At 44.5% G+C, this 1,153,433-nt stretch overlaps 3 protein-coding genes, 1 long non-coding RNA gene and 1 pseudogene across 12 annotated transcripts; 1 reads left to right on the top strand and 4 right to left on the bottom strand.

Annotated features, from left to right (window-relative positions):
• Positions 1 to 85,933: 85,933 nt before the first annotated feature.
• On the bottom strand, positions 85,934 to 141,875 carry LOC115081951. Its single transcript, XR_003854043.1, has 3 exons — positions 141,643 to 141,875; positions 88,764 to 88,826; positions 85,934 to 86,224 (listed from the first exon to the last, which is right to left on the bottom strand). It is a non-coding gene; the product is annotated as an uncharacterized LOC115081951 (long non-coding RNA).
• Positions 141,876 to 314,609: 172,734 nt separating this feature from the next.
• On the bottom strand, positions 314,610 to 359,080 carry TMEM174 (transmembrane protein 174). The gene is made up of 2 exons (XM_029574808.1): positions 358,383 to 359,080; positions 314,610 to 314,748 (listed from the first exon to the last, which is right to left on the bottom strand). The coding sequence occupies exons 1-2, from the start codon at positions 359,006 to 359,008 to the stop codon at positions 314,646 to 314,648; spliced, it is 729 nt and encodes a 242-aa protein (XP_029430668.1). The 5' UTR covers positions 359,009 to 359,080; the 3' UTR covers positions 314,610 to 314,645.
• Positions 359,081 to 398,947: 39,867 nt separating this feature from the next.
• Positions 398,948 to 485,608, bottom strand: TMEM171 (transmembrane protein 171). 5 transcript variants are annotated; one of them, XM_029574768.1, is made up of 4 exons: positions 469,668 to 469,825; positions 423,807 to 424,522; positions 413,686 to 413,812; positions 398,948 to 399,230 (listed from the first exon to the last, which is right to left on the bottom strand). In XM_029574768.1, exons 2-4 carry the CDS (start codon positions 424,456 to 424,458, stop codon positions 399,062 to 399,064), a joined length of 948 nt encoding a protein of 315 aa, XP_029430628.1. In that variant the 5' UTR covers positions 424,459 to 424,522; positions 469,668 to 469,825; the 3' UTR covers positions 398,948 to 399,061. The 5 variants fall into 5 exon arrangements, with proteins under 5 accessions (XP_029430628.1, XP_029430619.1, XP_029430637.1 ...); XM_029574759.1 differs by lacking the exon at positions 469,668 to 469,825 and adding an exon at positions 426,884 to 427,214; XM_029574777.1 differs by lacking the exon at positions 469,668 to 469,825 and adding an exon at positions 426,782 to 426,864.
• Positions 485,609 to 597,719: 112,111 nt separating this feature from the next.
• Positions 597,720 to 1,130,263, bottom strand: FCHO2 (FCH domain only 2). Of its 5 annotated transcripts, none has more exons than XM_029574710.1 (27): positions 1,130,022 to 1,130,263; positions 1,081,191 to 1,081,282; positions 1,068,139 to 1,068,213; positions 1,066,805 to 1,066,946; positions 1,066,557 to 1,066,709; positions 1,055,856 to 1,055,960; positions 1,036,896 to 1,036,994; positions 1,036,276 to 1,036,372; positions 976,562 to 976,606; positions 953,218 to 953,290; positions 938,817 to 938,841; positions 937,876 to 937,932; positions 909,507 to 909,564; positions 899,109 to 899,287; positions 894,504 to 894,515; positions 894,159 to 894,183; positions 867,880 to 867,913; positions 848,641 to 848,711; positions 814,168 to 814,283; positions 812,423 to 812,552; positions 793,294 to 793,405; positions 792,677 to 792,832; positions 763,280 to 763,412; positions 718,102 to 718,301; positions 674,827 to 674,891; positions 652,220 to 652,384; positions 597,720 to 600,235 (listed from the first exon to the last, which is right to left on the bottom strand). In XM_029574710.1, the coding sequence occupies exons 1-27, from the start codon at positions 1,130,052 to 1,130,054 to the stop codon at positions 600,213 to 600,215; spliced, it is 2,475 nt and encodes an 824-aa protein (XP_029430570.1). In that variant the 5' UTR covers positions 1,130,055 to 1,130,263; the 3' UTR covers positions 597,720 to 600,212. The 5 variants fall into 5 exon arrangements, with proteins under 5 accessions (XP_029430570.1, XP_029430580.1, XP_029430589.1 ...); XM_029574720.1 differs by having other exon boundaries at positions 937,876 to 937,929; XM_029574729.1 differs by lacking the exon at positions 937,876 to 937,932.
• Positions 961,865 to 961,961, top strand: LOC115082777 (annotated as a pseudogene).
• Positions 1,130,264 to 1,153,433: the final 23,170 nt, after the last annotated feature.

The raw sequence follows: 1,153,433 nt of genomic DNA, 5'->3' as shown, positions 1-1,153,433 counted from the left end.
TGTTAGCATTTGGGAACATTTAAAAATGTTTATGTGAGTTTTAAATTATTGGATATAGATTATCATCAGCTGTTTTGAAATATTTATTCTTTTGGTTTTACTATTATGATTGATGTTTTATATTTCTTGATTTTATTGTTTGATGTTGTTGTGTCTGTGGACCCTGGGGCCGGGGTGAGATTAACTCACCACCAGCAGACAAACCCAGGCATGGCAGAGACTGAAGTGGAGCTTCACCGATACCAGCCTTTGTTCTTCTCGGGTTGAGGCTTTGGGTACCAGGGCCTGCAGGACTTAGGCGAGGATATCTTGGAGTAGGTAGAGGAGCAGAATCCAGGGCCAGGCTAGGGTCACAGGCGAGCAGCTAGCAGTTGAGATGAGGGTCCAGGCAGTGGTTGGAGGCAGGCAGCGAGATGAAAATCCAAGCAATGGTCAGGGGCAGGCAGCTAGTGGCAAAATTAAGGTCCAAGCAGGCGTCAAGTCAAGTATCCATCTGAGGGGCAGGGAAGGCAGGTACAGGCTGAGCAGGTGAGATAGGAGCAGGCTGAGCAGGCAAGGCAGGAACAGACAAGGTAAGAACAGACTGGCAATACACACTACCTCATAGCTGGACCTGTTACTGAGGCAAGGAAGAGTTTCTGAGGAGCCCTTATATAGGTCCAGGGCTGAGATGTCATCAGCAGATGCTGCGGCTTTTTCCTGCCATGGGCTTTTTAAATGAATGGCCTTCAGGCAAGTGCACACCTAGGGAGGAGTGCCTGGAGGCAGTGATAATGGTAGCGTCCTGCTGTGTCATAGGTCAGCTGAGGCTCGGCATTGGAAGTAAGCAGTGCGGCTCATGGGGTTCTCCTGCGGGATGCAAAATGCAACATCCTGTTTCTAACAAGGGCCAATCCAGGTCACAAATACTTGGCAGAATCCCAAAGAGCAGACATTGCATGCCGGTAACACTCAGGGATAAATAGTGGCTTTTCCCAAGTCTATCTGGTTAATAACAATTTATGGACGTCTCCTCCAAGAATTTGTCCAAACCTTTTATAAATCCAGTTATGCACATATCTCTGGCAATAAATTCCAGAGCTTAATTATGATTTGAGTGAAATAATTTTCTTCGAGTGAGGTGATCAAATTTGCAGATAACAATTATTCAGAGAAATTAAATCACAAGCGGACTGTAATAAATTGAAGGAGGACCTTGCAAAACTAGAAGATTGTGCATATGAATGGCAGATAAAATTGAATGTGGACAAGTGCAAGGTGATGCATCTACAATAGGGAAAAATAGCCTATGCTGTAGTTACACGATGTTAAGTTCCATATTAAGAGTTACCACCCAGGAAAAAGACAATACATTGAAATCATCAGCTCAGTGTGCTGCCGTGGTAAAAAAAAATGCAAATAGAATGTTAGGAATTATTAGGAAGGGAATGGTGAATACAACGGAAAATGTCATAAAGCCTCTATATCGCTCCATGGTGAGACCGTACCTTGAATACTGTGTACAATTCTGGTTGTGAACAAAGCGAAGGATAGACCAATTCTCCTTAGATATAGGGATACTTTGTTTGCATTAAAACTTAACAGCATAAAACACCATGTGCCCAACTCAGGCCGAGATTTGCCCAATCCAAATGGCCTGCATCAGGGGCTAAGCTGATGTACATCAAAACAAGCGGCGGTTTATCTAAACCAGTGTTTATTGCGATTGATGGTTCTTCACACTTTATCTCACTCGTTTATGCAATGGCTTTTCATTTGCAATCAACGGTGCGGACACACTGGAGGAACTTTTTAAACCGAAAAGGCGCCAAAACCGATTCAAATGAAAACCGATCGAAAATGGTATATTCACACGATATCTCACTCAACTATGCAAGATTGTTTCAATTACAACCTGTAATTGCACCCAAAGAGTTTTTAGATCCTTAAAGCATGGATTTAATGTGTTAAAGCTGGCAAACTTGAGAACTTGTCTCTCCTTGACAAAGAACCTCTGTTTCACCAATCACAGGTTTCATCAGGAGGAGGAGATGCACAGATATGAATGGACCATTCCAACTATAAACAAACAAAGCAAAAAAAAAAAGGGTATATGTACAATCACAGTGCAACTCTTTAAATATAGTGAGATACTGTAGTCATCTTACAACTACTGCAGTTACTTCAGATTTCAAATATACTTGGACACCTTCATACAGCAGCTAGTAAACCACAAGTTTCAAAGCATGGCTTCACAATTATTTAAAAATAAATCTGAAACAAGATTTCAACATGAATTTAGAAAGGACCCAAAAGCTACTGAAATCGTAAGATTCTAAGGAAAAACCGATTCATCCACCCAGATATTACCTGAGCCTTCCTTTCCCTTGTTTCTCCAATAGAAAAATGAATACGAGGCTAGATGTCATGAGATCTAAGGGGTACTTAAATGAAGATGAAAAACAGCTGATGGAAGGTTTTGTGTGCCTTTCCAAAAAGAAGCTGGGTTCCTGGTGATGTCATAAACTGAGAGAACTATTTTATATAATTACAGAGATAGGTTGTGATAATACTAAACACAATTCTTATAGATATGCCGCCCATTCAATGATGGAATTTAAGCCATCCAGAGCAGTGATACGCTATGAATAAATAAAATATTGTTAGCAGGGGCTGTAACTACAAAGCGATTATGTCCCCCTCTGGGTTGTTTAAGACTCTGAATAACAAAGAATTTTAGTTCTTCCAATGTGTGATCCAACTCTAGCCAATGTTTAACTAGAGGTGATTCCAACTTGTGCATGCAAATTCAGTTCTTGTTTTGAATAATCTATGTTTTAATGGCGAGCTTAGTTTGTCCTATGTAAAACTTACAACATGAGCATTGAATAGCATAGATGGCCTGTAGGGTATTGCAGTCATTATATCCTCTCAGGCTATAGCTTATAGGTTAAAAAGGATGTTTAAAAATGCTAATCTCGAGGACATTGGTGCATACCACACAATGAGTGCAGCAAATTGGTCATGCTCTCCCTAACTGTGATATTGAACGGGGTATAGTCTGTCATGTAAGTTCTGACCCCGAGTACAGGCATACAATGGTTTATTTTTAAAAATGTTATGAAGCATAAGAACATGCCAATGTTTGAGAACAATCCACTGAACCACATCAGATTTGTTAGAGTAAGGTACAACACACACACCGGTCTATTCATAGGTGACCGAGATGTCGTTTTAAGCAAGAGTTTTCTATTGGTATAGAGTCCCCTTTTGTATGCTCATTTTATAACCTTGGAAGAATATCCTCTGGCCACAAATCTGGTGTGCATTGCTTGTGCTTGTATCTTATTTTCTTTTGAGGATACACACAATCGTTTCAATCTAAGGAACTGTCCCATGAGAATGTTGGTGTGCAGAGGGTAGTCCTATCAGTTGGTTTTGAAAAATGGTGGTGGCTAGACTTCCCTCATGCTTGTTCATTAGTTCATCCAAAAAAGAGATCTTCAGGGAATGATACTGTATGGTGAACTGTAAATTTGTTTTCCTGGTGTTAATCCATATTGAAAAATGTTAAATCTTTCTGTTCCAGACCAGGCAAAAAATATGTGGTCAATGAATCTTAGCCACATACGATTATATGACCAGTACTGAGAAAGGTAAATGTGTGACTCTTCAAATTGTGTGACAAATAAATTAGCTACAAAGGGAGCCATGGTGGCTCTCATTGCTGTACCTTTTACTTTGTTTAAAAAAATGATTATTGAATATGATAAAGCTATCTGTCAATGTAACAAATGCTTGCTTATTGCACCCCGAATCATTGTAGGTATAATGACTTGAAGGGCTGCATCCTGTGGAATATAGAGGGAAGATATATCAGCAGTGCCTATGAACCAAGGTTCCTTCCACGTGGGATTAGATTGAAGAATTTGAATAAAATGAGATGAATCCCTGATATATGATTGACATTTAGGGACTGTAGTATGCAAAAAGGAGCAGATTCAGCTGCAGAAATGTTTAAAAATTATATTTTAAATATTCCTGGTAATTCCCTTTCTCTGGTCCCCAGGGTCTATTATCTACTGCCATTCAAAAAGAAGGGAGCTGAAGAATCTCAGGTATCTGGTTTACAGTCTTCCTTCAAATATGATCAATTTATCTGGCTTTCTGGAGAAACCAGAGGAAGAGTCTATGGCTCCATTGACTCTTTATGTTAGATTCTAATAGAGATTTTGCTCTTAAGCTCTTTTGTTCCATCATAAAGATTCATTATTTCTTGATTTGAAATTATAATTATTTCCTGATGTGGCTAAAACTACACAGAAGAGAAGCAATTTATTTTATTAAGACCTAGAGTGTTACAACTGGGGTGGGGATGGAAGTATTTGCTCTGGTTGAATTCCCTGACTAAATGTGTAATCAAATATCAGAACATACACCCCCTTTTCTATAAACTGTCCCAACTCATTAACTTTCTGAGCCATAAGACAATTCAAACTGCTGTTCTTACCTGCTTCCCTTGTAGCGTTTCTGCTGCCTACTTGAGTAGGATGGAGTTATGTTATTCTGATTCACCTAATTTTAAGGTCACATGGGCTACCTGTTTTGTCTTTTTTCTTACCAAAGATTGCGACTTGGATCTCCTTCATACCTGGTGGATGTAAGCAGTGAGATGGAGACTGCTTTTAGGCCTGTTACTTCCTGTTAATTAATTGAGTTGTTGTGATTTTTTAACAAGCTGCATCCTTGGAACTATAGTTAAAATTTAATAAATATAAAAAATGTTTCTAAAAAGTCTAAATTACTCCCCTAGAAATTATCTTGGGCTGGATTTATACCAGCCGGAAGCAGAAATAAAATATACACTTGGGTCTGAAACCAAGAATAAAAGGTAAATATGTATTTGGGTATGGGCAGCATGCAAGGCATTACTTGAGCATCTATGGAGGCTCCTCCTCCTATATGCATAGAAAATCTTTTTATTGAATATCCTTGAATATCTGTTTTTACTACAGTTGCTATTCTGATTTTTTTTTCTGATGCCCATACTCCATCGGCCAAAAGTGAATCAAGCCATTAATCTGCCAGAATGCATTTCTCTTCTGTTCAAGCAAACAGAGGCAATTTGGTTCAGATTCATATTCTGAACATGTCAGGAGTTTTCTTTAACTAAGAAATCTAATTTTAATGTTAGCTTATGGCAGAAAAATAAACAGTTCATCCTTGACATGTACTTACCATAGCTTATTATATGACACATTCTTTCTACACTGCTACCCTTGGATATCCTGGAATTAATATTTATAATGAGAAGTGTGTTGTAAAAGCAATGGGGTTTAAATGGAGCTGGAAGACAGTGTAAACATTCTGCCTTTCCTTTCTGGTGGGCACAGTGACCTGGTCTATCATTGTCTATTTTCTTTCTCTATAATAATTACAGTATACTTGTGCTTTCCCTTGTTAGTGGGTGAAGCCTCTGGTTTGTCTAGAACTGTAAGTTTTCTAATTTATCCAGGTCTTTCCACGGAGCTTTACGTGCGCTGGCTTTATTTGTCTTTGTCTTAAACATGAGGGAGCCCAAGTTTATAATATAGCACTTAGGGCAAAAGTCTGTACACATGAACTTCAGCCATAGTTTCCAAAACAGTCTTACGTGCATAAGTCTGCCTTAAAAATTAGCAGATACCGGAAAACTCTTTGGGTGGCATACATGCGCACATTTCCGTCTGCATCGGAGCGGATATAAATGCTCACGCATGCATCTATGTGCATCATTTCGATTTTAGAAAGTATGCATTAAAAATGGTTTCCCCACCGGAGCTCTGCCCCGGAAACGCCTCTTTCAAGAAAACATGAAATTGCTTCTTCGCATACTTTTATGTACACAAGCACCAGGATAATTTTCAAAAGGCCCCTCTATGTAGGTAAAATGGCTTTTGAAAATCCACTCCATAAAATTCTGTTTACTTATGAAGGGGTCATTTTCAAACAGGCCACTTTAAATTTGGTGGCAAAAACGTGTGTAGGTTACACCAGTTTTCAAAGCAGACTCACATGCATAAGCCCATTTTAGAAATTATCCCACCAAATTTACCCGCACACAGTTATAGCTGATATTATGCATGTGGGGAAAATCCAAAAATATGAGTGTAAGTTCAAAACCCTTCCCAACTCTGCCTCTGCTCATTCTGGGTAAACTTATGCACAAACAGGACATATGCGCATAAATCTGCCCGCGTATCAGGTGGACAATTTTATAACAGGCCATGTCTGGTACATGGTCCTTCTAAGTGCCCCTGCATGGAAATCCGGTGCAAGTCAAGATATTAAGGGGGGGTCACGGGATGAGCTGCTAGCGAGTGGACGTGCCCTGATTGAGCTCCTAGGCCCCTGGATTTAATCCCTTAACATCCTTGGAACAGACAGTCATTTTGTGGGTCTCTGTGATGCCAAGGGAAGTAAACATGAAATCTTTGCCTGCCATATGGGAAGATCAGCCTGCTAAGTCACTTAGATCTGGGAAAAAAACACAGGCAGGCAAGGGGGATGAGGCTGCGGAAACGGGCCGAGGAAGAAGAATGGCCTGCTCTTGCTACACTGCTGGATGCAAACTCGCAACTGAAGCAGCTATTCAAATCTTTCTCAGTCAAGCTCACCTTTACAATCTATAGGGAACTTGCTGTGGTTGTTGAAAAGATAGCAGATCCGGTTGCCTCCGTGCAGGAAAACTCCTCAAAGCTCGAGGCAACGGAGACGAGAATGGAGGACTTAGAAATGCCTGCGACAAATACTAGCAGGGAAGTGGAAAAGCTGGAGCAGCAGCTCTCTGCTGCGATTGAGAAAATCGAGGACTTGCAAAACCCTGGATGCTACCCAAATATCCAGTTGTTCGGTTTCCTGGAAGGTGAGGAAAGTGCCGATCTGACTGCCTTTGTCAAGCACTGGATACCTGACTCCTTAGGCCTAACTGCGAAGGGGGGGGGGGGGAGGGGGGCAAATCTTCATACCCTGTACTATGTATTTAGCATTAGCATTAACATTCTCTCATGCTTGTTTTCACAGTTCCATGCAACTAGCATTACATGTAATTAGCATTTAGCATTTAGCATTCTATGTTATCAGCATTTTATGTTCTATGTAATTAGCATGCTCTCATGCTTGTTTTCAGTTTCAATGTAAACCGAGACGATATGCAATATCTTGTATGAATCCCGGTATATAAAAATGTTAAATAAATAAATAAATAAATAAATAAATAAATAAATCAATCAATCCGAATTGAGAGAGTGCATTGTGCACTTGTTCCTCCTCTGGGGCCGGGCAGGCACCCTCACACCATCATTATGCAGATCCATCGTTCCCAAGACAAGGTACGTGTTTTGGACAAGGCACGGGCGATCAGTGATGTAACTTACAAAGTCAAAAAGAATAAAAGATAATGTTCTTTCAGGACTTTGCGGCAGTGATGCAAAAGCAGCAGGCAGATAGAACGTCCCGAAAACTGATCCAATCTGCAAAACAGAACCCACATATCCCTGCAAATGAGCTGCTGATAAAGTTCAGCTGCCACTGGAGTAGTTGTTCACAGGTCCACAGTATAGTGATCTACATGGGAGAATTGGGGTTTGTGTGGCAGCCAGGGGCACAGGAAATATTGTACAGGTAGAAAAAAGAATGGGTTCAATTAAATATCAACATCTCCTAGAAGCTAAAGTACCAAAGCCAGTGAAGAAATTCAAGCTTGAAAAGAGGTTGGATATTTCAGCAAGACAATGATCCGAACCATACCTCAAAATCTACCAGGTAGTACTTACATGGAAAAAAAGGATGAAGGCTTTGGCATGGCCTTCACTGTCCCACACACTTGAATTCTATTGAAAATTTGAGGGGAGATTTCAAACATGCAGTGCATGCAAGGAGACCTAAGACTATTTATGAGCTAGAAAAGTTCTCTGTAAGGAAGAGTGGAAAAAATTCCAAAATCAAGAATAGAAAGCTACTTAGTTGGCTAAAGGAAACTGTTGTTTCTGCCAAAGGAGGTGTTACAAAGTACTGATTTAAAGGGTGCACAAAACGTTTGCACATGTCATAGTCACTGTTTTCTTATTTTCAATCTGTAAAAACTGCAAATAAATAGTAATCATGCATTCAAATAAGATGTCATGTTTAACTTGGTAAAAAACCTAACTAGGTGGACAGAAATAAATTCAATTGCTAAATAATCCTCCTCCATACGAAAATGTGCACAACACTGTTTACACAGAGAGACCATCATAAAGCTCAGTGGCATGCACTGAACATGAACAGCTTGCCAGCTGTAATATAATCCTTGGTCTCAAAGGAACACCTTAAACTACTTTTTTTTCCAAGAGTTTTTCAAAATACTGCAATAAAACAATTGACACAAGAGTAGTTATCTTAAAGCAAACTGAAAATTGCTTGATGCTGAGTGCCCTCTGCACATGCCAAAGTAAAATAATTTTCAAAAAGATGGTCTTGTTGTATGTCCCAATATGGTCTCTTCATACCACACAAAACTAGATATATCCTATATATCTTGACACCACTGTAGTGTTTTGAAATGTTCTTCATCAGGGGTATTAACTCCAGTGGTCGGTATCCTGCTCCTGAAAAGTTTAACTAAAAATCCACACCCTCACTAGATGTTTCTCTCTCTCTCTACACACACACACACACAGACACACACAGACACACGCACACACACAGACACACGCACACACACACACAGACACACACCCCAACAATGTTTAAAATTATGAGACCCATCTATGTGTTTTTACAGGATAATTCTGGATGGAGTTGGGTCAAGGTGATCATGACCACTGACTTTAATTACAAAATCATAGGGGGGGGGGGGGGGTGCCTAGAAGCCTGAAAGTTAATTGACTGGGGTACAGAGGTGAAAAGCTGAAGGTTCACCTAATGTGCCCACTAATGTTGCACCGGTTCTGAGGGCCATGGTATTTGCCATTGATATTGTGCCAAATACAGAGTGTGGGGAAGAAACAGAGGTAGACATAAGTGCTGTTGATAAGGGAATCCAGGCATGCTTAAAAGGAAAGTTGTGCAAAACGATGGAAAGACCAATACTAGTCTGCAGAACAGAGCATTAGAGCCCGAGAAAGAAGACCAAGAGATGGATGTGATAGATTTGTGTTTGCTATGCTGGATGGCTGAAGTAACAGGAAGTGACAAGACTGGGAACAAAACGTTGTGGCTGAGATCACAGAGAAGACAAAGGAAGAAGGACTAGTGGGCTTTTAGAATGTGGAAAGAAGAGACAAAAGTTAATTGGGCAGGGAGGTACTGGAAATGCGGGTGGAGGGGAAAAGGCACAGAGGAAGACCAAAAAAGACATGAATCAATGCTATTCACCAGGATAGCAAGACCTGTGGTACAAGGAAGAGAACAGTGCATGAGCAGGTAGCATGGCGAGGGTGGTTAGGATCCCAGATCCCAAATGATTGAGAAACACAGAAGAAGATGTATAGGGCCAGATTTAAGAATAAAGCAAAATGAAGGCAAAATTAAAATGTGCAAAACGGTTGCATGACTGTTTTGGACAAAAAGTCTGATAGCATATTCTGTACAGATTTTGATTGCATGGCATCATATATCAATTTGTATCCTTTTCTGAAGGATCTTTGGACGAAAGATATGATATTTCAGAACTTTGCATGCCAACTGACTTGCAGGCTTTCGCACTTTTTTTGAAATAATTTTTGCCCAATCCATGAATTTGGCTCATAAATTATCCTTTTTAAAAATTAACATTTCTCTAGTGCTACAGGCCCCTAGTGTGTCCCCTGTTATCACTGGTAGGTGTTATTTTCAATATTACATCATGCAATTATAAACCATCATGGATTGCTTAGCTTATTAGGTTGCTTGAGTAGCTGTTGCTCTTCCTCTTATGCATATTCTACTCTCAGGCAAAGTAAGAGAATTTCCCAATAAGAAAATAGTAATAAAAGAATGGTGTAATTTTATGTTTTGTGTGATATTCTGCACATTAATTAAAAACAATGTTAGTTTTGCATGTTTCACAAGAGCATTCTGCATGTTAATAAATGAGTAACATGGTTTAATGTTCCCTGAGATATTAATAAGCAATGTTGTTAATACAGGAATGACTTGGTTTTCTGTGGTTTGCCAGATATTGTTCTATGCATTAATGAATGGTGCACTTTCGAGGGTGCTTTGTTTTTCTGAGCTCTTATTGTCAGGGTCATTTTTCCTATACGACTGTGGAATGTAAACTAATATGAGGCTCATTTATCACTGAAATGTCCCATCGAAGGCTCCTTTGGCCTACATTTACCCTACTGCAATTGGGTGGTAAAAATAATATTGTTCCTTCTTCTCTCATATTCTTGGAAGATTTATGCAAAATGGGTAGTCTAGCAGGATATCCACCTCAGAGGTGGCTGCAATAAATGTGTCTGAAATACTACACTGGAACGCTCTTGTTGTACTTTACATTCTCAATTATTTTTTTTATTTTTTTTTTTACTGTGGATGTTATCTGCCTCCTATTTCACTCTATAAATGACAGAGCACAAACTCCGCTTTTTTGGTTTATCCCTTTTGTTTCAGACAATTTCACAAAAAATGAGTGAAAGAAGAGATGACTACATAATTGATGCATCTCTGCTATGCTCTCTGCATGGCTGCTGTTTTGCATTGTGACAGGATTAGCAAAATACTCTAAGGCAACTGTGCCACTGTAACCCAGTGCCCACTCTGGACACATTGGTGAAATACTCTTCACAATATTACCCATGTATCTCTGTATAGAAACAGTTTGCTGAACACAATCAGAAGAAACCTAGAACCCGATTAAAGGGTAGCAGCCCTGCCATACAACCTCTACATTATGGCTTTTCTTTGACTGAAGCCACCAGTACTCTGAGGTTAGTGGTCCCTGCAGAATCATATGACTTAGAATGAAAGTGAAATGTCCTTTGCTGTCTCTTTCCAATAAACCCCAAGGAAATGACTCTTCCTCTTCCTGAACTTTGCCACAAAATGTGTCTTATTAGTTCTTCTTGTTATGGTAGCAATTTACTGCCAGAACAATCTACCAGGCTTGTCTATCCTTTGCTACCTCTTGCTCTCCATGTAGGTGTATTCCAAATGTTCTAGGAATGGATATCATTTACCCAGGTCATACTATGAGAGAAAGAAAATAGGGAATGCCAAGCTGTCAGAGAGAGAGAGTATGTACCATGCTGAGAGAGGTAGAGAGCACATAATCAAGAAGGGTTCTGTGTGGTCTCAAAGGTTCATGAGTAGCCACCTTTTTGGATAATTCTTGTTGGTCCATTAAAAGGTATCTCAACCTTAACTGCACTTAATCAAAGTAGCAGAATTAAAGTTGTTGTTGAATTTGACCCAAAGGACTCCGTGTTTCATAGGAATTTCTTCACAGATGCTAATGAGAAAAAAAAAGCACCTTCTTAAAAAAAAAAAAAAAAAAAAAAAGTTTAAGGCCTCAGTCTTGGAGAGTGTTTCCTGAAATGAAACAAAAAACCATCTTGGAAAAACTGAGTGCAAAACACTAAGGAATTAACAATGTCTGCTTGCTCAGAAAGACTGCATACTGTTAATAATAATTAGGAGAGAAGATGATCTAGTTGCCTAGCAAAGTCGCTGTGTAAATCCGAATATTTGTCTCATATTAAATTATCGTTAATACAATATTGACAGGAGACCACTTGGATGTTCTTGTCCTGCACTCAAACTGATTTGTTCTTTTCAGCCCAGGTTGTACGTTCAGCATCTTTTGGAATCAGTGTCCTTTCCTAGTTTGGATTTTCTCCCGTTCCGTATTGGTCTGAAACGTCCAAAATGACCTTTTATTCAGTTTTCCCCCTGCCTCCCCGCCCCGAAATCACCATGTGTGGAATAATTGTGCCCGGAGGAATTCCTTCTAGAGCTCCTAAACACAAAAGAAAAACACACGGCGAACTGTTTCTCTCGACCAGAGCAAACATTTCCTTAAACCTAAGTGCCTCAGGAGGGGCATAGAAGAGGGAAACCTTTCACCCACCCAGCCTCCTTCATAAGGCTTTGCCTTCCTCCTCCTCCTCCTGGGATTCCCCTAGTATCGAGTTAGCGTCAGTGCACCTCAGAAAAGCAATCAGCAACTTTCATTCCAGCTTCGGGACAACGCCGAGAGGGCCAGAGCACGCCCTAGGCTGTTAGGAGAGGAAAACAGAGGTGGGTTCCAGGAAGGGCCTCCATTGATTTTGCCCTCTGCTCAGCTGCTCATCTCTTGCCAGCAGTGGCACTACAAGTTCCTTCCTGCACCAGAAAACAGAGAACCAGAACCAATACTGCCAAAGAAGGGAGTGTAGTGCTGGAGCCACCACCACCAGTAGGAGGGAGTGCTGTGCTGGGGATGCCACCACCAGTAGGAGGGAGTGCTGTGCTGGGGATGCCACCACCAGTAGGAGGGAGTGCTGTGCGGAGGATGCCACCACCAGTAGGAGGGAGTGCTGTGCGGGGGATGCCACCACCAGTAGGAGGGAGTGCTGTGCGGAGGATGCCACCACCAGTAGGAGGGAGTGCTGTGCTGGGGATGCCACCACCAGTAGGAGGGAGTGCTGTGCGGAGGATGCCACCACCAGTAGGAGGGAGTGCTGTGCGGGGGCTGCCACCACCAGTAGGAGGGAGTGCTGTGCGGGGGGATGCCACCACCAGTAGGAGGGAGTGCTGTGCTGGGGATGCCACCACCAGTAGGAGGGAGTGCTGTGCGGGGGATGCCACCACCAGTAGGAGGGAGTGCCGTGCGGGGGGGATGCCACCACCAGTAGGAGGGAGTGCTGTGCGGGGGATGTCACCACCAGTAGGAGGGAGTGCTGTGCGGGGGATGCCACCACCAGTAGGAGGGAGTGCTGTGCGGAGGATGCCACCACCAGTAGGAGGGAGTGCTGTGCGGGGGATGCCACCACCAGTAGGAGGGAGTGCTGTGCGGGGGGATGCCACCACCAGTAGGAGGGAGTGCTGTGCTGGGGATGCCACCACCAGTAGGAGGGAGTGCTGTGCGGGGGATGCCACCACCAGTAGGAGGGAGTGCTGTGCGGGGGATGTCACCACCAGTAGGAGGGAGTGCTGTGCTGGGGATGCCACCTGTAGGTGAGGGGAGGGGGGAGGGGGGCATGACCGAAGATTTGGCCTAGGGCACCAAATACTCTTGCACTGGCTCTCTCTCAAAGACACAAGAGTTCTCCGATTGCCTGTTATTAAGGCAAAGAATCTGATTTATTGCAGCGGTTTTCCTGCGCATTGTGATGGCTGTCATTAACAGACCAGCTTCATTCTCTTCTGTATTTGCAGTCAATAGAACATGGTATCTTATCTCCTGTCTCTCCAGTGCAGACTCTGATTAAAGCATCAGTAACTGACTGGCAATTCACCTCCAGTCAAGATCCTGCTTGTGACCATTTTTGAAAGCAGAATGATAAGAAAAAAGCACTGAAATGAGAGTTGTAGTCTCCAGGGAGGCCGATATTTAACACTACTTAGCCAGATAAATAGGGACTTATTTGACTAAGGGGCAACTGCTGAATATCCAACTCTGTTCAGTGGCCACTGCTTAGCTGGATAAGTATTTATCTGGCTAAGTAGATAGTTGGATATCTTTGTGGCCAGCAATGGGCAGATTGGGGTAGGGCTAATTATCCAGTTACCTTGATAAATGCTGATGTTCAGACTTATCGGTTAAGGTAACTGAATAAGCTAGCCTTGCTCGATAACTTATATCCGGCTAACTTTAGATCTGCTATCTGGCTAACTAGAACTTACCTGCATATATTCAGTGGCATAGCTGTGCCACTGAATATGCTTTCCAAGTTAGCCAGATAAGTTATATTCAGCTAACATAGGGGGTCATTTTCTATCGATATTACACGCGAAAAAGGACTTTTTGCACATGAAAAGTCCCTTTTTGCGTGCGATAGCTAGATAGGGGCGGAGTCAGGACCGGAAGATGAGGAGTCGGGGCAGACGCGGTGGAAACTTCGCTGGCGGCGATAAGGTAAGACTCCATATCTCGCTGCCAGTAGCGAGCCCAATAGCGCCACCTTTCACGGTGGCGCTATTGGGTGCGAAAGGCAGCAGCAATAACACCGTGGTGGTGCGATTGCTGCCGGCTTTCGCAGGCCCGCCCCCCACTTTGCCCCCCGTTACTGCGTGATTCAGAAAGCCCTGCGATGTTAGAAAATCCAGGCCATAGATAGTTGGATATTGTTGACTATTGGGCCCCTGCATGTCTAAGTTCCACTAGAGACATCCCTACTTGGTGTTGGAGGGGGAGGGGAGGGAATGGCAACAGGGAGACAAGCTAGGTATGGAATGGGACAAACCATTTTCACATATCATGCGCATCCCCACAGCCCTTTCCATCCCTTTCCCTGCCTTTAAAGTAGTTATAAAAAACACTACAAGAAAATCACAAGGGTCTTCTATGCATAAACATTCCCTGAACTGTTTCAACCACCAAGTAAAACAATCATTACAATTATTCGATAGCATCTTTCATCTAAATCTTTTATATAGGAGTGAAGTCTGGAGTCTTATAGAACAGAATCTCAATATAAACACTAATCCTCCAGTCCTGTAATACTTACTCCATATCCACAGACATTCCTCCAATAGCTGAGCCAGGATGTTTCCTTTTACAACGCCCAAGAAAAAAAAAAAAAATTCAAATTGTGGTATTACCTCAGGAACTGCAACACACACTCCTTCCATTGAAAGACACTTTGTGAACTAACACAAAACCCTGCAAAAAAAGACACTCAGAGCCTACATAGCAGGCCTGCCATGGAGGGCGGAGAGGGAGGGGGGGTATGAGAAATTGGATTCAGAGGACAACCATCACAGGCCCTGACTTTTACAGTCTGGGGTACTGATAGGCAGAAATAAGGGAAAAGGCACAGGATTGCTTCTACGGTCAAATCCATAAGCCAAGCACGTCAAGCAGCACTGTCTGAATTTTCAGGAAGGCTCATCACCCAGTAACAATGCTGCTAGCAGTAAGGTTTTTATGGGTTACCATAAAGCTTGGGGATAACTGCATGGAGCAGAGGTGTGAGTGAGTCATCCCTCCCACTCCTGATCCTGGGTCCCTTCCCCCCCGCCGATCAAGAATCTCCTCCTCTTTCCCTCCCCTCCTCCTTGATCCCCCTTACCTCCACTCATTCCATTTTCTCTCTGATCCCGGATTTCCCTTCTTCTCTCCTCCTCCTGCACCTGTATCCCCCTCCATCCTCCATCCTCCATCCTCCATCCTCTAACCTTCTACCTTTCCTATATGAGATTCCATCTTCACTGTCCATCTATGAGATTCCCTCTCTCTCCCCATCCCTTTCCTCCCCTGTTCATTATCCCCTCTTCCCTTGCCAGTACCATCACCCTCCCAAAAAAAATAATTAAAAACAAATATATTAACTAGCCACAGAAATGTCAGAACAGGACTTTAGTTTTATAAAGTAAAATAAAAAATGTAATAAATGAATTGAAACGTAATTCATTAAAATATATTTAACATACAAATAAATGCAAAATTATGCAAATAGAACACATAATTGCCACACAATTTTCTAGCTTGCACCACAGAATGTTGAAAGATTTTTCACTGAAAACTGGGGAGAGGGGGTGGGCATTGACTATTTGTATTACAACAATTGAGAGCATGCAGTGATTTTTTAATGCAGACCCCTGATCAAGACTGAAGAGCCTGGCATTTCAGATTCATTGCTCTTTGATGCTTCCAAAGTATCATCTGCTTTTCTCCTAACTTTCTTTTCTTTTTTTCTGAAAAGCAACAGCAAACCAAACAGGTACCAAGGAGCCTGAATACAATACAAACATCAGAAACTATTATTCAAGCTCCATGGCACTTTTGTATATACCGGTTTTGGAAAGTTTTGGTGATGCAGAAATTGGAAACCATTCTGTTGAAGGTTATTTATTTATTTATTTATTATTTTTATATACCCACATTCGATCTGAGATATCACATCGGTTTACATTCAGGTACTGTAGGTATTTCTCCCTGGTTATGCTCCCTGGGGTCCGACACCCACGGACTTCCCCCGTTCCCTTCCCCCAAAACTAACCTTCCCACCAGCCCTACTCTAACCACCCCCCCCCCCCCCCCCCGCCAAATTTTTATTCTACCTTTTACGCCTGCCTGGAGGCGGGCGCAGGTTGCGCGATCCTCCAACGCAGCGGCAAATGGCCACTGTGCCAGAGGCCTCTATCACCACCCCCAGACCGCCCCTTTTGTAAAGCCCCGGGACTTAGACGTGTCCCAGGGCTTTACGAGCATTGCCAGGCCTTTATAAAATAGGCCCGGCATGCGTAACCCCCCCTACGGGTGTAAATCCTCTGGATTTACGTGCGTAGGGCTTTGAAAATCAGCCCCCCTATCATTTGAAAAATTGTCACTGTCAGGTTTCATTCCCCCCCCCTCAAACAGGCTGTGGAATATTCATTTGTAGAGACGTGCACTGATTTTTTTTTTTCATGTCGCTTTCGTTTTGGGTCATTTACTGTCAAATTTTGTTTTTATAATGGTTCGGGAGATAGTTATTTCGTGTTTCCCCTCATTTCGGAGTTAGTGTGCACTAACAGGGCTTAGTGTGCACTACCTAGTTTTCTAATTTCGGAGTTAGTGCACACTAACGGGACTTAATGCACGCTAACATGAAGTGCCCCATTAGTGCATACTAAGGGGCAGATTTTCAAAGGGGTACGCGTATAAGATACATGCATAACCCCCAAAATCCTGCCCCAAGCTGCCCCTGTGCGCGCCGAGCCTAACTTGCATAGGCTCGGCGGCACGCGCAAGCCCTGGGAGATGAGTAAGTCCCAGGGCTTGCAAAAGAGGGCGTTCTGGGGGCGGGGCTGTGGGCGGGGCTGTGGGCGGGGTGCCAGCCCAGGGTATGCCTGGGGTGGAACCGAGGCTTCCGGCACAGCCGGGGGATGGAGAGCTGGTGCGCGCAAGTTATGCCTGCCCAGAGGCAGGCGTAACTTCTTCGATAAAGGTTAGGAGGGGGATTTAGGTAAGGCTGGGGGATGGGTTAGATAGGGGAAGGGAGGGGAAGGTGGGGGGAGGCGGAAGGAAATTGGAGCAGCCTCGGAGGGAATGGAGGCAGGCTGCTCGGCTCAGCGCGCTCAGGTTGCACAATGTACCGATGGCAGCGCGCTCATGTTATAAAATCAGGTGTAGATTTGTTCACGCCGGGTTGCGCAAACAAATCTGCACCTGCGCATACCTTTAAAGATTTGCCTCTAAGCCTGTAAAAAAGAAAACTATAGTTAGTGCACACTAAGTCCCGTTACTGCGCTCTAACATGAAATATGAAATTCCACGAAATTTCGTCAATTTTCTTTTCGTTTCGGAGCGCTCCCAAAACACAATGAAATAGACAATGTTGTTGCCATTGTCTATTTTGTTACAAATGAATAGGGATGTGCATTCATTTTTCTCTCTTAAGTACAGAAATGGCATATTCTTCTAAGACCTATACATTGGTTTCCTTTTCACGTCAGCTAATTCAATATTTTGTTTCCCAAAACTAGCTATAACTGTTCCATGCTCCCCCACCCCCTTTTTTGTGGCTGCTGGAGGGAGGTAAGTCTGACAGTCAGCAAGGTGACTACTACCCGTATGACATAGTGAGGGCAAAAGTAGCGCCGGCGCCATTTTGAATATTGGCAATACGGCCCGAGTGCAGGAGGTCTCTCCCGGACCCCCGCTGGACTTTTGGCAAGTCTTGTGGGGGTCAGGAGGCCCCCCCCAAGCTGGCCAAAAGTCCCTGGGGGTCCAGCGGGGGTCCGGGAGCGATCTCCTGCACTCGTGACGTCGGGTGACAGGAACCAAAATGGCGCCGGCGCTACCTTTGCCCTGTCATATGGTAAGGGCAAAGGGCCACCGGCGCCATTTCTATTAACGCAGCCGTGGCCTGAGAGCGGGAGATCGCGCCGGGACACCCCCCCCCCCCACTGGACCCCAGGTAATTTAAAACATTTTGGGGGGGGGGGGGGGTTTGGGAGGGTGGGGGATTTGTTTTAAAGGGTCGGGGTGGGTTTTAGAGTTGTTTTGGTGTGCCGGTTTCCCCGCCGATTTACGATTTGACGATGTTTTAACAAAAAAACCCATGACGATCAGATTTCCCTCCCCCCCCCCCCAGCCAAAATCGATCGTTAAGACGATCGATCACACGATTCACATCCCTAATAGGAACCGCCTGGCTGACCTCCTAAACCAGGGCTTCCCATCCCTGTCCTGGGGACCCCACAGCCAGTCAGGCTTTCAGGATACCCACAATGAATATGCATGAGATACATTTGCACAGCCATGGAGGCTCAGCATATGCAAATTTATGTCATGCATATTCATTGTGGGTATCCTGAAAACCCGACTGGCTGTGAGGTCCCCAGGACAGGTTTGGGAAGCCAAGCTGTTGTGGACAAGCTGGCTGGTAGAATTGAGGAAGACGCTTGAAGAGAGTGGGAGGAGTTCCCTCCTGTGACAAAGTGTGTGGAGAGGGAGAGTACATGCCCCTCCCCCCCCGCCCCCTTTTCAGGGCTCTTCCCCAATCTGAACCCAGCCGTCCTCTAATATTTTAATTACAAGAATTATGATGAGAGCAGTGCTTCTTGTACCCAAAGCAGGGGAGAGGAAAAAAAAATCAGGTCTCCTCAGTCTGGTAGATAGTGTAGCTAGGGCCGTAAAAAGCTTGCATTAGAGGCAGTGGGGGTAGATGCTCGCCCTTCAAAGGGGACAGTGCTTGCAGCAGCCTTCAGGGTTCACTAGGCAGCATCTTGTTGAATTCTTTTGGTTTACTTACAGAGCCAGAATGGGGGCACTTCATGCTCATCTGTGCCGAAAATGCATGTTTAATCTGCCTGCCCAATCTGCTTTCAGTGCCAGTGGTAGTGAAGAGTGAGGCCTCTCTAGCAGGATATTTTGACTTGGAGGTTTAGAGCATTTGGGAATGTCCCACTTGCAGCAGTGGGTGACAGGGTGGAAAGCTGGTACCAGATTTCCAAGACAGGTTGAGCCAGTCCTGGTTTTACTCCCCTGCATGCAGATACTTATAGTCTTGCTTTTCTTAGGGAATGCAAGAGGGAAATCAGAACAAGACCTCAGCATTCAATGGGATAAAACCAGGGCTAGATCTACCTGTCCTTAAGATATGGAGCCTAGGTACCTGTGCGGCTGAGCAATGAGCATGAGTCTGCTGCCTCCTGCAATGACTGGCACTCCACCAACCACCAAAAAATGCTGCCAAGGACCATTGCTGGTCCACAGCCCAGTAATTGAGAAACACTGAAACAGAGCGTCCAAGAGAGCAATTAAGCAATAGAAGCAACAACAATGGAGAAGATCGCAGTAATGGAATCTGGGATTTTCTGACGCAAGTTTCTTTTCAATCAGTTATTTACGTGATTGAATAATACAATATTTACTTGATTGAGCAATAAATAAATACATAATTAAATAAAAAATCCCTCGACAACTAACTGGAGTGTAGCACATTCCCGGTGAGCACCGCTTCAGCTGGTCGTGAGGGCTTCAAGACAGTTTTCCTACTTCTGTAGGCTTGCCAAGCGGGCTCTCTGCTATTACAGGTTTTCAGGACCGCAGGCTCAGCCATCCATAACTTTCCGGGTAGAAAAAGGAGCGCCTAAATCACTGGAGGTCGCAGGGCTTGGAATAATTCTGGGTTTGCCTTGCACTGAACCCTTCACTAATCCCCGCTCTGTCACCGAGTGCTGCTGTTTTATCAGAGACTAAAATTCGATTATTGAGCTAAATGATTTCGAGCCTAGGGGACCAAATGAATGGCTTGGTTATGCCTCCTCCAACTCTGTGGTTGGTTATTATTTTTTTTTCACAGGTTCATTGAAGGATGGAATTGATCTCAGGATCAGTGACAATCGTGTTAGGAAAGTTGGCACCGAAATTGGCCGACCGTGATTTCGACTCCACACATCTCTAACGACCAAACATCTGGAGTTTGTAGAGCCCCCTCCCTGGTTTATCGTCTGTCAAAATACGCACCGCGTGCGCTGCTCCACAGCGCGTTATCGCTCGGGAGGATTTCACCTTGTTCTTTTCAAAATGAATACTTCCAGTGTTAATGCAGCTGCTAAAGAAAACCGAACACAACGGTTTGTGAAGGAGCAGAAAGTAGTCTTTTTTTCCACAGTTGTATTTGTCTTTAACCTCGCTGGCAGTGTTTCATTATTATCTTTATTATTTTTCATACCTTTCGGGATAACTGGGGGGTAGGGGGGGATACTTGTCAGTTTACACGGCTGAACGCTTTACAGCTCGGCTTTCAATCACTAAAGACCTGTTCCCATCTTGTCGTGGTACTCACAATATTTTCACTCCGGCGGCCGCTTTACGAATGAACCGATCTCAAAGACCCACGTTCATATTCATACAACCCTTACTTTTATCCTGAAAAAAAAAAAAAAGAACTCTGTCCCTATTCGACTACTCCTTTGTTACTGAAGTGTCCTCTGTAGTAAATCCAGACCCAGTGGTACCCCAGTTCTTTTTCACAGCCTCTCTTTCGCGTAATTTATAACGCACACCATGGGACGAAACCAAAGGGATCATTCTGCTGCAGAGGTACTAACGGGGAGTGCGTTAAGAAACTAAGGACCCAGCCCGGCGATATCATCTATCCTACCCTACCCCCTTCCCCATTCTGCATCCCCCATACATTACCTCCCCAGAGAAATAAATAAAAGCACAACCCTAGAAGGAAAAACAGCAATTGGGGAAATAACAAGGCATGGTGTGCTAAAACACCACCCAGATCTCAACCCACTGGACACTTCATTTTTGGGAAAACAAAAAATTGGTCAGGGGCGTTTATGGAAAATTTGGAAATGGCCGTTCAGATGGATTCAGACAAAGACAACTGGCCTGCAAATATGAGTAGAGGAGTAAAACATTCCTTTAGGTCGGCCTCTGAAATGTATTCCTAGCGGCACCAAAATCTAATGCCCTTAAATATTTGGTAACAGCGAATTTAGATTTGTTAATGGAGGATATGCCCAAGCTCGAAGCTGTAGAATTTATTACATACAGGTTTTTCCCCTCCGTATTTTACTATCACAGAGACATTTTCTCTCCTGTATTTTTACTAATATGATTTTTGTGTAAATTTCGCTTCTCATTTATTTATTTATTTATAGTTTTTTTATACCGATTTTCCTGCATAAAATGACTTTCTCATGACTTTCAAGTGCATTTTGCATTCTAGGCAGTGCTTATTTCGCATGTTTCGTTCATTTGAAGCACGTGCCTCTGACAGTTTTAATTCTCCATATAGTGTCACCTTTTCTCCTTATACGATTTTTAATGTGGCGTGAAGGAGCACTATCATGTCAAGGTTCCCACGTCCTGCTCGGAAGAGGCGATGGGAAGATGAATGGTTGAGGCTCACGCGTGAGAAGTCGGCGGCAGGTGGAATCAAACCGGACGTCTTCAGGTGCTCCAAGCACCTTCATGTTTCTTCAGAGAAAGGGCGGTGGGAGGATTTAAAGGGCTTTCTGCGGAAGTGGCGGAGGCACAGCATAAGATAATAATTAAAAGCAGCCACTACATTCAAGAAAGCCTGGGAATAAGTGCCGAAGTTGTGAAGAGCTGAATAGAAGAAAGCCAGAGATCAAATGGAGTCTATGGCTGCAGCGGGAATGGCATTGCCTATAGAAGAGTAAATAGGCCTTAGGGTCCTCATCGGCTTCATTGTTGCAGCCCAATCTCTTGGTTAAAAAAAACGAGAAATGGCTTTAAAACAGGCGTTGTTACCACAAAAAAAAAAAAAAAAGATTTTCTCCTAAAGCGAGAAGTCCGGGTATGCATTCTCCAAGTGTGGGGAGCCGAAAACTGGAAATCCAGAACGGAGCTAAACGGCGCAGGGGCTGCCTAGCACCAGCTTCATCGCGCGCTAACTTGCGCTCGAGGCTGCTGGCTGCTCCCCAGGCAGCCGATTCCGGGCTCTCCACGCCGTGCGAGCGCGCTACCCCTGCCATTTCGGTTTATTTCAGGTTTGTTTTTTTTCTTTACAGGGAGTTGTAGTCCCGCCGATGCGGACAGATTGTTTATTTGTTTAGTCCTGTAATGGTATTATCCGCAAGGCTAAAGCCACACAGGGGGGGATTAGGCACTCCTGTCGGAGAAACTGTTTATTGCTATGACAGCCTCTCGCTGGCAGGGCACCGAGATATTTTCTTGTTGCTTCCAACCCATAAAAACCCCCCTCCCCCCCCCCCTCTGTAACTTTCCAAACCTCAATTTAACTTTGGCTACATTATCCTACTCTCTCTGCTCCTTCGGAAGGACCACCATGGTTAGCATCCCCCTTCCAGTATTTGTTTTCTTCGTTAAAATGTATTCAAATGGCAAAGCAAAGGCCAGAAACAGAATACAAACGAAATCTCTCCATATTAATAATCTCTCCGGCAGAATTTTTGTTTTTCTCGGGAAGCTCTGGTAGTGACAATTTAAACCTTTACTCCCCGCCCCATCGGAGTTTAAGGTTCGGTCTGTGTACATTTTTATTATTATTATTATTCCTTCATAGCATCTACCCCAAAAAGAAAGTCATCAAACCAGAAACATGTTCCCCAAACTCTCCCTTGCCAAGGTGTCTGAAAGCCCTCAATTCAAGTTCTCAGCCTTGAACGCCGTTTGACAAGAGCACAAGAAAAGAAAAAAAAAAAGAATGTACAACAAACGCCTGTAATGTTTTCTTGAAGTACGGGCCCAAGAAGGGAAACGGTTCTTCTTAATAAATATTGAGCTCTGGATCTAAGGGCGCGGAAGGCCAAGACTAACAGCAGAGCCGGGATCGGCTTGTTTGCATTGCTGGAGCTCCCTGCCCGCAGCTGAGCGCGGCTTACACGCAGGTTCATTTCCCACATGGAGCAGGAGGAAACCCGATCCCCACACTCGGTGAAGTGGTGGGGCCGGCCGAGCCTGTTAATCGGTTTAGCATGTGTGCGCTGGGCCGAGGAGCCAGACCACCGGCAGTTACCGTCCCGCAGGGGGGAGCCCCGCCACCTCCCGCAAAAAAAAAAAAAAAAATCAGGTTGATTTTCCACTGGGACACCGGAATGAAAGCCGGGATTCCTTTTAATTCCAGGACACATTTTTTTTTCTTCCACAAGAACGATTGCAAAAGGTTATTGCAACAATCTTCTTGTGCAAGCAGCTACATGATAGAGACAGGGACAAGTGGAAAGATGGGGGCAGGGAAGACTTTTCTTTGTGGGGTTTTTTCTAGCACGGCAATCACCGTCCTCAGCAGACTGATAATCGTTTAACTAAACAATTAGATTACAAACCCCGGATTAAAAGGAACAAAGGCGCGAGGCGCTTTATTGCACGCTGTCTGCTCCCCCAAGCAAAGGCTCAGCCCACAACGTGTCTCCTTTTATCCTTTTGAGAAGCGGATGATTCACCGCTTCCTTCTAATCATGTGTTAGCATTTTAAAGAGGGGAAGATAATTGAAAACGTTTTCAGTTAATCAAAATATTTTCTGATTGTTATTTGTTTTTCTAAGGACTCTTTTTTGGCTTCAGTTCCCTGGATAATCTACGAAATGCACGACTACCTCGTTCTACTGTTGGAAAACCAAATGTAGGTTTTTAAAGACGAATCCTTTGATTTAGGAAAGATTAACCGGGAGCTAAAAATGGCCGAATCCATTTTTGTGCTCTCTTGGAGTCCCCGCTCCCAGAGCAGAACTTGTAAATAAATGTCCCCGGAAAACGCATACAAATTTTTTTTATATATCTTTCTCCATGCCAGGATTAAAGGAAGACCTTCTCGAAAGAATCAGCCAAACACACTTGGCAATAGTGAGAAAGAAATTAGAGTAAAAACTAAAACCATGACCTGTTGAGGGGGAAAAAAAAAAGAAAAAGAAGGACATGGCTGGAATTTACAGCCACAAAGGGGGTATTCCCGTAATTACAAATATCCCTTCTCGTCGCGCATTCCCTGACATTGCTTTCTCCAAGTGGTAAAAAGATTATTAGACGTCTAAGGATTTGCTTTTTAAAGGAAACAAAGTGAAAACTTAGCATGAGGAAAAAAAAAAGACATTCTTCATTAATGCGTGATGGTACGTTGAAACTGGATTCGTTTCGAGTTCAAGGACTACTGTTTACAGGCACCTTGTCCCATTTAATCTGGTTTTCAATAGCGCGCCGTTAAAGCTAGCCTGGCAGGGCGTTCTGGTCTAGCGCACATTGCCTTCCCCCCACCTCCGGGCCTGCCTGTTCACCAGAGCTGCTTGAATTACAGCAAGCACCTGACCCGGCCTCCCCTGTACGCTGCAGCCAGGGATTTCGGGGCACAACCCAGCAGGACTGCGTTTAAAGTTATGAACATTTTATCTATCTATCTATCTATCGATCGATCGATCGATCGATCGATCATAACGAATTTACCCGTATGGAGGAATCCCAGAAAGGTTCATTTTGATTAAGACATACAATTTAAATCAAGAAATATGACCACAGTATCCCTCCACTTTGCCTCTTAGTTCGTTTGGTTCAGCCATTGTGAGTAAGCACGCCTTTAAAGATGTCGACTTGGCCTCAGGGTGTATGGAACTAGCCGTGTAATGTTTCATAAATCCAACTGTATTCCGCATTCACACTTTTCAGAGCATAATTTGCTGCTGCTTCTGGTCTTGCAAGTTATTTTACGGCTGAGGGAAAACAGCACATTTTCACGGTTTCTACTTCCTGGTGAATATTTGCTGCCCGGTGAAAATGTCATTTTTGACCCGTATCGACCCATTCTAAAGGCAGAAGCAAACTATAAAAGGACACAGGAGTGAAGGAGATGTGGTGCCAGCGAGAAGCAAGAGCACCCCTGCACCAATCCAGACAATACCTCAGAGCAGGAGGCACAAAATACAAATAAAATGGCCTTTTATTTAGACAAGGCTAGCAAATAAAGGAGCAAACTACCCTTCAGAGTTTTATGTCAGCAAGAACTATTTCATAGAGCAAGCTACAAGCCCCATAACTATCAAGTATTTCAACAGCCTTTCACAGAAATAGCATTTAAAGATCAGAAACAGCATTCAAATCAATACACAAATATATAATGGAGAATGTAGACCAAAAATACATAGAAATTCAAAAGCAAGTGAGAAACTAGCATGAATAAACCCATAACTCAGTAATTCATATAAACCAAAATTATGTGCCTGCAATAAACTAAATGGATCATATTAAAGCACCTTAATTAAAATAAAAAGCAACTAATTATGCAATCCTATATTAAATATTCAAACATGAGAAATTAGTGATGAGCTACCATAAATTATAAAATCCTTAATACAATAGAAAAAAAAGACCACCCATCCTTTATTGGGGAGAGGCATAACCAGTAGAAAAAAAGGAGGTAATAATGCTTCTGTGAAGGCCACTGGTGAGACCTGACCTGGGGTTCTGGAGCCCATATCTCCAAAAGGATATAGAGAGAGGCAGCTCAGGGAAGAGTTAGGAAGATGGTGAGTGTTCACTACAGGTCCTACAGCATGAGGCTTAAGGAACTAAATATGTACTCCCCGGGAGAGGGGAAACAGTGGGGTGTATAAGACAGAGACATTCAAATGCCTGACAGGTATACATAATGCACAAAAGGTAAGGGAAGGGAGGTTGTAGTCTATTCTGTTCTATTTCTGACTGGGCCACTCCTTTTTACAGTCTGCAGACTATACTCAGTGCATGTTACAGTAGAGGTAAAACACATCATAGTAAATACATAGTCAATTACATCATATTAAAACTGTGCATATGTCAAGCACAAGGTCATTATTAGGATGCTCAAATAGGGTAGACAGGAGTACCATTAGATAACATTTCCTTATAGGAATGGATGTATGGAAAGTGTTTCCAGGGGTGCTGGTGGAAGCCAGAACAGAAACAGAATTCAAGAAAGCATTGGATAAGCACAGAAGATCCTTAATTGTGAAGAAGTGAAAGGAAAAACCAAGATCAATTGAGGAGACTAGGCAGGCTTTGCGGTCCTCTGTCATCATATTCTCTGTTTCTGTATAAAAATTTAAAAAAATGGAGAGTTAAAAGTGATAAGCAATCAATTATTAAATCCGTCTCAATATGTAGAACATTTGAGGTAAGGGTACTTAACTTATGAATCCAATCTGTTTATTGGACAACACACAATTTTTTTTCTGTTCCTTTTCCTTCTTTTAAATGGCTTCATCTTGCCATTATGTGCATCACAGAAGCTACTGGATATTGTACAGCTCTCTGTCAAATATGCATATTTAAATGAGTGTGTGCATGCTAATCTTTGGTTTCCTTGTGGGTGTTATATTAAATATATTACACAATTAGCTGCAAGTAATACAGTCCTTAATGCTAATTTGTTTATCATATCCTTCTCACTCACTGTGATATAATGCAGAGAATTAGTTGAATTTTTTTTTATGTTTTAGGAAGTGCATGGCTTTCTGATCTAACACTAAGAAAAATACTGGGTGTGACATTAAAGGAGAGGGGAGAATCTTAAAGGTCTTCAAACTCAAGGGCTGTACCCGTTCATAGGGACACTGGAATGTTCACTTTTTCACTTCATTCCTATATAACTGAGTGAGGAAGAAATGATAGAGAGATTGTCATTATGGATTATTTGAACTGCAGCCCTCTAACTGTGTAATATATTTGATACAATGCTTCTGCGGTATCTGGTTGAATGATTAGGGGTCCCAAGATTAGAATACAAGAACATTAAGGGGTGAATTTTCAGGACATTATGCACATAAAAATGAGCATACATGCATTTAAGTAGCATCTACTCACGTGTTCAGTATTTTATAAAAGTAAAACATATGTGTGTATTTTCACATTTGCATGCAAATATACACATTTTACAAAAAGGCAGTTTAGGGGCATTCATGAGGAGGGACCTCACTTACCCGCGATAGTTGCTATTTTAAAAGACACTTATGTGGTATATTTGCCAACTTATTCGCTTACTTTTACACCTAATTATATGGCGTAAGTGATGTTAAATGTGTTTATTGTGTAGTACTTACTGTGTGGGAGGTCTGGGTGAACTGGGGCAATTCAGGCTGAAGAACCAGGAAAGTCTGGATGACCTGGAGAAGGACTGGGCGGACTGGTGGACTAATTGGTAAACTGGTTAATTTAATTTATGAGTGCATGATTTAAAATTAGCCGACTTACATGAGTGAGTCCTACTTTATTTGTGCACGTATATTTTTCAAATAGGTAGGAAAAGTACACATGGACACTGCATTGCTATACGTGGCTTCAATGCATTGCATGTATTCACGCATAAGCCTACATACATATGTTTGTTGCGGGCTAGTGATAATGCATATTTTATAAAACACGCATATATCATACACACATTTTATAAAAAAAAACGTGCATAGATCTGCTCACAGACATGTATGTGTGTATATGCTAGAGATGAACTTCGTTTTTTTATACCAGGTCGTTTTTTGAATCGGACGCTTCGGGGTAAAGTTTGTTTTTCCTCGGTTAGTTTTTTGGAAAAACAAACAAAAAACGAAACGGGGAAAAATGAAACGGGCCCAAAAAACAACGCGGGAAAACGAAGCTAAAAAAAATCCACCCCAAGCATTAAAATGTACTATAATACATTAAATACAACCCCCCCCCCCTACACCATCCTGATCCCTCCCCAAGACTTACTAACATCCCTGGTGGTCCAGTGGGGTCCTGCGAGCGATTTTTCCCTCCGTGCCGTTGGGCTATCTGGCCTGCTTTGCATCAAAATGGCGCCGATAGCCTTTGACCTACTATGTCACAGGGGCTACCGGTACCATTGGTCAGCCCCTATCACATGGTAGGAGCAATGGATGGCCGGTACCATCTTGTGCTCCTACCACCGATGGCCATGTGACAGGGGCTGACCAATGGCACCGGTAGCCCCTGTGACATAGTAGGTCAAAGGCTATCGGCGCCATTTTGATGCGAGGGAGGTCTGAAAGACCGACGGCATGGAGGGAGAAATTCCTCGCGGGACCCCGCTGGACCACCAGGGATGTTAGTAAGTCTTGGGGAGGGATCGGGATGGTGGTGGTGGTGGTGGTGGGGGGGGGTTGTATTACAGTAAATTTTAATGCTTGGGGTGGTTTTTTATTTAAAAAAATAAAATGTGCCCCTCCCCCCCGTGCAAACCCGAAAAACTAATTTTCCTCGTAGTTTGGGGAAAATCAGTTTTGGGATTCGGGGCCCCCGACCCACGATGAATTAGGCAATTTTGTTGAAATTGCCTAATTCGTGATAAACGAATGCACATCTCTAGTATATGCCACTGCATGCTTTTTTTTTAAAGTTATCCTCTTAGTCATTATTTAATAGAGGGATATCCAATATCCAGTAGCTGCTTGTTAGTGCAAAATATCAATGGGATAGTTTGCTTCTTTGTTTTCTGGCCACTGGCTAAATAAAAAACTACTTTGTTATAGTTTTTTTGTTTATTGTTCCATGATATTTTTTTGGCAAGTCCAAGACATTCTCTTTCTACATGCCACATCAGCTATAACTGTTCACACAACTTTAGATTTGTCCTGAGTTGTTAGCAAATATACAAAATATTGGTTCTGGGTAGGCTTCCAAGCACAAAGCCCATCAGCAAGAGGAAAGGCTTCACGCAGCATTAATATACAGCTCTGTGGCTATCAGAAGGTGCTGAACGAGGCCTGGTTTTCCAACCAGTGTATGCATAGAGTTGTAGGGTTTTTTAAAAAAAGAAATTGGAACTAAAAGTCCATGCATGCAATGAAACTGAAAGCAGAACTGGGCTGGCTTAGCCTCTTCCTACAGACATGGATCTATGTGGTAACCCTGGCTTCAAAACTCTTTTGGTGTGGGTATAAACAGAAGACAGAAGGAGTGGATACACAATTATCTGGAATGCCATTTTAGGAGGTAATTTTCAAAGGAGTTATGTCTGTAAATGTAACACTCTATTGAAGCAATATTCAAAAGCCCATTTATGTGCTTAAAAGTCACTTATGTATTTAAAACCTATTGACAATATTCCACCTATTGCACCTATTGTAGCAATTTTCAAAAGCGTGTAAATTGTTAGAAAATTACCCTCTTAAAGGTGAATTTTAAAAGCCTGATGTGTATCAAAACCAGGAGATATGCGAAAATGTTGGGCTGGTGTGCGCTGAGTGGATTTTAAAATCTTTCCAAGTACATGCATATCTCCCGCTGTGCGCACAAATGAAAAGTTCAAAAAAGGGCTGGGGTGTGGGTGAGGCATTGGTGTTCCTGGATTTCAATTTCAAATTAGTATGTAATTTAAAAAGGGCTCCAGGGACGATCCGGGTAACTATAGACCAGTGAGCCTGACTTCAGTGCCGGGAAAAATAGTGGAAACTATTCTAAAGATCAAAATCACAGAGCATATAGAAAGACATGGTTTAATGGAACACAGTCAACATGGATTTACCCAAGGCAAGTCTTGCCTAACAAATCTGCTTCATTTTTTTGAAGGGGTTAATAAACATGTGGATAAAGGTGAACCGGTAGATGTAGTTATTTGGATTTTCAGAAGGCGTTTGACAAAGTCCCTCATGAGAGGCTTCTAAGAAAACTAAAAAGTCATGGGATAGGAGGCAATGTCCTTTCGTGGATTACAAACTGGTTAAAAGACAGGAAACAGAGAGTAAGATTAAATGATCAATTTTCTCAGCGGAAAAGAGTAAATAGTGGAGTGCCTCAGGGATTTGTACTTGGACTGGTGCTTTTCAATATATATATAAATGATCTGGAAAGGAATATGATGAATGAGGTTATCAAATTTGCAGTCGATACAAAATTATTCAGAGTAGTTAAATCACAAGCAGATTGTGATACATTACAGGAGGACCTTGCAAGACTGGAATATTGGGCATTCAAATGGCAGATGAAATTTAATGTGGACAAGTGCAAGGTGTTGCATATAGGGAAAAATAACCCTTTCTGTAGTTACATGATGTTAGGCTCCATATTAGGAGCTACCACCTAGGAAAAAGATCTAGGCATCATAGTGGATAATTTAAAATAATCGGCTCAGTGTGCTGCAGCAGTCAAAAAAGCAAACAGATGTTAGGAATTATAAGGAAGGGAATGGTTAATAAAACAGAAAATGTCATAATGCCTCTGTATTGCTCCATGGTGAGACTGCACCTTGAATACTGTGTATAATTCTGGTCGCCGCATCTCAAAAAAGATATAGTTGCGATGGAGAAGGTACAGAGAAGGCAACCAAAATGATAAAGGGGATAGAACAGCTCCCCTATGAGGAAAGGCTGAAGAGGTTAGGGCTGTTCAGCTTGGAGAAGAGACAGCTTAGGGGGGATATGATAGAGGTCTTTAAAATCATGAGAGGTCTTGAAGGAGTAGATGTGACTCGGTTATTTACACTTTCGGATAATAGAAGGACTAGGAGGCATTCCATGTAGTTAGCAAGTAGCACATTTAAGACTAATCAGAGAAAATTCTTTTTCACTCAATGCACAATTAAGCTCTGGAATTTGTTGCCAGAGGATGTGGTTAGTGCAGTTAGTGTAGATGGGTTCAAAAAAGGTTTGGATACGTTCTTGGAGGAGAAGTCCTTTAACTGCTATTAATCAAGTTTACTTAGGGAATAGCCACCGCTATTAATTGCATAAGTAGCATGGGATCTTCTTGGTGTTTGGGTAATTGCCAGGTTCTTGTGGCCTGGTTTGGCCTCTGTTGGAAACAGAATGCTGGGCTTGATGGACCCTTGGTCTGACCCAGCATGGCAATTTCTTGTTCTTATGTTCTTATGTTCACAGGTGCGCACTGGGGTCCCCTGCCATGTAACTTTATTTTTGCTATGGAGGACGTGTAAGTCATGAAATAAAGAAAAGTAGATAGATGAGTGGGATTTTAACAGGGGAGAAGGGAGGCTATTAAACTAAGGGGTTTTGGAAATCTTATTCCATCCTATTCCTTACTTGGGTGAACTGGGAATGAACTGGTAAAACTGGTAATGGTGTCGACACGCGTCTCTTTTAAAATCCCCCCCCCCCCCCCACTTATATGGTAGATGTGGCATTTGTGTGCACCAGTGCATGTCCACTTAAAATTGTGCAAACATGCACGTGTTTAGGCTATTTTATAACATGTGTGCATATTCACACGTATATTATAAAATGGCACATGTGTGCCCACGTGCCTGTTTAAAGGACATCATCTTCGTATCAGAAAGGCTGGTCAGGGAGAAAAATAAATGTCTGTCAGTCCCAGGGTGGCCATTTTTATTTTTGTTTTTCAGCTTGTTTGCTCACGTGTTATTTCATACAGGAAGAAAGAAGTGGAATTGGTTACACATCTCTTCGCTAGATGTGATGTGCTGATGGCTGAAGGCCTAGATACGGAAAGGTGCAACAAGGTGGCATAGCTTATTCATTGGAAACTGTGTAACAGTATAATATCAATGTCCCAAGCGAACACTGGGAACACAACCCTAATAGAATAGAAAAGAACAAAGCAGTTGTGATCCCATCGACAAGAAGATGAATGCTAGAAAACCAGATATTGTGGTGAGGGAGAAAAACTCAAGAATAGCACTTCTAATAGAGGTGTCAGTACCCAGCAACTATTCGGTGGTTCGTATGAAGAAAGCGAAGATCCTTAAGCACTAAGAGATGCTATCAGCGACCAAGAAAATGAGGCAGAATGATATAGAAAAAAATCCCAATTATATTGAGTACCACTGGCCTGATTAAAAAGAATTTCCAAGCGCACCTTGATACACTACCTATAAAGATTATACCCCATGAACTCCAGAAGGAGGCTTTCTTTGGCACAATGCAAGTACTAAGAAGGACATTAGCAGTTCATTTGAGAGATTGAGATCACCCCCAGCATACCCTGGTTTACGAATGAGGTCCATTCCTGTCAAGGTATGCGTAAAACAAATCCATCTGGAGAAACTGCGCCAGAAGAAAGAACATCTAAGCATCTAGAAGCATTTTACTGTACACTAGCATAAGAAATTCCAAAGAAGAAAATAAAATCTGAAGTCATGGTGATAACAGAAGCTTAAATATTTTCTGATGTTTCTTGGTCTGATAATATAATTCACGACGTCCTGTAACACATGGTTTGCTTCAAGCATGTTTCATTTTGTCATCGCTTTTGGTATATTTCTGTTTGGGTGCAAGAGTGATTGATACGGTTGGAGAATTGTTTGTAAGAACATGGAATCTGCCAAAGCAAACACGTTGGAGGGAAGTGTGGAGTAGGGGAGCAGCAGTATTCTGGAACAGATCTGGGTTTGGGGAGTTCACGGAGAGGTGAGACAGCTACATGCAGAACAAATAAAAACATTCTGCACACTTCATCTAAATAAATTATAGAGAGAAATTGGCCTTTTGGAGAAGTTAGATCGCAGTTACTACCTTTCTGTCCCCTCCCTGTAGCATCTGGGAACTAAGCCAGTTTCCCTTAGCCAATGATTTGCGACTTTTCCTCTGCATGTGCGAATCCATTAATATTTTGATCTTCCAAATTTTAATCCACAAAGGCTGTCATCACTGTAAAACAAAATAATGCCTTTACCTTATGTTGCACAGGTTTCACAAGCTGCCAGGATTGAAGAATTAACTTCTAACATATAAATTATTTTTATGCTCTGCAATGAGATGGGTATGTGTCTTTAAGGAAAACTACATGCGCCTTGTTTGATCTTTTGTACTCGTTTCAGAAATTCCTGGTTTCTGACACCAAATTTTCAATTGGAACCTCCTGGCCACTATACTGCCAAATTCAGGAGCTGCATAAATGGCCAAATATCTTCTGATATTTTTTCACCTTCTGTCAAACATATTTGAATAGTTTTTTGGGACCCATCAGGTTGAATGCACTGAGATTTACACTCTGCCATGTAGTGGAAGGGACCTACCAAGGAGTGGAAACTCTCTCGTTATCACATCTGTGCACAAAGACAAAAATTATCTTGCCAAGTATCCTGGAGCTTCAAGTTGAACAGGGAAGTGCCTTCCAAACAAATAGATTTCGACTACCTGTTTTCCAGATGTGCATGATGTCATCAGGGACAGACACATATGACATTAGGAAAATGAGGGAAATAATGTTCTGGCTGAGAACAGCACAAGGCTTTGCAAACTATGCAACTAGGGTTACCACTTGGTTCCATGTCAAAAGGAAAAGAATAATCTAGTTCTAGAATTAGCCTATTGCATGCATGGACTTGTAGATCTGCTTTCATGGACTACAAGTCCATGCATACAAGAAGGTAAAACTAGTACTAGATTGGTTTATTTCTTATGACATGGAGCAAGGTGGCAACCATAAATGAAACCCCTATTTATGCAAAACTGCTGAGATGCACAGAAGCTTCACAGCCCTATTTTTAAACATGGAATGCAAACATTTATTTTGACATTGGCACCCAAGGAATATCTCAAGGAATGTCTTTGCGGGCCTGTGCGAACTTGCAAGACCAATGCTCCCATTAAGCAAACTAGGCGGTCGCCTAGAACACCAGAATATATGTGGTAGCAAAATCCTGCCAGCATGAGGCCCAGAGAAGGAGAGTCAATACTGCCCAAGAAGAGAGCACTGTGCTGGAGCTGCCACCAGTAAGTAAGTTGGGCATAGGGGGTGCATGTCTGAAGGTTCACCTAGGGCAACAAATACTCTTGCACAGCCCTGGGAATGTGGAGTGTGTTAGAACAGCAGATCAGCCACACTAGCAAATAGTCCTAACAGGGTTTATTTGGCAGCTTTAGGCAACAATAGAAATGGCTTTGTCAACAGCAGTAAAACAGAAACAGAAAATCCTAGCTTACCTTCAGCTTTCTCAAAGTACATAATAAAGAAGGACAATTACCAGTATAGTGAAGGTTTCATGCTCTACAGCAGAGCATCTTCTGTTGATCAGGATGTCTACAGCCATTCTAAACTCTAAGGCATCAGTTCAAGTTTCTTAAGTTGCTCTCTGATTAGGGGAGTGCCTTCACCTAGAGATAGCCAGCGAAACCCTATAGGCTGCATTCCTACTCTAGCATGCAGCAGAAGAGTTAGAATTTCTGGCCTGTATTCAGACATAGATTGTCACCCTGTAATACTAGGTGTCAGGTATCCCAACTATGTCTCTCCCCTTTGTAAGTCATGCAAGGCACTGACAGAAGCCTAACTCTCCATGTTTCCATGGGAATAATTTTGCTTTGGTATTGTCCTTTTTGAATGATAAAAAATCTCAGATTAGTAGAATTGGAGATCCAAATACCCCTGAGTTAATCTGGAGTTTTACATCTTTCCCGGTGTGTAGATATTTTAGAGATGCATAGACCATGATTAGTTTAAAGGTAACCACTTCCAAGTAAAGGTTTTCTATGCCCTAGGGCCAAATAGTCAGTCTCCAGTGAGGCATACCTGTTTTTTTCTGGGGGAGAACTTTCAAATAAGGTAGAAGATTAGGTGCTCTCCTCCTTTTAACTCTTGGGATACCAAAATTATAAACTGGTGAGAACTTGGTTGACCAATGGAACTTGGATAGCATTAGTCAATGAGTTCTCCTCTGATGATGGGAATATGACCAGAGGGGTGCCACAAAGACCAGTGCTAAGTCCACTCGTATTCTATATCTGTATAAGTGAAATTGGGGATGAGTTAGAAAGGAAAGTGTGCCTATTTGCAAATGATATGAAAATTTGCAAAAGAGTAGACATACCAGTCCAGAGCAGGTAAATAAGCTGCAGAAATCCAAGGGCCAAATACATTTTTGAAGGAGAAGATCTAATAGTCATAAAATAAGAAAGAGGCCTGAGGGTCATCATCTCTGAAGACCTCAAAGTAGCCAATGAGGGTGACAAGTAGTTGGGAAAGCTAATATATACTTGGGTACATAAAGAGAGAAATCACTAGTAAGAACATGCCACACTGGATCAGACCAAGGGTCCATCAAGCCCAGCATCCTGTCTCCAACAATGGCCAATACAGGCCATAAGAACTTGGCAAGTACCCAACAACTAAGTCTATTCCATGTTACCATTGCTAGTAAATAGCAGTGGCTATTCTCTAAGTCAATTTAATTAATAGCAGGTAATGGACTTCTCCTCCAGTGAAGAAGTTGAAGAAAGTCAGCTTTTTCTTTGGACTTGCACATGTGTAGCTGAAGGCCCTGATAAGAATTGAATTCCTGACACCTGGTTTATAAGACCAGTGCTCTAAGCACTGAGCTACAGAGCCTGGAGAGGAAGGAAAGCAATGATACCACTTTAAAGGTCTCTAATGAGTTCTCACCTTGAGAATTGTGCTCTGTTCTGGAGATCACATCTACAAAAGGACATTGACATGGTAGAAGTAATTCAAAGGAAGGCCTCCAAAGTGTTGCATGGTTTGCAGTATAAGCCATACCGTGAGAAACTGAGAGAGCTAAAGGAAAAAGGGTTATAATTCTATATATTCAAATATCTAGTAGGCTTCAATAAAGTACCAAAAAAATAATTTTCCATAGAATGAAAAGGGGTCATCATATGAACCTGAAAGGCGAGAAGCTCAAAAGGAATGGTAAATTTGTGAGGCTAGTAATTGTAACTGCACAATTTTAGCTGCTTAGAAGAGCCATATTTTTAACCAGGTAGATTTTTCTGCTAAATCTCAATTTTTTTCTGGGTAAATCTTTTGAATATCATCCCCTCAATGTTAGAAAAACTTCAACAGCAGATGTATGTTATGTTCTGACAGAAAACAGAGATGAAGTGATAATGTGATAATATCACGGCATGATGAAAGTCCTAAACACACAAATCAGAGGAAGGACATTAGAAAAGAATGCAGGGCAAAAATTCACATGGGGCGGATTTTAAAAGGGTTACGCGTGTATATTACGCGCGTAACCCTGAAAACCCGCTCCTGCGCGCGCCAAGCCTATTTTGCATAGGCCCGGCCACGCGCGCAAGCCCCGGGACGCGTGTAAGTCCCGGGGCTTGAAAAATGGGCGGGGAATGGATGGGGCGGGGAAGCCGGGGCGGGATGGGCGTGGCCAGAGGCCTCTCCACTGCTGCTGGGCCCGGGGATCGTGCGTTGGCACTTGGCTGGTGCGCGCAACCTACGCCTGCCCAGAGGCAGGCATCAATAAAAAAATAAAGGTGGGGGAGGGGATTTAGGTAGGGTTGGGGGGCGGGTTAGATAGGGGAAGGGAGGGGAAGTTGGGGGGGTGGGAGGGGACGGGGAAAGTCATCGGGGCTCCCCTAGGGCTCGGCGCGCACAAGGGGCACAAGTGTGCACTCCCTTGCGCGTGCCGACCCCGGATTTTATAACATGCGCACGGGGGAAGGGTGGGGGAAGGGGAGCAGGCTAGAAGGAAGGAGGAAGGAAGGGCAGAGAGAAAGTAAAGACTAAGGGAGAAAAAGGAACAAGTTAAGAAGAATGACGGAGAAACCATATTAAGTAACTAAAATCACATCACCAGATGTGTCCATACTATAACTCGAGGAACCATTTACAAATATTCAGTGATACAATGCAGAATTCAAAAGGAATCGAGGGAGAGGGAGAGGCAGGGCTGCATTAAGGGGGATAGGGAAGGCATGGAGGCTAGGGGCAGGAGTAGAGGTTCAAAGGTGGGACATCTGGTTAAATTTGGTTTGAGTCAGGGTAGGCCTGCAAGAAAAGCCATGTCTTGATTCCTTTTTTGAAATTGCGTAGGGATGGCTCTAGACCAGGGATGGGCAATTCCAGTCCTCGAGGGCCGCAAACCGGTCGGGTTTTCAGGATATCCCTAATGAATATGCACGAGAGAGATTTGCATGCACTCTGCCTCAGTCATATGTAAATCTTTTTCATGCATATTCTTTAGGGATATCCTGAAAACCCGACCGGTTTGCAGCCCTCAAGGACCGGAATTGTCCACCCCTGCTCTAGACGGAGATCGGTAGGTAGGGAATTCCAGAGTGAGGGGCCAGCAATAGTGAAGGCTTTTTCTCTAGTGAGGGCATGGTGTGCGGTTTTGAGGGACGGGGTGTGAAGGGTGCCCGCATTTTACTTTCAGAAATTAACACCTGCCAAAGGCTGGTGTTAATTTTGGCTGGCACTGGGAAAGTGTACAGAAAAGCAGAAAAAACTGCTTTTCTGTAAACCCTCTGACTTAATATCATAGTGATATTAAGTCGGAGGCCCCAAAATAATAAAAAAATTAAAAATTAAACAAAAAAATTAAAAATCTGCCCGCAGCCCGTGGGTTGGAAGACGGACACTCAATTTAGCCCGTGTCCATTTTCCAAACCCGTGGTTGTCAGCGGGTTCAAGATCCAACACCGGTAAAATTGAGCGTTGGCTGTCAAACCTGCTGACAGCTGCCGCTTCTGTCAAAAAGGAGGCGCTAGGGACGCACTAGTGTCCCTAGTGCCTCCTTTTACTGCGGGCCCTAATTTACATACCTGGGCTTTCTGAAACACGTGCCCAGAAGAGTCGCCTGTGTGCGCGTCGGGAGAGCGGGCGCTCGCCGGCTCTCCCGTGCGTTTTTCTGTATCGGCATGAGAAAGCTTTAGAGATTGAAAGAACACAAAGAGCATTCTGATTTAAAACTGACTGGTGCAAAATATCAAAGGCCTAGCTTGTAGGCATGTGCCAGAAATGCAAGGCTAACAGTTTAAAACAAGAACACACCAGAGACTGGTCACTGGACGGATTCCTTGCCGAGAGCTGAACCCGAGCACAAGTCAAAAAGGTCAGCAGGTGACACTCACCAGATGACAAAAGGATTCCCGGTACCGTTCCAGTCCTCCCGTTAAACTGCCTGTACATCACGGCCTGGAGAACAAGGAGGATTTTCTCTCAGGAAAGTGACACATTTTTGCTAGTCCATTTGTATATATTTCATCCCTTTTTAGCTGGGGTTTTCTTTGCTCTGCTACATTGCTTGTATGCTTTGTGTTGCCTCCAGCCATTCTTAAAAGTAGCTGGTTTGTTATTTACAATATAGCTGCTTACTTAAATATCACTAAGTAGTCAGGTGCCATTATTTTCTTAAAGGTGAATTTTAAAAGCCCAACATGTGCATTAATTAGGAGATGTATGAATATGTCAGGTTCGCACATGCTGAGTGGATTTTAAAAGCTGCCGAGATATGTGCCTATCTCCCGGAGCTTGCACATCTCGGAAAAAGGGGTGGGCATGGGAATGGTCTGAGCAGGGCATGGGCATTTTGGGGCATGAACTTGAGATGTGCACATAAATACTTACATGATCTAGTGTGCACTGAGGCCCCCTGCCATGTAACTTAACTTCTGCTATGGATGATAGTTAAGTTAAAAAATAAAGAAAAATAGGCAGATCTGTGGGGTTTTAAGGGTTGGGGCTAATTAGTGGGAGTGAAGGCATTTAAACTAGGGGGGTTTGGATGACTTATCTCTTAACTGGGCAAACTGGGGATGAATTGGTAAAACTGGGAATAGCATTGGCACACGCCCTTTTTTACGCATGTGCCAATGCTATTCCCTTGATTTACGCGGTAGAAGCGGCATTTGTGTGCACATGATTGTGCCCACTTAAAATTTGTCTCACATGTACACGTGGCCAGTTTATTTTATAACATGCAAGCATATGCATGTGTATGTTATAAAATGGCCAGGTTCCTGGGCGTAGGCCGACATATGCTTACAAATGTGCGCATGCATGCTAGTTTGAAAGTTACCGTCCCTGTGTGTTTGTGTGATTCAGACTATAAAAGGCAACACCTCAATTTTTCCATCCACTACAGAAGACAGAATATTATAGATAGCAGCACTTGAGGGGTGAAAGACCTGGAATAGAAGGTGATGAATTATGGTCACTAGGCTGAAATCTGTATTTTCCTTGGATATGCAGGGCTGAATTAGCCATGACTTGTGGGTGACGTCATCTGGTGGCACTGACTGGATCTCTCTTTCAGCTAATACAGCTTTTGCTCTATTGAGCATGTGTGAGAATTCTTGTGCAGGCATTGCTTCATGATCCCCCTCAGTCTGTTTTCGTCTGAGCACCAGCACAGACATGTACTTTTATCTTTCTCTGTTTTTTTTCCTGTAAAAAATCAATACTTTTATCTCTAAAATTTACCATGCTGCCTCAGCAACCTCTGAACAACACATTTCAGTGCTACAAAAAATTAAGAGGAAGAAAAATTACCAATTTATTTTCTCCTCACAATGTCCGGGAAAAAGAGGAAATCCACACTTGGTGAATTCAAAGACTCTTTGTGGCGGGAGAATGTCCATAACTGATGGAGATGAACTCTGCTACTGCAGACTTGGACTGAACCATGACCTGGAAAATTGTTACAACTGTGGACAGATGTCCTCACTTTCTCAAAAATCAAGTGCCTGGAAAATAGAGGAACTGCATAAGTCTCTGTTATGGTTTAGCGGTGTTTGGGTGGATTCTTGGGTACTGTGGCAGATGACCACGCCCACGGGGAGGAGCCCCGTGGGGAGCCACAGTACTGGGCTAGACTCAGGATGCACAAACACAGAGTTTAGCTCTTTTATTATACTGCTTGATGTGTACCACCAGAGGTGGCAGTAGTGAGGTGATCCAGATGTAGCAGTCTCGGGACCCTCGGCAGAGGGAACCCGTCTCACCCCGTTGGTATAGGGGGATTCCAGTGTAGGTTTCCCAGGCAAGGCAATGCTGTAGATGAGACAGACTGAGAGTTAGATTACTCACTAGATGGTAGCTGAAGGTTGGCGATTCCACCAGGCTAAAGTCGATGGTACTGGCACCGAGGCTGGGAGAGCAGGCCCTCGAGGAGTGAGTACCTGATCCCAGTAAGGCACCTGAAATAAAGCAGAGGGCCCCCGAGGAGTGGGTACCCAGGTTAGTCAATACCCTGAAGGGCAGAGAGAGAGAGCTTCCAGCAGCAGCACGGAAGCGGCAGAGTAGCTTAGACCGGCCGAGACCAATCAGAGTCCAGTCCTTGCTAACTCGATTAGCTAGCAAGTAAGGGCAGGCTAAATACCTGGACGGCATGACGTCACTTGAGGGGGATGCCCCCGAGGTTCACGCCATTGCGCGCACCCTAGTAGGCCCTTGGGAGGAACATGGTGGGAGGCAACGCAATAGCCGTTCCGAGGATGCTGGAGAGGGCGGCTTGCAGATGCGGTGGTAGCCATTTTCCCAAGATAAGCAGGAGGAGCCGAGAACAAGGTGAGGCATAAGGGGCGAAGCCATCTAAGACTGACGGACGCAATAGTCTCTTAGAAACCACAGTTGGTCCTCATCCCTCAGTGCAGCCTCATCTACCTCATCAGGAATTAAGTTGAGCAGAAGTTTCTCAAAAGTATCTCTCCTGTCAGTAAGAAAGCCAAATCCTCAGGGTCAAGTAAGTATCATGCATTAAAAAAGAAGAGGTGCCACTTTGTGGAGCTGTTGGAGCAGCCAGCACACAAAAAGCACTGAGTCTCTGATACATTGGCACTGTCAACACATGGTGCATCGGCACCATCAATGCACAAAGCTCCGATGTCATTGAAGCAAAAGTCCACACATAAGTCCGCAGCACTGTCAAAACACAAGTCTAAGGCACTGTCAATGCATTTAACACTATCAGCACAAAAATCTAAGATGCACTCGATGCTTCAAGCCCCGGATCGCAAATCACAGTGATTCTCAATACCTATACCATCAGAATGGATTGCTCCAGCATCAAGCTATGCCTCAATGCATCCAACACGGTTCTATGGCAGCTTACATAAGATTTTAACAGGAGCAGAGGGGGATATGATACCTCTACCCCCATCAATTATTAGAGCCATCAAAATTAATGGAACAAAGGCTATGCCTGAAGACTCCAGATCCCATTTGCTCTCTGGTACCTCTCACATTTAATTGGCCTCCAATTCAAATTTTGCAGAGCCCAGAAGATGTGCATAATTCTATACTTGTTTCAGAATAGGATGTTCCACCATTCATACTAAGCCATTGACCAAATAGCGCAGTTGGTGAAGAATGTCTTTACCTCTATAGTGGCAAAAGAAAATTGCTTTCCAACCTGTCCTTTTCAGAATATCAGATCTACTCCCATGAAAAGGAATCCCAATATCTTCAGTTTGGATAGATACTTCATAAGAACTCTGCCAGATAGTTCTAGCCCACGGCAGTCACTTGCAGTAGAGTCCAGCCAATCAGTGGACCAATGATTAAACTGCACCCCGTTTAGTTATCAATGGAGCATAATTTAATGCTCTAAAAGAAGTCAATAATTGGGGTTTATATGACGGTCCCATAAAACAAAAATATTATTTATTGTTGGTTGGTGTTTCCTGGGCTTCTGTCTGAAACACAGGAAAGCTTTATACACAGTGAGTGGTGTATTAACAGGTGCTATATGAGGGATCATGGAGAAGTTCTCTCACAAATACAAGAGAGTCCTGAGTGGGAATAAATATAACACCAGTGCATATATGTTCAAGTCAACAAATATTTTCTGTATTGCAGGGGAGCAGTATAGTGAGGAGACAGAAAAAGCTGGACCAAGTTACTCCCAAAGGAAAAGACGGTACTTAAGAGTGCTGCCTGCCACCTCTGAGGAGGAGAGTGAGAGGGAAGAGAGAGTTACAGAGGAGTAGCGAGAGTACGAGGAAGAGGAGGAGGAGACCAAGCATGATGGTGGTAGTGTCTCAGCAACACCAGATGTCGGGCAGCTGGATGCTGAACTACAGCAGGCCATCTATTCTGTGGTAGTACCACCCCAAGTGGATATGGAGCTAACACCAGCAGACAGGACCATGCTGGACATCAGTGTCTGCTTGGGAGAGGAGATCTGTGGTCTACGGATGGATGTCCAGGGCCTGCAACAGGTAATGCAGGAGGAACTCCAGAGCCAAAAAAAACCTTGTGAGGGAGAAGATCCAGGGCTTGCAACAGGTAGTGAGAGAGGAATTCCGGGGCCTCCAGGAAGTGGTACTTGAGGAGATGAGAGGTATTCAAGATTCCATAGATACCCAGACTGAAGTATGGAGGGAACTGCTGCAGAGAATGCCAACCTGGCAGCCACCTTTCCATTATATGGGACATTACATGTATCCACCAGCAGTATTTGCTGCAACACCAGGCTGGATATGCCTTCCCCAGGCTGTAGCTCCTCAAGCGCCATTGATTGCACCTCCATTTCCAGGCATCCATCCACCACCTCCTTTGATGGGACCACCGCCACCATCTCCAGCCATGCAGTGCGAGGCCTCACTACCACTGCCACCAGCTCAGGGAGAAGCAGCCACCTCTCCCAGGGTAATGGATGCAGAAAAGAAACTGTCCTCCAGTGCTGCCCATGCATGCCCCTCTACTACTTCACAGGTCACACTACAACCCTGTCTGGAGTTATCTGAGGGCAGCCATACCAGTGACAGCACACCACTGCGGAGGAGTGCAAGAACCTGTGTGCGACAGGCTCCACAGCTTCCCACCGTCCCAAAAAGAGTGCGAACAAGGAAGCAATAATTTTTGGTTTAATGTTCTTCACATCTTGCACATGTAAATAAACGCACAATCAGCATCTAAAAAGTCTGAATATAAGATTGTTCCTTTCCTGTATAGCCTGTTGTTGACTCGTGTGCTCTATCTCCTGCAATTGCTCCTGAGACAGCTCCTATTCCTTCTCCTCCTACTCTTCATCCACATTCTCCTCCAGTCCAACTGGAGGAGGTAAGCATCTTCTTTTGGCCATGTTATGTATAGGGTTGCCAAGTGTCTCCAAATTTTCAGGACAGGTTGATCCAGTCCTGGTATTATTCACCTGCATGCAGATACTTATAGTCTTGCTTCTTTTAGGGAATGCAATAGGGAAATCAAAATAAGTCCCAGCATGCAATGGAGTAAAACCAGGACTGGCTCACACAGTCCTGAAAATCTGGAGCCAATTGGCAACCCTCGTTATGTAGTTTACAGTAGGTGGATTGTAGAGAAGGCATCTCCCTGATCTGTCTAGACAACAGAAATGTATTTTGAGTAAGCCAAAGGTTTTCTCTATGACTGCCCTTGTCTTCCTGTGGGCTCTGTTGCATCGAGTTTCTGCAGCACTCAATGGCATTGCCACAGGGATCATGAGCCAGATTTTAAGTGGATACCCTCTGTTACCTTTGGGAAGAAAACACAGAAGACCAGAGTTGTATATAATGATGTGTTCTCCTGAGCAAGTCATCCAGAACCTGGCTGATGCCAGTCATTATGTGTAGAGGCGTTTGAAAGGTGCCAATGGCAAAATATGCAAGGGCAGTTGTCACTCCCATTTTCTCTCCCACCTGTCATACAGTCAACCTAGTCACTTTACCTCTCACCAGTCATAACCCCCCCCCCACACACACACACACACACACACAATCACAACAGGATGCCTCTCTCTTACCAGTCACCACCCCAACCAGTCTCTCTATTACCTGTCACCCCATACTGTCACCCCAATCACTTCTTTCTCACTAGTCACCCCCCAAAAAAACATGCAGACGCACACCAGGGGAATTAAAAGTATGCAAATACCAAAATGCCAGGGCCCCTTTCTTAAAATGCAAAGGGAGTGGTATATAAAAATGTTTATTACATGCTCTTGCTTTTTCTGACTAGAATTTGATTCTATTATTACATCACTTCTTTGTTTAAAACTCATTACTTACACATGCTCCATAGCAGAAGTAAAGTTACACAGCAGGGTACCCTGGCGTGTAAGTATTTACATGCTAATTTGAAGTTGAAATCTAGGAATACCCATGCCCTGCCCAGACCATGCTCACACCTTGCCTCTTTTTTGGAAATATTAATTTGTGCGGGAAGCGGGACATACGCATGTACTCGGTTGGCTTTTAAAATCTGCTTGGCATGTGCTAGCATAAGAACATAAGAACATGCCATACAGGGTCAGACCAAGGGTCCATCAAGCCCAGCATCCTGTTTCCAACAGTGGCCAATCCAGGCCATAAGAACCTGGCAAGTACCCAAAAACTAAGTCTATTCCATGTTACCGTTGCTAGTAATAGCGGTGGTTATTATCTAAGTCATCTTAATTAATAGCAGGTAATGGACTTCTCGTCCAAGAACTTATCCAATCCTTTTTTAAACACAGCTATACTAACTGCACTAACCACATCCTCTGGCAACAAATTCCAGAGTTTAATTGTGCGTTGAGTGAAAAAGAACTATCTCCGATTAGTTTTAAATGTGCCACATGCTAACTTCATGGAATGCCCCCTAGTCTTTCTATTATCCGAAAGGGAAAAAACGATTCACATCTACCCTTTCTAGACCTCTCATGATTTTAAACACCTCTATCATATCCCCCCTCAGCCATCTCTTCTCCAAGCTGAAAAGTCCTAACCTCTTTAGTCTTTCCTCATAGGGGAGCTGTTCCATTCCCTTTATCATTTTGGTAGCCCTTCTCTGTACCTTCTCCATCGCAATTATATCTTTTTTGAGATTCGGCGACCAGATTGTACACAATATTCAAGGTGCGGTCTCACCATGGAGCGATACAGAGGCATTATGACATTTTCCGTTTTATTCATCATTCCCTTTCTAATAATTCCCAACATTCTGTTTGCTTTTTTGACTGCCGCAGCACACTGAACTGATGATTTCAATGTGTTATCCACTATGACGCCTAGATCTCTATCTTGGGTAGTAGCACCTAACATGGAACCTAACATTGTGTAATTATAGCATGGGTTATTTTTCCCTTTATGCATCACCTTGCACTTGTCCACATTAAATTTCATCTGCCATTTAGATGCCCAATTTTCCAGCCTCACAAGGTCTTCCTGCAATTTATCACAATCTGCTTGTGATTTAACTACTCTGAACAATTTTGTATCATCTGCAAATTTGATTACCTCACTCGTCATATTTCTTTCCAGATCATTTATAAATATATTGAAAAGTAAGGGTCCCAGTACAGATCCCTGAGGCACTCCACTGCCCACGCCCTTCCACTGAGAAAATTGTCCATTTAATCCTACTCTCTGTTTCCTGTCTTTTAGTCAGTTTGTAATCCACGAAAGGACATTGCCACCTATCCCATGACTTTTTACTTTTCCTACAAGCCTCTCATGAGGAACTTTGTCAAATGCCTTCTGAAAATCCAAGTACACTACATCTACCGGTTCACCTTTATCCACATGTATATTAACTCCTTCAAAAAAGTGCAGATTTGTGAGGCAAGACTTGCCTTGGGTAAAGCCATGCTGACTTTGTTCCATTAAACCATGTCTTTCTATATGTTCTGTGATTTTGATGTTTAGAACAATTTCCACTATTTTTCCTGGCACTGAAGTCAGGCTAACTGGTCTGTAGTTTCCCGGATCTCCCCTGGAGCCCTTTTTAAATATGGGGGTCACATTAGCTATCCTCCAGTCTTCAGGTCCAATAGATGATTTTAATGATAGGTTACAAATTTTTACTAATAGGTCTGAAATTTCATTTTTTAGTTCCTTCAGAACTCTGGGGTGTATACCATCCGGTCCAGGTGATTTACAACTCTTCAGTTTATCAATCAGGTCTACCGCATCTTCTAGGTTAACCGTGATTTGGTTCAGCCCATCTGAATCATTACCCATAAAAACCTTCTCCAGTACGGGTCCCTCCCCAACATCCTCTTCAGTAAACACCGAAGAAAAGAAATAATTTAATATTTCCACGATGGCCTTATCTTCTCTAAGTGCCCCTTTAACCCCTCGATCATCTAACGGTCCAACTGACTCCCTCACAGGCTTTCTGCTTCGGATATATTTTAAAAAGTTTTTACTGTGAGTTTTTGCCTCTACGGCCAGCTTCTTTTCAAATTCTCTCTTAGCTTGTCTTATCAATGTCTTACATTTAACTTGCCAATGTTTATGCATTTTCCTATTTTCCTCTGTTGGATCCTAGTTCCAATTTTCAAATGAAGATCTTTTGGCTAAAATAGCTTCTTTCATCTCCCCTTTTAACCATGCCGGTAATCGTTTTGCCTGCTTTCCACCTTTCTTAATGTGTGGAATACATCTGGATTGTGCTTCTAGAATGGTATTTTTTTAACAATGACCACGCCTCTTGCACACTTTTTACTTTTGTAGCTGCTCTTTTCAGTTTTTTTCTAACTATTTTTCTCATTTTATCAAAGTTTCCCTTTTGAAAGTTTAGCACGAGAGCCATGGATTTGCTTACTGTCCCCCTTCCAGTCGTTAATTCAAATTTGATCATATTATGATCACTATTTTGCCAAGTGGCCCCACCACCATTACCTCTCTCACCAAATCTTGTGCTCCACTGAGAATTAGATCTAAAATTTCTTGTTTTTCGCATCGGTTCCTGAACCAATTGTTCCATAAAGCTATCATTTATTCCATCCAGGAACTTTATCTCAGTAGCGTGTCCCGATGATACATTTACCCAGTCAATATTGGGGTAATTGAAGTCTGAAAATACAATGAAGCAAACCTTGCACATCCGCAAGTACTCAGACAAAATCGTGCAGGACACAACTCTCTTCCACTCAAAATTTCAAACAATTCAATTTATTTTGATGGAACTTGTTCAATTGTGGCAACTCCAAAAATAGCAACAATGTCTTAAAGTCCCCCGACACGGTCCCGTGTTTCGCGGTTGCTGCATCGGGAGGGACCAGGTAACATTTTCAATCTATAATGTAATAACAGTGTATAAGAAGTGGAAACACAAAGACTACGGTGAAAACATTACAATGTAACCACATACCTGTACAAATGATCAATGGAGAGCAAGCGCCCTCAATACTGACAGCCATTTAAACCCGAAAAAAGGCGCGAAAGGTGACTTCTCGCGAGACCCTAGCAACTCGGAATCCCGATCAGACGTCCTCCCTCAGTAAAACAGGTGCCATTCAATTTCCTTATTGAGTCCTTTAGGGGAATCAGTATCCAAAATGAAGATCCATCTTTGCTCCCTCCGCCCTAGAATCCCGTTAAAGTCACCTCCCCGAGGGGGGGCACGGGACTACCTCTAGCACCAGGAAGGAGAGAGCCGAGATGGAGTGGCTGCGCTGAGTCCAGTGTGTAACCAAAGGTTCGTCCATTCTCAAAGACCTAATGTTTGAGCAATGTTCTATGACTCTTGTCTTTATCATTCTGGATGTTTTCCCGACATATAATAGGGCACAGGGACATTTGACTACATAGACCACCCCTCTTGTGGTACAATCAGATTGTGAATACAGTTTATACACGCGCCCTGTACGGGGGTGTATAAACTCAGAAACAGTGTCTGTATGGCTACACATTGCACAATGTCCACAAGGTCTATGGAGACCCCTCTGAATAGGCGAATGGCCCAAGAGGGGGGGTACTCTGTGCACAAGCCGGTCCCATAAGTTTCTCCCTCGTCTAAAAGTAAAACGGAGAGGACCTTGTAGCAAATCTGATAGTGCTAAGGCTGACCAGTGGCGCTTAATCATATTAGCTATCGTTCTACCTATAATCGAGAAGGGCAGGATACAGTTATTGGCCGTATCTTCTGAACTCGATGATGGCAAAAAAAGCCATTCCCGGTGTGTATATAAGGCTCGTTTAAAAGCCTTCTTTATCACTCTCACGGGATAGCCTCGGTCCGAAAACCGAGACGTCATAATCTGAGCTTGGGTAATAAACTCTGCTCGGGTCGTGCATAAGCGGCGTAATCTTAAGAACTGGCCAGCGGGTATATTATCTCGGAGGGCCCTGGGGTGACAGCTCTGATAAGATAGCAGTGTATTACGGTCAGTGTCTTTCCGGAAGATCGTAGTCTCAAAATGATCTCCAGCCCAAGATATCAGGATATCTAGAAACGAGATCTGAGTAGGGTGAATGCAAAAATTAAACTGAATATTTGAGTTTAGGGAATTAACCCAATCCAAAAACAAATAAAACTGCATGTCTGAACCTGTCCAGACAATAAATACATCATCGATATATCGCAACCAAAGATGTATAAATTGAGACCAGTCTGAAGGGTATATATGCGTAGTTTCAAAGTTGTCCATGTATAAACATGCTAAACTGGGGGCCATAGTGGCCCCCATAGCAGTCCCCTTAATTTGTTGATACACAGTCTCCTGGAATTGAAAAAAGTTTTTAGTCAGGGCAAGTTCTGACAACTGCAAGAGAAATGAAGTAGGGATACGTCGGGGAAATGGCCGTGTGTCTAAAATCTTTTCAATCACCAAGAGAGCCTCACTTTGCGGAATATTTGAATATAGTGAGACTACATCTAGGGTGATTAGGAACATTTCAGACACGGGAATTTCTAGTTGGGACAATATGGAAATTAAATGAGATGAGTCCCTGACATATGAACGAATATTTGATACAAAAGGTTTCAAGAAAATGTCCACGAATTGGGACAAAGGCTCAAGCAATGAGCCTATCCCCGAGACTATTGGTCGACCAGGGGGGTGGTCTAAAGTTTTGTGAATCTTGGGAAGTGTGTAGAAAAAGGGCATAATGGGATGGGCTGTGACCAAAAATCTAGCTTCCTTATTGGTAAGAATATGTCCATCAAGGGCTTCCTGAACAAGTTGTTTAATGTCCTGCAATAAGGATGCCGTAGGATCTTGGGGGAGGGGAGTGTAACAGGAGGTGTCTCCTAATTGCCTCAGTGCCTCAGCCACATAGTCATTTATGTCCTGTATTACGATGCCTCCCCCTTTATCTGCTGGCTTTATAACTATAGACCCATCACTCATCAAAGCCTCAAGAGCCGCAGCCTCGTCCTTAGTCAAATTATGGTGTATATATTGTTGCTGTAAAAAAATATTCCAAGCATCTTTACACACTAACCGCTCAAAAGCCCCCAAGGTCACATCCACAGATCCCGGAGGAGTCCATTTTGATTTCACGTGGACCACAGACATATCAGGGGATGACGGAAAGTCTGCAAAAAACATTTTTAATTTTAAACGTCGAAAAAATCGATGCAAATGTACATGTAAGTCAAAGTTATCTCCCCTACTCGTCGGGACAAATGAAAGCCCCTTCCGTAGAACAGACTGCTCAAACAAAGACAGTGAACGCTTAGAGAGATTAAAGACTGTTTCCGATGCTATTGCCAAAGGTCCACTTGAGACCGGGGTGTGCGGGCCGGTCGTGACTGCTCCTGCGATGGCGTGATCCCTCGGGATCGTAAACTGTGGGTGTCCCGCTGCATCTGGCCCGAGTCTAAAAAAGTGGCAGCTATGGAGGAGTACCGAGATGATGCAGGTAATACTGAAGACGAGCTACTTTGCTGCTTCCGTGTTTGAAATTTTGAGTGGAAGAGAGTTGTGTCCTGCACGATTTTGTCTGGGTAATTGAAGTCTCCCATATAAATAATAAAAAATTAAAAACATGGAACTATTAAAAAAGACAACTTAGCATAATACTAAAAAATAGTAATACGGTGCCATTGCAATTGAGCCAGAAATGATAATTAAGATTTTTTTTTCTGAAAATTATAATATTTAGTGGATGTAATTTTAAATGCAAGTTGAAAGAGATGTGTTTTTAATGATTTTTTGAAGTGATTCAGATTGGATATGGTTCTTAGTGAGTCTGGTAAAGTGTTCCAAAGGATCGGGCCAGCAACCGAAAACACTCTTTTCCTGGTAATTTCTAGACGAGCCTAGTCACTTTACCTCTCACCAGTCACCCCCCCCCCCCCCCCCCCCACACACACACACACAATTACAACAGGCTGCCTCTCTCTTACCAGTATGGGGGAAAGGGTGGGGGAGATAGGGGAAGACAAGGAAAGGTGGGGTGGGGTGTAGGGAAGTTCCCTCCGAGGCCGCTCCGATTTCGGAGCAGCCTGGAAGGGAATGGGGAAGGCAGAGCGGCTCGGAGCGGGCTCACCTTGCGTGTGCCGACCCCCAATTTTATAACACACGCGCACTTGAGCGTGCCTGTTATAAAATCGGGCGTACATGTGTGCGCGCCGGGTAGCGCGCTCACATGTACGCCCGCACACACCTTTTAGAATCTATCCCATGATATTCTCTGTTTTTATTCTCCATTCCTTTCCTAATAATTCCTAGCATTCTGTTTGCTTTCTTGGCTGCTGCCACACAGTGGGCCTGATCTTAAAAAATACGCACGAGAATAGATTTGTTTGCGCAACCCGGTGCGAACAAATCTATGCCCGATTTTATAACATGCATGCACAGCCATACGCATGTTGTAAAATCCGGAGTCGGCGCGCGCAAGGGGGTGCACACTTGTGCACCTTGCGTGTGCCAAGCCCAAGGGGAGCCCCGATGGCTTTCCCTGTTTCCTCCAAGGCCGCTCCGAAATCGGAGCGGCCTTTGGGAACTTTTTTTGCAATCCCCCCCACCTTCACCTCCCTTACCCTATCTAGCTCACCCCCCAACCCTACCTAAATCCCCCCCCCCACCTTATTTCGGCGAGTTACGCCTGCCCGAGGCAGGCGTAACTTGCGCACGCCGGCCAGCTGCCGGCGTGTGAACCTCCAGCATGGCCACTGTGCCGGAGGACTCAGGAACGACCCCGGCCATGCCCCCGGACCACCGCCACACCCCAGGACCACCGCCATACCCCCGGACCCACCCCTGGACCACCCATTTTGGAAAGCTCAGGGACATAGGTGCGTCCCGGGGCTTGCGTGCACCGCCGAGCCTATGCAAGATAGGCTCGGTGCGTGCAGGGGCAGCTTGGGGCAGCTTTTCGGGGGTTACGCGCGTATATTACGCATGTAACACTTTGAAAATCTGCCCCAGTGAGCATAAGATTTCAATATTATGGGAGTCATTTTCTAAAGGATTTACACGTGTAAATGTAACTGCTATTATAGTAATTTTCAAAAGCCATTTAATTGCGTAATATGCATTTACTTTGGACAATTCAATGACATATATTAGAGCAATTTTCAAAAGCCCACTCACTCGAGTAAAGTGCATTTACTCAAGTAAAACCCAGTTTTACGCTTGTAAATACTTTTTCAAATCAGGCCCATTATCTATGATGATGCATTGATCCTTTTCTTGAGTGGTAACTTCCAATTTGGAACCTTCCATTGTGTAGCTATAATTTGGGTTGCTCCTCCCTACATACATAACTTTGCACTTGTCCACATTAAATGTCATGTGCCTTTTGGATGCCCAGTCTCCCAGTCTCACAAGATCCTCTTCCAATTTCTCACAATCCTCTTGCGATTTAACAACTTTGAATAATTTTGTATCATCAGCAAATTTTTTTCCATGTCTAGGTCATTTATAAACATGTTAAAAAGCAGCCGTCCCAGTACCGATCCCTGGGGCACTCCATTATTGATGTTTCTCCATTGAAAAAATTGACCATTTAGCCCAACTCTCTGTTTTCTATCTTTTAACCAGTTCTCATTCTACAATAGAACATTGCCTCCTATCCTCAAGAGTCTCTCATGGGGTACCTTGTCAAACACTTTCTGAAAATCCAGATACATTATATCAACTTGTTGCGTCCGTCGGTCTCAGATGGCTTCGACCTCCGTGCCTCACCTTTCTCTCTGCTCTCCCTGCTAGCCTTGGGAAGGTGGCTACTGCCGCGTCTGCATGCCGCTCTCTCCGGCGTCCCCAGAATGGCAATGGCAAGGCTATCTGCCATGTTTCTCCTGAGGGCCTCCTAGGATGCGCGCGCGCACGCCACCCATGTCTTTATCCATGTCATGGCGGGAACCTCGGGGGCGTCCCCCTCGAGTGATGTCACGCCATCCGGGTATTTAGCCTGCCCTTCGTTTGCTAACAAATCGAGTTAGCAAGGATTGGATACGCCTCCAGTCTGAGCTACTTTGCTGCTTCCGTGCTGCCGCGGGAAGCTCTCTCTGCCCTTTGGGATATTCTCTAACCTGGGTACCCGCTCCTAGGGTGCCCTTTGCTTTCTTTCAGGTGCCTATCTGGGATACCAGGTACTCGCTCCTTGAGGGCCTGCTCTCCCAGCCTCAGTGCCTATAATCCAACTACTTCTGCCTGCTGGGATCTCCATCTATACAGCTACCAACTTAGTGAGTAATCTAACTTTGTCAGTCTGTCTCATTTATTTATTTATTTATTTATTTAAATTTCTTATATACCGGCATTCGCGATGGGAGTCGCATCATGCCGGTTTACAAATAACAAGGTGTGACAACAGAATAAATACTTAATAACTTAAAAACATTAACATGTGATAGAAGAATAAGGTAGCAGTTACAATAAAACAGGGATAAAATGCAACTTGGAATGAAGAGAAGGCAAAAGAGAGATTAACACTGAGATAACAAAAGAATGACCAAGGTAAATAAAACCAAGGTAAATAAACCTGCCTCATTAAAAAAAAAAAAAAAAAAGAGAGAACATTATTGAGTTGTCAAAGGTTGTTGATTACCCTGACGGGAGTTCTTAGTTGCTTGAGTTGAGAGTGGGTTCAGTTGGTGTCTGGAAAGGCTTTCAAGAATAGCCAGGTTTTAAGTCTTTTTCTGAAAGTGGGGAGGCAAGGTTCCTGTCTCAGTTCTGGTGGGATAGAATTCCACAAGGTAGGTCCTGCTGTAGAGAAAGCCCTGTCTCTGAGAGTCCTATGGTTAAAGGTTTTTGCAGGAGGCACCTGTAATGAGTCTCTGTAGGACTCTCTGATAGGTCTGATGGAGGTATGTTTTTTAAATGGGATTTGGAGGTTAAGCGGAGAGAGTTGATGGAATGCTTTGTAGATGGTAGTAATGGATTTATATAAGATTCTATAGTGCACTGGCAGCCAATGTAAGTCTTTGAGAATCGGAGATATGTGGTCTCTTCTTCTTGTGTTTGTCAAAATTCTGGCCGCCGTGTTCTGAACCATCTGAAGAGGTTTAGTATGAGAAGACGGGAGACCTAATAGAATAGAATTGCAATAATCTAACTTAGAGAAGATTATTGATTGCAAAACTGTTCTGTAATCGTGGAAATGGAAAAGTGGTTTGATTCTTTTTAAGACGTGTAATTTATAAAAGCAGTCCTTCGTGGTTTGATTAATAAAAGATTTTAGATTTAGCCGATTGTCGATAATGGCTCCTAGGTCTCTTACATGTGAAGTTTGAAAGCCGGTTGGAGGATTTGAGGTGAGGTTACTGTTTTCAGGGGAAATTATGAGGACTTCGGTTTTAGCGGAATTTAAGATTAGATTTAGGCTGGAGAGGAGGTTGTCAATATTTTGAAGACAGTTTTCCCAGATTTTGATAGTTTTTGTAAGGGATTCTTTGATAGGGATGACAATCTGGATGTCATCTGCGTATAGAAAGTATTTGAGGTTAAGATTGGTTAATAGTTGACATAGGGGTAGGAGGTAAATGTTAAAGAGCGTGGGGGAGAGAGAGGAGCCCTGTGGAACACCTAGCGAAGAAGGGTAAAACTGTGATTCTTTGTTATGTATTTTGACTTTATATCCTCTGTTTCCCAAGAATGATTTGAACCAGGCAAGAGCAGAGCCTGTAATTCCGATGTTCGCTAGTTGATTTAGGAGAAGGGAGTGATTCACGGTGTCAAAGGCCGCCGATAGGTCGAGGAGTATCAGCAAGTAGGCGTGACCTTTATCGAGGCCCATGATGAGGTAATTTGTCAGAGATATGAGAAGTGATTCTGTACTTAAAGATTTTCGGAAGCCGTATTGAGTGGGGAATAATATGTTGTTGTCTTCGAGGTATTCTGATAATCTGGTGTTGACTAATTTTTCTGTAACCTTGGCTATAAAAGGAAGGTTGGATATTGGGCGGAAGTTGGATGGATCTTTAGGATTAAGGTTCGGTTTTTTTAATAGGGGTTTGATAGAAGCAACTTTCAGGTCGTCTGGATAAATTCCTTGGGCTAAGGAACAATTGATAATGTCAGTTAGGGTTTTGGAGATGGTATCTGGTATTAGCAGCAGTAGTTTGGGAGGGATCTGGTCAAATGGGTGGGATGATGGTTTCATTCTCTTCAATACTAACTTGGTCTCTGATATTGCAATGGGTTCGAAGGCTTGTATAGCAATGTCATTGCAGTGATGGCGGAATGTGCTGGGTGGGGCTAGGGTATTCGTTTTTAGTTGAGATTGCAGGTTGGAAATTTTGTTACTGAAGAAGATGGCCAGCTCCTCAGCTTTTTCGTGCGCTTGGTTGAGTGGGATGTCCGGAGAATTGGGTTGAGTTAAGTTCGAGACATAAGTAAAGAGGGCTTTTGAATCGAAGATGAGGTGATGTATCTTGTGAGCGTAGTAGTCCCTTTTTGTTTTTAGTGTGGCGCTCTTGTAAATGTGAAGAGCGAGTTTGTAAGCTGAGAGGGAGGTCGGTGATGGTGCTTTACGCCATTTATTTTCTTTTTGTCTCAGTGAAAGCTTGAGTTTTTGTAGTTGGTCATTAAACCAGGGTTGTCTTCTGGCGGCATTATGTTTAGGTTTTTTTGTTGCCAGTGGGCAGAGTTTATTAGCTGCCAATTCTGTGATGTTGGACCATGAGTGGAGAGCCGTGTTGGGAGTGGAGATGTCTATGTGGGGGAGTTCTAGGACAAGGTGTTCGTGAAGTTCATCGGATGAACATAGGTTTCTGTAAGTAAATTGAGGTTGAAGATCTTGTTTGATGTTAGATTGTGCCAGCGAAAAAGTGGTAGAAATTAAAGCATGGTCTGACCAGGGGACTATTTTGCATATGGGGGGTGCTGAGTACGCGATGCCTGAGTTTACAAAAATGAGATCCAAAGTGTGTCCTGCTCTGTGAGTAGGGTTGTTGATTATCTGCTTGAATCCCATGGCGGTCATTGCATTTAGGAAAGTTTCACAGTTTGTAGATGGAGAGGGGTTATCAACATGTAAGTTGAAGTCTCCCAAAATGATGGCTGGAACCGCAAGATTTAGGTTAGTAGCTATTATTTCTAGAATGGGGGAGGCATCTGATTCCAGCAGTCCCGGAGGGGCATAGACTAGAATGATTTGTAGCTGGTCAGATTTGAAAAATCCGGCTTCAATTTTTGTGGGAGAATGAATTGGGAATTGAGTAAGTCTCAGCTCTTTTTTGGCTGCAAGGAGAATACCCCCACCCTTTCTTTTCTGTCTGGGAATAGAGAAGAAGTCATGGGATTCCGTAGGAAGTTGGTTTATTAGTGCGGTGTCCGTCTGTTTAAGCCATGTTTCAGTAATTGCACAGAGGTCGGGTTTGGTGTCCAGTAGAAGGTCATTAAGTATTAGTGTTTTTTTGGTAAGGGATTGAGCGTTGAATAAAATCAGAGAGAAAAGAGCCAGGCCTAGTGTCTGTGTAAGGGGGGAAATCATGATAGGAATGAGTGATTTATAGGTAGTTGGCCGTGAAAACACTGATGGGTTTCTAATGAGAAATGACCTTTGTTGGAGAATTGGAATAGGGAGACCAGTATGCATTGAGGCTTGGAGGGGTGAGCGCTGGATGCTTGCTGGAGTGGAAGGAGGAGCGCTGGATGCTTGCTGGAGTGGAAGGAAGAGCGCTGGATGCTTGCTGGAGTGGAAGGAGGAGCGCTGGATGCTTGCTAGAGTGGAAGGAAGAGCGCTAGATGATTGCTGGAGTGGAAGGAAGAGCGCTAGATGATTGCTGGAGTGGAAGGATGAGCGCTGGATGATAGCTGGAGTGGAAGGAAGAGCGCTGGATGATTGCTGGAGTGGAAGGAAGAGCGCTGGATGATTGCTGGAGTGGAAGGATGAGCACTGGGTGGAAGGGTGAGCGCTAGATGATTGCTGGAGTGGAAGGAAGAGCGCTGGATGATTGCTGGAGTGGAAGGAAGAGCGCTAGATGATTGCTGGAGTGGAAGGAAGAGCGCTGGATGATTGCTGGAGTGGAAGGATGAGCACTGGGTGGAAGGGTGAGCGCTGGATGATTGCTGGAGTGGAAGGAAGAGCACTGGATGATTGCTGGAGTGGAAGGATGAGCACTGGGTGGAAGGGTGAGCGCTAGATGATTGCTGGAGTGGAAGGAAGAGCGCTGGATGATTGCTGGAGTGGAAGGATGAGCACTGGGTGGAAGGGTGAGCGCTGGATGATTGCTGGAGTGGAAGGAAGAGCGCTGGATGGTTGCGTTGGTCTCAGGGCTATTTGAACAGAATGTAAAAGGTCCTCATTGAGCCTAGGCTTCAAGATGTGGTTGTAGATTGGTGGAGTTTCACGTAGCTGTAGTTGTTCGCAGGTGGGTGGTGTCGTCTGCAAGAGGCCTTTGTTTGTTTGTTGGGCTTCCCTGGGTGGAGAACGGGGCTCCTCGGGGCTGCAACGAAGGGGCGAGACAAAGGGGCTGGCCCCTTTGTCGTGCTCCTTAGGCGTGCGACGCATGGCGTGCGACGCCTAGGCGCTGTGGTCGATTTAAAGGGCTCCTGGCCCTGCTGCTATTGGCGGCTTGTGCGGGTACGGATTGGCCGCTTCACGGCCCGGAGGAGGGCTGTGGGTGGCGCCTCGGTTCGCGGCTCTGCGCCTCGTGGCCGGCGCTGGGGGCTGCCGGGGGCAAGGGTGCAAATCAGGGCCTTACCCCGGTGGGTCTCGGCGCCGGCTGCGCAGGCCTCGCACGATGGGAGACGCTGGATCGGAGACGCTGGAGCAGGTAAGAGGGAGTTTCGCGGCGCCGCGGTCGATTTAAAGGGCTCCTGGCCCTGCTGCTATTGGCGGCTTGTGCGGGTACGGATTGGCCGCTTCACGGCCCGGAGGAGGGCTGTGGGTGGCGCCTCGGTTCGCGGCTCTGCGCCTCGTGGCCGGCGCTGGGGGCTGCCGGGGGCAAGGGTGCGAATCAGGGCCTTACCCCGGTGGGTCTCGGCGCCGGCTGCGCAGGCCTCGCACGATGGGAGACGCTGATCGGAGATGCTGGAGCAGGTAAGAGGGAGTTTCGCGGCGCCGCGGTCGATTTAAAGGGCTCCTGGCCCTGCTGCTATTGGCGGCTTGTGCGGGTACGGATTGGCCGCTTCACGGCCCGGAGGAGGGCTGTGGGTGGCGCCTCGGTTCGCGGCTCTGCGCCTCGTGGCCGGCGCTGGGGGCTGCCGGGGGCAAGGGTGCGAATCAGGGCCTTACCCCGGTGGGTCTCGGCGCCGGCTGCGCAGGCCTCGCACGATGGGAGACGCTGGATCGGAGACGCTGGAGCAGGTAAGAGGGAGTTTCGCGGCGCCGCGGTCGATTTAAAGGGCTCCTGGCCCTGCTGCTATTGGCGGCTTGTGCGGGTACGGATTGGCCGCTTCACGGCCCGGAGGAGGGCTGTGGGTGGCGCCTCGGTTCGCGGCTCTGCGCCTCGTGGCCGGCGCTGGGGGCTGCCGGGGGCAAGGGTGCGAATCAGGGCCTCATCTACAGCTCAGCACTGGAAATCTGCATCCTGAACTCCCTATACTATCATTGTGAGACGGGTCTCCTCTGCCGAGGGCCCCTGGACTGCTACCTCTGGATCACCTCACTACTGCCACCTCTGGTGGTATCATTCAGCTGTATAATAAAAGACAAATCTTTGTGTTTGTGTGTCTCAAGTCTAGCTTAGTACTGTGGTTCCTCACGGGGCTCCTCCCCATGGGAGTGGTCATCACCACAGTACCCAAGAATCCACTCCAAACACCTCAAAACCATTACAGATTGCTATCTTCATGGATTCGGCTCAGCTCACCGCATTGCAGGCCATTCCAGGCCTGGCCCAGCCAATCTCTGAACAACAGAACTCTCTGGATAACTTGACTACTGCCTTTAACCAGTTGCATGCACAGATGAACACACCAACCACCACAGGTAAAGAAGTTTCACCACCAGAAGTGACGGCCAAGACAATTGTACCTCTATCTGCTCCAACACGCTTCTCAGGGGAAGTTTGGAAATGTAGAGGATTTATCAATCAAGGTTGCATGCACTTTTCTCTGCAACCTAATCATTTCCCTACAGCTTATGCCAAGACCTCCTATATCTTATCTTATCTGGACGGAAGAGCTTTGGCTTGGGCCTCTCTGCTGTGGGAGCGCAATGACCCTATCCTGAATGATATTACCGGGTTCCTTGAACTGTTCAGATCAGTATTCAATGACCCTGCCCAGTACACGACAGCAGGATCTACGTTGGTTCATCTGAAACAAGGTAATAAACCTTTGCCAGACTTCACCATAGAATTCAAGACGTTGGCGTCAGAATTACATTGGGACCCTAAATGCCTGAAGACCCTCTTCTTTGAAGGACTGAACTCCCAGTTGAATGATGAGCTGGCGGCTCGAGAGATGCTTGAGACCTTAGCAGAACTAATAAAGTTGGCAACAAGGATTGATCACCAACTTCGTGACAAGGTTCAAGAGGCCAAGAGTCCCAGAAGTCCACTTCAGGGAGAGACTCAAGTTAAGTCTACACCCAGGTCTATTCCCTCAGGTCCAGTTGCTGGTGAAGAAGAACCAATGCAATTAGGCTGCAGTCACTTGACTTCAAAAGAGAGAAGAACGCGAAAGAGGTTGGGACTATGCATGTATTGTGGACAAGCTGGTCATGCTGTACAAACATGTCCTATATGTCTGGGAAACTGGCAGACCTAAATCCTGTGGGAGGATTCTTCTTAGGTCTAACTGCACCCTCTCCTCCACTCTCTTTTCCTGTATCCTTAATCTGCGAACCTCTAGAATACCAGACCCTTGCCATAGTGGACTCTGGGGCAGGGGGAAATTTCATTTTGAAATGTCTAGTGGAACATTTGCGGATCCCCACCACTACCATGATGCCTCCACTATTCGTATCTTCTATTCACGGGGAGCCCTTACCGGGTGAAGTAACCCTGCTCACCGAACCAGTGAACTTATGTACCTGTGCTCTTCATACAGACTATTTCCTTCTTTGAGCTAGAGAAGGCCATGCACCCTTTAGTACTTGGGCTACTGTGGCTGCAGAAACATATGCTTCAATTCAACTGGGTCACTTTGGAGCTTTTACGTTGGGACCCAGATTGCCATGGTAAATGTCTGATGGAGGTCTCTCCAATACCCTGCATGCCAACTATCCCGTGGTTGCCTGGGTTGCCGCCTCAATATGCATCTTTTCAAGATGTATTTTCCAAAGAAGCCACAGACGTACTGCCTCCACACAGATCATACGACTGCACCATCAATTTGAAGCCTAACACAGAACCACCTAAAGGAAGGGTTTACCCTCTCTCCGTAGTAGAAAATAAAGCTATGTCAGAGTAGATACAGGAGAATCTTCAGAAAGGCTTCATAAGACCCCCATGTCTCCTGCCGGCGCAGGCTTCTTCTTCATGGGGAAGAAGGACGGAACATTACGTCCATGCATTGACTATAGAGGTCTAAACGAGATCACCGTAAAGGACCGCTATCTCTTACCACTCATCTCGGAGCTATTCGATAGACTACAGGGAGCCAAGATATTCTCCAAGCTTGACCTTAAAGGAGCCTATAACCTAGTTTGCATCCGCTCTGGGAATGAATGGAAGACGGCTTTTATTTTTTATTTTTTTTCAATTTATATTTTATTAAATTTTTAAACAATTTAACATTGCATAAAAAACAAGAAAATACCTTTTACTTCAATCCTTCTTAACAAACACATCACCCCTCACTAACAAACAGTAACAATAGTATCAAGTCCACATTACGGGAGGCTTATTACATAGGATTAATACACCAAAGATTATGTGTAATCACACTTTTCAAATTGGAGAGTAAACATTTATAGCAGTTTAATCTTTCTCAACCAGTTTCTTTATCCACTAGAAAGGACTCCAAGTGGGAAGGGTCCTGAAAAATGAATTTATTCCTCAGATAAGACACTGAGCACTTGCAGGGAAACTTTAAATAGAAAGTAGCCCCTAAAGCTACCACTCGAGGTTTTAGAGACAAAAATTGTTTCCGTCTCTCCTGCGTGGCTCTGGCCACATCTGGGAAAATTTGAATTTGTTGTCCACAAAAATTATAGTCTTTATGCTCAAAATATTTTTGTAACACTAGATTTTTATCCTCCCTACAAAAAGTTACAAGTAAAGTAGATCTCTGTGAAATATCATCTGTAGAGGCTTCTAAAAAGGAAGTTAAATTTGGGGAATTTTGGACAACATCCATTTCTACTTGTCCCTCTAGTGTCCTTACTCTGGATTTAGGTATATAATAGAGTTTGGATATACCTGTATCATCTATTGTTGTAATAGATAATACTTCAATAAGATATTTTTTTAGCAATTCAATGGCAGACAATAGTCTAGTTTCAGGGAAATTTAATAACCTTAAATTTCTATTTCTATTTTGATTTTCTAGAATTTCCATCTGCCGATGGATTGCCAAACCATCTTTAATAAAATAATTATTTACTTCTTTAAGATTATCTATCTGATTAGACATAACTTTAGTATGTTCTTCTAACTGTACCAAACAATTATTATGTCTTTCCAGCACATTTTTAATTTCTACTGTAGTATTTCTATTTTGCTCAATTGAATTAGTTACAATTTTCTGCAGGTTATCCAAAGACATCCATACATCCCTCAAAGTAATGTTCTGAGGAACCATGGATACAGGGACTGTTGAGAACTGTCCCTGTTTCACATGCTCCTCAGTTTTCCCCAAATTTAAAGAAACATTTGTCACATCAATATTTGTTTTAACCATTTCTCTAAGCCCTGAAGAATTAGACTGGGATGCTAAAACAGACTCCATACTTGATTGAGATAACTGCAATGGTCCTTGGGCTTCAGGGGATCCAGAAGAAAAAGAAATATCTGGAATTGTTCTTAATTTAGTTGACTTACCCCCCTTGTAATGTGCGAGTCCATTGGTCCCCTCACAGGCAACCCTGGAGAGGAAGTCCAGACCTTTACTTTTCTCTTCCTGCCCATAAAAGCAAGAAACGTAGCAAGAAAATGTTTTCAAGAAGGGGCGCGCCCCTTTGGCGCGCGGCTTAGGCTGCGCGCCGTAGGCAGTTCAATTTAAGGGAAAACTCAAGCCGTCCCCCGTAGATGACTCATGTGGGGGGCGGACCGTGTCGATCTGTTCGATGTTCCGGGCTGCACTCTCAAGGGGCTGGAGCCCCGACCTCCGTGCCGACCAAACCCTCTCAACAGAGGGCTCTCTCCTCCACTGCGCCTCCAAAGGAAGCGCCGTAGGCAGTTCAATTTAAGGGAAAACTCAAGCCGTCCCCCGTCGATGACCTCACGTGGGGGGCGGAGCGTGTCGATCTGTTCGATGTTCCGGGCTGCACTCTCAAGGGGCTGGAGCCCCGACCTCCGTGCCGACCAAACCCTCTCAACAGAGGGCTCTCTCCTCCACTGCACCTCCAAAGGAAGCGCCGTAGGCAGTTCAATTTAAGGGAAAACTCAAGCCGTCCCCCGTCGATGACCTCACGTGGGGGGCGGAGCGTGTCGATCTGTTCGATGTTCCAGGCTGCACTCTCAAGGGGCTGGAGCCCCGACCTCCGTGCCGACCAAACCCTCTCAACAGAGGGCTCTCTCCTCCACTGCGCCTCCAAAGGAAGCGCCGTAGGCAGTTCAATTTAAGGGAAAATTCAAGCCGTCCCCCGTCGATGACCTCACGTGGGGGGCGGAGCGTGTCGATCTGTTCGATGTTCCGGGCTGCACTCTCAAGGGGCTGGAGCCCCGACCTCCGTGCTGACCAAACCCTCTCAACAGAGGGCTCTCTCCTCCACTGTGCCTCCCTGAAGACGGCTTTTAATACCCGGGATGGGCACTTTGAATATCTGGTGATGTCCTTCGGCCTGTGCAATGCCCCGGCTGTCTTCCAAAACACGATGAATGACATTCTGCATGATCTACTCTACCAATGTGTCGTTGTGTACTTAGATGACATCTTAATATTTTCCCAGGACCTGAATACCCATCAGGAAGATGTCAAAAGAGTGCTGCAAAGACTTTGCGAGCACGCTTATACACCAAGTTATCTAAATGCGAATTCCACAAGGAATCTGTGCCCTTCTTAGGGTACATTGTTTCAAACAAAGGCTTCCAGATGGACCCTCAGAAGCTTGAGAGCATTAAAAAATGGACATAACCCACCAGTCTAAAAGCTCTTAGACGATTTCTGGGATTTACCAACTATTACAGAACATTCATCAAGAACTACTCTTCACTAACTGTTCCACTGACAGCAATGACTAAGAAAGGTGCCAACATCGCTAATTGGTCTACGGAAGCTGTGACAGCATTTCAGAAGCTGAAAGATGCCTTTTCGAGTAAGCCATGCCTTCACCATCCGGATCCTACAGGGCCCTTCATTGTGGAAACTGATGCCTTGGATGAGGGCGTAGGGGCCGTGCTAAGCCAGACCAGTGACTCTAAAATCTTGCATCCATATTCTTTCTTCTCCCGACGCTTCTCGCAAGCAGAGAAGAACTACAGTATTGGAGATAAAGAAGCAATGGCAATAAAGATGGCATTCGAAGAGTGGCACCTCTGGCTTGAAGGTGCACAACATCAGATCACTGTTTTCACTGATCACAAAAATCTAGAGTACCTCCTTCACGCTCAGCGCCTAAACCATAGACAGGCGAGGTGGTCCCTATTCTTCAACAGATTTGACTTTGTGCTGAAATACCGCCCTGGAGATAAGAACATCAGAGCAGATGCCCTATCTCGCTCGTATCTCTCTGAAGACGTACCTGATGAACCCCAACATATCATCGACCCGAAGAGAGTTATTCTGTCAGCTACACATCCAGTACCTCCGAGCAAGACCATTGTACCCTGCAATCTAAGAAAGAAATTGTTAGCATGGGCTCACGATTCGAAACTGGCTGGACAGCCTGGTCAATGAAGAACTCTGGCTAAACTTCAGAAGTACTATTGGTGGCCCACCATGAGGGAAGACACATTTGCCTATGTTGCTTCTTGTTCCAATTGTGACAGACAGAAACCTCCACCCGAACGTCCTTGGGGCCTGCTTCATCCCTTGCCAGTACCAGATAAGCCCTGGACTCACATTGCTACAGACTTTGTGGTAGACTTACAATACCATCTGGGTTACAGTGGATCGATTCTCGAAGATGGCTCACTTCGTGGCTCTCAGCCATGGAGTTTGCTAAACTTTTCATCACCCACATCTTTCGCTTACATGGCATGCCAAAACACATAGTCTCTGACAGAGGAGCTCAATTTACAGCAAAGTTCTGGAAAGCTTTGTGTAAGAAGTTTGACATCATTCTCGACTTCACATCTGCATACCATCCTCAGTCGAATGGCCAAACTGAGAGCATGAATAGAATACTCAAGCAGTTTCTTCGAGCCTATGTTGGTTCACATCAAAATGACTGGGCTGAACTGTTGCCCTGGGCTGAATTCGCCATCAACTCTCATCTAGCATCATCTACTGGAGCTACACCATTTGAAGTGGTCTACGGACGACTACCCTTACCACCTTTACCACTTCCACTTTCAGTGTCGTCACCGGCAGCTCAATCTACTGCCAAAGATATTCAACTATTCTGGAGTAAGACTAAAGAGATGCTCCATAAAGCAGGACTAAGAGCAAATAAAGGCTATGACGCTCACCACAGCAAGGCTCCTGAATTCTAGCCTGGTGACAAAGTCTGGCTGTCTACCAAACATCTGAAACTCAAGCTACCATCTGCTCGATTTGCTCCACGATTTGTCGAACCCTTTCCCATCCTCCGACGATTGGGGACATTCATGCATAGTCTGAAACTTCCTCCAGCAATGGAGATTCATAATGTGTTCCATGTCTCGCTACTGAAATCGCTTGTCCTTACATAGAAACACAGAAACATAGAAATGATGGCAGAAGAAGACCAAATGGCCCATCCAGTCTGCCCAGCAAGTTTCGCACTTTTTATTTTCTCTCATACTTATCTGTTATTCATGGCTCTTAGCAACCTTTTGGTTCTATTTCCCTTCCACCCCCACCATTAATGTAGAAAGCAGTGATGGCGCTGCATCTAAGTGAAATATCTAGCTTAATTAGTTAGGGGTAGTAACTGTCGCAATAAGCAAGCTACACCCATGCTTATTTGTTTACCCAGACTATGTAATTCAGTCTTTGTTGGTTGTTGTCTGTATATAGATCCACTTTTCTTCATTCCCCCTGCCATTGAAGCAAAGAGTTATGCTGGATATGCGTGGAGTATCAGACTTCTCCCCTGCTGTTGAAGCAGAGAGCTATGCTGGATATGTGTGAAGTATCAGACTTTCTCCCCTGCCGTTGAAGCAGAGAGCTATGCTGAATATGCATTGAAAGTGGAGTATCTGACTCTCTCCCCTGCTGTTGAAACAGAGAGCTATGCTGGATATGCGTGAAGTATCAGTCTTTCTCCCCTGCCGTTGAAGCAGAGAGCTATGCTGGATATGCATTGAAAGTGAAGTATCAGGCTTATTTGGTTTGGGGTAGTAACCGCCATAACAAGCAAGCTACTCCCCGCTTTTTTGTGAATGCAAATCCTTTTTCCACATTTCCTCTTGCCGTTGAAGCTTAGAGCAATGTTGGAGTCTTAGAGCAATGTTGGAATCGCATTAACCGTGTGTATGTTTATTGAATAAGGGTATTATCTCCAGGTAGTAGCCATCATTCCCGCGAGCCACCCACTCTTCATTCACCTCCTCTAGACTTTATGGATCCACAGTGTTTATCCCACGCCCCTTTGAAGTCCTTCACAGTTCTGGTCTTCACCACTTCCTTCGAAAGGGCATTCCAGGCATTCACCACCGTGAAGAAATTTATTTATTTATTTATTTATTTATTTATTTTGTGCTTTTCTATACCGGCATTCACGGTTGGTCGTATCATGCCGGTTTACATTGAACAAGGGGTGAACAATGATAGTATAACATATAAAACTATACCATGAGCATATACAGTACAAAAACTATAACAAGTGCAAAGAAAGATGAAGTTACAATAAAACAGGGATTATTCGAACTGGGAGTAGAAGAAGAAGAAGATAGCAGTTTAACATAAGAGGTAGAAAGTTGCAGTAACTAGTGATGACTGGATCAGTTTGAAGGAGGACAAATCAGTAAGGGTCCGGAAAGGCTTGCTTGAACAGCCATGTTTTAAGTCTTTTTCTGAAGGTTAGAAGGCAAGGTTCCTGTCGTAATTCTAGGGGGATAGAGTTCCATAGAGAGGGTCCTGCTGTGGAGAAGGCCCGATCTCTCAATGTTATATGTTGGGTGGTTTTGGCATGTGGTACTTGTAGATATTCTCTGTAAACTTCTCTAATGGGTCTGGAGGAGGAGTGTTTTTTGAGAGTTATTTGTAGATGGAGTGGAGCAAGTCCATGGATAGATTTGTAGATTGTGGTGAGGGACTTATGGATTATTCTGTAGTGGATTGGCAACCAATGCAGGTCTTTGAGGACGGGAGTAATGTGGTCTCTTCTCCTCTTGTTTGTTAATATTCTGGCTGCAGTGTTCTGGATCATTTGGAGAGGTTCAGTATGAGATGATGGGAGACCTAGTAAGATAGCGTTACAGTAGTCTATCTTAGCGAAGATTATTGCTTGCAGAACTGTTCTATAATAAAAAAAATGAAAGAGGGGCTTTATTCTTTTTAGTACATGTAGTTTGTGGAAACAGTCTTTAGTTGTTTGGTTAATAAATGATTTTAGGTTTAGCTGGTTATCTATAATAACTCCTAGGTCTCTTACTTTTGAGATTTGCAAGTTGGCTGGCAGGTTCATAGTGATGTTGCTGTTTTCTGGAGAGATGAGCAGGAATTCGCTTTTTGATGAGTTTAGAATTAAGTTTAAGCTGGAGAGTAGGCCGTTGATTTCTTGAAAACAGTTTTCCCAGAATTCTAGAGTTTTAGTGATGGATTCTTTGAGGGGGATTACGATCTGGACATCGTCGGCATATAGGAAGTGTTTTAGGTTCAAGTTGTTTAACAACTGGCAAAGCGGGAGAAGGTAGATGTTAAAGAGGGTGGGTGAGAGTGAGGAGCCCTGCGGAACTCCTAGTGAGGAAGGGTACCGGTGGGATTCTTTGTTATGGATTCTAACCTTGAACCCTCTATTCTCTAGGAATGTCTTGAACCAGGTTAGTGCTGTTCCTGTAATGCCGATGTTCACCAGCTGGTTTAGTAGTGTGGCGTGGTTTACGGTGTCGAATGCTGCCGAGAGGTCCAGTAAGATCAATAGGAAGGCCTGTCCTTTGTCGAGGCCCATGGTGAGGTAGTCTGTCAAGGAGATGAGTAGGGATTCAGTACTTGAAGCTTTTCTGAATCCGTATTGAGTGGGGAATAGTATTTTGTGTTCTTCAATGTAGTCCGATAGTTGTGTGTTAACTAATTTCTCTATAACCTTGGCAATGAATGGAAGGTTGGAGATTGGACGGTAGCTGTTGGGATCTTTGGGGTCCAAGTTAGGTTTCTTGAGGAGTGGTTTGATGGATGCTAGTTTAAGGTCGTCTGGATAGAAACCCTGGGTGAATGAGCAGTTAATGATGTCCGCCAGGGTTTTGGCGATGGTGTCCGGGATAAGAAGTAGCAGTTTGGATGGGATTTGGTCGAAGGGATGTGATGAAGGTTTCATTTTCTTCAGAACTGTTTGGATTTCTGCGGATGTGGTGAGTTCGAGGGAGTAGAGGGATATGTCATTGTTGTGGTGTATATGGGTGCTGGCTGGTGAGCCAGCATTAGGCGTTAATTGTGATAGGAGGTTCGTGACTTTATTACTGAAGAAGAGGGCCAGCTCATCTGCTTTTGCTTGGGCTTGGTTGAGTGGTATCTCAGGCGCATTGGTTTGAGTTAGATTGGAGACGTATGCGAAAAGGGCTTTGGAGTCGAATATAAGATCATGAATCTTATGTGCGTAGAAGTCCCTTTTTGTTTTTAATGTGGAGCTCTTGTATAAGTGGAGGGCGAGTTTGTATGCAGAAAGAGTGGAGGGGGAAGGGGCTTTACGCCATTTACTTTCTGACGTAGATTGAGTTTGAGGTTTCTAAGTTCGTTAGTAAACCATGGTTGGCTTTTGGGCGCACATTGTTTGAGTTTTTTTGTAACCAGTGGACATAGTTTGTTTGCCACCGTTTCTGTTATGGTGGACCAGGAGTTAATGGCTGAATTGGGTGATGCGACGTCTATGAGTGGGAGTTCCGTGGTTAGATGTTTGCTGAGTTCGTCTGAGGAGCACGCTTTCCTGTAGATAAATGATTGTTGAGGGGAGTGTTTGTTGCTCGTTTGGGCCAGCAAGAAGGTGGTGGAAATTAATGAGTGGTCTGACCAGGGGACCAGTTTGCATGCTGGGTTTGCTGAGTGCGATATACCTGAGTTCAGAAAGATGAGGTCCAGAGTGTGACCCGCCTTGTGAGTAGGTTCGTTGATTATTTGTTTGAATCCCATTGCCGACATGGCGGTAAGGAAGGCTTCGCAGCTGGTCGAGAGTGTTGGGTTGTCAACGTGTAAGTTAAAATCTCCTAGGATTATTGCTGGGGAGTCCAGATTTAGATATGATGCAATAATTTCAAGGATGGGTGAGGCATCTGCTTCTAGGAGGCCTGGAGGGGCATATACTAGTAGGATTTGGAGAAGGTCTGACTTGAAAAGGCGTGTTTCCAGTTTTGAGTCTGATTTAATTGGGTAGTGTGAGAATCTCAGATCTTTTTTAGCTGCTAGGAGAATACCCCCACCCCTTTTCTTCTGTCGGGGAATAGAGAAAAAGTCGTAGGTCTGAATTGGTAGTTGATTAATTAATGCTATGTCTGTAGGTTTAAGCCATGTTTCAGTTATGGCGCAGAGGTCTGGGTTTGCTTCTAGGAGAAGGTCATTTAAGATCAGTGATTTCTTGGAGAGGGATTGAGCGTTAAATAATATCAATGAGAATAGGGCAAATCCTAGGAGTTGGGTGATTGGTGAAATCATGATAGGGATAAGTGATTTGTAGGTGCGTTGACTGGAGAGTATGGTAGATTTTCCTGCGAGTAGAGTTCGATGATGGAGAATCGGTATTGGGAGACCGTGAAACATTGTGGCCTGCAGTATTAGGAGCACTAGTCGTTAGAGAGATAAGTAAGGATGCCGTAGGGATGGATGAATGCTGGGGGCTAGTTGTTTTATTGCTGGAGTTTAGTGGTAAGAATGTTGAAGTCTGGTTGTCTGTATTGCTGGATTGAATGACTGATAGAGTCTGATTGTCTGAACTGTAGAGTCTGGTTGTTTGAATTGGGTCTGTAGAGTCTGAAGAGTCTGTACTGAAGAGTCTGTAGAGTCAGTAGAGTCGAGTCTGGTTGTTTGAGTTGCAGGGGGCTGGATTGAATGATTGATAGAGTCTGGTTGTCTGAACTGTAGAGTCTGGTTGTTTGAATTGGGTCTGTAGAGTCTGTAGAGTCTGTAGAGTCGAGTCTGGTTGTTTGAGTTGCAGGGGGCTGGTTGTTTGAGTTGCAGAGGGCTGGATTGGATGACTGATAGAGTCTGGTTGACTGAAGTTTGGTGAGGCTGTGTTGTATGGATGCTAGAGGTTGGATGGGTGGACGCTGGTGGCTAGTTGGCTGAGGGCTGTTAAGGTGAGTGTTGCTTGGGAGTAAGTGTTGAAGAACGTTCGAAGTAGCGCTAGTGTGTTTTCGCTTGCCGTTAGGGTGGTCCCTGGCCCTGGGTCTCACCAAGGGGCGCACTAAGGGGCAGGCCCCTTAGGTCGCGCTCCTTCGGGCGCGCGATGCCGTCGAGCGGTGCACCGATTTAAAGGTCTGGAAGCTGGCCTCTGATTGGCCTAATGCCTTTCAGGGGCGCGGTTTACTCACGGCGAGGTCGGAAGCTTTTTTTCTGTTGTTTTCTTCGCTTCCGCTTTCGCTGGATTTCTTGGCCTCCTTGTTCTGCATGGCTCACCGGAGGTGAGTGGGTTCTTACCCCGTCTGGGCCTAGTGAACCCCGGCAGAGAATTAGGTTGGTGCTGGGAGCGGGAGGGCGCCGAGAAGAGGGAAGCCGTCGAGCGGTGCGCCAATTTAAAGGTCTGGAAGCTGGCCTCTGATTGGCCTAATGCCTTTCAGGGGCACGGTTTACTCACGGCGAGGTAGGAAGCTTTTTTTCTGTTGTTTTCTTCGCTTCAGCTTTCGCTGGATTTCTTGGCCTCCTTGTTCTGCACGGCTCACCGGAGGTGAGCGGGTTCTTACCCCGTCTGGGCCTAGTGAACCCTGGCAGAGAATTAGGTTGGTGCTGGGAGCGGGAGGGCACCGAGAAGAGGGAAGCCGTCGAGCGGTGCGCCGATTTAAAGGTCTGGAAGCTGGCCTCTGATTGGCCTAATGCCTTTCAGGGGCGCGGTTTACTCACGGCGAGGTAGGAAGCTTTTTTCCTGTTGTTTTCTTCGCTTTCGCTGGATTTCTTGGCCTCCTTGTTCTGCACGGCTCACCGGAGGTGAGCGGGTTCTTACCCCGTCTGAGCGTAGTGAACCCCGGCAGAGAATTAGGTTGGTGCTGGGAGCGGGAGGGCACCGAGAAAAGGGAAGCCGTCGAGCGGTGCGCCGATTTAAAGTTCTGGAAGCTGGCCTCTGATTGGCCTAATGCCTTTCAGGGGCGCGGTTTACTCACGGCGAGGTAGGAAGCTTTTTTTCTGAGTTTTCTTTGCTTCCGCTTTCGCTGGATTTCATACTTCCTGACATTGGTTCTGAGTCTTCCTCCCTGGAGCTTCAAATCGTGACCCCTGGTTCTGCTGATTTTTTTCCGATGGAAAAGGTTTGTTATTGTCTTTGGATCCTTAGCAGGTTTTCCACCAAGACTCCTGAACCTACATCGAAGAAGACATCGAGTATAAGGTTGATGCCATCCTTGATGTATGAAAGAGAGGCAGAGTTTGGGAATACCTCCTGTCATGGGAGGGTTACGGACCTGAAGAAAACTCTTGGGAACCTTTGGCTAATATCATGGATAGGGATGTGAATCGTTTTTCAACGATTAAAATTATCGTCCGATAATGTTTATATCGTCTTAAATCGTTATAGAACACGATACAATAGAAATTCTAACGATTTATCGTTAAAAATCGTTAAATCGTGTTAGTACGCACTAACTCGAGTTAGTGCGCACTAACTCCCCGTTGGTGCGCACTAATTCGATTTAGTGCGCACTAACTGAAAATGATACAAATAAACACTTTCCAGGTCACTGAAGGTCAGTTAGGAATGAATATGTGTTCCTATTGGCTGGCTGCCCTCTTATCTATTGATATTACCAAGGTTACCACTGAGGTGATGGTTGGGGGGATGGGAAATGGAACTGGAAACTAACGAACACCAACAGAAAATGAAACAAAGTGTTCACACTTCCCAGGTCAGTAAAGGTCACTTAGGAATGAATATGTATGTATGTATTCCTATTGGCTGGCTGTGCTCTTATCTATTGATGTTACCAATATGGTTGGGGGGATGTGAAATGGAAACAGTTGGAAGCTTGACAAAAAAAGTAATGTAATGATCAGCACTCACGTGACTAGAACTTGTTTGTTTATTATTTTTGTTAGCAGGCACCTGAAATGCTAGTGCATGTTGAATTTGCCAATCACTGTGCATTTTAGAAAGGTGGTCCTGGCTGGAACTGTACACAGTTCAAATATATGTAATTGATTGTTGGTAAGTGTATTTTTTAAGTAGCCACACTGGCACCAGTATGTTTACTTTTCCTCCTACTTAACTCACTAGCTCAGCTTTGTAAGAAGGGCTTCTCTGCTTGTGTGTTGTTTTTGTTTGGTGTGAGGAGAGCAGAAACATCAGATCTTTATTCAATCTACTACAGTCATCTCTTACAGTGCCCTATCCCTATTAATACCAGGAGTGTTGTGATCTTCCTGCACACAGTGCCCTAACCCTGATACCAGTCTGAGACAGCTCCCTCCCTGCATTACTAGTGAGAGGCTGGCTTCACAGACAGGGGGGAGCTGCCTGACCCTCACTCCTGACTTCCCCCATGTCCCAGCTAGTGAATGGTGTGTGGGTGAGGGGGGGGGGGGGGAGGATGGTGAAGTCTGAGACAGCTCCCTCCCTGCATTACTAGTGAGAGGCTGGCTTCACAGACAGGGGGGAGCTGCCTGACCCTCACTCCTGACTTCCCCCATGTCCCAGCTAGTGAATGGTGTGTGGGTGAGGGGGGGGGGAGGATGGTGAAGTCTGAGACAGCTCCCTCCCTGCATTACTAGTGAGAGGCTGGCTTCGCAGACAGGGGGGAGCGGCCTGACCCTCACTCCTGACTTCCCCCATGTCCCAGCTAGTGAATGGTGTGTGGGTGAGGGGGGGGGAGGATTGTGAAGTCTGAGACAGCTCCCTCCCTGCATTACTAGTGAGAGGCTGGCTTCACAGACAGGGGGGAGCTGCCTGACCCTCACTCCTGACTTCCCCCATGTCCCAGCTAGTGAATGGTGTGTGGGTGAGGGGGGGGGGGGAGGATGGTGAAGTCTGAGACAGCTCCCTCCCTGCATTACTAGTGAGAGGCTGGCTTCACAGACAGGGGGGAGCTGCCTGACCCTCACTCCTGACTTCCCCCATGTCCCAGCTAGTGAATGGTGTGTGGGTGAGGGGGGGGGGAGGATGGTGAAGTCTGAGACAGCTCCCTCCCTGCATTACTAGTGAGAGGCTGGCTTCACAGACAGGGGGGAGCTGCCTGACCCTCACTCCTGACTTCCCCCATGTCCCAGCTAGTGAATGGTGTGTGGGTGAGGGGGGGGGGGAGGATGGTGAAGTCTGAGACAGCTCCCTCCCTGCATTACTAGTGAGAGGCTGGCTTCACAGACAGGGGGGAGCTGCCTGACCCTCACTCCTGACTTCCCCCATGTCCCAGCTAGTGAATGGTGTGTGGGTGAGGGGGGGGGAGGATTGTGAAGTCTGAGACAGCTCCCTCCCTGCATTACTAGTGAGAGGCTGGCTTCACAGACAGGGGGGAGCTGCCTGTCCCTCACTCCTGACTTCCCCCATGTCCCAGCTAGTGAATGGTGTGTGGGTGAGGGGGGGGGGGGGGGAGGATGGTGAAGTCTGAGACAGCTCCCTCCCTGCATTACTAGTGAGAGGCTGGCTTCACAGACAGGGGGGAGCTGCCTGTCCCTCACTCCTGACTTCCCCCATGTCCCAGCTAGTGAATGGTGTGTGGGTGAGGGGGGGGGGAGGATGGTGAAGTCTGAGACAGCTCCCTCCCTGCATTACTAGTGAGAGGCTGGCTTCACAGACAGGGGGGAGCTGCCTGACCCTCACTCCTGACTTCCCCCATGTCCCAGCTAGTGAATGGTGTGTGGGTGAGGGGGGGGGGGGAGGATGGTGAAGTCTGAGACAGCTCCCTCCCTGCATTACTAGTGAGAGGCTGGCTTCACAGACAGGGGGGAGCTGCCTGTCCCTCACTCCTGACTTCCCCCATGTCCCAGCTAGTGAATGGTGTGTGGGTGAGGGGGGGGGGGTGGATGGTGAAGTCTGAGACAGCTCCCTCCCTGCATTACTAGTGAGAGGCTGGCTTCACAGACAGGGGGGAGCTGCCTGACCCTCACTCCTGACTTCCCCCATGTCCCAGCTAGTGAATGGTGTGTGGGTGAGGGGGGGGGGGGGAGGATGGTGAAGTCTGAGACAGCTCCCTCCCTGCATTACTAGTGAGAGGCTGGCTTCACAGACAGGGGGGAGCTGCCTGACCCTCACTCCTCCGGGGTATTGTGATCTTCCTGCACACAGTGCCCTATCCCTGATACCAGGGGTGTTGTGATCTTCCTGCATGCAGTGCCCTATCCCTATTAATACCAGGAGTGTTGTGATCTTCCTGCATGCAGTGCCCTATCCCTATTAATACCAGGAGTGTTGTGATCTTCCTGCATGCAGTGCCCTATCCCTGATATCGGGATGTGTGCAAGAAGATCACAACACCCCCGGTATCAGGAATAGGGCACTGTGTGCAGGAAGATCACAACACCCCCAGTATCAGGAATAGGGCACTGTGTGCAGGAAGATCACAACACCCCTGGTATTAGGGATAGGGCACTGTGTGCAGGAAGATCACAACACTCCTGGTATTAATAGGGATAGGGCACTGTGTGCAGGAAGATCACAATACCCCTGGTATCAGGGTTAGGGCACAAGTTCTAGTCACATTGACTGATCACATTACTTGTTTTGTCAAGCTACCAACTGTTTCCATTTCCCATCCCCCATATACTGTCAGTAGGAAACTTGGTAACATGAATAAATAAGAGGGCAGCCAATAGGAATACATATTCATTCCTAAACTGACCTTAACTGACCTGAAAAGTGCGCACTAATCGGAAAAAACGATTTTTAACGATTTTTTAACTAAAAAATCGTGCCTAAGACGATTTTCTTGCCCTGCCACACGATTTCTATCGTTAAGACGATATGGAAAACGATTCACATCCCTAATCATGGACAAAGAGATGCTTCATCAATACCACCGATGGCATCCTCAAAAACCAAGACCAGGTAGGGGGTCTGGAGGGGGCCCTTTGAAGGGGGTACTGTTGCATCCGTCAGTCTCAGACAGCTTCGACTTCTGTGCCTCACCTTTCTATCTGCTCTTCCCACTAGCCTTGGGAAGATGGCTACCGCCGCGTCTGCATGCCGCTCTCTCTGGTGTCCCCAGAACGGCAATGGCAAGGCTATCCGCCATGTTTCTCCTAAGGGCCTCCTAGGGTGCGCGCACACACGCCACCCATGTTTCTATACACGTCATGGTGGGAACCTTGGGGGCGTCCCCCTCGAGTGATGTCACGCCATCCGGGTATTTAGCCTGCCCTTCATTTGCTAACAAATCGAGTTAGCAAGGATTGGATACGCCTCCAGTCTGAGCTACTCTGCCGCTTTCATGCTACCACTGGAAGCTCTTTCTGCCCTTCAGGGTATTCTCTAACCTGGGTACCCGCTCCTTGGGGGCCCTTTGCTTTCTTTCAGGTGCCTAACTGGGATACCAGGTACTCGCTCCTCAAGGGCCTGCTCTCACTGCCTCGGTGCCTGTAATCCAACTACTTCTGCTTGCTGGGATCTCCATCTATACAGCTACCAATTTAGTGAGTGATCTAACTTTGTAAGTCTGTCTCATCAACAGCTCAGCACTGGGAACCTGCATCCTGAACTCCCTATACTATCATTTTGAGACGGGTCTCCTCTGCCGAGGGCCCCTGGACTGCTACCTCTGGATCACCTCACTACTGCCATCTCTGGTGGTATCATTCAGCTGTTTATTAAAAGACAAATCTTTGTGTTTGCTTGTCTCGAGTCTAGCCTAGTACTGTGGTTCCTCACGGGGCTCCTCCCCGTGGGAGTGGTCATCACCACAGTACCCACGAATCCACTCCAAACACCTCAAAACCATAACACAACTGTCGCACCTTTATCCACATATTCATTTATGCCTTCAAAAAAATGTAGCAGATTGATGAGGCAAGAGGTCCCTTGGCTAAATCCATATTGGCTCATATTATGGCTGTCAATATACTCAGTAATTGTGTTCTTTATAATAATTTCAACCATTTTTCCCAACACTAAGTTAGGCTCACCAGTTTGTAGTTTCTTGGATCACTCCTGGCAAATGTTTTAAAAAATGGGGTTATGTTGGCCACCCTCCAATCTTCAGGTATCATAGCTGATTTTAATGATAGTTTGTAGATTAAATAATAGTAGGTCTGTAATTTCATTTTTCAATTCTTTCAGCACTCTGGGATCTATACCTCCAGCCTAGATGATTTTCTAGCTTTAGTTTGTCAATTTGCTATATTACATCTTCCAGGTTCACTGAGATTTGATTCAGTTCCTCTGAATCATCACTTTTAAATATCACTTCTAGCATGGATATCTACCTTATATCTTCCTCAATAAAAACCAAAGCAAAGAAGTAATTTAATCTCTCTGCTAAGGCATGATATTGTTACAAACATTTTTGTTCAATTGGTTCTGTAGTCTGATCATTTTAATATTTCTTTTAACTTTTTAATTCCAAATACTGAATTTGGTGACACCAAGGTTCTTTCTACTAAAATTTGTTGTGACCCCATTTAACCAGATATTGACAAAAACCAACTAGATTTTAGCACTGCTGATCGCTGAGCTAATTCTTTTGTTCAAGCCCTAGCCTCAGTTAAACAAAAGTCCTTGTCATATAAGAGTAAAGGGATAAAATATAAACACTCCAGAGTTCCTTGGTTTGAGTCTGCCCTCTGGTCTAGAAAAAGAGTGATGTGGCAAGTGAAAAGACAGTGACAGAAAATACCATTTCCTCAGCTTTACTCTCATTTTCAAATAGCCAGAGGTAATTACAAATGTTTATTTGAAGCTAGTAGAAAGAAATGTTTTACCACACATTTACAATTCTCTTTAAATCATCCCCTGGAACATGTCTAAACTGCAAAGGCCTTGATTGATGGCCCTCATAACCAGGGGAAGGAGTTTTGTTTAGACCACAGGACTTCGCAAATTATAATACTGAAAGAGCACTTTCCTTGACAATCAAGGTGTAATCCCAGCTTGATGTGCTGGGGAATTGCTCATGGGCTCCTACTCTTATTGAATCGTCATTTTTGCCCTCATCATGTACTGTATTATGGGATACCTTTGCTCTAGTGGGTGATGAATTGGTTGAAGATTTTATGTGTCAGCTGAAAAATTCCTTCTGCCCTTTTAGATCCTTGTTACTTTTCTATGATGTATTTATTTAGTGAGGAAGTTTTGAAAGTTGTAATTCCCCTGATAAATCTTTTCCTGGCAGAGGGATGTATTCCTGTTCTTTTGAAAAAGAGGTTTAGTCCATCCAGTTCTTAAGCAGGGAAACCTCCCTATCGAACAACCTGCCAGTTTCTGCCCCATTTCTAATTTATCCACACTGGGCAAGTTACTAGAAAAGAATGTCTGCGACCAATTTGCTGATATTTTAAGTGACAATAACATCTTGCATGCACCCTTTCCAATGTGGGTTTTGAAAAAATCATAGCTCAGAGGCTTGGCTTCTTTCAGTCTCAGATTTTTTATTTCATGAACTCGATGGAGGTGGCGCTATAACTGCTGTTTTTTGTCATGTTTCCTCAGCATTTGACACCATTTCCCATCATATTCTTTTAAATAGGTATTCACAGGCAGAGGTATTCACAGGCAGAGGCTGGCCTGGTTTGCCTCTTATCTACAAACTCATCAGTAGCAAATTTGTATTAATGGCTGTCTTTCTGACTGGTTTGTAACCTCTGCAGGAATTCTCCAGGGATCAGTATTATCCGCTACACTTTTCAATATTTATTTAAAACCATTATGTTATCTGTTGGTGCATCAGACCATTACTTTTAGAATGCATGCAGATGACATTCAACTTCTTATTCCTGTGACAGACAGTTTGATTGTCATCTGCATTGTAGGAATCACCAAAGAACTTGAGCTTATCAACTTTTGAATGCGTAAAAGTCACCTAACGTTAAAACTTACAAAAGCAGAGGCAATGTTGTTTTCTAGTAATGGAAATTTTCTATCAAATCACAGTATTTTTTCTATCTCTGTTTTGGGCACTTAGGGCCTCATTTTCTAAAGTATCACAGGCCTGTGGTACTTTAGAAAAATGCGGTAATGAGGGGCAGGGGGCCAAAATGGGGGAGGCGGTCCTGCGCTAGCCGGCAGCGATCGCACCTCCACGGTGCAATCGCTGCCGGCATCGCGCCCAATAACTACACCATAGAAGGTGTAGTTATTGGGCGCGAAATAGGCAGCGAAAAGGCCCTTACCTTTTCGCTGTCCGCGCCATCCTCGCAGAGTCGGCCCTGGTGACGCCCCGACTCCTTCTCTTCCGGGGCCGACTCCGCCCCGATGTAGGTAGCGCAGGCGCTACCTTCGCTAGCTATCGCAGGCTTGCGCTGTTAGCGCAAACCTGCGATAGCCTTAGAAAATAAGGCCCTTAGGTTCCGTTCAGCAATTAAGTGCAGAATTTGGGTATCTAATTTGATGCAAAGTTATCCTTTAAATCTCAACTTACGCAGGTCCTTCATTCAGGATATTATAAACTACGCTTGCTCCATCATCTAGAATATATTTTGAAACCGAGGGACTTTGGAAATACTGTCAAAGCTTTTGTGCTTACAACTGTGAATTAATGCAATTTTTTAGATGCTGGCTTACCTACCTCTTGCCGCAATGCAACACAGGTCCTGCAGAATTCTGCAGCTCGTCTAGTCTCTGGGCAACATAGATGGGAGCACTTAATCCCAGTGTTGAAGGAGCTACATTGGCTCTTTGTACAACAATGAATTCAATTTAAAATGCTTCTTTTGGTATTTAAGAGTTTAAAGCAGGAGGGCCCTTATTATCTTAAGAACATTTTAGAGTATTATGCTCCCTCCCTCAAATTACAATCTGTAGGATGATCCTTGTTAGAAACTCCTTCTAGTAAGATAGATTGCCCATCTATCTGCGACTAGATGTTGAGCATTTTTCTCTGCAGGTCCTGCATTGTGGAATGCTCTCCCTGATTCTTTGCGAGGGATAGAAGATATTGTTACTGTAAGTTACGGTCAGTGGTGGCCTCGCTTTCTCCTTTTTCTCAGATAATGCTAAAATTATGGGACAGATAGAAAGACATTTTAGTGGGACCTAGGAGTTATGTCTTTCAGACTCCAATCAGATACAATATGGATTTCCCACCTGGTTTTGAGTCTACTGTGTTCCAATGGTGAGAAGATGTAGAACTGGGTAGACTTGAACATGTTTGAGGACATCAAAGATTGCTTATTTTTGCTAATATTGTTGATAAGTTTCAATTAGCGCACTATATGAACTCAGATAAAGTTATACAGGACCTATTATAGGGGAAACCTCTTTTCAAAGGATATTGTAATAAAGTGGATGACCTTAAAGAGGTGATATGTAAACTTTATGCTATATTGATTGGAGCATTATGCAATAAGTCCCAGCATATGGTGTCATGGGAGACTGATCTGGGGGAAGTTTTCAATGAAAACACCTGGGGCCTGTATTTTATGTTTAAAGTACATAGTTCTATATCATCTACACTTGCTGAGAATGGATATAACATAAAGAAACATAGAAATGAGGGCAGAAAAAGACCAATCGGTCCATCCAGTCTGCCAAGCAAGTACCCACACTTATTTTCCCATACTTATCTGTTTCATCAACCAGCAAGTTCAGGGCCCTTGTTGGTAACTGATTCAAATTTCCTGTCCTCCCCTGTCATTGATGCAGAGAGTAATGTTGGAGTTGCATCATAGGTGAGCATAAGGCTTAATAGTTAAGGGTAGTAACTGCCACATCAAGCAAGTTACCCCGATGCTTATTTACCTGACTGCATAGATCAATGCCTTGTTGGATGTAGTCTGAATGTAAATCCTGTTTTCCACATTTCCCCCTGCCGATGAAGTAGAGAGCAACGCCATATATGCATTCAAAGTGATGTATCAGGCTTAATTGGTTTAGGGTAGTAATCGCCGTAATAAGCAAGCTACCCCCACGCTTATTTGTTTAACCAGATTGTGAAGTTCACTCCTTGTTGGTAGTTATCTGAATGCAAATCCTCTTTTCCACATTTCCCCTTGCCATTGAAACAGAGAGCAATGTTGGAGTTGCATTAACCGTGCGAAGGCTTATTGAGTAAGGGTAGTAATCACCAGGTACTAGCCTCCACTCCAGAATCCACCCCCATGGCTCTTCTTTTCATTCCCATCCTATAGCCTTTATGGATCCACAGTGTTTATCCCATGCCCCCTTGAAATCCTTCACAGTTTTAGTCTTCACCACTTCCTTCGGAAGAGCATTCCAGGTGTCCACCACCCTCTCCGTGAAGAAATACTTCCTGACATTGGTTCTGAGTCTTTCTCCCTTGTCCCTAGTTCTGATGATTTTTTTCCAACGTAAAAGGTTTGTTGTTGACCATGGATCATTAAAACCTTTCAAGTATCTGAAAGTCTGTATCATATCACCCCTGTTCCTCTTCTCCTCCAGGGTGTACATATTTAGGTTCTTCACTCTCTCCTCATAAGTCATTTTATGTAGACCATCCACCTTTTTGGTCACCCTTCTCTGGACCGCCTCCATCCTGTCTCTGTCCCTTTGGAGATGTGGTCTCCAGAACTGAACACAGTACTCCAGATGAGGTCTCACCAAGGCCTTGTACAAGGGGATTATCACTTCCTTTCTCTTACTAGATATTCCTCTCTCTAAAGAGCCCAGCATTCTTCTGGCTTTAGCTATCGCCTTGTCACATTGTTTTGCTGACTTTAGATCGTTAGACACTATCACCCCAAGGTCTCTCTCCTGCTCCATGCACATCAGCTCTTCACCCCCCCCATCAAATACAGTTCTTTTGGATTTCCACACCTGATATGCATGACTCTGCACTTCTTGGCATTGAATCTCAGCTGCCATATCTTCAACCACTCTTCCAGCTTCCTTAAATTCCGTCTCATTCTCTCCACTCCTTCCAGCATGTCCACTTTGTTGCAGATCTTAGTGTCATCCACAAAAAGACAAACCTTACCTTCTATCCCGTCTGCAATGTCACTCACAAAGATATTGAACAGGACCGGTACCAACAACGATCCTTGCGGCACTCTGCTTAACAGCGCTCTCTCTTCAGAGTAAGTTCCATTTACCATCACACATTGTCTTCTGTCCGTCAACTAGGGATGTGCATTCGTTTCATTCGTTTCCTATACAAGCATGTAATACGAAACTAATTAAACAAATGAAACAAATGCACATCCCTACCGACAACCAGTTTGCAATCCAGTCCACCACCTCGGCACTCACTCCTAAGCTTCTCATTTTATTCACAAGCCTCCTGTGCGGTACCGTATCAAAAGCTTTACTGAAATCCAAGTAGATGACATTGAGCGCTCTTCCTTGATCAAATTCCCTAGTCACCCAGTCAAAAAAGTCAATCAGATTTGTCTGACAGGACATTCCCATGGTGAATCCATGCTGCCTCTGGTCCAGCAATTCTTCTGACTGTAGATAGTTCACTATTCTTTCTTTCAGCAGTGACTCCATTACTTCTCCCATCACCGAGTGAGGCTAACCGGCCTGTAGTTTCCAGCCTCCTCTCTGCTCCCACTCTTGTGAAGTGGGACCACCACCGCTCTTCTCCAATCACTCGGCACCACTCCCGTTTCTAGGGATTTATTGAACAGGTCACACAGCGGACCCACCAGCACATCTCTGAGCTCCCTCAGTATCCTGGGATGAACCTCATCAGGCCCCATGGCTTTGTTCACTTTCAGTTTCCCCAGCTCTTCCCATACATTCTCTAGTGACGGTCCTTCTCCAGGGTCCTCTTTAGTAAACACTAAAGTATTTGATTAATATTTATGCCATTTCTTCGTCTCTTTCCACACATTGATCCTTTTCACCTTACAATTTCACTATACCACTTTGAACTTTTCTCCTTTCTCTGATGTATCTGAAAAATGTTTTGTCACCTCGCTTTACCTCTTTGGCAATCCTTTCTTCCGCTTGACCTTTTGCCATCTTGATTACTTTCTTCGTCTCCCTCAGTTCCACCAGATATTCTTCTTTGTGCTCTTCCCTTTGGGATCCTTTATATTTCTTGAACGCTGTTCTTTTAGCTTTTATTTTGTCAGCCACCTCCTTTGAGAACCAGATAGGTTTCATTTTTCTTTTGCTTTTCTTTACTTTTCTAACATATAGATTAGTTGTCTTGGTAATTGCTCATTTTACTTTGGTCCTTAGTTGTTCCACATCTCTCTTGTTCTCCCAGCCTTCAGGGTTCTTCCTCCAGGTACTTCCCCATTTCATCAAAGTCTGTGTTTTTGAACTGTAAAACTCAGGTCTTCGTGCTTCTTCTCTGAATCCTATTTGTGATATGAAACCATACCGTTTGATGATCACTGGTGCTGAGGTGGGCACCCACCTGGACATTAGAGACATTATCTCCATTAGTGAGCACTAAGTCGAATATAGCTCCTTCCCTCGTGGGTTCCATTACCATTTGTTTGAACAGAGCCCTTTGCAGGGCATCCACTATCTCTCTACTATTGTTAGATTCTGCAGAAGGGATTCTCCATTCTACATCCTACTCCTTTGTTAATATCTTACTCCTGAAGGTTTGGAGAATGCTGGTGTCAATGTGGTGAAAGTGGCATTCTGTATCATAATTGGTGGCAGTGTCTCTCTGTTCAGATATATTAGAACTAGATTCTTAATTTTATTGCTGATATCACCAATTTTACCATCCCTAAAGACCCTACAATATTTTTATTAGTATTCCTATGCTTAATGTTTCATCCTCCAGACAACGTTTAATTTTACAGATTGTTATTGCAGCTAGATGTACTCTTGTGGCCTGGTGGAAAAAACCCTATAATAAGTATAGCAGTTTGTCAGTAGCTAAAAACTGTGACGGCACTGAAGCACAATACTCTTTCCAGTTTTCAAGTCATATGGGAACCATTCCAATCATGATTAGAGAGGAATAAAGTTTGAGATGTAGTTTGCTATTGAATGTTCTATGCTCATTGCTAAGTTCAGGATGTGATTTTGAAATGTATGGAAAGTGTGGGGAGGGAGGGGAGGTGAGGGTGGTATGAGGGGATTTCTTAAGGGAATGTTTGTTAAATATGTTCAGTTGTTATTTAAGTGCAACTTGTTTGTTATCTCTTTCAATAAAGACTAAAAGATAAAAAAAAAGAAAACATTGCTATCTTTCAGAAACATCTTAAAACTCTCCTTTTTCAAGAGGCTTTTGGATGACTTTTGGATTCAGTGCTGTGGTAATCAGTGGCTAGGAGAAAAGTAATTTATTGTATTTGTTTTGTCTGTTTTTATTGTTGAAATTATATATCTCATGATTTGTAATTTGCCTAGCATGATTATATTGATATAGGCATCTACCTTATAAATGGCCTGTGACCGACGGCCCGCAAATGCGCAGTAGAGCGCAGCTCTACTGCGCATGTGCGGGCAAGGATGTCGATCAGAAAAAAAAAATGGCGGTGGGGCCGCAGGAGCGGGAGGAGAAGCAGCGGCGCCACGCGCGCGCGCGGTGCCGCTGCTTCTCCTCCCCAGATCTGCCGGCAGATCTCGGGGGGGAGATGTCACTCCCGCGCCCCCCCCACCGAGATCTGCCGGCAGATCTCGGGGGGGGGTGTCACTCCCGCGCCCCCCCCACCGAGATCTGCCGGCAGATCTCGGGGGGGGGTGGGTGTCACTCCCGCGCCCCTCCCACCGAGATCTGCCGGCAGATCTCGGGGGGGGGGTGTCACTCCCGCGCCCCCCCCACCGAGATCTGCCGGCAGATCTCGGGGGGGGGGTGTCACTCCCGCGCCCCCCCCACCGAGATCTGCCGGCAGATCTCGGGGGGGGGTGTCACTCCCGCGCCCCCCCCACCGAGATCTGCCGGCAGATCTCGGGGGGGTGTCACTCCCGCGCCCCCCCCACCGAGATCTGCCGGCAGATCTCGGGGGGGGGGTGTCACTCCCGCGCCCCCCCACCGAGATCTGCCGGCAGATCTCGGGGGGGGGGTGTCACTCCCGCGCCCCCCCCACCGAGATCTGCCGGCAGATCTCGGGGGGGGGGGTGTCACTCCCGCGCCCCCCCCCACCGAGATCTGCCGGCAGATCTCGGGGGGGGGGTGATGTCACTCCCGCGCCCCCCCCACCGAGATCTGCGGCAGATCTCGGGGGGGGGTGTCACTCCCGCGCCCCCCCCACCGAGATCTGCCAGCAGATCTCGGGGGGGTGTCACTCCCGCGCCCCCCCCCCGAGATCTGCCGGCAGGAGCGGGAAGAGAAGTAGCGGCACCGCGCGCGCGCGGTGCCGCTACTTCTCCTCCCCAGATCTGCCGGCAGATCTCGGGGGGGTCACTGCCGCGCGCGCGGGAGTGACCCCCCCCGAGATCTGCCGGCAGGAGCGGGGAGGAGTTAATGGAGCCGGGTGAGGGTTGCGGGAAGTCGCGCTTACGGCGCCGGGAGGAAATGGAGGTGGTGATGAAGGGAGGGAGAGGGGGACTGAGTGAGTGGGAGGGGAGAGGGGGACTGAGTGAGTGGGAGGGAGGGAGAGGGGGGACTGAGTGGGAGGGAGTGAGGGAGAGGGGGGACTGAGTGAGAGGAGAGGGAGGGTGGAGAGGAGTGGGTGGGGGAGGGGGGTGGTGAAGAGTGAGGGGAGAGAGAATGAGGGGGAGGTGAGAGACAGAGGGATGTAGCCCGTTTTAACGGGCTTTACGGCTTGTATGATAAATATTTTAATAAATAATTAAAATAAATGGCATTGATCTCCATGCATCTGCTTATGCATGCAAATGCTGTATCATGAATAGGTTTTAAAATTAGGCTCCCTAATGTATACTTTATATTTTTAAAGGAAAAAAAATATAAATGAATTAAGAGGGCAATTTTCAAAAGTCATTGATCCCTGTATCAGCATGTGTACTATAGGACAGATTTAGACTACAGATGATTAGCAGATTTAACTAATAAGCTTTGATAAAATTCAATAGTTTTTAAGGGAGCAGAAGCTTACACCTTTCATGAGGTAGTCAATTAGTGTTATTTTAGCAGCATAATTATACAAGATTTAATACGGTAAATCTAGTTTTAAGTTTCAAGCTTTACCGATCGAAGCTCTGTTATGGAAAATAAGCATAAACTCATGCATTATCTCCAAGTCAATCTGCACTTGACAGATATGCAGTGCCAAACTAATTAATCCAACTGAAAGGTTAATTAAGCCAGTTTTATCTTACCCTTAGCCACTGGCGAGTCACAATCTTGCAGAGATCTAGGATCTGTCTCATAGCACAGCACAGGGGAATCCAGTAACACCCCAGCAGAAAAATAATAGGTTATCACAGTTTCAAGAAAAATAGATCCCAAAAGTCTTACAGATGTCTCTGTGAGGTATGATGGCAGGAAAAAGGTAAAGAAGGGCTTGGCTTGCCAAAATTCTGGCAGGGGTAAATTTGGCAAGTATGATAAGGCAGCTACGCCAAGATTAACAGAGCAGGCTATGCTTGAGCAAGGAACTCAGTCTTAAGCTTGCTAGTTCACAGATGTAGTAAACTGCAATTGTTAAAGCTCCGGGGAGTAAAAATATCATTGGGAAAAGGTCCCCCAGGAAAAAGTTACACGAGAAAGTTTCCTTGGGAAAAAGTTCACACTCTGTGTAGTTCAGAGTCTTTTCTCTGCTCAGAATTTCATTGCATATTATTCAGATCCATAGGATCCAATGCTGATCTGGATTGGATGTCACCACCATCTATAGACACATGATTAGAGACTGCTGCTGATGTCTTCTGAGTCCAGATGGATGTGAATATTCTCACAGGTAGCAATGAGGTTCATCAGCGGACATTTGCTGAACAATACAAGCTTCATATCTAGTTTCATGGCTAGATACAAAGTATCCACCAAGGACATACTCAGCAGTTTGTGTATCTGAGGTGTTCTAGCAAATGGGAAGGTGTAGAGAGACGTCTAATATGGAAAAACAATCTCAGCATTTTCTCCTCTATGTGATTCACACATTCATATGAAGTTGCCAAAATATCACATGGCAGAAGACTCCATTTTTGTATTGCTTAGGCCCACTTTGGTTCAGTCTGAATACACAGCTGCAGGTTCGGGTTCAAATGCATCTCCTATTGAGAGTGACTGGCTTCTATCCTATAGTACTTTCATTTGCAGGAAAAGTAGGTGGACTTGGAGGGGAGAGGAGGGAAGACAACATGTGTAGGTTTGCATTTTCAAAGCTATGCACATTGTTTATCAGGGAAAAAGAAGCCACAGAAAAAGGAAGTGCAAATATCTGTCAGTAATTTTTCCTGGGCAATATTCAAAGGAAAAATATGTGTCTACACTCCCTTTGAAAACTGGTGCAAAATCCCAAGGGGAAAAGTAACTACAGATTTTGCAACCAGCCACATGGTTTCGAAAATTCCCCCTTCAAGATTTTCAGTAAAAATGGGATTTCTAAGCACATTTAGATATGTAGAGGGTAATTTTCAAACAGCTCATGAATGGTTTTAATGTGCATGTTTTATACAAATAGCCTATCTATGACAATCTCCATTGTTTCTCTTTGAATACTAGTGAGTGCAAAGTATACACGCTGAAAGCGACCACATACTTTGTACTTTGCTTTTGTTTGGGGAGGGGGGGGGGGGGAGCCAGGTAAAATAGCGTGTATGATTTTGGAAACTGAATGCACACATGCTGTTTTCCTTCCTTGACCCAAATACTGCCACTGGAATGGCGCTTTTTCCCTCGGCCCGGCCAAATTTAACATTGGTGCATCTATAGGCATGGGGGGGGGGGTTTTCTGTTTCCCCCCTCCCCCCAAGGTTATCAGAGCCAGAAGCCCAGAACATGCCCCATCCTGGCCAGATCCTTCCCTTGGCCCACTTTGACCTCAGAGTTGCATGCCAAAACTGCTGCCAACCTCTGTCTGAGCTCTTGCGCTCAGACAGGCCCTATGGTCACCCCATCCCTTTCCATGGTAATTGGAAGCCCATGTGGGGAGGGGGCATGGCCAACACAGGATCTTTCAGCAGGGGAGGGCTTGCAAGTCCGGCACTGAATTTTTCCAGTGTTGCCACTGCTGTGGGATCAGCACCAGGGCAACAATGGCACTCCAGTGCCTATGACAATTTGGCATTGTAGGCAGTTGCCTATGGTGCCTATGCCTAAATCCTGGCCTGCAATTGGTTAAATGAACACTTGCTATGGAACTCTCATGCACTTTTAGCTGCATTTGAGAAGGGTGGTTTTCAGTCAGATCATTTCACCCGAGACTGCCCTCCCCAAGTACGGTATATAAAAAATATGCAAATGTTCTGCAGCACCTTGAAAACTATGCCTTAGAAACGAGCCTGAGCTGCCACAGGAAAGCCTTAGTAATTAGTCATTCATCGTGTTCACAATCATAAAATTATACTTTTAGCTATAGGGATATGAAAGCAATATGCTATGAGAGGTTTGGTTGTGTATATAGCACCTGTTTAATTATGTTCTCAGTGAAAGGATAAAATCACAGAACCCTTACCCAATTTTCCACTTTATAAATTTCTTATTTTATAAAAAAAAAAGTTTAGCTCATCTTCTAAAGCAATTTCTGACACATATGTTGCCTGGTTATGTATTTAGAGAATGCATCATTCTAAAGGAAGCTGAGAAACCCTGGAGAAGGATATTCTGACTTTTAACACAGGAAACTTTGGTTAGTCACAATAATAATGCATCTGGAATATTTCCTTGAGCAGAGGCAATCTGATGGCTTGCACTTCAGACATCTGAGCTTGCATGTCAGCAGAGACTTACAGTAGCCTATGTGCTCTGCTATTGAATAACAGTATCTATTCTCCATGGCAACTCCTGTAATATAGATATAACAAAAAATGCCAGATTAAAGAGAACCCAAAAATAAATATACATATACATCTAGTTCTCAAGGTATCCCACAGGATTATTTTGATATAATTTTGAACTTTATAATAGGCACTACTGGTGCATTCATCTTCATTGCCTCTCTTTTAATCATCAGTCCATGTCTGTCAATCATGTGCAAAGTCCTTTAGTGCACTAAACATTTTTTGCAGATAAAATTATGAAAACCACTTATTATCAAACAAATTTTAGAGTTCAGTAGAAGTGGTGACCATCAGGCATATTTACATCATTGGGAACTATTTCGGATATATTCTTTGAATTCTTCCTCTCCGGGAGGACTTAATTTGTAGATAGAATGGTACTCCATCACTTAATGGATAGTCCCCTTGATTAATTAAAAATCAGGATTTGAGGAAGTGATCAGCTGTTCCCATGAGATTGACGTGAGCAGTGATGTAATTGCCATTGATTTTATATTCAAGTCCCTCACTATCATTTTCAGTGCCATTTCAAAACATAGATGCTGTCATAATGAAGGTTCCTTTGCTTGTTTTTTGCTGCTAAAAGGTTTTTCCCTACTACGTCTTGGTAAGTTTTTACAAAGTGCTATTGACAGGTAGTTTTTAAAAAACACTCATTGTATAATGCGCATGTCTGCTTGTAGCAAAAAGAGCAGAGACTGTGGTTTAAAAACTGGATATCTCCTGAGGCAGATCATTTTTGAAACACAGACCCGTATCAGGGTGTATGATATGAAAGTTACAAAGGATTGAGCAATAGTAACTAATCAAGGAGATAAGTTGTTTTCATAATTTTATTTGCAAAAAAAAAAAAAAAAGCTTAAAAAAAGGTTTAGTACACTAAAAGACTTTGCACATGATTGATGTTTGATGATTGCTGGCAGTCAAAGTGCCTCCCAATTAAACTCCATACCAGGTTTTCTTCCAAAACAAAGAACTTTTATTCCTGGGGTAGAAGCACTACACTGTTTACAAAGATTTCAAAGTGGGTATTAAAATTTAGTTGAATTATTCAAAGTTCACAGGCTTCACAGCCAAGATAAAAATTTCACCAAACACAATCAGCAATATGTTGTAATCAACCTTAAAAAGTAGTCTGGTTCCTTTCTACCATTTTATCTCATTCCTCGCTATTCTCACTTAGCAATATATTACTCAAATTTCTACTAGATCCCATGAATACACTAGGCACTATATCCCACCCCACTCTCAATAGTACACCTCACACACCTCTTCCCTAAGGAAACGCGCTCTATCCACAGCGGGCCCGTCTCTCTGGAATTCCCTACCACCGGACCTCCGCCTTGAGCCGTGCCATTCTACTTTTAAAGAGAAACTCAAGACTTGGCTCTTCCGTCAAGCCTTCCCTGAGAGCTAAAAACAAGAAGAACAACACCTATCCTGCCTGACGGCAATGATACAATGTTTATATTGCTTCAGTTATATGTTTCATGTTTGGGTTACTAAGCTGATCCTAGTTGTTTCATAATAGATTGTATTTTTATTATAGATTATCCGTTCATTATATTCGATATGTTCCTTGTAAATCGCCTCCCCGGCGATAGTTATTTCTGTTAAATGTGAACCAGAGTGATATGTATTGTATACAGGAACCTCCGGTATATAAAAACCATAAATAAATAAATAAATAAATAAATCTCTACTCCCAAAATAAGACCAACCCTCACACATGGGCCGGAGTACTACCTTTTTCCTAGGCAGCATCCATGGACCTCCCCGGCATCCTTGACATACTCCTTCTTATGAGCTTTTTCTTCTTATCCTTCCTCTACTTCCCTTTTGGAAAAAGCAAACCCTTTTCCTGTGGGCAAACCCAGATTGGGTTCCAGGGTAATCCTTTATGAAAAGGATCGCTCTTCAACCTTGGGCCTCTCCTCTTGAGTGGAAAGTCTCTGCAGGGTCCACTTCAAAACAAGAGGGGTCCACAGGCCTACCAGCTCCTCCCCATCCTTAATCCATGATGGGGTCTCTTTGAATCTCCTCCTGCCAAACCTCGCACCAAGATTATAGCTCTCTTGGATAATCTTCTAGAGGGTGCTCTTACCAACCCTTTTAAAGGAACCCAAACTCTTAACCACTTTATCTAGAACATTCCTAAGGACCTAATTACTACCAGTTCTGTTACCACTTATGTTTGTCATCTGGTGGAAATTTACTGGTAATCCATGTATAAAATTTTACCATTTCCAGTTTTTCCAGAGCGTCAACATTAGGGATCCCCCACTCAGTCCTTACTCAAAGATGTGGACCCAATCTGGGGGTCTCGTCAAAACTTCCCCCACCTAAAACTGTGATTTTGGTCCTCCATTATTATAAAAAAACATGTCAACAGATCAGATACCACAGAAAACCGTTAAATATATGCAATAGCAAAGTACAATTTAACCAACACTCTAGGCATTATCCAATAAGGTGCCATTTTAACAAGAGTAACCCCCTCCATTCATGGAAAGGCACTCTGGGCACACCTCTTTCATCTTTACCTATGCTCCATCAGCTCCTCCATCGGGTTCACCATCTTCCATTCAGGACCCAGGGCATAGGACCTGCAAAATACAAAACAAAGACACCACTTTTCTCTATGCAGTATGCTCATGAGACACATTACTGTAAAATTATTCATTTGGATTAAATTAATTCTCTTCTTACGGAGTGTCACATACTACATCATAGTTCCTCATGTCCCAGTTGTCATTTCTGCATCCCAGTTTGGGCTGCATCGACACACCACCAAGGTAGACAACTTAGCAAGACAAATTCTGAGGTCTGAATTTCCTGCCCCTCACAGTAGATATATTGAAGCTGGGTAAGTCATTCCACAGCTAAAACTTACCTGAATAAAACAAACAAAAAAAAAAAAAGGCGTTCTAGATGGGACTTAAGTTTAGCCAGGTGGTATCAGCACTACCCAGCAAAACTTAGCCAGGTTAGTCTGGTCAGATTAGAAGGGAGTCCCAAAGTTAGCCAGGTATATTCAACAGGAGGCTTTACCTGGTTAAGTCCCACTGAATATCCTGGCTAAACTTAGCTAGGTAACTTTACCCTGCTAATTTGCCACTGCCTGCCTTGCTGAAACTTAACCTCAACGTGTCTTTGAAAATAATCTCATGTCGATTAAAATGTTATGAGTGATGACGCTGGTCGTCAATGCTCTGGGCTCAGGCTCTGCAAGGCTGTGCTATTTCAGAGTTGGGGAACTAAGTCAGAGCACTAAACTCCAGCCACGCATAAAATGGCAAATCAAATGTGTCCTTAAAAAATGTAGGTTGTCAGAAAAAAATCTGGCAGACTGTCTGTAAAAAAAACAAAGCAAAACACATTTTTAGAAGGTGGCAATCCTGCACACCATGACAGGAGAAGAGGCACCAAGACTCACACTGCTCCATGACTAGAAGAGCCACTGCTAGAATTGCCCTGTCTCCACAGTCTGAAAGCAACAACAGCACAGATTAGACTGAATCAACTGAGAAACCACCATACATCAGCAAAACTGGCTCATTGTAAACACCATCAAACCCTATCTACTAGGAGGATTACAGTGAAGTATTATAAAATGCATTTATTTAATGAGCAGAGTGTTGCGTCGAAGGTGGTCCCTTGGGCCGAGGTGGGGTTGACACAAGCCATAGGTAGGGACGTACAGGTCCCCACCATTGGCAGGCAGAGTGGGCTGATAGATAGAGGCCGCTGGAGCTTCACCTATACCAATTCTCGTTCCCCGCGGGTTGAGCCTTTGGGTGCCGAGGCTGGCAGGGCCTCTTTATGTAGTCGAGGTGAAAGTCAGTTCAGCCCAGAGACATCAGGTGAGAGATGGTACAGTCTTACTCTGAACAGGGTAGTGTCCTTGAAACTCGGGCACCAATGGAACAGAGGCAGACAGGGGGTGCTCGAGCAAGAGCAGGCCGAAGCTCTTGTAAGCTGGAGAAGCATCGAAGAGCAGACTTAAGTCAGGGCTGGCGGCAATCCGAATGCAGTGGCAAGCAAAGCTGAGGTCTGATCATGTAGATAGTCAATAGCATAGTCAGGCGAAGCAGAGGTCTGGGTCTGGAGATAAGCATTAGCATAGTCAGGCGAAGCAGAGGTCTGGGTCTGGAGATAGGCAATAGCGTAATCAGACGAAGCAGAGGTCTGGGTCTGGAGAAAGGCAATAGCGTAATCAGGCAAAGCAGAGGTCTGGGTCTGGAGAAAGGCAATAGCGTAGTCAGGCGAAGCAGAGGTCTGGGTCTGGAGATAGGCAATAGCATAGTCAGGCGAAGCACAGGTCTGGATCTGGAGAAAGGCAATAGCATAGTCAGGCGAAGCAGAGGTCTAGGTCTGGAGATAGGCAATAGCGTAGTCAGGCGAAGCAGAGGTCTGGGTCTGGAAATAGGCAATAGCATAGTCAGGCGAAGCACAGGTCTGGGTCTGGAGAAAGGCAATAGCATAGTCAGGCGAAGCAGAGGTCTAGGTCTGGAGATAGGCAATAGCGTAGTCAGGCGAAGCAGAGGTCTGATCATAGAGATAGACAATAGCATAGTCAGGCGAAGCAGAGGTCTGGGTCTGGAGATAGGCAATAGCATAGTCAGGCGAAGCAGAGGTCTGGGTCTGGAGATAAGCATTAGCGTAGTCAGGCGAAGCAGAGGTCTGGGTCTGGAGATAGGCAATAGCATAGTCAGGCGAAGCACAGGTCTGGGTCTGGAGAAAGGCAATAGCATAGTCAGGCGAAGCAGAGGTCTGGGTCTGGAGATAGGCAATAGCATAGTCAGGCGAAGCAGAGGTCTGGGTCTGGAGATAAGCATTAGCGTAGTCAGGCGAAGCAGAGGTCTGGGTCTGGAGATAGGCAATAGCATAGTCAGGCGAAGCACAGGTCTGGGTCTGGAGAAAGGCAATAGCATAGTCAGGCGAAGCAGAGGTCTAGGTCTGGAGATAGGCAATAGCGTAGTCAGGCGAAGCAGAGGTCTGATCATGGAGATAGACAATAGCATAGTCAGACGAAGCAGAGGTCTAGGTCTGGAGATAGGCAATAGCGTAGTCAGGCGAAGCAGAGGTCTGATCATGGAGATAGACAATAGCATAGTCAGACGAAGCAGAGGTCTGGGTCTGGAGATAGGCAATAGCATAGTCAGGCGAAGCACAGGTCTGGGTCTGGAGAAAGGCAATAGCATAGTCAGGCGAAGCAGAGGTCTAGGTCTGGAGATAGGCAATAGCGTAGTCAGGCGAAGCAGAGGTCTGATCATGGAGATAGACAATAGCATAGTCAGGCGAAGCAGAGGTCTGGGTCTGGAGATAGGCAATAGCATAGTCAGGCGAAGCAGAGGTCTGGGTCTGGAGATAAGCATTAGCGTAGTCAGGCGAAGCAGAGGTCTGGGTCTGGAGATAGGCAATAGCATAGTCAGACGAAGCAGAGGTCTGGGTCTGGAGAAAGGCAATAGCGTAATCAGGCAAAGCAGAGGTCTGGGTCTGGAGAAAGGCAATAGCGTAGTCAGGCGAAGCACAGGTCTGGGTCTGGAGATAGGCAATAGCATAGTCAGGCGAAGCACAGGTCTGGGTCTGGAGAAAGGCAATAGCATAGGCAGGTGAAGCAGAGGTCTAGGTCTGGAGATAGGCAATAGCGTAGTCAGGCAAAGCAGGGGTCCAGGCTTGGAGTGGTGTGGTCAGGCGAAGCAGAGGTTCAGGCTTGGAGAGAGTCAATCCAAGGTATGAAACAAGGTAGGAACAAGGAGACAGGAACCAGGAACAACGAGGAACAGGAATGCAGAGATGAGATGAATCTCTAGGAAGCAACGAGTTCTCGACCAGCGAGGAGACCTGTTGCAAAGGCAATGCTAGGGAGTGTAGCCTGAGCTTAAATACTGTAGCTGGGTTGACGTCATCATCCGGAGCCACGGCTAGGTTCCCGCCGCAGCCCTACTTAAACATCAATGGTGGCATGCGTGCCTAGGGAGGGGTGCAGTGCGAGTAGCAGCGTCTCTCTCTGGGCCATAAGGAGAGGCCCAACGAAAAGTGGCAGCAGGACCAGGAACGCCAGGATTGCAGCAGAGCCGGAGGCACCGGGGAAGGCGTGAGCGATCCATCCTTCTTGGTCATAAAAAAGAATCCTGCCCTGGCAGGAGAGGTAGAGGGGCGGATGAATCCCTTCGCAAGGTTTTCTTGGATGTAGTCTGTCATAGCCTTTGTCTCCGGGAGATACAGATGATAGGGCTGATAGACAGAGGCCGCTGGAGCTTCACCTATTCCAACCCTCGCTCGCCGCGGGTTGAGCCTTTGGGTGCCGGGGCTGGCAGGACTTAGGTGGACCTCTGTATGTAGTCAAGGTGAAAATTGGTTGAGCCCAGAGACAGCAGGTGAGAGATGGTACAGTTTTACTCTGGACAGGGTAGTGTCCTTGAAACTCGAGTGGAACAGAGGCAGACAGGGGGCACTCGAACAAGAGCATGCCGAAGCCTGAGTAAACCACGTCCAGGGAGTAAGCTGGAGAAGCATCGAAGAGCAGGCTTAAGTTAGGGCTGGTGGAAATCCGAAGGCAGTGGCAAGCAAGTCTGAGGTCTGATCATGGAGATAGTCAATAGCAAAGTCAGGCAAAGCAGAGGTCTGGAGATAGGCAATAACGTAGTCAGGCGAAGCTGAGGTCTAGGTCTGGAGATAGGCAATAACATAGCCAGGTGAAGCAGAGGTCTGGGTCTGGAGATAGGCAATAGCATAGTCAGGCGAAGCAGAGGTCTAGATCTGGAGATAGGCAATAGCGTAGTCAAGCGAAGCAGTCGTCCGGGCTTGGAGAGAGTCAATGGCATGGTCAGGCAAAACAGAGGTCCGGGCTTGGAGAGAGTCAATGGCATGGTTAGGTGAAGCAGAGATCTGGGTTTGGAGAGAGTCAATGGCGTGGTCAGGCGAAGCAGAGGTCCGGGCTTGGAGAGAGTCAAGGCGAGGTATGAAGCAAGGTAGGAACAAGGAGACAGGAATAACGAGGAACAGGAATGCAGAGATGAGACGAATCTCTAAGAAGCAACGAGTACTCGACCAGCGAGGAGACCTGTTGCAAAGGCAACGCTAGGGAGCGGAGCCTGAGCTTAAATACTGTAGCTGGGTTGATGTCATCATCCGGGGTTGCGGTTAGTTTCCCGCCGTAATTTCTACGGCGTGCGCATGTGCCAAGGGAGGGGCGCGGTGCAAGTAGCAGCGTCTCTCCATGGGCCAAGTGGAGAGGCCCAATGAGAAATGGCAGCAGGACTGGGAATGCCAGGGACTGCGGCAGAGCTGGAGGCACCAGAGAAACCCAAGGACGGAGCTGATGGCCCATCGCCGCCAGCGAGGAGGAACCAGGAGCTGGAATCACTGTAGAAAGGTGAGGGGGCCGTGCCGCGGGTCTGCCACGGACGGCACGCGTAACACACAGTCCCCTTATATTTTATACAACGTGAGATGTACATATACACATTTTGTTAGAGGGAATCCTAAATCTTTTCTATAGAACTCTTTTGAAAAAAGCAAATATTTTGGGAATGCAGTTTATACTTCATAAGCTACATTCCCCTACAAATTAGAGTCAATTCTTCTTTTCCTCCTTTTGAATTTTAGGCCAAAACCATTGCTGCTCAATTTCATTTGTACTTTAGTAGTCTGTTGAAATGTACATTGTTAAATAGCACTCAGAGGATATTTGCACACAGACTGATATCCCCAGAGGTGTTTTAACTGGCCAGGGTCTCTTGAACTCCCATACTCATATTTATGAATAAAAAGAATACACTTAGAGTAGATCCATTAATGTGTGTTATTTTAGCAAGGTCACCACAGGTAACCTCTCAAATATAATAGGTAGTTTATTTCAGATGATTCATGAAACTAATGATATGCCGAGTGCAGTCACGCTCTGCATATCACTAGTTTTATAGTTTTCCCTGCACTAAGCAATCCAAAATAACAGAATTGGTTAGCACAGGAAAAACACTCCCCACATCCTGGCATTTCCAGAGCAACCCCTCCCTCCCAACTTCTAACACTAAGCTCTTCTCCCATCATTCCAATCCCCAGGGTAGCCTCAATACACCCTACCCCACCCATGATCCTTCCCTTTGGTAGTCTCACTGCACTCCTGATCGATCCCACCTCCCTGCCCACAGAAGCCTCCAAGTAACTCTCTCGATTACCCTACAGATTCCCCCAAAACTCCCCCACTCCCTACCAGCAAGATAGGCTCTTACCTTCTGTCAATTCACCCATTACTCCCATAATTGCATTGTTATACACAAATTCACACTTTGATGTATAAATGTGTGTGTGTAGGTGGGGGCGGCTGTAGGAGAGAAGGGGGAATGACTGAGGGTATTGTGGGGTGGGAGATTTCAATTACCCCAGTATTGACTGGGTAAGTGTAACATCAGGACATGCTAGAGAGATAAAGGTCCTGGGTGGAATAAATGACAGTTTTATGGAGCAATTGGTTCACGAACCAATGAGAGAGGGAGCATTGGTGAGAGAAGTAATGGTGGTGGGGCCGCTTGGCAATAGTGATCATAATAAAATCGTTTGAATTTAATGACTGGAAGGGGGACAGTAAGCAAATCCACGGCTCTAGCACTAAACTTTCAAAATGGAAACTTTGATAAAATGAGAAAAATAGTTTTAAAAACCCTGAAAAGTGCAGCTGCAAAGGTTAACAGTGTGTAACAGGTGTGGGCATTGTTAAAAAATACCATCTTAGAAGTGCTGTCCACTTGTATTCCATGCATTAAGACAGGTGGAAGGAAGGCCAAACGATTGCCAGCATAACTAAAACGTGAGGTGAAAGAGGCTATTTTAGCTAAAAGATCTTCATTCAAAAATTGGAAGAAGGATCCATCACAAGAAAATGGGATAAAGCATAATCATTAGCAAGTTAAATGTAAGACATTGATAAGAAAGGCTAAAAGATAATTTGAAAATAAGTTGGCCATAGAAGCAAAAACTCATAATACACACTTTTTAAAATATATCTGAAGCAGAAAGCCTCCAAAGGAGTTGGTTGAACCATTAGATGATCGAGGGGTTAAAGGGGCACTTAGGGAAGATAAGGCCATCGTGGAAATTTGTTGATCAAATTTGCAGATGACCACAAAATTATACAGAGTAGTTAAATCTCAAGCAGATTGTGATGAATTGCAGGAGGACCTTGCAAGACTAGAAGATTGGGCTTCGAAATGGCAGATGAAATTTAACATGGACAAGTGCAAAGTGATGAATATAGGGAAAAATAACCCTTGCTGTAGTTACACAAAGTTAGGTTCTATCTTAGGAGTTACCACCCAGGAAAAAGATCTAGACATCATAGGGGATAACACATTGAAATCGTCAGCTCAGTGTGCTGTGGTGATCAAAAACGCAAACAGAATGTTAGGAATTATTAGGAAGAGAATGGCAAATAAAACAGAGGATGTCATAATGCCTCTGTACTGTTCCATGGTGAGATCGCAGCTTGAATACTGTGTGCAATTCTGGTCACCGCATCTAAAAAAGGATATAGCTGCACTGGAGAAAGTGCAGAGAAGGGCAACCAAAATGTTAAGAGGCATGGACCGGCTGTCCTATGAGGAAAGGCTAAAGAAGTTTGGGCTGTTCAGTTTGGAGAAGAGACGACTGAGGGGGGATATGTTAAAAGTCTACAAAATCATGAAATGACTTGAACAAGTTAATGTAAATCCATTATTTACTCTCTCAGATAATAGAAGGACCATGAGACACTCCATGAAGTTAGCAAGTAGCTCATTTAAAACAAATCGAGAGAACATTCTTTTTTATTCAGCGCATAGTTAAGCTCTAGAAATCATTGCCAGAGTATGTAGTTACAGCAGTTTGTATAACTGGGTTTAAAAAAAGTATGGATAATTTCCTAGAGGAAAAATCCATAAAATGCTATTAGGGTAATTAATAAGCAATAGTAGCTTGTGATTTATCTAATGTTTAGGTACTTGCCAGGTACTTGTGACTTGGATTGGCCCTCTTGGAAACAGGATATTGGGCTTGATGGATCCTTGATCTGACCTAGTATGGCATATCTTATGTTCTTATGAAAGACTATACAAATTCTTTGCTTTGGTGTTTACTGAAGAAGATGTTGGGGAGATACCCATTCTGGAGACAGTTTTCAAAGGTGACAATTCAGATAAACTGAACCAAATCACGGTGAACCTGGAAGATGTAGCAGGCCAGACTGACAAACTGTAGGGTAGTAAATCACCTGGACTGGATGGTATACATCCCAGGGTTCTGAAAGAACTCAAAAATGAAATTTCAGACCTATTACAATTAATTTGTAACTCATCATTAAAATCATCCATTGTACCGGAAGACTCGAAAGTGCCTAATGTAACCCCGATATTTAAAAAGGGCTCCTGGGGTGACCTGGGAAACTGTAGACCAGTGAGCCTGACTAACCTCTTTAGCCTTTCCTCATAGGGGAGCTGTTCCATCCCGTTTATCATTTTGGTTGCCCTTCTCGGTACCTTCTCCATCGCAATTATATCTTTTTTGAGATGCGGCAACCAGAATTGTACACAGTATTCAAGGTGTGGTCTCACCATGGAGTGATACAGAGGCATTATGACATTTTCCATTCTATTAACCATTCCCTTCCTAATAATTCCTAACATTCTGTTTGCTTTTTTGACTGCAGCACACTGAGCTGACTATTTTAAAGTATTATCCACTATGATGCCTAGATCTTTTTCCTGGGTGGTAGCTCCTAATATGGAACATAACATCGTGTAACTACAGCAAGGGTTATTTTTCCCTATATGCAACACCTTGCACGGTTTGGTGATGTTGGCCACACAGTCTCTGAAGCAGTCCCAAAAAACTGACAGGACGCTCGAGTGGGGTCTTCCAGAACAAAAGCTCTGCTGCAACCAATTTTCAAAGTCAATCACAGGAATATTCTTTGTTAACCTTCAAAACCATATCTATGGATTATTGTAGTCTCAGCCCTATCCTTCCACGTAAGAGCCCTAGGCGCTAGGAGACCCTTCCTTCCAGGTAATGGAAGCCAGGCTCCCCGTGAGGGTACTGGGTCTCCTGTCTCTTCTCTGATGACTCTCAAGGACATCTCAGGTAGAGTCCACACACAGCAAAAAATCTGTACTCATCGGCTCCTTCTCCTGGGCAGGAAATAGGGGTAAAAAGTCTACCCCCCACCCCCCAAAAAAAAAAATCAATAACCTTCTCCAAAATTCAGCAACTTCTGTGATGGCAAGATACAGCTGTTCCTTCTTGAAATGCAGGCAGAGACACACAGGTCTTTTCCCTGACCTCCTCCAGGCAGGGACGAAATCTTCCCAGAGACAGGATCACAAAAAACAAATCTCTACAACAAAATCTCACTCCACTGAGACAACCCCTTTCAGACCAGGTGGGTACTGGACAGGAATATGTCTCTAACCCTCTCCCATGTGTAAGGAACCTTTAGTTTCCATACCAAATAGAATGTAGTACTTAGCTGGGGAGGTTCATAGACCTTTAGTGAGGAGAGGTTTGGTTTTGACTCCCTCATGTGGGAGCTGAAGATGGTATGCTCTAGTAGTATATAAACCGTTGCCACCATCTTAGGGTGTGGATTTTTTTTTTTAATTTTAGACTTCAGTTAATGTGCTTTGTGTATTTCTGTTGGAGTCTCCTGAGTTGCCATCTTGTGGGTTAGACTTTTTTATCTGACCTATTTTGGCATTGTGACCAGACCCCCCCTCCCAACTCCGTCACTGTATGCCCTAGTTCCACTTCTAGAAATGTAATATCTTGAGCCGTCCATCCCCTCTTGCCCTCTTGCCCTCTTCCCCCCTAGAAGAGCCAAGATTGTTGCTCATGCCCTTTATAACCAGCCATTTTGTGACTAAAGGTGTGGCTAGAATCAGACCAGACACAGAACAGGAAAGCCATACATATTTGTCCCTCCCTGGTGAGGCCTCCCTGCCTCACCAGGTTTTCCTTTTGGAGGGGGGGGGGGGTTCACTGTGCACAACCTGACAGTGGATTTGAGGTATTTAATTTCAGTAAGGAAAGCTTTTGGCCTGAATCCTTTTGGAACTTGCACTCCTCAACTGAAGACCAGTGAGCCCCATTAGTTTCCTGAATGTGGCAAGCACCTTTGACAGGCTTGGTTGTGTGAGGTGCGTTAAGGCTGGGAGAACTCTTTTGTAGAAGAAACTGTGTTTAACCCTGCTCCTTTGAAGAAAGTCATCCTCGCTGGCTGGACTCAGAGTACAGGAGCTGAAGACCAGTGAGCCCATTCACCCCATAAATGTGGCAAGCACCTGTGACAGCACAAACACCAGTCTAGGAAGATTTTGACTAGAAAGTATTTCTCTTTACTGTGAGGCAATTATTTAAGCCACTTCTCCTCACTGGGAACTTGGCTGGATCATCAGGTTCCTAACCTCAGACTTTTCTACTCCAGGAGTCACCTCTGCAACATAACTACAAGGAGTCAAGTAAGATCAAGGAGAACCCGTCTGGATCTCCACATGTAAGGGGACCAGGATACAGGGCTGGGTATTTGGGAAGATGCTGGAGTATCAGGTAGGGGACTCTTGACATAGAAATCACAGTTAAGCCACTGGAAGATCTTTAGTGCACACGTCACATCACAAATTGGGAAGCTCAATCAGTTTGCTGAGGAAAAGGGTACCTCCCCAGATTGAAACACCCTAACTGTACAAAGCATCAACTGTAACTACACACTCATTTATGTTTAAACAATTTTATTAAAGTTTTTCAAAATACAAAATAGAAAAATACATTTGTCTGGGCGCGGTTTGTTCTGCCGCCGCCCCCAGCAACACTGACACCAACCACAACAATAGCAAAACTGAAATCCCAATACCCGCCCTCCCCCCCCCCCCCCCAAGCACCATCGATCTTTGTCCAATGAACTTCTCCCAAGAAAGTCCAGTCCATCACTGAGCGCACCCGCGTCCAACATTGTGGGCAGAACACGAAGAAGAAACTCCTTCCGCGATTGCTCCTCGTAGTTTGATTCGTTATGTGCCAGTCATTTAGAATTCGGCTCCGAGCCCGGTGTGGGAGCGATTGAATATATGGTTCCCAAATGTCTAAGAATCTCTTCCGCAACTGTGGAGGTCCTTTGGAAGAGAGAGACTCCATATGCATCATGGTAAACAAAAACTGCACACTCATTTAATGATGGACTTTAATTTGACTTTAACTAAGCAGTAAATTATTATTTAATACCCAGTGCCTGGTCCAGCCTGTTCTTTTTTGTTACAGAAATTCCCTCCAAGAGTTGCCAGCACAGCTAACAACATACACAAGGGAAATCACACCACTGTCTGGGCTATAGACGAGCGTCTCTTCCCCCCCCCCATAAAATGAATCCCCCCCACAAGGGATCAAGAGTCGAGCTTGGGTTGGAGTCAACTAACCAGAGCAGTCCTGAAGGATATAAATTAGTTGTGTTCCATAAGGGAATCATCACTCCCAAAAAAGGGATTGCAGCATATTTACTCTTTTTGAACCATTTTTGGAAGCCTTCCCTGTGAGATCCTTGGTTCCCCTAATCAAAGGATTTGGGGAGTTCCTGTGTAAGGTTAGATCAAGGGGTAGGGAAGATTCTGCTTCTTTCTATCTCACCCAGTGGATAGATTAGTCAGTGACCCGATACAGAGGAGTTCCACTTTGAGTTGTTTTTCTCAATGGCTATCTTCTCCTTTGGGAGACAAGTTTTTCCACCCTTCCTGTCTCTTATTTTAGTTAGCTCCTTTTGAGTTAAGGTCTATTTTTGTTTCTTTTGGGACTGAGTGACCTTGGGACCAGGGATTCAGTTTCCAAACTATTGGGAGAAGAGGTGACTTTCACCCAAGAAAAGCCTGAGGAGTAGATGGTTCCATCAATGAGAAATGGATTCCTGTCCATTACCAGGGGGAAGGAGTTGAAGGGATTGTTCAAGAGTTGTTTTTTCTACTGACTCATGTGTTCTGCACTTGAAAGGAAAGTCCCCTTTGGTGCTTTCAGAAGGAGATCTAAGATATTTAAAAAGACTACAGAAGAGGTAGGAGAATTGGGACTTGTGTGCTCTGATTAGTAATTTGAGACTAAATTCTAACCATTCTACAGTAAAGAAAAGCTTCAAATAAATTTGGGAGTTGGAAGAAGGATTATGCCGTCTTCAGACTGAGTAATTGAAAGGAGAAGGAACTGGCTTCCATAAATTCAGAGACTTTACTAGAAGAGTGAGATCACAAATAAATTAATGTTTATTCTTTATTATTTTTCATCAATTTTATTTGAAACTTAAATGCTGTAAAGAATCTTCAGTCAACCACATTGTCTCTCAGTGTGCTGCTACAGACTGTGGAGATGTTAGGAACGTGCACCCTTGAGTCGGCTGAGAAGGATGGTGATGCATTGTGGGAACCCACAGTGGATGTCACAGCCGGGAGGCGGCCTGAAGAAATGGCCCTGGAAGGCTTCACCCTTAGAAGCCCGCGGTCCCCCCTGGGAGGAGCCCGTGAGGACCCGAGCCACTGGGACTTAGGCGGGATCCTCTGCGACCGAGGACCAGAAGAGATAGGCCAGGGAAGCAGCCAGCACCAGGAGGTCGATGAAGTCTTCACCCTTGGAAGCCCGCGGTCCCCCCGGGAGGAGCCCGAGAGGACCCGAGCCGCTGGGACTTAGGCGAGGCCCTCTGGTGAGCGAAGAACCGGATACCTGTGGATGAAGAGAAGCCAGGAGTCAGAAGCCGAAGCCAAAACCAGGGACAGAAGCTGAAGCCAGAATTCAGTGGACAAGCCAAGGTCGGAAGCCAAGAGTCAAAAGCCGAAGACAAGATCAGGGATCCAAAGCAGCAACTAGCAACTCTAAACAGAGTGAACCTCATTGCAAGGCAAGGGGTACTACAGAATGCAGGGTTTAAATCCCTGCCAGCGTCTGACATCCTTCGGGGGCGGAGCCATCTCTTCCCGCGCTGGCCTCTTTAAATCCAGTGCCCCGGCATGCGTGCACCCCTAGAGGGGTGGAGCCAGCTGTGAGCATCGGCGGTGTCTTCCAGCGAAGGGAGCGCCGTGTGGAGGAGCCAGGCAGGCCCGAGCAGGCTTAGAGGATATCACCGTCGCCTTGAGTCGTCCTGCGGTGAGTGGAGAGCTAGCCCACGAACCTTCGTGGGTTGGAGCCGTAACAGGAGATTATCAATGCTGTTTACAGAGATTAGAAAAGGGCTGAGTACTTTGGCTAATGCAAAAGGGCCTTGAAGCTATGCTCCCTTCCACAGTGAACCCTGGACCTTAGACGTGAAAAGCTATTCATTGAGAACTGGTTGCAGATAGGTTCTATTTTATTTCTGTGTGACTCTGGGTCTAGTATCTGGGTCCTATCCCAGCCAGAGATACACAAGTATCAGGATGCAGGGTCTAATTTTGGAGAATGGGGAACTCAAATAATACACTCCCCCTCCTTCTAAATCTATCTCGAAGTGTCCAACTGATTTCCCACTCTGCCTGCTTTTTATACAGGCTGGGCTGACCAACCCAGCAGCCTCAAAGGAGGTGCTAGTCAGGAATGGTCTGTCCCCTTCCTACTCAGAAGATCTAACCAAGGGCCTGAGCAAGGGGCAAGCATGTAGGGGAGACCTAGGGGATCTCTACAGGAAGAAGAAGAAGATTATTGATCTTCAATAAAGAATTATAGCAGAAACCCCTTTTAGTGAATCTCATGCCAGAGCAACCATTTTTGGAAGTCACATAGTTAAGCATTTTTCATCTCCAGTCTGAAGGCATTTCCAGAATTAAATAAAGTAAAAACAAAAGCAAGTACATGTCTTAAAAGAAAAGTATTATTGCTTCATAGAACAGCCATTAGCTCTAATTATGGGTCTTATTCAATAAAATCTTTTCAATAGGCAGAACATGTGAAAAATATCTTTTTTGAAAAAGACCTCATCTTTCAGAGTCCAACTCTCATTTCTCAGACTAGCTAAACTCCTACGTTATCCTGTCCTAAAATCAGTTAAAGCCCCGTCAAGTCCCCAATCTTCCAAAAAGATCCAGCCTCGGGTTTGCTTCTGCTCCCTCAAAAAACAAGATCCTACATTCACTAAGCTTTGACCTCCTATAGGCTCATTAGCCAGTTCAAGGGCTGTAAAACAACTCAGCAAAGAAACATTAGGGGTTCTTGTTTGTACCTAATATGTGTTCTTGTAATATAGGAAACTTACCAGCCCACCACTAATGTATTTTTGATCTATTGCCTCTGGGATATCATCAATGATGTCCAGATAATCATTTCCCTGAGGTGTTGCTCTGGTGGAGCAAATGGGACATTCATGATCACCTCCTATATTCTTACTATGGGCATGGATCTTGGAGCTTTTTCTAGGATGCCCTGTTAATGTCTTGATAGTGATATTTAATGATTTTTTATTGATCTGGGGTGACTCTAAGGCTGCTGATGTCTGAGGTACTTTGTTTCCAAATGCTCTCTTTTCTCTCTCCAAAAACGCACACTGTAGTTTTCCAGGACCAGCTCCAGTTTGTAGCTGCTTTTCTGGCATGTGGGAGCTCACCATCTATATGTGTGGTTGTACACCTGCTGCTGTAATGGCTGAGTCAGTCTCCAACTCCTTCTGCTCCTCCTCCTTGTCCTCTTCTACATCTTCTGCCTTCTGAACAGACATAAGAGGTACATGCTTTGTGAAATCTTTGCCTCCTTAGCATCTCCTCCCTTTCTCTTCACCCATCCCTTTCTCCCCCTGATCTGCTGTGCAGTATTTCTCCACATGGATTTTAATGGCCTTGACCTGGGAAGTATGAGATTCCCCCTTCATCCCTGTGGCTTGACTACTTTGCCTCCACTCCTGCCCCACTAATGCCTCCTCCTTCTCTAACTGCATTGTAATAGGCCTCCTTCCTATTGCCTCCCTGGGAGAGGACTCCAGAAGTCACAGCAAGCGATCCAAGCTTCAAACTCCACAGCCTCAGCTTCCAGAGGTCCTGCACCCTTTGCAGTAGATGAAGACTGGAAGGCTCATCTGCATACTGTTCCCAGTATTCCCCGGGAGAGGACTCCAGAGGCCACAGCGAATGATGCAGGCTTCAAACTCCACAGCCCCAGGTTCCAGAAGCCCCGCACCCTTTCCAATAGAAGAAGATTGGAAGGCTCGCCTACATACTGTTCCCAGCATCCCCTGGGAGAGGACTCCAAAGGTCACAGTGAGTGATCCAGGTTTCGAACTCCACAGCCCCAGCTTTCAGAGATCCTGCACCCTTTTCAGTAGAAGAGGACCAGAAGTATGCACTGAATCTCAAATCTCTCAATCCATTGAGAAAAGATCAACTTAATGGTGGTTGAAGATTGGTAAGTATACTTTGGGAAACTTTAGGTCTTAAAAAAGTTTGGAGAGAGAAAAATCACACATCGCCTTTTGTCAACAAGTCTTTATTGCCACACGATTAACCATAGCCAGCTTCTGGAAACAGGACACAACACCTTCTCTAGCAATAGTACAGCACAAAACACATTATTATTGTAAAATGGCAGCCATCACAGCGGAAATACATGACTCTTCGCATACATTCCGGGAAGCGTGGTCTCCATACCTGCAATGGGAAGCAAGACAAGCAGAGCAGTGCATTTTAAACCCGGAACTGTTTATCTTTGAAGTTAAATGGACTAATTGGACTCTTATCTCCTGATATCACTTAATCATCTCTTTTTTATTTATTTATTTATTTATCTCTTCTTTTATTTTTTCTCATTATCTCCATATTTTATAGTTTAACTTTGGACGGGCTCATGGAGGGGGAGGGGATGGGAGGGGAGGGGGGAAAAGAGGGGCCTTAGAGGCGTCATATGCTATAAATACACCGATATACATTGTATGTTTGATTGGTTTTGTAAAATGTTCATAATGTTCATACTGTTGTTGTTTATTTTGCTTGTTCCAACTGGGTGTTTTATACCTTTGAAACCTCAATAAACTATAAATTGAAAAAAAAAAAAAAAAGGTTTGGAGAGAGGTGAAATAGTGGGATATATTTCAGAAAGTTAATTAAACTCTATCTTTTTAATTATGCTTATTTTTAATCCTGATTTTATTTCTTATTGTTTATATTGTTTTTTGGAAGTCATGTTTTTAGTATTGTTTAATTTAGTTTTATACTGACCTTGTAATATTTAATGATTTTTTTTGTTTTTATTCATTTAAGTTTTATTCTATTTTTATATTTTATTATGTATGCTCCTTTGTACATCGCCTAGTCCTCTTTTGTGTTAGGCAATTCATAAATTAATCAAATCAAATTAAATCAAATCAATAATAAGCAAGCAAGAGGGAGTTAATTCTAGTGTCTGTCTTTCCCTCCCATCCACCCTAACTCATTCCTTGATTTAAAGGCAAGAGACACTTTCTCATTAAAAATCAATCAGGGTCTTATCTAAATCGTAATATTGCATCAGCCCTTATTGAGAGTTTAATCATTCGCTTGCAGGTCACTACCAGATTAATTAGTGAATACACCTATACATTTAAAGGACTCTAATTCCAACGCCAATAGCAACCTAAACTTAACTAGGAATTCAACAAAATTAAGATGAAGGCAGCAGTCCAGCAGCAAGAGGGGAGTTTTACATTTTTTTTGCATCGAGTGTCACATGAATAATTTTTTACCTGCTGGTGAGAGGTTCTATGTGTGTACCTGGTGCAAAGAGATTCTGGCTCTCAAAGAACAAGACTGATCTCTGGAGGCTAGAGTGGCAGACCTGGAGGAGCTGAGGCAGATAGAGAGGTACATTGATGAAACTTTCAGGGACATAGTAGCCAAGTCCCAAATCCACTATGGCAGTCCCGGTGCTGCCTTGGATCAGAAAGGTCTCCCGATGGGAGAGCATCACCCTGGTGTAGCAGGAAGTGATCCTGTAGCAAGGACCTGATCTCTAGGTGATGCATTGCCCTCTCACACTGATGACAAATTTTCCATGGCTACTGCCCTGGAGGGAAGATTTAGGTCAGCCATCATTGGTGATTCGATTACTAGAAATGTGGATACCTGGGTGGCTGGTAGATGTGAGGACTGCCTGATAACTTGCCTGCCTGTACGAAGGTGGTGGACCTCATGCGTCACCTAGATAGGATTATAGACAAGACAGTGCTAGGGAGGAGCCAGTGATCATGGTACATGTGGGTACCAACAACATAGGAAAATGTAGGAGGGAGGTTCCGGAAGCCATTGCCTCCTATCCCATGACTTTTTAGATTTCTTAGAAGCCTCTCATGAGAGCCTTTGTCAAACGCCTTCTGAAAATCCAAATATACTGCATCTATCATATCACCTTTATCCACATGTTTATTAACCCCTTCAAAAAAATGAAGCAGACCTTTTAAAATATATCCCTTAGTGACTATGCATGAATAACTCTTGAGCACTATATAGCATTTCAATGCTGTATAAAATAGTTCACATGTACTAAATAATGCATGCTCATGAATTGTCTCCTCATCGGCCTGCTTGTCACTACTGTGATGTGGGAAAGCAACTGGATCCCGGAAGAGGAGCTGTAAGGGCAGGTATGAGTTTGAAGAGAAGAGAAATCAGAAGTCTACATGGCTTGTGTCATCTCTTGTACTCTTTTGTGTTTTGCCTTTTATTATTCCATTGTCACAGGTCTGTGGTGAGTGTGAGGATGAAGGAGTGAATTAGTCTAATGGACCATGTTTCTATTAGACAAGCTAGGCAGTTGCCTAGAGTGCCAAAATTTGGAGGGGCTAAAAAATCCTGCCTGCATGATACCCAAAGGGGTGCAATGCCAGAAACAATGCCACCAAAGAAGGGAATGCTCTGCTAGAGCTACTGCTGCCGATAGGAGGAAGCGCTGTGCTGGAGGTAAGTTGGGGAGGTGGGTGCATGACCGTAGGTTTGCCTAGGGTACCAAATAAAAGGTCAGCTCTAATTAACAAGCGGACTGGGAGGGAACTTCCCTAACCCCCTACAAAAACTCCTTCCCTCTTCCCATCTCCTCCCTACCCCTAAACCTTACTAGCTATCCTTTTTTTTTGTTTTTTAACTTACTTCGGGGCCGGAGCTGAAGTAAGTTGCGCACGCCAGACGGCTTCTAGCGTGCAAGTCTTCAGGACAGCATACAACGGCGCTGTCCCGGCCAGCCCCATCGCGCCCCTCCCTGCCCAGACCACGCCCCCCAGCCCGCCTAGGCACCTTCAGCCTGGTGCCGCCCCTGTGTCGTGCTGCCCCCAGCCCCGCCCCCGGTCGCAGCCCCGACTCCTCCCCCCCAAAAGAAAACTTACAAAATACCTGGTGGTCCAGGTGGGGGCCCGGGAGCGATCTGCCGGGGGAGGCCTAAGGACGGAGCTGGCAGCCCACCACCGCCAGAGAGGAGGAACCAGGAGCTGGAGTTACTGCAGAGGGGTGAGGGGGCTGTGCCGTGGGTCTGCAGCGGACGGCATGCGTAACACAGAGAGGCCAAAGTATTTATTTATTTTATTTAACTTCTTTTACTATACCGATACTCAAGACCAGGTCTTATCGTACTGGTTTACAATAGAACAGGGGGAAACCAATTAACATCTAGGTAGAAGGTAAAGTTACATTAAACAGGGAGCGTAAAACATGGGAGATGGAAGACAGGGCAGAATTTAAACTATAACAACTGAAGAGTGATAAATATAATCAACAAAAACAATATATTAGTAATACATAAACAGAGATTTATCCTAGGCGGTTATTAACATGGTATGTCCATTGGGAGGAGGAGAGGAGGGGAGGTGAGTAGGGGGGAGGGATTAGGGAGAGGTTGAAGGGTGAGAGTCAGTGTTGGTTGAAAGAGGTTCCTTCAACGGTAGGCTTGTGCGAACAGCCAGGTTTTCAGTTTTTTTCTGAATGTTAGATGGCATTGTTCCTGGCGTAAGTCTTGTGGAAGCGAATTCCAATGTAGCGGACCTGCTGTCGAAAGTGCTCGCTTGTGAATAGAGTTGTGGACCGAGGATTTGTTGGGGGGGGGGGGCCTTGAGCGAACTTTTGTAGGCAGTTCTGATCGGCCTTGAGGAAGTATGTAGTTCGAGAGGGAAGGTGAGTTGGAGTGTGGATTGTTGGTAGACGGATTTGTGGATGATAGTGAGAGCTTTGAAAAGTATTCTATATTGAATGGGAAGCCAGTGTAAGATTTTTAGGATTGGAGTGATATGGTCCTTGCGCCGTGTGTTTGTAAGGATCCTGGCCGCTGCGTTTTGCAGCATCTGTAGAGGTTTGGTAGAAGAAGCAGGGAGACCGAGTAGTAGAGCGTTACAATAGTCGATCTTTGAAAACAGTATTGCTTGAAGCACTGAACGGAAATCCTGGAAGTGTAAAAGCGGTCTTAGTTGCTTCAGGACCTGTAGCTTGAAGAAGCATTCTTTGGTTGTAGCGTTAATTAATTTTTTGAAATTCATTCTAGAGTCAAGGGTCGCCCCAAGGTCTCTGACCTGGCTTGCTAGTGGGATAATTGCATTATTGGCGAAGGGGTAGTTATCGCTATGGGAGATAACCAGGAGTTCCGTTTTGGACGTATTTAGGACCAGGTTGAGACTCGAGAGAAGAAGGTTGATGGCGTGTAGGTAGTGGTTCCATAAATTTAGAGTAGAGGAGATGGGGTCCAAGATGGGGATTATGATTTGCACATCGTCCGCGTATATAAATTGGGTGAGGTTGAGGCTATTGAGTAGCTGGCATAAAGGGAGTAGATATATATTGAACAGGGTAGGGGAAAGTGAAGAACCTTGTGGTACTCCTTGTTTCGACGGAATGGGGTGGGATTCTTTGTTGTTTATTTTAACTTTGTAGTGCCTGTTGTTCAGAAAGGATTTAAACCAGAGCAGTGTGAAGCCAGAGATGCCTATTTCCATTAGACGGTTGATGAGGATGTCATGATTTACTGTGTCGAACGCCGCAGAAATATCGAGTAGGGCTAGAAGGTATGATTGTCCCTTGTCAAGGCCCATCAGGATGGTGTCCATTAACGAAAGAAGGAGGGATTCTGTGTTTAGGCGTTTCCTGAATCTGAATTGAGAAGGGTATAGAATATTGTGAGAGTCCAAGTAGTCAGTGAGTCAGATGTTGACAAGCTTTTCCATTAGTTTAGCTATAAAAGGTAGGTTAGCGATGGGGCGGAAATTTGCAGGGTTGGCTGGGTCCAGATTGGGTTTTTTTAGTAAGGGTTTCAGCGAAAGTACTAAAGAGCACCTAAATTAGCAAAGATGACTTCACATGCTAAAATTGCTGTTAGTACATGTTAAATGGGATAGTAGTTGCTAATGGCCCATTTAGCTCACAAAGTTTATTTTTGTTGCAAATAGCTATTTTTGCACGCAGGCTTTTTCTTTTTCATGGTTAATGCAATTTCAATGTTGATAAGTGATTGCAATGCAAAATTATGCAAAACCAAGGCGCAGGGCCGGAGGAAGCACTAGGCGAACTAGGCCTGTGCCTAGGGCGCCCTTTCAAAATTCTGCCAGCCCCCGCCTCACTGTGCCACCCTCCCGAAGCCCCCCTTGTCATCCAGCGGAGGGCCCGGAAGCGATCTGCTGCTCCCGGGGCCTCGGCTGCCACTAAGCAAAATGGCCCCGTCTGTTGCTCCCGGGGCCTCGGCTGCCACTAAGAAAAATGGCGCTGGTGTCCTTTAGCCCCTACCATGTGACAGGGGCCATTTTGCTTAGTGGCAGCTGAGGCCCCGGGAGCGGCAGATCACTCCCGGGGAAACTCACTGTCCCTTATCCCGGGAGGAGGTGTGGCGCTTTATGTCTGGGTTGGCATAGAGTCCAACAGGATAAACATCCTGCATGAGACTAAATACAAAATTGAATCTTTATGGGTAGAAATCCCTTCTATGTCGGGGAAGACTATAGTGATAGGAGTATACTATCGTCCACCTGGTCAAGATGGTGAGACGGACAGTGAAATGCTAAGAGAAATTAGGGAAGCTAACCAAACTGGTAGTGCAGTAATAATGGGAGACTTCAATTACCCCAATATTGACTGGGTAAATGTATCATCGGGACACGCTAGAGAGATAACGTTCCTGGATGGAATAAATGATAGCTTTATGGAGCAATTGGTTCAGGAACCAATAAGAGAGGGAGCAATTTTAGATCTAATTCTCAGTGGAGCACAGGATTTGGTGAGAGAGGTAACGGTCGTGGGGCTGCTTGGCAATAATGATCATAATATGATCAAATTTGATTTAATGACTGGAAGAGGAGCAGTGTGCAAATCCACGGCTCTCGTGCTAAACTTTCAAAAGGGAAACTTTGATAAAATGAGAAAAATTGTTAGAAAAAAACTGAAAGGAGCCGCTACAAAAGTAAAAAATGTCCAAGAGGTGTGGTCATTGTTAAAAAATATCATCCTAGAAGCACAGTCCAGATGTATTCCACACATTAAGAAAGGTGGAAAGAAGGCAAAACGATTACCAGCATGGTTAAAAGGGGAGGTGAAAGAAGCTATTTTAGTCAAAAGATCTTCATTCAAAAATTGGAAGAAGGATCCAACACAAAAAAATAGGATAAAGCATAAACATTGGCAAGTTAAATGTAAGACATTGATGATAAGACAGGCTAAGAGAGAATTTGAAATGAAGTTGGCTGTAGAGGCAAAAACTCACAGTAAAAACTTTTTAAAATATATCCGAAGCAGAAAGCCTGTGAGGAAGTCAGTTGGACCATTAGATGATCGAGGGGTTAAAGGGGCACTTAGAGAAGATAAGGCCATCGCAGAAAGATTAAATGATTTCTTTGCTTCGGTGTTTACTGAAGAGGATGTTGGGGAGGTACCCGTAATGGAGAAGGTTTTCATGGGTAATGATTCAGATGGACTGAATCATGGTGAACCTAGAAGATGTGGTAGACCTGATTGACAAATTGAAGAGTAGTAAATCACCTGGACTGGATGGTATACACCCCAGAGTTCTGAAGGAACTAAAAAATGAAATTTCAGACCTATTAGTAAAAATTTGTAACCTCTCATTAAAATCATCCATTGTACCTGAAGACTGGAGGATAGCAATTGTAACCCTAATATTTAAAAAGGGCTCCAGGGGCGATCTGGGAAACTACAGACCAGTTAGCCTGACTTCAGCGCCAGGAAAATAGTGGAAAGTGTTCTAAATATCAAAATCACAGAACATATAGAAAGGCATGGTTTAATGGAACAAAGTCAGCATAGCTTTACCGAAGGCAAGTCTTGCCTCACAAATCTGCTTCACTTTTTTGAAGGAGTTAATAAACATGTGGATAAAGGTGAACAGGTAGATGTAGTATACTTGGATTTTCAGAAGGCATTTGACAAAGTTCCTCATGAAAGTCTTCTAGGAAAAGTAAAAAGACATGGGATAGGTGGCGATGTCCTTTCGTGGATTGCAAACTGGCTAAAAGACAGGAAACAGAGAGTAGGATTTAGGGATGTGAATCGTTTTAGGACGATTAAAATTATCGTCCGATAATTTTAATATCGTCTTAAACCGTTATGGAACACAATACAATACAGATTCTAACGATTTATCGTTATAAATCGTTAGAATCGTGAGCCGGCACACTAAAACCCCCTAAAACCCACCCCCGACCCTTTAAATTAAATCCCCCACCCTCCCGAACCCCCCCCAAATAACTTAAATAACCTGCGGGTCCAGCGGCGGTCCGGAACGGCAGCGGTCCGGAACGGGCTCCTGCTCCTGCATCTTGTCGTCTTCGGCCGGCGCCATTTTCCAAAATGGCGCCGAAAAATGGCGGCGGCCATAGACGAAAAAGATTGGACGGCAGGAGGTCCTTCCGGACCCCCGCTGGACTTTTGGCAAGTCTCGTGGGGGTCAGGAGGCCCCCCACAAGCTGGCCAAAAGTTCCTGGAGGTCCAGCGGGGGTCAGGGAGCGATTTCCCGCCGCGAATCGTTTTCGTACGGAAAATGGCGCCGGCCATACGTGTATGGCCGGCGCCATTTTCCGTACGGAAAATGGCGCCGGCAGGAGATCGACTGCAGGAGGTCGTTCAGCGAGGGTTCCGGCGCCTCGCTGAACGACCTCCTGCAGTCGATCTCCTGCCGGCGCCATTTTCCGTACGAAAACGATTCGCGGCGGGAAATCGCTCCCTGACCCCCGCTGGACCTCCAGGAACTTTTGGCCAGCTTGTGGGGGGCCTCCTGACCCCCACGAGACTTGCCAAAAGTCCAGCGGGGGTCCAGAAGGACCTCCTGCCGTCCAATCTTTTTCGTCTATGGCCGCCGCCATTTTTCGGCGCCATTTTGGAAAATGGCGCCGGCCGAAGACGACAAGATGCAGGAGCAGGAGCCCGTTCCGGACCGCTGCCGTTCCGGACCGCCGCTGGACCCGCAGGTTATTTAAGTTATTTGGGGGTGGGGGATTTAATTTAAAGGGTCGGGGGTGGGTTTTAGGGGGTTTTAATGTGCCGGTTTTTCGATTTTTCGATTTTTTTCGATTTTTTAACGATTTTTCACGATTTTTCACGATATTTTACCCCCCCAAACGGCAACAATACGATTCCCTCCCCCTCCCAGCCGAAATCGATCGTTAAGACGATCGAGGACACGATTCACATCCCTAGTAGGATTAAATGTACAATTTTCTCAGTGGAAGGGAGTGGACAATGGAGTGCCTCAGGGATCTGTATTGGGACCCTTACTTTTCAATATATTTATAAATGATCTGGAAAGAAATACGATGAGTGAGATAATCAAATTTGCAGATGATACAAAATTGTTCAGAGTAGTTAAATCACAAGCAGATTGTGATAAATTGCAGGAAGACCTTGTGAGACTGGAAAATTGGGCATCCAAATGGCAGATGAAATTTAATGTGGATAAGTGCAAGGTGATGCATATAGGGAAAAATAACCCATGCTATAATTACACAATGTTGGGTTCCATATTAGGTGCTACAACCCAAGAAAGAGATCTAGGCGTCATAGTGGATAACACATTGAAATCGTCGGTTCAGTGTGCTGCAGCAGTCAAAAAAGCAAACAGAATGTTGGGAATTATTAGAAAGGGAATGGAGAATAAAACGGAAAATATCATAATGCCTCTGTATCGCTCCATGGTGAGACCGCACCTTGAATACTGTGTACAATTCTAGTCATCTCAAAAAAGATATAATTGCGATGGAGAAGGTACAGAGAAGGGCTACCAAAATGATAAGGGGAATGGAACAGCTCCCCTATGAGGAAAGACTAAAGAGGTTAGGACTTTTCAGCTTGGAGAAGAGACGGCTAAGAGGGGATATGATAGAGATGTTTAAAATCATGAGAGGTCTAGAACGGGTAGATGTGAATCGGTTATTTACTCTTTTGGATAATAAAGACTAGGGAGTACTCCATGAAGTTAGCTTGGGGCACATTTAAAACTAATCGGAGAAAGTTCTTTTTTACTCAACGCACAATTAAACTCTGGAATTTGTTGCCAGAGGATGTGGTGGTTAGTGCAGTTAGTATAGCTGTGTTTAAAAAAGGATTGGATAAGTTCTTGGAGGAGAAGTCTATTACCTGCTATTAAGTTCACTTAGAGAATAGCCACTTCCATTAGCAATGGTAACATGGAATAGACTTAGTTTTTGGGTACTTGCCAGGTTCTTATGGACTGGATTGGCCACTGTTGGAAACAGGATGCTGGGCTTGATGGACCCTTGGTCTGACCCAGTATGGCATTTTCTTATGACTCAAGCCTGTTCCTCGATACCTCTCCAGCTTACTTCCTGGACTTGGTCTATTCAGGCTTCAGCCTGCTCTTGCTCGGGTGCCCTCTGTCTGCCTCCATTCCTTTGGCACCGAAGTCTCCAGGACACCACCTTGTCCAGTGTAAGACTGTACCATCTCTCACCTGCTGTCTCTGGGCTGAACCCGACCTCCACATCGACTACATACAGAGGCCCACCTAAGTCCAACCAGGCCCGGCACCCAAAGGCTCAACCTACGGGGAATGAGGGCTAGTATTGGTGAAGCTCCAGTTGGCCTCTGTTCATCAGCCCACTCCGCCCGCTGACGGTGGGGACCCGTAGGTCCCTGCCTATGGGTTGCGTCAACCCCACCTCAGCCCAAGGGTCCATCTCTGGCGCAACACTCTGGGAGTTAGGCATCTTAATCAGCCCCTTTGAAAATTGACTAGGTCTGTGTGCCTCAATTCAGATGCCTATTTTCACTAGGCACTTAAAATTAGCTGCCTAGAAAATAGATGGCTATAGAGGTGGAGCTAGGGTGGGGAGAAATTAGGTACCTAGCATTGATTTTCAGTATTAGAAACCTAAATCTAGGCAATTAATTGGATGCTTAAATTTATTTCCCTAAGTTTTGGGCAATTACATTTAGCAAAAAAAATTCAGCCAAAAAAATTAAGATCCTAAATACAACTGAAAACTGATCTAAATTTTGGTTCCTAAAAGTTAGGGGGACGTTTTGAATATTGACCCATATTATTTTTTTATGTTAGCATAGCTTATATCATGTTTGCACTATTCTGGTTACTTTTGTGTGTGTGTGTGTGCAAAAATTTTTTTTAGTGAATAGTTCGTTAAGCATGCTAACATTTTAAATGGGTACACCTAAAAAAAAAAAGTGGTCTTAGTGCAGAGGATTTTATGCCACAGTATACAAGGCAGGTAGTAATACACTCGACTGTGTATAAACTAAGAATATTCTGCTTAGTTATATGAAAGCAGAACTAGTGCTCCCCTTTCTTTTCCAATCTGAATGAAGCAGTTTGTGTTTCTTTTGCTAAACACAGAAACTCCCAAGAATGCTGGTGACAATTTAAAAAGAATGTCTTAATTGTACTATTTTTATTTAATATGAGATACATACTGTGGTTTGCCTTATGGCAAATAATAAGCAGTATGTGGAGGGAACAGCTTTCCATTAAGTGCTTTAATAGAGTCCTCTGCGGAAGTTGTGAAGAGTGTGCAGGGTTTTATGTTTCTGAGTAAATTACTTAATACCCTGGCTTCTTTTCCATGGGTCCATTTCATTCCTGTGGTAATGCAAAAACCTTCAGAATTGCTCAAGAGACAACCGACCACAAATCTAGATTTCTTTTGAGTCTATCAGTGTACTCCATTTTTCCTCGCCCCTCCTTTGCATGTCTTTCTCTCTGGAACATCTCTGACATTTTCTGTAAATCCAAACCAACATCCTCACCTCTAGACCTGACTCCAAGCTCTCATCTTCTTCCTTTCATCTTGGCTCTCTTCAGTACCTCTCTCTTATCTAACATATTCCCTAACATTTTCAAGACTGCAGTAGTTTGTCCTACTTTCATTTCCATTTCATTTTATTTTATTAAAGTTTAAATATCGCCAATACATAGCCCGAGGCGGTAAACAAATAAACATACATAATAAACATGAAAACAAGGCGATTCAGAATAAATACACTAAACAAAATAGATGCGTTTTCAGCTTTCTTTAAATGTCTTCCTGCAGCTCATCATTCACACTTCATAGGGAAGAGAATTCCACAAAACTGGAGCAGCTATTGAAAATGTATGCTGCTCTCTCTCATCATCGACAAACAAGCCTGGTGGATGGATGGAATTTACAGCAATCTTCTTTGCGAGGTATGTAATGTGCGAAGTATGTAATGTGTTATGGTTAAGCGGTGTTTGAGTGGATCCTTGGGTACTGTGGCAGGTGACCACGCCCATGGGGAGGAGCCCCGTGATGAGCCATAGTACTGGGCTAGACTCAGAATGCTCAAACACAAAGTTAGTTCTTTATTATTCAGCTTGAAGAGTCCACCAGAGGTGGTAGTAGTGAGGTAGTCTGATAGTAGCAGTCTCAGGGACCTCGGCAAAGGGAGCCCTTCTCACCCCGTTGGTATTGGCAGGTTTCCCAGCAAGGTAGTACTGTGGATGAGATAGACAGAGTATTCACTCGATGTTTGCTGTAGGTATGCGGTTCCACCAGGTTGTAGAAGAAAGTGCAGGCACCAAGGCAGGGAGAGCAAGCCGTCGAGGAGCGAGTGCCTGTTCCCTGTAAGGCACCTGAAATAAAGCAGAGGGCCCCCGAGGAGTGGGTACCCAGGTTAGCAGTTGCCCCAAAGGGCAGAGAGAGAGCTTCCAGCAGCAGCACGGAAGCGGCAGAGTAGCGTAGACAGGAACGGATTCAAGTCCTTGCTAACTCAACGAGCTAGGAAAATAGAATAGGTTATATACCCAGATGGCATGAGGTCAGCAAGGGGGAACGCCCCCGAGGTTTGCGCCAAGGTTGGAATAAAGACGTGGGTGGCACGTGCACGCGCACCGTAGTAAGTACCTCAGAGAAGCATGGCGGGAGACAGCACCATAGCCGTTCCAGGGATGCCGGAGAGGTCGGCTTGTAGACGCTGCATTAGCCATCTTTCCTAGGTAAGCGGGAGGAGCCGTGAACAAGGTGAGACAAACAGGGCAAAGCCGTCTAGCACTGACGGACGAAACAAAAAGAACATTGAACCATGAACAGGAGTCCACTGCCAATAGTTTATTTACCATGGTTGCGATCTTATGTAGGATCCTTGATTGAACTGGGAGTCAATGTAACTGGCAGAGCACAGGGGAAATATGCTCCTTCATAGAGTATCCAGAAATAAGTCATGCTGCTGAGTTTTGCAGCAGCTACAATGCACGGAGCACATTGTTAGGAAGGCCAATATATAAAGCATTGCAAAAATCAACTGTGGACAATATCAGTACCTGCATAATGGCACAAAAGTCGTGGCACTGAGTAAAGGCTCTAATTCTCCCATCAGTCGGAGCTTATAGACCTCAGCTTGAGTAATGGCTGTAATTTGCTTAATAAAGGTCAAGGAGGAATCAATGAGCATGCTGAGACTGTGGAGAGGATTGAATCAATATATTACCAATTTGAAATGAGATAGGATGAATCATTGGTTCACCACAATGAACAGCGATAATTTACGTCTTCGCGAGGTTCAGAAACATTTTATTATGTATTATCTTACAGCAGAGATGCGGCAGGAAATTATAAAACACTTTTCCCATGGCATAATGTCATCTACATATAATAGATGCCCCAAACATAGGCCAGTCAAAAGATGACAGATAGATACCATATAGATTGTGGTGGGCAAACCTTTCTGTGCTGGGGCCACATTATAAGTTATTGACTGCAACAAGGGCCAGGAGTGTGTCCATCTTTGAGCTCCTCAGAATGTCAACCAAACCCCCAGCAGTTTCTGCAGATATTTCAGTACCCAGCAGGCTTTTGCATCATCATTTTTAGCACCCAAGTAGCTCCTTCAATTATTGATCCCAGAATACAGAATGTTCTGCATTTGTGACCAAGGTGAGGTAGTCTGCTAGCTGAGAAAACACGTTGTACCTCTTGGGTTTCAGGTCATGCTGTTATTGTTAGAGGCTGGGATCAATAATTGAAGGAGCTCCTTGGGTGCTAAAAGTGATGGAGCATAAGCCTGCTGGGTACTGAAATGCCTGCAGCAAGTGCTGGGGGTTTGGTTGTTGTGTCAAGGAGCTCCAAGGGGGACACCCCCCCCCCCCCCTCTTGTTGCAGTCAATAACTTGTAATGTGGCCCTAGCCTAAAAAAATGTGCCCATTCCTGTTCTAGCCCCCTCCCTATGGACTAAGCTCCTCTGATATCCTGGATTATGCCTTTTGCTCTACCTTGATATCTAAGCTTAATATCTGTCTCTTTCATCTGGCCTTCCCTGACTTGTAACAAAGTCAATTAGTTTCCACCTTACACATACCTCTATTACCATTTTTATAGTCGGCTATGAATTTTTAGTAAAGTGCCCTGATCAGAGCACCATAATCATGAAAGCCAAAATTATAATAACCATAATAATAAGAACAGGACACCAGTGTGTTGCCAACATTTTAAAGTTTATAGTGAGGAAGGGATCATATGTTTTTAATTTATTTTGAATGGCCCCAGCTAGTTTTTTTTAATGCAATGCTGTAAATTAGTCAGCTGTTGGTCTTGGTAGGAAAGTGTTTCTGAAGAACACTGCCATCTGTTTGTTATTTAACTATTCTATTCTACAATGAATAAATCTTCAGAAACAGAAGGAATGATGCTGGTGGTAACCAAAAAATAGAACACTAAAATATATTGAATCAAAGAATGTGTAACACACCCTAATCGATAGGCCTAGCGTTCAGAGCACTACTCTGTGAGCTCAACGCTGTCTTATGATTCCCTCTGGGTCCTTGGCCAAATTACTTTATTTCCCTGAGACAGTACATCTGAAATTCCTGGTTAAGTTACATTTATGATTTATACAACACGAACTGCCTACGTAAAGCTGATCTCTCCTCAAGTCACAACAGAACAAAGTACTGCATGACTGATGCCATCAGAGATTCTTTTTTTAAATAGTTTTCACAGAGTAGAACAAATAATTAGAGATGTGTAAAATAGTTTGGCTCCAACTCAAACCAGGTGAAGTTTAGGTGGGTTAAAAAGAAACTCCAAAACTTAGCAGCTTGGCCAATCTGAAGAGATCTGGATTTTTCCAGCAACTTTCCCATTTCTTTTAAAAAAAAAAAAAAAGTTTGAAACCAATTCATAGAACGTGTTGATCATGTGCAAGCTCATCAGATTTGTTTGCAAACCTCTTCAAAAAAAAAAAAAAGGTGGCATCTCTATGAGCTTCAGTGTGCCATAGTTTGGTTTTCAAATTAAATGGCATAACTTTATTTTATTTTACTTTATAAATTAAAATAGGATATGGAAATATAATTGAAAAGGGGTATAAGAGTAGATTGTAGTGTAAGAAAGAGTTGAATTAGTTAGCTTGGTGAGAGTGGAAGAACATAATGTACCTTTCTGTAATTCCCCGAATGATATAAACACCTAAATACCTGAAAATACAAAATACTGAAAAACACGATCTTTGAACTACGGCAAACATTAGATAAGCATTTCTCCTTTCCGAGTGTTATGCACTCCGTCCGCGCCCGGCCCGCGCACGGGCCTGCTCACCTCCCTGGTTCCACAGCAGGTCCTGGCTTGGCCTTCCTAGCGGCAGCTGTGAGCTCTTCCAGGGCTCGGCGTCCCACGGCGGCGTTCGCAGGGCCTTCCACTATGCATCGGACCTCATGCCGGAGCTTGGCGTCCTTGGTGGCGTTGGCCATGCCCCTATGCGCGTGCGCACGGACTGCCTGGCCTCTTGAAGGGCCAGGGGTGGATCCTAGCTCCGCGGCGCGCCCTGATTGATTCCCTGATATAAGGAAGTCCCTGCCTGTACTTCCCTGCCTTGGCAATCGGGTTAGTGTCTTGCTAGATTGTCACTGCATCTGATCCTTGTTCCAGTCTTGTTCCAAGTCTCGTTCCAGGATCCTTCTGTTCCAGCCTTGTTCCTGCCTTGTTCCTGCATCCTAGTTCTCCAGCGTCCTCCTGTTCCTGTTCATCTGTTCGTCTACCCAGGTAGTACCCTTGGACTGTCTCTCTGGTACTGACCTCGGTCTGCTCCTCGACCTGCCTGCCTGCCGCCTGCTTTCTGACCTCAGCCTGTTCCTCGACTCGTCTGCCTGCTGCCTGCCTTCTGACCTCGGCCTACCTGTGACCTTGTCTGACCTCCGGAACCTGACCCCTGCTTTGCTGACCACTCCTTGGACTGACCCCCGGATTCTGACCTCTGCCTGCTCGAGCACGTCTCAACATTCTGAATCTGTTCCTAGCCTTGTCATCACCTACGCTGTTCTGGTCCTCCTTGCTCCACCTGACCTCCAGTCTCGAACCTCCTGTCTGTGGGCACGCCTGACTTTCATCTCTCCAGGAGATCCTGCGAGGCCCACCTAAGTCCAAGCGGCCCGGGACCCTACAGGCTCCTCCCGGGGGGACCTCAGACTTCCAGTGGTTAAGCTCATCCTAGCCTCTGTCTCCTCCTGTGCTCTGCCCCCCTGGGAGCAGGCGCTTCCAGGTCCCTACCAGGGAGCCGTTCTCCACTGCTTCAGGACAAGGGTCCACCTCCGAGCGCAACACTGAGTCCTTATCAGTTTCAGAGTTACTCTCTTCCCTTTGAACTTCCCTTTTGTCATGATTACAGTCACTGAAGGTCACCACAATTTTAGGTTCTCCTTCAGTCCTTTTTAAGCCTGTGAGGAGTTTAGCAGAGTTTAAGCAACAACAAAAGTAATACGACTAAAAACTAGTTGGCATTCATTGAAAATTCAGTGGAGGATATGTCAGATTGTAGGTGCTCAGCTCTATCTCTCCATAGAGAGGCCCAGCCCAGCATCGTCTTCCACCCAATCTTGGATTCATCAGTAGGCACACAAGGCCTTTGTCTAGGACTGCCGAAACCTGGGGACAGCAGGCTGGCAGAAGATGTGCTGCCTTCCGGCAGTGAGTGCCTCTCAGTCAGCGGAGAACTGCCCTCTGCTTCTTGATCCAGGCAGCATGCAGGGAAAAGGATGAGAGGGGTGAGCCTGGAGCAGACAGAAGAAAAGGGAATCACTGTGGGGAGGTTAGGAGGGACTGAGTGGGGATCATGGGGGTGGGGGGTGACAGGGTTAGGAGAAAGGCCGGGGGACAAGAGAGGATCGGTCTGTGTGTGCGAGAGAGAACAGATTAGTGCCAGGGAGGTCAGAGAGGGGATGCAAGAGGGAGCAGGGCCAAAGTAAGGTAGGGACACCTGCCTCCCTACTCCCCACGGTGCAACTCAGAGCCTCTCCCCTTGATTTTGGATTCTGTCCCCCAGATCCTGGAACCCAGAGCCGTAGCCCGGCAATGTGGCACCTATGGCCATGTGAAAAACTGCGCCCTCACCCATTACACAACACATGACACCAGGAGTTGGGAGATTTTGTTCAATGTTTGTACGTCAATGCCCACTTCCAGTGCAAGGGTATTAGTTGTCCTCCACCCCATCACACCCTCCTCACACACAATTAAAATGTATGCCTTTATAACAACATTTTACATGAAAAAGGGCGTTCAAAGCACAGTCTTCTGTGGTAAAAATATCACAGTATAAACATAGGAACATAAGAAATTGCCATGCTGGGTCAGACCAAGGGTCTATCAAGCCCAGCTTCCTGTTTCCAACAGAGGCCAAACCAGGCCACAAGAACCTGGCAATTACCCAAACACTAAGAAGATCCTGTTGCATCCGTCGGTCCTAGATGGCTTCGCCCCGTTTGCCTCACCTTATTCAAGGCTCTTCCCGCTTACCTGGGAAAGATGGCTACTATCTCGTCTACAAGCCGACCTCTCTGGCGTCCCCAGAACGGCTGTGGTGCAGCCTCCCGCCATTGCTCCTCCCAGGTACCTACTAAAAAAGTTTGGATAAGTAGCACATTTAAAACTAATCGGAGACCCACATCTTTGTACCACCCTTGGCGCGAACCTCGAGGGCGTTCCCTCATGCTGACGTCACGCCATCCGGGTATATTACCTTCACTAATTTGCTAGCTCGTTGAGTTAGCAAGGACTCAAATCTGTTCTTGTTTACGCTACTCTGCCGCTTCCATGCTGCCGCAGGAAGCTCTCTCTCTCTGCCATTCGGGATAACTGCTAACCTGGGTACCCGCTCCTTGGGGACCCTCTGGTTTCTTTCAGGTGCCTTACAGGGAACAGGTACTCGCTCCTCGAGGGCCTAATCTCCCTGCCTTGGTTCCTGTACTATCTACAACATACCTGGTGGAATCGCACAGCTACAGCAAACACCTAGTGAGTACTCTAACTCTCAGTCTATATCATCCACAGTATCTCTTCACTGGGAGACCTGCTGCGGAACCTCCTGATATCATCTAGGAGAGAGGGGCTCCCTCTGCTGAGATCCTGAGACTGCAACTACAGACTGCCTCACCAGTGCCACCTGGTGGCTCTCTTCAAGCTGTCTAAAGAACTATTTTGTGTTTTGTGTAGTACGAGTCTAGCCCAGTGCTGTGGCTCCTCACAGGGCTCCTCCCCGTGGGCGTGGTCATCTCCACAGCACCCAAGGATCCACCAAAACACACGTAACCACAACTGATACCATGCTACTGATGCAATTAATAGCAGTGGCTATTCCCTAAGTAAACTTGATTAATAGCTGTTAATGGACTTCTCCAAGAACTTATCCAAACCTTTTTTGAACCCAGCTACAATAACTGCACTAACCACATCCTCTGGCAACAAATTCCAGAGCTTTATTGTGCATTGAGTGAAAAAGAATTTTCTCCGATTAGTCTTAAATGTGCTACTTGCTAACTTCATGGAATGCCCCCTAGTCCTTCTATTATTTGAAAGTATAAATAACTGATTCACATCTACCCATTCAAGACCTCTCATGATCTTAAAGACCTCTATCATATCCCCCCTCAGCCGTCTCTTCTCCAAGCTGAACAGCCCTAACCTCGTCAGCCTTTCCTCATATGGGAGCTGTTCCATCCCCTTTATCATTTTGGTTGCCCTTCTCTGTACCTTCTCCATCGCAACTATATCTTTTTTGAGATGTGGCGACCAGAATTGTACACAGTATTCAAGGTGCGGTCTCACCATGGAGTGATACAGAGGCATTATGATATTTTCCGTTTTATTAACCATTCCCTTCCTAATAATTCCTAACATTCTGTTTCCTTTTTTGACTGCTGCAGCACACTGAGCCGACGATTTTAAAGTATTATCCACTATGATGCCTAGATCTTTTTCCGGGGTGGTAGCTCCTAATATGGAACCTAACATTGTGTAATTAAAGCAAGGGTTATTTTTCCCTATATGCAACACCTTGCACTTGTCCACATTAAATTTCATCTGCCATTTGGATGCCCAGTCTTCCAGTCTTGCAAGGTCCTCCTGTAATGTATCACAATCTGCTTGTGATTTAACTACGCTGAATAATTTTGTATCAACCGCAAATTTGATAATCTCACTCGTCGTATTCCTTTCCAGATCATTTATATATATATTGAAAAGCACCGGTCCAAGTACAAATCCCTGAGGCACTCCACTGTTTACCCTTTTCCACTGAGAAAATTGACCATTTAATCCTACTCTCTGTTTCCTGTCTTTTAACCAGTTTCTAATCCACGAAAGGACATTGCCTCCTATCCCATGACTTTTTAGTTTTCTTAGAAGCCTCTCATGAGGGACTTTGTCAAACGCCTTCTGAAAATCCAAATACACTACATCTACCGGTTCACTTTTAGCAACATGTTTATTAAGCCCTTCAAAAAAATGAAGCAGATTTGTTAGGCAAGACTTCCCTTGGGTAAATCTATGTTGGCTGTGTTCCATTAAACCATGTCTTTCTATATGCTCTACGATTTTGATCTTGAGAATAGTTTCCACTATTTTTCTCAGCACTGAAGTCAGGCTCATTGGTCTATAGTTACCCGGATTGCCCCTGGAGCCTTTTTTAAATATTGGGATTACATTGGCCACTCTCCAGTCTTCAGGTACAATGGATGATTTTAATGATAGGTTTCAAATTTTAACTAATAGATCAGAAATTTCATTTTTGAGTTCCTTCAGTACCCTAGGATGCATACCATCCGGTCCAGGTGATTTGCTACTCTTTAGTTTGTCAATCTGGCCTACTACATCTTCCAGGTTCACAGTGATTTTGTTCAGTTCGTCTGACTCATCACCCCTGAAAACCATCTCCAGAACTGGTATCTCCCCAACATCCTCATTAGTAAACACGGAAGCAAAGAATTCATTTAGTCTTTCTGCAATGGCTTTATTGTTACGGCTATGGCTGCTGTGCAACCACCTCACCACCAGGGGTCCTTCAAGAGCAGGCTCTCCTGGCTGGCCCAATCCATCTGTTCTATGTCTTGGATGTGCCTTTATAGCCCTGCCTACCCTAGACTACAGTGCTTCGGCATCAAGCTCGTTGGGCTCCCTGCTCTAGCCTTGCCTTGCTGTGTGTGGCCTTCGGGCCTTCTGCCTTGCCTTGCTGTGTGTGTGGCCTTCTGGCCTTCTGCCTTGCCTTCTGTGTGTGGCCTTCGGGCCCTCTGCCTTGCCTTGCCTTGCTGTGTGTGTGTGTGTGTGTGTGTGGCCTTTGGGTCTTCTGCCTTGCCTTGCTGTGTGTGGCCTTCGGGCCTTCTGCCTTGCCTTGCTGTGTGTGTGGCCTTCGGGCCTTCTGCCTTGCCTTCTGTGTGTGGCCTTCGGGCCCTCTGCCTTGCCTTGCCTTGCTGTGTGTGTGTGTGTGTGGCCTTTGGGTCTTCTGCCTTGCCTTGCTGTGTGTGGCCTTCGGGCCTTCTGCCTTGCCTTGCTATGTGTGTGGCCTTCGGGCCTTCTGCCTTGCCTTGCTGTGTGTGGCCTTCGGACCCTCTGCCTTGCCTTGCCTTGCTGTGTGTGTGTGGCCTTCGGGCCTTCTGCCTTGCCTTGCTGTGTGTGGCCTTCGGACCCTCTGCCTTGCCTTGCCTTGCTGTGTGTGTGTGTGGCCTTCGGGCCTTCTGCCTTGCCTGCTGTGTGTGGCCTTCGGGCCTTCTGCCTTGCCTTGCTGTGTGTGTGGCCTTCGGGCCTTCTGCCTTGCCTTGCTGTGTGTGGCCTTCGGGCCCTCTGCCTTGCCTTGCCTTGCTGTGTGTGTGTGTGTGTGTGTGGCCTTTGGGTCTTCTGCCTTGCCTTGCTGTGTGTGTGGCCTTCGGGCCTTCTGCCTTGCCTTGCTGTGTGTGGCCTTCGGACCCTCTGCCTTGCCTTGCCTTGCTGTGTGTGTGTGGCCTTTGGGTCTTCTGCCTTGCCTTGCTGTGTTTGTGGCCTTCGGGCCTTCTGCCCTGCTTTGCTGTGTGTGGCCTTCGGGCCCTCTGCCTTGCCTTGCTGTGTGTGTGTGGCCTTCGGGTCTTCTGCCTTGCCTTTATGTGTGTGTGTGGCCTTCGGGCCTTCTGCCTTGCCTTGCTGTGTGTGGCCTTCGGGCCCTCTGCCCTGCCTTACCTTGCTCTGTGTGTGTGGCCTTCGGGCCTTCTGCCTTGCCTTGCTGTGTGTGTGTGGCCTTTGGGTCTTCTACCTTGCGTGTGTATGTATGGCCTTCGGGCTCTCTGCCCAAACGTAACATTTATCTTCCCATAAGAGCCCCTTTAACCCCTTGGTCATCTAATGGTCCAACCGACTCCCTCACAGGTTTCTTGCTTCGGATATATTTAAAAACGTTTTTATTATGAGTTTTTGCCTCTATGGCCAACTTCATTTCAAATTCTCTCTTCGCCAGTCTTATCAATGTTTTACATTTAACTTGACAATACTTGTATTTTATCCTATTTTCTTCAGATGGATCCTTCTTCCAATTTTTGAAGGATGTTTTTTTTTGGCTAAAATAGTCTCTTTCACCTCACCTTTTAACCATGATGGTAATCGTTTTGCCTTCCTTCCACCTTTCTTAATGTGTGGAATACGTACAGACTGCGCCTCTAGGATTATATTTTTAAACAATGTCCATGCCTGTTGAACACTTTTAACCTTTGCAGCTACACCTTTCAGTTTTTTTCTAACAATTTTCCTCATTTTATCAAAGTTTCCCTTTAGAAAGTTTAGTGTTAGAGCTGCAGATTTACTTATTGTCCCCCTTCCAGTTATTAGTTTAAATTTGATCATGTTTGATCAAATTTGATCAAGTTTGATCTCCATTACCGTTTTACTAATGTCATTTGATATACAATTGCACTCTATTGGAATCGATTGTGTTACCCTGTAAATATCATATAGGAATCGATTTTGCTACCTTGTAAATATGTTCCTTATTTTCCTGATCCCAGTTATCATTACCCTGTTTTAATGTAACTGCCGCACTTCCCAACCATACTCTTGTTACTGTGGTTCGAGTTCTCTATACTTTACACACATTGTTAAATATAAACCGGTTTGATGTGATTCTTGTCATGAAAGTCGGTATAGCAAAATAATAAATAAATAAATAAATAAATAAATAAATGTTATGATCACTGTTGCCAAGTGGCCCCACCACCGTTACCTCTCTCACCAAATCCTGTGTTCCACTAAGAATTAAGTCTAAAATAGCTCTCTCTCTTGTTGGTTCCTGAACCAATTGCTCCATGAAGCAATCATTTATTACATCCAGGAACTTTATGTCTCTAGCAAGTCCTGATGTTACATTTACCCAGTCAATATTGGGGTAATTGAAATCTCCCATTATTATTGCACTGCCAAATTGGTTAGCTTCCCTGATTTCTCTTAGCATTTCCTCATCTGTCTGACCATTTTGTCCAGGTGGACGGTAGTATACTCCTATCACTATACTCTTACCCAACACACATGGGATTTCTACCCATATAGATTCTACTGAGCATTGAGTCTCTTGTATGATCTTTATCCTGTTGGACTCTATGACCTCCTGGACATAAAGTGCCACACCCCCACCAAGTTGATCCTCCCCATCATTGTGATATAACTTGTACCCTGATATAGCACTGTCCCATTGGTTATTCTCCTTCCATCAAGTCTCTGCACTACTGTCTCTGCACTACTGTGGTGCCAACCAGAAAACCCTGAAAAAAAGCAAGAGGCACTTGGAACTCTCATATGGTATTAGGCCTACTGTTATGCGTCTTGGGCATAGGCATGACCCTCAGAGAGCCACAAGAAAACAGACTATTGTAATTCCCTTCTCCTCGGACTCCCCAACAATGCCATCCACCCCCTTCAAATACTACAAAATACAACAGCACGGATTTTGACCAACACACACAGACACGATCACATCACACCGGTACTAAAAGATCTACATTGGCTTCCCATAGCCTCCCGTATACAATATAAGGCTCTCTCACTCGTTCATAAGGCCTTGTACAACCCCGAAATGAATTGGTTCAATGACTCCCTCCGATTTCACCAAGCCAATAAACCCACTAGACACATTCATCTCGCCACCATGCCCACCACTTCACCTAAACTCTACAAATTAACCTCCACGAGAGCCCGTGCATTATCAATCGCAGGGCCCATTCTCTGGAATACAATGCCAGTTGAACTTCGCCAAGAAGAATGCCCAAAAACTTTCAAGCGCAAGCTTAAGACCTGGCTCTTCACCAAAGCATACACTTAAATTCTCATTTCTCTCATCTATGCCCTCCCATCTCTGTCCCCCTTGACCCAGATTTTCACTAAATGCGGATGAGTCCCCCTCGAACTAGTTTCTCCCTAAGCATACATCATTCCTCCTCTCACTCCCTTCTGTGTTACCCTACCCCCTCCCTACCCCTGCTTCTCCCCCCCTCTCCTCACCCCTTCCCTTCACATTTGTTATTTCATGTTATTCCCTATAATTGTACATTTTGTATATACCTGCAATCTTTGCCTACACTAATTTATTAATCTAATTTCATTCTTCTGTCACTTTTCCTCCTTTTTTCTCTTTTTACCCTCTTGTATTCATGTTATTTTAATTTTAGATTAATGCTTTATTTCCCCTACCTTTCCTTACTCTCTAATTATTATGTTTCAATATGTTCTAATTGTATTATGTTAAACTTGTTCGATGTAAAGCGCCGCCACAGGCACTAGTTTCTTGTTTCGCTGTGAACCGATGTGATATCATTGATGAATGTCGGTATATAAAACCGTTAAATAAATAAATAAATAAATTACAATGCAATAAACTTTCTATATCAAAACAACATTAACTGCTAGCACTCAAACAGCAATGACTCTACTTATGAAAGTTAACCATGCAAATATTTCACCCCCTATTAGGAAAACAGAGCAAGCCAAGCTGCTCTACATGCAAACTACACACTATTGGAATACCTCACTTCAGTCACACATGCAAAACACAGATAGATCCTTAAATACAGAATAAAGAGACCATAAAATATAAATTTAAATGTACAGACAAAAACTCAACAGGAAACCTCAACCAGCCAAATTCTATATGAACTGCAACAATGGAAAAACAGAAGCATTACCATTCCTAATAAAACAATAAAATTAGTAAAAAAAAAATAAAAATACCAATAAAAATAATAATTAGAAACTAATGAATAGAATAGCATTCAAAAATTAAAACTCACATTCAAGTTTTCCAAAATCAATAACATATTTCAAATACAACAAATAACATCCAATAATTAAAATTAATAAGGGTTTTAAAACATCCCCTGTTATCCATATCTAGAACTTCTGATTTCTAGAAGCCCTAAAATTGTCATGGATTATCAGGCTGAGAGAAGTGGGGTCAGTCTCACACACACATGCTCTCTCTCTCTCTCCCACACACATACACGCATGCATGCTCTCTCACTCTCACTCACACAGTCTTGCTCCCCTTCCCCCCACTTCTCAGCACTCTTCGTCCCAACTCCCTATCCCCTTTCAGACCCTCAATGCCCCAGAAGTTTTGCTCCCCTCTCCTCTCTCAGACAACCCACTCGCCAGGAGTCTTACTCCCCAGGCCCCTTGCTTTTTCCAGGTCTCCCACTCCCCAGCAGTCTTGCTCTCCAGACCCCTCTCTCATCCCAGAAATCCCACCCCCCAGAAGTCTTACTCCACAACCTCCTCTCCTCACCAGACCCCCCCTCCCCACTCCCCAGCAGTCTTGCTCAACAGGCCCTCTTCTCCCAGACCTCTACTTCTCAGCAGTCTTGCTATCCAGCCTTTTCCCCCTCCCAGTCCCCCTACTGCCCAGAAGTCTTGTTAACCCTCCCACACCTTCTCACCCTCAATCCCCTCACTCACCGCAGATGGCCAGTGCATGATTTCCTTAATGCTGCTCACCCCCATGGTGCTACCACAATCCCCTCATTCACCCTCCTTGCTCCTGAAGAATGGAAGGATTGGGCCTTGCAGCGCGGGCAGCTTTCTCCCTCCCAGATGCCAGTGCCTAAATGATGTTATCAGGTGCTGACTGCTGATCTTGCCATTGTTCAGGAGCAAGAAGGGTGAGTGAGGGGATAGCAGTAGCGTTCATGAAATCATGTGCCATCCCACTGTCACCAATGAGGCTTCTCCTGTTGTTGGCGACCCCCCCCCCCCCCCCCGTTCCAATGTCTATGAGTGGAAAAGCAGCATGCCTCCACCAGAATCATCAGCGTAGCCAGTGGGCCACGCTGCTTTTCCATTTACTGAGGTCCCATATGATGGCGCTATGGCACCTTTTGGTAGTGGCACCTATGGCCGTGGCCATATTGGCCATAGGCACGCTACAGCTCTGCTGGATCCTCCCTTCCTTCCTATCTCTCCCTTCTCCCTTCTCCCCACTCCCCAACCTCTCCTGCTCCCTGGTCTGTTTTTCTATGGTTGAAATGATGAAACAGAGAAAGTTGAATGTACTAAAAAAATGTTGAGGTGCCCACCAGTAGTTACTGATCAATTTAAGGCATGTTGGCTGACTAAGATTCTGAAAACTGGGTCACAGCTCCTTTAAATGATCTTAGGTAAATGGCATTCAAGTCTCTTACAAACTTATGATCAGTTATCTCCTGCCCATGAAGTTAGGATAAGGGAGAAGGAGAAATGCGACTCATGGTATTCCTCAATTATTGCAGACCACAAAAGGGTGCTGTGATAGAATGAGAGGCGCTGGAGAAAACTTAAAAGATACTGATTCTTTTTCAGCGTATAACAAGTCAATGTAGGACAATCGACCATGCAGTGTGAAAGCAAAAAGTGACTTGTTTTTAAATAGCTTAAAGCATTCTATTGTGGCAGACCCTCCCGTTCTGGCCACCAGATGCCAATATCCATGTCCTTATAATAAACTTAGAAAGGGAGCCATCCATACCCTTCAGTCCCTCCCAACTGGAGGCTCTGATTGGATGACTCAGTGCTACTTAGCCCAGCCATTTTAAGACTCGTGGGGTTCAGTTAGAGAGAGCAGCTGCAGAGTAAAATGTATTTTTTCCGCACTCTGGTACTGCCTCCCAGCCTTGCCCAAAGGTGTTTTCTTTTGTAAGAGATACCTCACCGTGCACTAGGGATGTGAATCGTTTTTCTGATGGATGAAAATATCATACGATATTTTCTCATCCGTCAGATATCGGGGGGTCCCCGAAAGCGATAGGAAAACCCCACAAAATTTTTGTGTGGTTTTCTTATTGTTTTGGGGGGGGGGGGAGAAAGGGCACACAGAAAAACAACCCCCAAACCCACCCCAACCCTTTAAATCGAATTATTTAGAATCCCCCACCCTCCCGACCCCCCCGAAACTTTTCTAAAGTACCTGGTGGTCCAGCGGGGGTCCCAGGAGCGATCTCCCACTCTCGGGCCGTCGACTGCCATTAATCAAAATGGCGCTGATGGCCCTTTGCCCTGACCATGTGACAGGGGCTATCGGTGCCATTGGCCATCCTCTGTCACATGGTAGGAGCAATGGATGCCCCCGTGCCATTTTTTAAGATGGCGCCAGCCGTCTTAAAAAATTACCACCGTCTCTAATTTGCCAGCTATGGCTAAAATACTTGAAAATGTGGTCTTATCACAGTTGTAGAAGATTTTTTGAGCAAATATGTGATTCTTGATGCAAACCAGTTAGGTTTTTTTGGAAACAGCATAACACAGAGCTCCTTCTCCTCTCATTAATAGATACTTTTTTTGTGTAGACTTGATCATGACCAGTTGGGTATTCTGGTCTAATTGGACCTGTCTGCAGTTTTTGATACTGTGCATCATGATATTTTATAATACTGTTTGCAGACATATGGAATTTATTTATTTATTTATTTATTTATTTATTTAACATTTTTATATACCGGGATTCATGTAAGACATTACATATCATCTCGGTTTACATTATAATGGAAAAAACAACGCATGTAAGAATGCGATTACATAGAACAGGGCGTAGAACTTGGATAAGATAAAATGGGGGGCAATGAAAAAAATAACAAATTGAAGAAAATGATTGAGCCAAGTCTAGTCTGGCTGAGGATCAAGATACGTATTGGAATTAATTTAAGGTCCGGGTACACTGAGTAAGCTTGGCAAGATTGACTGTAGAGTTGGGTTGCTAAATTATGGATAGTCTGAGTAGATAGTTTCGAAAGATTAGCTTGTTGACTGGTAACGGAGATGATGGAGGTACGTCATTAATATAAATGGAATGCTTGTTCAAATAGCCAAGTTTTTAGTCTTTTTTTAAAAGTGATCGGGCATTGTTCCAACCGTAGTTCTGGAGGAAGAGAGTTCCATTGTGCAGGACCTGCAGTGGACATAGCTCATTTACTTAGAGAGGTTTTGGAGTGTGGGACAAGAAGAGTGTCTCTATATGCTGCTCTTATCGGTCTGGTGGGTAAATGTGGTCGTAGTGGGATGTTTAGTTCCAGAGGAATGAGATTGTGGATGGTTTTGTGAATGATCGTTAGTGCTTTGTATATGATTATGAACTTGATTGGGAGCCAATGTAGGTTCCTCAAGATAGGGGTAATATGGTCTCTTTTGTTGGTCTTAGTTAGAATCCTGGAATATGAGGAACTCTTTTGGACTGGCTTCATTCTTTTTGCAGAATAGCAGGCAACGTGCTCTGCATGGCATACTTTGAATTAGGAAGTGCTGCAAGGTTCAACGCTGTCCTCTGTTTTATTCAATATGTATCTCTGCCCATTAGGGTGCTCCTATAGAAATTAGAAATTTTATATTTATTTATGCTGATGATATTCAACTTTTTTTTCTTTGTAAGGTAAATGGAAAGTTGTCTGACACATGCTTACAAAGGGCTGTCTTTCATTAATAAAGGCTTGGCTAACTCAAAATCATCTATTCTTGAATATCAATGAAACAAGGATCCTCTGGGTTGGCAAGTCACTGTTAGAGAAGCATCAGCCACACCAGATATGTCTGAATGGTACCCATATTCCTATTCTTTCTGAAATACGTAGTCTTGGGGTATGTTTAGATTTGCAGTTGGCAATGAAGCAACAAATCCGTCATGTAGCTTAAGTAGCTTTTTATAAGCTTAAGTTGGTAAGACCATTAAAAGGTTTATTGCTTCCTGATTGGTTCTGTACGGGGGAACAATCTCTGGTTTTAAGCCATTATGGACTGTATGTCAGATTGTTGGACAAGCTTATGCATGTTTTACAGCTTGTTCAGCATGCCACTGCTCAATTGCTAAATGGTTTTCCACAATGGGAGTATATTACACCTGTGTTGAGAGATTTGCATTGGCTTCTGGTGAAATGGAGGTGGACATTTGGGGTGTTAGTGATTATTTTTAAACTCCTTACTATTGATCAGCCATGTGTCTTACGGAACAACATTGGCTGCTGGTACACTCCATCTAAAGCACTGTGTTCAGAAAGAACATGTCTGCTACAGATTCCCTTAGTTCGTAATTTCAAGCCTGAGCAAACACAGACTAGAGCATTTTCGCATGTGGTCGTCACAGCGTGGAATAAGTTGCCTGTAAAGTTGAAGGAGAAGCAAGTTTTGAAACATTTTAGAAAACAGATTAAAGCTATATTTTTCAAAGAGGCTTATGGGTGAGGTGTTCTTATGCTGTTTTATCTGTTTTATTTAATGTTTTAAAACTGTGATATTTTGTTGCATGATTGTATGTTATAGTTTGTTTTATGTTGTTTGTAATACATAATTTTTGTAAATCTTGTTATCCACACTGGGCGAATCCCTCTGGAAGTTGCGGGATATAAGAATTTTTAAATAAATATAAAAATTAAGTCCCCTTCCTCTGTCCCAGTGCCTTCCTCCCTCTCCCACTTCTTCTCCCATCCCAGATTGCTGATATTGCCCCCTTCTTCAATCTTCCCCATTCCCTCCTCCCCAGTCCTCTCATCTTCTTCTTATGCCATTCCTAGTCCTCCACCTTCTCTACCCATCCCTGGTCTTCTCTGTTGGAAATCTGCTAGGGAGTTAGCAATCTGTTAGGGTTCTCCGTGAGGAGTTAGCAATCTGTTATATGGGCGTTAGATGGGAAGAGCAATCTGAATGAATGGCTCCTAAGAAGGAGGAGTCAGCTATCTTGTAGTGTCTCAGATTCTGTTATATTCCGCTATGCTGGGAGTTAGCAATCTGTTATGAATCTGAGATAGTAGTGGTGAATCCCTGGGCCGGTGGCAGATGACGATGCCCCCGGGAGGATATCCCGAGAGGGACCACCGGCTAGGCTTGAGTATGGAGACAGACACACATTAGATCTTTTATTAAACAGGTTTTGGAAACCACCAGAGGTGGCAGTAGGGAGCTGATATGCCCGGCAGGGCTGTAGTTCCGCAGGCACTGGAACCACGATCCAGGAAGGCTGAGCTGTTGAGAAACTGTAGAAAGTGAGTAGGTAGAGTAGACAAGGTTCATGAACAGAACTAGATGACAAAATTCACATAAGGTCTCAAGTAAGCTCAGGAGCTGGAAAGGTTTAGGCCCTCGAGGAGCGAGTACCTGGTTCCAGGGAAAGCTCTGAGAGAGCGATGGTAACTCACGATTGTTGTAGCAGCGATAGCTTCCAGGCAGTAGAGAACCTTCAGAGTGTCCAGGAACATGGGCCCTCGAGGAGCGAGTACCGGTTCCTATCTGTAATCTGAAAGTAAAGAAAAGAGTGAGGCCCCCGAGGAGCGGGTACCTCTGGTAAGTCCGAGGAGGCAGAGTAGCTTGGAAGAAACTTAGCCGAATCCGTAGCCGAATCCTCTCCTTGCTAACTCCGTTAGATAGTGAATTAGAGACCTTTAAATATTGGAAGCGGATGACGTCGTCTCAGGGGACGCCGCTGAGGTTTGTGCCCTTGCTGGTACTTCAATCAGCGCCATAGGTCATCAGGCAACATGGCGGATCTGCAACGTCGAGCCGGTCCCGGGACGCTGAAGGGAGACGCATGGAGACGCCGCGGCAGCCAGCCATCCATCAGACCCGGAGGGAATCGCCACAGAGGTAAAGAAGGCGGAGTGAGGGTGTCAAGCAGCGACAGACGCAACACTCTCCCCCTTTCCCCATCCCTCAGACTGCCTCCCTGTACTGATGCTTGACATCTTGCCCAGAAGAAGAATAAATACATTACACAGACATAATCAAGAGTTGAAAATTACTGCATTTTTATAACATAATATAAAATATGGAAATGTTTCCTAATGTGCTTCATAGTTTTCACATTTTTGCCACAGAATCTATTCCTGAGCTACCACAGAAACTGAGGAGCTGTGCCTTTGACCTTCTTCTCCCTGTTGTCTGACCTTATGGGGGAAGGGGGTAATAGCATCCACACTGCCTAGAGGCAGCAAAGCCCCAAATCCAACACCGCTATCACCACTCTCTAATCTGACCCCAGCACCCAATTCTGCCCCTCCCCATGCTTGAGCACAGCACTCTTCTCCTCCCCTCCCTGTCCTGACATCTAACTCCCAGCACTCTCTTCCCCTTTACCCAGTCTGACTCCATCAAACTTTGAACTCCCTCCTTCCTAGCTGACCCCGGCACTATCTTTACTGAGCATATCATTACCAAGAAAGAAATTAATATTCAGTGAGTATAGGGAAACAGCAATCAATAATCATCATAATAATTAAGGGTGTACATTGATAAACCTTTTGGTATATTTTGTTTCATTTAGTTTTTCCCTTTTTTTTTGTTTAGTTTCATTAGGTTTTGTTTTGGGTTTTATATTTTTCATTTAGTGCACACTATTTGAGTTGTAATGATGCGCAGTTTGCGCACTCAGAGGTTGATTTTAAAAGGGTTGCTCATGCTAAAAAGCTATGGGGGTAGATTATAAAACCCCTGCGTGCGTAAATCTTCCCGGATTTACTCACGCGCCGGCGCACCTATTTTGCATAGGCCGCCGGCGCGCGCAAAGCCCCGGGACGCATGTAAGTCCCGGGGCTTCGTAAAAGGGGCAGGAGGGTGCGTGTCCAGGGGGCGGGTCCGGGGGCGTGGCGACAGTTCGGGGGCGGGCTGGGAGGGCGGTGCCGAGTCCCCCGGCACTGAGGCCTGTGCCGGGGGATGCCGGGGCGGCGTGCGCAAGTTACGCCTGCTTCAAGCAGGCGTAACTTGCCCAACAAAGGTAGGGGGGGATTTAGGTAGGGCTGGGGGGTGGGTTAGGTAGGGAAGGGAGGGGAAGGTGGGGGGATGCGGAAGGAAAGTTCCTTCCAAGGCCGCTCCAATTTCGGAGCGGCCTTGGAGGGAACGGAGGCAGGCTGCGCGGCTCGGCACACGCAGGCTGCAGATTTTGCGCAGCCTAGCGCGCCAACCCCGGATTTTATAAGATACACGTGGCTATGCGCATATCTTATATAATCTGGTGTACTTTTGTTCGCGCCGGTGGTGTGAACAAAAGTACACGCACACATATGTTTTGAAGATCGACCTCAACATATGCTAGTATGTGGGCCGCAAATGAGCGATGCACATTTTAAACAGCCAGAAGTTACACGCATATATACACGTGCGCGAGTAAAAAAAAGGAAGCTGAAAACGGGCAGAGTTGGGGGTGCGGCATAGGCATTCTGGGATGGGGCCAACTCTTATACTCGTAACTCCATATTTTATTTTAAAACCGGATGCTACTGCGCATGGGATTTGTTAGCCACGTAACTTTACTGCTGCTCCTGATGAGGAGCAAGTCTGCTGATCTCGATTGTTTGGGCTTGCATGACAGGGCGAGGTGGCCAGGTCAATTAGGGGGCATGCAGGAAGAAGAACTAGAGGGGTCTGGCTGGCCTCGAGATTGTCTGGGGAAACTGAGAATGTCCCTCATGTGAGCATGTTTTAAATCCGCTTACCTGCATGCTTTAAAGCTGTCAATTTCTTAAAGAAGACACGTAGAAGTAGATTTGATTGAGTAACAACTTAAAATTAGAAGCATGCTAGGCATATTTAAAATTTTACGCATGTAAATATGTGCATGATTTAAAATTTCAGCATATCGCCACTTGCACCCATATGCGCGTGTATGGGTGCCCGCAAGCTCGTTTTAAAATTAGCCTGTTACTGAAATAGCGTGCACTAAATCGAAATAATGCACTGAACAAAAAATTTAAAAAACACATTTCATGATTTCTTTATCATTTCAGTTTAGAAATATGTAATTAAAAACAAAAACATAGCTCTAATAATAATACAGGTATATTAATACTTAATGCATTTATGTACACAATTACATATACTTGATACTGGATAACTATATTTTCTTAGATATTTACTTTTAGTGAAAGAACATGTTGCATTTATTGACTGACTAAATGACTTGTAAGGAGACAAATTATAGTAGGTGTCCTATAGAAATATAATCAATATTTTATATAGTATGCACCTCTGAATGATACCAATTTTTATTTGCATTGTATGAATAAATGACATGCAACTGAAAATATGCAATAAATAATAGAACTTGATATATATTAAATCAGAGAATTTATGTTCCAAATAATTTGTTATCAGGGTGGATGTTTCCTTAGGGTCAAAGAATGAGCACTGGAGCTAGAAATAGAGTATATGTCTCCTGATTTCACAGCTCTCTGTTGCAACCATAGGGCTCCATTTCTACTTTCCAGACTGCAACACTAAATGCCATAGGGCTTCAGTGTCAGAGTCCTCATGTAACCTTCCCCACAATGAGCAGTGGGTCTCAGATTCTACAAGTATTGGAGTGTAGAAGCTCACTTGGATCCTACAGGTGTTAGTCAGGAAGCTCACTTGGATTCTACAGGTACTGGAGTCTAGAAGCTCACTTGGATTCTATGGGTGTTGGAGTCTAGAAGCTCACTTGGATTCTACAGGTTTTGGAATCAGAAGTTGGTAATAGAGTCCTATGGGTGGAACAGGAGCTATGAAATTATAGATGTGTTCTTCTAAGCATCAGGTATACTTTTACTAGTATCATGTTATCTGCCCAGCATGTGTGACAAATGCCTTGGAGGGTATTTTCAAAGGCATTTGGGTGGGTAAAACAATATTTTATATGCGGAAGTGGGCTCCTTGAAAACTGCCTATACTCTCTGGTTTATAAAAGGATGCAGATAATGCCAGTTCATATGTACTTTTACACACAGAGAGAGAAGGCATTCCTGGGAGAAAAGTTAGGGAGGGGTGCACACATACACAGTTATACACATGTGTATACATGTAGGAGCATAATTTTTCTGGGAAACATATTCTCACAGGTTTGAGCACATATTTTCTGACCCAATTTTCAAAGGGAAAAAAATTTATGTAAAGTCTGCAGGTAAAACATACCTGCAGACTTTACACTTTTACATCCAGTTTGAAAGTAGATGTACTGTATATGGATTGTCAGAAGGCGTTTGACAAAGTCCCTCATGAGAGGCTTCTACGAAAACTAAAAAGTCATGGGATAGGAGGCGATGTCCTTTCGTGGATTACAAGCTGGTTAAAAGACAGGAAACAGAGAGTAGGATTAAATGGTCAATTTTCTCAATGGAAAAGGGTAAACAGTGGAGTGCCTCAGGGATCTGTACTTGGACTGGTGCTTTTCAATATATATATAAATGATCTGGAAAGGAATACGACGAGTGAGATAATCAAATTTGCAGATGACACAAAATTGTTCAGAGTAGTTAAATCACAAACAGATTGTGATAAATTGCAGGAAGACCTTGTGAGACTGGAAAATTGGGCATCCAAATGGCAGATGAAATTTAATGTGGATAAGTGCAAGGTGATGCATATAGGGAAAAATAACCCATGCTATTATTACACAATGTTGGGTTCCATATTAGGTGCTACAACCCAAGAAAGAGATCTAGGTGTCACAGTGGATAACACATTGAAATCGTCAGTTCAGTGTGCTGTGGCAGTCAAAAAAGCAAACAGAATGTTGGGAATTATTAGAAAGGGAATGGTGAATAAAACGGAAAATGTCATAATGCCTCTGTATCGCTCCATGGTGAGACTGCACCTTGAATATTGTGTACAATTCTGGTGGCCGCATCTCAAAAAAGATATAATTGCGATGGAGAAGGTACAGAGAAGGGCTACCAAAATGATAAGGAGAATGGAACAACTCCCCTATGAGGAAAGACTAAAGAGGTTAGGACTTTTCAGCTTGGAGAAGAGACGACTGAGGGGGGATATGATAGAGGTGTTTAAAATCATGAGAGGTCTAGAACGGGTAGATGTGAATCGGTTATTTACTCTTTCGGATAGTAGAAAGACTAGGGGGCACTCCATGAAGTTAGCATTGGGCACATTTAAAACTAATTGGAGAAAGTTCTTTTTTACTCAATGCACAATTAAACTCTGGAATTTGTTGCCAGAGGATGTGGTTAGTGCAGTTAGTATAGCTGTGTTTAAAAAAGGATTGGATAAGTTTTTGGAGAAGTCCATTACCTGCTATTAAGTTCACTTAGAGAATAGCCACTGCCATTAGCAATGGTAACATGGAATAGACTTAGTTTTTGGGTACTTGCCAGGTTCTGATGGCCTGGATTGGCCACTGTTGGAAACAGGATGCTGGGCTTGATGGACCCTTGGTCTGACCCAGTATGGCATTTTCTTATGTTCTTATGTTCTTAAAGCTGCCCTTTTGATGCTTAAGCCAAGACATTACATATTAAAATCTGCCATGCCCCTTATACTATAAGCTAGTTTGTGTTTGCTATCAAAAAAATGATTTTTACTAGAAATCGTATACCAAATGAATAAAAATTGGACAATATCTCCGGTATAAAAAAAACCACCTTCTAAATAAATAAATAAATAAATAAATAAATAAATAAAATACTAATTATTTTTATTAATGACTTGCTTCTTCTAATACCTAAACTATTGTATATAAAAGATCTTTGTGCCAAAAAATATCTATTTTACTGTCTACAGGTCAGCTTTAAGATCTTCCATTATAAAAATTCAAATGAATTTTATTACTTTTGCAAAGAGATAATGCATTTCTTTTGATTACAGTAACAGAGTAATACATTGTTTCCTGATAGATATTGTAACATTACAATGATGTCAAGGTGAATACTTGTAATGCATTGAAAATGTACATTTCCTACCTATTTTAAAAATATACGCAAAATCAAAATCAATACTTGCTCACATAAAACACTGTTTATGCATAGCAGTAGGTACATTTTAAAATATGAGTGCATAACTGTAATCACCAGGTTGACAAAACCTCCACCAGTTCACCCAGTCCTTCTTCAGGTCATCGAAATCCTCCTAGTTCTTGACTCTGAACTCCCCCAGTTCACCCAGACCTCCCACCCACCAACAGTAAACAATAGGCAAGTCTGAAATCAATTGCCCATGATAATTAGCAGGTGTACAATTACACGTGTAAGTCTCTTCTAAAATAGCAACCTGTGCATGTAGCTCTTGGCCGCCCCGCAGAATGTCCCTAAACTGCCCCTTTTTTCACCTGTAAGATTTTAATAAGTTCCAGAAACTTTTGAAATCATGGTTATTCACTAACGTTTACTATGAACTTTAGCTTTTTCTTCATAAATCTTGAAATATTTTTATTTTGTTTTTTGATGGTAGAGTTTGGATGATTTTTATTCTTTGTTATTTTATTCATGTTTTATATATATGTATTAGTTATTGTTATTAGTAAGCAATTTTTATATTAATGAGAAATTGTGGTATATAAAGATTTTTAATAAACTAAACTACCTTTATTGGGAAATTCAGCAGTGCAGGTGCCCTGCTGAATATCCCCAGCTGTCTTAGAGTGAGCTGGATAATTCTATATGGCTAACTTTCAGACAGCTCATCAGCAGTCCTAACATTAACCAGTTATATTAGCTCAGTGATGCTGAAAATCAGCGTTTATCTGGCTAAATTAGCCGGACAGCCAACTCAACTCCAGAACACCTCTGTCCTGCCCTCAAGCTAGCCAGATAACCTTTTAGCAAGATAAAAACTTGTAGCCACTCAGCATGGTGGGATTTTCAAATCCCGGCTGAGTCCAAACTTTTTCCAGCTGAGTCCAAATTTAACCGGACAACTGGCACTGAATACCGGTCTCATGTTTTTTTATGGTCCTTGAAAATTCTTGCATAACCCTAGACCTGATTATTTTGCTGTTTTACAAAATAAAAATGCCATTCGTAAATTACTTTGCCCTGCCTAGAATAAAGTTGAAATGTATGTGATTTCAGGCATTTGCCAATGCGTCCCCGTGATGTAACAATTCTGCTCCTTTGCATGTTCGGTTTGTTTTTTCAAGGCCTAAGCAACTTTTAATGCACTCTATGCTTCCCGCTTAATCTGCCATGTTTATTGTGTAATTATAGTTTCAAAGTGATTATGTAATTAAAATCATGTTTCACTGCTGCACACTTCAAAAGGGAGACAGCCTTCTCCAACATTATTTGCTGGTGATGCAATAATTTCCCTGTGATATTTAAAATAAACACATTAGCTGAAGAATTCTAAACATGTCTGGAAGTATATAGTAGGGCCTGATTGGCATGAGGCAAGCCTGTAAAGCAATGATGAAACTTTTCACTAGTTTAATATATTTCCATGCTCCCATGCAGTGTAAATTATAGGATAATGGGGTGCAGGCCATGGGAAGCTCTGTTTATATAATCCATTTCTTCACACAAGTTCCCATTGCTTTCCCTTCCCTTTGCTGTATGTGGTGGTTCTCTGATCCTGCTGACCTCGGCCATGTGTTTTCACTTTTTCTTCTGATCTCAATTCCATGACCAGCGGGGAATAAAATACAAATTGAATAGTAACCATTCACAAGCCACTCTTTTCAAGCTGCTGTTAAGCCCTTTTTGTCTTGTTTAGTAGTTGAGAGATAAATGTGTTGTAGTTGGGTGCCCAGCTCTTTCACACAGTATATTTCATGAACATCAGCAATAGGAAACAAAAGGAGGCTTACACGAAGCGATACCTGCCGCACGTGCAGGTACCGAAGGGAAGAGCAGAAACCTCTTCTATCATTTTCCTATTTGATTTGTTTCCTCATTCCACGCCAAATTGCTTCTTGCACGTTCTGGACAACTTTTTATTGTAAACAGGGTTAAAAAAAAAAAAAGATCCAAAACAAACAAACCCCCCCCTCTTAAAACGTTCTGTTCCTTTCCATTCAGGGCTTCCCTGCGTGTCACCAGAGACCAGGGCTGTTTGTTCCGCTTTTCTCGGAAATCAAAAGCAACCTAGAGAAGTTAAACATCTTTTTTTTTTTTTAATTATTATTATTATGGCGGGACCTCGTTTAGCCAGACCTCTCCTCATCCCAGTCGCTCCCGGGAATACTTTGTAGAGCAGCAACAACCACAACACATTTGGAAACCAAACATTAAAGAGGAATATCGCAGCAATCCCAGTTCAATTAGAAAGCTCTTCAAAGGGCCTTAGCAGGTCTCAAAACCATCTCTTACGCAAGCCTAATCCTATTGTTCCTGTTATCATTGCCATTGTGTTGCTGTGATTTCTGTCTTCAACATATTGAAACAAGTACGAGTTCTTTCCCAAGTGTTCAACCTCTTTCTCACTTTTGTGTTGAATAATGGTCATATTTCAATGGGCCTCAGTAAACTTATTTTCCATTACTAAAATACAGATAAAAATGGAATTTAGCTATGATGTACTTATAGGTGCAAAAGCGCACAAGTGATTTGAAGTAAATAATTGCTGCTAAAAGGGCAGTGCCAAAATAACAGTCAGCATGCATGCGTTCATAATTCAAATAGAATGCCAAATGCAGAGAATTTCTGTCAATAAGCCATTTCTAAAAGTGCACCCAGAGAGGCTCTGACAGGCCAGAGTTCAGACTGTATGGAGGTGAACAAATCTATGTCTTTTCTTTCATTAGAAATAGAAATGTGACTAAATGCTCCCCAATCTACGCAGCACTGTAAGAGCAGGTTTGTGGGTCCCCCTGGGAGTCATACAAGGACACATACCTGTAAACTGAGCTGCTGTCCATCACATGCTTCAAATTATGCCTTCCTGCAGTTTCCCGTCTTCTTCTGTTCCCTCCAAAAAGGATTCCTGTAAACTTTCTTCCGTTTATTTAGCCTGGTTTTCATTGCTTCAGTTTTGCATGGTTTGCCTTTGTTTAGTTTATTAACCCACAGGGTTACTTTAGCTAAACATTTGGGCCGAATACTTTGGGGTTGGGTTTCAACGTTTTCTAACAAAATTATTGAGTTTTTTGAAGACACACAGAGATCCCTGTGTCGAGTTTATTAGTCAATTTAACAGACTATAAGGAAAATAAGAATAAGGACCATGCTGGATTAGCCTCTAGCCATTTTGGTGAAAGCTCCTCCAATTTAACATTTTAGATAAAATCGAGTGAATTAAGTTTAATCAATATTATAATAGGACAGTTACATATCTAACACCTTTGCTTTAAATCATGTTATACAAGATTAATGTTCAGACATGCTATAAAGTAGCTGCTTGCAAAAGTCGTAGATAAACAAGCATTCTCAAACACAAAAGGCAATAAATTAGAATTAGCTGGCTTGGTTAATGGACTTCTTATAAAATTATCCAGAATGCATTTGACCAAGCAATGAAATGTTCATTTTACAAAATAATAACATACCACAGATATCTCATTTGCATTGTCTGCTATTGCTGTTGCGCGTGGTATAGTACAGTTTACCTTGTTCTTTCCTCTTGTCCTGGACAACGTAAGATGGGTCTTTACAATGAGGTCCTTGCTGTACAGCCCGGATGAATACATCGGGACTGTCTAGGCAAGCAGTGAAACTGGTAAACTTGGGTGGTCTGTTTCTCTGTCCTCTCCTGAGTTTCTGCAAACAGTCCCATCTGGGAACAAACCAAAGGTAGAAAGTAATCAGGCAAGTCCAGAAGTGGCACAGTTGATTCAGCTGAGCTAAAGCAGGTCACAGGGGCCAAGAAGGAATTTGGGCTTTTCCTAGATGTGGTCAGAGCTCTCAGTGCAGTCTAGTGCAAGGTTCAGAAGACGTAATTCAAGGCTCTTGCTTGTCCCCAGTTGGAAAGTGTCAACAAATTTTAATTCAGAGTCAATGAAAGGACATTTCCCTATACGTGCAGAAAAAGGGGTTGCCAGTAATGATCACGTGGCTACACCCACGAAGAAGGGCATTAGGAGAGACATGTACAATGAAATAGATGTATGGATTACACATACCTGAGACTTATGAGTCAAATATGTATTAAAGGGTTGGAAAAACTACAAAGAATTGTCAGTAAGGGGCTTATGCACTAAAACAAAACGTGCACTAAATATTTCTTAGCAAGCACTCATTAAAAATGTGCTCTTTCAGACAAGAAGGATCTCAAGGTTGCATTATCCCTGAAGTTTTCTTTTGGTTTTGTAAGTAAGTAGCAGGAATCAAGAACTCAGATCTTCATCAACACAGTAAAAACAGAGCTACTCGCTTTCTCCCCTAACACCATCTCCAACAACCCTCTACCCATCAGTAACACTACACGTACTCCACGTACTCCACCTACCCCATCTACACCACCTACTCCATTCTCCTCGCACGTCCGCAGTCTCGGTGTGATCCTTGACACTTACTTTAATCTAAAAAATTTCATTAACGCTACCATTAAAGAGGGCTTTTACAAGTTACACACACTAAAAAAACTCAAACCCCTTCTACACCTCAGTGACTTTCGCACCATACTACAGGCCATCATTCTAACAAAAATCGATTACTGCAATGCCATCTTACCAGGCCTCCCAAAAAGCACAATCCAGCCCTTACAGATCCTACAAAACGCGGCTGCACGTATCCTTTCTAATGCACACAAGAACGAACACATCACCCCGGTTCTCAAACATTTGCACTGGCTTCCCATATCCTCACGGATACAATATAAAACACTCACCCTCATTCATAAATCTCTCTACAACAATGACATGCAATGGTTCAAGGAACACTTCTACTTCCACGAATCCAGTAGACCACTCAGAAAACAACATGCAGCCACACTTCACACCCCTTCTTACAAAATAACTAGACTGAAGTCCACTGCAAACCGAGCCCTATCCATTGCTGGCCCTTTTCTATGGAACAACATGCCTCATACCCTACGTCAAGAATCATGCTACAAAAAATTTAAACAAAACCTCAAAACCTGGCTCTTCAGGCAAGCCTTCACCTAACTCCCTTCCCCCCCCATCCTCGAATTTGTAATTATACAGCAACTCACACTTTGCCATTTACCAGCTGTAAATATTTGTATATAGTTTGGAGTTAGTTAGTTATCTCCCTCTTTCTCCCGTCTCACCTCGCTCTTTTGGTTCTCCTCCTTCTTCCTACTGCCTACTTTGTTACTCACTAAATTACTTGTAAAGCTTGTTGCTGAATTTTGCTGTTTTACTGTAAACCGATCAGATGTTCCAAATGATGAGCGGTATATAAAAACCACTAATAAATAAATAAAATAATAGATCTGTTTTGCCTCCACAGCATCTGCTGTACCGTATCTATTGATCTCATTGCATAGACTCCGCTTTCTATGCGATCCCTGCCACTTTATCCTATTCTGCACTGTGTTTTAAGGTGGGGAACTTTCCAGCACCAGAGATGTGTGAGTTAAAGAGTGATGTGTAGGAGGGTCCTTCCCCCAAAAGGGGATGGATTGTGGAGGTAGTATATACGAAAATTCCAATGAGTCATAGAGTTGTCTGAGCCTCCTTTCAACAAACTCCGAGTTTGTGGATTCTAGACTTTGAGTTTGTTGAAAGGAGTTCTGTGGATAGATACTGATCCGCTGGAGCGAGCAAAGGTAGCTCAATCTAGTAAGGGCTAAGGGCCATCTGGGAGAATAAGGATCCCTTTTCCAACAAGGATACCTTCTTTCTGGGGAAGTCCACAGGCAGAGTTGTCTGTGAAAGTGATGAGGTTTCCCCGGTTTCCATTGAGACAAAGAGAAATGTAAAGAGAGATCTGATGAAAACTTTAAAGGGAAAATCCTCATGTGAGGAATCTTAAGCAACATAAGAGGAAGTGAGGAGCTTCCCTTGAAACTTCTGCGAATTGTCGGTGGTTTTAATTTGAAACCGTGCACTGTTTGCTGATTCCGGCTGCTTTGTCTCTGGACTCTGATTCTTTTTGGAATTTTAATACATTTTCTTGCTGGTTTGGAACACCAAGTTTAGTGTGGACTATTTTTTGGGATCCCTTAGACCCCACAGGTAATCTTGCTCCCCACAGCACAGATCCATGCTTGGTTTTCCAGGGGCTGTAGCGAGTGGACGTACTTTGCAGCCTCTGAAGTGTGACCCTCTTGCCAGGGGAAGAGAGGTTTGCACCTATTATATTTTTTGACCCATTATATTTTTTTTCTGTGAAAAATCTACTATTTTATAAACTTGAACAATATCGCTCAATGTACTTAACACATATGTCAGGATACTTTGAATTATTGATATCTCTACGTCACGACAAATAGAATCATTTTTAAAACACATCTGGGGGCTCGATTTACTCAAATTCTTTATGTCATCCACAGAACCATAGCCAAGGATTTTGGCACCTAAGAAGAACCTTAAATTTGGCATCATCCCTATCCACCATGGTTCTCATCTTCAGAGGGGGAAGGGGAGATGCGGAAGTGTAAAAAATGGAGGGTGTCCACCATACCGAACTAGTTTTACCATACCTGGGAACATTTGAATTCTGCTCTCTCTTCACCCTGAGATTAGTATACGTTTGGGGACATGGGGTGTGCACAGACTCTCTCTCTCCAACCCTCCCAACAAACTTCTCATCTTTTCTCTCCTCTGTTCCAGCCCCGATTTGTGAGGTGGTGAAATCATTTTTTTAAATGATTTTGCTGCTTTTAGTTCATATCAGAACTGCAAGCGGCAAAATATTTTAAAAAAAGATGTCCCCCTTCCCCATAGTACGCTGTTTCTTTTTCTCCCAGCCTATGAGTTCTGAAAACTTGTGATGCTTTTAGGGAGAACCTCCCACCGTGAAGTTCCCCCTCCCTCAGAAAAAAGTTGCACCTGAGGCAGTTGCCTGCCTCATTGCCTCAAGTACGGCAACTAGGGGTGTGCACAGGGACGGATTTAGGAATTTTACACCCCTTGGCACTGTTGCATCCGTTGGTCTCAGACGGCTTCGCCCGACATGCCTCACCTCTGTTTCAGCCTTCTCCACCAGCCTTGGGAGAATGGCGTCCGTAGCGTCTCCTTGCACACCCTCCGGCGTCCCTGGAGCGGCTTTGGCGTGGCGTCCCGCCATGTTGTCCTGAGGCCTCCTAGGGCACGCGCGCACGCCTCACGACTTGTAGCAGTGTTGGCGTGAACCTCGGGGGCGTCCCCCTCAAGTGACATCACTGCTTCCGACTTCAAAAGGTTGCCCATTTGCTTACTCTCGCCGAGTTAGCAATGGATTGGTTCGGATTGGATTTGTTCCGGTCGGAAGCTGCTCTGCCGCTTCTGTTGCTCCTGGAAGCTATCTTCACCCTCCGGGGTTCTACTAACTTGGGTACCCGCTCCTCGGGGGCTCTTTGCTTATTTCCAGGTGCCTATCCAGAATCCAGGTACTCGCTCCTTGAGGGCCTGTGTGTCTATCCTGGTGCCTGCTACCAATTCTTCAACCTGCTGGAAGACTACCTATCAGCTACAGAGAGTGAGTACTACTTCTCCCACCATCTCCCACCATCTACAGCTCCTCGTTGTCTATCTGCATCGGGTCCTACACGGGACTCTTCTGCCGAGGATCACAGACTGTTGTCACCTATCCTCTCTCTACTGCTTATTGGGAACTCTATCTATTCAGCTACAAAGGAGTGTGTAATAACATCTGCCAGTCTGTCTCTCCTACAGCACCTCACTGGATATCTGTATCAGGGCCTTATACCACCATTGTGGGATCGGTCTCCGCCGAGGATCACAGACTGTTGCTATCTAAATCCACTCTCTACTGCCACCTCTGGTGAACCATACAAGCTGCATAATAAAGATATATTCTCTGTGTTTGTGCATCTGAGTCTAGCCTGGTGCTACAGTTCCCTACGGGGCTCCTCCCCGTGGGAGACACTATCACTGTTGCCCCTGAGAATCCACCAAACACCTCGATATTATAACAGGCACTTTTGTTGCTTCTAAACCCCCACCTCCTGTAAGGGTCTGTTATAGAGTAACAGAAGGCTGTTCTGTGCTGAATGAGATTCAGCAGAGCTGGAAGGCAGCAAATCTTAGCCAGCCTGTGGCCCCTAAATGTTTGCCACTCTAGGCACAGGCATAATGTATGCCTATTGACAAATCCAGATCTGAGTGTGCACCTAAATTATTTTCATTATGTCTTGCTGTGGGGTTTTGTTGTTCTTCAGAGCTAGTTGGCACTATTTTGAAGAAGGGACCTGGTAGGGTAGAAGCACCCAGGATTGCTCTTATCATTTTGTTGCAAAATGTTGCTGCACACAGGGCTAGCTGGCACCATTTTTACATATTGGCAGGTAGGACAGGAAGCCTAGCACTAAAGGGTGAGCAAACAGTGCAATTGCATGGTGTAGCCCACCAAAGTGGACGGAGGAGATGAAAGAGAGGGAGAGGCCCAGTGGGGCCGATAGCAGAGCCCATCCTGTCAGCAGCCAAAGAAAGACAGGAAAGTGAGGTTTGGCGTGAGTAAGAGTGAGTTTGAATGAATGAATGAATGAATGAGACAGCATGTATATATGTGTGTGTGTGTGTGTGTACATGAATGGATGTGAGAGAGTGCACGTATGTCAATATATATGACAGAAAAGGCATATGTATGTGTGTGAGAATGAGTGGGAAGGACTTGAAGGGAAGATCCAATCTCCACAGGAGGCCAACACTTACAACTACCCCTTGTTCTATTTGCAATCTCACTCTCCCATGGAACTCACCAGACCAGACTACTGAGTGCCTCCCAATCTTGCACCTGCACAAGATTATGCTGTTAATGGATATTCATCTGTCTACAGCTGCACTATCATCTATCTAGTGCTCTCTGGAGCACCCAGGACACCGAGTCTACCAGGGCATAAAGAAGACTATGTAACTGTATAGGATGCAGCAAACTGGTTATGGGAAATCAGCTAACAAATCCATCAGTTTGAAGCCTCAAGAACCAAGATGGCCACTTAATTATGCAAGGGAATCTTTTGTGGAGCCATCTGTACACATGGCCCAAAAGTATAAGTGAAGTATCAAAGAAAGGGTGGACCACATCTACAAATGCTTAAGGGGAATTTCCATTTGCTACATTTATTCAATCCTGTACCATGTCAAGGAAGATTACACCCTACTGATACAACTGCTGCCCAGTGATTTGGTCAAAAGGAACTGCCCTCCATTCTATACACGAAAATGGGAGAGCCCTGACAGAACTAAGAGACCACAGCAGAATTTGCTGAGGAGGTGTCTCGCCTACTTACCAGAACCTAATCAGTGGTATTTGATTTATATTCCATCTTTCACACACTTCAAAGCTGCTTTTGAGGCCCTTGAAAAAGTTGATGCCTTCTTCAAGGACCTCAAAAATCAGTGGGCAGCTTATGAGCCTAGGAAGTCATGATTCATGTCTGCATGACTCTGAGAGGGTGCAAACAACTAGCTGAGGCACACGAACATAATTTCTGAGCTACTTGAGGGCAAGAAACAGAAGGGACGGGAAATGCTAGAAGAGTTTCCTTGCCCAGACAAGAAAGCCTAATCCAGTGGGCAGTATATTTTGACTGCCTGAAGGACACAGACCCCTGAAATGGAGGCTGTTGATCAAGAACAAATGCTGAAGACCATGACCTGGATCTGTGACAAATTGGAATAGTAGACTCTGAAGACTGAAGGATCCAAAGCTGGAGTCTTCAGGCAGCAAGTCTTAACTGTCAACATTACACTCATGTCAGGAGAGGGAGGAAAAGGAACTCCTGTAACATTCAGAAGTCCCGAGATGGACTTCTACTGGTGTACGTACTCCCAGCCCTACTTCAGGGCTTTTGAACTTTGATTGGGACTCAGTCTGTTTTGTCTGCACTATTGGATTGGATAGTATTTGTTGAAGTGCAGCTGCCTGCTCGTTGCTATTTTCTGGATTTGCCCTTTTACCAGAGCGTTTTAATGGCTACAGCCGACGATCAAATCTTTTAGCTACACAGAAGAAGAGTTCAACGCGGTCTTGACGGACAAGCCTTTCTTCTCTGATTCCTCCATAGTGGATTTGGATATACCTCCAGTCTCCTGGCTCGATGTGATTAACCTACAAAAATGCCAAACTCATGCGGAACTTCACGCATCTACCTTAATTGAATATGTAGGGTTAGACGCATTCCAAGGGGACTTTGGATCCAGAAGGAGCCCCGTCTACATACGGATAATTCTACTTTTCTCACTAGATGGAACCAAATCCTCAATAAATGTTCCTTCGATTTAATGGTCCTCATCATTGAAACGACCAAACAACTACAAACTTCTCTACAGGACGATCTCCCAAATCAGCTGGATCTTATCAAGAACACATCTCCCACTGAAGTTTTCGATCAACAGCTCTGTGAGTTTCATGACAATTTGACCAGGTTTAAAAACGATCTTAAATTGGTTAAATATAAAAAATGTTTAAGGGACGAAAACGATTATAAGACAGGTTTTGTTTATCAATGGATGTCCAAGACTCGCCAACAAAAACAGAGAAAGGTTACGTTCGCCCAAGCCTCTTCGGGCGATTCGTCAGGAGAGGAAGGTGGTCACACTCAGGCACGAGTCAATCGAGGAGATGTCCCTCCCGCACCAGAAACATCTTCAGTGGCACCGGCTTCTGTATGGTATGCCTCGGTTGCATCATCCTTTTTGGACTCAGGTCAGAGGCCTTCGGACTCGGGACAGGCACCCCGGGATGACCACAGTACACGGACCCGAGGTCGAGCGAATGCACAACCGCCTCAGAGAGTAATCAGAGCTACCTGGCAGCTGATGGAACCCTGGCAATGAAATCTGCAGCGGTGTTTAACCTGTCCTCTCGATCTTTGTCCAAAGATGAACTTTTGGTCTTGGAAAAGGGTTTATCCTTTGTGCCAACAGTTAAGTGTAATGCTTTTGACCTCCAGGTTCATCTGTACTGTTTCTTTAGAGCCCTTAAGCTTAAATTATTTTTTGCAGACATCCCTTGTACCCGTGATGAGTCTTTTGTATACAATAAGTCGAGGTGGACCCCTTCTGGGCCAGTTAACCCTCTTGTACTTGCCTTTGAGAAATTGGTTAATCAAGATGTGTATAACCTTTTGTCTAGTAATCACTATATACACTTCAATTTGTCTAGAAATGAAAATTTGTCAGTAAGAAGGCTTGAAAAGGATTCAGATATTGTGATCAAACCCACTGATAAAGGGGGAGGTATAGTCATCCAGGAAAAAAGGAAAGTATGAAGCTGAAGTTTTACGCCAGCTAAGTGACTCCATGTTCTATTTACCCCTACCAAGTGATCCAATGGATGACTTTAAAAGGCAGATTAAGATCGTGGTCCAACAGGCTTTGGATGATAAAATAATTACGAACCGGGAGGCTACATTTTTGATAGTTGAGTTCCCACTTGTTCCTATTTTCTATACCCTCCCCAAGGTTCATAAAACTCTTGTTAATCCACCTGGCTGTCCCATTGTGTCTGGGATTGGGTCTCTTTTGGAGCCCCTTTCTCAGTTTGTGGACCTGTTTCTAAAACCCTTTGTACCTAAAATAAAGTCATACGTTCGGGATTCCTCTCATCTCATTTCTACTTTAGAGGCTATGACCACACCATCCGGATCCTTTTTCTTTGCCACACTGGACGTGGTCTCCCTTTACTCAAACATCCCGCAGGAAGATGCCCTAAGAGTTGTTGAGGACGTTTTGAACTCACGTCCCGCTCCGTGTCGGGTGCCCACTTCCTTTTTGCTTCAACTAGCTGAATTGGCTTTAACAAAAAACTTTTTTCGGTTCAACAATATCTTTTATCAGCAGGTAAAGGGTACAGCCATGGGGGCTACCATGGCCCCCAGTCTGGCATGTCTCTTTGTGGCTAAATTCGAGGAATCCTCTATTTATCCGTCTGAATGGTTTAACTTCATTTTTTTGTGGCTGCGATTTATTGATGACATATTTATCATTTGGTTAGGGACAGATATACAGTTTTTTATGTTCATGGATTGGCTTAATTCACTCAACAAAAATGTACAGTTTAATTTTAACATACATCCCTCACAGATAGCCTTTTTAGACATCTTGATATCTGTTGATGGTGATAAGTTCTATACTACGCTTTTTAGGAAGGAGACTGATAGGAATATGCTGCTATCTTTTAGCAGTTGTCACCCTAGGACATTAAGGAATAATATACCTACAGGCCAATTTCTGAGGCTTCGGAGACTCTGTTCTTCTCGTGCAGACTTTCTAGTCCAAGCAAGAATGATGTCAGCCCGTTTCATTGAGAGAGGATATCCAATGAAGGTAATTAGAAAAGCTTTCAAGCGTGCACTTTATGTAAATCGTGATCTCCTATTTCTTCCTCAAACCCCTTCATCGGACATTACCAATAACTGCATTTTACCTTTCTCCTCTCTAAGTCGGGCAATTACTAATATTGTCCGGAAGCATTGGCAGGCTCTGTCATTACACCAGCTTTTTCAGGGCCCTTTACGGTTCACATATCGGAGGGGTAGGAATTTAAGGGATAGATTAATTCATACCGAGTTCGCTCAGGTTGGTTCGCATTCTGATACACCTGGCATACATAAACCGTGCGGAAATTGTTCAATGTGTTGCCACACGGATACCTTATCCTTGTTTGAATACCCCGTACAGCAGAGAGTTTTTCATCTGAGATCTGTCTCCGACTGTACTACACAAGGGGTTGTGTATGTCATTAAATGCCCATGCCCCCTGCTGTATGTTGGCAAAACATCTAGGATGGAAAAACTTGCATTATTGAACACTGTTTGAATATTAGAAACTCCCGGGAGAATGAACCCCTAGTTGAACACTGAGCTCATTGCTCACATTCTATTTCTGACCTTTTCTTTTTTGTTGTTGAAGTGGTTTCCCGCCCCTCTCGGGGTGGCGACTACGCTGAATATTTAGGTCGCAAGGAGCAAAGGTGGATTTTTGCCTTGGACACCGTAACACCTAAGGGTCTCAATAGAGAACTTGAATGGCATTTGTTCGCTTGACTGTGATTGGCGCTTCAGGGTCAGGAGAGCTTCTGATTGGCTCCCTGGAGACTCACGATCGGTTCACCTGTTTTCGCTCCAGAACTCTGTTATGTTTAAATACCTGCTTGTATTGAGGTTAGATGCACTCCCTGCCATGTTAGAAGCCCTTGCATTCAGGTATGTTAATCTGCTGAATACTATGGGGTAGATTTTAAAAGAAGCGCGATCAGCCTACTTTTGCTTGCGCATCAGACTCAAGCAAAAGTACGCTGGATTTTAGTAGATACGCGCGGAGCCGCGCGTATCCACTAAAATCCTGGATCGGCGCGCGCAAGGCTATCGATTTTGTATAGCCTGCGCGCGCCGAGCCACGCTGCCTCCCCCCGTTCCCTCCAAGGCCGCTCCGAAATCGGAGCGGCCTTGGAGGGAACTTTCCTTTGCCCTCCCCTCACCTTCCCCTCCCTTCCCCTACCTAACCCACCCGCCCGGCCCTGTCTACACCCCCCCCTTACCTTTGTCGGGGGATTTACGCCTCCCGGAGGGAGACGTAAATCCCCGCGCGCCAGCGGGCCTGCTGCGCGCCGGGCCGCGACCTGGGGGCGGGTACGGAGGGCGCGGCCACGCCCCTGGGCCGTAGCCACGCCCCGTACCCGCCCCCAAAACCCTGCCGACACGCCCCCGGAACGCCGCGACGACCGGGCCCGCCCCCCGACACGCCCCCAACACGCCCCCCTCCGAGAACCCCGGGACTTACGCGAGTCCCGGGGCTCTGCGCGCGCCGGGAGGCCTATGTAAAATAGGCTTCCCGGCGCGCAGGGCCCTGCTCGCCTAAATCCGCCCGGTTTTGGGCGGATTTAGGCGAGCAGGGCTCTGAAAATCTACCCCTATATGTTTTACCATTGTGGGTCAGCATGCTAAGTCCATTGTTCTGTCCTGACCGGTTTTATGTTTCATTATAGATTCTTTGTGAAAGTTCTTGGTCCCTCCAAAAGGGGGACTCTGTTGAAATGTTTGCTATTTAAGTCAGTGGAGTTGCTGCACAAAACGCATGAATACATCAATAAACTCAACTTTTGAACTTTGAGTGGGACTCAGACTGTTTTGTCTGCACTATTGGATTGGATAGTATTTGTTGAAGTGCAGCTGCCCACTCGTTGCTATTTTCGGTAATTGAAGTCTCCCATTATTACCGCACTCCCAATTTGGTTAGCTTCCCTAATTTCTCTTAGCATTTCACTGTCAGTCTCACCATCTTGACCAGGTGGACGGTAGTCTTCCCCAACACACAAGGGATTTCTACCCATAAAGATTCAATTGTGCATTTAGTCTCATGCAGGATGTTTATCCTGTTGGACTCTATGCCATCCCGGACATAAAGCACCACACCGCCTCCCGGGTGCTCCTCTCTGTCATTGCGATATAATACCCCGTTATAGCACTGTCCCATTGGTTGTCCTCCTTCCACCATGTCTCTTAGATGCCAATTAAGTCTATGTCATCATTCACTGCTATACATTCTAATTCTCCCATCTTACTTCTTAGACTTCTGGCATTAGCATACAAACATTTCAAAGTTTGTTTTTTATTTGTATTTTCATTCTGCTTTTTAATTGATAGGGATAAGTTGGAATTTTTTAGCTCAGGTGAGTTTTTAGTTACAGGCACTTGGACTACTTTTCTTATTATTGGAACCTCACTGTCGGGATCCCCTAATTCTAATGCATCATTAGTATCCTTTGAAGATATCTCTCTCCGAACCATGCACTGCTGAGTGACTGTTGGCTTTCCCCTTTGCTCTAGTTTAAAAGCTGCTATATCTCCTTTTTAAAGGTTAGTGCCAGCAGTCTGGTTCCACCCTGGTTAAGGTGGAGCCCATCCCTTCGGAAGAGACTCCCCCTTCCCCAAAAGGTTCCCCAGTTCCTAACAAAACTGAATCACTCTTCCTTGCACCATCGTCTCATCCACGCATTGAGACTCTGGAGCTCTGCCTGCCTCTGGTGACCTGCACGTGGAACAGGGAGCATTTCAGAGAATGCTACCCTGGAGGTTCTGGATTTAAGTTTTCTACCTAAGAGCCTAAATTTGGCTTCCAGAACCTCCCTCCCACATTTTCCTATGTCGCTGGTGCCCACATGTACCACGACAGCCGGCTCCTCCCCAGCACTGTCTAAAATCCTATCTAGGTGACGCGTGAGGTCCGCCACCTTCACACCAGGTAGGCATGTTACCAGGCGATTCTCATGCCCACCAGTCACCCAGCTGTCTACATTCCTAATAATCGAATCACCAACTATGACGGCTGACCTAACCCTTCCCTCCTGGGCAGTAGGCCTTGGGGAGATATCCTCGGTACGAAAGGACAGTGCATCACCTGGAGGGCAGGTCCTTGCTACAGGATCCTTTCCTGCTACACCAGGTTGATGTTCTCCAATCATGAGACCTTCTTCCTCCAAGGCAGCACCAGGGCTTCCAGTCTGAAGTTGGGACTTGGCTACTATGTCCCTGAAGGTCTCATCTATATTCCTCTCTGTCTGCCTCAGCTTCTCCAGGTCTGCCACTCTAACTTCCAGAGATCGGACTCATTCTCTGAGAGCCAGGAGCTCTTTGCATTGCATGCACATGTACAACCTCTCACCGGTGGGTAAAAAATCATACATGTGACACTCGATGCAAAAGACTGGGAAGCCCTCCTTTTGCTGCTGGACTGCTGCCTTCATCTCAATTTTGATCAGTTCCTAGTTAAGTTTTAGGTTGCTATGGGAGTAGGAATGTGTCTAATTAACGTCCTTTAAATGTATTAGTGAATTCGCTATATGTCTGGTAGTGGCCTACAGGGGTCTGATCAAACTCTCAATAACGTTTTTGTTGTTGGTTTTTTGTTTTTTTTTTGTGAAAGTGGCACCTGCCTATAAATTAAAGGATGAGCTAGGGGTGGGTGGGCGAGGGGTGGGAGGGTTGGGAAATACAAACAGTCTAACTTCAGTTAGTCAGCCAGAGTGACTCACTGCTCTTTTGATTAACAAATGTTGGTACCTATTCAAACAAATCACACTACCTCAACTCCTTTCAAAGGTGAGTAACTGGACTGAATTTTTCAACCTTTTTACTTAGGTATACACTGCTCCTTGCTTATTTCTAGCTTCTGGCTACTTTTTGGGTTTTTATTTTGTGTGTTTTTGTTTTTATTTTTTAAATACAAACACTCAGTTCTGCTTACTAGCTGCCTTACAGACTTTAAAAAAATAAACACACTACCTACTGCTTACTAGCTGCCTTATTGACTATTTAAAAATACAAACAGTCTAACTTGTTTATTCACTGCCTTACTGACTATTAAAAGCACAAACATACAAACACAATAAATAATATTCCCAAATAGTTAACATTGCCCCAATACTTTTATAAAGACAATGTCCCAAGCAAAAACTTTCTGATTCCTTTCAGCCACCAGCAAGGTGATCCTCTCCTCTCAGTGCACCCACTGGAATGTATGTATATGCATGGGTGTAACAGATTAGGAATGTATGTGTGTGTGTGTGTGTGTGTGTGTGTGTATGGGAGTGATGATGTGTGTCTCTGTTTGTGAGTAACAGATTGATGCTTGCATGTGTGTATGGGAATGTGTATGTGTATGGGTGTGTCTATGTTAGAAAGAGACTGGGAGCATGTGTGTGTATGGGAGTGAGGGTGCATATTTGTGTGTGAGAGTAACAAATTGGAGCCTGCATATGTGTATGGGACAGTGTGTGTGTTGTGTGTGTGTGTGTATGTGTTATGTTTTGTAGGGTTTGGGTGGGCCCTTTGACACTGTGGTAGCTGACCATGCCCACAGGGGGAAGTCCCATGAGGGGTCACAGATCAGGCTCAGCTCTGGCCACACAAACACAGATTATATCTTTTATTAGATAGTTTATGAAGCCACCAGAGGTGGCGGTAGTGAGTAGAAGATGGACCCCGGCTGGGCTAGTATTCCTCAGGGTGCTAGAACAGCGGCTTCTCCGGTAGCAGTGCTGTAGGAAGAAGAACTGAGAAAATGAGTACACTGAGATATTCACAGAGTCCCCAGTGTGGAGAAGCCCTGAGATAGGGAGAGCTGGCCCTCGAGGAGCGAGTACCAGATCCCTGGGCACCGAGACTCATTGGCAAGTACTCACGCAGCAGTTCTCCGTAGAAGATGACACTGGAACGGAGGCAGGCCCTCGAGGAGTGAGTACCTGGTTCCAGAGAAACAGCTCTGAGGGGTAGATGGTCGTAGTAGTCAAAGATGGTGTCTGTAGCGAATTCTTCCAAGTAGAAGAGGAGATGGACACAGGCAGCGAGTCAGGGAACATGGGCCCTCGTGGAGTGAGTACCAGGAGGAGTCGCAGAAAAAGAAAGATAGGTGGAGTGAAGCTGTCGGGCAGCGACGATTGCAACAATACCCCCCTTCAAAGGGCAGGCTCCTCTGTGGGTACCAGGTTTTGGTTTCCAAGGATATGAGAGATGGAACTGATGGAGCATCTCTTTGTCAAGGATATTTTCCAGAGGCTCCCAAGAATTATCTTCAGGGCTGAAACCTTCCCATGAAAGAAGGTATTCCCAAGTCTTGCCTTGTCTTCGGACATCAAGAATGGCTTCAACCTTGTATTCTAGGCCATCTTCTGCGTTGATGGGAGATGGTTCCTGAGACATGGAAGAGAACTCACTGAGAATGAGTGGTTTCAGAAGTGAAACATGAAATGCGTTGTGGATGTTTAATCCAGGTGGTAGCTTCAGACTGTAAGTGATGTTGTTAAGACGTCGGAGGATTGGAAATGGTCCAACGTAGCGAGGAGCAAATCGAGTGGAGGGTAACTTCAGTCTAAGATGCTTAGTGGAAAGCCAGACTTTGTCTCCAGGTTCAAAGATATGCGCTTTGGAATGGTGAGAGTCGAAACATCTTTTAGCTCAATCACTCGCTTTGAGTAGCATTTCTTTCGTCTGAATCCATAATTGATGGATATCATCAGCAGTGGATTGAGCTGCTGGGGATATCACTGAGAGCTTCAGTGGAAGTGGCAGTGGTGGTAAACATCCATATACCACTTTAAAAGGTGTTGATCCAGTGGATGTTGCTAGATAAGAATTAATGGCAAATTCACCCCATGGTAACAGTTCGGCCCAGTTATTCTGAAGGCAACTCACATAGGCCCGAATGAACTATTTCAGGGTCCTATTCATCCATTCTGTTTGGCCATTTGATTGATAGGCTGTTGTATAGTCTAGAGAGATGTCAAAGAGTTTGCACAAGGCCTTCCAGAATTTTGCCATGAATTGTGATCCTCGGTCCGATACCATGTGCTTCGGTAGGCTGTGAAGGTGAAAGATGTGGGTTATGAAGAGCTTCGCCAGCTCCAAGGCTGAAGGTAAGCCAGGCAGCACCACGAAGTGGGCCATCTTGCTGAAACGGTCAACTGTGACCCAGATGGTATTCATACCTCCAGAGGGGGGAAGCTCAACTATAAAGTCAGTAGCGATATGCGTCCAGGGCTGCTCCAGAGCTGGAAGCGTTTGCAGCAATCCCCACGGTTAGCCAGAAGTAGGTTTGTGCTTGGCACAGTTGGCACAAGATGCCACATAGGAGAATGTATCTTCCTTGATAGTTGGCGACCAATAATACTTCTGGAGCTTCAGCAGGGTACGGCATTGACCAGGATGGCCAGCCAACTTGGAATCATGAGCCCAATAGAGCACTTTCTTCCTGAGATGTTTAGGTACGATGGTTTTACCAGTGGGTACAGAGTGGGTTGCACCCAAGATGACTTTCTTCGGGTTGATTATGTGCTGAGGTTCTTCGGAAACATCCTCCGAGAGAAAGGAGAGTGACAGGGCATCAGCTCTGGTATTCTTGTCTCCGGGGTGATATTTGAGCACAAAGTCAAAATGGTTAAAAAATAAGGACCATCTGGCTTGTCTATGGTTAAGATGTTGCGCATGGCGGAGATACTCTAGATTCTTATGATCCGTAAACACGGTAATTTGATGTTGAGTGCCTTCGAGCCACGGCCGCCATTCCTCGAATGCCAGTTTAATAGCCAGGAGCTCTTTATCTCCGATCCCATAGTTCTTCTCTGCCGGAGAGAAACATCGCGAGAAGAAAGAGCAAGGACATAATGCTTTGGAGTCTCCGGTTTGGCTCAATACAGCCCCTACACCAACGTCAGAGGTGTCGACCTCTACGATGAATGGCTTGTTGAGGTCTGGATGACACAGGCAGGGTTCGGTGGAAAAGGCAATCTTTAAATTCTCGAACGCAGAAATGGCCTCCTCAAACCATTTAGAAGCGATTGCCTCCTTCTGGGTCATGGCAGTCAAGGGCACAGTTATTCTTTATAAAGCTTCTATAATAATTGGTGAACCCCAAAAATCATCTCAGGGCCTTCAGGCTGGTAGGCTAAGACCAATTTTTAATACTCTCGAGTTTTTGGGGATCTATCTGGAAGCCATCTTTAGACACAATGTAGCCAAGAAAAGACACGGAGTCTTTATGGAATTCACACTTGGATAGCTTGGCGTAAGGCCGATGTTCTCATAGTCTTCGTAGCACTTGTTTGATGTCCTCTAGATGGGTAGACAAGTCCTGTGAAAATATCAGGATATCATCTAGGTATACAACGACACTCTTGTACAACAGGTCCCGCAAGATATCGTTCATCATGTTCTGGAACACGGCGGGTGCGTTGCACAGGCCGAAAGGCATTACTAAGTACTCGAAATGACCATCTCGAGTGTTGAATGCTGTTTTCCATTCATCGCCACTGTGAATGCGAATTAAGTTGTAGGCCCCCTTCAGGTCAAGTTTCGAAAATATTTTGGCACCTTGAAGCCAATCGAACAGCTCTGAGATTAAAGGCAGGGGATATCTGTCTTTGATCATGATCTCATTCAGACCTCGATAGTTGATACAAGGACGCAAGGTACCGTCCTTCTTCCCCACGAAGAAGAAACCTGCGCTGACTGGAGACTTTGATGGTCGAATTAATCCCTTCTGTAAGTTCTCCTCGATGTATTCGTACATAGCCTTGTTCTCTAAGGTAGAGAGAGGATAGACATGTCCTTTAGGACAGGGGTCCCCAACCACTGGTCCGTGGACCAGGACCGGGCCGTTGAGGGTTTTTTGCTGGTCCGCAGCACCGCAGCAGACCAGGGGCAGATTGGCCTATCAGGCTTCGGGCATGCCCCGGTGGGCCGGTCAGCCTGATCACGTGGTTGGTGTTCACAGTGGACTCCCATGCCTGAGGAGTCGCTGTGCCTAACACAACCTGTAGGACAGTGCTTCTCAACCGGTGTGTCGCGTCTCCCGGTGTCCCACTACCCCTTTCTACTTTCCTTTTGCCTTTTTACAGCCCCCACGGGCCAATTGGAAGCCTCCTTTCTTCCTATCCCCATTGCCCAATGGGAAGCCTCCTTCATTCTGCCTGCCCCCACGCAGGCCAATCGGAAGCCTCCTCCCTACCAGTGGGAGTAGAAAGAAGGGAGGAAGCCTTTGATTGGCTGGTGAGGCAGGCATCTGAATACCCGGGGGTGGGGTGGGAGGAATAGAAGTTTTTGAACTCCGACGAAGCAAGGCCGCGCGATGAAGAGGAAACCCAACCCCCGACGAAGCAAAGCTGCCATGGGAGCCCATTCCCATGGCAGCGAAGAGGAAACCCACCCCGACCAAGCAAGGCTGCCACAGCCCGTGGTGGCAAAGAGGAAACCGGACCCCGACCGAGGCCACCATGGGAGCCCATTCCCATGGTGGCGAAATAAGAAAGGCCGCCGGAATAAAAACCGCGGCGGAACTGGATCCCATCCCTGCAGTGAAGGAAGAAGTTTTTGGTGAGAGCTGATGCGTCTGTGTGTGAATGAGTGCCTGACTGAGAGCTGGTGCGTCTGTGTGTGGATGAGTGCCTGGCTGAGTGCTGGTGCGTCTGTGAGTGAATGAGTGCCTGGCTGAGAGCTGGTGCGTCTTGTGTATGAATGACTGCCTGGCTGAGAGCTGGTGTGAATGGATGTCTGGGTGAGAGCTTGTGTGTGTGGGTGTGAATGGAAGCCTGGGTGAGAGCTTGTGTGTGTGGGTGTGAATGGGTGCTTGGGTGAGAGCTTATGTGTGTGGGTGTGAATGGATGCCAGGGTGAGAGCTTGTGTGTGTGGGTGTGAATGGATGCCTGGGTGAGAGCTTGTGGGTGTGAATGGAAGCCTGGGTAAGAGCTGGTGTGAATGGGTGTGAGAGCATTTGTGTGTGATTGAGAGCTTGTATATAAGAGACCATGAGTGTGATTGAGAGAGAGACTGGTCAGGGTGGTGATGTGTTTCTGTGTGAGAGAGGGACTGGTCAGGAAGATGACTGGTGTGAGAGAGAGACCGAGACTGGTCATGGAGTCTAACTGGGGGGGGGGGGGGGGGGGGGTGACTGGTTGTGGGCGCTAAGGAAGAGGACTGTGAGGACAGAGCTTCAGCAGCCCTTGCTGCTTCTGGTGAGTGCTATTGGCCTGGAAGGGAAAGGAGTAGGAAAGTTGCTGGAGAGGGTAAGTAAAGGTGGCTTTTTAAGGTTATTTTTCTTGATTGACTGCCATTTTAATTATTGGGTATTATGCGATGTCTGCTGTTTTGAAATAGTTTTGATATTTGGACATGTTTTAATAATTTTTATGAGTTTTTAATTGTTGGATATTATTCTGTTCAGCAGCTTTTTTGTAACATTTATTAGTATAGCTTTACAATTATTTCTGTGTGGGGCTCTATAGCAGCTTGGCTTATTCTGTTTTCCCAATAGGATATGTATTAGTGTTTAGGGCCTGGTTTAATAGTTGTATTTCTTAGATAGGGTTGTTACTGTTTGAGTGTGTTCCATAATACCGCTGTAACTTTGTGCGGGTTAGTTTGTGTGCATTATTGCAAATCCTGAGAGTCTATTAGGTGCTATATTTCTCTTTCCATTTCTCCAGGTTTGCACTGCATGGCTTTTTTGGTTTTCCATTCCAGTTTCTGTCTCCATATTTATAATTTGTGGTTTTTCTGTACTTGGTGAAGGGTGTGTGATCGAGGTGAGGTATTTAACTAGCACGTAGGCATTTGTTTCAATCTTATTTGTTGTGTTTTCTCAATAGGATATGCATTAGTGGTAAATTACTGTCTTTTCATAAGGAAGGCTATTTTGCCTGGTAGTAAAAGGAGTTGTTTTTGCTTTTACTGAGATGTCATCAGAACCAGAATATCTTTTTTGTATGGCGAGTTGTACAGGGTAATGCCCTTTCACACGTTCAGAGCCACAAAACCAGAATTAAAGGCAGAGAGCCGCCATGCCTTTCATGGATGGGCGAGAGCTCCCTCCACCTCACATATACGCATGAAAGAAAGGGCCAACTCTCGCTCAGACAGGAGATTACAGAGTAGACTGGACATAAGGAACACACTTCGAGTGTCACTGTCTCCCATCACGCCTAGATGGGACCGTCTTGTTGTAGGAAAACAAGTTCAGTGCTCCCACTGATCCAAGAAAACAAGCCCGGTGCTCCCACTCATTCTGAACCTATGGTGAGAGTTGAGTCACATTCACATTATAAATGTCATAATTAAATGATAAGTATGCACTAAAATCCCTCCCCTGCCCCACCCCCACCCCGCCCTGCCGGGCCATGGAAAAATGGTCTTGCTTGAAGCCGGTCCCTGGTGCAAAAAAGGTTGGGGACCACTGCTTTAGAAGGTTCAGTGTTAGGTTTCAGCCTTATGGCACAGTCGTACGATCTGTGTGGCGGAAGGATGTCAGCAGTTTCTTTGGAGAATACATCACTGAATGATGCGTATTGAGGCGGCAGTCCTGGCATCACTGGAGTCATAGGCATGCAGAGGACAGGAGACACCTCATTAACGCACTTGCCATGACAACCTGGGCCCCAGCGGGAGAGCTCCAAGGTGGCCCAGTCGAATTGAGGCTGGTGCGACTGCAACCAGGGTAACCCCAGAATGATAGGGTGCATAGCCTTCTCCAACACAAAGAAGGAAACAAGGGCAGGCTAAATACCCAGATGGCGTGACATCACTCGAGGGGGGCGCCCCCGAGGTTTCCACTATGACGTGGATAAAGACGTGGATGGCGTGCGTGCGCGCACCCTAGGAGGCTATTAGGAGAAACATGGTGTGAGGTTTTGCCATAGCCGTTCTGGGGACGCCGGAGAGAGCGGCTTGCAGATGCGGCGGTAGCCATCTTCCCAAAGCTAGCAGGTAGAGCAGAGAGAAAGGTGAGGCACAAAGTTCGAAGTTGTCTGAGACCGACAGACGCAACAGATAGTGTGCGTTTTTTTTTGTTTAATTTGATATGATATGGTGAGAATCTCAGAATGCATTCCCTAGTAGTTTACAATTACATCTTAGATACGAAGAATCACTGACTGGGTGTTACGATGCTGCTCACAGAGCCCATCCCATGAGCAGCCTCTCACCTTGCCCTGGCCCGACGCTGCAGGTCGCCTTCTCGTGGCCTCCTCTTCGCAGCATGGAGCTGCCGCCGCCATGACGCGCTGTCAGCTTTGTGGCAGGGGAAGCCGCTGTTCCCATTTCCTCGCAGCTGGGAAGCCACCGCCATTGGTCCTCTCTTCGTGGCCCTGATGCTGCTGCCGCTGAGCTTCACTTCACGGAAGGAACACCGCTGACTCTGCTGCCTCTCTGCCTGTTCTGGGTCTTGCATAGGCGCACGCGCATGCCTCTGGTCTTCTTTTAAAGGGCAGCAGCGGGAAAAGCCGCGGCCCCAACAGATGATGTTTTCAGCCTATGCCTAGTCCAGCCCTGTAAAAGGGCTCAGCTTTCACTCCTCAGGGCCTTTGTATCAGATCTCCATGGTTGTCCATGCTTCTCTTCTCCGGTCAAGGTCCTCCGTGGTCTCCTCGTGTCTAGATGGCTCTTCGTTTGATGTTAGATGTTCCTGATGTTCCTGGTCTCCTTTGTCTGATGTTCCTGGTCTTGTTCCTCATCGGAGCTCCTTCATCATCTGTTCCATGTCCTGATGTTCTTGATGTTCCATGTTCCTGATGTTCCTAACATTCCATGTTCCGATGTTCCATGTACCTGATGTTCCAGTCCTGGTCCTGATGTCCTCTTCTCTGGCTCTTCATCCTGCTTCCAGGTTTCCTGCTTGTCTACCTTTCCTGGCGTGCCACCATCGTGGTCTGTGACCAGCCCATGGGGGGCTTGTAGGGCACTTCATGGCACAAGGCCTGTCTTCACGTTTGCAGCGCAAGTCTCCGGAAGGCCCTTGCTTTTAATGCCGAGGTCTGTTCCTGAATCCGAGTTCAGAAGTCTTGAATCCTGAGTCTTGAATCCTGTTCCCAGTCTTCGGAGTACCTTGTTCCTTCTTCCGTTCATGCCCTAGACTCAAACCGGAACCTGCTTCGCTTCAGCGTGGTCCGCGACTAGTCACGGGCGGCTGTGTAGGGTGCGCTTCAGTGCAGGCCTCTCCTGAATCTTCGACATGTTTCCAGTTCCAAGTCTTCACTTTCTCGCCTGGAGTCTGCTTCGCTTTCAGCATGGTCCGTGACCAGCCATGGCGGCTGTGTAAAGTATGCTGCAGTGCAGTACTCACCCTGTACTAGTGCCTGAATCCTGAAACCTCATCTGAGTCTTCCACGTATCCTGAAACCTTGTCTGAGTCTTCCTAGTTCCTGAGTTCCATGTCTCAACTTGTTCCTGCCCTCAGCCTCCGTCTGGCCTCACACACTCGTCATTCCCAAGCAGCAGGTCCGGAAGGGCTACCAAGTGGCCGGAGGGCTATTCTTGAGACCAGCATTGCGTTGCTTGGTCTCACCTGTGCGTGTAGGTCCAGGGGAGGTCAGAGCCTGCCTTGCTCCAGTTCCTGATGTTCCATATCTTGACCCTGGTCCAGCCTTGTTCCTGTTCCAGCCTGTGCCTGAACACTCTCACCTCCCTTGGTGTGTGTCTTGGGGCTCCTCCCTGAGCCACGCCATGGCCCAAACGCTCTCGCAACACTGGGTTGTGATTTTTAACACAGAATGTGAAGTTGGCAAATGAAGTTTTGTCAAAAATGTTTCTAAGCCCTAAGTTTGGGTGAATTGAGTACTAAAAGGTAATCTAACATTGGGTAGTTAAAACAAAATGACTTAGAGTAGCAAAATCCAGAAATGATTTATATTAAAAATCATGAACAAAAAACAAACCAGATTGAAGTCTTCCTCACTTGCTTGACAGGAAAGAATATGTCCATTAGAGAAGATATTCAGCTACAATGCTTACAGAGTAGCCAGGTGACCTAGATACTGAAGGAAGAATTTAGGCTAGTCCTGTGTTTTTGACAGTAATCTTCATGCATTTTGATATCTGTAGCCCTGGTTTACAATGGAAAAACAGGACTATAAATACAGAAAAGGACATTTTATCTGAAGATCCACTAATTGGAAACTCCCAATATTTGTAAAAAAAAAAAAAAAAATTATGGCCCCTGGGCCATGATCTTTTATCTACAAAAATATCTTTTATCTAGAATTTGAGGATATTCCACAGCCTGATCTGACCATCCCCCTACAACCCCAAACATTCTATGGTTCAAACATACCAGGGGACTCTCCAAATTCAGCTCCGAGTCTCAAGAATTCTAAATGAATTGCCGAGTCTCTGGACCAACATTGGAAAACTCCGGTTGCTGCAGCAGGTGCAGGCCCTGTATGAAACAGTCGTCCGGACTGCATGGACAGGCAGGAAGGAGGAGAAGCATCAGGCCCCAGCAGCTAAAGAAGAAAGAGAGGCAGCATCAGACTCACGCTGGGGAAAGAAGGAGGAGTAGAAGGAATGAGGGTGGAAATCCATCTGGCCATCCAGCCAGAAGACGGAGGAGCCTGGGCTCCACATGGCAGAAAGAAGAAGGAGTTCAGTTGAGCCAGATAAAAGAGGAGCCTGGGGCCCATGCAGCCCGGGGGTCTGGAGGATGAGGTAGCTGTCGCTAGTGGGTCTGGAGAGAGAAGAGGGAATGAATGACCATTTGTGTGAATGAGAGAGAGAATGAGTACCTGACCCCCTTGTGGCTCAATCTAACTCTCTCCCCATGTCTCAGCTACACACCAATAGTCTAACCCAATCCCCCTCCCTTCCCCTCCGACACACACACACCATTGGCTCATCTTGATCCCTTCCACTGCAGTGTGCTCAGTCTGCTTGGCTGCTCCAATGCATTGCTAAGTCACTGCCCCTGTTGCTCTCCCTTCCATCATGGTTCACATTCTCAGCTCATTTGTTTGAACTGTGCAGTACTCCACAGGATATGAGGGTAAAGATGGGCCACAGGAGGTTTAGACTAAGAGTAAGTTGAGTTGGGTTATGGGGCAGTTAGATCAAACTGCTGTGGAGGAACCTCTGTTAACTGGAACTATTTATTATATGGCATGGTCTCAGTCCTGACCAGTCCCGATAAAAGGGGCTCTATTGTATCACAATGTATAAATTTAAAAACAAGGGCTGGCCGAAAGACTGCCCACAGAAATGGCACCTCACAGTACTTTTCAGCCTACTTTTCTTAGAGAAAAGAAATTGAACTATGTCCACTATAAGATGGCTTAAGACTCCTGCAGTTCACCTGGACTAAAGGTTGGCAAACTGTTGCCTGTGGGCTGAATCTAGACCACAGATCAAGTTTCACTTCTTTACCTTCCCCTTGCCCCCAAATGCACTGCCAAGGCAAATGCAGAAAGGCTCATGGCCCTTCTTAGATTACCTTACCTCCCACCTCCAAGGCTGAGGGTCACAAGTAATACTGATTCTTGCTGCAAGAGGGAGGGTGGGAGACTGAACTGGACTGGCACTGCAGAAGCAAGGCGCTTTCTTCAGGCAGTGATCACATAGGAGCACGTACCTGCTGCTATTCCCACTGATGCAGGGAGAATCGGCTGCAGCCTCAAACCAAACAAAAAAATGAAAGACCCACTGCCTTCTCCGCCCCAACTGCTGCTTCTACAGCCACCACCACGCCACCATAGGAAGAAGCAACTGCATCCTGGGACAGGCCATGAAGACTCAATGTCTTGATTACCACTGCCACCACCCCCAGCCTCACCCCCACAGGGAGAAGCAACTGCATCCTGGGACAGGCCAATAAGACTCAATGTCTTGATTACCACTGCCACCACCCCCAGCCTCACCCCCACAGGGAGAAGCAATTGCAGCCTAGAACAGGACCACAAAAAGAATAATAATCAGGGGAACAAGGTGAGCTGGTGGAGAAAGGCAGGGGGGCAGAGGGGAACACAGGCAGAGGAACAGGGTATACTGGTGGGGGAAGGGGAAGGCTGAGAGGAAATGTAGGTAGGGAAACAGGATATGTGGTCATCAAACTCTGAGGGGGAACCCTCCCTGCAGGTGATTTAAAGTCTGCTATGCAGGGCCAGATTTAAAATTATGGTACTCATAGTCTGAGTGCATAGAGTAAGGGAATTTGGCCCTGGAAATTAGAGAACAGTGTGGGGGGAGTCCCAGTGTTTTGGGTACCTTCAGACTTTGGCACTCTAGGTAATGCCAATGTTGCCTGTGTCTAAATCCAGTCCTGGCATTATGTGGCCCTCCTCACAAAGTTTGGGGGCCCCTGCCCTAGATTTCCAAGAAGCTGTGAGACTACCACAAGCAACCAAGACGATTTATTTCCTCCTTGATATATTTACTATCTATAGAGGCCATTCCTAAAATAAGGACAGAGCATTTTTGCATGGTAACACGCAAGTATCCAGAATTTACTGCTGAATATCAAATAGAGAAAAGTTCCAAGTGCCAACATTATCCTGATTTTGCTCAGTTACATGTCTCATGAATTTGGCAGAGTGAAACCTTGGAAAATGCCAAAATAAGCAAACTAATTTTTATATATTTATTCGTAGTATTTGTTGAGCCCTTGACCTTTTCCTGAGAATGAAGTCCTACTATACAGCCAATATATGCCATGTGCAAGATAAATTTGGGCCCAGAAAGTAAGATCGGAAAGTCATCCTTGCACAGAAATAATAAATATGATGGATACGATATGCTCAATTGAAACGAGAGAGAAAAAAAAACATAAGACACTACAGGGCTGGAGAAAGTCAACTCTTCTGAAAAGCATTGAATCTCTCCTGATGAAAAGGATTTCTCAGGCATCTGTGAAAGCCCATATATCATGCCTCTTGTTATTTTTAACATGTAACAGCCTTTTACCTGCCATATGAACACCAAATTTATAACAGCAAGTAGCAGTATGGCCATTTATTTTCATGCTCTCCTCTTTTATTTCTGCTTGCTTCCTGTATTTCTTTACCTTGGAACACTTCCATTTCATTATCAAAGCACTGTACTGAAATATAAAGCAGTTTATGGTTTCTATGTTTTATTTCCTTTCTACACTTGTTAAAATACACCAGTTAGATTTAAAAAAAAATAAAAATAAAAAAGGTTGCAAGATCAGGTCTGATTCCCCTCCAGTTCTCTAACTGGTTTAAGTTAAAGTCAGAGCTGAATAATGTTCTTAATATCCCATATGCTGGCTATAAATTGTGGCTTGGATAAAATGTGTCTTAGATTAGCTGTGAAGGCCACAGTGCAGCAAGGCTAGGATGTCCCTCAGATGTGGCTGCTTTCCGAGTACAGTTAGGGGAGACTTTCTCTGACGAGGAAAAGGACCACCAAGTGAAGGTGGCTCTTCAGGCCTGCTCTCCTGTGAATGGAGGCACTTCATTTGCTAACCAGGCGAGGTCGTGTGGTTCAGGGCCCTGCTTCTCTTATCCTTGTCTGAGCTCAGCCAGGAGGCCCTTTCAAATATTTGATAGGCAATTGATGGTGATTCTAACAACTTTCTAATTTTTGTTTTTTCTTCCCACCCTCATTTCATTTTGGCCCACTATGTAACCACTATGTAACCTGCCAATCAAATTATGCGGTTCTAAAGCGGGATCTGCTTGCTCGGGCACATCGTCTCCACGATGTACCCAGCCTCCAGTCTCACAACTTTACTTGGTAATGTGGAACAAAAAAGAATGCATTGTAAGGTGCCTTGGAGCCCTAAAAAATGAAATAATAAATAAACCTGTCAAATCCAAGTTCAGAGTCCACATACATACTAAAATGTAATATTCTCATGGGAAAATCTCTGACAATGAAATTAGAAATTTTTATAACACAATTTGAAAAGAGTAGAACTATAAGAATTTGTGATGAACATGTGGGCATGTGCGCTGGTATTCTGGTGTATTCACTTCATGACAGAGGTGTGTATAAACCCCAGGATTATTGCAGGATTATAAATGTATCAATTGAATGGAAAATAAGCCCACGCAAGGGCTAAGATCTTCTCAACTTGGCTTGCTCGAATTACCTTCTGTTCGTTTAGCTCATTTATCTTCTACAAGAGAGACATCATTCTTGCTAGCTGCGCCAGCTGTCTGCAATCTTCTCCCATTTGAACTTCGAACCCTTGATAATTTGAAAAAATTTCAGCGATCCTTGAAAGAATTTTTGCTTCATCATGCCTTTGATATGTCGTAAATATAATTTCATGCGTACTGAACTTAATGCTGTTTCATTAGGATGTCTACGATCGCTGTTTAAAAGATTAATTTTGAGTCTTTGTGACGGTGAACATGAGTAATATCTTTAGATATTGACAAATGTCTTTAAACCATTGTTTCTATGAAATTTATGGAATGTTTTTTTTATGTTGTATGTTTCAATAATTTTTTTGTGCATGCTTTATTGTGAATCGCCTAGACCTTTTGTGAAAGGCGATCAATAAATTTTAATAAAAATGAAATGTAAAAGCAAACGTTTTCTCTAAATCATGTCTAGCATGCGTAGGAGCCTGGCTCTTGTGTGCTCTGAAGAAAGTATGGGTTGTATGCATGTTGTAACTGACACAACATGAAAGCAACATCTTGATGAAAGAGACCATCTGAATCACCCTTTTTTTCCAATCTGAAAAATAGAGGAGAGATGTCGGTGATATATTTATGTCCTGTTGTGTTTAAACCAAAAACTGTGACAAATAAGCAGTCAGATATTTGATACCTCAGAAAGTATAAAAGGTCATGCTAACAAACAGTGCTGTATCTTACCTGAGCAACTTAGAGGGAGCTTAAAGACATCAAATAATACATTACTAAAACGATGTAGGTTTTCATCTCATCTCAATGGCCAGGATTTGTAAGTATGTGACATGCACACAAAGGAGCTGAATTAGCACATATTTGGAACTTATAAGCAGTAGAGCCAATCATCGCGGCTTCAGCCCTAGCTACTGTCCATTCATGTATCTTTCATATATATTTATAATTCAATCATCTTTTTAAAAAACATCTATCTGAAGTGGAGAGTATAAGAAAACACATTCACTTACCTCATGCCATGCCTGGATCAGAACTGGCTGGCAGGATGCAGGCTGAAACTCTTAAGGAGGTGCCTTGGGAAATTTAAATCTCAGTAGGTGAGCAGTTTGTAGCTAGATGTGATTGTCCAGGGAAAGAGGTGAAGGGGACTGGTAGATAAGCACATTTTTTTGAAAAGTAGTTGGGTAGCAGCCCTGGGGAATGGAGCTAAAATCACAAAAAGTATAGCAACTGATCCTGCCATAATCCTCAACCTTACTATATAAATTTCAAAACATGTTTAATTCTTTTTAGGCTTTTAGACTGTCCAATTTAATTAAAAGTATTCCTGGTACACCCACAGCAAAGTGATGATCTCATAAACGGAGTATCCTTGGTACATATGCAAATTCTTCCTAACTATACTTTTCTATGTAAGTAAAAATGAAAATATTGTTTCCTTTCCTTCTTTGAGGGAAAGTCTGAGGTTGTTCACTTCCCCTAGAAAAGGAAATACTGAGACTGTTTTTCGCATTCATAATAAGCAATGTACACAATATCCACGTATAACATATGGGAGGGAATTTTCAAAGAGTTACCTGCATAAAAATTGGCATATATTTAAGTAAGTAGCCCATACTATTTTATAAAAGTCCAAAGCATATGCATATTTTGTGTTTCACACACTCATATATTCATATTATAAAAGGGAGGTCTAGAGGCATTCTTGGGGGGGCAATAGTTACGTGTGTACGTTGCTATTTTAAAAGACATGCGCATACATTTGACAATTTACTCAAATAAATTTTAGACCTACTAATCATCTTGCGGAATTGATATCAGACTTGTTTATTGTGAATTACTGGCTAAGTGGGAGGTCTGGGTGAACTGGGGGGGAGTTCAGGCTGAAGAATCAGGTGCGGACTCGATGACCTGGAGAAGGACTGGGAGAACTGGTGGAGTAATTGGTAAACTGGTAATTTCAATTACGCGTGCGTGTTGTAAAATATACTTGCATGAATAAATCCTAAGTCCTACTTTATTTTCGAGTGTAAAATACAAGCTCATAGGTAGGAAAAGTCCACATGTTCATTGCATTGAAATACTCTCAATCCATTGCATGCATTTGTGCAAAAGCATACATACATGCATATGTTGAGGGATAGAGAGGTGTATTTTATAAAATGCATGGGTTATAAGATACTATCGTAGGTCTATGCACTACCATATATGCACGTATATGCCACATGTGGATTTGTTTGAAAGTTATCCTCAAAACCTATGATGCTATCTTATTTCCATTATTATTACATACTGCATTTTTCTCCTTAGTTTGACATAGTTGGAGTTGCTGGGAGGGAGAAGGTGTTTCGAGAAAAGTCTAATTATGTATCTATTCTATAACAGGATTAAAATTTAAAAGGAACTTGATGGGAGGGGTGGTCCCACTTTATAAAGGATCCTTAATTTTGGAATATTTTAGGTTTTAAATCTCTATCTTAAAAATTTTCTTCTTTTCAGCTGAAAATTTGGGGGGTCCATTTCAAATCTCCTCTCCTAATCCTCCTCCACAGACACATACAGGAACACCCGAAATACAAAAAATTTGTATTTGGACTTTTCCCGTTAGTTTAATACTTCACTATCAGCATGTAATGTTGATTAGAACATAAATAAAAAGATAAATAAATAAATAATACCAGAGACCTGTAAAAGATTACCAATCAAATTAGTACCTGCAGCCTGTCCCCAACATAATTTCTCTCCTGAAGGTAGCTTCTGTTTGAAAATCCATCTAAAGTTACCACACTCCTGAGGGAGTGCTGACAATAAAACATGCATCTGCTGCTGGTAAGTTGAATTTGCTGGGAACGAGCATTAAAATTGTGCATCAAGCTAGGTAGAGAGAACATGGTACAAATCTACTCTTCTTTCACCTTTCATCACTCCAAATCACATAAATTCTTCACTGATGGTAACTGTGCTGTTTGTACATATGATTGTGAATGTTAAACTGCCCCCTAAACCCCAACTCACCTCACAAAGCTCACCCTGAGTTCATAATGCTCCCTCTTACAGTGGTATAAATGGTTCAACTTTCAGTGGGCATCCACAGAGGCTTTTTCTCTTTCTCTCTCCTCCTCTCTCCTCCCCTCCCCTCTCCCCTCTCCCTTCTCCTCTTTCTCCTCCCAAACCAGGATTTGCGATCAATCCCATTTTGGCCGTAATGCACATCTATCACAGGCATAATGCCAAGAAAAAAGGTGAAGTTATTTCCAGCGTTAAATCCCATGATAGTGTGCGTTATGTTATCACACGCAATGTTAAACAGCCCTCATTTCCATTTACTCCTCCCAAACTCCTCCCAATTGAATAAAAATTTCAAATTTGCTTATGCATGGTGCAGAACATGCTGGGGGGAGGATGCAAGTAGTACGTCTCGGAAGCACCCACTAAAAAAAGTTTCTACTTTGCTTTGATTTTGCTGAACCATGCCCCCTAAGCAAAAGGGGAAGGTGAGGGTTTTTCCCTTTATGCCCTCCCTCCCCGCGGGACAATGGACCATCCCCAAATGCGCTCTCGTTTACCCAAAAAAGGAGGATCTGGTCCCCGCTAACGAGTTCGGTAAAGGAGCCTCCATCTCGTCTGGGGAACTTTCGCTGAGCCCTCCAACTCTAAGGACTCCACAAGCGATTTCTTCAAGCCTGCTGCTGGAATCTGCATTAGCGACGCCGAGAATGGAAAGCTCGGAGGAAGCTATTGAGGGAGCAGAAGCAAGCAGTGTGGCGCGAGGAGAAACACTCGGCAAGGACATGATCCAATGCTGGTCTCAGTAGACATTTTGAAACCAGATTGTTCTATGGGCGGTAAGACCGTTCTGATTCCTACAATAAATGTTGATTCGCTTATGGCTTCTATGTCTACACAGGAACATCGACCTGAGCTGGTTCTACCACCTAAACCTGCTGTGGTTACACTGGACTCTCTCTGGGAATTGATGGCCCATCAGAATTTGGCCCTACAAAGCTGTGCAACACAGATTACCCTGATTTCATCTAGGCTAGATATTGTGACTCAAGATCATGATACTAGACTTTTAGAGCAAATAAATAAGATACAAGTGCTTGAGAACCAAGTGAAAGAAATACAAAAAGTTCAGTCAGCTATGATTCAAGATTGTCTTACTCTCAACAAGAAAACAGAGTTGCTGGAAAACAGCTTAAGACGTCTTAACTTAAGATTATTAAATTTTCCCAGGATAGTAGGTGAACAACCAAGAATTACCTTGTGCAGATATTTGAATGAGATTCTACAAATTCCTCTGGATATTATACCACCTTTTAATAAGGTTTATTTTTTACCTTTCTCTCATTCAAGAGATAATATGATATATAACCAACTAGACCTGGGGAACTTAACAGACTTATTGGAATCATCTACTACAGAGATAGTTGAGAGAGCCACTTTGTTAATCTCATTCATTTATGAACAGGACATGGGTTTGGTTATGAAGAATTACTTTCAACATATGGAGGTCAACTTTATGGGCCAGTTTGTCCAGATCTTCCCTGATCTGGCAAACGTCACACAGGAGAGGAGAAAAGGTTTCCTAGCATTTCGCCAGGAAACCCGATCCCTGGGTGCAATTTACCAACTTAGGTACCCTTGCAAATGTATTATCAAGTTTAATAACAATACCCTAACATGATTTAATAAATGACCCTCATGGGCTGATGGATGTGAGGATGTGAGGATTGCTTGATAATTTTCCTGCCTGGTGCATCGGTAGTGACCTCATCCTAGATAGGATTTTAGAAAGTTTTGGGGAGGAGCCGGCTGATGTAGCACATGTGGGTATTAATCACATAGGTAGATGCAGGAAGGAGGTTCTGGAGGCTAAATTTAGGTTTATAGGCAGAAAACTGAAATTCAGAATCTCCAAAATTGCATTCTTAGAAATTCTCCCTTTTTCACATGCAGGACCCCAGAAGGAGGCTGAGCTCTAGAGTCTCAAATTGCGGATGAGATGATGATGCAGGAAAAAGGCCTTGTTATAAATTGGGGAACATTCTAGGGAAGAGGGAGTCTATTCTGATGGGATGGGCTCCAACTAAATGAGGATGGAGCTCGGCTGCTCACACTAACATTTAAAAAGGAAATAGAGCAGCAGCATTTTAAACTAGACCATGGGGGACAGCTGATAGTCACTCAGAGGTGCATGGTTCAGAGGGAGGTATCTTCCAAGGATTCTTGCAACCAGGGAAGTCAGAATATCTCAGTAGTAGTAGTAGATTGTGGTTAAGGCTGAAATATCCCAGATGGATGTAGATAAAGAGCACACAGATGTGAATGCTCTATATTACCTGTATCTTCTGCTAATAAACAAGTTGTGATTACAAAGAGAAATAAAAATACAAATTAAAAAAGCATACTTTAAAATGCATGCAAATGCCAGACATGTGAATAGTAAGATTGGAAAGTTATAATATATGACATTATACATGTATATAGACATACTAAGCATCTTAGAGATGATAGAAAGTGGTTAACCAATGGGATACTATGGTATCAGGATATAAATTATATTGATATGACATGGCAGATACATTGGTGGAAGGATGACACTATATATAAAAGACGGCATAGAGACAAGTAGGATAAATATCCTGCAGGAAACAAATGTACTGTGGAATCCTTATGGATAGAAAATCCATATGTGATGGGTAAGAGTACAGCAATGAGTGTATTCTGCTATCAACCTGGCCAAAATGAAAAAATAGACTACAGAATGCTGGCAGAAATTAGAAAGGCAAATACATTTGGTAACACAAAAATAATAGAAGATTTCAATTACCCCAGTATGTATTTATTTTATTTTATTTAGGCATTTTATATAACATTGTTCCATGTATATCACCATGTATAACACAACAGTTTACAAACTGACACTCAGACAAACAATGATTGGTTTGGTTTCATAAAGCAAAGATTACAGAAAATTAAGACGAAGTGGTAGTTTTTGCATCTTATTCTGTGGGTTGTTTTTAGAAACTTACATTCTCTTTTGGTTTATTCTTCATGATTCTATTCTTATCTTTTATCTTTCTTGTCTTTGCGGCTCAGTATCTTCAGATGTTTTTAAATTATATGATATGCATTTTTGAATAGCCATGTTTTTAGTTCACATTTAAATCTCTTTCTATTTGGTAAAATACATAGTGTCTCAGGCAGAAAGTTCCAGAGCGATGGACCTGCTATGGAAAACACATGATCTCTTATTTGCATTAGATGTGTGCTCTGTATCGTGGGAATAATCAATAATCCTTTATTTTGAGATCTTAGTGTTCATTTAGGATTGTAAGGATGTAGTGGTTGTTGCAGTCGGACACTGCTAGCGAGGTAGTGAACCCTTGGGCCGGCCCACCGAGGGTGACGGGGTAGGCCGGGAGGCGGAGCCTCAGACAGGAGGTGTTCACCCGGGAATCAGGAGCCCCCCAGGAGGAGCCCGTAGGGCCCTGGGACCTCGGGACTTGGGGAATAGTCAGAGAGTCCAGAGGCAGATGTGTGCTTAGACCGGGACCAGAGTAAACTGGAAGTATAGGAAGTCCAAGGTACCCGGGAAGCAGGAGCCAGCAGTACAGGGCCGAGGGCCAGCTAATGACAGGGCAGCGGGCGGCAGCGGAACTGTAGCAGACCAGAGTCTGAAGCAGGCTGTGAGCTGAAGCGAAGTTTGTAACAAACCGGAGCTGGAGCAGGCTGGAGCTGAAGCAGATTCTGTAGCAAACCGGAGCTGAAGCAGGCTGTAGCTGAAGCAGAGTCTGTAGCAAACCGGGGTCGGAGGCAGGCAGCAGGCTGAAGTGGAGTCGTAGGCAAACCGGGGTCAGAGGCAGGCGGCAGGCTGAAGCGGAGTCATAAGCAAGCCGAGGTCAGAGGCAGGCAGCAGGCTGAAGCGGAGTCGTAGGCAAACCGGGGTCAGAGGCAGGTGGCAGGCTGAAGCGGAGTCGTAGGCAAACCGGAGTCAGAGGCAGGCAACCGTAGAGAAACAACAGGAGCGCAACTCAGGACAACTAGGCAGTTGTGAACCTCGTTGCAAGGCGATGAGAGAGAGTTTGAACGCCGGTTATATCGGGACCTGGGTGTGACATCATCAGCACGGGCGGGGCCAGGCTTCCGGGAGTTGAGCGCTCAAGACGGGCGTCCTCGCGCGCGAGACTGAGGAGGAGCAGGCACGTAATGGCGGCCGCCATGTGGAGTGAGAGAAGCCCCCAGGGTCCAGCGTCGGCGGAACACAGCGGTTCCTGAAGCGGAGGTATGCAGGGTTGAGCCCAAGGCAAGGGGAAGCAGTGGCGACCGCAACAGTGGTAATCAAATTTGCAGATGATACAAAATTGTTCAGAGTAGTTACATCACAAGCAGTTTGTGATAAATTGAAGGACAACCTTCTGGGACTGGAAAATTGGGCATCCAAATGGCAGATGAAATTTAATGTGGATAAGTGCAAGGTGATGCATATAGGGAAAAATAACCCATGCTATAGTTACAAAATGTTAGGTTCCATATTAGGAGCTACCACCCAAGAAAAAGATCTAGGCATCATAGTGGATAACACATTGAAATCGCCGGTTCAGTGTGCTGCGGCAGTGAAAAAAGCAAACAGAATGTTGGGAATTATTAGGAAGGGAATGGTGAATAAAACGGAAAATGTCATAATGCCTCTGTATTGCTCCATGGTGAGACCGCACCTTGAATACTGTGTACAATTCTGGTCACTGCATCTCAAAAAAGATATAGTTGCGATGGAGAAGGTACAGAGAAGGGCAACCAAAATGATAAAGGGGATGGAACAGCTCCCCTATGAGGAAAGACTAAAGAGGTTAGGACTTTTCAGCTTGGAGAAGAGATGGCTGAGGGGGGATATGATGTGTTTAAAATCATGAGAGGTCTAGAACGGGTTAATGTGAATCAGTTATTTACTCTTTCGGATAATAGAAAGACTAGGGGGGGGGGGCACTCCATGAAGTTAGCAAGTGGCACATTTAAAACTAATCGGAGAAAGTTTTTTTCACTCAATACACAATTAAACTCTGGAATTTGTTACCAGAGGATGTGGTTAGTGCAGTTAGTGTAGCTGTGTTTAAAAAAGGCTTGGATAAGTTCTTGGAGGAGAAGTCCATTACCTGCTATTAAGTTGACTTAGAAAATAGCCACTGCTATTACTAGCAACAATAGCATGGAATAGACTTAGGGGCGGATTTTCAGAGCCCTGCTCGCCTAAATCCGCCCAAATCCGGGCGGATTTAGGCGAGCAGGGCCCTGCGCGCCGGTGAGCCTATTTTACATAGGCCTACTGGCGCGCGCAGAGCCCCGGGACTAGCGTAAGTCCCGGGGTTCTCCGAGGGGGGCGTGTTGGGGGCAGGCCCGGTCGTCGCGCGTTTAGGGGCGTGTCGGCAGCGTTTGGGGGCGGGTATGGGGGCGTGGCTACGGCCCGGGGCGGTCTGGGGGGCGTGGCCACACCCTCCGTACCTGCCCCCAGGTCGCGTCCCGGCGCGCAAGAGGCCCGCTGGCGCACGGGGATTTACGCCTCCCTCTGGGAGGCGTAAATCCCCCGACAAAGGTAAGGGGGGGGCTTAGACAGAGCCGGGTGGGTGGGTTAGGTAGGGGAAGGGAGGGGAAGGTGAGGGGAGGGCAAAAGGAAGTTCCCTCCGAGGCCACTCCGATTTCGAAGCGGCCTCGGAGGGAATGGGGGTAGGCCGCGCGGCTCGGCGCGCGCTGGCTATACAAAATCAATAGCCTTGTACGCGCCGATCCAGGTTTTTAGCAGATACGCGCGGCTCCGCACGTATCTACTAAAATCCAGCTTACTTTTGCTTGCGCCTGATGCGCCAGCAAAAGTAGGCCAATTCGCGCTATTTGAAAATCTACCCCTTAGTTGTTGGGTACTTGCCAGGTACTTATGGCCTGGATTGGCCACTGTTGGAAACAGGATGCTGGGCTTGATGGACCCTTGGTCTGACCCAGTATAGGCATGTTCTTATGTTCTAACAAGCCAGTGTTATTGGAATGAATGATGTTGAATATTATCGTTAATACTTTATAGTAGATTCTGAATTGTACTGGTAATCAATGTAGTGACATCAGTGAGGGTGTTATGTGATCCTATTTCCTAGATCCTAACAGGAGCCTTGCTGCGGCATTTTGTAATAGTTGTAGTGGTTTTGAGTGACATGCTGGAAGACTTAGTAGTAAGGAGTTACAGTAGTCTAAGCTTGAGAAGATTAGAGTTTGCAATACAGTTCGGAAATCCGCAAAAGTTAATAGTGGTTTCAACCAATGTAGTATTTGCAACTTGGCATAAGCTGTCTTGAGTAATTTACTTATGTGCATTTTTATTGTAAGCTCTCAGCATGTCTCATCATGACATACTAGAGAGATTAAGTTTTCTGATGCCATAAATGGCTGATTCATGGAGTAGCTGGTCCTAGAACTGATGAGAGGGGCAGCTACTTTAGATCTAATCTTCAGTAGAACACACAACCCGGGGCAAGGGGTTACTGTGGTGGGGCCGCTTAGCAATAGTGATAGTGCAGCAAACAAATTTGACATAACCACTGATGGGAGGACATTAAGTAAAACTACTGCAGTAGATTAGAACTTTAAAAAGGGAGACTCTGATACAATGAGGAAAGTAATTAGAAAAAAACTAAAAGGTGCAGTTGTGAAGGTTAAAAGCTCGCATGAGGCGTGGACATTATTTAAAAATACCATTCTTGGATGCTAAAATAAAATATATCCAATGCCTTAAAAAGGGTCAAAGGAAGACAAAATGACTGCCAGTGTGGTTTAATTGTGAGGTGAAAGAAGTAATTAAATCCATAAAGGCATTGTTCAAAAAATGGAAAGCAGTTCCAAATGAAGAAAGAGCATAAGTATTGACAAGTGGGATGTAACACAATAGTTAAAGAGACCAAGAGATAATTTGAGAAGAAGCTTGCCAGAGAGGCAAAACTAATAATAAAACCTTTTTCAAATACATTCAGAGCAAATACCCTGTGATGGAGTCAGTTGGGCTGCTAGATGACCAAGGGCTAAAAGGGTTGCACAGGGAAGAAGAATAACTGAATGAATTGTTTGCCTCAGACTTTAATGAGGAGGATGTTGAGAAAATACCCACACCAGAAACATTATTTGATGGTGCTGTTTCTGACCAATTAAAACTTCTGTGATAACAGAGGATGCAATAGAGCATATTAGTAAACTATTCTTACCTCAGGGACCTGTACAGTTCAACATATTCCTAAATGATCTGGAAAAGAGAATGAGTTAGGTTATCAAATTTACAGATTGAGGGAGGGAGAAAGAGAGCACCACTGGGGTGATGCACATCGTAGTCAACTATTTATACCACTGTAGGAGGGCCAGCTAGTAACTCAGGGTGAGGTTTTTTTTGTGGGGGGAGGGGTAGTCTAGGGTTTTGGGGCCAGTTTTACATGCACAGTCTATCGCCTTTGCCCTTACCTTGTCACAGGGAGCGACGGTCGCTTCCTGTAACAAGGTAAGGGCAAAGGCGATCGGCGCCATTCTGGCAGTCTATCGCCTTTGCCCTTACCTTGTCACAGGGAGTGACGGTCGCTCCCTGTGACAAGTTAAGGGCAAAGGCAATCGGCGCCATTTTGAAACCTCCAGCACCGGCACCGGCATGATTGAAGGGATGGCTCCTGTACCCCCCGCTAGACCACCAGGTACATCTAAAAGGTTTTTGGGGGGGTCGGGAGGGTGGGAGAAGCAAAGGGGTAATTTGAAAAGGGTCGGGGTGGGGTTTTTTTTCGGGCCATCGGCGCCTTTTTATCAGTGGTAGCCAAAATGGCGCCGATGGCCCAAGAGCGGGAGATCGCGCCGGGGACACCCCCCCACTGGACCACCAGGTAATTTAACATTTTGGGGGGGGTTCGGGAGGGTGGGGGAGTGTAAGGAATTTGTTTTAAAAGGTCGGGGTGGGTTTAGAGGTTGTGTTGGTGTGCCGGTTTTCCCACCCTCCCCCAAATAATTCCCGTGCCCTATTTAACGATACAATATAAATGCTCCTGACGATAAATCGTGGGCATTTGTATTGTATCGTGTACTCTAACGGTTTAGAACGATTTTAAAATTATCGGACGATAATTTTAATCGTTCAAAAACGATTCACATCCCTAGTATGTATATGTATGCTGCTTGGCACAAAGGACTAAGACAAATGATGAAAATTAAGTGATGCATACTTCAGATTATCTGTACATACTGAGCATAAAGGACACAGATACACAGTAGAAGTAGGTTGTGGTCGCAATGAAAAAACAAATATCTATTCTTAATAAGTTTCTTCAATTGTGAAAGATTCAGTAGGCAATCATCACAGTTTGTCAATCTAGACAGAGCAACTTGGTGTCAAAATCTATTAAAAAAGTAAAATCAAAGTATAACAACGGTCTTGAATTAAATTTGAAAGAAAAAAATGTTAAAAATAAATTATAAATCATAAAAACTAAAACTAAAAAATAAAGCATAAAAAATAAAGAATAAAAAATAGTGTCCTTGGACCACAGGAAAACATATAAATATTACTTGCAAGGTAATACAACTCATTATGTGCCACCTTAAAAAAGACCCAGGATGAATCATATAGGTGATTACCTCAGTGCTGTTGATATAGTCAACCCCGCGTTTATGGAGCCACAAGCTGGTACTCAGGCATAATTGTAAATCTGTCTGTAAAAAATGATTCAAACTAAAAATATATTTGCTATTGAAATGAATGACAATAAGGGGGTTAGATAAAGCAGGGTTTTTTTATATCTCCCGTGTGATTTAATGAAAATACGATTAAGGAAAGTGCTGGCAACATATTGTAAATGATCAAAACAACTCTACTAGATGTTATAAAGTGTAAATCACCACAAACGTGTCTTAACTCACTGTTATGGGATAACTCCTTTCCCGTATTTAAATCGACATTCTGAACAACAGCAGGAGACTGTAAATGTAAATCTTAAAATGAGTATCTTACATGAGTGTGACGAGCGATCAACTACGGAAACTCATATTTAAAACCGCCAGAATGTTCTTACCTTCAGCACATACCGAAAATGAAAACTGAGACCAATGCTATCAGCGGTATTTAAATTGCTCCAAGATGCGACCTCATCTTGAGTATTGTGTGCACTTCTGATCACAACATCTCAGCAGAATTAGAAAAGGGTCAGAGAAAGGGACCAAAATGATAAAGAGGATGGAACAATTCCCCTATGAGGAAAGGCTAAAGAGGTTAGGACTCTATAGCTTGGAAAAGAGACAGCTGAGGGGAAATATGAGAGAGGTTTATAAAATAATGAGTGGAATGGAAAAGTAAATGTTAATTGGTTGTTTACTCTTTCAAAAAATACAAAGACTAGGGGACACACAATGAAGTTACTGGGTAATACATTTAGAACTAAGAGAAAATATTTTTTTGCTCAACATATAATTGAGCTTTGGAATTCGTTAGCAGAGGATTTGGTGAAAGCTATTAGTATAGCTGTATTTAAAAAAGGTTTGTACAAGTTCCTGGAGGAAAAGTCCATAAACCATTATTAAGATGGAGTTGCAGAAATTCACAGCTTATCCATGGGATAAGCAGCTTAGAATCTATCTACCCCTCGGGATCCTACCAGGTACTTGGGACCTGGATTGGCCACTGTTGGAAATAGGATATTGGGCTTGATGGACCTTTAGTCTGACCCATTATGGCAAATCTTATGTTCTTATTTTCCTAAAGATTGCACAGGTTAAGGTTAACACTTTTCAGCATGGAAAAGAGAGGGCTGAGAGAGAGGACATGATAGAATTTTAGAAAAGCATGAGTTGGATGGAACAGGTAGATAAAGGACAGGTATTTACCCTTCCAAATAATACTTCAACAAGGAACACTTCATGAAATTAACAACTAACAGAGTTTTTAAAAAGTGCAAAAAGTAATTTTTCACTCAGTGTACAACCAATTTGTGAAATCTGTTGACAGAGGAAGTGGTTCAGGCGACTAGTGAGATTTAAAAGAGTTTTGGACAAGTTCCTAGAGGAAAATCCATAAAACATTAGCCGAGCAAATGAGAAAGCTATTGCTATCCATGGGAGTGAGCAGCAAGAAATAGATCTACTTTTTGGGTTCTGCCAGGAACTTGTGACCTGGAATGCCCACTGCTGGAGACAAGATGCTGGGCTCGATGAACCTTGGAATAACCGAGCATGGCATTTCTTATGTTCTCACTCATAATTAATTGGTTAATGTATGTACATCAACTTTACATGTGTTTGACTAATGACCCTTTTGGGAAATAACGCAAGTAGTAGTAGTAGATACAGTGTAGCACTTCAGGGCTAGATGCACTATCTATCACAAGAGGGGTTTAGCCAAGAATGCCCTATCTAATATCTAATTAGAAATAGGTTCACTGTTACATAATCTAGCTACACTATTTCTTACATACATATTCAGTTTCCTAAAGATTATAAAAATGCTGGATGTTCTCGTAAAGGCGCTCTCCAAATGGGGTTAGAGACATGGAGAGAATCTGTCCTCATCTTATATAACTTGATCTGTGCTTGTCTTTCAGGCTCTGGTTTGGTCCCTTATCAGACTGAGGTTCCAAGGCCAGCAGTTGCCTCCTTTCCTCACTCTGACTGTACAGGGTTTTCTCCTCCAGTCCCTTCCCGAAGGCTGCAGAGTCATTCTGTGCTCCTTTCTATTCACCATTATGTTAAAGAACTTCAGACACTCGGACTGGTTATTTTTGAAGTGGAACCTCTAGCTCTTTATAATCGTATGCTTATGAGAGGATGCATTTTTCTTATTTGGCTCCCCCAGGTGGTGCCAATTCAAGTTGCTGGACAGAAAAGCAAACCTTGTACGGCACTTTCTGTGGTATCTATCTTTCTCTTGCTACTTTCAGTCCCCTCTGACTCCCACCAAGCACCTGGATTCACTGCAAAGCAGGAGTAAAACCATCACAGTGTTACCATATCCCCGAATTCTAGTTTCTGAAGCAAGAGTTAAGGGATATGTCAGTCAAAATGCTTCTCCCTAAACTGTACATAGGATACCAACAAGCTCCACATCATAAGGGGCAGAGTAAGTCCTGGGTTTTTACCACATTGCATCTATGCACTTGTCCGGCTTTTATAGAAAAGCTGCAACTGCAGATCTATAGATGCAATTTCACATGCAGGCTGATTACTTATTATAAAGTTCCTTGGGATATTCAGCCAGTCTGATTATTGCATGAACGATCAAAAGGGCATGAGATAAACTCTGTGGATCCCTAAAGATTAGAGGTTGGAAATGAAGGAAAGGGTGCATGGGGGTAACCTGCACAGAGCGGCAGTTACTATATTTAACAGAAGGCACGGGGATTATTATCCTTAACCAATTAGCCTTGATGCTTCTGATGCAACTGCAACATCGTTCTCTGCTTTGACGGCGAGGGCAAAAGGGGAACTGGATTCAGAAGACAGCCAATGGCAGGCCCCGACTTTTAAGGTCCGGGGTACTGATAAATAGACATTGGGGATAAAACAAAAAACACAGGGCTGCTTCTGTGGTCAACTCCAAAAGCAAAGCATGTTCAATGAGCATTTCAAGAAGGCTGCTCACCCCATAAAAATGTTGCTAGCAATAATTTTGTTATGGGTTTGACAGTTATTTGGTTTTGATTTTTAATATTACTATCCTTAACATAAGGCTTGGAAGTAATCTGCATGGAGCGGAAGTTAAGTTACTAGCATAAGAATCTTTCTGGGCAGACTGGATGGACCATGTGGTCTTTTTCTGCCATCATTACTATGTTATGTTATGTTATAAGACTGCGCCTACATCCTACAGCATCACATTTTTCTTTTGTCCAATGGTATCACAAGAAGTGGAATATCAATGCATCACTGTACTGCACAGTAGCAGCAGCATAGATCTTTTTTGTTAATAAAGAAAACTATAAAACTGTCTCTGAAAATTAGTCAGAGACATGTACTGTATCATGACAATGCATGCCCTGAATCTTCTGAGCTGGATAAAACCTAAAGTCAATGAGTCATATTCAACTTTTCAAATGTGCTTTGTTAGAAAGGTTGAAATAAATTAAATCGGATTTGGACTTTTTTGGTGCATAAGCCCTAGAAGACAGGAAAAACATCTGAGTGCAGGCCTGCATCTATAAACTAACAACAGATCTTTTGGGGGTGATTTTCTAACTGCCCACATTGGTGCAAAAACCTTGCATATTTTTGAATCCGCAGACTTTGCAGCAGTGTTCAAAGGGAAAGCGCGTGAGGACTTTCACTGTGAAAATAGCTGTGTGTGCAAAGCAAACACAGATCTGGGCACCTGCGAGTAGAATTGTGTTGAAAAAGTCCATGAGAAGATTTGAAAATGTTTCCTCCCCAATCCTAAACACAGTCTCGGGAACACACAGACCTTTCAGCTGCATTGAGGGAGGGCAATTTCCACTCAGCCAATTATGGAGGACACATGGCTTTGAAAATTGCCTTCTTTATAATCCCAATTACACCCATGAAAGACTATTTTCAAACCCACTTACACATGTAACTAGCCATTTACATACCTAATCTGACTATTGTCCTCCCTCCATACAACTAAAAGGGTGAATGTTGTGACACAATGTGTGTGCTTGTAACTACATTTAGAAAGGGCATTTCTGGGGAGGAGCCGGGGTTAGCTTGAGGGAGGAAAATAATTGCATTTTCATCTCTGTGGAAAAAGTGCCCACACACAGAGCAGGTGCAAATATCTGGGGACATTTTCACTGTGCAGCTCACAACAGGTTGAAAGTAGGGTGCGGACTTTCTCTTTGAAAGTTGGTGGAAAGTCCATAGGTAAAGAATACCTGTGGATTTTGTCCCAGCTTGAACAAGTGAAAAATTGCCCCCTTCAGGATGTGATGGGTATGAAATGATGCAGACCCTGCTCGCTTAGGACACACAGGGATACTCTGTGCCTTTGACTGGCATGTCATAGACCCTTGGGTCTTCTTGCTTAATTACAGCACTTACTATGACTATGAAATGCTGAAAGGTTTTCTCCAATGCCGGAGGAGTTGCCGCTGAGCACTGATGTATCAGCTTGTGCAAGTCTGAGGCAGACAGCACCTGCACCTGCCTCACTTGCATTATGGTCCTCAACCCCAGAAAGTAATGCATAGCGGAAACATATTTAGCAGCAACTTAGCTTGTATTCCCTGAAAATATATTGTAGTTTAACTTGTGTTTGGCATGGTAACACTTTAAAAACAAACAATGCAATATTTTTATTCAATGGGGGGGGGGTGTCACTTTTTGGAAATTTGTTTCACTATAAAATATTTTTTTTCAGTATTTATAAAATAAAGGTCTCTGTTCTCATGGAACACCTCCCCCTCCCCAAGATATGGTTTCTAGTTGCATTTGTATACCTTTCTTGAGGTATCCTTTGACACACTGTTTTCCAACTCTTTTCTACACTGAGCACTGCAGCCATTGCGTGACAATGTTTGGTCTCGTAAGCACTATCGCCCTTGCTTTACACATAAGCCACTGCCATCTGGTTCCATTCTGCACTCCAGCCATTCCAAGAAATTTAAAAAAATGTTAAAAGAATTACCCACCACATGCTAACAAAATCATACTTTATAATAAGTTGAAGCTTTACAACCAGTCACAATTTATAATAAGTTGAAGCTTAATCCTGTCAAGACCACGGTACGGTGGGTGGCTAAATTATACATTAAAGGCTTTAAGTTACAGTTTGTTCTAGATGGGATTTCTTTAACCTTTAGTCATTAGGTACAGAGCCTTGGGGTTTTCTGGATTCAAGGTTGTTCATGAGGTAGCAAAGGTGGCATTTTAAAATTTTTATAAGATTAGACACTTCCATGCATTTTTTAGACAAGGACACATTTTCTACACTTTTTCTTGCATCTGTCCTATCATGTTTGGACTACTGCAATTCTTTCTATGTTAGTCTTCCAGATAAGACCACTCATAAATTGCAGTTAGTACAATGTGATTTTAGGGCCTTTGCTTTTTGAGTTCTATTTTCTTTGTTTTTATCCATTGCACAGGCCTATTATTATTTTTATGAGTTATGTTTTACTACTAATTGGGAATAATTGTAGGTATTATCAGGAATTTATTGTTGCTATGTATTTATTACATACAATCATGATGTATTACTATTATACATGATCATTGTATGTTGTTTTTGTGTGTTATCAATATGATGTGATATGTATTTGTAATTCTGCCTTGACTGATAATCAAAGTGGAAAGGCAAATCAAAAGTATAAAAGATAATGATGATGATAATGATAAATAAGACACTTAGGTTAGTGATGACCTTTCCATTACAATTAAGTTATGAAATTGCAAATTGAGTAGAAAGATCATATTGGAAACCAATGTTTGCTCAAATAGTTTCAAATGATCATACCTGGGTAAGTTTGCTTTCTCTGGGAAAACCAATAGTGACCAGAGCCATTGTGCATGAGCGTGATACCGATTTTATAGTCAAGTATTACTGTTCCTTATCAATGCAACTTAACCATCCATCAACCAAGATAAGCAAACTACAAATCAGGGAAAATGTTATCCCAATGAAGATTATGCAGCTATCAAATGCTTTGTATGATACACAACATACACTGAAATATGTATTTTTGCTGGATACCACTATTTTACTGTGACTGCTCAGTGTTGTCTATTTTTTGCTTAATTTGTAAGCATTTTAAGTTATTTAATATTTTAAACTTTGCTGGGACCGTGTTTGCTTCTGGCCACTTAGCAGCCACTGTTGTGCTACTCTGCTGCTCCATCCCACCCTTGCTCCCTGCTGAGCTGCTGGCTCCTATAGCTCACCCTCTAGCTCCTTGATTTTGTGTGTGCAGGTACAGAACAGAAGACAGCCAATGAGATGAGAGGAGGATTTGCTGGGGTATGTGTACTTAGAAAAATCCACAAGAACACCAAAGCAACCTGAGAAACTAGTAAAGGCAGACTTGAACTGTAAGTGTGCTGACTTTAAGTGTTACGTTATTAGCTTAATGTGTATTTACTATTTAGAGGCAGCTAGGCACTGCCATTGTTAGTTTGTGGGTCTGGCTATTAAAAGTGTACAGCACTTACAATTTTACAGAATATGGCGGCTAGGATGGTTTTTAGCTGCTTGCACAGACAGGCCGATTCAGTAAAGTCCGCGGGAGAGCGGGCGTGCGTGATACAGTATTCAAATAAGGCCCGGCAGTAGAAATGGGTAAAAGGAGGCGCTAGGGACACTAGTGCGTCCCTAGCGCCTCCTTTTTGACAGGAGCGGCAGCTGTCAGCGGGTTTGACAGCCGACACTCAATTTTGCCGGTGTCGGTTCTCGTGCCTGTTGACAGCCATGGGCTCGGAAACTGGACGCCGGCAAAATTGAGCGTCCGGTTTTCGACCCGACTGCTGCCGGCTGACTTCAAATTTTTTTTTAATTTTTTTTTTTTACTTTTTTTATTCTTTGGGACCTCCGACTTAATATCGCCATGATATTAAGTCGGAGGGTGCACAGAAAAGCAGTTTTTACTGCTTTTCTGTGCACTTTCCCGGTGCCGGAAGAAATTAGCACCCACCTTTGGGTAGGCGCTAATTTCTGAAAGTAAAATGTGCGGCTTGGCTGCACATTTTACTTTCTGAATCGCGCGCAAATACCCAATCTAAGAACATGGAAGTGAAGTATCTGATTCAGCAAATGAAGCACTGTTTCAAGTGCCTTCAAATCAAAAAATTCATAAAATTTCTAGTCGGTGGATATCCTTCTCAGTAGCAAGTCTGGAATTGAGGAATTCCACTCCATTAGAGGTACTGCTGGAATCACATTATCTACAGGGCAATATTCAGTCACAGTGCAGCTTGGTTAGTTAGCAAGATAAATTTATCCAGCTAACTTAGCCACACTGCTCAATATATCCGGCTATCCTAAACTTAACCAGATAACTTCATCCGGCTAACTTTAGGACAGTCCTATTGGCCAATCAGACTTAGCTAGATAACGTATCCAGCTAACCATGAATATCTGAGATAACTTATCTGGCTAAGGCTTAGGTTCATCAAATTGCTATATTTATCATGGGAATGTGGCATGTTAGTGGCCGTAATAAAAAAGGGGCGTGATTATGCAAATGTTTTATATTCCACATCGAGTAGTAATAAATTGTAACCCGCAATAATTTTTTGTGTCGTGGGAAGCAGTATCATGGTGTGTGACGCATTTGTGCATCTCACGTCCAAACCAGGACATACTTGCACAAGTCGGGCTGGTGCATGCAGAATGGGTTTTCAAAGCCGCCCGAGTACTTGCACACATGTAAAGAGCATAAAAAAAGGTGTGGGGCATAGCCTTGTGGGGGGGGGGGGGGGGGGGGGGAGGCCAATAGATGTGCACGGATATACTTACGCATACAAATGCACGCCAGGGTCTCCTGCCTCTCTCTTAACCTTACTACTGCTATAGGCGGCATGTAAGTCATAAAAAAAAAATTCTAGGCTAGTCAGTGGGCTATTCCAGGTTGGGGCTAATAGGGGGAAAGGAAGACAAATAAACTAGGGGGATTTAGAAGACCTATCTCTAGCCTGGGTGAACTGGGAACAAACTGGTGAAACTGGCAATGGGGTTGGCACGTGTCCCTTTTAGTGTAAAACATTTTATTAGCCAAAGTTATCAAATGCACAAACCTTCAGAGTGCGGTGTCTCTTATGTACTACAAAGGCACATCAGAAAAACAATAAAACATTTGCCATTTTCACCTTCTTCATTCCTCTCAAACACCACCCCCCCCCCCCTTGCAGCCCAGAACAAATCCACGTGCCTCCCTATCCCATTCTTAAAATCCCCCCACTTCCATGATGGAAGCAGGACTTGCAAGGACATGAGTGCGTACATTTCAAATAGGGTGCACATGTAGGCACTTTCAGCCTATTTGATATTATGCCCGGGTATACACGCGCATGTAATACAATAGCCGCAGCCTTTATAACATAGGTATGTATATAAGTGCAGGGCTGTGTAGGTGTGTGTGGGAGAAAAGCCCTCGTTTTAGTGCTCCTAATATTAGCCACCATTATAGCTATGATCCGCGATAATGGGGCCTCTCCCGCGATAAAAACTATTTTTCCACTGTAACACATGAAAAAAGGTGTTGCTATTTCTGACGTTAAATCCCATGTTAGTTTACAATAAATGTTCGCAACAGGTGGTAGAAAGTCCTCATTTGCATAAAAAAGCTAGTTAGTTTTTTTGCATACTTATTATCAAATTTGCATACAAACACGTGACGGGATAAAGATTGCGTGTTTATCACATATTAGACCCGTTTTATCATGTGTTAGGGCCCTAACACAATTTGATGAATGACCCTGTAGGTTGGCTCCTCCCCGGAACGTCCTCGTCCTGCCTACCACTTAACTGGTTACCTATTTAGCCGGTGAACTAGTTATCTGGCTAAGTAGTGACTGTTCAGCGGGGCTGGATATTCAGCCGTCACCACTTAGCCAGACAAGTCCTAATATCACCTTCCTAGTGTTTAGGAAGAAGGTGAAAACTTGGTTATTTCCATGAGAGTAGGTAGACGATCTATAGGTAGGGTTAACAGTTCACGTGTTGGGAAATATTAGGCTACTCTAGAGAGGTAGGTAAAGTGGTAGACATCTGGGGTAGGTTAATTATTGAAATTGATGAGGGCTTTTGAGTTTTATAGGAGAAGAGGGTTATAATTTTAGAAGAAATGTTTTTATTTTTATCATTGTTATGTACATGTTCACGTCCCTGGTGTCTGATTTGCCAGTGCGTAAGAAATAGAAGAAATGAAATTAAAATTGTTAGTTAGAGGCAGGAGAGGCTGAAGCTCTTCAGGTGGGTGGCTGGGACTGTGTAAAGAAGAGCTCCCTGCACTCACATAGGGAATCTTGTGCTGGGAGGGAACACACCAGTGAGAGGGCCAGCCAGTAATAAGACCAGGAAGATAAACTGTACCCAGAAAGGGCCGATGGGATGCGCCTGTGCCTGCCAGTACCCATGTCTGAGCATGGCCAGCAGTAAATTAGTGTTATGTGGAACAGCCATTACCAGCTGGAATGAGCCAGCATCCCCACGGCTGTAGGGAAATGCTGCACCAAGAAACCAAAGTGTCCTGCGTTTTTTGGGAGGTCATAGAACAGAGACTGTGAGTAGCATTCCTGCTTGTTGTGAATAGTGTAAATATTATAATATAATTGTTGGACCCTTCCTGAGTGCACTCTCCTTTGTAACACGCTGTCACTGAACCCACGGCCTCAGGGGCAGAGAGGAAAGAGGAATCCAAATGCATAATGTTAGGGGCATAACACAAAGGAGCAATGGATGGTTACTGCTCCCTTATCTTAGTTCCTTAAAAGTTTATGCAACCAACAGCCAGTCTGCTACCATTAAGGCCTGGATGTGCCATAGTAAGCTGAGTATAGTTAGTGAATGGGGGAGGATCCATTCAAATTCAGCCCCTCCCTTTGTGGGGTCTGGAATGGCCGTCCCCTTGAGAGTTTATTACAGCTCTCTCCCGAGAGTCTGTGGGCAGTCACTTATGGTTTTTGGAGAGTTAGAAGGTAGTTGAGGAGCTTCACCTGTTTTGTAATTTTTTCAGGCCCGATCAGAGGAAGCAGGCTAACCCAGCCTGGGGATCCTGACCATGATCGGGATGGTTTTTCTTTCCAGTCTACTCACTAGCTGGTTGGGCTATCCCTCTGGATTATTTTCGGGTTTTAAGATTTTTCGTGGTAGGAGCCTTGTGAGAGCCTGTATAACACCTGGACTTAAGGAATGGGGAATGCCTTTTTCTGGAGCTGTGTGAGTCAGGGAAGTCGTGCCCTCCAAATCCTCAATGAGGACAGAGCTGACAGTGACCTGCTGCAAGGAGGATCTCCCGTGTTAATCTTGTTTGAAAGGGGAAAAGGACATTAAGTTAAAAGATCTAGGAGCAAGATTGTTTTTGGCTGCCGCTTCCTTCCTGTATTGGAGCAGGGTAAGTCACCTGTATCCAGGGATCACTCCCATCAGGGATCCAGAGGAGAGGCTGAGTCTGTGATAAATATAAGGAATTTGAAGATCTGCTAACTGTCAGTAAAAGAATTGCATTGAGGACACCCATCCAGAGTCCTCACCCCCTGGGGAGAGAGAGTCTTGGCCTTTCTGTGTAGAGACAGAGGTTTTTTATAGTTGGCAGCTTGGAAGAGGTCTCCTGCCCAACCAAGGGATCCTCCGCCCACTTGGGAACTCTGATTATCCAAACTCTAGAGGCTAGAAGTTCTTGGACCCTGGTATAAGTTATTCCTGCACACACTGAGAAAAAAGGACTGTAAAGAGAGCAAAGAAGTCGGTACTGCTGGAGTCGTATTTATTGTGCCATTATTCATCAGCGTTTGACAGTAAAGATTTGATTTTGGACACTAACCCAGTGTGTCCGGCATGGTTTTTTGCCACATAGCACACAATGAAGATCCCTCTCCCAGGGAAATTTCAGTAAGCACTGGGCCCTGAAAGGAAAATCTTTCCCCCCAACCAAAAGGATCAGCACCCTGGGGACAGGGGCACAAAGAAGAGCTAGCTAGGGTTCCTGTCCCAAAGAGTTTACAAATTCTTTTCTGGCTCCACCCATGCAGGACAGGCATGCTGGGGTGGGCTTACATTTACAATTAGGTAGGTGCTGTCATAGGAAATGTAATAAGAAATTTCAACAAAATTTACAGGAAAATGGAGAACATCTGTCAGACATATTCAGATAATTGGATCTTGTCTTTTATCCTAGAGTAAGAGATTGCACTGGGTATACAGGGAGGTGGAAGAGCTCAAGTACAACTGGTTTGTTACTGTCTTTGGATAGATGTGATCTAGGCAAACTAGGGCACTAAGAGAAAACCTTGGGCCATGGGAAAGGAGATAGCCTGGTAAGACTAAATACAGTAAGTGGCATCTATAGGGCTAAAGAAGCATTGTTAGCAATTCTTGGGCACTAAATAGTAGAGATTAACTGGAACACTTCATTGTATAGTAACAAGTGACAGCAGGCCAAAAGAGAGCACTATCAGAAATCGATGGTCATGCAAGGTGGAGGTTGGCTAAAAGGCCTCAATAATATAGAATACAAGAGATGTCTCAGGTCCAGGGGGCATGGCCAGCAGTTTGGCACCTGGCAAAGAAGGTGTTGACTGGTTGACTTCAATAATAAATTCAGTAGGCCAGACCCACAAGGTAGGACAGAAGGAACATCTAGGCCAAACAGAATGGGTTGGCCACCTCAATAAAGTGATATGTCACTGCAAAATATGAGTCCAAAATAGAGCCCATCACAAGGGTACAAGTGCAATGGGCAGAAATAATATATGAAGGATCCTAAACAGAAATGATATGGGTCCCAGGGAGTAATGAAGCATCTTGCTATTGTTAATGATAAGTTAGTGCTCTAACTTGATGAAAACTGAGTATTTGCTCTTAAAAATAAAAGCTATTGGGGTAGATCTGGGATGACACGGAGAAGACATAAGAACAGAAGAACATGCCATACTGGGTCAGACCAAGGGTCCATCAAGCCCAGCATCCTGTTCCAACAGTGGCCAATCCAGGCTATAAGTACCTGGCAAGTACCCAAAAACTAAGTCTATTCCATGTTACTGTTGCTAGTAATAGCAGTGGCTATTTTCTAAGTCAACTTAATTAATAGCAGGTAATGGACTTCTCCAAGAACTTATCCAATCCTTTTTTAAACACAGCTACACTGGCACATCCTCTGGCAACATCCTCTGGCAACAAATTCCAGAGTTTAATTGTGTGTGGAGTGAAAAAGAACTTTCTCCAATTAGTTTTAAATGTGCCACATGCTAACTTCATGGAGTGCCCCTTAGTCTTTCTATTATCTGAAAGAGTAAATAACCGATTCACATCTACCCATTCAAGACCTCTTATGATTTTAAACATCTCTATCATATCCCCCCTCAGCCGTCTCTTCTCCAAGCTGAAAAGTCCTAACCTCTTTAGTCTTTCCTCATAGGGGAGCTGTTCCATTCCCTTTATCATTTTGGTTGCCCTTCTCTGTACCTTCTCCATCGCAACTATATCTTTTTTGAGATGCGGTGACCAGAATTGTACACAGTGCTCAAGGTGCGGTCTCACCATGGAGCGATACAGAGGCATTATGACATTTTCCGTTTTATTCACCATTCCCTTTCTAATAATTCCCAACATTCTGTTTGCTTTTTTGACTGCTGCAGCACACTGAACAGATGATTTCAATGTATTATCCACTAAGTCGCCTAGATCTTTTTCCTGGGTGGTACCTCCTAATATGGAACCTAACATTATGTAACTATAGCATGGGTTATTTTTCCCTATATGCATCACCTTGCACGTATCCACATTAAACCATCTGCCATTTCGATGCCCAATCTTCCAGTCTCGCAAGGTCCTCCTGCAATTTATCACAATCTGCTTGTGATTTAACTACCCTGAACAATTTTGTATCATCTGCCCACTACAGGAGCCGCTGAAACAACTATGAGCGGTCAACTGTTCCTTAGCAGTAGCAGCAAATTGAGTGCAGCAGCCCTCCCCTCACCTATGAGCAGTGGCAACATCATCAAACAGTGCCTCGATATAACCAAGGACCCTGCAGCACACAGCCGCCACTCACCAAAGAGGCGTACCCCTACTGTCCGATGGGGAGGAAGAGGAAGCCTAAGAGGCCCACTTCTCCTATCCCTGCTCAGGTGCCTCATTAAGTCCAGGTGAATGCCAGCTGCCTCCACAGCCAATAGGTCAGTCTGCCATTTTATCTGAGTTGGGGGCTGGTATGACCTCGACTGTGGTGACTGACCTTGAATCAGGGCCGGAGAAACCACTAGGCGAGCTAGGCCTGTGCCTAGGGCGCCGAGACTTAGGGGGCGCCGTGGCAGGCAGCAGAATTTTGAAAGGGCAAAAAGTGCCCTTTCAAAATTCTGCCAGCCTCCGACTCGCCTAGGTGGAGACCAAGCGCCGAGACTTAGGGGGCACCATGGCAAGCAGCCAGCTCCCGACTCGCCCTGCCTCCCCCCGAGTGCCACCCTCCCGACACCCCCCTAGTGGTCCAGCGGAGGTCCCGGGAGTGATCTGCCGCTCCCGGGACCTCGGCTGCCACTAAGCAAAATGGCGCCGGTTACCTTCAGCCCCTAACATGTGACAGGGGCCAACCAATGGCACAGGTAGCCCCTGGATACCAGATTTAAATTGGAAGAGCAGGCTAAGAGGGATCAGGGGCTGAAGAATATAGTCTCTATAATTACATTTCAGGTGACATTTCTGCAGTCATCCAGTATATCCTTTATTAAAGACACTGTGGTCATTTGGAATCAGTAGGAACATTTGGAGAATAAGCAGAGATCACAAAATGTGCGCTTTCTCAATTTTCCAGTGATAAGGTTATTGTCACCACTGGAACTTTTAAAATAATATCTTTGTGAGATACTCTCCTTTCCTCAGGATAAAATTCCACTTCTCTCCAAGATTTATTATTTGCCTAAGTTTATTTTATTTTATTTATTTATTGTTTTTGTTATACCGAGTTTCATGATAGGCATCACATCAACCCGGTTTACAAATAACAAGGAGTGTAAAGCATAACGTAACGTAAAAAAGTGAACTCTTATAGCTGAAAGGGGGGACAGACATTTTACAAACTCAGAGTCCTGGTTTATCTACATTTCTGGAAGCCTCTCTCAATGATATATCTGCTAGAGCTCCGCTATTAGTAACATTTTGCTTAGGCATGATAAAAACTTGATTTATAAAAAGATTTTGCTTCAAAAAATCTTCTTTTCTGTGGGCAGAGAATACAAATATTTCCTGATGTTTCCTGAGCCACTCAGACTTAGAGGAAGCAGTTTCTTTTACCTAAACAAAGTGTGCTGTATATTTTTAAATTTTCATGCAAATGCTTAATTTCATATCAAAGTAACAAACTTGTATTCTTAGACCCACTGCATTTGGATTCTTTTTTTTTTTTTTTTCATAAGTCTACTGGGAACTGAATTTAAGATTTTGGAGATCTAAGTTTAACTGTTAATCCTTAAGTATAATTGTTAATCCTCATTTCTCTCTCTTCAATCTGTTAAAGTTCATTTTCTTCCACCCTTTTTTTCTTTTGGAATAGATTGGGCTTCTTCAGACTAATTATGATTTTTCTTTTTCTGTGTATTTTTCTTCAATTATTTTCTTATTTGGTGTTCAATCTAGGAATATTTATTTTGTTTGTAAATAAGGAAATAATAAATAAATAAAAGCTATTGTTCCTATTCTCCAAGATCCAGTTTGGGTCATATAATAAGGGTAGGGTAAGTGATCGGGGTTGACAAAAATGTGTTGTAAAAGTGTGGACTGAAGTACTGTTTAGTTTTCAAGATTTCTTTCCTGCTTTTCTTTGTCTCTTCTTAATTATTATATTTATAAACTTTAAAGAAAGCAAAATCAGAAAATACATCTTCCAACGATAAAACCTCACAGGTGAATTTTCAAAGGAGTTATGCGCATAAATGTAACATACTATTGTAGCAATTTTCAAAAGCTATTTATGTGCATAAAGTGCACTTACACAAGTAAATCCTATGGACATTTCAATGGTATATTTTGTAGTAATTTTCAAAAGCCCACTTACACAAGTAAAGTACATTTGTGTTGCACTGGAGGTGGATTTTTGGGCTGAGGTGAGGTTGACGCAACCCGCAGGCAAGGGCCTATGGGTCCCCACCGTCAGCAGGTGGAGTGGGCTGAAGCTAGAGGTCACTGGAGCTTCACCTATACCAGCCCACGTTCCCCTCGGGTTGAGATTTTGGGTGCCGGGGCTAGCAGGAAATCAAAGGCAAGTAGTTCAGCCCAGAGACGGCAGCCAGCAGGTGGCGTAGTTCTATCCTAGACTGGTCCCAGTACAGGAACCCAAGCACCAAGGAACGAGGATTGACTGAAGGTGCTTGAGTAAAGACAGGCTGGAGCCTTAGGAGTCCAAGTCCAGAGGATAGGGACAGAGGCATCGCTTGAAAGAGAGCTGATGGCAACTGGAAGGTGTAGCAAGCAATGTAGAACTCTGGAAATCAAGGAGTCTATAGCATGGTCGTCTGTAGCAATGGTCAGGGCATGGAGAAGGCAGGCTTGGTCAGACATAGCTATGGTCAAGATACGGAGAAGGCAGGCGTGGTCAGATGTAGCTATGGCTTAAGGCACGGAGAGGGCAGGCGTGGTCAGACGTAGCAATGTTCAAAGCACAGAGAAGGCAGGCGTGATCAGGTGTAGCAATGGTTAAGGAAAGGAGAAGGCAGGTGTGGTCAGGCGTAACAATGGACAAGGCACAGAGAAGGCAGGCGTGGTGAGGCTTAGCAATGGCCAAGGCACAGAGAAGGCAGGCATGGTCAGGCATAGCAATGGTCCGCTTGGAGAAGGCAGGCAAGGTTGGACGTAGCAGAGGTCAGGCTTGGAGAAGGCAGGCAAGGTCAGACGTAGTAGAGATCGGCACCAGGAGGTCAGTCAAAGTACAGACGAGACGAACGAGGTCACAGGAACTTGGAGACAAACTGGAACACGGATCAAGAAAGCACGGAGGCAACAAGTACTCAGAACCAAACAGGGAACTGAGGAGACCTGTTGCAAAGACCACGCTTCAGTGCGAGACCTGAGAATTTAAACGCTGAAGGATCTGACATCAGCATCCGGGTCCGCGGCCAGGTTCCCGCCGCGAGCCCATTAAAAGGTTTACTGATGCGTGCGCACACCTAGGGAGGGGCATGGCGCTGCTGGCGGCGTCTCTCCACGAACTCTGTGGAGAGGCCCGACGGATGGAGGCATCCTGGCTGGAAGTCCCGGGAAGTGGAGCAGGGCCAGAGGCACTGGCGGGAGTCTGAGGTCGGAGCCGGCAGCCCACTGCCACAAGCGACGGGGAGCTGGAGTCTGGAACTTGATTAGAAAGATAAGAGGGCTGCACCGCAGGGCTGCCGTGGGCGGGGAGCAGGGGCAGATTGGCCTATTGGGGGATCAGGCATCCACCGGTGGGCCGGTCACTCTGGTCATGTGGTCTGCCGAGCGCGGCCGCGACAGAGCCACGCTCGGCAGACCACGGAGTATCTCCTGGGCCGGCGTGGGTGGAAAATCCCCGAGCCGATCTTTACCCGGAATCCGCCCCTGGCGGAGAGTGTAACAATTTGTTGGTAGTTTTACGAATGTAACCGCTTTTGAAAATCAGGCCCAGAGTTGCATCTAAAAAATAAATATCTAAACAATATAAACTATTACTCTGGCTTACAAATAAAACTCCAAAGAAGATCCAAGAAGGCCACAAATTTTAAGATCCAAGAGAAAAAAAAGAAAACTCAAAGCACTTAGGGCCGGATATTAAGAGTTACGCGCGGACGTAGATTTGTGCGCGCAACCCGGCGCGTAAAAATCTACACCCAATTTTATAACATGTGCGTGCAGCCGTGCGCATGTTATAAAATCCAGGGTCGGCGCGCGCAAGGGGATGCACAATTGTGCAACTTGCGCGCGATGAGCCGCACAGCCTTCCTCCATTCCCTCTGAGGCCGCTCCAAAATCAGAGTGGCCTCAGAGAGAACTTTCCTTCCGCCCCCCCACCTTCCCCTCCCTTACCTGCCCCCCCAGCCCTTACTAAACTCCCCCCTTACCTTTAACTTAGAAGTTGGGCCTGCCTCCAGGCAGGCGTAGGTTGCGCACACCGGCCAACGGCCGGCCCACCATCCCAAGCACAGAGGCAAATGGCCACTGTGCCTGGAGGCTCCAGCCCCACCCTGCCACCGCCATGTCCCGCCCATGCCCCGCCCCTTTTTAAAGTCCCGGGACATACGCGTGTCCCGAGGCTTGCGCGCATCACCGGGCCTATGCAAAATAGCCTCGGCACACGCAGGAGCGGATTCTCGGGGTTACACGCGTAACTTGCATGCGTAACCCTTTGAAAATCCGCCCCTTAATGTACGCTGAAAAGTATAGATACCCAAGTAATACAACCAAAATCAAAAGTGCATATAAAATTATGAAGACTTGTACTCTCATTATTATCATCACCTTCTATTTCTTTCAGAGCTGTGGGGTCTCAACACATGGATGAGACAGTGGTGCAGGGAAGAGGGATTCAATTTGTTAAGAAACTGGGCAACCTTTTGGGAGTGGAAGAGTCTTTTCTGAAAGGACAGGCTTCACCAAAACCAGAGTGAAACCAGGATGCTGGCACTAACCTTTGTAAAGGAGATAGAGCAGCTTTTAAACTAGAACAAGGGGAAAGCCGACAGTCACTCACTAGCATCTCGTTAGGCAGGAGGTATCTTCAAAAGATACTCATGAAGCAGAAGAGTTAGGGCATCCCAATAGAGATTTTCCAATAAAAGCAAAAGTAGTCCATGTGCTTATAATTAAAGAATTACTTAAATTAAAAGATTTCAAATTATCCTTGTCAACTAATTAGCACAGCAGGTTGTTAATACAAACAAAAAATACACTTTGAAATGTCTGTATGCCAATGCCAGAAGTCTAAGAGTAAGATGGGAGAGTTAAGAGTATATAGCAGTGATTGATGAGATTGACATAATTGGCATCTCAGAGCCCTGGTGGAAGGAGGATTACCAGCGGGTCAGTGCTATACCAGGGATGATAGGGTGGATTAACTTGGTGGTGGGATGGCAGTTTATGTTCAGGGTGGCAAAGATTGCAACAGGATAAAGATCCTGCAGGAGACAGAGGGGTAGATTTTAAAAAAGAAGGCGCGAGTCCATGTGCACGCGCTACCTGGTGCGCACACGTGGATGCAGGATTTTATAACATGCGCGCGCTGGCGCATGTATGTTATAAAATCTCAGTCAGCGCGTACAAAGGGGGTGTAAATTCACACATCGTCGGGCTTCCCTAGTTCCTTCCCAGTCCGCTCCAATTAAGGCGCGGACTGGGAGGGAACTTCCCTTACCCTAACCTCCCTTCCCCTTCCCCTCTCCTCCCCATCTTCTAAAAACAATTTTTTTTACCTTTCTTTTTTCAAGTTACTTCAGGGCCCGACCTAACTAATTTGGCAGTGCAGTAATAATGGTAGATTTCAATTACCCTAATATTGACTGAGTAAATGTAACATCAGGATATGCTAGGAAGGTAAAGTTCCTGGATGGAATAAATGTCTGCTTCATGGAAGAGTTGGTTCAGGAACCAACAAGAGAGAGATCCATTTTAGATCTAATTCTTAGTGGAATGCAGGATCTGGTACAAGAGATAACATGGTGGTGGTACTCAGCAATAGTGATCATAAAATGATTAAATTTGACTTAATGACTGGAAGGGGGACAATAAGTAAATCTACAACTCTAACACTAAACTTTCATAAATGAGGAAAATAGTTAGAAAAAACTGAATGGTTACAATGATTAAGAGTGTACAATAGGCGTGCACATTGTTTGAAAATAGCATCTTAGAAGCCCAGTCCAGATGTATTCCATGTATTAAAAAAGGAGGAAAAAAGTCAAAACAATTGTCAGCATGGTTAATAGGTGAGGTGAAAGAGGCTATTATAGCCAAAAGAACTCCCTTCAAAAACTGGAAGAAGGACCCATCTGAAGAGAATAGGATAAATCATAAGCATAAATGTAAGACATTGATAAGACAGGCTAAGAGAGAATTTGAAAAGAATCTGGCTGTAAAGGCAAAAACTCATAATAAAAACTTGTTAAAATATATCCGAAGCAGAGAAGCCTGTTAGGGAATCAGTTGGACCATTAGATGATCAAGGGGCTAAAGAGGCACGTTGGGAAGATAAGGCCATCATAGAAAGATTAAATGTATTCTGTGCTTTGGTGTTTACTGATGAGTATGTTGGGAAAATACCTGTTCCTGAAACAGTTTTCAGGGGTGAAGATTCAGATGAACTGAACCAAATCACTGTGAACCTGGAAGATGTAGTACGAAAAATTGAAAAACTGAACAGTAGCAAACCAGCCACACCAGATGGTATACATCACAGGGTTCTGAAACAACTAAAAAATTAAATTTCACACCTATTAGAAAAAAATTTGTAACCTAACATTAAACTTGTCCATTGTACTTGAAGACTGGAGAGTGGCCAGCGTAACCCTATTTAAAAAGGGCTTCAGGGATGATCCAGGAAATTATAGACTGGTAAGCCTGAATTCTGTGTTGGAACAATCATGGAAACTATTTTAAAGAGCAAAATCACAGAAATTATAGATAGAAATGGTTTAATGGGACACATCAGAATGCATTTACCCAAGGGAAGTCTTGCCTTACAAATCTGCTACACTTTTTTTGAAGGGATTAATAAGCATGTGGATAAAGGTGAACTGGTAGATTTAGTGTTTTTAGATTTTCAGAGGGCGTTTTACAAAGTCCCACATGAGAAACTCCTAAGAAAATTAAAAAGCCATGGGATAGGAGGCAATATCATTTTGTGGCTTGCAAACTGGTTAAAAGATGGGCAACATAGATAGGATTAAATGCTTTTTTCTCAGTGGAGAAAGATAAACAGCAGAGTGCCTCAGGGATCTGTACTGGGACTGGAAAGGGGAACAATGAGTGGGATGATTACATTTGCAAATGACACAAAATTATTCAGAATTGTTGAATCACAAGCGGATTATCACAAATTGCAGGAAGACTTTACGAGACTGAAAGACTGGGCATTCAAATGGCAGATGAAATGTGATGTGGGCAAGTGCAAAATCATGCACTTAGGGAAAAGTAACCCACGCTGTAGTTACACGATGTTAGGTTCCATATTAGGAGTTATCATCCAGGAAAAAGAGCTAGACGTCATAGTGAACAATACATTGAAATCATCAGCTCAGTATGCTACAGCTGTCAAAAAAGCAACTAGAATGCTAGGAATTATCAGGAAAGGAATAGTGAATAAAATGGAGAATGTCATAATACCTCTGTATTACTCCATAGTGAGACCACATCTTGAGTACTGTGTGCAATTCTGGTTGCCGCATCTCAAAAAAGATTTAGTTACACTGGTAAAGATTCAGAGAAGAGCGACCAAAATAATAAAGGGGACAGAACGGCTCCCCTATCAGGAAAGGCTAAAGAGGTTAGGGCTGTTCAGCTTGGAGAAAAGACAGCTGAGGGGGGGGATATAAAATCATGAGAGGACTAGAAGGGGGTAAATGTGACTTGGTTATTTAATTTTTCATATAATACAAAGAATAAGGGGCACTCCATGAAATTAGCAATTACCGGTAATATATTTAAAACAAATCAGAGAAAATTATTTTTCACTCAACACACAATTAAGCTATGGAATTCATTGCCAGAGGATGTGATTAGTGCAATTAGTGTAGCTGGGTTTAAAAAAAGGTTTAGACAAGCTCCTGGAGGAGAAGTCCATAAACTGCTATTAATAAAATTGACTTAGAAAATAGGCACTGCTTATTACTGGCATTAGTAGCATGGGATGTACTTACTATTTAGGTATTTGCCAGGTACTTGTATTCTGGATTGGCTACTGTTGGAAGCAGGATGCTGGGCTTGATGGACCCTCAGTTTGACCCAGTACGGCAACTGCGTATGTTCTTATTACTCTTCTGACCCCCCTCCCCACCACCACCACCACCAATGAATAAGCCTGGTCTGGGGCCTCCCAGATCCTCACTTACTCCTTCTCCATGGTCTGCAGCAAAGAAAGTGACAGACGTGATCTCCATTTATTCCTGCCTCACTGCCATCCCTTTAAAAATGATGCCAGCCAGCTCAGAGACCAATGCCATTTTGTTTGATGTCAACACTGGCACAGGTCTAAGGGCCAACTGGTGCCATTTTTAAAGGGATACCAGCTGGGCAAGTGTGACTGGAGATTGCTCCTGCAGACCCCACAGAATGGGTAAGAGGGGGTTGGTTTTGTCCCCAGTCCTGGGGGTGGGGTAGGTGTTGGAGGGTCTCAGGGAAGCCCTAGTTTGGCTTGGTTTCAACCATGCCAGTGCGCGCATGCTATAAAATTGTTGGGCTGCGCGCACATGTGCGCTGGATTTTATAATCCGTGCATGCATGTGCGCATGGCACTTGCAAGGGGGGGAAATTATGCACATTTCGCATGGTGACGCATCGCAGCGTTCCCCAGTTCCCTCCCAGTCTGCTTCAATTAAGGACTGGACTGGGAGGGAACTTTCCTACCCCCTACCCTAACCTCCCTTCCCCTTCCCCTCTCCTCTCCTCCTCACCCCTAAACCCTTTCCCTTACCTTTTTTTTTTCTTATTTTGCTGCTTACTGGTCCAATGAGCACCAGGATTCATTTCCTCAGTACAGCGCTTGAAAATTGGCCCAGCGAGCGTAAGGCCCAGCCATGTGTGTAAAGCCCGGGATTTATGCCCGGGGCAGATTTAAAATCTACCCATAAATGAACTGAAATCTGAATCACTTCCCCTGCCACCTCACCACCGAAATGAAACAACAAACCAAAATGAAAATATTGCGTTTGCATATCCTTAATGTGTTGTTTGTTGGGGCGAGACCAGCATGCAACAGTTTTGTCAGGTTTTTGGGATTAATGATGTGATATTGGAATTGTTATTGTTTCATTGACTTCATTGTTTCATTGCATTGTTTTGCTGCCTATTTCATATATTTTATTTTAGATTTAATTTGTTTATTGTATGTTATTTTTTGTGTTATTTTTATTGTGGCATTTTACTATTTTAAATTGTGATTGTATATATTTTGATTATGTATTGTAAATCACATCTGGTTTCTTGAAAAATGGATGTAATCCATAAATGTAATTAAATTAATACATTTGCTGTATTCAGTAATAATTTTCTAGAAAAAAAAAAAGATTATGGGTTAGGTCACTAGCAGCTTCCACCTTCCACTTTTTCCCAATGTGGAAAAGGAAGCAAGTTCTAAAAGACTCTGGGTTAGTGACCTGGCAGGACCTGGCAGAAAATCGCCACTGGCTGTGTTGCAATCTGATTTAAAATGACGTTGTTCTAGATTTTTTATCTGAGGATTCATAAACAATTGAAGCTCAGCTGTAAAGGGACAAATTGCCACACTGGTAATGTCCACATAATGCATTACCCAATTCTGTATCAAGTTTCTGAAGTCCCAGTAGGACTGTTAATAACAAATAAGGGTTAGGGCCGTAAATTTTGCCAGAAAAGTAAACAGGTGCCAATGAAGGTTGTTCAGGACCGGAGTTATACCCTCCCTGTATCTCAATCATAACAGCCCAGAGCTGGTGTACTGTTTTCAATAGAAGGCCTAGATGGAGGATGTAACAATAATCTAGACATGAAATTAGCAAGGAGTATACTAATCTTGCCGTCTGCCTAATTAAAGGTGGGCTTCTCCTGAAAAGCATACCAGATGCAACTGAAAAAAGGCCCTCTTAGCTACATGATCATTATGGTTCTCCATGTCCAGTTTACAATCGATAACCTCTTCAGACTTCCAACCTGGCTCTAAACCAGGAGTATAACTCCATCCAGTGAGCTTCCTGTGCTGGATAGTCTCAAAAGCAAAAGCATTGATGAAGGCCAAGTATGCCACATCCAGTAGGTCTCTGATTTAATTTTCTAGCTGCCCAATTAAAGAAATTATCAGATTTGTCTGAGATGATCTCATTTTGGTAGAACCATGCTGCCTTGGATCCTGCATCCTGCTGTGTTCAAGATACTTCACTATCCTTAGTTTTAGTAGAGCCTCCATTAATTTACCCACCACTGAGATGAGGCTAACTGCTTTGTAATTTACCATCTCTTCCCTACTGCCTCTCTTATAAAGAGGGATAACATCTACCTCCCTACAATCCCGCAGGTTTTAAGCACCAGAATGAGATTAAGGATCAAAAGACATGTAGTTTGTATGAATGGTAGTCAGTGCCTTTATTCTCCCATTGTCTCTTTGGCGAGATCAAGGACTGACTGAATAATTGCTCAGAGAATTGACTAGCAGTGAACACTGTTTAGTAAGATCTTGTCTGCTTTTTTTCTCAAAACGTTTAGATTTGTATTTGATTTTTTTGTATCAGGTGCCAATGAAGGCTGTTCAGGACAAGAGTTATGCTATCTTAGACAGTATTTTGAATCCATCTTGTGTCATACATGTATTTTCTTTCATTGCAAGAATTAAATCTCAGTAGTACATTCTGTAAATTGAAGAAAGCGTTACAATTCCAGTTATTCTACTAATTTTTGTGGGTAAGGCAGGATAACACATGTGCTTATCTTTACAAATTTATATCTCTATGATACATTAACAAAAATAAGAAAAGACCTACAGTTCAAAAGCAATTCATGCCGTGTCATGTCACAACAAGGTATAATTAAGGCCGCATTTTAAAAGGCCCACGTGTGTAAAAACCAGGGTTTATGTGCGTGGCCGGGTCTTGAGCACACCGCACGCATTTTAAAATGGGCCCGGCCATGTGTGTAAACCCCGGTACACGCTCAAGTGCCAGCCCTCTCCAAAGGGGCAGACCGGGGATGGGGGTCAGGGTGGGTAGGGGTAGCACCATTCTACGCTATCCCAGGGAAGCGCGTGCCAGCAGCCGGCTGGCACGTGCAGGTTACTTCTGCTCCAGAGGAGCGGTGAGTAATAAAATAAATGTAAGTTCATAAGAAGTGTTTAGGGGGTGAGGAGGAAGGGGAAGAGAGAGGGAGTTTAGCTAGGGGATAGGGAAGTTCCCTCCCAGTCCGCTCCTTAATTGGAGCGAAATGAGAGGGAACTGGAGGAGGCCCGATTGCGTCACCGCGCATATTAATGGAAAATTCGTCCCCCCTCGCCGCGCACACCGCCATAACTTGCATGCACGGATTTTAAAATCCGGTGTGTATGTGTGCGCGGCCTTCAGATTTTATAACATGTGCACGCCGGCACGCGCATGTTATAAAATCGGCATGTCCATGGGCGCACGCCGGGAACCGCATGCTCATGGACGCACGCACTTGTTTTAAAATCTACCCCTTAGGGTATAACTCTCTTATTTTTTGGTGGAAGAGCCAAGAGGCTGGGGGTGTCAGTAGACAAAGAACTGGACAAGATGCAGACTGATAGGTTTCCCTACTTCCCCTTGTGGTCATTAATGATTGACAGAGGCGACAATAAACGGCATTCCTTTGCCAATGACATTAAAACTTGAGGTATAGTAAACAAAGAGAAACATAGTACACAGACAAACTGGGGAAGTGCACTAGCAAATCTGAAATGCATTTTAAAGCATAAAGCAAAGGACACAGCACACAAAACTGGAAAGAAAGTGTGTTGTATTAAACTGGATATCAAACGAGGCACCTAATTTATTTTGGTAGTAAGGTCTACTGATCCAGTATCTGGAAATGGAGAATTCTGACATACTCTGAGGTTCAGGAGAAGAAAATAGCAAAGTGTCCAGACATGTTGTTTAAACACATTTCCTGAAGGCACTGGAAAAGCAATTTTTAAAGAAATTGATGACTAGTCTGATAGTTATTCATACTGTTAGATTTATAGCTTACACATGAAATGAATGTTTCATGAAAATGAATAACTCTACAAGGAAACCATGACCCTTCAAAATTCGAATTCGATACACATTGAGGTCAATATTCAAAGCTATTTAGACCAATAACTCACTAGTTATCCATCTAAATGGTAAGTTTTGGAATATTGAGCACCTGTCCGGCCAGATTTTACCCAGATAAGTTATTATCTAGCTAAAATCAAGCTGGATAAAAAAAAAAGAGGCATTCTGGAGGGAGTTTGGGGAAAAGTTAAGTTATCCAGCTAACTTAGCTGATTTTTAACTAAACCGGATAAGTTAACCAGATAACTTTAGACTTGCTTCAGAGCAGCTCTACAGTTACCCAGCCTTGGGTGGCCAGAAAACTTGCTACTTAAATGGATATCTTTGGATAAGTGGCACTCTCAAAATAATTAAAAAAAAAAAAAAAAGGACCTGCAGCCGATTCTCTCCTTCCTCCCTCTCCCGAACATGGCCCTGTCAGGCCATGCACTGCCCCCACACCTGAAACCCCATCTAAATGAAATGAAAGTTTTACGGGTTCACAAGTTGGGCACCCTCCCCCACCCATTCCCGGTTTCTATTTAATTTATTCAGGCTGCCCCATGAACCTTTCCACCAACCCACAGATTCAATATCCTGGACCACACCCCCTCATCCCCTGCCCTCCCCCCCACCCCGAAACTAAAAAGAAAATCTGTCAGGAGCAGCACTGGAAGTATAAACTTCCCACACTTCCAGCACTGGAAGTGTAAGCCACCTGCAGTTTACAATTCCAGCACTGGAAGTGTAAGCCACCTGCAGTTTACGATTCCAGGAAACAGAGGGGTGGACTAAATGGTCAGTTTTCCAGATGGAGAAAAGTCATGATTAGAGTACCACAGGGACTGATATTGGGAGTTGTGCTGTTTAGCATTCATAAATGAGCTGGAAAACGGAACAAGTCAGGTGATCACATTTGCAAATGACACAAAATTATTCAAATGTGTTAAAACAAAAGCAGATTGGGAGGACTTTATGAGACTAGGAGACCTGGCAACTGACTGGCAGATGAAATGTAATGTGGAAAGGTGCAAGGGGATCCAAGTAGCGAAAAATAATTTCAACTACAGGTGCACAATGCTGAGTTCTGTTTTGGGAGTCCCCATCCTTGAGAAGGACCTTGAAGTCCTTGTGGACAATATGTTGAACTCCTCCGCTCAGTGCAGGCAGCGGTCAAAAAAAGCACATAGAATGTTAGGGAGGATCCAAAAAAGACTGGAGAATAAAATGGAAAACACCACATTGCCTCTGTATTGAGCCATCGTGTGACTGCACCTTGTGGATTATTTGCAGTTCTGGTCTCCCCATCTCAAGAAAGACCCAGCAGAACTAGGAAAGGCGCAGAGGAAGGCGACAAACATGACAAAGGGGGTGGAACATTTCTCCTGTGATGAGAGGCTACGCAGGCTGGGGCTCTTCAGTTTGGAAAAGAGATGACTGAGAGGGGACACGACAGGAGTTTATAAAATGAAGACTGGGTGGAACGGGCAAATAAAGGAAGGTTATTTACCCATTTCAAATAATACTTAAACAAGGGGACACTCCATGAAAATAACAACCAGCAGATTAAAACCAAATTGTAGGAAGTACTTTTTCACTCCGTGCACTATCAAGCTGTGCATTCTGTTGCCAGAGGAAGTGATGAAGGTGACTAGCATAGCGAGGTTTAAAAGAAGTTTGGACAAGGAGGAAAGGTTTGGAGGAAAAGTCCAAAAGACTTTATTTGCCAGGTAGACTAAAGAAAGCTATTATCCCTGGGAGGGAGTAACAGGCATTAGACTTACTTTATGGGATCTGCCAGGTATTTAAGACCTGGATTGGCCACTGTTGGAAACAGGATGCTGGACTGGATGGACCTTGGTCTGACCTAGCATAGTATATTCTTATTTCTTGTGTTATAAATAACATTGACCAAAGAGAGTGCTATTACCTTAAATACCTGCACATTTCTTGAGACCTCTTTTAAGTCTATAATTTCCCAGCTATAAAAATTTTCATTTCAATATTTTAGGAGTTTCCATTTTCACCAAAACCATTACTAATACCAGCTTTTTTTTTTTCTTTTTTAACTATAATTTTCAACGTGAGAGGTATTTGTTTTCAAATTATATTTCTTTCCTCTTATTTCAACTATTGTCATTCTATTATTGAATTTCTTTCTGTGCCCGTTTCTAAATGAGATGCTTATTTCGTCCTTCTGTGGCCCCCAAGAACAATCTCAGGCCCGAATGTCTGGAAAGAAAAGCAGGAGCCCCTTTTCCATCAGAACGGGAGATAACTCAGCCTGGCCAGCCTCAGAAAGAAGGTGCAGAAGAACAGGCACAACATACACACACACAGACACACAGACACACACACATACACAGAGATACACACACACAGACACAAAGATACACACAGACAGAGATACACACACAGACACATATACACACACACATACAAACAGACACACACACAGAGATACACAGACACACACACACACACAGAGATACACACACACAGACACAAAGATACACACAGAGATACACACACAGACACATATACACACACACATACAAACAGACACACACACAGAGATACACAGACACACACACACATACACAGAGATACACACACACAGACACAAAGATACACACACACATACAAAACAGACACACACACACACACACAAACAGACACACACACACACACACACACACACACACAGACACACACACACACACACACACACTTAACAACCTGCTTCAGCAGGGAAACCATCCTGAAAGGCCAAGGGTAAATGCTTCTCCTCTGGGTCGAGATAACGTTAGAGGAGGCTTGTGTTTGCTCGTGGAGTTTGTTTGTTGCTCTGCTGGCTCAGCCCTTTACTCTCGGGCTCTCTCTTCCGTTTTGAAGCCAGCGACGCCCCTTTGTTCGCGTTAAGTACCCCTCCGTCTTTTCCCCTTTCACAATCCCTTCCCTCCAGGAGGAGGGGAGCAGTCATTATTGCACTAATTCACGGGCCCTTTGATTTAACAGCTTGAAACCATTTTGGCAAGAAAAGAGAAGCCATCAACACGGATAATCTATCAGGGGCCGGGCCGGCAGGTTAACTCCGCCGCCGCCGTCCCCAGCAGTTTGACTCGAGATGAAAGGGGGGGGTGGCGAAGAGTCCGGCTAGGGCCGAGCCTGCTCGGATTATAGGGCCTGCTCGGCCAGCAGGGTGGGCAGGCTGAAACGATAAAAAAAAAGCAATAATTAGGGATAATTGCTTGTGTGCAAACACAGACATTAAAGCCCCTCCCTCTGCCCCCGGCATGAAAGAGCATCGCCCCTGTTTTGACAGCTGGGCAGGAGGCCAGAGTTGGTGACAGATGAAGGGAGACGTCCCCGGACATGTGCAGAGCTCGGAGGGGGAGGGGAGGGCAGTGGGAACGAGGAGCGCGGGAGCGCGTTCATTCCGGAATCCGTAGCCCAGCTTTTGATGTAAGGGAAGGATCGACCCCCCCCCCCCCCCAGGGCGTCGGAAGGCCGCCCCACTGTAGTCCTCTTGCAGTTACTGTCACCGGGGACACCACGGTGAGCGTAAGTGGAAGAGAAAACCACCCAGGACGAACCGATTTCCCTGACAAATTTTTTGTCAGGAAACCGGGCAAAGGCCGGAGCCGGTGGCATTTGCCAGGGAAATAGCAATCGACGTCCGGTAATCCTCCTTCCCTTCCATTTAATTGCCTTCCGTCAGACATTTTACTGAATCATTAGGTTCAAAAAAAAGGAACCTGGGTTCAGACGTCATCGTGCGATCTGCTGGGGGCTGGCGTGGAAATACTGAATGCAGGCAATAAAGGACAACAAACAGAAAAGGGCGAGGTTACCTTTTGATTGGACCCACGTAATACATTTCTTGATTAGCTTTTGGGAAATATGTAGTAATAAACTGGAACACAATTTCGACTGTGAAGTTGGGAGGGAATTTATTTGCTAACAGGTGCGTTAAATATGCGCACAATGTTCAAAAGCGTCGTGAAAATTCATTGAGGGATTCAGTGATCCCCAAACAAATTAGAACAGTGGAGCAATCTGATATCTAAAAGTACATTCGCTTTATAAATAGTAAACCATGTTTGAAGAAAAAAAAAGATAAAAATAGAACGAGACAAAGAATGAGAGAAAAAATAAACAACTGTAATGGAAATCGTAGCGGATAGAACAAACTTCGAGAGAGAAAAGAGACTTTGGGAGTTATGTTGCAATAATATTGTTTATGAATGCAAACGGAAAGCACACTTGGCAGAAAGGGAAGAGGAGAAAACAGAAGTCCTGGGTCACAGTTTTCCGGAATCTGCTGATCTGAAGTCCGGGCTGCTGAGGTCCAGCGGTGCCCGAGGAATGCCCCTAAGTCATTACATATTAGTCGGGGGGCATAATACTGTGGTAATGTCAGAAAAGAAAGGAGCCTGAAAGGTACGAAAAGCAGGTGTGAAATGGTTTCACTCTTCTTGTAGCCAAAGTCAGGAAACCTTATTTTCAGACCCCCGTGCGAGGGGCACTGTGGAAAAACAAGCAGAAGCACAATTTTTGGCAGCCAGAGCTCATCTCTTTTTTTTTTTTTTCTTTTGGTTCCTGAGACCAGAAGTATTTTATTTGAAACTGTTAGATCCCTTTCCAGTCCCCACACTCTCACTCTCTGTTGTCTGAGGCTGCTGAAAACCAATTCAATTTGCCTAGAGAATAAAACAGAGCATGTTTCTTATATAATCAGCATTTTCACAATGTGGATCAGATGGTAACAGCAAAACAACAGACTAAAATTATACTAAAGAATTGTAATGTACACAGTGACATGAGTGATTAATTATATAAAACCACCTCTGACAAGGAAGCTTTAAAAATACAAAAAAAGAAGAAGAAGCAGCAGCAGCTTGGGGAGGCAGAGAAGCTGCAGCTGGGAACCAGATTAATACACTTACGAGATAAATCTTTCTGTGCCCCACGCTAACACGAACACTTCTATGAGGATTGCCAAAATAAGGCATTTCCTTACCTTGTTTGGATACGTTTCTAGGGGGATATAAATCATTAAAGGACTGGTTACATCGCAACTTGAACTCACAACCGCGTAGCAAGCAGGTGAATGCAAATATTTCATTCCATGGACTGTGGTCAAATAGTCCCTCAAAAAGTAAAAAAAAAACAAAAAACTAAGCAAACGATTTTTTTTCCTCAAGGATTTAATTTTATTCTAAAATTAGCGCATTTCTCATATGCTGAAAACCTCTTTAACCGTCTTTAATGTGAACGTTTTGTTTGATCAGAAGTGAGATGGCATAAGATGTTTAAGTATACATATACTTATAAATAGCGATTCAAACTTATCACAAGAATGAATAGACTGTTATGACATTTAGAAGACAAACGTGCAAAGAGCTCAGAAGTGGACCGTCCTAACCGCATTTAAAACGCATCGGGCTTCCTATATACGTGCATTTTACGCTTTGAGGCGCATTAGTTATTTTAGAGATGAAAAATCATGTAGGAACAGAATTATACAGAGCAAGAAGGGATATCGTACAGCCTTTTGAAATAATCGTGTTAAAAAAAAATATTTACGAGCATTCTTGTTTTTATGACACGTTTTTCTCTTATAAATTAAATTAATTCTAACATTATTGTATTACACTTAATTCTAACACGACATTTATTATGAGCAATAATATTGTTCTTTGATTTTGCTATGGTTAGGTATCTACCCTGCTTCTGTGCCCCTGCTAACATTTTATTCATTTTATGAACCAATGCTTCGGAAAGCGGCTTGTAAGGATAGAGGGGTTTAATACATTTTCTCTCTATACCTCGACTTCAGCCTTTGGAAAGGAGTGCTCACAAATCTGCTAAATAAATACAAAGAAATGAATGAACGTGATTCACGCCGCAACACGGGATAATAAGAACACGGGCCAGTTTACCAAAGTTGGAGATCGGAGAAGACTGCGTCCTGTATTTCAAATTATGAAAAGATTAAAGGAGGCGCCGCTGCACGTCAACAGATGGAGGGTTTAGTGACTATTGCTTCCAGCTTTACTGTGGTGTCGTGCAGGTGCAGGCAGAAATAAATCAGTTTAAAAAAAACGTATATATCTATATTGTATATAAATAATATATTATATACACAAATACTTGCAGATGAGCCTCAGGCGCTCAGAAATGTGCCCGCTTTCCATGCTCCCAGCTCAGCCCAGGCGGCACCAGGGAGGCGTCCGCTGGGAGCTTTCAGGCAGCTCCGGAGGTGGCGATGGACTCGCCTCGCGCTCCAGGTAGGCACCAGCCTTCTGCTGGGATCTCGTAAGGGTAAAGCGGCCGAGCAGGAGGCTGTGCTGGAAACGAGGGTCTGAATAAAATGTGACATAAAAGCATCGAGGGAGACGAAGAGTTACAGCCTTTCAAGTTGGGAAAAAAGAAGCAGAGAAAGTTTAACAAACAAATAATTAATCCTTTTTATTGGATTAACTTCTTGACACGCCCTGCTTCAGGTCCGAAGATGGAAAATGTGCATTAAATTAGTCCACTAATAAGACTTCATCTTCTATTCTTTTGTTGTATTTGTTAATTCTTATTTCCTTGCATTCTAACACGGCAACCAGGCGCCTTTATCTACAATAGAAAATATAAGGAAATAAAAATTAACAAATTAAAATTAACAAATTAAAAAAAAAAACATTTTTTAGTGGCCTAATTTAAAACTTTCCCGACTCTCACTGAGCTTTTGTCTCCTGCTAGAAATCAGTTTCTGGTTTTTGTCTGGCATTCAAGTTTCATTTATTTCGGCTTCATATTTTACTTTGCCCGTCTACGAAAACAAAACTTATTCTGTTGAAATCCCGAGATCTCAGCGATAAAGGATAACTGCATAGAAAAGTGCGACATTCTTTGAACTGAGTAAGATTTTTTTTTTCACACCCATTTACGATATGGGAAAGTTTTACTTCACTCGTCAACTTTTACGTTCCCCCCAGTGATTCCAGCGAATGCGTGGCTACCCCAGCAGACAAACAGCGAGCCTTCCTGACACTTTTCGTGGGAGGTTAGGACCGTCTTATTGCTGCAGGTGTTACTGAGTCACATCTGGCCTTCCAGTGATCTCAGAGGTATCAACAGCTCAGCCGCAGGACCGCTTCCAGATATGAAGAACTCTGACTCCCAAAAAAAACAACACAAAGAGGCAGAAGATTCGAGATCGCCTTGAGAAGAATCACAAAATAATCCAAGCCGCATTCTTCTCTGTTAAAAAAAAAAAACATAACCGTCTACAACGCAATCGGTGCAATTTAGTTAAAGAAACAATTCGGTTCTTTTCGATTAGTGTGGGAGGGAATTTAAGTTTCCTGTGTTGTTTTTTGTTTTGTTTTTTTAAAGAGAGGGTGATATTGGATTAAAGAAACAGATAATCAAAACAGGCACGGAGTCAAATAAAACACCCGCTCCCCCCCAAACCATAGTTCACGGCGCATTCAAGTTTCATGGACGCCTTAGTTATCCTATTTTTACTAAATTAAACAAACAATGTTAACTGGAAATCCACAAAAGAAGTATCGGATTTTTTTTCTTTTCACATGTTGGCAGTAAACACCGGGGGCTGGAAAATCCCAAAGGCGCAGCATTTCCCTGTGCTGATCGCTGACCACCGCTGTGCGAATTCGGTACTATCAGAAACAAATGGAGTGACCTGCACCCAAAGCGAAAGTGCACCGAGATCTTCAAAGAGGAGTCCAACCACGAATCGAATCCTTACCGGCATTTTACAGCATCGGGGGAGGGGGGTCTGTATTTTTCCTTTTCATCTCTTAATTTGGGGCCATCCGGTTCTGCTCAATTTATACGAAAAACATGATTCGGAAAGCCAATATGTAATATATTTTGTATTTCATAGTACATTATTTGATTGGTCATAAGTTTGTATGAAACAAACTATAGATTTCTATTGGCGCCAGACACTGTTGTTTTGTGACCCTTAGTAACATGGTCGTTTGACCTGCCAAAAAAAAAAAGGTAGTCTTCACCAAAACCATTTTTTGTACTACTAATGATATCGTTTCAAGAGTTGCTATGTTCTGATCTTCTCTTTTCCCTACGGCGTATCTTAATATTTACCGCATGTTAAGAACCTAAACCGTTATTTTGGTGAAAAAGTAAATTTTATTGGAATAGTAAATGACCCTTACCTGCCGGTAACAAGACAGTTTGCTTAGAACCCTGCATTCATGTTAATGACCCAAGATGTCACTACCAGTATTTTCAGTACAATTTACACGCGCAAATACGGAAAACCGCAACTATCACATCTCTATAAATACTGCCAGCTGACCCCTGACACTGGCAGCAGATCGCTAGGGATTATCTTGCAAACTATTTAATTATTTTTAAGAATGATAACACTAGAAAGCAGTCTAACAAATGGCATTGGCACCGGCTAAAGCAAATTGATTCGTAATGCTGAGCAAAACGCAAATTTCTGGGCAAACAACAAATATAATAAGGTTAATTAAAACCTCTCTCTCTCTCTTTCTCTTTGGTTTATGAACTGAATGATAGTTGTGTTCTATGTTCATCTGGGTTCCTTTAGCCTTGAAAGGGCAGTCTATCATTCTTTTACAGAGATGTGATTTATCTTAAACAGCATTTCTCAGGAAAATGTGTCGGTTTTTATTGACGCGAACACACTGGGAGAGTGCATTTTTTTTTCTCACCTAAATATCCAGACTTCTTTTCCAGTTCTTTTCCAGTTCATTAACTCAGAAAAGTAAGGTTAATAATTGTGTATTTTACTGCTATGAATTCCACATGAGGAGCAAGATATTAACAGACTTGGTTCAGGTTTAAAGTCTACACTATTTGTTAAAAGGATTGACTGGAATTTAAATCTTCTCAGTCATGGTCCTGCTGTCTTAACTCAAAGTCACTTATTTGTTTTCCTTCTGTGTCTTGTCTGTGTGGCTTGACTAGACTGCAGGTTCCAAGGAGTAGGAACTGTCTCTTGTGTGTCTGGGTGTAGCATTGCCTACATCTGTTATGCACTATACAAATCATGATAATAATAATTAATAACTGCCTCTGTACCCCTATAACACAAACAGCATCACCACACATCTATGTGTGTTTAAAGGCTGCTGGACCTTCAAAGGGCTCAATCCAGACACATCTTTGCATGGAAGTCTTGCTGCAGAGTAGGGCAAAACTGTTCTAGGTACTATTCTGAATAAACCTGTATGGATTGCTTTGTTAGTCCTCTTGGAGATGCTGAAATATGGGCAACAAAAAAAAAAAGCCATAGATGATACCAAAGAACATTAATTTGCCATACTGGGTCGGACCAAAAGTCCATCAGTGGCAATCCAGGTCATAAATACCTGGCAGGATCCCAAATTGATAGACTCCATACAGTTTATCCCAAGTCTGCCTTAATAATGTTTTTTCTTCTAGAAACTTGTCCAAATTTCTTATAAACCCAGCTATACTAACAACTTTTAATCACACCCTCTGGTAAGGAATTCCAGAGTTTAATTATGCATTGAGTAAACAATTAATTTCTCTTATTTGTCTTAAATGTATTATTTAAAAACTTCATTGCATGTCCCCTACTCTTTATACTTTTTGAAAGAGTAACCAACTGATTTATGTTTACCTGTTTCATTCCGTTCATTATTTTATAGACCTCTATTATATCTCCCATCAGCCATCTCTTCTCCAAGTTGAAGAGCCCTAAACCTTTTAGCCTTTCCTCATAAGGGAATCGCTCTATCCCTTTTATAATTTTGTTTACCTTTCTCTGTACCTTTTCTAATTCTGCTATATCTTTTCTGAAATGTGGTGACCAGAATTGCACAGAATACTCAAGATGTGGTCTCACCTTGGAGTGATACAAAAGTATTAGTCTCTATTTTATTCTCCACTTCTTTCCTAATAATTCCCAGTATTTTATTTGCTTTCTTGGCTACCACCACACACTAAGCAGAGATTTCAACATATTATCCACAATGATGCCTTGATCCTTTACCTAGGTGGTGACTCCCAATCTGTAGCTATAATTTGGGTTGCTCTTCCTTATATGCATCACTTTGCACTTGTCCACATTAAATGTCATCTGATAGTCTCGTAAGGTCCTCTTGCAATTTCTCACAATCCTCTTGTGATTTAACAACTTTGAATAATTTTGTATCATCAGCAAATCTGATTACTTCATTCACTGTTCCCATCTCTAGGTCATTGAGGAATATGTTAAAAAGCAATGGTCCTACTGCAGATCCCTGGGGCACTCTACTATTCACCTTTCTTCATTGAGAAAATTGACCATTTAGCCCTACTCTCTCTGTTTTCTATCTTTTATCCTGTTCTCAATCCACAACAGAACATTGCCTCCTATTCCATGATTTTTTAATTTCCTCATGTGGTAGTTTTTATTGGTTAGTAACTAATGAATAGTCATTTGTTTTTCAGTTTTCATTGTTGATAAACATCAAAAACTCCCCTAATGCAAAAGGAAATGAAATTGGTGTTTATCAGAGAAGCATCAGAAAAATATCACCACTGTCAGTATTTATTTATTTATACTTATTTATTTAAAGTCTTTTCTATTCCGTCGCTAAGTTATAAACCATCTCAACGGTTTACATGTAGGCACATGTGAAAGTTTGGAGTAAGCATACTATAGTACATTCTAACAGGTGCCATTAAGTTTCAGTTACATTAAATCATAAAATTACGTACAAGTGTTTAGTGATGAAGGTTCTGGCCAGGTATATCTAGAAGGTACTTTTACAGGTCAAAACAATCACATTTACTGTGTTGTATTATTACATTCATTGTGTACTCAATTTGTTAAAATATTGTGATGCACATTTATGAGAATAGTGCTGTGTGCCGGTGTTCTTCTGTTTATTCCAGTGTATTTTCTATTCTCTGGTCTCTTTATTAAAGGCTTGTTTAAAAAGCCATGTCTTTAGACTTCTCTTGAATGTTTTGGGGTCTCTCTGTAATCTGACCTCCAAAGGCACTGTGTTCCAGAGTGTGGGTCCTTCTAAAGACAATGCCCTCTCTCTTACCTGTGTTAGTCTCGCTGTCTTGACTGAAGGAATGGTTAAGAGAGCTTTGTTTGCTGATCGAAGGTTCCTGTGTGGGACGTGTACCCGTAGTGCAGTGTTTAGCCCGTCTGCTTTTTCATCATGTAATAGTTTATGTATGGTGCATAGTGCTTTGTATTTTATTCTTTGTTCTATGGGTAGCCAGTGAAGTTCAGCCAGAGTTTCAGTTATATGGTCTCTTCTTCTTTTTCCAGTTAGTATTCTTGCTGCTGTGTTTTGTAGAATTTGAAGTGGTCTTATTTATTTGGGAGTCCTAGAAAAAGTGCATTACAGTAATCGGTACTGGCGAAAACTAGTGCCTGAAGCACTGTTCTGAAATCTGCAGGAGTTAGTAACGGTTTAAGTTTTCTGAGGATCATGAGTTTAGCATAGCCTTCTTTTCCTTTTAGTGATATGTGTTGTTTTAGATTAATTTTGGGGTTCATTATTATTCCAAGGTTCCTTACTTTTTCTGCTAGTTCTATTTTCAACCACCCATCCTTCTCTGACCCACTGATGGGTCAGCTGCACATGTTCTTCTCAGCCACTCCCACTGGCTCAACAGCAGGGATGCCAACTGTCAGTAAATTTACCTACAGTCAGTAAAAAAAAAGAACCAAAAGGTACATGTCCATAAAAATGAATTCATGTCAGTAAAAATGAGATGTGTGATTGTCCTGAGCTTCTGGTGCTAAGCATACAGCACTTGTAGTTAGGGACTTTGTTTCTGTGCATAAAGTAGGATATGTTAGCACAATAAGTCTAGTTGTGTGCAAGTGGGGCTGGTGAGATGTGGATCAGTATAAAAAAAGTTAGGCTGACAGTAAAAACTTGGAGGACTGTCAGTAAAAATTATTTTCATGAGTTGGCAGCCCTGCTCTGCTCAGCTCTTTTGATGGAAAGTGTATGAGCTGGGAATAAGAGGACAGAATGAGGAAGGAGAGAGGGATTGAGAAAATGATGGGAAGGGGTAAGGAGGAAAGGGGATGCAGGTAAGAGGAAAGAGAGAGAATGGGAGAGTAGGGAGAAAGAGAGAGAGATGGTGGAAGAAATAAGCAAATGGTGGAGGGAACCCTGAAAAAAACTGATTTTATATGTCTACATAAAATTGTAAAATAAACTCAGATATTGATAAACACTTAAAAACACCACTGCCCTCAGGTTTTCCAACATGCAAGGCCCCCTTTCATTTTGAACTTTCACTTGTATTTCCCATTTAAACAAACCTTGAATGTTAGCAGCAATTTACCACATCTTCTCTGGATCTGTCTAGTTTTAACAAATTGTCTGAAATGCCACCACATTTTCATTTATCCCTGTTTTTGTTTTTGCCTTCCAAAAATGTAATGACACACATGTGGGTGGGAGAAGGTCCTAACTGACGGGCTGATGCCTTCCTTCGGACTAGATAAGGGGCTCATTTATCAATCTAGTGCTATTCATGCCGGCACTAGCACTAGAAACTCCCTTGCTGCACTGGCATGAGAGTTTGGAGGCAGAAAAATGTATCATCTAGCACTATATTAATGAGGCATGGGGAAATTGATATAGTGTATCTGGATTTCCAGAAAGCATTTGACAAAGTCCATCATGAGAGACTTCTTAGGAAACTAAAAAGTCATGGGATAGGGGGCAGTGGGAACTGGTTAAAAGATAGAAAAGAGAGTAGGGCGAAATGGTCAATTTTCCCAATGGAGAGAGGTGAATAGTGGAGTTTTCCAGGGATCTGTTCTGTGACCATTGATATTTAAATGACCTGGAAATGGGAACAACGAGTGATGTGACCAACTTTGCCGATTACACAAAATTATTCAAAGTTGTTAAATCATATGAGCATTGTGAGAAATTGCAAGAAGACCTTGCAGGACAGAGAGACTGTCATGCAAATGGAAAATAAAATGAAAAGGTGAATTTTAAAAGCCTGACGCATGCATTAATTAGGGGATGCTTGAATAAGCGGGGCTTGTACACACCGAGTTTATATTAATAGCTGTCCGGATTTGCGCTTATCTCACGCAGTACACACATCGCCAAAGTCTTCAAAAGGGATGGGCAATGGGCGTGGTCTGGGCAGGGCATGGGTATTTTGGGGCATAAACCAGAGGTGTGCGCATAAATCCTTATGCGCACAGGACACGCATTCAGATCCCCTGCTGCATATGTTTACTTTTGCTATGAAGGAGGTGTAAGTTATAAAAATAAAGAAAAATAGGCAGATCTGCAGCGTTTAAAGAGTCAGGGCTAACCTGGGGGGAGAGAAGGCTATTAAACTAGGGGGGATTGGAGGACCTACCCCTTAACTGGGCAGACTGGGACAAACTGGTTTAACTGGCAATGGCATCGGTGCGCTCCAGTTTTAAAATCTTCTGCGATAGAAGCAGGATTTCTGCACACATACACACGCCTACTTAAAATTTGGCACACATGTGCATGTGTCCAAACTATTTTACAGCATGCACACATATGTGCACATATGTTAAAAGATGGCCGCGTCCTTGAGTGCGGGCCAATGCATGTGCGCAAATGTGTGCCTGCATGCCAGTTTGAAAGTTTCCATCCCTGGGAAGAGTAACCCAGATTTTGGCTACACGGTGCAAGGTTCCACACTAGGAGTCACCATTGAGGAAAAGGATCTAGGTGTCATTGTTGATAACATGTTGGAATCTTCTGCTCAGTGTGCAGCAGCGCAGCCAAGAAAGCAAATAGAATGCTATGAATTATTAGGAAAGGAATGGAGAAGAAAACAGAGAATGTCATTTTGTCTCTGTATCCCTCCATGGTGCAACCTCATTTTGAGTTCTGGTCATCACATCTCAAAAAAGAAATAGCGAAATTAGAAAAGGTACAGAGAAGGGCAACCAAGATGATAAAGGGGATGGAACAATTCCCCTATGAGGAAAGGCTGAAGAGGTTAGGACTCTTCAGCCTGGAGAAGAGACATTGAGGGGAGATATGAGGGAGGTCTAGAAAATAAAGAGTGGAGTGGAATGGGTAAACGCAAATCAGTTGTTTACTCTTTCAAATAGTACAAAGAGCAGAGGATACACAATGAAGTTACTGGGTAATAATTTATAACTAATAAGAGAAATTGTTTTTTTACTCAATGCATAATTAAGCTCTAGAATTTGTTGTTAGAGGATGTGGTGAAATCTATTACTGTAGCTGTGTTTAAAAAAGGTTTGGACAAGTTCCTGGAGGAAAAGTCCATAAACCATTATTATGGTAGAGTTGCAGAAATCCACTGCTTATTCCTGGGATAAGCAGCTTGGAATCAGTCTACTCTTTGGGATCCTGTCATGTACTTATGACCTGGATTGGCCACTGTTGGAAAGAGGATGCTGGGCTTGATGGACCCTTGGTCTGACCCAGTATGGCAAGTCTTATGTACTTATGATCTTATGTCATTTACCTCACATTCATCGTTAGCACGATATAGATGGCACTGATAAGTGAACCTTCTTTGGGTGTCATTTACAAAGTTTTAGGGCTGACATTAAGGAATTAGCACCTATGCTAAAACTGGTGGTACATTTTCAAAGCAGCCCTGAAGGCTTTAAGCACTGCAAATACAAATAGAGCTGTATTTTTTAAGCCAAGGCTTGAATTCTACATATCCTTGGTTTCATATGATCATGGAAGCGTACAGAGATCTAATGGTATGAAACTCAACCACAAGATTCAATGAAATTTCCCAAAAGAATTGCTACCTGCTTGGGCGAGGGGGGAGGGAGGTGTCATGGAGGTGGGGGCAGGGTTTGTATTCCAACTTTACCACTGCTGAAAAGCAGGGGCAATTTTTGTGTGCATTATTTTAAAAAGAAATTACTCAGCCTTTGATTTTCCCCCGAGTTGGAGGGCTGACTTCTTGGGGAAAGTTTTCAGGGCTTCCTACTTCTTCCCCTAATTTCTAATCAGCAGGGCTGAAGCAGGTCCCAGTAACGTTTACAGCACCAGGCCTCTCTTGTTCAATAGCCCAGGAATTGTATTGTGATTCATTACCTCCCTATCAGTTTGTAAATATCTCTGGTAAGCTTCTCTCAGTGTAACTTAGCCCCTAGGTTGGTCTGAACAGTGCAGCACTTTGCAAATGAGCCTGCGCTTGTTCTAGTTTCATCATGTTTTTTTTCTCATTAGGGAAGAGACTGGATGAGAGGCTTTTGAAAATGAGACACACAAGGGGATTTGACACATAGGTCTAAAACCAAAAGTGCATATGGATCTTTCTGGCTAGAATGAAAGGTTTTTGTTGGGGTTTTTTTAGCATGTTTAAAAAATTGGTAAAACACTATTAATTTTGTGCTGTGAGACTGTTAGAGATCTATACTTGGATGGCACTTGTGAAAAACACTGAAGTTCAGGACAGTGAACTTATTAAGCATTTTGTTCATGTGTCACAAAAAATAAATATTTTTTTCTCAGGAACTGAATTACCGTAAGTGTTTTGGCAAATGCAGTTGGGCACTAATAGCAGCAGAAATGTTTGTTCTGTTCTCCGACATGAGTGGTACAGGGACAGACATTAAAAAAAAATAGGAGAAATGCTGAGAATATTCTACCTCCTGCCCTGAGTCTGTCTCTCTGCAGAGCTCAGGGTGGGGTTCAGATCCCAACCTTCCAGTGTGCGTGCGTTGAACGCTGCAACACTCTAAACGGTTTTCTTCCATCATCTTGGCCTGATATCTCAAAGCCATTTACCTGCAGAAAATAGGTTGATGTGCATAAATGGCTTTCATAAAAGCTCTAGTGTAATTTGACTTTGGGCTTCTTTCTACGCACATTTAGGGGAGGTGTTCTGTGGGGATGGAGTTGGGACTTAAGCACCTACAGGTGAATTTTCAAAGATGTTACATGTGTAAATGTAACATACTATCTAGCAATTTTCAAAAGTCCACTTACACGGGATAAAGTGCGCTTACACATGTAAAACCCAGTTTTAAGCATGTAAATGCTTTTTAAAAGCAGGCCCATACTTCTGTATTTTACAAAGCGTGCACAAGTTACGCCCTTGATGGAGTTTGGACAAATTCCAGGTCCCATAAATTTGCTTTCTAAATTCAAGGTAAAGTCTGTGTGTAAAAGATACACTCAGACTTTACCCCATGCACATAGTGATAAAATCACCCTCCCCAAGCACAAAGCAGAATAAATGTCAGATGTGCAAGTAGTAAAAGCAGTAAAGAGCTGTTTATTTTGCATACTGTAGACCTGCTGCAATGTCAACAATCCAGCCCCAATGCAGAAGAGCAAGTTCTTGAGTCAGCAGGATAAGCTTACAGCTCACAGGCTTGCAAATACAGCGTACCATTCTCCGACTATAAAAATGCCGAGGGAATCATGCCCTAAGTATGCAAGCTTAGGTAAACAAGAACGTATACCTTTGGGCCTTATTCAATAAAGATACTTCTCCCTAGATGCCCCGTCTTAAAGTGGCTGACCAGCCACAAAGAGTGGAAGAGACATTCTAAATTCAATTCAATTAAATCATGTTCAATTATTTTTATTAGTACTGTCATATACAATCAACAGAAATTGCTATGAGCAGATGATAAATATAACATACAGTATCAATATTTGCTCCAATAACTAGAGAAAAAATAGTAACAGTTATTTAATTAATCCTAACTACAATATTAATCCCTCCCTTCGTTTTTAAGTTTAATTTCAAAAAATAGTAAAAGTAAGTATTAATATAAGAACTATAAAATGTAATAAATTCCCTTCCCTTCCCCCCAATAAATTAAATAAAATGTGGAGAATTCTTTTTTGAATAAGGCTAGTTCTCTGTTATGCCATCCAAAAACATCAGTTAATTGTTGTGGCTCTGGTGCTGCAGGACCATGGTGGACATTACCTCCAGGGTGGCATAGGATGGTATTATGGGGCTAGGGCTAGGGTGGGGCTGTCCAGTGAGGCTGGAGCAAGGCAGGCAATGCTGGAACTCAGGAACAGATTGGAGCTGGGTGCAGGTAAGAATGGATTGGAACTCAGGAACAGACTGGATCTGGGTGCATGTAAGAATGGACTGGAACTCAGGAACAGACTGGAGCTGGGTGCAGGTAAGAATGGATTGGAACTCAGGAACAGACTGGATCTGGGTGCACGTAAGAATGGACTGGAACTCAGGACAGACTGGAGCTGGGTGCAGGTAAGAATGGACTGGAACTCAGGAACAGACTGGAGCTGGGTGCAGGTAAGAATGGACTGGAACTCAGGAACAGACTGGAGCTGGGTGCAGGTAAGAATGGACTGGAACTCAGGAACAGACTGGAGCTGGGTGCAGGTAAGAATGGACTGGAACTCAGGAACAGACGAGCTGGGTGCAGGTAAGAATGGACTGGAACTCAGGAACAGACTGGAGCTGGATGCAGGTAAGAATGGATTGGAACTCAGGAACAGACAGGAGCTGGGTGCAGGTAAGAATGGACTGGAACTCAGGAACAGACTGGAGCTGGGTGCAGGTAAGAATGGACTGGAATTCAGGAACAGACTGGAGCTGGGTGCAGGTAAGAATGGACTGAAACTCAGGACCAGACTGGAGCTGGGTGCAGGTAAGAATGGACTGGAACTCAGGAACAGACTGGAGCTGGGTGCAGGTAAGAATGGACTGGAACTCAGGAACAGACTGGAGCTGGGTGCAGGTAAGAATGGACTGGAATTCAGGAACAGACTGGAGCTGGGTGCAGGTAAGAATGGACTGAAACTCAGGACCAGACTGGAGCTGGGTGCAGGTAAGAATGGACTGGAACTCAGGAACAGACTGGAGCTGGGTGCAGGTAAGAGTGGATTGGAACTCAGGAACAGAATGGAGCTGGGTGCAGGTAAGAATGGACTGGAATTCAGGAACAGACTGGAGCTGGGTGCAGGTAAGAATGGACTGAAACTCAGGACCAGACTGGAGCTGGATGCAGGTAAGAATGGATTGGAACTCAGGAACAGACTGGAGCTGGGTGCAGCTAAGAATGGACTGGAACTCAGGAACAGACTGGAGCTGGGTGCAGGTAAGAATGGACTGAAACTCAGGACCAGACTGGAGCTGGATGCAGGTAAGAATGGATTGGAACTCAGGAACAGACTGGAGCTGGGTGCAGCTAAGAATGGACTGGAACTCAGGAACAGACTGGAGCTGGGTGCAGGTAAGAATGGACTGGAACTCAGGAACAGACTGGAGCTGGGTGCAGGTAAGAATGGACTGGAACTCAGGAACAGACTGGAGCTGGGTGCAGCTAAGAATGGACGAACTCAGGAACAGACTGGAGCTGGGTGCAGGTAAGAATGGATTGGAACTCAGGAACAGACTGGAGCTGGGTGCAGCTAAGAATGGACGAACTCAGGAACAGACTGGAGCTGGGTGCAGGTAAGAATGGATTGGAACTCAGGAACAGACTGGAGCTGGGTGCAGCTAAGAATGGACTGGAACTCAGGAACAGACTGGAGCTGGGTGCAGGTAAGACTGGACTGGAACTCAGGAACAGACTGGAGCTGGGTGCAGGTAAGAATGGACTGGAACTCAGGAACAGACTGGAGCTGGATGCAGGTAAGAATGGACTGGAACTCAGGAACAGACTGGATCTGGGTGCAGGTAAGAATGGACTGGAACTCAGGAACTGTGGAACTGGAACAACTGGAACAGAGGCTAAGGCATGGACACAACCAAGACAGGACAGTATAGAACAGGACAAGGATAACTTAGAACATGGAACATATAGCCAGAAGTCAGCAGTGCAGAAAGGCCCCGAGGGGCAAGGCAGGGACAGACCTAGAGGGGCCACAGAGTTAAATAAGGCCAGAAGGCCAGAGGTCAGGAATAGGCCGGAATAGGCCACAAGCAAGGAAGGAGCCAGAAGGCCCTAAGGCCACAGGGCAAACGTGGCAACAGAAAAAGACCATATACAGCTGCATTATTTTATTTACATAGGATTACCTATGTATGAACTGCTTTGCATAGATTTGCAAAATGCATGCATGCAAATGCTATACAAAGCAGCTTTTTTGCATTATGGGAGGGAATCTGGCCAAACTAATGCAAATTATTGCAAATATTGCTTGATATTGCCATGATAGGGCTATATCATTCACTCAATAAGAACATAGGAACATAAGAAATTGCCATAATGGGTCAGACCAAGGGTCCATCAAGCCCAACATCCTGTTTTCTACTGTGGCCAATCCAGGCTACAAGTACCTGGCAAATACCCAAAAACTAAGTATATCCCACGCTACTGATGCTAGTAATATCAGTGGCTATTTTCTAATTTAACTTGATTAATATCAGGTAATGGACTTCTTCTCCAAGAACTTATCCAAACCTTTTTTAAACCCAGCTACAGTAACTGCACTAACCATATCCCCTGGCAACAAATTCCAGAGTTTAATTGTGCGTTGAATGAAAACAGAATTTTCTCCGATTAGTTTTAAATGTGCTACATGCTAACTTCATTGAGAACCCTCTAGTCCTTCTATTGTCCAAAAGAGTAAATAACTGATTCACATTTACCTATTCCAGACCTCTGATGATTTTAAAGACCTCTATCATATCCCCCCTCAGCTGTCTCTTCTCCAAGGTGAACAGCCCTAACCTCTTTCGTCTTTCCTCATAGGGGAGCTGTTCCATTCCCCTTATTTTGGTATCCCTTCTCTGTACCTTCTCCATCGCAATTATATCTTTTTTGAGATGCGGCGACCAGAATTGTACACAGTACTCAAGGTGCGGTCTCACCATGGAGCAATACAGAGGCATTATGACATTTTCTGTTTTATTCACCAATTCCCTTCCTAATAATTCCTAACACTGAGCCGACAATTTCAAAGTATTATTATCCACTATGATGCCTAGATCTCTTTCCTGGGCAGTAGCTCCTAATATGGAACCTAACATCATGTAACATAGAACATGTTTATTGCTGTTTAAAGCATGTTATAGCCTTACTGCAGCTTGATGAACCTCCCTATTAGTTTGTTAGATTCACACTGAATCCAGAACTTCAAAATACAGAAATATGCGATTAAAATAGCCACATATACAAATTTTTTAAACCCCTTAGAAAGAGGTAGACAACATTTGGAGGAACTGAGTAATAAATGGCTGCCATCACAAGAAAGGTGAACCTTTGTATTCGTCTGAACAGTTGAGACTACCATTTCTCACAATGGAAAAAGCTTAGAACAAAGCAAAAATGTATGCATTAAAGTACCCCTTTCAATCTGACACTTAATACAAACATCTGTATCAACAATACCCATTCTTCATGCTTTTACAACATCCATATAACTACGATGCAACATTTGAAACTGCAATTCTTGATATTTTATATCCAATGAAAGTTTATTAATATTCTCAAAACATGACACCATCTCAGCTATAGAAACTCTAACCCACAAAAATTTAGACCAATAAAGTGTTAAATCATACAACATCTCCGGTTTATATTGAAACAAATGCAATTTATACAAAAAAAAAGTTTATTTACACGATTGAATAGTTTTTTTTCAAGTGAATCAGGATGAAACAAATTTAAAAAAAAACGTGTTGTATCTGATAAATATAATCTTACTTGTCAATAAGCAAAAAATTGCTTAGGTGTTAAATCACACTGGCTTGTAGCTGCTCAAATGAATAGACAGCATGACTTGCAGCACAGTATAAAGAGGCAACATCTTTGATACCTTTCACCTGTCACATCTGGAAGATCCCACCTTGAAGACCTGGGGGAAAGCCCAAATTCCCAACTGGGGTGAAAACCCAGATACTGGGTTTTCACCCCAGTTGGGAAGCACTGACAATGTTTCAGCAACTCAGGTACATCTGAATCCATCTCATGCACTACACTAAGAAGTGAGAACACTAACTTATTTACATGGTTGTCAACCTGCAGAGTTTCATTCCTGGAATTCAACAAGGCAACATCTGCAATTTGTATAAGAGTTTAGGTAATAAAACCATTTTAAATAGTGCGCACCTGCCTAAAATGGATAAAGGTAGATCCAATCAGGTGGTAAGTTATACATTCATATCCTCTATCTGTGACCCATTGTTGAATGTATATACTCTGCTTATATTGATAGGAATGTAAATCCCCAAGTGTTTAAGTTGGGGTGTTGCCGAGCTAAAAGGAAATTCTCCTAACCAACTATTTTTAATATTGTCACAAACTGGCATGGCCACAGGTTTAGAGTAATTAATCTCAAGCTTGCAAAACTACCAAACTGCAGCTTAATGGAAATGCTGAGGAAACATGTCCATTCACCTGCAAACGTGTCTGGGAAGAAGTATGTAATAATTGAATCCATTGAAAGAATAGCCCATATATGCCATATTGTTCTAGTACCCAAAACAAATAACTTTATAGAACTTTATCGAATGCTTTTTCAGTGTCCAAACTTATCACCATGCCTCTCTCATTTTCTATAAAAGAAGAATATAGCACATCGATAAGTTTTTGAATATTGCTCTCTCCATGTCTACTCTTTAGAAATCCAGTTTTATCTGAAGAAATCAAATTAGGGAGAATAAAAACCAAGCTGTATGGCCAAAATTAATGCCAAATGTTTAATATCAAAATTGGTAAAAGAAATACTTTTATATAACCTTGGATCCAGCACATTCTTCCCTTTCTTAGGAAAAATAGTAATCAAGGAGTGATTAGCAACTTGAAAAAATGTTCCTTGAAGAAGACAATAATTAAACATCTGCAAAAGATGTATAGAAACAGAGTCCTGCAATATTTCATAAAACTCCAAGCACAAACCATCTAATTCAGGTGCTTTCCCAAATTTTAGCTCTTTAATTACACGGTAATCTTCCAACTGAATTATAAGGTCATTCGGTCATTGCTTATTAACAGAAGAAATTTGTGGTATCTGAAGTCCCTCAAAAAAGATTTACACTCATTACATGTACAAATTTGTTGGCATATAAATCTGAATAATCATCATAAAATATTCATCATTTGAGAAATATCTGTCTATCTTATCCCTTGTTTATCATGCAAAGCATATCTATGTGTTACAATTTTACCTGCTATACAGCCTCAACATACCCTGACTATGACGCCTCCCTGCCAGCAAAGGTCTTCTCGGAGCGCCATTCCATATGGTCCCCATCAGTTCCTCATGGCTCATCAACCTCAGTCTGTGGTGCAGACACCTAGCCACCAGGAATCCTCAGCAAACTATCGGGTCTATCCTGTACCGAGCGGTAGGAAGAGCTGCGTTAGTGCCTGCGGCACCCGCGGTTGCCGCACGCACAGTGCAGCACACCTACCGCTCGATCCTGAACATTAATTTTATGTAAATGTAAACCGCGTTCGTGAAGCCTTAGGCCCGCGCAACCCATTTTACTGGATAGAGCGCCTATACAGTATCCTGGGTGCGCGGGCCTAACGCTTCACGCCATGCTGGTATCTGTCATTTCAAATGTCATTTGAAATGACAGATACCAGGAAGTCGGGACTGCCAGTCCCCCCTCCCCTCCTCCTGAAGCAGGGCGCGAAAAGCAGCCTTGCTCCGGGAGGAGCAAAGAATAGACACTGACAGCGGCGAAGCGAAAAAAAACCAAAAGCAATTTTGGTTTTTTTTCAAAATTTTGGTTTTTTTCCAAAAGCGACAATTTTGGTTTTTTTCCAAAAGCGACATACTTTTGGGATCTGTCAAGATCCCAAAAGTAAGTCGCTTTTGGACGCCTGCACAACTTATTTTTTTTGCAGCCATCAGCAGGAACACATGGTGATCGTGGCTCCCGTAGCTCCTCCCGACGAAGACGGCCACCTGCATGGGGGAAAGCGTGCAATTGGCCGCTCAAGACGTGGCGTCACAACCCGTGACGCCAAACGTCGTGACGTCACGTCTTCAGCGGCCAATTGCACGCTTTCCCCCGTGCAGGCGGCCATCTTCGTCGGGAGGAGCTACGGGAGCCACGATCGCCATGTGTTCCTGCTGATGGCTGCAAAAAAAAGTAAGTTGTGCAGGCGTCCAAAAGCGACTTACTTTTGGGATCTTGACAGATCCTAAAAGTAAGTCGCTTTTGGAAAAAACCCAAAATTGTCGCTTTTGGAAAAAAACCAAAATTTTGAAAAAAAACCAAAATTGCTTTTGGTTTTTTTTCGCTTCGCCGCTGTCAGTGTCTATTCTCCCCTCCTCCCGGAGCAAGGCTGAAAAAGCAGCTCCGGGAGGAGGGAAGAACTGACAGCGGCGAAGCAACTTACTTTTTGCAGCCCCCTCCGGACATCGGAGGGGGGCTGCAACGTTTTTTTCGCTTTTTTTTTTTTTTTTGCTTCGGGAGGAGGGGAGAGGACTGGGGCTGCCACGGAGACCGGCACCCACAATCGCGGCCGGGGCAGGTGAGCGGGGGCTGGGGGAAAGCTTGCCACCTACCCTTACCCCTGCCTCTACTGCAGGGTCAGGGTAGGCAGTAAGTTTGCAGGTTAAACGCGCGACAAAACGGCAGGGAAAGATAGCGATAGTCGGGGCGCGGGTTACGGGATGCTAGGGAATAGCTAATTCGCTCATTTGCATGCAATATCCATGCCGCGTGCGGAAGGGGTTGGCCGGGGATTTTAGGACGCGGTTGGAGTAGGTTATAGTGGATTCGGGATCGCAGGAAGGGATAACGCGGCCGGAAAGTGAGTAAAACGCGGCTTAGGAGCAGGGTAAACGCAGCCGCACTTTACAGGATAGACCTGTATGTCTCCAGCCTTGCCAAGTTCCTCCTCCTTGCCTGCACCAAACCCAAGCTTCAGCCCTACATAATCCAGCCTTGCCAAACACTCCTCACTTTCACATCAAGTCCCCCTTGATTCCTTGCCTTAGCCACTGTTGCCTTGTGGCCTACCCAGGCCTATCCTTGTTTTGCCTGGTGGCCTTTGGGTCTTCTCGCTCCTTGCCTTGCATTTTGGCCATCTGGCATTCTCGTTCCTAGCCTTGCCTTGTGGCCTAAGGGCCATTCTGCCCCTTGCCTTCCCTTGTGGTCTAGGGGCCTTCTTGCTCTTTTCCCCTGCCTTATGGCCTATCTGGGCCTTCTCCTGACCTTTGACCTATCTAGGCCTTTCCATTGTCATGCCCCTCAGGGCCTTCCCTGCCTAACAGTACCTTCGGGCCTTTATGTTCCATGTCCTGTATTGTCCTTGTCTCACCTTGTCCTGACCTGTCCTGTCTTATTCAAGCCACAGTTCCAATCCTTACCTGCACTCAAGCTGCAGCTCCAGTCCTTGCCTGCATTTAAGGTCCAGTTCCAATCATCACCAGCACTCACACTCTAGTTCTAGTACTTGCCTGAATTCAAGCCTTACTCCAGACTTACCAGCCTGTCCAAGCCTTGTTCCAGCCTGTACAAGCCTTGCTCCAGACTCACCATGATAGCCTGACACCACAGAGATCTGCTGGATCCCTGAACCCAAGGGCTCAATCTGCAGGGGAAGGGGCTGGTTAGCAGGCCTGGCATGACACATACCGTGCAGTTGATGGGGCGGCACCACCAGGGGGTGGCGGGCCGACAGCAGCAAGAGAGGCTGTGGGGCTGCTGGAGGAGCTTAACTCGCTGGTGGCCGAAGAAGGAGAGACGCTGCTGGCTGCCGGTGCTCAACCCACCGGTGGCCGAAGAAAGAGAAATGCTGCAGGCCACCAGCGTTCAACCGCCGACAGGTGAAAGTGAAAGGCCAGAGTCTTCTGTTGTGCGCTCCCCCCACCCCTCTCACAGGCAAGCGCGTGCATTCACACACACACATCCCTAAAGTATCTGTGAGGGAGAGAAAAGCTGTGCATGTTAGAGAGAGGGAGTGTGTGAGAGAATGAATGTGTTATTGTGCATGTGTGTGACAGAGAAGATAACGTTTGTGCAGCCCTACCTCCCCAGTCCACGACAATCTCAGGGTGACTGGAAATCAGATCACAGCTAGGGAGAGCAGAAGATTTCTTAATCCTTATTAGTTCTAATTATTGGGTATAATTTGATGATTCTGCTCTTTTGAAATATTAATTTTTTTGTGGGGAATAGAACTTTTTTTATATGTTGGATTTTTTATTCATCAGATATTTTGAAATATTTTCTTGGTGTTTGGGAAACTTTAGATATTCTATTCATTAACTGTTTTGAAATATTATTTTTATGAATATGATTTTATTATTATGATTGATGTTTTATATTTCTTAGTTTTATTATTTAATATTTATGAAAAATGGTAATGTTTCTGGTTTTCCATTGTTGCTGGGTTCCACTTCAGTTCTTCTCAGCACATTTTTGTTTATACTTTCTGATCTCTTTATTCTGTATTTGGTGAGGCTCTGTCTGTTTTCTGCATGTATGACCGAGGTGAGGTATTTTGCTGGCATGTAATTTCTGTGTAGGGATCTATAGCAGCCTGGTTTCCTAATAAGAATTTTATTGGTGTTCTAGGGCCTGGTGTAATATGTGAGGTATTGCCTTTTCATAGATAAGATTGTTAGGGTTGTTTTTGTGTGGGAGGTTTGCTGTATTGTAATGGTAATTCTGTTTATTCGGAAGGCCAAGCTCACACCCAATACGCATTACAAAAAGTCAAATTCCATAGGAGTTCCAAGTGTCTTCTTTGCAGTTTGCTGGTTTGCACCACAGGAGTGCATTAAATGTAATATGCATGTTGTAAGTGTTGTTATTGCCTCAGAAGACTTTACATTTGAATGTTCTTTGTCATGTAAAATTTGTTATAAATGCATAATTTAATTGTGTGTGTCTGTAAAGAGTGTGGGCGTGTGTGTGGGAAGGTGGCATGTGTGCAAGGCTGTAAAGTTTGCCTAGGGTTCCTCATACCCTTCCCTATCCATGGGTTCTGGAGGGAAAGGAGGGGGACGTGTCAGTTTTTAAAAACCCCTGTGCACGCAGAGCCTATTTTGCATAGGCTCGGCGGCGCACGCAAGCCCCGGGACGCGCGTAAATCCCGGGGTTTCACTAGGGGGCATGTCGGGGGCGTGTCGGGTGGGCGGCGCGTTGTTTGGGGCGTTCCGGGGGGGGGGGGGGCATGTTGGGGGCGTGGTGCCGGCCCGGGGGTGTTCCGGGAAGCGTGACTGAGGCCTCCGGACCAGCCCCCGGGTTGGGTGATGGCGCAGCAGCGGGCCATCGGCGCGCGCGAGTTACGCCTGCTTCGAGCAGGCGTAACTTGTGCGATAAAGGTAGGGGGGGTTTAGATAGGGCCGGGGGGGGGGGTGGGTTAGGTAGGGGAAGGGAGGGGAAGGTGCGGGGGTGGAAGGAAAGTTCCCTCCGAGGCCGCTCCGATTTCAGAGCGGCCTCGGAGAGAACGGGCAGCGTGCACAGGGCTCGGCACGCTCAAGTTGCACAAATGTGCACCCCCTTGCGCACGCCAACCCCAGATTTTATAAGATACGTGCGGCTATGCGCGTATCCTATAAAATCCGGCGTACTTTTGTTCGCACCTGGTGTGCGAACAAAAGTACGCGCGCACGCTATTTTTTAAAATGTATCCCATAGATTGCAGGATGGAGCTGGGCTTTATTTGATGGGCCCGGGACAGACAATGAATGAAGTGTGTGTGTGGGGGGGGCGCAGCACAGTAATTTTTCGCACAGGGCAGCAAAAAAGCTAGCACCAGTCCTGCTGGTCAGCTGGAAGACTGACCTTAGCCTTGCCCTGAAGACATGTGTAGCATTTGTGGGATTCAGAGAGGAAAGAAAAATCCAACTCATCTGGGTGCAAAGTCCTCCAAAAATCTACAAGTTGAATTCCTTTAGAAGAAATTTCACTCCAGAAAAAGAGGTAGACTTTTTTTTACTGGTCTGGGAGGCTTAGCATCAATAGCCGGATCAGCTGTAATATTAAAATCACCACCTAGAAAAATTTGATGATCAAGATATTGAGTGAGCATCGACATCAACTGAGAAAAGAAAGAATGACGATACGTATTAAGAGCATATACATTGCAAAACACTTAAAGGTGAATTTTAAAAGTCCGGTGTGCGCTAAAACCGGGAGATACTTGCACAAGTTGGGCCGGTGCGCGCCGAGCGGCTTTTAAAAGCTGCACGTTTCCTCGGGTATCTCCCGCTACACACACGAATGAAAAGTTCAGAGAAAGGGGCAGGGCATGGGCATTCCTGGATTTCACTTTGAAATTTGTACTTAAATACTTATGCGCACAGGCGCGCGCCGATGTCCCCTGCCGTGTACCTTTACTTCTGCTATGGACGGCATGTAACTCATAAAACAAAAAAATTAAAACACATTAGCTGAGTTTCAAGGGTCAGGGCTAACAGGGGAGTAGGACGGCTATTAATCTAGGGGAGTTTGAAAGTCCTATACCTTACCTGGGTGAACTGGGAACGAACTGGGAAAACTAGCAATGGCGTTGGTGCGCGTCCCTTTTCCAATCCCCCCTCCCCCACCCACTTACGCAGTAGAAGTGGCATTTGCAGTCGTAGCTGCAGTCCCACTTAAAATTGCCCAGAAATGTGTGAGCGTTCAGGCCACGTTCCTGGCCACGTCCAGGGCCACATCCCTGGGTGCAGGATGACGAATGCTCGCACATGTGCGCCTGTTTGCCATTGTATTTTTTTATGAAATAGTGAGCCACTGACGAAGACCTTTCAGCCCTCCGAGTTGGGGATCGTCCTCTCCAACACAAGTGCAAGATTGTTATGGAACAAAATTATAACTGCCCTCTGCCTCCTGGAGAAGGAAGAGAAAGCCACCTGACCCACCCAATCTGTTTTACATTTTTTGAGTTCAGTGTTGGAAAGATGTGTTTCTTGTGGATACACAATCTGATCTCCAGCTTTCTTAAAGAAAGTCAGAATCTTCCATCTTTTGAACTGGTGAGTGCATCCCATCAACATTTAGCGACTTAATATTAATATCACCCATAGCAGAATGACTGAAAAAGTAGAAACCATATCTCACAGAACATAAGAAGAAAGCTTTGATTTCCCCCAGCCCAGACATCCAAGTAGAAGCTGCGACAAAAGCAAAAGCAAGGCCACATCAGTAATCCATGCCAGCAGAATACTACATACCCAGTCATACTCCCATCCACACCATAAATTCAGACAAATACACCACAAATAAAACAACAGTCTCATAGTTCCAAGGGACTGCACCTTCCTTGTTCTTTTCTTGCTCTTCTTCTTCTTCTAAACAGGAAGATGCTGTGTTCCAAAAATGTCTGCACATCATTTGCTCAGCCCAAAAAAATAAAACAGGAGAACCCTCAGTAAGGTGTAGAATGCAACACTAAAAAAAGAATGCATTCATATCTAACGTTCTGAAGAACTGAAAAAAAACAAAAACAAAAACACAAATAATCCATGATATAAAAACTAAAATGAATCCTAACAACTCTTAATAGCAAAACAAAACATCTCAGTGGGAGCTCATAAAGTCTAAATAACTAGAGCAGTCTACTATCAAAGACATCAGGATATAAAACAAAGACAGCAGCAGAGGTTCCAAAAAAAGGAAGATGGATTGCAGTACGAGTACAGATAAATCAGGAACTGCACTGCTGTCCGTAAAGAGATGCACAATCAGAAGTAAAATCGCCAAAATCACATTCTTACCCCACCATTGCAAACTGAACAGCAGCCATCGTTCCCAACAAATGATCAAAAGGAGACATGCTGTCATCAAAATCCATTTGCAGAAAGCAGGGCGAGTGGAAGCTCCATAAGGACAGCGTCATTTACAAAAATACCCAGTTATGTGCCGCCTAAAGGGTCTACTGCAATGAATCATTAAAAGCAAAGCCTTCTAAACAAAGGAATACTGACAGAGCAAGATTGCCCAAATACACATCATGTCAACAGAATTGATCCAATAATGAGAAAGCAAAAATTATAATAATTGCCTAGACCAATCATAGCTCTGCTCAGTCACACAATGCCCTCATAAACTCATCCACTTGCATCTTCGTAGGCAATGTAGTGACTTTCCATTTTGATAGTTCTTCAATGTAGCCAGAAAGACAGCTGAAACTTTTATCCCTCTACAATGAAGCTCCCTGCAATTGGGAGATAAGACTCTTTGATTCTCGGAAGATGGAATAGTCATAAACAATAACTTGTTACCTGCATACGCTAGTTCTTCTTTTAGTTTCCTGTAGGTCATCATCAATTTCGCCTTAAAAGCAAAATTTAAGAAGCGCACTACTATCAGCCTTGGACAGGATACGTCTCTCACAGGGCCAACTCTATGTGCTCTTTCTACCATCACAGGTTCTGTCTCAAGTGAAAGGCCCACAGTCTCTGACAGCCTGAACAATCTACAGCAGCTCCTCTGAACTTTTAACCCTTTCTGGGAGCCCAGTGATCCATATCTTATTTTGTCTGCTCCAGTTCTTGTGGTCTTCAATTCGATCAAGAAGAGATTTGTTTTCTTTCTTCAGACCAGAAACTTGATTCATACATTTTTCTGAAGCTATTTCCTGGGCTCCAATACAATGTTCAATCTCTGTAATTTTATTGGTATGTCAGATTTCCTCTAGAGAAGATTGTAGTATACTCAAATGATATCCTATAATAGCTGAGACATTACAAGAGATTTTCTTAATCAAGTCTTCCTTGAAATCCATTAGAGAGGCTGAAGTTTCAGATGCCATTTTAGTATCTGTCTGTGTAACCAGATAAAGAGCGAGTAGCTTTTAAGGACATAGCAGCTACATGCACACAAAAAAAATTCAGTCCCACACAGAACACTGAAGCATAGTTTTTGAGCAAACAGCAAAAGCGAAACCAAAATAAAAATTGCATGTATGATAAACCTAGCACCACCTTCCTGTGACTTCTCAGCCGCAGCCATCACTGGAAGTCTCAGGGAGCTCAATTTTATAACAGCTCACTTAGGGCTGAACTCTGCTATTACTTTATGCACATGGACTTCAATCCTAATTTTTAAACTAGACTTACACACATGTGGGTACATTTTAAGAACCCGACATGCACAAACACCGGGAGATAAGCACGTGGTTGGGCCGTGCGCGCGCTGAGCGCATTTTGGAAACAACCCGACCACGTGCGTATCTCCCGGTATGCGTAGAAGGGCCGGGCCCTGTGAAAGGGGCAGGGCGGGGGGCGGCCGTGACAGCAGCCATTAAACCCTGTTCCCAGGGACCTGCGCGCCAGCAGCCAGCCGGCGCGTGAAACTTACTTCACCTCGGAAGATGAAGTAAGTTTTCAAACAAAAAAAATTCGAATAGTTAGGGGGGTAGGGTTCGAGGAGGAGAGGGGAAAAGAAAGGAAAAGTAGGTAGGGGGACAGGGAAGTTCCCTCCCAGTCCGCTCCTTAATTGGAGCGGACTGGAAGGGAACTGGGAATGGGCCGATCGTGTCACTGTGTTTTGGGTTTTTTTAAATCACCCCTGTTGCGTGCGCAAGTTATAAAATCAGCACGTCTATAAAAATCTACTGAACCTGGCAACATTTTGTTGTACAGCTGTAAAGCATACAGCCATAAAACAGAAAGATGCCTTAGGTATCGAGGTCTGTGCCATTTTGTTTTGTTTTGCTGTATGATCGTACAATATATGGCTGTAAAACAAAATGGTGCCAACCTCAGGGATGGCTGGTGCCATTTTCAAATTTGGGATTGCACCTGCCCCTTTTCATCAACTGCAACCCCATGGATTGAGTAAGCTATGTTGGTGAGGAATAGTGTGGATGGGGTGAAATTCAATTTTTTTGAGGGTGGGCGTATTTGGCACTGGAAGTATTTTAATTTCTGCATGGAGAGAGAGTTTAGCAGGGGAATGGGGGAACTTGTTCTGTTGCAGGACTGGGCCGTGCCCCAGTCCCTCCACCTACCTTGGGGCCGGCCCGGCCCGCGCGAGTCCGTCTCCGGCCTCCCAAGCCTGTTCCGCGGCCTGCCGCAGCGTCCCCACTGCGAGGGAGACGCCCCGTTGCTGGCCCTGCCCCCTAGGCACGCGCGTGCGCAGGGGCTCCGGTCGTAAAGGGGCCAGCGTGGGAAACCAAGGACAGCTCCTAGGATGATGTCAGACGCTGCAGGGTATATTACCCTGCAGCTGGGATGGGATCCTCGCCTTGCAACGAGGTTCCTCAGGTTTTCCTGACTGCTAGTTGCTGCGACTCTTGGATTGCTTCTGTCTTCGACCCGGCTTGCTTCCTGAACTTGTCTCCTGCTTCCTCCCCTTGGTTTTGGTATCGACGTCTGACTCTTGGCTTCTGACCTGGCTCCGTTCCACGACTTCGTCTTCGGCTTCTGTTCCTAGCTTGGTATTGCCTTCTGACCTTCTGGCTTCCGACCCGGCTCCGTCCACTACTCCGTCCTCTGCTTCGCCCCTGGCTTTGGTGTGGATCTCTGACTCCTGGCTCCCGACCCGGCTTAGCTCCTGGACTCTGACTTCGGCTTCTTCCTCTCCTCTCATATCCGGTACGTGCTGGTCCAGAGGATTCTCCTAAGTCCCAGCGGCTTGGGCTCTCACGGGCTCCTCCCGGGGGAGCCGCGGGCTTCCGAGGGTAAAGACTCTTCATCTACCTGGGTCCAGTCCTCGTCCATCTCTTCAATCGCTGCCTGGGTCCTTGGTCGCATAGGACTTCACCTAAGTCCAAGAGGTGCGGGTTCCTACGGGCTCCTCCTGGGGGGACCTCGGACTTCCAGTGGTGAAGCCTCCTCTGAGTCTCTTCCGAGCCGCCTCCCGGCTGGGACGCTTGCTGTGGTCTTCCATAGTATACCATCTACTGTCCCAACCGGCCCAAGGGTCCACGAACGTAACATGTTCCATTTGTCCTTTTATTTTTAAATTTTGTTTTCTATGTTTGTTTCTTTTTCTAAAATGTTTATTTAATTTGAAAAAATAAAACAATCCAAAACAAACATCAAATAAATCAAAAACTGAATTAAACAAAATACAAAATGAAAAAATGAAATTAAACAATTTTTCTGTACACATTTATTGTATTTTAGAAAAACAAAGCATAAATTGCACAACAGATTCATTGAGAATAGGAGTTGTTTGAAGCTCAAGCAACTTGAATCTCCAATTGTGGCACACTGTGTTAAGCATCTTGTCTTTAAGATTTATAATACTTGATACTGAATCAAGTAGAACCTACTAGTGCTCCAGATGGTGATGTAGATCAAACATCTTTTTTAGAGCAAAAGTGGATTTTCATGTTGGAAAGAGTTGAACCTCTTGGAAATTGAATGGCACATCTTGTTAATAAAAAAAAACAAAACTTTTTCCTGATGTTTCCATGATAAGGATATTGGTTTCTCACTTTTATTATCTATTCCTACTGTCAATCTAAATACTGGAAGTCCTCAATTTAAAATACATATGATTCTTGAAAGCCATGTCTTAAGTTGAAACATTGCTCCATAAGAACAAAGATATAAATGGGGGACTGATTCCATCATCAAGGCCTGATACACTATTTTCATCAAATATCCTGAAATTTAGTAATTTTTATATATAGTATTGTAAAAAGTATAGTCATATTTTAAAGCATTACCTTTTTAATGTCTGACTTTGTTCTGAGAAGTGGAAGTACCTGGTATTCTTCCTGTTGACATCACCACGCTGGGTCTCATAGTCATCAGCACACTAAAGTGACTTGCCGGAAGACACTTGTGCATTGTAAAGTTGGAATAAATATAATAAAGTTGAATAATGGGTGTCAATTAAAAAAAAACAAACCATTGCAACTTCAAACAGTAAACTCGAATGACTTAAGTTCAAGGACTGCCTATACATGTTAAATGTGCTGTCACATTTATCACTGATTAAACTTTATGGTGGGTTTTTATGAATGGAATTGTTTTGAACTGAGCAGCTGCTGAATCATGTTTCTATACCATTTGTATTGGCTTTTTAATATGATTGTCCACTACATACCATGTAAAGCCATGAATGGCTATAATAGGAGTCACTATTCCATTGTTTTATCATTATGTCAGCCTATTGATATATGGATGTATTTTATCTTTGTTCTTTAATTTGTTAGAGAGTCTACAATCCCAGAAGTAGGACTGATATAGCCAAAACCTGGCCAGATTGGGAATTACAACATTGGACCTTGTAGAAAAAACAAGAACATAAAATTGGTTTATGTGTTCTTGACATCCAATGATGAGAATCTTATGACATGCAACTTCTTTTTGAGGTATTACAGCTTATATATGGATATTTTTTGTTTTTATGCTTGATTCTTCATGTGGGATAAATTTTACTGCTTTTGTTTTCATACACTTCTTCAGCTATAGTTATATTCAATTTTTAAAAAGCCAAAACATTGAAAAATGAACTGTGGACTATGTTGTGCACGGGGAGTTATGATTATACAATTGGAGGCAGGTTGCCTGTTTGGCAAAGTGTATACCTGAACATAATATTTGCACAAGATGTATAGAAGTTTTGCTGCTCACCCCAAGTTGTTTCAGTGGTATAAAAATGTTTGAAGCATTTCTTACTTAAAAAATTCTTATGGTTATTGCATGTTACATATTGCATGTTACATTTTACTGGTTGATTGTCTCTGTTTTTTATCTCTAGTTTACTTGGTGATCTGTTTGTTTTTTAAATTTGATACTATAACTATAAAAAGTGTTGCCATTCTCTTATTCCTCTGATTTCATGTTTATATTTTTTATGACATATTTGTCCATCTTTGCTTATGTTTTATTTCCCTATGCTGTGATGTATTTTATGTTTTAGCTGTGTTTTTTTTGTATTTTACTATTTTTTATTTTTATTATATTATTTTTAAAGTATTTGTAGTCCTCCTTGAGCTTTATTGGAATGATGACTTATAAATCAAATAAATAAACAAGCAAATAGTGCTGAATTGTACCAAAGTACAAACATTAGCTGTCATTCAATATATAAGCTGGGTGAAAACAAATTATATTCAGCATTATTCCAGAATGGACACAAAAGATCAATGCAGTTAGTTGGCACTGCAGTATTTATAGAAATAGTTGATAGTAGGACAAAGGAATGTTTCCCAGAAGTGTACTGTGGGCTATAGAGACAGAATATAGGCCTGACCAAAGGACCGAGACACCCACATAAACGAAGTCTGTCCATAGAAAGTAGTTAAGAGCAAAAACTGACCTTTCTAAAAATATTCTGGGAGTAATTTTGAAAGCTATTTATATACCCCAGTTTTATGCACATAAATGGCTGTTCTAAAATTGACCTGGGCTCAGTGCACGTAAGATACCCATGTAACCCAATTTCACATATACATTTACATACACTGAGGAGAGGCATTCTTGGATGCAGAGTTGGGTAGAGTTGACCCTTACACATGTATGCCTGTTAGAGTACATGTGTAAGTCATGCTCTCTGAAGAGGAGGTGTTACTTTACATGAGTGCATATGTGCACATACTCAGTCAATTACCTGAGTATTTTCAAAGCAAACACACACATAAGTTCACTTTGAAAATACTTGGCAAAGTCTATGTGTACAATGTACACACTGGGCTTGATTTTCAAAAGCATTTATATGTGTAAAACTGGGTTTTACTCAAGTAAATGCACTTTACTCATGTAAGTGGGCTTTTGAAAATTGCTACAATATATGCCATTGAATTATGCATAGGGTTTACCCGTGTATGTGCACTTTACACATGTAAATGGCTTTTGAAAATTGCTACAATAGTATGTAACATTTTTTTGAGTGTAACTCCTTTAAAAATTCACCTAACAGTCTTTATGCAGGCTGTTGAAAATTACCCTATGTAGAGTACAAGTCTGTGATAGGATGAGGGCATGAGGTTATAAATTCTGAAACCAGAACTAGTAGAATAGGAAAAATAATAGTTTCTCGAGGAAATTTTCTAAACCTCAAATCATAAAGCAGTTACCAATTAACACATGCACCAATAGAAATATGTATAGATGCTTGTTAACAGAAAATGTCCAATCAGAGAAGAGGATGAGCAACTGACCTAAAATTGGGTATAAAGATTAGAGACTGTCTCTGCTAGTAAAAGATTTATCTAGGGGAGTTTTAGGATTGTGCATGGATAAAATGTTTGGTTCAGTTCATTCATTTGGTTTGTTTGGCTCAGTGATTCGTTTCACTTGATTTGGGGGCCAAAAATAATTATTCACTTTTTCATGTAATTCAGTCATTCATTTTCCATTAATGTCAATGGGGGAAGCAATGCATCCTATTTTGACTCTATAATTGGGGTTTTCTATCCACGTTTAGTGAAACTTTCAGGGCAACATCAATAGCAGAGGGAATGACAGACACCAAGAATGACGAAAAGTGGCACCAAGAGTGGTATGAAGACCCCAAGGCACCAAAAGAGGGGCAACGAACATCAATAAGTGATAGAATGATTAAATAATAAGAGTGAAGTAAAATAACAGGTTGCAGAAAGTCCTTTGAGCCAGAGGTATGGGAAACTCTCACTTCATCTCAAGTCCACAACCTTGGGACTATAGAGAAGAAGAAACATAGGACTGGAACGTTTCAGGCTTGGTTTCCTTTCCCCAGTTCTCCAAGAAGTGGGGAAAAGAATCTACAGATCCATGCTTTAGGTCTGCAGCTACTCCCCTGCACACAACAGCCCCTGTGCTGTCTGTTTACCTCCTACTACTTACTGTAGGAGAAAGAGAGAGAGAGTGAGAGACTCTGGACTCCCTCTTAACCACAACATCACAGGAATCCTTCTAGAAAATTCCTTAGGTCTCTGTGCTGCTTACAGCACAATGCATTCTGGCATCCTCCCAAAGGGCTGTTCTTCCAGATGAATCATATCAACTTCTTATTAGAAAAAAGGGGACACATTATTTAGTGGGGAATCTTGGGGTCCCTATATTGAGATGTCCAAACCCAAAATGGTTACAAACCTAGCATCAATGGTAAAGCTACATTAGGCTTCCAAGAAGGCTTGGGTAACATGCACAGAGCGATCATAGTTACAACCCTAACAGCAGAGATGTGGCTGCATCAGGCTTCCACGAAGGCCGGAGTAACCTGCATGGTGTGTCCTGTCCATGATTATAAGCCTAACATCATGGGGTGACCAGATGTTTCAGACAATAGCCTCACAAAATTTTGTAATAATTTATTTAGCCACCAAAATTAGTTGCCATGAAGCTACTATACAGATCATTTACTTAATCACAAAGGTTTATTTGGATTTAGCAGGAATCCTTTGTTTGCACTTGTTATACAAAATATTCTGTAATTACAGAGGTCCTTTGGCATTTCAAATTCTGATGACATGTTAACCTGATATAGTTGGAAGTGTGCAAAGTATGAAACAATCATGACATTACTGGCTAAAATCTTAGCCGGATAAATCCCATATTGGGCTAAGTGATGCCTGCTGATCCTAGTCAGATATTCAGCAGCGCCACTTACCCAGATAAGTAGTATTTATTTAGCTATGTGCCATTTTGAATATCGGCCTCAATGTGCATAGTACTGAAAATCCAAAACTACGTGCATTGTTGCTTCCCCCAAACTAACCTGACTCTTACCCCATCTAGTTTTCCCCCAGGGTAAAAGTAAGTGTGTGGTTGATCCTCACAGATACAGAGTGGCAGTTTCCAGACGGCCCTTTTAAATGGGTAAATGGCTTCTGAAGATTGCCCTCTATTTGTATTTGCAGATTTCATATTTTGTTTGAAGGTATACATCAAAAGGGGCAGATATGCTAGAAAGAATATTCTAATCAGTAGAAAGTCCAATAAAGGCGTGGTTTCTTTTCTATTGTATAAATCTGCCTGGCAACAAGCACCAAAGGTCAGGCAAGATGCTCTTGTATCCAAAGCCAAGGGGAGAGTTGCATCTCTGCAGAGACACAGACAGCACAGTAGCAGAATCTCCAAAAGAGGAACCAGTGCTTGCCAGCTTGACAACAGTTAGCAGAGATCATGAAGCAGTTTGCCCAGGTGCCGGGGTGAAATGCAGAACCATTATCAGAGCTGGGACATCTGTGGTCAGAAGGGGGGGCTATACTGGGCTTAGGGGTAGGAAGTGTATCTCAGTGCCCTGAGAGAGTAAATAACCAATTTACATTAACTTGTTCAAGTCCTTTCATGATTTTGTAGACTTCTATCAAATCCCCCCTCAGCCATCTCTATTCCAAGCTGAACAGCCCTAACTTCTTCAGCCTTTCCTCATAGGGCATCTGTTCCATGCCCATTATCATTTTGGTCGCCTTTCTCTGCACTTTCTCCAGTACAACCATATTTGTTTTGAGATGCAGTGACCAGAATTGTACACAGTATTCAAGATATGGTCTCACCATGGAGCGATACAGAGGCATTATGACATCCTCTGTTTTATTTGCCATTCCCTTCTAATAATTCCTAACATTCTGTTTGCTTTTTTTGATCACCACAGCACACTGAGCCAAAGATTTCAATGTATATTCCACTATAACACCTATATCTCTTTCCTGGGTGGTAACTCCTAAAACAGTACCTAACATTGTGTAACTACAGCAAGGGTTATTTTTCCCTATATGCATCACCTTGCACTTGTTGACATTAAATTTCATCTGCCATTTGGAAGCCCAATCTTCCAGTCTCGCAAGATCCTCCTGCAATTCATCACAATCCATTTGAGATTTAACTGCTCTGCATAATTGTGTGTCATCCGCAAATTCGATCACCTCACTCATCGTGCCCCTTTCCAGATCATTTATAAATATATTAAAAAGCACCGGTCCAAGTACAAATCCCTGAGGCACTCCACTGTTTACCTTTTTCCACTGTGAACACAGACCATTTAATCCTAATTTCTGTTTATTGTCTTTTAACCGGCTTGCAGTCCACAAAAGGACATCACCGCCAATCCCTTGACTTTTTAGTTTAAGCCTCTCATGTGGGACTTTGCCAAATTCCTTCTGAAAATCCAAATACACCACAACTACCTTTTTCCACATGTTTATTCACCCCTTCAAAAAAATGTAGGGGATTTGTGAAGCAAGACTTCCCTTGGGTAAATCCATATTGGCTGTTTCCCATTAAACCAAATGTTTTGTGATTTTTTTGTTTTGTTAATTTTATTTATTAAGTTTTTCAATTGACAACATCATAACTTAATTTATACTCAGAAACTGTATGTATATGATGTATCAATAAACAATGATAAAAAAAAACCAAACCATCATATTCCTAAGCTGAAAACCAGAAATGTTTTTCAGGTTAGGAATATGATGGGTTTTTTTTTATCATCATCAACATCATAACTTAGTCATGCAACAGAACAAAACAACAAATAAGTCAGCTCTTACAAGAAGTTGGTACAAGGAGTCATTTTCTTCAAATTATTACAACTTATGCAAAGTCATTTTTATCCATAGTCCTCGTGATTTTCTTCTGCAGCTCCCTTCTATCGATTCGTATAGAACTCCCGGTTCCACCCGTGGTGAGCTTATCAAGACTATTACAAATACCACTGTATATTTGTACAAAGATATTGTTGTGGTCCCCCCTATCCCCCCTGCCCTCTCTACTACCCCCCCCCCCCCCAAACTGCACTGCCATCTAAAATACCAGTAGTGCTGATATCGTGCCCAGAAGATGTACTAGGAAACTGGTGTTATTTGGATTTTATAGGCTCGTTCCGCTCGTTGTTGGTGTCAAAAAGGCGTTAAAGTGGTCCCAAATGTTTTGCATTGCCAAACTGCGCTTTCTGGAGGTACCCCTAGCGGATAGGAATTCAAAGGTATAAAGTTTCACCAAGAGTCGGAACCACTGATCTGACTGCAGTTCAGCATCATTAGTCCAGTTACAGAGAATCACTTTCATACCAATTAACCCAGCTCGTTGGATAAAGGGATCAATCTCGGACTTCACCTCCCCCAGCTGTGTGTGTGCTACTCCAAATAGCCACAACATTTTATTTATTTTATTTATTTATAACTTTTATATACCGGCATTCGTAAAAAACATCATGTCGGTTTACATTTAACTGAGAAAGGAAATTACAAAGATAGGTGGAGGAAAGATAGATAGTTAAAAGGTAAGTTAACTTTACTGTGGAGACAACGTGCGTCACAGTTAAAACAAGATTACATATAATAAACCATATTAGACAAAATTAGACAATATTAGACAAAATTAGACAAAAATAATTATGTACAAGGGGAGATAGTGCGAGGGATAGGGGGTGGGGGTGAAGCGCAAGGGGAGGTGGAGGAGGAGGGGATGAGGGAAGCGATAGGCGGCAGGGGAATGCAAGGGGGCAATAATAGGGAAGGGGGGATGAAGGGTAAGGTGGTGTAGGGTGGGAGGGGTGCTGTACATGGAATATGGCGATCATTATAAGTAATTGTACAAAAGGCAGGGAGAAAGGGTATAGTAAGAAGGGGAGGAGGAGGGAGGAGGGGGTGGAACTGTACAAGGGAGATGGGAGCTACCAGCAGAACATAGGTTCTGCTGGTAGCTCCCATCCTAGAATCATACTGCAGGTTTGAATTACCCTCTTCCACAACTTCTGCATTACAGGCAATCCCAAAACAGTGCTCATAAATTCCTGTTTGATGTGTACAATGGGCACACGTTGAGGTACTCACCAACCCAGCTTTATATAACCTCTCTGCTGTAAGATAGAACTGTATCAAGAATTTAAATTGTAGTTCCCTATACAGTACATTCTCTGACCAGCTTAAACTGTAGGTATAACTTAAATTCCTTGCAAGAGAGTGTGAATTCCTGCCACTTCTTCCATTTATCATATAACTTGGGCAAGCAACTAATGAGATCCTCAGGGCTTTAGAGAAGATCGCTACTGACAGTTTATGCTTGATGGTCCCTAGTATGATGTTTTGCAAGGTTTTGGATTGCGGGGACGGTTGGAAAGCTTGTTCATGCGCCAATATGAAATGTCTAAGCTGCAGATACGCAAAAAATTCAGAGGCAGGGAGAGAGTAACGTCTCTGCAGCTCTTCATTAAGAAAGGTGGAAGGAAGGCAAAACGATTACCGTCATGGTTAAAAGGTGAAGTGAAAAAGGCTATTTTAGCCAAAAAAAAACATCCTTCAAAAATTGGAAGAAGGATCCATCTGAAGAAAATAGGATAAAACGTAAGCATTGTCAAGTTAAGTGTAAAACATTGATAAGACAGGCGAAGAGAGAATTTGAAATGAAGTTGGCCATAGAGGCAAAAACTCATAATAAAAACTTTTTTAAATATATCTGAAGCAAGAACCCTGTGAGGGAGTCAGTTGGACCATTAGATGACCAAGGGGTTAAAGGGGCTCTTAGGGAAGATAAGGCCATTGCAGAAAGACTAAATGAATTCTTTGCTTCCGTGTTTACTAATGAGGATGTTGGGGAGATACCAGTTGCAGAGATGGTTTTCAGGGGTGATGAGTCAGATGAACTGAACGAAATCACTGTGAACCTGGAAGATGTAGTAGGCCAGATTGACAAACTAAAGAGTAGAAAATCACCTGGACCGGATGGTATGCATCCTAGGGTTCTGAAGGAACTCAAAAATGAAATTTCTGATCTATTAGTTAAAATTTGTAATCTATCATTAAAATCATCCATTGTACCTGAAGACTGGAGGGTGGCCAATGTAAACACAATATTTAAAAAAGGCTCCAGGGGCGATCCGGGTAACTATAGACCAGTGAGCCTGACTTCAATGCTGGGAAAAATAGTGGAAACTATTCTCAAGATCAAAATCGTAGCGCATATAGAAAGACATGGTTTAATGGAACACTGACAACATGGATTTACCCAAGGGAAGTCTTGCCTAACAAATCTGCTTATTTTTTTGAAGGGGTTAATAAACGTGGATAAAGGTAAACCGGTAGATGTAGTGTATTTGGATTTTCAGAAGGCGTTTGACAAAGTCCTTCATGAGAGGCTTGTAAGAAAACTAAAAAGTCATGGGATAGGAGGCGATGTCCTTTCGTGGATTACAAACTGGTTAAAAGACAGGAAACAGAGAGTAGGATTAAATGGTCAATTTTCTCAGTGGAAAAAGGTAAAGAGTGGAGTGCCTCAGGGATCTGTACTTGGACTGGAGCTTTTCAATATATATAAAAATGATATGGAAAGGAATACGACGAGTAAGGTTATCAAATTTGCGGATGATACAAAATTATTCAGAGTAGTTAAATCACAAGCGGATTGTCATACATTACAGGAGGATCTTACAAGACTGGAAGATTGTGCATCCAAATGGCAGATGAAATTTAATGTGGACAAGTGCAAGGTGTTGCATATAGGGAAAAATAACTCTTGCTCTAGTTATACGATGTTAGGTTCCATATTAGGAGCTACCACCCAGGAAAAAGATCTAGGCATCATAGTGGATAATACTTTAAAATCATCGGCTCAGTGTGCTGCAGCAGTCAAAAAAGCAAAGAGAATGTTAGGAATTATTAGGAAGGGAATGGTTAATAAAACGGAAAATGTCATAATGCCTCTATATCGCTCCATGGTGAGACTGCACCTTGAATACTGTGTACAATTCTGGTCACCGCATCTAAAAAAAGATATAGTTGCGATGGAGAAGGTACAATGATAAAGGGGATGGAACAGCTCCCCTATGAGGAAAAGCTGAAGAGGTTAGGGCTGTTCAGCTTGGAGAAGAGATGGCTGAGGGGGGATATGATAGAAGTTTTTAAGATCATGAGAGGTCTTGAATGAGTAGATGTGAATCGGTTATTTACACTTTCGACTAGGGGCATTCCATGAAGTTAGCAAGTAGCACATTTAAGACTAATCGGAGAAAATTCTTTTTCACTCAATGCACAATAAAGCTCTGGAATATGTTGCCAGAGAATGTGGTTAGTGCAGTTAGTGTAGCTGGGTTCAAAAACGGTTTGGATAAGTTCTTGGAGGATAAGTCCATTAACGGCTATTAATCAAGTTTACCTAGGGAATAGCCACTGCTATTAATTGCATCCGTAGCATGGGATCTTCTCAGTGTTTGGGTAATTGCCAGGTTCTTGTGGCCTGGTTCGGCCTCTGTTGGAAACAGGATGCTGGGCTTGATGAACCCTTGGTCTGACCCATCATGGCAATTTCTTATGTTCTAATGTTCTTATACATGGAACTGGAGCTATCCGAGAAACACTGAAATATGTATTCCAGACCTGCCTTTCCCCATTTATAAAAGATGGAACTACCCATCGCAGGGAGAAATAATCCATTATCACAGATAATCATTAATAGCGTGATTCTAGCAGAGATATACAGTGATTGGCACAGGTACCCCCATGCTGCTCTGCCAGCCTTGAACATAACATATGAAAGTATCTGTGCGGGTAGTGTGGACCTCTTTGCGTGTAGGAGCCCATTGAGCGAGGAAACTTGTGACCAAGTTGTTAGTAGTGAATTTGGGGACAAGTATGTTGTTCCCGCAATCCAATCTCCCAAAAACCGTAATAAGCATGCTAAATTGTATAATTTAATTGGGCAATTGTATAATTTAATTGGGCAATTGGTTGCATGAATACTGACAAGGCAATCCTTGCCCGTTTCCCATTCCATAAGAAGTTACTAATCAGTTTTCCCAACTCTCTGCAATCCTGTTTTGTAAGCCAGAGCGGCAGCATTTGGAGAATATAAAGCCACTTTGGTAATATAATCATCTTAAACAATTGAATTTTGCCTGAGATGGATAATGGTAAGTCCCGCCACTTGTTCAACAGTGTTGCTGACTGGCGGAGTAGCGGGTGAAGATTGACTGCATATAGCTTGGACAGGCGGGATGGTATCTTAACTTCCAGATATTTCATGTCTCCCTCTACCCATTTCAGGGGAAATGGCCCCACCCATAAGTGCCTTACACTCCCTCCTATATCTAAGGCCTCGGATTTCTCTTGTTTAATGCATAGCCCAGCAAATTTACCATTGTCTTTGTAGTAGGGGCGCCATCAAGGTCTCTGGATGGGTTATAAAAACTAAAATGTCATCTGTGAATGTGGCCACCTTGAACTCATGTGTGCCTTCCCAGAATCCCCAAATGTCTCCATCCTGATTGATTTTCCTTAAGAGCAGGTCAATAGCCAAAATATATAAAAGTGGTGACAGTGGGCATCCCTGTCGAACTCCCCTCCCGATATTCACTTCCCCTGATTTAAAGCCATTTGCTATTATATGCGAGGTTGGGGCATCATATAACAGAGAAATATAGGACAGAAAGCTGCTCTGGAGTCCAAAGCGCCTTAAGACAGAAAACATATAGGGCCATGATACCCTGTCAAAGGCTTTTTCTGAGTCAAAGCCAATTGCCAGTGCCGGGAAGTTGAGGGTGACACATTTTGAGTACACAGCTAGCAGTTTGATAATATGAGAGCATGCCTTACAACCCTTGATGAAACCCACCTGATGTTCTGAAATCAGTTGCAGAAGGATAACACTTTCCTAAGATTTTTAACTCGCAGTTTAGAAGGGAATTTGGGCGATATGAAGCCGGCTCTAAGGGATCCTTTCCTGGTTTCGCTAGGACCGTAATAAAGGCCTTGTTAAAATGTTTCAGAAAGGCTTGTCTCTGTAGGGCATCAGTATAGAAGGCAACTAAAGGTTCCGCCACCTGAGTTTTTAATATTTTATAATAGTCAAAAGATAGACCATCAGGTCCAGAAGCCTTCCCGGTGTTACTTGAGGCTATCACATTTAGCACTTCTATTGGTAAAATGGGCCTGTTTAAGTAGTATAATTGGGTCTCTGACACTTGCGGTAATGGGCGGTGTTCAAAAAATGACTCTTCCTCCTGTGGGCCCCCCTCCACATCATCCGTGTATAAATGCTCATAAAACTTGCGAAAGACCTCCCCTATATCTTGTAAGGCTTTGGCGGCCCTTTGTTGTAGCAGTGAGCTTAGATCTCTTAAGATTGCAAAGTAAGAGGCAAAATTTGACATAGAGGCCTGGGAAGCCATTAGATGCTTGGCGTGTCTTAGCTTAGTTTCCAAACCTATAATTGTCGCATTCAACCTCCTCTCATCACCACCTTCCCTGCTTCCCAAAATATTTGTGGGTTATCCTTGTGTTGTGCATTATTTTTTGCATAGTCCTCCCATTTTTCCCTCACATGTGTTTGAAACTCAGGATTTTGGCGAAGAAACGTTCTCCAGGTTCCCTATTTTGATATTGGATATCTATCCAAATTATTGCATGGTCAGATATTACTTGGGGTCCCACTGTTGCTTCCTGTACGATGGAAAATTCGGCCTTGGGTGTTGATATATGGTCGATCCGTGACATAGACCCATGTGCCCGAGATATGTGTGTGAAGTCTTTCTCACTTGGGTGGAGCACCCTCCAAGTGTCTACCAGTGCCAGCTCCTTGCATAAGAAAGCCACCCCTTTATCCCTATGGTTAAGAGAAACTGGCCCTGCTGGACATTTATCCAAGAGTGGGTCATGAGTAATGTTGAAGTCTCCTGCCACCACCAGAGATTCCCGTGCATGAGTCGTAATTTACGTTAATATATAACCAAAAAAACCATGAGTGTAGTTTTTGGGAGCATATATATTACAAATTGTTACCTCTCTCCCTTATAAAAGCCAGTCATCATCACAAATCTACCTTCGTCATCGTGTACGGTTCATGTTAACTGGAAGTTAGCAGATTTATGGATAAGGATAGCCACCCCAGCTTTCTTCCCTTGTGCCGGCATGTAATGGCATGCTCCCACCCATTCTTTAACCAGTTTAAAACTTTCAACCACTGACAAATGCGTTTCTTGCAAGCACGCAATAGTGGCCTTGCATTTTTTCAACTGTTGCAAGACTTTTTGTCTCTTAACTGGTGATCCAAGTCCATTCAAATTCCATGTTATAATTCTAACTTGATCATTCATAACTTTCACAGGTAAAGATCAGTGCGACAGGAGTAATGAGTCTTATCACAGATACCTCCCCTCTATATGGCAGACATAACACATTTGTCCAATGCCCCACCTTCCCTGATCTCTTTTCCTTCATTCTGCCCTGAATCAGGCCTCTCTGCATGTCCCTCCCCACCATCTTTACGCCAAACACGTTTGTAACCCTGCCTACATTATCTGCTCTGATTTGGGATAGACGAGGTGCAGCCCCCCTCTCCCCTTCTTTTCATTCCCCTCCCTTCCCTCCTCCCTTCTCCCCCCATCCCATGTGAAGTAACATCAACCTCCATTATAGGAGTTAGGATCACGTATAGCATGCGGGCAGGTGTAGTGCCCCAGAATTAGAACCACAAAAAATAAACAGATAACAGTTATGAAGTAAACTTTTTCACCAGGCTGATCTTCAGTAGGAACAAGGATTTTAGTTGCAACCAATCCTAGGATTCAATAAAGTACATCCCAAAATCTCCTTCGAAAGTTCTCAGTATGCGTTGTTCCTCTATCGGGGTGTCCATTCTGGACCAAGAAAATTTGCAGTCCACCCAATGTCCCCATGACATCTCTCCTTTCCCAGTGGATGCAAATTCCACCAGTTAACAGTTTCTCTGCAGCTATCTCGATGAGCCTTTCATGTACTCTCACTTCTTTAGTGAATACTAGGAGACTCTAGAGGCCATCCCTCCATCAGCCAATAATCTGGTCCAGAATTTTTTTCGCCTCATCTGCTGAGTCAAAATATTTGATAGTATCCTCATGCCACACCTTGAGCTTGGCTGGAAATTGTAGCGTGAACTTCATCTGCCTCTGAAACAACACCGAACAAATAGAAGAAAAAGCCCTCCTCTGTGTGGAGACCTGGGCAGAATAATCCTGAAAAATTCTCACTCTCCTGGATTCATAGCTTATAGGGATGTGAATCATTTTTGAACGATTAAAATTATTGTCAGATAATTTTAAAATCGTCCAAAATCGTTAGAGTGCACGATACAATACAAATGCCCCCGATTTATCGTCAGGGGCATTTGTATTGTATCGTTAAATAGGGCGCGAGAAAACCGGCACACCAAAAAAACCCTAAAACCCACCCCGAACCTTTAAAACAAATCCCCCACCCTCCCGAACCCCCCCAAAATGTTTTAAATTACCTGGGGTCCAGTGGGGGGTCCAGACGCGATCTCCCTCTCTCTCTGGCCACGGCTGCGTTGAAAAATAGCGCCGGTGGCCCTTTGCCCTTATCATGTGACAGGGCAAAGGTAGAGCCGGCGCCATTTTGGTTCCTGGCTCCCGACGTCACGCGTGCAGGAGATCGCCCCCGGACCCCCGCTGGACCCCCAGGGACTTTTGGCCAGCTTGGGGGGGGCCTCCTGACCCCCACAAGACTTGCCAAAAGTCCAGCGGGGGTCCGGGAGCGACCTCCTGCACGCGGGCCATATTGCCAATCTTCAAAATGGCGCCAGCGCTACCTTTGCCCTCACTATGTCATACGGGCGACGTATCACACCTCTAATAGCTTAGGTCTGATGTTTTCCGATATACCTGTAGGATGGCTTCTTTGTGTGCGTAGTTTAATATTTTAGCGATTACAATCCTGGGTCTCTGATCTTTATCCGTGCGCTGTCCTAGTCTTTCAATTTTTAAAGTATCTTTGAGCTCTGGGATATTTAAGGTGTCTGGTAGCCATGTTTCCAAAAATGACCCCAGATTCCTATCAGCAATAGATTCAGGAAACCCCAAAAATCTTAAATTCGAGCGACGAGACCTGTTTTCTAGGTCTTCTATTTTTTGGGCCTGCGCCTTTACAGTGTTTTCCATTTGGAGCAATTTAGCGTTTATAGCCAACAAATCATCTTCTAAAACTGACATTCTTCCCTCAAGCTGCTCAAACCTAGGATTCAAGTCCTCAAAAGCCAGTTTTACCTCAGTTATTTGTGCCGCAATGGGGGAGAGTTTGGCATCCAGCACCTCCAGCATTACTGTTTTCAGCTCCTCTGCCATGCTGGTCTGTGGGTGCGCCTGAGGACTATTGCTGGTATTGGCTACCGCCGCCATTTTGGGGTCTGGGAGCTTGTTCTTTTCCCTCTCTTTCTTGCCAATTTTCGGGGGCCTTCCCGCGGGCAATTGCTGCATGAATTTGCTGTTTTTAACAGCCTTACATGTATATAATCCCTTCCTCCTTTACCTTATTCTCTTCTTCCCCTATTTAAACTCATACCCCCTCTCTCCTTTTCCCCCCCTACAATTCTCCCTTGATTATATAATAAATTGTAATATTACAACTAATCCATATAATATTATCACTATATATCTATTTATATCTTTATAACCTGTTTTTTGTTAATGCATTTAACTGTTTTAATGTAAAGTTTCTCAGTTGTTTTCTTACTGTTTTATGTACAACGCAATTGCGGATTTTGTTCTATGTACACCGACGTGATATCGCTGATGAGCGGCGGTATATAAAAACCAATAAATAAATAAATAAATAAATGAACGTAGCGATCGACATCTACTACCTTAGAGGAGTATTTTCGCCACCCATCTGATTTTTTTCGCCGCTTTATTTAGTTGTTTCTGGCGTGCGACACCCGGAGCTCCGCGAGACGCATCCTCCGCTGCTCAGCGCATTACGTGATCCCCTGTTTTATGATTTTATTCTTTATAACAGCGGATGATTTTATTCTTTATAACAGTTTCCACGATTTTTCTCAGCACTGAAGTCAGGCTCACCTGTCTATAGTTTCCTGGTCAGCCCTGGAGCCCTTTTTAAATATCGAAGTTACATTGGTCATGACATCAAATATTTGTTTCTAACCTTTTTTTTCTTCATTTCTTAGAAGTGTGACTTAAACTTTACATCCACCTCTAACTTACTGAAGTTAAAATGGCAGTAAAGTTAAAAATAATTACCCTTTTATTGCACATTTTAACTGCCGTGCACTATGCATCTCATTATCTTATTACATCAGTAGTAAAGTAAAAAATTAGCACAGTATTTAAAAAATCTGCACAAATTTTTAGCATAGATCTTTATTGCTGTCTTATTGCATTGGCCCCATATAAACCTTAAACTAATAGCCATGTCAAAACCTGAATCATAATTCAATGCTGTAACCACTAGATAACTCCTCAGTATTATGGTCCTTATGATGAGTTAAGCTTTTTTCTCTATATTTAAGATTCCATCTTAGAAATAGGGTCCTCTTGTTTAATAATTACAAACTATAATTGCTGGATTACCATTATTCCAGTGCTTTAAAAATCTGAAATAGAATATATTGGCAGAACATGGAGAGCAATCGCTAGGGTTATTGGCAGTTGGGTGCACTAGATTCAGATCTTTTCCTTTGAGATGTCCTGTTATTTTACAAATGACTGACAAGTAGAGCTTGTAACAACATTATTTCAGGATGATAATAACCAGCTGCCATAAATTCCTTTTTAATAGTTTATTGCAGGTTGTGGTCTGTTGACAGTGTCTATTTTACAGCATGGAAGAAAACAGTACTGATCACTAAACTTCCTTTATATCTATGGCCCTTTTAGTACCCTTGGAGAAAGCATGGTCTTTCATGAGCTGACTCATAAATACTTGAATGAAACAAATCCATGCTAATTAAAGAATTCAGTGTTCTGTGTTCACTTGGAAATCTCCTCAATTCGAATAGTTTTCCACTAACACTGACTTACTAAAATACTATAGGTTTTAGACCGTTTTACAGCTGTTGTCGTTTGAGATTTATAGCAACAGACAACTGAGAGTGAGAAAAGCTTATTCATTATCATCATTGTTTATTATGTCATGCATTTCCAGCAGATGAGTTCAAAGAGTTTTACAGCAGAGTTTAACTTTACAATATATATATATAGGGTACGCAGTACATAGATTCAACAAGTACAAATTACAATTCACAATCTGGAGTATTATCAATGCAGCTATTATATCTCTTTAAATGGTATTATAAAATAAACAAGTGCTCATACTTTACAGTCAGCCGCTTTCAAAGCTCTTGAGTTTTGTAAAGTATAAATCTGAAAGCTGATGGTTTTGCAAAACCAATGATCATTCTTATTACCTTATTTGTATAACATAGTGTACACTTGAATTTTATAGTGGGGGACAATGGATATAGAGTACAAATCCATGGATTGTGGAATTATGTACGTAGAGTGACTGCAAAGAGGAAATCAACCCCAATATAAACAAAAGTGAACGTCGACAGTGGTTGAAATATAATTTGATGTCCCTCTCCTTTACACATTATATTGTTACTCTCTACTTTCACATATAAAACTATGCACCATATGCAGAATAGGTTAGGGTAACTTCTGATGTGCCAAATTTGGGGTTGGGGGGTGGGGGCACACAAGATAACAAGTGCACAGCAAATAGGAATGAGAGGGCATGAGATTTTTAGCATCAAGAAGTTTATACTAAGAGGGCAATTTTCAATATCGTGTGTAAGTTAGCACATACATGTAGAATTCAGTGTCTAAGGTTATAGCAGAATTTTATAAATATGTGGTGGAACCTGCACAGTTTATAAAATACCATGTAGTTTTGCACTGAAAGTACACACGCGTTTAGGTACGCATGCATAATTGTAATGTAGGAAAACACATACTTTCTAAAATTACGCACATATATGTTACTCATATAATAATTATAACACGTGCACATAATAACCCTGAGTTATATGCAAGGGCATGTATTTAATAAAGAATGCGCATTCGCTGCATATAAAAATACTTACTTTTGTGTATTCTTACAATCATCAGTTTATCAGCACCTCCATCACTTCACCTAGACCACCACCAGTTAACCCAGATCTCGCACCCAAAAACAGCAGACAAAAGACAATTTCACTTCCTTGACTTAATTAGCCGGTATAAGAGCATATGGACAAGTTTGGTGAAGAATGCACCAACAAAACAGTGAAAGAGGACATTTTTTGTTTGTTGTGAATGGAATAAAGTGAGAATAGTGTGTAATGAAAATACCCCAAAATTTATGGATCTTTATGTATTTGTTGCATATTTAATAATAAAAAAGGGCCTTCGACGGCAGGGCGCTAAGGTCTAGTCCTGAGTCAGGTCTAGCATTGAGGCCTACCCTGCAAGACCTAGCCCTGGACTGGGCCTAGTAGTAAGGCCTATCTGTGGCACCAAGACCTAGCCCTGACATCAAGGAATAGCCCCAGGCTGAGCCCAGCACTGGGGCCTAGACCTAGCCCCAAGCCAGGCTCAGTGCCAAGGCCTAGGCACAATCAGGTCCTGGCACTAAGGTTAAGTCCTGGGCCAGACCCAATGCCAATGCTAAAACCCATACTTGAGCTATGGCCTGGTGCCGAGATCTAGTCCTAGCACCAAGGCCCAGGCCTAGACCTAGGCCTGGAGCCAGGCCCAGCCCTGAGGCATGGTCCTGGAACCAAGGTCTAGGCTTCATCTGGAATGGCCCTGAGGACTAGGTGCAGGCCAGGCCTAACACCAGGGCCAGGCACTGAGGCAGAGGTCAAGGCCTGGTCCATTCCTGTTACCAAGGCCTAGGCCTGAAATTAACCTCCAAAAAAATACTCTAAAATTTTTGGGTATTTTCATATTCCTTGCATTTTAAATAAAAAATAAAACAGGCCTCCAATAGCCAGGTGCCTTGACCTAGCCTCAGGCAAAGGCCTAGGTCTGATGCTGAGACTCAGAAATATGGCCTGGTCCTGGTGCTGTCCTTCAATCAGTAGCCAGCATAATTATCTAGGCCCAACTCTGAGGCCCAAAAATGAGGCCTGGTCCCAGCACCAAGGACTAGATCTGATGCGGGGGCCAAGAACTGAGTCCTGATCCCAGTAACAGTGCTAGGCCTGATGCTTGGCCCCAAATTGAGAACTGGTCCCAGTGACAATACCTAGGCCTGATGCTGGGGCCCAGAACTGAGGGCTGGTGTCAGTTCTGAGGCCTAGGCTCAGTCCATGGCCAGCCCTAAAGCTTAGACTTCAGCTTGGCCTAGTTCCAAGGTCTAGGATCCAGCCTAGCACTGAGACCTAGGCCCCAGCCTGCGGTGGAGCCTGGTGCTGAGGCCCCAGGCCTGACCCGAGCCTAGTGCCAAAGCCTAGGCACACCCTAACAGTAGCACTGAGATTTTGTCCCAGAGCCAAGGCTGGTGCCTGTCCTGATGCCGGGGCCCAGCACTGAAGCTTGATTCCATTGCTGAGGCCTAGGCTTAGGCTGAGCCAGGCTAGGGCCCCCAGTGCTCCTGCCCATGATCCTACACTTGAAAAATGATGCTGTGTACCTGGAAGATGGCGCCATAGTAACATCACTTCTATGTCTTCCTCTGATGCAGACAGTTCCAAATTGATGTAAATCTATAGAAATGTATAGCTGTATAACAAAATGATATTGGTAACACTGTAAGAAGGGTCCAAAGTGATGTCACTTTGCTGCTGTCCCTAGGCAGATGGTGCCACTTGTCAAGCACCAGGAAGCAGGTGGGAGCAACTGCTCCTGCCCCCAATACTGAAGCTGAGATGAGGTAAGAGGGGGCTAGTGTGGGAGCTCCCCATCCCCTGCACTTTTCAAAAACCTGGCCCCAACCCACTCTGGGCAGACTCTGTGGCAAGGCTAGGTCTGTTACTAGAAGGGTCATTCAAAAGTAAATCACCCTTCTTAAGAGTAGATAATTTTAAGAGAGACAGGAATATTGCCCTCCTCAAGTCACAAATTAACAAATTTAGTAATAATATCCAAAAATAGCCTCTTCAGTCCTTGAAGGATCCAGGATGGACAAACGTGTAATGGACAAGATTTATTTCTCAAGCTACTTGAGAAAAGTTGTACCTAAAAACTCCATTATCAGAACAAGCAACCTCTCTGAGCACAGTAACTGTATTGTCAGATCCCAAATTGCTTTGAAAATATACCACTTTACAATCTAATGTTGCTGAAGCGACCACTGTTGTAGGGTTTGCACCAAACTGCTAACAATGGTAAATAATTTAAAAGCAATGTTAAGTCACAAAAATGTACTGTGAAAACAATTAAACACCTAGAAATTATAATGTGATTGTAAAGTAAATTATAATAGGACCATCAAACTAAGCACTACTGGTACTATTGACCTTCATTGCTTTATATTTAATCATCGGTCCCCAAGTTCCATCATTTTTGGATTTTTTTTTAAGCAAATAAAATATCACTTATCTTAAAAGTATTGTTTGTGTAGATCTTTTGTTTTCATAGGAAAGCTGGTATAACAAATTTCATCAGTCCCGACACGCGCCGTGTTTCGCGTGAAGACTCTGCTTCAGGGGATGGTCTTACTCAATACCAGAAAACCATTAGCAGAGTCTTCACGCGAAACACGGCGCGTGTCAGGACTGATGAAATTTGTTATACTAGCTTTCCTATGAAAACAAAAGATCTGCACAAGCAATGGGGTGGATTTTAAAAGGGTTACACGTGTATATTACGCGCGTAACCGCGAAAACCCACTCCTGTGCGCGCCAAGCCTATTTTGCAAAGGCCCGGCAACGCGCGCAAGCCCCGGGACGCGCGTATGTCCCGGGGCGTGAAAAAAGGGGTGGGACATGGGTGGGGCAGAGCGGTCTGGGGAGGGGCGGGCCGGAGGCTCCAGGCACAGCGGCCATTTGCCGCTGTGCCCGGGATCGCGGGCCGGTCGTCGGCCGGCACATGCAACCTATGCCTGCCTCCAGGCACAACTTATAAGATAAAGGTAAAGGGGAGGGTTTTTAGGTAGGGCTGGGGGGGCGTTTTAGGTAGGGGAAGGGAGGGGAAGGTGGGGGGATGGAAGGAAAGTTCCCTCCGAGGCCGCTCCGATTTCGGAGCGGCCTCGGAGAGAATGGAGGGAAGAGGTATGCGCGCACAAATGTATGCCCGCGCATACCTCTTAAAATCCGGCCCAATACTTTTAAGATAAGTGATATTTTATTTGCATTAAAAAAAATTCCAAAAATGATGGAACTTCGAGACAGATGATTAAATATAAAGCAATGAAGGTCAATAGTACCAGTAGTGCTTAGTTTGATAGTCTTATTATAATTTAATTTACAATCACATTATAATTTCTAGGTGTTTAATTATTTTCACAAATAATTTAAAAGGCCAGTTCAAGGAAGACTGAAGTCATGACACATAGTAACATCTACAAGCAGCTTCAAATTTTTCTTATTTTTTTTGTTTCAGTTTTGAAACAGAATGAAAGAAAAATGAACAGAATATGATTAGTGTTTCATTCATTTCATTTGATTCTGCTGCCATTAAAAAAAAAAAGGCCACAGTTTTTAATAAGGCCCTAGGAGTTTCTCTTGCCCCCTCACAGGCCTCTAAGAGTACAATACCCAACTAGTCCTGTCCTGCTGTGCCATTTCAAATAATGGTGCCAGCCATTTTTCATACAACAAATTGGCACAGGAAGAAGGGCAATCAAAATGTTAAAGAGGTTTGAACGGCTCCCCTATAAGGAAAGGCTAAACAGGTTAGGGGTCTTCAGCCTAGAGAAGAGGCAGCTGAGTGAAGATATAAATCATGTGTGGCAGACCCGTCCCCCGTCCCCCGGTCTGGCCACCAGATGTCACTGTCCCTGTCATTAGAACACACTTTATAAGGAGCCATCCATACCCCTCAGTCCCTCCCACCTGGAGAGTCTGGATTGGATTCCTAAAGATTATTTAGCCCAACCATGTTAATACACCGGGGGTTCAGTTTGAGGAAACAGTCGAGGAGTAAAGATGTATTTTTTTTCACATTCTGGTGGGGCCTCCCAGCTTCACCCAAAGGAGTTTATTTTCGAAGTGACGTCTCCCTGCCTGAAGGTCCTTCTTATAATTTATAGAGCGATAGATTTTAAGCCTGATAGCCTTTAGCCGCAAAAGGGCTCTCACCAGGGGACCAAAGACCTGTGAGCCCACTCTAAACCCTAGGTGGGCAAGCACCAGTGATGGAGCCTGCTGTGAGAGGCAGTGAGGGCAGAAGAAATATCCAGTTTAAGCTTTAAAGTATTTTTTGGACTTAAGAAGAGTGGGGAGGTTTTTGGATCCTCCTTCCCCACTGGGATTTCAGAGCGGAAAACTTGCCTGATCCCACTAACTTTTCCCCAAGAGGAGTTTCCCTGAAAGATCAAAGAATAAGGATGAAAGAATCATTAAGGAAGGAAGCACAACAGAGCTGGAGACCCCAATCGGATCTCTACCAATAAAGGACCAGGACAGGCTGGGTGTCTAAGAAGAAGATGTTGAAAGGTAACGTTGGAGACACCTCCACTAGGATTCCCGCACAGCCGCTGGGAGAGTTTGCGTATATAAAGATCACCATGGGCTCTACCCAGAGATCTGGTAGATGTAAATTCACACTTCTGGATAATGGACTTTAATTCTTGAGTATTAATCAGTAAAGTTTATTTTTTAACACCCAGACCTGGTCCTGTTTGAGTACTTACAGCCTCTCACTTCATGGGAAGCACCAAATGACTACACACACACACACTGGTGACCTTTTCTCATCGCCTGGGCCATAAATGAGAGCTTCCCCCATAAAAAGAGTCCCCCCCCCCCAGGGATTCAGAGTCAGCATGGGATGCAATATGCTAGCCAGAGCAGCCCCTGGAGAAATAAATTAGTTGTGTGCCCTTAGGATAAACCATCCTCCAGAAAGGGAGTTACATATGAAAGGGGTGAAACAAGTAAATATGGAACAGTTATTAGTACTAGGACTAGGGGACACGCTTCAAAGATAATAGGTAGCACACGTAAAACGAAGTAAAGAAAGTGTTTTTTTCATTCGGTGCACAGTTAAACTGTGGAATTAGTTGCCAGAGGTTGTGGTCAAGCAGTTAATGTTATTAGGTACAAAAAGGGTTTTGGCAAGTTCCTGGAGGAAAACTCCATAAACCATTATTAGCCATGTAGATTGGGGAAAGGCACTGCCTATCCCCAGTTATGAGCAAGGAGGATTAGATTTGTTCTTTGGGATCCTGCTAGGGTCATGTGACCTGGATTAGCCACTGTCAGAGATGGGATGATGGGCTTGATGGACATTTGGTCTCACCTGGTATGGAATTTCTTATGTTTCAAGGGCAGATGCTGCTCCCAAGAAAGCTCAATGATAGGTGTTTGATTTTTTTAATTTAATTTGTCAACAGTGTGATTATTGAGGCTTCAGGGGAGGACATTAGAGATCTGGCAGGTGTGTAGGATGACAACCTATCTTTTAGCTAGCTAAGTCCATTTCCTCTTAGGCCCCTGACAATCAGAGTCAGGGTTTTGAGTTTGGCCCTTTAGGATATTGATAGCCAGTGCAGTTTTTGTAGGATTGGTGTGATATATTCTCGGCACTTGTGTCCCTTCAGTATTTTTGCTGCGGCATTTTAGATTAACTGGAATTGGTGCAGACAAGACCATTATAAATGGCATAACAGTAATCCAGCCGTGAGGTAATCATGAAATGGACTGCTGTGAGTAGGTTCAGCTTCTCAAATTAAGGGCAGTATTTTCGTAGTTACATGGACAAAGCAGCTTTTAAACAATTTTAGGAGTTTGGGCAGCATGGTTAGTTCTGAGTCCAGCATGACTCTATGGCTCCTTACCTGTAATTTTAGGGGGAGCTCACATTTTCTGAATTGAATTTTCAAGCGGGAGTCTTTCAGCTCATATTTGCTCTGTTTATTTGAATTTAGATGAAGTTTGTTGCTTTTGTCCATACTTGGATGGTGGTGAGAGTTGCAGTTACATTTTCTATGGCTATTACTAGATCTAGGTCTTTTGGTTGGGACTTGCAGTTACATTTTTATGGCTATTACTAGATCTGGCTCTCTTGGTTATATTACCTGAACATCATTAGTGTAGAGGTAGGATTTTATGTCACAAGACCAAATCAACTGGGCTAGGATCCTGAGGGTAGATGTTGAAAAACAGAGATGATAATAATAGATCCCTGTGGGATTCCACAAGTCAAGGCAAATGAGGTAACCATCAAACAGTACAGGCTGCTGGGTGTCCGACAAAATGATTTCAACCAAGTTAGGACTTTGGTAATCAAGCCAGCCTTGGCCAGTCATGATAGCATGACTGTGTGCTCTACAGTATCAAAAGCCGATGAGGAATTCAAAAGCACCACCACCGAAGCCCAGCCTCTGTGGTGGTTTCTAAGGAGATGATCCAGCAGGGAGGCAAGGGCAGTCTCTATTCCATATCCATCTTCTGAATCTAGACAGGGTCCAACCAATTTCTTTTTTCCGGTCAGTCATTTAGTTGAATTTGGACTGTTACATAAGACCATAAGAACATGAGAATTGCCATATTGGGTCAAACTGGGGAACCATCAAGTATCCTGTTTCCAACAGTGGCCGGATCCCATGCGGTAGATAGATCCCATGCTGCTAACACCCAGAGATAAATCGTGACTTTCCCAAAGTTTACCTGCTAATAACAGTTTATGGAATTCTCCACAAACTTGTCCAAACCTTTTTTAAATGCACTTATGCTAACTACATTTGCCACATCCTCTGGCAATGAATTCCAGAGCTTAATTGTGATTTAGAGGAAAAAGAATGCTCTCAGATTTGTTTTAAATGTCCTGCTTACTAACTTCATGGAGTGTCCTCTAGTTTTTTTTATTTTTTTGAAAGAGAATAAAAACAATCCACATTTACCCATTTAGCCCTAAAATCTTTAGTCTTTCCTCACAGGAAAGCCATTCCAACCCCTTCATCATTTTAGTTGCCCTTCTCTGTACTTTTTCCAGTTCAACTATATCTTTTTTTAGATGCAGCAACCAGAATTACACACAATACTTTAGACGTGGTCTCACCATGGAGCGATACTGAGGTATTATTACATTCTCCATTTTATTCATCATTCTTTTCCTAGTAATTCCTAACATTCTGTTTGCTTTTTTGACTACCACTGCACACTGAGCCAAGGATTTCAAAGTATTGTTCACAATGATGCCCACATCCTTTTGCTGGATGGTAACTCCTAATATGGAACCTAAACATCATATACCTACAGGGTGGGTTACTTTTCCCTATGTGCATCACTTTGCTCTTGTTCACATTAAATTTCATCTGCTATTTAGATGCCCAGTCTCCCAGTCTTGGAAGGTTCTCCTGCAATTTCTCACAATCCACTTGTGATTTAACAACTCAGAATCATTTTGTGACATCTGCAAACTTGATGATCTCACTCGTCATTCTCTTTTTCAGATCATTTATAAATGAAAAGTCCTACTCTCTGTTTGCTATCTTTTAACCAGTTTGCAATCCACAATAGGAAATTGCCTTTTATCCCGTGACTTTTTATTTTTTTCAGGAGTCTCTCATGGAAGACTTTGTCAAATGCCTTCTGAAAATCCAAATACACTATATCCACTAGCTCACTATTAACCACATGTTTATTAACCCCTTCATCCAATGTAGTCAATTGGTGAGGCAAGACTTCCCTTATGCAAATCCAGGCTTGCTGTGTCCCATTAAACCATGTCTGTCTATATGTTCTGTGATTTTATTTAGAATAGTTTCCACGATTTTTTCCCAGCAATAAAATCAGACTTAATGGTCTATAGTTTCCCAGATCACCCTGGAGTCCTTTTTAAAGATAAACATTACATTTGCTACTATCCAATTTTCAGGTACAATATATGATTTTTTTTTTTATTCTTTATTTATCGTCTTTTAAACAATATACAAACAAAAATTTGTATCAGAAATTACAGAGACATTTAGGAAAATAAAAGTAAATTCCCAGGATTACTCCTGATATTATACCTTTTTTTTTCAATTACAGTAGAAATAACTGTTATCAACACTCTTAATACTTAGGAAATATGGAGAGAAAGGAAATATACAAGGAGTACACACGACATCTATCATAATTTATGCCGTGCTTCGCACCTAATTTTCTATTGTCCCAATATTCTCATCGGGTGGTCTCCTGCCAGACAAGAATGCCCTCAGTTGATCTGGTAAAAAGAAAATATATGTATTCCTGGCCAGTTTGATGATGCACTTGCAGGGGTACCTCAGTTTGAAACTGGCCCCCAGTGCTATAGTCTCAGGTCTCATCTGCAAAAAATCTTTTCTACGCTGCTGAGTAGATTTTGCCAAATCCGGGTATACACGAATGAGTCCACCGCAGAATAATACAGAAATATTTTTGAAGTAATTTCTCATTATCTTGGAGACATCACTTTCATCATAGAAAGAAACAAAAAGAACAGCACGGTCTATTATTTCTATATTTGAGTTTTCAAGGTAATCGGTCAGATTTTGAAAGTCTGACCCTTGTTGTGGAACCATTAGAGGAGTGCTTGTTCTTTTCGGCAGAAAAAATAATTTTTTAACCGGTGGTATCTCCTGTTGGGGAATCTTCAAAGCTTCCATAATATATTTCTTAAATGATAGTAAAGGGATTTCTCCCATTATAATCGGGAAATTCAGGAATCTCAAATTTAAATGTCTCACATGATTCTCAATGGATTCTAACCTCCTTAATGTAGACATCCTTTCTGATATTATTGAGGCATTTGTATTCTGAAGGCTTTTTATATCGTCAGTTATTTGTTTAATAGAGTTACCTTGTTCAGTAAATTTCTGCCGTGTATCTCTTTCCAGCAAACCAAATTTGGTCGAAATATCTTCAAGTTGTAGAGCTTGGTTGTCTAGCTTAACCAACATCCCATTCATGAGGTCCCAGATATTATCAAGGGTTATTTTCGCCGGCTTAACAAATTGCTGGGTGAGAGATTTTCTTACCCCACGTCCTGCTCCTTCACCTAGCTCCCCCGTTGTCCTGGAGGTGGACGCCACCATTTCCTCTTCATTTCCTGGTGTCTCAACTATGCGAGTTTGCAGGGCTCCTCCGAGGTCACCGGCCTTTAGGGTGTCTTCTGGGCCACCCTGCTGAGATATCCGCACCTCTTGGGTATGTATCTCAGCACCTTCGGCGCCCACCAGGGGCAAAGCTCGAGCCGGCGTTTTGGGATCCGGGGGGGTTAGTGAAAGTTCCCCCGGAGAATATGGCTCTCCTCTCGCCAAAACTCCAATGGGGCTAACCTCCCCCACTTCTGGTGCGATCGTGGCGAACTCTGTAATTAGCCGTTGTCCGGTTGCAGGGTCTGGGTCGGGTGGATATACCCGGACCTTGCCCTTTCTTTTATGAGGCATTTTCGGAGGAAAATATCGCTGCGAAGCTTAATGTTGGAAATAAGAAATCCGGAGCTCCCGGCAGTGCTCCCGCTCAGGGCGCCATCTTGTTTTCTCTCCTATACGATTTTAATGATAGGTTACACATTACTAGTAATAGATCTGTAATTTCATTTTTTATTTCTTTCAAAACTCTAAGGTATAAACCATCTGGTCCAGGTGATTTACTATTCTTTAGTTTGTCAGTCTGCCCTATTATATCATCCAGATTCACCGTGATTTGTTTCAGTTCTTTTGAATCATTACCAATAAATACCGTTTCTGTTATGGGTATCACCCCAACATTCTTTTCAGTAAACACTTAAGTAAAGAATTATTTTCCCTAAGTGCCTCTTTATTCCCTTAGCCATCTAATGGTCTGACCAGGCTTCCTGCTTTTGATATATTTTTAAAAGATTGTATTAATAATTTTTCCTCCATGGCCAGCTTCTTTTCAAATTCTTTTTTTTTTTTTGCCTGTCCTTTCAATGTTTTACATCTAGCTTGCCAATGCTTATGACTTTCCCCAGGAATGGAATGTTTGACACAGGACATGGTAGTTTTCAGGTTTGTTTTAATCAAGCATGATCTATTTTAGTAGGGGGCATGCCATAGCTCTTTCCATATCAGTTAGTAGCACCCCCTTGTGAGAGAGAGAGAGAGAGAGAGAGGAGTTGACAATTTTGATTGTCCATGTTATGAGGAACCCCTTGCCAGCTTCATGAACTTAGAAGGGCATGGGTCAAAGGGCCAGGATGTTGACCATAAGGATGTATAAACCTTTTCAAGATATTTTTCTGTATTTTGGTTAATTTTGTCCCAGATATCTGGTATACTTCAGAAGGTCTGTCTTTTCCCCATTTTGGATCTCCAGCAGAAGGTCCGTCTTTCCCTCTTTTGGGTCATCAGCAAAGAGTTATGGGCTCATCCTGAGCATCTTGTCAGAGGCCCTTGATTTTGTTCTTGAAAAAGGAGACAAAGTCATTGGAGATTAATTTTGATTGAGAAGTGTAGTTCAGTTGAGGGGGTTGTGGAAAACTTTACTATTTCAAATTGTTTCTTGGTTGAGTTTGGGGCTTGTTGAATACATTGGGAGAAATGTCAACTTTTGACTTCTGTTATGTCTGTGGTAGATTTTCATGTGTCATTTGCATTTTATCCGGTCTTCTTTAAGGCAAGATTTATACCATCTTCCTTCTAGTCTTCGTCTCATGCACTTTAGGGCCTAAACGTCTTGAGAGTATCAAGTGAGAGCCTACATGTATGGCACAAACAGTTTTGCAGGCTGATTTTCTCCAAGGTTTTGTTCCATGTCTTTCTTACAGATATCAGCATCTTACGTGCTAGGACTAGGGTGCATTATAGGGCCTTTGGCAGGTTCTCAGAGGTCTAGCATATCTTGCCCTGGATCTCTTTTAAGCATCTTGTAGTGTCTGCCTGTTTGTAGTCACTATACATTGAGAACTTAATTAATGAGTGGTTGGTTCGTGAAAGTGGCATTATCTTAATCCCTGAGATAGTGTGTGCACTAAGGTTTCCTAACTTGCCTCAAAAGAGAGAGTGATTATAATAAAGAAGAATTTGAGTGCTATATCATTTCTTAAATGTTTTCAAGTACCAATCTGTTTTGCATATATACGAGGTCTAAATCTAAAAGATCTATTAGCTCTATCAATATTTAGTGATGTCAGGAACATTCAGCAAGTATGTAATGTGAGATATAAGAGTTGCGGCCATTGCAGTTTTTGCCATATTAAGCTATAGATTTCTATTTTTGTGAATTGGATTGTAATACTACATTTGTAGCATAAGCAGTCTTGTGCCCATGTCAGGCAGTATATGTGGGAAACATGAGCAGAAAGTTGAGGACTCGCTTGTCGGAACATAAAAGTTGTCTAATGCATCAATGCATGGATGCTCCACTGGTTCATCATTGTATAGAGAAACGATATGTATTGGAACATGTTAGATTTTGTTCAAGCCCACCCTCGGGGAAGAAACAGGGATATGTATCTAATTCAGCGAGAACAACTGTGGATTTATCAATTTGGAACATTACAACAGACAGAGTGGTTTGAATCTTGCCACATTTTCTATAACAAAAACAATAGTGAAGAAGCAAGTGGAGATGGATGACTTATACAATTGTAGTATTCATTTGTTGCAATGTATGAGCTCCAGAATCTGATTAGTTAAAAAGAATAGAAGTTCAAAATTAATGTGCACAATTGGTGGAAATTAGATCCAGAAGAAGCAATATGTGTTGCTAGCATAAGAGAATTGCAACAATAGCAATATAACCAGTGGCATAGTTAGGTGTTAATTATATTTTATCTTTTTTGTTTTATCTTTTATTCAAATTTATTAATTACCTAAAAAAAACCTAGGCAATGTACAGTATAAAACAAAACATACATAAAATAATGGGTTAAGAAATAGCATATGCTTCGACTTGAATTACTGATTGGATAAGCTTATATCCACCAGGGTTAATAAAACCTGATGCTATTTTCCTTTTCAGAAAAAATATGGCCACTGAATCGTAGATAGATGCCAGCAGATAAAGAATATATGCTGAAATCATTCAGGTCGATTTTAAAAGCGTTACTCGCACAAAAATGCCCACACACACACATATGAGGACCACGCACGAGCAATGCAGATTTCAAAAAGTTACAAAATATATGCATATGTTCCTGTGCGCATGTAAGAAATAAGGGGTGAGGAAAAGAGGTGAGGCATGGGCATTCTGGGCTGTGACCAAGACTTACACGCATAACTCTACATTTTAAAACTGAAAACCACAGCACGCGGGCACTAAATATCCACATAACTTTACTACTGCTCCTGATGAAGAACAAGTCTGTAGATCTCACGTTTTAGGCTTATAGAACAGGGTGAGGGGCCCAGGTCAACTGGGGGGCATGTATGATGAAGAAGCAGAGAGGTCTGAAGGACCTCACTGTTAACTGGATAAACTGGTGTACTAATTGCAAAACTGGGAATGTGTCTCACGTAAGCATGTTTTAAAATTCACTGACATATGCACGGAAAAGTTGACAAGGTCCTATGGAAGAAACATGAGTGCTAACTTTTCTTGAGTAATCTCTTAAAATTAGGAGCATACTTATGCGCGGTAGGAGCATTTTAAAACAGATACGTGCATGTACAGCCACAATTAAAAATGTCAGCGTATCTTCATTCGCGCGCCGATTCGTGTGTGTATGGGCACACGCACGCTCGTTTTAAAATTATCGTCATTGTGAATTTCTGCCTCGATATAGCTGCTTTAAGAGCAAAACATGTCCATGACAGCATTGCACAGATAAGTACTGTTCATTGGTGTAGAGGAATTTTGAATTTGGATATTGACTGAATTTGTGGTACGCTGCACTGCTATATCTGTGAGAACTAGTGAAATTTCATGGTGATAGAGAAAAATGAAGAATTGATTTTAGAATATTGAGAGGAAAAGTAAAGTGAAATCTCGTGGTACTCAGAGAACTGAATAATTGATTTTAGAACACTGAGAAGAAAATAAAGAAGTAGTAACTATTAGGCTAAAAGAATTTTTTTTTAAATCAGTGATTGGCGTAAAGTAAATGCACTTTAAGCACCAAGAGAAAAAAAGACAAAGATCCTGGTGGGAGTGCTGTCTGAGGTTTTCTCTTTTTTTATACATAGTGTAGGTTCAAATAAATAGAGCTAAAACTTAATCTAAGTGTATGAGTAGGTTGAGCAATACCACTGGGATGTAGCACATGTATAAAAATAAATATAAGTTGTGGCGAATTATTGTTAGAAAAATAAAATAAATAAATAGCTACCTGCACGCATTGGGGCAGATTTTAAAAGGGTTACGCGCATAATATACGCACGTAACCCTTTAAAACCCGCTTCTGCACGCGCAGAGCCTATTTTGCATAGGCCCGGCGATGCGTGCAAGCCTCGCGACACGCGTATGTCCTGGGGCTTGAAAAAAGGGGCGGGGAGTGGGCGGGGCGGTCCGGGGGCGGGGCGGGATCGAGGCCTCCGGCACAGTGACTGTGCCGGGGGATCGCGCGCCGGCACTTGGCTGACGTGCACAACCTACGCCTGCCCAGAGGCAGGCGTAAATAAAAAAATAAAGGTGGGGGGGATTTAGGTAGGGCTGGGGGGCGGGTTAGATAGGGGAAGGGAGGGGAAGATGGGGGGGGGCAGAAGGAAAGTTCTGAAAGTACTTTCTCATAATCAGGCCAATACAGAACGGTGCGCTCAGCCGAGCTCACCATTAGCCCCCGTTTGGACGCGCGTTTTTGACGCGCTATTATTACCCCTTATACAGTAAGGGGTAATAGTGCGTGGAAAATGCACAGCCAAACCCCCCCCCCCCCCCCCCCAAAACTAATAGCGCTCATCACATGCAAATGCATGTTGATAAGTCTATTAGGTATTCACCCACAATACAGAAGTATAAGTTGTTATAAAATCGGGCGTAGATGTGTGCGCGCTGGGTTACGCACACAAATCTACGCCCGCTCGTAATTCTTAAAATCTGGCCCATTGTATTTTTGGTGAAAATGTAATTCTTTTTTTTTTTTTTTATAATCCACACTTTATTAAGTTTTCATTTAAAGTAATCATTACATCTCAATTTAAAGTACAGAAAAGATATGTAACTTGAAAGCAATTACATCATTCTTACATAGAGAAAAAGAAAACAACTAAATACAATCTTTTCAGCGACGTATAATTAATAAGGTAACAAAGAGGCCCAAATACTTAAGGGGTAGTTAAAGAAAATCTATACATAGAAAAACTGGCTTAACGACATCGGTTGTCGAGAGATCTATTTACCCAGGGATGATGTTCACTTCCCTGGCATGCAAAAAGGATTTTAGCTGTTCTGGTACTGTAAATACAAAGCTCTCATCTTTCCCTCGTACTAAACATCTGCACGGATATTTTAAGACAAATCTATAACTTAAATTAAGTACATGTATTCTCATACTCAGAAACTCCCTTCTCCTTAATTGGGTGGCCCTGGCAAAATCAGGAAAAACCTTCACAATTTCACCGTAAAACATAGAAGAAAAATTCTGAAAGTACTTTCTCATAATCAGGACAATACAGAATGGTGCGCTCGGCCGAGCGCGCCATTTGGACGCGCGTTTTTGACACACTATTATTACCCCTTATACAGTAAGGGGTAATAGCGCGTGGAAAACGTGCGGCCAACCCCCCCCCCAAAACTAATATCGCTCATCACATGCAAATGCATGTTGATAAGCCTATTAGGTATTAACCCGCAATACAGAAAGCAAAATGTGTGGCCAAGCCGCACATTTTAATTTCAGACAGCACTGGGCAAGTGTACAGAAAAGCAGAAAAAACTGCTTTTCTATACACCCTCCGACTTACTGTCATAGCGATATTAAGTTGGAGGCCCCAAAAATTAAAAAAAATAAAGAAATCATCTAAACAAAAAAAAAAATCTGCCTGCGGCCCGCGGGTTGGAAAACGTACACTCAATTTTGCCGGCACCCGTGTTCCGAACCCAGGGCTGTCAGCAGGTTCGACAACCGACGCCGGTAAAATTAAGCGTCGGCTATCCGACCCACTGACAGCCACTGCTTCTGCCAATAAGGAGGCGCTAGGGACATGCTAGTGTCCCTAGCGCCTCCTTATTAGTGTGGGCCCTAATTTAAATACTGAATCGCATGCCCAGGAAAGGTGCCTGGGCGTGTGTCGGGAGAGCGGGCACTCGCCTCGGAGCTCCAGCTCTCCCGACAGTTTACTGTATGGGCCTGAACGTCATTAATGTCTTTCTCAGACACAAATGACACTAAGAATATCCCTCGATTTAATACTTCTAATTCTGAATTCTCAAGAAATTGTGTTAAATTATCTAGGGCCTCTACTTGGTTAACTCCATTATTCCTTCCTCCTCTAGACAAAAAATAAGCGTTGTTAACCATAGGAAGTTTTAACTCTTCAAACTTTAGATTTTCCATAAAATATTTTTTCAAAGTTTCAGTAGTATCCTCTCCAAGGACACGAGGAAAATTCAGGAACCTTAAGTTAAAATGTCTCATGTAATTTTCCAGGGATTCCAGCCTCGGACTGGTCTTTTATTGGCTTGATATTCACCGCCTGGGCTTGTTGTATACTTGTTGAGTCAACTCTAGAATTAAGTTCCTGAATCTGGCTTCCCAAATTAAGGTTCATGGAGTGTATATCAGATTCAGGTTTTAAATATTTACGATCATTATCCTTAACTAGCCCCGCTAGGCTAGCAACTAGATCCCACAATTTGTCCAGAGTCACAATAGCAGTTTTCTGGGGTAATTGAAAAACTCACCCCCTTCACAAGCCCTCAGGGGCTCTGGAGACACCACCACCTGCACCACCGCTATCCTCCTTTCTTCCTCGAGGAAGTCCACTGGCGATAATGATGTCTCCACTTCACCTGGGGTCTTTGCCACAGCTGTTTCCAGTACACTGTAGGAAAGCTGAGGCTGCAACGCCGTTCCTCCACCTTGGCTTCCCCCTCCCGTCGGGTGGATGATGTCATCTCTAGGCGCTGACTCCAATAGGCTCTCCCACGGTGCCGGAGGCGGTGGGGGTCGGCAGTCGGGAGAACTCAGTGTAGTTTCCCCATACATCGAGGGAGCTCCCTCTCCCGTCGCTGAAGCGGGGAAATCTCCTCCCTTTTCCACCGAGACGGCAGCAAAAGAGGTAATCCACTGCTGACCTACAGGTAAGAGGGTCTCCGGGAGGGAAAGCCCTTACCTTACCTTTTCTTTTTGGAGACATAATAAAGAAAAAAGGAAGAACACACAGTCAGAGCGTCCTGGCCATCTTGGCCTCTCCGTCCCGATCGGTGAAAATGTAATTCTAACATTGGGATATTGACATTAAAAAATTGTAGTGAATTATCTTAATCCCACCAGACTGATGTTCTGGGATGTTAACCCCTGCATGGAAGTCAAGGTCCAATATGTTCCCTTTCTCATGAGTAGGATTTTTGATAACTAAAGTGTAATATGGTGTCATAGTAGTGAGAAAGTCAATGGCACAGGATATTCAAGTTTCTAAATGTATATTAAAGACACCCATAATCACTAGTTTTGGAAATCTTAGAGTCACCTCTGTGATAAGCTTGAGGCGTTCCTCGTGTGGATGAGCTCTATAGATCAGGAGAAATCCTATTGGGATCTTGGCTCCTAGTTGGGCTAATATGCATTCTGATTCTGATATCTGGAGCAGAGAGACTCTGCACAGTTTGATTAGGTTTCTGAATAGGACTGCTACCTCTCAGCCAGAACTTCCTGGCCTGGACTGACGTAGGATGTTAAAGTCTGCTGGGCATGGTTTATTCAGTACTGCCAAACCTTGACTCATTCAGCTATGTCTCATTTATCCCAAGGATATCTGTTAATTTATGATATTATGAATCATTGTGGATTTCTTGTTAACTCATCTGGTATTCACCAGGCCTATCTACCCATGTGACAAATATCTAGAGCCAGCCTGATAGTAGGCAGGAGGTGACCATGTTTGTGCTGACAAGCAGGTGATTGCCCTCCTTGTTTTTTGCCTTCTCTGTGATCTGGGGGAAGCCATGGTTTCCTCTCCCCCATACCATGGACCAAGGCACATTTTGACTTTGCGGTGAGTGCTATATCATAGGGGCTTTGGTTATTTGGGAAGTTCAGAACCCAGAAAAAGGAATTTATACTAAGCCTGGTGGGTATGGCAACCATAAAAGGGTTGACACCTCTGAATTCAGACTTACTCCAACTTATCAGATCACCCTTTGGGAGAAACTATTAGAAGCCACTCTTTCTAAGTCAATACTTATATATGTACTTTAGTACTAAATGTCCCCATACTCTATGAAAGACATCAGCAGAAATGGTCAACAAACAGGAGATGTACTTGTACTACTTGTTCAACCAAACACATTGACATGGAAAACAATTTCACTTTCACAGGCCAAACTTGTAGAAAGTCACATCAAATCTGCATGTCAAAGGATGCGTGAAAACTAATTTTGCATGTACTTTTATCTGTACTTGCGGGCATATGCTTGAAAATCAGGCACTTTGTGTATTTTAAATCATACACGTGCACGATTTAAAATTCCAGCAAATGTGCGCTCATGCATCATGCATGGACACCAGCGTGCTCGTTTTTAAAGTTACCATCCCTGTGTGTATGTCCTTGATAAGTTTACCTGGACTGAGCAGAGGCGTTCCTGGGGCGGAGTTGGGAAAGGTTTTGGACTCATGTGCATATTTTTGGATTTTCAAAAGTATGTGCATAAATTTTCCCCCCAAATATTTGCATACATCTTAGCAGGTGTAAGTGTGTGCAGGTGGTTTTGGTGGTATAATTTTCAAAGTGAACACATGGATATAAATTCGCTTTGAAAATTGGTATAATTTATGTGCATTTTTGCTGACTTTCTTATGTGGACTGTTACAAAATTACTTCCATTATAGGGAGCTATGTATCAGCACTATGTGCTTGACCTATAAAATATTTTGCCTGATTTTGTTTCTGTGGGAAAAATATTTTATGTTAGACTCTACACCTGATAGTCAAAGAAATGTATGTGCATGAAACCCTGTTTTATATGCATAAGTGGTGCTTTGAAAATCAAATGGGATTGTGCATGTCAAAGGATGCAAGTAAACTCATTTTGCATGTACTTTTAACTGTACTAGCAAGAGCTATTCTAAAGACTGGTGAAAGCATTAAGGCACGTAGTTCCAATTTTCAAAAGTTTTAGCATACCAAGAGAACCCATGAATTTTAAAGCAGGCTTATGCACATAAGTCCACTTTAAAAATTCAAGCTAAAGTACCCAAGGGCTTTAACCCTATATAGACTTTTATACAAATACCCTCATTTCCTGAAAATACAAAAGGACCAATGAACAAACTCACAAGTGGATTCGCAGGAATAAGTCAAAACTGTGCATACATTTTTCACAATACTGGCTCATTTAAAGGACATGGCTTTGTAGAGAATTTTTTGTAATAAAATCCACACAAAAATCACAGAATTTATTGCATAAAAGCTTAATTATACCTTTTGCACGATTTTTCACACATAATTTTGCTCTTGAAAATTGCTAATGAGCTGATTTGTATGATTCTTCACTTCATTAGCCATTTTGCATAACAGCTTTGCAAATGCAAAATTCCATGCAGAAAAACATCATCTAGTACATGTCAAAATTTACAAGCACAATTCTATGTACTATTTGTTATTTTTGCATATGATATATTTACAAAACCATTCAGAAGTTAGTAAGTTGGCAACCTAGATTGGTCACTCAAACTGGCTAATGAAGACTTTTCCAGTAAATAAATCCCTGATTAAAATATGTGTATCAGGTTCTTCTTGAGACCATAAGTTCTTTAGTTGTTCATTCTAATTCCCCTTAACTTTGTGCCAAAAGTGAACAAAATGAGGCCAATTTCAGTTCATTCTGAATGAAGCAAACTGAAAATAGCCTCCTATGAAAATACCCCAACATTTTCGGGTATGTTCGTATTTGTGGCATTTAAAAAGAAAAAACAGGCATCTGGCAGTCCTTACTGGACTATCCTGGCACCAAAGTGAGGCTACTGATGGAGTCCTAGTACCAAGGCCTAAGCCTGGTGCCAAGAACTAGTCTAGGCCAGACCTAGCACCAAGGCCTAAGCCTGGGCTGGACCTGGCGCCAAGGCTTAGGCCTGGGCTGAACCCGGCACCAAGACCTAAGCTTGGTATTGAGTGCCTAGACCCAGTGCTGAGGTCTACGCCCAGGCTGGGCCCAGCACTAAGGCCTAGACTGGGACCCTCCTGGTTTGTAGTTGCAAGGGTCATACATTTCTATGGCTGTACAATAAAATGGTGCTGGCAGCACCAGGGGAAGACACTGAAGTGATGTCAATTCAAGCCATCTTCCAGGCAGATTGTGCCATTTTTAAAGGGTTCAGGACTCTGGCCTTGCTCCTGCGATTTTGATCAGATCTGGAAAGGGGTAAATGGGAGCCAGGGTAGAAGCTTCCCAGCCCCAGCAACTACAAAGTAGGAGGACCCTGGCTCATGGCCTGGACTTTGGTGCCTGGTCCAGCCAGGGCCTAGGCCTTGATGCCAGGTCTGGTGAAGGGCTAGGCCTTGTGCCAAGTCCGGCAAAGGCCTAGGTCTAAGAGTCAGGCCTAGGTCTAAGAGTCAGGCCTAAGTCTCTGGCAGAAGGCCTATGCCGTGTTGCCGGGCCTACTCCTCGGCACTGGGCCCAGACCCAGAACTAGGCCTTTGTACAGGAAAGCTTTGTTTTTTTGTTTTTTTTGGGGGGGGGGTTGTTGTTTAATGGGTTGTTTTTTTAATTCATTTTGGTACAAAAACCAAACTGGAAAAAAACATTAAAGAAACCAGATTAAAATGAAAAAAAAAAAAAAACTTGAAACAAAAACACTGAACCAAACTGAAAAGCTTGTGCTGCACATTCCTAGTATACACATGCACAAAGTTAACTCAGTGTTACTGAGGGAGAGAGCTTTCTTCCAGTGTATTTCCACTGTATATCTTCATCCTTCAATTGGAAAAATCTCTTTCAAGAAACCTTGGAAAAACAGCTTCCTGCAAAATATATGCAGAGGATATGCAAAGTGTAAGTAAAACACACATGTGGTCTAACATTTTTATGATTTATTGTTTTCCCTAATCATTAACTTAAAATGCCATATAAGAATTTGTAATCCACAATAAATCATTTCATAGCAATGATTTAAATTTATTGCTGACTAATGTAAAACATGCAGCACCAGTTTGTACAGCCAGGCAATTGGCAAATATTAGAGAAAAAAAATTGGGATGCAAGTTGACGTAAACTGTGGTGGCTATAAATCTCTACTGCTCTATTGGTGGTTTACAGAATTACTGGTTAAGACAAAAGGAGGAAGAAAACTTATTAACCAGGGAGAATCTTGCTGAGATTTTGTTTCAATTAGGTTGTTTACAGCAAAATGCACTAGCATATATTTAGTAGCTATAAAAGTAGCTTTTGTTTAGAACTTTACCTTGAAAATTTCTTTTTATAATTTTCTAGTCTTCTTGCAAAGGCATGTGTAACCTCTGGGATAAAACCTCCCTATGGAACCCCAGGGTCACCTTTAATTTCAACGGGTTTAAGACATTTGAACTTCACATACATCACTTAAGTCTGAGTTCCAAGATTCCCTATCGCGGGGGGGAGGGGTGGTAAGACTTCTCTCTAAGGCCTTGAGCGTTCAGACAGTCTTTGTATACAGCAGTAACAATCATGTGGGAAACTGATTGTGGTTTCCAACTTTGCTATCAATTGATGATGGAATAGTGAAAATGACTATTTACAATTTCTCATGCAATCCAATCAATTTGCATGTTTAGCTCTTCAATAAATCTGTGACTTTGTAATGCTTAATGTGTCTTTTCTTTCATTTCTTGGGTTTGTTCTACTGTCCTGATCCTTGCCAATTGTAAAGGCAGTTTTGGAGCTCCCTTCCCAATTTCAAGATTCAGGTTTCTCCAGACCAATTTAGACAATACACTTTTAAGTCCCATAAGGCATGCCTTTCCCAATGCAATCTCCTTACTGACCTTGTTGATACTTTCAGGGTATTTCTCCACTCCTCCCTTCCCTATCCAGTGATAGTATAGTGGTTAACACCTGCTGATTGCCACTGGTCTTCTCCATTTTCCAACTTCTCATCCCCCCAAGGAATGAATGAGGATTTTTTCAGTAACCTCTGGAAGGTTATTGACTCTCTTCAAATGAGAAACTCCTACTCTCTCTTAGGATGACATTATCTGAGTCTCTGGGTCCCAAAGGAAACTCAGATGAATGGTAAACGTAAAACTACCGTAGTTTCCAAAAATAGCCCAAAGTGAGGAAGGTCTTTCTTCAAACATAATGGCTAAAAGCTAGATTCTCTCAAAGGGAAAAAGTTATCTTTTCTTCTATTTCATTCCCAAGTTTTTTTTTCCCCAAGAATCCCAAAGGTCATTCTCCTAAAAATAAAGAAAAGTGAGGAGAGGGCATAAAAGCACTCAAAATCCATACCTCAAAATGGTGCCTTGATTTTAATAGCTAGGACTTCACCATTATTTTCTTCAAACTACTTTTCCCCCCCAATTATTTGGTATGCTCCTTCTATAGAGGCTCAGTAGAGCTCTCTATACATGGGTAAGGATACAGTATGTCAGCTTTACCTCACAACTGCTGTTGCATAACGAAGCATTTTTCCTATCATCCTGAAGTGTTCATAATAAAACATGCAAACTGGTATGGATAAAAATATCAGTAAAGGTAAAAGAAAGAATTTTGCTCAATTTTGAAAGGCATTGAGAGGGATCATAACAAGACACTATTGTACTAATGAGGATGTTGGGGAGATACCAGTTCCGGAGATGGCTTTCAGGGGTGATGAGTCAGACAAACTGAACAAAATCACTGTGAACCTGGAAGATGTAGTAGGCCAGATTGATAAACTAAAGAGTAGCAAATCGCCTGGACCGGATGGTATGCATCATAGGGTACTGAAGGAACTAAAAAATGAAATTTCTGATCTATTAGTTAACATTTGTAACCTATCATTAAAATCATCCATTGTACCTGAAGACTGGAGGGTGGCCAATATAACCCCAATATTTAAAAAAGGCTCCAGGGGTGATCCGGGTAACTATAGACCAGTGAGCCTGACTTCAGTGCTGGGAAAAATAGTGGAAACTATTCTCAAGATCAAAATCGTAGAGCATATAGAAAGACAGGGCTTAATGGAACACAGTCAACATGGATTTACACAAGGGAAGTCTTGCCTAACAAATCTGCTTCATTTTTTTGAAGGGGTTAATAAACATGTGGATAAAGGTGAACAGGTAGATGTAGTATATTTGGATTTTCAGAAGGCGTTTGACAAAGTCCCTCATGAGAGGCTTCTACGAAAACTAAAAAGTCATGGGATAGGAGGCGATGTCCTTTCGTGGATTACAAACTGGTAAAAAGACAGGAAACAGAGAGTAGGATTAAATGGTGAATTTTCTCAGTGGAAAAGGGTAAACAGTGGAGTGCCTCAGGGATCTGTACTTGGACCAGTGCTTTTCAATATATATATATATAAATGATCTGGAAAGGAATACGACGAGTGAGGTTATCAAATTTGCGGATGATACAAAATTATTCAGACTGTGATACATCACAGGAGGACCTTGCAAGACTGGAAGAATGGACATCCAAATGGCAGATGAAATTTAATGTGGACAAGTGCAAGGTGTTGCATATAGGGAAAAATAACCCTTGCTGTAGTTACATGATGTTAGGTTCCATATTAGGAGCTACCACCCAGGAAAAAGATCTAGGCATCATAGTGGATACTGGATAATACTTTAAAATCATCAGCTCAGTGTCCTGCAGCAGTCAAAAAAGCAAACAGAATGTTAGGAATTATTAGGAAGGGAATGGTTAATAAAACAGAAAATGTCATAATGCCTCTATATCGCTCCATGGTGAGACCGCACCTTGAATACTGTGTACAATTCTGGTCGCCACATCTTAAAAAAGATATAGTTGTGATGGAGAAGGTACAGAGAAGGGCAACCAAAATGATAAAGGGGATGAAACAGCTCCCCTATGAGGAAAGGCTGAAGAGGTTAGGGCTGTTCAGCTTGGAGAAGAGACGGCTGAGGGGGGATATGATAGAGGTCTTTAAGATCATGAGAGGTCTTGAACGAGTAGATGTGACTCGGTTATTTACACTTTCGAATAATAGAAGGACTAGGGGGCATTCCATGAAGTTAGCAAGTAGCACATTTAAGACTAATTGGAGAAAATTCTTTTTCACTCAACACACAATAAAGCTCTGGAATTTGTTGCCAGAGGATGTGGTTAGTGGAATTAGTGTAGCTGGGTTAAAAAAAAGGTTTGGATAAGTTCTTGGAGGAGATGTCCATTAACTGCTATTAATCAAGTTGATTTAGGGAATAGCCACTGATATTAATTGCATCAGTAGCATGGGATCTTCTTAGTGTTTGGGTAATTGCAGGTTCTTGTGGCCTGGTTTGGCCTCTGTTGGAAACAGGATGCTGGGCTTGATGGACCCTTGGTCTGACCCAGCATGGCACCTGGAAGATAGAGTGGGCTAGATTAATAAAACTGAAGAGAAGTAAATTGCTCAGACTAGATGATCTTACACCCCAGGGTTCTGAAAGAACTAAAAAATGAAATTTCAGATCGATTACTAGTAATTTGTCACCTATCATTAAAATCGAGCATTGTACCAAAGACTAGAAGGGGGCTAATGTAACCCCAATATTTAAAAAAGGCTCCAAGGAACTATAGACCGGTGAGCCTGACCTCAGTGCCAGGAAAAATCAAGGAAACTATTCTAAAAAACAAAATCGCAAAACATATAAATAGACAAAGGGACACAGCCAGCATGGATTTACTCAAGGGAAGTCTTGCCTCACAAATTCGATACATTTTTTTGAAGGAGTTAATAAACATGTAGATAAAAATGAACTGTTAGATGTGGCATTTTGAATTTTTGGAAGGTGTTTGACAAAATCCCTCATGTGAGGCTTCTAATAAATGTAAAAAATGTGGACTGCAAAATGGTTAAAAGACAGGAAACATGAGTAGGATTAAATGATCAGTTTTCTCAATGGAGAGAGGTAAACAGTGGAGTGCCTCAGGGATCTGTACTTGGACCAGGGCTTTCTAATGTACTTATAAATTATCTGGAAAGGGGAATGAAGAGTGAAGTTATCAAATTTGCAGATTTGAAGATTTTTGGCCTGTTCTCTTCAAGCAACTGTGAATAAACAATGAATATGTTAAAATTAATTATTTGTAAAGTTTCTTCGATTGAGCTCTATAAGACAAGGTTCTATGAACATAACCAGCGCTATACTACCTACTACTGTGGTCTGTACCTATTACTGTATACCGCTCATCGTCTCCACTCCGCATTAGCTTTTGTCTAGATCTATTTCCTGGGTGGTAAATCCTAACATGAAACCTAACATCGTGTAACTACAGCATGGGTTATTTTTCCTTCTATGCATCACTAGGGGTGTGCATTCGGATTGACCGCATTAGTGAAACGCAACTCTTTTTTTTTTTTTACTTAAAAAATTGATTCGACATAAACGATCGAATTTCCCACATATCGAACATAGATATGTTCGATATGTGGGAAATCGCGATTGTTGAGCCAAAATAAAAATATAAACCCCCTCACCCTCCTTAATCCCCCCCCCCCCCCCGACTTACCACAACTCCATGGTGATGGAGCGGAGAGAGGACGCCATTTCTGCAATCCTTGGCGAGAAGCATGTGACGTCGGCGGCACGTCGAGTGACGCCGACGTCACGTGATTCCCGGCGAGTTCGCGCCGGACGGCTCGTTCGGCCCAAAAAGAACTTTTGGCCAGCTTGGGGGGGCCTCCTGACCCCCCCAAGCTGGCCAAAAGTTCTTTTTGGGCCGAACGAGCCGTCCGGCGCGAACTCGCCGGGAATCACGTGACGCCGCGTCATTCGACGTGCCACCGACGTCACATGCTTCTCGCCAAGGATTGCAGAAATGACGTCCTCACTCCTCGCTCGATCACCAGGGAGTTGTGGTAAGTCTGGGGGGGGGGATTAAGGAGGGTGAGGGGGTTTTAAATTTTTTTTTTGCACATATGTACATATACCCAACTCATTGGATTTTTTTAATGTCCATATTGGCCGCAAGTGGGACCCCCTTTCGGACATAAAAAATATGAACATAAAATTTTGCTCTGCACATCCCTATGCATCACCTTGCATTATCCACTTTAAATTTCATTTGCCATTTGGAGGCCCAATCTTGCAGTCTCACAAGCTCCTCCTGCAACTAATCACTATCCACCTATGATTTAATTACTCTGAATAATTTTGTGTCATCTGCAAATTTGATATTCCCCTTTCCAGATAATTTATAAATATATTAGAAAGCCCTGGTCCAGTTAGTGTAGCTGGGTTCAAAAAAGGTTTGGAGAAGTTCTTGGAGAAGTCCATTAACTGCTATTAATCAAGTTTACTTAGGGAATAGCCACTGCTATTCATTGCATCAGTAGCATGGGATATTCTTAGTGTTTGGGTAATTGCCAGGTTCTTGTGGCCTGGTTTGGCCTCTGTTGGAAACAGGATGCTAGGCTTGATGGACCCTTGGCCTGACCCAGCATGGCAATTTCTTATGTTCTTATGTTCTTATGTTCCATGAACATAACCAGCGCTATACTACCTACTACTGTGGATTGTAGTGGACAATACATAGACAGTGTGTTGCAGCAGTTAAAAAAGCAAACAGAATGCTAGAAAGTATTAGGAAGGAAATGGCAAATATAATGGAGAATATCATAATGCCTCTGTGTCGCTCCATGGTGAGACCACACCTTGAGTATTGTGTTCATTTCTGGTCGCCGCATCTCAAAATGTTATAGATGCACTGGAGAAGATACAGAGAAGGGCGACCAAAATGATAAAGGGGATGGAACAGCTCTCCTATGATGAAAGACTTAAGAGATTAGGGCTGTTTGGCTTAGAGAAGAGACAGCTGAGGGGGGATATGATGGAGGTCTATAAAATCATGAAAGGACTAGAACGCCTTAATATAAATTGGTTGTTTAGTCTTTCAGATAATACAAGCGAGGCAAATAAACTAGGGGGGGTTTGGAAGGCCTTTTCATTACCTGGGCAAACAGGGAAAACTGGTAATGGCCTTTGAGTGAATGAATGTGTTTTAAAATCCCCCCCCCCCCCTACTTACACAGTAGAAGCGGCATTTGCGTCCTCTTAAAATTGTACCCATATGTGCACACATTTAGGCTGTTTTATAACATGCACGCATATATGCACATATATTATAAAATGATTGCATCCCTGAGCACAGGCACCATTTTAAAGTTATTGGCTTAGGGGTAGATTTTAAAAAATTGCGCGATCGCGTACTTTTGTTCGCGCACCAGGCGCGAACAAAAGTATGCTGGATTTTATAAGATATGCATGTAGCCGCGCGTATTTTATAAAATCCGGGGTCGGCGTGCGCAAGGGGGTGCACATTTGTGCAACCTGCGCGCGCTGAGCCCAGCGCGCGCTGTCTGTTCCCTCCGAGGCCGCTCCGATTTCGGAGCGGCCTCAGAGGGAACTTTCCTTCGCCCTCCCCCCACCTTCCCCTCCCTTCCCCTCCCTTCCCCTACCTAACCCACCCCCCCCCCGGCCCTATCTAAACCCCCCCTACCTTTGTGCGTGCTGGCCGGCAGCCCCGCTCCGTGTTCCGGTCCCGGGGGCTGGTCCGGAGGCCGTGGCCACGCCCCCGGAACATCCCCGGGCCGAAACCACGCCCGCGTCGCCGCCCCCGAAACGCCGTGTCACGTGCGTCGCCGCCCCCAAAATGCCATGTCGCTCCGGCCACGCCCCCGACACCCCCCCAACACGCCCCTTTTAGAAAGCCCCGGGACTTACGCGCGTCCCGGGGCTTTACACGCGCCGGCAGCCTATGCAAAATAGGTGCGCCGGTGCGCGAGTGCCCTGCGCGCGTAAATCCGCGCAGAGCACTCACGGATTTATGTACCCAAAGAGTACATGCCATTTGGGTACTTGCCATGGCATGTACCATGGCAAGTACCCAAAGAGTAAATAAATGCCATGCTTCTAATGCCAGTAGTAAGTAGTGACTATTCCCTAAGGGGCGGATTTTAAAAGCCCTGCTTTTATGTTTAAATATTTAAATATTTAAACATAAATATTTAAATATTTAAATATTTATGGCATGTACAAAGAGTACATGCCATAAATATTTACATATTTATGGCATGTACTCTTTGGGTACATGCCATAAATACGAAAACATTTAATGGTTCATTGTCACTGTTCAACGTTCCTTGTAAAAAGTTTAACCCGTGTATTGTTTCAAAATACGAAAACGTTAAATGGTTTATTGTTACTGTTCAATGTTCAATGTTCCTTGTAATAAGCCCCGGTCGGTCCGCACAGACCAGGGTAACTTATTGTTTCATGTAAACCGGATTGATTTGTATTGTATACAGGAATTCCGGTATATAAAAATTAAAAATAAATAAATAAATGGTTGGAAATAGGATGCTAGCTTGATGGACCCTCAGTCTGACCCAGTATGGCAATTTCTTAGGATGAAGTAACTTGGCCAAGGTCACAAGGAACAGTAGTGTCTATGTGAGACAAGAATGGACTGATCAGCTGGGATTCTCTCATATTGGGGTACTGTATGCCATGTTATTTTGTGTTGTAACTGATGACTGAATAGTGTATCTTCTGAGCCTATATTTGTATAGTATAACTGCATACCGTGACAAAGGCGTGCTGTCAAATTATTCCGGCCAGGGAAATGATCACTCAGTCACAAATCTGTTAAACTTATAGAAGGGTGAGAAGGGGTGAACCTCTAATGAATTCAAAGTAGAGTTAATGGAGTTAGTTATGCTGAACTTCTATTTAATTTGTAAGGGCAAATTAAGAGAAGTTTAGAATAAGTTTAATAGCTAGACTGGATGCAAAGAGGTGTTCCTGAAGGCATGTTTAGGTCAGGAAGGAAAATAATACACATAGATTTTATATTCAAATCTGTTTGTGTTGTTTTCCTGGCATTTTCTGCCCACACAAATTGCAGGTTTAAAGCCCATGAGTACTTTGTACCTGAAGATCGTTTAGGCAATTATCAAAGGGAAACTACCTGTCTAAAAATGACCATGAGCTTTGTTGATTAGTAAGGCAGATGACTTGCAGGCCAGTGTAGGTGCTTTCCTATATGTAATCAGGACTCTGTCCATCTATGAGGAGGGCATTCTTGGAGTCAGATTATGAACACGATAAACTCACTACAGAAACCTGTCTGTTATCATTATTCTAATTGTCCTGCTGCCTCTGGTAGTAAAATCTAGGTCTAAACTGTGAATCTCTGCTTCAAGTAGAAGCCCGAGCAATGAAAGTATGAAGATCCCCAAAGAGTTATGAGGCTTTCATCTAGTTCCCTCTCTTTTCTGATAATCTATCTCTGTGCTACAAGTACTACCTGAATGAAGTTTGACTTACAACATTGATCAACTCCCCTACTTGACAGGTCGATCCAGTAAGGCCGCGGTAGAAACAGTGCGGCAGTGTCAGGCGCACCCTTCCTCCCCGCACCCACAGTTCTCTTCACTAACTCCCCGATACTCTCCTCTAATCGCATGCAAATGCATGCCGCGGCTTTAAAGCGGTAGGGAAGGGTTATGGCCGCGTAACCCATTTTACTGTACAGGCGCTTAATACAGCGCCTATACAGTAACCAGGGTGCGACGGTACCTGTCATTTCAAATGTCATTTCAAATGGCATTTGGAATGACAGGAACCAGGAAGTGTAAAAAAACACGAAAAGTCTTTGTTGCTTCGTCGCTGTGTCTCTCCTCCCGGAGCAGGGCGCGAAAGCAGCCTTGCTCCGGGAGGAGGTGAGGCACAGCGGCGAAGACAGACGGGAGAGGAGAAAAAGCAGAGCCGAGCAAAGCGAAAGCGTGCAGCAAGCCGGCGAAATAGACCTGTGAGCAGAGGCAATAGCAGCGGTTCGGTAAGCCTGGCACCCTCCTTGATGTAGTACGTCCCGGATGCCCCCCCCCCTCCCCAGCGCGCCCGCCACTACCCCTTTCATCAGCTGCATCCACTGCGACCCGGCAGTCCCGTGAGGCCTACAAAAAAAAAAAAAAAAATCCCCGGCTCCCGCGCCCCCGCACTGGCCCGCCGACTCTACCCCCCCCCCCCCTCCTCCCGATCCGGCAAGGAGGCGGCGGCGGCGACGAAAACCAAAGCAATTTTTTTTTTCAAAAAGCAACATCACACATTGCATAAAATAATTTCTCCAGCCTTAAAGCGACTTACTTTTGGGATCTGTCAAGTAAGTCGCAAAAGTAACTTACTTTTCTGAAGCCATCACAATCGTAGCTCAAGACGAAGATGGCCGCCTGCACGGGGGAAAGCGTGCAATTGGCCGCTGAAGACGTGAGGTCACGTCTTCAGCGGCCAATTGCACGCTTTCCCCGTGTAGGCGGCCATCTTCGTCTTCGTCCGGAGGAGCTAAGATCATGTTCCTGATGGCTTCAGAAAAGTAAGTTACTTTTGCGACTTACTTTTGGGATCTTGACAGATCCCAAAAGTAAGTCGCTTTAAGGCTGGAGAAATTATTTTATGCAATGTGTGATGTCGCTTTTTGAAAAAAAAAAAATTGCTTTGGTTTTCGTCGCCGCCGCCTATCTGCCCGATCGGGAGGAGAGGGGGGGGGTAGAGTCGGCAGGCCAGTGCGGGGGCGCGGGAGCCGGGGATTTTTTTTTTTTGTAGGCCTCACGGGACTGCCGGGTCGCAGTTGATGCAGCTGATGAAAGGGGTAGTGGCGGGCGCGCTGGGGGGGGGGGGGGCATCCGGGACGTACTACATCAAGGAGGGTGCCAGGCTTACCGAACCGCTGCTATTGCCTCTGCTCGCAGGTCTATTTCGCCGGCTTGCTGCACGCTTTTGCTTTGCTCGGCTCTGCTTTTTCTCCTCTCCCGTCTGTCTTCGCCGCTGTGCCTCACCTCCTCCGGGTCGCAGTGGTAGCATGGCGCTGTGAGGGGGGCGAAAGGGTATATACCCATGAACGGATTTGAGTGGGAGTGCTCTGTGAAGCGGGACATGCCCATGAGGGGCATAATGGGTGGATGCAGCTGATGAAAGGGGTAGTGGCGGGCGCGCTGGGGGGGGGCATCCGGAACGTACTACATCAAGGAAGGTGCCAGGCTTATTGTTTTATTGTGTTTGAGTATCTTAAGCGGTGTCGATGGATTTGTTACACAGTCCTAACTCCTACTAGGGGGAGGCGGTAAACTAACAGGTTAAGGCCGCGGCAAAACAGCGCGTTCCTAAGGAGATAATATCAGCGCCCGTTACAGTATCGGAGGGGAATAGCTAATTCCTTCATTATACAGCTTTTTCGTTCATTTACATGCTGGGTGCGGAAAGGGTTAGGTGTTTATTTTAGGAAGCGCTAAGGACACGTGAAACTGGAGACTGTATGGCTGGATGGCCTTACTCGTCTGTATTGTGCGCTCCCAGCACGTTACAGACGGGCAATCTTTAACTGCACGTTACTGGATCGACCTGAAAGTAACTAGGGAAGCAAAACCTGTACTAACGCCTTGTTCATGCAGAAATAGCAAACCTAGGCCCTCTAGTGGCTGAATGTCATATATACAAAATGAGTTGTGGTCTAGCTAAGTTCCCCAGATATAAATATCTATTAATACTTGGTAATCTCAGGAAAAAAGAAAATCATTTAACAGAAATGAAAGACTTAACTATCCTCTAACTTTGCTTAATATATGACACACAGTATTAGAATGGTTTGTACCCTACTCCCTTACGCAATGAAGTAATGGTAAGGGATGGCATATTAACCATATTGATGCTCTATGAGAGGTCATCTTTTTACTAATAGTGATTTATTTATTTATTTGATTTATATTCTGCTTTTTCAGTGCTTCAAAGCAGATTACATTCAGGTACTGTAGGCATTTCCCTATCCCCATTCTAAGGGCCTCATTTACTGAGCATTTACCCCATAGACCCAGAATAGGAGAAAAGCCTCAGTAAGTCAGGCCCTAAGTTTGTACTTGAAGCAACGAGGGGCAAAGCGACTTGTCCAATGTTGTAAGGAGCAGCAGTTGGATTTAAATGCTAGTTTCTCTGGTTCATAGCCTGCTACTTTAACCACTAGTATCCTCCTCCACTGCATTGGAGGACAGGATGCTTATTGCTTTATAATAAGCTGTACTTCTGAGTGCTAGATGCTGTCTTTGTTTAGGAATGAGTAACGATTTAAAATTTAGGGGCCTATTTACAAAAGGGTGTTAAGGCTAATACAGGCATTATGTGTGTGATAATGTTTGCTTTATGCTCTTTAGTGCTATTGCATTCAGCTTAATGCGGCCAGTGGTATGACAACACTGCCAATGGTATGATTGGTGGACAATGCTATCATAATGCACATGCAATAAGGGAATCTAATGCAAGTGTGTGCAGAGCTGCCTATAATGCATCATATTGTGAATTAACAATTTGCATTACATTTGCATTGAATAATGCAGAAAGGAGGTTTTTAGGCTACACAGCCATAAGAATACAGCCTATAAAAGCTCGCACAAGCAGGACCGTTTTTTCTTTTGCCAACAATGCAGCTTCCATCCACACACGATACTGATGGGCCTTCAAGAAGAAAACATGCTAAGAAAGTACAGGCTGAGCTCAGAGGTCATCATGGCCTTATTGAGGATCTTACGAATGACCTTAATGCTCTAAAAGGCAGGTGCCAAGGCCTCTCTTTGTCAAGTTATTAAGTTCAATGTATTTTCTTGCCTCTGGGTTTTTTCTTTTTTTTAATTGCATTTATGTTTATAAATCAAGAATACATTTGACAAGAAATGAAGCAAACAATGAGTAATAATAAAAAGAGTAAAAAAGAAAAATAAACATGAATATTTTTCACCGCCTCTAGTCCACTACATGGGGGAGCAAACCCAATTAGGAAAATCATGGAGCATTGAAAAGGAACAAATACAAAAATAAAACTGTTAACTGACCAACAGGAATACAAATCATAAAAGACCAATGCAAGGTTGTCAAAAAAAAAACAAACTGCATAAAAAACAAGCCTCCTAATTGAATTTCTTGTTTAGAAATGTATAAGATTTAAGAGTAAAACTTCTTAATTGAAAAACTTTTTAAAATGTATATTTCAGGATGTAAAAGCCTCACTACCAAGATTTCATCATAGGCCTTCCACAAGTTATCATAAGCTTCCCATTACATTCATTAACTTGTTCATCATTTTTTCAAATGAAAAAAATATATTTCAAAGTGCAAATGCTACATGAAAATAAAAAAATAGTCTAACTACTCTTCTGACAAATAAAAGTTCAATCATTCTCAAACATTAGGTATTTTGTATTTATTTGTTACAATATTCATGTTTCGTCTATAATATTATACGTTAAGCAGAGCACAATCACATGAGAACAAACATCATATAACAGTCAGATAATTAGGTAACAATAAAATAATCTAACAGTTAAAAGCTTCCTGAAACAATATTGCCTTTAACTTTTTGTGAACCAATTTAAGTTAAGTAATGGCTTTTATCTCCTCAGGAAGAGAATTCCATAGCTTAGAACCAGTTAATGAAATAGCAAGTTTCCTAACTTCCTGCAAATGAGTTTCCTTCATGCTTGGCAACTCCAAAAGATGTTGCGAAGAAGACCGAAGAAGTTGAGTGGGAACATTCTTTTTAAATAAATTAGTTAAATAACTCGGGGCTTTTTCCTGGAATGACTTAACAATTAGCAGAATAACTTTAAATTGTATCTGCTAAGCAACTGCTAACCAGTGAATTGGAGAAATGTGCTCAAATTTATGCATATCTGTTATCAGTCTGGCAGCTGAATTCTGAAGATACTGAAATGCTCCTATGTGAGCTTTTGGCAAGCCCACATACAGAGTATTGCAGTAATCAATAGTAGTTAACACAAATGCCTGCACAACAGTTCTGAAGTCATTTTGCTCTAGCTATGGTCTCAGATGGCGTAACTGTTTTAATTTATGATAGCCACTAGCTAGCACAGACCTGATTCGAGGAACAAAACTCAACTGCGAATCAAACTGGAATCCCAAGCTACGCACCTGCGTAGAGAAGCTCACTGCTGCCACTAAAACAGGTAACTCAAAAATATCTGTTGGCCTTAGTTTTCTAGAAATCCACGTCACTTCCATTTTAGGACTATTTAAAACTAGAACATTAGAACTTAACCAATTGTTTATCCCATCCATACAATCCGTAATCAATTGATGGGTCTCCAAAAAATTATCAACAGGACAATAAAGCTGAATATCATTAGCATAACATTTACAAAATATGTCATATGAAGTAAGTAACACACAACAAGGAGATAAAAAAAGAACCTTGTGGAGGACCACAGAGTTGAATATCAATCAGAGACATCCTTACCTAGTTTCACGTGTTGTAACCGATTTGTAAGATATGACTCAAACCATACCTGTAATTCCCAGATCTTTTAGTCTATTTAACAAAATACAATGATTTACCAAATCAAGAGCAGATGCAAGGTGTAAGTAAACGGCTATAACACTCATTCCTGTATCTAGAGTCCTAAGAACAAAATCCTTCACTGCTACCAACAAACGAAAACTGCACTGGTTAACACTTTAAACTTGCAATCTCTCCAAAAACTCTAATAAGTGAGTATGTACTGCTTTTCCTATCAATTTCCCCCATGTTAATAAATTAGTGATCGGTCTATAACAAGAGGGCAGTGGAATAGGTAACTTTCCTTTCTTCAAAACAGGACAAACAAGATACGTTGTGAATACTCCCGACAGCAGCACACCCTCTAAAAGAGACAGATTAACTAAATCCCTAAGTATAGTAATAAAATCATCTCAACACCTTAAAAATCCAAAATGGACAGGGTGAGATAAGAATGAGAATATTTTAAAGCTGACATATAATTTTCAATCTCAGTTGAAAAAATAGAATCAAAAGAGATCCATGAAACAAAAGCTGATGGCAGTGGACATGATCCACTATCACTACTCCTCTGCTTACTAAGTTACAACTAATACTCCAGTCTTATCTTGAAAATAATCAGCAAATACTTGTGAAGCAGGAGCTTGCTCAGCAGGACTTCTCAATTTGGACTCCAAAATGTTACTAATGGTACTAAATAACTCATGTGGATGATTTAAGGAAATATTAACACATCTCACTATATAAGATTTTCTTGTCATGATAAGAAGATCTCTATAAGCCAAACACATCTGCCTATACATTCCCAAATTTTCCCAAATTTTCTGTAGATGGTTGCCATCACCATTTTCTCTCAGCTCTACCCATTGCTCGTTTCTTACCTCTAAGCTTATTTGTATACCAAATAACCCTCTGGTTTTTAATTATTCAAGTTTTTTGTTTAACAGGAGCTATAGTTTCTACTACTGATGTTATAGTAGAGAACAATGAAGCGGCTAAAGATTATGCTGTATCCAAAATTATGGTTTTGCTTATTCCATTCAGCCTTAAACTGATCCTTATCTATAGGTGAGCACACCTGATTAGTAAACGTTTGGACTGTACAGTTCCTTTGATTATTGCAAAGTTGTATGGAACACTTAATAAGATGGTGGTCTGACCAAGGAACAGCATTTACTGTGAGGGAATCCACTATGGGGTAGATTTTAAAACATGTGCATGCATGTCCATGTGCACGTGGTTCCCAGTGCATGCACATGGATGCCCCAATTTTATAACATGCGCGAGTCGCCATGCACTTATTATAAAATACGATACGTTTTAATATCAGTGCACACATGTACGAGCAGGTTATGACTCGCTCGTGCAGGGGTGAATTTTTTAAAGTATGCGCAGCGACGCGATTGGGCCTTAGCCCACTCTGCTCCAAGTAAGGAGCAGACTGGGAGGGAACTTCCCTATCCCCCTACCTATTCTGCCTCCCTTTTCCCCTCTCCTGCCCGACCTCTAAAATCCCTCTTCTTACCATTTTTTTTTGTTTTCGAACTTTCTTCATCTGAAGAGTTGAAGTAAGTTCCGCGTACCGGCCAGCTGACGGCACGCACTTCCCCAGGACAGGGCCCAATGGCCACTGTCCCGGTTGGCCCCCCACCCCGCCCTGCCCCACTCCTGCCATGCCCAGACCCCACGCTCAGCCCACCCCTTTCAAGGAACCCGGCACTTCCGCACATACCAGGGGATACGCGCGTGACCGGGCCATGCGTGTGCCGAGCACATTTTAAAAACAGCCTGGCCACGCACATATCCCCCAGTTTCTAAGCATGCCGGGCTTTAAAATTTGGGCTTATATGCTGAACAATAAGTTCTGAAGGAAGTAAAATCTGATCTAAACTATGTCCACCTCTATGAGTAGGAACTGCATCCATGGAAAATATATCCTCACCAGTGAGGGTTGGATAACTAGAGTGTAGCTGCAGCATAAAACTGGTCAGATGGAAAATTATCCTCAACGACAAAAATGTCAAACTGTGTTCCAAAAAATCAAAACACTTCAACTAAAATCCAAACTCTCAAAAATCAAAATCTCTTGAGTTCTTGGCTCAAAAGTCTCAGTTCTCTTCACCCATGCTGTTAAATGGTCACCTAGTCAAAAGATCTTTTATCCAGTCCATTGGAAACCGGGGTATGTCCTTCCTTCTGGCACTCGTCAATCAAATCCAAAAATCAAAAATCTCTTCCTCAAAACTCTTGCTGAATGCTTGAATTGTCTCTTGAGTTCCTGGGGGAATCTCCAACTCTCCAACCATCTTGCTTTGAGATCCTGAAGGAATCTCTAGCTCTCCAATCCACTCCTTATCCATTCTCCAGTTGCCTTTCCACTCAATTACTGGGCATGCTCCAAAGAACCTCATACCCCCCTGAAGTCTTTCCCCCAAAAAGGTGGGGTTATAGCAATGGGAGAAATAAAAAATGTCAAAACCCCTTCTACCATCTCTAGTTAGCAAAAATGACATAGGGATACTGTTAGTGACTAGCATTGCCCTGTCACACATGCAAAATATCAGTAACAAACACTCAGAATAAATCCATATCTCACCATCACTCATTTCCTACTGTCAACTGATTTGCTCTCATCTCTTTTCAACAGGTGATTCCTGTATCTTGCCCAAGGGTACTTGCAGAAAGCAGGAACAAGAGACACACCTTTATTTATTTAGTTATCGAGTTTTGTACACGGTCATTCGGTTTCGCCATCACAACGGTTTACAGTTTTCGGGAAATTTTGTGTTAGTTAATACAGTATGCAGTATGTTTGGAGAAATACAGGGTGGGGATACAAGATAAGGTAACTGGGGAGAGTAATACAGGTACATTAGTGAATACAGAATTTCCAATTTCAAGATACATTTATGATATGGTTTGATATACACTAGGGGGTAGATTTTAAGAGGCGCGCGAACAGCCTACTTTTGCTTGCGCATCAGACTCAAGCAAAAGTACGCTGGATTTTAGTAGATACGCGCGGAGCCGCGCGTATCCACTAAAATCCTGGATCGGCGCGCGCAAGGCTATCGATTTTGTATAGCCTGCGCGCGCCGAGCCGCGCTGCCTCCCCCCGTTCCCTCCAAGGCCGCTCCGAAATCGGAGCGGCCTTGGAGGGAACTTTCCTTTGCCCTCCCCTCACCTTCCCCTCCCTCCCCTACCTAACCCACCCGCCCGGCCCTGTCTACACCCCCCCCCTTACCTTTGTCGGGGGATTTACGCCTCCCGGAGGGAGACGTAAACCCCCGCGCGCCAGCGGGCCTGCTGCGCGCCGGGCCGCGACCTGGGGGCGGGTACGGAGGGCGCGGCCACGCCCCCGGGCCGTAGCCACGCCCCGTACCCGCCCCCAAAATGCTGCCGACACGCCCCCGGAACGCCGCGACGACCGGGCCCGCCCCCGACACGCCCCCGACACGCCCCCCTCCGAGAACCCCGGGACTTACGCGAGTCCCGGGGCTCTGCGCGCGCCGGGAGGCCTATGTAAAATAGGCTTCCCGGCGCGCAGGGCCCTGCTCGCCTAAATCCGCCCGGTTTTGGGCGGATTTAGGCGAGCAGGGCTCTGAAAATCTACCCCTTTAGGTTAGTTAAATAACTTTCTTAAAGCTTTGAGTGGTAGTAGATATATTGTTGTTCATGAGATGGTAAAGAAGTTTCTTTATGTTGAGCTACATAGGTGTCTGGCTGTGCGGTTGAAAGTGTGTATTTGAGTAGGCTATGGTGAAAAGCCAGGTTTTCAGTTTTTTCTTGAAGGTTTTTATGTTGGGTTGAGTTCTTATTTCGAATGGGAGTAAGTTCCATAGTTTTGGGCTTCCGATGGATACGGCTCTCTCACGGGTTGTGTTGAGTTGTGTGGTTCGGGCATGAGGAATTTTCAGGAGACCTTTATTCGTTGAGCACAGGTCCCGTTTTGGGGCATGGAGTTCAATGGTTTTGCTTAGCCAGTTGGTTTGCTGTCCTATGATTAGTTTGTGTAGAATTGTTAGTATTTTGTAGTCTATTCGGTATTTTATTGGGAGCCAGTGTAGAGATATGAGAGTTATATGATCATGTTTTTTTGTTCCTGTTAGGATTCTGGCAGCTGTGTTCTGTAGGATTTGGAGTGGATGGATGGTTGCAAGTGGTAGGCCAAATAACAATGCATGCAGTAGTCAAGGTTGGAGAAGATGAGTAGTGGAAGAGCTGTTCTGAAATCATCCTGTGAAAGGAACGGTTTAAGAAGTCTGAGCGTTAGTAGCTTGTGGTATCCTTCCTTAATCTTGTTAGTTATGTGGATCTTGAATGATAGGTTGTTGTCTTTGGTGATTCCTAGGTTTCGAGTATGCGTGACAGGAGAGATTGAGGTTTTTTGGTTTTCCATTTTGAGTGGCTGCATGGGAGAGATGATGTTTTTTCTGTCTAGGATGATTATTTCTGTTTTGTCAATGTTTATTATGAGTTTTATGTCAGTTAGTAACTGTTTAATTTCTGCGAGATATATGGCTATTTTTTTGTAGGTTTCTTCTAAAAAACCTACTCGCTCTTGTATTAAGGGCATCTTTGGAGTGTTACAGAGTCACTTTTTTTTTTTTTTTTTAGATTTATATTCCATGTTTTGCACTTTTTTCAGCACTTCAAAGTGGATTAAATTAAGGTACTGTAGGTATTTGGACAAATCACATGATATGTGGCAAAGATAGTGCTGGTCTGATGCATCCTCCATAATATTACAGTCCTTGCACACTTTAATACAGATCTGAAGGAGAATCTCCCCATGCCCCTCTCCTCATACCACAAGTGGGAGTCAGATTCACAGGGACATGATTGAGGAGTGTCTTTGCTTAAGTCTGTTAGAGAGCTACACACACATCTAGCCATTCTTTTCTTCTATGGGAGAGTTGCAGTCCAGTGAAGCACAACCTTCTTTTCATTGGTTACTTGATTTATTTGCAGATATCTGTTGCCCTGCTCTGTCCTTCTCTGCTGTTCTTTAATCTCTCTGGATCATTTCCGGCCTCAGTCAGTTTGTATATAAGAACATAACAACATGCCATACTGGGTCAGACCAAGGGTCCATCAAGCCCAGCATCCTGTCTCCAACAGAGGCCAATCCAGGCCATAAGAACCTGGCAAGTACCCAAATACTAAGTCTCTTCCATGTTACTGTTGCTAGTAATAGCAGTGGCTATTTTCTAAGTCAACTTAATTAATAGCAGGTAATGGACTTCTCCTCCAAGAACTTATCCAATCCTCTTTTAAACAAAGCTATACTAACTGCACTAACTACATCCTCTGGCAACAAATTCCAGAGTTTAATTGTGCGTTGAATGAAAAAGAACTTTCTCCAATTAGTTTTAAATGTGCCACATGCTAACTTCATGGAGTGCCCCCTAGTCTTTCTATTATCTGAAAGAGTAAATAACCAATTCACATCTACAATACAAATATAATACAAAAGACTTACTTCTACACTGGCCAGCAGGCAGGATGCAGGATACACTTGGGTTCAATGCCACCTAGCATTGAAGGTAATTTTTTCTTTGGACAATTTTCAAAATAAAAGTGCACATGTACTTTTCCTTTGAAATTTGGTGTAAAAACCATGGACAAAAAGTATCTGTGAACTTTGCAACAATGTGAGCAGTTTCAAAATTGCTTCCTTTGGATGTAAGACCCTAAGGGCCTGATTTTCAAAAGCATTTACACGCATAAAACTGGTTTTTACACATGTAAATGCATGTTACCCGTGTAAGTGGGCTTTTTAAATTTTCTATATTATATGCCATTGTTTTGTCCATAGATTTTATTCCCATAAGTTCAATTTACTTGAATAAATGGCTTTTGAAAATTACTACAAAAGTAGTTTCATTTACACATGTAAATGCTTTTGAAAATTACCCCCTAAGAATATAAGAATTGCCATGCTGGATCAGACCAAGGACAATCGAGCCCAGCTTCCTGTCTCAGATAGTGGCCAGTCCAGGTCACATGTAGCCAGTTGGTCCCAAAAAGTAGATTTATTTCTTGTTATTCACTCCCAGGAAAGTATGCATGTACACATATGTGAACACATATAGTTTCTTTTTTAGAAATTTTCCCACTGAACCTATCCACACCTAAATACACCTGCTAAACTGAGTACAGAAACTTTTCTGGAAATTGTGTGGTGAATTTTAAAGAGTTGCTTGCATTAAAAGGCCCATATGTGTGAGCATATGGGCCAAGCGCGAGCAACTTTTATTTTAAATCCAGCAAATTATGCGCGCACAACAAAACGTGAAAAAATGGGCGGATTTGGGGTGGGTCAAGGGCATTCAGGGGTGAGGCCAACTCTTATATGCACAAATTCCTATTTTAAAACTGGTGACCCGCAGGTCAACAAATATGCAGGTAACAGCATGCAGGTACCTGCATGCTGTTACTTGCATATTTACTTCTGTCATAATTAAACTTGTTATAGCCCAAAACTGACTGGATGAGAGATCTGGGTAAACTAGGGGGAGTGCAGGCTGAAGAACCAGAGGGGTTTTGATGACCCAGATATAAACTGGGCAAATTGGTGGACTAAGTGGTCAAACTGGTTATTTACTTCATGCTTGCATGTTTTAAAATGTGCTCTCTTGCGCAAGTAAAAGCTGACAAGTTCTAAAGAAAAATATGCTAAAAATGTTTCCTCACATAACTGCTTAAAATTAGAAGCACACAAATATGTGCATTAGGCTTATTTTAAATAGTAAATGTGCACTCGCATGGACAATTTAAAATTCCAGCGTACGTGTGCTCGCACCCACATACGTGCTTATATAGGCGCACACGCGCTCGTTTTAAAGTTACTGTCCCTATGCACACACTGTTGAAAATGTAAAAATATGCACATAAGGGCAAATAACTCCTCAACCCAGGAATGCCTTCAGTCATTCCAGGTAAACATGACCCATGCATGACACATGCATGCCTGCATATCGGGTGGGCACTTTTGTAAAAGACCAGTTTTGTACTTAAAACACTGTTTTATCTGCAGAAGTCTCTTTGAAAATTACCCTCCGTATGCATACAGATTTTCCCATAGTTACATTACTACCATCACATAATTTCTCATTATCAGTCCTTCCATATTGAAGTGTCTACAGTAGCATGGCCCCTCTGCTCATATGCCAAGCAATGCAAAATAATTCAGCTGCTCGCACAAAGGGGTAACTCTGATATATATAGGAGGGGCAATTTTTAAAAGCCATTTATGTAGGTAAATACTATTTACCTACATAAATGGAGCCTAGGAGCCTAGCGAATCCAAATTCCTAAATTTAGGGATTTAGCCCTACTAAGTTTCAAAAGAGTAAATTTAGGGATTTAATTCAAAAAGTTAGGAATATAAACCTTTGGAAAATCATCCTCTTACAGGTTCATATTCAGCCACTGGCCGGATAGCAAAGTTTGCCAAATAAACTTATCTGGCCAACTTTATAGGGATATTCAGCTGAACAGACTCACTGATGATATCAGTGGCTGTCTTAATTAGTCAAATAAATTTATCTGGCTAACTTTAGGACAGCTCATCTATCAACCTAAAGTTGAAGACAGCTAGAGACTACATTGCACAAATCAGCTCCTCATGATATACCTTTCATTTATTCAAATGATAGACATTCTTTAGTGATTTCAAATTTGCAGTTAATTCCTCTGACTGTGTATGTAACACCAGCCCCCATACCCACTCTGAGTTGAATTTGCCCATCTACAGTACTAGGTATATAGAGTCCTATTCTCTCTCTCTCTCTCTCTGGCTATGGTCATGCAAAAAAAAAGGTGTAGTTTCTGACATTAAATCCTGCAATAGAATACCCTAATTTGCATTAACTCCTCCCACTTGCATAACATTTACAATTTGCATGCTGACTTGTGTTGCGATATTTATCATGCGCATTAGACCCATTTAATGTGTGTTCGGGTCCTAACTAAGGGGGTCATTTACCAAATTGCTATATGGCGTTTTTGCATTCGTTAAGCACCTTTAACGCATGCGAAAGCACCATAATGCATGGTGTGATGCAAATGAGAAGTTTATGGCTAAGTGGGCTGGGCTCACAGTTTTGCAAAGCCATATCGCACAGTTTTAACTACACCTTTTTCATTTGTGTAAAGCTGTGTGATAGGGCTTTATTATGTGTTGTGATGTTTTTGCAAATGCTGTTTTAGTAGTTTTAAGCTCCTGGAGAGCCAGCCTAGCTGTCAGGGTCCTCTTACAACCATGGGGGGGAGGAGAGAGAGAGAGAGAGACCTAGTAACTCGAGGTGAGGTTTAGGTATTAGTGTAGGGGTTAGGGGCCACTTTGACATTCAAAGTGAGACGTACGAACAGAACAGTGCTCTCTTGTGAAGATTTGATGACCTTTGAAGTGAGGAAACTCACCCAAAGATGAGATTTGTGCAATGTTCTCTCAACCTAGATTGAGAGAACATCAAGCTAGGTTGAGAGAACATTGCACAAATCTCATCTTTGGGTGAGTTTTCTCACTCCGAAGGTCATCAAATCTTCACAAGAGAGCACTGTTCTGTTCGTACATCTCACTTTGAATGTCAAAGTGGCCCCTAACCCCTACACTAATACCTAAACCTCACCTCGAGTTACTAGGTGTCTCTCTCTCTCTCTCTCCTGCCTATTACCATAAAACATGCCCCTTTTCATATCGCATGCAATTTTTAATGCATTCTATTTATTTATTTATTTATTTCGTGCTTTTATATACCGACATTCTTGATAAGGATCAAATCAGATCGGTTTACATGGAACATAGGGAAATAACATTAACATATTGATAAATCCAGGCCTAATTTTGATGAATGACCTGGTATGTTAGCTGAATAATTAGGCAGAATTTAGCTGGATAGCTTACTCTGCCTTGGAAGTCCTCCACACCACCCCTAAGATAGCCAGATAACTTCTGAGCCAAATAAAAGTTATCTGGCTAACTTGAGGCTGGGCAGCACACCCGAATTTTCAAATCCCACCATTTGTCTTGCTAAGTCCAAAATTATATTTTAAATATAGAGAGAATAATTCAAATACAAAATACTTCAATATAGAAATTTAATCAAAACAAGTTTGACAAAAAATTTCTGTCAAATCGTTCTGTTTGGAACAGCGGTACATTTTCTCTTGGCATACAGAGAGTCCTAGAGGTTTAAATAACCAAATTGAATGATCGGCTTTTTGGTGAAGTGTGATTGACATTCCATGATAGATAGTGGTCACGAGAGTATTTATAGGAACAATACATCATGGAACGTTGAACTGCTGACGTATTCAGAGCATTTCAAGTGAGAGCCCTTGGTAAGAACGGGAGATGAAAGGTAAGTGCCGTTTGGTAGTTTCTATGCATTCAATGATAGTGGTACTTTAAAGTTGATATAAAGATTTTTTTGTAGTAATTAGAAAATTATTGTGACAAAATTTTGAGATTTTCTTTGAGAATTAGCTATTTATTATTATATTTTGATATTTTTTTAGTTTTTTCGTTAGTGGTATTTCATTACTAATACGAGAAGATGGTCATGAGAAATTGAAGCAGTACAATAATTGCTCATATTGAATTGGATGTAAATCATTTAGATAAAATCGCAATAATATAAGGCATGTTTATTCACAGTAATTGGATTACATATGTGTTTTATAGAGGTATTAGTTCAATGCTATTTATTTTGTACATGTTCATAGATTGAGTCATTTCCCCTGAAGAAGCCTTGTTTAAGCAAAATGAAGAATTCTTTGTTGGGAATTGTCTGCAATATCTTTGAAAAAGTGGCAGTCGGGAATTGTCTGCAATATTTCTTTGAAGAAACAGCAGTCAGTTTCAGTATTTAAGTGAAGGCTGTAATTATCAAAGAAGAATACAATCGAAGATGGGAATCACTTTTAAAGGTGGTGGCAGCTGGTTTCAGTACTCTAATGAAGATTGCATCTATAACATCATTTAAGTAAAGATGATGGTCATTTTATATTAAAGAAGTAGTACAATTGAAGCCCTATTGACACTTTTTGTGTGAGAATGGCGCTTTAACATTGAGTATCATTAGTGGATTGTGTTATGTGATGAATGTATGTGGTAGGCAGTGTGAGTGTTGAGGTTGATTGGTGATAGTTTCTAATGCTATTTTAATTGTATTTTCATTTTCATTTCATGTGTTTTATTAATTATATTTAAGTATATTGATGTGTGTATATTGATATATATATATATATATATATATATATATTTACATTTGTTATATTGTTAAGTTAAATGAAACATTTTTTGTCAAACTTGTATTCATTAAATTTGCATTTTGAAGTATTTTGTATTAGAATTATTCTCTCTATATTTACAATATATTTATGCTGTGAGAGATATTTGTTGTTTTTCCTTCACATACCTTTTTGCCTTACCAGTCTGAAATTAGCCAGACAAATGGCACTGACTATCTGCATCTTTGTGACTAAAGCACAGAATTGTAAAACAGGGAACCTAAGTTCATTTCTGTTAGCACACATTGTATGACCTTGAAGAAATCTCACAGCCAGCCTGTGCAATAGTTTAGGTTGTAAATCCTTTCAGGCATTGGCCTTGTAACTATAATTGTATAGTGCAGTATTCTATAAATAAATATTATTATTGTAGTGAAAATTACTGGGAGATAAGAGAAGGTAGCTGATAGTTTTGTGTGCAAAAGTTCCCTGCCTAGGTAGGGGTGTGTACAGCAATTAACATTTATGTATGATCTGATTCATTGTCTTCTGCAAGTCATGTGCTGCCAAAATGAATGACTCTGCTAGTTTTGGGGTCATTTTGAATTTTCTGTGAGTTGTCTGACAGAAGCATCTGTTAGGCCTTTCTAGCCCAAGGGTTTAAAAAAAGAAACATGATGGCAGAAAAAAGACCATATGGCCCATCCAGTCTGCCCATCTGTCCAAATAATTTAGCATTATATTTCTTATCACTTCCTTAGTAATCTCTTGTATTTATCCCATGCTTTCTTGAATTTGGATACTGTTTTTGTTTCCTCCATTTCCACTGGGAGGCTGTTCCACACATCCACCACCCTCGCTGTAAAGAAATATTTCCTAAGATTTCTCATGAGCCTACCCTCTCATGATCTCCTCATTCTAGAGCCTCCTTTCCATTGAAAAAGGCTCACCTCCTGTGTATGGAAACCTTTGAGATATTTGAATGTCTCTATCATATCTCCCCTATCTCACCTTTCTTCTAGGGTGTACATGTTTAGATCTTTAAGTCTATCCTCATATGAGTTAGAATGAAGATCACTGACCATTTTAGTAGCCACCCTCTGGAACAACTCCATCCTGCTTATATCCTTTTGAAGCTGCAGTCTCCAGAACTGTACAAGTGAGATTTTACTAGGGACCTATACAGAGGCAACATCACTTCCTTTTTCTGCTGACCATTCCTCTCCATATGCAGCCAAGCATCCTTTTGGCTTTTACCGTCTCTTTTTACACCTGTTTGGCCACTTTAAGATCATCAGATACAATTACCTCCAGATCCCGCTCATCCTTTGTGCTTAGAAGAATTTCACCTCCAATACTGTATCTTTCCCTTCGGTTTTTGCACCCTAAGGGTAGATTTTCAAAGGGTTACGTGTGCAACTTACGCACGTAACCCCAAAAACCTGCCCCTGCGCGCGCCGCCGAGCCTATTTTGCATAGGCTCGGCGGCGCGCGCAAGCCCCGGGACGCGCGTATGTCCCAGGGCTTTGAAAAAGGGGCAGGAAGGGGGCAGGGTCGTGGGCATGGCGCCGATCTGGGGGTGGTCCGGGGCGGTCTGGGGGCAGTCCAGGGCGGATGCCGGCGCGCACAAGATTTGCCTGCAAGAGGCAGGCGTAAAAAATAAAATAAGGCGGGGGGGGATTTAGGTAGGGCTGGGGGGTGGGTTAGATAGGGGAAGGGAGGGGAAGGTGGAGGGGAGCGAAAGAAAAGTTCCCTCTGAGGCCGCTCCGATTTCGGAGCGGCCTCGGAGGGAACGGGGAAAGCCATCAGGGCTCCCCTAGGGTTCGGCGCGCGCAAGGGGGTGCACAAGTGTGCACCCCCTTGCGCGCGCCGACCCCGGATTTTATAACATGCGCGCAGCAGCGCACGCATGTTATAAAATCGGGTGTACATTTGTGCGTGCCGGGTAGCGTGCACAAATGTACCCCGCACGCGTAGGATTAAAAATCTGCCCCTAAATGCATTAATCTGTATTTTTTAGAATTAAATCTTAGCTGCCAGACCTTAGAGCATTCCTCGAGCTTCACTAGATCTCTCCTCATGTTTTCCAGTCCTTCCTGGCTGTCCATCCTGTTACAGATTTTGGTATCGTTGGCAAAAAGACAAACCTTTCCAAACAATTCTTCCATTATGTCGCTCTCAAAAATGTTGAAAAGTCCCAGTCCAAGGACCGATCCCTGAGGCCCACCCCTAGGAACCAGCCCTTCCTCAGAGAAAACTCCATTTACCACTACCCTTTGTCGCCTCCCACTCAACCAGTTTCTAACCTAATCAGTCACTCTAGGAGCCATACCAAGGAAGAACAATTTATTTATAAATCTTCTGTGCAGAACCGTGTCAAAGGCCTTGCTGAAATCCAAGTACACTACGTCTAATACTCTCCCATAATCCAACTCTCTGGTCAAAGAAATTGACCAGATTCATCTGACAAGATTTACCTCTGGTAAAACCATGCTGCCTCGGATCTTGCAATCCATTGGATTTCAAAAATTCCAATATCCTCTGTTTTAGCAGAGATTCCATTAGTTTGCTCACCACAGAGGTCAAATTAACTGACCTGTAGTTCCAAGCCTCCTTCTTATTTCAACTTTTATGAATAGGAACCACATCCAACCTTTTCCAGTCCTCCGGAACTACTCCAGACTCTTAAGCATTAAAAAGGTCAGCCAGACTTGCTGCTAGGACATCTCTAAATTCCCTTAGCAGTGGCATACTAAGGGGGGGACAAGGGGGGGCAGTCCACTCTGGGTGACAACAGGGGGAGGGGTGCCAATGCCACCAGCATTTAGGAAGGTCCCATGGCGGCGCAGAGAAGTGGCATGCTTGCGGGGGTTCCCACTCCCCGCCAGCAAAAGCGAGGTCCTGCAGCAGTTCCACTGGCGATCCTCCAAGCTGGCGGTAGATGAAGAAGCCCTGCATGTTTCCCCAGAGTCAGCAACAGATGAAGAGGCCCTGCGCACTTTCACGAAGTCAGTGGCAGAAGAAGAGGCCCTGCTGAGTAGCCAGCAGCCAAAGAAGAGGTCCAAAATGTGTGTCAGAGAGGGAGAGACTAGCCCTGTGAGAGTGAGTGCCTGTATATGAGATGGGATGTGTATATGAGAGGGTGCCTGTGTGTGTGTGTGTGTGTGTGTATGTGTATGAGAGGGTGAGTGTATATAAGAGTGAGTGTATGAGTACCTGTGTATGTGATTAAGAGGGTGCCTGTATGTGTATGAGAGGGTGCCTGTGTGTATGAGAGGATGCCTGTATGTGTGAGGGTGTCTGTGTGTGTGTGTGTGTGTCTGTCTGTCTGTGTATGTGTATATGAGAGGGTGCCTGTGTATATATAAGTGGCCTGTATGTGTGTGTGTGTGTGTTTGTGTGTGTGTGTGTCTGTGTGTGTGGGTTTCTGTGATGGAGAGTGCCTGTGCATATGCGCCTGTATATATGTGTGTGAGAGGGGTTAAAGTTTGTTCACTCTCTCCAATCCACCACAATCTCAGGATGACTAGAAATCTAAAGTTCCCAGGTATGGAGAGCAGGAGATTTTTTTTATCCTTGTTAGTTTTAATTATTAGATGTGATGTGTCTGCTGCTCTGAAATATTTTATTAGTATTTGGCAATTCTATTCATCAGCTGTTTTAATATGTATATTTTTTAATATGGTTTTACTATTCTGATTGATTTATATTTCTTGATTGTATTGTTTTAAAGAATAGTGATGTTCTGCTTTTCCATTGTTACACTGCATACAGAATCTGGCTTGTTGTGGTTTCCAGTTCAGTTATTGTCTGCATGTGTATGTGTTAGTGTGTGAGAGACACACACAGAGGAAGCATGTGTATGTGTGTGTGTGTGTGTGTGTGTGTTAGTGTGTGAGAGAGACACACACAGAGGAAGTGTATGTGTGAGTCTCTCACACACATACATGCTCCCTCTGTCTCCCACATGTATCTATGTGTGCCTCCAGTCTACAACAAACTTAGGCTGACAGATATGGAGAGTGGAAGATGTTTAAAATCCTTATTAATTTTAAATATTGAGTGTTATTTGATGTGTCTACTGTTTTGAAATATTTTATCGGTTTAGGGAATTTTAAAACTATATATGTTTGGGGGAGGATACCAAAGGAAGTATCCACCCTGAGTGCCAAATACTGTAGATACCCCACTGACCCTTAGTACCCTTGGATGTATCCCATCTGGCCCCATTGCCTTATCTACTTTAAGTTTAGTTAGCTCCTCATGAACACTCGGTTCTGAAAATCGACTGAGTGAGCCATCCTGCTAACTGGTTCTAAATGGTTCCAAGAACTATAATGATTTCTACCTTGACCTTACTTTGCATTAGTGATATGCATGCAGATAATCCAAATGATGATATTGATCCAAATGAGCTAATTTTCAGTTTTGTTTCAGTCATCCAAACCAAAAATTGGCTAATGCTGAAAATTCCAAAAATGTTAGGATTATTTGTTTTGACAAATAAGGCATACTAACTGCAAATAGCACATGCTATTTGTAAATAGTGTACACTATTTGACAAAACAAATAACCCAAAAAATCTCCTGAAAACAAAATTCATTTGAAAAATGGGCCAAAAAAGAATGACCCAAACCGATGTAAAAACAAAGGCTACTCCTCCCTACTCAGCATTGCCTCTACTATCAGCTCACAGGACCAGAAGGAGTCAGTACTGATTAAACGGACTACTTAACTTCCTGTTTAGCCCTGACTTCCTGCTGGTTCAACATCTTGGATTAACCCTCTACATTTGTTACTGACTGAGCTCGTGTCTGATTTTCTGCCTTTAACTTGGCTCATTTGATTGATTTTCTGGTTTGGATGCTGGTCTGGCTTTCAACTATATCTCCTTCTTGGGACCAGGTTTTCAACTATATTACCGGGAGATGCAGTAGTGCTCTAACATGCATTAAACAGCATATATCGCACGATATATGTGATATTTTTCATCTCCCCGCCCTGGTACCCTCCCCTATTACAATGACGTTTTTTTGCATGTAATTTGCATGCATGAATAATGCAATAGCATGCAAAGAAGGTCATTAATAGTCAATCTAATGCTAATATTTTATAGTGGCTGACCAAGAAAGTGGTCAGCTGCGATAAAATAATAACACCCCTGAGGCTTCCATCTTACATTTATCAGTTCACCAGACAAAATAAAAAGTTGCGTGGCCGAATCAGGAGGTTGAGCGGAGTTGAGGGCTAACCCCTGTCTCAAGCCAGGGTCGCCACTTGAGGTGGCCCTGACTCCCCCAAAATGTAAAAATAGTGCACTTGTTGTTGCATGGCGACGGCAAACGTGGCCTGGGTTTGATCCCCGCACCTTGCCCAAGTCACATGGCTGGGGCAAGTTCAGGTAGGCACCAGTTTTCAACAAATCACTGAAAGAACTGGGACCCGCAACTTCATTTTAAGGTTCAGGGAGGTGTAGGAGGGGGATGGAAGGGGGGCCTGGGCCTGGGACCCTCTTTTATTTTTATTTTTACCTTTCAGGGGAGGGGGCTCAGAGGCTTGGGACCCTATTTCATTTTGCAACACCTTTGGGGGAAGGGGGAGAGGGACATGGGGCCTACTTTAATGTTGGACTTTGGGGGCATGGGGGGATCAGGGCCTGGATCCTACTTATTAATGTTGGACTTTAGGGAGGGTGCTGGAGTTGTTGTCACGCAGCAGCATGTGCACTATTTTTTTTTATTTTGGGGAAACCGAGCGCACTCTATAACCCGCAGTTGGAAGCGGGTTGTATAGGCGCTAATTAATCCCCTTATGCAATAAGGGGATTAGCACCTCTACAACACACATCCAATGCGGAGTGAGTCTAATAGCGTTAATCACATGCATTTGCATATGATCGAGGCTATTAGCATTCACTCCTGATGCGTTAATTGCTGATGAGCACTCCTTAAACCAGTACAGAAAAGCAGAAAAAACTGCTTTTCTGTACAGCCTCCTATGTAATATCGTTGCGATATTAAGTAGGAGGAAAACGTAAACAAATTTTAAACAAAAAAAAAAAAATGCCAGCAGTCAGGTGCAGGAATCTGACGCTCAACTGACAAGCGTTCGTTTCCTGAACCTCCTGGGCGTGCGGTGTTTAGGGAAACCAACGCCGATAAACTCGGTTTTCCTAACCAGCGGAGGGCCGATGCACTCGGGCTCTCCTTGCTAACACAGCCCCCTAATTTAAATATTGCATGGCGCTCCAGGGGGGGGCGCCTGGGGGAGCGTTAAGAAAGCGGGTCCTGACTGTTCAGCACCCGCTTTCTGCACCAAAGTATTGCATCGACCCTTTTGGTTTAGGTGCTCAGAGTTCCCTGGTTACTCTTGCCACTTGCAGAAGATTTCTTCTTCTTCCACTGATCCAAAACTGGAATTCCAGGACAGGTACTGCTCCTTGTTCTTCCTGCTTAGCACTCCACACCAGTCTAGATGCAGACCCCTTCAGGCTTTGACTCCATGAGCGCCCTCTCACTTTTATTCCAGCTGTGACAGACCCTAGGGTTGCATCACCAGTAGATGAGCCCTTAGTTCAGCTGGAGAGTGCAGGTTAGTGTGAGGGGGAGGTGACCATTCAAATGCAGCCCCTTCCTTTGTGGGGGCTGGAATGGCTGCCCCCTGAGTGTCCTCAGAGAGCTCGGAGGCAGTCCCTTTAGGTTTCCAGAGAGTTAGGAGGTGTGGAGGAGCTTTTGCATTTTGTTATTTTTTCAGGCTCAGTCAGTGGAAGCAGGCTAACCCAGCCTGAGGAAACTGACCAGAACTGGGAGGGTTTCCTCTCTAGTCTACTCGCTAGCTGGTTGGGATAATCCTCTGGGTTGTTTTCAGGCATTTGATATTTGTCTTGGTAGGAGCCTTGTGAGACATCTGGGCCTGTTTGGGCACAGGGATTAGGGAACTGTGTCTAGGAAGTCCAGGGATAGGGAAGACCTGCTCCTGAAGTGGTAGCAACCGGTGTTAATATCAGTATTTTTGGGGACAAGAAAACTTTTTTGGGCCGATACAGTAAAGTGCGCCTGGGATTGAAAGCACGTTTTCGACGCGCTAGCTTTACCCCTTATACAGTAAGGGGTAATAGCGCGTCGAAAACGCGTGGCCAACCCCCCCCCCCCCCCCGAAACTAATAGCGCCCGCAACATGCAAATGCATGTTGATGGGCCTATTAGACATTCCCGTGTGATACAGAAAGCAAAATGTGCAGCGAAGCCGCACATTTTACTTTCAGAAATTAACGCCTGCCCAAAGGCGATATTAAGTCGGAGGCCCCAAAAATAAAAAAAAATTTTAAATTAAAAAAAAAAAAAAGTAAAATGTGCCCTTGGCCCGCGGGTCGGAAGACGGATGCTCAATTATGCTGGCGTCTGTTTTCCAAAACCATGGCTGTCAGCGGGCTCAAGAACCGACGCCAGAAAAATTGAGCGTCGGCTGTCAAACCCGCTGTCAGCCGCCGCTTCCACCAATAAGGAGGTGCTAGGGGCGCACTAGTGCCCTTAGCCCCTCCTTTTACCGCGGGCCCTCATTTAAATACTTGATCACGTGCCCAGGAAAGTGACCTGGGCGCGCGTTGGGAGAGCGGGCGCTCGCCTCGGAGCGCCAGCTCTCCCACGGGTTTTACTGTATCGGCCCGTTTGTTAGAAGATCCAGGAGGAAGATTTGGCGATCCTTCCTTGATGTCTGAAGCAAGGCAGCTATTTGTTTAAAGGGGATCCTTCCCAACAGGAATCCAGAGAGAAGAAATAAAGAGACTGTGCAAAAATCAAGGAGCTCCAGAAGATCTGCTAACCGTGAGGAAGGATAATCAAAGATCATTGTGGCAACCCATCCAGTGTATGCAGTGCACTGGGAGAGAAAAAGATGAACTCTTTGTGTTTAGACTTTTAACATTTTTATCAGTTTGGAAGGGGGTTTGGCCATCCTAAAAGGCTCTGCTCATCTGGGAGCTCCATTTCTCTTAATCCAAAAGAATGGATGCTTCCCTGGCCCTGATGTAAATGAGTCCTGCACAGGGGCATCTTGGCCTATCGGGTGATCGGGCATCCCCTGGTGGGTCGGTTGCCCTGATCATGTGGTAATTTCAGCTCCTGCTGAGAGATTGCAATGGAACTCAACGCGGCCTGAGGGAGGTGTTGGCGGGGCCGAGACAGAGCCCAACCCGTCATGGCCCAAGGGAAGTGTCGGTGGAGCTGTGATGGAGCCCAACCTGTCGTGGCCTGAGAGAAATACTGGCGTGTCCCGGGGAGGTCTCAGTAGGGCTGCAATGGAGCCCAACCTATCTCGGCCCAAGGGAAGTGTTGGCACAGCCCGGGGAAGGTCTCGACCTGAAGAAAGGCCTACAGGCGCAGCAACAGGAAGCATCTGGCACTTTCAGGGTCCCTTCCTCCCACTTCCCCCTCCAGCAATAAATGAGCCGCGTGGACTTGGCCAAGGCCCCCCCAAAAAAGAAGGACTTTTGTGAGGGGTGTGTGTGTGTGTGTGTGTGTGTATGAGAGAAAGCATTAGCATAGAGAGAGAGCCTGAATATGTGCATGAGAGTGACCTTGAATGTGTGTATGAAAGAGAGAGAGCCTGAATGTGTGCATGAGAGTGAGCCTGCATGTGTGTATGAAAGAGAGAGAGCCTGAATATGTGCATGAGAGTGAGCCTGGATGAGTGTATGAAAGAGAGGGAGCCTGAATGTGTGCATGAGAGTGAGCCTGGATGAGTGTATGAAAGAGAGGGAGCCTGAATGTGTGCATGAGAGTGAGCCTGGATGTGTGTATGAAAGAGAGAGAGTCTGAATGTGTGCATGAGAGTGAGCCTGGATGAGTGTATGAAAGAGAGGGAGCCTGAATGTGTGCATGAGAGTGAGCCTGGATGTGTGTATGAAAGAGAGAGAGCCTGAATGTGTGCATGAGAGTGAGCCTGCATGTGTGTATTAAAGAGAGAGAGAGCCTGAATATGTGCATGAGTAAGCCTACATGTGTGTATGAAAGAGAGAGAGCCTGAATGTGTGCATGAGAGTGAGCCTGGATGAGTGTATGAAAGAGAGGGAGCCTGAATGTGTGCATGAGAGTGAGCCTGGATGTGTGTATGAAAGAGAGAGAGCCTGAATGTGTGCATGAGAGTGAGCCTGCATGTGTGTATGAAAGAGAGAGAGAGCCTGAATGTGTGCATGAGAGTGAGCCTGCATGTGTGTATTAAAGAGAGAGAGAGCCTGAATATGTGCATGAGTGAACCTGTATGTGTGTATGAAAGAGAGAGAGCCTGAATGTGTGCATGAGAGTGAGCCTGCATGTGTGTATTAAAGAGAGAGAGAGCCTGAATATGTGCATGAGTAAGCCTACTTGTGTGTATGAAAGAGAGAGAGCCTGAATGTGTGCATGAGTGAGCCTGCATGTGTGTATGAAAGAGAGAGAGCCTGAATATGTACATGAGAGTGAGCCTGCATGCGTGTAGGAAAGAGAGAGAGCCTGAATATGTGCATGAGAGTGAGCCTGCATGTGTGTATGAAAGAGAGGGAGCCTGAATGTGTGCATGAGAGTGAGCCTGCATGTGTGTATGAAAGAGAGAGAGCCTGAATGTGTGCATGAGAGTGAGCCTGCATGTGTGTATGAAAGAGAGAGAGCCTGAATGTGTGCATGAGAGTGAGCCTGCATGTGTGTAGGAAAGAGAGAGAGTCTGAATGTGTGCATGAGAGTGAGCCTGGATGAGTGTATGAAAGAGAGGGAGCCTGAATGTGTGCATGAGAGTGAGCCTGCATGTGTGTATGAAAGAGAGAGAGCCTGAATGTGTGCATGAGAGTGAGCCTGCATGTGTGTATGAAAGAGAGAGAGCCTGAATGTGTGCATGAGAGTGAGCCTGCATGTGTGTATGAAAGAGAGAGAGTCTGAATGTGTGCATGAGAGTGAGCCTGGATGAGTGTATGAAAGAGAGGGAGCCTGAATGTGTGCATGAGAGTGAGCCTGGATGTGTGTATGAAAGAGAGAGAGCCTGAATGTGTGCATGAGAGTGAGCCTGCATGTGTGTATGAAAGAGAGAGAGCCTGAATGTGTGCATGAGAGTGAGCCTGCATGTGTGTATTAAAGAGAGAGAGCCTGAATATGTGCATGAGTGAACCTGTATGTGTGTATGAAAGAGAGAGAGCCTGAATGTGTGCATGAGAGTGAGCCTGCATGTGTGTATTAAAGAGAGAGAGAGCCTGAATATGTGCATGAGTAAGCCTACATGTGTGTATGAAAGAGAGAGAGCCTGAATGTGTGCATGAGTGAGCCTGCATGTGTGTATGAAAGAGAGAGAGCCTGAATATGTACATGAGAGTGAGCCTGCATGTGTGTAGGAAAGAGAGAGAGCCTGAATATGTGCATGAGAGTGAGCCTGCATGTGTGTATGAAAGAGAGAGAGCCTGAATGTGTGCATGAGAGTGAACCTGCATGTGTGTATGAAAGAGAGCCTGAATGTGTGCATGTGAGTGAACCTGCATGTGTGACAGGCTCTCACTCATGCACACGTGCAAGTATTCTCATACAAACATTCTCATACAAACATGTAGACGTGCTCTTTCTCATACACATGCAGACACTCACTTTCATGCTCATGAGGCTGTCTCTCATACACAGGTATTTATTTACTTAATGGTATGAAGAACTGGAGATTTTTATATATATTTATACTTAAGCTTATCAGTTATTACCGTCTAACGTAGCTGGTAAACTTATGCAGCTAAGACAAAATATTGCTACTTAGTTGCATAAGTTATGCGGCTAAGTCGCTCCACCCACAACTTATGCAGCTAACTTTTTAGCCATATAAGAGACTTATGAGGCTAAGCTGCAGCCACTAAATGTAAGCGCATATTCGGTGGCCGCTACTTGTCCACATAAGTCCTACTTATCTGGCTAAGTAGTGCTGAACGGCGAACGCACTTTGAATATTGAGCCCCCTATGTTTGTCAGCTACTTTGATATATTCATTCTTTTCATGGTTTTAATATTATGAATGATGTCTTATAACTCTTGATTTTATTTCTTGATGTTTTGTGAGGAGTGATTATGTTTCTGTTTTTCCATTGTTGCACTGCATAATACATTCGGGCTTGTTGAGGTTACCAGAGCATGTTTGTGAGCGAGAGAGAACGAGTGAGCCAATGAGCATATGTTTGAGCAAGAGGATTATTTAAGCCAGTGGGCCTTTGTGTGAGTATAAAAGGGAACGATTGAGCTAGTGAGCATGTGTGTGAGCAACAATGAGTCAGTGAACATGTGTGTAAGCATGTATATGAGAGAGCAATTGACCCAGTGAGCATGTCTGTGAGAGAGAGCATGGAGTCAGTGAGCATGTATGAGAGACTGCCTGTGATCTAGTGAGCATTTGTGTGAGAGAGACTATAAGAGAATTTGTGTGAGAATGAACAGGTGTGTTAGAGAGAGAAGAAGGTTGTGCATATCTCCCACCCCTTACTAATCCATGACAATCTCAGGGGGACTGGAATCTAAGGTTCCCAGATACGGAGAGCAGGGGATTTATTTTAGCTTTAATTTTAATTATTGGGGGGTGTTTGCTGTGTCTGCTATTTTGAAATATTTTATTGATGTTTAGGAAATTAAAAAACAATGTTATATGTTTGTAATCATTGGATGATCTTTTCATCAACTGTTTTGAAATATATATTCTTTTTATGAGTTTGGTTTACTATTATGATTGATGCTTTATATTTCTTTCTTTCTTTATTTATTTATTTATTTATTTATTTAAACATTTTCTATACCGGTATTAGTGGTAACATCATACCAGTTTACATCTGAACTGAAGGTTGAAAATACATCTAACAAGGACAAGGATAGGGGATACAGTAAATGAAAGGGAAAGAAGCCGGAATATTGGCAGGAACAGAGGTCAAACTGAAAAACTTAACAAATTAAACCAAGATATGTAGCTTGCTGAATATTTACACAGAATAATATATTCTGATATTTGCAGTATTTTGAAGAGTACTTTCATATTCTGATTCACAGGATATATATTAGAAAATGTAGAAATGGCAGGATTTAAGGTATAATTGGGTAATTGCAACAATTTAGAGGTGTGCGGTCGAGTTTAGTGAGGAATGATATTTGGTTTTCCATTCCATACAGTCTGGCTTGTTGTGGTTTCAAGTTCAGTTTTTGTCTGCATGTTTCTATTTATACTTTATCTCTTCCTTTTGTATTTGGTGAGGGTCTGTCTGTGCTCTATATGTGTGACTAAGGTGAGAGATTCTGCTAAGCAGACTTGTGGAGTTGTCCCAACCAATTTGCATGGATGGAATGGGGGTCTACAGCTTTGTTTACCCACTGCTGGTCTAGAGTATGCTCTATTTCTTAGTTATTTAGGGACAATGTGAAATTTATTTTGGAGATATTTGGGCTTAATTCTGCCAGGTTTCAGAGTCAACTTGGCGTGTTGATGATTGTGCTGCAGAGAAAGTGCACAAGGGAGTCAGATATCCTTTGGGCCAGTTTTGAAAAAATCCCCCAGGCTTATATTTTCCTGCAGTCTGCACATGGATAGAGAGAAGAGACTTCTGTGATGCTGCAGTTTGAGTTTTGTGCCATTCATCACCAATGTTAAACAGTAAAGACTTGAGTTTTGGACATTAAACCAGCGGCTCCAAAGAATTTATTTTGCACTCACTGCCCCCACCTTAGAACAAGTATCCTCCCCCAGGGAACAGAAAGGACCACAAAGGAATGTGTAAAAAGGTCACCCCTGTCACATTGGGCCACGGAAGTAATCTTACCTCCACCAACAAAGGATCCGGCCCTGGGAGTAAGAGGGAATGTGAAAGAGCCAGCCAGTGAGAGGCTCCAGCCCCAAAGAGAAGCAAATTCCTTTATGGCCCCCATCCATGCGGGATAGGCATAGGATAGGGGTTACAAACCTATTTGTCCCATCCCCTTTGGGGAAGAACCCTCCTTTCACTCAAACCTCTAGTCTCACCTCCTGCTGGAAAATTAATCACGTGAGCCCTGCAGGGGGGATGATAATAATATTTTACTCCTCTTTTACAACATTAACCTTACAGTTTGCACCAGCAGCTGAACCAGTAGAGACGGTGAGCACTGGTGCTGGTCAAGCAGATATGCTAGAAAACAAAAGATGCTTGCTACAGCACAGAAAATAAGTGTAATCCTCCTTCCAGGGCACATAACTAATTTATATTTTTAGGGGCTGCTTCGGCTAGCAAATTCTATCCCATGCTTAATTCTTAATCCCTGAGGGAAGGGGGATTCTTTTTATGTGGGTATGCTCTCGCTTGTGGCCCAAACGATGTTATGCTGCTCCCAGTGGGCCGGATTTTAAAAGGGTTACGTGCATAAGTTATGCGCGTAATCCTTTTAAAAGCCCCCTGCGTGCCGAGCCTATTTTGCATAGGCTCGGCGGCGCGTGCAAGCCCCGGGACGCGCGTAAGTCCCAGGGCTTCGCAAGTGGGGCGTATCGGGGGCATGCCGGGTGGGCGGCGTGAATTTTGGGGCGGGGCGAGAGGTGTGTCGAGGGCTTGACACCAGTCCGGGGGCATGGTCGAGGCCTCCGGACCAGCCCCCGGGTCGGGTAATGGCGCGCCAGCAGCCCGCTGGCACGCGCAGAGTTACACCTGCTTCAGGCAGGTGTAACTCTGCCAAAAACGGTAGGGGGGGGGTTTAGATAGGTCCGGGGGGTGGGTTAGGTAGGGGAAGGGAGGGGAAGGTGCGGGGGGGGTGGAGAGAAAGTTCCCTCCGAGGCCACTCCGATTTCTTAAAGTGGCCTCAGAGGGAACGGACAGCGCGCGTAGGGCTCGGCGCACGCAAGGTGCACAAATGTGCACCCCCTTGCACATGCCGACCCCGGATTTTATAAGATACGCGCGACTACGCGCGTATCTTATAAAATCCGGCGTACTTTTGTTCGCGCCTGGTGCGCGAACAAAAGTACGCGCGCGTAAGTTTATAAAATCTACCCCAGTGTGTGTATACTGTAGATGCTTCTCATGAGGTGAGAGGCTGTAATGAATAGACAGGGGCAGGCTCTGGTAATCATAAATTAAAGTCCATTGTCCAGCAGTGTGAATTTACATCTGGCTGATGGTACATTAATGATTTTCCTCTGTAGGTAGGTGTCCTTTATTCAGACCTCTGGGTAGAGCCCTATGTTAATATTTAATGTGCATAGCTCTCCCAGTGGCTATCCGGGAATCCTAGTGGAGGGGTCCCCAACTTTACTGCAAAAATCCTACCTTAGTCCATATTCTTCCTCGGACACCCAGTCTGTCCTGGTCCCATAGGTGTGGAGATCTGGTTGGGGTCTCCTGATCTTATTCTTCCATCCTTGCATCTTTTTTCTGGGGGGAACTTCTCATGGGGAAAAGTCAAGTGAGATCAGGCTCCAGGTTCCAGTGGGGAGGGGGGATCCAAAAACTCACCTCATTCTGTTCAAGTCCAAAAAATACTTCTAAAGTTTAAAATGGATATCTCTTCTGCCCTCACTGTCTCTCGCAGCAGGATCCATCGCTGGTGCTTACCCACCTAGGGTTTGGAGCGGGCTCACAGGTCTATGGTCCCCTGGTGAGAGCCCTTTCACTCCAAAAGGGTATCAGGCACAAAAAATCTATCTTTTCTGTAAATTAGTAGGAGAAGGACTCTCTGGCATGGAGTGCACAATGAGGTATCACTTCTAAATGGAACTCCATTTGAGTGAAGGCCTCACCAGAGTATAAAATTTAAACATCCTTACTCTTCAACTGCTTCCACAAACTGATCCCAATGTTTCTTAAAATGGTTGGGCTAAATAGTGCTCAGGCATCCAATCCAGACCCTCCAGGTGGAAGGGACTGAGGGGATGGGTGGCTCCTTCTAAAGTGTGTTCTAATGAGAGGGACAGTGACATCTGGTGGCCAGGGGGGGGGGGGGTCTGCTACATACGCACATTTAGCTAAGCAATCTGCAACAATAGCTTATCAGAATTTTAAAGAACCGGTCTAGTCATACTGTAGTTTGTAGAAACTGCCCCTAATGTTCTTGAATCCGGGTCAAAGAACAGTTGCTAAATATGCATCTGATTTTCAAATATTTTCCATATATTCCAACTATAAATTATTTTTTATTATGCTGTTGCCTTCGAGCAGGGCTTCCCTAACCTATCTGGGGAACCCCCACAACCAGCTGGGTTTTCAGGATGTGCACAATGAAGGAAGCATTTAACTTTGGTATAATTTTGCCCTCCAATGTAACAATGACACATGCATTAGCAATATCACGAGATCTCATGTGTGCTAACAGTTTGTCAACCATCATCATTCATCAATCGTCAATCATCATCATATTATCAATCATCAGAATGGTTCTACTGTATTTTAGTCAGAAATAAGGAGAGAATGAAGCTGATAAATTATTGTGAGCACCTGAACTAGATTCTAATTACTGCATTGCCTCAGATACAAACTTAGAGGTCAATATTCAGAGGGCCGGTGACTGGGAAAGTTACCCGGGTAACTAAACCTAGATATTGAGTGGAACTTAACCGGGTAAGTCTGCCGATGAATATACTCGGATAACTCTACCCAGGTAAGGTTACCTGGCTCTATTTAGGAACGTGGTTTTCCTGACTAGATTCACCCAGTGGTAACTTTCAGACTGGCATGTGGGTGCACAGTTGCGTGCATATGTTGGCCTGCACCCAAGGACGCGGCTATTTTATAACTCATGCAGATATAGGCACGCATGTTATAAAATAGCCTGGCCACGAGCAAATCCCGCTTCTACTGCGTAAGTTGGGGTATTTTAAAGGGGGCGCATGCCGACGCCATTCCCAGTTTTACCAGTTTGATCCCACTTTGCCCAGTTAGGAGAGAGGTACTCCAACCCCTCCCCCCTTGTTTAATAGCCTTCACTCCGCCCAGTTAGCCCCGATCCTTTACCCCCCACAGATCTGCCTAGATTTCTTTATTTTATAACTTACACCTCCTCCATAGCAGAAGCAAACTTACACAGCAGGGATTCTCAGCATGCACCCAGGTGTGAAGTATTTACACGCACATCTCTGGTTCATGCCCTGAAATGCCCACATGCTGCCTCTTTTTGAAAACCTTTGAAATGTGCATGCTGCAGGAGATATGTGCGTCCCTGGGTGGCTGCAGTCCTAACGTGTGCGAGCATCCCCTAATTGATGTGCACGCCGGGCTTTTAAAATCCACTTTTAAGTTTCCTCAGCTACTGCTGGACATTGGCACTGGTCAGATAAACGTTTGCTGCGCCCCCTGGAACACGCTCCACCTTGCCTCATTTTATTGGGCTAAATTTTACCTGGGTAATGACTTATCTGGGGTATAATTTGGCTAGTGAGAGGGGTATTTAAAATCTTGGGGTTTATCTGAATAACTTAAAAGTTAGCTGGACTAACCCTTCTGAGTGCTCAGATTATAAACCCTCTGGAGCAGGGAACTACCTGGTGTACTTGTCTATAATTCACCTGGAGCTCAGATCTGGAAGGGTAAGTAATTAAATCTCAAATCCAAATCCAAGGACCCAAGGGATCCATCCTTAAGAAGCAGTGAGTCCCTGTAGAAAATACTTTATCACACTTTAGTACCTACCATGGGAATACTTGTGATTACTAATCATTTCCATCAAAATTAAGATAATTTTTGCTACTATGATATTTATCACAGTCCTTACACATCGGACGTCTGGACAATGGCAGAGGGGATCAATGCAATGCGAGTGTTAAGACATTCGGCCCAGCGACTGCTGCATTTCCCAGCTGAGTCTGCCCTCTTGAAGGGGCAGGGAACCCGGCTGTCACATGCTACTGCCATTCGTGGGTACAAGGAGGAGTGGGCCAGGAACTGAAAGCCAAGCAGAGCAAGGTGAAATAGGTAGGAAGGAGGGTGATGGATCAGTTCCTCTTGAGAATAAGGAAAGTGAGGTATGAGTTGCTTTTGGGGGAAGGAGGGAATGTGATGTATTAAGTTGCTTAGGGAAAAAAGGTGGGGTATGAATTGATTTATGGCAAGGAGAAGAAGGTGAAGTATGAATTTCCTCTGGGGGATGGGAAGTATAAAGAGGGGAAGAGATGTGGTGCTCCAGGAGGTGTGCAAGATTGTTTGTAATGAAACACGCAGAAAGGAGTTTAACAATTAACAACTTTTTAATGCACGTTGGTTTTTACTGAAGTACTTGGAAGATTTCTTCATAAGGGGGAGGGGGAGAATTTTCACAGTTTTCTGCTTCCAGCAGTTCTTCTGGTTCTTCAGCTTTTTCCTCTGACCTAGAAGTGAAAGGAATAAAACATGTGTTAATGCAAATGTGGGCATGCTGCTTCGTCAGGAGCTTGTAGAACAGTGGCGAGCTCACCATTTTTGCCTTTATCAAGAGTGTTAAACTGGTTCTGAGAAAACCATAGCTATTGATTTTGAACACATCAGCTTTGCTCATCTGGTCTTGGGGAAGACAATTCTGAAAGCCAATTCCATGCGTAAACAGTGTTTTAAGCATGGAAATGAGGCCTTTGAAAATTTCCTACCCTGACTGCATATGCCCGGAATGAAGGAAGCTGCAGAATAGAAACTAATTACTTAAAATACACATGTAGTGCCAGGATACGTGCACGTTTACCTGCAGAGAGTGGAAGCGTTCCTGGGTGGGAGTCTAAGCAGGGCTAGCACTTATGCATGTACATATTTGCATCCATGCATAATTGTGCTGCACAAATACTGGGTGCAGGTCTCTTCACAAACATTTTTCGACTCCGTTTTTAAATAGAACACTGTCCTTTTGAAATCTGATGTAAAATCTGTGGGTGCAAAGTCTGTGCAGATTTTACATTTCTGCCTACAGTTTGAAAGCTGCCCTCTCCTTTATTTACTGGTCAGGCACACTGATCTTTTTTTTTTTCACAGTTTGTTGAAGGACATCTCACCAGGGATGTAAATGGACATTTTGTGTTGATTTTACTTTCATTTGCTTTTTTTCATTCTTTTTTATCCCATTTATTTTGGTTTTTTTTCTTTTATTTAAAACAGCAAATGTATGCAGGTCTGGTCACCACATCTCAAAAAAGATATAGTAGAATTAGAAAAGGTAGAGAGAAGGACAACCAAAATGATAAAGAGGATGGAGCGATTCCCCTATGAGGAAAGGCTAAAGAGGTTAGGACTCTTCAGCTTGGCGAAGAGATGGCTGAGAAGAGATATGAGAGAGGTTTACAAAATAATGAGTGGAATGGAACAAGTAAATGTAAATCAGATGTTTACTCTTTCAAAAAGTAGAAAGACCAGGGAGACACACAATGAAGTTACTAGGTGATACACTTAAAACTAATAAGAGAAAATATTTTTTTACTCAACACATAATTAAGCTCTGGAATTTGTTGCCAGAAAATGTGGTGAAAGCTGTTAGTGTAGCTATATTTAAAAAGGGTTTGGATAAGTTCCTGGAGGAAAAGTCCATAAACCATTATTAAGGTGGAGTTGCAGAAATCCACTTCCTATCCCTAGGATAAGCAGTTTGGAATCTTTCTACCCCTTGGGATCCTGCCAGGAACTTGTGACATGGATTGGCCACTGTTGGAAACAGGATACTGGGCTTGATGGACCTTTGGACAGACCCAGCATGGCACAAGAACTATGCACTTAAATGAAATAAAAGAAAAAGAAAATAAATAAAAACAAAATCAAATGGCAGCCCTGCCCCAAAATAAAACACTCCCAGGGCTTCCTCCCAATACCCCATCCATCTGAACCCTCTTACCACACTGATGTTTTCACGAGACAGGAGCAAGCTCCAGTTGCTTCTGCCCCATGGGTACTACAATTTAAAATGTTGCCAATGAACTGAGGCCAGCACCATTTCACATTTTTCCCATACAAAACTTTGCTGGCCTGATCTTGGGCCTGACCCCTGCCATTCTGTCCAGCAAAAGAAACGACACTAGCCTTGGTCTGCCAGCACCATTTTTAATGGCAGCCCCAGAAGGGCAGAAGTGACAAAATTAAACAAGATTCTGTTAATTTTCTTATATTTTCTTTCAAAAACATATTTAAAGGAAATTAAGTTTTAGGTTTCCTTTTTCATGCAAGTGCACATCCCTAGATTTAATATCACTTTTACAGGATCCTGCTTATTGGATCCAATTATGTTCTCTACTCCAGCTTTACTAGGCTACTCCATCCACGTTTAACTATTTAGCTATAATCGGTCTCACATGTGTATGACATGCGGAAGGAAGAAGCAAGCATAGCCCATGTGGACAAATTCTTCCTGAGACAGTTAGGCCTGCACAAGATGGTAAAAGATGCTGTGAGCCTAAGAACCTTCCCTGTCACCTCTGCCTTAGATTGATAGGTTGCTGTGTCTAGGATTGGTTGGAACACAGCGTATACATCCTCTATTTATAGCAAAAGCACATTGAGCTCCCTATATGGAGAAAGGAAGGGTGGATGCACTGATCACCTCCTAATGAAAGGGGTAGGGAGGAATTATTCAGGCACCACGAAGCATTGGTGAAAACTGAGTATATTGGAACATATCAGACCATTTCAAAATGAAAATGTAATTTAGGTTACAGTAAGTTATTTCAAGATAAGTCATGAAGGGAATTTAGGAAACGTCTTTTATTATGGAATTCAAAAGGGCATGGAATCAACACCAAGGATCCCTTGTGGTTAAAAGATGGAAATGAAGAAAAGGAGTATCCTGTGTTAATAGGGGCAACCTACACATAACAGCAGTTATTACCCATAACAGAAGGCATAGGGGTAACCTGCACAGAGCGGCAGTTACTACCCTTAAAAACAAAAAACAAAAAAAAACTTGCTGGGCAGACTGGATGGAACACTTGGCTCTTTTTCTGCTGATATTTACTATGAACAATTCAGGGGAAAGTGCTAGAATAAAGAAATTGTTACAGGGAAAGATTTCTTTTTTTTGGGAAGGACCTGGTGGTTTCCAGGGCTGGAATCCTGTACCATGAGTCTTCATTCAAAACTATCTGTGATAGTTTATCTTTATTTTTCATATCTCTCTTCCTCACTTAGGCCAGGTGGTTCTTGGCCAAAGGTCATGCCTCATGCTTCTCCACAGCAAAAGCAATCGTGGTCCTTGAGTCTGGCCATTAGGTGTTGCTATTGAGCAATGGCCAATATTTCCCTCCTCCTGGGGTTTCTGAATCCCCAACATCCCCCAGCTTGGGCAGTGTGGAGAGAAAAGTCTTGGCCTAAGAACTGAACCCGGGTCTTCCGTAAGCTAGTACATAGGGGCTGCCACTGAACCACTAGGCTACCACATGATATTTTTGGGAAACAACATTAAAACTTCGTCACCATCAGCCATGACTGAAGATGAAACCTATATGATCTTTTTATAAAGACACATTGGTATTTGATCTCCTGCCTACAAGAAACAAGAATTTGTTTCAATTTTTATTATATTTCTACAATTTTTACAAAAACATAAGATAAGCAAATTACATTATCTTGCAAAATAAGGCATATTTCTCATGAGAAGAAGCAAGAATAAATAGTAGATAACCCAAGTAAATGTCTCTATGCCACTCTAAAGATCCACAAAAGGTATTGGGAAACAAGGTGGAAGACATTATTGAACCGATCAACAATATGCGAAAAAACATAGATTCCAAAATAAATATATGGGAGGGGATTTTCAAAAGAGGTCTCTAGCTAACTTTGGAAGTCAGTCATATAAAGTTAACCAGGAAAAAATGTCCCGCTCTGACTGGCTAAATTTATGTGCATAGGGACGGTAACCAGGGACATGGTTATTTTATAACTTATGAGCGCATGTTAAATAATACAGTAAGCACGTGTCCATGTGCACCCAATTTTAAATGAGCTTGCGCCGAGGCGCTTAAATGCCACATCGACCGTGTAAGTCAGGGAGTTTTAGAAGAGGCGCATGTACAGTTTGTCCACCAGTTCACCCGGTTACAAGATAGGTCCTCCCCTGGTTTAATAGCCTGCACTCCCCACCCACCCCCACCCAGTTACCCCAGATCCTTTAAACCTCTCCGAAACAGCTTTTTTTGTTTTGTTTTGTTTCTGACCTACTCCTCCTCCATAGCAGAAGTAAAAGTACTCGGCAGGGGACCTGGATGCGTGCCCAAGCGCATAGGTAGATATGTGCACATCCCTTGGCCCCGATCCAGAATGCCCACGCCCTGCCCAGACCATGCCCATTCCCTTTTTGAAACTTAGAGAGGTGCGTGTACATCTCCGAGTTTTGTAAACAGGGTGGGTGCGTGTAAGCCCGATCTGTGCGAGCATCCCCTAATTGATGTGTATGCTGGGCTTTAAATGGGAAGGTGCACAAATTTAGCTGGTCAAAAAGGGGCAGGCCCAGAGACTGTTTTTTTATTTAGCTGGTCAGCGCACAAATGGCTAGCTACAGAAATTTTGTCTACCCAGATTTAGGTGAATTGTCAGCCACGGATTTAGTACAAGATTCACTAAGGGTTTTTCTCATAGACACAAAAAGGGAGAAAAGCTTTAATTAATGAATCTGGCCCTTGGGCCAGGATTCATCAAACTATTGCATGTGATAAGAAGAGGGGCATGTTTTATGGTAATAGGTTTTACTGGAGAGAGAGAGAGAGAGAGAGACTAGCTATAAGGCCCTCATAGTAGTTATGTATCTATAGGAGGCCCACCTAGTTACTCGAGCTGAGGTTTAGGTATTAGTGTAGGGATCAGGGGCCACTTTGACATTCAGAGTGAGACGTACGAACAGAACAGTGCACTCTTGTGAAGATTTGATGTCCTTCGGAGTGCGGAAACTGACCCAAAGATGAGATTTGTACAATGTTCTCTCAACCGTAGCTTGATGGACTCTCTACCTGGGTAACTTTCAAAAGCCATTTCCATTTGTAATTAGCTATTTACCCAGGTAAAAGAGTGATTTGAAAATTGCCTGCCCTATATTCAGGTATACATGGGCAGGTAGTTCCACAATGCATCTACTGTATAATTTTGAAAATTGCCCCAAAGGGGCAAATCTTAAAACTTACACGAGGGCACAGATTTGTTCGCGCAAACCGGCGCAAACAAATCTACGCCCGATTTTATAACATGCGCGCACTGCCACGCACATGTTATAAAATCCAGGGTCGGCGCACGCAGGGTGGTGCACAATTGTGCAACCTGCGCGCGCCGAGCCGAGCAGCCTGCCTCCGTTCCCTCCGAGGCCACTCCGATTTTGGAGCGGCCTCGGAGGGAGCTTTTTTTTTGTCCCCCCCACCTTTCCCTCCTTCCCCTATCTAACCCACCCCCCAGCCCTAACTAAATCCCCCCCTACCTTATGCCCCAGCATAGGCCTCTGTGCTTGAGCGAGCACCCAGATCTAGTACCATGTAACTTTACTTCAGCTATGGAGGAGTTGTAAGTGCAAAAAACAAAACAAAAAAATAGCCAGTGCTTAGGGTTTAAAGCATCCAAGGTAAGTGGGGGGAGTGCAGGTTATTAAACAAGGTGGGTTTGGAAGACCTAGCTTTACACTAGGTGAACTGGTGGATGAACTGGTAAAACTGGTCTTGGCATGGACACAAATCAGTTAATAAATTCCCTGACTTATGTGGCCGAAACCGATTTACGCAGATGGGCGCACATGCACACATAGGCGCACCAAGGCTATTTTATAACAATATGTTTATGTGCACACATCTTATAAAATCCGCGTGTCCATAGGCGTGCGCCCCTTTGAAAGTTACCATCTTACTTCCTGATTCACTAAGGGTTTTTCCCATAGACACAAAATAGGAGAAAAACCTTAATGAATCTGGCCCTTAGTTGGCAGGGTAGAAAAAGTAGCTCCCATTCTTAAAATCTCATTTATCCTGGTCAAAAACTGTTGTCTGTAAACCCGCATAGTGTAAGCAACATCAGGGATCATTCTAACCCCAAGAAACAAAAAACCTTAGCTTTCTACTGAAAATAAGTTTTAAAGATAAGGTCTTTATCTGCAAAAAAACACTATTCCACCACTAAAGTGGCCTTATCAGGTGACACAACAAGTAACTCTGAGGATAACTTAGACATATCCAAAGTACATGTCACAGCTTCTGAGGTAGGGAACAGGGAAGAACAGCTACTGTTCAGCCTATCTCCCTGGACCCTCTTACTCTGCAGTTGAAATATATTTTAAAAAAGCTTTAGCAATAGATATCAATAAAATAAATCAGTAGGAGCAATAGCATCTAGTTTTGGAAAATTAATCAACCTCCAAAAAAGCATAAGCATTGCAAGTTAAATATCAAACATTGATAAGACAGGCTAAAAGAGAATTTGAAAAGAAGTTGGCCATAGAGACAAAAACTTATAATAAAACCTTTTTAATATATATCAGAAACAGGAAGCCTGCGAAGGAGTCGTTTGGACCGTTAGATGATCGAGGGGTTAAAGGTGCACTTAGGGAAGATAAAGCCATCACAGAAAGTCTTAATACATTCTTTGCTTCAGTGTTTACTGATGGGGTTGTTGAGGAGATACCAATTCTGGAGACAGTTTTCAAGGATGACGATTCAGATGAAATGAACCAATTCATGGTGAACCCGGAAGATGTAATAGGCCAGATTGATAAACTGAAGAGTAGTAAATCACTTGGACTAGATGGTGTACACCCCAGGATTCTGAAAGAACTAAAAAATGAAATTTCAGACCTATTACAAGTAATTTGTAACCCATCATTAAAATCATCTGTTCAGTCATGCATCTGGGGCATGGTATATGATGAGCAGTATATGATGGGGGGAATGGCTAATGTGCATGAACTGGGAGAGGGACCTTGGTGTAATACTGTCTGGCAATCTGAAGGCAGAGAAGCAATGAGACAAGACAATAACAAAAGCCAGAAGAATGCTGGGCTATATATAGAGAGGAATAACTAGCAGGAAAAATAAGGTGTTAATGCCCTTGTACAGGTCCTTGGTGAGGTCTCACCTGAAGTACTGTGTTCAGTTCTGGAGCCCGTATCTCAAAAAGGATAAGAACATGGTGGAGACAATCCAGAAAAGACTGACCAAAAGACTGAATTAGGAGACTTATAAGGAGAGGCTGAAGGATCTAAATATGTGAAGAGGTATGGGGGGGAGATATGATACAGACCTTCAGATACATGAAAGGTTTTAATGATGCATGTTCTTTGAACCTTTTCTCTTGGAAAGAAAACTATAGAACTAGGGGTTATGAAATGAATCTCCAGGGGAGATGACTCAGAACCAACATCAGGAAATACTTCTTCACGGAGAGGGTGGTGGATTTCTGGAATGCCCTTCCAGAATTGGTGGTGAGGATAAAAACAATAAATGAATTCAAATGAGCATGGGATAAACTTTGTGGAACCCTAAAGACTAGTGGATGGAAATGAAGAAAAGGGAGCATGGGGTAACCTGCATTGAGCGGCAGTTACTACCCTTAACAGACATCATGGAGATTCCTACTCTTAATCAATTAGCCTGATGTTTATGACACAACTACAGCATCACTCTCTGATTAGATTCAGATGACAGCCAATGCTAGGCCCCGACTGTTGCGCTCGGAGAAGGACCCCTGGCCTGAGGCAGTACAGGAACTGACCACAAGGGGCGGAGCACTGAAGGAGACAGAGGCAGTGTAGATCTTCACCACTGGAAGCCCGAGGTCCCCCCAGGAGGAGCCCGTAGGGACCTGGGCTTCAGGTGGGCCTCGCAGGCTCTCCTGGGAGAGTCTGAGTCCGGCGTGCCCACAGGTACTGGAAGAGTGCTATCGGGTTCAAGGCTGGAAACAGGTTGGAGATAAGCGAACCAGAAGTGTGTTGGTGACGACAAGGCTAGGGACAGAGCCAGAATCAAGCAAGGTCAGGTCCAAGAATCAGTCCGAGGAGTGGTCAACTAAGCAAGGGTCAAGATCCAGAGGTCAGGAACAAGCTCAGGTCTTTACCAGAAAGGCAGTCCGAGGTAAGACCAGGAAGACAAACAACGAAGACAGGAACAAGCAGGGAAAGGAAGCAGGAATGGAACAATCCTGGAACAAGACTAGGAACAGGCAAGCAGGAACACAAGCAAGGGCAATCTCAGAAATCAAACCCACCCGACATGTAGATGCTCTTGGAATTCTTGAAGTGGGAGCTTGAGAAAAAAGGGTTCATGGAATCAAGGATGTGTGAGCTGGGACCCACAAAGGAGGAATCAATTCTAGGAAGCACCAAGAGTGGGACTTGAATCCACAACCTTCAGATCAAGGTCTCTTTACCTTAGGCATTGCACCACATGCCAAAGCAAGTAAGTAAGGCCAGGAACTTCCTTTTAACATCCATTCAATCAGGGTGCACCGCGGAACTAGGCCCCGCCCTAGAACCCAAATCAGGGTGGCTGGTCCACGTGCATGTAGAGGCGTGGCTAGCTGCTGGGATGCCGAGGCCTGGCGTGGGGCCTGGCATGTGACCAAAGGCCCGGTGACCGCCGCCGCAGGACACCGGGGCATAGCTGGGCTTGTGAGGGCCGCAAGGGAGACAGGACTGGGACTCCGCTATGTGACCCCGAAGGTGAGTGGGCCCGAGCGGGGACGACCACGGGTGGGGCGCGTAACACCGACTTTTACAGTCTGGGATACTGATATGCAGACAGTAGAGATAAAGCATAGGACTGCTTCTATGGCCAAGTCCAAAAAGCAAAGCACATTCAAGCAGCATTGTCTGTCTGAATTATCCAGAAGGCTGCTCACATGTGAAAATGTTGCTAATAATAATTTTGTTTAAGTTTGACATTACTTGGTTTTGATTGTAAATTTTACTACCCTTAACATAAGGCTTGGGGGTAACTTGCATGGAATGGCAGATGCTAGGGGTGTGCATTCGTATTGAACATAAATGTAAAACGCTACTTTTTTTTTTTTTTTAACTTAAAAAAGTGATAAGACATAAACGATCGGATTTCCAACTTATTCAACATAGCTATGTTGAATAAGTTGGAAATCGCGATTGTTGATCCAAAATAAAAATTTAAACCCCTCACCTTCCTTAATCCCCCCCCAAAGACTTACCACAACTCCCTGGTGATCCAGCGAGGAGTGAGGACGCCATTTCTGAAAGCCTTTCCGAGGAGCAAGTGATGTCGGCGCCACGTCGGAGTGATGCGGCGTCACGTGATTCCCCGCGGGTTCGCGCAGGAACGCTCGTTCGGCCCAAAAGGAACTTTTGGCCAGCTTGGGGGGGTCAGGAGGCCCCCCCAAGCTGGCCAAAAGTTCCTTTTGGGCCGAACGAGGGTGCCGGAGGGAACTCGCGGGGAATCACGTGACGCCGCGTCACACCGACGTCACGTGATTCCCCGCGGGGTCGCTTCCGGGATCCTCGTTCGGCCCAAAAGGAACTTTTGGCCAGCTTGGGGGGGCCTCCTGACACCCCCAAGCTGGCCAAAAGTTCCTTTTGGGCCGAACGAGGATCCCGGAAGCGACCCCGCGGGGAATCACATGACGTCGGCGCCACGTCGCAGTGACGCGGCGTCACGTGATTCCCCGCGAGTTCCCTCCGGCACCCTCGTTCGGCCCAAAAGGAACTTTTGGCCAGCTTGGGGGTGTCAGGAGGCCCCCCCAAGCTGGCCAAAAGTTCCTTTTGGGCCGAACGAGCGTTCCGGCGTGAACCCGCGGGGAATCACATGACGCCGCGTCACTCCGACGTGACGCCGACGTCACGTGCTCCTTGCAAAGTTGGTCAGAAATGGCTTCCTGACCCCGCTGGACCACCAGGGAGTTGTGGTAAGTCTTGGGGGGGGGGGGGGATTAAGGAGGGTGAGGGGTTTAAATTTTTATTTGCACATATGGACATATACTCAACTCATTGAATTCTGTTTATGTCCATATTGACCGCAAATGGGACCCCCTTTGGACATATGGACATATGAACTTAAACTTTTGCTCTGCACATCCCTAGCAGATGCTACCCTTAACAGAAACATGGGGGTAACCTGCATGGAGCAGACGTTGCTTCCATAAGAAGCTTGTTGGGCAGACTGAATGGACCTTCTGGTCTTTTTCTGCCATCATTACTATGTTACTATGTTACAAAATCTTTCAGGATCACAAACCTCTATAGTAATGGCCACCTCAACTGTCAATGCAGTGCCCACCATCTTGGCCTTTCCATCTACTCCAGAAATTACTGCAATGAAGTTTACACTGATAGCATACCTACCTACCAGCAGAAAAGTAGTTTGCTCCCCAAAGAAAGGATAACTTTCAAAACTGCTCATGCATGCCCATATATGCATGTATATGGATGCATGCAAAATTGCTACAGTATTTTATAACCTGCGCACAAACAAGGATGGCAACTTTCAAAGGGGCATGTAGGTGAATATTGACAATGTGCATTGGCGCACACCCAGGCACAAGACAATTTTATAACATGCATGTACATATATGCATATGTTATAAAAATAGCCTTGGCGAGTGTATGTGTGCACCTAATTTTGCATATAAGTGCGCCCAACCATGCAAATTGGATTTCGGCCATGTAAGTCAGGGGATTTTATAACCAGCACGCATCCACGCCAAGACCAGCTTCACCAGTTTGTCCACCAGTTTATCCAGTGTCGAGCTAGGTCCTCCAACTCCCCCTGGTTTAATAGCCTGAAAACCCCCCAGTTACCCCAACATAGGAAACAGAGTAGGCCTCAGACACTTTTTCAGTTGCAGGCAGAACCTTGTGGAAATATCAAGCTGTAGAAACTATCAGCGACGAGATCCTAGCTAAAACCACGCCACCATTTTCACAGTTCACAAAACCATCCATGAAACCAGTAGTCAGAGAGATAGTGCAAAGGAAGAAGGATTTTTCTTCTTGTTTTTCCCAGGAAAGAAAGTTATGGAAGAACAACTGAGAATTCTTTTTTAAAAAATGGCCCAGGACAGCAGTGAAAGAGAGCATCTGAATCTACAGACACCATCCTGCTCCCCTATGATCCAAGCTATCTTGTTTCAGTGTTTAACTTAATTATATTAAACTAGTAGTAAAATCAGAATTGGGTAGATTCAATAATAGTTTTTTCCCTGCTTTGCAGTAATTATATGATGTGGTACTATTATCCATAACAAGATTGTTGAATACCTTCATTAATACTCAAACAAATCATTAAGTGACACATGCATGAAGGTCTGGGAAGGACTTAAGGAATAATGAGGATTGTTCCTGTATGAAATCAGATTTTTTTAAACTAAAATTAGCAGTAAATAATGTGTTCACATTGGCTGGGTGCCACTTTATTCTATAATTTCATGGGAGCCGGTGTCAATTTTTCCTTTGACTGGTTAAAATGTTTCTATATGGTCTTGGTCTAAGCAGCAGCTCATAGATGATTGGTGGGAGTCTAAGAGATAAAAACTGAATGAAAGTATACAGGAGTTTAGAATTTCTATGATAAACATGTCTTCGACCTTCACTTACAAACTCAGTTGCTGTGGGTCAAAAGTACTAATAAATAAAATAATAATGATAATACAATTTAGCATAAATATTTGTATTCATTTGCCATAAAAATTGGGTCAAGGTTAAGAAGACATGAATAGAAATTGGGTGCTCTAGGGTGGTTCTCTTTTCCCTAATGTAATATCATTATGGGAGAGGAATTGGTTGGAAGGCTGAATTAGATGAAGTATTTCTTTTTCCAGTAAGACAATTGTTTTTTGTTATTGTATGTTGTGATATGTGTTGTATGTTTACTGTTTTTATATTTATTCTTTTTTGTTTTTTTAATCATTTGTAGTTTTGTTAAAATATTATTATACATGTTGATCTGTACATTTCTTTGGGTGACCTGGATGGGCCAGGGAAGTGATTATTAAATTTTTAATAAATAAATAAATGTACATTCTTGGACTAAAACTCATTCATCAGCTTAGCAATCACAATATTTATTAATTTATCTATTTTATACATTGAAATGGTCACTTTCAAATGAGTGCACTTGCGGCCACATATGCAGGAATCTTAAATCGGCTGAGCAAGTACATACACGTGTTATAAAATACACCTAGTATATGTATGTGTGCTCCTAATTTTAAGCATTTACATGAGCATCTGCTAAATGGTGCATTTTGCTTAGGGATTGTTGGCTTTTACAAGCGTAAGTGAGATTATTTTATAACATGCGCAAGCGAAGGAAATGACCATTTTAACCAGTTTGTCCACCAGTTGGCCCAGTCTATCTCTAGGTCATCAAGACACCTCCCCCCAATTTACCCAGACCCCTCAAGCAGTCCATATTTGGTTATAAATTGTTTATTCAGACTTACACCTGACAAATAGCAGAAGTAAATATGCTCAGAAAAGAGCCTTACATGCCCGGTGTTCGCAGGATATAAAATCACTACTTACACATGTATATGTTGGCCCAACACATTCCAGCCCTGTTTTTCAAGATGAAAGATATTCACACAGCAGTACCTGCATGTGTATGTCAAATGTTTATAAAATCTCCCTGGCCTGATTAAGCACTGTATGTGCGTGCATCTTTGACTTTTTGTGCTCGCAGTGCTTTTAAAATTTACCTTTAACTGCATGTTTAACCACTACTGGAGTATTGTAGGTAAGGTACAACAAAAAATAAATGCTCATAGTTTCTCTAACGTATATAAGTGAAATATAAACCAAAAATACAAGAAAGTGGGCACAGGGGCAGATTACAGTCATATCAAATAAATCAAATAGACTGAAATTAAACTAAGCATCAGTATAGAGCCTGAAAAATACCAAACCTATAAATTACATAAATTAGGTTAAAAGATAACTGATAATAAATCAAACTGTATAATAAAGGTCAAAAGGCTTGATGGAACATCCAGGTCTTTAGATTTAGTTTAGTTTAATGACAAATTTATTTGTTTAGTTCTGAGCACTTGATGTTCCACCTTTTCCCAAAGTTGGTCTCAAGGCAGAGTACAAAAACATTAGAAGGGCTTGCAGTCAAATCAGAATTTGTAATTAATATAGTATTGGGAATTCATAGGAAAACCCATTTGTAAATAGTTTCAAGCCAAGCTGTGTCTAGGGGCCTCGTTTTCCAACGCTAGCACACGCTTGCGCTAGCAGCGCAGTCTTGCGATATCAGCGCAAGCGTGCGCTAGCGAAATGGGGGCGGAGTCGGCCCGGAAGAGTAGGAGTCGGGGCATCACTGGGGCCGACTCTGCAAAGAAGGCGTGGACGGCGAAAAGGTAAGGAGCCTTTTCGCGTCCTATTTCGCGCCCAATAGCACCACTTTTCACGGTGGCACTATTGGGTGTGAAACCAGCAGCGATCACACCACGGCGGTGCAATTGCTGCCGGCTAGTGCAGGACACCCCGCCGTTTTGACCCCCCCGCCCCCCCTTAGCACGATTTTCTAAAGTATCGCAGGCCTGCGATACTTTAGAAAATGAGGCCCTAGGTTTGCCAACAGTCCTGATTTTTTTCTGAGCCATACAGAATTTTGAGGTAATGTACTGAAAAAAGAAGAGGGATAAAATGTTTGGAAATGGACTGTCTCTACGGCCAAGTTCAAAAGCAAAGCACTTCAAGCAGCACTGTCAATTTTCAAGAAGGCTCCTTGCCCAGCAAAAATGTTTTGTTAATATATATAAGGTGTGGGGGTAACCTGCATGGAGCGGCAGTTGCAACCAGGAGCGGATTGGTCTATCGGGACTTCGAACATGCCCCAGTGGGTCGTCACGTTGATCACGTAATGACTTCTACATTGGTTGATTGTTGTACTGTGTCCCCGCACTCTGGGCCTAAAGAAGCCAACAGCAGACCCTTCCTGCTGGCAACCAAAGGAGGAGGAGAGATCTGGGCCACTGCTGAAGCAAAAGAAGAGAGACCTGGCTGCAGCCACCGCTGGATTCTGGGCCGAAAGAGAAATGTGTTGCAGGTTGCCACTGGATCCCAAGCCGGCAGGGCCGAAATAAAAAGAGACTCGCTGTTAGCTATTGCTGGAGTCCAGGCCAGTGTAGTGTGAGTGAGATCAAGAGCCTGCTCGTATGTGTACCTATGAGAGAAAGAAAGAGATTGGGAATCTTCTTGTGTGTGTGAATGCCTATGAAAAAGAGAGAGATTGGAAGCCTGCTTGTGTCTGTGCCTGTAAGACAGAGAGACTGGGAGCCTATGTGTGTATGTGCCTGTGAAAGAGAGAGAAAGAGATTGGGAGCCTGTGTGTGTGTATGTGTGTGTGTGTGTGTGCCTGTGAAAGAGAGAGAGATTGGGAGCCTGTATGTATGTATGTGCCTGTGAAAGAGAGATAAAGAGATTGGGAGCCTGTGTGTGTGTATGTGTGTGTGCCTGTGAAAGAGAGATAAAGAGATTGGGAGCCTGTGTGTATGCATGTGCCTGTGAAAGAGAGAGAAAGAGATTGGGAGCCTGTGTATGTGTGTGTGTGTGTGTGCCTGTGAAGGAGAGAGAGATTGGGAGTCTGTATGTATGTATGTGCCTGTGAAAGAGAGATAAAGAGATTGGGAGCCTGTGTGTGTGTATGTGTGTGTGCCTGTGAAAGAGAGATAAAGAGATTTGGAGCCTGTGTGTATGCATGTGCCTGTGAAAGAGAGAGAAAGAGATTGGGAGCCTGTGTGTGTGTGTGTGTGTGTGTGTGTGTGTGTGTGTGTGTGTGTGCCTGTGAAAGAGAGATAAAGAGATTGGGAGCCTGTGTGTATGCATGTGCCTGTGAAAGAGAGCGAAAGAGATTGGGAGCTTGTGTGTGTATGGGTATGTGCCTGTGAAAGAGAGAGAAAGAGATTGGGAGCTTGTGTGTGTGTATGTGCCTGTGAAAGAGAGAGAAAGAGATTGGGAGCTTGTGTGTGTGTGTATGTGCCTGTGAAAGGGAGAGAGATTTGGAGCTTGTGTGTTTGTGTGTGTGTGTGTGTATGTGCCTGTGAAAGAGCGAGAAAGAGATTGGGAGCCTGTGTGTGTGTGCCTATGAAAGAGAGAGAGATTAGGAGCCTATGTGTATATATGTGCCTGTGAAAGAGAGAGAAAGAGATTGGGAGCTTGTGTGTGTGTGTGTATGTGCCTGTGAAAGAGAGAGAAAGAGATTGGGAGCCTGTGTGTGTGTGTGTGTATATGCCTATGAAAGAGAGAGAGAGATTGGGAGCCTGTGTGTATGTGCGTGTCTGTGAAATAGAGAGAAAGAGATTGGGAGCTTGTGTGTGTGTATGTGCCTGTGAAAGAGAGAGAAAGAGATTGGGAGCTTGTGTGTGTGTGTATGTGCCTGTGAAAGGGAGAGAGATTTGGAGCTTGTGTGTTTGTGTGTGTGTGTGTGTATGTGCCTGTGAAAGAGCGAGAAAGAGATTGGGAGCCTGTGTGTGTGTGCCTATGAAAGAGAGAGAGATTAGGAGCCTATGTGTATATATGTGCCTGTGAAAGAGAGAGAAAGAGATTGGGAGCTTGTGTGTGTGTGTGTATGTGCCTGTGAAAGAGAGAGAAAGAGATTGGGAGCCTGTGTGTGTGTGTGTGTGTATATGCCTATGAAAGAGAGAGAGAGATTGGGAGCCTGTGTGTATGTGCGTGTCTGTGAAATAGAGAGAAAGAGATTGGGAGCCTGTGTGCATGTATGTGCCTGTGAAAGAGAAAGAGATTGGGAGCCTGTGTATGTGCCTGTGAAAGAGAGAGAGAGAGAGAAAGAGATTGGGAGCCTGTGTGTATGTATGTCCCTTTCATTGCTAAAATCATGGAAAAAGTGGTCAACTCTCAACTCATGGACTACCTTGACAGCTTCACCCTTCACAATTTGGTTTCTATAAACACTTCAACATGGAAACCCTATTACTCAACCTCATGGACTCTCTTCTCACAGGCCTAGACCAAGGCAATTGCTACATCCTTGCTCTCCTCGACATCTCCTCAGCATTTGATACGATTAGCCACAACCTCCTCCTCTCCCTCCTATCTGACATAGGTATCTCAGGCTCAGCCCTACTATGGTTTATTTATTATTTATTTATTTAACATTTTTATATACCGACCTTCATGAAAGAAAATTCATATCAGATCGGTTTACAGATAACGAGGGGAATAACAAAGTCAACCATATAACAAGAAATGAAAGTTACATATAACAAGGGGTATTAACCTGGAGGGCTAGGATAGCCGGAGCGATAGAAGGCATAACTGAACAAATTAGATAATACAATAATATGATGAGAAGAGGCATAAGTGTATAGGCTACACTTGTCAGAGAGTTTAGGTAGGAGTCAGTGTCTGAATTAGTGAGGAATTGCTGGAACTGTAGGTTAAGTGAAGGCCTGGATGAAGAGCCATGTCTTAAGTTTTTTGCGGAAGGTAAACGGGCATGGTTCTAATCTGAGTTCTGTGGGCATCTTGTTCCAGATGGTTGGGCCAGCTGTAGAGAAGGTTCGTTCTTTGGTAGATGATAGGCGAGTAGATTTCGTTGTAGGGGGTTGCAGGGTGCCTTTATATGCTTCTCGAATCGGTCTGTCTGATGAGTATAATTTGAGGGGAATCTGGAGGTCTAGTTGTTGTTGGTTGTGAATGACTTTGTGGATTATAGTGAGAGCCTTGTGTAATATTCTATATTTGATTGGCAGCCAGTGCAGGTTCTGTAGTATGGGAGTGATGTGTGTTCCTCTGTTGGTATTAGTCAGGATTCTTGCCGCAGCATTTTGGAGCATCTGTAATGGTTTGATAGATGAAGTAGGGAGCCCGAGGAGAAGAGAGTTACAGTAATCTGTTTTGGAAAAGAGTGTGACTTGGAGCACTGTCCTGAAATCTTGGAAGTGGAGGAGGGGTTTGAGCCTTTTCATGACTTGTAATTTATAAAAACAGTCCTTGGTAGTGTTTTTTGATGGCTTTCTTAAGATTCAGACGGTTATCAATGATTACTCCAAGGTCCCTTACTTGCGTGATCTGGGTGTTGCCTGCTGGTGGATTGATTAAGGCCGAGTGGTCCGAGGAGATGATTAGGAGTTCAGTCTTATTTGCATTCAGAACTAGATTCAAGTTGGTGAGCAGACTGTTTATAGATTTGAGGCAGATTTCCCAAAAGGCGAGAGATTTAGGGAGAGATTCTGTAATGGGAATCAGAATCTGTACGTCATCTGCATAGAGATAGAATTTTAATTTTAGGTCCGTAAGCAGTTGACAGAGGGGCAGGAGGTATATATTGAATAGTGTGGGTGACAAGGAAGAGCCTTGTGGTACTCCTAATGTTGATTTGACATCTGGGGATTCGTTGTTATTGATTTTTACTTTGAAGCTTCTGTTACTTAGAAAGGAGTTAAACCAGCTGTGTGCAGATCCTGTTAATTCGATTTCTGCTAGGCGATTTAGTAGGATGGCGTGGTTCACTGTGTCAAATGCGGATGAAATGTCCAGAAGGACTAGGATAAAAGATTGACCTTTGTCTAGGCCCATGAGGATGTGATCGGCAAGGGAGATAAGTAGGGTTTCTGTACTAGCTGCTTTACGAAAGCCATATTGGGATGGGTGAAAGATATTGTGCTCTTCCAGGTATACAGAAAGTTGTGTATTAACAACTTTCTCCATGATTTTTGCTAAAAAAGGGAGGTTGGATATGGGACGGAAGTTGGAGGGTTCACTTGTGTCGAGGTTAGGTTTCTTCAGGAGCGGTTTGAGGGATGCGGTTTTCAGCCTGTCCGGGTAGATTCCTTGGGCGAGTGAGCAATTTATAATGTTGGCCAATGCTCTGGAAATAGTATTCGGGATGAGAAGCAGTAGTTTAGTTGGAATGTGATCTGTTGGGTGGTTTGATGGTTTTAGTTTCTTAAGTATAGATTCGATTTCCAGTGGTGTTGTAGGTTCAAAGGAATCAAGGATGGCCCCAATATAAGTCCTGGAATTGAAAATTATGGAGGGTGGAGTTGCATTGTTCGGTAGGCGTGCTAATGTGTCTGCAGTTTTTTTCTGAAAGTAGAGTGCTAATTCGTCTGCTTTGGTTTGTGCTTGGTCGTCTGGAATGGTGGGTGTAGGTGATTTTGTGAGTTGGGAGACGTAAGAGAATAGGGTCCTGGCATCAAATTGAAGGTCGTGTATTCTGTGGGCATAGAAGTCTCTTTTTGTCTTTAAGATGGTGATCCTGTAGTTGTGGAGGGTGCGTTTGTAATCAGATAAATTAGTGGAGTTGGGGATCTTACGCCATTCGTATTCTTTGTGTCTGAGATTTTGTTTCATCTGCTTGAGTTCTGGGGAGAACCAGGGTTGTTTCTTCTTCTGTATTGAGTTGATTATTTTCACCGTTTTAGGACATAATTTATTTGCTATTGCCTCAGTGATATTGTGCCAGGAGAGGAAGGCTGCATCTGGGCTAGTGGTGTCCAGATTGGGGAGTTCTTTGGTGAGATGATCACTGAGTGTGTCAGAAGTGCAGGTTTTCCTAAATTGGATGGTGGAAGGTGGTTGAGGAGGTTTAGGGCTTTCTTGAGTCATGAGTGTGGTTGTAATTATTGAATGGTCTGACCAGGGAATTATGGTACAGATAGGATCATTTTTATAAGATATATTAGAATTGATGAAGATGAGGTCCAGAGTGTGTCCTGCTTTATGGGTAGGTTTTTCTATGATTTGTTTAAAGCCCATTGCACCCAGGGTGGTAAGGAGTGCTTCACAGTTAGGGGTGAGGGGAGAGGCGTCTACATGGAGGTTGAAGTCCCCCATTATTATGGCTGGCGAGTCCATGTTGATGTATTTGGCTATTGTTTCTATTAGGGGGGAGATATCTGAGTCCAGTAGTCCTGGCGGAGCATATATTAGAAGAATTTGTAGGAGTTTAGATTTGAAAAGACCTAATTCGAGTTTTGTAGGTATGATGGTTTTGATTGGAAGTGAATTAAGTTTGAATTCCTTTTTGGTAGCTAGAAGAATACCACCTCCTCGTTTCTTTTGTCTGGGGATCGAGATGATGTCGTAGAGGTGAATCGGTAACTGGTTTATTAGGGCTGTGTCTGAGCATTTTAGCCAGGTTTCTGTGATGGCACATATATCTGGCTTTGAATCTGAGAGGAAGTCATTGAGGACGTGTGTTTTCTTTGTCAGAGATTGTGCGTTGAGAAGGGTAAGGGAGAACATGGTGAGACCTAGCATCTGCGTGAGCGGAGACGTCATGATTGGAATGAGAGATCTGGTAGTGTGTCTTGATGGTTGTTGAAAGGCTTTTGTGTGATGGTGGTGGCGGTGGTATATGATAGGGATTGGGAAGATTTGCATGTTGACTTCTCTAGGAGGAATGTGGGTCGTGGTGGAAGGCTAGTCTGACTGTGGGAGGAATGTTATAAGAGCTTAGGGCAAATTGAGAGTGAAGCATGAGTCTGTCTGCTGAAGAGCTGGATGTTTGAGCGGGCTGTTTGAGTCTGTCTGGATGGGAGGGCTGAGCGTTGTGCGCTTCGGGAGGGTAGGGGATGATGCCCTTTGCATGGGGTCTCAGAGGTGGCTGGAGAGTTGCTGGAGAGGTAGACTTTTATTCCATACTGCTGAAACGGTCTGTTCCAGAACCGTTTAAATACTACCTGGCCAATAGACAATTCTCTGTCAAAATAGGCAACTCTGAATCCACCCATTTCGGTCTCACTCAGGGAGTTCCTCAAGGATCCTCACTCTCCTCTACCCTATTCAATATATACCTCATCCCCCGCTGTCAGCTTCTATCCAACCTGGGCCTCAAATTCTACGTATACGCAGACGATGAGCAAATCATCATACCTATACAGGAATCTATCTCTGAATCATTAAAATTCTGGGAGAAATGCCTTGCTTCAATAAACACCCTACTCACAAATTTCCACCTCACCCTTAACACCACTAAAACAGAACTGCTCTTCATATCCAACCACCAAACTCCCAAACCCACCCTCTCATGCGACCCAGCATACAACTCTATTTCATGACAGCCCTTCGCACGAGTTTGTGGTGTCCTGGTTGACCAGCATTTAAACTTTAAAAAGGACGTCAACACTATCCTTAAGGAAGGCTTCTATAAGCTCAATGTTCTAAAAAAACTCAAAGCATTACTCCATACCCATGATCTCGGCACCGTTATCCAGGTGACCCTCTCATCCAAAATGGATTACTGAAACTCACTACTTCTTGGCCTCCCCTACTCAAACCCGCTTCAAATGCTGTTGCTAGAACCATCACTAATGCCCACAAATATGATCATATTACCCTCCTCCTTAACAAACTCCATTGGCTCCCGATCCCCTCACACCTCATCTATAAAACCCTTACCATTGTTCACAAATCCCTAAACAGCCATAACTCCAACTGGCTTGATGAGTCTTTCCACTTCATACCCTCCAACTGCCCCACCAGAGCTACCACTAAAGGTACCCTCCACATCCCATCCCTCAAGAATGCACACCTCACTTCCACAAGGGACCGAGCCCTCTCTATTGCTGGCCCCTCCCACTGGAACTCACTACCCACAAACCTCTGCCTTGAGCCTTGCACCTTCAAATTCAAGAAAAAGCTAAAGACCTGGCTCTTCAAATAGGCATTCCCAGATTAGGTCCCCTGCATCTTGTACCCTTTGCTGCCTTACTATGCTTTTAAGTTATCACTTGTTACTTTAACATTCGAACCTGTTATCCGTTCATCAGTTGGACTTTCTGCTCTTCAATCCTTCTATATTTACTCGCATTATGTTATCTGTAATCCACTGCCCATCCCCCGTTTGATGTAATTTTCAATCTGCAGTTTGATGTAAACCGATATGATGTAACCACTAATGTCGGAATAGAAAAGTTTATAAACTAAATAAATAAATAAATAAATAAATAAATAAATACATGTGCCTGTGAAAGAGATTGGGAGCCTGTGTGTATGTGTGTGCCTGTGAGAAAGAGAGTTAGGTATCCTTCTTGCATGCGTAAGATAATGATTGGGAGGCTGGGAGAAAGGTTGTCCACCCCCCTCTCTCTTGCTAATAGTCCACAACCATTTTAGGATGCGTGGAAATCAAACATTTCTAGATTTGAAGAGCAGGGTTTATTTTTTTTAATCCTTGCTAGTTTTACTTATTGGGTGTTATTTAATGTGGCTCCCAAACACCAATAATAATATTTGAAAAGAGTAAATGTTTTAAAAGAATGTATGAGTTTTCAATTATTAATCTATTCATCAGCTGTTTTGAAATATTTGTTCTTTTTTTAGTATGGTTTTACCTTTATGTTTTATATTGGATTTATTGTTTGATGTTTTATGAGGAATGGTAATATTTCTGTTTTTCATATACAGTGTCTAGCTTGTTGCAGTTTCCAGTTCAGATTTTGTCTGCACTTTTTTTTATACTTTTTGGTCTCCTTATTCTGTTTTTATTGAGGGTCTGTCTGTATTCTGCCTGTGACAAAATGAGGTATTTAGTTAGGTTAATAGGAGGTGTATTGATGTTTTAGGGCTTGGTGTAATATTTTCAGTGTTGCGTGTTCTGTTTTCAGTGCTGGCAGTTGGTACTGTTTTGATTTGGGGATTTACTATATATTGTAATTGCAATTTAGTTTATTCATGGTTTTCTTAAGGCCAAGCCCACGCCCAACACATGTTACAACAGGCCTAATATCTTATGAATTCCAAGTGTCTTCCTTTTTGCAGGGTTTTATGATCGGCACCACAGCAGTGCACATAAAAATAGTGTTCATGGTTTCGTTTTGTTTTTCAGAAGACTGTATTTCGAATGTCCTTTTCCATGTGGAATCTTATTACAAATGCATATTTTTTTAATTGTATGTGCAGAAAGTAGGGCTGGGGATGCAAGGCTGTATGGTTTGCCTAGGGTGCCTATGTTAGCTTCGTGGACCCTTGGGCCGATCGGAACCAGAAGATGGACTGCCTTAGAGAGGTTGTGATACTGGTTCCAACCGGGAGGCGGCGAAGGCGGGCTCGCGGACAGCTGAGAGGAAGACACGAAGGGCCCTATGCGACCAAGAGCCAGGAGAAGAGGCTGACCTGGTGGGAGAGGATCTTCGCCCTGGAAGCCGGTACTCCCCCGAGAGGAGCTCGTAAGAGTCCGGCCGCTGGGACTTAGGAGATTCACCCTGGAAGCCGGTGTCCCCCCGGGAGGAGCCCGTAGGAACCCGGCCGCTGGGACTTAGGAGATCCCTACTGACGGAGTCGTTGCTCACCAGGCCAGGGTCAGATGCCGGAGGATCGCCGTCAGCCAGTCCGAGTCCAGAGCCAGAGGATCGTCATCAGCCAGTCCGAGTCAAGAGCCAGAGGGGTACCGTAAGCCAAACCGAGTCGAGAGCCAGAAAATCACCGAAGCCAAGCTGAAGTCAGGAACCAGGAAGAACCACAAGCCAATCCGAAGTCGAAAACCAGAAGATCAAGCGACGAGCAGGAACACAGCAACTGGGAGCAGGACGAACCTGGGAACCTCGTTGCAAGGCCCTGAGGAGAGGGACTGCAGGGCTTAAGTAGCCCAAGCGCGTCTGATGTCACAGGATGGAGGAGGCTGGTTTCCCGCACCTGGCCCTTTAAGACTCGGGCCGAGACGCACGCGTGCCCCTAGGGGGCGGAGCCAGCCGCGGCAGGACGCCGGCTGCTCTGGCGGCGCGGAAGCAGCACAGGGGAAGCAGAGGCAGGCCCGGGCGCCGCGTGGGGACGTCGGGAGCGCGGCGGTACGGGCCCCCGGAGACCCGGGGAGAGCCGGGAAGGAGCGGAACCCCCGAGTGGTGAGTGAAGCGGCCGGAGCCGACCCGGAGCCGCAACAGTACCCCCCCCCCCCTTACGCCCCCTCCCGGGGGGTCGCGGTTTGTCCGGATGTCGGAGGTGGAACTGCCGAAGAAGGTCCTTATCCAGGACTTGGGAAGAAAGCTCCCAAGAATTCTCCTCCGGACCGTATCCCTCCCAAGACAGTAGGTACTCCCAGCGGTGGCGACGGCAGCGGACATCCAAGACCTCTTTTACCGTGTAGATGACATCCGGATCCGAGGAGACATTGGAGGGTACTGGCGGAGAACCCGAAATCGAGAGAGCACCAGCGGTTTGAGGAGAGACACTTGGAAGACATCATGGATCCTAAGCGAGGAGGGCAGCCGCAATCTATAGGACACGGCCCCTATGCGTTCGGCCACCGGAAAGGGTCCAATGTAAAGAGGCGCTAGTCTCATGGAGGGAGTCCGCAATTGAATGTGCTTAGTACTTAGCCATACCATCGCCCCGGGTAAAAATACCGGAGCGGGCCGTCGAGACCGATCTGCATACGCCTTGAAGCGAGCTGCAGTGCTGCGGAGCTTCTCCTGAGTGGTAATCCAGAGGTGGTGAAGCTGGCTAGCTGTTAGCTGTGCTGCCGGAGAGGTGACGGTCACCGGTAATGGCAGTGGGGGTCTTGGGATCCTCCCATAAACTAGCTGAAAGGGGGACTGTAGCGTAGCGGAGTGCTTGTGGCGATTGTAAGAAAATTCCGCCCAGGGAAGGAGAGAGACCCAGTTGTCTTGGAGCTCACCTACAAAAGCTCGGAGAAAGGTCTTAAGAGACCGGTTGGTCCGCTCCACCTGGCCGTTACCCTGGGGATGAAATGCCGTGGTGAAATCCAACTGTATCCCGAACTTTTTACATAATGCCCTCCAGTACTTAGCCGTAAATTGGGGGCCGTGATCCGAAGCGATATGCGAGGGCAGTCCATGTAATCGGAAAATATGCTGGACAAATAGGTCAGCCAGCTCAGGAGCCGTAGGTAGCTTGGGTAGAGGGATGAAATGTGCCATCTTTGAAAAGCGGTCAACCGTGACCCAGATTACAGTTTTCCCCTCAGAGGGAGGCAACTCCACCACAAAGTCGGTGGATAGATGGGACCATGGTTCTGTGGGGATAGGAAGCGGCTGGAGTAGCCCCCACGGGCGTCCCGGTGATGGTTTTTGCTGAGCGCATGTGGGACAAGACCGAACATAGTGCCGGACATCCTCTTTCACTCATGGCCACCAATAAAACTCAGTGAGCAACTCAAGGGTTCGGGCAATCCCAGGATGGCCAGCCGTCAAGGAGTCGTGTGCCCATGCCAGAACCTTCTTCCAGGAACGGATTGGAACCACCGTCCTCCCCTCGGGTCCTAAGTCTATGGCCGCCAGTAAGACTTTAGCTGGGTCCAATATGTACTGAGTGGTCTCTGTTGCGTCGTCAACCTCTGTGGTGCGGGAGAGAGCATCCGCCCGGACATTCTTGGCTGCGGGTCGGTAGTGAAGCGAGAAGTCAAACCGACTAAAAAAGAGGGACCAGCGGGCCTGTCGGGGATTAAGCCTCTGAGCATGAGACAAGTACTGCAGGTTCTTATGGTCGGTATATACTATGATCGGATGTTGGGCACCCTCCAACCACTGCCGCCACTCCTCGAACGCTAATTTTATGGCCAACAGCTCCTTGTCGCCAATCCCGTAATTCTTCTCTGCCGATGAGAACTTGCGGGAGAAGTATGAGCAAGGCCGGGTCTTGCCGGTCGGAGAGGTTTGGAGCAGCACCGCCCCAACCGCGACATCAGAAGCATCCACCTCTACTATAAACTGACGTAGAGGGTCAGGGTGCCGGAGACAGGTATCCTGTAGGAAAGCCTCCTTGAGATCCCGGAAGGCCTGCGTAGCAGCGGGAGACCAGTTTCGTGCATCCGCGCCCTTCCGTGTGAGGGCCGTCAGGGGGGCTACCAGGCTGGAGTAATGTGGGATAAATTGGCGGTAGAAGTTAGCGAATCCTAAGAACCGCTGAAGCGCTTTCACTCCCGATGGTTGCGGCCAACCCTTGATGGCGCTCACCTTGTCCGGGTCCATGCGGAAGCCTGTAGAGGAGATGATATATCCTAGGAAGGGCAGCGATTCCTGTTCGAACTGGCACTTTTCTAGTTTAGCGTACAGACGGTTCTCCCTCAGTTTCTGTAGAACTTGCTGCACGTGCTGTCGATGTGTCTCGAGATCCTGGGAATAAATCAAGACATCATCCAGGTATACGATGACGAAGGTGTATAGGAAGTCGCGGAGAACCTCGTTCATCAGATTCTGGAATACAGCTGGGGCATTACAGAGACCAAACGGCATGACCAGATATTCGTAATGGCCGTCCCTGGTGTTAAACGCGGTCTTCCACTCATCCCCTGGGCGTATGCGAACAAGATTATAAGCCCCTCTGAGGTCCAATTTGGTGAACACACGAGCCCCTTGGAGGCGGTCCAGCAGTTCCGGGATCAGAGGCAAGGGGTAACGGTCCCGGCGAGTGATTTGATTCAAACCCCGATAATCAATACAGGGGCGAAGAGACCCGTCTTTCTTCCCTACGAAGAAAAACCCGGCCCCGGCCGGGGATTTGGATGGTCTGATGAAACCCCGATCCAAGTTTTCCTTAATATAGGCTGACATAGCTTGGGTTTCCGGCAGAGACAGGGGGTAGACCCTCCCACGGGGCGGTGTGGTTCCTGGTAGTAAATTAATTGCGCAATCAAAGGGTCGGTGCTCCGGGAGTAATTCTGCCTTTTCCTTAGAGAAGACATCCCGAAAGGCATGGTAAGGTGGAGGTACCATTAACGGGGCGGTGCAGAGTGATATGGGTTGCAGCGGACGTGCGGGAAGGCAATGACGGTGGCACGCGGAACTCCAGGAGGTAATCTGAAGGGACCTCCAATCAATCACCGGAGAGTGTTCCCTAAGCCAGGGTAGGCCCAGGATGACTGGGTGGATGGATTTTTCAAGGATAAGAAACGAGATTTCCTCCTGGTGGAGGGCTCCCACCTGAAGCTTCAGAGGATTGGTGCGAGTGGATATAATACCAGGAAGTGGGTTCCCTTGAATAGAAGAAACCCGCACAGGCGGTTCTTGCGGGCAAACCTCGAGCTGTAGTTGTTGTACTAGCTCCTGGAGGACGAAATTCCCCCCGGACCCAGAGTCGAGTAAGGCTAGGGTATCAAAGCCTCCTTCCGGAAGACACAGGCGTACCGGAACGGTACATGGGGAGCTGGGTGAAATGTTGCCTAGAGTCAACTCCCCGCTGAACTCTAGGTTCGGGCGTTTCCCGGACGCTCGGTACAGCGGGCCAGAAAATGCCCCTGGCCCCCGCAGTAAAGACACAGTCCTTGGGTACGACGGCTTCTGCGTTCCTCAGAAGATAGAGGGCCACGACCTAACTGCATGGGTTCCTCGGTTGATGGAGTGGTGGCTGTAGGGGGTGGCGCCCGGACTCGAGGCGGAGTGATCCTGCGGGTAGTTTGTCCCAGAGTCGGCCGTCGCTCTCGAAACCGACGCTGGATTCGTCGGTCTAAGTGCCCAGCTAGTTCAATGAGCTCTTGAAGGTCGTCGGGCAGGTCACGACCGGCGAGCTCGTCCTGAAGACGAGGAGAGATGCCTTCCATGAAGATGCCGTGCAGGCTGTCTGTCCCCCAGGCCAGCTCGGTGCCAGGGTCTGGAATTCTGTGGCGTAGTCCTCTAGGGACCGGTTGCCCTGCCGTAGCTGAAGCAGTTCAGAAGCAGCCGTGGAGGCCCGGGAAGGCTCGTCGAAGACTCTGCGGAAGGCTTTGACGAACTGAACCAGGTTGTTCAGTCGGGAATCCTGACGTTCCCAGAGAGCCGAAGCCCAAGACAAAGGTCTCCCATCCAGGAGGGAGATTATAAAGGTCGTCTTGACTCGATCCGTAGGGAATTGTGCGGGTAGTAGATCAAAACGAATGTAGCATTGATTAAGGAACCCCCGGCACGCCTTCGGATCCCCTGAGTACCGGGATGGGGCAGGCATCTGAACAGGAGCGGCGAAGTCAGGATTGGCCTGAGACGTAGACGCCCGGGAACTTGCTGCGGATGCTCCATCAACGCGATCTGCCAGACGTTGTACTGTCGACATCAGCGTGTCGAGGCAGCTCTGTTGCTGCTGCAACTTCTGGGCTAAGCCTGGAATAGCCTTGAGGCCGGCAAGGTCCGCCGGGTCCATGGCCTTGCAATCTGTTAGCTTCGTGGACCCTTGGGCCGATCGGAACCAGAAGATGGACTGCCTTAGAGAGGTTGTGATACTGGTTCCAACCGGGAGGCGGCGAAGGCGGGCTCGCGGACAGCTGAGAGGAAGACACGAAGGGCCCTATGCGACCAAGGGCCAGGAGAAGAGGCTGACCTGGTGGGAGAGGATCTTCGCCCTGGAAGCCGGTACTCCCCCGAGAGGAGCTCGTAAGAGTCCGGCCGCTGGGACTTAGGAGATTCACCCTGGAAGCCGGTGTCCCCCCGGGAGGAGCCTGTAGGAACCCGGCCGCTGGGACTTAGGAGATCCCTACTGACGGAGTCGTTGCTCACCAGGCCAGGGTCAGATGCCGGAGGATCGCCGTCAGCCAGTCCGAGTCCAGAGCCAGAGGATCGTCGTCAGCCAGTCCGAGTCAAGAGCCAGAGGGGTACCGTAAGCCAAACCGAGTCGAGAGCCAGAAAATCACCGAAGCCAAGCTGAAGTCAGGAACCAGGAAGAACCACAAGCCAATCCGAAGTCGAAAACCAGAAGATCAAGCGACGAGCAGGAACACAGTAACTGGGAGCAGGACGAACCTGGGAACCTCGTTGCAAGGCCCTGAGGAGAGGGACTGCAGGGCTTAAGTAGCCCAAGCGCGTCTGACGTCACAGGATGGAGGAGGCTGGTTTCCCGTGCCTGGCCCTTTAAGACTCGGGCCGAGACGCGCGCTTGCCCCTAGGGGGCGGCGCCAGCCGCGGCAGGACGCCGGCTGCTCCGGCGGCGCGGAAGCAGCACGGGGGAAGCGGAGGCAGGCCCGGGCGCCGCGTGGGGACGTCGGGAGCGCGGCGGTACGGGCCCCCGGAGACCCGGGGAGAGCCGGGAAGGAGCAGAACCCCCGAGTGGTGAGTGAAGCGGCCGGAGCCGACCCGGAGCCGCAACAGCCTAATACCCTTGCACCAGCCCTGGCTCCATTGGCTCCACGTGGGAAAGTGGAATTCCATCTGGAGCTGTGCTGTTGTGGGCAAGGCTCTCCCCTGTCTCTGCTGCAGCAGTGATGCAGATAATCTTGGCCAGGGCTTAGTTTCCTTTTCCTTAAGCCCTGGAGGAAGCAGGCAGTGTGGATCACTTCCATCCCCCCCCTCCCCGCAGGCAGAGCAGAGCCTAAGGAATCATAAAAGCAGCAGACTATGTATCATACAGTCTGTGAAAATGTGCTGGAGTGGGGAAGGTCCTGAGAACTGGAGGCAAGCTACTTTCATAGAAAGGGAGGGGTGAACCAGAAGGAGATGCCTCGTGTAGTATTAGTGAGACTGCTATCTGAGGTGGCTGGTAGGGGTGTGCATTCGTTTTGAACTTAAATGGAAAACGCAACTTTTTTTTTTTTTTTAACTTAAAAAAATGATGAGGCGTAAACGATCGGATTTCCAACTTATTCAACATAGCTATGTTGAATACGTTGGAAATCGCGATTGTTGATCTAAATAAAAATTTAAACCTCTCACCCTCCTTAATCCCCCCCCCAAGCTGGCCAAAAGTGCCTTTTGGGCCCAACGAGGGGTCCGGGAGCGAACCCGAGGGGAATCACGTGACGTCGGCGTGACGCGGCGTCACGTGATTCCCCTCGGGTTCGCTCCGGGACCCCTCGTTGGGCCCAAAAGGCACTTTTGGCCAGCTTGGGGGGGCCTCCTGACCCCCCCAAGCTGGCCAAAAGTGCCAAGCTGGCCAAAAGCCAGCCTCAAGCGGGGGCTGGCTGGGCGGCGCCCATCTTCTTTTCTTCGGCCGTCGCTGGCCTCGATTTTAATTTCTCCGGCGGGGGCTGGCTGGGAGGTTCCCATCTTCATTTCTTCAGCCCGCACTGTCTGATCTTTTCTTCGGCCCCCACCGGCCTCGATTTGTATTTCTTCGGCCCCTGCCGGCTTGGCCTCCGGCAGGGGCTGACTGGAAGGCGCTGAGGCTGGGCTGAGGAAGAGCCACGCAGTCGAGACCACGTGACAAGGTAGACCGGCCCACCGGGGGATGCCCGATCCCCCGATAGGTCAATCCGCCCCTGGCGTGTATACACGTGCATGTTTTAAAATCAGCTATTCGCACGTGCATATGCGCATGATTTCATATTGATGCGCACACGTGCATGCAAATGCCGGCTTGCTCGAATAAGTGGGGGGGATTTTACTAGACACACATGCCGATACTAGAGACCATTTACCCAGTCCTTTCCCTGTTCGTCCAGATAACCAATCGGCCTTCCTATCTCCCCCCTGTTACTTTGCCTACCTTTTACCCTGTTAGGCCAGACCACCTAAACATTGCTAAGTAGCCTATATTTTTTTATTTTATTACTTACATGCCGTCCATAGCAGAAGTAAAGTTACGTGGTAGGGGACCCCGATATGCGCAAATAGAAATCTTGCCTCAGCCCCAGCCTGCCCAGACCATGCCCATGCCCATCCTTGTTTCCAAAAATTGTTTTGCGCGCGTAATGGGAGAAACGCACATTGTCGCAGTCCTTTTAAACTCCATGCAGTACGTGCGTGTCTGAGATGCGTGTGTCTCCCAGTTTTAGTGCGCGCAAGGCTTTTAAAATGGAACCAGTTAGAGGGGTAGCAGCTGTTTGTAAGTTACTATCTATGCGCATATGTAGGCTTAAGTGCGAATGCATGCAATGCAGTGAAACCCTGTATTTCAGTGCATTGAAAGTACATACTTTACTAACCTATTTAAAAATGTGTGCATGTATATTATTTGAAACTAAAATCAGACATTCACACAAGTCCCAGTTTATGCACATAAGTCAGTGTATTTTAAAACATGCACACATGAAAGGCATTTGCCAGTTTTACCAATTAGTCCACCAGTTTGCCCAGTCCTTCTCCAGGTTGAGTCCTTCCTGGTTCTTCAGCCTAAACTCCCCCATTTCACCCAGACTTCCCACCCAGTCAGCAATACACAATAAACATGTTTAATATCACTTACATCAAATAATTAGCAGATATAAAAATATACAAGTCAGTTGTCAAATGTATATGCGTGTCGCTTAAAATAGCAACTTACACACATAAGTGTTGGCCCCATCCCGTAATGTCCCTTGACCGCCCATTTTTTCACATGTAAAGATAGACAAGTATTTTGGACCTTTATAAAATACTAGCTGTACCCGGCCACGCGTTGCAGTGGCAGAGCCAGGTTAAGTGGAAAAGAAAGAAAAGAGAATGGGGATAACCGCCCCCTGCCCCCCCCCCCCGCAGGCCCGCCGATACCTGTCAAAAATGGTAGTCGGTGGAGCAGGCGTTTGTTCCGGCATGGAAGTATTAGCGCCAGGCCCTCGGCAGCCAGCACTGAAACTGTCTCCGACGGCTGTTAGAACTTACTCTGTCAGTGGGGTGGAGCAATGGGAGCGGTCGTCTCGCTCAGATAGTAAGGGCGAAGGTGCGCCGGTTGCCAGTCCAGAAAATGGCGTCGACGGGCCCTCGCCCTTACTATGTCACATGGGCTACTGCTGCCATTGGCGTTCCCGAGTGTCCTAGTAAGGGACAGAGCCGTCGGCGCCATTTTGATTGCTGGCAGCCGACGACCGTAGTGTATGCATTGTGTCACGGAGCGGTTTTGCCCCCCCCCTCCCCACTGGAGCAGCCCGAACTATTCTGTTGTTTTGCGTGCATTTGGAGGGTGTGGGCAGTAAGTAGAAAAGTCATGGGCGTGGGGAGTGTGAGGAGGGTGTTTTTGTGTGAGTTCATAGGGTGTGGGAATTGCAAACATATGGCATGTGAGTGGCCTCCTGGTGTAGCATGCTGGAATTTTGTGGGTTTTTGTGTGTTTTGGGAGGGTGTGTGAAGTAAGTACAATTGGCATGTGTGCGGGGGGGGGGGGGGGTGTGAGGAGGGTGGATTTGTGTCTGGTTGGAGGGTGTGTGAATCCCAAACATTGGTCACGTGTGTGTGGGGTGTGAGCGTTTGTGCAAGGTGTAAGACCTTGCGCTTACGTCCAGCAGATGTCGCTGTTTTGTGGAACCAAATTTTAAAACTTTTTTTTACCAGCCCCCGGTGTGACATATATGTAACGTAAGTGTAGAAGAACCTTGCCGTATGTGAGGTGAAGCTTGTGTCCAAATTTGAAAGCAATCGGTTCAGTGGTTGCTGAGATTAGCGATTTCGTACAAACCTTTTAACATTTTTATTTATATAGATGATAAGGGGAATGGAACAACTCCCCTATGAGGAAAGACTAAAGAGGTTAGGACTTTTCAGCTTGGAGAAGAGATGACTGAGGGGGGATATGATAGAGGTGTTTAAAATCATGAGAGGTCTAGAACGGGTAGATGTGAATCGGTTATTTACTCTTTCGGATAGTAGAAAGACTAGGGGACACTCCATGAAGTTAGCATGGGGCACTTTTAAAACTAATCGGAGAAAGTTCTTTTTTACTCAACGCACAATTAAACTCTGGAATTTGTTGCCAGAGAATGTGGTTAGTGCAGTTAGTATAGCTGTGTTTAAAAAAGGATTGGATAAGTTCTTGGAGGAGAAGTCCATTACCTGCTATTAAGTTCACTTAGAGAATAGCCACTGCCATTAGCAATGGTTACATGGAATAGACTTAGTTTTTGGGTACTTGCCAGGTTCTTATGGCCTGGATTGGCCACTGTTGGAAACAGGATGCTGGGCTTGATGGACCCTTGGTCTGACCCAGTATGGCATTTTCTTATGTTCTTATGTTCTTATGTATGTGAGTAAAGGCTACTTAGTGACATATGTGCTAATTTTGACACACATAACATTTTGAAAATTCACCTCTGAGGCTTCAATGGAGCAGACTCAGGAGAAACATCTTCACAGAAAAGGTGGTGGTTGCATGCAACGACCTCCCGAAGGAGAGAACAGATGCAAAAACAATAAAAGTTTAAGAAAGCAGGGAACAAGTTCAGAGGATCATTGATTGCAATGAAGTGAGGGGAAAATCAGAGATCAGCTGGGGTCTGTGGTACTGTAGCAGGAAGTAGATGAGTCCTTATCTGCTATTCTTTATTTCTCTAACTTAATTTTTATTGGTATTTAAATCATCACACCAAATCAATTAACGCCAGACAAATATGAACTTACAAAGAAAATATAACTACAAAAAATATATAAAAACAAGAAAACCACTCCATATCTAGTCCCCAACACAGAAGAAATACAGGCAGAGAAAAAGGAGGAAAAAACCCAAGAAAATAATTACCGGTAAGTACAAGGCAAGCTTTCTACCTAATCACCTCACAGCATACAACCAATGGTCACGATTAAGGGGCAATAATCACTTCAGCCATTCTTATCGCTAATAAAATGTTCCAGATGTTTCTTCTGATAGGTAATTAAACATTTATAGGGAAATTTAAGAAAAGACCGTTATAATTTTGAGGTGTTGGAGTGGATTCTTGGGTACTGCGGTGATGGCCACTCCCATGGGGAGGAGCCCCGAGAGGAACCGCAGTACTAGGTTAGACTCTATACACGCAGACACAGAGAATTCGTGTTTATTATACAGCTTGGTGGTACTGCCCAGGGGTGGCAGCAGTGAGGTTACCAGAAGAAGTAGTCCAGGGATCCTCAGCAGAGGAGACCAGTCCCACACTCAGGTAGAAATGTAGGCTGCACAAGGTAGTAAAGAAGTCCCGGATGCAGACTTGCAGCGCAGAAGCTGGAGGTGAGACAGACTGACAAGGTTAGTTACTCACTGAAGCAGAAGCTGTATTGATGAAGATCCTGGCAGGCAAAAGTGAAGCAGTTGCAGGCACCAGAGTAGGGAGCACAGGCCCTCAAGGAGCGAGTATCTGGTTTCCCAGATAGGTACCTGAAAGAGAGAAGATGGGCCCCCGAGGAGCGGGTACCCAGGTTAGCGATGAGTTACCCCGAAGGGCAGAAAGAGAGCTGGGAAGCGGCAGAGCAGCTTAGACTGGAGGATTTCCAATCCTTGCTAACTCAGTTTGTTAGCAAACGAAGGGCAGGCTAAATACCAGGAGGTGATGACGTCACTCGGAGAGGATGCCGCCGAGGTTCCCGCCATGACGTGGATAGACGTGGGTGGCATGCGCACGCACACCCTAGGAGGCCCTCAGGAAATCCATGGTGAACACCATCGCTGTTGCCATTCCGGGGACGCCGGAGAGAACGGCATAAAGATGCGACAGCAGCCATCTTCCCAAGGCTTGAGGAGAGAGAAGGAAGAATGGTGAGGCACAGAGGTCGAAGCCATCTGAGACCGACGGACGCAACAAAGAGTGGCTCCTCGAGAGCCAAAACTTTTTGTCTCAACTGAAGGAACTGATTCCTCCATAGTTGAGTTGATCAAGAAATATCCAGAAAAACTTGAATTTTTTGTCCATAAAAAAGAAAATCTTTATTTCTGAAATATTTCTGGAGGACCAAGTCCTTGTCTTGTTCAGCTCAAAAAGAGAACAGTAAAGTGGCCCTTGTTAGGATATTGTCAATAGATGAACCCAAAAAGCAGATAGCTCAGAGCTTTCCGGTATCAAAGTATCCAGTCCTCTTTCTTCCTAAACTTACAAATATAGTATAGGCAAGGCAATTTTCCTCACCTCTGAAACATTCAAAACCTCCTGTAGATATTTCTTAACCAGCTCCTGGGCCAACAACAGCCTTGTCATAGGAAAATGTAAAAAACGTAAAATTCCTCACACTCAGGGTATTTTCCAAGGACTCCACCTGATTATGAAATAATAAGCTGTTTTTTATATTAGTCCCTCCAGTAGCTTGCAGAGGGATCAGCTGGGATCCTAAGATGAACCTTGTATCTTCAAATTCAGTTAGGCATTTTTCATGCTCTCCCAACTTAGGCATTGCCCCTCCATAGAAATTACAAAGCTGAGAGAAAGAAAACATCAAAGTCTGAACACCCGTTAATTGTAACTTTATCCTTCCTTTCTCCCAACTAGTTTTTTGGCTCCCCAGTTGTATGTGAACCGATGTGATATTCATTTGAATGTCGGTATATAAAAGTTATAAATAAATAAATAAAATGTACTGGCATTACCCATGTAAGATAGGCCATTTTCAAAAAGCCCATTTTGCATTGAAATGCCTTTAAAAATTGCCATCACGGAGTCCAAGAAATCTGATGGGCTGAATCACAAAGCATTCATCCCCTAGAAACATCCTATTTTATTGACTTAAATATTTGGCATTTTCACATCAGCTTTCTCTTTTTATAAACATTATTGTTAAAGATAAATCTTTTGAAAAGCACCGAAACATTTATTTTAGCACATCACAGCAATAAACCTCTCTGAATGAAATATTAACTGAACTCCACACTATCCACAGGGGAGTCTTCCTTACAAAACGTATTCTCTGATATAGCGCCTGGAGAATCAAATTGGAGAAATAAGCATTTCAGATAGGAACCCAAGGAAGGTTCAAAACAACAAAAGAAAAGAAACCAGAAACAGCAATGAATATTACTGATAATGTCTGAACTGAAAAATCTCATAAACACCACCAGTGCCCACATCCATGGACTTGTCATGCCATGTTACTGCGAAAATGTTGAATTTAATGATTTACTTAAGTAACTATCATCTAAAAATAAACTTTGAACTTTACTTCATTACTGAGTTTCAGTTATACTACATTAATTACAAGAGTTATAAAAACTTTATTTCACCAATCAAGGCAACATATTTTGCTGACTCTGTGCTGTTAAATTTGCAGTACCGTACATTCAAAGTGCCTCCATTGGCCAATCACAATAAAGTGCAAAAGAAAGTGAACTCTAAAGTTTTATTCAAGGACATAAGAAGTGCCATGCTGGGTCAGATCAAGGTCCATCAAGTCCAGTATTCTTTCTCCGACAGTGGCCAAGCCAGGTCGCAAGTATTTGACAGAATCCATAAAGTAGATCCAATTCCTGTTACTCATGCCCAAGAATAGCAATAGCTATGGACTTTTCCTCCAGGAACTTATCCAAACCTCTTTTAAACCTCATTGTCCTAGTCACTCTGATCACGTTCTCCTGCAACAGATTCCACAGCTTGATAGTGCACTGAGTGAAAAAGTGCTTGCTATGATTTATTTTACACAAGCCGTTAAGCCCATCACAACGGGCTACATTACATTTTTGTTTTCGGTCCATTTTCGCAGCACCCTCCTACACTTTTTCTCCCTCATTCCCCCTTCCCCTCAGTCACTCACCCCCTTCCCACCCCTCAGTCTTACTCACTCTCTGTCTCCCACTGCCTCCTTCCCCACTCTCACCTCCCTCCCCTTCCCTCAGTCACTCCCACCCCTCTCTCCCCTTCCCTCAGTCACTCCCCACCCTCTCTCAATCCCATCCCCTCTCCCTCAGCCCTCCTCCACTCCCTTTTTCTCTGCTCCAAAACTTCTTACCCTTCCACTTACTCACATCCCTGTCTCTCACCTCTCCCTCATTCTCCCTCTCCCCTCACTCTTCCCCACCCCCTACCTCCCTCCCTCTCAGTCCCTCCCCCTCCCTCACTCAGTCCCTCCCTCCCACTCAGTCCCTCCCCCTCACTCAATCCCTCCCTCCCACTCAGTCCCTCCCTCCCACTCAGTCCCTCCCTTTCACTCCCTCCCTCCCTCTCACTCAGTCCCTCCCTCCCTCCCTCTCTCTCTCCTCCCTCCCTCTCTCTCTCTCCTCCCTCGCTGCGCTCTACTGCGCATTTGCGGGCCGTCGGTCATGGCCCATTTATAAGGTAGATTTTCTGGTTGTTAGTTTTGTTACAGCCACTAATGTGACTAGCAGGAAGATAAAGGAGAAACCAAAGGACCACAGGAGAAACCACCCAGAAGTACAATAGTATTATAATACAATAGTATTATAACCCTGATATATAACAAGGCACAAAATTAGAACTTAAGAACATAAGAGTGCTTAAGAACATAACTTAAGAACAACAAAGTGCCTCCATTGGCCAATTACAATAAAGTGCAAAAGAAAGTGAACTCTAAAGTTTTATTCAAGAACATAAGAAATTGCTATGCTGGGTCAGACCAATGGTCCATCAAGCCCAACATCCTGTTTCCAACAGAGGCCAAACCAGGCCACAAGAACCTGGCAATTACCCAAACACTAAGAAGATCCCATGCTACTGATGCAATTAATAGCAGTGGCTATTCCCTAAGTAAACGTGATTAATAGCAGTTAATGGACTTCTCCACCAAGAACTTATCCAAACCTTTTTTGAACCCAGCTACACTAACTGCACTAACCACATCCTATGGCAACAAATTCCAGAGCTTAATTGTGCATTCAGTGAAAAAGAATTTTCTCCGATTAGTCTTAAATGTGCTACTTGCTAACTTCATGGAATGCCCCCTAGTCCTTCTATTATTTGAAAGTGTAAATAACCGAGTCACATCTACTCGTTCGAGACCTCTCATGATCTTAAAGACCTCTATCATATCCTCTCTCAGCTGTCTCTTCTCCAAGCTGAACAACCCTAACTTCTTCAGCCTTTCCTCATAGGGGAGTTGTTCCATCCCCTTTATCATATTGGTTGCCCTTCTCTGTACCTTCTCCATCGCAAGCCTGCTCCACACGGAAACATATTTCCATGCTTAGCTACCTAAATACACAGGCATTATCTCTCACCCAAATCAGTCTGTTCCTACTTTGGTCAGAAACGAAGGAAGCAGGATGCCAGTGTCCAGTCAGTAGTGGTTTGCTGTTGCTGCTGCTGCTTCTGCATTCTCTGATGCTGCTGTCCTGTTTGTTGTTTTCACACATTATTATAGTCCTTTTCTCCACAGGCTGCGCTATGTCCAAGGCTGGAGTTTTTCCTCTTATCTTTCCAATTAGCAGTAGAAATTCTTTGATCCATGCCTGGCCGAGCTCTTTCAGAAGCTGGTTATCGCCTTCAGGAAACAGGGGAGAGACGTCTTTGCAGGCATATGTGGGAGACCATCTCTCTTGCTCAAGAATACCCTGTCCTTGACTTAGTCATGTAGCTCGCTAGCATGTCGTAGGAAAATGTCTTTTTGCAGGTAGTTATTAAATCTCCATGTTCAATGCCAAAACTCCTTGAAGCTGTTGGGCATAATGTCTATTCTTTTGTAGGTCATCCAGAAGTCTTTTCTGCATACTGGCTCAAAGAAGGGAATAGACCAACAATCCTGAACATAACCTAAGTCACATTCACTAGGCTTCATGCTCAATGCTCATGTCTACACCAGCTCTGTGCGAACCCTAACAGTCATGGAGTGTTCTGTTGTTTTAGTATTAATTGAAAGGGTAAATAACTGTCATTTATTTACCCCCCCCCCCTCATGATTTTATAAATTTCTATCATGTCCCCTTCTCAGCCGTCTCTTTTCCAAGCTGTAAAGCTCTAGCCTGCACAGCCTCTCATCATAGGAGAGATGGTTCATCCCCTTTATCATTTTTGTCACCCTCCTTTGCATCTTTTCTAGTTCTGCTATTTATTTCTTGAGATGGGGCAACCAGAACTATACACAATACTCAAGGTATAGTCGCACCATGGATCGATACAAAGGCAATATGATATTTTCCATTTTATTCTCCATTTCTTTTCATATCATGCCTAACATTCTGTTTGCTATTTTGACTGCCACTGTTCACTGCCCCCAGAATGTTCCCTAATTCCTAACAGATCTAAAACCCTGTTCCCTTCATCATCTTATCCATGCATCGAGATACTGGATCTCAGCCAGCCTCTGGAGTCTTGTGCGTGGATCAGGGAGCATTTCTAAGAATTCAACCATGGTGTTTCTGGATTTCTTATGTTCTAGAGCCTAAATTTAGCCTCTAGAACATAAGAACCTAAGAACATATGAAGTTGCCATACTGGGTCAAACCGAGGGTCCATCAAATCCAGCATGCTGATTCCAACAGTGGCCAATCCAGGTTACAAGTGCCTGGCAAATACCAAAACATTAAATAGATCCAATACTACTAATACCAGTAATAGAGTGGCTGTTTCCTAAGTTACCTTGGTTAATAGCAGTTTGTGAACTTCTCCTCCAGGAACGTATCCAAACCTTTTTTAAACCCAGTTTACTAGCTGCTCTAACCACATCCTCCAGCAACAAATTCCAGAGCTTAATTGTGCATTTAGTGAAAAAGAATTTTCTCTGATTTATTTTATGTTTAAGTATCTTTAAGTTTCACATATAACTAACAATGCATCAACCATAAATGAAGATATGAATAATAGTGACAGCAAATACACACTAAAGAAATAGCAGGCCCCAAAACCAACAAAACACCCTCCCCCTCAGGTAACAAGCTCAGCTCTGGGCAAAAAACACTAGGGGAAGGCTGATAGGTTCTGCTCAGCCTCCCCTAATAAGGCACTTAAACCCCTCTCCCCCCACCCATAGGCCCATACTAAGGTACGAAGCATAAGTAAAACAAAAAAACCTGAAAGGCTTACAGAGCAGAGGGCATGGACAGATCATTTAAAATTAAGCTACATGCTCCTCTGATTTATTTTAAATGTGCTACTTGCTAATTTCATGGAGTGCTCCCTAGTCCTTCTATTATCTGAAAGAATAAATAACTGATTCACATTTACCCATTCTAGTCCTCTCATGATTTTATAGATCTCTATCATATCATCCCCTCAGCTATCTCTTCTCCAAATTGAACAAACCTAACCTTTTTAGCTTTTCTTCAGAGGGGAACAGTTCCATCCCCTTTAAAAATTTGGGTCACTCTTCTCCATACTTTCTCCAGTGCAACTAAATCTTTTTTGAGAAGCGGCAACCAGATTTGCCCACAGTATTCAAGGTGCAATTTTAACATGGAAGGATACAGAGGAATTATCACATTCTCTATTTTATTCACCATTCCCTTCCTAATAATTCCTAACAGATTTACATATTGTCCCCCTTCCAGTCAGTTCAAATTTGATCATGTTATGTCTCTCACCAAATCCTGTGCTCCACTAAGAATTATTGTATTTATTTATTTGTGATTTTTCTTGACCGACCATCATCAGAGATATCATGCCGGTTTACATGTAACAGGGGGGAAACAAAGAAGGAAGGGAGCAGTTACAAAAAACAGGGTAAGGAAGAACTGGGAGGTGCAGATGAGAGTGCACATAGGAAAGAGAGCATAAGGTTTGAAGGCGATATAGCAAACCTATATACATATTCAAGCATAAGGCGAAGGCGATAAAGCAAACTTATATACATAATATGTGTCCCAACATTTAACATGGGATGAAGAAGTGCAAATATCCAATAGTGTGTACAATGTGTGGACAGGATAAATAAATTATAAATTAGATCTAAAATAACTCCCTTTCTCATCAGTTCCTGAACCAATAGCTTCAAAGAGCTGTCATTTATTCCATCCAGAAACTTTATTTTACTAGCATGTCCTGATGATACATTTACCCATTCAATATTTGGGTAACTGAAATCTTCCATTATTATTGCACTATCAATAATTTAGCTTCCTTAATTTCTCTTAGCATTTCATCATCTATCTCATAATTTTTGCCAGGTGAATGGTAATATACTCCTATCGCTATACTCTTACCCAGCACACATGGGATTTCTAGCCATAAAAATTCTACTGTGCATACAGTCTCTTGTATGATCTTTATCCTGTTGGAATCTTTGCCATCCCAAACATAAAGCGCCACCACCCATCCCCAAGTTGATCCTCCCCATCATTGCAATATAATTTGTATCCTGGTATAGCACTGTCCCATTGGTTATCCTCCTTCCACCAGGTCGTGGAGATGCCAATTATGTCTATTTCATCATTCACTGCTATAACTCTAACTCTCCCATCTTACTTCTTAGAGTTCTTCCATTGGCATACAAACATCTCAAAGTATTTTTTTGTTTGTCTTTAACAACCTACTTTTCAGTTGTCAGGGATCATTTGGAATCCTTTATCTCAGGTGACTCTTTACTTATAGGCACATGGACTACTTTAGTTTTTTTTTGGAACCTCTCTGTTGGGATGCCCTAACTCTCCTTTTCATTAGTATCATTAGAACCTCCCTCCTGCACTTTCCTATGTCATTGATACCCACATGTATGATGACAGTCAGTTACTCCCCAGAACTCTCTAAAATCTTATCTAGGTGTCATGTGAGGTCTGCTACCTTCGCACCAGGCAGACAAGTTACCAAGTGATCATCATGCCCATCAAACACCCAGCTATCTGCATTAGGGATGTGAATCGGGCTTCGGACGATTGAAAATATCATCGATATTTTCAAAATCATCAGAAATCGGGGGTTCCCCAAAACGATAGGAAAACCCCACGATATTGTTCGTGGGGGTTCTCTTATCGTTTTGAGGGAGGGCGGGAAAAACGGTACACAAAAATAACCCCTAAACCCACCCCGACCCTTTAAAACGAATCCCTTAGCTTCCCTCACCCTCCCGACCCCCCCAAAAAACATTTTACAGGTACCTGGTGGTCCAGTGGGGGTCCCGGGAGCGATCTCCCGCTCCTGGGCCGTCGGCTGCCACTAATCAAAATGGCGCCGATGGCCCTTTGCCCTTACCATGTGACAGGGTATCCGTGCCATTGGCCGGCTCCTGTCACATGGTAGGAGCACTGGATGGCCCGCGCCATTTTTAAAGATGGCGCCGGCCATCCAGTGCTCCCTCCATGTGACAGTTTGCAAGTAAGGCTGTAACTGAGGCATAGATAGGGACAGCGTGCAAGTAAGGCTGAAACTGAAGCTTAGACAGAAACAGCATGCAGATAAGACTGGACATGACAGGACAAGACAAAGACAAGACAGAACTTAGAACATTCAGGCATGAAGGCAGTGATAAAGGAAGGTCTGAGGGGCAGGACAAGGTGAGGCATAGATAGGCCACAGAGCAGGCTAGGCCTCTATAAGCCAGGGCAAGAGACAATTGTACCCAAAGGACAAAAGGCAAGGCAAGAGTCAGAAGACCTGGGGCACTAGGCAAGGCAAGGCAAGAAAAGGTCAGAAGGCCCGGAGGCCACAAGGCATGGCAAGGCAAGGCTGAGGTCAGAAGGCCCAGAGGCCATGAGGCAAGACAAGCATAGGCCTGGGTAGGTTGCAAGGCAAAGGTGACTAAGGCAAGGAGCCAAGGGAGAATCTCTGCAGAAGCATCTTGGGACTGACAAGGCAGGGTTATGTAGCGTTGGAGTGTGGGTATAGTGCAGGCAGGAGGGAGGAGTTTGGCCAGCCTGGAGAGTATGCTCTTCAGTGTCTCCTGCTGGAGGGGACCACAAGGAGCAGTTGAAATCATAACACGCGTGACAGTAATTTTGTTGGCAAGAGTACTCTAGTAATCGGTGGTAGACAAGGGATCCTATCCCCATCAGCTCCAGGTAAGAGCTTGACCTTACCAGCATATAGCTGTTTAGGAAGATTTATGGTATGATGCATCGATGCTTCCACTAGTTTAATGGGCAAAGGCATCAAAGATCAATGCTCTGTGGTTCAATGTGTCAAGGACTTATGTGTCAGTTTCACCAGTGACATTTGCATTGATGGTGCCAGGGTCTTATGTTTCAAAGCTGCCAATACAGGCTTGTGCTTATTTATTTATTTAAAATATTTATTACACGCCCTTCCGTAGTTCAGGGCAGGGCACAAGAAAATATTCATAGTGGATAAGAACATATACAAAATAATAAATAAAATCGTCAAAAACAACAAGATTCAAATAAGATAATTAAAAGTGAGTGGAAAGAAATGGGTCTTAAGAGCTTTCTTGAACAGTCTTGACTCCTTTATAGTTCTTAACTCAGCTGGTAGAGAGTAGGGATGTGAATCATTTTTATAACAAATTGAAATATCGTACGATATTTCTTAAATCGTTATATATTTTATTTTATCACACTTAAGTATTAAGTTAAAGAATTACAGTATACCGCATCTACGGTTAGCCCATAAAGGGAATTTTAATACACTTTACATATAGCTTATAATATTGAATCATGTATCCGAACAACTGCGGCACCCTCTGGTTAAAATTAAATCCATTCTGAACTTATTCATGTGCCTATTTGTAAACCGTTGTGATGGTATATCACTAAACGACGGTATATAAAAGTTTTTAAATAAAATAAAAATAAATAAATATGGGCTAAAACGTGAAACAAACACTTTTTCCCACAAATTTTCGTGAAAATCATTTTCGGGTTAGTGCACGCACTAACAAAAAACTGTTTATTTTTGTTATTTTTTGTTACTTTTTGTTATTTTTTGTTAGTGAGCACTAAGCCGAAAAACAATTCATGTTTTCACTAAGCCGAAAAACGATTCATGTTTTCACTAAGCCGAAAAACGATTCGTGTTTTCGGGTTCATGTGGCTAATCTCTCACAGCCACATGAACCTGAAAGCGCAAACGATCGGACACCCGCTGCACATCCCTAGTAGAGAGTTCCAGAGGGCAAGGCTGGAGTAGATAAAGCACGCTCATGAATCTCATCAAGATGGGCATAGTTATGTGACGGGATTTCAAAGTGACCCTGCTTAGATGATGCTGATGAAGTCTTGTGCATCAATGGTGCCGATAGAGCCTTCTGCACTGTGTTACCAGTAGCCACAACAGTGCCAATGGGGCTTTATTCATCGATGGTACCAATGCACCATACATTGATTGTGCAGGTACACTTGAGCCTCTGTGTTTTTTTCTGCGCTCACTGCTCTGGTGGTTCTGCAAAGTGGTGCATCCTTTTCTTTGACACATGACCACTATGTTTACTCGACCCTGCAGAATCAGCCTGTTCCAACAATGGGGGAAATATTATAGAGGAACCAGTGCTCAACTCTTCCTGGTGAGGCAGACAAGGTTGCTCTTTAGAAAGAGAACTGACTATGGATTCTCCAGGCTCTGAAACTTTATGCTTGTGGGGATATCCGTCCATAATTAAAACAATTGGCTTGGTTATGGTCTGGCCCAGGCAATAGTAGCAGAAGTCATTCCCATCTGTAATGGATGTTTTCCTGTCACAAATACAGTCTTTTTAAACCTATTTACTTTGGCCTTCTTCTTAGTAGATATTGTAATAAAAAAAATTTTTTTGTTAAAGGTAGCATTGGAAAGTGCTGTTTAGGGCCTGCTGAAGCAGTGAAGCAATTTTAAAGAAGAGTTTTGAAAAATGTTTAGAAAAATAGTGCTAGTGCTAGTGCTCTGTTGAAAAAAGACTAAAGGGCTCACGGGGCAACACCATAGTGAGAAGCACATACTCAGTAGAGCAAAAGCTCTACTAGCTAAAAAAGAGAGGTCCGTTCAGTGCCACTGGATGACGACACCCATATTATGGCTAATTCAGCCCTGTTTATTTCACTCAACTTACAATCAAGCTATAGAATCTGTTGCTACAGAACTTGGTCCAGGCAACTAGCATAGCTGAATTTAAAAGAGATTTGGAAAAGTTCCTGGAGGAAAATCCATAAAACATTGTTAGCCAGGTAGATCAGGAAAAGCTATTGCTATCCTTGAGAGTGAGCAGCAGGAAATAGATCTACTTTATGGGATCTTCTGGGTACTTGTGATTTGGACTAGCCACTGTTGGACATAGGATGCTGGGATTGATGGACCTTGGTCTGATCCAGTATGGCATTCCTTATGTTCTTATGCTTTCATAAAAAGAATTTAGAAAACCCAATTTAATAAGAGGAAGACTGACAAAACAATTACTATAAGTGACATTTACAGGGCATTATTTTTACTCTTTTTTTTTTTTAATTCTTTTTAACCAAGTATAAATAGTTGTACAATATCTGATTTATTTTCTATTTATCAAATTCAGTTATGAATGGCTGAAATAAATATTGCATTGTACTGACTCAGCTTATTAAATATAGGTCTGCTGCTGTATATCACGGAACAAACCTTCAAAAAAATCAAAATTTCAAACTCTCAAAAATCTTAGACATGGCTGATAAACATATTTTGCATTTTATATATATATATAGGAAAGAACACACATTCACATTTTCATTGTAACAACATACCCCAAACACTTTACTAATGTTCTTCTTGTCATGATAATGCATTTTTCCTTTGTTGATCAAGTAGCATTCTGAATGCAAAAAACATACCTGTCATTGCTGCCTTCATTCTGACCATCAGGAAATTCTTCATCCACAAAAGATGAGTTATCCATAGGGAAGATGGTATAATACTGAGGAGGAAATGAGTTTGTAGTTGTTGGTCCTTTAAGTGGAACATTTCTAGAAGGATTGAGCTTTGGTGGTAGACAGACCGAATTTTCTGCCATTGCTTCCTGAAATGGATAGGGAGGAGGAATATACTGCACCACTGTAGCCCCATGGAAAGTTATAGGTTGGTTTATTCCAGTGAAAACAAAGGACTGTCCAGATGGGGTCTGGTCTATGTCCAGTGCCCTTTCATCACTTTGCTTGCAAAATCTGCATGTCAACATTCTAAATCTGCAAACTGCAATCAGTACAAAAGTCACCCCAACAGAGAGAAGAATGGGCCCCAACAACTGAGTCCATTCAAAGAGAGCAATGCCTTCGTACTTGATCCAGCCCATTACGGTGAAGGTGATGCCCACAAGCCCCAAGAAAACACCAGAAAACAGTAAAGTGGCACCCGCTTTATCTCCATCTGACACATGGACATCAGTTCTGTTGGGCTGATAAGGAGCGACTGAAAATACGTTGAGAGAAAAATCATCCACACTGTGATTTTGTGGCTCCATTACCACAAACCAGTTGTTGTCTGTCTCAAGCAAAAAAGACTAGGACATAGATTCCAAGAAGCATATTATAGGAGAAGCTGAGGTTACTTATCCAGGAACTTTGTGCTTATATGCTTAACAGACTGCATCCTGCAGAGGAGTATAACTTCAGCAGATTAAAGGTCTGGGCAGTGAAGCTTTCAGTGGTACACTTCAGTAACCCAGCACTTTCAATCGCACTTTGCTTCTGCAATTTAATATTTTTATGCTTTCACATATCTTATTAGTAAACATTATACCCGGTGCCAATGGCTCTAGCATAAGCACACAGCAGCTCTCTGTCTACTCAAACGATGATTGTAAGCTCTTTCAAGAAGGGACTTCATATTATGGACGCGATTTTAAAAAAGTATTTACATGCTTAAATTTGGGTTTTACACGTGCAAAGGCACTTTACCTGTGTAAGTGGTCTTTTGAAAATTGCTACACTATATGCTAGGGATGTGAATCGTTTTAGGACGATTAAAATTATCGTCCGATAATTTTAATATCGTCTTAAACCGTTATGGAACACAATACAATAGAGATTCTAACGATTTATCGTTATAAATCGTTAGAATCGTGAGCCGGCACACTAAAACCCCCTAAAACCCACCCCCGACCCTTTAAATTAAATCCCCCACCCTCCCGAACCCCCCCCAAATGACTTAAATAACCTGCGGGTCCAGCGGCGGTCCGGAACGGCAGCGGTCCGGAACGGGCTCCTGCTCCTGAATCTTGTTGTCTTCAGCCGGCGCCATTTTCCAAAATGGCGCCGAAAAATGGCGGCGGCCATAGACGAACACGATTGGACGGCAGGAGGTCCTTCCGGACCCCCGCTGGACTTTTGGCAAGTCTCGTGGGGGTCAGGAGGCCCCCCACAAGCTGGCCAAAAGTTCCTGGAGGTCCAGCGGGGGTCAGGGAGCGATTTCCCGCCGCGAATCGTTTTCGTACGGAAAATGGCGCCGGCAGGAGATCGACTGCAGGAGGTTGTTCAGCGACGCGCCGGAACCCTCGCTGAACGACCTCCTGCAGTCGATCTCCTGCCGGCGCCATTTTCCATACGGAAAATGGCGCCGGCCATACGCGTATGGCCGGCGCCATTTTCCGTACGAAAACGATTCGCGGCGGGAAATCGCTCCCTGACCCCCGCTGGACCTCCAGGAACTTTTGGCCAGCTTGTGGGGGGCCTCCTGACCCCCACGAGACTTGCCAAAAGTCCAGCGGGGATCCGGAAGGACCTCCTGCCATCCAATCGTGTTCGTCTATGGCCGCCGCCATTTTTCGGCGCCATTTTGGAAAATGGCGCCGGCTGAAGACAACAAGATTCAGGAGCAGGAGCCCGTTCCGGACCGCTGCCGTTCCGGACCGCCGCTGGACCCGCAGGTTATTTAAGTCATTTGGGGGGGGTTCGGGAGGGTGGGGGATTTAATTTAAAGGGTCGGGGGTGGGTTTTAGGGGGTTTTAATGTGCCGGTTTTGCGATTTTTCGATTTTTCACGATTTTTCACGATTTTTCACGATATTTTACCCCCCCAAACGGCAACAATACGATTCCCTCCCCCTCCCAGCCGAAATCGATCGTTAAGACGATCGAGGACACGATTCACATCCCTACTATATGCCGTTGAATTGTCCACAGGATTTACCCCAAAAGTGCACTTTACGCAGGTAAATGGCTTTTGAAAACTGCTACAATAGGAGTTACATTTTACATGTGTAAATGCGTTTGAAACTTACCCTCTACGTGATTTATCTTCAGAAGTACTCAGGGCCTGATATTCAGCAGCTATGTGGATGCACAAGTTATCTGGATAAACTTATCCAGTTAACTTGGTTGAGATATTCAGTGGCATGGCTGTGTCTCTGAATATTCTCGGCTATGTGTTTATCCATCTAACTTCAGGACAGCCAAATAGCAGTATTGCACTTATTCAGCGAAGGCCTGGATTCACAAAGCTGTGATATTGTATCGTGGGAGGGGCAAAATATCACAGGGAGATGGTCCCTGTGATATTTTGTCCTCCCCCCCCCCCCCCCCCCGCCAAATATTGTGGCAGTATCGCCACGTTCTTTGTCTTGCGGAAAACATCTGCGAGACAAACAACACAACAGGGGCCATGGCAAAGCAAAGTGGCAGCCCCCAATGCAGGGACCTGCCATCACCTTAAAGGGCCATACGGCCTAACACGGCTCCCCCTAAAAGAATCCAAAAAGGCACTGGCGGTATTATTAGACCCCCCTCCCCCCACCCTCCCCAGGCCCACCAATTGAGGTGGCCTGCAAAACAAAAGTAAAAAAGTAAAACAGCACACGACGACCTCCCCTGCCACCTACCTCCTGAAGCACTCAATCCCCCCTCCAAAATAGTGACCCCCACCCCCACTCTTAAGCCTTTCCATAAAAATACTAGGCTGGTAGTGCCCCCTTCAAACCTTCCCCACCACAACTGTCGAAAAAAAATCATTGATGGCCCTCCCACTCCAGACAGCCCCCCCCCCCCCCCCAATACCTCAATACCTTAAATTCGCCATTTTTGCAAAAGTAGAGGGCACGGGGTGCTCCCTAGTCCTGGGCCTAGACAATGACATTTTCCAAAATGATGCTGACCGTACCTTGCCCCTGTCACGCGATGGGGCAAGATCCGGAGAGCTGGATTAAATCTGTATGGCTATGGTCCAGCTCCCAGACCTTACCCCTGTCATGTGATAGGGGGAAGGTCTGGTTGGTGCCATTTTGGAAAATAGCACCTAGCGAGCCAGGGGCCAGGGGGCGCACTGGGTCCTCTATGTTTGCAAAAAGGGTTAATTTAAGGTATTGAGGTATGGGGGAGTCCAGGGTGGGGGAGCCACTAGGCCACCAATGATTTTTTCCAACAGTTGGAGTAGGGGATGACGGGGGGAGCCCTATTAGCCTAGATTTTTATGGAAAGGGGGCAGTAGTGAAGGTTATTAGGAGGGGTGTGTGGGTACTTTAGGAGGCAGGTGACTGGAGGCGGGGTGATTATTGAGCACCAATGTTTTAATTCTTTTAGAATTTTACTTTGTGGGATGCCTCAATTGGCAGCCCCAGGATGGTAATAAGACCCCCTAGTGACTTTTTGGATTCTTTTAGGGGGTTGACGTGTGGGGCGGCATGGCCCTTTAAATCTACCAGAGGAGCTTCGGGATCCGTGTTAGGGTCTTGGTTCTCCCGCAGTAGATTAACGTTTTAGAAACAGGTGTAGATAAAATAACATGGCTGAGAAATTTCGAGGTCAGCCATGTTATTTAATTTATGTAGGATTAGGTATGCATGGGCTGCTGTGCATGGACTTGCACAATTCATGCATGGAAATGCCAAGCAAAGTAGCCCTTTGTAAAAGGGATAGGTTTCTGGTCTAAAAATTGTGCGGTATATACAGCATTTATAATTGCTGTTTAATGCACATAATAGCCCTATGATGGCTTGATAAATCTCCCCCTTATCTGGATAATGCTGAAAATCGGCATTTTTTTTAAGTTTGTTTTTATTATAACCTCTATATGAGGGGGAGGGTGTCACACTGCCAGTCCCTATTGAGTACTGACCTACTTATTACAGGATTAAGGGTAAGGGTTTGGTGATGGGGACAGGATAAACATGTAGGGCATTAAGGGGGATCAGGCTCTGAAATAATGATTCACACAAGACGGTGGATCTGCAACCCTCCCAGCAATGGCTCCCAGGCTTTGGCGGGAAGACAGGGATAAATTAAAGAATTTGACTCTCCCATAGAGAGTAAAATTAAAAGATTTGACTGTCCTTAGAGTGTAAACAAATGTAACCATTTTTAATATAAGCGTCAGGTTTTTCTTCTAACAAGCAATGATTATGTTTTCAAATGTAAGGCATTTCTCTTTACACATTTATAATAATACTTCTCTATTTTTATTGTTTAAGACTACCAATATACTGAACAAAGAACTCAACATAAAATTTTGTGGATAAATCATTCAGATAAGTTTCAGTTTGGTTTAAAGCTACATTTGTTTTACTCTGTTTCCTCTGCTGTAATGTAAATTAAGAATTGCTTCTTTGTATCTTTTTTTCTCCAGGAATACATGAACACTTTTTCTTCACATCCTTCTACCCAAGTAAGTACAGTTGTGTTCATAAGTTTACATACCCCTGGCAGAATTTCTAAGATGTGTAGCAGTTTAAGGAAATATGAATGATCAGAGAAAACAAGTCTGTTATTTTTAATGTTTCAAATTTTAGGCATTATAGAACAGCACAATCATTATACAAGCTATGGGGTAGATTTTCAAAGGGGTATGCACGTAAGATACGCACGTACCCCCCCCCCCCCCGAAAACCTACCCCAAACCCCCCCTGCGCACGCCGAGCCTATTTTGCATAGGCTCGGCGGCACACACAAGCCCCGGGACGCGCAAAAAGGGGTGGTCGGGGAGTGGCCAGGGGCGCGGTTAGGGATCGGGGGCGGGGCGTGTGGGCGGTCTGGGGGTGTGGCCGAGTGCCCCGACACAGCGGCCTGTGTCGGGGCCTGCCGCGCCGGCGCGCGTAAGTTATTACTGCCCGGAGGCAGTAGTAACTTCTCCGATAAAGGTAGGGGGGATGGGTTAGGTAGGGGAAGGGAAGGTGTGGGGGGTAGAAAGAAAGTTCCCTCCGAGGCACACGCGTCTGTTTTTAAAATCTACCTCTATAGCAATAAAAGAAATAATAAAATGGTCCTGTTCAAAAGTTTGCATACCCTTAGTTCTTAATATCGTGTATTGTCCCCTTTTACATCAATGATGGCTTGCATTGTTTTGTGATAATTGTGAATGAGGTCTTTTATTTTCTCATATGGTAAAGCTGCCCATTCCCTTGACAAAAAGCCTCCAAATCCTATAAACATAAGAACATAAGAAATTGTCATGTTGCATCAGACCAAGGGTCCATCAAGCCCAGCATCCTGTTTCCAACAGAGGCCAAACCAGGCCACAAGAACCTGGCAAGTACCCAAACACCAAGAAGATCCCATGCTACTAATGCAATTAATAGCAGTGACTATTCCCTAAGTAAACTTGATTAATAGCCATTAATAGACTTCTCCTCCAAGACCTTATCCAAACCTTTTTTGAACCCAGCTACACTAACTGCACTAACCACATCCTCTGGCAACAAATTCCAGAGTTTAATTGTGCGTTGAGTGAAAAAGAATTTTCTCCGATTAGTCTTAAATGTGCTACTTGCTAACTTCATGGAATGCCCCCTAGTCCTTCTATTATCTGAAAGTGTAAATAACCGATTCACATCTACTCATTCAAGACCTCTCATGATCTTAAAGATCTCTATCATATCCTCCCTCAGCCGTCTCTTCTCCAAGCTGAACAGCCCTAACCTCGTCAGCCTTTCCTCATAGGGGAGCTGTTCCATCCCCTTTATCATTTTGGTTGCCCTTCTCTGTACCTTCTTCATTCTTATTTGGTTGTCTAGCATGAACTGCATGTCTGAGTTCACCCCATTTGGTTCAATAATGTTGAGGTCAAGAGACTGTGATGGCTACTCCAGAACCTTCTCTCTTCTGCTGCAGCCACTGAAGGCCTTATGATTCAGATCGTTGTCATTTGGAAAGTCCAAGTGTGCCCCATGTGCAGCTTCCTGGCTGATGAATGCAAATTCTCCTCTGGTATTTTCTGATACGATGCTGCATTCATCCTGCCCTCAGTTTTGACTAAATTCCCTGAGTGGCTGTAACTCACAGACCCCCAAAACAGCAGTGATCCATCTCCATGCTTCATGATAGGGTGGATTATATTCTTCTCTTCTTAGGTCTTGTTGACTCCTCTCCAAACATAGCGTTTATGGTTGTGACCATACAGTTCAATTTTGGTCTCATCACTCCAAATCTTTTTTGTTCCAGAAGTTCTGAGGTTTCTCTAAGAGCTGTTTGGGATATTGTAAGTGGGCTGTTTTATGGCATTTGTGTAGCAATGGCTTTTTTGGGCATCTCTACCATGCAGCCCATTTTTGTTCAAGTATCTCCTTATTGTGCATGCTGAAACACCCACACCACTTTGTTTCAGAGAAGCCTGTATTTCAGTTGAAATTGCTTATGGGTTTTTCTTTGCATGCCATCAAATTTTCCTGGCAACTGTTTCTGAAATCTTTCTTGGTCTACCTGTGCTATTCTGTGATGCATAAAAGTTTAATTTGAAATACATTAAAAATAGCAGATGTGTTTTGTCCAATCACTCATGTTTTCTTAAAATGTTACATATCTTACAAATTCTGGCAGGGGCTTGTAAACTTATGATCACCACTGTATTTATAAACGTGTTTCTGTTCTCTGCTTTAACTATAGCCTTTATGTATATTTTCCTTTTTCCTTTGTTTATTTCTATTTCTTTTTTCTTTCTTTCTTTCTTTCTTTTTGTTGTATTATCTGTGTTGCAGGCCTGGTTCATTGGTGTGTACACACTTAACTTAAATCTTGGCTACTCATGGGTGTGGCTTGTATTTGCTGCTAGCGTGCACTGGCTGGAACTCATGATAAGTGGATCTATCTTCTCCCTACTACACTATCTCTACCAAAGCAATAAGAGATTCTGTCTCCCTGTCACCAAAGCAAAGAGTCTTCCGGTCGCTAAAATAAACTAATTTAAGGGGTCATTTTCAAAAGAGATCGCACGCGAAAAGTCCCTTTTCCCGTGCGATCACTAAATGGGGGTGGAGTCAGACCCGGAAGAGGAGGAGTCGGGGCGGCACCGGAGCCGACACTGTGGACACATCACTGGCAGTGAAAGGTAAGGACCCTTATCGCCGCCAGTTTCGCGCCGAATAACTACACCTTTTATGGTATAGTTATTCGGTGCGAAAGCCGGCAGCCTGCGTACCGCATTGGTGCAATGGCTGCCGGCTTTTGCAGGCCTGCCCCCTGCTTCGTTCCCCCCCCCCCCCTTACCACCGGATTTTCTAAGGTCTGCGACCTTAGAAAATCCAGGGCTAGGGGTGAAAGAGGAGGAGGACATACCTAGCAGTACAGCCTTTCCAGGGGTAGGAGCGATTCCTGCCCTGACGGGGCTCAGCTGTTTTTCATTTCCTGTTGGAGGGACCGGAAGGAGAGCTTAAAACCGGCCCGACTGCAATCTCTCACTTGGGGTGAAAGAGGAGGAGGACATACCTAGCAGCACAGCCTTTCCGGGGGTAGGAGCGATTCCTGCCCCGATGGGGCTCAGCTGTTTTTCATTTCCTGTTGGAGGGACCGGAAGGAGAGCTTAAAACCGGCCCGACTGCGGCGCACAGTTGCCGCCGGCACAGCACCGAAGCCGCGCGCACCAAGGGGCGCGCGGCTTTGCCTGGCTTCGCCTGGATTCGAATGGAATCGAGTGGACATATTTGAAGAAATTTCATTCATTTGTTTTTAAATTAAGAGTCGCTTAGATCTGAATTTATTATCCACTGCGCCTCAGGTAGGCTTTATTTCTTCTCTTTCTCCTCTGAAAACCCCCATCAGAGAGGATTATATTATTATTACGTTTTGCCTCCTCAAATTTGGCGTTCATTGAAATATTTCCTTTAAACAATCCCTCATACCAAAAGGAAGGCAAAATTAAAACCTTCCTCAGGTACTATAGCTACTGAGATGAGCCAGAGGAGTGTGACTGAGTGGTTGGAGTCCCCTCAGATTACCCCTGTAGAGGAGACTGCTGTGGAAGTGCATGAGGAGTGGACTGCACCCCACCTGGTCGAAGAGATCTCATTAAGTCCAGGGGCGCCGGTAACACCTCCACCTCCTGGCATAACTGGGATTCTCCCAGCAGAAGAGCCAGGAGCATCTGAGGAACTCTCAAAGGTTCCGGAACAGAGAATGGAGAAAGTCTTAAGGTTAAAGGAGCTTAATAGGGAAATTCCCTCAGAGATATCTGGATCTGATGATTCTGTTAGTTCATCTTTCCTCCCTATAGATGAAAGCACACCTAAAGTAGAAACTTTGAGTTTGGTAAAGCAAAAAGAATCTGTTATAAGTTCTAAATCTAAAATTTTGACATCTGTGAAAATGAAGCCATCAAATATTACACTTGAAACCTTATGGAATTATATTGCTAAGATAGATACTTCGATTACGAATTTAACAGAGGCAGTGATGGAAGCAAATAAATCCATGAAAAGTAATTCAGTAAAAATAGAAAACCAACAGAAGCAAATCTGTAATATAGAAGAACATATTATAAAGATTGAAAAAATTCAAAGTGGTCAGGTTAAAGCTGAGGAGGGGTTTCATAAAAAATTTGGAAAATTCTATTCGGGCCCTGAATTTAAGAGTAATCAATTTCCCAAGTATCAAGCAAATCAACCCTGTAGATTTATTTAAATCATATATAACACAGATTTTAAAGGTTCCTGAACAATGTATGCCTGTGATTAAAAGAGCATTTTATATAGGGAAAAAGAAGGTGCAAGAACAAGATCCTACTCAGTTTGAGGAAAAAAGAGGTAAAGAAGATCAAAATGTTCCTCAAGAAAATGAAATTAATATCTCAGATTTGCTCCAAAGATCCCAAGAGGAATTGAAGTAAAATATAGGAGTACTTTGCTGGTAAAATGTGCTTTCATCACTGATAAAGAGAATATATTAAGATTTTTCTTTCGTAACAGACTAAAAACATTTTTCGGGCAGAGAATCTGGGTATACCCTGACTTGGTCAGAAATACCCAGCTCCGAAGGAGAAAATTCTCAACTTTTAAGAAAATAGTTATGGAAAAGGGAGGCTATTTTCTACTAAAGTACCCTTGTAATTGTGCTGTTAAACTTGAAGGGAAGGATTATCTATTCTCGGACCCTGTACATCTTGAGCATCTTCTTCAGAGTATTGTAACTCCGGCTAATAAATAGGTATTAAGGGGATGTTGTTGCACGTATACCTGAATGTAAATTTGACTTGATTATGATTAAGCACTCAAAATAATCCTCTCTTTTTTCCTGTAAGATATATCTGAGCATGAATGATATAATTTTTCTACTAATGTACCCTTGTACTTTAAAAGTCAAGAGGCCGCCAATGAAGAGTGGGTGACTCGCCATAATGATGGCTACTGCCTGGAGACAATACCCTTATTCAATAAACATACACATGGTTACTGTGACTCCAACATCGCTCTAAGCTTCAACAGCAAGAGGAAATGTGGAAAAAAAGGATTTGCACTCACAAAGAGGGGAGTTGCTGGCTTGTTACGGCGGTTACTACCCCAAACCAAATGTGCCTGATACTTCACTTTCGATGCATATCCAGCATAGCTCTCTGCTTCAACGGCAGGGGAGAAAAAAACTGATACTTCACGCATATCCAGCATAGCTCCCTGCTTCAACGGCAGGGGAGAAGAAAAACAACCAATAAGGGCTGTACAACATAGTCTGGGTAAAACAAATAAGCATGGGTGTAGCTTGCTTATTGCGGCGCTTACTACCCCTACTACCCCTAACTAATCAAGCTAGATATTTCACTTGGATGCAGCTCCATCACTGCTTTCTACATTAATGGTGGGGGTGGAAGGGAAATAGAACCAAGAGCTAAGAGAAACAGATAAGTATGAGAGAAAAAATGAGTGAAGCTTGCTGGGCAGACAGGATGGGCTGTTTGGTCTTCTTCTGCCGTCATTTCTATGTTTCTATGTTTCTATAATGATTTTATATTACTTATAGATAATATTCCTGAAGATTAGGAGTTAATGATTATATATCATGCTTAGTAATTGTAATTTGGCAAGTTTTATGCCTGATTGTTAATGAAAATTCAATAAAAAAAAAATTAAAAAAAAAAAAAAAAAAAAGAAAATCCAGGCCTTAGTTTACACTTCCTGCGCAGCCTCTAGATTCCCTTCTCTTATGGCTTCAGGCTGCACTGGAAGCGTAAGCTTAATATAAACGAACACTTCCAGTGTTGCCTATTTTAGCGCAGCGCTAGAGGTGCCAGGAGCTGGACAGAGGGTCCCTTGATCTTGGCCAAAAAAAACAGAAGGTACTAGGAGGGATGGGGAGGGTCAGGGGAAGGGGGGTGTCAGTGGCCATTTCTCTTGTCAGCGGGAGGGTGGGAGGGAAAGGAGGGAAGGAGGGGGCAGGCTGCTCATAAAAATAGAAAAAAAAAAACAGCACAGGAGCCTCTGCTCCCAAATTATGTCTTTTGGGGGTGAAAAGAGAACGGCCCGACAGAGTATTTATAAGATAGTATTTGGGGGGAAGGAGGAGATTGCCCCGGAGGCCCCTGTGTTTAAAATGCTTTTCCTTTTCATTGTTATGATAGCACTGCTTAGGCGGATATCTTTTCGAGATGTCCAGTGAAGCGGCACATTATCCGGACACACAACATTAGACCTGCTCTGAAGCGGGTCTAAATTTATCCGGCTAACCTAGTAGGATACACCCGATATTCGGCTACGCTAGCCGGATATCTCAGCCCCTCCCGGAATGCCCTCAAAATGCCCCCTTTTTATCCAGCTATATTCTAGCCGGTAACTAGTTATTCATCTAGAATTTAGCCAGATAAGGGCAGAATATAACCGGGTAAACCATTTAGATAACTGTTAGGTTTTCCATCTAAATGGCATTTGAATTTGGACCTCAGCGTGTCCAGGTCAGCACTCCCTCTCAGTCTGAAATCCCAGCACTGCTCTCCAGAGATTCCAAACCGTCACTCTGTTTTCTGTATGATAAAATCCTTGCTCTGGTAATGTCACTGGCCAAAATAATTCTTGGGCTGGATAAAAGCTAGAACATAAGAACATAAGATATGCTATACCAGGTCAGACCAAGGGTTCATCAAGCCCAGTATCCTGATTTCAATAGTGGTCAATCCAAGTCACAAGTGTCTGGCAAATACCCAGACATTAAATAGATCTCAAGCTACTATTCCTTATTGAATAATAGCAGTTTATGGATTTTTCCTTTAGGAACTTATCCAAACCTTTTTTAAACCCAATTACACTAAGTGGTAGATTTTATAAATCTTCGCACGGGCGTACTTTTGTTCGCGCACCAGGCGCAAACAAAAGTACGCTGGATTTTATAAGATACGTGCGAAATCGGAGCGGCCTCGGAGGGAACTTTCCTTTCACCCCCCCACCCCCGCACCTTCCCCTCCCTTCCCCTCCCTAACCCCCCCTCCCCCCACCGGCCCTATCTAAACCCCCCCCCCCCCACCACCTTTATTTGAAAAGTTACGCCTGCCTCCGGGCAGTAGTAACTTACGCGCGCCGGCTGTCTGCTGGCGTGGCAGGCACTGACACAGGCCGCTGTGTCGGGGCACTCGGCCACACCCCCGGACCGCCCACACGCCCCCGAACACACCCCCGAGCTGACACCACGCCCCTGGCCACGCCCCCGGCCACCCCTTTTTGCAAGCCCCGGGACTTACGCGCGTCTTGGGGCTTGCGCGCGCCACCAAGCCTATGCAAAATAGGCTCGGCGCGCGCAGAGGCGTTTTAAAAGGGTTATGCACATACCTAATGGACCGGATTTAAAAAGCCCTGCGCGCGTGAATCCGGCCGGATTTATGTACGCAGGGCACTCACGTGCCGGCGCGTCTATTTTGCATAGGCCGCCGGCGCGCACATAGCTCCAGGACGTGCATAAGTCCCGGGGCTTCGTAAAAGGGGCGGGAGGGGGCATGTCCGGGGGTGGGTCAGGGGGAGTTTCGGGGCAGGACCGGGGGCATGGCGCCGGCCTGGGGGTGTGGTTGAGGTCTCCAGACCAGCCCCTGGTTCAGGTGATGACGCGCCAGCAGCCCACTGGCGCACGCAGATTTACGCCTGCTTTCGGCAGGCGTAAATGTGCCAACAAAGGTAGGGTGGGGTTTAGATAGGGCCGGGGGGGTGGGTTAGTTAGGGGAAGGGAGGGGAGGCGGAAGGAAAGTTCCCTCTGAGGCCGCTCTGATTTCAGAGCGGCCTCGGAGGGAACAGGCAGCGTGCGCCTGGCTCGGCGCGCACAGGTTGCACAAATGTGCACCCCCTTGCGCATGCCGACCCTGGATTTTATAAGATACGCGCGGCTACGCGCGTATCTTATAAAATCCAGTGTATATTTGTTCGCACGTAAATTTATAAAATCTACCCCAATTTGCGTAACCCTTTTAAAATCCAGCCCTAATTGCCGTAACCACATCCTCTGGCAATCAATTCCAGAAATGAATTATGCACTGAGTGAAAAAGAATTTTCTTCTATTTGTTTTAAACAAGTTATTTGCTAATGTCATGGAGTGCCATCTAGTCCGTCTATTATCAGAAATAACCTTTGATTGACTTCTCCTATACCCTGCTACAAATATTTAATATGTTAGAAAAATTTTGGTAGCATTAAAAATGTCCTAAAATGTTCTTAATATTTTTGTAGGGATGTGCATTCGTTTCAATCATTTCAGAGTTACACACCTAACTCGCGGACTTTATAGTACATGCATAAAAAATGGATAGTATACGCATAACTCAGGCTATTAAAGTACACATATACTATTCATTTTGTTGCCTGTCGAACTGTGACAGAAATCACATTGGCCACATTGCATATGATTACCAGTGGCACATTGTTTGATTTTACCTGGCAAAGCCACTCTCACAATATGGTTTTTTATGTTGGGACCTCGCTGGAATGAAATTAACAGTGGGTCCAAAAATATAGAATGTAACTGAAGAATGTGCCAGTGTTTATAGATGCTTTGGACGATTGCAGAGGACTGATCTGAATGATGTAACACATAAACATCTTGTGATATCGATTTTTTTGTGCGATACATAAGAAGCGAGTCCCTTGGTGAGTATAAGGCTCGCTTATATGCTGCATGAACCACCTGATAAGGATATCCTCTTTCAAAAAATTGTTGCGCCAAGGTGACAGCCTGATGCTTAAAATCAATTACTGTAGAGCATATTCAGCGCAAACGAAAAAACTGGCTTACCGGCAGCCCGTTTTTGAAAGCCCTCGGATGGAAGCTCTGATGTTGAAGAAAATTATTTCTCTTACTGGGTTTTCGATATAGTGTTGTATTAATGTGTAAACCATCTTTTATGAGCATCATGTCCAGATAGGGCAGTTGACTATTATTGATTTGAGAAGTGAATTTAAGGTCATTATTGATGGTATTTAACCATTGAAGAAACAAATGTAAATGTCGGAGATCAGAGTTACAAAAAAATAATAAATCGTTGATGTAACGAATCCAAAAACACACATTCTGAAAAAAAGGAGACTTGTAGATGACTGCTGTTTCTAATCGATTCATAGCCAAGTTGGCTATTGATGGGGCCACTGATGACCCCATCGGAATAGCATGTATCTGTAAATACATCTTATCATCAAACAAAAAATAATTGTGTAGTAAAACAAACCGAGCAATCACAAGAAGAAATGAAACTGGAATCCGATGACTTAATGTTGACAGGGTTTCCCGCACTACATCTAGGGCCACAGAGTGCGATACATTCGTATACAATGAAATGACGTCCATAGACACTAACTGGACGTGTGTTGATGGTAGCACAACTTCTTGGAGCTTAGTCAAAACATGCGTGGTATCTTGTACATATGAGCATGTTGCTTTTATGTATGGTTGAAGGAATTTATCAAGAAAAATGGCCAGAGGCTCAAGTAAAGATCCATTACTTGAAATAATAGGTCTTAATGGAGGATTATCAAGAGTCTTGTGGACCTTAGGGACACCATACAGTATTGGTGTTCGAGGATGAGATTCGATGAGAAATAAACTTCCTGGTAAGGAAAGGTGTTTTAGTTTCCATCAAAACAGATCCAATTTGGTCTTGGAGTGAATTTGTTGGGTCTTCTTCCAATAATTTGTAATATTTATGATCATTTAACTGGGCCTGCAAATTCCGGACATACTGAATTCTACCTTGAATGACTATGCTCCCACCCTTATCCGTGGGTTTAATAATGATATCATGATTGGTAGAGAGAGATTTCAAAGCTGATTTCATACGTGATGGAAAATTAACTTAACCATTGCTAGATACAGATTCTAAAACTTCAAAATCGTGTAACATCAGATCTCGAAAAGTGGCTATATGAGGGTTTAAAGGACCAGATGGAGACCACATTGATTTGGGTCGTACGATTGAAAGAGTATCTTGAGGAATATTATTTGTAGAACAGAACAGCTTGATTTGTAGCTTTCTAACAAATCGAAATAATGAAATTCTAAGGTTAAAGGGATCATGTCTACTGTGCGGCATGAAGGACAAAACTAAATTAAGAACTTGCTTCTCATCCTCAGATAGTGTGATTTGAGATAAATTTACTATGATTGATCTGACTTCGTTTTTGATCGAGTCTGTGGACCCTCCCACTCATGACAGACCTGTGATATCAGATCTCTCCACTGGGAATGAAAGTTCCTTTGCTGACGGCGCCCTCTTCGTCCTCGCCATAAAAAAGATTGAGTATTGGACGAATAGTATCCTTTCCCATATGTTTTACGATTGTCATCGCTATCAGATCCATCTGAACTGTCCCTACTTGAATCCTCAAAAGTAACTCTGTGAGGTATAGACTTCTCTTCCTTATTCAACCACTTATATATGTTATTTGTAGTGCAATCATTTTCATCTCTCTTTAATTATTTTATTTTAGCCTGTTTTAAAGTAGAGCGAAATTCTTCTAAAGCCATGGTATAAAGGGCTGGTTATCAAGGGCAATCATTTCCCCAATGCTCCTGGTTACAACTTTTGAGGCTGCCTGCCTCCTACCCCGGGATAGCTTGGGCTAACACAATTCTCTGAAGTGCCCGCCGCTGTTTCCTCCTCTGCTTCATGCCTAATCTGTCTCTGCCTATGGTGTTCCTGATCACGGACTTTTGCTAATAGCAGTTCCTTCACAAATGAGAGACAATTGGACTGTAGGGCGAGTTTCCCTTTCACACAGGGATCACAGACTGTGGCGAGCATGTATGTGTGCTCTTCTGTTAAAGGCCCTAATCTCTCTTGTATCTGCTCCTGCAAAATGTTCAGACAATTCAGCAATGTCATTCCCTCTTCCTATTTAAAGCCCTCCAAATTTTCCTCCAGAAAATTAACTATAGGGATGATGTCAGCCAAGGTGGCACTTCTGGAACTCAGCTCCTCTGTGACATCCTTGAAGGGCTGCAGGATTTTTACCAGCTAACTCATGACTAACCAATCATGATGCCCTAGGGGATTATGCATACCTATGTCCATTGAACCAGAAAGTTCATGAAGAGGTGTCTGCAGCTCCACTAACCTCTGCAGCATCATAAAGGTGGAATTCCACCTGGTGGCAATGTCTTGAATGAGACGCTTGTGAGGCATCTCCAAATCAGTCTGCTTTTGTCGGAGAACCTGCCCCACATTCACACTTCTGTGGAAGTGCGCTGCTATGTTCCTGCAAGTCTCTATTAACGTATGCAGGTATTCATTCTCTTGATGATTGGACTCCAACCCCAGAGCTGACTTCATTACCAGGTGCAGAGTGTGTGCAAAATATCGGATGTTCTGAAAGCGCCCGTCGGTTATTGCCATTACCATGTTTGCACCATTGTCTGTGACAAAGAATCCTGCCTGAGGATTCCTGTCTCGCTGCCAGCCTAAGATTTGCTGCCAGCTGTGCTGAATCTCACTCATCAGCCTTCTTTTTCCAGCTGCAGCCCCTCCCTCCCTCTTCTTCCCAAGTGCAGAGACCTGGAAGGGAGGGGCGAGGCTGGAAGGGGCAGAGCAAAGAAAAACTGCTTTATTCCCTATTCCAGCCCCTTCCCTCCTGGTCTCTACAGACCAGGATGACGTAGGAAGCAAAGAAAAGCCATTCTATTCCCTAATCCTGCCCCTCTCCTCTTGGCATTTAGGCAAATGAGAGGAGGAAGTAAACCTGGAACAGAAAGAACAAAGCAAAGAAGCCTGTACTTTAGACCATCAGCTCTATTATCCCTTGTTGGGTTCAGGGGTTGGGGATGTCAGCAATAACAGTGCCTAGGGGTGGCAAAATCCTAAATCCATCCCTGGCACCAGCCCAGTCCTGCCAGCCTTTGGGAAGGACCTACAGGACCGTTCATGTAGGTGGAATCATCCTCCCCACAGCAACAAGGATTCACAAATCTTACAAATTGAGATATCTGTCTCAAAGGGGAAAGCAGACAGTCCCTCAGCAGCACATTGTTCGGAGGGAAGTATCTTCAAAGGATACTAATGAAGCATTAGAGTTAGGGCATCCCAACAGAGAGGTTCCAATAATAAGAAAAGTAGTCCAAGTACTTATAATTAATTACTTACCTGAGCTAAAAGATTCCAATTTATCTCTGTCAACTGGAAAGTAGATTGTAAATACAAACAAAAAACACACTGAAATGTTTGTGTGTAAATGCAAGAAGTCTAAGAAGTAAGAAGGGAGAATTATAGTGTATAGCAGTGAATGATGACAGATTTAATTGACATCTCAGAGACATGGTGGAATGAGGATAACCAATGGGACAGTGCTATACCAGGGTACAAATTATATCGCAATGATAGAGAGGATCATCTTGGTGGCAGGGTGGCGCTTTATGTCTGGGATGGCATACAGTCTAACAGGGTAAAGATCTTGCATGAGACTAAATGTACAATTGAATCTTTATGGGTAGAAATCCCTTGTGAGCTGGGGAAGGGTATAGCGATAGGAATATGCTACCATCCACCTGGCCAAAATGGTGAGATGGACAGTGAAATGCTAAGAAAAATTAGGGAAGCTAACCAAACTGGTGGTACAGTAATAATGAGAGATTTCAATTACTCCAGTATTGACTGGGTAAGTGAAACATCAGGGCATGCTAGACAGATGAAGTTCCTAGATGGAATAAAAGAAAGTTTTATGGAGCAATTGGTTCAGGAATCGATGAGAGAGGGAGCAAATTTAGATCTAATTCTCAGTGGAGCGCAGAATTTGGTGAGAGAGGTAATGGTGGTGGGGCCACTTGGCAATAGTGATCATAATATGATCAAATTTGAATTATTGACTGGAAGAGGGACAATATGCAAAATCACGGCTCTAGTGCTAAACTTTCAAAAGGGAAACTTTGATAAAATGAGAAAAATAATTAGAAAAAAGGTAAAAAATGTGCAACAGGTGTGGACATTGTTAAAAGATACCATCCTAGAAGCACAGACCAGATGTATTCCACACATTAAGAAAGATGGAAGGAAGGCAAAACGATTACCGGCATGGTTAAAAGTAGAGGTTAAAGAGGCTATTTTAGCTGAAAGATCTTCATTCAAAAATTGGAAGAAGGATCCATCAGAAGAAAATAGGATAAATCATAAGCATTGGCAAGTTTTATTTTATTTTTATTTATTTAAGGTTTTTATATACCGGCAATCATGAGCACATATCTTGCTGGTTTACATGGAACGGGAGTGCATTAAATACAACAACTAGAACTGTGGTGATCGAAGGAGCAGTTACAAATAACAAGGGTAGCAGAACTTGGATAAGAAGGAAGAGATAGGAAAGAATAAACGGTTAAACGGTATACAAATAAATTAAATGCTATGTAAAAATGGCATGATTAATGGCTGAATATTTGAAGTCCTTGGTTTGAAGTTAAATAGATGACATTGATAAGACAAGCTAAGAGAACTAAAAAATGAAATTTCAGACCTATTAGTAAAAATTTATAACCTATCATTAAAATCATCCAATATACCTGAAGACTGAAAGATGGCCAATATAACCACTTTATTTAAAAAAGGATCCAGGGGTGATCTCGGAAACTATAGACCTGTGAGCCTGACTTCAGTGCTAGGAAAAATCGTGGTCACAGAAATAAAGAATAAAATCACAAAACATTTAGACAGACACAGCCAGCATGGGTTTACCCAAGGGAAGTCTTGCCTCACAAATCTCCTACTTTTTTTTTGAAGGGGTGAATAAACATGTGGACAAAGATGAACCGGTAGATGTGGTGTATTTGGATTTTCAGAAGGCGTTCGACAAAGTCCTGCATGAGAGGCTTCTAAGAAAACTAAAAAGTCATGGGATTGCAAGTTGGTTAAAAGACAGGAAACAAAGTAGGATTAAATGGTCAGTTTTCACAGTGGAAAAAGGTAAACAGTGGAGTGCCTCAGGGATCTGTATTTGGACCAGTGCTTTTTAATATATTTATAAATGATCTGGAAAGGAATACGACGAGTAACGTTATCAAATTTGCAGATGACACACAATTATTCAGAGTAGTTATATCACAAGCAGATTGTGATACATTACAGGAGGACCTTGCAACACTGGAAGATTGGGCTTCCAAATGGCAGATGAAATTTAACGTGAACAAGTGCAAAGTGATGCATATAGGGAAAAATAACCCTTGCTGTAGTTACACAATGTTAGGTTCTATCTTAGGAGTTACCACCAGGAAAGAGATCTAGAAGTCATAGTGGATAATTCATTGAAATCGTCGGCCCAGTGTGCTGTGGTGATAAAAAAAAAAAGCAAACAGAATGTTAGGAACTATTAAGAAGGGGATGGAAAATAAAATGAAGGATGTCATAATGCCTTTGTATCGCTCCATGGTGAGACCGCACCTTGAATACTGTGTGCAGTTCTGGTCACCGCATCTCAAAAAGGATATAGCTGCACTGAAGAAAGTGCAGAGAAGGGCAACCAAAATGATAAGAGGCATGGAACGGCTGCCTTATGAGGAAAGGCTAAAGAAGTTAGGACTGTTCAGTTTGGAGAAGAGATGACTGAGGGGGGATATGATAGAAGTCTCCAAAATCATGAAAGAAATTGAACAAATTAATGTAAATTGGTTATTTACTCTCTCAAAAAAGGACCAGGGGGCACTCCATGAAGTTAGCAAGTAGCTCATTTAAAACAAATTAAAGCAAATTATTTTTCACTCAGTGCATAGTTAAGCTCTGGAATTCATTGCCAGAGGATCTGATTACAGCAGTTAGTGTGACTGAGTTTAAGAAAAGTTTGGATAAGTTCCAAGGGGATAAATCCATAAACTGCTATGACGGTAATTAATAAACAATAGTAGCTTGTGATCTATCTAATGTTTGGGTACTTGCCAGGTACTTGTGACTTGAATTGGCCACTGTTGGAAACAGGATACTGGGCTTGATGGACCCTTGTTCTGACCCAGTATGGCATATCTTATGTTCTATGTTCTCATTTGTATTGTTCATGTTTTGGGTTCATAGGGGTGGGAATAGCCTCTACCCAGTTTGATGTAGGAAGAGAGTTTGGTTGCAATCTTTTAATACTGGAGCAAAATCTTTATGATTGATTGCCACTCCACCAACCCTTTCAGAAAGTCTAGGTTAATGTAGGTTTTGTAGCTAGGAGAGAGGAGCTATAAAATAGGGCCATTAGCATCCATTAGCCAGGTTTCTATTTTGAAGACTAAGTTTCTATTTTGAAGACTAATAGGACATGAATGATCAGGGTTTTTGTTTACCATTGATCTGGCACTGAAATACAGGCAGTTATGGTGTTCCTGACCGATGGGTTTAATAGTATCTATTTCCAGCTAGACTTGCATCAAATGTGCACTATCCATCATGCTAGGTTTTGTTTGTGTTCTGGGGATAATGTTTACATTGTGCTCTCTATCAGGTCAATCCAGTAACGAGTGGTAGGAAGAGCTGCGTTAGTGCCCAGCGCACCCGCAGTTGCCGCACGCACAGTCCAGCTCACCTACCGCTCGATCCTGTATGTAAATAGCTTGCAAATGCAAGCTGCGTCTAAGAAGCGTCCGTGAAGCGTTAGGCCCGCGCAACCCATTTTACTGTATAGAGCGCTATACAGCGCCTAAACGGTAACCTGGGTGCGCGGGCCTAACGCTTCACGGACACGCTGGTATCTGTCATTTCAAATGTAATTTCAAATGACATTTGAAATGACAGGTACCAGGAAGTGGACGGTTCTCCGACGCTCGGGATTGTCAGCCCTCTCTCCCCTCCTCCCGAAGCAAGGCACAAAAAGCAGCCTTGCTCCGGGAGGAGGGGAGAGAGGACTGGCAGTGTAAAGTGACGAAGCGACTTACTTTTTTTGCAGCCCCCCTCCGGAGACGGACATCGGCGAGGACGACCCCAGCTCCCCTGCCTCCAGCTGCCGCGAACATGGACGCACGGGCGAAAGCGGCCTCTGTGCGTGCAATTGGGCCGCTCAAGACGTGACGTCACATGCCATGATGCCAAACGTTGTGACGTCACGCCTTGAGCGGCCCAATTGCACGAACAGGGGCCGCTTTCGCCCGTGCAGGCGTCCATCTTCGCAGGCAGCTGGAGGCAGGGGAGCCGAGGTCATCCTCGCCGATGTCCGTCTCCGGAGGGGGGCTGCAAAAAGAGTAAGTCGCTTCATCGCTTTACACTGCCAGTCCTCTCTCCCCTCCTCCCGGAGCAAGGCTGCTTTTCGCGCCTTGCTTCGGGAGAAGGGGAGAGAGGACGGGCAATCCTGACCATAGGATTGCCCGTCCTCTCTCCCCTCTCTCTCTTGCAACTTTTTTTTTTTTTCGCTTTTTTGATTTTTTTCGCTTTTGTTGCTTCGGGAGGAGGGGAGAAGACTGGGGCTGCCCCGGAGACCAGCACCCATGGACGCGGCCAGGGCAGGTGAGCGGGGGCTGGGGGAAAGTTTGCCGCCTACCCTTACCCCTGCCTCTAACGCAGGGGTAAGGGTAGGCGGTAAGTTAGCAGGTTAAACGCGCGGCAAAACGGCAGGGTAAAAAAGCGATAGTCGGGGCGTGCGTTACTGGATGGTAGGGAATAGCTAATTCGATCATTTACTTGTAATATACATGCCGCGTGCGGAAGGGGTTACCCGTGGATTTAAGGACGCGGTAAGTGTAGGTTAAAGGGGATTGTGGATCGCAGGAAGGGCTAACGTGGCCGGAAAGTGAGTAGAAAGCGGGTTAGGAGCGGGGTAAACGCAGCCGTACTTTACTGGATTGACCTGTATGTAAGGCTGACCATGGGCTGTATGGGGACCAAACATTTACACAATGGCAATGGAGTGACTATCTTGTCTGTCACTTAGGTAAGTATCCTGGTTTCCTGGGATGTTGAGAGCAAATGCCATATGCTGAGATTACCTTGATCATCATGACATCAGAGGAGGAGGGAAATAATGTAGTGTCTAGTATAGAGGTTTTATGAATGAGCAGGTGCAGCATTATCATCCAGGGCCACATGGTGTGGAACTGGTACAAAGGCTAAGTGGTATAAAGCCAAGATGCTGAGTGACATGAGTGGGTTGGATGAGCCAATAGGTAAAAGGAAGAGCCAGCTGATAGGTATGGGAAGTATGGATGTGTACAGTATAGGTAGGAAGATTCTCACCTAAGGTGAGCTGAACATTTTGGATGATAAATATTGGGCACTTCATGGCATTTATAAATCAGGTGCTATTCACCAAACATTCACTAGATGGCACAGTAGGACAAAAAGAAGTCTGTAGCTCACAGCATCACATTACGCAGGCCTGAAATAGCAGCACTCTCCCTCTGTGTAGTAATTCAAAGAACTGTGGCTTACCCTCCCACTGTGTGCATTTCCTCTGGAAGTTTGAGTTCAGTCAGAATGCAGAGGTGTTTATTGAACACAAAGTAATATTGTGAACCCACAAGTCACAGTCTTCCTTTAGAGATTTAAGCATACCATTCAAAGAAGTAGTCTGTAAGGACAAAAGATAGAAAATGCATGCAACTCACAGATGCTATGTCGCAGTTTCTGGTTCTGATGTATTTCGATGGTGCACTTGACTTGTTCTGGTGAAAGTCCAGCAATATGAAATCACTGGAGCCTTTTTCTTGTGTTGTAAGCAGGTTCAGCAAAATGGCAGTTTGGCACCAGCTGGACACCACTTAAGGTTTTACTTTAATTCCAAAAAAGGTCGCAGACACAGGGCTACTACTGTAACCCAAAATCTATACAGGCCGATTCTGTAATGATTGTGGGAGAATGGGCACTCCATGTTGAGCACCTGCTCTCCCAACACACGCCCAGCCACCTCTCCTGGGCCAGCAATCCTATATTTAAATTAGGGGTTGCGCTAAAAGGACGTGTTAAGGGCAACTACGTGCCCCTAACGCCTCCTTGGCCCAGGAGAGGGGCTCTGTCAGTGGGTTCAAGAAACAGACGCTCAATTTTACAAACGTCGGTTTTCCAAACCCGCTGACAGCGATCGGTTAGGATAAGGGACGCCGGTAAAATTGAGAATCCATTCTCTTAACCGGACCAGCCGGCACTTTTTTTTTTTTTTTTACATTTTTGGTTCCTCTGACTTAATATCTCTAGGATTTCTGCTTTTCTCCGGCTTAATATCTCTAGGATTTCTGCTTTTCTGTATACTTTTCCGGCTGCTCATAAATTAACGCATGCCCTTGAGTTAAGATTGGCTGCACATTTTGCTTTTTGAATCAGGGGTGACTGACTAATAGCCTCATCAACATGCATTTGCATGTGATGAGTGCTATTAGTTTTCAGGGGGTTTGGCCATGCGTTTTCGAGGTGCTAAACCCCTTACAGTATAAGGGGTATTAGACGCCCTTCAAAAACACGCGGCCAAATGGGTGTAGAACAGTGCGCATGGCCAAGTGCACTTTACAGAATCGGCATGTTAGTATTTAAACTAAAGTGAGTAGATCAAAGGCATAGCCAGAAGCATATGCATTCTGACCATGTCATATGAATACGAATTAGGGTTGTGCATGGAAAAAATTATTGGTTCAGTTTGTAAGTTTGATTCGGTTACCATTTTTTATTTGTATTGTTCATTTTGGCTCCATATTCATTTACTTCATTTGTTATGTCACTTCATAAAAAGAGGGGCCAAGGATATACACACAATAGTGGCATGAAGACCCCAAGGCACAATAAAAGGGGGGGGGGAAGTGTCACATGAATACCCCAAGGCACCACGAGAGGGAAAAGGGCACCAACAGTAGTGGCGTGAAGACCTCAAGACACCAAAAAAAAAAGGAGACCGAAAGAGGAGAAATCAACACAAACACTGGCATAAACTCAAGGCATAAAGCAAGGGATATGACAGCTAGCACAGAGGCAACACCACCCCAAAACACTGAGTGAAGAGTGTGGCAGTAACACCCTCAGGCACAGAGTGAGGCAGCAAATGGAGTGGCATCAACATCCCTAGACACTGATTTAGAAGAAAGGCAGCAAGAGCGGCATCCATACTCCCAGACACTGAGTGATGGGTAAGAAAGCAAGAAGTGTGGCATCAACAAAGCAAGGTACTGAACCAGGACATGAGGAGCACGCTGGATGGCAGGCAGCAGCGGAAAGGCTCCAAGATCCCAAGGCATCTAGAGAGGGGCAGGGGAAATGGCAATTTTTCTTTTTCGGGTAAAACATCCCAGTATAGCCAGGAGAGAGGCAGGACAGGCAATGTAGCGGCAGAAATAGCGGCAACATCAGAAGGCGCTGAGACTAAAAAGTGTGAGCACTGGTTCATTGTAACTGTGCACTCAGTCCTCCTATAGAAATTCATGTGTACTCAGTCCTCACATGGAAATTCACAAAAACCCAGCAGAGGGAGGTTGATCTTAAGGAAGACCAATTTTTCCACTAACTCTAGTGCCAGCTGTAAATGATATGGATTCATACTGTTCCCCTGCCATTAGGAATACTTGTTCAATAGATATGCCGGTTGATGGGTAGGAAAGGAAATGCTAAGCAACTTTGGTGAGGTCCAGGCAGACCATAGTCTAATGTGATCAAATCATCAGGTGGCTTTGGTCATGACAATGGGAGCTCCAAGTTACTGCATAACTGCAATTTCTGCAGGGGTCTCCTTTGCTGGGGAAAGAGAGAGAGATATTAGTCTGTTATCAACTTCTACAGCTATGACCTTTGGCAGAACCGGTTTTGTGGTAGCCACAAATATGGGGGTGGAGGTAAGGGGGTAAGACTGTTTCTTTCAGGGGTCTGCAGATGCTGACAGGACCATGTGGGGCGCTCTAACCTTCACGTCCCCTTGCTCATCTGCCTCTTGTGCTCCCATTCTTGAACCCTAGCCACAAGTTTCTCCTTCCAGTAAGTCAGATTTTTGGACAAGAGGGTGATAATTCTTTAGAGCCATGGGTTACACAGAGTGGCCAGCCTGCAAGGATGCAGCTGGGTGAGGGGTCTGACCTGATGTTGAAATTGCCAGAAACCCCATTCCTTCTCCAGGCTATTGATTATGGGGATGACCTTGCCCAGGGTGACTGTTGAACTTCGATCCTCCTAGGCAACTTCTGGACTGCTACTGCCTACTTCATTTGAAATCAATCCTGATAACCCCAGGGGGTGATTCACATCAATCTCAGCAGCCACAGCCAACCCATGAAGGGGTGGCTGTTCCTTTCTTAATCTCTGTAACATCAAAAAGGTGGAATGCCTCCTGGTGCCTACATCCTGAATAAACTGGTGCCCAGATGCCCCCACTGTTTCCTGCTTTTCACTTCATACTCCAGTTAAAATGCCCCACTATTTTCCTCCACATATTAGTTCATGTAGAACAAAGCTTGCTTTTCAATATATTTATAAATGATCTGGAAAGGAATACGACGAGTGAGGTTATCAGATTTGCAGATGATACAAAATTATTCAGAGTAGTTAAATCACAAGCAGATTGTGATACATTACAGGAGGACCTTGCAAGGCTGGAAGATTGGACATCCAAATGGCAGATTAAATTTAATGTGGACAAGTGCAAGGTGTTGCATATAGGGAATAATAACCCTTGCTGTAGTTACATGATGTTAGGTTCCATATTAGGAGCTGCCACCCAGGAAAAAGATCTAGGCATCATAGTGGATAACACCTTGAAATTGTCAGCTCAGTGTGCTGCAGCAGTCAAAAAAGCAAACAGAATGTTAGGAATTATTAGGAAGAGAATGGTTGATAAAACAGAAAATGTCATAATGCCTCTGTATCACTCCATCGTGAGACCGCACCTTGAATACTGTGTACAATTCTCGTCGCCGCATCTCAAAAAAGATATAGTTGCGGTGGAGAAGGTACAGAGAAGGATAACCAAAATGATAAGGGGAATGGAACAGCTCCCCTATGAGGAAAGACTAAAGAGGTTAGGGCTGTTCAGCTTGGAGAAGAGACAGCTGAGGGGGGATATGACAAAGGTCTTTAAGATCATTTTATTTAGAACTTTTTTATACCGACATTCATATACATATCACATCGGTTTACAAGCAACAAGGGGAGTAAAACCTTAAAATGAGAAAGGGAAAAATAAAGTTACATGTAACAGGGATATCCAAGGAACAAGAAGGGAATAGAGAGAATAAAAGGGTCAGGATGACCTAGGATAGGCATTAAGAGAATGAAACAGTAACTAAATTACAAAAACTTATAGGACTGGGGGAGGGGGGAGTGGGAGAGGGGGAGCTATGAACTAAGGAGAGGAACAGCAGATTCATGTATAGGCATGTTTGAACAGCCAAGTTTTTAGTTTGTTTTTTTTAAGTCGTTGTACAATGTTCTTGGCGTAGTTCGAGTGGCATAGAGTTCCATATTGTTGGTCCCGCTATGGAAAGCGCACGTTCTTTGGTGTAGATATGTTGAGTGAGTTTGTGAGATGGAGTAGACAGGTATCCTTGGTAGGCAGATCTAGTGGGTCTGCTAGAGGTGTGATAATGGAGGGAATCATTAAGCCAGTGAATATTCTTGTGCACGGCTTTGTGGATAATTGTAAGGCTCTTATGATGAATTCTGGATGGGATAGGGAGACAATGGAGGTCTCTATGGATTGGGGTGATATGGTCTGATCTGTGTGAGTTGGTGAGGATTCTAGCCGCTGCATTTTGCAGCATTTGGAGAGGTTTGATTGAGATTGAGGGAAGACCCAAGAGTAGGGAGTTGCAATAGTCAATTTTTGTGAATAAGGGGGCTTGGAGGACAGTCCAAAAGTCTCTGTGATGTAGTAAGGGTCTTAATTTCTTAAGTACCTGCAGTTTGTAGAAACAATCTTTGGCCATGTTGTTGATATATTTTTTTTAAGTTGAGATGATTGTCAAGAATGACACCTAAATCTCTGACATGTTGGGAAAAGGAGAAGGGCTGAAATGAGGGAGTGGGGTTGTGGTGAAGAGGGGAAATGAAAAGAAGCTCAGTTTTTGACGTGTTTAAGGCAAGGTTGAGATTGGTGAGGAGGTAGTTGATTGAAATGAAGCAGCTATCCCAGGTCTTGAGCACGTTGGGAACGGAATCAGTGACAGGGATGAGTATCTACACATCATCCGCGTAAATATAGTGAGTAAGACCAAGGTCAGTTATGAGTTGGCATAGGGGCCGAAGGTAGATATTGAAAAGGGTCGGGGAGAGGGAAGAGCCCTGGGGGGACCCAGGGCTCTTGGGCTAATGGGGTTGGATTCCTAGTTGCCAATTTTGACTTTGTAATGACGGTTGTTTAGGAAGGATGCGAACCAGCTCAGGGCTATTCCTGAAATAGCAATTTCAGAAAGACAGTCAATTAGTATGTTGTGGCTGACTGTGTCGAAAGCTGTGGAAATGTCTAGCATGGCAAGGATAAGTGACTGGCCCTTTTCAAGGCCTTTGAGGAGGGTATCTGTGAGGGATATTAGGAGAGTTTCCGTGTTGAAGAACTTCCGGAAGTCGAATTGTGATGGGTATAATAGGTTTTGTTTTTTTTTAGGTGATCTGTAAGTTGTAGGTTGACCACCCTTTCCATAAGTTTAGGTAGGAATGGGAGGTTAGAGATTGGCTGGAAGTTAGAAGGGTCGGATGTGTCGAGGTTAGTTTTCTTTAAAATGGGTTTGAGGATAGCTTGTTTCCAAGCGGAGGGGACCAGTCCTTGGGAGAGGGAGCAATTAATAATATCTGATATTGGTTTGGCTATAATGTCGGGGATGGTGAGAAGTGATTTTGATGGGATGGAGTCCTCTGGGTGTGAAGAAGGTTTCATTTTCTTTAGAAGAGTTACTATCTCGGAGGCAGAGGTAGTTTTGAAGGAATCAAGGGAGATGTTTGGGTTCTTATGAGTGGTGTAGGTGAGGGGGGAGGAAAGGGGGATCCGTGAAATGAGATTGGTAATTTTGGTATGGAAAAAGGTTGCTAGTTCATTACATTTGTTTTTCACATCGTTATCTGCGAAGGGGGGGGGGCACAGTTTTTGTGAGGTATGAGACATAGGCGAAAAGGGCTTTAGCATCATACTGGTAATTGTGGAATTTTTGGGCATAGTAGTAGTCTTTTTTGGTTTTAAGGATGGTGGTTCTGTAGGAGTGGAGAGTGTGTTTGTAGGTTGCAAGCAGGGAGGGGGTGGAGTCCTTGTGCCATTTCTTTTTTTTGGTTCGTAATTCTCGTTTAAGTGTCTTAAGTTCCGCAGTGAACCAAGGTTTCTTTGTATTAGATGAATTTATTTCTTTGGAGACAATAGGACAGATTTTGTCTGTGATGTGATTGGTTATCTTGTTCCAAGAGCTGTAAGCAGAGTCTGTGTTAGTGAGGTCCAGCTTATCAAGGGCATTTGTGAGGGATAGGATTAGCTCTTCTTGAGAGCATGGTTTTCTGTATTGTATAGTGTTTTGTTTTTGGCTGGGGCCGTCTGTTTTATTTATAGCAAACTTTCAGGTCTATCCAGTAAAGTGCGGCCGCGTTTACCCCGCTCCTAACCCGTGTTCTACTCACTTTCCGGCCGCGTTAGCCCTTCCTGCGATCCACAACCCCCTTTAACCTACCCTTACCACGTCCTAAAATCCCTAGGCAACCCCTTCCGCATGCGGCATGTATATTGCATGCAAACAAGCGAATTAGCTATTCCCTAGCATACAGTAACCCGCGCCCCAACTATCGCTATTTTACCCTGCCGTTTTGCCGCGCATTTAACCTGCTACCTTACGCCTACCCTTACCCCTGCGTTAGAGGCAGGAGTAAGGGTAGGCGGCAAGCTTTCCCCCAGCCCCCGCTCACCTGCCCTGGCCGCGTCCATGGATACTGGTCTCCGGGGCAGCCCCAGTCCTCTCCCCCTCCTCCCGAAGCAAAAAAAAAGTGAAAAAAAAGATGCAAGAGAGAGAGGGGAGAGGACGGGCAATCCTACGCTCGGCGATAGTGTAAAGCGACTTACTTTTTGCAGCCCCCTCCGGACATCGTGGCTTCCCCTGTGCCAGTCCCCCTCTCCCCTCCTCTTGAAGCAGGGTGCGAAAAGCAGCCTTGCTCCGGGAGGAGGGAAGAAGGGACTGGCAGTGTAAAGCGGCGAAGCGACTTACTTTTTGCAGCCCCTCCGGACATCGGACGACCTCTCCTGACTCCCGCTGCTCGCGAAGATGGACGCCTGCAGCGGCCGTGCAGGCGTCCATCTTCGCGAGCAGCGGGAGTCAGGAGAGGTCGTCCGATGTCCGGAGGCGCTGCAAAAAGTAAGTCGCTTCGCCGCTTTACACTGCCAGTCCCTTCTTCCCTCCTCCCGGAGCAAGGCTGCTTTTCGCGCCCTGCTTCGGGAGGAGGGAAGAAGGGACTGGCAGTGTAAAGCGACCTCTCCTGCCTCCAGCTGCTCGTGAAGATGGACGCCTGCACGGCCACTGAAGACATGGCATCACGGCATGTGACGCCACATCTTCAGCGGTCGTGCAGGCGTCCATCTTCGCGAGCTGCTGGAGGCAGGAGAGGTTGTCCGATGTCCGGAGGGGGGTGCAAAAAGTAAGTCGCTTCATACTGCCAATCACTTCTTCCCTCCTCCCGGAGCAAGGCTGCTTTTCGCGCCCTGCTTCGGGAGGAGGGGAGAGGAGACTGGCACGGGGGAAGCCATGTCATTTCAAATGACATTTGAAATGACAGATACCAGCGTGGCCGTGAAGCGTTAGGCCCACGCACCCAGGATACTGTATAGGCGCTCAATACAGTAAAATGGGTTGCTCGGGCCTAACGCTTCACAGTCGCTTCTTAGATGCAGCTTGCATTTGCAAGCTATTTGAATACAGGATCGAGTGGTAGGTGAGCTGCACTGTGCGTGTGGCAACCGCGGGTGCGCTGGGCACTAACGCAGCTCTTCCTACCGCTCGTTACTGGATAGACCTGTTAGTTTTTATGAGCGAGTGGTCCAACCAGGAGACCAGGGTACAGGAGGGTGCTTCAGCAGTGATAAGGTGGGAGTTTGTAAATATTAAATCTAGGGTATGGCCGGCTTTGTGGGTAGGGCTGGATATAATTTGCTTAAAACTCATGGCCGAGATGGAGGATAGGAAGGTTTCACAAGAGGAGGATAAGGGAATACCATCAACGTAAAGACCTCATGAGAGATCTTGAACGAGTAGATGTGAATCGGTTATTTACACTTTCGGATAATAGAAGGACTAGGGGGCATTCCATGAAGTTAGCAAGTAGCACATTTAAGACTAATCAGAGAAAATTATTTTTCACTCAAGCCACAATTAAGCTCCGGAATTTGTTGTCAGAGGATGTGGTTAGTGCAGTTAGTGTAGCTGGGTTCAAAAAAGGTTTGGATAAGTTCTTAGAGGAGAAGTCCATTAACTGCTATTAGTCAAGTTGACTTAGAAAATAGCCACTGCTAATAATTGCATCAGTAGCATGGGATCTTCTTGGTGTTTGGGTACTTGCCAGGTTCTTGTGGCCTGGTTTGGCCTCTATTGGAAACAGGATGCTGGGCTTGATGGACCCTTGGTCTGACCCAGAATGGCAATTTCTTATGTTCCATCTTTCTTGGCACCCAGCTAAGTACAGAATCTCTTACTGCTAAGGTACAGAAAATGTAGAAAGCATCAGATTTGGTGGTTGCTCCCACCCATCAATACCCTGATCATGGTCCTGCCACCATCTATACCCATAAAACCAGACATGCTCATCTATTTCCAGCCTAACCCCCAGCCCTGTATTATCCCCCGTCTTAGTGCTAAGAGACAGGCTGAGGTATGGCTCTGGTCCATCATCTGGTGGTGTGCCCCTACTAGAGCCGCTCCTGACCCTGCTCTATCTTGCTGCCATCCGGGAGAGATAGGCATGTGTAGCATTCTGGCTGGTACAGATATCACAGGTGACAAGGATGCAGCTCCAGGCCTCATGCTTGGCCAGCTGTAACCACATCCAGCACAGGTTTGTAGGGGTGTGCATTCGTTTTGAACTTAAATGTAAAACGCAACTTTTTTTTTTTTTTTAAACTTAAAAAAGTGATGAGGCGTAAACGATCGGATTTCCAACTTATTCAACATAGCAATGTTGAATACGTTGGAAATCGCGATTGTTGATCTAAATAAAAATTTAAACCCCTCACCCTCCTTAATCCCCCCCCCCCCCCAAGACTTACCAAAACTCCCCAAGCTGGCCAAAAGTTCCGTGAGGGTCCCGGAGCGACCCCGAGGGGAATCACGTGATGTCGGCGTCACGTCGGAGTGACGCGGCGTCACGTGATTCCCCTCGGGGGTCGCTCCGGGACCCTCGTTGGGCCCAAAAGTTCCTTTTGGGTCCAACGAGGGTCCCGGAGCGACCCCGCGGGGAATCACGTGACGCCGCGTCACTTCGACGTGACGCCGACGTCACATGCTCCTTGCAAAGGAGTTCAGGAATGGCATCCTGACCCCGCTGGACCACCAGGGAGTTTTGGTAAGTCTTGGGGGGGGGGGGGGATTAAGGCGGGTGAGGGGTTTAAATTTTTATTTGCACATACGGACATAGACTCAACTTATGGAATTCTCCATATGTCCATATTGACCGCAAATGACCCCCCCCTTTCGACTTATGGACTTATGAACTTAAACTTTTGGTCTGCACATCCCTACAGGTTTGAGGGTACAGATCACCTACTTACTAAACATTGTCCTGGAAAGAACTTTGTAATTTAGAGGTTTGACATGCAGCAGCCACTTAAAACTTTGCTTTTCAAGCACCTGTAGGTACCTGCACCTCTAGGAAATAATTTCACCAATGGTCTGTCTCACCCCCTTTGTTGCTGCCTGCCTCTTGCCCCAGGACAATGCTACAGAACATTATGCCAATCCCTTGCCACTAACATGGGGCATGTGAGCTGCTGCTCTGCTGCCTGACTGGAAGAAGTTGTCAGGGTGTAAGCTTGGGAGATAGACCTGCCCTTTGCTGTGCCTTTCCTGATCCTTTGAGGGAAGGACATGGTCCTGAGTGTTACCAGCCTCTCCTGAAAAAGATGAGTTTTCATTTTGCAAATAATAGAACATACCATTGTTTGAAAAATTGCTCAATACCTTCCCTTTGCTAATGGCCTTTAGAAAGTGAATGCATTCTGCAAAATGCTGATCCTTGATTGTAATGTACCTCCACATCGCTGCTGTCATGGGATCCTTTTTCTGGTGGTGCTGGGGTGAGGGCAGACCAGGCTGTAAAAGGCCAAGGCTATCTCTCACCCTCAATTACCTACTATTTTGAGGTGGAGAGTGTAATCTTGGCCCTGGCCAGGCTTGCTTATGACTTTCACCTACAATAAAAGGAAGCCATGACATGCAGCTGTGATAGGTTGATTGAAAAAGTACTGGAACATTACTGTCCTATATTTAAGCACCTATACTCCATTAGAGCTACAGCACAAAAAAAAAACAAAAAACAAAAAAAAACCCCTGCATGCTTTGCTTCCCCCCCCAATCGATTTTAATAGGACAAATTGAATATGCCAAAAGATTTGGGGGGGGGGGGGGGGTGTTTCATAGAATTGCAGCCATTTAGGTCAGCTGACCCAAACATTGAGTCAGGTGTATTTTTTTATTCAGACTGAAATTAATACACCTCCCTACTACTTTTATTTACTACAATACCTGATTTATTACCTGCCCATCAATGATCTGGCCAAGTTAACTGTCTCAAGCAAAAATAAAGTCCAGCTGTCTTGTTTGGACCTTGGGGCCCACTGCCTCAGTCTCTCTCACCTATCAACTTGCCTACAGGCCAGGCATTTGTGAGTCAGCCCCTTAGCCCTACTGCTGCCTCTTCTCAGGCCACCAGGAGAGGCAGCTCCTGGTTCCAGATTCTTATGCTAAGTTTAAACAGTTTCAGTGGAAAAAAATGAAACTTTCACTGTGTTTTGTTTTTCTCTCTCTGTCACACAAGTCACTATCATGTATTAAGTATTTACAATAAGTACAGATAGCTGAGCAAGCCCAGACCCATTGTGATCAGTTACTATAAACAAAAATATAAGCCCTAAATTTTCCATTAGGGAAAATCAAGCAGTAGTTTGGCATTTTAGAATTTTTGCAAAAAAAAAAAACAAAACAAAAAAACCCTACTAGCTAAAGCCTTAAAAGAAAGGGTACTTTGCTTGAGAAACTATGAGAACTGTGAAATTGATTTGAATAGCTGTTAATTGAAATACTGTCAGAAAGGGAGAACAGGAGAGGGTCACACTGGAAAACTGATTGCAGTGGGACCCAAAAGGAGTTTGATGGAAGAAATTTGCTGTAGAAGCACAGATATATAGCAGAGCAAGAGCACGTTTATTCTCAACTCTAAGGAAGTATTGAGAGAAGTTGCCCGTGCTGGTACCTGAACAGCATTTGTAAGTATTACAATACTGGGGAATACTTACAACTGAAAGCTTGGGAGAGAAGGAAGATTGCGGAATAAATTAGTTATTCTTGTCTCCTTTGGCCTTTTAGAATTTAAAACAACTAGCTTAATCTTGTGTCTTTTTGCCCACCCTCCACAAGCAGATTTTCCAATTACTATCCCAAATAACGACAAGAGGGAAATTTTCATACGAGTCAATAGAGATTTAGATAAAACACAGCATAACCCTGCCTTTATAAATAAACTGCTGTCCTGTTGCTGGTCATTGACCAGCTAACATAAAATACACCTCAGAAATGTAAGGGACTTAACATTAGATTAAACCATGCCTAGTTTCCTAGCAACCTTAACTAACAATGCAACACTAATAAGATGTAGGCACTAGGCAGCAGTCCAGCAGTAAGCTGTGGGCACTCAGGTGTGTTGCACAAAGTGCAATGTGATTCTCTAGCACTTGATAAGAGATTGCATGCCTGCATCTGGTGCAAAGAGCTTCTAGCTTTCCCCATACGAGTCTGAGCTCTAGAGAAGACAGTGGCAGACTTGGGAGCTGAGGCAGACAGAAGTATATAGGCTTCAGGGACATATTAAAGTGCTCCCACTTCCATTTTGGCAGGCACTGTACCACCTTGGACGAGCAAGTTCATCTGGGAAAAGAGCATCATGATGGAATGACAGAAAATAATCCTACAGGAGGTAATTTTAACAAGGAGTTACATGTGTAAATGTAACATACTAACATAGCAATTTTAAAAAGGCATTTATGCATATAAAGTGCACTTATACAAGAATATCCCTATGGATAATTCAGTTGTATATGTTGTAACAATTTTCAAAAGGCCAGTAACCTAGGCAAAGTGTATTTACACATGAAAAACCCAATTTTAAGCAAGTAAATGCTTTTTAAAAAATCAGGTCCATAGGAAGGACCTGCTCTCTACCTGCTACAGTATGCGCTTGCACCAAGGAAATGTCTCCAGGAACACACAAGGGCAGTGTTTGAATCACCAATTGCAATGGCCATCCTATTATTAGGAATTTAGATAGTTAGGTGGCTAGTAGGCATGAGGATCACTTAGCAAATTGCCTGCCTGACGGAAATGTGAAGGACTTAGAGTGACACCTAGATAGGATTTTAGAGATTTGGGGGGGGGGAGGGAGGAGCCAGCTGTCATGGTACATGTGGGCACCAAGAACATAGGTGAGGTGAGAGGTTCTGGAAGCCAATTTTAGGTAGCATTAGCAGAAGTGCTCCCCATTCCATGCCCATGATCCCAGAGGCAGACAGAGCTCCACCATCTCATTGCATGGAAGAGGTGAAGGTGCAGAGAGGCAAGAGCTTTGTGTTTGTTAGAAACTGGGCAACATTTTTTGGGGAAAAAGGGATTTAATTCCAAAGAGAGGGACTCACTATAAACAGAGTGCAAACGGGCTGCTAGTATTAACATTCAAAAAGACCGAGCAGCTGTTAAACTAGATCATGGAAGAAAGCACAGTCGTTCAGGAGCACGTGGTTCAGAGTGTGGCATCTTCTAAGGAATCTCTGGCATAATATGGAAGTTTGAATATCCAAACAGAGATGATGTGACACTGGCAGAAGTAGCTCAAGTCCATTTAAATAAAGAGCAGACAGAGAAATGATTCCAAACTATCCATTTCAATTCCAAGACAAGCTGCGAGTACAATAAAAAAAAAACAAAACCTACTTTGAATGATGAGTATGTCAATGCCAGAAGTTTAAAAAAATAAGATTGGAAAGCTGGAATTTATGGCAGTGAACAAAGATCTAGACAAAATAGACTTCTCAAAGACCTAGTGGAAGGAGGATAACCAATGGGACAGAGATACCAGGTAGAAATATTATCAAACTGACAGGCCAGGTCAAACTGCTGGAGAAGTGGCACCATGTTAAGTATAGCCAGGGTCAGATTTTGTGTAAATACCACACTGGATGAAAAATATCCTCCACTCCTCCCCTTGGCCTCTTCAGCTGCCACAGGAAGGGTGATGCTGGTGGTGCCCAGATCACCCCCCAGCTCATTGTGCCTCAGGCAAAATGCTCAGGTTATCCACCCCAAAATCCAGCCCTGATGGCATAGCATCAAACAGAAAGCAAAATGCAATACGGAATCTCTAGCAAACACAATTCAATGTTCGATGGGGAAAGAGTATAGTGGTAGGGGTATACTCTTATCCACATCTCTAGCATGAAGAGATTGACGGTGAAATACTAATAGAAATTATAAAAGTGGACAAAATAGGCAACACAATAATAAAAGACTTCAAAACAGGGCCAGTTGACCGGGTGTGCATACTGTGTATTTGCATGTGGCGGCACACCTGGGGGGGGGGGGGGGGGGGGTCAGGCAGCAGGAGAAGCCATGGAGCCACCCGTGGAGCCTAACCTGCTAGCAGCTGAACTGAGAAGCCTTGGTGTTCCCTTTTATTTGCATGCATGCGCACCCACACACAGCTTTTCCCCACAGGTGCACACAGCTTCCATGCCAACCCCCCCCAAGCAGGAAGGCCAGTGGGGCTATGGTGGAGCTCATCCCACCACAGCCCCAAGACAACAGAAGGCCCACAGGGCCATGGTGGAGCTCATCCCACCATGGCCCAATCACAACAGGAGGCATGCATGTGTCTTGAGAGAGCCTGTGTGTCACATATAGGTTCTCATAGGCACACATACACTCAAAATGTATCTGTGAGTGTACAAGAGAATGAATGTGTTATTGTGCGTATGTGTGAGTTAAAATTTATGCAGCCCTACCTCCCCCAACCCATGACAATCTCAGGATGACTGGAAATCAAAAAATCCCAGATATGGAGAGCAGGAGACTGTTTAATCCTTATTAGTTTTAAATATTGAGTGTAACAATGTTTCTGCTCTTTTTAAATATTTAATTTTTGGGAGAGGGAATAGAACATTTTTTAATTGGATTTTTATGCATCAGATGTTTTAAAATATTGTATTAGTGTTAGGGAAATTTTGGATATTCTGTTCATTAACTGGTTTGAAATATTTATTCTTTTTATGAATAGTTTTACTCTTATGATTGCTGTCATATTTTATTGATTTTGTCTTTTAATTTGATGATTTATGAGGAATGGTAATGTTTGTTTTTCCACTGTTGCTCTGTGATAAGAGGCTGGCTTGGTGTGAATTCCATTACAGTTCTTCTCAGCACATTTCTGTTTATACTTTCTGATTTTTTTATTCTGTAGCTGGTGAGGGTCTGTCTGTGCTCTGCATGTGTGACCAAGGTGAGGTATTGTGCTGGCATGTAATTTCTGTGTAGGGATCTATAGCAGCCTGACTTGTTATGGTTTCCTAATAAGAGGTGATTGGTGTTCTAGGACCTAGTGTAATATGTGCAGCATTGCCTTTTCATAGATAAGGTTGTTAGAGTTGCTTTGGTATGGGAGGTTTATTATATTGTAATGGTAATTCTGTTTATTCATGGCTTGCTGAGAACCAAGCCCATACCCAACATGTATTACAAAGAGTCTAATGCCATAGGAGTTCCCAGTGTCTTTTTTAGACTTTCCTGGCTGGCAGTACAGCAGTGCATGTAAATATAATATGATGTGACTGTCCATACATTTGAATGTTCTTTTTCATGTAAAATTGGTTATAAATGCATAATTTAAGGGTGTGGGGGAGTGGCTTGCGTTCAAGGCTGTGAGGATTTCCTAGGGTACCAGATACCCTTCCCTATCCATGTTTTTCTGGGGTAAAGAGGGGAATGTCAGCTTTTAAAAATATAAAATTACAGGAGAGAACTGGGCTTTACTTGATGGGTGCCAGACAGAGACTGAATGAATTGGTGAGGGGAGAGTGGGGGCAGCATCACAGCAGCTTTTGTTTGCTGCACTGTGTGAACAACTAACACCAGCCCTGACCTCAATTTACCCAGTGGGACATGCTAGGAAGGTTAAGGTATTGGCCTAGTGCACAGCAGTGGTAAAAAAGAAAATCAAAGCTTAGGATTAGGGAAGGAATGGAAAATAAGACAGTAAAGCTTTTAAAAAAAAAAAAGTCATTAAAAACCTAGTTATTGCAGCAAGCATTTGAGGATTAACAGCAATTAAAGTAGAAGAGCAGGATTCCTATGTTTGTGATATATTAGTTTATGGTTAACTATTTAATTTTGCTCTTATTTGATTTTATGTATGATTGCTTATATTAAAATTTTTGTTATTGTGATTTTAACTACTAGATGGTATCTTATGCTGTTTTGTGTATTTAATTGAAGAGTCACTGTGACTAATAAGGATCATCCATAAATATTCTCTCTGTACTGATCTATGGTGCAATCTCATCTCAAGTACAGTCACCCCATCTTCAAAAAGGATATAGCAGAGAATGGGGACTAGAGTGAAAAAGGGGATGACTAGCTCCCCTGCAAAGCAAAGGCTAAACAAAATAGGGCTCTCTAGGCTGGAGAAGAGAAGAGTTGATAAAGGTCTATAAAATCATGAGGGAGGTATATCACCTAAATAGGAATGTTTACTCTTTCAAACAGTACTGAAGACCTATTTCTTCAGCTTGGTTTGTCCATGCCCATTGTGAGCTAGTTGCTAATATCCTAACTGGTATGAAGAGCAGTTATGTGGTTTGTTTGTTTGTTTGTTTTTTTTTTAAATTGTAGTATATGGTATGTCTAAAATGATTGTTCTTCAGGTAAACAAAAAGGAATAGATGCCTTAATATTTTCCAAATATTTATTAGAGTGGAGATGTATTCTTAAAATGCCCGACTCAGGCAAAGTTTCGCAGCTCAACAGCCGCTGCCTCAGGGGCTTGAAAAATCTAGAATCTCAGATGAATTAAAACCTACTCTAGTAGGGACTGAATATATGACGGCATTTCACAAGTTATCTTTCAGTGTGGGTTCATAGTGACTTTCCTTTGAAGGTTGAGCTGCGAAACTCTGCCTGAGTCGGGCATTTTAAGAATACATCTCCACTCTAATAAATATTTGGAAAAGATTAAAGGCATCTATTCCTTTTTGTTTACCTGATGGCAAATATAGATTGCCTACCTAAATGATTGTTCTTACTGTAAGTCACCTAGAGTCTTACACCTCTGGCAATTCATACATTTTAACAAACTATACTAGGAGGGGATGCCATGAACTAATACACAGCACATTTAAAACAAATCCAATAATTTTTTCACTGCATGCACACAATATGGAATTTGCCAGAAGATGTAGTGAAAGCAGATAGCATCGCATAGTAGAGTTTAAAATAGGGGTTGGATAAGGTCCTAGAGGAAAGTCTATAAGCCATTATTAGCCATGTACATTTGGAAAAAAAATGTCACTGCTTATCTCTGGTTATGAGATGTATGCTTTGGGAGGCATAACATGAATTGAATGAAAACGCTGGACTGCCATTTTTGAAACATATTAATACCACCCTTGAAAAAGGACTAGCAGTCCGAAACACAGCCCCATGTTGGGTGACCAGAATTGTCAGGATTACACAGGAAGAAGTTGTAGCTGATCGACCATCAAGAATTGATCAATCGGAGCATTGATACAGATCAAGAAAGTTTTCTACCTAGTGAAGTTTTATAGCTGCATAAGAAAAAGGACTTGAAAAAAAAAGTATTATCGGATTTACTATCCAGTGACCTATAATTAAGTTTAAGGCTGAGTCTTAAAGCACAAGCTAATACGATGATGCCTATTATGATGGTCATTCTACCAGAAGATGAATTCTGTTGACATTAGAGTGAGTGCATCTGAAATAAAAAATAATCAGATGAGTATTGGTGCATTATTATATATTGCTTTGGGAGGCTGCCAGGCATTGGTGACCTGAATGGACAATGCTGAGCTTGATGAATTTTTGGTTTGACCAAGCAAGGCCTCTAATATTTCATAAGAACATGGAGATAGCTCATACTGTGAGCCTCTGCCACATGGAGATAGCTCATACTGTGAGCCTCTGCCACATCCAACCATGATATTGAAAGTGATGGGGGATCTCAGCCAGTTTGGAAAATGAGTAAGCAGATTAAATGTTATTGATAGCAAAAAAGAAAATCTGAAGAAAAGAGATTTTAAAATACTACACTTGTGCAAATTATGAACAAACAATCTTGTTGTTAATGATCCAGTGAAAAGGATATTGCCTTCCATGGACAGAAAGCCAAGCTTGGATGTAAACTCTATACGATTTAGAATGTCTCTAAAAATGGTTATTTATGGATTACTAGAGGAAGCTCAAAAGGCTAGTAATCAAACCCAGTAGGAAAAGTATGGGTGGGAAAGAACCAGTTAACACAAACATTGGTTCCTTACACCTCAGTCTCCCTACATACATCATTCTGTCTGACCTCTTACAGCAATATGGGTAGAGAAATGAAGAGCAATGATTGGACATCAATGCAGGGCTTGGTCTGAATCATTTACATCAATAATTTATAAGGAGACAGGAGGAATAATCTGGGCTACCAGAAAAAAATGGCAAAAGTGGTTAACAAAATTTTGGAAACCATAGCACAGGGATCTCAAAAATCTGTCCTTAACCTAGTTGAGTTTGCAGGATTTCTTCAAGGACTATACATTAAATTTGCATGCACTAACCCAATCATATGTAAATAGATTTCCTACACTTTCAATATGGAAAACCTGACTGGGTCCTCACCCAACAAAGTTTAGGAAGTTCTTCCCTAGCAAAACACAGGCAATGTGGAAGGGTTGGTCAGGCGGACTACGATGGTAGAATTGACTGGCAGATCAGTCTGGTAGATTGCAAATACTTTAATAACCAGAAATCCTAGGAGGCTCACAGTAATGGCAGCAATTTAGGCTATAATAATAGGATTTAGCTGCTAGTTTGGGACTGTCTTGCACGCTACAAGTACAAAATAACTAGAAGGCTATCAGAAACATGGATAGCCTGGTCTATCTGGCAGGCTAGTCAATGAATCTAGGAAGCTGGATATTTGGGCAATGGCCACACTCTTATTTCTGGCTAATATGATAGAGCTTCATGGTTCGGTATGAGAAAGGATGCCAAAAGGAACTACCCCAAGAGAGAAAACAAAAGGAGGAAGACCAGACTGTCCTAGATAGTAGAGATCTTAGAAGTGGTCACACTAGCTGACAGCTAGGATTATCCTTAATATGGACAGACTAGATGGGCCATTTGGAGTTTCTGCCATCTACTATGTAATAGTGAAATCAAGTCTCCTCCCTGCCCCTCCAATTCTTTGTAATAGTTCAAACCATAAACATCTTGACATTAGCTTGACAGATTACATTTCCCTTAAATAAAACCTAAGCAATTCTCTCTAGATACTAAAGTCATAAAAGAACAAAGTTAAACATTAATACTTCTCTTAGTTGTACTTTGATAAAGTTAGGTGATTGCCTTGAATGCTAAAAGAGTGGGGGGGGGGGGGGGGGACAAACACAAGCATGTTTAATCTGGAGTACTATAAACAAGACAGGCATGTATTTTATTATAAAACAAAACATTTAATAAATCAAACTGGTGAAGTACGTTAAAAAGAAAAGATTACAAAAATTGTAAAAAGCGTTCACAAGTTAGTTCCTAGTTCTTGACGTAGAAGGTAGCGAAGAGGAGTATGAATTACTTGAAGATGCCTTTTCTTCATATTTTGGAGGTGGCTCAGGCGGGGAACTAGGCACAGATATTGTGTATATATGTTGCTGCCCTCTAATACCAGCACTTCCTGGAACATCAAGGTGATCACTGGGAAAAAAAAAAAAAAGTGTTATATACCCATAATTTTACAAGATACAAAAATACTTACATGGATATCATTTTTACTGAATACTTGAAAACATCTTAAGATGTTATCTATGGACAGAGTCCATTATTTGTGAATGAAATAATTTGAATCCTTTTTTAAAAGGATTTAAATTATGAAGCAGGGATAATTAAATGTGAAAATGACAATCTCCGTACATGGCCTTGCAGAGCCAGCAGTTGTGAACTGCAAAATCTGCAGTTATGTAGTAGCAACCTGCTTTAACTCCACTGTCTCCAATTAAGTCTACCAGCAGCTGCCCAGCAACAACAATTTATTATTGTTGCCCATGTAACTTAAATTTTATACCAGATATCCAATTTATACAGTTTCATGCCGCTCATTTCCAAAATGAAGGTTGTACAGATATGAATTACAATTGTTAAAAACATGGTAAATTCTAGTTAAATGGCTGCAGTTGTTAACTCAGTGTTACAGTTTAAATGGGGGACATGCTTTGCAATTTAAGCCACTCACAATGATTATTCAATCACTGATAAACAAATGACACATGGAATCTTTTAGTTATGTTACAGTGGTAGAGATATATCCAAACCGCACTCAAATTAAAAACAAACATTTAAATAATTTAAGCTATAAATAGATTTCTGTCCTTGCCATAAGGCATTTGTTAAGACCTTCATTAACTGTTAAACCAAAGTCTGTACTGTTGGACAGCTTTCATCTTATCTATGTACATATATACATATACCACATACAAATACAGAGCAAGATAAGAAGTCTAGCAATCAGACTATTCATTAGTGAAAGTTGGGGCAAGAACTCAATGTCAAGGACAGATGTCAATGAAAACACTTTCAGAAGTATACAGGGAGAATAAATCAGATTTAATAATATTGTTTTCCTTTTGTTCTGCAAAGTTTTCTAGAGTCTAGTCTAGAGGTGCAATATGACTGAATCTAGACATCTCCCATTGGAGACAGGCATGCACAAAGTGGGAATATCCTAGTTTGGAACAGCCAGCCTTTTTGAATGTAATGCTATCCTGCTTCTCATTTGCTAGTAAGTAACAGAACTCCCAATTTGCTTTCCGTTCTCATTCAGCCCCACCATGTGCAAGTTTTACAGCTAGATGACCAACCAGAGTAAAGGAAGGACCAGGAGCGGCTTAAGGCAAATTGCCACCTGAGGCAAGGGACAAGATTATGTCCCCCTCCCCCCCCCCCCCTCTCGCCCTGGCTCCCCTTTCTCAGCTGCCTCTGGCCTGCAGCAGTGTCCCACCTGTCCCGCCTGCAGCGTCCCTCAGCCGTGGTAGGGGCAGGCGGTGTAAGACTGACACCACAGCAGCATTCTGAGAGAGGCATTTTTTTGCCACCTCAGATTTCTGCCACCTGATTACAGCACCGCGCCCCTGGTAAGGACTAGAAAATCCAGAGGATCCTAGCAGTTGACACCTGGGATTTATCTCCAGAGATAGTAGATGCAGATGGCTTTTCCCCCCTCATTTTGCTATTTACTGTGAGTGGAACCAGATAAAAGGGCCAAATCAAAAGGAGGATGCTTTGAAAGTAATGCAAAACGACTGGGTGGTCGTTGCAGGCCTGAGACAAGTGAAACCCAAAACAGCATCTGAAAATGTCCTCATCTACCAGAAAAACCTTTTCTCATTGGCAAAGAGTTATTCTGGAGGAAGTCCTCTAAAACCGGAGACATCTGGGAGTCTTACACCATTCTTCAGCAGTGTAGAATCCAATTCTGTGAGCTGACAGTTAATAAGTTTTCCAGTTTTGCAGGTTGGCATACGCATGAGAGCTATAAAAATAGCGCAGAGTACCCACCAATCTCACGCTTCATTGCTCCCACATCTTCAAGGTGGATTGTGTCGACATCGGTAGGCATCTAACAGGAAGCCAGGTCTTTCGGGGTTGCCACACTAATGATCTAAGTGGCATCTTTCCAATCAAACACTTTTCTATCGTTACCCACGGTTTCTGTTTGCGCACTATTTTTGACTGGAATAGGATGGGCAATCATGTAGCCATGTAATACCAGCTTAAATTTGGAACACTTAATCCACCCCTCAACTTATGCCTATATAAAATCCCTTGAAATACCCTAGGTGGTCTCTTTCTCCAGATATAGGAGAAAATCCTCTGCTGCCATCTCTTAAGGATGATAGTGGGGATATATCGGGAGAGCTTGAAAGAGATAACCCAGCCTTGGTAGCACATTCATCTTCACCGATGATATTCTGTCAAACCAGGATAAATATAGTGCTGCCCACCTACCCAGGAAAAAGCCGTTTTAAAGTTGTGAAAATACTTTTATTATAAAGCTTTTTATATAAGAATTTTTTTCAGTAATTTTTAAAGTCCCCCCCCACCTTAGAGGTATACTAGCCTAATCAGAACTATGCTCCATGTATGTAATGTCACAGATTTAAAAAAGTGTTCTGCCTCCATCAGCTGGAAGAGGGATTTGTTGTTGTTTATGCATTTTTTTTCCCCCCCGGACCAGGTGAAGGAAGAACATTAAGACATAAGGAATCTGGATTGCCATTCCTTAGATGTATACTGGCGTATTGTTCTTGTTGGCTAATGTTTGAGTTTGTTCTCATGTGTGATAAGAGCATTTTACGATATGTTTAAATTATATATCTGGGAGATGGGCTCATTCCTCCATAGGCCTCAGTTGACAGTTATGGGCAGAGGGTTTAGTTCTAGTCAAAAAGAGAAAAAGGAGGGAATTAGAGAGTAGCATTTGGGGAAGGGGAGTCTGGGGGAGGGATGAGGAGATGGTGATAAAGCTAACTAGAGGAAGCCGTGGAGCAAGGGGGGGAAAAAAAGGAGGGAAGGGAAGAGAAAGCAGTAGTTAGGTGTGGCAGGATGGTGACTAAGAAAATAGTATCTGTAAATATCAGAAGTTTGACTATACCAATTGAGAAGCAATTATTGTTCAAGGAGTTAAGGTAAAAGGTAGATATCCAATTCATTCAAGAGACATTAAAGAAAAAGGATGAAGGGATGGTTTGCCATAGGTATTACATGCAGATTCAGATGGCATCGTCCAACGAGAATAAGAATAAAGGTGGGGGGGATATTATTTCATTAAAAAAAAAAAAGAAAGCTTAATATTTTGATATTGGAAGCCCAAAAAGATCAGGAAGGCAGATTGTGAACATCGAGGAACAGCGGAAGTGGTGGTGACACTGGCTACCACATATGCTCCTAATCAGAACAGGGTAAATTTGATACAGTAACAATTATTGGAGTTTGCAAAAGGGCTGGTGATATTAGGGAGCTAGTATTTTAATTTTACAATATGATTGTCCACCCTTTGATAATTCTAAACCTTCCATGCACTCAAAACTCCTAGAAAGAAGCAGATAGAGATGGTGGATAGTTGGAGAATTTTCACTTCTACTAGTAGGGACTATACTTTCTATCCAGCACCAAATTCTACCTATTCTCATATAGATATGTTTGTTTGTTCATCGATACTGGTAGGGAAAGCAGCACAAGTGGGTATAGAGCTTTGGATTTGTACAGACCAAGCGCCCATATGGGCAGAGTTTATAAATTGTATTCCTTTCCAACCTGGGAGATAATGGAGGTTGAACGATATGCTACTGCAAGATGAGGGAGATCTGTACTAAGATAAGAGCAGGAAATTCAGGATTATCTGACACTTAATGATAATGGGGTCACATTATGGGATAGGTTAAAATGGTCTTAAGGGGTAAGCTAACTGTGGGCCTCACTGTTTAGAAGACGAAAGCAAAAACAGGCAGATGATCTGGAGGTCGTCCATCACTGATTTGGAAAGGAAACATAAGATTGGGGGATCCTCACAAAAACTGAACCAGTTAGAGAAAATGCGGGCACAGTTGAAATTGTTGACACTGGACAATATTAACCACCAAATGCTAAGGATCAAACAAGCCTTCTAGATTATTAGCAACTAAGTTGAAAAGACAAGTGGCATGGTTGCAGGTTCAAGAGGAAAACTAAAGATGGACAATACACGATCCCAAAAGGATAATGCAGAGATTTAAGCTTTATCACAATCTTTACTGGAGTGATGGCAATATTAAGGAGGAGGCGATAGATGCTTATTTAGCAGAGCTGCGGTTACCTTGTCCAACAGATCTAAGAGAGGCATTATATAGGGAGATTACAGACTGAAATTGGGGCAGCTTTCAAAAGTTTAAAGTTAGATAAAGCTCCCTGTGATGCAGCATTAGAATCTGATGCTTTTGCTTCTTACCCACCCCCCACCAAAAAAAAAAAAAAAAGTATGTTAAGAACTTTGGTTACAAAAGATTTTTTAAATGAGGAAAAAATATTATCCTTTACTTTCAAGAAATATAGCTCACAAACTAGCAGTTTTTGAGAAGATTGAGGGTAAAACTGGCCTCTCCCAGACAGAAGGCTGAATTCTTGTATATTTGGTCTGCATATATAGAGACTCTTTGCCCCACAAATCGAGGAGCCAACTTTTAAAATTACTTAAAATTATCTTTGTTATTTTCTTCATATCCTTGGATAGTACTTTTAGAGTAGTGTATATGTCATTTATCATGCTGACATCAAGAGTAGTTATTGTTTTGATGGTGTTAATCTGTTAAAATTTATTTTCACTGATATGGTATATGAAGAGTCCCAACACTGTGTCCATGTTACTATTGTAATTTTTACTATTCAATAAAAAAAAAAATGTTACTATAAAGATAGGTAACATACCCAGGCTAGATGGGTACATGGAGCAATTTTATAAGGATCTTGCAATTTCCTTACTGGTTCCCTATAAATAATGTTCAATAGCTTTCTAGGTGAAGAATTACCACATTTGATGCAATTAGCAGGCATAGCAAGTCATCCTGAAAGAAGCAGGGACAAAAACTGTGGGTTCAACAAACCTACATCATTCCTCAATATAATTGTGAGAATATTAAGATCGGCGACTACTTCTGTAAATGGATTCCCCTCAGACCTGTGTTAAAGTCAATGGCAAGTACTCTGACACATTCAGTCTGGAGGGAGGTACTCAGCAGGGTAACCATTGTGCTCACTCCTTTCTGCATTGGCAATGAAGCCTTTAACCTATATGGACATTCATCAAAATGCATTATGGAGTTAACACATGCGATAATCATGTTACCAGCATGGCATGAATGCAAAATTTTCTGGAGGGGCAGGAGTGGGGAGGGGTTTGGGCAGGATTAATGAATATGAGTGCCAATATCACACTGTGTGCAATAGCAGAATGCATGCTATCACACATTTTTAATGCTGGAAATAACTACACTTTTTTTTCCCGGCATTAAGCTGTGCAATATGCCCAAAACGGCTGTAACGCAATTTGTGTTCAAGATTGCAAATGACATTTTGGCCATTTCTGGGCTTGGGGAAGAGGGGGAAGGGAGTGGCCTTGACAGTATTCAACTATTTATATCGCCCTAGCTTGATAGTACCCTTTTATAGAGTCCATAAGCTAGGGCAAGAGAACATAGTAGAAATCTCAACTTTGTGAGACTTTCCTCTCTCCAAATGATGTCAAATCTTCACCAAGGTGTATTGTGTGGTTCCTACACTCTGCATGTAAAACTGGCCCCTAAACCACCACCTGGCCCTCCTATAGAAATATAAATAGTTGACTACTATGAAGGCCTTATAAATATAGTCTCTCTCTGTTTCATTTTGCAGCATAAACATCCTAGGGTTTCCAAGCATAGTTTGTTTCTACTTAAAAGAAGAGGGGGGTCTGGGATTTCCAAATGTGGAATATTATAAAGTAGCCCAAATCAGAGTGAGATTGGAATGGCATAGAGGGACGAAGCAGAAACAGTGGGAACATATTGAACACTTCTTGGAAACTCCTCCACTACACGCCCTTCTTTGGTTAAAGAAGGGACCCTGTTTCGGTAGACATACATAATCTATTCACAAGATGGACATGAGAAGTCCATGATTCACTACAGAGTAAGATGACCTCCTGGGGGAATGATTCACTCCTAATGATTTGATATAGTGTTGAATTTCCTGCTGGCTTAGAGGGTGCACTTTTAGGAAATTGGAGAGGAATGGATTTAGGCGAATTGGCCAAATCCTAAGTCTTCAGGGATGGGTATCATTTACTGATGTGATATGATGATGATGTCTCTTGGATGATGGGGATCAGTTTGCATTTATACAAATTTGCAATTATATGCAATGACAAAGGCAAACAACTGTTAGGAAAGGGTATCCAATTTAAGCTTATTGTATAAAGGAGTTACCTCTGAAAGAGTTCATCTCAAACGTTTATAGTGTGTTGAATCAACCTCCAGAGGATCTTCTTAAACATGAAAGATATTGGGTAAGATCTCAAATATTCAGTAAAAGGTCTGGGCAGATATTTAGAAGGCATCTAGCAAAGACATCTATATCAGTTCAGTTGGTGGGAAATTCCTTTAGGATATATTTGCGATAGTATTATCCATCCGCACAATTAAAGAGCATGTTTACTAATGAATCTGATCAATGTTAAAGGGATTGCAGGGAAAGAGGGACAATGGAGCATGTGTGGTGTCATCTCCTGGGATTGAACAGTACTGGGATATGGTGTGTATTTAAATCTTGGACAGAACACTGCTCACGCCGGACAGAGATCCGCTGACATGCTTACTTTCAGCGTCTGTTGAAGGACTGCCCAGAAATATTGACAAATTGGTTACCCAACTTTTGAAAGCAGTGCATCATGAAATAGTTGCATATTGTAAAAAAACAAACCCCCCCCCCCCCAAAAAACACTGTACCACGTAAGCTATATAAATAAAAGTAGTTTATATAAAGATATCAGATGAGACAACTTCTAGAAATATGAAGAAATAAATGCCACTGCAAAACTTGAGAAAATCTGGAGTGTTTCAAATCTGGGACAAAGAGAAGAGTGCTACCTTCTTGTTGGACTAAGGGGGTAGGGGAGGGTGGAGTTAGGGAAAGTTGCCAGAGTTGGAATTTTTACATATTTTGTATTGATTTAGATAGCTGTACTCAAAAATCTTTAAACAAACATTAAAGTATTAAAAAAACAACAAAACAAAAAAACCACACACAACCACATAAGAGACTTGCCATACTGGATCAGACCAAAGGTCCAAGCCCAGCATCCTGTTTCCAATAGTGGCCAATCCAGGTCACAAGGAACTGGCGGAACTCCAAGGGGTAGATAGAATCCAAGTTGCTTATCCCAGGGATAAGCAGTGGATTTCTGCAACTCCATCTTAATTTTTTATGGACTTTTCCCTCCAGGAATTATTAAAAACCCATTAATAGCTTTCACCACATCTTTTGGCAACAAATTCCAGAGCTTAATTATGCATGGAGTAAAAAAAATGTTATTAGTTTTCAGTGTATTGCCTAGTAACTTCATTGTGTTCCCCCTAGTCTTTGGACTTTTTGAAAGAGTAAACAACCAATTGTGTACTCTTTTATAAACCTCCATCATATCTCCCCTCAGCCATCTCTTCTTCAAGCTTAAGAGTCCTAACTTCTTTAGACTTTCCTCATACGGGAATCGTTCCATCCCCTTTATCATTTTGGATTACCCTTCACAGTACCCTCTTCTAATTTTGCTATATCTTTTTTGAGAAGTGGTGACCAGAACTGCACATAAAATACTTAAGATGAGGCATTATGATATTGTTTTATTCTCCATTCCTAGCATTCTGTTTGCTTCCTTGGCTACTGCTGCACACTGAGCAGAAGATTTCAACATATCAATGATGATACCTAGATCTTTTTCCTGAATGGTGACTCCTAATGTGGAACCTTGCATCGTGTAGCCAAAATTTGAATTACTTTTCCCTAAGTGCAAATGTACGCCCGATTTTATAACATGCGCACGCAGCCGTGCGCATGTTATAAAATCTGGGGTTGGCAACAATGGTTTTCTTTTTTTGTCTTCTCAGCTAACACTTTTAGTGAATGTAAGATGATTTTTCCTGCTGTGCCTATTGTTTCCTGAATTTCTTCCTTCTTTTTTAGCAAGGAATCTAGTTCTGAATTATAGTTTATGATCTGTCAGCTTTGTTTATTTCCTTGTTAAATTTCTTCCGAGGATATGTATTGGATCTCTTTTTTTTTTTTAAAGACTTGGATAGAATCAGTTATTTTTAATTTCATGGGGTTTTCTTTTCCTATTTACTGTTATGTCATATCTGTATTACAGTTTTCCCTTTTTCAAGTGTGTTCTTGGAAATGTTTTAAAAAATGCATAAACAACAACAAATCCCTCTTCCAGCTGATGGAGGCAGAACACTTTTTTAAATCTGTGACATTACATACATGGAGCATAGTTCTGATTAGGCTAGTATACCTCTAAGGGGGGGGGGGGGACTTTAAAAATTACTGAAAAAAATTCTTATATAAAAAGCTTTATAATAAAAGTATTTTCACAACTTTAAAACGGCTTTTTCCTGGGCAGGTGGGCAGCACTATATTTATCCTGGTTTGACAGAATATCATCGGTGAAGATGAATGTGCTACCAAGGCTGGGTTATCTCTTTCAAGCTCTCCCGATATATCCCCACTATCATCCTTAAGAGATGGCAGCAGAGGATTTTCTCCTATATCTGGAGAAAGAGACCACCTAGGGTATTTCAAGGGATTTTATATAGGCATAAGTTGAGGGGTGGATTAAGTGTTCCGAATTTAAGCTGGTATTACATGGCTACATGATTGCCCATCCTATTCCAGTCAAAAATAGTGCGCAAACAGAAACCGTGGGTAACGATAGAAAAGTGTTTGATTGGAAAGATGCCACTTAGATCATTAGTGTGGCAACCCCGAAAGACCTGGCTTCCTGTTAGATGCCTACCGATGTCGACACAATCCACCTTGAAGATGTGGGAGCAATGAAGCGTGAGATTGGTGGGTACTCTGCGCTATTTTTATAGCTCTCATGCGTATGCCAACCTGCACTTTCCAGCAGGAGGGTACACAAAAGCTTTCCACTTCTGGGAAGGGATAGGCCTGAAATACATGTCCCAGCTATGATCGGGAGATAGACTGTCCCCATTTTCCTCTTTACAGGAGACATCATCTGTCGGAAGGTGACGTTTTTCCATATTTGCAACTCAGACACTTCCTTCTGGCGGAACAGGTAGGGCGAGATCTCACAATGGTACACCACTTAAAACCGCTCTCTCTGAAGAGAGAGCGGTTTTAAGTGGTGTACCGCAAGGATCGGTGTTGGGACCGGTCCTGTTCAATATCTTTGTGAGCGACATTGCGGACGGGATAGAAGGTAAGGTTTGTCTTTTTGCGGATGACATGAAGATCAGCAACAGAGTGGACATGCCGGAAGGAGTGGAGAGAATGAGACGGGATCTAAGGAAACTGGAAGAGTGGTCGAAGATATGGCAGCTCAGATTCAATGCCAAGAAGTGCAAAGTCATGCATATGGGGAGTGGTAATCCGAATGAACTGTATTCGATGGGGGGGGGGGGGGGGGGGGGGGGGAAAGCTGATGTGCACGGAGCAGGAGAGGGACCTTGGGGTGATAGTGTCTAATGATATGAAGTCTGCGAAACAATGCAACAAGGCGATAGCAAAAGCCAGAAGAATGCTGGGCTGCATAGAGAGAGGAATATCGAGTAAGAAAAGGGAAGTGATTATTCCCTTGTACAGGTCCTTGGTGAGGCCTCACCTGGAGTACTGTGTTCAGTTCTGGAGACCGTATCTACAAAAAGACAAAGACAAGATGGAAGCGGTACAGAGAAGGGCGACCAGGAAGGTGGAGGATCTTCATCGCATGACGTACGAGGAGAGATTGAAGAATCTAAATATGTACACCCTGGAGGAAAGGAGGAGCAGAGGTGATATGATACAGACTTTCAGATACTTGAAAGGTTTTAATGATCCAAAGACAACGACAAACCTGTTCCGTAGGAAAAAAAAATCAGCAGAACCAGGGATCACGATTTGAAGCTCCAGGGAGGAAGATTCAGAACCAATGTCAGGAAGTATTTCTTCACGGAGAGGGTGGTGGACGCCTGGAATGCCCTTCCGGAGGATGTGGTGAAGACCAGAACTGTGAAGGACTTCAAAGGGGCGTGGGACAAACACTGTGGATCCATAAAGTCAAGAGGCCGCCAATGAAGAGTGGGTGACTCGCCAGAATGACGGCTACTGCCTGGAGACAATACCCTTATTCAATAAACATACACATGCTTACTGTGACTCCAACATCGCTCTAAGCTTCAACAGCAAGAGGAAATGTGGAAAAATGGATTTACACTCACAAAGAGGGGAGTAGCTGGCTTGTTACGGCGGTTACTACCCCAAACCAAATAAGCCTGATGCTTCACCTTCAATGCATATACAGCATAGTTCTCTGCTTCAACGGCAGGGGAGAAGAAAAAAGGGTTCGCACTCACAAAGCGGGGAGTAGCTGGCTTGTTACGGCGGTTACTACCCCAAACCAAATGTGTCTAATACTTCACTTTCGATGCATATCCAGCATGGCTCTCTGCTTCAACGGCATGGGAGAAGACTGATACATCACGCATTTCCAGCATAGCTCCCTGCTTCAACAGCAGGGGAGAAGAAAAACAACCAATAAGGACTGTATAACATAGTCTGGGTAAAACAAATAAGCATGGGTGTAGCTTGCTTATTGCAGCGGTTACTACCCCTAACTAATCAAGCTAGATATTTCAATGGTGGGGGTGGAAGGGAAATAGAACCAAGAGCTAAGTGAAACAGATAAGTATGAGAGAAAAAATGTGTGAAGCTTGCTGGGCAGACTGGATGGGCCGTTTGGTCTTCTTCTGCCGTCATTTCTATGTTTCTATGTCATTTCATTTCTATGAATATTGCACGCATCTCCCAATTGTACAACTATATAAACAAAGATCCCCAAGTAAAACCGGCATACATAAGGGCGAGGGAGTTGGATTTAAACAGTTATCGGAGGACACTTGGGATTCTATTTTTTTGCATACCAAGAAGAGTTCCCCATATACCTCTTTGGCTGAGAACAGCTACAAGCTTATCTTAAGGTGGTATTATATGCTTACATAAATTCAGTCAGTCACATGAGCAACACTGCAGGAAAGGCTGTGGTCAGATTGGTACCTACGTCCACATGTAGTGGACCTGTCCACAGGTAACTTCCTTTTGGAACAGCATTTCCCTCATTATACAGTCTATTATTGGTGAAGGTGTGTTGCTAACGCCAGAGACAGCTCTATTGAATTTACCTTTAGAGGTCTCTTTAGTAAAAGAGGGGGATTGTGCATTATATTATAATTGCAGCACATTCAGGTCTATACTGTAAAGTGCGGTTGGAGATTCCCCGTCTGCAACTCGCTGTGGGCACACAATTGGGACTTGTAAAGCGATCCTGCGATACAGTCTCCAGTTTCACGCGTCCTTAGCACTTCTTGAAACAGACGCATAACCCTTTCCGCACCCAGCATGTATATCATATGTAAATGAACGAATTAGCTATTTAATGAAGGAATTAGCTATTCCCTCCGATACTGTGACGCACGCTCCGATTATCTCCTTTGTAACCCGCTATTTTGCTGCGTACTTAACCTATTAGTTTACCGCCTACCCTCTACCTGGTGTTAGTCCTGCACTATGGACGACCTCCATATATACTAACCCGCTTTCAAACTGCATTCAGCCCTTCCTTTTGCATGAACGATGCTGCACGGAACTCCGATTGCATTAGTTATTTGCTTAAAAAAATTATATATAGGCGGCGGTGGGAGCCGGCGGGCGGGTGGGCGCCCGTTCATCCAGGCGGAGGGAGCCGGCGGCGGCGAAAGCGGCCTCCAGCAGCCCCCGCTGGCTGTGAATGAATGCACGCCTGTTTACGACCGTGCAATTTCGGCGCTCAAGGCAGTTTTAGTTTTGATGGTTTCCCCCCTCCTGCCTTGCTTCGGGAGGGGGGAAACCATCCACTTCCTGGTACCTGTCATTTCAAATGTCAGTTGAAATGACAGGTACCAGCACACCCAGGATACTGTATAGGCGCTGTATTAAGCGCCTATACAGTAAAATGGGTTGCGCGGGCCTAACGCTTCGCCTAACGCTTCGCATTTGCAAGCAATTTGAATAGAGTATCGAGCGATATGTGAAGAGAACTGTGCGTGCGGGGAACGAGGGTGCGCCCTGCACTGCCGCACTCTAACGCGGCATAACTGTATCGACCTGATTGTGAGTTAGCACTACTGTGGAGGTCTAGTATCATGCCTACAGACTTGGATGTATGGGCAAGATTATCCAGGCTGTGCTATTTACATGAACAGGTTACAATAGCCAAGTCTATGGGTATACGTTCCAAGCAGATTTGGCAACCTATATAAAAGACTGGCTAAAATCGGGGGACAGTAGCGAGTAAGGGTACTGAAACTATAGCCTAGATACCCATTTCATTGCCTTAGCAGCATACTTTCATCAGCAGCTTTATCATCAACAGGTATTAGGGGCATTTCTCCTTGGGAATGTTCTTGTTCTTATTGTTCGCTTCCAGCATTATCCTGGGTGGGGGGGGGGATGAAATAATACATGAAAATCATGTGAAAATATATAATTTTATTGCATACTCCTTGTTTAACTGTGACATGTTGTTCATATCTTATGTTTACACTTTCAATAAAATTACAAATTAAAACAAAACACTGCTTTTTCCTGCTTACAATTAGCTTCCTGGGTAAGTGTTAGGATTGGTGAAGAAGAAATAAAGGAAAGAATATTATCAGGTAAGATTAAATATCTCCTTCCTGGTCTTTCTGCTACATTAGTCCAGAACAGCTGAGAAGCACCAAAGCCCACTATTCTGGGTGGGAGCATGTTAAGGTCGCTGTAAGTACACTTGCTCCAAAAGCAGCAGCATCTCTTCCTAGTTCATCCATTCCGCAATGCTTAGTAAAAGAAGGTAAAGACAACCAAGGGGCTGTCTCACAAATCTCTGCAGGATTAATAGCACCTACTTCTGCCCAAGAGAAAAAGACTGACCTCTTATGGAATGGGCTCTGATTATGTCTGGTAACTGTTTACTTTTTAACATATATGCTGTAGTTATTGTCTCCTTAAGCCATCTTGCTGTGGTTGCTTTTGAAACCGCCTCTCCTTTATGCACGCCACCAAATATTAATTTGTTTTTCAAAAATAATTTTTGACCTCCAAATAGGAGCATTTGAACATCTAAATATGTCTTACTTATATTTCCCTTCACAATCTGAGAACACTGGCATGGAATGTTCATGGTGCTGTAGCTAATCCAAAAGTGATTACTCTGAACTGGAAATGTTTTCCAGTTATACAGATGTGGAGATATTTCTGATGCCCTTCCCTAATGAGGATTTGGAAATATGCCTCCTTGTATGTCTGAAGAAGTTAGAGATGCATCTTTCTACACTGACATGACAAAACGAAGTGTCTCCATTTGGAAATGTGGGATTCTTACACTGGTTCACTTCTTTTAAATCCATAATTGGGCTGAATGTTCTGTCTTTTTTTGGGATTATGTTGTATAGAGATCATCCTGAATTGGAAGCAGACCGATTTCTCTTAGCATTAGTAACTTCTTTTAACAGAATGAACTGTGGCTTTCTTGCTAGTTTTAAACATGGCGACACTGTGAAAGTGTGGCGTACCGGTGCTCTCTCTAGCGCATTACTATACTGAAGGATATCCAAATGCCCAGTCTGTCATAATGTGGATCCACACTGTAAAGTGTTTGAAGGTATCGGCATATTTCCTTCAACAGAGTGGATCTGCAGACCTCATTGCGTACTGTGCAAGTGTTCAGATGATCTGGTTGCTTCTGGTCTGGTTTTTCATTGTTTGGATGGTGTTTTGCAATTTATTTTTTTTGTATCTGCTGTAACTTCGTCATTTTCTCACGTAATCTTTCCTTCTGTTTGGAACACAAAACATCTGGACAGAACTGCTTATTTGTGGACTATGGACTCCTCTTAGTGGTCCTGCCGGAGTATTCCTACCCCTGTCCCATAGAACCCTTACACCGGGTGAATGGTCCAGGGCTCATCCAGGCTGGGAAGACAGCCCCCCTGTACTGAGGCGGTGGAGGGGGAGGCATTTACAAAAGCTTCTCTCAGACACTGAATGGGAGAAAAGCCTTCATAAAATCAGTTAAATATAGTGATTAGTTTGTTTTGGTCTCACACACTTACATGAGGTATACCCATGCAGGTCCCACAAATTGCTTCATTTATAGTTTCTTTTAAATGAAATGATTTGTTGCAAATATAGAATATGTTCTGTTTATAAGAAACCTCTACTGTTGTCTACTCCTTACACAAAAGAGCATAAGAACAAAATAATAATCCAAACTTTTTTTTTTTTTTTAAATATTACATCAATATTTGTGCTCAAGCAATTCAACTGTGAAACAATTAGAAAGCTTTGTCCTTACCCGTTATTAAAAATAGTGCTGTAAGGTGGAGGGTTTTCATGCACAGGCAAACCATTAGCTCCATTACAGGCTCCAGAGTCAGCAAAATATGGTGGGGGAGGTGGTGGAAATATTATTACTGCATCCCCTATTAAGGAAAAAACCAATTTAAATCAGTACATGTTTAGTTCAGTTATTGATCTTCTAAAATTAAGAAGAAAACCACAGGAAAAAAAATTCTTCCCAACTATAAAGGTGTGGTCAATGTTGGGAGGAGAATCCCACATGCTGACTGGCTGCAAACAGGGTACTAATTGTTAGTGTAATCCTCTAGAGACCAGAAGCAGTGATTTTTGTACTAAAAAAACTCATTGTTAATGGCTCGTTTTAACACAATTTGGAAGTTCATACCAGGAACAGTGGAAAACCTTTTTTGATTTGTGTGGGTGGGAGGGGGGGGCGGGGGAGCCTCCCAAACAAATCAACCTCCACCCCTGCTCACACAAGCTCTCTAGTTGCTTGATGTGCAAAAAAAAAAAAAAAAAAAGTTAGTCAGGCCATGGCCCTGGAGACCGGCCCTGTTTTGCCACCTATTGTTCATACTAGCAGTGATCTTGTATAGGTACTGTGTTCATTAAAAGCTACTTGTTTTACTCTGTGCCTATGAGAAAAGCCTTTGTGATAAAGAATGAGTTAAGTGGTTAAGCCAAATGATCTGGTCTATAATCAAAAGAATTACAAAAGACTGGAATCCAAGAGGTCCAAAGTGAAATGTCAACATCTTAAAAATACCTCTCTTTGATTAAGAACATTTCCTTTAAGACGTACTATAGTAGTCCCTCCTAGTAATGTATTTTTTCCTATGTAATCCCACTTTAAAAATAGAAAGTTATATTCTGGAATATGGTTTTTGTCTATGGTAAGCACCATGTAACTCACACTAAGTTGAACAAGTCTGTAAGCATCAGTGTAGATGCTACTACTATGGTCATCCATTGATAAATAATCATAATCTGTCTTAGACAAGCATAAACAAAAGGATGTTTTTTTTAGGGTCACAGCTGTTAGTGTTAGAAGCTATGCCCGAAAGAGTTTTGACAACACCAATATATTTGATGATTTGAATTCAAGAGACACTTAATTTATCAGCACCCAAGTTAAAATGCATACTGTGGATCATTTAAGAATAGGTAAAGCTGGCGAAGGCGGGTGAGTCAACTTCTAGACCCCATTTTCGGATGCCTGGTAAGCCAAAGAGAATAACTTTGGAGGCGATTTGGGATATTATGGCTGCATTAGTGGAATCGATAGGGGAGTTTCAGGACAATTTGGAAGGTGTGGAACATAAGATGGAGGTTATAGACACTCAGTTTCAGGAATTGAAGCCAAGACTGGAAACAGTAGAGGCTGAAATGGGAAAATCTCGGGAATGTAACATTAAAATTATAAAGGACTTAAATGTGGTATCTAGAAGATTGGGACATTTAGAAAATTGTTCTCTACATCTAAACCTGAGATTTTTAAATTTCCCGAAAATTGTAGGAGAGCTCCCTTATATTACTCTTAAGCAGTATTTCAAAGAAGTGTTGAAATTCCAGGAGGAAGAAATACCTTCTGTAAATAAATTATATCATCTGCCTGTGTCTACAAGAAATAGAGAATTGCAACAAGTTGATATGAATAAAGGGAACTTGACTCAGTTTCTAGAGGACTCTGCTAGTGAATATTATGAATGTGCCACACTTATGGTATCTTTCACAATTGAGAAAGATATAACTGAGATTATGAAAAGATACTTTAGAAGTGTAGATATTCAATTTAGGGGATCTCAGATACGTGCATTTCCAGATTTTGCTCCTGTTACTCAGGATAGAAAACGTGAATTTCTTGTAATGAGACCACAAGTGCTTGCATTAGGTTTCTCTTACGTGTTAAAGTATCCATGCAAATGTGTCGTAAAATCTCCAAAAGAATGCTATATTTTTTTACTACCCTGAGCAATTAAAATCTTTCCTAAGTGCTAGGAGGGTAATTGTTACCCCCGGAGTAAAGCCTTAAAGAAGGATCTTAAACTAGGTGGTCTTAATCTACGTTATTGCCAAATCCTAGCATTAATGTTTCGTGTTATGTTCTTCCTATTTTCTGCCTCCTGTTTAAGTTTCTTTAAAGGGGAATGCATTATATGGAGACTAATTGGATGTATATTTAGATATTATCTTGTTTATTGCATGTATACTGCATTTTCATTTTCTGTAAGTAAGTTAGTTGACTTGCTGTAAAGTTTAAAATGATTAAAAATAAAATTTAAAAAAAAAAGAATAGGTAAAGCTATAAAAAGTAGCAAAAAACATGTCTGCTCTTTTTCATATGTTAAGTTTGTAGTTTTAGCCATGACTAACATAATAGTCCGTTCTGACAACAGAGCTAGTGGGGCAGCATTGGTCAAGGACAAAAAAAAAAAAAAAAAGTACCTTCACAATAAAATGGGTTCTTAAGGGGAAAATGGTATCTGCAAGGTCAGTGTTTTAAAGCACAATTGAGACTAGGGAAGAAATAAAGGATTTGACCTAGTCAATCCCAGGCACCCTCAAGCTCTGCCTCAATGTCTTTACTCAGCTTGGCCAAGGGGTTCCTCTTGAAAATATAGGAACAGGATGGCAGAAAAAAAACCCATATGGTCCATTCAGTCTGCCCATCCCATCTAGTTTAGCATAATAATTCTCATCACTTGTGGCATGGCACTGGAGCCCAGGCAGTTGCCCTTATCCCCACCCCCCCCCCCCCAACACCAAAAAAAGCCTTGGGAGTCTGAAAAATAAAAAGGAGCAGCCACTTTCCTGTTTCAGAATTAAAGCTATATTATCTGATTGCTCATCTGTTCCCCCCTCCCCAGTTACCATACTAAGTACTTTTGTCCACACTTCCTCCCCTCTAAGAACAAATGTGTTCAAAACATGAAAATCTGTAATGGAGAAAACAAGTGTCACTTTAGGACGGTCTGCCCGCACGAATACATGTTATTCTGATGAAGAGGCACATTTTATGAGGAACAATGAACAAAGTATCAAAGGAGAACAAAACAATTACTGGCAGAAAAAACTATGCTTGGAATCAGTGCTTAACCTTAGCAGACAGGTGAAAACCAGTAAAGGAAAAATAGGAAACACAGCTGCTTCTAATTTGGAGCAACCAGTTGAAACCCAGCTACAAGATAATAAATCGGACCACTATTTTTATGAGCTTGAAACAGGATTACACCAACTGATAAAATACCGTGCATGTTACATGATAATATCTAACCATGAAAAATACTCTTAGAACTGATTACTTAATAACCCGTGCACTAAGACAATATTCTTCTTCAAAACCTACTTTTGTAGAACTTTAAAATGCAATCCACTTACAAAATACTGTAATTACTTCTAGTATATTTCAGAACAGAATGAAATTTGCTTTGAAGTGCCGAAAGGCAGATTATAAATAGAGTAAATAGTAATAAAAGCTTTTAATCAGCTCTAAATATTAGGGCACTAACAGATGCTTCCATGATTTATTTCAGCACCTCTAGTGTTCCATCTCCACTGAAAAAAAATACAGAACAAGAGGGAAGATTAAGGTAGTCTGCATGTGCAAGTTAAAGGTTAAATTCTCTTACAGCATCTTGCAGAAAGGAGAACTAATGTATAGGCTCAAACCAGTATACATCTCCCAGACAGAGGGGAGCTACATTAAAGAGCCAAGTTAGACAACTGATTCAGCAAATTAAAAAAAAACAAAACAAAAACAAAAAACCCCCCCACAAAACCTGGCCCTTTGTCTTTAACTCAGTTAAAGTGCGGTTCTCATGTTAGAGGGCTCCCTTTTTCTATTTGAAAGGAAAAGGAAAATGGAACTGAAAAAATTTCTTGAAGTTTTGAATTTAAGAAAATGATTAATATGTAAGTCTTCACATCTCCTAGCAGATCTCCACCCTTATAAATCTTCTTTCCAATGGCAGAATGCAAGTCAGCTGCCACCAGCACCATGGAAAACAATTTTTTTTGTTTTAAGTCAGGGGTGCTCAAACAGGACCTTGAGGCTCCACCCCCCAAGCCAGTCAGGTTTTCAGGATCTCTAATGAATATGCATGAAATTTACTTGCATGTGCTAACTCCTATGGATGCAAACATTTCTCGTGTATATTCATTAGGAATATCCTGAAAACCCCACTTAATGAAAGGGGGGGGGGGGCGGTGCTAGGACTGGTTTTATTCCTGCCTTAAGTTTAGGACATAAGAACATAAGATGTGCCATGCTGGGTAAGATCAAGGGTCCATCAAGTCCAGCCTCCTGTCTCAGAGAATGACCAATCCGAATCACCTGGAATTACCTGGCAGATCCATTCCTTGTTGTTCACCCCCAGGGATAAATGAGTTCCCCCCCCCCCCAAAAGACTACTGACTAAAAATTAGGTATGTGAATCGTTTTTTGACTATTTAAAATATCGTCCGATATATTTTAAATCGTCAAAAATCGTTAGAAGCGCGAATACAATAGGAATTCCCCCGATTTATCGTCAAAAATCGTAAATCGGGGGAAGGGGGAGGGGAAGGGGGAGGGCGGAAAAACCGGCACACTAAAACAACCCTAAAACCCTCCCCGACCCTTTAAAATAAATCCCCCACCCTCCTGAACCCCCCCAAAATGCCTTAAATTACCTGGGGTCCAGAGCGGGGGTCCCAGTGTGATCTTTTACTCTCGGGCCTGCGGTGCGTTGTAGAAATGGCGCCGGCGCTACCTTTGGCCTGTCAGGGCCAAAGGTAGCGCCGGCGCCATTTCTACAACGCACCGCAGGCCCGAGAGTAAAAGATCACACTGGGACCCCCGCTCTGGACCCCAGGTAATTTAAGGCATTTTGGGGGGGGTTCGGGAGGGTGGGGGAGGGTTTTAGGGATGTTTTAGTGTGCCGGTTTTCCCGCCCTCCCCCGATTTACACGATATTTACAAAAACAAAACCGCGACAATCCGATTCCCTCCCCCCCCAGCCGAAATCGATCGTTAAGATGATCGATCACACGATTCACATCTCTACTAAAAATTGTTTAAGGAGTTTCCTTCTAGCAACTTGCCTAAACCCTTTTTACAACCAGTTATGCCAGATGCCTTGACCACATCCTCCAGCAACAAATTCAAATTTTGACTATGTGCCGAGTGAACACACAGATTTTAAATCTGCTACCTGTTAGTTTCATGAACTGTTCCCTAGACCAGTGCTTTTCAACCCAGTGCTCAGAACATACCTAGCCAGTCAGGTTTTCAGGATATACATAATGAATATGCAAGAGAGATTTGTATACAATGGAAGTTTTGAATGCAAATCTATTTCATGCATATTCATTGTGGATATCCTGAAAACCTGACTGGTTAAGTGTGCCTCAAGGACTGGGTTGAGAATCATTGCCCTAGACCCAACACTATTTGAAAGTGTCAATACCTGTTCCCTAAATATAGGGTTATTCATTTTCAGTTTAAAATAAATTTCAACCATAAGTTCCTGGATTTTCCCTAAAGATGACAATTGAAACCGATATTCACCCTAATTTTAGGAGGATTCTAAACCTGCTTCAGATGCAGTGTTTTGGGGCCTCTCACTACTGCTGGAAGCCAACATGGGCCCAACTACATGCTATATGTCAAGTCGTCCCCCCATCCCCCCACACACATACACACTAGTGGAAGCACTCACCCTCCACTGCCGCCCGTGCTTTGATTCAAGTCCCACCTCCTCACCCCCACAAGCTGCCAAACTGCCTGCTTCTACTGCCATGAACGCATTTGAAGCAGGCCCTATCCACCAGGATGTTCCTGGCAGGCTTTCAGTCCCTGCACAAAAGTAGAAGTCCAGTGCTGCAGAGCAGGAGAGTCTTAGTAAGTAAGCATGCTACTGAAGGAGAGAGGAAGAGCCTGGAACCACCACTGGTAAGGATGAATGCTGTTGCAGTGCAGGGGTGAAGGGAGAGGAGAAAGGGACATGCTAAGGGGATGGGGATGCTGCCGAGTGTGTGGGTCAGAAAAATCTGCTTAACATTCTGTCCACCAAAATAAACTGATATTTGCCTAGAAAGATAGGAAGTCGTTTTGCTCAAATAATTCTCTCCTGTTATCATATTAAAGACTGAACTTCCTGGAAAAAATAAAGAACGAACACCAAAATTAAAGTCCCTACCTATTTATCTGCAACACCCCAATCAAGATTTTAACACCATCTATCATATCCCTGCTCAGTCTTCTCCAAGCTGAAGAGCCCTAACTTGTTTAGCCTTTCTTCATAAGGAAGCTACTCCATCCACCCTTTTTATAATTTTTGTTACTCTTCGGCACCTTTGCCAGTTTTGCTATATCTTTGAGATGGGATGATCAGAACTGCATACTCAATGAATACTGCAAATTACTAAAGTCTCAAAAGCAGCATTTTTCCCAGCTACACTGTATTGTCATTTAACCCCCAAATCTGTGTATTGGTTGCAACTGGTCTAGAATTCAACCATGGCTTCTGACTAGGACCAATCTCGGAGGCCATATGTCCCCAGTGTTTAAAAAATAAATAAATTTGCACCTGCTACTATTTAATTGGCATGCTAAGATTAACATCTGCTGCCTTGTATTTAAAGCATTGATAGGTATTGGTCCTGGCTGAATTCAGGGTAGCCTGTCATATTTTAAATTGCAGTGCAAGAGCATGTTGGCAGTCCCTACAATAATTTTGCTTAATATCAATCTGCCAATGGGCTTTTTCTATTCTGGCTCTTACTACCTGGAACCAGTTAAATGCAAGAGTTGCAACTTACACAGGATATGTTGCTTTTATAAACAGTTAAGAGTATGGATATATTTTTTTATTTATTTTTTTATTTTTTTACAAACATTCTGATTTTATTTCTAGGTAAGAACTATAGATAGCAAGGACACAAAAAAATAACACATGGTATGTTAATTGTAATGTGGGCAGATTTGCCATTTTTTTACAAAGTTATATCTCACTTAGAATTTGCCAAAATAAGTGTTTAATAAATATATATTTTTAAATAAAATAAGGTGCAGTCACACCATTGATCTATAGAAAGGCATTATGATTAGTTTTATTCTTCACTCCTTTCTGAATAATCCTCAACATTCTATTTGGCAGCCACCACACCGGGCTGAGGATTTCAATGTATTGTCCATAATGACTCCACGATAATTTTCATGGATGGGCACTCCTAATAAGGAATACATCATTTTGCACTTGTCAACATGAAATTTCATCTGTCATTTAGATGCCAAGTTCTTCAGTCTGGCAAGGTCCTTTTTCAGTTCTTCACTTTCTGCTTGTGGCAACTACTTTTGAATAATTATGCCACCCTTGAAAAATGTCATCCCTCCACTCTATTAACTCCTCTCTTCACTGGGAGAACCAACCATTTAGTCCTCCACTCTATCCTATGACTAATTTCTTGGGGAGTCTCAAGATGGACTTGATCAAATGCCTTCTGAAATCTGAATATACTATCAACCGGCTCACCTTTGTCCACTTGCTTATTCCCACCTTCAAATAAATTAGTAAGGCACAACCTCTTTTCTAAATCCATGTTGGCTCTTCCCCATTAAACCATGTTTATCCATATGCCAAGTAGTTTTGTTCTTAATAGCTTCTACCATTTTACCTGGCACTGATATCAGGCTCACCAGTCTGCAGTTATTTAAGTCAACTCTGGAACCTTTTTTTGAAAATTGGCATTACATTGGCTACCCTCCAGTCTTCAGGTACAGAGGCAAGCTGGAATAAGAGATTAACAGTAGCATATCTGCAGTTTCATATTTGAGTTTTTTTATAACTCTGGGGTGAATGTTATCTGGTCCTCGTCATTTGCTACTATTTGTCAAATTTCCTCTAGAACCCTCAAGATTTACAACGATTTGTTCCCTTTCCTAAGGCTCTGCAGCACTGGACTTCTACTTTTGTGCAGGGACTGAAAGGGTCAGTGCTAGTATGGGAATCTCAAACATCCTCAACAGCAGAGAATTTTCTGCTGTGGCCTTACCCTTCCCAAGTGCCATTTAATCCACTGATCATCAAATCACCCTAGGGTTCTTATTTTTGTACATACTTGAAAATTCTTTGAGAAAAACTGGGATCTCCCAGCACAAGAACCACATCTTATATGTAGATAAGAATCTAGTTCTAGTATCTGTGTATTTTGTATTTATAAATTAAAAAAAAAATTTTATATATATCTCTGCATTTCCAGAACTATTTATGATACTTAACAGCTCAAAATTCATAGCTTTCAAATAGTGACAAGCATTCATTTATGTTGTTCCAGAGACATACCTATTTTTTTTTGGGGGGGGGGGGGGGGGGAAGAGAAGGGAGAGAGTGTCAGCAGCTTGAGAACTATGTATGAACGTTTTATCCCCAGACACTAAGGAGTAGATTTTCAAACTTGCACGTGATTCCCGGCGCTCGCACGTTAGAAAATCTGTGGGCCGCATGCGGGGGTGGGGGGAAGAGAACTTATGCAGTTTCCACGCAGCAACACATTCTGGCCTTCACCAGTTCCCTACCCCCCTACCTAACCTTCCTTCCCCTCTCCTATCCTCACCATCCCTTAACCCTATTTTTGTTTTATTCTTACTTCAGGTCAGGCCCTGAAGTAAGTTGTGCTCACCAGGAGCCGAGTCTTCAGGACAGCGATCAATGGCCTTGTCCCAGCCCGCCCCCCCCCCCCCCCCCGAACACGACCCCAGCCCGCTCCTTCCAAGACGCCCAGCACTTGTGTGTACCGGCGATTACGCGTGTGGCTGGGCCCCATTGAAGATTCGCCTGGCGCACGCAAGACCCAGCCACACGCATAAACGCCAGAAGTTACGCACATAGAGCTTTTAAAATCCACCCTATGTGAGAAAACTGTTAGTAGATAGGCTCCTGAATATATGTTTTGGATACCATAGTTGTATTCTGCCCTGGCTGGGCAAACATAGTAAGGAAGCCAATTTCAAAGAACAATGTTTTATTTTCAAACATTTAATATTCTGCCTTCTTCCAAAATGGCCATAAAGCGGATTACAAATCAGTAAAGATTTTAGTATACTGAATCAAGGTGCCTTGTATTAACTGGTCATAGGTGCTTGGTGAGCACTGAATACCTCCACTGTCTTTATCCTAGATATTTCTTGTAAAGCACAGGTAGCAATACACCATCTTATAAAATAAAATGTGCTCCAATATACCCAGGGCTTCTGTTCTTAGATGTTTATAAATTACAAGTTTGTGCATTTATTTTCCAGTTATGAGTTTGTTGCATGTACAAAATAGCCAGTATATCTGTTTTTGCAGTTCAAGATCTATTGCTAGTTGCCTTTTCTGGTTGAATTAAATACCTATATTTGTGCAGCTGAGGAGTCATTAGTGCAGAAAAGGAACAAAAACAGAGTGGAAGATCTGAGGTAGGTGAGGAGAGAGGCAACTGTACTACAGAAGTGGTGTTTTCTTGGCATTTATCCAAAACACTTTGTGTGCACGCATCAGTGATGTTTTATCAAAATCAGAAGCCCTAAATATACCAAGCCAAAATAGGAAAATATGGCATGCCTGCAGGCTGAACACGACCCAGAGCTATTGGAGAACCAAAAGCATAAGGTCATCCTTCAGACTGGTCATGGGCTAACATTCCCCGGCTGTGTGACCTGATTCTGCATAGAACAGGGGGGTAATATAAGTGATACCAAGATAGGACTTAACCTGTACCAGTGAGGCTGAGTCTCCATATTCTCTCCCTGCCCACAGTGCTGGTCACACCAGCACAATCCCTGTGTAACTGCACCTATGTAAAATTATTTTTCTATCCTAGATTACCAAGTATTCTTGTATGCTGCCACAGAAGAGTTCAAGGTTATTTCTATTTCACTGTCAATTTTGCTCTTCACGGCACAGGAATCCCTGCTGCCCACCAAGTTCTGACCCTGAACAAGATTAGGCCAGATCAATACTAGAAAAACTTACAAGTCCACCAAAAGCAGAATGCTTGCTTTCTAAGAAAAGAAACTGTATGCTTAGTGTTAGTTTGGTTTTGTTGCACTATATTTTGAGTATACTTAAAAAGAAAAAAATATAATTCACTTACCTACTGTAATGTGGAATGGTTCCTGAATCTGTGGCTGCAGTTCTTCATCCTGAAGTGAATCTTGCCTATGTTTTTTCTTAATATAAGCCACCACAAAGAAACATAATCCAACTAGAACAATCAAAGGTCCCATTATTTGGAGGGAAAGCAATCCACAGCCCTTGAGATCCACACTAGAAGAGCTGCTGCTGTTGAACTGTTGGTTTTGCCATTGTGTGTTGCATCCAGGAACCCAAACACCTAATATACTAATTAATATACCACTAGTTAAAAAAAGAAAGCCAAAGATAAGAAACTGTGCAAACTGGCGACTCTCCCCACACAAAAAGATACTGTCTGGGTCTACCTGGTCACACTGCAATTGCCTCTGACTTACGAAAAGTCTTGCCCTTGATCTTGCTAGCAAGACAGAACCCAGACCAATTACAGCAAGAGAAGGCCCAACAACCTTTAGGGCAACATTACAGCTAGTCAGGCTTTCAGACTGGCATGCCTGGAAACCAAAAATTGAAAGCAGGATTCCACTACAGAACAGCACAACTCCAAAAACAAAAAGGAAAAAAATAAACTTGCTAGTACATCCACTGCTTCTGCTCCAAAAAGACGGGGAAACGGCAAATGGATTCATCACCAAAAGGTTATTTTCTTGCATAAAAATGTAAAATAATATTTTCTTTCATTGGGAGTATGAAGTGGCTGAACAGCTCCAACAATACCTATGAACAAAAATAAATGAATAAGATTAAACTCGATGGCTTTACTGCAGCTTGCACATTTTATTTTCTCTTGTAATCAGATTTCTGCTCACAGGCTCTCCAATGGATTCCTGCTATAATGACCGAAACAAAAAGATGTAGCACAAAAACCAATGCTCTATTCTTCACAGCTACAGTAATTTAATCACACTGAGCTATGTATGGTTCAGTCTGGAAAACAGGTATTTTATAAAGCAAAATTACAAAAGACCCAAGTAGTCTCAGGCTTTTGGGGACAATAACCCAATTTTAATAAAGAAAGTCAGTTATTCCTATCTTCCAGTGGGGGATTTTTTGGAAGTAAAACATCTCCAAACCCTAGTTAATATAATTTATTCATTTAACATACTAATTTTCAGTTGCATTTTTATGCTATTTTTCAAAAGAATTATAATTTTAGCAGTTAGACTTCACTTTTCTGAGCTGATAGATGAAAAGCAGTATTTAAGTGGGCTTAATCATGTCACAAAAAGACAATACAATGTGAGCCAGGGGCAAAAGGGAATAAATAAAACCTCAAGTTCTGTGCAGGCCTATTCAAACACACCCTCTAGCTATCAAAGAGAAACTATCATAAACCGAAAATTAATTACTGTGAAAACGGCCAACAACATTTTTTAATGAATACAAGATAACAGCTGGAAAAGTGTGTCAGATTTAATACTTCACAGAAAAAATCATGTTTACCATTTTAGGAAGACAAAGTGCTCTGTACTAATTTAGCATACAGCAAATACATACAGGTTTTAAAAGATTATCTGATCACAATAATCAGGGTCACTCTAAAGCATACACCCAGAGATGGATTATTAAAATATAAATTCTTTTCTACAGAAGAATACTTTTTTTTTTTTTTTTTTGCTGGGCAATGATAAATTCAAGTTACAATTTAACACACCAATTGAGCAGATGATGACTTTAGAATTACTACTAAAGTCCCAAACCATTCTTTTTTTCATAGTAGTCCACCAAAGTAAAAATCTATGGGCCCAAACCACTAATGATTTTGACAATAGGCCTAGATAGTCTGGATTTCTCTGGTAATCATAACGTCTAGCTCTACTACAACCAAATTCAAAAAGCAAGTTAAAGTCCCTGTATAAAAAAAAGTGAGTATTTGGAGAAGAGCAGCAGTCAGGACGGGCGCATCTTATTAGGCAAACTAGATGGTTGCCTCAGGCGCCAATGAGTAGCCATGTGGGGCCATGAGCGGAGCCTATCCCGCTCATGGCAAACAGAAGTAGAGATTTGGTGGACCACATGCAGTGCTCATCCTGCTTACAGCCCAGAGAAGCACACACTTGGCAGGCACGCAAGTGTGAAGATTCACCTAGGGCACCAGTCCTAGAAGAGTAGAATATGAACAGGTTCAATTTGCCCATTAATTTGTTATAATAGATGTTATACAAGCTTGCAATATTAAAAAAAAAAACAAAAAACCCACTTCATTTTTCCATTATAGATAAAAACTAGTGAGAAACCTAGGAATTTAGCAGACAGAAGCAGGAGACCTGTTATAAATGCATACAATTTTAGCTAGTAAAAATAAGTTTTAGAAAAGCCAGGCATATAGGAAAGTATTTTCAGCATGCATTCAAAACCTATGCTTTGCTATATGAAGTACTCTAATTTTTGAAAGGCCAAGATGTCAGTTAAAATAAAAGGAAAATACTGTTTTGTTTGAGAAATTTTCTATTTTCAAAATATTTTTTAAATCCCTGAAGCAGCAACTAACCAGAATCAAGTTTGTGTTTTGTTTACCATGAGAAGTCAGTGGTAGGTATAAGGGAATGATGTTCATAAAGACATATAGAAATAGCGAGAGAAGCTAGATTACCTTCCTGCATAGCTCCTTGTACCGTATATCTCTGAAGCAGCAGAGGCTGGCTCTGCTACCCCTGTCCTCACTCTTCTCTGAAGCTGCTGCATGGTCACTTAGCAACTCAGAAAACTGTAGAGAGTACGCTACATAGGTGCTGCTACCAACCATAAGGTCTTATGCATTTCCTAATATGAAAACAGACGTGCAAATGTATCTTTTAAAGCCACGTCCCTGGGATAACCGTCCCAGATCATCTAGAGTCTGGCATTAAAGCCCCCCCCCCAGGTATTAGTGGAACCCCTGGCCACCAGGAGAAGTACCAATCAGCCTACTCTACACGTTTAAGTTCCTATGTAATAGGTAGACTAACTCCTCACAAAAGCACAAGGCCAACTCACCTCCCGTCCCACCGAATACCTCAAGACACTACAATGACACCAACCAAAGAACTAAGAAACCCCCCGCGTCGGTTTTCTGTTTCACACAATAAGTTTTCTTACCTAAGCTTGTCCGCAGTCAGGAACTGCTGCCACCCTATCTAGCGAAAGCAAGTAAAGGTCACGCTCGCGAGCGCCTCCCCTTCATCCTCTGTCTGCAGGTAACAGACGCCACGCGCTGCAGGTGTGTGTATATAGCTGCGCGCGCCCAGCCACGAGGAGGTGTGCAGGAGGCAGGCACCGAACGGCGGCGTTGCTGCTTTATGTTCGAGTGGTGAGGAGGAAAGGGGGAAGCGCCTGCGACTCATTCCCGACGAGCCAAATGAGAGCTGACGTCACGCCTCCTGTTCGGTGGAGCGTGCTGACCTTGAGCTCGCGCCGACGGACTTCAGCTTTTAGATTTGAACTTTCGTTACCTCCAACCACAGACGATAAAGTGCAATCCGGTTTCTGCCTCCTCTCCCTGCCATAACCGTAGTTTGCAATGTTTCTTAATATTGCTTTAACGATGCCTTTCCAGAGAAGTCTCTTTGCAAATCGTTCTTAGAAATCTCTTAACAGCAGTTATATTAGCTGGCATTACAACAGGTAGGAATTCTTTCAACAGCAGTAGCTTGCTGTACAGCACAAGAGCTTGAGGCAGTTTATACATAAGGTGAGGGCTGCCTGAACAATGAGGGATTTATGATTTTGGTACCCCTAGGCACTGTTGGTATTGTTGCCTCGTATTTCTTCGCTCCGCCCCCCGAGGTTAGACGACAGGGAGAAGAAGGTCTGAGACAGTTCCTCAGTTTCCTAGGGTAGCTCAAAAATTAAAACAATTCTGAAGCAAATTGACAAACATTTCCAGCTTTTATATTTCATTATAAAAATAGTTTTACACTATAATTATTAGTATAATTTTAATGGGTGAAGAAAAGTGAAATTAAAATATCAGTACAGGGTGGGGAGATTCTGGAAAGGGGAGATAATGAGAGGAGGATCAGGAATGGGGTGAAGAGAAAGGGAGAGGTGTGTGAGAAGGAAAGAGGACTAGGGATAGAGAAGAGAGGAAGGTGAGGAGGGAGTAGATGGGTTGAGGAATGGGTCCAGGATCTGGGGAGAATGGAGAGGCAGGAAGGAAGATTCTAGGAGCTGGGAGATAGGATTTTGGATTCTTTCTCCTCTTCCTCCTTCAATCCCTTCTCTAACATGGCATCCATCACCCACTTATGTAAACTAATTTTTCCATATTTCTCATGCATAGTATCTTTTAACGAGGTTGGCTCCTTGCCCCCCTCTTTTGTATATAGTATGTATGTATTTATTTATTTATTTATTTATTTATTCGTTCACCCCCTCTTTATTTCTTACTCCAGGTTAAGGCATCCTTGTTATAATGTAACTTTTATGCTCCTTTATCTCTTGTTGATTAGTTAATTATATTTTCTGCTTAGTTCATTGTAAACCGAGTTGATTTGTATCAAGAAAGTCGGTATATAAAAGCCTTTAATAAATAAAATATGACACAGACACACACATCACCAATCCCTTCTCACACATGAACACTGCTCCTTACCCTAAAGATATATGTTCCCCCCACCCAAGTTCTCTTCAAAATCCCTCCAATTATCTTTACTCAGCCCCCTCCTAATCTCCCCAAAATGACTCCTTTGCCCTGTCTGCTGTAGACTCTCCATTTTCCTGCATGCTGCCTGGATGGGAGAGGCTGGCTCTAGAAGCAGAGGGCTGTTCTCTGCTGAGTGAGTTTCAGCAGAACTGGGAGACAGCAAATCTTCAGTCAGCTCTGCTTCCCCCCATATTTCTGCTGCCCTAGGCACAGCCCTTGCATGCTTGTTGACAAATCCAGATCAGTGGCTGAAGCACGGAGGCTTGATGAGACCTCCAGTTATTTTGGGCTGCGGAGCTAATGGAGAGACAATTTGAAGCACTGCTCTTCTGTCAGCTAGAGAGAGAGAAGGACTGAAAAGAACAGAGGAAGGGACATGGGCAAAAACTAGGGGGAATCTTCCCTCCTCTCCCCTCCTCCCCCCACCCAACAACATCAGGCCTAATTAAAAATAGCATTTGATAAAAGAAAACCAGCAAATTATTTGGGTAGTAGCTACACTTTTCCTAATGAATGAGTTCCCTGTCTTAGATAATGTCATATATCAAAACTATAAAAGAAGCAGAAGATAGTTTAATTTTATTGGCAGCATGGCTCTTAAAAAATGAGAGCATCTAAGATAGAAATTTGAGTATGCACAAAATTTTACATTTGATAATATTACTTAATTAGTAGAGGTGTCAGCTCTAGCCAACTACTGTGTTGGATTCCTTTTATTTCCCAGATTTGTAGAGGTATATTGAAAGAAGTATAGCACATGGCCTTTAGGAGGTAATGCCACTTTTCATATTGGCATTTGTTTCTTCTTCAGTTTTTCAGCTTTTGTAATGCCCATATCTGGACTGGTTGCTTGCGCTAAGAAGAATCGCATACCAGCATGCAGGGTTTGAGTAGGGGAAGAGGTACTATAGAAGCCTGTTCAAGAGGCACATGTTTATATTACATCAGGAATAAAAGCTTTCCTTTGCACAACTCTTAAAAGATTATGAAAAAAAGAACTTTAACAAATTGCAGAAAAAATAACATTTCACCTATCATTTGTTTGACATTTTATTGCCTACCTCTATGATTAACAGACTGCAAAGAAAATGTGGTAAACTGATTTTTTTTCTGTATTCCATTCCCACATATTATTTTCCAATCTAGATCTTTTTCCTGGTCTCTGTGTTTCTTTTGTTTCTCTTATCCTCCTTTCTTCATTCATCCTCTTTCTTTCTTCACACCTAGGCCCTGTTCATTCTGCTTTCTTTCCCTTTTCTTTTTGGCACTCTGTCTTCTTTCTTGCTTCTTGACATTTTCTCTCCCTTTTTCACCACGCCTCACTCCCTACATCTTCACCTACAAGCTCCCTCTCTTAACCTTACTGGCCCCTCCACCAAAACTCCATCTTGTGTCCTGCCTTTTTCTCTTCACCTCATGCTCACACTACTCTTATACTACCCAGCTCATCTCCAATTTAATCTCTTTTTGTCCATTGACAGCTTTCCCACACTTATCGTGCCCTGTCCATATTTCCTTCTTCTCCCATCTGTTTAGCTCTAAATATCCGTGTCATTTCAGCCAATCCTTCATGACTCATAAGGAACAGGGTGAGCCATTTCTGGGTTTCACTCATTGTATTTATGAACGGATGGATCTAATTACTATAAGAAAAGAAAGCGTACCAGTTCACACACGAAGTGCTGTAAACCAGGACTGACTTAGGATTTATGACATGGAGTGGCCTGGCACCCCTGTCACTTTAATTTCCTCCTTATTCCATCTCTTCTTTTCTTACCTCCTTCAGTATCCCTCAGCATTTCTCCCTTATTTATTCTCTTCTGCTTCAGGCTGATGAGTAATTTTATTTGTGCTATAGATCTAGATTGTGTTTTACATATATTAATACATGATCATGTTTTGTTTTATTTATAAATGGAACTTTTTGTGATCTGCCTTGAACAATCGTATTAGAAATAGTGGAATAGAAAAATGCATAACATTTAAAAGATTCTCCATTCTTCCTAGGGAGGGACACATTTTTAAAATGTTAAATGTTTTATTGGAAACAAACTAAAAAAAATACCCAAACTTTTCTGGTATTATTGAGTAAGTCTATTTTTGGTTTGTTCCATTTGGAATAAACTGAAAATAGACTTTTCTTTCTGAAAATTTTGTTTACAAACAAATCCACATCCCTAGTAATACAGCAACTTGACAGAGTAAAAATGAACAAAGATGGTATTCACTCCAGAGTTCTTAAAAAAATGAAAATATGAAATTGTAGATCTGTTACTAGCAATCTGTAACCTAGCACTAAAACCAGCTATTGTGCCTGGAGACTGGAGGCTTGCCCATATAATTCCAATTTTCATGAAGGCTGCCGCAGTGTTCAAGGAAACTATAGACTAGAGAACCTGACATCAATGCTAGGCAGTAGACAATATTCAAAGCTATTCTTAAGGACAGAATTACTGATCACATGAATAGACATGGTGTAATGGTGAATAGCCAACATGGATTCACAAATGGGAAGTTTTACATTATATTTATTTATTTATAATTTTTATATACTGAAGTTCTTGTAAGGACTACACATCACTCCGGTTTACATAAAACGATGGTATGCCCAAAATAGAGAAAGGGGCTTTACATGGAACATTAGAACAGAATGCCAATTTAACATAGAAATATTAAAATAAATAATAGATACAGTATAAATACAATATAAGTAAGAGAAACGTTTGAACTCAAAATCTTTGTACGGTTAAAAGATCATAATAGTTAAAAGATCATTACCAATCTATTAGAATTTTTTCAAGCCTGCCTATGACCCTAGCTGGCTTCGGACCTCCTCTTCTTTCCTTGGCAGAGACCCCACCTAAGTCCTGCCAACCCCAGCACCCAAAGGCTCAACCTAAGGGGGATGTGGGTTGGTATAGGTGAAGGTCTTGATCAGTCTCTGGCTGCTGATGGTGAGACCCTGCAGGGATCCTCCTTGCAGGTAGGACCAATCTTGCCTTGACCCAAGGGTCCACAGACATAACATAAATATGTAGATAAGGATGAGATGGTCAATATAATGAAACTGGATTTTCAGAAGACATTTTACAAAGTCTCTCATGAGAGACTACGTACTCAGGGCATAAAAACTCATTGAATAAGTTGTGATGTCCTACTACGTGTTGGTAACTGATTAACAGATAGGAAATAGATAGCTGGACTAAATGGTCAATATTCCTAATGCAGAGAAGCAAATACTGGAGCAACACATGGATCTGTACTGGGACTGGTGCTGCTTTATATAAATTATCTGGAAAAGGTAACTATGAATTAAGTACTCATATTTTCAGATGTACACAATTATTCAATGTTGTTCAATAAGAGCAGACTGTGAGGAACTGTAGAAGGACCTAGCCAGTCTGGAGAACTGGGCATCTACATGGCAGATGAACTTTAATGTGGACAAGTAGAAAGTGATGCATACTGGGGGGGAAGTCCTAAATATGCTGGGACACAATGCTGGGGTCTGTACTAGGATTCACCACCCAGAAAAATTAGTCACTGTAGATAATACATTGATATCTTCAACTCAATGTGCAGTAGTAGTCATAAAAGCAAATTAAATTAGGAATTATCTGGAATGAAATGGAGAATAATCATACATTTTTAAATAAATAAATAAATAAATAAATGTCTCTGTATCAATCTGGTGCAAACAGACCTAGTTTTATGCTCAATCACACTAGTAGAGATATGCAGCCCCTATTTTCTTTGTTTTGGGTCTTTTTTTTTTTTTCATTTCAGGGAAGGTTTTGTTTTTTTGGTGCATTAAATGTTTTTTTTTTCTGTTCAGTTCATTTGCCAAACCAAAAACAAAGAACATACTGAATAAAAATAGCCCCATAAAACACCCCCCCTCCCCCCAAACCATAAAAATCTGGCTTCAGCTAAGGCTTACCAGGACCTGAAGGTGGCTCATTGCTGAGGCCTAACCCAGCGCTGAAGCCTGTCCCGAGTCAGGTGAGCCCCCAAGGCCTACCCCGAAATGGGCTTAAGAAGAAGAAAAGGAATTGTAGAGAAAGCAAGATTTTAAAAAGTGCTAAAAAAAGGGAAGAAAGGTAAACACAAGGACAATGAAGAGGAAAATGGAATACTTGGTAAATGGAAATGACTGAAAGGAACAGAAGAAGAAAAGGGAAGATCGAAGGGAGAGACAGAAACAAGTAATGAGGAAGACTATGAGAAAAAAAGCAAATATACTCAAGCAAGTATTTCTTTTCACATAGTAAAGGAAATATTGTTGGAAAAATATATGGAAACTTTGGAAATCAGTGGATGCTGACTCCAAAGAAAGGGTTCAACTCACACCAAGTAATACATTTAAATTAAGAATAATTCTCTTAAACATCTTCCTTTCTAAAGTCCTTAGATCTAGCAGAGTCAGAACCTTCTTCCCCCCACATTATGCTCTACCTTTTTGCTTGTACGAGTGCACTGTTTGTATTTAGAGCTTGGTGCTTTTTGGGATGGGCAGCAGTTAAGTTTGAATCCTGAACATCTGGATTCTGAATCAGTGGAAGATGGCTTGACGAGGCAAGGGAAAGAACTTTTTATGTGGCTGGTTCAGAACTTGGAACAGCCTGCCAGAAGAGGTCCAGAGAATCCAGTGCTATACGACCTTTAGAAAACAGACTAAGGGGTAGATTTTTAAAAACCCTACGTGCGCCAAATCAGGGAGATACACGCATCTCTCGGGCTGGCACGTGTATGTTAAGAAGCGTCCATGGACGTGCATATGTCCCGGTACATAAAAGAAAAAGCCCAAAAAAGGAGCAGGGCATGGGCATTCCAGGCATTTAAATGGAAAGCAGCGCGTTAGTATTTATGCGCACAAACATGCACTAGGGACCCTGCTGCATAACTTTACTTCTGCCCATAGATGGTGTGTAAGCTATAAAACAAAAAACACTAGGGTAGTCAGTGGGGTTTTAAAGGGTAGAAGAGAGGTTACTAGCTAGGGGGGTTAGGAAGTCCTATCCTGTAACTGGGCAAAGTGGGAATGAACTGGTTTAACTTGTAATTGCATCAGCGTGTGTGTATATTAAAATCCCCCCCACTCATGCGGTAGAAGCGGCACATGCATGTATCCATATAAAATGGCACGTACATTTATGCGCTTCCAGCCAATTTTATAAGATGCGCACATATACATGCACGTTATAAAATGGCCGCTTCCATGTGCGCGACCGGGCATACGCGTGTTCATGTACGCCCGCGTGGCTGTTTTAAAGTTATTGTCCCTGGCTTTCTATTTTAAGCAGACTTAGTATTTAGTCTGTAAAGTATCCTTTTTATTTAGTTTTTATGATTAAACATGTCAGGTTTTTTTTTATGATTTTTAAAATTTTGTTTTATATACAGATTACTATGATGGTAATTTTAAAACAAGCACGCATGTGCCCATACACGCACATATTGGCGCGAGAGCGAAGATATGCTTGAATTTTTAATCATGAGCTTGTTATAAAATACACCAACCACGCATAAGCAAGCTCCTAATTTTAAGAGGTTACTTGAGCACAGATAGCACACGCATGTGTCTTCCATAGTACTTTGTCAGCTTTTACACGCATATGTCAGCAGATTTTAAAACATGCTCATGCGAGTCACTTTCCCAGTTTTCCAATTAATCCACCAGTTTGTCCAGTTAATATCAAGGTCTTTCAGACCACTCTGGTTTTTCATCCTCCATGATGCCAAGTTGACCTGGACCCCTCATCCTGTCCAATAAGCCTTAAAACTCGAGATCTACAGACTTGCTCCTCATCAGGAGAAGCAGTAAAATTATGTGGATATCTAGTGTACACACGCTGCAGTTTTTGGTTTGAAAATACGGAGGTACGTGCACAAATCTTGGCCTCACTTTGGAATGCCCATGCCCTGCCACTTTTCCACCACCTTATTCCTCATGCACGCATGGGAACATATGCGCGTATTTTGCGGCTTTTTAAAATCTGTGCTGCTCCTGCACGGCCCACAGATGTGGGTCCAAGAAAACAAAGTGGAAGATGGTCAATTAAAGCCAAGAGGCAAACAAAGAGAGGAAGAAATGACCGATCACCTTAGATTACTTTATTAAAATGTCCAAATGGTAAAAAAGTGGATACAATGCCCACAAATATTGGCACAATTGTGACCTTATATATTTGTTCACAATTGTGTGATGTATTTATCACTATTTGGTTTTCATGTTTTAATTTTGACTTTTATGTGTGTATATTGTAACCCACTGAGAACAATCGATTGTGAGGGCTATAAATTGTGACAATAAATAAATAGCAACAAGCAGCAATTCTCCTACTCATTGTTAATAGAGATTTTAATAATAAGGAGTCCGACTCACTATTATATTCAAGACTATCCCCACCATAAGGCTGAATTTCTGTTACCTTGAGCTAGAACACTGTATTATCATCGATTCTATGTTCCTCACCTATACAAAATCTGAGATCATAAGAGTATTTATCCTTTCCAAAGGGTCAAAAACCATAAGGCATTCTGCATAATCCTCCTAGTGGCTGTTGAAATAAACCAAGAGTGAGGAGCCAGAAAGTACATGAAAACTCTCTATGCTGGAAAAAGCAAAGAGTCCAACTCAATAGGTGCTAATTCTTAGGCCCCCTCCTGCAGACTCTTACTGAAGATAAGCTAGCCTCCCCTTAGAAGTTTTACCACTCACAAGGCAGGGGCCCCAGCTTAAACTGCAAGGGTTTAAAAGTAAATAAATCTCTGTAAAATAAAGGCACATAATAGGAGAACTATAGCCTTGGAGCACCAATGTTACACTAATGAGATCAGAGGGAGTCAGATACAGACTTAAAGATTGCAAGTTATTGCTCTCTCTTTCCCCCCTCACGTGTTTTTTTGTTTGCTCAGAAATGGCGTAGAGTTTTATCATTCATACTGGTTCTTAGGGGTGTGCATTCGTTTTCAACGTATTGGCAATCCGCGACATATATGCCATATTAGTTGTATTCGTGGGGGGTCACGAAACGTATGGTGAACTCCCACGAATACAACGTATCACTAACAAATAAACCCCCACCCTCGACCCCCCCCCCCCAAGACTTGCCAAAAGTCCCTAGTGGTCCAGCGGGGGTCCTGGAGCCATATCCTGCACTCGGGCTGTCAGCTGCCAGTATTCAAAATGGTGCAGATAGCCTTTGCCCTTACTATGTCACAGGGGCTACCGGTGCCATTGGTCGGCCCCTGTCACATGGTAGGAGCAATGGATGGCCGGCGCCATCTTGTGCTCCTACCATGTGACAGGGTCAGGAGGGTGGGTGGTTGTAGTTAATTAAATTTAAAGGGTTGGGATGAGGTTTTGTTTGGGAAATGAATACATATGTAACTAATGAACGGATTGTGGTCCCCCGAGAATGGATGCAATGGATTTGGGTCCCGATGAATACGAATACCGAATGGGACGAATCTGTCCCTGCTGCACATTCCTACTGGTTATAGATAAACTAGATTCTTTGCAGGGTTTGATATATTCTGTTGACCCAACATGAAGATTAAACATAAATGATGTCTTCAGACCACATAGGCCCTGTCTTCAAAAAAGGTCATGTACTGCAAAATCTATATATAACCTTCACATTGCTCAAAGAGTGAAGAATCATCAAAACACCTGGTTCCAAGTTATACCACAGGAAACAAGACTTTAGGGACACCTGCCTCAATATTTTAGCATAAAGTTATATAACATATAAACATGATTACGACAGTAGATAAAGACCATAAGGCTGATCTATTCTGCCTATTCATCCTTTGTGTTGCAGTACTGGCTTTATTTTCACATCCCTCGCAACTATAGATCATTTTATACCACTCTTTCTTGAATTCCAAAACAAGTTTTGTCTCCACCTCCTCCCATGGGGAGGCTCTTCCATTCACCAACCATTCTTTTTATAAAAACGTTTTTCCTTATGTGTTATGGGCAGTGCTTTCCAAGAGAATGCTGTCATTCATTCCTGCACATCCTCTCATCTGGTTTTCAGATCACCAGGAATCTCAATTATTGTTCTAGAAGCATTTAAAATGAGCTGGGTGGATATGTCTGTGTGTCACTACATTATCTTGGCTTTCATATTAAATGAAAGAAACAACTGAATTCTGATGACAACAGTTACTAATTTTGATGAACATTTTCTGTGCATCTTCTTTGTGAACAGCAATGGATTTTTGGCAAATTTTAGGGGGCAGCACTTGACTGTCTTATGTTTGACTTTTTCCAGTTTATTAACAGTTCTTTAGCAATCTACCTGCAAGTCTCCCATGACCTACTTTGGGATTCTGACATTTATGTTGGCATTCAAATTTGACATAAGTGTAACACTAAAAAAACAAACCTTCACCTTTACCTAATCAAACAGGTTTGAACAATGTGACCTGAAATGGAAAATATACATAATAGGAGCTTTGTTGGCAAAATCTAAACTAGTATCCACCAATAAAATCAAGCTCTGTCCCGTTTAACTAGCCTTTTTAAGGGTTTTAGTAAATGTTTCCAAAACCACACATGATAATATTGGTCACAATGGATGAGGTACTGTGTGATGAAAGATATCCAGAGGACAAAAGTACCTTTTTACTGTCACATTAATACAAAAATCTTGGAGCCTTCAACCTGAAACATTAGAATTATCTGAACACAAACTAGGTCAAGTCTAGATTACTCTGAGATGAATCCAGAGCTGATGCTAGCTTTTTTGTTGTCCTGTGCAAAAATTACTGTGCTTCCCCCAACTTTGTTTTTGTTTTTTTTAAGCTTAATTTTTGTTTCTCCAGTCAGTGTTACGGCTATGGCTGCTGTGCAACCACCTCACCACCAGGGGTCCTTCTAGAGCTGGCTCTCCTGACGGGCCCAGTCCATTTCCCTTGTTCACTCTATGTTCTGGACTTCCCTTTATATCCCTGCCTGGCAGTTCCCTCGGTGCTTCGGCATCGAGCTTGCCTGGGCTCCCTGCTTTACTGTGCGTGTGGTCTTTGGACCCTGCTTTGCCTTGCCTTGCGCTGTGTGTGGCCTTCGGGCCTTCTACCCTGCTTTGCCTTGCCTTGCGCTGTGTGTGGCCTTCGGGCCTTCTACCCTGCTTTGCCTTGCCTTGCGCTGTGTGTGGCCTTCGGGCCTTCTACCCTGCTTTGCCTTGCCTTGCACTGTGTGTGGCCTTCGGGCCTTCTACCCTGCTTTGCCTTGCGCTGTGTGTGGCCTTCGGGCCTTCTACCCTGCTTTGCCTTGTGCTGTGTGTGGCCTTCGGGCCTTCTACCCTGCTTTGCCTTGCGCTGTGTGTGGCCTTCGGGCCTTCTACCCTGCTTTGCCTTGTCTTGCGCTGTGTGTGGCCTTCTACCCTGCTTTGCCTTGCCTTGTGCTGTGTGTGGCCTTCGGGCCTTCTACCCTGCTTTGCCTTGTCTTGTGCCGTGTGAGTGAGGCCTTCAGGCCCTCTGTTCTGCCGTGTGAGTGAGGCCTTCGGGTCCGCTGTCCTACTGTGTGCGTGTGTGGCCTTCGGGCTCTCTGCCTTGCCGTGTGTGTGTGTGTGTGGCCTTCGGGCTCTCTGCTTTGCCGTGCGTGTGTGTGTGGCCTTCGGGCTCTCTGCCTTGCTACTAGGTACCTTGACCCAGCCTGAACTCTGACACTGTTGCCTGCCGCCTGCCCTGACCCAGCCTGGACTCTGACACTGTTGCCTGCCGCCTGCCCTGACCCAACCTGAACTCTGGCACTGTTGCCTGCCGCCTGCCCTGATCCAGCCTGGAATTGTTCCAGCCTTACTCTGCTCCACTGTCACCATCATCAGAGACTTTCCAGCCATCCCTATCTCTCTCTACCTGGAGTCACTCCAGAAGGTGGTGTTCACAACACAAGAACACAGCCCGAGCGTAACAGTCAGAGCCAGTATAAGGGTATTAGGCACTTTAGGTGAACCTTAAAGCCTTGCATCCCACCCTGTCCTGCCTTGACTCCACTGCCCTCTCCACAGACAATTCAAATGTATGCATTCATAACAGATTTAAATGGAAAAGGACAAAGTATTGTCTTTTAAGGTAAAAATATCACTTACAAAAATATGTATATTTTATTTACATGCTCTAAAGAAGAGTATATCAAAACCCCTTTAAAAATCAGGACCAGACATTTAGCCTGATCCAACTTAAGGCACAGCCCAGAAGGAAATGCTGGTCTCAGTGCATTCCCCTGAGCAGGAGATTAAGAGAGCAGATCCAGGAAAGAATAGCCAGGCCCTGGGGTTGGAGGAAAACAGATATCCTGCCAAGATTGTGAATGTTTGATTTCAGCTGCTGAAGTAAGCAGGCTGTTTTTGTTATTGTTTGTTTCACTGACTAAAGCATTTTCTGTGGAGAAAGGCTGGAGTCCAGACTATTCTGAACTCCAGCCCCCTAACTAAAGCTCAAGCTCACTCATATGGAATTACATATGGTGGTAGCAGTGGGATATCTGCTCTAAGAGTGGTAATTTTCTTAAATTAGTTATGCATGTAAATGTAACTACTATTGTAGCAATTTTCAAAAGCCCATTTATTCAAGTAAAGTGCATTTACTCGAGTAAAACCAAGTTTTATTCAAATAAATGCTTTTTAAAATCAGGCCCTAAGTGTCTGCACAGATAGAGACCCATGCCAGCAGAAAAAAAAGGTAAATTTTATTTTCTCTGGGGCCTGGCTACAGTAATAGCTGAAAATCAAGTATAGCAGGCCAAGGGGGCTAGCCCTGTCTACATAGCAAGGGAAGAACAATAAGTCAGAGCCAGTCAGGATTTTTTTTCCTTTTCTTTCACAAAGCAAAGGGGAGAGGTTTTGTTTCTCTGCTTCTGGACAGGGCAGTGGCCCTGTCAGAGGAGAAACCTCAGTGACACCAGGGCACGAAGCCAAAATAGAGCAACAAATTCAGACCCACACAGAGGGACAACAGCAAGTACAAAGAATGGTACATGCCCAGTAACAAGCTCTAGAAAAGAATTTGAATAAGCAACAGGCTTCTTTGGGACAGATCACAGAAGCCTTACAAGAGCAACTACAAACAATTGTACAGGCCCACGGTGCCCAGCATCAAAGTACTGAAAGAGCAACTAAGCAAACAGGCTTCCTTGGTACAGATGGTGGAAGTCCTGCAAGCTGTTATAGCCGGAACTACCTCTCTGAACCCCATGATATCTACAATAATTCCAGGAGAAGATGCAGACTGTTTCTAAATGAACTTTGAATGAGCCACTCAGCTTGCAGATTGGCCAGAATTTACTTGGACCACCTATCTGGGCAGTTTACTGACAGGCAACAGTTAGGCTGCCTTTCAAGCTGCATATCCAGATGGAAAAGCTAACTATTCAGAAGGATAGCCTTATTAGTCTGATGTAGCAAAAAATGGCACGAGGCAGGTGGCACCTTATAGATTAACCAATTTATTTAGGCATGATCTTTTGAGGACAGAGTCCACTGCATCAGATGCATGAAGTGAAGTACAGAGGTGGATAAAATATGAGGGTGGGAGATACAGAACAAAGAGAAGCACTGAATAGGCAAGCAGGGTGTGGAAACAAGGAGATAATAGCATTATAATCCAGACAACTAACAGACAACTGAGATAAGTGTGAAAAGACAGAATGATCTGAGAACAGTTAAGTTCATAGATAGTTGAAGTGTGCCATGAAGTCACTGTCTCTGTTCAGACCTAGGGAGATGGTATTAAGTTTTTTGATGAGTTAAATCTGCCATATTTGAGGGAGCTGAGTGTACTCCAGAAGCTTACTGGCAACAGTTCTATTGGGGAAACCTCACCCTGGAAAGAGTCCACAGAATCTCTTCTATCAACTACAAGATATAGAATGGAAGTGGCTTCAGCCAGAAAGAAAGACTGGTATGGAAGTGGACAACCTCACCTCTTGGAGCAGTTTGTACAGGGTTTGCACCCACCCATGCAGTGTTGGGTATGCCAGCATTCAAAGCATACCTTTAAATCCACCTTAGAAGTCGCCAATGCCTTCTTATCAAGCCAAGTCATTGCTAGAGAATCCTGTGGTACAAGAGAAATGATCAATAATGGATCTTAAACTCTGCATAGGGAAGCAAAACATCCAGAGAAGGGGGCAGCCAAAATGTTTAGACCCACAGGCATTTTTCCACTGTGGAGAGAGAAGAGATTCCCTGGATTAAAGAAGTTATGAATGTCAATCTAATAACATCTCACACATTTGTAACTTTGTTGATATTCCTCATCCTGGACTTAGTAGTTTTATGATCCCTATTGAGCTAGATGAGATCCCTACACAAGCCCTGGTAGAGTCAGGAAGCGTGAAGACTCTTATCTGGGAGAAGCTAGTCAAGAGTACAGATGGACTTCAAGAAGACAGTGACCCTCACCTGTATACATAGTGGCCAACAACAGTACCTAACTAACCAAGTTGTGCTGACTACCCTAACTGGTCAAGCCAGTATGGAGGATGGAATACTTCCCAAACTCCCATACCCATTGACTGGGATGTGATTATCCACAATTTGAGACTATTTGGGGCCAGTTTATGACTAGTCAAATCAGTTAGGCTCTGTTGAGGCATCTTTTTTTGGAGGCTTCCCTGTTGGAAGATCCAAACTTATATGTCATTGAGCCTAAGATGTTCAGAACACAATGTCAATACTGGAGGAGAAACTCAATCAGTTCCAGGAGTTAGAAATTGCTATGGACAGAGTTACACACCTGGAGTAGAAGAAGGTTCCCAAACACTCTATAATCTCATAGTTCTGCAAGAGATATATGGGAAGAGTAACCCAAATAGTTTTAGGAGTACCTAAGAGAAGATAAGCCAGTCAGGTCTGCCTGGGAACAGAGGATAGATAGGAAATGAGTCCCTAGGTTCAAGGGCTTGCTACATTTGGCAGCTCATGGAACTGCCCTATGAGCCACTGCATTCATCCCAGTGGTTGAAGGACCAATGCTGCTGGAGGCCTCCTGTTGTGGCAGGACACTGCCATTGCTGCACACCGCCAACTGCTAACAATGCTGCCATCCCAGCCAGGCTGCTGCTTCCCTTTAGAAATAGTCTCTTTATTATAGTCCTAAGTATATGACTAGATATTATTTATTTCTGAGACTAGATATTATTTTTTCTATGTTAGCCATGACTCTGGCTTTTCAAGTGCCCCTGTTTTATTGTAACTTTTATTAACTTTTTCTCTCTTCGCCTATTGTTCACGTTGATGTTTATGTTATTGCACCGCTGTTTATTGTAAACCGATACGATATGATTGGTATCATGAGTGTCGGTATAAAAAAGCCCTAAATAAATAAATAAATAAATGAAAGCATGTGCGCACATTATATAGACCCATGGTGGGAAACTCAGAGCAGTGCCTCCTGATTACATAAGTCCTATCGGGCCCTACAGCATTGCCTTACCTCAGCAATGAGTCTCCTGCCTAGAGCAGTGCATGTTGCTCCTACGTTCCTAGTTCCTGCGCTCCTGTCCTCCAGCCTTGCCCAGCCTGTCTTGTCCAGTATCTCTTGTGTGTCTTCAGCCATCCTTGGCCTGACTTCCTGATACTGACCTCTTGCTTTGGACCTGATCACAATTGCCTGCCACCTGGACCTGACCTCTTGCCTTGAACCTGACTATGTTTGCTTGCCACCAGTCCTGACCCTTGGCCTGTCCCAGTATTTTCAGCCAGCTTTTTGTCCTGATCCTGGCATGTCCTTGGACTCTTGCTCTCTATTCTGCCCTTGGGACCCACTTAAGTCCTGCCAGCCGCCAGAACCCAAGGTCTCTATCTGTGGGGGAGGCAGCTGGTATAGGCAACGCTCCATCCTGTCCTGCTTCAGGGCACGTTCACCAGCTAGGTCTTGTAGATTCACTTGCGTCAACTACGCCACAGCATAAAGGACTCACACCCACACCAGTCATCACAGGGCCATACCCAACTTCTCCCTTATTCACAATGAAGAAAGAGGTAAAACAGTAAACAACTAGGGGAAATTCAGGAGACTATTTCCACTCCAGGGAGGTAACTCTGGTAGGTACAGGAACTCGACCTGGGAAGGCCAAGTTTAAGGGGGAGGATATGTAAGAAAGAATACATCAAAACCACCTTATCAAAACCACCTTAAAAGATCAGGACCAGACATTTAGTCTGCTCCATCTTAAGGTATAGTCCACAAGGAATGTTGGTCCAAGGGCATTCCCCTGAGTGAGGGATTATGAGATCAAGCCCAGGAGGGCAGGCCCTGGGATTGGAGGAATATAGATTCCTACTGAGACTGTTAATGTTTGATTTCAGCTGCTATGATAAGCAAGGTGTTTTTATTTTTCATTGAATAAAGAATTTTCTGTGAAGAAAGGTTGGAGTCCAGATTATTCTATCCTTCAGTCCGGTCTAAAGCCCAATACTGCTTGCACGGCATTACATCTGCAATGCTGAGGTACCAACTATAAACCTTGCAAAAAAGACACTTGAATCCTATATGGTATTAGGCCTATAGTAATACATGGCATGTATGTGCTTGGCTCTCAGAAAGCCATGAATAAACTGAATTACAATATAGTAAACCTCACATATCAAAACAGCACTAACTGCCAACACTCAGTGGCATAGTGTCCATTGTACATATCAACTTTAGAAAGATGTGTGCTGTGCACCACCAATTTTAGATGCCGGTAGCCAGGGGTGGTTCTATGAGCCAGGGTAAGGCGGCCCCTTCAGGTGGCAAACCTTTGGTAGCTGCATCAAGCATCCTCAAAATACCCTTGCAGTGGCTGCCTCACCTTTCCTCTATATTCAGGATGCTAATGCCAGTGGGCTTCCCATGCTCCACAGGCAGGAAGACCATGGTTCTGCAGGATGAGGTGCTGGTGGGGTTCCCACACCCCAACAGCAAAGAAAGGCCCCGCCGGGGCTTCTGGATGTTGCTTTGGCAGGGGTTTGTATTCCCTGACAGCAAAAGACCTCACAGATGCCACTGGATGACGTGCTGGCAGGGGTACCCTCTCCCCATCAGCAAAAGACCCCGCATCGCTGGATGATGCACTGGTGGGGGTTCCTTCTCCCCACCAGCAAAGGATCCCATGCTACTGAATGATGTGCTGGCAGGGGTTCCCCCTTCCTGCCGCAAAGTACCACATGCCACTGGATGACGTGCTGGCTGGGTTCTCACTTCCTCCCAGCAAAAGACCCCACAGATGACGCTGGATGATGTGCTGATAGGATTCCCACTCCCCACCAGCAAGATGATGACCTTTGGATAACGATGGATGAAGTACTGGGCACCCTGCTTGCAGGAAGATGACCCAGCGGTGGATCTCATTTCGGCTTGGCAGAGGATGAGGCTGTGTGTTTGTGTGTGAGAGAGAGCCAGCCTACATTGTGTATGGGAGAGGCAGCTTGCTTGTGTATGTGTGTGAGAGGGATGGGTAGCATGTGTATGTGTGTGAGCGGGATGGGTAGCATGTGTATGTGTGTGGGAGAGGCAGCTTGTGTCTCTGTGTATGAGAGAGGCAGCACACTTGTGTGTGTGTGAAGAGCAGCTTGCTTGTGTATGTGTGTGTGAGAGTGAAAGAGAGAGGCTGCTTTCTTGTGTGCGAGAGAGCCTGTATGTGTGAGAAAAAAGTGTGTGTATGTGTGTGTGAAAGAGAGGATAAAGTTTGTGCACCTTTCTCTTCTCAATCTACGGCAACATTAGGGTGACTGGAAATCAAAAGATCCCAAGAATGGAGTGGGGATGTTGGATGTTATTTGATATTTCTGTTTTGAAATATTTTATTGGGTTTTTGAAAACTTAAAAAAAAATGTTTTTGACTTTAGTTAGTGAATATGTTCATCAGCTGTTTTTGAAATATTTCTCTCTTATAGTTTTACTAAACAGGATTTGTGTAGATGTTTTTGTAATATGTTGTACATAGCTTAGAAAAATTTTCATCAGTTAGGCAATTAACAAATGATTTTTAAATGAATAAAAATATTTTTATTTATATGTTATATTTCAAGATTTTATTGGTGTTATATAAAGTTAAATGGTGGTTTTGTTTTTCCATTCTTACACTGCATACTGTCTGGCTTCTTGTGGTTTCCAGTTCAGTTTTTCTCTGTATATTTCTATTTTTGCTTTACAGTGTTTGTATTTGGTGAGGGTCCGTCTATGTTCTGCATGTTGACCAAAGTGAGGTGTGCTGTTGGCATATAGGTTCTGTGTAGGGATCTATAACAGACTGGCTTGTTTTATTTTCCTAATAGGAAGTGTTGTGATGTTTTAGGGCTTGGTGTAATATTTGCAGTGTTGCCTTTTCATAGGTGGGGTTGTTACTGTTTGAGTCCTGGCATTTAGTGCTGTTTTGGTATGGAAGTTTTACTAAATTGTAATTATTTAGTTTACATATGGCTTTCTGAGGGCCAAGTCCTCATCAAATGCAATTTACAATAGGCCTAATACCATATTGGTTCAAAATGTCTTTTTTTGAAGTGTTTCCTGGGTGGCACAAGGCAGTGCATGTAAAAATAATATACATGTTGTTGGGATATTTTTATCTCAGAAAACTATAAGAACGTAAGAACATGCCATACTGGGTCAGACCAAGGGTCCATCAAGCCCACCATCCTGTTTCCAACAGTGGCCAATCCAGGCCATAAGAACCTGGCAAGTACCCAAAAACTAAATCTATTCCATGTTACCATTGCTATTTGCTAGTAATAGCAGTGGCTATTTTCTAAGTCAACTCAATTAATAGCATGTAATGGACTTTTCCTCCAAGAACTTATCCAATCCTTTTTTAAACACAACTATACTAACTGCACAACCACATCCTCTGGCAACAAATTCCAGAGTTTAATTGTGCATTGAGTGAAAAAGAACTTTCTTTGATTAGTTTTAAATGTGCCACACGCTAACTTCATGGAGTGCACCCTAGTCTTTCTATTATCCAAAAGAGTAAATAACTGATTCACATCTACCCATTCTAGACCTCTCATGATTTTAAACACCTCTATCATATCCCCCCTCAGCCGTCTCTTCTCCAAGCTGAAAAGTCCTAACCTCTTTAGTCTTTCCTCATAGGGGAACTGTTCCATTCCCCTTATTTTGATAGCCCTTCTCTGTACCTTCTCCATCGCAATTATAACTTTATTGAGATTCGGCGACCAGAATTGTACACAGTATTCAAGGTGCGGTCTCACCATGGAGCGATACAGAGGCATTATGACATTTTCCGTTTTATTCACCATTCCCTTTCTAATAATTCCCAACATTCTGTTTGCTTTTTTGACTGCTGCAGCACACTGAACCGACGATTTCAATGTGTTTTCCACTATGACGCCTAGATCTCATTCTTGGGTTGTAGCACCTAATATGGAACCTAAAATTGTGTAATTATAGGATGGGTCATTTTTTCCTATAAGCATCACCTTACACTTATCCACATTAAATTTCATCTGCCATTTTGATGCCCAATTTTCCAGTCTCACAAGGTCTTCCTGCAATTTATCACAATCTGCTTGTGATTTAACTACTCTGAACAATTTTGTATCATCTGCAAATTTGATTATCTCACTCGTCGTATTTCTTTCCAGATCATTTATAAATATATTGAAAAGTAAGGGTCCCAATACAGATCCTGAGGCACTCCACTGCCCACTCCCTTCCACTGAGAAAATTGTTCATTTAATCCTACTCTCTGTTTCCTGTCTTTTAGCCAGTTTGTAATCCACGAAAGGACATCGCCACCTATCCCATGACTTTTTACTTTTCCTAGAAACCTCTCATGAGGAACTTTGTCAAACGCCTTCTGAAAATCCAAATATACCACATCTACTGGTTCACCTTTATCCACGTTTATTAACTCCTTCAAAAAGTGAAGCAGATTTGTGAGGCAAGACTTGCCTTGGGTAAAGCCATGCTGACTTTGTTCCATTAAACCATGTCTTTCTATATGTTCTGTGATTTTGATGTTTAGAACACTTTCCACTATTTTTCCTGGCACTGAAGTCAGGCTAACCAGTCTGTAGTTTCCCGGATCGCCCCTGGAGCCCTTTTTAAATATTGGGGTTACATTAGCTATCCTCCAGTCTTCAGGTACAATGGATGATTTTAATGATAGGTTACAAATTTTTACTAATAGGTCTGAAATTTCATTTTTTAGTTCCTTCAGAACTCTGGGGTATATACCATCCGGTCCAGGTGATTTACTACTCTTCAGTTTGTCAATCAGGTCTACCACATCTTCTAGGTTCACCGTGATTTGGTTCAGTCCATCTGAATCATTACCCATGAAAACCTTCTCCAGTATGGGTACCTCCCCAACATCCTCTTCAGTAAACACCGAAGCAAAGAAATCATTTAATCTTTCCACGATGGCCTTATCTTCTCTATGTGCCCCTTTAACTCCTCGATCATCTAACGGTCCAACTGACTCCCTCACAGGCTTTCTGCTTCGGATATATTTTTAAAAGTTTTTACTGTGAGGTTTTGCCTCTACGGCCAACTTCTTTTCAAATTCTCTCTTAGCCTGTCTTATCAATGTCTTACATTTAACTTGCCAACATTTATGCATTATCCTATTTTCTTCTGTTGGATCCTTCTTCCAATTTTTGAATGAAGATCTTTTGGCTAAAATAGCTTCTTTCACCTCTCCTTTTAACCATGCCAGTAATCATTTTGCCTTCTTTCCACCTTTCTTAATAATATGTGGAATACATCTAGACTGGGCTTCTATGATGGTATTTTTTTTTAACAATGACCTCACCTCTTGCACACTTTTTTCTTTTCTAGCTGCTCCTTTCAGTTTTTTTCTAACTATTTTTTTCATTTTATCAAAGTTTCCCTTTTGAAAGTTTAGTATGAGAGCCGTGGATTTGCTTACTGTCCCCCTTCCAGTCATTAATTCAAATTTGATCATATTATGATCACTATTGCCAAGTGGCCCCACCACCATTACCTCTCTCACCAAATCCTGTGCTCCACTGAGAATTAGATCTAAAATTGCTCCCTCTCTCGTCGGTTCCTGAACCAATTGCTCCATAAAGCTATCATTTATTCCATCCAGGAACTTTATCTCTCTAGCATGTCCCGATGATACATTTACCCAGTCAAATTGGGGTAATTGATATCTCCCATTATTACCGCACTATCAATTTGGTTAGCTTCCCTAATTTCTCTTAGCATTTCACTGTCCATCTCACCATCTTGACCAGGTGGACGGTAGTATACTCCTATCACTATAGTCTTCCCCGACACACAAGGGATTTCTACCCATAAAGATTCAATTGTGCATTTAGTCTCATGCAGGATGTTTATCCTGTTGGACTCTATGCCATCCAGGACATAAAGCGCCACACCACCTCCAGGGTGCTCCTCTCTGTCATTGCGATATAATTTGTACCCCGGTATAGCACTGTCCCATTGGTTTTCCTCCTTCCACCATGTCTCTGAGATGCCAATTAAGTCTATGTCATCATTCACTGCTGTACATTCTAATTCTCCCATCTTACTTCTTAGACTTCTGGCATTAGCATGCAAACATTTCAAAGTTTGTTTTTTGTTTGTATTTTCATTCTGCTTTTTAATTGATAGGGATAAGTTAGAATTTTTTAGCTCAGGTGAGTTTTTAATTACAGGCACTTGGACTACTTTTCTTATTATTGGAACCTCACTGTCAGGATGGCCTAATTCTAATGCATCATTAGTATCCTTTGAAGATACCTCTCACCGAACCATGCACTGCTGAGCGACTGTTGGCTTTCCCCTTTGTTCTAGTTTAAAAGCTGCTCTAACTCCTTTTTAAAGGTTAGTGCCAGCAGTCTGGTTCCACCCTGGTTAAGGTGGAGACCATCCCTTTGGAAGAGATTCCCCCTTCCCCAAAAGGTTCCCCAGTTCCTAACAAAACTGAATCCCTCTTCCTTGCACCATTGTCTCATCCACGCATTGAGACTCTGGAGCTCTGCCTGCCTCTGGTGACCTGCGCGTGGAACAGGGAGCATTTCAGAGAATGCTACCCTGGAGGTTCTGGATTTAAGCTTTCTACCTAAGAGCCTAAATTTGGCTTCCAGAACCTCCCTCCCACATTTTCCTATGTCATTGGTGCCCACATGTACCACGACAGCCGGCTCCTCCCCAGCACTGTCTAAAATCCTATCTAGGTGACGGGTGAGGTCCGCCACCTTCGCACCAGGTAGGCATGTTACCAGGCGATCCTCATGCCCACCAGCCTCCCAGCTATCTACACTCCTAATAATCGAATCATCAACTATGACGGTCGACCTAACCCTTCCCTCCTGGGCAGTAGGCCTTGGGGAGATATCCTCAGTGCGAAAGGACAATGCATCACCTGGAGAGCAGGTCCTTGCCACAGGATCCTTTCCTGCTGCACCAGGTTGATGCTCTCCAATCATGAGACCTTCTTCCTCCAAGGCAGCACCAGGGCTGCCAGTCTGAAGTTGGGACTTGGCTACTATGTCCCTGAAGGTCTCATCTATATACCTCTCTGTCTGCCTCAGCTCCTCCAGGTCTGCCACTCTAGCCTCCAGCGATCGGACTCATTCTCTGAGAGCCAGGAGCTCTTTGCATCGCATGCATATGTACAACTTCTCAACGGTGGGTAAAAAATCATACATGTGACACTCGATGCAAAAGACTGGGAAGCCCCCCTCTTGCTGCTGCCTTCATCTCAATTTTGTTCAGTTCCTAGTTAAGTTTTATTTTGCTATGGGAGTAGGAATGTATCTAATTAACATCCTTTAAATGTATTAGTGAATTCACTATATGTCTGGTAGTGGCCTACAAGGGATTGATTAAACTCTGAATAAAGTTTTTGTTGTTGGGTTTTTTTTTTTTTTTTGTGAAAGTGGCACCTGCCTATAAATTAAAGGATGAACTAGGGGTGGGTTGGAAAAAACAAACAGTCTAACTTCAGTTAGTCAGCCAGAGTGATTCACTGCTCTCTTGATTAACAAATGTTGGTACCTAATCAAACCAAATCACACTACCTCAACACCTTTCCAAGGTGAGTAACTGAACTGAACTTTTCAACCTTTTTACTTAGGTATACACTGCTCCTAGCTTATTTCTAGCTTCTGGCTACTTTTTTTTTTTTTAATACAAACACTCAGTTCTGTTTACTAGCTGCCTTACAGACTTTTAAAAATAAACATATTAACAACTGCTTACTAGCTGCCTATTTAAAAATACAGTCTAACTTGTTTATTCGCTGCCTTTCTGACTATTAAAAGGATAAACACACTAAATAATATTCCCAAATAGTTAACTTTGCCCCAATACTTTTTAAAAAAGACAATGTCCCAAGCAAAAACTTACTGATTCCTTTCAGCCACCAGCAAGGTGATCCTCTCCTGTTAGTGCTGTTATAAATGTGTAAGGGCTGGGAGGAAGGGGGGCACAAGGCAGTAAAGTTCTTCTAGGACACCTAATACTCTTGCATCAATCTGGAGACTCCTTCTTACACAGGGGCAAATGCTGGGGAAATGGAGATAGGCTGTAGGGTTCCTGGGAGAGTGTGGCAGGTTTGCCAGCTTCCTAGAAATATTATCACTATCTGCCATTCCTCTGGGAACTCTAACCCCTGCTTTCCCCCTTCTGTAGCATTTCAAATCAAAAGAGCCAGACTCCAAGAAGAACCCCCCTTTGCCTTCTCAATGATTTGACCTGTGTTGTAATTTGGGGGGTGGGGAGCACCATCTCTTCCCTCACCTCAGGCAGCAAATTGCCTTGAGCCACCCCTGCCCATACCTGATGGGAGATCCCATCCTGCCTGGCGGCCAAACTGCAGGAGGTCTGCGCAGCCGTGGGAGTTCCCAATCCGCCTGGCAGCCAAATTGAAAGAGGCCCACGTGGCTGCTGGGAGATTCCAATCTGGCCAGTGGCCAAAGTGAAAGAGGCCCACTTGGTGGCCAAAATTAAAGCAGCCCGTGCGGCCACTAGGTCATCCCATCCCGCTCGGAGGCCAAAGTGAAAGCTGCCTCAGTTGCCGAAGGATTGCACCAGGCTCAGCAGCTGAAGTGCAAAAAGCCCTGGAGATCTCGTCCCAACTGGAGGAGAGAGAGCATGTGTGTGTGTGTATTTGTCTGTTTAAGAGATAGGGATCCAGTGTATGTGTCTGTGTGAGAGAGAGGGAGCCTGTGTATGTCAGTGTATGTGGGCACGCTTGAGAAAGAGGGAATCAGTGTTTGTGTGAGTGTGCCTGAGAGATAGGGAACCTGTATGAGTGTGTGTGTCTAAAACAGATGGAGCCAAAATGTGTGTGTGCCAGAGGGAGGGAGCCAGAATGTATGTGTATGTGTATCTGTGAAACTGTGTGAGTTTTGAAAGAGAGTGTTTATTTCTGTGTGAGCATGAGAATGAACGTGTGTGTATATGAGAGAGGAGAAAGTTTGTACACCTCCCTTCCCCTTCACTAATCCATGACAATCTCAGGGCGACCAGGAAGTCATAAGTTGCCAGGTATGGAGAGTGAGTGATTATTATTATTTTTGTTATTGATTTTAATTAATCGGGTGTTATTTGATCCATATGATGTTATGAAATATTTTATTGGTATTTTGGAAATGTAAAAAAAAAATGCATTTTTAATTATTTGATATTGTTCTGTTCATCAATTCTTTTGAAATAATTCTTTTTATTAGTTTGGTTTTACCATTCTAATTGATGCTTTATATTTCTTGATTTTTATTGTTTGATGTTTTCTGAGAAATGGGGATGTTTCTGTTTTTTCATTGGTGCACTATGTATGTATGTTTTTGTCTGCATGCTTATATTTATGGTCTCTTTATTCTGTATTTAGTGAGGGTCTGTCTGGGTTCTGCATGTGTGACTGAGATGAGGTATTCTCATAGCATGTAGTTTCTGTGTAGGATCTGTAGCAGCCTGGCTTGTTCTGTTTTCCTGATAAATGGTATATTTGTGTTTTAAGGCCTGTTTGCAGTGCTGCTTTTTCATAGGTAGGGTTGTTACTGTTTGAATGCTGAAAGTTAGTTTGCTTTGGAATGGGAGGTTTATTATATTGTAATTTAGCTTGCTCTTGGCTTTCTGAAGACCAAGCCCACACCCAATATGTGTTACAGTAGTCCTAATATCATATGTTCTAAGTGTCTTTTTGGCTTTTATGCAGGGTTTTCTGGTTGACACCACAGCAGTGCATTTAAATATAATATACATGTTGTTGTGATATTTTTATTTCAAAAGACTGTACTTTAAGTGTTCTTTTTCATGTAAAACCTTGTATTATAGATGCATAATTTTAAATTGTTTGTGGAGAGGGCTGAATTGGGGGGAGGTCTCGGCACAACATTGTAAAATTTATTTAGGCTAAAAGCCTAGTCCTGATCTTTTAAGGGATCTTAGCATATACTCCCTTACATAGACACATTGGAAACCACAGTAAACCAGACTCTGTATACAACACAATAGAAAAACAGAAACATTATCATTCTTCATAAAACATCAAACAATAAAATCAAGAAATATAAAATATCAATCATCATAATAAAACCATACTAATGAAAATATTATTTCAGAACATCTGATAAATAGAACATCCAATAATTAAAAACTCATATAAACATTTTTTTAAACACCAATAAAATATTTCAAAACAGCAGATATATCAAACACCACCCAATAGTTAAAACTAATAAGGTTACAAATATCCTCCTTTCCCTATATCAGGGAACTTTTGATTTCTAGTCACCCTGCGATTGTCAGGGTTAGAAGGGGCATACAGAATTTCTCCTCTCTTTCTCATATACACATACTCTGTAACACACATGTTCATCCTCTCACATATACCTTGAATCACACACTCCCTCTCTCATGCATACATAAACACATACATATACAACATACTTCCTCTCTTACTCACACATACTCTCTTTTTCTCAAATACACACACTCCCTCTCTCTCACTTGCATGCACTCTTTCACTCACACATGCTCTCTCTCTCACCCATACGTATTCCTTCTTTCTCACACACATATAAACTCCCTCTCTTACTCACAATCTCTGTCACTCTCTCTCACTCATACACATTCTCTTACCTTCTTTTCTACAGCCACTGGTGAGATGGGCTCCACTGGCAACCCTGCTAGGGGCTCTCTTTTGCCTTCAGTTTCTTTGGCCACCAGCAGGATTGGCCCCACTGTGGCCTTACATTCACTTTCCTTTTTTTGGCTGTGGCAACCATGCTGGGCCTCTCTCCCCCTGCATTGTCACACCCCCTCCCCTCTGCATCCCCTAGGTGTACTGCCTTATGAAATTGCACAGTTTGCATACCTAGTAGCACTGTGTCTGGATGAAACAAAAAAAAACTCTGAGACCCCTGAAATGAATTATTGCATTTAGAAGTCAGAAGAATATACCTGCTAGCATCCTGCCAATTCAGGATGATCTGAGGGAAAATATAGTGAGGTTGAAACTGAGTATTCTTCAGGGGATGAAAAAAGCTTCCACTGGGCCACCATATCATGGTGCATCAAGGCAGAATTTTGTAAAATACAGAATTCTCAAAATTTCTTATAGCAGTGTTCTGTCCCCAGCAGTGGGTACATGTTTGTATCTGTATATATTGTAGTTTAACTGTGTTTAGTGCAGTCCTCCCTTCTGAGGATTCTTAATACTGAAACACTTTTTGTCACCCATGATAAAAACCTGTGAGCCTTTGCCTTTAAGAGGAGTCTTTGCCCTTAATAGAAGCTCCCTCCCCCCTCCACTTTCTCTCACTAACGGAAGAGCTTGAATGCCCCTCAATCTAACTTGAGTCTCCCTAGGTGCCTTTTAGGCTCAAGGGACTGCCCTTCATGCTCCCCCTGTGTCACATGGTTCTTAGGCTCGCTGCCATTGGACCTTGCCCCCTACCCCCAGCTTGTGGAGGCATTTCCTTTAGCAGCTCTCGACGAGAGTTCAGTCTTGCTCCACGCCTGCTTCTGAGCCAGCAGCGCTTTGTAAAACCCCCTGAAACGATCAGGTTTTTTACCTTCTCTCTTACTGCCTTCGTCTGAAGACTAAATCATCCTCATATCCCTGATGCTTCCTACCTCTACCATAAACTAACTCCTGCAACACAAGAGACCTCCTTCTCCCTCCTGCTACCCTGTCTCCAGTTACCAAAGATCTTTGCCTAGGAGCTCACGTTTGAAATGCAACAATTGTAATTAGAATATACCTGTACAATAAATAATTTCAAACTTAAAGAATCTTTGTCTTGAGGACTGATTGGAGAGAAAGTTTAGCTGCCTGAATAGGAAAAAGCACGGATGTTTACCTGATTCAGAACAAGCAGCATCACTGATTATTGAAGTGTGCATACAGCATAACAAAGAATATTAAAAGACAACTTCTGTTTTCATTTGTTCTTCACCCTTCGACATCTTCAGCAAGGCAAGGAATTCCCATTTTAGATGCAGTTTGCACATTTAATTACTTAAGGTCTGATTCATTAAAACTTTTCTCCATTCTGTGTCTATGTGAAAAGACCTTGATGAAATAAGCCCATGAATATTTCAGAATTTCAGCAGCCAAGCATACCGCTTTAATCACTGTCCACTCCTTAAGAAAAAAAAATCAATAGCAGAAGTGGATACCCATGAAAAATTGCAGAAGTGATTTTTAAAACATTGTACCTATACTCACTCTTGTCTTCTTCTGGGTTGTAGGCAGAAGCTTGCTTGGCTGTATGCTCACTTTTTCTCTCTGTTATTAGGGTCTAGGGAAGAGATCCCTGTCTTGCACTCTTTCTCCTTCTGGATCATAGGGAGGGATCCCTGGCCTTTCACTAACGTTGTGACACAGGAACATGAGTGCACTGTGCACCAACCATTTTTACAACAGGCACTGTAACCCCAACCACAGAAACCTTTAAAAAAGCAAACACATGAAGCCCTATGGTATTACTAAAGCCCTATTTCCTGGGGACTCCAGCTCTGAGGGAAGGACGGAGGAAGGAGAAATGCTGTTGAAAGACCACTTGGCTTTCTCCTGATCCGTGCCTGCTCCACAACCAAGGTTGTAGCTCCCCAGCACCACCACCAGCCAATGTCATAGTTTCAGGACCCTTTCACCTATTTGAACTGCAGGCTACGACCTGCAACCACCAGCTTGCAGCCCAAGTCATAAGCTAAAGAACCAAGGAGACATAGAGGAAGTAGCAGTTTCATCCTATTTGTCATTAACCAGATCTTTCAACTCTTCACTGTTGATGTTAAGTAAGTTTTAGAGATAAGTGTTTGTGAGAGTCTCTGGCCAGCCTATCAACATGGGCAAGAAGAGAAAAGGATGCTAGCGACCTCACCTGACAGAGATCATGTTTGCCTCCCATTTGGCTCAATCAACTCTTGATAACTTTGAAACTTCCTCTAGTCAAGAAGTATCATGGAGAGGGGATGGGAGAAGCTGTCCTTAGTGGGACTGCAGTCTCACTCAGTCCCAATAATCGCACCCCTCCAGTGTTGGGAGGAGGGTTGTTAGCAGGGGCCTTGATATCAGGTCTGAAATCTGATGCAGTCCCAGTTCCTGTTTTTTTCTGACAGGGAGGCCTTTGCTCAGAGTCAAACAAAAGGAGTTACTTTGGTGCTTCCTTGCCACAGTATTCAAGAAATCAAAACCTTTATCCTCCCTGAGAAGCCTTTGGTAGTGACACTGGACACTTTGTGGACTACTATAGTTGGTTTGGAGAAAGCCCTGTCTTCCAGAATAGATAATGTATTATCTACTTCTGTTAAATTATTCAGTCATATAAATACACAGGCAAAGGTCACAGGGACAGTAGGACCAGATTAACTGAACCAGAGGAACAAAATCTACAAGGCCCTTGCTTTGATTAAGGATAAGAATCTTGTTCATTGAAAATGAGAGAATCTTGAAAATCTTCAAATATTGAACTTTCCTAACACTTTCCAAAAAATGCTATCAGAAAATTCTGAAGGTCCCAATGCCACCTGTTGTTAAAGTGTTTTACCTGCCTAGTCACTTCATGAGGGGGAATAACATGGAGGAGCCTGGAACATGAGAGCTGTTTACTGACAGTTTGAATCTGACTGGCTTCCTGCAAGATTCCCAATTAGAAGTTACTATAAGAGCAACTCTTTTGGATGTTTTTGCCCTGGAACTGGATAAGATATGGAATTTAAAAATGTATTTTTGTACTAGACAAAATGTTTTTCAGGGTCATAGAATGGCAATGTTTCCCAATTAATGTAGTATCACTCAACAGAGGCACAAGTTGTTTCTGAACAAAAAGCAACAGGGGGTTGCATTAGGAGCCTCCTTTTAACTTAGATTGCACTTTAAATGTGAAATTAAATTGCAAGGTATTAAATATAAACCAGATTAGCTTTGTATATTTCTTCAGGACAGGGCCATTCCCAGTGCTATTTCACCTCATTAATATTAATAGACTGGTGTGATAGTATGTATAATTCTTGCTATTTGCATCTATATTTCCTTTAGGGTTTTTCTTTTCTATGGTGATAATACATGGTGCAAAGTTTCTTATTTTATCATCAATTCTAATTAATTGTAAATCCATAGTATTACCTTGTCAATTTTTTACTGTAAATTTAAATTCAAATAAAAATATTTGAATAAAGCCCTATTTCCCAAATCAAGGGATAGTATAATCTAGTCTCAAAATCTGAGTTCATAATGATACAATCTGGTTCACCCATATGAGGATGCAGTTAATAGATTCTTCCAGAAGAGGAGAATGCAGAGACCCTTCAAAAAGTTGTTAGGTCTTTTACCTGGAGAGTGAAGAGAAAGGAGGTAAGAGAGTCTCCTAGTGGTTGAAAGTGGAAGGGCTTAGCTGACTAAGGGTCTGATTTACTAAAGCTTTTCTCCCAGTCTGTGTCTATCCGAAAACTGCTTAATAAATGAGGTCCTAAGGTAGGTATCCTTAGACATGTTTGATAGTTAGACATCTTGATTAATCCCAGTACAGGACCCGTGAGTAAGCTTTATGTGAGAAAATGTATCCCTAGGAATCCAGTTGTAATAATCTTATGGTGTTTGAATTATTATGGAGGGGCTTTTTTATGACTGGGGTTGGGGGAGGGGGTGCCCTCATGCTAACCAGCCCTTGTACTTAGGATGTTTAGCACGCATCTGCTAAAAGGTCCCTTTAGTGTGTGCATGTTGTGCAGATTATTAACTTGCGACTAGGCTGCTATGCTTGCTAAAAATGCTTTAGTTTGCTCCTTAGTAACTCAGCCCCTATGGGCTGACAAATCTGGAAGCCATGTTTCCAAGAGGATATAGACAGATTAGGCGGTCTGAAATAGGGTATCCAAAATGGTGTAAAGTCTGTACCATTAGCCCTATAAAATGAGACTTAAGGGCCGAAATATGTATAACCTAGAGAAGGAGAAATGGATATGATAAAAATATACAACTACTTCAAAAGTATCAGTAATGCCCAAGAAAAGTGTACTTTTCAGTGGAAGGGAAGTTCTAGAACAAGCAGTAAAGATATGAGGCTCGAAGAAGAGTGAGACTCAGGAGTAACATAAGGACATATGTATACACAGAAGGGCTGATAGATACAGGGAAGAGCCTGCCATTCAAAGTAACAGAAATACATAAAAAGCATGGGATAAGCACAGGAGATCCCTTAATACAATGACTGGGGGCTCTGTGATATTGCATCAAGAATGAGCAAATTAGATGGCCTTGTGGTCCCTTGGTGCTAGTTTCTTCCTGTTCCTATGGGCTTCCAGCTCAGTCAGAACTAGGACTGAGATCTGGTACCATGAGCCTTTGTTTGCAACCAGTCAGGGATTTTTTTTCTCCTGTTTTATGTCCCCTTTTATCTTACTTTGGTTCGATCATCCCAGTAATAGTCCTCAGCTGTAGACCATACACCAGTGCTCCTTCTGGAACACTGCAATCACAGTCCTAAATCCAGCCACTAGATATCACCATGGCAATGTCACTATGCCATAGTATCCCTAGGCCACCTTGGGATCAGAAGACCTAAACTGGGACTCAAACTCAGGTAGTGTACACTAGGGATGTGAATCGTTTTTTGACGATTTAAAAAATCGTCCGATATTTTTTAAATCGTCAAAAATCGTTAAGAGTGCGCGATACAATAGCAATTCCCCCGATTTATCGTGAAAAATCGTAAATTGGGGATTTGGGGGGGAGGGCGGGAAAACAGGCACACCAAAACAACCCCTAAACCCACCCCGACCCTTTAAAACTAAACCCTTACCTTCCCCCACCCTCCCGAACCCCCCCAAAACTTTTTACGAGTACCTGGTGGTCCAGTGGAAGCCCCGGGACCGATCTCCCGCTCTCGGGCCATCAGCGCCATTTTGATGCCACTAATAAAAATGGCGCCGATGGCCCGATAAAAAAAACAACCCACCGACCCTTTAAAAATCGACCCCTTAGCTTCCCCCATCCTCCCGACCCCCCCACTAATAAAAATGGCGCAAGCCATCCAGTGCTCCTTCCATGTGACAGGGGCCGGCCAATGGCACGGATACCCTGTCACATGGTAAGGGCAAAGGGCCATCGGCGCCATTTTATTAGTGGCAGTCTATGGCCTGAGAGCGGGAGATTGCTCCCTGCGCCCCCACTGGACCACCAGGTAATTTTAAAAACTTTTTGGGGGGGGTCGGGAGGGTGGGGGAAGCTAAGGGGTCGATTTTTGTTTATCGGATCGAGCGCAGCCAATAAACAAAAACCCAATCGGGCCGGACGATAAAAATTTTAGGATTTGAATCGGAACCGGAACCGATCAGATTCCGGTTCACATCTCTACTGTACAGCACTGCCATTAAGCCACTGGGCCAACTCCTTGTTGTCACTCTCTCTGTTTTTTTATGAAAGGCATATAACTCTCCCTATGTCAAGGATTGTGGAACAGCTTCCAAACGATGGCTCTATAAAATTGTTCTATTTCTAAATGTGTTAATAGGATACTAAAACATTTACTTTGGTCATAATTATTGTAAGCAACAGCTATACCCATCCCTCTAAATCTATAGTGATCCCTTAGTATACGAGAGTGGTTTTCAACAAATCTTGGGCAAACACATACAGAACCCTTAACCCTGCTCCCACAAATAAAATTTTAGTTATTGAGTTATTTGTTTCTATAAGCCACCTTTCTATTAGAACATGTTTAAAACAGATTCGCAAAATAGCAACATCAAATACAAAAAATAAATCTTAAAATAGAACATAGACATTGCAGTAAACACCAACAGTACATATATTTATGTACAGGGCAGATGGGGCCAGGTTACTGGCTGTTCATGATAATGTGAACACCAGGCTTGGCCATCTTCTGTGCCTGATGATGGGGTTTTTCCTTATGGGAGAAGTTATTGGGGCCCCTGGTGGGTGGGGTCCTTGTTCTGCTGAGGTGTTTGAATTATGCAAAGGCTCTCTGTATCTTGTGATTGGTTGCACCCCAGGGGAGCAAGGGAAGGAAGATGTTTCGCTTTGGGTAAGTATAAAAGGCAGGGGGAGGGGAGAAGCTTGGGTCTTCTGCCTTGATGGGGAGTTGACATCATCGGTGGGTGGTGCAATTACAGGCTTGTTACGCCCTCCTTTCGTTGTTGCTGTGGATGGCTGCTGACTTCTGCAAGGAGTTTGCCAGAAAGTAAAGTCACAGCCGCATGTGAGAAGCATGTTGGGGCCATGGGCACATGGAAGCAACATCCATGCACAGCTGCGAAACTTCTGGGTCTGAAACTCATTCTTTTTCGAGTGTGTCTATGGCTGCAGGTGCTGCGGAGGTCGATGCTATTGGCAATCCTCAGGTGGACAGAGGTCTGTGGGGTTTCCTACATTTTTGCTTCCAGCTCCAGCTGCTTCTCCAGGTGTCGGCAGACAGAACTTGGTTAATTCAACTGGTTGTTACAGGTGTCTGGGCTTGTCAATCAAGGCTGCCCCCAGAGGTAAAGGCACATACTTGGAGAGGCAGAGTGGAGACATGGTGGCAAGGTCAGGAACTGGAGTGTCACCAGGAGAAACACATGGAATAGGAACTCTGGATCCGAACACAAGCAGGCTGCTGGAGAGTGAAATTGAAGCAGGACACTTTATGTGGAGGAGTGGTGTACATTAATACCAGTGCAGGAATCTTCAAATATAAGTGCAGGAGTATTGGAACTCAATACTTTAACCAGAACAAAGCTTGGATACTTAGACAATGCAAAGCTTGGAAATCAGGAAACAAACCGGTAGTGATCCTATGGGGCAGATGCCAAGATGGCTTTTGAACCAGCACTGTGTGTCTTCTGAGCATGCCTTAAATATTGCTGCGAACAAGAGAAACACCCAGTGATTGTCCAATTGGATGGCTGCAGGGGTGTGTCTGACTCTGTGGAAACAGGACAAAAATATACTAGAGCTCCTGGGAAAGCCAGCACCTCTGCAGCTCTGCGACAGGTTCATGGCCCAGAAATCTCAGGGTCACAGATTCAGTATAAGGGTAAATAGGGATAATGTTATACACATTGACTTTCCTCAGCATTATCTGTAGCTGGTCTGCAGGATCAATCTGTTATTGGATCTGGATCTGAAGGGCAGGGTCGGAGAGAGCAGGAAGTAGGCCCATGCCAGCTAAGAAAAGTAGGCCCCTATGTAAGGTTCTGATTTGATACTTAAGAAAAATCATTTTCTAAATTTCCCAAATAATTTTTATTTAGGAAGGCTTTAAGAGCTTTTTTATTAGCAAATTCTTCAATTACAATTGAAATTTTTATTTATACATGTTAGAAATAGATATATTTAGCTTTTTATTTTTAAATTTTTCCCAACAAAAGTAGGCCTCTTGAACATTGTTGGCCCTAGCTGGCACCCCCTCTCTCCTGGAGTGCTGAAGGGTGACATAGCTGCTGGTGTGGGGAGGGGTCATTTGCCAAGGAGCTTTTTGGACTTTGGGTTTTGGTTGGAGGTAGCCGAATGCTCAGGGTTTGGATGGAGCACTTTGCCTGTGGTTGGGCAGCTCCCAAGCTTGGGTTAGGGCCTTCCTGTGTGGCAAGGCAATTTATCCTGGCTGGGTCCTGTTGGGAACTTCCTTCATTCAGGATGGATTTTTCCACTTGGGTTAGCAGATGTATGGTGGCTGGAATGGCAGGGCTGGTTGCTTGCCTGGGGGTATGGTCCCAGTAAATAGTAGAGTATTAAACAACCCCTGCATACCACCTCTTGCTTTATCTCCTCAGGTGCCAAGCAATATGCCAGGAAAGGCAGAGTTTGAAGACCATCCTGGGACATCATCATTGGAGGAATCAGCATGTTTCAGCAGAGCAGCTTGTACATCAGCATGACCTGAGGATAACTGGACAGAGAACCGAATCAGAGGCTGTAGCCCACTGGAATTTGGCCGAGCCTGGCGAGTTGGGGGCAAAAGGCCACAGTGGGGCTTGGATGTTTAGTGGTCTTGTAGCAGGGATGATGGGAGAGACTGAGATAGAGAAGGCCCAGGCAGCTGGTTGTGGTGTTGTGATCAGGAAAGTTGATTATGGCATCATAGAATAACTCACCAGATGTCTTACTAGTGCCTGTGCAAAAGGGCAGATCTTTAAAACTCTCAGGATAGGAGCTGTATAGCTGGTTTATCAGAATAAGGCAAACACTAAGATGGCTGCCATCACAGACTACTGACCAGCTTCTGGGAGAATCTGAGTGAGGAAGAGCCAGGACAGGGTGGAGCAAAGATTACAACCCTAATAGGCTATTGACAGAATTAAGAGAGGAGATTTATAGTGGCTGGGAGTCCTCATCTGTCCCCTCCAGGACAGATGAGGACTCAGGACACCAGCCCTTGGAAGTGGAGGAATAAGCAGAAGAAGAACCAGGGATACCCTCATGGACATTTCTGGTCCAGAGCAGAGTCAAAATTTGAAACTAATCTATGTCTTTGCGGGAAGTGGTGCAGTGACACACAAACAAGGCAGCTGAAGCATTCCTGAGTTAGCCATTCTGTAATGCAAAGGTTTAAATTGGAATATTTTGCTTATGAGCACTGCCTAAGAGGTTGATTTTAAAAGCGTTACTTGTGCATATGTGGGTCACACGTGACCAATACGGATTGTAAAAGCCACGATTTACATGCATATATACCCATGCATGCACTAAAAATAAGGGGGAGGAAAAGGAGCATTGTGGGGTGGGACCAACACTTATACACAACTCCATATCTCAAAATGAGGCCATAGCGTGCATGACTTGTTAGCTGCATAACTTTACTGCTGCTTCTGATAAGGAGCAAGTCTGTAAATCTTGCATTTTAGGGCTTACAGGACAGGGTGAGGGGTCTGAGTCATAAAGAACCAGAGAGATTTGGAAGACCTCGATACTGACTGGGCCTAACTGGAGGTGTAATTGGAAAAACTGGGAATGTTTCTTGCAAGAGCATGTTTTAAAATCTGCTTACATACGTGCGTTAAAGCCAGCAAAATCCTATGGAAGATATGTGAAGTATGTTTCCTTGAGTAACCTCTTAGAATTAGGAGCATACTTATGTGAGGTAGGCGTATTTTAAATCATATACACGCAAGTGCGCGCATTATTTCAAATTCCAGCGTATATCTGCTCGTATGCTGATACGCACATGGATGGGAGCAACCGCACTTCTTTTAAAATTGGCCTGTTAGATTTCTAGCAAACTGAAGCTGTTAAAAGTTAATTAGAGCCGTTTCCTATTTAGTAAAAGGCTGCTCTTGAGCAATTGGAAAGATGAGCTACAAGCCAGCTTTAATTCCTAGCAAACTGAAACTATTGCAAGTTAATTAGACATTTTTTTATTCACTGTAAGAAAATGCTAAACTATTCTTGAGCAATTAGAAAGCTAGGCTATGGAATTCTAAATGACTACACAGCTACAGACACCGCCTTGGATTCCTAACAAACTGAAGCTGTTGCAAGTTATTTAGAGATGTATTTTTTTCTTTAAAACCACAATTAAATAATTAGAGAGCTATGCTATGGAACTCTGACTGCATTATTAGAGAGGGCTTGTAAATGTAAATGTTTTGCATTGTGCTAAGCTCCAAACACAGTCTTCTGATTAGCCTGTAAAGTTAGCCTACTTCCAGAGTCTAAAAGGGGATTAGTAACAAGCTATGTCACTGGGGAAAGTACCTCAGTTTTGCAACTACTCTGCAGCAGTTCAGGTTTCAAAACAGTGCTTTAATTAATTTACAATAATCTCAGTTCCTTGAAGCAAAAAAAGGAAAAGAAACATGTAGCAAGTTAATCATTTGAGTTTAATGGCCCAGCTTTCTAATGTCTCAATAGCTGCTTGATATCTTCACCACAGAAACACCCAGCTCTGAGTAACCTGGAATTACGATTCCCATCAAACAAGTAATTCCAGGTTACTCAGAGCTGGGTGTTTCTATGGTGAAGATGTCAAGCAGCTATTGAGACATTAGAAAGCTGGGCCATTAAACTCAAATGATTAACTTGCTACATGTTTCTTTTCCTTTTTTTGCTTCAAGGAACTGAGATTATTGTAAATTAATTAAAGCACTGTTTTGAAACCTGAACTGCTGCAGAGTAGTTGCAAAACTGAGATACTTTCCCCAGTGACATAGCTTGTTACTAATCCCCTTTTAGACTCTGGAAGTAGGCTAACTTTACAGGCTAATCAGAAGACTATGTTTGGAGCTTAGCACAATGCAAAACATTTACACCGCACCACTTAAAAGTCCTTAGAAAAAGAGAGACAGAGATAAGATGGATGTTTTATTAAGTCACAGAACTGTTGGTCAACATTGCAGTTCTTAAGCAGTTCCCCAATGCAGGTACTGAGCCTAAGGCCAGAACAGTTATTGACGAATTTAGATCTATGGTGATCCGGAGAGGGTGCTTAACAGGAAAGGACTGGAAGGATTCCTGTAATCTCAGCCTTGGCTGAATGTTGAAGGTCTGCTATTTGGACTTTAGAAGGGATACAGCACCACCCACAGGACAGGACTGGAAGCCGGATGTAGGTAAGGCCTGTCCTGAAAGACTTCTATCTACATTTGACTCAATCTTTTGTACCTCTCCAGGAGAGACTCTGGCTCTTTAGATGCCCTGGATCCAGCACCTACCTTCCATAGAATTACACCAGAAGCTCGAGGTTGCCACACATCATGACGGGGACAGTAGGGGGTGGGGTCGCAACAGGGAGACCAGTGATGTGGCACAGACATGGTGGGTAGTGGTTTGATGGTGATGGGTGGTGGTACTGGGGAAACTGCATGGGACACCCCTGTGTCAGGATAGCAGCAGCAGGCTGCTGGTAAGAATGCGGAGTCAAGTTCTAAGGAAGGTAGGAAGAGGAAATGTAAAGATCATGGCAGGTGGAGAGGTTCATCTGGGACATCTGGATCTACCTCTTCTATGTCTAGTTTGTCTTCTTCCTCTTCTTGTTCCATTCCTGTCTCTGTCTCTCTTATGGAGCAAAATGTCAACAGGGGAGCGCCCACTTTAGTAACACTTACAGAGTGATAAGAAGGGGGTGTCTCATTCATATAGGGACAAGATTAGGAAACAAAAAATATATCAATGTTTTTCATTTACTTGAGGGGAGGAGGGGTAGAGAGAAAAGGAAAGAGAAAAAAGGGAAGAAAGAAGCGGAGGGTAACAAGAATCATTTTCAATTGGATCGGATGTTTTCTTTATTTGGCTGGTGTAGTGGGTCATTTTGAATCTTCACATAATAATCATAATGACCCACTGTACTTGCTAATGTGGACACACTTCTGGTGGCTCATAAAGATTGAGGGTTGAGCTTACCTCAGCTATGAGCGTCTTATGGACAAGATGGAAGAAAATACGTTTATGTCTTGGTACACAGGAGGTAAGCTTATGGCTTGCTCAGATGACTCATAAGGTGGCAAGGGGTAGGCAGGCATCAGGTGTGGCTTCATGTGCTTCAGGGAAGCCAGGGTTCAAATTCCATTGCTACTCCTTGTGATCTTGGACAAGTCACTTTACCCTCCATTGTCTTAGATCAAACTTAGCCCTGGATGCACTAAGCTCTGAAGTTTTATCGTGGAAGAGATCCCATTATCAGAGGGTGATGTTACTCCGATAGTGGAACCCCTCCCCCGAAAAAACATTGCAGCTATATGGCGCATTCTTTTATCACCACAGGGCAAAAGATCACGCCTAGCCGCCCTTTGAGGCGGCCCCCATTCCCCCAAAGTGAAAACAAATTGTGCACATGTTGCCACATGGGCCCCCCCCCAAATCCAACATTAGTAAGTAGGGTCCAGGCCCAGGCCCTCCAAAGTCCAACATAAAAGCAGCCCTCTCCCCTTAAGGTGTCACAAAATTAAATAGGGTCCTGGGTCTCCAACGTTCCTCCCCCCCCCCCCCCCACTGAAAAGTCAAACAAAAATAAAGAGGGCCCTAGGCCCAACACCCTTCCCCTTCCTCCAACCTACACCCCCGAACCTTAAAATAAAGTTGCAGGACCCATGTTGGGGCCAGGGCACATCTTCGTGCCCAGCCTGTTCGGCACAATTTTTCAAACTGGCACAGATCTGTCTTTGTCCCAGCCATGTGACTGGAACAATGTCTGGGGGATCAGAGCTCCTGGGTCGGGGTGTGGGAGAGGGGAAGGGTGCCAGAAAGGGAGGTTGGGGCTCAAGACCCTCTTTTTATTTTTGACCTTTCAAGGGGGGTGGAGGATGTTGGGGGCCCAGGACCCTATTTCATTTTGTGACACCTTTGGGGGCAAAAGGGGGGAGGTGGTGATGGCTACTTTAATCTTGGAATTTTTGGGGGTGGGAGGGCCAGGGCTTGGACCCTATTTATTAATGTTGGACTTGGGGGCAGCTGGGGCCATCACTGCGCAGCAACATGTGCACTATTTTTTTATTTATTTATTTTTACTTTGGGGGAGTTAGGGCCGCCTCAAGAGGTGGCCTCGGTTTGAGACAGGGGTCAGCCCTGACCCTCGCTCAACCTCTCCATTTGGCCTTGCAACCTTTTATTTTCTCTGGTGGGCTGGTAAATGTAATGCAGAAGCCTCGGGACCTGAGTTAGGGTCCCAGGAGTTCTAGGGTTATATTTACCACATTTCAAAGAGGTGGTGGTGTTTTATCACGGCCGACCACTTTCTTTGTCCTCCACAATAAAATGTTAACATTAGCTTGACTATTAATTACCTCCTTTGCATGCATTTGCATTATTCTTGCATGCAAATCACATACAAAGAAAGACATTATAATAGGGGAGGGTAGATGCAAAATATCGCATATGTCACATGATATATGTAGTTTAATGTGCGTTAGAGCACTACTGCAGCTTGATGCGTCTCCCAGTTAGATTGTATGCCCTCTAGGGACAGGAAATAATCATAGTATCTTAATGTTATCCACTTTGAATTGGATGAAAGGCAGAATATAATTATTATAAATAAAAAGTAAAATAAATTTAAACACTTGTGTTCCATCTGTGCAGTCAATCACCTGGCTACTAAGTGCACTTGTGGTAGAGAGGGTGCACCTACCCGTAGTGCGAAATAGCAATAGGGTGCCTACACCCATTTTGTTGAAAGCCATGCATTCTTGATTAGTTAGTTATCCAAGCAGGGATGCAGCTTCAATTTTGATGGAAGGTTTTCATTATGGTTTTAGGATTCCTTATGCAGGTCCATTGGAGGGGCAGGTAGGAAACTGTGCATAGAATGGGGAATGTGGTGGAGCAAAAATTGGCAGGTTTGTTGACCTTTTTACTGACCCTCCATTTCAGAGTATGAATATTTCGCCATTGGCTGTGGTGCCAAAAAAGAAGCCTGGCAAATTCTATTTGGTCCATCATTTGTCCTTCCCTGAGCGTAGTTCAGTCAATGATTTCATTCTTGGGCAGTATTTTAGAGTGCATTATGTGTCTTTTGACTGTGCAGTTGGTTTGGCAGTATGGCAAGGGAGCTCTATTGGCAAAGGTAGATATTGAGTCAACCTTTCGATTGTTGCCCATTCACTCCAATAGTTTTCCTTTGTCTATTAGTAATGAGAAGAGTATTATATATTGATGAATGTATGCCTAAGGGTTGTTCTGTTTTGTGTGCTTATTTTGAAATGTTTAGCACTTTTGGGGCAGATTTTAAAAGCCCCATAAAAGCGTATATCCCGGGGCTTGAAAAAAGGAGCTGGGTGTGAGTAGTCCCGGGTAGGGGCGTGGCCAGAGGCCTCCACAGGGACTCTAGGCCGGTGTGCGCAACCTATGCCTGCCCAGAGGCAGGCGCAACTTACATAACAAAGGTATGGGAGGGGCTTTAGATAGGGCTGGGGGGCGGGCGGAAGGAAAGTTCCCTCCGAGGCGTCACCGGGCCTATTTTACATAGGCCCGGTGACGCGCGTATGTCCAGGGGCTTGAAAAAAGGGGCGGGGTGTGGGCAGTCCCAGGCGGGGGTGTGGCCAGAGGCCTCCTCAGGGCCTCTAGGCTGGTGCACACAATCTATGCCTGCCCAGAGGCAGGCGCAACTTGCATAACAAAGGTATGGGAGGGGGTTTAGGTAGGGCTGGGGGGCAGGTTAGGGAAGGGAGGGGAAGGTGGGGAGTGGAAGGAAAGTTCCCTCCGAGGGCTCCCCTAGGGCTCAGCACATGCATGTTATAAAATCGGGCATAGATTTGTGTGCGCCAGGTTGCGCGCACAAATCTACGCCTGCGCGTAGGTACTAAAATCTGGCCCTTTGTGCATTGGGTGACCACTCCCATGGAAGATCAAACTATATTGTGCATTATTTAGATGATTTTTTTTATTTGCTGGCCTGGAGGCTTTGGAATCTTGTTCAGAAATTTTGGCAGGCTTTTTTTAATGAGATGGAGTTGTTTGGTTTACCCATCGCTAAGGATAAGATAAAGGGACCTGTCAACTATCTTCATCTCATTTATTAAAAATGTATATACAACCAATGCAATGAAAGATTGTTTACCAAATAAACATACATAATAAAAGTATATAAAACAGACACTGATAGGAATACTGTGTGCAATTCTGATCACCGCATCTCAAAAAGGATATAGCTGCACTGGAGAAAGTGCTGAGAAGGGCAACCAGAATAAGGGACATGGAACAGCTGCCCTATGAGGAAAGGCTAAAGTTAGGGCTGTTCAGTTTGGAGACGAGACAACTGAGGTGGGATATGATAGAAGTCTACAAAATCATGAAAAGACTTGAACAAGTTAGTGAAAATTGGTTAATTACTCTCTCAGATAATAGATGGACCAGGGGGCACTTCATGAAGTTAGGAAGTAGCTGATTCAAAACAAATCAAAGAAAATTCTTTTTCACTCAGTGCATAGTTAAGCTCTGGAATTCATTACCAGAGGATGTGGTTAAAGCAGTTAGTGTAACTGGGTTTAAAAAAGGTTTGGATAAGTTCCTAGAGGAAAAATCCATAAACTGCTATTACGGTAATTAATAAGCAATAGTAGCTTGTAATTTATCTAATGATTGGGTACTTGCCAGGTACTTGTGACTTGGATTGGCCACGGTTGGAAACAGGATACTGGGTTTAATGGCCCCTTGTTCTGACCCAGTATGGCATATCTTATGTTCTTATGTAAACATACAGCTGCTTTTGAACAATACAGGATGAACTCAAGATCTTAGTAAACCCCGCTTATAATGAATATGCAAGGCAAAACAAATGGGTCATCAGCTTCACTTTAAATGTCTTTATCTAGCTTGTTACTCACAGGTCAAAAGGTAGTGAGTTCCCCAGAACTGGGCAGCTGCTGAGAGTACACATTCTCTCATTATAAACAGTCTAGCCTGGCGGATAGATGGAAGTTCTAGCAACCCCCTTTGTGAAGAACACAGTGGTCTCGTAGGATTATAAATATGCAAAAAGGCATTCACCCAAGAACACAAATCCAATGCCAATAATTTATGTACCAGCATTACAATATTATGTAAGATCCTTGATTGAATTGGAAGGCAATGTAGTTGATAGAGCACGAGGGAAATGTGATCCTGCATAAAATGGCCAGTAATGAATCACACTGCTGAATTTTGCAGTAATTGCAATGCTTGAAGTATGTTCGATGGAAGATTGATATATAAAGCATTGCTGAAATCAGTTGTAGATAATATCAGTGTTTGAATAACAGCTCAAAAGTGGGATGCACCAAGTAAAGGCTAAAATCCATGCACCAGACAGAGCTTGTAGAACCTTGCATGTGTAACAGCTTAATTTATTTTTTTTACTTGTGGAGAGGATTGAAAATATTACAATTCAATTTGAAAAGAAAAAGGGTAAATCAGAGGGCAATGGAGAAGTACAATCTCTGTCTTTGCATGGTTCAGAGCCATTGACTTACAGCAGAGATACAGCAGGAAATTATAGAACAATCCTCCCATACATAACATGGTATATCATCTGCATATAAACAGTGTCCTGTACATAGGCCAGCAAGCAGTCTGCATACTGGTGCCATGTAGATGTTAAACAGGATGGCAGAGAGTGCTGACCCCTGTGGAATACCAATAGCAAGAGAATCCTACGCTGAGCATTTTTTTTCCAATCCATGTCTGTTGGTGACCAGATAAACAGGAATAAAACCAAGCCAAAACAGCTCCTGCTATTCCACATTCTCTGAGTTGAGATCTGATGTTCAATAGTATCAAAAACCATGAATATATCAAGGGAAACCAGAACATATCTCTTCCTTGCATCCATCCATACCTCTCCTCAATGCATTAATTAGAGACAATAATACAATTTTGTTATCTGTTTTCTAAACTCAAGTTCAGTCTAACACCTGGTGGTCCTCCAGAAAGGTAATCAATTGTTTAGCTACCATACCTTCTAAAACTTTCAAAAGAAAAGATAGTGTGGAGATCGGCCTTTAATTCACCAAATCAGATGGATCAAGATGGTGCTTTAACAATGGCCTAACAGATGTACATTTTAGCAATGAAGGAAAATGACCTACTTGTAATGAAAAATTTATCAAGCTCATAAGAAACTGAACAACAGTTGATTTAATTACCTTTAATACTCCAACACTACAAGAATTTAATGGACAAAAGGCTGGGTTCATAGATGCAAAAGCCTTTAGCACCTCTATTTGAGAAACCATCTTGAATGTCGACCATTTTACCTTGAAGGATTCTGGTAATGCAGAAATCCAGCAAGGGACATTCTTTTCTTGGGCTTGATTCTGTTTACCAGAAAGCAAAGTAGTTAAATTGAGGGAGCTGGTTGTTGATGAGGTGTTGAAAGTGAAGAAAATTACCTTGCAATGGATGCAGTCTCTGGTGGATAGTCTGGAATTTTGCATGTTGGGTGGTGCCGACGGGTCAAATTTTCTTGCAATGTTTGTCTTCCACTATGTCTGGTATCTGAAATGGTCATCATCATATTGGGGTCCCTGAAATATAAAGGAAGGTTTGAGAGCATGGGCAACATTTTTAACGTGTTTTAATGGTTTGTTTGTATAGCAGAAGGAGCAGGTTTCTAATTGAGATTTGGAAATATTTTATGGTATTGTGGGGGAGTTGTTGGTTTTGGGATTTACTGTCAGGGATTAAGTGTGCAACTTCCTGGCCTGAGTTGTGGGTGATTGTGGATACTACTAGAAATATTACCTTCTTAGAGTTATTTCTCATAGTAGTGCCTTTGGTGATATGGGGAGATAGGTTAAGGAACAGGAGAGTGTCCTTTTGGTATGACAATTTGGGCATTGTACAGATTAACAGGCAATCTGCAAACTGTGTGCTGGTGGTGGACCTCTTGTGGGAATTCATTTGCACTGATTACAGTTTAATCTTACATTTCGGGCATGTCATCTTTATCTTTATTCATATTTATATACCTATACTGCCATAACCTGGAGCAGTTCATGTAATAATAAAATGACAGTCAGTGGTTCATGTCAGGACAAAGTGTCATAATCACATGACTCAGTTAAAAGCAAGTTTAAACAAGTGGGTTTTTAACATTTTTTTGAAAGTTTTAGTGCAAACAGTATGATGCAGAACTTGTGGAAGGGAGTTCCACAGCTCGGGGTCTGCAATAAAGAAAGCACACTCTTGCGTTTCAGTAAATTGGGCTTGACAGACTGTTGGTATGTTTAGCAGACCTCTCTAGGCAGACTGCAGAGGGTGGGAGGGATTATATACCTGCAGACGGGCGGTAGCCCATGGGAAAGGGTTCACAGCCAGGAGGCTGTGAACTAGAACAGCTATTTTGTATTTAACTCATGTGTGGACTAGAAGCCAGTGAAAGGTCTTAAGCGTGGGAGAAATATGCTTTAAAATCAACCTAGCTGCAGCATTCTGTAATAGCTGTAATTCAATAAGATTCTTCAAAGGGTGGGGAGAATGGGAGGTGGGTTTGGGGTTCAGGATTGTGTATGTTGCGGCCTCCACCACTTCCCTCCACCTACGACTCAAACCTGCCTACCTCCGCCTTAGGAATCGCCGCGTTCCGCCCGCTCTGGTCCCCGGGGGCTTCTCTCGCTCCTCGTGGCGGCCGCCATTACGTGCCTGCTTCTCGTCAGTCTCGCGCGCGTGAGGACGCCCGTCTTGAGCGCTCAACTCCCGGAAGCCTGGCCCCGCCTGTGCTGCTGACGTCACGCCCGAGCCCCGATATAACCGGCGCTCAAACTCTCTCGCATCGCCTTGCAACGAGGTTCACAACTCCATAGTTGTTCTTAGTTGCGTTCCTGGTGATCTCCTCGTTTCCTGCCTCTGACTCCGGTTTGCCTCTGACTCTGCTTCTGCCTGCTGCCTGCCTCTGACTCCGGTTTGCCTCCGACTCCGCTTCAGCCTGCAGCCAGCCTCTGACCCCGGCCTGCTTCCGCTTCAGCCTACAGCCTGCTTCAGCCTCCGGTTTGCTACCGACTCCGCTTCAGCCTACGGTTTGCTACAGACTCCGCTGCCGCCCGCTGCCCTGTCTTCAGCCGGCCCTCGGCCCTGTAGAGCCGGTCCCCTGCTTCCCGGGTACCTTTGGACTTCCACTCCCAACTGTTTGCTCTGGTCCCGGTCTAGCCTCTCTCAGACCCTGGACTTTCTGCCTGTATTTCCAAGTCCTAAGGTCCCAGTGCCCTACGGGCTCCTCCCGGGGGGCTCCTGGTTCCCGGGTGAACACCTCCTGCCTGTGGCTCCACCTCCCGGCCTACCCTGTCACTCTAGGTAGGCCGGCCCAAGGGTCCACTATCTCGCCAGCAGTGTCCGACTGCAACAGTGTACCTCAAATAAATATGTTGTGAGCCCGGGCTGGGAAAGAGTGCACCGGCCCAGGGTTCTTATTGGTTGTATTGTTTTGTGCATGTTAATAAAAGAGATTTAAACATAAATATGAAACAGAAGGCCAATATAGTTCATCACAATAATCCAAGTATTGCAATATCAATGCTTGCACAACAGAACGAAAATGCAATAGCAGATACTCTTTCTTGTTGCAAATGGGCGCTGTTCCGGAAGCTGGTGACTGGGGTGGATTACTATGGAGCAGTGATTCCAGATTTCCTCTGGAAGTTTGGTGTCCCAAAGCATGGAGTCTACTGCAAGCTACATTAGCACCTTTGATATGGGCTGCATATACCAGTGGGTATGGGAAGATTTTAAAATTTATTTTCAAAAGGTTGGTCCTGGGGTACTGTATCTAACAATTTACTGATGGATTATTTTACTTATGCAAAGGTGATAGGTTTTTCTAGATCTGCTATGTCAGGTCACATTTCAGGATTATCTTTTCTTTTTTTTTTTTTAAATTAAAACTTATGACTGTGGTGTCCAGTGAATAGCTTCCTTCTGAGGCATTTATTGGTGGTTTGGTTCAGAGTTATGATGGCTGTGCCGGATGGTAGTTGCCTATCACATGTGATTATTTGTATTTGGGATGCCCTGCTTTCCATTTGTTTTTCTCTGTATGAAATTTGTTTCGGTGGCATTTGTTCTGGTCTTTTTCGGCGCATTTAGGATTAGGGAGTTGGTGGACAAGAAAGCGAGTGTTGGTCTACTTCAAGTATGCAGTTTGAGCATGTCATCCTGGAAGGGAATACGGTACACCTAATGATTCACCTTTCAAAGACTGATCAAGCTGCTAGAGTCGCTTAGCTGGTTTTGAATGTGATGGAAGTTTTGGTCACTTGTCTGGTTCAGAATGTGCATGCATTTTTGGCAATGTGACCTTTTTGTAGTGCACAATTTCTGGTGCATGAAAATGGTTGTTCCCTTACAAGATATCAATTTGCTGTGGTTTAGTGTAAGACTTTGGAGATTTTAGGATTGGAGGTGAGTCATTTCGATATTCACTCCTTCTGTATTAATGCAGCTAGTTTGGCGGTTGTGTTGGGTTTGCCAGATGGGGTTATTTGTTCTTTTGGATGCTGGAAGTCTGGGACTTTTGAGTTGTATGTTCAGATGGATGGGTATCAATGAGTTTACAGGAGAGAACAGTATAATACTTTTGTGTTTTGCAGGTCATCAGTACAGGGGCAAGAATGCCCATACCACTCATATGTGCAAGAGCACATAGATATGCTCAACAGCATATCTCAACAGTACATCTCACTTAGGCCTGGAACATCTTGGTGTGAAAATGCACTGGTTTGGGCGGCAAGGGATGTGTTGGGATCAGCTGCTATCATTCCTTAGCTTGCTGATAAGGGGATGGGCCTGGCCAGATGTCCTATTGTTACATCTTGAGGCGTGTGAAAAATGGACATGCAACCAGTTGATTGCTACTGTTAGAAAAGAGGTGTCTCCTGTTATGTACCTAACATTAAGATTTATTGGTAAGACATTATTCCAAGGCCTGCTTTATTGGATCAGGCAGTTTGGGGTCAGGCTAAGATAAATCAGAAAATTGGATCCTGGTTATGCTGTGAAGGGGGTGGGCACATGAGGCAAGCTTGGTCTTGAGATGTTTATGCATAAGAACATCTTCAAAAACTGTGCCAACACTTATCGATATTAAGAATAATCAATTACTGACGCTAATCCCAATAGGCTAGTGTAATCTCTATGGTATGATCATCATAATAGGCCTCATCGTGTGAGCTTTCGCATGTTTAGAATCAGCCTTACATATAATCATAGGTCATTATGTTAACCAGCTTGCAACACTAGTTCTTGGTTTTCTCCAAAAAAAATTTTTTTTAAGCACTTTTTTTCTTGCAAGTAAAATTCAGTTTTCTGAAGAGCAAAATCTCAAAGTAGAAACAGTACAACACTTATCTTTTTCTGTTTCACTATTGTCCTCATGATGGTCTTGCGTTTATTCGCAAGAAACTGGTGACCCGACACGGGACCGTGTTTCGGACTGCTGCTGCATTGTGCCAGTCCTTTTTCAAGGGTAAACTGTTCTGCGTATAATTTTTGCAGAGGATTTTTTTAAATGGCCACCCGGCGTTTTTCCAAAAACAGTTTTTGAAGTATTTCATTACCAATTCTTGTCATTGAAAATACCTCTGAATCCTACCTTTGTTATATACTATGCATAAGAACATGCCATAGTGGGTCAGATCAAGGGTCCATCATGCCCAGCATCCTGTTTCCAACAGTGGCCAATCCAAGTCACAAGTACCTGGCAATTACCCAATCATTAGATAAATTACAAGTTACTACTGCTTATTAATTACCGTAATAGCAGTTTATGGATTTTTCCTCTAGCCAAGTACATAAGAACATGCCATACTGGGTCAGACCAAGGGTCCATCAAACTCAGCATCCTGTTTCCAACAGTGGCCAATCCAGGCCATAAGAGCTTGCTATGATCCCTCCAGTGAGCTCTGTTCCCAGCTATTCAAGCTGCATCCTCACTGACCATGTGACTCAGCAGTCCCTGCACTACTTAAGCCAGCCTGTCCAGTCCAATGATGCCTCTGGTCAGGTTGTCTGACCTGGCTTCACTTACCGTGCGCTCCTTGCCTTGTGGCCTCCAGGCCTGCCCTTGTCTTGTGGCCTACTCAGGCCTTTCCTTGTCTTGTGGCCTCCAGACTTCCTCTCACCTTGTTCCTTGCCTTGTGACCTATCCAGGCTTTTCCTTTCCTAGTGGCCTTCGCGCCTTATGCCTATTGGCCTACAGCCCTTCTGCATTACTGCTTTCAGGCCTCGGTGTTCTCTGTTCTGTATTGTCTTTGTCTAGTCCTTGTCTGTCTGGTTTGTTCTGCCCAGCCCAGTTCCTAGTATCCATTCCTTGCCTTGCTATTGCCTTGCCCCATTCTGTACCTAGTCCGAGTATCTGCTTATTCTTCTGCCCAGCCTATGTTTGTATCCAGATCCAGTCCCCAGCCTGTCTAGCCTGAGCCTGTATCTGTATTCATTTCCAGTCCCCACTCAGTATCCTGCTCATTCTGTGTCTGTATCCAGTCTTCAGTTCCAGGCTATGTCTGTCCAGCCTGCTGCAGTACAGTCTCCAGCCTGCCCAGCCTGAGCCTGTATCCAATTCGCTGCCTGAGTCTGTATCCAGTTCCAGTCCCTGCTCAGTATCCTGCTCAGTCTGTCTGTATCCAGTACTCGGTTCCATCCTGTGTCTGTCCAGCCTGCTGCAGTATTCAGTCCTCAGCTTCCAGCCTGTCTCTGCCACAATGTTCATCCTGTGTCTGACCTCAGTTCCTGCCTATGCCTGCCCTGCCTTGTCCATTCTCTCTAGCCTCATTCAGCCTGACTTACTTTCAACCTGTGGAGGGGAGGGGAGGGGACAGGTTAGAGAGATGATAAACCCCAGTCTAGCCCTACTCCTAAGAGGGTGTTCCCCCACCCCCAGCCAGCATGACACTCATCTGTCCTTGCCTCATCCAGTCTTCAATTATCCTTGTCCTCTTCTTGGCCTGACCTCCTGCTTTGGACTTGGACCTAACTATGCTTGCCTGCCGCCTTGATTCAACCTTAGCATTGGATCTGACTATGCTTGCCTGCTGCCTGGATCTGACCATTACCTCGAATCTTACCATACCTGTTTGCCGCATGCCCCAACCCTTGGCTTGTCCCTGGTATCTGCTGCCTGCCCTGACCTTTGCTTGTTCTTGGACTCCCACTTGCTCAACCGTCCTAGAGACCCATGTAAGTCCTGCTGGCTGCCAGAATCCAAGGGCCCAACCTTGGAGGAGATGGCTGGTATGGGTGAAGTTCCCCACTGCAGGGTGCATTTGTCAGCTGTCTGTGTAGGTCTTGTAAGTTTGCCGACCAGGCTGTTTCAATTTCACCACAGCAATAAGGGCTCAGAGGCATCCTGCTCATCACAGTTTGCAAAGGCCATGAGCTCGTGGACTTGTCTCAGACTGTCGCCATTTCTGAACTGGCACTTCAGTTGAAAAAGTATCCAAACCAGCTGAATGACTTGTTGAAGCTCCTGCAAGGCTTGGCTTCCCATCTGGTGACCTCTCTTGCTCCATCACCTGCTCCGGCATCTAATGCATGGCCTGCTATTGCTAGGTCCATCTGTCTTCACTGCCTCAGTGTGATAGTGACCCAAAGTGAGGCTTTCTAAACCAATGCTGCATCCAGTTTCCTCTCGGACAGGGTGAAGATCAAATATATCCTGTCTCTGTTGAGCGGTACCACCTTGGCCTGGGGCTTTCCCTCTTTAGGAGCCTGACAACCTGCTATTGGGGAACTTGGATAATTTCCTGTGGGAGTTCCGGATAATATTTGATGAACCTGGCCGGACACACTTCATTGCAGCCAAACTACTCCAGATACAGCAAAGCTCTCAGACCTTAGGTGAATACTCAGTCCATTTTTGTATGCTGGCATCAGAACTCCAATGGGGTGATGACAGCTTGACTGCCATCTTTAGACAAGGCTTGTCAGAGCATTTCTAGGATGAACTAGCTGGCCATGACCTGCCTGCTACCTTGGAGAGCCTGATCAGATTGGCAATTTGCCTAGACCTCCTGTTCCAGGAGCAAGCCTGTGAGAGATGTGACTCAATGACCCATCCACTTAGCACTCAGTTTTCATTGTCCATCCCGGCCACCTCCAGAATGCACTGCAGTACTCCCCTGGAGAAGTCCATGTAGATGGATCATCTCAAATTGTCAATGAAGGAAAACAGAAGCGATGGTAGCTCAACCTATACCTGTATTGTGCCGCCCAAGGGCACTTTGTGAATCAGTGCCTGGTTACAACGGGAAACTCCTGGATCTAGGGCTGGTAGGATAGGCCAGCCTAGGTAGCACAAGCTCCTCTCCACAAATTATGGTTCCAATTTGCCTAACCATTGGGAAGATCGTGCTTGATTCTCATGCCGTTTTGGATTCTAGGTCCAGAGGCAACTTCATTAACATAGCCATGTTACGCCAGCAGTAACTTCCAATTTGTTCTGTTGGACTGCACTCACTGTGTCTTCAGTCTATGGGAATCCCTTGCCTGGGCTTATGATGATGGCCACTGCACCACTCACAATGCAGGCTGGTCTTCTTCTCAGTGAACAGATCAGCCTTTATATCTTGCCCAAAGCTGTTAATCTTTTTATCCTGGCCTTCACCTTGGCTCATGCAGCACTGATCTATCATCAATGGGGGAAACCTTACAAATCACCCAGTGGGGGTTTCTGCCTGCCACTTCAATACGCCACCTATGCTGACATCTTTAATAAGCAACAAGTGGAAACCCTACCACCACACTACTCTTATGACTGCCCAATTGATTTGTTACCAGGCAAGATTTCCCCCAGGATTACGGTTTACCCTCTTTCTGAAGCAATATCAAAATCTTTCCAGGTTCTCCTGGATGTAGGGTTCATTTGCCCATCCTTCTCTCTGGCTGGGGCTGATTTCTTCTTTGTCAGGAAGAAAAATGGCTCCCTCCACCCTTGTATCGATTATAGGGGTCTCAACATGATTACCAAGAACTGGGGACCCTCTGCCTCTCATCATAGAATTCTTCGATCAACTTTGGGGAGCTCACATTTTCACTAAGTTTGATCTCCGTAGAGCATATAATCTGATTCTCGTCAGAGAGGTTGATGAATGAAAAACAGCTTTTAAACCCAGAGACGGGCACTATGAATATCTGGATATTCTTTTTGGGTTGTGCAAAGCCCCTGCTGTCTTCCAGTTTATGGTCAATGAAATATTCCATGACCTCTTCTGTTCCCACGTGGTTGTCTACCTAGATCATGGGATCTACCTAGTGTTTGGGTACTTGCCAGGTACTTGTAGCTTGGATTGGCTACTGTTGGAAACAGGATGCTGGGATTGTTGGACCCTTGGTCTGACAGAGTATGGCAATTTCTTATGTTCTTAGATGATATTCTTGCCTTTTCTAAATCCTTGGATCAGCATTGCAAACATATGAAGCAAGTACTCCAGAGACTCCAAGAACATCATCTCTATGTGAAATTGGAAAAGTGTATCTTTGAGCAATAGGAGCTTCAATTCTTAGGCTATATCATTTCCCAGCATGGCCTCTGGATAGACCCAGAGAAACTGAAAGCCATCTTGAACTGGCACCAGTCTGTGGGCCTCAAGGCCTTGCAGTTCTTTATCAGGTTTGCAAATTATTATAGAGAGTTCATACATGGTTACTCTTCACTGGCTGCTCCCTCTCATAGCCCTTACCAAGAAAAGTGGTGACACCAAGAACTGGAATGACAATGCCATCCCGGCCTTTAATCGCCTCAAATAGGAGTCCTCTCAAGACCTGTCTCTTCATCATATGGACACTTCCAAGCCACTCATACTGGAGGTAGATGCTTCTACCTTTGGGGTAGGGGCTGTCCTCTTACAGCACAACAACCAAGGGACCCTCGTGACCTGCTCCTACTTCTCCAAAAAGTTCACTCCAGCTGAAAGGAGTGAACTTGGAGAAGTAGGAGACTGAATTGTTGGCTGTGAAGCCAGCACTGGAAGAATGGCAACATCTGTTAGAAGGAGCCAGGTTTCCGGTGACTATACTGATCACAAGAATTTGGAAAACCTAGCATAAGCTCAGCGACTGAACCCTCAACAGGCCCGTCCACCACTGTTCTTCAACTGGTTCAATTTTGAATTGAGATACTGTCCAGTAGAGAAAAACCAAAGGGTCAATGCCCTCTCCAAATCCTTTGACACAGATGATTCTTCAGAGGTTCCATACCATAGATACATACATAGATACATACATACATACATACTCCTGTTGTATTTACTATCGTTAATTTTAAATTGTAATCTTCATACATCGTTCTATGTAACATGTTGTTTCTGTATGTAAACCGGAGTGAAGGCAACTCTGCTATACCTCGGTATATAAAAAAAATGCTAAATAAAATAGACCCAGCAAGGATCATAATGATCACCGCTGTACCAATTCCACCTGGAAAGGCAGTGGTTTCTCAATGGCTTCATGAGAAAGTATTTTCATGGGCTTATGATTCCTGCCTGGTAAGTCATCCTGGTATCACTAGCAACTTGGAGTTAGTATTTGCCACTACTGGTGGCCCCTGATGAAGGGAAATGTGACACAGTACATGGATTCCTGCCCCACATGCACTATGAATAAGAGTCCCTGAGCTTGACCCTGTGGGCTGTTACAGCCACTGCCAGCCCCCAGAGAACCCTGGACCCATTTGGCCACTGATTTTGTCACAGACCTTCCCCTCTCTAGTGGCAACACGGCAATCTGGGTGGTCGTGGATTGTTTCTCTAAAATGGCTCATTTCACACATCTTCTTGGACTCCCCTCAGCAACTGAGTTAGCTATTCTCTTTGTTCAGCATATATTCCAACAATGTGAGTTACCATCCCATAACCTCAAGGGGTACAGTTCACTGCCCACTTCTGGTGGAGCTTATGTATGGCATTACTTTAGACTTCACTTCAGTTTACCACCGCTAGAGCAAAGGGCAATCAGACTCTCAAAGCCTTCCTGTGGGCCTATGTAAATAAATGTCAGGATGACTGGACATCCCTTCTCCCATGGGCAAAGTTCTGCCACAATAATCATGTGGGGAATTCAACAGATTCCTCACCCTTTTATGTGGTTTATGGCCATCATCCCTGGATATCCTTGCCAGTTCCAACCTCTGTCACCTGTCTCGCCACCAATATAATGCAGCAGGACCTCTATAAATTGTGGCAGAAGATACATTGCCTCCTAGAACAAGCAGCGGAGCATTTCAAGAGACAGGTGGATAAGAGACGCTGCCCTGCACCCCAACTCCAGCCTGTAACTTTGGTGTGGCTTAGCACAAGAATCTATACCTTAAGATACCCTATCTTAAATTCACTCCCAAGTTTTGGGGCCATTTCCCATTGTGCAGCAGGTGGAGCCCATGGCTTATAAACTGAAATTGTCCCCCACTCTTCAGGTACATAACATCTTCCACGTATCTTTGTTAAAACCCGCCATAAAAACCCTCATTCAAACCTACAGAGGTGGTGGCCAAGGAGGACACCTTATATGAGGTTCAAGAAATCTTGTATTCCAGGAGGGTCAGAAACAAAGTGCAGTACCTCATCTCATGGAAAGGCTTCAGCCCCAAAGAAAATTCCTGGGAGCCCAACTCTAACCTCCAAGCCCCTCAGCTACTGGAAAACTTTCTCAGATGGTTCCCCCAGAAGCCTAAGCCTAGGGAGGGGGCTTACTGTCACATTTGGCTGATTGCAGGGAAGGCCCACGACTGGCTGCACCCACCACAGAGGCCCCGGACACCTTGCTGAGGCGCTGCCCAAATTAAGAAGTCAAGCTGCTGTGGTTCAAATAAATACTTAAAGCCAGCAACTCAGAGAAACTCCTTTTATTAAATACAAACCCATAATACAATAAGATATATCTTATGGAGAAAACAACAAGTCACCATACTGTAGAACAGGATCACTTCTCTCAGAGATAAATTACTGATAGCAGGTATTAAAAAGGGGCCACACCTCTAATTTCTAAACCAATGACTATGTTTGTTTGTTTTCATAACATTTTTTAACTGGTTAACATTAACACAACATCCCTTTGACAGGATAACATTATAATTCTACCTCATGTATATTTTAATTAAGTTAGGGTACTTGACCTACATGCTAGCATTTCAGCATATTTTTGTCATGTATATTCACAGTACAGTAATAATAGCTTGATAGGGACAAACATTTTCAAAGTACCCCAACAAAACTGTGCCTGTGCTCGGAAGCAGTCAACTTGTCTGGGGCTGGAAGAAAAGGAAGATGGTAGCAGTAGCAGCAGCAGCAAGTTTGGGCTGAAGAAAAGAGGTGGATCAGTGCTAGCCTAAGTGGGATCAGAGGAGGAGGGCTGCAGCTTTGGGTTGTAGAAGAAGAAAAAGAGAGGGATAATAGTGTCAGCCTGCGCAGGGCTTGAGCAGGAGGAAAGGCAGTCACAGCATCTTTAAGCCAGATCTGAGGAAGACATGGGGCTTGCGGAAAAAAGGAGTTCAGTTATATAGGCTTGGAGGCAGTTGTTGTCTTTTTTCCTGTGGGGGTCAGAGGAGGGGGGAAGGGTCAAGGCTCAGTGGAGAGAGAACTGGAAGTCGTAGCCAGGCCATGTGACACCTATGGCCAAGTGAAAAATTTGCCCTCACTGTGATCAACACATACAGGCAGGAGCCTCTGTTAAATGTAGGGGACTTTTTTATTTTTAGTTTGAGCCAGCAGTTTCTTCCCGCTCCTTTAGGCTTTCAGCTCAGTTGGAACCAGTATGGGGATATTGGTACCATGAGCCTTATCGATTTATAAAAATGTATAATCTGCTCTATCTCAAATTCTAGGTGGAGTACAAAATTACATACAGATTAAAACTTATAACCATTAAAAGGTTCACAAACATGGCAAACAAAAATATTTATACATCCATGCATCAAATATTGTTCACCTTATTTAAATTAGGTCTAATGTTGAAATAATGAGTATGGATAATATGTTTATCTGTATCTTATGGATAGATTAGAGGATTCAATATCTTCAGACATATCCAATGTACATAATGTAAGAAGCTGTGAAACTGCTCACGAAGTTTCTCTTTGAAAATCTGGGGGCCATTTGGACTCATTGCTACTTGCACACCCATAGACTTTGCTCCTGCTTTGTAGCAGATACAAAGTCAACACCATATATCACATGCAGGATTTTCAAAATGAAATCCCAGCATATTGCTTGCCAGATCCACCCTCCCCTTAAAGCTTTGTGCTCTTCCTCCCCCCCCCCCCCACAAACATTATACATTTATAATACATGAAAAAGAACATTCAAAGTATAGTCTTCTGAGGGAAAAATATCACCAACAGCATGAATATAAAATTTACATGCTGTGCTATGGTGCCATACAGAAAATCAAAACAGATGCTTGGAACCCATATGGTATTATGCCTAGGATAACGCATGCTAGGTGTGGGCTTGGCCCTGAGAAAGCCATGAGTAACCTGAATTACAATATAGTAAATCTCCTATACCAGAATAGAAAAAAACCAGCACAAACTAACAACCCTACCTATGAAAAGGTATATAAATATTACACCAGGTTCTTGAACACCAGTATACCTCTTATTAGAAAAATGGAACAAACCAGGTTGTTATAGATCCCTACGCAGAAACTACAAACTAGCAGAATCCCTCACCTCAGTCACAGTTTGTATTTGAGGATCATGCAGAATACAGACTCTCAAATACAGAATAAAGAGACCATAAAGTATAAATAGAAACACGCTGATAAAAAAACGAGCTGGAAACTGCAACAAGCCAGACTCTGTATGCAGTGCAACAATGAAAAAACAGAAACATCACCATTCCTCAAAAAGCATCAAATAAAATAAAATATAAAACATTAATCATAGTAGTAAAACCATATTAATAAAAAGAATAAATGTCAAAACAGCTGAACAGATCAAATAATACCCAATAATAAAAACTAATAATGATTTTTTTAAATCCCTTGCTTTCCATACCTGGCAACTTTTGATTTCCAGATGCCCTGAGATTGTCGTGGATTAGCAGAGGAAAAGTAGAGTGGTTGTTGAGCAAAAATGTTCTCCTCTCTCTGACCCTTACTTAATCACACCCACATGCTTTCTGCCATGCTCAATTTCTCCCACACCCTCACTCTCTGCCATGCTCAATCACACCCCACACCCTTGTTCTCTGCCATACTCACACACCCCCACATCCTTGTGGTCTGCCATACTCAATCACACTTACACATCCACACCCTCTGCCATGTTCATTGCCACACACATACAGCTATGCTAAATCACACACACACACTTTCTGCCATGTTCAATCACACCCACAAACATGATTTGTCATGCTCAATCACTTCTACACACATGCTCTCTGTCATGTCAATCATATCTACATCCATACCCTCTGTCATGCTCAATTACACCCAGATCCTCATCCTCTGGCAAGTTCAATCACACCCACAGCCACACCCTGTCATGCTCATACACCCACAGCCTCACCCTCTGCCATGCTCAATCACACCCACACATGCTGTCTGCCATGCTCAATCACACCCACACACAATTTCTGCCATTCTCAATCACAATTACACACATGCTGTCTGCCATGCTCAGTCTTACTCACACCCAAACGCACACATGCGTCATGCACACACTCACTTGTTTCCCTCCTCTGGAAGCAGGAGCAAGAAAAGAAAAAGTAGCAGTAGCAGCCTCCTCCTTAAGCCTCAAAGCCCACCAAACTCCTCTTTCTAGTATCTGGGCTGTATTGCTCTTGCTCCTGATCCAGCCTGAAGGAAGGCTGATGCTGCATCTTCTGTTCCTGACTGTGGGAGGAAGAAAGGGAGATAATTTATTGTTCTTGTGGCCCTGCAGACCATGCTGCTCTTCCTGCTCCTGAATGCCCGGGATGAAGGAGGCCGATGTTTCTTGCGGCCCTATAGGCCGCACCGCTTTCACTGCATTTAGTGGGAAGGCCAAGGTGTCATCTTCAAGCGGGCAGGCACTTTGCTTTTTCTACTCCTGACTGGAGTGGGGGAGACCAAAGATTCATCTCATGGAATCGTGCAGAGCTGTAGCTAGCCTATGGCTGATATGGCCATGACCAGTAGGCACCATCCATCCCAAGGTGCCACCCTCTCTCACACAATGTTGGGAAAAGCTACCTCCCCACTTTCCAATACAACCCTGAGGACTGCCACCAGGGGGAGAAGAAATGAACTGCTGTGCCTGCTCTTGGTGTCCCCTCCTCCCCTCAGGGCCATTCATGAAGGTGGGGTGAATCGGGACATAAATACCAACACTGCCACATCAGCGGAGGAAGCCTGCGCAGTTTTCCCTCCCTCTGCATTCTGGAGCAGTGTGGTATGCAGTGCCAGGGCCGGTTCAAGAGTATTTAGCACCCTAGGTAAACTTTTGGTCATGCACCCCCTCACCTACTGACAGCAGCTCCAGCATATTGCTCTTTCCTATAGTGGTCGTAGCTCCAGCACAGCATGCTTTTCCTTGGCAATATTGGCTCTGGCACAGCACCCTTCTGCACCTCGCACAGGCAGGATTTTGCACCCCCAAAGTTTTGGCTCTCTAGGCAACCACCCTATTTGCTTAATGGAAGCACCAGCTCTGGGTAAGAATGAATTAAAGGGGTTGAACCTGGGGAGCTGGAAGGGGGAAGATAGAAAACTGGACATTGAGAATAAGACATGAAAGGGGGGAGGAGATAAAACTGGGGGGAGGGGTCAAGTCTGGGGAAGGGGAAAGAGAGCAAGCTTGGGGGTTAGGTGAGGTGGGGAGAGAGCAAACCAGGACTCGAAATGGGGGATGGAGAAGAGTGAACTAGGGATCAAGCCTTGGTAGAAGAAAAACTGGTGAGGAGGAGAGCTGTGGAGGGTTTCAAGTTTTGGAAGGAAGGGCCCAGTCTGATTTACTTTACAGAAGTCCTGGAGGAACTCTGCATCTTTGAGTAGTAATTCAAAAAGTAATACAAAAAAGTAAATGATTACTCAAAAGCAATGATTATATTGCAGTTTGATAAACAGTCTGTATTTTTTGTGTGTATGTAGAGTTCCCCCTGCAGTAATTGATGCATGGAGTGAGGACAGCACAGTAATTATTCTCACAGGACAGCAAAAAACCACGCCCTGACACACGCCTCCCCTTTCTTTGCATGCACATTTACATGCAAAGGGCTTATATATGTGCATATGTGACCTGTTTATAAAATACGGCTTGTATGCGGTTGCATCACATAAGTGTGTATATGCATGTTTTTGCACATGTAAGCTTTTGAAAATTCACCTATAAGTACTGTGGCATTGATGGTGCCCCTAGTGGCAGGTCCTCTGCGGTGACCTCGGGTTCGGAGGCTAATTATCAAGGACTGCTTCCACAAAGTCCTTTATAGCGGATCCATCCCTAAAGTTTCTCCGGTGCGTAAGGCTGAGAGGATAACCATAAGGCAAGGAGGCTATGGGTCAAAGCCACTCGTATGGTAAGGCCTTCATAAAACTATGCAATTGAGACCGGACTACCCTCATTCTCCCCTAAAGTAAGGGTCACCTCCCAGGCAGCCTTTTTTCATGATTTAAAATAACACATTACAGTCAGGCAGTAGCTTCTTATAGTGTCCTGAAGTTTATTAAACCAAACTCCACAGAAAGGAAAATCATTCAACATAAAAAGTATTACCTGACCTGCATTGCCTCACCTTCACTGGGAGCTTGAGGTTTTTAGATCCGTTTAGACCCCTGATTCCCCAATCTAAAACAACAAGCTTCTCGCTCTGAGTTCTATTATACTTTCTCCTGCACAACATGGGGGCGAAGTTGGTTTAATCCTCCAGTACATTCTACTTCTCCCCACTATAACATAGTACTGAAACCCTTCCCCACTGCAGGGACGTCTCCCTAGGCCAGCTGCCAGGTCCTGATCACCCTTTCCCCCAGCTGCCTTCATTTAGTAGAACAACTCTTTTCCCTGCTACCAGCTCTCCCATGCTGTGAAGTCCTCAAAGCCATTTCCTTTTCTTCCTTTTAACTCATACTTCTTTCCCCACCCCCACAATAAGTGTTCTTAACATTTACATAAACCTTCCTACCCCAGCTTCTTCAATGCCACAGGAGCTAACATCTCTAATTAACCCTCATAGCCGTGCTGAAGACACTTATGCACCCCAACTGTTGCACAGACACGGAAAGGGAAAAACCTTGTTAGAGCTGACTTAGCTTTTAGTAGAAAAGGTCTGCCTGGGCACCATCCCTCTGCCTCCTCCTTGCCTTCCCTCCAGCTCTCCTGAATTCCCCTTCTTTGGAGGGCTACTCTCTTTATGTCAGATAGAGTGCCCCTCCCTAGGAAGACCTCGTCTCTGTATTTCCCTGCCCCCAACCCTTCCTGAGGCGGACTACCAGGGCATCTGGGAAATGTAGTTTCCTTCCTGCAAAGTAACCGTCACATTGAGGAAAACACCCCAAAGTTTTGCAGCACAGAGGCTCAGCTCTGGCTCAACTCACCACAGTGCATATGCACATTCTTGCAGAGAGAGAGATTTTCCTTTGGGCAGAGTAGGGGAGTGGTTGCATTTACATGCATATGTACACAGTTAAACATATACTGGAACGTATGTACATGGAATTTTGCTGGGAAAAGTGCATGTGCAAATAGCAGGTGCAGGTCTGTATGTATACTTATTCCAATTTCATTCTCAAAGGGAAAGTTTTCCCTTTGAAAATGAACATGAAGTGTGCAGGTAAAAAGTACCCATACACTTTACGCTTCCATACACAGCATGAAATTGCTTTCTATGAGGAAGGAGTTTCAAACTGACTACATTGCGACAAAGGCTGCATTTACTTTTTACCTGCAGGCTTCACATGAGATTTCAAAGTGAAAGTCCACATTTACTTGCACTTGAAAACTTGCTGCAGGTACAAAGAATGAGCGGTCCCTTGCCCCTGCCTTTTCTGCGAGTAGAATTTTGCTTGAAAAGCACACCTGTAGTTTTCCTCCCCTGACCTAAGCATGTTCCCAGGATGCTGCCTCTGAGTGTGGCTAAAGGTTTGCAGTTTCCAGACAGCTGATTGCATGGGCGAAATGCTTTTTATTTGCAGAAATCACTTTGAAAATTGACCCCCATCTACATAGCAGAGGTGGAAATCTCAAGAACTGGATCACAACCCTGATTTATCTTATCTTATAGAGCTCATATTCAACAGTAATAAATCTTATTATCATAGCATCAAAGTCTGGGGCTCACTAACCCAGAAATGATATTTGTTGCAAAGCATAAATTTATAATAGTGCAATGAACCGTACTATTTACTGTGCTTGATCAGAACAAGGAAGTGAGTTCATATGAGGTTTTTCTTTGGAAATCTGATATGACTAAAAACAAATATGAAAAAATAAAAATAATAATCTAAACAGAATCTCATACCTGAAGGTGAACAAACACTGCCACAAACCAGTTCTGCCTATTTCATAACATTCTTTGTAAAAATTGACCATGATAATAATAGTTTAGATAATAATAAAGTTGATATTTTACTTTACAAGATTTTTAAAAATATATTTATTTTATTTTTTTGAAACTTTTATATACCGACATTAGTATACAACATCATGCCGGTTTACATTAACAACTGATAGGTGGAAAGTACAAATAACAGGGGCAGGGGAAAAACTGGAGTCATAATGATACAGGTAGACAGCAGGAGCATTGTAAAAATAGGTCAACTCTGTAACTTAAGCAAGCGATACCATGGGGCTAGGTATTTAACATATGTACAAGGGGAGTGCAGTATTAAGGGAATTAGTGTTAACATATGCACTGGGGAGATAGGATTAAGGTGAGAAAAATTGAAAAGGGTAACAGAGATAATATGGCAAGGGAGAGCAGGTCTAGAGAGCATGGGTTCTTAAAAGGAGGAGACTCTGGGTGGGTATAGGTTGTGGTAAGTGCTGAGCACCGAGACTAGTCAGGGAAGGCTTGTCTAAACAGCCACGTTTTCAGTTTCTTTCTAAATCTGGCGGAGCACGGTTCAAGCCGGATCACTGTCGGGAGGGAATTCCAGTGTTTAGGACCAGTGATAGAGAAGGCACGTTCTCTTGTGGTGGTGAGATGGGTCTTTTTGATGGAGGGTATTTGGAGGGTGCCTTTATTGATGGCCCTGGTGGGTCGGTCTGAGTGTGTAAGGAGGAGAGGTTCATCAAGCCAGTTGGAATTATGGCAGTATATGGATTTGTGGATTATCGATAAGGTTTTAAAGAGAATACGGGATGGGATGGGGAGCCAATGAAGGTCTTTGAGTATGGGGGTGATATGGGCGGATTTTCGGGTGTTAGTGATATCCCTGGCTACTGAATTTTGGAGCATTTGTAAGGGTTTTATAGTGGATTGAGGGAGGCCAAGTAAAAGTGAGTTACAATAATCAAATGTTGCTTACCTGTAACAGGTGTTCTCATAGGACAGCAGGATGTTAGTCCTCACATATGGGTGACATCATCAGGATGGAGCCCAATCACGGAACACTTTTGTCAAAGTTTCTAGAACTTTGACTGGCCCCTACTGGGCATGCCCAGCATGGCACTAACCCTGCAGCCAGCAAGGGTCCCTCTTCAGTCTTGTTTAAAAGCTACAGGCAGGGGGATCACGTGATGTGCTGAGCCAGCAGGACGCGTTTGCCTCTGGCTCCCAGGCCCACCTCGCCTATCGACGCCCATCTGACTGGCACGGACACCTTTGCACCTAGCTGCCCTACATAATTTCTTCTATTGCATGTCCACCATTCGTACTTGGTGCAGGGCATCGCCGGGAATGACCACGAAAAGCGGGCGGCGGGAGAAAGAAAAGCCGCGGGCTCCGGAGGCCAAGATGGCGAATGCAAGTGAGAGTGAGACTTTGGCCGACCCCCCAGCCCTCACGGTACTGGAGATCAAGGCAGCTATTAAAGAAGCCTTGGATGAAAAATGGTCGCTTTTGCACTCCGAATTGGGGGAGGTTCGGGACTCGATCGCGGCGTTGCACCCCCGGCTGGACCAAATCGAATCCCGGGTGTCTGAGTTGGAGGATGGCGCGGGGGTAGCCACGGGAAGCATTGCCTCTCACTCTAAAATGCTCACGGCGCTCACGCAAAAGATCGAGGATCTAGAGAACCGATCGCGTCGGGACAATCTCCGTTTTATGGGGTTCCCGGAGGAGATCGCGGAGAGATCGCTGTGTTCGGTGTTGGAAGACTGGCTTCCATCTGCTTTAGACCTGCCGCATTTAAGCGGGAAATTGGTGGTGGAGAGGGCCCATCGGTTGGGCTCCCGGCCTAATAACTTGGGGAGACCCCGTTTAGTGATCGCCAAGATCCTCAATTCCGCTCATAAAGCGGAGATTTGGCGGGCCTCCCGCAATAAACTGCAGTTGCAATACCAGACGAATCCAATTCGCATCTTTCAAGATTTTTCAGCAGCCGTTTCGGAAGCGCGCAAGAGATTCTCACCGCTCTGCACAACCCTGCACAAACGCGGCCTGAAATTCTCCCTACTGTTCCCCGCCCGTCTCCGAGTGTGGCATGCCGAGAGTGTGCACACATTCGATAAGGTGGCCGAAGCTCACAGCTTTATTGAGACCCTGGCTGATGGATGACTTTAAAATCAACAACGTAGTTGTTATTTTTTTTTCTCTCCACTTTGTGTTGCTAACATGGCTGCCGTGAACACGTGGGTGACCGGAGACTCTGGTGTTTGTAAACCACACTGTTAAAATACCTTGAGTTCCGAAACGGTGTCTGACTTACCTCTGCCATTACTCGTTATTTTTTTTCTCTTTCTCACGTTAATTGGAGGTTTTTTCTTGGGAAGACTGGCCCCTTGAACCGCGGCGGGGAAGCCGACGGCTGACGGCGGTCGGCCCGGCTCGTTACTACTTCGGGGGAGTGTCTGTCCCCGGGGTCCAAGTGTCGGGTTTGGACTGACAACTTTTCCTTGCCCGAGTGCTGCTGGCTGGGCAGGACTGACCACATCCTTCCGTACAGCGGATTAAAGTGCTGAGCCATATCTTCCGAGGTTTGGTTTTTTTTGTTTTCTTTCCTTTTATCTCTATCACTTTACAGTCTGGACCCAAGGCGCTCCCCCATTTCGGTTTGCTGTGCGGACTAGGACTGGTACATTTTCTTTTTTCTTTGGCTACTTATTACTTTTTGGTTTTTTTTCTTCGTCCCTGCCTTCTCTGGACTCTAGCTGTTGGCACGCCTGGTTTTTGTATCAAGGACATGGTTCTTGTGACTTTTTCCTAATTTGGAAATCTTTGTTCCTTTCCTTTTCTCCGTTTTATTACTGATCACAGTTTCCTGCTGGAGAAATGGTTTGCTTATGTTTTATGGGGTGTCACTATGCCCTTTGTTCCTGAGGTGGAGGAATTACACTGTTGATGTTCTTTTTCTGATGTTTCCTGTTATTTCTAATGTATGTGGGTGGGTGGGCTGGTGTGGGTGGGGTGGGCCTGGTCACATCGACACGGATCCTATAGCCCTCCGAGCTGAGGGTTGGGCTCGAGAGAGGGTGGGTGTAGGGGGACAGGGGGGCAACGCGAAGGTTGTCCAGGGGAGGGAGGGGGCTGGGGGGATGCAAGTGGACTACAAGACGGGTTCTCTCTGGGAGACCATACAGGTTCTCGCCAACGGGGGTGTAGGGGATGGGTTGGGAGGGGGAAAGGGGGGGGGGTCGGTGGGGAGCAGGGGGGGAGGGTGATTCAGCCACAGGACAGTACCAGATGGATGGGTGTGCACAGGGTTGATATCCTTATGATGGACGGTAGACAGGCAGGGGAGGTTTTAGCTGGGAGGGCCTCCGTCTGCTGCGATAGACGTGAATCTCTTGTATATTCTTACTTAATCACTGCTTATGGGTAGTCCCATTCGGGTGGTATCCTGGAATGTGTGCGGCCTTCACTCGCCTATCAAGCGCTCCAAAGTGCTTTCGTTGTTGAGCAGACAAAAGGCGAGGGTGGCTTTTTTGCAGGAGACCCATCTTACGGATGCCGAGCACGCAAAGCTTCGTCGCACATGGGTGGGAGAAGTTCGTTATGCTTCCGCCTCGACCAAGTCAGCTGGGGTGGCCATTTTATTCCACAAACAACTTCCCATTACCATCCGTAGGGAAATTAAAGACCCTAAAGGGCGTTACATTATTTTGGTGGCGGAGCTCTATAATTGTCCGGTGGTATTGTGTAACCTATATGCGCCCAACACCTTTGACCCAGCCTTCTATCGGGGATTGTATTCCCATCTGCTCCCTTATTTGACTGACACTCTAATCTTAGGGGGAGACTTCAATACAGTCCGGGACTTGCAATTAGACACTTCTGGGAGTCGTAGTTGGGACACGGGGGTGGGACGTGGCCCAGACCTGCTGGAATCCCGACTCCATCTTTTAGATGCGTGGAGGACCCTACATCCTATTGAGCGCGATTTCACACATTTGTCTCGGGCACATACCTCTTTTTCAAGAATTGATTTCTTCCTCATTAGTTCACACGCGTTCTCTCGGGTACGGGAGGCGGGCATTGAGAGCATAGTAGTATCTGACCACGCCCCGGTGTGGGTGGATCTGGAGTTTTTGCCTCCCTCCCCCGGACCAAAATTTTGGCGTTACCCTTATTATTTGGCCCAAGATGAGAAATTTGGGGAATTTTTATCAGTCAAGTGGAAAGAATATGCCGAACATAATCAGGCCCATGTGTCCCAACCCGCACTGTATTGGAACACCGCCAAAGCGGTTTTGCGTGGTGAGATTATCTCGTATGTTTCCCATCGTCGGAAAATATTGGACAAGCGGATTTTGAGCTTAAGCACTCAGGTCCGTCAGGCACGTACTCATATGCTTCACTCTAAATCGGTGGAGGCCCGGACCTCCTACATATCCAAGCAACATGCTCTCAATGCATTGCTTCACCAACGGGCAAAGAAAAGTTACTTATATTACAAATTCAAACTCTTTCAATATAGTAACAAAGCTGGGAAAATGATGTCCCACCTCATTAGATCTTCTAGGACCAGCCGTTTCATTCCGGCGATTCGCCTTTCCCCTACGGTGGTGGCTAAGGACACATCCACTATACTTACCCGCTTTCGGGATTACTACTCTTCTCTTTATGAGTCTGGTGGGGGAGACCCGATCGCGCATCAGAAGTTTTGTGAGGGCCTTCCGCTCCCCCACCTGACTAGGGATCAACTAGATAAGTTAAATGCCCCGATCTCGGAGACGGAAGTGCGGCTCACCATTCATCGCTCCCATAATCTCAAGGCTCCGGGACCCGATGGGTTTACGGCGGAATTTTACAAACTGTTAACGGACCAGGTTTCCGCACCCTTGGCTTTGATGTATACCCATATGATCGCTCGCGGCACCTTTCCCCCACATGATAACCTAGCTAACATAGTTCTCATACCTAAGCCGGGGAAAGACCCCCTGGTCCCGGAATCCTATCGCCCAATATCATTACTTAATTATGACCACAAGCTACTCGCTAAGATTTTAGCGGAGAGATTAGCAGACTGTCTACCCAGCCTGGTAGGTGATCACCAAGTGGGCTTTGTCCGCCAACGCTATGCGATATCTAATATTCGTAAAATTTTATCAGCCATGACTATGAGCCAACACATGGCTCAACCTTATTTGGCCATCAGCTTCAACGCTGAAAAAGCGTTTGATAGAGTGGAGTGGGAGTACCTTTTTTTTGTGTTGCAGCGTATGGGGTTTGAGGGCCTTTTTCTACAGGCGGTACGCCTTCTTTATGATAAACCACGGGCACGGATAGTGGCGAATGGCGCACAGTCCGAACCCTTTCCAGTTATGCGGGGTACCCGACAGGGTTGTCCATTATCCCCCTTGCTGTTCCTATTACAACTGGAACCTCTGCTCCTAGCCATCAGTGCGACCCCGGGCATTCGCGGTCTTCGTATGGACTCCACTATCTTTAAACACGTGGCTTTTGCGGACGACCTTCTAGTTTTTATCACTAGGCCTCAGTCGTCCTTACCACCCCTTCTTCAATTGATAGGGACTTTTGGGACTTTTTCTGGTCTTCGCCTCAATGAGTCCAAATCTTCCGCCTTGGCCTATCCCCCTACCCTGAGAGATACCTGGGCTGGCCCATTTCCATTGCGGTGGGCGGGGGAAAGTCTACGTTATCTGGGCGTCTTTCTTCCCTCGGACCTGGACTCGGTATACCGGGTCAATGTACCTAGTCTCATCAGTTATACTCGGGACACATTGGCCGCTTGGAAGGCTTTACCCCTTTCGGTGGCGGGTAGAGTTGCACTCTTTAAGATGACATTGCTCCCGAAATGGCTCTATCTTTTGCAAAATGTGCCGCTCTTCTTGAAAAAGCGGGACCTGGTGGCGGTGGAGACGGCGATGCGCAGATTTTTCTGGCGGGGGGGGGAAGGCTAGACTCCCGTTTAAGTGGCTGCAGAATACATGGGCGAGGGGAGGCATGGGGGTCCCTAATCTAGCTCATTATAACCTGGCCTGCAATTTGAGGATACTCCGCAACTGGTTAATTGATACCTCAGATTATGCCCCGCTGTTGGTGGAAAGGGCCTTGCTACATCCATTGGCCCCCTCCTATGTGCTGCAGGCACAATCCTGCCATCTCCCCCCGATTATCAATACTTCGGCTCTCACGCGGCCTCTGCGCCGTACTTGGAGCCGTTTGACACATCTTTTACAAATTCCTGCGCTCTGTGCTTATTTCCTACCCCTCCGCGGTAATGCGGAATTTTCCCCAGGCTCTCAATCTATTATGTTCCGCGAGTGGGACGCTAAGGGAATCACCCGCTTGGGGCATCTCTGGTCCCGGGAGGGGGTGTTTATGCAGTTTGCGGATGTTCAAGCTCTTTATTTATTGGGGCACTCGCACACATTTCCATATTTACAGGTGCGACATTACGCCCGGACATTGCCATTAGAGGCCCAGGCGATGTCTACATACACAGCGCTAGACAATATCTTTCATTTTGAGACGCCCAGGGCCCCATCACTTTCTAGTTATTATAGGGCTTTGCGGCGACATGCTGAGGTGGATGTCTGTGCTATCCTGGAAGCTCGCTGGAATGGGGATGGGGTGTTTCGTCTCTCCAGTTTAATTTTACGTATCTGTTTTCGGCGATTAACCAGGATCTCCCCTAACATGTACTACAGGGAAATGCAGTTCCGGTTCCTGAGTCGGGCTTATATATCTCCTCAACGTGCTTTTCAGCTGACCATTGCGTCTACACCTGTGTGTCCTCGCTGTTCCGGGGCAGAGGGTTCCATGTCCCACGTTTTTTGGATTTGTCCCCCGATACTCAGCTTTTGGCGTCGGATTGTGGACTATTTGGTGGAACTGCTTGATGTGGGACTGCCCTTTTCTCCCCTGTGGTTTTTGTTCGGCTGCATTTCCCCCCTTCGGGTGCGAGATCCTGGTTCTCGCCTGTTGCTTCAAAAAGCGAGCTTAATAGGGAAGAAGGTTATATTGCAAAACTGGCGATCATCCGATGCCCCATCCTTTGGAGCATGGCGGAACTGTTTCCATGCCCTGATGACCATGGAAAGCATGGCGGCGCGGGGTTCCCCACGACGACGGCGCTTTTTCCTCAGTGTTTGGAATGCTTATCTTTAACGGCTTCCACATCGTGCCCGGAGTTTGGTCCTGAATGACTGAGGTGCGCAGGATTCCTCCTAGTCGACAGCCCTGCTGCTCTGGTGTACAAGGACTTCCTGAAACTGTCTGTTCCATCTGGTGCATGTTCTTCTGGCTGGGAGAAGGGGGGGGGGAGGGGGGATTGGGTGGGGTAGGGAGGTGGGGAGGGGAGAGCTTGCATAAACTGTTGTTGGTACAGATTCTAGCGGAGAGGGATAAGTAACCACCCGTCTCCGTGGTGTTGTATGTTTATTTTTGAAAATCCAATAAAATTGTTTAAATCAAAAGCTACAGGCAGTGCCGAAAAATAAAATAAGAAAATGAACCCAACACCGCGGGGTGGTGGGTGGGTTTCGTGAGGACTAACATCCTGCTGTCCTGTGAGAACACCTGTTACAGGTAAACAACATTTGCTTTCTCACAGGACAAGCAGGATGGTAGTCCTCACATATGGGTGAGTACCGAGCTGAGGATGTCCGGACATGCACCAAATGTACCCAAGACGTGCAACAGGCACAACAATTGGGGTAGAATTTGGGGAAGGGCATCCTGAACCCCACCGGGCAGGTGGAAGGGTGTTGGTACGTCACATCGTAAATAAGTTACGCAAGACAGACTGGCCGAAGATGGAATCTTGTCTTCCGGCTTTGTCTAGGCAATAGTGGGCTGTAAAAGTATGGAGAGAACTCCAGGTGGCAGCCCTGCAAATGTCAAGAAGCAGCACCGAGTGTAGGTGTGCTACTGAAGTCGCCATGGCCCTCACAGAGTGTGCTTTAACACGGTCTTGAAGTGGAATGCCTGCTTGCTGATAACAAAAGGAAATGCAATCCGCTAGCCAGGAGGAGAGAGTCTGTTTACGTACTGGCTGCCCCAATTTGTTAGGATGGAAAGAGATAAATAATTGATTGCTCTTTCTGTGGGCAGCTGTACGGTCTAGGTAAAATGCTAGAGCCCATTTGCAGTCAAGGGTATGCAGAGCCTGCTCTCCTGGATTGGAATGGGGCCTGGGAAAAAAGGTAGGTAGTATAATGGATTGATTGAGATGAAACTCTGATTCTACCTTAGGCAAGAACTTAGGGTGAGTGCGAAGAACCACCAGGTCCTGCAGGAGTTTAGTGTAAGGCGGATAGGTAATTAGGGCCTGTAACTCACTAACTCTGCGAGATGAAGTGATTGCCAAAAGGAAAATCACCTTCCATGTGAGATAGCGAAGTTCACAGGATTGGAGAGGCTCAAATGGTGGTTTCATGAGCCGACCCAAAACCAGGTTAAGGTCCCAAGAAGGGGCCGGAGGACGCAGTGGAGGCTTGAAGTGAAGCAAGCCCTTCAAGAAGCATGTTACAAGGGGTTGTACTGAGATAGGGACACCCCCGATACCTTTATGGAAGGCGGCTACTTCACTGACATGCATTCTGATGGAGGACGTTTTAAGACCTGACTCTGACAAGTGCCAGAGGTAGTCTAGAAACTTCGGGATTGGACAGGTAAAGGGATCAAGGGCCTGAGAAGAGCACCATGATGTGAACCTGTTCCATTTGTAAGAATACGATTTTCTCGTGGAAGGCTTCTGTGAAGCAATCAAGACACGGGAGACTGGATCAGAAAGGTTAAGCGGCTGAAGGATTAACCTTTCAACATCCATGCCATCAGGGACAGGGCTTGCAAATTGGGGTGGCGGAGGCACCCATCGTTTTGAGTGATTAGAAGCAGGTCTGTTCCCAGAGGAATGTGCCTGCGAATGGAGAGATCCTGAAGTATTGGAAACCACAACTGGTGGGGCCAGTGGGGTGCTATCAGGATCATGGTTCCCTTGTACTGATGTAACTTCACGAGAGTCTTTGAGAGAAGTGGAAGTGGAGGGAATGCATATAGAAGACTGGTTACCCATGAGAGGGAGAACGCATCTCTTGGTGGATAATGTTGGCTGTGAGTGAGAGAGTAGAAATTGCCTACTTTGTGATTCTGGAGTGACGCAAAGAGGTCTATTTGAGGATAACCCTATTTTTGGAAGATGGAGTTCGCTACTGAGGGGTTTAGAGACCACTCGTGGGGTTGGAAGGTGCGACTCAACTTGTCTGCCAACACGTTGTCCACTCCCAGCAAGTAGGTGGCCCTGAGGTACATCGAGTGGGAGAGGGCCTCCGCCCAAATCTGTGCAGCTTCCTGACACAGAAGGTAGGATCCTGTGCCTCCCTGTTTGTTGATGTACCACATAGCTACCTGGTTGTCCGTCTGGATCAGGATGACTTGATTGAACAGGCGATCCTGAAATACTCTGAGAGCACATCGAATTGCTCGTAGTTCCAGGAAATTTATCTGGTGTTTGGCTTCCTCTGGAGACCAAGAACCTTGTGTCTGGAGATCGTCCACATGGGCTCCCCACCAAAGTTGGAAGCATCGGTGGTTAGAGTTGTGTGAGAGTTTGGCGCCTGAAAGGGCAAGCCCTGTAGAAGATTGATTTGATTCGTCCACCAGGCAAGAGACAGACGGAGTGAGTCGGTGACGTGGACAATGGTCGACAGGGGCTGAAGGGATTGAGTCCATTGCGACCTTAGGGTCCACTGCATGACTCTCATGGCCAGTCGAGCCATTGGGGTGACCTGAACTGAGGACGCCATGTGTCCTAGGAGGATGAGAAAATGATGAGTAGTCGTCGAGCGTTGAGACTGCAGCTGATGTGCCAGAGACACGAGAGTGAGGGCGCGTTGTCGAGGCAGGAAAGCCTTTGCTTGCAAGGTGTCCAAGTCTGCCCCAATGAATGATAAGGTTTGAGATGGGACTAAACAGGATTTGTCGTGGTTGACTACAAATCAGAGTGAAATTAGAATGGTTAAGGTGAGATGTAGGGATGACAAAGCGGTTTGCTGAGTCAGAGCCCTGATTAACTAATCATCTAGGTAGGGGTAGACGTGAACACCTTGAGTCTTGAGGAAGGCAGCAACCATGATGAGACATTTTGTAAAGATTCGTGGTGCAGACGCTAGGCTGAATGGAAGCACGCGATACTGATAGTGCTTGGGGCCTACGAGAAACCTCAGGTATTTGCGATGAGATGGAGTTATCGCAATATGAGTGTATGCATCCTGGAGGTCGAGAGAGCAGAGCCAGTCTCCTCTTTGTAGAAGGGAGCCCAAGGTTACCATCTTGAACTTTTCTCTCTGGAGGTACTTGTTGAGGGCTCGTAGATCCAGAATTGGATGAACGCCTCCCGATCTTTTGGGTATTAGAAAGTACCGGGAATAGAACCCGAGACTTTTCTGAGGGAATGGTACTGCTTCTATTGCTCTGGACTGGAGTAGGAGGGAGACCTCCTGCTCCAGGAGCAATGAATGGTCGTATGTTTTCCACGCCATTAGAGGCGGGGAATCCGGTGGGATGGAGAGAAAATTGAGATGATAGCCCTGAAAAATTATTGCTAGGACCCAGTGGTCCGAGATGATTGATTGCTATATGTTGTTGAAATGGCATAACCGTCCTCCCACTGGTATGTGGGGTAATGGAATCTGGCTGCTGCTCTCTACGCGAGAGTCAAAAGCCAGAAGCAGGGCCCGGCTGGGGGGCTGTCTGTGGCGTTTGTTTTCGGGTCTGACGAGACTGTGATTTGAGGAATGGTCTCGCAGAACAACATCTGGCTGCTGGCGGGTAGGACTTCGTTGGTCTGTAGAAAGACTTTTTAGAGTCCTTTCGGAAAGGCTGTTTGGAAGGATAATCCGAAGGTATCAGAGAGAGCTGTTGGAGAGTCTCATGATGGTCCTTTAATTCAGCCACTGTCTTTTGAATCTGCTCACCAAAGAGATTGTCTCCTATACAGGGAAGGTCAGACAACCTATCTTGGACTTCCGGTCGAAGGTCTGAAGACTTGAGCCAAGCCCATCGTCTCGCTGAAATAGCTGCTGCAGATACTCTGGTTGCAGTGACGAAGATGTCATAACATGATCTGATCTCACATTTTCCTGCCTCCAAACCCTTGTTAATTAGGGTGTGGAGTTGTTCTGGAAGTGACTGAGGCATGGAAGTTATCAACTCCTGCATCTTCTTAAAAATGACCCTGTTATATTGGGTCATATTGAGTTGGTAAGCGGAAATTCGGAGGATCAACATTGATCCTTGAAAGACTCGGCAACCAATGGTATCTAAAAACTTCTGTTCCTTGCCAGGGGGAAAGGAAGTGTGAGGTTTCGACCTTTTTGCTCTCTTTTGCGCAGATTCAACCACCACAGATTAGTGATCCAATTGAGGTTTCTGAAAGCCTGGAGCTGACTGTACCAAATAGGTAGAGTCAGTTTTCCTGTGGATTGGTGCAATGGAGCCAGGATGTTCCCAGTTCTTCTTGAGGAGATCTAGAAGAATTTGATGGATAGGGATGGAGGTGATTTCCTTGGGTGCATCCAGGAATTGAAGCAACTCCATCATTTGATGTCTGTTGTCCTGTTCCATTAATAATTGGAAGGGGACCAATTTAGACATTTCCTTCACAAAATTTATGAAAGAAAGGTCCTCTGGAGGAGAACGCTTTCTACTCTCAGTGGGTGAAGGAGGTGATGGCAAGTCATCGGTGTCTGGTGAGCAATCATCAGTCCAGGTATCATAAGGGTCAGCACCTGTCCCTCTAGGAACTGGAGAGGGTCGGGGGAGTTGGATACCTGAAGGGCCCGGTCTAGGCTCCGAAGGCATTGAAGGAATAACCGGAGGCACCGATGAAAGCAATGAAGGCCCTGGTGCAGGCATCGAGGGCATTGGTGGATGACTCGATGGCGCCGATGGAGGTATCGACACCGATCTCGATGGCTGAGGCAGAACTCCTGATGGAGGAATGCGGAACGGTGTTTCTCCTCCTGATGATAAAGTAAGCGGGGAGGGCACCGGAGCCTTCGGTGACCTGGGGTCCATCGGTGGAAAAGCAGCTACAAGCGCTTTCATTCTCGATAGCAGCAGTGCCAAGGCTGCTGGAATCGGGTCAGTATCCGGTTCCACTATGGTTCAGGAGGCCTTGTCAATGGCCTCCTGAACCATCCAGTCCAGTTCCTCTCGGAGACTTGGAGCAAGCCGCCCCGGCTCCGGAACAGAAGAAGGAGGCAGAGGCATAGCCGGAGGGACCAACGTTAAAGGCGGAGTCGCAGCTCCCAATGCCCTGTCGGGCGAGGAGTGCTTCAGTGACCCGGTCGCCGAATAGGTCGGTGCCTTTTCTGGACGGGGTTTCTTCGACAGCGGCTTGGACGATGGCGAGGTCGATGGTTTTGCTCCCTCGATGGTCCAAGACTTTCGATGCCTGTGGCGATGTTTCTCTTTACGATCCCCCTCAGTCCTGAGGGGGAGAAGAGGGTGTCGAAGGCCGAGAAGTTGTCGATGCTGGACGGTCACCGATTGGTGGTCGATGCTGGCGTGACGTTGATGGTGCCAGTTCAGATGACGTTGATGCAATGGATGGAGTCGGGGTTTGAGCACGGAAGAGAAGTCCCATCTTCTCCATTCTGGCCTTGCGACCTTTTGGTGTCATTAGGGCACATTTGGTGCAGGTCAAGACATCGTGCTCTTGTCCAAGACACATTACACAGACTTTATGAGGGTCTGTAATGGACACGGTACGAGTACAGTCCGGGCACCGATGGAACCCCGACGCCATGGCCATAGAAAAAAATTGAGCCGCGGTACGGTCGACAGCCAGTAGGCCATGAGGGCCAAACTCGACGGTAATCGACGGAAAACGGGTATACACTTACCGGAGTACTGTGGACTGAAAAAGTTAACAGAGGGACCCCTGTGGGGCAATTTAACTTTTAATAATTCCGTGAGGAAAATTCCTGTCAGGAATCCTTGCAGAGCTCCTTAACCCCGTGGCTACTGCTGCGCGGAAAAAAGAAGACTGAAGAGGGACCCCTGCTGGCTGCAGGGTTAGTGCCATGCTGGGCATGCCCAGTAGGGGTCAGTCAAAGTTCTAGAAACTTTGACAAAAGTGTTCCGTGACTGGGCTCCATTCTGTGATGTCACCCATATGTGAGGACTACCATCCTGCTTGTCCTGTGAGAAACAGATGCACAAACTATGAAAAAGGACTTTCAGAAGTAAACATAAATGTAGCTGTAACCCCTGTGGACTGTATTTTTCACAGTTTCTATTTAAGAAGCCAGCAAGAAAAGGTCATAAAGTATGATCCAATTGAATGCTGATGTTTTACAGTAACAATAATAAAGATTCAGCTATAGAAAGAGGAACTCAATGGGAAGTGGTATCTAGCAACCGTCATATATTGCCACAGTGGACTATATGGCTTATATTGTCAAGCCCGTGGAACACTGGGCTTGTCTAATCATAGGTTGCACAGATGATAGAATAAACTCCTAAACAAGGCTGTATGACAGGTGCAGGCACTGCGAAAATTCTACTAATGCTTGCACTTATTTTATTCCACCAATGACAGGATAGTACATTCAGTCCTGAAGTGCATGCTCCGACACAGCGGTGTTTCGGAGTGTATGACTCCCTGTCAGTTAGCGGCATAAATCGCTGTGAGGCTGCACTTTCATTGTGCACCGATCTAACACACAGTTACCAGCATATAGACTGACCGCATTCAACCTTTCAACTCATCAAGTCAGTATGTCACTACCTGGAGTTCCCTGAGGAAGGAGCCTTACACTCCGAAACACCGTTGTGTCGGAGCATGCACTTCAGGACTGAATGTACTATCCTAATCATTGGTGGAATAAGATAAGTGCAAGCATTAGTAGAATTTTTGCAGTGCCTGCACCTGTCATACAGCCTTGTTTAGGAGTTTATTCTATCATCTGTGCAACCTATGATTAGACAAGCCCAGTGTTCCACGGGCTTGACAATAGAAGCCATATAGTCCACTGTGGCAATATATGACGGTTGCTAGATACCACTTCCCATTGAGTTCCTCTTTCTATACCTGAATCTTTATTATTGTGATTTATTCTTGTTTTCAGCCACCCTTGAGTTATATTTATAGATGTTTTACAGTAACCATTCTCGAAAGCAATCCACATGCCTAGCAGCTGGAGGAACTGCACATGAAACAGATGCATAGAGCCAGCAGGAGTGTGGTGTTTTCTCAGTCCTGCATTCTGCACAGACCACAAAGAAGACAGCAGGCCTCTGCTGTCAACAGGATGGCTGCAGTGTTGCGCAGGAGGTGGACCCTTGGGCCGAGGTGGGGTTGACGCTACCCGCAGAGCAAGCCCTACGGGTCCCCACTGTCAGCAGGTGGAGCTGGCTGGCTGACTGACGGACGCCAGCTGGAGCTTCGCCAATACCAGCCCTCGTTCCCTGCAGGTTGAGTCCTTGGGTACCGGGACTTAGGTGGGCCTCCGTCTGAGGTCTTCTCAGGGATGACGAGGAGGTCAGCCAGGTGCCAGCAGCAGTAGTAGGAATAGATGGTCTGATTTGGAGGTGGAGTCCCAGAGACTCGGGCGCCAATGAGAACAGGAGGCAGACAGAGGGTGCCCGAGTAAGAACAGGCCGAAGCCTGAGAGTCCAAGTCCAGAGTGAATTCAAGATGAGCGTCGTATAACAGGCTGAAGTCATGGCAGGCAAGGAAGAGTGGCAAGACAAGTGTGGATCAAAACCAGAAACCAGCTAGAGAATGGTTAGGCAAGGCAAAGGTCAAACCAGGAGATGGGCAGGATCGTAGTCAGACAAAGCAGTGGTCGAGCCAGGAGACAAGCAGTAGCGTGGTCCATTGAAGCAGTGGTCAAAGCTAGGAGTCAGTCAGTAGCAACAAGCAGATTAGACACGGAACACAGGAGCAGGAATGGGTACCAGGAACAGTAACGCAGACGAATCAGGAACACAGAGGAAACGCAAGAACAAGGAACTAAGTACACGACTAACGTGGAGACCTGTTGCCACAGGATGGATAACGTGGAGACCTGGGCCACAGGATGGATTCCCACCGCGGCCCCTTTAAAAGGAGAACTGATGGGCGTGGCGTGAGATAGTGGCATCTCCCCGCGGACTTTATTAGATATACCTAAGGACCTTCATTTTCGGTTTTTAATTCTTTTTTTTTTTTTTTAGGAATTTCTCAGTATTTATGATATTGAGTAAAAATAGGAGAAAAATAGTGAAAAAAAATGAGTTGTCTTTATCCCACTAATTTTCTCCTATTTTTTTTTTTGTTCATTATAATAAATATTGAGAAATTGTCTTGAAAAATAAAAACTGAAAACAAAGGTCCCTAGGCATGTGGTTACAGCATAATATAACAATTCTTAACATCATCATTAACCATAGCATTTTCCCCATTTCGCCCCATGAATAAAGTTTCCCATATTTTAATTCAAAATGTAACAAAGGAAGGAAGGAACATAAACATAATAATTTGTAAAAGAAAAAGTCCACAAAACATCCCTTTCACTATATTCAAATAACAATAGAACTTTGTTGGGCCCATCCCTATTAAGTGTACCTGGGACAGACTAAGGCATACTGGGGGATATTGGGACATAAATGGGCTATTACTGGGGGCTGTGAGTTTACTTTGGACATACAGGGCTGTACTAGGGGGTGGCAGTGAGTGTCCCTGGGACAGAATGGGCTATGCCAGGGGGTTAACTGGAACATACTGGGCTCTACTGGGTTGTAAAAGTGTATCTGAGGCTGACAGGGCCATACTGGGGGGGAGAATTCATTTTCAAAATGACTCTAATGGGCTTATGGGTACTCATGTCCTCATGTCACAATGGCTGAGGAGGGAAACAAAACAGAGGAGGAGGAGATATAGAGAGTAAACAAGACTAGGGCACAATTTTTGGATCTGTCAGATGAGGAAGTCATGTGCAGGGTCAGATTCAATAAGGAAACCATATTGTACCTATGGAATCAGTTACAGCAGGATCTACAGCCTTCCACCAGCAGGGGCCATGCCTTGCCTATACATGTCAAGGTCACTACTGCCCTGGCATTTTTGGCCACTTGTACCTTCCAGACACATCCAGAGGTCACGGCTGGAATAAGACAGTCTGGTACCTTCACAGGCATAGATCAGTTCCTGGCTGTGATTCTCAGGAAAACACACCAACAATATCTTTCCCTTGGAGCAAATAGCAACAACATATAATTACTGATTTATATCAAAATGCATTCTTCCTGTCTGTTTTGGGGGCTATCGAGTGCACTCACATCTGTATAAGGGCATGAGGGGACGATGAGGACACCTATTGCAACCAAAAAGGCTTAAGAACATAAGAAGTTGCCATATTGGGTCAGATCGAGGTCCATCAAGCCCAGCATCCTGTTTCCAACAGTGGCCAATCCAGGATACCTGGTGAGAACATTAAATAGATCCCGTGCTACTAATGCCAGTAATAAGCAATGGCTATTCCCTAAGTCAACTTGACTAACAGCAGTTTTTGGACTTCTCTTTCAGGAACTTGTCCAAACCTTTTTTAAACCCAGCTAAGCTAACTGCCTTAACCACATCCTCTGGCAACAAATTCCAGAGCTTAATTGTGCATTGAGTGAAATGTTTTTTTCTCCAATTTGTTTAAAATGTGCTACTTGATAACTTCATGGTATGCCCCTTAGTCCTTCTATTATCTGAAAGAGAAAATAATCAATTCACATTTACCCATTCTGGTCCTCTCATGATTTTATAGACCTCCATCATATTACCCCCTGAGCCCTTCTCCAAGTTGAACAGCCCTAACCTCTTTAGCCTTTCTTCATAGGGGTGTCATTGCATCCCCCTTTATCATTTTGTTTGCCCTTCTCTGTACCTTTTCCAGTGCATCTATATCTTTTTTAAGATGTAGTGACCAGAACACAGTACTTAAGGTATGGTCTTACCATAGAGTGATACAGTATTTATGACATTCTTCATTTTATTCATTTCCTTCTTAATTCCTAAAATTGTTTACATTTTTGAATACTGTAGCACACTGAAATAAATATTTCAATGTATTGTCCACTATGATACCTAGATCTTTTTCCTGGGTGCTAACTCCTAACATGAAACCTAATATCATGTAACTACAGCATGGGTTACTTTTCCCTACATGCATCAACTTGCACTTCTCCACATTAAATTTCATCTGCCATTTGGCGCCCAATCTTCCTCTCTCGCAAGTTCCTCCTGCAATGTATCACTATCAGCTTGTGATTTAACTATTTTGAATAATTTTGTATCATCTGCAAATATGATCATTTCACTTGTCATTCCCCTTTCTAAGTAATTTATAAATATATAAAAAGCACCAGTTCAAGTACAATTCCTGAGGCATTCCACTGTTTACCTCTCTCCATGAGATAACTGACCATTTAATCTTATTCTGTTTCCTGTCTTAACTAGATTGTAATCCACAAAAGTACATTGCCTCCTATCCCATGACACTTTAATTTTCTTAGAAACCTCTCATGGGGGATTTTGTCAAACGCCTTCTGAAAATCAAAATACACTACATCTACCAGCTCACCTTTATCCACAAGTTTATTTACCCTTTCAAAAAAATGTAGCAGATTTGTGAGGCAAGGTGCCTTTGGATAAATCCATGCGGACTGTGTCCCATTAATCCATGTCTATCTATATGTTCTGTGATTTATTTTCATTAGAATAGTCTCCATGATTTTTCCTGGCACTGAATTCAGGCTCACTGGTCTATAGTTTCCTGGATCACCCCTGGAGCCCTTTTTAAATATTGGGGTTACATTGGCCATCTTCCAATCTTCAGATACAATGGATGATTTTTAATGATAGGTTACAAATTACTAATAATAGATCTGAAATTTCATTTTTAAATTCTTTCAGAACTCTGGGATGTATACCATCCAGTCCAGATGATTTGCTACTTTCAATTTGTCAGTCTAGCCTACTACATCTTCCAGGTTCACCATGATTTGGTTCAATTCATCTGAATCATTACTTCTGGAACAGATATCTCCCCAACATCTTCATTTGTAAATACCGAAGCAAAGAATGATTTAATCTTTCCATGATGGCCTTATCTTCCCTAAGTATTCCTTTAACTCCCCGATCATCTAACTGTACAACTGACTCCCTCACAGGCTTCCTGCTTCGGATATATTAAAGTTTTTATTATGAGTTTTTGCTGCTACAGCCAGCTTCTTTTAAAATTCTCACTTAGCCTGTTTTATCATTGTTTTACATTAAAAGGTGAATTTTAAGACTTTGCGCCATAATCGGGAGATACACATACAAGTCGGGCTTGCACGCACCCACTGAATTTTAAAAGCCACACAGATACGTGTGATTCGTCCACTGTGCGCACATCTCATTCTATTTCAAAAAGGGATGTGGTGTGGGTATGGTTTTGGCATGGCCACGAGATGTGTGCGTCAACACTTACACACTCCAGCATGCACCCAGGTCCACTGCCACGTAACTTTACTTCTGCTATGAAGGAGGTATAACTTTAAAAAAGTAAAAGAAATTAGCCATTTCTGCCAGGTTGAAAGGGTCTGAGGTAACTGGGGGGAGTGCAGGTTGAATTAACAGTCAAGTTTCTCCACTAGGCATATTATTTATTTATTTAAAAATTTTATATAATCGCACTGTGGGGTAGAAGTCTATCTGTCTAGGCAGTTTACAATAAGACATACATCATTTAAAATACATCACATTTATATTAAATTATTAATCGTGCAAACACTAAGGTTCAGAGTAGAAAAGTTCATTGTTGTATATTATAAGCACTTATGAAAAAGGTAGGTTTTTAGCATTTTTTAAAATTCTTTACGATTTACCGTTAAACGGATATATTCTGGAAGAGAGTTCCATAAGGTCGGACCTGCAACTGAGAAAGCTCGTTTTCGGGTTAATGCTAAGCTGGATATAGATATTCACTCTTTTATTCTAAGTTTACATCAGGCTTTTCAGAGTTCTACTGGCATAGCTGTGGTCAACCAGGTTGGTGGACATTTTCATATGTTAAAAATTTTGGATACAGGTTCAGACTGAGTGTCATGCAATTCTGTCATGCGATTCTGTGTCTTTTGGAAAGTAGGATGAATATAAATCTTACTACATCGCAATGCTGCTTAGTGGATCAATTATTGCATGTGAGAAGGTCCATGATAGAATTACTTTGGAAATCTGCTCCTATGCTGAGTGGTTGGAAAAGGCAGGTGAATGAAATTGATTTGGTGGAGAAGCTTACCCATCTATTGAAAAGGAACATGCTGTTGTACAAAAAAAATTGGTCTCCTTATTGGATGTACTGGTCTAGTCAACATGAGTAATAGAATTAGTCTGAATCATCAAGTGATGATGGAGCCTAAAGAATATTTTGTGGAGATGCTATAACAGACCGGGAGGTTCATGCATAAGTTGATATTCCCTTCTGGAGGGTTTGTTTGAATTGTTGGATTTTGTCTGTTTTCTTTTTCATTCTATGTGTACAACCAAATAAATAAATAAAAGTTTTAAAAAATACCCTGACTTACATGGAAGAATCAGATTTTGCATGCCTGGACACATGCCAATTTAAAATTAGGTGCATGTGTGCCCTGCCAGCCTATTTTATATCGCGCACACTGGTTTGAAAGTTATCGTCCCTACTTGCCAATGTTTATCCTTTTCCTATTTTCTTTCAGTTGGATCCTTCTAATTTTAAAGGAAGTTTTTGTAGCTAAAATAGCCTCTTTCATTTTGCCTTTTAACCAAGTTGGAAGTCATTCGGCCTTCCACCTTTTTTTAATGTGTGGAATATATCTGGGCTGCTCTTCTAAGATAGTATTTGTAAACAATGTCCACACCTGTTGTATACTCTTAACCTCTGTAGCTGCACCTTTCAGTTTTTTTCTGTCTTCCTCATTATATCAAAGTCTCTCTTTTGAAAGATTAGTGCTGGAACTGTAGATGTACTTATTGTCACACTACCAGTCATTAAGTCAAATTTTATCATGTTATGATCACTGTTGCCAAGTAGCCCTCACTACCATAACCTCTCTCACCAAATCCTGTGTTCCACTAAAAATTAGATCTATAATAGCCCCCTCTTTCATTGGTTCCTGAATCAATTGCTCCATGACACAGTCATTTTTTCCATTTTACCTCTCTAGCTTATCCTTAATGTTACATTTATTCAGTCAATTTTTGGGTAACTAAAATCTCCCATTATTACTGCATTGCCAAATTGATTAGCCTCCTTTAATTCTTTTAGCATTTTGTTGTCCATCTTATCATTTTGGCCAGGTGGATGGTAGTATACTCCTATCACTATACTCTTACCCAATACACATGGGATTTCTATCCAAAAAGATTCTACTGTGCACTTAGTCTTTTGCATGATCTTTATCCTCAACATAAGATGCCAGCTGCCCCTAAGATAATCCACCCTATCATTAAGATATATGTACCCTGGTATAGCACTAATCCATTGGTTATCCTCCTTCCACCAGATCTCTGAAATGCCAATTATGTCTACCACTTCATTCAGTGCTATACACGCTAACTCTCCCATCTTACTTCTTAGACTTCTGGCATTGGCATATAGACATTTCAAAGTATGTTTTTTTGTTTGTATTAACAACCTGCTTTTCAGTTGACAGGGTGTAACAGACTAATCCCTGTTTCCTCCTTTAAACCTGTGCAGGACCAGGCATGGGGCCTGGTCTATCTTAAATCTCACAGAGGGGGAAAGCTTTGTGGGCAGGACTCTGCTGGGTCGGGGAGAGTCCTGAGGGAGGGACCAGCTGGGGTTAGAATAAGAGTGTAAGCCCAGCTGGGTTCAGGAGGCCTCTGCATTTCCAGGAGAGGCAGCTCCTGTAAATCTTTGTACCGTCTCAAGGCGAAATTGAAGTTAAATGTAAACCGGTATGATTTGTATCTCTACAAGAATGTCGGTATAGAAAAAATAAAAATAAATAAATAAATAAATATATATATATTGACCCAAAGCCCAGAGAGAAGATCTTTCTCTAATCCAAGTTATATTACTCCCTTGTTTTATTGTAACTGCATTCCTTAGCCTTCTCTTGTTTAACGTTTTTTACTACTATTACTATTATTTTATTATTATTATTACTTAGATCAATGTTATTTATTGCCTTTTGTTCCCTATCTACTTGTTAATTGTAAACCGACATGATGCGATATTTATCGCGAATGCCGGTACAGAAAAACTTAAAATAAATAAATAAATAAATAAATAAGTGTATTGCAAAGGTAGGCAGTCATTCTTTTTGCTGAAGTACTGTTCATGCTGAAGTACTGTTCATGTGAATAAAGTGAAAGTACATTTGAAAAGACTGGAGTCAGTGTGGTTTTATGCTGCAGCCAAAGTGATTCGCTCAGTCACCTTCACATATGGTGTCAGGTCACGGATTATTTTTTTTCTGTACACTGGGCACAGAGAAAAACCCCAAGTCTCCAAGGGAGGACTGTGAAGTTATTGTGTGGCCTGCCAAAGAAGTTGAAGGCAAAGCAACACTGCAGAGGAAAGGGTGTGGTTCAGGGAGCACACTAAAGCAAGGTATGCTGCAAGAAAAATAAAGTTTGTCTAGCCTTGCCTAAGAAAAGGGGCTGGGACAGAAGAAGAGCAGTGCTGCATGGGTTTCAGAGAATGAAAGTTGGAAGCTTGCTGGCTCATAGAGGAGCACAGAAGAAACAAAAACCTGAAACCTGCCTTTAAATCACAGAGGGATCTGTGGGACCTGCAAGCAGATGAGGATTTTGTTTGCAGACTAAGGGGACAAGCCCCCAGCTGAAGACAGACCTGTTATGCTCAGTAAATTTAGTGCCAGTCAGGCAGGGGTTTTTAAAGAATAAAAGAGAAAAAAAGCAGTTGTGCACTGTGGCTGGAGCAGGAAGTAGCCAGACTGAAAGTGAAACTGCTAGCAAGTGCAGGTAGAAAAAGAAAGAGAAGCCATCATGCCCGTAGATGCCATGAGAGAGGAATGCAGAATTAAATGGCTGCAGCTAATCAATGAAGTACAGGAGATTGTAGCAGAGGTAACCCAAATGGAGGCAGAGCTAAGGTAACTCATGAGAGAGAACCCTATGGTAATGAGTGAACTGAGAAAAACTGCCAGTCTGCCAGAAGTGAAGTCAATCAAGGCAGTAAAGCTCTGGAAGCTGAAGAAGCACTGCAGCTGTTCTGTCCCCAGCAGTGGGTACATGTTTGTATCTGTACATATTGTGGTTTAACTGTGTTTAGTGCAATCCTCCCTTCTGAGGATTCTTAATACTGAAACACATTTTGTAACCCATGATAAAAGTCTGTGAGCCTTTGCCCTTAAGAGAAGCTCCCTCCACTTCTCTCACTATCGGAAGAGCTTGAATGCCCCTCAATCTAACTTGAGTCTTCCTAGGTGCCTTATAGGCTCAAGGGACTGCCCTTCATGCTATGTTTCTTAGGCTCGCTGCCATTGGACCTTGCCCCCCTGCCCCCAGCTTGTGGAGGCATTTCCCTTAGCAGCTCTCGACGAGAGTTCAGTTCACCCCTTGCGTGCTTCTGAGCCAGCAGCGCTCTCTGTAAAACTCCCTGAAACAATCGGATTTTTTACCTTCTGTCTTACTGCCTTCAGTCTGAAGGCTAAATCAGCCTCATATCCCTCAAGCTTCCTACTTCTACCATTAAGTAACTCCTGCAACACAAGAGACCTCCTTCTCCCTCCTGCTATCCTGCTCCAGTTACCAAAGATCTTTGCTTAGGAGCTCAAGTTTGAAATGCAACAATTGTAAGTAGAATTTATCTGTACAATAAATAATTTCAAACTTAAAGAATCTTTGTCTTGAGGACTGATTGGAGAGAAAGTTTAGCTGGCTGAATAGGAAAAAGCACGGATGTTTACCTGATTCAGAACAGTAAAAACCCCGTATCAAACAGGAAGATACTAAAAAGTGAAAAGCCAGTGAACTGAAAGCATTTTTTAAAAGAACTGCATACAGTGCAATGAAACAGGAACTTCATCCCCAAAGCACAGTGTGACAGGGAAGTCTGCATCGAGTAGAAATCGTTAAAGGTGAAGGATTGTTAAAGGTACCGCCTTGCACCTGAATAAGCCTTCCACACCTTCAGCTGTGGTGAGAGGCCAGGGAATCAAATATAAAAACCCTAAGATTGTGAAGATTTTTACTTTCAGAACTGACTTTGAGTCTGCAAAGCATTAAAGAAGCAAACGCAGATGTTAAATGAGCCTATACTGCAAGCAAGGTATACAAAGAGTTGCACAGAAAGCATTTTAACTCCATGCAACTGCCGCCAGAATTCAAACTCTAGACAAAGGACTTAATGACAGTCTTTAAGCCATTTCAAGCTTCCCTCTTGCCGGGCAAGGAATTTCTCACCTGTAAGCAGCTCGCCCCTCTCTTTGCCACTGCTCCTGCAGACTAGAAGCAGAAAGCAATTCGTTGCCATAGATACCAGATCTCTGCTGACTCTACAGACAGGACGCACGCCGAGCACACACAGCATTGGGGATCAAGATTGAAAGGACAGTGATTGCGAAAGCTGCTCTGCCCCTCCCCCATCCCTCTGTTACACATTTGCCGCTGAAGGTTGCCATAGATAACAGATCTCTGCTGACTTCAGGGACAGGGAACAGAAAGCCCAGAGGCAAACTTTCCTGAGGTGTTAGCCAGCTTTGCCCCCTTGCTTCTAAAGCAATTCAAAGTTTATTCCCTTTAACTCAGTGGCTGAAAGAAGTGTTTGCTGTTGAGATGGCTGAAGCAGCAATACAGGAAGACAAAGACACTTTGAAACAGCTAACTGAAGCCATTGAATTAAGAGATGACACAGAGCAAAAAGGGAAAGATGCTGAAGGAAGGGATGAAAGCAATAATTTAAAGAGATTATCTAAGCTAACAGAGAAAGCTGCGCAGAGATATGAGACAAGAAGACAGAGGCATGAACACAGGATAGAAAGAGAGTGGCATAACGTAGGTCAGGAAAGGTAGAAGGTCTCAGAAAGCCCCACTAACCTTAAGTACCATATAGAACAGCTGTAGCTTTGTTCCCAAACCTATCGGCTCATCACAGAAGAGTATCTCTAATTCTTAACACAAACTAACACTACAGAAAGCCTTGAAGAAAAAGGCCGCCAACAGAATTTAGACCAAATACGCCAGAGAATGGTAATAGATACCATTAACAGTGCAGAAGCAAGCGATTCAATAAGCGAGGTTGACTCTCAGCACTCTTACACCTCTAAGTATACAACGGAGTCCATAAGGTCACACGGGTCAAGATACTCGAACCGTTCTCAACTCAGCTCAGTCGCCCTCCAAAAGAAAGCAGAGTCTCGAGCAGCCATAATATGCATACAGTATGCTGAACAAGAAACAGCCCTTAAAAGAGAAGGCCTCAGAATAGAAGAAGAACAGAAGGCCGCTGCCTTCAGAAAGGCTGAACTAGATATCACCTTGGACTTGTTGCGGCAAAAAGAGAAGAAGCAGCCCTTGAAGCCAAAATTAAGGTATTTGACATGGCCCTGGACCAAGGCGATGGGGGGGGACCCACTCAGCTCCATGGCCCAGCAGGACACGACCCAGTGGACGCTTGAGTATGTCACAGCTCACCCTCCAACTCATGCCAGCGCCAAAAAGCTGCCTCCCTCAGAGCAACCCTCGCATCATGGGAGAACACGCTCCCCTTCACAAATGACTGCCTTGACTAAACAAATCGGACCTAAATGCAAAATGCCATGAATACTAAATGCCATGGCAGTGATCCATCGGCTCTAAATCACACGGATGCATGGCAGTTAGCCCATGCACCAAGCACACGCCCCAAGGAAAACACTGCCATGCAACCATGGATCCCAGCGTCCCGTGGGGACTGGGAACGAGAAAGAGCTAGGCAACTACACTCAAAAAGGGCTCCAATTGACTACCCTGTGCCAAAACGGGACAATTGATCAACTACGTCCCGAGCCAATGTACAACAAGGGTGACGTGCAGAGTCAACCACAAGATGCCCGCCCATCAAGACCTACTGCCCTTCAGAACGAGTCTTCAGAAAGAGAAGACCTAGCAAGGTACATGACCCGCCGGGAATTCATAACCACAGGGCTTTACGAGTTCAACGACCGCCCTGAGAATTACAGGGCATGGAAATCTGACTTCCAAGATGTGGTGAAGGATATGAGATTGACCCCGAAGGAAGAGATAAACTTGATGGTAAAATGGTTGGGATGTGAATCGGTCAAACATGTGAAAGGATTAAAAACGTCTACCCATGTGATCCCTTTACAGCGCTAAAAGAGGTATGGGAGAGACTTGAGCGATATCATGGGGACCCAGTCACCATAGAGAATGCGTTATTTGAGAAAATAGAAAACTTTCCAGAAATATCCAGTAGACATAACCGAAAGTTACAAGAATTGGGAGATCTCCTCCAAGAGGTGGAGACAGCTAAGGCTGAACTAATTTATCCAGGTCTCAACCTTCTGGACACAATACGAGGCACAAACACCATCATAAACAAACTGCCACATGATATACAAGATAAATGGGCATCTCATGGTGCACGTTACAAAGAAGACCACAAAAAGTACCCACCTTTCCATGTCCTCGCAAAGTTCATACAAGATTTAGCAAGGCATAGGAACGACCCTAGCTTCTCATTCAGTACACATGAAATACATGGAATCAGCCACCGAGTGGGTGAGAGGCCAACCAATAAGCATAGCAGCAACAGGAATACCTTCTCTGTGCACAAAACGTAAGTGTCACCTGCAGCACCTACATCAGATCAACTTGCCAGTATGAATAGAGCAGAGGATCCAGATCGACAGTGTCCAAATCACAAGAAACCTCACCCACTCAGAAAGTGTTGAGGATTCAAAGGGAAACCTTTAAAAGAGCACAAAGAACTGTTAAAAAGGTACAGAATTTGCTACCAGTGCTGTTCTTCATTTAACCACATGGCTAAAGACTGTAAAATAACCATTAAGTGCTCAGAGTGCGGGAGTGACCAACATGATAGCGCCCTGCACCCTGATGGAGCATCCTTCAGGGAGTGGGGTATGTGGTACTTCCCTGGATGGGATCCAAGGGGGAGTCAGTAGTGCTTGGACCAATGGGTCCAAACTGGTGGGGGGGGGGGTGTATGTTACAGAGTGACCATCTTTCCTCCTTTAACCCTGTGCAGGACCAGGCATGGGGCCTGGTTCACCTTAAATCCCACAGAGGGAGAGAGCTCTATGGGCAAGACCCTGCTGGGGTAGCAAGTCCTGAGGGCGGTTCAAGTGGGGCAAGAATAAGTGAAAGCCCAGCTAGGTTCAGGAGGCTCCTGCATCTCCAGGAGAAGCAACTCCTGTAAATCTATGCTGACCTAAAGTTCAAGGAGTGGGAAGTGTACTGAAAAGGTAGGCATTCATTCTTGTTGAAGTACTATTCATGTAAAAAAAGTGAAAGTGCATTTGAAAACTCTGGAGTTAGTGTGGTTTTCTGCTCCAGCTAAGGTGATTCGCTTGGTCACCCTCACACTGGGACAATTTAGAATCTTTGAACTCAGGTGGTTCTTTAGCACCATGGACCAGTTTTTCTTTTATTGGAACCTCTCTGTTAGGATGCCCTAACTCTCCTGTTTTGTTAGTATCTCAAAAATATCTCCCTCCAAAACATGCGCTACTAAGTGACTGTTGGCTTTCCCCCCTGTTCTAGTTTAAAAGCTGCTCTATCACCTTTTTAAAGGTTAGCGCCAGCAGCCTAGTTCCACCCTGGTTAAGGTGAAGTCCATCCTTTTGGAAATGTTTGCCTAGTTCTTTACAAAACTGAATCACTCTTCCCTGCACCATTATCTCATTCATGCACTAAGACTCTGGAGCTCTGACTGCCTCTGGGGGCCTGCATGTGGAACAGGGAGCATTTCAGAGAATGCTATTCTGGAGGTTCTGGATTTCAGCTTTCTACCTAAAAGCCTAAATTTGGCTTCCAGAACTCCCTCTCACATCCTCCTATGTCATTGGTGCCCACATGTACCATGACAGCAGACCTCTCCCCTGAACTGTCTAGAATCCTATATAGGTGATGCATGAGGTCCACCACCTTTCCACTAGGCAGGCATGTTACCAGGTGATCCTCATGTCCACCAGCTACCCACATTCCTAATAATCAAATCACCAAATATGAAGGCTAACCTAACCCTTCCTTCCTGGACAATAGCCTGGGAAGACTCGTCCTCAGTGTGAGAGGACAATGCATCAACTGGAGAGCAAGTCCTTGCCTCAGAATCACTTCCTGCTACACCAGTGTGACTTTTCTTCTCCACAGCAGCACCAGGGCTGGCAGACTGGATTTGGGACTTGGCTACCATGTCCCTGAAGGTCTCCTCTGTTTACCTCTCTATCTGCCTCAGCTCCTCCAGGTCATTCTAGCTTCCAGAGATCAGACTCATTCTCTGAGAGCCAAGAGCTCTTTGCACTGGGTGCACACATACAACTTCTCGCCAATGGGTAAAAAACCCCATAGATGTGGTACTCAATACAAAAGACAAGAAGGACACCCTCTTGCTGCTGGACTGCTGCCTTCATCTTAATTTTGTTTTCTTAGTTAAGTTAAGGTTGCTAAGGGAGAAGGAATGCATAAATTAGAGTCCTTTAAATTTATTGGTGTAGTCTCAATTAATATGGTAGTGACCAACAAAGGGATAATTAAAGTCTCGATAAGGGCTGGGGGAATCCTGGGTTTTAGATAAAAGCCTAATTGATTTTTAATGTAAAATTGTTTCTTGCCTATAAATCAAAGGATGAGCTAGGAGTGGGTGGGAAGGAGGGCAAGACAGATACTAGAATTATCTAACTTAGACCTGATTTTTATTATAGGCACACACTCTAAAGAATATACCCCATTATTTCACCTCTCCCCCAAACTGTTTTTTTAATTGAAAATGTTTATTAAAGCATAAACATCTTCTTCATCAGTTGTAAAATCATACGCATGAAATACAATCACAATAATGGTAGAACTCCACAAGATAAACGAGTAACCAGCTTAATAACCAGCTTGATATCCTTTTTATTTTTTCCCCCATTACTCTCCCTAACAAACCTAACTCCCAAGATCTCCCCTTAGAGCCCCCTCCCAACTGATCACTAGAATGATCCCCCCTGTGCTGTTCCAAAATGATTTTAATTTGAGCGGCAACATAATACCATAATAAATAAGGTACTTCTAATCTTCCCCCCCTCCCCCATTTTTAGGAAAATACATCACTTTACTGCTCACCCTCGATGATCTTCTCTTCCAGAGGAAGCAGAACAGTTTGCGTTGCCAAAGAGCAAAGCAAGCTTCTGATATGAACACTGAAAGGGTTTGAAAGAGATATCTTAACCTAGGTAGTATATTTATTTTTATGGTGGCTAATAGCTATTCTACCCAACCAGGACAAATCAACCCTATCCCACCTCTAAAGTTCATCCTCTATTTTCTTCCACAAATAATCATAATTCAAACTAGACAACCCTTCTAGTTTAGGACCTTCTTTACCCCTAAATATTTCACTTCTGACTTTGCTATTTTAAAAGGAAACCTCTTTTTAATGATTCCCATTTGCTCCCCTTGAAGAGAAATATGCAATATTCCTAATTTCTCCACATTTAATTTATAACCTGAGACCCCCCTAAACCTTGCCAATTCCTCCATCAAAGATGATAGTGATTCCTCCGGATTCACAACTATAAAAAGCACATTGCCCGCGAACATAGAGAGTTTATATGCTTGATCCCCCACCCTTACCCCCTGAACCTCACATACCCTTGAAATTCTATACACCAATGGCTCCAAGTAAAGCACGAACAATAAGGAGGAAAGCGGGCATCCCTGTCCCATGCCCCTCTATCTATAATACCTTCGAGAGAAGCCCATTCACTTTTATATAAGCGTTGGGGTTAGAGTAAAGTTTCCCAATATATCTAGAAAAATTTCCTCCAAATCCCTTTTTTTCCAGCATCACAAATAAGTATTCCCAATGTACCATATCGAATGATTTTTTTGTGTCCCCACAGAATCAGGGATATATTGTTGTACTGGGCCCACCACATTGAATTTATCACCCTAAAAACATTATCTGAAGCCAGACTCCCCAGTATAAACCCCGTTTGGTCTGGATAAATTAAGACTGATGCAATTCCTCCCAATCTTTTAGCTAAAATTTTTGCCAGAATTTTTAGAGCTAAATTGATGAGTGAAATTTATCTGTATGACCCACAAAGCGTGGCATCCCTCCCCAGCTTTGCCAGCAGTGTGATCTCTGCTCTGTTAACATCCTCTGCTACGCTCCCATCTCTAAGCAAAGCTTTGAAAGCCACTGCCAATGGAACAGCAATTACTAAGTTCATCTTCCCATAAATCTTTATTTATTTATTTAACAGTTTTATATACCGACCTTCATAGTAAATAACCATATCGGATCGGTTTACAATTAACAAGAATATAACTGGGGTAACAATTCAAGTACAGCAAAAACAGTAGGTAGGAATGAGTCAAAGTTACAATCAACAGGGTAAGAGAACTTGGAAGCTTGCAACAAGCTGGAAAGAAGATAAGGCAGGAAATAAATATGAGGTGATACCGTAGGGCGTACGGGTTAAAGCATAATGGTGCTTTAACCTGGAGGTGTCAGAGTCCATTAGTGAGTGTAATCACCATAACGGGTAAGCGTGAAGGACAACTAGTGATTGTCTGGTGGGTCGGCGAAGGCTTGGTGAAATAGCCAGGTTTTAAGTCTTTTTCTAAAAGTTAACAGGCAAGGTTCCACTCTTAAGACTTGAAGGGATGCTATTCCAGATGGATGGGCCAGCTATCGAAAACGCTCTGTCTTTGGTCATCGAGAGGCGTGAGGCTTTAGTAGGGGGAAATTTCAGGGTGCCTTTGAGAATATCTCTAGTTGGTCTGTTAGAGGAGTGGAGTTTGAATGGGATTTCCAGGTCGAGTTGAAGATGATGATGGATAGTTTTATGTATTACGGTGATTGATTTATATAGAATTCTGAAATTAACTGGTAACCAGTGTAGGTTCCTGAGGATGGGAGAGATGTGTTCGCCGCGACTGGTACTTGTCAGCAATCTCGCAGCCGCATTTTGTAACATCTGCAGTGGTTTGACAGTGGATTTGGGGAGGCCTAGGTAAAGGGCACTGCAGTAGTCTATTTTGGCGAACAGTAGCGCTTGGAGGATTGTCCTGAAGTCGTGGAAGAATAAGAGTGGTTTAAGTCGTTTTAGAATCTGTAATCTGAAGAAACAGTCTTTGGAGGTTGTGTTGACCATTTTCTTCAGGTTTAGACGATTGTCTAGTATTACCCCAAGGTCTCTAACCTGTTTGCAAGTAATGTGAGAGATGAGTGGAGATGGTGGGGAGATATTGATTTCGTTTGAAGAGATGTGGAGCAGCTCTGTCTTGGAGGCATTAAGAACCAGGTTTAAACTGTTTAGTAGATTAGTGATGGATAGAAGGCAGTTGTTCCAATGGGTGAGCGCTTTTGAGATTGATTCTGTTATCGGGATTAGAATCTGCACGTCGTCTGCGTACAGATAATGAATTAGGTTGAGGTCTGTTAACAGTTGGCAGAGGGGGAGGAGGTAAATATTAAAGAGGGTAGGAGATAAGGAGGAACCCTGAGGTACGCCAAGAGTTGATTTAGTTAGGGGAGACTCTTTATTGTTGATTTTGACTTTGAAAGTCCTATTGCTGAGGAAGGACTTGAACCAGTTGTGGGCAGATCCGGAGATGCCGATATCTGCTAGGCGATCCAGCAGGATGGTATGGTTGACGGTGTCAAATGCCGCCGAGATGTCTAACAGGACTAGCAGAAAGGAGTGTCCTTTGTCTAACCCCATGATAATGTGGTCAGTAAGTGAAATGAGAAGGGTTTCCGTGTTGCATGATTTCCGGAACCCATATTGCGATGGGTATAGGATCTTGTGGTCTTCAAGATATTCAGAAAGCTGGGTGTTTACCAGTTTCTCCGTTAGTTTGGCAACGAATGGGAGGTTAGAGATGGGTCTGAAATTAGCTGGTACATTAGGATCTAAGTTGTGTTTCTTGAGGAGGGGCTTGAGTGAGGCGGTTTTTAGGCTGTCTGGGTATTTTCCTTCCATTAGAAGGCTGTTTATGATACCGGACAGAGGTCCTGAGATCACATTTGGGATGAGAAGCAGGAGTCTCGATGGGATGTTATCAGCTGGATGGCTTGATGGTTTCTGCCTTTTTAAAAGGGATTCAATCTCTTTGGTGGAGATTGACTCGAAACTGTCAAATTTGGGTCTAGTAAGAGCCTGGGGATTCTCACATGGCTTGGGAGGTGTAGTATTTGAAGGCAGGAGGGCGAGTGTATTTAATATCTTCTGTTGAAAGAATGTGGCGAGCTCATTAGCCTTGGTAAGAGCTTGTTCATCTGGAATAGGTAGAGGGGTAGATTTGGTGATTTGTGTCACGTAGGCGAATAGGGCCTGGGCATCATATTGAAAATGATGTATTTTGTTTGCATAGTATTCCTTTTTTTTCTGTAGAATGGCGGTCCTGTAGTGATGTAAGAATCCCTTGTATGTAGAAAGGGTCGAAGTGTTAGGGGTTTTTCGCCATCTGTTTTCTTTATGGCGTAAGGTCTGTTTCATTTGTTTAAGTTCAGCGCTGAACCAGGGTTGATTTCCCTTTTTTGTTGGGTTGATTGATTTGGAGACAATAGGGCACCATTTGTTTGCGACTGTTTCTGTAATCTTTTGCCAGGAGGATAGGGCTGAGTCGGGGTTATCTAGGTCTAAGTTAGAAAGTTCTTTGGAGAGCTGATTGCTGAGAGTGTCAGATGGACATGCTTTCCTAAATTGAATGGTGGAAAGGAGTGGGGCGGTGTGTGTCTGTTTGTGTGTGGAGAAGGAATCTTCTCTATTACCAGAGACCAAATCTTCTCTATTACCAGAGACTTGCCTAGTTTTAACTCCTTGATTATCTGTTTTACTTCAAACACCGAGATCACTTTATTCAGGCAAGCTTGCTGCATATCCAACACTCTCGGCAGCTCTATTCCACCTAAAAACTCCTCTTTGATTTAATGTTCCTCTCCTTTTAATATAATTCTTGGTAAAACTGTATGAAATGTGTAGCTTTTCCCTCATTATCAAAGATCATCTCCCCATTTTTATCTCTTAAGTTTCAAAATCTGATTTTGGGTCTCCCTCATTTTAAGTTTTCTTGCTAGAACCCTACTTGCCTTGTTCCCTCCCACCTCAAAAATTTCTTGCTTTACTTTGTCCATTTTTAAAATGATCTCCCCATATCCAAATTCTTTAACTCCATTCTTAACACTTCCAGCTCAGAACCTATATTCTGATTGACCAATCTTTTATGTTTAGTTCCAGTTTGCTAATTTTCTGCAGGAGCTCCAGTCTCCTCCTTTCCCTTTCTCTTTTCAAAAAAGATGCCCTCGAGATTAACTTCCCCTGTACTACTGCCTTAAGACAATCCCAAACTATCCCTAGAGCCACGTCCCCATTTCTATTAAGATAATCCTGAATCTCCAGTCGCAAGTTGCTGCAGAACTCAAAATCATCTACAATACTCTCCAGTATTTCTTACCCACTGTTGCGCTGGAGGTGGACCCTTGGCCTGGTGCAGGATTGGTACGACCCTCTGGTTGGACCCAGAGAGTGCTTGCCACCAGGAAGCAGAGCACACAAGGAGACAGAGGCTAGCTGGAGCTTCGCCAATAACAGTCCAGGGTTTCCGCAGGTTGAGCCCTTGGGTACCTGGACCACCTGGACTTAGGTGGGCCCTCTGATGGTCTCTCGGAAAGATAGCTGAGTGGTGTGCCCACCAGGAGCAAGGGTGCACGGCTGATGGCAGAGTGGATGACTAGACCGAACTGGAAGCTCCGGAGACCTCAGGGAGGTAACAGTTCAGGAAGGTTCTCCGGGCGAGACAGGCAGCACCTGTGGGTCTAGCCAAGTAGGAGCTACGGTTAGTTTCCAAGCAGGTTGGTCCAATGGTCACAGTAGGCCAGAAGAGAGTGTCCGAGTGAAGCTCAAGGGTCAGAGCCAGAATATCAGTCCAGGAGAGGTCAGCCAAAGCAGGCAGGCAGAGGTAAGGCTTGGAGAAGTCAGCGTAGTCAGACAGGTGGAGGTCAGGCTTGGAGAGGTCAGCGTAGTCAGGCAGGCAGAGGTCAGGCTTGGAGCGGTCAGTGTAGTCAAGGTGAGCAAGGGTCAGTTCCAAGTGCCAGGCAAGAGAATGGTCAAGCAGGCAGAGCTCAGTACCAAAGATCAGTCCAGAGAGGTACTATCTGGGTAGGATACAGGAACACAGAGACACTGGAACAGGAGACGCTGGAACACAAAGGCAAACTTACACACACAACGGTGTCGACCAGATTGCCAAGGCAACTAGAACAGGAGGACTAGTTGCAAGGGCAATGCTTCTGAGAGCCTCCAGAGGATTTATAGTCAGCAGGCGATGATGTCATCAGGAGGAGCCTGAAGGCCTGGCCCTTTAAATGTAGGAAGGTGGCACGGCCCCGCGCCTTAGAGGCAGGTAGAAGGCAGGACCCTGGAGAGTGGCATCCATGCCACGAAGAGGAGCAGAGACCAGAGCAGGCCGCCATCAGACCCAGCGATGTCGGCAGCCCCCTGCCACCACGCAAGAAGGGTTCAGGGTGGCCTACTGGCTGCGAGCTGCCGGGACGCAGCAGGAACGCCGGCGGCCTCCGAGCCATGCAGGGGAAAGAGCGCTGGAAACGGCGGCAGGCCCCGGCCATGATGTCGGCGGCTCCAGGCCTTATGGATGCGCGGCGGCCAGGTCCACCATGCAGAAGACAACCTAGGCGGCCCCTGGCCGCGAGGAACAACGGCGTCAGGGTGCCAGCTGGCAGGAAGGTAAGAGGCCGCCCGTGGCTAAGGCCACGGGCGGAATCGCAACACCCACTGATCCCCCCCTAAACCCTTCAGAGAAATCCATACTGGGGCATGATTTGAACATGTGCTTGGCTCTAACCCTTCCTCTTCTACTTTATTCACCATAGCTTTGTCTATCAAAAAATATTTTATTTTAGTATAGACCTGGTGGGCTTTAGGAAAAAAGGGTTAATTCTGTTCTGTAGAGTGCATCAGGCACCATATATCTATCAGCCCCCAATCCAAAAAAACTCTTTCAACCTTGTCCTATTAAATTTAGAGGCTCCCATATGTCCACCACTATTATCTAGATAAGGATACCTCACAAGATTAAAGTCTCCTCCCATAATGATACTCACCTCTGCCCACTGCTGCAGAGTCTACAATAAATGCTCCCTGCACAGCGTTGGACAATAAAGATTCACCAATATAAATATATCCTTATGCATTCTGAATTTTACAATTAAGAATCTTCTTTCCTGGTCTCTTATAGTTGTAATATATCCGCTACCACATTCTTAGAGAAAAGATTCCCACCCCACTATACTAATTGCCAGCCATTGCCAAGCAAACAATTGTTGAGGAAAGTGATGTGAAATCAGTCTCTCATAATTTTTTCCTCAGGTGAGTTTCCTGACACAATAATATATCCGCCTTCATGCAAATTACATCTTTCAATAGTATTTTCCTCTTAGCACCAAAATTCAACCCCTTCACATTCCAGGATAGATTCTTTATTCCAATCTTGCAAAACACTGTGTTACTCTCCAACACCTCTGGCCCAATTTAACCCATTGAGTATTCAGTACCCACCTCCACTTAATAACCTCATATTCCAGTTCCCTGAATCCCATCTTCTGCAAGACACTTCTCCCAACTCTACTGTACTATCCACGTAAAGTAGACATCTTATTTCCCCTTCAAACCCCATTCCCCCCACTCCATTCATCACTCCAACCATTACCTTGAGGAATGATTGCACTTAACCCCAAAACCTCTGGACACAGCTCACCCTCTTGCCCCCTTTATTCAACAATATCAAAATATAAATGACCCTCCTAAGCGAAACATCGCTCCATAGCTAGGTATGAAGGAGTTAATAAACATGTAGATAAAGGTGAACTGGTAGATGTAATGTATTTGGATTTTCAGAAGGTATTTGACAAAGTTCCTGATGAGAGGCTTCTAGGAAAAGTAAAAAGTCATGGGATAGGTAACGATGTCCTTTTGTGGATTACAAACTGGCTAAAAGATAGGAAACAGAGAGTAGGATTAAATGGGCAATTATCTCAGTGGAAGGGAGTGGGCAGTGGAGTGCCTCAGGGATCTAATTTGGGACCCATGCTTTTCAATATATTTATAAAGGATCTGGAAAGGAATACGATGAGTAATTAGTCAAAAACTAAGTCTATCCCATGCTACTGTTGCTAGTAATAGCAGTGGCTATTTTCTAAGTCAACTTAATTAATAGCAGGTAATGGACTTCTCTTCCAAGAACTTATCTAATCCTTTTTTAAACCCAGCTACACTAACTGCACTAACCACATCCCCTGGCAACAAATTCCAGAGTTTGTGCGTTGAGTGAAAAAGAACTCTCTCCGATTAGTTTTAAATGTGCGACATGCTTACTTCATGGAGTGCCCCCTAGTCCTCCTATTATCTGAAAGAGTAAATAACCGATTCACATTTACACGTTCTAGACCTCTCATGATTTTAAACACCTCTATCATATCCCCGCTCAGCCGTCTCTTCTTCAAGCTGAACAGTCCTAACCTCTTTAGTCTTTCCTCATAGGGAAGCTGTTCCATCCCCTTTATCATTTTGGTCGCCCTTCTCTGTACTTTCCCCATCGCAACTATATCTTTTTTGAGATGCGGCTACCAGAATTGTACACAGTATTCAAGGTGCGGTCTCATCATGGAGCGATACAGAGGCATTATTTTATTCACAATTACCTTTCTTATAATTCCCAATGTTCTGTTTGCTTTTTTGACTGCTGTAGCACACTGATCCAACAATTTCAATGCGTTATCCACTATGACGCCTAGATCTCTTTCTTGGGTTGTAGCTCCTAATATGGAACCTAACATTGTATAACTATAGCATGGGTTATTTTCCCTATATGCATCACATTGCACTTATGCACATTAAATTTCATCTGCCATTTGGATGCCCAATTTTCCAGTCTCACAAGATCTTCCTGCAATTTATCACAATCTGCTTGTGATTTAACTACTCTGAACAATTTTGTATCATCTGCAAATTTGATTATCTCACTCGTCGTATTTCTTTCCAGATCATTTATAAATATATTGAAAAGTAAGGGTCCCAATACAGATCCCTGAGGCACTCCACTGCCCACTCCCTTCCACTGAGAAAATTGTCCATTTAATCCTACTCTCTGTTTCCTGTCTTTTAGCCAGTTTGCAATCCACGAAAGGACATCGCCACCTATCCCATGACTTTTTACTTTTCCTAGAAGCCTCTCATGAGGAACTTTGTCAAATACCTTCTGAAAATCCAAATACATTAATCTACCGGTTCACCTTTATCCACATGTTTATTAACTCCTTCAAAAAAGTGAAGCAGATTTGTGAGGCAAGACTTGCCTTGGGTAAAGTCATGCTGACTTTGTTCCATTAAACCAGTGGTCCCCAACCTTTTTTGCACCAGGGACCGGCTTCAAGCAAGACCATTTTTCCATGGCCCGGCAGGGCGGGGTGGGGGTGGGGCAGGGGCGGGGCTTTGGTCATATGGGGGCGGGGTTATGGAGGGGGTTGGATTTTAGTGCATACTTATTTAATTATGACATTTATAATGTGAATATGACTCAACGCACCATAGGTTCTCACATGCATGACACAATGACCCATGATCGTCATGGGGCTAGATGTAAAAGTACAGTTTGCATCCACAGGAACCCCCCTGACCCACAATAATAATGTAAAGCAGAATTATGACATTCCCCATACAACTCACCCTACAAAAAAGATATTCTGGTTCTGGTGTCATCTTAGTAACAGCAACTCAAACTCCTTCTACTTCCAGGCTCAATAGCCCTACTTATGAAAAGACAGCAGTTTACCACCAATGCATGTCCTCTTGAGAAAACACAACAAATGCTTACATGCTAGTAAAATATCTCATCTCGGTAACAGACACAGAACCGACCTAACATACTCCCAGGATCTGTAGTAATGCACATACACTAATCTGCACACAGTTACACCTGTATTATGGAATACACTCAAACAAGAGCAACCCTATCTATGAAAAGGCAACACTACAAATTTTAAATCAGGTCCTAAAAACCAATACACCTCTTATTAGGAAAACAGAACTAGCAAGCAGCTATAGATCCCACACAGAAATAATTGTAAAACTATAGTAATAAGCAGAATAAATGTTTCAAAACAGCTATGAACAAAATAACATCCAACAATTAAAAACTCATAAAAACTATTAAACATTCTCCATACACCAATAAAATATTTCAAAAAAGCAGACATCACTTAATTAAAATTATTTATTATTATTTTTATTTATTTATTTGCTTTTATGGCAGTCAATCAAGAAAAATAAACTTTAAAAGCCACCTTTACTTACCCCCTCCAGCAGCTCTCCTACTCCCCTTCCATGCAGGCTGTGGCACACACCAGAAGCAGCAATAGAAGCTAAGCTCTATACACATGGTCCTCTTCCTTAGTGCCCATGTCTCTCACACATACACACCATACCAGTCATGCCCCCATGACCAGTTTCTGTCTCTCACACACCAATCATCTCCCAAACAGTCTTTGGCACACACACACCAGTCACCTTCCTGAACAGTTTCTCTCATGCCATACACACACACATGCTTCCCACTCCCGTGTTCTACTTACATATATGGGCTTCTCACTCTCATAATCACTTTCTCTGTCTCTCTCACACACACACTCACCAGTCTCTCACTCCCATGCTTGTTCTCTCCACATGCACAGGCTTCTCATTCCCATAATCACTTTCTTTCTCTCACACACAAAGGCTTCCCACTCCCATGTTCTCTTTCAGATATACAGGCTTCTCACTCCCATGCTGTGTCTCACACACTCCCAGGTTTCTCACTTCCATGCTCACTCTTCACATGCACAGGCTTCTCATTCCCATAATCACTTTCTTTCTCTCTCTCTCTCTCTCACACACACACACAAACACACACCAGTCACCTGATCTCTCTCATGCATACACACACACACACAGGCTTCCCACTCCCATGTTCTCTGTCAGATATATAGGCTTCTCACTCCCATCTGTGTCTCACACACACCCAGGTTTCTCCCATGCTCACTCTCTTCACATGCACAGGCTTCTCATTCCCATAATCACTTTCTCTCTGCTACACACACACCAGTCTCTCTCATTTCCATGCTCACTCTCCACGGGCACAGGCTTCTCATTCCCTGAATCACATTCTCTCTCTCACATTCACACACACCAGCCTCTTTCTCTCACACACACCGTCACCTTACCAGTCTCTCTCATACATGCACATACACACACACAGGCTTCTCACTCCCATGCTTTCTTACACACACACACACACACACACACACACACACACACACACACACACCCCACACAACACCAGGCTCTCTCACATACCCAGATTTCTCACTTCCATGCTTTTTCTCTCTCTCACACACACACACATCAGTCACCTCCCTGACTAATGCCTCACACTCTCACATACACATCAGTCATCTCCCTGAGCAATCACTTTCATTGTCTCTCACATATACACACACACACACACACACATCAGCTCTCTGACCAGTTTCTCTCAATCACACACATGCTCTCAGTCACATACAGGCTGGCTGGCTGCTTCTCTCTCTTTTTCTCACTCACTTCCTCTCCCCCCGAGCACAAATGGTAGCTGCAGCAGCCTCCTCCTCCAACCCCCGCAGGCCAAGAAAGAAGAATCCCATCGGCCGCGGGAGGCTCATTCTGCTGTCTCCTTTCCCTAATACTGTCTGCTTTGATTGCTCGGGGACTGATGCTGCTGCCGCCGCTGATACTTTTCCACGCGGCACGGCCTTTCTCCTTCCCGTGCACCGCTCTGTGTATCACTTCCTGTTCCGGGTCATGGGGGGGAACGACAGGTGCGTGAAGAAGAAAAGGCCAGCCGCGGGTGCCACAGCTTCTTCTAGCACCGCTGCCATTCCCACTGGGCTTGAATGTACTGATAGCCCGGCGGCAACGGCAGCAGGGAAGGAAGAGTAGCGGGAGAGACCGGGAGCAAGCGACACACCTGCCGGTGCTTGGCGGGGCCGCGAACCGGCAAAAGCCCCCCAACGGCCCGGTCCTGGTCCGCGGACCGGTGGTTGGGGACCCCTGCATTAAACCATGCCTTTCTATATGTTCTGTGATTTTAATGTTTAGAACACTTTCCACTATTTTTCCTGGCACTGAAGTCAGTCTAACCAGTCTGTAGTTTCCCGGATCGCCCCTGGAGCCCTTTTTAAATATTGGGGTTACATTAGCTATCCTCCAGTCTTCAGGTACAATGGATGATTTTAATGATAGGTTACAAATTTTTACTAATAGGTCTGAAATTTTATTTTTTAGTTCTTTCAGAACTCTGGGGTGTATACCATCTGGTCCAGGTGATTTACAACTCTTCAGTTTGTCAATCAGGTCTACCACATCTTCTAGGTTCACCGTGATTTGATTCAGTCCATCTGAATCATTACCCATGAAAACTTTCTCCAGTATGGGTACCTCCCCAACATCCTCTTCAGTAAACACCGAAGCAAAGAAATCATTTAATCTTTTCGCGATGGCCTTATCTTCTCTAAGTGCCCCTTTAACCCCTTGATCATCTAACGGTCCAACTGACTCCCTCACAAGCTTTCTGCTTCGGATATATTTTTAAAAGATTTTACTGTGAGTTTTTGCCTCTACGGCCAACTTCTTTTCAAATTCTCTCTTAGCCTGTCTTATCAATGTCTTACATTTAACTTGCCAACGTTTATGCATTATCCTATTTTCTTCTGTTGGATCCTTCTTCCAATTTTTGAATGAAGATCTTTTGGCTAAAATAGCTTCTTTCACCTCCCCTTTTAACCATGCCGGTAATCGTTTTGCCTTCTTTCCACCTTTCTTAATGCGTGGAATACATCTGGACTGTGCTTCTAGAATGGTATTTTTTAACAATGACCACGCCTCTTGCACATTTTTTACTTTTGTAGCTGCTCCTTTCAGTTTTTTCCTAACAATTTTTCTCATTTTATCAAAGTTTCCCTTTTGAAAGTTTAGCACTAGAGCCGTGGATTTGCATACTGTTCCTCTTCCAGTCATTAATTCAAATTTGATCATATTATGATCACTATTGCCAAGTGGCCCCACCACCATAATGTCTCTCACCAAGTCCTGTGCTCCACTGAGAATTAGATCTAAAATTGCTCCCTCTCTCGTCAGTTCCTGAACCAATTGCTCCATAAAGCTATCATTTATTCCATCCAGGAACGTTATCTCTCTAGCGTGACCAGATGATACATTTACCCAGTCAATACTGGGGTAATTGAAGTCTCCCATTATTACCAGTATTAGGAACATTGATTGTTTAAATCAGCCTCCCTGACGCAGCCGATGAAGGAAACACTGGCCAGCTTGTTGGAGGATTACAGTGTGAATATTTATGAAGTTCCTACATATGTGAACTATTTTTGGAAGTAAGAGTGCTCATTTAAATCTTCAGAGTGGAGATAAGTACCATGTGCAACAGTTACACTGAATGTAGGAAAGTTATAAGGATAAAACTAATGAGAATCGTTGAAGTCTAAAGTATCAAATGAAAGGACTTTGCTAATCATCAAATATGAACGTAGATCAATAGATAAATAAATTGAGGGGGAATCTACCACAAGGGCTGGAACATCTCAGGACTATATGCACTCTGAGCAAATAATACAAGGAAGGCTCCAGAAAAAAAAAAAATAAAGATAAAAATAGAAATAATTATAAGCAATTATAAATAAACAAACAGAATGGTTACCAGGCGGTGTAGGCAAAGGTAACAAATATAATAAGCCAAGGTAAAGAACTGGCATAGAAACCAGAATGTATCAAGTGCTGAAAAAAACATGTACAATACAGTAAGAACCACAAAATGCCACAGATAAGTGAATGAAAGTAAAAAAGTTTCAAATAATTAAAAGTGAGTACCTGAAATCTGATATGCGATGCAGGGACAGCCACGCACTGAGTAGATACCAACCCATGATCATGGGACAGCAGGGGAAAAAGCCCACCGCGGCAAGGGACATGTTGTTAACCTAAAAAATGTGCAATAAAGCTGCGATTAAAAAATGAGATAGAGACCAGCAATGAGGGAGATCCGTGGGTAGGATCTGCAGTCTGGAGGCACCGGGGGAGGCCCGAGGACGGAGCTGGCGGCCCACCGTTGCCAGTGAGGAGGAACCAGAGGCTGGAGTCCCTGTGGAAAGGTGAGGGGGCCCTACCACCCCCAACCAGCTCTGCTTTCTCTAGATTTATGTTCCAAAAATGTATTGCTTTGCTTCCTTCATAGACTTTAATGGGATAAAATCAAATGAACCAAAAGGGATTTAGATTTTTAGGTGACTGCACCCATTCAGTTCAATTGCCCCAAACTAAACCAAAATTCAACTCATTCAAATCATTTTTCTATTTGGATCGAATCTTATGCACATCCCTGTCTGGCTGATATGTTTCGGAGGGTGGACCCCTTGCCCGAGGTGGAGTTACTAGCTGTGGGGGAAACCCCCACAGGTCCCCACAGTCAGTAGGCAAGGCCGGGATGGTGCAGAGACCCCGCAGGACCTTCACCACTACCAGCCCGCCTGCCCCCTCAGGTTGAGCCCTTGGGTACCGTGGCCGGCTGGACTTCCGTGGGGTCTCTGGAAGAAGAGGAGATGAAGCCAGATGCAGCCTTGGATTGGGTCCAGGAGCAGGCATGAGGACACAAGAGTAGAGTCGTAGGTGAGAGTCAGGACAGGCAGCCATGCAGTAGTCGAGGTCCCAGGCGTAGGTCGGGTCAGGCAGCAATACGCGTGGTCATGGTTCCAGGTGTAGGTTGGGACAGGCAGCAATACTCGTGGTCGTGGTTCCAGGCGTAGGTTGGGACAGGCAGCAATACTCATAGTCGGGATTCCAAGCGAGGAAAGAATACCAGAAGAAAGTCAACAGACCATAACGCAGGAGAGATCCTCTGTGGAGGAAACAGGAACGGAACCTAGAAAGCCTGAAGCCAAGGCAAGCTCTGTAAGTCAGGCCTTGCCTTAAATAGGAAAAGGAAGGGAGGAGCTGGCAGGAGGGGCCGCACAATTTCCTGTCACAGTCCCTTTAAATCCAGAGAGGAAACGCACGCGCACGCCTAGAAGAGCCCAGTGGAGGAGGGGCCTGCGCTGGGAACTGCCGGCGCATCAGGGAGACCATGGTTGCGAGGCCTACCCAAGCGGCAGCAGTGGAGACCATGGGGAAGAGCCCCGGAAGCGGCTGGCCGCCGCAGCCAGCGTGCCCGGGCCTGAAGCAGCAATGCAGCGGCAGTGAGTGGAGGACGCTGTTCGCGGGATGCTGCAGCCGGTGGACATAACACTGGTGTTGCTGTAAGAGCAATATGACTCAGCCCTTTCCTAGGGCTCGAGTGTCAAACTCTAGGTCCTCAAGAACTGAAAACATGTCCTGTTTTTAGGATAACCAAAATGCATAAATTTACCATCAACTGAATATAAATAAATCTCATGAGTATCCATTATGTATATCCTGAAAAACATGTGAGTGTGTGAGTGTGTGTGTGTGTAGTCCAATGATCTAGAGAGTTTTACATCAAAGCTTTCAAGTGGGAAACTTGAGTTTAAATCACAAAATGTGCTTCATATCTCAGGGTGCCCATGCCTGAGAGCAGTACAAAAATGCTGATGCACTTACAGATCATAGAAGTTATTTCTGCAGAGGTAGTTGTGGGGTAAAACTCCTACTCCCATAGCAACCTAAAACTTAAGTAGGAACTGAACAAACTTGAGATGAAGTTAGCAGTCCAGCAGCAAAAGGGGGGGCTTCCCAGTCTTTTGCATTGAGTGTCACATATATGATTAAGAACATAAGAACATAAGAAATTGCCATGCTGGGTCAGACCAAGGGTCCATCAAGCCTAGCATCCTGTTTCCAACAGAGGCCAAAACCAGGCCACAAGAACCTGGCAATTACCCAAACACTAAGAAGATCCCGCTGGTGAGAAATTGTACATGTGCATGCAATGCAAAGAGCTCCTGGCTCTCAGAGAATGAGTCTGATCTCTGGAGGCTAGAGTAGCAGACCTGGAGGAGCTGAGGCAGACAGAAAGGTATATAGATGAGACCTTCAGGGACATAGTAGTCAAGTCCCAACTTCAGACTGGCAGCCCTGGTGCTGCTTTGGAGGAAGAAGGTTTCATGATTGGAGAGCATCAACGTGGTACAGCAGGAAAGGATCCTGTAGCAAGGACCTGCTCTCCAGGTGATGCATTGTCCTTTCGCACCGAGGATATCTCCCCAAGGCCTACTTCCCAGGAGGGAAGGGTTAGGTCGGCTGTCATGGTGATTCAATTATTAGGAATTTAGACAGCTGGGTGGCTGGTGGGCGTGAGGATCGCCTGTTAACATGCCTACCTGGTGCGAAGGTGACGGACCTCACACGTCACCTAGATAGGATTTTAGACAGTGCTGGGGAGGAGCCGGCTGTCGTGGTACATATATTTCAAAACTGCTGATGAATAGAACCTCCAGTAATTTAACTCAGGGAAATTTTCAAAAATGTGTATATAACACCAATACAATATTTCAAAAAGAGCAGACATCAAATAATATTCAATAATTAAAACTAATAAGGATTTTTAAAAGCCCCTGCTGTCCCCTTCTGTGGGAGCTCTTGATTTCCAGGCACCCTGATATTGTCGAGGATTAGGAGGTTATCATCTCTCTCTTACACATACTCACATGTCCATTCTCTCTCACACATACACTGTCACATACATACACATTCATGCTCTTATATCCACCATAACCTCTCGCTCTCACTGACACTGACACACTCTCTCCCCCTCCACACACAAACTCTTACTCCCTTGGATTTTCTCATACACACTCATGCTCTCACACTCACTGGCTCCCTCACATACACACAAACACACACACCCAGGCAAGCTCCCAGTCAGACATCTCTGCCGGGGCTCACGCGGTCCTTAGGGACAAGAGCCCGCTCTCCTCCAAGAGAGCCGTGCAGACGCGAGCAGCGGCAGGAAGAAAACTTTAAAAATTGAAGGAAAAGGAGACTCACTCACCACCGTGCGTCAGAGAAAGAAAGAAAGTTAAAACCGCCGTGAGTACAACCTCGACCCGGCACGCCGTGACTACAAGCCACGCCCCCGATAGGCACTAGGCCAATCGGAAGCCGGCTGGAGCCCCTTTAAATTCATTAAGGATCCTGACGGCGTCGCGCGCCTGAAGGAGCGCGACCTAAGGGGCTTGCCCCTTAGTGCGCCCCTTTGTGAGCCTATTTTGTGAGGACCCCTAAGTAACTCTGTCCATCGCTTCTTAGCCCAGCATAAGAGGCGCACACCTCCCAAATCCAACACCCCTGCAATCCTCCCGCCTATACGTAACTCAGGCCAACGCCCATTCGTCTAAGCCCACGCACTCATCCAGTGTTCTGCCGTCCACCTCCAGCAAGCACCCAGCAAGCACCCAGCATTCATCTACGCTCCAGCAAGCACCCAGCAAGCAAGCACCCCAGCAAGCTATCCAGCAAGCACCCAACGTGCATCCACACTCCAGCAAGCACCCAGCAAGCAAGCAAGCACCCCAGCAAGCACCCAACGTGCATCCACGCTCCAGCAAGCACCCCAGCGTTCATCCACGCTCCAGCAGGCACACAGTGTTCATCCACGCTCCAGCAAGCACCCAGCGTGCATCCACGCTCCAGCAAGCACCCAGCGTGCATCCACGCTCCAGCAAGCACCCAGCAAGCATCCACACTCCAGCAAGCACCCAGCAAGCATCCACGCTCCAGCAAGCAAGCAAGCACCCAACAAGCTCTCCAGCAAGCACCCAGCGGTCATCCACGCCCCAGCAAGCACCCAGCGTACATCCACACTCCAGCAAGCACCCAGCGTGCACCCACATTCCAGCAGGCATACAGCGTTCATCCTCGTCCCAGCAAGCACCCAGCTCTCATCCTTCCACTGCCAGCAAATGTCCAGCACAGAGCTGGACAAAGAAATGCTAACACACTATATACCAGTCAGACATCACCGTCTCCACAAAAACATTTATCCTGTGCTAGAATTATCGCCAAGAAGGCACAGATCTCTCATACCAATTATGATCACACCTCTTACCCAGTTCCTAGGGCTTTCCCTACTCTCAGTAACCCTATTCAATGCACAATCCCTAACTAAAAAGACGCACATTCTCAACGACTATCTACTTGACTCCGACCCAGACATCTGTGCCATCACAGAAACCTGGTTAAAAAACTCAGATATTGCGTTAATTAACCAATTACCCATGCACAAGTACGACATTTTAACTACCCACAGACACAAAAAAAGAGGGGGAGGTTTACTTCTAGCTACCTAAAAAGAACTCAGACTTAAACCTCTCACTATAAAGTCCGAGTCCAATCTGGAACTGGGCTTAGTCAAATCACAACAACTCCAATTACTACTAGTCTATGCCCCACCGGGTTTACTTGAGTCTGACTCCTCTCCCCTCATTGAATCCATAGTGAAGCACATCGATTCAGACATCCCTACCATGATCATGGGAGACTTCAACCTACACATAGATGCCTCTCCCCGCTCCTCCAATTGCGAAACTCTCCTCAACTCCCTAAAAGCCATGGGATTCTCGCAGATCATCAACAACCCGACACACAAAGCAGGACACACGCTGGACCTGATCTTTATCAACTCAAATTTCACCTGCTCTATAGCACCCTCCTGTACTCCTGTTCCATGGTCAGATCACTTTCTGATAACCACCCAGGTCTCCACAATACAACAGTCTCACAGCACACAGCACCCATCTACCATCCATTTCAGGAAAACTTGTGCATCTGAGATCCTCAGCGACCATCTTGCGAAAGAACTCTCAAACCTGGATCTATCCAACCCCGATTCAGCTGTTCTCTCATGGCACAACATCACAGAAGCAGTTGCAAACAACTTATGCCCCGCAGTCTCCAAAACAATAAACCCAGAAAAAAAAGGAAATCAACCTTGGTTCTCCTCTGAACTCAAACGGCTGAAACTAGTCTTACGTCACAAAGAAAATAAATGGCGGAAAACACCAAACTCCTCTACACTATCAACATACAAAGGAACCCTCCATCACTACAGGACCGCAATCCTAAAGTCAAAAAAAGAATACTATGCAAACAAAATCCACCATCTCCAATATGATGCGAAGGCGCTCTTCTTGTATGTGTCTCAAATCACAAAGCCTTCCCCATCAACGATACCCGATGATCAGGCACAATCGAAGGCCAATGAGCTCGCTTCTTTCTTCCAACAGAAGATTGCAACTACACTGGCACTCTTACCAACCAAGACTACCTCAAGCTCTACATTCACCAACACTCGCACCCACTCTGGAATCAAGCTCAATAATTTCGAACCAACGACCTCTAGTGAGATCAAATCCCTCCTCAAGAGACAGAAACCATCTAGCCATCCAGCAGATAACATACCTTCCAAACTTCTGCTACTGATTCCTAACAAGATCTCTGGTCCTTTAGCGAACATCATAAACTGCTCGCTAACCCAAGGGAGGTACCCAGACAGCCTAAAAACCGCGTCTCTTAAACCCCTCCTCAAGAAACACAACTTAGACCCCAAAGAACTGGCCAACTTCCGCCCCATCTCAAATCTCCCCTTCTTAGCCAAACTAACAGAGAAATTGGTTAATACTCAGCTTTCAGAATATCTAGAAGAACACAATATCCTATACCCATCCCAATACGGATTCCACAAATCTTGCAGTACAGAAACGCTTCTCATATCATTAACAGACCATATCATTATGGGATTAGACAAAGGCTACTCCTTTCTTCTAATACTCCTAGACATCTCGGCGGCATTCGATACCGTCAACCACTCCATCCTCCTGACTCACCTAGCAGACATAGGTATAGCCGGATCAGCCCTCAGTTGGTTCACGTCATTCCTTAGTAATAGAAGATTCAAAGTCAAAATTAACAATAAAGAGTCGGCATCGACTAGTTCTTCACTAGGCGTTCCGCAAGGATCCTCTTTATCACCTACTCTCTTCAACGTCTACCTCCTCCCTCTCTGCCAACTTCTAACGGACCTTAACCTAACACATTACCTATATGCTGATGACGTGCAGATTCTGATTCCGATAACAGAATCCATCACAAAATCACTCACGCACTGGAGCAACTGCCTAAAATCGATCACCATCCTTCTCAACAGTCTTAATCTGGTTCTGAACGCATCTAAGACCGAACTTCTCCTCATCTCCTCCAATCAAGACAACCCTCCTCCTCAGACCATCCTCAATACCCAGCTCACGCACACCCATGTAAGAGACCTCGGGGTTCTACTCGACAACCGCCTAAACTTAAAGAAAACAATCAACACCACAACCAAAGACTGTTTCCATAGACTCCAGGTTCTAAAAAGACTCAAACCTCTACTATTCTTCCACGACTTCAGGACAGTCCTGCAAGCCTTACTATTCGCTAAAATAGACTACTGCAACGCTCTCCTCCTGGGTCTCCCCAGCTCATCCACTAAACCCCTACAATTGATACAGAACGCCGCGGCAAGAATTCTGACTAACACCAACCGTGGAGATCACATATCACCTATTCTCCGTAATTTACACTGGCTCCCGGTGAAATACAGAATCCTTCACAAATCACTCACTCTAATTCACAAAGCCATCTACAATCATCTGCATCTGGACCTCAAATTCCCTCTCAATCTCCATAGCACCAACAGACCGACCAGAGAAGTTTATAAAGGAACCCTACAGGCCCCACCTACAAAAGCTACACGTCTCACCTCGACCAAAGACCGAGCCTTTTCTACAGCAGGTCCAGCTATCTGGAACAACATCCCATCCGACCTCAGACTGGAACCCTGCCTCTTAACATTTAGAAAAAAACTCAAGACCTGGCTTTTCCGCCAGGCCTTCTCAGATCCGCCAGACACTCAATTAGACGACCGAAAAGCCATCATGAACAATGGATCCCCTTACTATCCCCAAGCTCGATATAAGAGCCTACCCTGACTCTTAAAACAGCTATTATTATTATCCTAAGCACTTCGTTCCTTAGTCTTTTCTTTCCAGCAGTCTTTGCTTCCAAGTTTTACTTCCCTTGTTGAATGTAACTTTGTTCTTCCTGTTACCTACGGTTTCATTACAGTTCCCCCTTTTTGATGTAAACCGACCTGATATGGTCCCTACCATGAAGGTCGGTATAGAAAAGTGTTAAATAAAAATAAATAAATAAATACACACACACAATGACCCCCAGGCAGGCTCCCCATGCATTCACACACATACACCCCCAGGCAGACTCCCATTCATACACATGCACACACTAAAGGCAGATCCCCCTCTCTTTCTTTTGCCAGCAACCTCGGAACCTCTCTCATTCCTCTGCTACCACTCACTGCTGCCACATGGCTATTGGGGAGGTGCTGATTGCTGCCATTAGCACTGAAGCCCATTCTGCTGCCTCCTCTGAGAAGGCCCCGTGGGCTTCCACGTTCTCCATGCTGATCACTAAAAAGTAATTTATTTTTTTTTACCTTTGCTGTCTGATCTTAGTTTTCTAATTGGTTGGTCACAGGCTTTTTTTTCCACCTTCCCTTTCTTATTTTTTTTAGCCAATTCCTTTTATATTGTCTTTTTTCTATTTCTTTTCTCTCCATCTTCTTCCCTCAAACACAGTCAGGTTTTCATTCTCACATGCTTTCTCTCTCTCTCACACACACACCCACAGGCTCTCACATGCTGTCTCTCATACAATCATTCATACACACAGTCTCTCACTGGCACATGCTGTCTGACTCTCACACACCCAGGCTCTCTCTCTCTCCCACATGCTGTCTTGCTCAAGCACAGGCTCTCACTGTCACATGCTGTCTCTCTCACACACACACACAGGCTATCACATGCTGTCTCTGCAAACATTCAGGTCCTCACTCTCACACACAATCTCTCAACTCATCTCATACACGCACAGACACACAATCTCTCAACTCATCTCATACACGCACAGACACACACACTCTACAGACCCTCAGCCTCTCTCTCACCTCTGGGCCTCCTCTTCTCGGGCCACAGCGGCCCTGCTACCGGGCCTCTTCCTCTTCTCGGGCTCCTCCTCCTTCCTGCCCGCGCGGCTCTGTGCAACGTTTACTTCCGGGGCCACGCAGGCAGGAAGGAGGAGGAGCATCAGCACGTTTAAATGCGATCTTTTTCTTCGGGCCGTGGTGACGTGAGCGTCACCACGGCCCTGCCCATCTGCCTGTTGCTGCGCCGCATGAGCCTCCCTGCGCCCGGGGGCATTGGCTCCCCTCGGGATACCACTGCTCGCGGCGCCCCTTGTGGATTTGAAATGTTCTTGTTGCCCTAGCTGTGAGTCCAGAGAAATTATACAAGGCCCAGGCCTAGTGCTTCCACCGGCCCTACCTGCAGGTTTCTCTTCAGGCCGCAGCACCAGCAGACCCTCCTTCTTGTCTTTGGGAAGTTTTTAAAAAAAGTTAAAAAAAAAAATCAGGTGATGGGAGTGACTGGCCCACCGGGGGATGCCCGATTCCCCGATAGGCCAATCCACCCCTGGTATCAAGAAAGGAATATAAAAAAACCACAGAATGGACTGTACAAAAAGACCGCAGGGCAGCTAGAAGGAGCCACCTATGGCGTGAGACAAATAATAAAATCTAAAAGATATGTACAACCAAAAATTGAAAGTTATAAATTAAAGTAAAGTAAGGCTAGAAACCAAAAATAAACAACGGTAAAGACCAGTAGATTAAAGGCTGCTGTGTGCCGGCATGAGGTGCCGGTCCTGGACAGAGCTTTGAAAAACAATCTCTCTATATAAAGTAGTGTATGGAATGGTAAAAAGTAGTTGGGGGGGGGGGAAGGAGGGGGCAGATCATTACAAAATCCAATGTATAGAAGGAACAAAAAACCCAGTGCAGTACAAAAAAGGTGAAAACAAAATACAAAGAACCAAACCACCTTACAACTGACAGTATTGGCGTCAACCCGGACAGAAGAATGTCTTAATGATTTTAACTGCTAGGTAAAAAGTAAAGAAAGAGGGTTAGAAAAAACAAAAAATATAACACACACAACAGCATGAGAGAACTCATCCTTCAAAGAGAAGGACCTTACAGGACTTAAGTGGAGAAGAGGAGAAAAATCATACCAAAATAGGTCATGTGACTGTGGCTGAACCAATGGACCAGCAGTGTATAGAAACCAGTAACAGGGGTTAAATAAAGGAAAGGGAGGGGGGAAGGGTAAGGGAGAGAGGGGGGAGAAGGAAAGAGGGGAGGGGGAAGAAACAAGGGAAAGAAAAAAAATATTATTTAAAATATGTTGAGTTAGAAAAAAGGTTGACCACTCGATCTCACGATTAAGGCCAAAGGGTGTCAGTGAATTAAGCTCATAAATCCAATTGTTCCTTACATATAAGCACTAATGACCTATTGCCACCACATGTGGCTGTAAGCAGTTGTTCGAGGGCAAAAAATTTCAGGTCTGAGATGGTATGACTGCTAGCCTGCCAATGATCAACCAGTGGTGCTTCACAGCTGTTGCATCCGTCAGTCTCAGACAGCTTCCATCACTGTGCATCACCTTTCTCCCTTCTCTCTCCTCAAGCCTTGGGAAGATGGCTGCTGCCTAGTCTTCATGCTGCTCTCTCCGGCGTCTCCGGAATGGCAACAGCGACAGTGTTCGCCATGTTCTCTTGAGGGCCTCCTAGGGTGTGTGCGTGCATGCCACTCACGTCTTTATCCTCGTCATGGCGGGAACCTCGGGAGCATCCCCCTCGAGTGACATCATGCCATCCAGATATTTAGCCTGCCCTACATTTGCTAACAAACTCAGTTAGCAAGGATTGGAATGCTTCCGGTCTAAGCTGCTCTGCCGCTTCCTTGCTACCGCGGGAAGCTCTCTCTGCCCTCCGGGGCCATTCATCTCTAACCTGGGTACCCGCTCCTCGGGGGCCCTTATGCTTTCTTTCAGCTACCTATTTGGGATACCGGGTACTCACTCCTCGAGGGCCTGCTCTCCCTGCCTTGGTGCCTACAATTCAACTACTTCTGCCTGCCAGGATCTCCATAAATACAGCTATCTACTTCTGTGAGTAATCTAACCTTGTCAGTCTGTCTCACCTTCAGCTCAGCGCTGGGAGCCTGCATCCGGGACTTCCTCTACTACCCTGCGCTGCCTACCATCTATTCAAGTGTGGGACTGGCCTCCTCTGCTGAGGATCCCTGGACTACTTCTACTGGGTTACCTCACTGCTGCCACTTCTTGGGCAGTACCACCAAGCTGTATAATAAATACCAATTCTCTGTGTCTGCGTGTATAGAGTCTGGCCTAGTACCGCGGTTCCTCATGAGGCTCCTCCCCGTGGGAGTGGCCATCACCGCAGTACCCAAGAATCCACTCCAACACCTAAAAACAATAAAAACAGCAGCCTGACTTTAAACATGAACGATGTTCAATTCTTGCTCTTAGTTGGCGAGTAGTTTTGCCCATGTAAATCAGAGGGCAGGGGCACAGAATGACATAGATCACACCACTTGATGCGCATGTGGTATGATATTGGAGAGTATACTGCTTTAAGGAAATTGGGTGTGTAAAACATTGAATGTTCATTGAGTCTACAGACAAAGCAGTGGACACATGGGGTATGACCCCTAGAGGTGTCACTGTCGCTTGAGGGTTGGATTTGTGCTCAGAAGAAACAAGACTATCGCGTAAATTACGTCCTTGTGTAAAAGAAAAACGTGATAGTTCTTGAAAGATAGTGTGCAGGTGGAGCGTGTCCCAACGGGCCTTAATAATGGTAATGACTTCATGGTTATGTGAAGAAAAGGGAAGGATACAGGTTAGTTGGGAGGAGGTCTCAGAATTGCGTTGTACAAAAAGGAGATCCTGATATAAAGAGCTCTCTTAAAGGCTAGCTTAATGATACGCATGGGATAGCCACGTTTGCGAAAATATAAGAACATACTTTTAGCTTGTGTGATAAACTCCTGATGGGAGGAACAAATTCTATGGAGACAGAGAAATTGATCTATCGTATGTTATCTCGTAACGGGCGTGGATGATGACTGGTGTATTGGAGGAGGGTATTTCGATCGGTAGATTTACGGTATAAATAGGAGACAAAGGTAGCATCTTGGACACTCACCAAAATATCAAAACATGAAATCTGCTTACGGTGGAGGCAGAAGTCAAATTTAAGGTGCTGTTTGCGAGTGTTCAACCAATCATAAAAAAGATAGAATTGATCCTCAGTGCCAGTCCAAATTAAGAAGATATTGTCTATATATCTCAGCCAAATGGGGTAAAACTGTTTGAAAGGAGAGTTGTGAATGAAGGTAGATTCAAATTGAGCAACATATAAGCAGGCTATTGAGGGGGCCATAATGGCCCCCATCGCAGTGCCCTTAATTTGTTGAAAAAAACAGCCAAAAAAATTGAAAAATGTTTTTGGTCAGTGCTATGCGGGTTAGGGAGACAAGAAAAGACGAGGGAATGCATTCACTGGGACTGCGTGAAGATAAAGTAGACTCCATGACTGTGATTGCTTCTTCCTGTGGAATATTGGAATAAAGGGAAACAATATCCAGTATAACCAACAGAAATGGTTCGGACAAGAATGGCAAATCATTAAGCAAAGAAATAAAGTGGCCTGAATCACGGACATAAGAGGGACACAGAGGAACAAAAGGATGCAAAATATAATCAACAAACTTAGAGAGGGTTTCTAAAAGTGAACCAATGCCTGAGACAATGGGCCAACCTGGAGGTGATTTTAACGAATTATGGATTTTTGGTAAGGTACAGAACACAGGGGTAACTGGGTGTTTTTCACACAGAAAGTCTGCCATCTTTTTACTAAGAAAGTGATCAAGGTCATGCTGGATAAGTTGTGAGATAGCTGTATGTAGCTGTGGGGTAGGGGGTCTGCTGGAAGTGGTTGATAATAAGTACTATCAGAGAGTTGCCGGGTAACTTCGTCTTCATAATCACTTCGGTTCTGTACCACTATGCTTCCACCTTTTTTGGCTGGTTTGTTAACAATTGAAGGATCCGATGAGAGGGAAGAAATAGCTGCCCGTTTGGAATGTGAAATGTTACTATATTTACTGACAAACCCTTGTTCCCGAATAGAAAGATCATGCAGCACTAGCTTCTGAAAAGCAGTAAGCAGAGGGTCAGGGAGGGACCCAGCAGGATTTCCGAGACAATATAGAATTATTAGAAACAGTGGGTAAAGATGAGAAAAAAAAGTTTGACCTTCATCAACCTCAGAAAACGTTGAAAGAAAACGCATATATTGAAGGGGTCATAGTGTACAGTAGGGACAAAAGAGAAACCGTGTTGTAGCAATTGATGTTCAGTTTGAGATAGTGGGCGAGAAGACAAATTGAAGATTGTGGAGGAAGAGGAAGTTATTGCCATGGGTCGTATGTCCGGGTCTGCGATTGGGTGGTTCGGGGAGTAGGGTCCGGTGGTTTCTGATGTGAGCGAGACTGATTTTGGAGGCGACGTAGCAAAGGCGGAGGATGGCTTGAGTCTAAAAGAGAGGAGGAGGAAGTAGTGTGGCCAAAGTCTAAAGAGGACGTGGCGAGTGCTATAGGTTGTGCCGGACCACAGATTTCATCCCCTGAAGAATCGTCTTCCCGATCAGTTTCTTTTTTCAAATTATATATATTTTTAAATTATGTGTTCGCCTACCTGCTCAATACTCTAATTATTCTTTTTAATTTATAGATATATGGAAGGCTTGGTCCCCCTGACGCAGCCCTGATGCAAAACAGAGCAGTGTCGGGGTCCCTGTTTCCACACTACGTTTGATTACTTTGCCTTTGAATATGTACCACTTATGTGTGTGTATTTACCATTAAAAATCTTATTTCTAATGTATATTGACCAGTGTATACTATTTGCCACACATTATTTCTGTTGTATGCACTCTTACAAACCAGACAGGATTCTCCGTATAGGATTTAAAATTAAAGTTTACTTTGATTGAGTTCAAATAATCAAGATGTGCAACAAGTGAAATTTCCATTTACATCCCCAGGGTCCTTAGATTTACATGAGCCAGGATTTAATTGATCTCTAACTCTATGGAGGTGTCCCTCTAGGCAGGGGCTTGAAACTGGCTTATCCTCCATGATAGGGAATAAGTGTCCCAAGTGGGCTGGTGGTATCCTAACCGTGATGGATATCCTACCCAATAACTGAGGTCCACGAAGAATCCTGTATTCTAAATAGGCAGTGTATTGTGTCCAGGGGTAGAAACTCTGTTGGGGAGTCTCCAGATGTCCTTCTCCTCTTTTCTCCCTATGATTCCTCTTCAAAAGACAGATGCAGCCTTCCAGGAGGAAAGACCTGCTACTGAAAGCAGTCCTTCCAGCTTCCAGCTTGGGCAAGGAAGAGTGGCAGGAAACAGCTTTCTTCCCTTTTCGTGGTAAATTTCAGTCTATTATCAAAACACTTCTCTTCAGTCTGCACTCCTCAGACTGGGTGAAGAGGTAAACAGCTCCCTCCTGACCCACTAAGCAGGGGATTCTGTATGCCAGAAAGCTCTGGGCAAAACTGTGAAAACACTTCAGAACTGCAAAAATTCTTCAACTTCTTTCTCTTCCCTCCAGTCCACTTGTGGAGACCTGGCAGGGCTAACACCTGAGGGCCTAACTTGGAGAGCACACTGAAAACACTCCTTCTCCATCAAAATCAAATCTGCACTGCCACCCTCTAAATAGGGCTATTCCGCCCCCCCCCCCCATGTGCACTAAGGGATCATCACTCACAGGCAGCCTCTGGGGGAGGGCTTGTGTAGGAATGCTGTCTCCAACTAAGATGATGGCTAATCCTAAGGCTGGAGCTAGGGCCAGGCATTGTCTGACCAGTGGTCTGCGACACCAGCACTGGATCAATAGTCCTAAGCCATTTGTCTACCCTAATATTCAGTGCTCACCCTTTCTGTCTTGTGTACCATTTCATTTTTGTTTTCCAAAATAAGTTTTATTCTGTGAAGATACTTATACAAGAAACAAATGTAAATACAGATGTTGTCCTCAAATACAGCCAAAACAGAACCAAAATATAATTATATAACATTTGCAGTCAACGTGACATTTGCCGATGCTACAGATCTCTAACAGCTAAATGTACACTTCACAGAAACAAATTTTCCACTTTGCACTCTATAAAATCCCAACCATATCCCTTTACATTCTGTACCTCTCATTTCTACATTCACTATCCCATCCTATTTTCTACTGCGCACTCTCTCATACACACCTACCACCCTGCATTCACCACTCTATATCAGTGTTCAGCAGAGGATTTCAGAAAAATAAGAAGAAAAAAGAAAGAAGAAATAGAAAAACACATGGATTAAGAAAGAACAAAAGAACCAGGTAAAATGGACCTTGAGCTTTCATAATATCCTTAGCTCCAATCTGTCGAGTATCCAACTAATACAAGAAATTTTATCCAACTAGTACAAGAAAGTCTTAACCGATAAAGATTCATGGAATTTAGTCCATAATACAACATAATCCTGTTGTACTTTTTGCTTCACAAATTTGACTTCCAATCTTTCGCACTGCATCAAATCTATCATCTTGTTTTGCCATAAGGCAACTACTGGTGCAATATCTTCTATCCAGATTTGAAGTACACATTTACATTTACATACTGCTTGTCTTGCTAAAAATAGAAAATGCTTCTCAGTCTGACTTTTATCAACAAGGCAGGCCATATCCACTAGTATGCAGAGACTGCTATCTAAGGATACAGAGATCCCTGTATATGTTGCCAACTGCTTTCTGATTGTGAACCATTGAAAATGTTAATAAAAACTATTTTGGAAAAAAAAAAAAGGAATAATTTGTTCACATTGAAACATTTTGTGGTATAAAGAACCCAATACTGCCCTCCATAGCAGATTTATCTAGTCCCATAGAACATGTTTTAACATTATCCACATAGCAATGACATATTTTAAATCGTATTTCTCTCTTAGCAACATCAACATTTTCAATATATAACTGCTGAAAGACCATTTTAATATCTACAGTAGTAACCTCCTCCTTCAAGACTCCACTCCAGTATCTGCTCAGATCGCTCAACACTACATGTAATTACCAGTGCGAAATAGGGATGACTTGTTCTCACACACCCCTCATACCCGCCACTATCTCTTTCCCCCCTCTAATCTGCGCCTCTGTCCACTTACATAGAAACATAGAAATGACGGCAGAAGAAGACCAAATGGTCCATCCAGTCTGCCCAGCAAGCTTTCACACTTTTTTTTTTCATACTTATCTGTTATTCTTGTCCCTTTATATAACATTTTTGATTCTATTTCCCTTCCACCCCCACCATCGTAGATAGCATGCTGGAGCTGCATCTGAGTGAAGTATCCAGCTAATTGGTTTGGAGTAGTAACCGCTGTAATAAGCCAGCTTCTCCCATGCTTGTTTATCCAGCCTGTGAATTCAGTCTTTGTTGGTTGTTTGAATATAAATCCTCCTTTCATTCCCCCTGCCGTTGAACCAGTGGGCTGCGCTGGATATGTATTCTAAGTGAAGTATCAGGCTTGAGCTGGGGTAGTAACCGCCGTAACAAGCAAGCTACACCCATGCTTATTTGTTTTACCCAGACTATGTAATTCAGTCCTTGTTGGTATATGTCTGAATATAAAACATCTTTTCTTCATTCCCTCTGCTGTTGAAGCAGAGAGCTATGCTGGGTATGCATTGAAAGTGAAGTATCAGGCATTTTTGGTTTGGGGTAGTAACCGCCGTAACAAGCAAGCTACTCCCCTGCTTTTATGTGGATGCAAATCCTTTTTTCCATGTTTCCTCTTGCCGTTGAAGCATAGAGCAATGTTGGAGTCACATTAATCATGTCTATGTTTATTGAATAAGGATATTCATCTCCAAGTAGTAGCCGTTATTCCCGCAAGCCTTCCCCATGCCTCTTCTCTTCATTCACATCCTCTAGACTTTATTGATACACAGTATTTATCCCACGCCCCTTTGAAATCCTTCACAGTTTTGGTCTTCACCACTTCCTCCAGAAGGGCATTCCAGGCATCCACCACCCTCTCCGTGAAGAAATACTTCCTGACATTGGTTCTGAGTCTTCCTCCCTGGAGTTTTAAATTGTGACCCTTGGTTCAGCTGATTTTTTTGCAACGGAAAAGGTTTGTTGTTGTCTTAGGATCATTAAAACCTTTCAAGTGTCTGAAAGTCTGTATCATATCACCCCTGCTCCTCCTTTCCTCCAGGGTGTACATATTTAGATTCTTCAATCTATCCTCATAAGTCATTTGATGAAGACCCTCCACCTTTTTGGTCGCCCTTCTCTGGACTGCCTCCATCCTGTCTCTGTCCCTTCGGAGATACGGTCTCCAGAACTGAACACAGTATTCCAGGTGAGGCCTCACCAAGGACCTGTACAAGGGGATAATCACTTCCCTTTTCTTACTCGATATTCCTCCCTCTATGCAGCCCAGCATTCTTCTGGCTTTACCTATCACCTTGTCACATTGTTTCGCCGACTTCAGATCATTAGACACTATCACCCCAAGGTCTCTCTCCTGCCCCGTGCACATCAGCCCTTCTCCCCCCATCGAATACAGTTCATGAGGTAAAAAAGTGTTGCAATTGCAGATAAGTAAACAAGTGGGACTTTGGTATATCATACACATTTTGCAATCTTATAAACGTTTTTATAATTCATCATACATTGTTCTGTGCAAATTTATCCCTTATCATACCAAATTCTAAATATCATTTGTGACATTCCTGGAGTGAAGTCTCAACTACCCAATAATGGTAACATATAAGAACATAAGAAATTGCCATGCTGGGTCAGACCAAGGGTCCATCAAGCCCAGCATCCTGTTTCCTACAGAGGCCAAACCAGGCCACAAGAACCTGGCAATTACCCAAACACTAAGAAGATCCCATGCCACTGATGCAATTAATAGCAGTAGCTATTCCCTAAGTAAATTTGATTAATAGCCGTTAATGGACTTCTCCTCCAAGAACTTATCCAAACCTTTTTTGAACCTAGCTACACTAACTGCACTAACCACATCCTCTGGCAACAAAATTCCAGAGCTTTATTGTGCTTTGAGTGAAAAAGAATTTTCTCCGATTAGTTTAAATGTGCTACTTGCTAACTTCATGGAATGCCCCCTAATCCTTCTATTATTCGAAAGTGTAAATAACCGATTCACATCTACTCGTTCAAGACCTCTCATGAACTTAAAGACCTCTATCATATCCTCCCTCAGCCGTCTCTTCTCCAAGCTGAACAGCCCTAACCTCTTCAGCCTTTCCTCATAAGGGAGCCGTTCCATCCCCTCTATCATTTTGGTTGCCTTTCTCTGTACCTTCTCCATCGCAACTATATCTTTTTTGAGATGCGGCGACCAGAATTGTACACAGTATTCCAGGTGCGGTCTCACCATGGAGCGATATAGAGGCATTATGACATTTTCCGTTTTATTAACCATTTCCTTCCTAATAATTCCTACATTCTGTTTGCCTTTTTGACTGCTGCAGCACACTGAGCCGACGATTTTAAAGTATTATCCACTATGATGCCTAGATCTTTTTCCTGGGTGGTAGCTCCTAATATGGAACCCAACATCGTGTAATTACAACAATGGTTATTTTTCCCTATATGCAACATCTTGCACTTGCCCACATTAAATTTTATCTGCCATTTGGATGCCCAATCTTCCAGTCTTGCAAGGTCCTCCTGTAATGTATCACAATCCGCTTGTGATTTAACTACTCTGAATAATTTTGCATCCTCTGCAAATTTGATAACCTCACTTATCGTATTCCTTTCCAGATCATTTATAAATATATATTGAAACGCACCGGTCCAAGTACAGATCCCTGAGGCACTCCACTGTTTACCCTTTCCCACTAAGAAAATTGACCATTTAATCCTACTCTGTTTCCTATCTTCTAACCAGTTTGTAATCCACGAAAGGACATCGCCTCCTATCCCGTGACTTTTTAGTTTTCTTAAAAGCCTGTCATGAGGGACTTTATCAAATGCCTTCTGAAAATCCAAATACACTGCATCTACCGGTTCACCTTTATCCACATTTTTATTAACCCCTTCAAAAAAATGAAGCAGATTTGTTAGGCAAGACTTCCCTTGGGTAAATCCATGTTGACTGTGTTCCATTAAACCATGTCTTTCTATATGCTCTACGATTTTGATCTTGAGAATAGTTTCCACTATTTTTCCCGGCACTGAAGTCAGGCTCACTGGTCTATAGTTACCCGGATCACTCCTGGAGCTTTTTTTAAATATTGGGTTACATTGGCCACCCTCCAGTCTTCAGGTACAGTGGATGATTTTAATGATAGGTTACAAATTTTAACTAATAGATCAGAAATTTCATTTTTGAGTTTCTTCAGTACCCTAGGATGCATACCATCTAGTCCAGGTGATTTGCTACTCTTTAGTTTGTCAACCTGGCCTACTATATCTTCCAGGTTCACAGTGATTTCGTTCAGTTCGTCTGACTCATCACCCTTGAAAACCATCTCTGGAACTGGTATCTCCCCAACATCCTCATTAGTAAACACGGAAGCAAATAATTCATTTAGTCTTTCTGCAATGGCCTTATCTTCCTTAAGAGCCCCTTTAACTCCTCTGTCATCTAATAGTCCAACCGACTCCCTCACAGGTTTCTTGCTTCGGATATATTTTTAAAACTTTTTATTATGAGTTTTTGCCTCTATGGCCAACTTCAATTCAAATTCTCTCATCGCCTATCTTATCAATGTTTTATACTTAACTTGACAATGCTTATGTTTTATCCTAGTTCTTCAGATGGATCCTTCTTCCAATTTTTGAAGGATCTTTTTTTGTGGCTAAAATAGCATCTTTCACCTCACCTTTTAACCATGACGGTAATCATTTTGCCTTCCTTCCACCTTTCTTTTTTTTTTTTTTTTTTTAATTATTTATTTCTCAAAATTTTTTACAAACTACAAGCAGAATAAAACTTGTACAGATACATGGAGTTTACAAGAAATCAAAGAAGAAAAAAAAAAGAGAAGAAAAGAAACTTTACAAGTATCAATATCATAATTTCTTTCTCCATATTGTTCTAAGTCCACTATATTGGGGGATCAAAGAATAAGAAATATACAAGGCATAATATGTCAAAAAAAACTTTGAAATTATTAACGAACAATCTAGGTTAGCCTTCCATCTATAAGTCATAGAGCATATTGTCTTACTGATATTGGTATCTCCTTTGACTGGTTTAGTTTTCTCAGATATAAAGATTTTCAATTGTGACGGTTGAAAAAAACAGTATTTGATTCCACCTTTCTTAATGTGTGGAATAAATATGGACTGCACCTCTAGGATTGTATTTTTAAACAATGTCCATGCCTGTTGAACGCTTTTAACCTTTGCAGCTACACCTTTCAGTTTTTTTCTATTTTCCTCATTTTATCAAAGTTTTTCTTTTGAAAGTTTAGTGTTAGAGCTGCAGATTTACTTATTGTCCCCCTTCCAGTTATTAGTTTAAATTTGATCATGTTATGATCACTGTTGCCAAGTGGCCCCACCACCATTACCTCTCTCACTAAATCCTGTGTTCCACTAAGAATTAAATCTAAAATAGTTCCCTCTCTTGTTGGTTCCTGAACCAATTGCTCCATGAAGCAGTCATTTATTACATCCAGGAACTTTATGTCTCTAGCAAGTCCTGATGTTACATTTACCCAGTCAATATTGGGGTAATTGAAATCTGTCAATAAAGAGGGAAACCAATTAGAATTTAAATTTTCGCCTATAGTGATGGTGTCATCAAGCCAGACGTTGTGATTTCAACCCAAAATCCAACAGGACCTCTAATCATTCACCATCACTGTGAAACCTATTTTTATTAATTGAAACTATTTTTTTGAATTTTTAAATATTTGTATATATCATAAAAGGTCAAAATTCAGTCAAGACAACTTTCAAATAACAGTCTTGAATGAGCACTCCACTCCATTGACAATGTGAAGAGGAAAGGTTGATAAGCACACTCTCAATGTACGGTATACACACAGCCCTACACGGCCGGTGTTTCGCATAACAAGCTTCCTCAGGGGCATCTAAATGACATCAGCATAGGAGTATTTGCCGGTTCAAAATGGACACGAAGTCTCCATAGTTCTTCTACATCCTCCTTGCGATGTAGAAGAACTATACAAATATTTAAAAATTCAAAAAAATAGTTTCAATTAATAAAAATAGGTTTCACAGTGATGGTGAATGATTAGAGGTCCGGTTGGATTTTGGGTTGAAATCACAACGTCTGGCTTGATGACACCGTCACTATAGGCGAAAATTTAAATTCTAATTGGTTTCCCTCTTTATTGACAGTTTACCTATTGGGTTACTGTATTGACTCCTTTTGTTATAATTTTGTGGTAATTGAAATCTCCCATTATTATTGCACTGCCAAATTGGTTAGCTTCCCTGATTTCTATAAGCATTTCATCATCTGTCTGACCATTTTGGCCAGGTGGACGGTAGCATACTCCTATCATTATACTCTTACCCAACACACATGGGATTTCTACCCATATAGATTCTACTGAGCATTTAGTCTCTTGTATGTGTTAGCGCTCTCCTCCTCCAGAGGGAAGGAGTCAGCAATCTGCTGTCACTCACCCTGCCAGGAGGGCAGAGTAGCAACTGTTCTGCTTTTCTCTTGAAAGGAGGAGTAGCAATCTGTCATGATGTGCTCCTCCAGAAGGGAGGAGTTAGCTATCTGTAGTGCTGACCCCACCAGGAGGGCAGAGTTAGTAATCTGTAGCGAACTACTGTTAGATGTTCCTGTAAGAAAGGAAGGTAGCAAGCTGTTATGGACCAACTCCCCAGGGAAGAGGAGTTGGCAATCTGTTCTATGATATTCTTCTGAGGAGAGGGGCTAACAATAGGATATTGTACTTTGCTACTGAGATAGCAATCAATCATGCCTCCGCTACGGAGTAGCAATCTGTTATATATAGGCTGCTGGCAAGTCCCAAAGAAAGAGAAGATAGTTGTCTATATAATACTTCCGAGAACGGTGTTAGTGGTCTGTAGTGGTTCGTTCCCACAGAGTGATACTAGTGTAAGGAATGACCACTAGGACGAAATGGTGAATCCCTGGGCCGATGGCAGATGATAGCACCCCCAGGAGGAGATCCTGAGAGGAACCACCGGCTAGGCTAGAATATGAAGTAAACACAAATAGTTCTTTATTAAGCTGGAAGCTGGACCACCAGAGGTGGCAGTAGAGAGTCGAGGTGTCCGGTAGAGCTGAAGTACTTCTGATACTGGAATGTAATCTCTGGGTCGCTGAGCTGTAGAGAGAGACTAGAAGGAGCGAGTAGACAGGGTATACTGGATACAAGATGGTACACTCACAATAGTAGATGTCTACAATGGTCTCTATGCCACAGAGAGTCTTCAGTATATTCAGGAACAGGAGCCGTAGGTGAGCACTGGTTCTTCTACACAGTCTGTAATAAGAACTCACAATAGCTGTATATGAAATGGCTTCTAGCATAGAAGAGAGTCTGTAAAGGATTCTAGGAACATGGGCCCTCCTGGAGCAAGTACCGGTTCCTATCTGTAATCTTGCCAATCTAACTCTCGATCTCCGTACCTGCGATAATGTCTTGGATGGAAGGGAGTCTTCAGAGCTATAGGAATGTAGGCCCTCGTGGAGCGAGTACCAATTCCTATGTGCAATAGAACTTACTGTGTTCACGTCGCGATCGCTTCCAGGCAATGAGGAGTCTTCTGAGTATTCCGGCAATCTGAAATCAAGAATCGAGAGCGGAGCCCCCGAGGAGCAGGTACTCCTGGTAAGTTTGAAAAGGCCGAGCAGTGGGGACGGATTCCCCGGGCTGACTCGGATCGTTGTTGTAAGTATTGTGAACTGCCGAAGCAAGTCCCGTTGGAGTTCCTTGCGAACTCAGAGGTTAGCAAACAAAGACCTTTTAAAGTGGAAATTGATGACGTCACTACGGGGGGGACGCCTCCGAGGATCGCGCCCTTGCTGGTACAAGTCTAGAGTGCGCATGCGCCCTTATGTCATCAGGAACATGGCGGATCCGTAGCGTCAAGCCAGCCCGGGGACACTGGGACCAAGAGGCAGAGAGAAGCCGTGGCTGCAACTGTCCATCAGAGCCGAAGGGAGTCGCTCCCAAGGTAAAGAAGGTGGAGCGAGGGGCAAGAAGAGGCACGAACGCAACAGTATGATCTTTATCCTAATTAAACTTTTTTTTTTTTTTTTATACCCCACTGGGTAGAGAACCATTTCCATGTCTTGCCTGAAGCTGTAAGCAAAAGGTTTCTATTAGTCCTAGCAGAGCTAGAAAGTTCAAGTGCCAAAATTGTATATAATACAGAATACAATTTGGCTAGTTCGCTCACCAGGCCAGGGGTGCAGTATATAGAATCTTCTGTATACCACTCCCATATAAAACACATCTGACATGCAACAGTATACAGATGAAAATTTGATAGGCTCAGCCCCCTCCCCCAAATTTTATTTCTTAATAATTTGGCTTATCCAATCCTTGCCTTTTTACCATTCTAAATAAATGTTGCAAAGGTGAAGTTGATTCGTGTTAGATCTTTCCCAGGGATCCAACATGGCAACATCTGCAACTTGTATAATAGTTTGGGAAACAGCACCGTTTTTAATAGCCCACATCATCTCCCATTATTGATAGCGGAAGATTTTTCTACACTTTGAGGTGGTGATCCATCTGAGTTATAGTGCTAATGATATTCATGAAATATATCTGTTCTACTTCTCTGGGAACTATCACTCTTAGATATTTCAACTGGCCCCCTGCCTACCAAAAGTGGAAATTACCATTCCATCCTGATGGAAGATCTCCATCTATTGGGAGAGCCTCTGATTTTTCAAAGTTAATTTTCAGGCCTGCAAATTCCAAAAATTGTGCAGAAACAGATTTAATGACCTCTATTTCCAAGACAGCATCCCCTACAAAAAGTAAAATGTCATCAGCAAACACTGAGATTTTTAGAGTCTGGGATCCCAGCTGCATTCCTGAAAAAGAAGGGTGGGAATGCAACTTGATTGCCAGAGGCTCAACTGCCAATATGAATAGAATAGGAGACAATAGGCAGCCTTGTCTTACTCTACCACATAGACCAAAAGATGTGGACACCTGCAAATTAACCAAAATTTTAGCTGCTGGGTTACGATATAAAATGAGAATCCAGTTTAGGTAAGGGCCATGAAATCCATACTTTTCTACTATCTAAATCATGTAACTCTATCAGGAAATCAAAAGCCCTTTCCGCATCAAGGCTCAGGATCATACCATCCTTACAAGCAGCGTCTATCGATGCTATCAGTCTCCTCCCATTCTTCACTCCATGGTGGTCCTTGACAAACCGGTCTGATCAGGTGTCACTAAGTGTGGTACACCCATACTCATTCTAGCTGCCAGTATTGTAGCTAGCAACTACGTCAACGTTAACTAGAGATATGGGCCTGTACAAACCCATTTCCGATAGATCTCTCCCCTTTTTATGTAAAACAACTATCAGGGAGTGATTCATCTCAGCAGGCAGTGAATCTCTCTTCAACAAGTCACCATAAAAATTCACCCAAGTAGAAAGAATTGGGAATTTCAAAATCTTATAGAATTTTGATACTAGGCCATATAAACCAGATGCTTTCCCTGATTTTAGTCTTTGCATGGCTCCATAGACTTCCATTTGCATTTAGAAATTTTGATTGAATGTCTGTGAGTTGAGGTACCTTTAGCTTAGCAAAAAATAGGTTTTTTAATGGTATGTCGTCTTCTTCGTGCACATACAACTCTTCTAAAAATTGGATAAAGCGATTGGTGATGGTTTCAGTATCATACAAACGTTTCCAATTCCATCTTTAAACCCCGTGACATAAGAATGTGACCCTTTGATTCTGACTACATTTGCCATCATTTTGCCTACTTTATTGGCGTATTTGTAAAATCTATGGGGGACATTTACTAAGCATTTTTCCCATAGACAAAGAATGGGAGAAAACTTTTAGTAAATGACCCTTATGATTATAATAATGTAAAGAATTAATTGCCCTCTGAAAAAGTAGCTGATCCAAGGCTTCGTTAGCCTCCTTCAACACTCTTTTCTGTTCATCTGAGAGCCCTTTATGATGTCTGAACTCCACCACCTGTACCACTTTTAATTTTAAAATTTCAGCATTTTGTATTTTGTTCTTTTTACTGATGGAAGTTATGATCACCCCCCGCATAACTGCCTTTCCTGTCTCCCATAAAAGAGTTAGGGAATCTATGGTTACATATTGAAAGCTATATACTCTTGCCACTGCTTCTGAAAATAAACTTGAAAAGTTTAATCTTGGAACAAATCTGGATTCATTCTCTACCCCTGTCCCCTTGAAGGAATATCTGCCAGTTATAAGATAACACTGACTGGTGCATGGTCAGATACCAAGATTACTCCTATTTTTGCCTCTGTAACTGAGGGGAATAGTGTCTCCAGTAAAAGGAGATAGTCCAAACAAGAAAAAAATTTATGTGGGTGGGAATAAAAAGTAAACTCTTTTTTTCCCAGTATGTAAAACCCGCCAAATATCAATTAAACTCAGCTCTGTGTATATGAATTTAACTCCTATCTGAGAAGAATTTCCTCTATGTGCTTTTGCCAGATTACAATCTACCATGACATCTGTTACAATATTAAAATCCCCCTCCCCCCCCCCCCCAGTATTGGTTGATAGCCTGGCGTCTGCAAAAGTGTGCTCACCAGCTGCAAAAAGAAATCCTGGGAGTACTGGTTTGGCCCATATAAATTGGAAAAAGCATACTTCCTTCCAAATAGAGTGCCTGCCACAATAACATATCAGCCTTCCTAGTCATACATAGTGGTATCTACAGTAAAAGGAAATTTGCTTGTGAAAAAGGATGGCTACTCTCCGTTGGTGGCTAGAGAAAAAGGAAAAAAAACAACATTGCCCAATCCATTCCCTTTTCAATTTGGAATATTCTAAATCACTCAGCTGGGTCTCCTGTAAATAAACAATCTGTGCTTTTAACCTCTGAAAAATCATGAAAAAAGGTTTTTTGCATTTAATTGGTGAGTGTATTCCATCTACATTCAGAGTGACCATCTTTTACCTTACCCATGAGAAAATTCGGAATCAGTACCTCTTATGGCTAAGCACCTTAGTCTATATAGTATCAGCCACCCCCAGCCCCAAATGGCCAACACCCCACCCTCATCCATCATATGCAACAGTTGAATAAAACTTTTCCCACCCATAGTACCGATCCAAGCTATGAATTCCCCGCTGAACCAGCTCACATTCATCCCTGCACTCACACAGAGAATACTGCCCACACATTCATTCTTTCTCCTTTCATCTTCCCCCAAGGAACCACATACAAATGTTACAAACTGTTCCTTGTAAAGGCTTTGCCTATATATCCTTGGTTGTAAGTTATCTGTAAACCGGCACGATGTGCAAACGGCTGTCGGTATATTAAATAAATAAATAAATAAAATAAATACCCCAGCATCCACTCCACCTCCAGCTGGTGAGTGCCCTAGCAGCACTCCACTTCTCTCTGCTCATGAAAAAGAAAAAACGTTTGCCTTCCCAAAGAGAAACAGTAAACAGTATGAATGATTTTATATAACAATAACATACAGAGGCTCTTTATATTAGATCTGGTAAATATTTTGTCTCAAATGCCTATAACAGAGAAAAAGACAAAAAACAAAAAGGAAAAAAAGAGAACTTCAAAATAAGAGTTTGAAACAGGAATCTCTGTAAATAGCCTAAGTATAAAAAATAGAGGACTGTCCCCATCTCTCCTTGTTGATTAACTGTCGAGTCATTGGCCTCCATAATTGCAGACTGACAAGTCAATTCTTCCATTCCAGCTTGCCCTGCTTTTAAATAGCAGACATCACTGTGTTCAACCAAGAAAAGAAAAGGAAAAAAAAAAACAAACCAGGTCCAAAGATAAACATGGTCTAATAGCTCTTTGGTGATAACAAAAAATAGCACAGCTGCACTTTAAAGGCAGTTGTATAATTTTATTACTTGCAGCGAATATGCTTTTCAGAGATCTATGCAGCAGTAAAACAAGCACACGGAGAAAAAAAACAAATGTGGTCCTTGCTTCACAGGCAGAAAGCTATCTGAGCAGTAAATCAAGCTTGGTTTTATTCTCATGCAGCTCGTTCTACATTTATTCCATTGCTCTTTTCCAGAAAAGTTTTTATCATCGTGAAGAAAAAAACAAATTGCAACCTGATGGAAGACTTTCAGTTTAGCCAGGAAAAGAAATGCAAATTTCATTCCCCTGTGTTAGAGCTCTGTACACACAGGTACCCATTGCTTTTCTTTGGGCCACAATTCCTGGGGAATAATCATTAAAGAATAAAATCTTACCCCCTTTGAACTCCAGTGATTTTAGCTCCTGAAATGCTCTTAGGAGATCAATTTTTTACACCCAGTTCAGGATTCTCGTAATGACTGGCCTTGGTTCATCCTTTCGCAGAAGAACAGACCACCACATGGTTGGAGGCCTGGTTTTTCCAGGAGTCATGTCTCCACAAATGCAGACAGATCTTCATTCCTCTCCGATTCAGGTAGCCCTAGTACACAGATGATATTTCTCCTGCTCCTGTTTTCCAAATTGTCAGCTTTCTCAGCCAGATGCAGAGCTGTTTGCTTGCAGCTCAATAAGCTGCCAATTTGCCTGCTCCATCTCACTCTCCTGCCGAGCAACACATTGTTCCACTTCATCCAACCTCTGTGAGTGTGAGCTCCTCCATAGCAAATTGCAATTTGTTCAGCCTGTCATCCAATGTTGCTGATATGCTCTTGGAGATTTGCTGCAGCATATCATCGGACAATACAGCCAATACCTTGCCGACATCTCCATTCCCCATCTTGTGCTCCACTGCCTTTGTTTTATCTTGTGCTGCTCTTGGAGTTTTAGTGGTCATTTGGTGCCGGGCCCTTCACAAAGCAGAATCTTCACTTCACTTCATGCCCTTCTTCCCTGCCTGATATCATCACCAAGCACCTGCCTGTAAATTTATCCAGGAAAGTTAATTTAGGTGAAGCGCCACAAGAGTCTCATTCCCCTGTGTCCGGACACCCGTGCTGCATCACCGGAAGTCCCCATGTCATATTTCTAACCAGTAACATATTTCAATGAAGGGGGGGGGAGTATTTTGTGCCTCTTGAAATGTGTCCCTTCCCCATACATTTCTCTCACTATGTCTTACTGAGCACCTTCACATGGCAATCTTACTGGATAACATCTGGACTAAATCTCAGCAAGGTGACCAGTGAATCCTACTAATAAAATATGATGGAAAAGAAAAAGAAAAATGTATACTGGTTGTACAGTGCCCAGAAGAAAAAGGTGCCACCCTTAGCTTCAGCACTAGGGTCAATGATGGTGGTGGCAATAGTGCAGATTCTTCCGATAAAGAGAACATTCCTAATACAGTTATAGGCCATGGCAGATATGTTCATGGACCCACTATAGCACTTGCTTAACCACCAAATTTAATGAAAAATTTAAAAGGAAGAGATGGCATAAAAATAGTACTTTATCTCCTGAAGACAAAAAAGAGATAATGTACTGCTATTTTTGTGCCACAAACCCTATATCTAAATCAAAAGGGATCAGAAATAGCACATCAAAAAATGGAAGAAAGGGGAATAATATCCCAGGAAAAGCTGTTAAAAGCAAGTGATCTAAATTTAAGATCTTTAATAAGAAAAATTAAGGAAAAGAAATATGTGATATCATTTTAGAACAATTAAGAGCAGCTGCGGAAATTGAAATAAAAGGCTGAAAGAAGAGATCAGGAACAAAGTGCTAGAGGAAGAGTGCAGGAGCATCCAAGAAACACTAGGAGAAAGAAGCAGAAGCAGCCAGAGCAATTGGAGGCTGAAGCAAGTGAGATAATGGTGAACAAGAATGGTAGGCATATGAAGATGTAAGGAGTAAGTAAGGATGTAAGGAAGAGTACCAGGAGGAAGATATAGGTGCAATTAAGGAGTATCAGAAGAAAGACATTGGAACAGCTAAGGAGTCCAGACAGGAGGAATGTGAACAGCTAAAACAATTTGAGGAGGCAACAGGTGAGATACCAGTAAATGAGAAAGGTGCAACACATGAAGATGAAAGCAATGTAATGCAGGGCAGGAATAGGAGTGAAGTGGAAAGGTAGGCAAGAGTTCAGGAGATTGAGAAATTGGCGGTTGAGTTGCTGACTTGTATGGAAATAGCAAATGTTGCTTACCTGTAACAGGTGTTCTCACAGGACAGCAGGATGTTAGTCCTCACATATGGGTGACATCACAGGATGGAGCCCTATCACAGAACACTTTTGTCAAAGTTTCCAGAACTTTGACTGGCCCCTACTGGGCATGCCCAGCATGGCACTAACCCTGCAGCCAGCAGGGGTCCCCCTTCAGTCTTGTTAAGAAGCTACAGGTAGTGCCGAAAATAAAATAAGAAAATGTTACGAATCCCAACACCGTGGGGCGGCGGGCGGGTTTCGTGAGGACTAACATCCTGCTGTCCTGTGAGAACACCTGTAATAGGTAAGCAACATTTGCTTTCTCACAGGACAAGCAGGATGGTAGTCCTCACATATGGGTGAGTACCGAGCTGAGGATGTCCTAATATGCACTAAATGTATCCAAAGGCGTGCAACAGGAACAACTGGGGTGGAATTTGGTAGAAGGCATCCTGAACCCCACCGGGCAGGCGGAAGCCTGTTGGTACATCACGTTGTAATCAGGTTACGAAGGACCGACTGGCCGAAGATGGAATCTTGTCTTCCGGGTTTGTCCAAGCAATAGTGGGCGGCAAAGGTATGGAGAGAACTCCAGGTGGCAGCCCTGCAAATGTCAGGAAGCGGCACTGATCGCAGGTGTGCTACTGAAGTCGCCATGGCCCTCACAGAGTGTGCCTTAACACGGTCTTGAAATGGAATGCCCGCTTGCTGATAGCAAAAGGATATGCAGTCCGCCAACCAGGAGGAGAGAGTCTGCTTACCCACAGGCTGCCCTAATTTGTTAGGGTGGAAAGAGACGAACAATTGAGTTCTTTTCCTGTGGGCAGCTGTACAGTCTAGATAGAACTCTAGAGCCCGTTTACAGTCAAGGGTATGCAGAGCCTGCTCTCCTGGATTGGAATGGGGCCTGGGGAAAAAGATAGGCAGTATGATGGATTGATTGAGCTGAAAATCCAAAACTATCCTAGGGTGAGTGCGGAGTGCTGCCCGGTCCTGCAGAAGTTTAGTGTAAGGCGGATAGGTAACTAGGGCCTGTAACTCACTAACTCTGCGAGCTGAAGTGATTGCCAAAAGGAAAATCACTTTCCATGTGAGATATCGAAGTTCACAGGAGTGAAGAGGCTCGAATGATGGTTTCATGAGCCGACCCAAAACCAGGTTAAGGTCCAAAGAAGGGGCTGGAGGACGCAGTGGGGGCTTGAGGTGAAGCAAGCCCTTCAAAAAACGTGTTACAAGGGGTTGTACTGTTATAAACATCCCCAATACCTTTATGGAAGGCGGCTACTGCACTGACATGCATGCTGATGGAAGAAGTCTTTAGACCTGACTCTGATAGATGCCAGAGATAGTACAAAAACTTTGTGATTGGATAGGAAAAGGGGTCAAGGGACTGAGAAGAGCACCATGACGTGAACCTTTTCCATTTGTAAGAGTAAGCTTTTCTCGTGGAAGGCTTCCGTGAAGCAATCAAGGCACGGGAAACTGGTTCAGGAAGGTTAAGTAGCTGAAGGATTACCCTTTCAACATCCATGCCATCAGGGACAAGGCTTGAAGATTAGGATGGCGGAGGCACCCGTCGTTTTGAGTGATCAGAAGCGGGTCCTTTCCTAAGGGAATGCGCCTGCGAATGGAGAGATCCTGCAGTATTGGAAGCCTCACTTGGCATGGCCAGTGAGGTGCTATCAGAATCATGGTTCCCTTGTCCTGGCGTAACTTCACGAGATTCTTCGAGAGAAGAAGAAGTGGAGGGAATGCATAGAGCAGACCGGTTGACCACGACAGGGAGAATGCGTCTCTGGGCTGAGAGTGTTTGTTGCGAATGAGGGAGCAGAAGTTCTCTACTTTGCGGTTTTGAGGAGACGCAAAGAGGTCAATCTGAGGATATCCCCATTGTTAGAAGATGGAGTTCGCTACTGAGGGGTTGAGAGACCACTCGTGTGGTAGAAAGATGCGACTCAGCTTGTCTGCCAACACATTGTCCACTCCTGGCAACCAGGTGGCCCTGAGGAACATCGAATGGGAGAGAGCTTCCGCCCATATCCATGCAGCTTCCTGACACAGAAGGAAGGAGCCCGTAACTCCTTGTTTGTTGATGTACCACATGGCCACCTGGTTGTCCGTCTGGATCAGGATAACTTGATTTGAAAGGCGATCCTGAAATGCCCTGAGAGCATATCTTATTGCTCGAAGCTCCAGGAAATTTATTTGGTGTTTGGCTTACTCTGGAGACCAAGATTTTGTTTAACTAACTAACTAAATAAATAAATAAATAAAATCCTTGTGTCTGCAGATTGGCCACATGGGCTCCCCAGCTGAGGTTGGAGGCATCGGTGGTGAGAGTTATTTGAGGGGTCTGGAGCCTGAAAGGGCAAGCCTTGGAGGAAATTGTTCTGATTTTTCCACCAGGCAAGAGACTAACTGAGTGAGTCTGTTACGTGGACAATGGTCGACAGGGGCTGAATGCTTTGAGTCCATTGAGACGTTAGAGCCCACTGCATGACTCTCATGGCCAAACGGGCCATTGGTGTGACCTGAACTGAGGACGCCATGTGTCCCAGGAGGATGAGAAAGTGGCGTGCAGTCGCGGAGTGCTGAGACTGCAGCTGGTGAGCAAGAGACACGAGAATGAGAGCTCGCTGTCGAGGCAGAAAAGCCTTTGCCTGCAAGGTGTCCAAGTCTGCCCCAATGAACGACAAAAGTTTGAGATGGGGACTAAGTAGGATTTGTCGTAGTTGACGAGAAATCCTAATGAAATTAGAGTGTGTAAGGTTAGATTGAGGGATGACAGAGCAGCTTGCTGAATGAGAGCCCTGATTAACCAGTCATCTAGATAGGGGTAGATGTGAACATCTTGGGTCCTGAGGAAGGCTGCAACTACTATGAGGCATTTTGTGAAGACTCATGGTGCAGATGCTAGGCCGAATGGAAGCACTCAGTATTGATAGTGCTTGGGGCCTACTAGAAACCTCAGGTATTTGCGATGAGATGGGGTTATCGCAACATGAGTGTATGCGTCCTGGAGGTCCAGAGAGCAGAGCCAATCTCCTCTTTGTAGAAGAGGAAGAAGCGAGCCTAAGGTTACCATCTTGAACTTCTCTCGCTGGAGGTACTTGTTGAGGGCCCTTCGGTCCAGGATAGGACGAATGCCTCCCGATTTTTTGGGGATTAGAAAGTACCGGGAATATAACCCTAGGCCATGCTGAGAGTAGGGTATGGGTTCTATTGCCTTGGACTGGAGAAGGAGGGAGACCTCTTGATCCAGAAGGATGGAATGATCGGATGTTCTCTAAGTCAGTAGAGGTGGAGAGTCTGGTGGCAGGGAGAGAAAGTTCAGATGGTAACCCTGAGCAATTATCGCCAGTACCCATTGGTCTGAGGTGATTGAGTGCCATATGTTGTGGAAGTGGCACAATCGACCTCCCACTGGTATGTGAGACAGTGGAATCTGGCTGCTGCTCTCTAGGTGGAAGTCAAAAACCTGAAGCAGGGCCTGGCTGAGGAGCTGCTTGCGGCTTTTGTTTCCATGTCTGACGAGACTGGGCTTTTTGAAAAGGTCTCGTGGCACGGGATCTTGTTGGTGGCGGGTAGGACTTCTTCGGCCGGAAGAAGAACTTTTTAGACTCCTTTCGGAAGGGTTGTTTTGAAGAGTAGTCAGGAGGAATCAAAGAGAGCTGTCTGAGAGTCTCATGATGGTCCTTAAGTTCCACCACTGTCCGTTGAATCTGCTCTCCAAATAGGTTATCTCCCACACAGGGTAAGTCAGATAACCTGTCTTGTACCTCAAGGCGAAGGTCAGAAGACTTGAGCCAGGCCCATCTCCTTGCCGAAATAGCTGCTGCAGACACTCTGGTAGCAGTATCGAAGATATCATAGCATGATCTGATCTCATGCTTGCCTGCGTCAAAACCCTTGTTTACTAGGGTTTGAAGCTGATCTTGGAATTGTTGAGGCAGGGTATCTTTCAAGTCTTGAATCCGCTTAAAAATGACCCTATTATATTGGGTCATATAGAGCTGATAAGCAGCAATTCTGGAGATGAGCATTGAGCCTTGGAATACTCGGCGTCCAATGGCATCTAGAAACTTCTGTTCCTTGCCAGGGGGAAAGAAGTGTGAGGCTTTGATCTCTTTGCTCTCTTTTGTGCAGATTCAACAACTACAGATTGGTGATCCAATTGAGTTTTCTGAAAGCCTGGAGCTGACTGCACCAAGTAGGTAGTATCAGCCTTTCTATGGACTGGAGCAATGGATCCAGGATGTTCCCAGTTCTTCTTGAGGAGATCTAGAAGAACCTGGTGGATAGAGATGGAGGTTATTTCTTTAGGAGCATCCAAGAATTGGAGCAACTCCATCATCTGATGTCTGTCATCCTGTTCAGTCTGCAACTGGAAGGGAACCAATTCAGACATTTCCTTCACAAAATTTATAAAGGAGAGGTCCTCTGGAGGAGAATGCTTCCTACTTTCAGTGGATGAAGGTGGTGAAGGCAAATCATTGGTGTCTGGCGAGGAATCATCAGTCCAGGTATCATAAGGATCAGCACCTGTCCCTCTAGGAACTAGGGGGGATGGGATGGTGGGATACCTGAAGGTCCTGGCCTAGGCTCCAAAGGAATCGGAGGAATTATCAGAGGCACCGATGAAGGCATCGAAGGTACCGGTGCAGGCATCGAGGATATCGATGGATGGCTCAGTGGCGCCGACGGATGTATCGGCACCAATGGTTGGATCGGTGGTGAGGGACGTATCGATGGCTGAGGTAGAACTCCCGAAGGAGGGATATGAAACGGTGTTTCTCCTCCCGATGACAATGTAAGCGGGGAGGGCACCGGAGCCATCGGCGACCCGGGGTCCATCGGTGGAAAAGCGGCAATGAGCACTTCCATCCTGGAGAGCAGCGGTGCCAATGCTGCCGGAATCGGGTCGTTGGATGGTTCCGCAATCGGTACTGGTGTCGGTGCCGGAGGAACCTGGAGTCGTTGCATCCCTTGTCGATGGCCTCCTGAACCATCTGGTCCAGTTCTTCTCGGAGACATGGAGCAAGCAGCCCTGGCTCCGGAACAGAAGAAGGAGGCAGAGGCATAGCCGGAGGGACCACAGTTAAAGGCGGAGTCGCAGCTCCCGATTCCCTGTCGGGTGAGTGTTGCCTCGGTGACCCGGTCGCCGAAAAGGTTGGTGCCTTTTCTGGACGGGGTTTCTTCAACGGCGGCTCGGATGATGGCGAGGTCGATTATTTTGCTCCCTCGATGGTCCGAGACTTACGGTGTCGATGGCAATGTTTGTCTCTATGATTCCCTCGGTCCTGAGGGGGAGTAGAGGGTGTCGAAGGCCGAGATGTCATCGATGCCGGACGGTAACCGGCCGGTGGTCGATGCTGGCTCAAAGTTGACGGTGCCGGTTCTGATGACGTCGATGCAATGGATGGAGTTGGGGTTTGAGCACAGAAGAGAAGTTCCATCTTCTCCATGCTGGCCTTGTGACCTTTTGGTGTCATAAGGGCACATTTGGTGCAGGTCAAGACATCATGCTCGTGTCCTAAACCCATAACACAGACTTTATGGGGGTCTGTGATAGACATGGTGCGACTACAGTCTGGGCACCGACGGAACCCCGAGCCATGGCCATGGAAAAAATCGAGCCGCGGTACAGTCGATGGCCAGTAGGCCGCGAGGGCCAATCTCGACGGTAATCGATGGAAAACAGGTAAAAACTTACCGGAGTACCACGGACTGAAAAAAGTTAAAGGAGGGACTCCTGTGGGGCAAATAAACTTTAGTAATTCCGTGAGGAAATTCCTGTCAGGAATCTCTGCAGAGCTCCTTTACCGCGAGGCTACTGCTGTGCGGAAAAAAGAAGACTGAAGAGGGACCCCTGTTGGATGCAGGGTTGGTGCTATGCTGGGCATGCCCAGTAGGGCCCAGTCAAAGTTCTGGAAACTTTGACAAAAGTGTTCCGTGATTGGGCTCCATCCTGTGATGTCACCCATATGTGAGGACTACCATCCTGCCTGTCCTGTGAGAAATTAAGAAAATAGAAAGGGAAGATATCAAAATAAAATATTTAGACAGAACCCAAAGCAATTTAATAGGGAACATGGTTAGATCATCAGGGCTGTTAAAATACCATGAACTAAAGCTGAAACATAAGAGTTTTAGAGAACGTTATAAGAGGATCCTCTAGAATATAATAGAGAAGCAGTAGTTATCCAGCATACATGAAAATATGGAACATATGGATTTAAAAACTGTGGAGAGTTGGAAGCTAGATTTAAATAAAGCCTCAAATTGGAAGAGCCCTGACCCTGATGGGGTGTCCAATTTTTGGCAAGCAATTAATACCTCTGTACCAAGACCTGGCAGAATTAACACCACAATGGTTAATAACAGGAAAAACACTACTTTTCAAGGGAGACAAGTAAGATCTCCAAAAATTATCGACCAATAACATGTCTGTCTACAATCTTCAACCTTTTCATTGCAATAGGTGCAGATAGAATATATGATCACACAGAATTGAATAAAATCATGGCAGTAGAACAGAAGGGAATAAAAGAGGGGCATATGGAACCAAGGAACAATTGATGCTGAATAAAGACATCATGACAATCTGTATGACTGGTCGAAACCTGAATATCCCACACTCTTGGACAATAAATTGTTTTGAAATGTATAGAGTAAATCCTGGATTGATTGAGTTTATCAAGTTTTATCATGAAATTTAGCAAACTACACTCCACTTGAATTATGAAAATGGACAATATGTTAACCCTAACATCAGGATCCAGCAAGGAATATTTCAGAGAGATTCTCTTTCACCACTCGTTTTGTTGGGAATGGAACCCACTGTGCATCCTTATTTACTCTTTGAGCTATGCATTTCTCCTTAATTTCAGAGACTCTTATGATCTGCAAACATCACATCTACTGTTTGCAGATGATTTGAAGCTTTATATCTCCTGTGATTGTTTAATGGAACAGGTCAGAATAGAAAATGTTCTCATATGTTATCAGAATGATATTCGGCCTGGATAAATGTGCTAAGGCGATTTTCCGAAAGGAAATTTAAGTAAAACTGAAAACATCTCTCTGACTGAAGATTGTAGCATAAAAGACCTTGAGCAGGAAGGCATATACAAATGTCTAGGGGTGGATGAAGGTGCACAAGTTCAGCACAAGTTACTAAGAGAAAAGACCAGTAAAGAAAAGTGCTTTAACAACACAAAATAAGATACAAGCAATTAATCAACTTGTAATTCCACACACTCTTATAATTTTGGAATAGTAGACTGGCCTGATAAATATATTAAACAATTGGATTTATGAATAAGAAAACTTTTTCATGCACATCAGTTAATCTATAAGAATCAGAATAAGCAGAGATTGGATATTCCAAGAGCTGGTATGTGACTAATAGAAACAGATTATACATATAGAACTGCTATTATAGACCTTCAAGAATACCCCACCTCATCAACAGATACTAATACTCAAAAAGTGCTAAAGTACAAAAGTAAATGGCCAAAATCAGTCTCCATCCTTAACCTCAGACAATTATTTCAAGGAGTGGAAGGAATGAGTGTGAATTTACCAGCTCATGATGGGAAAGAGACAACAGAAAATACATAAGAGAAAACCTGTTTAAAGAATCTGAACAGCAGACAAGAAAAATCAATTAGCAAAAGCATAAATATCATGGGGAAATACAGAGAATTGCTTCAGAAACTACATAGATCAAGACCGGACTTAGGAATAGTTAAGGAGAATTGAGTTAGACCTGAAGATGAAAGATTGATAATTGCAACATAGGATAATGGATTATGGACAAGATAGTTGGCAGCCAGCATAGAAAAAAAACAATAAAACAGATAACTGCAGATTCTGTAAAACAGATCTAGAGAAGATTACACATCTTGTTGCTGGATGTCAATGTTGATGTCAGAAGGCCTTTATACAGAAAGGCATAATCAGGTGGGCATGGCTCATCCACTGGAAATCATGTAAACATTATAACTTCTCGGTACCAGAAAAGCATTGGGATCATAAGCCTGGGAGACCTGTAAAGAATAAAGAAGCTGTGATCACCTGGGACACCCCCATTCTAACAGATAAAAAGCTTGATGCAAGAAAAGCAGATTTAATGGTAAAGTGAAAAAGCACAAACACAGTATTGCTGATAGAATTGTCAGTATCAAGAGACTGCTCTGTAGATCGCATTAAGAGATAGAAGATTCTCAAGTATCAAATGATGTAATCAGAGACCAAGAAAATGTGGAAGAAAGTTATAGAAATAGTACCAATTATATTGGATGCCATTGGCCTGATTTAAAAGAACTTTCAGGTGCACCCAGACATGTTGTCTGTGCATATAACAACTTATGAACTTCAGAGGGAAGCTCTCTTTAGCACAATGCAATCATTAAGGGCATTAGCAGTAAATTGTCAACATACCTTCACTTAAGAGCAAGGTTCACGCCTGTCAAGGTATGCACAGAATTAACACATTTGGAGATATTTATTTATTTCTTGATAAAATGTATTAATCACTTTCCAATTTTATGATAAACATTTCCAAAGCAATGTACATGTTTAACAATCACATAAAGTCATACAAATTATAAAAGAAAATATACATCCATTTAAATAAATAAAACAGCATAATATATCGTACTGCCATCTTTTTATAGCCACCATGAATAGACCTACCGACTCAGCCCTCAGATCCAAACCCCCTAAACATTAGGAGCATACCCAGTTTTAATTTGTAAGCTCTGATAACATCATCCATGTTTTTAGTTAGTTCAGCCCTAGAGGTTACGTGATGCCTTGCAAGGAGTGAGAATTGTTTTTCCCTGCTCTGTGCCACCTCCTGCCACATCTACCTTCATCCTCCATTTTTGAAGACTGTTGCTTCTCATCCATGAGGTACAAGCCTGGTCAATACTTGGGGTTTCTTTTCTGCAGTATGTCTGCTTGTCTCACTAAGCGAGAGAAAGAGAAACAGAGAGAGAAACCCCGACAGGGTACAGGGCAAGTCTGTTCCATAATTTGAGAACAGACATAGAAAAAGTCTGATTTTGGAGTCTTACATGACAGAAACTCTTAACCGGGGGAAGCTGCAGGGCCCTGTCCTCGCAAGATCTTATATGCTAGGACCAAAATTTTAAACTTACATCTCAGTTTGACATTACTCTGGTAAAGATTTTGTGAGAGCATCTGTTACATTGTCTTCTGTAGTACAACCACCTAATGTAAAGTCTAAACAGAGAACTGCTGGTAGGAGAATCCAGTTAAATGCACCAAAGGAAATGAGAGAGAGTTGACAAGTGGTTGGATTGGGATGAACAAGATGCCCTCTTAGCCATTTGTCTGTGAAGATTTCCTTGACGCAGAATTTAGCAAACCACAGTTCCATGTTGGACCTATGAACTTCATAAGCACCAGCTAAAAGCTTTTGTGGCCCCTGTGTGGCACAGAGTTGTTTAACGTTTACTTCAAAGAGGATGTGTAATATTAAAGTTGTGATTTCCTCCTAAGGGAAGTACTTTAAGGGTTGTGTCATTGTGGTTGTGAGAGGTTCCAGTGAGAGGTTCATTCTGAGAGCAGAGGTTAAAACAGACAACTATGTGAATGACAGCCTGGGTTAGTCATAAGAACATAAGAAAATGCCATACTGGGTCAGACCAAGGGTCCATCAAGCCCAGCATCCTGTTTCCAACAGTGGCCATTTGGACATGGTTTAGAGTAGGATATAAAAACGCTGTTTCCCCATGGGACTGTGACTTCTCCAGAGTGTCTGAGAAAAGGAAAGATTTAGCTGTTACCCCCTCCCAGGGAATACTGTTGGGGAGAAGCAGGAGATCATGTAGGATACTCCTATAGCATCCCAGGAGGCCTGAGAGTGATTTTGTAATTTGGTGAGCTGAAATGGGGAAACAGAGAAAGATTTGTAACTCTGGTGGGAACTTGTGGGACCAGGAGACAAACTATGCTTAGCTGGACTTGCCATGGGGCTCAGAGGACTTAACTGCTGAAGAGAAACAGAGGTAATCTTCCTAGAGCTGTGCTAGATATCTGTGAATGCAAGAAATGGGGAAATACTGTATAACTGCAGCTGGAGACTAACAGGATCAGAAGGAAACTGTGCCTGCTTGGGATTCAGTACAGGGCTCAGGAGGTTTCAAGAGCTGGAGAGATCATTCCTAGTGCTGTTCTGGATGTCTGTGAGTACTTGATAACTAAACTGCAGCTAAAGGGAAAGTGACTACAAATAAGGGCCTGTTGAGAATGAGCAAAGGGAAAGATTTTGCTTGAAGAAATGGAGTGCGACTTTTGTTATTCTGAACTGAGATCTGAGAATTGATCCTTGCGTTTTGTGGATTTTAAATCTGTTGCCTACTTCTATAACAGGTCAATTTTAAAAGGAGCATGCAGCCATAAATGTGCGTATTGGGCATGCGAGCAAAGATACACTTAATTTTATATCGTGCAGACCCTTGCACCCTAGGCAGACCAATGTAACATTGTCCCACCCTCAGCAGCCGGCCGGTGTGCGGAACATACTTCATCTCATAAGATAAAGTATATTTCAAAATAAAAAAAAAAAGGTAGGTTTTGGGGAGGAGGGGAAAAGGGAGGCAGAGTAGATTGGAGCGGACTGGAAGGGAACTGGGGAAAGTCGTTTGCATCACCTCCCTCACAAGCTTGAGTCGCAACCTGCCTGCAAATGCACGAGCCGATATAAAATCAGGCGCGCATTTGTGCATGGGTATCGTATTTTATAACATGCGTGCAGTGACGTGCACATGTTATAAAATCAGCACGTCCATGTGCAGGCACCGGGAACCACGCGCACATGGATGCATGTGTGTGGCTTTTAAAAATCTACCTCAGAAATAGCAGTTTTTAAAAGCTTCATCACTCATGCGTGGCCCACATATTCATGTACATGGGCCTTTTAGCGCGAGCAATGCTTTTAAAATTTAGCCCTAGAGGTTATGTGATGTCTTGCACGGAGTGAGATGTGTTTTTCCCTGCTCTGTGCCACAACTACCTTCATCCTCCATTTTTGAAGACTGTTGCTTCTCATCCATGAGGTACAAGCCTGGTCAATATTTGGGGTTTCTTTTCTGCAGTATGTCTGCTTGTCTCACTAAGCGAGAGAAAGAGAAACAGAGAGAGAAACCCCGACAGGGTACAGGAAAGATGGAGGACACCTCGCCAGCCTCCGAAGTGAAATCACTGACCAGCATTGTGATTGCGGAACTAAAAACGGCTGTAGTTACAACCTTGGAGCCAGAATTAAAAAAAAAAATTGATAAACTTGAAGCCATCTGTGATGGCGCGGATGGCTTCCTATGAAATTTGGATGGGGGATATGGAGCAGAGAATTTCTGCTAATCATGAAGCTGTCATGGCTACCAAAGCCAAATTGAGTGGTTTGATAATGGTGCTCCAGAGGCATGATGACTGCCTGGAAGAGCTAGAGAACTGTTCATGTCATAACAACTTACAGTTTGTGGGACTTTTTGAGTCCTTAAACAATTTAGATCTGGCCTCCGTTTTTGGAATCATGATTGGTGGAAGAGTTGGGCCTTGATGTGACCAGAGGCCCTCTACACATTGAAAGGGCACACCAGCTGGGAGCGCGGCAAGAGTAAGCAGAGAGGTCATGTGTAAGTATAGCAAGATTTCTGGATTTTTGCCTACAAGGTCACAATTTTACAAGCGCTCCGTTCTGGTAAAAAATTGACTTATGATAATAAGACCATCTTAGTCTTCCAAGACTATTCATCAAGCTGTCCACGATCAGGAAAGAGTTTTCTTCGGCATGTGTGCGGCTACACAAGTTGGGCCTGCGATTTCAGCTTTTATACCCTGCCAAGCTCTGCATCATTCTCCCAGAGAGAGTTCAATGGTTCCAGTCAGTGGTGGAGGCCATATCTCTTGTGGAATGTTTGGAGAGAGCATGTGAAGCTTTATCTGCACTTTGAAGCCATGTATTTTCTTTTTACTGGTGGTTTTTTTGATGGTCGGCAGCTTATGGCCTTGTATTGAACATCTCCTAGTTCTGAGAAGAAAATGAGACATCATCACTCTGTACCGGGAATGCAGAATGTCTGTATTCAACAGAGACAGTGCTGTTATTTCTGTTTATATGACCATTGGGATGGGAGTTTTTTCTTTTTCTCTTCTCATACCAATGGGGTTCCTTTGTTTGGATGTCAGATTCTCTAGTTTTTTCTTAGAGGGCTTTTGGAGGTGAATTGTGGCAGGTAGGGAGGTGTGTATCATCTCTGGTCATCCTGTGTTACATGGTGGTAGGTAGTGGGTTAAAGGGGGAAGATTGGGGGGGGGGGAGGGAGAATTACAATGGGTTGGGAAAGTTATTTCCATTTTGGGCAATATTAAATGGAATGTTGCTGGGAATGGTTGGCTGTATTCTAGGTGTATGCCTTAGCTGGGGAGGTGTCTACCTTCCAATATTATCTATAGCCTTTTTTTTTAGATCCTTTCATGTGTCAGATTTAGTCCTGGGTAAATCATTCCTGAAGTTGGTGTCCTGGAATGTTTGTGGCACTGGGACTCCCATTAAGAGGAAAAATGTTCTGGCCACATTGAAAAAACAAGCTGTAGATATTGGATTCCTCCAAGAAATCCATCTTAATGACAGGGAGCACAAAAAACTCAAGAAGGAATGGGTGGGGCAAATTTTGTATGCTTCTGCTTCCACTAGGTCTGTGGGTTTTGTATTTTAGTACACAAACATGTAACTATGAGGGTTCTCCAAAGATTTGCAGGGGTGTTTCATTATTTTGTTAGCAGAGAAGGGAGGGAAACAGGTTACACTTTGCAATCTATATGCCCTGAATGTTTATAATCACTTTTTTTCTTTAGATAATTCAGCAATTATTGTCTCATATGGATGGGTTGGTGGTAGTAGGGGGGGATTTCAATTTTGTCGCAGATCTTGACTTGGACAAATCTCATCCTTCTTGGGGTATGCAAATGGGAACCAGGAAATGTATACCTTTTAAGCTCTCAGAATTGCAGCTTGTGGATTCATGGCATACTTTTCAACCTATGGAAAAGGACTTCATGCACATGTCCAGAGCACATGCCACCCTTTCTTGAATAGATTATATTTTGGTTTCTAGAGACTACCTCTCCCAGGTGGAGGGTACTGGTAATATAAAAATATCAGATCACACTCCCATTCGGCAATTTTAATCATTTTGGCAACCAACTGCTGCATACTCAAAGGGACACTCCATGGAAGGAGAGGGACTGGTGGGGAGGGAGTGGGGGAGAGAAAAAGACTAATAGGGAATGACTGGTGAGGAGATTGAGACTGGTAGGGACAGGATGGGGGTCCCTATAACTTTTGGCTGTTGAAAAGGAGTCCCTGCCTTTGAAAAGATTGGGAATCCCTACGCTCTGTAAATTAAAAAAAATAGCCTTCCACTAATAAACTTATAGTTGCCCTCACTTGTCAGGTCTTTCTGTTCCAATCCTTTGGGTTCACTGCTGGCCTCTCTGTGGTGATACCTTCCCACTGGTCATCTTTAGAAAGGAGCATTTCTACTTTTAAGAACATAATAAATTGCCTTACTGGTCAAACCAAGGGTCCACCAAACCGAGCATCCTGTTTCCAACAATGGCCAATCAAGGTTACAGGTACCTGGCAAGTACCCAAACATTAAACAGATGATCAAGGGGTTAAAAGGGCACTTAAGGAAAATAAGGCCATCACAGAAAAACAATCAATTCTTTGCTTCGGTGTTTACAAAGGAGGATGTTGGGGAAATACTAGTTCTGGAAACTGTTTTCAAGGGTGATGATTCAGATGAACTGACCTAAATCACGGTAAACTTGGAAGATGTAATAGGACAGATTGACAAACTGAAAAGTAGCAAATCACCTGGACTGGATGGTATACATAAGAACATAAGAAATTGCCATGCTGGGTCAGACCAAGGGTCCATCAAGCCCAGCATCCTGTTTCCAACAGAGGCCAAACCAGGCCACAAGAACCTGGCAATTACTCAAACACCAAGAGGATCCCATGCTACTGATGCAACTAATAGCAATGGCTATTCCCTAAGTAAACTTGATTAATAGCAGTTAATGGACTTCTCCTTCAAGAACTTATCCAAACCTTTTTTGAACCCAGCTACACTAACTTCACTACCCACATCCTCTGGCAACAAATTCCAGAGCTTAATTGTGCATTGAGTGAAAAAGAATTTTCTCCGATTAGTCTTAAATGTGCTACTTGCTAACTTCATGGAATGCCCCCTAGTCCTTCTATTATCCGAAAGTGTAAATAACCGACTCACATCTACTCGTTCAAGACCTCTCATGATCTTAAAGACCTCTATCATAACCCCCCTCAGCCATCTCTTCTCCAAGCTGAACAGCCCTAACCTCTTCAGCCTTTCCTCATAGGGGAGCTGTTCCATCCCCTTTATCATGTTGGTTGCCCTTCTCTATACCTTCTGAAAGAACTAAAAAATGAAATTTCAGACCTGTTACAAGTAATTTGTAACCTATCATTAAAAACATCCGTTGTACCTGAACACTGGAAGATGGCGAATGTAACACCGATATATAAAAAGGGTTCCAGAGATGATCTGGGAAACTATAGACTGCTGAGCCTGACTTCAGTGCCAGGACAAATCATGGAAACTGTTATAAAGAATAAAATCACAGAACATATAGATAAACATGATCTAATGGGATACAGCCAGTATCGATTTACACAAGGGAATTCTTGCCTCACAAATCTGTTACATTTTTTTTTGAAGGGGTGAATAAACATGTGGATAAAGGTGAACCGGGAGATGTGGTGTATCTGAATTTTCAGAAAACGTTTGACAAAGTCTTCAATGAGAGGCTTCTAAGAAAACTAAAAAGTCATGGGATAGGAGGTGCTATCCTTTTGTCGATTGCAAACTGTTTAAAAGACAGGAAACAGAGAGTAGGATTAAATGATCTGTTTTCACAGTGGAAAAAAGTTAACAGTGGAGTGCCTCAGGGATCTGTACTTGGACTGGTGCTTTTTAATATATTCATAAATGATTTGGAAAAGGGTTATGATGAGTGAGGTGATAAAATTTGCAGATGACACAAAATTATTCAGGAGTAGTTAAATCACAAGTGGATTGTGATAAATTGCAGAAGGACCTTGCGAGACTGGAAGACTGGGCATCCAAATGGCAGATGAAATTTAATATGGACAATTGCAAGTTGATCCATATAGGAAAAAATAACCATTGCTGTAGTTAATGTTAGGTTCCATATTAGCAGCTACCACCCAGGAAAGATTTAGGCATCATAATGGATAATACATTGAAATCATAAGTGTGCTGTGGCAGTCATAAAAGCAAACAGAATGTTAGAAATTATTAGGAAGGGAATGGTGAATAAAACAGTGGATGTCATAATGCCTCTGTATTGCTCAGTGGTGAGACTGTACCTTAAATACTGTGTGCAATTCTGGTCACTGCATCTCAAAAGAGATATATTTGCACTGGAGAAAGTACAGAGAAGGACGACCAAAATGATAAGGGGCATGAAATGGCTGACCCAGGGGCGGATTGGCCCCACTGGGGGATCGGGCATCCCCCAGTGGGCCGGTCGCTCTAGTCACGTGGTTTGCCAAGCGAGGCCGTGACAGAGCCGTGCTTGGCAGACCACGTGCTATCTCCTGGGCGGCGAATCCCTGGACCAGTCGTCATTGGGAATCCACCCCTGGGCTGCCCTATCAGGAAAGGCTAAAGAAGTTAGGGCTGTTCAGTTTGGAGAAGAGACTGCTGAGTGGGGATATGATAGAGGTCTAAAAAATCATGAAAGGACTTGAACAGGTAAATGATTATTTACTCTTTTAGATAATAGAAAGTTTAGGTGGCACTCCCTGAAGTTAGCAAGTAGCACATTTAAAACAAACTGGAGGAGGAAGTGATATCATCAACCAGCATGGACATCTAGCCCTGCTTCTCTTCCTCCCACTGCAGCAATTATTAGCTTTTGGCCTAGAATTCCATCCTGCTGTTCCCAGAAATACAGCATAGGAAGCAGAGAACCCTAGAGATTATGGCTAGCAAAAAAAAAATCCTTGCTTGCTATTCATATGATGCCGACGGATCCAGGTATGCGGCCCTGGGCAAAGAATCATTAAGATAACATGGGGAGGCCCAATCAGACCCTGGCATAATGGTGGAGACGACTGATGGTGCCGCAGTGAATTCTCTCACTAAACAAGATTTTGATAAATGGTTTGCGGAAATCAAATCAGATATTCGATTGCTTAGAGAAGATGTAAATACTAATTTGGAGGGCATCCGGTAGGACATGAGAGATTTAGGCAGCAGGGTGGAGGACGCTGAGGGGATAGTAGAAGGACAGGTTCTGAAGGTGGCAGCGCTCACCTCAGAAGTCCAAGAAGTACAGACCAAAAAGTAGAAGATCGGTAAAAACACCAGGAATTCTTTATTATCACAAATCATTACAAGCTGCCCGACTCAGGCCGAGTTTCGCTCATGTTTGAGCTGCTTCAGGGGCAAAAGGCACGATGCTCTTCGTCATAAAAATGAAGCATCTAAAAAAGCGTGTTCATTGTATATATCCTACACAGGATTCTGCATTTCCATTCGATTTGATATGCAAATATCAAAATCGCCGTATCAGAAGTATTCTGATATGGTGATTTTGATATTTGCATATCAAATCGAATGGAACTGCAGAATCCTCGGTAGGATATATATAATGAACACGCTTTTTTAGATGCTTCATTTTTATGACGAAGAGCATCGTGCCTTTTGCCCCTGAAGCAGCTCATACATGAGCGAAACTCGGCCTGAGTCGGGCAGATCTTAATGATGATTTGTGATAATAAAGAATTCCTGGTGTTTTTACCGATCTTCTACTTTTTGGTCGCTACTTGCAATATTGGATCGGTTTCCGGTTTGTTTCTTTGGACTTTCCCTTTTGCAAGAAGTACAGAGCCAGCATGAGGATATCCTATTAAAGTTGGAGGACTTAGAGAACAGGTCCCGCTGCTCTAACATAAGGATCGGGGGATTACTGGAGCAGCCAGAGTATTCTAATGTTATGGATGTATCCAGAAAAATATGTGCTGCCCTTCTAGCCTCAGATCCTGAATCGGGGGAGAAACCGAGACGCTTGGAGGTGGTTATAGAAAGGGCTCATTGTGTGTTAGGGGCATCCCCCCATAATGCCCCTAAAGACCTTATCATCTGACTACATAGGTATTTAATTAAAGAAGATATCATGCGCAGCGCACGACGAGTGTTCCCCTTTAGCTGGGACACAAATTGCAAGTCTATAGCGATTTAGCTCCGGCCACACTCCGACGACGAAGGGAGGTGCAACCCCTGACTGCAGTACTTCAGAATGAGGGTATATGATATCGCTGGGTCTTCCCCTGGGGCCTTACCTTCACCTTGAAAGAAGTTACATCCCTAGTGAAATCGATGGCAGAAGCAGTACCTCTTTTACAAGTGGCAGTCATCGAGATTGCCCCTCTGGATAAAGCACAGCTGAAATCATCCGTTCCTAGCCAGCCGCAATGGCAACATGTGGGTAAGGGCGGTCGGAGCCTTACCCGAAATTCGGAGAATCAGCCCAAGGCCATGCGGGGAGCACCATCTTGAAGAGGGCGGAGCCCCGGCACTCAGCATTCAAACCAATGGCCGATAGCTAGGCTTTGATAGACACGTAATGGGAACTAAGGCTTGCTTAATCGAATCCCGATGTGGAGTCCCGGAGGAGTCTGGGTCCGACAATGGACGCGGTGTTGGTGACTGTTATATTTGCTAGAGGTTTGGACTTTGTATCGCTGACTTGTTATCGTTATCTACTGTTTGCTATATTTCCAAAAAGTTCAAAGTTAATACATTGCGGGGACTATAAAATCGCCACAGCCTCCTTGGAGCGGTTGGATGGGTTAAGATAGGCTGTGGGGGAGGGAGGAGGGTTCCGTGGTTAGGGGCTCACCGTTCTGGTGGGTGATTGGATACGAGGGAAGGGGAAAGGGGAGGGGGTTGGGAGAGGGAAGGGGCGGGGGGATGGGAGGGGAGCTGGAAGAGGGTACAAGAGGTCGGGGGTGGGGTGGGGGACAAGGGAGATTATGAGGTTTATAATATTTGTTGGCATATCTTGGGGTTCCGGGGGACATAAAATAGCTGGACAGCCAAGAGGTGGGAATGAGTCTCAGAGGAATAATTTGGAGCTAAGGCATAACTCAGGATCTATTATTTGGGCTATGCTGGGCTCTGGTGTTAGCTATGTCTATGGATGAGGTACAATGCATCACGTTCAATGTTAAAAGGTTAAATTCCCCATTCAAATGGCAACTGTTGTTTAAAGAGCTAACGAGACTCTTTGCATCCATAGTTTTCCTCCAGGAAACTCACCTCCATCGCTGTCATGAAAAGGTTATGGTTTCAAAGAGGTATCCACTTCAATATTATGCTTCTGCGACAAGCCAAAGGAGATACAATGGGGTGGGAATCCTTTTTGCACAGGGATTGTTGTTACAAGTCCATAAATCATACACAGATCCTCAAGGACGTTTTCTTCTCCTTAAAGTCACAATCCATAATCGGGAGCTGGTGTTAGTAAATGTTTATTGCAGACCCACTCAGCAAAGTGAGACTCTAGAAGAAGTGTTGAAACAAATCATACATTTTCCTGGGCAGCACATAATTGTGGTGGGAGATTTTAATATAGCCCTATCACCATCCCTAGATACCTCTGCACAGACAATTTCGGGGTCGCATGGAGCGCAAAGTGCCCTGAAACGCTTTATGAAGACCAGTAATGTGGTAGATATCTGGAGGCTGTATTTCCCACACAGTCGAAACTATTCCTTTTATTCACATGCCCACAACTCATATACCAGAATTGATTATTTTCTTATCACTAAGGACTTGGTGGGAGATACATCCAGGGTAGATATCGAGCCCATCACCTGGTCAGACCATGCCCTAGTCAGTTGGGCGTTGTATCTGAAGTCAGCAGATACTGGGAGGAAATTCTGGAGGCTCAATGATTCATTATTACAAGAGCCGAAATATTTTGATCGTATCACTGAAGTGACTGAGAACTACCTTCTCCTCAATGGGGATGAAGAGGTCTCCCCTATTGCACAATGGGAGGGCCTGAAGGTGGTCCTATGAGGGCATTTTATTAGTATAGCCCAGGGGTGGGCAATTCCAGTCCTCGAGGGCTGCAAACCAGTCGGGTTTTCAGGATATCCTTAATGAATATGCATGAGAAAGATCTGCATACACACTGCCTCAATTGTATGCAAATCTATTTCATGCATATTCATTAGGGGTATCCTGAAAACCCGACTGGTTTGCAGCCCTCGAGGACCGGACTTGCCCATCCCTGGTATAGCCTCTTATCATAAAAAAACAGAAAATGGCCAAGAAAGCAACACTATTACAAGAGTTGAGGGATTTAGAAGGACGACATAAGAGGAGCCCTGGGTCCTTTCCAATTCGATTAGTAACTCAAAAAACAGGAAGAGATTGCAGTCTTAGACACGGCGGACATAGCCTAATCATTAGACATACTTAAACAGAGGCACTATGAATTTGGTGACAAGCATAGAAAACATTTGGCCAGAAGTCTACAAACAAAAAGGAATAGAGAAATGATATATCACATCAAGACTAAACAGGGAACGATGCTGCTGCATCAGCCGGAGATCAGGGCAAGGTTCCTAGAGTTTTACGAGGAGTTATAACAGCCAGAGGTGACCCCTTCAGAAGAGGATATTGTGACCTTTTTGGAACCCATCCCCCTACCAGAGCTGTCAGTGGAGGGCCAACACCAATTAGGAAAGCAGAAATCCCTATTTGGGATTGATTGGGCTATCAAGGATTTAAAGTCAGTGACGTCACCAGGTTTAGATGGGTTCACGCCTCTTTTTTTTTACAAAAAATTCAGAGAATTATTACGGGGCCCATTGGTAGCCATGTTTAATAAACTGAGGGAAGGGGCAACACTTCTCCCTCATGGGAACATGGCCAACATTACGCTTATTCCCAAGCCAGGAAAGGACCCCAATAGCTGTGCCTCATACTGGCCTATCTCACTCATAAATGTTGATTTAAAAATCCTGGCCAAAATCTTAGCATTTCGACTGAGTGGTTATGTAGGGATACTCATTCATGCTGATCAAGCAGGCTTTCTGCCAGGTAGAGCGACATCTGATAATATCCGAAAGGTAATAGATTTAATACATATCGCTAAATCCGCTAACGTCCTAGCGGTATTTATGAACTTAGACACTGAAAAAGCATTTGATAGAGTTTCTTGGCCCTTTCTATTTGCTGTTTTGAGGAAGATGGGTCTGGGTGGCTCTTTCGCAGTTTGGATTCAGGCGCTCTATCATGAGCCATCTGCATGTATTAAGATAAATCATGGCTATTCAGCGCCTTTTCAAATTCGGAGAGGCACGTGGCAGGGCTGCCCACTTTCACCGCTCCTCTTTGCTCTTAGCCTAGAAACTTTGGCGGAGTGGATTAGGAGGACGAGAGAGGTGTATGGGATCCATTCTGGTGGAGAGTCAAATAAAATTACTCTCTACGCAGATGATGTTATTTTGTCTCTCTCTCAACCCACGACTTCCATGCATAGGGTTTTATCTATGCTGGAGCTCTATGGAATAGTATTGGGATTCAGAGTTAATCTCGATAAATTGGAAATTCTCCCCGTGCAGTTTAGAGAGAGCTTGCTGTGGAAAGGTAAGAGTGAGTTCTTATTTTGGTGGACCACAGGCCCTATATGGTATCTGGGGGTTAACCTTGGTTTGGACCTTTCTCAATTAATATCTTTGAATTATAAACCTTTGATTCGCAATTTGTTGGGTGATATAAACAGATGGGAATGCCTACCTTTTTCGTGGTTTGGCAGAATGGCCGCAATTAAGATGAATCTCTTACCAAAAATTGGCTGTTTCAGGTCTTGCCATGTCCCTTTCCTGCTGTGGAGTTGAGACCTCTTCAGCGTAAGCTGTTTGCCTTCATATGGCACAGAAGGCCTCCAAGAGTCTCCCAACTGATACTTAGTCAAGCGCGTAGAGACGGAGGATTAGGCTTACATTCGCTAGTATATTATTATGCTGCTGCCCAGTTAAAATTTATTGTCGATAACCATGATTTACAAATCGCCTAAACAATGGGTCGGGATTGAGAGCCAAATGATAAGGGGCACGCCTATCCATGCTTTATTCTGGCCAATGACTAGCAACCCCAGGGATTTGAAATCCTTCCCCATGAGCATCCAGACATTTCTACTGGTCTGGAAAAAATGGAAACACAAATTGATTGGCACAAAAAATTACTCCGCCCTGTCCCCAATTCAACATTTTCGGGATATTAGAGGGGGCCAGAAAAACCCGACTTAAGTGCTGGGAATCTCAGGGGTTAACACATTTAGGACAGGTTTGGTGCCAAGGGATGGTTCCCTTTAGTGAGTTACAGGACAAGTTTCAGATACCTACCACGGATTTTTTAGCATATGCCCAACTGAGACATTTTTTGGGGTCCCCGGGGCCTTGTTTAGATTTATCCAGCCCGCGTTCGATGTTTGAAGGGTATTGCCTACAGGCAAGACACTTTCGAAAAGGGATTTCTAAGCTCTACTGGTTATTGATACACACAGCGGACGGGAGAGCAGCTCATCTGCTGGCTTGGGAACAGGATTTGGGCCCTCAATGGGATCGCAATAACTGGGAGGAGTGTTTTCAGGCCCTGGGTTAATTTTCAATGTCCGCATCCATGATGGAGAACAGGAACAAACTTCTCTATCGCTGGCATTACTCTCTAGCGAGAGTGGCCAAATGGTGCCCAAGCCGATCATCTAACTGCTGGCGACAGTGTTCCCAGAGAGGTACCTATTGGCATATGTGGTGGCAGTGTCCCAAGGTGCAGTGGCTCTGAAGTGCTTGTCAAGGATTGGTGGGTAGGATGTGGGGAGTTCAGGTTCCCTTGCAAGCGGAGCTCTGGCTACTCGGACTCCCTTACCCAGATTTTGATGATGAAAAACAAAAACTGTTTTATTATCTTACTGCTGCTGCCAGATTAGTGATTGCCACCCAGTGGAAACGTAAAGATCCACCCACACTCACGCAGCTCTACGGCAAATTAAGACAAATACATTATCTGGAGAAATTAACGGCCAATAGGCGGGACACCATACGCAAATTTTAAAGGATGTGGACACTGTTGATTCGGTACATATTATAGATGGAACAGCATAATTGATAGTATGAGTAGGTTCTGCGGAATGGCGGGGGGGGGGGGGGATTATTAGGGAAGAGAAGGAAATGGCAGTTCCACATATGGATATATGTTAGCCTGAGGAGAGGATATTGCATTGTAATTGCTATGTATTTAGTATCTGGGAGGCAAAACAAAAAGTTCTGTATTTGCATACATGTTTGTATTGCTGTTCTCATCTCTATTTAGCATACTGTTTGTAAGCTATTATAATGGATAATAAAAACATTTTAAATTAAAAAATTTTAAATTAAAAAAAAAAACCAAAACAAATTGGAGACTTTTTTTTCACTCAGTGTCAAATTTTTAAAAAGCCTGCATGCACAAAAAACAGGGGATACACACCCAGCCGAGCCATGCGCATGCTGCGTGGATTTTACAAATGGCCCTGCCACGCACGTATTCCCCGATACCCGCTGAAGTGCCAGGCTATGTGAAAGGGGCGGGCCTGGGGTGGGGCAGGGGCCGACCAGGACAGTGACCATTAAGCCCTGTCCTGGAGAAATGCGAGCTGGCAGCTGGCCAGCTCATGTAACTTACTTATGCTCATCAGAGCAGGTAAGTTAAACAAAAAAAAAGCTAGGTAGGTAGGGGTTAGGGGTCAAGGAGGAGAGGGGAAAAGGTAGGAAGGATAGTTAGGGGATAGGAAAGTTCCCTCCCAGTCTGCTCCTTAATTGAAATGGAGTGGGAGGGAACTGGGAAAAGGTGGGATTGCATCACTGTGTGTATTTAAAAAATACCCCTCTGCACGATGCAAAATCAGGTGTGCATGTGCACACAGGCATCAGATTTTATAACATGCCCGCGTTGGCATGGGCATGTTATAAAATGGGTGCATCCATGTGCATGCACTGGGAATTGTGTGCACATGGATGCGAGTGGGTTTAAAAATCTACCTGTCAGTGCACAATTAAGCATTGGAATTCATTGCTAGAAGATGTGGTTAGGCATTGTTATAGCTGAGATTAAAAAAGATTTGGAAACATTCCTGGAGAAGAAATCTATAAACTGCAATTGATCAATATAGAATATCCACTGCTTGTTACCAGCATTGGTACCTTGGGATGTATTTGATGTTTGGGTACTTGTGACTCGGATCAGCCACTGTTGGAAACAGAATGCTGGGCTTGGTAGACTCTTGGTCTGACCCAGTATGGCATATTTTATAATCTTATGTTCTTTGAAAGGCAACAAGAGAAAACATTTTTCCCCTCTTATCTGTATCCCTGAAACAGAACAGTGCCATCCAGTGGCCTAATAATAGATCACACTCTCATCAATATAGTAGGCATTAACTTATGGATGTTTATTCTCAACTGATGTATTGGTCTGGCCTGGAAAAGTATTCCCCCAAAGCAGTGTCACATTGCTCTTTTCTGTGAAGTATTTTTTCCTGTTTGTGAAGGTTTACTATTAACTTCTAACTGGTTTCACTTATGTAACATCCCTCAACATTCTCTGCATTGAATAACTTATACTACATTAATAGTGGTACATGAATGTAATCTTCATGTGTTAAATTTATTTTATGTGGGTAATTAGAGGGTCCTGTTGTATGTGTTAAGTATAATATCTTGCAGTGTTTTGTGCCAATTTCCTCTTTTTGTTTGAAGCTTGCTTCTTACTATTTTTGCTTCAGATTAGATAATTACAAGAAAGCTAGAGCTGGAAGAGCAGGGAAGATTTCTTTCAGTGAAGCTGTATGTCTTATGATATTTCTTAGTTTTTCTGTGTTGCATCATACTAAAAGGAGTACCCATGCTGTGGTTTTACTCTCTCTGTATTGCAATACATGGAGATGATTTACCATTATAAATTTATGTTTAAAAGAGCTAATTAAAACTTTTAGGAGTCAAGTGACATGGTGAGCCCGGATGGCAGCGTGATCTTAAGCTCCGGGTTCTGTTTCCCAAATACTTACTTTTCCTGCAGCTTACCCGAGGTGAATTGCACTTTTTATTCTGCTTTCCTTGAAAGGAATCCCGCCGGTGCATTGCCTATAGAATTCAGGCATGGTATAAACTTGAGAGCAGTGAGGAGGGAGAGGTTTTTGGCGAGCCTTGCACAATCCAAAATGGCAACTGGCAAGGAAAACATTGCTCAGCCTGAGCTGAACTCTCTTCAAATGGCGATGCTGACTTCCGCTGTGGTTGTGGCCTTGAATGGACATTTCGATTCACTATCTGCACAAATGCATACAGTGCAAACATCGATTGTTGAACTTGGACTGCGCCTGGAGCAGATTGGACAAATTAGCAGTGTGGAGTATGACTCCCTAGCAGCACAGCGCAACATACGAGCATTGGAGCAGCAAATCTAAGTTCAAGCTGAAAAGTTGGAAGATTTAGAGAATCGTTCCCGGAGGAATAATTTATGTTTATTGGGTATTCTTGAATCTTTATCTGATAATCTTTCATTAGCTACACTGGAAAAGTGGCTATCTGCATCCCTTGGCCTACCAGACCTGGAAGGAGCACTTAAAATCAAATGTGCCGGGGGACACCATCTTCCTTACCCTTTCCTGTGCCCCAGAGGCTTCAAGGGATCTGAGCCCTGGGTAGTTTGGAGGACACCTGTGCCTGATTCAAGGACGTGGGACCTTTAAATTGCGGCGTGCAGCAGAGCAAGTGGGGGCACCATCTTCCTTACTCCATCCTGGGATCCAAAGGCTTCAAGGGATCTGAGCTGCAGGCATGGGCCCATACAGTAAAAAACGCGCACGCACAGGACACTCTTCTGTGCGCGCGATACAGTAAGTTAATTTATTTAAATTAGGCCCGGCGGTAAAAAGAGGCGCTAGGGACACTAGCACGTCCCTAGCGCCTCTTTTCGGACAGGAGCGGCGGCTGTCAGCGGGTTTGACAGCCGACGCTCTTTTGCCGGCGTCGGTTCTCGAGCCCGCTGACAGCCACGGGCTCGGAAACCGGACGCCGGCAAAATTGAGCATCCAGTTTTCGGCCCGACAGCCGCGGGCCGAATTCAAATTTTTTTTTTTTTACTCTTCAGGACCTCCGACTTAATATCGCTATGATATTAAGTTGGAGGGTGCACAGAAAAGCAGTTTTTACTACTTTTCTGTGCACTTTCCCGGTGCCGGAAGAAATTAGCGCCGACCTTTGGGTCGGCGCTAATTTCTGAAAGCAAAATGTGCGGCTTGGCTGCACATTTTTCTTTCTGTATTGCGCACATACCTAATAGGGCCATCAACATGCATTTGCATGTTGAGGGCGCTATTAGGTGCTACGGGTTGGACGCGCCTTTTCCTCCCCTTACTGAATAAGGGGTAAGGGAAAACGCGCGTCCAAGAGCAGGCTAACAGTGCGCTCCATCGGAGCGCATTGTTAGCCTGCTCTTGGAGTACATCTGTGCCCGATTCAAGGACCTGGGTCCTTTAAATTGTGGCATGCAGCGGTGCGCCACCACACTCCTTATGCCATTTTTTTTTCAGCCAATGGTATGAAAGGAAAAAAAGGAAAGGAAAAATCTTAGCGATTGTATCTATTCCCATTTCTATCTGCGGGCCAGTGGACATGTATGTCCATAAAGCTAATTCACTACTGCAGGACCTAGTACAGAATTAGCAGGGATCTCTTTATCTTCTGAAGGATGATCACCACCACCTAAACCCCATGCTTCATCAGGTATGTTGCTGATTGACCCCAGCATTTCTTTGAATACTTCCCTCGGTTCTCAGCGTGGTTTGGATCCTCAGGATGTTCAGGGGGACTTAAGAGTGGTGGCTAACCCTGGTACTGTACAAGCTACAAGATCTGGTGATCTGGTTACAACAGTAACTGAGACTATAGTGTCTGCAGCCAATGTGGGCTATCCTATTCCTGATCCTGTTCATTTAAATTTGCCTAAAGGGGCCCGCATTAAGCAATCAGGATGAGCCAACTGAGATCTCTTAGAGATATTTGGAGATTAATTTCCAGAATTGACAACACCTTATCAAATACTGTGAATCAACTTTGTCTTTATACTGAAGGAGCATCTTTAAAGTTTACAGAATTGGAAAAGAGATCTTCCAGATTGGAATCTAACATTAAATTGCAGGCTGGAGCTATTACCAACCTGCAATCTACCTTAGCTGCAGGCATTAAAGATAACAATTATCCATCAGAAATGGAAAATATGGAGAACAGATTGCATTAAAAAAATGTACACCTATTGAATTTTCCTATAACTTGCCTACTTTTGGGGGCAGAGTTATTTAAGAAATATGCACATGAGGTTCTTCAATTTTCTATTGAGAATTTTTTTATCATCTAATTCTTACTATCTGCCTGTTAAGAAGAAGGGTGTAACTAAGGAAGAAGGGTCTTTTGATATTTTAGCACCTCTATCTAGCCCTAATGTATCATCTTTCCTTGAATCAGATGACATAAATACAAGAGCTACTTTTGTAGTAACATTTGTATTAGATTCAGATAAAAACATTTTCTTTTGACAGTTCCTAAAATATAAGGAGAGTTTGTTCTGTGGTCAAAAGATCCAGATGTTCCCAGATATATCTAAGAAAACTCAGTTAAGAAGGAAGCAATTTTTACAACTGAAATCCCAAGTGTTAGCCTTAGGAGTATCATATTACCTAAAGTTCCCTTGTAAATGTGTTATTTGCTTTCAGGGTAATGTTTATCTTTTTGGATCTAACACATCTGGAAACTTTCTTAATTGATAAGACAAATGTAATTTGAAGATGGGCTATAGCCAATCCCAGGTGGGAATTTTTTTCAGGTTTTTTTTTTGTTTTAACTTATATACCTTTATAACTGTGTCCCCCCAAATTATGTGGGCTTATTCATGAATATTTCCTTATTATATAGGTGATAATTTCTGGATGATTATGATTTTCCTGTTTTGTATCATCTTATGTTATGTTATAAAACATAAGTGTTAATAAAAAAAAAAAAAAAAAAAAATCTAACATGCCCATCGCTTGGGAGCAGCACAAGCTTCTGGAAACAAGCCCGGGTGATGATTCTCAAATTACTGAATTATGCTCATAAAATCACCATTTTACAAGCATACCATAAGTGAAAATTTCTAAAGTATCAGGACCACAAAACTTTGATTTTTCCGCCAAAGTGTCTGCACGGTGAAAATAATTTGTTCCTGTCTGCTCTATTTTGGTGAAATGAGAGATCAGATTTGCATTACTATATATATCCAGCTAGGTTGAAAATTTGGCATAACAATTCCTCGATTGCTTGTGAAGATGTGACATCAGCACAAAAGTTTTTGAATGGCATTTCTGATTCAAACTACTGAGACTTGGCGTTTGTATAGTTATACTTACTAGGTCTTTGTGATCTGCACTAGTTTTCAGTGTTGATCTATTTGCCTTGTTTGTGCACAGATATGCTCGCACTTGCATTTTTATTTCTAATGTCTTCTAGAGTGATCTGGGGATGGCACCTGAATGCGTTTATAGGTTCTCTGGATCTCTATGCATAGGGAGAATAGTTTTTTTCTTGGGGAAATTGAAGTTTGGGGGATGGTTGCTCAACAATAACTGTTTGTTGCTGTTTATTTCTATTGTGAGGACCTGTTTATATAATATCCACAAGCTGCTATGGGTGGGATATAATGGGTGGCGGGAGCGATAGGAAAATTGGTTCTTACCTGCTAATTTCCGGATCAGCCCAGACTGCTGGGTTATGCCTCCCTTCCGGCAGATGGAGACAGAGAAAAACTTGAAGGACACCCCTGTAAGTAGGATGCGCCACCTGCAACCCCCCTCAGTATAAACAATATCAAAGCAGAATTAAAGTGGTAACAGGAATCCAAAATTTAAATGGTTAAACCAAATTTAGGAGACTCAACTATGTACAAAATGTGAAATCTTCATCCTGCTATAGTATGACAGGAAAAAAAAACGATAATCTGTCGAGCGGAATAAAAAAACTGGGCGGGTATCTGGGCTGATCCGTGGTACTACAGGAATGAAAATTAGCAGTTAAGAACCAATTTTCCTTTCCCTGTTTGTACCCGGATCAGCCCAGACTGCTGGGATGTACCCAAGCCGCCTTACATGGGGTGGGACCTAGAAAGCCCCACTCGAAGCACACCGCTGCCAAAACTCTCCGAGTAGGGAGCCCAAGCATCCAAATGGTAATGCCGAGCAAAGGTATGCAAAGATTTCCAGGTTGCCACCCTATAGATCTCCTGAGGGAACATCAACTGAGTTTCTGCCCAGGATGCCACCTGAGAATGGAGTGAATGAGCCTTAAGACCCTCTGGCACTATTCGCCCATGACACATGTATGTTGAAGCAATAGCATCCTTCAGCCACCAGGCAATAGTAGCCTTGGAAGCTTTATGCCCTTTCCTGGGACCGCTCCCCAAGACAAAAAGGTGATCCGACAGGTGAAAATCATTAGTGACAACGCATCAGCGCCCAACTGACATCCAAAAGCTTCAATTCACGAGCATGTGGAGAATTCTGATCCAAATCTGGGAACGCAGGCAACTCAATGGACTGGTTCACGTGAAAAACTGATACAACCTTAGGCAGAAAGGACGACATGGTTCTAAGAGAAACGCCAAAATCGGAAAACCTAAGAAAAGGTTCGCGACAAGATAGGGTCAGAATTTCCTAAATTCTCCGAGCTGAGCAGATAGCTATCAAAAACACCATTTTTGAGCGTAAGGTCCTTCAGAGTGATGCACCTGAGCGGTTCAAAAGGAGGTTCACACAATGTCCTAAGGACCAAATTCAAACTCCAGAATGGACAAACAGCTCGACATGGTGGATGCAAATGCTTAGCACCCCAAAGGAAACGAACCACATCCGGATGAGCCGCTATGAACTGAAAGCTAGCCCTTTTTCCAAACCCTCCTGCAAGAAGGCTAGAATGTGGACTATCTAGGCCCGCCTAGGAAAAACATTCGACCTACTACTACAAGGGTCAAAAACCTTCCAGACTCGGACATACGTAAGAAAGGTGGAAGTTTCGTGAGCCTTCGTGGAAATCACCAAATCTGGATACCCCCTTCTTTCTCAACTGTTGCAACTCATAAGCCAAGCCGCTAGACAAAAGCCATACACCTGGTCGAAAAATACTGGACCCTGCTGCAGGAGATTTGGAAGATGACCCAGACGGAGTGGCACGTCCACTGCAAGGTTGAGGAGATCCGTGAACCACGGCATTCATGGCCATTCCGGAGCCACCAGCACCACCGCTCCCGGATGGGCTTCTATCCTTCTCAAGACCTTGCTTACCAGAGGCCAAGGAGGGAATGCGTAGAGCAGAATGTCCGCGAGGCCACGCGAGGACAAGAGCGTCCACCCCTTCCACTCTGAGTTCTCTTCTGAGACTGAAAAAGCGTGGCGCCTTGGCATTCCCTCGAGTTGCTAGTGGATCCAAATGGGGAATCCCCCAGCGATGAGATATCAACACAAACGCCTCCTCAGACAGCTCCCATTCTCCGGGATCCAATCTCTGACGGCTCAGAAAATCCACCTGTACATTGTCTACCCTGGCAATGTGTGAAGCCGCTATCCTAAGCAGATGAGTTTCTGCCCAGGCCATGAGCTCACCCGCCTCCGCCGCTATGGGGTGGCTCTTTGTGCCACCCTACCGGTTGATATATGCTACCATTGTTGCGTTGTCGGAGAGCACTCTCACTGATGAACCAGAGGCAAGAACTTCTGCAGGGCCAAGCGGACTACCCTGATCTCGAGACGATTGATGGACCATTGTGCTTCCTGCTGTGTCCATTGGCCTTGGGCTGCCTGAGATTGGCAAACTGCCCCCCAGCCGGAAAGACTGGCATCCATCGTCACAATAGTTCACTGAGGGACCTCCGGATCCATCCCCCGGGACATGTGTTTGTGGGACAGCCACCAAGCTAGGCTGGACCTGGCCGGTTCCTGGAGGGGTAAGGGAAATTGAAAAGCTTTTGACTTGGGGTCCCAACGTGAGAGCAAAGCCCTTTGCAACAGCCTCATATGAGCGAAAGCCCATGGAACCAACTCCAGAGTAAACGCCATAGAACCAAGAGCCTGTAAATAGTCCCACGCCCTGGAAACTGGCAGGGACAAGAGACGCCAAACTTGTGACATGAGTTTGTCTATTCCATCCTGCATCAGAAAGACTTTCCCAATCCGAGCATCGAATCTCGCCCCCAAAAAATCCAGGACCTGGGCGGGGGACAACTGGCTCTTGTCCGCATTGATGACCCAACCCAGAGTGCGAAATGTCTACACCACCTTGGCGACCGCCGCCTCGCATAGTTCCTTTGACTTTGCTCGAATGAGCCAGTCGTCCAAGTAGGGATGGACCAGGATCCCCTGGCGACAGAGAGTCGCCGCCACAACCACCATCACCTTAGTAAATGTGCCCAAAGGGAAGTGTCTGAAATTGGTAATGCTTGCCGAGGACCATAAACCGGAGATACTGCTGATAGTCCTTCAGAATTGCAATGTGTAGGTACACTTCCGTCAAATCGAGGGACGCTAAAAACTCCCCTGCTCTGATGGAGGCAATTACGGAACGTAGCGTCTCCATATGAAAACAGGGCACTCAGAGCTCTGTTGACCTTCTTCAGATCTAAAATCAGACAGAAGGACCCTTCCTTCTTCAGAACCAGAAAATAAATCGAATACCTGCCGGTTCGAAGTTTGTTCAGAGGAACCAGAACGACCGCCCCGAGGTCCAACAACTGGCAAAGCATGAGAGACACCTGGCGCCTTTTCTCCAAAGACCCGCAGAGTGACACCAGAAATAGATCGCGTAAGGGACAAGCAAAATCCAAGGCATAGCTGTGTTCTATAATGTTTAGAACCCAATGGTCCGACGTTAGTTTGACCCACTCTTCGTAAAACAGGGACAGCCGCCCTCCAACGACCGGAGCAGGGGAGTGGGCCTGTGCTATTTCATTGGGAGGACTTGACTCCCATCGCCCCTGTGGCACCGCCGTCTCGGGCGGGTCTACGACAATGAAAGGAATGAGACCAGGTCTATGACCTGCCGGACGACTGTCTTTGGCCAAGCGGAGCTGGCTTAGACTGGCGAAAATGGCGCTGCCCCTGAAAACATGACCAGGAAGGCAGAAACCTCTGGAAGCTTTTGGCGTATCCTCTAGGAGCTTGTACACCTTATTGTCCCCCAAGGACTTAATGAGCTGCTCCATATCATCTCCAAAAAGTAATTTCCCCCGAAACGGAAAAGCACCCAGTTGCGACTTGGAGGAAACAGCCGACCAATTACAGAGCCATGAAAGCCTGCAGGCTGACACCGCAGAAGCCATAGTACGTGAAGACGTATGAAGGAGATCGTACAAGGCATCCGCCCCATACGCTACCGCCACCTCCAAATGATCAGCCTGCTCCGACTCCTCCTGGGAGAGCTCTCTGGCACTCAGGAATTGTTGTACCCACCGGAGACTCACACGCTGCATTAAACTACTGCAAATGGCTGCTTGAACCCCCAGAGCCGACTCTTCAAAGATACACTTGAGAAGCACCTCCAGCTTACCATCCTGAGGGTCCTTAAGGGCAGCCGCCCCAACCACAGGAATAGTCGTACGCTTGGTGACTGCGGATATGGCATCAACCTGGGGAACCTTAAGGAGGTCAAGAGGGTCATCCAGCAGTGGTTACAATTTCTCCATAGCTCTGCTATGCGAAGGCTAGCTTACGGAATATCCCACTCCCAAAACATTAGCTGGAGCAACATAGGATGAAAAGGAAAAGTCCTTGCTGGGAGACGAAGACCAACAGCACCGGATCCACAGTGCCCTGATCCTTAGGCGTCGGCATCTGACCAGCTGGTATGCCCAACTCCACTAGGACATGTGGAATCATTGGCTCCAACTCATCTCTACGAAAGAGCCTAAGGACCCGAGGATCATCCCCTTCCCACCGGGGCCACATGCTCAGAATCCTCATCCATGTTTGCCTGAAGCGGATCCGCCAACAGCACCGCCCCCTGGTTCCTGGAACCGGACCCTTCCCGGAGCACCCTAATCCGGAAGACCTCAGGAGGATCTGGCCTAGGACCTGCAAGGGAGGAGAGGGCCCATCCCCAGGCCACCCCAGAGGAAGCTCAGGATTTCCCATGGGCATAAGGCTAGCTAAATAAGCCTTATGTAATAGTAAAATAAAATCAGCCGAAAAAGGATGCTGGCGCTTTAAATTTTCCCGAGAGAGGGTACCCAAAGGAGCATGGAAAACAAGAAATAAATCATGGGGAGACCCGGGGCAAAAATCCTGAGGAGGGAGATCCCCTCCCCCTGCTGAGCTGTCTGTATCAGCATCTAAAGCTCCTAAAAATGGCCGCCGTTCCCGCATTCCGTGGGAGCGGGGCAGGCTGAGTACCAAGAGGCAGCATCGGGGCACCCACACCACGGGACCGATGTGTCTCCCCCTGCTGACGGGCCCTCACCTCCGGGAAGACACCGGGAGCAGAGGCTATCTCTGGAGAGCCGTGCTGCCAGCTCCCCACAGGATTTACAGGCAGAAGTGCGCAGCATCGCCACACTTAACAAGGAGGGCAGGCTGTGATAAAATAAACCCCAGAGCCCGGGAGGCCGAATAAGAGCAGCGCAACTGCAAAAAACAACGCGTTCCGATTCTATTTTATTTTAATTCATGTTGGCCTCACCAGAGCACAACCCGCGGTTGTCTCTGGGCCAGGGGGGAAGGGACTGGCCCACCGGTAAATCCCCCCAGTCACTCACTGGCTGCTGCTCCTGGTACACTGGAGTGAAGGACAAAGCACACGGCAGGCCTACCACCGAGGAGAAATAACTCTGTTCCTCGGGAGGCCCGGCTCTTTTTTTTTTTTTTAAACTTTGTTTCAGCCAAACAAATTTAAAGGACTCCTGTCACTGCAACACTTTTTTTTTCTTGTTTAGAATCAATTAGCCAGGACTGCAGGTTCTGCTACCTTCATCTGCTGGAGACAGAGAAATACTGAGGGGACTGCAGGTGGCACATCCCACTTACAGGGGTGTCCAAATTTTTCTCTGTCTCCATCTCCTGGAAGGGAGGCATAACCTAGCAGTCTGGGCTGTTCCGGGTATGCACAGGGAATGGCAATTTAACAGTTAAGACAAACTTGTACCTAATATTTGGGTTCAGTGTTCCTACAGGTGCTTGGAGGCTGTGGCTCACACTAGGATGACATGGCTTCCCCTGTCTCTTATTCCATTTTATAATTTACATAAACGTGTATGTTATCTCTGATGGGAACTCAAATTAGGGTGATGTCTTGGAACATTGCAGGTATGGGTTCCCTGATTAAATGGGAAAAACCTATTTCACAGTTAAACAAGATGAAAAGTAAATTTTTTGCAGGAAACATGTTGGAATTGTAACATGTAAATCTATGGAAAAGGGATATCAAGTTTTTTCAGCATCAGTTTTCTTTTACATAAAAGTGTATCTTTTAATTTGGACAAAATTTAGTCCGACCCATAAGAACATGCCATACTGGGTCGGACCAAGGGTCCATCAAGCCCAGCATCCTGTTTCTAACAGTGGCCAATCCAGGCTATAAGAACCTGGCAAGTACCCAAAAACTAAGTCTATTCCATGTTGCCGTTGCTAGTAATAGCGGTGGTTATTATCTAAGTCAACTTAATTAATAGCAGGTAATGGACTTCTCCTCCAAGAACTTATCCAATCCTTTTTTAAACACAGATATACTAACTGCACTAACCACATCTTCTGGCAACAAATTTCAGATTTTAATTGTGCGTTGAGTGAAAAAGAACTTTCTCCGATTACTTTTAAATGTGCCACATGCTAACTTCATGGAGTGCCCCCTAATCTTTCTATTATCTGAAAGAGTAAAAAACCGATTCACATCTATCCATTCTAGACCTCTCATGATTTTAATCACCTCTATCATATCCCCCCTCAGCCGTCTCTTCTCCAAGCTGAAAAGTCCTAACCTCTTTAGTCTTTCCTCATAGGAGACCTGTTCCATTCCCTCTGTCATTTTGGTCACCCTTCTCTGTACCTTCTCCATCGCAATTATATCTTTTTTGAGATGCGGCAACCAGAATTGTACACAGTATTCAAGGTGCAGTCTCACCATGGAGCGATACTGAGGCATTATAACATTTTCCGTTTTATTCACCATTCCCTTTCTAACAATTCCCAACATTCTGTTTGCTTTTTTGACTGCCACAGCACACTGAACTTACGATTTCAATGTGTTATCCACTATGACGCCTAGATCTTTTTCTTGGGTAGTAGCGCCTAATATGGAACCTAACATTGTTTAACTATAGCATGGGTTATTTTTCCCTATATGCATCACCTTGCACTTGTCCATATTAAATTTCATCTGCCATTTTCATGCCCAATTTTCTAGCCTCACAAGGTCTTCCTGCAATTTATCACAATCTGCTTGTGATTTAACTACTCTGAACAATTTTGTATCATTTGCAAATTTGATTACCTCACTTGTATTTCTTTCCAGATCATTTATAAATATATTGAAAAGTAAGAGTCCTAATACAGACCCCTGAGGCACTCCACTGCCCACACCCTTCCACTGAGAAAATTGTCCATTTAATCCTACTCTCTGTTTCCTGTCTTTTAGCCAGTTTGTAATCCACGAAAGGACATCACCACCTATCCCATGACTTTTTATTTTTCCTAGAAGCCTCTCATGAGGAACTTTGTCAAATGCCTTCTGAAAATCCAAGTACACTACATCTACAGGTTCACCTTTATCCATATGTTTATTAACTCCTTCAAAAAAGTGAAGCAGATTTGTGAGGCAAGACTTGCCTTCGGTAAAGCCATGCTGACTTTGTTCCATTAAACCATGTCTTTCTATATGTTCTGTGATTCTGATGTTTAGAATACTTTCCACTATTTTTCCTGGCACTGAAGTCAGGCTAACTGGTCTGAAGTTTCCAGGATCGCCCCTGGAGCCCTTTTTAAATATGGGGGTTACATTAGCTATCCTCCAGTCTTCAGGTACAATGGATAATTTTAACGACAAGTTACAAATATTTACTAATATTTACTAATAGGTCTGAAATTTCATTTTTTAGTTCCTTCAGAACTCTGGGGTGTATACCATCCGGTCCAGGTGATTTACTACTCTTCAGTTTGTCAATCAGGTCTACCACATCTTCTAGGTTCACCATGATTTGGTTCAGTCCATCTGAATCATTACACATGAAAACCTTCTCCAGTATGGGTACCTCCCCAACATTCTCTTCAGTAAACACCGAAGAAAAGAAATCATTTAATCTTTCCGCGATGGCCTTATCTTCTCTAAGGGGTAGATTTTATAAATCTGCGCCTGTGCGTACTTTTGATAAATGACCACCCTCGGACACCAGTATTCTACATACTACCTAAGATTCATAAAAATCTTGACTGTCCTCCAGGACGACCAATAGTTTCTGGATGTGGATCAGTGTTGGAACCTCTCTCCCGTTTTATAGATCGATTTCTAGCACCTTTTGTGCCTCAAATGTCATCCTATGTAAGAGATTCATCTGACATGATCATCTATCTTGAGCAACTTGAAATTGACACTACAGGACTACAAATGGCTACTCTAAATGTTGAAGCTTTGTATACTTCAATCCCTCAAGATGAAACAATCGATATAGCTTTCATTTATTTCGAGAGACGTATTAGACCACATCGCGTTCCCAGTACTTTTTTTTACAGGATCTGCTTGAAATCGCCCTGAAGAAAATTTTTTTTGCCTTTAATCTTGAATTTTATCAACAAATATGTGGCACTGCCATGGGTGCAATCATGGCACCGGATTTAGCTAACCTCTATATGAATATCTTTGAGGAAAGCTGGTTGACACATCATCCTTTTGAACGCAACCTGGTTGTCTGGAAATGTTATATTGACGACGTGTTCGTCTTATGGAGAGGTGACAATGACAGTTTCATATCCTTTGTATGTTGGTTAAATTCACTTAATTCACATTTGCATTTCACAGCTGATGTACAACGGGAGTCCATTTCTTTTTTGGATATTAGGATTACTTTGACTGGTGGCAAATTTATAACATCACTATACTGGAAATCAGTATGCTCTAATACTTTTTTGCATTTTGAGAGTGCCCACCCCAAGAATTTCAAACTAAATTTGCCAGTCAGTTTGTTCGGTTGAGATGCTTATGCACCACTGTGGCTGATTTTGAAATACAGTCTAAACTGCTTCGTGAACGTTTTATGGCCTGTGGTTAAACTAAATCAAGTGTCCGGAAAGCCTATTTAAGAGCAAAGTTCTCACATAGAGAATGGCTTTTTCTCCCACATAGAGAAGATACATCTTGTCACACTTGCCATATTCCTCAGATGTCTATAACATTTGACAATCGATATTTCAAAATTGGCACGTTCTACAAATGCATGAAATTTTTCGAGTTCCTCCACGCATTACATTTTCAAGAGCAACTAACTTAAATGATTTGTTAGTAAGATCTGATTCCTCTGCCTCCCTAGACGCCAATGATGTCCTACAAGGTGTTTTATCATTTTTTTGTGCCATTAGCTGTTTCAATAATACACAGAGGTCCAACTTTAATACAAACCAATTTAAGTTTATTTAATATCAAAAGCCAATCATATTAGACCCCTGGAAGACAGAGTGGGAGCCCATTGTTTGTTAAGGGCTCTCCCTGCATGTCTCAGCGTTTGTTAGTCAGTGCTGAGTTTTTATAGATAAGAACATTCAATGATCCCTGATGGGACTGCATAAAGTATCAGGTACCACGTGTGTCCTATCAAATCAGGCAAACTGTCTAAACTTTTCCTTGGTACCGCCTCCCACCTTAAGATCCAATTAGGCCTAAGAAGGGCCCACATGTCTGATGATTAGTTTCAGTAGGCGACGTGTCTGATGATGGCTATCAATCATTGTAGTAGGTCTTTGTTCTGTCACTCGTTCCAGGCCTTTGATCAGAGTCTTAACCTCGGGGGATATTCAGTTTAACTGGCCTCTTTCAGTCGAGATAGGAATCTGTGAGAAAAGAAAATTAGGTCTTACCTCTGTTAATTTTCGTTCCTGTAGTACCAAGGATCAGTCCAGATTCCTGGGTTATGCCCCCGTACCAGCAGGTGGAAACAGAGCAAAACTTGTCAGGCTCCACTATATATACCAGGGTGCCGCCCACAGCCTGTCAATATTACTCAATGTCAGAGCAGTGGATGTTCCCCATAAACTAACTATATACATGAAAAAACAACTGGGGAACCCTCGGGTCACTTCCCCCATGAAGAACCAAACCCGGTAACAAATTGAACTGTCAGAGACTTGCCACAGCAAGCAAGCAAACTTTTCGTCCAAGGCAGCGGACTCTCCGAACCTACTGTCGAAGAACACGGGCGGGACGGGACTCTGGACTGATCCTTGGTACTACAGGAATGAAAATTAACAGAGGTAAGACCTAATTTTCTTTTCCCTGTACGTACCGGATCAATCCAGACTCCTGGGATGTACCAGAGCTAGCAACCTAGGGTGGGGAGACTGAGAGGCCCGCTCACAAAACCCCAGCCCCGAAGTTCCCCGCCCCTGAATCCTGCACGTCTAAGCGATAATGACGCACAAACATGTGCAGTGACTTCCAAGTCGCTGCCCGGCAGATCTCTGAAGGTGAAATCTGCTGACACTCTGCCCAGGACACCGCCTGGGCCCGAGTAGAGTGCGCTTTAAGGCCCGACGGAAGAGGACGACCCGCCAGGAGGTAAGCTGAACCGATTGCCTCCTTCAGCCATCGCGATATGAACGTCTTCGACGCCATATTACCCCTTCTTGGGACCATGCCAAAGAACAAAGAGATGATCCGAAACTCTGAAGGCATTCGTGACCTCGAGGTAGCGCAAGAGAACCCTGCGCACGTCCAACTTCTTCAGCTCTTGGGAAGATGCATCCGAGGAATCGAGATGAGGAAAAACAGGGAGGTCCACAGACTGGTTCAGATGAAACGCCGAAACCAATTTAGGAAGGACGGAACCGTCCATAGCGAAATTCCAGAATCCGTGATCCATAGGAACGGCTCCCTGCACGAGAGGGCCTGCAATTCCGAGACTCGTCTGGCAGAGGTGATCGCAACCAGGAAAACTGCGTTCAACGTGAGATCCTTCAAAGTGGCCCTCTTGAGAGGTTCAAAGGGGGGCTTACACAGGGCCCTGAGAACCACATTTAAATTCCAAGAGGGACAGGGAGACACAACTGGGGGCCGCAAGCGTGTTGCCCCCTTGAGGAACCGGACCAGATCAGGATGGGAAGCCAAAGACCTACCCCTCCACAGGGCCTCTAAGGCAACCGAGTGCAGCGACCTGAACCCGCAAAGAGCTACAGGACAGCCCCTTTGCCAGACCCTCCTGCAGGAAAGACAAAATATCGGGAATGGTAGAACGGGTCGGACGGAGCGACCTGGCGACACACCAAGATTCAAAGACCTTCCATACGCACAGATAGGACAGAGACGTCGACGCCTTACGGGAACGCAGCAGGCCACAACCGCGCCAGAGTAACCTTTCCTTTTCAGTCGGCGCCTTTCAAAAGCCATGCCGTTAGACAAAAGCGATCCGCCTGGTCGAAACAGACAGGGCCCTGATGTAGAAGATTTGGCAACGACGGGAGCCGCAGGGGCGCTTCCGAGGAGAGGTTGACTAGGTCGGCAAACCATGGTCTTCGTGGCCACTCCGGAGCCACCAGGATCACTTCCGTGGGATGATTTTCTATGCGACGTAGGACCTTGCCTATGAGGGGCCATGGGGGAAAGACGTAAAGGAGTATGGACGTTGGCCAGGGCAGAGCCAGAGCATCCACCCCCCCCCCCCTGCTCTCTGCAGCGAGCGAAAAAGCGCGGAGCCTTGGCATTCCGACGTTGCCATCAGATCCATGGCCGGTGTCCCCCATCTGGCGCAAATGAGCTGAAACGTGACGTCCGCAAGTTCCCACTCGCCGGGGTCGAGTTGGTGACGGCTCAGGAAATCCGCCTGGATGTTATCCGCCCCTGCGATTTGGGACGCAGCAAGGTGGAGGAGGTGCCTCTCCGCCCACTGGAGTAGTAGGCGAGCTTCCAGGGCCACTGGCCTGCTCTGGGTTCCCCCTTTACGATTGATGTAGGCCACTGTGGTCGCGTTGTCCGACAGGATTCTGACTGACTTCCCCGAGAGCAGGGGGAGGAACACCCTCAAAGCCAGTCGTATTGCCCTGGTTTCCAGGCGATTGATCGACCAGCGCGACTCTGTCGTGGACCAACGTCCCTGCACCGAATGTTGCAGACAGACTGCACCCCAACCGGAGAGACTCGTGTCTGTAGTGACCACCGTCCACTCTGGGGCAACCAGCGAGACTCCTTGGAGAAGTTTGTCCTTCCGTAGCCACCAGAGCAGGCTGGAGCGTGCTACCGCCGGCAGGGGTAACGGCAGCTGGAACTGTTCGGAGACTGGGCTCCAACGGGAGAGTAACGCCGACTGCAAGGGACGCATGTGCGCGAAAGCCCACGGGACCAATTCCAATGTCGAGGTCATGGATCCAATCAATTGTAAATAGTCCCAGGCCATCGGCGGTCGCATCTGAAGAAAAACCTGGACCTGACCTTGGAGCTTGCGACAGCGGTCTAGCGAGAGGAAGACCCAGCCCTAATGTGTGTCGAATAACGCTCCCAAAAATTCCAGAGACTGTGATGGCTGGAGATGACTCTTGGCCGTGTTGACCACCCAGCCGAGGGAGCGCAAGAGGCGCAGGACTTGTTGCACTGCCATCCGACAGAGCTCTTCTGACTTGGCACGAATCAACCAATCATCCAGGTATGGATGGACTAAGAGGCCCTCCCAACGTAGGTGGGCCGCTACCACCACCAGAATCTTGGTGAACGTCCTTGGGGCCGTCGCGAGACTGAACAGCAGCACCTGGAACTGATAGTGCTTCCCCAGTACGCAGAAATGGAGATATTCCTGATGTTCCTTCCTGAACCCGATGTGCAGGTAGGCCTCCTTGAGGTCCAGGGACACCAGGAACTCCCCCGGTCGGACGGACGCGATCACGGATCTCAGGGTCTCCATGCGAAATCGCGGGTTCCAGAGACAACGATTGACTTCCTTGAGATCGAGGATGGGACGAAGGGAGCCTTCTTTCTTTGGCACGACGAAATATATAGAGTAGTGCCCTCTTCGTTGCTCCGAGACTGGGACTGGAACAATGGCCCCCAACTCTTCTAACCGAAGCAACGTCTGGAGGACTGCTACCTTCTTGTCCTGGTGACCGCAAGGCGAGTGGAAAAATCTTGGCCGGGGATCGTACGCAAAATCTCACTCAAAGATGAGATTTGTACAATGTTTTCTCTACCTAGCTTGATGTTACCCAGGTAAAGAGTCCATCAAGCTAGGTGGAGAGAACATTGCACAAATCTCATCTTTGTGTGAGTTTCCTCACTCCGAAGGTCATCAAATCTTCACAAGAGACCACTGTTCTGTTCGTACATCTCACTTTGAATGTCAAAGTAGCCCCTAACCCCCTACACTAATACCTAAACCTCACCTCTAGTTACTAGGTGGGCCTCCAATAGGGATATAAATACCTATCTAGGGAGAAGGCAATATGGCTACTCTCTCATCTCTCTCTCTTTCTTGTCTGAGCTCCCTGGGACCATTAAAAATGGTCCCCCAGTGGTTGTATGCAGGAAATACAACAGGTCTGGCACTTATTGCAATGTGTCAAAAAGTTATAGCTCTTCGCATAGGTATTAGCGCAAATTGTGATAAACTGTCTATTAGCATAAAACACACCCCTTTTGCTATCGCATGCAATACTTATCGCATTTTGATAAATCCAGGCCTAAATGTCTAATACAAGGCTAGCTGTAAGCCATATTTTATTAAGTTAGAAAATCATCCATATCCAGAAGAACTGAGAAGTACACATTTGTAAATTATATATTACATGTTTATTACGGGTGCAACCATATTTGTAAAATTTACATTATATGAAAAATCAAAAATATTTACAGATTTTTTGAAAGATAAACTTGTATTGTTTTAATTTACATCCAGAAGTAGTAACATTCCATGAAAACTCAGATCCTTTTAGAGTTCAGTGTTTGTAAATTCATTTTTTTTTTTTTTTAATAAGAAGAGAAAGTTATAAAGAATATCACTGTATACAAAAGCAAGAACCAGCTCGCTAAAATACATTTCATGTCAGATACCAGTATCTACTTGAAGGTTTACCAAGTCCAGGAATTTCTATAGGCAATGTCAATATAAATGTTATGGGTTCAAAATTCTTAACATGCACCCATTACATATGCATGCTCCAAGGATTGATATCAAAGAGTTAAAAATGCTGAAAATTATTCAATCTGTTAATTTAGAAGTTTAAGTAATAACTAGATAAAAAAATAATTCCATGGGCAGTAAAATAGTTTCTGGATTTCAGTAAAAAATATTCATTGCTTGGTTAAACATTAAGCTTTATTGCAGAGTTTACCATGAGCATTTAAAATGGTACTATAATAGCTAGAAATAGTAGCTGTTTGTCATTCAGAAATAAATTACCATTTTAGCAAATCCAGTTTAATTTATTGCCCAATTTAAATTCAGATTGTTTCTAACAGTTAGTAAATATAGAAAGCATAGATACTGCTTAATAATGGAGCTCTTATCATTAATAAGTGTAACATACATTACCATCTCTATTAATTGTCTACAATAAGGGTCTTGAAATGGCAAGCTAATGAAAATCTAAACAGTACAACATAATAGTAGATTTATGGTAATTTTTCTGAATAAATCTATTATTGCTTCTAACAAAATCTAGGGTGGACACTGGCATTCAAATACAATTTTCTACTGGCAAGGATTTAAAAACTTTTGGCCAAAAAACAAAACAAAACAAAAAAACGATTGCTTTTACACAGTTTCTGCATTTAATTATGATGTGTTCAATGGCACATAAATATTAGAGATTTATGCAGTTAACAATTTAGGGCCTTATTCAAAACAGACTTTTACCCATTATGTGCCTATAGAAAAATCTATTAAACAAGGCCCTTAGTTCAATATTAAATCTATTAATGCCTTTCCTCAGATCACTTTCCTATGTCTAAATTATGACAGGATAAAATTAATGGCAATTCTAACACTGATCAATATAGAAACCTACACAATTGTTTGCAATCAATTTGGTTAAATTAATGCACAGGAATGACAGTGCTTTTTCTGTTCAAACTGAAAATATATATTTCTAAATTGTTACTCATAGTAGAGTATTTAACATTTACATTCACATTAGACAAAACCAAAAAGCAATTAAATCTTCAATAACTTAACAGTCACAGCAAAGGAAGATGCTACATTTCATCATTAACCATTGTGGTATATTATATCTGTGTAGGGTTTATTAAAGTAGCTTCAATGTTTACACATCTTTGGTGATTGTAATATGACACAGAAATTATTTTTTGTCAGGTAATGCACTATGCATTTCCCTTTACAGTGACTGTATTTATTGCAATTACCCCATGAAGAAGTAATCCAGTATTTCTAAACATACCTTTTAAAGCAATCTCCAGTTATTCCACATTTCCCATCTAAATCCAAGCAAGAAATATTTTGATACATTACTATGCATTACATATAGAGAATTTGAAACGAGGTTGCTATATCGAAGGCCCAGAGATTCAACAAGGAAATGAAACATATATTAGTAAGAACAAACAGGACAGGCACAGTTTATAAAAGGCACAAATGTTATGTAATCCATATAAAAATAAATTAAATCTACAACATTAATTCATCAAAACAATCACATCTCCCATAAAGTTAACTAATTCCAGAGTATGTATTTCAGCTACCTTTTTTAAGCTTATTTTAACACATTGCACTTAAAGAGAATTTTAAATCTTCCATTAAAAAGCCTGTTAATATTTTGGTAACATACAACTAAATATGGGAATCAATTCATATTTTATATAGTGTACAGAGTTCCTTCTAAAGCTGAACCACTTTATGGCACATCACACAACATGAGAGGAAGGTAGACAGAGTTCCATTTCATTTGTAGTGTGGAGTACTGAAACTGCATATCTTTTACAGTATTAGAAATCTTTTCACCTCATCTATTGAAAGCCAAAGTGTTTAGTGCTTGTTCTCCCACAATTTCTACACTTTCTATACAGTCCCATAAGATATGTTTAAACTTTCCAATATTGCTACTGATTACAAATTTGACTATTGGTATAATTGCATTTTTCTACTGTAAAACTTAAGTTTCCTGAATATTGCAGATTTCAAGACAGTGTTGAAGATTACTTCAGTGCTATTATAGTTTAATAAAAATATTTCCCTCCCCCCAAAATGACTTTAAAAAGTGCATTTTTACATTTTGTAGTTGACTGCAGAACAGAACTAGCGTCTAAGAAGTTAAAGATTAAAATAGAAAAATTCAATAAATGTTAAAATAGTGTTTGGAAGCTACAGACAACATATTAGGCTGAGTTAATGCTCCTCTTATGTACTGATTTTTCAAAGGTTCATCAGCAGTCTGCCATGTATCGACCTGAAACACACAAACAATAAACAATTATGTAAGTTGTGATCTTCTATATCTAAAACAGGCATAGAATGAAAAATTGTAGTTTGTGAAGGCACCCCTAATTATGAACTATAGCTACAGATTATCTGGAGATTTGACAAATATTCATTTATATTGTACTTGTACCAGAAAGCTGTCCATTTTTTTAATTCAGCTAGATATGCCACAGAAAAACTTATCTGGATACCACTAAGATTTAATATAATATGGTCAGTATTTTGATCTAAAAATAATTGAATATACCATGTCATTCTTAGCAGCTATTTTCAATGAAATGACAGTATATAGATCAGTTTGGGGTGCAGATTCAGGGAGTGTGTAATTGCTTACCTCTAACAACTGTTCTCTAATAGCAGCATAACAAATCACTGGTGGGGCATATGACCTGTGCTCATCAGTAATCACTTCTACAAGCTTTGTAAGAAAGCTTTGTCTGCAGGTGGCTTCCTGCAAACCATAGAATCCACTGTATGCCTATCCACCATTTAACACAGTTAAATGACATTTTCTCTGATTGCAAGCAGAACAATGTACCATACTTGTGAGACTAAATTAAAACTATTTTTTGAACTATACAAGGAGGAAGGCAAGATAAAAGTCCCTCAACAGGCGAAAAAAAAACTTTGACATGAGTAATCTCTCTTGCCCTTTTATCCCCCACCCCCTTTTTAAAAAAATGGAATCAGAAAACATGAAACATTCAGGATGACAATCCTAGAAACCAAGTGAAACAGGTTCTGGGAGGGTGAGAGTTGTGCTCTATTCCCTCAACAAGTCTTGTAGGATGGATAGTTCAAACCTAGAATCTCAACAGGAGATCATGTTGAGACAACTGTGACTGATTGGTGGACAAAACACCATACTGCAGTATTGAAAATCTTGTCTGCCTAAGAAGGGAAATGGAAGCATTTTTTTAGAACAAGTTTATGGATGTCTATTCAATACTAACGTTTTACTCTGATGCAGGGATTTACATCAAAATGCAAACCATGCCACAACACTTAGGAGGGATTATAAGGACTTTTGTTTGCACTTCAAGCTGGGAAGTATAACTCAGATGCTTTTTTAACACTCTATGCTACATTAGGCTAACACACAGATGTTTCATTCTTTGTTTGGAAATCATCTAAGAAAATTAATCTTTCCCCTGATTTATATGAAAGTCTTTAGAATAATTTTTTCCTATCTAGTAGACTTATAAGTTGTTGAGAAAACATTTACTACCACATTTTTGCTTTGTCTATCTTTGCATTTTGATTGGTCTTGGTCCAAGAGGCAAAACGCAATACTAAACATTTACTACCACATTTTTGCTTTGTCTATCTTTGCATTTTGATTGGTCTTGGTCCAAGAGACAAAACGCAATACTAGATGTGCTTATGCACAACACAAATCTGAGATACTTCCTGTAACATGTACTCATCGCTGTGATATATGTCTCATTGAAGTCCAAAAATATAACCAAACTCCACAGTTTAGAAGTAGCAGAATGGTGTAGAGCTAGGGAAACCATTCTGAAACTTTCCTTTTTTTCAGGTAGATGTTTAGGTACTTTAGATCTAGGATGTGTCTGAATCCATGGGTTTTACTGAGAATCCAAAAAGTAGCTGGAGTAAAATCCCACCCTCCTGTTGGAGGGGTTCAACTATGTGGGCCTTTAAGGTGGAGATTTCCATTCATAGCAAGTCTTGATGAAGGGTGGGCAATTTTGATGTATTTCCAAAAAGTCAGTCAATAATCATTTATTTGTGTGCTTTATATTCTGTCATTCCATGAGAGAATCACTAGTTCAGATTAGACACTCATAAATAATGCAAACTAAGGTAGACATATGTACAGATGGTAACGTAGGAAAACATTTAGACACAGTAGGCCAGCTTTTAAAAGGGCCATGCGCGCAAATACCGGCAGTTACCATACGCATTGTCAAAGGGGCCCATCCATGCGTGTAACTGCCGATACATGCATAAGTGTCGGGCCCTAAAAAAGAGAGGGGCCGGGGTGGGGAGGCAGGATTTGGGCGTGCATGTTATAAAATCAGCATGTCCATGTGCTTGCGTTTCTTTTAAAATCTACACCAGTGTGTGCATTCAAAGATAGATATATTTAGGAAAATATAAGTGGGTTAAGAGGGGTTAGGCGTGGGGGTAAAGATCAATACATTTGCGGTTTTCTGACTTATGTAGAACTGGAGGCATCTTCCAGACAGCAGACAGTTTTGAATAGCCAGGTCTTCAACTCGCTCTTGAATTTTTTAATGTCTGTTATAGTTCACAGGTCCTCTGTCATGGAGTTCCATAGTTTTGGTCCAGCGACTGAAATTGCTCCCTCTTTAGTTTGCATTAGATGAGAGTTTTAATGGTCAGGATTTCTATGAGGCCTTTATTTTGTAACCTGAGCATTTGTGATGGAATATGTGGTTTAAATGTTAATCCCAACAGATAGTTATTCGGATTCATGTTATTGAAAATTATGGTGAGTACTTTGTAGATTATTCTTGATTGTACAGGAAGTCAATGTAGAGCGATCAGCATTGGGATGATGTGGTCATATTTCTCTTTTCCAGACAATAGTCTAGCTGCAGCATTTTCAGTAGCTGAAGAGGTGTTAGGTGACTGGATGGGATTACCAGAAGTAGGGAGTTACAGTAATCAAGGTTAGAGAATATTAGAGATTGTAAAACCGTTCTGAAATCTGTTTTGTTTAAAAGGAGTTTCGATCTGCTTAGGCTTCGTAACTTGTAGAAACCAGATTTGATCAGTTTACCAATATGGGTTTTCATTGTTAAGTTTTTATCAATTTGATCTCCTAGATCTCTCACTTGAGTTGATGGGGTTAATTGGCAATTTCTGAGGTCAATCCCTGGTGGAATAGATTTAGGTGGGTTCGGCTCAGCCAGATTAATTCCAGAAAAGTATTGCTTAAGTTAGTCCTGAATATCCCCTAGCTAGTCTGGTTTTCAGGCTATTCACAATGAATATGCATGAGATATATATGCATGCACTGCTTACATTGTATGCAAATATATCTTATGCATATTTTATTGTGGATAGCCTGAAAACAAGATTGGTTAGGGTGTACTCCAGGAACAGATTGAGGAACACTGAGCTAGAGGATCCCACTGTCTTGGATTACAAAGTGCAAAGAATAAGCAAAAACAAATAAACAAAACACAGCCTCTCTCTCCAATAGGGAGGTTTATCTGGAGCTTGGGCTGAGGAGAGTAGATATTGTCTCTGTACTCAGTCAAAAAACTTACACTGGTGGCTCTTTGAGCTATGATCTTTAGGAAGAAAAGATCTTTGGTACTGCTTCTTATGAGAAAAAGTATTCAAACTTGTGAGGTAGAGGAGGTGTAATGGAGATGGAGTGTATCTGCAAAGTGGCCTAATGACACTTAAGGTCCATGAATTCCTTCACTTTTATCTCCTTTGCATGGCACATTTGTGAGCATGTCCTGTATGTCATCTCTGAAATTTGAAACAAGCAGCTACACTATTTTTTTATTTTATTTAAAATCTTTTCTATACCGTCGCTAAGTTATATACCATCGCAACGGTTTACATGTAGGCACATATTTAATGTAGGTAAAAGTGTACTATAGTACATTCTAACAGGTGCCGTCAAAGGTTCGGTTACAATATATCATTAGACAAAATAATTTTTAGAGAAGTGGGTCATGACCGAGTGTACTGAAAGTACTTTTACGGGTAAATTTATCATACATAGTGTTATCAATATGCTAGTTGTGATGTGGGGTTCATAGACTACTCTACTGTGTTGTCCTAAGTACTGTGTGTCGGTGCTTATCTGCTTATTCCTGAATAATTTCTATTTTCCCGTCTCCTTGTAAAATGCCTGTTTAAAAAGCCATGTTTTTAAACTTTTCTTAAATGCCTTGAGATCACTTTGTAATCTGATCTCTGGAGGCATTGTGTTCCAAATTGTGGGTCCTGCTAATGATAAGGCAAGTATCAATGGCCATGGCAGTGACTGCTGTAGCCTTCTCAAATGCTTCATAGACTGAATTGACTAGATGGATTTCACATTCCTTTCCTTTTATCATAAGGCAGTGCAATTCCTTTTTTCCTCCTAAGAGGCAAAGGGGCCGATGTAATAAAACCCGCAATAAAATTGCCTTTAAATTTTAGCATGGGTTCTTCTTTGCGTGGGCAGTAAAACATGGGGTTTCCACAGGATGCAGTAAACTAATGGCATGCAAATGACCCATGAGTTAAAAAAAAAAAAGTGTGCTAGAAGTAAAAAAGCATGGTTTTTTTTTTGTGGTTTTTTTTTAACATTCAGAGGCTCTTTGTATGCCAAACCGCATAAAAAAAAGGCCTATCCCCCTCCATGACACTTAAAATTAATTTACTCCTTCACTTACTGCCAATTGGTCCCTCTGTCACATGTCAGTGACAGAAGGCTGTCCTGAAAAAGGATTGATCCTTTCACTGACGTGTCAGTGCAAAGGACCAGTCAGGAACAGCTCTGCCAGAGAAGGTTCTCCAGCAGGGGTTCCCGGGTGAGGAGGGTTTTGCGGGCTGGGAAGTGAGCACAGTCCTTTTATTGGAGCAAGAGGGGTATCAGGGAAGAAGACAGGGACCTGCTGGACAACAAGCATTTAAAGTTTAGTGCAAAAAACGGAGGATCCAGGGACTTCTGCCTTGCCTGCTGGGCCAGACCTTGAGGCGGGGTTTCAGCAACCTGGGGAGGGAGGGATGATCTGACCGGCCAGCTGCGGGAAGTTTAATGCCTGCTTTTGAGCAGACGCTACATTTCCCATGGTAGGAGATGTACTAAACAGCTTTCCCACTAGTGTGCCTCCTTGCATTGCAAGGGATTAGCTAATTAGGCTATTACCCTGCAATTTGCATTCACCAACGCTAAGCTTTCCGTGGGTTTTTTAGTGCAGGTTTTTTTGGTATTAAAGCCCTTTTTACATTCCAGGGCAGCGTTAGTGCCAAAAAACCCCACTAAAATGTGAGTAGAAACCTGCGGTAGGCATAGCGCTGCTTATTACATTGGCCCCAAAGTGATCAAAAGCTTATATGTGACTCCACAGGGTATGCAATTAGTCAGTCACATGGACCTGGAAGTCCACTATCAGGGAAGTAAACATAGTAAGGTAAATTTTAAGAGACACGCGTGGGCGCACGAGTGCGTGTTTGCTGGCACATGCCAATGGACGTGGCCATTTTATAACATAAGCACGTATATGCATGCATGTTATAAAATAGCCCCAGTTTATATAAGAACATAAGAAAATGCCATACTTGGTCAGACCAAGGGTCCATCAAGCCCAGCATCCTGTTTCCAATCCAGGCCATAAGAATCTGGCAAGTACCCAAAAACACGTGTTTGCAAATGCCGCCTGGACCATGCACGTGGGGGGGGATTTCAGTAGAAACATGTGCTGATGCTAGAGCCCATTTTCCCAGTTTGCTCCCAGTTAACCAATCGGTCTTCCTAACCCCCCCCCCCCCCCCCCTCATTAGTTTGCCTATCTTTGACCCTGTTAGCCCAGACCCCTCTAAACCTCGCTAACTAGTTTGTTTTTTTATTTTATTACTTACATGCCGTCCAAAGCAGAAGTAAAGTTACGTGGTAGGGGACCCAGGCACATGCTTGTGTGTGTAAATACTTATGTGCTGGATTCATGCTTAAGACCCGGCTCGCTCATGTCCCACCCATGCCCTGTTCCTTCTTGTCAAAAATAGTTGTGTGTGCATATTGGGAGATATGCGTTTTGCCACAGAATTTTTAAAATCCATGCTGCGCGCACAAGTCCAAGACTTGCACATATCTCCTGGTTTTGGCATGCACAAGGTTTTTAAAATCGACCAGAGTGTTTTGATGAAACCATTTTCCAATGAGAATCAACGTTTTTGGCTTATGGCCTATCAGAGCAGATGCATGTGTCATTTGGTTCACCACAGAGCAGATTTGACCATGATGCACTGATATGAGAATGGCAAACAGTTGAATCCAAGAGCTGCCTATATACCATGGATTTGTAAACTCCAGTCCCTGTGGACAATCTGTTCAGCTTTTTAGGATCTACCCAATGAATATATGATAGATTTGCATACAATCAAAGCAGTGTGCATGAAAATCTCCCTCATGCATATTCATTAAGGATGTCTAGAAATCCCTCAAGATTGATATCCACAGGGACCAGAGGTTGCCTACCCCAGCTGCATTTGGTAATTGATGTCTACCTTCTTGTTAACAAGAAACACAAAACATGGGCATTTCCACAGCTTCAATGTTCCCTATAGTAGAGTGTGGACAAACCCAGTCCAAATATTTCAGAAGAATAAGCAATGAAGCCCTGGGCTGTTCTGAAACCTGTTAATCAAATGGAATGGCCTTAGTCACCTTCTGCACAAATAAGTGGAAGGAAATGTCCTCCAATGCAGAAGGATTTCCTGCAGATGTGGAGAATACTCGAGTGAAAGTCTGGAAAATAACTCTCTTCAGGGGTACTCTTTAAAAAAGGTATGAGGCTCAAAGTCCTCTGATCACCCTGCCTGGGATCCAGATTCATATCATTGGTATGAAGGCTCATGCTGACACTGATATCGAAATACCCTGTGCCTACTCCTGAGGGAATTCTGCACAAAAAAACTTAAAAATTCTGCAAAATTCTGCATACTTTATATTGGTCAAAATAACACAATCTACATGACAGTCTAAGTAATTACATTTTAAATTAATACAGAAAAATTACTTAAAGATGCAGAATTTTTAATATTTTGAGCAGAATTTCCCTAGAAATTTCCCTGCCAGTATCGCTCCCCTCCACCTCTAGGCTCAATCCCTTCTACTCTATCACCACTTCCAAAGATTGACCCCGTTCTCAGTACTGCCCCCTCACACAGGCTTCCCTCTGTCCCTCTCTCTAGTGCACATACACACATCATCATCATACAGGCTCCCTCACACATACATCCCCTCATACAGAGTCCCTCTATCTTGCACACACACATCCCCTCAATGCAAGGTCCTTGACTTGCATACACATCCACACAAGCTCCCTTTCTCTCTCACACATACGTCACACAGGCTACCTATGTCTCTCACAAACACTCCCTTCACACAGGCTCTCTCTCACACATACACAATCGCTTCACACAGACTAGCACCCTCACATACACATGATCCCTTTTTTCATATACACCAGCTCCCAATCTCTCACACACATATACACTCCTTCACAATATCCTCATATAGGTTCCCTCTCTGGCACCCACACTCAAGCTCCCTCCCCCCACTCTCTCTCACCCTTCCCCCTGCTCTCTCTCTCACCCCCCTCCCCTTTCCTCTCTCAGACCCCTCCTCCCCCTTCTCTCTCTCACACATCTCTCCACACACGCACAAACACACACACACACTCTCTCACTGGGGCCTTCATCTTCGCCGCGAACAGAGAGCGCTTCATTCGTGGCATGCCGGAGCCTCCTCTGCCATTTTCTGCAAATTTGGCAATTCTGCACAGGGGGGAATTCTGCGCTGCATAGTAGCACAGAATTCCCCCAGAACTACCTGTTCCCAAAGGGTTGTCACTGGAGGAAGTTTGCTCAATGTTCACTTCAGCATCAATGAGCCCATCATATGTATCTCAACATCTTTGAAGTGCTAGCTGAAGGTCTCTGTGACCACCCCATTAACTTCAATTGAAACATCCTGAATAAGAGAATTGGAATGTCTCACAGAAGACTGAACATTCACAGATGCTATGTAGAGAAACCTGTTGAAGCACAGATCTTTGCCTTTGGGAGACCAGAGTGAGAGGATGGCTACTTCTCCAGTTGCTACTGTTTTGAAGAGTGAGAAATTTCAATCATATTCAAACTCTCTGAGCCACGTGCCATGCGAAATACAGCAGATTTTAAACTAGAAAAAGGGGTAAAGCCAACAATCACTCAGCAGTGCATGGTTAAGAGGAATGTATCCTTGAAGGATACTAATGAAACAGGAGAGTTAGGACATCCCAAAAGAAAGGTTCCAATAAAAGCAAACATAATCCATGTGCCTATATATAAAAAATCACCTGAGCTAAAGATTTCCAAAGTATCCCTATCAACTGAAAAGCAGGTTAATACAAATAAAAATCACACTTCAAAATGTCTGTATGCCAATGCCAGAAGTCTAAGAAGTAAGATGGGAGAGTTAGAGTGTATATCAGTAAATGATGAGACTGACATAATTGGTATCTCAGAGACCTGGTGGAAGGAAGATAACCAATGGGACAGTGCTATATCAGGGTACAAATTATATCTCAATGATAGGGAGGACCAACTTGATGGGGGTGTGGCACTTTATGTTCCAGAGGGTATAGAGTCCAACTGGATAAAGATCATACAAGAGATTAAATGTTCAATAGAATCTATATGGGTAGAAATCCCATGTGTGGTGGGTAAGAGTATAGTGATAGGCGTATACTATATTCCACCTGGACAAAATGGTCAGACAGATGATGAAATGCTAAGAGAAATTAGGGAAGCTAACCAATTTGGCAGTGCAGTAATAATGGAGATTTCAATTACCCCAATATTGACTGGGTAAATGTAACATCAGGACATGCTAGAGACAACGTTTCTAGCTGGAATAAACGACTGCTTCATGGTGCAATTGGTTCAGGAACCAATGAGAGAGGGAAATATTTTAGATTCAATTCTTAGTGGAATGCAGGATTTGATGAGAGACATAATGGTGGTGGGGCCACTTGGCAATAGTGATCATAACATGATCACATTTGAACTAATAACTGGAAGGGGGACAATAAGTAAATCTACAACTCTAACACTAAATTTGCAAAAGGGAAAATGATAAAATGAGGAAAATAGAAAAAAACTGAAAGGTGCAGCTGTAAAGGTTAAAAGTGTTCAACAGGCATGGACATTGTTTAAAAATACAATCTTAGACGCGCAGTCCACATTTATTCTACACATTAAGAAAAGTGGAAAAAAGGCAAAACGATTACCGGCATGGTTAAAAGGTGAGGTGAAAGAGGCTATTTTAACCATAAAAACATCCTTCAAAAATTGGAAGAAGGATCCATCTGTAGAAAATAGGAAAAAGCATAAGCATTGTCAAGTTAAGTGTAAAGCATTGATAAGACAGGCGAAGAGAGAATTTGAAATGAAGTTAGCTGTAGAGGCAAAAATTCATAATAAAAACTTAAAAAAAAAATATTAGATGCAAGAAACCAGTGAGGGAGTCGTTTGGACCGTTAGATGACCAAGGGGTTAAAGGGGCTGTTAGAGAAGATAAGGCCAATGCAGACAGAGTAAATTAATTCTTTGCTTCTGTGTTTACTAATGAGGATGCTGGGGAGATACCTGTTCCGGAGATAGTTTTCAAGGGTGATGAATCAGATGAACTGAACCAAATCACTGTGAACCTGGAAGATGTAGTAGGTCAGATTGACAAACTAAAGAGTAGAAAATCACCTGAACCGGATTGGTATGCATCCCATGGTTCTGAAGGAACTCAGAAATGAAATTTCTGATCTATTAGTTTATATTTATAACCTATCATTAAATTTATCTATTGCACATGAAGACTGGAGGGTGGCCAATGTAACCTCAATATTTAAAAAGGGCTCCAGGGGTAATCCGGAAAACTATAGACCAGTAGAGTCTGCTTTGAAGCGCTGAAAAAAGTGCAAAAAGCGGAATATAAATTTAATTTAATGTATTAGCCACTATGATGCCTAGATCTTTTTCCTAGGTTGTTGCGTAGGGGGTAGATTCTTGGGCTGAGGTGGGGTTGACGCAACACATAGGCAAGGGCCTACGGGTCCCCACCATCAGCAGGAGGAGTGGGCTGAAGCTAGAGGCCACTGAAGCTTCACCTATACCAGCCCACGTTCCCTTTGGGTGCTGGGGCTTGCAGGACTTAGGCGGGCCTCAAAGTTAGGTACTGGTTCAGCCCAGAGACAGCAGCCAGCAGGTGGCATAGAACTACCTTGGATGGGTTGCAGATTAGGAACTTAAGCACCAAGGAACAATGAAAGACTAGAGGTGCCTGAGCAAAAGAAGGCTGAAGCCTTAATAGTCAATGTCCAGAGGGTAGCAACCAAGATGTCACTGTGAAGCTCGAATGAAGGCTGGCGGCACTTGAAAGGTGTAGCAAGCTAGAACCCTAGAAACCTATTCCACAGGCTTAAAGATGCCACTTGGAAGTGGCTGCACCCAGAAGGGAAAACTGGAATGGAGACAGCCAATGCGGTGCTGCTGGAACAATTCTAGGACAGCCTCGAATCACCCATGAGGCAGTAGGTTTGCCGGCATCCAGGCCTTATGGTTGAAAAGACCCTAGAAGTAGCGGAGGCCTATCATCAGGCCCAAACCATTAATTTTATTTATTTAACATTTTTATAGACCGACATTCGTCAGGGACATCACATCGGTTTCCATAGAACAAACAATGCAGCATAAGAGAACCATTTAACCCGGATAGAGGTCAGCGGAGTCCTAAGACTCAGAATTCTCGACTGTCAGCAGAGCATGTTCGGCCGGACTGTTCATCCCAGCTGCAACCTTCAGTCAAATCAAGTCACAGCCCTGAAGGGTTAAGAGTTTCCAGAGCTCTTTCTATTGGAGGACCCTGATCACTTCCATAAACACTCAGACTCCTAAGTCCCAGAGGCAACACCAACAGGACAAAAACACTCACACTGCTAATTTAGAGATAGCTGGGGAGGAGGGGTTGGAGTCAGAGGGAGAACAACCATCCACCCAAAATGCCTTACTTGGCCCCTTGAAGTGGGATCCAGGGAGCTTTAGGCAAGCTCAAAGGGAGGATGAATCCTTTAAGTGGGCCCAAGAGCATATACAATGGGTGGATGGGAAGGCAGTCCCCAGGGCCCAGAGTGTAGATCCTGTCCCTCCCTATTTTGTGATGAAAGGGGATTTGTTGTACAGAGTCATAAAAGGAAGTGAGGAAGGGGAAGTGATAGAACAACTCTTGGTTCCCAAACCCTATTGTCAACAAGTCATGCAGTTAGCTCACAGTCATCTTCTGGGGGGTCACCTGGGGGAGGAAAAGACCCAGGAAAAGATACTGGCACAATTCTATTGGCCGAGCCTTCATAAGCAAGTCCAGTGGTATTGCCAGTCTTGCCCAATCCTCTAGCTCACGAAGCCTGCTGGGGTACAGGCGGCACCTCTCATACCAATGCCCTTAATCGAGACCCCCTTTTCAAGAGTGGGCATGGATTTTGTGAGGCCACTAGAGAGAACGACCTGAGGAAATGAATACATTCTCATCATACTGGACCATGCCACCAGGTATCTGGAGGCAGTGCCCCTATGGAATATGACGTCTCCGACGGTGCTGATCGCCCTGAGGGAGGTTTTCTTGTGACTTGGGCTACCCAAAAGAGATCCTGATGGATCAGGGTACCCTTTTCATCTCCAAAGTCATGAAACAACTCTGCACCTTGCTCAAAGTAAAAACTCTGCAGACCTTGGTATATCACCTGCAGATAGATAGCCTAGTCGAGCGCTTCAATCAGAAGTTCAAACAGATGTTAAGCAAGTTTGTGAATGAAGACAGTAAGAACTGGGATATACTACTACCCTATTGTGCTGTTTGTAATCTGTGAAGTACCACAAAACTCAATGGGGCTTTCCCTATTTGAGTTACTATATGGAAGGAGACCAAAAGGAATTCTGGATATAGCTCACAAGACCTGGGAAAAGGAAGCGAACCCTGGGCAGAACCTAGTGGAATACATGCTCAGAGTATAAGATTGCCTAAAAAAGACTGGTGAAGCAGCCTGCCTGTGTCTGGAAAAGGCTCAAAATTCTCAAGCTCGAGCTTACAATTGTCCTGCATTCCGAGTATTCCAGCCGAGGGACTGAATCTTTGTCCTCCTTCCATCATCAGAAAGCAAACTACTAGCCCATTGGCAAGGACACTATGAAGTTGTGGAGAAAACAGGGCCCGTGGATTACAAGATAGCTCAGTCAGATAAATGAAAGAAGACCCAGATCTTCCACATCAACCTCCTGAAAAAATGGGTGCTGCAAGAGTGTGGCATGATTCAGGAAGGAGAATTTGGCCCAAAGGTCAGGCCGAAAGTGGACCAAGCCCAGTTTCCCTTCGGAGAACTGCTGTCCACTAGACAGACAGCGGACTTGAAGCAATTGATGGAGAAAACCAAGATCTTTTCGAATCTTCCTGGTCACACCCACCTGGTGCAACATGATATCATTACATCTCTGGGAGTTGTGGTATGCCAGCAACATTATCGGGTTCCAGAAGCTAGTCGCCATGGCATAGAGACCGAAGTGAAGGAGATGCTCCAGCTTAGGGATAATAGAGGAGTCTACTAGTGACTGGTCCTCACCGATAGAATTGGTGCTGAAGCCACATGGGAGCCTCAGATTCTGTATTGACCTTAAAAAGGTCAATGAGGTCTCAAAACTCAGCATCTATCCAATGCCATGAGTGGATGAACTGATTGAACCCAGTTCATCTCCACCCTTTATCTTACCAAGGGTATTGGCAGGTGCCTCTCATACCCTTGGCGAAAGAGAAGACTGCATCCTCAACACTCACGGGGCTGTTTCAGTTTACAGTAATCCTGTTTGGTACCCACAACATTTCAGTGATTGGTTGGCCACCTGCTCTGCCCACATCAAGGGTACACAGCTGCTTATTTGGATGAAATTATTTACAACTATGACTGGAAACACATCTTACCCAACTCCAGGCCATGCTAACCAGTCTGAAGAAGGCAGGGCTGACTGTTAATCCTAAGAAGTGCTTGCTGAGTGGGCAAGAGGTCCAATATCTTGGCTACACCCTGGGGAAAGGCAAAGTCCATCCACAGACCAGGAAGATCTAGTGGTGCCAGTCTGACAAACAAAGGTGAAAGTGAGAATGTTCTTGGGCCTTATGGGATATTACAGAAGATTATTTCCCAACTATTCACAAAAGGTAGAGCCTCTCAAGGATATTAGTAAAGAAAGTACCAGAGAAGGTCTTTAGCTCTAAAGGAAGTAATATCCTCTGAACCAGTCCTGGTAAGTCCAGACTTCTCCAAAACATTCATGGTGCAAATAATGCCTCAGAGGTTGACTTGGGAGCTGTCTTAGTCCAGAAGAAGAATGGACAAGAACATCCTGGAAGAGTCATGCAAGAGATGTTACTCAACTGTTGAGAAGGCGGCCTTAGCAGTCAAGTGGGCCTTACATGCCTTATGTTATTATCTGCTGGGGTGGCAGCATATCAATAGGACAAAGCGTCCAATGCAAGAGTGATGAGATGGCTCCTGGCCCTGTAGCCTTCCAACTATAAGATCCGACACAGAGTAGGAAAGGAGAATGCAAATGCAGATTTCAAGAGAGACAAGCACTCATCCTGGCAAGGCTGAGCTGAGAGGGAGGGTATAGAAACATAGAAACATAGAAATGACGGCAGAAGAAGACCAAATGGCCCATCTAGTCTGCCCAGCAAGCTTCACACATTTTTTTCTCTCATACTTATCTTTTTCTCTTAACTCTTGGTTCTATTTCCCTTCCACCCCCACCATTAATGTAGAGAGCAGTGATGGAGCTGCATCCAAGTGAAATACCTAGCTTGATTAGTTAGGGGTAGTAGGGGTAGTAACCGCTGCAATAAGCAAGCTACACCCATGTTTATTCCCTTTACCCAGACTATGTCATACAGCCCCTATTGGTTGTTTTTCTTCTCTCCTGCCGTTGAAGCGGAGAGCCATGCTGGTTATGCATTGAAAGTGAAGTATCAGGCCCTTTTGGTTTAGGGTAGTAACCGCCGTAACAAGCCAGCTACTCCCTGCTTTGTGAGTGCGAATCTTTTTTTTTTTTTTTCTTCTCCCCTGCAGTTGAAGCTATTCTGGATATGCGTGAAGCCTCAGCTTTTCTTATTCCCCTGCTGTTGAAGCAGAGAGCTATGCTGGAAATGCTTGATGTATCAGCCTTTCTCCCATGCCATGAAGCAGAGAGCCATGCTGGATATGCATCGAAAGCGAAGTATCAGGCACATTTGGTTTGGGGTAGTAACCGCCGTAATAAGCCAGCTACTCCCCGCTTTGTGAGTGCGAACCCTCTTTTCTTCTCCCCTGCCGTTGAAGCAGAGAACTATGCTGTATATGCTTGGAAAGTGAAGTATTAGGCTTATTTGGTTTGGGGTAGTAACCGCCGTAACAAGCCAGCTACTCCCCTCTTTGTGATTGCAAATCCTTTTTTCCACATTTCCTCTTGCCGTTGAAGCTTAGAGCGATGTTGGAGTCACAGTAAGCATCTGTATGTTTATTTAATAAGGGTATTGTCTCCGGGCAGTAGCCATCGTTCTGGTGAGCCACCCACTCTACATTGGCGGTCTCTTGACTTTATGGATCCACAGTGTTTATCCCATGCCCCTTTGAAGTCCCTCACAGTTCTGGTCTTCACCACTTCCTCCGGAAGGGCATTCCAGGCATCCACCACCCTCTCCGTGAAGAAATACTTCCTGACATTGGTTCTGAATCTTCCTCCCTGGAGCTTCAAATCGTGACCCCTGGTTCTGCTGATTTTCTTCCTACGGAAAAGGTTTGTCGTTGTCTTTGGATCATTAAAACCTTTCAAGTATCTGAAAGTCTGTATCATATCACCTCTGCTCCTCCTCTCCTCCAGGGTGTACATATTTAGATTCTTCAATCTCTCCTTGTACGTCATCCGATGAAGATCCTCCACCTTCCTGGTCGCCCTTCTCTGTACCGCTTCCATCTTGTCTTTGTCTTTTTGAAGATACGGTCTCCAGAACTGAACACAGTACTCCAGGTGAGGCCTCACCAAGGACCTGTACAGGGGAATAATCACTTCCCTTTTCTTACTCGATATTCCTCTCTCTATGCAGCCCAGCATTCTTCTGGCTTTTGCTATCGCCTTGTCGCATTGTTTCACAGACTTCATATCATTAGATACTATCACCCCAAGGGTATGTGAAGGAGTGTAGAGAAAACTCCTTCATAGCAGTCTCGCCCTGTCCTCCTTAAGCTTGAAACTTGCAGGGAATCCCGGGTGAAGGGAGGAGCCCTTCACCAGAGTCTAAGACCTGAGGGGCCTAGAAGGGTTAGATGGGTCCTGGGGAGCTGACATGCTACAAAGACCTGCTACATCTAAGGTTGGTTAAGACTCTCTGCTTAAAGAACTCTCTGTTTAAAGACTTTACTATTTAAAAACTGTGTTGCCTGAGGTAAAGGTGAACTGCCTGAAGTGTTTGTTTTTCCATTTGCACTGCCTGTTTGAAATACCTGAAGTGAAGGTCTGCTGCTATTTTATTTTCCACTGTAAATAAAAGTGCACTTAAACCACAGCCAGAGTCTACTTGTTATTTCCTCTGGCTGTTACCAAGCCACGCTCCACTCGGGCTACCACAGCTTGTCACTTGCTGTTTCAAATCAAGAGTCCAGTTCTTTGAGCCCTTTGAGTGACATGATCAGATGGAGTGGGAAGCCCAGGACCCTATCCTTGAACTGAGAAGCTGAAGCAGATAAGGCCCATTTCCATAAGTCGTCACCAGTGTAACTCCCTATTTTTAAAAGGGAAGGACCCAAAAAGCACGAAGGAAGGCGATCTATAATAGCCGTCAGGATGAAAGAAAAGAAATAGATGCCTGTAGTCTTAAAACAATCCTTTATTGCAGTGGAGACACAAGGGTAGCCCGACTCTGGCCGAGTTTCGCCGTTTCAAAACGGCTGCCTCAGGGGCTAAAAACATAAATAAAAAACTTTAAGAATAAGAATAAAATAAGAAATGGCATCATCAATAATTGTATAGTTATTTGAATCAATCAACCACATTTGAGTGAATCAGTCATTTAAAAGTTAAAAAATAAAAAAGCCAAGGTGACATATAGAGGATAAATACACTAAAAAGATGGGTTTGTAACACACCAAGTGAATTTGTACATAGCCTCACGGTAGAATAAATTGCATAAAAACAAAATCCAGAATATTAATAAAAACATCATCATTACCTTACAATAATCTTCTTGAATTCATTAGTTATATATCGACTAAGAATATAATGTGATCATATAAAGAGCTGTATGATCTCTTATGTTGCGTCTGTAATGGTGCAGAAAAAAGATGACAATATCACATGATGTATTATACATTATAGTTGAACATTAATCAAGATATTATGAACATTAACTGTACATATCAATGTATCTCTGTTAATATAAATAGATATATCACTTATTGTTGTGTGTGGTTAAACTGTACTCTGATAAAATCATTGTTATTATAATGTGTCTTACTGATGTATTTATATAAAATATTGAGCTTAAAACTGTGAAAGTGAAACAAATTAAGAACCTATGAGAATAAAAATAATTGTTAAGAATCTCTGTGCTATGTGAAGATCTGTGATGTATGTGTATGTGAACATTATAAGATAGTGTATGATAAAATTATTAATTTAAATGAATATGAATGAAAAAACTTAAAAAAGAGCAATACAAACTGGGGAGAACAACTTCTCAGAGTGCAACTTCTCAGAGTGCAACTTCTCAGAGTGCAATTTGTAGTGCAATTGTTGTATTCACACATGTATGAGAAGTTGTTCTCCCCAGTTTGTATTGCTCTTTTTTAAGTTTTTTCATTCATATTCATTTAAATTAATAATTTTATCATACACTATCTTATAATGTTCACATACACATACATCACAGATCTTCACATAGCACAGAGATTCTTAACAATTATTTTTATTCTCATAGGTTCTTAATTTGTTTCACTTTCACAGTTTTAAGCTCAATATTTTATATAAATACATCAGTAAGACACATTATAATAACAATGATTTTATCAGAGTACAGTTTAACCACACACAACAATAAGTGATATATCTATTTATATTAACAGAGATACATTGATATGTACAGTTAATGTTCATAATATCTTGATTAATGTTCAACTATAATGTATAATACATCATGTGATATTGTCATCTTTTTTCTGCACCATTACAGACGCAACATAAGAGATCATACAGCTCTTTATATGATCACATTATATTCTTAGTCGATATATAACTAATGAATTCAAGAAGATTATTGTAAGGTAATGATGATGTTTTTATTAATATTCTGGATTTTGTTTTTATGCAATTTATTCTACCGTGAGGCTATGTACAAATTCACTTGGTGTGTTACAAACCCATCTTTTTAGTGTATTCATCCTCTATATGTCACCTTGGCTTTTTTATTTTTTAACTTTTAAATGACTGATTCACTCAAATGTGGTTGATTGATTCAAATAACTATACAATTATTGATGATGCCATTTCTTATTTTATTCTTATTCTTAAAGTTTTTTATTTATGTTTTTAGCCCCTGAGGCAGCCGTTTTGAAACGGCGAAACTCGGCCAGAGTCGGGCTACCCTTGTGTCTCCACTGCAATAAAGGATTGTTTTAAGACTACAGGCATCTATTTCTTTTCTTTCATCCACTCCCTATTTTTATGAATTTTATTATTTTTTTTTAGAAGATTCTGAGGCCAGTTTCAAACTGGATTTACTGAACTGGTAGGTACACAGCGTCGCCTGCCATGGCCAACTACTCTGGATAATATCTGGACACAGTCAGAGATAATGTGGCCTTCCTCCCAGGTATCTGTTATAATGATCTGTGAGGGGCATCTACTAAATGCACTTGAGGCACCTCTTCAAGTTAGTGAACTGCTTCTCAGACATCAGAAAATTAATGACACAAATTGAAAGATTTACTTTATTTTCCTTTATTCTTTCCCTCTTTTTTTTTTTTTTTATTAAAGAAAAGGGGAGCTGTGCCAAAAAGAAGAATAACAACTGGCTGCAAGCATCAAGTCTGATTCAGTGAAGTCAAAGCTGAAAGTCTGCTCCAAGCTGAGGCAGCGACAGCAACCAAGAAAACATGAAATGATCTAAAAGAGGAAAAATAAATAGCCCTAACAAACATTGTCTGGACTTGCAAAAAGAAGCTACAAAAAAAAAAAAAGAAAATGGCAGTAGTACAGCAAGCACAAGAAAAAAAAAACACCTTTTTCAGAAGAAAGATCAAGATATAAAACTCCAAAACCGTAGACTCAGAAGCAACATAGAAAATATTTCTTCTCAGAAAGGGTGATGGATGCATGGAATGGTTTCCCAGTGAAGAAGAAAACAGTAATGGAATTCAAGAAAGCATGGGATAAGTACAGAGGTTGAAAAGTGAGAGGAAAGCAAGAAACCAACTTGATCTATAGCCTTGCACCAAGAATGAAAATGAGCAGATTAGATGGGCCTCACAGTCTTTATCTGTCATCACATTCTACATATTTATGTTTATGTTTATGTTTATTGTTGTTTATATACCGATGACTCAGACTAACCATCTCACCGGTTTACAATTTAGATACAAGAAATACAATTTTATCCTCCTTTCCATCAATGGACAAGAAAAAAATGGACATGTAGTGGATACATGTGGAGATTCCTGTGCATGCTCAAAGCTTTGTTAGAAAGCTCTGTGTTCTCTAATTCAGGGGTGAGCAAACTTTTGAGCATGCCCTCCCCCAACTTTCCAGTCACACACTTGGTTGGGACCACCCAGGATGGATTACTCTGTCTTTGTCTCATACACAGACCAAAGCACACCAGACATGCCACATACCACATTGGTAAGGGCTGGAAAAGTTTTTTAAAAACCTAAGTGCCAGTCAAAATGTTTTAGAAGATGAGAAAAAGTCAATTCCACTCTACCAAACATTTTTTGCTTTTTTACTCTTTTCACGAATTTTCACATTTTTCTATTTTTGTATTTTTCTTAGATGGCTCAATTTTTTTTTCAGTTTTGCCTTTATTCTTCCTTCCCTACCTCCTCATTCTCTTTGGCCTTTTTGCCCATTCTCCCACCCGTAACTCAGTGCTTCTTTTCCCCCAGCAGGCAAAAGCTGTGATCTCTCTCCCTGGATAGGAACCAGACGGCAGCAGGAATTCCTCCCAACCTGAGGCCAGAGGGTGGCAGCACTTCCAGGGTAGTGGAACACACAGTGGCTGATCCCATGTCTATTTTTGCCACAGAGTAACCAGCTCCCCCTCTGGGCCCAGTACAGCAGAAGCAGCCCCTTTCCATGGCCCTCTAAGAGACACATGGCTAAGCCATGGCATACTTACAATAATGTCACTAACAGGCCGATTCAGAAAAACGTTCGGGAGAGCGGGCACTTGCCCGCTCTCCCGGCGCGCGCACAGGCCACTCTCCTGGGCGCGTGATTCAGGAGGGTGGCCTATGCAAATTAGGGCCCGCGGTAAAAGGAGGCACTAGGGATACTAGCACGTCCCTAGCGCCTCCTGTTTGACAGGAGCGGCGGCTGTCAGCGGGTTTGATAGCCGATGCTCAATTTTGCCGGCCTACCTTTGGTTAGGCGCTAATTTCTGAAAGTAAAATGTGTGGCTTGGCTGCACATTTTACTTTCTGTATCGCGTGGGAATAACTAATAGGGCCATCAACATGCATTTGCATGTTGCGGGCACTATTAGTTTCAGGGGGGTTGGACACGCGTTTTCGACGCGCTATTACCCCTTACTGAATAAGGGGTAAAGCTAGCGCATCGAAAATGCATGTCCAAATGCGGGTTAACCGTGCGCTCCGGTGTACTGTATCGGCCTGTATGTTTGAAAACTAAGGATAACCTATGTGGTGAATATTACCAATATAACCAAATAAAAATTCATCAATTACTGATCACTGAGACCACTGGATCAACAGTAAATCCTATAATGTAAATTTTATAACTTCATATACAGTAATTAGACAAGTGATTTTATGTGCAAGATTAAAAAGTATGAAAAAATGACAATTCCCTGTACGTACCTGGATCAGTCCAGACAGTGGGTTATATCCCCCGACCAGCAGATGGAGTCAGAACAGAGTTTGAGAGCGTCAGCATATAGAGTAGTGCACCCTCTGCTGGAGCTCAGTATTCTTCTGACTCCAGCAGATGTGAGTGGGGGGATCCACTAGCTCCCCCAGATTGACAGAGTCTCTTCATTTTTGGTTATTTCTTTCTTTTTCTCCACAGTATTTCCCTGTCTTATGTTTCTCTTCATTTTGGATCCTTAAAATTAAAAAAAAAAAAAAAGACTTTTCAATTTTTGAGGAGGCGTGTGTCTGTGGCTCTGCCTTCTCTATTCTGTACTCCTTTCCTCTTCCGTTGGGGTAAGTGGAAGTTTTTTGAGTTTCTTTCTCCACAGGTTTGCTTCTTTTTGGTGGTGCCCCGTGGATGCCGGTGGTTCCGGCCGCTCCACGCGTCGTTTGTGGGTCCCGTGGTTCGCAAGCTCCGCCCGCGGGTGTGTGCTCAACTGAAACGGGGGTTTTCCCCCGCAGTTCCTGGACCCCTTCGGTGGGTTGTTAGGGCCATTCCAGGCCCCCCCGTGGCACTAGCTCGTTTTTGGGCCCCCCCGAGGCTTTTTTCCCGGTGCTGACATGCCGCGGTCCTCGAAGTGTGAGGCCTGCGGCGAACCGGGGAATCAATTTCTGAGGGAGGGGCTTTGTGAGCGGTGCTTCCCCGACGGGGAAGGCACCCTGCAGTCCTCCAGTGCGATTTCGGACCCGCCTCCTCCTCAGCCCGGGCGGCGCCGGCCGGCCACGCCGCCGCCTTTGGCGGGAATGGCGGCCATTTTAGGGGGACAGCGTGAGACGGACTCGCTCCCAGATGCAGACAGGATTGGTTGCACTGGCTCTCAACAGGCTTTGCCCCCGGCGGGGGGTTTGCCCGACTGGGGCTCCCAGGACGATCACCCCCCCAGGGATTCCAATCAGCTCCCCGTTTTTCTCACCTGATTTTATTCTGGCAATGCATATGGCTTATTTGCAGGGTATGGGAGCGCAGGCGCCGAATCCCCTGGGGGCCCCTCCCCCCAAGGTTCCTAAACTTGCTGTTGGTCTCACCGCCTTACCCGTTACGCCTGGATCCCTGCCGGGTCCCTCTCCCGTGCCACCCCGGCGTACCACGGGGGTGGCTTCGCGGGTGAGAGACGACTCCCCGGAACCCCCGGAGGCGCATCCGGATGGACATACGGAGGGGGACGACCCTCGAGCCCTACGGATTTTTCAAAAAGAAGAGCTGGATGAACTCATCCACCATATTATTCAGGAGCTGGACCTCGACCCACCTCCAGATCCGCCGATCCCTGTGGCTCCTGCCGTCGCCACCTCTTCTCGCAAAGGGGATCCAGTACTTGCCGCCCTCCGTCCTAGGCAAGGGCTTTCCCTATCCATGAGTCCTACAGCTTCTGACTAGGGAGTGGGACACTCCCGAGGTGTCCTTGAAAGTCACACGCGCCATGGAAAAGCTATACCCGCTCCCTGAGGATTTTTTGGATCTTATCAAGGTGCCCAAGGTGGATTCAGCGGTGTCGGCAGTGACCAAGAGGACGACCATCCCGGTCACGGGTGGAACAGCCCTGCGGGATACGCAGGACCGTAAACTAGAAACCTTCCTCAAGAGGGTCTTCGAAGTCTCCGCCCTAGGTATGCGGGCCGTGATGTGCAGTTCGCTCGCGCAAAGGGCCAGCTTACTCTGGGTACAGCAGCTTTTCACCTTTCAGGAGTTGCCCCCTGAAGAGGCCGCCCAGGCGGACCGTCTGGAATCTGCCATAGCATACGGGGCGGACGCCTTGTATGATCTCTTTCGCGTAATGGCGCGGTCCATGGTTTTGGTTGTAGCAGCCCGACGGCTCTTGTGGCTTCGCAACTGGGCGGCGGATGCTTCCTCCAAGTCGAGCCTTGGCTCCCTCCCCTTTCGGGGGAAGTTTTTATTTGGAGAGGACCTGGATCAGATCATCAAGTCACTGGGGGAAAATTCGGTGCATCGGCTGCCGGAGGATAGACGGCATTCCTTCAGGTCATTTTCTTCCGGTAGAACCAGGGCCAGGGCACAGCGACGTTATAGGTCTTACCGGCAGTCCGGTTCCCGGATACAGCCGACAAGATCCCAGCCTTGGTCTCGTTCCTTTCGTGGGCGGAGGCCCGCGAGAGAGGGTCCAGGGCAGGGAAATCCGCCCACAAAGTCATCCCAATGATGCCAAAGGAGCCCACTTCTCACCTCCCCGGATCGGGGGCCGCCTCATGGACTTCTACGAGGAGTGGGCAGTTATCTCCACGGACCAGTGGGTGCTGGACACCATAAGAGACTGTTACGCCTTGGAGTTTGTCCGCCCCCCGAGGGACGGTTCATCTTCTCCCCCTGCGGTTCGGATCTCAAGAGGATAGCGGTTCAACAAACACTAGACCGACTGCAGGAAATAGGGGCCATCGTTCCCGTCCCCTTCGACGAGGTGGGCTTGGGCCACTATTCCATTTACTTCATCATTTCCAAAAAGGACGGTTCCTTTCGGCCCATCCTGGACTTGAAGGAGGTAAACAAGGCCCTCAGGGTCAGCCGGTTCCGCATGGAGACTCTTCGATCAGTGATTGCCGCAGTGCACAAGGGAGAATTCCTCGCTTCACTGGATCTCTCGGAAGCATACTTGCACATTCCCATCCTGCCGGCTCACCGGCGGTATCTTCGCTTCAAGATTCTCGGTCAACACTTTCAGTTCAAGGCGCTTCCCTTCGGTTTGGCGACCGCACCTCGGACCTTCACAAAGATCATGGTAGTGGTGGCGGCGGCCCTCCGCAAGGAGGGTATCCTAGTACATCCGTACCTAGACGACTGGCTGATTCGAGCGAAGTCCTTCTCACATGGTCAGACCTCAGTGGCCAGAGTAGTACAATTCCTACGCTCTCTGGGCTGGGTGGTGAACCTTCCAAAGAGTTCCCTTGTGCCCTCGCAACACCTGGATTTCTTAGGAGCGAGCTTCGATACCCGGCGGGGTATGGTGTTCCTGCGCCAGGACAAGGCGCAAGCCCTGAGGGAGCACGTGTCTCGGTTTTCGGCTTTGGAAGAACCAACCGCCTGGAATTATCTGCAGCTCCTGGGAGTAATGGCCTCCATCGACATGGTACCCTGGGCGTTTGCACACCTACGTCCACTGCAAGCGTCTCTGCTATCCCGTTGGAAACCAGTCTCCCAGGAGTATCAGGTGATCCTGCCGCTTCCACCATTAGCCAGGAAAAGCCTGGATTGGTGGCTTGTCCCCTCGCATCTGGCTCGGGGAGTCTCGCTCGAGGTTCCCAATTGGGTGGTGGTGACCACTGCTGCCAGCCTCGCGGGATGGGGCGCCGTCTGCGAAAGAAGCGCCACGCAGGGGACTTGGACGCCAGAGGAGGCAAAGTGGCCGATCAATCGCCTGGAAACGAGAGCCGTGCGTTTCGCTCTTCAGCGTTTTCTTCCCCTGGTGCGACACAGAGAGGTGAGGATCCTCTCGGACAACGCCACCACCGTGGCCTACATCAATCGTCAAGGGGGGACAAGAAGCAAGCATGTCTCCCTCGAGTCAACTCCCCTGATGGAGTGGGCGGAGAGCAATCTCGTCTGGATAGCGGCCTCTCACATCGCCGGGGTGGACAACGTTCAGGCGGACTTCCTGAGTCGTCAACAGCTAGACCCCGGCGAGTGGGCTCTCTCCGACGAGGCAATGCATCTCATCGTCCGTCGTTGGGGGACTCCACGCCTCGATCTCATGGCGACCTTTTTCAACGCCAAGGCTCCACGCTTCTTCAGCCGCAGAAGAGAGCGCGGCGCGGAGGGGGTGGATGCCCTCGCCCTTCCGTGGCCGTCGGATCAAATGCTCTATGTGTTTCCTCCTTGGCCTCTGGTCGGCAAGGTTCTCCGCAGGTTGGAACATCATCGAGGGACTGTAATTCTCGTAGCCCCGGAATGGCCCCGTCGGCCATGGTTCGCAGATCAGATGACGGTGGACGGCCCACTTCGCCTGTCCCATCTTCCTCATCTTCTGCGTCAGGGGCCGGTATTTTTCGAGCAGGCAGAACTGTCTTGCGGCCTGGCTTTTGAACGGCGCCGTCTCCGCCACAGAGGCTACCCAGAGACAGTGATCTCAACGATGCTTCGTTCCCGCAAGCCTTCGACCTCCGTCGCTTACGTTCGAGTTTGGAAGGTCTTCGAAGCCTGGTGCTCCGACCGCGGGGTCCCAAACCATGGAGGCGACTGTCCCGCTGATCCTTCATTTCCTACAGGATGGTCTGGATAAGGGTCTCGCCTATAATTCGCTCCGGGTTCAGGTGGCGGCCTTGAATGTCTTTGTACAGAAGGACTGCTCTCTACCCCTTCAGCCGGATATCGCACGTTTTCTGAAGGGTGCCAAACACCTACGGCCACCGGTCAGGGATCCTTTCCCTTCTTGGAGCCTCAACTTGGTGCTGCGAACGCTATCGGACCCTCCTTTTGAACCCCTGAGGGGGTCCTCCCTCAAGGACCTGACCCTCAAGACGGTTTTCCTGGTAGCCATCTCTTCTGCTTGCCGGATCTCAGAGCTCCAAGCCTTGTCCTGCCAGGACCCTTATCTGCGTTTCTCCGACTCCGGGGTTTCCCTTCGTACGGTGCCATCCTTCCTACCAAAGGTGGTCTCGGCCTTCCACGTCAATCAAACGGTGGAGCTTCCAGCGTTCGCTCCAGAGGAACCCCGGTCTCTCCGGCTCCTGGACGTCAAGCGTGTGCTGCTCCGTTACCTGGAGGTTACCAATGACTTCCGGGTATCCGATCATTTGTTTGTCCTCTGGTCAGGACCGAGGAGAGGTTCTCAGGCATCCAAGACGACTACTGCGCGCTGGATAAAGGACGCCATCTCATCGGCTTACATTGCGGCGGGGCGGGTGCCGCCTTGCAGCATGTCGGCTCATTCCACGCGATCCCAAGCGACGTCCTGGGCGGAATCTCGCTCCGTTTCCTCCCAGGAAATCTGCCGTGCGGCGACGTGGAAGTCGTTGCACACTTTTTCCAGACATTACAGACTACACCTGGCGCCTCAGTACACGGGTTCTTTTGGCGATCAAGTTCTCCGAGCAGGTCTCTCAGGACCCCACCCGGTTTAGGGAAGCTTGGGTACATCCCACTGTCTGGACTGATCCAGGTACGTACAGGGAAAAGAAAATTATTCCTTACCTGCTAATTTTCATTCCTGTAGTACCATGGATCAGTCCAGACGCCCGCCACTAGGGGTTTCATTAGGTCCTGCTCGGATTCTTCCAGGTAACTTTCATTCTGTTTGTCTCTGATTATTGTTACTGTTCACAGCTCCTCACAAGTTGACTGTTGGTGGTCCCGTTGACTGTTTGTTTACTTATATCTTTCTCTGTTCCTTTTTGGGGACGGATCTGGATCCAAAATGTTGTGTTTTGCTTTTGGTCTTTGCTATGCGTAATACTGAGCTCCAGCAGAGGGTGCACTACTCTATATGCTGACGCTCTCAAACTCTGTTCTGACTCCATCTGCTGGTCGGGGGATATAACCCACTGTCTGGACTGATCCATGGTACTACAGGAACGAAAATTAGCAGGTAAGGAATAATTTTCTTTTTATACACATGACCTATGATTATAAACTTTTACGCGATTCAATAAGACTTTAGTCACTCCGGCAAATGAGTGCAGTCAGCGTTTTTAATTGCTGTATATGAAGTCAAAACAGTTACATCATAGGATTTACTGTTGAACCAGTAGTCTCAGAGATCAGTAATTGGTCACTGTTCTGGCAGCTCCCTACCTCCTGAGCTTGCACTGTCTCCATGGCACCAAGACTCAACAGCATAATCTTTTTTTTTCTTGATTGGGCAGCCAGTGAGACTCCCTTCAGGACTATTTAAAACCCTCCTGGGGGCTCCACCCCCCCAGTTTGCTCACCCATGCTCTAACTGACACATGCAGTGCAGGTCATATGCTGTTCCTCCTTGCTATCAGAAAATACCAGTTTTGGATAATGGCGATCAAAATCCAATACAACAGTTTCTTTTTGCCTTCCTTTGGACCACCCTCAAGTAACTGCCAGAGAAGCATTTAAAGAAGGATTAATAATATAAGCTATTAGACTAAAATCAAATATATGTTATAAAGCATGAATTTTGCTAAACCTATAACATTTGATTTTATGCAGAATGAAAAAATATTAATTTACTGATGTTAATTACATGTTTTTGATATAAACTATTTCTCAGTTCAATAAATTCAAAATATAGTTATTGTACTATTGAATGCAAATGCAGTAGAGGGGGAAACAGAAATCTTTCAGTTTGTGGTCACTACTATTTTCTTATGCAAACATTTTTTTATTGGTTGCTAGTGGGGACTTACATTGTAACATACTAGAAGCATACCATGAGAATTCAGAAGGTGTTCCTATTTAAATAGTTTTTAAATATTCAAATAATTTTCATGATGGCAGAAGACCACCATAGTGGCTTATCAAGTCTACCCATCCACATCGACTATTCAGCTTTACAATCCCTATCACTCTTTCAGATACTGCCCTTGTCTCCACCACCTCTGCAGGGAGACGGTTCCATGGATCCACTACCCTCTCTTTAAAGAAATATTTCCTTAGATTACTCCTGAGTCTAACGCCTGTTACCCCTTATTATCAGTTGCCAAATTTATGAAAGGCCTCCCATATCTAAATCCTCCAATAAAAGGCCTCCCTGTACCTTGGGATCTGAATGTAGTACTTGCTTAGCTCATAAAACCGCCATTTGGTCCCTTTGGCAACAGCAAAACTAAAATTCCTTTCTTGGAAAGTTTTATTTTTGCTGAAAGTTTCTTCTGCTGAAAAAATACACAAATTACAAGCAGTAGTTTCTTTATATTCCATTCTTTCACTACATAGTATTTTTGAAAACTCATTCTAGTTTTTTGGTTTCATTTAAATCAATCCATTGTGCTATCAATATTTTTTTCACAAGTGCATGTTCATAAGGGTGAGCAGGCTCTTCATATATTGAACTGCAGAACAGCTTTACTTTTCTATTTGCAAAGGCACCATCAAAAAGTAAAAGCTAAAAAAGAATCGAGTAGATGGACCTATGATTAAAATATGGGCATATGAATGCAAGTGATAATGTATTAGTCACACAAGACTGAACACACTGACCAGATGTATGAAGGTCTTTATGTATAAATCTGAATGGTTTAATGTGTTAATATCTTCAATGGTGTTAAGTGATAGTATTATTTAGGAAGATAAGATTAACATTTTAAAAATACCATCTTTGAATCCCATTCCAGATGTGTTCCATGCATTAAAATAAGTGGAAAGAAGGCCAAACGACTATCAGCATGGTTAAAAGGTGAGATGAAAGAAGCTATAAGCCAAAAGACCTTTATTCAAAATTGGAAAAAAGCTGAAGAAAAAAGGAAAAAGTATAAGCATTGCAAGTTAGATGTAAAATATTGAGAAGGCAGTCTAAAAGAGAATTTTCAAAGAAGCTGGCAGTAGAGACAAAAACTCATAATAAAAGGAGCCTGTGAGGCAACTGGTTACACCATTAGATGATAGAGGTGTTCAAGGGGCTCTTATGGAAGATAAGGCCATCATTGAAAAAGTAAATGAATTCTTTGATTCAATGTTTAATGAAGAAGATTTTGGGGAGACACCATTGCTGGAAATGGTATTTCAGTGGTGATGATTCACAAGAACTGAAACAAATCATGGTGAAACTGGAAGATATAAGGAGGCAGACTGACAAACTAAAGAGTAACAAATCGCCTGGACCAGATAAAATACATCCCAGAGCACTGAAAGAATTAAAAAATTAAATTACAGATCCTTTATTAGTAACTTGTAAACTATCATTAAAATCGTCCATTGTACCCAAAGATTGGAGGGTGGCCAATGTAACACCGATCTTTAAAAAAGGCTCCGGGGTGATTCGGGAAACTATAGACCGGTGAGTACGTGTACTGGAGTTAAGAATTAGGGAAAAAAGGATGCAGAGGCTCAGGTTGCCCCTGCATAAAATGGATCACAATGAATCACTGCCAAGGATCACACACACACATATACTGCTTGCATAGCTATTAATGGAATGCTTTTACATACAGTTTTATTTAATAAGAAATGCAAGTGTAGACTGAAACATTACTTATATTTAGAATTAAGATATAGGATTTTTAGACATAATATAGTTTGAGTTAGCCATATTAGACTGCTTTCTGTGATCTTAAAAAATATTTAGTCATTTTCCCCGACAGGAAAGAGCAAGCTTGCATTATCTCCGCTATCAATTCTTAAACACTGATACTAAAAAACTAGACAATCATGTGTTTCCTAGAAGGTACAGAGCTTAATAGTGGTACATCTGCTTATATACTTAAGGAAAGTTAGTACTATAGATTGAGGAAGTATGTCATTCCTGGCTCTATGCCCAGAATTGGACTGCTGCCTGGAGCTGTTAAAAAGGGAAGTAGGTCACCCCTGGCCGTACGCCCAGAGGTGGCCCTTTGCCTAGAACTTTGAAATCAAAGAAATGAGGAAGTTCCTGTCTACAGTTGAATGCATGCCCAGATATGCAGAAGAGGCTTTCTGTGGACTTTCTTATAATGTTTGCAGAAACCATTCTGAATCCAAGTCTATTCTGAAATCATACTTTAGACATTTTTTTCAGTATTTACAAGAGCTAAATACTCCCCTTACAATAAGAAGATACTGGAATAATTTTCCTTACATTTAGAAGAGCCATTAAGAAGATACCAAAGTAACATTAAGAAGAGACATTTAGAAGATAGCAAATGTTGCTTACCTGTAACAGGTGTTCTCACAGGACAGCAGGATGTTAGTCCTCACATATGGGTGACATCATCAGATGGAGCCCAATCAAGGAACACTTTTGTCAAAGTTTCTAGAACTTTGACTGGCACCTACTGGGCATGCCCAGCATGGCATTAAACCTGCAGCCAGCAGGGGTCCCCCTTCAGTCTTGTTAAAAAGCTACAGGTAGTGCCGAAAATAAAATAAGAAAACGTTATGAATCCCAATACCGCGGGGCGGCGGGCGGGTTTCGTGAGGACTACCATCCTGCTGTCCTGTGAGAACACCTGTTACAGTTAAGCAACATTTGCTTTCTCACAGGACAAGCAGGATGGTAGTCCTCACATATGGGTGAGTACTGAACTGAGGATGTCCGAATATGCACCAAATCTACCCAAAGACGTGCAACAGGAACAACAACTGGGGTGGAATTTGGTAGAAGGCATCCTGAACCCCACTGGGCAGGCGGAAAGGGTGCTGGTACATCAAGTTGTAAAAAGGTTGCGCAAGACAGATTGGCCGAAGATGGAATCTTGTCTTCCGGCCTTGTCTAAGCATTAATGGGTTGTAAATGTAAGGAGAGTACTCCAGGTAGCAGCCCTGCAAATGTCAGGAAGCGGCACCGAGCATAGGTGTGCTACTGAAGTCGCCATGGCCCTCACAGAGTGTGCCTTAACACGGTCTTGAAGTGGAATGCCTGCTTGCAGATAGCAAAAGGATATGCAGTCCGCTAACCAGGAGGAGAGAGTCTGCTTACCCACAGGCTGCCCCAATTTGGTGGAATGGAAAGAGACAAACAATTGAGTGCTTTTCCTGTGGGGAGCTGTATGGCCTAGATAGAAGGCTAGAGCTCGTTTATAGTCAAGGGTATGAAAAGCCTGTTCTCCTGGATTGGAGTGAGGCCTGGGAAAGAAGGTAGGTAGTATAATGGATTGATTAATGTGAAACTCCGATACTACCTTAGGTAAGAACTTAGGGTGAGTGCGGAGTACAGCAAAATTGCTTACCTTGTAATAGGTGTTATCCCAGGACAGCAGGATGTAGTCCTCACATATGAGTGACATCGGTAATGGAGCCCTATACGGAAAAACTTCTGTCAAAGTTTCTATGAAACTTTTGACTGGCACCCAGAATGCCTACTGAGCATGCCCAGCATGCCATGATATTCTCTGCCACAGGGGTCTCCCTTTAGTCTGTTTTGTAGCAATTAGCATTAGCCAAAAAATAAAATAAAACGTTTCGGACCCAACTCCGCGGGGTGGTGGGTGGGTTTCGTGAGGACTACATCCTGCTGTCCTGGGATAACACCTATTACAAGGTAAGCAATTTTGCTTTATCCCAGGACAAGCAGGATGCTAGTCCTCACATATGGGTGATTAGCAAGCTAGAGGCTGAATCATCTTGTAGTGAAAAACAACTGTGTAGATTTGTTGTTGGAAATGAATCAGCTGAAAGTCACAGCAGGTTGGATGTAGTAGGAGTTGGGATTAAGTTGGAAATAAGTTCTTTAAGACAGATTGTCCATAGGCTGAATCTTGTCTTCTTTCTTTGTCTAAACAGTAGTGAGCTGTAAAGGTGTGAAGAGAACTCCATGTCGCTGCTTTACAAATTTCAAGAATAGGTACAGAGCGAAGGTGTGCTACCGAGGTTGACATTGCTCTGACTGAATGTGCTTTTACTCGCCCTTGAAGAGTAAGGCCTGCTTTCTCATAACAAAACTGTATGCAATCTGCTAGCCAGGTTGACAAAGTATGTTTACCCACTGCCCTACCTGGTTTGTTTGGATCATAAGATACAAATAATTGACTGGATTTTCTTTGGACTGTAGTGCGGTTTAAGTAGAAAGATAGTGCACGCTAACCGTCCAAAGTATGTAAGGCTCTTTCTCCTTGGTGAGAGTGAGGCCTTGGAAAGAATGTTGGTAAAACTATAGATTGGTTCAAGTGGCATTCTGTAACTACTTTGGGAAGGAATTTAGGATGAGTACGGAGAACCACCCTGTCATGGAGGAACTTGGTAAAAGGTTCGTATGTGACCAGTGCTTGTAGTTCACTAATCCGCCTAGCTGATGTAATGGCTATGAGGAAGACAGTTTTCCATGTAAGAAATTTAAGGTCACAGGTATCTATGGCTTCGAATGGGGAACGCATGAGCCTGGTTAATACTACGTTTAGGTCCCATTGTATGCTTGGGGGATGAAATGGAGGTTTAAGGTGAGTTAAACCTTTCATAAATCTACTAACGAGAGGCTGTGTAGAGATAGTTGCGTCTCCTAGCTTGTTGTGGTAAGCTGAGATTGCACTCAAATGTACTCTTACAGATGAAGTCTGAAGACAGAGTCTGAAAGATGGTATAGGTAATCTAGTAGTGAGGTAGTGGGGCAAGTGAAAGGATCAATAAATTTCTGAGTGCACCACAAGGTAAACAGTTTCCATTTGTAGGAATAATTCTTTCTAGTGGAAGGTTTACGTGATGCTAAGCACTTGAGATATAATGGTTGGAAGGTTGAGTGGTTGTAAAATCAAGCTTTCAACATCCATGCCGTCAGGGATAGGGATTGAAGGTTGGGATGGCGCAACCGACCCTGATCCTGAGTTATGAGATTGGGAGCTACTCCCAGGCGAATGGGATTCCTGACTGAGAGGTCTAGCAGTGTAGGAAACCATACTTATCGAGGCCAGTATGGGGCTATGAGTATCATGGTCCCTTTGTCCTGTTGCAACTTCACTAGAGTTTTGGTTATGAGCGGTATCGGTGGATATGCGTATAACAGGCCTGAGTTCCAATGGCGAGCAAAGGCGTCCTTTGGTAGGCTGTTCTCCTGCCGTAGCAGGGAGCAATAATTGTTCACCTTGTAGTTAGATGGGATGCAAAGAGATCTATTGTTAGTTGACCCCAGCGTTGAAAGATCTTGGTTGCTATCTCTGGAGCCAAGGACCATTCGTGTGGTTGGAACTGACGACTGAGGCGATTGGCTATTATGTTGCGGATGCCTGCTAGATAAGTGGCCTGTAGAAGAATTGAGTGTGCTAGGGCCCAGTCCCAAATCTGTGCTGCTTCTTGGCAAAGGAGGTAGGAACCTGTTCCCCCTTGCTTGTTGATGTACCACATGGCTACTGTGTTGTCTGTCTGGATCAGAACAGTCTTGTGTGAAAGGCAGTCCTTGAACGCATGTAGCGCATAACGTATAGCTCAAAGCTCTAGGAAGTTTATCTGAAAAGTGGCTTCGGTTTTTGTCCACGTCTTCAGATGTCTAATGTTTTTGTCCTGGGTCTTCAGATGACTAATGTTCGCTCCCCAACTAAAGTGGACGCATCTGTAGTTAATGTTACTTGTGGAACTGATTGCTGGAAAGGTAGGCCTTTCAGCAAATTGTTCATTGATGTCCACCAAAGGAGGGAAAAACACAGTTCCTGAGTTATCTGAATTTGAGAGGACAACGGTTGAAAGGCTTGAATCCATTGTGTTTTTAGTGTCCATTGCATTAGCTGCATGGTCAATCTGGCCATGGGAGTGACGTGAACTGTGGAGGCCATGTGACCGAGTAGGGTGAGGCACTGATGAGCTGTGACTTGAAATTGATTTCGGAGAGAGTGTGCCAGGAGAATGAGTGTATGGGCACGGTCTCTTGGAAGAAATGCTCTTGCATTGATGGTGTTTAAATCTGCACCGATGAATTGTAGAAGGTGAGATGGTGTGAAATGGGATTTCTGATAATTTATGAGAAATCCCAAGGAGTGAAGTATGTTGACTGTGAGCTTGAGGGAATTGAGAGCTCCTTCTTGTGTTTGACTTTGGAGGAGCCAATCGTCCAGATAAAGGAAGACATGTACCTTCTGTTTGTGGAGATGTGCCACCGCCACCGCCAGACACTTTGTGAATACTCGAGGTGCTGAGGCTAGGCCGAATGGGAGCACTCGGTATTGAAAATGTTGTCCTTGGACCAGAAATTGCAAGTACTGGCGATGAGGAGGAAAGATGGGAATGTGAGCATAGGCGTCTTGAAGATCCAGAGAACAGAGCCAATCCCCTCTTTGAAGGAGAAGTAGCATGGTGCCTAATGATACCATCCTGAATTTTTCTCTTTTGAGAAATTTGTTGAGATTTCTGAGGTCTAGGATAGGACATAGGCCTCCTGTTTTCTTTGGAATGAGGAAATATCGGGTGTAGAATCCTCTGCCCTGCTGAGGCCCGGGAACTGGTTCTATGGCCCTGGCTCTCAGAAGGGTGGATAATTCTGTTTTTAGAAGTTTGGAGTGATGGTTCACTGTCCAAGAGGAGATTGGTGGAGTGTCTTTTGGTACAGTGAGGAAATCCAATCGGTACCCATGAGCTACAATGGAAAGTACCCATTGGTCTGTAGTTATGGAGGTCCAGGCATGATGAAAAAATGTTATGCGAGCTCCTACTGGTAGGTGTGGGAGTGGATTGGCGGTTCTGCTCTCTGAGTACTTTTCAAAACCCCGATGTTGATGCAGTCTGAGGAGGGGGTTGAGGCCTGGAAGGTCTTTGCCTAGGCTGAGGTTGCTGAGTTGGGCGAGATGGTCTTGCACGGCTGGTTGGAGGATAATAGCGTCGTTGGCGGTAATATGGACGCTTGGTATCCCGTCTGGGAAGTCTCCTAGAAGGGGGTTGAGACTCCTGAGGTATTAAAGAGAGCTGCTTTAGAGTTTCAGTATGCTCTTTTAACGTGGCGACTGCTTCTTTCACCTTGTCCCCAAAAAGATTGTCACCAAGACAAGGGAGGTCGGCCAGTCTCTCCTGTACCTCTGGCCTCAATTCTGATGCTTTGAGCCAGGCCCATCGACGAGCTGTAATACCAGAAGCTGACAGACGAGATGCAGTTTCGAAACTGTCATAAGTCGCCCTAACTTCATGCTTGCCCGCTTCTAGGCCTTTATAAACCAGTTGGGAGAAGGTTTCCTGATACTGATCAGGGAGTGTCTGCGTGTGCTCCTGGACCTGCTTCCAGAGATTACGTTGGTACTGGTTCATGAAGAGTTGATAAGCTGCAATCCGAGATACCAACATAGATCCCTGAAATATCTTACGTCCTAAGTTATCAAGGAATCTATTGTCCTTTCCTGGTGGCGTGGGGGAGTGAGTTTTCACTCTTTTACCTTTTTTCTGGGCGGACTCAACTACCACCGATTGGTGAGGTAGCTGAGCCTTCTGGAATCCAGGAATTGGTTGAACCAAGTACGTTGCATCTGATCTCTTGTTGACCGAAGCAAGTGATCCAGGATGTTCCCATATTCAGTACATGAGTTCTTGTAGTACTTCATGTACTGGCACAGCCAGAATTTCCTTTGGAGGATCTATGAATTGTAGGACCTCCAGTGTTTTTTGTCTGGAATCTATCTCAGACTGTAGTTGGAAAGGGTTAGTCTCTGCCATATCCTTAACAAAGTTGGAAAAAGATAAGTCTTCGGGAGGAGACTTTCTGCGGTCCTCAGGAGGTGATGATTCCGAAAGCATATCTTCGTCTGAAGAGATATCTGTCTCAGTATCTGTGCCAGTATCTCTTGGGTGGAACACAGGCGGTGGCCTTGCAGGCATCAATGGTGGACCTTTTGGAATTGTTGGAAATGGAGGAAACTGTGGCTGGTGAGGCCTAGGAACTCCTGATGGGCCTGGAATGGGTTCTTCGTCGATGTCTTGCGGTTTTCTGGACATGGCATCGATTAAAGTGTCCAGTTTCTGCATCAGAGGTTGGAAAATCGATACTTCTGAGGGTGGCATCGATGGAGTCATCGGCGGAATCGATGCTGGAATCGAGGGTGGCACCGATGGCATCGGTGGCGGAATCGATGGTGACATCGGCATCGATGGTACGGGCTCCGATGGCACTGGAGTTGATGTAGATGGCAAAGTCGGTGCCGATGGCTGCGATGGCATCGTATCGATGAGTGCTTGTCGCACCGCTTGACGGATATATCCATCAAGTTCTGCCCGCATAGCTGATGGAATCAGAGCAGCTATGGGGGGAGACGGTGATGGCGATGCCGGTACCTCCTCAGAGCCCTGAGGAGGTACGGTACCCTGCACCGGAGTTGGTGGGGATCGCCCTGGAATCATAGGTCTCAGAGACTCCACGCTCAGCCGAGGTTTCTTAGCGGAAGAGGCCGATTCCATCGATGACGTTGCGGGCATCGGGTCGATGGCGTGTGCGCGCCGATGCTTCTCCTTGGACTTCTCACTGCCCGATGTGGACGCCTTCGACGATGTCGAGGGGGAGGGATTGGAAGCATCTCCGGCCTCACCTGGAAGTCGTTTTTTAAGGATTACTTGCCGAATCGATTCAGTAGGGGACGACTGGGCTGACGTCGATGCTGCTGGGAGCAATTGAATCTTAAAAAGGTGCTCCATCTTCTCCATCCGGAGTAGACGTCCCTTCGATGTCATCTCGGCGCAGAGATTGCAGGACCTGACATCGTGTTTTTCGCCGAGGCAGCGCACACATTCCTGGTGCGGGTCCATTATGGACATGTTTCTGGCACAATTTGGGCATTTTTTAAAACCAGAGGCCATTTTAGTCGGACGGCCGTCGACGACTATGGCGCGAAAAAACGGTACGGAACAGACGAAAATGAAAGAGAAAAACTTACAGCGATGGTAAGGAAGGGAGACCCTTGCAGTAGGAAGTTTTTCTAATTTTTTTGGAAAAGTTTTAAAGTGTAGTGAAAAATCACCACAGGACTCCAATTTAACCGCGAGGCTAATGGCTCCGCAGAAAAAAGAAGACTAAAGGGAGACCCCTGTGGCAGAGAATATCATGGCATGCTCAGTAGGCATTCTGGGTGCCAGTCAAAAGTTTCATAGAAACTTTGACAGAAGTTTTTCCGTATAGGGCTCCATTACCGATGTCACCCATATGTGAGGACTAGCATCCTGCTTGTCCTGGGATAATGCCCGGTCATGTAGAAGATTAGTGTAAGGCGGATAGGTAACTAGGGCCTGTAACTCACTAACTCTGCGAGCAGATGTGATTGCCAAAAGAAAAATCACTTTCATTCAGGCCAATACAGTGCAGGCCAATACAGTACAGTACAGTGCAGGCTAACAGTGTGCTCCGATGGAGCGCACTGTTAGCCTGCTCTGGGACGCGTGTTTTCCCTTACCCCTTATTCAGTAAGGGGAGGAAAACGCGCGTCCAACCCGCGGCACCTAATAGCGCCCTCAACATGCAAATGCATGTTGATGGCCCTATTAGGTATGCGCGCGGGATACAGAAAGTAAAATGTGCAGCCAAGCCGTACATTTTACTTTCAGAAATTAGCACCGACCCAAATGTCGGTGCTAATTTCTTCCGGCGCCGAGAAAGTGCACAGAAAAGCAGTAAAAACTGCTTTTCTGTGCACCCTCTAACTTAATATCATAGCGATATTAAGTTGGAGGTCCCGAAAAGTAAAAAAAAAAAAAATGTTTTTGAATTCGGCCTGCGGCTGTCGAGCCGAAAACTGGATGCTCAATTTTGCCGGTGTCCGGTTTCCGAGCCCGTGGCTGTCAGCGGGCTCGAGAACCGACGCCGGCAAAATTGAGTGTCGTCTGTCAAACCCGCTGACAGCCACCACTCCTGTCAAAAAGGAGGCACTAGGGACGCACTAGTGTCCCTAGCGCCTCCTTTTACCTGGATCTACCGCGTCACCTAATTTAAATAGAGAATTGCATGCACCGGCGAAGGGCCGGTGCGTGCGCCGGACAGCAGGCGTTCTTCCGTTCTCCCGCGGACTTTACTGTATCGGCCCGCATGTGAAATAGCGAAGAGCACAGGATTAGAGAGGCTCGAATGGTGGGTTCATGAGCTGACCCAAAACCAGATTGAGGTCCCAAGAAGGGGCTGGAGGGCGTAGTGGAGGCTTGAGGTGAAGCAAGCCTTTCAGAAAACGTGTTACGAGGGGTTGTACTGAAATAGGAACATCCCCAACACCTTTATAGAAGGCGGCTACAGCACTGACATGCATTCTGATGGAGGAAGTATTTTAGACCTGAATCTGACAAGTGACAGAGATAGTCTAGAAACTTCGTGGTGGAACAGGTAAAGGGATCAAGGGATTGAGAAGAACACCATGACTTAAACCTGTTCCATTTGTATAGGTAATACTTTCTCGTGGAAGGCTTCCGTGAAGCAATCAGGACACGGGAAACTGGTTCCGAAAGGTTAAGTGGCTGAAGAGTTAACCTTTCAACATCCAGGCCGTCAGGGACAAAGCTTGAAGATTGGGGTGGCGTAGGCACCCGACGTTCTGAGTGATCAAAAGCGGGTCCTTTCCCATGGGAATGTGCCTGCGAATGGAGAGATCCTGAAGTACTGGAAACCACACTTGGCGAGGCCAGTGAGGTGCTATCAGGATCATGCGTCCCTTATCCTGACGTAACTTCACGAGAGTCTTCGAAAGAAGTGGAAGAGGAGGGAATGCATATAAGAGACCGGTCGCCCATGAGAGGGAGAATGCATCTCTTGGCTGTGAGTGTGAGAGTAAAAGTTCTCTACCTTGCAGTTTTGAGGTGACGCAAAGAGGTCTATGCAAGGACAACCCAAACATTGGAATATTGCGTCCGCTACTGAGGGGTTGAGGGACCACTCGTGCGGAGGGAAAGCACGACTTAGGTTGTCCGCCAACACATTGTCCACTTCCGGCAAATAGGTGGCCCTGAGGTACATCGAGTGGGAGAGGGCCTCCGCCCATATCTGCGCAGCTTCCTGACACAGTAGGAAGGAGCCCAGCCCTCCCTGCTTGTTGATGTACCTCATGGCCACCTGTTTGTCTGTCTGAATCAGGATGACCTGATTGGAAAGGCGATTCTGAAAAACCCCAAGAGCGTATCTGATTGCTCGAAGCCCCAGGAAATTGATTTGGTGTTTGGCTTCCTCTGGAGACCAAGGTTCCTTGTGTTTGCAAATCGGCCACATGGGCTCCCCAGCCGATGTTGGAAGCATCGGTGGTGAGAATGATTTGAGGGTCTGGAACCTGGAAGGGCAGGCTTTGGAGGAGATTGATCTGATTTTTCCACCAGGCTAGAGACTGACGGAGTGAGTCAGTGATGTGGATAGTGGTTGACAGAGGTTGGACGGACTGAGTCCATTGTGACCTTATCCACTGCATGACTCTCATGGCCAAGCGGGCCATTGGGGTAACCTGTACTGAGGACGCCATGTGTCCCAGTAGGATGAGGAAGTGGTGTGCAGTCGTGCGTTGCTGAGACTGTGGCTGGTGTGCAAGAGAGATGAGAGTGAGAGCTCGCTGTCGAGGCAGAAATACCTTTGCCTACAAGGTGTCCAAGTCTGCCCCTATGAATGATAAAGTTTGAGATGGGACTAAACAGGATTTTGCTTAGTTGACGAGAAATCCTAGCGAAATCAGATTGTGTAAAGTAAGACGTAGGGACGACAGAGCAGCTTGCCGAGTGGGAGCCCTGATCAACCAATCGTCTAGATAGGGGTAGACATGAACACCTTGAGTCCTGAGAAAGGCTGCTACTACTACGAGGCACTTGGTGAAGACTCGTGGTGCAGATGCCAGGCCGAATGGGAGCACTCTGTATTGATAGTGCTTGGGGCCTACTGGAAATCTCAGGAACCTGCGATGAGATGGATTTATTGCAATGTGTGTGTACGCATCTTGGAGATCGAGAGAGCAGAACCAGTCTCCTCTTTGCAGAAAAGGAAGGAGGGAACCCAAGGTTACCATCTTGAACTTTTCTTGTTGGAGGTACTTGTTGAGGGAACGTAGGTCCAGAATTGGACGAATGCCTCCCGATTTTTTGGGGATTAGAAAGTACCGGGAATAGAATCCTAGGCCTTGTTGAGAGTAAGGTACTGGTTCTATTGCTCTGGACTGGAGGAGGAAGGAGACCTCCTGATCCAGGAGTAGTGAGTGGTCGGATGTTCCCCATGCCGGTAGAGATGGGGAGTCTGGTGGAATGGAGAGAAAGTTTAGGCGATAACCTTGAGAGATTATGGTAAGGACCCACTGGTCTGAGGTGATTGTGTGCCACCTGTTGTTGAAATGGCACAATCGACCTCCCACTGGTACTTAAGGCAGTAAAAACTGGCTGCTGCTCTCTATGCAGGAGTCAAAAACCGGAAGCAGTGCCCAGCTGAGGAGCTGCTTGCGGCTTTTGTTTACGAGGTTGACGAGACTGGGCCTTTTGGAAAGGTCTCGTGGAACGAGTCCTAAACTGTGGTGGATAGGACTTCTTTGGACGGAAGGATTACTTTTTAGTATCCTTCCTGAAAGGCTGTTTGGAGGAATACTCAGAGGGCATCAGGGAGAGCTGGCTTAGGGTCTCATGATGGTCCTTGAGTTCTGCCACCGTCCGCTGAATCTGTTCCCCAAACAGATTGTCATCTATGCCGGGAAGATCAGATAATCTGTCTTGTACTTCAGGGCGCAAGTCCGAAGACTTATGCCAGGCCCATCTTCTTGCCGAAATAGCAGTTGCAGATACCCTGGCAGCGGTGTCAAAGATATCATAAGAAGATCTTATTTCATGCTTCCCCTGCCTCAAACCTCTTGTGGCACTAGGGTTAGAAGTTGTTCTTGGAATTGCTGAGACAGGGACTCTGCAAAGTCCTGTATCTGCTTGAATACTGTTATACTGGGTCATAGATAGCTGGTAGGAGGTGATCCGAGAGATAAGCACTGATCCCTGGAAGACACGCTGGCCAATGGCATCCAGGAATTTCTGTTCCTTACCTGGGGGAAAGGAAGAGTGGGGTTTTGATCTTTTTGCCCTTTTTTGGGCAGATTCTACAACCACAGATTAGTGATCCAGCTGAGGTTTCTGGAAACCTGGTGCTGACTGGACCAAATAAGTGGTATCAGCTTTTCTGCTGACTGGAGCAACTGAACCAGGGTGTTCCCAGTTCTTTTTGAGGAGATCTAAAAGAACCTGGTGGATAGACAACATTGAACGATTAGCAATTATTATGAAACTATGTTACCGAACCTAAAGCCACCCCCATTACCAATGATAGGAACAGATACATGTACAATTTACTTTATGTGCCTCTATGTAAACCGTTGTGATGGTAAGCTACCGAACGACAGTATAGAAAAGATTTTAAATAAATAAATAAATAAATAAATAAATAAATAAAATAGGGATGGAGGTTATTTCCTTGGGAGCATCCAGGAATTGTAACAGCTCCATCATTTGATGCCTGTCATCTTGTTCAGTCTGCAATTGGACAGGAACCAATTCAGACATTTCCTTCACAACATTTATGAAGGATAGGTCCTCTAGAGGAGAACACTTCCTGCTTTCAGTAGGAGAAGGTGGTGATGGCAAGTCATCGGTGTCTTGAGAAGAATCGTCGGTCCAGATGTCATAGGGATCAGGACGTGCCCCTCTAGGAGCCTGAGGAGGACGGGATGATGGTATTCCTGAAGGTCCCGTTCTAGGCTCCGAAGGCATCGAGGGAAGTGCTGGAGGCACTGGTGCAGGCATCGAGGGCATCGATGGAAGGATTGGTGGCGCTGATGGGCGCATCAGCATCGATAGTTGCGGCATCAGTAGGACTCCCGATGAAGGAATGCGGAACAGTGTTTCCCCTCCCGATGACAGGGTAAGCGGGGAGGGCACTGAAGCCATCGGTGACCCAGGATCCATCGGTGGAAAAGTGGCTATAAGCGCTTCCATCTTCGAGAGCAGCGGTGCCAGAGCTGCCGGAATCGGATCGGTGGTCGGTTCCACAATCGGCACCGGTTTTGGTGTCGGAGGAACTTGGAGTCTGTGCATCGCCTTATCGATGGCCTCCTGAACCATCCGGTCTAGTTCTTCACGGAGACCTGAAGCAAGCAGCCCCGGCTCTGGAAGGGAGGCAGAGGGGTAGCTGGAGGGACCACCATTAAAGGCGGAGTCGCAGCTCCAGATACCCTCCGGGTGAGGTTTGCCTCGGTGACCCGGTCGCAGAAAGGGTCGGTGCCTTTTCTGGACAGGGTTTCTTCGATGGCGGCTCGGACGATGGCGAGGTTGAAGATTTTCCTTCCTCGATGGTCCGAGACTTGCGGTGTCGATGCCAATGTTTCTCTCTACGATCCCCTCGGTCCTGAGGGGGAGCAGAGGAAGTTGAAGGCCGAGAAGTCGTCGATGTCGGACGGTCACCAGCTGGTGGCCGATACTGGCGCAAAGTGTACAGTGCTGGTTCAGACGATGACAATGCAATTGACAGTGTCAAGAGTTTGAGAACGGAAGAGAATGGAGGGATTACTTACCTGATAATCTCGTTTTCCTTAGTGTATGCAGATGGACTCAGAACAAATGGGTATAGTGTGCTCGTGCTAGCAGTTGGATCTGACGTCAGCACGGGGTACATATACCCCCGCAGGAAGTGCAGCAACTCAGTAATCTTCCTTGCAAAAGCTTTATGTGTGACTGACCGATCGATTAAATGTACATGATTAACCTGACCGATTGATAGTAGCTGGAGACTGCCAGTGTTCTCAACCGGAAGGCGTCGACACCCGGCAGGGTGGATGCCCTATATAAGGAAACATGGCTTACCGTGAGTCGGTGAATCCCCATGTATACTGGCAGCCGGGCGGGATGCTGAGTCCATCTGCATACACTAAGGAAAACGAGATTATCAGGTAAGTAATCTCTGCATTTCCTAGCGTGTAGCAGATGGACTCAGAACAAATGGGATGTACAAAAGCTACTCCCAGACTGGGTGGGAGGCTGCCCGAGGTCCGTTTAGGATTGCCCTCGCAAATGCTGTGTCCTCCCTGGCCTGGACGTCCAGACGGTAGAATCTGGAGAAGGTATGGAGGGAGGACCACGTTGCCGCTTTACATATCTCTGCCGGCGACAGCATCCTAGTTTCTGCCCAGGAGGCCGCCTGCGCTCTGGTAGAGTGAGCCTTGACCCGTAGAGGTGGTGGTTTTCCCGCTTCTACGTAGGCCGCCTTGATAACTTCTTTCATCCAGCGGGCGATGGTTGCCCGTGAGGCCGCTTCCCCTTGCTTCTTCCCGCTGTGAAGGACGAACAGGTGGTCCATCTTTCGTACTGCTTCTGACATTTCCAGGTATCTGGACAGCAGCCTGCCGATGTCGAGATGGCGTAGTATTCGACCTTCTTCCGACTTCTTCAAACCTTCCGTGGTTGGCAAGGATATGGTTTGATTGAGGTGCAAGTGTGAGACTACTTTGGGTAAGAAGGAAGGAACCGTGCGAAGATGGATAGCCTCTGGAGTGATTCTGAGAAACGGATCACGGCAGGACAGCGCTTGTAGCTCTGAGATGTGGTGTGCTGAGCATACAGCCAGCAGGAATACCATCTTCAAGGTTAACAAACGGAGGGACAGGCCTCGAAGGGGTCTGAAGGCGGGTCCCGCTAGAAACTCCAAAACTAGGTTGAGGTTCCACAGGGGCACTGGCCACTTCAGTGGCGGGCGAATGTGTTTGACTCCTTTCAGGAAACGTGAAACGTCTGGGTGTGCGGCAATGCTGTTGCCATCACTCCTGGGACCGTAGCAGGATAGTGCTGCCACCTGAACCTTGATGGAATTGAGGGACAGACCCTTCTGAAGTCCATTTTGCAGGAAATCCAAAATGATAGGGATTTTAGCAGCATGTGGATTGGTGCTATGAGTGTCGCACCAGGCTTCAAATACTCTCCAGATCCTTATATATGTTAGTGATGTGGAGAACTTGCGCGCTCGGAGGAGTGTATCTATTACCGGCCCCGAGTATCCCCTTTTCTTCAGTCTAGCCCTCTCAATGGCCAGACCGTAAGAGAGAATTGAGCTGGATCCTCGTGGAGGATGGGGCCTTGCCGCAGCAGGTCCCTGTGTGGAGGCAGGGGTAGTGGCTTCCCTGCCAGCAGTCTTTTCATGTCTGCGTACCAGGGTCTTCTTGGCCAGTCCGGGGCCACTAGAAGAACTAGGCCTCTGTGCCGCTGAATCTTGTGTATAATGGCGCCCAGCAGGGGCCATGGAGGAAAGGCATATAGCAGGATCCCCTGAGGCCAGGGCTGTACCAGAGCGTCGATCCCGAGGGAGAGAGGATCTCGTCTGCGACTGAAGTATCTGGGTACTTGAGCGTTGGACCTGTCCGCTAGTAGGTCCATGCCCGAAGTCCCCCACTGATCCACAATCATCTGGAAAGCTGTGGGCGACAGCTGCCATTCCCCCGGGTTTAGTCTTTCTCTGCTGAGGAAGTCTGCCGTGGTGTTGTCCTTCCCGGCGATGTGGACAGCGGAGATGTCCTGGAGATTCGCCTCCGCCCAAGCCATCAGGGGGATATTTCTAAGGATACCTGTCGGCTTCTGGTTCCGCCCTGTGGGTTGATGTATGCCACCGTGGTGGCGTTGTCCGACATCACTCTGATCGTCCTGTTTCGAAGTCTGTGGGCAAATCGCAGGCAGGCTAGCCTGACTGCCCATGCCTCTAGTCGGTTGATGTTCCACCCCGACTCTTCTTTGTTCCACCGCCCTTGGGCGGTTAGTTCTTCACAGTATGCTCCCCATCCGTTCAGGCTGGCATCTGTAGTGAGCAGGGTCCAGGTTGGGGAGGACATTTTTGACCCCCGGCTCTTGTGGCCGGGCTGCAACCACCACCGTAGCTGATTCCGCACTCTGGCTGGTAGAGGTAGGTGTATGGTGTAGTTCTGTGATTGTGGGCTCCACCGAGATAGGAGAGCGCATTGTAATGGTCTCATATGAGCCTGCGCCCATGGTACCACCTCCAGAGTGGACGCCATGAGGCCGAGGACCTGTAGGTAATCCCAAGCTGTGGGCCGGGTGGCACTCAGCAGGGCCTGCAGACGATTCCAGAGTTTTGATCTCCTCTTGGGGGTCAGGCTGACCTTGTCTTCCTGGGTGTCGAATCGGACTCCTAGGTATTCCAGCGACTGGGAAGGCTGTAGGGAACTCTTGTTTGTGTTGACTACCCATCCAAGGCTTTCCAGAAGAGATATAACTCTGTTGGTTGCCTGGTGGCACTCCTCCGGTGACTTTGCCCTGATCAGCCAATCGTCCAGGTAGGGATGGACGAGAATTCCTTCCTTCCTGAGTGACACCACCACTACTACTATGACCTTGGTAAAGGTCCGCGGTGCGGTGGCTAACCCGAAGGGTAAAGCTCGGAACTGGAAGTGTTGGCTCAGGACTTTGAAGCGTAAGTAGCGCTGGTGATCCCGATGGATTGGGATATGCAAGTAGGCCTCCGACAGATCCAGGGATGTGAGAAACTCCCCTGGCTGTATTGCACTTCTGACTGACCGCAGAGTTTCCATGCGAAAGCTGGGGACCCGTAAGTGTCGGTTGACTGACTTGAGGTACAGGACGGGCCTGAAAGTGCCCTCTTTTTCTTGGGTACTATGAAATAAATGGAATAATGCCCAGAATTTATCTCCCATGCAGGCACTGGGATTATGGCTTTTAAGGACAGGAGCCTCAACAAGGTAGCTTCCAGTGCCGCCCTCTTGAGCAGAGGACAAGGAGATTCCACAAACTTGTCCGGAGGGAGGCGCAGGAAGTCCAGGTAATATCCTTCTCGGATGATGGCGAGGACCCACTGGTCCGAAGTAATCTCGACCCATCTGCGGTAGAATAGGGTTAGCCTGCCCCCTATGGCTTCCTCCCTCAGATGGGTCAGCTGATTCTCATTGTGGAGTGCGACCGGGACCCGAGCCGGTTCCCCTCTTGCGGTGCCTGGCCCGAAAGGACTGGTTCCTGGCCTGAGAACGAGGTGCTTGGTAGCTATTCCTGTAGGGATTGAAGCGTTGAGAGCTTCTACCTCTAGATGGCGGAGGCAAGGGGCGCTGGTTTCTCCTTGACTTGTCTTCCGGTAGACGGGGTAATGGAGATGCGCCCCAACTGTTTGCCAGTTTCTCGAGGTCGCTGCCGAAAAGGAGGGATCCTTTAAAGGGCATTCTTGTAAGGCGTGTCTTGGAGGAGGAGTCGGCCAACCAATTTTGTAGCCAGAGCTGTCTCCTGGCTGCGGAAGAGGAAGAGACCCCCTTGGCTGCCGTACAGACTAGGTCGGAGGCAGCGTCAGTGAGGAACGACAGGGCTGATTCCATGATTTCTCCCGGGGTGTTGTTCCTGGCTTGTGATAAACAGGAACGCGTCACCACTGTGCAGCAGGCCGCAATTTGTAGGGACATGGCTGCAACCTCAAAGGCTTGTTTCAGAATGGCGTCCAGGTGCCAGTCATGCGCATCCTTGAGGGCCGCCCCTCCCTCCACAGGAATGGTGGTGCGCTTCACAATTGCGCAAACTATGGCGTCTACCTTGGGGCACGCCAGCAGCTCCTTGGGTGCCGGGTCCAGGGGGTACATGCCAGACAAGGCCCGACCCCCTTTGAATGAGGCCTCCGGCGCATTCCACTCCAGATCGAATAGCTGTTGTGCTGCTTGTAGGAGGGGAAAATGGTGGGCCGTTTGACGAAGGCCCTCTAGCAGGGGGTTCATTCTAGGTTCCCCTGGGGTGCCTGGGCCTGAGATAGCCAGCTCCGACAGGCATTGAGAGACCAGGTCCGGGAGATCCTCCTTAGGAAAGAAGCGTCTCATGGTTCGATACGGCTCTATCCCCGAGGGAAGTTCTCCCTCCTCGGGGAGCTCGCCTTCTTCCTCAGAGTAATCTGAATTCCCATAAGTGGGGCTCTCAGGTGGTGGGTGTCCGTGCCTAGATCTTGAGGGTCCCGGGGCAGGGTCATCCGGTACATATGGGTCCGTTCGGGGATCAGACTGCATCTTGACAAAGGCGTGAATCCCCTTGAATAGTTCCACCCAGGAGAGCGAAGCAGGATCTAGCCTTAGGGGCACCAGGTCTCTCGGGTTCCCCAGCTGCTCAGCTCGGCCTGCTAGATCCGGGGTGTTCCCTGAGGAACTGGCAATTAATCTGGGCTGAGACCGGCCCTGGCCTGGAACTCCCAGGGCCTCTTCACATTGGGCACATAGGGAGTCTGCTTCCTCGCTCTGTGTAGCTCTGAGGTGGCATGCTGAGCAGAGGCCTAGAGCTTTTATGCCTGATTCTGGAGGCGCCGCCTCTGAGGACGCATGGGCTCTCATACACTCCATCGCGTCTGTTATCTCTATGCGCCGTTTCGCTCCCAGCCTAAAGTATGCGCTTTGTAGTACGCGCGAGGCTTATGCGTGGAGATGTGCGCTAATCAATGCGCGCTCAACAATGTGCGCCTATCAGTGTGCGCTTAACAATATGCGCTTAACAATGTGCATGTAACAATGTGCACCTATCATGGTGCGTCTATCACTGTGCGCCTATCAATGTGCGCCTATCAGTGTGCCCGATACCTGTGAACAAGGGCAGATGGCGACGGCGAGCAGGCAGGCAAAATGGCGACCTCCACAGCGGGTCTCCACGTAGGCAGACCCCGCTAATCCTCTCTCTTCGGAGACCAGCAAAAGTAAAAGATGTACGCCTTACCTGATCTTCGGCGCTTCCCAGCTGCAACCTGGGCGGTCTCCGGCTGCGGGGGGGAGAGGTGATTACCGTCACCGCCGCGCTTGAGGAAGTGCACCCGCCGCCTCTAGGCCGCACCCGAACTCGTCTTGCTCGGGGGCCAAGTCCTCACCGCGAACGGATCGGGACCGAGGCACCTCTCAGCCGCGCCGGAGCCCTTCTCGCTCGGGGGCTACATCCCTGCCGCAATTTGGCCACCGGACCGAGGCTCTTACCTCCGAGGGACCACGGAAATCACCTCGGGAAACTCAACTGGGGGAGGGACCCGAGGGTATCACCGCAGGAGTGCGGGGCTCGTATTCAGGTAGGATTTCTCTATGAATTTAGTCGGTAGAATTTGGAAACACGCTCAGCGAGCGTGAGGTAGCTCCAATGCTTTGGAGATGGAAATTACTGAGTTGCTGCACTTCCTGCGGGGGTATATGTACCCCGTGCTGACGTCAGATCCATCTCCAACTGCTAGCACGAGCACACTATACCCATTTGTTCTGAGTCCATCTGCTACACGCTAGGAAAGTTCCATTTTCTCCATTCTGGCCTTGCGACCTTTTGGTGTCATTAAGGCACATTTGGTGCAAGTTAGAACATCATGCTCGCACCTGAGACACATTACACAGACTTTATGCGGGTCTATAATAGACATGGTGCGAGTACAGTCCAGGCACAGACGGAACCCCGATGCCATGGCCTTTGAAAAATTTAGCTGCAGTACGGTCGACGGCCAGTAGGCCACGAGGGCCAAACTCAATGGGAATTGATCGAAACCGGGTAAAAAGTTACCGGAGTACCGCGGAGTCAAAAATTCAAAGGAGGGTCCCCTGTGGGGTATGAAAGTTTTTAGTGATTCCGTGAGGAAAATTCCCGTCAGGAATCTCTGTGGAGCTCCTTAACCCGCGTGGCTACTGCTGTTCGGAAAAAAGAAGACTGAAGAGGGACCCCCGCTGGCTGCAGGTTTAGTGTCATGCTGGGCATGCCCAGTAGGTGCCAGTCAAAGTTCTAGAAACTTTGACAAAAGTGTTTCGTGATTGGGCTCCATCTGATGATGTCACCCATATGTGAGGACTACCATCCTGCTTGTCCTGTGAGAAACTGCAGTGTCCCAAAGAAGGAAATAACTATGTCAGTACCAGAAAAAACTGTGGAAACTATTCTAAAGAAAAGAATCACAGAACATATAGAAAGACATGGCTTAATGGGATATAGTCAGAAGGGATGTGCAGAGAAAAAAAAATCTTTCATTTTCAGATGGTTTTTGGGAGTTTTTTCCCCACAAATTTTGGTTTGTGGAATGTTTTATTCGTATTATTCATGTGAAAAAACAAATCAATCATTAAAAATAAAACAAAAAAAAACAGCAAAAATAACCCAAAAGGGGCCTCCCTACAATCCACCCCCATGGAAAAATGTCAGGCTAGAATCCTCCTGGCCCCCATTCAACTGGTCCGGTGGGGATCCGCCGGCAAAGCCTTGGCCTTGTGTAGGCTCACGATAGGTCACCATGACCTCAACCAGAGCTCAGACGCAGGCCAGATGCCAGGTCCCGAAGCCTGGGCCTATGCTGGAGCTTTTACTCAGCTCGATGCCGGGGCCTCAGCCCAGAGGTCAGATCCCAATGTCTGGGCCTACGCCAAAGCCTGTACCCAGGCCCGATGCTGTGGCCTGGCCCAGAGGCTGGGTCCTGACACTGGGGCGCCGGGTCCTGATCCTGGGCATCTGTCTAGGCCAGAGGCCGGGTCCTGACGCCTGTGTCTTGGCCTAAGGTCAAGCCCAGGCCCAGAGCTCAGGACCTTGCAGCTCTGCATTTGCTGTCTTCTTTCTTCTGTTCTGTGCTGGGGTTGCACCAGGATTAACTAACTCCAGCGCATTCATTCCAGCAGAAGGCACCTTTTTGATGTACGACTTTGCCATATAATTGCCAGACGTCAAAATGGCGCCATGCATTGGGGTGAATGAGCTAGAGTTAACTCCGGTGAGACCCCAGCACATGGCATCAGAAGAAAGATGACGAAGAAGATGGTGACCATGGAGCTGCAAGGCCTGGGCTCTGGGCCAGAGCTTGATCCTAGGCCAAGGTTCATCCATTGGGTCCCGGCCTCCAGCCTGAGTCCAGGTTGAGGTCCTGGCATTGGCACCCGGCCTCCAGGCCAGGCCACAGCATCGGGTCTGAGTCTGTGTGGGCCCAGGCCCCTGGTGTCAGGCCCTGGCCTCTGGGTCGAGCCATGGAGTAGGCCAGGGATCGGGTTCCAGCCTAGGCAGAGGGGACCAGTTGTTGGAACCCTGCCTCTGGGCTGGATCCTGGTGTCTGGCCTGATTCGAGGCCAGACACCAATAAGGGCAATTCGTTGCATTCATTTCAAACCAATGCAACGACTTGCCCTTATTTGTCACGTTTTTGAAATCTGTTTGAAACAAACGCACATCTCTAATAGCCAGCATGGACTTATACAAGGGAAATCTTGTCTCACCAATTTGCTATAGTTTTTTCAAGGGGTTAATAAACTGTGAACTGGTGGATATAGTGCTATTTGAATTTTCAGAAGCTGTCTGATAAAATGCACCATGAATGATCCTGAGAAAATTTAAAAAATCATGGAATAGAAGGCAATGTTCTATTGTGGTTTGCAAAATGGTTATGAGATTGGAAACAGATAGTAGGACTAAATGGTTAGTTTTCTCAGAGAAGAAAAGTTAACAGTGGATTGCCTCAGAGATCTGTACTGAGACTAGTGTTTTTTAATATATTTAGAAATAATCTGGAAAAGGGAAAAACAAGTGAGGTGATCAAATTTGCAGACAATACAAAATTAATCCAAGTAGTTAAATCACAAGCAGATTGTGAAAAATTGCAGAATGGAAGACTAAGCATCCAAATGGCAGATGAAAATTAATGTGGACAAATGCAAAGTGATGCACATGGGGAAAAGTAATGTACACTGTAGTTACACAATGTTAGTTAGGCTCCAAATTAGGAGTTACCACCCAGGAAAAGGATCTGGGTGTCTGGATAATATTTTAAAATCTTGGCTCGATGTGCAATGGAGGTCAAAGAAGTAAACAGAATATTAGGAATTATTAGGAAAGGAATAGAGTATATAAAATGTAGAATGTCATAATGCCTCTGTATTGCTCCACAGCTAGACCACACCTGGAGTACTGTTTGCAGTTCTGGTCACATCTCAAAAAAGATATAGTTGCATAGAAAAAGGTACAGAGAAGGGCAACCAAAATGATAAAGTGGATGGAATGGCTCTCCTGTTAGGAAAGGCTAAAGAGGTTAGGGCTATTCAGCTTGGAGATGAAATGGCTGAGGGGGAATTTATTTATTTATTTATTTAACACTTTTTTTATACCGGCATTCGTAGGACACATGTCGGTTTACAAGTAACTGAGAAAGGAAATTACAATGAACGAGGGAAGAGGGCTAACTGGATGATATACAAAGGTACAGGAGAAGAGAGTCAACGAGCAGAGTTACAACTTTTTTGCATTCATGTTAGGATTAGATATGCAAATGAACTTATAAACAATGTTAAGGGGGCATGTGCATTTAAGAACTTAGCATATGAAACTTATTTACAGTATAAAGGAGGCAAGTGCACGTATGTACAGTTAAATGCTGGTGCAGGGGGGAGTAGAGAGGGAGGGAGCGAAAGGGGAAAAGGAGCTGGGGGGTGGAGGGAACAGGGGTACATTAGAGCAAGGGTACTTTCAGGGAGAGGTTGCTAGGGGGTGAAAGGGCGGGGTGGGGGGAGGCTTAGGGGTGCTAGGGGAGGGAGCAGGGGGGGTACTGGGATGGTATAGGGGAGGGAGCAGGGGGGGTACTGGGATGGTATAGGGGAGGTCAGGGAGAAGGTATATAGGCTGAGCGGGAGCTGAGGTGGTTCAAGGAGGACAATGACTAGGATTGAGAGGAATTGGGGTATGCCTGTTTAAAGAGCCATGTCTTGATTCCTTTTTTGAAATGGCTCAGGGACGGTTCTAAGCGGAGTTTGACGGGAAGGGAATTCCAGAGGGTGGGGCCCGCAATGGAGAAGGCTCTATCCCTAGTAGTGGTAAGGTGCCCAATTTTAAGTGAGGGGGTTTGGAGAGTGCCAGCAAGGGAGTTTCTAGTGGGGTGATTAGCTTGACGGAATTGTGGCATATCTTCAAGCCAGGGTGAATTGTTATTGTATAATGTGTTATGGAGGATGGTAAGTGTTTTGTATTGGGAACGGAAGGTGATGGGGAGCCAATGGAGATCTTGGAGTATGGGAGTGATATGGACAGTTTTTCTGGTGTTTGTTAAGATTCTTGCCATAGCATAATAGAGGTCTCTAAAATCATGAGTGGAACAGAACAGGTAAATGTACATCAGTTATTTACTCTTTCAAAAAATATAAAGACTAGGGGACATTCCATAAAATTAGTAAGTAGCACATTTAAAACAAACTGGTGAAAATTATTTTTCACTCAACACATAGTTTCGCTCTGGATTTCATTGCCAGAGAATGTAGTTACAGCAGTTAGTGTAGCTGGGTTTAAAAAAGGTTTTGACAAGTTCCTGGAGGAGAAGACAATAAATTGTTATTAACCAAACAGACACAGAGGGGTAATTTTCAAAGGAGTTACACATAAAAATGTAACATTCTATTGCAGCAATTTTCAAAAGCCATTTACCCATGTAAAGCTGACTTGCATGGATAAATCCTATGTATAATTCAATGACATATATTGTAGCAATTTTCAAAAGCCCAGTTTTACAGGTTAAAGTGCATTTACATGTATAAAACCCATTTTTAAGTGTGTTTATACTTTTAAAAATCAGGCCTTTAGGGAATAGCCACTACTTATCACCAAATGATAACAGCATGGGATCTATTTACTGTTTGGAATCTTGCCAGGTACTTGTATCCTGGATTGGCTACTGTTTGAAACAGGATACAGGGCTTGATGGACTCTTGGTCTGACCCGGTATGACAATTCTTATGTTCACTATCACTGAGCCACAAGGCCAGTCCTACTTAAGACTTTGATGGGAAAATTCCACTGGTCAAATGTTTTTTCAGTGCTGAGGGAGAGAAAAACTAAAAGCCCACTCCTTAGAGTGATAAATCATGTATAAAACTGTGTACATTATTGGTCTGCTCACTATGAAACTTGACTAGTACCAGTGAATCAAGTTATAAAGATGATTCTTGAGTATTTTACCCAAATCTTACACAGAATCTTCGCATTCATATTAATCAGCAAAACTGCTCTATAGGAGTTGCAGTGAGGATCCTTTTCATCTTACGAAGGACCGTAATATATAGGCATTAGAAAAGGAGCAATGCAAAGATTAAGCAGCAAGCATAGTATTAAACACTCAAAAAAGAAAAGGGGCCAGCAGACTTTCAAATTTCCGATAAAAGTCTAATGAGAATCCATCTGGACTTGAAATCCTACCCAGAATACTTCATAATGCCTGGCCTCTCTCAGCCATGTGATCTGGGAGTCTACAGTCTCTCTATTTAGCAGTTTAAGCCATGATACTAGGGGTGATTTAAATTGCTTGGTTGCACATAAAGCTTTATAAGAATTAGTAAATTAAGATAGAATTTAAACAAAGTGACCACTGTATGACCAGTTCTATTCCCCCTTTTTCTTTATATTGGTCTTTCTGATTATGCTGAAATACAGCCTGTATTATTGTTTGCATATTGTCTCATTCCTTTGTATCCAACATGTTCTGGTTTAAAGCACTCTACAAAACAAAAATACTTAAAAACTTTGGCTTATGATTGAAAATATAATACATTTATAAAAAACAATTTAGAATACAGAAGTAAGTATACTTAAGAATATTTGTACTTACCAGCTGCAAATCTCTTCTTAATTAAGGAAAGCCTGTAGCCAGTGCCTACAAGCTCAAGATCTATACCTGACAGGGTGCATCCTTCACTAACAAATTGCACTGCAAGAGTTGTTGGTTTACTGGGTCCTTCTGAAAGATCAAACTTTGCCCTAAGGGATCCAGAACCTATAAGACAAAAGATATAAAATACACCTTGCAAACATGAACAAGCAGCAATTATGTCCCAAATCAAAGGTAGTTCATACAAAATTATTTTAAAATAAGATTATTCTTCCCTGAAAGATCAAATTCTGTAAAAACTTTTTAAATATATCTTATCTTAAGCGCAGTACTATCATCTATTTCCCTTAGTTTACAGTTTATTAAAAATGTTTAATTGCCAAATGTGCAAGACTCTAGGCGATTTACAATAAAACATATATAATTAAAACACATTAAAAAATACAACACAAAAAGAAACATACATTAAAACTGTTCATCACACCACGTCAAGAAATTTTCATTGAGAATGCCACGGTCAAGCAAAAGCCAATTTAAGTAAGTCTTAGGTCCTGCTCTAAAGGGCACTCGACGGCGCTAGGCACGCCCTTTCACCCCCTGCTCCTTCGCTGGCCAGTTCGGTTCTCCTCGCGCTCTCGGCGCTGACCAGTCAGGGTCAGGGGAGGTGGACCTGAGGCAGGGAAGATGATCCGTGACCCGCAACCGGAGCCCCGGGACCGAGACAAAAAAAAAGAAAAGGAAAAAAGAAAAAAGAGTGCTGTAAGCCCGCCCACACGGGCCCGACATTCTCTGAGCGCCCCGGGGCCCTTTAAAGGGCACTCGACGGCGTTAGGCGTCGCGCGCCTAAGGAGCGTGACAAAGGGGCCTGCCCCTTTTTGCGCCCCTTCGTGCGCACCAGAACGCGGATAAGCTAGCCTCCCTTCCTCTAGCTATCGGAATCCCTCTCAATCTCAAGCTCTCCTGCAGATGGACGCACACCCAACACTCTCAAATCAACTCGCTAGCAGACGGATGCTCTCTAAAATCCCACCTTCTTCCAGCATTCATCCAGCATTCATCCATTCTTCCAGCCTCTTCCAGCATTTATCCAGCTTCTTCTAGTATTCACCCAGCCACTTCCAGCATTCTTCCAGCCTCTTCCAACATCCATCCAGCCTCCTCCAGCATTCATCCAGCCTTTGCCAGCATCCATCCAGCTTCTTCTAGTATTCACCCAGCCGCTTCCAGCATTCTTCCAGCCTCTTCCAGCATCCTTCCAGTCTCTTCCAGCATTCATTCATTCAGCATCTCCCAGCATTCATTCCCCCCCCCCCTCCTCTTCTTCACAACAATATCAAAATGTCTCCAGGACTCCCAATCCCTATTCTTCACCACAGCTTCCTCACCACAGGAAAAGCACCCATGCAATCTCAACCACGCACCACCAAGACTCTCATTCCAATTATGATCTCACCACTCACTCAACTCCTAGGCCTTGCACTGTTTTCCTTAACACTCTTCAATGCTCAATCCCTCACTAAGAAATCACTGATCCTTAATGACTATCTCCTAGATTCTAAGCTTGACATCTGCGCCATAACAGAAACCTGGCTTAAACCAACAGATATAGCACTAATAAACCAACTCCCCACACATCTTTACGACTTCTTTTCACTTCCACGACTAAAGAAAAGAGGAGGGGGCATTCTCTTAGCAGCCAAAAAAGAGCTGAGTCACCCAACTCCCAGCCAAGTCGAACTCCAAACTAGAATTAGGCCTCTTCAAAACCGACCAACTACAAATCCGCCTCGTTTACGCTCCCCCAGGATTGCTCGACTCAGATGCCTCTCCCATCGTAGAAATCATCGCAAAACACATAAATCTGGACTCCCCAGCTATGATCCTAGGAGATTTCAACCTCCATGTCGATAACACCACACTCACAACCAACTGTGAGGCTTTTCTCATCACCCTTTCAGCTATGGGCTTCAAGCAGATTATCAACAAGCCCACCCACAAAGCTGGCCACACCCTGGACCTCATTTTCATAAACTCTGGCCTCACCCCCTCATCCCCCCCCCCCCCCCCGAATGCACTCCAGTCCCCTGGTCGGACCATTCCATAATCTCCACCACCTTCTCATTAGCAGAAACCCCCATGACTCACCCCCTTCAATCCTCGTTTATCTATAGGAGAACATGCTCTTTTGATGTCCTCAGCAGCCACCTGGCCAAAGAACTTCCTCACATAGACCTCTCAAACCCCAATTCAGCACTTCTATCCTGGAACAACATCACAGAGACAGTAGCAAATAAATTATGTCCTCTATCAACTAGGAAAATCAATCCCACCTCTCAAAGGAGACAACCATGGTTCAACAACGAACTCCGAAAACTCAAACAAAGCCTCAGACAGAAAGAAAACAAATGGCGCAAAGCCCCATGCCCTAGCACACTATCAGTCTACAAATCTGCCCTCCACCTCTACAGGAACTCCACCTCACGCGCAAAAAGGGACTTCTATGCTCAAAGGATTCACGACCTAGTTTTCGACGCTAAAGCACTATTCTCCTACATAGCCGAACTAACACAATCTAACGCACCATCTATTCCTAACGACCAAGCACAATCCAAAGCCGACGAACTGGCATTCTTCTTCCAAAGCAAAATCTCCAACCTCTTAACTCTCCTGCCTCCCTACCCCACCTCCACCCCCACCTCTTCTACTAGTACCTACCATCTACCAAATAATGGCATCACTCTTGAATCATTTGAACCTACTACAGCACTGGAGATTCAAACTTTATTAAAGAAAATGAAACCTTTTACCCATCCCTACGACCAACAAAGCTACTACTGCTAGTACCTGACACCATTTCCAAACCTCTGGCTGATATCATAAACTGCTCTTTATCTCAAGGAATCTTCCCAGACACCCTAAAACTCGCCTTGCTTAAACCTCTTCTAAAAAAAACCAAACCTGGATCCAAAGGAACACAATAACTTCCACCCTAGCAGCTGCATTCTGTAGGAGCTGAAGAGGTTTCAAGGCCACATCAAGGAGACCCAAATAAACCACATTACAGTAATCAAGTGAGCATAGAATTAAGGCCTGGGCAACTGAGCAAAAGTCACTGGCATTGAGAAGTGGTTTTAAGCCGCGAAGTAAACGTAGCCAGATCTAATGGTTGATTTTAATTTGATCATGAAAACAGTTTGGAATCCATCCAGATGACAAGGCTTTTTACCTTATGAGAAATCTGTAATAGCATATTATTACAACATAATGTAGCGAGGATGTCTGCAGTAGTAGAGTGTTATACACTCAACAGATCAGTCCTCATACTCAGACTGATGTTTTATGACTACTCCTTTCTAAAGTTTTAAAAGAGAATGCTTACAGTAAAATGAATCTCATCTGGTCAAGCAAAAGCCATTATTGAGCTATATGAAAGTTTCTTCCTGATTGGTCAGTATGTTTTAAAATATTGCAGGTCTCCAAACTGAAAGGGAGCTCCTACTGTCGTGTGCATTATTTTGTGCCAGCAGCAGCATAGCATTCAGTAACATGAGCTAATCCTTCTTTGCAGAAGGGTATAGAACAAGGTTATATCACTATTCTACTGTTTTGCTTTCATAAAATAGCTTATTTAGAAGCAGTGAGTGCTCTCTCAAGTTAGAATGGCTGGAAATCTTAATGAATTTAATATCTACCAGCCAGCTAAAAAGGCACTTTCATGTGGCTGGATATTATGAATTTAAAGAATTTATTTTCTCGAATTTTCATTTTATTTCTTGCATATCTTAGAAAGTAAAGTGTGCTATAACAGCTTTTTATCATGGTCAAAAGATTACAGATTATACAAAATACAGCAGAGAAATTAATTTTTGGTCTGAAGTATGACCATGTTATAACTGTCTTATTGGTTTGTAGGATTATGATTTGGTTTAGTTTTTAAATCTTTTTATACAGCTTTGTCTTTATACTTCTCTAAACTCCTAATTCCATACAATTCGGAAAGATCACTCCTAATTCCATACAATTCGGAAGATCTCTTGATACTGTCTTCTGAACTCAGATGAGACTGGAGGGGACACATTATTCAATGTTTAGTATCAAGGTTCATTGCTATAGAATGTGCTTCTAATTGAAATATGCAAGGAATCTAATTATTTAAAATTCAGAAAAATAAAGAAACGACTATTTAATCAGGCCCAAGAGCCATTTAAATAATGTTCATTGGTTCACTTTGGCTTTCTTGGGATTGAGGAACTTGCTGAATGATAGCTATTATTTTAGTCATTAAGGCAAATATGTGCATTTTAATTTGATAATGTAAATTAATTTTAGTCATTTCAATGTATATTGTTTAATACTGAACTATTTTACTTTGTAAAATCTGTTTTAAAATAAGATTATTATTCTCTGAATGATCAAATTCTGTATATAAGCAGTCAAACAAAATAATAAACTACATTTTCAAAAATCACTTCTGCAGAGATCAGTCTGCAGCTGTTTATATTGCACTCATTCAATATGGGTATTTTATTTATTTATTTATTTTGGACTTTTATATACCGACATTCATGTGAAAAATTACATATCATATCGGTTTACAGAAAAACACAAAGTTGCAACAAGCATTACATAGAACAGGGTATCCTGGAACTGGGAACAAGGGATAAAATACAAAAACGTGGTAACTAATAACAACTGGAAAAGTGGGAGCCACCTACTAATTGGGATGACTCAAACAATATTAAATCCAGAGGGACATGAGAAAATGGCAAAGCAATGGTAGGAAAAGCCAATACGAAGATCAGCAAGTAAGACTCATTTCTAGATACTAAAACAATGCGATTAAATAAACGATGATAATAAGTCCAAAAAGGGAAGTCAGAGTGTGTGTTTAGTCTCTTCCAAACCATGGGGCAGATTTTAAGAGCCCTGCTTGCGTAAATCCGCCCGGATTTACGCGAGCAGGCCCTTGCGCGCCGGTGCACCTATTTTACACAGGCCTGCCGGCGCGCGCAGAGCCCCGGGACTCGCGTAAGTCACGGGGTTTTTCGAGGGGGGCGTGTCAGGGGCGTGGCCGATCACCGTGGCGTGTCAGGGGCGGGACGTGGTGTTTCGGAGGCGGGCCCGGGGGCGTGGTTTCAGCCCGGGGCGGTCCGGGGGCGTGGCCACGCCCTCTGGAACCGCCCCCGGGTTGCGTCTAGGCGCGCCAGCGGCCCGCTGGCGCACAGGGATTTACTTCTCCCTCTGGGAGGCGTAAATCCGACAAAGGTAGGGGGGGGGGTTTAGACAGGGCCGGGGGGGTGGGTTAGGTAGAGGAAGGGAGGGGAAGGTGAGGGGAGGGCGAAAGCGAATTCCCTCCGAGGCCGCTCCAATTTCGGAGCGGCCTCGGAGGGAACGGAGGTAGGCTGCGCGGCTCGGCGCACACCGGCTACACGAAATCGGCAGCCTTGCGCGCGCCGATCCGGGATTTTAGCGGCTACGCGCGTATCTACTAAAATCCAGCGTACTTTTGTTTGCGCCTGATGCGCCTACAAAAGTACGCGAGGGCGCCCTTTTTTAAAATCTACCCCCATATGTAGAGACTATTCCGGGCAGGAATGGAGAAGGAATGAACTAGAGAGGGGGCGTGTTTCTTGTGCTTGTGAAACAGTATCAGTTAGTGATCCGGGAATGATCTTCCTGATTTCATGGGAGGATCGTCTGGTTGAGGAAAGGCTTGTTTGAAGAGCCATGTTTTGAGTTTTTTTTTTAAAGTTAGTGGGCATGTTTCTAGTCGGAGATCTGGGGGAAGACAGTTCCATTGAGAGGGACCAGCAGTAGATAGGGCACGTTTCCTTAAGGCGGTCTTGATTGGGGGGGCGTAGAGAGATCCTTTGTAGGCCGATCTGACCGGTCTGGAGGATTTTTGGAAACGGACAGGGAAGTTAAGATCAAGAAGTGTTAAATTGTGCGTCGCTTTAAAAATCATCATGAGGACTTTGAAGAGAATTCTAAATTTGATTGGTAGCCAATGTAAGTCGTGGAGTATAGGCGTGATGTGCTCTCGGTGTTGGTCAGGATCCTCGCGGCGGAGTTCTGTACCATCTGCAGAGGTCTGATTGTATTAGCTGGGAGACCTAGGAGGAGAGAGTTACAGTAGTCGAGTTTTGAAAAAATGATGGATTGCAGCACCGTGCAGAAGTCATGGAAATGGAGGAGGGGTCAGCTTTTTTAGAACCTGTAATTTGAAGAAACAGTCTTTAGGTGTTGTGTTGACAAATTTTTTTAGGTTAAACTGATTGTCCAGAATTACGTCCAGGTCTCTGACATACGGGGAGAAATTTAATTGGGAAGTGATTGGTATGTTGGTTAGACCGTTGTTGTCATCTTGGGAGATGTCAAGAAACTCTGTCTTGTTAGTGTTCAGGACTAGGTTAAGGCTGGTGAGTAGGTTGTTGATTGCTTGGAGGCAGTTGTTCCAGATAATGAGGGTTTTAGGTAGGGAGTCCTTGATGGGGATGAGTACCTGAACATTGTCAGCGTAGATGTAGTGGGTTAGCTTAAGATTGGTAAGAAGTTGGCAGAGTGGAAGGAGGTAAATGTTGAAGAGGGTAGGCGAGAGAGAGGAACCTTGTGGGACACCCCGGGTGTAACTGACGGAGTGAGATTCTATGTTGTTAATTTTGACCTTCGAGCATCTGCTATTCAAGAATGACTTGAACCATCTGTGTGCCGTGCCAGAAATACCTATGTCTGTGAGTCGATCTAATAGAATTGAATGGTTCACTGTATCAAATGCCGCGGAAAGATCTAGAAGAGCGAGAAGGTACGGTTGCCTTTTTTCTAAGCTAAGGATGATGGAGTCTGACAGTGAGATTAACAGGGATTCCGTGTTTAGCAGTTTGCGAAAACCGAATTGTGCTGGAGCAAGAATCCTGTGAATGTCCAAGTATTCTGATAGTTGCTTGTTGACAATTTTCTCTAATAGTTTTGCGATGAGTGGTAAGTTGGCTATCGGGTGGAAATTGGCTGGGTCAGCTGGTGACAGGTTTGGTTTTTTTTTTTTAACAGAGGCTTGAGAATCGCGATCTTTAGTGCGTCAAGTACTAGGCCTTGTGTGAGCGAGCAGTTAATGTTTTCGGAAATCGGCTTGGCGATGACTTTTGGGATAGAGATGAGGAGATTTGAAGGTATAAGGTCAAAGGGGTGAGAGGAAGGCTTGAGCTTCTGAGTAGGCTTTCGATCTCCAATGAAAAAGTGGGCTCAAATGTATAGTAGAATGGCACAGATTTCCAATCATGAATGGCGTAGCAAGTCTCCAAATTAAAAAAAAAAAAAAAAAGCTACTTCATTGTTAACTAATTATTCATGCTGAACAAAAGAAAATTAGTTATTCTGTTAATTTTCGTTCCTGTAGTACCACGATCAGTCCAGACTCCTGGATTTTGCTTCCTTTCCAGCAGATGGAGACAGAGAGGTTTTGACAGACACTGCCTTATATCCTAAGGTGCCACCTACAGTTTGTCAGTATTACTCAGTGTCAAAGCAGAATGGTATTGAACCAAAATAACTATATACATCTAAACACGTAACCCAAAGTGGATCAGTAACCCCAAATGGGAACAGAACCCGTAGAACATGGACAAACAAGCTTGATCTGCAGACCCGAAATAAACAAAGGATAATGAACAAGTGGACTCTCTGTCACCTCCATCAAACAGGCGGGACTCTGAACTGATCCGTGGTACTACAGGAACGAAAATTAACAGGTAAGGCTCCTGGGATGTACCAGAGTTTTCTTTACCTGGGGTGGGACCCGGAGAGGCCCGCTCGGAGCACTCCTTCTCCAAATCCCCCCGATCCTGGGGCCTGGACATCCATTCTGTAATGCCTTGAAAAACTATGCAAAGACTTCCACGTAGCGGCTCTGCAAATCTCTTGCAGTGATACCTGCTGGCCCTCCCCCTGTGAGCGAGTAGAATGGGCATGAAGCCCCACCGGTAAGGGTCTACCACGTAACAAAGTATGCTGAACTTATAGCTTCCTTCAGCCAGCAGGCTACTGTGGTCTTAGAAGCCATACTACCTCTCTTCGGACCACTCCACAAAACAAAAAGATGATCAGACATACGAAAACTGTTCATCACCTCAAGATAACGCAATAAGGTTCTATGAACATCCAGCCTCTGTAAATCCTTAGAAAGGGGATCCGACTAGTCCAAGTCTGGAAAAGACGGGAGCTCCACCGATTGATTCAGATGAAAAGCAGAAACAACTTTTGGAAGAAAGGAAGGAACTGTCCTGAATCAAAAATTCTCAGGAACTGTTCCCTGCATGATAATGCCTGAAGTTCTGACACCCTAAGAGCCGAGGTAATGGCTACCAGGAAAACTACCGTTAGCATGAGATCCTTCAAGGTCGCCCTTTTTAGAGTCTCAAAGGATGCAGCACACAAAGCTGTGAGCACCAAGTTCAGGTTCCAGGAAGAACAAGGGTGACTGACCGGAGGACGTAAGTGCTTAGCACCTCTATGAAAACGACCCACACCCGGATGTGAACCGAAAGGTACTCCGTTGATTGTACATAAGAACATAAGAACATGCCATACTGGGTCAGACCAAGGGTCCATCAAGCCCAGCATCCTGTTTCCAACAGTGGCCAATCCAGGCCATAAGAACCTGGCAAGTACCCAAAACCTAAATCTATTCCATGTTACCGTTGCTAGTAATAGCAGTGGTTATTATCTAAGTCAACTTAATTAATAGCACAAACAACCTCCCAAACCACAGAAACAACCAAGAGCTGCCACCGTTCTCCCAAAGAACTACACGAATAGCCTTTGGATAGACCGGCTTGAAGAAAACATAAAATATCGGCCACTATCGCCCGGATAGGAAGAACCCCACATTCCATGCACCAAGATTCAAAGACTTTCCACACTCGGACATAAGCAAGTGAAGTGGACGTCGTGAGATCTCAAAAGTGTAGCCACTACCGTGTCTGAATAACCCTTATTCCTCAGTCGCTGCCTCTCAAAAGCCATGTCTCTAGACAAAAGCGATCTGCCCCGTCAAAACATATGAGCCCTTGATGTAGAAGTTTCGGAAGGTACTGAAACCACAGAGGCCCCAACACCGTCAAATTGAGTAGATCCGCAAACTATGGATGTCTTGGCCATTCGGGAGCTATGAGAATCACCTCCGAGGAGTGAAGTTCTATTCTCCTGAGCACGTTGCCGATCAATAGCCAAGGCGGAAAGACATACAGAAGAACATTTTTCGGCCAGGGAAGAACCAGAGCGTCTACGCCTTCCGCCCCTGTTTCCCTTTGGCACGCAAAGAAGCACAGGGCCTTGTTATTCTGAAAGGTCGCCATCAGATCCATTCTGGGCATGCCCCATGTATCGCAAATGATCCAAAAGGCCTCCTCGCCTAACTCCCACTCTCTGGGATTGAGACGGTGACGACTGAGAAAATCCACGTTAACATTGTCTACCACGGCTATGTGAGAAGCCACAATGCTGACCAGGTGCCGCTCCACCCAGCTGACCAACTGTTGAGCTTCCAATGCCACCGGCCTGCTCTTGGTCCCTCTTTGGCGATTGATATACGCCACCGTGGTCGCACTGTCTGATAACACCCTGACTGATTTCCCCTGGAGCAGCAGGAGAAATGCTTGTAGGGCTAGACGTACTGTCCTGGTCTCCAGGCGATTGATGGACCACTGAGATTTCTCTCGGGACCACTGGCCCTGCACTTACTTCTGCAGACAGACTGCTCCCCAACTGGAGAGACTGGCATCTGTGGTAACTACTGTCCTCGGGCACTACCAAGGGGAATCCGTGGCTCAAGTTGTCCGAGAGTAGCCACCAATCGAGGCTGGAGCTTGCTGATTCTGTAAGAGGCAGGGTTAGATGAAATTGCTTGGAAACCAGACTCCACCGAGAAAGCAACTCCGACTGCAAAGGACGCATGTGAGCAAAAGACCACGGGACCAATTCCTGCGAAGATGTCATCGAGCCTAGGACCCTCAGGTAATCCCAAACTTGGGGAGGTTGTTTGGACAACAAGACTCGAATTTGGCCCTGCAGTTTGACGATGCGATCCGCAGTAAGGAACACTCTGCCCCGCTGTGTCTCGAACCGTGCTCCCAGGAACTCCAATGATTGAGATGGCACCAGATGACTCCTGGAAAGGTTGACAACCCACCCAAGCACTCACAATATTTGAAGCACTCAGTTGACAGCCAAATGGCAAAGCGACTCTGATTTTGCTTGAATCAGCCAGTCGTCAAGATAGGGATGTACCAACAGACCTTCCCTCCGCAGCTGTGCTGCTACTACCACCATTATCTTTGTGAAAGTCCTGGGGGCGGTAGCAAGGCCGAATGGTAGGGCTTGAAACTGGCAATGCTGTCTCAGAATGGTGAATCTCAGGAACTTCTGGTGGTCGCCCCAAACTCCGATGTGTAGATACTCTTCTGTCAGATCTGGCGAAGCTAGGAACTCTCCGCTTCGAACTGAAGCAATGACGGACTGCAAAGTCTCCATGTGGAAGCGGGGTATGCGAAGAAGTCTGTTGACCCGCTTTAAGTCGAGAATGGGCCTGAAGGTACCTTCCTTCTTTGGCACCACAAAATAAAAGGAGTAGCGGCCCTTCCTTTGCTCCGCCAGAGGAACAGGCATAATTACGAGAGACATTGCAGCGCCAAGATCGAGAAGGCGCTGCAATGTCTCTCGTACCGCCCGTCGCTTCGTGTGGTAAGCGCACGGGGAGACTAGAAAACGATGCCAGAGGCAATGTGCAAAATCTAAAGCATAACCGTGTCTTATCACTGAAAGGACCAACTACTCTGATGTCACTTTGGTCCATTATTCATAAAAAAGAGACAGTCTGCCCCCTACGATCGGAATCGGACAGGCCTGGAGAATCGTCGTCCACGAAAGGACTGAGACCAGGACTGTTGCCTGCCAGCATTTTGCCGAAAGATGGTAGTGGACGAATGTGGCGCTCGAGATCTACGACCCCACGAAAACGAGATCTAGAAGAAAAAGAACCTCTCGGTCTTGGCCGATCTTCCGGCAGTCGGTGAACCTTATTCTCTTCCCAGCGACTGAATCATGTCGTCCAGTTCTTTTCCAAACAGCAACTTGCCCTTGAACGGTAGAGAACGGTAGAGAACGGTAGAGAACCCAGCTGAGACTTGGAAGAAACATCCGCAGCCCAGTTTCTTAACCATAACCTTGCCAAGACCGCGGAAACCATGGACCTGGCAGAAGTTCGCAATAGGTCATAAAGGGCATCGGCACTGTAAGCGATCACCGCTTCAAGACATCCAGCCTGAAGAGCCTCTCCTTCGGACAGCGATTCATTGGTCTGTAGTTGTTGAATCCAGCGAAGGCCCGCTCTCAAAGAGAAATTGCTGCACATCGCAGTTCGGACTCCAAGAGCGGAGACCTCAAAAATCTTTTTGAGCTGAAGTTCCAGTTTCCTGTCCTGCAAGTCTTTGAGAGCCGTCGAACCGTGATGGTGGTCTTCTTAGTGACCGCCGACACTGCGGCATCTACCTTGGGAACTCGAAGAAGGTCCAAAGCATCTTCCGGCAAAGGATATAGCTTGTCCAAAGCATCTTCCGGCAAAGGATATAGCTTGTCCATTGCTTGTCCAAAGGATATAGCTTGTCCATTGCTTTAGTAATCTTCAGGTCAGTGACGGAGAAATGAAAAGGAAAAAAGTAGGTGGACCCCGCAGGCCCAATAACACCGGATCTGTGGAACCCAACCGGGATTCCTCCTGGGGAGCCTCAATGCCCAATTCTCCCAAAATAGCGGAAATAAGAGGCCCCAGCTCCTCCTTTCTGAAGAGACAGACCACCTTCGGGTTGTCTCCATCCACAGCATGAGACCCACGCACAGCACCCTGCTGCTGGTCCATATCCCCTTCAACCCCTCGGGGGCTGGGATGGAAGGTCTGGATCATCCTGGTCTGAAACCTCTGAAGATGTATCCGTGCCCGTCTGGGGTGCCACTGACCTTAATGGGCGCTTCATCTTAGAGGGCCCAGCGCTTTCCTCTGACTTGGACTTCTTTCTGTGCTTGGGAAGTGGTTCTGCAAATAAAGATTTTTCAGCTGACCTCTATTTACCTGCCTTTAAAGGCTTTATGCAATAACAAAACAAAATCCAAAGAAAAAGAGGAGGAAGAGGAGGAATCTGTATCTGCATAGGGGCTGTCCTCTGCGGCTTTAGTGGCAAACCCCAATGATTTGCCCCCTTCAGGGGACGTTTGTTGAGGGGATAAAGGTGGTGGGAGATTCCCCTCCCCCGCCGCAACCAGCTCTGCCGACCTTGCTGCCGACGTGAAAGAATCCAAAATGGTGCCCGTTCCACGGACCCAGGGAAGAAGGCTGCAGCTCACCAAAAGCTCCGGCGACAGTGTGGACCCGAACCACGACCCTCCCGGTGCCCGTGGAGGCTCCCCCCCCCGGGAAACAGACTGAGCACACACTGTCCCCTGAGAGCCGCACGTGCAACACGCTGACCTCCGCGGCATTACTAAAGAAAAAGAAAAGGAAAGATCTCCCCTTTTACCAAGTAAAATCTGTGAACACCCCGCCGAAAACAACTGCGACTCGAGACCAAACGCGACCGTGAGGGAAAGGAGAGTCTGCGAGAAAGATAGACCTTTTTTGTTTTTTTTCAAAACTTACCCGGCCGTCTGTGGGTCCTGGACCTTCTAGGGGGAGTGAGCCGGGCTTCCCAGTTTCACTCCCAGCGTTGCTACACAGTGGCAATAGGGCTCTCAGCCCCTAGCCGCAGCTGCCTCAGCAACCAGGGGGGATGGTCCCCTCAGCACCTGGCAACCCCCTGGGAGGTTAACAAGTGTCTTCTTTGTCCTTCTGTTGTTTTGTTTTTTGTTTTGTTTTTAATTTGATCTTATTTTAAGCATAATTTCTTTTACAATGAAAAAAAAAAAGGCAAATTTTTAAGTAAAACTATATATTCTATTCAATTAAAAGCACGTTATTCTTCAACATGTCTCCTATTCCTCTTTGCCTTTAAAAAGAAAATTCATCTGGGAAACATCTGGAAGTTATTACTTAACAGAATATTTCTGCTTGACAACCCCCTTTCTTCCTGGAAGATTTTTATACAATTTACCACTAGGCAGCTAGCAAATGGAATGGAATCAACCCCATAGTATTATAGGACAATTTTTTAGTAGCACTTCTACAGCAAATCAACTTGTGCTGCCATATGATTTAACTTTACCTGAGAGTTATGGGGATAAAGCTTTGTTGCTTACTTATAATGGGGTTCATTGTACATAGCAGGATAAATTAGCCACACGAGCAGGGTGATGTCATTTGACCACACAGACAGAAAGCTCTCTCAGACCTCAGGAAAACCCAGAAGGTCTTTCTGTGCAGCTGCTTCTCTTGCAAGTCTCTTCAGTTTTAATAGCAAGTTAAGCACCTACTCTAAAAAGGGGATGTGGAAGGGATTGGGTGGCTGATTTTCCTGCTGTCTATAGAGAATCCCTACTACAGGTAAGCAACTTAACTTTCTCTGTAGACAATCAGGGTAATATCAGGTACAGTAATAGAACGTAAAGGTGTGAACAGATGACCAACAATCTTCAATGGAAGAAGCCCACAGATGAGCCACCGAAGCCACCATGGCTCTCTCTTGATAAACCTTGACAGTCTAATTTATAAACCAGCCAGAGTGTAACAGTGTGCTATATAATCTGCTAGCCAATTAGACAGAGCTCTTTTCCAATTTATTGGGATTAAAGGATACATTTGAAAATGTGACTGTGAGGTTGAACTCTCTTGCTGTTCAAGAGGTGAAGAGCCTGTTTACTTTGTGTACATGTGGTTTCGGAAAGCACGTCAGCATCACAATAGTTTGGTTAAATGTGGTATGCAGACACCACTTTTGGAAAGAATTTAGAGTGAGTTCATAAAACAACCCTGTTGTGAAAGAAATGCAGATATGGAAAGCAGAGTTGCTTACCTGTAACAGGTGTTCTCCCAGGACAGCAGGATGTTAGTCCTCACATATGGGTGACATCATTGATGGAGCCCTATCACGGAACACTTTTGTCAAAGTTTCTAGAACTTTGACTGACACACTGAGCATGCCCAGCATGGCATTAATCCTGCATCCAGCAGGGGTCCCCCTTCAGTCTCATTTGTAGCAAAAAGTACGAGTGAAAAATAAAATAAAATAAAACATAAGCAAACCCAACTCCGCGGGGTGGTGGGTGGGTTTCATGAGGACTAACATCCTGCTGTCCTGGGAGAACACCTGTTACAGGTAAGCAACTCTGCTTTCTCCCAGGATAAGCAGGATGGTAGTCTTCACATATGGATGAATAGTGAGCTACAGGATGCTTGAACAGAGTGAACCAAACGGCACCCAACCATGTGCAACAGGCACAACAACAGGGGTGCTGTTGGTTATGGAGGGCAGCCTGAATTTCACAGTGGGCTGTAGGTAGGAAGAGTTGGGTTATTAAACTGGAAACAAATTACGTAGTACAGACTGGCCAAAGATGGAATCTTGCCTGCCAGCCTTGTCGAGACAATAATGAGCTGCGAAGGTATGGAGAGAGCTCCAAGTAGCAGTTTTACAGATATCAGGGGCACTACTGACATTGCCATCGCTCTAACGAATGTGCTCTCACACATCCCTGTAGCAGAAGGCTTGCTTGTTGGTAGCAGAAGGTTATACGGTCCGCCAGCCAGGTGGACAGGGTCTGCTTGCCCACCGGAACTCCCAGCTTGGTCTTATCAAAAGAGACAAAAAGTTGGGTGGACTTCCTATGGGCTGTAGTGCGGTCCAAATAAAAGGCGAGTGCATGTTTACAGTCCAAGGAATGCAGTGCCCACTCACCTGGGTGTGAGTGAGGTTTCGGAAAAAAGGTAGAAAGTATTATGCATTGATTTAAATGGAAATCAGAAACTACCTTTGGCAAAAATGTAGGGTGAGTGCGGAGTACCACATGATCGTGGAGAAATTTGGTATAAGTTGGGCATGTTACTAGTGCCTGTAGCTCAATGACTCTGCGAGCTGATGTTATAGCAACTAGAAAGAGCACTTTCCAAGTGAGATGTTGGAGCTCGCAGGAGTGTAGGGGCTCGAACAGAGGTCGCATGAGCCATGCTAGCACAACATTGAGGTCCCATGCCGCAATTGAGGGACGCAGTGGAGGCTTCAGCTGGAGTAAGCCTCTCATAAAGCGCCCTACAAGGGGATGCACCGAAATTAGGGCATCTCCTATACCTTTATGGTAAGCGGCTATGGCACTTATATATACTCGGATGGAGGAAGTTTGTAGGCCAGACTCCGAGAGGTACCAGAGGTAGTCCAGAAACCTTGTTGTGGGGCAGGAAAAGGGATCTATTTCTTTTGTTGTGCACCACAAGGAGAATCTTTTCCATTTTGAACAATACGATTTTCTAGTAGAAGGCTTCTGTGAAGCTACGAGGACCTGGGACACATCGTTAGAAAGGTTAAGGGATTGTAGAATCAACCTTTCAACATCCATGCCATCAGAGACAGAGACTGGAGGTTTGGATGATGTAACAGTCCGTCATTCTGTGTTATTAGAGTTGATGCCATGCCCAGGCAAATTGGTTGCTGGACTGAGAGGTTGCATAGAATGGGAAACCAAACTTGTCACAGCCAGTATGGGGCTTCGAGGATCATTGTGCCCCGGTCTCGTAATTTCAGAGAGTCTTGCTGATGAGTGGAATAGGAGGGTACGCGAATAGAAGACCCATGTTCCACGAATAGGCGAAGGCATCCATCGCTGGTGACTCGCGGCTGGGGTGTAGAGAGAAGAATCGGTCTACTTTGCAATTGTGAATTGATGCAAAGAGGTCTATGTGAGGGCGACCCCACTAGTGGAAAATTCTGCTTGCTACAGTGGGATCTAGGGCCCATTCATGGGGATGAAAGGTCCGGCTGAGACGATCTGCCAGCACATTGTTTATTCCTGCCAGGTAGGTTGCTCTCAGCAGCATGGAATGGGAGAGAGAGCCCAGGCCCAGATCTGCGCCGCCTCCTGGCATAGTAGGTAAGAGCCTGTGCCCCCTTGCTTGTTGAGATACCACATCGCTACCTGGTTGTCTGTTTGAATTAGGATTACCTTGATGGATAGGCAATCCTGAAATACGAATAGGGCATACCATATTGCCCGGAGCTCCAGAAAATTTATCTGTGGCTTGCTTCTGCCCTAGTCCAGGTTCCCTGGGTTTGTAATTGGTTGACATGGGCTCCCCAACCTAGGTTGGAGGCATCTGTAGTCAATGGGATCTGAAGATCTGGTGGTTGGAAGGGTAGCCTAACTGAAGATTGGACTCCTGTATCCACCAAGCCAGTGAGTGGGAAAGCTGTCTGGTTATGTGGCAGTCCAGATCTTGGTTTGATTGGGACCACTGGGACTTTAAAGTCCATTGTGTCACTCTCATGGCTAGTTGAGCCATGGGGGTATCGTGAACTGTAGATGCCATGTGTCCTAGCAAGGTTAGCAGGTGATGAGCTGAAGTTGTTTGGCAAGTCTGTACTGCTTTGGCAGAGCCAATCTCCCTTTTGCAGGAGAGGAAGCATGGTGCCCAAGGTAAGCATCCTGAACTTTTCCTTGCAGAGTTGTTTGTTTAGGGCACAGAGGTCCAATATAGGATGTATGCCGCCCGACTTTTTTGGAATCAGAAAATATCGAGAGTAGAACCCTTTTCCTCGCTGCAGTCGGGGAACCGGTTCCACGGCACTGGACTGCAGGAGGATTGAGAGTTCTGTCTTGAGAAGTAGAGTGTGGTCAGTTAGACTCCATGCTGGACGTGGTGGAGAGTCCGGTGGTAGTGTATGGAAATTTAGATGGTAACCGTGGGCTACTATAGACAGGACCCATTGGTTGGTGGTGATTGTGTGCTATTTGTTTGTAAAGTGGCACAGGCGGCCTCCAACAGGAAAGGTGGTTGGGGGGGGGGGGGGTGTTGACTGCTGCTCTCTAGATGGAAGTCAAAACCCCGATGCAGGACCAGTCTGAGGAGCTGGTTGGGCTTTTGGGGGCCTGAGCTGACGAGGCTGGCCTCTTTAAGAGGGTCTGGTCGGACTAGCACGGGGAGGAGGGTAACATCTGTATGGTTTATAGGTTCTAGGTTCTCGTCGAAATGTTCTTTTGGTAGTAGATGAGAAGACGGAGCGAACAGTTGATAGTTGGCTCAAGGTTTCATGGTGGTCGTTGAGTTGCGCCACTGCCTCTTGAATTTTTTCACCAAATAAATTGTCCCCTGAGCATGGAAGGTCTGCTAACTTGTCCTGGTTTTCCTGGCATAAGTCAGAGGATTTAAGCCAAGCCCAGCACCTGGTGCTTATTCCTGCAACTGATACTCTGGAGGCAGTGTCGACGCTGCCCTGACCTCGTGTTTCCCAGCATCAAGTCCCTTCTGGAGGATGGTAGACAATCCTTCCTGGAATTCTTCAGGCAGGGTCTCGGAGAAATCTTGAACTTGTTTCCAGAGATTTCTGGTGTATTGTGTCGTGTATAGCTGGTAGGCTGCTAAACGGGCCATCAGCATAGATCCCTGGAAAACTCTGCGTCCAAAGGCGTCCAAGGATTTCTGCTCTTTGCCAGGTGGGGCAGAAGAGTGATGCCAAGATCTTTTAGCCTTTTTCTGGGCAGATTCCACCACTACACTGAGTGGTGGGGTAGTTGGCTCTTTTGAAAACCTGGAGCTGACTGAACCAGGTATGTAGCGTCAGTTTCTCTGTTGACTGGTGGAACTGCTCCAGGGTGTTACGGTGTAAGAGGTCAAGTAGAACTTCATGGACTGAAATTGCCATTACCTCTTTAGGGGCATCCACGAACTGAAGCATCTCCAGCATTTTATGCCTGGCATCCTCCTCAGTTTGCAATTTAAAGGGGATGGTTTCAGACATCTCCTTTATAAAACTGGCAAATGATAGGTCCTCTGGAGGGGAGCGGCGTCTTTCTTCTGGGGGTGAAGGCTTTGACAGAAGCTCTTCAGAATCTTGTGAGTCACAGGAATCATCACCCCAAGGGTCGTATGGTGGATCTCCTCCACCCTGCGGGACTTCAGATGGAGGTAGAAGTCCAAGTCCAGCTGGATGAGGAGGTGGCACCGATGGAAAATACTGAGGCAGTATTAAAGCCCTCGGAGCAGAGGCCGAGGGCTTTAATGCCGGAGGCAGGAGGCGCCCCCGCTGAAGACGCTGAGGCGTTCTGTTCCATTGAAAAGTATGTGTTGAATGAAAAGCGTCAACAATATGCGCTTAGCACAACAGGCGCCTAAGAATATACGGCAGCAATATGCGCGAAATACAACAGGCGCATAATAATAATATGTGGCAGCAATATGCGCTTAATACAACAGGCGCTATGGAAGGGACCGTACAAGGCCTAACACCACTCTGGCTCTTTTGACAGGCAGAAATGCCTTCTCCTAAAGTGAGTCTATTCAAATTCCTATGAACTGGATTCTTTGGGATAGGATCAAGTTGGACTTTGAGAAACTGACCATGAATCCTAGGGACTGGAGAAGTTGGATGGTTGTGTGTGAGGACTTGAATATGTTCCCCAGGTCTATCACCAACCAATCAGCCAGACTACCTGCTGGCAAAGCTGTACAGCTATAATTGCGAGACATTTCATGAACACTCAGAGTTGCCGAGAGGCTGAATGGTGTTACGGGGAATGCTGGAGGCGATCCCATTTCTGGAGATTGTGTACCCTTGGGCCACGACGTGACTGCAGAGGAGCTCCAGGAAAGTGCCGAGGCAGGCGAGGAGTGCCCAAGCACGGGCGAACTGGCTGAAAATACTGATCCCTGGCCTCTGCTGAACCTGAACGCATCAAAGAGACCCAGCAATGCAATGTTGGTCTCTGGAGTAGGCCTCCGGCGAATCAATAGCCCTTTCGGTCCTTCCGTAAAGAATGGCAGATGTGACAGGACAGACAGAGGCTGAGGGCTATAACAGATTCAGACGAAGACTCGGGATGCTTGTAGAGGTGAGACGGGACTCAGGATGCTTGAAGAGGTGAGCCAGGACTCAGGATACATGAAGGACTCAGACAGAGCCACAGGTTGCTTGGAGATTCAGGCTTATGGAGAGTACTGAGTAGGTACTGCTACGCCACGGCCCTACACAGCCAATCAAGGCAGGTCATGGACCACGCAGACGAAGAAGCAGGTTCCAGTTTCAGAAGAAGGCGAAGACTCCAGCAAGGCCTGTACCAAGACATGCCCTCCACAGCCAATCAAGGCAAGGCATGGGTCACACAGGAAAGGAATAGGTTTAGGCAGAGTTCTTAGGCATGGACAGAGGCAGGCGCGAGGAACTCCGAAGACCCAGACAGGATTCGGAGAAGGGCCTCAGGTTCCAAGACTCAGAGCAAGAACTCAGCGACGGGACTCGGAGCAAGGAACTCAGCGACGGGACTCGGAGCAAGGAACTCAGCGACTGGACTCGGAGCAAGGAACTCAGCGACTGGACTCGGAGCAAGGAACTCAGAGACGGGACTCGGAGCAAGGAACTCAGAGACGGGAATCAGAGCAAGGAACACTGAGACAGGACTCGGAGCAAGGAACACTGAGACGGGACTCGGAGCTTGGAACCTGAAGCTTGGGAGAATTAAAAGCCGGGATCTTCTGGGGGCTTGCGCAACCGAGGAGAAGGACATCTGGATAAAAGAAGTCATCAAGGACATCAGGTGGTTTCGAAGATTTGAAGAGAAGGATCAGAAGAACATCAGGACAACTGGAATGTCAGGGAATCTAGAAGACGAGACATCAGGAGGTCAGAACATCGGAGCTTGACAGGACGAAGACACAGGATCTGACGAGAGACCAAGATGAAGACGAAGATATGGAATTCCAACATGCAACAGAGTGCCTAGAAGAAGCTGGAAATGAAGAGAAGTCCTAAGGAGGACTGGCTCCTTGCGAAGGCAATGAAGCAATGAAGACAGGCCCTTCTTATAGGGCTGAAGATAACCAACCACGATGATGTCATTAGGTGGGGCCATGGGGCCACTCCCATGCTGGCCCTTTAAGAGGCTGAAGGAGGCACGGCTGTGCGCCTAAGGAGAAGGGAGGCAGGACAGTGGAGAGCGGCGTTCCTGTCGCAGAGTGAAGCAGGAGCAGTGCTAGGCCGCAGAACAGGCCCCCGATGTGAGCGGCGGCATCCAGGCCACAGAGAAGAGTCTGCAGGTGGCTACTTGCCGCGGCATGGCAGCAGGAATGTCGGCAGCCTCCGGGCCGCGTGGGAACGCCATTGGCAGCCTCCTGATGACCAAGAGATAGAGGACAAGTAGGAACTCTAAATGAGCTAATTCCACCCTCTCCTCATCCAACTCATTGGGGGACTCCTTCAGGAGAAGAGAATCAGTTAAGACAGGTAGAGGACTCACTCCCACCACTAGCAATCCAAGAGGGGAAGCCTGGACTTCATGAGGACTCTCTTGAGTCCAACTGTGTGGGAAAACTTCCTTCATTCTGGATAGAAGAGGCTCCAGCTTCCCTCTTTGGTCTCCTAGGATAAAGGAGGCAAAGAAATTCTTTACCAATTCAGAAAGCTTGGCTCCTACAAGCCGAGGGACCCTCTGTACTAGAGGGGCTGGACACATCCTCTTTGGATGGGCTCATCCTCATTTTGCAGTGGCAGGTAGTGCTAAAGATAAACTCAGAGATACTGGACCTATGACCGCCAAAGTAACTGGCTCAGTTGTATTCTGCACTGGTTGCACCAACGTGTCTCACTCGTCAGTGCCGGCACAGATACTTCCCACACCAAGGCCACACATGCTTCTGTGTGAACTGCTGTGCTCCAACTAAACTGACAGCACCCTTACACTCCACGCCAAGGGGACTGACTGTAACTTAGGATACATTGGCACACCTTGCACTGACAAGACAGATGGGTTCTAGAAGGCACTAGGGCTGCAGCATCCTGGTAGAACAGATAACTTGGCACCATAAGGATCATCTGTGCCAGGATAGAGAAAGCAACCTGCACTAAGGGGCTTTACGCTCTTCTTGGTGTCAATGAAAGGTCTGTAATATAGCATTTAGGACAGCCAAAATACTTGATGACAAAAGGTGGTTGTGATGCCGATCATTTAAAAAGGGCTCCAGGAAACTATAGAGTATGTATGAACAACTTCAAAAAGAAATTGAAAACATGGTTGTTCAACCAAGCTTACCCAGAATAAAAAGCCATCAATCCGTGCCAAAGTAGACCACATTACGTCTACTCCTTTTCCTCATATTGAGGAGCTATGTTTTGTTATACTCCCTCTCCTCACTTCGAGGAACCTCATTTTGTTATCCTGTCTTTTCTCAGCTGCCTTTCGTTACCCCCTCTCCCAGTTTTGACTTCCCTGTTAAAATGTAATTTTCCAAACTTAACCTGTTTACTGTAAACCGACATGATGTCCACAACTAATGCCGGTATATAAAAATGTTTAAATAAATAAATAAATAAATAGAGTGCTGAACCTGTTGTCAGTGCCAGTCATAACGGTAGAAGCCATTCTTAAAAACAAAATCTCTGGTCTTATAGACATGACTTAATGGGAAGAGTCAACATGTTTTAGCAAAGGGAAGTCTTGCCTTACCAATCTTTTAGATTTTTTTGAATGTATAAATAATCAAAGGTGATTTGGTTGATATAGTGGTTTGGGATTTTCAGAAGCATTTGACATCCCCCATGAATTCCTCAGGAGATAATGTCATGGGGTAGGAAACAGTGTCCTACTGTGGTTTGGGAACAGGTTAAAAGACAGGAAACAGAGGTTTGGACTAAAGGGTCAGCTTTCTAAATGAAGAAAAGCATTAACATAGTAACAAAGCACTTGCAGAAAAAGGAAAAGTAAATCTCTGCAGGTACCTTTTCCCTAGGTAATTTTCAAAGAAAAAGTATGCACATACTTTCCCTTTAGAATTGGTGCAAAGTCCGCAGATATTTGAACATTCCCTGCAACCCCCCACCCTCCTCCATTAATCCAGAAAACAAAATTCAGTCCAACCCCACTTTCATCAGAGATAGGCAGGGCTACATATCCAAATATAAAGTATAGTAATAGCAAATTCATACCAAAAATAACCCAACCAATTATATCTTCAAGCTACCAACAAAACCACCTAAATTACTTATTCAATATAAATAGCACTGGTTCATCTAGTTATCAAAGGAGCGACCCTTCTCCCTCCCTCCCCCGGGGTGTATACTAAGATGTCAGACCCCAGATGATATAAGCGAAGAGTAAGTTTATGCCAGAAGCAAAGCGTCAGCAGTTGGGCAGAGCTTAGTTCCATGGGCTGTATAGCAGTAAACTTCCGTCAGCACCCACAGCATTTTGCTCTGGTAGCTTGCCATCTTCTATCCCTGCAGTTGGGGGGTCAACTAAAATGTGTTCAATAGTGGGTATGAAGGACCCCTAACATTTTAATTTTAGTTTTTAATCTATGTATATGCTGAAAAGTTGGAGAAAAATGATTGCTTAAGTCAGACCAGGGCTAAGTTACCAGAATATTACATAAGCTGGATCTTTTAACAGCAAATGGATTCTCTACCATTTCACATCTTGTATATAATATTTACCTCCATTTTCCGATTTTTCTGAAATGCCAGGTAATTTCCACAAAACTTTCATTTGTTCTGCATTCCTAAAAAATAAAATCCAATGCTACTTTTAAAACATTATTTTTATGTGGTTGACATTGCTAGAAGATAAATATTTTAGTGTTTACATACAGATAAAATTCGGTGTTTTAAATAAAAAGAATTTCTTTGAGTGGGTGACGAGCAAATCACATCAGGAGAGAGCTCTAGATGTAGCAGACTTGGGATTTCAGCCTTTGACACAGTTCCACACATATGACTTATAAACAAACTGAATACCTTAGGAATGGGCTGGATTAGAAACTGGCTGAGTGGGAGGTGACAAAGGGTAATGGCAAACAGAGCTCACTTCAAGGAAAAGAGGGGTTACCAGTGATGTGTTTAACATTTTTGTAAGTGATTTTGCAGAAGAGCTATTGGGAAAGGTTTGCCTTTTTGCAGGTGCTACCAAAATCTGCAAAAAAGTAGACATCTTGTAAGGTGTGAAAACATGAGAATGTAATCCACTTTGAAAATGAAATATAAATCAAAAAAATAAAATAAATAAATGAGAGAGGATCTGGTGAAGCTTGAGGAATAATCTAGTGCCTGGCAGCTAAAATTTAATTCTAAAAATCTAGTGTCATGTATTTGAGTTAGAAAATCCCAAGGAGGCAGTACAGTAAAGAGGGTAAAGTTCTGTCCACAAAACAAGAACAAGATCTGGGGGTGATCATATCTGATGATCATAGCCAAAAAGGTAGATAAGGTGACGGCAAAAGCGAGAAGGATGCTTGGTTGCATAGGGAAAGGAATAATCAGTAAGAAAGGTGAGATGAATCTGCCTCTGTATAAATCTTTGATGAGACCACAAAGTTCTGTGCATTATTCTGGAAACCACATCTTCAAAATGATATAAACCAAATAGAGTCAGTCCAGAGGACAGCTACTAAAACAGTCAATGGTTTTTATAATAAAGCATATGGGGGACACACATTTATACCCTGGAGGAAAAAAGAGAAAGGGTATAATAGAGACATTTAAATACCTCCAAGGAATAAATGCACAGGAGGCAGATCTATTTTAATGGCAAGAAGACTCAGGAACAAAGAGTTATGGGATGAAAGCAAAAGGGTGTAGGCTCACGAGTAATCTAAGGAAATATTTATTTATAGAAAGGGTGGTGGATGCATGGAACACTCTCCCTGAGAAGTGGTAGAGACCAGAACAGTATTAGAATACAAGAGCATGGGACAAACACAGAGGATCTCTGAGAGAGAGGAAGGGACTATTAAAGCTGAGCAGGAGATGTGGCTGGGAAGAATAGATGGGCCATATAGTCTTTATTTGCTGTCCTGTTCTCTGTTTTTAATGCAAAGCAATAAGCAATGTGTAAAAAACTTAAAATGCATACATTTATCATTTATTAAAACTAATTAAAATTTTGTGGAGCTCACAAACTGATCTCCTCATGTCGTATTTTACATACTTATTTTAACCATTCTGATTTCTTATATTCTTCTGACATGGACCAATAGACAAACTAAAAATTCCATCTATTCTGTAATTGTCCCCAGCAAGAAAAAGGAAAAAAAAGGGGGGCAACACACTGTGCATTACAAAATCTTTTTCTTTCCATACACTTAGTTTAAAATATACAGTATTAAGCACTAGGTATATGCACTCATTGCTCCATTCTTTTCATTTGTTTCAGCAGTACACGTGTATCTCACAAATGGATAGTAGGTGCACCAAAACGAAAGGTGTGCATGTATGTAGTCTGTGTACACATATGCGCACATCATCTGTTTTGGCATGCCTACTATCCATTCGTGAGATACTTGCATACTGCCGAAATGAATGAAGCAACAAATGCACTTCCCTATTAAGCATTGCATAGCACATTCTAAGAACAATGTATACTAGTTGAAACAATTTGGGGATAACAGGAATTTTGTTTTACCCTCAATTATCATTTTATTAACTCTCGCATAGAGTGCACCAAGGGTTATGTATAGGTCACAATAACATGAGATCAAAGCCTCTTTCCTATCAGAGCTAGAAACTTTACAAACTGTTTGCTCAAGCCCACTGGTCAGTGACATCTGGTTACTCAGGGTTTCCTGCTTGGTTGAGAGAACTTTATTACCAGAGTGGTGTGAAAATAACTCAGAAAATAATTATCACAGTGAAGCAGAGTTGCTTACCTGTAACAGGTGTTCTCCCAGGACAGCAGGATGTAGTCCTCACATATGGGTGACATCATCAGGCGGAGCCCTATTACCGAACACTTTTCACTGAGCACGCCCAGCATGCCATGATCCCTGGCCCACAGGGGTCTCCCTTCAGTCTCGTTTGTAGCAAAAAGCACGAACGAAAAAATAAAATAATAAACGTAAGCGGACCGAACTCCATAGGGTGGCGGGAAGGTTTTGTGAGGACTACATCCTGCTGTCCTGGGAGAACACCTGTTACAGGTAAGCAATTCTGCTTTCTCCCAGGACAAGCTGGATGGTAGTCCTCACATATGGGTGATTAGCAAGCTACAGGCTGACTTATATTACAACAGGCCAACAGCAGACAACTCATGCAGCAGGCACAATAATTGGGGTGCTATTGGCAGTGATGAGGCAGCATGAAATCAAAGCAGGTGGTTGTGGAAGGAGTTGGGGATTATACTGGAACAAAGTTTTGTAAAACAGATTAGCCAAAGGCAGAGTCTTGACGGACTTCCTTATCTAAGCAGTAGAGGGCTGCGAATGTGTAAGAGAGCTCCATGTCGCAGCCTAGCAAATTTCGGCAATTGGTACTGAATGATAGTGTGCTACCGATGTTGCCAGGGCCCTTACAAAATCTGCCTGCACTCAACCCTGGAGAGGAAGGCCTGCTTCCTCATACCAGAATTCGATACAGTCTGCTAGCCAGTTGGAGAGAGTTTGTTTGCCCACTGGAACTTGCAGCTTGTCCTTGTCAAAGAAGCAAGGAGTTGGGTGGATTTCCTATGGAGTGCAGTGCGGTCTAGACAGAATGCAAGTGCACGCTTACAGTCCAAGGTGTGCAAAACCCTCTCGCCCTGGTGAGAGTGAGGCCTTGAAAAGAGTGGGCAGACTATAGACTGAGTAAGGTGAGAAACTGTGTCCACTTTAAGAAGAAAGTTAGGGTGAGTACAGAGGACCACTGGTCACATAGGAACCTAGTGTTGGTTGAGTATGCAACAAGGGCTTGTAACTCACTGACCCTTTTAGCAGAGGTGATGGCTACGAGGAAAAGATTTTTCCATGTTAGAATTTTAATGTTATAGGAATGCAAAGGCTCAAACGGGGAACGCATGAGCCTTGTAAGCACTACATTTAGGTCCATTCCGTAACTGGTGATCATAGAGGAGGCTTAAGTTGTAGAAAACCCATGATAAGCCGACTCATAAGAGGTTGACCAGTTAACAGGGCATCCCCTACTCCCTGGTGGTACGTTGAGATGGAACTGAGGTGTACCTGTGCGAAGGATGTCTGGGGACCAGAAGCCAAAAGGTATCCTAGATAGCCTAACAGAGATGAAGTGGGGCAGGAAAAAGGGACCAATACCTTTTTGTGCACGCCATTTGGTAAATCTTGCCCATTTCGAATGGTAAAATTTACGTGTGGAAGGTTTTCGTGAAGCTACAAGTACCCAAGAATATCAGCGAGTCTGTGTTATGAGGTTGACCTGTGGGCAGGAGAATTGGTTCCTGGAGTGATGGGTTGAGAAGTATGGGAAAGCACACTTGTCAAGGCCAGTACGGGGTTATGAGAATCATTGAAAACCTGTCCTGCTGTAGCTTCATGAGAGTTTTGGCTATGAGCAGTATCGGAAGAGACGCATATAGGAGGCCTTTGTTGCAGGGGCGAGCAAAGGTGTCCATGGCTACCGCATTTCGAAGCCTGTGTAGGGAGCAGACTCTGTCCACTCTGTGGTTTGATTTGGACGCAAGAGGTCGATGGTTGGTTGACCTCAGCGCTAGAAGATTTTGCTCGCTACACATGGATTCAGAGACCACTTGTGGGGATGGAGACCGATTGAGATGGTCTGTTAGTATGTTTGGTGTGCCTGTTAGATAAGTGGCCTGGAGATGCATGGAGTTGCAAGGGCCCAGGCCCAGAATTGCGTGGCTTTCTGGTAGAGCAGATAAGAACCTGTGCATCCCTGTTTGTTCGAGTACCACATTGCTACTATGTTGTCTGTCTGTATCCACAAAGTTTTGTGTGAGAGGCAGTGTTTGACGGCATATAGGGCATAACGCATGGCTCGAAGCTCCAGGAAGTTGATCTGAGACTTTTCATGGAGCAGACTCTACGCATTTTGGGTTTGGAGGGTGTAGATAAGAGCTCTCCAACCCAAGATGAATGCGACCGTGGCCAAGATCATCTGAGGATTTGGTTACTGGATCGGTGATATGGATCAGGGACAAAAGCGGTTGAACGGCTAGAGCCACTGAAATTTTAAAATCCACTGAGTTTTTCTCATGGCTAGTCTGGCCATAGGAGTGACGTGGATCGTGGAAACCAGTCTTCAATTTCTCGAACGCGGAAATGGCCTCCACTGACCATTTTGAAGCATTGCGGGTCATCGCAGTCAAGGGTACAGTTAAAGAAGAATAGTTCTTTATAAAACTTCGGTAATAGTTGGTGAACCCCAGGAATCTCCTTAAAGCCTTCAGGCTTGTTGGTTGGGACCAATTCTTGATACTTTCAAGTTTGTGAGGGTCCATTTGGAAGCCTTCTTTTGACACGATGTAGCCTAGAAAAGGCACCGAGTCTTTGTGAAATTCAGACTTAAAGAGTTTGGCATACAGCCGGTGTTCGCGAAGACGATGGAGTACTTGCTTGACATCTGCAATGTGGGTGTCCAAATCCTGGGAGAAGATTAGTCCAGGTAGACCACATTCTTGTACAGCAGGTCCCACAAGATGTCGTTCATCATATTTTGGAAAATGGCGGGTGCATTGCACAACCCGAACGGCATTACTAGATACTCGAAGTGGCCGTCTCGCGTGTTGAAGGCCGTTTTCCATTCATCGCTGCTCCGAATGCGAATGAGGTTGTAGGCCCCCTTCAGGTCAAGCTTTGAAAATATCTTGGCCCCTTGCAGCCAGTCAAACAGCTCTGAGATTAACAGCAAGGGGTAACGGTCTTTGATCGTGATTTCATTTAGACCTCGGTACTCGATACATGGACGTAGGGTACCATCCTTCTTCCCCACAAAGAAAAAGCCTGCGCCGGCTAGCAACTTTGATGGTCGGATAAAGCCCTTCTGGAGATTGTCTTCAATGTATTCTGACATTGCTTTATTCTCAATGGCTGAGAGAGGGTACACCTGTCCTTTCGGTAGCTCAGCATTGGGCTTCAGTCTTATGGCACAGTCATAGGGCCTATGTGGAGGAAGAATATCAGCTGCTTCTTTGGAAAATACATCCCCGCAGGAAGCATATTGGGGCGGCAGTCCTGGCATCACTGGAGTCGGCATGCAGATGATAGGCGAGATTTCCTTAAGGCACCTCCCGTGACATTCTGGGCCTCAGCGGGAGAGATCCAAGGATGCCTAGTTAAATTGGGGTTGGTGCACTTGCAACCAGGGTAACCCCAGGATGATAGGGTGCATGGCCCTTTCCAGTACAAAGAAGGAGAGCGATTCCGTATGAAGAGCTCCGGTGCGGAGAGTAACTGGTACGGTTTGGCAAGTCACGTCGCCCAGTAAGGGCTCTCCATGAATGGAGGATAACAGTAATGGATCTTTCAACTTGATGAGGGGAATCCTCAGTATTCCACTAGTCGTCTGATAAAGCAAAATTGCTTACCTTGTAATAGGTGTTATCCAGGACAGCAGGATGTAGTCCTCACATATGGGTGACGTCATGAACGGAGCCTTAGTGCGGGAAAAACTTTCTGTCAAAGTTTCTAGAACTTTTGACTGGCCTCGAGAGGCCACTGAGCATGCTCAGCATGCTATGATATTCTCTGCCACAGGTGTCTCTCTTCAGTCTCGTAAGTAGCAAAAGCGTTAGCAAAATAAAACAATAAAGGTCTAAGGCCCAACTCCGCGGGGTGGTGGGTGGGCTCTGTGAGGACTACATCCTGCTGTACTGGGATTACACCTATTACAAGGAAAGCAATTTTGCTTTATCCCAGGACAAGTAGGATGCTAGTCCTCACATATGAGTGATTGGCAAGCTAACGGCTGAGTCATTGTGTAATGAAGCAACAGGTAATTATTGTTGGTGAACTGAGTCAGCCGTAAATCACAGCAGTTGGATGAAGAAGGAGTTGGGTTTATACTGGAAACAAGTTCTTTAAGACAGATTGTCCATAGGCTGAATCTTGTCGTCCTTCTTTGTCCAAACAGTAATGAGCTGCAAAAGTGTGAAGAGAACTCCATGTTGCTGCTTTACAAATGTCTAGAATTGGCACTGAACGATAGTGTGCTACTGAGGTTGACATTGCTCTGACTGCATATGCCGTTACTCGTCCTTGGAGAGGAAGGCCTGCTTGTTCATAACAAAACTGTATGCAATCTGCTAGCCAGTTTGATAAAGTCTGTTTACCCACAGCTTTACCTGGTTTGTTTGGATCAAAAGATACAAAGAGTTGCTTAGATTTCCTATAGACTGCTGTGCGGTTTATATAGAAAGACAATGCACGCTTGCAGTCTAAGGTGTGTAAAGCTCTTTCGCCTTGATGAGAATGAGGGCTTGGAAAGAATGTGGGTAAAATTATGGATTGATTCAAGTGGAATTCCGTCACTACCTTGGGAAGGAATTTTGGATGCGTGCGGAGAACCACTCTGTCATGTAGAAATCTAGTGTAAGGTTCATATGTGACTAGTGCCTGTAATTCACTTACTCTTCTAGCTGATGTAATGGCTATGAGGAAGATAGTTTTCCATGTGAGAAATTTCAGATCACAAGAATCTATGGGTTCAAAAGGAGAACGCATGAGTCTTGTTAAAACCAAGTTTAGGTCCCATGTCGTGACTGGAGGCCGAATTGGTGGTTTAAGTTGAGTTAAACCTCTCATGAACCTTGTGATAAGAGGTTGTGCAGAGACTGGTGCATCTCCTGTTCTGTTATGATAAGCAGAGATTGCACTTAGGTGAACTCTTACAGATGGAAACCAGATTCTGAAAGATGGTATAAATAATCTAGAAGAGAAGTAGTGGGGCAGGTGAAAGGATCAATACTCTTTTGCTTACACCACAGGGTGAATCTTTTCCACTTGGAAGCATAATTCTTTCTTGTGGAAGGTTTACGTGAAGCTATAAGCACTTGAGAGATATTGGATGAAAGATTGAGTGGTTGTAAGATCAAGCTTTCAACATCCAGGCTGTCAGTGATAGGGATTGAAGGTTGGGATGGCGTAACCGACCCTGATCCTGAGTTATGAGATTGGGAGCTACTCCTAGACGAATGGGATCCCTGACTGAGAGGTCTAGCAGTGTGGGAAACCAGACTTGTCGAGGCCAATACGGGGCTATGAGTATCATGGACCCCTTGTCCTGTTGTAGCTTCACTAGAGTTTTGGTTATGAGTGGTATCGGAGGATACGCGTATAACAGGCCTGAATTCCAAGGGCGAGCAAAGGTGTCCTTGGCAGATTGGTTCTTCTGTTGGTGTATGAAGCAGAAGTTTTGTACTTTGTGATTCAGATGCGTTGCAAAGAGGTCTACCGTTGGTTGACCCCAGCGTTGGAAAATGCTGGATGCTATTGCAGGATTTAGTGACCACTCGTGTGGTTGGAATTGACGACTGAGCCTGTCCGCTACTATGTTGTGAATGCCTGCTAGATATGTGGCCTTGAGAAACATTGAGTGGTTCAAGGCCCAGCCCCAAATCTGTGCAGCTTCTTGACAAAGGAGATACGAGCCTGTACCTCCCTGTTTGTTGATGTACCACATGGCTACTGTGTTGTCCGTTTGGATTAGAACAGTCTTGTGTGAAAGGCAGTCCTTAAACGCATAGGGGTAGATTTTCATACAGGGCGCCCTCGCGTACTTTTGTAGGTGCATCAGGCGCAAACAAAAGTACGCTGGATTTTAGTAGATACGCGCGGAGCCACGCGTACCTGCTAAAATCCTGGATCGGCGCGTGCAAGGCTACCGATTTCGTGTAGCCGGCGCGCGCCGAGCAGCCTACCTCCGTTCCCTCCGAGGCCGCTCCGAAATTGGAGCGGCCTCGGAGGGAATTCGCTAACGCCCTCCCCTCACCTTCCCCTCCCTGTCTAAACCCCCCCCCTACCTTTGTTGGGGAATTTACGCCTCCCAGAGGGAGAAGTAAATCCCCGTGCGCCAGCGGGCCGCTGGCGCGCCTAGACGCAACCCGGGGGCGGTTCCGGAGGGCGCGGCCACACCCCCGGACCGCCCCGGGCCGAAACCACATCCCCGGGCCCGCCCCCGAAACGCCGCGCCGATCGGCCCCGCCCCCGACACGCCCCCCTCGGAAAACCCCGGGACTTACGCGAGTCCCGGGGCTCTGCGCGCGCCGGCAGGCCTATGTAAAATAGGCGCACCAGCGCGCAAGCCCTGCTCGCGTAAATCCGGGCGGATTTACGCGAGCAGGGCTCTTAAAATCCGCCCCAGCGAGCGCATATCGTATAGCTCGAAGTTCCAAGAAATTGATTTGAAATGTTGCTTCGAGTTTTGTCCAAGTCCCTTGGGTTTGGAGGTTGTCTATGTGAGCTCCCCATCCCAAGGTGGATGCATCTGTAGTTAAAGTTATTTGTGGGACTGGTTGCTGGAAGGGTAGCCCCTTGCACAAATTGTCCATGTTCTCCCACCATAGTAGAGAGGAACGAAGCTGGTGGGTGACTTGAATTGGATAATGTAATGGTTGTATGGCTTGGATCCATTGAGATCGTAGAGTCCATTGGGATATTCGCATGGCAAGCCTTGCCATAGGCGTGACATGTACTGTGGAGGCCATGTGGCCTAGTAAGGTCAGAAATTGTAGAGCTGTTGCTTGTTTTTTGACCTGTATGGAAGTTGCCAGAAGGGAAAGTGTCTCTGCTCGATCCTTGGGGAGAAAAGCCCTTGAGAGTGTGGTGTTTAACTCTGCTCCTACGAATTGAAGTAGTTGAGATGGAGTGAGATGGGATTTTTGATAATTGATTAGAAATCCCATGGAGTGAAGCAGAGCGATTGTCAGGTTGAGAGAAGTTAGAGCTCCTTGCTGAGATTGGCTTCTTATGAGCCAGTCGTCTAGATATGGAAAAACATGAACATGTTGTTTGTGCATGTGTGCAGCTACAACTGCTAGGCATTTTGTGAACACTCTTGGAGCAGAAGTTAGTCCAAAAGGTAGAACCTTGTATTGGTAATGTTGATGGCCTACTATGGAGCGCAGGTATTTGCGGTGAGGTGGAAAGATTGGAATGTGAGCATAAGCATCTTGAAGGTCCAGAGAACAAAGCCAGTCGCCTCTTTGAAGGAGTGGAAGTATGGTTCCTAGAGAAATCATTCTGAACTTTTCTTTTCTTAGAAATTTGTTGAGATTTCTGAGGTCTAGAACTGGACGAAGGCCACTGGTTTTCTTTGGAATGAGGAAATATCGGGAGTAGAATCCTTTGCCCCTCTGAGAGCGAGGTACAAGTTGTATAGCTCTTGCTTTCAGAAGGCTGGATAATTCTATTTGTAGAGTGAGAAGTTGAGATTCTGTTTGATTGAAGAATCTTGGAGGGTTTTGAGGAGGAAGTAATAGGAAGTTCAGTTTGTACCCTCGAGATATTACAGAGAGTACCCACTGATCTGATGTGATTGTTTGCCAATTTCCCTGAAAAAAATTTTACTCTTCCTCCTCCTGGGAGTTCTGGTTGAGGATTTGGTGTCTTGGCTTGTTCTCTGGATTGAGTTTCAAAAACCTGTAGCCCATCCTGTTTGAGGAGGAGGCTGTGGCCTGGTTGTTCTAGGCTGTCTGGCCTGTGACCGTGGTTGAGGCCTTGTGGATCTTCCCCTAGAAGACTGGGGGTAATATCTTCTTGGTCTGTAATATAGACGCCTGGTATCTCTACGAGGGAATCGTCGAGGAGGTTGAGATACAGGGTCCTGTGATGTTTGAGACAACTGTTTAAGAGTTTCAGAGTGGTCCTTTAGCTGCTGGACTGCTTCCTGGACTTTGTCTCCAAACAAATTGTCCCCTTGGCATGGTAAATCCACTAGTTTATCTTGTACCTCAAACCTGAGGTCTGAGGCTTTTAGCCATGCCCATCTTCTTGCAGTGATTGCAGTAGCTGCTGCCCTAGAAGATGTCTCGAAACTGTCATACACTGCCCTCACCTCATGTTTTCCAGCCTCCAATCCTTTAGAGATAATGGATTGTGCTTGCTCTTGTAATTGGGAAGGGAAAGAGGTAATAAGCTCTTCCATTTGCTTCCACATATTTCTTTGGTGCTGTGTAATATATAATTGATAGGCAGAAATTCTGGAATTGAGCATTGCACTCTGATACATTTTTCGGCCTAAGGCATCTAGAAAACGATGATCTTTGCCTGGAGGATTAGAGGAGTGTGGACGGATTCTCTTGGATTTTTTCTGGGCAGATTCTACCACAACAGACTGATGTGGTAGTTGCTGTTTTTGGTAACCTGGAACTGGTTGTACCAAATAGGTAGAATAGATTCTTTTGTTGACTGCAGACACTGAAGATGGATGTTCCCATATCCTATTTTGAACTTCAAGAAGGACTTCATGTATTGGAACAGCTAAGACCTGCTTAGGTGGGTCCACGAACTGTAATACCTCTAGTGTCTGTTGTCTTGTGTCTTGTTCAGTGGAAAGCTTAAATGGAATGGAATCTGCCATGTCCTGAATGAAAGATGAAAAAGAAAGATCTTCAGGGGGAGATCTTTTCCTGGGATCAGGCGGAGATGGATCTGAAAGAAAAGATTCTGAGGAATCAGAGTCCCATGAATCATCTGGATCCTGTGTGTAGGGGGATCTTGGGTGAGGATGATGAAGGCCTGAAGGGCCTGGCTGAGAGTCATCGATGGTAAAAACCTCTTGAGGTGTTTTTTGTGGAAGAGTATCGATAACTTTGTGGTATCTTTCTAAAAGTTGTCGATACATTTCAATATTTTCTTTCCCTTGATCAGAAGGCCTCGATGTCATCGAGGGTTCAGTCGTTGGCATCGAGGGAATCGATGGACGCGATGTCGAGGACGTCGACGGCCCAGTCATCGAGATCGGCATCGATGAAATAGGTGGTAGTTGGGCGTAGATCGACGTCGATGTTGTCATGATTCTCGGTCCTCGAGAAGTCGTCGATTCCAGTGATGGAATCAGCATCGGTGATCCCACCGGCATCGGTATGTTTACCGGCATTGATGCTGGTCGCATCGGCATCGGCGGTATCGCCGAAATATTCTGTTCCTTTAGCGCCTGAAGTACCGCTTGTCTGATTAATTCAGATAGCTCTGGCTGTACAGCTGCCGGTGGTAAGGCAGGTGTAAGCGGTGGTGGCGGCTGCGGTAGTATTTCCTGAGAAGGAACGAGCGGCATCGATGGAGTGGGCCCAGGCGGTGATGCTGCCGGCGTATCCTGTATACGTGGCCGCTTTGGTCTCGATTCCTCTGGGGATGTCGAGGTCGATGGTTCCGGGTGTCGATGTCGATGCCTGTGCTTTTTGGAATGATCTGCCGATTTTGTCGATGCCACAGACGACGGCGGGGACGGTTGATCACCGGAGCCTTGCGGTCGAGATTTTTTAACTAAAAGGCGTTTAGTCGTTCCGGCCGGAGACGACTTCGAGGATTTTGACGGTGAAGGGATTAATTGTAAATGGAATAGGTGTTCCATTTTTTCTTGTCAAGTTCTTCGAGTTTTGGCAGTCATTTCTGCACATTTATCACAGGCAGTAATGTCATGGTTTTTACCCAGCCCTCTCTGATATTAGCAGCCTCTTATCTAACAACTTTCTCGCCCTCAACACTACTAAAACAGAACTTATCCTAATATCACCCCCCAACATATCCCCCACCCTCCTTATGACCCCCACACAAACACACAACAATGGCCCCGCCACTGACCCCACCTTCCCCAACCATGTACGAAGCCTCGGCGTACTCATTGACTGTCATCTCAACTACAAGAAATTCATTAATAACACCCTTAAAGACTGCTTCTACAAACTTCACACCCTAAAAAGACTCAAACCTCTCTTACATCTCAGCAACTTCCGCACCATATTACAAGCCCTCATATTATCGAAAATAGATTACTGCAACTCCTTGCTACTAGGTTTGCCTAAAAACACCATCCAACCTTTACAACTACTCCAAAATGCAGCTGCCAGGATTCTCACCAACACTCACAAATATGATCACATAACCCCTGTACTCAAACATCTACATTGGTTACCCGTCGCATCTAGAATTACCTTCAAAGCCCTCACCCTAATACACAAATCCCGTCATAACAACAACATGCACTGGTTCAAAGAACACTTCTCCTTTCACAACAGTAGTAGACCCACCAGAAAACAATATCTAGCCACACTACACACCCCCTCACCTAAGCTTACTAAACTCCGCACCACTAACGAAAGAGCCCTCTCCCTAGCAGGACCGTTACTTTGGAATAAACTACCCACTTCCCTCCGGCAAGAAACCTGCCCAAAAATATTCAGGCAAAACCTGAAGACCTGGTTCTTTAGACACTCATACACCTAACATTCACACATTCACTAGCCCCCCCCCCCTCCCTAACTCCTAACCTCCCTCCTCCCCCCCACCCCTATTTCCTTCCCACCCCCTAACCACCCCTTTCCACCTTGCCTAACAATTAGCTTTCTACTATGCTTCCCGGAAAGCAAATTTATCAAGACAGCTTTCTGTAAATAAGAACATTTTTACTCACAAATGTGTATATATTCCCTGACAACCATTGTATATACAAATTTATACCTCCTACAAATGTTGATATCAATCATATCTAGCAGAATCTCCCTGCCTCTCTTTTGAATAACCACTATCATGTATCCCACTTAGTTAATTATTACTTGTATAATCTTCCATATTATTCGTATGTTATTGTTTTTGTTATTATTGTTATTTCTACTGTTCCTATTATAATCATGTGACAAATGTAAAGCCTGTTGCTAAGTTCTGTTCCCTGTAAACCGATGAGATGTTCCCAACGTTCGTCGGTATATAAAAGATATTAAATAAATAAATAAAATAAATAAAGTACACACTCTAAGTGTGGATCGGTAATCGACATGGTTTTATTACAGACGGTACATTTTTTTAAACCGGTCGCCATTTTTAGCTGACAGCCGTCGAGCTATGTGGGAAATCGTGAGAGAAAAAAGTTTTCAAAACTTTTCAAAGTACTCACCAGCCGGTGGAACAAATCTGAGAGAGAGAGATTTGTGAGAGAGAATATCACCTGAAGTAATATATCTTTATATAGCTGACTATATAGTCACTTGAAAAACCGAAACGGCTCCTGTCCCGCGATGCTAATGGCAGCGCGGAAAAAAGAAGACTGAAGAGAGACACCTGTGGCAGAGAATATCATAGCATGCTCAGTGGCCTCTCGAGGCCAGTCAAAAGTTCTAGAAACTTTGACAGAAAGTTTTTCCCGCACTAAGGCTCCGTTCATGACGTCACCCATATGTGAGGACTAGCATCCTGCTTGTCCTGGGATAATGAAGTTGCCTCCTGCCCCTGAATCCACCAGGGTAATACACACTGAGGGTAAACTATACAATAGGACAGGAGTCTAACTTGTTTATTCACTGCCTTGCTGACTATAAAAAGCACAAACACACAAACACACTAAATAAAATTCCCAAATAGTTAACTTTGCCCCAATACTTTTAAAAAAGACAATGTCCCAAGGAAAAACTTATTGATTCCTTTCAGCCACCAGCAAGGTGATCCTCTCCTCTCAAAGCAGGGAGATATTTAGCCCAGAGATTGCGAGCTGCCTGGGCACATACAGTAGTGGCCAAAATTCATACACACACAAGGACAGTTAACGACCATATCTGAAGACATAAGCAGTTCCTTCACTGAATTCTATTCCCAGTTATACTCCCAAGACTCTTCTATTACGGATGAGGCTATTGACAAATACATTCTGTCACGCTACAGACTCTCACTGGTGCGCAAAGCCTATTGAAATCACTGAAGTGCTCACTGCCATAAAGAAACTCAAACCTGGCAAAGCACCTGGGATGAATGGATTTACTGGCACCTATTATAGACTGTTTGCTGTGGTGGGCCCTTTAACTTATGTGTTTAATTCCTTATTAGGTGGAACCTCCATATCCCGAGATTCCAACACGCCTGGCATTACAGTACTGGCCAAACCTGGCAGGGACCCCACCAAATGTGGCTCATATAGGCCAATTTCACTGATTAATATAGATTTAAAGATTTTGGCCAGGGTACTAACTGCAAGACTGAATGGGGTGTTACCAGGTCTAGTTCACAGTGACCAGGTGGGCTTTGTCCCAGGACGGATGGCGGTGGACAATCATAGATTTGGTTCATTGGGATAATACTCTTGCCGTCCTTCTCTCGTTAGATGCTGAAAAAGCATTTGACCTTGTACACTGGTCCTTTCTGTCTAAGACCTTGAGAAGCATGTCCTTTGGAGATCCCTTTTTAACTTGGCTGGGGAAGCTGTATGAACAGCCCTTTGCTAGAGTCAAGGCGAACGGCAGTTATGGTGAACCTTTTGCTATTAAGCGGGGAACAAGACAGGGGTGTCCATTATCTCCTCTGTTTGCTCTCTTTCTAGAAACTTTCACCACCAGGGTCCGGGAGGCACCTCACATTCAGGGGGTAAGGATGGGGGGGGGGGGGGGGGAATCACCATTTCAAAATCTCCCTTTTTGCTGATGATGTTATGTTCACGCTAACAAACCCTGATTTCTCATTACAGGGGGTTATGTCGGAATTACTTTGGTTTACTTCAGTCTCCAGTATGAAGGTTAATTATGATAAGTCGGAGTTACTTAATCTAATGCTACCCCCGCTTATCATACACACCTTGAGTCAGAAATTCTCATTTAAATGGGCGACATCATCCCTGAAATATCTAGGGGTCCATTTGGGTTCCCACAATAATCTACTTTTCACCTTAAATTGCTTAAAAAATGGCAACAAATCCTATGCAGCTTCATTTGGCGTAAAAGGCCTCCACGAGTTGCTAGGACCATTCTGTATCAAACTAAGGACAGGGGTGAATTGCAACTCCCTAATCTGTATTGGTATTTCTGTGCTGCACAGCTTCAGGCACTAGTGGAACTCCACCGAACAGCTGATTTATCGCAATGGGTACTGTTGGAGCAGTCGATGCTAGGGACTTTTCCAATAGGGGCAATACCTTGGCAACCCTCCACAACATGGGCTCACACACATTTTCCCTATGCTTTACAAACTACCCTCAAGGTTTGGCACCAGTGGAAATCCGTTTTAGTAGGGACGGAATCTTACTCCTTCATGACCAATCTGTTTTCGAACACTGTCTATCCAGCCTCTGCGATATCCAAGACCTCAGGGCAATTGATTGAGGCTGGTATTACGAGGTTGGAGCAAGTGTTACATCAGGGTATTCTCATGTCTCACGCACAACTCTGTGATAGGTATTCACTGGAGGAAACTGACTTTTTGCATTATGCTAAGCTCTATCATTTCATACACAGAGGACTAAGACGGGGCACTGTTAAAGTGATGGGCACCTTATTTGAAAACTTCTGTAAAAATGCTGCTACCCTTAGGGGAGCGATATCTAAAATATATAACCTCTTTAATGGTAAGCCATCTAGCAAACATAAATACCGCACCTTATGGGAAACAGATTTTCACTTCACCCTAGAAGAAAAGGAATGGGAAGCTATTTATCTCATGGCTCGAAAATGTTTTATGTCCACTGGGCTACAGGAAAACTGCTACAAGTTACTATACCGTTGGCACTACACCCCAGTAACATTACATAGATTCAAACCCACTCTTTCAGAGCAATGTTGGAGAGGGTGTGGTCAAATTGGCACATATCATATTTGGTGGGAGTTTCCCAAAATAGCTCTGTTCTGGCCAGTTATCATAGAGTGCTTTCACAAGTTTTACTGGTGCAGATGGAAGTATAGCCATGGCATGTATTACTGGTTCTTCCCCTGTCGGGTACAAAAAGGAAGAACAATTTTTGCTTCAAGTCTTTATTGCAGCTAGATCAGAAGTTGCATTACATTGGAAAAATACATCTACACCCAGTTTGACAAAAATACAACCGATTACACACCTATTATTAGTTGAGTATATTTACTGCTGTCCGCCACGACAGACTACGCTTATTTTTAAATAAGTGGAGTTTATACATTAAGTGGCTGGACACACAATCATAGAGGTATCAATACTCATTTCAGTTCTGTTCTGTGCTTCTGACGGACGGGTCTGCATAGATCTTTGTTCTTCCACATCACTTGAGGGACTGCTTGTTGGGTAACTCCATCTCTGATTGTTCTTAGCTGCTATTCCCGATCCATGAAACGCCCACAGTGATCTCCTAAGGGTTACATTACCACTAATACTCCCCATTATCTACTCCTTAGATGATGGCACGACCAGTCCTCTTACATGATATGCTATGATGTTTGCTTCCATGTTATCTTTATAGAATATATACTTATGATCTGTGTGTATATTTATCTCCTGTAATTTTTCCTCTATGTGATCCTGGATGCGAGGGTGGGTTGGGGGATTGGGGAGATAGCAATTTCAAACAGTCAATCATACTGGAAGTTTGATATTGAATATGTTTTCAATGTAACTATATGTTTTTAATCATCATGTTCTTACTGTGTTTGGTTTACTCCTTGATTGACAATAAAAATTACTTAAACATACAAAAAAAAATTGCTGTGCCATAGGACAATCACTATTCTCCACATGTAAATTAAAATCCCCAACCACTATCAATCTCAAATATAGCACTGAAATCTCTTCTATAAACTGTAAAGAAGAAGATACATCAGCTGCAAGTAGTTCAAAATATGGCTGCTTGGTTGATAAGTCTGTTAGCCCAGAAGGATGAGTAGATTACCATTGTTACAACAATTACACTGGTTGTCAATAGAAAAGCGAGTTCAATTTAAGTTCTTGTCTTTGATGTTCAAGGTGATACATGGGGTTGGGGCTAAGTACTTACAGAAAGGAGTGAGGCGTTACATCCCAAATCCTAATTTGCACTCTCAAAGTGACATTCTCTGTGTGGTTCCTTCCAGAAAGGAAGTGAGAAAGGTGGCTTACAGGAGGAGGATGCTTGTAACTCAGGGTCCAGAGTTATGGAACTCAGTACCGCAGGAAATAAGAGTGGAAACAAATTATTTAACTTTTAGAAAGAAAATAAAAGCTTGGTTATTCTAACCCATGAGACATAGAGCCCTTGGGATTATTTTCTTTGCTTGTTAGTCAGATATGCTGATTTTATGAATGATTTTATGTAATCTTATGCTGATGTATTTTAAATGGGTTTGTACTGGTTATGTTTATTTTAGATTATAGTACACTGCTCTGACCAGTGAGTTAAGAGAGTCGACAAATAGCCAGGATTCTTAATTCTGCTGATAAAGTGAAGATTCTGCAAGTGAATAAAAAGCTAGCTCTTTGTGGACAGAAGTTGCTTCTTTTCAAAGACTATTCTTCTAAAGTCTCAGAGGCACGCTGCTCCTTAGCATTCATCTGTTCTGAGCTGCACTGCAGGGGAATGAGGTTCGTACTTCAGTTTCCAGCCAGGACTAAAGTCTTTGGTGATGTCAAAGTAATTCTATTACAGACAAAGGAGCATGTCCAGCAATATTGGGTGTCACTGTGATTGTGTGTTTATTAATTATACTCTCAGCAAAATCTTGCTGTGCTCCTTTCCATATATTGCAAAGGTTGACTGCGTAATTGCTTAAGCTGAGTTCTAATATTTTTTCACCAGTTCTGACATTTAAATTGAGATCTTAGAAGATTTTATTTTGTTTTATATCAAAGGCACAGTGGACATGTGGTGTACTGCATACAGGGAGCCTGTGCTATAATTAATGACGTACTTTGTAAAGATTTGTTTTTAGATTCACGAGCTTGTTCACTGTGCTCCACAAGGAAAAGCTTTTATTTTCTCATACTTTTATTTATTTTATTTAAGTTTTTTTATATACCAACATTCAAGACGGTAGTCCCATCATGCTGGTTCACAAGAAACAGGGGTGCACTCTTCTGGCTTGCTAACATTGGCTCACTTTGCTATTGGCCCAGGGTGTTTCCTTTTAACTATGTTCTGCTGTACAGCTGGTATATGCTAAATGGCTGCTTTTTTTTTTCTTACTGAGTGCCTATTAATATGTGGAACTTTGATCACATAGAACCACTTTAGTTGGAAGCCATGCTTGTGTTTATTGGGTACTTTCACTTTTTTTTTGTTTATACGTTTTTATATTTCTGATGTATTTTGTGCCAGCTATGTTTCTAACATGGAGGCCAGTATTTTTTTTTTTTTATGAGACTGAAACTTTCATTGTGCTATAGAGTCAGATAGACTCTTCTCTCACTTTGATTTTGGTTTGAGGTGACTACACAGTTCTGGAATGTTTGAGTAGTTTGGATTTGAACTTAGTTTACATTGCATTGGAGAAGGTACAGAGAAGGGCTACCAAAATGATAAGGGGAATGGAACAACTCCCCTATGAGGAAAGACTAAAGAGGTTAGGACTTTTCATCTTGGAGAAGAGACGACTGAGGGGGGATATGATAGAGGTGTTTAAAATCATGAGAGGTCTAGAACGGGTAGATGTGAATCGGTTATTTACTCTTTCGGATAGTAGAAAGACTAGGGGGCACTCCATGAAGTTAGCATGGGGTACATTTAAAACTAATCGGAGAAAGTTCTTTTTTACTCAACACACAATTAAACTCTGGAATTTGTTGCCAGAGAATGTGGTTAGTGCAGTTAGTATAGCTGTGTTTAAAAAAGGATTGGATAAGTTCTTGGAGGAGAAGTCCATTACCTGCTATTAAGTTCACTTAGAGAATAGCCACTGCCATTAGTAATGGTTACATGGAATAGACTTAGTTTTTGGGTACTTGCCAGGTTCTTATGGCCTGGATTGGCCACTGTTGGAAACAGGATGCTGGGCTTGATGGACCCTTGGTCTGACCCAGTATGGCATTTTCTTATGTTCTTATGTACATCTTTGTATTTTTTTCTCTTTCTTTCTTTTCCTTTCTTCTTATGCTTTTGCATTTCTTAAGGCTGGATGTTGTTCTTCTCCACTGTTTAATTTAACTTGAGGATAAGTATTCTGAAGAGGATTTTTCATTTACACATCTGAGCACCCACACAAGGTGCATCTTTGGAAAAAAGAAGAAACAAGATCTGAAAATGCAGTATCTTGGAGTAATGAGACTGTTTTGTGTTTATTTTGTGGGGTGTGGGAGTGTCCTTAGTCTGTTGTCTTGTGGTACACAGGTGTAATATGTGAGTGGTTAATTCAGCTGATGCTAATTCTTTTTTTACTTAGCAATCTATTTTTTCTTTATTTACTCATGCTGAGGGCTAGGTTCAAATTTCAGAAGTATACCTGCTTAAAGGTACACTTAAAGATCATTTCTGGGAGATGTTTAGACTGAGGAAAGTCTCCTTTCTGATTGTTAAAATTCTCTTTTCCACTTATGGCTTATTCCACTTGATGAATCGCTATATCTTACAACTTGTAATTCAAAGCGATGTACAATAAAATGTATAAATTCTTTTTGTCTTACATTTTCCAGTAGCTTTATTATGACTTCTTTCAAGATTTTTATTTATTTATTTATCTAAAATCTTTTCTATACCGTTAAGTAGTATCCCATCACAACGGTTTACAGTGAGGCACATATATACATCTTTGAAAGCTGTATAAATTCATTCAAGCTATAGGTAGTGCCAATAAGTTCCGGTGACATAGTTACATAATAAAGAGTATTTGCAAAGTTAAAGATCATGTCCTTTTCATCGCTTCTTAGTTTTAATTGTATATATATATTGCTCTATCGTGAAGTATGATTTTTAATAACGCTCTAATTGATCTTAAAGGTGCTGCGTTCTGCTGTGCTGCTGCCAGAATTCATATTCTACTATCCACTGCTCTCTTTGTAAAATGCTTGCTTGTAAAGCCAGGTTTTTAAGCTCTTTTTAAATATTTTGAAATCTCTCTGTAGTCTAACTTCCACAGGCATGGTGTTCCATAGTATTGGTCCGGCTAGGGATAGGGCCCATTCTCTAACCTAGGTTAGTCTAGCTGTTTTAACTGAAGGGATGGTTAGGAGTACTTTGTTTCCAGATCTGAGGTTTCTATTTGGGAAATGAGCACGCAGTGCTGTGTTCAGCCATTCTGCTTTTTCGTCGTGCATTAATTTATGTATTGTGCAAAGTGTTTTGTATTGAACTCTGTATTCGATGGGTAGCCAGTGTAGGTCTTCTAGAGTTTCGGTAATGTGATCGTTTTTTCGTTTACCGGTAAGTATTCTTGCGGCAGAGTTTTGAGTATTTGTAGTGGTCTTATTGTTGTGTATGGTAATCCAAGGAGGAGGGCATTACAGTAGTCGGTGTTAGCAAATATTAGCGCTTGTAAGATTGTTCTGAAGTTTATCAGAGTTAATAAAGGTTTTAATTTCCCAAGTACCATTAGTTTGGCATAACCTTCTTTGACTTTTAGTGATATGTGTTGTTTGAGGTTCAGTTCTGTGTCAATAATTACACCGAGGTTTCGTACTTCTTCAGTTAATTCTATTTTCTGATTATTTTTGAGCAGTATTGGGGTTTGGACAATCGTTAGATTTTTTTCGCTCTAAATGTAAGAATTCAGTTTTCTCAATGTTAATTACCAGCTCCATTTGGTTTAGTAGCTGTTTGATGATGTCTAGGTACATATTTGCTAGGTTAAGTGTTATTTCCAATGTGTCTTCAATTGGTAGTAGTAGTTGAATGTCGTCAGCATAGATGTAGTGAATGACTCCCATGCCTGCTAGGATGAGGTTCATGCTCCAACAAAAAGGAAGAAAATTCTTGATTTGTTCAAATGAGAATGGGTTGGCTAATGTGTGTTTACTTCTTTTTCAGCTAGACATAAAGGTGTGGTGATTTTAATATACCAAAATATCCCTTTTGAAATAGTCAAAGTTATTACAGATTCAGGAGGACAATTTGTTTTTGTTAGTGGTTTATCATAAGGAATACCTACTGGGAAATGTGTATGCTCACAATGTCATTGCCATGTATTTTTCTCTCATTTGACAGCTAAAACAAGTCAGTTTCCAGATCATGCTCTTGTTTTGGACAGGGATTTTAATATTGTGATGGACCCTACCATGAATGTTAAGCCCACTAGGAAAATGAAATTATCCAGTAAAGATATGGGCCTTCCCTTTTTGGTGAAAGAATTACATGTACTTCATACTTGGTGTGTATTACATCGAGATGAAACTGACTATACATATTCTTCTTCTCCACATGCTTCATACTCCCAGACAGACTATATATTTCTTTCTTCCTCACTATTTTCTTATGTCAAATCGGCTAGCATTCAGGGAATGTCACTGTCAGTTCATACATTTATATCTGTTGATTTATATGTGGGTAAAAGAAGTGGCACTTTCCTTTGTCATTGTATTATGATACTTCATTTAAATCCTTCTTAGAGAACAAGTGTCAGTAATATTTGAATATTAATGCAATGCCTGAGATCTTGCCGCAAGTGTTATGGAAACCCAGGAGAGCAGTCATGCATGGTGAATTAATTTCAAACATGGCGCAAAAGTCTAAAAGAAAAGATGCTGAAATACTGCAAATCACTCAACAATTATTAGATTCTAAGCAGCTGCATATTAAATCAGGATTGAATGATATGGAACTAGTGGATGTATTGAGGAAACAAACCAATCATTTGCTTTTTCAAAAAGATTGCAACTATCCTGATGTAGGCTTAGAGCAAAAATGTTCTTCTATGCAAATAAAGCAAATAAGATTTTGATACACTTGATTAAAAGTTTGCAATCCAAACATTTTGTCACAAATGCACAGTCTTCTACAGGAGCCACTCTTTGAGAAACTGAGGACATTATACAAGTCTTGTTAAATTACTGTATGAACCTGTATTCTGAGGCTCCTTCCTTGGATTTTGCTAGAGAAAATTTCTTTACAGAAGCATTATTGCCTCATCTTTCCCCATGTCAGTTAGAAAGGCTTAACTTGCCTATTTCTAATCTAGAGATAGATCTTAGTCATTAGAAATTTTAAATTCAGAAAGGCATGGAATTCTATAAATTATTTCGTCACAAATTATTAGATCCCTAGGTACAGATGATTAGTTTTTCCTTTGAACAGTGTTATTTTCCCTTCGATGCAAATCAGGAGCTTATAACAGTTTCCCCCTCCCCCCCCCCAAAAAAAAGGTAAAATCTAGCAATGCCTAGAGTTATCGTCCTATTTCCCTTATTAATGTAAACATCAAGATTTTAAGTATCTAGTCCTGTAAGTAGAATGATCTGGGTTGTTCCAGATTTAGTTTCATCAGATCAAATAGAGTTTGTTTAAAAACAAACAACAACAAAAAAAAAACAAACCAGGCATGTGGTCTCTAATGTGCACAAATTGGTCCATGTTTTATGGGATTCTTACTCATAGGGATAGTAATTTTCAAGCGTGTGCTTCAAAATGCACCCAAAGGCGCAGCAATTTTATAACATATGTGCACGTTATAAAATAGCGTAGACATGCGTATCTGTGTGCGCCCAGCAGCATAAATCAGGTTTCAGCCACACAAGTGGGGAAATTTTATAACAGGTGCCCGTCAACGCCATAACCAGTTTCACCAATTCATCCATCAGTTCGCCTAGTCTAGAGCTAGTTCCTCCAAATTCCTTTGGTTCTTAGCTTGCACTCATCCCAGACCCATTAAATCCCTCAGGGATGTCTGTATTGTTTCTTTTAAAACATAGACCTCTTCCATAGCAGAAATAAGCTTATGCAGCATTAGGCCTGGGTGTGCGCCCAGGAGCATAGGTACTTGCATGCACAGCTCTTGGTCCCACCCCAGAAAATCCATTCCCTGTCCACACCTCACCCCTTTTTCATACCAAGTGAGATATGTGTGTATTGGGAAATGTACGCGCATGTAGGCGGCTTTTAAAATTCACCTCTTAGAAAACAGGCTTCAATTATTAGTTTAGATGCAGAAAAAGCTTTTGATAGCGTACAATGGAAATATATGTTTTCAGTTTTGAAACAATATGAGTTCGAGGGCAGTTTTCTTAAATGATTACAATTACTGTATAATAACCCCCAAGTCAGGCTGATAATTATCGAGTTTCTCAATCTTTTGCTCTGAGTGGAGGAACTCAGAGGATCCCCTCTCTTCGTTATTATATGTGCTGACAGATGAACTGCTTGCTATAAAGATAAGGTCACATTCTTTAGTAAAGGGCTGTTTGCTGGGCAGAAAATGAGTCTTTTCGCTGATGATTTATTTATTATTTATTTATTTATTTTTAATTTTTATATACCGAAGTTCTTGTAGGGACTACAAATCACTCCGGTTTACATAAAACGAAGAACTGCTCAACAGAGAGCTGAGCTTTACATGGAACAGTAGAACATATGGAACAGTATAACTGGTTGACAATTTAACATAGAGCTAAATAAAGAAATAATAGTTTAACTGGTAATAAATAGTAATAAGTAAAGAAATATAATATATTATATAAGCAGTATAACTATTTAACGTAGCAATAAATATAAATATAAGCAATGCCAAATATATATATGAAATAAAGTAAATTTTTGATCTCAAAGATAATTGTCCAGTTGTAGATATTTTAGAATTAGTACTGGATACAGTGACCATAATTAGGGTAATTAGGATACTTAGTAATTAGGGAGTCTGTCTGTCACTTAAGCGTCTGGGAAAGCTTGTTGGAAGAGAAAAGTCTTCAGTCTTTTTTTGAATTCTTGATGACTGGGTTCTAGTCTAAGATCTGGGGGAAGCGTGTTCCATAGGTGTGGGCCTGCCTGATGATATATTTTTGTTTGTTACTAATCCAAAAGATTAACTACCATGTTGCAAATCTTTTGGAATTTTGATGCTTTTGCAGGTCTCAAAATCAATTTTCATAAATCAGAAGCTTTGGCCTTAGATCCTGCCTTATGAATAGAATGGAAAGATGACTTTCCCTTACGATGAGATTCTTCAAATATAATCTATTTGGGTCTTAAATTTTCTATTGTTTCAGATTTCTACAGCCTTAATATCACCCCCTTGATAGAAAATTTTGAATATCAGCGCGGAATGTGAAAGGAATTTCTGCTGTCTTTGGTAGAGCTGCAATGTTTAAAATGGTACTTTTGCTGAAGGTACTTTATAAATTGCAGATATTATCATGCTAGTTAACTTGTAAAGATGTGGTACAGCTGAAAGCATTAGTGGTGGGGTTTTTTTTTGTTTTTTTTTTATGGAGAACGAAAGCTAGGCATATTAATTATCAAACATTGATGGGTGCTCGTTCTCTTGGGGGCTTAAATTTACCAGATTTCCAATTTTACCATATAGCTTCTCAACTTTGTTTTGCTTGGGAATGTATATCTGAGAAATATCAATATTGTAGTCCTGGAATGGTAGAGCCTTTGGTATAACCTCCTTGGGATGTTTTGAATTTACCCAGTGGATGTTACTCCTATGGAAGCTAAATCATACCCTCTTTTTACTCTGATTAAACATGCTTGGCAGTCTCTTTGCTCCTGGTAGGGTTCTTCTTGGCTATTGTCAGGCTTTCTACCTTTGGTTGGTAATAAATAATTTCTCCTGGGGTCGCACACTAATGTATTCCGGATCTGGTACAAGAAGGGAATTAACAGTGTCTCGGATTTAATCTGCTTAGCCAATGATACCATGTTCTCATCTAAGCAGTTAAATGATTTTGATCTCCCTAATCAACATTTTTAGGCATTTTTACAAGTGTGCTACTATTTAAATACTCTAAAGCAGAAATTTTAAGCTATTTTTGTATTGATTCTCTGGTCCACCAAATGCAATAATTCGCACACGAGCTAATAAGAGAAAGGTAACCAAAATGATAAAGGGATAGAACAGCTCCCCTATGAGGAATGGCTAAAGAGGTTAGGGCTGTTCAGCTTGGAGAAGAGATGACAGAGGGGAAATGATAGAGGTCTTTAAAATCATGAGGTCTAGAAAGCAGAGTTGCTTACCTGTAACAGAAGGTGTTCTCACAAGACAGTAGGATGTTAGTCCTCACATATGGGTGACATCATCAGGATGGAGCGCAATCATGGAACACTTTTCAAAGCTTCTAGAACTTTGACTGGCACCTACTAGGCATGCCTAGCATAGCACCAACCCTGCATCCAGCAGGGATTCCCCTTCAGTCTCATAATATAGCAAAAGTACGTGCGAAAAAATAAAATAAGAAAACGAAAATGAACCCAACTCCGTGGGGTGGTGGGCGGGTTTCGTGAGGACTAACATCCTGCTGTCCTCTGAGAACACCTGTTACAGGTAAGCAACTCTGCTTTCTCACAGGACAAGCAGGATGGTAGTTCTCACATATGGGTGAGTACCAAGCTGAGGATGCCAAAGCAAAGCACCAAATGCACCCAAAGACATGCAACAGGCACAACAGGGATGGAATTTGGTTAGGAGGGCATCCTGAATCCTAACGGGTCGGTGGAAGGATGATGGTAAGTCAAACTGAAAATAAGTTGCGTAGAACAGACTGGCTGAAGATGGAATCTTGTCTGCCAGCCTTATCTAAGCAATAATGGGCTGCGAATGTAGGGAGAGAACTCCAGGTAACAGCCTTGCATATGTCAGGAAGTGGCACCGAACGAAGGTGCGCTACTGATGTTGTCATGGCCCTTATAGAGTGTGCTTTCACATGGTCTTGGAGTGGAATGCCTGCTTGCTGGTAGCAAAAAGAGATAAAGTCCGCCAGCCAGGAAGAGAGGGTCTGCTTTCCCACAGATTTCCAAGTTTGATGGTATCAAACGAAACAAACAATTGAGTGGATTTCCTGTGGGCTGACGTGCGGTCCAGATAGAAGGCTAGAGCATACTTGCAGTCTAAGGAATGCAGAGCCTGTTCTCTTGGACTGGAATGGGGCCTGGGAAAAAAGGTAGGTAGGATAATGGATTGATTAATGTGAAATTCCGATACTACATTTGGTAAAAATTTAGGGTGGGTACGGAGCACCACCCTGTCATGCAGAATTTTAGTGTAAGGCGGATAGGTAACTAATGCCTGTAATTCACTAACTCTGCGAGTGGATGTGATCGCGAGAAGAAAAACTACCTTCCAGGTGAGATAACGGAGATCACAGGAGTGGAGAGGCTCAAATGGAGGTTGCATAAGCCGTCCCAACACTACGTTAAGGTCCCAAGCAGGGGCCGGAGGGCGCAGTGGAGGTTTTAAATGGAGCAAGCCTCTCATGAAGCGTGATACTAAGGGTTGTGTCGAAATGGAGACATTTCCTATACCCTTATGGTATGCAGACACTGCACTGACATGCACCCTGATAGAGGACGTTTTCAGGCCTAACTGACAGGTGCCAGAGATAGTCAAGGCCAGTGGAACAAGTGAAGGAGTCTATGGACATGGAAGTGCACCAGACCGTAAACCTCTTCCATTTAGAGCGATAAGACCTTCTCGTTGAAGGCTTTCGTGAAGCCACCAGGACTCGGGATACCGACTCTGAACGGTTAAGAGGTTGGAATATTAACCTTTCAACATCCAGGCCATCAGAGACAGAGCCTGGAGGTTAGGGTGGCGCAGGTATCCGTTGTTCTGAGTTATCAGAAAGGGATCCTTCCCCAGGGGCATGTGCCGGCATATTGATAGGTCCTGGTGGATTGGAAACCACACCTGGCATGGCCAGTGGGGAGCTATCACAATCATTAAGCCCCTGTCCTTTCGTAGCTTCACGAGAGTCTTTGAAATGAGAGGAAGTGGAGGGAACACATAAAGGAGACCGCTGGCCCAGGAGAGGGCAAAAGCATCTCTTGGTTGCGAGTGGTGACTGGGAAAGAGAGGGCAGAAGTTGTCTACTTTGTGGTTGTGGACCGACACAAAGAGGTCTATGCGAGGGTAGCCTCAACGTTGGAATATCGAGTCCGCTACCGTGGGGTTGAGAGACCACTCGTGCGGATGGAAAGTGCGACTCAGCTTGTCCGCCAAGAGATTGTCCACTCCCGGCAAGTAGGTTGCTTTGAGACATATCGAGCAGGAAAGGGCCCATGCCCATATCTGCAGCTTCCTGACACAGGAGGTAGGAGCCCGTTCCCCCTTGTTTGTTGATGTACCACTTTGCAACCTGATTGTCGGTTTGAATCAGGATAGCTTTGTTTCATAGGCAGTCCTGAAAGGCCTTGAGTGCATATCTGATTGCCCGTAGCTCCAGGAAATTTATCTGGTGTCTGGCTTCCTCTGGAGACCAGGTTCCTTGAGTCTGCAAGTTGTCCACATGTGCACCCCAACCTAGGTTGGATGCGTCTGTTAAGACAATTTGTGGTTCTGGAGCCTGAAATGGAAGGCCTTGAATGAGATTGGCATGGTGCATCCACCAAGTTAGAGACAGATGGAGCTGTTTGGTAACCTGGACAATGCTGGACATTGGCTGACAAGCTTGAATCCACTGGGATTTTAGGGTCCACTGCATGACCCTCATGGCAAGTCAAGTCATTGGAGTGACATGCACCGAGGACGCCATGTGACCCAGCAGTATGAGGAAATGACAAGCAGTTGTAGATGCTCAAGTTTGCATGTGATGCGCCAGAGAGGTTATGGTGAAAGCGCGATCCTGGAGGAGGAAGGCTTTCGCCTGTAGTGTGTTTAGATCAGCCCCTATAAAGGAAAGGGTTTGGGATGGAACTATCTTGGATTTGGGATAGTTGATTAGAATCCCTAAGGAGATCAGGGTATGGATAGTGAGTCGCAGGGAGGCTAATGCATCCTGCTGAGTCGGAGCCCTTATCAACCAATCGTTGAGATAAGGGTAGACATGCACTCCCTGATTCCTAAGAAAGGCTGCAACCACCACCAGGCACCTGGTGAATAATCGTGGAGCGGATGCTAGGCTGAACGGTAGTACACGGTACTGGAAGTGACGAGGGCCGACCAGGAATCACAGGAATTTGCAATGAGAGGGAGTTATGGAGATGTGTGTGTAAGTGTCTTGGAGATCTAGAGAGCATAGCCAATCTCTTTGTAGAAGAGGAAGTAGAGAGCCCAAGGTTACCATTTAGAATTTTTCTTTCTGTAAAAATTTGTTTAGGGTGCGAAGGTCCAGTATCGGACGTACACCACCTGACTTTTTTGGTATCAGAAAATACCAGGAGTAGAACCCTTGCCCCTGTTGGGAGAGGGGCACTGGTTCTATTGCTCGGATTCTGAGGAGGATTGAGACCACCTGTTCGAGCAAGAAAGAGTGGTCGGACATCCCCCACATCAGCCAAGGTGGGGAATCTGGTGGAACAGTCAGGAAATTTAGATGGTACCCTTGAGTGACTACCGCAAGCACCAACTGGTCTGTGGTGACTGTATGCCAAATGTTGTTGAAGTGGCAGAGCCGACCGGTATGGATGGAAGAGGAATTTGGCTTACACTCTCTAGGAAGGAGTCAAAACCCTGACGCTGGCCCAGGCTGAGAAGCTGGCTGAGACTTTTGAGGCAGAGACTGTCTGGACTGACCTTTTTGGTAAGGTCTGGAAGGACGACCTCTAGAAGCCAGAGGATAGAATTTTCTTGGCTTGTAGGCCGGCCTTTTAGAGTCACGCCTGAAAGTTCTCTTTGGGGTGGATGGAAACTCAGACGGCACAGAAGAAAGCTGGCGCAGCGTTTCATGATGGTCCTTCAGCTGCGCCACAGTCTCTCAGATTTTTTCACCGAAGAGATTACCGCCTACACAGGCTAGATCAGCTAACCTGTCTTGCACTTCTGGTCTTAAGTCTGAGGATTTGATCCAGGCCCATCTTCTTGCACTAGTACCCACTGCAGACACTCTAGAGGCAGTGTCAAAAATATCATATGCAGCGCGTACCTCGTGTTTTCCAGCACCCAGACCTTTTTGAGCCAGGGCATAAAGCTGACTTTGGAGTTGCTCTGGTAAAGATTCATAAAAATCATGGATCCTCTTCTCTGAGGACTGCCACTAAGAGACAGAGGAGAGTGTGTTATTTTCCTTTTATTCTTTATTTCTGGGCGTCGCAACGAACTTACCTAGGGATGAGGGGAGGCAGCAAGCTTTCTTGCTCACCATGTCGCTGCCGTGGAGAGTCTAACTTTATTTTTCTTAGACATTTTTTGGGCATAGTGGATATTGCTGGACATAGTGGACTGCGGCCCTTATCATAATGGAGTTTTATATCCCCTTTCAGATAGCTTGCCTAATTATGGTTTTTTTTGGGGGGGGCGTGTGTGTGTGGACCGAGTGTGTGTGTTGGTATGTATGGCGGGCCATTGGTGCCATGCTGGGCTCTTGAATGCTATTGGGTGTAGTAGATGGGAGCTGCTCTATCTCTGCAGTTGGCACTGTATTTTATGAATGCTGTCAAAAAGGTTGGGTCAGGGACACTCATTAACTGGGCCTTTATCCTTCCAAAAGGAAGGCATGGGAATTAGTGGAGGGATTGGGATGCGGGAGACCAGTTGCGATGGTTTGGGGAGGGGGGAGAGGGTAGGTGGGGGGCAGCAGGGTGGGGAGGAGTAGAGGTGGGAAGAAGGAGAGGAGGGGGGAGGGGTGGATGTTTTTGGCATGAGATGAGTTACTTATGGCAATTGATTTATTTTTTCTTGATACTTAATCTTTTGGGGGGACAGCCTACCGGAGGGGGCCCCGGCTGGGAGGGCGTCCTTTGGGGAAATATGGTACAGCCCTGGGGTAATTATTTCTCTTACAATTTGCCTTGAGTAGACCAACCAGATTGATATCTTGGAATGTGTGCGGGATACACTTGCCGATTAAACGCTCTAAAATTCTAACCTTGTTAAAGAGAAGGTCGGCCCAAATAGCTTAATTGCAGGAAACGCATCTCACTAATGAGGAGCATGCTAAACCGAAACGAGACTGGGTTGGCGATGTCCGGTTTGCTTCGGGCACTACAAAGTCCGCAGGGGTAGCAATCTTGATACATAAAAGTTTGCCCATAAAGGTTATAAAGGAGATTGCAGATCCCCAAGGTCGGTTTCTTATTTTGGTAACGGAGTTTTATGGTCACATAGTAGTGTTCTGCAATGTATATGCTCCGAATGTATATAACCCATCTTTTTTTCGACAGCTATACTCTTATTTACTTCCACATATTAATGATACTTTGCTGTTGGGCGGTGACTTTAATACGATTAGGGACGGGGACCTCGATGCCTCTCAGTTGAGTAGTGGAGGACGGGGGGGGGGGGGGGGGGGACGTGGCCCTCAAATGCTGGAGACATCGCTACATTTGTTGGATGCATGGCACACGTTACACCCTTTAGAGAAAGACTTTACGCATGTTTCTCGTGCGCACACATCTCTTTCCAGGCTGGACTATTTTTTGGTCAGTTGTAGTGTGTTTTCATTGGTTCATGATGCTGGTATAGATAATATCGTGATCTCGGATCATGCCCCGGTGTGGATAGATGTTCAGTTTACATCCTCCCGGCCGTCCGTCCAATTGTGGCGTTACCCTTATTTTCTAGCCCAGGATGTGAAGTTTCGGGAATATGTCTGTACAAAGTGGGAAGAATACGCGTCATTAAACCCATGCGCATGTTTCCCAGCCTGCGCTGGACTGGAACAAGGCAAAAGCAGTGTTGCGTGGGGATATAATTTCTTATGTATCCCATAATTTCCCATGTATCCCATACTCTTGATAAGCGTATATTACTGCTAAATACCCAATTGATTAAGGCCAGGCACAGTCTCACGGAGCAGGGGACGGAAGCCGCGAGAGTAGCATATCGATCAACTCAGGCAGCGCTTAATTCTCTGTTGCACCAGCGGGAGAAAAAAAGTTTTTTATACTATAAATTTCATCTTTACCAGTATAGTAATAAGACGGGCCGAATGATGGCAAATTTGCTTAGATCTACTAGGACCAGTAGGGCTATCCCGGCGCCGCGGGTCTCATCCACGAAGGTGGTCCGAGACACTACCTCGGTCTTGAATAGTTTCTGAGACTATTATGCAACTTTATATGCCTCGGAGACTAGGCAAGGGGAGGATGGTATGCGGTTCTGTTCCAAGATGGATTTACCAACCCTGACCAGAGAGCAACAAGAATTGTTGAATCAACCCTTATCGGAGCGGGAGGTGGGTATGGTCATCCGCCAGCTTAAGCCTTTCAAAGCCCCGGGCCCTGATGGATTCACAGCAGAATTCTATAAGATCTTAGTGGATAAGATAACTGTCCCTTTGACTGCAGCCTTTTCCGCGCTGGTCACAGAGGGATCTTTCCCTCCCCATGATAATTTAGCCCTTATTACTCTCATTCCAAAAGCGGATAATGATCCTCTGGCGCCGGGATCTTACCGGCCAATTTCACTGTTGAATGTGGATCACAAAATCTTGGCTAAAGTGTTGGCGGATAGGCTGGCTCCACTCTTGCCCTCTTTGGTGGGGGATCACCAGGTGGGATTTGTGAAGGGACGGTATGCTTTAGCTAACATCCGTCGAGTTCTAACGGCTATGACGATTTGTCGTCAGCTTGAAATGCCACACCTGGTGATCAGCTTTGATGCGGAAAAAGCGTTTGACAGGGTGAAGTGGCGCTACTTGTTCTCATTGTTGGAGGCTATGGGGTTTCAAGGGTTTTTCTTACAGGCGGTGCAGTTACTATACTCAGACCCTAGAGCGGTGATAGTGGCGAACGGGGCTAGGTCGGAACCCTTTGGAATTACCAGAGGCACTAGGCAGGGATGCCCACTCTCACCTTTACTCTTTATTCTACAACTTGAACCCCTGTTAGCCCTTTATGGTCGTCGAGAAATTAGGGGGGTTCGGTTTGGGGAGCGTCTTTTTAAAGGAGTGGCGTTTGCGGACGATCTATTGGTGTTTGTGACAGCCCCACAGACTTCTTTGCCCCCCTCTACTGCGGTTGATATGAGAGTTCGGAGTGTTTTCTGGCCTGAAATTGAATGAATCCAAGTCCTCAGCTCTCGTTTACCCGCCAAGCATGTCCGCAGTTTGGCGGGACTCTTTCACATTACACTGGGCAGCGGACCATTTTACTTATTTGGGGGTGCATCTTCCTGCAGATCCTGCCCATATCTATCAGGCAAACGTCCCAGGCATATTGCAGGCTACACTGGATAATTTGGCAGCGTGGAGCACCTTGCCCCTATCATTGAGCGGCCAGGTCAACATCTTTAAAATGATCATTTTGCCTCGATGGCTTTATCTTTTACAAAACTTGCCAATACTTTTGCAACGGAAAGACCTCCGTAAGCTGGATGGAGCTCTGAGGAGATTCCTCTGGAGGGGGAAGAAGCCACGGGTCCCGTTGAGCTGGTTGAAAGTGCGATGGGGAAGGGGAGGTTTAGGGGTTCCTGATCTAGGGGCTTATAACTTGGCGAGTCACTGTAGGACCATTCGCGATTGGATGTTAGGTTCCTCGGTGTACACCCCGCTATATGCGGATCAAGCCTCCATGGCTCCTTTTGACCCAGCGTGTGTGGTCCAGGTGACTAGCAGCAAGCTTCCCAGTGTTCTTCGGCATACAGTGGTAAGCCCTATTCGACAGACGTGGCAGCGACTGAGTAGCTTGCTACAGCTGCCACCCCAGTGCGCCTATTTTTTGCCAGTGCGAGGTAACGTAGATTTTACCCCGGGGTATCAATCAGCTAGCTTCGCGGTTTGGGAATCCAAGGGGATCACCCGCTTGGGACACTTACTTAGTACAGAAGGGAAACTCATTTCCTTTAAGGAAATTGGGGAATTTTATGGCTTGGGAGCTGCGCATATTTTCCCTTATCTACAAATTGGACATTATATACGAGCTATCCAGGAGGGGTATAAAGCACCCACAGTATATCATACACTGGATCAAGTGTTTCACTTTGAGAAGCCAAAAGCCCCGTCATTAGCAATGTATTATAAACAGCTACGGAAGTTATTGGAGGTGGACCACTGTGCCACTTTGGAATCGAGGTGATAGTGAATTCGCTGTGACCCAGTGTATTTTACGAGCTGGATTTCGGCGTGCAGCCAGGATCTCGAATAATTACTATTATCGGGAGATGCAGTTTAAATTTCTCAGCCGTGCCTATATCGCACCACGGGTGGCGCGTCATTTCCATACGGACATCTCAGCGGGTTGTGTGCGCTGTGGTCACACCCGGGGCACCCTGTTCTCATGCATTCTGGTCTTGCCCTTCTATACGGAGGTTTTGGCAAAAAGTGGCGGACTATATGGCTGATTTATTGGACGTGGCCTTCCCAGCAACACCGCACTGGCTTTTATTTGGATGTATCTCCCCAATTCGGATTTGAGATCCTGGTTCACGCATGTTATTACATAAAGCTTGTCTTGTAGGTAAGAAGATAATCCTTTCTGTATGGCGCACTACAGACAGTCCATCCTTCTGGGCCTGGCAGAACGGCCTACACTTCATGATGACCATGGAGGGTTTGGCTACTCGGCAGTCTCCAATTCATCGGCGAAGATTTCTAGCCATCTGGCGTCCCTACATTCAATCTCTCCCGCACCGTGCACGCAGTCTTATAGTTAATGATTAATTGTATACTGTAAGTTATTTTTTAGCCTAATGTTTGCTCAAGTTTTGTTTTTAATTTTTTTGGTGGGTAACTCATCCTTTTGTCTATTTCTGCTGTTGTCATTTGGAGGGGAGGGGGGTAATAACTTTCTGTATCATTTTGCATAATCTCTTCAAGGTTGCTGTTTATACTGGGGGGTGAAGAAACAACTCCTCTCAGTTTGTTGTAGTGCTCTTGAAAATTAATAATAAAAACCGTTTAAACTTAAAATCATGGATCCTCTTAAAAATGTCTCTGTTATACTGTGTCATGTATAACTGGTAAGAGGCAATGCCAGATATGAGCATAGAGCCATGGAAAACCCGTCTACCAAAAGCATCCAGGGATTTTTATTCCTTCCCTGGAGGTATGGAGGAATGAGGTTTTGAACGTCGTGCCTTTTTCTGGGCTGATTCAACAACCACAGAGTGATGATCCAGCTGTGACTTTTGAAATCCTGGAGCTGACTGTACAAGGTAAGTTTCATCTGTCTTACGGTTCACAGGTGGGACTGAACCTGGGTGTTCCCAGTTTCTCGAGGAGGTCAATCAGGATTTCATGAATAGATATAGACATTATTTCCTTAGGAGCATCAAGAAACTGGAGTACTTCCAGCATCTTATGCCTAGAGTCCTCTTCTGTCTGAAGTTGAAATGGAATGGTTTCAGACATTTCCTTGATGAAATTAATGAACGACAGATCTTCTGGTGGAGAAAGTCGTCTTTCATCTCGAGGAGAGGGCTCTGAAGGCAGATCATTGGTATCCTGGGAAGTATCATCAGTCCAAGGATCATAAGGCTGGTCACCAGTTCCCTTAGGATCTCCAGAAGGGAGGAATGGTGCTAATCCTGAAGGACCAGGCCTAGGCATCGATGGCATCGGAAGTGGAACAGACGGCATCAATGGGGGAATAGACGGCATCGATGGAGGCACCGAAGAAACCGGTGACATCGATGGACGAGTCGGTGGTAAGATCCCAGACAGTGGAATGGGTATCGGTGTTTCCTCTTCGTCCGATGATAATGGAACCGGAGTAGAAGGTACTGGTTCCACCGGTGCTCTCAGTTCCAGCGGTGGAAGGGCTCCGATCAACGCATCCAATCTACCCAGTAGCGGTGCAAGCGCTACGGGAATCAGATCGGTGACCGGCTCGGGAACCGGTACCGGTGTCAATGGAGGCTGGAAGCCCTGAAGTGCTTTTCCGATGGCCTCTTGGATCATCCGATCCAATTCCTCTCGGAGACCTAGGGCGAGTAACCCCGGCTCTGGAGTAGGAGGCAGCACTGGCATAGCCGGAGGTCGACCAGTGAAGGTGGAATCACGGATCCCTACACCACTGAAGGTGGGGAACGCCTCAGTGACCCTGTCACAGAAGAGGATGGGGCCTTTTCTGGACGGGGCTTCTTTGTTGGTGGCTCTGTCGATGTTGATTACGAGGGCTTGCCTGCATCGGCGGACTGAGCCTTACGATGACAGTGTCGACGTTTTTCACGATGATCTCCTTTGTCCTTTTCTTGAGGCGCCAAGGAGGCGATTGACACCCTTGGAATCTTTGACGCCGTTCGGGCAACAGCGGTGTCCTGGTGCTGACGAGAGGTCGATGGAACAGGCTCAGACGAGGTCGAAGCTATCAATGGAGCCGGGTTTTTTGACTGAAAGAAAAAGTCCATTTTCTCTAAACGAGCCTTGCGGCCCTTCGGTGTCATTTGGGCACATTTGGTGCAAGTTTGGACATCATGGTCGGACCCAAACATAAAACACAGACCCTATGTGGGTCAGTGAGGGACATTGTCCAAGAACAGTCAGGGCACCGACGAAAACCTGACGCCATGGCTTCGACAAACATTTTAGCCACAGTGCGGTCGATGGCCAGTATGTCCCGAAGGAATAACTCGACGGGAATCGACCACAACTAGGGTAAAGCCTTACCTTTCAACCGCGGAGTATAGATATCGAGAGGGGGACCCCTATGGGGTAAAAGTTTTTGAAAATTTTGAGAGAAGTTCCGTGAGGAAAATTCCTGTCAGGAATCTGAAGAGAGCTACTTAAGCCGCGTGGCTACTGCTGTGCGGAAAAAAGACTGAAGGGGGACCCCTGCTGGATGCAGGGTTGGTGCTATGCTGGGCATGCCCAGTAGGTGCCAGTCAAAGTTCTAGAAACTTTGGCAAAAGTGTTACGTGATTGGGCTCCATCCAGATGATGTCACCCATATGTGAGGACTACCATCCTGCTTGTCCTGTGAGAATGGGTAAATGTGAATCAGTTATTTATTCTTTCAGATAATAGAAGTACTAGGAGGCAATCCATGATGTTAGCAATTAGCAAATTTAAAACAAATCAGAGAAAATTATTTTTTACTCAACATACAATTAAGCTCTGGAATTTGCTGCCAGAGGATGTGGTTAGTGCAGTTAGTGTAGGAGGTTTTAAAAAAGGTTTGGATAAGTTTTTGGAAGAGAAGTCCATTAACTGCTATTAATCAAGATGACTTAGGGAACAGCCAGTGCTATTAATGGCATCAGTAGCATGGGATCTACTTAGCGTTTGAGTACTTGCCAGGTACTTGCAGCCTGGATTGGTCACTACTGGAAACAGGATGCTGGGTTTGATGGACCCTTGGTTTGACCAAGTCTGGCAACTTCTTATGGTCTTATGCTCTTACAGATTTCTGGTATCAGATGTGGAAAAATAAACTGTCCACGGTGATATTAACCTAATTGGTACAGAGTTAGTCAATGGAATTTGGTACCAATGTAATCAGTATTACTACTTGCAAACTGTTCAAAACTTTGTGTTCTATTACTGTTGACTAAGTTACAGGAAATTCAATAAAAAATACTTCATAGAAGTTATTATCCTATTGACAGAGCTTATCAGATGGGCATTGTCATTTATAATTTATGTATCAAATGTAAGATACATAAGGGTACTTTGACTCAATTTTATGCTGTGTGCAAAACAATATGATCTTTGGGACATAGAGCTGACCTGCATTAAAAACTCAATGATAAACTGCCTTTTAAAGGTGAATATCTTATATTGGAATATATGTCTTGGGCAGCATCAATATCTAAGGAATACTATAAATGTCCACATGTTGCCCTTTTGCTTGCAGGGATGGTAACTTTAAAACGAGCGCACGTGCACCCACATAAGCGCACATGCAGGCACAAGCAATTTCCATGCGGCGACGCAATCAGGCCTTAATTGGAGCGGACTGGGCGGGAACATCCCTAACCCCCTGCCTAACCTACATTCCCCTTCCCCTCTTCTCCCCACCCCCCTAAAGCAGTGTTGCCAACCTCGCTTATTTACCGCGAGATTGGGCTTCTTTTTCTAGTCATTCGCAGTTTTTTTTTCCGATTCGCAGGTTGCTTTTAATTGGGCTATTTTTTTCTGCCAGTCGTGTTTTTTTGGGTTTGTTGGGCAGGACTTGTGCTCTGATGTTACAGTGATTGGCTGCTGCTGTGATGAAGCCTGTCCATAGCAGGCGCACCCTATATTGCAGCAGTAAGCCAATCAGAGCTGCAAACCTTCACGAGCACATTTGTAGGCAGACCCAGCACTATCCAGCACGGCATGCACAAGCATCCCACGTGGGCAGACCTGGAAGGCCAGCAGCAAGCAACAGAGAAGGAATCTTCAGACTACAGCTACAGCCAGGTATCAGGAGGGGAGTAATTAGTATGTTGGGAGGGGGGAATGAGAGTGTGGGGGCCAGAGATGTGCTCGGAGAGGGTAATGAGAGTGTGGGGGCAGGGAGGGGGGAATGAGAGTGTGGGGGCCAGAGATGTGCTCGGAGGGGGGAATCAGTGTGTGGGGGGCCAGAGATGTGCTCGGAGGGGTTAGGGAGGGGGGAAATGAGAGTGTGGGGGCCAGAGATGTGCTCGGAGGGGGGAATCAGTTTGTAGGGGGCCAGAGATGTGCTCGGAGGGGGTGGGGAGGGGGGAATCAGTGTGTGGGGGGCCAGAGATGTGCTCGGAGGGGTTAGGGAGGGGGGAATGAGAGTGTGGGGGCCAGAGATGTGCTTGGAGGGGGGAATGAGAGTGTGGGGGCCAGAGATGTGCTCGGAGGGGAGAATGAGTGTGTGGGGGGCCAGGGATGTGATCGGAGGGGTTAGGGAGGGGGGAATGAGTGTGTGAGGGGCCAGAGATGTGCTCGGAGGGGGTGGGAGGGGGGAATCAGTGTGTGGGGGGCTAGGGATGTGCTCAGAGGGAGTAGGGAGAGGGGAATGAGTGTGTGCCAAGGATGTGCTTGGAGGGGGGAATGAGCATGAGGGAATTTGCTGTACCAGCTTCTTGCCAGGTAGTAATATGCCGAAGCGATTCAACAAAAATATGTATGGTGACAATGCTGACAATATAGAGAATGATGAACTGGCTGTTATCACTCATTGTCAGAGCTTGTTTTAGTTAACTGTGAGAGCTACAACAATTTATTACAATAAAGTCAGCTGTTTTGTGTGCATTACAAAAGTATTTCAAGCCTTAAATGCTATAAAAAATAAAAAAAGAAGTTTCAATTTCACGTGTTTTGGGCTTTTTTTGGGCTTGTTTTTTTGGAAGAAAGCGCTTTGTTCTTTCATTAAAACCTGGCAACCCTGCCCTAAAGCTAACCTACCTTGCATGAATTTTATTACTTGGAGCAGAAGTAATTTACACGCCGGCCAGCTGCCAGCACTTGCTTCCCCAGAACAGCAGCTAATAGCCACTTTCCTGGCCAGCCTCCGTCCTGCCCAGAACACGCCCCCCCCCAGCCAGCCCCTTTCTCAGGGCCCTGCATTTGTGCGCGTATTGCCACTTATGCACAGGGCCCGGCCACACACATAAATGGCGATTTTTACGTGCATAGCCGTTTTAAAATTCAGCTGTATGTGCGCGCTTGGGAAACTTTTCTAACAACTATACCTGCACAATGTAATGATAATAATGCCATTGATTCAGCTATTATTAGAGATTGCTGTATAGCTTCTTTTTGTTACTTGTTGAATGGTATATATATATATATGTTTGAAGTCATTGTCTTGTGTTTATGTGGTTGTCGAGCAAATTCCCCCCCCCCCCCCCCCTTTCTGTTGAACACCTATCAAATGGTTTGCTGAGGCATATAGTCTGTCATTTTGATATTGAAGGCTTAACCTCATGAGATTGTTTGGTCATAAAATTAATATTGGAATAATCAAAAAGCCTGATTCTATGGAACTTTTATATCGGGGCTTTAAAATTCTGAAGCTTTTGGGAGTAATCATCAGCATGTGCCTGCTCTGGCTGAATTGTCTCAGATATTAGATGTGTAATATTTTATTAGAAACAGAAGATGTTTCTTTCTGAGGAGAACCTTGTCATATTCTTTGGCTCTCAGCAACTTTTTTTTTTTTTTTTAATGTAGCCATTCTATTATAGAAGGTTGTAAATCAGGAAGAAGAGAATGATGAATTAATCTACTGAGACTGTCCTAGTCCTTCATCCCACATTACTTCCTGACCAGAAGATTACTCAGGATTTAAGTGTCTCAAAGGCCCAGCTGCAGAAGCTTGCAGGTGAGCAGCATATTTTCAACATCAATGGCTCTTTCAAAAATGTGTTCCTTTATCTGCCATAATGTATTTAGAAATATGGGCCTTATATGCCATCATATTTTATAAATCATCCCAATTAATTTCTTATTACAGTGCCAGTAACTCTAGTTCATCTGTGGCTTTCCATTCACTTTTATGTAACTAAGGATCTTCTGGGATTATCCCATGCTCTCTTGAATTCTGTCATTTTAGCCTCTACCACCTCTACTGAAAGGCTATTCTATGCATCTACTCACCTCTCTGTGAAGAAATATTTTCTAATTTTACTCCTTAGCTATTTCCTTTTGGTCCTCATATCATGACTTTTTCTTCTATAACTTTCTTTCCATTGAAAAAATATTTGCTGCCTGTGCATTTATATCTTTGAGGTATCTAAATGCCATGTAACAAGAGGATAATGTTTAAAAATATCCTTTTCGTAGTAGCAACATTTCTTGTTAGCTTCTAAGTTAGCTTTTGAGTGAGGACTCCTGAACTGAAGCACAGATTTTTTGTTTCCTTAAATACCCCGTATCCTCAGAAGCACTGCTTACAAAAGAGCCTTTTCAACAGCTGTTTCAGTCTGAGTGGCTTGCCATTCTTTTCATAGAGAGCTGCTAAATCTCAGTATCATGGGGAGTGAAGAATATGATTGATCAGATACACAATATTAGGAAGGAAAAATACCCAGACGCCTCTGCTGTACTGTGGCCTGTCAGAGGTGAATGAACTCTGAGTGCCTTTCTGAGCATGACTTGCAGAATGTCCCTGAGATAGACCTACTGGCACCAACAGGAAGAGGCCTATTCAATGGCAACATTTACTTCATAATACAATGAAGCTGGGTTCGCATGAAACCAGGATGCAAGCTTTTGTCTTACAAATGCATATCTCAACAGACAGGAGCCAGGTGAAAAGATTCTTCTTTTAAAGTTACAGTTTTAATTAAGTCCTGGCTCCAGAAAACGGAATTCATGCCGAGCTTCCTATTCAGGCCATAGACTTGCTATTTGTTTACACAACAAAGAATATCAAGAGAAGAACAGAAGAACAAAGGCCATCAAAGCCAGGTTGATAAAGGAACCTTTTATGGTGGGAGGATGAACAGGGTTAGAAGAATTCTTAGTTGAGGGATGTCCTCACAAGCATTTTCTATACATGATAGATTGTCATGACAACAGCATCATGTGTTTTTGTAAATGAGGTTGTGGGCAGTTACATGATTCTGGAAACTTCGGTAGTGCTGTATTTTGATTATATAAGTCAGGGCATGTCATATATTCATTGAGATGCTAGTTATTACAGATAGAGGGCATATAGCATCTCCCAGGAACACTTGTCTTTGACTCTTCTTTACAAAGCCAAATAAACTAAATTTTAAACATCTTGCTGAGTTGAAGTGTTCTTGTTGCCCTGGCTTTGAGTCCAGAAATTATTGACAGGAGCTGGCTTTCAGTAACAAAAACAGTCAATTTCCTTTTTCAGCAGCTTGTTGGCTTTTTCCTGGAGAGCCACCAAAGTCTTTACCTTGGGTTTCATAGGCTATTTTCTTCTGGTTTAAAATTCTTTGAAGGAGCAAGATATGCACAGTCTCACTACCATAAAACCAAAGCAAAATTAGGTAAAAAGTCCCAATTAACTTGATGTCACTGGCTTCTTCAGTCAACATTCTAGAATCTTGATAAAGCAGGAACTTTGGCCTCATATTATTATGATCTGCACATAACTTTTCATGTACACTGAATGAGTGAAATGGAACACTGACTATTTAAAAACTATATCAAATGGAAAATACTTAAGAATATCTATATAAAATGTTGACTGCAGATTGTAATACTTCTTGCTTACAGTGAATATATAGTACCCATGTCAATAGGGACAGGTTGACTTGTCCTGGTTTTGCACCATTGTATACTTGGAGAGGTAGTTCTGATATCTCCAGAATCATATAACTACTAGAACTCTACACTTTAAACATTTATCACATCTACCAACCAGTTATTCAAGATTCATAAGAACATAAGAACATAAGAAATTGTCATGCTGGGTCAGATCAAGCCCAGCATCCTGTTTCCAACAGAGGCCAAACCAGGTCACAAGAACCTGGCAAGTCCCCAAACACCCAAAACATTGCCTTGATTGACTAACGCTATTGTCTTCTCCGTGATCAGAACTCAGCATTGCTTGTCACGACCTCTGCTTTGCCACCGGCCCTGATCCAGCCTGTCGTTGACGCCTCTCCTAGCCTACTCCCTCGACGTGGACTTAATAGACTTCTGCCTACCTTTGCTCGAGCTCCCCCAGATAATCTCCATTCCATTGGCGCCAGAATTCCAGTATGTACCCAGTCCAGGGTAGGACTACGCCACCTATCGTCTGCCGTCTCTGGGCTGAACCAACCTTTCTCGATAACCAACCTCGAGGCCCCCTAAGTCCTGCCGGCCCCAGCACCCAAAGGCTCAACCCGTGGGGAACGAGGGCTGGTATAGGTGAAGCTCCAGCGGCTTCTACCTTCAGCCCACTCCACCTGCCGTCGGTAGGTACCCGTAGGTCCTCATCTACGGGTTGCGTCAACCCCACCTCAGCCCATGGGTCCACCTCCGACGCAACAGGTTGCAAAGCCTATGGACTCGGTGGAGCCGCGTGCCCTCCAGGCCATCCCAGGCTTGGCGTCCAAGGTACAAGAACAGCAGCAGTTTCTTGAACCATTGGCCTCCTCCATGGATCATCTTCACGCCCTGCTTGATACCCTCACTAATAATCCACTGGAGGCAATTTAATGGAGAGGTTTAGCCTAATTTACCAATGTTTGATCAGATTGATATACATGCTGCTCATTTTACAGTAGTCTACACTGTTTAGAACAAGTTTCAGGAGTGGAGGAGTAACCTAGTGGTTAGAATAGTAGACTGCGAACCAGCAAAACCAGGCTCAAATCCCACTGCTGCTCTTTGTGATCTTGGGCAAGTCACTTCACCTTCCATTGCCTTAGATATAGATAGACAGTGAGCCCACTGGGGACTGGGAAATACACACAGCACCTGAATATAATCCGCTGCCTGAAAAGCGGAATATAAATAAAATAATAAATGCCTTTCGTTGCATATTCTCTATGGGGCAGATTTTCAAAGGGATACGCGCGTAACCCCGAAAACCTGCCCCTGTGCGCATGAACCTATCTTGCATAGGCTTGGAGGCGCGCGCAAGCCCCGGGACGCACATATGTCCCGGGGCTTGCAAAAAGGGGCAGGGCGTGGGCGGTCCTAGGCGCCGGAGCCTCCAGGCACAGTGGCCATTTGCCGCTGTCCCTGGGATCGCGGGCCGGGAGGCAAGCGCAACTTCTCCGACAAAGTAAGGGGGGGGGGGGGTTTAGGTAGGGCTGGGGGATGGGGAAGGGAGGGGAAGGTGGGGGGAGGCGGAGGGAACGGAAGAAGGCTGTGTGGCTCGGCGCGTGCAAATTGCGCAACTGTGCACCCTCTTGCACGCGCCGACCCAGGATTTTATAACATGCGCGCATGTTATAAAATCAGGCATAGATTTGTTTGCGCGAACAAATCTATGCCCGCATGCAGGTTTTAAGATCTGCCCCTAAATCTTTAGTGCCTTTTTTTTTTTTTTAGTGTAATCATTTCAGTTATTCTCTATGCTTCATCTTGACTTGTTAAATAGCTGCTCTCACACAGCATCCATGGTTTTAAAGTATTGCCAGGAAGGAAAATAACAGTTCTTGGTGAATACCATCTTGCCAAAATAGAAGAAAATAACCTTTTATTTTAAATTATTTTATATCTTAAATAATGAAATATACCATGCTATATTTATATTTACAATAAGGGGGAATTTCAAACTAGCCATCACTGGGCCATATATTGAAATATTGTTATCTCCAGAAGAAACTTCAACACCTAAACAAAATAATGTTCAAATTATTACCATATTGCCGCTGGAAGTGACTGCATGTTGATTACTCTCCCATCTACTGGTACCACAACTTGTATATTGGACAAAGCACTAGGAACCACCATAGACTCTGGGTTATATTTATAATCCAATCTAACATCAGTAGTGTTGGAAGTACATTTCCAGTAAGTTGCAAGATTCAAAGGCGTGGACTGGATGCCATTGGAAGATACCTTTAAAAAAAATAAATGCTGTTTAACGTAAAATACTATATCGAGAATGCAGTATTGTTTTCTTATAAATCTTGATACAAATCAGTCCCAAGAACATAAGGTGGTAAGATATGCCATGCTGGGTAAGACTAAGGTTCATCTAATACAGCATCCTGTCTCTGACAGTGGCTAGTCTGGGTCATAAGTATATGGTTGATCCCAAAAAGCAGCTCTATTTCTGGTTATCCATGCCCAGGGACAGTGATGACTTTCCCTAGTCTACTTAGCTAATAATATCTTTTGGCCTTTTTCTCCAGGAATCTGTTCAAATCTCTTTTAAACCCTGCTATACTAGTCATCTTGCCCATATCTTCTGGCAACAGATCCCACAGCTTGATTGTGTGTTGAGTAAAAAAAGTACTTTCTACAATTTGTTTTAAATCTGCTGAGTGTTAGTTTAATGGAATATTCCTTTGTTTCAGTATCATCTGAATTGGTAAATTACAATCCTTTATTTACCTGTTCTACACCATTCATGATTTTATAAACATAGAAATATGATGGCAGAAAAAGGCCACACAGTCTATCTAGTTTGTCCATCCATGCCAACTATCATGTCCCCTTCTTAACCATTTCTTTTTCAAGATGAACAGCCCTAATTTGTGTAACCGTTCCACCCCTTTAACATTTTTGTTGCCCTCCTCTGCAATTTTTCAAGTTCTGCTATGTCTTCTTTGAGATGGGCCAACCAGAACTACACACAATATTCAAGGTGTGGGCACACTAAGGCTTGATACAGAAGCAATATGATATTCTCTATTTTATTCTCCATTCTTTTTTAAACTATCCCTAAAATCCTATTTGCTTTTTTGACCGCAGCTACACATTGAGCTGAGAATTTCAATGTATTGTCCACAAGGATTCAAAGGTCTTTTGCCTGGGTGGTGACTCAATATGGAACCCAACATTGTGAACCCTATGAGGTCAATATTCAAAAGTCATTTAGCAGATAATTCAAAAGTTATCTATCTATATGGCAAATTTGGCATATTCAGCCACTTACCTGGATAAATTATAGCCAAATAAGTGGTTGGTTATCGCGCTATAATTTAGCTGGATAAAAAAGGGGCGTTTTGGGAGCATTCCAGGGAGGGGCAAAGATATCTGGCTAACCTAGCTGAGTATCGGATATATCCAGCCTTGTGTGGCTGGATACCGAGCTACTTAACCAGATATCTTTAAAAGATATCCGGCTAAGTAGTGCTCTCCTCACCTAAGAAGATACCATATCCATGGAGCAATCCCCTCCCTCCCCACCCTAAAGCATTACATTATGCAGTGCAGCGCTGGAGGTGTCAGGAGCAGGGTAAAGGGTCCCTCTCTTCCGGCTCATATAAAAAGAAATTGGGGAGAAATGGGGAGGATCAGGGAGATGCGGGGCAGTCTCCACTAGTTTTGGGGCTTTTTTTGGAGACTGTGGGTGGGTGGGTAGGGAGGAAGGAGGGAGGCTGCCCATTAAGATTTCTAAGTCAGCATCGGGACCGGAGTTGGCTTGCAATGCCGGCCCCTTCTTAACTTTTTATAAAGGTTTGGTGGAATAGATGGTTGAAAAGTATGGCCCAACAGGACCTTTCTGTAATGCTTTGGGTGGGGAGGGAGAGGATTGCCCCACAGATACGGTATCTTCATAGGTGAGACAGCAGTACTTAGCCAGATATCTTTTAAAGATATCCACTTAAGTAGCACATTATCTGGCCACAAAAGGCCGGATAACAAAAAATCCTATCCGGCTATATTCAAACATAGCTGGGTAAGTTTTTAAGTTCTCTGGCTATAGGTAGCTAGATAACTTTAGGCTGGTATATTCAGCAGGATGTTTATCCCACTGAATATTTGGAACAAGCTATCCACTAACTTTAGCCAGATAACTTTCCCACTAACAGGCCAACTGATTATTTGCCTCTTCGTTGATATTATTTTTGCCTGTGTGCATCACTTTGCATTTATCCACATGAAATTTCATCTGCCATTCAGATGACTAGTGTCCTAGTTTCACAAGATCCCTGTGGAGTTCCTTACAATCTGCTACTGTTTTAATAATTTTGAATGATTTTGTTTCATCTGCAAGTCTGATCAGCACACTCGTTCCTTTTTCTGGTTCATTTATGAATATATCAAAATGTACAGTCCAAGTATACATCCCTGAGGTACTCCATTAATGACCTTTTTCCAGTTGGAAAACTGATCATTTGGTCCAGGGATGGCTAACTCTGGTCCTCAACAGTTACAAAGAGGTTTTCAGGATATCTCAAATAAAGAAGCCAAATTTAGGATTTTAGGTAGAAAGCTGAAATCCAGAACCTCCAGGGTGGCATTCTCTGAAATGCTCCTAGTTCCACATGCAGGTCCCCAGAGGGAGGCAGAGCCTGGAGTCCCAATGCATGGATGAGACAATGCTGCAGGGAAGAGGAAATCCATTTTGTATGGAACCAGACAACTTTGGGGAAGGGGGAGACTTTTCCAAAAGGACAGGCTGTGTGGCACTAACTTTTGAAAAGGAGATAGAGCAACTTTAAAACCTGAACAAGGGAGAAAGCCGACTTTCTCCCTTGATCTTACCACCGACTCGTCCTTCCTCCCTACCCACCCACCCACAGTCAGTCACAACAGTGCATGGTTTGGAGGAATGTATCTTTGAAGGATACTAATGAAACAGGAGAGTTAGGGCATCCCAACAGAGAGGTTCCAATAAAAACAAAAGTAGCCCATGTGCCTATAAGAATCACCTAAGCTACAGATTTCCAAATTATCCATATTAATTGAAAAGAAAGTTGTTAATACAAACAAAAAATACACTTTGAAATGTCTGTATGCCAATGCCAGATGACTAAGAAGTAAGATGGGAGAATTAGAATGTATAGCAGTGAATGATGAGATAGACATAATTGGCATCCCAGAGACCTGGTGGAAGGAGGATAACCAATGGGACAGTGCTATTTCATGATACAAATTATATCACAATGACAGGGGGATCAACTTGGTGGGGGTGTAGCACATTATGTCCATGAAGGGATATAGTCCAACAGGATAAAGTTCATACAAGAGATTAAATGGTCAGTAGAATCTATATGGGTAAGAGTATAGTAATAGGAGTGTACTATCGTCCACCTGGCCAAAATGATCAGATAGATGATGAAATGATAAGAGAGATCAGGGAAACTAACCAATTTGGCAGTGCAGTAATAATGGGAGATTTCAATTACTCCAATATTGACTGGGTAAATGTGACATCAGGGCATGCTAGAGACATAAAATTCCTGTATGGAATAAACAACTGCTTCATGGAGCAATTGGTTCAGGAACCAATGAGAGAGAGAGAGAGCTATTTTAGATTTAATTCTTAGTGGGACGCAGGATTTGGTGAGAGAAGTAACAGTGGTGGGGCCACTTGGCAATAGTGATCATAACATGATCAAATTTGAACTAATGAATAGAAGAGGGAAAATATGTAAATTATAGCTCTAACACTAAATTTTCAAAAGGGAAACTTTGATAAAATGAGGAAAATAGAAAAAAACTGAAATGGGCAGCTGCAACAGGCATGGACATTGTTTAAAAATACAATCTTCTAAGCGCAGTCCAGATGTATTCCCATGCATTAAGAAAGGTGAAAAGAAGGCAAAATGATTACTGGCTTGGTTAAAAGGTGTTTAACCAAAAAAACATCCAGAAATTGGAAGAATCCATCTCAAGAAAACAGGAAAAAGCATAAGCACTGTTAAGTGTAAAACATTGATAAGGCAGGTTAAGAGAGAATTTGAAATGAAGTTGGCCGAAGAGGCAAAAACTCATAATCAAATCTTTTTAAAATATATCTGAAGCAGGAAACCTGAGCAGGAGTCTGTTGGACCGTTAGATGACCGATGGGCTAAAGGGGCTCTTAGGGAAGATAAGGCCATTGCGGAAAGACTAAATGAATTCTTTGCTTCTGTGTTTACTGATGAAGATGTTGGGGAGATACCGGGTCCAGAGATGGTTTTCAAGGGTGATGATTCAGATGAACTGAACCAAATCACTGTGAACCTGGAAGATGTAATAGGCCAGATTGACAAATTAAAGAGTAGCAAATCACCTGCGGATGGTATGCACCCCAGGGTTCTGAAGGAACTAAAAAATGAAATTTCAGATCTATTAGTTAAAATTTGTAACCTATCATTAAAATCATCCTGTTGTGTTTTGTAAGAGTGTGAACCCTGGGCCAAGGTGAGAGGTGTCTCAGTCCACAGGGAGGAGCCCTGTGAGCCTCACCATCGGTAGGCATGGTCTCAGTGGAGTAGGACACAGCTGTGAGGTCAAGACTTTATTATGAAGGAAGGAAAAGCAAAGCCCATGGAGCGGGAGGTGTATTTAAAGTACGGTTCATAGCAGAGGGGTATACCCAAGGTGATACCTCCAATGTGAAGATCCAATAGTGGCCCGTAGAGCGGGGTATGCCAGGAAGTCTCTTCAGAAGTGTAGCAATTACCTCAGATGTGCAGATCCGGTAGTGGCCCGCAGAGCATGGTACGCCGAGGATGTTTGTTCTGTGGTGATGATGAAGTAGTCTGAGGTGCAGGAATCCGTGGTGGATCCTGTAGATGGTGCGTCAATAACCTGCCGGGTAGGGTATAGTGGAGCGACTCCTATTGAGGGAGATACGGTAGAGGCCCGAGGCATGGGGTACACCATAGAGAATCTCAGTAAGGCTTGGTATCTTTGAAGTCCGTAGTAAAGTACTCACAAGAGGTAGTTACAGGAGAATATCCCAGGAAGTGGGACAGTATGTAGCAGTCCAAGGCAGGAAGGCCTTGTACTGTGTACAATTCTGGTCGCCGCATCTCAAAAAAGATATAATTGTGATGGAGAAGGTACAGAGAAGGGCTACCAAAATGATAAGGGGAATGGAACAGCTCCCCTATGAGGAAAGACTAAAGAGGTTAGGACTTTTCAGCTTGGAGAAGAGACGACTGAGGGGGGATATGATAGAGGTGTTTAAAATCATGAGAGGTCTAGAACGGGTAGATGTGAATCAGTTATTTACTCTTTCGGATAGTAAAAAGACTAGGGGGCACTCCATGAAGTTAGCATGGGGCACATTTAAAACTAATCGGAGAAAGTTCTTTTTTACTCAACGCACAATTAAACTCTGGAATTTGTTGCCAGAGGATGTGGTTAGTGCAGTTAGTATAGCTGTGTTTAAAAAAGGATTGGATAAGTTCTTGGAGGAGAAGTCCATTACCTGCTATTAAGTTCACTTAGAGAATAGCCACTGCCATTAGCAATGGTAGCATGGAATAGACTCGGTTTTTGGGTGCTTGCTAGGTTCTTGTGGCCTGGATTGGCTACTGTTGGAAACAGGATGCTGGGCTTGATGGACCCTTGGTCTGACCCAGTATGGCATTTTTTTATGTTCTTATGTTTTCTTAAGGCCCTCCGAGGAGCAGATAGCCAGGAACACAGAAGGGGCCCCGAGGAGCAGGTACCCAGAGCATTCAAATGCCAAGCGAGGAATCTGGAACCGGAAGTCCAAGATTGCAATGGATTCAGCAACGAGGGAACTCCTTGTTAACTCGTAGAAGCACAGGGCCGGTCAGTTTAAGTACAGCAGCGAGGTGATGTCATCCGGAGGGGACGCCCCTGAGGTTCCCGCCATGACGTGTACAAAGATGGCCCTTGCATGCACACGGCTTAGGTGATTCCTGAAACAAGATGGTGGTTGGCATCGCCCATGCTGTCCCAAGAACGCCAGGTAGGTTGGCGGTGGAGGCCGCCATTCTTCCTAGAATCGATGGTGCAGCAAAGAAATAGATGAGCATGAGAGGTCGCAGCCATCTGCGACCGATGGGCGTAACACATCCATTGCACCTGAAGACTGGAGGGTGGCCAATGTAACCCCAATATTTAAAAAGGGCTCCAGGGGCGATCCAGGAAACTACAGACCACTGAGCCTGACTTCAGTGCCAGGAAAAATAGTGGTAACTATTCTAAAGATCAAAATTATAGAGCATTTAAAAAAACATGGTTTAATGGAACACAATCAGCATGGATCTACCCAAGGCAAGTCTTGCCTCACAAATCTACTTCATTTTTTTTGAAGTGTTAATAAACATGTGGATAAAGTTGAGCCAGTAGATGTAGTATTTTGGATTTGGATTTTCAGAAGGTGTTTGACAAAGTCCCTCATGAGAGGCTTCTAAGGAAATTTAAAAGTCATGGGATAGGAGGCGGTGTCCTTTCGTGAATTACAAACTGGTTAAAAGACAGGAAACAGAGTAGGATTAAATGGTCAATTTTCTCAGTGGAAAAGAGTAAACAGTGGAGTGCCTCAGAGATCTGTACTTGGATCAGTGATTTTCAATATATTTATAAATGATCTGAAAAGGAATATGAGTGAGAATCAAATTTGCAGATGATACAAAATTATTCAGAGTAGTTAAATCACAAGTGGATTGTGATAAATTGCAGGAGGACCTTGCAAGACTGAAACATTGGGCATCCAAATGGCAGATGAAATTTAACATGGACAAGTACAAGGGGATGCATATAGGGAAAAATAATCCATATTAGGAGCTAACACCCAGGAAAAAGACCTAGGCGTCATAGCAGATAATACATTGAAATAGTCAGCTCAGTGTGCTGTGGCAGTCAACAAAGCAAAGTTAGAAATTATTAGGAAGGGAATGATTAATAAAATGGAAAATGTCATAATGCCTCTGTATCGCTCCATGGTAAGACCGCACCTTGAGTACTGTGTACAATTCTGGTTGCCGCATCGCAAAAAAGATATAGTTGCGATGGAGAAGGTACAGAGAAGGGCGACCAAAATGATAAAGGGGATGGAACAGCTCCCCTATGAGGAAAGGCTAAAGAGGTTAGGGCTATTAAGCTTGGAGAAGGGACAGTTGAGGGGGGATATGATAGAGGTCTTTAAAATCATGAGAGGTCTAAAATGGGTAAATGTGAATCGGTTATTTACTCTTTTTGATAATAGAAGGACTAAGGGGCACGCCATGAAGTTAGCAAGTATCACATTTAAAACTAATTGGAGAAAATTATTTTTTATTCAACGCACAATTAAGCTTTGGAATTTGTTGCCAGAGGATATGGTTAGTGCAGTTAGTGTAGCTAGGTTTAAAAAAGGTATGGATAAGTTCTTGGAGGAGAAGACCATTAACTGCTATTAATCATGTTGTCTTAGAGAATAGCCACTGCTATTACTGGCATCAGTAGCATTGGATCTATTTAGTGTTTTGCTAGCCTGGATTGGCCACTGTTGGAAACAGGACATTGGGCTTGATGGACCCTTGGTCTGACCCAGTATGGCAATTTCTTATGTTCTTAAGAATAGCTTCTACCATTTTGCCTGGTGCTAACATCAGGCTCGCAGGCCTATAGTTTCCCGATCACCTCTGGATCTCTTTTTAAAAGAGAAATTATGTCCTACCTGTTAATTTCCTTTCCTCTTACTTCTACTCCACCAGTCCTTAACCTATAGGAAGTACCAAAGCCCATTTATGAAGGTTGGGTGGATGATAATCCTGCTTTTAATACTGTAGAATCAAAATTGGTATCTTCTCTAGTGAGAAGGTCCAACCTATTTCGTCACATAAAAGGGCCTAATGTTGACCATGTGGCACCTTACAAATCTCCACCAGGTTCACAGCCCCTTTTTTAACCCAGGAAGTTGCAGGAGCTCGTTGAATCGGCCCTAATGATCCCTGGTGCTTGTTTACACTGTAACAGGTATGCCGAGGAAATCTATTCTTTTATTCATCTGGCAATTGTAGCCTTAGAGACAGCTTTGCCCTTTTGCAGCCCACTAAAGAGAACAAACAATCTTTTTGACTGCCCAAATTCTTTAGTCTTTTCAAGATAAATTAAAAGATATCTCTTCACATCTAAAAATTTTAGAGACTCCATTCCTGCCCTACATTCATCCTTATTGAATGCAGGGAGCACTATCCTTTGATTTAAGTGAAAAGTAGAAACTACCTTTGGAAGAAAAGAAGGTACTAGTCATAAAATAACAGAATTTCTTGTACACCTCAAAAAAGGAGCTTGACTTGACAAGACCTGCAATTCCAACATACATCTAGCTGAGGTGATGGCTACGAAAAACAGCATCTTTAAGGTCAGATCTTTAATAGTCGAATGACAAAGGTTCGAAAGGAGACTTTGATAATGCCCTCAAAACCAAGCTCAAGTCCTGAAAGGAGGCCTTATATGTTTGACCCCACTAAGAAAACATAATATGGGAAGCTAAAAGGTTACTCTTTAAAACATGAAATTGCTGCTACCTATACCTTTAACACATTTAAGGCCAATCCCTTAACTAGACTACTTTGCAAAAATGAAAGAATGTCTCCCTTTTGTGCACATAGATATAAATTATTCTGACTGCAAATTTTTTCCGAAATATGTAAGAAAGAGAGGTGGACCTCTTAGAATTTAACATTGCATCAAATACTGACGGAGAATATTCCTTTCTAACTAACTTTGCCCTTTCAAGGGCCAAGCCATAAGCAAGAACAGAGTTGGACCCTCCATCTCTATTGGCCCCTGATGAAGGAGGCCCTTGAGTTGTGGAAGACAGAGCCTGATCTAATAACAGTCTCTTTAGATATGCGAACCAAGGTCTCCATGGTCCATCTGGAGCCACTAGAATTACTAAAGAACCTTTATCTTTTTAAACACCAGCGCTATCAGCGGCCATGGTGAGAACACATACAATAAACTGTTACCTTGCCATCTTTGTTGCTGCGCATCTATTGTCTATCTCTTTGCGATGATTGTAGAGCATCCTCACTTTTGTGTTTCTTCTGGTAGCCATTAGATTTATCTGATGTGGTCCCCATCTTTGTACTATCTAACAGTAGGCTTCCTGACAATTCCCGCTCTCCAGGATCTATTACATTTCGATTGAGGAAATCTGCTTGGACATTCTCCTAACCCACAATATGCAGAGTGGATATCTGTAAAAGATACTGCTCAGCCTATGCAAACAGCAGATCTGTTTCCTTGGAAATCCCATGACTCTGAGTCCCATCCTGCTTGTTTATGTAGGCTACTGTTGCTGCATTGTCATTCAAAACTCTCACCGATTGCTCTTCCAGCTTGCTCTGGAAATGCATCAGTGCCAGCCTGATGCTCCAGGTCTCTAGCCAGTTTACTGACCACGAATGCTCGGTCTGTGGCCAGTGGCCCTGAGCATAAAGGCTTAGACAATGCTCTCCCCAACCAGTTAGACTTGAATCTATAGTTAAGATAACCCAATCTCCCAAACTGAACACTCCAATGCCATACCTTTCCTGAAGGTTTGGAATATGAATCCACCAGGATAATACATTTTGTACCTTGCTGGACAAGGGAAGGCGAATTTTGTATCCCTGACTTTTGAGGTTTCAACTTTGTCAGAATAAATATCTGAAGAGGTCTCATATTGCCCTTGCCCATGATACTAGCTCCAATGTTGATGCCATGGAGCCTAGAAGTCGAAAATAAGCCCCCACAGTTGGAGCCCTCTCCTTTATAAAGAGCTCTATCTGCCTATAAATCTTTGAACCACTTTTATGTGGAAAATAAACCATACCTTCTGCAGTACTGAAAAATGCTCCTAGATATCGATAGTCTGGAATGGCTGCAAATTGCTGGAGTAATGACACAACCAATTTTGTTGCTGTGATCCCTCTGCATAAGTCTTGGATCTTGTTAACCAATCATCCAAGTCTGGGGGGGGGGTCCAATATCCCCTGCCCTTGCAAGTAAGCCACAGCTACTACCATTACCTTTGTAAAGGTTCTGGGAGCTGTTGTTCGTCCAAAAGGCAGGGCTTTGAATTAATAGTGCTGCCCGATTATGCAAAAACGGAGATGCTTCTGGAAGCTTGTCCTCATTGGAATATGAAAATATGCTTCCATTACATCCAGCGAAGTAAAAAATGTGCTCTTCCGAAACAAAGATTTCACCAAGCAGAGTCTCCATGTGAAAGTGAGGGATCTGCTAGCCTCTATTTACCCATTTTAGATCCAGTAATGGCCTCCAAGAGCCATCCTTCTTTGGGATGACAAAGGAAATTGAATGTTGAGAGAATGGCCGCTACTTTGCTTGGGGAATGGGCAGGTAAAAACTACAAAGAATTCCCTTATTGGCATTCCAATTCTGGAGCATATCCATTTTGTTAAATATCCAAAACCCATTCATCTGAAGTAATGTGGATCCACTCCCTGAAAAATGGCCCTTAGCCTGACCCCTATGGGTGTCATCAGGGAATGAATCATCAGGACCTCATTGGGAAACCTGGGTGGAACTTGAGGACCTGTTTGATTCAGGAGGAGATCTTCTAGCACCTCAAAAGGACTGCATTACTCCTTTCCCTTTCAACCCTTGTAGGGGTTAACTGCTCACCGAGTCTATACCTCCTGGCTTCAGAATACTAACTGAGGTCCCTGAATGGTCGAACGTTAGATCTGGACCTATCTTCAGGCAGGCGGTGCATTGACGAATCAGATTCTTTACTAGATGCTCATGTTCTTCCCCAAAAAGATATTTACCCTTGAAAAGTAAATGTGAAAGGAGAAACTTGGACCATATATTTGCAACTCAGTTTTGAAGCCACAGCACTCTTCTCGCACCCACAGCAAGAGATAGGGCTCTGGCAGAGACTCTTATCAAATCATATAAGGTGTCAGATAAATATGCGGTAGCTGACTTGAGCCTTGCTGTCCCTTTCTCTTCCTGAAGCTGCTGAATCCAGCGGAGTAAAGCACTTGCACCAACTGCGGCCTGCAGGGAAGAAGAACTGGCTGAAAAAATATGCTTCCGTACCAATTCTGATTTCTTATCTTGCAATCTTTTAAAGTGGCGCTTCCTTCTACAGGAATTGTAGTCTTCCAGGCCATGGTTGCCACCAACTCATCTACTCTGGGTTGCGGAAAAAGTCACTCCTATGCATCCATCGGCAAAGAGAATAACTTATTAAAAATTCTCATGTGTCTACAGCTTGTCTCCGGGGTTTCCCATTCCAAAAGGATCATAGCTTAAGCAGAGTTGCTTACCTGTAAAAAGGTATTCTCCCAGGTCAGCAGGATGTAGTCCTCACATGTGGGTGACGTCAGCAGACAGTGCCCTATCACGGAAAACTTTTCTGTCAAAGTTTCTAGAACTTTTGACTGGCACACTGAGCATGCCCAGCATGCCATAATCTCTGTAGCCACAGGGGTCTCCTTTCAGTCTCGTTTGTAGCAAAAGGTGCGAGCGAAAAAATAAAATAATAAAACGGATTCAGACCCAACTCCACGGGGTGACGGGTGGGTTTCATGAGGACTACATCCTGCTGTCCTAGGAGAACACCTGTTACAGGTAAGCAACTGCTTTCTCCCAGGACAAGCAGGATGGTAGTCCTCACATGTGGATGATTAGCAAGCTATAGGCTGACTCATATTTAGTTGGACCAACAGCAGACAACTTGTGTAACAGGCACAACAACTGGTGTACTGTTGGGAAAAATGAGGCAGCCTGAATATCACAGCAGATGGATGTGGAAGGAGTTGGGATTATACTGGAAATAAGTTCTTCAAGACAGTTTGGTCAAAGGCAAAGTCTTGACGTCCTTCCTTGTCCAGGCAGCAATGTACTGCAAATGTGTGAAGAGAGCTCCATGTTGCAGCTTTACAGATCTCAGCAATCGGTACTGAACGATAGTGTGCTACTGAGGTTGCCATGGATCTTACTGAGTGCGCCTTCACTTGACCCTGGAGAGGAAGGTCCGCTTTCTCATAGCAGAATTCGATACAGTCTGCTAGCCAGTTGGAAGAGTTTGTTTGCCCACTGCAACTCCTGGCTTGTTTTTATCAAAAGAAACAAAGAGTTGGGTGCATTTTCTATGGACAGCGGTGCAGTCCAGGTAAAATGCAAGTGCATGTTTACAGTCCAAGGTGTGTAAAACTCTCTCGCCCTGGTGAGAGTGAGGCCTTGGGAAAAAGGTTGGCAAGACTATAGACTGATTCAGGTGAAAGTCCATTACCACCTTGGGAAGGAATTTAGGGTGAGTACGGAAGATCACTTGGTCATGGAGGAACCTGGTATAGAGTGAGTATGTGACAAGTGCTTGTAACTCACTAACCCTTCGAGCAGATGTAATGGCTACTAGGAAAAAAACTTTCCATGTTAGGAATTTAACATCACAGGAGTGTAAAGGCTCAAACGGGGAACACATGAGCCTTGTAAGTACTACATTTAGGTCCTAATCGGTAACTTGGGGCCGTAGAGGGGGCTTAAGTTGTAAAAGGCCCCTCATAAACCGAGTCACAAGGGGCTGCGCCGTTATTGGGGCATCCTCTACTCCCTTGTGGTATGCTGAGATGGCACTGAGGTGTACACGTACTGAGGAAGTCTGGAGACCAGAGTCTGAAAGGTGCCAGAGATAGTCTAATAGAGATGGAGTGGGGCAGGAAAAGGGGTCGATACCTTTTTGCGTGCACCACGTGGTAAATCTTTTCCACTTAGAAAGATAGAATTTTCATGTGGAAGGCTTTCGTGAAGCTACAAGCACTTGAGAGACCCTAGTTCAAAGGTTGAGCGGTTGAAAGATCAGGCTTTCAACATCCAGGCTGTGAGGGATAGGGTCTGGAGTTTCGGATGGCACAATATGCCTTGGTTCTCAGTTATAAGATTGGGCGCCGTTCCCAGGCAAATTGGTTCTCAGATGGAGAGGTCGAGAAGCATGGGAAACCATACTTGTCAAGGCCAATACAGGGCTATGAGTGTCATTGACCCCTTGTCCTGTTGTAGTTTCACGAGAGCTTTGGCTATCAGCAGTATCGGGGGATACACGTAAAGGAGGCCTGTGTTCCAGGGGCGAGCAAAGGCGTCCATGGCTAACGGGTTTTGCTGTCTGTGCAGGGAGCAAAGTCTGTCCACTTTGTGATTCAGTTTGGATGCAAAGAGGTCAATTGTTGGTTGACCCCAACGCTGGAAGATTCTCCTCATTACCACAGGATCCAGAGACCACTCATGGGGATGGAACTTTCGACTGAGGCGATCTGTTACTAACTTGTGTATGCCTGTCAGATAAGTGGCTCGGAGATGCATGGAATGTGCAAAGGTCCAGGACCAGACCTGCGCAGCTTCTTGGCAGAGGAGGTAAGAGCCTGTGCCTCCCTACTTGTTCAAGTACCACATTGCAACTGTGTTGTCTGTTTGTATGAGAACAGTCTTGTGTGAAAGGCAGTCCTTGAACACATATAGAGCATAATGTATAGCTCGAAGCTCCAGGAAGTTGATTTGATACTTTGCTTCGAGCTGTGTCCAAGTACCTTGAGTTCGAAGATTGTTCACATGAGCTCCCCAACCTAAGTTGGATGCATCTGTGGTTAAGGTTACTTGTGGAACTGGTTGCTGGAAGTGTAGTCCTGTCAGCAAGTTGGCTTTGTTTGTCCACCAGAGAAGTGATAGACGCAGCTGGTGGGTTACATGGATCTGGAATGAAAGAGGTTGAGTGGCTTGGAGCCACTGAGATTTCAAAGTCCATTGAGTTATTCTCATGGCCAGCCTGGCCATAGGAGTGATGTGGACCGTGGAAGCCATGTGGCTCAGCAATGTAAGGAATTGATGGGCTGAAGCTGTTTTCTTTGTGCACAGAGATGCAGCTAGTTTGGAGTGTGTGTCTGCGCGGTCGTTGGGCAGGAAGGCCTTTGCAACTTTGGTGTCCAAATCTGCTCCGATGAAGGTAAGGAGGTGAGATGGAATCAGGTGGGATGTCTGGTAATTGATGAGAAACCTCAACAAGTGTAGCAGGTTGATAGTCAGCTCTAGAGCGTTGAGAGCTCCTTGCTTGGATTGGCTCTTGATTAGTCAGTCATCCAGGTAAGGAAACACGTGTATGCTGTTTTTGCGTAGATGGGCGGCAGTCACTGCTAGGCATTTTGTAAATACATGGGGTGCCAAGGCAAGTCCGAAAGGCAGAACCCGGTGCTGAAAATGTTGATGCCCCAATATAAAGCGCAGGTATTTGCGGTGATGTGGGGATATGGGAATGTGCGCAAAGGCATCTTGAAGATCCAGAGAACAGAGCCAGTCTCTTTGTTGTAGAAGGGGGAAGCATGGTGCCTAGGGACACCATCCTGAATTTTTCTTTTGTAGAAATTTGTTGAGACTGCAGAGGTCTAGAATGGGTCGGAGGCCGCCTGATTTCTTTGGAATTAGAAAATAGCGGGAGTAGAATCCTGTGCCCTGCTGTGTCAGAGGAATGGTTTCCACAGCTCTGGCGCTCAGGAGGGTGGAGAATTCTGACTTTAGAAGGTTTGTGTGATCTCTCTGGATCCACAGTGGATTGGGTGGTGAATTCAGGGGTACCATGAGGAAATTCAGATGGTATCCCTGGGTTATGATGGATATTACCAACTGGTCGGTTGTAATGCGGCGCCAGTTGGTGATAAAGCGGTGTAGCCGACCTCCTACAGGCAAATCCTGGTCTTGGATTAGTAAAGTGGCTGCTGTTCTCTGGACAGATTTCAAAATCCAGAGGCTGGGCCCAAAAGCGGGGCTGGCTGAGATCTGGACATCTTGGCTTGTCGTGGATGTCCTCTCTGAGGTGATTTGGCTGGTCTCATGCGAGATGTAAGTGGGTAGAACTTGCGTGAGCGATAAAAGGGTCTTCTAGGGTCCCTTCTCGAGATTTTTCAAGCAGAGGAGGGAGTTTCGGTAGTCAGTGTGGAAAGTTGATGCAGGGGACTCATGATGATCTTTTAGTTAAGCCACTGCGTCTTGTATCTTGTCACCAAAAAGATTATCTCCAGTACACGGGAGATCAGCGAGCTTGTCCAGGACTTCTGTTCGCAAGTCAGATGCCTTAAGCCAGGCCCATCTTCTGCCACTGATTCCTGTTGCTGATAAGCAAGACTCCGTTTCAAAGGAATCATATGCAGCTCTGACCTCATGTTTTCCTGCCTCGAGGCCTTTCTGGAGAATGGCAGTGAGGTGTTCTTGTTGTTGAGGGAGAAAGTCCACTATCCCTTGGGCCTGCTTCCACAGATTTCTCTAGTATTGTGTCATATATAATTGATAGGCAGCTATGCGTGACACTAACATAGAGCCCTGAAAGACCTTTCGACCCAAACCATCCAAGAATTTTTGGTCCTTTCCAGGGGGAGCTGAAGAATGGGGGCCCAGTCTTTTAACCTTCTTCTGTGCAGATTCCACTACCATTGATTGGTGGGGTAGCTGTGGCTTCTGAAACCCTGGAGTATGCTGGACCAGATAAGTTGCATCTGTCTTTCTATTAACCGGTTGGACAGTGCAAGGGTGCTCCCATAAGTGATGTTGCAGATCCAAGAGCACTTCGTGGACAGGAATGGCCATAACTTCTTTGGGGGCATTTACAAACTGAAGGACTTCCAATGTCTTGTGACGTGTGTCCTCTTCGGTGACTGTCAAAAGGGATGGTCTCTGACATTTCCTTTATAAACAGGCCGATACAGAACAGTGCGCTCAGGTCGAGAGCACCGTTAGCCCCCGTTTGGACGTGCGTTTTCGACACGCTATTATTACTATTACTATTATTACTTTCTCTGAAGAGAGAGCGGTTTTAAGCGGTGTACCGCAAGGATCGGTGTTGGGACCGGTCCTGTTCAATATCTTTGTGAGCGACATTGCGGACGGGATAGAAAGTAAGATTTGTCTTTTTGCGGACGACACTAAGATCTGCAACAGAGTGAACACGCCGGAAGGAGTGGAGAGAATGAGACGGGATTTAAGGAAACTGGAAGAGTGGTCGAAGATATGGCAGCTGAGATTCAATGCCAAGAAGTGCAAAGTCATGCATATGGGGAGTGGAAATCCGAATGAACTGTATTCGATGGGGGGGGGGGGGGGGGGGGGGGGGGGGGGGGGGGAATGCTGATGTGCACGGAGCAGGAGAGAGACCTTGGGGTGATAGTGTCTAATGATATGAAGTCTGCGAAACAATGCGACAAGGCGATAGCAAAAGCCAGAAGAATGCTGGGCTGCATAGAGAGAGGAATATCGAGTAAGAAAAGGGAAGTGATTATCCCCTTGTACAGGTCCTTGGTGAGGCCTCACCTGGACCTGTACAAGGTCCAGGTGAGGCCTCAGTTCTGGAGACCGTATCTACAAAGAGACAAGGACAAGATGGAAGCGGTACAGAGAAGGGCGACCAGGAAGGTGGAGGGTCTTCATCAAATGACATACGAGGAGAGATTGAAGACTCTAAATATGTACACCCTGGAGGAAAGGAGGAGCAGGGGTAATATGATTCAGCCTTTCAGATACTTGAAAGGCTTTAACGATCCTAAAACAAAGACAAACCTTTTCCATCAGAAAAAAATCAGCAGAACCAGAGGTCACGAGCTGAGGCTCCAGGGAGGAAGACTAAGAACCAATGTCAGGAAGTATTTCTTCACAGAGAGAGTGGTGGATGCCTGGAATGCCCTTCCGGAGGAAGTGGTGAAGACAAAAACTATGAAGGACTTCAAAGGGGCATGGGATAAACACTGCGGATCCATGAAGTCTAGAGGACGTGAATAAAGAGGGGGTGGCTCGCATACAGAATGCTGAACAAGCAGCAGCCCTCAAGATAGAAGGGCTCAAAATAGAAGAACAACAGGAAGCCGCTGCTGCCACAGCCGCCGCCGAAGTGCGCAGAAAGGCTGAGCTAGAGATCGCCTCAGACCTGTTGCAGTAAAAGGGAGAAGCAGCAGCCCTTGAAGCCCTAATTAAAGGTCCTGTTGTGGGGGGGGGGGGGGGGGGGGGGGGGGGGGGGGGGGGGGGGGCAGTTGTCACAGCCACGAAAAGTAGCAGACGCAGGGATCAATAACCGGGGCCCGCAAGCCCAAAGGTGGAAGGAGGCGGCAGAACACTGCACGGAGTAGCCACAGAGGCATTCATGGATCGGGATGCCAGTGGTCGGTGTTCCACCTTCACGGAGCGGAAGGATGAAGGGCTGCCATCTCCAAAAAAAAAAACAAACCAGGGGTGGGTAAAAGTATGTTCAATATTTGTTGTTTGTTAATATGGCGTGCGGAAATGGGGGCTACTACCTGGAGATAAAACCCTTGTTCAGTGTACATACACACAGTTGATGAGACTCCATCATTGCTCTGGGCTTCAACGGCAAGAGGTAATGTGGAAGGAAAAAAAAAAAATTTGTATTCACAGGGAAGCGAGGTGTAGCTGGGCAGATACTTTACTTTCAATGCATGTCCAGCGTTGCTCTTTGCTTCAACGGCAGGGGAAATGAGGAAGGGAGGATCTGTATGTGGATTGCATAGTCTGGGTGGACAGGGGCAGGAGTGTGGCCTGCTTATTGCGGCGGTTACTACCCCTAATTGAGCTGGATATTCACTTGGATGCAGATCCAGCGCTGGGGGGAGGGGAAATAGAACTAGAGAGTACTAGAAGCCAAGCGTAACAAGTATGAGAGAGAAGAGAAAAAAAAAAAGTACATAGCTTGCTGGGCAGACTGGATGGGCCGTTTGGTCTTCTTCTGCCGTCATTTCTATGTTTCTATATTACCTCTTATACAGTAAAGGGTAATAGCGCATGGAAAACGCGCAACCAACCCCCCCGAAACTAATAGCGTGCATCACATGCAAATGCATGTTGATGAGCCTATTAGTTAGTCATGCTCAATACAGAAAGTAAAATGTGCGACCCAAGCCGCACATTTTACTTTCAGAAATTAACTCCTGCCAAAGGCAGGAGTTAATTTTGGACGGCACTGGGAAAGTTTACAGAAAAGCAGAAAAACTACTTTTCTGTACACCCTCCGACTTAATATCATAGCGATATTAAGTCGGAGGCCCCAAAAATAAAAAAAATTAAAATCTTTAAAAAAAAAATAAAAAAAAAAAAATTCTGCCCACAGCCCACAAGTTGGAAAACGGACGTTCAATTTTGTGGGCGTCCGTTTTCCGAACCCATGGCTGTCAACGGGTTCGACAACAGACGCCTGTAAAATTAAACGTCGGCTGTCAAACCCGCTGACAGCCGCTGCTTCTGCCAATAAGGAGGCGCTAGGGACACGCTAGTGTCCCTAGCGCCTCCTTATTAGCGCGGGCCCTCATTTGAATACTGAATCGCGTGCCCAGGAGAGGTGCCTGGGTGCATGTTGGGAGAGTGGGGGCGCGCGACTCGGAGCACCAGCTCTCCCACGCATTCTACTGTATCAACCTGAATATTAGCAAAGGAGAAGTCTTCTGGAGGAGACAGTCTCCTTTCTTCTGGAGGAAATGGTTCTGAGAGTATGTCCTCTGTAGAAGTGTCAGTGTCAACATCCTCCCATGGATCATACGAGGTCTCTGGCTGAGATCCCGAGGGAAGGAAAAGGCTTAATACTCCAGGACCTGTAGGCATCGATAGAGACCTCTATGATCTTGATGGAGGATGTGGCAGCACAGATGGAGCCTTAGGTGGCATCGATGGCATCGCAGGGAACCGTGGGTGCCTCGATCCCGAGAGCCCAGGAACCAGTTCCGGCATCGGTGGAAGCAGAGCTGGAAGAGGACTAGTGTCCATGCCTTCATCCATCGAGTACTCCGGAATGGGAATCGGAGGTTTCAGAGACTCAGCAGGTCGGTACCGATGGCCCAGGCTGGGTCGGAAGGGCACAGATGAGTGTATTCAGGGGGGTCGAGCAACAGTGTGAAGATCGTTGGCTCCAGTGTCGGTGCCAATATGGTGGCTGGCATCGATGGTGAATGAAAGTTCCGGAGGGCATTGATGACCGCCTCCTCCCTGGAAGCTGGTACAGTTAACACAGCTGTAGGGGGAGGCAGGCTAGGCACCTCCACAGGAATCTGTGGGGGCTCAGTACCCGGCACAGATATCAGTGGGGATCGCCTCGGGGTCTCAGGTGCAGAGGGGAGGTTGAAGGCTCCTCTCCCCATGCCCTTTTCGCAACTGGCTCGATAGCCATTGAAGCCGATGTGGTGTTGGTGCCGGCACCGGGTGGGGAATTGCATTGATGACTGTGTTTCCCTCGGTGCTCGGTCCGGTCCTTCTCCGGCACCGAGGAAGACGATGCTGATGCCCTGGATGTTGTCAGCGATGGACGGTCACTGCTGCTTGTTGCTCCCGGCGAGGTTTTTCAATAGATTTTGACAATGTTCCCGCCAGTGATGACTGGGTGGACATCGATGGAGTTAGTTTAATCTTGAAGAGGGACTCCATTTTGTCCAGGCAGGCATGCCTGCCCTTTGGGGTCATTTGAGAACAGCTAGGGCATCGACGTACATTGTGTGATGAGCCGAAGCACAACACACAGACATCATGCGGGTCAGTAATCGACATAGTACACAGACACTCTGGGCATTTTCTAAAGCCTGTCGCCATGGCGGAAAAAAGGGCTGCAAAAACGGTCGGTGGCCTGCGGGAACAGAGGACAGGGTAGCAGGAACCGACTGAAGATAGTGGAGATTATTCACCCAGTGACAAGAAAACGATGTCGCGATGGGAGACCCCTAATGAGGGAATTTTTTTGTGACGAAAACTTCAAGTTTTTCCGTGAGGAAAAGTAGTGAGAAAATTCTCACAGAGCTCCTAACTGCGAGGCAAACTGCAGCGTGGAAAAAAACAGACTGAAGAAAGATCCCTGTGGCTACAGGGACTTTGGCATGCTGGGCATGCTCAGTGTGCCAGTCAAAAGTTCTAGAAACTTTGACTGGCATGCTCAGTGTGCCAGTCAAAAGTTCTAGAAACTTTGACAGAAGAGTTTTCTGTGATAGGGCTTAGTCTGCTGACGTCACCCACATGTGAGAACTACCATCCTGCTTGTCCTGGGAGAAAAACTCTGGATGCAAAGGAAAAATGGTAAGCGGCTTATGCATCACTCTCAAATTTGTGTCCCAATCTGGGATTTCCTCAACTTTATTCTCAGATAAACGCAAAGCTGAAAAGACTTGAGCTATAAGTGTTGCCATCTTCTCCTTATGAAAAAATCTTATCAATTCCTCCTGTTCTCCTCATGATTGAATTTCTCCCTCGTGAATCAAATCCAGACTGCTGCCAGCTCTATCATCCTGAATCTTTAAACAAACAGGTCAGTCCAACCCCAGTGAACATGCATTGGACACTTCTGGTTCATCGCTTTTCCTCTTGTGAGGCTCAGTCAATCCTGAGGAGCAGAGCCACTCTGAAAAGGCACAAAAAATTGTTGCGCCGGTTGGCCACGATAGCCATGGCCAACCGAGCTTACCTTCCCCATCAGCGGGCCGCTTCCTCCGGGGCTGGCTCCAGCGTCGGGAGGCTTCTTTCGGCGGCAGGAATGCCGCCGCTACTGAAGTCCCGCCCCCTGATGTCTTCTAGGAGGCGCGCGGCAGGAGCAGCTCCCTTCTTAAAGGGGACAGCACATGAAAATGTATTTATTTATTTATGAACTTTTCTATACCGATGCTCATGAAAGTCATATCGCACCGGTTTACATATAACTCAAGGTTGAAAATACATCAAACAGGGTGATTTAAACAGGATTAGCAACTTGAAAACTGAGAGGGTAGTCAAGAAATTAACAGTGGGGGAATAGAGGCAAAGAAACTATGTACAGAATCTAAGTACAGAAGAACATCTATGTACAGAAGAACATCTATGAGGAATCTATGTACAGAAGAACATCGAGCAATAAGAGTTTACAATTGTAATTAGGAAGTGAAAGATGTAATATAAAGTCTGGGGTTAGCTTCCCTTCTTCAGGGAAACGCTTGGCTAAAGAGCCACGTCTTAAGCTTTTTCTTGAACGTCCGGTGGCAAGGTTCTTGGCGGAGGTCCGGTGGTAGTGCGTGCCATTGTGCGGGACCAGCGTTCCATTGTGCGGGACCAGCGGTGGAGAGGGTGCGTTTTCTAAGAGAGGACTTGGCAGAAGGTACATAAAGGGTACCTTTATATGTTGATCTTATTGGTCTGGAGGACGTGTGAAGTTGGAGAGTGATGTTTAAGTCGAGAGAGGTTTGCAAGGTGATGGTCTTATGTATCAATGTTAAAACTTTGTGAAGGATTCTGAATTTAATGGGGAGCCAGTATAAGTTTTTAAGAACGGGGGTGATGTGTTCTCGTCTGTTGGAATTTGTCAGGATCCTTGTGGTAGAGTTCTGTAGCATCTGTAAAGGTCTGGTAGTAATGGCTGGGAGGCCGAGTAAGAGGGAGTTGCAGTAGTCTATTTTTGAAAGAATGATGGCTTGTAGTACTGTGCGGAAATCTTGTGATTATAGGAGGGGTTTTAGCTTTTTTAGGATTTGAAGTTTGTAGAAGCATTCTTTTGTAGTATTATTGATAAATTCTTTTAGATTCAGACGGTCGTCGAGAATAACACAGAGATCTCTCACATGGGAGATGGTGGTCAGATGAGGCGTACGGAGGTTGTTGATTACAAGATTGTTGACATCCTGTGAGATAAGGAGTAGTTCGGTTTTTGAAGTATTGAGTACTAGATTGAGGCTGGAGAAGAGGAGGTTGATGGACTGTAGGCAACTGTTCCAGAAGTCAAGGGTTTTGGAGAGGGATTCATTGATTAGAATGAGAATCTGGACGTCGTCGGCATAAATGAAGTGAGTTACTTTTAGATTTGAGAGGAGTTGGCAAAGGGGGAGGAGATAAATGTTAAAAAGAGTAGGGGAGAGCGAGGATCCTTGCAGGATTCCAAGTGTTGACCTTACAGGTTGCGGTTCTTTGTTACTTATTCTGACCTTGAAGTTCCTACTGCAGAGGAAGGACTTGAACCAGTTGATGGCTGTTCCTGAGATGCCGATGTCTGAAAGACGGTTAATGAGGATGGAGTGATTCACGGTGTCGAACGCAGCTAAAATGTCGAGCAGCGCTAGAAGAAAGGTAGTTTTTTTTATCAAGGCCCAGAAGGATATCATCCGTGAGCGAGATTAGTGGGGATTCTGTATTCAGTGATTTGCGGAAACCAAACTGAGATGGGGCGAGATTCTTGTGTTCATCAAGGTATTCTGAGAGTTGTTTGTTGACAATTTTCTCCAAGAGTTTGGAGATAAAAGGGAGGTTGGTGATGGGTCGAAAGTTTGCTGGGTCTGTTGGGTTCAGGTTGGGTTTCTTTAGTAGAGGTTTGATAGAGGTGAGTTTGAGAGCATCTGGAACTGATCCTTGTGATAGTGAGCAATTGATAATTTCTGCGAGTGGCTTAGAAATTGTATTAGGGATGGTGAGCAGAAGTTTTGAAGGGATAGGGTCCGTTGGATGATAAGATGGTTTCATCTTTTTAGAATGTTTTCTATTTCAAGGGGAGAGGTGGGTTCGAATGAAGAGAAGGTTGCATTTATGTCGTTGGAGGGGGAGAGGGGGGGAGGTGGTTGAAACTTTGAGGAGGAGAGTGGGGCTAGGAGGTTAGAGATTTTCAATTCAAAGAAGGTAGCAAGCTCTGAGGACTTGGATTCGGCTTGGTCATCAGGGATAGTGGGGGAGGAAGGATGTGTCAGATCCATGACGTAAGAGAACAATGCCTTAGAGTCGAAGAATAAGTGATGTTTTTTGCTGGCATAGAAATCTCTCTTTGTGCGGAGAATAATGTTTCTGTAGTTATGCAAGGTTGTTTTGTAGGCTGATAATAATGCAGTGGAGGGATTCTTGCGCCATAGGTGTTCTTTGTGACATAGTTCTTGTTTTAGAATATTGAGTTCAGGTGTAAACCAAGGTTTTTTTCTTCTTGAGGGAGTGATTTAATTCTTTTGTTGTCATGGGGCATAATATGTCTGCGACATTGTTTGTGATATTGAACCAGGAGGTAAGGGCTGAGTCAACGTCAGATAAATCAAGGTTCAATAGACCCATCATGAGAAGGGAACTGAGGTCTTCCCTAGAGCAGGGTTTCCTGAAGTGGATAGTTATTTTTGGAAGAGGGGGGGCAGGATTTTCTGATATAGAGAAGTGAGTAGTGATCAACCAGTGGTCTGACCAAGGGATAGGGGAGCATTGTGGTGGAGAAGTTAGGGTGAGGCCTGAGTTAGTGAAGAGGAGGTCCAGTGTATGGCCAGCTTTGTGAGTGGGGCTATTGATGGTTTGGTTGAAACCCATGGCCTTGAGAGAGGAAAGAAGGGTTTTGCAATTGGAGGAGAGAGGTGTCGAATTAATGTGTAGGTTGAAGTCTCCCAAAATGATAGCTGGGGAGTCCGTGTTAATATGCTTCGCAACTAACTCAATGAGGTGAGATGGATCTAATTCAAGTAGACCTGGGGGGGAGGGGGGGGGCGTAAATTAGACAGATTTGAAGTTGTTTTAACTTGAAGAAAACGATTTCAAGTCTAGAAACAGATTTGGTATTCTGGATGGCTAATCTTAGCTCTTTTTTTGCTGCTAATAGTCCACCACCTCTTTTTTTGAGTCTGGGCACAGAAAAAATGTCACAACAGCAGCACCCAAGAGAAGTCACGAAAATCTTGCTGAAGGAAAACTGGAACTCAAAGCTCCAGATGGGCTCAGATAAAGAACTATGGGTGGAAATTGGGCAAAGGGAGCATGTGGGTGGTGGCGATAGTCCCATCTGGGGTAACACTAATGTGTGGGGGTGAGCTTGACCCTAGAACCCTGACCCCAAGCCTAGTTGGCGGAAGGCCAGATGAAGGGGAATGGGATTCGAAACCCTTCCTGGATGAATTCAGGGGGACTGAAAATGCTTGGAATAATGGGTCCAAGCTGAGGGGGAGGGAATGTGAAGGAGTGACCTGACTACCTCTCCTTCTCCTGTGCGAGATCAGCCTAGATGCCTGGTCCACCTTAAATCCATAGAGAAATAGAGAGCTCTATATGTAGGACCCTGCTGAGCTGGAAGAGCTCTGTGGGCAGGACCCTGCTGGGCAGGTTAAGAGGCAGAACCCAGCTGGGATGAGGAGGCTCCCACATCTCAGGAGTAGGAGCCTCTGACTCTCTCTCAGAAGTTGTATTACTGCAAAGGTAGACAGTTTGGGTGCTATTATTTGCTGTTTATGTTAATAAAAGTTGAAATTGCATGAGAAAAGGATGGAGTTAGTGTTGTTCCTGCTTTAGCCCACAAAATATCGCTCAGTCATTAAAAAAAGAACTCTGCCTCCACTGTTGGATGAAGAGGAAAAACCCATAGGCTCGAGACTGGCGAAGCAGAAGGAAGAGGAAACTGGTGTTACTCTGGCCACCCTTTAGTCTACAGGAGTAGTAACTGTTTAAATGATAAGCTTCAGAGTTCTTTCAGAACCCTAAGGTGGATTTCATCCGGTCCTGGAGATTTGTTACTATTGAGTTTGACATTTTGATCTATTACTTCTTCCATTATTACACAGGTTTGCTTTAGTTGCTCAGAATCACCATCAAACAATGTTTATAGTGTGGGCATTTTCCCCACACTATACTCCTCAGTAAATTCTACAAAGAATTAATTCAGGTTTTTCTGCTATTTCCTTATCTTTCCTGAGTACTCTTTTTGCCCCTTGGTCATCTAATGGCTCAGCTGAGTCCCTTGCAGGCTTTTTTGCTTTGCATGCACTTGAAAAAGTTTTTATTATTAGTTTTCGCCTCCATGGCAAGCTTCTTCTCAAATTCTTTCTTGGCTTTTCTCAGTGTTTTATATCTAACTTGCCAATATTATACTCTTGCTTATTTTCCTTATTAAGATCTCCTTTTCATTTTTTGAAAGATGCCATTTTAGTTTTAGTTGCCTCTTTCACCTCATCATTAAACCATGCTGGAAGTCACTTTGTCTTCTTTAGACATTTTTAATGCATGCAATACATTTTATGTGGCCTTCCAAGATGGTATTTTTAAGCAATATCCACATTTCATGCAAACTTTTAACCTTGGCAATAACTACTTTTAGTTTCTTTCTAACTAATTTCCTCATTCTGTAAAACTTTTTTTTAAATTATATACAATTGCAGTATTTTTACTTAATGTCTTCCCCTCCAGTGATTATGCCAAATATGATTGCAATATGATTACTATTGTTAAGTGGCCCCACCAAAGTAACCTCTTGCGCTAAGTTGAGTGTTATACTGAGGAAGATCTATAGTAGCTCCTTCTCTCATTGGACCTGATTTCAAAAGCATTTATACAATAAAACTTGGTTTTACATATGCAAATGCAATTTACCTATATAAGAGGGCTTTTGAAAATTGCTCAATATATGCCATTGAATTGTCAATAGGTTTTACCCATACTAAGTGCATTTAATGTGGGTAAATGGCTTTTGAAAACTGCTACAATAGTATGTTATATTTGCATTCACAACTCCTTTAAAAATTCACCTGAATGGTTCTGGGATCAGCTGTTCAATCAAGCAGCCATTTATGGCATCTAGAAACTTAAACTCTCAAGCACATCCTGAAGAGATACTAACCCAATCAACAGTGGAGAAACTGAAATCTCCCATTATTACTGTGCTGTCAATTTAAATTGCATTTCTAATTTCTGCTAGCATTTCAGATTGTTTCTTCATGTTGGTCAGGTAGTCAGAAAGCAAAATTGCTTACCTTGTAATAGGTGTTATCCCAGGACAGCAGGATGTAGTCCTCACATATGGGTGACATCACTGACGGAGCCCTATCGCGGGAAAAACTTCTGTCAAAGTTTCTAGAAACTTTTGACTGGCAGCCTGAGGCTACTGAGCATGCCCAGCATGCCATGATATCTGCCACAGGGGTCTCACTCCAGTCTCGTAGGTAGCAATAAGCTTGAGCAAAAATGAAATTAAGAAAATCTGAGACCCAACTCCGCGGGGTGGTGGGTGGGTTTCGTGAGGACTACATCCTGCTGTCTTGGGATAACACCTATTACAAGGTAAGCAATTTTGCTTTATCCCAGGACAACCAGGATGCTAGTCCTCACATATGGGTGATTAGCAAGCTAGAGGCTGAGTCATTTTGTATTGAGGCAACAGAGAAGTATTGTTGTTGAAATGAGTCAGCCGAAGATCACAGCAGGTTGGTTGCAGAAGGAGTTGGGTTTAAACTGGAAACAAGTTCTTTAAGACAGATTGTCCATAGGCTGAATCTTGTCGTCCTTCTTTGTCCAAACAGTAATGAGCTGCAAAGGTGTGAAGCGAACTCCATGTTGCTGCTTTACATATGTCAATGATTGGCACAGAACGATAGTGTGCTACTGAAGTTGACATTGCTCTTACTGAGTGTGCAGTTACTCGCCCTTGGAGAGGAAGGCCTGCTTTTTCATAGCAAAACTGTATGCAATCTGCTAGCCAATTGGATAGAGTATGTTTACCCACTGCTTTCCCTGGTTTGTTTGGATCATAAGAAACAAAAAGTTGATTGGATTTCCTGTGGACTGCAGTGCGGTTTAAATAAAAAGATAGGAGCACGTTTACAGACCAAGGTATGTAAGGCCTGTTCTCCTCGGTGAGAATGGGGCCTTGGGAAGAATGTGGGTAGTAAGACTATGGATTGGTTCAAGTGGAATTCCGTAACTATCTTGGGAAGGAATTTTGGATGTGTGCGGAGAACCACCCTATCATGTAGGAATTTTGTGTAGGGTGCGTACGTTACAAGTGCTTGTAACTCACTAACCCTTCTAGTTGATGTAATGGCTTTGAGTAAGATAGTATTCCATAAAGAAATTTAAGATCACAGGAATCTATGGGTTCGAAAGGAGAACGCATGAGTCTTGTTAATACCAAATTCAGGTCCCATTCTGTGACTGGTGGCCGAATTGGTGGTTTAAGTTGAGTTAAACCTCTCATAAACCTACTGATAAGAGGTTGTGTGGAGACTGGTGCATCTCTTATTTTGTTATGGTAAGCTGAGATTGCACTTAAATGTACTCTTACAGATGAAGTCTGGAGACCAGATTCTGAAAGATGGTATAAATAGTCCAGTAGAGAAGTAATGGGGCAAGTAAAACGATCAATATTCTTTTGCCTGCACCAGAAAGTGAACCTTCTCCATTTTGAAGAATAGTTCTTTCGTGTGGAAGGTTTATGTGAAGCTATAAGCACTTGAGATACATTGGTTGAAAGATTGAGTAGTTGTAAGATCAAGCCTTCAACATCCATGCTGTCAGGGATAGGGATTGAAGATTGGGATGGCGCAACCGACCCTGATCCTGAGTTATGAAAGTGGGAGCTACCCCCAGGCGAATGGGATTCCTGACTGAAAGGTCTAGAAGTGTGGGAAACCATACTTGTCGAGGCCAATACGGGGCTATGAGTATCATGGACCCCTTGTCCTATTGTAGCTTCACCAGAGATTTGGTTATGAGTGGTATTGGAGGATACACATATAGTAGGCCTGAGTTCCAAGGGCGAGCAAAGGCGTCCTTGGCTGGCTGGTTCTTCTGTTTGTGTAGAGAACAAAAATTGTCCACTTTGTGATTCAGATGTGACACAAAGAGGTATATTGTCGGTTGTCCCCAACGTTGAAATATCCTGGTCACTACTGAGGGATCCAGGGACCACTCGTGTGGTTGGAACTGACGACTGAGTCGGTCTGCCACTACATTGTGAATACTTGCCAGATAAGTGGCTCAGAGGAACATTGAGTGGTTCAGGGCCCAAGCCCAAATCTGTGCAGCCTCCTGACAAAGGAGATACGAGCCCGTACCTCCTGTTTGTTGATGTACCACATGGCTACTGTGTTGTCTGTTTGGATGAGAACAGTTTTGTGTGAAAGGCAGTCCTTGAACACATGCAGCGCATAACGTATAGCTCGAAGCTCCAGGAAATTGATTTGAAATGTTGCAGATTGTGATTGTGATAAATTGCAGGAAGACCTTGTGAGACTGGAAAATTGGGCATCCAAATGGCAGATGAAATTTAATGTGGATAAGTGCAAGGTGATGCATATAGGGAAAAATAACCCATGCTATAATTACACGATGTTGGGTTCCATATTAGGTGCTACAACCCAAGAAAGAGATCTAAGTGTCATAGTGGATAACACATTGAAATCGTCGGTTCAGTGTGCTGCGGCAGTCAAAAAAGCAAACAGAATTTTGGGAATTATGAGAAAAGGAATGATGAATAAAACAGAAAATGTCATAATGCCTCTGTATCGCTCCATGGTGAGACCGCACCTTGAATATTGTGTACAATTCTGGTCGCCGCATCTCAAAAAAGATATAATTGCGATGGAGAAGGTACAGAGAAGGGCTACCAAAATGATAAGGGGAATGGAACAACTCCCCTATGAGGAAAGACTAAAGAGGTTAGGACTTTTCAGCTTGGAGAAGAGACGACTGAGGGGGGATATGATAGAGGTGTTTAAAATCATGAGAAGTCTAGAACGGGTAGATGTGAATCGGTTATTTACTCTTTCGGATAGTAGAAAGACTAGGGGACACTCCATGAAGTTAGCATGGGGCACATTTAAAACTAATCGGAGAAAGTTCTTTTTTACTCAACGCACAATTAAACTCTGGAATTTGTTGCCAGAGAATGTGGTTCGTGCAGTTAGTATAGCTGTGTTTAAAAAAGGATTGGATAAGTTCTTGGAGGAGAAGTCCATTACCTGCTATTAAGTTCACTTAGAGAATAGCCACTGCCATTAGCAATGGTTACATGGAATAGACTTAGTTTTTGGGTACTTGCCAGGTTCTTATGGCCTGGATTGGCCACTGTTGGAAACAGGATGCTGGGCTTGATGGACCCTTGGTCTGACCCAGTATGGCATTTTCTTATGTTCTTATGTTTTGTCCAAGTCCCTTGAGTTTGGAGATTGTCTATGTGAGCTCCCCAACCCAAGGTGGATGTATCTGTAGTTAATGTTATTTGTGGGACTGGTTCTTGGAAGGGCAGGCCCTTGCGCAGATTGTCCCTGTTTGCCCACCAAAGTAGAGAGGAGCGTAGCTGGTGGGTTACTTGAATTGGAGAATGTAGTGGTTGAATGGCTTGGATCCATTGTGATCGCAATGTTCATTGGGTTACTCTCATGGCGAGCCTTGCCATAGGAGAAACATGAACTGTGGAGGCCATGTGGCCTAGTAAGGTGAGAAACTGATGAGCTGTTGCCTCTTTCTTTGAGCGAAGCAAGTTTGCCAGCAGGGATAATGTTTCTGCTCGATCCTCGGGTAAAAGGCTCTTGAGAGGATAGTGTCCAAGTCTGCACCTATGAATTGAAGTAGGTGTGATGAAGTAAGGTGGGATTTTTGATAATTGATGAGAAAACCCATGGAGTGAAGTAGGGAAATGGTTCGACAGAGAGGTGAGAGCTCCCTCTTGAGAGTGACTTCTGATGAGCCAGTCGTCTAGATATGGAAAGACATGCACATTTTGCTTGCGTAAATGTGCTGCTATTACTGCTAGGCATTTTGTGAATACTCTGGGAGCAGAGGCAAGTCCGAATGGCTGTACTGGAAATGTTGATGACCCACCATGATGCGCAGATACTTGCGGTGAGGGGGAAATATTGGAATGTGAGCATAAGCATCTTGAAGGTCCAGAGAACAAAGCCAGTCTCCTGTTTGGAGAAGTGGAAGCATGGTGCCTAGAGAAACCATCCTGAACTTTTCTTTTTTCAGGAATTTGTTGAGATTTCCGAGATCTAGGATGGGATGTAGGCCTCCGGTTTTCTTTGGAATGAGGAAATAACGTGAATAGAATCCTCTTCCTTTCTGAGACCTGGGCACGAGCTCTACAGCTCTGGCTCTCAGAAGGGTGGATAATTCCATTTGTAGTTAAAGTATGTGATTTTGGCTGAGATGAGAGTGATTCGGTGGAAAATCTGTGGGAATTGAGAGGAAATTGAGTTGGTATCCTCGGTATATTATTGATAGGACCCATTGGTCCGATGTTATTGATGTCCTCAGTCAGCACTACCTACTGGCAGTGCTGACTGAGGATTCGTGTAAAGGCTTTGTTCTCTGGATGTGTTTTCAAAATCCAGTAGCAGGTCCAGTTTGAGGAGCTGGTTGGGTTCTAGCTGTTCTTTGTTGTGGTCTCTGTTGGGATCTAGGAGGTCTCGGTCTAGATGCAGGGGGATAATATCTGCGTTCCCTGTAGAAAGGACGTCTGGTCTCTCTTCGTGGGGGCCTGTGGCCAGTATGCATGGAAGAGTCATGTGGAAGGGAGGATAACTGTCGCAAAGTTTCCGTGTGTTTTCGTAACTGTGAAACTGCATCCTGCACCTTGGAGCCAAATAAATTATCCCCAAGGCAAGGAAGATCGACCAGTTTATCCTGCACCTCTGGTCTTAGATCCGAGGCCTTGAGCCAAGCCCACCTTCTGGCACTAATGCCTGATGCAGCAACTCATGAAGCTGTCTCATAACCATCATAGGTGGCTCTAACCTCATGTTTGCCAGCATCTAACCCCTTGTTGATAATAGTTTGTGCAGCTTCCTGATATTGTGTGGGCAGTGATGGCACAAACTCCTCTATCTGTTTCCAGAGGTTCCTCTGGTACTGAGTCATGTATAGGTGGTATGCTGAAATTCTAGAATTCAGCATTGCTCCTTGAAATACCTTGCGGCCTATTTGGTCCAGGAATCTGTTGTCTTTTCCGGGAGGTGTTGATGAATGGGCCCTTGTTCTTCTTCTGGATTTCTTCTGAGCCGATTCTACTACCACTGAGTGGTGTGGCAATTGTGTTTTTTGATATCCTGGTGTGGATTGTACCAGATAAGTTGTGTCTACCCTTTTAATTACCGCAGGAACCGTGCAGGGATGCTCCCAGAGACGTTGCTGTAGTTACAAGAGGACTTCATGAATAGGAATTGCAACTGTATGTTTAGGGGGGTCTACAAATTGGAGGACTTCCAAAGTTTCTTGTCTGGCTTCCTGTTCAGCTTGCAGCTCGAAAGGGATGGAATCTGCCATTTCCTGCTCGAAGATTGGGAAAGAAAAGTTCTCTGGAGGTGATTGTTTCCTGGCATGAGGTGGTGACAGATCAGACATAAATGCCTCAGATGAGGGATCTGAATCAGTGTCAGACCAAGTATCATAATCTGTAGGCTGGTGTTGAGGAGGTGTAGTCCTACTAGGGGGAGGTACACCAGAGGGTCCTGGTAAAGGGTCATCAGGCATAACGTCCTCTACCTGCTCTTCTACTGGGTTAGATGGCAGGGAGGCCAGTAATTCATGGTATCTCTTGGTAAGGATACCATGCAGTACTGATTCTTCAGACCCTGGAAGCTCAGAGAATGTTGGTAGACGTTGAGTCATCGAGGGTTGCAACTTAAGTCGATGACTTCGGTCTCGATACCATTGTTTTCTTAGCCGGAGTTATGGTGGGTGCCTTAGTGTAGACGGATATCGGTTGTGGAACCGATGGAACTGTCGCTGTCGATGTTGAGAGAAATAAAAACCGATATTGGAGTCTAAATTGAAGTTTTGGATAGTTCCAAAGAACTTGTCACCGATGGAAGTTCTGGTATGGAGAGAGGCACCGATGCAGATGGTAATTGTACCGATGACATGGCCGAAGACGGCATCGGCGTTATCAATGGCATCGGCTCGATGACTGACATCAGCGTGAGGGCCGGCATCGGCAATGTCGCCGGAACTTGTGCCTGTAAGGCCTCCATCACCATCTGCTTGATAAGAACGGCTAAGTCCTAAGTAGTCGATGGTAATTGTGATGTCGATGTGGGTGTCGTCTATGGTGTAGACGATGGCACCGTAGACACGGAGATTAGCGGAGCATCGGTGGATTTATGCCGCTTTGCAGTCTGTTCTCCCGGGGGAGAAAGCGACGGGGACACCGAGGATCTACGATGCCAATGTTTATGTTTAGGCCTCGGTTCCGAGACTGACCTGGTCGATGCTGTCGACTGAGCCGGCGATGAAGCATCTCCGGATCCTTCGAGGTGTCGTTTTTTAAGCAGGAGTTTCTTCGTGACTCCTGTTGGAGATGACTTCGTCGAAGTAGATGGTGAGGGAATGAGCTGGAGATGGAAAAGATGAGCCCTCTTTTCCTGCCGAAGCTTTTGACCCTTTGGGGTCATCTCCTGGCATTGCTGGCATGATGAAACATCATGCTTTTCTCCTAAACAGATCACACATTCAAGATGTGGATCTGTTACCGACATGGTTCGGTTACAGACCGGGCATTTTTTGAAGCCTGAAGCCATGTTTGTATCGACGGCCGTCGATGGAAAACTTTTTGTGAGTAAAAAAGTAATGAAAAAGCGAAAATTCGCTATCAGTTTTGTCACCGTCTGGTGACAATTGTGAAGTGAGACCCGAAATGGGGAAAATATGAGAAAAATAGCTGACTTTTTTTAGTCAAAAAAGTGAGAAAAACTCACAGGGCTCCTGTCACCTCGATGCTGAGAGCAGCGCGGAAAAACGAAGACTGGAGTGAGACTCCTTAGGCAGAGAATATCATGGCATGCTGGGCATGCTCAGTAGCCTCAGGCTGCCAGTCAAAAGTTTCTAGAAACTTTGACAGAAGTTTTTCCCGCGATAGGGCTCCAGTGATGTCACCCATATGTGAGGACTAGCATCCTGCTTGTCCTGGGATAATAAGAAATATAAACAATCACTGGATCTTTATCGCTAACTCTACCTGGGAATCCATGTTATCAAAGCTTCTTTTTGATACTGTCCAGAAAAACAGCAGAGTTGCTTACCTGTAACAGGTGTTCTCACAGGACAGCAGGATGTTAGTCCTCACATATGGGTGAAATCATCAGGATGGAGCCCAATCACAGAACACTTTTGTTAAAGTTTCCAGAACTTTGACTGGCACCTACTGGGCATGCCCAGCATAGCATCAACTCTGCAGCCAGCAGGGGTCCCCCCTTCAGTCTCATCTGATAGTAAAAGTACATGCGAAAAATAAAATAATAAATTGTAAGCAAACCCAACTCCGCGGGGTGGTGGGCGGGTTTCATGAGGACTAACATCCTGCTGTTCTGTGAGAACATCTGTTACAGGTAAGCAACTCTGCTTTCTCACAGGACAAGCAGGATAGTAGTCCTCACATATGGGTGAGTACCGAGCTGAGGATGCCCGAGCAATGCACCAAATGTACCCAAAGACATGCAACAGGCACAAGAACTGGGGTGGAATTTTGTAGAGGGCATCCTGAACCCTACCACGTTGGAGGAAGGATGTTGGTACCTCAGTTCACAAATAAGTTGCGTAGCACAGACTGGCCGAAGATGGAATCTTGTCTGCCAGCCTTGTCTAAACAATAATGGGCTACGAAGGTGTGGAGAGAGCTCCAGGTAGCTGCCTTACAGATGTCAGCAAGCGGCACCGAGCATAGGTGCGCTACTGATGTTGCCATGGCCCTGATAGAGTGTGCTTTAACACGGTCTTGAAGCAGAATGCCTGCCTGTTGGTAACAAAAGAAAATACAGACCGCTAACCGGGAGGAGAGAGTCTGCTTACCCACAGGTTTGCCCAATTTGATGGGATCAAAGGAAACAAACAATTGAGTGCCTTTCCATTGGGCAGCTGTACGGTCTAGATAAAATGCTAGAGCACACTTACAGTCAAGGGTATGCAGAGCCCGTTCTCCTGGGTTTGAATGGGGGCCTGGGAAAGAAAGCGGGTAGTATAATGGATTGATTGATATGAAACGCCGATACTACCTTAGGCAAAAATTTAGGATGAGTGTGGAATACTACCCTGTCATGCAGAAGTTTAGTAAGGCGGGTAGGTGACTAAGGCCTGTAACTCACTAACTCCGCGAGCCGATGTGATCGCCAAAAGAAAAATCACTTTCCAAGTGAGATAGCGGAGATCACAGGATTGGAGAGGCTCAAACGGCGGTTTCATGAGCCTTCCCAAAACCATGTTGAGGTCCCAAAAAGGGGTCGGAGGGCGCAGTGGAGGTTTAAGGTGAAGCAAGCCCTTCAAAAAGTGTGTGACAAGGGGTTGTACTGAAATGGGTACATCCCCTACACCTTTATGGAAGGCGACTACCGCACTGACATGTACCCTGATAGAAGTTTTGAGGCCTGACTCTGACAGGTGCCAGAGATAGTCCAGAAACTTCGGTGTGGGACAAGTGAAGGGATCGATGGACATGGAAGTACACCATCCCGTAAACATGTTCCATTTATAACGATAAAACTGCCTTGTGGAAGGCTTTCGTGAAGCTACTAGGACCGGCTCTGAAAGGTTAAGAGGGTGAAGTATTAACCTTTCAACATCCAGGCAGTCAGGGAGAGGGCCTGGAGGTTGGGGTGATGAAGGCAGCTGTTGTTCTGAGTGATCAGAAGCGGGTCCTTCCCTAGAGGAATGTGCCGGTGTACTGATAGGTCATGGAGAATTGGAAACCAGACCTGGCATGGCCAATGAGGGGCTATGAGAATCATTAGACCCCTGTCCTTTCGCAACTTCACAAGAGTCTTTGAAATGAGTGGAAGTGGAGGGTACGCATAAAGGAGACTGCTGGCCCACGAGAGGGAGAAAGCATCTCTGAGCTGGCGTTGTTGGCTGCGAGTGAGAGAGCAGAAGTTCCCTACTTTGCGGTTGTGAATTGATGCAAAGAGGTCTATGTGAGGGTAACCCCAACGTTGGAATATTGAGTCCGCTACAGTGGGGTTGAGGGACCACTCGTGTGGTTGAAAAGTGCAACTCAGCTTGTCCGCCAACACATTGTCCACTCCCGGCAAGTAGGTGGCCCTGAGGTACATCGAGTGTGAAAGGGCCTCCGCCCATATCTGTGCAGCTTCCTGACACAGGAGGTAGGAGCCGTTCCCCCTTGCTTGTTGATGTATCACATAGCCACCTGGTTGTTGGTTTGAATCAGGATGACCTGGTTGGAGAGGTGATCCTGAAAAGCCCTGAGAGCATATCTGATTGTACGAAGCTCCAGGAAATGTATCTGGTGTTTGGCTTCCTCTGGAGACCGGATGCCCTGAGTTTGCAGGTTTCCAACATGTGCTCCCCAGCCGAGGTTGGAGGCATCTGTTGTCAAGGGTAATTGAGGTTCTGGAATCTGAAATGGGAGGCCTTGTACCAGATTGGATTGGTTTGCCCAGCAAGCTAGCGATAGACAGAGCTGTTTGGTGATGCAGATTGTGGAGGACATTGGCTGAGAAGAATTTATTTATTTATTTTTAATTTTTATATACCGAAGTTCTTGTAGGGACTACAAATCACTCCGGTTTACATAAAACAATGAACTGCCCAACAGAGAGCGGAGCTTTACATAGAACAGTAGAACATATGGAACAATATAACTAGATGACAATTTAACATAGTGATAAATAAATATTATAGTTTAACTGGTAATACTAGATGACAATTTAACTAGATGACAATTTAACATAGTGATAAAATAAATTATAGTTTAACTGGTAATACATAAAAATTATATTATTTAATATAAGCAGTATAACTATTTAATGTAGAATAAAGGCGTATTAACAGTGCCAAATATATATATAGAAATGAATTTTTTGAACTCAAAGATAGTTGTTCCGTTGCAGAGTCTTAAAAAAGGACTTGGTGTGGTGTCCATGATTAGGAGATACCTAATATATAGGATGTCTGTCCGTCAGAGTAGAATTAAGCGTCTGGGAAGGCTTGTTTGAAAAGAAAGGTCTTAAGTCTTTTTTTGAATTCTTGGTGACTAGTTTCTAATCTTAGATCTGGGGGAAGTGTGTTCCACTGGTGGGGGCCTGCTGAAGAAATCGCTCGTTTGCTCAATGAAGATTTTATTTGCGGAGCATGCAGTGTTCCTCTGTATGCGCTTCTGATTGGTCTGGAAGACGTGTGCGGTTGGAGTTGAGAGGTTAATGTGATGGGAGCTAGTTTGTTTGTCGCTTTGTGGATGATAGTGAGTACCTTATAGAGTATCCTTTGTTTAATGGGAAGCCAATGTAGATTACGAAGGATTGGGGTGATATGATCTTTTTTGTTAGTGCTTGTTAGTATTCTAGCCGCTGAATTCTGAACCATCTGTAATGATTTGATAGTGTTGGTGGGTATTCCTAGAAGCAGGGAGTTGCAATAGTCGAGCTTAGAAAGAATGATGGATTGTAGTACTAGCCTGAAGTCGGAGAAGTAAAGGAGGGGTTTAAGTTTTTTGAGGACTTGCAGTTTGTAAAAGCAGTCCTTTGTGGTATTATTTACAAACTTTTTTAGGTTTAGATGGTTGTCTAGCCATGCTCCAAGGTCTCTGACGTCAGGTGAGAACGTGTTATTTGCGTTTGGTAGAGAGAGGCTGGAAGAGATTGTGAGTGGATCCTGGGAGACAATGAGCATTTCTGTTTTATTAGCATTCAATACTAAGTTGAGGCTTGAGAGTAAATTTTTAATAGGCTGAAGGCATTCGTTCCAGTAAGTGATCGTTTTTTGAAGGGATTCTGTAATCGGAAGAAGGATTTGTATGTCGTCTGCATAAAGGTAATGAGTAAGCTTGAGGTTTGAGAGTAGATGGCAGAGAGGGAGGAGGTAGATATTGAAGAGGGTGGGTGAAAGTGAGGATCCTTGCGGGACTCCTTGCTCAGTAAGGATTGGATGCGATTCTTTGTTGTTTATCCTTACTTTGTAGAATCTGTTGCTTAAGAAGGAATGAAACCATCTGAGCGCTGTGCCTTTGATCCCTATGTTGGCTAGTTGGTCTATTAGAGTAGAGTGTTTTACCGTATCAAACGCAGCAGAAAGATCTAGAAGAACCAGCAGGTAGGATTGTTTTTTCTCCAGATTAACTAGTATTGTGTCCGTGAGAGATAGTAGGAGCGATTCGGTGTTTAGGCGTTTTCGGAAGCCATATTGAGCCGGGGATAGAATATTATGATCTTCCAAATAATCTGACAGTTGCTTGTTGACAATTTTTTCCATCAGTTGGCGATGAGTGGTAAGTTTGCGATGGGTCTGAAATTAGCTGGGTCTGATGGGGAAGCGTTTGGTTTCTTTAGTAGTGGTTTCAGGATTGCTAATTTTAACTGGTTAGGAACTAAACCTTGAGAAAGGGATGTGTTGATAATTTCTGCAATTGGTTTTGAGATGGTGTTTGGTATGGCGATGAGGAGATTTGTTGGTAATGGGTCTGATGGGTGGGAGGAAGGTTTGAGTTTTTTGAGTGTGTTTTCAATCTCCAGTGAAGAAGTGAGCTCGAATGAATCCAGGCTTGTGTTTAGTTGTGGCAAGGCTGTGAGATGGTGTGTAAGGGTAAGGCTGTTGGATGTGATTGATTGTGTAAGGTTGGTGATTTTTGTCTTGAAGTAGTTGGCTAGTTCGTTTGCTTTGTTGAGAGCTTGGTGGTCTGGGATAGTAGGAGGAGATGGTTTAGTTAAAGAGGAGACGTACGAGAAGAGAGCCTTTGAGTCAAAAATGAAGTGGTGTATTTTTTTTGCATAGAATTCTTTCTTTGTTCTAAGGATGGTAGCCCTGTAGGTGTTGAGGAGGGATTTGTAGATGGCATGTGTTGAAGCGGTTGGGTTTTTTCTCCAGCATTGTTCTTTTTTTTCTAAGAGATTGTTTTAGGGATTTAAGTTCGGGTGTAAACCAAGGTTTTCTATTGTCTAATGTAGGTTGTATAGTTTTGGTTGTGGTTGGGCAGATTTGATCTGCAATATTGTTGTTAATATTGATCCATGAGGTAGTTGCAGTTGTTGCGTCTGTGAGATCTAGTTGATTTAATGCTTCGGACATCTTTTCGCTGAGTATGTCTGGGGAGCATGGTTTCCTGAAGTGGATGGTGGATTTGGTAGTGGTTTGAGGAGGTGGGATGTTGATCCTGAGGGTTGTTTGGATGACTCTGTGGTCTGACCATGGAACTGGTGAGCAAGTGAGGTTGGTATGAATGTTAAAGGGTTCGTTAATAAAGATGAGGTCCAGAGTGTGGCCAGCCTTGTGGGTAGGACTGTTGATAATTTGAGTAAAGCCCAAATGGTTGAGTGAGGAAAGGAGTGTTTGGCAGTTGATGGATTGTGGAGCAGCATCTACGTGTAAATTAAAGTCTCCGAGGATTATAGCAGGTTTGTCGGCGTTTATGTGTTTGGCTATAAGTTCAATCAGTAGAGAGGGATCTAATTCTAAGGTTCCTGGTGGTGCGTAGACTAAAGCTATTTGGATTTGTTCGGATTTAAAGAGGGAGAATTCTATTTTATTGGAGGAGTTGGTAAGTTGTAGGGTTATATTAAGTCCTTTTTTTGCTGCAAGGAGGAGTCCCCCACCTCTTTTTTTGGGTCTGGGGACAGAGAATAAGTCGTAAGATTGTATGGGCAGCTGATTTGTGAGTACAGTATCTGTGTGTTTTAGCCATGTCTCTGTAATTGCACAGATATCTGAATTGACTTCTATGAGGTAGTCACTGAGGATGTCCATTTTTTTGGAGAGAGAATGAGTCCACTGTGATCTTAGAGTCCACCGCATTACTCTCATGGCGAGCCGAGCCATGGGAGTGACATGCACTGTGGAGGCCATTTGACCCAATACTATCAGGAAATGATGTGCAGTTGAATATTGTCGAGACTGCACTCAAAAGCCCAGAGAAGCGAGAGTGAGAGCTCGATCCTGAGGTAGGAAAGCTTTCACTCTTAGAGTGACCAAGTCGGCCCCTATGAACGATAGTTTGCATGAAGGAACTAGTCTGGATTTTTGATAGTTTATGAAAAAACCCAGGGAGATCAGGGAATGCAAAGTGAGGCGAAGGGACGTCAGTGCACCTTGCAGAGAGGGAGCCCTGATCAACCAATCGTCCAGATAGGGGTAGACGTGAATGCTCTGACTCCTGAGGTAGGCCGCTACTACCACAAGGCACTTGGTGAAGACGCGTGGGGCAGATGCTAGGCCGAAAGGTAACACTCGATAATGGAAGTGTTTTGGACCTACTAGAAATCACAGGAATCTGCGATGTGACGGATTGATTGAAATGTGCATGTAGGCATCCTGAAGGTCTAGAGCAGAGCCAGTCTCCCCTTTGAAGAAGGGTAAGTAGAGAACCCAAGGTCACCATCTTGAACTTTTCTCTTTGTAGGTATTTGTTTAGAGTGTGAAGATCCAATATTGGGCGCACCTCACCTGATTTTTTTTTTTTGGTATCAGGAAATACCTGGAATAGAACCCTTGCCCCTGTTCTGAGAGGGGCACTAGTTCTATTGCTCGGGACTGGAGGAGGAGGGAGACCTCCTGCTCCAAGAGTGGTGAATGGTCGGATATTCCTCAGTTCAGCTGAGACGGGGAATCCGGTGGGACCGAGAGAAAGTTGAGGTGATAACCTTGGGATACTATTGCAAGTACCCACTGATCTGTGGTGACTGTGTGCCATAGGCTGGAGAAGTGGCACAACCGGCCGCCGACTGGAATAGTCGGAAGTGGAAGCTGGGTACTGCTCTCTAGAAGGGAATCAAAAACCTGACACTGGATCTGGTTGAGGGGCTGGCTGTGTCTTCTGCCTTCTAGGCTGCCTAGGTTGGCCTTTTCGGTAAGGCTTAGAAGGCCGAACCCTGGACACTGGGGGATACTATCTCTTAAAGGATCTTTTGAACGAAGAAGAGGGATCAGAAGACAGTAAGGAGAGCTGGCGCAGAGTCTCTTGGTGGTCCTTGAGCTGCGCCACTGCTTCTTGAATCTTTTCACCAAAAAGATTATCTCCCGCACAGGGCAAGTCAGCCAATCTGTCTTGTACCTCTGGTCTGAGGTCTGAAGATTTCAGCCAGGCCCATTTCCTTGCACTGATACCGGCTGCCGACACCCTGGAAGCGGTGTCAAAGATGTCATACGCTGATCATACTTCATGCTTGCCAGCATCTAAGCCCTTTTGTGCTAGGGTATGAAGTTGTTCCTGGAACTGCTGAGGTAAGGCTTCAGCAAAGTCTTGAATCTTTGGGGTAGATTTTAAATACTTGCGCGATCGCGTACTTTTGTTCGCGCACCAGGCGCGAACAAAAGTACGCTGGATTTTATAAGATACGCGCGTAGCCGCGCGTATCTTATAAAATCCGGGATCGGCGCGCGCAAAGCTGCCAATTTTGGGCAGCCTGCGCGCGCCGAGCCGCGCAGCCTGCCTCCATTCCCTCCGAGGCCGCTCCGAAATAGGAGCGGCCTCGGAGGGAACTTTCTTTCGCCCTCCCCTCACCTTCCCCTCCCTTACCCACCCCCCCGGCCCTATCTAAAACCCCCCCCTATCTTTATCCATGGATTTACGCCTACCGGAGGCAGACGTAAATCCGCGTGCACCAGCGGGCTGCTGACGCGCCAAGACCCGACCCGGGGGCTGTTCCGGAGGGCGCAGCCACGCCCCCGGGCCCGCCCCCAAATGCCGCGTCACGCCCCCGAAACGCCGCCGACATGCCCCTTTTTAAAAGCCCCGGGACTTTCGCGCACCGGCGGCCTATGCAAAATAGGCGCGCGGGCGCGCGAGGGCCCTGCTCACGTAAATCCGGCCGGCCGGATTTACGCGGGCAGGGCATTTAAAATCCGCCCTTTTGTGAACAAGGCCCTATTGTATTGAGTCATGTAGAGTTGGTAGGTTGCAATGCGAGAGATGAGCATTGATCCATGGAATACCCGACTTCCAAATGCATCCAGGAATACCCGACTTCCAAATGCATCCAGGAACTTATCAAAAGTTCCCCTGGTGGAATGGATGAGTGAGGTTTGGAGCATCTGGCCCTCTTTTGGGCTGACTCTACAACCACCGAGTGATGATCCAACTGAGTTCTTTAGAAGCCAGGGGCTGACTGAATTAGGTAGGCGGCATCTGCTTTTCAGTTAACAGGTGCCACCGAGCCAGGGTGCTCCCAGTTTCTCTTCAAAAAGTCCAAAAGGATGTCATGAATAGGGATGGACATGATTTCCTTTGGAGCATCGAGAAATTGTAGAAGCTCTGGCATCTGATGTCTAGAGTCCTCTTCTGTCTGAAGCTGGAATGGAATCATTTCAGACATCTCCTTTACAAAATTAATAAAGGAGAGGTCCTCTGGAGGCGAACGCTTCCTTTCATCAGGAGGTGAGGGCTGTGACGGTAGATCATCAGAATCCTGGGACGAATCGTCGGTCCAAGGATTATAAGGGTCATCACCAGCTCCCAAATGTTCTTCAGAAGGAAGTAACAGAGTTATTCCTGAAGGCCCTGGCCTGGGCATCGATGGTCCTGAAGGAGGAATCAAAGGCATCGATGGAGGCATAGAGAGCGGCATCATCGGAGGCACCGATGGAATCTGTGACATCGATGGATGTGTCAGTGGCAACACTCCCAATGGTGGAATTAAGAATGGTGTTTCTTCATCTTCCTCCGATGACAAGGGAATTGGCGAGGAAGGAGTCGGGTCCCTCGGATCCACCGGTGGAAGGGCACTGATTAACTTGTCCATTCTAGCTAATAGCGGTGCAAGCACCATGGGTATCGGGTCGGTGACCGGAGGAGGAACCAGTACCTGTATCGATGGAAGTTGGAAGCCCTGGAGTGCTTTGCCGATGGCCTCTTGGATAATCCGATCCAATTCCTCACGGAAAACTGGGGCATGAATACCCGGTTCCGGAGTGGGAAGCAGCACTGGCGTAGCCGGAGAGTCCACCGGTGAAGGTGGAACCACGGATCCTGGCACCTGTCCAGGTGTGGAACGCCTCGGTGATCCAGAGACAGAAGACGACGAAGCCTTTTCTGTGAGGGGCTTCTTTGTCAGAGGCTCTAATGACGTCGATGTCGAGGGTTTACCGGTATCGATGGCCTGAGCTATCCGACCGGGAATCCGGGGCTTTTGGCCGAAAGACCAATCTTATCGAGCCGAGCCTTGCGACCTTTCGGTGTCATTTGGGCACATTTAGTGCAAGTAAGGACATCGTGGCCAGACCCTAAGCACGTCACATAGTGTGAGGGTCAGTGATGGACATTGTTCGAGTGCAGTCGGGGCACGGACGGAAACTTGACGCCATGGCTTCGACAAAATTTAGTCGCGGTGTGGTCGATGGCCAGTAGTTCGCGAGGGAAAAACTCAACGGGAATCGACCGCAAACAGGCAAAAAACTTACTGTTTGACCGTGGAGCAAAGAAATCGATAACGGGACCCCTGTGAGGTAAAATTTTTAAAAGATTTTTTAACAAAAGTTCCGTGAGGAAAATTCCTGTCAGGAATGTCTGAAGAGCTCCTTAACCCACGTGGATACTGCTACGCGGAAAAAAGAAGACTGAAGGGGGACCCCTGCTGCCTGCAGGGTTGATGCTATGCTAGGCATGCCCAGTAGGTGCCAGTCAAAGTACTGGAAACTTTGACCAAAAAGTGTTCCGTGATTGGGCTCCATCCTGATGTCACCCATATGTGAGGACTACCATCCTGCTTGTCCTGTGAGAATATGCCATATGACTCATTTTCTTTATATTGCATTTGCACAAATTATTTATTGAAGAAAATTTCAAAACATCTATTTTCCTGGACTAAAGTCAGTCTCAGAATTTTCTGAGATAGCCAAATCGTTACCCATCTTTTACTACATATATTTTAAGTATAATCATTACTCTTTACAACTTCTGCCAACATGTTTGTTTTAGTTGTATTTTTTAAATTTATTTTTATTTATTTAAATTCTTTTAATATACCGATGCTCAAGACCAGGTCTTATCGTACCGGTTTACAGTGTAACTGGGGGAAATCAATTAACAACTATGCAGAAAGTAAAGTTACATTAAACAGGGAGCAAGAACATGGGAGTTGGAAGACAGGAAAGATATATAAACGGATACAACTGGAGAGTATTAAAAAAACAGTTAAATAAAAACAAAAGAGTTGCGAGTCATATAAAGGTAGCTGAGATCGGCTAAATGAATGTTTAACATGTGCCACAAACAAATGAATGTGATTTTTTATTTGATCTGATCAATAACAATGCAACTGCAAGTAAATTTCTGAGATAATAGACCAGAAAAGGATTTAAAGGAAGCACTAGATATTGGCAATTCCTTTTCTATTCCTGTTGTACCCATTTCCTTTCCCCCCCCTAATTTCCTATTCCCTTAAATCACTGGTTCTTATCTCTGGTCCTTATAGTCTTCAAATAGGTTTGTGGTTTTCAGGATAACTGAGGCATGCAATTAACGTATTCTTAGACCACATATAATCCAATATAATCACACGTTCATTCACCAAGGTGTTGATGTTCAGTGGTAGCAGAGTGGACAAAGTTGACTGGTTACCTCTGTCCGGATATTCAGCTACACATAAACAGTTGTGTGTGCAGCAGAATATAGTCAAATCTAACCGCACAAAATTTGTGCGGTCCTAGTTATCCATACAAATTTAGCCAGTTAGGGATAACTTTGAAAAGTCTGCTCCCTTTTATGTTCATCAAAATCTGTGTGCACAGCAATTTTGTGCTGAAAAAATTCAGCTGGACAATGGGGGAATATGAGCACATTTTAATCACATAAATCTTTTTAATATTGACCTCAGATAAGTATTCTGAAAGACAAACCTGTTTAAAGGCCACAAAAACAGGAGTTGAGAACACCTAACCCAAAAAAGCAACTAGTACAGAATTAATTTAATTGATTTTGAATAAAACTTAGTTCAAGCACATCAACTAGTTTTACACTTAAGAGGGTAATTTTCAGAGACTTCTGCAGGTAGTTAGCTTTATCTACATAAATGGCTCTAGAAAACTGCATAACTGATACACATGTAAAATTATGCCCATATACACTGTAGGTATGAATTTTTATGCACATGGGGAAATGTATTCCAGTGGGTGGAGTTGGGACTTGAATATATTAGATTTTTATTTTTAAAAAGTATGCATGTACATTCTTTTGCCAAAACTATGCACACCATGTGCAAGTAGTTTTGTCAAAGATACATTTTCAAAGTCAAAGCATGTGTGTACTTTTGACTGAAAATTAAAGTCTGTAGGTAAAAAGTACTTGCACACTTTACACTAGCTGAACATTACCCCTTAAAATCTATTCAGGCTCTTATCAAGAGGTGGCAACAACTACTTTACTCTTCTCCTATTTGGTGCCACAACAAATTTCCTGAATCTTTTAGGGTCCCCGTTACTAAGCAATGTCATTAAAGAACATTAAAGATGGGATATAATATTGAACTGTTTCTCATATTCTCATATTCTACCCAGAGTTAAAATACAATGATCTTACTGTTACTACAGGACCTACAGAAGACCTCCAGCAACTCTCCTGAACTAGAGTCTCACAATTACAGAGAAAGTACATTTTCTTAAAGTGTTCTCTTTCTGGGGCCAAATGTACAGAACACCACCATACATCTGCAAACACGCCATTTAACAAAGCCAACTTTGGATTCTGCCTTGTTAACATTCTGCTTTCAAGGATGATTGCAAGCAGATGTTTGTTACAAATATTACTACAAATAGATCCTATGAAAGCTGCAATTTGAAATAAATCTGTTTTAAGAAGCAGTCCTGCCCTTGTGTGTATTTTTAATTTTGCTTAGGAGTGGCAAATTTCAAAGGATGTTACAAAGGTAACAAAGCAGGAAAATTCCCCTGGCTGAAAACTTTCCGTCACTCAAGCAGCTAGAAGTATGGGCACTGTTTTGCTGTGGGGGAAAAATAAGCAGGGTCAAGACAGAAAAGACAAGGATGCTTAGAGATTTCATATTGAGATTTCCACGCATACACGGCATCTGCAGGTGCAAAGTCCATGGGTATTTTTGTACCTGCAGTTCATGCCAGAACTCAGAATTTTTAAGGGAAACTTTGTGTGGCGTTTCCTTTTGAAAATTAGCTTGCAGGACTCAAGCTCCCCATAGAATATGAAAATTACCCCTGTAATGGATGTACTGCAATACTAAGAACCTAGCTTCCGATGTCACTACAAGGATAGAATTATAAGACTGCACAAATTCCAGAGGCCCTGCTCCTATTACTGTAGTATTCTTGACATATTAACTGGTTTTCAACAGATTTTTATTATTTTTTTTTTTTTTTACAAATTACCACCTCCAAAGTTAATTGATTACACTATTTATAGCAATTTTGTTTAAAACAAATCTGCAGCAGAACCTCTTTAAATCACAACACACTATAGATACATTATACACATGAACAAACAAGCATGTTATTGGTGAAAATGTGTAATGCTACTAAACAAGACTTGTACAAAATGCCTATGGCATTCAAAATAACTATAACAAAAATATTACCTGGTATTTTAATACATCTACATTATAATAAGAAGCTGCTGGATTCTGCTCTGATATCTTCTTGAGGTAGGCAGTAACAGCTTGCATGTTCATCCAAAAATCTTTTGTATGAGGGTCAGTTTGTGATGGGTCACTAAATGCAATAATAAAGGAAAGCATTAGAACATTTATACATTAGAGCATATATACATTTATATACATATAAATGTATATATTTTTTCTGAATGTATATTCTTAAGAGTAGACCACATCTAAACTTATTAGGTTTTACTTTATACCTTTCTTGTTATAACCAGCCAAATCAGCCTTTCACTGCATATAAAGGATATGGAGCAATATATTGGCTATACATAGTTTGAACAGACCCCATTATTTTTTTCCCCGTTTGTTCCTTGGAGGTCTCTTCAATATTGTTTCCACATCAAAATTGCAGCAGGATCATTCCCTACTCATGGACCTATGCTTTGGCTTTAAACCAATGAAGGTTTTAAAGGTCTAGCAGCAGCTGCAGTTCCTGGGTCCTTTGATATTGATACTTTCAGTGCTGGTCAATGGAGTTTTCTCTGGTGGCAATGTCCTGAGGTCTCAATTACCAGAGCTTAATGGTCCTGGGTTATATCTTTGAGCAGATACTACATGCAAAGATATCATGCCCTCGCTCCCCTTGCTCCAAACATTGCAAGTAAGCATCATAATGGTCTATATGAGACAGCAGTAATGTTCTAAAAAAGTTATTAGGCTGTGGAAAAATCCACCTTCCATGAAGAAAAGGAAGCATATTCAAAATGGTACCAAATCAACAATAAAAGGTTCCAGTTGGATGCCTTGAAAAAAAAAATCTCCATTGCTATGTGGGATATCTTGAAATTGTAGCAATAGCAATACTTGTAACCTATCATTAAATTCATCTATTGTACCTGAAGACTACAGGGTGGCCAATGTAACCCCAATATTTAAAAAAGGCTTCAGGGGTGATCCGGGTAACTATAGACCAGTGAGCCTGACTTCAGAGCCAGGAAAAATAGTGGAAACTATTCTCAAGATCAAAATCGTAGAACATATAGAAAGACATCGTTTAATGGAACACAGTCAACATGGATTTACCCAAGGGAAGTCTTGCCTAACTAATCTGCTTCATTTTTTTGAAGGGGTTAATAAACATGTGGATAAAGGTGAATGGTAGATGTAGTGTATTTGGATTTTCAGAAGGCATTTGACAAAGTCCCTCATGAGAGGCTTCTAAGAAAACTAAAAAGTCATGGGATAGGAGGCGATGTCCTTTTGTGGTTTACAAACTGGTTAAAAGACAGGAAACAGAGGGTAGGATTAAATGGTCAATTTTCTCAGTGGAAAAGGGTAAACAGTGGAGTGCTTCAGGGATCTGTACTTGGACCGGTGTTTTTCAATATATATATAAATGATCTGGAAAGGAATAAGACGAGTGAGGTTATCAAATTTGCGGATGATACAAAATTATTCAGAGTAGTTAAATCACAAGCAGATTGTGATACATTACAGGAGGACCTTGCAAGACTGGAAGATTAGGCATCCAAATGGCAGATGAAATTTAATGTGGACAAGTGCAAGGTGTTGCAAATAGGGAAAAATAACCCTTTCTGTAGTTACATGATGTTAGGTTCCATATTAGGAGCTACCACCCAGGAAAAAGATCTAGGCATCATAGTGGATAATACTTTAAAATCATCGGCTCAGTGTGCTGCAGCAGTCAAAAAAGCAAACAGAATGTTAGGAATTATTAGGAAGGGAATGGTTAATAAAACGGAAAATGTCATAATGCCTCTATATCGCTCCATGGTGAGACCGCACCTTGAATACTGTGTACAATTCTGGTCGCCGCATCTCAAAAAAGATAGATGGAGAAGGTACAGAGAAAGTCAACCAAAATGATAACGGGGATGGAACAGCTCCCCTATGAGGAAAGACTGAAGAGGTTAGGGCTGCTCAGTTTGGAGAAGAGATGGCTGAGGGGGTATATGATAGAGGTCTTTAAGATCATGAGAGGTCAAGAACGAGTAGATGTGAATCGGTTATTTACACTTTTGAATAATAGAAGGACTAGGGGGCATTCCATGAAGTTAGCAAGTAGCACATTTAAGACTAATAGGAGAAAATTCTTTTTCACTCAACGCACAATAAAGCTCTGGAATTTGTTGCCAGAGGATGTGGTTAGTGCAGTTAGTGTAGCTGGGTTCAAAAAAGGTTGGATAAATTCTTGGAGGAGAAGTCCATGAACGGCTATTAATCAAGTTTACTTAGGGAATAGCCACTGCTATTAATTGCATCAGTAACATGGGATCTTCTTAGTGTTTGGGTAATTGCCAGGTTCTTGTAGCCTGGTTTGGCCTCTGTTAGAAACAGGATGCTGGGCTTCATGGACCCTTGGTCTGACCCAGCATGGCAATTTCTTATGTTCTTACTTGAAGTTGCTGGACTTCTTTTTGGCCAAGGAGCACATACAGTAATTTACTTGTTAAACTTATAATTATTTAAACATCTGCTGTCTTCGCTCTCAGTTTCCCAAGTTACCATAACACCTTGTTTTTTGTAATTTCTCTCTTCTCGTTACCGTTAATGTTATAATACCCCAGTTCCCTGTAAACTGATGTGATATGATACTTTTTCATGAATGTCGGTATATAAAAGAGTTAAATAAATAAATAAATAAAATAGATGAAGCAAAATAAACTGAGAGGGTATACGAAACTGACTGAGGTAGTAACAAACACCATTCCGAGGTAAAAGAAAAGGCTACCTCCGAGCTGATCATTTTTGACAAAAAACAAAAACTTAATAAGTGTTGTCCACCTTTGAAAGCCCCAGGCCCCGATGGGTTCACGACAGAATTTTACCAGCTATTGGCGGATAGGATAGTGGCCCCTTTAACGGAGGCGTACACGGCACTGATCGCAAAGGGCTCTTTCCCAACACAAGATAATGTAGCCCTTATCACTCTTATTCCCAAAGTGGGCAAGGACCCCGTAGAGCCGGGATCATACCGCCCCATATCCCTATTGAACGTGGACCACAAGATCCTGGCGAAGGTGTTGGCAGAACGGTTGGCCCCCTTCTTGCCTTCGTTGGTGGGGGAACATCAGGTGGGCTTCGTGCGGGGGCGCTATGCTTTGGCTAATGTACGACGAGTGTTAACGGCGATGACGATTTGCCGTGAGCTTGGTCACCCACACCTGATTATCAGCTTCGACGCGGAGAAGGCGTTCGACAGAGTAGAATGGCGTTATTTGTTTTCACTGTTGGAGACTATGGGATTTCATGGTTTATTCTTGCAAGCCGTTCAGTTGTTATATTCTGATCCCAGAGCGGTGATATTGGCCAATGGGGCACGTTCGGAACCTTTAACGATAGCTAGAGGTACTAGACAGGGGTGCCCATTATCGCCCCTTCTTTTCATATTGCAATTAGAGCCGTTGTTACTAGCGCTGTCGTATCGTTGAGAAATTCGGGGAGTTCGGTTGGGGACGCAAATTTTCAAAGCAGTGGCGTTTGCAGACGACTTACTGGTGCTGGTGACCAATCCCCAGGCTTCTTTACCCCCTTTGATGCGCTTGATGTGGGAGTTTGGAGTTTTCTCGGGCCTGAAGTTGAATGAGTCTAAGTCCTCTGCCCTTATCTACCCACAGGCCCTGCGGGCGGTTTGGCGGGATACCTTTCCGTTACACTGGGTGGAGGACTTTTTGCCGTACTTGGGGATCCGCCTCCCGGCGGACCCGGCCCATATATATCAGATGAATATCCCAGACAGACTTAAGTCAACGCACGATAGCTTGGCTAAGTGGACCAATCTGCCTCTTTCCCTGAGTGGGTGGGTCAACTTATTCAAAATGGTTATTTTGCCTCGATGGCTTTACCTATTTCAAACATTGCTAATCTTTTTGCATTCGAGGGATGCTAGACGGTTGGAGGGGGCTCTGAGACGTTTTCTCTGGCGGGGAGGGAAACCGCAGGTCCCATTGCGCTGGTTGAAGCTGAGATGGGGACGAGGTGGTTTGAGAGTCCCTGACCTAGCGGGATACAATTTGGCTAGTCACTTACGAACCCTTAGAGACTGGTTGTTGGGTACCTCGGTGTATTCCCCATTATATGCTGATCAGGCCTTAATGGCCCCTTACGAACCAGCATGTGTGGTTCAGGTATCCTCGAGTAAGCTTCCTCTAGTTCTTCGCAGCACGGGCTTGATACGCCCCGTCCGACAAACCTGGCGGAGATTGACTAAATTGTTGCAGATTCCGCCCATATGTGCCAGCCTTTTGCCAGTGCGGGGAAATGTGGACTTTATGCCGGGATACCAGTCTGCCAGTTTTGTTACATGGGAATCCAAGGGGATCACTCGCCTAGGCCATTTAATTAGCACAGAGGGCGTTCCTCTCTCCCTTAAGGAGCTGGGGGAACTTTACGGGTTGGGGGCCTCTCAGGTATTTCCCTATCTTCAAGTTCGGCATTATCTCCGAGCAATTCCGGAGGCTTACAAGGCACCTACCGTGGTCCATGCTCTGGATGAAGTGTTCCAATTTGGGAAACCCCATGCCCCGTCATTATCCATGTATTACAAGAGGGTCCGGAAGTTACAGGAGGAGGACTCTTTGGATGTTTTGGTGTCCCGTTGGAATAAGGATGGGGATTTTACTGTGACTCCGTATATTTTACGTGCCGGTTTTCGACGTGCAGCCAGGATCTCGAATAACTACTATTATCGGGAGATGCAGTTTAAATTTCTCAGCCAGGCCTATATTTCACTGCGGGTGGCTAGTCATTTTAGTGCGGATTTTTCAATGGGCTGTCAAAGATGTGGTGCAGCCTCTAGTACCCTTTCTCACGCTTTTTGGTCCTGCCCTGCTATTCGACGTTTTTGGCAGAAGGTGGCGGACTATATGGCCGATTTGTTAGACGTGGTCATTCCGGTGACGCCGCATTGGCTTCTCTTTGGGTGTGTCTCCCCGGTTCGAGTTCGAGATCCTGGCTTGCGACTGTTATTACACAAGACTTGTCTTGTAGGTAAGAAGATAATTCTTTCCGGCTGGCGTTCCACGGATCACCCATCCTTTTGGGCTTGGAGGAATGGTGTCCACTTCATGATGACCATGGAAGGATTGGCGGCCCAGAATTCGCCGGCCCATCGACGAAGATTTCTGGTCACCTGGCAGCTTTACATTCATTCTCTCCCGCATCGTGCACGTAGTTTGGTACTTAACGATTAAGAGTATATTACCCTGTGTTCCCCCGCTGTTCCTTTGTTCACTTGTTTTATTCTCATATTGGTATTTTCTTCCACGTGTAACTCCATATGCTCATCTAGGTTGTCATCCCGGGGAGGGGAGGGGGAGGGGGAGGGGGGGGTTTGCTAGGCATTTTCTTTGGTTACTGTTGGCTGGAGGGGTGAAGGAATGACTCCCCTCCGGTAGTTTGTACTGTGTCTCTTTTTGTTGCGAAAAACAATAAAAACCGTTTAAACATAAAAATAAGTGTTGTCCAAATTTAACTAAGGGGAATGGAAATGGGAGGTTTACGTGATCGGAAAGACTCAATGTTGAGAAAAGTGTTGAGAAAATTGTTGAGAAATAGGTCAGCGGAATCACTGTGAAACACATCTCATGTCTATGCAGATGAAAAAAGGATTAGGTGGCCCACCAGCCATAGCTGGATGGGTAGTTGCAAGCATGCCCAGAAAATCTTCCTAGGCTTTTGAAGACACCTGTGGAAATGATTTGCATCAGTGACTTCAGATAACATCACCCACTATTTATGTGGCTGGTCATTCTACTTATCCCTCGAAGAACCAATTTTTCAAAATCAAAACAATGCTACTTATTGTTTCTCAATTTAAAATATGAAAATTAAGAATATGATAATGACCTAAAAAATCAAATATTTCCCTTTTCTAATATACTGACAAGTTAAGGATCTTGGCTATGTCTGGCCCTAAACTTACCCCAAATAAACATAAGAGGTAAGTTTGCAACATGAACCCAATAAGCATGTTAAAAGTGAGCAGTGAGTTAAATATAGTATTTGGGTCAATATTGGAAGCATATGATTTCAGCCAAGTTTATCATTTTCTTTTTAATTCAATTTTTCCCTTGAAAAAGATGCATTCATGGGTCAAACCACAATCGTGACTGAGATCAGGTTTATCCTAGGTATAGGTCCATGTTTATAAGATTGGGTTGTAAACTGACCCCAGCGTTGGCACTATTTTCCTCATTGTAAAGCTGCCAGTGTTCAAACCCCCCTCCTATACTCTCATTATATTACCTCTGTTTAAACACTAACAAACTGTTCATTGGGTTAAATGGGGGATTCGAGTTAGCAATCACTTTAGAAAGTTCTAAAGCTGACATTTTTCGCTTGTTATACTTTGTGGATTGTTGCAGCAGTTAAGGAGGCAGGGTAGGCATGTGATTCACAAGGGATCCTGTCAGCTGGTTATTACTCAGATGGGGAAGGAGGACCCTTCTTATTTGCAAAAGGTTTATGGGCTGAAAGCACGTGTAATTTTGACAGTATAAGGAGCCCAGGTGATGATGCACCTATGCTTGGAAACATGGCAGGGGTCTGAGTAAAGATAACAGTCTTGTTTATTCAAGATGGGCAGACAAGGGGGCATAAGAACATAAGAAATTGCCATGCTGGGTCAGACCAAGGGTCCATCAAGCCCAGCATCCTGTTTCCAACAGAGGTCAAACCAGGCCACAAGAACCTGACAATTACCCAAACACTAAGAAGATCCCATGTTACTGATGCAATTAATAGCAGTGGCTATTCCCTAAGTAAACGATTAATAGCCGTTAATGGACTTCTCCTCCAAGAACTTATCCAAACCTTTTTTGAACCCAGCTACACTAACTGCACTAACCACATCCTCTGGCAACAAATTCCAGAGCTTTATTGTGCGTTGAGTGAAAAAGAATTTTCTCCGATTAGTCTTAAATGTGCTACTTGCTAACTTTATGGAATGCCCCCTAGAGTATATTATTGAACAATGTAACCGTATAATAATGGCACCCTATGAATAATTGAGAAACCACATATTTGTGCCTGACTGTAAACCGTTGTGATGGTGCTCTACTATACGACGGTATAGAAAAGTTTTAAATAAAAATAAATAGTCGTCCTATTATTCGAAAGTGTAAATAACCGAGTCACATCTACTTGTTCAAGACCTCTCATGATCTTAAAGACCTCTATCATATCCCCCCTCAGCCATCTCTTCTCCAAGCTGAACAGCCCTAACCTCTTTAGCCTTTCCTCATAGGGGAGCTGTTCCATCCCCTTTATCATTTTGGTTGCTCTTCTATGGCAGGTTGATTGGTTTTTAGTTGAATTTAATGGCTCGGGTAAAGCTGATAGTATATGATGATTTTTAGATTGAATAATCAAGGCTGCAAATTTATTATTAAACAACTTTTTGCCTTGTATTTACTGGTATGGTGCTTACTTGATTGTTGGAGGGGGGAGGGATCATCATTGTTGCCAATGTAGGATTTCCCTTACTGACTCAGAGGGATAAATAAATAAATAAATAAAAGCGGAAGAGGGGAAAGGCCCATGTGGCTGCTGGTGGACCCCATTCCACTGGCGGCAGAAGAATGAAAAGAACCACTTCACATTCTGCCTGAAGAAGAGGGAGCCATTCTGCAGATCCACCTTGTGTGCCAGCTGGCCCTGCAGTACTCAACATTCGTGATTCTAGAAACTTCTGTAGGCTCATCTCATGCATTGCATACATGGCTCTTCAGAAATGCATATGATTTAATTTAAAATATCAATATGCCGATAACTTCACTTTCAAAAATCATAGATGTTAGTAGAATGAGTAATAAACAATGAGCGATGTGTGAATGAAATTAAAATGGAACTTATCCTAGGCCCCTGTTAACATGTATTTGATGTGGCTTTTCCATCAAGCTTTCCCAGAGAGCTAAAAGCAAGAAGAACAAACATCCAGCCTTGTCTTACAGCAATATTGTAATGTTCATATTGCGTCAGTTATATGTTCCAAGTTGTTTTCTAAGTTGATCTTAGTTGTTGCATAATAGATTGTACTTTGATTATTATCCGTTCATTATATTCAATATGTTCCATGTAAACCGCCTCCCCGGCGATAGTTATCTCTGTTAAATGTGAACTGGAGTGATATGTATTGTATACAGGAACTTCCGGTATATAAAAACCAAAAATAAATAAAAATAAATAAATAAATGAATATTGTATCCCTGCAATTGTGGCTTCCAACTCATTAACTGGTCTGATTGTAATAATCTGATATGAACTCTCCCATAAGGGTTCAAGTACAGAGTGGAGGCCATAACACTCAGAAGAAAAGATAATACCATGCTTTTGAAGCTGTTTGCCTCACCAATTTCTGTACCTATGACTGATTCTTGAGAATCCTTTTTGAGGTCAATGGCACTAATCTGCGCAAGTATTGAAATCGGCCTCCAAGTGCTCTATTTCTGTAGTCGGATGCAAATTGCTCTTCTCGAAATTGAATATCCAACCCAATTTCTGAAGCACAGAAACTACCCAATCCATCAATCTTATATTATCTGCAAACGATTTGCTTCTTTTTTTTTTTGTCAGAATAATTTTTATTGGCAAAAACACAACCAACCAGCCTAGAACAAACTAAACAAAACCAAGCTCAGACAACTAGGAATTACAATACCGTATCAACCCCAGACAAGAGTAGCCGGATACAGCCAGCAGGTATATGCCTTCCTCAGCAATTCCTCATACCTACCCCTCCTCCCCCCACCCTCCGCCCGCCAACAGACATACCCATGCACACTTCAGTCACACCGCTCCACCCCTCCCCCCCCTTAGCCCCACCCTGCCCCCCAGGGACCATAGATTGTACCCAATCATTAGTATACCCACTCTCCCGTAAACCAGCTTGAACAGACTCTGGCAACAGTAATACACATTTAGTCCAACACTCTCCATATATACGATCAGGTTTCCGATGTCCTTTCAAAAACTCCAAGCGCTCCATCTGCAGAATCAAAGCCATACGCTGAAACCACGCCACTGAAGAAGGGGCCGTCGTTGGTTCCGCCCATCCAGACAAGATAGTACGGCAGGCCAACAGAGTCGCAATTCGGCCAAACCGATCCTTGGAGGAGCCCACCTCTGCAGCGCAAGCCTGCGGGCTGGACAACAGAAACTTCCCGGAGTGAGGTGGTAAGGTTCCAGTGCTCTGTGTAATCACTCCAAACACTGTAGACCAAAATGGTTGCAAACTAGGACAATGATACAGTCTATGAACCAATGTGCCCTCCTCTTGGGCACATTTAATACAAAGAGGAGAGTCAGTACTTCCCATCTTAAAGCGTCGCACATCGTCACAATAGATACTATGAATAATGCGAAACTGTACTTCTCGCAACCCAATATCAGGAAGTTGACGATGCACCGCTGCAAAACAGAGCGTCAAATAAGTCGCTGAAATGGGTTCACCAAGAACAGCCGTCCATTTTGACGCCAAAAAGTCCAAGCGAGGTGTTATTTGCATTGTTCTGCCAAGCTTAGCCCATCCTTTCACAGTGTTGGCAAGACTAGCCGTCTCAAAGACTGTATTAGCAAAGGATGACTCCTTTCGCACCACCTCCGACGTCCAGTGAAATGAAGTCAAATAGTGGCGGGTTTGCAGGTAGGCAAAAAAATGATGAGACGATAGACGATAAGTGGTAGCCAGAGTAGCAAAGTCCAACAGTACACAAGTATCAGGATCATAGAAATGAACAGCATACATCACGCCATTATCAGCCCACTTATGAAATAGAGCCCCACAATCCCGACCAGGTAAAAAGCCCACATTGCCGGTCAATGGTACCAGCAACGAGAGCACCCCCTCCACTCCCCCCCGTCGGCGCAACCACTGCCAGGCCGCAATACAAGGGGACAGCAAAACTCTGGGATAGACAAGCCGCCGACGTTCAGCCGCACTCGACTGAATGAGGCTCAGGGGCGACCAGGGAGCAGCCATGCCAGAGATCAACCCCCGCTCACAGTATTTATATTCCCCCGTGAGCCATTCTCCTATGAAGCGCAATTGGCATGCAGCATTATACATTCGAAAGTCTGGTAAACCATACCCCCCTTTGTCCCGGGGATAGGTCAGGGTCATATAACTAAGGCGGGCTCTCTTTCCCTTCCATAAAAAGTGCTGTATAGCCGCTTGCACACCCTTAAGGTCCCGTTCAGGCAGCCAACAGGGAATCATAGACAACACATATAAAAGTTTTGGAGCTATAATCAGTTTGATAAGAGCGCAACGCCCAAAAAGGGACAAGGGGAGAGGGGCCCAAGCCTCCAACTGAAGGCGTACTCGATCCAAGAGGCTACTAACATTAAGCTCGTACAGGCGTCGTACATCCCTCGAAATCCAAATACCCAAATACTTCAACCTATCGGTCGCCCACCGAAAAGGGAAAGAGCCCACCCAGGAGGATTGCAGCCGGGGATTTAAGGCCAACGCCTCTGATTTCCCATAATTAATACATAGACCCGCCGCAGCTCGGAATTGGTCAAATAGCGTGACAATCACGGGAACACTGGCTTGGGGCTTACCAACAAAAAGCAGGATATCATCGGCAAATAGTGCAGTGCGCAGGGACTGATGACCCACCCGCAACCCCCAAATCTGAGGCTCCTCCCTCAAACGTATGGCCAAGGGCTCCAACGCCAAAATAAAAAGCAGTGGGGAGAGGGGGCAGCCCTGACGGACCCCACAATGTAGAGCAAAGGAAGCAGTTACCGCCCCATTCAATAAAATGCTAGCGCTGGGGTTGCTATAGAGAGTCTCCACCCACTGTACAAAAGCCCCCTCAAATCCATACTGACGTAACGCCCAAAATAAGAATTCCCAGGACAGTGAGTCGAAAGCTTTTTCAGCATCGAGACTCAATATCACCGCGTCCGCCCCGACAGAGTAACTAAGAGAGGCTATCAGGCGGCGCATATTGCGAACCCCCTGGCGGCCCCGAATGAAACCAGTCTGATCGTCATGGACAACAGTGGGAAGAATAACACTGAGTCGTGCGGCCAAAATGGCAGCAAGCAACTTAACATCAACATTAAGTAAAGAGATGGGTCTGTAAGACCCTACCTCCTCCGAATCCTTGCCGGGCTTGGGGAGAACAACTATAACCGAATGATTCAGCTCAGGCGAGAGGGCCTTCACCTCTAATAAATTGTTATAAAAAGCCACAAGGGGAGCTAGCAATTGGAATTTTAATATTTTGTAATACTCGGAACCCAAGCCGTCTCGTCCCGCAGCCTTTCCCAGCTTAAGTTTATGAATACCCATATGGACCTCTTGATCCGTAATAGGAGCATTGAGATCCCCCAGCTGAGCCACGGTCAGTCGAGGCCACTCAATAGACTGGAACAAAGTCTCCCTAACTGACGAATCACTGTGGCGCGCCGCATACAATTCTTGGTAAAATTCAAGAAACCGAGCCGAAATAGCCCCCGGAGACGTCTGGCGGACGCCTCGGCAATCCTTGATACCAACAATAGCCTGCCGTTGATTCCTGGGATGAACCAAGTGAGCCAGAAGCCGGCCAGCCCGGTTCCCATATTTATATAGTTGATATTGATAATATTTAAGAGATTTAGACGCCCGCTGGTGAAGCAGACCATTTAACATATCCCGAACCTGGTCAACCTGGCCCTTAGCATCCGGGGTCATATCAACCACATGACGCTGTTGCGCGGCTTTGAGAACTTGAGTGAGGCGGACGATTTCTGAATTCCGCTGCCGATTAATTTTGGCTACATACGCTATGATCTCCCCCCGCATTACAGCCTTCCCGGCCTCCCACAGGGTGGCCTCAGAGACGTCCGGAGTGGAGTTATGTGTAACGTACTCCTTCCAACACCCCTGAAGGTGCGCAGTGAACTTCGTATCAAAATACAACTCGGGGCGCATGCGCCATGAAAATGGGGGCCTAACCCCTGGGTCACTCCGAAGCACTACAGAAACCGGGGCATGATCCGAAAGCGAACGGACACCTATGGCCGCCTCCTCCACCCTGGCGAACCATTTATCAGAAACAAGCAAATAGTCCAAACGCGAATAAACTTGGTGAGGATTAGAGTAAAAGGTAAAGTCAAGTTCGCCAGGATGGAGAACCCGCCACACGTCCAATAGTTGAAGCTCGTCGCACAAAAAGCTAACTCCCAAGGAACGGCCCCGCGCCTCAGCAGGTCTGGGCGGCTTACGATCTATCTGATTATCAGCTACAACATTGAGGTCACCCCCAACTACCAGGACATGATCCAGAAACTCACTCAGCAACCCCACCAGGGACGAAAAAAACTCCTGGGAATATACATTGGGCCCATAAACATTACAAAAAGCAATTTTTTGGTGTCCCAAAACCCCAGCTGCAATCACAAAGCGACCTTCCTTATCATGACAGGTTTTAGTGAGGTGAAACGGCAGGTGCCTGTGGATAAGGATGGCTACACCCCTCTTACGAGGCGTATAAGAAGAATAAATGCAGTGACCCACCCACTCGCGCTTAAGTTTACGATGTTCCTCATCGTTTAAATGCGTTTCCTGGAGGAAAACGACTTGGGAGTGCATACGATTAAACATGGTTAGTAACTTTTTCCGCTTTATCAGGGAGTGTATACCATCCACGTTCATGGAGGTAACTCTAACCTTCGCCATGTCGCTCTGCAACTCGCCTAAATGGCAGTAGAACCCAACCAGTGGGCTCCAACCACGTATTATAGCACCCCCCGTGGCCCCCCAGCCTAAACCACAGGGGTGGAAGAAAATGAACAGGAAAGCTTCGATACCCAGGTCCCTGTGCTGGTACCCCTCCGCCCCCCCCACCCCCCCTCCATCTACCAACCCAGTTGTCCAACCCCCCATTCGCACCCACCACACACACCCATACACACACACCCACACATACACTTAACCACTCAAGGAGGCACAGAGCCCTTACCCCCCCCATCCACAAGAAATGGGTTAAGGAAAACCCCCCTCCGTCCCGCTCCCCAACCCAGCGCCACCCCCCCTGCCTAGAAACAATAACAGATACAGACAAGGGAACGCACCCTCAGAACCAGTAGAATGAAACAAGTCCACGCCCACCCGCCACCCAAGGGGTGAGACGGCCAGGGCCCAAACCACCAACAAAGGGCTGTAGAGTTTCAAAAAGAAAAATCCGTACAGTAAAAGTTATTTAAAGTCCCACACCAAACAAAACATGGTGGCAAGCAGTCCGTACGAACTCCATCACCCCCCCCCCCCTCCCAAAACAGGGGTGCACATAGGTAGGGGATCCAACTGTAAGCAAAGACTGAAGATGTAGCCAACCGGACACGCAACCTTCTCACTCCCCTGCATCTTGAGGCAACCCAGCAATGAAGCCATCCGCTTCCTCCTTAGTGTTAAAGAAGAGGACTTTGTTGTTGTGAAACACCCGGAGTTTGGCCGGGTACAGCAAGCCAAACTTTATCCCCCGCTTGTAAAGCTCCGAGCAGGCCGGTGTCATCAGTTTCCTCTTTGCTGCTGTGGCGGCAGAAAAATCATTAAATAATAATATCTTATGACCATTATAATCCACCGAATCCTTTTGCTTGAAGGCACGCAGCAGTTTGGTTTTGTGATCCCAATTTAAAATCCGGACCATCACCGGCCTGGGTCTGGCCGCCCCCTCCCGCAGGGGTCCGACCCGGTGGGCCCGCTCACATTGCAGCTCATTAGGAGGGATGCTCAGGCCTACCTGCGCAGGGAGCCACTTCTCCACCCAGTCCAAAAGCGCACTATCCTTCACCGATTCCGGGAGCCCCACAATTTTAAGATTGTTTCTGCGCCCACGATCCTCAAGATCCTCTATTTTATCTAGCAGCTCCTGATGTCGGGAGCGCAAATCGGCCACATGGCGTTCAGCCTCTGCCATCCGATCACCGTGGTCGGACAAAACGTGTTCCGCCTCATCCAGACGCTTGGATTGGCCCTCCACTGCCGCTTTAAGTTCTTCCATGGCAGATTGAATCCGGATCAGCCGCACATCCAAAGCAGCAGTCACGCTCTGAGAAATTTGCAGCAGAGCGTCCTCCGACACCGTTTCCAAGACTTTCGCGCCGGAGGAGGGAGAAGGGGCCGTCGCCATCTTGAGGAAGCAAGGTCGTCGCACCACAGCCTTTCGTGCGCTTCTCTGCCGCATTCCCCGCACCACCAATGCGCGATCCGGAGCCTCTGCAACCCTTCCCCAAATATCAGGCAAGCAACCGGCGGCGTTCCGCACTGTTTTTTGGGGGATTTGACGCCGAGTTGGGGAGCGGGACCTTGGAGCACTAAATCCGTGCTGCCGGCGCCTCTACGTCATCGCTGGAAGTCACGATTTGCTTCTAATTAGTCAATCATCTAAATAAAAATGTATCATTATAGCCTCTCATCTGAGATATGCTGTTACTGCGATCACGACCTTGGCAAACATTCTTGGCGCTGTTGCTAAACCAAAAGGCAAGGCCCTGAACTGAAAATGCTTCCCTAATATGCAAAATCAGATATTTTTGACTGTTCTCTGTTATAGAAATATGGAAATAACTTCATTTAAATCTAGAGATGTCAAATATTCTCATTTTCTCACTGATAACACCACTGATCGAAGGGTCTCCATATGAAAGTGAAATACATGTAGACTCCTGTTTACCAATTTTAAATCTAGGATTGGTCTGAAGGAATCATCCTTCTTTGGGATTACAAAAGAGCAAGTCTGCCTACCGTAAATGGTGTTCTCACAGGACAAGCAGGATGGTTGTCCTCACAAATGGGTGACATCGAGGATGGAGCCCAACCACGGAAAACTTCTGTCAAAGTTTCTGGAACTTTGACTGGCCCCTACTGGGCATGCCCAGCACGGCACCAACCCTGCAGCCAGCAGGGGTCTCCCTTCAGTCTTCTTTTTTCCGCGCAGCAGTAGCCACGCGGTTAAGGAGTTCTTACCACATTCCTGACAGGAAATTCTTCTGAACTTCTTTGAAGTAAAAATACGCCCCACAGGGGTCCCCCTTCTATCTAAATTTAGCCCGCGGTGTTTCAGTAAGTTTTTTGCCGTTTTTAGTCGATTGCCGTCGAGTTTCACCTTCACGGCCTGCTGGCCTTCGACCGTCCCGCGGCTAAATTTTTTGGTCAATGGCCATGGCGTCGGGGTTCTGTCGGTGCCCAGATTGTACGCGCACCATGTCTATCACAGACCCTCACAGAGTCTGTGTATTGTGCTTAGGAAGTGAGCATGATGTCCTGACTTGCACCAAATGTGCCCTTATGACACCAAAAGGTCGCAAAGCCAGAATGGAGAAGATGGGACTCCTTTTCCATGCTCACACTCCGACGCCGTCCATCGCATCGACGTCCTCGGAACCGGCACCGAAGTCCTTCCATCGTCGGCAACCTCCCGGTGACCATCTGCCATCGACGTCTCCACGGCCATCGACTCCCGTCCCTTCCCCCAAGGATCGTGGGGATCGGAGGGAGAAACATCGTCATCGACATCGCAAGTCTCGGACTGTCGAGGAATCGAAGTCATCGACCTCGGTACCATCTGAGCCTCCACCGAAGAAGTCTCGATCAGAAGCTGCACCGTTCACTTCTGTTTCTGAGACATTGAGGCAACCCTCACCCCATCGGGGTTTGGGAGCCGCGATTCCACCGGTGACGGTGGTCCCTCCGGCTCAGCCTCAGCCTCCCTCTTCCGCGGAGCCGGGTATTGTTACCCCAGGTCTCCGGGAAGAACTGGACCAGCTGCTCCAGGAGGCCATCGACAAGGCGATGCAACGGTTCCAGACTCCTTCGGCACCGATCCTGCCACCGAGAGTGGAACCAGTCATCGACCCGATACCAGCAGCGCTGGCACCGCTGCTTGCCCGGATGGAAGCGCTCATGACCGCCCTTCCACCGGTGATACCTGGGTCACCGACAGCACCGGTGCGCTCCCCGATGCCAACTTCATCGGGTGCAGAAACACCATATCGAATTCCTCCTTCGGGAGTAGTTCCATCGGTGCCGTGTCGTCCCTCGCCACCGATACACTCTTCCGGGGCGATACGCACATCGGCTCCATCGATGCCGGCACCGATGCCTCCAAGGGTATTTTCGATGCCCCCGGTGATTCCTTCGGGTTTCTTGGAGCCTCAGCCAGGGCCTTCTGGTATCCAACCCCCTCGAGGTCCTACAGGTCAGCAACCTGATCTTTATGACACATGGGGCGATGATTCTTCTACGGATACCGATGATTTACCTTCACCACCCTCTCCTGCTGAAAGCAGAAAGCGTTCTCCTCCTGAGGACCTCTCTTTCACCAATTTTGTGAAGGAAATGTCAAACCTGGTCCCTTTTCAGCTTCAATCAGAGCAAGATGACAGGCACCAAATGATGGAGTTACTCCAATTTACGGATGCCCCAAAAGTCATCACTTCCATTCCAATTCATCAGGTTTTTCTGGACCTTCTCAAAAAGAATTGGGAAACTCCTGGATCTGTTGCTCCAGTAAACAAAAAAGCGGACTCTACTTACCTAGTACAGTCAGCACCTGGCTTTCAAAAACCGCAGCTAGACCACCACTCTGTTGTGGTAGAGTCAGCACAAAAGAAAGCTAAAAGAGTGAAGCCATACTCATCTATACCTCCTACTAAGGAGAACAAGTTCCTAGATAGTATAGGCAGAAAAGTTTACCAAGTTGCCATGCTTATTAAAATAGCTTCTTATCAGCTGTATATGACCCAATACAACAGGGTCATTTTTAAGCAGATACAAGAATTTTCAGATACCTTACCAGAACAATTCCAACAACACCTTCAAACCCTCGTGCTTAAAGGTTTTGAAGCTGGAAAGCATGAGATAAGAACATCTTATGACATCTTCGATGCTTCCACTAGACTGTCTGCTACAGCCATCTCGGCAAGGCATTGGGCTTGGCTAAAGTCTTCTGACCTTCGCCCGGAGGTTCAAGACAGGCTCTCTGACCTGCCCTGTTTAGGGGATAATTTGTTTGGTGAGCAAATTCAACAAATAGTTGCTGAATTAAAGGATCATCATGAGACCCTTAAACAGCTCTCATCAATTCCTTCTGACTTCCCTTCTAAACAACCGTTTAGGAAGGAACCTAAAAAGTCATTCTTCCGTCCATGGAAGTATTATCCCCCACATATCGTCCAGGTCAACGAAGCCTTATCAAAAGCCTCAGTCTCGTCAACCTCGAAAGCAAAAACCCACACCAGCTCCGCAACCAGGCCCTGCATCGGGGTTTTGACTTTCAATTAGAGAGCAGATGCCTAATCCCTCTACCAAACATACCAGTAGGAGGTCGTCTAAGCCACTTTACAGAAAAATGGCTTCGCATCACCACAGATCAATGGGTGCTAGCGATAATTGCACAGGGTTACCATCTAAACTTCCTAACTCTTCCTTCGGACTCTCCACCTCTGCAGGCGTGGAGACTTACCGACCACTCTGTTCTTCTGGAGCAGGAAGTTTCTCTTCTCCTCCAGTCCAACGCTATAGAACCCGTACCTCTGTCCCAACAAGGACTAGGGTTCTATTCCAGGTACTTTCTGATCCCAAAAAAGTCAGGAGGACTTCAACCAATCCTGGACCTGCGGGCCCTCAACAAGTACCTTCACAGAGAAAAGTTCAAGATGGTAACCCTGGGCTCGCTTCTCCCTCTGCTACAAAGAGAGGACTGGCTCTGCTCTCTAGACCTCAAGGACGCTTATACCCACATTGCGATAACTCAATCTCATTGCAAATACCTCCGATTTCTAGTAGGCCAAAACCACTATCAATACCGAGTGCTCCCATTTGGTCTAGCATCCGCACCGCGAGTTTTCACCAAATGTCTCGTAGTGGTTGCAGCGTTCCTCAGGAAGGAAGGAGTCCATGTCTACCCCTACTTGGATGATTGGTTGATCAGGGCCCCAACCCAGCAAATCGCTCAGTCCTCCCTGACCCTGACAATTCGAACTCTCATTTCTCTGGGTTCTCTTGTCAACTACGAAAAATCCTACTTACTCCCATCTCAAACCTTATCCTTCATTGGAGCAGACTTGGACACCTTACAGGCAAAAGCCTTCCTTCCTTATCAACGTGTCCAAACTCTAGTGTCCCTAGCTTGCCAGTTGCAGTCTCAACCCACAGCAGCAGCTCGCCAATTCCTCATTCTACTGGGACACATGGCCTCTTCAGTTTATGTGACTCCAATGGCCCGTCTAGCCATGAGAGTCCTGCAGTGGACTCTGAAATCACAATGGATCCAAGCCACACAGCCTCTGTCGACCATTGTTCGCATCGCCGATGCTCTCCGTCTATCTCTTGCCTGGTGGACAAATCAATCCAACCTCCTCCAAGGCTTGCCCTTTCATCCACCAGATCCTCAAATAATCCTCACCACCGATGCCTCCAATGTCGGCTGGGGAGCTCACGTAAACAATTTACAAACTCAAGGATTCTGGTCTCTAGAGGAAGCCAGACACCAGATAAATTTCCTGGAGCTTCGGGCAATCCGATACGCTCTCCGGGCTTTTCAAGATTGCTTATCAAATCACATAATCTTGATTCAGACAGACAATCAGGTGGCCATGTGGTACATCAACAAGCAGGGAGGCACAGGCTCCTTCCTTCTCTGTCAGGAAACTGCGCAGATTTGGGCAGAAGCCCTCTCCCGTTCAATGTACCTCAGGGCCACCTACTTGCCAGGAGTACAAAATGTCTAGGCAGACCGGCTGAGCCGTGTCTTCCAACCACACGAGTGGTCCCTCAATCCCTTGGTAGCGACCTCTCTCTTCCAGAAATGGGGTTATCCCCACATAGACCTCTTTGCGTTCCCTCAGAACCACAAAGTGGCCAATTACTGCTCTCTCATTCGGACTCAGCACTCTCGGCCCAGGGATGCATTCTCCCTCCCGTGGTCAACTGGTCTGCTTTATGCATTCCCTCCACTTCCTCTCCTATCGAAGACTCTTGTGAAGCTACGTCAGGACAAGGGAATCATGATCCTGATAGCACCTCACTGGCCATGCAAAGTGTGGTTTCCTATACTCCAGGATCTCTCCATCCGCAGGCACATTCCCTTGGGAAAGGACCCGCATCTGATCACTCAGAACGACGGATGCCTCCTCCATCCCAATCTCCAAGCCTTGTCCCTGACGGCATGGATGTTGAAAGGTTAGTCCTTCAACCACTTAACCTATCGGATTCAGTTTCTCGTGTCCTCATCGCTTCACGAAAGCCTTCCACAAGAAAATCTTACTCCTATAAATGGAAAAGGTACACATCATGGTGCACTTCTCAGTCCCTTGATCCTCTTTCCTGTCCAATTCCTAAATTTTTGGACTATCTATGGCATCTCTCAGAATCAGGTCTAAAGACCTCTTCCATTAGAATGCACGTCAGTGCGGTAGCCGCCTTCCATAAAGGTATCGAGGGTGTCCCTATTTCAGTGCAACCCCTCGTTACACGCTTTCTTAAAGGCTTGCTCCATTTGAAGCCACCTTTACGTCCTCCGGCCCCATCTTGGGACCTTAATCTGGTTCTTGGTAGCCTTATGAAACCACCCTTTGAACCTTTTCACTCCTGTGACCTTAAATATCTCACATGGAAAGTGCTTTTCCTTTTGGCTATCACACTTCAGCTCGCAGGGTTAGTGAGTTACAGGCCCTAGTTACCTACCCGCCTTACACTAAACTCCTGCAGGACCGGGCGGTACTCTGCACTCACCCTAAATTCTTACCTAAGGTAGTTTCGGAGTTTCATATTAATCAATCCATCATACTACCTATTTTCTTTCCCAGGCCCCACTCCAACTCCGGGGAACAGACTCTGCATACCCTCGACTGTAAACGTGCTCTAGCTTTCTATCTAGACCGTACAGTTGCCCACAGAAAGAGTACTCAATTATTTGTCTCTTTCCATCCTAACAAGTTAGGGCAACCTGTGGGTAAGCAGGCTCTTTCCTCCTGGTTGGCGGACTGCATCTCTTTCTGCTATCAGCAAGCTGGCATTCCCTTCCAAGACCGTGTCAAGGCACACTCTGTGAGGGCCATGGCGACTTCAGTAGCTCACCTTCGATCGGTGCTGCTTCCTGACATCTGCAAGGCTGCCACCTGGAGTTCTCTCCATACAATTGCAGCCCACTACTGTTTGGATAAAGCTGGAAGACAGGATTCCATCTTCGGCCAATCTGTCTTGCGTAACCTTTTTCCAACATGAAGTACAAACACCCTTCCGCCTACCCGGTGGGGTGCGGATGTCCTCTACCAAATTCCGCCCTAGTTGTTGTGCCTGTTGCACGCCGTTGGGTACTTTTGGTGCATGTTCGGACATCCTCAGCTCGGTACTCACCCATTTGTGAGGACAACCATCCTGCTTGTCCTGTGAGAAAGCAAATGTTGCTTACCTGATGTAACAGGTGTTCTCACAGGACTGCAGGATGTTAGTCCTCACGAAACCCGCCTGCCGCCCCGCGGTGTTGGGCTCGTTTTTTCTTATTTTATTTTTTCGGCACTGCCTGTAGCTTTGAAACAAGACTGAAGGGAGACCCCTGCTGGCTGCAGGGTTGGTGCCGTGCTGGGCACGCCCAGTAGGGGCCAGTCAAAGTTCCAGAAACTTTGACAGAAGTTTTCCGTGGTTGGGCTCCATCCTCGATGTCACCCATTTGTGAGGACTAACATCCTGCTGTCCTGTGAGAACACCTGTTACATCAGGTAAGCAACATTTGCTTTTTCCACAGATAGATGAATTAGCCATGCTGTCTGGGACGTCCCTCCAGGCGGCTAGGTGGCAGAGATCTCTTAGAACACAGAATCTTTCAGTGTATTGTGCCTGCTTGGATCCTCCCGCACTTCCCCCACCCCCCTCAGTCCGTATCCAAGCAGAGGAGGTGAGCAATAACTGTCCGGGGAGGCGGGAAGGTCAGCATGGCTAATTCATCTATCTACGGAAAACACCGTTTACGGTAAGCAAACTTGCTCTTTTCCCATAGAAAAGCAGCCATGCTTTTTGGGTGAGTGCAAAGTTTCTGATCATGTCCCAATGATGAGATGAGGTAGTGCGCTCAAGACAGTGGAGAAGATAGGCGGACAGTTCATCTCTGTTGTCTTCACAGCTTTAAGAAGTGCCCGATTTGAGAATTGTTTTGCCCATGGCTGCGTCAGCTGCGGTGCAATTGTCTAAACAGTAGTGAGCTGTGAACGTGTGCAGCGAGGACCAGGTGGCAGGTCTGCAAATGTCTAGAATAGGCACCTCATTAAGGTGAGCAATTGAAGCAGCCATAGCACGAACTTGGTGAGCCTTAGGGGAGGCAGACAAGGTCTACGAACATTTCTCATAGCAGAATTGTATGCAGTTTGAGATCCAGGACGAAAGGATCCTTTTGGAAACTGGAAGTCCTGGAGCATTAGGGTTAAATGATACAAAAAGCTGGGAGGCTTTGTGCTCAGTGTGCGTGCGGTGTTTATAGAAAGCGAGTGCCCACTTACAATCCAGCATGTGTATTTTATGCTCTGCCTCATTACTATGTGACTTTGGGTAAAAAGTTGGAAGGGGAATGGATTGGTTTCAGTTTTCCACCTCAACCACTTTAGAACAGAAGGTGGGATTCATACGCAATGTAACTTTGTCGTGATAGAACTCCAGGTATGGCGAGTAGTGCACCAGGGCCTGCAGCTCGCTGACACGTCTTGCAGAGGTGAGGGCGACAAGAAACAGCACCTTCCAGGAGAGGAACTTTAGATGGCAAGTGTCCAGTGGTTCAAAGGGTGGTAGCATCAATTGCTCTAACACTACATTCAAATCCCATGGAGCTGGTGGCTTCCGGATCGGAAGCCGGAGACATAAAACCCCCCTTCATGAATCTTGAGATGAGAGGGTGACAAGAGATTGGTGCTTCATTGTGCAGAGAATGGTAGGCTGCTATGGCACTGAGGTGAACTCTGACTGAAGTCGTGGCTAGTCCCTTCCAGTAGAGCAGATGGAGGTAGTCCAATAATCGCTCAGGTGGACAGGCGAGCAGGTCCGTCCCGTTTTCTGAGCACCAGGAGGCATAACGGGCCCATTTCCTTTGATAATTAATTCTTGTGGAGGGTTTCCTGGAAGAAACTAAGATATCCTGAAGCTGAGGTGAAACGTTCAGGTGGTGGAATACCAGCCTTTCAATCTCCATGCAGTGAGACTGAGAGATGGCTCAGAGCTCCAGTAGGTTGATCTGTTGCAATCATTCCCAGGCGGACCACAGGCCTTGAGTTTGAAAGTGGACTAGATGAGCGCCCCATCCTTTGGTGGAAGCGTCCATGGTGAGGATGGTGTGATGCACTGGGGCCCGCAGGGTTGCTCCTACCAAGAGCTCCAATGAATTGTAAGACCTGAGTGGGTTGCAGATTCAATTTTTCGTAGTTGACAAGCAGCCCTAGGTTGTCCAGGCAGTGTATGGTTGCAAGAAGATTGGTCTATAGGAGAGACGGGTTGGGGGCCACCAGTAGCCAATCATCCAGGTAGGGGAATACTTGAATCCCCCGTTGTCTGAGGTGAGCCACTGCTACCGCTAGGCATTTGGTAAAAACTCTGTGGGCTGAGAAGAGGCCAAATGGGAGCACCTTGTATTGAAAATGGCGGCCAGTGGCCGTAAAGCATAGGAACCACCACGATGTGGGATGCATTGGTATGTGTGAATAGGCATCCTTGAGGTCCAGTGAACACATCCAATCGTTGGGGCGAAGGAAGGGAAGGATGGACTTGAGTGACGTCATTTTGAATTTTTTCCCTCGTCAAGTTTCTGTTGAGAGACCGAACCCTCCTGACTTCTTGGGCATGAAGAAGTATTGGGAGTAGAAGCCCTGGTGGAACTGCGCCGAGGGCAGTTCGTGAATGCACTGTTGCTGAAGCAAGTTGTTGATCTCCAATTACAGTGGACAGCAATGCGCCGATAAGTGTTTCTGGCACACCAGGTGTGTAATGGAGGGGATGGAGTGAAAACTGAGGGAGTAGCTCTCCTGTATGAGTCATAAAACCCAGAGGTCAGATGTGATTGCCTTCCATGTCGGAAAAAAGTGGGAGAGCCATACCCCACCAGAAGCGGTAGCGATGGGTTCACCTGCCATAAAAACCCTGGGGGGGGCAATAGGGGTGTTGGAATCCTGAGGTGGACGAGGCTGCTAAGGAATGCATTGGCATTGCCAAGTCCCCTGTTGGGAAGACTGAGGGCGACTCAGTGTATATTGAGGAGGCCAGTAGGACAGGTAAGGCCGGTAAGGACGTCACAGATAAGGCTTTTTATATGAGGAGAAGTATCGTCTTGAGAAAGCGGTATCTGAAGGAGAGGTCAGCAACATTATGGCCACCTTCTGCTCCTTGAGCTGAGCTACCATCTCTCTCAATTTGTCTCCAAAGAGATTATCTGGGAGACAGGGAAGGTCAGCGAGATTCTCATATATGTCCTCGCGAATGGCACTCGCTCACAGCTAAGCGTCGGGCCGTGATGGCATTGGCCATGGACTTAGCCAAAGTCTCGAATCCTTCATAAACCGTTCGCAGGAGGTGCCGCAATCCTTCCTCTAAGTCATGAAATTGTTCAGGAGGCCGGTGGTCTGGGGACGCTTCCTGAAGCAGGTGCTTTAAGGATTGCAGGCATTCGTATAGGTACTGCATTTTATAGATCTGGTGCTGTTAGATTTTGGCATTCAGCATCCCAGATTGGAACGCCTTCTTCCCAAAGTCGTCTAAGTACTTGGAATCATTTCCAGGTGGAGTATTGGAGTATGGGTGTGATTTCTTGGCATTCTGCATAGCGGACTCCACTATTACAGAGGCATGAGGAAGTTGCACTGTAGAATAGAATGGCGACTGCCGCATACGGAATTTCAAGTCCGTCCTGCGAGAGATTGGTGGTCCCATAAAGGGAGATTCCCAGCCCCTGGTCATGACCGCGTGAGAGGGCAAGGTCGTGGGCTTCAAAGACTATTCAAATATGAGGATACCCAGGACCTTTGCTCTCGGGTCAGGAATTCTTCTAGTCTCAACATTGAGACGTTGCCCCACTTTCTCCATGAACTTAGAATATGATAAGTCCTCCGGTGGAGAGATTGGCTCCAGATGTTCTTCCGCCAGATCAGAGGGGTAACCCCACAGAGGATCCTGGTGAAGTGGAAGGCTGGGGGGAAACATCCCCAGGAGGAGAAGTCGGTAGAGGTTGGCCGGGAGAAGGATCTGGACTGAGGCTGTCTTGCGGCGATGGAGGAGCCTCCAGAGGTATCTCGGCTGGACGTTTCCCTTGTTGCTACATAGTGGTAAGGAACTGAGAGAGTATAAGGGAAATCTGAGACATTGCCTGAAAGGCCAATGTGTCTTGAGGGCTTGGCATAGGCTGTCTGTGAGCATCGCTGGGTAGCGGCCTAGGTTCTGTTATGACTGTCGCTGCCCGACGTCTCCACTCCGCCCACCTTACCTTTTTTGTGACTCCTCCCGCGGTTGATGGACGTCTGGCTGTCGCGAGTCTGCCTGCTGTCCTCTCCGGCATCCCCAGTCCGGCTTGGGCGCTGCATCCCGCCATGGTGTCCAGGTACCATAGGGCGCGCGCGCCGCTCGCCCTGCTTCTTATTCTCTTTTTGGCACGAACCTCAGGGGCGTCCCCCGGTGCTGACGTCACACATCCCGGATACAAAAGCCTACACTTTTTGCTAGCTAATCGAGTTAGCAAGGGATCTCCTTATGGATGAGATTCACTCTCCGTACCTAGCTACTCTGCCTCTCCAACTTTTGGACTTTATCCTAATGGGGTACCCGCTCCTCGGGGGCCTCTCTCATTTCTTGCAGGTCGCTATCAGGAACTGGTACTCGCTCCTCAAGGGCCCATGTTCCCTGACTCGCTGCCTGAACCTATCTCTTCTGCTTGGAAGAAACTGCTGCCTACATCATCAGTGAGTTACCAACTTTATTTCCTCAGAGCTGTTCCCTGAAACCAGGTACTCGCTCCTCGAGGGCCTGCCTCTATGTCAACTTCCGGGAGAAACCGCTGTGTGAGTAACTTTACCAACGAGGCTCTATACCAGAACTCTGTGTATGCTCCACTGTTCTCACTATCTCAGTTTTCTCCACTACAGCACAGCCATAGAGGGAATCGCTGTTCCAGTATCCTGAGGAACCCTAGCCCAGCCGGGCTTCATCTCTACTCACTACTGCCACCTCTGGTGGCTTCTCAACTCTGTCTAATAAAAGATATAACTCTGTGTTGTGTGTCCCAAAGCTGAGCCTGACCTGTGGCCCCTCACGGGACTTCCCCTGTGGGTGTGGTCAGCTGCCACAGTGTCCAAGGGTCCACCCAATACCTTACAAACAATAACAGGTTCCCTGGGAGCACCGCTGAGAGGTACTGCAACCAACAGGATTTCCGTGTCTGGATCTCTAGGTGGGAGAGGATCCGTAGGAGGTCACTTGTGCAAAGGTTCTTTGAGGCCTGATTTTTTCTTATGTTGTGAGGAAGTGGACAGGTCAGAGCAGACCCTGGATGTGGCCAAGGAACTATGAGAGGCGGCTGGAGAAGAAGGCGCCACATCTGAGTCCACTACTAAGAGTGGGGAAGGTTCCCTAGGCCGTTTGTACCCTGATGAGTGTTTTTTGGGCATCTTGGTGACAGTGTGCGTTCAGGACATCGGCGATTTGCTTTGATAAGTCGTCGATGTCTTATGTTTGCGCTTCGATGTTGAAGCATGAGGTTAGCTCTCCGCGGACGCGTTGGTGATGCGTCGGGGCCCCGATGCTACTCGGCGTAGATGGTGTCTTCGGCGCCATTGATGCATCTCCTGTGTTGTGTCAGCGCCATTGGATCTCGCTTTGGCGCCGGCCCAGACGAACCGGGAGGTCCTACTGAGGAGGCTCGGCAATGCGTCGATTCTTTGGAGGCCTGGGGGGATCCCGGGCAGGACAGAGTCAGTCTTCAGAAGGGGTATACGATCCCAATGCCGCTTCACATAGTTTGGCGATCCTGGCAGCCCTCTGTCACTGGGCTCGGGGGGATATGTGTCCACAGTCCCTGCAGGTTGCCTGGTCATGTTCCGGACCGAGACAGATGTAGCATCTGGTGCGCCAGTCGGTCACCAACATGATTTTGCCACATTGGCAAAACTTGAAGCCCGGTGGCTGTGCATGCATCTCGTCGAAAAAAAAAAGTAAAAATCTTTTTTGTCAGAAGAAGAGTTCCGCTCAGGAGAAGAGCTCCGCGTGCAGTCAGGCGAGCGGAAAAAAAACAGACTGAGGGGGATAGGGGAAGCGTGGAAGGATCCAAGCAGGCACACTACACTGAAAGACTCAGTGTTCTAAGAGAGCTCCGCCACCTAGCTGCCCGGAGGACATCCCAGACAGCATGGTTAATTCATGCAGCTTATCTACGGGAAAATATACTATGTCCCTTGACCCTCCTGATGTTCTGGCACCAGATACACTGCCTGCAATAGAATCAAACTTGCTTAACGTTGAATGTACTGCGGCCACCTTTTCTACAGTATATGTAGGGGGAAATAACAGAATTGTTACAAACTACCTACCTGTGTGATACTTCCTAGCCTCTCTATAATGGTTACATCCCCTGAATGGATGATAACTAAACCTGAAGTTATTTTCAGGTAATCTTTGTGACTTAGACTCACCTAAATTCTTTACTAGCATCTCAAGCTCTTTGCCAAAAAGATATCAACTTTTAAAAGGCAATCTACATAAATATGTCTTTGACCACAAATCTGCTGCCCAGTGCCAAAGCCAAAGTTGCCTTCTTGCGTCTACCGAAAGAGACAAAACTCTTGCCGACACTCTTGCCAGGTCATATAGACTATCAGATAAATAAGCAGTTGCAGATTTCAACTTAGCCAGCTCCTCTCCTACAGAAAGCTGTTGTTTCCAGCACAAGGCTCTTGCTACACAGCTATTGGAGATGGTCATCTTCAGAGCCAAAGAAATAGCAGAAAAAACATGCTTTAAACTGAGCTCCAACCTCCTGTCATGTCACTCCTTCAATGCAGCACCTCCCTCCACCAAGATGATAGTTTTTCTTGTTACTGTTGCAACCATAACATAGCATTGACATAATTGCTTCAGAGTGTCACCAGGCACGGAGTATAACTTATTATAAATCCTCAATTGCCTGCATCCTGAATCTGGCATTTCCCATTCAAAAAATACCATAGTCTCAATTTCCTGATGTAAAGGAAAAGAAGTTGTTGCCTTACATAGGCTCTTTCAAACAGGATCGCAATCTGGGGTTTTTGAACTTTATCCTCAGTTAGCCTTTTGCAATTACTGCATTCATCTCTTCCCTGTGAAATAATCTCCTCTTCAACCCCAGAATTTCCCCTTCTTCCAGAGACTCATAGCTACTCCCTGCATAATCTAAATCATTTTCTAATTTGGAGGAAAGCATTAACTTGTGCGAACCTAAATCAATATCCCCTGTTAATCTCCTCCTTTTCTGAGGTCTATTCCTTTCTCCCAATGAAGGTTCTAGCAGGGGAAAGACTTCCTTTCCAGGCAACACTCAGGGGGTTCTTAATTGCACACTAATTCAGCCTCCAAGGAACCAATTGCTAAATGCAACAGTTTCAACATGGCCACCATGTCCTAAACAACGGTCAAATTCCCCCTGTTAATGGCCTTGGCAGGGCTTAAATTTTGCTTCCTCTGACCTCTTACAATGGCTACTGGCTCACCTATCTGCCTCTATTTATTGTGCCAATTTGAAAGACTCACTTTCTCTGCTGTGCCGTGGCAGACACAGCAGATGGAACAAACAGATGAGGCATGCTTTCCTCCACAGGCAGAACAGTACTTTGATTTTTCAGTCATGATAAGTTTTGTCTTACCCTCAGAAATAGTAGCAAGATTATTTCCTCTTACATGTTTCAAATGCTCCAATTAATCAAAACACTTGATCCAAGGATACTGGGAGCTTCTGAATCAGAAAGCTCGCTTCACTGCAACACAGGAGCTTGGCCCATTTAAAAAATTCAGCCAAACAATAATACTAGGCTGACTACACCAGCTATTTAGAAGAAAACAAGAAAACACGCTTCAAACACTTTCTTTAAAATAAATAAAAAAGAGTGTGCCTTAGCCAACAGTTTCATCTAGAAGCTAGAAACAGAACACTGACTATACCGGTTCTATTAGTGATATATATACCAGTGATGTCATTTATAAAAAAAGAAAAAAACTCTGTCTCCAATGGCTGGGTGAGAGGACAAACCCATCTGTTCCTCACTGGTGGAGCAGAAGGCAAAGGATTGGCTATTTACCAGCATAAATGGCTTTTAAAATTGCATTCTCTATAATTCCATGTTTGTCATTATTACTTAAATATTATTTAAACAAATTTAATTTATGGCTAGCGAATACATAGCAATATAATATTCCTATGATATATCATGTCTTTAAATTTGTTGTCCTAGGCTCCTGTACTTCTGCTGCCAGTTTCTTACTCTGCAACTTTTCTTTCACATCCCGAAGTATAATGGTATTATGGTGCTCTATTCGAGACCCAATCTTCTAAAAAGGACAATCACCTTATCCAGCCTCATATCCTTACTTTCATAGGGCAATTTACAACTGAATATTACTATATGAACAAACTATTTTCAGTTTGCTTTTCCTGACGATGACAGGTGAGAAAATAGTAAGGGGAATGATTCCAGAAACCGTATACCATAGTTTATATCTTTCGGAATTTTGTTAATTCAGCTATGTATGTTTCTATGTATTACTGCTTAATAAAGACATATATTATAAATTAAACTTTTGCTGTGAGTTTGACGTATAACATTTAAATAACTACATTATTTTTTCATGAATATTTCATAGTGATAGGACATTTTCAAAAAAGTTAATTTTTTTAAATGATAGTATAATGTGTACTCAATATGGGAAAAATAAATACAAAATAAAATCTCACAATAAAACACAATAAGTCTGTCCTGTAGTGAAATTACAACCACTCTGTTGAACCTTTTGGCTTAAGTATATAAACAACTGGTTTCCTGGTCAATCTTTGTATGATTATACTGCGCCGCATACACACAATTCAATATTACAATAGATTTTTTTGTAGGACCAATACGCAACAAGTCTGTATATCAATCAGACCCACCATGGAAAGGTCACATTACTTTATTGTATTATATCTTTAACTATTATAATATTGAATTGTGTATATGCGGCGCAGTATAATCATACAAAGATTGACCAGGAAACAAGTTGTTTTTATACTTTGTACTTGTACTTAGGTTTCTGGAGTACAGTGTGTTTGGGCTGATTCTGTTGTGATTTATATCGTACTTTTTGGCTTAAACATCACACAATTTAATTACCTGTATACAAGCTGTGAATTTGGAAGAATCTGCTCCAATTTGCTGGTATTTTTTATCCTGAAGCACAATATAGCTGGAGATGGATTGCTGGTGAAGACTTTTATAATTCCACTTGGAAAAGACACAGTCATGTCACCAGTGATCTTCACAATACATCTAAATACATAACAAGCAAGCAACGTACTTATATAAACAGTAACAGAAAATAAAAACAAGCGATTATAACTGTCTTCCATTAAAATTAGTTCAGAAGGAAAAATTGATGTTGATTATTTACATCTATTTATTTTTTAAAAGGATTTATTTTTTTGAAATCAACTGCCATTCAAAATTAATGCATTATCCAGGGCTGGACTGAGCATTTGGAAAGCTATTTATTGTTTCAAAAAATTGGAGATTCCACTTTTTTCCCCAAAATAGTCTCAAAGCACATTGCAATCAATGAGAATAGATTAATTAAACTATATGAAAACTTGCAAAGCAACATACCTGACTTCATCCAGTAATAGTTCTCGCTCGTATAACAAATGATTAAGCAAGTCCACCCAAAATTAACACAATTTGCTTCTCTTATTGATTTTTAAAGCTTTAAAATTAAATCCAAACAGGTGACTAACTTTGTAGGATCTGCTCCTTTAAAGTAGGCATTAACAGATTCAGTGAAGGCCACCGCAACAGGTAGGGTGTCTTGATTTCCAAGGCTAACTGGGCTGGGACCACGTGATATACCTAAAATATAAATAATTAAGAGTATAATTCTTATGAATAATTTTAATTTAATTTTTATTCCACCTTTCGTGACTGGTCAGCTACTTCAAAGGAGATTACTTTCAAGTATTGAATGTATTTCCCTGATTCTTCAGGGCTTACAATCTAAGGGATGTATTTACTAAGGCGTGGTATTTTTCCCAGAAGAAAAATTACGATATTCATAAAGCTGCAATAATTGGTACCACAGCTTTGTAAATCCATGAGAAAAATACCACGGTGATATGCACCTGCTGCAATGCATGCAATAGCCAGGAACTGCCATCATCTAAAAGAGCCCAAGTGACCCAAACAGTGAACCCCAAAAAATATCAAACCCCCAGGAGTCTCAAGGGACTCCCTATCCCACCCAAAAGGGGCAAAGGTACTACAGCAGCTGGCTGGTGCTATTTTGAAAGTGGTGGCTCTAGGCTGGCACCCAAGAGGGCACTTTGAGCTCACTGGACCACCAGGGATACCAAGGGATGAGCTGGGGAATTGGGGGTGGGCTAGGGTAGGGGAGTTTGAAGGGGTGTGAAGAGTGCATAAACGGGAGGATTATGGGGTGGGTTGGGGCCTGCAGGTAGATTCTGGGCAAATTTGAAAACTTTTTTTTTTTTAAAACACTTTCACTGCCTTAAGCAGCAGCGGGGAGAGGAAGGAGACTAAGGATCTCTTGAGATCCCTGGAGGTTTCATATACTTAGTGGGGGGCTCTGTTTGAGCTATTTAAATGTCGGCCCTGGGAACATCAGGATGTGTATTAGTGTTCTGATGCTCTTGGGGAAAGTTGGCTACAGTTCTTGAGTTGTAGCTAACTTTCTTTAAAATAACATGGCTTGTAAATTTTGATGCAAGCCATGTTATTTTTTTTTTTTGCATGCTATTACCTAGTAATGAGCTGATTTGCATGCATTTAAGAACATAAGAAGCTCCATCAAGCCAGATTCCTCTTTCTGACATTGGCCAGTCTGGGTTGCAAGTACCTGCAGACCTTCAATAATTGATCTATTTCTTGTCTCTCACTCCCAGAGATAAGCAACAGCTTTCCCAAATCCATCTAGCTAATAAATATTTATAGATATTTTTTCTTTAGGAGTTTGTACAATCTTCTTTTGAGCCCCACTATGGGGGTAATTTTCAAAGGAGTTACTTGCGTAAATGTAACATACTATCTTAGCAATTTTCAAAAGCCATTTACTTTTGTAAAGTGCACTTATTCAAGGAAATCCTATGTACAATTCAATGGCATATATTGTAGCAATTTTCAAAAACCCACTTACTTGAACAAAGTGCATTTCTGCAAGTAAAACCCAGTTTTACTTGAGTAAATGCTTTTTAAAATCAGGCCCTATGTTAGTTGTCTTCCATCTTAGTTGTCTTAACTATGTCCTCTGGCAACAGATTCCATAGATTGATTGTGCGCTGAATAAAAAAAAATGATTCCTTTGATTTATTTTAAATCTGCCAGTTGCAAGTTTCATGGCGTATCCCCTAAGTCCTAGTGTTTTTTGAAAGGATAAAAAAACCCCCATTCTCTACTTACCCATTCCACCCCACTCATGATTTTATAAATCTCAATCATATCCCCTCTTAATGATCTCTTTTCCAAGCTGAAGAGCCCTAATCACTTTTGTCCCCCTTCTCTGCACCTTTTCTGTGTCCACTATGTCATTTTTAAGATGGGGCAACCAGAACTGCACACAATATTCAAAGTGCAGTGGCACTATGGAATTATACAAAGGCATTATGATATTCTCAGTTTTGTTCTCTATTCTTTTCTAAATAATTCCTAAAATTATATTTGCCTTTTTGACCTCTGCTGCATTCTGAGCCGAAGTTTTCAAAGTATTGTCCACAAGGTCTCAGAGGTTCTTTTCCTGGGTGGTGACTCCTCACAAGTAACCCAGCATTGTGTACCTGTTAGGATTATTTTTCCCTTCATGCATTACTTTTCACTTGTCCACATTAAACTGCATTTGCCATTTAGATGTCCAGTCTCAGTCTCACAATGTCCTGCTGCAGTTCTTCACAATCTGCTGTTTTAATGACTCAAAACAATTTTGTGTCATCTGTAAATTTGGTCACTATGCTCTTTATTCCTTTCTCCAGAACATTTATGAAAGCAGAGTTGCTTACCTGTAAAAGGTGTTCTCCCAGGAAAGCAGGATGTTAGTCCTCACATGTGGGTGACATTATCAGATGGAGCCCTGTCATGGAACAATTTTGTCAAAGTTTCTAGAACTTTGACTGGCACACTAAGCATGCCCAGCATGCCACTAACCCTGTAGCCACCAGGGGTCCCCTTTCAGTCTCATTTGTAGCAAAATGTATGAGCGAAAATTAAGGTAAGAAAACGGTATCGAGCCCAACTCCACAGGGTAGCAGCAGGTTTCATGAGGACTAACATCCTGCTGTCCTGGGAGAACACCTGTTACAGGTAAGCAACTCTGCTTTCTCCCAGGACAACAGGATGGTGGTCCTCACATGTGGGTGAATAGAAAGCTCCAGGCTGACTCATAACGATGCAGGCCAACCAGCACCAAACATGTGCAACAGGCACAACAATTGGGGTGCTGTTGGCAATGATGAGGCAGCCTGAAATTCACAGCGGTTGAGGTAGGACGAGTTGGGTTTCTACATTGGGAATAAATTCCTTAGGGCAGACTGGCCAAAGACGGAGTCTTATCTTCCAGCCTTGTCCAAGCAGTAGTGGGCTGCGAAGGTGCAGAGAGAACTCCACGTAGCAGCTCTGCAGATGTCGGCAATCAGTACTGAACGATAGTGTGCTACTGTCGTTGCCATGGTCCTGACAGTGTGCCTTCACTCATCCCTGAAGTGAAAGGCCTGCTTCCTGGTAGCAGAATGCAATGCAGTCTGCTAACCAGTTGGGGAGAGTCTGCTTGCCCACCGCAACTCCAAGCTTGTGTTTGTCAAATGAAACTAAGAGTTGGGTGGACTTCCTATGGGCTATAGTGCGATCTACATAAAATGCAAGTGCACGTTTACAGTCCAAGGTGTGCAGAGCTCACTCACCCGGGTGAGTGTGAGGCCTTGGGAAGAAAGTGGGCAAGTCTATGGACTGATTTAAATGGAGATCAGTGACCACCTTAGGCAGGAATTTAGGGTGAGTGCGGAGAACCACCCGGTTATGGAGGAACCTTGTATAGTGTGAGTAGGTCACAAAGGCCTGTAACTCACTTACCCTGCAACAAGATGTAATGACTACTATGAAAATAATTTTCCATGTAAGATGTCTGAGTTCGCAGGCGTGCAGGGGCTCAAAAGGAGGACACATGAGCCGTGCAAGTACTACGCTGAGGTCCCATGCCACAACTGGTGGTTGTGGAGGAGTTTAAGCTGTATTTATTTATTTATTTATTTATTTATTTAAAACTATTTATATACCGTTTTATAAAAATAAATTGTCAAAACAGTTTACAGTGGGTAAAATAAAAATTTAAAGAAAAACAATCAAAATCAAATTAAATTTAAAATGTACATAAAAGTTAATTAATAGCTAGAAAAAATTCTAGCATAAAATAAATCATTTACTCAAAGTAAAATAAAACGTAAAACATTGTTGCCATGGGACTTACTGTTGCTGGGGGAAGGGAAAGAAAGGGGAGGAAGGGAATGGGGTGAGAGAACGATGATGTAACTAAGAGGGAGGGGGGGAGGGGAAGGAAGGGAAGGGAGGGAATGTGATGAAATGAGTAAGATGGATGAATGCTATAGATAAGTCGGTGGTATATTTTATTTATTTATTTATTTATTTAAAATTTTTATATACCGACATTCATCCAGGATATCATATCGGTTCACATTGTAACGCAAAAACAAACGCACGGCATGGCGCTTTACATTGAACAGTAAAAAACATGATAACAAGGCATTAACGAGTAGGTATATGTTAAATGTTAAGTTTGATCTTGGGTGGGAATATTAAATGCAAGTTGGAAAAGATAAGTTTTAAGTGATTTTTTGAAATGAGAGGGATTTGATATTAACCGCAGTGGATTTGGAAGAGAATTCCAAAGTATTGGACCGGCTACCGAGAAAGCTCTCTTTCTGGTAACATCTAGCCTGGCTTGTTTGGGTGAGGGAATATCTAGGAGATTTTGAGTGAGTGATCTGTAATAAGCCTCTCATGAAGCGACTCACCAGGGGCTGAGCCATTATCAGGGCATCCCCTATGCCTTGATGGTACGCAGAGATGGCACTGAGGTGTACTCGTATAGAGGAAGTCTGGAGACCAGATTCCGAGAGGTGCCAGAGATTGTCTAATAGTTTGGATGTGGGGCAAGTAAAGGGATCGAAGCCCTTCTGTGTGCACCACAAGGTAAACTTCTTCCATATAGAGCGATAAGATTTCCACGTGGAAGGCTTCCATGAAGCTACGAGGACTTGAGAGATGCCACTAGAAAGACTGAGTGGTCAACCTTTCAACATCCAGGCCGTCAGAGACAGGGTCTGGAGGTTCGGGTGGCATAACTTGCCGTGATTCTGTTTTATGAGGTTGGGCTCTGTGCCCAGGCGAATAGGATCCTGGACAGAGAGGTCGAGAAGTATGGGAAACCAGACTTGGTGTGGCCAATATGGGGCTATGAGTATCATGGTGCCTCGGTCCTGTTGTAGCTTCATGAGAGTCTTGCTTATCAGTGGAATTGGAGGGTACCACATATAGCAGACCTATGTTCCAGGGACAGGCAAAGGCATCCATGGTTGCTGCTGTCCGGTCCCTGTGCAGGGAGCAGAAGCGTTCCACTTTGCGGTTCTGTTTGGATAGAAAGAGGTCGATGATCGGTTGACCCCACAAGTGGAAGATTCTGCTCACAACAGAGGGATGCAAGGAAACGCTGGCTGAGGTAGTCCGCCAGTGTATTCTCTGTGCCTGCCAGATAAGTGGCTTGCAGTAGAATTGAGTGTGTCAGGGCCCAGGCCCAAATCTGTGCTGCCTCTTGGCAGAGCAGATAAGAGCCCGTGCCCCCCTGTTTGTTCAGGTACCACATTGCAACTTGGTTGTCTGTTTGGATTAAGACTACCTTGTTGGAGAGGTATTCCTTGAATGCATAGAGGACGTACCGCATCACCCAAAGCTCCAGGAAATTTATCTGACAGGTCGCTTCGGTTCTTGTCCAAGTCCCTTGAGTTTGAAGGCTTCCGACATGGGCTCCCCAACCTAGGTTGGAGGCGTCCGTAGTTAAGGTCACGGGAGTTGCTGGTTGCTGGAAGGGTAGACCTGTTTGTAAGTTGGCCTTGTGCGTCCACCAAGCAAGAGACAAACGAAGTTGACTGGTTATGTGGACAAAGGACGTAAGCGGCTGAGTGGCTTGATGCCATTGAGATTTTAAAGTCCATTGTGTCACTCTCATGGCTAAGTGTGCCATTGGGGTGACATGCACTGTTGAGGAGGAATACCCTAGTGGTTAGAGCAGTGGGCTACGAACCAGGAGACCAGGGTTTGAGTCCCACTGTCGCTCCTTGCGACCTTGGGCAAGTCACTTTACCCTCCATTGCCTCAGGTACAAAAACTTAGATTGTAAGCCCTCTGGGGATAGCAAAGGTTGCTTACCTGTAACAGGTGTTCTCACAGGACAGCAAGATGTTAGTCCTCACATATGGGTGACATCATCAGGATGGAGCCCAATCACGGAAAATCACAATCACAGAATTTTGACTGGCCCCTACTGGGCATGCCCAGCATGGCACTAACCCTGCAGCCAGCAGGGGTCCTCCTTCAGTCTTATTTGATAGCTACAGGCAGTGCCGAAAAAATAAAACAAGAAAACATTATGAACCCAACACTGTGGGGCGGCGGGCAGGTTTTGTGAGGACTAACATCCTGCTGTCCTGTGAGAACATTTTCTTTCTCACAGGACAAGCAGGATGGTAGTCCTCACATATGGGTGAGTACCGAGCTGAGGATGTCCGAACATGCACCAAATGTACCCAACGGCGTGCAACAGGCACAACAACTGGGGTGGAATTTGGTAGAGGGCATCCTGAACCCCACCGGGCAGGATGAAGGGTGTTGGTATGTCACGTTGGAAATAGGTCACACAGGACAGATTGGCCGAAGATGGAATCTTGTCTTCCGGCTTTGTCCAAGCAATAGTGGGCTGCAAAAGTGTGGAGAGAACTCTAGGTGGCAGCCCTGCAAATGTCAGGAAGCGGCACCAATCGTAGGTGTGCAACTGAAGTCGCCATGGCCCTCACAGAGTGTGCTTTAAGATGGTCTTGAAAAGGAATGCCTGCTTGCTGGTAGCAAAAAGATATGCAGTCCGCCAACCAGGAGGAGAGAGTCTGCTTACCCACAGGTTGCCCTAATTTCTTCGGATGGAAAGAGACGAATAACTGAGTGCTCTTCCTGTGGGCAACTGTACGGTCTAGGTAGAACGCTAGAGCCCATTTACAGTCAAGGGTATGCAGAGCCTGTTCCCCTGGGTTGGAGTGGGGCCTGGGAAAGAAGATAGGTAGTATGATGGATTGATTAATGTGAGACTCCGAAACTACCTTAGGCAAAAACTTAGGGGGGTAGATTTTAAAAAAAGAGCGCGATTGCGTACTTTTGTTCGCGATTGCGCGAACCTAGAAGATGTGGTAGGCCTGATTGACAAACTGAAGAGTAGTAAATCACCTGGACCGGATGGTATACACCCCAGAGTTCTGAAGGAACTAAAAAATGAAATTTCAGACCTATTAGTAAAAATTTGTAACTTATCATTAAAATCATCCATTGTACCTGAAGACTGGAGGATAGCAAATGTAACCCCAATATTTAAAAAGGGTTCCAGGGGCAATCCGGGAAACTACAGACCGGTTAGCCTGACTTCAGTGCCAGGAAAAATAGTGGAAAGTGTTCTAAACATCAAAATCACAGAACATATAGAAAGACATGGTTTAATGGAACAAAGTCAGCATGGCTTTACCCAAGGCAAGTCTTGCCTCACAAATCTGCTTCACTTTTTTGAAGGAGTTAATAAACATGTGGATAAAGGTGAACCGGTAGATATAGTATACTTGGATTTTCAGAAGGCGTTTGACAAAGTTCCTCATGAGAGGCTTCTAGGAAAAGTAAAAAGTCATGGGATAGGAGGTGATGTCCTTTCGTGGATTGCAAACTGGCTAAAAGACAGGAAACAGAGAGTAGGATTAAATGGGCAATTTTCTCAGTGGAAGGGAGTGGACAGTGGAGTGCCTCAGGGATCTGTATTGGGACCCTTACTGTTCAATATATTTATAAATGATCTGGAAAGAAATACGACGAGTGAGATAATCAAATTTGCAGATGACACAAAATTGTTCAGAGTAGTTAAATCACAAGCAGATTGTGATAAATTGCAGGAAGACCTTGTGAGACTGGAAAATTGGGCATCCAAATGGCAGATGAAATTTAATGTGGATAAGTGCAAGGTGATGCATATAGGGAAAAATAACCCATGCTATAATTACACAATGTTGGGTTCCATATTAGGTGCTACAAACCAAGAAAGAGATCTAGGTGTCATAGTGGATAACACATTGAAATCGTCGGTGCAGTGTGCTGCGGCTGTCAAAAAAGCAAACAGAATGTTGGGAATTATTAGAAAAGGAATGATGAATAAAACGGAAAATGTCATAATGCCTCTGTATCGCTCCATGGTGAGACCGCACCTTGAATACTGTGTACAATTCTGGTCGCCGCATCTCAAAAAAGATATAATTGCGATGGAGAAGGTACAGAGAAGGGCTACCAAAATGATAAGGGGAATGGAACAACTCCCCTATGAGGAAAGACTAAAGAGGTTAGGACTTTTCAGCTTGGAGAAGAGACGACTGAGGTGGGATATGATAGAGGTTTATTTATTTATTTATTTATTTAAAATTTTTATATACAGACGTTCATCCGGGATATCACATCGGTTTACAGTGTAACTGAAACAGGCGCCTGGGATGGCGGTTTACATCGAACAGATATAACGAATTAACATATGAACAAATGAGGAGGGGAGAAAAAAGGAGGGAACTAATCAAACAAAACTTATGAGCAAAATTTACAAATATATTTAGAGTATCACTATGTACAAAGTATTCATAAATACAGCAATGCCATGGAAATACAATTGTGTAGAGTTATAAGAGAGAGGAGGGGGGATGGGGAGGGGGTGGGGGGTGTAGGAGGGGAGGAGGGGTGGAGAGGGGGGTAAAAGGAGAGGTGTTTAAAATCATGAGAGGTCTAGAAAGGGTAGATGTGAATCAGTTATTTACTCTTTCGGATAGTAGAAAGACTAGGGGGCACTCCATGAAGTTAGCATGGGGCACATTTAAAACTAATCGGAGAAAGTTCTTTTTTACTCAACGCACAATTAAACTCTGTAATTTGTTGCCAGAGAATGTGGTTAGTGCAGTTAGTATAGCTGTGTTTAAAAAAGGATTGGATAAGTTCTTGGAGGAGAAGTCCATTACCTGCTATTAAGTTCACTTAGAGAATAGCCACTGCCATTAGCAATGGTTACATGGAATAGACTTAGTTTTTGGGTACTTGCCAGGTTCGTATGGCCTGGATTGGCCACTGTTGGAAACAGGATGCTGGGCTTGATGGACCCTTGGTCTGACCCAATATGGCATTTTCTTATGTTCTTATGTTCTTTTCTTACGCTGGATTTTATAAGATACGCGCATAGCCGCGCGTATCTTATAAAATCCTGGATCGGCGCGCAAGGCTGCCGATTTTGGGCAGCCTGCGCACGCCGAGCCGCGCAGCCTGCCTCCGTTCCCTCCGAGGCCGCTCCAAAATCGAAGCGGCCTCGGAGGGAACTTTCTTTCGCCCTCCCCTCACCTTCCCCTCCCTTCCCCTACCTAACCCACCCCCCTGGACCTATCTAAACCTCCCCCCTTACCTTTGTCCCTCGATTTACACTTGCTAGAAGCAGACGTAAATCTACGCACGCCAACGGACTGCTGGCGCCGTCATCCGACCCGGGGGCTAGTCCGGAGGCCTTGACCACGCCCCCGGTCCCGCCCCGACAAGCCCCCTTAAAAAAAACCCGGGACTTACGCGCGTCCCGGGGCTCTGCGCGTGCCGGCAGAGGTTAAATGCCCTCTGCGCGTGCCGGCAGGGTTAAATGCCCTGCTCGCGTAAATCCGGGCGGATTTACGCGAGCAGGGCATTTAAAATCCGCCCGAGGGTGAGTGCGGAGTACCGCCCGGTCCTGCAGGAGTTTAGTGTAAGGCGATAGTTAACTAGGGCCTGTAACTCACTAACCCTGCGAGCTGAAGTGATAGCCAAAAGGAAAATCACTTTCCATGTGAGATATTTTAGGTCACAGGAGTGAAGAGGTTCGAATGGTGGTTTCATGAGCTGCCCAGAGAATCAGATTAAGGTCCCAAGAAGGGGCCAGAGGACGTAAAGGTGGCTTGATATGGAGCAAGCCTTTCAGAAAACGTGTTACGAGGGGTTGTACTGATATAGGGACATCCCCGACACCTTTATGGAAGGCGGCTACCGCACTGACATGCATTCTGATGGAAGAGGTCTTTAGACCTGATTCCGATAAATGCCAGAGATAGTCCAAAACCCTTGGGATTGGACAGGAAAAGTAATCAAGGGATTGCGAAGGACACCATGATGTATACCTTTTCCATTTATAGGAATAAGACTTTCTTGTGGAAGGCTTCCGTGAAGCAATCAGGACACGAGAAACTGAATCTGAAAGGTTAAGTGGTTGAAGGATTAACCTTTCAACATCCATGCTGTCAGGGACAAGGCCTGAAGATTGGGATGGCGTAGACATCCGTCGTTCTGAGTGATCAGATGCGGGTCTGTTCCCAAGGGAATGTGCTTGCGGATGGAGAGATCCTGGAGTATGGGAAACCACACTTGGTGTGGCCAGTGAGGTGCTATCAGGATCATGGTTCCCTTGTCCTGACGGAACTTCACGAGAGTCTTCGAGAGAAGAGGAAGTAGAGGGAATGCATAAAGCAGACCGGTTGCCCACGAGAGGGAGAATGCATCTCTGGGCTGAGAGTGTTTGCTGCGAATGAGGGAGCAGTAATTGTCCACTTTGTGGTTTTGAGGGGACGCAAAGAGGTCAATTTGGGGATAACCCCATTGCTGGAAGAGGAAGGTCGCTACCGAGGGGTTGAGAGACCCCTCGTGCGGTTGGAAGACACGACTCAGTTTGTCTGCCAAGACTTTGTGCACTCCCGGCAAATAGGTGGCCCTGAGGTACATCGAGTGGGAGAGCGCTTCCGCCCAAATCTGCGCAGCTTCCTGACACAGAAGGAAGGAGCCTGTGCCTCCCTGTTTGTTGATGTACCACATGGCCACCTGGTTGTCCGTCTGAATCAGGATGACGTGATTTGATAGGCAATCCTGAAAAGCTCTGAGAGCATATCGCACTGCTCGAAGCTCCAGGAAATTTATCTGGTGTTTGGCTTCCTCTGGAGACCAAGACCCTTGTGTCTGTAGATCGTTCACATGGGCTCCCCACCCGAGGTAGGAAGCATCGGTGGTGAGAATGAGTTGAGGATCTGGTAGTTGAAAAGGCAGTCCCTGGAGGAGATTGTTCTGATCTTTCCACCAGGTGAGAGACAGACGGAGTGCGTCGGTGATATGGACAATGGTCGACAGAGGCTGAGTAGCTTGAATCCATTGTGACCTCAGAGTCCAATGCATGAGCCTCATGGCCAGGCAGGCCATTGGTGTGACATGGACTGAGGATGCCATGTGTCCGAGAAGGACAAGGAATTGCCGAGCTGTTGCTGTATACTGAGACTGCAACTGGTGAGCGAGGAACACGAGGGTTTGCACTCGTTGTTGATGTAGAAAGGCTTTTGCCTGCAAGGTGTCCAAGTCTGCCCCAATGAACAACAAGGTTTGAGATGGGACTAAATAGGATTTTTCGTAATTGACGAGAAATCCTAGAGAAATTAGAGTGTGTAGGGTCAAATCCAGGGACGATCGAGCGGCTTGCTGGGTTGGGGCCCTGATTAACAAGTAGTCTAGATAGAGGTAGATGTGAACACCTTCTTTCCTGAGAAAAGCTGCGACAACTACGAGACATTTGGTAAAGACTCGTGGTGCTGATGCTAGGCCGAATGGAAGCACTCGGTATTGATAGTGCTTTGGGCCTACTAAAAACCTGAGGTACTTGCGATGAACTGGAGATATCGCAATGTGGGTGTATGCGTCCTGGAGGTCCAGAGAGCAGAGCCAGTCTCCTCTTTATAGAAGAGGTAGAAGCGAGCCCAAGGTTACCATCTTGAACTTTTCCTGCTGGAGGTACTTGTTGAGGGTACGTAGGTCCAGAATTGGACGAAGCCCCCCGGATTTTTTGGGGATCAAAAAGTACCGGGAATAGAACCCTAGGCCTTGTTGCGAAAGTGGGACGGGTTCTATTGCTCTTAACTGGAGAAGAAGGGAAACTTCCTGCTCCAGGATGAGAGAGTGATCGGTTACTCTCCACGCTTGTAGAGGTGGTGAGTCCAGTGGAAGAGCAAGAAAGTTTAGGTGGTAACCCTGAGCAATGATTGCTAGCACCCATTGGTCGGTTGTGATTGATTGCCACATGCCGTGAAAGTGGCACAATGGACCTCCCACTGGTATGCTTGGCAGAGAATCAGGCTGCTGCTCTCCAAGGGAAAGTCAAAACCCTGAAGCAGGCCCCGGCTGGGGAGCTGCTTGTGGCTTTTGCTTCCGAGGTTGGCGAGGCTGAGGTTTTTGATAAGGCCTCGTAATTCGGGGACCTTGGTGGTGGAGGATAGTACTTCCTTGGACGGAAGAATGACTTCTTATAGTCCTCCTTGAAGGGCTGTCTAGAGGGGAAGTCAGAAGGTATCGATGAGAGCTGTTTGAGGGTCTCATGATGGTTCTTTAATTCAGCCACTATTTGCTGAATCTGTTCACCAAACAGATTATCTCCTATACAGGGCAGCTCAGAGAGCCTGTCTTGTACTTCTGGGCGAAGGTCAGAAGACGTGAGCCAGGCCTAGCGTCTTGCCGAAATGGCAGTTGCAGACACTCTAGTGGAGGAGTCGAAGATATCGTAAGCTGTTCTTATCTCATGCTTTCCTGCCTCAAACCCCTTGTTGACAAGGATTTGAAGATGTTCTTGGAATTGGTCAGGCAGGGTTTTAGAGAAGTCCTGTATTTGCTTGAAAATGACCCTGTTGTATTGGGTCATGTACAGCTGGTAAGAAGCAATTCTGGAGATGAGCATGGCCCCTTGGAACACTCGTCAACCAATATTGTCTAGGAACTTGTGTTCCTTAACAGGAGGGGTAGAGGAGTGAGGCTTCGTCCATTTTGCTTTCTTTTGAGCCAATTCTACCACAACTGAGTGGTGGTCGAGCTGAGATTTTTGAAAGACAGGGGCTGACTGTACTAGATAGGTAGCGTCAGCCTTTCTGTGTACTGGGGCAATGGATCCAGGGTTTTCCCAGTTCTTTTTGAGGAGGTCAAGAAGAACTTGATGAATGGGAATAGAAGTGATCACTTTAGGGGCATCCAGGAACTGGAGAAGCTCCATTATCTGGTGCCTATCATCCTGCTCCGTCTGAAGCTGAAAAGGGACCAATTCCAACATTTCCTTCACAAAATTAATGAAAGAAAGGTCCTCTGGAGGAGAACGCTTTCTACTTTCAGTAGGAGAGGGAGGTGAAGGTAAGTCATCGGTGTCTGTGGAAGTATCATCACTCCAAGTGTCATAAGGATCAGCAGGCTGACCTGTAGGACGAGAAGGGAGTTGGATACCCGAAGGGCTCGGCTGAGGCTCCGAGAAAATCGAAGGAATCACCGGGGGCACCGTGGACGCCCTGGGGGGTATCGGTGCCGGCATCGAAAGCATCGATGGCGCCGATGTGCGTATCGCCCCCGATGAATGAATCGGTGGCGAGGGACGACATGGCATCGATGGCTGAGGCAATACCCCCGAAGGAGGAATGCGGAACGGTGTTTCTCCTCCCGATGAAGCTGTCAACGGGGAGCGCACCAAAGCCATCGGAGACCCGGGAATCACCGGTTGAAGGGCGGTCATGAGCGCCTCCATCCGGGATAGCAGTGGTGCTAGCGCTGCTGGAATCAGGTCGGTGACCGGTTCCACTCTCGGTGCCGGTGTTGGAGGAACCTGGAGTCGTTGCATCGCCTTGTCGATGGCCTCCTGGACCAGCCGATCCAGTTCTTCCCGGAGACCTGGGGCAAGCAGCCCTGGCTCCATGACGGAAGAGAGAGGCTGAGGCACAGTCGGAGGGACCACCTTTACAGGCGGAATCGCGACTCCCAAATCCCGATCGGGTGAGGGTGGCCTCGATGTCCCGGTCACAGGAATGGTCTGTGCCGTTCCTGGACGGGGCTTCTTCGATGGTGGCTCGGACAGTGGCGAGGTCGATGATTTCGCTCCCTCGACGGTCCGAGACCTACGATGCCAATGGCGAGGTTTCTCCCTACGATCCCCTCGATCTTGAGGGGGAGAAATGGGAGTCGATGGCCGTGAAGACGTCGATGGTGGGCGGTCACCGGACGGTGGTCGATGCTGGGGCGACTTCGACGGTGCCGGTTCCGGTGACGTCAGTGTGATGGACGGCGTCGGGGTGTGAGCACGGAAAAGGAGTCCCATCTTCTCCATTCTGGCTTTGTGACCTTTTGGCGTCATGAGGGCACATTTGGTGCAAGTCAGGACATCATGCTCACGGCCTAAACAATTTACACAGACTCCATGAGGGTCTGTGATAGACATGGTGCGAGTACAGTCCGGGCACCGACGAAAACCCGACGCCATGGCAATAGAAAAATCGAGTAGGCCGCGAGGGCCAACTCGACGGTAATCGACGAAAAATGGTGAAAAACTTACCGGAGTACCGCGGGCCTGAGAAAAGTTAGAGGCTACTGCTGCGTGGAAAAAAGAAGACTGAAGGGGGACCCCTGCTGGCTGCAGAGTTAGTGCCATGCTGGGCATGCCCAGTAGGGGCCAGTCAAAGTTCTGGAAACTTTGACAGAGGTTTTTCATGATTGGGCTCCGTCCTGATGATGTCACCCATATGTGAGGACTACCATCCTGCTTGTCCTGTGAGAAAGAGAAATACCTACAGTACCTGAATGTAAACTAGAGATGTGAATCGTGTGATCGATCGTCTTAACGATCGATTTCGGCTGGGGGGGGAGGGAATCGGATCGTCGCGGTTTTGTTTTTTTAAATATCGTGTAAATCGTAAATCGGGGGAGGGCGGGAAAACCGGCACACTAAAACATCCCTAAAACCCACCCCGACCCTTTAAAATAAATCCCCCACCCTCCCGAACCCCCCCAAATGTCTTAAATTACCTGGGGTCCAGTGGGGGGGGTCCCGTTGTGATCTTCCACTCTCGGGCCACGGGTGCGTTGATAGAAATGGCGCCGGCGCTACCTTTGCCCTGTCATATGACAGGGCAAAGGTAGCGCCGGCGCCATTTTGCTTCCTGTCCCCCGACGTCACGAGCGTAGGAGATTGCTCCCGGACCCCCACGGACTTTTGGCCAGCTTGGGGGGGCCTCCTGACCCCCACAAGACTTGCCAAAAGTCCAGCGGGGGTCCGGGAACGACCTCCTGCACTCGAATCGTGTTGCCGTATTGCAAAATGGCCATATGGCCGGCGCCATTTTGCAAAATGGCGCCGGCCGTACGGCAACACGATTCGAGTGCAGGAGGTCGTTCCCGGACCCCCGCTGGACTTTTGGCAAGTCTTGTGGGGGTCAGGAGGCCCCCCCCAAGCTGGCCAAAAGTCCCTGGGGGTCCAGCGGGGGTCCGGGAACGACCTCCTGCACTCGAATCGTGTTGCCGCACGGCCGGCGCCATTTTGCCATTTTGCCCTGTCATATGACAGGGCAAAGGTAGCGCCGGCGCCATTTCTATCAACGCACCCGTGGCCCGAGAGTGGAAGATCACAACGGGACCCCCCCACTGGACCCCAGGTAATTTAAGACATTTGGGGGGGGGGGTTCGGGAGGTGGGGGATTTATTTTAAAGGGTCGGGGTGGGTTTTAGGGATGTTTTAGTGTGCCGGTTTTCCCGCCCTCCCCCTTCCCCTCCCCCTTCCCCCGATTTACGATTTTTGACGATAAATCGGGGGAATTCCTATTAAATATCGCCTCTAACGATTTTTGACGATTTAAAATATATCGGACGATATTTTAAATCGTTAAAAAACGATTCACATCCCTAATGTAAACCGATGTGATATCAAATCAAATGTCGGTATATAAAAAAATAATAAATAAAATAAATGTGGCCGAGTAACGTGAGTATTTATTTATTTATTTAGGGGTTTCTTATATACCGAGGCACGTTTGCAAAACATCACCTCGGTTCACAATGTAACATAACTTAGCAACAGGCTTTACAATAATAACCTTAACAGGTAGGGGTTAACAAGGGCAGGAGATGATAATACGAGAAATATATACAAATGTACAAGTTGATTTTAACAATTAGGTTAAATAAAGCAATAAGGATAATTAGCAGGGTTAAGTAATAGATGGAGGGGGAAGAAGGGGAGGAAACCTAGAGTGGGTGGGGGGTAAGGAATAGGCGAGGGTCAGATGGGGTAGGGAGAGAAAATAGACGGTGCGAGGGTCAGGTGAGTAGTTGACGAGCTAAGCTGTTTGTCGACCTCGGATAGAGCTGGCTAGATTGGACAGCGTGGTTGTGCAGTCCAATCTTAATATCATGGCGATATTAAGTCAGAGGTCCCGAAGAGTAAAAAAAAAGTAAAAGCAAAAAAAACATTGAAATTGGCTGGCAGCTGTCGGGTCGAAAACCGGACGCTCAATTTTGCCGGTGTCCAGTTTCCGAGCCCGTGGCTGTCAGCGGGCTTGAGAACAGACGCCAGCAAAATTGAGTTTCGGCTGTCAAACACGCTGACAGCCGCCGCTCCTGTCAAAAAGGAGGCGCTAGGGACGCACAAGTGTCCCTAGCGCCTCCTTTTGCCCGTTTCCACCACCGTGCCTCATTTAAATACTGTATTGCGTACACAGGCGAGTGGCCTGTGCGCGCGCCGGGAGAGCAGGTGTTCGCCCGCTCTCCCGCGGACTTTACTGAATCGGCCTGAAAGGAAATTGAAAACCTTCAACAGCAAATTCTGCACAATATAACACAAAAGAAATATTGGTGTTTTCAAACCAAAAAGGGCGGGATTCTGGACTGATCTGCAGCATTTCAGGAACAAAAGTCAACAGGTAAATACCAATTTTCCTTTCCTGTTCATACCCCAGATAAGTCCAGACGAGTGGGATGTACCCAAGCTCCCCTAAACTGGGAAGGGAACCTGAAAGAACTGTTCACAACACACTCTCCCCAAACCATGCCTCCTCCAGTCGGTAACATAGAAACATATAGAAACATAGAAATGATGGCAGAAAAAGACCAAATGACCCACTCAGTCTGCCTAGCAAGCTTATGCCAGAATCTGCTGCACTGTGCAGGTTACCCTCATGCTTATCAGTTTCCCAGACCATAAAAGTCAGGGCCCTCGGATGTTGTTTGAATCTAATTTCCCTTAACCCTTGCTGTGGAAGCATCAAAAGTATAAAGCTTAGTGATTAAGGGTAGTAAAAGCCATATCAGCAAGTTAACTATCGATTATCAGCATTCCTTTAATTAAATCAAGAAAAAAATGAAACAGAACTGAAATCACTGTGTAATAGCTCTACGTTTATTTACTATTTGGGATCTTGCTAGGTATTTGTGATCTGGAGTGGTCATTGTTGGAAAAAGAAAACTGGGCTTGATGGACCCTCAGTCTGACCCAGTATGACAATTCTTCTGTTACCCATAATAGCCAAAAAAAACTCATTTAAGATAAGACACAATAATTCTCTAGAACTACTTTTTGTGTAATTCATTCATTCAAGAACAAAAACAATTTTTGTTTTTAAAAGTCAAGCGATTTTTTTTAATCTGCTGTATATTCCTGATATAAATATGATTTGAAGAAGACAATATGTAACAGATGTTTGTTTATAGAAATCAAGAATTTAGTTTTCCTCTAGATCATGGGTTATTTTCTGTAAAATGAGAGGCAGTTAATTTTTGTACACTGATTATCAGAAAACTAACTGACAATCACAAAATATTTTCGTAGAATTAGTAGTTGCCCCTACTACCACCTGACCATAGCATACAGGCCTCCAGCCCAACTGCACTGCTGTTTCTCCCTCCTGCTGCTGCCACTGTGTCCCTCCGGCTAGCATGTCCTATGCCACTGTATCCCCACCTTCTTCTGACCATGAAGGAGCCTCCTTTCAGTCCCCGTGGCCGCTGGAGCCATAGGGGCATGCACATTAGCTTGCGCATGTGTATACTGCTGTCCATGCATGAGCACAGGCTATCATTAGTAATGACTGACAATGACAGAGCTGGGAAACTATAAATAGTGATATGGTCAATAAACCCAGTTTTGATGAATCAAACATCTTGCTAGCTGGAGATGAGAACTACTGCAGAATTTTCTAAAATGAACAAAAAATATTTTGCATATCGAATAAATTGTATATAATCGCTTAACTATCACTCAGATCGATACAGTAAGGCCGCGTTACAAAGAGTGCGGCAGTGCCCGGCGCACCCTCGTTTCCCCCACACACTGTTCTGATCACATACCGCTCGATACTCTATTTAAATTGCTTGCAAATGCAAGCCGCGTCTGCAAAGAGTTAGGCGAAGCGTTAGGCCCGCGCAACCCATTTTACTGTATAGGCGCTTAATACAGCCAGACTTTGCCAAAAGATGGCACCCAACTTGCCTCCCCTCCCCTTACAGCGTCCATAAAATTTATCTAGCACGAGTCTGGAAACCCACCTTACTAGCCCTCCCCCCCTACACAGCACCTAGAAATCTGCCCAGTGTACCCCAATCTAACAATTCTCACTGTCCCCATTATCAAAAGTACGCCGAACACTACCATCACCTGCGATTCAACCTCCATCATCCAAACGTACTTCAGACCCGCAGTTCATTTCCTCCCCTACACATACCCTCCAAACGCACATAGACGGGCGTGCTTTCATTGGCCGGAGCGCCCGTCAATTTGGGCGCACCAGCCAATGAAAGCACATAGACGGGCACGCGTGACCTCACGGCGTGCGTCACGCGTGCCCGTCTATGCGCTTTCATTGGCCGGAGCGCCCAAATAGACGGGCGCTCCGGCTATTTGGGCGGCAAGTTGGGTGCCATCTTTTGCCAAAGTCTGGGAGCTGTGTAGAGGTTAGGCTGGAGCGCCCAAATCGACGGGCCGATGGAGCCGTAGCTGTTGCCGAGCCAGGAGAACCGGGACCTGCGCGGGGGGGACACACCGCTGCGAGCCGCTTTCGCCGCCGGCTGCCCCCTCCGGAGGGCAGCAGAGAAGGGAAGGGGCTGAAAAGTAACAAAAGGTAAGTTGCCACATGTCGAGCCGCTTCGGGAGGAGGGGATTTTCGGTTTCTTTTGGGGGAAAGTTTGCCATCTACCATTACCCCTGCCTCTAACGCAGGGGTAAGGATAGGCAGTAAGTTAGCAGGTTAAACGTGCGGCAAAACGGCAGGGTAAAATAGTGATAGTCAGGGCACGCGTTACTGTATGGGAGGGAATAGCTAATTTGATCGTTTACATCTGATATACATGCCGCGGGCGCAAGGGGTTACCCGGGGATTTAAAGAGGCGGTAAGAATGGGTTAAAGGGGATAGTGTATCGCGGGTTGGACTAACGCGGCCGAAATGTGAGTAGAAAGCGGGTTAGGAGCAGGGTAACCGCGGCCCCACTTTACTGTATTGAGCTCACTGATTGATATGGCACTCATTACTTGCTGGAAAATTTTCACCAACTAAATATCACATTAAAAGAAGAGAAAAGACATGTTACAGAACTGTACAGGAAAGGAAATCTCAGATTAGACTGAAATCGATATATGCTATAAAATTAGAAAGTGATACAAAGACATTCAAGAACAAAACTGACTTCAACAGAAGGGGGAAGTCATAAAAATCATGAACCAGTTTGCTATTACTTACCCACAGTGGGTGTATTTGCTGCACTTTGAGAAGCAGATGATGATACAGAGGAGTTACTCTCTGCACGTACCAAGGGAGCTGTAGAGTGTGCACTCGTATTAGATGTTAACGGTGGGCTGAATGGCCTAGGCTTAAAACAAAATATTAGACAAATATTAGCAAATAAGAAATGCACAGTAATTCCAAAAAAATATATAATACAAAATACAATGCTTTCTTAAAACTATCTCCCCCTCCTAGGGGCCAATGTAATATAAAGCGTGGAGAGCAGGCGCTGAAAGCTCAGCACCCGCTTTCCTAACGCGCGCATGGCACCTGCAAGCGGGCGCCATGCAATACTCAAATTAGGGGGTCGCACTAGCAAGGAGGCTCTAGGGTCGCTTGCTTGACCTTAGCGCCTCCTTGCTAACGCGACCCCGCTGCAGCTGCCGGTTATGAAGACCAACGCCGGTAAACTCAGTTGAGTTTATCGGCGGCCATTTTCATTACTGGCAGACGGCCAGTTATGAAAACCGATGCCAAGTTTACCGGCGTCGGTCTTCATAACTCGGCGATCTGCTGAGTTTTTGGGTTTTTTTTATTTTTTACTTAAAAAAAAAAAAAAAAAGAACAAAAACAATTTTTGTTTTTAAAAGTCAAGTGATTTTTTTTAATCTGCAGTTTTTTCTGTACTTCTTTTACCTGCGCTCAGCTTTTAACGCCTGCTCCAGACAGGCGTTAATAGCTGAGTGATAAATGTGCGTCTGAGACGCACATTTATTTTTTTGCATGCGGAATGAATGAGTAATAGGCTCATTCACATGCATTTGCATGTGTTGAGCGCTACTACATTCACTCCGCGACCGATGCAGGTTAAATAGGCGATAATCCCTCTATTGCATTAGGGGGTGGATTAGTGCCTTTTTAACCCACGTCGGAGTGCGGGTTAAACAGTGTGCTCGGCTGAGCGCACTGTATTGCATCGGCCCCTTAAGATGACATGCATTTTCTGTTGAAATACCCTAACAGCATTCTAGCTGGTCAAATGAAAACACACAGGCATACAAGAGAATTAAGAGACTGTTGAGAAAATTAAATTAATAGAAATATGCTACTATGGCACCCTTCCAGTCCAACATACCCTGGGAAAAATAATTTGAGATTCCTTACTTCTTGGTTTGCATGCTATAGCAAACATTTTTAACTACCAAGTGATGGTGCAAAAATATTAGTGCTGTTGGTTCTGAATCTAGACAGTCTACCTGCCATAGGAGATTTTTTTCTTTTTTCATTATTAATTTAAATAATCCTGTAGCTTATTAGAAAGAAGCCTTTTGTTCTTTATGCTTGCTTTGCAAAAAACTGCCAAACCACAACCAACAATGGCCAGCATTTCTCGTGAAAAAAAAAAAAAAGAGACAATTACTGAGAGGATCTTATTAAACACTATAAAGAAAAAGTCCTAGTAAGCATAACAGTTTCACTTTCTGCACTTTTCAAAATCCTAACATTGCTGTTTAAAGGGCACTTGTATGGCAAGAGCCTGACAAAGAATTTATTGATTTATATGAGAAAAATACTGAAGTGTTTTTAATGATTAAATAGAAATAGAGCACACTATTGGACAATTATATATAACAATCCAATGTCTTAACAGTGCAACTTTAAATTGATATAAAACATTTTGATCTTTGAAAAACAAAATAAACGTGTTTGTCAATTCTAATTTAAAAAATAAATGCAAGAAATTATAACAAAATGCATACTATTTCATTAATCCCACTGAGTTTTGCTGATGGAAGCTTTGGTCTGGAAGTAGGCCTTGGAGGGGGTACAATAGTTCCCACAGATAGAGGAGTTGTGGGTCTAGCAGGAGGAGATACTGTTGAGAAAAAAAAAAGAGTATTATCAAAAATCATAATATTAACATGCAAAGTGTTTGGCAGAAGTCTTATGTTTTACTCTTTAAACACAACTTCAAGAAGTTAATGTAAAATTTGTATACTAAGGAGTACAACAGGAAAGATGGATTTAATAAGGCTGTAGCAGTGCATTCATGAGATATAACTGTTCTAATAAACATGCTCTTAAGAGTGTTTTGATTAAATAAGTTCAGAAATATATTGATGCCTACCTGTTCAGCAATTAACCAGAGAAGGCATATGCTCATTTGTAAAAACAGGTCTAAAACCTCCAACCAAACCACATTGGGGTTTTTTTTAATTTGTTCTTATGTGTCTATTTTTTTTTCTTTTTTCATTATTAATTTAAAAAATCCTGTAGCTTATTAGAAAGAAGGGAAAGGGAAAAGGGGAAGTACCTGGAGGATGAACTAAAAGGCTGGGAGAACGAGAGAGATGTGGATCAACAGTGGACCAATCTAAAAGGAGCAATTACCAAGGCAACTAATCTATATGTTAGAAAATTAAAGAAAAGCAAAAGAAAAATGAAACCTATCTGGTTCTCAAAGGAGATGGCTGACAAAAAGGCTAAAAGAACAGCATTCAAGAAATATAAAAGATCCCAGAGCACAAAGAAGAATATCTAGTACAACTGAGGGAGACGAAGAAATTAATCAAAACAGCAAAAAGTCAAACGGAAGAGAGGATTGCCAAGGAGATAAAGAGAGGTGACAAAACATTTTTCAGATACATCAGTGAAAAGAGAAAAGTGGTATAGTGAAATTGAAAGGTAGAAATGATCAATGTGTGGAGAGAGAAGAAGAAATGGCAGAAATATTAAATGAATACTTCAGTTCTGTGTTCACTAAAGAGGACCCTGGAGAAGGACCGTCGCTAGTTAACAAGAAACTGGAGGGGAGTGGAGTAGATGTAACTCTATTTACAGTAGAAAATGTATGGGAAGAGCTGGAGAAACTGAAAGTGGACAAAGCCATGGGGCCTGATGAACTTCATCCCAGGATACTGAGGGAGCTCAGAGATGTGTTGGTGGGTCCGCTGTGTGACCTGTTCAATAGATCCCTAGAAACGGGAGTGGTGCCGAGTGATTGGAGAAGAGCGGTGGTGGTCCCGCTTCACAAGAGTGGGAACAGAGAAGAGGCTGGTAACTACAGACGGGTTAGCCTCACTTCGGTGGTGGGAAAAGTAATGGAGTCACTGTTGAAAGAGAGAATAGTGAAATATCTACAGTCGGGAGAATTGCTGGACCAGAGGCAGCATGGATTCACCAGGGGAAGATCCTGTCAGACAAATCTGATTGACTTTTTTGATTAGGTAACCAAGGAATTGGATCAAGGAAGAGCACTCAATATCATCTACTTGGATTTCAGCAAAGATTTCGATACGGTCCCGCACAGGAGACTGGTGAATAAAATGAGAAGCTTAGGAGTGAGTGCCGAGGTGGTGGCCTGGATTGCAAACTGGTTGACGGAACAGAAGACAATATGTGATGATAAATGGAACTCTCTCTGAAGAGAGAGCGGTTTTAAGCATTGTACCGCAAGGATCGGTGTTGGGACCGGTCCTGTTCAATATCTTTGGGAGTGACATTACGGATGGGATAGAAGGTAAGGTTTGTCTTTTTTGCGGATGACACTAAGATCTGCAACAGAGTGGACACGCTGGAAGGAGTGGAGAGAATGAGACGGGACTTAAGGAAGCTGGAAGAGTGGTCGAAGATATGGCAGCTGAGATTCAATGCCAAGAAGTGCAGAGTCATGCATATGGGGAGTGGAAATCCGAATGAACTGTATTCGATGGGGGGGGGGGGGGGGGGGGGGGGAGGCTGATGTGCACGGAGCAGGAGAGAGACCTTGGGGTGATAGTGTCTAATGATCTGAAGTCGGCGAAACAATGTGACAAGGCGATAGCTAAAGCCAGAGGAATGCTGGGCTGCATAGAGAGAGGAATATTGAGAAAGAAAAGGGAAGTAATTATCCCCTTGTACAGGTCCTTGGTGAGGCCTCACCTGGAGTACTGTGTTCAGTTCTGGAGACCGTATCTACAAAGAGATAGAGACAAGATGGAGGCGGTCTAGAGAAGGGTGACCAAAAAGGTGGATGGTCTTCATCGAATACCTTATGAAGAGAGATTGAAGAATCTAAATATGTACACCCTGGAGGAAAGGAGGAGCAGAGGTGATATGATACAGACTTTCAGATACTTGAAAGGTTTTAATGATCCAAAGACAATGACAAACCTTTTCTGTCGGAAAAAAATCAGCAGAACCAGGGGCCACAAGTTGAAGCTCCAGGGAGGAAGGCTCAGAACCAATGTCAGGAAGTATTTCTTCACAGAGAGGGCGGTGGATGCCTGTAATGCCCTTCTGGAGGAAGTGGTGAAGACCAGAACTGTGAAGGACTTCAAAGGGACGTGGGATAAACACTGTGGATCCATAAAGTCTAGAGGACGTGAATGAAGAGTGGGTGGCTCGCGGGAATGACGGCTACTGCCTGGAGATAATACCCTTATTCAATAAACATACACACAGTTAATGTGACTCCAACATTGCTCTAAGCTTCAACGGCAAGAGGAAATGTGGAAAAAAGGATTTGCGTTCACAAAAAAGCGGGGAGTAGCTTGCTTGTTACGGTGGTTACTACCCCAAACCAAATAAGCCTGATACTTCACTTTCAACAGCATAGCTCTCTGCTTCAACGGCAGGGGGAATGAAAAAAAGTGATCTATATACAGACAACAACCAACAAGGACTGAATTACATAGTCTGGGTAAACAAATAAGCATGGGTGTAGCTTGCTTATTGCGGCGGTTACTACCCCTAACTAATTAAGCTAGATATTTCACTTAAGATGCAGTTCCAACACTGCTCTCCACATTAATGGTGGAGGTGGAAGGGAAATAGAACCAAAATTTACTAAGAGCCAAGAGTAACAGATAAGTATGATAAAAAAAAAAGAAAAGGGCGAAGCTTGCTGGGCAGACTGGATGGGCTGTTTGGTCTTCTTCTGCCGTCATTTCTATGTTTCTATCTTTCTTTATGCTTGCTGCTCACTTTGCAAAAAACGCCAAACCACTACCAATGATGGCCAGCATTTCTCATGAGCTGCTTTAGGGTGAATTTCTAAATCCAAGTAAAAACTAACATATAAACAATAAAAAAAGCAAGTACAGCAAACAAAGTCATTTTCATAATACACTGAAAAGTTCTTATATTATTTTCTGAAATACTGCATCTCTCTCACATGGTCATTCATCAAAGTGCATTATGGCATTAATGCCCTTGATAACGCATGCAATTTTTTATCGCATCACAAGACACAAATGCAAATTTGGCAAAATTATTCAAAGAGGTGGGATTGGGGAGGGGGTTTGGGCAGGCTTAATGAAAATAAGGGGCATTATCACTCCGTGCAATAGCATAACGTACACTATTGCTCACTTTTAAAGCTGGAAATAACTACACCATTTTTACAGGGGTTAAGCTGTGAGATATACCCGAAACGGCTGTAATGCAATTTGCGATAAATATTGCAAATTCCGATTCGGGCCTTTTTGGGCATGGGAGAGAGGGAAGTGGAGAGTAGAGAGAACCTCTGGGGTGGCACACATAGTAGTCAACTATTTATATCACTATAGGAGGGCCAGCTAGTAACTTGAGGTGAGGTTTTGGTGGGTAGGGTTTTGGGGCCAGTTTTCCTCACTCCAAGTCATATCTTCACTGAGGTGTACTGTGATGTTTGTACGTCTCACTCTGCATGTAAAACTGGCCCCAAAACCCTAAACCACCACCAAAATCACCTTGAGTTACTAGCTGGCCCTCCTATAATGATATAGTTGACTACTATGAAGGCCTTATAAAGAGTGTCTCTCTCTGCCTGTCTGGGCACTTTGCAATCAGCGAAGTACAAGTATTGCGAGGTGCATTAGCTACCTATGCGAAGCACTACCTATGCGAAGCACTAAAATTATCATAGCCATGCCCCCTTTTCTTAACCTGGACATTATCCATGTGAAAATTATAGCATTTTGATTAATCTAGGGGTCAGTGAGCTTTTAATTTAATAAAACACCCAAGCACACACAGATTTTATAGTTCAACTTGGAAATGTACTTTAAAATGCCAGGAAGCCAAGCAGGAACACAGTGGGCTGCTGTGAGTATGTGCTGTCAGACAGCCACAAAGAAAAAATTTTTATGATCAAAAAAGTGACAAGCTGAGATGCAGAAAAATATTTGATCAAAAAAATAAACAAATGGGAAAACAAAATAAATTTAGAAAAAGCAGCCCATTCCACAGCAGACTTTAATCCTGAAAGTTTCACCAATTTCAAGCAGAAGATCTATCTCTGCTCCAGCTGAATAAGATGCCTTGTCACAATCGTTGAATGTGGTCAATAATAAAATATTGCAATGATGAAAATGTGTTGTTCATAAATGCAGTGGCGACTCTGTCCTCATTGTTTTAAGACAGAACTTATGTTCAAGAATACATCATCTGAAAACTCTCTTCGTCTTGCCAACATAAAGCCGGCAAGGACAAAAAATAACATATACAACATCATCTGTGGAACCTTCAAATTTAAATTCCACTGTGGAATGGGCTGCTAAAATTTCAATGAAATTTTTCTGTTTTATATTTTGAATTTTTTCTTCATTTGCTTGTATGGGTTGAATGAATAAATGCTACACACCATTTTACTTCAAGACCTAAAGCAATACCTCACTGAGCTTTCATCCCTATAGATACCAAAGGGGAGAAAAACCTTAGTGAATCAGGACATAAGTCTGAAACAGGAAAGCAAATTGAATGAACAAGTCAGTGATTTTACTATTTATAATAAATTTCTTAATATACAAAAATGTAATGTTTTTCCCTTTATTTGATTTTTTTTCAATATTTGAATGTGGAAATTTTTCAGGAACACATTTTAAACAAAGCTGGGATAGATTATGAAGTCACCAGAAAGCATAATTGCTTACCTGTAACAGATGTTTTCTGAGGACAGCAGGATACTGACTCCTCATGCTTGGGTGATGTCATTAGATGGAGTCCGAGGTCAGAGCTGTAAAGCTAAAACTTTGAAGCTCTATAATGTTTTACTTGGCAGGTATGGAGCTTTCCTCATCACAGTGTCTGTGCAGGGCCCCATCAATATTTAGCTATATACTGAAAAATATAGCTCTTAGGGGAGGTACGTTTTGTGAGAATTCGGTATCTTGTCCTTGGAGAACATCTTTTACAGGTAAACAAATCTGCTTTCTCAAGCAGGATGCAGAGTCCTCACGCATGGGAATCCCTAGCTACAGATTGTCTTCAAACACAAAAGGGGAAATTAAACATCACAAGGAGCAAACTCAGTTTTGTTGGGAACAGACTTTTTTACCCTTTGTTTTTGGAAGGCAACCTCGAAAGACAAAAATTGGCCCTAATGGGAATTGAGATGGATTTTAAATCTCAAATACAACTTTCTGGACAGACTGACCAAACCTACTGTTTCATTGGGAATCACTATTTAAACAGTAATGAGATGTGAATCTGTGGATGGAATGCCACATCGCAGCATTGGAGATCTCTTCCATGGAGGCTGATCTCAGGTGCTGCCATGGCTCCTCCATAGTTAAGCTTGCCTAGGCATAACAGAAAGAGATGCAACCTGCTATCTAATTAGACAGTGTGTTTAGCTGCAGCAATTCCAGGTCTATTGGGATCAAAATAAACAAGCAATTCGGTAGACTTTCTCAGGGCTTCAGTCTGCTCAAGACAGAATACTAAGGGGTGAATTTTCAGAGTTGTGCATATAAATTAACATATTTGCACGTAAGAAACCTATACTAACATAATTGGTATTTTATAAAAGTTGAAAGTACATGCGTGATTTATGTTTTAGGCACACATATATGCATGGAAAAAAAGGAGTGGTCCAGGGGCATTCCAGGGCAGGGACAACAGTTACGCATCTAAGTTGCAATTTTATAAGGTACTTACATGCGTACATTTGGCAATTTAACTCACATAATTTTACACCTGCTAATTATCTAGCATAATTGATTTTAGACTTGTTTATTGTGTATTATTTGACTGGATGGGAGATCTAGGTGAACTAGGAGGAGCTCAGATTGAAGAATCAGGAGGGTCTTGATCTAGAGAAAGACTAGGTGAACTGGTAGAGTAATTGGTAAACTAATTTCAATTATCTGTATATGTTTTAGAATATACCAGTTTATGCGAATAAAACAAGATTTACATGAGTAAGTCTTACTTTATTTTCGCTCATAAAATATAAGTGCATGTATAGGTAGGAAAAGTATGTGTGTTCAAAGTACTGTATGTATTTGTGTGTATGTTCTCGGGTAAAGATAAGCATATTTTATAATACACAGGGAAGGCTTATAAATAAAATGAAAAGCCTGGGAGTGGGACCCAATGTGGTGGAATAGATTACAAATTGGCTGACTGACAGACGTCAGCAAGTAACGACAAATGGAACCTATTCTGGAAAAAAAAAAATAGTGACAAGTGGAGTTCCTCCAGGACTGGTTCTAGGACTAGTTCTATTCAATATCTTTGTGAGCGATATTGCAGAAGATTAAGAAGGTAAAATTTATGTTTTTGCGGATGATACTAAGATCTGAAACAAAGTGACCATACCTCAAGGAATAGAAAGAATGAAACGGGACCTAGGAAAGCTCTAGAAGTGGTTGAAGGTTTGGCAGTTGGGATTCAATGCCAAGCAATGCAGTGTCATGCATCTGGGGTAAGGCGATCCAAAGGAGTTTTGTGTGTTGAGGGTGAAAGACTGATGTGTACAAACTAAGAGAGAGAACTCAGCATAATAGTGTCTGATGATCTGAAGGTGGTGAAGCAATGTGGCAAGGCGGTGGCTAAGGCCAGAGGGATGCTGGGTTGCATCGAAAGAGGCATAACCAGCAGGATATAGGAGGTGATATAGCCACTGTACAGATCCTTGGTGAGACCTCACCTGCACACTGTGTTCAGTTCTGGAGCCCTCATCTCAAAAAGGATAAGGACAGAATGGAAGTAATCCAGAGAAAGGTGACCAAAATGGTGTATGGTATGTATGGAAACCATATGAGATGAGCCTGAAGGACCTTAAAATGTATACCCTGGAAGAGAGAAGAGACTATGGAGATATGCTACAGACATTCAAATACCTGAAAGAAATCAATGCACAAAAATCTAATATTTTCAGTTGTAAAACTAGGGGCCACAATATGAAACTCAATTGGGGATGACTAAGGAATAATATCAGCAAATATTTCTTCATGGAAAGGGTATCTGATGCATGGAATGCCCTCCCAGAAGGTGTGATGAAGACAAGAACAGAAGTGAAATTCACAAGGGCATGGGACAAACACATAGGATCTCTGCTGGTTAGAGAATGGAAATGAAGAAATGGGGTAACTATTCTATTACACCTAAGGTTTACATTTATCTGCTGTCACTCACTATGTAATGTCATTTAGAAAGAGGATGATTTCACTTCATATATCATCAGCTTTTGACACTGATAGGCCATTCTATTCTTTTCACAAAGCTATGTTCTCTTGGCACTGGAAACAGAGTAACTAGATGGTTTCAGTCTTATTTTTTCAACAGATAACAGATCAGGATTAGTCAATCACAGTCCATCTAGAACAGAGCTTTCCAAAGTGTGTGTCGCGACACTTTAGTGTGTCGCCTGAGGTGTGCCGGTGTGTCGCGTAAGCCCGGTGCACGTGACACACCAGCAAGTGGGAGCCAATGTGGCCGCCGGTGGAGCTCATCCCACTGGCGGCTGAGCAGTGAAATATCGCTGCAGACACACAGCAGGAAGATTGGTAAGGCCGTGGTGAGTTCACGTCACCATGGCCCGAAGAAAAAGGGCACGTCTAAACGTGCAGGTGCTCCGCCTCCTTCCTGCCCACGCGGCCCCGGAAGAAAAATGTTGCCGGAGCCGCACGAGCAGGAAGGAGATGGAGCATCAGCCATGTGCAGAAGAGGAGCCGCGTTGTTGCAGCAGGCGAGAAGAGGCCCGGTAGCAGGGCCCCCACCGTGGATTGGATCGGCCCGAGAAGATCAGTGTCGCTGCAGAGCCCATCCTGCAGCGACCCGTGAAGAGGAGGCCCAGAGGTAAGAGAGAGGCTGAGGGCCCGTAGAGTGTGTGTATGAGCTGAGTTGAGAGATTGTGCGCGTGTATGAGCTGAGTTGAGAGATTGTGCGCGTGTATGAGCTGAATTGAGAGACTGTGCGCGTGTATGAGCTGAATTGAGAGATTGGGTGCCTGTGTGAGTTGAGAGATTGGGTGTGGGAGTGAGGACCTCAATGTTTGCAGAGACAGCATGTGAGAGCCTGTGTGCATGTGAGAGAGAGACAGCATGTGACAGTGAGTGCCTGTGCTTGAGCAAGACAGCATGTGGGAGTGAGAGAGAGCCTGGGTGTGTGAGAGTCAGACAGCATGTGCAAGAGAGAGACTGTGTATGAATGATTGTATGAGAGAGAGCATGTGACAGTGAGAGCCTGTGCTTGAGCAAGACAGCATGTGGGAGTGAGAGAGAGCCTGGGTGTGTGAGAGTCAGACAGCATGTGCAAGAGAGAGACTGTGTATGAATGATTGTATGAGAGAGAGCATGTGAGAGTGAGAGCTTGTGTGTGTGTGAGAGAGAGAGAAAGCATGTGAGAATGAGAACCTGACTGTATGTTTGAGGGAAGAAGATAGATGGAGAGAAAAGAAATAGAAAAAAAGACAATATGAAAGGAATTGGCAAAAAAATAAGAAAGGGGAGGTGGAACAAAAAAGCCTGGGACCCACCGATTAGAAAACTAAGATCAGACAGCAAAGGTAAAAAAAAAAGGAATAAATTACTTTTTACTGATTGGCACATGTAATCTTTGTTATTGTCAAGAGTAGCACTTTCTCTATGCGGATCTCACAATGTACGAGATCAACATGGAGGAAGTGGAAACCCACGGGGCCTGCACAGAGGAGGCAGCTGAATGGGCTTCATGCCAATAGCAGCAATCAGCGCCTCCCCAATAGCCATGCGGCATCAGTGGCAGCAGAGGAATGAGAGAGGCTCCGAGGTTGCTGGCAAAAGAAAGAGAGGGGGTCTGCCTTTAGTGTGTGCATGTGTATGAATGGGTGCCTGCCTGGGGGTGTATGTGTGTGAATGGATGGGTGCCTGCCTAGGGGATGGTGAGGGAGTGGTGTGAAAATGAATGGGAGCCTGCCTGGGGGTCAGTTTCAGTGTGTGAGAATGACTGGGAGCTTGCCTGGGTGTGTGTGTTTGTGTGAGAATGATTGGGAACTTGCCAGGGTGTGTGTGTTTGTGTGAGAATGATTGGGAACTTGCCTGGGTGTGTGTGTGTGTATATGTGAGGGAGCCAGAGAGAGTGTGTATGAGAAAATCCAGGGGAGTAAGAGTTTGTGTGGGGGGGGGTGTGTGGAGGGGGAAAGAGTGTCTTAGAGCCTGAGAGTGTGTCAGTATCTGTGAGAGCGAGAGGTTATGGTGGGTATAAGAGCATGAATGTGTATGTATGTGACAGTGTATGTGTGAGAGAGAATGGACACGTGAGTCTGTGTGAGAGAGGATAACCTCCAGGAAATTGTAAAAAATGTATATGATTTTAATTAATAGAAATTCTATTTATCAGTAGTTTTAAAATATTCTTTTATTAGTATGGTTTTACTATTATAACTGATGCTTTATGTTTCTTGATTTTATTTGTTTTATGAGGAATGGTGGTTCTGTTTTTCCATTGTTAATACACAGAGTCTGGCTTCTTGGAGTTTCCATTTCAGTTTTTGTCTAATTTGTGCTCCTTTATTTTGTATTCTGTAATTGGTGAGGGTCTGTCTCTGCTCTGTGTGTGTGACCGTGATGAAAGATTCTGCTAGCATAGGGATCTATAGCAATCGGGTTTGTTTTGTTTCCTCAGTAGGTGGTGTATTGGTATTCTAGGACCCAGTGTAATATTTACCCATGCTTTTTCACAGGTAGGGTTATTGTTGTTTGAGTCCTTGGTGTTATTACTGTTATGTTACAATGGGATTGCAGTATAGATTTTGAGTGTCTTTTTTGCGAGGTTTTATTTTAGTTCACAATGTGCCTGGCAGTGGAAGGTGTTTGTGCTGCTGTTACTGTGAGGTGACACCAGCATTTGAAAATATATTTCAGTATGATGAGCTGTAAGGGAAACATTCAAGCTCCATTGTTTGGGGGAATTTCAGTGGATGCACAGAGTTACAGAACTGGAGGTGCAGGATTTGTATTGACATTCTGTCCCTTCCTATAAATTCCAGATTTCACTCTCATAGCCATATAGAATTAGTTGAATGAGGCTATCAAATAATTATATAGTGTGAAACTGGCCAGCTTTTTAAAATTATGCAGAAGACCCTTTGGACTTTTTTATTAACACCAAATATTCAAAAGCTGTGTTCATCCCATCAAGCTCATATATCTCATTAAAGAGATAAATTGAATAACACAATAACTTTGTTTTATTATTGTTACTCATAAATTATAACAATAACATTAATCTTGGAATATTTTATATTTTTAATATAAACGAAAGGTTTTCACAAGATATGTTGTGTCGTGAAACATTTTATTATGTATATATTTAAGGAAACATACATAAATTGTCGAAATACATTTCGTTCATTTAACCTTTAACCTCCAGTTTGCTTGTAGACTAATTACTGTGTCCCGAAATTATGTTTGTTTGTCTAAAAAGTGTGTCACCAACATGAAAAGTTTGGAAAGCTCTGATCTAGAAGCTTATTTTAGTGGTGCCTCAGGGTTCTGCGTTGTCCTCTGTACTAGTTAACATTTATTTGTTCTTGTTATGTGCCATTCTTGCATCATGCAATACAAATTTTAAATTATAAGTAGATGACATACAATTGCTTTTTCCAGTTGTCACTTCACTTTCCATCACTATTGATTTGATATCAAGCTGTATGAAGGCAGTTAAAAGTTGGCTAAAACAAAATAATTTGTATTTAAATCTTGCCAAAACAAATACTTTGGGTTGGAAGAACTCCCATTCCTGAAGAGCTAACAAATTTTGTGACTGATGATACTATGTTTCTTTTTTTTTTTTTTTAGATACTATCAGAGACTCAGACTTTATTATTGACAGACTGCTTATGTTGAAATCCCAGCTGAGTATTGTTATTAGGGCTGGGTTTTTAAAGTTGCATACAATTAAGTCTTTGAAATACCTGTTGCCTAAAGTAGATTTTTGTATAGTAGTTCAAACTTTCATTTTGATTATAGTAGATTACTGTAATTCTCTTTATACTAGCCAGCCTGAATATTTCTTAAAATGTTTTTTTACAGATCTTACAAAATGTGGTAGCTCATTTAATTGTTATATGCCCATGAGAGACCATTGTACACCGGTTTTACAGTACTTGCAATGGCTTCACATAGAACAGCACATTAATTTTAAGCGCTTCATAGATGGCCATTCCTTTCTTTCAGACTGATTTGTGGCCGATGTTCCCTCTCGTTCCTTGTACTCTGATAACTGCCACTTACTATGTGTTCCTTCCTTTAAGGAATTCTGCCTTCAGGTTAACAGGGAAAAGAGACTTCTTTATTATTTGACCATTGCTATGGAATGTTTTATCAAATGACTTACATACTTCTCAAAAATTACAAGCCATTTAAAAAAAAAGAATTGAAAGCTCATGTGTTTTATTATGCATTTTATGAGAAATCATGGTTTTATAATTATTTGTTTAAATGTGTTCTCCACTTAGAATGATCTCACTAATATAAGCATAATATAAAACTTTTTAAATAAAATAAATAAATCTGTCTCAGCTAATGAGGGGCTATTAGGATCATAGTTCCCCAGTCTCGAGTTTTAGCAAAGTCTTTTTCACAGAAGAATTGGAGACTATTTGTGTAGAAGACTTTCTCCCCAATTTAGGGAGGTGTGTTGACTCCTCAGACAGAACTGAGGAACCTTCCCCCTTTCAGAGGTGATACAAACAGATCCACCATAGCTGTTTCCCATTCACAAAATATCCAATTTTCTACACTTCTGTCTAGGGACCACTTGTGCATTTTTAGTACTCAGCTTAAGTTTTGCACTAGGATGTTGTCCTTGCCCACCGGATACATGGCTCTTAAGGTCAATTCCTTGAGAAATGCCCCAGCTCTACATTCTGACAGACTCCCAAAACAGGAAGTATGATCCTGTTCATCCCTGGTTGTTTTCATAGAACATGGGTACTTAGTTGTCTGTCTGAATTAGGCCAATTTTCTTGGCCAACAGATCTCTGAAAATCTTTAAAGTATTCCAGATGGCCCATAGCTCTAAGACAGGGGTCTTCATTGTAAGGCCTAGGAGCCAGTGGTGGTTCCAATGCAGCTTCCTAACACTCTTCCCCCAATTCTGTTCCTGCTTTCTCTGGAAACTTACTGCTGGTTCCACTCTAGAACTGTTGTTTTCTACTACACCATGTAGGAGTTTGGGCAATTAAATTCACTGAGAGCTATGTAATGTCAAAAGAAAACAGAACAGCTGTTTCAGTGATGGCACTGGCAGCAACCTCCAGATAAAGTGTGGGAGAATTAAACTGGTATGAGGTTGAGACTGGCTGGGATGGGATAAGTGGAGACAAGTTGGGAGAGAAAGAAAGTGTATGTGAGTTAGAGAGGGGAGAGATGGGCTGAGGGGAAGAGAATAAGTATTGAGACTGTTTTAGTTACACAAATGTGATCTGGGTGTGCCTGAGCAGTAAGCTGGCCACATAAATGAGGAACAGCATTCCTCTTACCCTCTACCCACTCCCACCAACTAGCTGTGTTATTGGAGGGGAACACACATCACCACTCCTTTCCCAGCTCAGGGCGCTGGTCACTTTGGCTAGTGACCATCCTGGGTCTCACACTGAAGAGTTTTTGCCAAAGTGGGCCCTGCTTGAAAAATAGAGAAGATGACTGCTCTAAGAGATTTGTGTGATAACATTTCTCCTGAGCAGACCATAGGCCCTGGATATGGAGCCCCTTTAAAATGAGTTCCCTAGCTCGAGTTGGATGCATCTGTAGTAGGGTAATTTGAGTAGATGGAATTTGGAAGGATATCACCCTGGCCAGATTTGTTAGGTGCAGCCTCCAGGATAGTGAGACACTAAGTTGCTGGGTAATTCAAATATTGTCTTAAAGATCTTGCATGGCTTGCAGCTACTGATATCATTGGGTCCATGATCCATTAGGCTTGTCTCATATGGAGATGCGCCAAAGGAATGGCATGAACTATTGATACCATTAGGCTCAACATCCCCCATGCAGAAGTCTGCTGGTTCTTATTCTTTCCACTACAATCACCAAGTTGGTAAGCCTTTCTTGTGAGAGGAAAGTTTTTGCAAGAATGGTGTCTAGCAGAACTCCTACAAATTCCAAGTGAGATGAGGATGTCAAGTGGGGTTTTGGGTAAGTTATTATAAAGCTTAGCAATTCCATTTCCTGGATGGTCCTGTTCACTGATTTTATGGTGCTTCTTTGCGATATGCTCTTGATCAATCATCCAGATATGGAAACACATGCAATCCCAATCTGTAAGGATGTGCAGCCACCACAGAAATTTTGTGAATATGTTTGGGGCTGACACTAGGTCAAAAGCAGTACACAGTATTGGAGGTGGTTTCCCAATTCCAAATCTGAGATATTTCTTGTGACCATAAAATATCTTTATGTGGGTACAAGTTTTATTTAAATACACAGAACATAGCCAGTCTCCCTCTTCTAGAAAGGGGATTAAATTCCCTTGAAAATCATCTTTAACTTTTCTCTTACTAGGCACTTGTTCAAGGCCCTTGGTTCCAGGGATCTCATAGCTGGAACCAAGTGGTTCTTAAGGTATGGCTGCTTCAAAATTTAGGACACTTTGACCACATCCAGATCCTTAGAGTCATGCACCAAGATGTCAATACATCTGCTCAAAGCATGTCACTTGCTTGCTTTAACACATGATTGAGTCTTTTGAGTCCCAGTAAGAGTGACTTTAATGGGGAGAGTGGTATTGGTTCCTACTCCAGAACTTATCAGCAAAATAAGAAACTGCGCCAACTGAAGACTGCTTTGACAAGACTTGGTTCCCTGGGCCTCTTTTTAAGGGCTTTTGAAGAAAGACAGGCAGGCTCAGAGCCTGTCCTGCTGGACCAGAAACACAAGTGGTGACCATCTTGGCACAGCAGCTGCATGCAGTGACATTGTGGCTTTTGCCCAGACAACTGTATTATCCTGTAATGGAGTGGCCCCATTTTCTGCTTGCTACATGAGCAGGACCTAGTCCACTTTAATTCCCACAGAGGGAGAGAACTCTGAGGCGGGACCAGCTGGGAACATAAAAGTGTAAGCCCAGCTGGATTCAGGAGGCCTCTATGTTTACAGAAGAGGCAGCTCCTGTAAATCTATACTAACCCAAAGTCCAGGGAATGGGACAAGTACTGCAAAGGTAGGCAGTCAATCTATTGTGGTGAAGTGCCTTAACTTAAAGTTTTATCTGCATTAGAAAAGGCCAGAGTCTATGCGGCTTTCTGCCTCCAGCCTGGGAAACACCACTCGGTTTCCCACATATGGTGTCAGGTTGGGGATTTATTTTTTTCTCTACGCTAGGCACAATCCAAGGGAGGACTGTGAAGTTTGTTGTGTGGCCTACCAAAGAAGTTGGAGGTAAAGCAGCGCTGCAGAGAAAAGGGTGTACTCAGGGAGCACACTGAAGTAAGGCAGTCTGCATGAAGAAAGGTTTGTCTAGCTTTGCCTAAGGAAGGGTGCTAGGACAGAAGAAAAGTAGTGCTTTTAAACTGTGCACAAGAGCACTGGAAGATAAATGCTTGTGTGGCTCAAGGAGCACATAAAAGGGAAAAACAAAAACAAACAAACCTGAAAACTGCCTTTAAACCAGAGAGGGGTCGTCTGTGGGGCCTGCAGGCAGAGCAAGTTCTTCTTTGCAGATTAAGGGGAGAAGCCCCGTCTGGAGTTAGAACCGTTATATTCAGTACAGTCAGTGCTGGTGAGGCAGGGTTTAAAAAAAAAAAAAAAAAAAAAAAGGGTTTCCTTTTAAAGAAAAAAAAGCAGTTGTGCACTGTGGCTGGAGAAGGGCATGGCCCAGAATGAAACAAACTGCTAGCATGTGCAGAAGCCAGAAAGCTTAAAGGTCTGGGCAGCATTACTGAAAACCTGGTCTGGATCCAGGCTTCTCTTTCTTCTACCTGCAGTGCAGGTAGAAGAAAGAGAAGCCAGTGTGCTTAAAAGAAGAGAAGCCAGTGTGCTTAAAAGAAGAGTAGCCATGTACTTCTGCGCAGTGGGAGTTCCTCGGTCTCGAGTGTCGGCTGACAGGGAGAACCTGAAACTCTCACACCCACGCAAGCATCCTCCCACATGCTCTCTCACACCCACTCTCTTTCATGCCCCCCCCCCCCTCCAAGCACCCTTCCACATGCTCTCTCTCACACACACACATCCCTCGGCTCGCTCACATATGCTCTCACCGCCCCCTCCCCCTCCGGCTCGCAATCTCACACACATACACACACACCCCTATATATATATATATTCACTCTCACCAGGGCCTTCACTTTCAGCACTCCCCCCCCCCCCCCACCCACCCCACACACACACACCGAGGAGTTTCTTGCCTGGGGGGATAGGACCTGTTTGCTGCTGAGCAGACTTGCTGGGAAATGTGGCAATCATAGGCAACAACCTGTTGTCTTCCCCTCTCTGGCAGTACAGCTAGGAGCTGTGCTATGCATCCTGGATGTGAAGTTACAAAAATATGGGAGGACCAAAAGGTGGCGGTGGAGATACCGAGCGCGCAGCATAAGTACTCTCTCCTCCTGAACCCTGAACAGCAGAAAGGCATCGAGTGAGAGCGCTGGATCTCCCCTCTTCTCTTGCAGTCGGTGCTGGGCTCCAGGCACCAGGATCTCGGTCACCATCCCTTGCCATGACAAGGCCTACAGCAGGCAGAGAGGAGGAGGAAAAGCAGTGGCATCTCCACTGTGCACTGCCCAAGCCCGGGAGCTGGAGGGCAGCCACCGACACGTAGGGTGGAGAGGGTGTTCGGTTTACGCCTGATCCCGCAGAGAAAAGCTTACAGGGCAGAGCTACCCCTGCCAGCTCCTCACTCTGGCTGAATGAGGGGCATGACGCACACATACTTACCCCAAGCCAGAGCCCGCCCATGCATGCTCTACCAGAAAGGCCATTGCGTGGGTCCTTTGTTGTTTTGGCGATAGCGTGAGACGGCTGCTAGAGGAAATTGGGGGGGGGGGGGGCAGTTTTTGCCACTTCCAAAGTTTGCCACCTGAAGCGGCCGCCTCACCCTGATTATAGAACCGCCCCTATGTCTACAGGAGAGGCAGCTCCAGTAAATCTAAGCTGACCCAAAGCCCGGGGAGTGGGAAGTGTACTGCAAAGATAGGTAGTCATTCTATTGTGTTAAAGTGCTGTAACTTGAATAAAGTTTTATCTGCATTAGAAAAAGCTGGAGTCTGTGTGGCTTTGTGCTTACAGCCTGGAAAACACCACTTGGTTTCCACATAACTCTTACAGCAAAACTGAAGAGGCATTTTCTGAGAGGCCTTCAGGAACCTCGAAGCCCTAGACTTGCTTCTCAGCCATGCTCTGAAAAATAATCAATGCAAAGATGAAAGATGAAAACAAAAAAAGATGCATCAAAAAGAAAAAACTGCAACCAGGTCACAAGTGAATGTAGTTCAGTGAAGCCAAAGTTTTAGTCATGTGTTGAGCTAAGATGGTAGCAACAAAAAAATAAAAGAAAACTTTAAAAACTACCAACAGCTTGACTAGAGAAAGAGGAAAAGCAAAAGGACAACAGGATGTAAGTCCTCACAGTTGGGAAATGTCATTCGAATGAACCCAGAGCGGGAAGATTATGTCATGTTCGACTGATCATGACAGTATGACCCACGTCATCCCAATGCGCGGGACCCCTCAGTTCTTTTAGCTTTTTATGTATTAACATAAGAACAACTTCAAAGGGAGGTGGGGTGGGTTCTCTGAGGACTTACAACTTCCTGTTCTCAGAGAACACCTGTTACAGGTAAGCAACTTTCACAAACAGGATGTGAAGTCCACACAAATAGAGAATCCCTACCTACAGACTATCTTAAAAAAAAGGGAAATAAATCAGAAAATAGTGCCATTGGGAAAAAATAGTTTTGGTGGTAACCATCCATTTTCTTAATTTTTATCTTTTTTTTTTTTTTTTACAGAGGCAGCCTGGAAAACAATGATAATGGGCCCTAGGAGTGAACGAGTTGGGTTCTAAACCTCAAATAGACTCTCTGCAGAACAGACTGACCAAAACTAAAGTCCCTATCTAAACAATGAGACGAGAATGTGTGGAGAGAATGCCATTTCACAGCTTTGTAAATGTTGTCAATGAACGCTGATCTCAGGTAGCCTACTGATGCCACCATGGTTCTAACACTATAAGCCTTGACAAGTCTACCTGAGCATAAACAGGAGGAGATGCAATCTGTTATCCAATTAAAATGGGGTACATTTGGCAACGGCACTTCCAGATTAGTAGAGGTAGTCATTTGAAATGTTGGGGATGCTGGGGGAGGCAGGGGTCAGGGTTCCCAGAGGTCTGCCAGGTACAATGTTCATATTTCTATGAAGCTGGCGACTCTGGCACATTCTCAGGTACCCTATCACCTGCCCCCCACCGTTCCCCATCATCTGTCCCCCAGGAGAAATGAGAGTGGCAGCGGGGTCTGTGTGTGGCACACTTTCTCCCACTCATGCATCTCCCATACAAGTCTTGTTCCCTATCTATTTTCCTCCCTTTTTTGTTCTGTTCCTCTCACACCATGCTTATTGTCCCCTTTTCTTCCCTCCTTTTTCATTCATCCCCTTCCCTTTCTTCCCCCTTTCACTCACAATCCTCTTCCTTTTTCCTCTCAATCCCTCATTCCTACTTCCCTCTCAGTCACACCCCACCTTCCCTATCTCTTCCTTTCCTCCCCACTCACTTACATGCCCCCTCCTTGTTCTGTTTTTTTTATGCTTATTTATCGTTTTTCCAAATCAGAATCAGTGCAAAGATATCAGGATCCATAGGAAAACCTGAAAGTCTTGCATAATTCCCCGCCCTATAGACATCTCTACAATTAAAATTATGCAGTTATTGTAACAGATTTTACAAGAAAAAGAACATTCAGAGGTAAAAATGTTGGGATTACTACCTGATAATCCCCTTTTCCTTAGTGTAGACAGATGGACTCAGAACAAATGGGATAGTATCCGCGTGCTAGCAGTTGGAGACGGATCTGACGTCAGCACGGGGGCGTATATATCCCCACAGGAAGCGTAGCTATTCAGTAATCTTCCTTGCAAAAGCTGTTATAGATGTGTGTACTGACGCTCAGTTAAAAAGTGAAACAGGATTCCCCTGACCGATTGATAGTAGCTGGAGACCGCCAGCATTCCCAACCGGAAGGCGTGGACACCTGGTAGAGTGTACGCTCTTATGGAAACAGATGACATGGCTTACCTTGAATCGGTGATACCCATGTACGCAGGCAGCTGGGCGGGATGCTGAGTCCATCTGTCTACACTAAGGAAAAGGGGATTATCAGGTAGTAATCCCAACATTTCCTGGCGTGTAGCCAGATGGACTCAGAACAAATGGGATGTACAAAAGCTTTACTCCCAGCCTGGGCGGGAGGCTGCCTGAGGCCCATGTAGTACCGCCCTCACAAATGCCGAGTCCTCCCCGGCCTGAACATCCAGACGATAGAACCTGGAGAAGGTATGGAGGGAAGACCAAGTCGCCGCTTTACAGATTTCCGCAGGCGATAGCATCCTGGATTCTGCCCAAGATGCTGCTTGTGCTCTGGTAGAATGAGCCTTGACCTGTAGAGGCGGAGACTTCCCGGCCTCTACGTACGCTGCTCTGACAACTTCTTTAATCCAGCGGGCGATGGTGGGCCGCGAGGCCGCTTCACCTAGCTTCTTCCCGCTGTACAGGACGAACAGATGGTCCGTCTTTCGTAGGTCTTGTGTAAGTTCCAAATATCTGGGCAGCAATCTGCCAATGTCGAGATGGCGTAACAAACGCCCTTCTTCAGATTTCTTCAGACCCGCCGTGGTAGGCAAGGATATGGTTTGATTAAGATGAAACTGTGAAACCACCTTAGGTAGAAAGGAGGGAACCGTACGAAGATGGATAGCCTCTGGAGTGATTCTGAGAAAGGGATCACGGCAGGACAATGCTTGTAGTTCTGAGATGCGGCGGGCTGAACATACAGCCAGCAAGAATACCATCTTCAAAGTGAGGGAACGAAGAGACAGGCCCCGAAGGGGTCTGAAGGTGGATCCCGCAAGGAAATCCAAAACAAGGTTGAGGTTCCACAAAGGTACAGGCCACTTCAGTGGCGGACGAATATGCTTGACTCCCTGCAGGAAGCGAGAAACATCCTGGTGCTTGGCGATGGTCTTGCCATCCCTCCTGGGACCATAGCAAGACAGCGCAGCCACCTGAACCTTGATGGAGCTGAGGGAGAGACCCTTCTGAAGGCCATCCTGCAGGAAATCCAACACAATAGGGATTGTGGTTGCATGTGGATTGGTGCCGTGAGTGTCGCACCATGCTACAAATACTCTCCAGATCCGGATGTATGTGAGGGATGTGGAAAACTTGCGAGCTCGGAGGAGGGTATCAATCACGGGCTCAGAGTAACCCCTCTTCTTCAATCTAGCCCTCTCAAGGGCCATACCGTAAGAGAGAATTGAGCCGGATCCTCGTGAAGAATGGGACCTTGATGTAGAAGGTCCCGGAGAGGAGGCAGGGGAAGGGGCTCCCCTGCCAGTAGTCTTCTCATGTCCGCGTACCAGGGTAGTCTTGGCCAGTCTGGCGCCACTAGAAGGACTAGGCCCCGGTGGCTCTGAATCTTGCGGATGACAGCGCCTAGCAGAGGCCACGGAGGAAAGGCGTACAGTAGAGTCCCTGGAGGCCACGGCTGAACCAGGGCATCAATTCCGTGTGAGCACGGGTCGCGCTTGCGGCTGAGGTATCTGGGTACTTGAGCATTGGACTTGTCTGCCAGTAAATCCATGTCCGGAAACCCCCAATGATCCACAATCATCTGGAAGGCCATGGGTGAGAGCTGCCACTCTCCCGGATTTAGGCTTTCCCTGCTGAGGAAGTCTGCTGTGGAATAATGGCCAGAATGATAAGAAAAGAGAAAAATTAAAGTAGTCTTGGAAAGCACGCTCAACTAGCGTGCAGGCACTCCAAACTGCTTTGGAGACAGAAATTACTGAATAGCTACGCTTCCTGTGGGGATATATACGCCCCCGTGCTGACGTCAGATCCGTCTCCAACTGCTAGCACGCGGATACTATCCCATTTGTTCTGAGTCCATCTGGCTACACGCCAGGAAATATAATTTACAACATTTATATTATACAAAAGACACACTTGGAACGCATATGGTATTAGGCCTAACTGTAATGTGTTTGGTGTGGGTTTGGCCCTCAGAAAGCCATGACTAAACTAAATTACAATATAGTAAATATCCCATACTAAAACACTAATTGCCAGCACTCAAACAGTAATATCCATTACTATGAAAAGGCAAAGCAGAGTTACTTACCTGTAACAGGTATCCTCAGAGGACAGAAAGATGTTAGCCCTCACACATGGGTGACATCATCAGATGGAGCCCTGATGCGGAAAATGTGAAAGTTTCTAGAAACTTTGACTAGTCACACTGAGCATGCCCAGCATGCCCTATACCACGCATCCATGCGGGGTCCCTCTTCAGTCTTGTAACATAGAATTACAATTAAAATAAAAAATAGAAACCCAACTCCATGGGGTGGCGGGTGGGTTTTGTGAGGACTAATATCCTGCTTTTCTCAGAGAACACTGCTTTCTTTGAAGACAAGCAGGATGGTAGTCCTCAAACATGGGTAAATCCTTAGCTATAGGCTGCTCCCCAATACAAAAAAGGGGACCAACAGACACCTAACCAGGTGCCAATGGGCACAACACTGGTGCTATTGGTAACAGAGGGGGAGACAGCCTAAACCCAAACAACGGGCCCTAGCTTGGGAGAGTTGGGTTCTACACCTCAAACGGGTTCCAAAGGACAGACTGGCCAAACCTACTGTCGCATTGGCCATCCTTATCCAGATAGTAATGGGATGTGAATGTGTACAGACAAATCCACTTTGCAGCTTGCAGGTCTTCTCCAAGGAAGCTGTTCGCAAGTGGGCCACCGACACTGCCAAGGCTTTCACAGAATGAGCCTTGACATGGTCCCCAAGATGTAGTCCCGCCTGGACATAACAGGAGATGCAATCTGCTAGCCAATTGGATACTGTCCATTTGCAACGGCAACGCCCAACCTATTCTTATCAAAAGAAACAAAAAGTTGGGTGGATTGTCTATGGGCTTCTGTCCGCTCCAGATAGAAGGCTAAAGCTTGCTTGCAGTCCAAACGGTGCCGTGCTCATTCGCTTTGGTGCAAATGTGGTCTGGGAAAGAATACTGGCAGGATGATTGACTGGTTAAGATGGAAATCTGTCACACCTAAGCAAGACCACATTGTTGTGATAAAATTTAGTATAAGGTGGATATGTTACTAAGGCCTGGAGCTCACTGACCCTGCATACTGAAGTGATTGCCACCAAAAATATGACCTTCCAGATCAGGTACTTCTGGTCACAGGAGCACAGCGGCTCAAAAGGAGCTTTCATCAACATACATCATGTTGATGTCCCAAGATATAGTGGGAGACCTTAGGGGAGGCTTCAATTGAAGCAGTTCCTGCATTAAACGTACAACTATAGGCTGTACAGAGATGGGCATACCATCTACGCCATAACTGTATACGTCAATTCCACTCAAATGAACTGTAATGGTGTTGGTTTTCAAGCCAGCCTCCACCAGGTGTAGAAGGTAATCAAACAGTTGGTTTTTTATTTTGGGGGGGGGGGGGGTGGCAGGAGAACAGATCTAGGCCCTTCTGCTCACACCACATGGAAAACCATCTCTACTTAGGTCCATAGGACTTTCTAGTGGTAGGCTTTCTAGAAGCCACCAGGATCCGAGACAATTCTTCTGAAAGATCAAGCAGCTGCAGAATTAATCTCTCAACGTTCAGGCTGTGAGCAACAGGGCCTGGAGGTTGGTATACCGCAGCCTGCCCTGATCCTGCGAGATGAGTTCTGGAGAAGTTCCCATGCTGATCAGTTTCTGGATGGACAACTCCCACAGGAATGAAAACCAGACCTCTCTTGGCCAATGAGAGCTAAGAGGATCAAGAGATTCTTTGCCACTAAGGGAATATGAGGATATGTATACAGAAAACTCTTACCCCAGTGACAGGCAAGGGTGTCCACAGCTGGATTGCCGTCTAACCTGTACAGGGAGCAGAACCGAGGCACCTTCCTGTTGCAGGGGGATGCGAACAGATCTATGTCCGGGCTCTCCCAGAGGTAGAATATACAATTCCCTACCCTTTGGTCCAGGGACCATTGTTAGGGTCTGAAGGCTCGATTCAGCCTGTCCGCTAACACGTTCTCCATCCCGGCCATGTACAAGACCCTGAGCTCCATCCCATTGGACAAAACCCACGACCAGATACGGACCACTTCCTGACACAGGAGGTACGATCCCGTGCCTCCCTGCTTGACAACATACCACATGGCTACCTGGTTTGTTTGTTTGTTTATTTATTTATTTATTTATTTATTTAAAAAGTATTTATATACCGTCTTTTAAAAAAGAAATTTTATCAAAAACGGTTCACAGATTTAAAACCAAAAATAAAATAATCAAAATAAAATGGAATTTTTAAACTTTACATAAAAATTGGTAATAACTAGACAGAATGCTAGTATATAAGGTTATTAAAAATATAAAAAGTTTGGAACCATGGGCTTATTGTTTTGGGGGAAAAGGGGAAAGAGGGGGGGAAGGGGGAACGGGAGGAGGAAGGGGAAGTGGGAGAAATAGAGCGTAAAAATTATATGAGATAAGGGAAGAAGGGAGAAGGGTATGATAGTTGGAAACGTGTGAATGAGCAGGTATGTTGTAGTTATGTGTAGTATAAATGGGATTGTAATGGGTGTAACTAAGTTTAAGAGGGTAAGTTCGGTATTGATGATTGAGTTTAATTAGAAGACGTGTTGAATGCAAGTTGAAAAAGATATGTTTTGAGAGATTTTTTGAAATGTGCAGGGTTGGATATCGAGCGAAGATGGTTTGGTAAAGTGTTCCAAAGTGTTGGACCGGCTATTGAAAAGGCTCTTTTTCTAGTGAGGTCTAATCTGGCTTGTTTAGGAGAAGGGATATCTAGTAAATTTTGGTTAAGTGATCTTAAGTGTCGCGTCGGTTTGTATATGCGCAGTATTGAACAAAGCCAGGTAGAAGTATGAGTATGGTTATGAATTAAACTATGGATAATAGAGAGAATTTTGTATTTTATTCTGAACTTTATGGGTAACCAGTGTAATGATTGTAGAATAGGGGTGATATGATGACGTAAAGATGTTCTGGTTAGTATCCGGGCTGCAGAGTTTTGGATCAGTTGAAGGGGGTATAGTGAAGAGTCTGACAATCCTAGGAAAAGAGCATTACAATAGTCTAAGCCAGAGAAGATTATGGATTGAAGAATGGTTCTGTAATCTCGGTAAAATAGTAGAGGACGAAGATGTTTTAACAGACGTAGTTTGAAAAACGATTTTTTTGTAAGTGAGGATATGTGTTGTTTTAGAGAAAGATCTGAGTTAATGTTTACACCTAGGCTTATAGCAGAGCGTGTTATGGGGATAGTAACATTATTGATTGTAAGATGTGATGGTGGACCTAATGAAGAATCAGAGATGGATTCTTCATTAGGTCCACCATCACGAGCTCAGTTTTTGCTGGATTCAGTTTTAATCGATTGTGGGAGAGCCAAGAGTTGATTGTAGATAAGTATAGAGAAACTAAAGATAGAGTGTCTGACCAGGATGATTTATAAGGGACAAAAAATTGGATGTCGTCTGCATAAATTTTGAACTGAAGATTAAGAGAGGATAGAATGTAGCATAAAGGAAGTAGATATATGTTGAACAGAATAGGAGAAAGAGATGAGCCCTGAGGAACGCCGGAATTAATGATATATGGGGAAGAGCAGTGCTGACTATAATTGACTTGTTGAGGTCAGTTGGAGAGAAAAGATGTAAACCAGTTCAAAACTGTACCTGTGATGCCTATGTTTTGAAGACCTGAAATGAGTATCTGATGATTAATGGTATCAAATGCTGCTGATATATCTAAGAAAACTATAATGTAGTCTGTATATGAGTCGAATGCACGGAAAAAAGTATCAAAAGAGGATAGAAGAAGTGTTTCTGTGGAATGACCTTTTCTAAATCCATGTTGATTAATATGAAGAATATTGTGCTCTGTAAGAAAATCGGTTAACTGATGGAGTACTACAGATTCTATTAGTTTAGCCAGGGAAGTAAGAGATGCTATAGGTCTGTAATTGTTGAGATCAGATGTATCTTTTGCTTTAGCTTTTAAGATTGGTAGTATAGAGGTCTTTTTTAAAGTGTGGGGGAATTCACCTGATTCTAGGGATTGATTAACTAAAAGAGTAAGAAAAGAGCAGGCTTCAAGTTTGAGAGCTTTGAAAAAGGCTCCAGAGCATGGATTATAAGGGGAGTTGGAGGGTTTTTGTTTGTTTATAATGGCTAAAATAGAAGTGTCTGAGGTAGGGGTGAATTCTGACCATGATTGACTGGGTTCTTCATTTTTTTGAGTGGGATAAGGTAGGTTTGAGAATTCAGCAGAAATGTTAAGTACTTTAGTTTCAAAATGTTTAGCGATTTTATTACAGAAGTTGGTATCGACATTTATGAAGTTTTTATTTTGGGAAGAGGTTAAGGTTTTTACTATATTGAATAGTGTATTTGGATTGCCATTGGCTTTGGCAATGATATTGGCATAGTAGAGTTTTTTTGTTTGATTTATTTCTTTATTATAACGGCGTAGGGTACAGCGGTAGTTGTTTTTTAGTTCTGTGGTTTTATTGTTACGCCATTTACGTTCTAGTTTCCTAAGGAGAGTTTTAAGGGTGTGCAGTGATTTTGTGTACCAGGGAGCATCTATTTTCTTTTTATTTCTATTTTGTTTGATCTGCTTAAACGGAGCAATTGTATCGAGGGTGGTTGTAATTGTAGTATTCCAAGAGTGTACTGTATCATTTATGTTGGAAAGAACTGTGGTAGGTATGTTAGGGGTGATTGTCTCTACAAATGTGTCTGCGCTAATGAATTTCCTTCTATGTATTATTGATTGTTTCTTTGTTGTTGTATATGGATTTTTATTTAAATTTAGAGTGAAATGAATTCTGTAGTGATCAGACCAGGGAATGGGTACTACTGTGATGTTGTTCGGAGTTGGGAAATGTTGAAGTGGGTTGAAAAATACTAGGTCTAATGTTTGACCTTTGATATGCGTAGGGGTTTTGATGAGTTGATCCCAGCCGAGGCCAGACATGGCATCCAAAAAGGAACTAGTGATTATGGAAGGATTAGAGATATGTAAATTAAAGTCACCCAGCAGTATTGTTTTGTTTAGATCTATAGGAAGTGTAGAGATAGTTTTCTAGAAAATTTGAGAGTTCAGAGTTGAGACAACCAGGGGGACAATAGATAATTCCTATGTTTAGTATTGTAGTAGCAATCAAAAGTATTTCAAACGAGCCTGATGATATTATTTGTTTTTTTATTGGATTCAAGGAGGATTTGATGATAGCTAATAAACCTCCTCCTCGGCGGTTTATTCTGGGTTCAGATATGGTCGTATAACCTGTGGGAGTTAAATTATTTACTATAGCTGTATCTGATGTGGTTAACCAAGATTCTGTAATAAGGAAAAAATCGGGCTTATTGATATGTAAGAGGTCTTTCAGAATGGGGACTTTTTTTCAAACAGATTGTGCGTTACAAAGAATAAAGGATAGAGTAAACATAGCTGCAGTACAGAACGTGGATCTTATAGCAGTTAGGGTTCGATTTATGTATTTCTTATGTCCAGACTGATATGACTTTGGTTGTGCTTGACATGGAGACATATTACCATATTTTCCCTGACCTAACATTGTGGGGATGTTCATTGCGACAACGGGTTACCGGTTACAGTAAAGGTTAAGCCAGAACCAGTGGGGAAACGAGGGGAAAAACGAAGGGGCAAAACAAAGGGCATGCCCCTTTGTCGCGCCCCTTCGTCGCGCGGCGCTTAGGAATTCGTGGCGTTTTATGCAGCCGTCACCCTCCGATGATGTCAGCAAGGGGGCGTGACCAGGAAATCGGTCCGGCTGGCTTGCCGCGGGTACAGGGTGCAAAGTAGGTGCAAAGTCCAGGTTTTTCCAGCAGAATAAGGCTCTCAGGATGTTGCAGAGAGCAGTCGGAGGCCCAGGCTCGAAGCCCCTCCGAATTCGCCGCGTTTTATGCAGCCGTCGCCCTCCAATGATGTCAGCAAGGGGGCGTGACCAGGAAATCGGTCCGGCTGGCTTGCCGCGGGTACAGGGTGCAAAGTAGGTGCAAAGTCCAGGTTTTTCCAGCAGAATAAGGCTCTCAGGATGTTGCAGAGAGCAGTCGGAGGCCCAGGCTCGAAGCCCCTCTGAATTCGCCGCGTTTTATGCAGCCGTCGCCCTCCGATGATGTCAGCAAGGGGGCGTGACCAGGAAATCGGTCCGGCTGGCTTGCCGCGGGTACAGGGTGCAAAGTAGGTGCAAAGTCCAGGTTTTTCCAGCAGAATAAGGCTCTCAGGATGTTGCAGAGAGCAGTCGGAGGCCCAGGCTCGAAGGCCCTCCGAATTCGCCGCGTTGTCGGTATGGATCAGGAAAATTTTGTTGGACAATCTCTGAAGGCCATAGCACGTACCTGATTGCCCTGAGCGCCAAGAAGCTAATTTGACAAGAACATTCCTGAGCGGATCACAGGCCCGGGTGCTGAGCCCATCAACATGAGCTCGCCACCATACGGTAGATGTATCCGTGGTTAGCACAATTTGCATGGGGAGACCCTGAAAGGAAATCCCCTGGTCCAGATTGGAAAGTACCCGCCACCAGGACAATGAGTCTTTGAGAGACGGGGTGACTTGGATGCATTCCTGGAGGCCCCGAGTGGCTTGTTGCCACTGTGACCTCAGGGTCCATTGGGCTTTACGCACGTGTAAACATGCCAAGTGTTGCGACCGGTCTTCAACGGCTTTGCCCCGCCTACCTCTCACTACTTGCGGCTCCTCCCGCTCACCTCGGACTACTGACTGCTGCGGCGTCTGTTTGCCGTCCTCTCCAGCGTCCCCGGACCGGCTTTGGTGCTGCCTCCCGCCATGCTCCTCCAAGGTACCTTAGGGCGCACCCGCCGCCCTCATCTTTATTTCCACGTTGGCGCGAACCTCAGGGGCGTCCCCCTGATATGACGTCATGCTGCCCGGATATTTAAGCCTACAGTATTTGCTAGCTCATCGAGTTAGCAATGGTAACTCTACAGATAGGATTCGCTCTCCGCACCGAAGCTGCTCAGCCACTCCAGCACTATCTGGAACTCTTACACCCTTCGGGGTTTGCTAACGGGGTACCCGCTCCTCGGGGGCCTCTTCTGCTTCTTTCAGGTGCTATCAGGAAACCGGTACTCGCTCCTTGAGGGCCCATGTTCCCTGAGTCACTGCCTGCACCTTCAAACCCTTCTACTTGGAAGACTTCACTAACAGTTTCCATCTGTGAGTAAAACTACCATCTATTCCACAGTACTGCTTCACTGGAACCAGGTACTCGCTCCTCGAGGGCCTGCTCTCTGTTCCGGTGCCAGACCTCTCGTCTAGTGGAATCTCTGTTACTGCTACATGAGTACAATACAACTGAGTCTCTCTGCTCTAAGGGATCAGGTACTCGCTCGGGGGCCTGCTCTCCCTGTCTCGGAGCTTCTCCTATTTCTACCTGGGACTCTGAATGCTTCTTATTGTGTACTCATAACTCTCAGTCTCTTTCCACTACAGCACAGCCTAGCAGATTCGCTGTTCCAGCGTTCTGTGGGAGACCTGCCCAGCCGGGCTCAACATCTACTACTCACTATTGCCACCTCTGGTGGTTTCCAAAACTGTTTAATAAAAGATTCAAATCTGTGTTTGTGTGTCCAGAGTCTAGCCTGACACTGTGGTCCCTCACGGGACTGCCCCCTGTAGGCGTGGTCAGCTACCACAGTGTCCAAGGATCCACCCAAACATCAATAACCATAACAGATTGCTAACTCCATGGATCTGACTCAGCTCAATGCCTTGCAGGCCATTCCAGGACTGGCCTGGCGCATTGCTGAACAACAAGATGCATTAGAAAAACTAACTACTGCGTTTCATCAGCTGCATGCACAGAAGAATCAAGACTCTACTTCCAAGAATGAAGGTCAGTTACCTGAAGTAACTGTAAAGACTACTGTGCCTCTTGCTGCTCCAGTACATTTCTCTGGGGAGATTCAGAGAACTAAAGGCTTTTAAAATCAGTGTTGTATGCATTTTGCATTACAACTTTCTCACTTCCCTACAGCCTACGCCAAGACTACTTACATTCTATATTATCTTGATAGAAGGGCCTTGTCTTGGGCTTCCTCGCTGTGGAAACGCAAAGACCCTATACTTCAGGATATTGACGGATTTATGGACTTGTTCAAATCCGTTTTTGATGATCCTGCCCGACACAATGTTGCTGGTTCTGCTTTGGTGGACCTGAAGCAAGGCAACCGACCACTGGCTGATTTCACTATAGAGTTCAAGACTCTTGCAACTGAGTTACTTTGGGACCCTAGATGCCTGAAAACTCTCTTTTTCAGAGGTTTGGATTCCTGCTTGAAGGATGAGCTGGCCGCTTGTGAGACACCTGGCTCACTGGACGAGCTAGTGGCCTTAGCTACTAGAATTGATCACCAGCTTCATGATAAGGTGCAAGAACTCAAGCCTGGTAAAGGACCTGTTCAGAAAGAAGTTCGTGCTAAGCCTGCACTCAGGATGGTTCCTGAAATGCCTGTTGCCAGTGATGAAGAACCGATGCAACTTGGTCGCAGTCACCTAACATCCAAAGAGAGAAGACTTCAGAAGAAGAATGGTTTGTGCATGTACTGTGGACAAGCTGGTCATGCAGTCCAAACATGCCCCATATGATCGGGAAACAGACAGGCCTAAGTCCTGCGGGAGGACTTTTCTTAGGCCTTACTATGCTCTCTCCTCCGCTCTCTCTTCCTGTCTCTCTGGTCTGCGAACCTTTGGAATTCCAGACCCTTACCCTGGTGGACTCAAGAGCAGGAGGTAATTTTATTCTATGACGATTAGTGGAAAATATGAGGATTCCCATCACCACTTTGAAGACTCCACTACTCTTATCGTCTATACATGGAGAGTCGTTACCGGGTGAGGTTACCTGTTGTACCGAACCAGTATCCTTCCGCACCACAGCCCTCTGTACAGAGTCAATTTTCTTCTTTGTGTTAGAGAAGGCCACGCACCCTATCGTTCTGGGGTTACCCTGGTTGCAGCTGCACATGCCACAATTCAACTGGGCTACGTTGGAACTCTCCCGTTGGGGCCCAGAATGTCATGGCAAATGCCTAAAGGAGGTCTCTCCTATTCTCTGCATGCCTACAGCTCCAGTGATGCCAGGACTGCCGCCTCAGTATGCATCATTTCATGATGTTTTCTCCAAAGAAGCTGCTGACATCCTTCCCCCACATAGATCTTACGACTGCGCAATACGACCGAAACCTAATGCTGAACCTCCTATGGGACGTGTCTACCCGCTGTCAGTGGTAGAGAACAAGGCCATGTCTGAGTACATTGAGGAAAACCTGCAAAAAGGTTTCATTAGACCATCTAAGTCTCCTGAGGGCGCAGGCTTCTTCTTCGTGGGGAAGAAGGACGGCACTCTGCATCCTTGTATCGACTATCGAGCTCTGAACGAGATCACGATTAAAGACCGATACCCCTTACCTCTGATCTCAGAGCTGTTTGATCGACTTAAAGGAACCAAGATATTCTCAAAACTTGACCTAAAGGGAGCCTATAACTTGGTTCGCATCCGCGACGGCGACGAGTGGAAAACAGCTTTCAACACTCAAGATGGCCATTTCAAATATACGGTAATGCCCTTTGGCCTGTGCAACGCTCCCGCTGTGTTTCAGAACATGATGAATGACATTCTGCGGGACCTTCTGTACAAAAGTATCGTTGTTTACCTAGATGACATCTTGATATTCTCACAGGCTATGTCTACTCATCTAACAGATATCAAACAAGTATTACTGAGACTTCAAGAACATCGTCTCTACGCCAAATTGTCAAAGTGCAAATTCCACAAAGTCTGTGCCTTTTCTTGGCTATATCGTCTCAAAACAAGGCTTCCGGATGGATCCCCCAAAATTAGAGAGTATCAAGAATTGGTCTTAACCTACCAGTCTGAAAGCCCTGAGATGATTTTTGGGGTTCACAAATTACTGTAAAGAACTACTCTTCTTTGACAGTGCCCTTAACTGAAATGACACGGAAAGGGGCCAAGGCTTCTAAAAGGTCTGCAGAGGCCATTTCCGCGTTCGAGAAATTAAAGACTGCCTTTTCCACTGAGCCATGTCTGCGTCACCCGGACAGCAATAGACCCTTCATCGTGGAGGTTGACGCTTCAGGTGTTGGAGTAGGAGCCGTGTTAAGCCAAACTGGAGATTCTAAAGCCTTACATCCCTGCTCCTTTTTCTCCTGCAAAGAAGAACTATGGGATTGGAGATAAAGAGCTCCTGGCTATTAAACTGGCATTCGAGGAATGGCGACCTTGGCTTGAAGGCACCCAACATCAAATTACTGTATTCTCGGACCACAAGAATCTAGAGTATCTCTGTCATGACTTCGTGCTCAAATATCACCCCAGAGACAAGAATACCAGAGCTGATGCCCTGTCACGCTCTTTCCTCTCTGAGGATATTCCTGAAGAACCTCAGCACATCATCGACCCGAAAAAAGTTATCTTGGCGGCTACCCATTCTGTGCCTGCCTGTAAAACAATTGTGCCTAAGAACCTCAGAAACTTCTATACTGGGCTCATGATTCCAAATTGGCTGGCCATCCTGGTCAACGCCGTACCCTGCTGAAATTACAGAAGTACTATTGGTGGCCTACTATTAAGGAAGACATACTCCTATGTAGCGTCATGCTCCAACTGTACCAAACATAAACCTACTTCTGGTCAGCCTTGGGGATTGCTACAACCGCTGCCAATTCCAGAACAGCCATGGACTCACATCGCTACTGACTTTGTAGTTGATCTACCTCTTTCTGGAGGAATGAATACTATCTGGGTGACGGCTGACTGTTTCAGCAAGATGGCTCATTTTGTGGCACTGCCTGGCTTACCCTCAGCCTTGGAGCTTGCGAAGCTCTTCATCACATACATCTTTCGTCTTCATGGCCTACCGAAGCACATAGTCTCGGATAGAGGATCTCAATTCATGGCAAACTTCTGGAAGGCTTTGTGCAAGCTATTTGACATCTCTCTGGATTATACATCTGCCTATCATCCACAATCTAATGGCCAAACTGAAAGGATGAATAGGACCCTAAAACAGTTCATTCGGGCCTATGTGAGTTGCCGTCAGAATAACTGGGCTGAGCTGTTACCATGGGCTGAATTCGCCATTAATTCACATCCAGCATCATCCACTGGATCAACACCATTTGAAGTGATATACGGACATTTACCTTCACCGCCACTTCCACTGAAGCTCTGTGTCGTCCCCAGAAGCTCAATCCACTGCTGATGATATCCATCATGGACTCAGACTAAAGATATTCTAATTAAAGCGGGTGATCAAGCAAAGAAGTCCTACGACACTCACCATTCTAAAGCACCTGTGTATCAAACTGGTTACAAAGTCTGGCTATCAACTAAGCATCTGAGACTAAAGTTACCCTCCATTCGATTCAATCCTCGCTACGTTGGACCGTTTCCAATTCTCCGACGTCTTGGCAACATTACATACAGTCTGAAGCTACCGCCTGGATTAGTAAGTGATCAAATTGCACGGCTGTGCCTGGTGGGACTGTCTCTTCCTGCCAGTGGGGTGTGGGAACCCTGCTGACATATCATTAGCCTGCATCACTATGCAGGACTCACTTATTTGGAAAGGAAATGAGGCAGTTGCAAGAGGGGGGTTTTATGGAGACACTTGCTGCCACACCAAAATTTTGCCACCTGAAGGGACCGCCTCACCCTGCTTAATGATAGAACCACCCTATCCTCAATTTATATGGATGTGCAGATGCTAACATTTTGGTTAGCTGCTGCCACTTAGCTGGATAAGTCCGGTTATCTGGCTGTAGTTAGCCACTTAGCCAGATAACCTCATAAGAATAGCCATCCTCAGCCTTGTTCCTGATACAGTCTAGATTTTGTGTAATACTTTTTGTGCCACAAGGTATTTAAGCATGCAGTGTTTTATAGAACCTAATATGAATTGAGAATGGGTAGAATCAGAACTTAAGGTAAATCAATACTCAGCCAACACACGTGGGTTAATGTGCTTTTATAAAAGTGCTAACACAACCTAGTAATGATCAAAGGCCTAAGAAATGTTCTACAAAAGTAACATTATTTGGCTTAATATATCGCTTGTGTGCAAATGTAAGATAAATATACCAACTGTTCTAACTTAAAACTCATGGTTGCCTCAACTTAAAATCACGGGCACACCTAAGAAGAAAGAAAAGTCAAACAATGAATGTGAAATACAATAAAGGTTTATACATTTAGAAGATCAATTTTCATAATCATTTACCTGGGTAAAATGGCTTGGCTGATAACTGCTCTTCTCTTCCTGGCTAAAAACATGCCTGGGATTTCACAGCATATGTACTTTTAACCAGGTTAAAAAGAAGCAATCGCATGGATGTGTTTCAGTCAGGGGAGTAAAACAATGTGCACACTTGGGGGCCGATGCAATAGTTATGTGAAGGTGGGCGCTGAACAGTCAGTGCACGGTTTCTTAATTCGCCCCCAGGCGCCCTTCCTGGGGACACCATGCAATATTTAAATTAAGGGTCGTGTTAGCAAGGAGGTGCTACGGTCGCTTGTGCGCCCCTAGCGCCTCCTTGCTAACGAGAGCCCGAGAGCATCGGCCATCCACCGATGAGGAAAACTCGACACCGAGTTTATCGGTGTCGGTTTCCCCAAACACCGCACAGCTAGGGGGTACAGGAAATGGACGCTTGTCTATTGAGCATCTGTTTCCTGCACATGACTGCCGGCGCTTTTTGGTTTTTTTTTGTTAGTTTACTTTAGTTTTTCCTCCTGTTTAATACTGCAATGATATTAAGTAGGAGGCAGTACAGAAAAGCAGTTTTTTTCTGCTTTGCTGTTCTAGTTTTAGGAACGCTCAGCTATTAACGCCTGCTTCAGGCAGGCACTAATTTATGATCGCTAAAATGTATGTCCTAGATGCAATTTTTTTTTTTTTTTTGCATCGAGAGTGAATACCTAATAGCCTCATTCACATGCATTTGCATGTGATGAACGCTATTAGATTCACTCCACGTTTGATGTGCATTGTAGAGGCGCTAATCCCCTTATTGCATAAGGGAATTAGTTAGCGCCTATACAAACCGCTTCCAACTGCGAGTTATACAGTGCGCTCAGCTGAGCATACTGTATTGCATCTGCCCCTTGGCATTTTCAAATGTATATGTGCTAATTTTTGCTTTCTTGGCTGCTCATACAAATAGCAGGTGCAAAGTACACAGGCATTTTTAGCATGCAGAATTTATGAACAGTAATTTTTAAAGGGGAATAATGTGTGTAAAAGTACTCACATAAATTGCAAATAACTAGGGCTATTCACAATTAACCACTTATGGGGCAATTTTCAAAACTATCTATTTTATTGCCAGGCCCGTGGGTACTTTTACCCACATGCTTTACACCAGTTTTCAAATGAAAAGTACACAAATAACTTCCCTTTGAAAAATGCTGAAAGAAGAGGTACCCATTGAGATTTGCATCTCCTTTTTCTGTGAGTACTTTTTCTAGCAAAACTTACATACGTTATCTTTTCCTATCTAACCCCACCCCAGGAATGCCTCTCGGAATCCACAGGTAAAAGTGCAATCATTGTTCTTTTTATTGCATCTGGGGTGGGCAAAGCCAGGTAAAATGGCTTTTGAAAATTGCTCTTAATGTTTTAAAACCAAAGGTAAAGGAATTCCCTATTTCAGGAAGATCAACTATTTTGTACCTGAGGAAGTCAATGAATCCAAAGATGTTCCAAATAATGGATCCCAAGCAAGAAGATCACTGTTCACCCTCCTGCAACAGTTGGCACATAGAAATAAATATGAAGCATATGTTCGTAATACAAATGACATTCAATCAGGTTGATTATTGGGTAAAATCATTCTAACTAAAACCTGTGCAATAGATGTTCTTCAATCAGTGGTATCACTATTTGACTGAGTTAAATTTTGGAATTATCAGTTGCAAGTACCTATTATTCTGTTAAGTGTCTTCAAAAAGACACAGACATTTGAAAATAAGCCATACATTACATCTAAAACATTTTGCTAAATAAAGTAGAGTACAGATTATCTTCTGCATAATGCATAAATGCTCAACGGCTAGAGGCACAGATTTCTGGCAAATCTAACCTTCATTGAGGGGTTTGGATATAATTCCTAGTCCCCCTGTGTTGGACACAAATCTCTGCATCCATCTATTAATTTTCTTCTTCCTGGTTTCATCTGTTGCTCAGAAAGACACCATCACACATTCTCATTGAAACAATATGGGACCAAACAGCACACATTTGGGAATCACACCAAGATCGAGGTGAAGTCCTCTTTGCACATGTTCCACACACTGCGCATATCTACTACCACAAAGATTAATCATTTCTAAAGTGCTACTAGACATATGCAGCACTGTACAGAAACACAAAAGATAAAGTTCCTGCTCCATGGAGCTGACAATCTAGTCAAGACCAACATAAAATGACAAACAAGAGTCTGTGGGAAGTATATTTATTGAAGACTTTAAAAGCAGCTTCAAAAAGCTAAGCTTTTAAACTGGATTTTTCATATGCCAGAGAGGGAGCATGAAGCACAATCTCAGAAAGGCTATTTCAGGCATAAAGTACAGCAAGGTGGAAAGTATGGAGGTTGATCAAAAGAGGGGTTGATGTTGGAGGTGGAGGATGAGGTCACAGATAAGAGCGACTTACAAGATGAACGAAATTCACAAAGAAGAGTGCAGGGAGAGAGAAGATACTGTCAGTAATGAGGAGCTACAAAGTAAATGCATTTACATGTGAATAAGCAAAGCTTGAACTGTATGTGGAAGTAGACAAGGAACCAGTTCCACATACTGACTCTTTGTCCACTTGAGAAGAGGTGTTAAGAGGTTATAGCGAAGGTGAAGATAGGTAAGTCGTGGAGCTGAATTTTAATAGACTACAGGGTAGAAAGATGGTTCAGTGGGAGGCCTGTAAACAGCAAGCCATAGTAGTTTAATCAGAAGGTGATAAGTGTGAATGAGTACTTTGGTAGCTGCTCGGGAAGGAAGGCATGGATTTTAGTAATGTTGTATATGTTTTCTCGTAATCTGCTTAGCACAGATGTTCATATATAAGCAGAATATAAACATTTTAAATAAATAAATGAGAGCAAACAACAGTATTGGACAGGATAATAAAAAGGAGAGAGAGGCATCAAAGATGACCCAAGGTTATGGACCAAGAGAACTGGGAGGATGAGAGTGCCATTCCCAAAGATATAAAAAGAAGGAAGATGGGAAGTGGAATTGGGGGGCAGGGGTGGGGAAACAAAGTTCCATGTTGGCTATGTTAAGTTTAAGGTGGTGGCAGTTGACAATGTCAGGCAAGCAGGCTGAAATTTGGGACTGAATTTGTGGTGAAATCTTTGGTGTAGAGAGATATAGCTGAGAGTAATCAGGAAAAATGTGGTGCATGCAGGCAATTTGAGTGGACACGGATTTATTTATTTAAAATTATTTTAATACCGTTTTACAATTAGAGTTGGGCAAAACAGTCACAGGTAAAATATACATAATATGCATAAAAACAAACATAAAAACAAAACAATGAATAACTAGGCTAAATTTAAGACAAAAACAAAGTAAGCAAAAGGTAAAGCTTATATCTGACTGTGGCTGTATGAGGTTAATTTATTACTGTAAAGCATGGGAACCAAAGGCATTGGAGAGCAAATACGTTTTTAAAACTTTTCTTAAAATCTTTAGGGTTAAAGATCTGCCTTAAAAAATCTGGTATGGAGTTCCAAAGTAGAGGACTGGCGACTGACAATGACTGTTCCCTGGTTGTATCAAGCCTGGCTAGACGAATGGAGGGAACTTCGAGGAGGCATTTGTTTAAGGATCATAGATGTCTGTTAGGTCAGTACACACGACAGGTAGTATATAACCAGACAGAAAGGATTATGTATAAGGGAGTGTATAGTGGAAAGGATTTTGGAGTTCTGTCTTAGCTGAATGTAACTTTGCCTTTTTAACTACATTTTGCTTCATTATGCCACAAATTAAATGCAAAGGGAAGCTTAGAGAGCACCCCTAATAGCTCCTGAAGAGAACCCTATACTCAGCAAAAGATTGTTGGGTTCTTTACCCCAATATCAGTTGAAGTGCCCGGGAGTCCATGGCAGCAGATGCCGGTGAGAGCATGGCATCACAACAGAAAGAGGTGGTGTCCTTGAGCCTGGATGCATCAGCAGCCCCCTCCACCCGCCTTGTGTGGTTTCCATTGTGGAGGCTTCATCTTTGCAGGAGGGGCAGGGTGTAGAGTCAGAGGCAGCAACATCTGGGGAAGCGTTCCTGCTGGCTTTTGTAAGATCTGAGGTGGTCAGGAAAGAGAGCAGTGTGCATCTTGTGTCAGAAGCCCCATGAGATGAATTTAGATGAAAACTGGAGCCAGTTCTAGGGAAAAATCAAGCCATGTGCCCCTGCCTTCTGTGACTGTGAAATTGGATGCTGTAGCAAATGTTAAAGCAGGCCCAAACTCTGGGACATTTCTGAGACTGTTCAATCAACCCGTCTTGAGAAGTCCTCTACTACAACTCTTGAATCAGTCTAGTGGTCTAGATGCTTTTGAGCAGGCAATTTCTTGATTAGTTACTTTAACTTCAATATCTAGGTGAATGCAGTCTAATGAACATTCCCTTACTATCCAGAGAAAACAGAGGCTTTAGAGCAAAGGGTGACCCAGCTATCTAACACTTGACTGGATTTGGTAGAGGGAAGCTTGGTGCAGGCTAGGAAGCTAGAACATTTGGAGAATTTTCAAGATATTTGAATGTTCATGTTTTGAATTTTCTGAGTCTCACCCTTATTTAAGAGCATCTCCTGGAGTCTTAAGAGTGCCATCTGAGGCCCTGCCGCCTATCAGCAAGGCCTATTTTTATCTTTTGGGAAGTATAGTGCAAGTCAGGGAATCTTCTCAGAAGATGATCCCTCCTGATCTTACAGGTCTTTTGGAAAACTTGTGTTTCCACAGGAATGGGACTCTAACATGAGACTTTTTTTTTTCACAATAGACAAATTCACTTTCTTGAACAAAAATGTTGGTTGTTTCCTGATATTGATAATAGAAAACATACGCATATGCAAATTTAACACTTTGATTATATGCAGAATCTTTTTTAGTATAGCTTTTTTATATATATAGAACCATCATACCACCCTGTGGTATCTGAACTTAAGAATAGTTCTATGGGTATACCAGCCTAGGGTCACTTTTAATCATCGGTCCCAAAAGTCCAACTAAAGTGTGAATGTCATAAAAAATTAATTTTTATGTTTTTTTTTGTGATTTCTATCACACCTTAATTTAAACTTAACTTACCATATTTTTCGCTCCATAAGACGCACCTGACCATAAGACGCACCTAGGATTCAGAGCGGGAATATTAAAAAAAAAAATTAAAAAAAAATGGTGTGCTAAACAGACTCGGGTGGATTTTAAATGCCCTGCTCGCGTAAATCCGCCCGGATTTACGCGAGCAGGGCCCTCGCGCGCCGGCGTGCCTATTTTGCATAGGCCGCCGGCGCGCGCAAGTCCCGGGGTTTTTTAAGGGGGCGTGTCAGGGGCGGGACGCAGCGTTTTGGGGGCGGGACCGGGGGTGTGGCGCCGGCCCAGGAGCATGGTCGAGGCCTCCGGACCAGCCCCCGGGTCGGATGACAGTGCACCAGCAATCCGCTGGCGCGCATAGATTTACGTCGCTTCTAGCAGGCGTAAATCGAGGGACAAAGGTAAGGGGGGGTTTAGATAGGGCCGGGTGGTGGGTTAGGTAGGGGAAGGGAGGAGAAGGTGAGGGGAGGGCAAAAGAAAGTTCCCTCCGAGGCCGCTCCGATTTCGGAGCGGTCTCGGAGGGAACGGAGGCAGGCTGCGTGGCTCGGCGCGTGCAGGCTGCCCAAAATCGGCAGCCTTGCGCGCGCCGATCCAGGATTTTATAAGATAGGCGCGGCTATGCGCATATCTTATAAAATCCAGCGTACTTTTGTTTGCACCTGCTGCGCGAACAAAAGTACGCGATCGCGCTCTTTTTTAAAATCTACCCCACTCTGTTCCCGGGCGTCTGTGCGTCTTATGGAGCAAATTAGGGTAGGGCATAAAATGGTTTTTTTTTGTCCCCATTCCCCATCCTAACCCTTTAAATTTAATTAACTACAGCCCCCCACCCTCCTGACCCCCCCCAAGACTTGCCAAAAGTCCCTGGTGTTCCAGTGGGGGTCCAGGAGCGGTCCGGGAGCGATCTCCTGGACTTGGGTCGTCGGCTGCCAGTAATCAAAATGGCGCCGACAGCCCTATGCCCTTACTATGTCACAGGGGCTACCGCTGCCATTGGTCGGCCCCAGTGACATAGTAAGGGCAAAGGGCCGTAGGCACCATTTTGATTAATGGCAGCCGACGACCCAAGTCCAGGAGATAGCTCCCAGACCCCCGCTGGACCACCAGGGACTTTTGGCAGGTCTTGGGGGGGTCCAGGAGGGTGGGGGGTTGTAGTAAATTAATTTGGCAGCTCTGCGGGGGGGGCGCAGGAGGGGTTCGTTAGATTTTTAGGTTTTTTTTTTATATTCGCTCCATAAGATGCACAGACATTTCCCCCCCACTTTTTGGGGAAAAAAAAAGTGCGTCTTATGCAGCAAAAAATACGGTAATTTAGAGAAAAAAAAAAGTTTGTACTCTGGGTGATCCAATGAACAAAATGTTTTATACTTCCTTCAAATCATCCAACCAGAAAGCACCCTGTTCCATGCTTCCGTCAAACAATCCAATTGGAGTTCACCCGAGATTGGCGAACCGTCCACCTCCTGGTGGTAAGCTCCTATGGCACTGAGGTGCACCCAAACGGAGTTGGGTCTTAAGTCCCGTTTCAGAGAGATGCAGCAGATAGTCCAGGAGTTGTCGGACAAGGCAAGAGAAGGGATCGAGGCCCTTCTGCTCACAGCAGATGGCGAATCTCTTCCACTTTAAGGCATAAGACTTCCCGGTGGACGGCTTTCTTGAAGCCATTAGGACCCGGGTCACATCCTCCAAAAGGTCCAGAGGCTGCAGGATCAACTTTTCAACATCCATGCCATGAGAGACAGGGCATGGAGGTTGGGATGGCGCAGCCTGCCCTGATCCTGGGAGAGGAGGTCCGGGGCCATCCCCATACGGATCGGGTTCTTCCTGGACAGTTCCCGCAGCAACGTGAACAAGATGTGTCTTGGCCAATGCGGGGCAACAAGGATCATGGACCCCTGATCCTGGCAAAGCTTCAGGAGAATCTTCATCACTAATGGAAGAGGTGGACAGACATACAGGAGGCCCGTCCCTCAATGGACAACAAAGGCATCTGTGGATGGCACGCCATCTGACCTGGTCAGAGATCAGTACTGGGGAACCTTTACATTGCTACGGGAGGTGAACAGGTCCACGTCCGGGATCCCCAAAGATGGAAGATCCAATCCGCTACCTCCTGTTTCAGAGATCACGCATGGGGCCGGAAGGTATGACTCAGTCAGTCCACTAGGGTGTTCTTGGCGCCCACCAAATACACGGCCCGGAAAAACATCCCCTGCGCCTTAGCCCAACTCCAGATTTGCTCTGCTTCCCGACAAAGGAGGAAGGATCTGGTAGCCCCTGCTTGTTCATATACCACATGGCCACCTAACTGTCCATTCAAACGAGGATGACCTTATTGGCTAAGCAATCCCGGAAGGCCCACAGGGCTTATCGATTCACCCTCATTTCCAAAAGTTTTATCTGAAACTGCGCCTCCTGCGCAGTCCAGAAGCCCTGGGTGCGGAGGTCATCCACGTAGGCTCCCCACCCCATGTAGGAAGCATCAAGAGTAAGCAAGACCCCGCTCCAGGTTGAGTGGAGACATTCACCAAGTCAGGGAAGTCTTGAGTGAGGACGACACCTGTATGCAGACCTGAAGGCCCTGGGTGGCCTTTTGCCACTGGGAGCGCAGAGTTCACTGGGCTCATCGCATATGTAGATGGGCAAAAGTAGTGACATATATGGTTGCGGCCAAGAGTCCTAGAAGTTGCAGCATTCGCTGTGCCAAAACTAGCTGGCTCTGTTGAATCTCCCCCACTAGGGAAGCCAGGATGTGTGCCCTGTCGTGCAGCAGGAAGGCCTTTGCCTGTGTCGTGTCCAGCACGGCTCCAATGAAAGCCATCCTTGATGAAGGGCGGAGATTTGACTTCAGGTAGTTGATTAAAAACCTCAGGTGCTCCAGGACCTGAATGGTACTGCAAAGCACCCACAGTGCCCTGGCCTGTGTGCCCCTCTGGACCAGCCAGTTGTCCAGATATAGAAAAACCTGGAACCCTAGCTGGCGCAGAAAAGCCCTCACCATGGCTAGGCATTTCATGAAAACCCGCAGCGCAGAGGCGAGGCTGAACAGAAGCATGCGGTACTGGAAATGCTGGAACCCAACCACAAAGCAAAGGTACCTCGTTGTGACTTGGAAGGATCACGATGTGGGCGTACGTGTCCTTTAGGTCGAGGGAGCAAAGCCAGTCCCCCTGGTTTAATTGGAAAATTATGGTGCCCAAGGATACCATCTTGAACTTTTCCTTTTTTAGGAATCTGTTCAAGGCCTGCAAATCCAGAATGGGACGGAGGCCTCTTGTTTTCTTTAGAACAGGAAGGGAAGTAAAACCCCCAACCCTGCTGCCCTTGAGGAACAGGTTTCATTGCCCTGGTCATTAGAAGAGCCAAGAGCTCCTCTTCAAGCAGGTCTGGATGTGAGACTGAACCCCACTGAGAGTTTGGGGGAAAATCTGGTGGCGTCTCCACAAGATTCAGCCCGAAACCAAATCGGATGATGGACAGGACTCACTGATCCAACGTCACGGCCAGCCACCAGTCGGCAAAAAGGCGGAGCTGGCCCCCCAACTGGCGGGTTCCCAGGCACTGGAAGAGATGACTGGCATAGACCCCCTTGCTGCCAGTCAATACCCCATAGCGGGGCTGGTCTGGGGGGCTGGCTGTGGGCAGCAGCCCCGCTGCTGTCAGGACCTACCCCTGGTGCTCACCTGCTGCGGGGTCTGGAGTGGGGGGCCAGCGGGAAATACTTCCTTGGCCTATAGAAAGGCCTCTTCAGCCCTGTCTGGGATGATCTTTTGGAACAGGCCGGTGAGGCAGAGGCGCCAGCGGACAAGTGCTGGTCCTTCGGCTGTGCAACCGCCTCCTTGACCTTGTCGTTGAAAAGATTATCGCCTGTGCCAAGCAAATCAGCCAGCCGGTCTTGTACCTCAGAGCGAAGGTCCGAGGCCCGAAACCAGGCCAGACGGTGGGCAGAAATACCAGCCGCCACTACACGCTCCACCATCTCAAAGACGTTATAGGTAGCATACACCTCATGCTTACCACATTCCAGGCCCTGTTGGACAAGCGCCATAAGGGCTTCCTGAGGCTGCTGCGCCAGGCCGTCTGCCACCTCTTGGACCTGTTTCCAGAGGTTGCAGGTATATTGGGTCATGTATAGGAGGAGGTAGGAGGCAATAAGGGCCACCAACATGGAGCCCTAATACACCCTCCTACCCATGGCATCCCATGCTCGGTTGTCCTTACCCAGAGGGGCTGACGCATTGGTTTTAGATCGCTTCACTTCTTGAGCGCTGACTCAACCAACACGGACTGGTCGGGAAGCTGGCGCATTTCGAATTGCACGAGGTACACCCCCCCCCCCCCCCCTCTCGGCCTTCCGGTTAACCAGGGCGACAGAGAGGGGGATATTCCCAGAGCCAGAGAAGCGGTTCCTAGAAAATCTCATGCACCGGCACTGCCACAATTTCCTTTGGGGCATCGACAAACTGGAGGACCTCAAGCATTTTATGGCAGGCATCCTCTTCCATCATGAACTGGAAGGGAATAGCCTTGGCCATCATGCGGACGAACCCAGAGAAGGTCAAGTCCTCTGGTGGAGAATGCTGGCATTCCTCTGAAGGGGAAGGATCCAACAGAAGGTCATCGGAGTCCACCGAAGCATCAGAGGAATCCAGGTCCTAGGGGTCATAAAGGCTCTCAAGCTCTTCAAGACCACCCGGAAAGGAGGGTCATGGAGCCCCAGGCAAATCCCTGGGTGCAGGCACCGCGAGGCCCAGGGGGACCATGGGCCCTGGCCTGGGGAGTGCCGGATGTGGCACCAAGGGACCGCAAGGTGCAGTGGGCACAGACAGGCCCTCATCCCCTGAAGAATCCCCCATGAGGACTAACTCAGATGCCTTGTGTTTCGGTGTCCGGCGGGTCACCGAGGGATTACAAGGTACTGGCATCAACTGCGTTGGGAGAACACCGAGGAGGACATTGAGGTGGTCCAGCCACGGTTCCACCCCGGTCATCACAGTCTGCATCGGTGCAGGCGCCGGCATTGGTGCGGGTGCCAGCCTCAAAGGTAACTGCAAGGGAACTGGTATCTGTGGTGGGGGCACTGGGTCCCAATTGCACAGAGCACAATCCACCACCAGGCGCACCTGACATTCCAGCTCCACTTTGAATGTCTCTGACGAAAGGGCAGGTTGAGAGGGAAGGGTTAGGCTCGGCTCCTCCTCGATGCCATGAGGAGGGTCGATGTCCAGCAATGGAACCGGTGCAGAGGGCCCTTGACCATGACAGAGGGAAGATAGGGCTTCCTCATATTGAGGCCACTTAGGTGACAGGGCGACAAGCGCCATGGTCCTCATATGCCTGGTCCCACGCACAGATGGGGACTGGTGTCTATGTTTGCGGTATCTCCTATGGTGCTCGGCCTGGTCTTTCCCCAGTGCTGAGGATGAGGAAGATGATCCTGAAGTCCAGGATTTTGAGGAGACCAAGACTGGCCAATCCCCAGAGACCCCCTGCCCCAAGAGCTTCAGGAAAGGTGTGGTAACAGAGGGATCGATGGCAATTAGTTCCCCTTGGTTCTTGGGCATCAAGGGTGCTGACGCAGGACTGGAGGGCAATGACTTGTCCGAGCCAAATACTTTCTCCCTTTGTCTAGCCTGGCCTGGCCCCCTTTAGGGTCAACTGACCACACAATTCACAGCCACGGACATCGTGCAATGTCCCAGGCAGAGGATACACACTTCTTGAGGATCCGTTAGGGACATAGTCCAGGGGCACTGGTGGCTTTGGCAAAAGCCTGGGGCAGCCATGGGGTTCACAGAGACCGCAAGGGCATGATGACTGGTAGAGACGGGAGAAGCGAAAACTCACCGACCGAGAAAAACCCAATGGGAACCAGAGAGATACCCAGCGCAGGAAAGACGCAAAATTACAAAGAAAAAAACCTCACCTTTTCCACAAAAAAAATAAAAAAGGCACAAGCTCCACTTCCATGAGATGACAGTTCTGCGGAAAAGAAAGGACTGGAGAGAAACCTCGTGTGGATGTAGGGATAGTGGCATGCTCAGTGTGCCAGCCAAAGTTTTTAGAAACTTTGACAGAAGTTTTCCATGCTGGGCTCCTTGATGTCACCCATGTGTGAGGACTACCATCCTGCTTGTCCTAGGAGAAGGTAAATTATTTGTTTTGTATCTATTTTTATTTATTCTATGTATGTTTTATTTGTAAACCGCTTAGACTGAGAAAGCGGTATATAAGAAATTTTAAATAAATATCCAAGCTTGATGTAAACTCAACCTTTGTAGCTGCACCTTTTAGTTTTTTTCTATTTTCCTCATTATATCAAAGTTGCCCTCTGAAAGTTAAATGCTAGAGCAGTAGATTTACTTAATGTCCTCCTTCTAGCCATTAAGTTAAATTTGATCGCATCATGGTCACTGTTGATGAGCGCTCCCACTACCATTACATCTTGCACCAAATCCTGTGTTTCACTAAGAATTAGGTCTAAAATGGCTCTCTCTTTCGTTGGCTCTTTAACCAGCTGCTCCATGAAGCAGTCATTTATTTCATCTAGAAATTTCAACTCCCTAGAATGTCCTGATGTGACACTTACCCAGTTAATATTCAGATAATTGAAATCTCCCAATATTACTATGCTGCCAAATTTATTAGCTTCCCTAATTTCTGTTAGTATTTCATACTAATCATAATCTATTCAATTTGGTCAGGTGGATGGTAGTATACCCCCACCACTATACTCTTTCCCATCTCACATGGAATTTCCACTCATAAAAACATTAGTGTGCATTTAGTCTCCTGCAGGTTCTTTATCCTTTTGGACTCTATGCCATCCCTAACAAAGCACCACACCCCCTCCAGGTTAATCCATCTTATCACTGTGATATAATTTGGTACAGCACTATCTCACTGGTTATCCTTCTTCATCAAGTCTCTGAGATGCCAATTATGCCTACCTCTTCATTTACTACTTTACATTCTAACTTTCCCATTTTACTTTTTATACTTCTGGCATTAGCATTCAGACATTTCAAGGTATGTTTTTTTATTTGTATATACAACTTTCCTAGCAGTTAACAGGGATACTTTGGAATCTTTAACTCAGTCTGTTCTTTACATATAGGCATATGGGCTACTTTTGCTTTTATTGGAACTTCTCTATCAGGATGCTCTAACTCTCCTGTTTCTTTAGTATCCTTCCAAGATATCACCCTCTGAACTAAGTGCTGCTGGGGAATTAGCAGCTTTCCTCCACATTCTAGTTTAAAAGCTGCTCTATCTCCTTTGTAAAGGTTAATGCTAGCAGCCTGGTTCCACCCTGGTTAAGGTGGAGCCTATGCTTTCAGAATAGGCTCCCCCTTTCCTGAAAATATTGTCCAGTCCTTTTCCCTTCACCACTGTCTCATCTACGCAGTTAGACTCCAGAGGTCTGCTTGCCTCTGGGATCCTGTACGTGGAACAGGAAGAATATCAGAGAATGTTACCCTGGAGGTTCTGAATTCCAACTTTCTATCTAAGATCCTAAATTTGGCTTCCAGGACCTTCTTTCTACTTCTTCCTATGTTGTTGTTACCCACATGTACCACGACAACCAGCTCCTACTCAGCACTGTCTACAATCTTATCCACCTTTGCATCAAGCAGGCAAGTTACCAATCTATCCTCACATCTTCCAGCCACCCAGCTATCTATATTCCTAATAATCAAATCACAAACTACGATAGCCGACCTAACCCTTCCCTCCTGGACTCAAGCCCTTGGAGACCCATCCTCTGTGCAAGAGGATAATGCATCACCTGGATTGCAGGTCTTAGCTACAGACCACTTCCTTCACCAAGTTGATGCTCTTCATCCAGGTGAACTTGGATGCTCTTCATCCAGGTGAACTAGGGGCTGCCAAACTGGAGTTGGGACGGCTACTATATCCCTGAAGGTTTCTTCTATATACCTCTCTGTCTGCCTCAGCTCATCCAGGTCTCCACTCTAGCCTCTAGAGATTTAACTTGTTCACTGAGAACCAGGCACACACATACAATCTCTTACCAAATGGTAAATGATCATATATGTGGCACTCAGTGCAAAAGACTAGAAGGCCTCAATCTCACTGGACTGCTGACTGCATCTTAATATTGTTGAATTCTTAGTTAATTAAGTTGGTAAGGAAGCAGGGATGCATAAATTAAAGTCCTTTACATTTATTTGGTGTGTTTAATTTGCAATGACCTGCAAGGAGACAATAATTAATCTATTAATAAGATAAATGCTCGAGTGGGCAGGATCTAACCCATTCTGAGTTGTATTGAAACATCGGTGCTCAATGCCCATTATCATTGGCTCACTCATCCGCACATAGCACCTGACAATTTTGAATGGTGCAGTAGCACCCGATTTCGATTCGGTGCTAGTTTGTCTCCATCAGTGCAGTTGTGCCCAACGTCAATGCCATTGCTACAGTTGTGCCAGTCACCTATTCCGTCAGTGCTGCTGCACTTGACTTCAATGACCTCATTGCAGGGGTGCCCAACATCAAATCTGTGGGCTCTGCAGGGCTCGATGTTGATTCCTTCGGTGCTGCAGCCCCCAACATCAATTCTATCAGTGCAACGTCATCCAATGTTTGCACCATTGGTGCATCAGCCACTGCTGATTGCTCCCATGTCCCATCCAGGGACTTACTCTCCAGCTCCTCCTTGAGGAGTGCCCTGCCAAGATAAACTGGCAGGAAGGAGGGGAGGCCATGTCATCCAGGGAAAAGATAATTAACTTGAGCCCTTGGAGACTGGTGTGATTCTCAGGATTGAGGGTAGGATGAGCTCTCCTTCCCATGGGAATCTTTGAGCATTAGTGGCTGGTGCCACAATAACCCCTCCTCCTGCATCAGATTCTGGCCCGGTCTTGATCCAGGTGCACAGTTCAAGGGGGAATCAATGTCATCGACATGCTGGTGGTGCCATCCTGCATCCCTCAATATCAATGCTTCCATTGATGCTCATTGAGAGGACTACATTTCCTGGAGTTCCTGCCTGGAACAGCTAGTTAATAATGGCGGAAGCCTCACAGAAGAAGCCACCAGAAATACTATGATCTATACCCAGGCAAGTCCCCGATTAACCTGGGAGCAAGAGCCTAGCCCAACCATGCAGAGTACTGAACCGCAGACCCCCTGAGGTATCAGACTAAAGGCAACAAACATGACTCAAAGTGTTGGAAAACACTTTTTCCAGGCTATGCTGGGGTGCCAGGCCAATGTACTATGCGGCTGACCAAAAAGAAAAGATTAAGAAAAAAAGAAAAAAAACCTGAAATGGACAAAAACAAACCCCCAAAAACCTCTATTTAGATGATTAGAGGGAGAAAACAAACCACAGAGCCTACGAGAAAACAAAACCACAGAGCCTACGAGAAACAGTTCCTTCAGCTCCAGAAAATCAATGCAGCAACTGTGAGACAGAAAAAAAGGACCATGACTGCAGGCTCCACAGAAAAGATGAGGCTGAGGGGGATCAGCCTGGAAGGCAGGGACGTGGCTTGGCTGCAAATACCTAGTAGGGTATGCTCAAAGATTCTAAAAGCTTTGAATTCAAAGTTCCATGCTGAGTTCCATCTGATGATATCACCCATGTGTGAGGATTGTCATCCTACTTGCCCTGAGAGAATGATAATTTTTGTGTGGTTTGAATAAGTTAAACTCATTTGAATATTTTTGAATCAAGCCTGGGGAGGAGTGGCAAACTGACACAAGAAATCATCTTTCGGTAGGCAAAAAGAAAAAGCTGTAGAGTATGGAGTCATGGTAGGAAGCTAGAATAAGGCACACTTATAAGGAATTGTGTCTTCATAGAAAAGGGAAAAGTGGCAGACAAAAGAAAGCAAAGTTGCTTACCTGTAACAGGTGTTCTCCAAGGACAGCAGGATGTTAGTCCTCACAGATAGGGTGATATCATCAGATGGAGTCTGGCACAGAAAACGTTTAGCAAAGTTTCTAGAAACTTTGACTGAAACACTGAGCATGCCACTATCTGCATGGGGTCCGTCTTCAGTCTCTTAACTTAGCGAAAAAGATGAGCGAAAAATAAAACAAACCGACAGCGAACCCAATTCAGTGGGGTGGTGGGTGGATTTCCTAAGAACTAACATCCTGCTGTCCTAGGAGAACACCTGTTACAGGTAAGCAACTCTGCTTTCTCCTAGGACAAGCAGGATGGTAGTCCTCACAGATGGGTGAATACCAAGCTCACAGTGCCCCCAACAGCAATAACAGGACGAATAGCACTAAACCACGTGCCAACGGCCACCACAACAGAAGTGCTGTGGGATGCAATGGGAAGCAGCAAGAACCAGATACTGGGCCCTAGGTAGGGAGAGTTGGGTTCTCATGCCTGGAACAGACTACGAAGGACAGACTGGCCAAAGGTACTGTCTTGTTGACCATCCTTGCCCAAACAGTAATGCTCCACGTCGCAACCTTACAGATCTCAGTGATAGGGGCCGCACGAAAGTACCGCCACTGACGCTGTCATGGCTCTGAGTATGCTTTGATGCGGACTCCAAGCAGAAGGCCCGCCTGCTCGTAGCAGAAGGATATACAGTCCGCCACCCAGTTAGACAGAATCTGCTTGCTCACCGCAACACCCAGTCTGTTTTTGACAAAGGAAACAAAGAATTGCATGGACTGCCTGCGGGCTGCCATACACTCATGATAAAAGGCAAGAGCACGCTTTCAGTCCAGGCGTGCAGAGCCCGTTCACCCTGGTGGGAATGGGGCCTCGGAAAGAAGGTAGGCAAAACAATGGACTGTTGAGATAGAAATCAGTCACCACCTTAGGCAGGAACTTAGGGTGAGTGCATAAAACCACCCTGTCAAGAAAGAACTTCGTATAGGGCGGATAAATCATTAACACCTGAAGCTCACTGGCCCTGTGAGCAGAGATGACCACAACCAGGAAAATGACTTTCCAGGTAAGATGTTTAAGCTCATAGGAGCGCACAGGCTCCAAAGGAGGTTGCATGAACCATGCTAGTCCCACGTCGAGGTCCCAGGACACAACAGGAAGACACAGAGAGGGCTTTAGTTGCAACAGGCCCCTCATGAAGTAGCCAACCAAGGACTGCATGGAAATGGGTGCACCACTTATCTCCTGGTGATAAGCACTGATCGCACTCAGGTGGACTCGGATTGAGATAGTCTGTAGCCCAGACTTCGAGAGGGACCAAATGTAGTCCAAGAGTCGTGGAGTGGGGCACGAGAAAGAGTCTAGACCTTTCACCTCACAGCAGACAGAGAACATCCTCCACTTCAATCAATAAGACTTCCTGGTGGAAGGCTTTCGGGAAGCCACCAGTAACTGCGATACGTTTTCAGAGAGGTCGAGGGACTTTAAGATTATCCTTTCAACATCCAGGCAGTGAGGGCTAGCGACTGGAGGTTCGGTTGGCGCAATCTACCCTGATCCTGCGTAATCGGGTTGGGGGAAGTGCCTAAATGTATGGGCTCTTGTATCGATAGGGTCTCACAGGATCAGGAACCAGTCCTGCTGTAGCCAATATGGGGCGATCAGGATCATGGTGCCCCTGTCTTGCTGGAGCTTCAAGAGCGTCTTTCCCACCAGCGGGAGTGGAGGAAACGAATACAGGAGTCCCTCGCCCCAAAACCAGGTGAAGACCTCCAAGGCTGGTTCCTCGTCCTCCCTGCACAGGGAGCAGAAGTGGGACACTTTGTAATTCTGGGGGGGAGGCAAAGAGATCCACGTCCAGGTTGCCCCACAGGCAGAAGAGCCTGTCCGCAAGTGTAGGGTTGAGTGACCACTCGTGGGAGTGGAAGGCCCGGCTCAGGTGGTCTGTCACTACATTGTCTGTCCCTGCAAAGTAAACTGCTCATAAGAGCATGCCCTTGGACAGGGCCCAGGCCCAAATCTGCATCACCTCCTGGCAAAGCAGGAAGGAGCCCGTCCCCCCCTGCTTGTTTATGTACCACAATGCAACTTGGTTGTCTATGTGGATCAAGACTCTTTGTGGGACAAGCAATCACTCGCAGCTCCAGGAAGTTTATCTGACAACATGCTTCCTGTTCTGACCACAAGCCCTGCATGCAGAGACTGTCCACATGTGCCACCCAGCCCAAGGCAGAGGCATTGGTGGTCAGTACCACTTGGGGAGATGGTGTTTGGAAAGGAAAACCCCTCTCCAAGTTGGGCAGCTTCTCCCACCAGGAGAGGGAGACCCGGAGCGGTGAGATAACTTGCATCAGTGCTGAGAGGGCCTGGGTGTCTTGGAGCCACTGAGAGCCGCTCTCCTACCCAGAGCATCCAGGACAACCTCGATGCAAGAAGCCTCAGGGGAATTGATAGCACCGGAGGCACTGAGGGAACCAGCGGCCCTGGTACTCCCAATGGCCCGGGAACGGACTCGGGGAGTGGAGGCATCTTCACGGGCCTCAGGCGACGTTGTGCTCTTTCCTCCTCAGAGGATCTGAGGACTGGAATCGCTCCAGAGGGCAATCTCGGTGGCTGATTGGGAACAAAGGGGTCCTGGCAATCGGCTGTGTTGGCAGGATGCCCAACCAGACGTCGAGATGCTTCAGCAGGGGCGCTAGCAGCACAGGTGCTGTTCCAGTGTCGGTACGGGGGCCGGCACCGGGGGAGGCTCAACAATCCAGAGGGCACGGAGTACCACTTGTTCCACCCTGCGGTCCAATTCCTCCTGAAAATCTGGCGATGAAAGCGCAGATGACTGAGGAAGAGGTGGATGAGGCATCACTGGAGCCTCTATAGGGAGCCGAGGAGGCTCGGTGCCCGACACTGGAATCAATGGAGAACACCTGAGACTCCCAGGCCTGGAAGAGGATGAGGGCCTCTTTCTCCACGGGTCACTTTGTGGGAGGCTCGGCATGGGCCTGTGCTCTCCCGGCATCGGCACCAGCGCCATGCGATGACAACTGCCGGTGTCTGTGTTTCCCTTGGTGCTCAGCCCGGTCCTTCTCCAGCGCCGAGGAAGCAGACGATCCGGACGCCTTGGACCGGTCAAACGATGGAGAGGGCCGATCCCCCGATTCTTTTTCTTCCTGACGGGATCAGGTGGGACACAGACGGTGATGCCAAGTCAGAGGGGTCCCTGCGACCCTTCAGTGTCGAGGTCCCCGAGCAGACTTCTTGGTGCCAAAAAGCTGCTCCATTTTGTCCAGCTGGGAACAAAGGCCCTTAAAAGTCATCTAAGCACAGTCAGGGCACTTGTGAACATCATGGGAAGACCCCAGGCAGAGGAGGCAGACCTCATGCGGATCTGTGATGGACATGATCCATGGGTACTGGGGGCATTTCAGAAAACGGGTTGATGCCATAAAAAGAAGCCGGCAAGTGGTTGATGGCCGGCAGCCACTGGGAGGCGACACACTCGGTAATTGACCGCAAAGAACGTACTACCAAGATGCTAGGGGGAAACGATAGTGGGAGGGACCCGGCGCGGAAGAAATGGACGAAAAATTCTGATGGAACATTATTTGGAAAAAGTTTTGGAGAGAGCTCCTAGACTGCGATGCCAACTGCTTTGCGGAAAAAACGAGACTGAAGAGGGATGCATGGATAGTGGCATGCTCAGTGTGCCAGTCAATGTTTTTAGAAACTTTGACAAAAGTTTTCCGTACCGGGCTCCATCTGATGTCGTCACCCCTTCTGTAAGGACTACCATCTTGCTAGTCCTAGGAGAAGTATTGAAACTCAGGAAGGCATAGAACAAGCACAGTGGATCCTTGGTGGTTGAAAAACAAGGACAAGGCCTGGCTGGTGACTAAGTTGCAATGCTGCACACTGCCATGTGGCCGATCTGGGTTTGATTTCCATATCAGGCCTTCCACTCCATAGGCCAGCTGGGGCTACAGATGCTACAGAGGAAGCCTTCTGAGATCCTGGGGGAGTCATTCAGCAATACAGACAGCTAGTTGCTAGATTTAGGACTCATAATTGTAGGGATCCAGAAGAGTCCTGTATGCAGCCCCAGCTGAGAACTGTCAACATAATGACTAGGCTAAGTGAGCTGGGAAGAGATATAAACCAGTGGATAAAATATATGAATAAATAAAAAACAGGAAGAAAAACAAAATCAAGTCTGTTGCATTGTAGCAGAAAGAGAAAATGAACTAGACAGCCACAATGAACACTAGTAAGGAAAAATGGGAAATACTTATCTAAGAAGTAAAACTGAGAATACATGACAAATATTTATGAAGTCATTCACTCTACTAAGCATCTTACTACTGACAAAATTAATGTGATTTATTTTATTTATTTAAAACATTTTTATGCTACATTATCCATTCTTCTAAGAAGCTTAAAAAATTTTAACAGATAAAAAAAAAATAGAATCACATACATAGTATCAAATATGAATGATTAAGTCTTATGAGCTTTAAAATACCATATTCATGCACATTTACGCTTTGGCTTTCTACCTACAATTTGTATCGTTTGTCCAAACCCAAGTCACTGTCTTTCCTTCTTGTTGCCTGATCACAATATCAAAAGTACAATTGTCTGCACAAAGTTTATCCATCAAGAAAACAGCAACCTTTTACAATCCTAAGGGAGGTGAGAGAGGCCAAGTCATTGCACATCAAGTGGCTAGAGATGATATGGAGGCAGTTTTAATAGAACAATGATATAATACATAGATTTGGGGTGCACATATACTGGGTTCTGAAAAGAGCCATAGTCTGTGGCCCTAGCTGAGGTATGTCACTGCAATAGAAAGGCTAGATGGGAGGAAGAGGGGTGCGGTGGGGTTATAAAATGGGGAACTAGAGCTGTCCCATTGGCAATGTTACATATTACTATGCAGAGAGACCAGAATTTGATTCCTGGCTCAAGTCTTGCAATCCCTGGGGTTGGCTGGGGATGCTGCAGAGGCAGCATTTATAGCTTTTAGGAAGAGTGTCCTAATCATCACATAATCGTGATACCTAGTGGCTGGATTTAGGGCCATGATTGCAGAGTAGCTAAAGAAGCCCTTTGGCCAAGGACTGTTGCTGCAATGACTGGACTAAAATAAGTTGGGAGGAGACATAACAGAGGGGAAATATATCTAAATAGTTTTAAATAAAGGCTCATGTCACCACTTCCTAGTCTTGGCTCAGACTGAGCTGGAATCCTAAAGCAGCAGCAGAAACCTGCCAGATAAAAATGAAAAAAATAATAAAATAGATGGAACCTTTGAGCAGTTCTGAAGGTAGGGTCTGTGTGTTATAGCAAGGCCTGATTCTCACCTAGCTAGAAGCCCAAAGGAGGAGGAAACAGGGATAAGGAGAGTCAAATATATAGATAGGTAGATACACAGAGAAAGGACAATGTCTCTCTAAACCTACCTGTTAGATATCATAGGTAGCATCAGTAACAATACATTAAACCAACACAATGTACTCAATACAATACTTAGAAAACTGTAGTTAGATTCTTGATAGCAGAAATGCAAAAAAAAGGAATAAATACCAAGGCAAAATTAATACTAATAGATGACAGACGATTCATATACATGTGCTTGTTATTAAACTGAAAACCCAGCCAAGGATCAATAGAATAAGAAGTAGGTAGGCAAAGGAAAATCTTTACAGGAAACTTACTCATGAAGAAGCTTTGATTTTGTTAATTCTTCACCTAATCAAAAGAGCAAAGACGACATCATTAAAAGAATTGCAATCCATGAAGACTTAGGGTGGATTTTCAAAAGGCCACGCATGCAAAATCCGGCCTTTACGCACGTGGCCGGGCCTAGCGCGCACCAAGCCTATTTTCAAAAAGGCCCGGCCACGCATGTAAAGGCCGGTATGCGCATAAGCGCAGGCCTTCCTGAAAGGAGCAGGCCAGAGGGGCATTTTCTGGGCAGGGCGGGGCTAGAGGCGCCTGGTACAGCGGCCATTTGCCGCTGTGCCGACGTGCGCAACTTGCTCCTGCTCCTTGACAGGAGCAAAAGGTAAAATACAAAAATTATGGGTAGTTAGGATAGGGATAGGGGGAGGGCAGGATAGGGGAAGGGGAAGGGAGATAGGGCAGGATAGGGGAAGCGTACAGGGAGTGAACTGGGGAAGGCCCTGATGCATCGCCGTGCGTATTTGCAAAATTATACCCCCCCCCCCTGCGCATGCCGGCCCAAAATTTTATAATATGTGCGCGCCACCGTATGCATGTTATAAAATTGCACGTCCATGTGTATGCGCGCCAGGTAGCGCACGCACATGGACGTGCTGGCATAAGTTTTGAAAATCTATACCCCTTAATAACCAAAATGTAACTTTTAATACATTCAGTACATGGCTACATATTCTAGTTCATTATTTATTTAATGTATTTATTTTGTATTAACCATAGTTCCAACATAGCAGATTAAAATTTGAATTATAGGAATAACATATTTCTGTTGTGCATCTCACTCTCAAATGACCAAGAGGAAAGCAGAGTTGCTTACCTGTAACAGGTGTTCTCCCAGGACAGCAGGATGTTAGTCCTCACATGTGGGTGACATCATCAGGATGGAGCCCAATCACGGAAAACTTCTGTCAAAGTTTCTAGAACTTTGACTGGCACACTGAGCATGCCCAGCAGGCCACCAACCCTGCATCCAGCAGGGGTCCCCCTTCAGTCTCGTTTGTAGTAAAAAGTATGAGCAAAAAATAAAATAAGAAAGCGTAAGCGAACCCAACTCCGCGGGGTGGCAGCGGGTTTCGTGAAGACTAACATCCTGCTCTCCTATGAGAACACCTGTTACAGGTAAGCAACTCTGCTTTCTCACAGGACAAGTGGGATGGTAGTCCTCACATATGGGTGAATAGCGAGCTGAGGATGCCAGAGTAAATGTACCAAAAGCACCCAATGACGTGCAACAGGCAGAACAACAAGGGGGGGGGGGGGGGGGGGATTGGTTAAGAGGGCAGCCTGAAATTCCCAGGGGGCCGCTGGAAGGAAGTTGGGTTATTAAGCTGAGAATAAATTGTGCAGAACAGACTGGCCAAAGATAGAATCTTGCCTGCCAGCCTTGTCCAGACAATAATGAGCTGCAAAGGTATGGAGAGAACTCCATGAAGCAGCCCTGCAGATGTCAGCAAGAGGTACAAAACGAAGGTGTGCCACCGACGTTGCCATTGCTCTAATAGAGTGCGCTCTAACACGTCCCTGGAGCTGAATGCCTGCTACAGTCCGCCAGCCAGGAGGACAGGGTCTGCTTGCCCACCGGGATTCCCAGTTTAGTTTTATCAAAGGAGACAAACAGCTGGGTGGACTTCCTATGGGCTGCAGTGCATTCCAAATAAAAGGCTAGCTCTCCTTTGCAGTCCAAGGAATGTGAGTGAGGTTTTGGAAAGAAAGTAGGTAGTATAATGGATTGATTTAAATGAAATTCAGATACTACCTTTGGTAACAATTTAGGATGAGTGCGAAGCACCACACGATCATGGAGAAATTTCGTGTAAGGTGGGTACGTTACTAGTGCCTGTAGCTCACTGACGTTATAGCAAGAAGAAAGAGCACTTTCCAAGTGAGATGACATAGCTCGCAGGAGTGCACAGGCTCAAACGGAGGTTTCATGAGCCTTGCTAACACTACATTGAGGTCCCAAGCAGGGGCCGGAGGATGCAGTGGGGGATTTAGATGTAGTAAGCCTCTCATGAAGCGCGCTACGAGGGGCTGTGTTGAGATCGAAACATCCCCTATACCTTTGTGGTAAGTGGCTATGGCACTGACATGGACACGGATGGAAGAAGTTTGGAGACCAGACTCCGACAAGTACCAGAGGTAGTCTAGGAACTTCGTTGTACGGCAGGTAAAGGGATCTATTTCCTTTGACGTGCACCACGAGGAAAACCTTTTCCATTTGGAACGATAAGATTTCCTGGTGGAAGGCTTTCATGAAGCTACGAGGACATGGGAGACATCGTCCGAGAAGTTTAGCGATTGTAAAATTAACCTTTCAACATCCAAACTGTCAGGGACAGGGAGTGGAGGCTCGGGTGACGCAGTTGTCCATTGTTCTGTGATATCAGAGACTGATTTGCGCCTATGCCAATTTGTTGATGGACTGAGAGGTCGAGAAGGACGGGGAACCACACCTGGCGCGGCCAGTAAGGGGCTATGAGGATCATGAAGCCCTTGTCCTGTCGTAATTTTACGAGAGTCTTGCTTATGAGTGGAAGTGGAGGATAGGCATAGAGGAGACCCCTTGACCATGAGAGGGCGAAGGCATCTCTTGGTGGTCTTTTGTGACTGCTATGTAGTGAGCAGAAGTTTTCCACTTGGTTGGGAATGGACGCAAAGAGGTCTATGCTTGGATACCCCCACTGTTGGAATATTTTCTCCGCCACCGTGGGGTTCAGGGACCACTCGTGGGGATGAAACGTGCGACTGAGTTTGTCCGGAAGCACACTATCCACACCCGCCAAGTAGGTCGCTCTTAGTAGCATGGAATGTGAAAGAGCCCAAGCCCAGATTTTTGCTACTTCCTGACACAGCAGGTAAGAGCCGGTTCCTCCGTGCTTGTTGATGTACCATATCGCTACCTGGTTGTCTGTTTGGATTAGGACTGTCATGTTGGATAGACAATCTTTGAAGGCTATAAGGGCATACCTTATTGCCCTGAGCTCCAGAAAATGTATCTGATGTTGTGATTCTGCTGCAGACCAGGTTCCCTGAGTTTGCAGGTTGTTAACATGGGCTCCCCAACCTAGAGTGGAAGCATCAGCGTTATCTGAGGTTCTAGAGATTGGAAAGGTAGTCCTCTGACCAGATTGGACTCCTGAATCCACCAAGCCAGTGAGAGACGAAGCTGCCTGGTGACATGGACAATGTTGGACACTGGATGATGAGCCTGAGACCATTGGGACTTTAATGTCCACCGTGTTACTCTCATGGCAAGATGAGCCATTGGTGTAACATGGACAGAGGACGCCATGTGGCCCAACAAGATGAGATGACGAGCCGTTGTAGTTCGGCAAGTCTGCATAGTGTTTGCAAGGATTGCAAGAGTATGAGAGCGGTCCCTTGGAAGAAAAGCTCTGGCTTGAATGGTGTTGAGATCCGCTCCAATGAAGGAGTTGTGATGGAGTCAGATTGGATTTTTGATAATTGATGAGAAATCCCAATGACAGTAGTCGTCGCAGGGTCAGATGGAGGGAGAGAAGAACTGCCTCCGCGGACGGGGCCCTCAGTAACCAGTTGCCAAGATAAGGATAGACGTGAGTGCCCAGTCACCTTAAGTATGCTGCTACGACTGCCAGGCATTTCGTGATCACGAGGTGCTGATGCTAGACCGAACGGAAGCACTCAGTATTGGAAGTGTCGGTGTCCGACGACAAATCGAAGGTATTTTCGGTGAGATGGGGTTATTGCTCCATGCATATACGCGTCTTGTAGATCTAGAGAGCAAAGCCAACCTCCCTGTTGGAGAAGAGGGAGTAAGAAGCCTAAGGTTACCATCCTGAACCTTTCCTTTCGCAGATGTTTGTTCAGGGCACGAAGATCTAATATTGGACGAATGCCTCCCGATCTTTTTGGTATTAGGAAATATCAGGAGTAGAAGCCCTTTCCCCTTTGTAGTGTGGCAACTTGCTCTATGGCATTGGCTTGAAGGAGAGATTTTATTTCCTCCTCGAGAAGTGGAAAGTGGTCGGTTAAACTCCATCCCGGACGAAGTGGAGAGTCTGTCGGAATTGAAAAGAAGTTTAGATGGTAACCTTGAGCCACCGACAGGACCCACTGATCCGTGGTGATCGTGTGCCATGTGTCAGTGAAATGGCAGAGGCGGCTGCATACTGGCAGAGATAGTAGAGGTGGAAGTTGACAATTGCTCTCTAGTGGGGAGTCAAAATCTCATTTCTTGGCATTTAGACAGGTGGATCCAGAACAAATGGGATATACCAAAGCTACTCCTGAACAGGGCAGGCAGCTCCCTGCGGTCCAGTCAAAACCGCATATGCAACAATAATAATTGGAAAAGGTTTGTAAGGAGGACCATGTCACAGCTCAACAAATATTGCTGGGAGACAACAACCTCACCTCTGCCCATGACACTGCTTGAGCCCTAGTGGAATGAGCCCTAACCTGACTATGCAATGGCAAACACAGCCATGACTACCTCCTTAATCCAGCAGGCTACTGTATCCTGCGACGCCGACTCACCCTGCTTATTTCCACTGAGTAGAACAAACAAGTGATCATCTTCCTGAGAGATTAAGAAACCTCTAAATACCTCATGTCATGCCTCTTCACATCCAAGAGCCGTAACAGGCAATATTCCTCCACAACTCTTTCCCTGTCCAGAGCCGGCAGGGAAATGGACTGATTCAAATGAAAATCCAAAACCACTTTTGGGAAAAAGGAAGGAACACTATACAGCTGTAATGTCCACAGTCACTTGAAGAAACGACTCCCAGCAAAACAAGGCCTCCAATTCGGATACTCTATACGCTGAACAAATTGTCACATGAAACACCATTTTCAAGGTCAGTAAGCGCAAGGAGAGGGCATGCATCGGTCAAAAAGTAGGGCCCACTAAAAAAAATCCAAAACCAGATTAAGACTCCACAAGGGAACTGGTAACCGCAAGAGAGGACGAAGATGTTTCACTCCTTTCAAGAAACGGGCCATATCTGGATGAGCTAACAAGGGTCCACTATTCACCTGACCCCCTGAAAACAGGCAAGAGCTGCCACCTGTATCTTCAATGAATTAAGGGCCAACCCTTTATTCAATCCATCCTGCAAAATTCCCAAAACGAATGGGATCTTAACCGAACAAGGAAAAATCCCTCAAATCTTCATACCAAGCCTCAAACACTTGCCAAACCCTCACATAGGCTAAGGAAGTGGAGAACTTTCTCGCGCGTAGCAAGGTGGAAATCACCGCAGTATAATATCCACGCTTCAGTAACTGAGCCCTCTCAAGGGCCATACCATAAGACAAAACTGAGTCGGATCTTTATGAAGAACAGGCCACTGCCGCAGCATATCCCTGTGCACTGGAAACTAGAGGGGGAGTCCACCAGGAGCCTCTGAAGATCTGCTTACCATGGTATCCTGGGCCAATCTGTGCCACCAAAAGCACCATCCCCCTGTGACTGTCAACCTTCCGAATCATCCTGCCCAACATGGACCATGGGGGAAGGCATACACCAGCTTGCCCTCTGGCCACTCCTGCATGAGGACATTGATGTCCAAGGACTTTGGATCTCTCCTGCAACCGAAGAAATGTGGAACCTTTGCAGTGCGAGAAGTCAGCAGCAGGTCCAGAAACGGAAGGCCCCAGTGATCCACTATCAGCTGAAATGCCTCGTCTGACAATTCCCATTCTCCTGGGTCCAGACTCTGTCTACTGAGAAAGGCTGCTTTTATATTGTCTTTTCTGCAATGTGTGAGGCTGAGATCTCCTGAAGATGTACTTCTGCCCATTCCATAAGCTGGGCTATTTCCTGCTAAACTTGCTGGCTCTTGGTTCTCCCAAATTGATGTAAGCCACTATTGTTGCATTGTCCAACATTATCCAGACTGCTCGACCCTGCAATCGGTCGCCAAACCGCAAGCAAGCCAACCAGACTGCATGGGCTTCCAGTCGATTGATACTCCAGAGAGACTCTTCCGCACTCCAGTGCCCTTGAGCTGTCAGCACCTGACAGTGAGCTCCCCAACCCTGGAGGCTTGCATCTGTTGTGAGTACCAGACAGTTCTGTGAGCTTAGGGAAAACACCTCTCTCAGATGATTAATTTTTAACCACCACTGCAGTTGAGTGCAGACCTCCACTGGCAGGTGACTCCGAATCGAAAAGTCCTGAGAGACTGTGGACTCCAATGAGACAGCAGGGAGCGCTGAAGAGGACACATATGCACCCTCACTCATGACACCACTTTCAGGATCACTGCCATCACTCGAGCACCTGTAGATAGGACCCACTGTTGGGCGCATTGTGTTCATCAACAGACGCATCTATGCCATCAATTTCTGAATAATACCCTCCGGCAGGAACACCCTGCCCTGTTTCATGTCGAATCAAACTCCAAGATAGTCTAACGACAGATGGCTGAAGACTGCTCTTGGCCAGGTTCACCACCCAAGTTCCTGCAACAAGGAGATCACCTTGTGTGACACCAGGAGGCTCTCTTCCAAAGTCTTGGCCCGAATCAGTCTGTTGTCTAAGTACGGGTGCACTAGAATTCCATCCTCTCTCAACTCTGCCGCCACCACCACCACCACCATAACCTTGGAAAACGTTCTGGTCGCAGTGGCCAAACCAAAAGGCAGCGCTTGAAACTAATAATGACATCCCCAAATCGTGAATCGTAGAAAACATTGATGCTCTAGCTGGATAGTAATATGCAGGTAGACCTCGGACAGATCCAAGGATGTCAGAAACTCCCCCGACTGCATGGCCATTATCACTAAGCCCAAGGTTTTCATGTGAAAATAAGTTATCCTCAAATGACAGTTGACCCCTTTGAGATCCAGGATGGGATGAAAAGAACCCTCCTTCTTGGGCACAATGAAATAAATGGAATATTGGCCCGTATTTGACAATGTACATTCCACTGCCTGCCTCTTCTGTGGGGAGTGGCAGGGAGATACCATGTACACTTCCCGAGGAACACTGTGAAACTCCAGCGCATATCCTTCTTATATCTCCTCCAGAACCCACTGGTCTGACTTGATTTCAACCCACCTCTGAAAAAGAGAGAGGTGACCACCTATCTCCTGTTCCTGGGGGTGGGTTGGCACACCTTCATTTGGAGGCTAGGAGGGTTCCACTACCTGAGCCTGCACACCATCTGGACTGTCTGGGATGAAAGGACTGGGACCTACCCAAAGGTCGAGTCGTCTGAAAAGCCACTCCTCTGTAGGGTCAAAAATGATTGGATCCCCTTGCACGACCTCTCATGCTAAAGGAGTGTGGTGTCTGCTTCTTATCCTCCGGCAACCAGGAAACCTGGGACTTGCCCCACTTATTGGCCATTTTCTCTAACTCACTCCCAAACAAGAGCGAGCCTTTAAAGGGTAACTTCGTAAGGTATGACTTGGAGGTCATATCAGCCAACCAATTTCCTAGCCATAATTGACACCTGGCCACTATTACTGAAGCCAACCCTTTGGCTGAGGTATGGACCAAATTGCAGCCTGCATCTGCCATAAAGGTGGCTGCTGTCTCCATCACTGCTCTGGAATTCACCCCATACTCATCGACCTCCTGAGAGAGAGAAGTAGTGAGCCACTGGGGAACAACAAGAAGCTATCTTCAAATTCATTGCCACTGCTTCAAATGCTTGTTTAAGGATGACCTCAATTCTCCTATTGTGCAGATCCTTCAAGGCCACTCCTCCCTCTACGGGGACAGTCATCTATCTGCTTGGTGATAGCATACACAAGCACATTCACTTTCAAAAAGCATAACTGCTCTCTTCAGCTGGATCCAGGGGGTATAGTCCTTCCAAGACTCGTCCCCCTTTGAAATTAGCTTCTGAGGCACCCCACTCAAGTTCAATCAATTCTTGAATGGCCTGCATAATAGGGAAAAAACAAGAGGCTTTATGCAAAGAAATCAAAATGGGATCTTTCTTTGGCTCAGACATGGATTCAGCCCCCTGGCACATCCAGCATCTTTAATGTCTGGAAAATTAGAGCCAGTAACTCGTCTCTATGAAAGAACCGCAACATAGTTCTATATGGTTCCAATCCCAGAGGAATTTCCCCATCCTCCAGGGAGTAAGGATTGGCATCATCATCATCCATGCTATCCGGGTCCCTATTGGGAAGACCGGCCAATGATATAGGTGTACTTCAATGCTTAACCGCAGCACCAGGCGTGTGGGAGTTCACCACCTGCAAAGTTGCTCCATCCAGCCAGGATGGGCTGAGCTCAGGTAAAGCAAAAAAAAAAAGAGAACAGAGAAGGAGGGGTTTTTGTAGGGATTTCTCCTGTCTTCGTGCTCTGCGTGCCGTTCTGACGTTCGTTTCTGCCTCCAAGGGAGCTTAGGGGACGTGGGCAGCCGGGCAGGTTGAGCAGCCTTTTAGGCTAGGTACCGTTCTTAGACTTATCACTGTGACCGTGTGGTAGGCCACAGCAGCATTTTCATGTGTTTTCACTGCACACTAGGCTGCCCTCTTCAGGACCGTCGGATTGTGTGAGTATGTCCAGCTGAGAGTCCAGTTGTGCGCATGCTTGGGCATCCAGCTGGTAGTGGCATCTATTTGAGGTGTGTGCTTCCCTACATTCATAATCTGATTAGCATTGAGGGCATTCAGAGTTTGGGTGCTCATTGAGGCACAGGCTTCTATGCCTACATTTTGGACGCTTATTTTTTTGCAGTGTGACTTCAGCTGGACACACACTTTTCAGTCACTTTTTAAAACGTACTGACAGATTGACGCTTATAGCAAAGAAACCTAAGCACCTTACTCTATGTGCTGCTTGTCTTATTCGGGCATCTCATCCTGGCGTTCCCTCTAACTTGTGTCGGCGCTGCTTGGAGGCTCAGTGAGAATTGCCTTTGTCTGATTTTATTAAGCCTGGTTCTTACCAGCCTGATGTGAGCCTGGATAAAGACGAGTCAGAAGGGGTGCTTGAATTTGGAACTCCCCTAACTGATTTGTCAGCAGGGAAGGTAGTTCAGTGAACACAGGACAGGTGCCTCCTGGTTTTGGCATGGATCCTTCTGCCTTTTCTTGGGTGGAATGTTTTCAAGGGTTGCAGTCTTTTCTTCAGGCACAGTGTGCTGCGTGCTCCCAGTCTCTCCCGCTGCTCTTCCTTCCTTGCTGCCGTTGCCACCGGGCTAACAGCACGTTCAAGCCCAATGGGAACAGCAGCATTGTTAGAGGAAGCTGTGACACCCGCAGATGGCCTTTTCTTCTTCCCGCGCCTGCCCCAGAACAGGAAGTGATACACAGTGCAGTGTGCAGGAAGGAGAAAGAGCCGTGCCGTGTGGAAAAGTAGCGGCGGCAGCAATATCGGCCCCCGAGCAGTAGCGTGGCCCGGAGCAATCGAAGCAGCCGGCAATTGGCAAAGGAGACAGCAGTATAAGCCTCCCGTGGCCGATGGGATTCTTTTTTCTTGGCCTGCAGGGGCTGGAGGAGGCTGCTGCAGCTACCATTTGTGCTGGGGGGGGGGGGGGGGAGGAAGTGAGAGAGAAGACAGCCAGCCTGTAAGTGAGAGAATGTGTGTGTGATTGAGAGCATGTATTTGAATGAGAGCATGTATTTGAATGAGAGCATGTGTGTAATTGAGAGCATGTGTGTAATTGAGAGCATGTATTTGATTGAGAGCATGTGTGTAATTGAGAGCATGTATTTGATTGAGAGCATGTGTGTAAGTGTGTGAGAGAGAGCATGTGTGTGATTGAGAGTAACTGGTCAGAGAAGTGATGTGTGTATATGTGAGAGACAATAAAAGTGACTTGTCAGGGAGATAACTGGAGTGTGTGTGAGAGAGCGAAAGATTGGTCAGGGAGGTGACTGATGTGTGTGTGTGAGAGAGAAAAAGCATGGAAGTGAAGCATGGAAGTGAGAAATCTGGGTATGTGAGAAAGCATGGGAGTAAGAAGCCTGGTGTTGTGGGGGTGTGTGTGAAAGAAAGCATGGGACTGGGAAGCCTGTATATGTGAGAGAGAGCATGGGAGTGGGAAGCCTGTGTGTGCATGCACGAGAGAGAGACTGGTTAGTAAGGTAATGGTGTGTGAGAGACAGAGACTGGGGTGTGTGTATGTGAAAGAAAGTGATTAAGGAAGTGGGAAGGCTGTGTTTGTGTATGGCATGAGAGAAACTGGTCAGGAAGGTGACTGGTAGGGAGATGATTGGTGTGTGAGAGACAGAAACTGGTCATGGGTGGGTGTGGGGGATAGAGAGAGAGAAAGAGAGATCATGGGCCCTAAGGAAGAGGACCATGAGTATAGAACTTAGCCACTACCGCTTCTTCTGATGTGTGCTATGGCCTGCGTGGAAGAAGACAGGAGAGTTGCTGGAGGGGGTAAGTAAAAGTGGCTTTTTAAGTTTATCTTTCTTAATTGACTGCCATTTTAATTATTTAATATTATGTGATGTGTCTGCTGTTTTGAAATATTTTATTGGTATTTGGAGAATTTTTAATAGTTTTTAATTGTTGGATGTTATTCTGTTCATAGCTGTTTTGAAACACTTATTCTGCTTATTAGTAGAGTTTTACAATTATTTCAGTGTGGGGATCTATAGCTGCTTGCTAGTTCTGTTTTCCTAATAGGAGGTGTATTGATGTTTAGGGCCTGATTTAATATTTGTAGTGTTGCCGTTTCATAAATAGGGTTGTTACTGGTTGAGTGCATTCCATAATACAGGTGTAACTGTGTGCGGATTAGTTTATGTACATAATTGCAGATCCTGGGAGTATGTTAGGTTGGTTCTGTGTGTGTTACTGAGGTGAGATATTTTACTAGCATGTAAGCATTTGTATCAGTCTTATTTGTTGTGTTTTCTCAAGAGGACATGCATTCGTGGTAAAATGCTGTCTTTTCATAAGTAGGGCTACTACCAGGCTATATTGAGCCTGGTAGTAGAAGAAGTTTGAGTTGCTGTTACTGAGATGACACCAGAACCAGAATATCTTTTTTGTAAGGTGAGTTGTATGGGGAATTTTAATTCTGCTTTACATCCATTATTGTGGGTCAGGGGGGGTTCCCGTGGATGCAAACTGTACTTTTATATCTAGCCCCGTGACGATCATGGGTTCAGTGTGTCATGCATGTGAGAACCATCTGTCAGGTGTGTCCCGACAGAAAAAAGGTTGAGAACCACTGCTTCAGAGGACCCTAGAACAGCAAATCCCTGTTCTGAAGCAACCGAAACAGAACTCAGGCCAATAACCTGACAAGATCCATATACCAAGGATGCTCTGATCAATCAGGAGATACCAGTTCCCAAGGCCCTGAGATCCTCTGGAGGACCCTGCTCAACAGAAGCCAAAGAGGAAACACAAAGAAAACCTTCTTCCGGCCAGGTCTGAATCAGGGCATCCAAGCTGGACCACCTCAGCTCTCTCCTTTGGCTGAAAATCCTTTCAATATTCACAGTTTTGCTGGTTATCAGACTCAGTACTGGTTTTCCCCTTCCTGTGCACAATCATCTTCTGTGACAGAGACCATTCTCCAGGATCTAGAAAGTTGCAGCTGAGAAAATCTGCTTGCATATTTTCTACTCACTATGCAGGATGCGTCCCTTTCTACCCAGATAAATAATAGCTCTGCTTCTTCCACCACATGAAAACTCTTGGTACCCTGTTGATAATTTACATATGCCACTGCATTGTCCTATAAAACTATGACCACCTAATCTCAGAGAAAAGGAGCAAACTGAAGAACAACCACACATATCACTCTGGTTTCCAAATTAAGTATGAATTACTTGGGCTCCTTCGGCATCCATACCCCCTGAGTCACAAGGCCTAAACAACAGGTCTCCCATCCAACATTCCCTTCTCCAAATTGTTGGTTAAAAGCCACCACTCCACACACAGCCTTGCCTGTTCTGGAACAAGGAGCCCTACCTAGTAATCCTATACAGAGGGTCCCCATCTGGACAGCAAGGCTTTCTGCAAGGGCTTCATATACACCCTTCCCAAATGGACCAGGTTCAAGGATACCACCATGGATCCCAACACCTGTAGATATCTCCACTCTGTAGGTCTCCTGAGCTCCAAAAGAATGCTCTTGAGCCTGCAGTTTCTGGATCCTTTGAACCATCAGCTGCATGCAATCTATTTTCATCTCAAAAAGAGCTCCCCATATATTTTAGAGACTGAGGGGGGCAGTAGTTTGCTCTTGGTGAAATTTACTACCTAACTAAGCTTTTGCAACAACTGGTCCACTCTGGCTGTAGCCATCATACTCTCCTGGGCTGACTGTTTGGATCAACCAATTATCTATTTACAGATTTGTTTTTATACTGCCTATTACAACAAAGTAAAAATACAGGCAAATAATACAACAATTAAAATACAAAGCATACAATAAAACAGTATCGTATATCAGTCATAGGTAAAGATGAACTAAAATCCCTTCTCTGCCTAGAGCTGCCACTACCATAATCATCACTTTGGAAAAGGTCTTTGGTGCTGAGGCCAGAGTCGCTGCCAGGCAATTTGGCATCTATGACCAAGTGAAAAGCACACCCCCTCTGTCTCCCCTTCCCCACCTTCTGCTGCCACCATCATCATTCTACCTTTCCCCACTTCCCAACCCCCAGCCACATCCCCCTTTCTTTCTATCCACCCTCACCACCATTCCTCATTTCAGTCTCCCTTTCCTACCCCCAGACCATAGCCACCACCACCATCCCCCCTCTCTGTCTCCCCTTCCCATCCCCAATCACGAACATCCCCCCATCTTCCTGTCCCACCACTAACAGCCATGCTCTCTAGCACCCTTCTAAGCCCCACCCACCACCAATATCTCCCTCTCCATACCCCCCTCCCATAGCCACCACTAACATCCCCCCCTCTACCCCGACATTCCAGCTACTGCCATCAACAACCCCTTATCTGCCCCCTTCCCTCAGCCACCATTACCAACATACCTCTCTCTGTGCCCTTCCCCCCAGCCAGCACTGCCATCCACCATCCCCTTTCTGCTCCCTTTCCTCCGGCCACTGCCATCCACAACCCCCTTCTTTTTCCCCCATCACAACCAACATCTCCCATCTCTCTGTTCCACCACCACCAGCCATGATTTCTGGCCCCCTTCCGACCCCTCACCTACCACTATCACCACTACTATCCCCCCCTCTCCATCCCCCTTCCCCAGCCACCACCACCAACATACCCCCCTCTGCCCCTTTCACCCAGTCACTGCCACCATCCCCCTCTCTGCTCCCTTCCCCCGAGCCACTGCCATCAACAACCCCTCTCTGTGCCCTTCCCACCAGTCACCACTGCCACCACCATCCCCTTTCTTCTCCCTTTCCCCCAGCCACCGCCATCAACAAGCCCCTTCTCTTTCCTTCCTCCTCTGGCAGAGCTGTGTCCTTTTATCTTTTTCATAGCAGAGGTGGTAGCTTCTGCTGCATTGCTCTCAGGGCAGGTGTAACGGTATTAGACACCCTAGGCAAAACTTACAGTCTGGTGCCCCCTACCCCCACCCAACTTCCCCACACATAATTAAAATTATGCATTTACAGTAACAGATTTTAAAAGAAAAAGAACATTTGGACATAAAAAACATCACTTACAACATGTATATTATATTTCTAGTGCCAATCTGAAAACCCTGAAAAGGACACACATGGAACCCATATGATATTAGGTCTATCATAACACGTTGGGTGTGAGCTTGGCCCTCAGAAAGCCTTGAGTAAACTCAATTACAATATATAAACCTTACATACCAAAAAACAGTACTAACTGTCAGCACACAAACAGTAACAACAGTACCTATGAAAAGGCACAACGAAAATAATATACTGGGCACTAAAACACCTCTCCTATTATGAGAGGCTATGCAGGCTAGGGCTCTTCAGCTTGATGGCTGAAAGGGGACATGATAGAAGTTTATAAAATCATGAGTGGGGTAGAACAAGTAAATGACTTATTTATCCTTCTAGTAGTACTAAAACAAGGAGACACTTCATGAATTTAACCAGCAGATTCAAAACAAATAGTAAAAAGTATTTTTTCACTCAGCACACTATTAAGCCAAGGAACCTGTTGCCAGAGGATGCAATCAAGGCTACTAGCATAGCAAGGTTTAAAAGTGGTTTGACAAGTTCCTGGAGGAAAATCCATAGCACATTATTAGCCAGGTAGACTAAAGAAAGCTATAACATGAATTAATCTACTTTATATGATCTGCCAGATATTTACAACCTGGATAGGCCACTATTGGAGACAGCATGCTGGATTTGATGGTCTGACCCAGCATGGTAATTTTTATGTCCTTATGAGACTAATCAGGAAGGCAACCAAAAGGCTAGCAACAACTCAGGAAGGGCAACAGGCTTCCACAGCCAAGCCTGGTGAAAAAGTGCATGTGATAATATTCAAGCACTCATAAATTTGGCCTGTATTGTAGGGTGGCAAGAAGGAAGCCATTACTCAAGAAAGCCAAACTTGAATCCCATTTAAAGTATGAGAAGGAACACTCAGGAGATAGTGTAGCCATGTGGAAAGAAATTTTGTGGTCTGACAAAACTAAAAAGTATAACTTTTTGGTCTAAATGCCAATTATTACGTTTGGCACAAACACAATATGGCACATCACCCAGAACACGCCACCCCTATTCTGAAGTATGGCAGCATCATTTATGGGAATGTTGGAAGGGACTGGAGCACGTGTCAGGATGGAAAGGACAATGCATGAAGAAAATACAAAAAAGGCTTTGAGAAAATTGTTACCCTCTACAAAAGATTTGACAGTGGGAATGTATGATGCTAGTCAGATTTGACTTAGCGCAGAGTCTATCAATGTCAAGTCTTAGCACATAGACATCAATGTTGGTGCCTATCTACATGGTGGCAGTGCATAGTTCTTTAGGACTGCTTCAGTTGGCACCAAAATCGATGCTAGAATCTCCTGTTTGAGGTTTAGAGTAAGGGCTTCAAGGATTCTCTTGTCCAACTCACTCGAATATTGCTGATGACAATACTGAACTGAGCTCAGTATGAGGGGACAGGTCTTACTGGATAGCTGGGGAGAAGAACCAATAGCAATGGAATAGATTTCCAGAGATAGAAGCAATGGAGTCTCTTAATGGGAGGTTGAGCACTCCTCCTGATACAGCTATTTGGAAGGGTAGTCAGAGATGTAAAGTTTCTGTTCTGAGATCCTTGCACTGAAGAGGGAAGGTAGCAAGATTCAATGTCTTCACTTACGGCCTGATCTTAAAAAGCATTTACATGCTTAAAATTGGGCTTTACAAGTGAAAATGCACTTTACTCCTGTAAGTGGGCTTTTGAAAATTGCTACAATATATGCCATTGAACTGTCCACAGGGATTTCACATACAAGTGAACATTACGTGTGTAAATGACTTTTTAAAATTGCTATGATAGTATGTCACATTTACTTGTGAAACTCCTTTTAAATTTAACCCCTTAGTGGTTTTTTTCCATGCTTCCTTGGATCCGAACTAGACTCTGAAGAACTATTCTTGGGTGCAGAGTGGGAAAGTTCCCTGCTTTTGGGCCTTTATGTCAATTTTGGCACCAAGGGCGAGTGAGACTCACTCAGTGCCAAAGTATTTGGAATAAGTGGAATAGCAAGATAAATAATAATCACCAGCAGACAGTGTAGCTCTCGGGTCCTTCTATGTCAATGCCTTTGGTGCAAGTGAAAAAAAATAATTTAAGGAAAGGCAGAAAAAACCTTACAGAATTTTATTAGGATCAGAGAAGAAGTTTAAGAAGCCTTGATCGTGAGGAAGAGAAAGTTTCTCACTGTATGCCCTATGTACTAAAGGAATTTTCCCCTTTTGTGTCGATGGGGAAAATGTATAAGGGGTAATTTTCAAAAGCATTTTCACACTTAAAACTGGGTTTTACATGTGTAATGCACTTTACCTGTGTAAATAGGCTTTTCAAAATTGCTACAATGTGTGTCACTAAATTGTCAATAAGATTTACTTTGTTAAATGGCTTTTAAAGCGCAGTTTCTTACCTATAACAGGTGTTCTCCTAGGACAGCAGGATGTTAGTCAGCTGTTAGTTGACCACAAAACTGAGCATGCCCAGCCTGCTACTATCCGCACGTCCACTCAAGGTCCCTCTTCAGTCTCGTAACATAGCAAAACACAAGCGAAAAAATAAAACAACAAACTGAAGGAGAACCCAACTCCGTGGGGAGGCGGGTGGGATTCATGAGGACTAACATCCTACTGTCCTAAGAGAGCACCTGTTACAGGTAAGCATCTGCGCTTTCTCCTAGGACAAGCAGGATGGTAGTCCTCGCATGTGGGTGAATACCAAACTCCAGACTGCCCCTGCTAACAGGAGAGACCATCAGCAACCGAACAAGGTGTCAATGGGCACAACACAACTGCAGTGCTATGGAACAGCAGGGGACTGGTTACCACAAAAGGCAGGAAGACTTGGGTCCAGGCCTGGAACAGGTTGCACAGGATGGATTGACCAAAGGCACTGTCCTGACGTCCGTCTTTATCCAAGCAATAATGAGCCGCAAACATGTGAAGAGAACTCCAGATTGTGACTCGGCAGATCTCGATGACGGGGACTGCAAGCAAATGTGCCACAGACGTCACCATAGCCCACATAGAGTGAGCCTTTACTCAGCCGGCAAGCGGAAGACATGCCTGCGTATAGCAGAAGGTGAAGCAATCCGCCAGCCGGTTCAACAAAGTCTGTTTACTCACCGCCACACCCAGCCTGTTGGAGTCGAAGGACACGAACAGCTGGATAGACTGTCTGTGGCCAGCAGTGCGATTGAGGTAGAAAGCCAAGGCCCTAAATACAGTCCAAGGTATGAAGAGCCCATTTCCCCAGGTGGGAATGCCTTGGAAAGAAAGTGGGCAAAATGACGGACTGATTGATATGAAAATCAGTCACAACCTTAGGCAGAAATTTCGGATGTGCACACAAGACCACACGATTGTGAAAAACTTCATGTCGGTGCGTACGTAACCAGAGCCTGAAGCTCACTGACCCTACGAGCCGAAGTAATCGCCACCAGGATAATGTCTTTCCAGGTGAGGAACTTCAGGTCGCAGGATTGCAGCGGCTCAAAAGGAGGATGCATGACAGGCGCCAGGAAAACATTGAGGTCCCACGCCGCAACCGGAGGACGACGAGGGGCTTCAGTTGGAGAAGACCCCGCATGAAAGGGCCCACTAAAGGTTGGACCGAAATGGGCGTACCGGCAACACCTTGATGGTATGCACTGAGGTGCACCCTGACTGAGTTAGTCTGAAGCCCACACTCTGACAGATACCACAGATAGTCCAACAGCTGGGGAAGGGGGCATGAGAAAAGGTCCAAATCATGACCCGTGCACCAGATGGAACACCTTTTCCACTTCAAGCTGTAGGACTTCCTGGTGGAGGGCTTTCGAGATGCTACCGGGACCTGGGAGACACAATCCGAGAGCTCCAATGACTGGAGGACTACAAGCTCAACATCCAAGCCGTGAGGGCCAGAGCCCGGAGGTTTGGATGGTGCAAGGTGCCTTGATTCTGTGAGATGAGATTGGGGGCCATCCCAGGCCGGATGGGTGCCCGCACCAACAGGTCCTGCAGAACCAGACCTGACAGGGCCAAGAGGGTGCCATGAGTATCATGGTGCCTCTGTCCTGCTGAAGCTTCAGCAGAGTCCTCCGGAAGAGCGGCAGAGGGGGGTACGAGTACAGCAGGCCCATCCCCCAGTGGAGGGAGAAGGCATCGCAGGCTGGACGGCCATCCCCTGATACCAGGGAGCAATACCTGCTCACCTTGTGGTTGTATGGGGAAGCAAAGAGATCCACATCCGGAGTACCCCACTGGTGAAACAGCTCGGCCGCTACCTCTGGATTGAGGGACCACTCTCGTGTGGCTGGAAGGAGCGGCTTTAACGGTCCACTAGCACGTTGAGATGGCCCGGCAGGTAGGTCACTCGCAGGGACATTCCCTGTGAGAGGGCCCAAGTCCACACTTGCACGCCTTGTGGCAGAGGAGGAACAAACCCGTCACCCTGCTTGTTGATATACCACATCACAACTAGGCTGTCTGTCTGAATTAGGATGTCCTTGGACGACAACTGGTTTCTGAATGCCCCCAGAGCATAACAAATTACTCAACGCTCAAGGAAGTTTATCTAAGAGTGGGCTTTGGAGGCAGTCCATAGACCTCGCGTGTGGATACTGTTCACATGGGCACCCCAGCCTTGAGGGGAAGCATTGATGGTGAGAATCACTTGAAGTGGAAAGGGTTGGAAGGGAAGTCCTTTTTCCAGGTTGGAGACCCACTAGGATAGAGACACTCTTAGAGGGTCTGTAACTGTGACAAGCGCCTCAAGACCCTGAGAAGCCTGTTGCCACTGGGATCGTAGGGTCCATTTGGCTCTCCGCATGCAGAGGCGAGCTAGAGGGGTCACATGGACGGAGGCTACCATGTGGCCCGCAGGCGGAGCAGAAGGAGAGCTGGCACCCTCCGGCTGTCCCGGATAAGTGTAGCCAGCAGGCAAGGGTGATCGCCCGGTCCCTAAGCAAAGCCAGTTTCCTCCTCTGAGGAGCGGGATCAGCGTGCCCAGAGAGACCATCTTGAACTTTTCTCTTACGAGAAACTTGTTCAACGCCCAGAGGTCCAGAATGGGGCACAAGCTGCCATTCCTCTTTGGAATGAGGAAATACCTCGAATAGAATATTCGGCCCTGTTGATGGTGAGGGACCGGTTCCACTGCACCCGCTACAAGGAGGGCAGAGAGTTCTGACTGAAGAATGACCAGTTGGGTGGATGAATCCCATGATGGACATGAGGGAAAGGTCTCTGAAGTTTAGATGGTACCCTTGTCGCATGATAGAGGATCCAATGGTCCGACGTGATCTCCTCCCAGTGATAGGTGAAGCTCATGAGCCTGCCATCAGCAGGGTGATCCGATGCCAGGGGTACAGTCAACTGACTTCCGCTCCCTCACCACCAGTCAAAAGCCCGTGGCCGGGGCTTGCTGGGGGGCCAGCTAGGGTCTAGGAGCTCACTGTTGGCGAGGACGGCCCTTGGAACAGATACATGGTGTACGGGCCCAGGAGGCTGAAGCATAATATTTCCTCTGCCAGTAAAAGGGCTTCCGGGAATCTGGCCGAGGATGGGCCTTCAGAGGTGCTAGCAGACAGCTGTTGAAGGATATCATGATGGTCCTTCAATTGTGCTACCGCATTCCGGACCTTATCCCCAAAGAGGTTTTCACCTGTGCAGGGGAGGTCAGCCAGCCTATCTTGGACCTCCAGTCAGAGGTCAGAGGCCCAGAGCCATTCTCCTGGTGCCAATGCCCACCACTGCTACGCGGGCCGCTGTCTCAAAAACATCGTAGGTGTAATGCACCTCATGCTTTCCTGCTTTGAGACCCAGCAGGGCAAAGGCCGAAAGGGCCTCTTGCTGCTGTTGTGCCTGTTTATTTATTTGTTGATTTTGTATACTGTTGTTCGGTGGGACCATCACAACGCTTCACAACACGATAAATTAATACAATAAATAACGAACATAAAGTACAATTGTGCTCTGCTCTATATGCCTGCCTGCGTGTCCTCACCCTGAGGTTCCCAGCTTGCCTCAGTCTATTATCCGAGCTTGTACTGTACTGGCTGAGACAGTCTGGGGGAGGTGGGCGGGTTAACATGGCTAATTCACCCTACTACCTAAGGAAAACACTGTTTACGGTAAGCAAACTTGCTTTTTTTCCCCCATGGTTAAGCAGGCTGAAGTAGCCATGCTGTCTGGGGAGTCCCAAGCTGAACGGTTCAGCGCCCCACTGGACCTCTGGCACCATGCGCAGTCCCTTCTGGTAGACTGTGGGGTGTCTCAGCCAAGACTATGGTTGTTCCTGCCGTGAGCATAGCTCTCCCCACCACTGCATCTGAGGCTGTCTGCTGATTAAGGCAGTAATGCAAAGTAAAGGTATGCAGAGACGCCCATTTGGTGGCTTTACATATGTCCTGAATTGGAATGTCATGTAGATGGGCGATGGACACTGCCATCACTCTTACTTGATGGGCTCTTGGCGATGTAGCTAGAGTCTTCGATCTTCTGTTATAGCAGAATAGGATGCATTACGAGATCCACGATGAGAGGGTCCTTTTTGACACCGGGGGCCCAGGGGCGTTTGGGTTAAAAAAGACGAAGAGTTGAGAAGCTCTTCGAGTACGGCACTTGTAGTATGCCAAGGCACGCTTGCATTCCAAGGTATGCAGCCATTTCTCTGTATAGACTTGTGCGGCTTCAGAAAGAAAATCGGGAAGTTGATGGTATGATTGAGGTGGAAGGCTGACGACACCTTGAGGAGAAAGGAGGGGTATGTTTGTAGTGTCACTTTATCGTGGTGGAACTGTAGGTATGGTGAATAATGCACTAGTGCCTGCAATTCGCTCACCCTCCTGTCCAAGGGGATGGCGACTAAGAACAGGACCTTCCAGGAGAGATACCTCACATGGCAATTGTCCATGGGTTTGAAGGGCTGGAGGATCAGTTGCTCCAAAATCAGGTTAAGGTCCCATGGAACCGGTGGCTTTTGGCCGGTGGGCGCAGACGAAGGATGCCCTTCATAAACCTTGAAATTAGCAGGTGGCAGGACACCGGAGTGCCCTCGTGAGGAAGGTGGTACGCAGTGATTGCACTGACATGTACTCTGACTGATGCTGTCGCCAATCCCACTTGGTATAGGGAGTGGAGGTACTCCAATAGCCCGTCCCGGTGGGCAGGAGAAGGGATTCACGTTGTGTTTCCCACACCAGTCCAAGTATCTGGCCCACTTGGCCTGATAATTTCTCTTTATGGACAACTTCCTGGAGCAAACCAATACCTCCTGGATTGGTGGTGGTAAGTTCAGATATGACAGTACTGTCCTTTGAACCTCCACGCCGTGAGATGAAGTGGCAGATGTGTGGGGTGGATAAGGGATCTCCCTTCCTGTTATAGCAGATTCTCAGCATGTCCCAGGGGCAGCAGTTGTCTGATCGAAAGCTGCACTAGGTACGTGTACCATGGCTGCCAGGCCCATGCCAGCGCTATGAGAATGAGGTCAGCTCTGTCCGTGATGCATTTTTGCAGAACTCTCACTCTCAGTGGGATGGGCGGAAAGGCATACAACAGTCCCTGCTTCCACGAGGTGAGGAAAGCGTCTTGTGCTATGCGATGTTTGCTGGAGCAAACCACCCGCACCTTCTTGTTGCTTTCTGTTGCAAAAAGGTCTATGGTTGGTCGATCCCACTCTTGGAAGATTCGGTCAGCTACCCCCTGGTCGAGTTCCCATTCGTGGGGGCGGAACATCCTGCTCAACTTGTCTGCTCTGGCGTTCCCAAAGCTTGGGAGATAGGATCTACCTCCAGGCGCCCTGTCTGTCTTTGCCCATTCCCTGGTGCGCACAGCTTCTTGGCAAAGTTTGATTGTCTGTGTGAATCATCACTGCTTTCCCCCGCAGCATGTCTCTGAACGTGCGCATGGCGTAACTCACCGCCTGCAGCTCCAGCAGATTGATCTGTTGCGACCACCGCCTCTGGGTCTGCATCTGGCCTATGTAGGCTCCCCAACCTCACAGAGAAGCGTCCATGGTTGATGATCTGGTGCTGTGGCTGTCGGAAGAGCATGCCCTCAGTCAGTGCTCTGGACCGCAGCCACCACTGGAGATCCTCTCTCATGCTTGCAGTGACTATAACTCGTTATGACGAGAGGTGCAAATGTTATGTCCATTGTGCCTTCAGACCCCACGGCAAACAGCACATATGCAAGTGCGTGAGTGGTACCACCTGGACTGCTGCTGCCATGTGGCCTAGGAGGGTCAATACTTGTTTGGCTGGCACGTATCTGGTCACTAGCAGTTGCACTGCCAGGGTCCTTATGGTGCGTGCCCTGGAATCTGATAGAAAGGCCCTGCCAATTCTCGTGTTCATTGCTCCAATGAACTGCAGAACCTGCGTTGGCTGCAGGTGCGATTTCTCGTAACTGATCAGTAAGCCCAGGTCCCCCATGCAGTCGGTGGTGATCTGCAGACTGCATTGTAGGGAGGGTTGACTCAGGGCCACTATCAACCAGTCGTCGAAATAGGGGAACAGTTGTATTCCCTGTCCCCTGAGATGGACGGCCACCACTGCCAAGCATTTGGTGAAAACCCTGGGGGAGGATGACAGTCCAAATTGGAGCACCTTGTATTAGAAAGGCTGTTCCCTGACTTGGAAGCAGAGGTACTGCCAACAGACACAGTGGATAGGGACATGGGCATAGGCATCTTTCATATCTAGTGCACTCATCCAGTTGCTGGGCTGTAAGAAAGGGAAGATGATCTTGAAGGAGGTCATCTTGAATTTTTCCCTGCAAATGAACCAGTTCAGTGCCCTCAGATCCAGGATGGGTCAGAGGCTCCCCAACTTCTTGGGAATGAGGAAATATGGGGAGTAGAACCCCCGGCGCCTCTGGGCGACAGGGATACAGCAGATGCAGTTCTGCTGAAGTAGCCTGGCGGCCACCTCCTCCTCTAGGGCCCTCTCATCGCGCGGTCATAGGGGCCGCGGAACAGTTGGTGTACTGCTGAAATGCAAGGTATATCCCTCTCCTTGACAATTCGGAGTACCCAGCAGTCAGTGGTAATCCTCTCCCACGCATGGTAGAAATGGGATATTCTGCCCCCCACCGCTATCGGCGAGGTTAACCGGGGCGTTTTTAAAACCCTGACTGTTCCTTTTGGCTGTTGGGCTCCGTAGGTACCCGCGAGGAGTGCGTGCTGCACTGTCTGTTCCGATTCTGTGGCTGCTACGGCTGTGCTCCCCTTGGCAGCTGATACATCAGCTGGTGAAAGGTGGGGTACGCTCTACCCCCCCCCCCCCCCCCCCCCGATACATGTGCAACCTCCGGGAAGTATGGTAGTACCTTCTCGACGATGCTCTGTCCATCGGAGAAGTCAGGGATTGGATTGCCACTTTGCTCTTTCAACTGCGCCACTATCTCTTTCAGCTTATCTCCGAACAGATTGCCCGGGAAGCAAGGAATATCAGCAAGCTTTTCGTGGGCTAGCCGCCTTGCCTCGATGGCCCACGGTGATCCTGGCTGAGGTGTCAAATGTAGATAGAGTGGAGCAAGTGGCGTAGCCCTTCTTCCTTTGCATGCAGCTGTGGCGGTGGATTCTCTCCTGAGGCCAAAGTCCCTATGAGTGGCTTCAATGATTGCAGACATTCGTAAAGATACTGGGTCATGTAAAACTGATGCTGCTGGATCTTAGCATCCAGCATACCCCCCTGAAACATCCGTTTCCCAAACACATCCAGGAGCTTGTCGTCTCTCCCTGGTGGAGTATTGGAATGGAGTCTCGATTTTTTTGCTTTTCTCATCGCTGATTCTACTACAATGGAGGCGTGGGGCAGCTGTACCACTGCGTAGAAGGGCAACTCATGCATCCGGAATTTCAGGTAGGTCTTCCTCGCTGTCGAGGACTCTGACAACAGAGTCATTCAGCACTGCATGCGAGGGCAACGCTGTGGGCTCTGTGGGTGTCTCAAATATTTTCAGGATACTCAAGACCTCCGCCCTGGGGTCCGGTATTTTCTGAGTTCCCACATGAAGGGTACTTCCCATCTTCTCCACAAATTTGTAGTAGGATAGGCTTCTTGCGGAGATATTGGCCGTGGCTGCTCTTCCGGGAGGGGGGGGGGGGGGGTCCGAAGGGTACCTGGTGGATGATCCCGGGATCGTGGTATCCGATCCCGGTAACGAAAGACTCTGTGGGGACTCTTGCAGGGGACTCCCTGGCTGCTGTTCGGTGTCACAAGGCCCCGTAGGTGTGAGACTGCACCCATAATGGTCTTCTCCACTCTCCACTGTGCCTTGTTCCACTGATAACAGGAACTGAGCTAGGATCTGAGATATCTGTGTCACTGCATGGGAGGTTAGCATTCTCTGTGGCCCTGGATAATGTCCCCCTCCTCTGGGGGGAACTGCCGCTAGCAAGATGTCCGAATCTGGACCTCTGGATCGGGCCATTGCCCACTCCACCCCAGGGCCTGGCCTGTCTCTCTTCTCCAGGGGCTCTTGGACATGCGATCCCTCCCAATTGTGCCTAGAGGCCACTAAAAGAAAGAAAGAAGATCGTGACAAATGGGATGACCCCGATGATCCGTGCACGGATACTGGCTCCACTTCTGAAAAGACTAGCTCTAGGTCCGGCACCAAGTCTCTCTCTGCCACTGGCAGCTGTGCTGCCCTTAATGAGTCTCCACTTGTTGGTGAAACGTTTGGGACTCGATGGTCTATAGCACAGGTGACAAACTCCAGTCCCCGAGGGCCACAAACAGGCCAAGTTTTCAGGATATCCACAATGAATATACATGAGATAGATCTGCATGCTCTGCTTCCAATGTATGCAAAACTATCTCATGCATATTAATTGTGGTTATCCTGAAAACCTGGCCTATTTGTGGCCCTCGAGGACCGGTGTTCGCCACCCCTGGTCTAAAGGCTTTATGGCCTTTGACGCACCGTTCCTGGACGGTGCGTCAAAGGCCACTGCATTGGCGTCAACCCTTGCGTCGGTGCATCGGCTGAGGCTCTCCAACTCCCCGACGCTGCGTCGCACTTCTTCCTCTCCGATGCATGTGCGTTGGCATTGCACCATGCATCGCGCGTCATGTTGGGTATGTGCGTTGGGCGGTTGCGTTGATGTACTTGCGTCGCCTGAGCCTTACTTCCCATGGATCTTCCGAAAGCCCCGTGTGTCGATGCGGCCTGGGCGCGCTTTAGCAGGGCCCCTGGGTTGCCTGAGGGGCCCTCTTCCCCCTTCGGGGGTTCCCGAATGGGCCCCAGGGAGGACTATGTGGATCCTTGAGCTGGTTCTGAAGCATACGAGCTGGAGGCTGCCTCCCTCAGCCGCTGCTTCCTTACTCTCGGGGACATGCGGCCACAGTCCCTGCAGCTAGATGGCTTGTGGTCTGGTCCCAGGCAGAGGTAACAGAGCATATGGCTGTCTGTTACCGACATAATCTTTCCGCACTGGCAGAACTTAAAGCCAGGCGGTCTAGGCATCGTTGCCCTGCTGTATCCACAGCAAACCAAAGGAAAAGTACTTGTAAGCCTAACACTGGCAACACTAGTGAGGAGCTCCACTTTCAACCTGCACTGCGGAGAAAACTAGACTGAGGCAAGCTGGGAACAGCAGGGGGAGGACGTGCAGGCGTTGAGGAGCTCCGCCACCTAGAGGACAGGAGGACATCCCCATCCTTCCCCCCAGACAACATGGCTAATTCAGCCTGCTTATCCATGGGAAAAAACAGTCGAAGCCATGAAAAAGTATCAGGTGTGTGGTCGATGACCAGCAGACACCACGAGGCGAGAGTCGTAATCGACTGCAAAGTTGGAAAAAAGGGGCTAGACAAACCTACCACATCGATGAGGCACCGACTGCGAAGAGGGACCTGACGAGGAAATAAGCAGGAACTCGAAACTTATCGAGAAAAAACAAGAAAAAAAAGGGAGCTCCATGACCGCGAGGCACCTGTACCACGAAAAAGAAGAGACTGAAGGGGAACCTCACGTGGACGCATGGATAGTAGCAGGTTGGGGCTTGCTCAGTCTGCAGGTCAAAGCTTCTAGAAACGTTGCCAAAAGTTTTCCGTGCCGGGCTCCATTGGATGATGTCACCACATGTTAGGACTACCATCCTGCTTGTTCTAGGAGAAAATGTTACATTTACATGCATAATTACTTTGAAAATTCACATATTTGTGCATAAGCCCCTGTGTGAAGCACACTGGAATGTGTCACTACAGATAATAAAAGATTAAGGGGGCTCTGCAAGGTAGTAAGTGCATGGGAATTCCCACACATGCCTGGAAAGCCTTTTCCAGTTTTTCCAGAATTCTCTGGGAGACCATCCATGTCAGTTCCATTAGATGGCTTTACTTAAGTGGCTGATTCGTCCTGCTTGTCCTTGATCATCATACATAGATATCACCGATAAGACGAGACAAATCATCAAATGTGGATATGAAATTCATCCTATATATACTGTAAAAATTTGAATTTTTGAAATACACTAAATTAAAAAAAAACAAAAAAAAAAACTAGAGCCCAAGTATTAAAAAATCATCTGGTTTCATCCTGATTTAAATATCCTGGCAACCTACACATGGATCTTGCTTTTTAAAATACACTTCTAAAACTGGTATGGTTTTAATCATTGAACAAAGTAAAAAATTCAGAAATTGTATCACAGAATATTTTCAAAAGCTTAATAACTTACTAGGTGAACTTCTGTTCATCTGTGCCTAAAACAAAAAAAAGAAAGCAAAGTAACTATTTTGCTTCCTAATTTATAATTAGAATGGAAGAACTTTCTAAGCATGAAATTATTATTCAATTAAGATGTAAAATTGGAGATTATATCAATTTAGAATTATGAATGCCACAATTAACAGTTGACATTTCTGTCAAATGCAAAGTTACATAAGCTAACAAAAAGGTATTTCATCACAAATGCTTAGAGAGTTTAGTTAAGATTTGAAGTGAAAACCCATATTTCTCACCTATTATTTTATTTCTGATTAAAAGCTAAAACAACCAGTTAGATTATATCTACTATACTCACCGGACTTTGTCTCTGTTAGAACGTGAAAGGAAAAGGGGAAAAAGATGAAGAAGATTAGTCTACAACAGTGATTCTCAACCTTTTTTTCTGTCAGAACACAGCTGACAAATGATATTCACATGCGTGACACACTGAACATATGACTGTCATGGGATAAATGTAAACATATACTCTGTATACACAGGAACCCTCCTGCTCCCAAACAATGAGCAGAACTAGGACATTTCCCCATACAACTCATGCCATAATATTCTGATTCTGGTGTCAACTCAGTAACACAAATTCTCGCTACCACCAGGCACATACTAAAATAAATCAAAAACTGAAAAAAGAAAACCACTCAGCACATGTGTAGCAAACGTGCCATACCATACCAGCACCAACTCCAAGAACTCAAACAGCAATAGCCCTACCTATGAAAAGACAGCTGTGCACCACCATTGCATATCCTATTGAGAAAACATAACAAATAAAACTGATATAAATCCCTACATAATAGTAAAATACCTCATCTCAGCCATACACACAGAACAACCTTCACCAAATACAAAATAAAACCCACAAATTACAAAGGTGGAGACAAAATCTAGAGTGCGAACCTGGAGAACTAGAAATAGAAACATTTCCTCCTACACTAAGCAAAGTAAAAAGATAGAAAATATGCACATTCCCAAAATTGACATATGGCTTTTGTACATTGTCACTTCTCCTCTATGCCCTCATCATCCTTCACTTTTCCCAACTACTTCCTTTCAATCATCCCCTCACATTCTCACATCACTGCCAGTATTTCCTAAACATCCCCTACATCATCTTTCCCATGCTCACTCTCTCCTCCTCACTGACCAGTATACCCGCAGCCCCCTCTTTCTTACCCCTTCCTGCTCAGCATCCACCTGACCTGCCTTTTCCCTCTGCCCAACAGCCCCCACATCCCCTCTTCTCCTCTAGCTACCCAGCAGCTCCAATCCCATCTCCACACACTTTCTTGCCTAGCAGATTCGTAAACCCCTATTCCCCCCACATCTCCCTGCCTAGTAGTACCAACACCCCTTCTCTCCCCTACCGCCCCCCCATGACCAGCAGCCTTCCTAGATCCCCTTTCCTCCACCACCCATGAAATTTTTGAGTCCTTTTGTTCCACACCTCTCCCTGACTAGCAACACCCACACTCTCCCCCCAACCCCTACCTGCCTAGCAACACCTGCATTTTCCCCTCACCTGGATAGCAGCCAGCAGAAAAGCCTCTAGTCCAGTCCAAATTTTCCCTCCTTCCTCATCTGCATATGAGGGTAAGAAGCATTTGGGAGAGGAAGAGGAGGCAGCAGAAGCTGGTAGTGAATCTATGTATTTAGAGGACTTGCTTCTCTTCCTCATGCTCCTACTGTCTCCATCACTTCTGGGCCTCACAGGGTGAAGAAAGCATCATCACCATCACTTCCGGGCCCAGCAGGGGAAGATAAAGCTGGTGTCCCAGCAGGCCCACAAGAGCAGAAGTTAGCAGTGTCTCACTCTGAGCTGGGTGAAGAAGGAAGAAACAGCCTCCTACTGGGCCAGGAAGAGGACAATGTCACAAGAGCAGCCTCGTACTAAGCCTGATAAAGGGGAAGTTGGCTGATGCCCACCCAGGCTGATGAGGAGAGAACAGCCTCCTGGGACCTCACAATAGACCAGTGTGTCTCGCCACACCTGTTGAGAATTGCCATTACCCTTTGTCGCCATACACTCTACCAGTTTCTAATCCAATCAGTCCTCACTTTATTAACAAGTCGCCTACGCAGAACCATGTCAAAGGCTTTTTTGAAATCCAATTATACTACAATACTACATTGAGCACTCCCCTCTGATCCAATTCTTTGCTCACCCAATCAAAGAAATTGATCAGATTCATCTGCCAAGACCTACTTCTGGTAAAACCACAAAACTTTTCAGTCTCTCATGGGGAAATTAATAGCTTTGTAAGAAAAAAGACTTCCCTTTGTTAAAACCATTTTGACTTCCCCCATTAAAGCATGTCTATCTATATGGCCAGTAATTTTGTTGAGAACAGCTTCTACCATTTTGCCCAGCACTGATGTCAGGTTCACTGGTCTATAATTTCCTGGATTAACCCTGGAGCCCTTTTTAAAAATTGGCATTACATTGGCCACCCTTCAATATTTAGGTAAGATGACTGTTTTAAATAAGATACAGATTACTAGTAACAGGTTTGCATTTCATGTTTCAGCTCTTTCATGACACTGGGGTAAATACCATTTGGTCCAGGTAATTTGTTACTCTTTGGTTTGCTCTATTTCATCTTCCATTTTCACAGTGATTTGTTTCACTTCTTCTGAATCATCCCCATCGAAATGGTTTTCATGTAGATATCTCTCCTAGACATTCTGCTCAGTAAAGACTAAATTAAAGAATTCATTTGTTTTTTCTGCTATGGTCTTGTCATCTCTATGTGCCAGTTTTAAACCTATATTATTTAGAGGTCCATCTGACTCTCAGACTTGTTTCAAGTATACATGTAAAAGTTTTTATTAGTTTTCGCCTCCCTGGAAAGATTCTTTTCAAATTCTTTCTTGGCCTGCCTTATTAATGTTTTACATCTAACTTGCCAATGCTTATGCTCTTTCCCATTTCCACATTTGGATCTGCTTTCCATTTTGTCAAAGATGTCTTTTTTAGCTTTTTTTTTTTTTTAACTATGTTTATTAAAGTTTTGAAATATACAAAGAAAAATAAACTTTGTACAGCAAGATTTGGAAAGAGAAAAAGAAAATAGAATAAGACTGACAACAACAATAAAAAAGATCTTTTCTCACAGTAATAAACAATATTTGGGGGGGGGGGGGGGGGAATCAGAAACCAAGGAAGAGAATAAAAAGAAAAAAGAAACAAAATATAAGTAACAGACAGTGTGAATAATCTCCTACTATAATAAACAGAGGTAGACCCCCTAAATTAACTAAGGGTTAGTAACGGAATTGACCCTTCTAGTACTTAACAATACTTTCAGTTGGTCAAGATCAAAAAGATTTATGTATTAGCACCTAATTTAACCACACATTTTGATGGATCTCTTAACAAAATAGAAGCTTCTATAGCTAAGACCTGAGAATGTAAAGAAAGAAACCCCTTGCATCGATCCTGAATCTTTTAGCTTTGACTGTCTTTCACCTAACCATTTAACCATGCTGGCAGTTATCTGGACTTCCTTTGACTTTTTTTTTAAGGATTATTTGCAGAGGTCCGTTTGTACTGGCTGGAAGGCCAAGATATAACAAGTTGCAGTAATCTAACACAGAAAAAATTAACATCTGCAACACAAATTGAAAATCAGAGGACAGGAGCGGTTTCAAATATTTAAGCATCCTTAATTTGTTACATGATGATGTCATAACAGACGATCTGTGACCACATTCATAAACTTTATCACTCTATTTCTTTTGTAAGCGTTAAACACCCACTTCCACAGCAAACCTATATATACTTTCACAATTCAAAGCAGTCATAAAGACAGGTTATTATAAATTATGCTTGGTGAATTTATTTATGGTCCATACTTGAGTCAAATTAATTTCATTCTGTGGTTTAGGCAAAAATATTCACTACCCTTGATTACTGTAATGCCTTATTTCTTATTCTAAGAATGCCCTGTGAGCTCTTCCAATGCTGCAGAATCGTGCCACCAGACTCATCGCTGGACTACCAAGGATGGCCCATATTACTCCTGTACTTTGTGATCTTCAATGGTTGCCTGTCCATGAATGCATTCTATTTTAAGTGGCACTACTCATTCACAAGCTGCAAAAGATTGACTCCTTACCTTGATCAATCAACAGTTATACATTTACAACTCAACCCGGGCACTTCATTCAGCTCAAATAAGTTTACTTTAGATATCCTCTTTCTATCAAGTGCACTTAATTGACATGAGAGAGAGACTTTTCTTTGTTGCTAGACCCATGTTGTGGAACTCTCGATCTATGGATCTATGTATGATCGAATGCACTCAAACTTTTAAAAAGATGCTAAAAATATGTTTATTCCAATTAGCATTTTATGTTTAGAATCAGCTTTTGGATGTTGAGAGCCAAGGATTGATTGTGCTCATATCAGCTAATTTGGCATAGAATGATATTATTTTATGTTTATTTTTGTTTTATTCTATGCATGTAAATTTTATAAGCCATCTAGAGCTATGAATAGGTGTCATATAAATTGTCAAAATAAAGATATTCACAAGCTCTGCTCTCCCATTAGAAGATGACACTTCTGTTATCAGCACTCCCTCATAGACAAACACTCAAAAGCACGATCATCAATCTTTAATTTGAAAATGGAAATACCAACACAGATCTACTAACAAGCTACCCGAGACCAAAGTGGATGGAAGTCAATGATTGCCCATGTCTGCAACAGACAAGACAAGGCATACAGAAAACAAGACAGCATGCACATATCTTAAAATTATAGGTCTTTTGCTTTACCACTGGATGCTATTCTTTCAGACAGCAAATATCCACATTAGGAAGCCCATATTCACTATGTCTAACTTAATGCCCTAATTTTCTTCTATATATAAAGTAAAAATATGTACAACCTGTTACTCACAGATACAGGTGGCGAAAGAATGATGTTGCCGATAGATACTTTTAACTCATCCAATGAAGCCATTGTATGGTGAGTTCCATTGTTTGGTTGTATAGGTTTTATCTCCACATGGAACCTCTTTGGTTCATCATCTTCAGAATCAGAATCACTGGATGAGCAGAAATGGTTCTCTTTGGTATGTTTGAATTAGTTAAAGAAACCACATTAGCAAAATCAGTTTAAACATACAAATCACACAAATGAATCTACAGGAACATTTACAATAGTTTCTCTTGAAGGAACTAGCTTTCATATCTATTCTAGGATATAGTTGCCAAACAATAAAGCATACAAATTGCCTATTATATATATTCCAAAGCTTATAATGAAATTACAGTCAATGAATAAATAGTGGCATCATGAATTGCATGCTTATATTTTAGTTGAATTTTGATTTCATTTCTAACCATATTTGTAGACTGCCTTTCTCTAAAAGCGAGACCCCAAATGGTTACATTATAAAACAAAATAAATTCAGCAATAAAAACTAACTTACTGCTAGGATTTTGGGTAGTAGCCATGTGAGGTGAATGTCTGGAGCAAAGGTGGGTGGTCCAGTGAGGCTGGGTAGAGTCTCTGCAGCAAGGTGCAGCCTGGGCTGAATCTCTGGAGCAAGGTGCATGGAGGTAAGGGTGAACTTCAGGAATACTGGAACCGAGTTTGGGTATGTGTGGAAGTGGGTGCGGGAAAGCGTGAAGCTAGAGCACTGGATCTGGGTGCAGATATGTTCTTCCTTAGATGAGCAGCAACTATTGTAAAACATTTTGTAAACACCTTGGACACTGCACTATGGAGAAACACAGACACTGTGGAGAAATGCAGAAACTGACTTTTGAAAATCAGGATATGCATGTAGGCATCCTTGAGGTCTAATGTGGTTAGCCAGTCATTATTCTCCAATTGAAGGAGGATTGTCCCTAAAGTTTTCATCCTTAACTTTTCTTTCTTCAGGTGCTTGTTGAGACCTCTGAAGTCCAAATGTAAGACACCACTAGTTTTCTTTGAAATAAGGAAATATATGTAGCAAAATCCTGTGTATCTTTGTAGTATTGGGACTGTTTCTACCATATTTGCAATAAGGAGGGCTATAGCTCGTTAGAGGAGTCAGAGCAGTTGTGCATTTACAGAGTGATTTTTTGGTGGAATGTCTGGAGGGTGAGCATTTGAAAATCTATTTTATGATCTGTATTACCCAAAGGTCAGTGGTTAAAAGACCACAGTGGGTTGAAGTGCTGAAACTTTCCACCACTTGAAGGCTGTTTAAATCTAACTGGAAGCCTCTTTGATATTAGAATCAAAAACTAGGTATGCAAATGCAAGCCGCATCCAAGAAGCGACCGTGAAGCGTTAGGCCTGCGCAATCCATTTTACTGTATAGAGCGCTATACAGCGCTATACAGCACTATACAGCGAATGCCGACGTCACACGCCGTGACGCCAAACGTAGTGACGTCACGCCTTGAGCGGCCAAATTGCACGCTCAGGCTGAATGCAAGCAGGAGAAGTGGTCGCAGCTCAGTAAAGGATTCTCCCGGGAGCGATTGTGTCAGAGGGCCCCATGCAAGCATCCATCTTTGCTGGCGGGGCCGCTTTCGCCGCTAGCTGCCCCCGGGAGGCAGGGGGCGGCTCCCGGGAGGCAGGGGAGGCGCGGTGCGTCTCCGGAGGAGGGCTGCAAGAAAAGTAAGTTACACTTCACAAGTCTTTTCGCTTTTCTCCTTTTTCGCTTTTCGTTGCTTCGGGAGGAGGGTAGAGAGGACTGGGCTGCCCCGGAGACCAGCACACATGGACGAGGCCAGGGCAGGTGAGCGAGGGCTGGGGGAAAGTTTGCCGCCTATCCTTACCCCTGTCTCTAACACAGGGGTAAGGGTAGGCAGTAAGTTAGCAGGTTTAAAAAGCGATAATCGGGGCACGCGTTACTGTATGGGAAGGAATAGCTAATCCGATCGTTTACATCTCATATACATGCCGCGGGCAGAAGGGGTTACCCGTTGATTTAAAGAGGCGGTAAGGATGGGTTAAAAGGGTTAGTGAATCGCGGGTTGGACTAACGCGGCCAAATTGTGAGTAGAAAGCGGGTTAGAAGCAGGGTAACCGAGGCCGCACTTTACTGTATTGACCTGTCAGTAAGGCATGTGGAGCAGTGACCTTTAATAAGGTCTGTTTCTTTCACTTTGTCTCCAAAAAGATTATCCCTATGCAAGAAGCATCAGCAGGTTTCTTGTGAACATCTTCGTGAAGCCCCAAAGCCAGTGGACATGCTAGCCTTTTAGCTCCAACAGCAACTTCAGATGTTTTGAAAGAAATATCACATCCATAAATTAATCAAATTCGTTTTTTTGCATTCCTCCGTTTTGTAGCACAGAAGCAAAACAATCTGAAGGAAGCTTCTGTGTCCTATCTTGCATCTTTTGTAAAGAGTTATATGTGAATTGTATCATATATAATTGCTAGCCAAGTATCCTAGATGCTTGCACAGATAATGGGAAATCTTTTTTTTGCCACAGCATCCAGTAACTGCATCTGAGGGGTACTAGATTGTGTTTTAGACCACTTTGCTATTTCAAGGCTGAATTTACTGCTACAGATCCATCAGGGAGTTATACCTTTTAATGCCCAGGATAAGGCTGAACTTTATATTTGAAATCCAGCTTTCTTGCTACGGGTGTCTTGTAGTACTTTATGAACCAATACATAAGTCAAACCATTTCTCATATCTGAAGATTTTCACACTGTTTTCCAGGGAATTATTTTATTGAGTTTAGATTACTGCAATACACTATCTTGAGCTTCCCTCATTGAAGCTGAATATCTTGCAAATGGTCAAAATAAGCCATCCAATACTGATGGGTAAAATGTTAAGAGAGCATATTATCCCTGTGTTGTTCCGGTTATATTGGTTGGTAATATAAATGTGGATAAAATTTGAAGTTTTATCTTTGATCTACAAGGCTTTAAATAATAATTTGGTTTAACTGAATAGACTTGTAAAGCCATAATAATCCTTCTTGAGTGCCTTGTAAAACTCAGCCAGAGACAATAATCAAGGCTTCGCCCATAATAGCGCCTGAGCCCAGCAGAATGCTAGTCCATGATTTTGGAGTCATGGAAAACATTAGCTCTAACTGTGATAAAGATGGAGAATATAGTATACTGGTAAAACAGTTTTTGACGACATCAAGCCACATTTTCCTGATAAACTGATGATGGTACTGTTTGGAAAGAGGACTCCCAGTAGATTTATTAATTTGTATACTTTTATATACCAAAGTTTGGTACAAGCCTTCACTCCGGTTTACAGGTATAACAACGGTTTACATGAAAAAGCAACGGTTTACATTAAAAATTATAGTAGAATGGTATAATAACTATAACGGCTAATTTTTTACAGCATTAACAGTAATGTAATGTATAACATTTAATATATTTTAAATGAAAAAAACCAACGAATTACAATAATTATATTAGAATGGTATAATAACTAAGGCAGTCAATTATTTTTACAATGTTAACAGTAATATAATTTTTAACATTGAGTATATTGATTGTGTAAGGCAAGATAACATTTTCTAGAGATAATAGTAGGATATAGTGATTATGTTGTCCGAGAGGATAATTATGGTATTTCACTAGAGTTGATTTGAATGTCATGACAATATGACAGTTTAACTGTGGGGGGGGCAGGGGGGGGAATGGGTGGAGGAGATTAATTAGTGTGCTTTCATGGTTAAGTGAGAGCGTATGTGGAGAGAATTTCTTAACTCCTATGTGTCCTAGGGGCCTCAAAAGTAGCTGCTATATACATATTATAAATGAGGGGATAAGGAGGCTGAGGTGATGCATAAAATGGTGTTGTTTAACCTATGCCGTCTTTGTAGGCTTGTCGAAATAAAGTTTTGAGTAGTTTTTTAAATAATTTTGTGCTGTTTTGTAATCTTAGGTTTTCTGGTAGGGTATTGCAGAGACATGGACCGGCTATCGAGACTGCTCTCTCTCTTACTGTAGTAAGATTGGCAGACGTGACTGAGGGGATAGCTAGCAGGCTATCGAGACTGCTCTCTCTCTTACTGTAGTAAGATTGGCAGACGTGACTGAGGGGATAGCTAGCAGGGCTTTATTTGTTGATCTTGTGTTACGTTGTGAATTAGGTTTTTGTATTATGGTATTTAGGCAATCGACTTCATTGTTATGTATTGATTTGTGTATGATGGATAGCATTTTGTACTCTATTCGTTTTTCCACGGGTAGCCAGTGCAGTTCTTTTAGTACAGGGGTGATGTGTTCTATTTTTTTGTGGCCGGTACGTATTCTGGCATTCTGTAACATTTGAAGCGGACGTGTGGTTGTTTTGGGCAGGCCTAACAGTAGCTGTTACGACTATGGCTGCCATGCAGCCTCCTCACCACGAGAGGCCCCTCATGAGCATGCTCTCTTGGTTTTCTCATTCTAGTTCACACATACCTACAGTCAGTCTCACACTTACCTGCATGCTATCATGAGTACACCCTTAACTGCACTCAGCTCGTGTTCTGACCACATTTACCTGCACTCACATCCATGCATACCCCCATACTGTTCCAGTGTATCACAAAGCTCACCCTTACCCCCATGCAACCTGTTCCAGAAACTCCTTTCCAGCCAGCACCCAGCTCTACAGACTCCAGTACACCAGACTCCTTCCAGCCAGCTCCCAGCACCACAGACACCTTCCAGCCAGCACCTGGTATCAGACACTCTTCCAGTAGCGCCAGAGATTCCTCTCCAGCCATTGTCAGAGACTTTACTGTGACTCCTGTTCTCTCTATCCCGAGTCACTCCTACATGTGGTGTTCACCACACCTGGCGATCGCCCAATCGTAACAGTAGCGAATTGCAGTAATCAAAGCTTGTGAAAATCAGGGATTGTAGTATGGTTCAGGATTGGTTTTAGGCGTTTGAGAATTAATAGTTTGTTGAAACCCTCTTTGATTTTCATTGCTATGTGTTTTTTGAAGTTCAGTTCTGGATCAAGAGATCTAGGTGTCATAGTGGATAATACATTGAAATCGTTGGTATAGTGTGCTGCGGCAGTCAAAATAGCAAACAGAATGTTGGGAATTATTAGAAAGGGAATGGTGAATAAAACGGAAAATGTCATAATGCCTCTGTATCGCTCCATGGTGAGACCGCACCTTGAATACTGTGTACAATTCTGGTCGCCGCATCTCAAAAAAGATACAATTGCGATGGAGAAGGTACAGAGAAGGGCTACCAAAATGATAAGGGGAATGGAACAGCTCCCCTATGAGGAAAGACTAAAGAGGTTAGGACTTTTCAGCTTGGAGAAGAGACGACTGAGGGGGGATATGATAGAGGTGTTTAAAATCATGAGAGGTCTAGAACGGGTAGATGTGAATTGGTTATTTACTCTTTCGGATAGTAGAAAGACTAGGGGGCACTCCATGAAGTTAGCATGGGGCACATTTAAACTAATCAGAGAAAGTTCTTTTTTACTCAACGCACAATTAAACTCTGGAATTTGCTGCCAGAGGATGTGGTTAGTGCAGTTAGTATAGCTGTGTTTAAAAAAGGATTGGATAAGTTCTTGGAGGAGAAGTCCATTACCTGCTATTAAGTTCACTTAGAGAATAGCCACTGCCATTAGCAATGGTAACATGGAATAGACTTAGTTTTTGGGTAATTGCCAGGTTCTTATGGCCTGGATTGGCCACTGATGGAAACAGGATGCTGGGCTTGATGGACACTTGGTCTGACCCAGTATGGCATTTTCTTATGTTCTTAAGCCATATACCAAGATCATGCTGTCGAATTGAATGGTGTAATTAGGGAGGTCTCCTGAGCTTTTTCTTTTGAGTAGTATACATTCTGTCTTATTCATATTCAGGCAGAATCTCATTTGATTTAGGAGATTTTTTATGTTTTTGAGATATGTGGCTGCGAGTTTAAGTGCATTCTCTAAAGTGTTTGTTACTGGGATGATTAATTGGATGTCATCAGCATACATAAAGTATGTGAGGTGGAGTTGTTGATATTTACCTGAAATGATCTGTTGAGGAGGAAGGAGGTGAACCAATTTAGTGTTTTATCAATTAGTCCAATTTCGGATAACCTGCATATTAGGCTTTATGTTCGACCATATCAAAGGCGGCAGATAAATCTAGTAGAATGAGGATGTACGTTGGCCATTGTCGAAACCTCTTAAGATTGAGTTTGATAGGTTGAGCAGTACGGTTTCTGGGCTGTGGTGGGTATAGAATGTTGTTCATTTCTAGATGTACATTAAGTTGTTTAAGGGCTGCCTTTTCAGTTAGTTTAGCGAGAAAGGATAAGTTTGAAATGGGGTGGTAGTTGTTGAGCTCAGCAGGGTTGAGGTTCTTTTTTTTCATAATGGGTTTAATTGTGGCCATTTTAAATTTGTCTGGTAGTTCTCCTTCTTCTAGTGACTTATTGCTGATTGTCATGATGATTGGGGTAATGGTTTGTGAAATTTCTTTTAAGGTTCGTATAGGTATTTTATCGAGTTCATGGCAGGCAGGGTTTAGGGTTTTAATTAGGTTCTCAATTTCAGTGGTCGATACAGGTTCAAATGTGGACCATGGTGTAATGTCTGATGATTAGCTGTATATTTTGGCTTGGGGTTTTATCTGTTTTCTCAGTAATTTTGCTGATTTTGTTTTTGAAGAAAATTGATAGGTTTTTGTTTGAGAGTATGTTAGTGTTGTTGCTGTCTGAGATTAAGTTTTTCACTATACTGAATAGAGTTTTTGGATTATTTGAGAAATTTTGGATTTTTTGCTGTAGTATTTTCGTTTGGTTTTGTTTATCATGTTTTTATAGTATGCTAGGTGTGTGTGGTATCTTTCTAGTGTTAGTGGGCATTTGCTTTTGCGCCAGTCTTTTTCTTTTCTTCTTAGTGTAGATTTGGGATCTCTTAGTTGTTTACTGAATCATGGGTTAGCATTATTTCTTTTATCATCAATCCGTTTTATTCTTTCTAGGTTTATGGTATTAGCGATTTCTGTTATTTGATGCCATGATTGGGAGGCATTGTTTATATTTGATAGATCTACGTTCATTAATTGCTTTTCGAGTTCTTGTTGTAGTAGATCTAGAGGAAATGGAGGTCTGTATTTGAACGAGTAGGGCTTGTTTTTTTCTGGCTTGTTGTTTGAGTACGGTTAGAGTCTTACAGTGTAGGAGATAATGGTCGGACCATGGGACTGGTGAGCAGGATACAGTGGGGTTTGAAAATAAGTTATCATTTGTGAAAATTAGGTCTAGTGTGTGGCCTGCTTTATGTGTTGGGTTGTTAACAAGTTGTGTGAAGCTGAGGGTGGATAGTACGTCTATCAGGGTTTGGCATGGGTGAGATAATGGGATAACATCGGTATGGAGATTAAAATCTCTGAGAATAATTGTGGGCTTTTTGTGGTTGATGTTTGATATGAAGAATTCTATTAGAGGGGAGATGTCGTTGTCTAGTAGTTTGGGGGGGGGGGGGGGCAGTAAACCAGGCATATCTCGAGTTTGTCTGAGTCGAAGAGGACTACTTCATATTGTTGTAGGAGTGAGTAAGGGATTAATTTCATTGCAAAACGTTTTTTTAATTAGCAGCAATAATCCACCTCCTCTACGTGTTTTTCTGAGTATGGAGAACAGATCATATGAGCTATTGGCTAATTGGTTTGTTATTACGTGGTCGGTTTTTTTGAACCATGTTTCAGTAACTGCGATGAAGTCTGGGTTTTGATCTTGTAGAATGTCTGAGATTAACATGAATTTTTTTGTGAGTGCTTGTGCATTTATTGAGGAGGAAAGCTAAGCAGATCATGTTTCTTAGCGAGTCGTTGATGTGTATTTTTTCCAGGTTTCGGTGTCTCTCGAATGGGTTGTTTGTAGTTGCGGTAATCATCTTTAGTAAGTTGATTGGAGGAAGATTGAAGGTTACCGGTCTCTAGGATGATGGTTCGCTTGTGGTGAAAGGTTTGGGGTCAAAGGGGCGACTCAAAGGGGTATGACCCTTGGGTCGCGCTCCCTCGGCTCCCACCGGGACTGGTGCCTGGGCTGTAAAGCCTTTTTAGTCGCACTCAGTGACGTCAATCCTGTGCCTGGTCGCTGGTAGGTGGAGGGTTCGATCGAGGGATGGCCTGCGGGAGTCATCAGCCTGGGATGGCCTGCGGGAGTCGTCGTCGCCTTTGAGATGAACTATTTGAATCTAGAACTAGAATGTGCATGGAATATATAGAAGAAGTGGATTTGGATTAAACTAATTTTTCAGGTTAATCAGCACTGATATTTGTACCTCGGTGCCAAGAAGTTGATGGTGCCAACAAAGATATGGAACCTTTGCTTGTAAATAGTGTTGGCAAAAATTCTGCACTGAAGAGTGATGGTCCCATAGTTACTTTTCTATACACTGCTGTCTGTGCCCATAGTGCCTATTTTGGTTCCTATAGACTTCGGTGCCAAAAAGCACATTTTCTCTCCCTTTAGAAGGGGGAAAAGGTGCCTCAAGGAAGACTTACCAGCATCATACAGCTTAGCATAAGGAGACTTTGCCTTTTTTGATTTAGACTGGAGAAGAATTCCTCTTTGTTAATCTGGAAGCCTGAGAAATTAAAAATTATTTTAATGTGTAATTTCTGGATCTTCTGGCCCTGGGTGACATTCAAGCACAATCAGCGCAGTTATACATATGTGATAAGTGAAAGCAGTGAATACAATGGTCGTGCTGGTCTGATAAGGACATCTTGTAGGAACAGAGGGGACACCTTTTGAAGCCTCATTTGTTGTCTGCCATGATTAAGATTGCTAAAGCTAGGCTGAACTCAATTTTGGAAATTTGAAGTAAAAAAAAATGTATATGTTTTTAGGAGACAGGCAACAAGAAAAAAATACTTCAAGAAAAAAAGAAAAAATGAAAAGAAAACTGAGGAACAAAGTGGTAAATGGCTGAATGAGAGACAGCAAAAAAAAATGTCCTTTCACACCAGGAAAAGAAAAAAGATTGAGGATCCGTATATAATGGCAGCTTCATGAAAACCCCCATGCTTTTTCATCTCAGTGCTGTTGGATGACATCCTCCACTTGTGTGGCCAATTATTGTCCTGCTTGTCCATACAGAATAAAGTTTACATGCAGACATTTATATGTTTACCCTTTGCTTTTATATAATTCTGTATTACTCTTTAAATACATAATCAGATTACGAAACAGATTAACAGACTGGCAGTCAAGAGTTTATTAATCACACCACAGAAGTCGAACTCCTCTCCCAATATATAGCAATCTAATATGGAGAGGGAAAATATATATTCCCAAAAATATTAAAATACTTATTCACTATATGTAAATGAAGAGAAAGGTATCATAAAATTAAAGTGCCTATTGGTGTCAATCCACCGTCTCCCGCCTTTACAGGGCCACAGACGGCATCAGCTCTGATGGCACCATAAATTATAATCACGTACCCACTCTCTTATACATATATATGTTTTTAAATTTTATCTGCAATTACTTTATTTATCAAATCTCTAAAAATATATCTCAATTTTAACCACTGAAATCTTGGTTCAGAAAATACTTAGCTCAATCACTGGCGTATCGATATATCTTGCTGATGCTGTATCATTTCAATAAATCATAAGTTGTTCCCAACACGGACCATGTTTCGGCTAAATTAGCCTTCATCAGGGGATTTTTCTTTTATTCAAACATTATCAGCATGCTATCTAGTCAAGAGTTTATTACATGATCATGTGTTGCACAGCAAATTTTCATTACACCATTCAGTTAAAATAGTAGGATGTTTCTTCCAGATAAAATACTAAAGTATATTTTTTATTACCCACTTCTATTATCAAGATTTCCTGCAGTTTTGATCTTCTAAACTATGCTGGACTACATGTCAGATATAACTCCTGTTGTGCCTTAATTCAATTTCTTTGAGCTATTCATATGAATAAATATTGTTTAAAGTCATTCCTACCAACAGCAGCAAACATGAAGACTTTTTTTTTACTATAGAAAAGTACTTCACAGCTGTGTTTTCTAAACTGACAGCTGCAATCACCCATTTCTAAAACTTCAACCTTTTTTAACTCAATTACTGTATCAAAATAGTATCTTCAAATTGCTTGGTATTCATGTACAGTTCCTACTGAGCAGTGACCTCACCTAAATGAATCATGGGAGATTGAGGCTCTTAGAAGCACTGTTCCCATTTCATTGCTCTTCAAATATTTTTATAAAGCAAGACATTAGAAAAATATCAGACTTCATGAGTTTGTGAGATCTTTCTTTTCAATTAAAACAAAATGCATTTTTCCAATCTAAGTAAAAACACATCAGATCAAAGGATATCATTTTGAATAATTTCTGGTCTTATACTATATCCTTCCTCATCCACTGCAGGAATGTTCTAGATAAAGAAAAGAAATAAAACTATATTAATATATATTAATAAGACCTTCTCTATAGCCATGAACTCCTTAACCATCAAAACATTTTGATATTCTTTAGAATTTCCCATGTTAGTAGTCAAGCATTGCAAGTTAGAGAGATATACAAATCGTAGATATGATACTTTTCAGTTTTGCAAAAATGTAATACATAAAATCAGTTTTGCTATCTTTAATTCTAATTTCAGTGATTATTTTCTGCAAAGATAACCTACAGACAACAGGAAGATATTTGCATTGTAAAAATTATTTCTATCTACAATTTTTGCTCAGATGTTAAAGATTTAGAATAGCTTTATTTACTTGCTTTCTTTTTCTAAATGGCACTAAGGGGGTCATTTTCTATCCCTCTCTCACGCGAAAAGGGACTTTGAGTGCGATAGCTAGATAGGGGCGGGGTCAGCACCAGAAGAGGAGGAGTCGGGGCGGCACCGGGGCGGACGTGGCGGAAACTTCACTGGCGGCGAAAAGGTAAGACCCCTTATCGCTGCCAGAAGCACACCCAATAGCGCCACCTTTCACGGTGGCGCTATTGGGTGCGAAAACCGGCAGCGATAACACCGTGGTGGTGCAATCACTGCCGGCTTTCGCAGGCCCACCCCTCACTTCGCCCCCCGCCCCCGTTACTGCGCGATTCACAAACCAGTGCGATCTTAGAAAATCCAGGCCTAAGATAGTTACCTACCAAAGGTATAATCTGAACAATTATTCATCTTAAATGCATTTGGAATACAAAAGTCTACATGAACAAAAATGTTTATGCATACATGATCCATTTTAATCTCATGTTATATCTATAAAAACAAAAACTCTAAAACCTAAAAAATACAAAATAATTCACTTGTAACCCATTTATCTACTTATCAAATGTTTTAAGTCAATGTATATGGCATTTCAAGATTACACTTAGGATGCACAGAGAAGCAGTGCTTGAAATATTCACAAAGTAAGTACCAATACTTAAATTCTGTAAAGTTCAAATGTTAAGAAGCACATTATTAGTTAAGCCATCTTTCTGGAATTTCCTTTACCTTCCTGGAAGATAAGGAGGAAATGTCAAAATATGATACATACCTGAACCAATTGTTTTATGACAGGAAATATCTCTCAATCATTACAATTCACATATGGATAGCTAGATACCTATGTACTATTATTTCTGGTTCTTTTTCCAGTCTGGAAAAAAGCAAGTTTGCTTACCATAAACGGTGTTTCCGTAGATAGCAGGATGAATTAGCCATGCTGTCTGGGAGCGTCGTCGCGCGACCGGCAGGCGGAGCTTCTCCTAGAGTTCAAAGTTTGAACTCTGTGCTTCTGCGCGGTGAGGTTCCCGCTGAATTGTATCATTTACCTCAGTCTCTTGTTTCAAAGCGAGAAAAAATATATGCAAATAAAATAAAAAATATCCATGTTCAGTGCATACTTATTAGGGATGTGAATCGTTTTTTGACGATTTAAAATATCGTCCGATATATTTTAAATCGTTAAAATTCGTTAGAGGCGATATACAATAGGAATTCCCCCGATTTATCGTCAAAAATCGTAAATCGGGGGAAGGGGGAGGGGAAGGGGGAGGGCGGGAAAACCGGCACACTAAAACAACCCTAAAACCCACCCCGACCCTTTAAAATAAATCCCCCACCCTCCCGAACCCCCCCCCAAAATGTCTTAAATTACCTGGGGGTCCAGTGGGGGGGGGTCCCGGTGTGATCTTCCACTCTCGGGCCACGGGTGCGTTAATAGAAATGGCGCCGGCGCTACCTTTGCCCTGTCATATGAGAGTGGAAGATCCCACTGGACCCCAGGTAATTTAAGACATTTTGGGGGGGTTCGGGAGGGTGGGGGATTTATTTTAAAGGGTCGGGGTGGGTTTTAGGGTTGTTTTAGTGTGCCGGTTTTCCAGCCCTCCCCCGATTTACGCGATTTAAAAAAAAACAAAACCGCGACGATCCGATTCCCTCCCCCCCCCCCCAGCCAAAATCGATCGTTAAGACGATCGATCACACGATTCACATCTCTAATACTTATAGACTGTCTAGGGAGGAGGGAGGGTCAGCATGACTAATACATCCTGCTATCTACGGAAACACAGTTTACAGTAAGCAAACTTGCTTTTTCCCGGTGATAGCAGGCTGAATTAGCCATGCTGTCTGGGAGTCCCAAGCTCCCGGGTGGCGTCTAGATGTTTGCCCTATAGGTTAGGACGCCCACCCGTAGACCAGCTTATACGGTAGACAGTCTCATGTTTTTGTCATGGATGACAGGATTGCGGAGCCCATGGCTGCATCAGAAGCGCTTTGCTTTTGTAAGCAGTAGTGCACTGTGAAAGTATGTAGAGAAGACCAAGTTGCCGCTTTGCAAATGTCTATTAGTGAAACGTTTCTGTAATGGGCGACTGATGTTGCAGTTGCTCTGATTTGGTGAGCTTTAGGCTTCGTTTGTAGTGGCAGATTACACTTGTAGCAAAACGTAATACATTGGGACAGCCAACTAGCCAAAGTCCGCTTGATGACTGGTTGATTAGGAAAATTTGGGTTAAAAGAGAGAAATAATTGTGATGGCCTTGATTCTGAATGAGTTCTTTGTTTGTAATAGGCCAACGCTCTTTTACAGTCTAAGGTGTGGAGAAGTTTATCTCTGTCGTTCTGATGAGGTTTTGGTTTGAAGATCGGAGAGTAATGGTCTGGTTGATATGAAACGCCGATACCACTTTTGGAAGAAAGGTGGAATGAGGTTGAAGTGTGACTTTGTCATGAAAAAATTGTAAATACAGGGAGTAGTGAACTAGTGCTTGCAATTCGCTTACTCTTCTTGCTGATGTTACCGCTACTAAGAAAACTGTTTTCCAAGTGAGGTATTTGATGTGACAGGTGTCCATAGGTTCGAAAGGAGGGAACATTAGTTGTTCTAGTATTATATTGAGATTCCATGGTACTGGTGGTTTCGTAACCGGTGGCCAGAGATGTAAAATACCACGCAAGAATCTGGAGATTAAAGGGTGGTTGGAAATAGGTAGTCCGTTTTGAGTATTATGAAAAGCTGCTATTGCACTAACGTGTACCCTCACTGAGGTGTAGGCGAGACCCGCTGTGAAGAGTGTATGTAGGTATTCAAGGAGATGTGTTATCTCAGTAGAGAACGGATCTAAGTTTTTTGGTTTACACCATTCCTTATACCTACGCTATTTCCCTGCGTAGTTACGCCTAGTGGATAGTTTTCTGGATTCAATGAGAACATCTTCAAGGTGTGATAGAGCCCCAGGTAATTCAATACGTGCCTTTCAATCTCCATGCGGTCAGATGGAGGGATTGATGCATTGGATGAAGAAGGGATCCCCCTTCCTGCGTCAGGAGTTGGGGATGGTCTTCTAATAGAATCGGAGGGCGAATGGATAGTCGCTTGAGATACGGATACCATGGTTGCCTTGGCCAAGATGGGGCTATGAGAATCATGTCCGCTGCGTCGTTGATGCATTTCTGTATTGTTCTGGAAATTAGCGGAATGGGAGGGTAAGCGTAAAGTAGCCCCTCCGTTCATGGAATGAGGAAAGCATCTGGAGCGTAACGGAGTTTGCTGTGGTAGATTGAGCAAAATGTTTGAGTTTGTCGATTGCTCTCTGTGGCAAACAGATCTATTGTTGGAAATCCCCACTGATGAAATATGCTGACTACTACATCCCGGTTCAAAGTCCATTCGTGTGGATGAAAGATCCTGCTGAGGCGATCCGCTGTTACATTGTCGAGACCAGGGAGGTAAGTGGCTTGAATCGATATTTGGTTGGATACTGCCCACGTCAGTATGCGAAGCGTTTCTCGACAGAGGATCCAGGAACCTGACCCTTCTTTGTTTATGTAAAACATGGCTACTTGGTTGTCGGTGTATACCATGATATGCTTTCCTCGAAGCTGGCCGGAGAAGGTTTGAAGTGCTTTCCAGATGGCTCGAATCTCGAGGAGGTTGATCTGAAGATTGGACTCCCATAGAGACCAACAGTCCTGAGTCTTTAAGGTGTTTATATGGGCTCCCCAGCCCTTCCGTGAAGCATCTGTAGTGAGAGTGACTTGATAGGGAGGTCGCTGAAACGGTGCCCCTGAGTTCAGGTGGTTGATATTCATCCACCATTGAATGCTGGTTTTCATTTGTTTGGTGAGGTGTACTCTGGTTGAAAGTGGTTGCCAGAACTGTGACCACTGGTTCTTTAGACCCCATTGTAGACGATGCATGTTGAGTCTCGTGTATGGAACTACATGGATGGCCGCTGCCATATGACCCAACAGTTGAACCTGTCGTGCCGATGCTTGTGATTGGGTGAACAGACGTTGAGCCAGAGAAGACAAAGTGTGTATCCTGTCCTGTGGAAGATACAACCTCTGAAGAATCGTGTTTATGAGGGCTCCCATGAACTGTAGAACCTGAGTAGGTTGAAGGTGGGATTTTTCGTAATTGATTATGAATCCCAGTTTCTGAAGACAATTGATTGTTTGAAATGTATGAGTCTGTAATGTAGTCGGATCTGAGGCTACTAACAGCCAGTCGTTGAGACAGGGAAAAATCTGTATCGAGAGCTGTCGGAGATGAGCCACCACCACCGCTAAGCATTTTGTGAACACCCTCGGGGCTGAGGAAAGGCCAAAGGGTAGTACCTTGAACTGGTAATGGATATTTTGAACTTGGAAGCAAAGGTATTGCCAGGAGGAAGGGTGCATGGGTATATGGGAATAAGCATCCTTCAGGTCTATGGAACATAGCCAGTCGTTGGGTTGTAGAAGAGGTAGGATACTCTTGAGAGATGTCATCTTGAATCTTTCTTTTTGAATGTGTTTGTTGAGATTTCTTAAATCTAAGATGGGTCGAAGTCCTCCTGATTTCTTTGGAATGAGAAAATATGGGGAGTAAAACCCTTGATTGAGTAGCGAATTGGGAATAGTTCGAATGGATCTGTGTGCTTGCAGACTGACTAATTGTTCTTGTAGATCTGCTGCATAAGTTGATATGGTGTTGAATGGGGAAATCTGTGGAAGTGTGGGAAGAGTCAACAGATTTAATCGGTAACCCTCCTTTATGATGTTTAGCACCCAATGATCTGAAGTGATGCTTTCCCAGTTGGGATAAAAATGTTGAAGTCGTCCCCCTATATAGTGGGATGGAGGTGACTCTGGGTAACTCAAAAAGACTGAGTTGGTTTTGATGTAATTGCCGGAGTTGGTTTTGGCGGACGTGGTTGGCGGGGTCTGCCACGAGATGCCTGTGGTTGTTGTTGAAAACGTTGATGTTGGTAATACTGAGATCTGTACGTGTTGTAGGGTCGAAATGGGGTTCTTCCGTAAGGTCTTCGTCGATATGAAGGATAAAAACGTTTAGCGGAAGAATGTGGATCTGAAGAAGTCAGAGATTGCACGGCCGTATTCTGCTCCTTAAGAAGAGTTACTGTTTCTCCAAACTTGGAACCAAAAAGATTGTCCCCCAAACAAGGACTATCCACTAGTTTGTCATGGACACCGTCCCTTATGGAACTAGCTCTTAACCAAGCTATTCAACAAGCCGCTATAGCTGTCGCTGAGGAACAAGCAGATGATTCAAAAGGCTCATAAACCAAACGCAGTAAGTGTCTGAGCCACTCCTCCATATCTGTGAATGGTTGTGGTAAAGAATTATCCTCTGCCAAACATACTGGACATAATTTCTGTAAGCATTCAAAGAGATACTGTATGACATAAAATTGATGGTGTTGAATTTTTGTGGACAGCATGGAGGAGTGATAGACTTTACGACCAAAGTCATCTAAGGACTTGTGATCCTTTCCAGGTAGTGAATTTGCATGGAGTTTTGATCTCTTTACCTTTAAGAGTGCCGATTCAACCACTATCGAGTTGTGAGGTAACTGGGTGGAATCGTAAATTGTGGAATTCCTCATCCTATATTTTAAATCCGTTTTCCTTGAAGCTGCCAAGGTAGAAAAAGGCTTTTCCAACATTTTGTGTAACACGGCATCCAACACCGCATGTGGTGGTAAGGCAGTTGGTTCAGGGGGCATTTCAAAAATTTTTAAGATGCCGAGAACTTCTGCCCTAGGATCCGGAAGTTTTCCCGTTTCTATATTTAACAAAGATCCTACTTTCTCAATAAACTTAGCGTAGGATAGATCCTTGGGAGGAGAATATGGTTCGGGAAGACCTTACGGTGGGTCTGATGGGAACCCCATAGATGACGAAGGGGAAGCCGTAGACCATTGTGAATGAGGAGAGTCTGGCTGATTGGGATCTGGAACTGACTTTTCTGTTTGCTTTGGTGGTGGTGGAACTGTTGGGATGTGTGGAGTAGAAATTGGAGATTGAGCACCCGGGTCCCTTGGGTGCATCTCGTCAAGATCCTGAAAAAATGATGACAAAGCAAGAGAAATTTGAGACATCGCCTTTGACGCTAAAGTATGGTGTGAAGCTATTACCTTGGGTTTTTCCTTCTTTCTAAGATACCCGTGTAAATGTGAGTTAAAGAAAGGGGAAGCTGAATATGTGTTTTTCCAGTTAGAACAATTACATAGTTTTCTTGAAGCTCAACAACAGCCTATAGCATCTACACCATTGCCCAATGAGACACCAAATCTGGGGGTACAATTAAGTGTGTGAAATGGCATGAGTAATAAGTAAATCAGCTGGTAAATATGAATAGCTATCGATAATGTCTTTTTGTTTCTTATTAATCTCCTCAATTATTTTAGATTCCTCATATAGCCTCAATGTTTTTCCTCTAACAGAGAAAGATTAGAGGATACTTTTTTTGTCCTTTTTCCTTTCTATATCTGAATATGCAAAAATTTAAGTTTAAATATGTCAGCTATGACAATTTATGGATTAGTTATTTCCGTATAGAAATTGTATATCGAATGTGATTTCAGAAATTGTAAATGTAAATTGGAAGTTAATATTTTTGATTGTGTATCTAATATTGGAAAATTGAAAATAAAGATTTAAAAAAAAAAAAAAAAAAAAAGTATGGTGTGAAGGCGTGTGAAATGGTTCTGAAGGAGGAGGAGGTGGTACCTCCTTAGGGAATTCATGAGAAGGGCGTCTTGGTTGTGCCCTGTGATTTGATTGAAATCTCAAGGAAGAGGACCAATTAGATTGAGAGCTCTCCCCCTCTGAAGAAAGTATATCCACATCCGAATTGGTACCCGGTGAAAAGGGCATTTGGAGATGTTTTGTCTTGGCCCTTTTCTTCCCATGGCGCTCCTGATGAGATGCCCCTTGGGAAGATGAGAGAGTCAAAGCTATAGGTGGGTCATTATGCTTTGCACGTTTAGCCATATCGTGACGGTGATGGTGCAAATGCTGTCTTTTCCGGATAGTGTGATGGGATGATCCCGAGAGCGAAGCCGCTCTCCCTGAAGGAGCATCGGAAGCATGCTGCCTCTTGTCTTCATCCCGAAGTACTCTAGGCGCCGGTGCGCCGTAAGATGCACCGTGCGCCGTTGCACCGTGAGATTCGCCATGTGATGCGTCATGCGCCTTTGCGCTGTGCGATGCGTCATGCATCATTGCGCCGAGTGGCGTCGTGTGCCACTGCGCCGTGCGATGCATCGTGATCTTTTGCGCCCTGCTTCGAATGGGGCCTTCCGCTCTTCCCGTGCTCAGATTGCTTTGGGGTCAGGGAGCAGGGGCGAGGGGGCACAGAGCCCTGTGCCTCTAATGACGCAGCTATCTTAATTGTTAAGGGAGTCGAGGCCTCGAGCTCCCTTCCTGGCCCTGATGGCAACACCGACCTGGCCGAATCCCCTTCCCCTGACGTGGGACGTCGCAGCTTCGTTTTTGTTTTCTTCGCCGAGCCCGGCGAGGAGAGAGGGGAACGTAGGCGAGCGATCTTCTCTGCACGCTGACTTCGGGCCCAGGGCGACATCCGACCACAGTCTCTGCAAGAGGCCGTGTCGTGCTCCAGGCCCAGGCTAATGTAGCAATAATTATGTCCATCGGTGATGGACATAATTTTTCCACATTGGCAATACTTGAAACCTGATGGCTTCTGAGCCATCGCTTAGTGAGAATTCTTGAAAATTTGAGAAAAATCCAAAAAATTGACGAAATGAGGTGAAGGAGAAAAAACCGCCCGCGTGCAGTCTTGCTCGCGGAAAAAAAAAAAAAAGAGGCTGAGGTAAATGATACAATCGCGCGGGAACCTCACCGCGCAGAAGCACAGAGTTCAAACTTTGAACTCTAGGAGAAGCTCCGCCTGCCGGTCGCGCGACGACGCTCCCAGACAGCATGGCTAATTCAGCCTATCACCGGGAAATTAAAAATACAGAAGCGCCGCTAGAAAATCACACAGAAAAGGGAAACATGTAACAATAAAAAAGAAAATTGGTTTTAGTGAAAACAAAAAATATAATCTCTCTCACCGAGAGAGAACCATGCAATTTTGCAGGTTTGCTGGGCCAAGGAACTGTGTGCTGGAGGCCCCAGGATATCTACCTCTTGGGTCGCTCCCCGTGACATCATCATCAGTGTTCTGATTTGGAAGGTGGACCCTTGATCCGGCGATGAGGGTAGCTCTGTCGTCGGAAGGCGAGGCCAATCACAAAGGTCGCTGGAGAGACTCAATGATGATCTGGATGCAGGCGCCTCCTGCAGGTCATTTAATCCAGATAGCTGGTGCCTCCAGCAAGTTGTGAGAATAGGAGCTGGCGCCTCCAGCAGGTCGTGAGAGCAAAGGTACCAACAGCCAGTCCAGGGATCAAGAGCCAGAACACTCCACAGCCAGTCCAAGGGTCGAGAGCCAGAAAGTACCACAGCCAGTCCAGGGATCAAGAGCCAGAATCTTCCGTAACCAGTCCAGGAATCAAGCGCCAAGCAGGAACGTCAGCCAAACCAGGAATCACCACACGGAGGAACAAACGGGCACTGCAAGCAGGAAACACCACCAGAGCCTCGAAGCCAAGGCAAGGTCTGAAGGCTCAGACCTTGCCTTAAATAGTATACAGCAGATGAAGTCAGCAGGAAGGAACCCCCCTAACTTCCTGTAGGAGTTCCTTTAAGGCCAGGCTCTTGCTGCCCACGCAGCCCTAAGAGGTTTCAGGGGGCGTGGCTAGCCGCATCGAGAGGACGCCGCGGCCATCTTGGAGAGGAGCAGCTCTGCCGCGGAGGCGGGCTGCCGATGCCGGCCCCAGCGTCATTGCCTGGCCCTGCCGCGAAGGTGAGTGACCAGCCCCCGGTCGCGGTTTGCCGCGGCCGGCGGTCACAACAATCAGCCCGTACTTATTTAAACGAGGAGGCAGCAGCATGCAGCCACCGGCGCACGCCCCTTGGTAAGAATTCAGACAGTTCCTGCTCCTCTTCTTTGATGGGAAGGAAAAGGAAAGCTAGAGTCATCACATCTACGCGGGGTGAAGGGACCGATGGATAATCATTTGACCCGAAGGATGAGTCAATCACTGAGAGTCTATACCAGATATTTCTTTTTCATCTGGGGCTTCAGTTAGTCCTGTCCAAAATCAGTCTTCTCCTACGCCCTCTGGACTTATTGGGGATGGGTCACCAGCTAATAGCCCTGGTCCAGTGGGGGCAATGCCTACGCCGATTGCTATAGATACAATGGGTATTAGGTCTTCAAAGACTGTGATTAATACCCCAGCTGTCATATGTGACTCACAGTCTGAAAATGTCACCTAGGCCAATGTATGGAGAACTGTTATCAAGATGGATGTCCCAGTCAATATCCCAATTTGATAATTTTTCTGTGAGGACCAGGAAAACCTTTGAAGACCATCAAAGTCATTTAATGCAATTAGAATCTTCAGTATTTGCTTTAAATTCTCATGTTATAACTGTCCAGTCATGTGGAAATTCCTTTATTAAGAACACTCTGCTTATGCATAAACATCCTGAAGGGCTGGAAAATGCCTTGAGGGGGAAAAATTTGCATTTTTTGAACTTTCCAATACCTAGATTGCTTTCAGCTAGTGAGCTATTTAAAAAATATGTGCGGGAAATTGAGTATTCCTAGAGAAGATATATTACTTTCTAAAATGTATAATTCCTCAATTTAAGAAAGGAAATCAAGGTGTTGATGAAGTTATGAATGTTTTGCAGGCAGATCACCCTCATTTAATATCTTTTTAAGAGGCATCCATAGATGATATACAAACTAGGGCTACTTTGATAGTTTCCTTTACTCTGGAGCAAGTTAAAAACTTAGTACTCAAAAAATATTTTAAAAATAAAGATTTTCTTTTTTGTGGATACCAATTCCTGTGTCTCCAGTAATACCCAACATAGGAGGAAGCAGTTTTTGCAGTTGAGACAAAGGGTGATAACCCTTGGCACCACTTTTTTCTCAAATTTCCTTGCAAATATCTGGTAACATTTCAGAAAAATAAGTTTATATTTTCTGACCCTGCTCACCTGGAAGTTTTTCTTGTGGATAAAGGTAGTTGATTGGGAAATTTGTAACAGCCTGGTATAGGAGATTTAATAGTGTAAGTATACAATGAACTTTCCTTTTTTGTGAGTTCTCATCTTTTTCCTTATTGGCTTCTCATCTTTAAATGTGGACTGGAATTGTTGGAATACTATGTAATTGTATTAGATATTTTGGTCTGAACTGGAGCAATCAATTTTTAAAAGCGACTGCCTGGCCGAAAACACTCAGCCCTGATAGGAAACGACACAGAACCCAAGATACTCCAGGTTCTGAGGCAGCCATAAGGAGCTCATGGCCAAGTTCACTAGTCAGCCTAGCTCTTGCCATGCGAGAAGCCAGGTAACTCTCTTCCAATGCAGATATGGGGAACCAAGACGCCACCCTTGTGGAAGAAAGCCACTATCCCCACCTTGTCCTTAAAGGTGGTCCTGGGCGCAGTAGCCAGCCAGAAAGGCAAGGACTGAAAATGATAAGGATGTTCCAGAACAGCACACCGCAGGAACCATTGTTTCTGATGACTGGAATATGTAGGAAGCCTCCATCAGATCTAGAGATGGTAGAATTCCCAATTGTACTTCCATTGTTATGACATGTAGAGTTTCCATACAGAAATGAGTCACTCACAAATGTCACTTATGGACCAGCGTCCCATATTTTCTTGTGATCCAAGAACAGGAATTATGGCCTTCAAGCCCAACAGTCTCCTTATGGGAGTCTCCACTGCCTCCCTCTATTGTAGGGAGTTGCAAGGCGAGACTACAAGACATCCACAGGGATGCAAAGAAAACTCCAGAGCATAGCCTTCTCTTAACACTTCCAGGACCAACTGGACCAACATGATCTGTATCCAGCTCCGATATTGGTGAGACAGATGAGGTGCTCTGCTCCCGAAACCCACCTTCTTCCGAGGCTTTCTTGATCAGAAGAACTGAGACTTAGCAAGAGGACAACAACTCTGAGTAGTTGCTCCCCTATAGGGTTGATAATGGCTGCAAGCTTCTAGCACAGCCTCTTGCCCCAAAAGAACAGAATGTCAACTTCTTACCCTCTGGCAAACGACAGACCTGTTCTCCAACTCACTTCCAAATAAAAAACTAACCCTTAAAGGGTAACCTCGTGAGACTGGTCTTAGAAATTGTATCTGCCAACCAATTTTGCAACCACCCTGACATCTAGCAGCTCTCAAGTCACAGTCTGCATCAACTAAGAAAGCAGCCCCAGTTGCAACAATGCTCCGTTATTCAACCCCCCTCTCCTCAGGTGGGGGCTCAATATGTGCTGAAGCAGGCGCTCAATACGCGCTGAAGCAGGTGCTCAGGTAGGCGCTCATTTAAGTCTCAAATAGGTGCACCAAAATATAGGTCGCACATATATGCCGCGACTTTGTGCGCACTAGTAGGCACACACATGCTTGTCTACATCACCACACTGCCACACAGAAATCATGCGCACAACCAAGTACACAAAAGTGCTGCTGTGGCCTACCACACAGCTCGAAAAAACAAGCCTGGGAGTAGGCTTAGACAGAGGCTGCTCAACCCGCTGTGCCGCCACCACACCTCACTAAACTCCCCAGAGAAGTGAGAGGGACTAAGGAAGATGTTGACCACTCACTCCGAGGGAGGAAAAGCCAGTAAGAAACGAATAGGGGAATAAAGCCTCCCTACTCTCTGCCTTCTGCTCATCTTCACATATTTTAACTTTTTTTTAACCTGATCTCAGCTGGTCCTGGCTGAAAGTACGATCGGGTGTCTGGCTATGGGAGAAAAGGGTGAAAGTCTTCACTGCCAGGCCTCCCTGGTCCGTCAATAGCTTCACCTCAAATACGACCGGGTCTCTGGCTATGGGAAGAGAGGGTGAAAGCCTTCACTGCCTTGCCTCTCTCGTCCGACAAGCGCTTTGCCCTTTATTTATTTACTTATTTTTTTAAAGTCCATCCTGAAAAAGACTACCAGACTAAAGGCGCTCAACTGAGGGAGGTTCCAATTGGTGTCACTTTAGGAGTACAAGCGGTGCAATAAAAAAAATTAACTACAGTTAATCCCAGATAGGGAAATGCATGTCCACCATCTGCTGGAGATGGAGAATGCTGGCGGGCTGATGTCGGGGCAGAACCATATATCCATGACTTCAGTTTTTACTCCATTTCAATCTGCTGGTAGTGGTGTATAATCCACTTGTGAGGTTTGGTCTGCCTGAATGCAGAGGAAGCAGCTATCGTCTTCAAAGACAGGAATAGGTAATGAAACTGGTCGACTCACTCTGGAAATGCAAACAAATCTTACGGGCTCCTGCAGACCAAATGCCCCTCAGCAACAACTAACTTACAGACTTGAAGGCTGACAAAATTTCATAACCTCACCAATGCATAGGCACCTGTCAAGTGCATGCTGTCTGAAAGCCAAGCAACACTTCTGCTAATGGCAGGGTTGAATCACCAGCAGGAGACAGATGCATATATGCTACAAAAGACCTGCTAATGAAGTAAGATAAAGATGACACAGAAGATGCTGACATGTAAGTGCTGAAAGTGCAGCCCTGGCACTATCCAACTCAGAAGTTTGATAGTAATTGGTCATTAGCTGAGCAAACAAACAATATGCAAATAATTGTTTAAGGAACTGTAGGTGTTTTACACAGAGAATATTGTTGTAACAAAATGGCCTATATTATCACTGTTTGCTAACATGAGAAAATTAAAAAAAAAAATTGGGTTCAGTGTCCTCTACTGTCAGGATATATGTAAAGGGGTATGAATCCCACAGCAGCAATATGCTTGGGTTCACCCTCAGGGAACAAGCAACTAAATAGATGAGCCAAGGCCGCAGGATTATAAGAAAATATTAAAGTAATCTTATCAAGAGTAGGGAGTGGGGGTTTGAAATGCTTGATGGAATACAAAACCTCTATATACTGACTGCAAGAATGGCGGTCACCAAAGGTACAAGATGGGTGCCAGCCTGTATCGGAGTGAAGGGGTCCCCCTCCCCTAGAAACAGAAATCAAACATACTGCCACTTGCACAAATAACCTGCCTATGACTGCTGAAAGCAGGGTCAAGCACCAGCCCAGGTTCTGTCACCTGCTACTACTGGCTCATGGTCACTAAATGAGTAGTCACACGTGTAGGAGCTCACATCTGCTGCATGCCATCCGTCTTATGAGTTTGGCAACTATTTTGGAAAAAACATATCTAAAATGGTGTAGCAGGGTAGGAAGAAGGGAACAAACTTACAGGGTCACTTAGCAAATTGCGTTAGGGTCACTTAGCAAATTGCGTTAGGGCCTTATCGCACACGTTAGGGCCCCTAACACCCACAATAACGTCGTAACGGGCGCAATTTATACCGCATTACAAAATTTAAAATTAGTATTTGAGTGCGAGGCATTTTGTGTGGGGGGCGGAGAGAGAGGGAGAGACTCTGTGGAGGCTCATGTATAAGCTAACTTTTTATACCACTGTCAGAGGGGGCATTATGAACTTGGGGTCAGGTTTGGGGGGTGGTGTAGATTTTGGGGGGGCAGTTTTACATGCACAGCCATATGTACAAACAGCACAGTTGCCATCAGTGAAGATTTACTGTCATTTGGATTGATGAATGGTAAAGCAAAATTGCTTACCTTGTAATAGGTGTTATCCCAGGACAGCAGGATGTAGTCCTCACATATGGGTGACATCACTGACGGAGCCCTATCCCGGAAAACTTTCTGTCAAAGTTTCTAGAAACTTTTGACTGGCATCCTGAGCCTATTGAGCATGCCCAGCATGCCATGATCCCTCAAGCCACAGGGGTTTCCCTTCAGTCTCGTTTGTAGCAATGAGCGTTAGCCAAAAATAAAATAATAAAACGTATCGGCCCCAACTCCGTGGGGTGGCAGGTGGGTTTCGTGAGGACTACATCCTGCTGTACTGGGATAACACCTATTACAAGGTAAGCAATTTTGCTTTATCCCAGGACAAGCAGGATGCTAGTTCTCACATATGGGTGATTAGCAAGCTACAGGCTGAGTCATCTTTGTATTGGACCAACAGTGTACAACTTGTGCTATAGGCACAACAACTGGTGTACTGTTGGGAAAAATGAGGCAGCCTGAAATCACGAAAGGTTGGATGTGGAAGGAGTTAGATCATGCTGGAAACAAGTTCTTTAAGACAGATTGTCCATAGGCTGAATCTTGTCATCCTTCCTTGTCGAGACAGTAATGAGCCGCAAAGGGGTGAAGAGAACTCCATGTTGCGGCTTTACATGTGTCAGCTATTGGCACTGAACGAAGAGGTTAATAAACATGTAGATGTAGTGTATTTGGATTTTCAGAAGGCATTTGACAAAGTTCCTCATGAGAGGCTTCTAGGAAAAGTAAAAAGTCATGGGATAGGTGGCGATGTCCTTTCATGGATTACAAACTGGCTAAAAGACAGGAAACAGAGAGTAGGATTAAATGGACAATTGTCTCAGTGGAAGGGAGTGGGCAGTGGAGTGCCTCAGGGATCTGTATTGGGACCCTTACTTTTCAATATATTTATAAATGATCTGGAAAGAAATACAACGAGTGAGATAATCAAATTTGCAGATGATACAAAATTGTTCAGAGTAGTTAAATTACAAGCAGATTGTGATAAATTGCAGGAAGACCTTGTGAGACTGGAAAATTGGGCATCAAAATGGCAGATGAAATTTAATGTGGATGTGTAAGGTGATGCATATTGGGAAAAATAACTCATGCTATAATTACATAATGTTAGGTTCCATAATAGGTGCTACAACCCAAGAAAGAGATCTAGGCGTCATAGTGGATAACACATTGAAATCGGTTCAGTGTGCTGCGGCAGTCAAAAAAGCAAACAGAATGTTGGAAATTATTAGAAAGGGAATGGTGAATAAAACAGAAAATGTCATAATACCTCTGTATCGCTCCGTGGTGAGACCGCACCTTGAATACTGTGTACAATTCTGGGCGCCGAATCTCAAAAAAGATATAATTGCGATGGAGAAAGTATAGAGAAGGGCTACCAAAATGATAAGGGGAATGGAACAGCTCCCCTATGAGGAAAGACTAAAGAGGTTAGGACTTTTCAGCTTGGAGAAGAGACGGCTGAGGGGGGATATGATAGAGGTGTTTAAAATCATGAGAGGTCTAGAACGGGTAGATGTGAATCGGTTATTTACTCTTTCGGATAATAGAAAGACTAGGGGCACTCCATGAAGTTAGCGTGTGGCACATTTAAAACTAATCGGAGAAAATTATTTTTCACTCAAAGCACAAACTCTGGAATTTGTTGCCAGATGATGTGGTTAGTGCAGTTAGTATAGCTGTGTTTAAAAAAGGATTGGATAAGTTCTTGGAGAAGTCCATTACCTGCTATACTAGTTGCTGAGCCAGCAGCTTTGGAATTTATGAGATCTGGTTTTTCCTCATCTTCCACTTTCAGGGCTGCATGCAACTTTATTAGCTCAATGCGAACTGGAGTCAAGGTGTAGGGTCTAGTAATTGTCATAATCTGGGTCTAGCTGTTGCCTTGTGGCCAGTTTCACCTTGCCCTCTGCTTCAGTTTTCCATCTGACACCTCAATAAGCATTTCTTTGATGCAGTCCTCATTATACAAATGCTTCTCAGCTTTGCCACCTCTTTTCTCAGTTCAGCCACCTTGTTTCCTGGGGGAGTTAACCTGAAGAAGTCTTTCACACTAACTGGTTCTTCACTGTGGCTTAGGATATCCATCTGGACAGCAGCAGAATTGTTAAAACAGCAGCTTTGGTGTTAAAATGTTTCTCAACTATCCTTCTAGTAGTAGGTGCTTTTAATGTCTGTTAAAAGAAATGAGAAAGACCTACCAAAGTCCCTATCTTTTCCACACAATAATGCAGTAAATCATGGCAGAAAGACCAAAATGGCCCATCCATTCTAACTGGCAGGCTGGATGGACCAGACATCTGTTTCCCTTCCCCCGCTCCCCCACCCCCTAACCTCTCAAGTTACACCACTGCATTTTTTGATAGTAACTGCCACTCAGTGCAGGTTTACCCAGAGCTTCTTTACTATCTTCTTGCTACTAGGGGATCCTCCATGTTTATCCCATGACTTTTTTAATTTTGTTACCGTTTTTGTCTCCACCACTCCCACTGGGAAGGTATTCCAGGTATCTATACTTTCCATGAAAAAATATTTTCTGATTTGGTTCTGAGTCTACCCCTTTAGAACTTCATGTCATGTTTCCTGGTTCTAGAACTTCCTTTCAATTGAAAATGGTTTGATTCTTGTGCAATATTAATATCTTTCAGGTATTTAAATTTCTGTATCAAATCCAGTCTCTCCTTTAGGATAAACTTATTTAGATCCTCTTGAAAGGCAGTCAACTTTTTTAAGTAATAGACATTCTCTTCCAGACGTCCTAGTTCTGTGGATGTGTCACTTGTTTCCATGCAGCCGCTTAGTCATGCGTATGGCATTAGCATTTGATGTTCTCTGCTGGTATCCGGATAAGGAAAGGTGAGAAAACATTTGACCTCAAATCTCATGTCATATGGCTTCTGATGTAAACCACACATCAATTGCCACACTTTGGAGCAACTCTAGCCTCTCTATTCTGTTTGAGATGCAGCCTCCAGAACTGAACATAATATTCTAGGTGAGGCCTCACCAATAACATGATCACTTCCTTTTCGCTGCTGATTATGGCTCTCCCTATGCATCCCAGCATTTTTCTGGCTCTAGCCATCGCCTTGTTACACTATTTCATTATCTTAAGATCTTCAGGACACTACCACCCTCAGGTCTCTCTCTTGGTCAGTGCACATTAGCTTCTCTTCCACCATCTCATACATCTCCTTCCATTTCTACAACACAATTACATGACTATGCACTTTTTTTTTTTTTTTTAAATTAAATGTCAACTGCCAAACATTTAACCACTTCTCAAGTTTTCTTTGATCACTTCTCATTTTGGCTACTCTCACAGGTGTAGCCACTTTCTTGCAGATTTTGGTATCATACACAAAACACACTTTTCCTTCTAACCCTTCTGCAAAATCACTCACAAAAAATTGAACAGAACTGGCCCCAAGACTGATCCATAAGGCATTCCAGTAATCATTGTTCAGTCTTCAGAGTGAATTCTATTTACTACCACCCCGTATCATGTATCATTCAACCAGTTTAGTATCAAGTCTTCTATCTTGGGACCCACCCTGACATTGCTCAGTTTATTCATGAGTCTCCTATGCAAGACCATATCACAAGCTCTGCTGAAATCCAAGTAAACCGTATCTAGCACACATCCTTGATCTAATTCTCTAGTCACCCAATTTAAGAAATCAATCGGGTTCATTTGACATGATCTGCCCCTGGTTAAAATAAGCTGCCTTGAATCCTGCAACCCACTAAATTGCAGATAATTCACTATCATTTTCTTCAGGAGAGTGTATTATATTTTTCTACCACCGAGGTAAGACTAACTGGCTTGTGGTTTACCACCTCCTTTCTGTTACCACTTTTATGAACAGGAATTATAGCCACCATTCTCCAGTCCCATGGAACCACTCCTGTCTCCAAGAATCTATTGAACAGGTCTGTCAATGGACTCACCAGAGCTTCTGAGCTCTTTCAATATCCTAAGATGCATCCCCATCTAACCTTATGGCTTTGCCTACTTTCAGTTTTACTAGTTTCTTACAAACATTCTTCTGCAAATGCTGTCGAATCCACCCCATCCCTTGCCAATAATCAGCAGTTACCAAAGTATTCTTCAGTGAATATCAAACAAATATTCATTATCAATTTGCTTTGTCTTCATCTATTGCCACACATTACTCCTTCTCACCTTTCAATCTTACAGTTTCACCTGTGGTCTTCCCTCCTTTCTTGGTCAGACTGGAAAAAAGCAGAGTTGCTTACCTGTAACAGGTGTTCTCCTAGGACAGCAGGATGTTAGTCCTCACACATGGTTATATCATCATATGGAGCCCAGCACGGAAAACTTCTGTCAAAGTTTCTAGAACTTTGACTGGCACACTGAGCATGCCACTATCTGCACGGCCACACGGGGTCCCCCTTCAGTCGCGTTACAGAGAATTACAAGAATAAAATAAACTTAAAATAAAATCCAACTTCACGAGGTGGCGGGTGGGTTTCGTGAGCTCTAACATCCTGCTCTCCTAGGGGAACACCTATTACAGGTAAGCAACTCTGCTTTCTCCTAGGACAAGCAGGATGGTAGTCCTCACACATGGGTGAATTCCTAGCTGTAGGTTGTTTCCGAACAGAGAGGACCAACAGACACTAAACAGGTGCCAACAGGCACAACAACCTAGATGCTGTTGGTAATGGAGGAAGACAGAACCCTGTTTTTTGGGTTCAAGCTATATAGAAGAGTTGGGTTTCAGACCTGAAAAAGGTTACAGAGGACAGATTGGCCGAAGCTATCATCTTGACGGCCGTTTCTGTCCAGGCAATAGTGAGCGGCAAACATGTGAAGAAAACTCCACATTGCAGCTCTACAGATCTCCGTCATGGTGATCGCTCTCAAGTGGGCCACTGAAGTTTTCGTGGCTCTGAAGAAGTGAGCCTTAACATGCTCCCAAGCTGTAGTCCCGCTTGACGTAGCCGAAAGAGATGCAGTCTGCCAGCCAGGTAGACAAGATGTGCTTGGCCACAGCAACTCCCATTCTGTTCTTATCAAACAAGATGAAGAGTTGTGTGGACTGCCTATGGACTGCCATCTTCTCAAGGCAGAACACTAAGGCCCTCTTACAATCTAAAGTATGCAAGGCCCATTCGCCTAAGTGCAAATGACGCCTGGGAAAGAAGGTGGATGGGACGATAGACTGGTTCAGATGAAAGTCCAATACCACCTTAGGCAAAAATTTAGGGTGAATACGGAGAACCACACTATCGTGGAAGAACTTTGTATAAGGTGGGTACGTCACCAACGCTTGAGGTTCACTGACCCGAAGTGCTGAGTTGATCGCAACCAAGAAAATGACCTTCCAGGTCAGATGTTTGAGGACACATATGCGTATAAGCTCAAAGGGGTCCTTCATGAGGCGAGCCAAGACCACATTAATGTCCCAGGTAACAGGCGGACGCAGAAGAGGGGGCTTCAACTGAAGCAGACCACACATGAAATGTCCAACCAAAGGTTGTATTGAGATGGGCGTACCATTCACCCTGTGATAAGCCCCAATGGCACTGAGGGGCACTCTGACTGAGTTGGTCTTTAGACCAGCTTCCAACAGGTGCAACAGGTAGTCCAAGGGCTTCGGGGTGGAGCAGGTAAACAGGTCCATCTCGTGCTGTTCACACTAGATAGCAAACCTCCTCCACTTCAGGTTGTATGACTTTCTAGTCTAAGGCTTCCTGGAGGCAACCAGAACTCGAGACACTTCGTCAGACAATGCCCAGGGGCTGCAATACTAGCCTTTCAACATCCAAGTCATTAGAGACAACGCCCTGAAGTTGGGATTGTACAGCCTGCCCTGGTCCTACGTGATTAAGTCGAGGAGGTCCCCAGACTTACAGGGTTCCAGACTGAGAGGTTCTGCAGGAGTGTGAACCATACCTGCCATGGCCAATAGGAGGCTATGAGGATCATGGTTCACCGTCCTGTCAGAGCTTCAGGAGCGTCTTCATCAGCAGAAGCAGAGGATACGCATACAGAAGACCCTTGCCCCAATGGCATGCAAAGGCATCCAAGGCTGGTTTGCCATCCTCCCTGTAGAGGGAGCAAAAAGACTCCATTGTTGTTGCAGGGGGAGGCAAAAAGATCCATGTCTGGGATGCCCCAAAGATGGAAGATAGTGTTCGCTACCGCCGAAAAGCCCGACTGAGATGGTTTGTTACTACATTCTCTGTCCTTGCCAGGTGCACCACTCAAAGTAATATTTTCTGAGAGCAGGCCCAAGACCAAATCTGAACCGCCTCCTGGCACAGTAGGAATGACCCCGTGCCCCCGTTTTTTGATGTACCACATTGCCACCTGATTGTCGGTCTAGATTAGGACCAATTTTGTCACTAAGAAATTCCAGAATGCCCACAGACCGTAACGGATCATTCTGAGCTCCAGGAAGTTGATTAGACACTGAGCTTCCTGAACCAACCACAGGCCCTGGGTGCAGAGCCCCTCCAAATGGGCACCCCACTCCAGTGTGGATGCATTGGTGGTGAGGACAACCTGGAAGAAGGAGGATTGAAAAAGGACCCCTTGTTCCAAATTGGCCAGGTTCTTCCACCAGGACAAGGAGGTCTGGAGTAGTGGCGTGACACATCCGTACATGGAGGTCCTGGGAGGCTTGCCACCACTCCACTGCACCCTGCGCACGTGCAGGCGGGCAAAGTGTGTGGCATGGACCGTGGCCTCCATATGACACAGAAGGCGGAGCATGAGATGGGCGGTGACCTGCTGGCTCCAGCACTATGAGCCCGCAAAAGCCACCAGGCAGATAGGCCGTGACCTCTGCCGCGACTAGGCGGGTGCCAATAAAACTCAAGACGCAGCGATGGGGTCAAATGGGATTTCGGGTAGTTGATGACAAACCCAAGAGACTCCAACACCTGAATGGTCAAGCGCAGAGACCGAAGCATTCACCCTTGGGAACTGCTCGATTAACCAGTCATCCAAGTAGGGGAACACCTGTGCCCCCAGATGGCGCAGGTGCACTCCTACCAGTGCTAGGCACTTGAAGACGTGAGGCGCAGAGGCGAGGCTACACAGCAGCACCCTGTATTTAAAATGCTTGGTGCCTACCAATAGAAGAGGACCGGAAGGCTCATCTGCATGCTGCTCACAGCATCCCCCAGAAGAGGAGTCCAGAGGTCACCGCAAAAGATCCAGGGACTGAATTCCATAGCCCCAGCTTCCAGAGGCCCCGCACCCTTTGCAGTAGAAGAGGAATGGAAGGGCGCGCGAATCTCAAACCCTTCAATTATTTGAGTGAAGATCAATTTAATGGTGGTTAAAAAGGACTGGTAAGTATAGCTTTGGGAAATCTTTGGCTTATAAAAGTTTGGAGAAAGGTGAAATAGTGGGATATATTCTTTAGAGTTTGTGTGTGTCTGAGGTAATAAGCAAGCCAGAGATAGTTAATTCTAGTGTCTGTCTTTCCCACCCACTCAACCTTTGATTTTTAGGCAAGAGACAATTTCTCATTAAAAATCAATCAGGCTCTTATCTAAATCATACTATTGTACCAGCCCTTATTGAAAGTTTAATCATCCCCTTGTAGGACACTAGCTGATTAATTGGTAAATTCACCTGTAAATATAAATTACTCTAATTCCAACTCCCTTAGTATCCTAAACTTAACTAGGAACTCAATAAAATTAAGATGAAGGCAGCAGTCCAGCAGCAAGAGGGGGGCTTTCCAGTCTTTTGCATTGTGTCACATGTATGATTTTTTACCCGCCGGTGAGAGATTGTATGTGTGCACTCGGTGCAAAGAGCTCCTGGCTCTCAGGGAACGAGTCAGATCTCTGAAGGCTAGAGTAGCAGACTTGGAGGAGCTGAGGCAGACAGAGAGTTACATTGATGAGACCTTCAGGACATAGTAGCCAAGTCCCAAATCTAGTCTGGCAGCCCCAGTGCTGCCTTGGATCAGAAAGGTCTCCCAGTAGGAGAACATCACCCTGGTGTAGCAGGATGTGATCCTGTAGCAAGGACCTGCTCTCCAGGTGATGTATTGTCCTCTCACACTGAAGACACATCTCCCAGGGCTACTGCCCAGAAGGAAAGGGTTAGGCCAGCAATCAGAGTTGGTGATTCAATTATTAAAAATGTAGATAGCAGGGTGGCTGGTGGACGCGAGGACCGCCTGGTAACTTGCCTGCCTGGTGCAAGATGGCAGACCTCACGCATCACCTAGATAGGATTAGAGAGAGTGCTGGGGAGGAGCCGGCTGTCATGGTACATGTGGGCACCAATGACATAGGAAAATGTGGGAGAGAGGTTCTGGAAGCCAAATTTAGGATTTTAGGTAGAAAGCTGAAATCCAGAACCTCCAGGGTCGCATTCTCTGAAATGCTTCCTGTTCAACGTGCAGGTCACCAGAGTCAGGCAGAGCTCCAGAGTTTCAATGCGTGGATGAGACGATGGTGCAGGGAAGAGGGATTCAGTTTTGTAAGGAAGTAGGGAAATCTTTGGGGAAGAAGAGACTTTTCTGAAAGGATGGGCTCCACCTTAACCAGAGTGGAACCAAGCTCCTGGCACTAACTTTTAAAAAGGAGAAACAGCAGCTTTTAAACTAGAACAAGGGGGAAAGTCGACAGTCACTCAGCAGTGCATGGTTCGGAGAAATGTATCCTTGAAGGATACTAATGAAACAGGAGAGTTAGGGCATCCCAACAGAGAGGTTCCAATAAAAGCAAATGTAGTCTATGTGCCTATATGTAAAAAATCGCCTGAGTTGAAGATTTCCAAATTATCCCTAAGAACTGAAAAGCAGGTTGTTAATACAAACAAAAAATACACTTTGAAATGTCTGTATGCCAATGCCAGAAGTCTAAGTAGTAAGATGGGAGAGTTAGCACCAGGGAACTTTCCTGTTGCAAGGGGAGGCAAATAGATCCATGTCCAGGGTCCCCCAGAGACAGAAGATCCAATCAGACACCTCCTGCTTCAGGGACAACTTGTGGGGTCTGAATGTTCTGCTCACCCTGTCTGCCAGGGCATTCTCTGCACCGAGCAAGTACATGGCCCAGAGCAGCATTCCTTGAGCCAGTGCCTAGGCCCAGATTTGCACCGTCGCCTGACAAAGGAGAAAGGATCTGGTGCCTCACTGCTTGATGATGTACCACATGGCTACCTCGTCGTCAGTCCGGACAAGGACCACCTTTGTTGGCTAGCTGATCCTGGAAGGCTGATAGAGCGTAAGGGGTCACCCGCAGCTATAAGAAGTTTACCTGACAGAATTTCTTGGGTGGTCCAGTGGCCCTGGGTGAGGAGGCCTTCCACATGGGCCCTACATCCCAGGTGGGACACATCAATGGTAAGCACAATCTGGGTGGGAAGAGTCTGAAAGAGAGCATCTTGTTTCAGATTGGAAGGAGTACTCCACCAAGACAGGGAAACCCTGAGAGAGGGGGAGATCTGGATGCAAACCTGAAGGTCTTGGGTGGCCTGGCACCACTGGGACTGTAGGGACCATTGGATCCGGCGCATGTGTAGACGGGCAAAAGGGGTGACATGGACACCAGTGGCCATGAGCCCCAGAAGCAGCAGCATATGCCGCGCTGACACCGTCCGGCACTGCTGGACTTCCTCCACCAGTGACATCAATGTGACTGACCTGACGTGGGGCAAAAAAAGCCTATGCCTGTGTCACATCTAACACAGCCCCTATGAAATCCAGTCATGATGATGGATGGAGATGGGACTTCAGGTAATTCATCAGAAACCCCAGGGACTCCAGAACTCAAATGGTCCAGCAAAGCAACTGAAAAGCTCCCGACTGGGTGCTGCTCTTGTCGTCCAAGTATGGAAAGACCTGGATCCCTCGCTGGCCCAAATAGGCCCTGACTTCGGCAAGACACTTTGTGAAGATCCATGGCACCGAGGCCAGGCGAAATGGGAGCACAAGGTACTGAAAGTACTGACGACACACCACAAACCGGATATACTTCCTGTGACCTGGGAAGATTCCGATGTGGGCATAGGCGTCTTACAGGTCAAGGGAGCAAAGCCAGTCCCCTCTTTGCAAGAGGAGAATCAGGATTGCCCAGGGATACCATCTTGAACATTTTTCTTTTTAGAAATCTGTTCAAGGCTCGCAAATCGAGTATGGGACAGAGGCCTCCTGTTCTCTTTGGAATCAAGAAATAACCAGAGTAAAACACCTGACCCTGCTCCACTGCCCTGGCTATTAATAGGGCGGAGAGCTCTGCTAGGAGCAGCTCTGGATACGAAATGGGTCTCCAAAGTGGACATGGGAACGAATCCAATGGAACCTACACGAGGTTCAACCTGTAACCGTGACGGATGATGGACAAGACCCATTGGTCCGAAGTCATGGATGGCCACCAGTCTGCAAAAAAACAGACAGCCCCGACTGATGGTCCCTCCAGCCCCGGCCGAAATCCTTGGCTTGTGCTCCCTTGTGGCCAGTCAAAACCCAATAGTGGAGCTAACCTGGGGCGGTGGCTGAGGCTTGGGGCCCCTCTGGTGATGGGACCTGCCCCAAGAGCTAGCCTGCTGTGGGTGGGAGCGAGGGGCAGGAGGATAGTACTTCCAGGGCCTGTAGAAAGGCCTTCTTGGCCCCGGTCTCAAAGACCTCTTGGAAGAGGCAGAAGAAGCAGATACATCAGCTGACAGATGCTGGAGGGTTTCATCATGATTCTTCAGCTGTGCAACCGCTTCCTTCACCATGTCACTGAAAAGGTTATCCCTGGTGCAAGGTAAATCAGCCAGTCTTTCCTGAACTTCAGGACAAAGGTCAGAGGCATGGAGTCAAGCGAGATGCCTCGCAGTAATACTGAAAGCCGCAACCCGGCCTGCCATTTCGAAGACATTATAGGTAGCCCACACTTCATGCTTCCTGTACTGAAGACCCTGCTGAACAATGGACATGAGGGCCTCATGGAGCTGTTGGGCTAGGCCATCCACAACTGCCTGGACCTGTTTCCAGAGATTGTGGATGTACTAGGTCATATACAAGAGATAGAAGGTGATGCAGGCTACCAAGATGGAGCCTTGAAACACCCTCCCATCCATGGCATCCCACTCCCTGTGCTCTTTGCCAGGGGGAACTGAGGCATGGGTTTTCAACCTCTTTGCTTTCTTTAGCATAGACTCCACCACCACTGACTGACGCTTCTCAAAACCCACAGCCTGTTGCTACACCCCATCAGCCTTCTGGTTCACCGGGGAAATAGAGAAGGGGTGTTCCCATAGCCTATGAAGCAGCTCACGAAAGATTTCATGACAGGGACCACCACAACCTCCTTCGGGACATCCATGATCTCTGGAGGACTTCCAGCATCTTATGGTGGGCATCCTCTTTTGTCATAAGCTGGAAGGGTATGGCCTCTGCCATAGTGTGGATGAACCCCATGAAGAACAGGTCCTCCGGTGGAGATCGATGCCACTCCTCCGAGGGAGATGGATCCAAAGAAAGACCATCAGAATCCACCAATGAGGCATCGTCTCCGCAAGAGTCATAAGAGTCCTCCAGCTCTCCAAAACGGCCTGGGGAGAAAGGCTGGGGAGCACTAGGCACATCCCGGGGCTGAGGCACCATAGGACCTGTGGGCAACAGAGGGCCCGAAGATCCAGGCACCAGACCACGCAGCGCAGGCCAGGGCATGCAGGGTCCCAATGGTGCAGAGGGTACTGATGGACGCTCATCACTGGAGCAGCCCCCAACAGGGGCTAGCTCTGATGCTCTGCGTTTCGGTGCCAGACGGGTCACTAGATGCTGGAAACAACTTGGTCAGGAAGACACAATGGAGAGCATTGAGCCGATCCAACAACGGTTCCAACACGAGGATCACAGGCACCAGCATAGGTCCCAGCATCAGCACGGGCACCGGTGAAGGCACCGGAACCGAGAGAGGCACTGGCACCAGTGGAGGGAGCTCCAGCTCCCTTTGGCGCAAAGCACGTTCCACCGTCAGGCGCACCAGACGTTCAAGCTCCACTTCAAAAGCCTCCAATGAAAGGGCAGGCTGAGAGGGGAGAGGAGAGGCCAGCTCCTCCTTGGGACGTCGAGGAGAGTCTGCGCCCAACACCGGAATTGGTGTGGATGGCCTCGGGTGACCGGACACAAGGGAGGATGAGGCCTCCTCTCACCAGGGCCACTTCGGGGGCAAGGCGGCAAGCACCATGACCAGCCCAAGCCCCGCAAGAGGACAGAGACCGATGGTGGTGCTTCCACACTCTCCGACGGTGCTTGGCCCAGTCTTTCCCCAGCACTGAGGATGAGTAGCCAGAGGTCCGGGACTTAGAAGAAATCGAGACAGGCCAATCTACAATGCCCTCCCCTCAGGGAGGAACCACCAAAGGGACAAGGATGAGCGGTCCCCCCCCGGTCCTTGGGCGTCGATGACATTGATGCTGGAGTGGAAGGATCAGATTTCCCCAAATCAAAAGCCTTCTTCATCTTGTCCAGCCAGGCATGGCGGCCCCTTTGGGGTTATCTGAGCACACAATTCATATCCCTGAATATCGGATGATTACCCCAAGCACAGGATGCACACTTCACGTGGATCCATTAAGGTCATAGTCCCGGGGCACTGATGGAAGCCCGAGGCCGCCATGAGGCTTGCAGAAGACTGCAATGATACGAAAACTGGCGGACACTGATGGAGGGGAGAAACGAGAACTCACTGACCGATAAAAAAAAAAAACCCATCGGGGAACCGGAGAGAGACCCAGTGCAGGAAAAAAAAAGATGAAAAAAAACCACACTTTGTGGAACGTTTCTTGCAAAAAGAGCATGAGCTCCACCACTGCGAGACAGTAGCTCCGCAGAAGAGACTGAAGGGAGACCCCACGTGGACGCATGGATAGAGGCATGCTGAGTGTGCCAGTCAAAGTTTCTAGAAACCAGGATGCTCAGAAAGTGTGCACAAATAAGTGCGTGCATGTGTGTGCAAGTAGAACTGGGTACACTGTAGGCTCTCCTATGTGCCCAACCTGGAAACAGGGGGAGAGGGGAATCTCTACTTAATTTGCATTCCTCTTTTTTTTTTTTTTTTTTTTTTTTAATTACCTCTTTACCTGAGCTCAGCCTGTTCTGGCTGAGTACAAGATTGGTCTCCAGCTGCAGGGGGAAGAGAGCATAGACCTTCACTGCCGTGCTCGGCCTCCTGCACCCGCTTGCCTTTCAGCTGTGTTTTGTTATTTTTTTTTGTTTTGTTTTGTTTTTTTTACAGCTAAGACCATGCCAGCTGAAAAATTATCTGCGGGAAGGATCCAAAGAAATGACCTCAGGAATTCTCAACTAAGGGAGGGTTCATAAGGTATCATCACAGGAAAGCAGGGCGAGTAATTGTCCTTCTTTTCGCCTTTAAAATCTTTTAAGCAATCCCCTGTAGGGAGATGCACATCCACCATCTGCTGTAGACTGAGAATAGTGACGTCAGCTTTGCTCAGTCTTTATCTGCTGGTACAGGTGCATAACCCATTGAGTCTGGATCCACCTGTCTGAACGCTAAGAAATTGATTTTAGCCAAAGGATGAATTTCACTGGACTAGGAACTTCAGGGTCCAAAGCAATATCACACTGCTCCCCTTAACACCTAGCCTTTGCCCTTCATTTCTAAATTCCTCATTGCCCTCCTTCTGACATACATCAAATAGTGTCACCCAATGGCCAAAATTTTTAGGCAGCAGCTGTTCCTCCACCAACCATGCTCTAATTATAGCAATCCTAGTTCCTTCTCCTCCAACTTCAAAACCTGATGCCTCCAGCTCATCCTCTTATTTTATCCCTTTTAGCCTCAACTCTTCTTCTGGCTGTCTTAGCTCCTCCTGCTCCTGTGGTCGTACCAAAACCAATAAAGAGTACTTGCATCACCATTGATGCAATACCAGCCTGATAATAAAACTATCTTTGCCTTTTTTTTTTTTTGCAATGCAGTATTGGAAAAACTGTGATATGGTTTCTATTAAATAAAAGAAATGAAATGATAAATACATTCCAATATAATTAGATAATACTGAAAAATACATTTGAATGTATGAATTCAATATCACTCCAGTATACAAAATTTATTTTCAGATATCAGAAAACAACATTATTTAACTTAGCAGAAAATTAAAAGGCAGAGAGACATTAGGAAAAAGAAAAAAAAATAGAAATGGTCACCACTGCTTTTCAAAGATGTTAGTCTCTATTGATACAAGACAGCTTGTCCTATAGGAAGTTACTTACATCATTCTGTAAATCTATTCTCCCATAGTAGCCACAGGGAGCTCCATTTGTTGTCTTCTTGAATTATATACAGAGAAAGAAGTTTAAACAAAAATAAAAGAGCTCTGAAAATAAAATGTATGAAATAGGACAGTATCTAATACACTGGTTTTAACTGTAATCTAAATGATAAAGTATTCTATGAATAACACCAAATTTTAGTTGTCATAAAAAAAATTTTTCTTCTTGCAAGCTATATAATGGACAATGCTTTTAAAGAATTCTACTTCACTGACTCCAGTCAAAATATTTGGAAGTTCAAACCCTAGAATCAACTAATCCGACTGAGAAAATCAGGGGTTTCAGCTTGTAATGCACTCTGTGTGGCAAAATCTTCTTGACTAGATCAGGCCCAGTGATTTCCCTGATTTCTACCCGTACTTTGAGTATTGTATTTTTCCTTTACTATAGGCAAAACATAACAGAAGCCCTTAGCCAAAGCATCTTTTTCTTAAGGAAATGTATTTATAAATATTGAACATTTTCACACAATGAGAATACATCAAAACTATATGATGAAAATATAAAAATGGCTATGTCCTTAATTTTCAAATTATCCCTAGATTATAACCACTAGTGGAGAAAATATTGTTATGTACAATTTTCATATACTATTTCACCTTGTGAACATAAGAACATAAGAAATTGCCATGCTGGGTCAGACCAAGGGTCCATCAAGCCCAGCATCCTGTTTCCAACAGAGGCCAAAACCAGGCCACAAGAACCTGGCAATTACCCAAACACTAAGAAATAACAAAAAAATTAAAGATTACACTACCACTACCAAATTTCTGGTTATAACATGGACAAATCTTTGCACTGAAAAACAGACAAGTCTTCAAGAATTAGCCATGATAATGTCAATATAAAATGGTTCTGAAATAAAAATTTCAAATACTTACATTTGAATCAGCATCTGCACATTCCCTATTTAAAGAAGAGAAAAACAAAACATCACTTACAGTAATGTCACGAAGAGATCACATTTAATTGAACATTTTTGACAAAGATTTAGCAGATTTATATTCCACCTATCAAGAACTTCAAAACAGATTACATTCAGATACTGTAGGTGTTTCCCTGTCCCCAGAGGGCTTATAACCATAGGAATGAATTTTCAAAGGAGTTACATGTGTATAAAAGTAGTATATATTGTAGCAATTTTCAAAACTCATTCATGTATGTAAAGTCCATTTAGATGCATAAAACCTTTTGAAAATTCAGCCTTATGATGTGAATTTTTGAAGGAAAAATGCATAACAAAATAGCAATATTCAAAAGCTCATTAACGCATGAAAATTACCTAAGTTTGTATCTTAGTCAATGCACTGATTGTCTTGACCATTCTTCCTCTCTCAACTTTTAATCCTCTATTCACACACAAATCCTTGTAAACAGACAAGAAAAAAAAGAAATTGCTTAACAAATATTTCTGTTCGGTGTTCAAAGTGGAAGGGTCAGGAGCACGGTCACATAAAAGGAACATAAATAACATTGAAAGTGAGGTACTCCTCAATTGATTTTTAGTAAAGTGTGATCATGAGGAGCTAATTAAAACTTAGAAGTCAAAAAAGCAATGGGGTTGGATGGGATACATCAGAGGATATTAAGGGAACTTAGAGAAGTTCTAACAGCTCTGCTGGTTGACCTTTCAATGCATCTTTAGAGTTGAGAGTAGTTCCTGAAGACTGGAGATGGAAGAATGTGGGTCCTATTCACGAAATAAGGACGACCCTGGGAAATACAAGCCAGTTAGTGAGCAAATTAATGGAACTGCTGCTAAAACAGAGGATAGTGCAATTTCTGGAATCCAATAGACTGGAAGATCTGAGGCAGCATGATTTTACCAAAAGGTAGATCATATTTTTACCAGAGAAATCTGATCAATATTTTTGATTGGGTGACCAGAAGAATTGGATCAGGGGAGAATGCTAGATGTAGTTTATTTGGATTTCATTAAGATCTTTGACAGTTCTGCATAGGCAACGTATAAATAAACTGAATGCTCTTGGTATGGGCCCTGAAGTGACTGAATTAATTAGAAACTGGTTGAGTAGAATGTGACAAAGGATAGTGACAAATGGACTTCACTTCGAGGAGGGCAGGGAGGGTGCATTACTAGCAGTGTGCCACAGGAATCTGTCCTTGGACTGGTTCTTTTCAACATTTTCATGAGAAACATTGCAGGATTGTCGGGAAAGGTTTGTCCTTTTGCCAATATCAAAATCTGCGACAGCCAGGAAGTTGTGGAAACACGAAGATGTTAACGCTGGGGTTAGTGGACCCTTGGGCCGGCCATGCGGATGAAGATTGGATGAGAACTCCGCTGAGAAGATACAGCCGGGAGGCGGCACAGAGCCAGGAGACCAAGCAGGAGCTTCGCCACTGGAAGCCCGCGATCCCCCCGGAGGAGCCCTGGAGGACCTGGGCTGCTGGGACTTAGGAGCGGTTTCCCGGAACAGAAATCCAGCTGAGTGGAGAACAGTCAGAGGATCAGAACTGGAAGCAGGCAAAGAGAAACAGAATACGAACCAAAATCAGGAATCAGGAAGTCAGTCCAAGGGCTGGAAAGCAGAAGCTGAAGCGAAGACTGGAACTTTCAAGGAAGCTAGATCAGGAGTGGAGGCTGGAACAGGTGAAGGAGCAGGATCTGAAGTGGAGGCTGGAACAAGTGAGGAAACTGATCAGGAGCACAGGACCAAGGACAGCAACAGTCACTCCTTAGAAAGAACTCTGTTGCAAGGCAATGACTTCAGTCAGACGCCGGGTTTTAATATCCTGCCGGCATCTGATGTCATCTCGGGGGCTGTTTCATGCCCCTGCACCTCCAACTGCCTTCCCTTTGCATCCGCGCGAGCCTAAGGGGGGCGGAGCTCAGAAGCAGAGCTCGGCGGCGTCTCCCTTGTGGAGACGCTGCCATGGAGAGGGCCGAGAAGGCCTGAAAAATGCCGGACACGATCTTCTGTTGCGGTCCCGGTCGCAAGTCCAGCAACCGGGACCGCAACAGAAGAGGCCTGACGATGTGGTTGAGCTTTCTTTAGATAATATGCTAAGGCCCTTTTGCAGTTCCAGCAAATGGAGAGCCTTCTCCCCTTTATGTGCATTAAGTCTTAGAAAGAATATGAGCAAAACTATGGCTTAATTCAAATGAAAAGCAGAAACCACTTGAGATAAAACTTAGAATGAGTGTGGAATACCACCCTATTGTGGAAAAACTGCAAGTATAGAGAGTAAGAAGCCAATGCTTGTAGCTTATAAATACTTCTAGCTGAATTGATAGAGACTAGGAATACAGCATTCCATGTAGGAAACTTCAAATAAGTTGACTGACAGCTCGTAGAGAGGCTTCATCAGTTGCACAAAGAGTCGGAGGCAGCACCCTGGCCGCGGGGAGACCGCGGAGTCGTCAGCGGCCTCCAGGCAGCGAAGAGCAGTGGTGGCAGCCCATGCTGCGAAGCTGGATGGCGGCGGCAGCGTAGGCATCGGCGTCTGGCCCCCTGCAGAGGGGAACATAGGAGGCCGCCACCTATGTTCCCCTCTGCAGGGGGCCAGACTGCGGAACCTATGTTCCCCTCTGCAGTGGCCTGCTGCGGAACGGCAGCAGCAATGAAGAGACGTCGGTGGCCTCCAGGCCATGAAGAACGGCGTCAGAAGGCTGCGGAAAGTAAGGGACTGCTTGTAGGCCTATCCCACAAGCAGGATCGCAACACATTGGTGGTGAGTAATCCTTCAGCATGTCTTCCCCCTGGATATTTGGATCCAGAAATACAAATACCCAGGGATTTGGTACTTAAAGATGTGGAGAAACTAGAAACCATTTTTGAAAAAACTCTGGACAATCTTACTGTAGCTGAACAAATGGCTTTAAAATCTTTAGAACAAGACCATTCTATAGAAATTAAGAAAGCAGACAAGGGTGGCAATGTAGTTATCCAAATTCATCAGAACTATGTGGAAGGCATATATAAACAACTTTCAGATAATAGATGTTATAAGAAATTAGGCTCCAACCCATCTAGATCCATACATCAGACTATTAATATTAGCTGACTAATAATGCAGTAGCAATGGGATTTATGATTTAAAAAACTTCTTAATCCACCGTATCCACGTATTCCAACTACGATTTTATAAACGCCAGAAGACTAATTAACTCATCAAAAACCTATTTTGGAATAGGTATCAATCTATGTGGATTTCTTTTTGAAACCATTTGAGTAAATAATTCCTTGTTATGTAAGAGATACTATTCATGTCGATGAGCCTATTATTTGTTGCCCGAAATACTGAAAGTAAAATGTGTGGCCAAGCCCCACATTTTACTCTCAGAAATGGGCAGGCGTTAAGTTCTAAACAACCCAGAAAAGTGTACAGAAAAGCAGAAAAAACTGCTTTTTTGCACACCCTCTGACTTAATATCCTATTAAGTCGGAGGAACCTAAAATAAAAATAAATAGTCTGCCCGCCGTGGCTGTTAGCGGTTTCGAAAACCGACGCCAGTAAAATACAGCGTCAGTTGTCAGACCCGCTGACAGCTAGCTCTACCGCTAATAAGGAGGCATTAGGGTCACACTATTCTCCCTAGCGCCTTCTTATTAGCGCGCTGCCTCATTTAAATAGAGAATCGCGCACTCAGGAGAGGTGGCTAGTTGTGGTCGGGAGAGCGGGTGCTCAACACGGAGCACCCGCTCTCCCGCAATTTTTACAGTATCGGCCTGTAGATCTTCTTCATCTCTAGGAAGCAGAACTGTGCAGCTGCAGGTTCTAGACCCAGAAACTACACAGTGTACCTGTAAAGCTTGTGCAGTGTTAGTGATATGACACTAATCACCCCACAAGAGATTACTTTGAATCCCTTACTTAAGTCCCCACATCCCTTAAAAGGCATTCAAAAAAGAATTTTTAGGTCTGGCAATTAAAAATAAAAAGTGTCATCTACATGCACCCTGCGAAAACATTGTGTCAGCTGCTGAGTGACAACTATGGAAAAATCACAGAGGTGTGGGGGATAAGGATTTCTGATTGCTCAAAAGCAGACAGTGAAACACTGCCTCCATTGCCTATATTGGAGGCAGTGCATGCAAATCTCTCATATGCATATTCTTTGTGGATATCCTGAAAATCTGATTGGCTGGGGGTCCCCCAGGACAGTTTTAGAAACCACTGCTCTAATTCATTTGTGTTGTCTGTGCCAATAATGAATGCTTCAAATCAATATTCTATTTTGTGTCTCCTGCTCAGATTTTGCCACACATCATGACACTTTCAGAGTTGCAATTTACCACCAGCAAATGTATCCCTAGACCTTGGTTTCTTCTTGCTGGTACTCTGAGCAACTGAAGCACTACTTATCCTATACTGATGAAAGCATCCTGCCGAACCTAATATCTTCAATGACACCTTTAAGTAGATCTCATATCCAGCAGCACACAGCCCTGTCAGAGATTTTTCTGAAAGCAGTGTCTTCAAATGGGTTTGTTTTGCACATACCATGACCGGAATGGACCTCATTTGTAAGCCAGGTTGTTTCTGCTACGTAAAAGGTAGGGGGAAATCTCTCATGAAGCTATTGCTGCTTCAGAAAACTGAGGCAAAATAAAATTAAATTAGTATACTTAAAACAAAAAAATGTTGAAATAAAATAAAAGGCTTAACACATTTGACATGCTTCAATAGAGAATACATGTTGACGTGGCTGAAAAGCAGCAAATTACAAAAATAGAAAAAAAAACCAGCCAAATATTAATGCAATAATCTACAATAAAACTGCAAAAAAACAAATTCTGAAGAAACAAGAAAAGGAAAGAACATGATCTGGATCCAAGACGGAATGCAGAGGTAAACAGAGAAGATTATAAATCAAGAAGTAAAAAGAAAAAACGCAGCTAGTGCATAGTAACATTAGACATCTTAAGGTATCAAAGGTTATTAAAATGTAGAACATTCTACATTTCAGGCTTACTAGATTTTCCACTAGATGTAGAGGAAAATCATGACATACCCTCAGTTCAACTACAATCAAATATTTACCTTTAGAAAATTTACAGTAACAATTGGCTGTGTTTAATAGTACTGTCTAGATCAGTGGTTCCTCAACCTTTTTTCTGTCGGGACACACCTGACAGATGGTTCTCACATGCGTGACACACTGACCCATGATCGTCACGGGGCTAGATGTAAAAGTACAGTTTGCATCCACGGGAACCCCCCTGACCCATAATGGATGTAAAGCAGAATTGACATTCCCCATACAACTCACCCTACAAAAAAGATATTCTGGTTCTGGTGTCATCTCAGTAACAGCAACTCAAACTCCTTCTACTTCCAGGCTCAATAGCCCTACTTATGAAAAGACAGCAGTTTACCACCAATGCATGTCCTCTTGAGAAAACACAACAAATAAGACTGATAAAATGCTTACATGCTAGTAAAATATCTCATCTCAGTAACAGACACAGAACAGACCTAACATACTCCCAGGATCTGTAGTAATGCACAAACTAATCCGCACATAGTTACACCTGTATTATGGAATACATTCAAACAGGAGCAACCCTATCTATGAAAAGGCAACACTACAAATATTAAATCAGGCCCTAAAAACCAATACACGTCTTATTAGGAAAACAGAACTAGCAAACAGCTATAGATCCCCACACAGAAATAATTGTAAAACTATACTAATAAGCAGAATAAATGTTTCAAAACAGCTGTGAACAGAATAACATCCAACAATTAAAAACTCATAAAACTATTAAAAATTCTCCAAACACCAATAAAATATTTCAAAAAAAGCAGACATCACATAATAATAAATAATTAAAATGGCAGTCAATCAAGAAAAATAAACTTAAAAAGCCACCTTTACTTACCCCCTCCAGCAGCTCTCCTACTCCTCTTCCATTATTATTATTATTATTTAAGGCTTTTATATACAGATATTCCTGTACTAGTACATATCACGTTGGTTTACATAGAACCAAAGTTGAAAATTACATCAAACAAGAGGGTATAGATAACAGAGCTTCCATGCAGGCCATAGCACACTGCAGAAGCAGCAGTAGTGGCTAAGCTCTATACTCATGGTCCTCTTCCTTAGTGCCCATGTCTCTCTCACACATACACCATACCAGTCATGCCCCCATGACCAGTTTCTGTCTCTCACACACCAATCATCTCCCAAACAGTCTTTGACACACACACCAGTCACCTTCCTGAACAGTTTCTCTCATGCCATACACACACACAGGCTTCCCACTCCCGTGTTCTACTTACATATACGGGCTTCTCACTCATATAATCACTTTCTCTGTCTCACACACACTCACCAGTCTCTCACTCCTATGCTTGTTCTCTCCACATGCACAGGCTTCTCATTCCCATAATCACTTTCTTTCTCTCTCACACACACACACACAAACACACACCAGTCACCTGATCATGCACACACACACAGGCTTCCCACTCCCATGTTCTCTTTCAGATATACAGGCTTCTCACTCCCATGCTGTGTCTCACACACACACAGGTTTCTCACTCCCATGCTCACTCTTCACATGCACAGGCTTCTCATTCCCTGAATCACTTTCTTTTTTTCTCTCTCTCTCTCACACACACACACATAAACACACACCAGTCATCTGATTTCTCTCATGCATTCACACACACAGGCTTCCCACTTTCATGTTCTGTCTTACATATACAGGCTTCTCCCTCCCATGCTGTGTCTCACACACACCCAGGTTTCTCACTCCCATAATCACTTTCTCTCTGTTACACACACCAGTCTCTCTCTCATTTCCATGCTCGCTCTCCACTGCACAGGCTTCTCATTCCCTGAATCACATTTTTTCTCACATTCACACACACCAGTCTCTTTCTCTCACACAGTCACCTTACCAACCAGTCTCTCTCTCATGCATGCACACACACACAGGCTTCCCACTCCCATGCTCTCTCTCACATAATCAGGCTTCTCACTCCCATGCTTTCTTTCACACACACACACACACACACACACACACCCACAACACCAGGCTTCTTACTCCCATGCTTTCTCACATACCCAGATTTCTCACTTCCATGCTTTTTCTCTCTTTCACACACACACACACACACACACACACACACACATCAGTCACATCCCTGACTGTCTCACACTCTCACATACACATTAGTTATCTCCTTGAGCAATCACTTTCATTGTCTCTCACATATACACACACACACATCAGCTCTCTGACCAATTTCAATCATACACATGCTCTCAATCAAATACATTCTCTCACTTACACACTGGCTGGCTGGCTGCTTCTCTCTCTTTCTCTCACTCACCTCCTCTCCCCCCCCCCCCCCCCCTGCGAGCACAAATGGCAGCTGCAGCAGCCTCCTCTAGCCCCCGCAGGCCAAGTGCTCTCTCCTTTCCCGATTACCGGCTGCTTCAATTGCTCGGGGGCCGATGCTGCAGCCGCCGCCGCTACTTTATCACGCGGCATGGCTCTTGCTCCTTCCTGCGCACTGCTTATCACTTCCTGTTCTGGGTCACGGGGGGGGGGGGCAGGAGCGGGAAGAAGAAAAGGTCAGCTACGGGTGCCACAGCTTCTTTTAGCACTACTGCTGTTGCCACTGGGCTTGAACGTGCTGTTAGCCTGGCGGCAACGGCAGCAGGAAAGGAAGAGCAGCGGGAGAGACCGGGAGCACGCGACACACCCGTTGAGAAGCGCTGGTCTAGATAATCTTTATTACATCTTTATTTATACAGAAATACAGTATATAAAATAGAATTCTGTTCTATTAATACATTGTACTTCTACACAATAAAAGAAACAAGACATGAATATGAAGAAACTGCATCACATAGCAGCAGTGTTATGGGTGCCAGCCGCGGCATACCCGCTGCTCGGCCCCCTCAACTCTCTCAAGTGTGTCCAGTGCCTGGTCCCTTGTCTCTGGAGGCGGTGGGCCGCCGGCTCCATCCTCGGGCCTCCCCTGATGCCTCCAGCTCAGCTACTGGTCCTTGTGTTCCGCATCGGGCCTCTCCGCGTGGGCCGCGGAGAGACGCCGCTACTCAGCGCCGCACCCCTCCCTAGGCACACGCACGCACATCTCTGTGTCTTAAGTAGGGCCCATGGCAGGAACTGAGCCGTGGCCCCAGATGATGATGTCAGCGGAGCTCCGGTATATAAGCCCAGGCTCCGTTTCCTAGGATTGCCTTGGCAACAGGTCTCCACGCTGGTCGTGTACTCATTGCCTCCTGTGGTTCCCCTTTATTCCTGGTTCCTGATCCTCGTTGATTCCTGTTTCCAGTTTCCTCGTTCCTGTGGTTCCTGATCATCAGCCTTTCCTCGGATTGCCTCCTCAGACCTTTACCTCTGCTTTGCCTGACCACGCTGTTGCCTCTCTCCAAGCCCGGACCTCTGTTTTGCCTGACCACGCCGTTGGCTCTCTCCAAGCCCGGACCTCTGCTTTGCCTGACCACGCCGTTGGCTCTCTCCAGACCCGGAACTCTGCATTGCCTGACCACTCCGTTGCCTCTCTCCAGACCCGGACCTCTGCATTGCCTGACCACTCCGTTGCCTCTCTCCAGACCCGGACCTCTGCCATTGCCTGACTACTCCATTGCCTCTCTCCAGACCTGGACCTCTGTATTGCTTGTCCACGTTCCTGACTTTCTCCTCGTCCTGACCTCAGCCTTGCTTGCCACTGCTTCCAGATTGCCGCTGGCCCTGACTCCAGCTTGCCTTATGACTCCTCTTCAGTCTACGTCCTGGACTTGGCCTACTCAGGCTTCGGGCTGTTCTTGCTCGGGCGCCCCCTGTCTGACTTTGGTTCTATTGGCGGCCGGGTCTCCGGGATACCGCCTCGTCCAGTACAGACTTCCCCTCTTCTCCGTTGCTGTCTCTGGGCTGAGCTCGATCCTTCCATCGACGACATACGAATACCCACCTAAGTCCAGCCTTCCCCGGCATCCAAAGGCTCAACCCGCGGGGAAAGAGGGCTGGTATTGGAGAAGCGCCAGCCGGCCTCCGTCCTGCAGCCCACTCCGCTTGCTGACGGTGGGGACCCGTAGGATCTGTCCTACGGGTTGCGTCAACCCCACCTCGGCCCAAGGGTCCACCTCCAGCGCAACAGGTTACAAAGGCCATGGACTCAGCGGAGCCATGTGCCCTTCAGGCTATTCCTGGCCTGGCATCAAAGGTACAAGAACAGCAACAGTTTCTCGAGGCATTGGCCTCCTCTCTTGAGCATCTACATGTTAAGCTTGATGCCCTATCCGGCAACCCAGTTCCAGTATCGGCTTCCTCTTCTCAACAGCCATCTCCTTCCACTCCTAGAGCCTTGTTGGCCCTACCAGCTCCACCTCGTTTCAATGGTGACTCCAAGCTCTGCAAAGGGTTTATCAACCAATGCTACATGCAGTTTGCTCTGCAACCCTCCATCTTTCAAGATGAATTAACAAAAGTCACCTTTATTTTGTCTCGTCTCGAGGGGAAGGCACTGGCTTGGGCTTCGCAGTTGTGAGAGCGATTGGACTCCCTCCTACAGGAACTGTCCCGATTCGTGGCCATGTTCCGGCGGACCTTTGATGATCCTGGGCAGTATGCTGTGGCAAGCACTAATTTGCTACACCTCCAACAAGACCAAAGAAGCCTATTTGATTATGCCATTGAATTCCGGACCTTAGCTTCAGAGCTCGCTTGGCAGGAAAACTGCCTGGGAGCGATCTACCTGCATGGACTCTGCTCGTAGCTAAAGGATGAATTGGCAGCTCGGGAGCTCCCTACTCTCTCGAGGATCTTATTGATCTATGGGCCGAATTGATCATTGTCTCCAAGAGTGTCACCGGGAGAATCGGATGCCCAAGAAGCCCTCAGGGGTTTGCTCCGGTTCACCACCAGCCACGCCTCCAATAGGGTCTCTGTTGTGGCCAAGATGGAAGAACCCATGCAGCTGGGCTGTGGGCAGCTGTCCCCGGAAGAGTGTCTCCGGTGGAGACAAACAGACCTGTGTCCGTACTGAGGAGCACCTGGCTATCACCTACAGGTCTGCCCAGTCTGTCCGGGAATCTTCCTGGCCTAAGTTCAGTTGGGGTCCTGAACTTGGGCGCAACATCACCGGCCCCTCAGCTATCCGTGCCTGTTACCTTGACTTGGTGTTGCGTTCGGGCCTGCTCTTCGCCCTCGCTCCACCCTCTCTACCTCTGAGGCGACTTCCTCCGGGCTTGATGGACGGCTTACTGCCGCGGCGTCTCCATGCCGCTTCTCCCCGGCGTCCCCGGACCGGCTCAACACGGATCCGCCATGTTCCTAAAAGGTCTTCGCTTGTGCTTGCTATTCGAGTTAGCAAGGACTACGAATCATACTTGGTCTTGGTATACAGATTCATCCAAGCTACTCTGCTTCCTCGGACTTACCAGGGGTACCCGCTCCTTGGGGGCCTCGCTATCTTTTCTCTATTTCAGATAGAAACCGGTACTTGCTCCTCGAGGGCCCATGTTCCTGAAGTCTCTGAAGATTCTCTACTACCTAGAAGCTATTACAAATACAGACAATTGTGAGTTGCCACCGCTCTCTCAGAGCTTTCCCTGGAACCAGGTACTCACTCCGAGGGCCTAACTCTTTCCAGCTACTGAGCCTTCTTAAGATTCTATGTGAGATTGTCATCTACTACTGGTTATGTTTTCAGCATACCCTGTCTATTCACTATCTATAGTCTCTCTACAGCTCAGCAACCCTGGGATCGCAGTTCCAGTATCTGAGGGACTTCAGCCACCTCTGGTGGTTCTACTAACCTGTCTAATAAAAGAAATATCTATGTCTGTCTCCATACACAAGCCTAGCCGGTGGTCCCTCTCAGGATATCCTCTTGGGGGCGCTCAACTTTTCTAAGAATTTTGGGTATGAAAGATCTTCTGGTGGAGAGTATGGTTCCTGTGGTTGTTCCTGAAGGTCCAAAGGAAACCCCGTAGAGGATGAAGGAGATGTTTGTGGAGATGTGGAATCCACAGATGTGTCTTGTTTTGTAATTGGTGAATTTGGTCGATCTGGTACCAGTGATGACGGAGATTCTACAGACGAACACTCTGTTCTCTAGAACCTACCGATGGTTGATTAGTCATCTTGAAGGATGCTTCTAGGGTTTCATAGAAACCCGCTAGAGACTGTGATAGCTGCCAAAAAGCCTCTTTCGTTTTAGGAGGCATTATAGATCTACCAGTTTGTTTTGGTGAATGATGTGGTCTTGGCTCTACCAGAATTGGTGGAGGTAATGAAGCTGAGACGACTCTTGGTTTGTGAGTTTTATCTTCTGCCCTTCTAGAAAATGTGCTTGAAGACGTGGACGCATTAGAAGACATAAGATGTTTCACTGATCTATGTGAAGATGCCTTAGGATGTTTACTCCTACAAGAGATGGAGGTAGAGGGGCTAACATCCCACCCTATATCTTTATGTGGAACTTTTTTATGATGTGAATGATGTTTATGGCGATGGGTCAGTACGGATGCCACGTGAAGTCTATCCCTTGCTGGTGACAGTCTCTTATGTTTTGGTCTAGATCCCCTCGATGATGGGGAAGTATCTGAATGACGTGGCGTTGAGTCATGAGAAGTTGAGCGGGATAATTGTGGGGACTGATGCCTTCGCTTTAAGCCATCTCAGCTTGAGTGTTTCGATTTATGTACCATTGGTGCCGGAGGAGTTTGTCTATTCGTTGCTTGCTCCGGTGTTGGACTTCTTGACCCATCTCGAGATTCTTGTTCCGTACGAATTGAGGTCTTCGGCGCCATCATGTGCGCCGGTACCTTCGGTGCCATGGCCCATGATAGAATTTGCGGCTCCACGGCCTGTACTGGAGACAATGGCGCTGACTGCTCCGGCATTATTAACGGCCGCGGTCCTCCCTTTTGCGTCGCTTCATGTGCCCGTCTCAACCGATCATGCGGCGCCGTCCGCTTTAACGAGGCCGATCGATCCCGATCGGTTGGGATCAGATCCCTGATCCAACGGCCTCAAATGCCTTGGTACCTCTTTACCTCCAGGCCTGGAGGGGCGAGGATCCCACGATGCCACTCTCCTATGTGAGGGAGTGTGTGCCGAAGGTCCCGGCAAGGAATGAGACTCCGATGGCTCCGATAGGCTGAGTAATGCTCTCACATTTTGTAGGCCCGCTGTCTCTGGGCCCTAGGGGACATGCGAGCACAAAACTTGCATTCCTTTGAATTGTGGTTAACGCCGAGGCAACGGTATCATCGGTCATGGCCATCCGTGACCCACATTACCTTGCCACAGCGACAAGGTTTAAAACCTGATTTCTTTGACATCTTCTGAGGAGAAGGAAAGAAACAGACTGAGGAGAATCTGTTACTTTCCTGTGCGGGAACACACGCGCAGCCGCAGAGACTAAAAAGCCAAACCTCTGCTTAATAAAGCTCTGCCTCCCAGACCTGATTGACAGATCCCATGACAGCATGGCTAATTCAGCCCTGCTATCAACGGGAAAAATTAAGTTATACAGACACAAGCAAGGTTGAAAAATGACTCCATTATTATAATATATTAAAAATGACAGAAATTTTGCCAACGTGCTTCAGATTTTTCTAATTTTTACCAAACAATCTATGATGGAGCTGCCGCAGCTCCCTGTTGTCTGACCTGAAAAGTGGGGGGTGGGGGGGCGGAGTTCAACAGTACCAACAGTGCCTAGAGATACAAACCCTAAATTTGTCACTGCGCATAAGAACTTGCCATACTGGGTCAGACCAAAGGTCCATCAAGCCCAGCATCCTGTTTCCAACAGTGGTCAAACCAGGCTACAAGTACCTGGCAAGTACCCAAAAACTAAGTACATCCCATGCTATTGATGCTGGTAATAGCAGAGCTATTTTCTAAGTCAACTTGTTTAATAGCAAGTAATGGACTCCAAGAACTTATCCAAACCTTTTTTAAACCCAGCTACACTATCCACATCCCCTGGCAACAAATTCCAGAGTTTAATTGTGCACTGAGTGAAAAAGAATTTTCTCCAATTAGTTTTAAATGTGCCACATGCTAACTTCATGGAGCGCCCCCTAGTCCTCCTATTATCCGAAAGAATAAATAACCGATTTACATTTACCCGTTCTAGACCTTTTATGATTTTAAAATACCTCTATCATATCCCCCACTCAACCGTCTCTTCTCCAAGCTGTACAGCCATAACCTCTTTAATCTTTCCTCATAGGGGAGCTGTTCCATTCCCTTTATCATTTTGGTTGCCCTTCTCTGTACCTTCTCCAGCTATTTCTGCACTGGTGTTGTGTCTGTCGGCGCTAGACAGCTTCGCCCCATTTGCCTCACCTTGTTCACGGCTCCTCCCGCATCCCGAGGGAAAATGGCTGCCACCGTGTCTACAAGCCGACCTCTCCGGCATCCCCAGAATGGCTATGGTGCTGCCTCCCGCCATGCTCCTCCCAAGAGCCTACTAGGGTGTGCGCACGCACGCCACCCACGTCTTTATTCCAGCAATGGCGCGAACCTTGGGGGTGTTCCCCTCTACTGACGTCATGCCATCTGGGTATATAGCCTGTACTATGCTGCCAACTCATTGAGTTAGCAAGGACTTGGTCTCGGCTGGTCTAAGCTACTCTGCCGCTTCTGTGCTGCCGCTGGAAGCTCTCTCTCTCTGCCCTTCGGGGTAATTGCTAACCTGGGTACCCGCTCCTCGGGGGCCCTCTGCTTTATTTCAGGTGCCTTACATGGATCAGGAATTCGCTCCTCGAGGGCCTGCTCTCCCTGCCTTGGTGCCTCTACCATTTTCTTCAACCTGGTGGAATCGCATACCTACAGCAACCATCTAGTGAGTAATCTAACTCAGTCTATCTCATCCTCAGTACTGCCTGACTGGAAAACCTACATCAGAATTCCCCTTTACCAACGGGGTGAGAAGGGTTCCCTCTGCCGAGGGTTCTGAGACTGCTACATCTAGACTACCTCACTACTGCCACCTCTGGTGGTATATTTCAAGCTGTCTAATAAAGAACTAATTCTGTGTTTGTGCGTCCTGCGTTTAGCCCAGTACTGTGGCGTCTCACGGGGCTCCTCCCCATGGGCGTGGTCTTCTGCCACAGTATCTGAGAATCCACCCAAACACCGCTTAATGATAACAACTGGGAAGTATACATACTTGCTATCATGTGACTTTATGGATTATAATTGCACAGTTAAGGTTCAAAAGACTGAACACATTATGTTTGATAATAACAGTAAATGTTCATGTTACCTCTTCATTTATTTTTTTAGCATAACAGAGCTGAATAATACTTACACAGATTCTATGTCTTTATCTTTCTTACTTATTCCTGGTAAAGCAAAAGTCTTTCTTTTCCTTGGTTTGACACCTGTAGAGCAAATATTATTTTATATTAAAGAATAATATTGGTTTGTATCTATATTGACAGTGAATTTATATACAGAAAGACAACAGTTTATATGAACATTAACCAGTCCTTTCCCTTTACCACACAATACTACAAAAAGGCAATAGTACCTTTTTATCCATCACTGAGAATCATTGCTTAATTATTTTTATGCAATTCATCACAAAAGCTTTAGCTAAACAATGAAACCACAGATCAGCAATACCCAAACCTGCTCCTGAAACGCCACAACCCATTTCGGTTTTCAGGATTTCCACAATGAGCATGCATAAAATTTATTTGCATATAATAGAGGTAGCGTATGCAAACAGATCTCATGCATATTCACTGTGGTAATCTTGAAAATCTGCCTGAGTTGTGGCCCTCTATTTTCGAGTTTGGGGCCCTCTGCCACAGAGAAATGACAACTATATATGAAAAAGAAATACTGCAGAGGTTTAAATTACTGAAGTACTTTGACTTTAAGAAGTAAAGTATATGCAGGAGAAGAATCTCTTTGGGCATTTTCAAGATGGTCTTTAAAATGTCTTAATATAACACAATCATATAAACTCACAAAAATAAAATTGATCAACTGGTCATGTAAATTGATATTCTATAAACTCATACTTTATGTAAAAAAAAAATTTTTATGCAGACATTTATGTGGGACCGAGAACCCTAAGCTCTTCAATTTTATAAATGTTATTATTTCTGATAATTGTGGGTGGATCCTTGGGCCGGTGGCAGATGACCATGCCCACGGGGAAGATCCCGAGAGGGACCGCCTGTCAGGCTCAGAGTTGGGAGATAGACACACACTAGTTCTTTTATTAAACTGTTTTAGAGAACCACCAGAGGTGGCAGTAGTGAGCTGGAATAGCCCAGCTGGGCTGTAGTCCCTCAGGCACTGGAACAGCGATCCCAGGATGGCTGAGCTGTAGAGAAACTGAGATAGTGAGTAGGCAGAGTTCAGGAACAGAACCTTGATGGTAACACTCACACTGTAGTCTCTTAGAATAGCCCAGGAGCTGGAATGAAGTAGGCCCTCGAGGAGAGAGTACCTGGTTCCAGGGAAAGCTCTGAGACAGAGATGGTAACTCAATGGTGTTGTAGGCAGCGGTGACTTCCTGGCAGAAGTTATATTCAGTAGCAGGTCCGGGAACGTGGGCCCTCGAGGAGCGAGTACCAGTTCCAGACTGCGACCTGAAAAGCAAGAGAGAGAGCGAGGCCCCCGAGGAGACAGAATAGCAAGTCCGAGGAGACAGAATAGCAAGGTAAGCAGAGAGCGAATCCCATCCGCAGCGATACCTGGAGGCAGCAAGGTAGGAAACCCTTTGCTAACGCAATTAGCTAGCAAAACAAGAGACCTTAAATATCTGGCGATGATGACGTCATCTCAGGGGGACGCCTCTGAGGTTCGCACCACAGCTGGAACTTGAGTCAGGACCGCGCGCACGCCCTTAGACCTCAGAAGAACATGGCGGACGGCAGAGTCTAGCCGGTCCGGGGACGCCGGAGGAGGTCGGCAAAATGACGCCGCGGCAGCCAAACTTCCATCTCAAAAAAGATATAATTGCGATGTAGAAGGTACAGAGAAGGGCTACCAAAATGATAAAGGGAATGGAACAGCTCCCCTATGAGGAAAGACTAAAGAGGTTAGGACTTTTCAGCTTGGAGAAGAGATGGCTGAGGGGGGATATGATAGAGGTGTTTAAAATCATGAGAGGACTCGAACGGGTAGATGCGAATCGTTTTTTTACTCTTTCGGATAATAGAAAGACTAGGGGGCACTCCATGGAAGTTAGCATGTGGCACATTTAAAACTAATCGGAGAAAGTTCTTTTTCACTCAACGCACAATTAAACTCTGGAATTTGTTGCCAGAGGATGTGGTTAGTGCAGTTAGTATAGCTGTGTTTAAAAAAGGATTGGATAAGTTCTTGGACGAGAAGTCCATTACCTGCTATTAATTAAGTTGACTTAGATAATAATCACCAATATTACTAGCAACGGTAACATGGAATAGACTTAGTTTTTGGGTACTTGCCAGGTTCTTATGACCTGCATTGGCCACTGTTGGAAACAGAATGCTGGGCTTGATGGACCCTTGGTCTGACCCAGTATGGCATGTTCTTATGTTCTTAAAGAGGGAGTCACCAAAGAGGTAAGGTGGGCGGAGTGGAGACGTCGGGCAACGACGGTCACAAAAATAAAAGAGCCATTCAGGAGGAAAGTCCACTTTACTTTATTTAATCCTATCTATATTTTTTTGTTATTTTGTATTGTTTCAAAAATATTTAGAAATCACCAAAAACAGTCCCGCACATTCACAGAACAAAATTTCCTTTTCAAATGAGCATCAAAGTATTCCCACACTTATCTTGTCAACAAATGTCTGATCCAACCCCGACAAGATATCATGTTTCAAACTTCTGTCTGCCTCAAGGGGAAAAAACCGAATCCACTTGCTCACATTCTTATATTGTTTCATTATTCGTCTGGGACTTCAGTGAAGATATGGAACTGGTCCTGGACGAATAATAAAAGAATATAAGAATGTGAGCAAGTGGATTCGTTTTTTTCCCCTTGAGGCAGACAGAAGTTTGAAACATGATATCTTGTCGGGCTTCGATCGGACATTTAAGAACATAAGAACATAAGAAATTGCCAAGCTGGGTCAGACCAAGGGTCCATGAAGCCCAGCACCCTGTTTCATACAGAGGCCAAACCAGGCCACAAGAACCTGGCAATTACCCAAAAACCAAGAAGATCCCATGCTACTGATGCAATTAATAGCAGTTAATGGACTTCTCCAAGAACTTATCCAAACCTTTTTTGAACCCAGCTACACTAACTACATTAACCACATCCCCTGGCAACAGATTCCAGAGCTTAACTCTGCACTGAGTGAAAAAGAATTTTCTCTAATTAATCTCAAATGTGCTACTTGCTAACTTCATGGAATGCCCCCTAGTCCTTCTATCACCCGAAAGTGTAAATAAACGATTCAGATCTACTCGTTCAAGACCTCTCATGATCTTAAAGACCTCTATCATATCCTCCCTCAGCCATCTCTTCTCCAAGCTGAACAGCCCTAACCTCTTCAGCCTTTTCTCATAGGGGAGCTGTTCCATCCCCTTTATCATTTTGGTTGTCCTTCTCTGTACCTTCTCCATCGCAACTATCTCTTTTTTGAGATGCGGCGACCAGAATTGTACACAGTATTCAAGGTGCGGTCTCACCATGAAGCGATACAGAGGCATTATGACATTTTCCATTTTATTAACCATTCCCTTCCTACTAATTCCTAACATTCTGTTTGCTTTTTTGACTGCGGCAGCACACTGAGCGACGATTTTAAAGTATTATCCACTATGATGCCTAGATCATTTTCCTGGGTGGTAGCTCCTAATATGGAACCTAACATCGTGTAACTACAGCAAGGGTTATTTTTCCCTATATGCAACACCTTGCACTTGTCACATAAAATTTCATCTGCCATTTGGATGCCCAATCATCCAGCCTTGCAAGGTCCTCCTGTAATGTATCACAATCCGCTTGTGATTTAACTATCCTGAATAATTTTGTATCGTCCGCAAATTTGATAACTTCACTCATCGTATTCCTTTCCAGATTATTTATGTATATATTGAAAAGCACCGGTCCAAGTACAGATCCCTGAGGTACTCCACTGTTTACCCTTTTCCACTGAGAAAATTGACCATTTAATCCTACTCTCCGTTTCATGTCCTTTAACCAGTTTGCAATCCACAAAAGGACATCGCCTCCTATCCCATGACTTTTTAGTTTTCTTAGAAGCCTCTCATGAGGGACTTTGTCAAATGCCTTCTGAAAATCCAAATACACTACATCTACCAGTTCACCTTTATCCACATGTTTATTAACCCCTTCAAAAAAATGAAGCAGATTTGTTAGGACAGACTTCCCTTGGGTAAATCCATGTTGACTGTGTTCCATTAAACCATGTCTTTCTATATGCTCTACAATTTTGATCATTAGAATAGTTTCTATTTTTCCTGGCACTGAAGTCAGGCTCACTGGTCTATACTTACCCGGATCGCCCCTGGAGCCCTTTTAAAATATTGGGGTTACATTGGCCACCCTTCAGTCTTCAGGTACAATGGATGATTTTAATGATAGGTTACAAATTTTAACTAATAGATCAGAAATTTTATTTTTGAGTTCCTTCAGTACCCTAGGATGCATACCATCCAGTCCAGGTGATTTGCTATTCTTTAGTTTGTCAATCTGGCCTACTACATCTTCCAGGTTTACAGTGATTTGGTTCAGTTCGTCTGACTCACCACCCTTGAAAACCATCTCTGGAACTGGTATCTCCCCAACATCCTCATTAGTAAACACGGAAGCAAAGAATTAATTTAGTCTTTCTGCAATGGCCTTATCTTCCCAATCGACTCCCTCACAGATTTCTTGCTTCGGATATATTTGAAAAAGTTTTTATTATGAGTTTTTGCCTCTATGGCCAACTTCATTTCAAATTCTCTCTTAGCCTGTTTTATCAATGTTTTACACTTAACTTGACAATGCTTACGTTTTATCCTATTTTCTTCAGATGGATCCTTCTTCTAATTTTTGAAGGATTTTTTTTGGCTAAAATAGCCTCTTTCACCTCACCTTTTAACCATGATGGTAATCATTTTGCCTTCCTTCCTTCCATCTTTCTTAATGTGTGGAATACATCTGGACTGCTCCTCTAGGATTGTATTTTTAAACAATGTCCATGCCTGTTGAACACTTAACCTTTGCAGCTGCACCTTTTAGTTTTTTTCTATTTTCCTCATTTTATCATTTTTCCCTTTTGAAAATTTAGTGTTTGAGCTGTAGATTTACTTATTGTCCCCCTTCCAGTTATTCATTTAAATTTGATCATGTATATTATCACTGTTGCCAAATGGCCCCACCACCATTACCTCTCTCACCAAATCCTGCGTTCCACTAATAATTAAATCTAAAATAGCTCCCTCTCTTGTTGGTTCCTGAACCAATTGCTCCATGAAGCAATCATTTATTACATCCAGGAACTTTATCTCTAGCAAGTCCTGATGTTGCATTTACCCAGTCAATATTAGGGTAATTGAAATCTCCCATTATTATTGCACTGCCAAATTGGTTAGCTTCTCTAATTTCTCTTAGCATTTCATCATCTGACCATTTTGTCCAGGTGGACAGTAGTATACTCCTATCACTATACTCTTACCCAACACACATGGGATTTCTACCCGATTTGTATCTGATATAAGAACCTCAGTATATAAAAATTAAAAATAAATAAAATAAATATAGATTCTACTGAGCATTTAGTTTCTTGTATGATCTTTATCCTGTTGGACTCTATACCCTCCCGGACATAAAGTGCCACACCCCCATCAAGTTGATCCTTCCTATCACTGCGATATAATTTGAACCCTGATATAGCACTGTCCCATTGGTTATCCTCCTTCCACCAAGCCTCTGTGATGACAGATGACAAGAAAAGTGTGGGAATACTTTGATGCTAATTTGAAAAGGAATTGTTTTCTGTGAATATACGGGACTGTTTTTGGTGATTTCTAAATATTTTTGAAACAATGCAAAATAACATAAAAAATATAGATAGGATTAAATAAAGTAAAGTGGACTTTCCTCCTGAATTGGCTCTTTTATAAAACTGAAGAGCTTAGGGTTGTCGGTCCCACATAAATGTCTGCATAAAGAGAGGTTTTTTACATAAAGTATGAGTTTATAGAAGATCAAATTATATGACCAGTTGACCAATTTTGTTTTTGTAAGTTTATATTTTATTTATTTATTTAAGGTTTTTGTATACCGACATTAGTGTGCAAACATCATACCGGTTTACATTGTAACTAAAAAGGAAGGAAAGTACAATGAACAGGGGAATGGGGAGGGGACAAAGCATAAAGCTGCAGAAGGAGATAATGCAGAGGATGCAGAAACAGTAACGGTAGTGAACTTTTTACAATATGGAGTAAATTATATACACTTATATACAAGGGCCAAAGATCAAATCGTGTGCGTCATGGGGTTAGGGGCGTGGGTGCAAGTTTGTGTCAAGCGGTGTAGGAACTGCAGAGAAAAAAGGTCTAATGGGGATAGGCTATTGTATTCCAGAGACCCACTGTGTGGGTCTCTGGAATACGTTTGTTTTGGGGGCTTTTGTGAATTAATATAACACAGCCCACCATTTTAATCACGGTATAATACTAGAGTGCTTTGTGATGTAAATAAGCCATTTAACTATTTAAATATTAACACAAAATTAACAGTATCTATATGTTAATATTGCACTTTATAAGAAAGACTCCACTGAATTGCTGAAAGCACTCCAGCCCATGTCCTTTAGCACCCCACTAGGCAGGCCTAACTCTCTCTCCCACTTGCAGCCCCATTTCATTTCCTCTTTCATTTCATTTTTTTATAACACCAATTTCACCAAACATGGTAACCACAGCAATAAACAGAAAATATTAATACACAATACCATTAAAACAATATAATTACAATTAATATATATCACAACTTAAAGAATATTAATATTAATAATCCCTGCTATGGTGTATCCTACCCCTTACTTTCACTAGGGAATAAAACAAACCATATTAACAAACTAAACCAAATTAATCAATACATACACACTCTCTCCCAAAAGTTAACAAAATATGCAATTACATAACATTCAAAACATCTATTCTAATCTAAATTCATACCCATGATAAAATGCAAAACCCAGTGTACTATATAAACTCCATTAGCTCACTACCGGCCATGTTCAGTTTTCTCAGGACAATATGCATCCCATCCCCTTTGCCCTGTGAAACATTATCTGAGAAATAAATAATTCTGCCACAAGAAGAACTTGAACTGTTAATTCCTTTACTAAAAAGGTATAGTGCAACCTTTTGGAAATTTACAAAACAATCAGCAGCTCCTCAATCTACTCTGTTTACTATCATCTGTTACTCCCTTTATGCATGCTGCCTTAGATTCATGCTGCTTTTTAGTCTTACAACTTTGTCAGCAGTAAATGAAAGACATAGCTAAAATCATTAATACCAGAGACACCTTCTCTGTGTGTCACACACACTCATACAACACCACAACAGTGGCACAGGGGGCAATGCTTCCTCCAAGCTGCGCACAGCTTTTACCTCCCAGAAAGACCAGCGGGGCCATGGTGGCATCCCACCATGGCCCAAAACAAAAAAGGAACAGGCAGCAGCAAATCTGGAAACTTGCCTCTGGGTCAAACCCCTAAACTCCAGGTACTCCTCTTCCTTCCTGCCCACATGGCCCCGGAAGAAAAAAGTTGCCAGAACCGTGCAGGCAGGAAGGAGGAGGACCGTTGGCTAGTGTGCGAAGACGAGCAGCTGCTGAATAGCTGCATATTGTTAAAAAAATACCATCCTAGAAGCACAGACCAGATGTATTCCATGCATTAAGAAAAGTGGAAGGAAGGCAAAACAATTACTGGCATGATTAAAAGGTGAGGTGAAAGAGGCTATTTTAGCCAAAAGATCTTCATTCAAAAATTGGAAGAAGAATCCAACAGAAGAAAATAGGATAAAGCATAAGAATGGGCAAGTTAAATATAAGACATTGATAAGACAGGCTAAGAGAAAATTTCAGAAGAAGTTGGCCATAGAGGCAAAAACTCACAATAAAAACATTTTTAAAAATATCCGTAGCAGAAAGCCTGCAAGTGAGTCGGTTGGACCATTGGATGATCAAAGGGTTAAAGGGGCACTTAGAGAAGATAAGGCCATCGCAGAAAGATTAAACTAATTCTTTGCTTCACCGTTTACTGACAATGATGTTGGAGAGATACCCGTTCCGGAGAAGGTTTTCATGGGTGATGATTCTGATCAACTGAACCAAATCACGGTGAATCTGGAAGATGTGGTAGGCCTGATTGGCAAACTGAAGAGTAATAAATTGCCTGAACCAGATGGTATATACCCCTGGATTCTGAAAGAACTAAAAAATGAAATTTCAGAACTATTATTATTACATGTTCTGGAAAAGGGTACGATGAGTGAGGAGCTCAGATTTGCAGATGACACAAAATTATGCAGAGTAGTTAAATCTCAAGCAGATTGTGAATTATTGCAGGAGGCCCTTGTGAGACTGGAAGATTGGGCACCCAAAGGGCAAATGAAATTTAACGTGGACAACTGCAAAGTGATGCATATAGGGAAAAATAACCCTTGCTGTAGTTACACAATGTTAGGTTCTATTTTAAGAGTTACCACCCAGGAAAGAGATCTAGGCATCATAGTGGATAATACATTGAAATTGTCATCTCAGTGTGCTGTGGTGATCAAAAAAGCAAACAATGTTAGGAATTATTAGGAAGGGAATGGAAAATAAAACGAAGGATGTCATAATGCCTCTGTATCGCTTCATGATGAGACTGTACCTTGAATAATGTGTGCAATTCTGGTCACTGCATCTCGAAAACAATATAGCTGCACTGGAGAAAGTGCAGAGAAAGGCAACCAAAATGCTAAAGGACATGGAATGGCAGCACATATACTAAAACTGGAACGATAGAGAGAAGATTAGCATGGCCCTGCGCAAGGATGACACGCAAATTCATGAAGCGTTCCTATGAGGAAAGGCTAAAGAAATTAGGGCTGTTCAGTTTGGAGCAGACACAACTGAGGGGGGGGGACATGATAGAAGTCTGCAAAGTAATGAAAGGACATGAACAAGTTAATATAAATCAGTTATTTACTCTCTCAGATAATAGAAGGATCGGGAGCACGCCATGAAGTTAGCAAGTAGCTCATTTAAAACAAATTGAAGAACATTCTTCTTAGCACATAGTTAAGCTCTGGAATTCATTGCCAGAGGATGTGGTTATAGCAGTTAGTATAACTGGGTTTAAAAAAGGTTTGTATAAGTTCCTAGAAGAAAAATCCATAAACTGCTATTACGGTAATTAATAAGCAATAGTAGCTTGTAAGTTATCTAATGTTTGGGCACATGCCAGGTACTTGTGACTTGGATTGGCCACTGTTGGAAACAGGATACTGGGCTACCTGTGATGGATCAGGTGAGACAAATAGCCTCTAACACACCTTTGCGTTGGGTTCAATGATGTGAACCTTTTCTTAGGAGACATGTGGGTGCTCGTAGAGTCATTAGAAACTATTCTGTGACATTGACATTTCTGAGGTGTCTTGCAAATACAAGTGAAGGCATGACAAAATCTGATTCCCAATCCTGCCTTCAGACAATCTGACCAGCATCCTTGTGTACCCTCCCCAAAAAGCTAAGCTAACCAATATGACATGCCATCTGCCAAGGCCCTCACCCATCTGTACATGATAGTTAAATTTTGACTGGGTAGGTGTAGCAGGGTGCATGCAACCAGAAAGAGATATGCTAGCTTGGAATGACCTGTGAGCATTGTGGGAATGCACCAATGTTGCACAGGCGCTGAGGCAGTGCTGTCAGCAGTGTCTTTGCAGGCCCTTATGACACAAAGCATCCCAAGTACAGGTGCATAACTTCACAAGCACATGATTGTCATCTAAGGGATGAGGCTGTAAAATGGCAACTCTGTGACTGATATCTTAAACTGTCTACCTGTAGCTTTAGGCTGTGCCTTTAAGTTCCAGAGTTACTTGTGATTTATAGGATTTCTAGAGCTGTTGTTCTCCATGTTCAAGGCCCAGCTGGAGTTCCATCACACTTATGGCACTATCTCGCCCACAAGAGAGGGCTAGGTCAGGGTCCTAGGGATAGGCCCGCCAAGCAAAATGCCGCAAGCTAATGTAGAGATTACTTACCTGATAATCTCGTTTTCCTTAGTGTATGCAGATGGACTCAAAACAAGTGGGTATAGTGTGCTCGTGCTAGCAGTTGGAGACGGATCTGACGTCAGCACGGGTACATATACCCCCGCAGGAAGTGCAGCAATTCAGTAATCTTCCTTGCAAAAGCTTTATGGATATATGTGCAACTGACCGATCGATTAATTGAACAGGATTACCCTGACCGATTGATAGTAGCTGGAGACCGCCAGTGTTCTCAACCGGAAGGCGCCGACACCCGGCAGGGGTGGATGCCCTATATAAGAAAACATGGCTTACCGGGAGTCAGTGAATCCCCATGTATACCGGCAACCAGGCGGGATGCTGAGCCAATCTGCATACACTAAGGAAAACGAGATTATCAGGTAAGTAATCTCTACATTTCCTAGCGTGTAGCAGATGGACTCAAAACAAGTGGGATGTACAAAAGCTACTCCCGGACTGGGCGGGAGGCTGCCCGAGGTCCATTCAGGATTGCCCTCGCAAATGCTGTGTCCTCCCTGGCCTGGACGTCCAGACGATAGAATCTGGAGAAGGTATGGAGGGAGGACCACGTCGCCGCTCTACATACCTCTGCAGGCGACAGCATCCTAGTTTCTGCCCAAGAGGCTGCTTGCGCTCTGGTAGAGTGAGCCTTGACCCGTAGAGGTGGTGGTTTTCCCGCTTCTACGTAGGCCGCCTTGATAACTTCTTTGATCCAGCGGGCGATGGTTGCCCGTGAGGCCGCTTCCCCTTGCTTCTTCCCGCTGTGAAGGACGAACAGGTGGTCCGTCTTTCGTACTGCTTCTGACATTTCCAGGTATCTGGACAGCAGCCTGCCGATGTCGAGATGGCGTAGTATTCGACCTTCTTCCGACTTCTTCAAACCTTCCGTGGTAGGCAAGGATATGGTTTGGTTGAGGTGGAAGTGTGAGACTACTTTGGGTAAGAAGAAAGGAACCGTGCGAGGATGGATAGCCCCTGGAGTGATTCTGAGAAACGGATCACGGCAGGACAGTGCTTGTAGCTCTGAGATGCGGCGTGCTGAGCATACTGCCAGCAGGAACACCATCTTCACGGTTAACAAACGGAGGGACAGGCCTCGAAGTGGTCTGAAGGCGTGTCCCGCTAGGAATTCCAAGACTAGGTTGAGGTTCCACAGGGGCACTGGCCACTTCAGTGGCGGGCGAATGTGTTTGACTCCTTTCAGGAAACGGGAAACGTCTGGGTGTATGGCGATGCTGTTGCCGTCACTCCGGGGACCGTAGCAGGATAGCGCTGCCACTTGAACTTTGATGGAATTGAGGGACAGACCCTTCTGAAGGCCATCTTGCAGGAAATCCAAAATGATAGGGATTTTAGCGGCATGTGGATTGGTGCTGTGAGTTTCGCACCAGGCTTCAAATACTCTCCAGATCCTTATATATGTTAGTGATGTGGAGAACTCGCGCGCTCGGAGGAGTGTATCTATTACCGGCCCCGAGTATCCTCTTTTCTTCAGTCTAGCCCTCTCAATGGCCAGACCGTAAGAGAGAATTGAGCTGGATCCTCGTGGAGGATGGGACCTTGCCGCAGCAGGTCCCTGTGTGGAGGCAGGGGAAACGGAGTCCCTGCCAGTAGTCTTATCATCTCTGCGTACCAGGGTCTTCTTGGCCAGTCCGGGGCCACTAGAAGAACTAGGCCTCTGTGCCGCTGAATCTTGTGTATAATGGCGCCCAGCAGGGGCCATGGAGGAAAGGCATACAGCAGGATCCCCTGAGGCCATGGCTGTACCAGGGCATCAATCCCCTGGGATAGAGGATCCCGCCTGCGGCTGAAATATCTGGGTACTTGAGCGTTGGACCTGTCCGCTAGTAGGTCCATGCCCAGCGTCCCCCACTGATCCACAATCATCTGGAAAGCTGTGGGCGACAGCTGCCATTCCCCTGGATTTAGGCTTTCTCTGCTGAGGAAGTCTGCCATGGTGTTGTCCTTCATGGCGATGTGGACAGCGGAGATGTCCTGGAGATTTGCTTCTGCCCAAGTCATCAGGGGGGCTATTTCTAGGGATACCTGTTGGCTTCTGGTTCCGCCCTGTCGGTTGATGTATGCCATCGTGGTGGCGTTGTCTGACATCACTCTGACCGCTCTGTTTCGAAGTCTGTGGGCAAATCGCAGGCACGCTAGCCTGACTGCCCTTGCCTCTAGTCAGTTGATGTTCCACTCTGACTCTTCTCTGTTCCACCGCCCTTGGGCGGTGAGTTCTTCGCAGTGTGCTCTCCATCCGTTCAGGCTGGCATCTGTAGTGAGCAGGGTCCAGGTTGGGGAGGACATTCTTGACCCCCGGCTCATGTGGCCGGGCTGCAACCACCACCGTATCTGATTCCGCACTCTGGCTGGTAGAGGTAGGTGTACGGTGTAGTTCTGTGACCGTGGGCTCCACCAGGATAGGAGGGCGCGTTGTAATGGTCTCATATGAGCCCGCGCCCATGGTATCACCTCCAGCGTGGATGCCATAAGGCCAAGGACCTGTAGGTAATCCCAAGCTGTGGGCCGGGTGGCGCTCAGCAGGGCCTGCAGACGATTCCGGAGCTTTGCTCTCCTCTTGGCAGTCAGACTGACCTTGTCTTCCTGGGTGTCGAATCGGACTCCTAGGTATTCCAGCGACTGAGAAGGCTGTAGGGAACTCTTGTTCAAGTTTACTACCCATCCTAGGCTTTCCTGGTGGCTCTCCTCCGGGGACTTTGCCCTGATCAGCCAATCGTCCAGGTAGGGATGGACGAGGACTCCTTCCTTCCTTCCTGAGTGACGCCGCCACTACTACTATGACCTTGGTAAAGGTTCGCGGTGCGGTGGCTAACCCGAAGGGTAGAGCTCGGAACTGGAAGTGTTGATTCAGGACTTTGAAGCGTAAATAGCGCTGGTGATACCGATGGATTGGGATATGCAAGTAGGCTTCAGACAGATCTAGGGATGTGAGGAACTCCCCTGGCTGTACTGCATTCTTGACAGACCGCAGAGTTTCCATGCGAAAGCTGGGGACCCGTAGGTTCCGGTTGACCGACTTGAGGTCCAGGACGGGCCTGAAAGTGCCCTCCTTCTTGGGTACTATGAAATAAATGGAATAGATCATTCCATTTATTATGCGCTGATAGGCGCATGTTGATAGCATAGGCGCACATAGATACGCGCACGTTGATAGGCGCACGTCCATAAGTGCACATGGTTACGTGCACGCTGATACGCGCACGTTGATACGCGCACATTGTTAGGCGCACGTTCATACACGCACGCTCATAGGCGCTCATTGATTGGAGCTCAGACGCGATGGAGCGTAAGAGAGCCCATGCGGCCGCAGAGCCGGCACCTCCAGACTCAGGCATAAGAGCTCTAGGCCTCTGCTCAGCATGCCACCTCAGAGCCACACAGAGCGAGGAAACAGACTCCCTATGTGCCCCATGTGACGAGGCCCTGGGAGTTCCAGGCCAGGGCCGGTCTCAGCCCAGTTTGACTGCCAGTTCTTCAGGGAACACCCCGAACCTAGCAGGCCGCGGTGAGCAGCCAGGGAACCCTACAGACCTGGTGCCCCTACGGCTAGAACCTGCTTCCCTCTCCTGGGTGGAATTATTCAAGGGGATTCATGCCTTCGTCAAGATGCAGTCTGATCCCCGACCGGGCCCATACATACCGGATGACCCTGCCCCGGGACCCTCAAGGCCTACGCATGGCCACCCGCCACCTGGAAGCCCCACTTATGGGGACTAGGATTATTCTGATGAAGATGGCGAGCCCCCCAAGGAGGGAGAACTCCCCTCGGGGATAGAACCATATTGAACCATGAGACGCTTCTTTCCTAAGGAGGATCTTCCAGACCTGGTCTCTCATTGTCTGTCGGAGCTGGCTATACCGGGCCAGGGCACCCCAGGGGAACCCAGAATGAACCCCCTGCTAGAGGGCCTGCGTCCAACGGCTCACCATTTTCCCCTCCTACAAGCAGCACAGCAGTTAATCGATCTGGAATGGAATGCACCAGATGCTTCCTTCAAAGGGGGTCGGGCTTTGTCTAGCATGTACCCCCTAGACCCGGCAACCAAGGAGCTGTTGGCGTGCCCGATGGTAGACGCCATAGTTAGTGCAATTGTGAAACGCACCACCATTCCGGTGGAGGGAGGGGCGGCCCTCAAGGATGCACATGACCGGCGCATGGATGCCATCCTGAAACAAGCCTTTGAGGTAGCAGCCATGTCCCTACGAATTGCGACTTGCTGCACCGTGGTGACGCGCTCCTGCCTATCACAAGCCAGGAACAACATCCTGGGAGAAGAAATGGAATCAGCCCTCTCGTTCCTCACTGACGCTGCCTCCGACCTAGTTCGTACGGCAGCCAAAGGAGTATCATCCTCAGTGGCGGCCAGAAGACACCTCTGGCTATGCAACTGGTCGGCCGACTCCTCCTCCAAGACTCGCCTCACGAGAATGCCCTTTAAGGGATCCCTCTTGTTCGGCAGCGACCTCGAGAAATTGGCTAATACATGGGGCGCCTCTCCATTACCCTGTCTACCGGAAGACAGAGCCAGGAGGGCCCAGCGCCCTTTTTCCAGGCCATCCAGAGGTAGAAACTCTCAGCGCTTCAACCCTTACAGGGCTCGCTACCAAGCACCTCGTTCTCAGGCCAGGAACCAGTCCTTTCAAACTAAGCACACCAAGAGGAGAACCGGCTCGGGCTCTGGTCCCGGCCGCACTCCGCAATGACAATCAGCCGACCCATCCGGGGGTAGCAGCCATAGGGGGCAGGCTAACCCTCTTCTACCGCAGGTGGGTCAAGATTACCTCGGACCAGTGGGTCCTTGCCATCATCCGAGAAGGGTATTACCTGGACTTTCTTCAGCTCCCGCCGGACAAGTTTGTGGAATCTCCTTGTTCACCCCTCAAGAGGGCGGCACTAGAAGTTACCTTGTGGAGGCTCCTATCCCTAAAAGCCATAATCCCAGTGCCTGCATGGGAGGAGAATTCTGCGCTTAGATCGAGGCGGCGAACCAGGGCTGGCGAGCAGGCAAAATGGCGACCTCCTTGGCGGGCTGCCACATAGGCAGACCCTGCTAATCCTCGCTCTTCGGAGACCAGTAAGTAAAGATGTACGCCTTACCTTGTCTTCGGCGCTTCTCGGCTGCGACCCGGGCGGTCTCTGGCTGCGGGGGGAAAGGCTGATTACCGTCACCGCCGCGCTCGAGGAAGTGCACCCGCTGCCTCTAAGCCGCGCCCGAACGTCGTCTCGCTCGGGGGCGAAGTCCTCACCGGGACCGAGGCTGCCTCTAAGCCGCGCCCGAGCCCTTCCCACTCGGGGGCTAGGGCCCCCGAGTGGGAAGGGCTCGGGCGCGGAGGTGAGTGCCTCGGGCCTCACCTCCGCGCCCGAGTCCCGAGTCCCGAGGCCCGAGTCCCGAGTCCCGCGCCCGAGTCCCGAGTCCCGAGGCCCGCGCCCTCGGGCCTCGGGCCTCGGAGGTGAGTGCCTCGGTCCGGTGGCGATCCGGCCACCGGACCGAGGCACTCACCTCCGAGGGACCACGGAAATCACCTCGGGAAACTCAACTGGGGGAGGGACCCGAGGGTATCACCGCAGGAGTGCGGGGCTCGTCTTCAGGTAGGATTTCTTCTAAGAATTTAGTCGTTATAATTTGGAAAAACGCTCAGCGAGCGTAAGGTAGCTCCAAACTGCTTTGGAGACGGAACTTACTGAATTGCTGCACTTCCTGCGGGGGTATATGTACCCGTGCTGACGTCAGATCCGTCTCCAACTGCTAGCACGAGCACACTATACCCACTTGTTTTGAGTCCATCTGCTACACGCTAGGAAAGCCACCGTTTTGGCAGTCCTACACAAACTCTCTTGCGACACACACTTCTTTTAGTCTTACTATCAGTCAGAAAACAGTAGGCCAGCCACATGTATTTAGTGTTATCTTTACTTTGACTACAATATTTCAAGTACAGTCTACTGCTCCATTGTCAAGATGAAGGCTAAGTAAGCACACATGGTTTGTTATACACTGAGTGAAAGAAAGATGATAGAGAGGAGAGCAGCTGCAAATGCTCTACTAGCCTCCCCATAATGCACAGGTCACTGCTTCTGTTTACCTGTGTGATGGGCAAGATAAAATGTGCCTGACATCCTGGCTGACCCATCACTAGCAGGGCACACCTGATCTGCGAGTATCAGCAGTGTGGACACAAAGGTTGTGATTAACCAGGCCACTGTTTAAAGTTAACCCATAGAAAGTATATAGTGTCTGCTCACACACTAAGCTTTATGGCAAGTGCATTGTTTGATCTCACAAGATTAGCAGGCCTTTGGAGCATGGAGAGAGAAAGACAGGCCCTGGCACAATGGTGTGCAGTCCTAATTGTACAAGCCACTTATGTCAGTAATGCTATTACACCCCCCACAGAACCCTCCCCATGTCCGTGCCATTTGCTGCAAATACATAGTCAGAGATGGAACAGAGAAAGAAACATCTCAGTCACTTTCGAGCCAACAGTCACCATAGAGCCTGTCCTCAAAATTTTCATATAGACCCGATTGCCTAAATATAAAGGAATCATGAGCGGCTCCCGGGTACCTGGCCACTACATCGAGGATGCGCATTCGAGTGTCACAGACCACTTGCACGTTGAAGGAGTGGAAGAGCTTTCTGTTGTGGAAGATCTCCTCCCTATCACGGAGTGGGATGATGGCTATATGAGCGCAGTCGATAGCTCCCAGAACACTGGGAAAATTAGCGATGGCATAAAAGCCTCTCCAATTCCATCAAGTCCTGCCTGACCTGAGGAAATGCTATTAGTAATTCAAGCAGTCAGATATAACTATTATGAACAGGTCCAGACAGTAGGAAAGCAGATTTGCATCCATGTGGGGTCCCTCTTCAGTCTTGTAACATAGAATTACAAAAAAATAAAACAAACATAAGAGAAACCCAACTCTGTGGGGTGGCAGGTGGGTTCTTGAGGACTAACATCCTGCTGACCTAGGAGAACACCTGTTAAAGGTAAGCAACTTTGCATTCTCCTAGGACAAGCAGGATGGTAGTCCTCACACATGGGTGAATCCCTAGCTACAGGCTACTCCCGAAGAATGAAGAGACCAACAGACACTTAACATGTGCCAATGGACACAACAACACTGGTGCTGTTGGTAACAGAGGGAGATAGCCTGAACCCGAATGATGAGCTCCCAGGCAGGAAGAGTTGGGTTCTACAGCTGAAAGAGATTCTGAAGGACGGACTGGCCGAAATTGCTATCGTGTCGGCCATCCTTGTCCAGACAGTTGTAAGAGGCAAAAGTGTGGAGAGAATTCCATGTCACAGCTTTGCAGATCTCGTCCACGGAGACTGCTCACAAGTGGGCCACCAAAGTCGCCATGGCTCTGACAGAATGAGCCTTGATATGGCCCTTAATCTGCTGTCCTGTCTGAGTGTAGCAGAAAAAGCAGTTCGCCAACCAGTTGGACACTGTCTGCTTAGTAACGGCAACTCCCAATCTATTCCTGTCAAAAAAAATGAAGAGTTGCATGGACGCCTGTGGCCTGCTGTCTGCTCCAGGAAGGCTCTCTTGCAATCCAAGCTGTGTACAGCCCGTTCGCCCTGGTGCGAATGAGGCTTGGGAAAAAAGGTGGGTAGGATGATTGATTGTTTAAGATGGAAATCTGTCAGCACCTTAGGCAGTAATTTGGGGTGTGTACGCAGAGCCATATTATCGTGAAATAATTCCGTGTATGGTGGGTAATTCACCAAAGCCTGAAGCTCAATGACTCTGCTTGCTGAAGTGACTGCGACCAAAAACATGACCTTCCAGGTCAGGTACTTCAGGTCACAGGAACGCAGTGGCTCAAAAGGCTCCTTCATGAGCTGAGCCAAACCCACATTAAGGGCCCAGGACACAGACGGAGGCTGCATGGCAGGCTTCAACTGAAGTAGACCCCACATAAAGCGACCCACTATGGGGTGCACAGAGATGTGTGAACCATCCACACCCTGGTGGTAAGCACCAGGGAACATTTTGCCTTTTTTAGGGCAGACTTTTCCACTACTGACTGACGTGGGAGTTGCCTCCTGGCTGCCACAGCTGATGACACTCCTCTGGGATAGTGGTGCGCTTCGAGACCGAGCAGACCATGGCAATCACTTTTGGGCATGTCAGAAGGTCTTTGGCCGCCAGGTCTAGAGGGTACATGGCTGCCATAGCCCGTCCCCCCTTTGAATGTGGACTCTGGGGCTCTCCATTCCAGGTCAATTAGCTGCTGGACGGCTTGTAACAGAGGGAAATGGCGGGAGGTCTGGCAGAGTCCCTCTAGCAGGGGATTCGTCTTAGGTTCCCCTGAAGCGCTTGTGCCCGGGATAGCAAGCTCCTTCAGGCTGTGGGTGACCAGGTCTGGGAGCTCGTCCTTGGTGAAGAAGCGTCTCATGGTCCAGTGAGGCTCTGTCCCCGGGGGGAGTTCCCCTTCTTCTAGGGGCTCTGATTCCTCTTCAGAGTTATCCGTGTCCCGGTAGGTGGGACTTCTCGGCGGTGGAAACATTTGTCTGGGCCTAGAGGGGCCTGGGGCATAAAGGTCTTCTGGTGGAGGCTGTGGCTGTTTTGCCGGAGGCTCCATCTGCATGTGAACGAAGGTGTATAGGCCTTTGAAGAATTCCACCCATGAGATAGATGCTGGGTCCAAGCTAGGGGGCGCTGTGTCCCTGGGGGTCCCCGTTTGAGGGGGTGTCCCGCTAGAATTTGCTAGGTCCGGGGTACTCATTGAGGAGCTAGTACTCTGCCCTGGGTGGGACTGGCCCTGGGCTGGATCTCCCAGGGCCTCCTCGCACTGGACACACAGGGCGTTGGCCTCTTCGTTTTGTGCGGCTCTGATGTGGCATGCTGGGCAGAGGCCTTGAGCCTTGATCTCCGTTTCCAGTGGTGCCATGGATATAGGCACTTAGATCTTTATGAGCTCCGGTGCGTCGAAAATGTGCGTGCGGGTTGTGTGCGCGCAGGTGTGCGCCTAAGACGCAGTTATGCGCCCTGCCCAGCAAGCGCGTGATGCACGCGTTTCTTATGCACGGCACTTGTGCGTGTAACCTTATGCGCACATGTATTTTGTGCGCCTAGCTAGCCTTGTGCGCCCGAGTCGAGGTGGCGGACAGAGCGTCGAATAGGGCCAAAATGGCGACGGCGACCACGCAGGCAATATGGCGACCACCTCGGAGGGTCTCCACGTGGGAGGACCCTTGGATCTAACCGGGGCCTAGCCCTGCTAGGACGGATCAACCCAGCGGCAATGGTCCCGGCCGATGACCTGTGCAACTCCTCGAACCTCGGAGACCGGAGACTTAGAAGATTTCTACCTTACCTTGTCTTTGGCGCTTCCCGGTTTCGTACCGGGCGGTCTCTGGCTGTGGGGGGAGAGGGCAAATACTTTCACCGCTGTGCTCAAGGATGCACCCGCTGCCTCTCAGCCACACCTGAAGTCGGGGGCTAGGTCCCCGCCGAGGATCGGCCACCAGACCGAGGCTTACCTCCGAGGGACCACGGAAATCACCTCGGGAATTCTCAACTGGGGAGGGACCCGAGGGTATCACCGCAGGAGAGCGGGGCTCGTCTGTAGAGGTAAGTTTTCTTCTGAATTTGGGTTTTTCTCCGTTGGATTTGTTCTAACGCTGTGAGAGCTTGCATGTAGTCCCTAACTGCTATGGAAATGGAAAATACTGAAGAGCTGCACTTCCTGCGGGGGTATATGTACTAGGGCTGACGTCAGATTGAAATCTGATCCGTCTCCAACTGCTATCAGGAGTACACTATACCCATTGGTCCTGAGTTCATCTGCTGCATGCTAGGAAACATAGAACATTGCTGGCCTAGGCTCTCTGGTCAAGCGAGCTAAAATGTTGCAATTCCTACGCCGGCAGAAGGACAAAATAGCCTTCCTGCAAGAAATACACAGAGAAACTGGCCAGAGATTGGGTAGGACAAATCTTTTACTCACAAGCAGTTAACAGGAAGGCAGGGGTGGCAATCCTGCTGGGGAAGCAAGTAGCTTTTGCAATGGAGCAGACCTTTGCCGATGTGGAGGGTAGATATATATATATTTATTTATTTTTTTGTATTTATTTAAAGTTTTTAAAGACTGACATTCATTGTGGAATATCACATCGGTTTCCAGGTAACAGAAAATTAGCAACGGGCTTTACATCAAAATTGTGGTCAAGATTAAGTAGCAATGTGGTCAAAATTAAGTAGCAAAGCAGATGTGAGAGGAAAAAATGGGGTAAAAAAAAAAAAAAAGAGGGGGCTCCAGGATATTCACAATAGAAGGCGTTAGGATATTTACATTAAGTTGCCTTATGAACTGAGTGAAAGCAAAAGCTATTTAGAATGTAGTAGAGAAGGAACAGCAATGCAATATATCAAGAATTTTTGCTATGAAGGGTAGATTGGTTATGGGGCGGTAGTTGGCCAGTTCTGATGAGTCAAGTTTGGGTTTCTTTAGTAGGGGCTTGACGATGGCTTGTTTAAGGGGGGTAGGGACAGTTTCGAGGGTGATAGAACTGTTGACGATATTGGCTATGGGATGAGATATTATGTTGGGAATGGACAGGAGGGAATTGGTGGGGATAGCATCTGAAGGATGTGAGGAGGGTCTCATTTTCTTTAGGATCGATTCTATTTCTGTGGAGGCAGTGGGATCAAAGGTGTTTAAGTTAGCATTCAGGTATTTGGGGGGGGGGGTTTGATGGGTGAGGTAGTTGATGGGAAGTGTGATGTGAATTTAGATATTTTATCATGGAAGTATTGTGCTAGTTCTTCACATTTAGTATTGGCTTCCTCGCTAGGTATGGGTGTGGGCGAGGTTTTAGTTAAGTCAGAGACAAATGAGAAAAGAGCTCTTGGGTTAAATTGTAAATATGTATTCTTTGCGCATAGAAGTTTCTTTTAGATATAATCATACGAGGGAAACTGTTCGGTGTCAAAGTCACTTTATGTAATGTATATGCCCTCAACACCTACTGCCACACCTTTTTTGCGAATCTAGTGCAGGCCATACTTATGCATGCCCAAGAATCCATAATACTGGCCGGAGATTTTAATTGTGTCATGGACCCGAGGATAGCTAGATCCTCCCAAGGAGCAATTCCAGGATGAAAAAACACAAAGGAATTCCATATTTGTGCAGACAGCTTCAGCTCGTAGACCCATGGAGGATCCTACACCCAGAACTGCGGGACTACACTCACATAGCTAGGGCTCACTTATCGATGCCACGCATCAACTATATATTTACCTCCAGGGACTGCTTCCCCAAGATAGAAACAGCTGAAATAGAGTTCTCAGATCACTCCATGGTGTGAGTGGGGATAAGACTGGGAGGCCCCAAAATTGAACAAAGACACTGGTTAATCCCCACCCACCTGTCCCAAGATATTGATTTTCAAAAGTTCCTAAAAATTAAATGGATAGAATATGCAAACATAATGGCCGACAAAGACAACCCCATGCTTTTTTTGGGAGGCAGGAAGGGCAACCTGATCCGCCAACAAAAACTGACAAACCAACAGATCCTGGAGCTTGATTACAAAAAGCAAAAACCCTGTTAATAGCCCACCCCTCAGTAAAAAATAAAAACTACAGGGCTCTTCTCTATACCTTAAATAGTCATATACATCGGAAAACTCAAGAAAGTTTGCTATCCTCCACCCATAAACTATACAAATTCGGTAACAAAGCAGATAAACTCTTGGCAAATTTAGCCAAAATCAGCAGGGGTAACAACGGCAACTATTGAAATCTGTAAAATTCTCAGCGGAGGCAGGGAGCTTCTAGTCATCCTCTTGGTTGGACAGCCTGCTGGGGCTGTTCAGCGATGGGTGAACCAACTCCGGTTTGCCGAGCCAGATCAGGGGTCGGGTATCACCCAGCTGACGATGCTGCAGTGGGGCAGGAGAGTCCCGTGGCTGATCACCCTCCCCGCAATCTGGGTTAGCGGAGGGCATGCAGGGGCCAGGGGAGGCCAGAGCACCAGGGTTAGAGCAGCACTGGACACTCATCCTCATCCTTCACAGAGTGTAGTAGTAGACCAGCGTTCAGAACAATGGGCCCTGAACCAGGGAAGCCAGGGTTCAATTCCCACTCAGGGATTTCTAAAGGCAAATTACCTCTCCCTCTGACAAAAATAAATTCAGCGAATAATCTTTTACAAAAGACTTTCGTTCCTTTTCACCAGAGACCCCCTGGGCTCGTTGTGAGGCCTGGAGGGGGAGGGAGGACAATACAGGTGAAGAGTGCTCATAGAGGATCCTCTTCAATGGTGGGGTTCATGATGGGGCTGGGAGGCCTCCTCAAGGGGGGGTGGGGGGAAGAGGAAGAAATGCATCCTCACTGCTCAGAGTGACTTCTCAGATTACTGGGATGGCAGCACGGTCTGAGATGGGGGGGTGGCTAGCCCGGCCCTCCAGGCTGGGAGGGGCTGAGGGGGATGGAGATCCCATGGATGTGGGGGTACTGGGCAGGGACCTGGTGCCATCTGGTGCTTGACCCAAGGAGATGCCACATGGGTAGATATCTGTTGATGCTCTTCCAGCATCCATGGTCTGCAATGGTTACAAGACTTACATCTCCTTACACAGAATTACAATTTTTTTTTTTTACATACATTGTTACTCTCAGTGAACTATGCTGCCCCTGCCACTCCCCACATGGTCTTGCCTGATTCACACAAGAAACCCTTGTAGGTTCCAGGACAGAAAAGTTTCTTTTTTCATGGTCAACGCCTCTGACTGGCTAGTAGGGGCCGCCACTATAGCAGTAAGCCAAGACCGTACTAGTCCAATCGGACAAGCGATCCAAATCTGGATCCCAAATACTGCAGTATTTCTAAGTCATGGAAACAAATTGTAAATCTTGACTTTTAATCACAATTAGCTATAAAGTCAAACTATAACTGTTCTTAATACGGAATGTAATTAGTGAATCTTTTAAAGAATTCCTAGAAAATCTAAAAAGATGCACAACTATGTATGCCTTTCACCCAAAAGTCTTCTGAACCTCTCACCCAAATATCCTACTCAAATGTCCTCATTTTTCCACCAAGCATCTTTTTCAAAATTCACTCAAGGTTTGACCTACAGCTTCTCCCCAACAGGCTCATCGAGCAGCAGAAACTTATATGGAGCTTAACAAATATAAAAAAGATGAGAAATGTTTTTAGGGTAGACAGTCTAACATAAACCCATTCCATAGTAATGCAAACACAAGAGTAAAATTCTGCTTAATCAAATAAGCAAACTACTTCTTGTTTTAAAAAAAATGTATTAAGTATGCACTTGAACAAGAATGCCATGAACCAATCCAACAACAATAAAGCTGATTTTTTACTAAGCTAATCACAAGCACTTTCATTTCAACAACTTACCTTCTACTGCACTGCTTGTGTCACATTCTTCAAATTCAATTGGTCCTTAATAAAAGAACAAGAACAGTAATATTCCATAAAATTATTTTAGTATAAATATTTTGCATAATGATTTTCAAACAGTACAGTTTTTACTGTATTAAAATGTACAAAAATTATGTATTAAAGGATTTAGCAATATTTCAAAACAATAATGAATCAAATTGACAAAGCATAACAAATATTTTAAAAAGTGATGGTACGCCTGAACAACGGTATATAAAATTCAATAAATAAATTCAATATTTCATACATTATTTTGCAAATTTCCCAGCAGTTTTGCTGGCAAACATTTCTAAGAAATATTCCAAAATCATAACCAGGAAGAATATAAATTAAAAATTATATCCAACCTGAGGTTAGCCGGCAGGCTGGAAGAACTATTAAAGGAGGCGTGCGCTAACGGCAGAGGAATCAAATATATACATAAGCAAACACCAGACGTCTCAGAAATACTCATGATTTTCTGATACAATGAAAATGTTTCCACTTGACAAATCAATATATTTGTGTTTGGATTAGGTTTGGCAGTTATCACTTAATGCACTTAATATAAAACTGCCTATTTTTTCAAAGAATAAAGGAAAAGTTGTGCAGCTGCAATTTTTTTTTTTAAATAAACTTTTATATACATTTTAATTTCATAATATATAAAACAATAATAAAACAGAAGCAGAATCTGAACAGAGCTTATATGTAATCAGCAAATGCTGAAAAAAGACATTGGAGCAGATTTTTTTTTCTTACGCGCGGGGTACATTTGTGCATGCTACCTGGCGCGCACAAATGTATACCCGATTTTATAACATGCGCGCGCATGTTATAAAATCCAAGGTCAGCGCGCGCAAGGGGGTGCACACTTGTGCACGCCAAGCCCTAGGGGAGGCCCGATGGCTTTCCCCGTTCCAGCCTCAGAGGGAACTTTTTTCGGCTCCCCCGCACATTCCCCTGCCTTCCCCTATCTAAGACTTCCCCACCCCTACCTTTTGTTGTCAAAGTTACACTTGCCCGAGGCAGGCGTAACTTGCGTACACTGGCCGAGGCCGCTGTGCCAGAGCATTTGGGACCGTGCCCGGACCGCCGCCACACCCCTAGCCTTGCCCATTTTAGAAAGCCCCGGGACATACGCGCATCCCGGGGCTTGCGCGCGCCGCCGAGCCTATGCAAAATAGGCTCGGCGCGCGCAGGGGTAGGTTTTCGGGGTTATGCACGTAACCCTTTGAAAATCTACCCCATTATGTAATTGGAATAACACCTATTAAGATACACAAGTAACCGCATCATTCTTCAAAATTCGTTATGGCGTTAACATGTCCGTTAATGCCATAACGCATGCAAAAAATGCTGTAGCACACAGCGCAAATGCAAATTTTGGGGGGAGGGGGCGGGATCGGGGAGTAATTTTGGGCAGGAATTAGATAAATTAGGGGACATATCGAACGGTCTTAATGCCAGAAATAACTACACATTTTTCCCTGGCGTTAAGCTGTGCGATATGCCCAAAATGACCATAATGCAATTCACGATAAATTTTTGGTATTCCATTTTCACCATTTCTGAGCTTGGGGAGGGAGAGAGTGAAGAGAGAGGGAGCCTAAATCTCCTATTTAAATCTCTATAGGAGAGCCACCTAATATGTCGAGGTGAGGTGTTAGTGGTGGTTTTGGGTTTAGGGGCCAGTTTCGCAAGTAGAGTGAGACGTACGAACAGCACAGTACACCTTGAAGATTTGACATCATCTGGAGTGAGTAATGTCTAACAAAGATGAAATTTTGTACTATGTTCTCTCACCCTAGCATGATGGTACTCTTTTATAAGAGTCCATTAGAAACATTCTCTCCCCCTCCCCTCCCCCACTCTCTTCTCCCCTCTCTTCCGCCTGTCCTTTCGCCACTCTCCCCCCTCTCTCCCCTTTTCTTTCTCCCCCTCTCTCCCTCTCTGGCCTTCCCCCCCCCCACCCCCCACCGATTGTAGGGTTCTAGCCTTTGCACTTGCAGCTTGTTAACCTCGTCCCTGCCATGCAGTCTCTGCTCTCCCATGCGGGAACCTCGCCTGCGATGCCTCTGTTCTCCGTGCGCACGCCTGTGCTGAAATGGTTCCGAACTCCGTGTGCGGCGAACTTGCTCGGGCCGCAATGCTTCCGGTTTTGCTTCCACTTTATTTTTTTATTTTTTTTATTTATACGTTATTAAATTTCTTAGTACATATTACAATGAAAAAGAAAAAGCAAAATTGCTTACCTTGTAATCTGTGTTATCCCACGACAGCAGGATGTAGTCCTCACATATGGGTGACATCATCAGATGGAGCCCTGGTACGGAAAACTTCTGTCAAGAGTTTCTAGAAACTTTTGGCTGGCACTGTGGACCTATTGAGCATGACCAGCATGCCATGATATTCTCAGCCACAGGGGTCTATCTTCAGTCTCATTTGTAGCAATATGCGTGAGCTAAAACAATAAAATAATAAAACGTATCGGACCCAACTCCGTGGGGAGGTGGGTGGGTTCTGTGAGGACTACATCCTGCTGTCCTAGGATAACACCGATTACAAGGTAAGCAATTTTGCTTTATCCCAGGACAAGCAGGATGATAGTCCTCACATGTGGGGGATTAGCAAGCTACAGGCTGAGTCATCCTTATATCATACCAACAGCATACAACCTGTGCAACAAGCACAACAACTGGTGTACTGCTGGAAAAAATGAGGCAGCCTGAAATCACAGCAGGATGGATGTAGAAGGAGTTGGTGTTATACTGGAAATAAGTTCTTTAAGACAGATTGTCCAAAGGCTGAATCATATCGTCCTTCTTTGTCCAAACAATAATGAGCTGCAAACGCCATGTTGCAGCTTTACATATGTTAAGAATGGGCACTGAACGATAGTGTGCAACTGATGTGGACATAGCCCTTACTGAATGTGCTTTTCCTCGCCCCTGGAGAGGAATGTTTGCTTTTTCATAACAGAATTCAATACAATCTGCTAGCCAGTTGGAGAGAGTCTGTTTTCCTACTGCAACTCCTGGTTTATTTTTGTCAAAGGAAACAAAGAGCTGTGTGGATTTCCTATGGAACGCAGTGCCGTTTAGGTAAAAAGCTTGTTTACAGTTCAAAGTGTATAAGACTCTCTCTCCCTGGTGAGAGTGGGGTCTTGGAAAGAAAGTAGGCAGAACAATTGACTGATCGATATGAAAATCTGTTACCACTTTAGGTAAGAATTTTGGATGAGTGCGAAGGACTACTCTGTCATGGAGGAACCTTGTGTAGGGTGAGTATGTGATGAGAGCTTGCAACTCACTGACCCTCCTAGCCGATGTAATGGCTACTAAGAAAAGTACCTTCCATGTAAGGAATTTTTCTTCACAAACGTGTAGAGGCTCAAACGGTGAGCGCATGAGCCTTGTTAGTACTAAATTCAGGTCCCATTCAGTGACCGGTGGTCGAACGGGAGGCTTAAGGTGGAGTAAGCCCTTCATGAACCTACTTACTAGGGGTTGTGCTGTTATTGGTGCATCCCCTATTCCCTTGTGGTATGCCGCTTTGGCACTTAGGTGAACCCTTACAGAGGATGTCTGAAGATCAGAATCCGATAGGTGGTATAGGTAATCTAGTAAAGAAGAAGTGGAGCAGGAGAAAGGTTCTATACCCTTTTGTGTGCACCATTTTGTAAATCTAGTCCACTTAAAGTGGTAGGATTTACGTGTGGAAGGCTTTCGTGAAGCTACTAGAACTTGAGAGACTTGTGCTGAAAGATTAAGTGGTTGGAGAATTAAGCTTTCAACATCCAAGCTGTTAGGGCAAGAGTTGTCAGGTTGGGATGATGCAACTTGCCCTGATTCTGAGTGCTGAGAGTGGGCTCTGTGCCCAGGCGGATTGGTGGTGAGATAGAGAGGTCGAGGAGTATGGAAACCATACTTGTCGAGGCCAGTACGGGGCTATGAGGATCATTGTCCCTCTGTCCTGTTGTAGCTTCACGAGAGTTTTGGATAAACTCTCGTGAAAAAAACTTAAAACATGGCTCTTCCGACAAGCCTACCCTGATTAAGTACACCGACTTCTGCAAGTATCTTGCCTACGCCTTGTATATTCCTGTAAATAGTCCGTTGCAGTTTTTATTTATTGCTTTAATTCCTCCACCTCCTGCTCTTTGTATACTCCTCCTTGTTCGCCCTCCCTGTTCATTGTAATTTCTACCTTTAAAGTTACATTGTAAACCGGTATGATGTATGCATACTAATACCGGTATATAAAAGTTTTAAAATAAATAAATAAATAAATAAATATGAGTGGGATCGGAGGATACGCATATAGAAGACCTGTGTTCCAGGGGCGAGCAAATGCATCCCTCGGGACTGTTTGTCGATGTCCGTGGAGGGAGCAGAACCTTTCCACTTTGTGGTTCAGTGTGGACACAAAGAGGTCTATGGTTGGGCGACCCCAGCGTTGAAAGCTTTTGCTCGCTACACATGGGTTCAGCGACCATTTGTGGGGATTGAAATGTCGACTGAGATCGTCCGCTAAGATGTTTTTTATGCCCGCCAGATAAGTGGCTCGTAGATGTATGGAATGCTCTAGAGCCCAAGCCCAAATTTGTACTGCTTCCTGGCATAGCAGATAAGAGCCCGTGCCTCCTTGTTTGTTTATGTACTACATTGCTACTGTGTTGTCTGTTTGTATCAGCACAGTCTTGTTTGAGAGGCAGTCTTGGAAGGCATAAAGGGCATATCTCATCGCTCGAAGTTCCAAGAAGTTTATCTGATACTCTTTTTCAAGCGTAGTCCACGTCCCTTGTGTTTGAAGGTTGTTGACGTGCGCTCCCCATCCCAGGTTGGAAGCATCTGTAGTTAGGAAGACTTGTGGATTTGCCTGTTGGAATGGGAGACCAGCTTTCAACGCTGTTTGATTTGTCTACCAGTGGAGCGACAGACGTAACTGGTCGGTGATTTGAATTGCGTACGACAGTGGTTGGAAAGCTTGTAGCCATTGAGATTTCAAAGTCCATTGAGTTCTTCTCATGGCTAACTTCGGCATAGGAGTGACATGTACTGTGGAGGCCATGTGTCCTAGTAGCACTAGAATTTGATGGGCGGATGTGAACTGGTGATGAATCAATGTTTGCCAGTCGTGCCAAATTTTCTTCATGGTCGCTTGAAAGGGAAGCTTTCGCCACTGTGGTGTCGAGGTCTACTCCGATGAATGTGAGGAGTTGAGATGGCTCGATGTGGGATTTTGGATAAATGATGAGAAATCTCAGAAGGTGCAATAGTGTTATTGTGGTTTTCAAGGCAGAGAGAGCTCCCTGTCTGGATGGACTTCTGATCAGCCAATTATCTAGGTATGGAAAAACATGAATGCTGTTTTTTCTTAAATGTGCAGCCACTACTGCTAGGCATTTCGTAAACACTCAAGGAGCAGAGGCCAGTCCGAATGGCAGGACTCGGTATTGGTAATGATTCTTTCCCACGACGAATCGTAGATATTTGCGATGTTGTGTTGAAATTGGTATGTGCGCATAAGTGTCTTGAAGGTCCAGAGAACAGAGCCAATCTCCCTTTTGAAGTAATGGAAGGATGGTTCCCAGAGATACCATACGAAATTTTTCTTTATATAGAAATTTGTTGAGATTTCGGAGGTCTAAAATAGGGCGTAGACCGCCTGTTTTCTTTGGAATGAGGAAATAGCGGGAGTAGAACCCCTTTCCCTGCTGAGACCGGGGAACTGGTTAGATGGCCCTGGCAGTCAGCAAAGTAGAGAGTTCTACTTGAAGATGAGATGTCATGAGAATGTTTGACCAAAGTGGAATGGGAGGAGAATGCGGGGGTATCGTGTTGAACCTTAGTCGGTATCCCCAATGCAGTATGGCTAATACCCATTGATCTTTTGTGATGAGACTCCATTGGTGTTGAAAGTAATGGAGTCGACTTCCGACTGGTAGGGAGGGAATGGGGTTGAGAAAAAGGCTGCTGTTCTTTTGGTACGGTTCAAAAACCCGCCGCTGGTCCAGTTTGAGGTGGTGGCTGGGTATTTTGTTGTTTCGGTTGACGTGGACGTCCTCTCTTGAGGAACGGTATGGACATACTGAAGAAGCAGGGGGGTAATACCTTCTTGGTCTGTAGAAGGATCTCCTCGAGTCCCTGCGTGATGGACGTCTTAGAGAAGATGTCTGATCTGCTGGTAACTTTGATAGCTGGTGGAGAGCCTCATGATGGTCTTTCAACTGAGAAACCGTAGCTTGTATCTTTTCACCGAAAAGACTGTCTCCAACACAAGAGAGATCTGCAAGCCGTTCTTGAACTTCCTGCCTAAGGTCAGACGCCTTAAGCCAGGCCCATTGTCTCACATTTATTGCAGAGGCAGACAGACGAGTTGATGTTTCGAAGACATCATAGGCTGCTCTCACCTCGTGTTTGCCAGATTCTAATCCTTTGTCAACTAATGTGGCTAAAGGTAGTTGATGTTGTTGTGGGAGATTGTCCACAATACCCTGTACTTGTTTCCATAAGTTCTGTTGGTACTGTGTCATGTACAGTCGGTATGCTGCAATGCAGGCTACCAGCATGGACCCTTGATAGACCTTCTTCCCTAAGGTGTCCAAGAATCGTTGCTCCTTGCCTGGTGGGTCAGAAGAATGAGGTTTTTGCTTCCGAGCGGATTCCACCACTACCGAATGGTGAGGTAGTTGGGGCTTCTGGTATCCTGGAGCATGTTGCACTAGGTAAGTAGCATCTGTTCTCCGATTCACTGCAGGCACTGAGCAGGGATGTTCCCACATTCGTTGTTGCAAGTCCAAGAGGACTTGATGGATTGGGATAGCCATGATTTCTTTCGGCGCATCCACAAACTGCAGTACTTCTAGAGCCTTATGTCTAGTATCCTCCTCTGTGACTAATTCAAATGGAATGGTATCTGCCATTTCTTTAATAAAATTTGTAAATGACAAATCTTCTGGAGGAGATTTCTCTCTCCCCTCTGGTAGAGAGGGCTCTGATTGCAGCTCTTCTGAGTCAGTGTCCATGTCCACATCCTTCCACGGTGGATATTGAGGATGATAAGGGGAGTCAATGTCCTCTGGCTGGACATGATGCTTTGATTTAAATGCATGATGCTTTGATTTAAATGCAGCCTTCATTAGGATGTGTTGTGGCATCGCTGGATGTGAGGGCATCGATGGGGAATCGATTGGCCTCGATGGAAATCGATGTCTTGTATCCCCCAATGGACCTGGATGAATTGGCATCTATGTATATTTAAAAGGCATCGAGGGTGTCATCGGGACTTGAGCACGATGGAGCCCCGATGGTCTTGGGGCAGAATCGGAGTCTCTGCCGTCATCCTCCGATGATCTAGGAGCCGGAATGGCTGGAGTCATCGGTGGGAGAATCGGCATCGATGGCTGCGCCAATGGAGTCGGTGCCGATGTTGGCGGAAAAGCCTGTAATAAGGCATCGATTCTATTCAGCAAAGGCTGAAAAGTCGATTGTTCCAATGCCGATGTCGGTGCCGGCACCGATGGCAGTGTCGGAGGTTGTAGGTTCTTCAGAGCCTCAATGACGGCCTGTGGACTAAAGTAGTCACTTCTTCCCTTGAAATCGGGGCAGTGTCCACTGCCACTGGGGAAAGCATGGCTGGCGCTATCGGCACTTCCACGATGATTCGTGGTGGCACTTCCTCTGACACCGAGCCCGGTGGAGAGCACCATGGTTCCTCGTGTGCGGCCGGTGGAGTTGGCTCTAGAACACGTACTTTTTTGGGCAACGACTCGATGGATTTCGATCCTGACGTCAATGGTGTACCATCCGCTGGGTCAATGGATCGATGGCGATGCCGCTTTTTCTCTCGATGGCTTTTTGATGTCGAAGACGATGCTATCGATGATATCGACAGTGCCGGTGACCGATGGTCTTCGGCCCGTGTTTCACCCCGATGTTTTGTTACCAAGGGAGGAGTTACTCTTGGGGACAACATCGACGATGACGATGGAATCTTTTTGAATAATTCTTCCATTTTGTCCAAACGGGCACGCCTGCCCTTCGGTGTCATCTGGGCACAGGTTGAGCAAGCCCGGACGTCGAGGCCTGATCCCAGGCAGAGAACACATACATAATGTGGGTCTGTTATGGACATAGTCCTGTTGCAATCCGGACATTTTTTAAAACCCGATGCCATGATAAAAGTATGGCCTAATAACGGTCGATGACCAGAGGGAATCAACAGTAAAGTGATCGGAATCGATCAGAAAACTATCTGAAAATGTACTCACCGAGACTATGTCGAAGGGAGACCCAATTATGAGAAAAATGTGACTGAGAATGTGAAAAGAAAAAGTTTTCTTCTATGAGAAGATGTGAGAAAATCTCTTTCCAGAGTTCCTAACTGCTTTGCTTCAGCAAGGTGGGAAAAAAAAAAAAAAAAGACTGAAGAGAGACCCCTGTGGCTGAGAATATCATGGCATGCTGGGGCATGCTCAGTAGGCCCACAGTGCCAGCCAAAAGTTTCTAGAAACTCTTGACAGACGTTTTCCGTACCAGGGCTCCATCTGATGATGTCACCCATATGTGAAGACTATCATCCTGCTTCTCCTGGGATAATAAAGTAAACTTTTGGAATACATTTGTATCCTACAATTTAGGAAAACACATTAAAAAAGAAAAAAATTTAACAAAAATGTTTTCCACATTAATGGAAATCCCTTAAAAGAATATTTTTAAGGCAAAAAATTCATACCAGCATGAACTTAAGGAGATATACTTATTTTTAACCAGTAACCTTTATCCAATTTTGAGGCTAATATTCCCTCATCCACCTTTATCTGTAAGAAATAATTCCAGGTGGGCAGGATCTACAAATACAAACTTATTCTTTTGAAAAGTAATCAAACATTTACAAGGGAATTTGAGAGAGAAAATGGCCCCTAGTACCAAAACACTCTGGCTCATAGACAGAAACTGCCTCCGCCTTAATTGCGTATTCCTAGAGACGTCTGGGAAAAATCTGAACTTTCTGACCACAAACACACTTTGTTTTTGAAATATTTTTGAAGAATTAAGTTCTTTTCTTGTTCTAAACAAAATGCCACTATTAAAGTGGCTCTTGTTTGTATATCATCAACAAATGCCTCTTAGAAAAATTTGGGCTATCTGTTGATATAACACCCATTTCACCCTCAGGTGCTAGCACAAGCTTTTTCATATTAGATACATATTTTGGAAATAAGCAAATCATTAGAAATACACTATTTCTTTCACATATTTTTTGAACAATTCCTGAGCTGATGATAATCTTGTACATGGAAAATTCAAAAAAAATAAATTTTTACTTCTCACAATATTTTCTAACCCCTCTATAATTGCTTATAGATAATTAAAGTATCCTTTATAAATGCAGTCCCCGTTGTTTGAAGGAAGGTAATTTGTGATGTAGAGTGAGCACCTGATGATTCCAATTGTATAATTCGCTTAGGGGTAGATTTTCAAAAAACGCGAATAGGCGTACTTTTGCTGGCGCATCAGGCGCCAGCAAAAGTACGCTGGATTTTAGTAGATACGCGCGGAGCCGCGCGTATCCACTAAAATCCTGGATCGGCGCGCGCAAGACTATGAATTCTGTATAGCCGGCGCGCGCCAAGCCGCGCAGCCTACCCCCAATCCCTCCAAGGCCGCTCCAAAATCGGAGCGGCCTTGGAGGGAATCCTCTAACGCCCTCCCCTCACCTTCCCCTCCCTTCCTCTACCTAACCCACCCGCCCGGCCCTGTCTACACCCCCCCCCTTACCTTTCTCCGGGGATTTACGCCTCCCGGAGGGAGACGTAAATCCCCGCGCGCCAGCGGGCCTGTTGCACGCCGGGACGCGACCTGGGGGCGGGTACGGAGGGCGCGGCCACGCCCCCGGACAGCCCCGGGCCGTAGCCACGCCCCCGTACCCGCCCCCAAAACGCTGCCGACACGCCCCCTAAACGCCGCGATGACCAGGCCCGCCCCCCCCGACACACCCCCGACACGCCCCCCTCGGAGAACCCCGGGACTTATGCGAGTCCCGGGTCTCTGCGCGCGCCGGTAGGCCTATGCAAAATAGGCTCACCGGCGCACAGGGCCCTGCTCGCCTAAATCCGCCCGGTTTTGGGCGGATTTAGGCGAGCAGGGCTCTGAAAATCCGCCCCTTAGTGTGGTCTTCAAGCGTTTTCTTTGTCTCTTCAGCAAAATTTGCGGATTGGGACATGGATTGAGATAACGTTTTCTCCATTTTTTTTTTAACAGCTTTCCATATATCCAACCAAAGTGATATTATCAGGCTCAGTCGTTTCAGTGCCAATATTTAAAGGTATATTACACTTACACATAGTAACACATTGCTCTCAATTACTGAAATACTGACTTCAGCCTGTCCCGGTGACACATTCTCTCTGTTAGTAGGAGTTATTAAATCCATCAAATTGGGGTCAGCTATTACAACGCTGGCCCCATTACTTCCAGAGTTAAAATTGGACTGGTTTGGGGCAGGACTAGAGGAGGCCCCCGTCAAAAAAGAAATGTCTGGGATAACCTCCCTCGTGGTTTGACTCACCCTCCGGACAAGATGTACATCCATCAGACTATTCACCTCCTTTACTGCAGGCGTAGAAGCCACAATTCGCACTTTTCTTTTTTTTCCCATCTAGCTGCGATGATGTTACTTCCTCAACAAATTCTCCCCCAGGGGTGCGCCCCTTTGGCGCACAGCTTCGGCAGCGCACCTGTGGCTGCGTACCACTGCACTTAGATTTAAATAGGTGCAGCTGGCGGCTCCTGATGACGTCAAGGGGCGGAAGTCATGTGTAATTCTACAGAGTCTCAGTCCCTCTCTCCCACACACCTCACAGCGTGGCTTCTCCTCTGGCAAGGCTTCCCTTGCTTCCTCTTCCGACAGAGCATTCGGAAGGGAGAAGCATTCAGCTGTGGTAGATTCTGCGAGGCGAGGGAGGAAATATGCGGGAAGGAAGAATTCTGCGCAAATTCTACATTCCGCAGTAGCGCAGAATTCCCCCAGACTAATATCTCATGTATATGGTAAGCTGTAAACTTAGCTTAACCCTCTGTTTTATGTTTTCTAGTATTTCTTATATTTATATTCCACTTTTCAGGCACGTCAAATTGGATTACATTCAGGTGCTATTGGTATTTTCACAGCAAATAACATTCTTGCAAAAAGGTAACAGAAAGTTCCATAGCAAATTTCTTGACCAAGATTAAATTCTATATTTAAAAATGGTACTTCATATTTGTGGATTTTTTCTGTTTTAGTTTTCACACTGCTATTAGGTGGTGCTATATTTGCTTAACATTTTAATTTTTAAAATCTATTTTCCTAAAGATTCCCATGTCAGCTTACAGTCAAACAGGACTTTGGATGTTACAAACTCATTCACGTTGTTGTGCAGTGGGTCTGCTGTCATTTACTCAGTCTTTTGGTGCCAGATGAAACTAGAATTAGATGCACCATGCAAGAAGCCAAATGGGACTACAGCCATGACTCACAATGGCTTCAGCCCAACACACACTGTTTTTTGTTGCTATTTAAGTTGAACTTTAAAGTTTAAATTTTAAGCAACCTAAACATCACCAAAGCAGAAGAATGTGAAAATTCAGGAATATCCTAAAGCTGAAGGAAGAAACACTTGTTAATTCAGTAAAAATGTAATCAGCAAAAGTGACTGCTTGATGGACTGGGCAAGTCAATTTACATTAAAACCAAATTCTAAGAGCTCTCCCTGGACTAGAAAGGTTTGACTTGACTTGGAAAAGAAGGGTCTTTTCTAGGATGGTTTGATTTTTTTACAGATTCTCCTGAATTGTGCTGATTAGAAAAATAGGACAACTAGTTATTGAATCCTAAAACATATTCAAGTGCAACATGGATCAAATCTCAGTAAACCAGCCCAACACACAAACCAGTTTGACTGTGACCAAAGAAATTAAGAGTAATAAATTAATTCACACAGGTAATTCTTCCACCATACTATATAATAGGAACACAATTAATCTGATGTAAAAGGATATGATGAGAGTTTTGAAAGAGAAAACAAGTATGGAAAGCATGCAGAGGCATGGCATTGGGAATGCTTTCCAACACAAATTTATAGGAATGTGAGTGGGTGTGAGGTATGGCTATAGGAGGTAGGGATGTCAGTGCGTGGTGGATTGTGAAACTGTGTTCCCAGGAAGAAAAGGTGATACATAAATGTGAATAAATAAATATGGGGGTGGGGGGGGGGGAGGATGGGAAGGATTTCTGGAGGGATTATGGAATGTGTTTTATGAAAGATATGGCTGTGTTTACAGGCAGCAGATGTGGTTGGGTGGGAGTGTATGTATATGTGCGCAAAATGGATGAGTGTCAAGGGGTTATGTGCTTGGGGGTTCTGGGGAATACAGGTGTGCATAAATACATGCAGAGGTGTAAGTTGATATATGTAGATTTAAGTGTGTGTGAAGAATTAATGTGTACACCCAAAATGTAGGGTACACTTTTCCTTAACACCTACTTTTGACCTTCAACTCTGCTCTGCTGCTCCTACTCACCAGCATGGCTGCTTCCAAAATATATAAATTTGACCTTCCTCTCTGTTCTACTGCCTCTATTCACCAGCATAGAAAGTGCCTTGACCTAGACCTTTAACAGCTGTCTCTCAGAGCTCTCCATTTCAGTTCTTTCCTTTCCAGAGCTAAAAATAAATTATTATTGTATCTCATTTTTCCTTAAAATTGAGAATATTTTTGAAAGAAAATGAGACTGGCATGGGAAGGTGTTTTCTGAGAAAACATTAAGAATAATTGTAGTAATAGATTAGACTGTGTAAATAAAGTCACTGTATTAATTGTAATTGCTACTCCAGATTCAGTCTAATAAACTTTTAAAATAAGAATCATTGCTAAATTAAACATTTACATTGTAAAATTCACTTCTCAAAAATAAGTGAAAGAAAAAAAAACTTCTAAGAGTAATATACATATATATATCTACATATAGATATATATAGATATATATAGTAAAAAGATACCAGATATACTTACTGGATGGATGTAGTGCTAGACTAATATGCAATTATATAGATCCCTAAGGGAAAAAGCACTACAAAACATTATTGTAAAATCTAAATTTTATCTTTATCAAAAATGTTTAATATTGCCTAACTAAAAAACTGTAACATTGTAAATAGTCCTACTCTATGGTGTACAAAATTGAAATTAAGTACATACAAACACAGTATCTAACTACATCACAGCGTCTGTACTGCAAAGAGCTACTGAAGTCTGCTCCAGATACAGTTCCAGCAAAGAGACTTGAAAAGGTTTCCAACATGCTAAGAAGACATTGGAAATTCACAGATGATTATGCTGCATTTAGCAAGCTGTTAATTAACAGTTGAAGTCTTAAGGCACTGAATTGGCAAATCGACATATAAAGAACAACCAACAATGAGATCAAGTTCTCTTCACTAAATACAATCCATGGTATCAACACATGAATAGTTATGAACAATATTTTCCCCTGAAGAATTCTGGACAGCGAAACAGAAGCCTTTGTAGGTACAGAGAGAATACAAGATATAGCAGAAGTAGAACATAGATTACAGAAACAACAATGGAAAGCAGAGTTGCTTACCTGTAACAGGTGTACTCACAGGACAGCAGGATATTATTTATTTATTTTGGGTTTTTATATACCGATCTTCTTGCATTAGATACAAATCAAACCGGTTTACAAAGAATATTAGTCCTCACATATGGGTGACATCATCAGCATGGAGCCCTATCATGGAACACTTTTGTCAAAGTTTCTAGAACTTTGACTGGAACACTGAGCATGCCCAGCATGGCACTGACCCTGCATCCAGCAGGGGTCCCCCTTCAGTCTCGTTTGTAGTAAAAGTACGAGTGAAAAATAAAATAATAAATCGTAAGCAAACCCAACTCTGCGGGGTGGCAGGCGGGTTTCGTGACGACTAACATCCTGCTGACCTGTGAGAACACCTGTTACAGGTAAGCAACTCTGCTTTCTCACAGGACAAGCAGGATGGTAGTCCTCACATATGGCTGAATAGCGAGTTGAGGATGCCCGAGTACATGTACCAAAAGCACCCAATGACGGGCAACAGGCACAACAACAAGGGTGGATTTGGTTAAGAGGGCAGCCTGAAATTCCCAGTGGGTCGCTGGAAGGAAGTTGGGTTATTAAGCTGAGAATAAATTGCGCAGAACAGACTTGCCTTGTCCAGGCAACAATGAGCTGCAAAGGTATGGAGAGAGCTCCGTGTAGCAGCTCTGCAGATGTCAGCAAGAGGTAATGAACGAAGGTGTGCAACCGACGTTGCCATTGCTCTAATAGAGTGCGCTTTCACGCATCCCTGGAGCGGAAGGCCCGCTTGCTGGTAGCAGAAGGAAATACATTCCGCCAGCCAGGAAGACAGGGTCTGCTTGCCCACCGGGATTCCCAGTTTGTTTTTATAAAATGAGACAAATAGCTGGGTGGACTTCCTATGGGCTGCAGTGCGTTCCAAATAAAAGGCTAGCGCACGTTTACAGTCCAAGGAATGCAGAGCTCTCTCACCTGCATGTGAGTGGGGTTTCAGAAAGAAAGTAGGAAGTATAATGGATTGATTTAAATGAAATTCAGATACTACCTTCGGTAAAAATTTAGATTGAGTGCGAAACACCACACGATCACGGAGATATTTTGTGTAAGGTGATTACATTACCAGTGCCTGTAGCTCACTGCCTCTGCAAGATGACGTCATAGTAAGAAGAAAGAGCACTTTCCAAGTGAGATGACATAGCTCGCAGGAGTGCAGAGGCTCAAATGGAGGTTTCATGAGCCTTGCTAATACTCCACTGAGGTCCCAAGCAGAGGCCTAGGTGAACTTTTTGACTGACTGAGAGGTTGCGAAGGATGGGGAACCACACCTGGCATGGCCAGTAAGGGGCTATGAGGACCATGAAGCCCTTGTCCTGTCATAACTTCATAAGAGTCTTGCATATGAGTGGAAGTGGAGGATAAGCATAGAGGAGACCTCTTGACCATGAGAGGGTGACGGCACCTCTTGGTGGTCTTCTGTGACTGCGATGTAGCGAGCAGACGTTTTCCACTTTGAGGTTGTGAACTGACGCTAAGAGGTCTATGTCGGGATACCCCCACTGTTGGAATATTTTCTCCGCCACCGTGGGGGTTCAGGGACCACTCGTGGGGATGAAACGTGTGACTGAGTTTGTCCACAATCACATTCTCCATGCCCACCAGGTAGGTCGCTCTCAGTAGCATGGAATGTGAGAGAGCCCAAGCCCAGATTTGTGCTACTTCCTGACACAGCAGGTAAGAGCCGGTCCCTCACTGCTTGTTGATGTACCACATCGCTACCTGGTTGTCTGTTTGGATTAGGATTGTCTTGTTGGAAAGACAATTTTTGAAGGCTATAAGGGCATACCTTATTGCCTTGAGCTCCAGAAAATTTATCTGATGTTGTGATTCTGCTGCAGACCAGGTTCCCTGAGTTTGCAGGTTGCTGACATGGGCTCCCCAACCTAGAGTGGAAGCATCTGTTGTCAGCATTATCTGAGGTTCTGGAGATTGGAAAGTCAGTCCTCTGACCAGGTTGGACTCCTGAATCCAGCAAGCCAGTGAGAGACGAAGCTGCTGGTGACATGGACAATGTTGGACATTGTATGGTGGGCCTGAGACTCTCATGGCAAGGCGAGCCATTGGTGTAACATGGACAGAGGGCACCATGTGGCCCAACAAGATGAGAAGATGATGAGCTGCTGTTGTAGTTCGGCGAGTCTGCATAGTGTTTAAGTATTGAAAGAGTATGAGCACGGTCCCTTGGAAGAAAAGCTCTTGCTTGAATGGTGTTGAGATCCGCTCCAATGAAGGAGAGGAGTTGTGATGGAGTCAGATTGGATTTTTGATAATTGATGAGAAATCCCAGTGACAGTAGTAGTCACAGGGTGAGATGGAGGGAGTGAAGAATCAGTTGTCTAGATAAGGACAGACGTGAGTGCCCTGTCGCCATAAGTATGCTGCTACTACTGCCAGGCATTTCGTGAAAATACGAGGTGCCAATGCTCAACCGAACGGAAGTACTCTGTACTGGAAGTGTCAGTGTCCGACGAGAAATCGAAGGTATTTTCTGAGAGATGGGGTTATTGCTATATGCATATACGCGTCTTGTGGATCTAGAGAGCAAAGCCAATCTCCTTGTTGGAGAAGAGGAAGTAAGGAGTCTAAGGTTACCATCCTGAACTTTTCCTTTCACAGATGTTTGTTCAGGGCATGAAGATCTAATATTGGACGAATGCCTCCCGATTTTTTTGGTATTAGGAAATATCGGGAATAGAATCCCTTTCCCCTTTGGAGAGTGGGAACTTGCTCTATGGCATTGGTTTAAAGGAGGGATTTTATTTCCTCCTCGAGAAGTGCAAAGTGGTTGGTTAAAGACCACCGCAGACAAGGTGGAGAGTCCACTGGAATTGAAAGAAAGTTTAGATGGCAACCTTAAGCCACCACCGACAGAACCCACTAATCCATGGTGGTCATGTGCCATATGTCGGTGAAGTGGCAGAGGCAGCCGGCTACTGGCAGAGATGGTAGAGGTGGAAGTTGAGAATTGCAGCTAGTAAGCAGTAGTTAGTGTGTTTATTTTTAAAAATCTGTAAGGCAGCTAGTAAGCAGAACTGAGTGTTGTTTTTTTTGTTTGTTTGGTTTTTAATACAAAGTAGCCAGAAACTAGAAATAAGATAGGAGCAGTGTATACCTAAGTAAAAAGGTTGAAAAGTTCAGTTCAGTTACTCACCTTGGAAAGGTGTTGAGGTAGTGTGATTTGGTTTGATTAGGTACCAACATTTGTTAATCAAGAGAGCAGTGAGTCACTCTGGCTGACTAACTGTTTGTATTTCCCAACCCTCCCACCCCTTGTTCATCCTTTAATTTATAGGCAGGTGCCACTTTCACAAAAAAAAAACAAAAACGTTTATTGAGAGTTTGATCAGTCCCTTGTAGGCCACTACCAGACATATAGTGAATTCACGAATACATTTAAAGGACGTTAATTAGACACATTCCTACTCGCATAGCAACCTAAAACTTAACTAGGAACTGAACAAAATTGAGATGAAGGCAGCAGTCCAGCAGCAAGAGGGGGGCTTCCCAGTCTTTTGCATAGAGTGTCACATGTATGATTTTTTACCCACCGGTGTGAAGTTGTACATGTGCATGCGATGCAAAGAGCTCCTGGCTCTCAGAGAACGAGTCTGATCTCTGGAGGCTAGAGTGGCAGACCTGGAGGAGCTGACGCAGACAGAGAGGTATATAGATGAGACCTTCAGAGACATAGTAGCCAAGTCCCAACTTCAGACTGGCAGCCCTGGTGCTGCCTTGGAGGAAGGTGGTCTCATGATTGGAGAGCATCAACCTGGTGCAGCAGGAAAGGATCCTGTAGCAAGGACCTGCTCTCCAGGTGATCCATTGTCCTTTCACACCGAGGATATCTCCCCAAGGTCTACTGCCCGGGAGGGAAGGGTTAGGTCGGCCGTCATAGTTGGTGATTAGATTATTAGGAATGTGGATAGCTGGGAGGCTGGTGGGCTTGAGGATCGCCTGGTAACATGCCTACCTGGTGCGAAGGTGGTGGACCTCACGCGTCACCTAGATAGGATTTTAGTGCTGGGGAGGAGCCGGCTGTCGTGGTACATGTGGGCACCAACGACATAGGAAAATGTGGGAGGAAGGTTCTGGAAACCAAATTTAGGCTCTTGGGTAGAAATCTTAAAACGAGAACCTCCAGGGTAGCATTCTCTGAAATGCTCCCTGTTCCACGCGCAGGTCACCAGAGGCAGGCAGAGCTCCGGAGTCTCAATGCGTGGATGAGACGATGGTGCAAGGAAGAGGGATTCAGTTTTGTTAGGAACTGGGGAACCTTTGGAGAAGGGGGTGTCTCTTCTGAAGGGATGGGCTCCACCTTAATCAGGGTGGAACCAGACTGCTGGCGCTAACCTTTAAGAAGGAGATAGAGCAGCTTTTAAACTAGGACAAAGGGGAAAGCCGACAGTCGCTCAGTAGCGCATGGTTCGGAGAGAGGTATCTTCAAAGGATACTAATAATGCATTAGAATTAGGGCATCCCGACAGTAAGGTTCCAATAATAAGAAAAGAAGTCCAAGAGCCTGTAACTAAAAACTCACCTGAGCTAAAAAAAAAAATCTAACTTATCCCTATCAATTAAAAAGCAGAATGAAAATACAAACAAAAAACAAACTTTGAAATGTTTGTATGCTAATGCCAGAAGTCTAAGAAGTAAGATGGGAGAATTAGAATGTATAGCAGTGAACGATGACAGACTTAATTGGCATCTCAGAGACATGGTGGAAGGTGGACAACCAATGGGACAGTGCTATACCGGGGTACAAATTATATCACAATGACAGAGGAGCACCCAGGAGGCGGTGTGGCGCTTTATGTCTGGGATGGCATAGAGTCCAACAGGATACGCATCCTGCATGAGACTAAATGCACAAATGAATCTCTATGGGTAGAAATCCCATGTGTGTCGGGGAAGACTATAGTAATAGGAGTATACTACTGTCCACCTGGTCAAGATGGTGAGACGGACAGTGAAATGCTAAGAGAAATTAGGGAAGCTAACCAAATTGGTAGTGCGGTAATAATAGGAGACTTTAATTACCCCAATATTGACTGGGTAAATGTATCATCGGGACATGCTAGAGAGATAAAGTTCCTGGATGGAATAAATGATAGCTTTATGGAGCAATTGGTTCAGGAACCAATGAGAGAGGGAGCAATTTTAGATCTAATTTTCAGTGGAGCACAGGATTTGGTGAGAGAGGTAACGGTGATTGGGCTGTTTGGCAATAGTAGTCATAATATGATCAAATTTGAATTAATGACTGGAAGGGGGACAGTAAGAAAATCCACAGTTCTCGTGCTAACCTTTCAAAAGGGAAACTTTGATAAAATGAGAAAAATTGTTAAAAAAAAAAAACAAACTGAAAGGAGCAGCTACAAAAGTAAAAAGTATGCAAGAGGCGTGGTCACTGTTAAAAAACACCATCCTAGAAGCAGAGTCCAGATGTATTCCGCACATTAAGAAAGGTGGAAAGAAGGCAAAACGATTACCGGCATGGTTAAAAGGGGAGGTGAAAGAAGCTATTTTAGCTAAAAGATCTTCATTCAAAAATTGGAAGAAGGATCCAACAGAAGAAAATAGGATAATGCACAAGTGTTGGCAAGTTAAATGTAAGACAGGCTAAGAGAGAATTTGAAAAGAAGTTGGCCGTAGACGCAAAACCTCACAGTAAAAACTTTTTAAAATATATCCGAAGCAGAAAGCCTGTGAGAGAGTCAGTTGGACCGTTAGTTGATCGAGGAGTTAAAGGGGCACTTAGAGAAGATAAGGCCATCGCGGAAAGATTAAATGATTTCTTTGCTTCGGTGTTTACTGAAGAGAATGTTGGGGAGGTACCCGTACTGGAGAAGATTTTCATGGGTAATGATTCAGAAGAACTGAACCAAATCACTGTGAACCTAGACGATGTGGTGGACCTGATTGACAAACTGAAGAGTAGTAAATCACCTGGACCGGATAGTATACACCCCAGAGTTCTGAAGGATCTAAAAAATGAAATTTCAGACCTATTAGTAAAAATCTGTAACCTATCATTAAAATCATCCATTGTACCTGAAGACTGGAGGATAGCTAATGTAACCTCAATATTTAAAAAGGGCTCTAGGGGCGATCCGGGAAACTACAGACCAGTTATAACCTGACTTCAGTGCCAGGAAAAATAGTGGAAAGTGTTCTAAACATCAAAATCACAGAACATATAGAAAGACATGGTTTAATGAAACAAAGTCAGCATGGCTTTACCCAAGGCAAGTCTTGCCTCACAAATCTGCTTCACTTTTTTGAAGGAGTTAATAAACGTGTGGATAAAGGTGAACCGGTAGATGTAGTATACTTGGATTTTCAGAAGGCGTTTGACAAAGTTCCTCATGAGAGGCTTCTAGGGAAAGTAAAAAGTCATGGGATAGGTGGCGATGTCCTTTCATGGATTACAAACTGGCTAAAATACAGGAAACAGAAAGTAGGATTAAATGGACAATTTTCTCAGTGGAAAAGAGTGGATAGTGGAGTGCCTCAGGGATCTGTATTACTTTTTAATATATTTATAAATGATCTGGAAAAAAAATCCGACGAATGAGAATCAAATTTGCAGATAATACAAAATTGTTCAGAGTAGTTAAATCACAAGCAGATTGTGATAAATTGCAGGAAGACCTTGTGAGACTGGAAAATTGGGCATCAAAATGGCAGATGAAATTTAATGTGGATAAGTGCAAGGTGATACATATAGGGAAAAATAACCCATGCTATAGTTACACAATGTTAGGTTCCATATTAGGTGCTACAACCCAAGAAAGAGATCTAGGCGTCATAGTGGATAACACATTGAAATCGTCGGTTCAGTGTGCTGCGGCAGTCAAAAAAGCAAACAGAATGTTGGGAATTATTAGAAAGGGAATGGTGAATAAAACGGAAAATGACATAATGCCTCTGTATCGCTCCAAGGTGAGACCGCACCTTGAATACTGTGTACAATTCTGGTCGCCAAATCTCAAAAATGATATAATTGTGATGGAGAAGGTAGAGAGAAGGGCTACCAAAATGATAAGGGGACGGAACAGCTCCCCTATGAGTAAAGACTAAAGAGGTTAGGACTTTTCAATTTGGAGAAAAGCCGGCTGAAGGGGAATATGATAGAGATGTTTAAAATCATGAGAGGTCTAGAACGGGTAGATGTGAATCGGTTATTTACTCTTTCCGATAATAGAAAGACTAGGGGGTACTCCATGAAGTTAGCATTTGGCACATTTAAAACTAATCGGAGAACGTTCTTTTTCACTCAATTAAACTCTGGAATTAGTTGCCAGAGGATGTGGTTAGTGCAGTTAGTATAGTTGTGTTTAAAAAAGGACTGGATAAGTTCTTGGAGGAGAAGTCCATTACCTGCTTTTAATTGAGTTGACTTAGAAAATAGCCACTGCTATTACTAGCAACGGTAACATGGAATAGACTTAGTTTTTGGGTACTTGCCAAGTTCTTATTGCCTGGATTGGTCACTGTTGGAAACAGGATGCTGGGCTTGATGGACCCTTGGTCTGACCCAGTATGGCATGTTCCTTATGTTCTCTAGTGGGGAGTCAAAATCCCGAGGCAGGACCAGGTTGTGGAGATGGTTGCGCTTTTTGAGATCTGGGCTGGCAGGCTTGACCTTTCTGATATGGCCTGGTTGGACGAGCCCAGGATGGAGGAGGGCAGTATCTGCGGGTTTTAAAGGTGGTTCTCTTAGCTTCTCTTCTGAACAGCCATTTAGAAGTAGAGGGAAAATCAGAGTGTACAGCAATGAGCTGTCGCAATGTCTCATGATGATCCTTGAGTTGTGTGACAGTCTCCTGTATTTTACCACCAAATAAGTTATCTCCTGTGCAGGGGAGGTCCGCCAACCTCTCCTGAACTTCTGGGCGTTGATCAGAGGACTTCAGCCATGCCCACCTCCTGGCACTTATACCAGGTGTGTTACTCTGGAGGCAGTGTCGACTATGTCATAAGCAGCCCTTATTTCATGTTTGCCAGCATCAAGGCATTTCTTAAGAATGGAGTTTAGCTGGTCTTGGAATTGCTCTGGAAGGGATTCAGAGAACTCCTGTAGCTGCTTAAAGAGGTTCCTTGAATATTGTGTCATATATAGTTGGTAGGCCGCAATACGGGAAATGAGCATGGAACCATGGAAGACCCTACGTCCGAAGGCATCAAGGAATTTCTGGTCTTTCCCAGAAGGGGTGGAGGAATGAGGCCAGGGCCTTCTTGCTTTTTTCTGGGCAGATTCAACTACTACTGAATGGTGATATAGCCGAGTATTCTGGAAGCCAGGTGCTGACTGCACTAAATAAGTTGCACCAGTTTTTCGGTTTACAGGTGGGACCGTACCTGGATGCTCCCAGGTGCGCGGAGAAGCTCAAGGAGGACTTCATGAACTGGGACGGACATAACCTCCTTGGGTGTATCAATAAATTGGAGGAATTCTAGCATCTTATGTCTGGAATCCTCCTCAGTTTATAGTTTAAAGGGAATGGTTTCTGACATTTCCTTTATAGAACTGATAAAAGTGAGACCTTCCAGAGGGAGATCTTCTTTCCTCTGGAGGAGAAGGTTCCAATGACATACAATCAGAGTCTTGAGTGTCTGAGGAATCATCGGTCCAGGGCTGATATGGTTGAACACCAGCATCCGGTGGGCCTCCAGATGGAAAAAGGGGACCGGAGTAGGTCAAGGCACGGATGGTATTGGAGGAGGCACCAGTGGCATCGGAGGCGGCACCAACAAGGGTCGATGCAGCATCGAAGGCACCGATGGGCTCGATGATCTCAGAGGACACCTCGATGGAAAGACTCCCAATGGCCTTGGAATCGAGTCTGGCATCGATGATTCTTCCTCCTCCGATGACAGATGGATCGGTGTCAATGAATGTTGAAGAATCAGTGTTTTCACCGGTGCTGATGGAAATGCACCGATGTGGAAATCCAGTCTGTCCAGCAATGGAGTGAGCATCGTCGGCATCGGATCCGGAGCTGCGGTCGGAATCGGTGCAGATGGAGTGGAACTCCTTGGAGGGCTTGCACCACCGCCTCTTGAACCATCCGGTTCAATTCCTCACGGAAAGTTGGTGTTTGAAGACCAGTTCCGGAGTTGGAGGCTGGACAGGCGTCGCAAGAGGGTCCACGGGTATATGTGGAGTCTCGGATCCTGACACCATTGAAGGTGGGGAACGCCTCGGTGTCCCTGGCATGGAGGAGCATGGGGGGCTCCTGTGCGTGGGCCTTCTTCCTCAGTGGCTCCGTCGATGCTGGAGTCGAGGCCACCGCTGCACCTGTATCGGAAGGCGGGGGGGTCTTTTGATGACGATGGCAGTGCTTGTCTCGGTGCTCGGTCTTGTCCTGTGCCAAGGACAAAGAGGTAGATTTCTTCTATGCCAACCGAGACTCATCGGTGTCTGAACGATGCCGAGACGTGGACGGTGTCGAAGACGTGGATGCTTTAGATGGCATAAGCTGTTTTGTATGAAAAAGAAGTGCCATCTTTTCTAAATGGGCCCAGTGGCCCTTAGGGGTCATTTGGGCTCAATTGGTACACGTTTCGACGTCGTGTACAGGCCCCAAACAGAGCACACATACCTGATGTGGGTCTGTGATAGACATTGTCCGAGAACAGTCAGGGCACCTGCGAAAACCCGTCGCCATCGTAGTAGACAAACATTTTAGCTGCGGTGCGGTCGGTGACCACCGGCCTAAAAAAAAAAAAACTGTAACCAACTGAAAAAAGGAGGTAAACTTTACGTTACGGTCACGGGTAACGACGGTAGATAGGGGGATCCCGGATGGGGTGAAATTTGTTCACATTTTTAGAAAAACTTCCCTGAGGAAAAATCCTGTCGGGAATCTGTGAAAGAGCTCCTCAATCCGCGTGGCTACTGCTGCGCGGAAAAAAAGAGACTGAAGGGGGACCCCTGATGGATGCAGGGTTGGTGGCATGCTGGGCATGCTCAGTGTGCAAGTCAAAGTTCTAGAAACTATGGCAAAAGTGTTCCGTGATAGGGCTCCATCCTGATGATGTCACCCATATGTGAGGACTACCATCCTGCTTGTCCTGTGAGAACAGTAGTCCTGTGAAACAATTACAAAGTATCCTTTCTTGTGGACTGTAATTCAACTGTATCCCTTTTAATGAAGTTATCTTCCATGTGACTCATCTGAGATTCGCAAAGTATATCTTGAATTCCAGCTTTATTGCAAGTGTCATTGTTTCATTACTAGCACTTTGCATATATTTTGAAAATGTTTTATGTCAATATCTATATATGTTATAAATGCATAACACTACAGAGAGTTTAGAAGCAGTGTGAATGAGGAATGATTGACTAGGGCAACTGATAAATGTGTGTGTGTGTTATTGTGCCAATTTTATTTTTTAATTATTTTTTGAATAGTTTTGACATTCTTTAGTGGGATATTTACAAAATGTTGAAAACCATGTATTATGCTATCTTATGCTCTTATTGTGGATGATTACTTTTACATATTACTATATGATGTTTTGTGCTGGTGGTTCAAAAGCATTTTGAATTATAAGACAACTCACCTTCAGGTCGATACTGTAACGTGCGGTTGAAGATTTCCCGTCTGTAACGTGCTGGGAGCGCACAATTCGGATGCGTAAGGCGATCCAGCGATACAGTCTCCAGTTTCACGCGTCCTTAGCGCTTCTTAAAACAGACGCATAACCCTTTCCGCACGCAGCATGTATATGATATGTAAATGAACAAATTAGCTGTATAATGAAGGAATTAGCTATTCCCCTCCGATACTGTGACGCGCGCTCAGATTATCTCCTTTGTAACCCGCTATTTTGCCGCGTCCTTAACCTGTTAGTTTACCGCCTACCCTCTACTTGGTGTTAGTGTGGTGTTAGTGTGGTGTTCGAAAATTAAAACGGGAATAAAGTGTAAAAAATGGGGGCGATTTCGGCGCTCAAGGCCCCGTCCGGTCTCCGGTGCAGCCCCAGTCCTGTCCCCTCCTCCCGAAGCAAAAAAAAAAAAACAAAAAACCGAAAAAGTAGCAAGGCTCGGGCCTGCTACGGTAGTCCCTTCTCCTCTCCTCCCGATTTCGGCGCTCAAGGCGGCCGGGTGGGCGTGCATTCATCCAGGCAGAGGGAGCCGGCGGCGAAAGCGGCCTCCGGCTCCCTCTGCCTGGATGAATGCACGGCCCCCGCCGGCAGTGAATGAATGCCCGTGCGATTTCGGCGCTCAAGGCAGTCATATTTTCTTCATTCCCCCTGCCTTTGAAGCAGTGAGGTGTGCTGGGTATGTATTCCAAGTGAAATATCAGGCTTAATTGATTTGGGGTAGTAACCGCCACAAAAAGCAAGCTACACCCACGCTTATTTGTTTGCCCAGACTATGCAATTCAGTCCTTGTTGGTTGTTGTCTGAATATAAATCTCTTTTCTTCATTCTTCCCTGCCTTTGAAGCAGAGAGCTACACTGGATATGCATTGAAAATGAAGTATCAGGCTTATTTGGTTTGGGGTAGTAAACGCCGCAACAAGCAAGCTACTCCCCTGCTTATTTGTGAATGCAAATCCTTTTTTCCACATTTCCTCTTGTTGAAGCATAGAGCAATGTTCGAGTCGCATTAACCATGTGTATGTTTATTGAAAAAGGGTATTAATCACCAGGTAGTAGCTGTCATTCCCACAAGCCACCCCCATGCCTCTTCTCTTCATTTACATCCTCTAGACTTTATGGATCCACAGTGTTTATCCCACGCCCCTTTGAAATCCTTCACAGTTTTGGTCTTCACCACTTCCTCCATAAGGGTGTTCCAGGCATCCACCACCCTCTCCGTGAAGAAATACTTCCTGACATCGATTCTGAGTTTTCCTCCCTGGAGTTTTAAATCGTGACCCCTGGTTCTGCTGATTTTTTTCCTGCTACAGCCCTCCCTTCACAAACAGCCTTTAGGGAACTGTAAATATTTTTTATCTTTTCCTCTAATTTGCACCAAAAAAAAAAAAAAAAGTATAAATTAAACTATTTCAGTAATATTATATGGAAAAGGCCATACTTCTAGCAGACACTCAGTGGGCATTCCCAATTCATTACATACACAAGGTTTATATTGTTTTGAGATACAAAACAAAACATTTCAGATTGACCAAACAGTCTCACTTCTGAACTTTTATTTCAACAACATATGTCTTAGGTCATTATTAATCAACAGGTCAGCATGGCCTAAGTTACCTACAAGCACAGCACATTTTGCTACTGATCAGAAAGGATCATGTATGTGTCTAATTAGTACACCTTGACTGGAGTCTCATTATCTTTTATCTCATCCATGGAGCCAAAATGTCTTGACAATACAGACTAATCTAAAATAGATTAGTGTCTACTTGCGCAATCAAATACCTTTGACTTATTCTGATTTCAAAACTGCATAAGTTTAAAGTCAATTTGGGGGAGATCACATGAGGCAGCGTGGGAGACGGATGTAGGTTTCCCCTGCTCAGTGCTTCGCCTCCCCATCCAGCCCCATCTGCTGGATGGGGAGTATCCGTTCTCATATTTAAAAAAGCTATAGCAGCACTTTTCCCTCTACCCCTCCCTTAGTCAGCCTTCCCCTCTCCAGTGATTCTAGGCCCCACAAGTTCCAGTTTCTCTTATTTTTACACCTTGTTCTACCAAGTTATTTGTATCCAAGTTGTTTTCCTCCCTGTTCATTGTAAGACATTATCCTATGTCATTGTTTTGTTTGATGTTGTAATGTAAACCGAAGTGATTAGTAACTCTGTTACCTGAACCTCGGTATAAAAAAGTTATAAATAAATAAATAAATCTGCCGTGTTAAAATTGTAGCTAAACCCACAACACTCTTTTTCTCGCATAGTCAGCATTCCGGGGTCACATCGTACTTGGCAATGAGGACCCGACTGATCTGCAAAGACAAGGAGAGAGAGAGAGAGAAAGCTCGGGGCCAGGACCCGCCATCTTCCCCCGAGGCCGCGCCGTCAGCATCATCAAAATCAATGTCGGACTTTGAGACGATAAAAATCGCAATGGCAGCGGCGCTTGGTCCAGAACTAAAAACCATAGCAGATAAGCTCTCCGAACTGACCTAAACGCTGAATGGTTACGAAACCCGATTTGAGGAGGTGGAGTGTAGGGTCTCCAATGTGCAAGATGGCCTGGCCACCGCACAGAGAGACATAGCGGCTCTTCAGGCCTCGATGGCACAACAAGTGCAGTGCGTCGAGGACCTGGAGAACCGTTCCCGTCGCTCAAACAATAGGCTAATAGGGTTACCAGAAACAATCAAAGACGAGGAGCTCTCTGCTCTCCTAGAAACTTGGCTGCAAGAGCAATTGGAGCTTCCGACTTCTCACAGGCCCCTGCGGGTGGAACGCTCACATCGGCTGGGCCCCAAGCAAGTTAACTCCACGCGCCCCAGGCCAGTGATCACCAAACTCCACAACTATGCCCACAAAACTGATATATTGAGGGCGCTGAGAGGGGGTCGCTCACTCCTTTACGATGGTAAAAAAAATCCATCTTTTTCAAGTCTTTTCCACGGGCATTGTGGCACAGCGGCGTGCTATGGCACCTCATTGTTCTCACCTGATTAATATGGGTCTGCGAGCCACTTTAATCTATCCGGCACGTCTTCATAAGAACATGCCATACTGGGTCAGACCAAGGGTCCATCAAGCCCAGCATCCTGTTTCCAACAGTGGCCAATCCAGGCCATAAGAACCTGACAAGTACCCAAAAACTAAGTCTGTTCCATGTTACTGTTGCTAGTAAAAGCAGTGGCTATTTTCTAAGTCAACTCAATTAATAGCAGGTAATGGACTTCTCCTCCAAGAACTTATCCAATCCTTTTTTTAAACACAGCTATACTAACTGCACTAACCACATCCTCTGGCAACAAATTCCAGAGTTTAATTGAGCGTTGAGTGAAAAAGAACTCTCTCCAATTAGTTTAGTTTTAATTAGTTTTAAAACTTCGAGTGGTAACAGCCTCAGGAATAAAATGGCTGGACAGCCCAGAAGCCACCCAAACCTTTGTGAGTGAGCATCGAGGCCTGGATTCGGCTGCCCCGACCTAAGTGGGCTTGTTATGTTTGGGCGCCGGGAGTGAGCGGTTCGCGGCTTTTGTGAATAATTCTGCTCCATGAACGAGATCTGCGAGCAAGCTTCTTTATTTCCCTGAGTCGGCGCAAACTTGGACTGATGACCCAAAGATATATAATATATATTTTTATTTTTACTATTTCTTCCCGGACAGGCTCGGAGCCTCCCTGACATTTTATTTTGCTCTGTCTCAACTCCACCACCGCCAGGGTCCGTCTCAACTCCACCACCGCCAGGGTCCGTCTCAACTCCACCACCGCCAGGGTCCGTCTCAACTCCACCGATTTTTTTTAGGCTCCTGCCCTGGCTGGGAGTCTATAGTATTCTCTCTTCTTTTTTTGTCCCTTATGCTGCCCTTGATCCCTTTAATTTGTCTTTTTGCGTTTGTTTGTTTTTTTTTTTTCCTCCTCCTCCTTCATTAGCTGTTTATCTCCCGCTTTAGTTATGGGTTCTCCGGTTACGGGACAGAGTACCGATAGCTCTTCATTTTTTTTCTCTACCCTGGGGTGCTCTATTGGATGCCGGGGATCCTCCCTACATTTCTTCTATTGCTATTGAGATACCCATTAAACTCCTATTTTTTTTTATTTCATTTATTTTCTTTCCCAGCCTCTCTTACTTCTACTGGGTGATCTTGCAAAGTGAGGAGCGCTATCCTGACTGGCTAATGGGAGTTCGGGCTTCTTCCCTATTATTTTATATGACCCTGTTTTTTCCCTCGGAGTTTTTTTTTTCCCGGGGGAGGCTTTTTTTTTTTTTTCTTTCTCTCTTCTCAGCCCCTCGGGGGCTCCCCAGGTGGTGGGTAGACTGACCTCCCCCTCATTTTGCAGATTTTCCTCATACACTTTGGGGATACTTTGTCAGCCCCTATTTCTAACCATGGGTCTGTGTACATGTCTACTTGGGGGACCTCGGAGACTTCATTCACTGTGCATAAGGCCTGGTGTTCCTTTTTTTTTTTTTTTATTTTCTTTGGGACTCCTTACGGGGACCTGAATTACAGCTGTTTGTCTGTGTCCCCTTCTGCTCTCTTGGGGGCTACAGCGGGACAGCTACCCAATAGGAAGTGGTGGGAGGCTATTTTTTTTTTAGTGCTGGAACGAGGCATTGGCTACCAGGTCCTTCGCTGGGCACTTTGTCTTACTTTTGTTATCTAGGGTAATAGAGACAGCCCATAATATTGCTTATCAGGGCTATTGCTTAACAAGCTAACAATAGTTGGGGTTAATTCTCCCCTTTGGGGGATGCCCCATTATTCAGCTTACCATTTTGTTCAATTGTTTCTTCGACCTTTCTGATTGCAATGTGGGGTTTATACCTATGTATACACAGAGATTGTTACATTTTACAGATGTTCGTGCTGGTTTTTGCTGTTTCTTTGTGTCTCATCAGGGTTTTTGGGGAGAAGGGGCTGGATGGGGATGGAATGGAGGTGTGGGGGGGGGGGGGGAGTTCCTCAATCTCCTTTTCTTTGAGAGGAACGGGAGAGTGATCTCACGTTTAAGACTAATGTTGGGGGGGGTAATGGAAATAGCTCATAAGTTGGGGAGGGAGGGAGGAAAGGAAGGGGTGGGGGAGATACTGGATCCTTGACAGATTTGCGAGTCCTTATCTTGGCTTACATACCATGTATTTGACTAGTTTGTTGGCCAGGTATCTCATATTTCGAGCGGGTGCTCTGGCTGGGAGGGCTCCTGCTTGTCCTAAGACAAACAATCTGCTTTACTTATCTTGGATATATGTCACAACCTAATCCACAAACACGCATAGTTACTTGGAATGTGTGTGGCATTCACTCTCCTATCAAATGCTCTAAAATACAACTAGACTGCGGTGCCTGGAAACGGACGTGGGATTCCTCCAGGAAACCCACCTCTCTGATCTAGAACATGCTAAATTATGTAAATATTGGGTGAGCGTCTATTACTGTACATAGTCTAATTGTATAACAAGTATGACAGAACTATGTACAGGTAGTTGATGTTTACCAGTTCTGGTTACATTTCTTTGCTAATTCTCTGTTCCTAGGTAATCCCTCCCCTGATCCCTGTTTATTGTAATTTCCACCTGCCATTCTACTGTAAACAGATATGATGTTTCCACTAATATCGGTATAGAAAAGTTTATAAATAAATAAATATTATGGCCTCAGCTACTTCCCGTTCAGCGGGCATGGCAATCATGTTTCATAAGAATTTACCTATTCAAGTTTGAAAAGAAATTAAGGACCCTGCAGGCCGTTTTTTCATCCTGATCACATAACTCTATCACCAGACTGTGGTGTTCTGCAATCTATATGCTCCTAATACATACTCTTCGGCTTTTTTTTCACGTTCTCTAACAACATTTGCTTCCGTACATTGCGGACACGATCATTGTAGTAGGAGGAGACTTCAATACCATTAAGGACCCACAACTTGATGCTTCACAAAATCGACATCGGGACGCGGGGCTACTCCCGCATTATTTCCTCACCAGTTGCCATGCCTTTTCACGGTATTGAGAATATTGTGATCTCTGATCATGCCCCAGTGTGGGTGGATTTGGCCTTTCAACCCCCTTCTCATTACACTCTCTGGCGCTTTCCCTTTTATTTAATTGAGGATAGGAAATTTCAGCAGTATTTGGATGAAAGATGGTCTGACTATGAAAAATTAAACCAGGAGCATAGAGCCCAACCTACACTGTTTTGGTACACCGCCAAGGCAGTTTTGCAGGGTGATATCATCTCCTATACTGCTCATCGTCGAGCAATGCTTAATAAAAGAATCTTGCAGCTCACTAAACAGATGCAGAAAGCTAAGATGCAGATTTTTCAGGCGAACACGGTACCGGCGAGGGATGCCTATCTTTCCCTCCAATGCGCTTTGAATACGCTGTTGCACCAGAGGGAACAAAAGAGTCTCTTGTATTATCAACATCACTTATATCAATACAGTAATAAGGCAAGTAAATTAATGTCACAGTTGATTCGAACCTCGCGGGCGTCCCGTTTTATAGCGGGGCTCCAGAATGACACAGGCCACATTGAGACGCATACTAAATCCATCCTGCGCATCTTCCGAGATTATTATAGCAAATTGTATCGGACAGAGGGTTGGACAGAGGATGCATGCGCTAGGTTTTGTGATTCCTTATCTTTGCCTCACCCTACTGTAGAGTAACAGTACTTATTGAATTCTCCTATAACACTAGAGGAGCTCAAATTGGCAATCCATAAGCCTCAACGTTTGAAGGCCCCGGGCCCGGATGGCTACCCCGCTGAATTTTATAAGTATTTAATTGATAAGGTCTCCCAAACTCTAACATCCTTATTTTCAGATCTAGTTGCTACAGGGAGTTTCCCCGGGCAGATGAACCACGCTCATATAACTTATTTTCAAACCAGTGAAAAATCCTCTGTCTCCTGATTCTTACCGCCCAATCTCGTTACTTAATTTTGATCATAACCTGTTGGCAAAAATCCTGGCAGATCGATTGGCTACTCTCCTGCCGTCTCTTGTGGGCACTCATCAATTTGGCTTTGTGTGAAAACATTATGCCCTCTCTACATTCGCCGGGTGCTTGTGGTGATGGAAATGTGCCGCGGTACACACACTCCGTACCTCGCCATACGTTTCGATGCTGAAAAAGCATTTGATCAGGTGGAGAAGAAATACTTGTTTTATATTCTCCGGCGAATGGGCTTTGAGGGATTCTTTTTCAAAGCAACCCAGCTGTTGTATGATGCATCTCAAGCATCTTTACTGGTGAATGGGGAGCGGTCCGAGCCTTTTCCTATTTTGTGTGGCACTCGACAAGGATGTCCTCTGTCCCCTTTGCTCTTTATACTCCAACTGGAGCCATTGCTAGTGGCTATACAGGACACTCCCAGAATTCGAGGGGTGTGTTTCGGGGAAGAAATATTCAAATGCGCCGCATTCGCAGACGATTTGTTAGTCTTTCTTACGGATCATATGTTATCGTTACCTATGCTTTTAGATCTGTTTGGAGCATTTAGTGTTTTTTCGGGCCTCTGGTTGAATATGGGAAAATCTTCAGCGCTAGCCTTCCCTGACACACTCTGCAAACGCTGACGGGATGGTTTCCATTTGCAGTAGGCTGACCGCACCTTTCACTATTTAGGGGTTTTCTTATCAGCAGACCCTTCCCAAGTTTATCAGCTGAATGGATTTTGGGTACATCTTCACACACCCAATCAGTTGCCAATTGTGCCTTAGTGGTACCACTAGAGGTAACTTATGTTCTTCAGGTGGAATCTACTAGACTCAACTTTTTACCTCTTCTGTCACTATCCACCCTATTCAACAGGCTTGGGTCCAATTAACTAAACAATTGCAGACACCTCGAGTTTGTGCATATCTGTTACCAATATACGGCAACGCTGATTTCCTTCCAGGCTCCCAGACTGCCGCATTTCGGCGATGGATAGGCGTAGGCATCACTCGCCTTGGGCACTTGCTCAACAGGGAGGGCCGCCCGCTTTCTTTTTCTGAAGTCCGGGACTATTATAGATTGGGGGGGTCCTCAGTATTCCCGTATTTACAAATTACTCATTATTTGAATGCCATACCTGCTGTATTTCGACACCAGAACACATTCCAGAAGGTAGAGCAGATTCTTCAACTGGTTAAAACATCCACCCCTTCTCTATCTTTTTATTACAAGCGATTGTGTCAGGTTGGGCGGGTGGACATTTATGCCACACTTGCTGATCGGTGGATGGGGGAGGGGGAGTTTGTTGTTACTACTTCAATATTGCATGTTTGTTACTGTCAAGTGGCCAGGATTTCGCATAACTCTTACTCTAGAGAGCTCAAATATAAATTTTTAGGGAGGGCTTATGTTTCCCCTCAGATGGCGTATTGCCAGCGTCTTACTACTACCGCTGTTTGCGGTCGTTGCCCACAGGTTATTGGCACATTGTTGCACGCTTTTTGGGCTTGCCCAGCTATCAAGCTTTTCTGGACGAAAACTGTGAAATATCTGGCCACTATTTTAACACTTTCTATTCCAGTAGCGCCTCTGTGTCTTCTTTTTGGTTGTATACTGCCTCTGTGGATTCGAGAGGTTTCAAGGTGGGCGCCCACCTCAGCACCAGTGATCATCAAACGGTATGGTTTAATATCACTAAAAGAATAGGGAAAAGAACCACAAAGACCCGAGTTTTACAGTTCAAAAACACAGACTTTGAGGAAATGGGGAAGTACCTAGAGGAAGAACTAAATGGATGGGAAAATGAGAGAGATGTGGATCAACAGTGGACCAATCTAAAAGGAGCAATCGCCAAGGCAACTGCTCTATATGTTAGAAATGTAAAGAAAAGCAAAAGAAAAATGAAACCTATCTGGTTCTCAAAGGAGGTGGCTGACAAAATTAAAGCTAAAAGAACTGCATACAAGAAATACAAAAGATCCCAAAGGGAGGAGCACAAAGAAGAATATCTGATTCAACTGAGGGAGACTAAGAAATTAATCAAGTTGGCAAAAAGTCAAGCAGAAGAGAGGATTGCCAAGGAGATAAAATATGGTGACAAAACATTTTTCAGATACATCAGCGAAAAGAGAAAAGTCCAAAGTGGTATAGTGAAACTGAAAGGTGGAAATGATCAATGTGTGGAGGGAGACGAAGAAATGGCAGAAATATTAAACGAATACTTCAGCTCTGTGTTCACTAAAGAAGACCCTGGAGAAGGACCATCTCTACACAACAAGAAACTGGAGGGAAGCGGAACAGAGGAAAATCCATTTACAGTAGATAATGTATGGGAAGAGCTAAAGAATCTGAAAGTGGACAAAGCCATGGGGCCTGATGGGATTCATCCAAGGATACTGAGGGAGCTCAGAGATGTGCTGGCGGGACCGCTGTGCGACCTGTTCAATAGATCCCTAGAAACGGGAGTGGTGCCGAGTGATTGGAGAAGAGCGGTGGTGGTCCCTCTTCACAAGAGTGGGAACAGAGAGGAGGCTGGTAACTACAGACCGGTTAGCCTCACTTCAGTGGTGGGAAAAGTAATGGAGTCACTGTTGAAAGAGAGAATAGTGAACTATCTACAGTCCGGAGAATTGATGGACCAGAGGCAGCATGGATTCACCAGAGGAAGATCCTGTCAGACAAATCTGATTGACTTTTTTGACTGGGTAACCAAGGAATTGGATAGAGGAAGAGCACTCGATATCATATACTTGGATTTCAGCAAAGCTTTTGATACGGTTCCGCACAGGAGACTGGTGAATAAAACGAGAAGCTTGAGAGTGAGTGCCGAGGGGGTGACCTGGATTGCAAATTGGTTGACGGACAGAAGACAACGTGTGATGGTAAATGGAACCTTCTCTGAAGAGAGAGCGGTTTTAAGTGGTGTACCGCAAGGATCGGTGTTGGGACCGGTCCTGTTCAATATCTTTGTGAGCGACATTGCGGACGGGATAGAAGGTAAGGTTTGTCTTTTTGCGGATGACACTAAGATCTGCAACAGAGTGGACACGCCGGAAGGAGTGGAGAGAATGAGACGGGATCTAAGGAAACTGGAAGAGTGGTCGAAGATATGGCAGCTGAGATTCAATGCCAAGAAGTGCAAAGTCATGCATATGGGGAGTGGAAATCCAAATGAACTGTATTCGATGGGGGGGGAAAGGCTGATGTGCACGGAGCAGGAGAGGGACCTTGGGGTGATGGTGTCTAATGATCTGAAGTCGGCGAAACAATGCGACAAGGTGATAGCTAAAGCCAGAAGAATGCTGGGCTGCATAGAGAGAGGAATATCGAGTAAGAAAAGGGAAGTGATTATTCCCTTGTACAGGTCCTTGGTGAGGCCTCACCTGGAGTACTGTGTTCAGTTCTGGAGACCGTACCTTCAAAAAGACAAAGACAAGATGGAGGCGGTACAGAGAAGGGCGACCAGGAAGGTGGAGGATCTTCATCGGATGACGTACGAGGAGAGATTGAAGAATCTAAATATGTACACCCTGGAGGAAAGGAGGAGCAGAGGTGATATGATACAGACTTTCAGATACTTGAAAGGTGTTAATGATCAAAAGACAACGACAAACCTTTTCCGAAGGAAAAAAAAATCAGCAGAACCAGGGGTCACGATTTGAAGCTCCAGGGAGGAAGATTCAGAACCAATGTCAGGAAGTATTTCTTCACGGAGAGGGTGGTGGATGCCTGGAATGCCCATCCGGAGGATGTGGTGAAGACCAGAACTGTGAAGGACTTCAAAGGCGCGTGGGATAAACACTGTGGATCCATAAAGTCAAGAGGCTGCCAATGAAGAGTGGGTGACTCGCCAGAATGATGGCTACTGCCTGGAGTCAATACCCTTATTAAATAAACATACACAGGCTTACGGTGACTCCAACATCGCTCTAAGCTTCAACAGCAAGAGGAAATGTGGAAAAAAGGATTCACACTCACAAAGAGGGGAGTAGCTGGCTTGTTACGGCGGTTACTACCCCAAATCAAATAAGCCTGATACTTCACTTTCAATGCATATACAGCAAAGTTCTCTGATTCAACGGCAGGGGAGAAGAAAAACTGATACTTCACACATCCAGCAGAGCTCTCTGCTTCAATGGCAGGGGAGAAGAAAAGAGGGTTCGCACTCACAAAGCGGGGAGTAGCTGGCTTGTTACGGCGGTTACTACCCCAAACCAAATGTGCCTGATACTTCACTTTCGATGCACATCCAGCATGGCTCTCTGCTTCAACGGCATGGGAGAAGACTTATACGTCACGCATATCCAGCATAGCTCCCTGCTTCAACGGCAGGGGAGAAGAAAAACAACCAATAAGGGCTAATAACATAGTCTGGGTAAAACAAATAAGCATGGGTGCAGCTTGCTTATTGCGGCGGCTACTACCCCTAACGAATCAAGCTAGATATTTCACTTGGATGCAGCTCCATCACTGCTCTCTACATTAAAGGTGGGGGTGGAAGGGAAATAGAACCAAGAGCTAAGAGAAACAGATAAGTATGAGAGAAAATATGTGTGAAGCTTGCTGGGCAGACTAGATGGGCCATTTGGTCTTCTTCTGCCGTCATTTCTATGTTTCTATGTTTCTATGAGAGCCTGGCACCCATCTACTGCTACAAAAAGCCTGCCTGGTGGGGAAACGAGTGATTCTTCTGGGTTGGAGAGATGTGGAGTCGCCATCATTTTGGACCTGGAGAAACCTTTTCAACTCGCTTATGCACATGGAATGTCTTTCGTCTCGCAGCTTGCCTCACCACAGGAGTCATTTTCTGGCTGTTTGGGAGCCCTATATTCAGATCTTCCACATCAGGCCCGCAGTCAATTGCTAAATGACTAAATGTATGCATTTCAGGGTTGTGAAGCCTGGTAGCACACATAGTAGATTCTTCATTGACCATGGTGGACTTTTCTCACTTGTCTCCTCAGGACTTCGTTCAGGGACCCATGGGATGGGGCGGGGGGGGGGGGGGGGTTAAGATAGGGGAGGTAGGGATAAGTGTTGTATGAACTGTCAGTTTGGTTACATGAACTGGGGGGTGTTGCAGTAACCCACACCCCCTAGTATGTCTGTTAATTTATTATTGCAAAAAATCAATAAAACGTTCATACATAAAAAAGTCAAATTGGACAGAGAAGTATAATAAATTTTTTTAATTTCCTCAAACCTCTGGTTTGTACTATCTGTATAAGTTAGATTAAAATCTAGATAAATCATATATATATATATATATATATATATATATATATATACATAAGTTTCTTTTTTTTTCTCACTTATTTTTAAGAAGTGAATTTTAAATTTTACACATTTGATTTAGCAATAATTCTTATTTTAAAAGTATATTAGACTGAATCTGGAGTAATAATTACAATTAATACAGTGACTTTATCTACACAATCTAATTTTTACTATAATTATCCTTTAGTCTGTTTTGTCAGAAAACACCTTCCCAAGCCAGTCTCACGTCCTTTAAAAAATATTCGCAATTGTAAGGGAAAATGTGATACAACAATAAAAGCAAGTTTGCTTACCGTAAACGGTGTTTCCGTAGATAGCAGGATGAATTAGCCATGCTGTCTGGGAAGCGTCACGACCCGAAGTAGGCGGATTCTCCTCAGCTATTAACAGAGTTTTAACTCTGTGCGTCTGCGCGGTGGTGTTCCCGCGCAGTTCCCTCTTCTCCTCAGTTTCTTTGTAGCCAAGTGAGAGGTAAGTTAGGTAGTGTGTCCTGTAGTTGACTGTCTAGGGAGGAGGGAGGGAACGCATGGCTAATTCATCCTGCTATCTACGGAAACACCATTTACTGTAAGCAAACTGCTTTTTCCCGTCGATAGCAGGGCTGAATTAGCCATGCTGTCTGGGAGTCCCAAGCTCCCTGGTTGTGTCCATGCGTATTGCTTTTTTGAAGGTTTGGACAGCAACCTTTGAAGTAGTAGACAGTCTCATAGCTTTTGTGTAGTTGATAAGACTGCTGTGCCCAGTGCTGCATCAGAGGCCATTTGTTGTTGAAGGGAATAATGAGATGTGAAGGTATGAATGGAGGACCATGTTGCTGCCTTGCAGTCGTCCAGTACAGGGACATTGTTCAAGTGAGCAACTGATGCTGCAGTGGCGCGTATCTGATGTGCTTTAGGCCTACTGTCCAGTTTGACAGAACGCTTGTTGTAACAAAATAGGATGCATTGTGATAACCAATTCGCTATAGTTCTTTTTGAGACGGGTTGGCCCGGATCATTGGGGTTAAAGGAAAGGAACAGCTGAGAGGGTCTAGAAGTGCGCCGAGACCTTTGTTTGTAGTATGCTAGAGCTCTTTTACAGGTTTCTCTCGGTCATTGGCATGCGGCTTTGGCATAAAAATGGGGAGAGTGATGGTTTGATTTAGATGGAAAGAGGAAACCACCTTTGGGAGAAAGGTAAGGTGAGGTCGGAGAGTTACTTTATCATGGTAAAACTCTAGATAAGGGGTGTAGTGAACCAATGCTTGTAGTTCACTGACCCTCCATGCTGATGTAATAGCCACAAGAAAAACAGTTTTCCATGTCATATATTTCATGTGGCTGGTTTCTAGTGGTTCAAAAGGTGATAACATGAGTTATTCCAAAACTACATTGAGATCCCATGGTACCAGTGGTTTGGTCACTGGCGGGCGAAGACGTAACATGCCTTTCAGGAACCTAGATATTAGTGGGTGATTTGATAAAGGAAGATCGTTGTGCTGTTCATGAAATGCTGCTATTGCACTGTGTACTCTGACTGAAGTGGTAGCTAAACCCGCTTCGTAGAGGGTGTGTAGATATTGTAGTAGTTGTGAGGCAGTAGCAGAGAAAGGATCTATGTCCCTAGGAGTGCACCAAGATAGGTAAGGTGCCATCTGCCTATATAGTTACGTCTGGTGAAAGGTTTCCTGGATGCGATGAGGATGTCTTCCACATCTGTGAATAAATGAAGATGATTCAATATTTGCCGTTCAATCTCCATGCTGCTGTAAGATGAAGTGATTGATTCAGTGGGTGAAGAAAAGAGCCTCCTTCTTGTGTCAGTAGATGTGGACTGTTCTGTAGCAGTATCGGTGGGCATATGGAAAGATGCAGCAGATACACATACCATGGCTGCCTTGGCCATCCTGGAGCGATGAGTATCATGTCCACTACATCTAGTATACACTTCTGAACCATCCGAGAAATTAATGGGATGGGAGGATACACATACCTCAAGCCTGTCGTCCATGGAATGAGGAAGGCATCTGTGGCAAATCGTATGCTGCTGGGATATATGGAGCAGAAGGTTTGAACTTGTCTGTTGCTTTCTGTGGCAAAAAGATCTATTGACGGAAAACTCCATTGCTGAAAAATGTTTTCTGCTACCTCTGGATTTAGGGTCCACTCGTGTGGATGAAAAACTCGGCTTAGACGATCTGCTGTGATATTGCCTAGGCCCGGAAGGTAGGTGGCTTGGAGTGAGATTTGAAACTTGAGAGTCCAATGAAGTATTCAAAGTGCTTCCCGGCACAGGATCCAAGAACCGGACCCTCCTCCTTTGTTTATGTAGAACACTGCTACTTGGTTGTCTGTATACACCTTGAGGTTTGAGTATTGGATTTGAGTGGAGATGGTTTGAAGTGCTTTCCAGATCACCCAAAGTTCTAAGAGATTGATCTGGTACATAAACTCTTGGGCAGTCCAGAGACCTTGGGCTTTTAGGTCGCCTAGGTGGGCTCCCCAACCTTTCCTGGACGCGTCCGTAGTGAGCGTGAGCTGATGCGGAGGTAGACTGAAAGGAGCTCCCATTGATAGGTTGGCAGGAGAGATCCACCATCGAATGCCCTCCTTCATCGTGTTAGTTATTTGAATCTTGGAGTTGAGCGGTTGCCGAAACTGAGACCACTGTGTCTTTAGTCCCCACTGTAAGCAGCGCATGTGCAGTCTGGTGTGGGGAACTACATAAATGGCTGCCGCCATATGCCCTAGAAGTTGAAGGATCTGGTGTGCAGATGTTTGATGTTTGTTGAGTAGGCTGTGCGCTAAGGTCATAATAGTGCGCATCCTGTCTGATGGAAGATAGGCCTTCTCTTCTATCGTATTGATGAGAGCTCCTATAAACTGAAGAATCTGAGTAGGGTGTAGTTGGGATTTTTTCGAACTTGATCCGGAATCCCAGTGTTTGAAGGCAATTGATCGTACGTAACGTGTGCCTCTGGAGAGTAGACGGATTGGAAGCTACTATTAACCAATCGTCCAGATAAGGAAAAATTTGGATTGATTGTCTCCTGAGATGAGCCACCACCACTGCTAGACATTTTGTGAATACCCTTGGGGCTGAAGACAGACCAAAAGGGAGCACTCTGTATTGGTAGTGCGAACTCTGAACTTGAAAATAGAGGTATTGCCAAAAGGAAGGGTGAATTGGTATATGGGAATACACATCCTTCAGGTCGATGGAGCATAGACAATCTTGGGATTGTATCAGAGGTAGGATGTTTTTGAGGGCAGTCATTTTGAACTTCTCTTTCTGAATATGTTGATTCAGGAGGCGGAGATCCAGTATAGGCCGGAATTAGAAAATATGGGGAATAAAATCCCTGATTCTGATGTTGAAGAGGGATTGTTTGAATAGAATTCTGAAATAGGAGGTTGGATATCTCCGCATAAAGGGATGATGAATGGGTAGTTGCATCTAGTATTGGAGACAGATGAGGAAGGGGTGGAATCCCTTTGAAATTGAGATGATAACCCTCTTTGATGATGTTGATCACCCATTTGTCTGAAGTGATGGATTCCCAGTGGTTTAGAAAACATTGGAGATGTCCTCCTATAAAGTCTGGAGGTGGCGGTGGCTGGATGGAGCTCAAAAAAATGATTGCTGTTTTTGTTGCGTTGTCGATGCTCGCGTCTGTTGTCTTTGTTGTCTAGATCATCTCCTGGGTGTAGACTGGGGTGTGGACCTTGGTGGTAACATACTGATGTGGCCTATATTGTGCGTATGGTCTAGAATATGATCGTGGGTAATACTGACGACGGTAAGGTTGAAAATACCTCTGCTGAGATTTTTGAGTTTCCGAAGGGAAGGTGAGAGATTGTACGGCTGCACTTTGTTCTTTCAAACGGGAGACAGTATCTGTGAACTGGTCACCAAAAAGATTGTCACCCCTGCATGGAATATCTGCCAGCTTTTCATGAACATCGGTGCGAATAGTGCTTGCTTTAAGCCAAGCCAGATGCCTGGCGGCTATGGCTGAAGCGGAGGTTCTTGACGAGGACTCAAAGGACTCAAAAACTGATCTAAGCAGATGACTAAGTCCTTCCTCTAAATCCAGGAATGGTTGTGGGAGAATACTATCCTGTGAAGGACAGAGTGGGCGAAGTTTTTGAAGAGTCTCAAATAAGTATTGTGTAGTGTAAAATTGATGGTGCTGAATCCTAGATGTCAACATGGATGAGTGATAAATCTTCTTTGCGAAATCATCCAAACATTTGTGTTCCTTGTTTGGAGGGGCATTGGAGTGCAATTTTGAGCGTTTTGCTTTTGCAAGAGCAGACTCTACTACCACCGACTGATGAGGAAGTTGAGGGGATTCGTAGATTGAAGAGTTATGAATCTTATATTTAATGTCAATCTTCCTTGAGGTTGCGGTAGTGGAAAATGGAGTTTTCCAATTTTTTAAGAGAAGGTTCTGCAAGACCGAATGTGGTGGAAGGGCAGTTGGTTCAGCTGGGTTTTCAAAAATTTTTAGAATGCTCATCATTTCAGTTCTAGGATCTGGAATTCGTCCTGTTGGAACTTGAAGGAGGGTACCCACTTTCTCGATGAATTTGGAATAGGTTAAGTCTTCGGGAAGAGAATAAGGCTCCTGTGGTCCCTCTGGTGGGTCCTATGGTAATACGGTAGAAGAGTTAGACGACACTGTAGAAACCTGTGAAACAGGGCTTGTTGGGTGGTGCTTGGGTTCTGAGCTGATGTCCCCTGTAAGCGGATCTGGTGAATGAGGTGATGAAGTGTGTGGAGAGACCACTGGTGGAACCTGTTTTCCTTGTTCCAATTCTTGAAAAAAATGAGGATAGTGCTTCTGATATTTTTGACATTGCAGATGCTGCAAGAATTCCCTGCGGAGGGATGTGCAATTTTTGCTTCTTGTGTGGAGGATAGGTAGTATGTAGTGATGTATCCTCCTGTGAAGTAGTCCCACTGTAAAGGTTGGGAATTGCATAAACTTGCTTTGGTGTATGCAGAGCTGATCCTGCTGAGGAGGAGTGTGCACTGAGAGGAGAATGTTGTGAGGGAACTGATTCTACGTCTGAGAAATGTTCCACTTCAATTTCACGGCTAGATGTAGAGGAAGTAGGGGAGTGTTCCAGATGCTTCCTCTTTGCTGTCCTTTTGGAAGGAGTATGTCCCAGAAGGGAAGACGGTTGTTTACTATGAGATTGCTTGAGAGAAGCCTGTTCCGTAGGTGTTTTCTTTGTGGCTGTTTCAATTGTTGGTAAACTTTTTGAGTAAACAGCCCATTTGGCACCATGCGTTAGAGCGGAGCAGTCTTCTAACTGAATGGTGTGCTTTACGGCAGGCCTATGCTTCGTGATGGAGCATTGCGTCATAGCAATATCTTGCTTCGATATCGCAACTTGATTCGAGGCGGCGCGGTGCTTCGTGCATCGTAGCGTCGTGCGCCGTGACCTCATGCGACATTGTGCCGTGAGTTGTATGGGGTTCAATTGGCTTTAATAGCCTAGAACTTGTTGACGCATCTCCTTTTCCTCGAATTTCCTCTGGAGCCCGGTGTGCATCGAGGTTTGCAGGGGCTTTTGAAACCCCGAGATAGAGTACGGCTTGTTTCTTTGTGTTTCAGAGGGGCCCAGGAGGAAGCCCACTTTGAGTGGGTCTTACCTGTCTTCACCGGTCCCGGCAAAGAATGGGCCGATGTTGGTGGGGTATAGGAGCCCATTTTGAGGCACTCTATCTTCGCTACTCGGTGGCGTTCGGCCCGAGGAGACCTGCGGCCACAGTCTCGACACGACTTATGGTCATGATCTGGGCCTAAGCAGAGGTCGCAATAATTATGTCCGTCGGTAACGGACATAATTTTGCTTCATTGGCAATATTTAAATCCAGACGGATTGGGAGCCATCAGGAATTAAAAAAGAAATTTAAAAATCTGTGACTTCGTTGAAAAAATCTTCTGAGAGAAAAATTGTGAGGAGAAAAACTAACCCCTCGTGTGATCGGCTTGCAGAAAGAAAGAAACTGAGGAGAAGAGGGAACCGCGCAGGAACACCACCGCGCAGACGCACAGAGTCAAAACTCTGTTAATAGCTGAGGAGACTCCGCCTACTTTGGATCGTGCCAACCTAGGCCCGGCACCATGCACTGAAGGTGACCGGTGCTGATGCTTCCTCTGCTTCCCTTTCTGCTTGGCCCAGTCTTTCCCTGGTGCCAAGGTCGATGATGATGAACCTAATGTCCTCGACCTGGAAAAGACTGACATGGGCTGGTCCATGGCTCCCCTATCCACTGGCTGCATCGACAGGGCCAACGGCCCCACCGATGTCGAGTGGTCGGTGTCCATCGGTACGGCTCCAACGTCCTTCGGTGCCAATGTCGATGACTTGAACTTTCTCTACCTGAAAAGCTTCTCTATCTTGTCGAGTCGAGCGTGACACTCTTTCAGGGTCATCTGGTCGCACAAGTGACAACCTCGGATGTTATGTGATGCTCCCAGGCAGAGGCGTACACATATTGCAGTTCCATAATGGGCATAGTCGTCGGAGAATCGGCGTAAATCAGTCGAGGCCATGTCAATTCAAACAGCGCGGGGAAAACAACAGACAAGGACAGCGGGTGACAGACACCAGCAGGCACCGAGGCACCGCCGACACGGGGGGGGGGGGGAACGGAGGCGAAAGAAAGCTAACCAAACCATCAAAAAACCTAAGAGGCTAGAGGGAACCGGGGAGAGACACACATCAAAGAAAAATGTGAAAAAAACTGAAAATAATCAGTGGAATAGTTTTCCAAGGCAATTTTCTGAAGAATAGCCACGAGCTCACTTCACCACAAGGCAACAGCTCTGCAGAAAAAAAAGAGAGACTGAAGAGGGACCTCGCGTGGATGCATGGTATAGGGCATGCTGGGCATGCTCATTGTGCCTAGGCAAAGCTCTAGAAACTTTGATATAAGTTTTCCGTGCCAGGCTTCATCCGATGATGTCACTCATGTAAGAGGACTACCATCCTACTTGTTCTAGGAGAACCTCTGAAAACATCTTGGTGAGCTCTTTGGAGACTCGAATGTGTGTTTCCTTGGGAGTTCTGCTATGGGGTTGGTTCAACAAGAATAAGAAGTCATCAGGACAAGGGACTTCTTAAAACCCCAGAACTTCAACCCCAGCATTGTAAGACATTTCAAAATCCAACAATGAAAGGAGGATATTCTCCTGGTCCAATTTCTTCAGAATGTGAAACACCTTTACACTGAAGCCCATCAACGGCATCTAACATCATGGTTTCAGCAGTCTTACTCCTCAATTTGTGTATCAAGTACACTAAAGCACCTTGAATCACTCTTTGAAGAGAAGATGATTTCTTGCACTAATACAGATAGATAATGACTGTTTCTCTGGAGTCTGACCACTTGGAACCTAGGGTACTTTGTTCAGGCTTTTCAGCCAGTTCAGAGATGTTTTTCACTTTCTCTGAAAAGTAAGCACAGAGCTTTTATTACCAGCTTTAGATATCTCAAAGTGAGACAGCTGATCCCAGACAATGGTAGCAGATACTGTGACCATGAGAGACATTCAATCTGAAGCAGGGGCAGACATGAAATCAATGGCACATTTTGCTGCCATGTTGTCTGCAAAAATAATCTAAGCAAGATCAAACAAATCTTGTAAAATACACAAAAAATTTCAAAAAAAAAAAAAAATTGTTTTATGCCATTACCATTAGAGAAATAGTTGAGAATACTATAACGGGAAAAAAAAGCCAGAGTCAGTATTAGACTCAAGTCTGTTCTGTTGGAGGGCTTTTGCTCTGTATGTGAGTCTAGTTATTTGCAGTCACGTAAGCTGAGAAGGCTTGCATACCTGCCTTCATCCAGACTGTAACTCCTGTCCCGGAAGACTCAAATTAGTCCTTAAAAATTCCTAAGAGATCACTGGGCTTATCCCAATGTTCCTAGCAACTTGAGCACTGTGAACTGTGCCATGGATTCCAGGCAAGAAAGATAGTTAACCTTAATTATCTGTGAAGTAATCCTGCTCAACCTGTTGGTTGAGCTAAATGGAATAGTCTGATCCAAACTGAATGAACTGCGAGTACTGTGAACCTGCTGTTATATGATTATGTACAATTTAATGAAGATGACGAGAACCTGTTACACCTTTATGTTGTGAATAAACCTGCATGGAATGAGAAGATCTCTGTGTTTCTGATCTGACGTAAAAACATGTTGACAGAAAAAACTTTAAATGAAGAATAAGGCTTAAAAAAAAAAATACCAAAAGCTCTGAGACAAGATGTTACAATAAAGGAAGAAAGACAGGCATCTAAGAATGGAAGTCAAAAGAAGTGTTTTATTTTTTTGTTTTACTTTTTAAATAAGCAGCAAAAAAGAGCTAATAGCAGCTCCTAACATCAGTTAGTGGAGATTGAACTTTGTGAACATTCTAGAACTTGAGAAAGCTCCTTTCTGCCAAGCATGCACAAGTCACAAGGTCCAATAAGACATGTTCAGCTTTGGAAAACTTATTTTTCAGAAAGTGAAATTGTGAATTGTAAGAAATGAATGAATGAAAGGGATAGTTATATATGAAATTGTGACAAAGACAAATAGATTATTAGAATTCAGAATAATGGGGTAGATTTTTTAAAAACGCACGTGCGCTAATGTGTGTATGGTTCTAGGTGCATGCACTTATAACACGCAGGTGCATGTGTGAGCAGGTGGCCTCTTCTGTGAACGTGGGGGGGGGGGGGAATTTTTTAATTTATGTGCTGTGAAATGATTTCCATTTTCCCCTGGGAGGGAAACTTCCCTAACCCTATCCTTCCTCTCTCTTCCCCGACCCCTAAACTACCCCTACCTAATCCCAAATTTTTTATTTATTTTTACTTACTGCTCCTCTGAAGCAGAGGTATCTTCTGAGCGCCAGCCGGTCTAATGGCGTTGTCCCGGCCCGCACCCCTGCCTCCCTGCCCACACCCCCGGCCCGCGGCACATGCAAGGCCCAGTCACGCACATAACCCCCAAATTTTACAAGCACGGGCCTTTTAAAATTGGCCTGTTCATGAACAGATCGAGTATAGCAAATGTTGCTTACCTGTAACAGGTGTTCTCACAGGACAGCAGGATGTTAGTCCTCACATATGGGTGACATCACAGGTTAGAGCCCAATCACAGAACACTTCTGTCAAAGTTTCCAGAACTTTGACGGGCCCCTACTGGGCATGCCCAGCATGGTACTATCCCTGCAGCCAGCAGGGGTCCCCCTTCAGTTTTGTTAAAAAGCTACAGGTAGTGCCAAAAATAAAATAAGAAAAAGTTACGAACCCAACACCGCAGGGCGGCGGGTGGGTTTCCTGAGGACTAACATCCTGCTGTCCTGTGAGAACACCTGTTACAGGTAAGCAACATTTGCTTTCTCCCAGGACAAGCAGGATGGTAGTCCTCACATATGGGTGAGTACCGAGCTGATGATGTCCGAGTATGCACCAAATGTACCCAAGATGTGCAACAGGCACAACAACTGGGGTGGAATTTGGCCGAGGGCATCTTGAACCCTAACGGACAGGCAGAAGGGTGTTGGTACGTCAAGTTGTGAATAGGTTACGCAGGACAGATGGGCCGAAGATGGAATCTTGTCTTCCAGCGTTGTCCAAGCAATAATGGACTGTAAAAGTATGGAGAGAACTCCAGGTGGCAGCCCTGCAAATGTCAGGAAGCGGCACCGATCGTAGGTGTGCTACTGAAGTCGCCATGGCCCTCACAGAGTGTGCTTTAACACGGTCTTGAAGTGGAATGCCCGCTTGCTGATAGCAAAAGGATATGCAGTTCGCCAACCAGGAGGAGAGAGTCTGTTTAACCACAGGTTGCCCCAATTTGATAGGATGGAAAGAGACAAATAATTGAGTGCTTTTCCTGTGGGCAGCTGTACGGTCTAGGTAGAACGCTAGAGCCCGTTTGCAGTCAAGGGTATGCAGAGCCTGCTCTCCTGGATTGGAATGGGGTCTGGGGAAAAAGGTAGATAGTATAATGGATTGATTGAGATGAAACTCCGAAACTACCTTAGGTAAGAATTTAGGGTGAGTGTGGAGTACTGCCTGGTCCGGCAGACATTTAGTATAAGGTGGATAGGTAACTAGAGCCTGTAATTCACTAACTCTGCGAGCCGAAGTGATTGCCAAAAGGAAAATCACTTTCCATGTGAGATATCGAAAGTCACAGGATTAAAGAGGCTCGAATGGTGGCTTCATGAGCCGACCCAGAACTAGGTTAAGGTCCTAAGAAGGGGCCGGAGGACGCAGAAGAGGCTTGAGGTGAAGCAAGCCTTTCAAAAAAAGGGGTTGTACTGATATGGGAACATCCCCAACAACTTTATGGAAGGCAGCTACCACAATGACGTGCATCCTGATGGAGGAAGTTTTCAGACCTGACTCTGACAAGTGCCAGAGATAGTCCAGAAACTTCGTGATTGGACAGATAAAGGGGTCAAGGGATTGTGAAGAGCACCATGACGTGAACCTGGTCCATTTGTAAGAATACGATTTTCTCGTGGAAAGCTTCCATCAAGCATTCAGGACATGGGAAACTGGTTCAGAAAAGTTAAGTGGCTGAAGGATTAACCTCACAACATCCATGCAGTCAGGGACAAGGCTTGAAGATTGGGGTGGCGTAGGAACCAGTCGTTTTGAGTGATTAGAAGCGGGTCCTTTCCCAAGGGACTGTGCCTGCGAATGGAGAGATCCTGAAATATTAGAAACCACACTTGGCACGGCCAGTGGGGTGCTATCAGGATCATGGTTCCCTTGTCCTGACGTAACTTCACGAGAGTCTTCGAGAGAAGTGGAAGTGGAGGGAATGCATATAGGAGACCGGTTGCCCATGATAGAGAGAACGCGTCTCTTGGTTGATAGTGTTGGCTGCGAGTGAGAGCAGACGTTGTCTACTTTGCGATTTTGAGGTGACGCAAAGAGGTCTATTTGAGGATGACCCCATTGTTGAAAGATCAAGTTCGCTACTGAGGGGTTGAGAGACCACTCGTGCGGTTGAAAGGTGGGACTCAGTTTGTCTGCCAACACATTGTCCACTCCTGGCAAGTAGGTGGCCCTGAGGTCCATCAAGTGGGAGAGGGCCTCCGCCCATATCTGCGCAGCTTCCTGACACAGAAGGTTGGAGCCCGTCCCTCCCAGTTTGTTGATGTACCACATGGCCACCTGGTTGTCAGTCTGGATCAGGATGACTTGATTGGAGAGGTGATCCTGAAATACCCTGAGAGCATATCTGATTGCTTGCAGCTCCAGGAAATTTATTTAGTGTTTGGCTTCCTCAGGAGACCAAGATCCTTGTGTCTGCAGATCGGCCCTGTGGGCTCCCCAGCCGAGGTTAGAAGCATCGGTGGTTAGAGTTATTTGAGGGTCTGAAGCCTGGAAGGGCAAGCCCCCCTGGAGGAGATTGACCTGATTTCTCCACCAGGCGAGAGACTGACGGAGTGAGTCGGTTACGTGGACAATGGTCAACAGGGGCTGAGTGGATTGAGTCCATTGTGACCTTAGAGTCCACTGCATGACTCTCATGGCCAAGCGTGCCATTGGGGTGACCTGAACTGAGGACGTCATGTGTCCTAGGAGGATGAGAAAGTGGTGTGCAGTCGTGGAGTGCTGAGACTGCAGTTGGTGTGCAAGAGACTTGAGAGTGAGAGCTCGCTGTTGAGGCAGAAAAGCCTTTGCCTGCAAGGTGTCCAAGTCTGCCCCAATGAATGATAAGGTTTAAGATGGGACTAAGTAGGATTTGTCATAGTTGACAAGAAATCCGAGTGAAATTAGAGTGTGTAAAGTAAGATGTAGGGACTGAGCAGCTTGCTGAGTGGGAGTCCTGATTAACCAATCGTCTAGATAGGGGTAGACACGAACACCTTGAGTCCTGAGGAAGGCTGCAACTACGACGAGGCATTTTGTGAAGACTCGTGGTGCAGACGCGAGGCCAAATGGAAGCACTCGGTACTGATAGTGCTTGGGGCCTACTAAAAACCTCAGGTATTTGCGATGAGATGGAATTATTGCGATATGAGTGGATGCATCCTGGAGGTCTAGAGAGCAGAGCCAATCTCCTCTTTGTAGAAGAGGGATAAGAGAGCCCAAGGTTACCATTTTGAACTTCTCTCGCTGGAAGTACTTGTTGAGGGCACGTAGATCCAGAATTGGACGAATACCTCCCTTTTTTGGGGGGGATTAGAAAGTACTGGGAATAGAACCCTAGGCCTTGCTGGGAATAGGGCACTGGTTCTATTGCCTTGGACTGGAGGAGGAGGGAGACCTCCTGTTCCAGAAAGATGGAGTGATCGGATGTTCTCCACGTCAGTAGAGGTGGGAAGTCCGGTGGAATGGAGAGAAGGTTCAGACGATAACCTTGAGTTATTATCACTAGGACCCACTGGTCTGAGGTGATTGAGTGCCACCTGTTGTTGAAATGGCACAATCGACCTCCCACTGGAATGTGGGGCAATGGAAGCTGGCTGCTGCTCTCTATTCGGGAGTCAAAAACCGGAAGCAGGGCCTGGCTGAGGAGCTGCCTGTGGTTTTTGTTTTTGTGTCTGATGAGACTGAGCTTTTTGAAACGGTCTCGTAGAATGGGTTCTAGTTGGTGGCGGGTAAGACTTCTTCGGGCGGAAGAATGCTTAGAGTCCTTTCGGAAGGGCTGTTTTGAAGAGTACTCAGAAGGCATCAGAGAGCTGTTGTAGGGTCTCATGATGATCCTTGAGTTCCGCCACTGTCCGCAGAATCTGCTCGCCAAACAGATTATCTCCTACACAGGGCAGGTTGGATAATCTGTCTTGTACTTCAGGGCGAAGGTACTTGAGCCAGGCCCATCGTCTTGCTGAGATAGCAGCTGCAGATACCCTGGTAGCAGTGTCAAAGATATCGTAAGATAATATGATCTCATGCTTGCCTGCCTCAAAACCCTTGTTTACTAGTGTTTGGAGTTGCTCTTGAAATTGCTGAGGCAGGGAGTCTTAAATCTTGTATCTGCTTAAATAAGACCCTATTATATTGGGTCATACAGAGCTGATGAGGCAATTCTGGAGATGAGAATTGATCCCTGGAAGACACTGCAACCAATGGCATCTAGAAATTTCTGTTCCTTGCCTGAAGGATAGGAAGTGTGAGGTTTTGATCTCCTTGCTCTTTTCTGGGCAGATTCGACAACCACAGATTGGTGATCCAATTGAGGCTTGCGAAATCCTGGAGCTGACTGAACGAGATAGGTGGTGTCAGCTTTCCTGTGGACTGGAGCCACAGAGCCAGGATGTTCCCAGTTCTCTTTGAGGAGATCCAAAAGAACCTGGTGGATAGGGATGGAGGTTATTTCCTTGGGAGTATCCAGGAATTGTCACAGCTCCATCATTTGATGCCTGTCATCTTGTTCTGTCTGTAATTGGAAGGGCACCAATTCAGATATCTCCTTCATAAAATTTATAAAGGAAAGGTCCTCTGGAGGAGAACGCTTTCTGCTTTCAGTAGGTGAAGGTGGTGAAGGCAAATCATTGGTGTCTGGTGAAGAATCATCAGTCCAGGTGTCTTAGGGATCAGCACCTGCTCCTCTAGGAACTAGAGGAGGACAGGGTGGTGGGATTCCCGAAGGACCTGGTCGAGGCTCCGAAAGAATCGAAGGAATAACGGGAGGCGCCGATGAGGGCATCGAAGGCACCGGTGCAGGCATCGAGGGAATCGATGGATGGCTCGGCGGTGCCGATGGACACGTCTGCACAGATGGGTGGATCAGTGGCACCGATGGATGTATCGGCATCGACGGCTGAGGCATCAGCAGAACTTCCGATGGAGGGATGCGGAACGGTGTTTCTCCTCCCGATGACAAAGCAAGCGGGGAGGGTACTGGAGCCATTGGTGACCTGGGGTCCATCGGTGGAAAAGCGGCCATAAGTGCTTCCATCCTCGAGAGCAGCGGTGCCAACGCTGCTGGAATCGGGTCAGTGGTCGGTTCCGCAATCGGTACCGGTGTCGGTGCCAGAGGAACCTGGAGTCGATATATCGCCTTGTCGATGGCCTCCTGAACCATCCGGTCCAGTTTTTCCTCGGAGACCTGGAGCAAGCAGCCCCGGCTCTGGAACAGAAGGAGGAGGCAGAGGCATAGCCGGAGGGACCACCGTTAACGGCGGAGTCGCGGCTCCCGATACCCTGTCGGGTGAGGGTTGCCTCGGTAACCCGGTCGCTGAAAAGGTCAGTGCCTTTTCTGGACAGGGCTTCTTCGACAGCGGCTCGGACGGCGGCTCGGTCGATGATTTTGCTCCCTCGATGGTCCGAGACTTTCGATGCCGGTGGTGATGTTTATCTCTACGATCCCCTCGGTCCTGAGGGGGAGTAGATGGTGTCAAAGGCCGAGAAGTCATCGATGCCGGACGGTCACCGGCTGGAAGTCAAAGCTGGCGCGAAGTTGACGGTGCCGGTTCTGACGACGATGCAATAGACGGCGTCGGGGTTTGAGCACGGAAGAGAAGTTCCATCTTCTCCATTCTAGCCTTGTAACCTTTTGGTGTCATAAGGGCACATTTGGTGCAGGTTAGGACATCGTGCTCACATCCGAGACACATTACACAGACTTTGTGAGGGTCTGTGATGGACATGATGCGATTACAGTCCGGGCACCAGCGGAACCCCGACGCCATGGCCATGAAAAAATTGAGCCGTGGTACGGTCGACGGCCAGTAGGCCGCAAGGGCCAAACTCGACGGTAATCGACAGAAAACGGGTAAAAAGCTTACCGACGTAACGTGGCTTGAAAAAGTTGAAAGAGGGACCCCTGTAGGGTAAATTAAATTTTAGTAATTCCGTGAGGAAAATTCCTGTCAGGAATCTCTGCAGAGCTCCTTAACCACGTGGCTATTGCTACGTAGAAAAAAGAAGACTGAAGAGGGACCCCTGCTGGCTGCAGGGTTAGTGCCATGCTGGGCATACCTAGTAGGGGCCAGTCAAAGTTCTGGAAACTTTGACAGAAGTGTTCCGTGATTGGGATCCATCCTGTGATGTCACCCATATGTGAGGACTACCATCCTGCTTGTCCTGTGAGAAAGCAAAATTGCTTACCTTGTAATAGGTGTTATCCCAGGACAGCAGGATGTAGTCCTCACATATGGGTGACGTCACTGACGGAGCCCTATTGAGGGAAAAACTTCTGTCAAAGTTTCTAGAAACTTTTGACTGGCTGCCTGAGGATACTGAGCATGCCCGGCATGCCATGACATTCCCTGCCACAGGGGTCTCACTTCAGTCTCTTATATAGCAATAAGCTTTAGCAAAAATAAATAAGGAAAAATATGTGTCCCAACTCCGCGGGCTGGCGGGTGGGTTTCGTGAGGACTACATCCTGCTGTCCTGGGATAACACCTATTACAAGGTAAGCAATTTTGCTTTATCCCAGGACAAGCAGGATGCTAGTCCTCACATATGGGTGATTAGCAAGCTAGAGGCTGAGTCATTTTATATTGAGGCAACAGTGGAGTATTGCTGTTGAAATGAGTCAGCCGATGATCACAGCAGGTTGGTTGTAGAAGGAGTTGGGTTTAAGCTGGAAACAAGTTCTTTAAGACAGATTGTCCATAGACTGAATCTTGTCATCCTTGTTTGTCCAAACAATAATGAGCTGCAAAGGTGTGAAGAGAAGTCCATGTTGCTGCTTTGCATATGTCAATGATTGGCACTGAACAATAGTGTGCTACTGAAGTTGACATTGCTCTTACTGAATGTGCCTTTACTCGTCCTCGGAGAGGAAGGCCTGCTTTTTCATAGCAAAACTGTATGCAATCTGCTATCCAATTGGATAGAGTATGTTTACCCACTGCTTTACCAGGTTTGTTTGGATCATAAGAAATAAAGAGTTGATTGGATTTCCTGTGGACTGCAGTGCGTTTTAAGTAAAAGGATAGAGCACGTTTACAGTCTAAGGTATGTAAGGCTCGTTCTCCTTGGTGAGAATGAGGTCTTGGAAAGAATGTGGGTAAAACTATGGATTGGTTCAAGTGGAATTCTGTAACTACTTTAGGAAGGAATTTTGGATGTGTGCGGAGAATCACTATCATGCAGGAATTTTGTGTAGGGTTCGTATGTGACAAGTGCTTGTAACTCACTAACCCTTCTAGCTGAAGTAATAGCTATGAGGAAGATGGTCTTCCATGTGAGGAATTTTAAGTCACAGGAATTTATGGGTTCGAAAGGAGAACTCATGAGTTTTGTAAGTACCAAATTGAGATCCCAATTCGTGACTGGTGGTCGAATTGTTGGTTTAAGATGAGTTAAACGTCTCATACACCTGCTGACGAGAGGTTGTGTGGATATGGGTGCATCTCCAACCTTGTTATGGTAAGCTGAGATTGCACTTAAATGTACTCTTACAGATGACGTCTGGAGACCAGAGTCTGAAAGTAGGTATAAGTAGTCTAAGAGAGAGGCTGTGGGGCTGGTGAAAGGGTCTATCTGCTTTTGTCTGCACCACATAGTAAATCTTTTCCATTTGGAAGAATAGTTCTTTCATGTGGAAGGTTTTCGTGAAGCTAGAAGCACTTTAGATACATTGGTTGAAAGATTGAGTGGCTGTAAGATCAAGCTTTCAACATCCATGCTGTCAGGGATAGGGATTGAAGGTTGGGATGGCGCAACAGACCCTGATTCTGAGTTATGAGAGTGAGAACTACTCCCAGGCGAATTGGATCCCTGACTGAGAGGTCTAGAAGTGTGGGAAACCATACTTGTCGAGGCCAATATGGGGCTATGAGTATCATGGACCCCTTGTCCTGTTGTAGCTTCACTAGAGTTTTGGTTATTAGCGGGATCGGAGGATACTCGTATAGAAGACCTGCGTTCCAAGGGCGAGCAAAGGCGTCCTTGGCTGGCTGGTTCTTCTGTCTGGGAGAGAACAGAAGTTGTCCACTTTGTGATTCAGAGATGACGCAAAGAGGTCTATCATCGGTTGTCCCCACCATTGAAATATCTTGGTCGCTACTGAGGGATCCAGGGACCATTCGTGTGGCTGGAACTGATGACTGAGGCGATCTGCCATTACGTTGTGTATACCTGGGAGATGAGAGGCCCGGAGGAAGATTGAGTAATTCAGGGCCCAGCCCCAAATCTGTGCAGCTTCTTGACAAAGGAGATACGAGCCCGTACCTCCCTGTTTGTTGATGTACCACATGGCTACTGTGTTGTCCGTTTGGATTAGAACAGTTTTGTGTGAAAGGCAGTCTTTGAACGCATACAGCGCATAACGTATAGCTCGAAGTTCCAGGAAATTGATTTGGAATGTTGCTTCGAGTTTTGTCCAATTACCCTGGGTTTGGAGATTGTCTATGTGTGCTCCCCAACCTAAGGTGGATGCATCTGTAGTTAAAGTTATCTGAGGGACTGGTTGCTGAAAAGGTAGGCCTTTGCGCAAATTGTCCTTGTTCGCCCACCAAAGTAGAGAGGATCGTAACTGGTGGGTTACTTGAATTGGAGAATGGAGCGGTTGAATGGCTTGAATCCATTGAGATCGTAATGTCCATTGGGTTACTCTCACGGCGAGTCTTGCCACGGGAGTAACATGAACTGTGGAGGCCATGTGGCTAGTAAGGTTAGAAACTGATGAGCTGTTGCCTGTTTCTTTGAGCGAAGCGAGGTTGCCAACAGGGATAATGTCTCTGCTCGATCCCTGGGCAGAAAGGCTCTTGACAGGATAGTGTCCAAGTCTGCACCTATGAATTGAAGTTGGTGCGACGGTGTTAAGTGGGATTTTTGATAGTTTATGAGAAATCCCGTGGAGTGAAGGAGAATGATCGTTTGATTGAGAGAAGTTAGAGCTCCTTGTTGAGACTGACTTCTGATGAGCCAGTCGTCGAGATATGGAAATACATGGACACTGTTTGTGCAAGTGACCTGCAAGTACTGCAAGACACTTTGTGAATACTCTGGGAGCCGATGCAAGTCCAAATGGGAGGACTTTGTTATTGTAGGTGTTGATGCCCTACCATGAATCGTAGGTATTTGCGATGAGGAGGAAATATGGGAATGTGAGCGTAAGCGTCTTGAAGATCCAGAGAGCAAAGCCAATCCCCTTTTTGTAGAAGTGGAAGCATGGTGCCTAGAGAAACCATCCTGAACTTTTCTTTCTTTAGAAATTTGTTGAGATTCCTGAGATCTAGGATTGGATGTAGGCCTCCGGTTTTCTTTGGAATGAGGATGAGGCAATGGGAGTAGATTCCTCCGCCTTGCTGAGACCGGGGCACCGGTTCTATAGCCCTCGCTTTCAGAAGGGGATAATTCCATTTGTAAGTGAAGCAGATGAGCTTCGCTGAGATGGGAATGACGAGGTGGACAATCCGGAGGAATGGTTGTGAAATGGAGTTGATAACCTCTGTGTATAATTGAGAGGACCCATTGGTCGGATGTTATGGATGTCCAAGTGTTGTAAAATTTGGACAGTCTTCCTCCCACTGGTAGCGTGGTATAGGGATTGGAATAGAGGCTTGCTCTCTGGACTTGTCCTCAAAATCCAGTTGTCAGTCCCGTTTGGGGAGGAGGTTGAGGTTTGGTTGCTCTTTGGTGCCTCTGTTGTGGTCACTGTTGAGACCTCGGAGGCCGTGGCCTGGATGATGGAGGATAATATCTCCTTTGTCGGTAAAATGGCCTTCTGGTTTCTCGTCTAGGTGGTCTGCGAGTAGTATGCGTATCATGCGGGAGAGAGGATAATTGCCTCAGAGTCTCCGTATGCTCGCGTAGTTGGGATACTGTGTCCTGCACTTTAGTGCCAAAGAGATTATCACCCAGCCAAGGGAGGTCCACGAGTTTGTCTTGAACCTCTGGTCATAAGTCAGATGCTTTGAGCCAAGCCCACCTTCGAGCAGCGAGTCCTGAAGCAGCAATTCTTGAGTCTGTTTCGTAGGCGTCATAAGCGGCTCTCACCTCGTGCTTGCCGGTATCTAGACCTTTGGTAATGATATTCTGAGCTGCTTCTTGGTACTGGGTAGGTAGGAATGGTATGAACTCTTCTATTTGTTTCCAGAGATTTCTCTGGTGTTGTGTCATGTAGAAATGGTATGCTGAAATCCTCGAAGAGAGCATGGCTCCCTGATAGATTTTTCGGCCCATTTGATCGAGGAATCAAGGAATGGGTCCGAGATCGCCTGGAACGCTTCTGTGCAGATTCTACGACCACCGAATGGTGGGGCACTTGAGGCTTTTGGTAGCCTGGTGCAGCCTGTACGAGGTATGTAGAATCTATCCTTTTGTTCACTGCAGGTACAGTGCATGGATGTTCCCAGATGCGTTGTTGTAACTGCAGCAGAACTTCATGAATAGGGATGGCGAGAGTATGTTTGGGAGGATCAACAAACTAGTATTTCTAGAGTCTGTTATCGGCATCCGTCTGCAGTTTGAATGGTATAGAATCTGCCATTTCTTGGATGAAGGCCGAAAAAGACAAATCCTCTGGTGGGGATTGCTTCTTAGCTTGAGGAGGCGAGGGATCAGACATGAATTCCTCTGATGAGAATTTTGATGAAGTATCTGACCAAGTATCATACGCAGAAGGTTGTTCAATAGGTGTAGGCTTAGGGAGCTTAGATACACCTGAGGGCCCAGGCCGAATAGGATCAGAAGGTAGATCATCTTGCTCCTCTTGCACTGGATTAGAAGGTAAGGAAGCTAACAGGTCTTCATACCTTTTGGTTAGTAAGTCGAGTAACTGCGACTGTGCACCCAAAGTGTCAGAAGAGACAGATGGATGTTTTGGCATCGTGTGTTTCACTTTCATGGATGCCTTGAGTCTTTTCGTCGATGGCCTTTGAGAAGGGTGTGAAGTAGGTGCCGTCGTGTAAATCAATTTTGGTTGCAGGGGAAACACAGTAGCCAACGTCGATGTTTGCAGAAAAGAAAACGTTGACAATTGGTCTAAAACCAAGGGCATTGATGAAATTGCGGCCACTGTAGTCAATGGGACTTGGAGATGTGATGAAGAAATCAAAGGTATCATCTCCGTAGATGTCGGTGGCTTTGGCATCGAAGATTCCATCGATGGAATCGATATATTCATCGGCATCGACGGTACTGGCAGAGTTTCCGGCATCAACGTATCTGTTGTCATCGGTGGAACAGCGGGTATCGGCACCGTGGCCGGCATTGGCACCGTGGCCGGCATCGATGTTTCCATCGGCATCGACTGAAGAGTCGGCATCGGCGATGACGCCGGTAACTGTGTCTGAAAAGCCTCGGTAACCATCCGTTGAATTAGACTTAGTAAGTCTGGCGTCTATGGTAAAACCTGAGCCCTCGATGACGACGGCGATACTGAAGGAAGAGGCTCCGGAATCGAAGATGCGGAAGTCAGCGAGGGATCGGACGGCTTGTGCCACTTCTTAGTCGGTTCCTCTGGGGGAGGGAGCAACGACGACACCGGGGATCGATGCCGTCGGTGCTTATGTTTAGGCCTCGATTCAACTGACCTGGTCAATGGTACCGGTGACGGAGCATCACCCGATTCTTCTATTCTCCGTTTTTTAAAGAGGATTTTCTTAGTGACCCCCGTTGGTGATGACTTTGTGGAGGTAGTCGGTGAAGGCAGTGATTTTAGATGAAAAAGCTGAAACATTTTCTCCTGTCTCAGCTTTCTGCCCTTCGGGGTTATTTCTTGACACTTTTCACATGAAGGTATTTCATGTTTTTCTCCCAAACAGACCACACATTGTATGTGAGGATCTGTTATAGACATGGTCCGGTTACAAGCTGGACACTTTTTAAAACCTGAAGCCATGTCTATGATGGACAGCCGTCGATGAGATGAGAGAAAGAGAAATCCTGAGAAAAGAAATTTTCCAAAATATTATTTTCTGTCACCGTCCGGTGAAGAATGAGAATTAGTGAGACCCCAATGGGGAATTCTGAGAAAAGAAATATAACTTTTCCAGTCAGGAATAGTGAGAGTTAGTTTTTGGAATAGGTTCTTATGGCCTGGATTGGCCACTGTTGGAAACAGGATGCTGGGCTTGATGGACCCTTGGTCTGACCCAGTATGGCATTTTCTTATGTTCTTATGTCTCCTGTCTCTGCGATGCTGAGTGCAGCACGGAAAAAAGAAGACTGAAGTGAGACCCCTGTGGCAGGGAATGTCATGGCATGCCGGGCATGCTCAGTAGCCTCAGGCAGCCAGTCAAAAGTTTCTATAAACTTTGACAGAAGTTTTTCCCGCAATAGGGCTCCGTCAGTGACATCACCCATATGTGAGGACTAGCATCCTGCTTGTCCTGGGATAAGAGACAAACTAATCACCAAGATGTAAGTTAATATGAGAAAAAAATTAAGTAACAAGCAATGATTGGCACTGTCAGAGAACATTCACAAAAGAAAAACTGAAAGTTATATGATTTAAGAAGAGATGACAGGAAAAAAAGATGTGTAAAGGAATGATCAGAATCACATGACACCTTTTATTAGAGGAGCAGCAGCAATAGTAAAGTAAGGGATAGAAATAGAGTAGAAGATAAATGAAAATAATAGAGTGCAAAATGAGTGAAAAAGAAATCTAGACCTGTCCAAATTCAGCTTCAGATGGTAGTCAGATAAAGAAGCAAGAAATCTTTGTGATAATGCACTACTGAGAGAGGTCAGTGTCTGTGGCCAGACAGTAGGCATGTGCTAAGAGTTTCTAACAAAATTTTTTTTGGTTTGTTTCATTCATTTCCCATTGAAGTCAAAGGGGGAAGCATTGCAGCCTATTTTGCACGTCAAAATTGGGGTTTTCTAATCAACTCTAATTAAACTTGTAAGTAGACAAGTTTAGGCAGAGGAAGAGAACTCCAAACCGCCATGGCTGTAGCAAAGTGGCACGATTAGCCTAAAGCACCATAAAGGAGTAAAAGGGTACCAGCAGTTGCAGGAGTTCTCCAAGACACCGTCAGAGTAGCAAAGCAGCAGCAAGAGTGTCAAGCACACTCCAATCTTTTAAAAGAGGGCACTGTTAACAGTGGAATGAACCTCCAAAGGCAGCACAAAAGGGGCAAAGTGGCATGAACATCTGAAGGCACTATGAAGGGGGAACAAAACAGCAAAGGTGCAGTAAAAAAAAATCCCAGGCACTCACAGAGGGATAAGGTAACACAGAGTGGCATGACAACCCTAAAGCACCATGAGCTATGCAAAACAGCTACTCACAGTAACAAGAACTCCCCCAGAGGCATAAATTCTGGGGTACGACAGCAAGCCATAGTGGCAGAAAGAATCCCAAGCTGTGGCATAAGGGGCATAGCAGCATGGCATCAAGATCCCCAAGGTATAGCAGCAAGGAAGAGTGGCAGCAAAATTTCCAAGGTGTAGCAACAGGGGCATGGGTGAAAGCAAGGCAGAGTAGCAACAAAATCCCAAGATGTAAAGTCTGGGTTAGGGCAGCAAGGCTGAGTGGTGCCAGACTCCCAAGCTGGTACATTAGAGGCATGGCAACAATAGTGGTAGCAAGACCCCCAAGGAGTAGCATAAGTGATATAGAAGCAAGGCAGATTGTCAGCAAGACCCCCTAAGTGTAGCATCAGGGGCATGGAATCTAGACAGAGTTGCAGCAAGACCCTCAAATGTAGTATAAGGGGTATATCAACATGGCAGAGTGGCATCAAGATCCCTATTGTATAGACGGGATATAGCAAGGCTGAATGGGAGCATGACTGCCAAGGTGTATTGTCAGGAGCAGGACAACTTCACTTTCATTGGTCTTCCATCCTATCTCCTATCCCATTTCAGTTCTATCCCTGGCTACTACCTCTCTTAGGAATTTCTTGGTTGCTATATTTAACTAGTTTCACTACAGCACTTTTCAACAGACTATAAACTTGAATGGGAAACAAATAAATGAAACAATTTTTCATTTAATTCGTGGGCACTCTCCATTCATACTTGCCAGGTAATTGTAGCCTGGATTGACCACTGTTGGAAACAGGATGCTGGGCTTGATGGACCCTTGGTCTGACCCAGTATGGCAATTTCTTATGTTCTTATGAGCCAACAAATAAAATAAAAGTGGTCACTTTTTTGCATTTTACCTATCTATTTCAAACAAATGTACATTCCCACCAGACAGAAAGTAAAAACAAAAATGATCTCATGAACCCAACACAAGGATTTATTTTACTTCATAAACCACAAATAATTTAAAATTTTACTATGATAAAATTATCTTACCAGGTCTCTCTTTGCCAGTGCCTTTAGACTCTGCAAACTTCTGTATCAAACTTTCTGTTGTGGTGTTTGCCATGTTATTTAGAAATTCTTCATGCACCTTCAAAATAAAAGATGCACATAAGAAACAAGAATAATATTAAAGTGGTCCTCTGGTGATAAGTCACTGCACATCAAAAGGACATGCCTATGTGTGAGATGCTTTATAATGTCAAGCCTAAATCTCCTCTGACTAAAACCCTATGCTTACAAGTTTAGCTACTTCACAGTGAAAAGGTAAGCTGAATATATGAATTTTCTCTAGAACAAATTATTATGAAATTAACATGATTATACAATTATCACTATATTGTCTGATACCAGAAACAGAAAAAGTTTAAGCTTTGTATTTCATCTTTATAATGCTGCAACTTAGTGTGCAACAAATTTTTATAAGAAAGGGATGGCGAAAGTAATGTTTTACAAATTATCAATATCTTTGTGTTACTCTGTCAAAAAAAAAAAAGTTAAATTCTTCCAAATTCACCTTTAGTTGACATGAGGTGAAACAACTAGACAACCACATTTTCACAGTACAGTTTTTTGTTTTTTTCTTTCTATTAATATATAAATAAATTACTCACCTGGCCTATTTGTAAGTGAATTTCATTGACAGAATATGAAAGTGATTCAATAATTTGTTTTAAATGAATCAGATGAGCTTCTTCTATATCCTGAAATTTCTGTATAACAAATATGAAACATTTTAAAGCAATATCTATACCAATTAAAAAAAAATCAGTTGATAGTTTAAATGAACAAAATCATTGGAATTCTCTTTTATTACACAGAAACATAATGACAGAAAAAAAAGACTGTATGACCCATCCAGTCTGCCCATCCGGCCAATCAATTCAGCATTACAATTCTCATCACTTCCCTAGAGATCCCCTGTATTTATCTCATGCTTTCTTGAATTCAGATACTGGTTTTGTGTCCACCACTTCCGCTGAGAGGCTGTTCCACACTCCCACCACCCTCTCTGTAAATAAATATTTCCTAAGATTACTCCCTTTCACCCTCATCTCATGACCCCTCAATTCAAGAGCCTCCTTGTCACTGAAAAAGGCTCATCTTCTGTGCATGGAAACCTTTGAGATATTTGAATGTCTCTATCATATCTACCCTATCTTGCCTGTCCTCTAGGGTATACATGTCTAGATTACATTCCTGAGGTTGCCTATAGCCACCTTTTACCCTTTTGAATGTAAGTGAGTTAGAGTGCTGCTATGTGAATACTCAAAGCCATGTATAGGCAGCTCATTATCACGTAAAGTTAAATACAACATTCCCAACTGAAGGAATAGACTCTATGAATAAGATTTAAAGCATAGATGTACTTTTATGCCCCAAATATAAAACACAATAAAACATACTCAAATAATAAGTGCCTAGGAATCCGAAGAAAGAGGCAGCATTAGAGTCAAGGTGCAGACAGATTCCAGGAACCAGAAGGTAAGTAAGAAGGTAAAAACGGAAAGAAGTCTGAAAGTCCTTAATAAAAGCAAGTTTGCTTACCGTAAACGGTGTTTCCGTAGATAGCAGGATGAATTAGCCATGCTGTCATGGGATCTGTCAATCAGGTCTGGGAGGCGGAGCTTTTTTAAGCAGAGGTTCGGTTTTTAGTCTCTGCGGCTGCGCATGTGTTCCCGCGCAGGAAAGTAACAGATTCTCCTCAGTCTGTGATTAAGCTGTAGTTGAATCGCAGAGACGGTGACTGCCAGGGAGGAGGGAGGGTCAGCATGGCTAATTCATCCTGCTATCTACGAAACACCGTTTACGGTAAGCAAACTTGCTTTTTCCTCATTGATAGCAGGGCTGAATTAGCCATGCTGTCATGGGAGTCCCAAGCTCCCGATCACGTTATTTGTGATATGTATGGTTGAACGTGATCTTTAGTAGTGTGGTAGTCACTGCGGACAGGAGGATAGAGAGTGCAGGATTGCTTGTCCTATCTTCGCATCAGTGGTTGCTTGTTGATCAAGGCAGTAATGAGATGTGAAGGTATGGAGAGATGACCATGTAGCTGCCTTACAAATGTCTATGGGTTGTACGTTCCTGAGGTGTGCCAAGGAAGCCGCCACTGCTCTGACTTTATGAGCTTTGGGAATAGAAGAGAGATGTAATTTCTGTTTGTCGTAGCAAAACTGGATGCACTTAGCAATGGTTACATGGAATAGACTTAGTTTTGGGGTACTTGCCAGGTTCTTATGGCCTGGATTGGCCACTGTTGGAAACAGGATGCTGGGCTTGATGGACCCTTGGTCTGACCCAGTATGGCATTTTCTTATGTTCTTATCCAACTAGAGATGGTGCGCTTGGTCACTGGAAGTCCAGGTGCTTTCGGATCGAAAGAGACAAATAGTTGAGAAGTCCTGGCATCCGACTTTGTTCTTTCTTTGTAGTATGCTAATGCTCTTTTACAATCCAGCGTATGTAGTAATTTTTCTCTATCATTAGAGTGAGGTTTTGGAAAAGATTGGTAGTTCTATGGTTTGATTGAGATGGAATTGAGAAACCACTTTTGGCAAGAAGGATGGGTGAGTCCTGAGAACTACCTTATGATAAAATTGCAAATATGGACTATAGTGGACTAAGGCTTGCAATTCACTGACTCGTCGAGCTGATGTTACTGCTACTAAGAATACCACTTTCCATGTGAGGTATTTAATGTGTGCTGAGTCCATGGGTTCGAACGGGGAAAGCATGAGTTGTTCGAGAACTATGTTGAGGTTCCACAGGACTGGAGGCTTAGAAATCGGAGGACGAAGGTGAGTTAATCCCTTGATGAAATGAGAGAGTAAAGGGTGATTGGAAATAGGGATATTATTTATTGGTCTATATGATGCCCCTATGGTCCTGAGATGAACTCTAATGGAAGATGTGGCTAGCCCAGCTGTGTACAGTGTATGAAGATAATCCATGAGTATTTCCGGTGAACAATCCAATGGTGGTACTCCATTGGATATGCACCAAGTAGAGTAACGTCTCCATTTGTAGTTATAATTCCTTCTCGTTGAAAGTTTCCTGGATTCTAACAAAATGAATTGAGTCGAATCGGAGACTCTTTGTTCTGTTAAAAGGAGCCGTTCAACCTCCATGCTGTCAAATGGAGAGATGAGTGTAGCGGGTGTAGAAGCGTCCCTTGATCCTGGACCAGGAGATCTGGACGGTTCGGTATTCGAATTGGGTCTTTGATAGAAAGCCTGAGAAGGAAACTACCACGGTTGTCTGGGCCAGGCTGGGGCTATGAGTATAAGTTGAGCTTTGTCTGCTATGCACTTTTGAATTGTCCTTGTTATAAGTGGAATGGGAGAAAAAGCATACAGGAGGCCTGACGTCCATGAGATGAGGAAGGCATCCTGAGCGATTCTGGTCGGGCTGGGACATATCGAGCAGAATTGTGGAACTTGAGTGTTGGTCTCCGTTGCAAAGAGATCTATCGCAGGTGTTCCCCATTGTAAGATGATGTTTTGGGCGACCTCTGCATTGACAGCCCACTCGTGAGGATGAAAAATTCGACTTAACCTGTCCGCTCTTGTGTTTGCCATTCCCGGAAGGTAAGTCGCTTGCAGTTTGTCGGCTCAGTGTGCTGCAGCAGTCAAAAATGCAAACAGAATGTTAGGAATTATTAGGAAGGGAATGGATAATAAAACGGAAAATATCACAATGCCTCTATATCGCTCCATGGTGAGACCGCACCTTGAATACTGTGTACAATTATGGTCGTTGCATCTCAAAAAAGATATAGTTGTTATGGAGAAGGTACAGAAAAGGGCAACCAAAATGATAAAGGGGATGGAACAGCTCCCCTATGAGGAAAGGCTGAAGAGATTAGGGCTGTTCAGCTTGGAGAAGAGACGGCTGAGGGGGGATATGATAGAGGTCTTTAAGATCATGAGAGGTCTTGAACGAGTAGATGTGAATCAGTTATTTACACTTTTGAATAACAGAAGGACTAGGGGGCATTCCATGAAGTTAGCAAGTAGCACATTTAAGACTAATCGGAGAAAATTCTTTTTCACTCAACGCACAATAAAGGTCTGGAATTTTTTGCCAGAGGATGTGATTAGTGCAGTTAGTGTAGCTGGGTTCAAAAAAGATTTGGATAAGTTCTTGGAGGAGAAGTCCATTAACTGCTATTAATCAAGTTTACTTAGGGAATAGCCACTGCTATTAATTGCATCAGTAGCATGGGATCTTCTTAAATTTTGGGTAATTGCCAGGTTCTTGTGGCCTGGTTTGGCCTCTGTTGGAAACAGTATGCTGGGCTTGATGGACCCTTGGTCTGACCCAGCATGGCAATTTCTTATGTTCTTATGTTGATGAGCATGTTCGAAGATGATCAATGTTTCCTTGCATAGGGTCCATGAACCAGACCCTCCTTGTTTGTTAATGTAAAACATCGCTACTTGATTGTCCGTATAGATCCATTACCCTGTGGCCTCTGAGGTGGTTTTGAAACACTTGGAGTGCGTTCCGAATTGCTCTGAGTTCTAATAAATTTATCTGCAGGGTCTGCTCTGAGATTGTCCATAACCCTTGCGTTTCGTAAATCTCGAGATGTGCTCCCTATCCCTTGCAAGATGCATCTGTGGTTAAGACTGCGTTGTGAGGAGGGGGACTGAATAATTTTCCCTTGGAAAGGGTGGAGTGTAGGAGTCACCATGTTATATCTTTCCTCATTTCGGATGTCATTGACATCCTTTGTGTCACTGGTTGTGAATGTTGTTTCCATTGTCGTTTTAATCCCCACTGCAGATGTCTCATGTGTAGTCTGGTGTTGGGAACCGTGAAAATGGCTGCCGCCATGTGACCCAAGACTACTAGAACTTGCCTCGCTGAAGGTTTCTGAGTGTTGTTCAACAAATAGAGAAGTTGACGGAGCTGTGTTATTCGCTCGGTTGGGAGGTATGACCAGTGGCGAGTGGTGTCCAGGCATGCTCCTATAAACTGTAGTTTTTGTGTTGGCTTTAGATGCGATTTCTGAACATTGATCACTAGTCCTAGTTCCTGTGAGCACTGGATCACCCGGAGGTGGTCGATCAAGAGGTCCGGAGTTGAGGCTATTATTAGCCAATCGTCCAGATATGGAAATATTGTCATACACTGTTGTCTGAGATGGGCCACCACCACAACCATGCATTTGGTGAAAACCCTGGGTGCAGCCGATAGTCCAAAGGGAAGAACCTTGTTCTGGTAGTGTTGATGCCTGTAGCAAAAGCATAGGTAACGCCAAGAGGATGGGTGGATTGGAATGTGTGTGTAAGCATCCATCAGATCGATGGAGCACATCCAGTCGTTGGGTTGAATCAGAGGTAGGATTGATTTCAAGGATGCCATCTTGAATTTCTCTTTGGTTAGGAATTTGTTCAACTCTCGAAGATCCAGTATGGGTTGAAGGCCACCTGATTTCTTGGGTATGAGGAAATATGGGGAGTAGAACCTTGAGTTCTGGGTTGTTGGAGAAATCAGTGCAATGGCCTTTTGTTTGTGAAGGAGAGCAATTTCTTCCCCTAGTTGTAATTGAGATCTCTGAATCTTTAGATTGGGAAAGTGAGGTAATGTGGGTTTTGTGGTAATTTGAAGTTGGTAACCTTGACGTACTATTTCCAAAACCCATTGATCGGATGTTATCCTCTCCCAGGCTGGTAAGCAAGAGTGGATTCTTCCAGGTGGTGTTTGTTGCGGTGGTGGTGGTGGCTGTATTATTAAAAAGATGGGGTTGACTTCACTGTGGCTGTTGGTGGTTGAGTTGTTTGTCTCCGATTCCATGGTTTACCCCTGCGTTGAAGAGGGATATGTTGTTGTTGTTGTGGCCGTTGATAAGACGGATACGTCTGTGGACTGAAAGATTGGTAAGACCTATAGGGTCTACGGGTATAGGATTGACGGCAATTAGATCCAAAATAACGGTGTGTGTTCGAATAAGTAGGTTGTGATGTTAAGGATTGAACTGCTAGAGCTTCGTCCTTCAATTTTCCCCACTGTCTCTTGAAAACGATCTCCGAACAGGTTGTCTCCTGTACACGGGAGGTTCGCTAGCTTTTCATGTAAGTCCTCCCTAATAGTGCTAGATCGTAGCCATGACCTCCTACGGGCTGCTATGGCTGTTGCCGATGCTCTAGACGATGTTTCGAATCCTTCGTAAATTGAACGCAGAAGGTGTCGAGAGCACTCCTCCATGTCATGGAGCGGCGGTAGAGTCTGGTCTGCTGTTGAGGACAGCATCCCCATTGGGGCCTGAATGCACTCATAAAGGTATTGTACCATATTTATTTTATATACCGTTGGGCGGACGATGTCCATCTCGACGGTTTACATTACATCAAGAATAAAACAGGAAAAGGAAAAAAAATACAAACTTCTCATAATTATAATTATCACTAAAACTATATTAAATTAACAATAAAACTATAAAATTACCACAAACTGAAGGAGCAGAGAATAAAAAGTTTAAAACATACTAAAAAAGTAAAAAAGATTAAGTGAAGACTTAAGGACCTGCTAAAAAAAAACAAAAAAAAACTTGTCTTGAAACTCCTCTACTCACTCTTGCTCATCTACATATGCTTGGCGGAATGACCATGTTTTTAGTTCTTTCCTAAATTGCTTCTTATCATGCTGCAATCTCAGTACCGTTGGCATTTTATTCCAGTATTTAGGACCCGCAATCGATAAAGCTTGCTCTCGAACTTCACATAGGTGAGCAGATCGAATGTTCGGGATTGAAAGTAATCCTTTGTTTGACGATCTCAAATTACGTTGTGGTACATGTAATCTTATTGCTGTATTTAACCAGTCTGTCACATCTCTGTGTAGAATTTTGTGAATAATACATAAAATTGATGCTGCATAATTCTGGCATTTAACATTGCGTTCTGATACATGTTCCTCCCAAATTCGTCCAAACATCCGTTATCTTTGGTCGGTGGATATGAAGTATGCGTTTTTGATTTTTTGAATCGCTGCATCGCAGACTCTACCACAATTGAAGAATGTGGTAAATGTGGCATAGAGTACGACATGTTTTCCGCATACAAAACTTGATGTCAGTCTTTCTTGAAACCGCTGTGAGGGAATGAGGTGTTTCCCAGGATTTTTGTAACACCTCTTGCGATGGTAGAGATGTGGGTTCTCCTGGGACATCAAATATTTTGAGGAGACCTAAGGTCTCTGATCTAAGATCTGTTTCCTTTTGGACCTCTAGGTGTAAGATAGTACCCAACTTTTCTAATAATTTTGGGTATGAGAGGTCTTCTGGAGGGGAATATGGTTCCTGTGGGTCGGAAGGAAATCCTGTAGATGATGATGGAGATGTTTGTGGGGACATGGAACGTATTGGTGTGTCCTGTTTTGGAATTGGCGAAGTTGGTCGATCTGGTACCAGTGATGAAGGAGGTTCAACCGATGGTTCTCTAGAAAGGTGAACACTCAGTTCCCTGGAACTTGTAGTAGATGGTTCGTTAGTCATCTTGAAAGATGATTCCAGGGTTTCATAGAAACCTGCCAAAGATTGAGATAGTTGCCAAAATGCTTCTTTCGTTTGGGGAGGCATTGCCAAACGACCCGTGTGTTTCGGTATGTGATGTGGTGTAGGCTCCACCGGGTTTGGTTGAGGTAGAGAATCTGGGACGCCGTGTGTTTTTCATATTGCCTCCTCTACAATCTTGGAAGAAGTGCTTGAGGATGTAGATACATTATAAGAAGTAACTTGTACAACTTCTCTATGTGACGAGGGCTTAGTACGTTTAACCTGAGAAGAAATGGAAGGAGAGGGACTGACATCCCACGCCCTGCCTTCTTGTGCAACCTTTTTATGGTGTGAATGACGGACATACTTATGATGATGAGCAGATACTGATCGTATGTGGGCCTTTTCTCTTGAAGGTGATAGTCTCCTATGTTTTGGTCGGGATCCTCTAGAGGACCGCGAAGTATCTGAGCGATGTGGCGTAGAATCGTGAGAGGTAGAACGAGATAACTTTGGGGATTCATGCTGTCGCTTTATCCCATGTTGGTTAGAGAGTTTAGCCCTAGGTGAGATTTGTTTTGGAGGGCTTCGTGCTCTCTGCGTTGGGCTCCTTGACGCCTTCGTGTATTCTTTCCTCGGTGCCGTATGTGCAGACGTCTTTGGCGCCGTGGCGTGCATCGAAATCTTCGGCGCCACAGCCTGCAATTGCATTGACGGTTCCGGTTCCGTATGCGTCAATGTCTGCGCCAGTGGCGCCATGGTCTGCGCCTTACGCGACCGATCATACGGCGCCTTCTTTTTTGACAAGGCCGATCGATCCCGATCCCTCGGATCAGAGCCCTGATTCGATGGCCTCGAGCGTCATGCTACCTCCTTACCTCCAGGCCTGGAGGGATGAGGATCCCACGATGCTGCTCTTCTTTGTGAGGGAGCCGGTGCCGTCGAGGGTCCAGGCGAAGAATGAGCCTCCGATGGCTCTGATAGGTTGATGAGTTCCCTCATCTTGTAGGCCCGCTGTCTCTGGGCCCTCAGGGACATGAGAGCTCAAAACTCACAATCTCCCTGACTGTGATCTGCTCCGAGGCAACGGTAACATCGGTCATGGCCATCCCTGACCGACATTACCTTGCCACATCGACAAGGCTTAAAGCCCGATTTCTTAGACATCTGGAAAAAAAAAATTTTTGAGGAGAAGTCAGCTCTGCGTGCGATCCCAGGTGCGGAAAGAACAGACTGAGGAGAATCTGTTACTTTCCTGCGCGGGAACACACACGCAGCTGCAGAGACTAAAAACCGAACCTCTGCTTAAAAAAGCTCCGCCTCCCAGACCTGATTGACAGATCCCATGACAGCATGGCTAATTCAGCCCTGCTATCAACGGGAAAAGTTCACATTGTGTTTCATTTTCTCACTGGATTATCTCCTGAGCATGGCATACCAGTAGGCCAATCTGACACTGACATATGGTCTCTGAAGACTGTAGTGCTTCCCTCTCCAGTTATAGTTGCTCAGTTTAGTTTAATTTACTTAATGAATCACTATTTAATTATTGTAAAGCAGAGTTGCTTACCTGTAACAGGTGTTCTCACAGGACAGCAGGATGTTAGACCTCACATATGGGTGACATCATCAGGATGGAGCCCAATCATGGAACACTTTTGTCAGTTTCTAGAACTTTGACTGGCACCTACTGGGCAAGCCCAGCAATGCACTGACCCTGCATCCAGGGACTGACCCTTCAGTCTTCTTTTTTCCACGCAGCAGTAGCCACACGGGTTAAGGTTGACAGGTGGGACCGAACATGGGTGTTCCCAGTTTCTTGTCAGCAGATCAAGCAGGATTTCATGTATAGGTATAGACAAGATTTCCTTAGGAGCATCAAGAAACTGGAGTACTTCCAGCATCTTGTGCCTAGAGTCCTCTTCCGTCTGAAGCTGAAAGCAAATAGTTTCAGACATTTCCTTTTTGAAATTAATAAAAAAGACAGATCTTCTGGTGGAGAGCGCCGTCTTTCATCTGGGGAAGAGGGCTCTGATGGTAGATCATCTGTATCCTGGGACAAATCATCAGTCCAAGGATTATAGGGCCGATCTCCAGCAGGGAGAAATGGTGCTAATCCTGAAGGACCAAGTCTAGGCATCGATGGAGGCACCAAAGGGACCGGTGACATCGATGGACGAGTCGGTGGTAAGATCCCAGATGGTGGAATGGGTATCTGTGTTTCCTCATCATCCGATGATAATAGGATCGGTATAGAAGGCACTGGACCCACCGGTGCTCTCGGTTCCATTGGAGGCAGGGTACCGATCAACGCATCCAGTCTACCTAGTAGCGGTGCGAGCGCTATGGGAATCGGATCGGTGACAGGTTCGGGGACTGGTACCGGCATCGATGAAGGATGGAAGCCCTGAAGTGCTTTACCGATGGCCTCTTAGATCATCCGATCCAATTCCTCATGGAAGCCTGGGGCGTGGAACCCTGGCACCGGCGTAGGAGGCAGTGCTGGCGTAGCCGGAGGGTCCACCGGTGAAGGTGGAATGCCTCGGTGACCCGGTCTCAGAAGAGGATGGGGCCTTTTCTGGATGGCGCTTCTTTGACAGTGGCTCTGTCCACGTCGATGCCGGGATCGACGGACTGAGCCTCCCGATGCCAGTATCGACGTTTTTCTCTGTCCTTTTCTTGAGGAGGCAATCGACACCTTTGGAATCGTCGACGCCGGTCGACCAGCAGCAGTGTCCCGGTGCTGGCAAAAAGCTGATGGCACCGGCTCGGACGACGTCAAAGCTATCGATGGAGTCGTGGTTTTAAACTGAAAGAGAAAGTCCATTTTCTCTAAACGAGCCTTACGGCCCTTCAATGTCATTTGGGCACATTTGGTGCAAGTTAGGACATCGTGGTCGGACCCCAAACACATAACACAGACCCGATGCGGGTCAGTGATGGACATTGTTCGAGTACAATCAGGGCACCGACGAAAACCAGACGCCATTGCTCCGACAAAAATTTAGCTGCGGTGTGGTTGATGGCCGGTAGGCCCCGAAGGGATAACTCGACGGGAATCGACCGGCACAAGGGTAAAACCTTACCTTTCGACCGCGGAGTATGGATATCGATAGGGGGACCCCTATGGGGTAAAATTTTTTTGAAAATTTTGAAAGAAGTTCCATGAGGAAAATTCCTGTCAGGAATCTCAAGAGCTCCTTAACCCGCGTGGCTACTGCTGCGCAGAAAAAAGAAGACTGAAGGGGGACCCCTGCTGGATGCAGGGTCAGTGCATTGCTGGGCATGCCCAGTAGGTGCCAGTCAAAGTTCTAGAAACTTTGACAAAAAAGTGTTCTGTGATTGGGCTCCATCCTGATGATGTCACCCATATGTGAGGACTACCATCCTGCATGTCCTGTGAGAATGATAGCAATGATGAAAATAATGGAGCAAGCTGACTGTGAGGCATTGCACTCACATGCTCAGTAGCCCTGCCTCCTGCATGGATTTCCTCATGCATAACAAGGAATGGCTGCCAAGTCTTATGCTCCTTGACGCCACCACCATCACCACCACCAAGAGAAATCACTAAAAGGAACAAGAATGCTCTTCAGTTTGCTGCCTCTGGCCATGAAACTTGAACCTAGCAAATTGAGATCAGATATCCAGATGGTTGCCGCTGGCTGTGTCGAAAGGGCACCCAGAAGGACATCCAGATGCTCTAGCAGGGATGCTAGCATTGAGGGCAGGGGCTTGGGCACCGTCAGCTCAACGCTCTGGAGAGCCTTAAGTACCGCATACTGCACCCTGCGGTCCAACTCCTCCTGAAAGTCTGGAGTGGCCAGACTGATGGAGGGAGACAAGGCATCACCGGCTCTTCCTCAGGTCTTCAAGGTGGCACGGTGCCCAACCCCAGTGTCGGTGGGGAATGCCTAAGACTACCAGGGGCATCAGAGGATGGGGCCTCTGATGGCCGGTGTCACTTCAGTGGTGGCTCAGCAGCCACCAATGCCATCCCGGAACCAGAGCTGCACGTCTTCGGTGACCGGTAGCAATGCTTGCTGGATCTCTTTCGGTGCTCGGCCCGGTCTTTCCTCAGCACCGAGGAAGTGGAAGATCCCGATGTCCAGGAGATTGGTGAGATCACAGAGGATCTTTCACCATCCCCTCGATCCTTGGAGGTACTGGCAAGAGGAACATCCAAGGGAAGCATGTCGGAAGGTTCCCAGTGACCTCTCAGCATCAATGGGACAGATGCAGGGGTAGAAGCAGACTTCCATCCTTGAAAAGTTTCTCCATCTTATCGAGGCGCGCACGACGCCCTTTGAGGGTCATCATACAGACGGCACACCGGATGTTGTGCAAGGCCCCCAGACAGAAGATGCAGACCTCATGCGGAGGCACCGACAAAAACCAGTCGACACCATGAAAAATACCCGGGGTGCGATCGATGACCTGCGGTCACAGCGAGGCAAGAGTCAGGAACCAACTGCAAAGTTGGAAAAAAGGCAATAGAAAAATCTACCACACAGAGGAGGCACCGACAGCGAAGGGGGACCTGACACTTATTGAGAAAACAAGAAAAAATGGAGAGCTCCACGACCGCAAGACAACTGCAGCACAGAAAAGAAGAGACTGAAGGGGGACCTTGCGTGGACGCATGGATAGTAGCAGACTGGGCATGCTCAGTCTGCTGTTCAAAGCTTCTAGAAACTTTGATAAAAGTTTTCCGTGCCATCGGATGATGTCACCCACATGTGAGGACTATCATCCTGTTTGTCCTAGGAGAATGACTGAATAGTTAAGGTGGAAATCCAACACCACATAAGACAAAGTTATGCTGCTCATCCATCACAATTTCTAAGACAAAATTTTGCATGAGATGGATAAGTCATTAGGGCCTGGAGCTCATTAATTCTGTGGGTTGATTGTGACAGCCACGTCAGGTACTTCAGCCTACAGGAGTCTAAAGCTCAAAAGGGACAAACTGGGCCCGAACTGGGAAAACTGGTAATGACGTCAGCGCACGTGTCTTTTAAAATCCCCCCACTTACGCAGTAGAAGCAGCATTTGCCCACGCAGGTATGAGTCCATTTAAAATTACGCACATTTGTGCATAGTCAGGCTATTTTATAACATGCACGCATATATTATAAAATGGCTACGTCCCTGGGTGCAGGCCAACAAATGCACGTACGTGTGCCCACATGCCGGTTTAAAAGTTACCATCATATAGTACTGTTACTTATTTACACATAGAATATTCATAGTAAAGGTAGTTAAACTCACTAACATCTGAATTAGAAGAGATGTTTTCTTTACTCCCTGTAATTCATGTACATCAAGACTATTTTAGTAATATGTGCAGAAGGGCCCTTTGAGGTCACACACTTATTTATAACATCTTTTATGTGGGTCCTTGAAAAGGTATGAAAGATTCCAGATTTCTCCAGGACTAATATAAAAACTAGAATTCTGCATTATATTTTTATATATCTGGTTTATAACCTGCAAATTCCAGTCAGACTGTTCACCACATCCATAATAAATAAATCACATACTGATAGCATCACAAAATACATACATTTACGGTAATCATTTTTTCATATGATCTTTAAATCAATTACACCTCTATATTTCCACAAACTTCAAAGAATTTTGCCTTTATTATTTTCTAAATCTTAAATGCTTGGTTTCAGCTTTCAATTCGCTATCTAACATATTTCAAAAGTCAGCCCAGCTATGGAAATCTCGCTATTTCCTTTTCCCTACTTTTTATACTTTTTAAAAGAAGTTATAACCATCAAATTCTGATTGGTAGACCTTAATTCACATACGGCTTACCATGTCTGCTAAACAATAGCCATCACTGTATATTCCTTTGTGGATCATGGTTAGAATTTTAAACTGCACTCTCTCTTGGGGGGGGGGGGGGGCAGGGGGTCATTGAAGCTGTAAGAAACTAGAACTAATTATTTTGTTATACCTCATCCCTGTCATCATCCTGGCCGCTGCATTTTGGACCAGCTACCGTACACGCAGGAGGATCTTTGGCATTACAATGTACAATACATTGCAGTAGTCCGCGTACATAATATTAAAGCTTGAACTACTGTCCTCAGGTTCATTACTAAAATATAGCTCTTCAAATGTCTTACTAACCTTAATTTTTAAAAGGCTGACTTGTTGATCATCCATAGCTATGGGTTTAATCCTATTCACAAGTCAACCTTAACTCCTATATTTCCTGACATACGGGCCGATACAGTAAAATTGCGGGAAAGCGGGCGAGCGCCTGCTCTCCTGTGTGCACGATACAGTATTTTATTTTATTAAAATTAGGGCCGGCGGTAAAAAGAGGCACTAGCGCGTCCCTAGCGCCTCTTTTTAGACAGGAGCGGCAGCTGTCAGCGGGTTTGACAGCCGACGCTCAATTTTGCCGGCGTCGGTTCTCGAGCCTGCTGACAGCCACAGGCTCGGAAACCACACGCCGGCAAAATTGAGCGTCGGCTGTCAAACCCGCTGACAGCCACCGCTCCTGTCTAAAAAGAGGCGCTAGAGACGCGCTAGTAATATCGCCATGATATTAAGTCAGAGGGTACACAGAAAAGCAGTTTTTACTGCTTTTCTGTGCACTTTTCCGGTGCCCGGAGAAATTAGCACCTACCTTTGGGTAGGTGCTAATTTCTGAAAGTAAAATGTGTGGCTTGGCTGCACATTTTACTTTCTGTATCGCGCGGGAATACCTAATAGGACCATCAACATGCATTTGCCCCTTACTGAATAAGGGGTAAAGCGAGCGTGTCCAAAACACACGTCTAATTGCGGGTTAACAGTGCGCTCCACCGGAGCTCCACCGGAGCGCACTGTACTGTATCGGCCTGAAAATTGGAATCTTCACATTATCAATTAATAAATGACAATCATTCTGTAGATCCAGATTTCTATTTTAAGCATTATTATTTTATGTACATTTATTACTATGTTATTCTTGCAAATGTAACCATTTCTTTCATACACTTGTTAAAATATCCTACAGGAATACTCCCATCTGGGTTACAACAAATATAAAACAGAATATCATCAGCATACATAAAATAGTTCAACCCCAAAACTTTCAATATTTTTCCCAAAGGGTGCAAACAAATATTAAATAAAATGTCTGAAAGTGCTGATTCATGTGGCACCCCTGTCACTAAATCTTTGCACATAAAACAATTTCCTAACCTTGTGAACTGCCTGACAAAAAAAAAAAAAAAAGATTTAAACCAATATTATGGAAGTGGCATCAATGGACCATAGTCAGTTCAGCAAAATCTTATGATTCACCGAGGCAAAAGCAACAGACACATTCAATTGGACCATTAAAACTGGTGACTCATCATCAGTACCCCTACGTATTGATTCAGTCAGTTAAAACAACAGCTACTCTGTGCTGTAGGCTTTTCTAAAGCCATATTAATTAAAATCCCTTAAGAATACTGTATTATGAACTTTAAGTATAAAACCAGATGTGATTTCCACTAACTGCAATATCTGGGCTACCTATATTCCTGAAGGATGGCAGATTAAACAGAAAGAGACTAAAAAACACCATCCATTTCTAGTTCTAAAATGTTAAAAGTAATTTTGTGGGTTTCAATAGGGTTCTATAAATGACCAATACCCTCCCCTGCTCTTACCCTCTCCACTCTGCCTTTCATACCTATATCCCAATGGGCACATCTAGTTTAATGCAATATCATCATCATCTGTGTGCCACAATTCTGTTATGAACAGGATTGTGGTAATTGGGAATGGCCACAGCTTGGGAAACAGCCAAGAGGACAGAAGGAGGCAGGACTCTGACTAGTTATGCCCTTGTATAGGTCCTCACCTGGAGTACTGTGTTCAGTTCTGGAGACCATATTTCAAAAAAAAAAAAAAAAAAGAAATAGGATAGAGGCAGTCCAGATAAGGGCAACCAAAATGGTGTGGTGTCTGATTGGAAGACTAATGAGGAGAGGCTAAAGGATATGAATATGTATACCCTTGAAGAGAGGAGGTGCAGGGAAGATACGATACAAACCTTCAGATACCAGAAAAGTTTTTATGATGCACGATCCTTGAACCTTTTCTGTTGGAAAGCAAGCAGTAGAACAAGGGGTCACAAAATAAAACTCAAGAGGGGGAAGACTTAGAACCAACATCAGGAAATATTTCTTCACAGAGAGGGTGGTGGATGCTTGGAATGCCCTTCCAGAAGAGGTGATAAAGAAGAATACAGTAAACAAATTCAAGAAGGTATGGGATAAACTCTAGATCCCTAAAGGCTAGAGGTGGAAATGAAGAAAAGGGCACATGGAGGTAAACCTGTATGAAGCAGCAGCTACTGCCCCTAACAGAAGGCACAGGGATTACTAACCTTAACCAATTAGCTTTCATGATTTTGACACAACTACAAGACCGCTCTCCGCTTTGACAGCAGGGGGGAAAAAGTCAGGGTCCTGACTTTAACAGCCTGAGGTACTAATACGCAAACATTAGAGGAAAATGTCCAGGATTGCTTCTATGGCCAAGTACAAAAGCATAGTACATTCAATCAGTATTGACTTAATTATCAAGAAGACCGCTCACCCTATAAAAGAGTTGACAGCATTAATTTTGATATGGGCTTCACAGTTTTTGATTTCCATTGTTAATATTACTAACCTTAACATAAGATTTGGGGGTAACCTGCATGGAACGGCATTTACTTCCATAAGAAACTTGCAGGGCAGACTGGATGGACCGTTTGGTTTTTTTCTGCCATCAATATTATGTTACTATGGTTCCCACACACCAAGTTTATTTACAGACAAAAATATAGTTCATAAAAGAAAAAAAGACTGCTTACTTCTGTAGACCTTAAAGCAGTTCAAAAGCAAACATAAGTAGTATGCCTGTATACTGGCTTCCTGCCTCCTGCCTGCGGCATCCCTAACCCTTCTGGGCCTTGCCTTATCCTATGGTGAGGAGAGACTCCCTAGGCCCACAATCCCTTGTGGTGTTGATTCTTAAGGAGGACCGGCCCAGATAGCAATGGCTGGTTCTTTAAGGTGTATAAAAAAAATCAGGGAAACACCATTCATTTTTTATATATTTACTGATCTTTTTATTTTTCACATATTCACTGGTTTTTTTTTTAACACATCCACTCATATTTTTTTACATATATCCAGTTTTTTATCTAGTTAGTTTTTTATATATCCAGTTTTTCACATATTCACTGGTTTATCCGATTGATATATTTACTTATATACCTTATACTGTTACGCTCAGGCTGTGTTCTGGTGTTGTGAACGCCACCCAGAAGGGTGGCTCCAGGTGGAGAGAGATAGGGATGGCTGGGAGCAGTGTCAGGGTCCAGGCTGGGTCAGAGCAGGCAGCAAGCAACAGTGTCAGGGTCCAGGCTGGGTCAAGGCAGGCGGCAGGCAACAGTGTCAGGGTCCAGGCTGGGTCAGGGCAGGCGGCAAGCAACAGTGTCAGAGTCCAGGCTGGGTCAGGGCACCTAGTAGTAAGACAGAGAGCCCGAAGGCCACACACACACACACACGGCAAGGCAGAGAGCCCGAAGGCCACACACACACACACGCACGGCAAGGCAGAGAGCCCGAAGGCCACACACACAGCAGGGCAGCGGGCCAGGGGGCCCCACACGCACACAGTAGGACAGCGGACCCAAAGGCCTCACTCACACGGCAGAGCAGAGGGCCCGGAGGCCTCACTCACACGGCTGGGCAGAGGGCCCGAGGACCGCACGCGCAGTAAGCAAGGCAAGGCAGGGCAGAAGGCCCGAAGACCACACACAGCACAAGGCAAGGCAAAGCAGGATAGAAGGCCCGAAGGCCACACACAGCGCAAGGCAAGGCAAAGCAGGGTAGAAGGCCCGAAGGCCACACACACAGCGCAAGGCAAGGCAAAGCAGGGTAGAAGGCCCGAAGGCCACACACACAGCGCAAGGCAAGGCAAAGCAGGGTAGAAGGCCCGAAGGCCACACACCGCGCAAGGCAAGGCAAAGCAAGGTCCAAGACCACATGCACAGCAAGCAAGGAAGGCTAGAGCAGGGAGCCCAGGCGAGCTCGATGCCGAAGCACTGAGGGAACTGCCAGGCAGGGAGATAAAGGGAAGTCCTGAACATAGAGCGAACAAGGGAGATGGACTGGGCCCGACAGGAGAGCCAGCTCTAGAGGGACCCCTGGTGGTGAGGCGGTTGCACAGCAGCCATAGCCATAACATATACTTTATAAGGTTAGATCCTTTTTGTGGCCGATCCATGATATTAGCCTCTTTTTTATTTTGGCGCCAAAAACGCCATTTAAATAGCAGGAATGAAGCGGCGCAAGTCATTTCCTGTTTGGAGTTTAACTTATCGCTACGGGCTTTTAAAATCTACCCCAATGGTTATACACACATTTATTTTTTGTTTATTTTTTTATTTTTAGCATACACAGTGAAGTCCATCTACTGGATGCAGTTATCTGTGCATCCTGTGCTATAGGTATTTATTGATATTTTTCAGATGAACCTTTTTTTCCATTTTGCTCTCCTTTGGGTAGTTTTTAATTTTATCATGTAATCACACTTTTTCATAGATTGAATTCATATATATATATAAACACTAAAAGAGAATGTAAATTGTTGTATTTCTGTGTTTTTAAGTATATGGCTACATTTCAGTATGTCTTTATTATTTAATTTACTATTTATCATTTTTTATTATTTCAATTCATGTTGGTATATATGGCTTCATACGTCTTAAATGTTTTTAAATGTATTTATATGTATATATTTGTTTATATATGTTCTATATGTGTTTTTAATAGCCCCTGAAGCAGCTCTTTCGAGCGAAACTCGGCCTGAGTCGGGCTGTCCTGATGCTTAAAGAATTAAGATTCCGTGGTGTTTACCGGTTGCTACAGTAATATTGGACCAGTTTCCGGTGTGTTTTTTTGGACCTTCCCTATTTCACTATTATGTCTATTTATAAGAGAGGAAAAGACTTCAGCACTGTTTCTGACTATGTATTTCATCAAGTCTAACACCAATCGTTGCAATCATATGTCAAAAAAAAAATCTCTCTTTTTTAACTATAAGTAAAATGTGTATTATTTTATTAATCCTTTAAAAACTTTTTAAGAATCTATTCTGAGGTAGTTTCCTATATAATCCCTTACAAGGATATCTAGACCATAATCCTGAATGTGACTGAATTTTCTCCCCTTTCTTTCTAACTGAGCAAGTATTAACATAACCAGTTTTAAACTGCTCTCTTGTATAGCCATCCTGCAACGTTTAGCATGTAGCAGAATATGTAAATATAACTATGTAACCATTTATGCTACAGGAAGTAGGCAATACTCTACCAAAAGTACATCCTCAGACTTAGCAGATGGGTTACAACAGAGCAATACTAGATAAATATTTATAGGGTATAAACATGGACATTAACATCTCAGAAGGAGAAAAGGGCATTCCTGTTAAATATCTGCTGGCTTCCACCATTTTTCTCAATACTTACTGCTGTGGGCTACCTATATGATGCCACTTCATTTCTGATCAATCGATTAGCTGGTGAGTGCATCCAGCACTAATTCTTTCAAGTACTAACAATGAGACATCTGATTAGAATAGTCTGAACACAATGATCTCCTCTATCAAACTTGAATCTCCAGGCATGTCATTGCTGGGCACTACATTAAAATAACCTCTTTCATAATGAGAACATTTGCTATATCCTTAAAGATAAGCTCACACGTTTGTTACCTATTATTCTACTGTTTTTAATAGCTGCACTATGCATCTTCCTTCAGCTTAAATGTCCAAAATTGTTCATATTATCCAATAAAAAGACAACATAATGAATGCTACAGATTCACAACTGAAACTCGGATCTATCTTTTTTTCTTATTAAAATCTCTAATTATGGATTATTCATCTGGAAACCAACTGCAATTTAATGTTGCATATGAATAGAATTTGATATTGAGATGCATACTAATTTTCAGGTACATATAAAAGATTTTACTGGCACAAAGTTACAGTTGCAGTTTGTATTTGTGTAACTCACCTGGGCAGTTTCAGTCATTTTCTGTTCAAAATCTGTTTTAGCTGCTGCATATTTTTCCACATAGAGTTTGTAAGTGTCTGTAGCTTTCTTTACTTTTGTCCCCACCTATACAACAGAAAAAATTGCATTAAAAAACTAAATCAGGAAGCATTTATATTGCTAAAGAAAGGATGGTTAAGTTGTGTATGTAAATATAAATTCACTTCAAAGCTTATTCATATATGGGCAAAAAAAAAATAGCTCAGCATTAAAACTGTGTGCTGATATTCAACACAAGCTTTTATTTGTTAACTCCCAATGCAGTAAGCTAATAGTATGCTAATGATTCAGGAGTTAGAAAATGCACACAAATCAGAAAGTGTGTGCAAAGAAAAGGCTTAACACAAAAAAAAAAAAAACACAACATGATTTATGCGGATAATTGTACATGGTTTGTGCGCACAAATCATGTTTTTGCACAGATATTTGTGTGTGCATAAATCATATTTAGGGACCTTAGTTTTCAGTTTTTTATTTTATTTTTACCCTGAATTTATCAGTGTTTATCAGAATTTATTACTACAAGAATAAAGCAGAGTTGCTTACCTGTAACAGGTGTTCTCCCAGGACAGCAGGATGTTAGTCCTCACATGTGGGTGACATCATCAGGATGGAGCCCAATCACGGAACACTTTTGTCAAAGTTTCTAGAACTTTGACTGGCACACTGAGCATGCCCAGCATGGCACTGACCCTGCATCCAGCAGGGGTCCCCCTTCAGTCTCGTTTGTAGTAAAAGTACGAGCGAAAAATAAAATAATGAAACATAAGAGAACCCAACTCCGCGGGGTCACAAGTGGGTTTCGTGAGGACTAACATCCTGCTGTCCTGGGAGAACACCTGTTACAGGTAAGCAACTCTGCTTTCTCCCAGGACAAGCAGGATGGTAGTCCTCACAGTGGGTGAATAGCAAGCTACAGGATGCCCGAAAATACCTAACGACATGCAACAGGTACAACAACTGTGGTAGTTTTAGTGAACAGGGCAGCCTGATCATCTCCCTGGGTTGCAGAAAGGAAGTTGGTTATTAGATTGGAAACAAATTACGCAGGACTGACTGGCGGAAGATGGAATCCTGTCTGCCAGCCTTGTCGAGACAATAATGAGCTGCAAATGTATGGAGAGTGCTCCATGTGGCAGCTCTGCAGATGTCAGCAAGAGGTACGGAACGGAGGTGTGCCACTGACGTTGCCATTGCTCTCATGAATGCGCTTTTATGCGTTCCTGTAGAGGGAGACCTGCTTGTTGATAGCAAAAAGAAATGCAATCCGCTAGCCAGGTGGATAGAGTCTGTTTGCCTACCGGAGCACCCAATCTGGTTTATCAAAAGAGACAAATAATTGGATGGACTTCCTACGGGCTGCAGTGCGATCTAAATAGAAGGCAAGAGCGTGTTTACAGTCCAAGGAATGGAGAGCTCGCTCACCTGGCTGTGAGTGAGGTCTTGGAAAAAAGGTAGGAAGTGTTATGGATTGATTTAAATGGAAATCCGAAACTACTTTTGGAAGAATTTAGGGTGAGTACGGAGTACCACACGGTCGTGAAGAAACCTGGTATACGGTGGGTATGTTACCAGTGCAGGTAGCTCACTGACTCTGCAAGCTGACTTTATGGCCACTAGACAGATCACCTTCCAAGTGAAATGTCGAAACTCGCAGGAATGTAACGGCTCGAAAGGATGTTTCATGAGTCGTGCTAGGACAACATTAAGATCCCATGCTGGAACTGGAGGACGCAGTGGAGGCTTAAGTTTTAGCAAGCCTCTCATGAAGCAAGCTACAAGGTGGTTGCGCCGAAATCGGGGCATTCCCTATACCCTTGTGGTAAGCGGCTATTGCGCTAATATGTACGTGTATGAAGTTTGTAGGTCAGACTCTGAGAGAAGCCAAAGGTAGTCCAGGAACCTTATTGTAGGACAGGAAAAGGGATCTATTTCTTTTGTTGGGCACCACGAGGAGAATCTCTTCCATTTTGAACGATAAGATCTCCTAGTAGAAGGCTTTCGTGAAGCTACAAGGACTTGGGCCACATTGTCAGAAAGGTTCAAAGATTGTAGAATCAACCTTTCAACATCCAAGCCATCAGGGACAGTGAGTGGAGGTTGGGATGACGCACAGACCATTGTTCTGTGTTATCAGAGTTGGATCTGTGCCCAGGTGAATTGGTTGCTGGACTGATAGGTCGCGCAGGGTGGAGAACCAAGCCTGACGTGGCCAGTGAGGGGCTATGAGATTCTTGCTGATGAGTGGGAGAGTAGGCGTAGAGGAGACCCGCTGCCCACAAGTGGGCGAACGCATCCCGTGGAGGTGTATTGCTGCTGCGGTGTAGAGAGTAGAAATTGCTCACCTTGCAGTTGTGTACTGATGCAAAGAGGTCTAAATGCGGGTGGCCCCACTTGTGAAATATTCGGTTTGCTACCGTGGGATTTAAGGACCATTTGTGGGGATGAAAGGTCTGAATGAGATTGTCCACTATCAGACTCGCCACGCCTGTCAGATAGGTGGCTCTCAGTAGCATGGAATGGGAGAGAGCCCAGGCCCAGATCTGTGCTGCCTCCTGGCATAGCAGGTAAGAGCCTGTGCCCCCTTGTTTGTTTAGATACCACATTGCTACCTGATTGTCTTTCCAAGAAAATAATCCTGATCCAAACAGACAATCTCGAAACGCGAAGAGGGCATATCGAATTGCTCGGAGCTCCAAAACGTTTATCTGGTGCTTTGCTTCCGCCGTGGTCCAGGTTCCCTGGGTTTGGAGGTTGTTGACATGGGCTCCCCAACTCAGGGTGGAAGCATCTGTTGTCAAAGTAATTTGAGGTTGTGGATGTTGGAAGGGCAGTCCTATCAGTAGAATGGACTCTTATATCCACCAAGCTAGGGAGAGACTAAGCTGGCTGGTGACATAGACAATGTGGGACATATTTTGACTTGATTGTGACCACTGGGACTAAGTCCATTGCTTTACTCTCATGGCCAGCCGAGCCATGGGAGTCACATGAACCGTGGACGCCATGTGACCCAGTAAAGTTAATAAATGACAAGCTGAAGTGGTTCGACAAGTCTGCATTAACTTTGCTAAGTTTGATAACGTAAGTGTTCTGTCCCTTGAAGAAACTCTTTTGCCTGGATGGTGTTCAGTTCTGCTCCAATGAACGATAGGTTGTGTGATGGAGTCAGATTTGATTTGGGATAGTTTATTAGAAACCCCAAGGATTGTAGCAGGTTGATAGTGAAACGGAGAGAGTAAAGTACTACATTTTGAGATGGACCTCTGATGAGCCAATCGTCTAGATACGGATAGACGTGTTTATTGCATTGTCGCAAATGGGCTGCTACTACTGCCAGGCATTTGGTAAATACCCAAGGTGCCGATGCAAGGGCGAATGGTAGCACTTGGTATTGAAAATGATTGTGGCCTACTGTGAATCTGAGGTATTTCCGATGAGGAGAGTATATGGCAATGTGGGCATAAGCCTCCTGAAGGTCTAAAGAGCAGAGCCAATCTCCCTGTTGCAGAGGGAGCATGGTGCCCAGGGTTACCATTCTGAACAGCTCTCTTTGGAGATGCTTGTTTAGTGCGCGGAGGTCCAGGATAGGACGAATGCCGCCTGATTTTTTTGGGAATTAGGAAATATCGGGAGTAGAACCCTTGACCCCACTGCTGTCGAGGTACTGGTTCTACAGCATTGGATTGCAGAAGGGTCGAGAGCTCTGTCTCGAGAAGCGAAGAGTGGTTGTTGAGATTTGACACCGAATCTGGTGAAGTGTTTGGTGTCATCGTGAGGAAGTTTAGATGTTACCCCCAGTTGACCACAGTTAGTACCCATTGGTCTGTGGTAATAGTGCTCCATATCTTGGCAAAATGACACAAACGGCCTCCCACCAGAATAGTTGTGGCAGGTGAGGGTTGACTGCTGCTCTCTAGAAGGGAGTCAAAACCCCAAAACTGGACCAGTCTGTGGAGTTGGCTGGGGTTTCGGGGCTCTGGATTGTCGAGGTTGACCTCTTTATGGAGGTCCAGGTTGCAAGCACGGGATTGAGATGGATAATACCTATGTGGTTTGTTGGAAAATCTCCTAGGATCCCGCTTAAAAGATCTCTTGGTAGTGGATGGGAAGTCCGCAGGGAGAGCAGACAGTTGACGCAAGGTGTCGTGGTGATCTTTTAAATTGTGCAACTGTTTCCTGGATCTTGGCGTTAAATAAGTTGTCCCCTGCACGTGGAAGGTCTGCCAACCTTTCTTGGACTTCCTGGTGTAAGTCAGAGGACTTGAGCAATGCACAGCATCTGGCACTTATGCCAGCTGCAGATACCCTGGAGGCAGTGTCGAAGATATCATACGCTGCTCTCACTTCATGCTTCCCAGTATAGGGTCCTTTCTGAAGGATGTTGCTACGTCCTTCTTGGACTTCATCTGGGAAGGTTTCAGAGTATTCCTAGACTTTTTTCCAGAGATTTCTAGAGTACTGAGTCATATAAAGCTGATAAGCTGCTATGCGTGCTATCAGCATGGAGCCATGGAAGACTCTTCATCCGAAGGCATCCAAAGACTTCTGTTCCTTACCTGGAGGTGCAGAACAATGAGGTCGGGATCGTTTGGACTTCTTCTGAGCAGACTCTACAACCACAGATTGATGGGGTAGTTGTGTCTTTTGAAACCCCGGAGCTGACTGGACTAGGTAAGTGGCATCAGCTTTTCTATTTACCGGTGGAACCGTGCCAGGATATTCCCAGGTGTGTTGTAGCAAGTCAAGAAGCACCTCATGAACTGGAACTGCCATGACTTCCTTAGAGGCATCGACAAATTGCAATACCTCCAGCATTTTGTGCCTGGCATCCTCCTCCATTTGCAAATTAAAGGGAATGGTTTCAGACATTTCTTTGATGAAATTTGCAAATGTTAGATCTTCAAGAGGGGAGGGACGGCATTCTTCTGGGGGTGAAGGTTCTGAGAGGAGTTCATCCGAGTCCTGAGAATCAGAAGAATCATCACCACAGGGAACATAAGGTGCATCACCAGCACCTCGAGGGTCTGCAGGTTGAGGTATAGATCCAAACCCAGCCGGATCTGGAGGTGGCACCGATGGGAAGCATGGTGGCACCGATGCGGGCACAGATGCGGGTGATGGCATCGATGGAATCTGTGTTTTCAAAGGATGTTGGGGCAGTAGCAAGACCGATGGTCCTGGAACCGGCTCCGGCATCGGTAAATTTGGTTCCTCATCAGAGGACAATGGAATAGGCATCGGTGTCTGTGCCGATGGCATGGCAGGAAGTGGTGCCGATGGTAATGCACCAATGTAGGTATCCAGGAGTTTGAGAAGCGGAGCAAACATGGTAGGCATCGGGCCGGGCGCCGGTATGGGGGCCGGTGCCGGTGGAGACTAAAATCCCCGAAGTGCCTTGAGTATTGCCTCTTGGACCATCCGGTCCAATTCCTCCCGGAAGGCTGGCATTGGTAGCGCAGCCACCAGGGGTGGAGGCTCAGAGGGCATCGCCGGAGGGTCCACATGTATTAGTGGAGTCTCGGCTCCCAGCACCGGTTTCGGTGGGGAACGCCTCGGTGTCCCGGGTCCAGAGGGGAATGGGGCCCCTTCTCCCCGGGACTTCTTGGCCGGTGGTTCTGTCGGGGCCAATGTTGATGGCCTACCGGAGGTGACATCGGAGGAAGTGCTCCAATGGTAATGATGGTGCTTTTCCCCGATGTTCGGTCCGTTCCTTCTCAGGCACCAATGAGGATGATGTCGATGCCTTCGAGCGAAAAGATGGTGAAGGAAGTTCACTGGTGACCTTATGGTGCTGAGACTTAGATGGCGACAGAGTCGTTGAAGATGAAGGCTTCCGACAGTGTAGCCTTGGCCAAGGTCGATGGAGACACTTTAAAAAGGAGTTCCATCTTCTCCAAGCGGGCCCTGAGGCCTTTTGGCATCATTTGGGCACAGCTAGTAAACTGTTGGATGTCATGAACAGGGCCTAAGCACAAAATGCACACGTCGGGCGGGTCCGTAATGGACATGTTTCTCGGGCATTCGGGGCACTTTCGGAACCAGGTGACCATGATTTTTGAAAAATATAGGCGGCGCGCGGTCAGTGGTCATCTGGCACAGATGAAAAATCACCGCTGGGAGCCGACCGCAAAAAACTGGGTAAACTTAAAGGCGTCAGAGGTCGGTGGTCGATGGGGGACCCCAAGATGGGGGAGCTCCAGAATCCACGAGGCTACTGCTGCGCAGAAAAAAAAAAAAGAGACTGAAGGGGGACCCCTGCTGGATGCAGGGTTGGTGGCATGCTGGGCATGCTCAGTGTGCCAGTCAAAGTTCTAGAAACTTTGACAAAAGTGTTCCGTGATTGGACTCCATCCTGATGATTTCACCATGATTGGGCTCCATCCTGATGATGTCACCCACATGTGAGGACTACCATCCTGCTTGTCCTGGGAGAATAGAAAATCTGGTCACACTCCTGGTAAAGCACAGGTTTGACCACTTTCTGCAAGAGTGGTGATTCCATTTCCAACTACAGTTTGGCAGACTGAGAAAATCAGAGTTGAAGAATGTAATCAGAGGAGAGCGAGAGAAGCATAAGTAGCAGCCATGTTCCACAATTTTCAGGACCCACTGGTCCTTGATGATATGGAACAATTCCAGAAGGAAGAATTGAACTAACCCCCTCCACCTACCCACCACCACACACACACATACACACACTGGAGGAAGAGTTTAGGTGGGCCTCAAATTCATCAAAAACTGGTGCTTGTCTTTGGCTGTGTCAGCTGCTGAGCCTTGGGCTTTTCCCTCTTCGGAACTTAAGCAGGAAACTACTGCTACTAGAAAGTGGAAGCCTGTAATGGAAGCCAGCTCCAACGTGTTCCGTCCCACTTGTGTAGACAATCCCCATCATCTAGCACAGCAATTCTCAACCAGTGTGTCACAAGACAACAATGTGTCACCAAGTACCAGCAGGTGTGTCGCAGCTCCCGGTGTCCCACTGCCCAGGTTGTGCTTCCCTTCTCGCTTATTCCCACCCCCGTGGGCCAATGGGAAGCCTCCTAACTTCCTGCCCCCACTGGCCAATGGAAAGCCTCCTCCCTTCTTCCTGCCAGTGAGAGTAGGAAGAAGGGAGGAAGCCTCTGACTGGTGGTGGGAAGGAAGAAGGGGCATCCCATAGCCTGGGGGTGGGGTGGTTTGAGGGGAGATGGGAGGAATGGCAATGTCCAGGCCAGTGGCGGTGAAGAAGCCCGATCCCGCCAAAGCAAGGCCGCTATGGGAGCTCATCCCTGTGGCGGTGAAGAGGAAGCCCAAATTCCGCCAAAGCAAGGCCGCCACGGGAGCTCATACCCATGGCAGCGAAGAGGAAGCCCGACCCCACAAAAGCAAGAACGCCAAGGGAGCTCATCCCCGTGGTGGTGAAGAAGCCCGACCCCACAAAAGCAAGGCCGTCACAGAAGCCCATCCCCATGGCAGCAAAAAAGAAGGCCCACCGGTGTAAACTCACAGCAGAACTGGAGCCCATCCCTGTGGCGAAGGAAGAAGAGGTTTGGCGGTGAGACCCGGGACATGCATGTGCGAATGGAAGACTGGGTGTGGGTGTTTCTGTGTGTGTGAATGTGAGCCAAGGTGCATCAGTGAAAGCTTGTGTGTGTGTGGTAGAAAGGAAACCAGGATTTGTAAGAGAGAGACAGACTGATTATGGTCTGTGTGCATGTGCGTGCGCGTGCGAGAGAGAGACAGAGACTGGTCATGGAGAGAGAGAGAGAGAGACACAGACTGGTCATGGTGTATGCGTGCTAAGGTAGAGGACCGTGATGTCCAAGCTTCAGCAGCCATTGCTGCTTCTGATGTGTGCTTTTGGTCTGCAAGGGAAAGGAATAGGAAAGTTGCTGGAGAGGGTAAGTAAAAGTGGCTTTTTAAGTTTATTTTTCTTGACTGACTGCCATTTTAAGTATTGGGTATTACGTGATGTGTCTGCTGTTCTGAAATATTTAATTGATATTTGGACAATTTTTAATAATTTGTATACATTTTTGTTTGTTGGATGTTATTCTGTACATCTGCTGTTTAGTAACATTTATAGCTATACAATTATTTCTGTGTGGGATCTATAGCAGCTTGGCTTATTCTGTTTTTCTAATAGGAAGTGTATTAGTGTTTAGGGCCTGGTTTAATATCTGTAGTGTTGCCTTTTCATAGATAGGGGTGTTACTGTTTGAGTGTGTTCCATAATATAGGTGTAACTTTGTGCAAATCCTGGGACAATGTTAGGTGTTATATTTCTCTAGGTTTGCACTGCATGCAGAGTGGCATTTTTTGTTTTCCATTCCGGTTTATTCCATATTTATAATTGGTGTTCTTTCTGTATTTGGTGAAGGTCAATTCTGTGTGTGTGACAGAGGTGAGGTATTTTACTAGCATGTAAGCATTTGTAACAATTTTATTTGTTGTGTTTTCTCAATAGAACATGCATTAGTGGTAAATTACTGTCTTTTCATAAGAAGGGTTATTATGCCTGTCGCTAAAGGGAGTTTGTTTTGCATTTACTAAGTTGTTATCAAAACCAGAATATCTTTTTTTTGAATGGTGAGTTCTATGGGTAATGCCCTAGTTCTGCTCTGCACCCATTGTTGGGGATCAAGGGGGTTCCTGTGTATGCAGAGTATATGTTTACATTTAGCTCCGTGACTGTCACATATTCAGTGTGTCACGCATGTGAGAACCATCTGTCAGGTGTGTCCCAGCTGAAAAAAGGTTGAGAACCACTGTTGTAGCCCATACCACAGAAGGCACCAGTGGCTTCTTCTGTTCCATGACATCTACCACGGGACTCTTAGATGTACATATTGAAGCACTCTGCTCCTAATTCACTGAGGTGCCACAATCTTATGTTGAGAGTGTTAAATGCACCTTGGCATGCAAGCTCTTCACCAATAACACAGACAGCACCCTGGTTTGCCATGGGTCCGGAAAAAGACAAATGGCTTTGTGCCAAGGAGACATTTTGTGCCATGAACCTGCACCGATAAGGCTATGTCTTGTCTCAGTGATGAGGAAGGGCCTGCTCCAGCAAAGCTGCTCCAACAGAGGAGATATTCTCTTGAGCTCCGATAAGAATGACCCCCTGCTGCTTAGGCACTTCACTTTGAGCCTTCTCCAGTGCCACTTGCTTCAATTCCATGCTCCTATCCTGAGGTGGATTTGGAGGTTTGGAGGTTTGGGGGGGGGGAGGGGGTGTTGAACTTGTGAAAATGAGAGGGAGGAAGCTTCCCATATTGACTTCTACTAGAAGCAAGACAATGCATCTCTCCTCGAAGAATGGCTCTTCTGCTCAGCCTTGCGACTAGGCTTGAGGCTCTTACTTGCTGGTATCTTCATTAAGGCCTCCATTTTCCAGGCATTTTACTGTTGCAAGAAAACAAACCGGTAGCCGATCCAAGATGGCTGTCAGCAAGGAAACACGTAGATGGATCGGTGTAAACAAGATTTTTATTGAAGCTTGCCCGACTCTGGCCGAGTTTCGCTCAAAGAGCTGCCTCAGGGGCTTACAAGCCACATGAATTTGGCTTAAAATAATGCAAGGTGCAATCAAGAGGAGGTTCTTTAGGTTTCAAAGCAGAGCTTTAAGAATATCAGCGGATTCTGTGTTTAAAAAAGGATTGGATAAGTTCTTGGAGGAGAAGTCCATTACCTGCTATTAAGTTCACTTAGAGAATAGCCACTGCCATTAGCAATGGTTACATGGAATAGACTTAGTTTTTGGGTACTTGCCAGGTTCTTATGGCCTGGATTGGCCACTGCTGGAAACAGGATGCTGGGCTTGATGGACCCTTGGTCTGACCCAGTATGTCATTTTCTTATGTTCTTATGTTCTCGTAAAACCTTTTACGAGAATCCGCTGTTATGCGCTAATTTTGCGAGCTTTCTCCTCTGTTTGCCTTCAATAATCGGTATGTGATACTGATATTCTTAAAGCTCTGCTTTGAAACCTAAAGAACCTCCTCTTGATTGCACCTTGCGTTATTTTAAGCCAAATTCATGTGGCTTGTAAGCCCCTGAGGCAGCTCTTTGAGCGAAACTCGGCCAGAGTCGGGCAAGCTTCAATAAAAATCTTGTTTACACCGATCCTTCCATTTTACTGTTGCATCCTGGGGGACATATGATCACAGCTGTTGTAGATGGAAGAGTCGTCATCAAGGCCCAAACAGAGGCAGATAGATCTGTGAGGCATATTCAGTGCCCACAGATGCAGTTCTTAACCCACTGACCACAGGCTTTTTGATCTTGGATTTCTCAATGCTTTCAGACATCTTCAATTAACCTTTTTTTAAGAACTTAACATTTCTGTTTGAGGGGCCGCTAAGGCAGCAGCAGATCTCAAGAAGCAATGAGTAAATGGGAACATAAAGCCCCAAAAAGTAAGAAAAAATTCAAGAGACAGAATGGGACATGTTCACATGGTAGGGCAAACAAAAAGACCAAGAGACTCTCAAGGCAGCATGCATGCACAGGAACTCACACACACTGAGCTCTGAGAGATGGGTCCATATCAGCGCCTTTGGAAGAGGGCACCCATGCATAATGGTTAATTCATGCCAACTTGTTAACAGAGAATATTAAATATATTGTAGCAAAAACATGAAATAATTTGGCCCTTAAAATTATCTATAAAATTACCTTTTCTATTTCTCGTTGTGTAGCGCCTTCCTTTTTCAAGCGTTCCTGTTCTACACATTTCGTATTATACATTTCCTTATTTTTCTGTAAGGCTTGAGTAATACTCTGAATATTCTGCACAGCTTCCAGAGTGCTTGCCACCTCTTCTTTTGTCTGCAAAACATCAGAATCAACATGCTACTTAAAACTGTACTGCAATATATTTTTAACACTGTAAAAATGTACATACAAATAAAAATAAAGCCAACCTTTTTATGAGCTTTTAGTTGATCATCTCCATATTTCTGAACTTCTTTAATAAGTTCCTGTAATTTCCGAACTAGTTCTAAATGACAACTAGCTAGTTTTTCTGTAGATGTTTTAAAAATGTCCCAAACTGGTCCAAAAGTCCTAGAACAAATGGAATATATTATTCAAAAGAACATTTTCTTAATACAACAATATAATACTAATCCAAATGATACTCCTGGGGGAATTCTGCGCTACTGCGGAGTGCAGAATTTGCGCAGAATTCCCCCCTGCGCAGAATATAGCAGAGAAGACCCCAGCTTGCTGCGAACGGAGCACGTCCCGCGGCATGCCGGTGAGAGAGAATGTGTGTCAGAGAGGGGAGGGTGTGAGAAAGAGCATGGGGGGGTTCCAGTGAGAAAGAATGTGTGTGTGAGAGAGGGGAGGGTGAGAGAGAGCGTGGTTGGTAAGGGGGGGGGGGGGGGGTGAGGAGGGTGAGAGAGAGCAGGAGGGTGTGAGAGAGAGCATGGGAGGTAAGAGAAGGTGGGTGGGGGGGATGCTTGAGTGTGGGTTTCAGAGACAGAGAGGGAGCCTATATGAGGGGAGGGGGATGCCAGTGAGAGAGAATGTTTGTGTGAGAGAGGAGAGTGGTGTGAGGGAGGGTGAGAGACAGCTTGGTTGGTAAGAGGGGGAGTGGGGGGGGATGCTTGAGTGTGGGTTTCAGAGAGAGAGAGGGGAGGGTGACAGAGAGCAGGAGGGTGTGAGAGAGCATGGGAGGTAAGAGAGGGGGGCTGAGGGAATGCTTGAGTGTAGGTTTCAGAGAGAGGGAGCCTATATGAGGAGATTGTGAAGGAGTGTGTATGTGTGCGAGAGATTGGGAGCTTGTGTGTATGAAAAAGGGATTGTGTGTATGTGAGGGTGCTAGCCTGTGTGAAGGGATTGTGTATATGAGAGACAGAGCCTGTGTGAAGGGCTGCGTGAGAGAGAGACATAGGTAGCCTGTATGAGGATGTATATGTGAAAGAGAAAGGGAGCTTGTGTGGGTGTGTATGCAAGAGAGAGGGCATGTGTGTGCGTGCGAGAGAGTGAGGGAGCCTTATGAGGGTATGTGTATGTGGAAGGGACACTTTACAGTGAATTTCTAGGGAAATTCTGCTCAAAATATTTAAAATTCTGCAACTTTAAGTAATTAACTTTTTTCTGTAATAACTAAAAATGTAATTACTTAAAGACTGTCATGTAAATTGTGTTATTTGACCAATATAAAAGTTTGCCGAATTTTCAGGTTTTGTGCGCAGAATTTTAAATTGTTTTGCGCAGAATTCCCCTAGGAGTAAAATGAAGACCAACTTACCCAAGCTGTGTATAATTACTTGCTGATCTGGCAAGTTTTATCATTGATCTTGAGTATGCTTCTTCTATTGTAGACCTGTTAAAACAAGTTTCAGCACAATTCAATGCACTATGATCACAAGTTTAAGAAGCCTTGAAATCACATTCACATATCAGAGAGGTAAAAGGGAAGCGATCTGATGGCTAACCAGACAACTAGAAGTCAGGAATAGAGTAATAATAATACACTCAAATGCAATTAATCTGTTTGACCTACTAGGTTGTTCAAAGTATGTATTGCCAAAATCAGTAACTAATCTTAGGAAATGTATTTTTCAAATGGACTTCCGTTATACCCACAGAGAATTATGCAATTCTGCGTACAACTTATTAGTGAGTGTATAATCATGCTAAATTGCATAACTTCCCAGAATGCAAAGGCCCAAAGGTGCATGGAGAGAACACACAAAGCAGCAGCTGAGCTGCAGACAAGAAGTGCAGTCAAGCATGGCAGGAGCAGACAGAAGTGATTTGCAGTCATCTAGGGCCAATTAGCCTGCTGTATGCTCCCCCCTGTGTGGAACATACAAGCTGTATGGACAGCCTGCACTGAGATCAACAGGAGGCAGGAGGGATCAGACAGAATATCGGACTGCTGCTTTGAAGCTGCCTGCTTGGGGATAGCGGTAGAGCACCACAGTCCGGAGGATCATCTTACCGAGTAAGGCCCCAATATATGCGCACCTTGAGAAGAGTGAAAACAGGTACACCTAATCTGCAGTATAAGAACATCAATTCCTAAGCAGGACTTTCCTCCATGCTCTCCCTGGCAAGAGCACTTTGGTGGTGGCAGGAGCCTCTGGCAGGGGAGCTGCAGGACTTCATCAGTAGGCCGGGAGGAGACTGAGTTCAGTGGATAGTAGAAAGGTCAAAGGGAGAACATAAGATATGCCAAAATAAGTCAGACCAAGGGTCTGTTTCCAACAGTGGCCAATCCAAGTCACAAGTATCTGGCAAGTTACCTAAACATTAGATAAATCACAAGCTACTATTGCTTATTAATTACCGTAATAAGAGTTTATGGATTTTTCCTCTAGGAACTTATCCAAACCTTTTTTAAACCCAATTACACTAACTGCTATAACCACATCCTCTGGCAATGAATTCCAAAGCTTAACTATGCACTGAGTGAAAAATAATTTTCTTTGATTTGTTTTAAATTAGCTATTTTCTAACCTCATGGAGTACCCCCCCCCCGGTCCTTCTATTATCCGAGAGAGTAAATAACCAATTTACATTAACTTGTTCATAAGAACATAAGAAATTGCCATGCTGGGTCAGACCAAGGGTCCATCAAGCCCAGCATCCTGTTTCCAACAGAGGCCAAACCAGGCCACAAGAACCTGGCAAGTACCCAAACACCAAGAAGATCCCATGCTACTGATGCAATTAATAGCAGTGGCTATTCCCTAAGTAAACTTGACTGTCTATGGGGGAGAAAATGGCACCACTCCAAACTGTGTGCAAGTTGGTGCTGCCATGGCCTGCCACATAGAGTGCCCATCAAGCCTGAAGCAGGGCCTAGCCCATCAGAGGCCACTCAACCCACTCAGAAACCCCTTTCCCTTGCCCCAATGGGATCAGGAATGTCATCAGTATAGTATTTATTTTTTATTTTTATTTTATTTTATTTTATATACCGGCAACCGTTTGCACATCGTGCCGGTTTACAGATAACTTAAAACAAGGATATATATAGGCAAAGCCTTTACAAGGAACATTGTGTAACCTAGAACATAGTAACAGATCAATAACTAAATAAATAGGGGAGGGAGGGGAGGGGGTGGTCGAGACAAAGGGGGGGGTGAAGACGGAAACGTGAGGAGAAAATATGTACAGGGAAACAATGAACAAGTGGTATGTACATAGGTTGTGTGCAATATTTGAAAATGCGCAAGGGCAACAGTGAAAGGGGTAAGAAGATATGTACGGTGCTAATAAGAGATAAATTATTGTGTGCATGATAAGTGAGGGGTTTGTGGTTGTCTTGAGGGGATGGGTGTAGGTCCTGTGGTGGGGGTGTTAGTACTAGTACTAGATGGAGGTTGGGTTAAGGTGTTTATAGGTGGTGAAGGTGATTGGGGGTATGCTTGGAGGAAGAGCCAGGTTTTGAGTTTCTTTTTAAAGGTGGGAGTGGAGGTTTCGGTGCGAAGGTCAAGTGGCATGGAGTTCCACAGGGAAGGGCCTGCGAGGGAAAGGGCCCTATTGGTGGTGGAGATGAGTCTTGTGGATTTTATAGATGGGGGGATAAGAGTTCCACGAAGGGAGGAGCGGGTAGGTCTTGTGGAGGTACGAGGGAGGAAGGGTGGGCTTAACCAGTTGTAGTGTTCATTAGTAATACTTTTGTGGATGAGGGTAAGGGTCTTGTATAGGATGCGTGAATGGATGGGCAGCCAATGGAGATTGATGAGGGTGGGGGTAATGTGGTCTTTCTTCTTGACATTAGAGACGATGCGTGCAGTAGCGTTTTGAAGGAGTTGTAGAGGTCTGAGGTGGGTGGCAGGGAGTCCAAGTAAGAGTGCGTTACAGTAATCGATTTTTGAAAAAATTAGTGATTGGAGTACTGTGCGGAAGTCATGGAAGTAGAGGAGGGGTTTGAGTTTTTTGAGGGTTTGGAGTTTGAAATAGCAACTGCTAACGATAGATTTGATATATGGTTTGAAGGTTAGTTGGTTGTCAAGTATAACACCCAAGTTTCTTGTGTCGGAGATACAAGAGTGCGCCAAGCAAGGAGACCAGAGGAAAGACTTACTGAATCGGGGAGTCCTTTTACTTACCTGGGCTCAGCGCTTACTGTCCAAGTACAGAGAAAGTCTCCGGCTGCAGGGGGAGAGGGTTTTGGCAATCACCACCACACTAGGCTTCCTGCACCTGCTGCCTTTCAGCTGCTTCAACAACTGAGTCCACGCTGGGAACCGGCTACTAGACCAAGGCCTCTGAGGGATCTCGGAAGTCGCTTCAGGAATTCTCAACTGGGGGAGAGACCTTTAGGTATCACCGCAGGAGAGCGGGGCTCAATCTTTTTCCAAATTAAAGGTAAATTTTCCTTTTGAGTACTGTAATCCCACTAAGCCTATATAGGCTAAAAGATGCACAATGGAAGTGGCTACAGTCAGAGGCCTTAAAGTAGCCAACTAGGTTCTCCTGGAGCAGTTCCTAGACGGGCTGGGTTGACCTATGTAGTCTTGGGTGTGTCAGCACCCAAGGCTCGCCATGGAAACTGCACTGGAAGTGGCAGATGCCTTCCATCAGGCTCAGTTGATGCTAGAACTAATACAAAAGCTAGAAGGGCAACCTGCACAAAGTCCCCTGCACAGCAGTGAGAGTGCAAGACCCCAATAATGGTCCTTAGAGGAGGACAGCTCTGGTCTATACTCCAGTCACAGATCTCAGACTCGCCAACTTGTTTTAAATTTGGAAAGAGAGGTCATTTGATCAAAGACTGTCTCTGCAAAGGGAGCAAATTTAAGGATGTTAACCTGGTCACACAGCCAGCACTAGATGTTAAAGTTAGCACTTGCAAGGTAAAACCTCCAGAGGAGAAAGCGCATGTTGTTAAAGACTGGCCATGGTTTGAAGATGAAGTGTGAAAGTACAATCTAATGAAGCTTCACAAGTGTAACTTCATCAATATTCCTCATTTTGGATTCAAGGATTTTTTGAAACTAATTAAGCTGAATGAGATCCCTATCCAAGCTCTAGTAGATTCAGGGAGTGGAAAGGCTCTTATCTGGAAGGAGTTAGCCCAAAGAGGCTATATATTGATTTCAAGAAGGCGGCAACACTCACCTGCATATATGGTGACCAGCAACAGTACCCAACCAGTCAGGTTCTACTAACTACTCCGGCGAGGGTACCCAATATAGAAGTGGGAATACTTCAAGCTTCCATACCCTGTTGTTCTGGGGCATGATTATCCTCTGAGACTCTGTGGGACCAGCTTATGGCCAGTCTAGAATGCACTGAGACATAGCTGGAAGCCTCTCCATGGGATGATGTGATCTTATACAAGACCTTGTCAAAAATACTCAGACCATGGAGGTAGTGCCAGAGAATAAAATCAGAGACGTCCCAGTGTTTAGAGACTACTAGAGACAGAATTATCCCGAAGACAAAAGGAAAACGTGGCATGCTTGACTGGGAAAAGGCATGCCAGGGACCACTGTTTCAACTTTGCATGGTGACAGGGATCAGAGGGAATCATGGGTATTCCGGGGACCCTTAATTGATTCCCCAAAAAGGGTGGGAAAGAGTAAATCTGGAGAAGTAAAGTAAACCACATTCAATAGTAGTTCCCTTGGCTGGAGGCATGTATATATGTTGGAGGGGAAAGTATTCTCTGGCATAGGGGGCTGCACACTGACCCCGCCCTCCGCTAGGAAAAGAAATGGCTAGTCTCAGTTCAAGATGGGAAAGGAAAATAGGAATAGCAGTTAACCTCACGGTCAAGCTGAGGGCAGGATATGTAAAATATATGTTAGAACCTCCTTAAAAGTCCAGGACAGGAAAATTGGTCCTTACCTGCTAATTTTCGTTCCTGTAGTACCATGGATCAGTCCAGACAGCTGGGTTTTGCCTCCCTTCCAGCAGATGGAGACAGAGAAAAACTTCGAGAAAGTCCTCTCTTAACCCGGTGTGCGACCTGGTGTTCCTCAGTATTTGTTCATACCCAAGCAGAAATATTTCAAAGAATAACCATTTTTTTTAACCTAACTCCATCCCCCCTGAACGAGCAAAGGATGAAGAATAAAACTTTGACAACAAGAAAAAGGTCTTAGTCAAAAATCCTATACCTTTCTTTAGAAAATAAAACTACAATTCAGCAGGATAGTACAGAGCGAGCGGGCTTTCCACCCATAACCTGGAAACCCCCCCCCCCCCCCCCCAATGGGCGGGCGTCTGGACTGATCCGTGGTACTACAGGAACAAAAATTAGCAGGTAAGGACCAATTTTCCTTTCCCAGTATGTACCCGATCAGTCCAGACAGCTGGAATGTACCCAAGCTCTCCTAACTAGGGTGGGACTGCAAGAGCCCTGCTCGGATGGCACTGGCCCCAAAACAGGCGAGGTCCAAATCCTGGACATCCAATCTATAGTGTCTGGCAAAAGTGTGTAAAGACCTCCAGGTAGCTGCCCTGCAGATTTCCTGCGGGGAAACGAGCTGACACTCTGCCATGAAGCCACCTGCGCTCGGGTAGAATGAGCCTTCAAGCCCTCCGGGACTGGGCGACCAAACCAGATATAAGCAGACACTATGGATTCCTTTAACCAACAAGCAATAGTCGCTTTAGATGCCGACTGTCCCTTCTTTGCCCCATGCCACAGAATGAAAAGGTGACAGACGGAACCCATTGGTAGCCTCAAGATAGAGCAACAAAGCCCCTTCTCTCTTCCTATCTGCTCCCTCTCCCCCCACTCTGGATTTTTGTAATTTCCTCCTTCAGTTATATTGTAAACCGGCATGATGTACCCACGAATGTCGATATATAAAAGCTAATAAATAAATAAAAAAAACAAACAAACAAACAAAGCACGCCTGACATTTAGCTGTCTAAGTTGTCTTGCACGAGGACCTGTCAGCTTCGCAGCCAGGAAAGCCAGAAGCTCCATTGATTGATTCACGTGAAAGGCAGAAACCACTTTCGGCAAAAAAGATGGAACAGTACGCAGTGATACTCCCGAATCTGAGATGCAGAGAAAAGGCTCCCTACAGAACAAGGCCTGGAGCTCTGAGACCCTCCTGGTTCAACAGATGGCCACCAAAAACACCACCTTCAACATAAGATCCTTTAAGGTAGCCTTCTGGAGCAGCTCCAAAGGGGCCTTGCACAAACTCCGGAAAAATCAGATTCAGACTCCAGGAGGGGCATAACCTGCGAGTCGGTGGGTGCACATGCTTCATGCCCCAGAGAAAACGCAGCACGTCCGGAAGAGTCGCCAAAGGAGCACCACAAGTATGGCTCCGTAAACATCCTAGGGCAGAGATCTGAGCCTTCAGCGAATTATAAGACAATCCTCTATCTAAGCCATTCTGCAGAAAGGCAAGAACCTGATCCACAGAGGCCTTATAAGGATCCACCCCTTGAGGCTGACACCTCGAAGACCTTCCACACACGCACATATGCTAGCGATGTGGTGGTTTTCCGGGCCCACAACAGGGTGGAAATAACCGCCTCTGGTTAACCCTTCTTCTTCAATTGCTGCCTCTCAAAAGCCAGGCTGCAAGACAATGGTGATCCGCCCAACTGAAAAATATAGGCCCCTGACAAAGGAGATTCAGAATATGACCAAGTCAAAGAGGGCCCTACAAGGCCAGATTCACCAGGACCGTGAACCAAGACCTCCGTGGCCACTCCGCTGCCACGAGAATCACCCAGCCCGGGTGAAGTTCTATCCTCCGAAGAATTTTTCCCACCAGCAGCTATGGCGGGGGAACACGTAAAGGAGGACATCATAATGCCAAGGGACTACTAGGGCATTGATGCCCTCCGCGCCATAATCTCTTCTGCGACTGAAGAAGCGCGTCGCCTTGGTGTTTGTGTGAGTCGCCATCAAATCCACACGAGGTTCACTCCACCTGCGACAAATCAGGCGCATGGCAGCATTTGACAACTCCCACTCTCTGGGTCTAGCTATTGCCGACTGAGGAAATCCACTTGCACTTTGGTCGATCCCGTGATGTGAGACGCTGCCAACACTGCTAGATGCTGTTCCGCCCAGGACATGAGCTTCTCTGCTTCGAGGGCTATAGGATGACTCTTTGTTCCTCCCTGCCGATTGATGTAGGCTACAGTCACCACATTGTCGGACAGAACTCTGACTGCCTGGTTGCGCAGGAGAGGGAGAAATCTCTGCAGGGCTAGCCGAACGGCCCTTGTCTCGAGACAACTGATCAACCACGAAGCTTCCACTGGAGACCACCAGCCCTGAACCGACCAAGTCTGGCATACGGCTCCCCAACCGGAGAGAGAGTGGCATCTGTTGTCACCACCATCCACTGGGGTATCTCCAGATTCACCCCACGCTCCAGACTGTCCTGGGCGAGCCACCACGGAAAGACTGGATCTGGCAACTCCGATAAGCTGGAGCGGTAGATGGAATTGCTCAGACAGTGAGTTCCAGTGTGACAGCAAAGCAGATTGAAGCGGCCTCAAATGCACAAAGGCCCACGGGACCAGTTCGAAGGTCGATGCCATGGAACCAAGAACCTGCAGGTAATCCCAGACCCTGGGCACAGAGGTTTGCAAGAGATGGACTTGGCAGCGCAATTTGATAATCCTGTCCTCAGAGGAACACCTTGCCCACACGGGTATCGAAACGTGCTCCCAAAAGGTTCAGGACCTGGGATAGGGGTTAGATAGCTCTTGGCAAGATTGACCACCCAGCCCAGAGACCTCAGGCGGTGGAGGACGACCTCCACTGCCAGCGCACACTGGTCGGCCGACTTCGCTTGAATGAGCCAATCGTCCAGATAGGGATGCACCAGGACCCCCTCTTTCCGTAGGGGCGCTGCCACTACCACCATCACTTTGGTGAAGGTCCATGGAGCCATGGTGAGACCAAACGGCAGAGCGCAAAATTGAAAATGTTGTCCGAGAACCATAAACCTGAGGTATCTCCGATGATCCTTGCGAATCCCGATGTGAGATAGGCTTCCGTCAGATCCAGGGACGCCAGAAATTTGCCTTTCCGTACAGCTGCAATGACCGAGCAGAGCATCTCCATCCTGAAACGTGATACCTTGAGGGCCACGTTCACCTTTTTTAAGTCTAGGATGGGCTGAAAAGTTCCCTCCTCCTTCAGGACCCGAAGTAAATGGAGTAACGTCCCGTTCCGATCTCTGATGGGGGCGCAGGCATGATGGCCCTCAGGCTTTGGAGGCGCTCCAGGGTCTGACGAAAGATGGACACTTTTTCTGGGGACCCACAAGGGGACACCAGAAACAGGCTGCATAGCAGGCGAGCAAACTAATGCGTAGCAGTGTTCTCTCACAGTGAGCACCCACTGGTCTAAGGTGATTTTGACCCACCCCTCATAAAAAAGGGTCAGCTGACCCCCTATAACCTGGTTCGAGGAATGGGCTAGCCAGAACTCATTGGGCAGCTTTAGCTCCGCTGGGCCCCTGCCCTGGACCATGATGGGCTGAATGACACCTGCGGTAGGCCTGCGACCAAGACTGGAAACTCCCCGAGGCCTGTCTTTGGCCCGCGCCCTGTGCTCTGCCGAAAACGTCTTTGGCCTCGAAAGAGATGGCGAGCCGTGGGGAAAGTCTTCTGTCCCTTCGGCTTATCTTCAGGCAGCTTATGTACTTTATCATCACCCAGCTGCTTTATTAGATGCTCCAAGTCCTCCCCAAAGAGCAACGTGCCCTTAAAAGGAAGAGCACCGAGCTGGGCTTTTGAGGAAACATCCGCAGCCCAGTTACAGAGCCACAAGAGCCTCCTGCCAGAGACTGCTGGAACCATAGTCCGTGACGAGGCGTGAAGGTCATACAAAGCGTCTGCACCATACGCAACGGCCACTTCCAGACGTTCCGCCTGCTTCACCTCTTGGGGCTCCAACTTCTTAGCACTGAGCAACTGCTGCATCCAGCGGAGGCCCGCCCGGAGCATATAACTGCTGCAGACAGCAGCCCAAATACCAAGGGCAGAAACCTCGAAAATCCTCTTGAGGTGACCTTCCAGCTTGCGATCCTGGAGATCTTTCAACGTTGCCGCGCCAGCCACCAAGATGGTAGTCCGCTTAGTGACCGGAAAGATGGACACATCCACTTTCGGAACCCATAACAGGTCCAAAACGTCTTCTGGAAGAGGGTAGAGTTTGTCCATGGCCCTGCCAACCTTGAGTCCAATCTCTGAAGTATCCCACTCCCGAGCCATCATTTGCTGCAACATGGCGTGGAGAGGAAACGTTTGAGCGGGCCCGCGGAGCCCCGCTAAGACTGGATCCACCATATCCAGACTGGGGACCACGGGAGCTGCCACGATCCCCAACTGCTGCAGAACATGCGGGATCAGGGGAGCCAGCTCCTCCTGACGGAACAGGCGGACCACTTTACGGTCGTCACCTTCAACCGAGGGGGGAACGACAGGCTCACGCTCGAAGTACGCTCCTGGTTGGACTCGTCCATCTCTACCTCCCATGTCACTCCACCCCCAGTGGGAGCCTGAATCGTCTGGATGCATGTCGCCGCCGGCGAATCCTCCTTATTGGCCACCTTCCCAGGTGGGCCCTCAGGAACCTGATCCACGGGAAGTCCCCTCTTCTGAGCACCGGTTGCTAAAAAGGCCTGAGTTCATCCTCATTAAGAGGATGAACTCAGGGGAAGAAAAAAAACAGTCTGGCCCCTAGAGACCCCCCTTAGAGCACACCCCCCCCCCCCCCCCGCGGCCCCCCAGGCCTCATCGGGGCAAAACTCAGTGGGGAAAAAGTGCTGGAGGAAAATCCCCTCCCCCCTAAAGCTCTTGCCTCTGCCACGCGAAAAGTCTCCAAGATGGCTGCCGTTCCCACGCTGAATGGGAACAGATCGGCCTGCACCTCAGAGGCAGCAACGGGTCTACCAGAGCCCAGCTGCTGCGAAGAGACCAGCGTGGACAAACTCGGGGAAGGCTCCTCACCAGGGAGAAAGAGTGCAGCAATCGGCCGAATCATGGCCCGAACAACGTTCCCCGCAGCACGGGCACTGGCTTGAGCGGGGCATGCCGTCGGAGAAGCCAAAGGAAGAAAGTAAGACCAGTCCCCAAAAAGTGGAGAAAGGACACCCGGCAAGACGATCGCAGCCTCCCTGCCACTAGCGAGACCTGCCGTCCGCTCCGACTGCCTGTGCTCTGAGCTTTTTTTTTTTTTTTTCAGGCAGGCAGAAGTCTTAAAGCTAAGCTATAGAGCTCTCTGCTTTCTTTAAAAAAAAAAAAAAAAAGAAATCAAAAAAGAACAAGGATAAGAACAGACGTCCTAAGGACGCAGCGGCCTCCCTGGTCACAGGCAAGGTACGAGCAGGGGTTGGGAACCCCCTCCTTAGCTCCTTGGGGTGTACAGGGTAATAACTGGTGGTCCAGTTCAAAGCAGAGGCTGTGAAGGAGGGGAGGAAACTGGAATTAAGGAGGGGGTTCCCAACCCCTGCTCGTTCCTTGCCTGTGACCAGGGAGGCTGCTGCGTCCTTAGGACGTCTGTTCTTATCCCTGTTCTTTTTTGATTTCTTTTTTTTTTTAAGCTTGGTTCAGAACCCCGGTTTTGCACCACCTTCATCTGCTGGAGACAGAGAAATACTGAGGAACACCAGGTGGCACACCAGTTAAGAGAGGGATCTCTCAAAGTTTTTCTCTGTCTCCATCTGCTGGAAGGGAGGCAAAACCCAGCTGTCTGGACTGATCCGGGTACGTACAGGGAAAGGAAAATTAGTTTCTTACCTGATAATTTTCGTTCCTATAGTACCAAGGATCAGTCCAGACTGCTGGGTTATGCCTCCCCTCCAGCAGATGGAGTCAGAGAAAAGCTGAAAAGCACCCCCTAGATATACCGGTGTGCCACCTGAGATCCCTCAGTATAATCAATATCAAAGCAGAATGAAACAGATATCTCATCCTGAGTGTTGTTTTTTTGGGGTTTTTTTTTTTTTTTACAAGAACCAATGACTAGAGCAAAAAGTATACTCTAAAAATACCAAAAAACGTATTTTTATTTTTTTTTAAACCAATAACATGTTGAAAACAACTGTGAAGAGAAAACAGAAATACGACCTGAAGACAAGCGTACTCTCTTGTGTTATACCTTCTTAGGCGGGTGTCTGGACTGATCCTTGGTACTACAGGAACGAAAATTATCAGGTAAGAAATTAATTTTCCTTTCCCTGTACGTACCAGGATCAGTCCAGACTGCTGGGATGTACCCGAGCCGCCTTAAATGGGGGTGGGACCCAGAGAGTCCCGCTCGAAACACAAATTAGGGGGTGCTTTTCAGCTTTTCTCCGACTCCATCTGCTGGAGGGGAAGCATAACCCAGCAGTCTGGACTGATCCTGGTACGTACAGGGAACAGGCATTTAGCCTGATCCATATTAAGACAGCCCACAAGGGAATCTTGGTTGCAAGGCGTTTCACCTGGGGCGAGAGGGATAAGAAGGGGACAAGAATAGAAGAAAGCAAGAGCTATGCTATAACTACTTATCTGTAAGCTGTTGCATTTCTATTTCCAGTACTGCTGAGGTAAGCAGGCTTTAAAACTCTGTAGAAGAATAGCCGGAGTTCAGACTGCTCTGTCCTCCAGAATGCCAACAACCACTCACACTGTGTTACAAATGGTTATTTACCCTTTGAAATAATACAAAAAACAAGGGGACACTTCATGAAACAACCAGCAGGTTTAAAAAAATCACAGAAAGTACTTTTCATTCAGTGCACAATCAAGCTGTGGAATCTGTTACCAGAAGACACAATGAAGGCAACCAACATAACAGGGTTTTAAAAAGTTACTGGAGGAAAAGTCCATAAAAATTGTTAGTTTGGTAGACTAGGGAAAGCCACTGCTATTCTTTGGAGTGAGTAGCAAGAAACAGATCTATTTTTTGTGATCTGCCAGGAACCTATTACCTGGACTGGCAACTGTTGGAGGCAGGATGCTTGGGCTCGATGGACCTTAGTCTGAGCCATGGTGTTCCTTATGTTCTTCCTTTGTACCCACACCTCCAGCCTGTCAGGGAGGAGACTGAGAAAGGTCGGCCTTTACATCATGGTGATGTTTGATATTACTATGGAGATGTCTGTACTTTGGGAAAGTGTCAGATGGCACCCAAACAGGAGTTTTCGGCCTGCTCTCCCCTGTGGATTGCCAGTGTGGCACTGAGCTATTTGCTGTGATTGCTGCAGGAGAATAATTTTAACAACAGTAACTTATCTATGTGCAATAATATCAAACTTCATGAGATTGCATTTAAATATTATCACTCTGGTGGTGCTGTGGTTAGAGTTGTGATGGTAGTGAGGCTTAACATAATTAGATGTAAAATGACAATAGCAGATAATTAATTTGGTCCTATCCATATTCATCGTTATTGAATTAAATTAAACAAATGCTTAATTTTAAATAAGGTTTCTTCTACTTCCTTTTTGTACATATATATGTTCTGATGTGCTTGGCATCTGTTCTTTGCTAGCCAAAATAATTTTTATACTTTTAATGACCATGATGGGTCTGTGTTATATCCCTTCTAAACAGCCAGCAATACTAGCATGTTTACCCAAACATCCAGCCTCCTATGTTGCCTGTAGAGCCTGCCAGACAGACTCAGTTATGTGAGATAGAGGTCTTAGCAGAAACATGGTAAGTTCAGTGATTCCCAAACCTGTCCTGGGGGACCCCCATCCAGTCAGTGCTTGGAGGCAGTGCATACAAATCTATCTCATGTATATTCATTGCAAATATCCTGAAAACTTGACTAGCTGAGGTCGCCTAGGACAGGTTTGGGAACCACTGCTCTAGTTAATTATAGAACTTGCAGGTACCAGAGAGACCCAACATCCTTCCATGTGTAATTATTCTTCACCATCTAAATGGCACTATATAATATACTTTAAATACTAAAAATGCTGGGGGTTTTTGTTTTGTTTTTTACAACTTTTAGCAGCAGAATCATATATGTATTGTAGCATATGCATTCTACCCTCAGACTGCCATAGAAGGACATTTAGCCATAAAATGGATTGAGCTGGTAAGAAGAATGAAGTATTGCAACTTTTTTCCAAGGTTAAGTGAGCATAACAGAAATGTCGAGCTGAATAAAATTAGAAGGAAAAAAAAAAAGAAAGAGTAGAAAATTAAGAGAGACAATGCTAATAACTTGTCATGACTTCTTGTCAAGAGATAAAAAAGAACTTACTTACACAATACAACCACATTGGAATAAAAGACATCTTATGACTAAATACATATCTTTTCCATATAACAGTTAAAACTGAATACAAATTCATAATTCTTACATATGTACATGTTAAAGTGTAAATATTCAATGAAGATTCATACCTTTCCCTGATAAAATCTGCTAATTCTTTTGTTGATATTTGTCCATGTTTCATATTATGGTAAAGAACATCAAAGCCATTGTTCTTTTCCCCCTAGAAAGAAGAATTTTAATATGTAAATATATTAGCCCACTATATAAATGTATCCATTATAGCTTACAAAGCAATTCTTGGAACCTTCAAGCTTAAAATATTTTTTCAAAGAAAATGTTCTTCCTCAAATTAAAGATTGACTCAAGGAAAAAGCAAAAGTTGCTTACCTGTGTATCAGATGTTCTCAGAGGACAGCATGAGGTATATCTTCGAGTAAGTGAAGCCATCCAACAAAACCCTGCCAGTGAAAATTTATTCATAGCATCTAGAAGCTTTTAGCATAATTTACTGAGCATGTGTGTGCTATCCCATGTCACAGATGCTGCACAGGATTCTGTCCATTTTTAAAATAGCTAAAAATAAATACAGAATACAATTCAAAGGGGATGTGGGTGGGTTCTGTGAGGACTTTTATCCTGATGTTAAAAAGATAATTTGTTACAAATAAGCAACTTTCACTTTCTCAGAGGACAAGCAAGATGTGAAGTTCACAGATGATGAATTGAAAAGATATGAGCAAAATCTAAATAAAATAAATCAAACCTTTCAAAGATACCTTCCTCTGAACCATGCACTGAGTGACTGTCGGCTTTCCCCCTTGTTCTAGTTAAAAAGCTGCTCTATCTCCTTTTTAAAAGTTAGTGTCAGCAGCCTGGTTCCATTCTGGTTAAGGTGGAGCCCGTCCTTTCAGAAAAGTCTCCCCTTTCCCCAAAAGGTTGTTTGGTTCCTTACAAAACTGAATCCCTCTTCCCTGCACCATCACCTCATCCATGTATTGAGCTCTGCCTACCTCTGGGGACCTGCACATAGTACAGGGAGCATTTCAGAGCATGCCACCTTGGAGGTTCTGGATTTCAGCTTTCTACCTAAAATCCTAAATTTGGTTTTTACTATGTTTCCTTAGTGTAGTCAGAAGGACTCAGGACCAGTGGGTTTATGCTCCCCTGCCAACAGAGACGGAGCAAGCTGACCTCACAGTAAATATAACTTGCAGTGACCCCAGCCTGCCAATATTCTTTTCAAAAGAAACTGAACAGACTAGCAAAAAACTTGATTAAAAATAGAAATGTACTAAACCAAACAAACACTGAACTCACGTAACATTCTAGGTACCCCAAACTAAGGAATGGATGAACACTTACTATTAATCCCTGGGGACACAGAGCCCCACAGAAGGAAAACTGACACACTCAGTTGCCAAATGAGTCCATCTGTCTACACTAAGGAAAACAAAATTATCAGGTAAGTAATTTCTCCATTTACTAGCATGTAGTCAGATGGACTCAGGACCAGTGGGATGTACCAAAGCTACTCCCCAACAGGGTGGGAGGCTGCCCGCAGTCCAGTCAACACCACACGTGCAAAGGCTGCATCCTCCCAGGCCTTCACATCTAGATGATAAAAACTGGAAAAAGTGTGTAAGGAGGACCACGTCACAGGTCGGTAGATATTGACGGGAGACAACAGACTAACTTCCGCCCATAATACTGCCTGAGCCCTAGTGAAATGAGCCTTAACCTGAGTAGGCAATGGCTTTTCAGCATCCACATATGTGGCCATGGCCACCACCTTAATCCAACGAGCTATGGTAGCCCACAACGCTGGATCGCCCTGCTTACTCCCACCATTGGAGAACAAACAAGACAATCTGACTTTCTGTAAAACTGAATGAAGTTGGCTCCTCATAAAGAACCAGTCCATGCTGAAGCAGATCCATGTGCAGCGGAAGACGAAGGGGGGCTTTCACCAGGAGTCGTTGCAAATCTGCATACCATGGACATCTGGGCCAGTTCGGCGCCACCAGGAGTACTAGCCTTCAATATTGTGCATTATCCTGCCCAGCAAGAGCCACCAAGGAAAGGCATAAAGCAACCTGTCTTCTGGCCAGACCTGTACAAGAACATCTATTCCCAGGGACCATGGATCTCTCCTGCGACTGCAGAAGCGAGGAACCTTCGCATTTTGAGAAGTTGCCAGCAGGTCTAGGAATGGAAGGCCTCAGCAATCCAAAATCAGCTGAAATGCCTTGGTTGACAACACCCACTCACCTGGATCCAGACTCTCCCTGCTAAGAAAGTCCACTCTTATGCTGTCTTTTCCTGCAATGTGAGAGGCAGAGTTTATCTGCAGTTGACCTTCCCCCCATTCCATCAGCTGGTCTATTTCCTGCAATACTTGCAGGCTCTTGATTCCTCCCTGGTGATTGATATAGGCCACTGATATCGTGTTGTCAGACTTCACGTGAACTACTTGATTCCGCAGTCTGTGGCTGAACTGCAAGCATGATAAAGAAGAATAGATGCCTTGATCTTTTTCAAATATTTATTAAAGTAGAGAAGTTTTCTTTAAAAATTGCCCGACTCAGGCAGAGTTTCGCAGCTCAACAGCCGCTGCCTCAGGGGCTACAAATAAATCATACACTGATTACAATCATTAAAAAATAAAATATTGCACAGATGACTTAAAAACCAATTCAAAAATGAGAAATGGTGACATCTATATTCAGACAGAAAAATTTAAATAAATAATGGACAACTATTATTCCTATTTTTATACAGATAGAAAGCATGCCAGCCGTACCATCTGGGCCGCCAGGCAATTGATGTTCCAACGGGACTCTTCAGTATTCTAGCGCCCCTGGGCCATTAACTCCAGACAGTGAGCACCCCAACTGTGGAGACTCGCATTTGACATGAGTACCAACCAGGCCAGAGAAGACAAGGGAACTCCTTTTCTCAGATGATCCTCCTGCAACCACTACTGGAGGTAGGAGCAGGTTTCCATCGACAAGTGGAGTCGAACCACATAATCCTGAAACTACGGGTTCCAACGAGATAGCATAGAGCACTGAAGAGGATGCATGAAAGCGGACTTGGGGAGGGGGTCTAGGCCGTGAGCAGTCTCTTACCTCTCTCCACTGCCAGCCAGTTCCCAAACGCTGTTAACCAGCCTTGTCGGCAGGAGCCGCCGACGCCTCTCCTCCACCTCACGGCCAGGAGGCCCAGACGCTGTTCCCTTGCAGCCTGGAGGCCGCTGACATCCTCTGTTCCTTCTGCAGTCTGGAGGCCGCCGCCAGCACCGTCCTTTCCTGCGGACTGGGAGCCGCTGCCATCTTCCCAGAAGCCACCGTCAAGCTTTGCCCCCCGGTTCCTCTTCGCGGCCTGGAGGCTGCCACCGAACAGCACCATTCCCCACGGCAGGAGCTGCCTCTAGTTTCCTTTTCTTGAGGCCAGGAGGCCGCCCTGGAGCTCCTCTTCGCAGCCCAGAGGCCACGGACACCGTCTCCTCCCCTGCACGGGGAATCTCCATCTTCAAGTCTTCTTTCCACGCAGTGGAGCCGACTTCAGTTCCTCTTCAGCGGCAGGAGCAACCTCCAATGCCTCGGACCTGCTTCCTTGCTTCGGCTCTGTCTTCATAGCATGGCTGCTGTCCCTGATCCTGCCTCCTTAGGCACAGGACCACATCTCTCCTTCAGATTTAAAGGGCCAGTCCTCCTGGTTCCTTCTCATGATGTCATCCTGGGTATTCCTCTTCAGCCCTACTAAAGGGGTGAGACGAAGTTCTGCCCCTCAACGGACTTAACAGCATGTCCAGACTCTGTTTCACGTCATCACAGGGGGACTGGCTAACGTATAAAAGCCAGCCCCCTGCGGCCTGGCGCAGAGGCCACGCGCGGCTTTGGTAGAAAACACGGTCATCTAGGATATTTCCTAAAGTTTTTCTCAACAAGAAGAATTCTAAGAACAACAAAAGTGAGTTTTCTTTTTTTTTATTTAAAATATTCTCTCTTTTACTTCCTCTGCCTCCACTCGAGAAGTAGAATTTAAATAAGATTATTGAGAGAAAGGATAGGACTGAGGTTTTCTTTCTTGAAATTATTACCTTACGGACTATGCCGCATACAAAAAGGAAGGCAAAGATTAGGGAGATGGCAACTTCATCTCCCATAGCTGAGCCTTCTCAACCTCAGATTCGTTCCTTTTTTTCACCTGCACCAAATAATCAACCGGTGAGCCAGGCCATTGAAGGGTTTGGCATGGAGCGGATGCCTACCCCTCCGGCCGAGACATCTTTAAGCCCCGGTGCCCCGTGTACTCCTCCTCCACCTCTGGCAACTCCTCCTGATTTTCTTCAAATAATTTCCTCAGAAGAGTCTGGAGAAGGAGAACTGACTAAGGATGGGCAGCATCAATCCAATACTCTTATTCCTGCACAAGTAACTAAATCATCAGAGGTTACAATGGACTCTATCTGGGCTGCAATAAAAGCACTAGAATTGGCAATTGTTAAATTAACTAAAGCAACAGAAGTGTCCAACCAACGTTTTACAAGTTTAGAAACGGCGATGACAAGAACAGCAGGGGAAACACACCTCTTAGAACAAAGAATGGACAAAATGGAGACTTGTTATCAGAAATTCACTAAAACTGAGATTTTGTATGACAAGAGGTTGGAAGTTATAGAAAATACCTTAAAATACTTAAATTTAAGAGTATTGAATTTCCCGAAGCAAGATCTTATTTCACCTTTGGAAATGTTTAAAGAGTATCTCATACACGTTTATTATATTCCATCAAGAAATAAAACTATAGACAAGAAATTAGAGGAACCCAACTTGAACTTGACCGCAGTATTAGAAACTACAGTAGAAACATTAATTGCAACAAGGGCAACCTTGTATGTAACCTTTGCATTTGCATCCGATAGGGATGCGGTATTTTGTTTCTTTATGCGGAAAAGATCTGAAAAGTTTCATGGGGCTCCAATTTGGATATACCCTGACCTTTCCAGACAGACACAATTAAGAAGGAGGAAGTTGTTAGCCTTAAAAACTGAAATTGAGAAAGTTGGTGGGAAAATGACACTTAGATTTCCATGTAGATGTGAGATAGTACATTTAAGTCAAAAATTAATTTTTTATGAAGTCTCACAAGTTAAGATGTTTTTGGATTCGATATCCCAGGGATTCTTAGTCTTGGAAACGGAGGCTAAGTAAATGGAAGTTGGTGCCAATCTTAATTTCAATTGTTAATTTTTGGGGTCTCCAAATGTTTACCTTATAATCTGCTTTATAATTTCTCTATACTTCTTGAGTAGTATCCTATTTTCCTCTTTTTCTCTAATACAGATAAATAATTGTTTATATATGTAAGGAACTTATTACCAAAGTATGGTTTAATAATTTATTTATTTATTTAAAGACTTTTATATACCGAAGATCATGTACTAGTACATATCGCTTCGGTTTACAGATAACCAGAATTGGAACTACCATGGACATGGTGTACATAGAACAATAGACAATAAACAAAAAACCCTGAAAGAATTTTTTGTTTATTGTCTGTCAATTATTGTCTGTCAATTCATTTCTATTGTATATGTTAAAACGCATAAATAAAAAATATAAAAAAATAAAATAAAAAAAAAGACAGGAAACAGAGAATAGGATTAAATGGTCAATTTTCTCAGTAGAAAAGGGTAAACAGTGGAGTGCCTCAGGGATCTGTACTTGGACCGGTGCTTTTTAATATATAGATAAAAGATCTGGAAAGGAATACAACGAGTGAGGTTGTCAAATTTGCGGATGATACAAAATTATTCAGAGTAGTTAAATCACAAGCAGATTGTGATACTTTACAGGAGGACCTTGCAAGACTGGAAGATTGGGCATCCAAATGGCAGATGAAATTTAATGTGGATAAGTGCAAGGTGTTGCATATAGGGAAAAATAACCCTTGCTGTAGTTACATGATGTTAGGTTCCATATTAGGAGCTACCACCCAGGAAAAAGATCTAGGCATCATAGTGGATAATACTTTAAAATCGTCGGCTCAGTGTGCTGCAGTCAAAAAAACAAACAGAATGTTACGAATCATTAGGAAGGGAATGGATAATAAAACAGAAAATGTCATAATGCCTCTGTATCGCTCTATGGTGAGACCGCACCTTGAATACTGTGTTCAATTCTGGTCGCCACATCTCAAAAAATATATAGTTGCAATGGAGAAGGTACAGAGAAGGGCAACCAAAATGATAAAGGGGATGGAACAGCTCCCCTATGAGGACAGGCTGACGAGGTTAGGACTGTTCAGCTTGGAGAATAGATGGCTGAGGGGGGATATGATAGAGGTCTTTAAGATCATGAGAAGTCTTGAATGAGTAGATGTGAATCGGTCATTTACACTTTTTAATAACAGAAGGACTAGGGGGCATTCCGTGAAGTTAGCAAGTACCACATTTAAGTCTAATCGGAGAAAATTCTCTCTCACTCAAACAAAATTAAGCTCTGGAATTTGTTGCCAGAGGATGTGGTTAGCGCAGTTAGTGTAGCTGGGTTCAAAAAATGTTAGGATAAGTTCTTGGAGGCAAAGTCCATTAACTGCTATTAATCAAATGTACTTAGGGAATAGCCACTGCTATTAATTGCATCAGTAGCATGGGATCTTCTTAGTGTTTGGGTAATTGCCAGGTTCTTATGGCCTGGTTTGGCCTCTGCTGGAAACAGGATGCTGGGCTTGATGGATCCTTGGTCTGACCCAGCATGGCAATTTCTTATGTTCTTAAGACTAGGACTGAAGCAGCAAGGAAAGCACAAGCAAGACAAGGACAAACAGGCAAGGCAAAAGCAGGACACAAAGCAACCAGCACTGCAGGCAGAAAGCACAGCAGGAGACCTGTTGCTGAGGCACTGGGAGCTAGAACTGAGATTCCTTATATTCCAGACATGGGATGACATCAGTCAGCACCCACAGGAAATGCTGGCTGCATGATCTGGGCTACAGGAAGTGCTGATGGATTCAACTAAGCTCTAGGAAGCAGCATGCTGCAGGAAGCTATGCCGGGAGCATCTGGGGGTAAGGGGCATTACAGGCTGGGCTTATTTCTACAGCAGTGTTTTCTCTAGCTCAATGGTTCTCGATCAGGACTACTATTACTCCTCAAGAGTTTGAGATACCTTGTGTACTTCTAGGATTGTAAAAATTCAAAATTCACAAAAAAATGCTATATTCACATTTCACTGTGATAATTGGGCCTGTTTTTCAATTGGTATTTAAATGCCAAAGAAGCAGCACACACATACACATCAGACGCTGATGCTCCCACATTCAGAGTCCAGCAGGAAGTAATGTCGGCACATTGAAGCAGTCAGTGCCAAGGTAGCTGAAGGGCACATTCCTCACTGTAAATTGGCCATCTGAAAATTGCCCTTACTCTGGCTAAAAGTATGCATACTGTTCAACTATACACATTCTTTTAGCTTATTTATTTTATATTCTTTCAGCATTTCAAAGCGGATTACATTCCGGTACTGTAGGTATCTAGCTGCATTTAGAAGAATTATTCTTGGGGGTATGTTTAGGATAGGGGATGAAAATAACACGCAGAGACTGCATTTTAAACTCTATGTACATTCTTTTCAATGGGAGGAGTACTCGGATAAAAAGAAGGCATAAAAGTCCTAAGTATTCTCATCTTTGAAACTTGGTACAAAGTTCAAGAAACTGGAAGATACCTACAGTACCTGCATGTAATCCTCTTTGAAGTGCCTGAAAAGTGGAATAGAAATCAATCAAATAAATAAATCTACTGCAGTTGATCTGGGATTTGGGAGAGGGTGCAGATTGGTACAGACAATGGATCATCAAGGGCAATGAGGTTGGTTCTTTCTGCACAGTGTAAAGTAGTTGTCTCTTGTGTTTGGGCTCCTCTTTCATGCAGCAGTTATGAACTGAATCTGTATACGTTGACAGGCTTTCCAAGCAACCCCAGTGGGACACAAACCCCTGGTTGAGAACCACTGCTTTAGCTAGCTCCTTATGTACCAAGGGATAAATAAATGATTTACTATTTTTAGTCCACTAATTCATTATGTGGTCATTAAGCAACAGAAAATGGTTCCTTCCCCACCCAGCATTTAAAAAAAAAATGTACAGTATGTACAAACAAAATGGAATAACTAAAATTCCTTTGTTCTTTACCCATGGGGAATTTTCCCTGAAGCAACTGAGTAGAGTAAAGGAAGACAGAAAGAAAATAGTGATAGTGAGTTCTTATAAATAGGGTTCTCCATAGGAAGCAGGATTAAACAGCCATAATATGTAGATGACATCATCTGACGGCACTGAGACAGACCTAGGTCTCAGAGCTCAGTAAAAGTCTTACTGAGCATGCATGGGAGTTTTCAAGCATATGCTGCCTTGTGACCTCCTCAGTCTCTTATAGAACTTAAAATTTAGCAAGGTAGTCTAACTGGAGATTTGATTAACAGGTATTAAGTATGGCTGATTCATCTACTGTCCATGTCAAACCCCATTTTCAGGGTCACCATCAGCAAGCAGGCATGAATCAACCACAATGTGTGGTGAGTCCCAAGTCGAAGGTGGCATTGCAGAGCAAGCATTGAACATAAAATTTGGACCCCCACCAGTGGAGAATGGACTACTGGGTAGACTGGCACCATAAAACTGCATATTCAAAATTACTGTCTCCTGCCAAACAGTAGCAAAATGTGTAGGTAAGAATTGACAATCTAGTAGCAGCTTTGCATATACAGTGTTTCAATGGTTGTGACCAGACAGGAGCCACTGAAGTTGCTATGGTTCTCACGTGATGAGCCTTGACTGAGCCTGATCTTTAAGCCAGCTGGCACATAACGTAGGTTACAGTCTGCTAGCCAATTATTTATTTATTTATGTTTGTTTTTATAGACTTACCAATGTCTGCCAAGCAGTGATAGCGTTTTGTAGAAAAGCTCAATTTGTACACAATATATACCAAACCGTATGAAAAGAAATAGTGACTGATTGTAGCAGTGCATTTGAAGCTGTAATTGGCGCAAAAATGAAATGTCAATCAAGTGTTGGTGGGCGGAGCAAAAATATGTGAAACAAAATAAATGAAAATTATATAAAAATTTTGTTACTGAAGAATACAGGTCTTAAAATATAGCTCATATTGTAATATCAGGATATTTTGCAAAAAGAAACGTTTAAATCAAATGCCAATAGGTGGAGCAAAGCTTCCGTATTTTTTTTTAAAAAAAAGACAGGTCAATCAAGTGCCAATAGGCAAAAAGTAGCATCATATTATCCAACATATTTTAGAACTTAAAAATTTTAAAGTGTGAAAAGTAGATTGCAGTAAGAACCAATTTACTGGAATGGCAGAAAACAAACATGGGAAAACCTTATAAAACTACAAATAAAACAAATCGAAAGCAATTAGAACGAGTCCCTGATGATCTTTGAATTTCTTAAAAAATAAAAATAAAAGCAAAATTAGAAAAAAAACAATGGTAGAAAAAGTAATAAAAAGTTATCAACTCCATGGTAAGAACAACCTATAGGCATAGAGAACAAAATATTACAAAAAAAGCAGAAAAATCTATTTCTAGATTCAAACCCTGTGGTGCCATGGTTTTGAAATCATAAATAAATTTCTGTTCTTGCTGTAATAGAATTTTGTCCAAATCCCCTCCTCTCCAGTGCATTGAAGGTTGTAGCAGTATACAAAATTTATAATCATTGAATTTGTGATTTTCTTGTACAGAGTGATCAACCAGGGGTTTAGATTCGATCTTTCTATTAATATTACTCTTATGTTCTATAATTCTTTTTCTAAATTCCCTGGTTGTCTTTCCAATGTACATTTTATTGCATGGACATATAGCAACATAGACGACACCTTTACTCCTACAATTTGTAAATTGTCTCAAAAAGTATTTCTATTTAGATTTCCTCCCTGTTAATTTCAATACTGGCGCCGCTAGCACATCGCGGAATTTACATCCACATCCCCATAAGTGCCGTCGGCGTCTTTCACCTTTTCATGTTTAGTTTTTAATATCTGGGTCAGCACATCTTTTTGTATCGTTTGTTTTATGTTCTTTCTTATTGCCGTGCATTTACAATAACTGGAGTTAACTTATTTATTATTTTTTAATGTTTATCCTGGCATATAGAATATTGAGAAGGACACTTTTTTTTATAGTTATGGGTAAAGACAAATCGCCAATTATAATAATATTTAAATTGTTTCAAAGTATTTTTAGTTAAGTTTTACATACAGATTGGTCATATTATAATATGTGCTACATTTTTAGACCTGCTCCGCCCAAAATTGATTGATATTTCATTTTCGCGCCAATTACAACATACAATTCTACAACATAGTTAGCTTGGTATATAATGTGTATCTCACATACATTTGGCTTTTTTATAAAACGTTTTTATCACTTGGCTGATATTGGTCAATCCTTTTCCCAGATAATCTTTACACTCGCGCTGCTAGCGCATTATGCAATCTAGATCCATACCCCCTTGCGGTCATCTTTTCCATGGACTTTTTTGTTATCTCTTTTATACCGTGTATTTATAATAGCTGATGTATTTTATAATTTTTATATATATTCATTTAATTATCGATTTTTTCATTTTTTAGCTCGGCATACATAATTTTAAGAAGTATACTAGTTTTTAGTTACAGGCGAAGGTAATCGTTAAGCACAATTATATTTTAATTGTTTTAAATAATTTTTAGTAAATCTGGATATAAGTTTAAAATATAGATGAATCGTGTGCTGCCTCTCATTTTACAGTTTTTTTATGGGGTTACCTTATTTAATTTAGATCAATCGCTGCAGTTTGAACGGACATTGCTTCCCGTTGAAGTTTGGAGCCGCGATGTGACACTGTTTTTTGAATGCACATTAATTGTGTACCCGCTCTGATTTTTGAGATTTTGAGTGCATAATAATCATGTGCCCAGGAGGTAATTATGTTTTTTTAGTTCATTTTTAATCCTTAATTTAAATTTTTTGTAATTTTCTCGTATTAACATGAATCATTTTGTATTTAAGTCTGTTTATGAACTTCCATGAGAAGAGCACACCTACTCAACTTGACATTCATGTTTTGGACACTGTTAGCAATGAGGTATGATCTTAACCAATTTTACCACCAAAACTTTTAAAAGAATAGTTTTTCCCTTCAGAGAGATATACATTTTATTAATTATTTTTTTTCCTGATTAGGCTTGAGAGATTGAAAAGCACATCTTAAAAAGTGACAATTTGTTATTCTCAGGTAAAAAAAAATCAATTGTTACACATGCCTTGGTTTTGTTTTATGTTCCTCTTCTTGCCCTGCCCCCTTTTTTTTTTTCAGTACACATTTGCACCATTATTTATATGACTATAAGTCTCTGTATGCTTAAAAATTTTATGTTCAGTTATTTCTGTATCTGCGTGTTTTTAATTCCAATTATTTATTTTATTTTAGTCCCTGAAGCAGCCCTTTGATGGGCAAAACTCAGGCCTAGAGTTGGGCAATTGTCTATTTAATAAACAAGAATTTCTAAGGACTTTCAGCTATTTCTAATTTGTGGTATTATAGGAATGAAAATTAGCAGCTAAGAACCAATTTTCCTTTCCTGTACATACCCAGAACAGTCCAGACCAGTGGGATGTACCAAAGCCACATTACACCGGTCGGGAACCCGAAAGACCCGTTCGCAAGACGCTCTCCCCAAAAAGCGCTTGGTCCGGATCCCTAACATCCAGACAATATGCAGGGAAGACCAGACTGTGGCTTACTAATCTCCTCAGGCAACAACAACTGACACTCGTCGAGTGAGCTTTCAAACCAGTCGGGACCGGGTGACCCTTCCCGATGTAGGCCAAGCAAATTGTTTCCTTCAACTAGCGAGCAAAGGATGCCTTAGATGCCTTTTCATCCTTCTTCGGACCTCCAAAGAACACAAAAAGGTGATCCGATTTTCGAAAAGAGTTAGTGACCTTCAAATACCGAAGGAGAACCCCACGGACATCTAACAGATGAAGATCTCTTCCCATAGCGGGGTCACGAACCCAATCAGGGAATCCAGGTAACTCCAAGGACTGATTAACATGAAAGGTAGACACCTCTTTCAGCAAAAAGGAAGGGACCGTGCGCAGGGACACCCTATCAGCCGAGATGCGAAGGAAGGGATCCTTACAGTAAAGAGCCTGCAATTCTGAAATACGCCTCGCGGAACAGATGGCCACAAAGAACACAGTCTTCAAAGTGAGGTCCTTTAAGGAAGCGTGTCCCAGAGGCTCTAAAGAGGAATCACGAAGTGTCCTCAACACCATTTTGAGATTCCACTCCGGGCATAACTTACAAAGAGGAGAAGGTTCTTCACCCCTTTCAGGAAACGGGCAATGTCCGAGTGGCTGGCTAGAAGCCTGCCACCTACCCACCATCCCAGAGCCGAAACCTGAACACACAGGGAATTATAAGCCAAACCTTTAGATAATCCCTGCTGCAAAACCCCAAGACCTGAGGACAATGGCACTACACCCTGCTGGTCACACCAGACTTCAAACACCTTCCACACTCGAGCGTATGCAAGACGTCGAGGGTTGCCTGGACTGAAGCAGGGTGGAAATCACCTGTTCTGAATAACCTTTCATCCATAACCACCGCCTCTTAAACACCAGGCTGCAAGAGAGAAGTGATCCTCCCGATCCAAAAAAATGAGCCCTTGTCACAGGAGGTTCGGCATATGAGCTAGGCGTAGCGAGCTGTCTGTCGCCAACCGTACCAGGTCCGCAAACCACGGCCACTCCGGTGCCACCAGAATGACCAAACAGGGATGGTCCTCTATGCGCCAGAAAACGCACCCGATCAGGGGCCATGGAAAAAAGGCATACAGGAGGATTCCGGTTTACCACTTGCAGACTAGAGTGTCTATTCCTACTGCCCTGATTTCCTTCTTTCGGCTGAAGAACCGGTCCGTCTTGGCGTTGGCACATGTCGCCATGAGGTCCAGTTGGAGAAACACCCCCCCCCCCCCCCAATCGGGCAACAAATGTGATTCCAACCCTCTCGTGATAGTTCCCACTCCCCGGGATCCAGCTATTGATGACTGAGGAAGTCCGCCTACACGTTGTCCACGCCTACCACGTGAGAGGCTGCGATGTTTTCCAGATGAAGCTCAGCCCAGCGAAGAGGAGGTGTGCTTCCTGTGCCATGGCTGGACTCCTGGTTCCTCCCTGGCAATTGAGATATGCCACCGTGGTGGCGTTGTCCGAGAAGACTTGAACCATTCTCTCCTGCACTAGGGACTGGAATGTCAACAATGCTTTGCGGACTGCCCTTGTCTCCTGGCGATTGATAGACCACGACCGGTTGGGTTAGGACCAGGTTCCCTGCGCTGCATGACCGAGGTGCACTGTTCCCCAGCCGTGAAGGCTCGCATTCATTATCACGATCATCTAATCCAGGACTTCGAGGGGCATCCCCTTCTGTAAGTTGTCTTCCGACAGCCACCATTGCAGGCTGGACCTGATTCACTGCGACAAAGGCAGGGGGCAACTGGTATTGCTCTGACACTGGTCCCACCGCGACAGTAGATCTCTCTGCAACGGTCTCAGGTGAGCAAAGACCCAAGGCACCAATTCCAGTGTCGAAGCCATGAACCCCAGAACTTGTAGGTAATCCCACACTCTGGGAATTGGAAGCTGTAGCAAGAGACGCACTTGTTGCTGCAATTTGTACATCCTGTCGTTCGTGAGAAACACCCTGCCCTGTAGGGTGTCGAAACGAGCTCCCAAATATTCTAGACACTGTGACGGAGTCAGATGACTTTTCGCTTCATTGATTACCCAACCTAGGGACTGGAGAAAATGGATCACATGAAGAACAGTCCGCTCGCCTTCCTCTTCCGACTTGGCTCGAATCAGCCAATCATCGAGGTAAGGATGGACCATTATCCCTTCCTTCCGGAGGGTCGCCGCTACCACAACCATCACCTTGGTAAAGGTACGCAGGGCCATCGCTAGTCTGAATGGCAGCGCCCGGAACTGAAAATGCTGACCCAGGATCTTCAATCATAGGAATCTCTGGTGAGCGCTGCGAATCGGGATGTGTAGATAACCCTTGATGAGATCCAAGGAGGTGAGGAACTCTCCTTTTCGAACCGCTGTGATGACTGGGCACCTTCAAGCAGTGATTCACCTTCTGTAGGTCCAGGATGGGTCGAAAAGTGCCCTTTTTTTTTAGGAACCACGAAATAAATGAAGTACCATCCCCTCTCCCGTTCCTCGTACGGCACGGGGTCGATCGCCTTCAGGGCCAGCAATCTCTGTAGAGTGTCTTCTACCGCGGCTCGCTTGTTGCGGGAAACACATCGCGATTCCACAAAGGCCGGCATGAGAGACCGAGAAAATTCTAAGATGTAACCTTCTTTTACCACCTCCAACACCCAGCAATCGGAGGTGATCCTGGCCCACTCCTCGTAAAATTGGGACAACCTGCACCCGACCATCCCGTTCGAGGAGTGGGTGATTTCATTGGGCAGGCTTCCCAGTTCCCTGACTGAAACCACCTCCTGCAGGACGACTGGAGCCACGAAAGGACTGCGTACGGGAAGAGGTCTGTCTGGAACCAGAGGGTGGAACACTCCTCCCTGACCTGCTTTTTCGGAAATCCCGAAAACGGGATTGAGGACCAAATGATTTCCTGTAGGGCTGTCTTCCAGCAGTTTATTGCCCTTGGAATCCCCCAGAGATTTCATCAGCTGACCCAAATCTTCTCCAAACAGCATCTTCCCTCGAAAAGGCAGACTGCACAGTTACGACTTGGAGGAAGCATTCGCTGCCCAATTGCGGAGCCATAAGAGTCTCTGAGCTGCCACAGAGGAGACCATAGTCTGGGCCACCAAGCGCACCAAGTCATATAAGGCATCCGTCACATATACTACTGCCGCCTCCAGACGAGCTACCTGAGAAGCTGACAAAGTCCCCAAAGACAATGGGTCCTGCGGTTTTTGAATCCAACATAAACGCGCTCTTTGCATCATGCTGGCACACACCGCCGCCCAAAGTCCTAAGGAGGAGACCTCAAACACCCGCTTCAGATGCAGCTCCAGCTTGCGGTCCTGCACATCTCTGAGAGCAGCTGCTCCCGCCACTGGAATGGTCGTCTTCTTGGTCACCGCTGATACAGCCGTATCCACCTTAGGTACCCTGGGGCGTTCTAAATGTTCCTCCATTAGCGGGTAGAGTTTTTGCATCACCCGGCCAACCTTAAGCCACGCCTCTGGGGATTCCCACTCCCGGTTAATGAGCTTTTGAATCTTCTTTGGGATGGGAAAAGCACTAGGTGGACCTAGGAGACCGTCCAGAACTGGGTTCACTCCCTTGCTGTCGGAATCTTCCAGTGAGGGTCTCACCCCCAATTCCTCAAGCACCTGGGGAATATGAAAGAGGAATATTTGTATGGACTGCCTCCATTATATGTAGACAAGCCGTAAAGCCCGTTAAAACGGGCTACATCCCTCTGTCTCTCACCTCCCCCTCATTCTCTCTCCACCACCCCCCTCCCCCACCCACTCCTCTCCACCCTCCCTCTCCTGTCACTCAGTCCCCCCTCTCCCTCACTCCCTCCCACTCAGTCCCCCCCCCTCCCTCCCTCCCACTCAGTCCCCCTCTCCCTCCCTCCCTCCCTCCCACTCACTCAGTCCCCCTCTCCCTCCCTTCACCCACCTCCATTTCCTCCCGGCGCCGTAAGCGCGACTTCCCGCAACCCTCACCCGGCTCCATTAACTCCTCCCGCTCCTGCCGGCAGATCTCGGGGGGGGTCACTCCCGCGCGCGCGGCAGTGACCCCCCCCCGAGATCTGCCGGCAGATCTGGGGAGGAGAAGCAGCGGCACCGCGCGCGCGGCGCCGCTGCTTCTCCTCCCGCTCCTGCGGCCCCACCGCCATTTTTTTTTTCTGATCGACATCCTTGCCCGCACATGCGCAGTAGAGCTGCGCTCTACTGCGCATTTGCGGGCCGTCGGTCACAGGCCATTTATAAGGTAGATATTACTTCTGGGTGAAGTTTGCACAACCATGCAGTGCAGAATTCCCCTCCTATGCAGAATTTTCATATTTTGCACAGGAGTTGGCTGCAGCAAGGTGAATGAGCCAAACATTGCCTGCATCCAAGGCCCATCTGGACCACAGGTGGGCACTTTCTGCACTGGCCCCATGCAGCCAGATAAAAGCAGGAGGCATCACCATTAGTCCACGTGACCCAGCAGAGAGGTAGGCAATGTAATATAATGTAATATACCTTCAGATAATGTTACACAATACACCACTACTGTACCGCATTATAATGTGGCTGTATTGTAATATAGTTGCCTTCTCTATTAACTTTAATTTTAATCCTCACTAAACTCTGCTTTTATCTTCCTCGCTATCCAGTTCCTTTTGAATTCCCCTGTTAGATGTAACTATTATTTTCCTCCTACTACTGTTAATTGGTACCCCTGTTAATATGTAAACCGATGTGATATCCATTTGAACGTCGGTATATAAAAGTTTTAAATAAATAAATAAAATCTGCTTAGGCCATGCAGGTGAGAGGTAGGCCATATTACTATTCCACATGACTGAAAGGAGGCAGGCAGCAGCGATATCAGCATCAGCCGCGCAGGCAGAAGACAGGTCATGTAATAGTCAGCCCGCACAGCCTGCTAGAGAGGCAAATAATATCAGCTTCAGCCATGTGAGCAAGAGGTAAGCCATATCATTATTTGTCCCACTCAACCTAGAGGCAGGTAAGCAGCAACAGTGGTTTGGACATAGGCAATAGGGTGGGAGGGTCAGATATGGGAGAAAAAGAACAGAGTGAGTCAGGCATGGAGGAGAGGGGGCAAGGACCCTCTATTAGCATGGAGGGGATGCATGGAGCAAGTAAGGGTATATAAGAAGGGAAGCGAGAGCAAGGGCAGATTGTTGAGTTGAGGGAGAGGTTTGGGGGGCAAAACAGAGTGAAGTGAGTCAGGTGGGATGTTCAAACTCTGGGAATGGAGAGCTGGGAGGGTGGAGATAAAAGTGAAAGGGGTTGAGCCTGGGGCTAGAGGGGAGGAGGAAAGATAGGAGTTGAAGCCTGAGAGAGGTGGTGAAGTGAGAGGGAGAGTGACAGAGCCAGAAGCAGTGGGGACAAGCAGCGATGATGGGTGACAAAAAGCCACAGATAATCATTTATTTATTTAACAGCTTTTAATATACCGGTGTTCGTGCAGGCACATCACGCCGGTTTACAATAAACTTGAAAAGGAGGAAAGTTACAAAAAACAGGGGGTGGGTAATGGAGCAGGAGCGAAAAAGGGGGGTGGGGAGAGAGAGGGAGAAGGTGAAGGAGGAAGGATAGCAGCTGAGAAAGTAGAGGAACGTAACAGTATTTACAAGAGTGACTAATTGGCGAGGGTTAAACCTAGTAACTTAATTATAACGGTTAATGAGGAAGTATAGAGTATATAAAAGGATATAAATATAGTAGCTTATTTACAGCAGTTATAGCAGGTAATAAAAGATAGCTTATTTAGCATAGGTTGTACATTTTAACTTAGCAATTAAGAGGGGCTGTACATTTTAACTTGAGTTACAGTGGAGTATAGAGCCTGGGGTGCGAAGAGGGTAAGTAGGGTGGGGGGGGGGTATAAGGGTGGTAAGGGTGGGTAAGGGGAGGATTGCAGGGGTGTGGCTAGGGGGTTAGGCTAGGGGGGGGGAGAAAGGAAGGGTAACAGCAGAGCCAAAAACAGTGATCGGTGAGACAAAGAGAATGAGAACAAGAGGTATGATGGAGGAGGAGAAGTGAGAGAGCCAGAGGTGTGATTGGGAAGGGGGAGGTTATGGATAGACATACCTAGAGAAGAGTTATGGTGAAGGGTTACTCCTGGGGGAATTCTGTGCAAAAAAACTGAAAAAATTCTGCAACAAAAAAATTGAAAATTCTGCACACACATTTTCTAAATTCTGCACGTTTGTGTCAAAATAACAATATTTTTTCCAAATTATTCTGCATTTCAGTGCAATCCAGTATTTTCATTTAGATAATAGTGCAGAAAACAAAGCCTTCACATTTTTCTCACTTACGGGCCAATACAGTAAAAACACGGGAGAGCGGGCGAGCAACCGCTCTCCCAGCGCGCGATTCAGTATTTTAATTTATTAAAATTAGGCCCGGCGGTAAAAAGAGGCGCTAGGGACACTACCGCGTCCCTAGCGCCTCTTTTTTGACGGAAGCGGCGGCTGTCAGCGGGTTTGACAGCAGATGCTCAATTTTGCCGGCGTCGGTTCTCGAGCCCGCTGACAGCCACAGGTTCAGAAACCGGACACCGGCAAAATTGAGCGTCCAGTTTTCGACCCACCAGCCGCGGGCCCATTTTAAATTTTTATTTTTTTTTATTTTTTACTTTTTTAAACTTTCGGGACCTCCGACTTAATATCGCCATGATATTAAGTCAGAGGCTGCACAGAAAAGAAGTTTTTACTGCTTTTCTGTGTACTTTCCCAGTGCCCGGAGAAATTAGCGCCTACCTTTGGGTAGGCGCTAATTTCTGAAAGCAAAATGTGTGGCTTGGCTGCACATTTTGCTTTCTGAATCATGCAGAATACCTAATAGGGCCATCAACATGCATTTGCATGTTGCGGGCGCTATTATGTTCGGGGGGGTTGGACGTGCGTTTTGGACGCGCTATTACCCCTTACTGAATAAGGGGTAAAGCTAGCGCGTCCAAAACGCGTGTCCAAATGCTGGCTAACAGTGCGCTCCATCGGAGCACACTGTACTGTATCGGCCTGAATGTGATTTCCTTCTGGCAGAAAGTACCAAACTGTACAGTGACTGAATGATTTTCAAAGTTTCATACCATGTCCCACACATGTTCTGTCTCCCCACAGACAACTCTCTCACACACACCACCACATAAAGACTCCCAGGTAGGCACCTACCTACCCACACTGGCTCACAAACACAAGGAGGTTCACGCATACACTCTCAGGGTCTGGGACTGGGTCTCTCTTCTTTAGCCGCCAGCAGGATGAGGTCTGCTGGCAGTCCCTGGTCCTCTCGCTCTCTTTCACCATGGTGGGGGTGGCATGAGAGTAGGTTAAGAACTGAAGCAGAGGTCAAAAGAGGATTCATATCTCCACCTGTTCTAAGCCAGGGCCAGCAACCCACAGCACTGGACAGCTGAGCAGACAATGACCGCTGCCACTACCTGAATCAGAAAGCTAGCTCCAAGCCTCACATGCAGCAACAGGAATCGCATTTAACCAAAACATCTTCTGCTGCTGTGTGGCAGGTCTCGCACAGATGTTTGGTTAAATGCATCCTCTGCGGGGAAGTCAGAGTCCCCTCAGCTGTCCAGTACCAGGGTACACATATGTCAAAGGCTGCAGACCTTTGGCCCAGAACAAATGGAAATATGAATCCCCCTTGGCCTCTGCCCCTGTCCCCATTCACCTGCTTTCCCCTCAGACTTCGAGCCCCCACTAGAAACTCCCCCCTCTCTCTTTCTCCCTTCCCGATTGTAGGGACCTGGCCTTAGCACAGTGCAGCTTGCTAACCTCGCCCCTGCTGTGCTGCCTCTGCAGGAACTTCGCCAGTCCTGCGATGCCTCTGCTCTCTGTGCATGCCGCCTGTGCCGCGATTACTTCACTCTCCCGCGATGGACAATGTCCGTACGCAGCAAACCTTGCCCATGCTGCGATGCTTCCGGTTTTGCTTCCTCTTCTGGCAGAGCATTCAGAAGGGAGAAGCATGCAGCTACAGTGAATTCTGCGAGACAAGGGAGGAGATCTGCAGGAAGGGAGAATTCTGTGCAAATTCCACAATAGCACAGAATTCTCCCAGGACTAAAGGGTATAGGAGAGAGAGAAAGAGAGCCAGAAAAGGAACTGGAGGGGGGAGAGAGAAAGGGGTAATAGGAAAAGAGAAAAAGAGGAGCATATCAGGGGACACTGGTGCTAGGTATAGGGTAAGGGAAGAGAAGTGGGGGGCGTCAGGATAAGAAGGTGATAGCATTTTGAAGCTGCACAGTGGGTGAGCAGAGAGGTGGCAAAAATGCACAAGAGATGGGGCATGAGATGTTATGCTGGGGCTGCTGAGCTCTCTTCATTGCTTTTGTGGAGGCAGGGTAGAGAAATTGAGAGAGAGAGAGAGAGAGAGAGAGAGAGAGAGAGAGAGAGACTGCTGGGAACAGGATGAGAGAGAAAGACAAGAGATGGTGGAAACAAAGGGTCCCAACTGGAAACTTCTCCTAGTAAATTTGAGACTGTTTGGTACTGTGCATTCTGATTCCATGGTTCTTGGTGTGTGAAAGGCTGTGCGACCCTGAGAAATCACCAAAATAACAATAAAAACAGTCAAAGAATCACATCAGTGCTCTTGGAAAGAAAAATAAAAAGAAAACACACTGTTGCGCCCGGTCGCAGACAGCTGCGACCTTTGCTGCTCACCTTTCTTTTCCCTGCTACAGTGATCTTCAAGGCCATGGCAGCCTCAGCCTGCAAACGCCGCCTTCCTCGGCGTCCCCGGGATGGCATGGGAGATCCCATCCGCCATCTTGAGTCGGGGATTACTTAGAGCATGTGCGTGCCAGACCCTCTCTTATCGACGTCATGGCGGGAACCTCAGGGACGTCCCCTCCGCATGACATCATTCGCCTGATGTATTTAAACCAGCCAGCCTAAGCTTCCTACGAGTTAGCAAGGACTTCCTTCCTGCTTATTCCACTCCATTCGGAGACGTTTCGCTTCACTACTTCCTGAACTAAGAACGCCTTAGGTACCTGCTCCTCGGGGATCTTGTTACGTTCTGGCTATCCGCTCCTCGGGGGGCCTTCCTGCCTGGAGACTCCTTCACCTTTCTTCAGGATATCGCTAGTTCAGCCTTGGGAATATTACTGCTGCTATCTCCTGAGGCAACTGCTGGTGTACCCTGTGCCTCGGGCCACTACCGTGCTCATTCCAGCTACCCTTCTACACTTCGGAGAAGTACAGTCATCTACTTCGCTCTGCTGACCTTCTGCACTACTCTGGATTTCTACTCACTGATCATCGGCATACCCCGCGCTGCAGGCCACTACCGGATCCCTCCAGAAAATTACCATCAAGAAAGGAGTTCCCTGGCGTACCCCGCTCTGTGCACCAGTACCGGGGATATCTGCATTGAGCTGCCTTACTACTGGACTGTGTCTTCTATCCATGCTGTGGGTATTTCCCACGATTCCAGTACAATAAAGTCTATCTCATCTGTGTCCGTCTCTTCTGAGGCCATGCCTACCGTAGTGAGTCCCCACAGGGCTCCTCCCTGTGGGTGAAGCCAACTCTCACTACGGTCCAGGGTCCACAACCACATCAGATTATAACACACACAGTACGTACCTTATTAGTAGGCAATTAATAATAGTTTTTAAGCCTGCTAGGAATTTATAACAATTCAGGGAAAGTAAAGAGCATTGTACATTGTTACTATGTAAAAAATACAAATAAAAATGCATTAAAAATAGGAGTTTGTTTCATTGATCTACACAGCACTCTACACTTTCATCATGAAAAACAATTATAGAAAATATTCTAAAAAGTAGTTAACAATATTGGTGGGGGGAGGAAAAGTACCGATTGCATGTGTCACAGCAAACCCAAATTAGCTCCAGTTCAAAAAATTGCTTTAACAGCTATAACAACTTAAACAGAACCCATCTGTGACCAACTACAATAGGAGTGCTGACCTGAATCCTCCTGGATGAAGATTCAAGCTGTTTCTGTTGTATGAAACAAATCTGAAGCAAAATCAAAACAAGCCAAATCAAGGAACTGTCAAAAGGAGCTCTGGGTAACATTCAAAAGATACAGATTGGGGGAAGGCTATAAGAAAATGTAAGTGTGCTTGAATATCCTTTGGGGCACTGTCAGGTCCATCACTGTAAAGTGGCAAACATTTGGCATCACCAAGACACTAGGGATGTGAATCGTTTTCCATATCGTCTTAACGATAGAAATCGTGTGGCAGGGCAAGAAAATCGTCTTAGGCACGATTTTTTAGTTAAAAAATCGTTAAAAATTGTTTTTTCCGATTAGTGCGCACTAACTCGAGTTAGTGCGCACTAACTGGGAGTTAGTGCGCACTAACTGGGAGTTAGTGCGCACTAACTGGGAGTTAGTGCGCACTAACTGAAAATGATACAATTTGACACTTTTCAAGTCAGTTAAGGTCAGTTTAGGAATGAATATGTATTCCTATTGGCTGCCCTCTTATTTATTCATGTTACCAAGTTTCCTACTGACAGTATATGGGGGATGGGAAATGGAAACAGTTGGTAGCTTGACAAAACAAGTAATGTGATCAGTCAATGTGACTAGAACTTGTGCCCTAACCCTGATACCAGGGGTATTGTGATCTTCCTGCACACAGTGCCCTATCCCTATTAATACCAGGAGTGTTGTGATCTTCCTGCACACAGTGCCCTATTCCTGATACTGGGGGTGTTGTGATCTTCCTGCACACAGTGCCCTATTCCTGATACCGGGGGTGTTGTGATCTTCTTGCACACATCCCGATATCAGGGATAGGGCACTGCATGCAGGAAGATCACAACACTCCTGGTATTAATAGGGATAGGGCACTGCATGCAGGAAGATCACAACACTCCTGGTATTAATAGGGATAGGGCACTGCATGCAGGAAGATCACAACACCCCTGGTATCAGGGATAGGGCACTGTGTGCAGGAAGATCACAATACCCCAGAGGAGTGAGGGTCAGGCAGCTCCCCCCTGTCTGTGAAGCCAGCCTCTCACTAGTAATGCAGGGAGGGAGCTGTCTCAGACTTCACCATCCACCACCCCCCCCCCCCTCACCCACACACCATTCACTAGCTGGGACATGGGGGAAGTCAGGAGTGAGGGTCAGGCAGCTCCCCCCTGTCTGTGAAGCCAGCCTCTCACTAGTAATGCAGGGAGGGAGCTGTCTCAGACTGGTATCAGGGTTAGGGCACTGTGTGCAGGAAGATCACAACACTCCTGGTATTAATAGGGATAGGGCACTGTAAGAGATGACTGTAGTAGATTGAATAAAGATCTGATGTTTCTGCTCTCCTCACACCAAACAAAAACAACACACAAGCAGAGAAGCCCTTCTTACAAAGCTGAGCTAGTGAGTTAAGTAGGAGGAAAAGTAAACATACTGGTGCCAGTGTGGCTACTTAAAAAATACACTTACCAACAATCAATTACATATATTTGAACTGTGTACAGTTCCAGCCAGGACCACCTTTCTAAAATGCACAGTGATTGGCAAATTCAACATGCACTAGCATTTCAGGTGCCTGCTAACAAAAATAATAAACAAACAAGTTCTAGTCACGTGAGTGCTGATCATTACATTACTTTTTTTGTCAAGCTTCCAACTGTTTCCATTTCACATCCCCCCAACCATATTGGTAACATCAATAGATAAGAGCACAGCCAGCCAATAGGAATACATACATACATATTCATTCCTAAGTGACCTTTACTGACCTGGGAAGTGTGAACACTTTGTTTCATTTTCTGTTGGTGTTCGTTAGTTTCCAGTTCCATTTCCCATCCCCCCAACCATCACCTCAGTGGTAACCTTGGTAACATCAATAGATAAGAGGGCAGCCAGCCAATAGGAACACATATTCATTCCTAACTGACCTTCAGTGACCTGGAAAGTGTTTATTTGTATCATTTTCAGTTAGTGCGCACTAAATCGAGTTAGTGCGCACTAACTCGAGTTAGTGCGCACTAACACGATTTAACGATTTTTAACGATAAATCGTTAGAATTTCTATTGTATCGTGTTCTATAACGATTTAAGACGATATAAACATTATCGGACGATAATTTTAATCGTTGAAAAACGATTCACATCCCTACAAGACACTGCCAAAAGCAGGCCATCCTTCCAAAGTCAGAGGCAGTGGGTTAAGGAAACTACTGCACAAGGTCAATGAGGCCTATGATTACCTTAAAAGAACGACAGAAGTGTCTGCCTGAAACTGGGGAAAATATTGACAATTTAACAAAATGTCAAAATTACACCATAAAACTCTGCCTATATAGGAAGATGACATAAGAACATAAGAACATAAGAAATTGCCATACTGGGTCAGACCAAGGGTCCATCAAGCCCAGCATCCTGTTTCCAACAGTGGCCAATCCAGGCCATAAGAACCTGGCAAGTACCCAAAAACTAAGTCTATTCCATGTAACCATTGCTAATGGCAGTGGCTATTCTCTAAGTCAGTGGTTCTCAACCTTTCTAATGCCGTGACCCCGCAATACAGTTCCTCATGTTGCGGTGACCCCTCGCCCCGCCCTCGCCCCGTGAGGGTGGGGTGAGGGCGGGGCTTTGGTCATATGGGGGTGGGGTTATGGATGGGGTTGGATTTTAGTGCACACTTATCATTTAATTATGACATTTATAATGTGAATGTAACTCAACTCACCATAGGTTCTCACATGCATGGCACACTGACCCATGATCGTCACGGGGCTAGATGTAAAAGTACAGTTTGTATCCACAGGAACCCCCCTGACCCACAATAATGGATGTAAAGCAGAATTATGACATTCCCCATACAACTCACCCTACAAAAAAGATATTCTGGTTCTAGTGACATCTCAGTAACAGCAACTCAAACTCCTTCTATTTCCAGGCTCAATAGCCCTACTTATGAAAAGACAGCAGTTTACCACCAATGCATGTCCTCTGAGAAAACACAACAAATAAGACCGATACAAACGCTTACATGCTAGCAAAATATCTCATCTCGGTAACAGACACAGAACCGACCTAACATACTCCCAGGATCTGTAGTAATGCACATAAACTAATCCGCACACAGTTACACCTGTATTATGGAATACACTCAAACAGGAGCAACCCTATCTATGAAAAGGCAACACTACAAACATTAAATCAGGTCCTAAAAACCAATACACCTCTTATTAGGAAAACAGAACTAGCAAGCAGCTATAGATCCCCACACAGAAATAATTGTAAAACTATACTAATAAGCAGAATAAATGTTTCAAAACAGCTATGAACATCCAACAATTAAAAACGCATAAAAACTATTAAACATTCTCCAAACACCAATAAAATATTTCAAAAAAGCAGACATCACACAATTAAAATGGCAGTCAAGAAAAATAAACTTAAAAAGCCACCTTTACTTACCCCCTCCAGCAGCTCTCCTACTCCCCTTCCCTGCAGGCTGTGGCACTCACCAGAAGCAGCAGTAGAAGCTAAGCTCTATACTTATGGTCCTCTTCCTTAGTGCCCATGTCTCTCACACACACACACCATACCAGTCATGCCCCCATGACCAGTTTCTGTCTCTCACACACCAATCATCTCCCAAACAGTCTTTGGCACACACACACCAGTCACCTTCCTGAACAGTTTCTCTCATGCCATACACACACACACACACACACAGACAGGCTTCCCACTCCCGTGTTCTACTTACATATACGGGCTTCTCACTCTCATAATCACTTTCTCTGTCTCTCTCTCTCTCTCACTCACACACACACACACTCACTCACTCACCAGTCTCTCACTCCCATGCTTGTTCTCTCCACATGCACAGGCTTCTCATTCCCATAATCACTTTCTCTCTGTTACACACACACCAGTCTCTCTCATTTCCATGCTCACTCTCCACGTGCACAGGCTTCTCATTCCCTGAATCACATTCTCTCACATTCACACACACACACACACCAGTCTTTTTCTCTCACACACACCATCACCTTACCAAGCAGTCTCTCTCTCTCATGCATGCACACTCACCCTGGTTTCTCACTCCCATGCTTTCTTTCACCCCCACAACACCAGGCTTCTTACGCCCATGCTTTCTCACATACCCAGACTTCTCCCTTCCATGCTTTTTCTCTCTCTCACACACACACATCAGTCACCTCCCTGAGCAATCACTTTCATTGTCTCTCACATACACACACACACATCAGCTCTCTGACCAGTCAATCACACACAGGCTGGCTGGCTGCTTCTCTCTCTTTCTCTCACTCACTTCCTCTTCTCCCCCGAGCACAAATGGGAGCTGCAGCAGCCTCGCTGGCCAAGAAAGAAGAATCCCATCGGCCACGGGAGGCTCGTGCTGCTCTCTCCTTTCTCCATTACCGGCTGCTTCAACTGCTCGTGAGCCGATGCTGCAGCCGCCGCTGCTACTTTTTCGCGCGGCTCTCTCTCCTTCCCGCGCACCACGATTCACTTCCTGTTCCGGGTCACGGGAGGGGCAGGCGCAGGAAGAAGAAAAGGCCCAGCCGCGGGTGCAGAGCTTCTTCTAGCGCCGCTGCCGTTCCCGCTGGGCTTGAACGTGCTGACAGCCCAGCGGCAACAGCAGCGGGATAGACCGGGAGCGCGCGACCCCTGCGTTTTGGGCGTTCGACCCCCACCGGGGGTCGCGACCCATAGGTTGAGAACCACTGCTCGAAGTGAACTTAATAGCAGGTAATGGACTTCTTCTCCAAGAACTTATCCAATCCTTTTTTAAACACAGCTATACTAACTGCACGAACCACATTCTCTGGCAACAAATTCCAGAGTTTAATTGTGCGTTGAGTAAAAAAGAACTTTCTCCGATTAGTTTTAAATGTGCCCCATGCTAACTTCATGGAGTGCCCCCTAGTCTTTCTACTATCCGAAAGAGTAAATAACCGATTCACATCTACCCGTTCTAGACCTCTCATGATTTTAAACACCTCTATCATATCCCCCCTCAGTCGTCTCTTCTCCAAGCTGAAAAGTCCTAACCTCTTTAGTCTTTCCTCATAGGGGAGTTGTTCCATTCCCCTTATCATTTTGGTAGCCCGTCTCTGTACCTTCTCCATCGCAATTATATCTTTTTTGAGATGCGGCGACCAGAATTGTACACAGTATTCAAGGTGCGGTCTCACCATGGAGCGATACAGAGGCATTATGACATTTTCCGTTTTATTCATCATTCCTTTTCTAATAATTCCCAACATTCTGTTTGCTTTTTTGACTGCCGCAGCACACTGCACCGACGATTTCAATGTGTTATCCACTATGACACCTAGATCTCTTTCTTGGGTTGTAGCACCTAATATGGAACCCAACATTGTGTAATTATAGCATGGGTTATTTTTCCCTATATGCATCACCTTGCACTTATCCACATTAAATTTCATCTGCCATTTGGATGCCCAATTTTCCAGTCTCACAAGGTCTTCCTGCAATTTATCACAATCTGCTTGTGATTTAACTACTCTGAACAATTTTGTGTCATCTGCAAATTTGATTATCTCACTCATCGTATTTCTTTCCAGATCATTTATAAATATATTGAACAGTAAGGGTCGCAATACAGATCCCTGAGGCACTCCACTGTCCACTCCCTTCCACTGAGAAAATTGCCCATTCATTCCTACTCTCTGTTTCCTGTCTTTTAGCCAGTTTGCAATCCACGAAAGGACATCGCCACCTATCCCATGACTTTTTACTTTTCCTAGAAGCCTCTCATGAGGAACTTTGTCAAACGCCTTCTGAAAATCCAAGTATACTATATCTACCGGTTCACCTTTATCCACATGTTTATTAACTCCTTCAAAAAAGTGAAGCAGATTTGTGAGGCAAGACTTGCCCTGGGTAAAGCCATGCTGACTTTGTTCCATTAAACCATGTCTTTCTATATGTTCTGTGATTTTGATGTTTAGAACACTTTCCACTATTTTTCCTGGCACTGAAGTCAGGCTAACCGGTCTGTAGTTTCCCGGATCGCCCCTGGAGCCCTTTTTAAATATTGGGGTTACATTTGCTATCCTCCAGTCTTCAGGTACAATGGATGATTTTAATGATGTTACAAATTTTTACTAATAGGTCTGAAATTTCATTTTTTAGTTCCTTCAGAACTATGGGGTGTATACCATCCGGTCCAGGTGATTTACTACTCTTCAGTTTGTCAATCAGGCCTACCACATCTTCTAGATTCACCGTGATTTGATTCAGTCCATCTGAATCATTACCCATGAAAACCTTCTCCATTACGGGTACCTTCCCAACATCCTCTTCAGTAAACACCGAAGCAAAGAAATCATTTAATCTTTCCGCGATGGCCTTATCTTCTCTAAGTGCCCCTTTAACCCCTCGATCATCTATTTTAATCTGCATCAAATTGCTCTATTTAATGTGCACTGTTTAATCTGCATTGTGCTCTCTCCCCCAGCAATACACACTGAAACCCTAATCCCCGTCCTGTATTCGCCTACTGCTACTCTGCCTCCTTCTTGCCTACTCCTCTCTCTCTCTCCTATCACCCCCTCCATCATCAACCACAATGACCACACAACACATCCGCCGCATTCACCTCCCCCACAACAGACGCCCCCATCTCCTCCCCCTCCGACCACCCCCCTCTTACAAGTCCCTTCTTCCCATCCTCTCGACCCCCCTCAACCAATTTCTAGGACTCACTACCCTCTCTATCATTTTGTTCAATGCCCAATCACTCTCTAAAAAAACCCCCATTCTAAATGACCTCCTCACTGATGCCAACCCAGACGTCTGTGCAATCACGGAAACCTGGCTCAAAGAAACCGACATAGTCCTCTTGAACCAGCTACCGACCCACTCCTACGAATTCCTATCCATTCCAAGACCCAAGAAAAAAGGAGGCGGCATCCTCCTAGCCTTCAAGAAGCACCTCAATCTCAAACTCACCCACTCCACCTCTCCCACCAAACTAGAAATTGGCCTCTAAGTCTCCCTCGCTACAGATTTGTCTTATTTATGCCCCTCCTGGCTCCATTGAACGGGACCCCTCCCCCTTAATCGAATTCTTATCCACCAACATCAACACTGAAATTCCTTCCATCATCCTAGGAGATTTCAACCTCCATGCTGATGCCACCCCCCTTACCCCATCTTGTGAGACATTCCTCACAGTACTCCAAGCAATAGGCCTCAGACAAATCATTGCCTCCCCTACCCACCAAGCTGGACACTCCCTGGACCTCATATTCGTCAACCACTACTTCCTACCTTCCCACCCCCCCACCTGCTCCCCGGTACCCTGGTCGGACCACTTCCTCATAGAAGCCTTGCTTACCCTTAACTTCCCCACCACCCCTACCCCCACAAACAACACAACCTTTACCTTTAGAAAATCCTGCTCAGGAGATGAACTAGCTCTTGCTATCTCCAACGCCTCCACTATCCTTGACTGCTCCACTCCAGAAACTGCCATCACATCCTGGTTCAGCACAACCCTAGAAATCGCTGACAAACTATGTCCCATCACCAGACGTAATCTACCCCAATCCACAAAAAACCATCAACCATGGTACACGACTGAATTAAGATCCTTAAAACATACCCTTAGGCAGCGAGAGAGAATCTGGCGTAAAGCCCCCTCACCCCAACTCGCCTCAAGCTACAAATCCACCCTTCACCACTATAGAATAACCACCCTCAAAACTAAACGAGACTTCTATGCCTCCAAGATCCACCAGTACATGTACAACCCGAAAGCCCTCTTCAATTATGTTGCCAACCTCACCAAGTCCTCCCAGCCCGCTATCCCTGAAAATGAAGCCACCGCCAAGAGCGAAGAAATCGCCCAATATTTCCTCGCAAAAATCACTAACATCCTCCGTAGATTTCAACTCCCATCCCCTTCAACCCCCCTTTCCCCTCCCCTCCAACCTTCCCCCACTACACCCACCCTCCTAACCCTCGAACTGACTTCCTCCAAAGAAGTGGAATCTATCCTCAGAAAACTCAAACCTGCATCCCACCCTTGAGACACCATCCCCACAAAATCCCTCCTCTCCATCCCGACTTCGATATCCAAACCCATTGCAGACATTATAAACTCCTCCCTCTCTTCAGGCACTGTCCCTGATGCCCTCAAACAAGCAATTGTTAAGCCCCTCCTAAAAAAACCAGCATTAGACCCTAAAGACCCCGCCAACTTTCGCCCCATCTCTAACCTGCCCTTCATCTCCAAAATTATGGAAAAGATTGTGAACATCCAACTTACAGAATATCTAGAAAACAACAATATACTACACCCAGCCCAATACGGCTTCCGTAAGCACCTCAACACCGAAACACTCCTGCTTTCCCTCACTGACCACTTGCTCATAGGCATGGACCAAGGCAACTGTTACCTCCTCGCCCTCCTCGATATCTCAGCTGCCTTTGACACCATCAATCACAACCTCCTCATCAACCGTTTGACCGAAATAGGCATCTCAGGCCTAGCCCTGCTATGGTTTAAATCCTATTTATCTAACAGAAAGTTTTCTGTCAAGATAGGAAACACCAATTCCACACTCTACCCCCTGCCTCAAGGTGTTCCCCAAGGTTCCTCCCTCTCCTCTACCCTCTTCAATATCTATCTCACACCTCTATGCCAGCTCCTCACAGAACTCGGCCTCAAATTCTACCTCTATGCAGATGACGTGCAAATCATCATTCCCATTCACAACTCTCTCTCAGACGCCCTCGCATTCTGGAACACATGTCTTGCCAACATAAACGATTTCCTCACCAACATCCACCTCGCCCTAAACTCCGCTAAAACAGAGCTGCTCCTCATCTCTCCCCACCTCCCCCCTAAAACCCCTGATCTCTAATGACCCAGCTTTCAATACTATAGCATCCCAACCTACTGTAAGAGACCTTGGGGTAATTCTTGATCAACAACTCAATCTAAAAAAACAGATCAACTCCATCCTCAAAGCAGGTTTCTTCAAGCTCAGTATTCTGAAGAAGCTCAGACCCCTCCTCCACTATCATGATTTCCGTACCGTCGTCCAAGCTACCCTTTCCTCAAAGCTTGACTACTGTAATGCCCTCCTCCTCGGTCTACCCTCCTTCACTACCAAACCCTTACAATTGCTCCAAAATGCAATTGCCAGGGTTATCACCAACACTCGGAAAGCCGATCATATCACCCCCATACTCAAAGAACTCCACTGGCTCCCCATCGCATCTCGCATTCTCTTTAAAGTCTTAACTATATTACACAAATCTATCCACTCTCACAACTCCAACTGGCTGGATGAACCCTTCTGTCCTATACGTTCTGACCGACCTATTCGTTCTGTCAACATAGGTACCCTCTCCATTCCCCCTCTGAAAAAAGCCCACCTCTCCTCCACCAGAGATCGCGCACTATCCATTGCAGGTCCTAAACAATGGAACGCCCTCCCTACCACGCTCAGGCTTGAGCCATGTTACTCCAAGTTCAGAAAAAAACTTAAAACATGGCTCTTCCAACAAGCCTACCCTGTCTAATCTTCACCCCCCCCCCCTTCAACCCATACCTTCTTTGAACCTCCTTTGAACCTCTCCCCTCCCCCTCCAGCCCTTACCTTACCTTCTTTGAACCTTTTGTATATAGACCCTTGGGCCCTTGTAAGTATATAGACCCTGTAAGCAACCCTTTTAAGCCTGTATATCCAGACCTGTAAATAGCCTGTTACAGTTTTTAATGCTTCTATTTCATTGTCTTCTGCTCTATGTATATTCCTCCCTGTTTCCCCCCCCCTGTTGATTGTAATTTCAGCCTTTCAGTTACAATGTGAACCGGTATGATGTATGCTTACTAATGCCGGTATATAAAAAGTTTTAAATAAATAAATAAACGGACGGTCCAACTGACTCCCTCACAGGCTTTCTGCTTCGGATATATTTAAAAAAGTTTTTACTGTGAGTTTTTGCCTCTACAGCCAACTTCTTTTCAAATTCTCTCTTAGCCTGTCTTATCAATGTCTTACATTTAACTTGCCAATGTTTATGCTTTATCCTATTTTCTTCTGTTGGATCCTTCTTCCAATTTTTGAATGAAGATCTTTTGGCTAAAATAGCTTCTTTCACCTCCCCTTTTAACCATGCCGGTAATCGTTTTGCCTTCTTTCCACCTTTCTTAATGTGTGGAATACATCTGGACTGTGCTTCTAGAATGGTATTTTTTAACAATGACCACGCCTCTTGGACATTTTTTACTTTTGTAGCTGCTCCTTTCAGTTTTTTTCTAACAATTTTTCTCATTTTATCAAAGTTTCCCTTTTGAAAGTTTAGCACGAGAGCCTTGGATTTGCACACTGTTCCTCTTCCAGTCATTAAATCAAATTTGATCATATTATGATCACTATTGCCAAGAGGCCCCACCACCATTACCTCTCTCACCAAGTCCTGTGCTCCACTGAGAATTAGATCTAAAATTGCTCCCTCTCTCGTCGGTTCCTGAACCAATTGCTCCATAAAGCTATCATTTATTCCATCCAGGAACGTTATCTCTCTAGTGTGACCCGATGATACATTTACCCAGTCTATATTGGGGTAATTGAAGTCTCCCATTATTACTGCGCTACCAATTTGGTTAGCTTCCCTAATTTCTCTTAGCATTTCACTGTCCATCTCACCATCTTGACCAGGTGGACGGTGGTATACCCCTATCACTGTAGTCTTCCCTGACACACAAGGGATTTCTACCCATAAAGATTCAATTTTGTATTTAGTCTCATGCAGGATGTTTATCCTGTTGGACTCTATGCCATCCCGGACATAAAGCGCCACACCTCCTCCCGACTGCTCCTCTCTGTCATTGCGATATAATTTGTACCCCGGTATAGCACTGTCCCATTGGTTATCCTCTTTCCACCATGTCTCTGAGATGCCAATTAAGTCTATGATGTCATTTACTGCTATACATTCTAATTCTCCCATCTTACTTCTTAGACTTCTGGCATTAGCATACAAACATTTCAAAGTTTGTTTTTTGTTTGTATTTTTATTCTGCTTTTTAATTGATAGGGATAAGTTAGAATTTTTTAGCTCAGGTGAGTTTTTAGTTACAGGCACTTGGACTACTTTTCTAATTATTGGAACCTCACTGTCGGGATGCCCTAATTCTAATGCATCATTAGTATCCTTTAAAGATACCTCTCTCCGAACCATGCACTGCTGAGCGACTGTCGGCTTTCCCCTTTGTTCTAGTTTAAAAGCTGCTCTCTCCTTTTTAAAGGTTAGCGCCAGCAGTCTGGTTCCACCCTGGTTAAGGTGGAGCCCATCCCTTCGGAAGAGACTCCCCCTTCCCCAAAAGGTTCCCCAGTTCCTAACAAAACTGAATCCCTCTTCCTTGCACCATCGTCTCATCCACGCATTGAGACTCCGGAGCTCTGCCTGCCTCTGGTGACCTGCGCGTGGAACAGGAAGCATTTCAGAGAATGCTACCCTTGAGGTTCTGGATTTAATCTTTCTACCTAAGAGCCTAAATTTGGCTTCTAGAACCTCCCTCCCACATTTTCCTATGTCGTTGGTGCCCACGTGTACCACGACAGCCGGCTCCTCCCCAGCACTGTCTAAAATCCTATCTAGGTGACGCGTGAGGTCCGCCACCTTCGCACCAGGTAGGCATGTTACCAGGCGATCCTCACGCCCACCAGCCACCCAGCTATCTACATTCCTAATAATCGAATCACCAACTATGACGGCCGACCTAACCCTTCCCTCCTGGGCAGTAGGTCTTGGGGAGATATCCTCAGTGCGAAAGGACAATGCATCACCTAGAGAGCAGGTCCTTGCTAAAGGATCCTTTCCTGCTACACCTGGTTGGTGCTCTCCCATTATGAGACCTTCTTCCTCCAAGGCAGCACCAGGGCTGCCAGTCTGAAGTTGGGACTTGACTACTATGTCCCTGAAGGTCTCATCTATAGTAAGAAGACAAGTAAGAAGCTATTGCTGAAGAAAAGCCATATATTGTCCCGAGTAGTATTTGCGAAGAAACAATTAAGAACAGAGTTTCTCAACCACTGTGGTGTGGCACACAGGGGCGTCATTAACACCAGGCACATGGGGCCCATGCCCCGAGGCTCAGTGGCCCTGCTATTTATTTTCAATCCCAGTTGGGTTCAGGCCAAAGAAAGAAGGCTGCTGAACAGGCCTGGTTTTGTGGCTGAAGAAAGAAAGTTCCCAGTTGCATCCAGGCCACAGAGCCAAAGACAAAACATTGCTGCGTCAGGCCCAGTCTATACAGTCAAAGAGAAAACGTTGCTGCGAGTCACACGGCCAAAGAGAGGTCGATCCACGAAGTGGAAGAGAGGTGGCTGATGCATCGGCAGCAGGGCCAAAGAGAAGAGAGACTGCTGCTGCCAGTAAAATGCACATTTAGGAGGGAGAGAGCAATAGCATCTGTGAGAGCTTGTGTGTGCGTGAACATGTGTGAGTGATGCCGAATGGGTCCAAGGAGGTAGCTGATTCTGCCTGCACATCCCATGGGGAGAGAGCGAGAGCATGCAACAACATTAGGGGAAACAAAGCATGAGAAAGAGCATGTCTCTTTATGCTTATTTGTGTGCCAGAGGGACAGAGAGTGGGAGCCTGCTTGTGCGTGTGCCTGTGAAAGAGCAGGAGCCTGCTTGTGCGTGTGCCAGAGAGAGAGACAGAGCACTGCTTGTGCATATGCCAGAGACAGAGTGTGCGAGACAGAGAGGGCCTGCTTGTGTGTGTATGACTGTGAAGAGAAAGAGGGAGCCTGCGTGTGTGTGTGCCTGAGAGACAGGGAGGGGACCTGCTTGTATGGGTAACAGAGACAGATTTGGATCCTGCCTGTGTTTGTGCCTGAGAAAGAATGAAAGAGAGATAGAGAGATTGGGAGCCTGCTTGTGTGCGCACGCCTGTGAGGGAGAGACAGATTTGGATACTGTTTGTATATGTGCATGAGAGAGATAAAGAGATTGGGAGCCTGCTTGTGTGTGCACCTATGTGAGCGTGTGTGGCTGTGAAAACCTGTGTTTGTCATATACAGGCTCTCACAGGCGCGCGCGCGCACACACACACACACGTGTCTATGAGGAAGAGAGAGTCATGATTAAACAAATTAAGCAAGGCACTAATGCTAAGTGCTCTTGAAGTTTTATGAAGCATCACTATACACCTATTAAATATTTTGGAAACAAAAATGTAGCAATTTTAAAATTGTTCATATATATGTAAGTGAGAGTCACATAGTTGAATGTAGAATATTTTAGCATAAAAAGAAAAAAATTCATAATGAATACATAAAAAAGAAAGTTTGGGTTTGTGTGCGGGTTTTTGGACACATTAAATAGCTAGTAGATATTAGGCAATTATTTTGAATAAGGGTTCTGTGAGCATAAAAGCGAAAGGCCTTTTGCATCAAAGAAAGTAATGCTCACAGAGTAATGTAACCAACAATTTTTGCACACAGCAAACCAATCCTTAAAGGGAACACTTGGCGAAGGGAAGGAGATTGGAATTGGCTCTTGAGGGAAGTTGGGTTTAGAGAGAAAAGAGTGCTGCTGGGGTTGGTCCTTGGAGAGGGACGGTAGTGCTGTTTAGTTAAAAGTACATTTCCTAGCATTTTCACAGTGACCAATGGGTATGAATATATGCGACATTGTAAAATTTGGTTTTGTGTGCCACAAGGATCAAGCAAACTTTAAAGTGTGCCTTGATATAAGAAAGGTTGAAAAACTTTGACTTAGGGGACAGTGCATGCATGTGGGAGAAGGCATTGTGGTCTGATGCAACCAAACTGGATCTTTTCGGATTCTATGCTAAGCATTGTGCTGTTTGTTTTTTTATTTATTTGCAGGTTTTTATATACCGTCATTCGGTAATCCATTACAACGGTTCACAGTAATTAATATTAAATATGAACTAAAAATCTAATGCCATTTCTACAGTAAAGCATGGTGGTGACAGCATTATGTTGTGGGACTGCTTCGCAGCCATGGGGAAAAAGAGGCTTGTGAAGATTAAGGGGAAGATGGATGTTGCAAAGTACACATAAATCCTAGAGGAAAACCTGTTCCAGTTTGCCACAGATCTGGGACTGGGGAGAAGATTCACCCTTCAGCAGGTCAAGGATCTTCAACAAAGCAAAAGCAACACTATAGAGATGGCTCAGCAAGAAGAAAGTGAATTTATTGAAATGGCCCAGTCAAAGCCCAGATTAAAAAAAACCAAAAACACAACCTATAACAAGACTTGAAGACTGCAGTCCACAGACAATCCCCAGCCAACTTGAAAGAGCTTGACCTATTCTGCCAAGAAGAATGGACAAAAACTACCCCATCCCACTGTGCGAAGTTGGTAGGCATGTATCATAAACAACTCACAACTGTTATTGCTGCAAAATGAGCTTCCATAAAACTATTGCATCAAGGGATGTGAAGACTTATGCAATAAAAACTTTATTTTTTTCATTCTTAATTACACTTGGAATATAAGTGTTTTTCCAGGATGAATTTTGCTTTGTATATTTTTAGACAGCAGAATGTGAAAAATGTAAAGGGTATGAAGACTAACAAGGCACCATAATTACAGATATCTATACCCACTGTATATTTAAACCTATATGATAATGTACTAACACAATAATCCTTTTGCAGGGCAGGGCTAAGAATGTTGCAACATACTTGATATTTCATAATGCAAAAGAGAAGTGACAAAGAACTTGACTTTTCACATTCAATGTTCAGTAGAACAAAGAAAGAAAACATTTCCACAATTAAAAATGAAATGAAAAATTTAGTGTTAAGCACACCACACTGAAAAGCTGCTCAAGTGAAACTACTGTTAACAGCACAAAAATCCCCCGAAAGGTTATCAATATATTCCTAATCATGACAATAGAACTCAAACTACTAAAATGGTCACAGGCTTTTATTCTTCCATGTCCTTTTATACATGTTTTGTGCTTATGCAAGAAGCCTCCTTGGGAAAAAGTTCTCACCAACAAAGAGAGTGAAGCAGGATCATAACTAAATATATTATAGAATAAAAGTCATGCCAACAAAATACTCTTCTGTGATTTCCCACATATGAGGTCTAGTGGTCACTCATCACTTGCATACATGTTGCAGTATTGGTTGAAATTACAGTTTGGCAATATGGATACAGCAGGTATGGGCAATGAATTACATGTCTAATTCCTATAGTCTAGAACTATTTAGGATGAGCAATCGTGAAACAATTTTCCAGCAACACAGAAGTTTAGATGGGTTGTTAAATCCCTGGTGAATGCATGGAAAGTGAGCTCAACTTAAAGGCAGATGAGACCAGCCACAGACTAGCTTTTATTACTAGGTGGGTTAGACAAAGATATTCAAAGGTGACTGGAAATCAAATATTGTTCCTTAATATACAAAGATGCATCACTACACTTTTGTCCAGTGAACAGAGAAGTATAAACGTGAGAAAATGAGGGCAACCTTGGAGCACTGAACACTTGGCCCAATGGTCACATACTGCTAGATACTTTTTACATACAAGCAGATGTAGGTATCTAAAAGCCTAATCTGAACAGACCAATATTTTAGAAATCAATGCAGGCAGATAATAGAACGGAGGTCAAATAAAAGAAAATGTATTATTTTGCCTATAGTCTTTTTATTCATCTTCCAAGGACCGCGCACTTTATTCTCTGTCACAGTCTTGCATACTAGAATGTTACAGAGCTATCACTAACTTTTTCTGTTCTTCTTCTAGAATGCAACACAAAAAAAAAAAAGATTTTTCACAGTTGAGAGGAAAAGCAAGATTGCTTACCGTAAACAGTGTTTTTCGTAGATAGCAGGATGAATTAGCCGTGCTGTCTGGGACGTCCTTCCGGGATGGCTGGGCGGAGCTTGACCAAGCTGATAAGAGCTTTGCTCTGTGTGCGGCTACGCATCCTTTCCCACGTGGCTCCATTTTCTCCTCAGTCTATTTGAAAGCATGTTTGCGTAGCGTGAAGTGGAGACTGTCCGGTGAGGTGGGCGGGTCAGCATGGCTAATTCATTTACAGTAAGCAAACTGCTTCTTTCCCCTGCAGATAAACTGGCTGAATTAGCCATGCTGTCTAGGAGTCCCCAGCTGAAGGTTGTGAGCACAGCATGAAGGGCCCCTGTGGGGACTCTGTGCAGTTCCCGAGGCTGAGTAACATGTATTGTGCCCAAACTGATCTGGTCTAGCAGACAGCCTCTAAAGTGGTCCCTGACTGGAGAATGGATCTGCCCATCACCACATCTACAGCGGCCTGCTGGTTGAGACAGTAATGGGAAGTGAAAGTATGCAGCGAAGACCACGTAGGTGAGCTACTGACGCTGCCATCACTCTCACCTGATGGGCCTTTGACGAACTGGTCAGGGTCGCTGATCTTTTATTGTAACAGAACTGAATGCATCGCGAAATCCAAGTCGAGAGTCTCTTGGACACCAGCAGACCCGGGGCATTCGGGTTGAAAGAAACAAATAACTGTGAGGTTCTAGATTTGGAGTGCGTTCTACGCTTATAGTAGGCTAAGGTTCGCTTGCAGTCCAGCGTATAGAGCCACCTCTCAGCCTCATCTTTGGGAGGCTTTGGAAAAAAGATTTGCAAGGTAATGGTTTGATTAATGAAGAAAGCTGAAACTACCTTGGGTAAGAATGAGGGGTGTGTCCAAAAAGTCACCTTGCTGTGATGAAATTCAAGGTATGGCGAATAGTGAACCAGAGCCTGCAAATCGCTGACTCTTCTTGTAGAGATCAGGGCGACCAAAACCAGAGCTTTCCAAGAGAGATCTTTCATATGACTACTTTCCAGAGGTTCGAAGGGGGGAAGCGCAAACTGTTCCAGTACCAGGTTGGAGGTCCCATGGAACAGGCAGCCTGTGATCACAGTTGTAGAATGCCCTTCATGAGACGAGAGACTAGTGGGTGATTGGACACCAACAGGCCATTGCAGGGATGATGATAGGCTGCAATGGCACGGACATGGACCTTCACCGAAGCTGTCGCCAGTCCCACTTGGAAAAGAGAATGGAGATACTCTAAAATGAGTTCCGGTGAGCAGAAGAAGGGGGGACTATGTCCTTGTCACACCAGGCTGAGCATCTGAGCCACTTACCCGGACGGTTCCTTTCTGGTAGATTTCCTGGACGGCAAGTGTAGGTGACAATACAGTCCTTTCAACCTCCACGCAGTGAGATGCAGCGAGGAGTGCATGGGGTGAAGCAGGGTGCCATTGTCTGTCGCCGAGGGAAATAGGTGGTTCAATGGAGAATCGCACTAGATAGGCATACCACGGTTGCCTTGGCCAAGCTGGAGCTATCAGGATGAGGTCAGTGACGTCCACAATACATTTCTGTATCGTTCGAGTGGGATCAAGGGGTAAGCGTAGAGAAGCCCTCCCATCCATAACCTAAGAAACTAGTCCTGCATGAGTCATTCCCAGCTGGGGTAGACTGAGCAGAACATCTGTACCTTCCGTGGCAAAGAGATCCATGCATGGAAGTCTCCAAGTTTGGAAGAGGTCCTCCACCATGTCCTGGTGAAGCTCTCATTCATGTGGATGGAAGATCCTGCTGAGCTTGTCTGCTTTGGTGTTCTCCACCAAGATAGGTAGGTTGCACTTCTCTGCCCATTCCCAGGATGCACACCGCTTCCCTGCACAACATCCAGGAACCGGATCCTCCTTCCTTGTTTATGTAGAACACCGTGACCTGATTGTCCATGTGGACCATGACTGTTCTCCCTCATAGGAACCCCTCAAACGTGCGTATGGCATTCCCAATCACTCGGAGCTCTAGGAGGTTTATCTGTTGGATTTTCTCCCAGCCGAACCAAAGCCCTTGGGTTCGTACTTGGTCCAAATGGACTCCCCACCCCTTGTTTGAGGCATTTGTGGCGAGGATTAGCTCTTGAGTTGGGGGGGGGGGCGAAGCAGTGCCCCGCTTGAAAGAGTTGTGGGACGCAACCACCAACCTAAATCCGCTTTCATGCTCCAGGTCAGATTCACTCACCAGGACAGTGGATGCGAGAACTGTGTCCATTGTATCTTCAGCCCCCATTGCAGGCACCATATGTGAAAGCGGGTATGCAGCACAACATACATGGCCACTGCCATGTGGCCCATCAGGGTCAAGATCTGGCAGGCCAAGGAATGAGTACAGTCTCTCAGTTGAATGGCCAGGGTGTGCAGCATGAGGGCCCTGTCCGCCAGAAGGAATGCTCTGCCCAGTGCAGTACTTATACAGCCCAAATGAACCACAGTTTCTGCGCTGGCTGAAGACTAGACTTTTCAAAATTGATAAATTCCAGCCCTTCCAGGCACTGGATTGTGGTTTATAAGCTGCTCTGAAGATTGGCAGGTTACAGTGCCACTATCAACCAGTCGTTGAGGCAAGGAAACTGGATTCTTTGATTCCTAAGGTAGGCCACTGCTACAGCTAAGCCCTTGATGAAGACTCTCAGGGCAGATGAGAGACCAAAAGGGAGCACCTTGTACTGGAAGTGATGTTTGTTGACATGGAAACACAGGTATCGCCAGGAGGAACAGTGCATAGGAATGTGAGAGTATGTGTCCTTGAGGTCCAGTGAAAACATCCATTTGTTGGGCTGTAGAAAGGGAAGGATGGGTGTTACGGGTTCAGACCATGCACATTGGTATCCTGCCCAGGGGGGAATAATCTCATATAAACACACACACAATTATTGGGATTATACCTGGGGGCTTGAACCCAGGGGCTTATCCCCTACACAAATGGCCACAAACAAATTTGATTCAGTACATCACAGTTCCAGGTATTTAGGAAAGGGAGTTTATTTGAGCGATAGGAGGATAGAACAAATAAAATCAGATCAGATCGAAGTAGTAATGGCAGATAACAATTGCTACATAGATATAAAAAGCTTACATTTCCAAAGGATCAGCCATACCATCATGTCCAGGGCTCTCTCTATCGCTGTCTCCCCTTATACACTAACTATTGTGAAAACAGCCCCGTTCCCTCCCTCTGAGTGCTAATCAGTTTTTCAGACACAGCTGTGCAGCCTCGATTCTCTCTCTCAGGCTTCAGTATAAGTTCATTGCTAGTTTTCTCATCATAGACTTAGTGGAATAAATAAACAAACAGAGTCTTGCCTGTTCGTAAATATTTAACAGTGTAAAACAGTAAACAGGAGTTCACTCAGAGGTTGGCCTGTGGCCTTCAAACTAGTTTGTGTCTGTGTGAAAACTCTGAATCCATACGGCCTAGCCTCTATATACTCTATATCCTCAGCAAAAAGTAAAAAAAAAATGACTAACAATGGTCTTGAGAGAGATGTCATCTTGAACACTTCTCCCTTTTTAGGAACTTGATAACGCATAAGTCCAGGATTAGGCGAAGTTCTCCCGAGTTTTTGGGGATGAGGAACTATTGGGAATAAAACACCTGGGTCAGCTGACTACTGGGAATCCGCTGGATAGAATGTTGTTGGATCAGGTTGGTGACTTCCTCTTGCAGCCAGTGACGGTTCTCTGAGGTTGTCCAATTCAACCTTACTCGGCGGGGAGATCTGGTGTGTTCTTCAAGTTCAAGGGGTACTCCTCTCTGATGATATTGAGCACCCAGAGGTGTTCGCTTCCCAAGAATGGTAGAAACGGGAAACTCTCATCCTACTTGTAGTGGTAAGAGTGGCCCAGATACCTCTAAAACCCTGCTGGGTTTTCGTGTTGTTGTTATTCGGGGGGCAAGCACTGCCGTCTCTGGTTCCATTGCCTGCTGCGACTGTTTGTGTTGTTGTACTAGCTGTGGCCGGGTTTGCGGCTAAGGCAGCAGACAGTAAGATGAATATGGCCTGTATGGCTGTATTTGGAAATAGGTCTTCCAGTATGATGGGTAATACTTCTTGCCCGAGGACTGCTGGTTGGTGGGAGATGCCAGGCACAAGACCGCTATGTTCTGCTCCTTTAATTGGGCCACAGTCTTGCACAGTGTTGTGTCCGGTGCCCGACGCCCTCTCTCCACCCTCCTCACTTCGTTGGCACCTCCCTCTTCGTCCGCAGGAAGATTGGCTGCCGCAGCGTCCTCCTGCCGAGGTACTCTGGCGTCCCCGGATCGGCTCCACGCTGCAAATCGCCACGTTTCTGAGGCCTAGGGGAACGCGCGCGGCACGGCCCCAACAGAAGTACCGGCAATGGCACGAACCTCGGGGGCGTCCCCCGAAGATGACGTCACCCGCGACGGATATTTAAGGTCTCAGTATTTGCTAACACATCAAGTTAGCAAGGATAAGGATTCGTTCTGAGCTACTCTGCTTCCTCGGACTTACCAGGGGTACCCGCTCCTCGGGGGCCTCGCTCTCTTCTTGTTTTTCGGGTCAGTCTGGAATCTGTACTCGCTCCTCGAGGGCCTATGTTCCCGGACTTGTTGCTGAATTCCCTTCTGCCTGGAAGTCTTCTCTGCCTAACTACTTCAGTGAGTTACCATCGCTCTCTCAGAGCTTTCCCTGGAACAGGTACTCGCTCCTCGAGGGCCTACACCTTCCAGCTCCTGGACTTCTGTGAGACAGTGTGTGAGTGTTACCATCTGGTTCGGTATATGAACTTTGCATACCCTGCCTACTCACTATATTTCAGTTTCTCTCCAGCTCAGCCTCCAGGGATCGCTGTTCCAGTATCTGAGGAACTGCAGCCCAGCCAGGCATTCCAGCTCACTACCACCACCTCTGGTGGTTCAATATACTGTTTAATAAAAGAACTAGTGTGTGTCTGTCTCCAAACTCTGAGCCTGACCGGTAGTCCTCTCGGGATCTTCCCCCGGGGGCGTGGTCATCGGTCACTGGCCCAAGGATCCACCCACAACTATCCCAAACTATAACAGATTGCTAACTCCTGCAATCCGACTACACAGATTGCTAACTCCCTAGCAGATTTTCCAACACACAGCTTGTCTCCAAACAGGTTGTCCGGGAGACAGGGGAGGTTAGCCAACTTCTCGTGAACATCCTCCCAAATGGCGCTGGCCCAAAACCACGCCATCCTCTAAGCGGCTATGGCTCCTATTGTAGTATGTGCGGAAGTCTCGAAAGCGTCATATATTGTCCGCAATAGATTTATTTATTTATTTATTTATTTCAGGTTTTTATATACCGGCATTTGAGAGCGCAGTCCCATCATGCTGGTTCACATAAAACAGGGGTGCATTGTAAACATAAACTAAAACAATGGTGCGGAAAAGGCAGTTACATATAACAGGGTGATTAGAACTTGGCGGAGAAAGAAGAGAAAGGACAGGTTAAAAAATAAACATGTAAACAATAGTGGAGGTGGTTAATCATGGTGTAGGTGGTGATAAGGATTGGCGTGGAAGAGATAGGTCAGAGATAGATGCCTTAGCCCCTCTTCTAGGTCGTGAAATTGTTGTGGTGGGGCCTCATCTGGCAAGGCAGTGGTAAAGTGGGGCTTTAGCACTGTAGGCACTCATATAAGTACTGTGTGATACAGAATTGGTGCTGCTGGATCTTCACATTCAGCATACCCGCCTAGAACGCTCTTCTGCCAAAGTAGTCCAAGTACTTACAGTTGTGCCCTGGAGGAGTATTCGAATGAAGACGTGATTTTTTAGCCCTCTTCATGGCCGACTCGACCATCACGGAGGCATGCAGGAGTTGGACCATGCTGTAGAACGGAGACTGACGCATCCAAAATTTGAGATGTCTTCCGTGAGATCACGACCACAAAAGGGGAACTCCCAAGCCTTTGGCATGACTGAGTGGGATGGCAAGGCGGTTGGCTTGGCTTACGCTTCGAAGATCTTCAGGATTCCAAAAACCTCAGCGCGAGGGTCTGGCACCTTTCGCGTTTCGATGTTGAGCCTAGTGCCCACCTTTCTCCACAAATTTTGAATAGGAAAGGTCCTCTGGTGGGGAGGCCGGATTAGATTGCTCCTCCAGCAGGTCAGATGGGTACCCCATCGAGAACCTGGCGACATAAGTGATGAGAGCTGCGGGGAGACGTCAGATTACTGAGAGTGCCCAGGAGCCAGGCTGCTGGAATGAGGCTCCAGACTAATGTCCCCTTGCAAAGGTGGTCTGCACCGTGGGGAGTCTTTGCATGGAATGGGACGGGGTGGAATTTGCTGCTTCCCTGATCTTTCATGGAGGAGAGGAACTGAGTCAAGATCCTGGAAATCTGTGGCATCACCTGTGAGGCCAGGTCACCACAACCCAGACGGGATGACGAATCATCTGTCAGGGATTCCTTGGTGGCAGTGCTGCAAGCAGTATGTCCAAGTTGGGACCCCTGGACTGGACTTTCGCCCACTCTGTTGAGGAAGACCTCTTGTGCCACTTTCAGAGGGGCTCCTGCAACCGCCCTGAAGACCTCTTCGGTCTGGAAACTGAAGACAAATATGAGGAGCCCGTGGATGCATATCCAGATGCCAGCTCCTCATCAGAAAAGACAAGATTCACTAAATCATCAGGGGCGAAGGCTCCTCTGCAGGTCCACGGCTGGAAGTGGCTTCTGGAGGACTTGCCAGTCGAGGAGCCGAAGGCGGGTGGATCCTGACTTCTGGATGTTTTTTGCGTCGAGGTGTGCGAGGCGACGTGTCCTTGCGTCACGTCAAAGGGCTGTCCTGCATCGATCCTGATGACTTCCGGCAATGATGCGTCGATTCTTCCTTGCACTTCAACAAATGCGTCGACGGTGCATCACACGTATGGCACTGCATGGTGTGCATGCATCTCAGTGCTTCGGTCAGCTGCGTCGGGGCTTAGACTCCGGATGATTCTGGTTGCGATCGGCACATCTCCTGACACTCCATGTGCCTGGATGGGTTGAGGGCACTGAGGGACGGAGGGGGGCTCTCAGACCTGACCTTGTTTGTTTGGCGGCCCAAGGAGGTGGCCCTTTTGGATTTTTTAGGGCGATCCAAGCGCAACCCCAGAGAAGAGTGGGCCAAAAGGTGCTGCTCTGAGCTGAGGGCATAAGACTGAGTCTCCCTTTCACAGCCAGGCAATTTTGGTGGTGTGTTGGCGCTGGGCCCAGGGGGACATGCAGCCGCGGTCCCAGCATGCCGCCTGTTCATGGTCTGGTCATGGCATAATAGTTGTGCCCGGTGACAGACAATCTTTCCACACTGGCAGAATTTAAAGCCAGGCGGTCTCAGTGGCATTTTCACAAAAATAAATGCTCTCTGAGGAGAGAAAAAAGGCTGCAGCGTGGAAAGAACAGACTGGGGAGAAAATGGAGCCGCGTGGGAAAGGACTTACAGCCACACACAGAGCAAAGTTCTGTCATCTTTAAGAAGCTCCGCCTAGCCACCCCAGAGGGACATCCCAGACAGCATGGCTAGTTCAACCCGCTTATCTGCGGGGAAAAAAATGCCCTTCTACAGAATTTATTTTGATAAAACTGCCTTGCATCTAGAACATAGCTACATTAATTTATCAGAATTTCTTTGACATGAACAGGACCACACACAAACATTTCAAAACAGCATTTCAACTCCTACATTAAATATTCAAGTTATTTTTCAATACATGCATGTTTGAAACAATATTTAAAACAAATTACCTGAAACCAAAAAGGCACAATAACCACAACCAATTTAGGAAATTTTAGAAAATCTTTTTTTTTCAATAAAGCATGTTTTAGATGGAGGCAGATGGGGGGAGAGGAAATACCAAATAATTCTAGCTCAGTACAGACACTTAATATGACAAACTGTTTTATATTTCATTGATCTGAAACGAGGGTAATAAAAGCTATGTAACACATATGGAATTGTTATACAAACATAACTCTTGCAATGACAACTGTAGTAACCTTTACAACTAAGCATTCTGATTGGTTCAGAGTACCAAACTATTTCATTAAAGTAAAGGCAAACATATTTGGGTTGTTTTTTTTTATCAATAGCCAACAGTTTACAGCAAATTAGGTGGTTTTGAACATTGAACTGAAATGAATTTAAAAACAAATTAAATAATTTTACTTTAGGACCAGAGCTTTCCAAAACATTTTTTCACTACTCCAGACAGAAACTACGTAGTGCTCGCTAGACATCAGCCAGGGGTCTTCAGACATATAAAAGCACCTTATAATGCAATACTGTTTGACATTTTACCTCTAGAACCTGGATTCTTTTCCCCAAGCATGGAAGTCTGAAAAATTCTAGAGAGTCTTCTCATATAGAGACTTACAAACTCAGTAATAGTGCATGAACTTTCCACATGCTGTATGTATTGTTCCAAAATGTTAGTAAAGTGGCTAATATTGCTTAGTTGACATCAATTACTAAAAATGTTTAAAGCTATTTTCAAACCCCCCGAAGAGGGTTGCTAATCTGTGATGAAACTTCATAAAAAAAAGAATAGCAGTTAAGAGTACAGGTTGTGTTTTGGATTTGATTATTCAACCTTTCCAAACCCAACCTAGAGGCAAGTTACATTTCAGGTACAGTAAGTAGGTCCCTGCCCCAGAAGATTTTAAATCTAAGGAGATTGTTTACTAAATGTTTTCTTCCATTTTACATCTATTGGAAAAATGCAAAGTAAATAAAGCCCTAAGTTTGTATCTAGGACAATGGAGAGTGAAGTAGGGGAAGCAGGATTTGAACTCTGGCTTTCCTGGTTCTCAGCCTGCTGTTCTAACCACTACACTACTCCTTTGAAATTTAAAGACAAACTACCACAGATTTTTTTAGATTATTATTACAGGGTTCATTTGTAAATCACAGCCAAGCTTTCTGAATGTAATTGCTTTATAAATTTTTAATGTGGTACTATGGTAATGAGACCTTGGCTTCTGATGATACTGTGGGCATGAAATTCCTGCACTTGACATCACTACAGCTCCATCGATAGACAGTTGCAGTCCTGAGAGCCAAGCTCCCACTATCATAATACCGGATGGAATCAATTACCAATACCAAGTTAAAGTATTAGAAAGAGTGCCCTACTTTTGAAAAAAGGCTATTTCTCAATATCATGAACTATGACTACTAATGATCTTAAAAAAAAAAAAAAAAATCACCCTCTAAACCAAAATTTTAGCAGCTTTATACAACCAGGAAAAGATCAAACATTAAGTCCTTGAGAACTCAGACTATTAAGTATTTTTGTTTAAGAAGTAATGGAACATTTTATAAGCACATAGAAACACCCAGTGTATTCCAAATTGACTTCCTAGATAATTGCAGCCACAAGGTGTAGCACTTACCTAATATATAGTTATTACCGTATAACTCATCATTCCCTATCATGTATAATGGCTTGCACAGGCCATGTGATAATTAGAATGACTGTCTTTGGAGGAGTATAGTAAAAGTATGGAATTCAAACATAACTATAAAACTAGATATCAATAACTCCAAACACCACATTTTGAAATTTTATACAAACATTAAATTTAAAGGAATTAGGAAGCACTGTATTACCTGTGAATGGTAAAAAGTCATTCAGCTTCATATGGTCATTACTAACAAATGATATTGCACTTTATTCCATTACAAGATATTTATGCCATAAAAAATACATAGATTACATCTTAAAGGTTGTTAATAACCTTACTATAAAACAAAGTTTGCTACCTTTGATTTTAAGCATGGTTAATCCCCTTAGAGGGTATCAAGTTTAAAAATGATGAGCAATTTAGTTAAATATTTTGGGCACAAAAGCAGCTTGGCCTATTTTGATGGGATGCCACAGTGTATATAGCTTTATATTAGCAACCCATCTCTAAACTTGGTTGCCTACATCCTCTCCAGTTAAAATGGAATAAAAAGCACAAATAACCTAGGACTCTTTAGACAATGTGTTTAGAACGTACCACTAACATTTAAAACAAGTATGGAAAACTTTGGAGTCATCCCATCAGTTGGGCCCAAGACTAAATGATGACATGTTGAGAGAAGTTAACAGTTTTAAAACATTCCAATTCAGTTTTCCAAACTTCAGGACAAGACCACAGGTTTCGCCAGCAGATCAGTCCAGACCACAGGTTTCTCCAGCAGATCATGTACAAAAACAATAAAGCTGATTAAGGCTATTCATTGATATATTTTCATTTAATACAACCACCACCATACAGAAATGAGAACCATGCTCTGAAAGACAAACAGCCAAATCCATATATACTCGACAAAAAATTATGTACGTAGTTTCAATAAAACAGGAAAAGCAAACTGTATTGAGCAGCTAAAAAACCAAAGAAAATACTGTTTTAAGTCATATTGTTTTGTCAGTACTGTTCCTATTTAATACATTGCCTAATAAGTACCTATGGTAGTATAGAAGGATAATGATTTCCATTGTAAACCGATTTGATATGTCACTTTGGTACATGAATGTCGGTATATAAAAGCTCCAAATCAATTAAATAAATAATCAATTAATTAATAATTAATTAATGAGAATAAACCTGAATGAAGAGATTGTTTTATTACATAGTTTGATGTTATGGTTCTGGAGTAAATTCTAGTGTGGAATATAACAGCTCCACAAAGGAGGGCCCAAGAAGCCAAATATTCCTGCTCTGATTGTTATATTCCACACTAGAATTTACTCCAGAACCATAACATCAAACTATGCAATAAAACAATCTGCTTCATTCAGGTTTATTCTCATTATCCTTCTGTACTACCGTAGGTACTTATTAGGCAATGTATTAAATATGAACAGTACTAACAAATAAAACAAAACAATATGACTTAAAACATTATTCTCTTACAAGAAGTTTAAAAAAAACAAACTACTACTAATGTTCCAGTCACACGAACTTAGTTGCGGAAGCGCCACGGTGGTTCCGTAAACAAAAATGACAGGGAAGCCAACCAATTAGAAAGTAAAATTTCCCAAGCACCCCGCCTTTTGTACCATCTATAGCCAATCACTAGCTTACAACCCCCAAGTGCACTCGCACCCCCGGCTCATTCGGGAGAGGGGGGGGAGCTGAACAGTGCCCAGGCCTGAGCCGCTTACCACTGGTCAAAGCTCAGGAACTACCGCCCTCCACCATCCTGCACCCAACGGCCGGGAACCTGACAGCTTTCATAGGCACAAAAGGCAGTTTCTGACCATCGCTATCGCACCTGCGACCGTCCATAAGCCAAAGGAAAAAAAAAGAAATATAAGTAAACCTACCCAAAAATTGGTCACAAAATACGCCATTATCATGATGCAAAGTATCGTTCACTTCGGCTGCTGCGAGCGTTCCTGTTTTAAGTCTCCCACTCCGCTCTTCAAGTTCCCGTTTCCGCCGACTGTCCCTATACGTGCAACTCAAAACCGAGAGGTGGCGACTACTTAGCCCCTGTGCGTGTGTCGGAGAATAGCGAATTGGAAACAGCGCCGCCCTTGTTATGTCCCTGCTCTTTCAGCATAGCCCCACAGGGGAAAAAAAAAAAAAAAAAAAAAAAACTGAAGGGAAAAAAAAGAGTGCGCACGCTTGTGTAGCCTGCGTGCATGCGTATAACCGAAAGAACCCGCTCATCGAGTTCTTCAGGTTTGGAGCCCCCTTCCCAACCGCCGTTCACATTACTTGTGCGCGCATGCGGCTGCCGGTTAACATTCAAGAAACTTTATTGAGATATTTCGTACATGTGCTGCTATGATAAAGAAAAATTGATAAAGGGAAGCAATTATAAAATACAAAAGAGAGGGGGACAATGCCAGGGTTCTGGTGATGTTTCTGCTTCTCCCGCTTTGCACTGCATGCAGTCCTGACTTCTTCAGGTTTCCATTTCTATTTTTGATTGCATGTTTCTGTTTTTAATCATAGTGTTTTAGTCTGTATTTGGGAAAGGTCTGTATTCTACTAGTGTTTAGCTTCTGTGTGCAATTCTAGAGCAATCCAACCAATTTACTATATTTTTGCACCTGCACATCCCCATAGAAAATATGTGTTCTGGGGCTTGTACCATTTTCGATGCTGCCTTTTCATAAATAGACTTTGCTGCAGTTTTGCGTCCTGGCAGTTAGTACTGTATGTGTACAGGGAGGGAGTGAAGATGTGGTACTTACTGGGGCACAGCGGTACGAAGGGTGCCTCGAGGTGACCTCATGGAGACAGGAAGGGGGCTATAAAGCGGTACGAAGCTTGGGTTGGTTGGTTGTGTTGTTTTGTTTTTTAATTAATTTAAGTGGCTTTTTCCTGGCACTAAGTTTTGCTCTATATTTTAGGATAGTAGTGAAGGGGTTCAATTTCGTGACCCCCCCCTGAAGTACGAACGAGCAACTGAACATCCTCCGACTAATCATGCCAGCAGTGAAACGCACAGCCATCTTGAACATACTAATATTTGCAACGCAAATGATACGTAATGCGTAGTGACGCAGTGGCGCACTAATTTTTAGCGTAACGTAACGTAACTCCATTTTGGAATAATACTTTGTATTGTATTAATACGAATGCCAATGTAAAATGTCTAACACGTCAATTAAATGACGAAACAATAGTCTGATCTTAAGCTACACCTACTAGAGGACCACGCTAGCTAATGCTTGTTCAGCAATTTGTGAAATGTTTGTTCAGCAAAAACCAGGACGCATGTGTGAAAGATAAGAGTTGTAAAGTGCATAAAAGTTTGCTCCGAAGGGGGCGTGGCATGCAGTTGTACTGAGCCTTTGTCTTAGCTGCATCTTGCTGGCAATAAAAGTCTATCTTTACGGATCAGTTGTCTGGACCTCCTTACTGACTAAAAAGAGACGGTTACATTTGGCGAGCCAGCCAGGAGGTACCGGGGACGCTATTTTAGCCCCCCAGTGGGTCCGGTAGTTTGGTGGCGGAGCGATCCCCCAGACGCACCTGGTGAGTGGCCACCGCTGAGTTCAGCGATCAGGTTTCTGAGGGGACCGTTCCACAGAAATTCTTCTGAGACCTCTGGGCTGGTGATCTGGGAAGAAGGCTTTCGTGACGATCGGAAGAACCCTGCAGGCGAGTATTATGGGAATGATGGGAAAAGTGAAGAATAGCTAAAAGAGTAGCAAATAACCGGTCCATCCGTGAGGGGACCGAGGGGGCTTTGATCACACCCCAAGCGGTGGTTTGGTAGGAATTGCATTCCGAAAGCCACGCGCATAAAAAGAGGAAAAAGAAGTAACGCGTACGATAGTGGGAATAGGTTTCTTGTTGTGTGAAAGAGAGTGAATGGCCTCGCAGTTCTAGGCCGGGCTGACCGCGTCCTAGTCGGGGCGATTGTGACCCTTTTGTGTCTGACGGATACGGACCCCTTACCTATCCGTCTTCCCTTCCCTCCTTTGTCTGTGAATTCTATCCTAATGGGAGGGGGCTATTCAACTCCACTAAAAGTTATGACGGAACACTATAGTGAAGTGTTCGATAAACGTAAATGTACGAAGCCCGGAATGATTCAGCGATGCACCCATAGGTGGCCCGGTTTGTGTGTAAATTGGCCTCCGGAAGGAACTTTCAATTTCCAAACGGCCACAAGGGTCCTGAAAATAGTTGAGAAAGAAGAGAATCCGGGTTGCCCTGAGGATAAGCCATACATAACTGCTTGGATTGCAGTTATCGAGAATCCTCCGAAGTAGGCAAAGAAGTTAGTGGAGGGAGCCGCCCTCGTAATGGTGGCGCAAGTAAACAAAATGGGAGACCGGAAGTCCTCAAACCGGAAAAGAAAGGGAAGGGCGGCCATCTTAGGAATAAAGGACCATGCGTCATCTGCGGCGGCCATGTTTGTAGTGCAAGGGAATTCACGGACTCAAGAAAAAAAAATTAAACCCCTGCCGCCTGCAGTACTGCCTGACGCAGAAGATCTTCTGCCGCCACCCTATGCCCCTAGCTGCCCTCAATCGTATAATGCGCCACCAGATCCCCCAGCTCCCGCCGATGCCCAAGTTGATCATGAAATAATGCCGATTCCCGAAGTACGGCTTGAAGCGGAAGCGGCGGCGGCAAAAGTTGAAGACGGCGGCGAGTCGTCCGTGTCAGGCGGCACTCGCAGTAAAACCCAAGCCGCAAGTTTGCAACTACCAATTAGAGAAACAACCACCGTAGTTCCCGTGGTCCCTACTGAAGAAAACGAGTATAATACTACGCAAACTATAAAGTTGTTTACTTACATACCTTTCACTTCCAGCGATCTTTTTAACTGGAAACAGCTTGGCCCCTCTTACGCTGATAATCCAGATCAGATGCTAGATTTTTTACGAGGAATTTTTGCAGCCCATAACCCTAACTGGGCTGACATTCGGCATCTCGCCTCCATCCTTTTTACTACCGAAGAACGCCGACAAATACAATTAAACATGGAAGAAGCAGCTCGGCTGGGAGCCGGGTCAGACGGTAATCCAGATGAAGTAGTGAGAGAGCATGCCCCTGTCGCCGATCCCAATTGGGATTTCCAGACGGCTGCAGGGCGAGCCCGCATTGCTGCATACCAAGTCGCCTTTCTCGGAGCTTTAAAGAAAGGAAAGCAGAAAGTCATGAATATGGGAAAGATCCACGACGTGGTGCAAGGAAAAGACGAGACTCCTGGAATCTTTTTGGAGAGATTGATGGATGCATATCGGCAATACAGTCCATTCGACCCAGAGGACCCCAAGAGTCAGTCCGTCATAGTGATGAGCTTTGTCGGACAATCCTGTCCCGATATCCGCCAGAAGTTACAGAAATCAGAAGGATTTGAGGGAATGACTATTAGCCAGTTAAAAGCCATGGCTGACAGAGTTTATGTAAACCGAGAGCCGGACGGAGACAAGAAAGAAAAGAAAGAAAGTAGAAAGTTAAGAGAAAGTGTTAGTCTGTTAGCCGCAGCGCTGGAAGAAACGAATTTCGGAAACTCGGCCAGGCACTATCAGGGATATCCTGGGCCGAGAGGAAGGGGCAGGTCACCCTCGAGGGGACCGCCCAGAGGACGAGCAAGTAGAGGAGGATCGTTTAGGGGTGGAAGGATGCCGTTGGGAGCCAATCAATGTGCATTTTGTAGACAAGAAGGACACTGGAAGTCTGAGTGCCCAGAGTCCCTGCAAATGAAGCAGGAAGGATATACTCCGTCCAAACTAAAGGAAGCTGAATGGCAGATGACTGTAGGAGGAACCTCTGGCGAAGACAGTAGTGAAGCATGACTAGAGAAGGGAATTCTTCCATTCGATCCCTTAGTAGAAATCAAAGTAGGGACTGAGACATTTAAGGGATTGTTAGATACCGGGGCACAAAGATCAGTCATGACTACCGCTATTACCACGCCCACTTCGAAAAACATTTCTATTGTAGGGGCCTCTGGAAAGCCACTTATCGCTCCCTTTCTTCAGAAACGACAGGTTCGAGTGGGAGGACAATTAGTATCTCATCAGTTTCTCTACGTCCCGGGATGCCCAGTTCCCCTCATCGGAAGAGACCTTCTTTGTAAATTAAGAGCCAACTTACAATTCGAATCGACAGGAGAAATAAGAGCATCCTTCGCTGATAACCCAGACTCTCTCATCTGTCCACTCCAAGAAGAATGGAGATTACATCTCCCCATAGTCGAACATACTACTACGCACCGATATGGAGAAAACACCGTCCTCAACGAAAAGCGCAGACAGCTAATGGACAGTATACCTAAAGTATGGGCTGAACAAAACCCAGGAGGAATAGCCATCAACGCTACCCCTATTTGGATCGAGATGAAACAGAATGCACAGGTGATAAATCAATCTCAATACCCCATTCCGTATATGGCCAGATAAGGAATTCAGATACACCTGCAAAGATTGTATGATTTGGGCATTCTCCGGCGAATCCGATCTGCTTGGAACACCCCTTTGTTGCCAGTAAAGAAGCCTGGATCAAATGACTATCGACCAGTACAAGACTTAAGAAAAGTGAATAGTCAAGTAGCAGATCTAGTAGCCCTCGTCCCAAATCCGTACTCAATCCTGGCTCAAGTCTCTCCTGCATCAAAGTGGTACAGTGTCATTGATCTCAAAGATGCCTTCTTCTCCGTCCCGGTGGCGGAGGAATGTCAAAAGATTTTTGCTTTCACATGGGAAGATGCAGATACTGGAGTAAAGCAGCAGTACACATGGACTCGGTTGCCTCAAGGGTTTAGGCACTCACCTACGCTGTTCGGTGAGCAACTGGCAAAAGACTTAAAGATGTATCAAGTAAAGTATGGGCCAGTCATACAATACGTGGATGACCTTCTGTTGTTTCGAGAGACGTACCTCGAATGTGCGGTATCCACTCTTCAGCTGCTAAAGACGTTGTACTCAAAAGGGTATCGTGCAAGTAAAAAGAAAGCGCAAATCTGTGAATTGGAAGTAGAGTATTTAGGCTTCCAAATACGTGGAGGAACCCGATGTCTGGGGATTTCTCGCACCAGTTCTATAAGAGATCAACCTGTACCCACTTGCAAGAAAGAGCTCCGGGCGTTCCTTGGAGCTGCAGGATACTGTAGGCTGTGGATTGCTAACTATGCAGTTATTGCCCAACCCCTGTACGACAAGCTGCGGGGTAAAGAGGCAGAATCTCAACCCTTCCAATGGGAAGGAAACGAACTGGCAAGCTTACGTCAACTAAAAGAAGCCTTAATTGAACCACCTGCCTTAGGATTGCCAGATGTGATGAAACCATTCCATCTATTCGTCGACGAGAAAAAAGGCATGGCCATAGGGGTATTGACTCAAACCTTAGGCTCATGGGAACGACCTGTTGCATATCTGTCAAAAGGAATGGACAATGTGTCAAAAGGATGGCCGGGATGCCTCCGAAGCATTGCTGCTGCATGTCTACTGATACCCGAAGCTGTTAAGCTAACATTTGGACAGATTTTACAAGTAACAACTCCTCATACTATCCAAGGACTGCTAGAGACCCATGGACCAAAATGGATGACAAATTCACGTCTTGTAAAGTACCAAGCGTTACTATGTGAAACTCCAGAAATTCAAATACAGGACAGTAAAAACCTGAATCCTGCAACTCTACTCCCAACCCCCACTTCAGTTTCTCATAAATGTGGGGAAATTATGGCAACAGTACATTCCAGCCGACCCGACTTACGCGACCAACCCTGGCAAGGAGCATGGACTTTATTCACTGATGGAAGCAGCCAGGTTATAAATGGAATCAGGGTCGCTGGGTATGCTGTAGTCTCCGAAGACGACATTGTTGAAGCCGAACCCCTACCCCCAGGGACATCAGCGCAAAAAGCTGAACTAATTGCGCTCACGAGGGCTCTGCAGTTGGCAGAAGGAAAAACTGTAAATATTTATACTGATTCAAAGTACGCTTTCCTTACGATCCAAGTGCATGGAGCTTTATACAAGGAACGAGGATTCCTAACTGCAGAAGGGAAACAAATAGCTAATGCATCGGAGATACATCAATTGCTAGACTCTGTATGGGCACCAAAGAAGGTAGCTGTCATGCATTGTAAAGCCCATACAGGGAGAACTGATCCCATCGCCAAAGGAAACCAATGGGCAGATAAGACTGCGAAAGAAGCAGCACGTGTGCAATCACCACATACTTCAACTCCCACTTGCCCACTTCTACAGTTCACGAATGAAACCCCCATTTATTCAGCGGAAGAAAATGATTGGGCACAAACTGAACAATTTCATCAGCAGGATGGGTGGTGGATTGTACAAGAAGATAGGGTATGGATACCCGACGCCCTGGCATGGACTGTTGTCAGAGAAGCCCATAATAAAACCCATCTCGGCCGAGATGCATTAGCAACACTGTTGGCAAAAACTTACTACATTAATAGACTCTTTCAGCTAACTAAATATGCTGTTAATCAATGTGTTACCTGTGCAAGGAACAATCCCAGAAATGGACCTGGTCCAGCCCCTGGACATATACTGCGAGGAACAACTCCGTTTCAAGTTTGTCAAATCGACTTCACCCACATGACTGCTTCAAAAAGATACAAAGCAATGCTGGTAGCTGTCTGTACTTATACCGGATGGGTCGAAGCCATACCCACGCGAACTGAGACTGCCAAGGAAGTAGTAACATTGCTTCTCCATAAAATTTTACCACGATACGGATTACCATGGCAGATAAATTCAGATAATGGACCAGCTTTCACCAGTGAAGTCACGCGACGTCTGAGTCAAATTCTGGGCATCCGATGGCACCTGCACTGCGCCTGGAGACCTCAAAGTAGCGGAGCAGTTGAACGAGCTAACAGGACACTAAAAAATCAGCTCGCTAAATTGTGTCAGGAAACAAAGACTAAATGGCCAGACATCCTGCCATTAGCTCTACTACATGTCCGATGCACCCCACGGAAGTCGGGTTTAACACCTTATGAAATGATGTACGCAAGGCCTCCACCTCTTCCATCTTTTCCTGAATCGCTGCAAATACAAGGGGAAATGTCTCTCAGTAACCAACTCAAAGGACTATATAACACAGTTATTGCGATTCAAAATTACACCTGCAACACTGAACCATTAGTCCTGCTAAACCCGATTCATCCATACCAGATCGGGAATTCGGTGTGGATAAAAGACTGGGATGAGTCTGATTCCCTCCAGCCCCGATGGAAAGGGCCGTACACTGTATTGCTAACTACTCCAACAGCTGTCAAAGTTTTTGGATGTCCTTCATGGATTCATTGGACACGTCTCAAACCAGCTTCAGCCAAATGGCAGGTCTCCAGGATTGGAGACCACAAGTTAAGATTCACCCAAGGCAGGCCCAATGCTAGTCCTGAGTAAAAAGATATCAGTAACTGCAACTGAATATTAATGTGTCCATTTCTCTCCTTCCTTTCAGAATCCATTACTTATGAATGCAACCATCTACGTCATAAAGCAATGTCACAGATTCCGACTTCCAAGATCTACGTTGCATCCATCTTCTACATTCACTTACTACTCTTCTGTACACCGACTACCTCTGTTTTCCTGTCCTTGAGCAAGAATTGCACCGAATGTATCAAGCTAATTCGTACTACCACTCAAACTGGATTTCAAGTTGTCTCAACAATCATCCACCAATCTCAACCACCAACTTCCTGTGCCACACTACCTGCTTGCGCCCTGAATACTACTCAAGGCTATCAATCCTTCCATCGATGTTTAGAAACTGGCAAAGTCATCTGTCATACCCCAACCACTCCTAAGTACTACAACATCACCCTCACTGCAGGTCTACCAAAGAGCTACACATCAAGTATTGTCCCAGAAGGAAAAGGCATCTTGTACTACATCAACTCCACTAAGGTTCTTATGGGAAGTGAAACGATTGTCACAATAACGTTCGATGCCTGTGAAGCCATTGATAAACACCCAAATGCACTTCACTGTGGGTCTCAAGCCTGGAGAAATTCCTATGTCTACAATCACAAATACCTCTGCCCATACAACCGTGCAGCTAATCCATCCAGTTGGCTACCATGCGGAGGGGACCTGACACTGTCAGGATGGGCTCTAGTTTGTGATTACACCGGTGGAGGTTACCATGGCTGCCACGGAATAGGACGGTTAACTGCAGTAAATGGTAATACAGTATCGATACAATGGCCTCTAAGAAGTGAAGGAATCCCTTGGCAAGATACTTGGGGATTTGGTATCGACGGAACTGGAAAAGACCCTATGACCTACATTACCATCACCCAGCGGAAAGACAAACCTCGTCCAATTATTCACCAGACTACTGTGGTGGGTTATCAATCCTTCTTCGATGAAATATCTCATGCCTCTGAGGAATTAAAGAAACATACAATTTCTCAACAAGTAAAAAACCTGTTTGTCAATTTGGCAGAAAACATAGCTCTCTCTCTCGAAGTCAAGAACTGTTTTGTATGTGGAGGAACAGATACAGGAGAGCAATGGCCATGGGAAGCCAAGGAAACATTCCAATCTGATCTTAACACCTTGAATACCACTGTAACCTATAACCGTAAATCTCATCCATATGAATGGGCACTACAGACTGATGTTATTGGCAGACTATGTATCTCTTGACAACATTCACGCATCTATACCGTGCCTGTTGGAAATTCTCCATGCACAGGAGTTCTTACTGCCAACCTTACCACCCAGACATGGTGGCAGACTGAAAATTCTACCATGCCAACTCCCATCTGGACTGACTCGACTTTGAACAAGACATGGACAGCTGCAGGCGTTGCTACTACCGTTTTCAATGCTCCAGATGGTTATTATTATGTATGTGGACGAAGAGCCTATGAACAATTACCAACAAACTGGTATGGAACTTGCTTCTTGGCTACAATTCGGCCAAGTTTCTTCCTACTTCCCATCACTGCTGGAGAAACCTTAGGAGTTCCAGTATACAGTCCCATGAGACCCAACAAACGTCGAAGCACTCCTAAAGTGTCCATAGGAGATTGGAAAGATCAAGAGTGGCCTCCTGAACGAATTGTACAATACTATGGTCCGGCCACCTGGGCTGAGGATGGTTCTTATGGATATAGAACACCTATCTATATGCTCAATCGAATTATAAGACTCCAAGCAGTACTGGAACTCCTGACAAATGATTCTGCCTTGGCTCTCAACATCTTAGCCAAGCAAAACACTAAAATTTTAACAGCTGTCTACCAAAATCGATTGGCTTTAGACTACCTCCTAGCCCAGGAAGGTGGTGTATGTGGCAAATTTAATCTTTCTAACTGTTGTTTACAGGTAGATGACAAGAGTAAAGTCATTGAGGAGATTACTGATCGCATGATTCGCCTGGCCCATGTACCAGTGCAGACGTGGACTGGAATTCTTGACTGGACAGGTTCTTTACCCAACTGGCTCACTTCCATTCCTGGCCTTAAAGAACTCCTCTTTCCTCTGATACTTCTTGTTTTGACATGCATTCTATTTCCTATTTGTCTCCCTCTAATTTTTAGACATCTCCGATCCATGATTGAACATATTGCTGATCGGCGAGCAGCTGCTCACGTCATGATGATTAATAAGTATGTGTCTGTCTCCACATTCCCTTCATCTGATTCTTCTGACTACGACACTAACAATGATTCGGATACTGATTCTGATAAAGAGTACCTAACTACTAACTTATAAGTCTGATAAACTCTAACCTCTAAGCATTACCATAATGGAGCCAACGTGTTGTTGGGGTAAGTCGGGCTACAAAGGGGGGTGACACCAATAGGGTCCACCCGTCTCAAACCCGTGAAGCAACCAACGACCTAACAACATATTAGGGCTCACATTCAATGTCACTGGTATTAACTCTTATTGTCGTTTCAGTTACTCTTCAGATATAAAGTGATACTTCTGCCTTCTCTTCAAAGTTGAAGTATCAAAGGGGGGAATGAAGGGGTTCAATTTCGTGACCCCCCCTGAAGTACGAACGAGCAACTGAACATCCTCCGACTAATCATGCCAGCAGTGAAACGCACAGCCATCTTGAACATACTAATATTTGCAACGCAAATGATACGTAATGCGTAGTGACGCAGTGGCGCACTAATTTTTAGCGTAACGTAACGTAACTCCATTTTGGAATAATACTTTGTATTGTATTAATACGAATGCCAATGTAAAATGTCTAACACGTCAATTAAATGACGAAACAATAGTCTGATCTTAAGCTACACCTACTAGAGGACCACGCTAGCTAATGCTTGTTCAGCAATTTGTGAAATGTTTGTTCAGCAAAAACCAGGACGCATGTGTGAAAGATAAGAGTTGTAAAGTGCATAAAAGTTTGCTCCGAAGGGGGCGTGGCATGCAGTTGTACTGAGCCTTTGTCTTAGCTGCATCTTGCTGGCAATAAAAGTCTATCTTTACGGATCAGTTGTCTGGACCTCCTTACTGACTAAAAAGAGACGGTTACAGTAGGGGGGTGGGTAATTTTTTTCAGAACCTCCTTTACACTTATTCCCACTTTTTTGTGGGAAGGCTTAAGGAGGTTATACAAATTCCCCTAGAATGTGATTTGGGTCTTTTCCACCGCCGCCCCACTCACTCTCTGTACAGACTGGATGTGGACTTCGTGCCTCTGGCTAAGGGGTGAAGAGATCTAAGATTTTTAACCTTTCCAGCAGGAAGGGCTGAATTGGTTTTGATTTTGAAAAATTAGTTTTTTGGACTTAGGGGATTTTTTTTGTCCACCTTTGCCCCAGTTTGATGTTGGAATTCTAAAGGGAATATCCTACTCGCAGAGGGGAAGGACTAATTGGGATGGATAAAGGTGCAAGGGACCCAAATGTTACAAGGAGAGGCATGGATCCAGGACCTATATAAATATGTGTGTGTATATATATATAATTTTCCTCATGTTATTTTTTTATATTTACTATCTTGGCTAAGATATTAATTTACAAAGTGAAGAAAACTTTTGTTTTGAACATCAAGTGGACTCTAAGACTGGTTTGTTCCCTTGGACTTGGATTGTTGGAAGAAAGATAGCATGGAGCATTTTGGGGGGTTTTTTGTTTGTTTTGTTTTTATTGTTCTGTGTTCTGGGGGCCTCCAGCCTCAACTTTTGGCATTCAATCCAGGAGAGCAGCAAATATTCAAAGACCACAGACCATGTCTACTCCAAGGGCCCAGGAAGTCCATTTTCTGCCCCCAGAAGCCAGAGGAACCCTCACAGCACCCCAAGCAGGGGCACTACTCCAGAAGCAACTCAACTAGTGACGTGTATTGGATAGAGCAGGTTTAAGAGACAGCTTTAAACTGTTCTGTATTAATAAAATAAAAAAATACATTATGTATTTTGTATTGATGTATTTTATTATGGTGTATTTGTTACTGATGGTATTAGACAACAACGCACAAGAGAACTGTACTATAATGGAATTTACATTTTAGGACCAGAATTCAAATTATGGAATTAATGCTTATTCAACAGTCACCCATCCCTAGAAAGAGAGGAGAGGGTGGATGAGAGGTCCTACCCTCTTTCCCCCCCCCCAAAAAAAAAGGTTTAAGAGCAGGGTGCAAGAGCAACTTTCACATTTGTAACTGGTATCTTAGATGCTGCCCATTCAAGGGGGATGAATCCTTTGGCAGGCCCTATAATTGCAACACTAGGCAACCCAGGGGGTTACCTGTTTCATTGGGTAAGGTGCACTTTTAAGAACCACCTCCCAACGTTAATTCTAGCAGAAGCTAGTAGAGGGCAAGATGCAGAGCAGGAGTTGTCATCAGACCAATGGCAGCTACGAACCCAACAGGGTCATCCAGCTCATAGCATTGTGAAAAACAGGCCCACAGGAAAAGAGAGAGTGCCTCTTGGATAGAGAGCCGGCCAGCAAACGCAGAAGCAGCAGTGGGACCACTGTCGACCACTCCTGCTACAAGCACTTGCGCCCTGACACCTCTCTAGAAATGAAAGGAAGGGGGGAGATATGATCCATTCTTGCACCCTCCTTTCACAGGACCATACTGTTCAGAATGAAAAGTCACTCTAATAGAAATCTGTCAATGGGTTTATATAGTCATGTGTGTAGTAGTTAAATCACAAGCGGGTTGTGATACATTACAGGAGGACCTTGCAAGACTGGAAGATTGGGCATCCAAATGGCAGATGAAATTTAATGTGGACAAGTGCAAGGTGTTGCATATAGGGAAAAATAACCCTTGCTGTAGTTACACGATGTTAGGTTCCATATTAGGAGCTACAACCCAAGAAAAAGATCTAGGCATCATAGTGGATAACACTTTAAAATCGTCGGCTCAGTGTGCTGCCGCAGTCAAAAAAGCAAACAGAATGTTAGGAATTATTAGGAAGGGAATGGTTAATAAAACGGAAAATGTCATAATGCCTCTGTATCGCTCCATGGTGAGACTGCACCTGGAATACTGTACAATTTTGGTCGCCGCATATCAAAAAAGAAGATATAGTTGCAATAGAGAAGGTACAGAGAAGGGCAACCAAAATGATAAAGGGATGGAACAGCTCCCCTATGAGGAAAGGCTGAAGAGGTTAGGGCTGTTCAGCTTGGAGAAGAGACAGCTGAAAGGGGATATGATAGAGGTCTTTAAGATCTTGAGAGGTCTTGAACAAGTAGATGTGAATTGGTTATTTACACTTTCGAATAATAGAAGGACTAGGGGGCATTCCATGAAGTTAGCAAGTAGCACATTTAAGACTAATCGGAGAAAATTCTTTTTCACTCAACGCACAATTAAGCTCTGGAATTTGTTGCCAGAGGATGTGGTTAGTGCAGTTAGTATAGCTGGGTTCAAAAAAGGTTTGGATAAGTTCTTGAAGGAGAAGTCCATTAACGGCTATTAATCAAATTTACTTAGGGAATAGCCACTGCTATTAATTGCATCAGTGGCATGGGATCTTCTTAGTGTTTGGGTAATTGCCAGATTCTTGTGGCCTGGTTTGGCCTCTGTTGGAAACAGGATGCTGGGCTTGATGGACCCTTGGTCTGACCCAGCATGGCAATTTCTTATGTTCTTATTTAAGATTTTTATAGCATGGTCATTTCTCTGGTACTATAACAATTAGAAGGGAAAAAACATCTTAACAATATAATAATTTGTTGATTTTCAGTAATGCTTGGCAGAATTACTGGTTTGCATGACCTCTCAGTGGGAGTTTGGAATCAGCAAAATTGTTTCTTCTTTATGTTTGTATTTTTTGTACAAAAGGAACACATTGCCACATTTTTAATTGACATCAGTAGAAAACTGGATTTTGATATATCAGAATTTCATTATCAGGAAATAATTATAGTAATATCTCTTTTAAATATCTAGAGATTGCTATCGACTGACCATGAGAGTAAATAAAGAAATTAAAAACAGTAAAATGTATTCTTTGCTAAATCATGGGATGGACAGTTAGTGCTGATCTAAAAGAAAAGCCACTTTAGGCCTGATTCGCTAAGGCTTTTCTCCCATTCTATGCCTATGGGAAAAGATGTTGAATCAGCACATTTCTTATAAAAAACCAGTCTAAAATAAATCTGATTTATTTATTTTGGTTGATGAACAAGCACAGATCTTTACCACATGTAAAAATCATTCATTTGGTTTCATCATTCATTATCTTCTAGCAACAGCACATGAAATAATGTACCATTGCTTCTTAAACAACATCAGTTGGATTGTTACCAACATTTCTGCCATATTGGTGCAGGACTGAATGAGTCTATTGCCCAAAGAACTATTTCAATACCTAACTAGATTCTCTCGATAGCTATGAAACAAAGTGAGCGAATGGTTACAGCAGTGGACTAGGAGCCCAGTCAAACAAAATCTTGCTTCTCCTACTGCCACTCTTCTTGATCTTGGCCCAATCACTTTCAAGCAGGTACCCACTAAGATTATAAGGTTTTTGAAGCAGAACCTTACACCTCTCACCACTGTTCAGCACTACATTCACTCAGTAGTATTATTATGAGCTGTGATGATGCTGTAAGGGTCTCACTTTTCTGAATTCTCTTCCTAAGTAGATGACGTCTGATAAGAAGTGATTCTGAAACATTTGAGGTCAGTATCAGCAGTAGTTTTGAAGAAACTGAAAGCAGAGATGTCTTTTGGGTAGGGTGAGCTGGGTGGTCACCCCAGCCACCATGAGAGAAGGAGTAAGTAGGATGTTACCATTATCGGCCATTAGGCTGGTCACTCGGTGGGCCTGGCATCAGCAATGATTATAACCACCCACTATAAGAACAGACTAAGCTTCCAGAAAACCTGGTAGGGCAGATCTGTCTCTGTGTGCCTCCTTCCATGTGCACGGCTGGCAGGAGGTCAGATTCCTTTATTGTGCTGGGCAAATCACAGTATGAGCTGCAAGATTCACAACTCAAAGCATGAGACTGATCCTGTGCAGAGAAAGCTGATTTTCTATTAAGTGCCACCCATGTGAACCAAAGAAGAGCTAGGGCTACAGCTGTGGGAAGAGGAGTGGAATTGAAAGTACCAGAATCAGGGGCACAGAGCAGGAGACATACATCATATGGGGTAGTGGGGACAGGGAAAAAGACCAACATGGAGAAGAGGGGTGAAAATAGAGACTATAAATGGAGGAGCAGATGACTAAAGATGGGCATGACATGGGAAAGAGGATTCAGTATCGGATAGGACCCAAAATGGGGAGCAAGAGGTTCATGGAAAGAAGACTTGGACTGGTAGAACAGAAAATCATGACCACATTTGGGTATAGTGAAGATTGAGTGTGTACAGGGGATGAGGGGTGGGAAAGACCAAATCTGGAGAGGAAGGGGGACCAGGGAGAGGGTAGAAGGATGCTGGAGGGGATTAGGAATGGGAGAATGAAGAAGGAGAGAAGAGATAAGATAGCAAAAGAAAGGGTTTCGAGCCAGGGGAGAGTGTGAGTGAGGGAAGGAGCTTGAGTTGGTAAGGGGATGAGAGGCAGAAGAAAGTAGAGGAGGGTTGGGAATGGGATAAGTACAGAGGATGGAACAAAGATTAGGCTGTGAGTAAAGGTCAGAGGGAGGAAAGGTGAGAGAGATGAGGGAAGGAGGAAGAATAGGAATAGGATGAGATTGGGAAATAGAACACCAGATGAGATTGCGAGGATTGCAAAGGAAATGGAGATAAGAGATAGGTAAGAGGAGCAGTGAGGAAGAGTGTAAATAAAATGTGGCGAAATGGTGAGAGAGAGAGAAAGTGATGGATAAGGACAGTTTGAAGCAGGATGATTGAGAATGGGGGGGGGGGGGGTGAGTCAGAAATGATACAACAGTTGGGGGGTAAGGCCAATGGAGCCAGATATCTACTAAGAAGGAGATGGAGGGCTGAGAAGGGGCAATGGAAGGGAGAGTTAGGGAGGTAAAAAGTTGGGACAGCAGCAACCGAAGAGGCAGGAGTGAAATCTAGTTATAAGTGAAAATAGATGAAAGGAAAAGATCAATGTCAGACAAATGTAGGAAGTGAAGCAAACAGGACTCTGGAAAAGGAAAATGGAGAAGAGAAAACCACTAAAAGCAGGAAAAAGGGCCAAAACAATTAGAAAAAATAATGCCTAAACAACAAAGGTAGAAAACATTTTAAGTTTAGTGATTAAAATCTGTCAGCTTTGGGACATGTGTATATCTGATGTCTGTTTATCTTGCACAGTACAGGAGGAAGTACATTTCTGTTTTTTTCCTCCACTTGCACTGCATGCCAAGTCTGGCTTCTTGGGATTTCCAGTGTTTTTTCTACATTTTCCTATTTCTAATTTGTGCTCCCTAATTCTCTATTTCTCTGCACTCAGGCAGGCCAATCCACACCAGTGGGTTATGCACTCTTAACAGCAGATGGAGACTGAGTAAAGTTGACTTGCTGACGTCACTGACATATAGTCCTGCACGACATCAGCCTGCCAGTATTCTCCATCTCCAGTAGACAGTGGACATGCATCTCCCTACTGGGGATTGCTTGTAGTAAGAACTAGGAGAAAATAGATCTTGTTGCACCGCTTGAGCTCCTGAGTGACATCTGTTTGGTCCTTCCCTCAGTTAAACATTTTAACTCTGGGAGGATGAGGGAGTGTTCAGCACTTGTGCCCTCTTCTTCCCCCCCCCCCCCCAGCTGATGACCCGCTCATGCTCTCAGCCAGGGAGGGCTGAGTTCAGGTAAAGGAAAAAAAAAAAGAGTAGGGAAGTTTTTGTTCCCCTCTCTTTTACCTTACCGGATCTTCTCTGTGTCTGTGGCTCTATGTCTCTTACCTTTCCCTCTTACTTCTCTGGAAAGTTAGTGTAGAGCGGAGATGGCTCGGGCTTGGCGAATTCAGCAGCCTATGACTAGGCCTCACTCCTCAGGCTCGGTTCCGTCAGCTGCTCGGTAGGCTGCAGCGGTGCTTTATTTCCCCGCATGTGCGCCACATGGCAATGAACTGATGTAGGCACGCATGTGCAAGGGTTCTTCTGCGCCTATCTGTGTTCATTGGTATTTTGTGCACATATGACCTCGTCCTAGTTTTGGGGGTGTAGTTAGCGTAGGGTACTTGTGCGTGTACGACCGCGACCTACTTTGGGGCGCATATTTGCACTTGTATTCCTGGGCACAGTGGGTGGTGCGCAAGAGGTTGCCTAAAACCCAGAGCAGGAAGACTATGGCACCGGGGACAAAAAGGTCTAAGCACCTTATCATCTGTGAGGCTTGCCATATAAGGGCAATTAAGCCATCACTTTCTCTATGCCTGTGTCAGTGCTGTTTGGATGCTCGAGGCGATTTTCCTTACTGTGGGTTTTGCCAATGGTGGGCCATCCCTTCGGACTATAGTGACTGCGGAGGGGAGTGAGGTGGGAGGTGACATGGTGGATTTGTCCCCTCCCCCTTGATTCCAATGGCAGAGGCATCTCTGAGAGAAGGGTCTGACAGTGTCAGGTATGGGTCTATGAGCCCTGATATGGATCCATCCTCCTTTTCCTGGGTGGAATTTTTCCAGGGCCTGTACATTTTTCTGCAGGGGCACCCAGTGGAGGTAAAGCAACCTACTAAGAAAGATTCAAGTGCTCAGGGCTCCCATTTGTCAGCCAATGCGGGTATGCATCACAGTGAAACTGTCCCTGGTGATGGTCAGGGGGATGTAGATCAGGATATGTCGGATGACTCAGATAGGGACTTGGGTTTCCCTCCTCTGGAAGAGGGAGACATGCTACCTGATTTAGAACTGCATCAGACTCTACTCCAGTTCTTTCACAAAGACGAGTTGCAAAGTTTGTTGGCTCACACCCTGAGGATGCTCGGTGTGAACAGGGGTGATGCTACGGGCTTGCAAAAGAAAGATTCCATATTGGTCACCTTACGCAAAACGTCATGTTTCTTTCCCCTTCTGGATCCAATTCAAGAGTTGATTGACCTTGAATGGAGCGCTGAAGGCAAGTTTTAAAGGGGGCGTGCACTTTAGCAGGTTTGTACTCCATGGATCCAAAGGCAAAAGATCAGTTGCGATTTCCAAGGGTGGATGTCTTGGTATGCACCATTACCAAGCGAACACTATTCCAGTGGAAGGAGGGGCAGCTCTAAAAGAGCTGCCCCTCCTTCCACTGGAGGAGGGGCAGGCTATCCTTAAGCAGGCTTTTGAGGAGGATTGAGGCTATCCTTAAGCAGGCTTTTGAGGCCATGGCAATGAATTTGTAGATTGTTTCTGGCTGCAGCCTAGTGGCTTGAGTTGGTTTGCGACACAAGGAGCCGGGTCCGAAGGCGGATCGGTGATGGAATCGGGGAGCTGCATTTTTTAGCTGATGTGGGCTGTGACTTGGTGCAGACAGCCACTAGAGGGCTGGCTTCTGTGATAGCAGCTAGACACCAGTTGTGGCTGCAAAATTGGTCGGCAGACACTATTTCCAATCTTACAAGGTTACCTTTTAAGAGTTCTCTTTTATTTGTCAGTGAGTTGGAGAAAATGGCAAATAGCTGGGGAGAATCCAAGTTTCCTCCTTTGATGGACAAGAAGGCAGCATTGTGTCCTTTTGAGGTGAAGGGCCGTTCCAAGGATTCCCATTAGTTTCGGTCTTACAGAGGTGCATCTACTCAAAGGGCCGGATTTTAAAAAGCCTAAGCCCCGGGACACATCTAAGTCCCGGGGCTTCGAAAAAGGGGCGGTCCTGAGAGGGGGCAGGTTGAGAGGCTCCCGGCACAGCGGCCATTTGCTGCTGTGCCGGGGATCGCATGCCGGCAGGCTGCCAGCGCGCACAACCTGCACCTGCCCAGAGGCAGGCACAGAAGGTAAAACAAAGGTCAGGGGGGAGGTTTAGGATAGGGCTGGGGGGGGGGGGGATAGGTTAGGGGAAGGGGTAGGAAGGTTAGATTAGGGAGTTAGGAAGTTCCCTCTGATGCCGCTCCAAAATCTGAGCGGCCTGGGAGGGAACAGGTGAAGGCCACGGGCGTCGGCGCACACAGGGTACACAATTGTGCACCCCCTTGCGTGCACGAGCCCCGATTTTATAACCTGCGCGCACATGTTATCAAATGAGGCGTCCATGTGTGCGCACTGGGTAGCGCAGGCACATGGACACCCACACGTACCTTTAAAATCTACCCCAAAGGTTTTGTCCCTTCAGAAGATTGCAGTCCTTTCGGCCTAGAAAGCCTCGTAAGGATGCAGTCTCCAGGACCGGAGCACCTCAATGTTCACAATTATGGTGTGGGGGCCTACTGGTTAAGGAGACAGATGGGCATCTATCTCGCCTTTATCAGAGATGGACCCAGATTATGAAGTGATGAGGGATGGCTGTGCTCTGGAATTCCTTCGAATTCCTCCGGATGCCTTTATGGTCTTATCGTGCAACTCTCTACAGAAGAGAGTGACAGTGGACACTACGTTAAGGAGGCTATTGGATTTGAAGGCCATAATTCCTGTTCCCAGACTGCAAGAAAATACTGGGCACTATTCCATTTATTTTGTTGGGTCTTTTCGGTCCTTCCTGGATCTCAAAGAAGTCAATTGACATTTGCATGTAACTCATTTCCTAATGGAAACTGTACATTCTGTAATAATGGCAGTACAAGCAGGGGAATTTCTCATGTTTCTCGACCTGACGGAGACATATCTGCATATTCTAATTCACCAGGAACAGCAACATTTCCTGTGTTTTGCCATTCTGGGACAACATAATCAATTTGAGGCACTGCCTTTCAGGCTGGCTACTACGCCCAGGACCTTCTCCAAGGTCATGGTGGTGGTAGCAGTGTCTCTGCACTAGGACGGCATTCCAATCCATCCGTATCTGGACAACAGGTTGATCCGGGCCAAAAATGTGGAAGAGTTGATTGGCTTCTCACAAGGTGATCTCCTTGTTTCAGGAACTAGGCTGGGTGGTGAACTTGGCCAAGAGCAGTTTACAGCCGTCTCATATACTGGAATATCTTGGTGTACAATTCAATAGGGAGTAGGGCACCATGTTTCTGCCAGAGAGTGGCATTCAGAAGTTAATTGCTCAAGTCCGAGAAGGACTATTCACCCGACTGTGTGGTCTTTACTGCAAGTCCTGGGGTTGATGACAGCCACGTTGGATGCTGTCCCCTGTGTGAGGGTACACATGCAGCCCCTTCAGCGTACATTGCTCTCCCAATGGAATCTGCAGACACAGGAGTACACAGTGAGACTCCACTTGCTACGGGAGGTAAGCATCTAGTTACATTGGTGGTTACAAGTGGATCATCTCAGGAAAGGGGTTTCCTTCGAGACACCGGACTAGTTAGTGCTCACAACAGATGAGAGCCTTTTGGATTAGGGGGCTCACTGTCAAAGTTGGTAGCGTAAGGTTGCTGGAGTGCCGAGAAATGGCAGTGAACCAATTTGTTGGAATTATTTGCAGTTCATCTGGCATGCTTATTGTTCACCGAGCAGCTGGAAGTTCGAGTGGTAAGGATAATGTCAGACAGTGCCATGATGGTGGCCTACATCAATCATCAAGGCAGAACCAGAAGACAACAGGTGTCGATGGAGATAGATGCGCTCATGGTGTGGCAGAATAAGGTCTCCAGGACATATCTGCCTCCCACATTGCTGGGTAGGACAATTGAAGGGCCGATCTCATCAGCAGGCAGGACTTGGACCAGGGAGAGTGGGAGCTGGCAGACGAAGCCTTTCAGCTCATAGTGGCACACTGGAGTCGCCCGTATCTGGATTTGCTAGCAACCTTCAACAACGCAAATGTATCACGGTTCTACAGTCGCAGAAGGGATTCAAGAACACTAGGAATAGATGCTCTCGTTCATGGCTGGCTCCAGAGCAAGGTGCAGTATGCTTTCCCACCACAGCAGGGTCATTCGTGAAATTGCAAGCCAGACCAAAACTGTACTTCTGGTAGCTCCAGATTGGCCCTGAAGGCTGTGGTACACCAATCTTCAGAGACTACTGGTGGATGGTGCTCTCATACTACCACTCAGGAAGGATCTATTGCATCAAGGGCCCATACTGCATGATGATCTGGGTCAGTTTTGTCTTAAGGGTTTGGCCCTTGAGAGGGCTCGGTTGCTGAAGTATGGTTATTCTTCTGTGGCAATTTCCACTTTGCTCTGGGCCAGGAAATATTCTACATCTCTAGCTTGTGTTAGAGTTTAGAGATTTTTCAAGAGCTGGTATGAGAAGTGAGGTTCTCATCCTCTCAAACTTGAAATTCCAATGATACTGGAATTTTTACAGGAAGGTTTGCTTAAAGACTTGGCCCTTAACGCTCTGAAGGTACGGGTAGCAGCTCTTGCTCATTATGGCGGCATGTGGAACATTGTCTTGCCATCCAGATATGTCCAGGTTTTTAAAGGGAGTTAAGCATCTACGTCCTCCCTTGAGGTTACGGTGCCTCTTTGGGACCTGAATCTGGTCTTGAGTTTTTTGGTGGGTCCTACTTTTCGGCCACTGCGTGGTCTCTCTTTGCAACTGTTCACCTTGAAAACAGTTTTTCTCGTAGCAATCTGTTCAACATGACAACTCTTCGAGCTGCAAGCTCTTTCTTGCCGTGAGCCATTTCTCCGAATGACTCCAGAGGAGATACAGTTTAGGAATGTACCTTCCTTTTTGCCGAAAGTGGTTTCGGAGTTTCATTTGAATCAGATTATTTCCCTGCCACACTGGCCAGGGATAGAGATGAGTGTGTTTATCGTCTGTTGCATGCCTTGGATGTCAAGTGGCATCTGATGCGGTACTGGAAGATTACTAAATCTTTCAAGAAGTCTGATTGACTGCTTGTGCTCCATGGTGGAGGTAAACAAGGTAAACCAGCAACGCAGGCCACTATAACCCATTGGGTAAAGGAAGTCGTCATGGCTGCCTATGTGGATGTTGATGCCCCATTGCCTGGACAGGTTAGGGCACATTCCACTAGGGCTCAGGTGGTATCATGGGTGGAGCTTTGGTTGTTGTCTCCTGTCAAGATTGTTAAAGTAGCGACATGGTCCTCCTTACACATTTTCTCCAAGCATTATCACTTGGACGTTTAGGCCCAGGACGATGCAGCCTTTGCTTGTACAATGTTGACAGGACCAGGGCAGCCACCCTTTTCAGGAGTAGCTTTGCTATATCCCACTGGTGTGGATTGGCCTGCCTGAGTGTAGAGGAAAGAGAAATTACTATTGACCTGATAATTTCCCTTCCTCTAAGGAATGTAGGCCAAGCCCCAACCTGCTCTGGGCTGCGCCTACTTGCTTTTAGTTCATCCCTTATATGTGGACAGTGAAGAATGTTATTTCTGTTAATTCATTTGAAGGACTGGTAAGTGAAATAACAAGCCCCTAAGATTAGTGCATGTTAATTCTTTTGGCTGAGCTTCCAATTGGTTGGAAGTATGAGTGTTTAACTGTTAATAGTCATGTTCAAGCATAATCAGTTTGTCCACAGTTTGGCTTTTCCAGAGAATAATGGCGGACTGATGTCAGGGCAGGGCTATATGTCAGTGAGGTCGGCGAGTCAGCTTTACGCCATCTCCATCTGCTGGTAGATGTGAATAACCCATTGGTGTGGATTGGCCTGCCTTCCTTAGAGCAGTTCTCAACATTTTTTCAGTCGGGATGCACCTGATGGATGGTTCTCACATGCATGACACACTGCTGATTACAATCTATGGCGGAAAAACAAAAAAAGGCTCCGTATTACTTTTATTGTTAAGAATGACACAAGGGAAAGACAAGTACTCTCTCTGAACAGCACCATCTTCCAGCACTCAAACAGTAACCACCTTACCTAAGAAAAGGCAACACTGAAAATATTACATCAGGCCTTAAAACTCCAATACTTCTATTAGGAAAATGAAACAAACCAGGCTGCTACAGAGTTCTACACAGGAACTACAGGGTGCAGAATACCTCACCTCAATCACATGTGCAGACCCTCACCTAACAAAGACTAAAGAGACCATAAAGCATAAATAGAAACATGCAGTGAAAAACTGACTTGGAAACTGCAACAAGCCAGAGTTTCTGTATGCAGTGTAACAAAGGAAAAAGAGAAATTACCAGTCCTCACAAAATAAAGCAAGAAATATGAAATCAATAGCAGTAAAACCATACTAATAAAAAGAACAGATTATTTCAAAACAGCTGATGAATGGAATATCCAATAATTAAAAACTCATAAAAAATTTCTAGACACCAATACAATATTTCAAAACAGCAGACTCAAAAACCCAGTAATTAAAAAGGATTAAAAAATGCTCTGTTCATACCTGGAAATGTTTGATTTCCAGGTGCCCTGAGATTGTTGTGAATTAGGAGGAGGAGGAGGGGGGTTGGCAAATTTCTCCGTTCTCTCAGTCACACACATGCTCACTCTCTCACATACATAGGCTCTCAATCACACAATTATGCACATGTTTGCTCTCTCACACATACAGATTGTTGGATTCGTGGACCCTTGAGCCGGCTAGAACTGATGATGGCGCACCGTGGTAAGGCCCACTGTGGAGATTGTAGCCGGGAGACGGTCCAAGCTAGGAGACCAGCCGAATCTTCACCACTGGAAGCCTGATATCCCCCTGGGAGAAGCCCTTGAGGACCCGGGCCGCTTGGAAGGTCTCCTGAAGGCGAGTATCCTAAGAGAAGTCCAGGAGTGCTGAGAAGAGTGCCTCTGAACCTTCAGGAAAAGACTTAAGACTTGGCTGTTTAAGCAAGCTTTCCCGGACCCTAATTAATCTCTCACTTTGTCAACATATTTCTCTCATTCATACGAGTTTCAGGAATTTTTAATTAACCCCT

The sequence above is a fragment of the Rhinatrema bivittatum genome, chromosome 1 (genome assembly GCF_901001135.1).
Source record: "Rhinatrema bivittatum chromosome 1, aRhiBiv1.1, whole genome shotgun sequence".
NCBI classification, from domain to species: Eukaryota; Metazoa; Chordata; class Amphibia; order Gymnophiona; family Rhinatrematidae; genus Rhinatrema; species Rhinatrema bivittatum.
Note: the sequence above shows the minus strand (reverse complement) of the source record. Positions and strands in the feature narration are given on the sequence as shown.

Coding starts and splice junctions, on each gene's coding strand:
- TMEM171 (XM_029574768.1), bottom strand. CDS start 424,458: ATGCAAGAAAATAACCTTTTGGTGATGAATCCATTTGCCGTTTCCCCG. Junction 413,813..423,806: donor ACCATTCCACATTACAGTAG/GTAAGTGAATTA, acceptor TTTCCTTAATAG/GGGATGCAGTAATAATATTT. Junction 399,231..413,685: donor AGCACTATTTTTAATAACGG/GTAAGGACAAAG, acceptor TTTTTTTCCCAG/TGATCACCTTGATGTTCCAG.
- TMEM174 (XM_029574808.1), bottom strand. CDS start 359,008: ATGGAGCCACAAAATCACAGTGTGGATGATTTTTCTCTCAACGTATTT. Junction 314,749..358,382: donor AATGAAGGCAGCAATGACAG/GTATGTTTTTTG, acceptor TTTCACTTCTAG/GTCAGAGGAAAAAGCTGAAG.
- FCHO2 (XM_029574710.1), bottom strand. CDS start 1,130,054: ATGATAATGGCGTATTTTGTGACCAATTTTTGG. Junction 1,055,961..1,066,556: donor CACAACGAGAAATAGAAAAG/GTAATTTTATAG, acceptor TCTGTTGTATAG/GTGGGGACAAAAGTAAAGAA. Junction 652,385..674,826: donor AGAAAAATCGGAAAATGGAG/GTAAATATTATA, acceptor TTTGTCTTATAG/GTTCTGGATCCCTTAGGGCA.